Genomic DNA, 1,153,433 nt, shown 5'->3' with positions numbered 1-1,153,433 from the left:
CCAGTCCCTACCCCCTCGTCGTCAAAATTCCCATTTCTTCGCTCAAATGTCATGTGAAAGCCATTGGTCTATTTTTAGACTTTAAGTATAAAATCACTTCAATTTTAGAGTCATTTTGGAAATTACTTTAGAAAATATTTATAAAGGGCAGTGTTTGTCCTTGGCAGGCTTTCCTATTTAAAATTTGAACATGACCTTCCCAAAAGCCTAAGCCCAGAAATGAGTGTGGGGGGGGGGAGCGGGGAAATCTATGAATTGAACATAATCAAAGGGACTCAGAAGGGCCAGTACCTGTCAAGTTCCCTTTACAACTAAAATGCAGATTTCACTTCCTATCTTAAATTAGGTGACGGTTTACAGAGCAGATCATCAGTCAGACATTTAGTAATTCATACATATTTTGTTTGAACTCAGCCCATCCAGTGCAATCCTCCTGGACCGTGGGTTATCTCCCTTTCTCCCGGGCTGTCCTGTTCTATCCCTCCTTCTTTACTAGCCCTCAGCCCTTTGCCATCTTTTTGAAATAAACAAGCACCACTCTACCTACACAGGACCCCACTTTTGTTTTAGGGTTTTACTCTTTTTCTGGGCTTTGAAGGACATACAAGCAGTTGAGTCTCCAGGTCTGTGTCTCAGAGGCGAAAATATCTGAGACTGAATAGATGAAAATTCCACATGGATGGAAATTAGTATTTCACTCAGGTATCAGGTTAATGGAGGTTCTTTTCCTACTGATGCCAGTCTACCCTCAAAATAACATTTCTTCTGAATCTAGACTGTTCAGATGGATTTAATATTCTTAGACTCTGTTTTCAAAATGTTCTCAGTTATTTTCACCTGTTCTCCAGATGAACCTTATGATCATATTGCCAAATTCTACCCCCAAATTAGTTCCATCAGAATATTGATTAGATTTTGGATCAAGGGAAAAAAGTAATTTGAGAAGAATTAACATTCTTAGAATATTCAATCTTGTCATCTAGAAACATGACATATGTCTTGAGTTTTTAAAAATTAAGTTTAAAAGTGGTGAGTACATTTTATTTTTTCTCTCCCAAAATAGCCCCTAACATTTTTTTAAAAAGCAAATGTATTCATAGTCTACTTTTTTATTTCTGGGTGACCCAGCTCTATAGTTGTACATTGTACGATTAACTGACCTCTGAGTCAGGTACTGGTTTTCTTTTTAAAAAAAATAATGTTATTGGGGGCTCATACAACTCTTATCACAATCCATACATACATCAATTGTGTAAAGCACATTTGTACATTCGTTACTCTCATCATTATCAAAACATTTGCTCTCCATGTAAGCCCCTGGCACCAGTTCCTCATTTTCCCTCCTCCCTCGCTGCTCCCTCCTCCCTTATGATAATTTATAAATTATTATTTTGTCATATCTTACACTCACTGATGTCTCCCTTCACCCAATTTTCTTCTGTCCATCCCCCAGGGAGGAGGCCATATGTAGATCCCTGTAATCGGTTCCCCTTTTCTACCCCACCCTCCCAGTATCACCACTCTCAGCACTGGTCTTGAAGGGATCATTCATCCTGGATTTCCTGTGTTTCCAGTTCCTATCTGTAGCAGTGTACATCCTCTGGTCTAGCCAGATTTTTAAGGTAGAATTGGGAACATGATAGTAGGGGGGAGGAAGTATTTAGGAACTAGAGGAAAGTTGTATGTTTCATCGTTGTTACACCACACCCTGACTGGCTCATCTCCTCCCTGCAACTCTTCTGTAAGGGGACGTCCAGTTGCCTGCAGATGGGCTTTGGGTTCTCACTGCGCACTCCCCCTCATTCTCAATGATATGAATTTTGTTCTTTGATGCCTGATACCGCATCCCCTTGACACCATGTGATCACACAGGCTGGTGTGCTTCTTCCATGTGGGCTTTGTTGCTTCTCAGCTAGATGACCACTTGTTTACCTTCAAGCCTTTAAGACCCCGCCGCTATATCTTTTGATAGCCGGGCTCCATCAGCTTTCTTCACCACATTTGCTTATGCACACATTTGTCTTCGGCAATCTTATCATGGAGGTGAGCACACAATGTTATGATTTTTTGTTCTTTGATACCTGATAACTGATCCCTTCGGCACCTCGCAATCACACAAGCTGGTGTGCTTCTTCCATGTGGGTTTGAAATAGAGGAAAGAGCTAGGAGGCAAAGGGCATTTATAGGGGTCTAAATAAAGGCATATACATATGCAAATATATTTATACATGAGGATGGGGAAATAGATAAATGTGCATGCATTTATAGGTTTAGTATTAAGGTAGCAGATGGACATTGGTCCTCCATTCAAGTATTCCCTCAATGCAAGAATACTTTGTTCTATTAAACTGGCATTCCATGATGCTCACCTTCCCGATACAATCACCGAAGACAAAGTGGGTGCATAAGCAAATGTAGTGAAGAAAGCTGATGGAGCCCGGCTATCAAAAGATTTAGCATCTAGAGTCTTAAAGGCTTAAAGGTAGACCAGCGGCCATCTAGCTCAGAAGCAACAAAGCCCACATGGAAGAAGCACACCAGCCTGTGTGATCACGAGGTGCCGAAGGGATCAGTTATCAGGCATCAAAGAAAGAAAAATCATATCATTGTGTGCTCACCTCCATGATATGATTGCTGAAGACAAAGGGGTGCATAAGCAAATTATTAAGAAAGCCGATGGAGCCCGGCTATCAAAAAAATATAGCATCTAGGGTCTTAAAGGCTTGAAGGTAAACAAGCGGTCATCTAGCTGAGAAGCAATAAAGCCCACATGGAGGAAGCACACCAGCCTGTGTGATCATAAGGTGCCAAAGGATCATTTTCTACTTTCTTTTCTTTTTATTTAATGAGTTCTGCTTTTATCTCTGCTATAGTCTACCCTCTCTTTCTATTATATTTATTCCCCCCTCATCCTTCTGTTTGTTTTCCCTAAATTAAGAGAATTGGTTACGCCTACCTGTTTACCTGTTGTAAAACTTTGTCTGCTTTCTATTAGATTTCCTAGGCACTGGCCCATTTGCTTTCTCCATGTTTTGTCATTTTAGTTTTGATGGTGTCTTTGATTCAACATCGTGTATGGGTTTTTCAATTTTTTATCTTAATTGATTTGGGGTTTAAGTTTATTCCTTTAATCTTTTCTTATTTTGTGGGCAGAGAATGTGACCAAAATAATTAACAATAATACCAATAGCTCGCATACATTGGGTGCTTATTTTGTGACCATGGCAATAAGCTCTCTAACTATTTATTCGCTCCTCAGTTCCAAGTTAACAGATTAAGAAATTAACTCCAAAGTGTTGCCCTTGAGCATTGTATTTTCCAGCCCTCATCACAGTTTCAAATCACTTGAATTTGCTGTGTTTTCTTCCACTGGGGCCAAGTGGCTGTGACCGTTTGGTAAATGTTCTGTCAATCAAACTCCCAGCCAACAAGTTGATTCTGACTCAAAGTGACCTATCGGACAGAGTGGAACTGCTCCTTAGGGTTTCCAAGACCGAAAATCTGTACGGAAGCTGGCAGCCTGATCTTTCTTCCCTGGAATTGGCAGACAAGTTTGAAGATCAGGGCTTTTGCTCAGCAGTCCAATGCTCACTACACCACCATGGTTCCTGAAGGCTCTACACGCCCTTACGAAGTCTGCTAATGGCTGCCACCCTCGCAGTCAATGGACCTACTACCCTTCCCTTTGCCTTTACTTTATTGGTCAAACACCCAACAAATCACACTCACTGCCATCAAGTCCATTCTGACTCTTGGTGATCCTATAGGACAGTGTGGACCTGCCCCCTGTGGGATCCCAAGACTGCAACTCTTGATAGGAGTAGAAAGCCTCATCTTTCTTCCAAGGGACAACTGGTGGTTTCAAACTGCTGACCTTGCAGTTCCATAGCCTTAACACGTAACCACTACGCCACCAGGACGCCTTGCTCAAAGACGTGTCTTAAAGTCTCTCTTTCTCCCCACCCCTAGCCCTAGCCCCCATTTCCTTCCATCAGCTTCTCTTAATTTTGTCTGAAGCAAGTAAGGAGCATCCTCCCACCCCCCACCCCCCCCAGCAGGAACTCTCTCCTGTCTGTCATTGAGCCTACTTTCCACAGCTTAGGTCCTGTCCTGTCTCTAAAGTGAATTTGAATTTTCTGTGGCCTACTTGCCCTTATCTCCACTAGCTTCATTGCCACCTCATTCTGTTGCTGCTTCATCTCAGTTCCTTCTCTCACTGCCTGGTCTTTCTCTTTCAAAGCAGCAATGTCTTCTGCCATGGAATAATGCTCAAACCAGACAGTGCCCTTTCAGGAAGCCATCCATGAATCATCCCCAGGTAAGCAGGTCCCTTCCAAGGTCCCACTTCTTGAGCTGAGAAGCAGAGACAAATGGATCCGTTGGCAAGGTCTGCCCTGTACGCAGCAGGCAGAGAAAGTGGCAGCAGAGGGAGGGAGCAATGGAAAAGCCCCCAAAGAACCTCCCTCCCCCAAATCCTTCAGGCTGTCCCACCTGCGGCACTGCTTGAAACTCCCATCACTGTTGCTTGTTAAAAACCTTGACTCTAGGAGGCTGCAATAGATGGAACCACAACGATGCTCTCTGGTGTAGAAAGCAGCCACTCTCCTCACGACAATGGTGGAATCTCAGGTGCAAACGGTTGAAGCACTGATCTGCTAACAAAGGGTTAACGACTCAAGTCCACCAGCTTGGAAACCCTTCGAATCAACTTGCTGGCAGCTAGTAACTAGTAGTATCACCATGGTACAGACGATTATCGTTAGTGAGGGTCATATATGTATGTGTGCGTGTGTGGAGACACAGGCACACACGCACACAGGGAGATGTTTGTGGCTCGTAAAAGGCAGAAGAGGCTTGTCCAAGACTTCAGTTGTCTTTGCGTTTATTTGTTTTTCCAGTCCGCTGTCCAGGCCCTGGACAGAGCGAAGTGCTCAGCCAAGGTGTGTCGAATGCATGCAGGAATGACCCGCACACACATTTGCTCCTGACATCTTCATGTACAAAACCCACCGCCCAAAGACATCTTGACACCAAACCTGGGAGCCTCGTTTACCTGAAGGAATGGGCTCTGTGGTGGCCGAGAAGGCCACCCTGGAGGTCCTTGTCCCCTGGGCACGATTGTTCATTCACAAGTTGGGGCTCTGGTGGGGGGACCCATTTTCCGAGGTGGAAGAATGATGCTAGATTTACTTGAGCCCAGAAATGATGCTGAGACACTTCTTTTGAATCCTGCCGATTCAGCAAGGGGTTAATGGGAGTTTTCGAGCAGCTAGATAATTAACAGGATTAAATCTCTACCTGTCAATTAAGGCAATATATTTCAGTATAATGCTATTTAATTCTGGACCAGGAACAGTGCAATAAATCAAAGTTTACAGATGTCTTCAGCAAGCCCTTGATGGATGAAACACTGTAACTCAGAGGTGCATAGAAAATCTCAAATAAGATAACCTCCCAGGTGATTAATATAGCTGTCTGCATTGGCATGGGTTCCAGAAGGTTCTAATCCAAACATGTTTAACATCGCATACTTTATGGTGACAGATTTAGATGCCTGAACTAACTAACCAGGCAAATGGTGCTTAATTATACTGACTCATTATGGACCTCAGCAATAAAGCTGGGCCACAGAATTACATTCCTGACACAGTCTCAGGTGGCATCAGCAATCCAGTGGCCAGAGCATCTTAAAGAGCCCCGTGCCCTAAGCAGCACAGGGCACAAGAGCAAGCTAGACACCACCTTGCTGATCTCAAGGTAAGTAAGCCCAGTTCAGACCAAATGACTAGCAAGTGATACTCCTGATGACAACCGGGGGTGGACAGGTGGACCTTGTCTCTGTGCATGCAGGTAAGCCTCTGCAGAGAAGGAGAGAAGGATTCCTGAGATAAACTCCAGAAGGCATCATCTACATTTGAATACAATTCATCTGCTGGATCTAGAAAATTGCCAACCATGACATCACACTGGTTGCTTGCAGGCATGGCCACTTCAGCTCTGAGTCATAGTGACCTTCTGAGCGCCAGAAAGCAACCTTGCCTGGCCCTGCTTCAAATTCACGACCATTGCTGTGCTTGGGGCCACTGGCCAACCCACCTCATTGAGCTTCTCCCTCTTTTCTTGACCCTCTGCCAAGCATGATGCCCTTCAACGGTGATTAGTCCTTTCTGATGACGTGTCCGACGGAAGCGAGAAAGGCTTGGTGTTGACAGAATCAGGTAACAGGCACCAATGACCCAACACAAAGCATATTTATTGAGAACGAAGGGGGTCCGAGCAGAGACTCAAGACCCATCTGTGGACAATAGGACATCCACTCACAGAAGGGTCACAAAGAAAGGATGAGCCAACCAGGAACAGTATAGCACCAATGAAACACACACTATTCCTCTGGTTCTTTGAGGCTTCCTCACCCCCCACTGTCATGACCGCAGTCCTGCCTTTCAGTTCTGGCTAGACCGGAGCATGTACACAGGTACAGATAAGAGTTCATGACACACAGAATCCAGGTCAGATAAACCCCTAAGGGATAGAAATGGGAGTAGCGATACCTGGAGGGTAGAGGGAAGGGGGGAGGAGGAAGGGGGAACCAATCGCAATGATTGATGCTTAAATTCCCACCTCACCCCCAGGGGGACGAACCACATAAACATGGGTGAAAGGAGATAGCGGTCGGAGTAAGATATGAAAATAATAATAATTTATCATTTATCAAGGGGTCACAAGGGTGGGAGGTGGGTGAGGGAGGGGGAAAAGAGCTGATACCAAGGGCTCAAATAGCAAGTAAATGTTTAAAAGATGATGATGGTAACATATGTTCAATTATGTTTGATGCAATTGATGTATGGATGCTATAAGAACTGTAAGAGCCCCCAATAAAATCAGTTTTTTTTAAAGAAAGAAAAGAAAGGCTTGCCATCCTCACTTCCAAGAAGTATTCTGGCTGAGTCATTCATTTTCCTGACAGTCCATTGTATATTCTATATGTACATGTCATTGTTGTTGGGAGCTATGGAGCCCGTTCGGAGCACACTAGTTATTTTAACAAAGGGCTGAGCAAATGAACTTAGACTTATACCTGGTCGTTTTTGTTTTTTTTTTTTGGTCTTGGATTTAAACCATGCCTTTTTCTGTACCCAGTAACAACTGACTATGTGAACTTGGCCAAGTAGTTGAACTACTCTGAGATTCTGTGTCCTCGTTAATAAACTGCAGATGACGGTGATGGTCTATTGGGTAGCCAAACGAGATGACTACGTAAAAGCCCCAGCTAAATAATGCGGATCAGGATGACCAGAGTCACAATAAATCTTTCTTCCTCCACCCTCCACCCATAACTCATGGGTCTGCGTAGGTCTCCTTCTGAGTGACTCGTTTCAAAGTTCCTGACGAAGGCAGAGCTCTAGGGTTCTACCAGCAGCCGAGCAGCCCAATCTTTTGTTATGAGAACGTCAGTCCATCTGCGGCCGCCTGGAGAACCGGAGTCAGCATCTATCTCCCACCTATATTTTTCAATTTGCATTTGGCCGCAGATCCCAGGAGCAGTCCTGTTTCTCAATGTTCATTTCTGTGTCGGCGTTACACTGGCTACCTAGCAAAGCAGACAAGAAGGTCCCCATGAAGCAGGCTCACACTCGCTTCTGCCCTTGTCTACCCCATGGCTCTTCTTCAGGCCCTCCCTGACGATCATTCTTATGAACTTTTATATTTTATATTTTATATTCAGCACATCCCCCGACCCCGTTTTCTTAGACAAAAGGAAGCATGCCTTTCTGGCCAAAATCTCCCTTTTATCAATATATACTAGTAGAATATACAGAGTTTCTGGACTTTTTTCTTTAGCGCTGTCCTAGCAGCATGGGAGTCCACCGAGCAGATGAACCCAGTGGTTCATTTAACCAAAGCCTTAGGTGAGCTCTGAGGCTGTAGCTGATATTTGGCTACTTGGGATAACCATGAACGGAATGCTCAGCATGGTTTTGCTGGGCCCAAGGGTCAGCACGCTTACAGCTCTGACACATATCACCGCCTAGCTTACCATACTGTTCAACTATTTTCCACTCCCAGCGGAATGTCCAAAGGTGTGAAAAATGCATTTTCAGAGCAACTCAACAAAGTACAAGGAGGGAGAAAGACAAGACTTTGCTGGTTACATGCCGGGCTGCTAACTATGTAGTTGGCAGTTCAACGCCCCCAGCAGCTCCATGGATAAAAGATGAGGCTGTGCCCAGCCAACATTTGGAATCGTGTCTGGGATCTTAAAGGTTTGTCTTCAAACAAGCAGCCATCTAAATGAGGAGTCTACTAAGTTCACAAGGAAGAAGCACACCTGCCTGTGTGATCCACAGAAGACAATAACTACATCCAAAAATGGCAAAGGGAAGAGTTTCAGAGCTTAAATTGTGAACGCCCAATTTGCAGAAGGCTGTGGGGGACAGTGGGAGCCCCGGTTCCAGCTGCTGAGTATCCAGTTGGGTTCGGCCTCTGGCAGATCCCTTCTAGTCACATGCAAGGGACTCAAACAACGTTACTATGAGACAGAGATTATTGTAAACTTGAGTAGGGTAGATCTAACATGGTATCATTGGACACTTGGGCAGCTGACTTCCCTCTTGACCCAATCTGAATTTGATCCAGGCTCAAGTATTTCTTGCTTGTTCCATGATCAAAATGTCTTCCTTGGCTTCTTACATATTGAAGGTGGTCTTTTCTTTCTGGCCCTCTATTTGCACTTTAATCTTTACATTCTTCTTTTTTCAGTCTTGCCATTTCCCTTTGGGTTTGTTTCTTCTTGTTCTGCTGGGTTTCCCAGTGTGTGACGCACAGAAGGACCGGATGCACAGAGATAATAACTGACGCAGCAGTGTATCCAGGAGGTGGGGGTGGGCGATGGGGGGGTTAGGGGATGTGGGGAGCAAACAATGCATCTGGAAATGGGGAGGGAGCACTTAGAACCGGTTTTGATGGTGTATACACAACACATTTTAAAAGTGATATAACTTTGAGAAAGAAAATACGACGGTTTGTGGTCAGATGCGCCTTAGTCTTCGAAGTGACATCCTTGCTTTTTAAGAAGTCATGGGGGGTATCTGGGGGGTGGGGTGGGAGGAAGGGGGGCTAATACTGATGAGCAGGAGGATGAAGAAAATGTTCTAAAACGGATTGTGGCACTGAGTGCACAACTCTTCTTGATGTGACTGAACTTTGAATTGTAGGATATCTGAATTATATGCCAATAAAATGATTGGAAAAAAATTTTTTTTAATGAGGCATTCTGCTCCCATGAGGACTTACAGCTTCAGAAGGCCCACAGGGACAGCTCTGCTCTGCCCTGTGGAGTTACGATGTGTCAGAATCCACTCAAGTTTGGTTTGAAGGTACAGAACTGACTGAGACTAGACCTGGCCCACGTAAGAGACACACAAAGGACCAACCTTTCCTCTCCCTAATCTTTGAGCATCGCCATCAATGCCCCAGACATGGGAAAGATGCATCTCTGTGACGCCCCCGTGCCTGCTGAGCATGTGCAGAAGACCAGTGCTGGGTGGCTGGTGACACACATCAACCAGACCCAAGTTCCTGCCCTAATAAAAGACTACTGGCCTGGGACTCAAGCAGTTATTTTGAAATGAGTTCTAGCAGGCAGAATGTTTGCACCTGTGCTGAACAACTTCGACCAAGTTCACTCTCTTGCTCTAGATCCTGAGTGTCTCACTTGACTGTGCCTGACCCCTGGGTCTTGGGACCTTGAGTTGAAACTTATCCCTTGACCTGATCCACCGACTTCCAAAGCCTTGTGGAGGATCTGCTGATGATCTGGTCATGATCTTGTGAGCAGCCATTGTAGACTCCTGGGCTGCTCAGAAGAATGTGGGGGAGGAGGGGTGCTGGGTGTCAGAAATAACGGGAGTGGCAAAGCGTTGTGGAAAAGGTGACATTTGGGATGTCTGCAACCTCCATTTTGTGGGGACCAGCCTTGTGTTAATCTCTCTAAAAGAGATTATTTTTTGCAGAGAGCATCTGTTTGAGGGTACAAAAGGGATGCGGTCTCGAACGTCATTTAAAGGGAACATTTGTTGAGTTTGAAAATAGACTAAGAAACACAAAGACAGACACGTCGCCCGGATGCGGGAGCCACCAACCCCAGGTTGAAGTGATGTCCAAGGGTTTGTGGAGACACCAAGCTTTAAAAAAGGGCACGGACGGACACGAGTGGTGATGCACCATAGCTAGAGGTGGGACTACAGAGGCAGGGACGGCACCATGATTGGGGCATGTACATTGTTAGGTAGAAGGGCTTACAAGATTGGCCCAGCACCTTCCAGCCAAAGGGATAGGGCATGGCTTACACCTATGTGCCCCCCTTTGCCATCCCCAGGATGGTACACTCTATCAAGGACACACCTATACAAACCCCTAAGAGGGACTGCCCCACCCAGGGCTTGCCAGAGACGCGGAGAGGCATTCCGTTCCCCAAGGCCTTCTGTCTGAGGGTGAAATGACCTGAGTTCTTAGCGGAGGATCAGAAAGCCTTCGGTGGAGGTCCAATCGATGTGGGGGCTCTGCAAATGGATTTGGGGCTGCATAGCCTTTTGCAAAACAGGGTGCTCAGAATGTACGCTCTAGTGCATTCTCAAACCGGTGGGTGCTAGGATGGGAAATGAAGCGTTGCCAACCAGTCTTGAGAAGGGCTCTTGGGCAGGAGCTGGCTCGGATCCCTGCGGCTGCCCTGGTGTTGAGTCTGCTCCCGGAGAGGCCTGTGTGTAGTGAGTATAAGGAGGGAGCGTGTCTGTCTCAGGACCAGGTCCACTGCTGCCTATCCCGGTTGGTGGGCAGCTCTGTGCCACACAGTCCCTCCACCACTCTTGTGACTCCACTGCCCCAGAGTGTTGGATCCGATGGTCGACGTTGGGTCACTGTCACACCCGCATTCCATCTTACAGAACAGGAACTGAGCAGAAATGTAAGAAAAACCCATTTCTCTTAAGCTCCCCTTGGAAATAGGGGGAACCACTTGAATCTGTATTGCCCACCCCTGCCAATCGCCCCTTTCCATCTTCGCTTTGCTAATTTCCGTTAAGGGGGGCCGTGCCTTGCGTTCAGAAAGAGCTGGAAGGCAGAGGGCCGTGAGCATCTCAATATTACCATAAATGCAAAGTGTAGCCTTCTCAGCGACCAGCTGTTCTCCAGGTGCCTGCGAGAGCAGAATCTCAAACAGAGACTTAACATTCAGTACGGAGGCTCGGGATGGATGGAGGAAGGGGCTGTCTGACTGGAGGCTCCCAAACCCACGAGCTGGGAGATGGAGGGAGATGGTGGCCTCGTCTTCCCTGCCGGCACCTTCAGAGCTCCGAGTGACGCTGTCATTTCTTGCTCAGAAACCAGAAGCTGAGCAAGGGGACCTCCTGGGATCCTCCCTGGATCTGTGGTCTTTAGTATTCTGCCCCCCACCCCCACCCAAGACAAACAAAACAATCCGTGTCCAAGAACACAATGCTACCTGAGCAGGAGGGGTGGGGGGTGGGGTGGGAATCAATGGCAGGATAATTCTACTTTCGTTTTTCAGACAATTTCTCCCTTTCATTTCTCTTCTCCTTTGCTTTGGGGACTGCATGGCGCTGCTTCTGCCTGTGCTGTTGCCCCTTGTGTTGCTTTTCACGTTGGCTGTGACGTGACGGCCTGTCACCTCAGAGTTGACTCCCTGTGTCCCCCTGAATGGAGAGTCTGGGAGTCCCAGGTGCGGGGAGGCTGGCTGCCTCCACCCCATCCATCTCGGTTTAATGCCTGTCACCCTTTCCTTTGCTCCAGCTCGCAGAGATGAGCAGACTCTGGTGCCCAGAGGAAGCCCCTGTCGCTTGACGGTGGGGACGATTCGACGTGCTGGCGGAAGAATAATTCCTCCTGTTGTGGAGTCCTGCACCAAGATGATGGCCACATGGTCCCCAGGGCTCGCTCTGGGCTACCTGACATCTGGCGGAACGTGTCTGTTATCGAAGGGTTCTGGGGAGACATCTGGCTCCATCCATGGAAGCTTCACAGCGAGAAATTCACACCTTGGTCACCTGCTCAAAGGTAAGATTTCCTTGAAGCACCCTTCCACTGACTGGGAAAGGCTATGGGGTTGGAAAGGAGGGCTCCGTTAGGGGAAAGAGGCCAGGGGAAGACTGGGCCCCACATCACCTTCTTGGAGGAAGGCAAGAGGAACTCGTGGTGAGTGCTGAGACAGTTAGTTACTCCTCTGCCCTCTGAGGCCCCTGCTGGATCCCCTGCTGGAGTCATGGACAGCTTGATGGACAGGCTTCACACAGGCTGAGTTCTGCTGAACCCAAGCGCCTGTTTGTCTGAAGATTTTCTCTGGCCGCAGAAGCATACTCAGGCTAGAGGTGGGTGGCTAGGGAGTTAGAGGCCCAGGAACAACCTTCGGCCAAGAAAAGATGGTGTAGCCGGTTGCACTACACCGTGTCCCTGCGAGACAGCTCATGGCCTAATCCCCAGTCTCTGTGACCATGGCCTTGTTTAGAAATATGGTCTTTGAAGCTGTTATCAGTTAAGTTGCAGGAGGTCAGACTGGAGTAGAGTGGGTCCTAATCCAATATGATTTATACAGGAGACGAGACCCAGGGGCAAGGAGACACAGAGGGAAGAGGGCCCTGTGAACACTGAGGCGAAGCCTGGCATCCTGCGTATGCGCCAGGGAAAGCCAAGGATCTCCCCAGGCCCCCGGAAGCCAGGCTGGATCCTCCCCATGAGCCTTTAGGGAAATCAAGGCCCTGCTGACACCTTGATTTCACAGGTCTCACCCCTCAAACTTTCCTTTTTCTGAAACCACCCAGTTTGTGGCACTTCATTCAGGTGGCCCTGGGACACAGATACAGATGGAAGTTCATGGTTCCTTCCACCTCCATGAGACAATCAGCTATCCCGTGGGGCTGAGTGACAAGTTCCTCATTCACACACCCTGTATTAATTTCTCCTCCTCCCAAATTGCCCCCTCGCCCCACCCCCCACCCCATCACGTGTTCTGGGATCACTTCCCCAAGAAACTGCTTCTCTCCAATTCCTTCCTCAACGTTTGCACCTGAGGGAAGTGAAACCAGCAACTTTCAAATCAGCAACAACTCATTCATGTCCCACCACTCTACCAACCATCCTAAGCAGTTCTTCACAAAGCCCCACAGTCACCTCTCCTGCCCCCACATGCTTTCTCCAATCCTCCCTGAAGCCCACCCAGCCCCACCTCCATAGGTCGCGGTCTTCTCTCTGGTGTAGGCTCCTAGCTCTATCCTTACCTAGGTCCATCAAGACCCATGAAGTCAGTCCTTGATATTTCTGACAAATTAAGGGATTGGCCAACACTGTATGCCCCTCATGGGCTCGAGCTGCCAACTTCCCATTTGGCCATCTTCTTGGTTTAATTGCATCATGAGATACAATCATGCCGCTTGTATGAAGTAATTGTATGGAGTTGCAAGAAGTAAACCGCCCTGGAGCTGACCTGATAACCAACGAGCCCTCCATCCACCCCAAGTGATGAATTCTAGCTGCAAAAACACCTACCAAGGAGATAAAACCAAACTCAAGGCCACCGAGTCAATGCTGACTCATTGCCACCCCAGGGGGTGTCTGAGACTAACTAACTGTTTACGGGCGTAGGAAGCCCAGTCTTTCTTCCTCGGAGCTGCTGGTGGTTTCAAACTGCCGGCCATCAGGTCCTCATGGCTCAGGTGTGTGTGACACTCTTGGATAGGAAAGAGCTTTATACAAAGAGTAATTGTGCATTAAGAAGACATCCCAGCCCAGGCCAGATCAAGTCCATAAGCCGCCTTCTCATTTTCCATCTTAATGAAAAATTGTAAATTTTGTTCGCCCGCAGAACAAATCGAATTTTGACTTATGCTTCACAATTTCTGTCATTGATTTCTTGGGGTTTTGACAGTTCTATCATGTTTCCAACAAATATCTCTTTCCTCCCTAAGAAATTGGTCAAATGCTGTGGGGAGGGGAGGGGAGGGGAGGGGAGAGTGGGGCTTGGCTTACTTTCCTCTCTTTCAATTCCAAGGCAATCACTGCCTACATTATTTGTCTGGCATTTAGCTGGAGACACCTCGCATATTTAATACTGGTTTCTACCTCTCAAACCTAGCCTCCCCAGTCAGGACATGAGACCCTCCCAGGCAGAAGGGAGGTTGTTACGTACTTCTTGTCTCGAACTTGTCCCAAATGATACACACGTACATGCACGCACAAAACTCTAAATTTACTATTTCCTCACGAGAAAGGCACCACCTCTCTGAAAATCGACCTTCTCCGCCGCCACCCAGAGCGGTGTTGGCAAGCTGGGCCTCTGATGGCGCTGTGCAGGGTTACGGCTCTTTGCAGAGCCTCGGTTTCCTGCTGCCTTCCTTTGGGTCAGGGCTATCAACCAGCTCTTCGGTTCCCTGTGTGGCAGGGCTACAGAGGACTCCCCCTTTCCACACTACAAGCCTCTTCCCAGCCCCCAGAGCCTAATCTGTTACCGCCAATATCCCTGAGTCACCCTGGGACTTAGTTTGAAGGTAGAGCGTGGCTGCTCTTCATTCAGCAACTTTGTGATGGACATGTCCCCAGCTAGAGACCGTGTTCCTCACGCCTCCAGGTTTGAGGCAGAACACCGAATCACTACACACACCCAAGATCTTGGGCAGGTCTAGGAAGTGGCTGGCTTATGTCAAATGAGCCAGAGAAAGGAATTCAGGAGTTGTCATACATGAACGCCTCGTGTGCATGACTATCACAGTACAACTTCACTCCAAGCCCTGGTTTCCTGGGTTTCCAGGACTGAAAAAAACCAGACTTCTCACCACCGGAGAAACACCACCAGCTCTGTCCCAATAGGAAAACTGTCCCCAGCACGCCTCTCTGTTTGCTCGCTCTGCTCTGGGGCTGGGGCTGCAAACGGAAGCTCTTTCTGCACATGCATGTGGCTCTGAAGTAAAATGGACAGTGAAAAATAAAACAGTCATAATTTCATTTGTACAATTTTTAAAGGATATGATTCAGGTCATGGTGATTTCGCTTGTTTGTAAAAATATATTGAGGACTCTTGACTCATTCTTAAATTGTTGGCTCTATTCTCTCCAAAGTTTGCTGAGCCCTGCCCTAGGCTATGACCAGAAACCCTGAAGCCTCAAAGGGCCATCCTGGACCCACCAGGAAACCTGATGGCAAACCCTGTGTCTTTCTAGAGGTGATACCATAGAATTGAGACAACACGCATACACGCACATGTGTTTGACAAAAGGATCGTTGCCTCACTATTCTCTCCAAATGACCTGCCATTACACAGAAAAAGTAGCTGTGCCTAACTGAACAACCTCCTTGGCTTTTGTGGGAGTTACCTAATCTGGTGTCAATTTGAGAGGACTGAGAGTGAAGGGGCGGAGTTTGGCCTGTCAATTAGGTGGCAACTTGATGACCTCATTTGGAGGCACGAAGGAGATAAATAGCGTGCTGGAGGTGGGACACACGCTCACTCCCTGGGAGACATTGCAGCTGAGAAGACACATGGAAATACTCTTGTGCCCTGAGCTGGAGGAGCCACGTGGAGACCCACGCCAGTGCTGAGATGCTTACAATGCCACTGGATCCACAAGACTTCCCACATACTGGCCTGTGATCTTCCTGTATTCGGCATAATTGCATGCGTTTTGTGAGTCTGAAGAGGACTTAATAGATTGATATTGGACATATGGGCTACTATTGGACTTATGGACTTCATCTGGACAGGGCTGGGATGTTTTCTTAAAGTAGAATTTACTCTTTATATCAAGCTCTTTCTTACACACTTATAAGTATCTATGAATTTGTTTCTCTAGTCTACCTGGACTAACACAGTTTGCTATAGAAGATCTTGGGACCTTCAAGTGTCGGCCAATGGAGAGCCCCTCATAGAGGCGTTTAGGAGAGGAGATGGGTTAATTAGGGTACGAGGTAGTACCGATGGGGAACACAGCTTTTCCCCAGATCCTGGATGCTTCCTCCCCCCAACTACCATGATCCGAATTCTACCTTGCAGGCCTGGATAGGACAGAGGCTGTACACTGGTGCACATGAGGGCTGGAGGTACAGGGAATCCAGGGTGGATGATACCTTCAGGACCAAGGGTGTGAGGGACGATGCTGGGAGAGTGGAGGGTGAGTGGGTTGGAAGGGGGGAACTGATTGCAAGGATCCACATGTGACCTCTTCCCTGGGAGAGGGACAGCAGAGAAGGGGGGAAGGGAGACTCCGGATAGGGCAAGATATGACAAAATAACGAGGTATAAATTACCAAGGGCACATGAGGGATTGGGGAAAGGGGAGGGAGGGAAAAAAAAAAGAGGACCTGATGCAAGGGGCTTAAGTGGAGAGCAAATGCTTTGAGAATAATTGGGGCAGGGAATGTATGGATGTGCTTTATACAATTGATGTATGTATATGTATGGATGGTGATAAGAGTTGTATGGGTCCCTAATAAAAAAAGAAAAGAGGAGAAAAAAATGATTAGGGCAGGGACTGTACAGATGTGCTTTATACAATTGATGTATGTATATGTATGAACTGTGATAAGAATTGTATGAGCCCCTAATAAATTGTTAAAATTAAAAAAAAAAAAGAAGATCTTGGGACCTTGGTGGCGGGTCATTGGTGGACGGTGGGATGTGCAGGTGGAATGAATGTGGTTATCACAAGACCTGGAACACATAGTCCTCTCTGCAGTCCCTTAGCCTGATCCACCGCGAAGCTTCCTCTAGCAGGAGAACCAAGAAATAGCTCTTGATCTACGTTGATGGAAAATCCTAGGACAGTTCCCGTTTCATAGATGCCCTATGTGTTGCCATCAGAAGCCACCTGGGAAGTCCATGCCTGTCGGTGCCAGGAGTGAGTGTGGGAGGAAAGTTCCTGCAGTTGGGCGAGGTCGGCTGCAGAGTGTCCCCGTAGACCCAGGAAAACCATGGAAAAGAACAGTGAGACCAGAAATTCCTGGGGAAGCAGAACAGGCTTTGGGTAGGCTCAAAGGGTGCCCAGACATAATGGACTGCAAACTCCAGGGAAGGCCAAGGTGAGCCCATGACCCCAAGACCAGCTGCGAGCAAGGAATCATGGTACCTCATGCATGCTTTCTGTGAACAGTGCTTCTTGTAGGGGGGATTGAAGCTGAGTGTAGTGAGGCTCAGGGGCTTACCTGTCCATTTATTCTCACAGCCAACTGAGTGGAACCTGGGTTTGTTGTCGTTAGCTGATGTCAGGGGAGCCCCAATTCACATTGACCCCCCCACACAGCAGATTGAACAGTTCTCTTACCTAGAATTTTCACTGAGAGAGTTTTGGAAGTAGGTCATTGAGCCTTTTTACTAGGCCTTCCATCATAGACTGGAAGCTCCCTTCATCTCTCTCTCTCTCTCTCTCCTTTCCTCTTTCTCTCTCTTCCCCACCATAAGATCTTGCCTTTTTAACTGACCTCATAAGAATGTTCCCATCTCCATAAACATTCTTGGCTGAATTTACATCAATGGCTGTTTAATATTTCATTTTAGGGGGTATGCTATAAGTAATTTAATCTTCTTCTCCTCATTGCACATAGGGACCACTTCCAAGTGTCCCTGGAGATAAAACATGCTTTGATGTATGTCGTTGATGAACATTTTGGTGATGACACTCTGCCTCGAAGGTCATCAGCTTAGGAAAATCCCTAGAATCGGTTCAGAGCATCATGGAATCAATTGGTTTATAAAGCCAGACTCTAAGCTGGTTTTCATTGGTTCAACCTGCCTCCTGAATCTGGAGAGTGTCCTTCCACTCAGTGCTGGCACCGCTCATAGACAATGACCCATTTGTTAGCATGACTAGCTTTTACATGCTCTCTCAGCTGAGCACCCTAGCTCACCACACCCTTGCTAGCACCCTTCTTGGGCTCCCCACTGCCTGTGGATAAACTTCAGTCTCCTTACTATGGGTTAAGCTGTGACTTGAATTGTGTCCCATCAGAGATGAGAATAAACCAGGAGGAAGACAGGAGTTCCAAGAATCCTCAGGAAAAGGCCATGCCCACACAGAGTTCTCATTTGGCTGTGACCTGATTGACAGGCTAGACTACACCCCTTTGCTCAAGTTGACAGGAGATTATGGCACTGCCACAGCCAAGAAACACTCAGAATTTCATTGCTGAAAAAGACAAGGACCTTTCCAGAAGCCAAGAGACAGGAAGCACAGAGCCTCACGGAAACCCTGAATTCCGACTTCATCCACCAGAACGGTGAGGCCATGCATCTCTGTTCTGTTAAGCCACCCATGTAGCATCTTGTGTGATGGCAGCCCGAGGAAATTACTGAGTTCACAAAACCCAGTGTGCCTGCCTCTCAGATCACCCTCCCCGGCTCTTCTCCTGCCTTTGAACTTCAAACTGTGGTGACATTACAGGACTGTCTGTCTCCTTGAGACAGATGATCGTCTCTAGGAACTGCACAGGCAACTTCTCCTGCCTGGACCAGTTTCTTCACCACCAGCCCCTAACGTTACCCGATAAACACCTACTTATCTCTTCAGTTTCCGCTTTACATCTCGGCAGCTTGACCACTTTACTATCCCCACCCCAAAACTCAGCCACCTGACCCTCCTGATGCTCCCAATACAGCCAGGTGCCCACTGCGTCTTCCACCAGACTGTAGTATAATTAATGGTCTTCTCCACCAGATGTAAGCTCCCCATGAGGACAGGGGCTCTCTCACGTGGACTATTACAGCTCCCGTTTCCTCTGCAAGTCTGGCATATGGTTAGCAGGAAAGAAACAGATCCTGAATGAATGGAATGCAGCCCATGCTCAAAGCATGCCATTAGCCCCCCTAGACTGCATAAACAAACAAACAAAATATACACAAGAGTTCATCAGTTTGTAGGTATATGAGAAGTCGCCATTTTTGAAGAATGTTTAAACCGGTTAGAAAAAGACACATTTCAGGGGTAAAAAAATCACGAAAGTCAAAGGCAAATGTAGAAGAACCTGTTTAGCTTGAAAATAAGGCGCCCTGGTGCTTGGCTGCTCAGCAGAAGGTCAGTGGTTCGAACCCACCAGTCCATCTGAGGGAGGGAGATAAAGCTGTCTGCCCCCCTAACGATCACGGCCCAGCAAGTCCTACGGGGAAGTTCTATTCTGTCCTGCCGGGTCTCTATGACCATCATACAATATGTTCAAACAGTGTACCGAAATGCTAACCTAAAGTGGGAAATTTCCAGCCCAAGGATTAACATTGCAGGAATAGACGAATGATTCCTCTTCGCCCCCCCCCCCCTCCCGTGCCAATATGGAGATCATGACTCCCTCATGGATTGGTGGACCAAAAGAACTGCATCTAGGGAGATTCTCCGCCTACATGCCATGCCTGCTTTCCAGATGCAAGAGGATGATGCTTTCAGATGTTCACCCAGCACTTCCAAATCAGCCCCCTGACTTGCCCACCATCTTCTCAAAAGATGAGCCCCCAATCACTGGATGATGACTGCACTTTCTGGAATACCCAGAGGAGGTGGGCTCACGATCTCAACTCTCCACAACTTTGAACTGTGTGTGGACACACATCCCTCAGGCCTGGTCAGCTGCCAAGCCACTGGGAGGCTTTCTCCCGCAGTGGAAGAATACAAGGCTAGGCATCAGAAGGCCCCAAATCTAGTCCAAGCTTTGAAATGAAATGTGCTTTGTTGGTTTCTCTCTGAGTCTGTCTTCTCACCTGGAAATGAAGGGGTTTCGGGCCAGGCCACCTCGGAGATGCCTTCCTCCTCTCACACTCTTCTAATGCTACGCTTTCCTGGAATTGTGTTTGCCATTGTCAGAACCCTCTGTGAGCCCTGGTGGTGTAGTGGCTATTCCTTGGGCTGCCAACTGCAAAGTCAGCAGTTCGAAACCACCAGCCACCTCATGGGAGAACGATGGGACTGTCTACTCCTGTAAAGAGTTACAGTCTCGGAAACTCACAGGGTCAATTCTGCTCCGTCCTCCAGGGTTGCGTTACTCAATGACAATGCATTAGTTTAGTTTGGCTTGGTTTGGCTTGGCTTGGGTTTCAGTCCTTGAACAATACAGAGTAGCTCACCTATTCTTCCATATGTGTTGATATCAAACAAGGAGCCACTACCATATCCCAAAAGGAGCCCCAATAGTGCAATTGTTAAGCATCCCGCTGTTAACTAAGAGACTGGCATTTCCAACCCACCAAGTGACTGTATGGGGGGGAAGCCCAGAGAATTGCTTCCATAAATACTGCAGGCTAGAGGGTTGCTGCGAATGGAACACCCAACAATGCCCAAGGAGAACCAGAGCCTAGAGGAGATGAGGGAACGGCTACAGGAAAGAGGTGGGGCATGAGCTGATACTTGATGAAGACCTAGCAGAAGCCTTGGGCAAAATGATCCCTGATGGGAATCACAGCCAAAGCTGCATCTTCAGTGTTAGCTACTCATCCACTGCGGTCCTGGAAGCAACTCACAGAGGTGAGTGCTCGGTACAGCTGTGGGCGTGAGCAACTCACAAAGGTGAGTGCTCGGTACAGCTGTGGGTATGAGCAACTCACAGAGGTGAGTGCTTGGTACAGCTGTGGGCGTGGCTGGGGCGGGACAAAATGCATCCATCCAATCTGCACCCTGCCACCACCCTGGGCTGCAATTCTGTACACAGACTGTCGATGCTTTTCTCTGTAGGGACACTATCAGTGGTGCTTTTAACCATTGCATGTGTACGGCATACCTGGCTATTCAACGGGGGTGGCCCTGTACTCAGGACGCCTCATCTTGGGTGAAAGAGGGAGAGTGGACAGAAGGAGGTCAGTTACTGAGACAGGGTTAGACCCGCAGCCCCTCTGCGACTCACCTCACTCCCTACCCTTCTCTGCAGGTGGATGCCCTGTTATCTAAATGAGTCATTTACCGCGGCCCTCACCCGGGAGGGTGGCTGCCCAATGCATCACTGGGCTGGAATGGCTTAAAATTTTCCCAACGACTCACAGTGTCTTCCTTTCACAAAAGACCATGCCGTTCTCCAATGGCTCCCATGACAATACTCAGGAAATAGTTATCTATCTATATAAGCCTAGAGAAAGCTAGGGCTGGATCGGGTTTGAAATCTCAGTTGGTCCTTGCAGCAGCGCCGCGGGGTTTTACGGACATCAAATTTTTCAAATAAAGTAACTTGGGTTCGAAGAAGTCCAACGGCGGATCCAACAGCTCTGGAAGTTGGAAGGGAAAATGCAGCAAAGGCTAGCACAGAGTAGCAGAGCGGCGACCAAGAGGAAGCCCTGGGACGAGGAGGCTTGACACAGTGGGGGCGCCGAGGGGCTCAAGGAGAAGAAGGGTCGTGAGGATGGCCCAGTGACAGGGTGTCCTTTGTTGTACGTAGGAGGCTGTGAGTCTGCACCGAACCGGACAAGTGCCGCTAACAACGACAACCCCCTAAAAGCGGAGGAAAGGAAAGAGCAACAAGGAAGGGCCACAGGAGTAGTCCAGACGCGTCCATCTGCTTCAGAAGCGGCGGGCGGAAATGAAACCAACGGAGGGGGATTCATACACCACTCCCGCGGCTGCCATGCTCCGTGTTAGGCTTCGAACCTCCGGCAAACGCATGGTGGCTGGAAGTAGTTGCGCAGTGACCCCCTAGATCACGTGATGTGGACTGATTTTCTTAATTGCATTCTTCATATGCTGTGAAGACGAATTTCTACTTGACCTTTTGACGCAGCGGGGAGACTGTCACTGGTTTCTCACTTGGAGGAGAAACGAGAAGCCTGCGAGTTATATTCCGGATCGGCCAGCATCAGCAAACAGGAAATAGATGGCACCTTCCGTGGAAAGGGGTTTGGAGAAGGCTGACTGAAGAGGCTATCAACCACGGTGCGGCAGAGCTTGGTGGAGCCCCGGGGCTGGCAGCAGTGGGCCCCTTTACTGCCCCTAGACTAGAAGCCGGCGCTGCAACTGAGAGAGAACTCCGGTTCCAGGAGACAGACGACTGCCTGACCAGAAGCTGTGGTCTTCAGTGAAGACCTGCCCTCCCTGTAAATGATGGGTCTGAAATGGAGCGCCCTGGGCAGAGAAGTAACACTTCCTTCTCTTTCCTCTCATCCGCCAGTCCCCTCTAAATGCCTCCCATGTCCAGACACCGGGAGAAGTGGGGGAGCAAGCAGCCCATGAACCCTGTCCATTCAAGTCAGCCTGCCAGCGTCTAAACAGGGTGGAAGGGACAGGGGCTGGTCTTCAGGGACAAAGGGAGATCCGTGTGGCACATTATAACATCCAGGAAATAGAGAGATAGGTAGGTAGATAGATGGATGATAGATAGATAGATAGATATAGCTAAAGAGAGAGGTTTAGCTATGAGTCAAGGATCCCTGGATCTAGTGGTTAAGTGCTAGGCTTCTAACCAACAGATCAGTGGTTCGAATCCACCCAGCCACTCTGGAGGAGCAAAGACCCGGCAATCTGCCCCCATGAAGGTGACAACCTTGGAAACCTCATGAGTAGTTTGACTCTGTCCTATAGGGAAACGATGGGTCAGAATGAACTCAACACACACACACACGTGTGCGCGCACACACACAATATGCATACCTATCTGCTTACTTAGGAGTATGCACACACATAACTGCATACATTATAAATGTGGTATTAAAACACCCTGTTATTAATAAATACCACACTCACTGCAACGGAGTCGGTGACGACTCACTGAGACCCTTTATGGGACAGCGGGTAGAACTGCCTCTGTGACTGTCACTGCTTACAGGAGTAGAAGGACTCGTCTTTCTCCTGCGGAGCAGCGGTTGGTTTCAAACTGCTGACCTTTTAGATGGCAGCTGAATTTGTAACCGCTAGGCCATATGGCCTGTACTAATAAAGAGAAAGACTCAGATCTAATTTTTAAGCTTATTTGATCCTCAAACCAACCCCACAGGGTTTTTATTAGCCTCACGTTTTTCAAATGAGCTCACTTGGGCTCAGAGAGATCAAATAATTGGCTCAATTAGAAAGTCTTCCATTCAAGATTTTGATAGACAGGGACATCAATTTCTGCCTCTGTCTATATTTTAATAACTCTCCCCCTCCTCACCCCCACGGCAACTCTGCACCTACCAGGATCGATCCATCCCTCACGTCTAGTTCAAGCCTTGATGGAGGACATAATTGCTCTGATCTCATCCTTTCCTTGCTGGCTTGAGCCCTGGGTGGTGTGCAACTACGTACAATTCAGCAGCCATCCATTTATTGACTCTGTACGGCACCATGGGTGTTGGTCTCCAAGCTCCACAGTTTAATTTCCGTTGAACAAGATCAATAGACAGTCCTTTGGTCTCCTCGGCACCAACGGCGCTTCGCGCATTCCAGCCCACAGCAGATGATCGATAAGGACTTCAGAATGCAAATAAGCCACGCGGACCCGCAATAGGGAGTGTGGTGGGCTGGGTGAGTCTGTGTGTATGTGGACACGAGTGGATCTGTGTTGTTCACTTGGCCAGAGGCTCAGGAGTGACTCTAGAGTGGCCAGAGACCCTCCCTAGGGACTCAGCTCATCACTGGGCAGGCAGAAATGAAGGGATCTTCTTTGGACTGTTGGTTTCGAGATCAAATGATGCTAAGGGGATTCTGTGGTGGTGATGGTGGTGGTGGTGGTGGTGGTGGTGCCATTGAGTTAATTCGAGTAGACCTGCTCCATTTGGGTTTTCTTGGCTGTAATCTTCATGGGAGCAGACCTCCAAGACTTTCACCCACAGAGCCACTGGGTGAGTTGGAACCTTGACCTTGGCCTCTGGGCCAGTCCCCCCCACCCCATTGAGCACTAAGAAGTGGCTGACAATAATGATGAGCGTCCAAGGACCTCACACGTTTGAAGCAGGGCCCAGACGCCGGGACATGGAGTCTACCGGCTTCCTTCCAACCGCAGCCACTACAGAGAGAAGCCTCTGCCCGGGAGAACTCAGATACAGAGAGCTCATGGCCGTGGGCAACGCCTCACCGGCACCTGGAACCATCGCTCTGAGAGGGGCTGAGGGGGGCTTGTCAGCTCTTCACCCTGACAAGGTTGGGGAGAACACAGAAAGGGTGGGCATGGGTCCTTGGTGCCCACAGACCCGCACTGCACGTAGCGCCGTGTGCCAACAGACGTGGTGCACCGTGCATGATCAAGAGCAGGTGTCCTGGTCAGAAACCTAGAAGAAGCCGCAGGTGAGCTGTTCTTCTGAGGCATCTTAGGCTGAGCACTGTTATTCCAATCCGTGAAACTCGATGGTCGGCTTCAGAATCGGGCTCGAAGGGAAGCAGATGCCTTGGAAAGAAGTGTGGACAGAAAGGGCAGCTCGTCTTCTCTGGGTGTTGGCAGTGAGGGCTTGGGGGCTTGGGGGCACCAAATGCTTTGAGGTATATGAAGCTCAGGCTACTCAGTGGCACCCTCATTTGAAAACACACCGATCAATCTCTCCTCTCTCTCTCTCTCTCTCTCTCTCTCTCTCTCTCTCTCTCTCTCTCTCTCTCTCTCTCACATCCATACACTTCAGCTACCATCACGGATCTGAGAGGCCGCTAGAAGACAGGTAAGCCCAGCACAGATGCTCCAATTGTCCAGGGCTGGATGGCACCTGTTCCGATCCACCCAGCAGTGCCGCGGTGATCCCCTTCCCCTGAGATCATCGCCAGAAGACCCGTCGCACACGGGATCCACATGAGTTGGAACTGACTGGATGGCAGCCAGTCGGCACACTTTGAACCCAACGTCAGGATGGGAGGAAGAGAGAGAAGTGAGACGTCTGCAGTGAGTGGCCAGCGGCCCTCGAGAGGTGTCAACGATGGCGATGGTGAAGACGCTCCCGAGAATCAACAGGTTGGAAGGTGGAGCCCAATCACAGGGCCCTGGGGAGAATGACCTCCTGACCTGCTTCCAAGCAGTCAGCCAGGGAAACCCAGGGGGCCTAATTCTACTCTGACGTAGATGGGGCCGTTGGGGTGGGAGGGGACGCGATGGCAGGTGTGTGTTTTTCAAAGGGAGGCAATGAGCAAGTGGGAAGTGGCGCTCTCAGGCTTAGCTCTATTCTCATGCCCCCCCCCAAGCCCTTGCCCTGGGGCCCTGGACGGAAGGTGGCCAGTCGGCGTGGAACAGGGGTTCTCTACTGGGGTCCCTCCACCCCCACACAGGAAAGGTGTGTGCCCGGTTGAATCCTCTCACTGGGGTTTTTCCCATCGGTCTGCTGAGCAAATCATCGGAGAAGCTGGCTTATGTGAAGAAGAATGCAGCCTCGGGACCGGAGAAGGCTTAGGGGTAACCTGCATCTGCAAATGGTATCGCCTTGCTTGCTGAAAGCGAGGAGGGCTTGAAGCTCTTGCTGGACAAAGACCAAGGACGGCAGTCTGCAGGATGGATGACGCCTCCGTGTAAAGAAGGCCCAAATCCCTACACCTGGACCGACAGGTCCCATCATGCTACATGGAGGAGAGAGGGAAGCGGTCGGGGAGTCTGCGTTGCCTGGCTCCGGAATCAATGGAAGCAGCGGTCCAGAGATCGCTGATGGGTTGCACTGGGTAAATCTGCTGCCCAAGACCTCTCTAGAGGAGGGAAAATCAAGCACGCTACTTTGAGGACTAAGGTGCACCCGACGTTAGCCGTGGCGGCCGCCATTACCTTCGACGCACGGGAAAGTTGGACACTGAATGCAAAAGAGAAGAACGGATGGATCTGCATCGTGGTGTTGGCAAGAACATCCAGAGACCACCCAAATCGAAAGACCGCCCAGAGGACAGACAACTTTGTCTCGGCCGAGGTACGGCTGGCAGGCCCCTCAGAGGCGAGGATGGTGAGACTCTCATGTGGTCGGGAGAGGCCAGTCCCTGGACAAGGACACCATATTTGGTAAAGTGGAGGGGCAGGGGAAAGAGGAGATGGATGGACACTGTGGCTGCAGCAGTGGGCTCAGGCATGGCAACGATGGTGAGGCTGGCGCAGGACCGGGCAGTGCTTCGTCCTGGTGTTGTGCACGGGGTTGCTATGGGCCAGAACTGACTTGCTGGCACCTAACAACAACCACCCTAACAACTCAGCCCTACCCAGGGGGCACCTCGTGGTATCTGGAGGCAGTGCTGACTGGCGTGCTGGGGCAGGTGCTAGTGGCATCTAGTGGGTAGAAGCCGGGATACGGCTACACATTTTAGTATCCCAGGACAACAAGAAGTTTCTGGTGGCAACATCAGTCGTGCCAAGGGCTGTCGGAGAGGCGCATTCATGCTCTTCCTGGGGGTGCTCCTGCCCTGCCAGGGGCCCAAGCCCCCCGTGACACTCACAGGCGTCCAAACACTTGAGATAAAAAAGAGAGGGGCAAAGCAACAAGCCTACAGACCTGAGGCGCTCAGCGCCTTTAGATCAAGCAGAAGCCACGGTCCTTAGCGTCCCCAGCCTGCCGAGACCCTCCAACAAGAGGTCCCGGAACGTGTTGGCCAGGACACGCATCAAGTCACGACACGGGAGCGGAGGGCTTGCAACTCATGGCTTTGACTCCCCAGGCTGGGACCGAATGTCACGGAGGCGCTTAGACCTCGGTGCCAGAGGCCGCAGGATGGTCTTCCTGGGAGAGAGGAGGAGAAAAGGCCAAGAACTTGAAAGAACAACAAGCCCCTGACGCCTGCCGGCCAGCTCGGCTCATTTTAAGACAAAAATACTTTGTGTTAGTTAGTCCGCTTCTGGCAGGCATCACACTGTCTGTGTGTGTGAGTCTCTCTCTCTGTGTGTGTGTGTGTGTGTGTGTGTGTGTGTGTGTCGGGGGTGGGTGGGGGAGGTTCACTTCACATTGTCCTCTACGCTGAGGACCAGCTCGCCCCTGAGAACACAAGGCGGACCATCCCAGGTTGTCCACTGAGACACAGTCCGTTGCTTCGTATTCGTGCTCCCAGCGAAGCGCCCACTGTCACCATACAGAAAAGCTGGGTGTAGGGTCCAGCTGCCTCGGGAAATCCGTCAAGGAGCGGGGAGGACTCGGGGCACCCATCACAAACCCCACAACCGTACCCCAGCCTGCAGCGCACAGGAGGCTTTGTGAAAGCAGGAGGGTGTCGCAGGAACGGGACTCTGGCACCCAGAGGTGCGGCAGGTGCCAGGCATGCCCAGTAGGGGGAGCTAGTCGCTCCCCATTGTCCCAACTACTCAAGTACATACCCTCATTTCCGAACTCTTACTGTCCGCCCCCCCGAATGTTGTGTTTCCACTGAGAGGGGCCCACAGCTACCCTCGCACACAGTGACTGCAGGAGCGGGGAGAAGGCTACTTTTCAGTTGCTGGAGCTGAAGTTAGCTATCCAATCAGATTGTCCTCGACAGAAGTTGCGGCTTCAGACCACCCAGTGCCAGGATTGCTGCCCCGGCCTCACCCTTCCCACGACAGGGTGTCTGAGACTGTCGATCTTTCCAGGAGCAGCCAGCCTCACCTTGCTCCCATGGACCCGCTAGTGGGTTTGAACCACCCACCTTGAGGTTAGCAGTCCAATGCTTACCAGACAGTGCCACCAAGAGGCCTTCTTGTTTTTATTTATTTACCTTTTTAGAAAAATCTCAAAAATCCAAATTCGCTGCCATCAAGTTGATTCTGACTCGTGGTGATCCTATGGGACAGAAGAGAACTGCCCTGTGAGTTTCCAAGACAGGAACTCCTTCCCGGAGAAGACAGGCTCATGCTTCTCCTGGGAACCCGCTGGTGGTCTCACACTGCCGGCCTTGTGGTCAGCAGCCCACCTGGTACCCACTACGCCACCGGGACTCCTTTTTGAGCCAGGTCCCGCTTTAAAATGATTTTCATTTTTTTGCTTGCCACTTCAAACTCGACCACCAGATGGCAGTAGCACCTTGGGCTCAGTCTGTTTTTCTGGCTCTCCCTGGGAAGTAGAAAGTCCGGCCTCATCATTCCGTTCTGCAGAATACAGTCAATCCCAGCGTATCTACAGGAGAGAAGGCTTGTGGAGCACTGGCTCTCAGCTGGGTGCCAGCACAGGACTGGTGCGAGTCTCTCAATAGCTCCTTCCGCCTCCAGATGAAAATGCAAACCCCCCAAATGTGCTTGACACGATGGATGGATGGATGGATGGATGGATGGATGGATGGATGGATGGATGGTGATAAGAGTTGTACAAGCCCCCAGTAAACTGATTTATATATAAAAAAAGAAAGTGCAAAACCCTCCTCCAGGGTCCAGCCCAATTCTGCCCGGCCCATTGCCCTCCCAGTGCTACCTACTGCCCCGTGAGCTCCCCCTTTGATGCTGAAGTGGGGAGGGTAGAAGAACGCACAGCCTCGTCCTCCTGGGGTACAAGGAGCCTTGCAATGTTTGCTACCCCTGAGTGTCTCCCTGTCCTGGAATTGAGTGGTACCAGAATTGCTGCTCATCTCTTTCCTGACGATGACCTACTCTGACCCGGTGTCCATCCTTCCAAAGGCCATTTCTAACAGTGTGGCCAAAGGACATCTGCCCAGCGAGTATGACTCATTTGGCTTTTTGGTTACTGTCAAAGCAGCATGTTCAGTGGGCTCAAGCGTCCCTGGGTGGGTGGGATTTGTTAACATACTCAACTACTAACTCAAAGGGAGAAAGATGAGGCATTGTACTTTCTCCCTGAAAGATGGATAGCCCGGACCCCCCAGGGGCGGTCCTCCTGGGTCCGGCAGGGCCGCTGGGAGTCAAATGGTCTCCATGGCAGTGAGTTTGGTTTGGTTACCTGACCGGAGCACTTGCTAGTGTCTATGATTTGTGTATGACAGAAAGGAAACTGGCTGAATCATGTTATGCATTACAACCCGTTCCACCCTCCGGCATGACACTGAGAGCAGCATCCTCTAGGGCAAAAACAATAAATAAATAAAAGAGCACAGGTCTGTTTGTTTTCACGCTCCACACAGCCTCGTCGGCCAATGGCGAAGAACCCTATGCATATCCAAACCCAACCCAACCCATTCCCAGAGAGTCCATTCCAACCCACTGTGGCCCCATGGGACCCCGCAGAACTGCCCCCGTGGTTTCCCATGCCTCGTGGTCATCTTCCTGACAGCATCTTCCTGCCCCGTCTTTCTCTCACGGAGCGGCTGGTGAGTTGGAACGCCTGACCTGTGTGTCACTAGCCGAGCGCTTCACCGCAGTGCCACCAGGGCTCATCAGCATGAAGCACAGCTCGGAAAAATCCCAACACTAATCAAAGCCCAAAATAACGTGGCCCAGGCGTGAGGCCCGGTGACGCGCTGTCTCAATCCAGGGACACGTGCGGAGCAGCTAATGGGGTGTCTCTGCTGCACACCCTAGAGGCAATCTTCCATAAATAGGCTTTCTCGCGGCGAAGTTGTTGAGGGCTGTTGAATTAGTTCACACTCCCTGACAACTAATGGAGCCCAAGCCAAGCTCCTGCTGAGTGGGAAGCAAGGTGTCCTCCTCCTCAGTGTGAACCCGGCGAGGGGCAGCAAGTGTCCTCTGGTGACCACACACTAACAGCGAGGGAGACACACAGACGCAGGCCCTCTTGACCTCAAATTTGGCTGGTTCCAGTAACTCCATCCACACCTGAATGAACTAGAGCCGGATTTCTGCACCACCCCACCCACTGCCAAACTCTCCAAAACGTATGGGCATGTGTCAAATGAGCAGTACTCTTACTGCCAAGGTTTCCTGGGCTGACTTCAGTTGTGCCACTTTGGCAGGTAAAGTTATGCAAAATAGGGTGAAATTCTGGGAACACCGAAATCAAGAATGAACTTTTGTCCCATTTTTTAAAATTTGGGTTTCAACCACCAAAACTCAATAAACTTAAAAAACAAAACCACACGATACTCTAAAGAATGTCTGAAAGTGGCAATGGGCAGATATATACAGCCATGTCTGTCCCTGGCTGTGTTGGGTAGGGTACAGCGGGTGTATAATGGGCACCTAGAGATGGGTACAGTCCAAGTCAGCGTTTCCTCAAGTGGGAAATGCCGCCCCCCTTTGGGAGCCTCTGGTCCCCGTTAGGTTTGGGCGCCTCTGGCCTACATGGCAAGCCGTGAGCAGTCTCCAGCAAGGGCCCCATCGGGGACAGGCTTTGTCAAGGTTGGATCTGAAGACCTTGCGGTGCTATATGGAGCCTAAGGAGTTTCCCCAAACTCACCGCTTTCCCGTTTTACTGTAGGACAAGAGAGACGGGGGAGTTAGGTAGCGGGTGATAAGAAAAAAGCGAAATAAATAAAGATCCCTTTATGATGCAGAGGCTTCTAGATAACAATTTCTCAGGCACAGAGCCAACAGCAACACCTTTCTCTTCTCTCCCAGGGCCACTGCGTCGTCGGGAAGTGGGCCGTGCGTGGGGCTCTCAGAAAAGACACTTTCACCCTAAGATCTTGGGTTTTGCGTCCAAGGGCTCATTAGCTGCCAGACCGACTTTGCCTTAAATGTTCCACAGCCAAGAAAGGAAGCAATAAGGTGACACTGCTTTGTGGCAGAGAAAGAAGCACCATTCTGCAGGGAGCCTCTTTTGACCCTGCACCGTTCGGTGTTGTGAAAACTCGAAGCTCTAATGTGCGGTGATGCCATCGGGTCACCTTCTCCACCTCACAGGGGAGAATGCAGTAAAAACTCCAGGTTCTGGTTATAAATACTCCTCAGTGGACTCTGCTAATATTTACCTATCACCGGGGTTCACCGTTAGTGTGGACAAGGATAATTATGCATCCTGCATGTTCCATCCGACCCAACACTGGCCCTGGCCCCACATAGGCACGTAATAAACGTAGCATTAAATCGCAGCCGGGTTAGAAGTCAGCATCGCGTACACTCTCTTACCGAATGCAAGTTGGCTATGAAATCTCCCGGGGGCCAGACGCCCTGGGAGAATTTCTCGTGGGGAGTCAAGTTGGTGGAATATTTCGCTGTCGAGGTGCTGGAACACACAGGAGGATGCTTGGGGCGCTCAGAAGAAATTCGCATTGCTGATAGAAAAGAAATCGCTTGAATACCATGTGGCAGCAACAATGGTCCTCCCTCCCCAGATGGGTGTAGTCCTGGAAGGTTCTGGCCTCAGCTTATAGACCATGGAACAGGGTGACAGCCTTCACCTCGGGGTAATTCCAGAGAAGCCAATGGAACCGCGAAGGCACCAAGCACCTGAATATTGAGTGCCATCAACTGGTCACCCCACAGCGGGAGTATAGTCAGCTGACAATCCCTGCTAGCAGCAACCTTTGGGTCTGCTTCTGCAGCGAGGAGTCACCGTGCAGGAGGTCCCACTTGCCCTGAGCATCTGGTGACCGAACCAGGCCGGAACATAAAGGCCACCATCTTGGTTCAGCAGCAGAACATTCACCTTGCCGGTGGGTCACCTGGGTGGGCTCCCATGCACCACACCTCATACACAGCCGCCAGCTGTCTGTCAGTGGGGGCTTCTGGGTTGCCATGATGCTGAAAACACTTCAGCAGAACGTCCAGAATAAGGTGACCCTGGAAGGGGTTCTGGATTTATCAGATAACCAGTGGGAGTCCTGTCAATCCCCATCGTCCTGGTCCAGCTGACCGTGGGGTGACCCAGGACCCGAAGTCATTTCATGGCCCTACCTTGTGTGTGGAGTCCCTGGGTGTCAGGGCCGACTGGACAGTAGGTAACGAACGGCATGTGGACCCAGCCAGGGTCACTCTGACACCTACTTCTCTAACTGATCCTCCACTGAGTGGCCAGCGGCTCTGCAGGGCTTGTCTCCCAGTTCAATGTCCGTTTCTGTCCAGTCCTGCTTCCTCTCAGGTGTCGGTCCCTAACAAGCATCTGGAACGCCACACTCGACCTCAAGATCACCCTCATATGACTCAGCCGACCCAGCTGCATGCCGCCCTGCAGCTGCAGTGTGGAACAATCCAGAAATGGCATCTCCACCGGAGAGAAGGGGACACAGACTTCCTTGCAGAACGCAAGTCTGGTTGTCCCGCTGGGTGGTCCCAGTTAGCTTCATAGCCAAGTGCTTTACCATGGTGCCACCAGGCTGCTGATAAATTGGTCTCTCCTAGCAGACCCCCAGGTCCTCGAAGACCATGACAATGAACCCTGCCTCCCAAGCAGCCATTGTTAGACCATCCAAGATGCTAGGCAGGTGCCAGGTTGCTCCTGCTTTGCTGACTAATCGTAGTAAACAATTACACATTTTGTCACCACATCAAAGAGTCTGCTTCAAGGTCGGGCTGCCTTCTTGTCTTCCTGCAACTTCACATGCCCTATCTGTAGAATCACAGCCTCATGCCAAATGTAGGATCCCTGGCAAGGATGGGCTCTCCGGGATGCAGGGAAGCATGGCTTACTGGTACTTCCTTACTAATCTCTGGTGAATGGGTTCAGATGTTGTTCATCATGTTGGATGCGGTGAAGCCTGTATGAACCTGCTCATGACAGATCTGTAAGTAAGACCCAGTCAGCCTGCGTTGACCTTGCTTGCTTGGTAAGCCACTCAGGAATCAGGTGTGTGAACAAGGCTGATGGCTGTCTCGCTTGGCTGATCTACTGAGGTCATGTGGCCTAGACTGGCCCTCGGGCACCTGCCCTGCTCTGTGACCCTGGGGCTGGCGCGGTGGCCAGGAGGACATGTTCTTGGTTGTCTTCCCTTGGTTAGAGGGTGGCTGTGGACTAGAGAATCCTTGGGTCTGATTCTCTCATGAAGCTTCTCCCATCGCTGTCCTAGCTGCCCAGAGCCCCTGTCACTCTGTGGCCACCAAGTTTTCTAGGGCAGAGAGAGGTCCATTATTTTTCAAAATAATGTTGTTATTTACATTTAGTCACCTCCAACCCATAGCAGCCCGTCCTACACGGTCTCCCCAATCATTAATAAAGAGTCCTGATGGGTCAACGGATAAGTACTTGGCTGCTAACCAAAAGGTTGGGGGTTCAAACCCACCAAGGGCTCCGAGGGAGAAATCGCTGGACACCTGCTCCCATCCAGATGAACTCAACGCCACAGAGTGGACCCCGGCTCACAGCAACCCGGCAGGACAGAGCAGAACGGTCCCCGGAGCGTTTCTGTGATGACGGTGGAGCTGTATGGGAGCCAACGGCCTCATCTTTTCCCAGCAGCTCCCGGTGGCCACTTAACCCCATGCACCACCACCAGGTCTCCTCCCAGCCCTGCGGGCAGTCCTGCTCTGTCCTTTAGGACTGCTGAGTTGGAGTCAGCTCAGTGGCACGCACCGCATTGATGAGTGGGGACAGCCAGGGGGCCACTTATGACTAATGCCAAATATTAAATGTCATATAGTGATGTGTCAGTAATAAAAATAAAGTTGTGAGAAACAAAGGCATCCATCCTCTTCCCTTTATTAATTTTAACTGTCAAGCAAGTCAATCGCTTTTATCCAAAGACACATGTGATTCGGGTACTTTCCTTCCCCCTCCTGCCCCCTTTCTATTGTGCGTGTTACACACCACACACACGTTACATACTATGTACCACACATGCCAAACCTCCCTGCACACACACACTGCATTCCACACCCACACACCCTACACACATTGCATACTATGTATCATACCTGCTACTCCCCACACCAACACTACATGTAACACACCACGCACCTACATACATGTCACATATTATGCAATACAAATGCTACACACCACACCCACTACATAGATGTTACATGCTATGAAACACACACAACACATTACACACCACATACCACATATGTACACATACCACATGCGACATACATATTACTCACTATCCAACACACACTGCATATAACACGCATACGGCATACACCTCTATACATACACCATACCACATACTACATGCTTTTTACACACTACCCTACACACAGTACGTGCCACACACATAACACATATACCCTACGTACATATTACACATTATGCAATACGCACTCCATACCACATACACTAGACACTATTAGACACTACACCCCTACACATGCTACATACCACATGCACCCCCCACTACTACACACAGTCTACACTATGCAGCACATGCTACATACCACACACATACACACTACACACCACTACATGCCACATACACATATAGCCCACGCACACTAGTACACACAGTTCACACTAAGCAACACACAACATACCACACACACTGCAAACATAGTAAACACCATGCAACAACCTCACACCCACAGATTTCTAAGGCCCGGTCTTCACAGGACAAAATGACAAAGGGTGGGGGTAGCTTGGGTGCGGGGTGGAGACAAAGGTCGGCAGGTCTCCAGGGTCCTAGCTAATGTCCCGCAGCCTCTCCGTGGAAGGAGGCAGAGAGCGCAGACGCGTTTGCTCTTCTCAAGAGCCCAAGTCAGGGAATGCAAAGGGGCCCTGCTCAGAGAACTGGGCTGAAGGAAGGGAGCTGCCGGGGATGCTCCACAAAGCTAAGCAGAATCATTTCTCCCCTTTTAAGGCCATGTTTACCTTTCAGAAATCACATACCCTTAAGCACAGACAAGTAGACAGGCATTGTTTTTTCAGGAAAAATGTGTTACATTAGGCCAGCCCTGTCCTTCAGAGGCAGGAGCACAAAATCCATCACGGCCCCAGACAGCTCCTCGGAGCTGCAGCCGTGAAGAAAGAGAGGCTCTCTGGGCTCCCACACCCTTCTAGAAGTGGCACCTGGGGGGGTGGGGGGTGGGGGCGTCAGAGCCAGGTCCTCAAGAATAGCACAAAGACCTTTATACATATCGTCAAGTGGGGAGCCACCTTCCAGAGCAAGAAGAGAGGTAACATGCCCAGAGGACACTGGGAATTGTCACCGGGTCACTCTCAATCCTTGGTCCAAGATCTCTAGTCTCTGCTCGCTTCGCTCTGGGGACAATCTTCCAATGGCCCTGTGCCATGTTGGTTTCAGAGTTGGAAACGCACTCATCCAAGGCCAAGCTACGAGGCAGACTCCCGTGACAATACCCGGGTCTCATAAGGACAGAGAGAGCAGGGGGCAAGTGTGTGGTGTGCACCTCCGCCTGAGCCTCGGGGTCTGAGTCTCTCTCTATCCTTCCAGCTCTGGGTCTGGGTCTCTCTCCTGAAGGGTGTCTCTCCCAGATTCTCCACATCCGCTTTGGTGACTGCAGATTCATCTCCAGGGCTCTAGAGGTCTACTCTTCAGTGCAGGCAAGCAGCCAATTCTAACACAGACACTGACTCTCAATTGCAGACTCTTAAAAGATAGCAACTTCTTTGAACTCCCCACCCGACCCACCCCAAAAAACCCTCCTCGACTTTTATGGAACTCTAATCCGGCAGTGAGAACACTCACCCCTGGTCTGTCAGTTTGTCAAGTACAGCGGTGGCTTGTGTGTTGCGATGCTGCTGCAGGCTCCGTCAGCCCAAGTTCAAATACCAGCAGGGTCACCCAAAGTGAACAGGTTTCGGCAGGGCTTACGGGCTAAGAACAGGATATGAAGAAGGAACAGGCTGCCCAGTGGCGAGGAATGAGCCACCGAACACCCCAGGGATGACATCAAACCTCCGTCAGGGACCGAAAACCGAAGGAAGAAAAGTGGAGCGCCGTCAGAGAGCGTGCGGGCAGATGAGCCTTTCAGGTGGGAAGGCTCTCAAAATCTGACTTAGGAAGAGCTGCCTTCTCAAAGCAAAGTGGATGGATTGCTTTTTTATTGATGGTCATTTTGTCTCCACCCTACCAGGAGAGTCTAGTTGTCACGATCCCTAGCTTGGGCATTTGACAGACAGCCACTCTGAGGACATGAAAGCTGGACACCGACAAAGGAGGAAAAATTAATCCTTCCAAGGAGAGGAGTGGCGGAATAGTGCAGGCCAGGCCAGGAGCGAAGGCTGAGGACAGGCAAGGGCTGTTTGTATGAGGGCTGTTTGGGATTGACTTGTGCGTCCCGCAATAGATATGCTGAAGTTCTGACCCCCTGTGTCAGTCTGGGTAGACTAGAGAAACAAATGCATAGACACTCATATGCGGATAAGAAAGAGCTTTATATAAAGAGTAATTGTACATTAAGAAAACATCCCAGCCCAGTCCAGATCAAGTCCATAAGTCCGATATTAGCCCGCATGCCCAATACCAATCTATAAAGTCCTCTTCAGATTCATGAAACACATGCAATGATACCGAATGCAGGAAGATCACAGGCCAGTGGGTGGGAAGTCTTGTGGATCCAGTGGCGTTGTAAGCATCTCAGCGCTAGACAGGGTCTCCATGGGGCTCCTCCAGCCCCGGGCACTAGTGTAGTTCCAAGTGTCTTGTCAGCTGCAATGTCTCCCAGGGAGTGAGTGTGTGCCGCACCTCAAGGGAGCTATTTATCTCCTTAGGACCTCCTAATGAGGTCATCAAGCTGCCACCCAATTGACAGGCTAAACTCCACCCCTTCACTCTTAATCCTCTCAAATTGACAACAGATTATGTAACTACTATGCACCCCCGTACCTATGAAGGAGAACTTGTGAATTGGACCTTTGGAGATGTGACCAGTTAGCATGAGGTCATCCTGGATCGGATGGGTTGTGAACCGACATGACTGATGCCCTTAAAAAAAAGGAGGAAAAGATAGAGAGACATGTGATGATAGAGGCAGCTGTTGATTGGAGGAACGCACCTGAAGAGCAAGGATCGCCAAGAACCTCCAGGAACTAAGAAGCAAGGAAGGATCTTCTGAGCCTTGAGGAGAGAATTGCCCTAAAGACACCTTGATGTTGGACTTCTCACTTCCAGAACTACATGGCAATACATTCCTGTAATACACAAGGACCTTAAATACTGGTGTGGCCAGAGAGGAGAGTGGATTGCAATGAGCTGGAGAAGTTCTCAGGAGCCAGACTATGCTGGGCTTCATAGGTCATGTTAAGGCTTTCAGATTTTATGGAAGACCTAATACTTTAAAAAGATCATTCTGGCTATATATTAATGGGAGCAGGAAGACTATGGCCAATCGATTCCTTTTTCAGCAGACCCAATGAGAAGAAACTGTGCTCACTCGCTCCACCAAGGTTATGACAGCAGTGAGGGGAAGAAGGGGGTGGGGTGAGGGGGCAGTGTCAAGATACATTTGGAGTGTGAAAGGGCAGGTGTGGAGCATGGATTCTACGTGGTAAGGGGCATGCCCCAGGTCAAGGGTGGTACCAAGGATGTGTCCCAGGTTTCTTATCTGAGCAGCTGGGTGGGTGCAGGTGCACGTACCCAGAAGAGAGCCCTGGAGAAAGATTCGAGTGGGTGGAAGGATGGAACATAGCTCTGTTTTGGATCCTTCTGAGACATCAAAGGATTGTTGAAGAGAGGAGGTGTGTGTGTGTGTGTGTGTGTGTGTGTGTGTGTGTGTTGGGGGCTCACAGGCAAAGTCGGGCTGAGAATTAGAACTAAGAGAGTCATCAACCCAAAGAAGGCATTCCCAACCATAGGAATAGAGGAAGTGTCTCGGAGAGAGGGCATGAAGTAACATGAAAACAGGCGAGGACTGAATCAGGACAGCTCCAACGCCTAGAGCTTGGGTTGAGGAGTCAAATCAGCTAGGGAACAGCTGGAGAGGAGTGAAAACCTGGGAGAGAGAGTTGTCTCGGAACAGGGAGAGGAGAGTAGTCACCTAAGCCAACACGGACCCAAGCCCTCCCTGTGGGGACACCACACTGCTCGGGCCTCAGAAGTGAACTTGCCAGTCAAGTTCACTGTTCCTACTTCCTTTCCAGCCCATTGGTACTTTAACAATTACTCAACCTTTTACCCTGAATGATCATCCACGTCCACCAGTAATCCGCCCTCCGTCCATCCAAGGAGTCTCCACTTCACACTTCATCTTTCCTTTCATTTTTCCCCTTTCTTTCCCTACTGGTGTCTTCTGGCTCTGAAGGAATTGTGCAAGATTTAGTTCACATAGGTGTGCAGGTACGGTCTTCGTTATCTAGAGCGGCTGTGCCTATGGTTCATTTTCTCATAGCTTAGGAGGCAGGAAGAGTGAATCGAGGGGGCAGGCTCTGAGAGAAGGCTTTCCTCTCTGTTGACTCTGAAGCAAGGACCTTGTCTCTTCTGGACCATCTCCATGTGGTTTGGCCCCACCTGCTCCCACCCCTGCGTCTTTCTCTTGCTTGCTGGGTCTCCTTCACAGCTCAGAAGTGATGAGCCCAAAACACATCCTACACAATCCTGTCTCATTAGCATCTCAGCGAAGCTCTGTCCCCAAATGGGATTCTAACCATAGGAATAGAGGCCAGGATTTGCAACACCTATTTAGTAAGGGGGGGTGGGGGGCGGATGACACAGTCCAATCCACAATAACTATTCATTCTGGCATTCCGTCTGGCTCAAGCATCCTAGTTTCAGTCTCAGGAGTCCACAGTGAAATTGTTGTTAGGTGCTATTGAGTTGGTTCTGACTCATAGAAATCTGTACAACAGAACGAAACACTGCTCCATTCGTACCATCCTGACAATTGTTAGAGCCCATGGTTGCAGACAGTGTGTGGCAGTTACCTAATCTCCTGTCAACTTGAGCGAAGGAGTGGAGTCTAGCCTGTCAATCAGGTCATAGTCAATGGTACCTCTGTGCGGGCATGGCCTTCTCCTGAGGATTCTGGGAACTCCTGTCTTCCTCCCTGGAGGGGGGACACGGACTCTCTCTGCTTCACATTCCTATTGACAAGCCACATGGAGCCACGCTGATGGCAGCCAGAGCACTGGAGATGCATCCACGGCCACTGGATCCATAAGACTTTCTACCCACTGGCCTGTGATCTTCCTACATTCAGCATCATTGTATGTGTTACGTAGGTCTAAAGAGGAATTTATAGATTGGTATCAGACATACGAGCTAATATCAGACTTGATCTGTACTGGGCTGGAATATTTTCTTAATATACAATTAGTCTTTAATATAAAGCTGTCTCTTACACACATGAATATCTCTGGATTTGCTGCTCCAGTCAACCCAGACTAACACATTGTGTCGATCCATCTTGTCGAGGGCCTTCCTCCTTTCCACTGCCCCTCCACTACACCAGCCATGAGGTCCTTCTCCAGGGACTCGTCTCTCCAGACAACCTGTCCAGAGCAGCGATTCAGTTTTCCACTGTCCTCAGTTGATCGCAACCCAATGGCGCAGGCAGAACTGCCTGCAGCAGCAATAGGCACCCTGTGATGGGAACAGCCTGGCTCGTGGCGAAGAGAAGGGAGTGTGTTCCAGCTTCCACATGACGCACAAGGTGCTTTTCCACAGTCTTCACTGCAGCTACCTCACTGAAGCCCATTCTCCCGCAGTTCACTCTGTTTCGTTCAATATTTGCATTTTCGTTCAGGCTGTCAGCATGATAAACTCTTATGTAGTGATGCCTTAAAGGTCACTGTGGTACCTTCACAAAGACTGATGAGACTGTGTTAGAAAAAGACAAATTTGTTGTGCTTCCCTCCACCGTGAGCTCCGTTCTCTCCTTGCCCGCCCACGCCCCATCCTGGTTTACGCAGCATCCTTGCTCGGCGTTAACTGCCTCTCCTGCTTCCACCCCTGAATAATCACAGGGTCTCCGTCTCTTCCCCTTTCACACTGTTCTTCCTGCTCTGAAACCAGATGCGTCTTCTCTGCACACAAAGGCAAGTTGAAAAAAAGAGTATTGCCACGTAACCATAGGAACCTTTATTAAACAAAAATATCAAAATGTGAAGTTACTGTCTCTTAACATATCTTCCACCTGGGTCCATATACTTCTGAAGGCTGTGTTTTTGTCCCTCCAGCCCAGTGGCTCTCAACCTGTGGGTTGCGACCCCTTTGGGGGTCAAACGATGCTTTCACAGGGGTCGCCTAAGACCACCGGAAAACATATTTCCGATGGTCTTAGGAACTTAGCACACCCCTGTTTTGATTAAGCCTTTTTCAAAGGCGCCCTAAGCCTCAGATAAGTGTATGCCTGAGAGAACTTGCCTGCAGCCATCGCTGATGAGAGAGCCATGGTTTACACACACTGTGGACTGAGCCCATGCATCTAGGTCAGGAGCCTTAGTAGCAATCCTGTTTATACTTACCCTGGGATGTCATGTGCCCACCCAGTTTCACCAGGACTGTGGATTCTGCTCAGGTGTCCCCACAGGTTCATCCAACAAACGTCACTTCCTCTTTCATGGCTTTTCATGATGTGTGTGACAAAGTATAACCAGTCCTTCAAATCACTTACCTCCCAGTGGCTTAGTCTTCCTTTCCCTAGAGTCTTCTAACGCAACTTGCAAATGGTTCTTTCATTCTGTGCCAGCCCCAGCGCCATCTCTACTCTCTGATCACCCTGAGACCATCCACTAAGGCCCGGCCCAGCATGCCCTTTTTCGCGTCAAGGGCATCTTCGATCTTTATTTGCAGCATCTTATATCACATGTCATCAGGAAATGATGCTCACCAGAGAACATCACGCTTAGCGAAGTAGCAAGTTAGCAAAAAAGAGAGAACACCCTCACTGAGAGAGATGGACACCATGGGTTCAACACTGGGGTCCCGCACAGCAAGGGCTGAAGAGAGTGCAGACCCGGCGACATTGCATTCCATTTTATACCAGGTGGATCTGGGCCAACCTTGTGCACAACAGAACAAAGCACTCTCTGCTCCGACCCCGTCTTCAGAATCACCGACATGCTCCAATCCACTGTTGTATGCTTGGAGTACCTTCCTGCCTCAAGGGCTTGTCTCCCAGTACCATGTGGAACAATATTCCACAGGCTTTTTCATTGGCTGATTTCTGGAAGCCCCTTACTGAGGCCTTCTTCCTAGTCTGTCTTGGTCTGGAAGCTCCCCTGACACCTGTCGCCTATGGGTGACCCTACTGGTATTTGCAATACTGGTGGCCTGTCTTCCAGCACCATAGTCTTACTCAAGCTACAATACAACCAACCGACATGCAGGAGTGGACCTCACCACAGCCCGTTAATTTATTGTTGCTGCCTTTTCTTCTCCTTAAACATGGAGCCAACTGAATCTGCTGGCTGCCCCCCATCCACTTCGGAAATGGGTAATACGTGAGAGCTGTCCACTGGGTTTGCTGTGGCAGGTGGTGCATCCGGGGGATTGACCTCCCAGGGGTGAGGGTTGCTCACACTGCAATGGCTCTACTGAGGAGAGGTTGCAGAATGGCGTTCCCTGGGGCTCCTGAAAATAAACTAGACCTGCCTCCAGTGATTGAGGAGACAGACTAGGTAGGGCTTTTCTGCCTCTGCCTTTGAGATTGGGCTGTGACTGACCACACCCATCCACCCCAATTTCGGCCCCCTGTTGCTACAATTTTATTGGTGGGGTAAACCCGATCTCTTCTAAATGCCTTAAAATGATAACTGACTTTCTAAGAAATCAAAAAAGAAAGAGGGTGCACTGGCTCCCTGAAATCCCATGGATGTTCGTTGACTGACCAAGGGGCCCTGGGGTGCAGTTGGATAAGGGTGGCCTGCCAAGGTCATCTTTAGCTGCAGGAGAAAGACAAAGCTGTCTGCTTCAGTCAATATGCACAGTCTCCGAACCCCCAAGGGGCCGCTCTACCCTGTCACAATCCACTTGATGGGCTTGGGTTTGGTTTTATGGTTATTATTCAAGGGACCATCCAATTCTTTCAGGGAAAAGAATGTTCTATGACTTGGAACGAGTTCCCCAAAACAGTAAGAACAGCTGTCGGCAGAAGGAAAGAATTTCCCTGGAATGATTATCGAATAGGACCCAATCCTAGTGACACACACCCCCAATTTTGCCAACCCTGGTACTTGCAGGATACAGGGTAACAGTCTTACTGAGGGGGGGAGGGGCTGGCATCTACAGCACATTGGTATCTTGTCCTTGGGGCTATGCCTTTGGGTTGGCTCCCGCTCATAGGGACCCTCAGTGCAACAGCACCAAGCCCTTCCCACCCTCACAGCTGGTCTCCACTGTGGCAGCCGCCGAATCCACCCGTCTCATTGAGGGCCATCCTCTGTGTGCCGGCGCTCTTCGTTACCAAACCACATGCGTGCAGTAGACTTATCAGACAGGGCTCCTTCCTAAGGGCATGACTTGTTCCCCTAGAAGTCTCCCAGTGTGCCTCGCAGTGGAAATGCTTCTTCAGCAACGGTCTTCCCAGCAGTAAGCACTTTGATCAGTGTTGAGGATCTGGATCCAGACATTGGGCAGCCCAGCTCGGGTCCTCCGAGTCACATGCCAGAGGGTGAGCCTAGCCCCGCACCATCAGAAGCAAGCCTCGAACTCATTGTGTCCCTTATAGCCTGCCACTGGACGCTGAGCATCCCTGCCCGGGGCTCTTCACATAGTAAACCATCATATGTCATGGGAGTGTACTTTGTGGTTGGTGGCCACGGCGACGTGCAGCAGGGAGAATCTGAGATCTGAGCTGAGAAAAAGCCCGGAGTATTTGTGTATTAGGTAAAACCTGCCCTACTTAGCGATGCTGATGATAGGGTTTCGGCTTATGGGCTATATGATTTAGTACTCTGAGCCTGCATACAAGTCTTACGGACGTGTTTAGGAAGAGAAGACTTATGAAAATGTTTGCATACAAATGAGACGCAGGTGGTCTACAGGAAAAAGAATGAACACGAGGGATGTTGAAGGGAATGACAGACAAGCTCCTAGACATCGATCCCACGGAGAAGAATGTGTCTTTTTACCATGAGCAAATTCTAAATCATGAAGGTGTTGAAGCCCAATATCAATTTTTCACACGCAAAAAACACCCAAAGGCACTTCAGAAATCGTGTTCCTTCCCACATGCTTAATGCTTGTAAATATCTTGGTGATAGAAGAGACTAGGGACTCATTAGAAATGTGAATGCCATGTTACCAAGTCCTTGCCTGTCTCCCTGTAGGATTTCCTGAAGCAAATGGAATTTCACGCACTCTGAAAAAGAGATGATCCCAATTGAAAGCATGTATTCTACCTAACCAAATAAAATGAACTGGGAAATGGAAAGAGATGCAAAACCAACTCTTTCCTATTAAAGACTATATCAAATCTAGGACCCTGTGTCTTTTCCCGTTTGTCCATGGGTAGCAGTGAGGTCTCTATTGACATACCTGATCATGTCTCAGATTTGCCAATTCACTGATTTTCTTGGCCTAAGCTCATCCTGCCAAGAATGTGTGAACAGGCACTTCTCTGGGGCATTAAGCATCTCCTGAGAAATAAGGAAGCCACGGAATTCCTCACTTGAGATGGTAATGATGAACCTGGAAGTTCATTCCGGTGAAACTTCTGAATGTAAAAGCCAACTGGCTAGGCCTTCACCCTCATGCTCAACAGGGGCATTGCATGAACCATTTCTTTTAGAAGGATCGGCATACAGCTGGTTCTTATTGGGCAAAGGTTAAGGATGTCCCAAATGTCCTATTTTTCCAAACTGACATACCAATTCATCATCTCTGACATCAATTACTTCTCCTCCCCAAAGTTCTTCCCCTTCCCATCTTTGGGTTCTGCAATTGGCTGCCATGTCTCATAGAATTCATGAACAGTCAAGAAAATGTCTCACTCGGAAGTGAAGGTTGGCAAGTCCCGAATTCCTGGGACAGGTGTCCGTCTGGAAGCTACTCCTGACTCACATGGTTACAGGGGCCAAGGAATCCAAACTGGCAGGTCAGATGGCAAGTTATTGGATACCAAGGTTGTGAAAGCTGAATTGAGTCAGATGATAGCTGCTGACTCAAGGTACAAGAATTGGCGGTCAGGTGATGATGCTGAGCCAGGGGCAGGATCCAGAGCCAGAGAGTGAACTTTTCCAGAATATTCACGTATCTCGAGTACGGACAACACCCTGGAGGAAACTCCCCTAAATTGTGAGAAGTGGTGACTTGAGTCATGCCCTCTAGTGAGGCATCAAGTCTAGATACATTTGAGCACATTTGTTAATAATGCAAATGAGGCATCAGGAATAGAGAAGATGGCTATAGTTCTATGTCAACTTAGCTGGGCTCTGATTTTTGGTGGGTTGGTAGTTCTGCAATGATGTCATTTGACTGATGTATAATGATGTGATTATCTTCATTTTTAACATGCCTCTGTGGCTGTGGCTACTAAGTCATTCACCATAGTACAGGTATTATAACTTGGTCCATGCTGTTCGGGTAATTCACTCGCTTGAACAAGCATCACCAAGGGACTGCTACATGGTGGACAGTGCTGGAGAAGGCCAAAGACACAGCCCACTGTACAGCAGGGCAGGGGGAGAGTGGGGGAGGCTGGGGAATCTGAACTCAGGAGCCAGGTGGCCCGGGCTTCTAACTGACCCCAACTCCCTTCCTTCATAGCTGTATGGCTTTGGATGTGTTATCAAATCTCAGTGAGCCTTAGTTTCCCCTTCGTGAGGTGGGGATAAGTATAGCAGACTGTTTCTCCATGGGGCGGGGGGGGGGGTTATGTACCAAGATGCAGTGGGTGCCTGAAACAGCAGATTTTACTAAACCCTATATATACAATTATATTGTATTTTACAGTTATGCATCCTTAAATGCCCATTCGGACAATGTCTAACTGCGTAAATGTCCATGATATCCCATAAGGTGTGTGTGTGTGCGTGTGCGTGTGTGTGCGTGCGTGTGCGTGTGTGTGCGTGTGCGTGTGTGTGCGTGTGTGTGCGTGTGTGCGTGCGTGTGCGTGTGTGCGTGTGTGTGTGTGTGCGTGTGCGTGTGTGCGTGTGTGTGCGTGCGTGTGTGTGCGTGTGTGTGTGTGTGTGTGTGCGTGTGTGTTTAAGAACAAGCAGCTCTCCTTTTGTTTATTATTTTCCCCTAAAGGTTTTAAAGACCCCAAGCCAGATGCTCAGAGCACCGAATCCCGGATGGTGTGCAGGCAGGTGAGGTTTTGGGTGTGAGCTCTGGGGCTGTGTCTGGCGGGCGGGCGATGATGGTGTCAGGGCTGTGGGGCTCAGGAAGGCAGACCAATGAGTGAAGCCGGGTGCACTTTACACTCCCTCCCTGCTCACTTCTCTCTTGTCCCACTCCCACCCCTGCCCTCTTAGCCACAGCTGCTACTGCAAACATCAGATGATCTCTCGGGCCTCCGGTAGCAGCAGTGGCAAGGAGGACCAGAAGGGGGCACCCATAAGGCTGCATATGCTGTTCACACAACCACCAAACCCCACAACCTCCGGCGTGTAAATAGAGACCTCACTGTTACTCGTGGACAAACGGGAGAAGTACATACCATGGACAATGACACGTACACACATCCAACGGGAGCCAGGGTGCCCTTGGTGGGCAGTGCTGATGACTGCAGCCAACCGCTCATCGGCTGTGTTCCCCAGGCTCCCACCCAGGGAGGAGAAGGAGGCTAGCCAAGAGGTCACCCATGTACAGAGTCATTAAAGGCTATTCGATGAGGCAAATGCAAACCCCCAAGCCCCACTGAACAATTAGGCATTCAGATACCGCTGCTCCCCATTAACTGGCTCTGAGCCTCTGTTCCCGAAAGGCATGGGAGCCAAAACACATCTCTGCAAATTTCCCTCCACAAAATAGAGACTTGTGGGATCCAATTCCTCCCTTCCTAAAGCATATTGCCCAAGTGTATTTCTTTTACTTCTTCACGTGCCTGAACTCTCCTTGCAGCTCAGGGAAGGACCGAAAGGAAGGAAATGGATTTGAGAAACAAGAAATAAAAATACATAAATAAATAAAAAGCCAACCTAGCCCACCGTCATCATCAAGTCGATTCTGACTCTTGTCAGCCTGAAAGGGCAGGGTAGAGCTGACCCCTGTGAGTTTCCAAGACTCTAACTCTTTACAGGGGTAGAAAGCCTAATTTTTCTTCCACGAAGTGGCTGGTGGTTTCGAACTGCTGATCTTGCAGGTCACAGCCCAATGCAATGCTACCAAGGCTCAGCTCCCAATAAAAAAGAAAGAAAACGATGATGGCAACATATGTATAAATGTGCTTTACACAATTGATGTATGTATGGATTGCGATGCGTTTTATGAGCCCCCAATAAAATGATTTTTAAAAAAATAAGGAAGGAAGGAAGGAAGGAAGTCACTTAATTAGGACCCGCTTGCCCTAGAGCGCCTACTCAGAGCGTTGGGCGGCTCTGTAGTGCTTTCTTTTGAGATAAATCTCTCCATTAGCACCAAGGTTTTCCTCTTAGTTCTCAGGTGGCCTTCCCACACCGACACCTGGGTCTATAGAGACAGCGGGCACATCACAAATAGTCCCAGAGTGAGGGAAGGAAGTCAGTGGGCTGCAGCGTTTTTCTTCCATCATTTCTTCTGCCACTCACAGGAAGGACCAAGAGCTTGGTCAACTCTTGGGCAGAGTCACCAAAGCCCACTGATGCACAGTCAGCTCCAACTCCTAGCAGCCCTGCGCTTGTGAGAACTGCACGCCGCGGGGTTTTCCGTGGCTGCTGGTTTGGGATGTGGATCGCCAGGCTGTTCTCCCTAGGCTCTTCCGGGGGAATTAGAACTTCCCAACTTTGGGCTATCGGTCCAGCCTGGAACCATCTGTACCACACAGGGACTGGGCAGAGGGAAGCATTCTGCAAAAAATGAAGCCAGGGGTCAGTTCTCCACGTGGGGAGGTCACTCTCTGTCCCCGGAGCAGGGAAGCCACACCCAGGCTTCTCTCTGGGGCACCCAGCCGCACAGCAGGTCCTCTGTGCATTCCGTTTCTGCAGCTGACCCGCCTTGAATGGGTCAGAGGATCCGCCCGCAAACCTTATGCTGCTTTATACTGTCCTCTACGAGCTCGACCGCTGGCCTAAATGTTGGCAGTGAGAACTCACCCAGAGGCTCGTGGGAAGATAGGGCTGGAGACTGGCTTCCAGAAGTTTGCAGCCTTGAAAACTTACAGGGCAGCTCTACTCTGCGCGCAGGGAATCGCCACAACTCAGAATGCGCCCCACCACAACTCCCTCAAACAGTGAGCTACGGCAGTGGCTCTGTCGTCAGGTGCCATCGAATCAGCTCCAACCCACAGCCCCCCTCTGAGCACCAGGGAAGGGAACACAGCCTGTCCAGTGCCATCCTCACCATCAGCCCCATGTTTGACCCCATTGTTACAGCCGCCGGGTCAGTCCATCTGGAGGAGGATCCCCTCCTTTTGTGGCCCCTCTATTCTACCACGCGTGATATCCTTCTCCAGCGGCTGGTCTCTCCTGATGACATGTCCAAAGTACATGAGACAAAGTCTCGCCATCTTGCCTCTAAGGAGCACACTGGCTATTCCAAGACAGATCTGTTGGTTCTTTTGGCACTCTGGTATTTCTGTATTCTCTGCCAGCCCCGTAACTCTATGCCTCAATTCCTCCCCAGTCTTCCTGAGCCAATGTCCACACTTAGGAAGCAATTGACAAGACCATAGCTCGGGTCAGGTGCACCTTAGTCTGCAAAGTAACATCTTCGCACTTCAGTTCCTTACAGAGATTCTGTGCAGCAGATTTACCCGATACAATGTGTCCTGTGATCTCTTGACTGCTGCTCCCATGAGCACTGATGGCGGGTCCAAGCAAGATGAGACCATCTCAAACGGACATCACCTCTGGCCTCCTTCCCCAGGCCACACTCCAGGTACCACATGTGAGTCTGCACTTCCCAACTCTCCTGCCAAAACTCACCCACAAGGACCCTGGCCAAGGGCTGGTTTCTCTCTTCCAGGTCCTCACACTGATCTCTCACTAGTGATGAAGATGAAACGGAGGTTGACACCTGCCAACAAGAAAACTCAAAGGAGGAAGCCCTCTCTCTTCTTGATGAGTCGGCGGCAACCAGCAACTCTGGGCAATCTTTGCAAGCTCGTGCAAGACCAGTATTATCAGCTGGGTCTTGTTGGCAGTCGCCACTGAGTCCCTTCCAACTCACATTGACCTTGTGCTTGACAGGATGAAATACTGCCTGGTCCAGCGCCATCCTCACAATCAATCCTGGGTTTCAGCTCACTGTCGCACGCGATCACTTATCAAACCATCTCACTGAGGGGCTTTACCAAGCACGATGCCCTGTCTCAGGGATCAGTCCCTCCTGAGGACATGTCCAAAGTACTTGAGACAAACTCTCATCATTGTCACTTCCAAGGAGCCTGCTGGCTCCACTTCCTCCAGGACGGATTTGTGCTTCCTCCTGTTAGTCCACAAATCAAGCCAACCCTAGATGACAGAGTACAACAAGTCCTGCGAGGTTCCGGGACTGTAAGCCTTTAGGGGAGTAGAAAGTTTCACCTTTCCCCTGAGAAGAGGCTGGTGGTCTCAAACCGGTGACCTCACCAACGTCATAATTCACAGGCACAAATTCTCCATCTGTCTTCTTTATTTGCCGTCCAACTTTCAAATGCCTAGGAGGCAACTAAAAATGCTGGGACTTCAGTCAGCTCCCCTTAGTCCGCCAAGAGACATCTGAGGATTTTTCATACTTTAAAGAGATCTATTAGCGCACACTGTCCCAGGGCAGGGTGTCAGTAGGTTCCCGGGTTGCTGCTTCCATGGGCATTGATTATGGATCCAAGTACGATGAAATCCGCTCTTACCAATTCCCATGGTCTCTCCATTTATCACGATGATGCGCATTGGTCTAGTGGTGAGGATCCTTGTTTTCCTTACACTGAGGTGGCATCTATCCTGAAGGCCACAATATGGCCATTAAGAATCTTAAGCAGGTAAGAGCCCCCAATAAAATGATTTATTTAAAAAAATGAATGAACAAAACAAAGAAAGAATCTTAAGCAGATGGCAGGCAGAAAGGGCACAGCTGGTTTGCCCCTTTTCTCCTCCAGCTACTTGGAAGAGCGAAGCTCACAGCCCATTGAAGTCTGTGCTGTACAAACAACCAGCGCCAGACCCTCTGGGTACCTTTAATTATCGGCTGAGGGGAGTTGGCCCAGAGGTATAGATTTTCCTATAATGAGATCATTACTTTGCACCCTGTGTGCAACTTGCAGTGGGGCTTCTCCATCAATCCTTCATGGCTTTCCGCGAGTGTGTGCAGTGTGAGGAGCAGGGAGTTTCACTGACACTTAGGAGATGCTCAGCATCCAAAGGAGGAGACAGAAACTCGGGGGCGCCTGTCCTGCAAAGTTGCGATGTTGGGCCTCAGTTGGCCTGTCTGTCCATCGGAGAGTCCTAGCGTGTTCCCTGGGATGACTGAAAGAGTCGTCATTGTAGGAGATGCAAAACACACTGCAGACATACAACTGCACGTGTAACATCGAGGGCTGATTCTCTGCTGAGAAGCCCGAGGGATACAACACATACTGCCACAGAAGTGCCGAATGCTCTGCCTGGGGTCGTGGCTTGGTGACGCCCTTCTTGCTGCATGGGGCGTGTGCTGCCTGCAGTACTTCACCCCCAAAGCAAACCTGAAACAGCTCGTTGGCCAGTTTTTGCTTTTCACTACCCCCCCCATAAATGCAAATATCTTCTTTGTTTCTCAGTCCCGAAAACCATAACATGAACGTGGGTCTTCTCTAGAAGCCAAGTGGGAGAAAAAAAAAAAACCCACCAACAACAAAAACCTCGTGAACTTTGGAGATAATCTGCAGGCACGGGGTACACAGCAGGCAAGGGAAGCACAGGGGGGCTTGGGCTTCCTTACGAAACAATTCCCCATTTGCAAAGATTCTGCTTCTGAGCCTGGTTGGCATCTGTCTCTCTGCCGACCTCACAGCACCTGCCTATAGAATCGGAGCCACTTTTCGACTTCACCAACCCTGAGGGGGACGGAGCACCCGAGAGGCACGGCTGGCACTGTGGATCGTGTGGACATCAAGAGAACAAGTAAACCTATCCTGGAAGAAGCCCCGTCAGAACGCTCCTTAGAAGCAAAGATGAGTCTCAAGGACTTGGAACATCTTCTCAGGAGAGACCAGTCCCTGGAGAAGCACCTCATATCAGGCTTGGTAAAGCAGAGGGGCAGCAATAACCCAGAAAGACCCTTAATGAGAGGGATGGATCCAGGGGCTGCAACCATGGGCTCAAACCTGGGACTAGTGAGGATGGTGCAGGACCAGGCAGTGAAAATTCTGGAAGTAGTTTGATTTATGTAAAGCAATGTTAGTCTCCACCTATATTACACATACAAGCGAATCGCGGCTGCAACGAAGCCAAAGCCCCACACTTCATGACCCAAGTGCCCAATACCTCTTGTTGGGCATTACTAATGTTGTTGTTGACCAAGGCTTTGCTACATGACAAGTCACTTTACAGTCTAAACACTTCCCTAGTAGCATATGTCATGTACGTAGCCATGAAATGACTTGCGCTTCTCAGGGTGGGAATAAGTACAGCATTCTCATCCATGACTGTGGTCTATTTCTCTTCACGACTCAATGTTCCATGTCTTCAGTCTGACCAAAACACTATCTCTCTCTCTCTCTCTCTCTCTCTCTCTCTCTCTCGCTCTCGCTCTCGCTCTCGCTCTCGCTCTCGCTCTCTCCTTCTCTTCCTCCCTCCAGGTTGTTTATGACCTTCAGAGAGGAGCCGGCAGTCCCCAACCTCCTCCAGCTCCTCTCGGGGCCCACCCTGACCCTGCAGGTCCTCTCGGGGCCCACCCTGACCCTGCAGCTCCTCTCGGGGCCCACCCTGACCCTGCAGCTCCTCTCGGGGCCCACCCTGACCCTGCAGCTCCTCTCAGGGCCCACCCTGACCCTGCAGCTCCTCTCGGGGCCCACCCTGACCCTGCAGCTCTGGTCATTTTCTTCATCCTCCAGGTTGGGCTCCTTCGCCACCCTTGCTGCCTTCCCCTAAGCCCCGCCCCATTCGTCTGCACCCCGTTGGCAATGCAGTGCCGCATGCAGAGGTTGACCTTCCAGGTGGAGTCAACGGGGGGTTGTCTGTCACTCTAAGATGCTCGGTGTTGTTCATACCATCGAGTCCCTTCCAACCTATAGCGACCCTCTGCACACTGCCTAGTCCTGCCCCATCCTCACAGTGGTTCCTATGTTTGAGCCCATTGTTTCAGCCATTGTGTCCATCCATCTCCTGGAGGGCCTTCCTCTTTGCTTTCACTGCCCCTCTACTTTCCCAAGCACGATGTCCTTCTCCAGGGACTGGTCTCTCCTGACAACACATCCCAAGTCCATGAAAAGAAGCCTCTCCATCCTAAGGAACATTCTGGCTGTACTTCTTCCAAGAGAGATAGGTTTGTCCTTTGGGCAGTGTGAGAGTCACTGTAGAGCCATATCGCCTCCCTCCTGGGTCCCTGTCTCGCTCCAGAGAGTCCAGCCCAGGAGAACAGAGAGAACAGCCCACCTGCTGCCCAGACTCAGACCGCCTCTGAGAAAAGAATCGAGAGCAGAGATGGTGTCTGGAGGGCGGGGTTCGTTTCCTCCTCCATCTTCAGGGAAAACAGGTTTGAGACTCCAGTGAAGATGTACCCCTTCACATAGGGTTAGTGGAAGCTGAGTGTCCTTGGATTTCTCACATTTACAGAGCCCTGGTGGTGCAGTGGGTTAAGTGTTGGACTGCTAACCACAAGCTCAGTGGTTCAAGCCCACCAGCCACTCCACGGGGGGCAGGAGGGGCTACATGAGGTGAATGCTCATGTTCATGAGCTATCTGAAAAATAGAAATTAAAACAGTGAGCTACCACCTCACAGGTACACCCGACAAAATTTAAAAACCAGAAAACAATGCTGGAGAGGATGTGGAAGGATTGGAGCTCTCATACATTGCCGAATTGTAAAACCACTATGAAAAACACCTCCATGATACGATAGCTTAGGACAAACGGGTGCATAGCAAATGTGGCGAAGAAAGCTGATGGTGCCTGGCTATCAAAAGGTATAGGATCTGGGGTCTTAAAGGCTTGAAGGTAAACAAGCGGCCATCTAGCTCGGAAGCAACAAAGTCCACATGGAAGAAGCACACCAGCCTGTGTGATCACGAGGTGTTAAAGGGATCGTGTAAAAGGAATCATCTGAACAAAAAAAATCTTACCATAGTGAATGAAAGGGGAAGTGCAGAGTGGAGGCCCAAAGCCCATGTGTCGACCACTGGAGATCCCCTTGCAGAGGGGGCTAGGGGAGGAGATGAGTCAGTCAGTCAGGGTGCAATGTAGCACCGATGAAGAATACAGCTTTCCTCTAGTTCCTAAATACTACCTCCCACCCCCACCCCATCATGATCCGAATTCTACCTTGCAAGTCTGGCTAGACCACAGGAGGAACACTGGTGCAGATAGGAGCTGGAAGCACAGGGAATCCAGGGCGGATGATCCCTTCAGGACCAGGGCTGTGAGTGGCAATACTGGGAGGGTAGAGGGAGAGTGGGTTGGAAAGAGGGAACCAATTAAAAGGATCTACATGTGACCTTCTCCCTGGGGGACGGACAACAGAAAAGGGGGTGAAGGGAGACATCAGACAGGGCAAGATATGACAAAATAATAATTTATAAATGATAAGGGTTCATGAGGGAGGGGGAACAGGAAGGGAGGGGAAAAAGAGGACCTAATGCCAAGGGCTTAAGTGGAGAGCAAATGCTTTGAAAATGATGAGGGCAAAGAATGCACAGATGTGCTTTACATAATTGATATATGTATGGATTGTGATAAGAGTTGTATGAGCCCCTGATAAAACATTTAAAAAAAGAAAAGAAAAACAGTATGGAGCTTCCTGAAGCATATGTGAAGAGAAACACCCTAGGAACCCGTAGTCTCTGTGCACGGTATGTGCCCTAAAGAAATAAAGAAGGAAACGTGAAGGGATCTATACACACCTAGGTTTACCGTAGCCATTTCTAGAGGAGCAAAAAGACGGAAGCAGTCAAAACCCCCATCCGCGGAGGAACGGATGAATAAGTTCTGGTCCATACACTCAATGGAATGTCCTGCATCCTTAAAAAACAACGACGAGACTGTCAAACACCTCCTGGCATGGGGAAAGGGAAGGATGTTATGCTCAGCAAAGTTAGTCCATCTCATAAAGGTAAATAATTCATGACGCCGTTATTATAAAGAAGAAAAAGAAAGGCACGGTCTTCACATCCAAGGAAAGACTTGGGGACAATGGGGAGGCCAAGGTCAGGGGCGAGAGGACAGATAGGAGGGAAGGAGAGGGAATGGGCCGGAGCGGGACAGGGGGGTGGGGTGGGGGGCAGGGAGAAAGAACCACACACAAGGGTGTGTCGCTGGGTTCCCGTCACTGTTTTGATGCCTTGAGCTGGGTGGCTGAGTGTAGCTTGTCTTTTCTTGATACGTTTGATATCCCCCAAATAAAAGGGGGTCATAACAGTCAATAAAATGTAAATCATCTTCTTGGGGGCTCTTACAGATCCTATCGCCATCCATCCATCCATCCATCCATCCATCCATCCATCCATCCATCCATCCATCCATCCTTGTGTCAAGCACATTTGTACGTAGGTTGCCACAGTAAATGTTAAAGATACAAAGACAGCCAGAGAAGGGCCACAGTCTTAAAAGCGCTCCAGATTCCTCACCCACCAGAGCTGAACACTGGTTTGAGTGGCTGCAAAAGGGAGAAAAGTAAAATCTAAACAGACTTCAGTTCTCTCGTGGCCCAGGAGCAGCTTTCAAACAAAAGAAGAAAAGGGGGCGGGGAGAACCGAGAAGAGCTGTCTGTCGCTGTAAAGGGAGAAAGACAGGGCTTTCCCATAGAGAGTTGCCTTCTGAGAAATGCACAGGGGTGCATCTGTCCTGTCCTATGCGTCGCTATGAGTTGCCATTGACTCAGTGGCACTGGGTCCTTATAAAACTTCCATCCCGGGAGCTGAAAGGGGCAGTTCTACTCTGTCTTTTAGGGTCACGATGGGTCAAAATTGACTGGGTGGCAGTGGGCTTGGAGTCTTGAGAAGGCTCTGCCACAGGGAGGTGGTGGACAGGAGGCGGAGCATCCCGTGACTCAGGCTCGCGGAAGCCTTCTTGTCCACACTCTCTGGCCCTTCCAGAGACTCTTTCATGAGGACCACTGTGGGCTGATGTCACTTCCTGTCCTTAATGGGGAGGGGGTGTGTGGAAGAGGAGAGGACCTCATAGCACCAGTCCCATCTCCGAGGATCTTCTTCGCTCGGTGCTTCCTCTTCCTTACGCCCACCCCCAGAGCTGTGTGTAAGATTGTACAGTATCAGATAACACCTCCAGGTGATACAAATGGTCCCCTGCTAACCCAAAGACTGGGGGTTCAAGACCACTCAGAGGGACCTGGGAAGCAAAGCCTGGGGTCTCCTTGACAAAAGGCACAGCTGTTGAAAGCCCTGTGGGGGCACCAGTTCCGCTCTGACACACACGGCGTCTCCGTGACGGCCCCTGCTTTCCCGAGGGTAAGTTTTGCTACCAAAAAAAAGGAATAGAAACCATCATTAAACAAAAACATCCAACAGTGGTTTCTCTCTGTGCTCCGCATCGGGCTGTGTACTCCTGACATGGATGCTAACATTTTCCCCGGGTGTTTCCCCGTCTTGATCTACATCACGACCAAAGGGAAGTTCTGCATCCCCTGGGGACTTACTCGTGGTCCTTTCCAGTGCCCTTTGAGTTTAGGGACACAAGCGAAGGGGAAGGGTTAAGATTAGAGCTGTAGGCTGTATGGGGTCAGGACTCTCAATAAAATTCTCATAGAACAGCCTCAGAGAAGGAGCAGGGGCATTTTCAAGATCGAAAGATAAGGGTTGTGACAACCCTTCTCACCAATTTTCTTTTCAATTATCTTAAAACTTCTTCCTCACAAGCCCCCATGACGTCTCTGTGTGCTCCAGGAAACCTATGAAGATGACCCCTTGGGAATTCTAAAAACAGTCTCTTTAAATAACCATGCTGTCTGAACCTGAACTGGGCTGGCACATTCTCTGAGGAGTCGTTGTTTGTTTGTGGCTTTGTTGTGTGTGTTTAATGATAACATTTTCATTGACATATAATCCACAGAGCATACAATTCAATGGTTCAAATATGCAATCATCCTCACAATAGATTTTAGAATGTTTTCTTTATTGTTATACTCATTAGTACTAACTCCCCACCCAAATCCCCCTGCCTCAACCCTAAGAAATGATTCATCTATTGTCTCTATAGATTTACCTATCTTGGATAGCATATAAGCAGAAAAAAAGATATGCGCAAAACAAATAACCCAACAACAATGACAAATAAAACAGAAAAAACCTTAATGGAAAAGAAAGCTGAAAATAATTTTAAAACTATAGTGAATTTTAAATGGGTCAAAGGGAGAACAGATGAGAGTGGAACAGATGGAGAGTTTAACTGTATGTCCACCCGTCACTTTTGGATGCACTCCATCTGTTAACAAGGCTACTGACATCGTTGTCAACGGGATTCACCGGGAACTTAATCCACAGGGGGACCCTGCAAATGGATTTGGGGCTGTCACTGTCATCCAGTGTCTGTAAAGCAAGTGATCAGAACGTAAGCTCTAATACCGTTCCCTCTTCCTACCTTGGATTGTATTACTTATAATCCTTGGATCACACAGGTTGGTGGACTCCTTTTGTGTGGACTTCACTGCTACCTCATTGAGATGGCTGTGTGTTTTAAGACAAGCCATTACGACTCCAGATGCTAGTCTTTCTGATAGCTTGAGAAGTTGAGAAGCCACTGTTTCGATGGGATCTGTTTTTTGAAAACACCCAGAGGCAGCAGTTCTCAACCTGTGGGTTGCCACCCCTTTGGGGGCCAAACGACCCATTCACAGGGGTCCCCTGATTCATAACAGTAGCAAAATTACAGTTATGAAGTAGCAACAAAATTAATTTTATGATCATATCACTGTGAATGAGGGGGAGTGTGGAGTGGACTGAACATTCCCTTACAGAAGGGACTCAGGGAGGAGAGGAGCCAGTCAGGGTGCGGTATATCAATGATGAAACATACAACTTTCCTCTAGTCCTTTAATGCTTCCTCCTCACCCCCACTATACCAATTCTACCTTACAAATCTGACTAGACCAGAGAATGTACACTGCTTATATAGGAACTGGAAACACAGGAATCCAGGGCAGATGATCCCTTCAAGACCAGTGGTGAGAGTGGCAATACTGGGAGGGTGGAGGGAAGGTGGGGTAGAAAGGGGAAACCGATCACAAGGATCTACCTATAACCCCCTTCCTGGGGGATGGACAACAGAAAAGTGGGTGAGGGGAGACTTTGGACAGTGTAAGGTATGACAAAATAATAATAATTTATAAATTATCAAGGGTTCATGAGGGAGAGTGATTCGGGAGGGAGGGGCAAAATGAGGAGCTGATACCAAGGGCTCAACTCGAAAGAAAATGTTTTAAGAATGATGATGGCAACCAAGGTGCAAAAGTGCTTGATACAATGGATGTATGGATTGTGATAAGAGTTGTATGAGCCCCCAATAAAATTATTTTTAAAAGAAAAATTTAAATATTAAAGAGCTTGTGAAGGAAAAAAAGGAAAGAAAATAATTTTATGGCTGGGGGGTCCAGCACAACATGAGGAACTGTATTAAAGGGTCACGACATTAGGAAGGTTGGGAACAACCCCCCTAAGGAGACTAAGACAAGTGTGTCACAAGGAGAACTTGCCTGTCTCCACTCATAGATTTCAGAAGCACGTTAAAATGTTTTGTTTGGATAAAGCCATTCAGAAAGCCCTGGTCAATTGCCAGGCAAGCAGAGGGCTGCTGCGCACCAGGTTGACAGCTCGGACCCACAGCCACTCCAGGGGAGGAAATGGAAGCTGTCTGCTCCCATAAAGATGCACATCCTCAGAAAACCTATCCAGGACCACTATGTGTTGGAACCGGCTTAAGAAAATTAGGAGGTGGCGCTGGAACCTTAGTAACAATACTTTCCGACTCACCCTCGTTGGTGTCTGACAGACCCCAGAGAGGGACCCAGAGACCCCGCCCATTCCTGCCCTTGTAAGCCACCCGATTCGTGGTGCTGTGTTCCTGCAGCCCTTGGAAACCAAGGTGCCAGGTCGGTGCGGCGGGTGGAAAGTCAAGGACATTCTACAGCAAATGTCTGTCAACTAGACCACCTGGGAGCAGTGTCTCTTCTCTCCGGAGCTGTGTGATTTGGGGTTGACTCTCTCACAGGCTCAGACGTAACGATAATTGTGTGGATGGCACAGATCCGGGCAATATTTTATTCTGTGGTACACAGAGTCACGATGTGTACTCAGCCCCCACTGCCACCACCACCACTTCATCACCCAGAGGAGCCCTGAGGGCTTCCATTACAACTGTACTTTGTGCTGACTTCAAGCAGAAGGTGGCTGCCTGAAATTCCTGGGGGGCAGCTCTGTTCTGTCCTGTACGTTGGTCGCTATGGGTATGAATTACTTGGATGGCAACCAGTTTGGCTTTGGGTTTTTGAGTTAGCTACCTAAGCCTTGGTTGTCCGTTGATCAGACAGACATTTATCCTCGGGATTGTGTGAGCAGTGAGTGAGAACACATAAGCTTAGCAGTCCCTGGAGGCTCCCTCACTCTTGGACGATGACAGTTCCTCTCCCTTGGTGGGGAAACCCCGTTGTAGTGGAAGCTTCTGGAAGACCTCATGATCTCTCCCACGTTCAAATATTTCTGTAATCATCTCTACATAGGGGAAGTTAGCATTTGGAGGTGGGGAGTGAAAAAAAAAAAGAAAGAAAGAAAAATCAAAGGATCCAGTTAATCCAGTCCATTAGCAAGACTGCATAGAGGTTCATAACCCAGCTTTGATCTGCAATTTGGGGGAAGGAGTTTCCAAGCTCTTGAGGGGTCATTTCCCCCGCCGGGATGTGATGTTAGAATTTAACTCCCATTAACCGGAACAGGCGCAATGAGTCAGCAGCCAGGGGAAACGCTTCCTCTCGGGCTTAATGAGCACAAAATAAAACATTTCCTTTTATCTCCGCCATCCACCAGAGTGATTTGAATAATGATATTCAGATCCATGACGCAGGAGACCCTTCCGTCAGCTGAGTATTGTCACAAAGACACCCGGGGAATGCCAATCAGTCCGCAATCAGTCCGCGGCGATGTTTGGCATGATGGCGTGCCAGGGCAGCGCTCCTGCAGACGAAGAGCAGGGTCCCTGGGGTGACGCAATGGATGGTGGCCCCCTAAAGAGATGTGTCAAGGTCTCCACTGTACTCGCACCTGCGCGTGTGACTCGGTTTAAAAGGAGGGTCTGAGAAGACGCTCTCAGGACAGACAGGAGGAGGAGTGAGTCCTAACGGAGTGAGCAGGGTGGAGGAGAGATGCAGAGACACCCCACAATGCTGCGACGGGAAGTGGAGAGACGGGTCACTCTACCAGCCCCTCGGGGAGAGGCCTGGATCGGATTCTCCCTCCAAGTCAAAGAAGGCCTCAAAATGGCCCACACCCTCACAGGGAGATGACCCACGTTCAGTTCTTGTAAGCCACCCCGTTTGGGGTACTTAGTGCAGTCCCGAGAAACTGAGACGCCAGGCAGGCGCGGCAGGCGGAAAGTAGAGAACCTTCTCCAGGGACTGCGACTTCCCACGAAACCCGTGGGTTGGGGGTGGGGGGTTTGAAATGACAACCTCCCAGTGGAGCACCACGCACCCATAACAGAGCAGGGGTCCCAGCAGCCGGGAGGAGGAACACAGGGCAGGGGCGATGATGAAGGCTGAGCCCTCACACAGGAGGGTCTCCAGTCTGCCAGGCAGGGACTCAGAGGAAAAGAGTAGGGGGTTAAGAAGGTGGGAGTGTGAGGCCGTGGGGAGGGTGGAGGTTAAATGGAAACTGGGGAAAGCCAGACACTCTGATTCACTCCTCACCAGCAGCCTCTGGGGGGCTGCCTTCGTGCCAGGGGCTGCCACGGCGGAAAAACCACACGGCGTTGTGGTTAAGTGGCCGTGGGTCAGCGCTGACCCAGAGATGCTGTGCAGGACGGAAGGCAGCACTGCCTGCCCCGCACCAGCCTCCCAGTCGTTTATGTTTGAGCCCGTTGCTGCTGCAGGCACGGGGTCGGTCCCTCTCCTCACCTTCCTCTTTCGGGTTAACCTTCGACTCCAAGCGTTGGCTTTAAAAGACGGGCATTTGTCTCCTAACCATTCTGGGGCTAAAGCTCCCAGGTGGGGTCCCGCCTGTCAGCTCCTGGCAGAGCTTGCGCTTGCTCTGTCGGCGACCTTTGGCGTTCCTTTGCTTGGGGACGGGTCCTCTTGCCTCCTCTCTGTCACCCCTTGTGTGCGAGCCTCTGGGTCCACTCTGGTCTTCTTATAACTGAGAAGAGATTCAGTGAAGCCTGGGAGGACCACACACCACATGAGCTTTCCTGCCCTGAGAAGGCCACTGTCCCCGACCTGATCCTTGGGAGGTGGTGCTGTGGGCACGCACCCTGACCCAAGCAGCCCCGCTGGTTTCTTGGCCCCTCTGTCCCATACCTGAACTTATTGAACCCCCTCAGTGCCAGCTGCCAGCGGAACTACTTCCACCAGAAGCTTTGGCTTGTAGTTCTACAAGCATAGGAACTGTGGGAGCACCGAGTCCAGGGACGCTTCCCAGTGGGAAAGAGCATGGGCTTTATTTACATCATCTGCCGGCCGCCAACGGGCTCAACCACTAACTGTCACCAAATCGCTCACCCTCTCTGAGCTTCTTTTGTGTCTGTAAAATGAGAACCTGTCCCCTGAGAGTGCGGCAGAGGTCATACCTGTCCCCTGAGGTCACACCTGTCCCCTAAGGTCACACCTGTCCCCTGAGGTCACACCTGTCCCGAGAGTACGGCAAAGGAATTCATGTGGTCTGAAACCGTCAAACATCTGGCAAAAAGCCTAGTCCGGCTGCTCAAAGCACATCAATTATCCCAGTGAGCTCTGACATGCAGTTCATTCACTCCACGGGGAAATTCATCAATTCCATGGATAAGCATTGGATTCACTCCAGGGGGAAATCCATTCCACGGATAAGCATTGGATGCTATTCTTTGCTAGGCTGTTCATAAGATTTCAGCAGCTAATTCTTCGAAGTCAACACTCTTTTCTTGCTTTGTGCTCCGTTCTTAGTCTGGAAGCACTGCCCAAACCTGCTCCCTCTAGGTGACCCTGCTGGTCTCCGAAATACTAGCGACATAGCTTCCAGCATGGCAGCAACATGCAAACCACCGCTGTACCACAAATGCACAGACAGCCCAGGTCTGCCTCGGAAATACAACAGCTGGAGTGCTCCTTGGAAGCAAGGATGGCGAGACTTCTCCTCATGGACTTGGGCCAAGTTATTAGGAGCGACGACCAGTCCCTGATGAAAGATGTCCTGCTTGGTAAAGTAGATGGGCACCAGAAAGAGGAAGGCCCTCAACAAGATGAGTTGAAACAGTGGCTGCAGCGATGGGCTTGAACACAATTGCGAGGGTGGCGGGGGACCGGCTAGTACAGGGTTCTCAACCTGTGGGTCGTGACCCCTTGGGAGGGGTGGCATGATCCTTCCACAGGGGTTGCCTAAGACCACCAGAAAACACGTATTTCTGATGGCCTTAGGAACGGAGACACCACTCCTCTGTCCGTCTCCAGGCAGGTCTGCCCACATGCAGATACGCTGATCTGGTGAGAAAGAAGCTATCTCAACCTTCACATTGATGTTGGCTTTTTACACACACTGTCACAAAATGTAGCAATGTAATTTACTGTTGTATTAAGACTGTTACCCATGCTGCACCATGCTTCAAGACAAAACTCCATTTATTTGTCATTAGAAATAGATACTTCACAATCTATAATTACGTATTGTTTTTGTGATGAATCACTGTGCTTTAATGATGTTCAATTAGTAACAATGAAAGCACATCCTGCATATCAGATACTTACATGACGAGTCATCACAGGAGCAAAATGACAGTGATGAAGTAGCAACGACAATAATGTCATGGTTGGGGGTCACCACCACATGAGAAGCTCTATGAAAGGGCCGTGGCGTGAGGCGCGCTGAGACGCACCGGGCAGTGTTTTGTTCTGCAGCACGAGGGTTGCTCTGAGTTGGAATCGACGTGATGGCATCTAACAACACCAGCAACACATGCCAGGCACTACGCTGGGTGCCGGGGACACACATAAAGCCCCTGGCTTTGGGAGCAGTGACAACCAAGTAGAAGAGATAGACAGACAGACAGACAAGGACCATGTCCATGGCCGTGATGGTGTGTGTCACTGGGGTCGGCTCTGACCACCCCATGAGCACCACCCAGTCCTAATGTCATGTCAGGGAGGTCATGTGTTCATGGAGGCAATAAGCCTAGATCCATTTCCTCCTGGCGTCCCCGACCCCCCTTCTTCCTCTGTTCCTCCACTCCAGGCAGATGGAGATAAACTGCTGGCCCTTTGGTGACTGTCTACAAGCCTTAAACCAAAAAAAAAAAAAAAAAAATCCCCCCTTTTGTCTTCTTAAATCCAAATGATGGTTTAGCTTGGTGGCCTAGTGGTTACAAGTTGGGCTGTGATCTACAAGGTCAGCAGTTCAAAACCACCAAACAGGGCTTTCAACTCCGGTAAAGAATTACAATCTCAGAAACTCACAGGGACAGTTCTACCCTGTCCTAGGGGGTTGCTGTGAGTCAGCACTGACTTACAAGTAGCACTTTAAAATTGGCATTTTAATGGGGACACCGTGGGGATAGCTTTTACTTAGGAAAATGTGAGTGGATGCACCTCCAACCCACAAACATCAAAGTTTCCTCCTGAGAGGTCTTGGCCTCCCAGACTCCTTAACATATGACTGTCGAGAGTTTGTCTGCATACACTCTCTTCCCGGTGTTGGGAGCCGATGCCCATTAAGGCCCTGGCCTCAGCCACGCAGCCGAAACTTGGCTGCTTTGTTTCCTGCCTAACCCCGCCCCCCCATGCTCCATGCTGCCCTTGCTACAGACGCCCCCTGGGCTCCAAGCTAAGTGCTCTGTAGCACAGGCAGTTGTAAGAGTCGATCTTTGTTGCCATTGGTCAAAATACCGAACACCCATTGGACTACAGAAATACCATTTTAGGAACATAGTAGAATTGGTAGTTCATCTGGTGAGCCTTAATTAGCATGCGGACGTCTTGAGAACTATTGTGCGCCCTTTTACCTGCAGCTGATTGGCTAACGTTGTTATGTTTCATTGTAATACACATATTGTATTGGGTGCTATACAGTATGCCTCATTAGAATATACACCTCCTAGTTCCTCTTTATTGTAAATATATACCCCGGGTTTTGACAAAATAAACGAGCTTGATCAGCGTTTTGTCTTGCTCCATGTCTCTGTGTCTTTCTTCCATCCAGGTTCATCGCCCCTCCTGGTCACCGCGTGAAGGTCTCGCTGGACGAGACGCCCACATCCTGGCTTTCATTTTCTCCACCTGGCTCGGTGGAGCAGAGCAGGAGGGACTATGGTCCCCAGAATCCACAAGTCTGGGGGTCAGTGAGCCAAGTCCCAAACTTTAATCACACACGTCAGACCCAAGCTAGAGATGGTGGCAGAACCTGACTAAGCAAATGAAATGATTCAGTGCTTGTTTTCCTTCTTAAAATAATCTCCCTCACAGATGGGCGGGGTGGGAGGTACAATAAAGACGCCAAGGCAGGCTGTGCTTGACTAGGAAACACGTTTCTCTCTCCCTGACGGCTAGATAGCAGTGCCCCCACCCACCCACCCCCCAGTGAAACTTGCCTTCTCAATTCAGTCATGATGCTCAGCAAGCCTTTAGTCAACAACAGTAAGTGGGGGAAACTGAGGCACAGAGGGAAACAAGACAAAGTCAACAACAGTAAGTGGGGGAAACTGAGGCACAGAGGGAAACAAGACAAAGTCAACAACAGTAAGTGGGGGAAACTGAGGCACAGAGGGAAACAAGATAAAGTCAACAACAGTAAGTGGGGGAAACTGAGGCACAGAGGGAAACAAGACAAAGTCAACAACAGTAAGTGGGGGAAACTGAGGCACAGAGGGAAACAAGACAAGCTTCCCACCATCAGGGCTTCATCCCAGCTTCTCACGTTGCAGTCTCTCCCAGAGCAAGTGCCATTTCCACCCCACCTGTGTTGTATAGGAATCCCTGAAATAAAAATTGGGGGCAGGGCACAGCTGAGCCAGTGAGGGGTCATCCACAGCGGTAGCGTTCTCACCACCCTTGCAGGGGGTCTGGTTTGTTCCTAGCTCACCCACCTCATCACAGCCAACGGGCCTCTGCCAACCAAGGTTTGCATGATGCTATGATGCTGTCTGGGTCTCAGTGGAGCTTCCCGACTAAGATGGACTAGATACAAAGGCCTGCTCATCTCCTTCTGGAACCAAAAAAATCCCGTGGATCACAATGGTCCCACCTATCATCAATGTGGGGGTGGCAGGGGACCAGCCCCGTTTTGCTCTCCTGGAGGGCAGCCCCAGTCTCTCACAGCACAGCAGCAACAACAAGGAACAAACCTCCTGAGGGACCTCTCCTTCCATCTCTCTCGGCCTCGTTTCTTCCTTTCTTTCCACAATGATTGAGATTCCACTTTGCGTCACGGGCCACCTAGCTATTGGTGACACTGCCACTACTAAGCCATCCCCTTGTCCTGGCAACATTGACCTTCTAACCTAGAAGGTTTGCTTCCTGGTCCAAATGCTTGGGCCGGGTCCCAACTAGGCAGCCCTGTTGTACTTGCTTTTTTGGACTAAGCTGAAGCAGGTCCGGGCCCTGCACATGCTTCCCTGCACATCCCAAGGTCAGCAGCAGAGGGCGCCTGATACGATAACCAGTGAAACCAGAAGCTCTGGGTTCAAAGACAGCCACAAGGAGTCGACAAACAATTCTCGGAGTGTCCAGACCCCAGATGCTAACTGCCGTAATTGCCATTCATTCCTCACCACCCCTTTAAAAGCCCGCGCCCCCAGCTGCTGACCTCGACTTCCCTGACCTGTTGGCCTAGGTCACGGAACCTCGTCCGGGAGCTTCCCCCCTCCTAATAAAGCTATTTCTGTTCCTGCGCTCCCATGTCCTGTCGGTTATGTCTGTCTGTCTCCCTGTACCTCAGTTTCACCTTTACATTTGGTGCCCGAAACCCGGGGGAAGTAGGGACGCAGGCTCCGTGTTGTCCTGGCCCTGCTATGACATAGCCCCCCGCCCCCTCCTCTCCTCTGGAACCTCCGGAAGCCTGTCTGAACAAGTGACTTCTGGTCAGTATCTCACTCTGTGTATGTTCGTTCTGTCTCCTTTGTCACTCTGGACACTGAGGACCAGAAAACTCATACAGGAACTTAGGGTCCACGGGAGACCAGCTAACTAAATGCCCTGAAAAGCAAGTACGGTAGGAGGCTGAGCGTGGTACCGCTGCAGGGGTTTATTCTGCAACCCTAGTACCAAGGGGAGCTGGAAAGAATGGTCTTTCCCCAAAAGGGGTGCAATGATAAGGTCAGTTTCCCCTGTCCATCTTGTCTCTGTGTCTGTCTTCTCTCATGTGGCCTCTAGCCTTTTGTCTCTGTGGTTATCTCCCGGGATTTCTGCCCATAACAGGACACCTTGCACTAGGCCGAGCAGTCACTGCACCTTCTATCTGGACTAGACACACGCAGAGGGTGTGTCTGAACCTTTTCTACCTGTTTGTGTGTTTTGGGTCTGCGGCTCTGCAGTGCTTTCTCTAAAATGTTCTGCTTCCCCTTCCTCTCACCCTGAACAAAGACCTGACCAACCTCCATTTTTACCGGCCATAAAGCCAGCCCCCCCCACCACCACCCCTCCTTGGCTCCCATTGTATCTCTCTCTGATCCGAAGTCCCTGTCTGCTGGTTAAAGTTGCAGGCCTGTACCAGGGAACCTTCCTGTTCTGGAGAGTCCAGGACTCTCCCACTGGGCCCCTAGCTCTGACCAGGACACCTCTCTGGGTTACCAGGCCACCTCCTGACTGATGGGTGCGAACAAGGACCAGGGGACGCCCTTCTCCTCTGTCTGTACCCCCTGCAGTTACAGACATCATGGGAAGTTTTCTGTCCCAACCCCCTAAGAACAGTCCTTTGGGGTGCCTACTGCCAACCTTACTGAATTGGGTTTAAGCTCCTGATTTCCGCCCTAAACACCTAGTCTTTTTTTGTAAGCAAGTTTGGCCTCAATACCAATTGGACCATGAGTCGGCTAGCCAAAAAATAGCACTTTCGATTTTAACGTTCTCCGCAACCTCAACAGTTTTTGTGAACAAACTCAAAAATAATCAGAAGTCCCATATGTTCAGGTCTTTATCTCTCTTTGCTCCCGTCCCTCTCTACTACCTGTCACCCTGTTCGAGGTCTCTTAGCCAAACACTCTCTTAATCAGACCCCTGACAGTACTCCCCCTCATCTTTCTCTGAACCCCCTGACCCCATGTCTGCGCCCCCAGTAAGGCCTCCTCCATATTCTGGGTGCCCGTCACCATTACCTCCCTCCGCTACCCCTCAACTCCCAAAAGCCGAGGTGACTGAGCCCGTGACACCTGCCCTTCCCCGGAGCCAGACCCTTCAGACTCCCTGGAGTCTCTCTCTCTCTCCCTTTCTCCCCTTCCCAGCCCCCTCCCTGCTCAGCCTCCTCTGAGCCAACACCCTCAGCCTCAAACTAATCCATGGTCGCCACCCTGAGACCGGCAGGAGGGGAGGGGTCAGAAGCTCTGGGAAGTAACAACTTCAATCGCCTGCCACATGTTTGATTTCAATAGCCTCTGAAATCTCGACAACTTCTGCCAGTAAACTCACAAATAGTCTGAGATCCTGTATGTCCAGGCTGCTTTTCTCTGTGCTCCTGTCCCTTTTTCTGTATTTCCAGGTCCCCTTCCCAAGTCCTCTTGACCAAAGAAAATTCCTCCTCCCCTCCCGCTTCTGCACCTCCTCTGGTGTCTACCTTTTCAGACCTGCCTGAGCACCTTGTCTCCCCTATTACTCACCCCTCTCCCTATTCTGGCCACCCGGAACCCTCACGTCCTCTTCTCCGGATCTACCCGCCTTGCTGGAGGAACCTAGTCTGCACTCGCCTCTCCAGTTACCAAGCACATGTAATCACAGAACCCCCTTCTCCTCTGTCCGCTCCGGAAAGTGGCCGGGACTAAGAGAGGGGTCCGGTTCATGGCCCTTCTCTCTCTCTCTCTCTCTCTCTCTCTCTCTCTCTCTCTCTCTCTCTCTCTCTCTCTCTCTCTCTCTCTCTCCCCATTTATCTCAGATTGAAAGGTGTTTAGGCTCCTTTTTAATGAGCCCACTACCTGTATTAACTCAAGCTCATGCTTTGTCCTGACAAGGGATTTTTGTCATCCTTCTGCAGTAGCTCTAGGAAAAGTGTAAACAGCCCTGACCTGAGTGCAGCCGTTGTGAGAGAAGCCATTGTGAACTGTAAATGAACGAGCTGACATTAGGGAGGGAGGCGGGCTGTGCTGACAAGCGCAACGAAATGTACCGAAGGACATGTACGTTCAGAAGGCTCGGAAGAACAATCAGAGCAATTGTGGTCCAACTCAGAGCAGTTACTGTTTGACTCAGAACGGCCAACTGCCACATCCTGCTTCTGCACTTGGCTTGCTCACCAACCTGCACATTGCAACAGTATAAAACCTTTGGAAAAGTAAACAGGGGACCGCCCAGTCTCCTCTCAAGAGGGCCGAGGGTCCCTGTGCAGGAAATGAAACTTTGTTCTTTTGAACTTGTCGGCGGTCTGGGTTGGTTTCTTTCTGGGAACAGACAGTAGGTTACACCACTTTCCTCTACCCTAACCGCAGATAAGAAGGAACAGATTTTCCTCCCTAAGCAGCACCCCGACCACGTTCTTTGACCAACCCTGACCTAGGCGGTGCCCAGACAAAAACCTGGCTAGAGTTATCAAACTCACAATCAAGCAGGTAGGGACAGCCGGACCTGCTGTAATAAAATGCTTCAGTGTGTCCTGGCTTGGCTTCAGGCCATTTCCCATACGGGAGTCAATTTTAATAAAACTTAAGAACATCACTCAAAAGCCTGACCAGAATCCAGCCACCTTTTTAAGCTGCTTAACTGATGATGAGGGTAACGAATGTACAAATGTGCTTTACACAATTGATGTATGTATGGATTGTAATAGTCCCTAATAAAATAATTAAAAAATTAAAAAGCGGAAGAAAGACCCTCAAACCCTGGTCTGCGATTTAGTGAACATGGCATTTAACAGCTGTGCGGAGCAGGCAGTCAGCCATGATGCCTAGTTCCGGCAGAAGGTAAATTCTCAAACCCAAGCCTTAGTAACAGCCCTGCGGCCGGCGATCCTCCGAGGCCCCAGAAGGGCAGCGTGGGGCAAGGGAGTTTGAGAACAATGACCGCCACCTGGCGCCTGCTTCAGGTGCGGAGAAGGACACTGATCACGGCAGTGGCCCAGCCTAAAGCTCCAACCAAACCCTGTCCCACGTGCAGTCAAAGCAGACACTGGAAGTCCGCCTGTCCTTGGAAAAGTGACAGGCCAGGCCCTTGGTGTCTCCACACGGGGGGGACTGTCCTTCCAACCCCTGACCCGCCGTTGGCCCTGCTGGGATTGGCCGGTCTGAGGAGACCCTGACTAGACCCCGTCACCCTCGCCGAGCCTGGGGTATTGCTCACGGTACTGGGTGAATAAATTTCCTTCTTACACAGAAGCTATCTTTCCTGTCTTGCCCTCATTTTCAGGGCTAGGCAGTCCTTCCTCAAGCTCGGTCGTGGATATTGACGGCAAGCCTACCTGCCCCAGGTGTACTAGCCCTCTACTCATTCCTTCCTTAAAATCCCTTCGTGCCTGGCCCCTCTGTTGGGAAGAGACATTTTAAATTAGTTAGGAACCTCCTGACACCTTACTTCTGGTCTCACAGCACCTCTGCTCCTCCCCCTTCTTTCACCCGACCTGGAAGAACTGGCCCTACAGACCCCGTTGCTTCCCCATGTTAACCCATCATACAACGCCTCCTTTCCAACCTCATTACTCCTACCCACTCTCCCTGCAACACTCCAGCCTTACCAGTAAGAAGCCAAATGGCACTTATTGCTTAGTCCAGGATGTACGCCTCATTAACAAATCTGTTATCCCCATACAACCGGTAGTTCCCGACCTGACCCCTATAATCTTTTGTCCCACACCCCCCTGAATGTTTGGGCCGGGTCTGAACTAGGCAGCCCTATTTGGATTAAACTGAAGCAGGTCCAGCCCGCATTGTGCTTCCCTGCATATCCCAAAGGTCAGCAGCACACAGCGCCAGATAAGATAACCAGTGAAACCAGATGCTCTGGGTTCAAGGAAGCCACAGTCGACAAGCATTTCTCGGAGTGTCCAGACCCCAGATGCTAACTGCCATAATTGTCATGCATTCCTCACCACCCCTTTAAAAACCCAAGCCCCTGGCTGCTGAACAGACTTCCCTGACCTGTTTCCCTAGGTCACAGACCTCTTCCGGGAGCTCTCCCTAATAAAGCTATTTCTGTTTCTGCTCTCCCTTGTCCTTTCAGTTTTGTCTGTCCATCTCCCTGTACCTCAGTCTCATCTTTACACCAAACTCTTAACTACCATAACCTGACAACACAAACCCATCTTTGAATGATGAAGTTGGATTACATACATCAGTCAATATCATAGGAGCCCCGGTGGCATAGTGGGGTACCCATTGATCAACTAACCTCCAGGTCAGAGGTTCAAAACTACCATCTGCTCTGCAGGAGAAACATGAGGCTTTCTATTCCCATAAAGACTGAACCGTCTTAGAAGCCCACAGGGACTGTTCTACAATGTCCTACCTGGGGGCCACAGGTTGGAATCGACTTGATGGCGGTGAGTTGTTTTCATTTTTTGGCTGTTGTTGTTTTAATCAATAACCTAGGCATTGCTTGACCTATGAAACCAGACCTGCACAACAAGCAACGTGAATATTTTCACTTCATCGATACACTTCAGGTATCTGTGTTTATAGTGCACCCCTCCTGGCCATGAGACCCAAGCAGTGCAAGATGTATTCGAGAAAATCACCGGTGGGAAACAGAAAGGTTTCTTCCAGGTTGTCTCCCGCAAATATATGCCAAACCTAGCTGCTTGCTACACATGGTGAATGACCGTACACTAGGAGGTCAACGAAGGTAGGTCAGAGGTTATTCTCCCTGAGAGTTTTTGGCCATCTAGAGCAATCAGACTGTATAGTCTGTCCCACCCTAAATGGGGCCCACTCCCTGCTGATAAGGATGGTAGTAGATTGTTTCCTTGAAGGAGAGCCCAGGGAGGTCATGCCCACTCAAGGGTGACCAAGATTAGGCCGCCATCATGAATCTAGGGCCCGCCCATCTTGTCACATGTTTACTCCTAATCCCTCCCCTTCCTTTTACAAGTGCACCCCTAGCTCACCCCCTTCCTGTTACGCTTGTGCCTATTGCCTGCTCTGCCCACACTGTGCGTGGACCTGGCTGGTGAGATCATGGCCATCCAGGAGGTGAGCTTGCTACAGTGAAATGTGTCTGCCTTCTTCAGTTTACTCTTTCCTGTCTCTATTATTCTCTATGATTTTACTGTCATTTATATATATCATAACCATACAATTGCAGTTAGCGAACCCGTGATTATTTGTGGGGGGCTGGTTTCCCTCCTCAATCACCTTCACATGATGAGTCTGGAAACAGCATTTTCAAAAAATCCAGCGACAGATCTCTGTACGATGGTCACCTTGAGGACACATAGAAAGTAGCCTCCTACCCACATCACAGGACTTAATTGTCCACCACTCGTTTATGTGGATCTTAGAAATGATTCAAAACATGTCACAGTGGCTGCAACTCAAAACAAACAAACAAAAAGGATGGGGCGGTCTTTAAGACCACCTTGACAGCTTTTTGTTGGTGACACCACCGGGGCTGACTCAGTGCATGTCCCCAGAGGACCGGTCCTTCCACGAAGAGTCAGCAGATTTCCCTGAGGCCCAACCACACGGAGCCCACTGCTCCTCCAGAAGACAGGATTCCTGCCGGAGGACGGACAGGGGAGGAGAGGTCTGGGCGACAGAGCCATGCCAACAGGCTGGGTGTGACTTGATGAAACGGAGGCCGAAGCATTGACGTGAGTGTGGTCCCTAGCAGCGGACAGGAGCAGGCTGGTTTGGGAAACTTGGTGAGATAGGGGCACAGCCTGAAGAATGCCATCAAGGTTACTGGGCTGCACGAGTCTGCGGAAATTGTTGAGTGGGCATATGTCTGATGGCATAGAATTTCACCACAATCAAAACAAAAAAGTGAGCCCTAAATAGAGGTTCTGGATGTTTCTACCAGAGTGCACTCTCTCACATCTCCCCTGCCCTTGTCAGCATGTTTCTAGAAGATGCTGCAGGTATACTCTCCATGTAGCGTGTTCCTTCCTCTCTGCACCTCTAGTGCTCGGTTGGCACACAGGATGACCCGCGGGCCTCATGCCCAGTGAGTTCAGCAGCACCTGCACAGTGGCTCTCTCCCAGCCTCATCCTCAGCACCTCTGTGAACCCCTCTACCATCAGGAAGACTTCAGCCACACCCTCCCCTATGAGTTCTCAATCCCAGAATCCTGGGGAGCCGCCCACTTCCAAATGAGTCCCTTCATTCTGCATTCTGCCTCAGGCCTAGGGAATGCCTGCCCCCAGTATTACAGTGGCCTTGATCTTCAGAGTTCTCAGGATTAGTTGAGCTTGAGTCCGTCCCAATTCAGGGCAAGCCTGTGTGTGTAGAGGAGGCCTGGGCTCGTAGGCCTTTCGGTGGCTTTCTTTCCACAACTAGGGCACCAGGTTTTTCTCCTGAGCCACCTCTGGGTGGACCCAAGACACCAACCTTCCACCAAGTACGAACCTTCCAGCCAGCAGCTAAGTACACCCAGGCTGTGTGCCACGAGCACCTGGGGACTCACAAGCTCCTCACTATACTTCCAGATGGTTCTTCCCTCTTTGTGATCTGAAGACCACAGCAGAATCCTCTGGGGTGCTTGTTTAAAGGGCAGAGCACTGGGTCCCATCTCAGACCAACGGAATCAGAATCTCTGGGAATGGGGGTCTCACTCACTGCCATGGAGTCCATCCTGACTCACAACAACCCTACAGGGCAGAAGAGAACTGTCCCTGTGGATTTCTGAGACTGTAGCTCTTCACAGGATTGGAAAGCCTCGTCTTTCTCCAGCGCTCTTCAGTGACTCTATAGGACTGTGGAAAATTTTCCCAGAGGATTTCCAAGGCTGTGTTCTATTTTGGAGCATATGGACGCATCTTTCTCGAGGGAAGAGCTGGTGCGGTCAGACTATTGACATTTGGTTAGCAACTGAGCACCTTAACAGCTGTGACCTGGAGGCTCCCTAGAGTACCTCTCAACAAAGCCAAATGCACGGCCATTAAGTCAATTGTGACTCAAAGCGACCCTACGAGACCGAGCTGGTTTCCAACTGCTGACCTTGTGGTCAGCAGCTCAAAGCGTAACCACTATGTCACCTGGGCTCTTCCGGTTGAACCCAATGTTTAATGAACAATTTGTGCTGAACACAGTGTGGGCAAAACACAACAACGAAGTAACAAGTCTTTATCCTAAAGTTTCTAACAGTAGGTGCCTTGTCACAAAAGTATATTTTTCACCATATCTATTCGATGTGTATGATGCACAAATAATCCCAGAACCCGGACAATATGACTAAGAACAAGGAGTCAAGATTGGAGGAAGACTTGTTAATTACTGCGAGAAGCAGCTGACATAACCTTGCTTGCTGAACGGGAAGAGGAACTGAAAAACTGACTGATGAAAATGCACAGAAAGAAAACGATGTTCAGAATCAGACCAGTAAACATTATGATCAATGAAAGAAAACGTTAAAGCTGTGACAGAGGTTTCCTTTTCCTTGGATCCCCAACTAGTGCTCATGGAAACGTCGGTCAAGACATCAAACGACCTATCTCATCGGAGAAAGCTGCTGCAAAATCTCTCTCAAGCGTCAAAAAGCAAAAACGTCACTTTGAGGACTAAGGTATGCCGAAAGCAACCCATATTTTCAAATGTTTCAGACACGTGTAAAAACTGGATAATGGGGAGGGGAGACCAAGGGAGACCATGCCTTTGAATTATGATATCGGCAAAGAATATTGAACATACCACAGACGGCAGAAGAACTAACCAACCTGTCTCAGGAGGAGAGCAGCCAGAATGCTCCTTAGACGTGAGGATGGTGAGACACCATCTCCAGTTCTTTGGGCGTGCTTTCAGGAGAGACCAGTCTTTGGTAAAGTTGATGGGTCGGTGAAAAAGAGAAGGATGGACACAGTGGCTGCAACAAGGTGCTCAAACAGTGGAAGCTGGCACAGCGCCGGGTGGTCGATATTTTGTTCTGTTGTTGGGACTCTCACTGAGCCAGACCCCAGCTGATGGCACCTGACGTCCACAGTAAACGCGGTATGCTCTACTTCCCACAGATGGTATCTACTGACCCTTCCAACAACCAGGCAGGACGGGCATGATTCTTCCCATCTCTGCCTTGGGAAAGCCCAATGCTCAGAGAAGCTGTGCCTAATGAATGCAGCACAACTTTCTGAGTCCCGAGTTTGTTTTGTTTTTCCAGAGGTAGAAAGGTCATTTCGGGGGCATGTCTACTGTCACAAGTCCAGTGGAATACCTTCAACAAACAACGGTGTGTTGCTACAGTGAAGCCAGCCAGTGGGGCTTTTTTCCTGGCAGTGAGGAACAATGGCAGTCTAGCAGGGCGCCTGTCGACAGTGCTGGAACTTCATTTCCCAGCAAGCCTGCGGCCGCCGCAGAGCACGACGGATACTTAGTTCAACCACTCGTCGGCGCAGGGGCGGAGGGCCTCGTCATGGCATGACGTCAGGGAGTTGGGCATCCTGGGATATGTAGTCCCGCTTGGCCTCAGACGCCCCCTTGGATGAATGGGACCGGCGCCGACTACGAACTACAGCTCGGCGGCTGGCCGCGTCGGTGCCGGCGGCGGGGCCCGCGGAGAGCTGCGCGCCGGTGGACGGCGGTGCTCGGAGCGGCGGCGGTGCGCAGCGACCTAGGCGGGCGCCCGTTCGCGCTCGCTGCCCGGCCCGACCATGCACCCGGCCTTGGCCGTGGGCCTAGTGTTCGCAGGCTGCTGCAGCAACGTGATCTTCCTGGAGCTCCTGGTCCGGTGAGTGGCACCCTGGGACGGCGCCTCCGGGGGGCGTCAGCGAGGGACCACCTGGGGCGGCAACGGGGTCACCCCCTCCAGTGCCCCAGACCACGCCGCACCCTGGGTCACGTGAATGGTCGCGTGCTTAATCGCCCACCGTAGCACCGACTTGGTGACTGAGTTGTTTTTTTTTAAATCGTTGTATCGGGGGCTCGTGCAAGTTTTATCGCAATCCATACGCGCATCCATTGTGCCAAGCACATTTGTACATTTGTTGCCCTCATCATTCTCAAAGCCTTTGCTTCCTGCTTGAGCCCTGGGTACCCGCTCCTCATTGCTTCACTGTATGGATTTCTCCTGCACGTGCGTACTCACAACAAAATCGTCCTGTAAACTCTTTAGACTTTGAATGACACCTTATTTAGTGGAAGCCCTCTTATATTTCAGTTTGGTTTGTTTTTTTTATTCTGACTTGATGCCTGCTTGGTTCTAAAAAAATAAGTGATTGATACAGATTCACAAACATCAGGGACCACAACATCGGGGTTTTAGCTAACACACCCAAAGCCTGGCCCTCACGTACTGGCCACAGTGAGACGACCCCGCTGCCTTTATCGTTGGCTAGCAATGACAGCGCTGACCGCAGCCCAGCAGGAAGCCCAGCAAAGTCAAGTAACCCAGTTTTAACCTATTGGGCCAGGGCCGGTGATCGGTACGCAGGAGCTGATTCAACCGAGCTGTAGTAAGCAGTTTAACATGGAACGACCTACTGCAGGTTGGTAAATACACAGAAGGAAGTTCCTGCCCACCTTGCCGAGTCTGCCCTGGCTGCCAGGGAGGGTACATTTGCAGGCGGACACCTGTGAAACTGTACACCACAGACTAGTAAGTAAGCACGCGTCACCTTGTGCTTACCGTCCGCATTGGGTAATCAGACACAGCTTGCGGGTCTTCGGATAGATGTCAGCCGGGCTGACGGAAAATGTTGTTTGTTGCTGTAAAGAACCATACAACTGACTCACACACTGCTGTCTCGGCCATGTGGACCCCTAGTGACCCTCGAGGACAGGGTAGAACTGCTCCGGTGGGTTTCCGAGACTTAAGTATTTATGGGAGTAGAACACCCGTTTTTCTGCCGACGAGCGGCTGATGGTTTCCAACCGATGACCTTGCGGATCGTAGCCCAACGAGTAACCGCTAAGCCGCCAGGACTCCTGTCACTAACTGTAAGGGCTGTTTTCGGCATCCATGTCTGTTGGAACAAACACTCCACGGCAGTTCTGTAGGCATTGCCTCTGACAGTGTCACCCGGCGCTGTCTTTAGCTCCTGCAGCCCCAGTGCACACTGCCTGCCCAAGTCTCTCTCCCTTCCCATGCCAGTTCGCAGTTTCTGCTAATACCATCTTGTTGACCTGAGCAAAACTTGCGGACTGAGAAGGCAGTGTGATCTCTGCAGTTTATTTGTATTAGGGCGCACCACCTAGCATTGGCAGTGTTGACAGAAGGAGCGCTCTGCCCAAACATACATCTCAGGGAGCCCAGTGGACTTTCACTTAGGGGGCAGGTGGGGACAGGTGACCTGTGGCAGCACCTGCAGCTGTAAAAGAGGTCAGCTGGTCTTTGGGCACTTTCCCAGAGGGAACGGTGGTCGGCTTTCTTGAGGGAGCAAGTGACAATGTTGTGTGGGGATGTGCTCTGTTCGCGGTTAAAAGCTGCTGCAGAAAAGACAGCAGGTTGGCATGGGGCAGGCCCAGGATGGAGAGCTCAGGATGACACAGTCCTGGCTCTGTGACCTGCTGGCTCTCTGACGTGTTCAAGACCCTTCACATGTTGGGCAAGTCATCTCTGGCACTGTAATGCCGGGCAGCATCTCCGTTGACAATGAGAACAGCCTTGGGCAGAAGACAGGGCACGTATCACAGTCTCTGCCTTCCTGAAAGCGAAACCAGGACCTAGAGAAGTTACAGGCTTTTCCAGAGTACATAACTGCTAAGTGCCAGAGCCAGGCTAGAATTCGAGAAGTCTAAATTCCTAGTCCAGTACTTTGTCAACCTCCCTGTTATTTTTGAGCCCTGACTACCTAGTGGGTTATGAGTTGTCTACTGACCAGGTCAGAGGTTCAAAACCACCAAACAGACACTCCTTTGGAGAACAATAAGACTTTCAACTCCCATAAAGAGTTACCAAAAAACTCGCTGCCATCGATCCAGTCCACTCTGATTCATGGTGACCCTATAGGACAAGGTAGAACTGCCGCTGTGGGTTCCTGTAACTTAACTGGAGTTGAAAGCCTCATAGTTCCCCCACGAATGGGCCCGTGGTTTCAAACTGTGGACCTCATGATTAGCACCCCAGCGGGTAACACACCATTGCCACCAGGGCTCATGAAGAGTTACAGCCTCAGAAACCCATAGGAGCAGGTCTGCCCTGTCCATCCTGTGAGTTGGAATTGGCTTGATGGCAGTGAGTTTGGGTTTGGGGTGTGGGTTGGGTCGGGGGTGTTTTTGAACTTCAGCAGAGCATCGGTTTGGTAACCCCATTCTGCAGGAAGTAACTGCTAGACACAAATTCATCTTGCTGAGCCCGAGTGTTAAGCCCCCTCTGAGCAATAGCCTACTTCCCATTAGCTCTGTGGGCTTAGGGTGGGCTCTCACGGAGCTGGAGACTCTGCTTTGCAGAAAGCGCTGATAGAGCTTTGTCACTCTGGGGAGTAGGTGGCGAGGGGGTGGGAGAGGTGGGCCGGAGTCAGTCAGCTGTAAATCGTCTCCAAGGCAAGTCACCTCGGAAGTTGGTTTGAAAAGTTAAGAAAAACAAAACCGATCTGCACAGGCCAGCCGTGGAAATGAAAGTCAGGGGATACTGGTGTGATGTTTGTGTTAAATATACGTCCATTTCACTCGAATCTGGCCGAGGACGGTGTGACATCAGAATCCGGCAGCAGTGGGCATCCCCTTCTAGTGAGTTGTGAGTCCTGGGCAAAATCACGTCTCCTTAAGGCCACTGTCACCACGACAGAAGTGGGCAGAGAAGCTGGTGGAGACCAGGTCCTGAAGGGTTAGTTGAGACACAGGAGCGACACGGTGGGGGGTGGGGGGCAGTTGGAGTCACCACCTGCCCTTCTCCCTGACTACCTTGGTGACCCTGTGGGAGTACCTAGCTTTATGAGATCAAGTATGGCTCGAACTCTAACTGGGCAAGGGCTTATGTGCAGTGCTAAGCACACACACACACACACACACACACACACACACACAGACAGACAAGCCCCCTTGGCCACTGCCTGTGTTGCCAGCAGGGCTGCCACCGCAGAGATTTCAAGGCAGAGGTTCCTCTTGGACGCAGATCTCCAGGCCTTCTGAGGTACCCACGGGTGCTTTTGAACCTCCAACCTCTTGGTTAGTAGCTGAGCACTGCCACCACCTGAGGACCTTCGAGCGTGAACACTTCGGATGCTCTGTGAATAAGTCGGCACCACCCCTGACCCATCTGGACCTTCCCAGGTGGCACTGGGCTTTTACAAAGTGGGGCGGAGGTGCGTCTGCTAATCCGAATGCCCGCCCACCCCACCCCCACGACCAGCAACAGTCTTCTAAAGCTCCATTCTAAGCCCCATTCTCTTCTCCGATCTCACCTCCATGAGATAAGAGCTGGTTAGACCAGGTCTTTCTGCATGTGACCTCTGAATTTGGGACTGCATCCAGGCACATGGGGACACTGGGACATCGCCGTGGACAGCTCGTATAAAGTTTACAGACGGTGCTCTTTATGGGCTCCCCAAGAAGCAAAGTGCGCCCCAATACATGGCAAATAACCCAGAGATCCAAACCCACTGCCGTCAAGCCAGTGATGACCCACAGTGACCCTGTAGGACAGGGTGGAACTGCCCCATGGGCTTCCAGGACAAGCTCTTCGTGCGAACGGAAAACTGCTCACCGTGAGGTTAGCTGCCCATTAAGTCGGCGCAGCAGCCATCCAGCCCAGGACACCAGAGATCTGTGGGAATGCTAGGCGACCCTCGGGATGAGGACGACACCTTTAGCTTTTTCCCCTGTCTGACATTCATCCCAGTGACCCGAGCGTGTAATCAAGCACCAGGCGTGGCTCGCAGAGTGGCTGCACCGTTCCCAGAGAGGACCAGGGCTGGCTGGCGCGCGCGCGCGCGCTCTCTCTCTCTCTCTCTCTCTCTCTCTCTCTCTCTCTCTCTCTCTCTCTCACACACACACACACACACACACACCAACCACCACCCCCATCCCCATCCCCCAGCCAGTCATATGAGGCTGCATCTCCCACCAGGAAGCCAATGATGATAATTTCTTCTTCCTTCTCAGTTCTGTCAGAGGCCTGATGTTGAATTGAGTGAGAAAAATTTCCTGCCTCTGGAATAAGACACACCAAAGGCACAAGCCGCCTGCCCAACCCTTCCCTGCCCAACGCGCTTTTTTAAATATAAAAAAAATTGGATTCTTGTCAGAGAGAATTTAAAGTCTCAACAGAGGAGTGGTTGCATGCACAAGACTTGGCCTGTGTGCACCGTGGCATACCACTCAGCCCTGGTGGCGTCATGGTTTCTCACTGGGCTGCTAACCACGAAGCCAGCAGTTCTAAACCACCTGCCGCTTCCAAAAAGAAAGATGAGGCTTTCTACTCCAGGAAAGAGTTAGGCTGGGAACCCAGGGGCAGTTCTACCACGTCCTACAAGGCCGCTGTGTGTCCGCTGGACGCAATGGCAGCGATATTGGTGGGGGGTTTGGTGAAGAGAGGTGCAGCACAGATAGAAACATGGGTGGCCACGTACTGTAAGTGAGCCACAAAGGGGCTCATTCCTGCAACAGACAAATGCCCAAGACCAAAGGGGCCCCAGGAGCTGGGGGGCGGTTGCTGCCTGAGGCACAGTGCCTCACTGTTTGGGGCGAGACAGTTTGGGAGGTGGATGGGGTGAATGAATGTAATCAGTGTCCCTGAACAGCTCACTGAAAAATGATTGCTCCAGCCAAGGGGCTTTGTTGCCTACATTGTGCATATATGTAAATATATATATATAGATATATAGATATATATATATATATATATATATATAGATAGATAGATATATATATATAGATATATAGATATATATATATATATATATATATAGATAGATAGATATATATATATAGATATATAGATATATATATACATAGATATATAATGTATGTATATTTTCACAGAGAAGATGATGGAAAGGGAGTCCCTCTGTGGTGCGTAGCTGCTGAGGTACAGGGAGATGTAGGGGCCAGGATCCACGGCTTCGCTCTGAAGTTTTCAAATGAAGGCGTCCAGCGGGGTGTGCTGGGGAAGAAATAATCCGGTCAGTAGCTGGCTCGGTACCAGCCGGTTCCTAAAATGTCCAAGATGACTGAAAAAACAAACAAACAAAGCAAAACAAGGGCACCGTGCACACCCCGGCGGTCGGGCCTCCTTTCTTGAGTGCATCCGTCACAGGAATGCCGCGTGTCAAGAGCAGAAATCGAGCTCTCACATTTGGAAGGCTGGACGGTGAAATTGGGGCCACCAGCTCTGGGAAAGGGGCTTATCTCTTCCGGCTTCTGTTCCCCGGTTCCTTCGCCAGCTTCCTGTGGCTTCCCTGGTCCCCAAGTCTGTGCCTCTTATCTCTGTGTCTCTGCTGCTCACTAGCGTGCACAGCTGCGGAGGCTGTGGGATGGGGGCCCTGGTGGCTCTGGGGGTCTGGCAATGGACTGGCAACCGCAGGGTGTGTGGTTCAAGGCCCCGCCACCCTGACTGTTTCCCTCTGACCAGCATGGGGCTTAGCTTTCAGTTACTGGACAGTGAACCCGTGAAACAAGCACACGTTCTGTACTGCTTCACAGGTGAGGCAGCGGGTCCCTGCAGGCTCCTGTGGTGAAGGACAGGCCTGGGTCTTGCCCCGCAACCTCCAGTTGTTAGCCCTGGGCAGGACAGAGGAATGACCCTGGGCCTTAAACACACGCCCCTCCCCAGACCTGGCTGGGCCTCCGGGCCTAGCTTCCCCGTTAGAAGCAAGTGGGAGGTTCTGGAAGGTCCAAGCCAGTCTAGCCGCAGCCCAGAGGGTGGGCCCCAGCGACCTGGGAGGAGCAAGTGCCAGAGCCAAGAAGCATAAGAGAACCTTCCTGCCCCTCTGCTCGGGCTGCTGGCATGAAACCGCCCCCTCAGAAGTGCTCCGTGACCCTCTGTGGATGCCCCTGCATTTCCCCACCCCTTGGCCTTAGTCCATGAGCCCTCGTGGCAGACTGAGCTACCCGCCGGGCTGATAACCACCAAGTCAGCCGTTTGAAACCTCCAGCCAGTCTTTGGGGGGAAATATGAGGCTCTCCTCCCATAAACAGGGAGTCTCAGAGGCCCACAGGGCTAGAGACGCTCTGTGAGCTGTCTGGACAGTGAGTTGAGTTGGCTTGCTCGCTCTTCCGTAGTGAGTGCTGAGAGAGAGAGAGAGAGAGACCGTGAGGATAAGGCCGACGGTCAGCAGCTCAGTCGCCCAGCAAGCCCGTGGGTGGGGTAGGACTGCCCCGCGGGGTTTGCAAGACCAGCTCCGGATGGAAGCCGACTGCCACACCTGCCCCCTGCCGCAGCGGGTGGGTCCTGGTGGGCTTAACCTCAGCCACGGGCTGAAGCCCAGCACTACCAGGACCCCTTGTCTCCTCGACAAACACACTCACTTCCCTGCCGTCCACTCTGACTCCCCGCGACCCTGTAGGACAGAGCAGCACTGCCCCTGGGGGGCTCTGAGACTGGGATCCCTCGGCCGGCCAGCCGGAGCCCCAAGCCCCATGTTTAATCCCGAGGAGCAGTGGGTGGCTTCGAGCAGTTAGCAGCCCAGCGTGTGAGCACTCCCCGGCCAGGGCTGCGAATCTCGTATAGGAGTGACAGTGCTCCCATGCGTGTGGCCGAGGGGCGTCCGCTGTGTGTCACCCCGCGTTGTCAGTCTGCCAGGCTTCCCGGGACGTGACTGTCCCCGGGTCAGATGCTCGTCTCCCAGGACTGCCTGCGTGGGCCACGTCCGTGAAGCGCTGGAGCGAGCACGTAGCACACGGACACGGAGTCTCAACCCGGTTGCGCTCTGGTCCTCCCAAGACGCCTGTGTGGGGACCGTTGCTTCTCCATCACCCCACAGACAACACCACGGGGCTCTTCCTGGGCGCCGGTGCCTCCCTCCTCCCCTCCCCAGGGCCAGCATGTGCCCCGGGGTCACTGTCTACACTGGGAGCAGAGCTTCCTCGGACGGCAGTGTCTGGGATTCCTGGCGGGACGCAAGTGGAGGAAAGCTGTCCCGAGCACAGCTGACAGGAGAGCTCCCCGTCCGTGGGTCAGGGGACGCGAACTCCGGGCCCGGCGCGCCCAGGGAGGAAGCCCTGTGGATCCCGGGACCGAGCTGGCCAGCGGAGGACGGCGGGGCGGTTGAAGCCGATGCCGTCAGAAACCTCCAGTGTGACGCCTCTCGTTGACTCTTTCCTCCCCCTTTTGCCCCCTGCCCTCCAGGAAGCATCCAGGCTGTGGGAACATCGTGACATTTGCCCAGTTTCTGTTTATCGCCGTGGAAGGCTTCCTCCGGGAGGCGGATCTGGGAAGAAAGCGGCCAGCCATCCCTGTAAGGTACAGTTTCTCCCGGCCGGCTTCTGCCCTTAGAGGAAGAGCAGTTGGGGGACCTGCATTCAGGGCAAGTGAGGCGACGTCTATAAATTGCACAGCAAAGCCCTCATTTATGAAGGTATTCCGTACGAAACTCCATGGATCCTATTTTCCAGATAAAGTTCTTACCACAACCCTTGTATGAACTACGATGGAGATAACTCTCTGTGTGTGTGTGTGTGTGTGTGTGTGTGTGTGTGTGTGTGTGTGTGTGTCTGCACGCTGCACATTGGAAATAGGCTCCAGGGTTAAAGTGTTAAGGGAGCAGAGCACACCTTTTCAGGTCTGTGGGTTTGCTCACCGTCACTGTCAGCCTCTTAGAGCTCACTCCTGAGACCTTCCGTTTCCCGTGTTTTCCAACCCTTTTCCATAAGCCATCTCTGGGAACTAAGAGTTCGGGAAATCTCCTTTGGAGATGTGCTTCCAGGTCTCCCAAAGCCCGGACTGGTCACCTAGACAGTCGGATAGACTGCCTGTCATCTGTGGTGGGCAGCCCATCACAGCTTCCGCCCAGGCCCCTGGCCTCCTGCTGCTCCGGGCGAGTCTGAAACCCATGAGCCTGCTTACCACGGGCCCACCACTGAGGACATGGTGCGCGACACCACCAGGCAGCCTTGCTGGACCCCATGGGAGATGCCTCCTTTCTACAGTCGTTGAGCTAGCTTCCAGCGAGCTGAACGTGCCCCTGTGGCTGCAGTCACCTCGTCTCCTCTTTGGCCCTGAAGCTCGAAAACGTGAAACCTTAGTTACTCAGCCCTTGCAAAGACCCAGCAACGGATGTCGGAACTCACCTTCCGGTGGGACGTCTCACGTCTGCTTTGAGCTGCATGAAAATGTTGTCATTTCGCTGCCGTGGAAGGCTTAGGTTGAATCCTAGGACATTCCGGTGAAGTCCAATCCCGTGGGACGGTGAAATAACCACGGTGCTTTGTTTTCACTGAAGCGACGCGGCGTCTCGAAGCGAGTCGTGGACACCGGGTGACCTGTCCCCTTGCCCTCCAGGTACTACGCCGTGATGGTCACCATGTTCTTCACCGTCAGCGTGGTCAACAACTATGCCCTGAACCTCAACATCGCCATGCCGTTGCACATGATCTTCAGATCGGTGAGTGCCACCGTGGACAGAGACACCCCCCTCCCCCTGGAGCTACCCCCCCAAGGAGGCGGATGGATGAGTCAAGTCTAGGCTCCGAGGATCAGAGTGCAGGGTGCGGGGTGCAGGTGGGGGGCTCTCTCAGGGTTTCTTCTACCTCAGCTCTCAGGGGCGATTCCAAAAAGGACAACGGAAACTTCCCTTGGAAATAGCACAGTGGTTCTCAACCTGTGGGTCTCGACCCCTTCACAGGGGTCACCCGATTCCTAACAGTAACAAAACGACAGTGATGAAGTAGCAACGAAATAGTTTTATGGTTGGACCTGTGTGGAAGGGTTGAGGCGTTAGGGAGGTTGAGAGCCCCTGAGATAGCACCTTCCACGCCGTCCATCCCGTTGGTTGGCTGCGACTCTTCTTTCTTCCCGCTCCCTTTTGGCCTCTGCTGTAAGATTCAGTTTGCTTCCCAGTTTGATTTAAGCAGCTTGAGATTATGAAGCCAGGGGGAGCTCTTGCCCAAGGGGAGCTTGCTCCCCACGCACCCGTGGGGGTCTCCTCCTCTGCCTCCTGCATGGTGGGCGGTCTACGTGTCTGCGCCCGGTGGGTCGGCAGGGCCAAGGGAGAACGGCGTATTTCCCAAAGGATGGGGCAGACTTCCCGGGGACCGCGGTTGGGATGGTAGAAGGATACGCGGGGATGGCTATGGAGCCAGAACAGCGTGGCATGTCTGAATTGGTCGTGAGCCAGCTATGCTGTTCCCAGAGGGCGTTCCCAAGGCCGGCCGGTTCTCCTGACCGAGATGACCGGGAAAGTAGACTCCCCAGAAAGACCTGCTTGGGGTGGGCGCCTTCCTGAGAATGGGTAGGGTCTTCCTGGCTGCTTTCACTGCCGCTGGGTGGGTGGCACGTACTGAAAGCAGTTACGAACTAGCTAGATGGAAAATCTGACACACACACCCCAAATCAATCTGCTGTCTACTGTGCCCCTGCCAGCCCTAGCCAGAACCAATCATTGAGAGCTGCCAGCATGGCAAGTAAAGTGCTCGGCTGCTGACGAGAAGGCCCGTGGGTTGAACCCCCTGGTGGCTCTGAGGCGACACTGGGGCCCTGGACATGGTGGCCATGGGCCTGTGTGTTTGGTGTGCCCCGGTCACCTTGAGGAAGTTGTGTTGACTCCTGTGATCCATTTGCGTGGCTTGACCACTGACCTTTCCTGAGTTTAGCCATCACCTCCTCCTTCCAGCGAGGTCCCTCCTTTCTTTGCCCTTGTTCCCGGTTACCGTGAGTCACATGGCGCTCTCTCCCTTCTCTCCCTCCAGGGCTCTCTGATCGCCAACATGATCCTCGGAATCATCATTTTGAAAAAGAGGTAAGCGCACCATTCTTCCGGGGTATGTTTTGGGACGCCCCCCAAGCCAGCATGTCCAGCTGGTGGTCCGAGTTCCTTCTCCCCAGGGTAGGGTGCTCTCTGTGACCAGTGAGACGCACATCTCTCAGCCAGGGGGCCAGGTAAGAGGCCCCACCTGTGACTTGGTGACCAGTATTGGCTGGGCGTAGACCTGAACCGGTGATACTGTGCTCACCCACAGACCAGCTCACCTAGAATCGCGAGGTCTCGCTGGGAGTGGGCTGTCTGTGTTGTGCTGATGCGGGGATTCCTGCAGGCTTTATCTTCAATCCGTCTCTTTTGAGACCTCGGAGGGATGAAACGAGGGAACAGAGAAGCCATGCCAGAGCCAGCAGGAGGTGCAAGCCTTGCCCCGGGTCCAGCATCCTGCACCTGGACTTCTAGCCCCTCAGCCGGGAGAGAATAAATTGCAGGTGGTGAAAGCCCTTGACTTGTGGAAGTCAGGTTATATGCCTAAGGCCTAAATGGCCAAGAGGAGGGGATGATGCCATCGCTGTTGGTCCTCTTGGCCAGGTGCGTGCGGCGCCTTTTCTAAGTCTTTGTCTTCCCCCTTTGTTGGGAGCCTCGTTCTCGCAGCCGAGGAGGAGAGGAGGGGTCTCTGAAGAGTGTGGGCATTGCTCAGGGGACATTCCCCATCTCCAGTAAGGCCCCAGTTGTTCAACTGGATGCCAGCTCTCCAGCGGCGCCCAGCTCCAGCCCTGGTTGTTACTTGGTGGTAGCTTAGGTCCCTCTCAACCCAGAGGGCAAGTGCCCAGATGTGGCAGTCCTTTCTATTGGCGCTGTCATTAGAAGGACGCTTGTCCTGCTGACAAGGCTCCATGTCACGGACCGTTTCTCTCCCAGGTGTCTGTACCCCCAGGTAAGGATCCTTGTCCTAGACATCTGTCTTGTAGCTTCTCTGCTTTTAAGCAGGCAGAAGAAGGGGCTTCAGAAACTCTGTTGGCAAATGGAGTTAAAAGATACAGAATTCTTCCACAAACACTGTGAAGCCGGCTGTGTGAACTGTCCAGGCTGCAACCAGCCTGCTTCCTGGTAACATTGGCATGACATGCCTGCGGCCCTTCCAACCTCTGGTTTTGCCTCCAGACAGGCGTCCGGAGAGACGTGCTGCAGAAGGTGCCGTGTTCTCCTGAGAGGCGCCCCACGGGCGCAGGCCTTTCGCAAGCACCTCTGGCCCCCAAAGAACTGGTTTTGGGTCTCATTTCGAATCCCCTGAGGCCTCTCGGGCCCTCTGCAGAGCCAGTTCATGCTCTCATGCGAGGCGCTTGCTCTCTGGACTTGCCTCGGGCAGAGGCCCCTGGCATTTACAGTGTGCTCGTCTTCCCAGGATTGAGACCAGGTCTCTGCCCCACGTCACCGCCCCTGTTCTCCGTGAGGTTCTTGACCCAGGTGGTGAACCTCTTCCTTGCCTTCCTGCCGGAGGGTCCTCGAGATGTCGCTCTGCCCTCAGAAATGCCTGTGTCCTCTTCCCCACCCTGACCCCCGACCTCCAGTATGGGCCTCCTAGCCCCTCTGCCTCCCTTGGCTGGCTATTTTGCTAGTTCTCCTGGGCTCTTATGAGGTGCCGGGCCCTGGTGGCGAAGTGGTTACGCGTTGGACTGCTAACCCCAGGGTCAGCAGTTTGAAACCCCCAGCTGCTCTGAGGGACAAAGACGAGGCTTTCTACTCCTGTGAAGAGTTGCTGTCTCAGAAATCTACAGGGGCCGTGCTCCCCTGTCCTGCAGGCTTGCTAGGAGTCAGCACTGACTGAAAGGAAGGCAGTGAGTGGGCCTGGTTTCTTCTTTGGGGCCCAGGTTGGTCCAGCGCGTTTGAGCAGGAAACCTCGTGTGGGCTCTTCCTGAGGGCTGTTTGCTTTCATTCCCTCCTGTGGCCCTCGGCTCGGCCACCAAGGTTCTGAGAGGGCTGCTGCTTTGGTCAATGACGAACATCACTGGGAGTTCTCCAGAATGTTCCTCCCTCCAACCGCACAGCCTTTTTAAAACTCCCTTCCCCCGAAAAGAGTCAGCTGAGTTGTATCCTTCTTGAAATCTCCCCTCCCTCCCACCCCCCGTGACCAGAAGCCCAATGGCTCTCAGTTAAGGTTTGGATTTAGATGGACACTTGAGAACCAAATGGAATGTCATTTCCAGTTGGTTTCAATTTCTGTTGTTGGTCGAAGCCAACTCTTAGCCAGCCAGCCATGAGAAGCTATTTCTGAATGGCCCCAGGGATGTGTGTGACTGAGAATATGCCGGCGTCTTGACCTGCTGACTTTTGTGGACGCTGATGGGCCCCAGGGGTTCGGACAGTCGTGTGCTCAGTGATTCCTTCTCCTGTGGATTCTGACTGTGCAGACGACGTGGACCTCGGAATCTGTGGGTCCCTACGGCGCTTTGTTCTTCTCCCTGCAGATACAGCGTATTCAAGTACACCTCCATCGCCCTGGTGTCTGTGGGGATATTTATTTGCACGTTCATGTCCGCCAAGCAAGTGGTAAGAATGAGCCTGCGCACACAGCACACCCTCTGCTCACCTCTGCCATGTGTCTAACACAGGGAGTCCAGCCTCAGCCTCTGAGAGACGGGGCGGGAAATGAACACACACCCCCATTGCCCCGCGCCCTCCACCCCCCGGGCATCGTGCACGACCATCTGGTCCCTGCCTGTCACGTTGTCCCTTTTTTCCTAGACGTCCCAGACCAGCGTGAGCGAGGATGACGGAGTCCAGGCGTTTGCATGGTGGTTACTAGGCAAGTGCAGCAATTCCTGCAGCTCGGGCTCCTGCAGCCCTGTTTGCCGAGCTGTCTAAGGGCCACGTTTCTCGGCAAGACTTTGGCTAAACAAATTCGACCAGGGAGGAGAGGGCCGCCCGAGAGCATGTACCTCAGAACGCAAGGAGGTATTTAAGAATCGGAGAAAAGAAATTGCCCACGCTCCGGGCCACGTGCTATCGGTTGCCGCCAGTACAGAGGAGCGTCTACAGTGCCTTCCACTGTGTGGTCTGCCAGGCCTGGGAGTAGCCACCTCTACAGGTTAGGGCGGTGGACGTTGTGTGTTCCCAAGGGACCGTCCCCAAGTCTTGGACGGACTGACATTGTCAGTTTGATCTTCCATGTGGCGGTGTCCCAAACCTGGCTGGTCCTCAGACTCCCTGGGGAAGTTTCTGAAAGTCCAGTGGGTCTCTCTGAGAACTGCATTAGACCACTGTCAGAGAGCTTTGCTCTCACCTCGAGGCGCTGAGAGGTGCCCCGCTGTCCAGTGCCGGCCCTGGAGGCAGGAGACGTGGGGGCTTGGCTACTTTATCTTTGAAGGGTGCTACCTATACCATAGAGAAGAGCTCCTTATGGGCTATGGGAGACCCACTTCACCCAGTAAGGAAGATTGATGGGGATGACCATGCAGTTCATGGGAGGAGTGGGGGGTGTGAGTGCTTCCGGCTCGCCGGAACTGCAGTCCCTGCTTCCCCTTGCTCGCTCTCACTGGCGAGATCACAAGCAGTTCTCCCAGAGGCAGTGACTGCAAGAGACATCCATTCCCTGGAGGATGTGGGGGGTTGACATCGACCCAGCCTTCCCAGGGGCGGGATGGGGTGTATGGAGGTTTTTAGATGTCCACAGCCTCTGACTCAAGTCATTCCACTCGGGAGAATTCATCCCAAGGAGAGTTGGCAGCCTTCTGCGTACGGGTTCCTGCTTAAGGCTGGGCGTGGGTTTTGATCGTGAGGCCGCTGGGAACTAGCCAGCTGTGCCCGGGCCGTGGGAAATCCTAAGTGGGGGCAGACCCTGGCGGGGTGGGGGGTTTGTTGTGCAATGACATGAAGGGAAGTGCAGGAAAAAGAGGGGAGCAGTGAGCACCATACAGTATATAGGAGCGAGCTTGGACAAACTCATGGAAAAGCAGACTTGGAAGAATGGGATTTTGCACGAGTTGTTTCCAAGCTCCCTCATGTTGGATGTGACCCTTCTGGGTGTGAAAGGGATGCAGAGCTGGGGAGACAGCAAGACACTGGGTGGTGATGGCATGGTGGGTCCCTCGGGACCGCTGCTGCCCAGGGGTAAGCACCGGGTAACTGTCTCTCTGTCTCTCAGGTATCGGGGCCCTGACGTTTGCGCTTCTGATGTCGGCCAGGATGGGCATCTTCCAGGAGATGCTGTATAAGCAATTTGGGAAGCACTCCAAGGAGGCTTTGTTTTATAATGTAAGGAGCATGCACGCACGGCACCGGGGCGGAGGGAGCGGTGGGGGCATCAGGGTGCAGTGCCTCCTGTGAAGGGCACCACCCCTCCCGGGCAGTGGACCCGCAGGCTGCACTGGCAGTCAGACTACGGGGACATGGATGCGCTCAGTGAATGCAGGGCCTTGGGAGAAAGACCTGGTCGTCTCCTTCCAAGAAGCCAGTCGTCGGAAACCCTGTGGAGCATTTCTGCTCTGACAGGTGTGTGCCCACCGGCATTGACCCGATAGCAGCCAGGTGACCATGGCCAGTGACGGGTGTGTCTTAGCCAGGGGCAACCCCAAGGGACACAGAGCCTCCACCTCCATATTCCCATCAATAGGAATGGAGTAGCACCACTGTGGGAGCCTGGGATGGAGCGGGTGGTTTGGGAGGGGGCGTCAGAGGAGGGTCTGTGACCCCGGGCCTGAACTCCCTCTACTAGGCCGGCTGGCCTTCCACCCTTCCTCTTGCCCACCAGGCTGGGGTGAGGTAGTTGCCTTCAGGCCGAGCCACTAACCCTTTGTACTGAAGTTGCAAACAAGCAGTTTTGAGATGGAGGATTGGAGCGGTCGGGTGCTGCCGGGATTTGAAAACAAAGGAGCATTCTCGTTGGCTCGCCTCTGCCAGCGCAGGGCTTGGTGCAAAGTAACTGTGAGCTGCCAGTTACCGCCATGGGGGAGGGGGGGCGTGGGGGCTTCTCCTGAGTGCATCCATCCCACGTTTCCTCTTCCCGCCTGCTTCCTGGACCTCATCCTCAAATCTTTTCCCTCCAGTCTCCTAAACTCCCTGAAATCTGCCTTTTGCAAACCTAATGATTCAGGCCTAATATTTCCCCCTATTTTCCTTTTTTAAATTCTAAATAAAAATGAAGCCTAATTGTTGAGTCCTGTGTTCGTTGTGAGTCGGTGCCGACTCTGTGGCGGTTTTGTTGATGCTCGCCTAGGGAGCCCTGGTGGCGTACGGGTTACTCATTAGACTCCCAGCCTCAAGGTCAGCAGTTCAAAACCAGCAGCCTCTCCAAGGGAGAAAGATGAACCTTTCCGCTCCCGGAAAGAGTCGCAGTCGTGGAAATACGCGGGGCAGTTCCACCCTGTCCAGCAGGGTTGTCGTGGGCTGGTCCTGACTCAACAGCACTGAGTCAGGTGTCCGCTTAGCATTTCCGTGATAGTGAAGTGCAGCCAGTCCTCTGGGCAGGAGGCCTGTGATTGCCCCGTGGGCTCCCCTCCCCCGCTGTAGTCTGAGGACAGAATGCCCGCTCTTGTGCTCGGTGACAGGCAGCAGTCGGGCCTCAGTATACCCAGGTGGCATCTCCTAGAGGTGGGCAGTTTGCACTCACCCAGAGGCAAGTGCTTCGGCACAGAGGCCTGGCACCTGCGTTTGAAAGGCTGCAGCCACGAGAGCCTGGCAGGGGCCACCGAGTGGCCGTGGGTCCGACATGACTGGTCGCACACCCCAGACACTTCCGATGGCTGGCCTGACAGCTCGCGCGCCATCTCTCCCCTGCAGCACGCCCTCCCGCTGCCCGGCTTCCTCTTCCTGGCTGCGGACATCTACAACCACGCGCTGCTGTTCAGCAAGTCCGGTGAGTGGGAGCTGGGCACGGCCGGCTGGTGGGCCGGGGCTTTGCCGAGACGGGTCTCCACCGGCGCCGGGCCGCTGCGCTTCGCAGGCTCTGAACCAAACCACCTGCCCTTCTCGAAACAGGCCCGCCTGCCTGCCCCTCTCAGGAAGGGACTGCTGCCATCAGTAATCGGAGCAGCAAAAGCCCTGTTCCAGAACCTTCTGCACTCTCCTCTGGAATGTGTGGAGTTTGAGAGTGCAGCCGAGTGGGAGCAGCGCACCGTGAGGTCGAGTGGGACAGCAGGCCAGCCCTCTGCCCCCTGCCCCTCTCCCGGCCGGAGCTGCCCCGGCTCGCGCGGGGCCCATCGAGCTGCCTGGCTGGGGCAGGAGGCGGGAGCATAGGCGGTCATTCCTCCCCCAGGCCTGACCAGCCAGGCAGGGTGTCTGCCGTCACTTCAAACAGGCATTACTAGCGAAAGTGACTGGTGCTAACTGACATGGCCTGGCTCCTGACGCACAGAGCGCGTCACCCAGGCCAAAGAACACGCAGGCCCCAAGAGTCACGGGTGACGGCGAGGCTCATGGTGCATCACCTGGCGTGCTGGCCAGGCAGGGCCTGCGTCCACCGGTGACTGCTCTCTGCCTGAGGCAGCTCTGGGCATCGTGGCCCTGCTCCCGCCTGCAGCCAGAGGGGCTTCCAGAGCTTGCTTTCAGCCCAGTCTCCCCTCAGGAAGGGCTGATGCAGAGACGCGAAGGCCTGAGCACTCTACACATTCAGTCACAGGTTGAGCAGTTTGCTGTGGTCTGCGCCTGGCGCGGGAATCGTGGGCGGAGAGAGAGAGCGAGCCAGCCAGCCCCGGTAGATGGATGTGGGGTCGGGAACACGTTTGCGGAGCAGGAAAGGCCTCGAGATACAAGTGAAATCCCCATCACGTAGCCCTTGTCTCATGCTGTTGGGCATCTGGATGGACCCACAGTCTCCATCGAATAAGGAGTATGGGCAAGAGCGCAGTACCTTCCACGATCGATCCCTAGTAGTGGGCGGAACGTGGTTGTGGCCCTTGATAACTGTTGAGGAGGAATTAGTTTGTACAAGGAATACGCCAGCTGAGCGACTGCCAGTCCCCCTTCCACCTTGTCAGAACCAGAACGAGGGCACGGTCCATGCATGCTAACGCTGGCCAGACCGAGGACACGGTCTGTACGTGCTTACGCTGGCCAGACCGAGGACACGGTCTGTACGTGCTTACGCTGACCAGACCGAGGACACGGTCTGTACGTCCTCACATTGACAACAGACTACAGATGGCACAGTTCCCTTTAAGATCCCTGCACCCTTGGGAGGACGACAGATCTCTGCGTGCCTCTCCTCTTGTGTCCCCACCACTTGGAACATCTCTGTGCTTCTCTCTGTCACTATAAAGGAGATCCCATATCCAGGTAATCCGTTTATTTAAAAGTTGACTTTGGTTTTGCCTCTAAAAACCACCTAATGGCTTTTGAGGCTGCTGCTGCCCAGGACCAAGGCAGAAGTGCAGCCCGAAGTCCATCTGGAACGCTCTGTCCGGAGGAATGCTGGTCAGTCTGTCCCTTGTTCCCAGAGACGCAGTCCCATGCCTCTCCTCTCTTCTGTCCCCTGCAGAATGGTACCAGGTTCCAGTGCTCGGCGTGACCATGCCCATCATGTGGTTCTACCTGCTCATGAACGTCGTCACTCAGTATCCTTTGTCCCGTCTGCCGGGGGCCTCCCGGGCCGTGTGGACCGAGGAGACGTCTGTCCTCGTCTTCTAGCTGGGCAGTGGCATGTCCTGCGTCAGTCAGGAGGTGACGGAGACCTCGTCCCTTTGTTGGGAGTAAAGTGGATGCCAACGGTGGCGGTGAGGGTCTACCCTAGACCTTCTGTAGGGCATAGGTGCCCAAACTCCCTTGGCCTCCCGCCCCCATTGCGAAGAAAACTCACCCAGAGCCCCCGGCAGCTAAAACGTGTGCACGACAGCTCATAGTCTGTGACAAAAGGGTAGGTCTCTGCTTTTCAGCACCCCTGCATCATTGCAGTGCCCAGGAGGGTAGCATTGCCCACTGTGGAAAAAACAGTGTAAGAAAGGGGTGCTCGGGAGTCCTGTGAGTAATGTGGATGCTTTGGTCCCAGAAGTCATCAGTTCAAAACCAGCAGCCGCTCCGCAGGAGAAAGATGGAGCTTTCTACTCTAGTAAAGAGTTCGTCTCAGACACTCACGGGGCAGTTCTACCCTGCCTTCTAGGCGTTTGACTTGATCGCAGTGAGTTTGTGTGTTTTGGATGAGTAATTAAGATGGGCATAATCCACTACTGTCAAGTCGATCAAAATGACCCCGTAGGACAGAGAACTGCGATCTCTACTGAGGCAGACTGCCTCGTCTCCCTCACACACCACCTGGTGGATTCACACCCCTGACCTTTCCGTTAACTACTGCCCAGCAGGGCTCCCTAGGAATTAGAATCTGACTTGAACAGGCGGTGATTTCTACCTGGGCGTTTCTGGTGTCTTTGGACACTCCAGGTTATCATACGCTGCCCTCACATTCTGAAAGACTTCTAAATCATCAAAACTTTTCCCCCTAAATGGGTAGTTTGAAGTATCTCCAAATTATCATAAAACCCACTGAATATTTATTGAGATTAACCTGTTCCTCTGGAATCGCCTGAGTTCCCTCAGAGGAAGAGGGTGGAAGGGCCGGGGGCTTACTGTAGTCGCCTTCTGCCATTGTGGAAGGTGGCCTGCAGTGTAAGTTGGCTGCAGGGATAATGTCAGGCAGTTTCTAGACTGGCCCTCGGCTCCTCCTAAGGGTCAGTGCTGTCACCCACAAGTGGATGCACCTTCCCTCCAGTCTGTTCTCAGTGGGGAGGCTCCGCCAAAACCCATTCCCTTTGGGTGACCCTGCTGGCCTCGGAAAGACCGGTGACAGAGCTTCCAGCAGCCCAGCAACACGCCAGCCACCACAGTAGGACAAACTGACAGGCAGTGAGCAGATACTTCACGTCAGTGGTGAGGATGGCGTCGGCCGGCAGGGTTTGGTTCTGGGTACACGGTTTCCCACTGGGGCCTGCAGGCAGCACGCAGGACAGGAGTCTCATGGGTGCCCTACCAAGGAAGCGCCCAGGGAAGCCCGAACAGCCCTCCCATGTTTTGGTTTTTCATGACACTGGAAGCCACGGTGCCAGAGTGCTCTGCCCAGAACAGGCCCTTAACTCCCCCCGCAGGTACGTGTGCATCCGGGGCGTGTTCATCCTCACTGCAGAATGCGCCTCCCTGACCGTCACGCTGGTGGTGACGCTGCGCAAGTTCGTGAGCCTCATCTTTTCCATCCTGTACTTCCGGAACCCCTTCACCCTGTGGCACTGGCTGGGCACCGTGCTGGTCTTCATCGGGACCCTGCTGTACACGGAGGTGTGGAACCACCTCAGAGCCGCCCGCAGCCAGCCTCCCAAGGACAAGGAGAACTGAGGTCGGGCCCTGGTGCGGAGACGGCCGGCCAAAGGGCAGTCGCCAAGGTCAGGGCCACCGGTGGCACCGGATCAGACTCGCAGGAGGTCCGACCCCAAGATCCGTCGGGAGACTAGAGGCCCGTCAGCTGGACTCCCCGCCAGCCCTTCTCTGTCCTGTTATAGTTACCAAAAAGGCTCAGGCCCTCGCTTGCTTGTTGGCTTTGGTGTCTGCAGAGATATGCCTGTGGCCTCCTCCAAAATGGGGCATCTTGTTGCTGGGGAGTCACCATTATGCAGCGGCCCCGCCCTCGGCAGCGCCTTCCACCTGCCCGACGCCCCGGACCAGTCTCAGAAGGACCAGCCGCCCAGTGAACACAGTGGACGCCCCTGTGAGCCAGGCCAGTGGCTCCAGAGCTGGACCCCGGGCCCACCCCCACCCCTGCGCCCTCATGTTGGGTTTTTGTTTTCTATGCAAAACTAGGACGCGCATACCCGGAACAGGTGTGCCGCCACCTGTGTGCCACCCTGGCAACCAGAAAGGAAGGGACTGTGTTCCACAGAGGCGGGCTCCTCCCCTCCATCATCCACGTGCCTGGACCGGGAAACTGGCTCGGGGGCAACAGCCCTGCCCCCCTTGGAGGCACCACCCGCCCGGGACAGACACGCAGGGCAACAGAGGCTTTGAGGGGGCCCGGTGCAGCCTGGCCACTCTGACCAAGACGCGCCACGCAGAACCACACACACATACACTAGCTGTGTGCCACGGGGCGCTTCAACAGCCTCATGGGAAACTCCCGTTTTCTCATCGTTCGTTTTTCTACACTTTCTGCAGCCTCCCCCACCCCCTTGGACAGTGTGAATACTTGGGGGGCAGGGGGCTATGGAAGTCAGGTTAAATAACTAAACTTGAGGTGTGTCTCTGTCTCTCTCTTCCCGCAAAGTATCTTGATGTCCCCAGTGCTGTGGAGGACGAGATGGAGAGGCGTGTGATGGGCGGGCAGTTGTTTGGCGGAAGAAGAGCGAAGCAGCCCTGTCATTCCCCGTGCGCTCTGCTCACCCCACCCAGGGCTGGGAGGCGCGCGGGCTCTCTGGCCCCTTCTCACTTGGCACACGGACAAGGCTTCGCCGCCTTCTGGGGGTGGGTGGTGGCCCCTAGGTTCCTCCACAGGTGGCCAGGCCCCCTCCCACGTGGGGCAGAGCTATAGACGGGTCTCGCAGCCACAGTGTGGCAGGGTCCTGTGACCCCTGGGTCACGTGAGGCAAGCCCCTTTAAGGCGCCCCGTGTTTTGCTTTATCAAGTGCCGATTCTAGTTATCTTATTTCTGCCCTCACCGCAGGGCCGGCCAGCGGCTGGGTCTGGTCATCACTGGCCCAGTGTCCATGCGCACGTATTCTAAAAGGTGCTCGGAGTCAGACTCAGAAGGCACGTTCTTGAAGTTCCACAGAGCGATGGGGCTGTAACTGCCGAGTGGTAAAGACCCTCGTAGCAAGACCCCCTCAGTCCCCACTTGGCCGCGGAGCCCGTCCCCAGGGGCTCCGTACCGTGGGGGCAGCTGGACGCCGAGGGCCCCAGGGACGGCTTTCTGATGATCATCGGTGACTGCTGTCGGTCGTCATACTTTGTTTACTGATTTTCAATCCAAGGATTTTCCCCAACTCTCTTTAAAAGGGTAAATGGACAGCATTGTAGAGAATCCAACGTAAGACCCCTTAAACACCTCTCCTCCCTCTGGGTCCAGACCTTGTGCTTCAAGGGGGTGGGGGGGATAGGATACCATTTGTGCATGAAACTTCTGAACTCCACCCGTACAATGAACATCACGACACCAGCCAGAAAAGTGGTGCCAGCCTGATGACACAGGTAAAGGAAATGACCTTTCCTTTACCTGGAGAGTTAGATGATGTTAATGTGATACCTGCGTCCCTTCTTAAATCTTCACATTGTCAGTGTTTGCTCCTGCCATCCCTGGTAGCGTTGGGCTGTGAGCCGCAAGGTCCGCAGTTCAAAACCCTGTGCCACTCTGCAGGAGAAAGAAGGGGCTTTCTACCCCCGTGAAGAGTTGCAGACTGAAGCTCACAAGGGCAGTGTTTATTCTGTCCCGAAGGGTCTCTTTGAGTTGGCATCAACTTAATGGCAATTAGGTTGGTTTTGGGGGCGGCAATTAGTCATTGAGTTTTGATCTGTTAGCCTCCAGCTCAAACAAGCACACACACACGTTGAGATGTTGCTGTATCATCTGAAGGGTGGAGGCTCAGCCCCAGTTGGGTTTCCCTTCCTCGCGCCCATGCACCAGGATGAAATGCTGTTGCCCCTCGGCGTGGCCGGGCTGGGCCACCTACAGCCGCCAGAGCTCTGGATGATGGTGTGCTAGTTTGGCAAGCATTCTAGGAAGGGCCCTGCCCTCATTTCCAGAGCCCCTCTCCACTGTCTGCCCTGCCGCCTGTCACCACCAAACTCGGCCTCAGCTCGTGCACAGCTGAGTAAGATGGCCACACAGCTTTGCCCCTCCTCGGGGTGGCTTTGAGCGTCTTGGAGGGCATTTGTATGCAGCGTGCATTGAGTTCTCCAATCTCCAGCCCTGGCATCGGGCAGCGTGTGGCAGAGCGTCAGTATCTGAGCTGGAATATGCAGCGTCGGCGTTAAAGTGCGTGTCTCCTCTGACAAACGGGGCCGTGCCCGGCCCGTGCCTTCAGCTCTGCTCCCCCTATTGGGGAAATGGGTGTGCCTCCCTGGCTCTGTCCATCCACGCCAAAGCCTTGCCGGCTGCCTGCCACAGTGCCGGAGGCCGATGGGGGGCAGATGGAGCCCAGATAGGTCCTGAGCCGGGGGGGGGGGGCAGCGGAGGACCAGCCGGCACATTCGGGGGCAAAGTGGTGCATGAGCGGACGCACAGACACAGCGAGCGGCTGGAAACCCAGGCCCAGGGTTACTCTCTGGCTTGGCATAAGCAGAACTCGGAGTGAGTCTGCTCTTACTCAAGGTAGAGGGAAGAGCTACATATTTAGCAGCCAGCCTCATGGGATGCCCAGGAAAGGAGGACTCGGGGACGTTGGTTGGGGCAGCATGGGGTGTTTCTGTAGCAAGCTGCCTCGGGTGCTCCATCCACTGAGCAGCGGGGCTGATGGTCCACTTCGGTCCCAGTATCAAGGTGAGACAGGTCTCTCGAGCTTTGCTGACAGACCATCCATCCTCCTGTCCCAGGTCCTCATGAGATCAATGAAGCACAAAGCAGTGCAGGGAGGAGAGGGTGCAGCCAGCCGACAGAACCCAGACTCCTCAAAATTCCCCCGTACACAGACTTTTGTTTTTTGGCATGTCCAGAAGGCCCCTCAGATCAAGGGTGGGGGGCAGTGGTGCCCCTGCTCCACGGGCAGCAAGAACCTCCACGGGGTGCAAGAGGGCAGGTCCTTCCAGCTGGGAATGGCGTCCTCCTCGAGGTTTATCTGCTCAGCAGACAAGAAATGGGGGAGGGACAGCCAGGACTTGCCTTCTCCACCTCTGAGTCCTTCCTCCAGGGCTTTGTTTCAAGCACAGACTGGAGGAGGCGGGCACCAGGGAGTGGTGGAAGGCATCTAGCGCAGCCCAGAGACATGCCCGTGACCTCAGGCTGTGCTGTTGCTTAATTTTAGTCTCCGAGGCGAGAATAGGGAGGCTTCGATGAATACAATGGTTCTGCCCAACAAGCAATGCCCACCCCCCACCTTTCTCTTTTTTTCTTCTAAAAATGCATCATTTCTTAGGAGGAACGAGCTCTCACCCTTGGGAAGCAACTCATCCGACCACAGGCTGGACCTTGAGTCGTCCAACGGCTGCTTCTTAACCAAGGGCCGCACACTCCTTGCAGGTGCTACCTAGCACCGTTACCCGGAGCCGTGTGAAAGCTGGTCAGGGGTGGCTGTGCGTAAGCAGCCTGCCCACAGCGTGGATCGGCAGCCGCGCTTCAGGCTCCGGGTGTGTGGTTGCTTCAGAACCGGAGGGGCGTTTCCTGCATGGGGAGGTTTTGCAGGCTCGTGCAGTGAGTTTCTGCCTCGAGTGTAGCCACACCTCTAGGTGCGATGCACTGACTCCTTTGTGATGTTCGCTGTATCACATACAGGTAGCACATTCACATGCTCCCACACCCAGTGTGTTGGCTCTCAGGTTGCATTGATGGGACCACCAGGTCCAGCTGATGCCAAATCACGTGGACCCCATGGGCATTAGACTAGAGCCATGTCTGCTAAAGTTTCCACTGACTGATCTTCCTAAAGGAGGTTGCCAGGCCTTGCACTGCCGCTGGGTAGGTGTAAACCTTGAACCTTCCTGTTACCAGGTGAACTCTGTCAGTGCATACACACCCAGGTACACTAGACCAAGTGTGTTAGTCTGGGTACTTCAGAGAAACAAATCCACAGAAATTCACATGTATAACAGAGTTTCATATAAAGGTTAAGTGCACATCAAGAAAACATCCCAACCCAGTGCTGCCCAAGCGCACAAGTCCAACACTAATCCACATGTCTGACACCAATCCACAAAGTCCCCCATCTCACAAAACACGCAATGACACCAACTGCAGGAGGAAAGCCGAATCAGTGAGCATGTAAGCATCTCAGTGCTGGCAAGGGTCTCCACACAACTGCTCCAGCACCCAGGGCTGCATCGGGGTAGGTCCATGCGGCTTCTCAGGGGTGTCTTACAGGAAGTGAACCTTGCCAGCTGAAGCAGGGAACTGGCTAAGGCAACTTCACCCTGGTCTGATCAGAGAACGAGACCTGAGAACTAGAAAGGCGAGGCTCACCAAGCCATTTCTCTCTCTGCCCTTCAATTAACTCCACTTGTGTTTATGGGCCAGGTTGGCACAATAAACTTTATCTCACCAAGATGAGCACACCTAGAGATTTGTCCTACATAACAACCCCTTTGTCCATCAAGTAATTCTGACTCACAATGACCCTACAGGACATGGCAGAGCTGCCCTGTGGGTTTCTGAGGCTGTAAATCTTGACGGGTAGAAAGCCTTATCTTTCTCCCAGGGAGCAGCCGGTGGCTCCAGACTGCTGACCTTGCAGTTATCCGCGCGATGTATGCAGCACAATGAAAACAGATCTCTTTAAGAACCACATCAGAACACATGCAGAACAACTGCGTGCCTGCCACTGAGGCGTGATGGAAGCCCTGGGCACGGCACGCCCAGCACTAAAACTGACAAGGATTTGGAAACAAGCCAGCAACGTGGAAGCGCTCGTAGGGAGGAATAAGGCATGTGTTAAATTCTAGTAAACCATATACTCACGGTAGCGGAGCCACCTTTCCCCTGGCCTGCAGTCCTGCCAGCAGTGAGACAGGTACAGGGAGCTGCAGGTGTGTGCAGGTACAGGGAGCTGCAGGTGTGTGCAGGTACAGGGAGCTACAGGTGTGTGCAGGTACAGGGAGCTGCAGGTGTGTGCAGGTACAGGGAGCTGCAGGTGTGTGCAGGTACAGGGAGCTATAGGTACATAGGTGTACGAGGGAAAGATGGATTCCTTCATTCCCTTCTTAAATTGGACCTTCAAGCAACCATGTTCAGATCAATGAATTCAACATGGCCCAGGTGTAAGTGCTTACCTGGTAACTGAAAGATCCTGGATAAGAACCCACCAGCTGCTCCGGGGGAGAAAGATGAGTGCAGAGGCTGCAGCCTAGGACACCCTGAGAGGCAGGCCTAGTCTGTCCTGTGGGAGCAAAGCAGTCACAGTGTCAACGGGTTGTTGTTGTTGTTGTCGTCAACAGTTCTCATCTGTTTAAAAAGGTGCTCATCTGGTGTGCTCATAGCCCAAGCGTTCCAGGTATGCTCTTTCCCTGTGGATTAACTTCCCTCTGAAAGTCACGGCGTGAAAATGAAGTTACCGCAGCGCCCCCGTGTCTCTTCAGCAGGTCGGGGTCGGAGAACCTGGCAGCATCATTCCGAGGCTCGTGGTGATCGTGGTTACCACTATTTCCTCCAATGGTGCTTAGTGCCGTTTGCCCCCGGAATTCGGCCCTTCTCAGGAAGCCGATGCATCAGTATCTGCGTCCCAGATTATGATTCTTCTTTTATTAATCGTTTTATTGGGGGCTCTTACAAATCTTGTAACAATCCATCATTCAGTTGTATTGAACACACTCGTACATATGTTGCCATCCACATTTCCAGAACATTTTCTTTCTACTTGAGCCCCTGGTAGCAGCTCTTTGTTCTTCAACGTGGTTTAAAAAAATGGCTTTCATTCCAGCCAGGAAATGGATTGCCAGAGCACCTGGTGATGGGCCTCCTCCCCGCTCTCTGGAGAGGCTGGTGTGTTGCTGAAAAGGCTTCCGTGGAGCTTCCAGAGTAAGATGGACTCGTAAGGGAGGCCTGGAAATCTATGGGGTGGGGTGGCTTCAAACATTTGTGGGAAAATCCCATGAGCTTTCATCTTTCCACAAGAGTTTTGAAACCCTTTCATATTTCCAGAACTCCAACCCACAGAAACCTCTTTGGATGACAAAAGTCCATCGGGCAATCATGGGGCAGGATCAGCGATGGGCCGGGTGAGTTCTGTCTGGTTGTCCTGTCTGATTGGCAAGAACACCTGCCAACAACAAGTAATGCACACGTATCCAACGTGAGGCTCGCCTGTGTGTCCGTTAACTTAGCTCGCGAGGAGTCAGCGAAGGGAAGACAGTTACCCGTCTCAGAGACCGAAGAGCCCTTGCGACATAGTCACCCGCTGGGCTGTGACCTGAAAGGTCAGTCGTTGGGCTCTGAAAGGTCAGAGCCAGGATCTGAACCCAAGAAGACTGAGGAATCTCCTCTCACCTAAACATTGCAGTTTGCCACCTCCAACAACTCAGCAAGAGATTAGACAGACTCCCTGTTTGGGGCAGATGACCACGTGCTCCATGCCGGCCCTTACGCACTGAACTCTCTCACCTCGTCAACACCTGTGTTTGAACTCATGCCTAGCCCCCACCTGCCTCTCTACGAGCAGAACTAAAACCCAGGATGTTAGTGGCAAAAAAAAAGGTTCTGAAATCGTGATGGCTTCTTCCAATGAGCATTTTAGGTTGTCCCCGTTGTCCCTAGTATGTGAAGTACGGGGCTTTGGGGCTACTCCACAATATCAAAGATGTCCTATAGAAACTTTGGTAATTCAACCCCAAAGCCTTTCTCAACAATTTGCCTAAGTAGCTGTCATTGACCGGGCATTCCACACACCTGCTAACCATTCTTTCGACGCTTCCAAGTTCTGTTGCCTAAAGCAAATAGTCCCATCATGGCATCCCAACTACCTGCCTAAATGCTACCCCTGAATTATACTTTGATAACAGCCCCCCCCCCCGCCAGCAGCCATTCATTACACAAGCATCGTTGCAAGAGCTTTCAGTGTCGCTGGCACGTATGCAGTTGAGCACATTATCCATTATCCGCCGGATGACTGCCTATCCCTCTTTCAAACACGGATATTATGCTATTGCTCAGAATTTTCATTCAGGGAGAAACAACATTTGTCTCTGCAGATGTGTTTGCATATTGAGTTTGGTCGGAAAAAATGAAATCTGTGACTGAGCGCCTCCCCTTTCAGACACATTCTACCAGCGTTTGCTTCGCTTCATGGAATCAAAACACAAACTTCAGCGACTACTTACCCATCACCGCAGCTCACAGGTGCCGGGCGCTCGGCGACCAGAGGAAGCTGTCAAGGAAAGTGAGGGTGGGGGGGGGGGTGCTCCTGTGAAATGGCACAGCTGCACAAACCCGCCTGTTTGCCTAACTAATGGCCAGAGGAGCCACGGGGGAGCTCCTGCTTCACTTCCCCGTGGGCGCCTGGCGCCAGAGGACGCCATGCCGGAGGCCCTGCCTGCAAAGATCCTGGGGAAAGTAAATGCCAACACTCCCGACCCCAGGGTGCGGGAGGGTGCTTAGATTGGGCAAATGGTGCTGACTTGCCAAGAGGAGGTCCATCAAACCCCACTTCTTTGGCGTTTAAGCAATGGTATTTAACTTCTCGACAAGCACCGTAACAACCGCACATTCGGACCGACCGGGTACGACTGTCCCGCTAACAAATGGACGGGCTCTCGTTCTCTCTCCAAAGTCCCTTACGCAGATCAGTCACAAATGTCCTTCCTGTAATCTCCATACTGAGCTCAAAATACTGACTACATGTCAGCATGGCTTCTGTACCATGGAAGGGGGAACATTTGTTGTGAGGAATAAAATGGATTTGCTAAAGGTTATATGTGGTCGCAGCAATGCACAGGGCGAAGCCTGCCTGCTCATTCGGATCTTCTGTCCCCTCTGCAGGAAGACAGAATTGGGACCTAGAACTTCTCAGTCCACTCTCCACCCCAGGTGTCCTTTGCCTCCCGCCAGCTCTCCAACTGGTCAAGGGTCTTTGCTTTGAGATGACCCAACCATTGGGCTGCAATTCAACCACTGGTCAGCAGTTCGAGACTACCGGCCACTCCGTAGGAGAAAGATGGGGCTTTCTGCTCCCAGTGTCACAGTCTTGGAAATGCACTCGGACACTTCTACTAGGAGTCGGTGTGGACTCGATGGCAGGGAGTTTGGTTTGAACCCTTCATTCTCAGAAGTCTGATCCTGGCCCTGCCTGTGCTGGCGGTAGGGCCTCCCGTTAACATTGCCTCTGGACACAGAGACACTAAGAAGGACCCCTGGGGGCTGCCTTGGGTTTCGAACATTCCTTATCCCCAAGGGATGGAAGGGGCCCAATTCCCTCTTGATAATCAGGATCCACTTTGTCAGCATATAATTCCAGGGACATGCGATGACCAAGATGGCCAGGTAACAGCCTCAACTTTTTCCTCACACAAATCTTCATGGAATCTCTCGGGGACAGCATTTCTCCTGCATGAACCTCTATACCAACTGCACTCAAAGTTGTGGGAACAAGAAGCAGAAATGTTGCCAAGTGGTTTCACTAGGGGTAATGGGGAAAGAAACCACCTCACCTTCATGTCCAAGGCCTATGGTGTAATGCACCGGTGACACGGTACGTGGATTCAGCCTTCTAAACTCACGAACACTGGCCCAGCTGATGTCATCATGGAATTGTCAGTTGGCCGTTTCACCGTTCTCTCCAGCCAGTTGACCTGGGCCTTGGGATGCAAGGAAGTAAGGGTGATGGCCAAGATCGTGAGCCTAATGCATCATCTCTTTTTGCTGTAAAAGGAGTTCATTGGTTGAAAGCAAGATAAACTGCGGGGAGTAAGGCATTAGACAACCCACCAATGACACTGGAAGTCAGAGAAGACAGGCAGGTCCACAGGCAGGATACCTCGTCTTCCTATGTAAACACCTCGCTGGTCTCCCAGCCTAGTGGAAGAGCTTCGATGTAACCAACCTGCCACAAGATGCCTGACTCCCTCCGACCCTGGCCACTTGATGGCACCATATATGGGGCTGAAAGTGGTTGGCTTGCTGCTGGCAAGTTGGTTGGACACTGGACAGGAGAGCAAAACCAGGCATGGTGACTCCATCCCTGCCACCATGGCCACGTTGTTCCATTGAGCAAACTCTTGGTAAAAACCCAATGGCAGGAGAGTACCCAAATAGTTCATTCTCCACAGGTAGCAAGAGGCTGAATGTAAGCCATGCTGTCCGTCTGGTTGAAGAGAGCCACCTACGTCTCCCATCCTGAGAGTCCCACCCACCTGTCACTTCTCTAGACCTTTGGGCCACAAATCCCCTGGGCATGTTCCTTCCACGTCCCTGGCATCCAGCCAAATAATTAGGCACCTCCTATAGACTAGTGTCAATCCAGACACGTGGCATTCTGCCCATTGGGAGGCTTTCTCTTCCCCACTGTCCTTCAGCGCATCCCTGAGGGGACTAGCAGTCGGCCACAGCCGCTATATGATGAGTCCATTATATGGAGACAGACTTTCTGTAATGCGGGCTCGGATTTTGGTCAATTAGTTGGAGGAGAGTCCTCATGAGACTTCTGGTTTGGACAGTGGAAGAGCTAAAGGGCACCTGAGCATGAGCAGACTGTCCTTCGATTTCTCTGTTGCCTTCAGAACCAGACAGGTCTAATCGTCTGTGGACAGTGCCACTTGACGGGCTTCCGGTGCACGTGCCCAACCATGAGGCTTGGTGGGACAGATTGTCCTTGGTTCACAGCGGATATCTCTATCGCATGGGTCATTGGGCGGCTCCTGGTGAGGCGTTTATGTCCTCCCAAGGTCTGTAACAAGCTAGTGCTTCACTGATGACTGCAGGTGAAGAGGGAGAGAAGTATGGAGACCTAGATGCTGAGTGGATTCTCCACCCAGCCATGGACGTCAGCAGATGGTGGATGGATTCCCCACATAGATATTGACGTCAGTGGCTGATGGCAGCAGTGAGAGAGCACCAACTCGGAACCAGGAATAAAGTCTGTACCGGTGAAGAAGCTCATAGACAACGGACACAAGGAGAGGAACAGATGAATGAGCAAGAGCCCTTCCGAGATGGGGATGGAGTATTAGGGAATTTGTGTATGATTGGAGGCGGGGGGGGGGCGGAGCTTTGTCACAAAGCCTCCCTCTCATCAGACACCGTCTCCATTACTGTCCCCTAAAGTCCACCACAGCCTCATCCCACCAGCCTCCAAATCTAGACCCTGTTGTGCCAGGTTCCCTTCTTGCTCACTCTGATTAGCTGTTGACTCATAAGGTCACTGGTGGTGTTTGTATTTTTCCCCAGCCATTGTTTCTTGAGTTGGATTCGTAACGGGGACACTAAAGGGACATCGATGTTCCGGGCTTGGTCTCTAGAGTCATACGCTGTTTTCAGATTTGGGCTCAGCCACGTGCCGTTGCGTGGCCCCGGAGTAAGTCATTTAGCCTCTCTCTACCTCCACATCGTGGGAGGGCGCCTCAGAGCACTCTCAACTTGTTTCTCAGAGGGCTCTTGCAAGGATGAACAAAACCAAATGTGTAAAGCAGTTCGCGCGGTGACGGGACACCACGGACAGGGAATGCGACGTGTTATTCTCGTGACTATGAAAGAACAGGAGCTTTGAAGACTCAAGGAGTCAACCTCTTGTCATGAAGTGAGAGCTGAACAGGGTCGAAGATGCCATGGGACACTGCTTCAGCATGCAGGAGTCACTGCCACCTGTCACCACTGTCCCTCCTACACGTGAAGTCTTGCTTCCCTAACTTGTCCTCTCACCTGGCAGGGAGCGTCATAAGACTCTCCATGGGCACCGTCCTCAAGGTCACCCAGGCGGTGACCAGGATGTTCTACAAGGCCACCTTCTCCCTTCCCTCACGACACCTCCATTTGCAGGGGTCAAGGCGAGGGTCCCATACGCTAGGTCCCCCTGGTCAGATTCCACGTACTACAGACATCCCACCAGCCTTAGCAACACTAGCTGCCTGAAAGACCACCATGCACCATCTTCAGTGTGACGTGGGACTCTATCACCCAGAGAGAACGTGTCGGGCAGGAGGGGTGCTGGCAACACGGAGCAGCTCTCATGGGTTCAACAGTTTAAACCCACTGACTCCCACACACAGCACCGAACCCTCCCTGTGAGTTTCTGAGACTGACTCATGGGGGAGTGGAAAGCCTGGTTTCAAACAGCCAACCTCAAGGTTCAGTGGCCCGATGCGTCACACCACTCCGTCTTCCAGTTGCTCCTGACGACGGCACTTTCATGCAGTGCAGGCCTGCGGTCCTGAGGGTTTTCAAGGTTGGTGGCAGACCAACAGGACGTTCTCCCCAGGCCCCTCTGGGTGGGCTTGAACCACCCACCTGTCCACTGGATGTCAAGGGCTAAGCTGTTTGCACCACGTGGGCCGCCTAGGCAAAGTGGAGGGCCTGCAGGAGGGAGGATAACTGGACAGCCTTCCAGCGATCATGAAGACACGGGTGCAGGACCGGGCAGGGTTTCATTCTCCTGTCCCCGAGGGGCTGGAGCCAGAGCCAGTTCTATAGCAAGTCAACAACAACAATCACAACGGGCCCACGAGTCCATGGTGCATGAGCAGGGCAAACCAGGAGAAGTCAACTCATGGCTCTCCTGTTCTGGCTGCCACACGGAAGCCATGTCTCACACGTGTGTTTCTGGCTTAGGACAAACTCAGGAGTGTCCCATGGAGATTTCATCTGACTCTTACTCCATCTCCCTGTGGGGTCGTCCTTAACCAACCATTGCTCAGGTACAGACAAAGAAAACACCCCCACCCCACCCAACTTTTCCTGGTGCGAATCCTGAACGCTGCTTTCTACTTTTCCTCTTTTTGAAGGCACCCCACACCCCACCTCCGGGCCCCTTCCCCCAGCTGTCTTGTGTGATGGTCCCACTTCCACTGTGATAAATCTCCGAGAATCTGTCCTTGAAAGGAGCCGAACAGGTGGGGAGGGAAAGAGTCGCGAACGCTCTGACAGTTTGCTTCTGTTCTGCAGCTGTGAGAGCTGCCGAGTTCAATGGCGGCACCTCCCTCCCTGGGCTCATTAATTCTCCCTTAAGAAAAAAATGGTAATATTAATAATGAGCTGCATCTTCTTCCGTCAATCAGTGTCAACAGCCAAATACGGTCTTTCATCGCGCGCGAGTGTGATGCCACAAACACTCCCCGGGAAGAACGGCAGCTGGACTGCCAAGATTCACGGTTCCTTCCTGGTTTTGTCACCTTGTCACCACGTGGTCCTTCCGCAGGACAAGCCCAGGCACCCAGCTGGCCAGTAAACCCTTCCCACCCCGGGTCCACGCAGCAGCTCATTTGGGTCTTCCTGGGAAAGGCCTGGGTGGATTCCGAGCCCTTCCCTCGTGCGTGGGCACTGCCCCAGGCCTAGGACTGCGCACAAAGTACAGAGAGGCAGCAGAATCCGCACCGTGCAGGGCATGCATCCGGGAGCCAGCGCAAACCCGAGCATCTGAGAGTGACAGAAGGGCCTTCATCAACTCGGAGATTGACGCTTGGCTGCCGTGTGCTGGAAGGCAGCAAACGTCTTGCCTTATGGGGGCCACATATTTGTGGATCTTGCTTGGGATTGTTCCCCAACACCTTGGGTGGGGTCCAACTTTGTTCTCAGCAAGAATGACACTCTTCCCCATCCCGTCCCCACCCCCCCACCCCCCCACCCCAGGGTGTGAGTGTAACCAGTATGAATCTTGTCTCTCAAACTGGAGTGTGAAAGGAATGTCACAGATCATTGATAGGAAGATATTGAACAAAGCCGGTGCTGGGCCCCATTGTGCTGGAAGTAGGCTGAAGGGGCCCTAGTTTAGCTCTAGTTTAGCCAGGGACCCCCTCCCCTTGCTGGGGTGCTGTATCCAGGGGCTGTGTGGAATAGAAAAGGGGCCTGTTAGGAGCCTGGTGGCCTGCAGCCCAGGCTCTGCTTGGGTTCTGACCCACTGCTGTGGCTCCCCTGAAAGGCTCAGGATTCGCACTTCCCTGGTCCAAACCCAGCCATCACTCTGGCAAGGGAGAGTAGAGGACCTGGCCAGTGATTCAGGTGCTGAGCTGTTGATCAAAAGACTGGAGCCTTGAGTCCCCCCAGAGTCAGAAAGGCCTGCAGAGGTCCTGCAAAGTCAGCCATTGGAAACAACGCAGCACCGTTGAACCCGGACACCCATGGGGCCTCCTTGAGTTGACATGGTCCCAAGGCAACTGGGTACAGTCTTGGAGTGGTGAGATTGAAGCTGAAGAAAGGGCTTTGGATAAAGAGAATAGCAAGGCAGAGACGGGAGGAAACACTGTGCAGAAAGGGGGGGGGGGGCTGGCTGTGAGGAGGGCATTGGTTGGGAGGTTCCTGTTCCCCTGGTCTTGTTTGCCCAAACATCTCATCAGCCACAGTCCCTGAGGGGTGGTCTCCTGCTCAGTATGGTTGATGCGACCCCTTGCCATTCTGATCCATTTTAGACTCCAGGCCCGAAAGGAGACTGTGTTTGGCAAAGTTGACTAGAGAAACAAATCCTGTGGCACCCAGGTATGTGTAAGAAAGAGCTTTATATCAAGAAAACATGCCAGCCCAGTCCAACTCACATCCATAGCCCAATACTAGTCCCCAAGTCCCCCATCAGAACCGACCAGCCATATGCAATGATGCTGAAAGCAGGACCGCCCAAAGCCAGGAAGTGCAGCCATGTGGATCCAAGGTCAGCAGAGACATGGCAGGGCTTTGGCATCTCTCGGGGTGACCAGCAAGAAGGGAAAGCCAAGGGTTGAGGGTGGGAGGCGGTCTTAGGGTCCTCTTTATAAGAAGGCCACACCCCCAAGGGGACAGCATCAAGCTGTGACCTGATGGACAGGTTGGCCTCCACCCCTACACTTTTATACATCTTTAAGTTGACATGGAATTATCTAACCTTCACAGAGACTTGCCTTCCTGGGGCCCCCAGGAATTCCAGGTCCTCCTGGAAGGTCTTCTTTGAGATCTATCATGCCGCTTCCAACCCTGTTTGATTGAGGAATCTGGAATATGTTTCTTACTTTCTCCAAGTCCTCTTCACCCCTGCCAGGGTCCTTCCTTCTGGGGAACATTGATCCTATGCCTGAATGTCCCGGGAGGCCTGGAGATTAGCAGGTACCCGGAAGTCCATTCAATTTATGGTGGCCCAGATTGCATGTCGGGAGAGCTGTGCTCCAGAGAGCTTTCGATGTCTTTGTTCTTTCAGAAGTAGATTTCCACACCATCCTTCGAACACGCCCTTGGGTTGACTTGAACCATCAACTTTTCAGTTAGCAGTTGAGGCCTGGGCTGTTTACACCGCTGTGGGCGAAGGCCAGCCCCTCACAACTAATTGCAGGTTTGATAAGCGCAGTTGTACGGTTGAGATATACAAAGATTATAATAGCCATAGAGAATGAGAGCTATAGGAGAGAGAGTAAAATAAAGAAGTCAGACCCATTTCATAGTAGCATGCTCACCTCCTGGATGGCCATGATCTCAACAGCCAGGTCCATGCACAGCACAGGCTGAGAGCAGGGGAAAGCCAGAGAGAGAACCAAGGCTTATGTATACATAGGGGCATGATTGCAGGTAACCACACATGTCACAGGAAGGGGCAGTACAATACGCAATACAATAGAAGGGGGAAATACAATGGGCATGGGCGTAACAGGAATGGATGAGCTAGGGGTGTACACATGATAAGAAGGGGAGGGGTTAAAGTATACATGTGACAAGATGGGCGGGCCCTAGATTCATGATGGCAGCCTAACCTTGGTCATCCTTCAGTGGGCTTGATCTTCTTGGGCTCTCCTTCAGGGAAACAATTTACTACTATCCTTACCAGAAGGGAGTGGGCCCTACTTGTTGTGGGATAAACAGTGGTGGCTGCTTGCTAATAACCCTCAAGGAGAATAACCCTGACCTACTTCTGTTGCCCTCCATGTGTATAGTCATTTACCACACGTGTAGCAAGCAGCTAGGTTGCTGATACAGAAGTCAGAACATTTACTGAAAACCCATCACCCTCTCAGTTGGTTGAGTCAACCCAAAGCCCAGTGCCCTATAGAAGGAAGTAGAACTGCCCGCTAGGGGGTTTCCAAGGGTAGAGTTGTTATGGAAGCAGACTGCTTCATCTTTCTCCCATGGAGCCAGGAGTGGATTCAAACTGCTGGCCCTTTGGTTAGCCAGCTAGCGATTACCCACTGTGCCCCCAATCCTCAAATCACCCTAAACCAGCCATGTGACCAAGGTCGAATTATTGCGTTCAGTATACTTCCCTCCTTGTGCCGGTCAATCTCCTGGCTGAGTGAGAACCCGCCTCCTTGAAATCCAACAAAAAAATACATGCACTGGCTTTGGAGGCTTCATGCTAAGGTCTTCCCAGAACGAAGGAGCAGATGCTCCCATGCAGGAGTCACGGCCAATGCGATCATAGAGAAGACGTTATCTTCCATGTGCATGTTTCCAGGACTCAGAAAGCCCTGGGAGGCGGCATTCTACCACCTGATTTGCTAGCAGGGATACAACGTGACACCGTATATGAGGTGTTAGAATACGCACACAATCAGTGGTGAATCCTTGGTAGTGAGCTAGGTGGGATGAAGAATGCTATTTTAAAAATACATATGTTATTAGAATTGGTTGTGGAGTATCACAATTCACCAGTAGTGTGAGAAACTTGAATAGTCATTTCAGGAATCCCTGGATAGGTGCCCATGGTTAACACGCTCAACAGCCAAGGGATACACTGGACGTCCAAGTTCGCCAGAGGCACACTGTAGAAGAGAGGTCTAGTGATTGACTCCTGGAGAATCGGCCACTGAAAGCTGTATGGAGCACAGTTCTTTCTGCACACACGGGCTGCCGCTTGATGGCAACTGGTACTGAGCATTCCAAGGAGTTTAATCCAATGTGATCATAATATCTATTGGTGGTGCTACCACCTCAGACAGCTAATGGAAAATACTGCCATATTCCCTTCCAGTAATTTTTCCCTCTTTACATAACATATGCCCAAATTAGGATCATCCGAAGTATATAGTGGTATGTTGTGTTTCATTCACTTAACACTATTTTGTATGCATGTGTTAGTCTTGGAAAATGCGAGTTTTAATGATTTCATGACATTCTGTCATATGCGGATTCCATAATTGTTTAAACAAATTCATTATTGTTGAATAAGACTTTATTTCCAAACGTTGTTACTACAAATAACAGTTCCACGGGCACCCTTGCATATAAATATGTCTGCATTGATAGGTTTCTTTCTGAGAATATATTCTTAGATGTGGACTTATTAAAGGACTCCAGGGTGGGGCTGCAGTTCTAACCCACCAGCTGCTCCACAGGACAAAGATGAGACTGTCTGATTCCATAAAGCTTTACAGCTTTAGAAACTGACATGGCAGTTCTACTCAGTCCTATAAGGTCCCGGTGAGTCAGAATCACCTTGACATTAGGTTGTTTTAGACATATTGAACCATAGTATCTGCGATAGTTAAGGTTTTGGGTCACCTTGGCTGGGCCAGATTCCCAGTGGTTTAACAGGGAAGACCATGATGAGATCTCTTCAAGGGTATAGCCTGCTTCCAACATAAGTTGACACTGTGGGAAAGTTTGTTTGCTTTTTTCTAGGTGTCTGGTTCCTGCATCTGGATCTTCATACTCTGGTTCTTTGGACTTGAGCCAACAGCCTTCAGTATTGCCTGCTGATCCAGGGAGTCCTCGGTGACATGCCGACCTTGGAGGTATTCACCTCTCCAGCCAAAGCCCTGTCTTCTTGGGTTCATCAGCCCCACAGCCATGCACATCCGGGGAAGCCTCTAGCCTTCCATCTGACCCATGGACTTGGAATTTGCCCACTTCCACAAGTGTGTGATCCATTTCCTTGCTCACACAGGGACTCACAGGGACCCTATGAGTCAGAATCGACTTGATGGCAGGGTTGCGAGTTTTACACATTCTTAATTTCCATTGGTTTTCTTCTTGAGAGAACCTAGCCTAAGATATGGTGTAACCATTTTAAGATTCTTAAAGACGTGTAGCCAAAGCTTTGAGGCTTGATAGCACACATGGTTGTTGTTATGTGCCATTGAGCATGCACGGCCTGACCTGTGCCACACTCCCAATCCCCTGGGCCCATTGTTGCCATCACTGTGTCAACCTATCTCCTTGATAGTCTTCTTCATGTTCATTGACTGCATGATGTCTTTTTCTTGGGACTGTGGGGGGAGGTCAGATGCTCACAGGCATCCTCCCTGAGGATGATCAGTTGCCAGATGGCAGTGGGCCCCACTCCCTGCTGTTAAAGACAATGGACGCCTGCAGTCATCTATTTGGTTCTGATAGGTGGGGTTTACACCCTACTGATAATGGTTCCTATGGAGATCTAGAGAATAGGTCAAAGTTAAGCTGCCATCCTAAACCTAGGATCCGCCCACCTTGTCACATGTATATCCCCAATCCCTCCTCTTCCTATTGTGCGTATGTCCCTAGACCACCCCCTCTCATTACTGTATTACCTATAGCACAGCCCCTTCCTGTGATGTATGTCCTCACCTGTAATTAGAGGGCTTGCATGTCCCCGGAGAATATAAAAAGCCTGGGCTAGCATTAAAGAGGTCTCTCTCTCTCTCTCCCTCCATGTGGACCATCAGGCGGGGCAGAGGTGAGCATGCTACCATGAATCGTGACCGACTCCATTTATTTCAATACTTCACTTCTATTTCTCATCATGCTCTCTATAACTCTACTATGATCTTCGCTTATTATCGCTGTACAATTGCACCCACCAGACCCGTAAGGCTGTGTCACCCGTAAATAGTAGGTTGTTAACAGCCTTCCCTTGTGCCACGTTCCTCTTCACTCGGTCCAGCCTCTCCTACAGTGTGCTCAGCACATGGACTGAACACAGCACTGTGAGAGGAAGTGGTCACGACGCACACCTTCCTGGTTTGAAGCCAGGCAGGACTCGGCCGACTGCCTCTTGCTCCAGGTACAAGTTCTGCATGAGCACAATGGAGTGCTCCGGAATTCTCGTTCTTCTGAATGCTACCCATAACTCGTTGTGATCCACCCAGGCAAAGGTCTTTGCATAGTCAATAAGCACAGGAAACATCTTTCTGGGACTCTCTGCTTTGAGCCAAGATCCACTGGACAGCAGTGCTCCTGTATTTTGTTCAAACAATTGTCTCTTGTTCCATGTGCAGGTTCCACAAGAATTTTCGTTATTCACAATGTCCGTCATAATTGGTTGTGATTCACACAGTTGAATGTCTTTGCAAAGCCACTAAAACACGGGTAAGCATCTTTTTGATCTGCACTGCTTTCTGCCAAGATCTGACATCAGCAATTAAAGTCCTTGTTCCACTCTCTCTTCTGAATCTGGCTTGAATTTCTGGCAGTTCTCTGTTGATGTGCTGCTGAAAGCATTTTGAATGTCTTTAGCAAGTTTTCATCTGTGTGATATTCGTGATATCGTTTGATCATGTCCACATTAAAATATTTCATTGGAATTCCTGATTCTTTCTTTGGAATGGATGCAAATAGGGACCTGTTTCAGTCAGTGGGCCAGGTAGTTGTCTTCTAAATTTCTTTCATAGGCAAATGAGCACTCTGGCGGTGTATGTTGTATCAAAACACTTTAATTTGTATTCCATCAATTTCCAAATTCTTGTTTTTTGTCAATACCTTTGATGCAGCTTGGATTTCCCACCCTCCCCCCGCCCCCAATATCACATGTTCTTGATAATTTGCTGCTTTAAATCCTGAAATGGTGGAACATTGACCAGCTATTTTAGGTATAGTGACTCTATGTATTCCTTCCACCTTCCTTTGACGCTCCCTACATCATTCAACATTTTGTCCATCGAGTCCTTCGCTGTGTCCATTCCAGGCTTGGACTTATCATCTTTCAGCCTGAGGAATACTGAGCACCGTCTTCCCTTTGGTTGCTGAACTCCAAGGCTTTGCACCTGTCATGATAATCCTTGCGTTGCCTTCGCTAGTCACTCCTTGAAATCTTTCCACCTTATTATTACCGCTGCAGGTCTATCTGAGTCAGACAGGTGGGATAAACCACCTGGAGGAGAAAACAGCAGGATCGATGGTTTCAGGGGAACAGGGGAGATGGGGAGGTGGGGAAAGAAAGAGGTGTTAACAAACCCAGGAACAAGGGAACAAGTGATCCAAAATCAGTGGTGTGGAGGGCGTAAGAAGCCTGGTAGGACTTGATCAAGGGCAATGTAACCAAGAGGAATTACTGAAACCCAAATGAAGGCTGAGCATGATAGGGGGACACAAGGAAAGTCAAAGGAAATAGAGGAAGGAACTAGGAGGCAAAGGGCATTTATAGAGGTCTAAATACAAGCATGTACATATGTAAATATGCTTATATATGAGGATGGGGAAATAGAAAAAAATATCTTTTCACCTTGTTTCCTTCATTATTGCTTCTATTTGTTTTAGTTACTCTATGTTCAACGGCAAGTTTAAAACTCTCTCTAACATCTATTTTTGTCTGTCTCTTTGTTCTGACCTCTTTATGACCTTCTGGTCTCATCATGTATAATGGCCTGGATGTCACCCTACAACTCGTCTGGCTTGGGGTCATTAGTGTTCAATACAACCAATCTATTCTTGGTGTGATTTTTAATTCAGATGGGATAGACTCAAGGTTCTATTTTGGCTCTCATGGACTTGTTTTAATTTGCTTCAGCTTTAACTTGAACTTTCCTCCATTTATCCTGATGTGGTTTGTTAGGAGCAACGACAGCCTTGTTCCACAACCCGCTCCTGTCCTTGTTCTAACTGATGGTATTGAGCTTCTACAACCACTCATTCTACCGATGTGATTCCTGTATATTCCATCTGGCAAGGCCCAAGTGCTTAGTCACTGTTTATATTGAAAAAAAGGTGTGTGTTATTTTTTTGTGATGGATAAGTTGTTGCTTTACAAAATCCTGATCTGCCATCTCTAATGTTTCTACCGCCAAGGCCATATTTCCCAGCGACTGGTCCTTCCTTTTAGTTTTCAACCTTTTCATTCTAATCACCGGCGATCATCAGTGCATTTTTTTTTGTTCGTTTGTTTTTTAATTAATTAATTAATTTATTTTAACAATTTATTGGGGCTCATACAATTCTTTTCACAGTTCATACATATACATACATCAATTGTATAAAGCACATCTGTACAGTCTTTGCCCTAATCATTTTTTTCTCTTTTCTTCTTTTACATTTTATTAGGGGCTCATACAACTCTTACCACAATCCATACATATACATACATCAATTGTATAAAGCACATCCATACATTCCCTGCCCCAATCATTCTCAAGGCATTTGCTCTCCACTTAAGCCCCTTGCATCGGGTCCTCTTTTTTTTTTCCCCTCCCTCCCCATTCCCCCCTCCCTCATATGCCCTTGGTAATTTATACATCGTTGTTTTGTCATATCTTGCCCTATCCAGAGTCTCCGGATAGGGGAAGAGGTCACATGTGGATCCTTGTAATCAGTTCCCCCTTTCCAACCCACTCACCCTCCCACTCTCCCAGCATCGTCCCTCACACCCTTGGTCCTGAAGGTATCATCCACCCTGGATTCCCTGTACCTCCAACCCTCATATGTACCAGTGTATAGCCTCTGTCCTATCCAGCGATCATCAGTGCATTTTGATGGCATGCGGTATCACTTTCAGAAAGTGGGAATTGGTTCAAATCATCCGTGTCTTCTTAAGCATAGCGGTTGGTGATTACATTTGAATGGCAGTCATATTAACAGGTCTTCTTTGTATGTGTATGGATCTTTTCTTTTTAACGTGTATGGATCTTACCCAATCACTGACAACATTGAACTTCAAGAGAGATTCTGAAACCTTCTTCTTTGTTAATGAATGTGATACAGTTTTCTTTCTTTAGTTGCATAGTCAACCTTATAACTGCCCGATGCCCAGTGGCCAGCCCCGGCCCAGGGCAGCTCACGGATGCTCTTTACGTGCTCCGGATCGTCTTTGAAGACTTCCGCTTTTCCTAGGTGAATGCTTCCAACCTTCCACAGTCCGGTTACTAGTGGCTGGTTACAGCTGTTTCTTTTCATTTGGGGCCATACCACATCAGCAAACGAAGATCCTGAAAGTCTTGCTCCATCTGCTTTGTGAACATCTGACTCTGAGAAGGCAATTCTTTCACCCATTTTAGGACGAGCATCTTCCCACCGGAGGGGCTCCTCTTCTGTTAGGGTAGCAGACAGTGTTCTGCTCCTGGCTGGAAGTTTTTCTGGGGCCACTTGTTTCTTTGGGAATAGTTTTTCCTTTAGGAGTAGGAGGTCTTTTTCAGACTCACTTCTTCCCCCTCCGATTTCATATGGAAGTTCCATGTAAACATGTTTGCCCTGAATGACTCTGCTGGTATTTGAAATGCTAGTGGCACGACTTCCAGCATCACAGTAACACAACCACGACAGACTGACAGACTGACAGAGAGTGGTGAGCTAAGCATTAGAGCATCCGTCACATGACTCACGAAGTCTGCCTTTTGTCCAGTTAACTAGAAATGTGTTTGTTATAATTGTACTTGAGTGAGGAAATGAAAAATTACTATTTGATGACTGCAATATCAAAATAAAAGGGAATACTTCCTATTTCAAGGGGCCTTACCATTTATTTTCCCAAAACGTTAACTAGGAAAAAGTGCCAGCAACACGAGTGACAGGAAATGTTGAAAGGGAAAGACTACTGGAACTGTCCCTGCCGCGTCGTTGGTTGAACTGCCGTGTGTCCGGCCCGTCGAGTTTCACGGGGCAGTACAGCAAGGCACGAACGCAGAAGGAGAGGGGAAATGAGATGAAGGAGGAAGGAAGCATGAAGGGAGAAAACTGAGCCACGAACTGGGGATAATGTATTTGTAAAACTTACATCACCGATAAAGCCTTACGATCCAGCCATTATAAAGGGCTCTTAAAGCGATGGAGAAGACATACAACACAAAAGACGAAGAAGCGCAGCAAGGCATGAGCGATATTTTACAGGCTCGGGAAACATGACAGGTGCCCCAGATCACTCATAATTGAGGACAGTCACCCTAAACCTGGGTGATGCATCAGGTTATGTTTACCTGTCTGGCCAAAATTAAAAATAAGAAAAGATCAAGTGTTGGCAAGGGTGATGCCAACGGGACCTTCTCAATGACCACGTTCGTGCACACATTGGTACAGCCCAACTTGGAAAATAAAGAGATGCTATTGTTCAAAGCTGAAAGCCTGCCCATCCTGCAAGCAGAAATTCCACTCCCGACTAGAGAAACTCTAACACGTGTACCCTAGTGGGTGCATACAAGAGCGTTCATGACAGTCCTGTCTGCATTGCAGAAAAATACATAAAATCAAAACCGGAAACCACCGAATGGCCATTGACAAGAGAATGGCAAATAGACAAACAAGGAGTAAACTTAATCCATCAACAAAGATCAGTCTCGAAAGCAGAATGTTTCATGAAGGAAACAAGACTCAGAAGAAAAAGGCAGGATGGTAGCATGCCTATCAAGTTCAGAAATGAAGGAAATTTCTACTAGCTATCTACCTATCTATCTACCTTTCTATCACGAGCCCTGGTGACATCGTGGGCTAATTGCCTAGCTGTGAGCCACAAAGTCAGCAGGCAGAAGAAACCACGAATAATGTATGTGTAAAGCATCTCTATCTAAGGAGCCATGCGGGGATAGTGGCTGCTCACTGAGCCGCTCATCACAAAGTCAGCAATCCAAATGCACCGGCCTCTCTGAGGGAGAAAAAGGAGGCTTTCTACCCCGGTAAGATGTAGTCCCAGAAACCCAAAGGGTATTTCTACTCTGTCCTATAGGTTTGCTAGGAGTCAGAATAGATAAGATGGCAGTGTTCGGTTTGGATCCATCCATCCATCCATCTACTGATCAATCAATTGGTCAATCTATATCATCTCTGTCTATAACTATCATCCATCTATTTATATCAAAATCACAAGATAATGGCAAACTAACAACTCACCAGTGCAGTTATTTCAGCTCTCCTGGGACTTATAGTTATCAAGGGAAAACATACAATAGACCAGATAAATGGACAGAAAGGAAGCAGGGTGGGGTTGAAGAGTACTGGGTGAGTTGAGCATGTGCTTAAACCCGGGAAAAGTGAGGCGTGACGGACTGACTTTATGGGGAAAGAATGTCCGAGACAGAGGCGACAGGAAGTCCATATATTTTCGTCCATAGCTTGCTTTCATATGTGAAGGCCAACTGGACAATGGAAACCACCAGACAGTTGCCCTGCAAGTTCCTTTGCCTTTCTTGTTTTTCTGTTCCTTTTGTACTTCTGGCTTTCTAAGTCATAGACTGAATTGGGGTTTCAAAGACCTACACCCCCTGCCAAACCAGCAGATGTAGTTATTATCTACGCAAATTTAGAGGCCCAAACAAAATCGTTATTTTCCAGAATTCATAACAAGAGTAAGACTTTTGCTACGATTTACAAGTACTGCAATTTCAGGGGAAATAAATTGGATATCTGTACCCAAGCTCAATGGTGCAGTAAGTCTAAGATTTAAATATTCTGCTGTGTCAAATCAGGATGCTCTTTACAATTGGTGGTAAGTGCTGTCTTGTCGAGAAGTAGGAGAATTAGAGATATGCATTAGGATAATAGAATTTAAAGGAGAATCTTATAAAGTAGGGTGAAAATTAGATCTGGGACTTTATCGACTGGGATTCTAATTCAGCAAGCTGAGGGATTTACCACATCAAATCGCTAAACTCATCTCTCATGACAACAACTGCTGGGGTTAGCGGAAAGACTTGGAGATTTTCCCACGTTAATAAATAATAGAAACCTGCAGGTGCTTCTTTTCCTTCGGATGCAAACAAGTAGCAGGCGACCTTTGCTGGACACTCTAATTAGGCCAGGGCAGCATAACTGGCGGCTCAACTTGCTCTCATTTCTCATCGTTCAACAACATTCTGTTCAACAAAAATTACTGCGTATACTTAAAAAATCAAAAACAGAGCTGCCACGGGTTCTGCCTCAGACCGGGCTGATAATCCCACAGAGAGCTAGGATTGCCGTGCCCTGTGCCGTGTCCATGGACTTCGGGATCAGGATGTTTCTATCCATTAAATAGCTTAGTGAAGAGATTTCACACATGACCATTTTACCAAATAGTATTCAAGCAATTAAGGATGCGCTTATGCATATTTATTCAATCTGCATGCTGAGTAAATAATCAGAGAAGCTGGCTTCTATGAAGGAAAACAGGGCAACGGGGTTGGAGGAAGGCTTATTAGCAACCTTCTATATGCAGATGACACCGTCTTGCTTGCTGAAAGTGAGGACTTGAAGCACTCGCTGATGAAGATCAAGGACTGCAGCCTTCAGGATGGATGACAGCTCAATGTCAAGAAGACCAACATCCTTGCAACTGGACCAGTGGGTGACATCGTGGTAAATGGAGAAAAGATTGAAGTGGTCAAGGATTTCATCTTGCTCGGCTCAATCAATGCTTGACCCATGGTCGGCTCAATCAATGCTCACGAAGCAGTAGTGAAGAATAGTCCAGGGATTGAATAACACAGTCCATACGGTAACTCTGCTGCACAAGACCTCTTGAATGTGTCAAAAGGCAAGGATGTTCCTTTGAGGACAAGGGTGTGCCTGATCCCAGGCTTTCTCCCCTGCCTCATATGCAGTGAAAGCTGAACACGAATAAGGAAGACCGAAGAAGAATTGATGCATTTGCATGATGGTGCTGGTGAAGAAGATTGAAAGTCCCTCGGACTGCCAAGAGGACAAGGTAAATCCAGAAAGCTCCTTAGAAGCAAGGATGGCGAGGCTTCGTCTCTTGTACTTCAGACGTATTGTCAGGAGAGACCAGTCCCTGGAGAAGGACATCCTGTTTGGTGAAGTAGAGGGACAGCAAAGAAGAGGAGGGCCCTTGAGGAGACATCGTGGCTACAGCACAGTGGACTCAAACCCAAGAACAATTACAAGGGTCTACATGTGACCTCCTCCCCGGGGACTGGACAACAGAAGAATGGGTGAGGGGAGACATCGGACAGGGCAAGACATGACAAAATAATAATTCATAAATTATCAAGGGTTCATGAGGGAGGGGGGAGCAGGAGGGAGGGGAAAAATGAGGAGCTGATGCCAGGGGCTTGGGTGGAGAACAAATGTTTTGAGAATGATGAGGGCAATGAATGTACAGATGTGCTTTAAAATTAAAACCAAAAAAACCTAAGAACAATTGTGATGATGGTGCAGGACTGGGGGGTGGGGGTGTTTGCATGGGTTTTTTTTCTGAGTCGGAGCCCGCTCGATGACACTTAATAACAAACTGCTCCTACATCAGGAAATCTACAGCGCAGGCCCATCAACACCATTCTGAGATGGTTTTGGATACAGCATTTGGGGAAGAAACCATTGCCACTTAGCAATAGCTGTGGAGTTGACTCAGGATGAGCTCATGTGCGTCAGAGCAGAACTGTAGGGTCTGGGGGTCTTCCATGGCTGTCTTTCAGAAGCAGATCACCAGGCCTCTCTTTCAGGTGTCTCTGCGTGGACTTGAACCTCCAACCTTCAGGTTAGCAATCGAGCGTATTAATCATATACACCACTCAGGGACTCCTTGAAGAAAAAGGAAATTCTCAAGGTACCTCATCCCTCTTCTCTCCAAGGATTCTGCTCCAGTTCTATTTATGGTGATTATTTGGGGGGATTCCAAAAAGCCACCTCTTGATAGATTTTCCTGAAGGACACTAGATGATCCTGGGTGCTTATTATGAAGAAGTTCCAAGAAAATGGAAAGAAAGCTTTGTTGGTGAGAAAACGTTCAAGAAAGTTGTCCTGATGGTTCCCACACAAGCCCCCACTCTTATCCCCACCTCTTGCCTTTTCACACAACAATGCTCATTATTCAGGGGAAGAAAGGACTGCCCTATGGGAATTTCACTGAGAATCCTCACCCCGTCTACTCTGATCTATCCCCAGAACTTCTTTTTGTTCCCAAATTCAATAACCATTTAAGTTTGAATCCTTCAAGGATGGCCAAGCTGCCATTTTGACCTGGTGTAACTGGAGGAGGGAAGCACATCTTTTGGGAAAGGGTTAGAGAGGTGGAAACCCGGTCTTCCAAAGTGTGTAGACCTAGACGAAGGACAAGTTGAGAAACAATAGCCTCACATTTTGATGTTTTTCTTTAGCAAATGTGCCCATGATTTTACAGCAGCACGTCTTTGTTTACCTTTCTAGCTACATGGTCCAATGGAGTAGCCACGCGATCCGCAGGGACCACCCGATAAACAGAGACTAGCTCGAAGTTGTGGAGAACTTCATTTGACTTTGGACCCAGAGGCACCTCCATGGCAGCAGCAGTCGAGCAATCCCACAGCAGAAGCAACGATCAGAAACCTCTTCACAGTGTTTCAAGGCAAAGAGGCCTCCAAGCCACGGTATTTCTCAAAGGCCTCAAACGTGTACAAAAACTGGACGACGGGTCCTGAAGACTGCAGAAGACGAGATGCGTGGAGCGATGGTGCGGGCGAGGAATACGGAATACGCAACGACTTCAAGAAGGAGTGACTCTTAGAAAAAGTCCAGGCAGGCTGCTCCTTAGACGCGAAGAAGACAAGGCTTTGACTCGAAGTTTGACCATGCTAGCAAGAGGGACTAGTTCCAGAGAAGGACCTCAGGGTCCGTAAAGTCGAGGGCCAGCTAAACGGTGGACGACCTTCAAGGAGATGGATTCGCTCAGTGGCTTTGACAAGAGGCTCAAACATAGCAGACTGTGAGCACAGGGCCGGACCCGGCGGTGCTTTCTTTGTTGTATGTACGGTAGCTATGAGTTAGAGCTGGTTCAAGCCGTGCTTATTAACCACAGCAAAACCTGGTGGCACAGCGGTGAACACGTGGCTGCCAACCCAAAGGCCAGTTATGTGAACCCATCGCCGGAGAAAGATGTGGCCCATCTGCCCCCACGAAGGTGACATCCAAGCAAGAGCGCCAAGGTCGCAAACTGCGGCACAGGAGTTGGGGAGTGCCCCCAACCCCATCCCCTCTACCGGGCCATTCCTGCACCAGAGGACTGAGAAGCAGGACCTGAAATTTCAGCAACAAAATCGAAAGCTCCAGGGGCATCAGGTGTGCACACATCCAACCCAAACAACCAAACTCACTGCCACCGAGTCAATGCTGACTCAGAGCGACAGCCCACCCCTGTCCGTTCCTGAGACTGTGACTGTTGACGGCAGTAGAAAGCCCAGTCTGTGTCCCTCAGAGATGCTGGCGGTTTTGAACTCCCAACCAGGAGCATCGCAGCCCAATGCATAACCACTACACCGGCAGGGCTCCTTCGTGTGCATATTACAGGCACAACATGGAGATGGGCCCCAAACAACTGTGGGAGATGAAAGAAATAGAAAAAACATCCCTAAAACCATCTACCAAGGTGGGCTTCTCAGGAGCCCAAGATGGACAGAGGTCTAAAGAAACGGTGGAAATGAAAAAAAATTAAATGTCCCAAGAAATCTGCCACGTTATCCAATGGGGAAGCAACACCACCTCTCATTGAAGAAGAGGAAAAAGGAGGAAGAGGAGGAGGAGGAGGAGGAGAAGGAAGAGGAGGAGGAGGAAGAGGATGAGGAGGACAAGGAGGAGCAGGAGGAAGAGAAGAAGGAGGAGGAGGAGAGAAAGAAAGAAAGAAAGAAAGAAAGAAAGAAAGAAAGAAAGAAAGAAAGAAAGAAAGAAAGAAAATGGAGGATGCCACCAGGCCTGATTTAAAACAAACAACAAACTGAAGACTTGGAGGAGAGTAAAGAACGTGGCATCGAGGCTCTGGCAGAGCAGAAACAAGAGTAGAACAGTCAGCTGATGAGGGCGATGCTAGTGAAGAGCCCCACCTGCCCCTGGGACACACAGGTGCATTTGAGGATAAGACCTTCTCTCGCTAAGGTTGTCAGTAAAACACTCAGAGGAACAGGCTTTACAAACATGACTGAAGTTCAACGTAAAAGAATCAATCCCTTCTGGAAGGCAGGGTCTCCTAGCCGCGGCAAATCCTCACATTTCTCACGCCTGCGGTGGATCTCATTGTTAACATTCATGCCCAGGAACGGGGCAGGTGTCCTCATTCTCTTCCCCATGGGGGCACTGGCCACACGGACATTTGGTGTGCCGAAGGAGCTGACAACACACCACGCTCGCATGCACGGCGGTAACAGATCTGCGGAAGCACAGAAACTTTGGAATGGGATCAACAACACTGTAGCCACACCAGGCCACTTCCCGGACCACACACAGGAAGCGCCAGGGCTTTTGTATAAAAACCTTCGGTGCCTGGTGCTTGATGAGGCTGATTGTGTTAATCTGGGTTGACTAGAAAAACAAATTCAGAGACACTCACGTGTGTATGAGAAAGAGCTTTAGATAAAAGAGCAATTGTATATTGAGAAAACATCCCAGCCCACTCCAATTTAAGTCTATTAATCCGTAGTCTCTCTTCAGATTCACGCAACACATGCAACGACACCGAGTGCAGGAAGACCACAGACCAGAGGGTGGAAAGTCTTGTGGCTCCAGTGGCGGTGGAAGCATCTCATCTCAGCGCTGGCTCTTCCAGATCCAGGGCTCTGGCTCCACCAGCGTAGCTCCATGTATCTTGCCAGCAGGGAGATGAAGCAGAGAGTACGCATGAGTCCCGCCTCCAGAAAGGAAGACGGAAGTTCCCAGAATCCTCAGGAGAAGGTCATGCCCACACAGAGTCCTCATAGACTATGATCTGAGTGACAGGCTAGACTCCACCCCTCCGCAAGTTGACAGGAAATTAAGTAACTGCCACACTGATCCTATTTTGAATGTTGGATTTGAAGAGGAATTAAAGCGAACTGTTAAATTTCTTCCAATATGCAGACAGACCATGCCCTTTTCTGCCGCTCAGACTGGTAAAGCTGAAGAACCGGAGAGGCATTCTCTGAAAAAGGAGCCGGTGTTAATGATGATAAAGTCAATGCAACTGGGATGGTCTGGAGCAGGGGTATGTTGTTCGTGCCTCTGAGAAGAGATTCCTCCTGCTCTTTACATTCCTTAAGGAAAACCCGGAAAAGAAAGGAATGGTGTTCTTTTCATCCTGCAAGTTCTTAAATACCGCTCTGAGGGGCTCAACTACCTTGACCTCTCTGTCTTGGCCATTCATGGAAAACAGAAGCCAGCAACCACACATTGTCAATGCTGCAATGCAGGTTCTGGGATATTGTGTACAAAGGTGGCAACTCGAGCCCTGGGGGTTCCTCAAGTCCATGGGATTATGCACTCTGACCTCCAGATGGCCCGGGCAGTTGGCATCCTTGGGCTTTCTCTAGAAGGGTTCTGTAGTAAAAGGTGCACTTCCCATCTGGCTTCCTGGGAAATGTCAGATTTCATGCTGGAGAAGGTTTTCCTCGAACTATTCAAGTGTTGTTGGGATCACAGTGACTCTGAATGCCTGGGGATTTTGTAGAACCCAGCGAGGCATTGCATGGACAGTGAGAGGCATCAGGGCGGACTCGAGATTGATTTAGTATATTAGGCCCTTGCACTAATCTGTTAGGAGCAACAGGTGTCAGAAGGAAATGAAAGAGCTGATAGAGACGGTTTTATAATAGATTAAGTCGTACACACAAGTATTTATCATAAATAATGGCATCGTCATATGGTGTGCTAGTCGGGGTTGACTAGAGAAACAAATTCGTAGACACTCATATGTGTATAAGAAAGAGATTTATATAAAAGAGCAGTTGTATATTGAGAAAACATCCCAGCCCAGTTCAGATCAAGTCCATAAATCAGATATTAGCCCGTGTCCAACTCCAGTCTATAAATTCCTCTTCACATTCATCCAACACTGCAATGACACTGAATTCAGGAAGATCACAGGCCAGTGGGTGGAAAGTCTTGTGGACCCAGTGACGGTGGGTGCATCTCAGCACTGGCAGGGGTCTCCACGTGGCTCCTCCAGCTCCAGGGCTTTGGCTCAACCAGTGTAGCTCCATGTAGCTTGTCACCAGGAATGTGTAGCAGAGAGAGTGTACTTCCCACCTCCCAGAAGGAAGATGGGAGTTCCCAGAATCCTCAGGTGAAAGCCATGCCCACCCAGAGGCCTCATTGGCCAAGACCTGATTGACAGGCTGGATTCCACTCCTTCGAGAGTGGACAGATTATGTAACTGCCTCAGATGGGAATTGAACTTATGTAAACTCCCCCCCCCCCCAAAACTCAAGAAAATGTTTTAAATAAATTAAAGATTAAAACTTTGGGGGGAGAGAGCAGTTCCATCCTGCCCTATAAGGCCTCTCATTCAGAAAGGGTTCACTGGGAAAAGGTTATGGGGAGTTCCACGTTAAAGAGACTTGGTGGCACAATGGTAAAGTGCTCTGTTGCCAAGGGAAAGGGTGAAGCTTAGCACCCACCCTGCGGTCCCAGGAAGAAGGGAATAACAGTCAAGAAACGCTAGTAGGCAGTCTTCTCCTCGGCCACACGGGGTCGCTGGGGGTTGGAATGATCCCAGTGGCACCTGACAACAATCCCATGCTGCTGTTGGACACGTGACACCGAGGGACTACATTCTTTTTATTGAATGTAAAAACATGTCATTGTAAAGCGCACACGGGGCGAGTGGCGACCCCAATGGGGAGTGCGGTTCTAAAGGGTGCGCCCCCTTGGACCCACGAGTTATTTTCAGAGGGTCAACATTGTTTTCATTTGCTTTTATTACTAATATCTAGTTTCTTTTAAAAAATTGTTTTATTGGGGGCTCATCCAGCTCTCATCACAATCCATCCATCCGTCCATTGAGTCAAGCACAATTGTAGATATGTTGCCATCCTCATTTTCAAAACATTTTCTTTCTACTTGAGCCCTTGGTATCAGCTCATTCCCCCACCTACCTTTCCTCCCTCATGAAGCCTTGATAATTTACTTAAAATTTTTTAATTTTACTAAGATCCAGGGTCTATGGCCGCATCATTACGAAATGAGAAGCTGGCCTGGATAATTTCAGCCTTGTCAACTTCACTGACTTTCCTTCCACCGTGGCAGGTGCTCCGCTGATAAAATTCTGTGGGATTGAACAGAAAATGTGCGGCCTAACACTTTGGTGCAGCTACTGATTTAACAAATTGCATAGTTTAAACCACCCAACCAAACCCACAGAGGCAGACTCAGTTCCGAGTCGTATGGACCTACTGGAGAGCTACTTTACTGAAGTCGAATGGGGCGTCTTCTCCCACAGAGCGGCTGGTGGGCTTGAACTGCCAACCTTTCCACAAGCAACACGGTGCTGAAGTGCTGTGCCCCCTGGACTCCTTACTGCCCACCCAAATCCTCTTTCCTTTTTCTACTGTGTTTTCCCCGTTGTGGGTCACGTGGGTGCTTCAGTACCACACTGGCTGTGCTCCTGTCTTCCTGCTTTGATATCAAATCGTGTTCCGCTTCATACGTTTGGATGTGCTGATTATCAGTTCATAGATACGCAGGGATATTCTAATGAGGAGTCTCACCTCATTTCCATATAAAAGTATCCTTTTGTCTCATTGCTTCATCACGTTTGCTTTGAACTTTCCTCTGATGGACTCAACGCCACCTCGGCCTTACTTGTGTTTCACCTAGCCTTTTAATCTTCTCCTTTTAATGTGAATTTTAAATTTTATGTCATTTTGGATGTAGTGTTTGGTCTCACACTCTCAAGAAATGTACGTGCCTTTTCATGTTTAACCAAGACCAAGAGTTTTCGCCTTGGAGTTCAGTTGCAAAGCTGAATGCTTCGTATTTATTTACTTATTTTGAACCGATGGGTTCAGCCTGTGGCTCTCATTTTGTTTCGTTCATTCAGGTGCGTTTGAGACACTGGTTTCTTTTCTTTCTTTCTGATTCATTTTTCATTTCTAGCTCTTGCTTGTCTCCGCAAATGGCCGAGCCAGGAGTTCAACTCAGGAGCCTTCCGTTCCTGGTCTTATTCCCTTCCACTTTTTCCTCCCTCCTCCCTCCCTTGTTTCCTTGGTTTTCCTCCTTGCTTCCTCCTCCCCCCTCCCCCTCTCTTGTCCTTACTGTTGTTAAGTTCCAGTGACCCCACTCCCAGTGGCCCTCGGGACAGCTGAGTGAAATACTCCCCGCCCCTTCGCCCACGTCACAATTGTTATGGGTGAGTCCATGGTTGCTGCCACCATCCCAACCCATCCCAACGGGCGTCTCCTTCTTTTTCACTGGCTCTCTACTAAGCATGATGGGCTGGGCTCCAGAGACTGGTCTCTCCTGGTAATGCATCCCAAGTCTCTCCATCCTCACGTCTAAGGAGCATTCTGGCTCTATTTCCTCCCAACCAGGGCTGCTTGGTCTTCCGACGGTCCATGGTCTATTCAGTATTGTCACCAACTCTGTTATCCAAATGCATCAGTTCTTTGGACTTTCTTCCTTCTTGTTCTCCATTTGCAATTTCCTTGAAATTTCAAGAGGAGAAGGACAATCTGTTGGAGGGATCCTTATTTCTCCCTTCCTTCCTTCCTTCCTTCCTTCCTTCCTTCCTTCCTTCCTTCCTTCCTTCCTTCCTTCCTTTTCCTTCCTTCCTTTCCGTCCTTCCTTCCTTCCTTCCTTCCTTCCTTCCTTCCTTCCTTCCTTCCTTCCTTCCTGCGGTTCTGAAATTTCTTCTGCTACCATTTCCCCTTCTATTTTAAGAACTTCCATTAGACAACAGAAAAGTGGGTGAAGGGAGATGTCGGACAGGGCAATATATGACAAAATAATAATTTATAAATTATCCAGGGTTCATGAGGGAGGGGGAGCGGGGAGGGAGGGGGAAAATGAGGAGCTGATGCCAGGGGCTTAGGTGGAGAGCAAACGTTTTGAGAATGATGAGGGCAATGAATGTACAAGTGTGCTTTACACAATTGATGTATGCATGGATTGTGATAAGAGTTGTATGAACCCTAATAAAACAATATAAAAAAGAGTGTAAGGGGAAAGAAATTGTTATTTAAAACTAAAAAAAAAAAAAAGAACTGTCAGCTATTGTTTTACGTGTCATGGGGCCGGTGGCAAATTCCCGCTCCTTCGTTTTCACTGGACAGAGCCGTCCAGGCGGACAGTTCTTACGTCATTTGAAATGCTGCCAATTCCTTCTAGACGCAACAGTTGATGATAAGAAGTTTGCTACCATTTCAGTTCTTTTTCCCCCTGTAAGATAGCTTCTTTTTCTCTCTCAATGGTTTCAAAATTTTTTTCATTATTTATCATTGTTATGAGTTTGGTTAGGGTGTAAGGGGTGTGTGTATGTGTGTGTATCCTCAGGCTTCTCTTGTTTGGCGTTCACTCAGTTTCTTGAATCTGTAGGTTTGGGAACTTGGCCAGACTTGAGGAATTTTCAGTTAGTATTTCTTCAGATATGTGGCTCAGCCACACGCCCTTGTCCCTTGCCTACTGGAATGACAGGGGCATTTGGTCCCTTTTTGTATTCCCACATGCACTCCCGCCAAGTCTCCTTTCTGTTTCTCGGGATGGATGGTGGCATAGTGGTGACATATTGGGCGAACCGCAAGGTCAGCAGTTCAAAACCATCCGCCGCTCCATGGGAGAAAGATAGGGCTTTCTACTCCCATAAAGAGATACCATCTCAGAAACTCACAGGGGCAGTTCTACCCCGTCCTTTGGGTCGCTGTGAGTTTCCCAGTCTTCAACTTTACAGAGTCTTTGTTCAGTTCTCTCCATCTGACACTGAGCTTTGAAACACCAGCTCTTGTATTGCCCCATCTGAAATGCCCAGCTGGGTCCTCTCCGTGTCGTCCCATTGACTGGGCTGTCCTCTGTTGCCTTTGTTGTAAGAAGAGGTTTGGGTGCTGCTGCAGCATGTTCGTGGCGGTGCCTTCCAATCCTCACCAGCTTCCATCTCCCATCATCAGCTATGTCACCTTAGCGGTGACATTGTTGGTGGTCTTGTCTCATTCAAGTTGAGCTTGTCCTGGTCCTAAGTAGAGAGTAACTTTAAAAACTGTGGATCCCATGTTATTATGAGCCCGAGTCTTACTGAAGCCTTCTTTGTATCAGGCCTTCCCAGACCGCAGGCCCATGGGAAAGGCTGTGCCAGCCCATGAGTATCAGGTGGAAATTCTAGTTCCCTCGTAAGTCCCTGCTAATACCCCGGGCAGGGAGTGGGGTCTTCTGAATGGAAGGTTAGGGTCCCCACAGGCCTCCACTGGTCTTGAGAGAAGGTGGGTCTGGTCCCACCCAGTGGAAGGAGGAGGAGGCCCACATTACAAATGGGTGGGAGTTGGAAGTCTAGGTCCCCTGCCTCCACCCCAGTCTTTGCTGACACTGTGTGTATTTGTGTGTGTATATACATACATGTGTGTGTATGTATGTGTGTGTGTGTATGTATGTGTGTATATGTACGCATGTGTGTTGTTAATTCTGGACCATCATCTAAGGTATGGTTCTCAACCTTCCTCGTGCCGCGACCCTTTACAACAGTTCCTCATGTTGTGGTGACCCCCAACCATGAAATTGTTTTAGTTGCTACTTCATAATTATAATTTTGTTAATGTTATGAATCAAGTGACCCCTGTGAAAGGATCATTCGACCCCCAAAGGGGTCGTGACCCACAGCTTGAGAACCGCTGATAGAAGGGTCCATGTTTGCAGCAGGGAAGAGGTGGGACCTTGGTCAACGGGGGTGACTGTAAGGTGGGGCTCTGGTCTTTCCCAGGATGCTTGACTGAAGGATGGTGGTTATTTTCAAAGATGTTTCCGTCTTGCTGGGCTCCCCCTCTTTGAGTCCTTGGACTAAGAGAGCAGATTTTTCCAGGGACTTTAAAAAAACAAAATCTGAGCCTATTGGTATTTGAAGGCACCCTGGTGGTTATTCATTGAACTGCTAACTGCAAGGTCAGCAATCTGAAACCCCCGGCTGCGGCTTCTTGGGAGACTCTCCACAGCCTTAAGGAGTCACTGTCTTGGAAAACCAGAGGGGCAGTTCTACCCTGTCCTACAGGCTTGCTGTGAGTCAGCACAGACTTGATGGCAGTGAGTTTGGATTTTGTTTTTGCCTTTGGCTGGTGCTTGGGACTGCAGGTTCCCTTGCTCCACGTCCAGGGTATTTGAGGCACAAAGGGAGCACCACCATGCAATTCCTCCTGTCCTGAAATAAGGACAAGAACAAAGCTCTCATCTTTCTCTTGCTGTGTGCTTGGCAGTCAGGCACGTGGCCCACTACATCAGCAGGGCTCCTTCTTCATTGCACGGCACCTTATTTCTGCCCCTTCCGAAGATAACAAGGAACTGCTTGCTAGTCAGTTCTTAATAAAGGTGAAGTGCTACTTGGGGACCATTCCAAATTCATGTAATTTACATTCTTCAAATATATCCTTGGATCAAAGGGTGCTGGATGAGGCTTAACGACCCATATATATGTACAGTGCAACACAAATTACTTTAAATATAGCCAGCGTGTGCTCCCTCTCTCAGCCTAGCGAACACTACACGCAAATCTCTCTTTTATTTTAACAATCCAGCTGAGTCAAGTGTGGTGTATGGCATGTGTTCTCTATCTCAACACCTAGAGCTGATGGGGGGTGGGAGTGGGGGGAGGGAACTACTGCCATTTTTGGAACCAGCAGGTCAAATATATCCAGAAATAAGTCTGACAGTTGAGGGACCAAAATGCGTTGGCCAGTGGAATTGAAGGAAGGTGCCTTCTTGGCAGCATTGCTGTTGGGAACAGTTGAGTGAGGTCTGACTCACAGCAAAGTCGAGAGACAGGGGAGAGCTGCCCCAACGGCTGTCTCGGTTGCCATTTCCCCCAACAGTTTTATTGGCATGTAATTCATATAACACACACGCCAATTGTTCCATCCCGTCAAGAAGCGTTGCACGATCATCACCACCATCCATTTTAGGGCATTTTCTTCCCTCTGGGCCTCATAATGATTAGCTCCCACCCCACCCCCCCCAGCCTCCCCTCCAGACCCCCCCCCCCCCCCGCCGAGGATCCCTGAATCCAGTCACTGTCTCTATAGATTCACCTGTCCTGGTTTCACATGCAGAAAAAAAATGAACAAAACAAATCAACAACAAAAAATTACGAGAATTACAAAAAGTAAAAGAAAAAAACTCAATCGAAAAGAAAGCAGAAAATATTAAAAACTAGAACAAATTTAATTGGATCCTAAGGATGATCCAATGATAGGGTGCTCCATTTTAACCTAACCACAAGCAGGTTGGCCTGTCTTCCCGCCGATGGAGAGAAGGCAAAGTCGTAAGCCTAGTACATCGTCAGGGTCCTTTGATGTTCATTATATTTAACAGTTACTATAATATTAGCTGGACCCTCCTTTCCCACAAAGAGTCAAGTGCAGGAGACTTGAAGGAGAGACCATTTACCAGCCAATAAAGATGAAGTTCAAGGTGTTCATAACCAGGCCAGTCCAGCAACTGAACCCCAGCGTTGTCTACAATAGCACCAAAGTTTGTGTAAAGCTAGGGAGTCTGCTCACAAAATGGTGACATCCACTGGGGCAGCTCTACTCTGTCCTACAGGTCCACTTGGAGGTGGAATCACTGGCAGTGAGTTTGGCCTTGAATTATACTCATACACACACACACACCACACCACACACCAGACAAGACATTACCAGAGTCAGAAAAAGGTGAGAGACAGAAGTTATCTGATCTTCTTTATTCCTTCATCTCACCAAAGCAAGGTGGGAACCATGGAAAACAATCATTAAGACCAAGCTGAAGGGACGATCATCCTCTCTTTCTGGCGTAAACACGCTTTCGGTAAGAAGAGAGCCCATCATTCCCCGTGAGAGATGCAGCACGCATCATGGTGGGCAGGAGTCCCTGTCCACCCACAACCCATGTAGAAGCAGCAGGACAGGACCACCCACGCCCTTGGGCTAAAGCCACACAGGACACAGCCACACACCGACATTTTAAGAGCCCCATCACAGATGGCTGGAGCCCCAAACCACTCTGCCCAAAGGAATGCAGGGACCTTGGGGCATGGAGGCACCTGCCCCCGCAGTGCAGAAAGTAATGGGAGGAATCTTTTAGGGGTGTGGGAAAAAACGGAGGTGACATTTTGGAAGCTTCTCAGCCATTCTTCTGGCTCGCATTGAAAAAAAAAAAGGAAGAAAGAAAGAGAGGCGCTGTTCTGAAAATCAACAAGAGAGGTTGATTGAGTGGCTGAAGGCAGGTGGAACAATGCTTTCGTAGCTATTTGGCTTGGGTGAGAAGAACCAGTGGTGCGTAAGAAAGGAGAGACTGGACATGATCCGAGGGAGATTCCACACAAAGGTCGGACGAGGCTGTGCTGGGCTACTTGCGACCTTGAGGGATTGGAGGGAGGATCGGTTTGGTGTTAGAACCTGGCCGGCCAGTAACGAGGGCCTGGGATTTCTGGCTCTGGAGCGACTGCGCAGATGGCACCATGAAGCCTTTAAGGAAAAAAGGAGACAGTTCGCAGTTAAACCCTGGCTTTCACTCAAACGAGAAAATGTGTATGGCAGGAGGCCAGCACCAGAACGTTCTTAGGGTTCATTTGTAATAAACTATGAATGATACATGACTCCCAGACAGAAACAACGGGGACTGGGGAAAGCCTTAGGGGTCTACACGTGGGTTGTGGGGCCCAGTGATCAGAAAGTGCCTCAGCAATCTACTCTTTCACCCAGCTCATCATTTGGGTGGCCAATGCACCCCTTCCTACTCGTTCACAAGGAGCTCTGGTCACCTAGCGGTTACACATTGGGCTGCTAAGTGCAACATCTGCAGTTCAAAACCCCTACCTGCTCCTCAGGGTGGGGGAGTGGAGTGAGGGGATAGGTAGGGCTCTCTACTCCTGTAAAGAGTTACAGCCCCGGAAACCCACAGGGGCAGTTCTACCCTGTTCTATAGGGTTGCCGTGAGTCGGCATTGACCGGATGGCGGAGAGTGTTGTTTTCGTATTTGCTTTCACAAGATCCCTGGTGGTACCAGTGGGTTGTGTATCAGGCTGCTAACCATCAGGCCAGAAGTTTGAACCCGCCAACTGGCAGGGGGAAGAGAGCTGTGGGGTTAAGAAATTGTTGCAAAGGGTTCTAGAGGGAATGCGAAAGGATCAGTGAGCCTGGAACAAGTGATCAAGTCGACTGAATGTCCTGGGCAAGTCAACGCAGCCCCATACGTGAAGGCAGATTGACCTGCTTCAGGTGAATTGGGGAGCGAGAGGCCTTCTGCTTGAGAAGATGGGGGTCACGTTAGCAGTGGACAGGCTAAATGCAAAACCAGACAAAACACAAGCAGAGCCCCCAGCTTTGCTGCCCGTCCTCCCACGAGTAGACCACTGAAACCACCATCTCTCCGTCGGCTGCATTTTCCCACCGCGGAGATATATTTCAGTTGTAAGCGGCAGAGCCAACATCTTTAGAGGATCCGTCTTGGAGAAGAGAGAAGCCAGCAGAAGGGCATGTCTCCTTTCTCAACCAGCCCCAGATTCTGGACCCTGAGAAGTGACCGCCCAGGGTGCCGTGGGCAGGTGTCTGGTGACAGTGTGCCTGGCCTATGAACGTTCCCTGCCAGTGGGGAAGAGGCAGGGACACCATGGTGCAGAGCAACAAGCCCAACTTCACACTGTAGTAAATTCTCCATCTCAATCAGATGGCCCAGGGTGCCCCTGCCCCTGCAGGCAGTGCTGTCAAGTGGGCAGAGCAGGAGCTTTGGTCTGCTCTTGTTCTAACTAGCTAAGTGACCCTGGGCACAAGTGACCTTGGGCACACCCTCCCCACCCCCCTCTGGATCTTGTTTTTTGTTGTTTTTTCCATCAGTGACCATGGCGAAGTAACCCGGAGGGGGAGTCCGACAGAAAATACTCACATGATTAAAAAAGAAGTCGCGGCAGAAAGGGGCAGGGAGGAAACACACGGGGGTCACAGGAAGAACAGCCCAAACCTTTCCGGATCTGACTGGCGTCGTATTCGCTCCTTCCTGATCCTGGCCGGGAGAAAACGCTGACCTTGGAAGGATGGGCAGGCTCCTTGGACCACAAAGCAGACTGGCTCAAGCCAAGATATGAGCTCGTCTTAAAGAAATCTGTAACGCTGGAAAGGTAGGAAACGAAGGAGGCTTATACATGTCTATGTATGTGCGCCTGCACACATGTACAATTTATCTTATTTTTGCTCTTGACGGTTGTTGAGACGATCCACCGTAGACCAAACACCGATGTCCCAATTTCTATGTGTCCAATTCAGGGGAGAATGGTCTCTTTGAAATGCAAAACTACAAATGGCTGGGGGCCTCCCCCCATCTTCCTTGGGGCCCCCTTCCTCCACAGAAGTGCATTGAGAGAGTGACTTTGTGCTCCGTTTGAATGGGGCTTGCACCACATGCCGGGCAGTAGCCAGGGGATGAGAAACCATTTGGTGTCCAGTGGATTCCGACTCAACACTGTAGCTAGATGGCTACCTTCTAGAGCAGTGGTTCTCAGCCTTCCTCGTGCTGCGACCCTTTCAGACAGTTTCTCCTGTTGTGGTGAACCCCTCCCCACAACCAGAACATTATTTTCATTGCTACTTCATCACTGTCTTTTTGCTACTGTGATGCGTCGGGCATCCCCTGTGAAAGGGTCGTTGGAGCTCCAAAGGGGTTGGGACCCACAAGTTGAGGACCGCTGTTCTAGAAAGAAGCATCATGCTAGGTGCCGGAATGGGAGAAAGACAGGGCTTTCTCCTCCCATGAAGAGTTGCAGTCTCAGCAATCCTCAGGAGCAGTTCTGCCCTGCCCTCTAGGGTCACCATGGGTCAGAATTGACTCGATGGCAGTGAGTTTGGTGTGGGCGTTTGAGGTGCTGATAGATACAAAGACATGGTCTTAACCCTTCAAAACAAACGAACAAAGAAACTAAACTCCCTGCCATCGGGTGCACTCCGACCGTGTCAGGACAGAGTGGAACGATCCCCGTGGGCTTCCAAGTCCTATGGGAGCAGACAGCCTCCTCTTTCTCCCCAAGTGCAGCTGGTGGGTTTGAAAGTGGAACGTGTGGTTCGCAGCCCCTTTGTGTAGCCTGTTAGGTCACCAGGACCTTAAAATCACGTGCAGTTGCCATGCGTCAGTTCCTGCCTTTCGAGGCCAGAGCACACGGAAGCATGTTGGAGGGCCTGACCTGGACCGGACATTGAAGTACGGCCTGGTGATCCACTCCTGGAAAATCAACCCCTGGAAGCCCTCGGAGCACACTGGGTTGCCATGAGCCAGGGTTGACCGGGTGGTAAGCAGCTCCCCTGCAGATGGTCTACTCTGTCCACACCCAGCTCTCCTGCAAAGAGCCCACACTGCTGAGCATGGGCATGACTCCCATCGCCCCAGCTGGGGCTGTAGGGTACCAACAGTACAGACAGGAGAGTCCACATGCAGCTCCACACCTCCTGCTCATAAGGCGTTGTGACTTGTGATGGCCTGGCCGAGAAGCCTGACGATCTCCTTGAAGGAAAGGGTCGATCTTAGCAATTTGGGTTGACTTCCTAAGTCTGTCTTCTTTTGTCAGACAGCGTTTTGGGAACCCCTTCGTGAACTTGGACCTGGTCTCTTGTGGGAAACTCACAAACGTCATTCCTGCAGATTCTCCCCCAACAGCGATGCTGCCTTAAAGTGAGCACATGGCTGACTCTGTCTCCCTGTAGAGGCAGACATCCCCGATTATCTCCTCCCACTGCGGTGCCCATCCCACTGATGCCTTCCCCCAAAACAGGGATTAGGTTTCCTCACCTATGAGCTCAGGGAATTTTACTGTGATTCCCACCCATCTTGTGACGTATGTAACTCCTGAATATGCATGACTAACGGCTACCTATAACAGCCCCCAAACAATAAAGATGCTCCCTCTTCAGCCCTGCCACCGCTCCTCCGGTCCTCCTTCCCGGTTCCCTCTCCCCTCCATCTCCTGCCCTTCCCACCTTCTGCATCCTCATGTGGACCATCAAGCGGGGCTGAAGTGAGCATGCTACCATGAAATGTGTTTGACTCCATTTTATTCTCTCTCCTATCTCTCTTATTCTCTATAACTTTACTGTAATCTTTATATATCATAGCTGCATAATTGCGCCTATCGGACTCGTGATTATTTGTTAGGAGCTGGCTACCCTGACAGTGTCCCAACCTCTGTCCCTCCTCCGGTCAGTGACCATGTCCAAGAGGCACTTCCAAGAGAGTGTGATACGAGAGCCACCTTGCCAGCATCTGGGATGTCCTGTGACTGAGCTGTTTCCCTTCAGCCTCCTGCAGTGGGAGGTGCCGGTACCAGCCCTTGCTTGGAATCATCTAGATTTAGCTCTAGATAAATTGATCTAGATTTATCCCTAGACTGCCTCGTTCCCTCTAAATGAAGGTTTTTTTCCCCATGTTATGGGCTAGATCTTTTATGCTAATGATAGAAGCATAGTTATTCTTCTGTGAGAGTACAAAACAAAATACTCCATAGCTATGTGGTCAACCCTATAGGCTGACATAACACACATTTACATCGCCCATCCCCCCAAAAGAGGGCAAGGACATTTTCACCCGGTTGCTAATGCAAGTATCCGGGTGCTTGCTTTTGGGGAAAGAGCATTTAAAACATTTAAACTGGATTACCGGACAAGCTCGCCAGATTAATTTTCCTTTGCATCCACCAGAGGATTGTAAGAACTGCTTAGAGTGGGAGCGCGGTGGAGTTGAAACTGCCGCATGTGGAGGGCAGACTTGAGTGATGAGTCCGAGTCTTTTCTCCCATGGGACCAGATGAGGGACAAATGCCAATGAAGCCTTTCAGGCACCTTTTTCTCCCATATTCCCATCAGGCCACCATCATGCTCACTGCCATCAAGTCGATTGCCGACTCTTAGTGACCCTCTAAGACAGTGGTTTTCAACCAGTGGGTTGTGCGATCCCATTGAACGACCCTTTTACAGGGATCGCCTAAGACCATCAGAAACCACATATTTCCGTTGGTCTTAGGAACCGAGACACTGGTCCTCTCTCATCTCCAGGTGGGCCCACCTGCCCACACGCAGAGACAGCCACCCACAAGTACCCGGCAGGAAGACTGGTACCCAGGTTACACCGTGCTTCAAGACAAAATTTCATGTATTTGTCATTAGAAAAAAATAATTCACAATCTATAATTATATAATGTTCTTGTGATGAATCACTATGCTTTAATGATGTTCAATTAGTAACAATGAAAATACATCCTGCGTATCAGATATTTACATGACGAGTCATCACAGTAGCAAAATGACAGTGATGAAGTAGCAATGACAATAATGTTATGGTTGGAGGGGTCACCACCACCTGAGGAACTGTATGGAAGGGTCACGGCATGACGAAGGTTGAGAACCACTGCTCTAGGACAAGGTAGAAATGTTCTGGTGAGTTTCCAAGACTTTAATCTTGGTGGTAGGGGTCAGGAACACGTGGATAAAAAACTCTATCTTTCTTCCTTGGAGCAGCCGATGGTTTCGAACTGCTAACCTTATTGTTGGCAGCCCAACACATAACCACTGCTCCACCAGGAATCTTCAATCTACCTTCTGTTCCTACAAATCCAGAGTTCAACTAAATACTCAGACCGCCACCGTTCCCACATGGTCACAGCTGGCGGGTTACCTGACCATCATGTTAGGGTCTCTGGGACCTGGTGACAGGTGCACACCTGGCAGGGACCCGTGGAGAGGACGGCTCCTCTAAGTCACCCGTATTTTGACAGGAGACACCGAGTGTGGCCCCACCACCAAACTCAGAGGTGACGGACCTCGTTACTCATTCTGAACATTGTTATTCTTCTTAGGACGTGTCACCCCCATGCATAAAATGCCCCTTTTCTTGGGCAGACAGTTGATGATAAATTTTAAAACATTTTTTAAGAGATCATTTTATTAGGGGCTCTTACAACCCTTGTCACAATCCATGCATCAATTGTATCAGGTACATTTGTACAGATGTTGCCAGCCTTCTTCTCGAGACAGTTACTTTCTATTGAGACCTTGGGATCAGCTCCTGTCCCCTCCACCCCACCATCATGACCCCTTGATAAATATTTTTTAATCATTTTACTGGGGCTTGTACAACTCACCACAATCTATACATCCATTCATTATGTCGAGCACATTTGTACATTTGTTGCCCTCTTCATTCTCAAAACATTTTCTTTCCACTTGAGCCCTTGGTATCAGCTCCTCATTTTTTTCTCTCCCTCCCCAATGTCCCGACCCCTTGATAAAATTATTATTATTTTCATTATTTCATATTATTATTTTCATTTCATTACACTGACCTCTGTCTCCTTTCTCCCATGGTTTCTGTTGTTTGTCTCTCAGAGGGTGTGTGTGTGATTATGTGTCGATTGACTTAAAAAAAAAACTTTAAAAAACTGCATTAGTACTTCCAAAATGCTCATTGTGGAAAATGTGAGGAAGGAAAAACAAGCAAAAAAATGGTCATAATCCCATCGCTGAAAGACTCGCGCTGATATTTCAGTACCTGTCCATGTTTGAGGTCTAGGTCTATCTGTGAATATTTACAATCAACACAACATTCACTGCACATTTATAGCTCATCTTCTTCACTCATAATAGGCACTTAATTAATATCTAACTCTTAATCCATCTAAAATCTGTTTTGGCATGGAGTGATGTGAAAAACTTACTGTCTCGTCTTTTCCATCCTCTCGTTTATTGACTATTTCATGAAATTCTCATGGATTTCAAATATTTTGTAGAGATGCCATTATAAAATAGATCTACTCCTTGTTCTGTGCCCAAGAGATTGGCGCCATCAACCAGGGACTCAGGCAGATACGTGCATACCTTTCCATTGCAGCGCCATTCACAGTAGCTCAGAGGCGGAAACAAGCCAAGCGTGCATCAAGGGATGAATGGGCCCCCTCACGTCCACACTTCCAAGATGACAAGGGGGAACAAAGGTCATGCTGCAAAGGGTCGCAGCCACATGCAGCCCTTTCCCTGTACGAACTCGGGCCACTGCGTGCCCAAAGACAAGGCCACTGAGAAGCCAGAGACGTTGCCGAAGAATGTGACTTGGGTACACATGTGTTTACCCGGGCTGTACGTGAGTTCTACGCCACAGCAAGGTGGTCAGGAACCAGTCGGAAGGACTGAATTCTCCCACCCCAATTTAGACCAGCACTGCTGCCCCACAAACCCCTCCAAAGCCTAGCTAAAGATTGGAAGCTGAAGAAAAACACACCTGGAAGAGAAGAAAATAGAAATGACCATTAAATAGAGGGAGAGGACCACATAAACAACATGTGGTCCAATCACATCAAGGGATATCATTCATCCATAATGAGAAATGAAGTTCGGATACATGTTACATGTGATGCAGGCTCGGAAACATTGGGCTGAGTGCACTAAGTCAGACACAAAACAGGAAGATTGTACAATCTCACTTACACAAGCATCTCTCACTCACTGCCAAGAAGCCGATGTCGACTCATAGTCACACACACACACACACGCACGCACACACACACGTGGCTGTGATGTCCACGGGCCCCTTCTGAAGAGATCTTTGTGTGGTTCTTTGTGACCCATGGGCCTGGCCACAGGTGACCAGTTGAAGGATGAATACTGACCCAGGAAAGGTCAATGTACATACCCCCCTGTTACCTGAAGATCTGCCCCTGGAGAGCACCCCATCGCAGCTGGTGGCTGATCCAGCCCTTCAGACTTTTCCTGGGAAGCTTGCACTCAAGACTCACAGGGAGATGCCAACTGGGATGGCAGGCACGGCAGAAGCTGCAATACCCTGCAGTGGAGTGCCCAGACCAGCCGAGCCCAGAAATTGGTGGCCCAGAGCCTGCTGCAGTAGACAGGGGACAGAGGTCCCCAACGTTCACATATTCTACTTGTGAGGCGCCCTTTGCCATATTACACATGATTTTTTTATAGATTGTACATCAGTTACCTTTTTGTTTTGTTTTTTCACTATTTTAAAATGTTTATTTCCACTTTTTTTTCTTATTGGGGGCTCGTACAATTCTTATCACAAACCATACATACATCCATTGTGTCAAGAACATATGTACATTTGTTGCCATCATCATTCTCAAAACATTTGCCTTCTACTTGAGCCCTTAATATCTGCTGCTCATTTCCCCCCTCCCTCATGAACCCTTCATCATTCATATATTATTATTATTTTGTGAAAATAATATATCAGTTACCGTTTGGAGCAGAGTACTGATCTGGGCTGTGACATACAGACCCTGGCTCTGACTACTTCAAAGACTGAAAAGGAGTTTGTTGGAAGGCTCTTGAGTGGTTTATAAAATGAATAGAAAATTAAAAATAAATAAACCGAGATCCACTCTTAAAAAAACTAGACAGAACCAAAGGCTAGGAAGGAACCAAGACCACAGAGGGGGCCGCAGGAACGTCATTGCTTTTCAAGGTCAAAATGATGCCTGCAGTCTCGACTCTTCTACCATTGGAAGCCCCGAAGAAACCTCTGTCTCTCTTCCTCTGTGCAGCTCTCTCAGCATTCAAAATCCCAGGCAGATGCTTCCCATTGCGCAAGACTAGATCCTAAAGCCATGTCCTTTCCAGAATGGCAGTATTCACACCTTCTGATTCCACCGTGGGAGGTGGGGTCCGGGTCCCCGTGTGGGGATTCTGCCAGAGCCTGCAGTCATGTGTGTTACGCCTTACCCAGCCAGCAGAAAGTAGCTCATCCCATCCAACAAAGCCCAACTCACCTCTTCTCCATAGACGGTCCATAGGGGGTTACAACATTATCATCAAAGAACTCGAAACCTTTCTGTGGCTCTCCTAGCTGGGTCAGATAGCGGGCATTGCACATGACAGGTACTGGTACTGGCACGCAGCCCCTGGAATTGGAAAAAAAAATTAAATCCTCAGGATTTTACAAGGATACCAAGTCTACACACATGCAATGCCTAAACACAGACCATCCTATGCCACATGAATGCAGATGACAAGAGAATCTACGTGAACTAATGCAAAGCAGCCGCTCCTACACGTGGACTACAGAACTTGTCTCAGGCACTGGGTTTGTTATCTGTTACCTTGTAGATCAAGGCAGTTTGCATGACATCCGATATTGCTTGTCTATTAAGTCACAGATAATAGATACATTACCATCCTGATTAGCACGTGTTCATCTATTACAAACCTCTAGCCTAGTTCTTATGTAAGGCCCAGCAATGTACCAACTGCTACACAGATGGAAATCCAATACTTTGAAATGGCAACCAAAGAAAATCTTTCTAACAATGCTAACATCATTCTGACAACTAAACGAAGGTAAAATAGTCTTTCTTCAAGCTGATGGTGCCCGGCTGTCAAAAGAGATAGTGTCTGGGTTCTTAAAGGCTTGAAGATAAACAAGCGGCCATCTAGCTCAGAAGCAACAAAGCCCACATGGAAGGAGCACACCAACCTGTGTGACCACGAGGTGTCGAAGGGATCAGGTATCAGGCATCAAAGCAAAAAATCATATCATTGTGAATGAGAGGGAGGGTGGAGTAGGGACCCAAAGGCCATCTGTAGGCAACTGGGCATCCCCTTACTGAAGGGTCGTGGGGAGGAGCCAGTCAAGGTGCAGTGTAGCAATGATGAAACATACAATTGTCCTCCAGTTCTTTAATGCTTCCCCCCCCCAGCCCCACCAACTATCATGATCCCAATTCTACCTTACAAATCTGACTAGACCAGAGGATATACACTGGTATAGATAGGAACTGGAAACACAGGGAATCCAGGACAGACGAACCCTTCAGGACCAGTGGTGAGAGTGGTGATACCAGGAAGGTGGAGGGAAGGTAGGGTAGAAAAGGGGAACCTATCACAAGGATCTACTTATAATCCCTTCCCTGGGGGACAGACAACAGAAAAGTGGGTGAAGGGACATGTCATACAGTGTAAGACATGACAAAATAATAATTTATAAATTATCAAGGGCTTATGAGGGAGGGGATTTAAGAGGGAGGAGAAAAATGAGGAGCTGATATCAAAGGTTCAAGTAGAAAACAAATGTTTTGAGAATGATGATGGCAATAAATGTACAAATATGGTGGACACAATGGATGGATGGATGGATTGTGATAAGAGTTGTACGAGCCCCCAATAAAATATTTTTAAAATAATTTAAAAATCGATTAAAATAATATTTCTTCATCTCTCTATACATATGTATTTGTATATATGTATCTCTATACGTGTATAATTGTAAAGCTGTCTGTTCCCCAGCATGGGGAGGAGGGTGGTTTACCATCGATCAGCCAAGAGCCCTGCTGCTCTTCATCCAGACTGGCTACCTGGAGGTGCCTGGTGCTAAGGGGCTCCGTTACAAGTAAAACACGAGCAAGTTAAAAGTAGCTGCCCTTGTGCTGGTCCATTTGGAGCTGGTATTTGGTGTTCCGTGGCTTCTCTGTCCATGATGTTCTCATAGACCCAGCTCAAACATGCACGGGTTAATTGTACGTGGCCACTCTGCTGCTCAGTGCTCACCCAGGCCCCAAGTTCAGCTGCTCTGAACCACATTGTCTAGCTCCTGGCCCTGCCCCCTCCCCAGTAGAACTTTGTACCCACCACACAGTCTGTCTTTAAATCAGACTATTCAAAGATAGCTTGCACACATGGGAAAGACGAGTCTCACTTCTCTTTGATGTTGGCAAATAGATACAACTTAATCTCATTTGTATTGATTATTGCTGTTAGTTTCTATTGAGTGTCTTCTGACAGTCTTTACAGGCACGTCTGGGTAGATCTTCTGGCCAGTCATCAAGAATTTAACTGTTATTGCTGAGAGCCCTCAATAAAGTGAATTAAATTAAAAATTTTAACTGTTTGCCCTGCCAAGGACTGCCAATATCGACAAAAGGTTTTCAATACATAGTGCAAAATTATGGCATTACAAAGAACTGAGGCTGAATAGAAAAGATTTAGTGACCTTTTAAAGATTTTGCTTTGTTGAATCAGAGCCTTCTAAATTACACTAGCAAACAATAAAACAACAAAAAGAAAAAATGCTTTCTGGCGTTTTTAGTAATTATTTTTTCCAAAACAAGAAGTTCTCTATTCTCTCATTCATACTTTCTAAAGGTCACATGCAAGGAAAATTCAGAACACCGACCCTTGTAACAGTGAGAAGCAAATAAAGTGTATACATTTCATAAACTCCGCTGTGATCTGCTTGTTTCTGTTGAGTAAACCCTAAACCCACACGTTCCTCTTCCTCTGTAATAACTATTGGTATAATTATTAATTATATGATTAATATACTTAATATATTTGTATGAATATAGCTGTAGTATATCTATTTGTATGGATATATATTTATGTGAATGTAATTGCAGTAGATCTATCATTATATCACCATAAGAATATGTATTCAGTATTTAACATACTAAACTAAAAACCAAACTCTCTGGCACTGAGTCAAGGCTGACTCATGGCAACCCTACAGGATAGGGTCGAACCGCCTCTGTGAGTCTCCAAGACCATAACTCTTTATGGGGATTGGAAAGCCCCGAGGAGCCGCTGGTGGTTTTGAACTGGTGACTTTGCGGTTAGCAGTCCAACCCATGACCCAGAACGGCACCAGGGCTCCTTTGAATACACTAAGCACTGCTAGGTCATCATTAAGCATCTCCTCTCACTGCGAGGGAGTCAGTGCCCACCCAGAGTGACCCTGCAAGGCAGAGAGGAACTGCCCCCGTGGGTTTCTGAGACGGCAGCTCTTTGCCAGAGTAGCAGCCTTGTCTTTATGCCTTCTAAGGGTAGTCTGATAATGACCATGATCTGATAATGGCCATGATAGGCACTGGCATCTCTGGAGCGCTTACTATTTACAGGTGAAACATCTTATCGGAGTGTAAGTCGATCAACATTGCTTCCAGGGATCTGGTTCATACTTGCATAGCTAATGCCAAACAAAATGTTTCGAAATATGTTTCTGCGCTCAGTGAAGGGATGCACACTGGTTCTCTCAGTGGCATTCTCGCCTTAGTCTCGCGAGGGCACCTGCAAAAACACAGGTCGGTGGAGCAGGGATGTGAGCGCCTCGCTATCGCACACAAGGCATCGGGAAGGGATTGTTGCAGAGCTGCTGAGGATCAGATCTAGCCCCCTACCAGTTGATCTCTCTTATGACCCACTCACATTTGTTCTGGCTTTTAACATTTTCTGCTTTCTTTCTGATCGAGGTTTTTCGTGTTTTACTTCTTATTCTTCTTAGTTTTGGGGGGTTTTGCTTAATGTTTCCCTGTATATGTGGAATCCAGGATAGGTAAGTCGAGAGATGGGACCTGGCTTGATTGGTTCCTCCGGGGTGTGGCAGGGGAGGCTGGGGGCAAATGGAGAGCTCCTAACATGAATTCAAGAAAGAAGGAAATGTTCTAAAACTGATGGTGCTGCTGGGGGTGCAACCCCTCTTGATGTGGCCGCTCTGTTGAACTGTATGGCATGTGAATAATCTGCCAAGGATGTGTTGGGGGAAATGGGTCCAATCAAAGCAGGGGGTTTTCTTAGGAGAATCTTCTGGGCCAATTGACTTCAAGGCAGAGCAGTCTGCTGAGAAGGTTCTGAGACTGGTTTGGGGGATCCCCACGGAGTGACTTTGTAGATTTGCTTGAAGGACTGCAGAAGAGCATGCCGACTTATTCTGCAGAAGCTTTAGAAAAACAGAAGGCTGCGGTCGACGTGAACAAAGTCAGGAAAATTGCCTCGGGACCTGTTTTCCATCACGCATCACGACAATGCGCCTGCGCAGTCTTGACGGAAACAAAGTCTGCTCTACCAGGATCGCTTTGGGAAACCTGACCCGTGCACGCTACAGCCGGATCTGGCCCCTTCAGATTTCGTCGATGTGCCAAAACGCAAAGAAAATGCAAATGGGACAGGAGTTAAGTCCCTGGGGGATGCAAAAAACCAAACCAAACCAAAACAAAAAAACTTGCCCTTTTGACAGAGAGTCCAGAATTGTTAGTGTTGTTAGGTGCCCTGAGTTGATTCCAACTCACAGCGCGAACAAAGCCCTGCCCAGTCCTGAGCCATCTCACCGTGGTTACTGTGTGCCATTGTGCCACTGTCGCCGTATGGACAGTCACCGTCTCATCCACCTCAGCCAGGCTCTGCCTCTTTTGTGCCGACTCTCGAGGCAGCACGATGCCCTTCCCAGGAACTGCGCTTTCCAGGGAACCTGTCCAAAGTGTGAGACACGCAATCTCGCCATGGTCTCTTCTAAGGAGTATTCTGGCTGTTCTTCATTCAAGAGAGATCTGCTGGTGTGCTTGGCCGTCCACGGCACTGTTGACATTCTGGGCAGCACTATCATTTAAATGCACCGATGGACCATCCTTCCTCTTCATCCATGGTCTAGCTTTCACATGCATGTGACGTGGTTAAAAATGCCTTGGCTTGGCTCAGGTTAGGAAACTTTAAGTAGGGCGTTTGTAGAAGGCTGCCTAGTGCAATCGATCATTGCATTTCTTGACAGTTGCTTTCATGAGCATCGATGGTGATGAGAAGTCCAACGAAATCTTCGATGACGACTTCAGTCTGTTCTCACTGGATCGTGATGGTGTCTATTGGTCCGGTTGTGAGGATTTGGGCTTCCCTGACAGTGAGTTGCGATTCTTACTGAAGGATGCGGTCAACGATCTTCATCAGCACTTTTCCAAGCCCCCGTCATTTTCAGCAAGCAAGGCCGCGCCATCCGCACGTTACAGAGGGTTAATAAGCCATTTCCTAATCCTGCCGACACAGTCTTCATCATATTGTCTCGCTTCTTGGATTTGCCCAGCACACAGCCTGAATAAGCCTGCTGAAAGAATACAACGCACTCCTTTCCTGAGTTTGCATCGTAGGGGATTCCCTTGTTCTGTTTGAAAGACAGCGTACTGGTCGACGGACAGGTTCTGCGTGAACACCACGAAGTGTTCTGGCATTGCCACTCCTCGCTACATGATCCATAATTGTTATGATCCACAGCTGAATGGCTTTGCACAGTGAATAAAACACAAGTATTCTCTGCTATTCTTTTAGCCATGCTCCATCTGCCACCAGCAAGGATATCCCTGTCCCTTGTCCTCTTCTCAATCCAAATTCTTAGCTGGGAAGGCCACCTTCTGAAGGAGGAAGAACTTTCGTTTAGGGGCCGCTGAGCTTGTTCACGGTGGTGGAATGGTTTGGAGCAGCCTGTCAATAATGTGGCTGTACAACGTGAAGAGTGCACTCGATGACACTGAAGTATGCGTGTGGAAGTCACTGAACTGGGAGGGAAAGAAAGGCCACTTTCAGAAGGGGCTAGATCTCGTTGGAGTATATGTCAAGAAGCAATAGCTTTGCAGTCTGATATTTTTATTTAATACAGGAGTTTGTGATACTGAAGCAATATTTCTTTTTCTAACCTCAAACTTAGGACAAAGAAGTCATTGATTAATAAAAATTCATGAGTCCTTGCCCTAGTGGAATTTACTCACTGGTAGGGGAATGTGCATTAAACAAATAATCACACAGAACTTAACCACTATGATTCTTTGCTTTCTGGAGCCATGAAGGACATGGACAGGCTACTCAATGACATATTTTAATTAACCGTGGACTATTTGCTAACTTCCATCAGGTTGATTTGTGTGTTCTGACACCACCAGAGATATCACTCTATGTAGTCTTCAAAGATGATAAGAATTGGCATTTTCTAGCAGTCTATGAGTATATTGAGCCTTTAAATGTGTATATTTGAAAGGAAATCACCATTTGTTGAGCTGGGCTTGCTGACTCCGTGGGCCTGTTTCAATACAGAGGTTCCTGTTTATGTTGACAATTTAGGATTCATTGGGAATATACAGAAACTAGGAGATCAATATAAAGATGCCCAGTGATAATGGCATTACCTTTGAAAAAGGAGTATGTGATCTGGGGGTGTCTTCCCCATTAGGGCCTTCCAGGCTCTCTCGTGCTGCCTCTGCACAGAATATCTTTCCTGGGCAAGAGATATGATTAGAAAATTATATTGTAATAAAAATATGTCAGATGATTACAATAGCTATGATCATGCTCTTCTTAGAAGAGATGGTCAAATATGTAGAAAGAAAAAGTAAGAAATAATGGGTATATAAAAGACAGAAAAAAAGATGCACCATGGTAGAAGTAAAATAAATGCTTAGGAACTGTGTAATCTTAGACAAGTTACGTGTTACCAATGGAATCGTCTTCCTGCCCCCGACTCCGCCTAACGTATGTTGAAATCCTGGCAGGTATCTTTAGTATGTGCTCCTAGTTGGGAATGAGGGACTTTTTTGTTATGATAATGAGGGTATATGTGCCAGCTCCCTGGAATGGTGGACTCAAGAGGAATAGGGTCACATGCGTCGGCAAAAAAAGACGCTTCAAGATCTATCTTGCAGTTCAATGCTGTTTGTGATAGGACGTCTATCCAACTACATGGAAATCCAGTCGACCCAGCTAATATTTACATTTATGCACCAGCCACTAAATTGAAGGATTCTACCAACGTCTTCCAAATGCTCAAACATGCGATCAAGATGCGTTGATAATTATTGGTGATTGGAATGCAAAAGTTGGAAGCAAGAAGGAAGAAGTAGCCGTGGGAGAAATATGGCCTTGGAGAGAGGAACAAAGCTGGAGACTGCGAGATAGAATGTTGAAAGGCCAACAATGTCTTCATATCATTTTTTTTGACAGAACAAAAGGTGACTATACATGTGGATTTCTCCAGGTGGAAAGTACAGAACTGAAAGTGACGACATCGGTGGGAAGACGAGAGAGAAGCTCAGTATCAGTGTTTGTGGACATGCGTGTTTGTGGACTGCGGAACGACTATCATATGTAAGTTCAGGGTGAATCTGAAGAAAATGCAAATGAGCCCTCAAGAACCGAAATATGACCTTGAGTCTATCCCACCTGGATTTTGAGATCGCCAAGAACAGACTTGACACAGTATTGTACACTAATGACAAAAGCCCTGACCAAGTGATGGATGACATAAGCATCTGATACATGCAGAAAGAGGGTCATTACAAGGACAAGAAGAACTACATGGACTGACAGATTCAAGAGGAATAGGCTCACGTTGTATCCATTCCAAAGAAAGGTGACCCATTAAAAGGCTCACATTATAGAACACCACCACCCACGCCGCATGCATCAGTGAAATTTTGCTGAAGATCATCCAACAAACGGTTGTAGGAGTGCATTGACAAGGGGCTCCCAACAGTTCCAGGCAGATCTGGAAGAGGTACAAGGGATATCATTGCTTATGCCAGATGGATCTTGGCCGAAAGCAGAGAAAATCAGAAAGATGTTTGAGCTTTATTGACGATGCAGAAGCATTAGACTGTGTGGACTTTCAGAAACTATGGATAGCCCTGAGAAGACTGGGGATCCCAGGACACTTCATTGTGTTTGTGCAGAGCTTATACATGGATTGAGGCAGTTGTGAAAACAGAACAAGGAAATACTGCATGTTTTAAGAACGGTGAGCATCAGGAGTGTATCTACTCACCATTCTTATTCAATCCGTATGCTGAGCAAATAACCAGAGAGGCTGGCCATAGGCTCATATAAAGAAGAATTATGAAGAATTGGAGGAAGGCTTATTAACAACCTTCAATATGCAGATAACACAACTTTGCTTGCTGAAAGTGAGGAGGACTTGAAACACTTGCTGATGAAGATCACGGATTAGAATCCTCAATATGAATTACAACTCCATGGAAAGAAAGCCGAAACCCTCATCACTGGATCAGTAGGTAACAGAGAAAAGATGGAAGCGGTCAAGGACTTTTGTCTGGCTTGGATTCACAATCAATAATCAGAGACGTAGCAGTCAAGAGATCAAATGGCGTATTGCATTGGGTAAGTCTGCTGCAGAAGACCGCTTTAGAGTGCTGAAAATCAAGGAGGTTACCTGACCCAAGCCATGGTATTTTCAATCGCCTCACGTGCACGTGAACGCTGGACCTGGAATAAGGAAGATGAAGCAAGAATTGATGTATTTGAATCACGGTGCTGGCGAGGCGACACAGTGGGTTAGGTAAGGCCTCCAGGCCCTCAGCAGCTGCGTGCTTTACCACTGTCCTGCCAGGACTCCTTCAGCGACATGAGAACATCTTTAATATCTGATCAGTAAAATGTAGGGACTTAGATTTCTGAAGCCTGTAGTAGGAATGGGTGTTATAAATTATCAAGGGGATATCGGGGAGGGAAGGGGGACAAAAATGAGGAGCCGATGCCAGGGGTTCAAGCAGAAAGGTTTTGAAAAAGATGATGACAACATAGGTACCGATGTGTTTGACAAAATGGATGTATGGATAGATTGTGGTAAGAGCTGTAAGAGCCCCCAAAAAATAAAAATTAAAAAAAGAAAAACCATAAAAAACAAACAAGAAAATCTTTTCACTGGATATATGTGTTTTGTAGCAATAAAGAGCTGTGCTTGTTTTCTGTTTTGTTTTTTAACTCAGATTTAAAAAGAAAATTGTGTTTCAAAAGTAAGCCTGATGGAGGGTGGGGTGGAAAGGGGGAACTGATTACAAGGATCTACATGTGACCTCCTCCCTGGGGGATGGACAACAGAAAAGTGGGTGAAGGGAGACATCAGACAGTGCAAGATATGACAAAATAATAATAATTTATAAGTTATCAAGAGTTCATGAGGGAGGGGAAAAGAGGGAGAGGGGGAAAATGAGGAGCTGATACCAAGGGCTCAAGTAGAAAGCAAATGTTTTGAGAATGACGATGGCAACAAATGTACAAGTGTGCTGAACACAATGGATGTATGTATGGGTTGTGATAAGAGTTGTGTGAGCCCCCAATAAAATGATTTTTTTAAAAGAAAGAAAGAATAAATTGGTCAGGCCATTAAAGAATTCCCTACCAGACTAAAAAAAAAAGGTCCAGGCCTCGACAACGTCACCGGTGAATTATATAAAACAGTCAGAGAAGTGCTGAAACCGATGCTACTCAAACTATCCCAGAGGGTAAGAAAGATTGGGATAGTCTTGAATTTATTTTATGAAGCAAGTACAGCCCTGGTAATGAAAGCAGGCAAAGACAGCACTATAAAAGAAAATTAACAAAATAATAATCTATAAATTATCAAGGGCTCATGAGGAAGGGGGAAGCGGGGAGGGAGGGGAAAAAAAGAGGACGTGATGCAAAGGGCTTAGTTGGAGAGCAAATGCTTTGAAAATGATTAGGGCAAAGAATGTAAAGATGTGCTTTATACAATTGATGTATGTATATGTATGGATTGTGATAAGAGTTGTATGAGCCCCTAATAAAATGTTTTTTAAAAAAAGTAAGCCTGATGAAAATTATATTTACTGTTCTCTGAGAAGCATTTAAGATGTTCAAATTAATGTGTTTTGGAAGTCATTCAGTAAATAACATCTAAGATATGAACAGAGTAGAAATAAAGCAATAAAGAATTACATAATCAAGGAATGAAGAAATGAGTAAGTTGAGTATCCCAACTATTGAATTATTTACATTCATATTGGATTACGGTCACAGTCCTCGAAGGCATTTTCTATCAGTTAAATATTGGCATAACAAGCAAGAAAAAGCGAGCTTAGCTGACTTGAACAGCAAACAATTCTATTGATGGGTAATTTCCCCAAAGGAAAACAAGTCAATTGGATTATAAGTAAAGCCCCAGGGACCTAGAGATGAGACACAAAGAACAAGTGTCAGCCTATTGTAAATCCGCAGTCCGGAGGGTCCTCTGTGCTCCATCATCTTCTACAAAGGTGTCAGGCGGCAGAAGGATGAGAGGAATATCCGCCTCCCTCCAATTAAAGAGCAGCGGACCACAGTGTTTCCTTCCGAGGACTGAGACAATCAATCCTGCCTAGTGTCTAGAACAGGGTCTGAGCAGCAAACTATCTGTAAACCAAATGGAACCCACTGCTGCCAATTCCACCTCCTAACAAGCCTAGATGAGCAGGGATACCTGTAGTCTACCCAAAGTGCAAATCCAGATCCAACAGCAAGCCAAACCAAACCCACCGCCACGGAGTCCATGTTGACTCCTAGTGACCCTAGATGATCGTGTAGAACTAACTGCTCCTGAGAGCGGCCAGCCTCAAGCTTCTCCCAAAGAGCCAGTGAGGGGTTTACATCACGGGCCTTGAGGCCAGCATCCCAACACTTAACCTATTGTATCAGCAAGCTACTTAGAGCCTACATTCAGGTAGAAACCCAGCAAAGAGAGGATGGGTGGGAGGGTGGATGGGTGGATGGATGCATGGATGGATGGATGGATGGATGGATGGATGGATAGATGGATGGATAGATAGAGAAATGGGAGGCAGAGAGGGTCAGAGAAGCAGTAAGAAGAGAAGGGAGGGGGTTTTTGGCATTGGGAATGGGGAGCCATGGCTCTAAACCAAAACCTCTTCCTGGACTTGCTAAACTTGAAAAGACATCATACGCTCACCCACCAATAAACTATCACACAGACCATGGATAGATTCTGCACCTTCTTTTTCTCTTTAACGCTGGTTTTGATTTTTTTTGTTTTTGTGTGAACTGAAGTTCTTAATCTGAATGGACCTTAATAGTTTGACTTCTTCCCTTGCAGTCAGGACTTACTGTGTTACACTTCAGGAATCTTGTCCCACCTCAAGGTCATAACAAAAGTCGCCCCAGGTTACCTTCTAGAAGTACTACTATTGTTGCCTTTCACATTTATACAACCATCCACCTGAAATTCATGTTGGGATGTAGTGTGAGTTCAGGGTCAAAGAGAATTTTTTCCCCATATGAACACATAATTGTAGAACCAGAGAGCAACATTCCCCTACTGCCCAGCAGTCCCATTCTCACCACAAATCAACGTTCCCTGTTCACTTGGGTCTGTTCCTGTCTACTGCTCTATCTTTCTGCCACTGCCTCAAGTACTGGGGTTTGATAACAAAATTTCCTATTTCTTCCTCTTCTTCAGAAGTGAGTATCTTGATGATTCTCATTCATGCTTTGTATTTATTTGGTATTGCGTACATACTAGAATCAGCTTCTCAATAGCCACAGGAAAACCAGAGGGAAGTTTTCACTGGATTGAATGAATGAATCTATTAGAAGTGCCCTGGTGTCTGTACAGTGTTGCGTCTTGCAGTCCACGAGCACAGTCTGTCCCCGCTGCTTATTTCGGTCTTCAACATACCTCTACGTAATGGTTTCCACTTTAATATGTAGCTAGTTTAGATCTTTCCCTACATTTCTTCTTAAAGATTTGTTACTTTCACATGCTACTGAAATTCTCTTTTGAAACATTTAAATATATTTTTACATTGTTGAATTACATAGAAACTGGGTGTATTTTTTAACACTGAGTATTTTTGTGTTGACATCATAACTGATAACCTTGCCCAAACTCACTTCACAGTAGTTTTTAAAAACCTAATGTCATTTATGACTTGTTTATGAATCACCGCACTGACTAGGGTGTTTGACACTCTATATTTATTACAGGTCATCCCTCCAATTATTTAAAAGCTATACTTTTTCATCTTCTCTTCATGTCATTCTAGAGACTAAAACATGTGTCACGGGCTCACCACAATCTGGTATTGGTGTTTGCAGTTTCATCTTGGACTCTCTGTATTTTGTATAATTTATTATTAATTGGGAGTTAGTACATATGTCACATCATTCGATACTTCAGTCGCATCAAGCAGAATTGCGTAACTGTTACCACAATCAATTTCCAATTATTCTTTTCTTACTGGACTCCTTGACATCATCTCCCTTTTAACCCACCCCACCTCAAAAACAAAAACAAACAACAATCCCCAAACACCCTTATTCTACTTGCCGTCCCTATAGGTTCATCAGTCCTGGGTTTCATACACTGAAAAACAGAAAAATATATAGCACAACTTCAAGAGGGTGACCCCAATGACAGAAAACCCCTGAGACATCCTAATATGAACAAAAACAAAGCATAAATACAAAAAATGTTGAAAAAATATGGAAAGAATTAAAAACACAAAAAACACACTTGGAGACTCTACATCACACTACTCTTAAAAACCAGGGAACAACTGAAGAAGAGAGGAAATTAGGAAGGTCCTAGAAACGAATGAGAATGATAATACAACACACCAAAACCTACAGGACACAGCAAAAGCAGTCTCGGGGTCACTTTATTGCAGTTAATGCACACAGGAAAAAAGAGGAGAGAATCATGAACAGCACCTTAACACAGCACCTCCAATGAGAACAGTCAACAGCATAATCCTTCCGACAACAAAAGAAAAGAAATCCTAAACACCAGAGCAGAACTGTAGGAACTGGGAAACAGAAAAACAACAGAGCGAAAAGTCGGTTCATTGAAAGATCAACAAAATTGACAAACCACTCACAAACGTAACAGAGGAAACGAAGAGGCAGAAGACAGGATCTAGAATTAGGGCTGCAACAGGGGAAGCCACAACAGACGCTAACGGAATGAAGAGATTAATAAAACGTAGTATTACAAAAGATTGCATTCGAACAAATTCAATAATCTGGATGACACGGACAAATACCGAGCATGTCACTCTCCCCCCATATTAATGCACATGGACATAAAGAACTTGAACAGATCCATTGCAAAAGAAGCAATAGACAAGGTCATGAAGAAACTCCCAACTGGGGTGTGTGTGTGGGGGGAAGCGCCCTGATTCTACTTGCTGTCCAGATGGCTTCACAGGAGAACTCTCCCAGCAATCAGAGAGGAGCTGGCCCCAATCATCACACACTCTTCCAGAAGACAGGAAGGGATAGCAAACTCCCAAACGGACTCTCTGAAGTCACGATAACCCTGGAACCAACACTGGCCAAAGACTCCACAAGGACAGAGCACCTAGGTCATGAACATAGATGCAAAAATTCTCAACAAAATCTCGGCCAGTAGAATCCAACAATATATCCCCCAAATTAATACATCATCTCAAAGTGTGATTCATAGCAGGGATGCAGGGATGGTTCAACATTCAAAAACCAGTTAAGGTAACCCACCCCATTAACAAGAAAAACGATAGGAACCATATCAGTTAATGCAGAAAAAGCATGTGACAATATCCAATACCCATTCCTAATACAAGCTCTCAAGAAGATAGGATTTGAAGGGGAAATCCTCAATACAATGAAGGCCGTAAATGAAAACCAATATCCTGTATTGCACTCAATGGAGAAAAGCTGAAAACACTTCCGCTGAATCAGGGAACTCGACAAGGGTACCCCTTATCCCCACTTTCATTCAACGTTGTGCAGGAAGTCTTAGCCAGTGCAGAAAGACAATGGCAAGAGACCAAGGAGGACAACTGGGTAAAGAAGAAGTGAAACTTGGGCTAGTTGCAGATGATGCGATTTTATATATTGAGACTCCTAAGGGGTCCACAATAGGATCACTGGAAACAATAGAGAAGTTCAGTAGAATGGCAGGATGCAAGATTCACAAGCAGAAATTAATTGGATTTTTGACAGACTTCCAAAATATTAAGTGGGATGCAGACGCCCTTCTTCAATAAACAGTGCTGGAAAAACTGGGTATCCACCTGCAGAAGAATGAGACAAGGCCCATCTCTCACTCCATGTACAAAAGCACACGCAAGGTGGGTCTAAGGCCTACACAAAAAAGACCAAAGCTATCCGTATCATCCACGAGAAAACCGGGACAAATCTAAGTGGCCCAGTGCAGAGAATTCACGGGTGGAAGACATAGTAAATGAGTGTGGGACCTAATAAACTTAACCACTTGTGTCCATCATAAGACTTCATTAAAAACAGTTAAAGGAGAGCCTACAGTTTGGGGAAAGCTATTAGTAAGGATGCTACAGACAAAGGAATAAGTACTAAAATCTACAGTATTTTACAAGCCTAAGAGAAAAAAAACAAATAACCCTCTGAGTAGGTGGGTGAAGGACCGAAACGGACAATTCACAAAGGACGACACTTGAAAGGCTAATACACACACGAGGACAGGCTCCCATGCAGTAGCCACCCAGGAAATGCAAGTCAAAAGAACCCTGAGATGCCATCTGACACCCATAACTGTAGCTCAATTTCTAAAAACTGAGACCAACAAAACTGGAGAGGGTGTGGTGAGACTGGAGCTCTTATCCACTGCTGGTGGGATTGTAAATGTGTGCAGCCGCTGGGAAGGTGATATGGCGATACCTAAAACAGATGGCAATTGAAATACCACATGACCCAGCAATACCCAAGACAAATGAGACTAGATGTTTGCTCCTATGTTCGTTGCAGCACAGTTGACAATAGCAAGAAGCTGGAAACAGCCTCAAATCCCCGTCAATAGTAGAGTGGATTAAGAAAAACTCCTGTACATACAGGCAACGGAATACTACGCATCCCTAAGAAACAGTGATGGAGCCATTAAACACCTCAAGACATGGAGGGATTTGGAAGACATTATGCTGAGTGGAGTTAGTCGATCACGAAAAGGCAGATACTGTGAGTCCTCTGTGTAGAACAGGCAGCAGAATGGGCACAAACTCAGGCCTGCAGGGCATCCAGTCTGCTGGCTGGCGGGTCAGATAGCCTGATAGAGTCTGACTGGTGCCAGCAAGCCAGACACCATCCTCTCTAGGAATTTTAAAGGTCACCTGGCCGGAGGGTGCCCCACATGAGCTGGGATCAAGTGGTCAAGGGAAGGGTCGGGGATGTTGTGTCCTGGGTGGCTGCCATGTAAATCTAGGGTGAGGTTCCCCTGGACAGGTAGACAGACTTTAATTCATGAGTTCTAGAACCCTGTCTCCATTTCCTCGCTTCGTGAATTATTGTTGCTTGTGTGTATTTTAATTCGCTGTATGTATTTTTTAAAGTGTTAAAATTTATTCTATGTAGCCAATATCCCTTTAGATTTGCTCATGTATTTTCCCTTTCTCTTACTCTTCATTTTTTCCTGTCTCCCTGACCTTTTAGCTTTGATCATTTTCATTCTAAATAAATTCCTTGTGTTTCTTTTAAAGCTGTTCTGGGACAGTCACTGCTCCTGTTGTGTGAAAACATCTTTAATCTGCCTTCATTTTAGAAGGATACTTTTTACTGGGGATAGGATTCTGGGTTCCCTCTTCTTCCACCCAACATTTCTTTTTAGAATGTCCTCTTCAGTCTAGTGGTTATTCATTTACACACACACACACACACACACACACACACACACACACCGCCCTATACACACACACACACACACCCTCCCTATACACACACACACACACACCCTCCCCCCCTATACACACACACACACACTCCCCCCTACACACACACACACCCTCCCCCCTATACACACACACACACCCTCCCCCCTATACACACACACACACACCCTCCCCCCCCTATACACACACACACACACTCCCCCCTATACACACACACACACACACACACACCCTCCCCCCCATACACACACACACACACACTCCCCCCCCTATACACACACACACACACACTCCCCCCCTATACCTCTTAGGAATTTTGTCTTTATCTTTGTGTCTTAGTACAATATGATTTCAAAACAAATGTTCATCTAAGTGGTGTTTTTTAAGATTTCTCGAGACTGGCTTGATGACTGGTTGAAGTGGTGAAGTGCGCATTCATTCCCTCTCCAAATCTTGTTTCTAGTCCAAGTTCTCTCTCTTCTCCGGTTAGGACTCAGCAACACATGGCAGAACTGAGTGTTTGCTTCATGTCTCTTACCCTCCCCGTTGGTTATCTATCTTTCTTCAATCCCTAAATTCATTTTGTTCTGGCCAATTTTCTGATGCATTCATTCTTTCCTCAGCTCTGCCTCACTGATTTCTGTTACTATTTTCCCCTCAATTTTATAATTTTCATTTGATTTTATTTCTTATTCCTACCATTTTGCCGAATTTTCCAATACTGTCTCATATCTCTCTGAGTATTATAAGTAATTTTAAAGTCTGAGTTTGAACTTCAACACTTGGAGGTTTTAGAATTTGCGTTCAAGAATGCCAATATTTACAGGCTCTGGTAACCTATTTATATGATCTGTTGATTCTTCTTTTTAGTTGTGCTTTCTTATCTCGTGTGCCTGGCTATTTTACTTACTGTGTGCTATACACTGTATTTTCAAAATTGTCTATAGAAACAATGTAGGGCCTATGCATGCTCTTTCTGGGGAAAATTTACCCTTTTTTGAGCCATGTACCTGGTGACATCAGTGATCTGGGATCTTTTCAATGGACCTATATACTCGTGTATCAGCCAAGTTTTTCAGCACATTTTGAATGCTGTTTCTGATGTAAAATTAGGTGTCTCGCCTGATATTCAGGTCAGCTTACACTCGAGTCTATGCGGTAATTTGTGGTATAAGAGGGTTTGAAGTGAATCTTCAGGTGTTATAAAGTCCTGAATATTTCTTGATCACCCTTTCTCCAAGATATAGCCCTTCAGGTACTAACCTGCAGCAAGCAGTATTCACCAAGGCTCTCTCCTTGACGGACCTCCCACTTCAATTCCCATGTCTATATAAGCTTGTCGGAATTGCCCATCAGCCCCCCATCCGTGCTCCTCTGCATCACCAATGGTCCAGAGGAATGACCGGCCACCGATGCGATACTTACCTCTTGTCCTCGTTGCTAGGTGCCACTGCGTGGGTTCCAGCCGTATACACAACAGAAGGAAACACTGCCGGGCCCTGCGCTGGAGCTTACTGCCGCAGCCACGGAGTCAACCCATCGCCTGCGGGCCGCGCTCTCTTTTACTGCCCTTCTGTTTTACAAGCATCATGCTCTTCTCCAGGGACTGGTCTCTCCTGATCACACGTCTAAGGTAGGAGCTATAAAGTCTCGCCATCCTTGCCTCTAAGGCCCTATGTCTACCAAGGCCGATTTGTTTGGCCTTTCAGCAGTCCATAGTACTTCCAATATTCTTCTCCAGCACCATCCACAATTCAAACTTACCTCTGAGGCTCATTCTCCCCTCATTCCCTGCCCTATTTTCTCCCCCATATCATCCTTCTGTTTTCTCTGATACCCTTAGGCAGATTAATCCCCCCCCCTAGTTTTTCTTGAGTTCCTCAGTAGAATAGTTGCCCCCCAATGACTCAGTTGGGCGATCTTGGTGATACAAAAGATGTGGTCGACCTTTTCCTAAAAGAGAGATGTTCGTAGACAGAAAGAGACACGGCTGTTGGCCTGAAACCTGTTTCCATCTCCAGCACCACCACCAAAACCACAGTGAACACCTGTTCACAGTCGACGGTTCGTCAAGAGAGCTCCAGCACTTTTGCTACCCTCACATTCTCACGTATAACACTCCAAAGTAGGTCCAATCGTCTCCACATGACAGAAGAGGGGATGGAAACCCAGAGCAGACCGATGACTTCGCTATGATCACCCAGGAGACGGTGAAACTCACCACAGGCACTCAAAGTAGTACATTTGCCTTTCAGGACAAAGAGGCAAGCAGGAATCTGAGACCCAGACACCAGCACACACATACACCTGCCCCCCGACCCCCCCACAGGTACTTACCCACAAGTTAGGCCATAGGTCATACCTGTCTAAGAAAGCAGACTGTTCTCCATAAGCCAAACACAAGACCAATATCTTTATTTAGTGAGCACACCTTGACACAGAGTCCTTGTCAACGGTATACATGGGGAGACTGAAATACGAAGTTACAATAAGTGAACTGAGAAGGCCCCCACGAAGGTGGTGGGATTGAGCAGGAGGAGAGGGGGCTCTTAAACACGGTGGGAAGGTGCTTCAGAGACACAGACAGCAACACAAGGACCGGAAAGTAGAATTTGCTACTCTGTCCATCACCGTCCAACGACCCTTGTGCTAGCTCCCAATGGGAAGAACAGACCATGTCTACTTTGGAGAGGGGGACTGCACAGATATTTGGTCACTGCTGTCGCTAGTTGCCGTTGACTCGGTTCCGCCCTGAATGGGGACAGCTGCCCCCTTGGGCGCTCCGGGCTGGGCCCTTTCAGAAACACATCTCCAGGCCCGTCCACTGACATGTGTCTGGTGGGTCCAGAATGCCAAGCTTCTGGCTAGTTGTTGGGCCCTTACGCTATCTGCACCATCCGGGGACTGGCCGTGTTTTTTGCTTCTTGTTAAACCGAAGAAGAGTTGACTGTCATCAGGAGCCTGGGGGAAAAGGACTCATGGATCTCCCCCTGATCATCATCGCTTGTGAAGCCGGGCCTATTCTCAAAGACGTGGGAAGAAGCTACAAGAAGGCCGGGTCTTGAGCCGACACCACTGGGAGAGCCGTCTGGTCAAAGGTATTCGTCACACAGGGGGGAATTTGCTCCTTTCTGCCCCGAGTTGCTCTCCTTTTGCTAAGTCACTTCTTCCTCGTCTCTCTTACCGTGGGCGGCACTTTGACTGAAAGTCTGGCACACAATTTAACAATGTAGTTTTTGTCCGTGGAATCCAGGAAATCGCCTTCATTCAAAACTGAAAGCTTCCTGACAGGGTCTTCGACCAACAGGTGAGATGAACGAATATCTGGTAGAGGGATGGGGGACAACACAAATCCAGTTTAAAATAAAAGGCCTAAAGGGGGGTGGGTGTGAAGGAACTTCCCCAGCTAATAGATGTGTTTTGTATCTCGATTCGCACAAGCACGACCAACCCTTCACTGAATCTGTCCACCTCCACCTTGAAGGAAACCCTGTGGGGCAGATAAAACTGGCTCCTTAACAGCATCTACATCTACACTAACATGTTCAAAATACGGTATCTGCTTTAGGCGCCTTTTCCAAGCTTTCTAAGATGTAAGTCGTCTGCGCCATGGTGTAAACAAGTCAAATTTAATCTGATAATACAATGCAGCCGTAGTTCCAACAATTTAATGTCTTACTGGTTTCTTGGCAACAAAGCATTTCAGATAAAAAGAGTATGTTTGGATAACTATTGGACTATGCTGTAAGGCCATCAATTCAAGAGTTTAATAAAGGGTTTTACACGATTCTTCACATATGCCTTAATACACATATTCTTAACATGATGTCTTAATACACCCCAGGAGAAAGATTTCACGTCCAGATTCAAAACAAAACTAGCAATGTCATAATACTCTGCCACCAAGCTTCCGACAGAATCATGTTCAGATGATCTACATCAATGGTCCTCAATCTTCCCAATGCCCCAATCACAGTTCCTCATCTTGTGGTGACCCCCAACCATAAAATTATTTTTGTTGCTACTTCATCACTGTCATGTTGATACTGTTATGAAACGGGCGACCCCTGTGAAAGGGTTGTTTGACCCCCCCAAGGGGTCGTGACCCACGGGTTGAGAACCGCTGATCTAAATTAAAGTCAACCTTCTGGCAACCTGAAAAATATATTTAAATTATTTTACAGCCCTCAACAACAGCCAGGTGCTTCAACATGTTGGTTGTTGAGATTTATTTAAACCCCTCCAACAGAGCATAAGTGAGTTTAAAGACTCATGGCTGTTTCTAAGGTTACTTTATGGATTGGTATCATAAAGAACAGATCTGGAACAACGGGAGCTCTCTCTTAAAAATCAATTCTAAACGGTTCTAATTGACAAGGGTAGAGCCCAGACCCAAGAAAGGAGGCCACACACCTAAGAGCAAAGCTCGCATGTCCAGTTAGCTCTTATCGCCAGACGAAACAGACCTGCGACTGCACAGAAGACAGGAGAAACTAAAAGAGGTGACGTTCTGATGACTGCAGACACTGGCAGATCCACTGTGGGTAATGAATATACTCTTTAGGGATCATATGGTAAATATTTTAAGGAGTGAAAAATAATCCCCATTGAGTGGTCAACTGTTCTCCATAATAAAATATGTTACAAAACAAAGCAATTTAGTCACTCTTCTGTTCAAAAAGGCACCGTGGTGGCACAGCGGTTATGAGTTGGGCTGTGATCCACATGGTTGGCAGTTTGAAACCAGCAGCGGCTCCAAAGGAGAAACACTTTCTACTCCCCTCAACAGTTATGGTCTTGGGAACCCATGGGGGAGGGCGGGGTGCTGTGAGTCAGCACTGACCGAATGGCAGTGAGTTTGGGTCTTTTCAAAAACATGGGATTGGTCACTTAAAATATATATATATATATATCTAAATATATCTTTAAGGCTTATATAAAAGGTTGCTCTAAAATAAAATAAAGCAGAGTAGAGCTTGTGTCTCTTTGAAGGTGCTTGGAAATGGTAGACTTGGCATGGGTTTTATTTCAAATTTATAAAATTCCTTGATGCCTAGGTCGCTTCAGAGGAATTCATACCTCTCCAGCCCTATGTCCCCACATTCTAACACATCTTAAGACAAAACAAAAACACATACTTATTCAGGCAGTGATGAGTTTTTTTTTTAACTCGTGAAAGAAGTCTATTCCTACCACCAGTAAAATATATAAGCATACATAAAATGCAAATGCATATAAAATCTCTCGAGAAGAGTCTCTCCATGCTGAAACCTAGCTTGGGACAAGTGAATGTGCATGAAAATTATAATATTTATGAACGCTTAATCCTGCGGTTCCATGGTTTGTGGTGGAAAAATGAGAACGTGACTTCACCAGGTGGTGGTGTCGGGAATGTAGGCTCAAGGAAGACCTTTACTAGTTAATCTAAAGGACTGATCAGCTTTAAAGTTGGCTTCAGGGGATATTTTTTTGTTTAAGGTTTAAAGATTACTCAAGCCAATAGTTTCAGGGGTCCATCCACCCTTCATGGTGCTAGAAAGTCTGGAGCTCGTGATGACTGGGTAGTATGAGCTGTCTTTCCCCCCTTTTGATCAGGATTATTTGAGGATGCTGTGATCGTCATGTTCAGTCAGGGTGGCCAGGCACCGTCAGCTCTGGGCACCTAGCAAAGGCAGGCAGCAGCTGTTCATGGAAGCAATGAGCCACATAGTCCACATCATCCCCCTCATTCTTAGCTCTGCTTCCTCTGCGGTTTCAGGTGCATAGAACCCATGGCTGCTCCTTGGATGGCCACTTGCAAGCTCTTAAGACAGCAGGCACTACATCTACTGGGATAGAACAGGAGGACCACGCAATGCAGATCCATAAACGGATTTCGTGACTTCATTCCATTAGAAAGACATGATTCTTGAAGTCAGCTCTCTTTATTGGCAAGGTCATCAGAACAAAGGCTAAGAAGCATCGATCCATCTACTTGTGATGGCAAATGATGCCAGAAGACAACACCTTTTATCATAAAGGTGACTGTGAGCATACATTAGGCCGATTAGTGAGGATGTCCCATGAAATCATGACCCTAAGCCTCTAAGCCAAGGATCTAAATCCCATAAAGTGTTCGGGTTAAATAGAAACACCTTTAGAAGCTGCTGCTGTGTGTGACTGTCGTACCCTCAGTCAGTCCAGCTTTTGGCAGGGGTTCAACGTATGCCTAGAAATGATAAGAATCAGCCATGCAGCGCTGCCCCTAACCAACGAGCGTCCTTATCACCATCGGTCCCCTTTCCCACCTCCCTCCACCCCTGGTCACACAAATCAACTTGGATGCTACACATCTGCCTTTTCTGGTCCTTCGATGAAGGACATACACTATTGAGGTCACACATAAAATAGTGAGGTCATACACTATTGGTCCTTTGGTGACGCCCTTATTTTGATTTTCAGTGGCATTCACCACCATGAACGTCCATGGCTACAGTCTTATAAATGATCTTCAACTTTTGCAGAGCCTGACTGTCCTCTCCCAGTCACCTGTGACTTCGGACATCACTGGCCACCACCAAGCGATGGTTAGATGCTTCCCCTCCTCTGTTCTATCAACACAGAAAACTGGTTTCGAGAGCAATGTCTTGCTAATTGAATGGTGCCACTCAATCCATTGATGGATACAGTGTGCAGTTTTCGGAGGCAGAATTTGGAGGGCCTTTGCTGGTGGCCAGGAGCCCTGGTGGCAGATGGGTGAACACAGTGAACTGCTCACCACAAGGTCCGCCGTTTGAACTCACCAAGCCAACGGCTCTGCAGGAGGCTTCTGATCCCGTAAAGACTTACAGACTTGGAGACTCAAAGGGGGCAGTTCTCCCCTGTCTTACTGGGGCGCTGTGCATCAGAATCAACTGGATGGCATTGAGTTTGGGACTTTGTTTTTTTTATGATACTATGATGATGGGGGCGGGCTGTCATGGAACAAGAGGAGAACACTATCAATCTGGCTTGTGTTGTTTTCAGTTTTACATTAGAAAGTATTATTATGCATATTAATAATGTGACCTGTATCTTATCCCAAGCCCTAGCATTGACCAAGAATGTAAGTGCCCATCACCAGATCCTTGCTGTTGTCCCAGAGAAGGAGCTGGAATAAATTATACTGATGCACCCAGCCTGGGAGCAGGGAAGTGACAGATCGTAGACCTATAGGGACAGATTCACAGCTAGGCGGCTGAGTGCGTAGTGTGGGGCTGTACAAGATAGAGGTTCTCAATGCAATTGGAAGTCAATTGAGTGAGTCGTGACCAGCCTGGAAAAGAATGATGATCTGTGGTTAACTGCTTCCCTAAAGAACTACCTCATTTTCTATGGGCCCAGGAAAACTGGAATCTGGTGACCATGATGGAATGTTTTTAATCAGATTCTATAGAAAAATCCTGATCAAAGGGGGAACATGCAGAACGGATTTTCAAATCTCATACAAACCAGACTTCGTAGAGCCACTGAGGCAGGATGGACTCCTGACACTATTACCCTTCATAATCTTTTAAGTCACAGCTTCCCAAACTTACCTGGCTGACTGCCTGCCCCTTTTCAGAATACATATACATATATGTATATTATATACAGTTTATAGATATATAAACTGTGGGGGGCAGGTGGGTCAGTTATCTGCTTGGATCATTTGTTTCAAGAGCACTGGTACCACAGTGGCTACTCGCTGGGCTAACTCCGAGGTCAGCAGTTCAAAACTACTAGACACTCCGAGGGGCAAAGAGGAGGCTTTCTACTCCCGTAAAGCATCACAGTGTCGGAAACCCACGAGCAGTTCTTCTTTGTCCTGTAGGGTGGCTAGGAGTCAGAACTGACTCAAAGGCAGCGAGTGCAGCTTTGATTTCGGTCCTTCCAGTGCCCTCCCCAGGGGGCGCTGTCTCCCCCTTACACCTTAGCCACAAATAACCACGGAAGCCTTTAACCCATACGATAGCCCCAAACCACTGCCATTGAGCCAATTACAGCCCCGAGCAGGCCTATACGACGGAGTAGAACTGTCCCTCTGGGTTTCTATGGCTGCAAATCTTAACAGGATGAGCAAGTGGCTGATGGGTTTTGAACTACTGACCTTTTGGTTAGCAGCCCACCGTGTAACTCACTACCCCACCAGAGCCCCTAAACCAAATGACAGCTCAGCTTAATAAATATAGAACAGCCGTGCTCATCTAAAGAACTGTCCATATCGGGTCAAGTTGGCAAGAACCCCTCAAGTGCTTACGTAAGAAGCTGAGGGGGCAGTGAGTTTATGTTAATGGGGGAGGAACGATCCGGAAGGGAGGGTAAGAATGATTGCACCACCTGGAGGGTGTCGCCAACGACCCCGACTAGCACGTGTCCAAACTGTGGGGCTGGTGTATGTTTTGTGGTATATGAGTGGGCTTCAAATGTTTGGTGGGAAAATTCCATTTTCTTTCGCTTCCATTTTCCCACGAACTTTCTCAAGCACCCCTGTGTCTTTTCAACAACAAAATACAGCATGGATTATTTTGTTAAAGAGTAAATAGCTAGGTTACTCCTAGCTCTTTATTATATAAAAACTGTGCAGAAGGGAAAATTCCAGATCGGCTCACCGTCGTCAGGGTGGTGGATGATTCGAAGTGAGTGCTTAGGTGCGCGTACTAGAGCCTTGCGAGAAACGGATCCGCGTCAATGCAGTTTGGCAGCCACTACTCGGAAGAGGGTTAGTGGCTACTAATACAGTGGTTCTCAACCTGTGGGTCGTGACCCCTTTGGAGGCCAAACAATCTTTTCACAGGGGTCGCCCAATTCATAACAGTAGCAAAATGACAGTGATGAAGTAGCAACAAAAATAATTTTATGGTTGGGGGGTTCCCCATAGCATGAGGAACTGAATATGAGGGTCACGGCATGAGGAAGGTTAAGAACACAGCTCTAATACGAAGCACTGCATTTAATAAGGCAGAGCATCTTCTATGGAGAATGATGGTGTTTCGTAGCCAGCAAGGAGAGCCAGCTGTGCTGAACGGGTCAGAGATCATGACTTAAATCTTCAGTCTCATCCCGTCCATCCAATCGCCCAGCATGTGGGATGTGCATGAGACTTCAGTCCCAGGGCCTGGAACCCCTGTGCGGACACACCTGGAAGAAGGCTGTTGGTTCTCCCGTGCTATCACTTCAAAGCCCTAGAAAGTTCTTCCCAAGCCACATCCAAGTCCAACAGACTGCCGCTTTTCAAGCGTGTGTCCGTGTGTGTAAGACAATTCAGTTTTACACGAGCTGTATTCGTCATACATGCTAATTGTAGAAATTTTGAAACACACACAGAGCAAAAACCCACAAAAACCAACCATAAAGGAGGAAATAAAAATTGCCCCAAACCAGATATAGCGTCTGGGGTCTTAAAGGCTTGAAGGCAAACAAGAGGCCATCTAGCCCAGAAGCAACAAAGCCCACAAAGAAGCACACGGCCTAAGCAAAGACAAGGTGTTGAATGAACCATGTAGCAGACACCAAGGAACAAAAACAATCATTGTGTGATCACCTTCCTCACATAATCGCTGAAGACAAAAGTGTGCATAAGCAAGTGTGGTGAAGAAGGCTGATGGTGCCCAGCTACTGAGAGATATAGCGTCTGGGGACTTAAAGGCTTGAAAACAAACAAGCGGCCATCTAGCCCAGAAGCAACAAAGCCCACATGGAAGCAGCACACCAACATGGGTGATCGTGAAGGGCAGAGGAGGCCAGGTCTCAAACAACAAAGGTGTGGGGGTGGGGTGGGGAATCACATCACCGTGAATGAGGGGGAGTGCGTGATGGGAACCCAATGCCCACCTGTAGACAGCTAGACATCCCTTCCAGAGGGGTAGGGGGAGATGAGTCACTCAGGGTTCAGGGTAGCAACAATGAAATTCAAAACCTCCTCCCTCCCAATTATCATGACCCCAATTTTATCTTGTGGACTTGGTTAGACCAGAGGATGTACAGCGGTGCAGTAGGGATCTGGAGACACAGGGAATCTAGGGCGGATGAACCCCTCAACACCCGCGGTGGGAGTGGCGACACTGGGAGGGAAGGGGGTGTAGAAAGGGAGAACCAATCTTGGAGATCTATGTGTGACCTCCTCTCTGGGAGATGGGCAATGGGAGGGTGGGTGAGGGGAGACGCTGGGCAGTGTAAGATAAGATATAATAATTATTTATAAACTATTAAGGGACCAGGGGAAAGAGGGGAGTGGGAGGGAGGGAGGGGGAGGGGAAAAAAAGGAAACCGAACTGATTCCAGGAACCCAAGTGGAAGGTGAATTATGAGAATGATGAGTGCAACGAATGTATAAGGGTGCTTTGCTCAATTGATGTACGTATGGATTGTGATAAGAGTTGTATGAGCCCCAATAAAAAGATTTATTAATTAAAAAAAGAAAAAAATTGCCCAAACCTAACCACTCAGATTAAACATCAAGGGCTAAATGGGATCTACCTCTTGAGCCTGTTTATCCATGATCACAGTCCTCTTTTCAGTATTCTTGTACAGCATGATTATGGCACCTACATTTCAGCTGACAGCTAGACCACAGTTTATTTTTTTAAATCCTGTTTCACAGTTAGGTGACTTCTAGCATCGTGTGTGTGTGTGTGTGTGTGTGTGTGTGTGTGTGTGTGTGACTGTTATTAGCATCCCTGGACAGAAATGATCTCCTTCTGATAATTCCTGAGTTAGAATCACTAGGTCAAGGATATATAAAATGTTAGACTTTGATGGATCTTATAAAACTCCCTGCACCATCAAAAAAAAAAAAAGCAGTGTGGATTTGTATTCTCACCTGTGATGTGAGTTACAGCCTCACCGAGAGCAGGTGGTAACTGGTTTTCCTTTTCCATTTTAGCATCTCCCCCAAAGGTGTCTTTACTCTGTTGCGTGTGTGTGTGTGTTTTACACGTGCATTGGCCATTTTCATTTCTTTTGCGAGTTGTCCGAGCACGTCCTTGCTAATAATCTCCTGATGTGTTTAAAGAGTGGACGTCCTTCTTGACCTATCTGAACGGGGCCCTCGTGGTTGGCAGAACGATGCTCTCTTGGTTGGCGTCTGAGGCACCATACTCCTCTGACGAAGCTGATGGCTGAGCTAACAAACCAGTTGTGCAGTCAGTTGTGCTCATGGTGACCCTGCGTGTCTCCGTGTTGAACCGTGCGCCATGATGGTCCAAAGATTGCCAGCCCTTTCTTCCAAGGCACTGCTGGGTGCAGTCAAACCTCCAAACATTTGCTTACCATTTGCGCCACCTGGCTAAAATCCACAGAGCCTTCCCCACTTAAACACCCGTTTGCTGAGGAGCATACCACACAGAAGCGACATAAACATTCTCAGTGTGGATGAAAAATGACAATTGGTAAGTGTTTACATTTTACATCTATCAACAAAACAAAACAAAGAACCAACCCTGCTGCGACAGAGTCAATTCTGGCTCACAGCCTCCCTGTAGAGGGGTTCAGACTGTAGATCTTTATGGGAGCAAACAGCCTACTGCTTGCTCTTCCAACTGTGGAGCAGCTGGTGGGTTTGAACCACTGACCTTGCACTGAACAGCCCTATGCCATGGAGACCCACAGCACCATTACATTAGGACTTTTTATCAACTGGTGTACCAAAAAAAAGCAAACAAAAACCCAAACTAGCTGTATAGGGGAAGTAAAATCCTCTCATTGATCCAAGGAGATAGTGATCTGTTTTACTAGGTTCTCTGGCCACAGAATTTAAGCCAGACACCCTCAAAATCAGTGCCACCTAAACAAGTCCCCAGACAGACACAGATGTCTTCTGCTCTTGTGGGCCTCAGGGACAGAAAGTCCGAGTCTCCTCCAAGTCAGAAGAGGGAGGTGTCCTTCCGTGGCGTCCCTGGGTGGATTTTAACCTCCTACCTTTCCACAAGTAGCCCAGCCAAACCCTCGTAGCCCCTTTGGGCCCGAGCCCTATCCACTTAGTGTCCTCTTGATGTTGCAACTCAAATGCCAGGAGGGGCTGCAGGACCAATGAGGAACTCAGTTCTTTACCTAAGGGAGGGACCGGTACCTGTCACGCGACCTGTGCACAGCTCAGAGAAGGCAGTCGTTACTCCACTTTCTCCCCGCCTCATGGCCCGCCCTCTTTCCCCACGTTCAGTCTCCTTCCTGAAAGTGAAAAGGGGGCGGCAAGTCGAATAAATCTGGGAACCTGTGACCTAGACCCTCGGTTTCCAAACATGGCTGATTGGAGTCACCCGGGAAGCTGGGGCACCCACAGACCCCTGGCTCCTCCCGCAGATTCTGGCTCCGTAGGTTGCCGATGGATCCTCCACGATGGTCAGCCACATTTGGAAAGCTGTGACCAAGATCCTGCGGGACCTTCCAGCATTCAATGGGTCCTCACTGCCCCCAGAACAGGGCCCCAAGCTCTTCAACCCCCTAGACTTTTTGTTTCTACATAGGCCTGCCTGTCTGCCTGTGGCTAAGAAGCCTAGGTGGCACTGCCAATGAGGCGCTAACCACAAGGTGGGCAGTTCGAACCCCACCAACCTCTCCACAAGAGTTAAGATGCAGGCTGTCTGCTCCCGGAAAGCTTTAGTCTCAGAAATCCTCCATGGCAGTGGTCCTCAACCTTCCTCGTGCTGCGACCCTCTAATATAGCTCATCATGTGGCGGTGACCCCCCCCAACCATAGAATTATTTTCATTGCTAAGTCATCACTGTCATCTTGCCACTGTTATGAATCGGGCGACCCCTGTGAAAAGGTCGTTTGACCCCCAAAGGGCTGAGACGCACAGGTTGAGAACCGCTGCTTTAGAGGGTCACAGCATGGACTGGGCGGCAGTGGGTGGGCTTGGTAGCGTCCGCCTGCAGCAGCGCCTAACATGAGTCTCCCTAGGTGATGTTCCTGACGGCCCCAGCCTGGGATATGCACTCCTCCCTTGCCCAGAAGCCTTCTCGGCCCCACCAACTCACACAAACCCCACTGCTGTTGACTCAGAGGGACCCAACATGGGCTTTCCGAGGCTCACAGGCAGTCAGCCTCACTGTACTTTCTCGTCCACCAAACTCACTGCCAAGGAGTGCATTCTGACTCACAGGCACCCTGCGGGACAGGGCCAAGCCACCCCTGCGGGTTTCTCAGTCTGTAGCTACTTAACAGGCACAGAGAGCCTTGTCTTTCTCTCATGGGCGGCTGGTGTTTTCAAACTGCTGACTTTGTGGTTAGCAGCCCGAAGCATAACCATTACCCCACCAGGGCTCCTTCTTTGCCCACCAGCCCACGACAAAGTTGAAGACTCTGCAGAAGCTGCAAGTGTTACCAGACCCAACACCTCCTTCCGTCCGGCGCTGAGACTATTACTTCTCCCTGACGCTTGGAGGGCATTGTTGAGACGTTGATAAGTGGAGCTTCTGGTCTGTGGGGCCCCTGGCTGCCCAAACCACAGGGGGCTTCAGGGAGCCTGCTCCCCCCACTCCTCCTTGATAAGAAGTGTGGGTCCCTGATCAGCTTCGTGTATCAAGCAAACATCACCGTGTCGGACACATGGGAAGTGCTCAACAATGCGAGCTGAGAGGATGATCGTGTGTGAAAACGTATTACAATGCGTTCAAGAGAAAGAAAAGACAAACAAAAACATTCCTCTGAATGCTATTCATCTTGAACAAAGCAGCTCTAGTAGACAGTGATTATCGGCATTGCCCCTGCACGTCGTTTTATCTGGGGCTTTGAAAATAATCAACGTTCCCTACTGTATTTGCAATGATGGTTGACAGACACACCATTCTGGGGGAACCAATCTTTTGTGTAAGAGGTGAAGCCCCTGGAAACGCATTGGGGGTACAGGGGAGACACTTGCTTTGGACTCCCACCAGACAGTGTCTGGGGAAGTCACCTGGTGGCTCTGGGGCCACACCAGCACAGAGTGAATGGAACTTAGTCCTCAACTACTATTTTTAAATACACAATGCCAAGCATAGCTCGGCGGGCTGCGTACACAGTAGATGCTCAATGAATCAGCTACATTTGAAGAGCCGAGTCTTGGGACACCATTCTCCCACACAGGGGTGAGTCCACGTCCCTGGGGGCGTGGAGAGCAGCTGAGTCCTAGGTCAGTTCTTGGAGCCCACCAGCTGCTCCCAGGGCGATGAGGACATCTCTTCCCGTGAAGATGTACAGTCTCAGAAGTCCTGGGAAGAGTTCTACTTGTCCTACAGGGCCTCTGTGAGTCGGAATAGACTCGTCAAGGGCAGTGATGAGTCAGTGGTTAGAGTGGATTCATTGAAGAATGAGCACCTGACCCTAGATGGGCCAATCAGACTTTCCCTGGGTTTTTCCAGCCAGAGAGACCAGGAGCTTACGAGTTACTCCCTTCTGTTTACACTGGAAGCTGAGAGATGGACGCCTGCGGGCAGTGTTTCCTGCCTTGTGCAGACACCGGTGCACAGTATTTTGCAGTTAAAAGAAGCAAACCCACAAAGGAAAGCAGACAAGACATAAGGAGACGCGAGACGCAAGACATAAGGAGACAAGGGTCCAGCAGGTGATGGGGGTACAGAACATGATGAGAGTCCAGGAGGCCATGAGATTCTGGGGGTGTCAGGAGCCCAGGAGGTGTCAGGAGCCCAGGAGGGGCTAAGATGTCACAAAAGCCCAGGAGATGATGGGACCCACGAGGGGACAAGGGTCCAAGAGATGACAAGTCACAAAAACCTTGGAAGTGGGGGCAGCCCAGGTGACAAGTCCAGGAAGTGACGGGCATCCTGGTTCCCAAGCCCTGGAGGCCCAGCACCTGTCTGCCTATGCTGCACCTGGGCTGTACCTCTGCTGTGTTCCGTCCCTGCCCCACTGAGGGGGCTCACGGAAGCCAGTTCCAGGTGGGCTCCTGTCGTGATGCTATCGAGAGAGAGATGGGAAAACGGGCGTGCCTGAGTTTTCTCCCTGCTAATTCTTTCAGGGCCCACCGGCCGGCTGGGTGTATTGAAAGCACGGGTCGATGCGCGTGAGATTCCTCTTCCGAGGGAAGGAAGCGGTTAAGGAAGCTCGGGTGCTCTGTGTGCGGGCAAACCTGACGCACAGCGAGGGCGCCCCAGAGTCCCACAGTGAAGCACGTTGTGGGCGAGTCCGTGGCCCTTCTCAGAGCGCCTCGATTCTGAGCGCCCCGTCTTTCCCCATACAATGCACACATGTAAATTGCATAGCGAGCGCGCGCACGCGCGCGGAAGAAACAAACGTCCGGAGGGAGGATTGCACAAGCTGCCAGAACCCTTGGACACGGCGCGACCTGCTTACGGACGGGCGTAATGAGAGCTCGAGGCTGGAAGTGGCTTTTTAGTTTGCACTTTTTCGGCAGTGGGACGGAACTCGGCGGTGACGTGGCACTTCTTCGGCAGCCGGGGCTCCGGGTGGAGTTGGGATTTGCGCCGGGACCACCATGGAAAGACACTGGCTGCAATTGTGTGCCGAGGTTGGCGCAATTCTGGGCTGCGGGGGCGGAGCTGCCAAGAGCTTCTGCTGGCTGAGCGGGGTTCCAGGGCGGGGCACATGGTGGCACGTGGTGACAAGCCAAGCCGTGCCTCAGAAGAAAGGCCTGGCAACCCACTTGTGAAAAGCCGTTCGCTGACGGCCCCATGGAGGAACTCAGTTCTCCTCTGACATACCAGGCTTGGAAGGCAACAGTGGCCACTGGATGGGCCAGGACTTGCCAGCCCTCTGCCAGGGGCCTCCCAGCGCCTGGCTGGCACTGTCCTGCATCAGCACTGCTTCAGGGGCCCAGGAGGGGCTACATCTTGGTGCTTTGGCTGCCCCTGGCTCTCAGGCGTCCCCGCCTGCCATCCTGACCCTCAGTGGGCAGCTGACTCTGAGGAGCGGCCAAGCCTGGGTCCCGTTTCTGGGTCCTTCTCTCTCTGGCTGGCAGCTGGGCTGCAGCTGCCTTGTCCCTGTGGACAGAGCCTTCCCTGGTCAGGTCATTCCCCTTGGGGGCTTGTGTCTCTGTGGCAGGCAGTGGGCCAGGGGCCTTGCCTTGGGGTTCGGAAGCCGGGCCTCTCTTCAGAGGCCTCTCCCTCTTGGGCAGTGGTTCCTTTCTCTTGGGCTGGACCTTTGATCCGGGTTGGGGGGCCGGCTCACTTTGCTCTTGGGCCTGCTCCCGAGACTCCCCGGACAGAGGCTCCCCCAGGGGTAGTTCAGGGGCGCCCGGGCCTTCCTGGATCTCTCCTGGTACGTTCTCCGCAGGGCTCCGGGGAGGGCTGGGGTGCTGGTGGACGGGCACCTTTGTGGTAGTGGACTTCCCATGGGATTCCAGCCGACGACCCCCAGCTACGGCCTTCCTCAGACGGTCGGACCTTTTAGGTGTCTCTCTTCGAATAGGGAGGTTTTTTTTCCTAGCCCCTGTTGACTCGTGGCTTTGGGGGGAGGCCGGCTTGGCTGGAATCTTCCTCCTGGGGGTGTTCTTTCCCCTGGAGGGCACGGTGGACCGCCGAGCTGCTCCCTGAGCCCGGGGCGGCGCTGGCTCCGAGGGGGTGGTAAGGGGTGGCAGCTTGACTTTCTGAGCCTCTGGGTCCGGGGGTGCCTGGGGGCTGTGCTGGGAGGCGTACTCCTGGCCGGCTGGGCTGATGGGTGGGAGTCTCACCTCTTCCTGAACTGGCTGGGGGTTGGGAGCTGAGTTGGGGCTCCGGTTTGGGGGGTGCTTAGGCTGGGAAGGGCTGATTGGAGGAAGCTTGCCGCTGTCTCCTTCCTGAGCTGGCGCATGCCTGGGAGAGGGCGTTGGGGTTTGATCAGAACCCGTTCCCCCCTCCCTGCTGGGCGACAGGAGCTTGGGTGTGGGCCTGGGGCTCTGCAGGGGAGCCAGGGTCCGAGGCTGCGGCAGCCTGGTGGGGGCCAGCTGGCCCCTTGGGCGCAAAGCCCCTGGCTCATCCCTGTCCTGGGTCTGCTTCTTGTCTGTGGAGGAGCCTTGGGCATGCGGCAGTTCTGGGTAGGGGGTGCTGACTCGGACAGTGTCAGCTTTGGAGGTTTCCCCATTTAGAGGTTTCTGAGAATCGTTGGGAGGTGGGGGTGGGCTGCTGAGGGCCATTGTGGCCTCCTCCGACTCCTCATCCTGGTTGGGCTGTGCGGGTACCTGGGAAGGGCTGGCAGGAGTGGGCCCTGGCTCACTGGTTTTCACCTGGGAAGGTGGCACCTCATTGCTTTGGGGGGAAGGAGCTGGCTGTGGAGCATCCCCTTCCTTCTGGTCTGGGGCTGAGTCTCCGGCTAGGTGGGGAGTCCCGAGTCCCGACTCACTGGGCTGCCGAGGGGGCTCTGGGTCGGCTTGGCTACTGGGAAGGGCTTCTTCCTTCAGGGTCTCCCCCTCCTGAGTTGACTCCTGGTTCTGGGCGAGGGTCTGACTTTCGGGTGCCTTCTGGGGGGTTCCAGAGAGGTGCTCGGTCATCTGTCCGTCTGCCTGCAGTTTTGCCAAGCGCCGTGGGGATGGGACCAGGTGGGCTGGGACCCCCGAGAGAGTCATCTTGCTAGAGGGAGCTCCTGCTTTAATACAGAGAGAAATTAGCCAAGCACAAGCTGAGCAAACAAGACCTGGGTATTTGCGCCCCTTTTGGGCACAGCACACGCACATGCACACGCTGTCGAAAAGAACAAGCTTTCGTATGGCGTAGTGGGTTATTCACTGGGCTGCTAACCGTAAGGTCAGCAGTTCGAAAGCACAGGCCTACTCGATGGGAGAAAGACGAGGCTTTCTACTCCCATAAAGTTTCAATGTCTGGAACCCACAGGGGGAAGTTCTACTCTGTCTTAGAGGGGTCCCTGTGAGCCAGAACCCACTCAATGGCAGTGAGTCTGGTTTGGACTTTTTATAGAAGAGAACCCCTGGTGGTGCAGTGGGTTAGACAATGGGCTGCAAACCACAGTGTCTGCAGTTTGAAACCACCAGCCCCTCCTTGGGAGCAAAGTGAGGCTCTCTACTCGCACAAGTTACAATTTGAGAAATCCACAGGGGGCAACTTCACCAAGTCATGGTCAGTCAGAATGGATGTGATGCCCGTGGGTTTCTGAGTGGACAGAGAAGAAAGTTTAACTCCCCTTTCTCCTGGGAGACATGAAGTTCTTCACATGCTCTTACTTGGTGAAGCTTAGGGGAAATTTTAGTCAACTGAGGCCATGAGTTGTAAAGAATAAACATAAGCAGCTTGCTTGCAGACGTGAAATTGATATCTAAGTTTGTGAGGAGCCAAAAGCTTTCAAAGCGAATGGGATTTCAGCTGTTCATCATTACTGAAGGGCTGAGATGACTGAATGTGGCTGCTTCTAGCCAAAGTCTCTAACTCCCATCAAGTAACCATTCCCTGCGTGGGTCTGGTAAGAAGGTGGGGGAATATACAGATAGGATTTACCTGTGAGTAATTGCAAATAGGATTTTATACACATTTGGTTGTGTATAAAATGAGCCCTCTAGGAAGCAGGAGGACAGAAGAGCCCAGAATGGAGCTTGTCCTCTGGACCTGATATCCCTGGGATAGCCAGGCTCCAGGATCCAGATGACAGCTTTGACATCAGAGCAGGAGCAGAACTAGGAGCCAGAGCCATGGAACAGAGCCATGGACTTCCCCATCCACGGAGTTAGTTAGGACGAGTGCTTTGTCGCCTGGGGTCTTAAAGGCCTGAGGATAAAACAAGCGGCCATCTAGCTGAGAAGTAGCCGAGCCCACATGGAAGCAGCACACCAGCCTGTGTGATCACGAGGTGTCGATGGGATCAGAGATCAGGCAAAAAGATTCAGAACAAAAAATCATTATCAAAACCCATCTGTAGACAACTGGACATCCCCTTACAGAGGGGTCATAAGGAAAAGACGAGCCAGTCAGGGTGCAGTGTAGCACCGATGAAACATACAACTTTCCTCTAGTTCTTTAAGGCTCCCCTCCCCCCCTACTATCATGACTCCAATTCTACCTTATAATCCGTCCATACCGGAGCATGTACATGGGTACAGATAAGAGGTGGAAACACAGATAAATCCCTCAGGACCAATAATGAGAGTAGTGATATCAGGAGGGGAAGGGAAAGGTAGGGGGAGAAAAGGGGAACCTATCACAAAGATCTACATCTAACTCCCTCCCAGGGGGACAAAAGAAAAATGGGTGAAGGGAGACAACAGTCGGTATAAGACATGAAAAAAAATTATAAATCAGTGTAAGAAATGAAAAAGTAAATTATAAATTATCAAGGGTTCATGAGTCAGGGAGTGTGGGGAAGGGGGGAAAAATGAGCTGATATCAAGGGCTCAAGTAGAAAGAGAATGTTTTTAAAATGCTGATGGTAACCAATGTACAAATGTGCTTGACACGATGGATGGATGGATGACTTTGTGCAGGCGGCTGGCTTGTGGAGTAGGTGCTTCTGGCACTTGATTGGGGACATGACGTGCTGACCCACAGAAGTGGAGCTGAATGCCTTCCCACCGAGGCTTACTGGAGTGGGCTGACTCTGGGCACTTAATTCAGGGAGCTGGGTTTGCTGGCTCGAGGAGCCTGAGTTTGAATGCCTTTGGGGTGAGGCTTACAGCAGAGTGATACACCCTTTGGGCATTAGTGGAACTGAAATTGTGCAACATGTCCTGGTAAACACCTACCCTGAGGATTTCTCACCGGCATTACACGTGATTCCGTTCTTTAATAAACCCTCTAATGATGAGTTTTGGTCTGTGAGTGTCTGTGCAGCCACTGCAATGGTTGTCAGACCCCAGAGAGTAGACTAGAGGACATACATGAAGGCAATCACAACCATCTCAGCCGCGGCCGCTGCCTGGGCAGTGGGCACCAGAGGCTGTCTCAGCCGACTGAGCGCCCTTTGCAGTTTCCTTGTTGACCGGCTCACACACAAAAAATCACTGCCATCGAGCTGCTTCTGACTCACAGTGACCCTGCAAAGCAGAGTTCAATGACCGCTGTGGGTTCTGAGGCTGTAGCTCAGGACGTCTCACCTTTCTCCCCAGGAGAGGCTGATGGTTTTGAACAGCTCACCTTGTGGTGACCGGCTCCACGTGTAACCCACTAGGCCATCAGGGCTCCTCTGGTTGACTAGCAGTCTGTAAAAAGGTGGTCTGGTCTCCAGCAGCCAGGTGATGGCCAGGAGAGAGGAAATGCTCAATGGAGCCTTAGGCATCATGGCTTGGAGAGGCTGTCCCAGAGCACCCTCTCTGCCGTTTCCCCCGGAGTCAGCTAGATGCCCGACTCCTTCAAAGTCAATCCTGGCTTCGAAAATGGTTCCCAGAGGCCAGTCCTGTACTGTTGCATTGTGGGAACCAGCACTCTGAGTGATCCAACTCACGGACAGTCATACGGACACAGCCGCCTACAGGTCCCTGTTTGCCCTAGAAGCCCTGAGGCACCGTGGTGGTCCTAGATAAGACTGTGGAGCCAGGCCCAAGGACACAGCCTGGCATGTAGACAGGCCAGAGGTGGCCTTGCAAACAGCCCTGAAGCTCAGTCCCTCTTCAGTCAGACCTTCAAGGTGACCCCAGCGTGTCCAGGCCCAGAATCAAGCCCAGGGTGGTAGCTGGCTCGGTATTTTTCAAGATAAGATTTCTGAGGGCGCGAAGCTTTATGGAAACAGGCAGCCTCGTTTTTCTCTCTTGGAGCGGTGGGTGGGTTTGAACCACCAAACTTTAGATTAGCAGCCCGTTAACCCACTAAGCCGCCAGGTCTCTTCTTTTATACATCAGTGGCATCCAATTGGTAAAAAGAGAATCATGTCTTATTTCTGTATGTGGGAGTTGTTTTTCTGTTTTCTCTTGGGATAGATAGTGTTACTACTTTGGTGAAGCCGACACTGTTGGCAGTGAGAACCACAGCCTGGCCTGCAGCGGGTCCACCCTAAGGGCTGCTAGCCCCGGCCCAGAAAGGCCACTTTCTAGTACGTCCACACTGAATGGTATGCTATCTTGAGCGTTTCCAGATGCTCAAGGGGGCTTTTTTTAACCAAGTGAAGGATTCTCCATGTGAGTTAGAGCAGCAAGCACAGAATTCACATTTCCAGTTCCGTCCTCTAATTGTTCAGACAAGGCTGTCTTTCATATTATCTCAAATTATTTCTTTACGTTTCCACCTTTGACAATTAAATTGACAAAAGAAATTAATCCATCATACACAAGTGATTGCTTATTACCAGGGCTCTCATGCATCATAAGTGTTTTTGTACGCCGACTGAAACCACAGAACTTAAAGGTAGAGTAGCCAACAAAAAGTTAAGAAAACAATTGCGTGAGAACATCTGGTTTAAGAAACTTTTAAGAGTTTCATGATTCAGCTGGTTTAAGAAACTTTTAAAAAGAGTTTCATGACAGGAAGAGATTTAAAAATTTGTCATGCAGTGGCGATACCAGGAGTGTGGAGGGAAGAGGTGGTAGAAAGGGGGAACCAATCACAAGGATCTACATATAACCTCCTCCCTGGGGATGGAAAACATAAAAATGGGTGAGGGGAGTGGGTAAGATATGACAAAATAATAATAATTTATAAATTATCAAGAGTTCATGAGGGAGGGGAGAATGGGGAGGGAGGGGGAAAATGAGGAGCTGATGCCAAGGGCTCAAGTGGAAAGCAAATGTTTTGAGAATGATGATGGTAACAAACGTACAAATGTGCTTGACACAATGGATGTATAAATGGATTGTGATAAGAGTTGCGCAAGTCCCAATAAAATGATTTAAATTAAAATAAAAATTTATCATGTAGCTCGCAACACATAATTATGTCAGTGTTTAATTGCAATGATACTGATTCATACAGTTAAAGATAAACACTATTTAGCCTGAGGGAAAAAAATAAAAGCATATAATTAGTTTGACCCAGCAATTCCACTCCTGCGTATGTCTCCCCAAAGCCTTGAAGGCAGAGACTTGTATACTAAGTTCACTGCTGCCCTGGTCGGTTACTAACGGGTGCCGGCAGCTCTAGCGTCCATCCACAGAGGAACGGATGTTCCTTCTCAGCCAGGAGACGTGAAGCTGGGCAACATGCTCTGACCTGGAAGACCCTGGAGGACATGGTGCTGAGGGAACGAAGTCAGACCAACACTGTAGGCCTACACTGGCGACGGCAAATCCAAAGAGGCAGAGAGCAAATTCATAGTCACCAGGCGCTGGGGGAATGGGAAGTCAAAACCAGCCCCAATCAAAATCCTCCATGCTAATGAGTCAATTCCAACTCACAGCAGCTCCAGAGGGCAGACCAGAGCCGTGCCTGTGGGGTCTCTGCAGCTATCAGCGTTTCTCAGGAGCAGGCAGCCAGCCTCATCTCTCCACCACGGAGCAGCTGGTGGGTTCCAACTGCTGACCTTGTGAGTAGCAGCGTGACTCCTATGAGTGGCAGGTCAGTGATTGCTTAATGGGTAAAGAGTTTCCATTTGGGTGGCCAGAGAGTCCTGGGGGGAGATTGGGCTTGGCCCCCAATGTGGGGACTGTCATAGATGCCACTGAACTGTGAACCTAAGAGGCTAACGTGCTCAATTTAAGGTCACATAGGTATTTACCAACCACCAACTCGTGGTCATCGAGTCGATTCTGACTCATGGCAGGGCAGTAGGGCAGGGTAGAACTGTCCCTGGGAGTTCTGAGACTGGCCCTCTTTACAGGAACAGAGAGCTCGTCTCTGTCCCGAGGAGTGGCTGGTGGTTTCAAACTGTTGACCTTGCAGGGAGCAGCCTAACAAGTGACCCACTCAACCACCAGGGCTCTTGTTTAATAAAAATATTAAAAAATGAGAGTTGCCCAGCACAGGGCAGAGGCAAAGTGGAGAGCAGCCGGTCCCGTGACCGGGTTCCCTTGCTGGGGAGTCCCGATACTGACTCCGTGGGGGTTAAAGTGGAAGCCCACCCTGCAGTGGAGCCTGTTCACCTGCGGCCTGGACTCCTCGCCACCAACTCCATGGCCTAGAGCTCCTCATGGTCCGGGCCCGCTGCTCCTCACCAGCTGGGACACCCTACAGCTCTCCCCTGAGAACTGCAATACCGGACTCTTAGCCTCACAGGGATAACGGCTGGGCTCCACAAAGCCCCTGGCTGGACAAGTTTATCCTTCTACCATCAGCAAAAAGAATCAGCTGCTCTCAGCAAATGCCTGTACCACAGAGGAAGACAAAAGAGCTTGGCTTCTTAAAACAAAACAAAAATGCATGTTGTTTTCTAAAATATGCCAATTGCCAGTATAACCAACATCTGTGGCGGTTGGTACCTTACTAGGTGAATTACAAATCGCGCCCATCCGCTGCTGCCCACAGGAACTTGTAGTCAATAACCCATGGCCCCCGTCTGCAGTTGAGGCACTGGAAAGTTGGCGATGGCTTCAGAGATTCTATAATTCATTCTTTTTTAGAGATCGGGTGGGTCCGGCGTTGTACCTGGCCTGTCAGTCTGCCGCGCCCTCCCACAGTCGCTCTTCCTGAAGGCTGAGGTGTGCCCAGGTTACCAGGGGCTGGGCCCTGGCTAGGCTCTGGAGACTGCCTCACACTGAGCCCTCCCGCAGAGGCTGATTTAAAAGCCAGAACGCCAACTGATTAATTTACAGCGGGAGCAGGGCCTGCCTTGGGGACTGCGGCTGGGTGTTCTAACGCAGGGAATGTCCTCCACAGGGGCAGGGCCACCCGGGGGGCCAAATTAAAGGTCAGAAGGTTGCTTGGAGAGCAAAGAATTGAAGCTGGGAGCTAGATTTCCTCAAGAGAAGCATCTAAGATGCCCCAGAAACCTCGTTACATCTTCAACACGGCTCCCTGCCAACCCCTCCCCGGCTGGGGCTTTTGCTGCCTTCCGTGGAAGGGGGTGCCCTGATCACCGGCTCCTGGGTGACATGGGTGAGAAAGCTCATCCTCCGCCTGCGGACTTCCTGCACCGTGCACTGACCTCGCTGCCACCACGTTCCCTGGGCACCTGGCTCGGGGAAAGTGAGGGTGACCGTCCAACAGCCCCATTGGCCTGAGCTCTGGTGAATGGATGGCCAGCCTGCCTGTTCTCAGGGGCTGCCCTGCACAGGCTACCACAAGGCAAGCAACTCAAAAACTGGGGGTGGGGGGGAGAGAAGCCACGGAAGCTGAAAACAAACAAAGGGAAACTCAAACCACCACTAAAAAGCAGACAGACCTGTAAAGGGCCGCGTCATAGCGGGGGGAGGGGGGGGTGGTGAGCCTCCGAGCAGGTAACCCTGGGAGCCTGGTAGGGCACCCCTCTTACCCCCCAGCCCCCCCACCCGAGGCCCAGAGGGCAGGAGCAGGCGGGAAGAGAGGACAGAGGGAAATGGGGAGCCGGGAGGACGTGGGAAGAAGAGTGTCCTCATAAGGATAGGGATGGCGGCCTGGTGTGCGGGGACTGTTGAAAGTCAGACAGGTTTGCTCAGTAACTGTGTACACACACACACACACACACACACACACACACACGGCAAAGAAAGAAACCAGCCACAAACTCGCAATGGCTCAGCATCGGCGTGGCAGCTAGGGGTTCCTGTCCACGGGTGCCAGGAACTGCGTGCCTGGCCCTGTACTTTTAAAACACGTACAGGAATACAAGGCAGGACCTAAGCCATGTGTTTCCAGCAGTCTCGCAGACAGTTTCCAGCAGTTTCGCAGGCATGCGAAGATTGGGCATGGGACAGGGAAGGCTGACGGGGAAGCAGTGTCTTGAGCTTTGGCACCGGTGACAGCACCGTGGACTGCCCAAAGAACCCACAGATCTCTCTGGAAGAAGTCCCACGAGAATGCTCTTTACAGGCAAGGATGGCAGGACGCGGCCTCATGTGTTCTGGACAGGTGGTCAGGAGAGACCGGTCCCTGGCGAAGGACATCATGCTTGGTAAGGTGGAGGGCGGCACAAAGGAGGAAGGGCTTCAACCCGATGGACTGACACAGTGGCTGCAAAAAAAGTGGACTCAGACATCAGACCAAGTGTGGGGATGAAGTAGGTCAAAGACGTTGGGGTCTAGCTGATCAGTCCCTACATAACTCACAAATGTGTTTTAAAGTCCTGACACACTCACGAGGGGCTATGGGGGTTCAAGCAAAATGTGAATAAATCAGATGGTGCCTGGCTATCAGTAAGGATAGTGCTTGGGCATTCCAGGATGCTCACCTCCCCAACACAATTGCTGAAGACAAAGCGGGTGCATAAGCACATGTGGTGAAGAAAGCTGATGGTGTCTGGCTATCAAAAGATATAGCATCTGAGCATAAAGGCTTGAAGATAAACAAGCGGCCATCTAGCTCAGAAGCAACAAAGCCCACATAGAAGAAGCACACCAGCCTGTGTAATCACAAGGTGTTGAAGGGATCAGGTATCAGGCATCAAAGAACAAAACAATCTTATCATTGTGAATGAGGGGGAGTTCAGAGTGGGGAACCAAAGCCCATCTGTTGGCAACTGGACATCCCCTTACAAAATGGTCACGGGGAGGAGATGAGCCTGTCAGGGTGCAATAAAGCACTGATGAAACATACAACTTTCCTCTAGTTCTTTAAATGCTTCCTCCTCCCCAATATCATGGTCCCAATTCTACCTTACAACTCCAGCTAGATCAGAGGATGTACACCGGTACAGATAGGAACTGGAAACACAGGGAATCCAGGACAAATAAACCCCTGAAGACCAGTGGTGAGAGTGGGATACTCGTAGGGTGGAGGTAAGGTAGCGTAGAAAGGGGGAACCAATTACAAGGATCTATATATAACTCCCTCCCTGGGGGACAGACAACAGAAAAGTGGGTGAAGAGAGAAGTCAGACAGTGTAAGACATGACAAAATAATAATTTATAAATTATCAAGGGTTCATAAGGGGGCGGGGAGGGAAAGGAGGGGGAAAATGAGGAGCTGATACCAGGGACTCAAGTAGAAAGAAAATGATTTGAGAATGATGATGGCAACAAATGTACAAATGTGCTTGACACATGGATGAATGTATGGATTATGATTTGAGTTGTACGAGCCCCCAATAAAATAATTTTTTTTTAAAGAACAGAGCCTGGGATCTTAAGGACTTCTCTTAAAGTAAGCAGCCATGTACGTGAGGTGACAGTTAAGTCCACATCAACCTGTATGCTCTGAAGATTGTAAATAATAAAATCCCAATCCAGAGGAGGGAATGTTTTCAGAGCTTAAATTCTGAGCATCGGGTTTTCAGAAGGCTACGGATGACAAGGAAAGGCCCAGATCCATTTGCAGGGTTGCCCACGCAGATTAAGGCTTTGGTGAGTCCCCTCTGACCATGGAGAAGGCATGCCAATCGCCTTGCTCTCAGATGGAGCACACGGGAACGTGGACAGTTGCTGACGTAGTTATGTTAAGATTTAAAACCTTATCATTCATTCTCCCATTTGACGTATTTTCCACTTGTTCTAGTCTTTATTATTCCCTGCTATCTTTTCAACTGAGGGTTTTCTCATCTGACCTTGTTACTGACGATGGTTTGAGGTTTTGTATGTGTTTCTTTAGATGAAACCCAGAATAGGTGAATCGAGAGAGACCACAACAGGATTACGAGTTTCTTGGGGGTGTGTTGTATATCTATATATCTATATCTATATATGTGTGTGTGTGTGTGTGTGTAGGAGAGTCAACAGTGAGTATAAGAAGGAAAATTTTCTCAAACTGAGTGTGGCGATGGCTCCTTTTAATAAGTTTAAACTCCTGAATTGTATGGGGAGGTGAATTTACATGTCAGTGGAACTGTTAAAACTTTAAAAAAATTTAAAATTATGTCCTGGCACAAAAGGCGTGAAGCTGGGGTGACTCCCCTGGCACTGACCTGTGGTTGGCGCCAAGCCCTTGGCGGGCTCCTCAGTCAAGCCCAGGTATTCTCTGATGAGCTGACTCAGCCTCTGGTAGGCAACCTCCATATCATCTATGGGGAAGGAGAGCGCACAGGTTAAAGCAACAGAATCTGCTCAAGCCACCATCCGTCCTCAAAAGTTGGTGGCGAGGATGGTTTAGCTGCATTTTAAAGTACACGAAGGCTGTGATAGGCAGAATTCTAAAGTGATCCCCGACATCCCTCTTTCCCTGTATAACTTCCTCCCCTTGTGAGAAGGTGGAACCCATAAGTGTAATGCGTTTTTGTTCCTGGGATTGTGGTACATTTTAGGGAAAAGGGGACTTTCATGGAAGTCTTTTGACCAAAACCCCCCAAAAAACAAGCACACTGCCATGGTCAATTCTAGCTCCTCGTAGGGATCTTCTAGGACAGGGTAGAACTGCCCTGTGGGCTTCCGAGATGGTGACTCTTTAGGGGAAAGCCTCATCTTTTCCCAGAGGTGCGCCTGGTGGTTTTGAACTGCTGACCTTGAGGTTAGCAGCCCAATGCGTAATCGCTACACCATGATGGGGGGGCTCCTGGATAATAACATGTGGTTTGAGATAACAATAATTAAATCTGCATCAACTAATGTCATCTTATAAAGTCATTTCAAAACATATTTGAATTTCCCAGAAGGTAGACGATTCTCAGGTGAGTTTATCATGATCCTCAGACAGCTACAAATCCAGCTACTGACACTATTAAAACCATGAAAATGTTGAAAGCAAACATCTTAGAGCACTAGCTTAAAAATAAGTAAACGGCTGGTGGGTTCAAACTGCTAACCTTGTGCAATTAGCAGCCCATCTTGAGCCCACAACCCCATCAGCCGACTTTAGGCCTCACCTACTCCTGAGTCCTTTAAAAGGAGGTCATCTCTAGGCCAGCCTCCAGCCAGCCAGCAGGGGCAGCAGAGGGACCTCAGTCTCCCACGGGCCAGGAGCTGAGCCCTGCCACAGGGCCACGAATCAGCTTTGGAGTTCAACTCAGTGCACACCTTGATACCAGCCTCAGGGAGTGCTACGGGGAGAGCCAGCCTTCCGACGGACAGAGCTGGGCACGAAGGATTGGGTGCAGTTTAAGCTGCTGAGCATGCGTGTGCAGCAGTTGGTAAGAGTAGCAATACCGGGGGGAGTTAACAAGGAGGGTACAGAGTCATGTACCACCTTTATCAAACAACCACCGTGGCATCTGCAGCCCCTGTTTCTCAACATACCCTGCCCATCCAGGTCCACGGGCTTCCAAGGGTGTGCATGACATCTCCCACCCTCCCCCCAAGGATGCTGCACTCTTCAATGAACATCTCAACACTAGGGCATGGTGGCCTCCTCCAGGGACGCACATCGCTTCCCTCTCAGATGTTCTTTGAGTTTGGGGAACAAGGGATTCTGAGAGGCCAGCTGGGGGCCCTAGGGTGGATGAGGCAAGGCTTCTTGAGGAAATTCTCATAGTCCAGCCCTTGTTGCCTCGAAGGATGGGCAGGTGCCGGGTCAGGATGGCAAAAAAAAAAAAAAGAAGAAAAAATCCTTGATTCAACTTTCCTGGCTTCGATCTCACCAACGCACTCCTTGTTAAAAGTCCTTCCTAAGAAGCCCCCGCGACCGTCCTTTGAGGGAGTCCTGGTGGCACAGTGGTTATGCACTGAGCTGTTAACTGCAAGGTCAGCTGCCCGAAACCACCAGCCGTCCTGAGAGAGAAAGATGAGGCTTTCTCCTGCCGTCACGAGTTACAGTCATGGAAACTCACAGGGGCAGTTCTACCCTGTCCGGCAGGGTTGTTATGAGATGGCAGTGCGTGGAGACCATCCTTTGGGAAAACCCATCAAGGTCACCCCTTTGGCATTTCCCTAAAGCAGGTGCCACCCGTCAGAGAGCCAGGGAAATCTGCCGGCAGCCATCCACTGATGACAGGGGCACGTCTAAACACCTTTTGTCCGGGATGAAGCCGCGCATGTATGAACTGGAAGCGCAGGGCCATATTTTGGGACTTACCGGAGGATCTAATATTTTACGTTTCAGAGATCAGAAGGTTCCAGTGGAGCCCATATGAAATTGCTGATGTTTTCTGTAGGTCAACATGGTGGACGACGGGTAATTTCATCTTAATAACCCCGTCCCCTCATCGGTCCCCAGCTGAACAAGGGGCCTCATGTCTTAACTGGTTAAATAAGCTAGCCATTTGTTTACTGACTGCTTTAAATAAGCGGCCATTTCTAAGCTAGTGCTTGAACATGTTTGTTTTACAAACTTGGAGTTTTAACAGTTTTAGTAGGGAGATTTGTAGTTAGATAAGGATGATCATTAAATGGTCTGAGATTCATATGTCTTCTGAGAAATTTAAGTATGTTTTGAAATTGAAGCACTTTAATAAAATGAAATTAACTGATAAAGATTTAGTTATAAATACATCCAACTATGTACAATCTGGGAACCCTGGTTGTATAGTGCTTATGCGTTGGGCTGCTAACCTCAAGGTCAGCAGTTTGATACCAGGCACTCCTTGAGGGAAAAAAGATGAGGTTTTCTGCTCCTGCATAGAGCTGCAGCCTCAGAAGCCCACAGAGGGAGCTCTACCGTCTTACGGGGTCGCCACAAGCCAGGGCTGCCTCCGTGGCAGAGAGTTTGGTTTGGGTTTGTATATTGTCTGATGTTCTTGTCCAAATGCCCCTTCAGGAGCATTGGTGGCAGTTATTCAGTGCTCGGCTGCCAGCGGAGAGGTTGGTGGTTTCAACTCCACCCAGCAGATGCCAGGGAGACAGCCCTGGCTGCTGCCTTGTTCCCATCCATTACTGTCGAGTCATTTCTGACCCATGTGGATGCGACAGGACGGAGTAGCAACTGCCCTGAGGGGTTTCCAAAACGGCTCTCTTTACATAAGCAGACTGTCACGGCTTTCGCCCACGGAGCGGCTGCTGGGTTTGAACCACGGACCTGCCAGTTAGCAGCTGAGCGCTTAACCACGGTGCCACCAGGGCTGGCTCCGTCCCTGAAGACGGAGTGTAGAAACACCTGTGGCGGCAGGTCTCTCTGGCACATTGGCTCTCTGTGAGCCACAGCCCCTGGAGGAAGGCAGCTACCCCAGGCAGTGACCGACAAATACCTTGGCTGTTGGACACGCAGGTGGTATAAACAGCACCACCTCACCGGTTAGGAAGGACAGAGGCCAGACTGATGGAGACCCTGGAAGGCTGCCAGGAAGCCACCTCCCTAAGAGCTCCAGGATTCTCCAGCCTCTTTGTGACCATCCTTCCCCTGAGCCTTTCCTTCCCGCCCAGGGACCTCACACGTCCAACGCTCTGCTCCCTGTTACGCACCTGCGTTGATGATGGCGTCGAAATACCCTGGGAACGTCTGGTTGATTTTAATGTACAGGTCCACCCGGGACACAGCAAGCTCGATCTCCGCCCGGCTGAAGAGACCCTTTCTCCGGAGGTGGCCTTCGTACTTGGTCTTGTTCATGGGCACCACCAGGATGTAGCGAGGCTCAAAATAGGTGCATTTCAAACTTCGTACGCCCTTGGGGTTCAGGGGGAAGAGAGGAAGTCAGAGAGGGAGCTGTGACTAGGCAGCATTCTGCAGCCCTGGGACCCCCCCCCCTCTCCCCCAGGTGTGGTGGTGAAGTATTGATTCGGCCTGTTTAACTGGCTGCTTTTCACCTGGAAGGGTCTTGGGGTTGGATTACATGACCTTGCGTATCAAAAACTGTCAGGGGAATGATTCAAATTCAACCCACCTGGGCATCCTCTCACGAATCATTCTAAGGTTTATGACTGCTTAATAAAAACAAAAACAGAGAGACACACTAGCTGTGAGTTCAGCAGCGCCGCCTCTTTGGGACTGAGAAGTCATTTAAGTTGGATGTTTCAGAGGGCATCCCTGTCCTACCAGAAGAGAGAGTTCTTCCCAGGGAGAAGGGGATCCTCTGTCACCCCTCTGTCATCCACTTAGCGGGATGTTGTGGGGCGGGGGCTTCCTGGTTCCTGGCCCAGCAGCTGGCTGGACTTGGCCATCATCACATCTCACAGGCGCTGTCTGTTTACCAGGCTGGTAAACGCAGAGAGGCCACAGCGTGAAGCAGTATTCAGGTTCAAGCACCAGCTGACTCCAACTCAGGACCCCCACCCCCACCCCACCACCAGGCGTCTCCTTGTCGAGCTGTACTCCATAATTGTCCATGGCTGATTTTTTTCCGACGAGGACTGCCTGACCTTTCTTCCGAGGTGCTTCTGGGTAGAGCCTTCAACCTTTGGGCCGGCAGATGGGCACATTAACCATTGACAACACCCAGGGGCTCCAGGGTGTGGTGGTGGGTATCTTTGCATCCTCGGTTCTAACTCATAGTGACCTTCTGTAAAATAGAATGAAACACTGCCCAGTCCCATGCCAGCCTCCCAATGGTTATGCTCGAGCCCGTTGGTGCGGGCACTAAGTCAGTCCATCTCATCGAGGGGTTTTCTTTGGCTGACCTTCTACTTTACCCAGCAGGATGCCCTTCTCCAGCCACAAGTCAATGACAGGAGCCGTCATCCCTCTTTGGCTGTGCGTACGGCATGTTTTCTGCGATGGCTCTTGCTCATTGCTGGGGGGCCGTCCCTTGGCTCAGGATGACCCGACACGCAACAGGATAGAAGGCTGCCTGGGCCATCTCACGGTCGGTGGTAGACTCGGCTGTGGTGAGCCCCCAAATTCTTGCTGGCTGCTTTGGGGAAGGTAGCCTGCCTTTGTCAGAGGCTGCATACTCCACCGAAACCTGTTTGGCATCACAATAGCACCCAAGTCTCCACCGCAGATGGGTGGTGGACGGGTATACGGTACATGCCAGGAATCGAACCGTGTCTTTCTGCTGGAAGGCAAAGCGTCTCCCCCGGGGCCCGCGGCTGTCCCCAAAGCACCCCCTGCCTCCCCCCTTTGCATTTCCTAAGTTCAAAAAAAAAAAAAAACCCAACCAGAAAACACCCAGAGTCTTGTCCTTGTTCAGGGCAGCCGGGCAGCTTGGGCTGCAACTTCACCGCATTAAACCTGAGATACCCGTTGCCGCCAAGTCAAAGCTGCCTCATTTTCACAGAAGCGGATCACCTGGCCTTGCTTCTGTCGCGCCTCTGGTAGGCTCAAGCCACCCACTTTTAGGCTAGTAGCTGAGACCCCCCTAGAGGGCTCCTATAAGCAGAGGGCTGGGTGTAAGATGGCAAAGAGGATTGTGCGAAGGGAAAACAAAAAGCGGAAAGCAGAAGATGGTTGGTGGCAGTTTGACTCATACCAGGGGACTTGCTAGAGTCAGTGGGAAAGCACCAACTTCTTTGGATCTCATTTTGTCCAGAACTTTTTGGAGCCCCTGGCAGTCCAGGTGGAATTTCTGGCACTGCCACCTAGCTCCTGTCACTTAATGTCCATGTATCGTGCCTTCCCCTTGCAGGGTGGCTGGGACTTGGAACTGACTGGCCAGCACTGGGTCTGCTTTGTCAGTTAGGCTCACCTTCCTTGTAAGTGCCCTGGTGGCACAGTGGGTGTCTTATACCCACAAGGTCAGCAGTTTGAACCCCCGACCCCTCGGGCGAAAGGCAAGGCTTCCCACTCTTGGAAACAGTCTCGTAAACCCACAAGGGGCAGTCCTTCCCTGTCCTACAGGGCGGCTGGGAGTCCAATTGGATTGCAGTGGATGTGGTTCGGTTTCTACCTTTCCCGTACACTGCTCCATGTTTCTGAGACTGTAAGGAGCAGACTGCCTCGTCTTTCTCCCACAGAGCCGCTGGTGGGTTTGAACCGCCAACCCGGCACTGTGCAAGCCCAGTGCTTCACCCACTGTGCCCCTGAGGCTGCTTTGTGCCCATCCCACCCCCCATGCAAACTATACACTCAACAGCTCACACGGTCACCACCCTTCCTCATAAGCCTGGCCTAGCCTCCCGCCTGCAGCCGAGGTCCGCACCCTTAGTTTCTGCAAACACAAGCTCAGCCCCTCTCCGGAAACACAGACGGAAGGGACAACCTGACCTCTATTTCCATGTGAATACAGCTCGCTAAACCGTCTCTGGCGATGCCTTCCACGGTGTCCCGGTTCAGCCCGTAATTGTGATTGCAGTAGTTGAACGTCAGAATGAACTTCCCCTGCAGTTGGGAACACACAGAGATTTCTGAATTATGGTTGCCATGGTCGCAGTCTGGCCAGTCAAGTCACTCGGTGTCTGGCTTGTTCCACGAGTCCAGAATTGTGACAGATATCAGCACTCGCACTCACTCACACTCACCACTCACACTCACTGCCACAGAGTAGATGTCGGCTCACAATGACCCTACAGGACAGGTTACAACTGTGCCTGAGACTTTCTGAAGTTGTCACTCTGTACGGGAGTAGAAAGCCTCCTCTTTCTCCCATAAATAACAGCGAGTGCCTGAGAATGCCAACCGGGTTACAGGACGGGACATCCAAAGGTGATGGGGAAATGTATCCGGACATCTCCGGTGCCTTATAGGGTGGGAGGAGAGAAGATGCTGAGCTTTATGGGTTGATGGTAGAACAGACTTCTTTGCTTGTTAACGTGCTGCCAACCCAAAGTCTAAGCCACGTGTCTTCATAGTTAGAGAAGCAAAATGAGCAGCTTGCCCTTGGCCTTGGCCATCCCGGCTGTGGCAGAAAAACCACACGGCCCAGGAGAGGCCTCGATATCCCAAAATCTGGCATCCCCAGCTAAGTCGTGAAGTACCAGGGCATTGCTGCAGGCTGTGAATTACACGGCTACCCAAAAGCTTTGTGTCCTGGGATGAGTCCTAAAGGACAGAGCATCTTGTGCTTCCTCAGAGAGTTGGGCGTTTATTGAAACTGCAACACCGCCCGACGAGTGACTCCGCAGAAGCGCAGCCGCAACCCTGACATGGAGCTGTGCTCTGGAAGTCCAGAAAACGGTCCCCAAAAGCGAGAAAAAGGGTGATTCCTGCCTTGGACCACACTGTGAGGAACCACTAGCTCCAATCTAAACTAGGGAGCTGAAGGCCGAGTCAGTCAGTCAGGCGGTGTGTCTGTGTGTGTGTGTGTGTGTGTGGCAGTAGGGGGTGGGTCAGGTGGTAGAGGAGGCGTGCATGGACGGGAGCATGCAGGTCTGTGTGTCTGTCAGCATGGGTGGCGTGGGGCTGTCCACAGTAGGTGGTAGAGGGGTATGTGGGATGTCTGTCCAGTGGGGCTCTCTGGGTGGGTGTTGGGTGTGTAGGCTGGGTGTGTGGGTGTGATGGTGAAGCTATGTCTCGCGAGTTAGCAATCTCCAATTTGCCTCCTCACAGAACAGCCCCGAGCTCCCCGTGCGGGAAGGGCGATCGGGCAGAGCACGGCTGAAGGAGATGACGTGCTGTTGCAATACAGCGTGCGAGCGGGCACCCTGGAATCGAGTGCGTCTCGAAGCACCAGGCGGTTTGCAGAGCAGTGAAACTATCCAAAAGCAAAAACAGAAGCACAGTCATTTCCCAGTCCAGGAAGAGGATCCGACTGACTCGGTTACAGATGCGCCAAGGTAAGGGGAGCCGAAGCCCGATGCACAGGTGACCTGAAGCGAGAAACATGCGCCCCAGGGTCTAACCAGAGACACGGCCTTGAGCTTGGGAGCCAGTTGTTCTTCAAGCTAAGGGGTCCTGAGATTGCTTCTTGCTAACACTCAGAACGAACAAACAAACTCAATGCGATCGAGCCCTAATGACTCATCTGACTCATAACGACCCGTAGGGCAGGGTTGAACTGCCCCCCCCCCCCCCCCCCGCCACCATGAGCTTGCAAGACAGTAGCTCTCTGCGAGAATAGAAAGCCTCGTCGTTCTCCTAAGGAGCTGGCTGGTGGTTTCGAACCGCTGATCTTGGCAGTCAGCCACCCAGCTTGTAACTAGTACCCCACTAGGGCTCCTTACGAGCACTGAGATAACACCTCAAACTCTATCCAAGCTGAATTTGGAAATACAAGGCCCCAGAGTACGCTTCAGAAATTAGGCTGGGGCCGAGAGAGCGCCCCAGCAGAGAACATGAAGGGTGGATCCCAGGACGCTCTCTGTGACAAGGTTAAGGACAGCTGCCGTGGGTGCTCCAGATCTCGCACTCGTCCTGGAAACACATACACACCATGTGCACACACCATACCTAGACTTAGAGTTGGTCCTTCAAGCTCACGCGTGTGGACAAGGCTCTGTGCGAGGCTCCCTGCACGGATACCTAGGAGGACCCCACCCCGCGCCGCTCGGCCTGCTCATCTCCGGGAGTTCAAAACCACCAGCCAGCTCCTTAGGAGAAAGACGAGGCTTTCTATCCCCACAGAGAGCTACAGTCTCAAAAGCTCACAGCTTTGAGCTGTGAGTCAGTCTGGGAGGAGGCCCACTTGTCCCGACTAATCCTGACTAACCAGGGATTTGAGCTCGTTTAAATCCAAGCACCTCCGGCATGCGGCAGCCTTCGTGGATGGAGCCCTGGTGGCATCGTGGTTCCACGTGGGCTGGTAGGTAAGGGCAGGGTCAGCAGTTTGAAACTGCTAGCCAGCTCTGCGGGAGAAAGACAAGGCTTTCTATTCTTGCAAAGAGCTGCAGTCTCAGAAACTCACAGGGGGCAGCTCTGCCCTGTCCTATAGGGGCGCTGTGAGTCAGCATCGACTCGATGGCAGTGAGTTTTCAGGGCTTAAAGTTGCATAAGTAAACAGCAGCCAGCCACTCAACAGAGACCACAAAGACCACAACTGTTCGTTGTCCTGCCTCAAAGCGGCCCCTCGCCCAGTCTGATGGGACATTTACAACATTGTCTCCAAGACCCCAAATCCAGAAACGCGGGAACAGGGAGGCCTGACGTGACTCAAGCCCAACCCAGTAAGAAGGCGTCTCTCAAAAGCACACGTCACATCATTTCTTCCTGTTTATCATTTCCAGTCACCCCAGGGTCCTCGTGTACCTGCCCAAGACCGTGGATTTCTTACCTGCTGAGAACAAAGGGGGCGGTTCTTACCATATTGAGCATCTCATCAAAGACTTCCTGGGACACAAAGTGGTAGTCAACTCGATCCCCTTCTCCAAAGTACGGAGGTCTTGTCGTGTGACAGGCCCTGGGGACACCGAACACAGGACTGAGTTGCTTTGTTTAGCCGGAAATTTGAAATGGAAAAGGTTCCGGGGAACAACATTTGCTCTTTATACACACGCCGTGGCCCTGCTGTGCGGAGATCACGTCCAGTTTGGTTCACCAACAACTCACCTTGACCCATGGGACCGTCATGTAGAGTGGAACCAGCTCTTGCGCTCTGAGATCTCATTACTTTGCAAACTATGACAATGGCTCAGACACGAGGGGGGCTTCAAAGAGTTTGTGGACAAATGGAATTCAAAGATGCTGGAACTTTCCCACTAACTTTCTACAGTCCCCTCGTAGTTTCCACCCAGGTGCATCCCTGTTCTCTCCGATCGATGGCATTGTCCCCAGGCTCTCTTCCTTGCTGGCAATCTCTCTGCCCTCCTCCTCCACCTTCTGCCCAGACAGCCAGGGGTCATAAATCATGGCTGGACACCCTGAGCTGGCATCTCTTCACACGGCTTTTCCACTGCATGGAGATTGCATTGCTCAGGGCGATTCAGAGGCAGGCACTTTTCCAGAATTGCTCAAGGGGAGGCAAGGCAAGGCAAAGAAGGCAAAGAGGCTGGGAGGCAGGTAAGTGCAGAGGCTTCTGCACAGACGTGTAGATGCTGATGGCAGAGTTAGTGTCCACCGGGGGCTGCCTAAGGAGGAGGACGGACCAGCGGTGACCCGAGGGGGTTGGAAGTGATGAGCCCATCACTGCGTGGGATGCTGTCCAAAGGGAACACGGGACAAAGGAAATGCGGACAGGGAGAGCACCGCTCCACTAAGGGTTCCGAGGAGAAGGTGGAGCCGATGTGGAGAAAAAGGATAGGGTTTGGGCCGTGGCTTTCCATCTCCTGTCCTTGCCTCCCGGCTATGCCTCCCAGGGATCTTAATCTACATTTCCGCCCATTTGCTACTGACTCCTCCGTGAAAGGAAGGTGAGGGGGTGAAGTCCCGCTTTTCCATGGGACACACACTCCCCCTTGTTTCACTCGACGGACAAAAGACCTGGATGGGACTGAGCCGGACGGTCATGCTGGTCATCAATGTCCACCAGGGGTTGGGGATGAGACCTTCAAAAGGCCCCGGGAAGCTGGGCCAGGCCATGGGCTGGTTCCAAACACCCCCCCACCAGCCCCCAGTCGAATGGGACCTGAAGGACAGATGTTTAAGAAGGATCGGCAGATGGGTGAGGAAGAAGGATGTCTTCCTGTGGCTCAGGACATGCCGCTTAGCAGCTCCATTCAGGACCAGCTGGCCTCCGGAAAGAATAAACCTCTTGTTAGGGCAAATACTGAAGCAGAGGGCTCCTGGAACGCCGAGCGCCTCCCCGCAGGCAGCTGACTTCCTGAACGATCTCCTTCATGGTAGACCTACAGAAGCCGCCACGGGTACTCCTGGGGCACGTGGCAGGTGCGTCAAACAGGTGCTAATGTCCAGAGCAAACATCTGCCCCCCAATTCCTGGGCGCAATGGAAGGGGTTGGGAAAACAGCGATTCCAGCACATGCCTATGAGTGAACATCAAACGCCAAGAGGACTCTATTTCACTTCCTTTCTGTGATTCCCACACACCGCATCCCTGGTTCGCTCTACCTGGCAGGTCGGAAGTCTGAGCCCATCCAGAGATACCTGGTACAAAGGGCTAGTGATCTACATGAGGAAAACCGGCCACTGAAAACCTCAGGGTGCACAGGTCTGCTCAGTCACTCCTGGCATTGGCCACGAGTCGACGTCAGCGCAAAGCCAACTGGCAGCCGTGTCACGGATCCAGAGAAGGTGGAGGAGGCAAATTGGTTAAGAATCGCAATGATGAATCAATGAGTACCTCCAAGAACTCCTATGACCAAGCTTGCCTCAATAAAAACAAAACAAAAGCCCCTCCCAACTCACTGCCATTGAGCTGAGGCTGAGTCACGGGGACCCGATAGGACAGGGGAGAAGGGTTCCCATGAGTTCCTGGGCCTGTAACTCTTCACGGGAGCAGAAAGCCCCGTCTGAAGCGCAGCGGGTGGTTTCAAACTGCTGACCGTGCATTAACAGCACGTCATGGAACCCCTGTGCCCCGGGGCTCCTTAGGGTGCCTCGGTAGCAGCGTAGAACTTCAGAAGGCCTGGGCTACCAACCATTCCCAACACAGCTGGCCTGCAGAGATGAGAGAGGGAGTCTAACCGGAGGAGGCCGTGGTAGCTAAGTCCCTTGGGTTGGCAGGGTGCTTCCAGATTTATTCCTTGGCACAATAGGATATTTCCGGAGCCCCTTGAGTCTTTTGTCCTAGCTTGACCTTCAACACATTGTGCCAAATTTATCTTCTGAAGCACAGCCGGCGCCTTCAGAGGAGCATAATGACCCTGTATTATTTTTTCATCCAACATCAAGTTTGAAGTGATTTATATTACTCCAGGGGCTTTAAAATATTTTAATCAATAAATAATTATATAGCATTATCTTCCCTGAGTTGTCCAAACGAGGAATGTAATTTTAGATCTCTGAATAAATGAGCCTGCTTAAAATAGTATTTACATGGTTGGAACATGTATCGCTTCAGGGAAGGGGCCTTTTTTTTTTTTTTTGGTTACCGCATTAGGAAAGAATTTGCATTTCATTTTCTTGTTATACATATATCTTTGCAGTTACATTCCCCAACTTGCCAACATACACAGCTGATTTAAAAGCAATTTCTTGGTGCTACATAAAGAATAAAAGAAGGAACCATTGAGTGAACCCCCTCTCCACAATTCTCCCCCTTACCCCGCCCCCCGGGGACAATTCCAGAGCCACCATTCCCAGAACCTGTCAAGAGCTGTGGAAGTCGGCTGGAGGGTGTTTTGGGTAATTCTGGATCTTGCAGCAGGGGCCCCTGGGTGGATGAGCGTGTGCTCAGCTGAAGGTTGGCGGTTTGAAGTCGCCAAGTAGGGCGACAGATTCAAGGCTTGGCGGCCTGCTTCTGTGAAGATTGCTGTTGTTGTCATTGTTGTTGGTTGTCGGGCATCTCGGAGCTGATTCTGACTCACGGGGACCCCTGGGACAGAGTCCAAACTGCCTTCTAGGGTTCTCTCGGCTGGCATCCCTACAGGAGCAGATCCGAAGGTCCAGCCCCCCCACAGCTACGTGGTGGGCTCAGACTGCCAGTCTCCGCATCTCTCGTTGTGCCACATTGGCACCTTCCATAAAGAGGGCGGCCTGTGGAGCCATGCTCTGGGTCGAGGCGGGCCAGTGTGTGGCCAGCCATTATGCTGTGTTAGGAAACGGAGTCTTTCCAAACCCTGTGCGTGGACTAGGGCTGGCACCGGGCGAAGCGCCGCACGTGGAGGGTAAAGTCAGAGGATGCAGAGTCATCAGTGGCAAAGGGCATCTGGGCCTGTTGTGGACAGGGGAGTCTGATGGATGGGTCAGGGGTGGCTAGGAGTTCCAGTGGGGCATCTACGGTCTGGTCCACAGAAGACAACAAGATGTGTTTCTTCCTGCTCCTTGTCACCTTCTCCTAGTATGAGGGGTGCACTTTAGCAACCCCTGTTCCCACCTTGCTTCCAAAGGCACAAGGATCAAGACACCAAATCACTCCCAAAGGTGAAGGCATGGTAACCCAGTGTCCCCCAAGGCCTGAGCTTCAAGGAGCTGAACCGCCCAGGGCACTCTGTCCTTACCAAGGCTCAGGGCCACTGGCCAGTCCATGTCCTTCCCTCCTGGAATTCTGCTGGAAAGGGCCGCGTAGCTGTTAGATTGTTTTGCACAGTTCTGCACATGCTGGGAATGAATGGCCCTGGCCAGCAACATCGGAGCGTGCCCAGCCTCAAACGCCGACAAACAGCTTACCCGTATCTGAAGTAAGTGCTAAACTGTCTGCAGAGGCGGTGGGCCAGCTCGCGTTTCCCACAGGCTTGAGGCCCGGCCAGGATCAGCATGGGGTAGGGCGCGTCCAGACTTGGCAGGGTGCTGCAAGAGAGAACCCAGGCTCAGTTACACGGGCAAGGATGACGTGCCTCCTGTGCGTGCAGAGAGCTCCCATGTCATCATCAGTTCAGTTAAATCGTCCCTCACTAGAGGTCAGGGGCTCTCCACCTTCCTCGTGCTGTGACCCTTTCATACAGTTCCTCATGTGGTGGTGACCCCCAACCATCAAATTGTTCACCTTGATACTTCATAACTGTATTTTGCTACTGCTATGAATCGCCATGTAAACATCTGATAGGCAGGATGCATTTCCATTGTTACAAAATGAACATCATTAAAGTATAGTGAGTCATCACAAAAACAGTATGTAATTAGATATTGTGAAATATTTATTTCTAATGGCAACAAAATGAAATTTGGTCTTGAAGCACGGTGTAGCATGGGCAACAGTCTTATAACAGCAGTAAACTACATTGCTGCATTTTGCGACAGTATGTGTAAAAAGCCAACGTCTTGGTTCTTAAGACCATCGGAAATGTGTGTTTTCTGATGGTCTTAGGCGACCTCTGTGAAAAGGTGGTTTGATCCCCAAAGGTGTCGTGACCCACAGGTTGAGAACTGCTGCCCTATGCAGTCACTGTACTTGCAAGTCTTACCGTGTGAAAATAGATTAGTTATAATAGGTGAGAAAGAGTATTCATAGCATCCCATGGGTGTCAAGTGAATTCTGACTGTAACTACCCTCCAGAAAGGACAGAGTAGACCTGCCCCACAGAGTCCCCACGGCTGGGCTGTCATCTTCACGAGAACTAAGTGTCCACCTTTCTCCGGCAGAGCAGCCGGTGGGTTCCAGCCACTCATCTCCCGGTGAGCAGGCAAGCGCTTAACCGCTGTGTCACAGGCTCCTCATTCACAGCATCATGACTCAAACTCACAGCCCCCGAGTCCACTCTGACTCCTCAGGGTCCTACAGGACAGGGTCCAGCTGCCCTGTGGGTTCCCGAGACTGTGAGTGATGCTTTCGGGAGTAGAGAGCCTCGTCTTTCTCCCATGGAGCGGAGGGTGGTTTTGAACTGCTTGTGTTTAGTAGCCCAACTCAGAACCCACTGTGCCACTGGGGAATGGGAGGAGGGAGGCCTAGACAGGGTAAAATTCAAGTATATGTAAACTTACTTAAAGGAGATTTTTTTTAAACATAAGACATGTTCGTTCTTGAGAGCTAAAGTATCCCCTCAAGAACTTGACAGCTGAACGAGATAAGACGGCCTCTGAGAGTAAGACTTGGTCATCCGCAGGGCCTGCACCAGGATCTAGACATGCAAACCTAACAGTAACACCCAACCTTCCCCGCCCAAGTATTAGGTGGCAGTGCTGTTCCAGGAGCCTTGCTTATCTGACCAACCGACCGCAATTTCCACGAGAAAGGCTGTCTCTATTCTTATCCCCCCATTTAGCACCTGAATAACTGGAAGTGCCGCCTTCAGGGCATCCAAGGCCCAGCTATTCAGAAGAGCTGACCCCTCAACTGGGTGTGCGGGCAGGGCTCCCAAGACTGCACCCACTGGATGAATGAGGAATGAGAATGCGCTGCAGCAGGGTGATGCAGGACCTCAGGATAAAATATATAAATAAAGTTTCCCCAAAACACCTGCTGGTAGCAATAGGAACGGATTCTGAACTCGCCCGTAATCCTAGCCCTAAACTAAGAACAGTGAATTCTTATCTCGTGGCTCCGCTCAAAACCTGCCCCCATGTGGTGATCACTGGAGATATGAGTGTTACAGCAAAGGGTGGTGAAGAAAGCAGATGGTGCCTGGCTGTCAGAAAGGATAGCAGCTAGGGTCTTACAGGCTCGTCTTAAAACCAGGAGCCACAAGTACAAAGAAAATGTTTTGAAAATGATGAAGCTTAAAATGTGCTTGACACAATAGATGTATGTATGGACTGTGAAAAGAGCTGTAAAGCCCCCGATAAAATGTTTTCTTAAAAAAGGAGCCACTGCAGTGAGGTGTCAGCTAAGTCTACATGGAAGAAGCACAGCCTATATGGTCCAAGGACTGTAACTAATAAAACTCAACCCCAGAGGAGGGAACGGCATTAGAATTTTAATTCAGAACATCCAGCTTCCAGAAGGCTATGGAGGACAGTGAAAGCCCAAAACCTATTCACAGCCATCCGCCCCCCCCCAGGTGGATGATCAGAGACGGGAAAGGCCCTGTTATCAGACAGAGTACATGGGTAGGTGGGTCACTGCAAATATAGTTACGTCAGAACGTGACGCCTTGCCACGTGATCTCCCTCTTGAGCCAAGGCTCTTGTTAATACCTCCGCTTTCTTTTCAATTGAGGTTTTTCTCTGACTCGTTATGTCCTTGTTGGGCTGTTTGCTTGCGTTTTCATTTCTTGTTCTTGATTTCTGTCAGTTTTTCTCTACGGGAAACCCGAGATCCGTCCACCCATGGAGACAACAGCTGGATGGATAGTTTCAAAGGGACTGGCAGGGGAGTGGGCAGGAATGTGGACGCTAACAACAGGGAACGCAAGGAAGAAAGAGGGAAGATCCTGAAAACGACAGTGGTGACGGCCGCACAGTGCTTATGCGTGCGACTGAACTGCTGAGATACGTGCTGTGCGAATTCTATGTCGGTGAAAAGAGTAAGCTTAAACCAAGCCAGGCTTTGAGATACAGGCTCTATGCATATGACGGTAGTGGCCACATGGCTGTTTGAACTTCTCGGAACACCTGCACAGAGCAGCCAACAAGCAAAAGCAGAAGTCCACAGAATACTCTGTGTACAACAAAGCCAGGTGAAGCAGGATTTCCACGCTTCGAAACCACAAATGGGTGGAGACGCAGGGTCAACCTTCAGTGTCCATGTGACACTGGAGTCTGCAGAAGACAAAGCACAAAAGCAGCCTCACAGACCGCAGACAGAAGGAACCCCCAAATCCCAGTGGATTTTCACCCGAAAGCAAGCTGGCTGAAATGAGGAGCATTTGGCGTTCTCCCATATGAGGTAAGTTCTAGAGGCCCCGGTAGCAAGGGCTGAATTCTCCAATGGAATCAACCCAACCATGAGGAGGCTGCTCCACAGCCTGAGACCCACATCCAGGAGAAACACATGGAGCCAGAGTGAGCCGAATGCACCCACAAAGGCCAAGAGAAGAGGAGGTGCTAGTGACTGGGGTCTTAAAGGCTTGAAGATAAACAAGCGGCCATCTAGCTCAGAAGCAACAAAGCCCACATGGAAGAACACATCAACCTGTGTGATCGTGTGGTCCCGAAGGGATCAGTTATCAGGCATCAAAGAACAAAAAAATCATATCATTGGCTGCACACCTCCATGATACGATCGCCGAAGACAAACAGGTGCATAGCAAATGTGGCGAAGAAAGCTGATGGTGCCCGGCTATCAAAAGAGATAGTGTCTGGGGTCTTAAAGGCTTGAAGGTGAACAAGCGGCCATCTAGCTCAGAAGCAATAAAGCCCACATGGAAGAAGCACACCAGCTGGTGCGATCACAAGGTGCCAAAGGGACCAGGTATAAGGCATCATGCAAAAAAAGGAATATATTATATACACACACACACACACACACACACACATATATATATATATATACCATAGTGAATGAAGGGGGAAGTGCAGAGTGGAGACCTGAGGCCCAAATGTCAGCCACTGGAAATCCCCTCATAGAGGGGTTTAGGAGAGGAGATGGGTCAGGCAGGGTGCGATGTAGTACCGACGAAGAACACAGCTTTCCCCCAGATCCTGGATGCTTCCTTCCCCCAACTACCATGATCCGAATTCTACCTTGCAGGACTGGATAGGGCAGAGGTTGTACACTGGTGCATATGGGAGCTGGAGGCACAGGGAATCCAAGGTGGACAATACCTTCAGGACCAGGGGTGTGAGGGGCGATGCTGGGAGAGTGGAGGGTGAGTGGGTTGGAAAGGGGGAACTGATTAAAAGGATCCACATGTGACCTCCTCCCTGGGAGATGGACGGTAGAGAAGGGGGGGAAGGGAGACTCCGGATAGGGCAAGATATGACAAAATAACAATCTGTGGATTATCAAGGACTCATGAGGAAGGGGGGAGCGGGGAGGGAGGGGAAAAAAAAAGAGGACCTGATGCGGAGGGCTTAAGTGGAGAGCAAATGCTTTGAGAGTGATACGGCAAAGAATGTACGGATGTGCTTTATACAATTGATGTATGTATATGTGTGGATTATGATAAGAGTTGTATGAGCCCCTAATAAAATGTAAAACAAGAAAAGAAAAAAAAAGAAGAGGAGGTGCAGATAAAAGCTGGGGAGTGGACGGGGGCAGAAAAACTTCAGAAAGAAAGACCACCCCACTTTTAAACACAAGGTAAGACCAACGGAAGAAACGACAGAAGTGATTGAAAAACAATGACATAAATGAGAATTAGGGAAATGCAGAAACAAAGTGGCAGCAGAGTTCGGGAAAGAATTAGAAATATAAGGTGGGGGGGAGAAATCACTTCAGAAATGAAGCTTAAGCTAAAAGAATGCCCGAGAGAGCAGACAGCACGCATTAGGCCTGAAGAAAAACAGACTCACTGTGGGCCCTTGCAAGCCATGGTAAGTCGTTCTTGGCCACGTTCTCTCCCCCGTTCCGCCCCCCGGCAGATATCAAATCTAGCCATGTTTAATTTCCAATGATGCTGCTGTCGTCCCGCCCCCCGCCCCCCCCCCCTGCTTTTGTTCAGGACTCTTCTCTAGACTCATAAATGGAAACGTTCTGGAATAGGAGCTGCTACGACATCGTTTTAATACTATTTCCCGCTCCCATCGTGATGGCAGAGGAGAGCATGGCTTCCCGGTACAGCAGCACATCAATGCCCCCCCCCCCCACCTAAAAGTCAGGGTGCCTCTCCTCGCAGAGCCTGGGCACTGCCTGGGGCGGGAAGGGCCAGGGCAGAGACGCCCGCTACCTCCCCATCCACCCCCATGAGTTCTCCACAATGAACCATGGCCTCCTATTTGCCAGGCAGCCAGAAACCATCAAGAACTATGTGTTTATCACGCGTCGCTTCCATTTCCCCAGCTACCTATATTAATAGAGATATACCCTAAAGCATGAAAGCCCTCGCTGCCTCATAAACTGTAACGGAAATACAACGAGGATATAAACGTCCTCCTTTTAAATCAAGCGTGCTTGTCCAGACGCATGCAAATAAGGGATAGGTCGCTTCACCCCCAGGTCCGCCAATGTCAACATTAGATTACACGCAAGCACAACACATCCCACCCTGCGACACCGAAACGAACCATTGTGCTCGCTCTGGGGAGCCAAGCCCGTGAAGTACAGGTGCAGGGACTGCACGGGGAAGCCGTTTATCCCAAGAGAGTGTACAAAGATTTCAAAGACGCCTTTGAGTACAGAGAGGAGTTCGCCTTCTAAGACCCATCCGTTCCCACAGATTGTTTCCAAAGGAACTGAGGCCCCGTGGTAAAGCTGGCTTCCGGCAAAGAGCTGGGAGACCCTAGTGCCGTGTTTGGCTGAGCTGGGTGGGCCCTCGCTGCTGGGTGGATCGCAATGCAGTGGGGAGGGCCAGCGTGGGTGTCCCTCTGGCTGGCTCGGCCTCCTTCCAGGGACTCCCTAATGGCCCAAGTCCCTGGCATGCTCTTTGGCTGGGGAGTGAGCCTCCTGTGCTCACAGCTAAGGGAAGCGTGCACCGTGGATATGAATCACAGCCATGACCATTGTCGCCCGTCACAGGCTAGCCACCCACGTGGGTGGGTCCAAAGGTGCTGCTTGGCCAAAAGGCTCCATGTCAGAGCAGCGCTAGTCTACATCAAGCACGCCGCAAGCCTGCCTCTGTGGTCACTGGGAGGTGGCAGGCACGTGCTCTCAGTGACTCGCCTGTTTCAGCCTCAAGGGGATGCCTTCCAAAAGAAATCCAATCAAAACAGCGCCTTCCAAGAGGATCTGCTGGGTCGGTTCCCATCCCGGGCAGAGAGGTCGGCTCAGAAGGTTAGGGTGCGTGCCTTGGGATTCTCCAAGGCACAGGGTGATCGTGGGTGGGGGTGCTTCTTTAGGAAGAAGTTTTATGAAAACCCAAAGCTGCCTCATTGAGAAAAAGACCAGAAAAGCTTCCCCTGGGTTTTTATTTTTTTTTCTGCCACCTGCTCATTCTTGGAGGGTAGCAAGGGCCGACCCCGCTGAGAATTCTGTTAGAAGCCTGACCTGCCCTCCCGCCAGCCCTGCAGACTTCTCTGTGCAAAGACCACCTAAAAGCAGTACCGTGTGAGTCCCTGGTGGTGCAGACACTGCTGTTTTGACACGGCATGGATCAGAGAGCCCAGAACTCGGCAGGGCAGTGCTAGAGACACCCCTCCTCCACCTTCTGGAGCGTACAGACCTAGAGGTGGGCTACGTTGGGAAACCATAGGCTCCCACTTCGATGCTTGTGCTCCCAGAGGGGTGGCAGCACCCTCGCTGAGCTGTGGTCCTCCAAGAGGCCAGGTGAGGTCAGCAGCCCGCTCAGAAAACTCATCCGGAGGACACAGCCCAGTCAACCACGGATCACCCCGCACCGCAACGGACAGCGAGGACAACAGCACAAGCCACACCTCCTGCCTGCGAGCCTATTCCTGACCCACAGCAAGCCTAGCGAGGGTCTCCAAGGCTGGCAATCTTTGAAGGGCGCAGGCAGGCAGCCTCATCTGTCTCCTGTGGATCGGCTGCTAGGTTTGAATTGCTGACCCTGCAGTCCCATGCTAACTTGACAGCATCGAAACAGCCTATGTTATAAAGACTGACTGCACCTCCACTCAGCGAAGGTGAGGAAACAGCCTCTATAGGGGATGAGGGCCTACAAAACTGATGGCCGATGGAGGGACACCATTGAGCTTGTCTCCTGCTTGCCTGCTCCAAGTTCCACCCTGGGGGCCAAACTAAAAAGACAACCCTGAGCCGATTCTCACTCAAAGCAGCTGCAGGGACAGTGAATTATTTAATGTATCTCTTCTAGCCCAAATCTCTAACTCCCACCCAGTGACTTCTTCCTACATGGGTCGGGTAAGAGGGTGGGGGGAAGACCCCAGTAAGATCCATCTGTGAGGACCTGCAATCAGGACCCTCCGGCAGGCCATCCTGCTGGGCATAAAATGAGGCCCCTAAGAAGAAGGTGGGGGGTGGGGGGCCTCACTGCCAGCAAGAGCCAGGAGCGGAGCGTGAGCATCCTCTGAACCGGAGATCCCCGCAGTGACCCCTCCTGGACCCAGGAGACAGCTGTGACATCCGAGGAGGAGGGGCAGCGGCAGGACCAGGAGCCAGAGCAGGAAATGGGGTGGCGGACTTCCCAACCCATGGAGCAAGTGTTTCTGTGCAGGGTGCTGGCTTGTAAAGGGGGGTGTCTCTGGGCACTTACCTGGGGGAGCTGAGCTTGCTGACCTTACAGAACTGGGCTGAACGCCTTTGGGGGAAGGCTTTCTGTGGGGTGGGGTGCCCTTAGGGCTTTCAATAGCCACCCCAAAAGAACTTCCTAACTTGTCCTGATGCCCTATGCTAGCCTGGAGATTTCTCACTTGCATTGCCACCTGTTAACTCCCTGATAATAAACCCTTTCACCATGAATTTTGTCTATGAGTTCTGCGTAGCCATGGCAATGGGTCTTAGAACCTCGAGAGAAAGTAGAGATTAATACTTCAGACACAACAAAGCGGCCCTACAGGACCGGCGAGGACTGTGCCGGTGGGTTTCTGAGATTCTACGTCTTTGCAGGAGCAGACGACCCCCTCCCTCCTCTCTTCTGGAGTGGGTGGTGGACACGAACCGCTGACCTTGCAGTTAACAGCCCAACACAACCCACTGGCCACCTGGGCACCCCATGCTGGGCAGTCCTAGGGACTACCTGTCAAAGATCCTCTGTGGCTGCATCATGCTGTTCACGATGTGGGTCAGGTGGTCTTGCGCTGCGAGCACTTCTGGCGGAGGGTCGTACATGTTCACCGCTGACACCTTGTCCGGGATGAAAAGCAGAGGGAGGGGGAAGGGTTGGTACTAATAAAGGAATTGAGGCTTGGCTTCTCTGCAACGGAACATTTCAGAGATGCAGCAGGGGCGTAGAAAAGAAGTGGATCCCCGTCCAGGGGCTGCCTCTAGGTTCTGTCTCAGATCCAGTCTAATGATCCCTAACCCTGAGTGGTGATGATGCTTTGACAATGGAGAACAAGGGGCCCTTGGCTGCCTGCTTCTACCTACTTCCTAGTTTGGGAGGGAGAAAGGCACAGGCCAGCTCCAAAGTCCATGATGGCTTTTAAGATCAACTCCCAACCTGAAGTACGGGAGGGAAGGAGCTAAGACTCGTCATTCTAAATTTCAGGTGGTTGTTGATTTTCTTCTTCTTTGTCCTCATTAAATCTGACCAAGAACGCTTCTCATTTCAGATCCCCCACAAACGTTCACCTCTTCCTCCATCGTATACAGGGCATTTCCCTCAGAACATCCTCTTTCTCTCTCTCTGCTGTACCTCTAAGTACGTTCATTATCCTCGCCGACCAGCTCTGTACTTACTACCCGCTCTTCCCCTGCAAAAGGTTCAAAGGAAAGAGTGAAGTCTAATAAATGTCACTGGGTGTGAGGGGAAGGGCAGACTTGCCGGCATCTGTGAGTATTTTTAACCAAGATTTCAGCGAGGCACTTACCGGATGCCACCCCTGCCTCTCGACATGTTTACACCTGCTCTCGCGCCTAGTCTCCTATTTGCATCCAGACTACGCACATCCTCATTAGTGGAGACTTCGGCTGTCACCTCTGGTAAATGGGGCGCGTGAGGGGTGTGGCTGGGGTCAGCATCTAAGAGCTGGTCACTCTGGGGCTGGGTGACTAGATGAGTTGTTATTTTATAGAGAAAAACTAAGATCCTAAAATATCAGTCACGACACATTTGAGTTCCTTGAGACTGTGGGGATAGAATGAGGTGACAACGGGCTGTATTACTAAATGGCTCCAAGACCCTGGGATATGATAATTACCCAGTGGAACCACCTACCGTGACGTGACGGGGCCAACCCACAGAAAGGAGTGCTGCTTCTGTCACTCAACCTGGATGCCTTTACTCATCAGTGACGGGGCCGTCATTCGCCCATGTTGATGGTCAGCTCCACAGAGGGGTAAACTCACCGACCCCAGAACGAGGACAACTCTCCCCCCGCCACCCAAGCCCCACACCCCACTACCACTAAAGGTTGAAATGTACCTTGACTCTGGGAGGACGTACCTTTTCTTCCACTTTAATCTTCTTGTGATCCAATTCTGTTAATCGCAGTAGCATGAAAATGACGAAGAGCCAGTAATCAGATTTCTCCTATTTGAAATATCAGAGAGATGATTCCATTACCTTCCTTTCCCCCCAAAATAAACAGGTGCCAGCATCCTGTGCCTACTTGCTGAGGTCTCCAACATGCTTCCAGGCTGTTACCTCCCCGTGTGTCTAGTCTCCACTTTTCTGGTGTCCTTTATTCCCTGGATAAGGATAAGGACAGTGGTCTGCCATGTCTTCCAAGTGCAGCCCACTCCGGGGGTGCGGGTGGGGGGTGTCTCAATGCACAGAGTAGTTATGCCAAGACTCAACCCCTGAGGTTCACTCTGACAATGACGGCAATGGAGCTTGCTTGTTAGGAAGCATCTGATCCCCAAAGATCAAGTCAATGTAGGTGCCACTTCGCCTACACCTCTCATGGGTTCCTGAGATCCAGAGAATGGAGGCTAGCCCACTATCACGTTTTTAAGAGGTACTTCACCTAGCATACAATTCAACCATCCCATCTTCTTAAGAGTTGCACAATCATCACCATAACCGATTTTGGAACATGCTTGTCTCGTCCTTATTGCCATTCACACACCCCTCCCTCCATCACTGTCACATGTCTTGGTTTTCTTTATTGAAGGTGTTTCTGGGAGGAAGAGGAACACGAGGAACAGAACGGGAAGTTCTCAGAGGAACCCAGACTTTCTGGAGTCACTGAGGTTGGACGAATCCCCAAGAGATTGCCCTGAGATGACCTTCAACTCTGTAACCAAAAATCCCCCCAGAAGTCTCTTTATGGACCCCCAAAAAGAAAGGAGATCTTAATAAGTCTTGTCTGAAACACTGTGCTCTTTGTGAGAAATAGCATTCTCTTTGTGAGGTGGAATTGATGAGCGTCATTCGCAAAATTTCCAGAGCAGAAGCCAAGGGGGTCAGTGAATTCAAATCAATGGCAGCAGAACGGAGGGTGGGTGTGGGTGGGGGAGCAGGTCCACACGACCCGGGGGATGTAAAGGTCACTGAGCCGTGCAAATCCTCGAGTGCTGTATGACTGCGTGTGTTTTTGCCAAACAGGAAAAGGTGCAACACTAAACAAGGGAAAGAAAACAGCTTCTTGGAAGAACTCCAAGAGGGTCTCCACTCCGCCTCCCCACAACCACCCCCAACCCACCTACACTAAATGATCTCTCACCTGAATGGGGTTTCGTAGAAGATTGAGAATTCGCAGGAGAGGTAGCTTTTCAATGTATTCTATTTCACGCAGCTCCTCAATCTGTTTAATCAAAGAACCAGCACATCATCACCAAACTGAACTCACCAAGACAAAGGAGGACACCACAGGCGCCCGTTGAGTAGCTATTTATTTAAAAACAAAACTGCCGTGTTGAACATCTTTTCACTGAGCATGCCCTGAAGCTACGCAGGGTCCAAGAGTGCATGGCAGCCCCGCCCACCGAGGTGCACACGCTCAGCCGGGCTTGCTCCCCGTCTCTGCTGGCTAGAGACCGGTCCGCAGGTGCTCATCTCGCCCATGTCGATTTTCAGGAAGGAAGAAAACCACAGGCAGAGGCAGAGAAACGGTACCAAAAAATGCACACACAGGCTTCCATTGTTCGCCCTGCCCTGCCTATCTAAAGACAAGCAGTTCCTTTCCTTTGGCATAATGGTGACCGCAAGGTCAGCAGTTTGAAACCACCAGCTGCTCCAAGGGAGAAAGATGGGCTTTCTACTTCCATCAAGAGTGGGGCAGGAGGAAAGTCAAGGTAGATGGAGGAACGAGCTAGGAGTCAAAGGGCATTTATGGAGGTCTAGGCAAAGACATGTACATGCAAATATATATAGGAGGATGGGGAAATAGATCTATGTGTCTATATTTATAGGTTAAGTATTAAGGTGGCGGAAGGACCTTGGGCCTCTACTCAAACACTTCCTCAATGCATGAATACTTTCTTTTATTAAATTGGAACTCTATGATGCTCACTCTCCCGACACAACTGCTGGAGCCAAAGGGGGTGAACAAGTAAATGTGGTGAAGAAAACTGATGGTGCCCGACTATCAAAAGAGATAGTGACTGGGGTCTTAAAGGCTTGAAGATAAACAAGCGGCCATCTAGCTCAGAAGCAACAAAGTCCACATGGAAGAACACACCAGCCTGTGTGATCGAGTGGTCCCAAAGGGATCAGTTACCAGGCATCAAAGAACAAAAAATCATATCATTGACTGCACACCTCCATGATAGGATCGCTGAAGACAAATGGGTGCATAAGCAAATGTGGTGAAGAAAGCTGATGGTGCCCGGCTATCAAAAGAGATAGTGTCTGGGGTCTTAAAGGCTTGAAGGTGAACAAGCGGCCATCTAGCTCAGAAGCAAAAAAGCCCACATGGAAGAAGCACACCAGCCAGTGTGATCACGAGGTGCCAAGGGACCAGGTATAAGGCATCATGCAAAAAAATATATATATGTGTGTGTGTATGTATGTGTATATATGTGTATATATATGTGTGTGTGTGTGTATATATATATATATATATATATATATATATATATATATATATATATATACCATATTAAATGAAGGGGGAAGTACAGAGTGGAGACCCAAGGCCCAAGTGTCGACCAATGGAGATCCCCTCATAGAGGGGTTTAGGAGAGGAGATGGGTTAATTAGGGTGTGAGGTAGTATCGATGAAGAACACAGCTTTCCCCCGGATCCTGGATGCTTCCTCCCCCCAACTACCATGATCCGAATTCTACCTTGCAGGGCTGGATAGGACAGAGGCTGTACACTGGTGCGTATGAGGGTTGGAGGTACAGGGAATCCAGGGTGGATGATACCTTCAGGACCAAGGGTGTGAGGGACGATGCTGGGAGAGTGGAGGGTGAGTGGGTTGGAAAGGGGGAACTGATTACAAGGATCCACATGTGACCTCTTCCCTGGGAGAGGGACAGCAGAGAAGGGGGGAAGGGAGACTCCGGATAGGGCAAGATATGACAAAATAACGAGGTATAAATTACCAAGGGCACATGAGGGAGGGGGGAAAGGGGAGGGAGGGGGAAAAAAAGAGGACCTGATGCAAAGGGCTTAAGTGGAGAGCAAATGATTGGGGCGGGGAATGTATGGGTGTGCTTTATACAATTGATGTATGTATATGTATGGATTGTGATAAAAGTTGTATGAGTCCCTAATAAAATGTAAAAAAAGAAAAGAGAAAAAAAAAGAAAATGATTAGGGTAAAGAATGTACAGATGTGCTTTATACAATCGATGTATGTATATGTATGGACTGTGATAAGAGTTGTATGAGTCCTTAATAAAATGTAAAAAAAGAAAAGAGGAGAAAAAAGATTATTAGGGCAAAGAAAAAAAAAAGAGTTATGTTCTTGGAAACTCACAGGGCAGGTCTACCCTGTCCCATAGGGTTGCTATGAGCTGGCTCGAGTTTGAGTGAACATTATCATGGTAATTTGATCTCATTAAAATCAAGAGGGGAGCATGAGAGACCCCAAAGGATCCGATCATAGACTTGCAAGCTTGGGGGTAGCACTTGGCACCCCATCTGAACTGATTGGGGATTGCCCACAAGGGAGTCACACTGAAAAATCCTAAAGGCCAACTGGGGCTGCGGGTACGGTGGGGAAGTAATAGACTGCTCCATGCCTGGCTGAAAAAATAGCAATGGGGCTTTTAGGATGCTCGCCCTTGGACAGGAATGCTGAACGCTAAAAGGCAGTATGTACTTTTAGGTAAGTGGAACCGGGATATGTAGCCCTGAAAGAAATGGGGACTGGACTGATGGATTAAAAAAAATCATTTTATTGGGGACTCATACAACATAATCCATCATCCATCCATTGTATCACAATCCATCCATCCATCCAGTGTGTCAAGCACATTTGTACATTTGTTGTCATCATCATTCTCAAAAAATTTCCTTTCTACTTGAGCCCTTGATATCTTGATATTTTATTAAATTTTTTTTCATTAGACTGATGGGTTATAACATGTCCTTCTCTCTATTTAACACAGAGATATTCATATGCTCTATGCCAGGATCCCTGTTAGACTTGTGACTATGTATGTATGTATGTATCTATCTATGTACCATCTTAATGTTTCTCTGTACAAGATAGGCAGGATGGGCAATCTTATGGAGACAGCGAGTGGATCAATGGGGGCATGGAAGGGGAGGATGGGGGAGATGTAAAGCCAGCAATGACAAGTCCAGGGGACTAGTAAGTGTTCTACAGTTCATGGGGAGGAGTATGTAACTTTTCTTGTCATGTTTGATTGATCAAATTGTATCTGAGAGGAATTACTGAGAGGTGCATGATGGGTAAACATAAGAGGGGTAGGAGGAACAAAAGAAGAAAGAAAATATATATACATGCATATGTAGATATATATAAATATATGTGTATTTGTTTATGAATGTATATATGCAAATACAATAGGGAAGCAGATGGATTTCTGGCCTCTACTTAAGTTTTATCTCAGTACAAGAACGGTTTGTTCTAATCATGTGGCAATGTATGATACTCACATTCCTGACACAATCGCTGAAGACAAAATGGGTGCACAAGCAAGTGTGGTGAAGAAAGCCGATGGTGCCCGGCTAATAAAAAATATAGCATCTGGGGTCTTAAAGGCTTTTCGTTAAACAGGCGGCCATCTAGCAGGGACGCAACAAAGCCCACATGGAAGAAGCACACCAGCTGTGTGATCATGAGGTGTCGACAGGAGTCTGAGGTTCAAAAACAAGCAACCAAATCGATGTGAATGGGTGGGGATGTAGTGGAGACCAAAACCCACCTGCAAGGTAACTGGACAGTCCCTCTCAGAAGGGCCTCACAAAGAGGATGATAAGTCCGGGGGGCAGTATGGCACCGATGAACCAGATAACTATCCTCCAGTTCTTTACTATTTCCTCCCCTTACTGTCATGGTTTGTATGTGTTTTACTCATTAATCGTGTTAGATTTACATATGCTTGCTTGTATATTTAAGCTGACTCCGCACATGAATGTCAAGATAGATGAACCCATCAGCAACAGGAACAGGCGTAATGGTTCCCTGAGGGCAAAGGAAGAAAGGGGGTGGGGAGGGAGGATGGGGAGCTGACAGCATTGATGACTGCATAACCCCACTCCATGGGACTGAACAACAGATTTGTGTGTGAATGGATATATTGGATTATGTAAGAGATGGCAAAAAAAAAAAGAAAACTATTATAGAAAAAAAGAATAATGGGGCTATGGCGGGGGAGGGAGAGGATAAAGGGGAGCAGATATCAAAGAGTTAAAAAATAAAGAAAATGTTTTGAAAGTGATTGTGGTAGCAATTGTACAATGCCGCTTGATGCGACTGAACTATGGAATGTTATCTGTAAGAGTTCCCATTAAAATGATTAAAAAGCAGAAACAAAACTGATAATGAGCATTGACAGAACGTTACGAATTGATTGTTTAAATCATAATAAAGGTTATCGTGTCAAAGAAAACGGAATATGATGGTTGCCAGGGGTAGGAGGAGACAGGAGGGGTTGGGGAAGTAATATGGTCGGGCATATAGGTTTGCAAAATTGGCTTACTGCCCCCATTTCCTTAAAAAAATCATTCAGTGCACCTCTGGCAATGAAAAACTTCTGTACAATAGCCCATGATCCAGGATAAAGTGTCTCACTCAAAAACTCACTGTAACCCAGTCTATTCCAACTCAGAGGGACCCTACAGGACAGTGTAGAACTGCCCCTGTGAGTTTTCAAGTCTGTTACACTTTATAGTAGAAAGCCTCATCTTTTTTTCTTGGAGTGGCGAGTGGTTTGGAACTGTTGACCTTGGGATTAACAACTCAACTCATAACCACGATACCAACAGAGCTCCTAGGATAAAGTGTAGGTGCCTGCATTGGCAGCCCCCGTGGGCTGTTCCAGTGGCCCCTGGGAGGTGGTATTGCCCGCTCTGGGGAACACTGCGGAAGAGCTGGTGGACAGGTGTTGACTTGTTGACGGAGATGATAATATCTGACAAAAGAGAGATGGGAAAGGCGAGGGGGTAGGAGCAGGGCAAGCTATTGGGAGGGTAGGACGTTGTGAAAGTGTAGAATAGAAAACATGGTGATCGGATCTGTGAAGCCCCACCTAATTCACAATAAAAAGTATTGCTTTGTTTTTCCAAGTGTGTCCAAAGAGGCTTTAAACTTAAAGATGAACACGCAATGAAAATATGTCACTGGCAATGCTATAAGTTAAAGGAAAAAATGATCATTTAAAACTGAGCTACTTCAGTTAAAGACGATAGAAAACATTCAAGAGCAATGAATTGTGGAGGCTGGGTGTCTGCAGGCCAGCTGACGACGATTGTTGACACGACAATGGTGTTGACCATATACACCAAACACATGGACCGTGCACAAAGAACCCTTCACGATACTAACTTCCTTTCATTTCGCCTTCAAAACTCCCATCCCAAGACAGACAACACCAACATCCGGTCACGTACATCACACCCTGAAATCGTTACTGTAACTTAGTAATTTATAATCACTTCTGACGGTACTGATGGCTCTAAAAACAACCCCAATAAAATCGACGGTTTCACTGCTTAAAAAAAAAAAGTCAGTATTTCATTGATATGCCCTGCCCCCAGACATCTGTATGCATCATAACATCAGTCAGGAGCAGAGCCATGGATAATCATTGGATTCCCCATCCGTAGTAACACAATGCTGGAAGGTAAGCTAATCCCCCTTCTAAGCCAGGGGTAGGGCACACTGGTCAGTCTACAGTAGAACAATTCTTCAAAACAGAGTTAGATGAGCAGATACAAAGGACTGGCTGGTCTAATGTGCTTGTGGACTGAATTGTGTTGTCCAAAATCAAGCGTTGAATTCCCTTGCATTCTGTCTGTGAATAAAGGGTTTTTTCTTTCTGGATATGAATGCGGCTGCACCAATCACTTCTGAGTTATGAAAAGGGCAGGGCAGATAAGGAGACACCCACACTGAGGGGGACACATGCTGAGGCAACGCCAAGGCTCTCACAAGGAAGGCCCTCCCGCTGGAGCCCTGGCCCTGGGGGAATCAACGCCTGCCCGACTTTGTCGCAACAGCACTAAATGAGGAAGACAAATGGTCTCTGTTAAAGTAAACTGTGTCTAAATTCCCTAAAAGTGTCACTGCTCTCTGGTGACAAGAGTCATGGCACTGCCCCTCGGCAGAAGACGGTGGCACCCGTGGCGGCTGACAAGGAAGGAGCAATTAGATCTGTTGAGAACACTGCCCACAGAATGTGAAGTGACCTCTCTCTCATAGATCAGGTGGCCAAACAACAGAGCGCCCACATCCCTTCATAACTTTCTGAAAGTAAGGTGGGATGGGAGTAGGCAGAGGGGACCAGCACTGGGTCCTCTGATTTCTGGTCCTAGTTCTGAATGCCACCCTCTTGTACTGCAAATCCATGTGTGCTGAAAATCCATGTGTGCTCTCAGGTTGATTCCGACTCATAGCAACCCACGAGACAGAGCACAACAGCCCCACGGGGTTTTCTTGGGTATAATCTTTTCAGAAGTGGATTTTTTCTTCCAGGAAGCTCCTGGGTGGATTCAAACCTTTCAGTGACCATTTCAGGGCTTCACTGTCAGATATATCCACGTCTGGATCCTTGGAACCGACGAATATTACCAAATATGACAGAAGGTTGGCCAGTACTTTAACTGGCCAAGATATGATTTAAGTTAAGGATTTGTAAAGGGGAGATTACTTTGGATTACCCGGATAGACCCTAAATGCAACCAACAGTGTCCTGATAAGAGGAAGACGAGGAAGAAGGTATTACTTCACAGAAGAGGAGAAGGCAATATGATCACGGAGGCAGAGACTGAAGTGATGTGGCCACAAGCCAAGGAATGGTCACAGCAACCACAGGAAAGGCCTGGACCTGGTCTCTAGCATTTCTGGAGCACAGCCCTTGACTTTGACCCAGAGAAATGGATGTTGGTCTTTGGACTCCAGATCGTGGCGGGGGAGGGTGGGTTAATAAATTATGGCTAGTGAAGCTGCTAAATTTGGGGCACTTGGTTACAACAGCTATGGGAAATGAATACACCCTCCATCTCCCATGTGGACTTCCGCCATAGCAGACCTCCCCACTCCCATGCCTTTGTTCCAGAAGGTTTAGGAGCAGTAGCCAAATGCACCCCCACCAACCTACAGTGACATATTTACAGAAAGATGATGTCTTTACAGGAATTTTGGCTGTTGGTAGCCAAGATGGTCTCACCTGTTGACCCAGAGTCCTGTCTATCCTCTGCTCCACCCTCCTCACTACTTTTCTTGGCTGGCACCTCCCATCCAGACTCCCCAGAGAGAGGGCATGTGGTCTCACTAACTCTTTGTTTGCCATTTCCTTCAGGACCCCTCAACCCTTCAATGAGTTAATATGTATGAAGCATCAGGCTCCATGCTTTACGCTCGGTAAACACTCCAGATTAGCTATGCAGAAGAAAGACTTTTTAATGTATATTTTATACCAAAACATATATTATGTATTTGGAATGCTGAGCCTGCCCATCTCAAAGTGAAGGCAGAGTGCAGGTAAGTTGGATAAGCTCCCTTTTCATGAACGTTTCTCTAAACAAAGAGGTGTGTTACAATCCTTTCTAAAAAAAAAAAAGAAAGAAGATATTTGCCACAGGGGGAAAAACTCAAACATAATCAGTTAAAAATATTTTTTTCTAGACCTATTTTCAAATGGTGGGTCTGTTGCCACCAGTGAACCCTGAAATCCATGTAATGGGCTTACTCCAGGAATTTTCAACTAGCAGGTTTTAACGTTGCATGAAATGGAATAGAGAGATTACGGGATGCACTGTTCATGAAAGGGTAAATGTGGTTTCTAGAAATTTGGAGTCTAGGACGTGTGTGTGGGTAAATGCTTGTATATGGGTAATAAGTTGCATGGGAAAGTGTATTTCTTTCAGCAGGTGATAGCCCCCAAAGGTTCAAAGCCCTGACTGTGAAGGACATTTCTCTAAAGCCTTGGTGACACCATGCGGTTTCACGAGACTGCTACTCTCCGGGATCGGAGGAACTAGATGGTGCCCATCTCTCACCAACACCGATTCCAACCAGGAACGCAACAGATCACCCAGGAATGAAAGAAAAATGGAAAACAGACCTCAAAGTCCTAGGAAAGGCCAGACATGCTGGACCAGTAGACACCTGAGGGTCTTCCTAGACCATGGTCCTGATGTAACCTGTAAACTGGGAAGGAATCCCACTCCCAGAGGTCACCTTTCAGTCAAATAACAGATTCAGTCATCAAATGAACAACATCACCCGTGAGTACTGGGCTTCTTCAAATAATCACCCACATGAAACCAAATAGTCAATATTCATTGAAACCAAGGGTGAGAAAGTAAGGGGGGGTGGCGTCGGGGTAGTGAGATGAATGGAAATGGGACATTCTGAAAGGAAACCCTGAGAATGCTGCCCTGCTCTGAAAAATGTCACCGATACTGCTGCTGGAAACGTCGATACCGAAACTGTTACCTTTGCAAATGGTCTCCAAAATGCAATCGCAACGAGAGGCTCCCTGCTTCCCACCTGCTGTCCGAGGGGTCTTCCCAAAGCCCCCTTTCCTTTACATGGTTCCCATGATAAATGTAAAGTCCCTTCTCACGATCTGAGTTTTTTGCAAGCATAGTTGTCCCCTCCATGTAGCCGCATACTCAAATCCATTGCTGCCCAGTCGATTCCAACACCCATGGCCCCATACGCTGGAGCAGGGCTGCCTCGGCGGCTTTCCAAGACTCGGTCTGTCGGGAGCAGAAAGCCTCATCTTTCTCCCTCCATGCAGCTGGCTCTCAATCTGCTGACCTTACAGCTAGCAGCTCGGGGTGTAGCCTGCTCCACCCCCAGGCGCCTTTCTCTCTGTGTAGGTGGTAACAAGGACAATAATAGTTTCCATACACCCGAAAGGACTTCACTTGCAGTCCTCTGAGCACACGTCACGGGCACAGAAATACAACTTCATTGTCGCTGCATCCATCGTCGTAAGGTGAAAACATAAAACTAAACGCCCAACACTGTCAGAGTCGCGTGTCCCGAAGAAGAGAGACACTGCCCACCTAGCCCTGCCCCTGAGCAATTCCACTGACTTACCCATGGCTCACCTGGTAGGAGGTGATGGGTGGGTTCCCCTGGGCCCCTCCTTCAGGGGAATCCTTTATTTCTCTCACTTTCTCTCTGGGGGCTCCAAAGGAGCCCCATTTCTGTTCCACGCCGCATGGCAGTGGCTGTCCCAGCACATGACTTCGCAAGAACATAAAACTTGGACCCAAACGCCCACTGCTTGCCTTTCACTGTAACTCAGGACACAGGCATTTTAAGGGGGTTGGAACGGCCGTCAGACTGTGTTGCCAGCCACCAGCTCTCTTAAATATGACACAAGTGAGTGCGTGAGGTCAGAAGTCATCATTCTAAGAACCCACCCCCCCACCCCTTCAATGAGCAAACGTTAGCCGTTTCAATGAGGGCAAACAGCCAACTGAGAGGGGGCTAGGGCAGCGACACAATGGGGAGCAGGTGGGTCACAGAGACGCACAGTGGGGCTTCCTGCCAGCCAGGTACGTGGGTGGCTAACTAACCTTTCTCTCTTGTACTTTGTCTTGGGTTCTAGAAAAATCACAAACCGTGAACCAATCTCACTTGTGATTATAGATGCGCCTGCCCCCAGGTGCAAAACTGGTCAAAGAAATCGGGTTGTATATGAAAATGAAATGCCAACCCTTCAGCGGGGATCATGTTAACCTCCTGGGAAGGTTAAACACAGTAAGCCGTTCCTTGGCATTTGGTTTCCCGGCATGCGAACCCAGAGCAACAACGGGATGATCTCAGTGAAAAGGGAAGGCTGGGGTCAAAGTTGACACTGGATCTGATGAGGCGTACAGGCACCCTAGAAAAAACCTTGGGTATAATCATCTTTTCTATATCATTGCTACAGTCAAGTGGGAGTGCAGGCTTAGTTAAGGGCTCTCCATTGAAATCAGTAGAAGCCCGGAGTGTCCACCACCATCATTCTTCCTCATACATAGTTCTAGGGCCTTGGGCCAAAGACAGAAGAGAAGGAATGGACATGAAAAATGCACATATGGAAATGGAACCCAAAATTATTATCAGCAAATGAGATGATGATTTCCTAGCAAACCCCAGAGATTGACTGCTCCTAGAAAACTCGGCGAAAACACTTAGAATTTTAAAAATAACTATTGTGATCAAATATAAAAAGTATGTGTGTGAAGATATAAATGTGTGTATGCATGTGTGTCTGTGTACACACACACACACACACACACACACACACTGATAGAGAAATGCTCAGAGTAATTCATTAGAAAGCATTCTATCTGCAAAATTAATTAAAAATTTAAAAATCCTAATAAAACTTTGCAGGATTTGTGTAAATTAAAAATCTTAAGCACAAGGAACAATGAATCATAGTAAATAAATAATAGAGAATCATATTATAACCCCCCCCTTTTTTAAAGGTAGTACTTAAGGGAATCAAATCTTCTTTTGTCAGTCAACATATGGGTTTAATAGAATTCCACTCAAAATCTCAGTGGGATGCTTCGGGCAACATGACAAGGCAATTTTAAAGTTCAAAGGGAAAATTAAACTGACAGATATCAAAGAAATTTTCCAGAGTTAACCTGAAATGGGGGAGAACTTATCACGCCAGCTTGTAAAAGCTTTTCACACCCCTAAAGTAATCGTGATGCTGGTAGTGATACATACCTTACCAGCCTCCCAGCCAGCAAGTGAAATAATGCAGGAGCTCTGTAATAAAAGTTCGAATGGTGCATATAATGAAATGAACCCGAGATCGCGGAGAACATGTATATTCAATAGCATTGTTGGTTCCATAGATCAGCCATGAGAATGATTTAGTACATTAAATATACGTAATTAATAAATGGTAACTGGGAGGAAAATGAGGCTTCCCACTCTCGTAAAGAGCCAGTCTTGGAAACCCACGGGGCAGTTCTACCCTGTCCCATAGAGTTGCTGTGAGTCAGAATTGACTTGATGGCAGTGAGTTTGGTTTTTTGTTGTTATTTTTGGTTAGCATTATATGACCATTAGATATGGAGAGATACTAACTTATACATGTTTTCAACTCTACCAAAAAATAGACTATGGACTAAGAATTGATGATTCAAAGAAGTTCCACAACAAGAGTTTCACTCACCACCTTCTAGACATCAGCGTGTGACGGGGCCACCTGAAACCTCAAAGGAATACAGGAAGACCAAGGGCAGGAAGGGAATGAGCGGCACACCCGGGGCCTGGTTTGACGACTCCTATCAGTAGGACCAGATGCACAAGGAAAGCAGAAGAATCGTGATAAAGACTAGGCAAAGGGAGTGAGTGAACAGCTGCTTTGTAAAAGCAGAAATCAAATGGCTAATCGATACTGGAGAGGGTATAAACACAAGACACAGAGGAAATAAGATGCAAGACATGGCTTCCCTCTACCAGGTTGGCACTGCTGTGATCAGGTCTTGGTTGCCCCAGGTAGAGCGTGATGAGCCTGAAAAGGGTATCCTACCTTCACACCCCGGGGCAGGAGTCTCTCATAGGACCCTTCAGGAAGCAGACATGCAGAGCTTTAAAATGCTCGTCCCGATGTAAACACACACCTGCACAGAGGTGCACTACAACTGTACACATCACAAATTCCGGTGACAAGGGACGGGCTCGAGGCATCCCGGCAGACCCACCAGGGGAATGTTTTCGCAACACTTAAATCGAGGTTTCTGAAGTGGGAGGACAACTGCTGTCCCACATGGGGGATAAGAAGCCTCCCTGACACCACCCACAAAGAACGAATCCCGGAAGGGCTCAAGACTAAACACGAGGTGGGTGCCAGTATCCTGAGAGAGTACAGCAGCCTATTTAAAACCTCGGAATGTGGAGAAATTTCCTAAATAAAACTGATAAAGCAGAAATTATAAAAGACCCACTTTAAGGATAATGCTGAAGCCCCACTTCTCTTTCCATTAAAAACCAGTTGGAGCAGACACCGTGGGGGTGGGGGTGGGGGGGAGCTACGCGTTGGAATTAACTCAAATGACCACAGGGGAAGCTTCCTAGAGAAGCTCCCCAGCCTTGGTTGGCCTGCCGCCATAGGGAGCTGCCATATGACTGCCCATCCGGCTGTATGGGGACAGGCTGCCTGCCTCCAAACGGGAGGGGCTCTCTGTCCTGCCATCGGGGGTTGGATGATGCCATCATGATCCACTCAACTGAGTCAGAAATCTGGGTACCGAGGTCTTCAATTCATCTACCACCTCCCATTCTTCCTATGAATTCTCCCTTGGGGGGTCTCGTTTCCCTGGGACCCGTCTTTCTCCTCTTCTCCCACCACCCACGACTGCGCCTGTCCCTCGTCATCTCTCAGCGACCCCACTGCCTTGACCTCTACTGTCTGTTCTCTCCATCCAACAGGAACCACGGCTGATGTACCCGCCCGCACTCGCTCTGGGCATCTCACACAGCCTCCGGGCATCAGTCAGGCCCAGATGGAGGAGAGCCCCAGCTGGGTTCTCCCAAGGGCTCCTGAGTGTCACGCAGTCAGTGACTAGTACCCACAATCCCCCACCGCGAACTGGGCATGGCACAGAGCGGACAAGGTGGGGGCCGTGAAGGTGAGAAAGGTAGCATTCTCTCGGGGGAAGACAGGGCATTCTGAACCACAAGATATGGGGTGGTGTGACAGAATCTTAGGTTGGAGCGAGCGCTGAGGAAAGAGAAAGCACATGATGGGATAAGGAAAGAGGGAGGGTGCTGGGGAGGGCTTTGGGGTGGGGTGTAGGATTTGAGAAGAAGTTTGCAGGAAATGCAGGGGAGACACATGGTGCAAAGGTGGTGGGGTGCTGACAGCAGAGGCCAGCAGGCCGAGAGCACCCCGGGTGGGAATAAGCTCCTCCCTGCTCTGTTGGAGGATCAAACGAAAGTTCACCGAACCTGGCATTGCACCCCATTTCAACTGCCTGGAGGGAGGCCCTGAGTGGGGCCAGTGGTGGCAGCAGTCAGATACTATCCAAAAGGCTGGAGGTTCAAGTCCACTCAGCGGCCTTGGAAGAAAAGACTGGCCAGCCATCTGCAAAAAACTCAAGGCACTGATAAGCCGCTGGGAGTTCTACTCCGAGATGCAAGGTGGCCAGAGTCAGCGTCGGCTGGAAGCTACATGGTCACTGCTACAGACAGTTGTGCCCAGAAACACACCTCCCCACCACTGCCCCATGAGCACTGCTGTCAGGGGTCCTCTGTCCTGCATTGCTGGCTGTGCCCAATCATCTTTTGGTGCCACCAGGATCGGCAGCCTGGACGCTCCTCAGGGATCCAGAGCTAGAGCCAGGGGACAACTGGCCACTCTGTCACCATGGAGCCAGGTCACCACGAAGCAGTCATTAAGTAAGGGTCCATAAAGCAGGGCAACATGATCCTACCACACACCCAGAGCAGGGCTAGATGTAGCCCCCATTTAGGGGATACGTTTTCAATGCTGGAAATGACTGTAAATCTAGCAAGGACAGGGGAGTGAACGATGGCCAAGTGCAAAGGAGCTGAGATGTTGAAATGATGGGCAGTGCCCAGGAAATGGACGTGGGACTGCTCACACACCCAGCCTCACAGCCAATTAATCCACAAGAACCAGCAGCTGTGTTGTTTCTAGTCACTGGGAGACTTTCCATCTCTGCTCCGCGGTATTCTCAGTGGTCCTGGGGAAATCTCTAAGGTGCTCATTGGATGGCTCAAAGAATCTTTCGAAGCGCTGCTGATTGCTCCCCAGCCTGCCCAGAGGGCAGTCAGGGAATTCTGTTATAGTTACGGACTGACTGTTGCCAAAGGATTCCCCGCTTGGGGACGGGGGGCCACTGTGTTAGGTTTTTTTTCTCTCTCAAGGATCTCTTTTAACATTTGAAAATTACCAACTCCTCTCTCACCTACTGATACTCCTTCTTTTCTTTACGCTTTTCAAATGTCATTTGAAATGTCTCTTGAAACGGGAGAGAACAATACACTATTGGTGACGCTTCCCAGAACTGGGCTATTCAGTCCTGCAGATGTGTGTCACACGTGGTCACTGAGCACCTGGAGAGTGGTTAGAGCTAACGGGCAGGTATTGTGAGAGTCACACACACAGGGAGAGGGACAGAGAGAATGAATCTATCGCCATCAAGTTGATTTCAACTCTGCAGCATCCTACAGTTCTACAGAGTGGCCCTGGCCCATAGGGTTTCCAAGACTACAATCATCACAGACGCAGGCGGCCACACCTTTCCCCCCCCTTGGAGCGGCTGTTGGGTTAGCACCACCTACCTTTCTGTTTACAGTCAAGCGCTTAATCTCTGTGCCACCAAAACAAACACAAACCAAACTCACTGCCGTCGAGTCGATGCTGACTCAGAGTGACCCCAGTGGGTTTCTGAGACTGTGATTGTGCCACAGGAGTAGAAAGCCCAGTCTTTCTCCCTCAGAGCTGCTGGTGGTTTTGAACTGCCGACCATTTGGGTTGCAGTGCAAGGATGCAAAATATCTTATCTGCCTTGGGGTTTTTCTTTTGTTTTTAACGTAGATTACATGCAGAAATGCTAGTCTGCTGGACACACGGGGTTGAAGGAAAGATAGCATTCAAGTGATTATCATCTGTCCCCGTTCATTCTCTCTCTCGACTGCTAGAAACACTTAAAATCACACGGGTGGCTCGTGAACGTGGCTTGCAGGCTGTGTCTGTGGGACAGCATACATTGTTCTAGAGCATCATGTCACACGCTTCTGGAGAGAGGGGCGTTGGAATGCCATAGACCACGGTCGCCTGCAGAGGCTCAGAAAATGGACTCCGTATCGGAATCTCTAGATAAATAACCCTGGGGAAGCTAGTGAGCGGCCTCTGTCCCGAGTTCTTCACCTGTAAGCTGTGTCAGGATGATACTGGGGGCTAAATGAGATGATGCCACGTACAGTGCTGCGGACAGACGATCTGTAGGTCATCACGTCACCCTAACCGCTAGCCACCAGCACCACCGCCCATCTTCCTGAGTCCTGAGACACACTGAGTTTGGGTTTCATGACTGCCTCCCACCCTCCTCACACCCCCGGGATAGGAGAGGGGAGGGCCCGCACAGAAGTCCCTGGGAAAATGGAATGCCAAGATCGTGGAGTTTGACGGCAAACATTTGGAGCCCCCTCATGTATGTGAAAACTATTTTATGTGGGAGGTTTATCGGAACCCGTCTTTGCCAGGACAGCGTGGAAAGGCCACCTTTCAAACCATGTGAACCAGACACGCGTGCTGCTGACTCCTTAAGTCACAGGCCACAGTGAACAATGGTGACCGTTAGAAGGAACGGACTCCGGAAATCACCCAGGCACAAAAATATGCAAAGCAAGTGAGGATGAGGATGAACAGTTTGGTCCGTGATTGGGGGAAAAAAACTCACTTAACCGCAAACAGCTGACTTTTCTTACTTGCTGGAGACCTAGTGAACAATGGAGCCAAGACGCCCATCAAGCTGAGCAAACAATTCTCTCCAGGCACCGCCTCTGGCTGCGGGCCTTGCCCTTGTTCTGCTTTCAAGAAGAACCAAACACGCAACTTCCATATAAACATTTCAGAAAGGCGATAAAGTATCCTCGTGGTCAGTAAGTGGGAAAGAAACGAAAGGAATCGCTTCGCATTGCTTGAGATGTCCATTCCAGGCAGGAACTTAAAAACAGAGCATCACTAGAAACACACACGCTTCACTTAAAGATGCTTATGGTGATGGAAAAAGTAGTACCAGACACGGAGCTTGCCCAGCTTGATTCTGGACTAGAGGAACTGATGGCCGATGTTGTGTGACATATAACTTTGCAACAAGAGACAAAATGTAATGAAACAAGTAGGGTCAACGGAGGCTGGCACTTATTGGGCACAACCAGGCGCCTCACAGAACTCGTGTTCTTGGTTGGAAGGCTGACGGTCATAACCTCATGGACCCCTCAGTCAAGAGGCATCGTCTAGTTTATAAAAGGTCTGGTCTGCGTCCCACTTTGAGGGGTGGTCGCTGGGGCCGCAAGAAGCTGCAAGCTGTCGCCTAGGGTACACCCCCCGGACTCTAACCATCTGCAGCCGGAGAGAAAGAAGGAAATACTCAGAGAAGGAACCAGACTGCAGGATTCAGTTTGTCTCCATAGACCACAGCTTCCTCTCACTGGAGCCCCTGAGGACGAGGCGGTGTGCAGCTCCCAGAACAGGATGTTCTCATCAGGGTCTGAATCCCACAAGGAAGGAAGAAGCACGTGGAACAGAACTTTACAGCCTCTAGAACAGTGGTTTTCCACCTTCCTGATGCCACGACCCTTCCATCCAGTTCCTCATGTGGTGGTGCCCCCCCAACCATAAAATTATTTTAATGGCTACTTCATCACTGTCATTTTGCTACTATTATGAATCATCATATAAATATCTGATATGCAGGATATATTTGCAGTTACAAATTGAACATCATTACAGCCTAGCGATTCATCACAAAAACAATATGTAATTGTATATTGTGAAATATTTATTTCTAATGACAAATAAATGAAATTGCCTTGAAGCATGGTATAGCATGGGTAACAGTCTTCACGCCGGGTACTCATAGGTGGGCGTATCTGCAGGTGGGTGGACCCGCCTGGAGATGATGGAGGAGCGGTGTCTCGGTTCCTGTGACCATAGGACATATGTGTTTTCCGATGGTCTTAGGTGACCCCTGTGAAAGGGTCATTCGACCCTTGTGAAAGGGTCACGACCCGCAAGTTGAGAACCACTGATCTAGGAAGCCTTACTGAACCCATTGAGAACAGAGGAATCCCCCAGAGAATATTGCCCTGAAAAACTCTTTCAACCTTCAGACCAAAGCTATCCCTGTGGGTCCCATAACTCAATGGTAGGTTAGCTCAGAAAGTAAAGACTGTCCCCCTTGAGTACTGCAGTTTTTTAAAATCACCTCTATGAGACCAAACAAATAGAAGAAGTACTCTGGCCAGAGATGAGGAGGGCGGGGTCAGTGACAGGAAGAGCTGGGCGTGGAACTGGAAGGAAAATGCAGGGAATGTAGACACATTTTTTATATTTTAAAAAAAGTTTCATTGAGAATGAGAAAGTATGTAACCTGTCCCGTAAACGGTTGCTTAAGGCAGATCTGAGAACTGGAATCCATCCAGTCCACAAGTCATCCTGCAGACTGGAAACATATACAACTTACCTGTAAAGATATCAGAACCCACTTCCTCTGCCTCTTGCTAGGCACGGGCCAACCTCACGCCCCACCAACGTCCTCGCTCCAACACGTCAGCTGTTCCCGTGGTTGAATGTCTATGAAATTTCACTCAAGCACTTCTACGTCAAAGAACCATGCACACTACTCGACGGCAGTCCAAACCTTTCCAGCCATGTAATGCGGACATATCAGCTGTTGATCATTAATTATTAAGATACACAGCCCTTCTGCTCTCAAAGGTTTGCGACGGTAGCATTTCTAAGCAGGTATTTCAGTGTGACAGCCCTTGGGAAGCCAACGACGGGCATGTGTGCAAAGTCTCTAAGAGGTGCTCACTCTTTTTTTTTTGAGCTATAATTAATACATCCTACAATTCGGTAATCCATTCGCACTCAGAAGGCCCGTGCAACTGTCACCGCGGGGAAGACCCTGAAACCGGGACATGTGAATGGGACCTCACCTTGTTCTCCTCCAGGTTGAGCACTTCCAAGAGGTCATGGTTCTCCAAGCCTTGGAGACTGCTGATCTGATTGTTGGACAGATCCAATTTCTGCAGCACTTTCAAACTCTCCAGGCCTGTGATCTTCTCAATCTGGTTATTGCTCTAAAATGGACAAGACCAACTTAGTCTCTTAAAGGCCTCCCTGGAGGAAACGTCCGAATGAAAGATCTTCATTCGGGATGCTGGCCCAAGTCCCTTCCAACCAGGAAGCCGCTCTCGGTTTGGGGTCTTCTTTCCCTCCACTTCCATCATTCACCTCCCATGCATCGCTCACCTCCCATGCATCGCTCACCTCCCATGCATCGCTCACCTCCCATGCATCGCTCACCTCCCATGCACCGCTCACCTCCCATGCACCGCTCACCTCCCATGCATCGCTCACCTCCCATGCATCGCTCACCTCCCATGCATCGCTCACCTCCCATGCATCGCTCACCTCCCATGCATCGCTCACCTCCCATGCATCGCTCACCTCCCATGCACCGCTCACCTCCCATGCACCGCTCACCTCCCATGCATCGCTCACCTCCCATGCATCGCTCACCTCCCATGCATCGCTCACCTCCCATGCATCGCTCACCTCCCATGCATCGCTCACCTCCCATGCATCGCTCACCTCCCATGCGTCCTGGGAAGAGAACCTGGTCTTTTGGCTTGAAGACTTACAATGTAATACTGATCATTCAAGGTAACACAAGATGCGTGTTCAAGTTATCAGTAGGAGAGACAAATGCTACGTAATCCAGTCTCCTCAAACGGCTCAACCGAGGCCTAATGGCAGCACTGCTCCCTGGTGACCTAGAGAAGCACCACTGCAGCATCATGCTTCCAACACTCTACCCGGAAGCACTGCGTTGCTGCAGTGACCGAATAAAGGTGTTTGTGGAAACCTGCTCAATGTAGTTACCTCGTGTCCCGTGGGCTCTGAGAGTGTGCGATTCTGGTGGCTTCCAATGGATCATGCCTCCAGGAAAACCATACTCTTGAGCCACTCCCATCTCCTTGGATCTAGGCTGGACCTATCACTTGTCTTGGCCAGAAGGATATGGCGAAACTACAGTAAGTCTACATCAAACACTTACGAAAACTCTATGGGGTCTGCTTTCATGTCTTAGGACCCCTTAGCTACCATGTAAGAACTCCAGCAACCTACAAAGAGGCCCCATGGGAAGGCCACGTGGAGAGCAGCTCTGGAACTACATGGAGAGACAAACTCAGCCATCCCAGCATCTCCCAGAAGCCCCGTCCATCCGCCAGCTGAGTGGAGCCACACTAGCAGAACCACCGCCCAGCAGAAGTCAGCTCAGATCGCCGAATCACTAGCAAATAAATGTTCTTTTTCCAAACCACTACATTTGGGGGTTGCTTCTGATGGTGGAGTGATTATGTTTGGGGCTGTAATCTGCATGGTTGGCAGTTTGAAATCACCAGGGGCTCCTCGGGAGAAAGACTAGGCTTTCTACGCCCATAAACAGCGAGTCTTGGAAACCCACGGGGAGAGGGGTTGTCGCTATAAACCAGCATCGACTCAATGGCAGTGAGTCATAGGCAACAGAGCCCTGGTGGTCTAGGGGGTTGACATTGGGCTGCCAACCTCAAGGCCAGCAGTTCAAGTGCCCCAGCAGCTCCAGGGGAGCAAGATGAGGTTTTTTGCTCCCCTCAAGGTTTACAGCCTCGCAGGCCCTAGGGAGAAATTCTGCTCTGTCCCATTGGGTCACTGAGACAGAACTGACCCATTACATATTGCTCTGTGTAACTAATTTCTTCAATACCTCACATGACTATCTTCTCAGACAAGAAGAATAAAACATAGATTCAAGACTCAAATACTGCCTTCTTCCCCAACTCCTATGAATCCATAACAACAAAAAGTAGCGAGAATAATTTATATTTTCTTGTACCCTGTCCAATATTCTCATGCATGTTTTAAGTTCCTCAGCCTTCAGGTCGAAGAATGTCACTGTAAAGCTCACTCTCTGTAGTAGCGGTGAATCCTAACACAGGGGGCTTGAGTTTCCAAGTGTGCTATGCTGTGCTTACCCTATAGGTCAGGGCAGAACTGACCTTTTGGGCTGCCAAGACTTCAAATCTCTATAGGTGCAGCCAGCCTCCTCTTGCTCCCTCAGAGAGGCTGGTGAGTTTGAACCGCTGACCTTTTGGTCAACAGCCCAACAGGGAACCCACTATACCACCAGGAGTTAGCATTGACTTGGTGATGCCAGAGATTGTACTGGTTTATTTGGAGACGCCTCTTGTTAAATTTTCAAGATGTTTAACATACATTTCATAACTAGAAAATTAAAATGATCACATCGCTCTTCTATCTAGACTATTTTTCCTGGCATACGTTTCCAATAAGAATTTACTGTTATAGTGAGCAAGATTTGTGTTCACGTAATCCTATAGCTCTTTAAATTGACAGGAGGCCAATAGTCCATACAGCTGGGTGATAGCACATGGGTGACAGGACAATATGCTCTTCCAGGGATCTTGAAAAAGAGACATGAAGAAAGTCCATTGTGAAAAGGAAAACGTATTTTTAGCTCCATATGCCAAAGTCCCACTACTGCTCCAAGTTTAAGTTATACAAGAAAAATGACACTACATATGAATATCCATAATATCCATATTAACTTAACTTGTTGAAATAAGACTGCACGAGCCAACTCAAAATGTGCCTATAGATCAATTTTATCGACAATACTCTTCTTCCCAAAGAACTTTGAAGTGCCCCAGATGTGTCAGATCGGCCTTAATTCTTCTCTGTAGTGTCTCTGGTGGCTTTCAAAGTGGTGACCGGATAGGAGTCGTGGGAGACGGAGAAAAGTTTAATTAGATAGCCTGGGGTGGTGAAAGCAATCAGCCTGGGGAAATATTCAGAATCCCCGCTCTTCTGAGTTGTCAGCCACCAAGTCAACCTTTTGTCCAAGGTTGAAAGCCTGACGGATCCCTCCGCGACTTGGCTATCCCGCTTCTGCTTCAACGGTGCTTGTTTCAAGATGACTGGGGAGAGGAAAGGTTTTGAGAGAGGTCTTTCCTTAAATAAATGAAATTAAGACTATACTTAATCTGCAAATGTAGGAGCGGGGGAAACCCATGCCAGTGCATCATACCAAGGACAGACAAACAGAGCTTGCAGTGGGCTGACACAGCGGCTGCACCAAGGGCTCGCACACGGGGGCACTTGTGAGGATGGCCGGGACCCTGCTGCGTCTCCTTCTCTTGGACATGGAGTCGCCACGAGTCGGAACCCACTTAGTTGCACCTACACGCAATCACCACCTATGGCTAAAGGAGACGGGGAAGGCACATTCTATTTGTCAAAAAAACTTGCTGATCACCCCAAGATACCATTTCAAAACTCAGTTCAAATGCCTTCCCACAGGATACTCAACTTCAGAATGGAATAACTGAGAAGCCCCACTGGTGCAAAGTGTCTGCATGTGGCTGCTAACCCCAAGGTTGGCTGTTTGAACCCCACCAGCCACTAACTACATGGGAGACCAGACCCGGCCGATGTGCTCCCGGAAGGCTCACAGCGGTGGAAAGCCTGCAGGGCAGTTCTACTCTGGCCTACAGGCTCACGGAGGGTTGGACTCCCCTCATGACCCACAGCAACCACCTTCGCCCTGGCTTGAGTGCCGGCCCGTCCACCCAGAGATGGACGTAGTGAAGGACAGCGGAGGCGTCCTAGGTGAGGAGGAGGAGGAAGAGGAGGAGGAGGGCAGTCCTGCACGATCCATGAACAATCACACTTCAACCCCCAAATTAGCGAGCCAGGCTGGTCTTTCAAAAATATCCCCTTCATCTTTGGGACGTTAATACAAGGGAACTGCTAGTATTCCGGGTCCCCAGAGAACCTCCTGACTTGTTTGAAAGAAAGTGTAACCTGCAATACATTTTATGCTTCGATGTTATTTTCATGCAGAAGATGCTGCAACGTGCATTTTCTAACCACTTTCCTTTCTTGGTGCAAAAGAGCAACAAAAAGCAAGGCAATCTTTTTAACTAATTGCCTTTGGACGCCAAATCAGAAAGGCATTGGAATGGAGCACGGAATACAGATAAGGCAAACAGAAAACACAAGAGACCGGCAGGGAGGAGCCAACAAAACTTTAGACCGTGGCACGTTCCTACAGGAATGCATGCTTCACTCATTTGAACTTGAACATCCCTAAGCCCACACATCAGCTACTGTGATGAGGAACCTTGTGTGAGGCTTACCAGGCAAAGGTTCTTGATTGGGAGCATGTTCAAGCCATCAATTGTTGAGATCTTGTTTTGGGCCAAGCTCAGGTGAGTTAAGTTACAGCAGAGCTCCAGCCCTTTGATTTCCTGTATTTCGTTGTCTGTTTACCATGAATGCGTTTAAGGAAAATGTCTACTGAAAGCACTCGGAGGAGAGCAAACGTACCAGTACTAACTCATTGGAAGAACCAGAAAATCGCGTAAGTAGGACAAGGTGAAGAGCCCACAACAGGAGGAACTTTGAAAACACTCCAACTTGAAATGTAAGTTATGTTGCTGTGGAGACTCATTGTCCGGTTGGCTCAGATGCACGGTGACCCTGTGTATGTAGCAGAATGAAACCTTGCCCGGTCCCACGTTCTAGTCATGATTGTTGGCACGTTGGAGCCCCTTGTGGTCACTCTGGTGGGGATCCATCCCTTGGCCATGTGGCCCATCTCCTTTAGCAAACCTGATGCTCTTTTCTAGTGATTGGTCTTTCAGGTGGCGCATTCTAAGGAAGCAAGGTGAAGCCTCGCTGTCCTTGCTTATTTTTGAAACCATTTTACTGGAGGCTCTTAAAGCTCGTATTCCGTACATCGACTGTACCAAGCATTTTTGTACATATGTTGCCATCACCATTTTCTGAACATTTACTTTCTAGTTGAGCCCTCGGCTTCAAATTCAACTACCATCGCCTCAAACGAAACTCTTTTTAAAAGGCGTAGTCGGGATGGGTGAATCTATAGAGACAACCCCTAGAATAAAGGACCCTGCGGGGTACGGCAGGGGAGGGGAAGGGAAGGGGGACTGACATCAAGGAGTACGAGGAGGAAGAAAATGTTTCAAAACTGATGGTGGTACCGATTGTACTACCCTGCTTGGCAAGCTTGAACTACAGACTGCAAAAGTGTCTGGATTAGCTCCTTAATAAAATGGCTTGACAGAAACAAAAGGCGTGGCTTCTGAGGGTGTTGAGTCGGACAGCCCACGCAGTAAGGACTATTTAATCAATGAGGAAAAGGAACACCATCGTGACACCCAGTGGCCTGCTTGGATCATTCCCGGTCTTTGTGAGCGATCCTCGTGTTTCCCATGGGTGGTCTCACTGAGACACAGGCACCAAGCTCCAGCAGCCGCAGAAGATGCCATCCAGAGCAAACAGGCGGTCTGGAGACCCAGTGCCCTCGTAGGGCAAAGAACAGCCCCCTTCTTCCTACCAATATTGGCTTCTGCTTTCCCTTTCAAATAAGCGAGGCTTACGTTCTGCCTGAATCTCCTCATCTGGTGCGCATGCGTCCATTCATTGCTAAAACTGTCGTGAAGAATGTCCATCTTCCAACTTGATAGTCGTCCAAGACTGAAGTCTCAGAGTCACCCATTCCACTCACCTTTCTGCCCTCCATCTCTGTGGCCAGAGCCATTTCCCATGATTCAGCGTGGCCCACGATATCAGACCATGGACACCATTTCTCCAGCAAAGCCCCACTTCCTCAACCAGGTAGTGCATAACATCAGTCCGGAAGTTACGTGCAGCCTTCAGACCATCCCATCAATCATCCAGATAGGGCCTTTGTTGTTTTTTTTTAAAATACATCACTCTGAATCACTACCTGCCTTGTCATTTGTTCCTCCTTGGACACCAATAGGCACCGCTAACATCCCCCTGTTCCAGTTCCCAACTCACTCTCCCCAAGATGGTCAGGTTCATGGCTTCAATTTCTACCTGGATATCCTACTTCAACTAAGAGCTCAAGAGAGGACTTCCAAATTCCTCAGTCTGCCCATTACAGTCCTCCCCGATAAGCAAAACCTATTCACCCAACTGTATGTCCCATGAAAACCCAATGAGAGTTCTTCATCTCTGTCACTTAGGTCTTCTCAGTAGTTTGCACATGTATCAAGAGCATTTTGACTTGGCAGGGTATCTTGTCCCCATGCTACTGTCCTATCCCTGTCAGAAAACCCTACCCACTCAAAAAGCACACCGCTCTTCTTTCCTGTTTTCCAGGTTCATGTTAAATCAGCATCTTTATGTATTCCATCATGACAGCTGGCCCCATTTTGGTATTGTTTATTATTACTTTTTAATTATACAAGTAAGGGCAAATGCTCAGGTAGGAGAGCATGTAACAATATAGCAGACAAAGGATTACTGTCTGGAATTGTAAAGGAGGCCATTAAATCTGTAGTAAAATGGACAAAGCCAAGTGGGGGGTAAACATACGAGAAGACACCGGACTTCACAGGAAGTCAGGAGAATGCAAACGCAGATGCCAAGCCGTTCCTGGACAACTGGCTTGGTAAACACTTTAAAGGACAAGGTTCAGAGAAAGCATGTACCTCAGGCTACTGGCTGAAAGACTTCCTCCTAGCCACTTTGGAGGTAATTTGGCCAGAGCAACTATAATTGTCAAAGCATCATAGTGATTCCATTTCTTGGCAACTACTCTAGGTAAACCAGTATTTCTTTCTCAAAGTCTTCTCTGCTTAGCTTTCAGCCCAGTTATCCCTTTCCACCAACTCCTGCCCTTGCTGTTAGCGACCATTGAGCAGGCTCTCCCTTGAAAACAACCCCATGCAGAAGAGTAGATTTTGTGATAGTTTTCATGGGTAGATTTTTTTTGCAAGTAGGCCTTTCTTTACCAGGCCTTTCCTTCTTAGTCTGGACGCTCAGCTGAAACCTGCTGGGCATCAAAGCAACGTGCCAGCCTCCACGGATGGCTGCGCATGAGATACACTGGCCGGGAGTAGCATCCAGGTCTCTGCATGGAAGCTGAGATTTCTACCACGTAACCCCCATGCACCTGCACCCCCAGACCCCACCACACCCTATTCCTGACCAAACTCTGCTAAAGAGTAGTCAGCAGTGGTGGCAATGGCTTTTCCTGGCAATCGCTCCCACAAACAGCCGACGCGCACCCACCCGCAATGGCAGAGGGCAACAGAGAAGAGCTGCTCCACGCAGAGTCGCGTTTGCTTTCAAAAGTATCCGTCCTCGATGCCTGATCCCATTTTAAGAACCTTCCCAAACAGGTGTTCACCCTTCCTCCTAACGCTATTCTTGGGACTTTTCCATCCGATGAAATACAGCAAGCTAAGTCGCTAAACAGCCATGCAATGAGTCATCCTACGGGGCTAATCCACTTAGGCATATATTCAGTTAGAGGCCACTACCGGGAGGAGACCCAAGAAACTGGGTTTCAGGCTGCTGCGGGCCAGCGCCCATGTGATTTTTAAAATGAGTCTGTGAATAAATCTTTTTATGGTGGGATCTTTGATGGGTGGGAGAGGTGAGGGCGGACTCCCCATGGCATCTAAGAGGAACTTCCTCACTCGGGAAAAGGCCAATGCCGTCTTTGCCCATTCGGACGCTGCTGTCAGGAGTTTACAATGTTCAGCATGAATGATTCACCAGCTCAGTGCATACGCTACCTCATTTGTCTACACACATAAAATATGGCCCGGGTGCACAGAAAACAGTTGCCGGGGAAGAAGGCGGAATCCATCACGATTCTCTGAGTGGAGAAAGCCAGGATGATCGCTTTCATCAAAACCAATCCTGAGAAGATCGATAGCAGCCCCCAGTTGAAAGATGCTTCGTGAGAGGAGCCAGTCTCTCCCAGGAAGGAAGCCTGCGCACAGCTAAACGGCCCTGTGACTGAAGTGACCATCACTCAGAACTGCAGTGTGAAACACTGCGGCATTCAAACGTCTAGCCCCCCTGGCTACATCCTCTGGGCCGCGGAGCTGAACCTCCTGGGCTTCAGGATCCTCTGCATTTAAAATGTGGAGTCTTTTTGATTCTATAGGATTTTTTTAAAAATCCGTAATGAATTCTATGATTCTATAAGCAGCTCTGGTGGTGTAGTGGTTTGCGAGTTGGGCTGCTAATCCCAAGGTTGGCGGTTTGAAACCACCAGCCACCACTCTGTGGGAGAAAGATGGGGCTTTCTATTTCGGTAAAGAGTTACAGACTCAGCCAATCACAGGGGCAGTTTTACTCTGTCCTCTGGGGTCCTTGAGTCAGAGTCAACTCAATGGCAATGAGAGTTTGGATTTCATTTTATGATTCTAGTATCATAAAATAAATTCTAATAAATAGCTGGTCAATAGTTATGGATAAAGAATAAAGTGTTTTCCTTCTCCGGAATAAATCCATGTATTTAGCCATGGCTGCTTCTCATCCTGATTTTAGGATGATTATCAATTAACCATCAGTTATTCCAATAGGGAAAGAACATCATAAGACAAAGTAAACTAAATAAACACTGATCTCCTACAGCTGTTTATGAGTCAGAATTGAGTGCATGGCACCAGCATATGATATGCAAGGTCCACAGTTCAAAACCACCAGCTGCTCCTTGGGAGAGAGGCAAGGCTTTCTACTCCTATGAAGAAGTAGTCTCGGAAACTCACAGGGGCAGTTCTACCCTGTCCTACAGAGTCACTAGGAAGTCAGCACTCCCTCAAGGGCAGTAAGTTTCATTGGATTTTGGTTTTCATGGCCTTCAATAAAGTTTTGGGGGCTTTTTTGCTATAAAATCTTAGAAACTTTATTAAATAAGAAAACATGAAGTTTTTGTATCTATCTATCTCTTTTACCCTTCAATAAAGGCAAAATTATGTCTTTATTATGCTCTCTCACAGGTCTTCATCTTTAATAAGATTTTTATTGCTGTTATGAATGGTGATGCTTTTAAAAGTTGTGTGTTCTAATTGCTCCCGGTAGAGACAAATGCAGTCAATTTCTGTTTCCTAAAGTCACACTCGACCACCTTGCTCAATTCTCAGAACTCTCCCCGCTATTTCTACAATACTTTAGTCCAAGCTCTCTTTTATATTCTCTTAGAGAATCACGTCACCTACAAGAAATGACTTTGATCTTCTTGCCCACCATTAGACCTTCCATTTTGTCCTCTTGTTTTATGGTGGGCGCTGGCTAGGCCCTTCCGAAACAAGGTCAGAGAGAATGGCAGAGATAGGTAACTTTGTCTTGACCCTGAGCTTCAAGGAGAATGCGCAGATATGTCCCAGGTCAAAGTTTGTAGGTAAAATAATAATGATAATAATTTGTAGATATTCCTTATCAAGTTGAGAAAAGTCCTCCCTTTACTTACTATCTTTCTGAGCTCAAATAAAATTTGTTTTCTTAAAAAAAAGAAAATAGAAAAATTTAATCCTTTATACAGTTTGGGTCCCCTCAATTTAACTCATAATCTTCTCATATGTACTTTTGCTTTTAACCGTCTAGAAAAGTTTGTAAACACCACCATCTGCCTATGCACAACAAGATACGCTTAGACAGCCAAAGAGAGAGGCAGTCTTAGTGCTGTTTAAAAACTAGTCATCAAAGCTGTACGATCGCTAAGGTTTGTTGTTGTTGTTGTTAGGTGACACTGAGTCAATTCTGATCCAGAGCGATCCCTTCTCTGCACAAGAGAATACAGCACTGCCCAGGCCTGCTCCAACCTCACAGTTGATTCTACACTTGAGTCCACAGTCGCAGCCCGTGTCCGTCCATCTCGAGGGCCTCGCTCTCTCTCACTGACCCTCTCTATTCAAGTGTGATGTCTTCCTTCGGAGGCTGGTCTCTCCCGACAGCAGGCCCAAAGCAGCTGAGATGAAGTCTTGCCATCCTTGCCTCTGTATAGCAACCATGACTCTTAGGACTATAAATTGTATCCTATGGTTTGAATTCCAAATACTGTGTGTGTGTGTGTGTGTTTCCTTTGGCAACGCCTTGTTGCACAAAATAAAAAAACTCGACTCCAGTTCACAGTGACCCTACAGGAAGGAAAGAGTAAAAATATCCTGGGGGTGGAGGGGTGGGGAGTAATTTCTGAACCTGTTAAGCTACAGGATGAGAAAGCTTCATCTTTCTCCCTTGGAGTGGCTGGTGGTTTCAAACTGCTGACCTTGTGGTTGGCAGCCCACGTCGTGTAACCCACTGGACCACCAGAACATGTGAAGGAGAATATTTTTCTGGAAGACAAATAGCTCTACACATTGATCTCCAAACAATGCATGTCCCCATCTTCTTTCAAAGTTGCTGAATGAAAGCCCTTAGCAGGCCGGCGTCCTGCAATCGCTCCAGCGATGGATGGAGGCATCCCAGCAATCATGAAGATGGCTCAGGACTGGTAACGGTCTCCTTCCTTTGGACACAAGGCCGCACGCACTCAACTGGAGGGCAACGAACCACCCCCACAGGCTCCTCCTTTTCTACTCAACAAAACAAATCAACACTCACTGCCACTGAGTCGATCCTGACTCACGGAGATCCTAAAGGACAGACTAGAACTGCTCCGATGAGTTTCTGAGACAGTGACTCTTCACAGGAGTAGAAAGCCTCATCCTTCTCCTGGGGAATGACGGATGACTTCACACGGTTGACCTTGCAGTTCGAAGCCCACCGCTTAACCCCGATGCCACCAGAGCTCCTCTTCCAGCAGGTGAGAAGGTAGGGTCAGCTGATTTGTAGACTAGGCTTCTCGAGTTGAGTGCGCAGCATATTGCTGGGGGCAGGGGTCGTGTTCAAATCACAGGTTCTGATTCAGGAGGAGTGGGTGGGAATGCAAGAATCTGCATTTCTAAGAAGGGCCAGCGAGGCTGGCGATGTCATTCATCTCCCGAGATGCATACTGTCTGGAGTGGGTTTCTGAGCAGTGAGGTTGTACCATTTCAATCCCTATGAGACTCAAGCATGGGGCTCCTGCATAGGAATGCTTGTGAGAATGGTGCAGGACCGGCGGGGTTTGGTTCTGAGCTGCAGAAAGAGGGCTGCTTTGGGTCGGAACCGACAAGACGGCACCCAACCACCACCACCACGTGACACACATGCATGACACGAGGGTCCACAACAAGTGGGTGAGGCCACGATCAGAAAGAAATGGCTCCTTTCAAGGACATCATCTTCCCCTCTGCTGAGGCTGGTGTTCACACACAAGCTCTGGAGGGACCTGGCGCTCTGTGCCAAGCTGCCCACCACGCAGGGTCCGAGTTTTGTTTTATAAAATATGTCTGCAAGAAAGTGTGTCTCCGACAATGGATGGATGTATGGATTGTGATAAAGAGTTGTAAGAGCCCCCCAAATAAAGTGATTTAAAAAAAAGAAAAGAAGGTGTGTCTCCGGCCCTCACCTCTCAGCCAGTGACGAAGGCTGTGTCCTGGCTACAGCCCGTCCCTGGAATTCCCTCTCCATGCTGGCCCACAAATCCTCAGGTGGGCAGAGAGCGTCACAGAGCAAGAGGAGGGCTGCTGCCTTGTCACCCAGAGGACATGGCCCCTGGGGTAAAGAAGACTCGGGCTCATTAAACTCACAAGTCCCCAATGAACCCTCTAGGCTACAGACCTTGGAGCATGCTGACTCGTTAGGAGACACCAATTTATATGGGGTCCTGGCTTGTGCAATACATGGGTTCCTGAAGTTGTTACAAACCAAGTTCGTTGTTGTTGTGTGTGTGTGTGTGTTATGTACTCTAGACACGATGAAAATACACTCAACCACTCATCTGCCAGATGTCACCACACTGTCACAGTGTATGTGTTGCTGTGATACAGAAGCGATGGCCACAGAATTCTAAATGTCAGTAGGGTCATCTGTAGAGGGATGGGTTTCAGCAGAGCTTCCAGACTAAGCCAGACTATGAACAAGGGCCTGGTGACCTTCGGAAAACCAGCCATTGAAAACCCTGAGGAGCGGGGGACGGGATACAGCAGCCTAGCATCCCATGCGGTGCAGGATGTCAGCACAGGAGAAAGTAATCAATCGCTAGAGAAACGCATCTTGCATGGTCAAGTGGTGGGGCCCATGCAAGTGAGGGGAGCCCTTACAGAACTGGACTGAGCTAGTGGCCACCACAAGGAGACCAAGTCCACCTGCTATGGCGAGGCTGGTGCAGGACGGGCCGTGTTTCATCCTGCTGCCCTGAGTTGCAGGGCCTTGATGCCAACCAGCAAGAGAGGCTTGTGACTGAAGGAGAGATGAGGGTGGATCGTGTGTCATGGAAACAATCACTTGTTTTCCCTATGGCAAAAGCCGGCTTTCCAAATGGCGAGACTGGTGTCAGATAGGGCACCGCTTTAGGTACACCGGAAGGCGCTGAAATCAAGTATCACACGACTCCTTACCTGCATTTTAGAATGGACAAGAAACATGCAGGGACCGGGAGGAGCAGTGCCCCTCAGCAGTGCAGGGAGAAGATGCTCCTGGCCAGCTCAGGCTGGAAGTTTGATTCCTTGGTAAATAACACCCCCCCGAACCCGCCCCGACTAGGGAACACCAGTTCTCCGTCACTGCAGGAGTCATCCATCCCCAGTAAATTGCTTGGCTGGTAGTGTTCCACACCCCTCCCTGCCCGGCTCGGCCACCCTCTTACTCAAACAGAGTACGTCCCACATCCTGCCCCTGCCCTCTACTCAAAGGATACTGTCCAAAATCAGCTTCGTGAGAGCCTGGTAAGCAGACAGATCGGTCATTTCGGAGATTTGATTGTAGGAAAAATCCACTTTCTGTGGAGAAAAAGATGACACGGGCCATACCTCGGATGTCATCCCCAGGAGGCCTGGTGGTGCAGAGGGCTGCTCGTTGGGCTGCTGACTGCATAGTCAGCCGTTCGAAACCACCAGCCGCTCCGTGGTGAGGCTTTGAGCTCCCGTAGGATTTTCAATCCTGGAAACCCAGAGGGAGCGTGGGCTCTGTCTGTCCTCGCGGGAGGCTGGGGGTTGGAACGGACTCGATGGCAGTGAGTCTGGGAGCGCTGGGGTGGGGGTGGGGGCTGCTCCTCACCAAGTGAGCCCTTTGAGCCCACTGGCCGCTCCTTGGGAGAAAGAGGCCGCTCTGCGCTCCTGCAGAGTGACCGTCTTGGAAACCCACCGGGCAGCTCTACTCTGTCCCCGCGGGTCCTTTTCACCGTTTTTCACCACCATCTGGTGTCCACTGCACAGAGGGGTCTAGAATCAGGCAGAGCGCATGTTGGGCATGCCAGGTATCCCGTCAGCTCCTGCCTATTTAGAGGAGGAGCGAGGAGGTGCCCCCTCCCCAGCCCCCTGACCACATTAACACCCCTCAAGCTTCCAGGCCAGCAGTCCCCTGGCGCCGTGTTAAGCAGGTACTTCCGATCTCTTGGTTCTCCTCTGGAAATATCTCAATTTCACCCCTAACTTTCCATGACTTCTACCATTTGCTCTAATGCCATCGAGTCAATTCCGACTGGTAGTGGCCCTATAGGACAGCACAGCACTGCCCCCGGGCGTTCATGAGGCTGTCGCTCTCTATGGCCGTCGAGAGCCTCGTCTCTCTCCGGTGGAGCGGCTGGTGGTTATGAACTGCTGACCTTGTGGAGAGCGCCCAGCTTGTAAACACTCCACCACCTGATGGCAGGGAGTTTGGTTTTGGGGGTTGGGGTTGGGGTGTAATAATACCAGTAAAACTGGAAGACCATCTGGGGACGCATTTCTAACTCTCTGGATCAAGGTGAGAAATGCTTCTTCACATCACCTTTCCTCCTTTGGCAAGTGGCGCGAGGCCTGCTCGCTCCTGGCACCTGTCTACCAACACCTGAGCCTGGCCCAGGGCAGATCAGCAGAGCCTGCTTGACAGGAAGCCAGGTATCCAATCAAGGAGCTTAACTGGGTTTACTTACTAATCTGCAGTGATCAGTGCTTCCTGCGTTTCACCAGGTCACAGAGAGGTTAAACCTGGGAGGAAGTGTTTGCTACAGACTGGTAAGTAAACACAACGAAGGCCCTGCCTACCTGGCTGGTGGGGTAATCCACCTTCCAGGGCTCCCTGGGGGTAGAGGCTTACTGAGAGACCCCAGCCGGGACTCTGGTGTGGCAGAACACTGCTCTGATGTCCACCGGGCCCAGCATGTGCCATAGGATCTAGTGGGCACTCACTTCACCCACTGCCAAGGGCAGAGAGACTCCATGGTACACACACGGGCTCTCGTGCAGTGTGTGTGTGTGTGTGGGGGGGGGGGTGTCCTACACACGGGCTCCCGTGCACAGTGGGGGGGTCCCACACAGGCTCCCGTGCACAGTGGGGTGGGGAATGTCCCACAGACCCCACGTGGGGAGGAGGCAGGGCTGCTCGGGACAGGACAAAGGACGTAAGTAGGACTGACAGAAAAGTTGCAAACACTGGGGTCCCAGACAAGGCTTCCATCCCTGCCCTGCCAACAAAGTCTGTCAGTGACCTCGCCTGCCCGCACCTCGCTGTCCTCATCTGTGTACGGGGCCAGTCGTACGGCCTCCAGCAGAGCGTTTGTTGGGAGGATTGGCTGAAGACCCCTGCCAACCTACACTCGTCCCAGGCTGGGCTCCGAGCTGACTCAGAGGAGACCTGTCCCCACCCGTGGAGAGAGACTGCCACACTGTTCTACTGCAGAGTAGCTAGTGGGCACGACCTTCAGGTCAGCAGCCATGTCCTTTCTCTGGATTTACAACGGACTCTCAGGGCCAGGGCACAGGCACGAGCGGTTGCTGGTGGTTCTCGGGGGTCCAGATGTGTGGTCCATGCGCCAGGAGCAAGTGCATCACCCCTACCATCAAGTCAGTGCTGGCTCACAGCAACCCCCGTGGGATCCCCAGACTGGAAGTGTTGATGGGAGTAGAGAGGCCAGTCTTTCTCCCGTGGAGCTGCTGGTGGTTTCCAACTGCTGACCATTCAGATCGTGGCGGCCCAACACATAACCACTACACCCCCAGGGCTCTCCAGTAGCACTGGGGCTTGTTAAATATGGCCCTGCGTGCCTCACCCCCAGACTGCCTGATTCCTGGAGGACTTCCCGAGAACCACCGGGGCATGGGTGCCCATGAACGTGGGACACCCTGCTGCCCCTGGTGTGCCAGGGCCCTCTTAGGCACTGTCCGGAGACATGCAAGAGCAGAGCCTTGGAGGAGAACGCATCTCTGAGATCGTTCCTGTTTTCCCTGAAAAAAGTTGAGCTTGGATCAACACTCTAAACTCAAGGCCAGAGTCAATTCCAACTCACAGCGCCCCTAGAGGGTGGAGTAGAACTGCCCCAGTGGGTTTCCGAGAGGCGGCACTCCTTACAGGAGCAGAAAGCCTCCTCTTCCCCCTAAGGAGCGGCTGGTGGTTTCAATCTCTTGACCTTGGCCTTAACAGTCCCACATGGAACCCACTACGTCACCAGGGCTCTGTAAGGAGGGCCCGATTTGAGGCCCGGAGCCCTAATGGGGTGGTGAGTGCTGCGGTGGGCTGCTAACGGCCAGGCTACAGCAGATGGGCTCTCTACTCCTCCAAACCGTTACGGGCCTGGAAACCCACAGGGCAGGTCGACTCTGTCCTAGGGGGTCAATAGAAGTGGGCACGCCCCTGACTGCAGTGTGGTTGCTTTGTTTTTCCTTTGAGCCCACAAAAGACTGGTCACCGCTTTCCCGGGCCACAAATCGGATTTGAAAATGTTCTGCTATAATACAAACACAGCCATAATAAGGAGCCTGTGAATGAGGTGGCAGCAGGTGGGAGGAGATGGGGCGGGGAATTGGTCCTTGGGCTTGACTAACTGGGCTTTAGAAAATCTTCCTGAAAACCCTTGTTCGCAAACCGATCACCCCACTTTTCCCAAACACACGACTCCGAGCTCGTCTGTTCCTTGCCGACACTTGCCCTGTTCCCCTTCCTGCCCGAGGCTCTGTTAGAGGGCCCTTCGGCTCCCTCATTGCCAGGCGCTGAGACGCGGCAGGGAGCAGGGTTGGTGCGGCTTACCTTGAGATTCCTGGGCGGGTTGAATTTGAAGAATGCAGTCAGTCTATTTTGAGAAGCGTTCAGTTCCAGCAGGTAGGGCATATAGCTCACGCAAGACAAATCTGGGGGGGTTGCGGGGTGAGGAGACAAAGACAGAAAGCACCGTCCAAGGTAAGCCAATCACCACACACACGAGACGGAGTCACCATGTGTGAAACGCGATTTTAAAAGATGTGGGGAAACCCTTGGATGAAAAGCAGAGACTTCCCTCTCCAAGCCTCCCGATGGCTTTGGGACCCTTTGCTCTAGCCCATCCAGCTAAGCCATGTCCTTGGACACCCCCCAGGTGCCAGCTCCCTGTCCCCACGCTACTGGCCCACCCCATCCAATGCTTTGGAAAGTGCCGGCCTCAGAGGAAACACTGGCAAACTGAAGCCCGGGATAATCCCCTTGATAATTAGCTCCTACCTAACGCAATCTTGTCCACTGGGGAAAGCTGGAAAGGTGCGTTTAAAGGACTCTTTGTTGTGAATTAAATTTTGTCTTTGATTTGACGTAACCCGCCGTCCCCCTCGTAATTCACCAAGGTTTACATCGTGGCTACGAATTTGCTTTGCGGAGTCTGGGTGGGTTCACACACGGCGTCTGAGCTTGTGTGTCCTATTCTGAGCAGATACCCTGAGCCATGAACCCAAAGGCTGGGACTAGGGAGCGAATCGAGGCTCTTCGGCACAAAGTTACTGCAGGATCATAACAGTTGTGCAATAGTCCTGTGCCTCTCTGTCGCTCAAGGGCCGGTGCCCTTCCGGGCAGCAGTGGCGTTCAGAGCTCAGGTATGGGACCAGGAGGATGCCCGGCTCACCCTGTAACTCCCATCTCCGCCTGGAAATGACTGACCCTGGGAAGAGCTGATTCCTTGTGATCCTGGCCTAGACTGGAGAGCCAATGACCACCACACTCAGAGGACATTGCCCCGTCCTCTGGAGACCAGCCCCTGGAGAAGGACACCAGGCTTGGTAAAGCGGAGGGGCAGCGAAAGAGAGGAAGGCCCTCAGTGAGATGGACTGCCCCAGGGGCTGCAGCAGTGGACTCGGGCACAGGGGTCATGGGGAGGCTGGTGCGGGACCAGGCAGCGTTTGGTTCTGTAGTGCACGGGTAGAGATGGGTCAGAACCAACTTGAAGGCGCCTTAACAACATCATCTTTCTCTGAAGAGCAGCTGGTGTGTTTGCACCAATGCCTAGCCCACAGCACCATCAGGTGCTAGCTGGCGTAGAAGAGAAAACTTCACGACACTGTGGGTTAGATGTTGGGCTATTAACCCAAAGGTTGGCAGTTCAAACCCACTAGCTGCTGCTCTGTGGGAGAAAGATGAGGCTGTCTGCTTCAGTAAATATTTAGCAGCTCAGAAACTATACAGGGTCGCAATGCGTTGGAATCCAGTTAAAGGGGGGGGGGGCTGTACAGAGTCCTTAACCCCTTGGTGGGAAATAAGTGGGTGGAGGGTGGCTGCCCAGAAGAAAGTGAAGGAGACCCTGAAAGGGCTACTTTGTTTGTGGTCTCTGAGCTCAGCTCGTGGGTGCCCCTCTGCTGGCTGCTATGGACGCTCCAGCCATCTCCTAGGAGCTAGCTCTCAGACAGAGACCATTTCACACTTGGTAGGTGGCCGAGGGGCCTAGTTCATTCAGGGGAAAAAACTAATTAAGAAGCCAGGCTGCTGGGCTTCTTAATTTAGCAGACTCTACATTGGGTACCAGGAGGCATACAGTAGGGTACTGGTGGGCTGTTACCCACAAGGCTAGCAGTCTGGACCCTACAGGGTCACTGTGAGTGAGAACCCAACTGGATGCTTTGATCAGCTGCGGTTTGCTTTTGGGGGTTTGGAGCCGTCCCACTGGGTGCCGTGAGTGCTGTGGCCAGCAGATGGCAGCAGCTCCTCGTGTCTGCCGCACCGGCTCTTGAAGGGAAAGGTATTTGAAATGCAGGCTCTGACCAGGCCCCAAACACAGCTGAGCGCCTGTTGGTCCTGCATGCACCCAGCGAGGTGCCCAGAGCCCACCCGCTCTCCTCTGCGCTCTCCAATACCAGGTGCCCATAATCATTGCGTGGACGCAGACCTACAGCCCCCTGGTGGAGGTACGGCCTTCCAAGGCTGCTTTGCCACCAGTAGACCAGGCCTTACTTCCAAGGCACCTCTGGGTGGTCTCGAACCAGCAGCCTTTTGGTTAGCAGCCGAGGCAGTCGGCACCAACAGAGGGCACCATGTGTGGCTGGAGGGATGCCGCCCGCCCCTCCCCAGCTCCCTATCTAGAGAGCGACCTCAGAGGTGCGCTGGGGGTAGGAAGGGGAGAAAGTCCTACGGGGGAACACTACAGGGGACTAGAAAAAGTAAGACAGAAAAGGTCTCCTGCTGACTATGCCTGGGATTTGCACTAAAATAACCCGGGAGAAGGGGAGGGAGGAGGGTAGAGATGAAACAGGAGGGCTGATCACTGCCGAAGCTATCACCATCGCCTCTCGCCGCCTGCGCTCCGATTTGCAACCTTCTGGTCCCCCGTGTTCTGAACAAAAGAACGAGCGGCTGGGCTACAGAGTTCACACTCTGAAGCCCATCATTTACTAGAAGGACCATCACATACCTTCGATTTTATTTATGGAAAGATCCAACTTCTGCAGGTGGATGTATCCGTTGAGAATGCTGATGTCGGCTAAATCACAGCCCTGAGACAATAAAAGGGAAAAGCCGTTAGCCGGGCGGGCGCTCTTCAGCCTGCCTGCAGGATCTGGAGAGGTGACAGAAGGGAATTCAGAATGACTCTTGACAGCTCAGGGGAGCCCGGGGGGCTGAGTGGGCGACCTGCTAGGCTGCTAACCACGGCCATCAGTTCAAAACCATCAGCCTCCCTGTGGAAGAAAGACGAGGCTTTCTTTTCCCATGCAGAGCTGCAGGTGGACCTGGTATGGTTTCCAAAATTTTAGGTATTTTTTGGCTTGTATTGTTTTTTGTCTGTTCACATGAGGGTGTAGTTCAGAGGTGTTATGTCATTGGAGGTCATTCACCCTCTTGAAACTGTGTAATGGGCTTCCCCATTTTTCAGTTTATGAAGCCCAGAACTGATGAACTTACAGGGACAGCAAGTAGAATAGGGTCTCAGGGGGAGAGGGGAATACAGTGGTGGGGAGGGGGTAAAAGGTAGATCATGTCGAGGAGCCCAGGAAGAAAAATAAGGTCTGGAAACTACAGTAGCAGTTGTACAATTCTACTCGATGTGACCCAACTATGGACTGATAGGCTCTATTTAGTACATTCCAATTAATTAAAAACAAAAAGAGCTGCAGCCGTGGGAACTCACTGGGGCAGCTCTACCCTGTCCTACAGGGTCGCCCTGAGTAGGAAGAGACTAGATGCCAGTGCGTCGGGTTTTTGTTTATTTTTAATAATTCCTCTTGACAGCAGAGTGGAAGCAAGAAGACAGACTTGGGGGCTCTACTAAGAAAAGGAACCTGAGACAGCCAACTCCACTCTTCTCCAGGACACAACTGCTTAGAAAATCAGCGTCGTTCGCAAAAAACGAATACCCAGGAGTAGGCAAATGAGAGCTGTGCTCGAGACGAGAGAGGAGTTTTATGTGTGTGTGCACCTGTGTACGTGTGTGAAAATAACAACAGGGTTTAATCCAGTAGAAAACAGAAGGTAATGAACCCTTAGTGTTCCCAGGAATCACGAGGTCATTAATTTGCACGCGACCCACACGTTGTTTGTTTCTAAAGCTCACTCGCAATCCTCTCCATTGGCCAAACATCCTGGGCCATCAGCAGGGCAGATTGTTCGCGATGATGAGATGAGGAATCGGAGGGGCGGACCAAAAGCATCACTGCTGCCCAGTCATAGAGATCAGCGCCCGCCCCCCGCCCCAGGGTTTCCCAGGCTGTCCTTCTGACCAAAGGTGCCTGCCTCCTCCTTCTCCCAAGAAGGGGAGGGGGAGCCAACTGGGGACCTTACGGTTAGCACCTCCCGGATGTGCCCCAGGGGATCCACAGTCCCAGTCTCCTGAATCCCAGGCTAAAATTCTTTCCATGAAATCCCAGTTCTAGTCGAATTCAAAAGGGTCTGTGGGGGAGGGGATTGGTCCCTTGGAAGGAAGGCTCCTGCCTAGGACTGCTTCTGGTGATCCCTGGCCGGTGTGACCACCTCTACGCCACCACTGCTCACAGGGGGTCACAGATGGTCACGCTGCTCTGCTGCTGCCACGGCCAGCCTCGCGGCGGATGCTGCCTCCCGGTGACTCCCAGTGTGCAGAATGGGACTCTCTGGTGGGCTGTCAGGGCTGCAACCTTAGCAATTCGAGGGACACCCAGCCTTTCAACCGATGAACCTCTGGGCAGGTTAGAAATAGCCAGACTTGTTGCCTCCCTGCTAGATGGCCGCTTATTTAACTTCAAGCCTTTAAGATCCCCAGACGCTATTATCTTTTAATAGCAGGGCACCATCAGCGTTCTTCACCACATTTTGCTTGTGCACCCGCTTTGTCTTCAGCGATTGTATCAGGAAGGTGAGTATCATACATTGCCCCATTATTAGAACTGTTCTTGTACTGAAGGTAGGATTTAAGTAGAGGCCCAAAGTCCCTCTACTTCTTTGTTGTATTCATATATATATATATATATATATATATATATATATATATATATATACAGAGACAAAGATACTTATATGTATACATTTACATATATACATATCAATATTAATACCTATATATGTAATTTTTACTTCTTTGTTCTTACCTCTTTTTCTTCTCTTTTCTTTCCTCCTGCCCCACTATCATGTTTACCTATTGCTCTCCTCTCACTAATTCCTCTCCGATACATTTAACTTGACCAAACATGACCAAGAACACTAAACTTCCTCACCATCAATTTTAGATCCCTTGCTATTCCCCTGTCCCTGTCGTTAGTGGCTCACCGCCCCCCTCCCCCACCTTCTCCTCTCCTGTGCCCCCCAGAACCGTTGGTCCCACTGCTGTCTCCTTATCCTGCTTATCCTATAAACAGAGACACACAGAAGAAGCCTGTGTGATCATAAGGTATCAAAGGGAATAAGTATCAGAAGTTTAAAAACAAGCAACTAAATTGACGGGAAGGAGCGTAGACTAAGTGGAGACCCCAAACCCACCTGTAAGACAAGTGGACAGTCCGCACAGGAGGGCCACACAGAAGGGGTGAGATACCCAGGGTGCAGTACAGCACTGACGAAACACATAACTCTCCCCTAGTACTTTGAGATTTCCTCCCCTTACTATTACGCTCTTGGTTTTACCTCATCCGTCTTGATAGACCTGCATATGTTCATTTGTATAATTAAGACCAGTTGACGCATGAAATCCAAGATAGATAAACCTTTCAGAAATAGTGACAGCATAATGACTCCCTGAGGGTGCGGAAAGGGGGGGGAGTCAGGGGGACTGAAAGCAACGATGACTGTAATGCCCCACTCGAGGGGAACGGAGACACTGGATAGTGTGTGTGTAAGATACGCCTTAATAAATAAATAATATATAACAATAAGGGTTCCTGGGGAGAAGGGTAGGAGTAGGGAGGGGTTAAAAGGGAGCTGCTATCAAGGAGTTCAAGAAGAAAGAATATGTTTTGAAAATGATGGTTGGCAGCAATTGTAAAATTAAGGTTGGTCTAATTGAGTTGTGGATTGTTATATCTCTAAGAGCTCCCAATAAAATGATTTTATAAAGAAGAAACACCAGCCTTTCTGTTAGCAGACCAGCGCTCAGCCACAAAACATTTTAAAAATGTAAAAGTTGTTTTCCCGACCTCCTCTAGATCCCTAAGAAATAAACACCAGTTGCAAGGCACTGTGCTGGGCGTCAGAAATTTGGGCCTGAAATGACCTTGATGTTGCCCCTGGGTGACATGTGTGCGTGCGCATGCACGCTCAAGCTTGCGGGTGGGAAGAGAGAGCATCATGTGCAACGTAAGTGAGACATCAGCAGGGGAAAATCCTATCAAAATCATAGGTCATCCTAAGAAAGTGTATTCAGGGAGGCAGGTTATTAAGGCCGGGTAATTCAACGTGTAATATCTCAACCGGAAGGAGGTCAGTGGCAAAATAAGTTAAGCTTTGGCCCATCGAGCTGAAATAAGATTTAAAGGATTGCTTTTTCCATAGAGCAATTGAAGGCCTGGGGAGCTGCACATGGGGAGAATGCTGATGGGGGTGGGCTTGCGGCTGGAATTCCACAACTGTCTGCCTCGCTGGGTCACCCCGCGCCCTCTCAATAGCAAGTGAACACGGGGAAAGATTGGAGCCGCAATCTGCGGTCCCCAAAGGACCAGCCTGGGACCAGGCCGAGTGGAAAGAGCTTTAATACTGTGTGGGTGACATGGCAGTTACGGTTGGGCTGCCACGCGCGGGGTCCTGTTTGAAATTGCCAGCCGCTCCTTGGGAGAAAGACCGGGTTTTCTACTCCCATAAGTGGGTTTCGGTCTCAGAATGTCACAGGGGCAGCTCCGCCCTGTCCTATAGGGTCACCAGGAGTTGGCATCCACTGGATGCAGCAAGTTTGGGGTTTGTTTGTTTGCTTGTTTTGGAGTTGCTGACTCAGACCCAAGTCAAACCAGCCTTGCCATGCGTTTTACCCCTGGGGGGATAGAAAAGGCCATGTGGCCTTGGTGTTCAACTAGCGGAAAGGTGGGTGGTTCGGACCCGCGCCTTGAAGGCCCGCCTGGAGAGCTTGGAAGCCCTGGGGAGGGGTTCTAGATTGAAAAGGACTCAGCGGCAATTAACCTACCCTGTTCCGTGTCTCCCTGTTCTGTGTCTCCATGTCTGCGTGTATTCTGTGGCTCCCCCAGTAATATCGACTCTGCTCAGCAAGCGGAAACAGAGAACTCCCTTCCTTTTGCCAGAGCCTCGGATAAATGCATGAGAAGCAGGAGTCTGCTCTGATGGAGAACTCCCCCTCCCATACCAATGGCAGGAGACGAGGCGCCAGCCGCTCTCCAGCGAGTCCGGAAATCTTGAAAACTGCTGGGCGGCAACGGGTTATTCGTCTTCAGTAAGAGGAACCTTTGGGGAAAGGAGATGGAGCCCCCCAGCAGCCTAGTTCTTGATGTACTAAGTCACTACCCTAATAGTTCAGGTAGGCATTTTCCTCCTTCGTGTGCCGATCGGAGACAAGCAATAACAATGACAACAACAACTCTGCAACCAGCGTTTGATTGCTTCTCCCGAATGGAGCTCAGTCTTTCTGATACAAAGCGACCGATTGCTAGAATATACAGACTACTGAAGGTAAAAGAAAAACCACGGAGTTGGGGGGCCCATGGCTGGGTCGGCCTGGCCTCCTTGAAGCCCAACATTTTATATGCAGCTCTGACTCCCCCCATCCCCCACGCCCGCCTACCCCCCACCTTCCACCCAAGACAAGGCTCTGAGATTCAGGAGTGTCAAATGCACGCCAGGAAAGGCACAGACATGGCCAAGACATCCCAGCCCAATGGCCATGGTGTCATACTCACAGATAACGCTAGGTCGAGGTAGACCTGCTCAGTCCCGCTGCCCGAGCGCCCTAGGGTGCACAGTGCCCCGGCGATCATTTCCTCTCTCAGGACCCCATCAAATTCCTCCTGCAGGTGGAGAAAGCAGGGACTTCCGTTAGAAGAGGAACAATCCAGCACCTTCTCTGTATGTCACGCATCCAGTCGTTGGGCCTTTGGAGGGGGGTCGGGGTGGGAGGGAGCCCTAGCCACAACAGACTTCCCCCAGCCCCAAAGAGAAGTTTGCCCGGAGGCCACACGTGTATCACAGGTGCCCTTCGAGAGCCACCTACAGGATCCCTGTTTTCGTGGACATGGCGTTTTCAGGTCGTCGCTTGCCTTACGTGGGCAAAGCGGATGCACCCAGCAGTGGTGGAAAGAGTGCCCAGCGGTGGCAGCTCCCAACCGCGCTGCTCTGTTCCAGGCATGAAAGCTCTCTTAACATCCCCCAGCGCTCAAGTTGAGTTCCATGGTCTCCACTTTACAGATGGAGAAACGAAGGCCGGAGGAGAAGACGTGGCCGGAACCGCAGAGCCTTGTGTGTGACGGAGCTGGAGGAGGACAGGCCAGATGTGTTTGATTTAGGTGCGGTTCTCCTAAATGCCACTTGGCTGCTTGTCTACACCCCAAAGGGCCACGGCATCACTGTCAAGGCGGCTGCTTCTCTCATTCTGGCGTTCTTCCGGGAGAATGCAGATTCCCCCTCACCTCCCATTCTGCTGGATTCACGCAACATCTAAGATCTGTTCAATGGGGAATTCTAGTTTCCATGGGAGAATGGCCCTTGGTCTGTAGACAGTCCATGGACCAGTGGACATGCCCTTTAGGTGGGTCAGTGCACCATCCGTTATCCCCCGGCCAAAGCCCACCACGTCAGCATGAGGACACCGAGAAGGGCGATGGCATTGGTCACTCTGGCATAACCAGCCATGACTAGTACGTGGATTTCCACGGCGAAAAGCACGTTCCAGGCCTTCTAGATGAATGCAGGAGCATGCAACGCTGCTCGGGCGCTTGATCCTGGAGGCACACGCATGTCCATCTGGGCTGTTGTCACGATTTTTCTGCCACACTAGCACCCACTCACCCAGGGCAGCCTGTTGTTTCCAGGGGAAGCGCATGGGTTTGGCAGGTGGACGGGTCGATTTGAGCCCCAGCTCTGTCATTTGGGTTGTGGGACTTTGGGGGGAGTCAAGTTATTGAGTCTTTCAAAGTTCTGGGAGGATGGGGACAATTATATATTGGGGTTTTTTTCTTCTCAGTCAGGATGGTCAGACTTCGTCTCACGCACTTTGGAGATGTTAGCAGGAGAGACCAGTCCGAAGGACATTGTGCTTGGTAAGACAGGGTAGCAAAAAAAGAGGAGACTCCCAACACCATGGGCTGATACAGAGGCTGCGACAACAGGCTTCAACCTAACGACTGTGAGGGTGACGCAAGACCGGGCACTGTTTTGTTCTGCTGTGCACAGGCTTTCTCTGAGTCAGAAATGACTTGAAGGTACCTAACGACACACACGCACACACACGCACACACACACGCACACACGCGCATACACACGCGCCCATTCTTCCTTTTATTTGAAAATTAAAATGTTCAAAATAATTTTCTTAAAAATATATCTTTTCCCCATTCTTCTCAGAACTTTGCGAGTCAATCATATGCAAGAACGTTGTATCTATATCTATTTCTACGTCGACATCCATATACACACATACGCACGCACACTCATCTACCTACGAAGCTCTTAGAATGTTCAAGCTCTCGGCTCCCTGCCTCCAATGCCCACACCGAGTGTTCCCAACAAAGGGCAGCTGTGTCCACTAGTTGATGAAATCAGAAACCCCGCGTTTCAATGAGTCCTTCGTCCGTACCAACCAACCCATTGCCTTCACAGAAATCGGAGAAAGAATTGAGGGGGCTTCCAAAAGTAAAATTGCATCCATCTTTCCACGAACCAACTGTAGGCCTCTTGAATGTCTTTACATTCCAAATGATGTTCCGGAGCCTTCTGTAAAGGCCCGGGAAGGGATAGAGGAGGGGAGTGGCCCTTTCTCTCCAAAGCTTTGCCATGGAGCCTTCAATCAGCAGCCAGTGATGGCCTGTGTTGTGGCCCCAAGCTCTTTTGTAGCAAGCTAAGGCCCCTTAGCCCTGGCCCCCCACAAAGGCTGCTGGCACCCAGTTCAAATGGTAGACATGTTTTAAAAAAATAGTCAAATCAATCGGACTTCCCAGTAATTTAGAGTCTGTCTACGTTACTCACCCCATGAACCAGCTCCCACCACCTACTACTGGCCGTGGGTAAATGGTTGTATGAGGGGCTTTAAAAAATGGGGTCATTCCATTGTCTTTTCAGTCCCTAAGGGTCCCAAGATGAGATGTCACTGCCCTTGTACTTTCTGGCCTAGAGAGCCCCTGCCTTGTTGCAGAAGGACGTCACCAAGGCGGAGGTCAGCCTGGACTCCTCTCTCCTCGGTCCTGGGGTTTCCAGGAACAATTCTCTTGCTGGGGGGAGGAGGGTGTCCTGGCACCTCTTGCCTTTGGGAGAGAGCCCTGCTCTAGGGGGCCAGAGCTGTCAGTGCATCACATGACTTGCAAGGCACTGCTCATGTTGTCAGATCTCCTCCCTCCATCAGCCCTGAACTCTCTCCACCTCCTACTCTCTCCCCTGCCAGCGTGAACACACTGTATCAGGAAACACAGTGGATGGAAGCCTCTGGATTTAGGCTCCAATATGATTCCCTCCTCCGGGTTTGGTTTTCACTGTTTCCAATCCTTGGATCACACGGGCTGGTGTGCTTCCTCCATGTGGACTTAGCTGATGGCTCACCTAGATGGCTGCTTGCTTTAAGACAAGCCTTTAAGACTCCAGACACTATTCTTTCTGGCAGCCACCTGCTTACTTCACCACACTTTGCTCTAGCACCCATATCAACAGTGAGTGCTTCATGGGGGCAGGAGGCACTGAGCAGAGCTACGTGATAAAGTCAAACTGTTCTTAGATTAGGGCTATGACTCAGGGCGAGCTCAAAACCCAGTCATATAGCTCTGGTTTCTAGGTGTCTCTTGTTCACTCGGAATACATCATCATTGTTGTGTGGAAGGACATTATAAATTATTCCCCTGGGGCACATGGTCATTCTGTTGCTATTATCATTTATCCGGCCAGGGGTATAGCATTTACCCCTGCTGAGAAATTTACCCCTGTTGAGAAAAGAAAGTATACAAGTATAAGACTGTTTTTCAGAGCAAAATACATGGGTTGTTGATTTGTAAAGATTACCACCATCGGTAACTGAACATTCTTTACACAAACAACCAGGGCTGGAAATAGGGCAAAACTTTCAGTAATGCTCCATCACCAGGGTGAAACTGCACTGAACATGTCCTTACAAGGCACAGTGGGGATGGAAATGGCGCACATGTGGACATTTTGAGTTGGCGTCTGTTGGGCATCCCCGAAGCATGGATGTTGAACCACAGTCCAATGACTTCCTCAGTCGCCAGCAGCTTCTCATGCTCGGGCATGCCAGCCATCGGCCCATGGGCATGTCTCAGTTCCTTTACTCTGCCATTGGCGTACTTAAGGTAAAGTCCTGTTCACTTAGTGGGAGTTTTCAAATCGGATCCTTCTGGTGTGGCCTCAAAAGGGAGATGAAGACCAGCCAGTCCCTGCCATAGACCCTCATTCGACGGTCACCCCCAAATGAACAGCCTCTCCTACAAGAGTGATCAGTGGACCTTATTGGAAACCTAAGTTAAGAAGTGGAGGGGTGGGGGACACGTCTGTCCCGGAGAAGGTGACCACACACATGGGTGGGTGGGTAAACCAGGCGGGGTCCTGCCATTGGGGAAAATATTCAACATTAAGCATAGAGACCACCCCTCGTAGCACAGGCGTGGTCTCGTGTGCCTCAGTGGACACTTGCGAGCTAGCTTTTATTCAGCCCTGGGTGACCCCGGCTGTGTACACCGGACCACCAGGACTTTAGACTCTGGCTTCCCAGGTGCATTGTTGAATGGTTTGATCAGAGAATCTATAAAAGAATCCTAGCCAAGAGAGCAAGGTGGTTGGAGGAGTGTAGGGGATGAACTCAGAGCAAAATTCTGGGATTTCCTGGAGCCACTGAGGCCAGACTAACCACCGAAAATCTGCCCTGAGATCACCTTGAAGCCTTAAGCAAACATGCTCGTTGCGGCAGCTTCTTGAAGCCAAAGAACGGCTGAGCAGAATGCATCGAGGACGTCTGCCTTGTAAAGAAAGGGCTGCACGGGAGCAGTGACAACAGCAACCTGAAAGGTTGGACAGGAAGCTGAGGGGGCAGGGAACCAAGGTGTCGGGGAGGAATAATCTGAGAGCAATGGCACAACTGGAAGAAGGCAAACAGTGCCACTGAAGTGTAAGCACACCTAGAAAGGGCTGGATTGGCATGTGTTCTGCGGTGTCTATTTACAGATAGATAAATAGATAGATGATAGATAGATAGATAGATAGATAGATAGATAGATAGATAGATAGATAGATAGAGATAGATAGATAGACAGACATTATTTCTGGCCTATTCATCCTTCCCTTTCTCAGAGTCTGTCTGTCCCCTCCTGAGGATCCCATGGGCAATTTCCATTTCTCTCGACTCTCCAGTCTCCGACCCCTTGTGCTCGGATCTAATGACCTCATCCGTGACCACACCTGGACAGCAGGCCATTGCCTTACGGCTGGGACGGTGCTCTGTTCATGGTTCATTTGAGGGGAAAACAGAACAGCAAGTGCAAGTCAGTCAGTCAGTATGTTGGCTCAGTAGACAGAAGTGTAAGACAGACATGCAACTATCCAGACAAGTACAGCTCACTCTGGGCAACAGACAAGTACATAAGCAACTGCAATAAATATTACCGTAGAGATGTGGGATTATAGGCGTTGAGGGCGCGCATCTATTTCATGTCAATTCTGGGCTCAAGAAGGAGGTGGCAAAGACTTCCTCAGAAGGGATCAACAAAGTCCCTGACCCAAAGGAAGGTTATTCTGGCAAAGAGGGACAAGGGGAGATGGGCGGAGGCGCCTCCTTCCTCCTCACTAAAACCAAACTCACTGCCAGAGGGTCGATGTTGACTCACAGTGACCCTGGATGTGGCTAAGCCTCCTCAATGACCTGTCTCCACCCACTGCCAGGGCAGTTTCCCCACAGCTTAGAGACTCAAGTTCACAGTCCAGAGAGTAGCCCGGGGCCTTCCACAGTCCTTTCCTGAGCTTGACTTCTGAGCAGACTCATCAGTAGGTGAGAGACCTGTTCACCTTGCCATTCAGGCAGGAGTGCGTCTCCTCTTCAATCGAGCCTTTCCTGGTCCCTGCAACCCATACGTCAACTGTACACATCTCGGCAGAGTCCCAGAGGCGCTGGCTCACTGTGAGAGCAGGGACCAGCAATGCCCTCACTCACACCAACACCTTCTTACATCACAAAGGCTGCCACTATGCCCCCACCCCGCTTACCCGCCCACCCGCCTGTCATTTCCTGAGAGCCAGCTCTGTCTCACACGCTGAATGAAGAACTTTGATGTCCAGTTTCTCCATGACAAGTCACGCTCACCGTCCTCCCAGGGCGGGCAGGCTTACCCACAATATGTGCCTGACACGCAGTGCCTTGTGGAGGCTTCAGCCTTTGGACCCCAGGCTCCTCTTCTCTGCCAACTACCCAAAGGGACTTTCCCACAGAGGGATCGGATCGTTCCGTGAATAGGTGCTCGATGAAGGCTCCGTTGATGACGTCACATCATTCGTGGCTGAACCAAGCTCCAACACCCCCCCCCCTGCCTGCACCCCCAATCTCCACCATGGCGATTCATGGTGCCCTTGTGGTGGTTCGGTGGCATCAAGTCAGTTCTGACCCATCGCGACCCTGGGCCCAACAGAACAGAAGAGAACACTGCCCAGTCCAGGCAGCTGTGCCTATACTGGAGTCCCCTGTGGCACCACTGTGGCCCCGCCAGGTCCTTAAGGCCGTTCCTCCTTTCCCTGGCCTTCTGCACCGAGCATGATGATGTCCTTCTTCAGGGACTGGTCTCTCCTGACAACATGGCCCTAGGCCCTTAGCTTCACAGGTAACAGTGTCGGTACTCTGCCAAGACTTCGAGGTTCATGCTGACAGCCCTCCTGTGAGGTCAGTGGGACCGGAGGTTGTCCCACGACAGAGAGGCCTGGAGAGGAGAGGCCACCTGCTCCAGCTCTCACAACCAAGAAGCTAAGCCAAGCCTCATGCACTAGTCTGTTTGATTCCAAAGCTGAGGCGATACTTAACTCAAATTCCCAAGGGCTTCGGAGACCTGAGGCTAATTAATTGTATAACAAGTAGTCACCGTGCCTTGTTCAGGGACCCGAGAGGTTCGTTGGTTAAGCGTGGGGCCAGGAACTGCAAGGCTAGTAGCTTCCACCCGCCAGCCAGCTCCCGCCAAGATGAGCCATCTCGGAACCCCTAATGCGCAGTTCTGCTCTCTGTTACAGGCCCTTAGAAGCTGGCTTCGAGTGGAGCGTGTTCTTGGCCCATTGGAGAGAGAGAGAACATAAATGACCAAGTTTGAAAGAGCATTGGTTTCCTTTAAAACTTTTTTTTTGGGGGGGGGGGTCATATGGTTTATTCACCAGATGAAAGGAATGTAAATGCCATTGAAAGCCAAAACGGACTGTGAGAAAGCAAGAGAAATACTAATAATATCCAGAACCCAACAGTCCTCCAAGCCAAAAGGAAATACCTAACTCCTTCAGGTCAATCCCTTCCAGGGTTTGCTAATGGCAGACTGAAGACAGATTAACAAGGGTGCTAATGAACCCCTTCGATGAGGCGCCCACGCTAATTAGAATAATAAAGTAAACTGGCAGCCAACATTTGTGAATTCCTCTGGGTTGGCAGCTAGTGGAAACCATGCAAACATCTCCAAGTTGCAAAAACACTGAGACCTTTTTTTTTTTTTTTTTGCTACTAACTAGGGGGAGACAGGTCAGACAGACAATAAAAGACAGACAGGAGAAGCAGTGACTTTCTTGAATCAGAGGAATGCCAAACCATGCCAAGGAGGGAAGAGAAGGAACGTGGAGGGGAGGGGGTCAAAAACAAAAGAGAGGAATGTTGGATGTGAACCACAGGACAGTCCAACAGAAGAGGAGAACCCTGGACAGGGACGAAAGGGTAGCATCGTGGTGACAGACTCCACAGCCGGGGAGATCGAGGAAAAGATGAAATTAAACAAGTTACGGGAGCAGGAGCCACACAGGAACAAATTAGGCCTCCAGGAGAAGCCGTGGCTGGGAAAGGAACTGTTCAGGTGAAGCCCAAGAATGTCACAGAAAGGGGCTCAGGGAAACACCCCATTTCTCTGTACAGGTAGACCTGGGGGGAGAGAGGGGGCATCCTTCAGTCCCTCCTACCTCCCCCATAGAGTGGGTCTCACAAAACCCAAGTCGCATGTGTCTCTCCAGACGTCTCCCAGTGCAGATGAAAGGTACGCTGACTTTGGACAGTAGTCTGTTGAGTGTGCCAAAGTATCACCCAAACGTTGGGGACATTGTGAGCGTGACCAACATGGGGCAGGAGACACCAATCCAACGGGCAGTTGTGAACCTGGCACCCGTAGGCTTGCTGGAGGCAGGCCTGCCACCAGCCTTTCATGTGTCAAGTGGAAACAAAAACCAAGCGACTACCCAGTACCTGCGCAGCGCAGTAGAACGAGGTAGGCCTGCATGACTCGGTTCCTCAAAAGAATCTGAAGCAACATATAAGGAAGGCAGAGGGAAGGGGAGCCAGAAGCCTAGCCTAGAGGAAAAAAACCTGGAAATGAAGGCAAACCCCTGGCTCTGGCGGATGGTGGCCAAGCCAAGGTAGACAAGGGGACCGTTTGCAAGGAAGCACATCATATATTAGGAGCCAAGAGAAGCAAGCACGGTGGGCAGGGGCAGGAGGCTGCTCAGCAGAGGAAAGAGGGGAAGTTGAACGAACTTGAGGAGAGGCAGTCTAAAGAGCGCTAGTCTAGGCACCAGAGATGGGAATGTTGGACGCATTTCCCGACACCCTGGAGCACTCCCACAGTGGGCAGCTGTTTGAATGCGTATTTCTTCGATGCCTTGCCTTCATAGGCTCGCTGGGAGTCATCCCCTAGGAAGAGGTCTGTCTAAACTTTTCAGTCTTCCAGGCTGGGAAGCGACATTTAAACCATTCTTCCAGAGAGTAAGACACACACACACCCCACCCTCCCTGGCAGCTCCCCCAAAGGTTTGCAATGGATGCACGGGACATCCTGGGGGAAGGTCTACAGTGGGATTGTTGGAGACGGAGGCTTCGGTGCCAAAGGCATAACCAAGCAATAATTTTTAAAAAGTTAAAGTTATCCGCTTCACACAAATAGAATGGTTCTTTTTCTTCACCACCACGCTGAGAGTAGGCGAAGGACCCTCAGCATGGAAAGAAAGCCGCTTGGAGGTATTTCAGGCAGGAGGCGAGGAAGCAGGGGAAGAGAACCGCGAGGGGAAGAAGAGGGGGCGCCTCGGAGCAGCCGCGGGGCGGAGGCGCCCCCGACAGTGGGAGCAGGGAGGGGGTGATCTGGAGGCGGGGGCGCCGGGGCTGGGGGTGGGCGGCACACCTCCTGATTCTGCATGTCGGAATCCGAGGACTCCTCCTCCTCGTTCTCCGCCTCCGCCAGTTCCTTCTTGACCTCCTCCTCCCGCACCACGAAGTGGTCCTCCTCCTCCTCGGCGTCCAGCCGCCGGTAGCGCTGGATGAGCTCCCGCAGCAGGTAGGAGGAGGCTCGGCTGAAAGACTCGTGCGCCCTCTGCCCCGAGGGGAAAGTCGCCGAGAAACACTGACGCTCATTGTCGCAGTGCCACGGGATCGACGGCGTCTCGGGGCGCGAAGTGCTCCTGCTTCCCTGGAGAGAATCCGGCCGGGGCCAGCGGGCCCCGCTCCCGGAGGCCGCCATCTTGTTTACCGCGGTTGCCTAGGAGACGGGCTCCCGGGGACGCGCAAGCGCTTCTGGGAGCTGTAGTCCCGGCCGCAGCGCGCTCCGCTCTCCGCTCTGCCGCAGCGCTCTTTAGCCGCGCCCGTCGCGGGCTCCCCGCCTTTCTGCACCCCACTCGCCACACTCCGATGCTTCCTCTGCCCTGTCTCTTATCTCCCCGTCTCGGGCCCCTCGTTGCACTTCGATGGTCCACGTGTGCCTCCCGGGCACCACCTCCTGCGGGAGGTGCGGAGTGCAAGGGGTAGTGGGGTGGGCGGTGGTCCGGAGGAGAAGGTTACTTGCAGACAGAGCGCCGGGCGGAGCAGTGGAAGCCAATGGCCGGTCCTTCGACTCCATTGTGGAACATACAGAGAAAGGACGGTGCCCTGGTGGCTAACGGAGGGGGAGTGGGCAGGGTGGGACCCTCTCTCCATTCCCTGGGGGACAGATTACAGCCTGGGACAGGCCAGGGGGGTTCTGCCCTAGGGGCTCGCTGTTTGTTTTAGTCCCAGACTCCAGAAAGCAGATTTGCAGTTACTGTTCACGTTCCCGGGCAGGCTGGCCGCAGTGTCCTCACCCAAACCTGCACAGGCCCCGAAGCCTCTGAAAAGCTGTTACCACCCCCAAACCAGTGCTGCCACCCTGAAGCTCACTGCGTCTCGTCTGTAGCCACCCTTCTAGAGGGTTTCCGAGGCTGTACGTCCTCCGGGGGAGAGACAGCCTCATCTTCCTGCCATGGAGCGGCAGGTGGGCTTGAACCGTCAACTCTGCCATTGGCAGCCCAACGGTTAGGTCCCTGCCCGTGCTTGTCAAGGGTTGGCATCGGCGTTTCTCTGGTCGCATGGCTTCTCGCTGAGGCGCTCAGCCAGACTAGCAAGGCTACACTGCACCGTCGTTTTATGCCGGTGAGGTTTGATGTGACCCAAACCCCATAGCCTTAAGCGCCACCAAGCAGGCATTCCATAGAACAGGCAAATAAAAATGATCGTAACTATTATTACCATCGTGATGGTGGGGAAGCCGCCCTCCTCCAGCGGCCTCCCCGGGCTGGGTCTGCATGCTTCAGCAGTGGCAGTCAGAAATACAAAATGATCCTGTCAATGGTTGTCGGGGGAGAGGGGAAAGAATCATCAAGGACACCATCCATTGACTATTATCTTTCCCAGGGCTTGGGGGACCGTTAAAACTGCCATAAAGGGTTCAGAATTACCTTCCTTCAGTATCTCGCTAGTCATAAACGGAAAGGCCATGATGAAAGTCTCTTTTTGCCTGGCTCTCTCGCTTGCTTATTTCTCTCTCCAGAGTCTTTTCCGCCCTGGTCCCCATAGGGTGGGGGGTGAGCGGTCTGGCTTTAAAAAACTGAGGTAGCAAAGACTGGGGGAGGAAAGGATTTTCTTTTTAATGCAAACTCTGTGTGTGTGTGTGTGTGTGTGTGTGTGTTTTCCCAGCAGTTTAATCAGCATTACGAGCAGGGTTAGCTTTGCCAGTGGCAATCTATTGGGGTATGCATCTTAAAGCAGAGTTAGCATTTGTCAAAGAATCATGTTCCCAAAGTTAAGAACCTGACCTGCGTACAAATACAGATTGAAATGGATGCCAAAGATCTTATTCAGCTCCTGGGTCGATGAGAGCATGATTAGCGAGGTGGTGAGGCAGGGTCAAGGGCATTTGAAGGACAGAGTATTTACCACCCAGAATGAAAGACATTCTGGAATGTCTGCTATGTGAGAGACAACTGCTGGACTTCCTGTGCGACCATTGAACGCCCCCCCCGGGGGGTCATTATATTTTCTAAGTGGTTTGTTTCTTCATCTCTGGTTCGACCTGCCTCTCCCCTTCGGCAGATGAGATCACTGAGCTCCGAGAGGGCAAGTAACTAGCCCAAAGCCCAGTCATTTCTTGCTCCCTGCTATCGCTGACTTTGACCCCTGGCGACCTTCCATAAAACAGAACAAAATGTGGCCCTGTCCCTGTGTCACCCTCACACCAGCAGCATGTTCATGCTCTTCCTGTAGTCATTATGCCAACCTGTCTCACCAAGGGGCCCCCTCACCCTTGCTGGCCCACCGCACCACCCAGCAAGATGCTCACCCTCCTGAAGACCTGTCGGCTGTGATCCTTAAGGCTGCCGTTAGCCGATTCTCCGAAGCACATGGTCCAGTCTTCCTTCTTCGTCGGCTGGCATGTGAAACACCGGTGGTGTGGCTTCTGGCGTCCTAACGATACAAGAGCCACCAAATATGACAAATTTGACAGACAGACGGTGGCGGGAGTCCAGATCCTGAATGGCAGCACCAGAAGCTCCTCCTCGGGGAGAGAGGGTTGAGGCACCAAGACAAAGCTGTAGAACAAGGGTCTTAGGCAAAGCAGGGGGCAGCCCCGATGCTTCGGTGCAGGCAAAAGAATTGACTCCAAAGCGGGCTCTCGCATCACAGAGAGGATCAGAGGATCGGATGGCGTCGTTTCCCGCTAAAGCCTCGCAGCCCCACAGGCAACTGAACAGCCCATCTCATCACAGCTGTCCCTGCTAAAGAACAAGGAACGCGTGGCTCCTGAGGGCCAAAGACTTGGCCCCAATTGCCCGACAAGTTAACAATGGCGGAGCGTGCTTGGAGTCTCCAACCACTGCTGCTCAGCCTTAGCTCTTGCTAGTTCTCCAGAAGGCTCCCCCGGCTGGGATTGGCGTTGATTCCGGAAGAGGAGGTATGATCAGATCTGGGACAGGCCATCCGATGGTCTGTCACCACTCTTCCCTCCAGCCTAAAACATCAATAGGCACTTTCACGCCTCCGTCGCTTACTGTCAACCAGGCCTGTCTGTTTAGGTGTCACGCGTGTAAGCGTTCCACCTGCACTCTGAAATGGGCGTTGATGCCCTCGTTTTATAAAGGAGGAGAATGAGTCTCAAGGACGCTAAGTGAGTTGTCCAGTCACGCAACATGTGTGCAAACCAAAACCCCAACTCAGACCATCCTGGCCCTGACTTGACCATGAGCGGCACTCGGCGTGTGTCTGTCCATAGAGACAGATTTCTATCAGGGAAAGGCTCACACAGTTGTTGAAGTGGGTAAAGCCAGTCTGGTTCAAGTTGGTGGGTCAGGTATAAACTGGAGGTTTCTTCTGACTCTTGTAGCTGGTAGGGACTGGTGAACAGGAAGCAGGACGACCACAGCCTGATGGATGTTGTACTGAATGGACCCGAGATCAGCCAAATGAATCCAAGGTCTGCAAACGCTGATAGCTCCTGGCCGCAGCAAGTGATATAACAAGAGATCCACAAACCAGGCTCAGGGCCCAGATACAGCTAGTGCCCACACACCGTCAGTCCACGCTAAGAGGAGGCCACACTCTGAACAGAACCTCCCTCAATCATATCAAAGCTGTGACCAGATTCAGGAGAAAGCCCCATCACAGAGTTGACCACACTATGTTAGGTCTTCTCACGGGAGACTCCCGGCCCATGTCCATCCAAGTTGGCATAAAAACTGTCACAATGCCTCAGGGAACAATTGTGAGGCACTGACATATAGCCCTGGTGGGACCAGGACACTGAAAATGGGAGAGGGGGAGAGAAAGTAATGGGGTGGGCAGATACATTGAGATATGAAGTCCCTGGCGAGCAGTGTCCCCCTTGACAGCTGTGTTAGTCTGGGTGGACTAGAGAAGCACATTCATAGACACTCATGTGTGTAAGAAAGAGCTTTATATATAAGAGCAATTGTACATTAAGAAAGCATCCCAACCCAGTCCAGTCCAAGTCCATAAGTCCAATATTATCCCATTTGTCTGATGCCAGTCAATAAATTCCTCTTCAGACTCACAAAACACATGCAATGATATCGAATGCAGGAAGCTCACAGGGCAGTGGGTGGAAAGTCTTGTGGATCCAGTGGTGGCTTCTCAGCTCCAGGGCTCTAGCATAGCTCCATGTGTCTTGACAGCAGGAAGATGTATCGGACCTTCAGTGAGCAATCTATCTCCATGGTGCCTCCAAGTGAGGTCATCAAGCTATGATCTGATTGACAGGCTAGACTCCACCCCTTGGCAAGTTGACAGCAGATGATGTCACTGCCACAACAGCCCTGGGTCCTTACCACCTGGGTAAGAAAGAGGAAGGAGACCAGGAGACATGTCACTGTGACATCGTGACATTGGAGAGAGCTTTCAGGATGGGCACCTTGGAGGGAAACGAGCTTACATTTGAGCAGGGGGCCAAGGAACGGATTCAGTTACATGGCAGTTTTGCCTCCATGGTATTGTCTACCCTTCTTCCGGCCCCTTTTAAGCAGGGGTTTCTCCCAGTCTGAAGCAGAGGGGCATATCTAATAAAATGCACTGCCATGCATGGATCCCTTCTGACTCACAACGGCCCCGTAAGACCGAGTAGAACTGCCCCTGTGGGCTCCCAGGGTGTCATTCTTTTGGAGAACACAAAGCCTCGGCTTCCTCCTGCAGAGCAGTTGGTGGATTTGAACCCCTGACCTTGCGGTGACCAGCCTAACGTGTAAGCCAGTCCACCGAGAGAGCTGCCAGACACATACCAGTTTACTTGTGCTTACATGGGAATCCGTAGTGAACCATTTCCATATAAGGGTCATCACATCTTTATAAATGGAATACACCGAGGACAACCTGTAATGCAGTGTGATCTAGTTACTCTCCACAATATTATCAGTCGACCAGTTGAGGTCATGTGAGTGTTGGGTGGGTCCTAGACCCGAGTACTTCTGAGTTAGATAAAGAGCAGAAGGTGCACAGAAACGAAGTCACATGGGAGGCTAGACAACGTGGGGCGAGGAACGCCAAGGAACACCAAGAGCGCCAAGGGACACTGGGCCGGCCAATGAGGAAAGGCTCAGAAGAGCCCAGATCCCAGCGGGAACTTTCAGCCTCCAAGACTGTGAGGAAAATGCTAGTCTTACTCATTAAAGCCACCCCCTGCCACATTATCACCAGGAAACCAGGGCCACGAGGAGCACTTGTATCTGGCAAAACGCAAATGTCAACCTTATGAGCCACGAACAGCCTAGCGGGTACACAGCGATTCAACAAATGATGACTGGATTTCAGTCACCATCAGGGTGGTGAAAGAAAACATCGGAGCCATGTGAACATCACCTGAGGCTCTGAGCCACCACTGCTGGGCGAAGTCTTCATAGGATGATGAGAAGATGGTATGACCGATGACGGACCCGGCTGTGTCTCGGGCGGAAATCAGCTGTTTTCCTACTTTGATTGGGGCTAAATCTTTGGACAAAGAGGGCCTGAGAGCATCCAGGTAGCTCTGATTGAACTATCACCTGTCCTAGCAAATATCAAAGGCATTTCCGGGGTGGGGGGCCGCTGTTAGACACCCCTGGATCAGACATGGGTGTTGAATTCAAAGCTCCAAGAGGCAGTCTAGGAAAAGATCATCTCACGTGCTCAGAGACAAAGGCAGTCAAGCCAAGCCAGTGAGGAATTGTTTGCAAAGGACTTGCAGCACCAAGTGGTGAATTAATTCAGAACAGAGGATGAGGGAGGGATTACTGGGCCTTTCTAGTTCAGATTACCTGAGCAGACAGAAAGGTGGGTTTCCTTGGGGATGCCATAGAGATTCAAGGTCAAAATGACTTGCATGGTAACCAAAGAGGACTAGAGGACATCTTTTAGAAGAAAATGGAAGGACTTAAGGATGCTATGCTGGGACATTCAGAAGACCAGACCGGGAGGAATGCAGGAAGCAATATTAGTGGGAGATGGTAGGGAAAAGCAGGAGAGAAAGAGAGAGCTTAACAGATACAAGATTTAATAACCAAAGCATCCCAAAGGTACTGACTAATAAGAACAGAAGGAAGAGCAAACAGAAGTATAGTGAATGAAATAGGCAAGAAATCCCCCCATAACCCATATGCTTCTAAAGTGGCAATATACTTCATCATCTCATTAAGAACGAGTCTGGAACTATGGCGCTCCGGGGGCAAGAGAGTTATGCAGGCTCTGATGTAAAGCACAGGAAACGCCCTATCACCATCCTCACCATTTGGTTATACAACCTGGGAAGCCCCTACTATGTAAAGGTGCCTATGTCAAGTGCTGGAGATTAAAAAAAAAAAAGTTAAAATCTTGAAAAAAAGGATGCAAACCAACATGTGTACACCAATGTTTATAGCAGCCTATTCCCAAGAACCAAAAGGTAGAAACACAACCCAAGGATTCATCAACAGATGAAGGGCTAAGCAAAACGTGGTGAATATGTACAATGGAATATTATTCAGCCACAACGAAAAATAAAGGGCTGATGTGTGCTACAATGGAGACGGCCCTTGAAAACCTTACGTTGAGAGAAATAAGCCGGACACAAGTGTTGCATGATTCCACTTCGATGTTGGAATAGCTAGAGGAGACAGATCCACAGAGACAGAAAGCGGGCTGGAGAAATCTGTCTTGGAAGAAGGCTACTTGGAAGCAAGGAGGGTGAGACGTCATCTCCTGTCCTTTGGACAGGTTATCAGGAGAGACCAGTCCTTGGAGAAGGACATCATGTTTCGTGAAGCAGAGGACAACCCTCATGGAGGTGGCTTGTCACAGTGGCTGCTACAGTGGGTTCCAGCACAATAATTGGGGGGATGGCGCAGGACAGGGCAGTGTCCCCCTCCGTCCCGTTGCACATGGGGGTGCTGTGAGTTGGAACTGACTTGGTGACACCTAACAACAGTACAGGAACTTAGGTCCAAGGGCAAGGGTGCTACCTTCCTGGAAGACAGGGGACAGAGTGGATATGAGAGAGGGCTAGAATGGGTAATTATCATGGCCACATGAGTCCGACCAAGTGCCTTAGGCGAATCAAAAGGAAGTGACATCAGAGGAGGACGGGAGCTTGGACAGACCTCGAGGACACAGAAAGGTGGGCTCATGTATTTCTCCGTTTGACACAAAGTCTATTGTGCACGCTGTTGTTCTCTCTGACTTTGTGCCAGCTGGTGGCTGCCTTACACGCCAAACAAGAGGCACCGTGGCCCAGTACTGCACCATCCTCACAATGGGGGCTGTGTGTGTGTTTAAGTTCATTGTTGCAACTAGGGTATCAATCCAGCCTCTTGTGGGTTTGCCTTGTTTTCGTTGACCCAAAGGCTTTCTAGGCTACTAAAATGTAGGGTCACGTGTAAAGCAGCCAAAACTAGCTCATCAATGGCCGGTCTGCCTCTCCTGCCTTCTCACCGCGCTGGTTAGTAACAGGTCAGGATAAGGATCATTCCCTACAGCCTTTGCTTCTTTCCCAGAGGCCTTCGCTACTTGTCAATACGGTCTTTCATCCTCAAGGAAACTTGCTGCCATCAAGACCCAAAGAGAAGCTGCAAAGAAGTAGTGTAGGTGACACGGATAGGCAGCTCCTAGGAAAGGGGTGGAGTGGCCGCACCCTGGGCTCTGCCAGAAGTGAAGAGCAGGCCCAGGCCTTCACGGTCACTGTCTGGCCAGGTGGCCTCAGGGCCTTCCTCCCTCTCGAGAGCATGCATGTCTTCCTCCAGGTGTATGACGATGCCAGCAGCTCTGAAGGTCTACGAACCTAGGACAGACACAAAGGCAGGCCTGGTGGCACCGTAGCTACATCGTCAGCTGCGAACCAGGGACTCTGTGGGAGAACAGACCGGGCAATCCCCTCCCACAGAGATTCCAAAACAACAAAACCAAACTCACTGCCATCCAGTCGGTTCTGATTCGTGGCGGCCCCACAGGGTAACGTAGAACTGCCCCTGTGAGTTTCCAATACTAAGTTACCTTTTTACTGGCGTCGAAAGCCTCGTCTTTCTCCCGCGGAGTGACTGGTGGTCTGAAACTGGCTACCTTGAGTTTAGTAGCCCAACTCATAACCACTACACCACCAGGGCACCTTCCCATAAAGATCACAGCCTAGCAAACCCCGTAGGGATGGGTCTACACGGCCATCTCAGATTGCCATGAGCGGCATCCTTTTGGCGCACATAGAAAGCAAGCACAGAAAACGCACAGAAAGAAGTTTGCAAAGACCCCCCCCCCCTCTTCCCCACCGGTGTGGGAGAGAGGATAAGTAGACAAGAGGTGGCTTGGAAGCCCTCTGCCTTGAGATGAGCTACTCAGTATGCAAAAATGCAAACCGGGTGATAAAGTGTGAACCCTCACGTGCGCCAAGTCAGGCCAAGGGACTTCTGGGGAGTCTGCGGACCCTGGCAACACTCCTTTTCAGGGAACAAAAGTCAGGGACCATCAGGATAGGAGGGAAGCCTGACCCCTGGCCCCACTCAGCCCTGCCCTCTCCTCTCCTTCCCTCCCCAGGTGAGTGCGCCTGGTCTGAATTATTGATCTGATGTGTAAAGCGCCTTGCAGTTACAAACAGCTCTGAGCAGACACAGTGTTTTCATTCTAACCCGCCGGAGGAGGAGGGCCTTTTCCAAGTTCATGAATTATGCACGCTCCCTCTAGTCAGTCTCACCTTGTCAGCCTTTGATTTTTGCTCCTGACCAAATCAGGCTACTCAAGAGTCCATCTTGACTGGGAGCTAATTCAGAGAGTGATTTATGGCTCCGGCCAAGTTCTTTTGAATAATAATTTTAAAAAGAATCATGTTTGAGAAATATGAGGTTAACTCTTTGGAAACCGAGTTACACTGATTCCCGATGCTGGTTTCTCCCAGTGTTTGAAATTCCTGAAAGAAAATACAAATGTCGTTTGCAGCAGAGGGTGTGAACCCCATGTTTGCCCTTGACTCGCCGTGACACAGAGCTGGCTCTGACTGACAGCCACCCTCCTGATGACCGAACAGAACATCGCCTGGTCCTGGACCAGCCTCACCGCCGTTGTGGAACAGTTTCTTCAATCGTGTCCGCCTCCCCAGCCTCCCCTGCCATTCCCCTCAAGGACGCATCAGCCCAGGCACACAGAGAGATTGGTCCGGGTCTTCTACCTGTCCCCTTCATTCTTTCATGGCTATGGCCCCTTTCTGGAGAACCCCTTCCATAGCTTCAACTTCTCCAAAGTGTTGGTAAACTATTTGCTGGCTTTGATCCTTCGGAGCTAGACCGGGTAGCAGCTGCCCGCTGTGGCTGGGCCCTGCGTGCCTCAGTATCCCGCACGGCTTCCCTTCATCCCCTCTGTTGTTTTCCCTTGCCACCAAGTCCATTCCAAGGAGCCCTGGAGGCATCATGGGCTACGTGCTGGTTCTGCTAACTTCAAGTTCAACAGTTCGAAACGATCACCCACTGCTCGGGTGACAGGTGAGGCTGTCTGCTCACACGAAGAGTTACAGTCTCAGAAACGCACAGGGGCAGTTCTATCCCATCCCACAACCTCGCTATGAGTTGGAATCAACTCGATGACATGGAGTTTAGTGTTGAGATTGGAAGCCTGTCCCAACTCCCGGTGAGCCCACGTGTCCAGAGCAGAACAGCCCCATGGGGTTTCCAAGGCTGAGACCTTCAGAAACAGAGCAGCAGGTTCTGATGTGCCTTCAGCCGGGTTTGAACGGCCAACCTTTGGCTCGTAGTTGACTCCTTACCCATTTACACCACCCAAGGGGCTCCCCTAGCTCTCTAAAGAGTTCCTTTATTAAATCTCTTCAGAATCCTAACCGGATGAGCCTCTCATTTCCTGTTGGCCCCTGACTGATTAAGAAGGTAAGTGAACAACATAAAGACAACGATTTGGAAGGAGCAAGTGAAACTAATTAGTCCGGGGAGCTTTCACCATGGCGCCCATATCCTGTTTGGAAGTGGACGGTGGGATGCGAGAGACCCAGGAGGCCCCTCTCTTGGTTGTTATGATGGTGGTGGTTCGGTGGAAGGAAGGAAGGAAGGAAGGAAGGAAGGAAGGAAGGAAGGAAGGAAGGGAGGGAGGGAAGGAAGGAAGGAAGAGAAATTCTAAAAGTAATATTTTTGTGAAAGGGAAAAATCGATGCCAAAGAGAAACAGCTCCAGTCCAGTACCTAATAAGGTAGCTACTGTGAGCAAACACAACTGTAAGGACTTTAAGCCGTCAGCAGTTTCATGCTGTTAGAAGATTTTTGCCAGTCTTTCCCAGCCCAGTGGAAAAGTTCAGCTCCATTTAGATGCCACTCGACCATTGAAATATGTTTACAATGAAAACCTCAGAAGTAAATCCACAGTTGAATTACATTCTGCAATAATTGCGTATCAGACGTTCATGTGAACGTCGGCACCAATCTGGGATTGCCGAAGGGTCCTTTTCCTTTTAATCTTGCTCCTTTAATTCTCTCGCAAAGGAATTCTGTCTTCCCCGGACTCATTTCTCTCCTATGCAGTTGAACCAATTGATTGGGCAACTCACGCTCCACCCAAGCGTACCTCTTATTGAACTAATCTGCGTCTCGAAGGTGTCAGAAATGTCAGGTCCTCTGTCATCCAGGTAGGAGCCCTGGGAGCCAGATGGGGTCCGTGTTGAGTTGCTAAGTGCAAGGGTGAGAGTTTGAACCCACTGGACGTTCTGAGGGAGGAGGGTAATGCTGTCTGTTCTCATTAAAAGGTGTACAGCCCCAGAAACCCGATGGAACAGTGCTCCTCTGACACACAGGGTCTCTGTAGGTCTCAATGGACTTCACAGCGGTGAAGCTATGGAGCCCCGTGGCCCAGTGGTTAAGTGCTTGGCTGATAAGAGCACGGTTGGTGGTTTGAGACCATCACCTGTCCCATGGGAAAAGATGTGGAAGTATGCTTCTGTACTGACTAACCCCCAGCCCCTCAAACAAACACAAAAATAAACCCGTTCTCGACAAGTCAATTCCAACTTCGAGCCTTTGCAAACCCTGTGAAGATGGCACAGGGCCAGGCGGTGTTTTGTTTGTGCATACAGGGTGGCTAGGAGTGAAAGTCAATTTGAGGGATCTAACGGGCCCTGCCCAGTAAATGTTGAACCACTAATCACAAGGTTGGTGGTTCAAGCCCATTGGCAGCTCCAAGAGAAAAATCTGCGGGTATGTACCCCCTAAAGACTTACATTCTTGGAAACTCTCTCTCTGCAGGGTGGCTAAGAGTTGGAATTGACCCAATGGCAGTCGGCTTAACAACTTCACAACACAACCACAGGGGCTAATGCTGGGCATGTGCACAGTCAGTCTTACAGCACTTCCTGTACCTGCCAGCCACCTTCACTGCTGCTTACATGCAGAAGATCGGCCCTCTGTCCTAAGAAATATCCCTTCACTTTCTGTCCACAGCTGCCAGAGCTGGTAGACTTAGACTCCAAGTGTGAAGGATGACTACTTCTTAGAGAGTTTGCAAACCTACCTCCCTGACTGCAAGGACAACAGCACAATGTAGAAGCTTACATGGCTGGTTTGTAATGCTCTGCCTTCTCAGATGACGTGTGTGTGTGTGTGTGTGTGTGTGTGTGTGTGTAATAGGCAGGGAGATCTCCGTTTTCCAAGCAGCTCATGCTTATTCATAGAATGGCTTCAGGTTTGGAGAGAGGGCTTCCAAATTTGATTCATCTCTCCCCCTTCCAACCATTTCTCCAGATAGCTGCCAGGTCTCCTAAGATAAATCCTAAGCAATATTTTGCATTCTCATTGTGCTTGTTTTTTCTTCTTTCTTTCTTCTTCTTCTGATGAATGGGAAAAGATGGAGCATTTCTCATGCTGGCAATAAACCTGCGCCAGCAGAGAATTAGATGTCAGCGTCGTTAGCAGCGACCACATTATGTAGCTGATGAATCTGTGGGAGAAGAGGTAGGCTGTGGAGTTAAAGCTGAATAACAATTAGGTCTGAGTGTCATTAGAATTCCACTTTCAGCCGCTACTAATTTTCTTTTTGACCACAGAAGACGTTGGCTTTTCTGAGTAGAGGGCAGAAAGGCTCATACTGTTTGACAGCAGGACACACGGAGGAGGCTGCCGGATGAGTGAGTGGCTCTCCTGTACCTCACCTCAGTGGGGGAGACACGGGAGGATGGGAAGAGCAAAGAATGGCATGGGGGCAGGTGGGATTCTGAAAGCACATGCAAAGTCAGGTTGGACACGGAACAACAGTGAGGTGGGGAGATAGAGAAGGATGAGGAAGACGAAATGATGAGCACCTTGCAAGCCGCAGGCCCCACCTGGACCCAGGAGGTAGATTAGAGAGGGAGGCAGAGCGGAGCATGGATACCACAGTGGACACGAGCCAACGAACCATGGGGAAAGGGGGTAGATTCTGTGAAAGAGAAGACTGGTGGAGGATGAGTGTTCTTAACTCCTGTGACCCAGTGGGGCTAGTATAAGTCTTCATTGAACTTGGCTGTTATAAGTCTTTATTGAACTTCTTCACCTCCTGGCTGTCCATAGGCTTGATGACCTATGGACCCCTATGTCGGCCACCACTGTCCCAGCAGGGATTCTAGGCTAAGAAGGACTAGAAAGGTTTACTTCCTAGTGATCGACTTCTGACAACCAGTCCGCGAAAGCCATATGGATCACAGCAGAATCGTGTCTGAGAAAATGTTCAAAGATGACTCTCTCAGGTGAGAAGACACTCCACATGCAGATCGTGGCTGCCCTCGAGTTATCAGTGACCATGACAGGGATGCAGGGCTGGGCACTGCTGTTGTGATGTCCATGGGGCTGTCATTAATTGAGCCACTCAATGGCATCCGAACACAAGAAAACCTGAATTTGATCATGGAGTACTTGGTTGGCATTTGGATCTCACTTTGTGTAATAGTTGGGTTTATTATGCCAACTAAGCCAATGAGAATATGTGGACGGAGTTTAATGAGGTTGCAGCTTGATTGGAGGGCAACAAGATAAATGAATTCCAAAAGCCCGCCGGATCAGCGTGCTGCTGCTTGAGCTAGTTCTTTGCCCCAACCATGTGCTGCACTACCTGTGGGCCAGCCAACCCACGGATCATGTCACTAGAGCTTGAGGCTCCTTGGAGACCTGCTTTGTCACGCTGCCGGTGCGCGCATCGATTGAGCTTGAGGCTGGTGGATCCTGTCACTGGGCATTGTTTGAGTTTGAGATCCTATGGGGTCTGCTTCACTAAGCTCCCGAGCTACTGACTGTTGCTGACCCACCCTGCTGCCTGCAGGGAAGCTCTGCCTGTCTTGCCTGAGGGAAGACACTGCTGTCTGCTTCCGTGACCTTGGACAAGGCAGCTCTCTTGAGTTGAAGGACTTTCAGTTTATTAACTGTTCCTTGAAAGTGAGTTGACCTGAGCCCTCTTACTGCTGTGTGAACTAATTAGCTGTTATAATCCTTCTTGCTGTATAAGCCTATGTATAGGTTTACCTGGTTTTGTTTCTCTAGAGAACCCTGCCTAACACTCTCTGGGAGCAGAATGGGGACTTGTACCATGGTTATGCTTCACTCCATTCTGTCCTTTCCTCTCTGCCCCCCAAAAACCCTGGTCTACTTTTAGTGTCACCAGAACTATCTACCAACCAGGTTCCCGATTAGAGATAATGAACACAGAAGCTGGATACATTTCACTTGTTAAGCAGCCCCATTAACTTATTAATTGAGAGCAAAAGAGCATAGACATTTTAATTACGTGGCAAAATGTAGAAACTGAGCTGAAGGCTGTCAAAGCTACAAGTCCAAGTTCAGTCATTCAAACCCCAGCAGTGAGGAAACATCACAGTGGGATGTAGATGTCCAAAATCGGGATGAGGCTGTCGGTGCTGAAACTCAAGACTCTGATGCGGAAACCAGGCATCCTTCTTTTAAAACAAATCTGGGCCACATTTTCAGAGAAAAGCGGTAGCTTGAAGAAAGCTGGTTCCCTCCGTTTTAGCTGTTCTGCCGAATACCCCAAATGAAGCTCATTGGCACCTAATTGATTCCAAGTCATGGGGAAAAAATCAACCAAACTCACTGCCAAAATACATGTAAATATTCAGCCATTTAAGCAAAAAGACAAGTAATGAAAAAAAGGGAGGAGCAAAGGAAGATAGATAGATAGATAGATAGATGTATACAGCACAAGGGATATAACAGCTAATTAGTCCACATGGCAGTACAGAGGGCTCAGTTCAACTCACTTTCATAGATCACGTAACAGACTGGAAGTCTTTCAACTCAGCAGACAGCTGAGTCTTCCCTTGGGCAATGCAGGCAGAACTCCCCTAGGCAGCAAACAGCAGGCGGGTCACCACACTCAGCAGCTCAGGAGCTTAGCAAAGCAGGCCCAGGTGGGAAATCAAACTCAGGCATAATGATTACAAGGTAGGCGGCGAATGACAAGGTCAGCAGTTCAAACCATCAGCAAGGGAGAAAGATGAGGCTTTCTACTCCCATAAAAAGGTTAGAGTCTTGGAAACCCAAAAGGGCGGTTCTACCCTGTCTTACAGGGTGACTATGAATCAGCATCAACTCAATGGTAGTGAGTGAATTGTTAGATAGATTGATCGATGATAGATAGTGGGGGCAATGGGAACTCTTTGGCATGGCTGGTGTTAATGCAAAATAGTAGACACCTTGTGGAAGATAATGTGTCTCCTCAAAGAGCCAAAATACAATAAACCCAAACCCCACTCACCATCATGGAGTCGACGCTGACCTAGAGCCACACTACAGAACAGGGTAGAACGTCCCCCGTGGGTTTCCAAGACTGTAAACCTTCTTAACAGGAGTAGAAAGCTTTCTCTTTCTCCCTTGGAGCGGCTGCTGGTTTCAAAATGCTGACCTTATGCTTAGCACCCCGACATGTTGGGCTACCAGAGTTCCTCACAACGAGCATGTGACACAGCAGTTCCACGTCTAGGTCTAAACTGAAAATCTCCAACGGCACAGATCGACGCAAACAGAATTCTGTACACCAGCATTCACTGTGCCGTCATTCATAATAGCCCAGATGTAGAAACAACCTAAATGCCAAATCAGCTTAGAAATCATATTTACATACAACGGAATGCTACTCAGCCAGTAGGAGACCTGAAGTCTTAAATCATCCTACAGGATGGACGGAGTTTAAAGACATTGTGTGGGTGAAATAAGCCAGTCGTAATAAGAGGACATCTATTATATAATCTCCTCTGGATGAAAAGACTCCACAAGGCAAATGTATAGAAACCACCATGTATTAGAGGTTTTCAGGGCTGGAAATGTGATGGGAAAATCACATTGATTAAGGGAAGGTTACAAAGCGATTACTAGAATAGTTGTCGATAAGTTGTAAGCCTCTACAACGTTAAATTGACCAAAGTTGTGTTTTATATTTATGGCCATCAAGATAAGGCAAACCCCTCTGGAATTGCTTACATACAATCAAACACCTCGTGGAATTTGGTCCCTTGGTTTGGAGGTTGAGAGTTATGTCTTCATAGGACTGCCCAGGTAATTGGCTTGATAACTTGTTCAGGACGTGGTATTGTCACTTGCCTCAGACGCATGTGGAAGCTGGATCACGAATAAAGGAGACCGGAGAAGAAACGATGCATTTGAAGAGCAATGTTGGAGAGGAATATTGATAGTACCATGGACGGCCAGAAAGGCAAAGCAACTTGGCGGAAGTACAGCCAGAGGCTCTGGCTTCGGTATGTTACCAAGGAAAGACCAGTCCCTAGAAAGAGACCCTGGGCTTGGCAAAGACCATTTAAAAAGAGGAAGACCCCTAAGGAGCTGTCTTGAACGTGGCTGCAGCCCTGGGCTCCGCCCCAACAATAATTGTGAGGCCGGACCAGGAGAGGGCAGGGTTCTGCTCTGTCATACCTTGCATTGAGATGAGTCAAAACCAGCGGTACTCAACCTGTACGACTCTTTCCCAGGGGTTGCCCGATTCATAACAGTACCAAAACGATAGTGATGAAGTAAGTAGCAACAAAAATACTGTAATGTTTGTTTGGGTGTGTGTGTGTGTGTGGGGGGGTCACTATCACATGAGGAACTGTATGAAAGGGTCGTGGCATCAGGAAGGTTGAGAACCACTGGTCCAAACCAAGCCAGTGATACCTAAGAACAACTCAAAAACCAAATTCACTGCCATCAAGTTGATTGTGACTCTTAGCGACCCTATAGGACCGGGTAGAACTGCCCGTGGTGAATTTCCAAGACTGTAGCTCTATTCAGGAGTAGAAAGCTCTGACTTTCTCCTAAGGAGTGGCTGGTGGTGTCAAACTGCTGACCTTGCGGATCGCAGCCCAGTGCATCTCCACTGGGCCGCCAGGACCCCATGATAGCCTTGGGGAAACCACTGAAACACTGCGAAGCCCAAGTGTGACCCAAGCGAGCACACGTGTTGAAAACAACTGCAGCAAGAGATAAGCTCAGCCCACTCATCCTCTGCCCTGGACGCCTTTCCAACTCACGGAGACCCTGTGCGATGGAGCAGAACTGCTCCGAGGTTACTGAGGCTGTGCATCTTCCTGAGAGCAGACTGCCTCCTCTTTCTCTCATGGAGCAGCCGGTAGGTTTGAACCGCTGACCTGATGGTTAGGAGTCCACCGTACCACTTGCCACAAGCCTTCAAGTGTTTGCTTTTTTAAAAAGCAAGACCTGCGAAGCTCCATAAAGCAAAGCGCAATAGAAGGGCATCAAACATGGCAACGGTGATTCCAACGATTGGATGGGGCCCTGCGAGGGCAGCGAGGGTGTGTTCATGGGGGAGGGATGATCCTGAGGAAGGGGGCACAGGTTAGAGGAGGTCACCGTCGTCACTCAATTGTCCCAGGAGAAGCTGTTGAGTTGTTGTCTGTTTCACGGTGTTTTCTCAACAACAAAGACCGAGAGAAACAACCCGTTCTCCGGGAACAACCATTAAGCAGAGCTCGGCCGAGAGCGGCTGCGATGAGAAGGGGTGACTCGGCTGGAAGGTGGCAGCCTCTGAAACATGACATGCGCTCGCTCACCTTTCAGCTCTTCCAAGGGCCACGGCGTGCGCTGCTCAGAAGTGAGCAAGCATCCTGACCTCATCACGGCTTTACAGGGGTCAACTTTTAGTTGGGAAATGGCAGTCTCTCTTGGTCAGCAGCTCCCAGATTCCCAGAAATCCCAGAAGGAAGACAAAGCAAACAACAGAAGGGCCCCTACTAGCTCACGGTCTAAGGAGAGCCCAGGTTCCGGACAAATGAACGGCATCGTGAGGGGTGGCTGTGGCGATGGCTGGGCATCCACTGGAGCCAGTGTGCGAGGCTAAGATGGGAGCCAGCAGTGTGGCTCACTACCCTGCCTCGTGGACATGTCCTCCTGGGGGAGGGGGGGCCTGGCGATGACTTCCTTGTTGTTGTTAGGGCCCTTGAGGTGCTTCCTCCAGGGCTTTCTCAGGCTCCACACCTCACCCTCTGGCTCCTCTTCTCCAAATTTGGTCTCTTCTTGGCAGTCCCCTCCTACCTATCTAACCTATACATTTATCCACTTACCTACCCATCCACCCTTCCATCCATCCATCCATCACCTATCTATCATCTATGGATCTATCCATTCAACATCTATCTATCTATCTATCTATCTATCTATCTATCTATCTATCTATCTATCTATGTATCTATCTATCTATCTATCTATCTATCTATCTATCTATCTATCTATCATCTATCTATTCTCTCCCTCTCCCACTCTCATCTCTCATCCCTAGGAGGTGCAAATAGCAAAGAGTTAACTGTTGGCTGCTAACTGGAAGGCTGGAGGTTCCAGTCCACCCCGCGGTGTCTTTTTCTCCTTAAGAGAAACCAGCCCTTGAAAGCCGTCAGCAGCATAGCCGCTCGTTGGCGCTATGCCAGGGGGACAGGCGTCAGAGGCCACCCACAACAATTTCTTCAGTCCCCTTCTTGCTTTCCTTTTCCAGCTCAAGTGACTCTGTCGGCATTCTCTGTAGTTCTGTATGCTCTCAGGTGCCTTCACAAGGTAATGTTCACAGGGCACCCCAGATTTACCCTGACCCTCCATGCAGCGGGTGCTTTTTTGGGTGCCAGGCACTAGGAGAAGTGAGGTATAAAAAACAACAAGAGCCAAACCCATTGGGGTTGGGTAGATTCTGACTCCTGGCGACCCCACACGTCACAGTGGTACAACTGTGCTCTTTACAGAAGCACATCACCAGGCCTCTCTTCCGCCCCACTGCAAAGTGAGTTTGAACCGCTGCTCTTTGATCACGTGCAAGCCATCTGCACCACGCCGCGGAGATGGAAGTGAGAAACAGCCCCGGTTGACAGCAGGGCCCTGCCCGGGGAGGCAGGGTGGACTGGAGCAAGCAGAGGGAATGACCCAGGGTACCAGCTGTGGCCGCTCAGACCCAGCAGGCGGGAGGGGTGGGGCAGGAAGCAGAGAGTACAGCTTGCAGAGCAGCCTAGGGCTTGGATGCCAGGCCAGGCCATTCTGCCCACCTCTCCCTGCCCTCTCTTCGTGAAGCTGCTGCTCTCTCTCCCAGGAAGCACTGCGTGGGCCACTTGATTGTTGCCCTTGGGTCCCGTCCAGTCGGCTCTGGTCCACAGCTAGGAACACCGCCCGCTGCTGCACCATCCCCGCCAGTGCCACGCGTAAGCCCATGGTGGCAGCCACGGCACCCAAATCCATCTCGCCCAGGGTCTTCCTCTGAGTTGCTGACCCGCTATTTGCCGAGCAGGACGTCCTTCTCCAGGAACTGGCCTCTCTGGAGGACATGCAGAGACGTTCACGATGATTATCATGGCAATCATGTCACCATTATATCCAAGATTAGGATTACCCCTCCAGATCGCCTGTAACCCCCCGGGGGCTCTCGTGCCCTGGGCGTGGGGCAGGGTCAGCATGGGGATGGTGAGGGGTGTCCTAGCCCTCAGCCCATGGGGACAAGAGTGCACAAGTGAGGGTGGGGGCTGCGGTGGGAGGGCCAGGGAGGGGGCGGGGAGTTGTTACAGCTTCACGGGTACGGGCTCCATCTGGGGTGACGACGTGTCTGGAAGCCAGCAGCGGTGGAGGCTGCACCATGTGGCACGTGAGACTCACGGCACCAGATTGTCGAGTTACAATGGCGAGTTTATGTTGCTCACATTTTGCCGCAATTAAAAAGGGTGGGGTGGGGGGGGAATCACGTGAGATGAGATTCACTTTTCTCAGGCTTGATAAAAACGTCTGTGTGGAAGGTGGGGCCGGCCAGAAACCTGCCTTCTTCTCTCTCTCTCTCTCTCTCTCTCTCTCTCTCTCTCTCTCTCTCTCTCTCTCTCTCTCTCTCTCTCTCTCTCTCTCTCTCCCTCCCTCCCTCCCTCCCTCGACCCCCCCCCTCTCTCTCAGGTCTTCTTCCCAGCTAGACTTTCTCTGCTACATCAATTAAGAGCTCTTTGATGTCCCAGCCTCCTCCCATCACAAGCTCAGAGCTAGCTGACTAATTAGCTCTCCACAGAGAGCCAAGCTGGCCAGCCCCTCTCTGCAGGACCCCCTCCTGGGCCAGCCCCTCTCTGGGGGACCCCCTCCTGGCATGGCTACAGCTCCGCCTCCTGCTGTGGTCAGACCCCCAGGCCACAGGGTCCCTGCTGTCCCTTCCAACCTGGGAGCCTTTCCCAGACATACACATGCAATCAGCCACCAGCCTGCCCCAAAGGAGACCCTGCTTAGGTCTTAGGTGCTCAGGCGTGGGCCCCAACCCCGGCGACCCCTTCTCCCCCCCACCGCCCCCACTCATAACGGAATTAAAACATCCGGCCCTGTGCCGTAGTCCGTTCTGGGTCTTAACCACACAGAGAGTTGTGTGGGAGATGGCCGGAAGTAGAGTGCCAGGCCTTTCCTCCCCGTATGACCTGTTCCGCCTCATGCCCAATGCCCAGGGCTCCACTGATGGAGAGGAGGGGCGTTATCTGGGGTGGAACGGAGCTCTCCTGCTGGGAAGTCGAGGATTCACCCGCCCACCCACCGCCACTGCCCTCTTTGCGGGTCATGTTTGTCTCCGCCCAGCCTAACTGGGGGTGACCTCAGGTGCAGAGGGCACAATGCAACTCCTTCACGGGGTCGGGAGGAGACAGGTCAGCAGGCCTGTCTGCCAAGCTGCCTCTGGGTGGCTTTGAGTCGACAACCTTCCTTCTGGTCCAGTTTTGTCACCTGAGAACTCCTTTGTTAATGGAACTTTTAAAAAATTCCCTGTGTATTAGAGTAGATTAAAATGCAAACCAAACTCATGAGTTGATTCCAACTCACAATAGGCCTGTATGATAGGGTAGAACTGCCCCTGTGGGTTTCTGAGGCTGTCTGTCTTCACGGGAGCAGGAAGCCTCGTCTTTCTCCCTCAGAGCAGCTGGTGGTTTTGAACAGCTGACCTTGTGGTTAGCAGCCCACTGCTTAACCAAGTATGCCACCAGGACTCCTTGATAGATCGCAATGGCCTTTAAATGGACTAGCAGGGTGGATTCTACCTCCCGTTCAGTTCCTGTTTCGACACAACTTTATCAGCTGGTCTCACAGTTTCAGCATCCTCTAGGTGAGTGACCAGGAGCTGGCGCCAGGTGTGCGAGCACTGGTGGGGCCACACCATTTAATAAAGCTGCTGTGACAGAGGTGAGCACGACCCTCGACAATTGGGGAGGGGGGTTAGGAGCCACACAGCTGCACCCCTGGTGGCATGAAATCGGCTGCTTCCACGCGGGGACGGTCTTTCTGATGTCACAGGGTGAGGGATTCTGTCATAATTAAGTAGATCTAAATTACCTTCCAGCAAACCCAGGGTGGTTCTTCATTAATATCGCAGCAGGTTTTCACTCCTGTGGAAGGCTCATCCCCCTCAACCCCCCTCCCCCTGCCCCTCTCACCCTGTCACTGAACCTGTCTGGGATGAAGCAGGGACTCAGGAGGACAAGAACATCAGGTGGCCATTCTCTCTCTCTGAAGGAGACTTTGTGGTCATCAGTGGGTGTGAGTCATTCCACGGGTGTGGTTTGAGATAGGTGGGGGCCTGGGCCCCAAAGACTGGACCCCCTCCACACACACTCCTGTGCCCAGCCCTGGAGCCAAGATGCCCCATGGACCCAAGCTCCTGAATGATCATTGATTGTTTAAGCCTTCATCAAAGGGCAGTGTTGGGCTAAGCCAGTTTTCTTCCGGAGCCGTGGTGTCTGGGGGGCCCATTGGTATAGCCATGAACATACCCTGGGCCAGGTGGCTCTTACCTGTGACCACCATGTCTGCTGGCTTCTCCTGGTCGTTCTTCTTGTTGCTGATTCCGAATCCTGGTGGCCATGAGTGCAGAGGAGAGCAGGGTTTTTCAAGGCTGTAAGAAGCCCTTAGGCCTGCCTTCCCAGGAGCCCTGGGTGTTTGGGCCACTCTGGGACTCCTTCAGGGAGGAGGGGCTTAGGAATCGGTGGTCCACAGAAGCTTCTGGGGAGTAAGTCGAGTGTCCCATCTCATACCCGGCGACCAGGTAGCTCCCGGTCCACATGCAGGATGCCTTTGGCTGGTGAACTGAGTCTGGTTCTGGCTCTCCCGGCCCCTTGTCTTTTCTCCTTTCCATTGGGGTGAACTCAAGACGAGCCCCCAATGTGTTGTCAGGTGTTGTTGAGTGATTTCCAACTCATCTCGACCTTATGCAACGGAACGTCATGCTGCCAGTCCTCACCATGACTCTCACACGTGTGCCGGGATGCAGTCAGCATGCTCATCCATCCCAGGAAGCGCTTCTTTTCACTGCCCCTCTACCTCCTCAAGCTGGACGGATGTCCTTCTCCAGGGACTGATCTCTCCTGACAGCATGTCCGAAGTATGGGACACAGAGTCTCGCCATCCTTGCCTCTAAGGAGCCTGCTGGCTGTCTTTCTTCCAAGACAGGTCTGTTGGTTCTTTGGGCAGCCTGTGGGATTTCCAGGTTCTTCGCCAGCACCATAACTCGAATGCATTGATTCTTCTTCGGTCTTCCTTGTTCAATGCCCAAATTTCACATGTAGTTGAAAATGCAGACAAGACAAAACGGGACCAGCTGTGAGGCAGTCCCTGTGAACCCTAGATTGTGCGATCTTTGGGTTTTCAGGAGGGAGGGAGCTAGGCTTTTGTATCTGCTTTTGGGATCTGTGACTGCTTCTGGACTCTGTGGTCTGTGAGCCTTTTAAAAAAATACAAATAACTACTTATTGTGTGTTAGGTGATAACTGACATATCGCAGATTGTTTTTGTTCCATAATCCACACAGAAATTGCTCCATTGCCTTCGGTTGCAACTCCACAAAGGGCCAGGGCTCTTCCCACTTCCTCGCTGGGGCCACTGCTGTCTTTGCTTCCCCTTGCCGCCGCTGCTGCCCACTCAGCTGTCCTTTTGTCCTTGGCGTGCTGTGCAGTTCACTGTAGGAGGGAGCACATTCTCCACTGGGGCTATTATTTTTATAAGCCCATCATGATTTCCGTTAGGTAAGCACCGGACTGCTAACCACAAATGATGCTGTTAGGTAAGCACCGGACTGCTAACCGCAAGTCCAGCAGTTCAAACCCCCCAGCTGCTCCGAGGAAGAACTACGAGGCTGTTTGCTCTGTAAAGATGGATGGTTTCCTTTGTCATGTCCATGGGTCTTATCGGTGTAGGAGTGGGGTGTGCCTTTGGAGCTGTAACAAGAGCAGGTTGAACAAGCAGAGCGAAGTAAGAGACACGGTGGAGAAGACAGACGCCATCAGAAGTAGCGGTGTGGCGAGGGGGACCACACCGATGACACTGTCCATAAACGTTTTGTGCAGTGCTTCCGGAGGAATGTATTTTTTATTTTTAACTACTTCCATCCACGTAAGTCATTAGAACATTAGTTTCATGAGCCCAGCTTATGTATGTATCTGCCTCCAGGGCTAAAACTCCGGTAACTTATTTTTTGAACCTCCTAATGTGAGCCTAGGAGTCCTGGTGGTATAGTATAGTGGTTATGCATTGGGCTGCTAATGTTGAGGTCAACAGTTCGACACCACTAGTCGCTCGTTGGGGGAAAGATGAGGACTTCTATTCTGTAAGGAGTTAGTATCTCAGAAACCCACGGGGACAGTTGACCCCTGTCCTATCGGGTTGTCATGAGTCATAATTGACTTGATGGCAGTGTGTGTGTATGTGTGTGTGTGTGTACATGTGAGCCTGTCAGAGCTGTCATTATCACCCAATTACAATGACGCTTTGAACCACGTGGTCTTGTGTGCGCAAGCTACAAACACAAGTTGTTGTTTTTGCTCGTGTTCAATAGCCACGGATGTTGTCAAGATGCCTGGTATTTCAGCCACAATATTGGAAATTAGTATCAGCGAATCTATATCAATAACTTTTTGTGCCTATGAATGAAGTCATAATTAAAGGACAAGAAGGAGAACAATGGGGAAAAAGGCTTTCTCTCGGCTGCTAAGATTTGCTGTAACTGATAGTGTATGTCAATGTCGGAAGAGTCTGCAGAGCAAGTTGGTGGTTCGTGTTCATATAGCCTAAGACATTTACATTTCAGCAATTCACAACTATGTTTGTCACATGATTAGGATTGGCCATGATCATCACTAAGGATTCTGTCTGGTCTGGCCCAGGAGAGGGGACATCATGAGGTACTGCACTGGGGACTCCCGGAGCTGGCCCCAGGCAGGAAGAGTCCGGCATTCCCTCCTCCAAACTGTCTAATCACCAGGCAGAGTTTCCTGAAGATTTACTACCTGCAAGAGATCAGGAAACCATTAGTGAGAGTTTTCTTGGTGTTGTTTTCATTTCATTATGGCTGTGATGCTACTTAGACACTATTTATGAGGCTCGTTCGTGGTAATATGCGTCAGATGGTTTGCTAACTGCTTTACCATGTATCCACTGAATCCTCACACTAGCCCAGAGCGATCGTTAGCCCCTTGCTCCAGAGACTGGGGACAGACGGGCAGCCCCATCTGGGACATGTGATCTGAAAGGCAGAGGCCCTAGTAGACTGGGCCCAGGATGGCTGCTGGCTCCTTTGGGAAGCGCCGGGAACACCACACTCCGGTGTTTTTGTGGTAATGGGCACGTCTTCAGAGTCCAGCCATCTCAGGGTCCAAAGAGGAAATTGGGATGGCCGGAGAGGAACTGAGCCAGGATCAGAATCTAATCCCAGGAACTCTGCACTTGGGAGGCCTCGCCGAGCCCACAATCCCAGGCTGCCAGTTAGAGGGGAGAAGGCAGGGTCCACACTTCAAAGTTCACGGAAAGAGCCAAGTGACCCATCAACCACCAGGGATTGGTAGCCAGCGTTGCCCTGAATGCTCATCACGTGGCTCCACAGTGCCACGGTGTCGCGCGGCTCCACGGTGCCACGGTGTCGCGCGGCTCCACGGTGCCACGGTGTCGCGCGGCTCCACGGTGCCACGGTGTCGCGCGGCTCCACGGTGCCACGGTGTCGCGCGGCTCCACGGTGCCACGGTGTCGCGCGGCTCCACGGTGCCACGGTGTCGCGCGGCTCCACGGTGCCACGGTGTCGCGTGGCTCTGATAAGCACGCTCGAGGAACTGGAATAAGGCACAGTGATGGTAGACCACTGCAGGCAAACGCAATGTTGTAGAGCAGGCGGAACCCAAGCGGGGTCTTCCTCTTGGTTACCGAGTGAAATGCCGCACGTGGGTGGCTTTCACAAACAGTGCTTTATTCTCTCACAGTTTAGGAGGCCACGAGTCTGAATGCAGGGAACCAGGGTCCGTTGCTATGCTAACTAAAGCCTAGACATACAGATCCAGTAATAGGACAGGCCCTGGTGGCCTAGTGGGTCCTGCAGGGGTCTGCTAAACACAAGACCAGCAGTTTGAAACCACCAGCTGCTCCTTGGGAGAGAGATGAAAACTTCTATTCCCACAAAGGTCTACAGTCTTGGAAACCCAGGGAAGGGTGGGGTGAGGAGGCAGTTCTCCTCTGTCTTATAGGGTTGCTGTCACCTGCATGACCTTGACGGCAGCTTGATTTGCTGCTTTTTAATTCAACATCTCCACCGTTCACAGGAACGCGTCCAGATCAATCTAATGCCAAACCTAACACCCAAAGTCACTGCCATCGAGTTGATGCTGACCCACGAAAACCCTACACAGAAACAGAAAAAAAAAGTGTAACAGCTCATTGTTAGTACGATGTAAAAAATGCTAGCGTGGAGGCCACAGGCCCCTGCCCCCCCAGGGGTCCCCCAGTGTCCGACTGTCTCATAAACCAGCACATTTTAGTTTTGGAGATTGGCATCACAGAGCCACCCAATGCCTGTTCTCAGAATCACGTCAGCCCCCTTCGCCAAATGTGTGAAAACCTCACTGCCAGGGAGCCAACTAACTCATTGAGAACTGATAGGACAGGTAGAGATGCCCGTGTGCCTTCCTGAGACTGAAACTCTTTATGGGGATAGAAAGCCTCGTCTTTGTCCAGCAGAGCGGCTAGTGGTTTCCACCTACTGACCTTGCAGTCATCAGCCCAAAGCATGAACACTGCACCACGAGGGCTCCTCTAAGGGAAAGGACCAGGGGACATTGACCTGCTTTCCTGCCCCGGCACGCACTGCTCACAGCTTCCTGTGTTTCTCTGCGGCTCAGGGGAAGTCACTGTCAGTGGTTTAAATGAGATCTGCAGCTGTGATTTTAAAATGACAAGACATAACACGGAAATGCTGGTAACGCTGCCAATTTTAAGAGTCTAGTAAAGCATAAAATATTAGACCTTTTGGTTCTTAAATTTGCTCGTCTTCAGAATAGCAAACATAAAAGTACTTTCAGAGGGGTCAGAGAAAGTCCCACGTTTTACAGTTGGATGAATGGAATGTCATCATTTTCTTGACTTTTGGTTGTCCTAGTTAATTGTGGTACAGGTCCGGTCCCCGTGGATAGCTGAGATGGTTCCACACTGCCCCAGAACCTTCTAGGGCTTAAGAGGAGGGCTAGAGGAAATAATCCACCCTGCGTTCCACCCCTCCACTGAAGACCTCTTCATCACTGCCCGTCTGCTTTACCAAGCAGGATGTCCTTCTCCAGGGCCAGGCCTCTCTGAAAACCTGTCAAAAGTAGTTCCGATAAGATAAGACCTGGTGGAATGAGGCCTGTTTGATTTTTTTTCACCCCTCAGATTCATGGTTACACAGATCGCAACACGCACTGACACCCACTAACTCCTGCTACAGCCCAGTGGCTGATAGGTTTGAACCACCAAACTTGTGGTGGCCAGCCCAGCGCCTCACCCACAGCACCACTAGGGCTCCCAGGAGAGGGGCAATGAGGGTTGACTCTTGACCCTGAGGGATTCAGAGAAACCACTAAGGGTTTTCAGTATGATTGTGGGTTCAGAGCCTGACTTTAGACCACCATCTTAAAAATGTCATGTCGGTACCATCTGGCACTGCTGTTAACAGACATCCCACAAGTGGGTGGATGAGGGAAAACTTCTCACAATTCTGGGGGCAGTAGGGCCGGCCCTTTACCTATTTCTGCTTTGAGCAGTGGCACCCTGGGCTTCCAGACTCACACGTATCATTGTCTTCCCATAGCGGTGACGTCACCCAGTGAAGTGCCTCATCCTGTCTACCGCCCGCGATGCCTTGAGCCTCGTCCTCCCGTACCAGACCATACAAGAAGCGCGGTATTTTTCTCTTTTGTGCGTACCAATGTTACTTCTAAACCCTAATCCCCAGAAAAAGCATCGCTGAATATAATGGCCACAGCAGTGACATAAACAGCTAGCAAAATTAAAAGTATACCTTTAAATCACAACAGCACAGGCAGCGGAAACCACGTGGTTCAAGGCGTCGGGATTGGGTGCCAACGACAGCTGTGACCGGGTGCTAGAAGGCTCAAACGTCGCAGGCTAGCGCCTGGGTTTATTAGTTGGCCGTGTCGGTATATTGATCAGTGTAGGTGGGCTGGTGAAAACGGTTTGGGTGGTTATACCTAATTGCCAAAAAACCAAAAACGAACTCAATGCCAACGAGTTGATTCTAACTTTCAGCAACCCAGTAGGACAGGGTAGAATGAACTGCTCCTATGGGGTTCTGTAGCTCATTACGGGAGTAGAAAGCCTCCTCTTTCGCTAGAGCGGCTGGTGGTTTTGAACTGCTGACCTTGAGGGGTTATCAGACCAATGTGCAACCACTACACCACCAGGGCTCCAACTAAATAATTACAGGGAGGGTTTAACACAAAATAACAACACATTTCTGCAGCAACATGGCACCAGCGTTTCTAGGCAGTCATTGTAGTGCGCCCTCCTTGGAAGGGTCAGCAGTGTGGTCCGTCCTCCGGCTTCTCTATTGCAACCTCATCAGATTGGCCTCACAAGCAGGGACCACACGTGGAGACCGCGCGGAGCGCTGCGCTGTGCTTGCGTACACTTGCGCACTGGGGAGCACGGACTTGCTGGGTTTGCTGGTTTTCTGTTGCCCTTACGCATGCACCCATTAGCTGTGCATCCGCTCGGGACAGCACCTGGCAGCTTGGACAGGTCATTGCCTCCTGCCGCAGGTGCGGGGCCTCCTGCCAGGCTCTGACCTCAAGCCGGGCTCCGGGGCGACGCTCCTCCCTCTAATGGCGCACGCGTCATCGCGCTCACACCTCGCCCCATTAGCCGGCTCTGTTCTGGTGTCTGCGTTTTAGCTCGCTTTTTAAGGACATTTCCAGCTCCGGCCCAGTGGCGCTTGCATCTCATTACGCACTTGGCAATTAGCTCTGTATCATTACGCCCCAGCCCAGATGGGGGAGGAGGACTCGTTTTCAGGTGTCAGCCTGCTTCTTACTTACACTCCTGGAGCGCCAGCGGCAGCCCTTCCGCCTTCCCAAACTGAGGACAGCCGCTTCCAGCTGTGCGGGGCTCCGTGGTCCCCTCTCTGCCCCTGCCGCTCTTCCACTCCCCTGTAGTTCCCATCTGGTCACATGCTTATTAATTACTTCTTCCAACGACTGTGCTTAATTAGGACAAAGTTGAGACCTTGGCTGAGCCGGCCTTCTTGAAGATTTCCTGTTCTTGCTAAACCTCATTACCCTCCCCGCCCAATTTGTTTGACAGCCCTGCTCCGTGAAGACAATTGCTCTCAGGTGTGTGTGCGCTGCCCTCACCTACGCACACATGCACACACTGGGCTTTTCAAGTGCAATCCTGTGGTTGGGGATGCCCCTGCGGTTCTACTGCCACCCTGGTGAACAGCGCTGGGCTTCTTGGAGAGTGTCTCCTTGGGTGGTCCAACCTGGGTGGTCCAACTTTGGTGCTCCATCCTGGTGTCTGTCCAGCCTTTCCTGTGACTCTTGCCCTATTCCTGAGAAGGGGGCTGGAACTGGGCCTCAGAGGAAGGGCCATGGAGTTAGTGGGCATTTTTGGAGCCTGGGAGGTGGGCAAGAATCTCTTGTCTTCCATGGATGTGGGAGGGTTGCGCATGTGTTTGGGTGGGTTTTCTAGAGAAACAAAACCAGCGACACGCAATACATGTCTGATAGAGAAATGTCTAGCGAAGGATGCTGACCAACGGAGCAGCCAGCACAACCACAGAGCAGCAAGCCCAGGGCAGCGCAAGTCCATGGGGCAGGCAAATGCCCTTTCTGGTTCTTGTAGCTGCCGGCAGTGGGAACCAGGAATGCTGGAGAATGAAGCAGGAAGAAGGCTGACGTCACTGATGCAGTTGAGTGGATCCAAGGGAGGCCGCCCACATGCCAGGCCACCAGCCCCCATCCCCAGGAACTAGACACAGGATCCAGGCCAGTGGGAGAAAGGAGAGGAGGAGCCAGTTCTCCACAGCATGTGTGGATAGATATGAAATAGGCCACGCCCCCAAGGAGCCGTCATTAGGCTGTGAATTGCACCTTGTGGGGTCGGGGCTTAGTGCCACCCTGCTGAGGACCATGGCCCAGGTAAGCTGACTGAAAACTTAACTAGCCTACCTGGTCTGCGCTGGGTGGACTGTGGGGGCCTAGTGAGTGGTGGGTCCCAAATCTACAGAAGAGAGCTGAGGATGGTGGGGCTGGGGGTTCCAGTTGTTGTCTGGCGAGGTGGCTTCCTGAAACCAAAGGGCAGTCTGGAAGATGGAGGGGGAAATATGGATTCAGGGGAGGGGGGGAAGTTCGGAGTGAACATAGTATGAAGTCAGTGGGCACGTAGGCTCCACCCAAGGGGCAGTCTCATTTGCTGGTCAGTCTCTGCATGCCTCTGTTACCTTATGGGCAAGAGGCCGTGGAGTTCTTTGACCCAAACGGATGACCGTGGCCGGGCCAGGAAGTCCAAGGTTATGACCGATGGTAGGTTGTGACCCCACCTTTTGTTAGCGGAGTCTTTCTCCCCAAGTCGTTGGACATGGAAAACAATGCCTGTTGGGCTGAGACGACATTTGGACAAGAACGCAGCTGTGGAGGAGTGGGGGTTGGGATTCTGGGCGCGAGGTTACTCTGCAGAGGGCAGTCCTGTCAGGTGCTGCGGGGCAGGGTGTCTTACCACAGGTCATGTGTCAAGGCTGAGGAACTCTAGCGGGGGCCTGGGGCCGCTCCAAGCTGATGTGCCCCAAGAGTCTGGTGCTCCCTGGTTCTCCTGGCAATGAACCTTGGGGAGCGAGTGCATGGTTGCCTCACCACCCTGGACTTAACCAGAGGCGAGAGCTTCACGGTTCTAACTGCGCCACAGACGTGAAAACCCCATTGTGAGGTGGGAGAGGAAACATGGTGACCTGCTTCTGAAAGGTCACAGCCGTGGGACAATCGTATTCTGCACACGTGGGGGTCCTAGAGGTCAGGGCTGGCTTGACCTTCACCCCCACCCCCACCCCGCACCTGAGGATGGATGTCGCCGAAAGAACCTGGACTAATAGGATGGGCATCCAGGAGTGGCTGGTGGTGTGAAAGGCTGCCCCCCGAAGTGGTTTGTTCATAAATGGAGGGGGACAATGGCAGGCGCTCATAAGACTCAAAGGTACCCAGAGCCTGTCAAAGAGGAATCCACCATGAGCTCTTCTGAGAGTGTGCGCGGAGATCTGGGCCCTGCCCCGCGAACCAGTAACTCCTTCTCAGGGTATCTGGACTCGCTGGTGGTGCCAATGGTCAATGTGTTCGGCTAGTCCTTGGAAGGTGGGAGGTTCAAGCCCACCCAGAGCTGCTATGTGGGAAGGCAGGCCTGGTGATCTACTTATGAGAAACCAGCCACTGGAAACCCTAAGGAGGAGCACAGTTTGACGCCGATACTCCTGCATCAATGGACGCTAGAAGAGACTCGGCGGCATCGGTTTCACCATCACACTCGGATCCCACCCCTGGCTCTTCCGGCACCACTGTGACCAATACACAGCCCACTGCTTAGAATGGGTATGAGTAAGGAAATTTACTGAAGAGAAGCCAACCAGGGGGCCAGGGTCACTACCAACAGCGATATCCAGAACAGAGTGGTTGGCTTTGTTCTCTTCTCATTGCCCACACCCACTTGGGTAACCTGCATCCAGAATGTTCTTTGGGGCAGCAGGGTTTCCCACAATTGAATCCCACACACATTCAACTTCTCCCCCCTCAGTCCTCTGGAACCACATGGATTGATGATGTCCCTTCCTGCCAGAACTCTCTGGAAGGCCATCTACCGCTGCCTGCCCTGCCCTGCTGGGACCTGCCCTGCTCTACCATCACTGCCCTGCCCCTGCCTGTTGGGACCTCTAACTCAGCCCGGAGTGGACGTCGGCTAGACTTTGGCAGATCACAAGAGTGCCCTCCCTGGGCCTTTGCCCCACACCTAAATAGTCAGGCACACATTAGCCTCTTGGGAATGTTTGCTGGACAAGGAATTTTCTGCCAAGACCCAAATGGTACATACAGGTGTAAACTGCAATCTGTTAGGACAGGTGTCCCTTTCCCCCACAACTTTCCTTCCTGTGTGTCTGCGAGGAGGCTTGCAGGGCTGCGCCTGGCTGCTTCTGTGATGGGCATTTGGAGACTGGGCCCATGATGCTGTATGGGTGTGCCCTGTGGGAGCATTGAGCACCGACACCCCTGGGGGCTGCTCAGAAGGGTGAGGCATGCAGCAGCTTGTCCCATCTTCCCCACCCTGAGACATCGATGTTGTCCACTGCCGCTCTCTGACGTCTATTTTCTCTTGGAAAGAGGGAGGGGAACCTCAAGCACAGGGCTGAATCACATTTCATGTTCCTGTTTTTGCCACTAAGCTGAGGGCTCTTGGTTGTGAGATAGCGGAAATAGAGGAAACAGCAGGAAGCCAAGAAACGCTAAGTATGGGCCAATGACAGCAGGTTCTAGACCCCTCCCTGGGATTAGGAGAAAAGGACACCCCCCCACGCTGTCCCGTAGCCCCTTTTCTTGGTTGAGGACATTAATTGAAAACTGCAGTTAGCTGAGAAGCCATTTATTGGATCTTGGTACTAGAGACCAAACAGCCATGCACATACATGTCGTTCTTTGAACTGAAACAGACAAGCCTGAGCGAGAATCCAACTGCTTACACAATAAGACCCCCCCCTCCCCCCCCCCCGTGGCTTCAGAGAGGGATGGCAGCTGGGAGCACAGTCTCTCTGTCCAGTGATGGGGCTCCCGTTCTATGTCGGTTGGACCTTGAACAAGACATGGCCCCGCAATCCATCCATTCACTTTCCAAAGTCTGATGGCTGAATACACCTTCCTCCCTGTCCCACCCACGCAGCCCCTGGGTACAGACTGCGTTACACGTACATGCTGAATCCAATAGTTTTGCATTTATAAACTTCCCGCAGGGTCTCTCTGAAAAGCCAAGAACTAAAGAAAAGTGTCCTCCTTTCTACCAAAGCAAATGAAGTCAGCTCAGAATACACCAACATCTATCACACATCAAGGAAAGAGCCTGTACGAGCAGGGAAACAAATGCCACCCCTCCCCCAGCCCCCAGCCCGCCTGGCCTGCGGAGCCCCACTACACGGTGGTGATCTTCTTGTCCTTGGTGGCTTGCTTGATGGCGGCCTGCTCACAGATGATCTCCTTGAGCCGCTGCAGCCTCATGTTCTGCGTGGTCTGGTCCCCGACCCCCGTCTGGCTGCGATGCAGCAAGGTCAGGGCGTGGATGTACTCCAGCTCCGTGTACTTCACGCCCTGGTCCACCACCAGGTTGAGGAGCTCCTCGGCCGTGTTGTACAGCATCTCGTAGTACTGCCTGCAGAAGCAAGACAAACACTGCTCAGTGTCTCCTGTCAGCGCGCTTATCTCCGGGGCAGGGTCTGTGCTCAGGGCAAGGTGTTGGTTTATGGGCTCAGTCATCCTCTCCCGGGCCCTGGGGCTCTAGTGGTCAACACGTCAGACCTGGTCTCTGTTCTGGGGCATCCTCTTAATGAGAACAGGCCTCTGCAGATGCAGGGAGACTTTAGGGGCTCCGTCTAGACCAGGGGTTCTCAACCTTCCTAATGCCCTGACCCCCTTTCATACAGTTCCTTGTGTGGTGGTGACCCCCTCCCAACCACAAAATTATTTTCCTTGCTACTTCATAACTGTCATTTTGCTACTGTTATAAATCAGGCGAACCCTTATGAAAGGGTCGTGACCCACAGGTTGAGAACCGCTGGCCTAGACACCTGGTTTAGCATTTACCACAGAAAGAACAAAGGCAAAGAAGGCTGGGGGCAGAACTAGGCACACAGCACACACGGCCACCAGCTCTGGTCTCACTCGCTCATCCACTGGTGGCTGTGAAGCACGGGGGCCTCTCCTCCGTAAGTGGAATTACTAGGGCACAGCATGCTCACTGTGTTACGCTGGGCAGATACTGCATTGCTCACAAGTTGAGAGTCTGTGGCAATCCCACTCTGGGTAAGCCTCTCGGTGCCATGTGTCCCGCCGCAGGTGCTCACGCCCGTCTCCGTGTCCCTCTTTGGTCCTTCGCACCAGCTGGCAACCTTTGCTGCAGATGCTATGGCACACCTCATAGGCTACAGCGGACAGGCAACTTTGGTCTGGACTGGGAAACCCAAGCAGTCACCTGACTCGCTTCCTGGCGACGCCCCTCTGTATTGGGGTGGTCTGGGACTCAGCCCGCAGTATCTCCGAGGTCTGCCCATATGAACATTTGAGGGGTATGAGGAAGACTCAAGGAGTCACACACATAAGCACAACTCACAACTCCAAGAGTTCGACAGGCATGAGCTACTAGGCAGATCAGAATGCGTGACGGGGCTCGTGGTACACAATGCTGACCAAGGCAGGGCCCCTCCTCAAGAGCGAGGCCAGGGGGACAGGCACTGAGGCCAGGGGGGCCAGGCGCTCGAAGGCAGAGCTTGGGACTGCCTGCCTGGCAACAAAGCCTAGCCCCATGCACTGCACCCTGTCGCCCTCACCCTGAACTGGAGTCAGCCCGATGGTAGCGAGCTCATTTGCTTTGGAGGGAGGATTCCATTCTAGGGGACATAGGGATTTACCAATTCCACCGAGAGAGTGACTCTCCCCGGACAGGAGCTCAGGCTTCTGAGTTCAAGCAACATCCTCCTTCACTGACGCAGACACCTACCAAGGAGAATGTGCATTCCCTCTAGAGAAGCTCACACGTAGAGTTGCCTTTTGTGTTGTGGAATATACATACCATATGTACTCGTGTAGAAGCGGAGTTTTTCAGCACATTTTCAATGTAGTTTTTGTGGTAAAATTAGGTGCCTTGGCTGATATCTGGGTCGACTTATACTCGAGTGTATATGGTATTTGTAACGAAGAAAAACATTAAACATAAAATCTTGCCTCGTTTTCAAAAAGAAGAATGTCCCAGGGTCATGTGCGACGTATAAATGCAATGACTTTCTGAAGGCGACACTGTACCACGTGGGGGTGGGGCAGTCAGGGAAGTCTTCCTGTGAGGTGGGATTCTGTCAGAAAGGGCTTCCAGGAAGGGCAGAGGAGATGGAGGGACGAGCTCCACCTGGCATGGGGAGAGGCGGGCAGGAGTAGCTCTGGCTAGACTCTGCATATGGGGAACACGGGGCATCCTGGGAAAAGGCCGTTGGAGACAGAAGGTAGAGAGCTCGAGCTTGGCTTACGGCCTCATTCAGTCAGCAAAGGCAGCTCTCTTCTCCTCTGCGGAGGGCAGACCACCAGACTAAGCTGTGTTTCGGGAAGACTGCTGTGGCCGTGGCCGTGGCGTATGCAATGGTCTAGGAGGTGGCCGGGGAGGGCTTCTGTGACCGGAATGGGCACCAGAGTGACTCTGCAGTGCAGGCGGAAGATGGACATGGGCCTCGGGAAGTGGACAAGGTACCCACTGTCCTTCTTAAAAGCAGCATTCAGCCACCAACAGTCCTCATGATACCACGAGAACCACTGGGTTCGAGACCAAGGTGTGCACGGTCACTCCATGTGTCTCACGGGGTCCAAGCTACTGCGGGGTCTAAGGCAGCCTGGCTCTCACGGCCCAGGATCAGAGGATGGAGACGACTTCCCAGGGAAGGCTTCCTTCCCTCCCTCTTCCTGACAGGAAAGATGGCTCTGCCAGCACGGGGTGGGGGTCAGAGCAAGGGCAGGGGCTCAAGGCAACTCTTGGGGTGAAGGGATCTAACCATCCTCCCTGACCACTGACTGCACTGCTGGGCTCCAGGCCTTGGGTGTGTTCCTTAGCCTGAAGAAGAAAAGATGGATGTTCTCTGGGAAAAGGAAGCCATTCTTGGAGCAGGGAACTGATTCTGGCAGCTGGTTGAAGGGAGTCCATTCTGGGAGCTTGGTTGTATCAGAAACATTTCATAAATTGCTGCTCGAATGAGAATGTGGTCAAGAAGCATTTCAGTGTCTTCTGGGACAGCTAGTTCCTTCTCTTGTGCTGCTGCTAAGCCTCCCGATCTAATGAATGATGTGTGTGTGTGTGTGTTAAAATAGAAGTGACCAAAGGCTTACCATGTTTGCCACTGTGCCAGTATAGAGTTCGTTGGCATGAATAGCACTCACCAGGCTGTGTCACCACCACCACCACCATCATCCATTTCCAAATGTTCCCCATCACCCCACAAGCAAACCCGATCTCCGTTCTGCAATAATTCTCCATTTCCTCAGCCCCCACCCCTGGGACCACGAATAAAGGGTTACCCCGAGGCCTGGGCCCACTGGAGATATTTCATATAACTGGGATCTATCTGCCCTTTGTCTATGAGTTATTTCACTTGGCAATGGTGTCCTCCATTAGAAGCTCTCTCTTGGAGTTGCGATACTTCCCTTGTGGGAACAGGCTGTGTTGTGTTTATCCATTCATCGGTTGAGGGGCACTGGGCTGATTCTACCTCGACACCCCCTTTTTTACGAAAGGAGCAGTAACACTTCTTAAATAGCGGCAAGGAGGGGAGTGCTCATCCTAAATCGGGAGGTGAACCCATGTCTCCCGGGAGCAGTTCTTTAGGTAAGCCACAGAGAAAGTTCTTTTGGTGCCCTGGTCTAGCTTTCAAATGCGTGTGCAACTTAACCTCAGGGAACCAAGAATTTAGGAATCACTGATGGAGGGTAAGCAAGAGTGTTTCTGATCAAAGAAACGAACTCTACCCGCTAGGAGCTTGGCGTCCAATATCAACTGCAGTCCAGGCACCTTCTGAAGCTTCATGTGAACTTTACAATCTACTCTGGTGCGCTGGCTGTTCATCAGTATGGATAGCTAGAACTCTCCGGCCCCGCTGCGGGGGGGGGGGGGGGGGGGAGATAGAGTCTATTTCCACAAAGATTTACAGCCTTGGCAATTCGCTGAATGGAGCAGACCCGTTGTAGTTTGAACACAGTGTTTCAAGTTGGGGTCTTCATGCAGAACCTGTCCGTAGAGCAAACGGCAGTCACGAGAACACAGAGAGAGAATGATAGCGTGTGGGTTAGAGTCAGACAAGGGGCGCCCTGGGGTTGATCACCCCTCACCGTCCGTGTTCCCTCTGTGTGCTGAGCACGTCCGCTGAGAAGCCGGACCGTAGGGAGCAGAACACAGCATCGGGACTGGAGCAAGACTCCTTCATAACTTGTGATGGGCAGATGACACAACCCTGCCTGCCCCAAGTGGAGAGGATTTGAAGCCCTCACTGGGAAAGATCAAAGGCTGTGGCCTTCCATAGGGATTACACTCCTCAAACGTACACACACACACACACACACACACACACACACACATTCTGACAGGTGGACCAATAAGCAGCAACATGATAAAAGCAGGAGAACAGGTCACACGCAGTTCTCCTGGATTTCACTTTACCTGGACCCACAAAACATGCCCTAGGAAGCAGCAGTCGGAGACTCAACTGATGCAGGAGAGGGCTTATAGTTCCCTTCCTGCACAACCCCCTGGAAGGCCCACATATGGCACTGGGAAAATCTGCTGCCTAAGGCCTCCCCAAGTGAAAAAGTAAATCGGTCACTTTGGGAACTAAAGGACGAGGGACCTTGCATTGCCTCGTGTGCACGTGACAGCTGGGCCAGGATGGAGGAGGACCTGAGAAGAGCCGATGCTTGTGGGTCACAGTGCTGCTGGAGAACTGGCGCTGCCAGGTGGATGAGCGCTCTGTCTTAGAGGGAGGGCAGCCAGAACGCTCTTAAGGAGGGAGACAAGACTTTGTCTCAGCTCTTTGGACGTGCTACCAGGAGGGGTTGTCCCTGGGGAAGGACGCCACACTAAAAAGGAGAAAGACCCTCAACCAGACGGAGGGGCACCGTGCCTGCCAGAGCAGACCTGTGTGGCTGACACCCAACAGGGCCGTGCTTCCTTCTGTTGGACGCAGGGTGCGATGACGTGGAGCTGATGGGACAGCGCCTGACATCAGGGGGTGCAGTGGTTTTGGTTTGATTGCTAATGTAAAGGTGGACAGTTCCCACGCCCTCAGTGGGACCTTGGACGGGCACTCCTGATGACCAGCCAGGGCAGCCCCGCTGAGCCTGGTCTGTGCTCTCACCCCTGCGGTTGCCATGCGTTGCGGTGGACTCCACAAGGGACAACAATAACGTGACAAAAACCAACTAACCAACCAACCCATAAACTAACAACACAGTCATGTTTGAAGGAAGACTTCTGGACGCTGTAGGAAAACACAACAGATTTAAGCCATGGTTTTTGCAGGGTTGTGTCCTATGGCTTCCCCCTCAGATTCTGACCCCTACGTTGAAAAAAAAAGTGTGGGGGGGGGGGATACCTATTCCATTGACTTCTGTTTCTCTTAGATACACAGCTCAGTAACGACCTAAAAGAAAGTCTTACAATTTTTCAAATAGGACCCATGTACGGATCTAAGTTTACTAGAATAAGAAGGATTTCGGACATGTGAGACTTTCAGACACAAGGGACTTGCGATTTCTAGGCTTGCGGTCCTCAAATTTGACAATGGGCCAGCTGGTGGAAAGTGCAGGCTCTGGACCCGCTGAGTCCCAGGGGCTCTGAGAGGCCAGCGGGAGGGGCTACAGAACTCCATTTCCTCCAGCCAAGGACCCCGGAGCACCAGGGAAGGCTAGGGAGCATCGCGTGGTTCCTGATGCCTTTCACAGAGATCAAATGAGAAGGACGGGGTTTCTTTGTATCGCGAGGTTGATATTTTCATCATTTATCTCAAGGAACAATGAGCCCACCAGACCAGATAAATTGGATTTCTTTTGAAAAATTGGATGAATTGTTTCCAGGGATACGGGATGGCTTTCTACAGAGGCTGTGTTCCACACTGGGAGGAAACAACACAACAAAGATGCCACGGCTCTGAGCCTTCGATCTTGGCGCGTGATAAGGGGGAGAGGGCACGGCACTTCAGCCTTTAATGTTCAGTGTCCTCTGTGCAGTGGAGACCTGTGTAAATCCCTAGAGGACGCTCTGAAGTGGTCTGAGAGAGCCCTCCGGAGCCTCAGATGCACGGTCCCCCCACCCCCAAACTGCAAAGCTGGGCTATTACATGGAATTGATGGTGTCTTTTCTATAGTTGGGGGAGAAAATTCCCTGCAACCACTATGATATAGTAGGTCATAAATGAACATGAATATTTAACGGCCGAATGAAGTTCATTTATCTTTCAGAATGCCTCCCCTGTAGCAACGATGACTGAATCCGCCTGCCCTCGTTGTCGTGAGGCGCCATCGAGCCAGTTCTGAATCATGAATCCTGTGGGCAACGGAATGAAACATTACCCCACCCCGTGCCACCCTCATGACTGGTGCTGTGTCGGCGTCCAGTGTCGCAGCCACCGTGTCCATCCATCTCCTGGAGGGCCTTGCTCCTTCTGGCTGGCCCTCTACCAAGCATGATGTCCTTTCTCCTTCTGATCAGATGATCAGATGTCCAAAGTATATGGGAATGTAGTCTCAGCACTCTTGCTGCAAAGGAGCACTCTGGCTGCATGTCTTACAAGATAGAGATGCTTACCCTTCTGGTAGTCCGTGGCAGAGTCTAGAGCAGTGGCTCTCAACCTGGGGGTCGAGCAACCCTTTCACCGGGGTCACCCGATTCATAACAGTAGCAAAATGACAGTTATGAAGTCGCAATGGAAATAATTGTAAGGTTGGGGGGGGAGGGTGTCACCATAACATGAGGTACTGTACTAAATGGTCATGTCATTAGGAAGGTTGAGAACCACTGGTCTACAGACTGGGTCAAGGCCATGATCCGAGGGCATTCATTCCTCTTGGGTCTTACTTATTCTTTGTCCAGCTTTCCCATGCAGACGAGTGTAATAAAAACACTGTGCTTGGGCACACTTTAGCCTTCGAAGTGACGTCTCTGTGTTTCAGCATTTTAGGAAGTCTAGTGGAGCAGATTCTCCTGGTGCAATAATACATGGCTGGTGTCTCGGCCGCCACCTCTGGGGATGCTGATTGTAAATCTAAGTGAAACGAAATGTTATGAGTTTAATCTTGTCTCCATTTATCATGATGCTGCTTATTCATCTAGTTGTACGGAATTTTGTTTCCTATGGGCTCAAATATAGGAACAGTTGTGAGGGCGGCCGCCCAGGACCAGGCAGTGTTTGGTTCTGTGTACAACGGCAACATACAATGAGCTGCCACCCATCCTGAAGGCTGTGGTCTTTGATCTTCGTCAGTCAGGGCTTCAAGTCCTCTTCATGTTGGGCAAGCAAGGTCGTGTCACCTGCCCGTCACAAGTTGCTAGAGAGTCTGCCTCTAATCCTGATGCTGCCCTCTTCCTCACTGAGCGTCCAGCTTCTCGGATTATTTGCTGAGCAGATAGTCTGAAGAAGTATGATGAAATGATACACTCTTGCTGCGTACCTTTCCTGGTCCAAAAGCATGCAGTGTTCCCTTGCTCTGTTGAGATGAGTGTTTCCTCATCTACATTGAGTTCCGGTGCACGTTCCTGGTGCTCCCATTCTTCTCAGTGGTCTCTGTCATATGTTATGATGGGCACCGTGACCGCTACACGTGCAGGTGGACAGGGGGGGCTGCAGGGTCCCCGGAAGAGACAAGGAAAACAACAACAATGTCTCCAAAGCACACAGTTTGAATGCGCTTCCACGACACTCACACACGGAGATGAACTCCTGTTGGTTTTTAATGATAGCACTGTATTAGCAGTCACTGCATCCCTGGGAAAACTCCAGGCTGATGCTGATCATTGTACAGTGTCACCATCACAGTCATGGCTGCAGGATGGCAGGTTTTACACTCCCCAAACATCCAAACTCAGCACCACCGAGTCGGTTCTGACCCATGGCGACGTCACAGGGCAGGGCAGAACTGCCCCTGGGATTTTCCAAGACTGTAACTTCTTACAGGAGTTGAAAGCCTCCTCTTTCTCTTGAGAAGCAACTGGTGGTTTCGAAGTATTGACCTTGGAGCTAGCAGCCCAACAGGTAACCACTAGGCCACCACACCTTCCTGAAGGTTCTTCTTTTCAAATTGTGCGGTAGCTAGCGCTTCACTGAGCTGTTTGGATGGAAATGAGCACACAGTTGACTTGGATATTTTCTAAGTCCTGACTTATAAACAAGGCTCTCCACAGCCCTGGTGCAAAGGGGTCAATGGCTAGACTGCAGACACTAAGGGCTACTACGTAACCCCATGAAAGATGGAATGTTCTGTGGGTGCTGGCTGCCTTTCCGGGGTTTCTTTTGATCTTTGCTGTGCACCTCTGGGCAGCAGTCACCAAAGGAGCAGGAAGGTAGAGGAGAGGTGGCTGACATCTCACATTCTGGTCTCGTCCACGCAGGTCCACGCCGTGGTGACATTTCTATGTCTGTCTGCAGGCAGACCGTGCCGCTCTTCTCTCAGAAGACTGTTCTTCCCATGTTTCTCCTTTTGTTTTAATGGTGTTATGTAATGGTGTGCTTAAGGGTCTTGATTCAATAGGGTTACATCACCACTCTTTCTGCCTTGTTCATTCTGTCGGGAAACGTTTCCACTGGTATGGATGTGGAGGGAATCTTGGCAGGCTGGAGAGAAATCCCTTTGAAAGTCACAGAGTAAAGCTGATGTTAGCTTTCTCTGGTGCTGAATCTAATGCCTATGCTCCCCGGAATATGAGACCATATAGACAATCGGCAGAAAGCCTACTCCCGTATTCCCAGCACAAAGATCTCTGCTTCCTCTCTCTTCCCACGGACCCCATTTCTCCTTCTAATGGAAATCCTCAGGAAGAAACACACTGAGATACTTGGATTGTTTCCAATCAGGGAAACACTCTTTCCCGAGGAACCAGTTCCCAAGTTGCCTTTATTCCAGAAGGACGCGAGAAGGCGTCAAAACGTCAGTGGGGAACTCTGTGAGATCTTTTCATCCTGCTTTCCCACGAACCTTTTGAAGCCCCCCGCCCCCCCCCCCGATATAATTGTTAGGAACCTTGGCAATGCTTCAAGTGGCTTTTTAGGCCTCCTACCCACAGTGTCTGATAGTGCCTATCTCACTTTATTCACATTATTTTAATCCACACGGCAGGAGGTGGTTCTTGCATCTATGTGTTGGTTTTTAATGCATGTAAGTCTGCAAGGTTGAAGGGGGAAAAAGTTCGAAACAAGTCCACAAAATCCAAAATGCTCCCTGCAGTACATCCCCTCTGAATGCGGAGCGCCATCTCAGCAGCAGATTGGACAGTGAACACCAATGATGGAAGATGGGACAAGCGGTGGGAGGACAGCAAGACCCTCACACACGCAGAAAGCAGAAGGCACTAAGAGACCAGGAAGAAAAGATCAAAGTGGATGTCAGTAGAGACTCTGAATTTTATTCTTGAATGTAGCGTAGCCAAGGCAAAGGGAAGAAATCATGAACTACAAGAGCTGAACAGACAATTTCAGAGGGCAGCTCGAGAATATAAAATATTACACTTAAATGGTCAAAGAGCTAGCAGGGAAGAACAGGTTTGGCATAGCTCAAGGGGAAAGAATTAAAGAAAAAATCCAGGCCCTGAGTTGTAATACTGAAGGAATCTATGGGCAAAGTATTGAGTGATGCAGGTAGCACCAAAAAGCAACGAAGAGAACACGCCGATCACTGTGCCTAAGAGAAACGGCGGACTTTCAGTCATTTCAAGGGTTAGGGTGTGATCAAGAACCAATGGTACTGAACGAAGTCCATGCTGACTGAAGGCATTTGCAAAGATCAAGGCTCCAGGAATGGATGAAATTCCAACTAAAACGTTTCAAGAAGCTGATGAAGCAATGGAAACACTCATTCATCTCTGCCAAGAAATTTGAAAGACAGCTCTACCCAGCCAACTGACTGTCAGAGATCTGTATCTGCCCTCTTCCAAAGAAAGGTGACTCAACAGAGTACAGAAACTATTGAACAATATCATTAACATCACAGGCAAATAAGCGCTCAGGGATGATTATTCAACCACAGTTGCAGCAGAGCTGCGGCAGGGAGCTGCCAGGAATTCAAGCCGGGTTCTGAAGAGGACGTGGAATGTGGGGTATAGCACTGTTGAAATCCGATGAATCCTGGCTGAAAGGAGAGAATCCCAGAAAGATGTTTCCTTGTGATTTTTTGACTGCACAAAGGCATTTGACTGTGTGGATCAGAACACACTGTGGATGACATTGAGAAGATTAAGAATGTGAAAACACTTCATGGCACTCATGCCAGACCTTTGCACGGACAAAGGAATACTGCACCGCATGGTTTCAACCAGGAAAATGCACCTCAGGGTTATAGCCTTTCATGCGTGCTCAATCTGTACGCTGAGCCAGTAACCAGAGAAGCCGGACGACATCAACAACAGCTCAGCATCAAGATTGGCGGATGGCTTACCCACACCCTGTAATGCGCAGATGACACACCTCGCTCACTGATGAAGCCCAAGGACTGCTCTCTCAGTATGGATTACAACTGCGTGCGACGGAGACCCAAAGCCTCACCACGGGGCCAAAGACAACCCCATGATAAACAGAGGAAAGATCCAGAGCTGCCAAGGATTTCATTTTGTCTGGATACGGAGTCAGTAAGGAAGGCTACGGAAGAAGTGATGCATTTGAATACTGAAAATACGGCTGACGGCCAGAAGAAGAAACCAGTCTGTCTTGGAAGAAGTACAGTCAGAGTGCCCCTTAGAAGTGAGAATGTGGAGACGTGCTCTCACATACTTTGGATACGTTATCAGGAGACTCTAGTCCCCCTGAAAAGGGCACGATGCTTGGCGAGATGGAGGATCAACAAAAAAGAGCAGGATCCTTGATGAGATGGACGGGCACAGGGACTGCCACGATGGGTTCAAACAACGTGATTGTGAAGATGGCGCGGGGCCGGGCAACGCGTCACTCTGTTAAGCACAGTGCCACAGTGAGCTGTAACTAAGAACAACAAGAAAATACAACATCTGTGAATTCAATGTGTTTCACATGTACGGTTTTGTGACAGCGATAACATCAACCGTGTTGTACAACCATTACAAAGTCCGCTTGCTAAATCTTCCATCCCTGATTCCTAGGCAATGAATCGCCCTCCCCTTTGGCCTCTACGAATTTGCCTGTTCCACCTACTTGGCATCGCCGTGTTCACATGACAGTTGTCCTTTTGTGACTTGACTACTTCCCTCGGCGTAATGTTTTCCATGGCGCGCATGGAGACTTCAATTCTTGTAATGGCCAAGGGGTATTTCCTGGCATGTGTGGGATTCCGTTGGGCTTACCCACTGATTTCGGAAGTTGTCGCTTTACAGAATACAGCCAGGGATCCGTCCGTTTGGGAATTTGATGAGTGCAGTCGTCATAGGAGCGATGGCTAACTTCTCGGGACATGAACACATCCAACCATCATAACGGTGCTTTGAAATCGTGCCGGAACTGTCCACGTTGTCCACAAGAACCAACTGATGGTCAGAGGGGATGCGCAAGTTGCCTGACGTCTTGAAACGAAGGGCTTGAGCCCTGTACTCACCCCAGGGCCACGTCAGCACTTTATGCTGCAAGCACTTGAGATGGCAAAAAGTCCGAGTCCTGCTTGCAAAAGGACAGTTGCAAAGCCGATTGATTTTTGTAGTCGTGATTTCGGAAATGCAAATTAAAATGAAAGAAAAACATACTCAACTCTCGACCTTCCACTGTGATGGTACAAGCCAATATAGCCATGAACTAGAGTCATGTTTGAGGAGCACTGGTTTGGCTCTGGGTCTTCAGAGCTCGAGGTCTAATACTGAAGGGGTGCTGTACATTCAGTACCGAATTCAGGAGTGAGAGGAAAGGTTTCTGGGTTTTTGTTCTCGTTCCATCTCTTTGTTACTCCCTTTGGCCCCTCCAAGCTCAAGGACAAGGTGACCTTGTTTTCCTAAAGCTGGCTGTCCTTCTGACTCACTACTTCCTTGGGGAAGGGAGATAATTAGGTGTCTTCCTTGTAAAGACGTCTCTTCTCATCCTTCCTGAGACTCATGTCAGCAAGAGAATTAAGAAGTGAGCTGGACTTCTTAAAGATTCATTTGAAAGGAAGAAAAATCCCCTTGAGCGGGACTTGGGAAGAATCCTCCAAAATCTTTCTCGGGCAGCCATTGCAGCGTTTTGAGCACTTAGATAAAGGCCAGTGGTCGGCGGGCCAATACACTGTCATGTGGACTCTCCCATGCCTGTCTTCTCTGCCAACTCAACGGTACACATGACAATGCGCAGGGGGGGGGGGTGGGGGAATTAAGAGAGAGGAGGACTGAATAATCTATCAACTGGATCACCATCACCCCACAAACAATCGAGAGGTGGTTAGAGCGGAAAGACTTTGAGAAATAAATATTCCTGATATCAACCACACTTGGGTTCTGGCCAAGTCTTTTGCGTCCCACTAACTAGCTGTGTGACCTTGGGCGCACGTCGCCATCAGACCAGATCTCTTGCCCTGATTCCCAGGTGAATTTCAAAGTGCTATGTCTACATCCTTGCTTCTTGAAAATCAAGGGGCTTCCTTCCGTTGTCGGATGTAGCTGCCGCTGGTGTTCACCGAGAGATGGTAGGCAAGATGCAGTGGCAGCTGCTTTGAAAACACCCTGCAATCTTCGCTCAGATGGACTTTCTGGGCCCATCATAAAATGGATGGTAATTCTAGTGTGTCAGGGGAATAAATGAGTTTATTAAAAATATCATGTAATTGCTCTCATTCGTCTTCCCCTTCCCAGGGCTTAGCGTTGGTTACAGGCATGATTGAAAATTCTAATTTGAAACGAGTCGATGGCATTTGCATTTCAGGAGTGAGAAACTAGGGTCCGAGAGTGCCCGAGACGCCTCACAACAGATGCAGAATGGGGTCCCAGAAGGGGAGAGAGAGGCAAGGCTGCCTCCAGGAAAGGCGCTGCCTCCAGTCCCTCCGCTGGCGACAGCGGGAAGCATCCTGGAGACTCAGGGTCCCTGGGAATCTTGCATGAGCTTGGCTGATCGCTGGGCCCATCGCCACATCCTCTCTCCCGCACAGGGCACACCTGCACACCCTCGCCCTTGGCGCTGGGCTGAAAGGGAGGTGGCCTGTTGGCTTGGTGGATGCCACCACACCTCTGAGGCACTGGGGCTGTCTCTCCTGGGGGGGGGGGGGCTTTACGAATCAGTCAGTCCTCAGTGTACACCTGTCAGGAAGAACATGCGGATGCTTCTGAAGGTCAGCAGTGGCCAGAGCCTTGCTTGACTTCTCTGTGGAAACGAGGGCCGCTCAGAAGCGAAGTTGCCCTGAGACACACCCACCCCCTCGGAAAGGACAGCAGTCTTCCGGCCCCAGTGTGGAAGAATGTCTCCTTTCATTCCCTCAGGAATGCTGCCCCTCGTCTTTGGAGCACATTCTAAACCATAGGTTCCCAAACTGATGTAGCCCCCTTTCCAGAAAATGAAACGACTCAGTCATTGTTCTCCTCCTGCGTCACCCCCACCCCACGGCAATCAAAAACATTTATACTCTGGCCCCACCATCCAGGGCAAAGTGTGGGGACAGGCTTTTGCAGCCCGCTGCAGCTGGGCTACTCCAGCAGCCGCCCCCGGGGGCAGTATTGCTCCCTTGGGGGAAACCCTGTTGTCAACATAAGAAGATTTCCTTGTCCACAGCGTGAGGTTTCTGAAGCCACGGCCCCTCACGCAGCGGCTGTGCGGTCAAACCCCAGGTCCTGTGGTGGGGTGGCCGGCGGCGCAGGGACTGCCTCTTCAATCCAGCGCGATCCAAACTGTGCCTGTCTCCTTGCTCCGGCACCCACCGCCCGCCTTTGGTGGGGGCCTGATGGGTGTGAGCAATTATTCAGCCCATTAAGGAGTCTGCCACACGGCCCCTCCCACTCCGCAGGCTTTAATAAATATTGATCAGGCACATTTCTGTTTGCACTTGCCAACGCAATTCTGATGGATTCATCTTCTGATGTTATCAAATAATGAAATATGAAAGAGCGAATAGAATTACCCTCTTGTTCTGCGATTTTTTATTTAGGGCCTTCATTTTACTTTCATAATTGTGTTTGTCTCAGACAACCTGGCAGCGCTCTTCTGATGATCAAAAGGTGAGGCCAGGTGCAGGAGGGGTGTACGAGGCCCAATACCATGGGGGCTGGGGGGCGGGGAGGGGGGAAGTTCTTTCCATTTTGAAAAAGAATCTATTTGCTATCACTTCAGGGAGGTCATCTCAATTTAGGAAAAATAATAGATCCAATATCACAATTTGATCAAAGCACGATACAGTTAGATAGTTAGGTGGCCTGCAGGCTTCAGACTGTTCACCAATGGGACAGCAAGCCCGTGGTGGCCATGTGTTATCTGCATCTTCAAGATTGATCAGCTGGGAGACTATTGCAGAGGTGGGAATAGAACCAATTCTGCAGCCCCTCGGCTTTTCCCGTTTTTTGCAATGAAAAGGAATTGTTAACTTTTCCATAAATAATGCAAACCAGTTCCTTCAAAGGAGAACCTAACAGTATCTTTACTCGAGGTTAAGGAAGCTCCCCTCAAATATTGCCAATGATAAACATAAAAAGCTCCAGCCCTCGTCATGAGAAGCTTCTTTTATTTAAAAGATTTTTAAAAATAATCCAATCCAGAGTCAGATCAAAGGGACCGAGGCACTAGACACGTGCTGGAACTTCAAGGAAAACCAAATTCCGGGCTTGCCTGGCTACTCACTGCCCTCTGCTCCTTTTCTCGGGGTCCCCGAGAGGGGGAAAGAGTCAGAGGGTCCCCAGAGGTTGGGCAGAGAACAAGACGTCTGCTCTCAGTGGGGACGAGTGTTAGAGATGGAATGGAGAGGTGAAAGGCCAGCGGGCTCCGGGTTTCTGAGTTCTTTAAAGGGTTGGGACTGACTTGATGGTAACGGATCTGGTTCTTACTTGGTCCTTCTCTCTCTGTGAGTGTTTGGGGAGAAAGGGTGTCAGGGATAGCCATGGACTATGGACCCCTGGAGGAAAAGGCTGCTGGGAGAACGTGAAGTCAAGGAGCTGGCAGCAGTAGTGAGCGGCTGGTTGGTTTCGCAAAGAGCAGGCCTAGTCTTTGCCATGGGCTCGGCCCACACGTACTGGATATGTTGAGATGAGGGCTGGGGGGGGGGGGCTGGCATGCAGAGTTTACGGTGGCCATCATTTCTGCGTGGCCTGTTCCGAGTCGCTCATAGCCCCCTGGCCTTCTGGTCAGTGGACCCTCCCATCTGTCAGTCTGTCCTACTGCAGTGGCCTGGGGGTTGCTATGATGCTGGAAGCAGGGCTCACTACCCTGGACCCTTTCCAGCATCACTTCCAGATGAGAACAGACGAGGAAGAAAGACCTGGGAGTCTGTCTACTTCCCCACATTCACCAGCAGGAACCTTCTGGATCACAGAATATGGCCGGACACTGACTCACTTAGCCTGGGTGGACTGGCACAATCGCGGCCTCAATGGATCAACCGCATTCACCTCACACAGCAACCACCATGGGACCAGGCGATGCTTCTTTCTGTTACAATACACAAGGCCTTTACTACTTCGCTGGAAGACAAGTCCTCACCGTGTAGAATGGAGTCAGTGCTGACTCGCAGTGACCCCTGTGGGTTTCCCAGACTATCACTGGTTACCAGATGACATGGTTGGACCCTGTAGGAGTACAGGGCCGGGAAGGAAAGTGGTTAGGGCTGAGGGACCCAAAAGAACCAGGAGCTTATTTGAGAAGTGTGAGCCTAGGCAATCAGTGGGTCTTCATTATACATGACAGGTGTACTGACTCACCTCCCAGAGGCCCTTTCCCAAAGAGAGAGCACACCTACATAAGCCACAGCTACCAAACGGGCCACCTGAGATGGGTGCACGTATGACTCCCCCACGGATGGCAATTAGGAGGCGAATGGGCTCAATAGGAAGGCGGCTGGTGGAAACGTGAGCCACCCCCACAGGGCTTAATGAGAGCCCCGAGGGCTCCCGCGGATGGGCCTGGACAGCAGTGGAGAGCCAAGTGCATGTGGTGCGTGAAAGGCTGAGTGTGGGGCATACATCCAGGTGGAGGTCGGGAAACCATCAGCTACCGGTGCTGAGAAAACCATTGCTAGAAAAATGGATTGAATGTGGATGGCTACCTGGCAGGACTCAGGCTGAAAGATAAGTAATGGCGAAAGATAGAGAGAACTGGGTACCTTCCAGAGAGGTGGGGGGTGTGCAGGAAGGGAGGAGAAGAAGGAGGGAGGGAGAAAGAGAGAGAGAAAGAGAGAGAGAGAGAGAGAGAGAGAGAGAGAGAGAGAGAGAGAGAGAGAGAGAGAGAGAGAGAGAGAGAGAGAGAGAGAGAACTGAACACTGGGGACACTGGCTTTATAACAGAGCTCACAGGAGACATTAATTCCTGGACGGAAAGGTGGGAAGAAGCTGAGGAAGGTCAATGGGACTCCAGAGGGGCAGAGCTCTGAAGAGAAATCACGGGCAGGGCGCCAGGGAATTCATAACTGTGGGCAGCAAGTCCTGGGAAAGGGCCTTCATCTTGGGAAAGGCCTGTGAATTTGTCTGGGGAAAATCCTAAGCCCATCTCCTGCAGTGGAGAGAGGCCTATAGCCCTCTGGGAACGGGACGGCTCGGGGAAAGGCCGGGCACACCGAACCCTTTCTTACTCCTGCAACAAGGTGCCATGAGCGCTGTCTTTCTGGACTGCGTTATTCCATAAGCCCATTGAAAGGAAATCAGAGACGAGCATGAAATGGGGTGAAAGTAGCGGTTCTCAACCTGTGGGTTGCGACCTCTTTGGGGGTCAAACAACCCTTTCACAGGGGTTGCCTGATTCCTACCAGTAGCAAAATGGCGGTGATGAAGTAGCAACGACAATGATGTTATGGATGGGTCACCACCACGTGAGGAGCTGTCTGACAGGGTCGCGGCATTGGGAAGGCTGGGAGCCACTGGTAAAGGCACAGAGCGCTGGAGGAAAGCAGGTTAAATAGAGATTCAAAGCAACTGTTGCTCCAATGTCGGCTTCCCCAGGAGCTTCTCCTTGGCCACCTCGTGGAAAGTGTACCCTGCTCCCCCCGCCCCAGCACTGTCCCTGTACTGAGCTTCCACCGTCTGCTGCCCTGGTCCCTTTGAAAATATGTAAATGTGTATGCTTTGAGTCACACATGACAACGTGTGTGTCAGTGAGCTGAGTGTCGTGCATGGTGACCCCACGGGACAGAGTAACACTGCCCCACCCAAAGGCACCCACGCCTGGCACCTCTAACGGGGCAGTCTGCCACGTCTTTCGCAGAGTGGTGGCTGGGTTTGAACTGGAGCCTTGAGGTGAGCAGCCACGTGCTTACCCACTGCACTGCCAGGGGTCACAGATAGTATATATTTACGTCCACACACAGCATTTAAGTATAGTGGTTAAGATCTTGGCCTCGCAAAGGGCATTTATAGAGGTCTAAATAAAGGTATATACATATGTAAATATATCTACATATAAGGATGGGGAAATAGATCTATGTGCATATATTTATAGGTGTAATGTTAAGGTAGCAGATGGACATTGGACTCCACTCAAGTACTACCTCAATGCAAGAACACTTTGTTCTATTAAACTGGCATTCCATGATGTTCACCTTCCTGACATAATTGCTGAAGACAAAGCAGGTACATAAGCAAATGTGGCAAAGAAAGCTGATGGTGCCCAGCTATGAAAAGATATAGCATCTGGGGTCTTAAAGGCTTGAAGGTATACAAGCAGCCATCTAGCTCAGAAGCACCAAAGCCCACATGGAGGAAGCACCCCCGCCTGTGTGATCACGAGGTGTCAATGAGATCAGGTATCAGGCATCAAAGAACAAAAAATCATAACATTGTGAATGAGGGGGAGTGCGGAGGCACTGTAGGCAACTGGACACCCCCTTACAGAAGGATCACAGGGAGGAGAGGAGCCAGTCAGGGTGCAGTGTAGCAATGATGAAACATACAACTTTCCTCTAGTTCCTAAATGCTTTCTCCCCCTCCCCACTATCATGATCCCAATTCTACCTTACAAAGCTGGCTAGATCAGAGGATGTACACTGGTACAGATAGCAATGGGAAACACAGGGAATCCAGGACAGATGATCCCTTCAGGACCACTGGTCAGAGTGGCGAACCAGGAAGGTAGAAAGGGGGAACTGATTACAAGGACCCACATATAACCTCCTCCCTGGGGGATGGACAACAGAAAAGTGGGTAAAGGGAGACATCGGACAGTGTAAGATACAACAAAATAATAATTTATAAATTATCAAGGGTTCATGAGGGAGTGGGGAGCAGGGAGGGAGGGGGAAAATGAGGCACTGATGCCAAGGGCTTAAGTGGAGATCAACTGTTTTGAGAATGATGAGGGTAACGAATGTACAAATGTGCTTTACACAATGGATGTATGTATAGATTGTGGTCAGAGTTGTATGAGCCCCCGATAAAATGATTTAAAAGAAAAAAAAGTTCTTGGCCCCTGAGGGACAGGGACCTGGGTCCAACTCCCATGTTTGACTCTCACTATTTGTATGCTCTTGGTGACTGTTCTACTCTCGGAGCCTTAAGACTCTCGGTCTGGAAAAAAAACAAAAAACCCGCGGCGACACGTGGTAGTGAGCAGGATGCGATAATCAGAGCTGAGGCCGGAACCCAGCAGCATGTGTGCATGTGTGTAGCGGGTACATACTCCAGTGCACCATTGAGGGTCTGCCTCCTCCTCCCAGGGTGTGGGCTCTGTGATGGTGGAGGAGTTTCTGGGCCACTCAGCTGTACCCCCAGTCTGGTAACTCAGCCTTCCCTCCCCCGCAGCACTTGTGAGTGCCAAGGAGTGAATGCCTGGCCGAGCCAACTCTGTGACTGTTAGTGATCTTCGGAGCTCAAGGTCAAGGGCAGTCAGGAGGCTCTCTGACCCTGGAAGAGGAGGGGTCCCAAAGAGCGGATCCCTACAAAAGGCCAAGGAGTCCTGACGGCACAGTGGGCTAAGCACTGGGCTGCAAGGTCGGTGGTTCAAACCCATCAGCAGCTTCAAAGGAGAAGGATGAGGCGGTCTGCTCCCGTGGAGGTCGACAGTCTTGGAAACCCTGTGGCGTATTTCAGCTCTACGCATGCATTGTCTCTGTGAGTTGGGAATGACTTGGCAGCAGTGAGCTTGGCGCGGGGACCGCGTGGAGGGATATTCTGGTGGAACTGTGAGGCACACACCAATATCAGGGCATCACAGCAGATTGGGCCTGATTAATGAGGACAAAGGGAAGAACCCGGAGGAAGGAAAGATTCTGTTCCAGCTAATGATCTACAATCTTTTTTTTCTCCCCTGTTCACACTCTGGCAGAATTCAATACAAATCCCACAGCTTGTGCCTAATGGGGTGACCTCGGGAGCTCCCGGCCTGTCTGGAACTTCAGCCTCTTCGGGTACATGACTAGCACAGCACAGCATGGGCACTGGGACATGGCCCAAGGCGGTGGAACGGCAGCTACGTGGAAACAGCACCACGGGCAGCTCACTTGGACGGGATGGGCGTGGGCTGTGTCCTGTGCACCTGGCACCATGCTCCATGCTCACGTGTGGCACAGCACCCTGGATCCTACCTTCCAGGGACATGTCCTTCCCTCTAACATGAACCTCAGCCGCGCCCCGCTCCTTCAGTCAGGCTGACCTCCTAACGCTTGCATCTACTCTGCATATTGTATTGTTTTTTCACACTTGCCTTCTTCAAAATCCCTTATAGACTTGGACTTGGGGGAACAGCAAAACCATGGGCCCTGTGTTCACTCGTCCACCATCTTGCTTCTCTTCTCTCTTCTCTCTTCCATGGATGCATTTCTTGACCGTGTGAGTCTTCCAAAGCTCCCCTTGTCCCCGTGGACCTGCCGTCGAGAAGCACCAATGGGATCCCAGCAGCAAGCACAGGGGCCTTTGCTCGGCCCTCTCCCCCAAACTCTGAGCCATGGCATCCCGGTTCCTCTCATGGGTCCCGCTCAGTTCTTTCTCTGATTCCCCTGCTGGCTCCTACTCTGTCTGCCCATTGCTGGCAACTTTGCGGGTAGTAGGGTTTGGACCCCTGTCCCCTCTTGGCCTCCGAAAGCCTTTTTCTGTGTGAGTGATGCTCCGATCTCTCCACAGCTCTAGTTGCTCTCGGGGGGCCAGCCAACGTTCCTTTTCAGCGGTGTCCAGACATTTCTATCCAATGCCCTCCCCTCCTCAGGTTACCCCTCACTTCCAACATTTGCTTCACAGAACTACAGTCTGCAAAGTTTACAGCCTGGGCGCTTCCCTCTCCTCCTTTCCTCTTGCCTAAACTTCACCAGGTCGATCAGTGGAATCCCTTGCCATCCTGATTCCTTCTTTCTGGTTTCCTGACCACAGACCTTGGTCATTCCCATTGGGTTGTCACAATGGGCTCCGCACCGGCTTCCCTCACAAACCCACTCTCCCCTGGACTCACTGTCTGCGGTTCTGATGGGATCCCACCACGGCTATGTCGGGGAACGGCATGCTCCTTCACCTCCACTAACAGGATCGGGTCGGAACTTCCAGCACACACATATCCAAGCCGTTTGGCAGATGTGATTCCAATTCTATCTTTTTCCAACTTCTCTCCTGCTTGGACCTTCCATTTTAGCCAAACCGAACTACTTGCTGTTCCCGGAACATGCATATGCCTTTTGGTTCTGGGCTTTCATCCATAGCCTGACTTGGTGGCTTGGATCCACAATCAATGTTCACGGAAGCAGCGGTCAAGAGATCACAGGACACACTGCATTGGGTCAATCTGCTGCCCAAGACCTCTTTACAGTGTGGAAAAGCAAGGGTGTTACTTTGAGGCCTAAGGTTGGTCTGACCCAAGCCGTGGCATTTTCAATGGCCTCATGCGCATGTGAAAGTTGGACACTGAATGGGGAGGGCTGAAGAAGACTGGATGAAGAAAGTCGACAGTACTGCGGACTCCCTGCCCAAAGGACAGACAAATCAACCTGGGAAGAAGTGCAGACAGAGTGCTCCTTAGGCAAGGATGGCCAGACTTCGTCCCACATACTTTAGATGCGTTGCCAGGAGAGTCCAGCCCCTGGAGGAGGACAGCACGCTCGGTAAACTAGAGGGGCGGGGCAAAGAGGGCGCCCCTCAGGAGATGGGTGGACACAGTGGCTGCTAGCAAGGGTCAGTGTGAGGAGGGGCAGGACCGGGCATGTCTCCCTCTGTTGTGGCCGGGTCGCACCCCACAACAACAGCAACAACCTGAAAGGAGGGGTCTGCTGTGAAAGCGTCCAGTGTGGTGTCGCTATTACAGCAGCCCGGGTCACTACGGTGAACACCCACGGGGTGGGGGGGCGGTCCACAGCCAGTGCAAAGTCAGAGAAGGTCACAAAGGCCTCCTGTGTGCTGAAGGACCCAGATGCTGGTCTGACTCTGTACGTGGGTCTGGGGTGCGCTGAGCACCGGTGACACCGAGGCTCAATCCTTACACGGCAAGAGACCCGGGATCCACTGGAAAACACATTCTGGGAGGTTTCAGGGAAGACCAGACCCTGCAGGGAGAGCAGTGTGCTGTGTGTGTGTGGTGTGCGTGTGATGTGTGAGTGTGTGATGTGTGTGTGATGAGTGGTATGTGATGTGTGTGCGATGAGTGTGATGTGTGGTGTATGATGCATGAGTGTCATGTGTGGTGTGTGTGATGAGTGATATGTATGTGTGATGTGTATGTGTGACGTGAGTGATGTGTCATGTGTACGATGCATGTGTGATGTGTGTGTGTGTATACCGTGCCCAACGCCGAGCCCGCCCACAGAGCCGCCTTCCCAGGTGGACTCTAGAGAGAAAGGACCCCTGGTGGGAGAAGCACTGGGGGGTTTGCATTCCTTTTTCAGGTAGACAGAGCGTCTGATTTGACACACTCTCCCCAGAAAGGTGACACCAGGAGAAGAAGGTCTTTAGTGCCATTGCCTCTATTTAAATGCTAATGTTAACCTAGCGCTCTGGACCGCACAGACCCAGAAGTTTGTCAAAGACCAGAAAGTGAATTTTAAATGAAGCCATAATTTCTTTATGAAAAGAGTTTCCAAAAAAACCCACTTTATTACTTTTTTTTTTTTTAATTTCTGAGGAGAAAACCACCGTGCAGAACTGCCAAGGAGGAAGGTCGTTCGGATGGCCACAGAAAGAGCTGGGTGGGGAGGCGGCATTTCCACAGGCGGTACCTGAGCCCTGGAGGTGTAGTGGTTACATGTCAAGCTGCTGATCAGAAAGTCAGTGGTGTGAACCCCCCCCCCGCCCACCCTGTCTGAGGGAGAAGGGCTTTCTCTTCCGTAAGGACTTACAGTCTCAGCAACCCACGGGCAGCTCTGCCCTGCCTAGAGGGTTGCTACGAGCCGGCATCCACTGATGGCTGTGAGTTTGAAGTTTGGGTTGGTACCCGAGGAGGGCGTGTCACTGTTCCCTTCCCTAGACTGTACCTGTGACAGCCTGGGCTGAGGGCACTGGTCTTTGTAGAAGGCTGGGGCAGAGCAAGGAGACACAAAGGCTGGGGAGTTGCTCCATCCAGAGCAGGGTGAGTGGCCTGGAGTGGCCATGGGGACCCTGGGCTTCAGTGCCTTTGTTCCCATGGGAACCAACACCCAGCAAGGCAGGCAGCTGGGCCTGATGCCAGCCTGGTTTGCTCACATCTAAACGGGCTGGCAGAAGCCCCTGGGGGATACAAGATAGCTCAGTGGGAAGAGAGGGAAATGAAGAAGATTTAAAATCATTTCAATAAAGATCACAATTGTTGTTGGGCCACACATGGATAGAGCATAATTAAAAAGCTCTTCAAAGAATGGGATAAGGCCATTCATTCCAGTTAAATAATTTCTCAGACCCACTGTGGATGTGCAGGGAGGCCCAAACCCAACTCAACCAAGCCCACTGCCATCAAGTGGATTCTGACTGAGTGGCCTTACAAGACAGCGTAGAACTTCCCTTTTGGGTTTCCGAGACTTGAAATCTTTACAGGAGCAGACAGCCTCATCTCTCTCCAGTGGAGCAGCTGGTGGATTTGAACTTTGCGGTGACCCAATCAATATGCCACAACCACCACCCTTATGGAACGACCACATTCAAAAAAACTAACTCACTGCCATCGGGTCGAAGCAGACTCTCAGCAACGCTATAGGGAAGGGTGGAACTTCCCCTCTGGGTTTCCGAGACTGTAAGTTTTCACAGGAGTAGAAAGCCTCGTCTTTCTCCCAATGAGCGACTGGTGGTTTTGAACTGCTGACCTTAAGGTTAGCAGCCCAACGCATAACCACTAGGCCACCAAGACCCTTATAGACAGAATAGGCAAATAAAGCAGAATCCATACATGCTTGTGGTGGGGGTTCATGGGAGGCTCTACGGGGGTCTCTGAACCTTCTCTGTTTTAAACTGGGAGGAGCCATGGTGCTGTAGAGGTTAGGCCCTCACCTGCCAACCAGAAGGCCAAATGTCTAAACCTGTTGGTCACTGATTCCCTAGAGATCTCTAGTCTCAGAAAGCTCCGGGCCTGCCCTCCTCTGTCTTCGACTGGGGATACAAGTGGGAATCAACACGAGACCTCCAGGAGCCAAGGCTGCTGACGGAAAGGCAGGCCAGTGGTCCGTCCATCCAGAGAGACCTGGCTCCCCTCAGGGGCAGCCCCCCTCTGTGAGAATGGAAAGGACAGCGCCCATCAGCCGTGATGGTTACACGCGGATGCGTTTACGTTGGTGAGAGGGCTGCGCTCTGTTTTACAGGCTTGCTCCGTCATCTGCTGTGTGTCATGCGTCTATCAAAACACAGTGCTTCCCCTCCTCCCTCAAAACAAAAACAAAAACACACCCCAAACCCTGGAAAACAAACAAACCAGAGAGCGAGCAGGCAATGGGCCAGGTGTTGGGGTAGGAACCAGAAACGGTACTTATAACACAGTCTTTCACCCTAACCATGAAGATCCATGCTGAGCTTGTGAACCTTGCGAGCACGGTGCCCAGTGAGGAGCCGTTTGCTAAAGGGCGCATATGGCTGGATGCTGTTCACGTGGGAGTCCGGACTGGACAGTTGCACAGAGAAGGTAGGCGCTCGGTTGCCAGGGAATGGGGGGCAGCGGGGAATGGTGGCTGCTAACGTACATGGGGAGTGTTGGTTTTGGGGGGAGGTGATGATGGTCACACAACTGAGGCTAGTAAACCCCACAGGGAACGCCTCCCTCAGAAGGGGTAGTTCGAACGGTTCACAAACCATCCCTCAAACTCATGAAAACACGAATGTTACAAACTAGAACGCTGGTCCCTTAAACACCCGCTGCGGCCCGATGGAGCAGCTGGCTAACCAGGGCGGTTGAGCTGGGGGCTGTGATCTTCGCAGAAACAATGCTATGTGGTCAGAGGCAGGGGGAACGCCTCACTCGCTCACCTGTTCTCTCCACACCTGCTGCTCGGCCGACAGTGGCTCCAGCTCGCGGCGACCTCAAGGTCAAGAGAAGGGGATGATGCCTGGCCCTTCACCATCCTGCTACCCTCACCATCTGGGTCACACGCAAGGCCAGGGTTGCAGCCGCTGTGCCAGCCATCTCGCCGATGTTCTCTGGGCTCCCGCAGGCCCCCAGCACCACAAACATGGTGCCCACCTCGAAGAATGGGTCCCTCCTGATGACATGTCCAAAGGCCCCAAGTCACACTATGTTCTCCGATGGCCCAGAGGTCTCCACTGGCTAAATGTCAGCAGCGGATCAGCAAGCCTTCCTTCCTGGTCTGGAAGCATGCGGAAAACCTCGTCCCCTCAGGCGACCGTGCCGGTCTTTGAAAAGCTGCTGGCATGGTTTCCGGCATCACAGCGATGCCCAAGCCACCTCAGAAGAGCACATGGACAGCCTTGGGGTGGTTCCTTATTAAACATGCCCTCCATTCACAGGCAGAGGCAAGAACGTGCCTGTTACTCTGAAACCCACCCCACCTAAGCCCTTGCACTTCGAACGCCTAGATTCAAAGAATGACTACGTCGGAAGTGGTGCCCGGAGCCTCGGGAGTGTCCCGGGCCAGGTAGCTGGGCACCCGCCCCGCTGCAGGGTGGCACCTTGCTGGGATATCTCCTTTATCGGGAGACACTTCTTCTGACATCCTGGCACAGGGCGGCTCTGTGCTAAACGCTGGTTTGTGCCCAGGTGTTTCTGTGAACCTGTCCTCGGGTTGGGGGCTGCGGATGGTCACACACCACGTGGGCAGGAAAGCTGCCGGGGATGGGGTTGGGAGGGGATCCAGGAAGAAGAGCTTAGAGGAAAACAAACAAATCCCCTAGCTCCAGCGGTTACAGCCAACACGGCACTGAGAGCGCACCTGGGTCTCTTACATCCGAAGCCTGCATCCTGGCATCTTTGTCTCCGGCCACACGGGCTCTTGACAACGAGCCTGGCTTCCTCTGTGCCGCTGGTCTGGCTACAGAGCACGCGGTCATAGGTGGCCCGCCTCTTCATTCAGGCTCTCGCTTCCTCTCCCTCCTACCCGGCCCCAGTGGCAGAGTCGCTCAGTGGGCAGGGGACCCAGGCACTGCTGGGGGTTCTGATGGGAAGCATGGCGGGCGCAGCTCAGACTTGTGCACACCCCACTGAAAGGAATCACGGCTCTGTGGTAAGAATTTTTAAAAAGCTTTATGGTGCTTTGTCACGAAGACACACAGCATTTGGTCAGAATCACCGTCTTTTAAAGGGCTCTCCTGCTTTGTCCTCGACAGTGGGGTGCAGGTTCCAGGGGTTCAGAAAGCGATGGGCTTCAAGGCTCTGCTCTGGGCGTGCTGTGTTTGTGGCAGGTGTGTCCTTCCTCCTCAATGCATATTCCACAGGTGAGGGACCAACCACAGACGGACTGCTCCATAGACACCAGTCCATATAGTACGACCTCCAATAGGGTCTGAGAATCTGTACCAGTGAAGTGTGCGCGCGCACACACACACAAACACACACACACCTCAGCTCCATGGGAGGGGAGGGAAATGAGGATTTAAAGGTTTTAAATAAAGATCATAACTGTTGTTGGACTGCACAAAGATACAGAGTAATTAAAAAGCTCTTCAAAGAATGGGATAAGGCCATTAAAGCCAGTTAAATAATTTCTCAGGCCCACTGCAAGCCACACTTTTTGCTGTTTCGCCCCCTCACAATGAACCGCGGGAAGAATATCTCATTTTCCAAATGGAACTTTATGGAGTTTTCAATGAGCCCCCTCAGCACTTATCTAAATCTTTAATTAGTTCTATAATATACTGATGATATCAAGCCTAATTAAATTTATATAGATAAGGCGCAATGAAATTCTAAGCAAGTGAGCTGGAAAGCATATATTAAAGAGTAAATTTAATGGTTCAAGCTGATAACTACAATTTCATATCAAAAATTAAATTCAATTTACATGTTGGATTCAAATTGATTTTGAGTGTGCAAATTATTGGGAAAATCTCTTAAATGTATCAGTAAAATTGCTAATTCAGCTTGTTTAAACATCAGTTATTAATGTCTGCATTTGCAAATAAGCCACACGCATTTGCAGTTTACTGCACATAGTAAAAAAATATTTTAAAAAATCCAAACATCAAGCTATTTTATTACAAACAATAAGTGATATTTCTTTTGGATTCGTGCATAAATTAAAGAGGTAAGGAGGGGGAGCAGTGAGGATGGGGTATAAAGCGAGGGAGTCAGCAATTTAACACGTTACAGAGCAAAGATGATACAGATTTTGCTGACTAAAGCAGTTGCCATTACCCACTGGGAACAGCAGTTCCAATAGTGAAATGTCCCCTTATTTATAGAGTCACCAGAGACGGAACCACACGGGAGCGGTGTGGCTCCACATTCAGGTGCGGGATGCGCAGGCCTGAAGGTGCTTGCCTCCGGGGGTGTCTGTGTTGTGCCGTCCTGTTAGTTCCTGACAACACATCCAACGTGCGTGGGGTGAGGGCGGGACACCCTGGCGTCCCAGGAGCATTCTGGCTGCCTTCCTTTTAAGACAGATCTGTTTGTCCTTCTGACCATCAGCACTGTAATTCAGGTGTTCAAATTTTGCTCCATTCTTTCTTGAGCACTGGCCAACAGTCACATGCACACCAGAGTGATTAGTGGCAGGGAAGTGCAATGCTTGGCTTTGTCCGAGGGTCAGCTCAGCTCAGCAGTGTTCTTGGGAAGCGATAGTAAATATTCACTTTACTAGCCAAAGAGCAGGCCTCTAACCCTGGTCAATAATTCCATTATTCTTGGTTTCTACAGGTGATTGGCCACCCTAAGAAGAATAGCATTAAGCATACCTACAGAGTTTTCTTTTCCACCAACGCGGACATTAAAGGTATGAGGATGCTATCATTCATTGAGCTCTGGGGCCTCAGAATAGAAGTATCCTGTGGCCTTGTGTACAGAGATCACTTTGGGCCAATTACCACCTGCTGTTCCTAAAACATGCCTTCTTGCTCTGGGATTCCATTGGTTGGAAGGCTGTCTTTTGACATCGTCAAATGTGGATTAAATAGCTATTCAAGGTCCATTCAGGTACTTGCATCATGAGGTATACACACTGAGATGTCGTCAATTGATCTGTCCCTTCTGGCCATGATTCCTTGTGTGACCTGTTATCATGCTGGCCCGTGGCTGTGATCCCATTTTGGAGGGAGTGCTCTGTTGCAGGATTAAGGTGGGCGTCAAGTCCTGACCTTGGTAATGAGTGCGAGTTAGGTCACACTCTTGGTTACCCTGGAGGCATCGCTAAGCCGCCAACTTTCCCAGAGGGTGTGACTCACACCATCATCCCGGTTTTCTTCGGGGGCACGGTTGGCTACAAAGCAATAACCAAACCTCCATCAGAGCCATTCCTCGGTGTCTAAGAGGCATCTGGGACACGAGAGAGAAATCCCAGGGCGAGAACGTTGAAGATCTCTGTTTGAAGTGCCCGGAGACTGCCGAGACCAGAGAGTGTTAACTCCCGGCCCTGTGTGCAGGACCAGAGAGAGATGGCGCTGCATCCACTGTGTCTTTGCTGTCTGTTCCTGATCCTGACTCGCGATGAGCTATTCTCTTCCTTAATGAACCCCCTTCATCATGAGCACTGTCTGTGACCACTGTAACAACTGACCGGACCGAGCACCGAAGGGGAGCGCGGAGGGAGGGCAGAGAAGTGTGGAGGGGGGAGGAATGTCTGCCTCCTGCCTTTTGGCAGTAGGGAAGCCAGAGGAGGTCAGGTATGGCTCGCGGCCCCCTGTCCCATGCCATGTAATGCACACACGATATTCTAATGACTTCAGAGAAACAGACGAATGAGAGTCAGTGAATCTGGAGAAGGGGTTTGAGTGTGATGCGTTTTGAAAGTGGGGGGCGTTTATGGAGAAGTCAGCAGATCAGCAAGAATGAGGCTCTCCTTGGGAAAAGGACCTTTCAGAACAGATCGTGGAAGACGGGGTTACCAATGAAAGAAAGATGATTCCTGGCAAGCTATTCATCTGAGCCTGAAGAGACTGGCGGAATCAGATATTTGCAGAGAGATCCCTAAGAACTGAGCGAAAATCTGATGGAAGTGAGATCTCAGCCACCTCACACACCTGATGACATGAACAGCTCCGGAGGATTCTCTGCTCTCTGTCAGGTGCGATAAGTTAGGGATGGGAACTGTGAAACAGGAACTGGGCTTAGAACTGTTTATGGAGAGGCAGGTAACAAGTCGCTGTTTAACTGGACATGAAAGGTGATAAGCAAGATGGATGAGCCTGGAAGAGGTGGAAGAAGTTTCTGTCATGAGAAATCTGAGGTTAACAGGGGGTCTGGAATCAGATGGGGTAGACCTGCGTGTTTTTGTCGGGAATCCAAGTGGAAATGAATGAACCTGCAAGTCGGCAATTTCCTTAGATATGAACACTGGGAGGAAGAACTGTTAGGACCAAGAAAGGGGATGGACGAGAAGTAGGAGCCCCCAAGGGCCCAAGAACTCCCTCTTGAGTGGAGGGAGACGTCAAGGTTAGGAAGGAGAACCTGCTCTTTTCAAAGGCACACCTGAATCCTGGTAGAAGACCATACGGCCAAGGCTGCTCGCTCTACTGGGGCAGCAAACAAACAAGCGACAATAGGAACAGCTGGGAAACCCAATGTCATGGAGCCAGTTCTGACGCAAAGCGACCATGCAGGCAAGTAAAACTTCACAGGAGCAGACTGTCCCATCTCCCTCCCTGCAGAGGGCTGGTGGGTCCGAACTGCTGACCTTTGGGCTGGCAGCTGGCACCTTAACGACGGTTCCACAGAGTGCCATGAACAGCTGTGTGGAAGGAGCAATCAGCATGGGGGCGGTGAGAGTGGAGGGCAGTGGACGGGCAACAGCATTGGGTTGGACAAGATGATGTCGTTTCAGTGTGAGGAAGAGTGCTTCTTCTGCTCCCTAACTCTTGGCCGGAATTCCAAGGGGAGAGAAAAATGCAGAGGGACGAGGAGAAAGGGCTGAGAATTTCACTGCACCTTGGGAAAACCTGGTAGAATCATGAACTGCCTTATCAGAAATTAATAAATGCCCACGTAAACACAAATTGTGCATTTTGATTTTGGGGTGTGGACTCTGTAAGAAGACCTGGGGGCAGTGTGGTCAAGCACTCTGCTGTCCACGGAAAGCAAGGTCAGCTTTGGAAACCCTGAGGGGACTGTTCCACGTGGGCCTGTGGGGGCAGTGAGCTCGTTGTGGTTCTGTTTAAGGCTCCTCTGACGCTCAACTGTGATAAGTCAACTCCAAGGTGAGGGTGCAACTTCTGGAATGTTCCCTATGTTGCCCTCAGGGATACCCTGGCCCCAAATTGAGACTACTAGCACCCTGGGAGCATGAGTAGTGCCTTGCGGCAGCTCACCAGGCTCCTTCTGCTGTGCTATACACACTCCTGGCTTTCCTGCTCGCCTCCCATGAACTAGTCAGGGAGACTGAGGGGTGGGAAGCACCACGTTGGGGGCAGTTCTTGGCTGGTGGGTGGGTTTCCATGAAGCAGCCCCAGGGAAATTCGGTGGCAGTGCATGGCTTGCCCTGACCACTGATGTGGCCTGGGGTGGCAGCTGAGAAGACACTGTTGCCTTCACTTCCACAGCACTTGGGTTGTATGCTTGGCACTCGGCTTTGGTGAAGACCAGCGAAGCCCGTCTTCTCCCTCCTGTTCCTGTTTCATCAGGAACAGAGTCTGGGCAGTTCACTGTGTGCGTATGTGTCTGTCAATACACCTAGGTGTCACTGTGTACTTATGCAGATAAACACACATGTACATGTTACAATGCTATCTAGTGCAAGAGAGACCCGTCTTTTCTACCTGAATGCACATCACACATTGGCGCACACATCTTTCTTTCTTTCACGCATCCATTCATTCCTCATTGATTCCTTCAGGCTCCCGTGGGTTTTTCCTGTGGGTTTCTTTCACCTGCTGTACTCCTGACGCACCTGGGATTTCCAGGCTGATCAGAAGGTAGCTGAAGAGTGGGCTGTTTGGGCAGTGTAAGGGTGAGCGGGTCGGTCTTTGCACGCCGGGACAAAGAACGTAGGCAGAAGCCTCCATCTCCCCAGACGGCGGAGCAGAGGTGATGGAATTTGCTGTGCTGACCCCTGCCGCTCTTCACATGTGGGTTTGTTGCTGCCCTAAGATTGCCATGAGCATCTCCCCTCCCTCGGGGCCCGTACCTGGAGCCAGTCACACTGTTTCTTTCACACCTACACCCCCAGACCTCACAAGCTGCCTGGGTCCAGCTGGCGGTGGCACACCGACGGGAGCATTCGGAGTCGCACCTGCTTGACTTGGGACAGGCTTCATTTGGCTCTCTGGGACCGTGGGGAGGGGGATGTGGAGGAGGAAGTTAAGGGAAGACAGGAAAGAAGGGAGCCAGAGTGGGGGCCGAGCTAGATGGCTGGGAGAGGATGAGAGATGGACAACTAGACCGCAAGGAGGGAGAACGCAATGGAGCCTCTCTACAAATGAGTTCTTAGAAAGGCATGGTTCACTGACATGATTCAGCTCGGCGTCCTTGGAAGGTTTACAGGAGGTGTCATGCACACCAGAGAGGCCACCAAGCTCAGAGTCCCTGCTGTATCCAGGGTTTTCCTGTGGAGCTTGAATACCAAACATTGATGTCGCGGGTATCAAACCAGCGATGGGGAACTGTTGGTATTCTGTCACGCTTAACCTCTTCTGGACCGAAGAGGGGTCTCAGTCCCTGGAGGGGGCCACCGGACCACTCTGGGGAAAGCCTCGGGCTACCACACCTCAGGGATACCCTGGCCCCAGATGGAGACTGCTTACACACTGGGAGCATGAGTAGTGCCTTGGGCCCTGGTGCCATCCTGGATCTGACCTGTATGCGTTCAGCCATGCCAATCAGCTGGTACCGATGCCTGTCAGTCAGAGGGGTTCAGACGGGCCCCAGCTGGCAGATATGCTAAATCTTACGCCATCACTACCATACCTCCCGGGGCCCCTGCTTCGCAAGCCTCCTTCAGAAGATGGGGTGTGTCTTCCCCATTCAAAGTAAGTAAAGGACGGTGTTCTGATCCTATCTTTCCAAGGGGCTGGGGGTGGGGGGCAGACGAGATGCCTGTCTCCCTGCCTTAGTATTCATTACAGGCCTCTGGACGGGACTCTGTGCAGAAACGGAGCAGCCTGGCTTGGTAGGTAGGAAGGTGCTGAGCAGCGCTGTTTTCTAATTGGAACGTCAAACACGAATATGTGCTTCTCCAGGAACTCCTGGGCGACCACAGGGGAGAAAGAACTTAGGAGAAAAAAAACCCACAAGAGGTCCTCATTGGATTTTCGGTGGTATTCAGTTCAGCAAATGATTCTGACCTTGAGCTGCTGCTCTGAGCATTCAAAGACAGGCGGAGGTGACACCTTTCCTCAGGACCCCACCGGCCCCTGTGGAGGGATGGGCTCGCCTACTGCTGAATTGTGTCTAGAAGGTTCCGGGGAGAGTCCATTCAGCACCAGTTACGAAAGCTCAGAAACACCATCCCTGCTCCTTGGCCTTGGTCCCGAATGGGAAGAATGGACTGGCCCTTAGCAAGCCCTCCCGGCTACTGACGGAAAGGCAGTCCTGGGGCGAGGAACTTCCAACTGAAGGACAATGCCTACCTGCCCTTTAATGTTACTGACACGTGCAACGGTTGAGCCAACCTTGAATTGCAGCAGACTCTTTCTCACAGCTGCGCAAGCAGCTTCTGCACCTTTGAAAAGATGTCCAGACTCTTATTTCCCTAAAGCAAACCCACCTGCTGCCCTCCAGTCGATTCTCACTCGGAGCTACTCCATCTACCTAGAGTTTCCCGGAAGGTCAATCTTTTCTCCCTTGGCTCACTTGGTAGCTTTGAACTCTGACCTTGTGACTGGCAGCCCAATGTCCAACCTACAGCTCCACCAGGGCTGGAAACAGACAAACAAACCAAAATCACCGCTGCTGAGCCCATTCTCGTAGAGCCCCTGCAGGACAGAGGGGGACTGCCCCTGTGGGTGTCAGAGGCTGTAATTCTCTGGGAGCAGTAAGCCTCCAGGTAAGCCTGTGCCCACGTCCCTACATATTTGACACTCAGCAACCGATCTTGCTCGCAAACCGGGGATGGCCCGGGGGTGGTGGCTTCAAAAAGCGCGTGGACAAACGGAACGAAAAGCCCGTGGAACTTCCCACCAGCTTTCTGAAGGCGCCTCGCAGGCTGTGACTCAGAAGAGCATCCACGTGAACTTCTCTGAAGCTCTCAACACACGCTAGAGAAAATAATGGTTACCGAGTGATGAGCCTATCAGATATTTTATCCATTATCTCCTGCTCTTTGATTACCTGGGCCTCGTTTCTTTCTTTTTCTAAAAAAATGTTCTTTTATAATTCAAAGAGTTTCTGTGAAAGTATAAAGTGACCCCAGCCTCCCACTTGAGAGGAAGTCATTCCATTGAATTCCCCTTCAGTGGGGCTCGGTAGGACCCAGTGCAGGACAATGTGCCAGCAGCTGGCAGCCTTTGATGGAGAAACCAATGAGATCGTCTCCCCTTGGTCTCGATCCTGGCTGCTTTGATCTTCCTGCTTGCTACTCTATTCAAATGAGAACTAAATTCCTCTGCCTTGCCCCCTAATTTGGTTTTTTGATAATGCCAACCTACTATTAAGCGCGCGTGCGCACGGAAACCAAGTGCAAATCACCATGGGAAAAGAGAAAGAATGTCTCCGTATGGACTTCTTACTTGGTCTGTTGCTGACGAGTGCTGAGTCAACTTTGGCTCATAGCAAACCTCCCTCGGCATAGAGGAATGAAACTGTCCAGTCCTACACCAGCATCCCAACTGGTGCTGTGTTAAAGCCCGTTGCTGCAGCCATGGGGCCGATCCATCTCCTTTCTCGATGAACTTCTACTTTACCATCTTCTCCAGGGACTGGCCCCTCCCGGTGACATGTCCAAACTATGCGAGATGAAGTCTTGTCATCTTCGCTTCTAAGGAGTCTTCCGGCTGTCCTCCTTAGAAGACAGATTTGCCCAACCTTCTGGCACTCCATGGTATCCTCGATATTCTTGGCCGACTTCTTCACATCGATGGTTTCTTCTCTGGGTTTCCTTGTCCGCTGTCTGCCCTCCACGTGCATTTTAAGCTGGGTCAGACACACCCCAGTCCTCATCTCTGCTTTTTATCACTTTAAAGATCTCTCTTGCCACTGATGTGCCCCCATCCACTGTTTCCTTTCTTACCTGCAGCTGTCGTGGGCCCTGACTATGGATCCAGATACCATGAAACCCTGGACAGCTCTCCATCTGTCTCCAGTTGTCATGATGCTGTTGCTTGCCCCTTGTGAGGATTTTTGGTTTCAGTGTAACCCACACTGAAGGGAGTGGTCTTTGGCCCTTTAGCAGTATGTGCCTCAGTCCTCTTGGGCTTGTCACCTGCATAGCACAGGTGGTTACGGAGCCTCCCTCCAGTCCTGATAGCGCATTCGTCTTCATCTAGACCAGCTGTACGGCTTGACTAAGTATGGGGAAAGGATACAACCCTGATTTGACTTTAACACGCAACTTGCCCAATTTTATAATGCACAGTTATCTAGCCCCTTGTTATTCTACCAGAATGAGACCGGCTTCATCCGGGAGCCCCAACATCCACGCCCAAACCCCTGCCTTTCCCTGGGTATTTCCCAAGATGGTTCTTCCCAGCACCAGCTTTGGGAGGTCAGCGTTTTAGAGGGGTGAGTGCAACAGGGCCTCTTTTCCCATCTACGGCCCTTTTCCTGATTTCAGCCCCTTCCCCCTCTTGGCTTGCTGATTTTGCTTTAGGGAGCTCTCTGAAGCTTGTGCACAGTCCCCTCCATTGGTTTATCTAGCAAGGGGTCCCTTCTTCCTTCTCTCTTCCGGACACACGTGGGTGTCTTTGGCTCACTGGTGACCCTCTGCCTAGTCTTTCTCCAGCGCCCCTGTCTTTCATTTTGATCCTCCGTGCAAATACGGGGCTGGCCTGCTACCCTGACGGCTATGCACGCTTCGGACCTCCCGGCTTGGTTCAAGTGAACGCACCGAGGTGATGCAGGGCGCTCACAGGACGCCTTGCCCCATGTGGCCCTCGTCCCCATGCAGCGGTCAGGGAGAAGAAGGCCCTTGGGATGGCACGCGTGATTTGCCCTGCTGCCAGCTGAAAGGGTGGCAGGTCGCACGGGCCCAGCGGCCACGTGGAAGAAAGGCCGGGGGATTAGCTTCTGGAAAGGTTACAGCCTAGAGAAGAAAGAACTTGGTCGTGCTGGCTCAGACATGCTAACAACATGGGTCACCACAAATCAGCCCGGGCTCGGGAAGCAAACTGCATCGTCTGTGTACCCCACCCAAGCAGACACACGGTATTGACTCGCTGCTTCATTCTTAAAACAAATCCAACCCACTGCCCTCGAGGGGACGCCAACTCCCAGCGCCCCTTGAGCCTAGGGTAGAACAGCCCCCACGAGTCTCCCAGACTGTAAGTCTTTACAGGAGTACACAACACCCCAGTCCTCTCACAGGGTGGCTGGTGGTTTTGAACTGCTGACCTTGCAAGCCTTACATCTGACCACTACACAACCAGTTCATCTCCAGGCAGGGACAAAGGAGAGGCGTGTTTGGCACGGGGTGGGTACACTGGGCTCTGCTGTGCTGCCTCTTGGAAGTGTAAGATTCTCTGGGTCTCCACCTCCAGGCTTTCCCCGGGACCCAGCTATTTCCCAAGCAGCAAAGCGACTGTCACACTCCCTTGCCCAGGCAAACCCTCCCCCCTCGCCACCCTCACAGCTCCCGGCTGGGCTGGCTGTGGCTGGTGACAGGGCTCTGAGGGTAAAGGGTGTCTGACGGCTGTGAGCCCGGGCTGGCGGCACGGCCTCCCCTGTGATGGGACATGGAGAGTTGCCAGTGAGAGCTGCGTGCCACGGGGAGCCAGCGGCGGGAGCAGCTTTGCAGCGATGGCGGTGACAGCAACAGCAGGGAGAACAGGCTGGCAGCTGCCACGCAAACAGAGTGGCAGGTACCGGACAGGGACAGAACCTACCAGTGCAGACGGTGGTGGCAGACTCGGGGGCCACACCCCCCCAACGCCTTCATATGACGTGCTGTAAACTCTTCAGCGAGACAGGGCTTGGCTTTTTAGATAGAGAGGTGGTAAGAGGAGACTTGGGCAAGCTTCCATATGCTAGGGACAAGAGCCCACTTTCGAACGCCTCTGTCGCCGTGCCTGCCATACTCACTACTGGGCTCAGCGTGGGACGAGCTGGTCTTTCGAGGCGAGCCGCACTCCCGGGGGTCCTCAGGCGGCAGTGGAGTCTGTTCTGATCCAGACGGGCTGGGTTAGTTACTAACACATCAAACAGCCGAGCTTGAAATCCCATCTTTATACTCAAAGCTACTGTCTGCTTCTGAAGCCCATGTGAACGGAGAAAGCCGGTAGCCAATGTCAATTCACCAAAGGGACGGCTTCATGGTGAATACAGAATGAGGGTCCCCCTCCACGTCTTTGATGACGGCCATCATGACACGACACCTTGATGCCCAGCCCTTTCCAACCCACGGAAACCCACTAGGACGGGGCAGGACTGTGCCAAGGGGTCTCCAAGGCAGCATCGTTACGGAAGCAGACGGGCCCGTCTTTTCTGTTCCCCAGGGCGTGGCTGGTGACTCGGGACCACTGACTCTTCCGTTGGCAGGGGCTACTTTAACCTCTGTGCCACCAGGGCTCCTTCTTGCTTCATTAGCTGCTCTTCACCGAATGAGCCCATCGTGGGGTCTAGAGTCACATGCACGGAAGTTGTGTTCCCTGCCTTGAGTGAGGTCCACCCTTAGGAGCAGCCATTTCTCTACGGTTTCCCCACACACAGCACAGCACAGCACCCCTTTCCGGTTGGAAGGCGTCCTCCGTCAGCTGGCAGGGAGCGGCTGTGAGTTCCCCCTCGTCGTCCGTCCCCTGCCCCTCTGCTGCGGAGGACCATTGACTGCCTCTCTAGCATGTTGGTCTTTAGTCCTCATTAGCTCACGATCAAGTCTTCGTGACACAAAATCACGACCGCCACGCTTCCGTTGAGGGTGCCGGGAAAAGGTGGGGCAGGTGAGTGGTGACGACGGAACCATATGGTGAAGGTCATTCGTGCTGTACGTGTCGGGACGGCCGAAGTGTCGCATGCGTTGTGGCTTCTACAGCTATCACCATCAAGAAAGTCACCGGGACTCTAAGAGCACATCGCCCACTTCCAGGAGTCGGGGTACACACCTTGCATGTGTCTTTCCCGAGCCCTGGAAAGGTTTTTCCCTCTCAGAGAGAAAAAAAAAAAAGTGCCCTGCCTTTCTCTGCCGCTGCTCTCTCAAGGTCTGTACTAACTGGGTTCCAGGGTCCTCGATTCTAATTCCCATCCCATTACCCTGCTCCCGGTGCTGCCCCGCCCCACCCCGTTGGCCTGCGTACAGGCAGGGACCACGTGGCCGTCCCTGCAGCTCAGGAGTGGTTAGCACTGGAGATGCCCAGTAAGCACGGGCATGTGAATGGAGGACGGCCCCTTCACCAAGTGGACGTAACCACCGTGCGCATCCAGCCTCTTTAGGGCAGGCTGCAGATGCTGACATGGTTGCATGCTTTCCTGCTGGTACCTGGTTGTGGTGTTTAAGAAAACCAGTGCTAAGAAGCTCCCGTTGGCGAAGAGCCTGAAAGCGGGCTACTTTTACAGGTCCTGAAGTGAGCTTCCTGAAGTGAGGAAGAAGCTCCGAGTACAATAGCAAAGGCAGCCATCGTGCGCTGCATTTTGGACAAGGAGGGCTATCTCATCCGTCAACGTCAGAAAGACAGCCAACTGGATGAACTTTAGACTTGATCACAAGATGCCCATCCAGCTGGGTGTCCTGTAGCCCAGGGCACTGCTCCCCTTTGTCTCTAACCACTTCCAAAGCTCTAATGGTCTACTTGCTCGGTGCCTGAGTAGCTGAGGACAGTCGTTCCAGGACAGACAACATGTGTATCTGGGCTACCAGATCCCTTCTGGAAAGAAAGCAAGGATTTGAAGGCTAGGCACGCTTGATCCCAATACAACCTCGGCACCCCCTGATTGGCCAGGAGCCCCAGGTGCCCCCTCTTCAGCTGGTGCATTGGTGGTAACCCTCTCCAGCAGCATCAGGAGCTCCAGGGCAAGCAAAGAGCCTGGGCATGCAGCGGAAAGGTCATCCTCAGAGGCGTGCGGCCAGGGGCACGGAACAGAGCCTGTGATGCCGCTCAGTGGCCCGCACCGGCAGCAGTTCCCGAGTTCCAGAGGAGCCTGGCGGCCCTCCACATGGCAGTGTGGGAAGAACACCACGTTCTGCTGCTGGGGAGTGCCCGTCCCTGCCTTCATCAGAGGGACCATCCCCCTCCCTCTTGTTCTTGTGCTGTGTTTTGACTTCCAGTGTCGTAGAACTTAGATAGTAATTATGTTATGGTTTTGACTTTAACTTCAAGAAAAAAAATTACACACACACACACACTCTGCACTGATGTGGGCAACGTGGAATTGCTGGCTAAGGGAGAGCACGGAGCTATGGATATCCAAAGTCAATACAGCTAATCCGCACTCTGCTTGTCTGCGCAGCAAGGGCCTGGGTGCCCGCAGATCCTGGGAGACGGCACAGAAGTCTCATCAGGGGCCATGGCTTCAGGTCTCCTCCCAGCGGAGGAGGCAAGTATCAAAAGGCAATGTAGTCACACCGCCTTTCCTGCTGGACTGACCCTGGGCAGGGGAATGCTCATGGCACACAGTCCCCCTGCTCCTGATGACTTCAGAGCCCCTCCCCCATGTCCCCAGGGTGTCTGTCCCTGCCCCAGGACACACTGTTTTCCAAAGGGAAAGCAAGGGAGTATGGGGGCCTCCGCCTGCAGGAAGCAGGAGCAAGATGCCTGTTCCTTACAGCTGAGCGTCCTGATGAAGCTATTGGGTGTCGCCTGTTCTGTTAGGTAAGAGGACCCCTAAGGAGTCAGGCCTCTCATGTTCCCCGTGGGCCTGCCTACTTGGAATGAGAATGGCCCGTGATTGGCTGTGGCCAGTAGACAGCGGCAGATGTGATAACCATGTCACACGTCGGACCACATGCTGTCAGGAGCCTCGGGGACACGTCCACAGGAGAGGCCAAATGCTGGGGCGAGCACCGTGTTTGGTAAAGCAGGAGCTCGGGCAAATGAGCGAAGGTCTCAGTGGGGTGGGGCTATCGTGCAGGGGGCAGGGATGGGCAGCAGTTCCTTCTGTTAGACGGCTGGTTACACGCAAGGTCCCCATCAGTGGGAGGCCACTCAGCGGCAACCAGAACACCGATGCTATGGAACTGAGGTGCGCTCTCAGGCATGGCCCGGCCATCTCCCTGAACGTTGGGGTCCAGCCTTCCTCCCTGGCCTGCTGGCCCTGGAAAGTGGCCGCCATGATAGCTCCCCCTCCCTGCCTCGTACGGTGGTGAGTACTGCTAGATGCAGCCTGCTGTGGGTGTTTAGGGGCCCGTCTCACCCTCTGGTTGGTCTTGCTGTGTTCCCGCAGCCCCACCAAACACTTCCTTTTCAGCTTCCCTCTGGGACGAGAACCCAGGGTCGCCCCTCTTCTGAGCCCTTTCAGCTAGAACGCCTTGTCCCCCACGCCTTGTCCACAAACCACGGAGGCCACCTTCTGTCTTCCTGTGACACAAATGTACGGCACGTCACAACAGCACAGCACTGTGACCAAAATGCAGATAAGCCTGGCACTGGATCATGGTCCTGTCATTCACCAGTACTGAAGAACTTGAGTTAATTTAAAAAAAAATTGGGAGGTGTTATTTAATCTAGCAGCCACTTTGCAGTTGTAAAATGAAAACGACAATACCTAATTATCTCAGGCCATCCCCGACGACGGTATGAGATGACTTGAGTAAAAGCCACATTAGACCAGAGGAACTTGCACTAAGCACGCCCTGGACGCCCAGCAGTGCCTCTCAACAACCGTACGGTGACGTGAAGTTCTCATGCTCAAGGGCCTGGGGCTGCTCGTTGGGATCATTTATATACGGCGATCCGAAAGAAAAGAAAACCGAAAAAGGAATGTGATGATACAATCATAGAACTATCAAAGCTCTTATTACATAGGATGGAATGAGAATGAAGGGCGATCTATTAATGAGGTCTTATCACATTGAGTCCCCCCGTTTTCAAAGACAGAAGAGAGTACACTATCCAGAGAATTACAGCACAATGAATACCCCAGTAGTTCTCGTCATAGGTGGGGGGACTTTCCGGAGCCCTGGGGCACAACTTCATGAACCCCCAGCTCTCAGCACCTGGGGTTCCCATGTGGAAGAATGATTGACCACCGGCTCTCACAGCTCTGATACTTGCTTCTGAATATCAACACGCACTCAAAGGGAGCCGTTGCTATTGAACTAGGAAAATCAAACCCATTGTTCTGAGGGGAGCGAGGCTGATCCCGGAGATTAAACTCGCCTGTGAAGTCAGGATTCAGAATCGCCCACTGATCAAGAACAGACGAGGCGCACGAGACAGATCCAAAAACCCAAAATATTAATTATTTCCATCACAGAGAGATGGGAACATGCCTCATTTCTACTTGGAGGGTGAGCCAGCATTCTTCTTCACACCAGCCGGCTTAGGCTTCATGCCAGGCTGTGCTGGCCGCTGTGGCCTTACTATACCTGCCTGGCTGTGGACTCCCTGCAAGGTGGCCACCAAAGGGATGTTTCTCTCTCCTCCATGGGTGATGCACTTGCTGCCGTCGCCATGCTCAGGGCTCCCAGAGACCACGGGACAGAGCAGAACCCCAGGGGGTTCCGAGGTGGGGGTGTCCGAGAGCCGGTCAGAGGGTTTTTTCTCTCAAGGACCCTGCTCGTGGGTGCGGTGACCACCTGCTCCCAGGAGCACACTGGGGATGGCGCTATCCACCGGGATGGATGCAGGCCCCATGAATGGAGCTGCACACTTCACTGAAAATAACTGCTCTTGTTTTTCTATTTCAAAGTAGGGGAGCGGGGAGCGAGGTTAGAGGTTCTTGGGAATCAGGGTCCACCTTTTTAAAAATCATGTTATTGGGGGCTCATACAACTCTTATCACATTCCATACATACATCCATTTATGTCAAGCACATTTGTACATGTGTTGCCATCATCATTCTCAAAAACATTTGCTTTCTACTTGAGCCCTTGGTATCAGCTCTTCATTTTTTCCCTCTCTTGTGAATCCTCAATAATTTATAAATTATTATTATTTTGTCATATCTTACACTGTCCGATTTCTCCCTTCACCTACTTCCCTGTTGTCTGTCCCCCAGGGAGGAGGCTATATGTAGATCCTTATAATCAGTTACCTCTTTCTACCACACCTTCCCTCCACCCTCCAGTATTGCCACTCTCACCACTGGTCCTGAAGGGATCATCTGTCCTGGATTTCCTGTGTTTCCAGTTCCTATCTGTACCAGTGCACATGCTCTGGGCTAGCCAGATTTGTGAGGTATAATTGGGATCATGATAATGGGGTGGGGGGGTAGGAGGAAGCATTTAAGAACTAGAGGAAGGTTGTATGTTTCATTGTTGCTACCCTGCACCCTGACTGGCTCGTCTTCCCCGCGACCCTTCTGTAAGGGGATGTCCAGGTTGGCTACAGATGGGCTTTGGGTCCCCAATCTGCACTCCCCCCGAATGATAATTTGTTCTTTGATGCCAGATATCTGATCCCTTTGACACCTCATAGACACACAAGTTAGTGTGCTTCTTCCATGTGGGCTTTGCTGCTTGTGAGCTAGATGGCCGCTTGTTTATCTTCAAGCCTTTAAGACTCCAGAAGCTGTATCTTTTGATAGCCGGGTACCATCAGCTTTCTTTACCATATTTGCTTATGCATCTGCTTTGTCTTCAGTGATTGTCAGGTAGGTGTGCATAATGGAATGCCAATTTAATAGAACAAAGTATTCTTGCATTGAGGGAGTACTTGAGTGGAGGCCCAATGGCCTTCTGCTACCTTAATACTAAACTTACAAATATATGCACATAGATCTATTTCCCCATCATCATATATATTTTACATATGTACATGCCTGTATTTAGATGTCTATAAATTCCCTTGCCTCCTAGTTCTTTCCTCTATTTCCTTTTACTTTCCTCTTGTCCACTATCATGCTCAGTCTTCATTTGGGTTTCAGTAATTTCTCTTGGTTACCCTGCCCTTGCTGAATCTCTACCAGGCCTCTTACACCCTCCTTGCCACTGATTTTAGATCACTTGTTGTTCCTTTGTCCCTGGGTTGGTCAGCACCACCTCCTTTCCCCCACCTCCCCCTCTCTCATGTCCCCCTGGAACCATCGATCCCGTTGTTTTCTCCTTCAGACTGTTCATCCAGTCTATCTTATCTAGATAGACCTGCAGAGATAATAATATGCACAAAAAACAAGGCATAGCAAGACAAAGAGACAGAAGAGAACACAATGACAACAAAAGCAATGACAAAAATAAAGCAATAGATAAAAATAAAAATGAAAAAAAAACCCAAACCTGTAAATATTTCGAGGTCTGTTTTGTGGACCTCTAGGAGTGTCCCCCAGTCAAGTCCAATGGGGTGCCATGCCTTGGTCTCAAAGTCTATCCTTGGCACTCCCTCCAGGCCTCCCTGTTCTGCAGTGCCCTCCCCCCCCCCCACTGCTCTGCAGTACACGCTTGGTGGTTTGCCTCGGTGTGATGGGGTCAGACAGGGCCAATTCTGACACTGTGTCGCCAGTGTTGTCCCCTGTAGGGTCATGGGTCAGTGAGAGACATTGTGTCTCATAGTGGGATCAACCTTATGGTCCACTCTCTGCATTGGCTGCTCTTAGCAAGGAGATGGGCTCAAGGCTTGGTGGGCCAGGATGTGCTCCACTCTCTCTTTCTCCCCTTCATTTTCTCCTGTGTGCTCTGATCAGACATGTCCCTCTCCCTGAGCTGTAGCTTCGGTGCTGTCCTCTGAAGTAAATTCTTCTGCAGGGAGGGGCAGCTGTCCACGTAGTTGGGCCTGGGGCCGGGTGGGGCCCACCTTTTAAACAGACGCCTGTGGTGAGAGGAGTCCGACCATGCACTCTCCCCTGGTCACCCCAACCAGTTCAATAGCTAAGGCTCCTGAGAGGTGCTGGCAAAGAGCTGGTGGCTATGAGCTACAAAGCCCCAATGCAGGTCACAGGCGCCCCCCAAGATGTGTGCTCCCTTCTGTCAATTGTGCATCAACCGTCATGCTCATGTCTGAGGTCCTGGAGAACCACGCAGGCAACCCTCAGATTCAGCAGCAACCACCACAGCAAAGACTCGCAATGTCTGAAGATGGAAAATACAAATTCTGCCCTGCGCTATAATTAAGGTTAACGAAAGAGAGGCATGGGCTTCTGAGAACTACTCTGTTTTTCATCAACATTCCAAACCTGTGATTACTTTCTCTGGGTTGTCACCGGAGGGAACACGGCCTGGGCTGTCATTAATCTCCACTCAGCTAGACCACGGGGCCTTTCATGTTGTCACTGACAGGCTGTAGCCACTAAAATCCCCAACCTCCCCCTCCCTCTGCCCCCGACACCCTCTTGCCCCCAGTGTTTAGTCAGTAGCTTTGGGAGGCCCGGGTATGAAGGGGAAATCGAGGCAGTGCAGCCCAGAGAGGCCAGTGATCCACATACCCCTGCTCTCCTAGCAAAGGGGAGACATGTCCATCAGGGTTTCCAGGAGCCCGTCCTGGGTGGGGGCTGCCCTCCCTCTCCAGCTGGGGTGATGGAAGGGGTCTGATTCTGGGCAGGGATGGAAAGGTGTAGATGGCAGGCCATGGGAGCGACAGGAGTGGCAGGCGCAGCCCCCACGTCTGCAGGTCAGAACCCAGAGTCGGAGGGGACCTCCAAGAAAAGGGGAGAAGCCTCTCCCTCTGGGAGGAAGGGTGCAGCCAGGAGGGCCGGATGCAGAGCTACCAAGATAGCCCCGTGACACTGCTGGGTTCTGAGCACCTGCCTGTGGGCTTTCTGCATTCCTGTTCTGAGTCTTTGATGATGCTGTTGCTGCCAGGTGCCACCGAGCGGGTTCCGACTCAGAGAGACCTGACGTTCCACAGAATGCGGCCCTGCACAGTCCTGTTGTCCTCGTAATTGGTCTCAGGCTGGAGCCCATCGGGGCAGCCACTGTGCCCATCGAGCTCGTCACTGCCCCTCAACTGTACCAAGCACGATGTCCTTCTCCAGGGACCAGTCTCGAGTGGATCTGCTTTGGGAAAGCAGGTGCCTTTTGCCTGGCTGTCTGACCCTCCTGTCCATGGTGAGCAAATGCTGCTGCTCCTGGCTCCACTATGAGAACGCCAGGGCTCGTACACACTCACCCATTATTAGTGCACGTGCACGTGCGCGGGCACACACACACACACACACACACACACTTGCCCATCTAGTCTGCGTGCTTGCACCTGCTCGCTGTGTGGCATTCTCTGGGCAGTGCACTCAGCTGCTGACTGAGAGGCAGGCGGTTCAAGTTCATCTGGAGGTACATCAGAAGGACGGCCTGGTGATCTACAGTCCCAGCTCCCGAGAGCCCTGCAGAATGGCAGTCGCTCTGCAATGCACAGGGCTGCCACGCGTCACATGGGTTCGAGAGCCACCAGGGCAGGTTTGGGTTGACATGCTGTGGGTCTCAGAAATGTGTGCGGTGTCTTGGTGGGCTTGGGTTGGGGGTTGGTGAGAACAAAGTCAAGCAAAGCCCATCTGGTGAGCAGTTCTCCTGGGAGCCAGGGCTTGACGTAGGGCTCCAGGATCAGTGTCCTGAACTCTGGGCCAGTCCAACCTACCCAAGACCCTGGATGGCATCTTCTGAGCAGGTTTCCGCGTTCTCTGATGAGCTCGCTCCAGACAGGAGAGCCAAGAAGCCAGTCCAAGGTGGTGCCACAGTCGATGGGTTAGCTTATTTACTGGACGCTTTCAAGCTTGCTTGGCTGCTACTTGGTTCCCCCCGAAAGCATGAATGACCACCACCCACCTGCCCCTGCTTCAGCCTTAGCCTGAGCTTCCCGGTGTGAACAGCAGACAACAGAGGAGACAGTGGGGAGGGGTCCCAGGATCCATTTCACAGAGGAAGTGCTTCCCGGGTATTTTCAGTTCCCACGTCTCAGCGAGAGGGAAAGGAGTGGGGAGGAGGGGGCTGCTGGGGAGCGGAGGCTGAGAGAACATGGGCCTCAGAGAGCAGGTGGCCAGGCTGACATGTCTCCAAGAGCTACCACCACCAGGGTCCTGGTCAAATAGCGGAGCGCCCTGGCCACACCCTACAGCAGAATTTCCAGGGATGGAAACAGAGAGCCCCATTAACACAAGTGTCTGGGGGATGGGTAGTGGATTCCAACTTGCAGTGGCCCAGAAATAGAACCATCCCGTGGAGTGGCCAGGCCCGCATCTTTCGCCCATGGAGTGACTGGTGGGTTTGAATTGCCAGCTCTTTGGTTCAAAGCCAAGTGCTTAATTATTGTGACACCAGGGCCCCTCCCACTAGCCTTCAACTGCAACACCAAACTCACTGCTACCATCGGGTCCATTCTGACTCAGAGAGACCCTACAGGGCCGAGGAGAACTTTCCCTCGTGCGTTTCCAAGACTCCTGTCACACTTTATGAGAGTAGGCAGCCTCATCTGTCCCTCATGGAGTAGCTGAGGGGTTCGAACCTCCAACCTTGTGGTCAGGAGCACCATGAGTGACCCACTATGTCCCCAGGGCTCCTCCAGTAGCCTTAGAAAATGTTTAAAAACAACAACAAAACAAAAACAAAGAAAGGAGCCAAGTGGTGTGAAAGTTAAGCGTGTGGCTGCTAACTCAAAGTGTGGGGTCTGATCCCTTCCAGGAGTTCTGGGAAGGAGGACCTGGTGGTCAGCCTCTGGAGAGGTGACGGCCTGGGCAACCCAATGGGCAGGTCTGCTCTGTGACCTGGGGTCACCATGGGCCGGCCTTGACTCGAGGGACAGCACCCCCACCAACAGTTGCCTTTGGGAAGCAGGTGGGGAAGCCACTGGGCTCAGCAGTGGTGGCTTCAAGAGGAAGGTCCTGGGCGCTGAGCCTACTGCTCCAGGGTGGCCATCGGGCTGGGCAGTGGATGACCCAAGAGCAGCGTGGAGCCCCCAAGGCTGAGCAACACCAGCCCCGGAACCCATCCCCAGAGGCAGGGCCTGCAGAGCCCCGCACAAAGAAACTCTAATTAAAGCTAATTAAGACAGCCGAGATCAGAGCGCAATGGAAGTCAAGGGGGGAGAGCCGCACAATCAGAAAAAATAAAGGCAAAGAAAACGTTTCAGAGCCAAGAGCTTAATTGAAAAATGAAATCATATTTTAATTAAACAGAGCCAAACTGGGACCTGAGAGCTACCAAAACAACAGCCCAGAATTGTGCGTCTCTCTAGACTTTGAAGTCGGATTGACCTAGGTCTGGATCCTGCTTCCTGCTAGCATGGAGCTGGAAGCGATGTATTACGCATGGGTATGGCGAAGGGCTACGGGTAATATGAGCTTGGTAAAGTAGCGGGGCAGCAAAAGGAGGAAGCCCTTGGCGAGATGGATGGACGCAGCGGCTGCGACGAGGGGGCTCCAGCATGAAGAACAACTGTGAGGCCAGAGCAGGGCTGGGCAGTGTTTTGTTGTGTTATACACAGGGTTGCTGTGGGTCAGGACTGACTCGATGGCACCTAACAACAACAACAACAACAACGTTTCGTATACTATGGACCTGGAAGCCTTTGTCCCCTTGAACACAGAGTTTCAGAGAGTTGCTGACCGGATTCGGTGAGCAAATGTGGGTCAGACTCAGCACCTCCCTGCCATCAAGTCAAGTTGATCACATCTCAGAGAGACCCCCTGGGGCAGAGCAGAACAGACTCCAGAGGAGTGGGCAGCCTCCTCTTTATCCTGCGGAGCAGTTGGTGGGTTCGAACCACTGACCTTGTTAGCAGCTCAATGCTGTAGCCCAGGGTGCTACCATGTAGTGCAGAAATAGATCATCATTCCTGGCATGCAAAGACTCAGTTACAAACTAGGAATAATCGTTGCTTTTAGTTTTCATGGCTTTCAGCCAAGAGCACGGAGCGTCATGTCACTTTGTCTTCTGGAAGCGGTCCTGGTTTCAGAGTAGTCTGCAGTCCAGGGCCTACGGCGCCAGGCACACAGACGCGAGCTCGGTAGTCTATCTGCACCTGGTCAAAGATCCTCTCGGAAACAAACATGGGAATTCATATCCTGTGAGCATACTCTTGTCATTCAATTCACCTTCCTCAACGCTATAGATTGCGGACGACGTGCCTATGACAGAGAAGTAACAGGACACACACAACACCCCAACCAAATGCCTAGAGACAGAAAGCAAAATATATCTAGAGGGAGCCATTAGGAACCGGAAAGATGTAATTACCGTATATAACCGAGTATAAGTCAACCCGAATACCAGTGGAGGCACCTCATTTTACCACAAAAACTGCTTAACAAATGTGCTGAAAAACTCAGTTTATACACCAGTATATACAGTAGGTGGGAGAGATAACGTTCTGATGAAAACGGGACAGGAGAATCTGACTTGGGGCCACCCAGTTAATGGCCATGGTGCCTCACAGAGCCTCTGCAGGACGGGGTAGACCTGCCCTTGTGAGTCTCTGGGGTTGGAATTCTTTAAAGGGGAGTCGAAAGCCTGGCAATTTTAAACGGCTGATTTGCAGTTAGCAGCCCAATGCCCAAACACTGTGCCACAGGGGCCCTGTAAAATCCCGAGGGACGGACGGGTACCTGAAGCACACCATGGCATGGAATCCAACGCTCATTTCCTAATGCAGAAAACCCTGAGCAACAGGAACAGCCCCGAGAGAAACTGAAGGGGACAGACGCATTAGAGAAAGTCCCAGAGCAAAAGGGACGTGGCCTGGGGTGGCCCCCAGGGCTCCGTGTGGCTCTGGGCCTTGCTGCAGAGCTGGTCTGTCTTGGCTTCCGTCCTGACAAAAGCTGTTAAGCAACATGGGAGACAAGAATGGGGCTAGGGATCGAGTCATGGGAAGGAGTGAGAATCTGGGCGTTGGGGTGGCTGGGGGTTCAGTCCTTACTCTTTCACCAAGTAGGCGGAACTGGTACCTCATGCTCACAGTGAACGTGGGGGTTCTATGGAGCTGGAGGTTCTGGGTCTGTCCTAAGGCTGCAGCTAGCTCCCTTGTTGGAAAGAGAGGAGGATGGGAGCTAGGAAGCAGCTGGGTGGCCAGTCTGGCACCGGCCCTGTCTTAAGGGTGGAGGTCCATTGCAACCGTGCCTGTCTCCTCTTAGAGGCACCTGAAGGAAGAATCCTCATCGAGCCAGGAAACCATCAGCCTTGGGCGTTAGTCAACGAACAAGCCTTAATGTCTTTTCAGAGCTACACGGTCCTTCCCTGGCAAAAAGATGGCCTCGCTGGGTGAGTTAATTCAATTTCCTCACTATGATGACTACAGAGGTGGAGCAGGACACAGAAATAGCTCAACTGGACGAGCAATTTTGGGCAAGTCAGCTCTGATTTCTGTTCTTTGGGATCTTTATTGGAAACAATAACAGCTGCCACCCGTGCTGATGTCTGTATCCGTGTAGCGCTAGTGTCTTTGCGACCAAGGGGGCGACGACACCGCCTGCCAATGCCCTTGAGGATCCCCAAATTACACACGGATAGTACGGAGCTCCAAGCCTAGGTGCCATTAATCTCCCATCAACAAAAGGGGGCTTGCTTGATGAGAATGTCACACTTGGGATAGTCTTATGTGTTTATGAGAAACCAAGCTTCATACACTGATGGGTGGTTTGTTTGTTTTCTGGAGAGCCTGGTAAGCATTTCAGGTCCTGGGGTCCGTCTGGGGAGGAAAGTAAGGCAAGCCTGCCTTCAAGGGGCTCGCCCCATGCGACCATTGGTGACTTACTGTTGCCACTGAGAAGGGGATTGGTAAAAATGGCATAGGGGGAGAGGGGACTGGTGTTCTGTGCCGTTGAATCGATTCTGACTCACAGTGACCCCGTGTGACAGACTCAAGTGGCCCCACTAGTGTTTCTGAAATCTTCATGGGTGGCCAAGTCTGCACTACAGAGCCCCGAGCTTGACTCTGGCTTCAGGGGGCTCCCTGGAAATGGGGAGCAAAGACCAATGAAGGCGTAATTCAAGATGAGAGGTGATGCCCTTTCAATATGGCTCTAAGAAAGAGAACAGAGCATACGCATGTTTGTGTTATGATGGTATTTTACTAACGGGAGGCCTGTTCCGCTGTTGGGTGTTAGACTGCTAATCACGAGAGGTCAGCGGTTCAAACCCACCAGCTGCTCAGGGGAAGGAAGCGGAAGCCAGATGCTCGTGACAAGACTTACAGCTTCAGAAACCCTTTATAATATTCAGTTTATGGGGTTGCTATGCGTCAGAACCAAGGCAATGGCTGTGGACCTGTTTTAGGTTGGAGCCCTGCTGGAGCAGTGTGCTAAGCGCCGGACCGCTCACTGCAGAGTTGGCAGTTTAAACGCACCAGCTCAGGATCTGCTCCTGTAAAGATTACAGTCCTGGAAACCCTATCGCGGATCCCTGGGAGTAGGGATTGACTCCATGGGAGTGGGCTTGGGCTTGGCCTATTTCCCTGTGTCAGAGAAGCCGGATGATATGAAGAAGAACGCGGCATCGGGATGAGAGGAAGGGCTTGTTAACAATCTATCATCCATAGAGGATATCACCTTGCTTGCTGAAAGGGAAGTGGACTTGAAGCCCTTGTTGAGGAGGGATCAAGAACTGCATCCATCAACCTGGATTACGACTCCAAGTAAAGAGGACTGAAATTCTCACACCAGGACCAATAGGTAACGTCATGATGAAAGGAGAGAAGACGGAAGTTGTCAAGGACTTCCCCGTGCTTGGGGCCATAATCAGTGCTCACGGAAGCAGCAGTCGAGATCCAAGGCAGCCCCTCCTTGTGTAAAGGTACTGCACAAGACCTCTTTTTAGCACTGAGAAGCAGGGAGGACTAAGGTGTGCCTGACCCCGAGCCAGGGCATTTTCAACACCTCCTATGCATGGGACCGTGGGACCTAAAATCGATGCATTTGATGCATGATTTGAACTGTGGGGCTGCAGAAGAATACTGAAAGTCCGTGGGCTGCCAAAAGGACGGACAAAGCTGTGTTGGAAGAAATACGGCAGGGGTGCTCCTTCGAGGCAAGGATGGTGAGACTAGTCTCACAGTCTTTAGATACGTTGCTAGGAGAGACCAGTCCTGGAGAAGGACATCGTGCGTGGTGAAACAGAGGGGCAGTGACCGAGAGGAAGACCCTTGACGGGACGGGCGGACACAGTAGCTGTCACAGTGGGTTCAAATATAGAAACAATTGTGAGGATGGTGCAGGGCTGGGCAGTGTTCCACTCCGTTGTGCGTGAAGGCTGGGCAGAGGATGGGCGGGGGGGGGGGGGGGAGGGTGACACACAGGGAGCCTGGGCTTCTGGAATAGCAGACAAGCTCAACCCAGCAGATGGCAGCGTGCCCTCGCGAATCCCTCCCTCATCACAGTGCCTCCTGGCCGCTGACTCTCCATCCCTTCCTGCAGAAAATCAGAGTCACGCTCCCGGTGGAAGAGGTTTGTTGGAAATTGGTCCACCTCAGCTGCTCCCTGGGAGGGATTCCACAGTCGTAGTCACGGCCTGAGAGCAAGTACAAGGTCAAGGAGAAAGTCGGGGTCTGCATGGCTGGGCTTCATTTCTGGGCTGGCTTTGTCTCCCACTCTGTTTCCTGAGTGGTCCACCTCAGAGAGGAGTTTGGGAATGTTATGCTAGGAAAACGCAGCATCTCCCGGCGCGATGTAAAACTTTGTCCATGGAAATTCCCGAAGGGTAGCACTGTTTTAGAGCGTCAGCAACAGGGACACACATGCACTTTAGCTCTTGCGCCCTGTCCTCTTGGGGTTCTTGGGCCACTACGAGGCCATGCCTTCTCTGTCCCTCTCGGGGGTTCCTCTACCTTCCCATCCCCATTCAACACCCTTCTTTCCCAGCACACTGCCCTCCCTCTAGAGCAGTGCTTCCCAAAGTGGGTGACACCGCCCCTAGGGGCCAGTGCTGGAACAGCGCATGAAGACTGCAAAAGTAGATACTTAGCATTTCTCTGGGATAGGACAACGTTTTACATCGCCTGGAGATGCACATCGCCGGGAGATGCTGAGTTTTTTGTTTTGTATTTTTTTTCCTGATCAGGAGATAGAAGGTCAGATCAGTTTGGGGGCGCACATCTCTGTGTGCGAGTCATGCATGTGTGCCCGGGTCGGCTTGTCCTGGGCAGGCCTCCCTGCAGCCCGCAGCTGTCTGGTTGCCTCTTAGAGTCCCACACACATCCTGTCCACGTATGACCTTCTCTCCACAGGCCTATGCCTCCCTCCTGGCTGTGGATTAAAGTTTGTGCCCCCCCCCAAATATGTACGGATGGACGCACACTGCTGGGAAACAGGAGGGGCCCCCGCCGGAGCCCACTCACGTCGAGTTCTCAAATGAACACACCTGCCATGAGGCCCACACGGGGGAAGGCAGACATCACGAGAGTACCTGTGTAGGCACAAATGAACGCCAAGGATTGCTGGCAGCTATGAGATGCTGGCACGGATGACGAGCCTTCCCCGAGCACTGCCCACACCCTGAACTCAGACATCTACATTCCGGAATGGTGGGACACTTATTTTCCGTTCTTCGAAGCCACCCGCTGGTGGCATGTTTGTTAAAGGAGCACTAGGTAAGTAAGATGACCTGCCTGCAGGCTTACCGATTCGATGGCATCGGATCCCTGGTAGACATCCCCGTGTGTCAGCCTCGCTGCTTTCTCCTCCTCCGTTACCCTCACGACTCCATCACTCCCCAAACCCTGCCGAAATCAGCTCCTTGGCACTTCTCGAATCTGTCTGCTCGTCCCCATCCCCACCAGCCTAGGCCTAGCTCAGGCCCGCCACCTCTCTCTTCTTCAGGCAAGTACCTGCCAGTGGGCAAGGACCCCTGCTGCGTCTCTTCACCTCTGATCCCTATGAAGCTGTTCACACAATCTACTTGGAACACAAATGTGACCATTTTGCTCGCGTGCCGAATATCCTTCAGTTGCCGATGGGACAATGTCTCAGCACCCTGACTTTCTTATGCCACAAATATGTGTTATGGGCATCGCCCGTATCAAACGACTTCTTCCCTCGGGGACCGACCAAGGAACAGAGAAGCAGCTAAAGAAAATGCATCAGGTGGTGATGTGTGTGATGAGGAAACCCATCCGGGTAAGGAGAGCAGGGTGTGCTGGTGGGGGAGAGCCATGGGCTTTCAAGTTTAGGGGGAAAGTGGTACCCCTCTCCCCACAAGGTTCCTACGTGTCTCTTCAGTCTCTCCTCACCCGTCACCCTGAGGTGCCTTCTCTGTTGGAAGTGGCTCTCTCCCCACCTTGGAGAACTTTACTTAAGATTAACATGAGACGTTACCTGAGATCCCACCTCCCGCCTGAGGTAGGGCAATTCACCACAGGCATGTCCTTTATGGTGGTCCAACCAGGAACCCAAGTCTACAACGTGGGCTGCCCATTTCTACGAAACACTACTTCGCACTTTTGAAACTTTAAAGCTTAATCTCTCTTTTGGAAAGACAAATGTGAGCCATACAATTCATAGACAATTCAGCCATTGAAAGTATAAAGTGCATTTGGGGGTACAGTCACAGCATTATGAAATTACCACTACCATCTAATTCCCTAACAGTTTCTTCCCCTTTAAAGAACAGAACAGGAGCCGAGGGTAAGTAGTGGTTACATGCTGGGCAGCGATCTGCATGGTCGGCTGTTCGATGCCTCAAGGAGCTCCACAGGAGAAAGACGGCTTTCTATTCCCCTCAACAGTTACAGTGTCGGAAACCCATGGGGTTGCGACACATCAGCATTGACTCGATGGCAGTGAGTTTGTTTTGTTTTGTTTTTAAAGAAAGGAATCCACTATGATGTATTGGTAGTCAATGTCCATTCTCCCACCTATCCACTTTCTGTCCATGGGAGTTTGCATGTCCTGAAAATCTCACGAGTACAATCTTACAATATGTGTTCTTTGGCGTCTGACTTCTTATTCTTACACTTGAAAGTTTTCAACGTCTGCCCATGTATCAGTACTTCCTTCCTCTAACCATTATATAGAGCAGCGGTTCTCAACCTCTGGGTCGAATGACCCTTTCACAGGGGTCGCCCGATTCATAACAGTAGCAAAATGACAGTGATGACGTAGCAATGAAAATAATTTTATGGGGGGTGGGGTGGGGAGTCACCACAACACAAGGAACTGTATTAAAAGGTCAAGGTACTAGGGAGGTTGAGAACCACTGACATAGAGGTTTTACCACATTTTATTTAACCATAAATTGATGGTCTCTTGCGTTGTTTCTAGCTTGGGGTTCGTGCTGCTGCTAGGCACATTTCTATCGAAGTTTTTGTGGAAATGCAAGCTCTCGTTTCCTGAGGCATGGACCTAGGAGTGGGATCGCTAGGTCATCTGGCAACTCTAAAAAGAGGCTGGCTTGCACACGGATGCGGCGCTGGGCTCTGGGAGGGCGGAGGGAGCTGGCGTTCCGCCCCTTTACAGGGGACAGCCGGTTGGCATGGACTCGAACGCTCGACTGTTTTTCAAACTTCCGGCAGAGCCGCCCACTGGTCTCCCGTTTCTGCTCCCCCTAGCAGGCTCTGGGCTCCAGTCTTCCACATCTTCTCCCACCGCGGGCACGTCCTTTGTTTCCGTCCCATGCTGGCCCTGCTGATGGGTTCGGAGTGGCGCCTCCTGGTGGTTTTGCTCTGCGCTTCTCTCATGACATGAGTTGCAGCGTCTTTTCATGACCCTCTGGGCCACGTGTAGCTCTGCTTTCCACAATTGCCTGTTCAAATACCAGGCTTATTATTATATACACCCCTCCCCTTAGTTAACAGACTTTATCTTTAGAACAGTTTGGGATTTCCAGAAAAAGCGAGCCGAGAGTTCCCATATGCCCTTCATGCCCGGTCTATCCTTCACCTCTTGCACGCGTAGGACGTGTTTGGTACAGCTCGTGAGCGAAGCGTTCGTCCGTTATTATCAACCACAATCCGTGCCTTCCTTTTTCACCACGCGACGGCCTTCAGGAGCTCACCGAGGACACACGGAGCTCATCAGGTCCCCTCGGGCTCTTCTGCGTGGCCCGTTTCTCAGGTTTCCCTGGCTTCTGGTGTCGGGGGCAGTCTGGAGTACTGGCCAAGTGTCCTGTGGGAGGTCCTTCTACTGGGAGGGGTCTGAGGTTTTTCCTGGGGACTCGGGCCGGGGTTAGGGATCTCGGGGAGGAAGCGCACAGATGTAGAGGCTGGTGCTCATCACATCTGTGTCAATGTTACAACGCACTCCAGCATGCTCTGTGACTGCGGATACGTACCTGAACCCCGGGCTGAAGTCAGATCTCCACCATCAAGCTGCTCAGCCTCCCTCTCCCCCACCCCCGACTCTTCACGCAGTACTCAGAAGGGAGGCACTGCCCACAGATTCCGCGTGAGGAGGCGCGGGCCACACGCTCACACCTTGAGGGATGATGCTTTCTGCTCTCCCGCCTTAGGACGGACTCTCTGCAGAACTTACCTGGAACTGTTCTGCAAGGACTACATGGCAGTTATTGGTCCCTAACTTAGGCAAATGGTGTAGGAAAAGATAAGAGGGGCTCACACCAAAGCAGTCGGACCTCTGGCCCAACCCACCAGTGGCGGCTGCTTTGTCCTGAGCTCACTGGACCCACCAGCAGCATTGGCCATGGATGAAGACACTGACTCTCCGACGCGTCCTTCACCTGACCTGCAGGGCATGGCCCTCTCCTGCTGGTCGTCCGCCTCCCCTGGCTGCTTCTTTGTTGGTTCTTCCTCAACACGGCGACACCTCAGCAGGGGAGCCGCCCAAGGCCCAATCTCTGGGCAGCTTCTCTTCTTCTCACTGGCTCATGATTCCAAAGGCCGTCCATATGATGATGACTCCCAAACTCCCCGCTCCAGTCTCGACCCTGCTCCTGAAACTGAGACTTGTCTACACTGCGTCAACCTGGCATCTCAGAGGTGACATTTCTAAACCCAGCTCTGGATAACTGTGGTAGGCTCATAATCTAGTGTCAACTTGGAACCACTAAGAGTGAAGGGGTGAGCTGATACCCAGGGCTCAAGTAGAAAGCAAATGTTTTGAGAATGATGAGGGCAACAAATGTACAAATGTGCTTGACACAGTGGATGGATGGATGGACTGTGATAAGAGTTGTACGAGCCCCCAATACAATGATTAAGAAAAAGAATAAAGGACAGGCTTCACATAGAAAGTAAATGTTTAGAATTGATGATGGCAACATATGTACAAATGTGCTCGCTACAACTGATGTATGGAATGTGATAAGAGCTGTAAGAGCTCCCAATAAAATGATTACATAAATAAATAGAGTGAAGGGGTGGAGTTTAGTCTGTTAATCAGGTTGCACCTTGATGACCACATTTGGAGGTGCCCCGGTGTTAAATAGCTCACTGGAGTCCAGACACACTCTCTCTGCTTTGTCTTCCTGTTGACGAGACACATGGAACTACGGTGATGGAACCAGAGCCCTGGAGCTGGAAGAGACACGTGGAGACTCACGCCAGCGCTGAGATGCTTCCACCGCCACTGGATCCACAAGACTTTCCACCCACTGGCCTGTGATCTTTCATTGCATGTGTTGCGTGAGACTGAAGAGGAATTTATAGACTGGTATTGGACATATGGGCTCATATCAGACTTATGGGCTTGATCTGGAGTAGGCCGGGATGTTTTCTTAATATACCATTACTCTTGTATATAAAGCTCTCTCTTATACACACATGAGTGTCTATGAATTTGTTTCTCCAGTCAACCCAGGCTAACACAATATCCTCACCACGACTGCTTCTCTACCCCACACCAACCTGCCTCTCCTGAGGCCTGGCTCGTTTTCGTGTAGGCGAATGAAGAGATCCACTTCTGAATGACTTAGATCAACAACCCAGGTGTCATCGCCGCTTTCTCTCTCTATTTCATGGCTCACTTTCAGCCCTACAGGAAGACCTGTCAGCCCCTACCTGGGAACTGTGCCTTGATCTGATGACCTGTCTCCTCCAGTGCTGTCATGGTGGCTTGAATCGCCGCTCTCTGTGACCTAGATAACAGCAATTGTTTTCTAACGGATCTCCCTGGGTCTGCCCTTGCCTGCCACCTCCGCTCAGTCGGAGTGGTTCTCATGTGTCAGAGGTCAGATGATGATGATGTGCTTCTGCTAGAAACGCCCCAATGGCTTCCTACTTCACTCAAAGTAAGAGCCAATGTCACCGCAACAGCCTTCCAGATCTCCAGCCTCCGTATCAACCTCTCCCACCACTCTTCCCCTTGCCCGCGTGACTCTGGCCACACTGGCCCTGTTGCTGCCTTCAGATGCCAAGCATCCCCTTCCTTCTGGGACCTGGCCCACAGATCCCCCTTTTTGGAATGCTGTTCCTTTAGATATCCACAGGGCTTGCTCCCACTCTCTCCTTAGGCTCTCCCTCAAAATGCCACCATCTCACTAAGGGGTCTCACGAGCACACTATCCCCCACGGTATCCGGTACTCCCAGGTCTCCTTCCCACGCTCCCTTTCCCCCATAGGATAGATCACCTCCGTCAACTTGTTCACCACGTTGCCCCCTTGGCCTGCAGTACAGCAAGAGCCACGAACACAGGGCCGAGCGAGAACACACTCACTATTGGTTGAGTGAATGAATGAAAGGTGCAGACACCTGCATTCCCACCCCTCACTGCTGGGCTCTAACTTTGCTTTCCATTTCTTTATTGGTTTGAAGAGTGGGGGGCAGGGTACCAGTCTGAAGAAAACCCAAACCCCATCCAACCCAACCAAAAATAAATCAAGGTAAGAGGAAACCTTGAAGGAGGGATGGACAGGTACACCAGGGAAATGGTGTGTGTGTGTGTGTGTGTGTGTGTGTGTGTGTGTGTGTGTGTGTGTGTGTGTGTGTGTTTTGGGGATCACCTCAGGGTTATTCTTATTGACTGAAAGCTTCGCCTAAATCCTAAAGGTTTTCAGGTAAGGCCTGGGCATGCCAGTGACCACGCTGACACCTCCATCACCAACCTCCATCATCACACGGCAGCTCAGGGTAAGCTGATCTCCGATGACCTGGCCTTTCACTTCCCAGTCAGTCTGCAGTCATCTCCCTTGACAGAGGGCCTGTTGGAGTCTGAAACTCAACGGTGGAGTCAAAGGATCAGCCCCGTGGAAGAGCGGAAATGCTCCTGACCACTGAGGGTAGAGCCTCCTGTAGCGTTGGGACCATCTGGGGGCCTTTGCCCACCATGATTCATCTTCCCGTTCAAGTTCAGTTGCGGGGAAGGGGTCCAAACACAGAGAGAGGACGTCACAACACCGTGAGCAGGAAGACTCGCTCCTTGATTATGGAATGGGCGCCATGTTTTCCACTGGCCAGGATGCCCGCGGACGTCAAAACCTCCTGGACCTGCTCCTTGCCACCTCTCCTTCGGGCCCTTTTCTGGCGCATGGCAACTGGTGATTAAGGACTGTGCTGGCAGATCACATTCCTATGGAGTTTGCTGGAAATACAGATGCCGTCCATGCTTGATTAGACACTGCTCAAGAACTGCTGAGGCAAACTGCCGGACTCTATTATTTCTGGCTATTTTGGTAGTGCTGTTATATTTATTTCGCATCGCTTCACATTCGGTAGAACTGATGAGGCCCATTGCGCAAAACCCAAACTAGCAAAGCAGGAGGAATGATTTTTTTAAAAGGGCTACAGATGTCTATGCATGTGCATGTGTATGGGAGTAAGAGAAAATGAGAGGGACCCGCTACTCTTGTTTGTAATGCTCTGTCCCCTGTCAGAACCAAGAGAGATAAGCTGTGGTTAGTATGTCTGGAAGGAAACAGACCCATGCCAGCTTCGGAGAGCCTCGTGGCCATTAAAGACAATCCCCACTTTGTCATGAGCCAAGCTCTTCATGGACACAAGGACAGGCCTTGGTTTGATGTCTCTTCATTCATGCTGCACATCATGAGCACGTGCTTTGGGCTGGGTGCTCCACCAACCACGGAGGAAACACAGTTTCAGCTTCCTGGGGCTTATGGTCACGTCAGAGAGGTCCAAACCAGAATCAGGACGGAAAAAAAAAATCACACTCACTGTCACCCAGTAGATGGTGACTCACAGCGACCCTTGAGGGAAGGGAAGAACTGCCCCTGTGGGTTTCCCACACTGTCACCCTTCACGGGAAGAGAAAGACTCGTCTTTTTGCCATGTCGTGGCTGCTGGTTTCAAACTGCTGACCCTGTGGGGAGCATCCCAACACGTCACCCACTACACTGCGACGAGGAGGCAGAAAACCAGAGTCATCGCGGCAGAGCCTCTCCCAGGTCACGTTTCCCTCAGACCCCTTCCCGAGACATGATTCCCAAGGGGCTCAGCTACTAAGCTGTCCAGCGGTGCAGTATTAAGTATGGCTGGGTGACCGGCTTCAATTGAGACCACAGCCACGCAAGGCCTAGGGAGAAGTGCTGCTCTCTAACGCCTGGGGTCGCCAGACTTGGGACAAGATTCATTGGTCCAGCAGTGGGAGGCAGGGCTCGGGTGCCATCCAATTGCTGGCCGAAGCAATGCATCCCTGGGACTAATGCCACCCTCACTGCTGGTTGGCTGGCATCCGGTCCATCCCATGCCAGCTCCTCCTCTGCCCCTCCAGGCCCCAGCCTGTCTGCCAAAGACTCTGTTAATTTATTTATTTCAGGAGGAAAAAAAAATCATTTCAAAAAAAGGATGATTGGATTTAGGAATTATGTCCCTTCGAGAATTAGTAATGGTTTTCTGCATCCCTCGGGTATCCTGGTTCTGAACTTCCCCTCATCAATGTTATTATGAACAAACTAATTCAATAATGAGATCATTCCCCAGAAGAACAACCAAATAAAGGCAGCATGCGGTTACACCTGGTTTCCCTAATCGCAGCCGAGAAGGCTTTCCACCAAAGTCAGATGAAAACGGGGAGTTTCATCAACACACACACTCCCATGAGAGGACAGGAAAGACAGGGAAGGAGAGAGGGGCAGAAAGGCAGAGAATAAAGCAGATGGATTTGGCCAAGACACAGAGAGGGCCATAGGATTAAAAATAAAAGCTCTAGTATGTGTCTTAAAAATGCCCAAGTCGTCCAATATCTCATTATTCCCTTAAATGTCTCAAGAATAATTTTAAAATAATTCTTCCGAACTTCTCAGGGAGTTACAAAGAAGTAGTAAATGGCAGGTAGGAACATTCTAGACTAAAAAACCGACAGTGTTCTGGTCATAAAGGCTTCTGGGAAACCAAGGAGCGACCCAGCCGAGCAGTCCCCGGCCGCTGCCAACTGCCCACGGGCTCAGTGAAGCCCCCGCACGCTGCTGATTCCAGAAAGGCGTGGGGAGACCACCTGGGCAGAGCACAAAACGAACTCTCTAACGGGACTACCTGGCTTCAGAGAGACACAACGGGGCCCAAGATGGGCAACGTTACAAAAGAGAAGGTGCCGGTGCTCCTTGAAAGACGAGCCTTGCGAGCGGCGTGGCGGGAACAGCGAGAGCACGTGGAGATGGATGAGGAAGACCAAGGGATCCTGGGCGCATTTGCAACCTGGTGCTGGCGAGGGAGACTTCAAGCTGCAGACTGCCAACAGTACCAGCCCATCTGCCTTGGAAGAAGTCCAGCCAGAACGCTCCTTAGGGAAAGAGGGCGAGGCTTGGCCTCACTTACTTTGGATATGTTTTCAGGATGGGTCTGGTCCCTGGAGAGAGACATCGGGCTTGGGAAAGTCAGGGGGCAGTGAAAGAGAACCAGGCCCTCGAGGCGGGCGACGGGCTGACACAGTGGCTGTCACCGTGGATTCAGACATAGCAACAATCATGGGGGTGGCTGCGTTCTGCTGTCCAGAGGGTGCCTATGAGGTGGAACTAACTTGGCGGCACCTCATGACAACAAGACGGAAAAAGGGGGTTCGTGTGAAACTACACTTGAGACCATGTGAGTCACAGTGAGAGAGCCACTGGGAGCGACCCAACGGCCCCTGTCTGCAGGCGATGAAATACAGTCTGGTTCGATTCTGCCATGCACTGCTCTTTGAGCATTTGAAAACAATGCTGTCAAGCAAATAAATAAACAATGTTGTCAAGGGGCAGGAATGAACTTGGGGGACATGATGTATTGGAGTATTCCTAGTCTGATGAAAGACAGCTAAATCCACGTAAAACGAGATCAGTATGTAGAGACTTGGTCTCAAGGGTTTGGGGCATGGTATCAGGAGAGACCAGTCCCTGGAGAGGGGTCTCACGCTTGAAAAGGAGGAGGACCCTTCACGAGATGGACGGACACAGGGGCAACGACAAAGACTTGCACATCACAACAGTTTGTGAGGCTGCTGCAGGGCCAGGCTCCGCTCGCCCTGCATTCTCGCGTACGCAGAATGGCTGAGTTTCAGTGACGCAACAGCGCCTAACAAAACCTCTCTGCATAGCTCCAGTTTTGCAGTAGCAGATGTCACACGCATGTGTTCTGTGTGAACACACACACACACACACACACACACACACAAGGCCATCAGAACGGATACCATATATCACAGTGGCTAGTCCTAGATTTAGTCTACGAGCGATGCTTACATTCTTCCTCTTTGTATCATATCTCATATGTTTTATGCCATGCGCATGGATTATTTTTGTCCTCAGTGAAAAGTGATCTTATAGCACGCAGAATATTGGTTAAACAAAAGGGCAATCCACCTACCTAACGAAGGAATGCCAAGCATCCAATCCAGACTCTCGTAGACTTACCTTCTCTGCGACCAAAGAACACCTATCTGTTAATAACCTAACTAAAAAATGTTTCTACACGTATGAATGCAATATCCTTGCTGATAAACCCAGACCTTTCTTAAGAACCAAGGATGTACCATACAGGACTGTACAGCCAAGGAGATCTTGGCTCTGAGACCAGAAACTGGGCCTGGCCGTCCCTCCTACCTTGCGAAGTCCAGGTCGGCCTCCCGGGACATGGTGATGTTGGTCAAGTTCTGCTGAAGGACGAAAATGTTCCTGCACATCTTCTTGATGCCGGACTCGCTGATGCGCCGGAAGTACTGGGCCCCGTTGATGAGGATGCAGGAGATCAGGTGTCCCAGCCCTGAGGGTGGCAGGGAGAGGGAAGAGGGTGGTTGAAGGTCGCCCTGCCAGTCCCCCATAAGGTCAGATGATTGAGGATAACACAGCTCAGGTGGCTGCACCGGCCGGCCGCACAATCATCGCCAGCAGTTACAAATGGGAGACTTCCCGCTGGCAACAAAGCCTAGTCCGTGCAGAACGCCAGCCCTGCCACACACACCACAACTGGGGCCGCAGAGCGGGTCTCGGGCCTTAGACTGGCCAGTTTATGGGAATCCCCACTTCCTTCTGTGTGTGTCAGGACAAGGATCTGGTTGGTCCTCACCTTCCTCTCAGGAAAGATCAAGGGAGGGGTGCTCTTTTGACTTTAAAGCCGATTGGGAACCCAAGTAAGTAAAGAGTCATCTGCCAGAACTCGGGGCTTTGGCAAGAATGCAGGCAGGCCTCAACATCAGACATGGGGGGTCTGTCTGTAACAGTGGGGAGAGAATGCAAAGGCAAGGAGAGGCGATGGTGCCCAGACTGTTGGAGATCCCATGAAGACACCGGTGGATATTGAAGGTCCCATCAAAGAACTCAAGCTCACTGTCTTAGCGTCAACTCTGACCCACAGCCACCCCATCGGACAGGGTCGAACTGCCCCTATGGATTTCCCAGACGGTAACTCTTTATGGGGGTTAAAGCCTCGTCCGTCTCCCATGGAGAGGCTGGTGGTGTTGAACCATTGACATTGTAGGTAGCAGCCCAATGTGTAAGCACTATCCTTGCGGCCACACAGTGGTTTGTTATTATCCAAAGGACTGTCTGATGTCCTGTGACCGTGCTTTATTGCATGTCGGAGACACTCCACTTTTCTCCCGTGGCTTGGCTTGGTTTCACCTTGTGAATCACAAGCATGTGGCAACCCTGCTTTGGGCCTTTCTTTCCCAACAGCAAATACTCCCTTCATGTTTGTCTGACCCGTTTTGGTCGTTCCCAAATGATTTTGAGGTTTTCCAAACTGCTGTGGTACACTGACCAGACTGCAGTCTGGTGGACACGCCACTGAAACCAGACAATCCGTGTGATTCACTTTCTTGGGATACTGGCTGAACTGGGGAGGTCTGGTCCAGGACCAGAGATATTGCCAAGGCCTGCCGGTACCTCCCCACATGATCAGGTCCCACCCTGTGACCAAGGTCCAGTTTAGAATCAGAGGCCGGGTTTGGGGGGGAGCGGAGCATGTCACCCTAAGCCTGTGGGGTTCAGTAAGTGTGGCCTCCAAAGCTGGCCTCTTGCCGGGCATTCCCTCAGCCATCTAAAGTTAGGGATCCACGATGGGTGCTATTTCCCTCTTCTATGGGTTAGGCTGCTAGCCACAAGGTCAGCGGTTCAAAACCACCAACCGCTCTGTGTGAGAAAGATGAGGCTTTCTACACCTGTAAAGAGTGAGTCTGGGAAAGCCACAAGGACAGCTTCTACCCTGTCCTGCGGGGCTGCTGTGAGTCTAAATCGACTCAATGGCAGTGAGTTTGGTTTGGGGTTTTGAGAAAGTACGCCCCCTCCCTGGTGGCTCTTCATGGCTCAGACCAGAGCTCAGGGTACAGCTCCAAGTCCAGAGGCTTTCACACTGGATGAGGATGAAGGAGGGAAAGAGAGGGGAGCCCGCACTATCTCTTGGAGTTACACTCACTCACTCAAACACTGATTCAAGACCACAACCGGAGGTGGCAAGTACTGGGGAGTGAAGCAAAAGTGCTTATGCAGAGCAGGAAATGCATATGGGTGGATTCTATACCATTCTAGAGGATCTATTTCTATTTTAAGAACGCTGGAAGCCAAGCTCTGGCACGGTTCTCCTTCGTTCTTAACGCCAGGTAACCCAGGTGACACTTTGCTCTGTTTGGGCGTTTGGCTAATGAGACCATCAAATTCCAGACCCATTGTGGAGCTGTGTCCTCATGCACAGGGTCAGGCAGCCTCCCCTCCGAGCCACGGGGACAAATAAAGAATAATGAGTGGATTAGAGACAAATGAAAATTAAACAATGAAACTTATTTTAAGTAACACAAGAAGGGTGGGATCTCAGAGATGAGTTTGCAAAATTATTCATGGGCATGTCTCTGTTCGCCCAAGAAACACCGGTGTACCAAGGAGGGTGGGGCTGGAGGACTCTTCCCCGATAAAGGCAGTAAGAGGGCACTGAGTATGGAGAATTAAAGGATAATCACAAACCAATTAAAAACAAGGGGACAGGGACTCTCCTTTGAAGTCTTCACAGGAGTCCTCTGGCTGGAATGCAGCCGAGACAGGGAGACGGCTGGCACCAATGTCTTCCACGAGTTGGGTGGGACGCCTTTGGGCGCCCTGCCTCTCACACCCTCTTGCCTGTCAGGCCCCCCGAGGGAATTTGTGGAGGGAGGGCTTTCTAAAACCACTGTGAAGCAGAGGCTTCTCTTCTTTTCAGAGAACACTGGGCTCTGTGAAGTAAAACTTCCCATTCCAGGGACCAGGCTAGTCTTTCAGCGGTCTCTCTTCATAGATTCGGCTTGCGTTTTACCCAACTCCCCCCCTCCTTCATAAGCTCCCCATGAGATAACTCGAGGCCCACTCCTCACATGCACTCAAATCTCACGAGTCGCATGTCAGGGAGGCAGCCGGGCCGCCATCTGCCTTATCTTGGATTAAATCTCCTTATCAACCAGCAGCAGATGGCAGCCATATTGTTGTCTACCTAGTCAGACACAGAGGGGCCAGGCAGTATAACTTTCATCCAAACGGGAAGAAAGAAACTCCCGAAAGTTCTGAACTTCAAGTCCTATGAAATACCCGGGCGCATCGCCGCTCCGCCTTCCTCCCCACACTCCCAGAGGCAGGTAGGGGGGGGGGGGGTGTCTGACCTTCAAAGATGTACTGGAACTTGTGCTGCTGAAGGCTGGCGCTCATGGCCTCTTCAATGGCACTGATGTCTTTGTTGAGCTTCACCACCAGGGGGTCATAGTCCATACTCTCCACGTTGGCTACGATCGCATAGTTGCCCTCCTTTGTGAGAGGGATGAGGTAGTGGAAACAGTGAACTCTGAGAGGGGCGGGGTGGGGGGGGGGGAAGAGCAGTGCATTAAAAAACAACAGAACATATGCCCCACGGAAAGAACACTCTTCGTGTGATACGGTTCTCTCGCGTGTTGGATTGTACTCCCCTCAAAGTCAGTGTTGGGCTTCTGACTGAGTTAAGAGTCAGTTGTATCTGTCATTGTATTTGTGGCTATTTGAGAATAGGCTTTATTTGCTGTGTTCGTGAGATCAGGACCGGTGTTGGGGGTGACTTTGAGATCGAGAAAGGGCAGAGGAGACGCAGAGAGAAGCATGGGAGCTGCAGGGAGAGGCCCAGCTGCCCTGCATTCTCACCAGGGCTCAGCAGTATCAGAGCCTTGGGGATGTAGTGGGTATAAGTGGGGCTGCTAACTGCAAGGTCAGCAGTTCAAAACCACCAGCCATTCCTGGGACAGAGATGGGGCTTTCTGCTCTCATAGAGTGTTACGGTCTCAGAAACCCACAGGGGCAGGTCTACCCTGTCCGATGGGATCACTGAGTCAGCATGGACACAGTAACAGTGAGGATGGTTTGGGTTTTGGGTGTTCTAACAGATACATACTGATGTCTGACTGTTGGTCTTAATTTTCCCAATGACTAAAGACATCGAGTATATTTTCATGCACATATTTTCCATCTTTATAGTTTTGGTGAAGTGTCTATATCTTTTTATCATTTAAAAAAAGAATTAGGTTGTTTCTTATGACTGTGTTTTGAGAGTTCTTTATATATTCGGGATACAAGTTTGTTAACAGAGCTGCATCTTGCAAATATTTCCCCCGACTCTGCCTTGTCCTTCCATCTTCTTAACAATGTCTACCCAAGGACTACTTTTAAGTCGGCAGAAGTCCCATCTGTCATTTACTTTCTTTCAGGAACGATGCTTTGGGCGTCCTATTTAAGAATCATTTCCTAAACAAGGCCACAAAATGTTTCTTCTAGATGTTTTTAGTTTTAGGTTTTACGTGAAGGCCTAGGCTACTTTTGACCTAAGTTTTGCATACGATGAGCTATATTCTTACACCTTGTTCGTGGAAGGGGACCCAAATATGTGAGTGGAGCTCAATTTCACTGCTGGGTGCCTGTTCTAACAGTTGCTAATTAACCAACAGCTACGTTCACCAATAACAATGCATTCTGATATTCATGTGCATATTGGTCCCATATATCGTTTTGCTCAATACAAGTAACAGACACACTGTTCTTAGTCCACTCTGGAAGGTGCCTTTCTTTTTTTTTTTTTTAAATCATTTTATTGGGGACTCGTACAACTCTTATCACAATCCATCTATCCATCCATTGTGTCAGCACGTTTGTACATTTGTTGCCCTAATCATTCTCAAAAACATTTGCTTTCTACTTGACCCCTTGGTATCAACTCCTCATTTTTCCCCTCCTACCCTGTTCTCCCGTCCCTCATGAACCCTTGATAATTTATAAATTATTATTATTTTATCATATCTTACACTCTCCGACATCTCCCTTTACCCACTTTTCTGTTGTCCGTCCCCAGGGAGGAGGTTATATGTAGGTTCTTGTAATCGGTTCACCCTTTCCACCTCACCCTCCCTCCACCCTCCAGGTATCGTCACTCTCAGCACTGGTCCTGAAGGGATCGTCTGAGGAAGGCGACTTTCTAATAAGAGTTAAAACTGACTAACCCTGGTGTGGTACTCAGGTCTCGAGCAACTGATCGCTACTCGCATGGTCAACAGTGGCACATCGAGCTCTTCCGGTCTCACAGCAGATGAGGCTCTGACTCATGCAGGCGTTCAGCCCTGTGTGCTAAGCTTCTCCTCTGAGGTCCAGCATGGGAATTTAAACTAAGGAGCACTTACAGAGAGTCAAACCGTATCGAGTGGTAAAAGCAAACGGTCAGCAATATAATCCCAGACGATGGGAAAACCACGTGCAATGGCACGGAGGCCTGAGTGGTCTGAATGGAGGATGGGATCCTTTCCACTGTACACAGATCCCGAGATAAGGACGCGAGTTGGGCTGGAGGCGGCCAGAGCCAGATCATCACGGGCTCTGGCTGAAGCATGGGAACAACGGTGAGGGCGGCGTAGGAACGGGCCCTGTTTCACTGTGTGCCCACAGGGTCACGGAGGGCAGGGACCAACTCAATGGCACCTAACACCAACAGGGAGCTCTCGGGGGTTACAAGACATAAAATAACACATCCAGATCACTCTGGTCCGCCTCAAACGATCTGCGGATGGCGAGGAAGGGGAGTTAGGAAACGAGCATGAATCGGAGGTGAGCGTTTGTGAGCTCCAGAAGCAGACCGGAGAGAGATGCGCTGTGACAGAGCGCTGTCTGTTCTGCTCCGCAAATGGCCCGAGAGGAGAGAGACCTTGTAAGACCGTCGCCAGGGAAAAGGCTGAATTCAAATAGAGTTCTTTTCAGACTCTGGCACGTTGCTGCTGACCTTTGCCTGCCGTTGGCATTCGGGGTTTCCGCCATCACTGCTGATGGCACAGCGGGGCAGCTGGCTTGCAGAAAGCGCACACTTAGGAGCCCGGCAGACAGGCAGGGGCTCTTGAACCCACTCAGAGCCCTGCTGAGGGTGAGAGACATCCGCGGATAAAAGTGACATTCTTGGCACCAGGAAACTCAAAGGACAACTGAATTTCCTTCGTCCAGAGTTCAAAGAGAGAAACAAAACCCCCCAACCCTTAAAATGGTGCCACCAAGCCTTTCCTATTTAGGGGGTGCACGTGGCACACCGCGGCCGGTGGCTGCTTGCCAGGTGACATGTGACCGCTAGTGGTGCAGCTGAAGAATGTCATATTTCCCATGGAAGGGTCCTTCAACAGAGACCCGCTGGATCTGAAAGACTTTGGGGGTTGAACTTTAACCATGTTAAAAAAAATATATATGGGCTGTGGGTATAAAACAGTGGGAGGAACAAGTCACAGCTTCAGCATTTGGAGATGCTCTGGGCGTCTTGGTGGTCTTCCCCATTTATTTGTTAACTGCCCCACCTGTGTCCTCTCCTTACCGTGGCCGCTGTCCCAGAGACTGCGCCTGACTAGCCACTTCATCCCACTAGCTCCTGGAGGCCAGGGCCTGGGCTCCAACTTTCCCTCTTTGTTTTTCATGATCCACAGCCTCAATCCCAGGTGCTGGGGTGGTAATGAAGCGGGTGTTCTCTTTGTTTTCTTGGGGAGTCCAGGAAAGGGTGTCATCAGTCTGGTACTAGGTGATTTCTGAGCCCAAACCCCACCCCGCCACTCCACCTCCCGTCAGTATATTCTACTTATCTATTCATAGAGAAAATCTGATTTGTTCCACCGTCACCCTGTAAGTCAGTAAGAAGGGAACACACCTAACAATCACTGTAGAACAAATAAAGGAAACACAGAAAGAGCCTTTATTTCTGGACAGCTTAATGTCAGAAATAAATGTTCCAAACAGTGCGGAGTAGTTGAGAAGAGGGATATTTGAGAAACAGATCCCAAGTCTGCAGTGGTTTCTCTCCTGCTCCATCCTGAGTGCTCACAAGCCACCAAGAAGGGACCCGCTGGCCCTCCGCTGGGTGTTATCCACTAAAGAAGTCGGTGTCAGAGCCTGAACAGATGTGTGTGTGCACACCCACAGCAAGCAGGTGGAGACCGTCTACATGCCCTCCTGGATTCAGAAACTCTGGACCGTCCGTCGTACGCAAGAGGCAATGGTGGAACCAAGAGAAAGCTTTCATGTCACGGGGAATAGACTTTGGAGGTTGCCAGGGTGAGGAAGGGCAAGGGGATGAAGCGAAAGCCAGTGGCTAGAAGGCTGACGGGAATTCACATGGAGATCTTGGAAGGCAGCACAGTCCACAAGCGGGAGGAGAGAACGCATGGAGCGCGGGAAGGATAAAGTGGTAGGGGGATGATTAATAGTTTAAATTGCTGAAGACAAAGTCGAGGATCTGAACTATAAGCCCCCGTCTAATTTATAGTTTTAAAAGTTTATCGCTTTTTTGACTCTCTGTTTTATATTTTTATATGTCTCTGAAATCCAGGATGGGTGAAACTGTAGAGACAGTAACTAGCTAGTAATGGTCCTTGGAGCACGGCAAGGGGTGGGGGTGGGGGCATGGGGAGCCAATGACAGAGAGTGTAAGGGAAATAGAAAATGCTCCATAACGGGTTGTGGTGATGATCGTACAACACTTCTTGATCTGATCGAACTACTGCATTGTTTATTTGAATTATGTCCCAATAAAACTGTTACTAAAAAGTTGAAAAAACATGAAAAAAACCAAAACACAAAAGAAGTAACTCGTTGAGGAAGATAGTAAAGAATAAGAAAAGCGAGCAGCATACACCGGTGGCTCACATGCTATTCCCACTGGGCGGCACTGCTCGGTCCCACTTCGCTTGGTGTTTGTTTCTATGGCAGTTATCTGAGATGACCTTGAGGGCCCACTCACTCACTGGCGCTCTCTCCCTGTCAGAATGTAAGCTCCATGCGCGCGCGGCAGTTGTGCCTGTTGGCTCACTGCCATTGTTACCAATTTGGCTAATTCTCAGACCACTGCTTGGTATGCAGAGGCACTCAGCAAAGGGCCGTGGAATGGATGAGCGACCAACGGTTGGAGATGTCCTCACCCTTCCTTGCTACCAGCTTCTCCCTCTAATAAGAACAACAACAGATTGCCAAAACTAGTCAGAATATTCCACACCGTGGGCAGGGGAAGGGACAAGAGCTCAAGAATACAGCATCTTTGATAGTAGTTTCTGGGAACTCCGATTTAACTTCACCGCGCCTCCTGGACGCTGAGTTCTTGGAGGGAGCGACAGCAGACCGATGTTAGTAATGGAGATCGGACTGTAAGACATAATTGGCTATCTGCCTCCGGTTGGCTTTTGCTGCAGGCTCGGGACCATGGTTCTCCCGTGTGCGTCCTCCCTGCTTGGCTAGGGCAGCATATGGTGACAGTGAAGTGCCCACCATCACCACGCGCTCTGGTTACAGACCTCATTCAGAAAAACCTCCACGTTAGGAACCATGTGTCCCTTTCTAAGCTGAGGGCACTGAGGGCGAGGCAAGCTCTGCATGGACTTCAGTCCATGGAACCAGCTGGTCCGTTCACATCCAGCTCTCGCTGGTTTCATAGGCCATGGAAACGCTGATGGGCACACTCCCAATGGCCGTAAGAAGGGACCGAATCACACGGGACACCCTCTTTTCAACGTAACAACAGGCAGCATCCTCGACAGACACCAACAGCCTGGTTATCGTCCTCGGCTAATAAGCAAGTGACATATAAATCGTGACAGCCCAGGGCCTGGCTGTGTCATACCTGACTTCCAGGTGTAGGACCAGCAGGCAGCGGTCGGCCATGTCCTGGAAAGACTTTGCGAGCTCGCTCAGAGTCTGCATGATCTGCTCCGACATCGGGGGGAGATCCGTGTTCCCGTGGCTCTCGTGGGCAGGAGATAGCACTGGAGAGGACAAAATCAGCCAGCTCATTAGCTGCTGCCAGATTATTTACCAACGGCCCCATTACCCGGTTGCTTATCATGGTGCTTTTATCCCTTTGTTGGCAGTATCTGCAGTCCAAAACGCGACCAAGGATTTCTGGAACGCACCAGACACAAGAATCCAGTTGATGGCTTAGATCAACTCACAGAAAAACAGAAACAAAAGCTCAGAGTCGGCAGTGACCAACAGTCAGCTTATGTCTTCGCTACGCCTTCGCGTGGCCATCTATGTCTCGTGGCAGACGCTAATGTTGGCAAAAGTGAACTCGGGCCTCCTCGGAGGTGGCCCAGTCACCTCTCAAAGACGTGACCGTCTTACATGAAGATGGTCCTTATCAGTCTTCCAGGAAATTCTAACCACTGGCCCTGACTGAGTCTCCCTAGCTTTGCATTCCCAGTTACTGCCATTGCGGGTCAGTACTTCAAGTATCAGAGAGAGCTTCCCGGAAGCCTTCTCAGCCCCGGGCTCCATGACCCCAGCTCTTCTCCCTTTCTTCGCAGGGCTTGAAGGAATCACTCTGTGATTCTCATCATTCACCGACAGGAAAATGTTCCAGTTTGCCTGTCTCCCTTGGAAGGTGGGACTTAAGCCCCCAATACATGAAGCACTGAAGAGGGGGCTGCCTGTATAGAGGAAGCCGGCATCTCTGTTCTCAGGGGACTGGGCCACCCAACATCCTTCTCTGGGGTGGAAGTGGTAACGCACTGCACTCTGCTTTCAAAGTCCAGCCAGATACGACTTTCCCCTTGGGTGATTTGTCCCCATCACCAGACCCAATTTCCCTTATGGACATGGGGCGAGGAACAGGAGCATTAGAATGGGGGGGCGGCAGCTAGGAGAAGTCACCTATTCCAGCTGATTTCCTGCTGTTCCCAACATCCTGGATGTGTGATCGATCCGACTTTGCTTGCTGCTGTTGGGACAGTAAACGTCGCAGCAGGCTCGTCTCCCGTGCACCCGCCACCCCGCCCCTTACCTGTGTCTGCTGTCTGGAAAATGTGCCCTTTACTTAATAAGTAAATGGTACAGGTGGGCAAGGGTGAGCTAGAAATATTGGTATTTTGCATTGAGAAGCAAAAAGGTTTATGCAAATGTCACAATGCAGCTTTCTAAGAAAACATGCTATTGATGGAAACGGAGAGGCGAATTCTCGAGAGGGAAGATTCTAGTTCCTACATCAGAAAGCTTCGTCTATCTGTGATATAAATGTCCATTTCTATACATCAGCATTTCTCGACTGAAGCCACACTGAGTCTCGGGTCAGGGGTCACGGCAGTAGGAAGACAGAAATTTGCAGCCCAGGTGGAGTGCTGAAATCTGGAAAACCCTTAAGGCTATGACGCTCTACACTACCAGGGATGACCCATTGGATGCTTCCCCTCTTATCACTTCATAGTGAGCATCCCCTGGAAGTTTTTAAGGCTAATAGGGTTTGATTCAGAAGAATCTGGAAAATGTCAGCAGAAGAGCCTGATCCTTTGATTTCTACATTCCTAAACTTGCTACACCAGAAGCAGATTTGTCCTTCATTTGGGTCATTATGAAAATAGCCCCCCTGTCCTAGAGAGGTTCCCGGGTGCCACGGCCTACACATTGGGCTGCTAACCACATGGTCAGTCAAGTTCAAAACCATCCGGAGCATCACTGGAGAAAGACGTGGCCCTCTGCTCCCGTACAGAGGGGCAGTCTGGGAAACGCACAGGGGCAGCTCCACTCTGTCCCAGAGGGTCGCCATGAGACGGAGCCTACTTGACTGACGGCAGCAAGTGAGAACGAGGCTCAGGGCTCCTGCCGTTCAACCTTCATCCGGTGCTTGGGCGGGAAATCCATCCATGTGGTTTGCCGCGTGACAGAACTGGCTGGTTTTCTTTAACAACGTCATCCTGAATCAGAATCCCAGGCCAAGGGCTCACCTCACATTTTCCGTTCGGGACCCCTTCTGCTCAGCATCCCGGTTTTGTGGCTGTAAACTGACGAGTTAGCCAGCGATGAGCAGTCAGTGTGGCTGCAAACAGCAACCTATCGTCCGAGTACCTGTCATCATTTTACAAAACCAACCAACCAACCTGGAAAAATCATAGCCAGGGCTATGCTACCCAGAGTTGGCATGCATCTTCCTGAGGGCTCACGGAACTGTACGAGGTTTCCTCGAATGGAAGTTGTAAACCGAGCAAGGAAAGGGCGCCGCGGCCAACCGTGGTACGCTCAGGGAATTAACCAGCTTACACAACAAACGGGACTCTCCAGCACAGCAAGGCTGACAGAGGTGGCTTCGGGAACCAAAGTCAAAGCGCGAGGTTCCTGAACACACGCACGCTGAGCTAGCAAGTGAGACAGTGAGAGCGAGACTTGGGAAAAGTTCATGGGAAAACAGAATCTCAAGAGAATTGGAATTTTCCCACGAACGTTTTGAAGCCCCTCTGGCATCTGCATGCACCATCTTTTGGAGGCCACGCTGTGGAGTAAGTCAGGGATGCAGAACCAACCTGCACTGGTGTTTTAAAAACACATTAGGGACCAGGCGCTGTATTGAAACACGATCCGTGAGTTGTTTTTCAAATCCTGAACACAGGCTGTATCAGAACCTTCCTGACAGGGTGCTCCTGACAATCAAGACGGCTTCAAGGCTCCCAGCTGAAGATTTGAGGGGCAGACGCTGCTTTGGGGAGTGAACCGACAGTGATTCTTACTTCTCTTCTCCCGGGCTCGCGCATTCTAGACTCTGGGATGCCTTGCTTGTGACCAGAGGTGGCCGTGTGTCACAGTCTAGACTCAAGCAGAGTCGCCCATGGCAGAGCGCTAAGGCTGATGTGCCCTTTCCCGGTCCTTTCCTGTTGGACCAGAAGCTGCGGCCATCAGCTGGCTACTGAGAGGCGAAGGCTGAGAAGCAGGCTGGGGTGAGCCACTGGCCAGCATCAGCAACTGCTGGCCTTTAGATGTCTGCTTAGACAAAGAAATGCTTGCTGATTTATTTATTTTTTACCTCAGTACAACATTTTAAAGACATAATATGCCATCAAGTTAAATCCTAATGGCTTCAGCCGCTGAAACTTTACATTATGAAATTGTACTCTCGGATAAAAACATTTCCATTATCCTGGTCTTGCAAACCCTGGTCTCCATTATGACAGCGACTCCACTCTCACCCTTTATGGCGGTTCTACACCAGAAACACGCACATTATATGTATTTGTGCAAAGCACAGACACCCCTGGTATGCTAGTCACATGGGGCATGCATGTTACTGGCACGGGCACAGAATTGTGGGTAGAGATCAAATAAACAGCGGTACCCTGTTTTCTCAAAAGTACTCTGCATGGCTGGCCCTAAACTACTCTTTTATCAGAAACCTCAACTCCTTGAATCCCGTCTTGTCACTATTACAACTGAGCCACGCTGCTGGCCTAATGGGCTAGATCCGACTTCCACCTTCAACTCTTTGTTGAAAAATTATTCTGCTAATGGCTAGACCCACTGGGAGCTTATTAGTTCAAATCTCATAAAGCATCCCTGCTGCCGTCACTGGCCAGTTCCTCGACATCCAGCCTCCTTTTGGCTTCGGGGCCTTGGAGTCCTCTGGGGGTCCTGTCGCCTCTCTGAACTTTGCTTCATGGCTTCCTTCACCGGATCTTCTTTTTAGGCAGATGGTTATGTTCCTGTCAGTTTTTTCTCCACCGGTCTTTGCGTTGGTTAACATGGTGTGTCAGCTGGGCTGGGCCATGATCCTCAATGGTTTGGCCATTATAACGTAGTCCTCCCGCATCATGAAATCTGATGTGATGCAATCGTCTTCAGATGAAGTCTACGACGAATCACCAATCGACTGAAAGAGGGCTTCCTTGGAGGTGTGACCTGCTTTCAATATGCATGGGTGTTCTGGACAAGTTCTCTGGCTTTTTGCTAGATCTGGATCCTACAGTTGACTTATCCTCTAGCTGCCAGTTCTTTGGACTTGAGCCAGCAGCCTGCCCTATTACCCGACGATCCTGGGAGTTCGTAGCCTATGCAGCCTGTCATCTTACCTACTGACCTTGGGTGGATTCATTCACCTCTAGAGCCAACAGCCTGCCGCCTGACCTGCTGATCGTGGGTTATCCAGGCTCTACAACTATGTGAGTCAAAAGAAGCCCTTAACCCGACATCTGGCCTATAGACTTAGAACTTTCCAGCCTCTACAATCACGTCAGCTAACTCCTTGAGATAAATCTGTAAGTATCACTGTGTTTGCTTCCTTACAGAACCCAGCCTTTTCCCTGTAGATTGCTGTGCCTTTAGAAAACAAACCAACAAAAACAAACAAACAAACAAAAAACCCAAACTCACTGCCATCAAGTCAATACTGACTCATGACAACCCCCAGTGGGGTTCTGAGACTGTAACTATTTATGGGAGTAGAAAGCCCAGTCTCTCCCGTGGAGCTGCTAGTGGTTTCAAACTGCCGGCCATGCACATTGCAGCCCAGTGTGTAGCCAGCCACTACTCCACCAGGGCCCCTTGCCTTTGGAAGTCACTCTCGTTTCCTGAGCAGGCAGGCCACTTTGCTGTAGCCAAGAGGCCCGGGGGTCTCTCTCATCTTCTGACATGAAATCCCTGGGATATCAAGGACCCGGCACCTCTCGAGAAGAATCAGCGCACAAGCTGTCAGGGAGAAGCAATCAGCTCAGGACACTGGATGTCTCAAGTGGTTCCACATCCTCCTATTAACCAGGCTGAAATCTGTTTAGGTCTTAAAATTAGTCAAAATTGGACTCATTCAGACCCAGAAGAGCATCTGTTTTCAAGGATGCAGCTGCTACCCTTTTCATTCGCAACTTACTGTGACTTCTTTAATTGACTCATCGGAGGATGTCCTTGTGCATCTGCAATCTCATCTAAAATTGTTACAATATTAGCTTAGACTGGATCAGCTGCCATGGAAGTGATCAATGGAGGAGGGAGAGACGGTTATCGCGGCAGGGAAGAAAGGACTCGCCCAGTGAATTCAAAAGTTTTTAGGAGCTAGATAATGACACTGAAGAATGAGCCCATGAAATGTTCTCACTGGAAACATTTTAGAAGAGCCAATGTGGATACAATCATGGCTTCTGAATCCCTTTCATATTTCTACAGAGAAACGATAGGCACCACATAACGATGCCTATGTTTGAACGGGGGATACAGTGATTTAATGTTTCTACTCTTCCGTTTCCAGCTGGAAAATTGTGGCAACAGGCTCTTCATAGCTGCCACTGCAAGGCATTCGGAGGTCTTATCAGGGAATCTCAGGTTCTTTTATGCTGTTAAGGAGCCCTGATTGTGCAGTAGTTATGCACCTGGATGCAGTTCATTGACATGCATAAATGTGTAAGAGAGAACTTTATATCAAGAAGTATTATGCATCAATAAGAAAACCAGCCCAGTCCAGATCAAGTCCATAAGTCCGACATTAGCCCATATGTCCAATAACAGTCTAAGTATTCCTCTTCAGACTCACGCAGCACATGTAATGATGCTGCATGCAGGAAGATCACAGGTCAGTCGGTAGAAAGTCTTGTTGGTCCAGTGGTGGTAGAAGTCATCTCCAGGGCTCTGGCTGCCATCAGTGTGGCTCCATGTGGCTCGTCAATAGGAATCTCAAGCAGAGAGCGTGTGTATCCCGCCTCCAGGAGGAAGACAGCAGTTCCCAGAATCCTCTGGAGAAGGCCAGGTCCACACAGAGGCACCAATGGCTCTGACCTGATTGACAGGCTAGACTCCACCCCTTTGCTCAAGTTGAAGGGGGACTATGGAACTGTCTGTCACAGCTGCCAATCACAAAGTTGGTGATTGGAAGCCACTGGCCCGCTCTGGGAGAGAACGATGTGGCAGTCTGCTTCTACCAAGGCGATGGCCTGGGGAAGCCGTGGGAGAGCTTCCCTCTGGGCTTGCGAGGAGTCAGAAGGGAACCGAGGCACAAGGCTGGTTTGCCTTCTTAATGAGGACAGGAGTTCTTCTTAAGGGTGATAGGTATATGATGTGAGGAATACAGAGGCTTACAGAGTCAGGTGGGGGGTTGCCAGTCGGAGTTTTAATCTCTTTCTCAGCCTAAAATGCCTTTACATACTCTACAATCAAGCCTGGCACAAGGACAGGACTGAAAAGTGTCACCAACGTCCCAACACCGCACTTCCTACGCGGGACGTCAGCACTTCCTCAGCCTTCTTCATCCCACCTGCTGCTGTTGGCCGCCATCAAGTCGGTCCTCACTCTTGGCGATCCTACACACACCACAGGATACATGCGGCCTGGCCCAATGCCATCCTCACACCTGTGGCCGGGGATGACTTGTAGGACGCAGAGCGAATTTCTCAACAACGTGAAGCCTCATTCCCCTCATCTATACGACCCCGAGGGTGGCTGAGAGGACAAGGGGGCACCAAGGTGACCACTCTCTCCCAGGGGCTCAGGTTGGCCAGCCTCGTCCCTACAGCGAGCATGTGTGATCTGGGCTAGGAAAAGCAATCCTGGCTTCTTCCCGATCTCTCTCAGAGCATGTAGCTCTGCCTTACAGGGTTTGGCCGGCAGGGAGAGGTGAAGGAATTTAATAGTTAGCTGCTTCGCTCTTCCATAATGTTTTCAGCCTGTGTCTGACAAACGGTTCCTAGTCCTGGAAGGAACGTTCTTCTGTCTCAGGGAAAAGAGCCAGAGGCTCCAGAAAGGTTATGAGTGTCTAACACTGATGACTGTCCCAAGCACTGAGCCGTGCGGGAAGGACAGAGCCGGTTTCATTGTGAAGAGCCACACCAAGGTAAAGATGGATACGTGTGTCCTTAGGCTACCAAGAGATACGAGGCCAATTTTCACCAACGGTAGACGCTACATAAAAGCTTCATCGAGCGAAAATCACGGTCGGTTACCCACGAAATAGCACTTAGTGGTAACAAGTCTGAGGAGGCCCCACGGTTCTCTATGGTGCTTGGCTGGAGGTCGCTAACGAGATCCAGTGGAAACCAGCTCAGACTAGAGATTTGTGCACATGGTGAGTACACAGGACGGAAGTCTGTCTCTTCCCGTCCTGGAGAAGAGTGTTAAGAGTGAATTTTCCTTTATTCCCAGTAATTCCCTGGGAGGCTCGGGAAATACCTACACATTTACTAAAAAGTCCACAGCAAGGCTAATTCAGCACTTACCTGATCCTTCTGCCAGAAAGCACAATCTCTGGTGGCGGCCGTACTAGATGCTGCTCATGGACATTGTAAGTCTTGTGCATTTCTGTAAAATCTTGACTCAAAAGAGCATCTCCAGGGTTAGCGAATACTAAGATGGATATTTGAGGTGAGCTAGTAGCACACTTAAGTTTTAGGGGAATTTTACAGGCAAAAATATTACTTGGCAAAGAGGTGATCTTTATGTGTTCAGATAGAATCCTTGTAACTTTAGCATTTGAATCTTCCCGAGTCGGGGGTGAAGCTTATTCACTGAGTGATTTGGAAACATTAGGTCCATTTATATACAAAGAAACCTTGGAACTGGGCAGAAATAAAGCCTATTTCTAAATAGACGTCTCACCTATATAAGACAGCTGATTATACCTATCTCCCCAGATTAATAACAAAATGAAAATGCATATATATAAAAGCTTAGAGCTTGATACACATTGCCAAACGAACACAGACACTGTTATTCAATAGAGATGGGAGAATGTGTAAGTACCCAGCCCCAGGATCCCTCTCCTCCACTCCCAGCTCAAGGTAGACATTGGACCAACTGGCTTTACTTCACTGTTTGGGGGGAAACTTGACCAGCTACAGGGCTACAGAGCAGGGGAGGCTGAAGCCCAGACATACTGCCAGCTGAGCAGACAAAGGAGAGGCAACTGGTTTCTCTGGAAGACACGCATGACTCTGCTACCACACACACAGTCACCCACTCGCTAAGTCGGGTTGCTTCCTTGGCAGGAGCTCTGCTTGAAGCATGGTGGAAATGACAATTATGGGGCACGTTAACTTTCTGGGACATGGTGCGAGGTTTGTTGGTATAAATCTTGTGAAGAAGACACCGACTCTTCAGTGAGGACAAGTGTGCCCCTCTGGTGTGTGGTGAAGCCCGTCAATCTCTCTCCTGTCACACGTTCCCTAAGCTGGCGGAGCTGGTTAGCGGTGCTGTGCACATACTGACGGTGCCTTGTGACGGTTCCTAATGCGCGGCTATATTTCTGCCTTTACACGTTAGTAACACGCGAGCTTGTTCTCGCGTCCATTCTGGTCTTGCCACGGAATCCGGAGAATAATGAACAGATGCCACCAAAACCACGTTTCCTCAAAGCTGAGAGATTCGTAGACTGGCTTTCATTTTTAAAGTAATCTATATAGAAAAGACATATTTCGATAATTTCAGGGCGATGTCTCAACATCTCTGTAAGTAAAAGGATACAGAGGTCCCCGTGGCGCTGTGGGTGAGGTGTTGGGTGGCTGACCACAAGGTGAGTGGTTCAAACTCACCACACCCTCTGTGGGAGAAAGATGAGGCGCCTGCCCCTTAAAGACTTGCAGACCCCGAAGGGGCAGATCTACGTGTCCTTCGGGGTTTCTAATGAGTGGGCGTCAACCTGATGGCATTGACTTTGCAGGACGTGAAAGGATGGGAATGGCTCCCATGAACCAGGTACCTGGATCTCCTACCCGAGCGACATTTCCACTGGGATAAGGATCGACACGTGGGCCTAGAAAGTAAGGGCTCTGTTCTGCGATGGTCACTCACTAACTGAAGGACCTCAGGCCAATCAGCTGACCTGCGACTGGAGCAGTCACGGCTCGGGTTTCACTGGGGTACTGCCAGGATTCAATGAGAGAAAGCCCCAAAGGCATGGAGTCCAACACGGGGCACCCAGTCAGTGCTCAGAAGTCTAGGTGCTGCCTCTTGCTTGAGCCTCCTGGGGGATATAGGCTTGGAAGACTGAAGGCTTCCACACCCAGTCGCTTACTCGCCAGAGAACCCTGTGAAAAACCTGGACACTGTGGGCTCAGTTGTTCTCCAGGTCAGAAAGGACATGACGGATGGCATGTGACAACCCCGGCATAAAATCATGACGCACGGAACTCAAAATACCGAAACACAAATGTGTGAGGACACAACAGAAGCTCACTACTGTTCACGTTGGCAATGACAGGCAGGAGGGGCAAAAAGAGGATTCAGGGTGGTGGGTCCCATATTATCTTGCCAACAAAGAGGGAGAGATCTGCCGTGGTGTTGCCAATTCAGGCATGGGGGTGGCATTTCAGGCAGGGAGCGGGGAGGTGGTACACTGGCCAGAGAGAAAGGCATGGCCGCCACTCAGACACAGTGGGGGATGTTGTTCTCCCCGTATTCTGAGGGAAGAAAGATGGGAAGTCCAGGATGTCTGGGAAGCTCGGCTCTTCACCCAGGGCCGGAGGAGTCACTTCAGCAATGCGGGACTTGGCTAGCACGCTCCCACGTGTCCCTGAGATCACATCTGCCTTTCCAAAACAGGACCCGAGAGACCACAGGCAGCTTTTGAATGGGCACGTCTTCCACAGACACAGAGGGGAGGAGCTGGAATATACACGTGGTGTGCCCATGACAGACAGGACAGGGAGTGCAGGTTGTGAAATGATATAGTGACTGCTGAAATTTTGATCCGAGATTGGTAGCATGTGTGCTCGAAAGGGCAGACGTGGCCTGATCAATTATCTTAATATGCACATAAAGACACTGCCAAGCGAGGCCTTCGACGGAGGTTTCAATCCGCTGATTGGGCTTATTTTGAAAAGATGCTTTTAAATGTTTACGACCGCTGGAATCTCCTCATTTTTCTCTGCTTTCGTGGGTCTGTTGCCCTTCCCAGCCTCAATCGGCTGCAGAAGGTGGGCGATGGGGAGCCACAGGGCGGGCGCCTCTGCTCCTGTCAACTCAGCACCATCAAGCCTCTGCCCTGGAAGCCTGGGAATGACGTGCTCCAATTTCCCGCCTGCAGGAGGGCTCTGGGCTTCCATTGGGCCAGTGAGAGGCGCACCCAGGAGAGCAGGGCGGAAAAAGAAAGCGGAAGCCTCAATCTCCTCTTGCATTGGCAGAAAGCCGCCGCTCCAGCAGATGGCCAATGAGAGGCCTGCGGTGGCTTCTGGGTCATTTCTGCAAACAGCCGCTCTCTCTCTGCAGGCAGGTGAGGCGCCTGGCCCCAGAACCTGCATTTCCGGAGTTCTTCAAAGCCAGCAGTCCATTCCTGCGCTCTCCATTGCCTTCCAATTCTTCCCCAAGCCTTTCCAGCATTTTTAAAAGCATCTCCTTCCCTGGATTCAATTCCTTCTTGCTTGGCGTCCCTACAGTGGTTCCTGGCTGAATACCATGTTCTGCTCCTGAGACATTTCTGCCAGGGGGGGGGGGCAACCCACACCTCAGAGGCACTGGGAGCGGGATGGAGCGGGAGGAAGGGCTGGGAAGAACACCCCTGCTCCTGGCCAGTGGGCTGTGCAAACCCCAAACGCAAGTGTTTCTGGAAGTGCGCACCTCCCTCGACGTCCACGCTCCTGGTCATAGCCGTCTCCCTCAACGACAGAAGCTTCCCTTTTGTCAGCCAGGAAGATGGGGCAGAAAATGCTGCTAGAAGGATGGGTTCTGTCGCGGAAACCATTGCCTCCAAGGGGTCACAAGCAAGTAAGTTCGCAGGGCGTCTACTCTCTGGTTGACGGCCAAGACAGGGTCAAAACCGTGAATGATGGTTCAACACTTACAAAAACCCCGATAAATGATCCTCAGTGGGAAACGGGTGAGTTCCCTTTCTTGTCATTTTAGGCACCGCCATCCTAGGTTGGTTTTGGTTTTCTAGCCACTGAGTACTGAGCCTGGCACAGGCTGCCTGCATGCGCAGCCTCACAGTGGCAAAGAGGCCTCAACGCTAGCTTTGGAAATGATTCAGGGAACCGGATTTCTTTCCCACTTTCCAGAAAACGATACCATGTGTTCCCGTTAGAATTTCCACAGGCATTCCCGAGTTAAAAATGGAGGCCTACACACAGGTTAGTCAAGTCCAAGTTGCTGTCAATGATTAGTTAAGAAGCTCTGTTTCATACTTGAGGAAATGGGGCAGGGGCTGAGTCTGACCACCTCTGAGTTCTTAGTGGGAAGTTGAATCCAGCGCCACTTTGCTCCAGAATGACTCCTAGGAGGTGAGAGGTCAGACGTAACACCTCCTCCAACTCCCTTTACTCTGACACCACGTGGAAATGAAACACGCAGGAGGGCTTCCAACATTGGTAGAAACACAGAATTGAAAGGTTTCCCCATGAACTTCGAGGTCTTCTTCATTAAACCACTCGGTCACAAGAGAAGTCACCCCAGAGCACTGAGAAGCCCATTGCCCAGGCTGAGAATGACGTGATTTGGCCTCTATGCTGAACCTGATACAGTGTCGGTCCTTCGGTGGACTCACGATTTATTTATTTATGAATTTAATTTCCCCCAGGCCCATACACACAGCTCCTGCTTCTTTCTTCTCCCAACGCGGGGCCCACACAGGGGAGGAAAATGGACGATACTCTGGAGAGGCCATTTTGCTTTTTCTAGCAGGTCTCTTCCAAAACTAACGTCGAAGATTAGGCTTGTATGTCACGGAACAAATAAAGAGTACTGTAAATCTCTCTTTAACGAAAGAGACTTCGGTGATTCAGCCAAGTGAGTCTTATTCCCTACGGGTTCGTTCAGGGGATAACGCTCTCATCAACACCATTGTTCCAACGGTTTCTCTGAGTTGGCTGTGTTGAGATTTTAGCTGTGCCACACGTCTCAGATGTGCAGGCAAAGTTTCATTTGCTTGAATGTCATTGCCACCTGGGATCCACTGGGCAAAGCTGCTTCTAGTACAGTATTCGGCATAGCCATGGCCCACTGGTGTCCTGGTAAGAAACAGGAAAACATCGTGCATGCTGTTTCCTGCCCTCCTCTTATCTAATTAGGAAATCAAGGTCTGACGTCACATCTGGAATCCCTCAGAACTCTCTGTCCCCACGGCCTCTGCCCTGATGGGGTCCAATGCAATCCATCACTTTTTCATAAACCTACCTACCTAGCTCCTCACCCCTCGCCCCATAGGCTCCTCCCCACATGACCAACAGTTCAGCATCAGGTTTCCAACTAACCTCTTTGTCTCAGGAATTCTTCTGATCACTAATTACCCTAGTGTCTTGCTGGAGAAATCATTACAAGCATATTCTGGTCGTGTCTTTCTCCGTCCAAAATCTTTCAGTAGCGTCACCCCAAAGCCCACTGCCACCCAGTCCATTCCAACCAACAGCCACCCTTGTAGGGCTTCTGAGACTGCAAGTCTTTTGGGGGAGCAGACAGCTCCGTCCTTCTGATGGTGGGGTCACACACTGATTTTGCAGTCCAGCACCGAATCCATGACGACTGGTGCCGTGAAGACTCCTGAATTATTAACACTGCCTTCTAAAAAAATCCCACTGGCTCTTGCAACTCAATGTCAAGAAAATGAGGACTATACTCTAGAACATACCAAACTTCTTAAAATTCTTATTTCAAGAGATTTCGTAATTATACATAATATGACTCAGTAAAGTTTGTCCTTCAAGATGCAAATCAGCTGCCACCTTCTCTAGAAAATCCTCCCTGGAACTTCTAGGCCCTCCAGAAATAGACTTCCTCTAGAGCAGAGCTCTCCACCCGGGGGTCCTCACCCCTTTGTTGATGGAAGGACCCTTTCACAGGGGTCCCCTAATTCATAACAGTAGCAAAATGACAGTGATGAAGTAGCAATGAAAATAATTTGATGGTTGGGGGGTCACCACCCCATGAGGAACTGCATGAAAGGGTTGCAGCATGAGGAAGGTGGAGAACCACTGCTTACTGTGTACGTCATAGATTGACTTGTGCCTCCTCTTCCCAACCTGTCTTTATGGAAATCGAGGTTTTCTTTTGTTCTTTTAATGAGGCCAGACCATAGCAGGGTAGGTCTTAAACCTAATGGATGTTTGGTAATGTCTGATTAAAACATACCCCAAACCCACTGCCTTCAAGCCCGTGCTGCCTCATGGTCACCTTATAGGACAGAGGAGAACTGCCTCTGTGACTTCCCAAATCTGCAATTCTCTACAGGACCGGCAAGCTTCGTCTTTCTCCCGAGGAGTTGGCTGGTGGTTTCCAACAGCTGACCTCGTGGTTAACAGCCCAACACGTAACCACTTAGCCACTACAGCTCCGTGGTGGCGTTTATGGGAGTGGAAATTCTCATCTTTCTCCTGCGGAGTGGCTGGTGGTCCCTTGCGGTTAGCACCCAATGCATGACCCACTGCGCCACCAGGGCTCAGAGCAAAAGAAACACAGGGAGAGACAGATACCAAGTGCCAAGCAAGACACTCCAGGGCGGCTGGCAGATGCTGGGAAGGCATCGAGAAGCCCCCAGGAGGCTGTGGCGGAGGGGCTGGGGCGCTGCTTCCCCGTCTGGCTCTGCGAGAGAAGCTCCCATTCTTTCCAGCCACTGCCCTGCCCTAGTCTTGTCACAGCCACACCAAGTCACTAAGGCAGTTGCTAAATCACCGTGCGGCACAATTCCTCCGTGCCTGTCTTTTCCACGACTAAATAATCCCCAGCGGGCAGAAGCCGGGGCTTGTTGCCACCAGGCCGGGAGGGAGGGCCCGGCACCGAGTGGGCGCCGTGTCATGTGTGCCGCAGAATCTGCCCACCACTATTTCGTGAAAGGAGACTGTGAAGCCCTGGCTCAGGGGGCCAGGGCTTCATGGACCTGGGTGAATTTCTTTGGGGCAACTGCAACGGAAACCATGGCTTAGGAATGCTTGCCTAGAGGCGACATCATTGGGACTACAGTCACTTCCTCGTTTGTCACCTCTCACTGTCCAGTGAAAAAGAAGGACCCAGAGGGAAGCAGCTGGCCAGCTGGGATCCAAGGGGACAGAGGTGGTGCATTAGACCAGAAAGGAGGGGAGTCAGACAGACTTCTCCAAATAGGACAGCACTGAGCACGTCTGCATTCTCTGCAAAGAACCCCAAACACGTGCCTTCAAAGAAGTCCCTGTGGTAGTGTGGCAGGTATGTTTGTTGTGCCAACGTGGCCAATGGACACATGTGGGATTAGTTGAAGGTGCGGCTGCCTTGCTCGTTCTGTGCCTCTGTTTGCAAGCTACACTACCTGTGGGACACCTAACCCGTGGACTGTGTCACTGTCACTTGAGGCTCCTTCAAGTCTTGCTTCACCATGCTACTGGAAAGTACATCTCTCGAGCTGGGGACTGTCGGATCCTGTCATCTGGCTGACTGTTGGTGACCTGCTTGCTGTTTGCTGCCTGTGGCTGGAGAGCCTGAATTGCTCTGCAGAGGACTACCTGGCGGCCCTCAAGACTTGAAGGACTGCCAGTGTACTAGCAGTCTCATGGAGTGAGTTGCACTGAGCCATTTGTACCGCACTATAGACTAATTAATGTTTATTTCTTTTGTTAACTATCTAAATACATATAACATATTACATATATTAATATTAGTGTCCTGGTTTTGTTTCTCTAGAGAACCTTGTCTAATATAGGTAGTTCCATAATCTGGTGTCCACTTGTGGAGGGGCGGAGTCTAGACTGTCAATCAGCCGCAGCTTGATGACCTCACTTGGAGGCCCCATGGAGATAAATAGCTCACACTCACTCCCTGTGAGACATTACTGACGATGACAGCGAGCCTGATGGAGCTACGCTGACGCAGCCAGCGCCCTGGAGCTGGAGGAGCCACGCGGAGCCCGCGCCAGCACTGAGATGCCTCTACCGCCCCTGGATCGATAAGACCTTGCACCCACTGGCCTGGGATCTTCCTGCATTCGGTGACATTGTATGTGCTGCGTGAATCTGAAGAGGAATTTATAGATCGGTATTGGACATATGGGCTAATATCAGACTTATGGACTTGATATGAAGTGGGCTGTTTTTCTCAATATTTAGTTGCTCTTGTATAGAAGGCTCTTTTCTTATGCATGTATGAATGTCTCTGGATTTATTTCTCTGGTCCACCCAGACTAACACAGTACCCTATGCAGAGCGTGAACATCCCTACCGCTCCCCACAAGCAGCATCCACCTCAGAGGAGCTTGGTTAAAGGTAAAGACATGCAGTTACGGCTCCCTCCACACAGCCTACCCACAGGGCGTTTTCTGAGCCCACTGGGAGCTGAGCGAAGCAACGCCGAGACGTCACGTCTGTTAGAACACCTGTGTCTCTGCAGCAGTGGCATGCACAGGGAGAGAGGCCAGGGCTGTCCAACACAGGGTGTGGAAGCACACCAAGAATCACGAAAACAAGAAGAGATCAAATGCCTGCTGTCCCCTCAGATGATAAGGCTCTTTGTCCCTCGGTCCAACAGCAGCCCCTAAAGACAATGTCCTTTCTACGTTCTGTTTTGGTGAAAAGCTTGGAGGAGGCCATTGGGGGTGTGACTACTCATCTCTCTCCATCTGGCGCAGAGAAAACCAAGGATGCATAGAACCGATTGGTTCCAGCGACTAGCAGATCCTGCGAATCCCTGCTTCCAGGATCCTGAGACCAGAAGAACCAGACGGTGCTTGGCTAACACTGCCGACTACACAAAAGGGACCACAGTCAGATGCTTGTGATAGAGTGCAAGAAAAATACGGACCAATACTTAAGAACGGAAGAAGACTAAACTTACAGATTGATGGAGACAAGTGGCCCCCCCATCCCCACCTCACCGAGACTATGGCCCTTAGATCCCCTTCAGGCCTAGAACTGAACTCACCCATGGCTCAACTTTCAGCCACACGATGGCCAGGTAAGTCTTGAAGTTGAACAAGCACCCCAGGGAGAAACATAGTTGTAATCGAGGACCACGGAGGATGGGCATTTCTGACCTCCTCGGGCTTCCCTACTGCTATGAGGCGGGGATCAGTCAACCTCCTCATTCCATCCCCCACTACCCATTCTGACACCAACCGTCCCCGCCCCTGTCACTTTATGTCATCGCAATGGCCAGGAGGAGCTCACAGGCAAGACTCACGGCTAAGGGGGGTTATCAGGGAAGTTCGTAGGTGACCACAAGTCAGAAGCCCCCAGACAAGGAAATAGACGTTATCTCGTCAGCAGACACGGCTCTCTCCGATTCTCAGCCTCTTGCCACGTGGTAGCCACGTCTCTCTCCCGGCCTCAGTCTCTCAGCCATGTGGTCCCTTGGCCAGATGAGGGGGAGGTATTCCACAGGCTTGGGCGCTGCTCCTCTCAGTCTCTGGGCCACGGTCTCGGTGCCCCTGGCTTGGGTGGCCTCTGCCACTTCAGACAGAGCTCTCAGACAGGCTCTTCCAAAATGACCTTGGGCTTTCTCTGCTGCTGTTTCAGAGATGGCTCGTTCTGATAGCCAAGGGGGGCGGGGGGTTAACAGAAACCGACCAATCCCTTCTATTAGTGTGACATACGCCCAGTTTGCATAGCCATGCCCTAGCCTTGGTGGGTGCGGGAGTGGTTGGGGGGCTGGGTACAGAGACTTGGGTAGAAGAACCATATTCAGAAATTTCACTCTAACACACGGTTGAGCACACAGTCAAGCATAAGAGATCAAAAGGGCAGCATCTGCCCAGGGAGAAGGCTCGGAAAGCAGGAAAGGATGGAGCGGGGGAGGGGGGGACTGGTAAAGGCAGCGAGGAAGTGGGACTGAAAACGTCACAAAACGAGTATGGACTGTGGGAGGGACAACCAATGTGCTCCTTAAACTTTCACCCCAATCAAACAGGGTTGCAAAGGGAGCGGGGGCGCCCAAAGACCTGGGAGAGCCCAGGGGGCCAGGTCATCAATATTTATGTCTACCAAGGAAAGCGAAAATGTCTAGTGCATGAGAGTTTGCTATGGGGACACACCAGGAGGTCAAAGGGTGTAGTGAATTGCCGTTCGAGTCATCTGACTCACAGCAACCCGTGTACAACACCCAAGTGTTGACGATCTATCTCCGTGTGTGTCTTCCTCTTTTTTGCCGAACCTCCCCTTCACCAAGCATGAAGGCCTTTTCAGTGGACCTGGTCTCGCCTGCTAACACTTCCAAACTACGTGACATGATAGCTCGCCATCCCTCCTTTTAAGGAGCATTCTGACTGCACATTTTTCAAGACGCCTTGTCTGTTTTTCTGGCTGTCCACGGTATGTTCGATATTCTTTGCTAATACCACCGATCAAAGGAATGGATCCTGCCGTGGTCTTCCGTCCTCGTGGTCCAGCTTTCGCACACACAGGAGACGGCCGAATGAAACCACCAGGGCTGGAGTCGGGGCACCTTCGTCCTCCGAGAGACGTCTCTGTTCTTTAGCTCTTTCGAGAGCTCGTCCATGGTAGATGACCCCAGTGCAATAGGTCGACTGATTTCCCGACTGCTGCTTCCATGAGCACAGATTGTTGGTCCAAGTACAGTGAGATCCTTGACAACTTGAATCTTTCCTCCCAAAGAGAAGGGTGTGGACATAATGTTCATTGTGCCACGCTGGCCGATAAACACATGTGGGGTTACTTGACGGGTGGAGAGATAAATGGCTCGGTGAGCCTCGCCTTTCTAGTTCCCCAGTCTCTTCTTTGTGATGGTCGGACCAGGGTGCAGCTGCCTTAGTGGTTCCCTGCTTCAGCTGGCAAGGCCGACTTCCTGCAAGACATCCCCAAGGAGAAGCCACATGGACCTACCCTGATGCAGCCCTGGGTGCTGGAGCAGCCGTGTGGAGACCCCTGCCAGCGCTGAGATGTTTACACATTCACTGATTCGGCTTTCCTCCTGCAGCCGGCGTCATTGCATATGTTTTGTGAGATGGAGGAGGACTTTGTGGATTGGTGTTGGACATATGGGCTAATGTTGGACTTGTGGGCTTGGGCAGCACTGGGTTGAAATGATTTCTTGATGTGAACTTACTCTTTATATAAAACTCACACATGAGTTTCTGTGTTGTTTCTCTAATGTACCCCGACTAACACAGGCAACGATGGGTGATGGACACGACAGCTTCACCACTCACCTCCAGCAAGCGAGAAGAGGAAGGCTGTCTAGTGAAGCCGAGAGCTGGGGGCTGGCTGAGATGTGTGGGATCTGCAGGCCGGGGCTCAGTCAGCACCAGTGACGGAGAGAGGCACCTGCTCCTGGTGACAGCGCATGGGTTCCACACTGCTAGCATTTCCTTTGGTGACTCAACGTTCTCCGTGGCCACCGATGAACGTCTCCTTGGAGCTGCCTGGCTCCTCCTGACGGCTGCTGCGAGAAGGCTCTGATCCCAGCGGAATGAGCGCGTTAAGGAGGCCGTCGTTCCTCCAAAGGAGGTTTGTTTGCTATTAGTTTCTGAAAATGTTTGGCCTTAAGAAAAGTCGCCTCTAAAAAAAATCTGTATCTCTATTTAATAATGTGCTTTGCAAAAACACACACATAGGTATATGTATACTAAAGATGCCTGTACATATGCATATATTTACATATGTATTTACATGTACAAATTGGTGTTTGAAAGGCTCCCCTCCCAGCCAGCAGCACAACGCTTAACCGGCCACTCCATGCAGACTCCTCACACATATCTACAGGAGTCCAGAGAGGAGTTGAGGATATTTGTAAGAAAAAAACCGCACAAAAAACTGATCCCTTAAGATAGTCAAGATAAGCCAAACCTTCCTAGTTAAGATCTACACATTCATCTGATTGGTTGCCCCTTGATGAGGAAAAAAAAGAACCTGAACAGAACCCAGTGCTGTAGCGTCTATCCTGAACCGCAGCGCCCCCAGAGGGCAGCGTCGAATGGACCCAGCCAAGTCCCGAGCTGGACGGAAGCAGGTGGGTTTGAGTGGCCGACCTTTTGGCTCACAGCCAAGCTCTTTCTTTAACCAGTGTGGCCCAAGTCTCAAGAGCCCTCCCCACCCCGCAGAATTAGGTGGCCAGGCCTGGACCTGTGACGCCCCTCGCCGTATTTCCCTGCTCTGGGTTGGTTACTGCTGTCTTCCACGGAAGGTCCCACAGGTAGGACTGAGGTAGCATTTTGCTTTCTCAGGTAAAAATAAAACTCCTTCCCCTGGGAGTTCAATGTCTACAAGGCAGTTCCTTAAGGACCCAGGAGAAGTCAGGAAGCCCTTCTCAGGCCCGAGGAGTAGCTAAAAGCTGAAGAGAAGAGGGGTGCTGGGGTGTGGTGTGTTCTGTTGGCCGATCACCTTCAACCAGCAAAGCTGGACACTGATATACTCCAACGATAAAATCTGGGAGAGAAATGAGTTCGGTGTGTTTACATGACACTTCGTTTTTTAATATAAGACGGTAACATCAAGAGGATTATATTGTTTTCTGACAGAAAGAACAAGATGAGGAGTCAGAAAGTGTGCGAGCCTTCTGCTGGTTTTTCTAGGAGGCTTCTGCCTTTGTTTTATTCTCCAAAGATTTATATACTGCCTCTTTCCCTAAGAACTTCAAGTTCTCATATATTACCTCATATTAGCCTTGCAGATTTTAATTAAAAAGATTTCAATGGGGCATATCTACATAATAAAAACATTCTCATAAAATATAGAGGACAAGTTCCTACTTCTAAAAGTAACATCCGTAGCCTTCATCTTTTTGCGACGAATTACCCCTCTCCGCTTTTCTCCATAATTTTCATTATTTCCTAGGTAACTGGGTTAAAAATAAAATGAGGAGCTTGGTGCTCATTTAACCACATATTTCCACTCGCGCCTTAGGCAGGTGGTGGCCGCTGAGCCGTCAGCCTCAGAATGGCCCAGGGCCATGACCGTTTGCTCGCTGGTAAGGACTGAGAAGCCAGCACAGTCCTGGCCATGAGAGAGGCAGAACGGCTAAGTCCCAGAGGGACAGGGCCATGAGACCCTCTCCTGCTTGTCCCCTCACCCCCCACGTTCCATCTTCCTGATTCCCTTCATGGACCATCTCACCCTTCTCTGGTCTGGACACCTTAATCTTGGGGGCTTTTAGAATTGAAGTCAAAGGCTACTCTTGTCCCCAAATCTTCAACACAGCAGTGGGCTTGCTGGGCTTCGGTGGCCACCCATTGGTCACGGTCCTTTCATGCTTTGCTTTGCTTCTCAGAAGGACCTCTGAAGGCTGTCGTTTCCCTGGGCCCGGGCCCTGCCTCGGGTCTCGAGGGGACTGCCAGCTGGAGGCTCACTTACTCCTCTGTGGGTACATCGCAGCTGGGCAGCAGGGGGCACAGCTGAATCGATGGTTTTCTCGTTGGTCAACTTGTTGCTCTTGGGTGCTGTTCTGACTCACAGCGAACCTCTACTGCAGAGGACCGATGACCGGAGGGCTTCTTACACTATAACCTCTGTGGAAAGGTCCTGGTCAGCAGTGGTAACGCCCTGGCTCTTCCAGGAGAGAAAAGATAGAAAGCAGAGCCTGTGGGGGCAGTCTGCCGTGTCCTCCAGGGTCACTGAGGCAGCCCCGGCTCATGGCACACGACCACCCCCTTCACAAGGGCCATGGAAGGTCTTTTCTCCCACTAAGCCCTGGTGGTTTCCTACGGCCTGTTTTGCAGGTCCCAGTTCAGCACGTTCTGGGGACGTCACTAGGCTTCCTTTGTGGGTGGACCAGCCAATGTTGGGGTTGTCAGGTGACATCGAATCGGTTCCGACTCACAGCCGCCCCAGTGCAACAGAAGGACGCACTTCCTGGGCCGGTGCTGCTTCGCAGCGGCTCTTATGCTTGAGTCTACTGCTGGCTTCGTTCAACACTTCCGCTCTATAAGGCTGAAAACTGGTTGGGCCCCCTTTCCACCTCAGATGTAGTGAATTAGAATCTACAGTTTAACAAGACCCACCCCTACCCCACCTCTCCCCTTCCCAGGTGATTCTTAGAGAGACCCAAAGGCCTTGTTAAAATATTCAAAATACTCTGATTCAAAAGATCTCGGGCAGAAAGGCAGAGTTTCCCTCATGGGGTTGAGCTGGAACGAGCTGGTTTGAAGCCCCGAGGGCGTAAGCCACCAGGTGCTCTCATACAGAAAATCCATCGGGGAGTTTAAAAAATGATCTCTGAGCTTTCTCAGCTTGTGAGCACGTGCAACATGGGAGCCCCCTCCCCCTAGGCCCCAACCCAAAGATGGAGGTCTATGAGAATCTTCCGGCGATGTCTGGTCTAGGGGTGTCAGGTGAGGTACAACTGGAATGCCCGGTGGAGGGAGAACCCCTGCTCTCCCTCCATCCCTCCCCTTTGGAGAACTTTCCATCTTTCTACTGCCTGCCTCCATGATCCTGCGAAGCCACGCCTCCATGTCCTGCGTGTGGAAACATCTGGAAACCCCCTTTGGAGTACAATACATCTGTTCCACGAGGCTGAATGAGCGATGCCAGGGGAACATTAACTTGGAATTTCCTAACTTGAGTGCAATTAAAATCTCAGCCACAGTGCGGGATTAATGTAGCCCTTTGCATTTTAAATACATATTTTAATTAAATGACACCCATCTGCAGAATATGAGACTGCATTTTTATTGAGGATTCCAAATGATATAATCTGTTCCTATGAAGCGCAAATGGCTTTGGCTCATGTTTCCAGAAGCCTCAGAAGAATTATATAGATCTGGCCTAAGCACATGTGGCGACACTCAACTCTGCTTACATTTAAATCTGTTTAACTTACATGATAAGTGTTGTTTGTGTGAGATGACGGAGGTGGTGTCTGCGAGAGCGACAGGAAACAAGCGCGCCGCTCTTTCGGCATCTCGGGCTGTGTCTGCCCTGAGTCCCTCAGGGGGGCAGGAAGGAGGCCGTCGTGGTGGGCACACCTTGCCCTGGCTCGTGCGGTGGCCCAGTGTAGGTGTTTTGTCACTTCGCTTAGTCTAAGGAGTGGTCTTTTAAGGAATCACACCGAACGGGAATCTTCATCAAGGGAACAGGTATGTCAGTGAGCGCCGCGCAGGCTGGACTGGCACAACGTGCCCTGGCAGGAGGGGAGTTTGGGTCCCTGAGGAGTTTCTCGGGAAACGCAGCTGTGTCGGGAGACAAAGAGGGCTCAGGCACCGTGTTCAGTCTTGAGGGCCAGCTCTGGATGTACACTCAAGCGCATCCCCACCGATCTTTGCGGCTACTCTTCAAGGAGGCAAGGCGCTGGCTGGAAGGGCGGTGGCCTGAGTTGCACGCTCGGCTGGGATGCCACCTTGGTGGGTGACCTGCGTGCTGGGGCTGCTTAGGAGCGTCCGACTCATGGCAACCTCCTGTGACAGCATGGACACCCCTGTGCGTGCCTGGAAGCTTTCCAGGGGTAGACTGCCAGCTCTTCCCCCCAGGGTGGCTCTGGACGGGCTCACACTGCCCATCTTTCAGTCACCAGCCCAGTCCACGTGCCCTTGAGAACAACCAAAGTTGGGCGACTGATGGTTTGCTCTGTTCATAGGGCGGAGCGCAGTTAGATCCCGTCTCTACCATTTTCGATTGCCTCTCGGCTTCAGTTTCCTCCTCTGGGGAATGCAGATCGCCATCACCTGGCTCCGGGGCTGGCTTAAGGACCCGGCAAGCTAAAGACCCACTGGAGAGCCCGTCTCCTGCCCGGACAGCGTACGCAGCACAAGCCGGCTCTGAATGCAGGGGGAAACGCTGGAACTCCCCGAGGTCCGGCCCTGGCTCTGTCACTTACAACTCCCATACTTTGGACGTGGTTATCAAGAGAGACCGGTCCCAGAGAAAGAGCATCATGTTTGGTAAAAGCGCGGGTCAGCCAGGAAGAGAAAGACTCTTGGTGAGATGGGCTGCCGCTGTGGGCTCAATCAGAACAAGAACCATGAGGATAGCGCAGGGCCAGGCGGTTCTTTGTTCTGTTGGACACGGGATCACTACGAGTGGGCACTGATGCCAGGACACCTAACATCACCGTCACCACCTGCGTACTTTTATTTAGAGGAATTACTTTGAATCTTATTTCCGTCATCTGAAAACGGAAGGCACTCTGATCTAGTGTGTTGCCGGATGAATTACCATGAATGCACAAGTGTCCCGCAATGCATATGTTATCTCTCTTGTGTCCCGAAGGCTCGAAGTCCAACTTTGTCCCACTGGGCTGAGCTTGAGAAGCTGGTAAGAGCTGTGCTCCTTTAGGAACGTTCTAAGGGTGAATTCACGGATTCCTGGTAGCATAGTGGTTACGCATCGGGCTTCAACCTACAAGGTCAGCCAGTCCTGATGAAAGGCAGAGCTTACTACTCCTTAGAGTTATATTCTTGGTAACCCACAGGGGCAGTTCTACCCTGTCCCATAAGGTCTTTAGGAATCAACTCAATGGCAGGGAGCTATTTTGAAGAGTGAATTAATTTCTTGGCCTTTCTCAACCTCCAGAGGCAATCGAAATTCCAGCAACTGTGGGCCTTTTCTTCACCTTCAAGGTCAGCAGCACTGGGGTTCCTGCCTCCCTCTTCCCCTTTGGAGAACCTCTGGGAAGACTGTGGACCCATGTGGCTAACAGCAAGTCATCTCCTAAAGCGAGGGGCGTGGTGATTTAATCCCATCTTTACCTTTAACTCCCCTTTGCCTAACGTAGCCACAAATTTTGGAGGTTAAGATGTGGCCATCAGCCCATCTGTAGACAACTGGACATCCCCTTACAGAAGGGTCACAAGGAAGAGACAAGCCAGTCAAGGTGCAGGATAGCACCGATGAAGCATACAACTTTCCTCTAGTTCTTTAATGCTCCCCGCCTCCCCTAATATCATGATCCCAAATCTACCTTACAAATCTGGCTAGACTAGAGGATGCACACTGGTACAGGTAAGAGCTGTAAAGACAGGGAATCCAGGACAGATAAACCCATCAGGACTAATAATGAGAGTAGAGATACCAGAAGAGTAAGGGGATGGTGGGGTAAAAAGGGGAAACCGATCACAATGATCTACATCTAACTTCCTCCCAGGAGATGGACAACAGAAAAGTGGGTGAAGGGAGACAGTAGTCAGTGTAAGACATGAAAAAAAAAAAAAAGGAATTATCAAGGGTTCCTAAAGGAGGGAGGGGAGGGTGGGGGAGGGGAATGAGCTGTGCGCCTTTAGGAATGTTCAAGGGCTCAAGGAGAAGGAAACTGTATGGAAAATGATGCTGGCAGCACATGTACAAGTACGTTTGACACAATGGATGGAAGGATGGATTGTGATAAGAGCTGTACGAGACCCCAATAAAAGGATGAAAATAAATTGAACTCAATAAAAAAAGTGGATCTCTTTGGGGGGGGTTGTCTTACCATTCTATATTCATAGGGGTATGAAAAGTAGAGATAATATCCTAAATCCCCCCAGTACAGGGTCTGGTGTATAATTAATTCTTAATAAATACCGGTGTTCATGACAATTGCTACTTAGCAATTAAGGTTATGTCAAACTCTGAAACTATGTAACCTTACCGTCACAGATTAATATTTTTTTTTACATTTTATTAGGGACTCATACAACTCTTATCACAATCCATACATATACATACATTAATTGTATAAAGCACATCCACACATTCCCTGCCCCAATCATTCTCAAAGCATTTGCTCTCCACTTAAGCCCCTTGCATCAGGTCCTCTTTTTTTTTCCCCTCCCTCCCCTTTCCCCCCTCCCTCATGTGCCCTTGGTAATTTATACATCGTTATTTTGTCATATCTTGGCCTATCCGGAGTCTCCCTTCCCCCCATTCTCTGCTGTCCCTCTCCCAGGGAGGAGGTCACATGTGGATCCTTGTAATCAGTTCCCCCTTTCCAACCCACTCACCCTCCACTCTCCCAGCATCGTCCCTCACACCCTTGTTCCTGAAGGTATCATCCACCCTGGATTCCCTGTGTCACAGATTAATATTTTATTATAGTTTGTGTTTGGATTATAAAGAAGGAAACCCTAAATTCTAAACACACATCCATAAAGATTTGTCTGTCATAGCCAGAATATTAAAACAACATAATATTTGGCCTTTGGTGGGTCATAATTCGAGACAAGATAAATCTAGTGCAGTGGTTCTCAGCCTTCCTCATGGTGTGACCCATTAATACAGTTCCTCATGTTGTGGTGACCCACCAACCATAACATTATTTTTGTTGCTTTTTCAGAATTTTAATTTTGCTACTGTTATGAATCGGGCGACCCCTGTGAAAGGGTCATTCGGTCCCCAAAGGGGTCACGACCCACAGGTTGAGAACGCTGTCCCCTAGTGGAATTCTTAATACTCTAATCTCCTAACGCGACTCTTGTGAAAGCAGTGGTCAAAAACCAAATGACCTATCGCAGCTGCCAAAGATACGCTTAAAGCACGAAGGAACGAAGGCATCACGTTGAGGGCTGAGGTGTGCCCGGCCCAAGCCATGGTCCTTTCAATTGGCTCGTGACATGTGAACCCTGGCCGTTCCGTAAGGAAGACAGGAGAACCGTGGATGCATCTGAATGACAAAGTTGGTTAGTTAGGACACTGAGAATGCCCCGGTGTGCTGAGACAAACAAATCTGCCTTGCGAGTAGTATGACCAGAATGATCCTTAAGAAGGGAGGCTAGTGAATCTCTTCCTGATTTTACTTGGGACATGTTATCAGGCGGGACCAGTTCCTAGAGAATGGTGTTGGGTTGGGTCAGTCACCAAAACACAGACCCGCCCCAGGAGCTGCTACTGTGGGCTCAAATATCACAAATTGTAAGGATGGCTCGGGACCAGAAAATGCTCCCCCCGTCGTACCTGGGGACCACTGTGAGGAGGAGCCACACTGATGGCACCTACTGACAACAATCTCCCAGAAGGATGTGTCTCAAAAGCTCTGTCCAACAGCATTTGGAAACACCCCAAAGTGAGTGAACTATTGATCACGTTAACTGTGAGTTGTGAGCTGCTGTCCAGTGGACTCCAACGATTGGTGGCCCTGTGGACAGAAGAACCCTATCCTGTCCCTTGTTGTCCTGGTCATCACAAACAGGGCCAGTCTTTCACTGGAGCTCCTGGGCTACTCCCCCTCCCTGGCAGCCCCCCTCACTCTTGTTGGCACTGATTCACCAAACATGATGCTCTCTTCTAGGGAGCTGCCTCCCGATGAGGATGTTTCACTGAGCAAGGAAGTCAGATGATGGTCTGGTGTGATCCGTAACAGTTGTCGTGGGCTAATTTTCAGAAGTAGATCACCAGGCCACCTGTGTTCTTTATTACTTTAGGTGGGTCCTTTAAAGTGCTGCCAGAATTTGGTACTTGAGGTACTGTGGGGTAGCTTTCAGCATCATGGTACATGAGTAGCCATCATTGTGAGACAGACAGACTGATAGCCATGTGGTAGGTAATATTAATTAATATCCAGTAATTATGGAAGGTATGATGCCTTATCTCCAAACATTAAAGATGCTTGATTACTTTTGCCAATTTTTCTCATGTGTATTTATTTTAAAACAGAGTATCATATATATGTATATGCATGTACACATACATATGTGAATAGCTGAGTACATTTTTCTCAAGGTCCTCCTGTTGATAAATGGAAACCAGGCCCGTCTTCTCTGTGTTGGCCAGCCCACCACACTGGTTTTAGTTGCCTACATTTGTATTTTGGCCAATATAGTGAATCTATGGTGTGGTAGGTCACCTCAAGGTCAGCAGTTCGAAAGCACCAACTACACTGCAGGAGAAAGACAATGCTTTCTACTCCTGCCCACTGGGTCCATGAGGGGCACTCTGAGTTGGAACCCATCGATGGTTCAGGAAGGTATGCACAGAGCAGAGTTTGGAAGAAGCTACTTTATGGAGCACTGTGAAATAGTACCTTTATCCATAAATCCTCCTGGAGGATGTGGGATTAGAATGAGTGCAGATTCACAATTCCTCCTGCCAGGCGCCTCCTGGGAGACACGGGAAAGCCCACACCCCAGGTGACGTCTGTAAAGTTGGCTTCGTTGTGCTTGTCTGAAACTTTGTGGGCAGCAGGCTCTTCCCTGAATGGGGCTCGGCAACCTCGTCTCACAGAGTCCTGTACATTATTAACTAGAATGGACTAAGAACTTAAAATTAAGCGCCCAGTGAGGATTGTGCTACCAGGATTGTTCCCCACCCCCCGCCCCGTTTACTTCTTAATTTCAATCAAAGCTAGGGGGCCACAGAGATGAAAGAGTCCGATGGTTTTCACAAGTTCCTTACTGCCAACAGTAATGTGTGCTTCTCGCAGCCCTAACCACCTTTAGCTCTTCATTGATTTCTTTGTTTCTATCCGGGGCACCTAAAGAGGTTGCCTATTTTGCTGCTGTGTGATTTTTCCGTTGGGGGATCTACATGTTACCTTCTGCACGGTTTCTGTGTCTGACGCTGAAGAGGCCAACAACAGGTAACTGTGAGTGTGTGGGGGGAGGTGACACACAAGGATCGACTCTGATTCTGCTCCCCGAGGACAGGTGCACAGGCAGCCCGTCTTCCCGTGACCCTAACACCACAGCCAGGCCAGGTCTCCCAAGCGAAAGAGCAGAGTCCTCCGGAAGTCAAGCCTACCCAAGACTCTAGATGCCAGCAGCTCCGCGGGAAAAAGCCTGGGCTTTCCACTCCCATCAGCCGCCACAGTCTCGGAAACCCACAGGGGGTCACTGTGAGTCAGCATCGACTCGATGGCAGTGAATTTGTTTTGCTTTTTCCTTCTAGGTGTCTCCTAACTTTGCTTATATCAATATTTTGCTGGTATTATTGTAACTAGAGAAATGGTATTGACATCTAAGGCCATGTAATAGCCCCTAATTACTTTTCCCTCTGCTCAATAGGTTTTCCATCTCTGGCGTTAGTAATGGTCTTGCGCTACATTTGTTGCTACACATGGATGGATGCAGCATCTAACAACAAAGGATGGTTCAATCCCTGTCTAATGTGATGGACGTGTCCCCATCGCGGTGTGGCTCCCGCTGCTGGAGTCCCATCGGTGACTGGGATGTAGCTGTGAAGTATTGATCTGCTGCCACTTAGGCGTTTGTGACAGCTTCCTTCGTCCTTCCGTGTGTTCAAAGGCCTGCCTCTCAGTAAGCCCAGGGGCACCATTATGGCCTCTCGCGCCATTGTCTTTGTTTAAGACTGAATAAATGCGCTTAATTATATTTGAGATTTGGGGTCTCTTTTGTACCCTGATCAGTAGAAAGGATTGAAATGTGGCCCTGTCTTGCCCTAGCCTCACAGTTGTTGTTTGGAGTCAATTGTTGAAGCCACGGTGTCGGCCTATCTGCTGGAGAGCCTTCCTTCCATTGACGCGCCCTTTACCGAAGGAGCCCAGCTGGGCTGCAAACTGCGAAGTCGGTGGTTTGGAACCACCAGCAGATCTGAGAGATAGGTCAGGCTTTCTACTCCTGGAAAGAGTTACAGTCTTGGGACCGCTCATGGGCAGGTCTAGTCTGTCTGATGGCGTCACTGTGAGTCGGAACAGACTTGGTGGCAGTGAGCTTAAATTTGTACCTAGAATGATGATGACCTTTTTTTCCAGGGACTGATCGCTCTTGATAATATGCACAAAGAACGTGAGACGACGTGTTGTTCTAAGGAGCATTCTGGTCGAATGTGGTTCTAATTGATCTCTAGCTGGGGCAGAGCTGTCCAGTCATCCTCTCTTGTCATTATGGTGTGTGTATGTGTGTGTCCCCGTAGTATCCCTGTATCTTGTATCCTACATCTTTATCTTACCCCGGTACATTCCCTTGGTTTGGGAGGTTTCTGAAGTCAGGTTTTAGAGAATGTCGTAGGCCGCCATCTCCACGAGTGTCACACTGTGTTGCTCCCCCGGGATGAGCTACATAATTCTAGGCTTGACGTCCTTTGTCGCAGAATCATAGGTATTTCTTCTATTGTCCTCTGGCTTTCACTGTTATCTTGGAGAAGCCATTGCTGTTTGGCTTTGGGCCCCTTTCTTTAAAATCTGTTAACCCCACCCCACCCACCCCAATCCCACCCCTGGGGGAAAAAATCAGAGTTGTAGGATAGTCTCTGAATCCTGAGGGCTCTACAGTGCTATGATGGCTTCTTTACTGCGAGTCGAGATCAATTTTCATCTACTGTGCGAGTCCCATTCAATTTGAAAACTCACATCTTGTTCCTTCCCTGTAGAGACAGCCCTTGTGTCTGATGAGAGCTGAGACACCAAAAACCAGTTGCTGCTGCATCGGTTCTGAATCAGAGAGACCCTCCGGAGTGCAGAGTAGGCTTTCTGAGGCTGTTACCGTTCCAGGAAGAGACAGCAGGCAAAGCTTAGTCCACAGCATTACCAGGGCCCCTTGGGGTGCCTCATTCCACTGGAAAGGGTTCTTGAAGTGGTCACGTGTAAAATGAATTTTGAAGAATGAGTGGAAAGTAGTCAGGTGAAGGTGGAAGGGCATTATTACACGCAGAGGGGAAAGAGTTCACAAATACCGTATATACTCAAATATAAGCCGGCTCGAATATCAGCAGGGGCACCTAATTGTACCACCAAAACAGCATTAAAAATGTGCCGAAAAACTCGGCTTACCTACGAGTATATACAGTAATCTGGCATTCCAGAGAGCTAAAACCCAAAAGCCACACTGACTGCCATCGGGTCAATTCTGGCTCACAGAGACCTGACAGGATCGGGCAGAACTGCCCCTGTGGGGTTCTGAGACTGTAACTCTTTATCTGAGGAGAAAGTCCCGTTTTCCCTCCCACTCAGGAAGCTTAGGGCAGGTCAATTCCGTGACGTCTGAGAACCAGATATAGAAGATTAAGTCCTGCTAGGATTCTTGTATGCTGCCCAGAGGATGATGCAAAGCCAGGCGGGCTGTCGTTCCCAGGTCACATGTGCATTTAGAAAGAGCGTGTTTGGGGTGGTGATTGCATGGGGGGAGGGGCGGCAGAATGAACGCAGACCCATCACTTGAGGGGTTACTGATTTCAGGGAGGGAGGAAGGACGGTGTCAATTAGGGCGCTACCAGGAGGGACGAGGGGGAGAGGAGAGATGCAAAGCTCCTTAGGAAGTACAGTGAGTGGCCCTTCACAGAGAGGATCAGAAATAGGCATCACCATGACATGGGACTTGGAAGTGTGATCCCTGAGATCTGTGGAGACAAGAGCTGTGTCCAAGGTCCCAAAGCCAGTGATAACGTTTATTCTCTGAGGCACGTGCAGCAAGGGCTTCTAGAACACAGCGCCCTCATTAGTCGGTGAGAGGACGGGACTGCCAACACAGGTACGGAAAGAAAGACTGTTTACAGACAGGAGAGAGAATAAGAAAGCCTATGAGGCTGTGAGACGGAATGAAATCAGTAAATCAAATCCACATTTGGCATGGGATGCAAGAGACATCTAAGCACATATATTGATTTGAATACAGTAGTGGGTGACCACAACACCGTGGGAAAGCAAAGGCACGGATGCTGTTTAATCCTAGGAGAAATTTTCCACAGCGGTAAACGGACGCCTTGGGAGGAGGCGTCCTGGGCTCTAGGATAGTGTCACTCCTAGTGCTTGAAGTGGGGAATAAAGAAGGAAGGAGGAGAGAGGCTGGCTCATCTGCAGAGGCATGTTTACCAACTCCAGAAATGGGAGCAGGGTCGGATTCCGGGTTCTCGCCAGAAGCTCTTTGTTTACTGAAGTCCACTGATAAATATTCATCGGGAGCCTGCTCTGCTCACGGAGCTGCAGCTTGGGCTGGGGTGACCGTCGGTACTAATAAAGTGCTGGCCTTGTCACCATCTCTAGCGGCACTTGGGCTGGCTGTGATGTGTGGCCTTGAGCTCCGGTTTACGGTCAAAGCCCATCTTGGGGCAGTCCTATTGGTGGGGAAAGGGAGTCTTGGGGGGAGCTGATCTGGAGGCGGTGCCTGGGTTGCTAACTCCTTCTGATGACTAATTCCGTGTGGTAGGCAGAGACGGGAGTGAGTGGCAACATGGGCCACGGACCCCGAATGAACTCAAGCTATCTAGCCATTTCACGACTCTTGTGCCCCAGCCCTCCCAAGCAGGTCCCTGAACTGCATCTCTGCTCTTTCGATGTCTCCCATGGCTCTGCCGCAGGTAGCAAACAGGAGCTCTGAGATCATGAAGCCTCTTTGCTGCTTCTGCTGAATGTGAAATCCTAAGAACTGATCCTTAGGAATGGAGTGGGAGGCAGAGGGAATCATGGGGTCACTCATGATCCACACAGAGAGCTGAGGACACATCCCACATTAACACTGAAGGAGCCTGGCTTCTTAGTCAAAAGGCCACCACGGCTGGGGTTCTGAGGCCATTATAAGAAACAATCTAAAGTAGGCGAAGTGACACAGGGCCTGCAGGAATCTACTGCATGTGAGACTATACTCCTTCAGATGAAGGACACCAAAGATACGGTGCGGTAGATATTTTAAAGCGTGCCTCTCTTTTTTTAAAGCTTAAAATTACATTCTATGTGGCATTCATGAAGTTTCTGTATTCTGTACGCTTTCCTAAGGCTAGGTAGGGTCACTCGGCTACTTAACAATCTATAATTAGACTGTCTTTAAAATGAAACTATAAAAGCTTTAACTGGAAAAGAAAAGGAAAAAAAACCCCACTGAAAAGCCCAGTGCAGTTCATTTGAAGGCACGCCCAGGATGGTCCCTTTCGAGTGCACGTGAGAGAACACCAAAGAGAAGCCGTGGTGCTAAGTGTGCTTCTTAGACGCTCTCTGTCCTCTTCACTCTGCCCGGCGCATTCTCAGTCGGGAACACAGTGTATGTGAAAGGAAACACGTTCTTTGTACAGTTCAAAGTGCTACGTTATCAATGAGCGATGGGTATTCTTGGGCACTACCTCGTCACAGTTCATTATTCATTGCCTTTGACTCTAAAGCCACGACACGGCAGCTTCTTAATGTCCTCATCTCCTGATCCACCGGAGAACAAGTGGAAGGAGATTATCTCATGAGACCTGACGGCTTAACCTTTCGTTTCACGCGTGGCTCAAAGCCACGGCTGTTGAGTTCATTCTGATTCGTGGTATTCCAACAGGCCTGACAAGAGTGCCCCATAGTTCCCAAGGCTGTAAATCTTTAGGGACGCAGACTGCCACGCCTTTCTCTCCGGGGATACCACATGGGTGGGAGCTGCGGAACTTCTGGGTAGCAGCTGAGCGCTTTAGCCACTGTGCCACCAGGCCTCCCTCACGGTGCCCCAGATGAACACACCAATACTTCTGAGTGAGCCCAAAGCCAGATGGCTTCTGGAAGGCTGTTCAACATCAGGGCTCAGAGTCCAACTTCAAAGGCTCCTGTCCCCTCTGAGTCTGTGCGTGTGAAATGGAAACATCCAGCAGAAGGGCCCCGCTAATCAGAAGCCAATGCGGACGGGGCCTGGTTCTGGAGGCGGGGCTGGCATAATTCCCCTGGGTGCCTCAGTGGTTTGTGGTGGCCTGCTCGTGGAAAGGTTGGTGGCTTGGACCCGCTTAGGGGTGGCATGGACGAAAGGACCGCGGCTCTCCTTCCATAAAGCTGAGAGCGGAGGACATTCTGTGGGAGCAGTACTGCTATGGACCATCCGGGGGTTCACCCTCTGTTGGAGTCAACGCGACAGCAGTGGGTTTGGCTTTGGGGTTTTGTTGTTAGGTGCGAACTCATAGCGACCCTATGTACAAATGAGCAGCACACGGCGCCAGTGTGGGCCTTCTTCACAACTGTTCTTGTGTTAGCGCCCACTGGGGCAGCCGCCGTGCCAAGCCATTTTGCTGAGGGCCTTTCCTTGTTTGCGCCGTCTGTTCACTAAACATAACACCCTTCTCCAACGTCTGTCTGTCTGGTCCCCGCTGATGATATGTCCAAATAGGTGAGGCAATGCCTCACCATCCTTGCCTCTATCTAAGGAGCAGTTCTGGTTGTACTTCTTCCCAGACAGACTTGTTTGATTGTTCCAGTCTGTGGGACTTTCAAGATTCTTTGCCGGCACCATAATTAAAATGTATCGGTCCTTTTTCGGTTTTCTTTATTCCATGACCAACGTTTATGTGCATAAGAGGCAACGGAAAATACAATGGTTTGCGGCAGGCACACCTTAGACCTCAAAGTAACACCCCTGCCTTTCAACGTTTGAAAGCGGTCTTGTGCAACAGGCTGGCCCAATGCAATGTGTCGCTGGCACTCTGGACTGCTGCTTCCGTGAGCACTGACTGGGGAGCCAAGCAAGATGAAACCCGTGACAAATTCCGTCTTTTTCCCATTGATCATGCTCCCTTATTGATCTAGTTGTGACGCGTTTGGTTTTCTTTACAATGAGCTTTCATCCCGACTCAAGGCTGCAATTCTTGATCTTCATGAGCAATTGCTTCCAGTCCTCCTCACTTTCAGCAAGTGAGGTTGTGTCACAGTGGCAGAGTGGGTTAGGTGTTGGGTTGCCAAGCTCAAGGTCAGCAGTTTGAAACCACCAGCAACTTCTTCGGAGAAAGAAGAAGTTTTCTACTTCTGAAAAGAGTTGCACTCTGGGAAACCCACAGAGGCAGTTCTCCTCTGTTGGAATGGCCTTGATGGCGGTAAGGTGAGCTTTTGGTTTTGCTCTGGGTAAATTTTGGGACAAGATGTGAGAGGCAATCATGAAACGGTTTTCTGGGTGACTAAGAGTGAGGGAAAGGACGGAAAAACGCTGGAGAAAAAAAAAACTACCATTAATTGAGAGATCAATGTTTTCCAGGCGCTGCGTTCGCATAATTTGTCCGGATGCTCCTAACCATCCTATGAGGGATTTGCGCTCCAGACAACGCAGTTGGTGAAGTAAGGACCTTGTCCAAACTGACGCCATTTTGCCGCAGAGCTGGGATTTGACGTGAAGCCCATCCCGTCCCGCTGGCTTCTGTTGGTGCTGAGGGCTGAGGACAGGGAAGGAGGCAGGTGGGTGTGTCCAATTAGCCAGCGGTCCCGCCTCACTGTCCCCATGGTGTTGGAGGCCACTACCTCTCCCCATTTGTCTTTCCACAATGGGTGGTGGGCGGAGTTTCTGGCTGTGGGTGGCTCTTGTGGCGACCATCTGTCAGTCAGTGACCCCTGCTCTGCTTCCCAGAGGGAGGCAGATATGGCAGCATATGCAAGGCTCTTTCGTGGGGGTGTTTCTCTAACACCTTTCCAAGATTTCTGGGAAAAGCTCAAAGGCTGTTGGCTTGAGCAAATGCGCTAATTGGGCTTCTGGTACCTTAAAACAAATAATGAGACGGTAGCTTCTTACTCTCTCTCTCTCTAACACACACACCGCTTTGATCCTTGCTCACGTATGGAGGAAGTCTCCCATGTTGTTTTTACTTCGATATTCTTGACACTTGTCTCACGTCTTCCACGGTCTGTTGTTGGAGGACAGTCCCTCTCCCCACGATCCATCCCTCCGTTTCCTGATAAACCCACTTTAAAGACGGTCCCCAGGAAAGGCTGGAATTATCCTTGAGAAGCCATCACCTTTCTGCAGTGGAATTCGGTTTCCCTGGAGACAGGGCTAAGACTTGCTCAGAATGGGCAGGTCCTCTGGAGGCCCGGGAAAAGCGTCCACTGAAGCGGGACATGTGGTTGTCCTGTTCTGTGCCTCCCTTCCGCCTGCCCTGCCACAGTCTCAATGTCCAGAGACTTCACCTTCGCGTGAAAGCAGGCTTCCTCTGCCAGAGGCCCAGATGCGAGCTGGAACCAAAGGCTCTTGCTAGGTGCCGTCTGTCAGGTCACTGTCGACTTGTGACCATCCTGTTGTTCCAAAGCAGAGCTGCCCCATGGGACTTTCATGGCTGTTGTCCTTGAGGACACGTTTCTTACACCGATCCACCAACCTTTGGGTTATCAGCCAATCCCAGCCCGCTCGCAGCACCCCAGCTTCTTGGAAGGAGAGGAAAACATCAACAAGTATACGTTATACCTGCTATCTGTGAGAGAGCAGGCCCCAGGCTTGGATAAATGATACAGACTTTAAAAATCATCTTTTCTGAACCTCAGGCTGTGGATATTATTTTTTCTACATTTAAGAAAGTGAAAATTCTCAATAATGAGTTTTATATCAAAAGAAATGTTGCTTGAGCTGACATCTCTCCCCCAGGTGTCAGGCTAATGACTTTACATTTTCCTTTCAGGAAGTTTCCCCTATAAAGACTGCCTATATTTACCGAGACGCTCCCTTACATAGCCCATCAGCACCTTTATTGAGACGCTAGATTATAATAACTCCCGAGGGCCCCCTCGGGTCTCCTCTCTGCCCTGCATTGTGTCTTTGCTGAATGGGTTTCCAAAGAGATGGAGAAGACACAGAGATTACAAAATAAAAGGAGAGAGAAAATCAGTGAGGGAAACCCCAAGTGTACTCAGAATACAATGACCCCCTGGAGTGCAGAGCCGAATCGAGTTGACGGAGACAGCCCCAATAACTTTAATCTCTAAGTGGGGATGGCTGGAAAGGAGAAATCAAGTTTGCGTTGCTTAAAAGACAAGAGGGAAGAAAATGACTTGTCATATCTGACTGGTTCGGAAATATAAAATCCAATTCTGAGGGAGTCAAGATAAGAGGAGCTGGGGTGGGGGTGGGGGAGTGCCATCGGCTTAGCAAACACTAAATAATGAACGACGCAGGCGCTGTCCAGCGAGATAAAATACTCCATTAGAGGGCCTGCTTTTAAATGAGCGATAATTACGGCCAACCGCAGTGAAAGGTTATTGAATTTTTATCTGTCGCTGGAAGCTTTTGACAGACTGGCTGAAAAGTCACCTCCAAACAGTCTCTTCTTGAGATGAGTTTAACCAAAGGGGTTTTCCAGCAGGTGACAGATTTCTGACATTTACGGGAATTTTTTTTTTTTTTTACTTGTCTGATGAGATCATCTTGGTTTCTCTAAAGATACTACTTTTGTCCCTGTCTTATCAGAAAGTCCTCATTAGCACCCCACTCCTAACAGCTGAATTACCTTGTGGGTGCAAGAACCGAAGCCCATTTCACCCGGGGTCCTCTGGGCCGAAAGCCCGGACTGAACTGCTGCTCTCCGCATGCCGGAGTGCCGGGGCCTACACTTGATTTCCCCTCCGCTTGCCCTCACACCAAGCAGACAATCTTCATTTCCACGGAGACAAAGAGGCCCGATGCCTGCCTGCCGAATTTGGTCCCCAAATAGATTCCTTTGGGAAGTGAGAGAATTTTGAAAGGAGCCTGGGGGCGGTGGGTGAAACACGCACCTCCCACCTGGAACGTTGGTGCTTCTAACCCACTGGCCGCTCTGGCGCAGAAAGAGGAGGGAGGCGGCCCTTCTGTGAAGTTCCATGCTCGGACTCCTGGTTCTGATGCTGCTTCCCTGGTGTCAATGCTGTCTTTTGGATCCAAGGGGTTCAGAGGATAGGATTCGCTCCTGGCTCTTGGAGGTCGTGAGATTTCCCCCTCCTGTTTCTCAGGGGCCTCATTTTCTACACAGCAAGATGGCATTCTGGTCACAATGACTCGTGGGTGCCACCCATCAGGATCTCCCCCCACCCCACCCACCCCTCTTCTTACCAGACCCAGGCAGGAGAGCCGCACTACAGGATTCACTGCCCCTGAGCCTCACCTGCTGGGGCGGAGACGGGAGAACTGCTTTCTGCTCCCAAGGTCCCATGGTCCCACACAGGGCGACGGGCTCTACTGAAGGCCACGTGAATGACATGAAGGAAACCGCGTCTGGGTTTGAATAAAGCCAAGTCCTCTTTTCATGGTGTTGAAAAACAAGAATTTGTTTGCATCTTCTTTTCTGACTGCCCCCAGTTTCTCAGATGGGCGCCCCCCACCCCTAGTCAGAGCACACTCTTCTTGTACGTAAGTCTGCCCTCAGATACATTCCCTTGACCTCAGATACGTGTGGGGGTTTGGGTGGAGCAAGAACCAGGGTTTCCTAGGAGTGAGGAGCCCAAATGTGAATGGACTTTTGAAAGCAACGGCGAGGCTGGAGGAGGCACAAGCAAAACCGGACTTGGAGGTGCTGGTTATAGAGACATGTGATGAGTGAGATTCACCGTCACCCACCGAGGCACCCCATGCTGCATACCTACCGCCGAGACCTCCACGTTCACCATCTCACGGACGGGGGCCAGCAACCCAGTGCATGGGCTCATCAGTATTGTTCCTACCTCACAGGTGGGAAGACCACCGGTCAGAAAAGGCTACATCTTATCTCTCTAGTGACAAAATACCATCCCTCATTTTTCCCCACGTGAGTGATTTCAAAATCAAATTAGTGTCCTAAGCCTTCCAGCGGTCGGCGAGCTTTGGAGACAGAAGAGCTGATAGATATTGTCCCTTCTCGATTTAAAAAATTATTCATGAATCCTAAGTATATTTTTAAGAAACAATGAAGTCACCATTATCTGAATAACATCCTTTAAAATTTTTCAATTGTATTTCAGAACCACATGCACGTACCAAAAAAGCTGTCTATGTTTTGAGAGCCGCGGTTTGCTGACCCCTGTTCTAAACAGAGAGAAGCGGGGGAAAGACTATGCATTAAAACAGCAGTTCTCAACCGTCCTAACGCCATGGCCCGTGGCCCTTTCACGCAGTCCCTCATGCGGTGGTGGCCCTCCAACCATAGCAGTATTTTCGTTGCTACTTCATCACTGTCATGTGGCTACTGTTATGAATTGGCCGACACCCGTGAAAGAGCTTTTGGAGTCCCAAAGGGGTCACGACCCACAGGTTGAAAACCACTGCATTTAAAGAACAATGGGAACTTGGGTTTTCGACCCAAGATGACCATGATTTATTGAACAATACGGGAGAGCGGCCCTCGTGGATGCAGTCGGTCGTGAAGGACGTCGCTCATTAATGCGGGAGAGCACGGGAGAGGTCCAGATGTTCAACTCTTCACAGAGCTGAAGGCAAGCGGCAGCATCTCCTTTGGCTGGCAGTGGCAGAAGGGTACTTAGAACAACTAGGGCGCATCGAGCACAGCGCCCTTCCACACCTTGCTTTCTTCAGCACGCTAGACTCCGCTGGCTTTGTAAATATCAACGGGGTGAAATTACGATATGAGATGATCGACACTGAGTCAATGTGAAATTACCATTTGGTGTCTACTCCCACAAAATATCTGATTGGCTGTGAAATTGGATATTGATCCGAGCTGGATTTGGAGGTTGTGGGGGAACATTTGATAAGGGCTCGTTCCAGGAGGACAAGCCATGTCGCTCAGGAAAGGAGAGGGCAGACTCCGAGCTGGGCAGTGGGGGGGGGGGCTGGTGAACACGATACAGTGCCCCAAATGACCCACTTTCTCACCAGACGGCGTGACCATAGAATCAAGCAGTGGCCAGGGCGCTGGGCGGGATCATCAACAGAGAAAAAGCAATGGTAAGACTAGAACCATAGAACGGATGTCAGTCTAAGAAACTGGCAACTAATCAGACCCAAAATGAAGGGCACAGAAAACCAAACCCAGCCGAGATGATGAGAGAGACGCAAGCCAGGGAGCCAGGCCACGTGAGCCCGAGGAGGAGGCTGGCCGATAACAGTCTACAGATATTTGAAACGTGTAAGTACAGAAGAGGGAGTGGAATTACCACCGAGGGACTTTTAATTAAAAATAATCAGATGAAATTGTGACAGGGGAAAACTTTGACTAAATGGCTTGACAAAAGGCAAGCTGGAGCAGGGCAGCTTTCCCTGTGAGGCGGTGGCTAGGGACATCCTTATTGTCATTTATGTCAAAGAAGAAAAGCCAACAGCAGAGAGTCTGCCTGCCATTTTTCATTACCCCCGAAGGCTCGCCAAGCCCAGGACAATGGGCAGCAGTGTTGGAGGATTAATAGGCAATCTTCTAGAAAATGCTAAATCACGGTGGGCAATGCCTGAGACCACCCTGGTACAATGGGGGTCAGCTGGGTCTTTTCCATCTCGATCTGCTGCTGGTTTGGGTACTCACAGCCCTCCGTGCTGAAAGAAACAGCCACGGCTGGGTGGCCTTCCCATTTCATTTCTGAGTGGTTGGGAGGCTGTTAGGCTAACTAGTCATCGCTACGCAGAAGCGGGCGGTCACCCTGACTGCGGCACAGACGTGGTACGCGGTATGTTTGGGCCTGGAAACCTTGACCGTAAAACGGAGATCATAATGAGTCACGAGCTTTAGGAACAGAAGAATAAATCAACGGAGGCATGAAGCAGTCCTTATATAGGAAGAGCTGCCGAAATTAGAGAAGACACTTTGGTGTGTGTGTGTGGGGTGGGTGGGAAGGGTTTCCACACCACTAATTCTCATTGCTCAGTGTTGACATCCTCTGGGGAGAGGCTAAAAAGCATCCCCAGAAAGTCTCACCACAAGCTCAGCAGGTGTGCTAACGTGAATTGAGGTCAACTTCTCCCTGGTTGTGGATGTGGCTCCTGGCCCCACCCCCACCTTGGGACAATTAAATCAACATCGCCGGGGGTGGCCCCAGCAGCTGTATCCGTAAAAGCTCCCAGATGAGGGCAGCTCCGGTCGAGAATGGCTATATTTCATGAAGGGCCTTTTCTAAGGAAGGAAGTTTCATGCCAATGGGTTCTCCATCAACCCAGCACATTAAGAACTCGTGGGTTTAAGAGCTGTAAGAGCCCCCAATAAAATGATGTTGAAAAAGAACTCATGGGAAATAAAATTTTCTTTTTAGTAAAACAACAAAAAAAGGTTCAGGTGAGCTCTTTTGAGCTGAACGTGGCTTTCAATGGAATTTCTGTGCATGTTAAAGACAGTTTAGTGCAGACAGCAACTACGAAGTAGGCACGGAGCCCCATCAAGTTGCTCAGGGTGGAAACAATAGGAACATTTCCCCTACTCAAGAGGCTCCCAGACCCGCAAGTGGGTCCTTGTCTCACCTGCATCGTTGTTTAAGGCGGGCAGCCATTCTTTGGGTGACAGTTATTCAAGTTGTGGGAATGTCGGCCTTATTATAGATGCCGTCATCATTTCTAAATAGCCACCCGGAAAGGTAAACAGACAAAAGCATCTAATAACCGCCACCACATCCGCGGTGGGAAGGCAGCGCATGTCTAGAATTCAGGAGGCGCTGCCCAAAGAGGACTCCATGAATTGGGCACAAAGAATCATTCCCGGATGATGGATACGCCATGCTGATAGCATGCGCCCTCGACAGGAAGTGACGAGAAGGCCCGTCATCTCTACGGCTTTCCTTTCGAACCCCTTCACCCGCTGCAGCTATGAGAAAGCTTCAGATGCACTCACTGCTGGGTCAGCTGGCTGTGGGCTGGAAGCAGAGAGGCCCGGCTTGCATGGGCTACGCAGAGGCATTCAAGTGTGTGGGACAAAACATTGAGAGAAGTGCAGACTCCAGAAGACGTCTCTGGGCTCGTGCAGAGCCTGTACTGAGACCGGGGATCAACTGCTCCAACTGAACGCGGGAACGCTGTGTGGGTTAAAATCAGGGAGGGTGTGTGCCAGGGTTGTCTCCCTCCAGCATACTGATTCAATCTGCAAGCGGAGCAAACGGTCCAAGAAGCTGGACTAGTCTAAAGAAGAATGCAGCGTCAAGAGCGGAGGCGGTCTCGTTACCAACCGGAGACATGCAGAGGACACACCCGGGAGAGGATTGGAAGCACTTATTGATGAAGATCAAAACCGACAGCCTTACATGTGGGTCAGGCCTCATAAAGGAACCCAAATCTTCACAACGGGACCAATCAACACCACGATCAAAGGGGAAGCACTGGAAGTTGACAGAGACCTTCATCCTCACTTGGCTCCACAGGCAAGCCCCATGGAAAGAGAAGTCAGAAAATCACAGGCTGCCCACGACTGCGCAAAAGTGCTACAAGGCCAACACCGAGGTGTGCCTGCCTCGAACTAGAGCATCTTCAATCGATTCCTGTGCCTGCGGAAGCTGGGCCAGAACTAGAGACCGAAGGAGAGTGGACGCCTTGCAACGGTGGGGTGGGCAAGGAATATGAAATAGCCCGCGGACTGCCAGGCGAAGGGACAGATCTCTCAGAAGAAGTTTCATGGACCGGAATGCCATCTGACGTTCTCTAATGGGATGTTTTCTGAATCGATAGGCCTTCAAACCCTTTTCCCCTTTAACACCAATTAAGGTAGGTGGAAGAAGGTTGAGAGAGCGCTGGGCTTCAACCATGGACTTGGAGCCTAGACAACCAGGCATCTGTGCTTTGATTGACCTGCGTGGCGGACATTGCAAGCATGCCTCAAAGGTCTAAGCACCTGGACTGGCATCGTTTCAGACCTGCATCAGGGACCTCGGCGATGATCACCAGCACGCCCGCTAGGACTCTGTGCCATCCTATGTGAAGGTTGCTAGTGTGACCCAGAAATGCAACTGAGGATTCCATTCACGTCTAATCCGTCTTCACGGCAATTTAAGGAACGGTACAGGCTAGTGGCTATGGTGCCCAGGTAAGCCGCATCTAGAGAGCAGGATGTACCAAGAGAATAAGCTAGGTGGGGCTGTGATTGGTAGAACAGAGTGGCAAACGAGAGACGGGTTTTCTTATCACCACAACGGGATTCCAAAGAGATGCGTGCCGTCATTCCACGGAGTTGAAAAGTCAGGTGAGGCACAAGAAAACGCTGATCGGCGATAACCGCAGGGTCACGGGGGCAGTACGTCTCTGAGGAGGGTGCGGGTCAGGGCAGTGTGCCAACTCTGTTGACACAAGGATGCAGCAGGTGGACTCGGGACCCGACTGCACTAACAACAGCGACATGCGTGGAAACGGACCTGCCAGCATCTCATCTGATCACATCACATGACCACCCCCCTGGGAGGGCGGATGGGCTGTGGCCGGAGGATCCCCAGCAGCTCCATAACCGTGGGACTCGTCAGGGCAAAGAGAGTCCCAATCAGGGCACTTGCGGAGCTGTTGCAGTTCTCGCCCCGGCAGGGCCATTCTGGGGCTTATTAACGTCCTCGTACGCAAAACAACCGAGCCGGACCGATGCATTCTGGGACTCCAGGCAATAACTCTATTTTAAGAAAAGTGCACCTGAGTAATTATGGCGCAAACGGTCCAGTTCCTGAACCCATGCCAAGGAAGACATCTATCTGTCTTGCAAACTGGAGGGATGTCTAATTTTGTGGCTACCCACAATGCAGCAGAGCAGGGCAGAGCTTTTTTTTCTTCCTCTTTATTTCCAGGCAGGTGGGCTTAGCAGGCCCGCCAGAAGTCGGGCTGAAAGAACCTGGGGTCCAAGAACCTGTGCTGGGTCCTCACTCACACTGGCCCACCACCAAGTCTGCCCACAAGACTGTGGGGGATGCAGGGGCTGGCCTGGGCTCCTCCTCCCCCTTGACTTGGTTGCCCTCTGACTCCCAGACTGGAGGCTGTAAACCGAAAGGCTATGTGAACCAGAGATGGGGCCAAAGAAAGTCATGTTTTCAACTACAAGCAGGTTTTGGCGGTGGTAAATCTCCTACATCCAATTTCTTTAGAGAAGAGAGCCAAGGAGACATGGTTACCACTGAGGCCCTGCCATTGTGCAGACTCTCCACACAGCTCCGACTCATCATGACCCAGCTGCAGCGTAGACCTGCCTCACGCGATGTCCAAGCCCCTCGCCTTCATGAGGGCAGGTCACCAGGTCCTTTCTCCCATGGGGCTGCTGGCCGGATTGAATCACCTGCCTTTCAAGTGAGCACCCCAGCTCCTAAGCACAGCGCTACCAGGGATCCTGTAGACCGAAGCAAGGGAGCCTCAACAGCAGAACAGATACTCAAGGAAGTTGTAGACTCTCTAATGTGCAATCCGAGAGACTTTTACAGAACCCAAGACTGAGAGGACAGTCTCCCTGAGGAGGCAGTTCTGACAAACCAAGGCCCTGGCCCGCCTTCCAGTTCAATGCAGTCTACTCTCTTTACAAGCAGCCGTCCTTAAAACCAGAAGGTAAAATACAAAAGATAACCAGTAATGCCCAACTTGGGAAACCCGCTAAGCCTTCTTAGGTAGGTCTCCGCTTGCTCTGAGAATTTTCTTAACCACCACAATTAGTTTCCGTGTCTTTCTGTAGGGCTCTTACAGATAGCAGCAGGCATGACAAACAGCAGGTACTGTGCCTTCTGCCCAAGGCTGAACTTGAGATCACTGTAGGTCACTGTCCAACACGACATACTTCCTTGACATGTCTGTTATCATGGACTCCCAACAGGAAGGTATCCTGAATGCCTATGTCAGAAAAGCAGACACAGACAAAGGGAACTGAAGGGCAATTAGAGAAGGCCAGGCTGGGCCATCTGAAGTCCTCTCGGGGATTCTGCGGTCAACTGTCCTAGGACTAATGGTGGCCAAACTTGCTGCTCTATGGAAATCCTTACTTGAAATCAAAAGCAACAAAGGAAAAAACAAAACAAAACAATGAAGAGAGATCATCAAAAGTCAGAGACAGGCAGAGAACGTTAGCTTCTGTTATGTGGTAGCAACTTGTCAAATTCTGGATCCAGCCATGCCTGAAGCCTTTTGACTTACTACTTTTATGAGACGATGCATTCGTTTTTGTGTTTGTTTGGTTTTTTCAAATACTCTGTGACTTTCCCCTGAAAAACCCTAAGAAGCACAGGTGTTGGGAAGGCCGAGGGGGCAGGCCCTGAGAAGAAAGAGCATGATACGTGGATGGGTGGTGGAGCAAAAGGAATCTCGTCGTTTTAAGTAATGGAGGCCAGGAGACCACTGAAGCACAAAGGAGAGAGAGAGAGTAGCATTTCGGTGAATGCAAAAGGAGATGGAAAGAAAAACTGGTGTGAAAATGCCTACCTCTTTATTTCCTGGACACTGTATGGCCAACCCTTCTCTTCTACTAAAAACCCCGACTTCTTCAGTCTGGTGTGAAAGGTTCCCCATGGGTGAGAATCCTGATTTGTTCTTTGAAGAGATATTCAACTACAGACATCATTTTCTGCAGGCTTACCCTACTCTATTACTTTAGTGAAGCCCTTGATTTTCATAAAGCAGGACATTTGCCGGACCAAATCATTAGCAGGAACTGCATCTAACCTCTGCTCTTCTCGGCTGCTCCCCACGCTGCTGAGGAGCCGTGGGTACTAAAAGGGTGGCATCTTCTTCGCTCTAATTACACCCAGCTCCCACTTACCAGTGAGTTTCTTATCAGATAGTTCACATTTATGACCACGGTGCACAGTTGATTATTTTGCGTATTAAAGAGGTCGATCTGGCAGTAGAGAACGCTGAAGTGCAAGGCTGAGAATGATGCTGGCTAGGTTGGTTCAGGTGATGAGTCAATTTGGCTGGGCTGTGATTGATTCCCAGTGGTTTGGCAGTGATGTCACATTGCCATCTGGCGGTTGTGTAGTGATGGAATCACCTTTCATTCGGAGATCTGCTGTGGCCAGCCTCCATTTTTCCAAAGTGCCCATTAGTGTATCACTTTGGACCCTAACCATATTGGCAGGTGAGGAGTGGGCACTCCCTCTTGACTTGGAGACGCTTTTATTAGTGACCACTTAGTTCACTTTTCAAAAGAATAGCAATTCCCTTGCCAGAGTCACACTGATATCGTACAATCAGAGTCAGCCATTATCACAGAACCCCAGCTTTGCTCAAATTATAACCATTAATGGACATCTCTTCCTGGGAATTCAAAGAACCAGCAGCAGTGGGTGCGTGTGGCTTGCTGTTAGGGGGAGAAAACAGATAGGCCCGTGCTCTGTTTTAGCAGAGACACCACAACTGTCGTTCACATGGGGCTCCCACTGATCTTCCAAATGTTGACAGTCGATCAGACCACTCACTGGGGGGATTAATCGTCCCCAAAGGGAACTGAGGGTACAACTTAGATCATAAAGGGGAACTGAACACACGAGTGGAAAGTATTAACAGGCGTGGTAGGAGAGGTCCTTGTCAGAATAAACGAGACGATTAAACACATGAATTAGACGTCAGCTGTACTGGTGACAAGAGCACCACTGTAAAATGGTGCAATTACAAGGTTAAGTGTAACTCAGAAAGCATCTTTGACTTGTTGAAAACAGGTGCAAATCCCCCCGTGGCATGCTAGAGAGCTTGGGTATTATCTTGCCTTGTGGGGCCATTTTAGCATCTATTATTGCCACATCATTGGAAATTATATGTCTCTATTAGATATTGAACATTCATGGATGCCTTTCAACCCTGGCTCATGAGCTCACCCTGGCCGCCCTGTGTCCCAAGAGTCAGAGGAACCCAGGGTCAGAGATGCTGTTCTCTGTGCGAGAGGGGTAATTGTACAATTAGCAAAGGCAAAGTTAGCTCATTCTGACATTTTCTGGGGGGTCACGGGGTCAGGGAGATAAAAGTGAGAATTTAGACCAGGGGTCCTCAAACAACAGTCCACAGGCCACATGCGGCCTGCCGAGGACATTTATCCGGCCCGCCGAGGACATTTATCCGGCCCACCGGGTGTTTTTTGCTCCGCTTGTTTTTTTTACTTCAAAATAAGATATGTGCAGTGTGCATAGGAATTTGTTCATAGTTTTGTTTTTTTTTTAACTATAGTCTGTCACCCACCTTTGGGTCTTCTGACCTTTCCTGCAGGGACCCTGACCAATAAATGACAGTCCCTGGGGGGAGGGGGAGACTTCTCAGCTCACTGCAGGGCTTAGAGCCCCCACTGGCCCGCACCCCCCACCCACTGCCAGTGAGTCTATTCTGAGTCCCAGCAACCCTGCAGGACGGAGTGCAACTGTCCTGGGGGCTTCTCGGGCGGTATATCATTTTGTTGTCAACAGTTTTGTTGACATTGTTCACACGTTAAACAGCTGTGTGATCACTACCACAATCACTTAAAAAAAACAACCTATGGTCCGGCCCTCCAACAGATCTGAGGGACAGTGAACTGGCCCCCTGTTTAAAAGGTGTGAGGACCCCTGATTTAGACTATGGCTTTGAGTAGGATTGCCTCATGCTATGGACTTCCCAAGGATCCCCATTCCTACAGTCTGCGGGGCTCGATTACTGCGCCCAGTCTTTCAGAGATGGATGCTCCCTTTCTGCGTACAGATTGCTGAGAAGCAACATGTCCACTTTAACCGCCGGCAAAAGAGACGGCATTTCACATAAGCAGCCTGCAATAAAAAGGAGTCTTTTAGGAAGCTTTCTGAAACAGATGTTAGGATTGCCCCTCAGATGCTACTTCCCTTCTGCCCTTCTCCCCACAGTCCCCGGTCCTCATGACCACCTTCAAACTGCCTGCAGGGAGCACTCCAGGGACCCCTAGACTCTCACTCTGGGAATCGAGTACCCATGTGAATTTCAACCCTGGCTCTCCCAGCTTCCCTACACTGAAAACCAGGGCTAATCAGGTGATAATGACTTTTCAAAGGGCAGTCAAAGTACACAAGTCACCTGGAGTTCACGTCCAAGGAGAGAACAATTCCCTTCTGATCAGCTCTACTAATGGTTAACCCTAACATCGCCCTCAGAGCTGATGCTTTCATCTGCCACTTGCTGTTTCTTGCATTTTTCTGTCTTGTTTCCATCTGCTCACCCAGACATTGAGATCTGCATGTTCCTGTACCCCCTTCTTAGCAGCTCCTTGCCTCCACGTGAACTGCCTGTTCGTACTTCTGCACGAATGCTTTTGAGGAAGACGCTGAGTGGGGTTGATGCCCTACAGTTTGCAGAAGGTGCTCTGGTGGCACAGTGGTCAAGCGCTCAGCTGCCAACAAGAAGGTTGGGGGTTTGTGCCCGTCAGTCAGCTGCTCTGCGGGAGGAAGATGTGGGAAGTCTGCTTCCGTGAAGATGACAGTCTACGGGACCCTACTTGGAAGTTCTAGTCTGTCCTACAGGGTAATGTGAATTGGAGTCAACTTGATGGTCATGAGTTTGGCTTGGTTTTGTCCTGGTTTTCGGATGATTTTTCTCTTGCACCATTGGTTCTTGATGGAAAAAGATGTTTCTCATTCTTATTTCACACCCTCCTCATTCATTTCTTTGAAATACAGAATTATTCCTCAGTCATCTCTTTTCTACAATAATGCTCTCCCTCACTGTCTTTATCTTCTAGCATCTTCATCGGGTCTACCGATCCCTTTGAAAGAGGACGTCATCCTGGTGCCTAGCCCTGGATGAGGACATGGCATCTCCTGGAGAAGCTGGTGCATGGAGGACAGATGCGTTGCTTCCTGGTTTGTAGGCACAGGTGTGTGGTCTTACAGGACTCATGTCTCCTGAGGTTTCCTTCCAAGCTATGTAAACATGGGTGGGGCCGTGGCTTCCCATGCCCCACACTGAAGACCCGAACTCTGTTCATTTTCCAGAAGGACAAGCTAAGAGAGGGCCAGTGCTAACAGAATTCCACCTGGGATCTTATGACGACACAGACACTCCCCCTCTGTGGTGACGGGTTGTGCCTCACGCAGCAGACGGAGACCTGGGCCCTCCCTAGCCCCGTGTGACCACCCGGCCCACAAGAGACTCACTCTGCGCTGTTGACAGGTTGGAGAAAGCGGCCTTGGTTCGGCCGGCCAGCCACTCCAGGCTCTCATGCATGTTGGCTAGGGCTTTGAGGTCACTCACGTCACGCAGAATATCTTGTGGCGGGATCAGCTTATCGCCCAGGTTTCCAATAAGAACTTCCGACTCCTTGCCGAAGGCTGCCCTGAAAAAACCCATCAGAAACACAGATCAGTTGCAGCACAAGGGGGCCAGGGTGGGGACTGATAATCTGGTTGCTGCCATTGCTCTTTTCGACCCGGCTGGTTTGCCGCAGCCGCTACCCATTTGCCAGCGTGTCCGATGGCGTTTGCTGGCATGTTGCCGGGATGCTAGAAACTCTGCCAACATCTTTCAAAGATAAGTAGAGCCACCCAATGGGGCTCAGCAGAGCTTCCAGACTAAAGCACACTGGGTCAATTAGTCCATGAAAGCCCCATGGATAAGGGGACTCAGCATGCTAAGGGTTGAGATGACGCAGCAACGGGCAATATTTCGATCTGTTGGGCGTAGACTTGTCAGCAATGAGCAATATTGGCCTTAGGTTTAAGTGTGTGCAGAAACAACCCTATGCCTGCTTAGAAGTATTCTGGTAGGGAAAGAAAAATCCTGGTAGGGGAGAGTGAGTTCTTGAAAGCCAACAGTGGCAACCCAAGTGGCAGGCCCTTCGACGGGAGCCAGAGAGGGCAATCCCGGGGAACGATGCTGTGGGGATGCGGCCGGGCCTGAGCTCGGTGGGTGTTCTCCTGCCTCTTGTCCTGCTAGGGCGGCTGATGAACAGCTCTAGGTGGTACACATGTACGTCGTTGTTGGGAGCCGAGAGCCATAAATCAACCAACCAAGTTAATCCGGTCAAGGAGAAAGGGGCCCGGCCTCTTTCAGAGAGCAGTTGGTGGCCGAGATGGATGGCGGGCTCCGCTCACTCAGTCATTCATGTGCGTGCTCCGGCAGGAGCCCAGGCAATAAGCTACCAGGCACTGGGGGCATTCATCATCCAGAAAGAGAAGCCATTACCAAGTCAATGCTGGACTCTGGCCTCGCTGGGAAAATACAACCAGGAAGAGTTCGCCCTCCCCAGCCCAGCACCCTCAGTGGGGTTTTCTTCGCGTGAAATATCAAGCTATCTGGGGTGACAGAGGGTGGATGGAAGGGGCATGACTGACCACAGGCAATGGCCTGTGCTCAGATGGAGAGAGGGAGGCAGCCCCTGGGGTGGGGGCCATCTGCCTAGTCTTGGTAGCATCGGAATGGCATAGCTGGGGCTGGGGCTGGGGTGGCCTCATTCCCACAGGCCCCTTCCTTTCAAAGAAGGGCAGTTGGAAAGAGATGGAGGAGGATCCTAGGGAGAGAAAGCGTGTTCTTTCCAGAGAGCTCCCCACAGGCAGAAAGCTGTTGCCGGCCGAGGGGTCACAGTACCAACGGAGCTTTCTGTGCGTCTCAGGGGTTCTAGACTCAAGGGGCTGCACGTGGGAACAGGTGAGGGCCTACTGACACCGAGCAAGTCCAACTGCAGCCAACCAAGCAGTTTCCATGACAACTGACATGCACTGGACCTCCATGTAACTGCACACGGGTGTCCAGTGCCGGCCAGCACGTAGCAGTAATGCAGGAGGTGGGGATCCACTGCGTCTCAGAAAGGTGGCTGCTCCCAGCAGAGGGCTAGGTGCCCAGCATCTTGTACAGAAAGGGCACAATTGGTTGGCAGCTTTGGGTAAGTTGTGGCAGGAAGGTTCAGGGGGCTGTGCACACGGAGTGTGTGGACACCTCCTACCCGGGTGATTGTGCATGGTGGGCCCCGCACTCTGACTGCAGGACTAACTTGCAGGTGGTGCTGAGGACCACACTTCCTCTGTGTAGCCAGAGTCAGTGCACAGGCATCCAGGTCAGATAGCCACTCATGGACTGTGACCATGAGCTGTGGTTAACTGCCTCTGAGGATCAGATGGGGTGACAATAAGGACCTTGGGTGAAGTCACTGGGTCAAGTGATGAAAACCTTTCCCCCCTACTGTGCAAATTTCAGTCAATATGCATCCGTGCATCTTCTAGCTTTAACTGTGGGGTCCCTGTGGGCTCACATGGCTAAGTGCTGGGTTACCAACTGAAAGGCTGCTGGTTCAAACCCACCCAGCAGCCTGGAAAACTCCACACAGCAGTTCCACACTGTACACGTGGCTGCGCCAGGAGCGTTAGCCTTTAACAAGCCAGGGGAAGCCTCCTTTCAGCTGCACACACAGGCCCCCGGCCCACTGGATCAGATGGAAGTAATTCATTCTGGTCATGTTTTTAAGAGCACAACAGAGGGAATGGAAATTAGTGAAAGCTAGTCAAGTCCACAGAGCCCTGGCGGCAAAGAGGTTCCGCATTCTGCTCTGATCCACAAGGTCTGCTGTCTGAAACCACCTGGTGCTCCAAGGGAGAAAGACTGGGCTTTCTACTCCCATAAAGACTGACAGCCTCAGGAACCCACAGGGACAGTTCTACCCTGTCCTATCGGGTCTCCATGAGTCGGCATCGACTCAATGACAGGGAGTCTGGTTGTTCTGTTTTTAGGACAAGCCTCGGCCATATAGTCGATTCCAACCCCCCGTGATCCTTCCTGCGGCTGTCCATCTTTATGGGAGCACTCGGCCTCGTCTTTCTCCCATGGAGAGGCTGGTGGGTTTGCAGCCCAACACTTAAAAGCTAGCAAGCCCAACCTATTTTTTTTTGCCTACTGTCCGTGGAGAGGAACGGTTTGTTTGCGTGAACCCTAAGATATGTGATGCTGATCAGTACAAAAAGATGATACATATAGATAAGTTAGATCTCCGGGTCTAGAATGACATGGACATTTACAACATAGGAGCCAAGGCCGTGCCGTCTCCGAGTGCAGACTTACCAGGATCTGTGAGGGGGAGATGACTGCCACAGAAACCACTAGTTGAACGATGCCCTTAGTAAACGGACGTCGATGTTGTTGGCATCGGCCCCAGGACCAGCACAAACACCCAATGCCTCCCGACATCTCCCAGCCTCCTTTGCGAATGTGGTAACTGGTAAGGCGTCCAGAGAAGCACTAGGTGGGGCTGCCGAGAAGCTCCTGAAAGGCCTCACCTCACCTAGCCAGGGCCTTCTGGAAGGCAAGGAGGCCTGGTGGTGTAGTGGGTTATGCATCGGGCTGTAACCACAGGGGCTGCAGTTCAAAGCCACCAGCTTCTCTGAGGGAGGAAGACGAGGCATTCCGCTCTCGTAGAAGCCAAATGGGGGAGTTCTACCCTGTTCTGTACGGTCACCCTGAGTCAGAATGTTTGGTTTAGGGGGTTGTTTGGAACAGTGTTTGGTTTGGGGGGTTGTTGGAAGACAGCAGTCAATTCTATACTGCAGTAGTTCGCCCTCAACCTTGAGGTGACCTTGAGTGTAGCAGACAGCCCCGAGGACCAGCTGGGTGCACAGATGCCATCGTGAAGCTGTGGTCCAGCGCCAGGATGCAGACCTCTGCCCTCCACGCTACAGGAGAGGCCGCTGAATCCCGCCAGCCCCCGCCGAGCAGGGCGGCCCAAGGCCATTGCTAATTCACCCGCTGATGGATTTCGCAGACATGATGTCATGCCCAGAAAACGTTCTCCGGATTTAGATATTCCTAAAATCGAGTTCCTGGGGAGAGCAACACCACGTCTTCTCCAGGCGTGGAGCACGGCACAGTTAGACTATCATCCCCCGGGCTGTCACTCAGCGGAGCTGTAAATATTTAGTTTGCTTAATCTGGCTTTCTATCGCACGGCACCAGCCCCTTCATCATCTTCGATGGAGGCAGCACGCCCTGCCCCGGGCTGGAGGCTCAAAGAGCAGCAGGAGCGGCAACCAGCTTTGGAAAAACAAGTCGGGGGTGGGGGGGGGGGCGTGGTTTGCAGCTATTTTTCTGTGTGCTGGTGTCACCCTGGTGGTATGTGATGTGACAACCAAAGACAACTATATTTGTGGAAAAGGCTCGTTTGGATGTATGCGTGGGCCTGGGCTCTTCTGGCCCTGGACAAGTCTGCTCACTTTTCTGCAGAACCCCTCTGCTGGGAGACCAAGCATCCAGGGTCTCCTGCCTGCGAACAGAGTACGCAGAATGCATCTCAATTGGCAGCAAACCCTCACTGCCCCCAACACGCCGAGGAGAGCCGAGGAGCCTGCCAGCCTTCCCCACTCCACGCGTGAAACGATCCCTTCGAAGGCCTGTGTGTCAGAGAGCACCAGGACGGGCTTTTCAGTGTTACCAGATGCTGAAAGGGCACGGCTGTGGCTACGCCGTGGCCACGGATGGGTCCCCAGGCCCTCTGATTCACGACAGAAACCAGGGTACAAGGACAGGACAAAAAGCCATGCGGTGGTTGGTGAGGATACTTGCCCCCCTGGAAACTACTCGTTAGGGCTTTCTGTTGGCCATCACATGCAGCTGCATAACGTAAGTCGCCATAAAGCTGCGGGCACCACACCAAATGGGGAAGATTTTATATATATATGAAAGCCGAAAGAAGACTGGACCACCAGACGCAGAATGCTGGCTGTACAGTAGGATCGGGCTGGAAGTGTGCCTATACTTGGCGATTCTCCAAGAACAGGCTTACTTTCCCATTAAAAACAGAAAGGGCAACCCACTATGCAGGAGATGGCCTTTGACATGGACGGGTCAAGAATCCACAGTTGAGTCAAAGTGGGAGGAGGAGGTGGGTGGGTGGCCTGCTCAGGATGGGCTCAGGCTCTTGCTTCTTGGAGGACCACGGCCATGTCCACTTTCTAGATCTGAGTATCTAATTTCTGGACTGAACTGGGTGCCCCCTCACCCGCTTCCTCCTTCCTCAGAGGCCCAAAGATGTGTCAGCTTGGCTAGGCCATGGTTCTCAGTGTGATGCAATTACTCCTTGTTTTTGTGGTTTGGTGTAATTAACTCAGGACTAGGGCCGTTATGCTAATGAGGCAGGTAGAAGGACAGTATCAGGCTGCATCTTGAGTTCATCTCTTTTGAGATGGAAAAGAGATTAAACAGCTTTGGATGTGCTGGACGAGAAATACAGGTAAAAGGAGGAGAAGAGACGGTGCCGTGCAGTCTTGGGCCTGCTTGTCCTCAGACGCAGCCTGCACTTTCCCTGCTCTGATTTGTACTGGGGAGGGGGAGCCCCCGTGGGTCCGGTTTTCCAGGCTCCCAGTTGGGTGCTGACAATAGTGATACCAGTGAAAACTGGTAGAGGGGTGGTGGAAGTTACATAATGTTGTCCATTTGAGGATTAGGAGTGAAGGGGTGGAGTCTAGCCTATCAATCATTATATAGCAAACGAGGCCTCTATGTGGGCATGGCCTTCTCCTGAGGATTCTGGAACTCCGGTCTTCCTCCCTGGAGGCGGGTCTCACTCTTTTTCTCTGCTCACTCCCTGAGACTCACTACTGATAAGACATGTGGAGCTGCACTAGTGCCCTGGGCTGGAGGAGCCACGTGGAGACTCCTGCCAGTGCTGAGATGCTTACAATGCCACTGGATCTACAAGACTTCGCACCCACAGGCCTGTGATCTTCCTGCATTTGGCAATATTGCATGTGTTTTGTGAGTCTGAAGAGGAATTTATAGATGGGTATTAGACATATGGGCTTAATATCACACTTATAGACTTGACATGGACTGGGCTATTTTCTCAATATTCAATTGCTCTTATATATAAAGTTCTTTCTTATACACACGAGTGTCTATGAATTTGTTTCTCTAGTCTACCCAGACTAATGCACAGGAGGAGCAGCCAGGGTATGGCCCGCCTCCCCACCTGCCTGCTTGCCTGGGGTGGTCTCACCAGCAGTGGCGTCTTGTCACCCAGGACCCCGACCTTCCACAGGGAACCCTGTTTGCACAATGGTTATACCCTCGGCTGCTAAACAAAAGACTGGTGGTTTGAACCCACCTCTCTCCCTGCAGACAGACGTGGGGCTCTGCTCAGCAGAGATGAAGCCCATTGTCCACTGCCATCCAGTTGGAGCCAACTCAAGTGACTATGGAGGGATTTCTGAGGCTGAGCATCTCTACAGGGGCAGACCACGTCATCTTTCTCCTGCTTCCGGAAAACCCCCTGGGGCAGTTTCGTTCTGTCCCCTGAGGGTGCCACAAGTTGGAGTCAATATGATAGCACCTATCACCACCACCACCACAGCTGCTGCCACCAACACCAACACCAACACTACCACCAACATAACCACCAACACCAACACCACACTGCCACGGCCACTACCACCACCACCACCACCGCCTCCTCCTGAGGCAGTCCAGCCGAGGGAAGCCAGGGGCTCCCTGCTGCTGCCAATCTGGGCTATTTTAATGTTCCCTGTGTGGTGCTCCGGTCCCATTGACTTGAGTAACTAAATCCCCTGCATGAAAAGTAAATCCCTGAAGTGGGCTCTGCATTCCCGTGAGCCCTGGACTGACACGAGACCGGAAGACCATGTGCCTCCAACGTCCACAGTTACTGGGAACGGACCCTGTTCTTTACACTGGGACGAGTTAGGATTGGGAGAGAAAGGGCATCGTCTACGGTGGTCATTCAGCCGTTATCTGGCGAAGGCTCTTCAATAAAAACCAAGAAAGGTATGACCTGAGACATGAGGAGGTGATCAATTAGGCATTGTTCGGGGAGGGTTATGAAAGAAACGGTAGGACACCGATCTAGCGTCCTAACAATGCTGACTGCTTCTTGCGAGCGGTCAGGATGACCTTGCATTGATCACGACAGCTTTAGGCAACTGCTCACTGTCAGTCCTTTCCAAAGCTGGTAATTTGCCGGTGGCAGAAAGAATGGGGGAGGTCCCGTTCGGAGGGGTTCTTTAATCAGGGATTCACAAATTGCCTTTCTCCGACTGTGGCGGACAGCCCAGTTATCTTGGAGACAATATTATGCTTTCCCTCTTAGAAAACAACACTCGGGGCCTGCCCACCAACAGCTGTCATGCAGGGGCACAGATCCCGCAGGAGCACGTGGAGAGCCGGGTCACAGGGCATCAGCCGGCCGCTGTCCTCCCTCCTGCGCTCACGACCAAGGCCTTTTCAACCCCTCGCTTCCTCTGCTGGCTCTCCTTCCACCATGCAAAATCCTGCCACGCTTGAGACTAGCAGATGGGACTGAACGCCCCCTCAACGGGTCTCCACGGTGTCCTGGGCAATTGGAGCGGTCACAGGACCACACGATGGCTTTGCCCCTCGGTTCTCTTCAGGACTCAGCACCTGTCTGATTCGCTCTTTTTTCCACTTTGCTGGTGTGTAGGGTAGGTGGGGTGGTCACACACGTGACGCTGCCATGTGCAGGAGTGACTGGATGGGGATTGGCTTGAGAGGAACAACCGAGACCATCACTGTGTGTGAGAGAGAGAGGCGGGGGGGGGGGGCTTCTTTCACTTGGTGTAACGTGGTCAGGTTTGTGCCCATGGTCAGCACGCTGATACCAGTGCTTCGTTTCACAGCCAGGGAGCAGCGGAGCACTGAAGAAGCACAGGAGCTGTCCTCTAGTTCTTCACCATTCCTCCTCCCACTGTCGTGGCCTTAGTTCTGCCGCACTAATCTTGCTAGACCTGCGCATGCACATTGGGACAATTAAGGTCTTTCGACGCATGAAATCCAAGAACGAGAAACCCCTCAGAAACAGGAATGGGAATATGATTCTCTGAGGATATGGGAAGGCGGGGGAAGGGGGAACAGGGAACTGAAAGCAATGAAGACTGTCTAAGCCCACTCGAGGGGAATGAACATCAGAAGTTTAGGTGAATGGATACATCGGAAGGTGTAAGTTATGACAAATAACCCTATAAAGAAACTATATAATATAGTAAGGGTTCAGTGGAGTGGAGGAGGGAGGAGGGAGGGGGTAAAGGGAGCTGATATCAAGGAGTTTAAGAAGAAAGAAAATGTGTTGAAAATGATGATGGTAGCAATTATACAGCTGTGCTCGATCTAATGGACCTATGGATTGTAATTATATCTGAAGAACTCCTAATGAAATGTTTTTTTAAAAAAAGAATCAAAACGAGAAAACACAAATTGGAGAATTCCCGCGATCTGAAATGAAATAACAACAAAATGTAGAAAGGCCGTATTATTGACCTTTTAAAGATAACAGATAATTATAAATCTCAAGCAATCTCCAATAATTGCCTGTCTAACTAGACTAGCGTTTATGCATTGTGTAGAGGAGATGGTAAATGTTTCTTTTTCCCTTCCCATTTACTGCTAAGAGGAGTCACATCATTTTGATATAATAACCAAGTGCCTAATTCAATCATCGTGAACATTAGAGGGCATGTTTGTTGCCGGGGCGCCAGTTAATCGCCTGTCTCTTTTGTTTAACTCTGAGACTTAAGTTTCTTCTCATCCACTCTTGCCTGGCGGGTACCCTCAACCCATCTATGACCTTCCTCTCATTTCACAGAGGATGGGAAAAAACCAACATTAACAAAATATCTCCTACCTTTGTACATGCTTCATAACATATTAATGTTTGTAGATTCGCTTTTCCTTTTGGAATGTTATTTTTGAAGGCTTATTAAGCCCCCAGAGATAGTGAAACAAATGCTTCTGTTGTGGAACGTTCTGCTCCAGGGAGCTCAAGTCTGCACCAGAGTTGTCGCTGCTCTGGCTGATTCACCTCAAGGTTCGCCGGTCGCCCCAGTCATCCGGAATCACTGAAGAGCCCTTGCTGAGACTGTTCTGGGGACCTGGACATTTCCCAGTGGAACCTCTTGGGAAAACTCTGTATGGTCTCTTTTACTCCCCCGACCTCTATGTCTTGGTCATGGGTCTGGGGGGAGTACTAAGCTAACTCCCTTCCTAACTGAAAGGTGAGTGGCTCGAGTCCACCCAGAGGGGTCTGGGATGAAAGGAGTGATGAGCTACTTTGAAAACCATCAGTCCTTGAAAAACCCGACAGGACAGCTCTACCCTGTCACCCTGGGCGTCACCCTGAGCCACCACTGACTCCGTGGCCACGGGTTCTGATTTACTTCTACATACATTCCCATTCCAACTGGCTTTCTGCTTCTCGAGACATGCTCTCTTGTGAGCGGGGTGAGGGACTGGAGGAGGTAGAAACGGGCTTGCCTCGGGCAAACCCCACGGGACGGAGCGATGGGAGAACTGACGTACAGGGCGCCTGCGGTCCTCTTCACTGTCTTGGCCTTTTAGGGAGACCACTGAGGCATTTATTCCCACTCATGGCATTTGGCTCCCCATTCTTGGATTCTTTCATTTCTAAATTGGCTTTCACTCACTCAACACTTTTATTCAGGATCTATTACGTGCTTATAAGGGTTTCACAGAAGGAAGAATGAAAACCTGCTTTTTCTTCAGAAGACTGCATTTTCATTGAACATTATAGATCAGCAAACCCAATAAAAATATAGAAATCATCATGGTTAACTCATTTGCTCTTTGAAACCAGAATCTTGCTGCTGTGTAATCCTGTTCATCTCATGAGCTCATAAAAGAAGACGCGGTCTCAAGACTCACCACTGGGCTTCCTTCTAAATAACAACGTAACAACTAAAAACAATGTAAAACTGCCCTTTGTCTCTCTTCTCCATTGCGTATGGGTGCTTCCTGACTGAGAATGTGTTCCACTTATGGAAAGCGGTGTTATAATTGCCTGTCTTTTATTGTGTGGTTTTATCTTTCCATAATGACATGCACCGTATACAACATGGAGGCATGTGATTCCCTGAGGGTTTCATTCTCAGAAGGTCACTTACAATTTACTGTTTGAATCACTGCCGTCGAGCAGCCTGTGGTCTAATCTACAATGAAGTCTGTGTGGGCATTGGGAGTCTTAACGGGAGGGAGCGTTGGGCAATGTTTCAGTCCAATGACGATGACCATGACACTGACCTTGTGGTCAACAATTATAATTCTGGCTTTATATGAAGCTGACTTCCATGGACCGGGCGTATAGTATGACTGTATTAAGCGTTTCTCACCATGAGAAGCATCCGTTATGTATCTGGAAACCATATGATTTGTTTTATATCATTTTGATTTTTTTATCCCCTTTGGATCTTCTTTCCCTTTTCAACAATGATGCCTTTCTGCTTCTTTGGTTAGGCAGACACAGAACACTGAGGTAAGATCAGATCATCGTTGTATAAAGTATCCGCATTGCTGGTGGCAGTACTTGCTTACTGCCAGGTATTGTTCATATGATATTTAACACCCCTCAATGGGTGGGAGATCACTCACAACAGAATACACACCACATCAAACTGCCAACAACAACACAGAATTTAGAGTGGAAGTACCTGTGTGATAAACATCTAGGACGGTGACCAATGGCCACGGAAGAATAACTCAAATCTCCCAAACCACAAGTCCTGACCCACAGTTAGGCTGGTCGATCTCACGGTGGTGGCTCTGGGGTCCAGACAACCTGGGCACACACTCCACCTCTGTCACTGCCTTGCTCCACAAGTGCTGGGGAAACAATTTCAGTGTCTGTACGTCAGTGGCGCCATATGGTGAAGGGGAGTAGCAAGGGTCCCTAAAACCCATCAGGCGCGGCACTGAGGGCCAGCACTGGTATGTCTGTTGACAGTGGCTATACAATCTGTGGGGAGGCGGGATTCTCCACCGCGCCTCCAGAGGGGCACAAGGCTGGTGTGTAGGTTTTATGTACTGTGTGACCTTGATCACCTGGGCTCTCTGGTCCTGCCAATCCCACTGGAAGGAGTTCCAAACTTGGCACGGGAGGTGTGACTCTTACTCTCTGACATTCAAGTGCTCTGAGTGAAATGGGAAGGTGCGCTGGGGTAAGCATTAGCCTGCTAACAACAAGGTCAGTGGTTCAAACCCACTAACTGCTCTGTGGCTGAAAGGTGAGGCTGTCTGCTCCTGTAAAGATCTACAGCAGTGCTTTCCAAAGGGGGTGATACGTCTGGGGACGGGGGTGATGAGATAATCCGAGTGGGGGATGTGCTATAAAAGCAGATGCCTGCATTGTCTCCTGGATTATGGGCTAGAGTAGGCAAGGTTCACATTGCCAGGGGAGTGCTGGATGAATTTTTTTTTTTTCTGAAAAGGGGGGAAGTAGTCCAAATACATTTGGGAGCCTATGACTTAACCATTTGTAGTTATGAGAGGTGAAAAAACAGCCAATCTGTTGAGAAAAGCTATGATATACGACGATAGGTTTATATACAAATATATTAAAACATTCTACACATCTCTTTGGGAAAGACAGGCAACTTGATAGAAAAATTGGCCTGAGATGTGACTAAACATCAGAAAAGAGAGTACCCTAAAGGCCCACAGATACTGAAAGGAGTGCCTGACTTCATTAGTCATCAGCTGCCAAGTAACACTAAGGAAGAAAAACAAAATGTAAAAGTTTTAGGCTAAATTACGGGTTTCCTTTTGAATATTAAAGGAGCACCGTGGGTTAGGCCTGGGGCTGCTGCTAACGGCAAGGTTGGTGGTCTGAATCCAGCAGCTGCTCCCCGGGGAGGACGAGGCTGTGCTCCCGTAAAGCCCCACAGTCTCAGAACTGCTACAAGAGCACCAGTGCCCTGTCCTGGGGCTTGCTCTTGAGTTGGAATTGACTCGAGGGCAGTTCGTTTGGTTTCTTAAAAAAAAAGAAAGAAAGAAAGAAAGAAAATTATGGCTTTGAGAGCTTAAAATGATACCACCGCAAAATTTCCTCATAAAATGTCATGTAGAAAAAATGGCACGACAGTGTGTAACTTGCGATCTCTGAGACTACAGAGACCTGTGGACCCACAGCTGCAACCATATTGAGAAAGGGGGGCAGAGTCCACCATTACGTGGCACATTGAACGTCAAATGTTGGCCATTCCCTCTTTTATCTCCTTAAAAAAAATTTGCTTCTTCCAAGTGCTCTTATTTGATTTTGTTTTTACATTTGCCTTTTCGCTTGGGGACGCAAAGGGCAGTAAGCCTCCTCCTCATGTTGACATAACAAAACAGCATCTCCATTTTCCCGCTATGGTGTACGTCTCTGAGGAGCCCCGGTGGCATCGCGGGTTCCATGTTGGGCTGGTGGCTGCAAGGTCAGCGGTTCAAATTCACGAGCCGCTCCTCGGGAGACAGATGAGGTGTTCTACTCCCCTAAAGAGTTAGTGTTGGAATCCCACAGGGAACATTCTAGCCTGCCCTACAGAGCTGGGCAGAATGAACTCCGGTCAGAACTGACTGGACGGCCGTGAGTTGTTGGAGGGAGTGCACATCTCAGAAATGGCAGGCGCAAGAGTGGCCCCAGGTGGAAAGCCAGCCAGGTAGAAATAAGTACCGTATATACTCACGTATAAGCCAAGTTTTCCCAGCACATTTGTTATGCAGCTTTCGTGGTAAAATTAGGTGCCTCGGCTGATACTCGGGTATATACGGTAACTTCATTAAATCCGGCAGCATTTCCATAGCCAAGGAGCTGTTTGAAATTGCGCACAGGGACGCACTGAGTGCTATGCTGTGGGGGCTCCACCTCTGCGGAAGCAGGGAGAAAGCGAGATGTGATGAACACACGGTGCAGGGACAAAGCGGGAAACGTCCAGTGTGTTTTCCAGCAAGTCCACTGAGTCCACTCTTCCAACGGAAAGACTCGCTGGGAGCCGTGATGACAGACGGGGAAGGGCAGGGCCCTGGCTTGCTGACTGTCATGTTTCCAGGACAGGGCACAGAGTGGGGTTCCACAAGCTGTGCGGAATGAATGAATGAATGAATGAATAAAGGTTCTCACTAAGAGGGGAGAATGGCCTACACACATCAAAAGGGAAGACCTGGCTTCACAACGTCCCCACTTGGATTCCCATCAAGCCCTTCCTTCAAAGGTGCACGGCGCACTTGCCTGGGACAAGCAGGGAGAAACGATGAAACGGTTTCCTATGTGCAGTGGGTGGAAGAGAGGGAGGCCCTCTGGGAGCTGGGCTGACACAGGTGCTTCTACCATGGGCTCGCGCATGGGGTCCCGGGGGCAGGGAGCAGGAGCGGGCAGGGCTTCGTTCTGTTGGGCACAGGGCTGCTATGGGTCGGAACCAACTCTAAGGCGCCTAAGGACAATGTTCATCCATCCACTATTTCTGGACACACAGACACGACCAACCTTTCCTAGAACACAGACTTCAGTGCACCTGGGGTTTCGCCTCTCTGCTCAAAACACCTTAGAAAAGAGAGCGCTTACCTCGTGAAATCCTCCTCGTCTTCTCTCTTTGGCCGCAGCTGCTTGGGTTGAGCCATATTAATCCAGTTTGGCAGCGACGTCAGGAGCCTGCTGATGTCGTCGTCTTTCGCCCATGATGCACTGATGACCAGCTTTTCTTCCGACTGGACGACACCCCTAAACCCGAGCAGCAGAAGAGAACACTGTCAGCATCCCCCGGCAAGCCAGCCAGTCCGCATGGCGTCATTGACTTGCTACAGAGAGAGGGTAAGGAGCCCCATCCGCCCCTGGTATGAACATGACCTCTTAGTTGACTTGGGGTCAGTCACATCCATTGCATCCAGCACATTGCTGGGAAGCGTGACTTCTAGATTTTGTTCTTGGGTTCCTGGTGGAGAAACTGCGACAGCTGAGAGTACTGACGTGTCCCTTTTATCATAGTCTATTCGCTAGGCTAAGGAAAAGTTGCCTGCGTGGCTGGGGAGGGACGCAAAGAAGAAACGTGGCAAAGAAGGTTACGTGAGGCTAAGAGAAAATGTCAAAAGGAACAAAGGTGATTCTCTGGCTTAAAAAATAAGTATTGTGGTAAGATCTATTAAAAATGTTACCATTGAAACCATTTTTCAACATACGATTCAGTGCTGTTAAAGCAGTACACACACCATGTTGGATAACCATCGCTACTACCTAATTATTTACTCACTACTATTTGTTTGAAGCCCCGCATCACCCCAAACAGAAATTGGAACCCGGATCCTACACTGGCGAAGATGCAAAATGGAAAGAAGTTCGGTCTTTCCTGAAAAGAAGTTCAACAGAATGAGCCTACGACGCCGCAGCACATCTCCGAGATGGGTACCCAACTCTTTTTTAAGCACTGCACCTCCCTAGCAGAGAGAAAACCTAGCCAGCCAGCACCACAGCCGCCATCATTTCTTGACCGCCCCTCCTTGCATTCCAAACATCTCTTAAAGGCTCCTGTGTATATAAGAGGGGCCTTGGTGGCGCAGTGGGTTAAGCATTGGGCTGCTAGCCTCCAGGCAGTCTGAGAGAGGAGGCGGTGGCTCTCTGCTCCACGCAAACACTCGCCGTCTCAGAACTCCAGAGGTAATTGTGCCCTGTCCTACAGGGTCGGATGAGTGGGGACCAACTCCCTGACAGAGAATTTGGTTTGGTGCATGCAAGAGCTTCCAGGGAACTTTGAAGGGGGCCTCTAGGGGTTCTGGGAAATGTAGTCCCAAGATGCTGCCATGGACCTGGAGCATGCTCGGTCCAAATCTCCATCTGTGCTCCCTTGCCCCGTCTCAGCTGAGTCAGGGGGCACAGTGCCTCAAACACAGCAACGATTATAAGCCTGGTGTGGGATCCGCAATGTTTTTCCTCTTAAAGACACTGTCACCAAAGAAGGAGCTCACTCACCCTGTTTTCTCACCTCCGTCACTCACCCACTCATGAACCGGCTGCAGGGCCCACCCTGTAATCTCTTCTCAGCAATCTGCTGTTGCTGTCTGAGAATTAGTCAATAATTGCGTCTTCAGCTTCTAGGGTATTTATTGGCATGCTTACAAAGCCACTGGCCTTTCCTCTCCTACATGTCCTGTTCTTGTTCCTTCCTTTATCTCTCTGTAGTATTTTAACAATCATTATTCTAAAAATGATTTATGCAGAGCCTTATGAGCCTCATGCTGGCTCTACAGTCTTTGGATGCCAAATACCCCGTTTACTGTATCTGCCTGCTTCTCTTAAAGTCCTGGGTTTCCTCACGTGGCCTCCTGTTTTTCTCTGCAAAGTCTACTTCCGTGGGGCCCACAGTGGGTAAGAACCCCACAGCGGCTCTGGGTGGGGAGATGGCATTCTATTGTTTGCTTTGCACTGGCCTGCTGTGGGTGTTTGCGGTTTTGTTGGTCCCCAGTGTGTCGTTTTTTAATTTCTTAAAGCTTCCTCTCTCTCTTTACAGGTAATGCAGACCGAGGTCTTTGTTGACACACAGTGTCCGGGCCACTGTTCCTAGTCTGTGCTGGGTGGTCTAGTCCCTGGATGAGCTCCCATTCATGGACAGACTAGCACCCTCGATGGCGCCTGGCTTTGTGTTTAAAATGCCAAGTTCGATTTGCCTCCCCACTTCTAAGACCCGACGCCTTTGCGGCTTACTCTACTTCAGCACTTGCTCTTACGGCTTTGAATTCCTTTTTCTCATGTGGCATCCGGAGATTCCTCTTTCTCCAATGTGGTGGCACACTGCAAACACGCGTATTAACTAGGTGTTTTCATTCAGAATTCCTGTGCATTAGGAGCAGGGGGAGAAGTGCTTCCTGGTGTGTAGTTGTTGCAGTTGTGAGGTGCTATGGGCTCGCAGAGACGCCGGGACAGAGTGGAGCTGCTCCATGGGGGTACTGGGTGTTAATCTTCATGAGCACACATGCTGCGTTCTTTTCCCGGTGGTGTTGCTAGGGATTGGATTGGGAGTCAAAATTCAGTCTTAAACCAACTGCAGTCCAGCTTCTAGAACCACCATCCCATGGAAGCAGTTCCACGGACCCAGGGGCAAGCATCTGTCAACAGGTTCTTTGGCCATCCTAAAGCACCTTAAGTTTTGACTACTTCTGTGGAAGTTACATACATAACCTGTTCTCACTTTGAGACTTAAGAACGAGGGGGTGGAGTTGAGCCTGCCAATCAGGTCACAGTTTGATGACCTCATTTGGAGCTGCTAAGGAAATCAATAGCTAATTGGAGGCGGGACACATGCTCACTCCCTGCCCGAGACCTGCTGGCTGATAAGACACATGAAGCTACACTAGAGCCCGGGGGCTGAAGGAGCCACGTGGAGACCCCTGCCACTGGATCCACAAGACTTCCCACCCACTGGCCTGTGATCTTCCTGCATTTGGCATTATTGCATGTGTTTCGTGAGTCTGAAGAGGACTTTGTAGATTGGTATTGGACATATGGGCTAACATCTGACTTATGGACTTGATCTGAACTGGGCTGGGATGTTTTCTCAATATTCAATTGCTCTTATATAGAGAGTTCTTTCTTATACACAAATTAGTGTCCAAGAATTTGTGTTTCTAGTCTACCCGGACGAACACAGCTCCTTTCCTGAGCTCTTAGATCTTTGTTTCCCATAGATTCGTCTTCTCCCAGTCCCACTCTGCTACCCTCTCCTCTGAGTCAAGAGAACCAAAGAATGTTCTCTTCATCTGCCTACACTTTCAAGGTCACTGTTCCCCAGCATTCTGCCTTTCTCACTTGACCCACCTGTTTCTGAGGAGCCTTGAGACACCCTGAGGACCGTCCCCTCTTCTAATTCTCAGATCTGTGGCGAAAGGCTACTTGAAGAGGCCACCACATTTTTTTTTCAAAATGAAATGAGCAAAAAGAGCTCCCTTATCACCCACTTCGCTCTTCCATAAAATACTCATCATTGCTTATCATGGTCAACAGCCCCACCGTCCACCAGAAACTCACAATCATTGTGTCTGTCCAGGCTACCTCCTTAGGATCTGATGAATCTGCCATTTCCTTTCCAGCTTAACTGTGCGTAGACCCTCATCATTCCTCACTAGGTCTGCGCAGGAACCTTATAATTGGACTTCTTGCCTCGAGTTATAAAACTATCCATTCAACTTAGCACGCTAGTCAAGAGTCATTTTTTTCTAAAGTACAAATACAGGCTGACTACTCCTTTCTTAGGTTCTGCATCACTTCCCAATTCCAGACCAACACCAAGGCCGAACACCTACTCTACAGCTTCGTCTCCTGGCACTCCTCTCGCTCCTCCTTGCTTCCTAGGCCGAGCCAAACCCACCAGTGTTGGCTAACACCCTAGCTATAATGAGTATCCTAGAGATGTTTTTAATGGGATCCACGGTTCCCTGCCTGTGCTCTCTCTGCCTAGAAAGCCTTTTTCTCATCCTCCTTGTTTGTTTAGCAAACTTCTACGTATCAAGCATTACCTGTTTCGCTGTAATGTATCGGAAAAGTTTATATTTAGCATTAGCCAGCTGGACTCGGTTTAGATGATTTGGTTGGCAACGTCTAAAGCAATAGTCAGGAGCCAGTCGAACATATGCCTTCTTCTCCCCATCAGGCCTCATCAAGGTGTTGACCTTGGCTACGTCAATGTCACGGAGCTTCTTCACAGCCTGTTTGGTCTGGTACTTGTTGGCCTGGACATCCTCCAGGGTGCTGTCATCTTTGATCTTCTTTGTGGAAGACTCTGTGGTTAGGGGGAAGTAGATGATGGCATCACAGTCCAGCTTGCTTCTCCTGGGGGTGCTCTTCTGAGGATATGGGGAGCTGCCTTCTTAGCCTCAGGCTCTTAGGCTGCTGGAAGGTAGGTGACACCTGGATCTTCGCTTCTTCGTGGCTGCGGATGCCTTTAAGCACAGCCCTCTTGGCCGTCATTGCCTTTGCTCTGGCTTCCCTTTGGGGCAGGGCGGGGCTTCCTTCTTTCCCTTCAGCATCACCTTCGTAAAGAGTCCACTCTTCTTTTTTGGTGTCTCATCGGTCATATACTAGAGGGTTTCCATCTTGCCTGCACACTCAACAACGTGGGAGCTTTTTCAAAATCCAGAAGTCAGGAAGTACCTAAGCCAAAAAAATGAGTTGCTCCGAGGGGGAGAACCCAGGCCATTCCCATGAGCAGCCAAGGTGAGAGCCACTGTGAGAACCACTACCTTAAACTCGCCTTTGCTCTCGCTGGCCCCAACGGATTCATTCCCCAATGTCCCTTGTGAGAATCTGCATTTCCTCTCCAGGAAGATTGAACCACAATCCACATTGTAACAAGATGCCCCAGGTGGCTCATGGTATACGGAAGATCTCGTGGCAAACAGGGGCCTTGTTGAAATATGGAGTCTGATTTAGTCTTACCGGGCATGGAGAGGGTTGAACTGAAATGAACCCGTTTGAACTCCTGGGCTTGCTACACCTTAGAAGTCGGGATCCCAGGATTGGAGGATGGGGTCCCTGTCGGCAGAGCTTCTTTCTGATTCGATTTTGTGTGCTCAGTGTCCAGCGGAGCACCTGCCTTTGGAAGGGATAGCAGAACTCAACCGGAAATAACAATAAGCCGTCTTCTTTCAGGTGACTACGTGCTTCATGAGATGAGATCCACGTTAGCGGTTTTCCTCTTCATCTTCTCATCATTAAATGGCTCATACAAGGTCTAAGTTGTTACCAATCTCAGGGCTAAGCCCTTCACCCCTAATTCAATGCCAATTGGAAAGGTGGCCACAGATTCACTCCACCACGACAATCCAACACAAACAAGCCTTAACTCACAGAACAAAGGAACTAAGGAGAGGTTATTGATAAGCCTTCCTCATCTTCCACTTATTCCTAAGTGGCCTATTATTGGAAAGTCCCCTCAAAGTCTCACTTTCATTGTGAAGAATGTGTTGACCATGTCAGCTTACACTAATCTCTCCTTTTGGAAGTCAGGTCAACAAAAAGCTCTCGTTTTCATACCTCTTATCTATAAAACTACATTTTTCTTTCTTTTTTTTCTCAAATGTTCTTTTCTGATAGATCAAGTAACTACAGGAAGCTTTAGTTGTTCAAAGTAACTGGTGCTACTGAAGACCAGAAACAAGAACAAAATAACCCCAACTCCCTAATCCTACTTCAAAACAAACACATCAAACTTGATTTCCATTAGAATACAGTTATTCTTCACACTAACAATTAAAACAGACAAAACAACCAGGACCCAAAGTGTGTGTGTGTGTAGCAATGCAAATAATTAACCAATTACTGAGCTTTATCTTCTAGCCGAGAACACCAAGTTAGTGTTGTGTGTGCGCGCGTGCGCACATGCATGTGTGTGTGTGTGTGTGTGTGTGTGTGTGTACACATAGTGGGGCCAAATCTGCACCCCTGCCTATCTTTGTGTGCCTATAAACTCAGGATGATGCTCATATTTTAACCTGGTTTATAGAAAGTAAATGAAGAACAGTATTGTGTGATGGGAGAATTATGGGAAATTCAAATTTCAGTCTCAATATTTAGATAAACTACTGGCTGGGTCATTCCGTCCTTCTTAGACTGATACTGCAGGTTAAATTCCGTTCCATCGAGTAAAACGTCCGTGTCCAATTCCATTTGCCAGCCTCCCAATCGTCGAGCCCATCTGCGTGGGCCAGTATCTGTCGCGTCGTGTGTCACTGAGTTGGTCACACTCTAGTGACTCTATAAGAGCAGGGCTGCCGCAGAGGGTTTAGTTCTTTATCAGAGCAGATTGCCAGGTCTGGTCTCCCACAGAGATTAGAACTGCTGACCTCTCAGTTATTAGGCACGCACTTCACCACTGTGCCGTTAGAGTTTCTTAGGGTCCACCCTGAGGTTAAGAAATGGCTGGAGCCCAGTGGTATAAGCTGGTGCTCTACAGTGAGGGGACTTTTGTTTTTCGGTGGAATGGGATCTTCAGGAAAGGTAATCCACATTATTTGCTCACTTTTTAAAAGACTGAGTTCATTTGATATCAAGTATTATGGTACTGCCTTCCCTGATCTTGCTAGATTCTGCCTTATCCCAGAGAGAAGTGACACAAATGGGTGCAAAGACTGACCTACGCTCCAGTGTGGAAAACGAAAGTCCTTACAACTGGACCAATAAGCAACATCTTGACAAATGGAGAAAAGATTGATTAATGTCGTCAAGGGTTTCATTCTATCCAGACACTATCTACAACAAGAAATACATGCATCGATTTGGGAGTGAACCGCAATCCCCAGAGCAATTCATTCCACATATTCTAATTCAAAATGCTGGTACTGGTGGGCAAGTGAGTGTCTCCCTTTAGGAGAAAAGGTTCTGTCCTGAGCAGGAGCAGACTGACCACTGAGCATGCCTTGCGCTGGGCTTAATCGGGAGTGCTCCCAAATCTGTGGTGAGCAACTCCTCCTGGGCGTGACCACGCCTTCGGGACCAGGTGAACCTGGGCACTGCAGATACCTGGGAAGGCACCACTGAGCCCGAGTGCATCTTGCTTAATGGGTAATCCAGCCGTGATCCGACCAACTCCATGAGCTGATGGTTTTGATGTAAGCCAGCTCAGGTGGGTGACAAAATTCCCAGGCACCCCAAAGAGCCTCAGGAAGGAGAGCTAGAGCCCCAGCAATTATTCGACAAGAGGGGCCATGTGCTGTTAATTAATTCACAGCTCACTGGGCTACAGACAGAGCCATCTGTGTAACTATTTGTACCTGTTCCTGGGGGGGGTGGTGGCTAGTAACAGGTGCAGCATTTGAAACAGGTGATGAGGCTGCGGGGAGGAGGGTCCACCCTCGACACAGGCTCCAATACATGTGCTTCCTCTTGGGAACAGTTGGAAGCATCAGTGTGCATGGTCCCTGGACACAGCTGGGCTTCAGAGTTGTTGCAGTAGGTAACCAACCAGGGGCAGGGTGGGCTAATTGGACTCAAGTGTTGTTGGTGACAGCCGGGGCATGGTGTCTCCTTTCCAGTTGGAACATTCCAGACACGTCAGAAGAAGGAGCCATGCCAGACAAGTGGACCCTGAGCGAATGGGGTCCCTATGAAGCGACTGGGGCTGGGCCCCACCTGTGAGTGACTGGACACCAGTGCAGGTCAAAGAGCGGGGCAGTGGTCCACTGAAAGAAGTGACTATCATAACTAGGAACTTGGAAACGGGAGCGCCTGCTTCACCAATTTCACAATAAGAAACACAAAGTCAAGCTACAGGGAGGGTCTCCTGAGCTAAAACGGAAAAGAAGAAATGGAAAGGGTGCAGCTAAGAGATCAGCTTTTCAGCGAGGCTGAGGGCTTCAGGAGGCGGTGCACTTCTCTGGAGGAATGACAATGTCAGACTTCAAGTCACTCCCTCTGGTGGTGGGTCATGGGGAGCAAACAATGACCGGGACAATCAAGGGCACCCTGGGAAAACGGACCTGGGACCTGAGCAGTTACAGATATCAAACTATCTTGGGGACAATTTAATAACCACCTCTGAGTAGGTGATTTTTATAAGTCTCACTTGTCTGACATTTAACAGACCCAGAGGAGAAGAACTACTGGCAACACAAGCAGCAGAGCAAGCACGTAGATGAAGTTTTGTCCACACTGCCAAGGTTCCCCTTTTTCTTAGGATATGCAAACCTACGTAGTTTTGTGTTTGAATATTCTTAAGATTTTTGTAAAAGAGATTCCAGGCCAGGGAGCTCCCTGTTTAAACCCTGAATGTCTTTCCACTGCATTTAGAGCAACACTCCGATTCCCTGGTCTTGAGGTTACTCATCATCGGGTCCTCTGTTTCGATTATACTTTTAAATGCCTGGGAGGCATTTTTGAAGTGTTTCACTTGGAAGTGTTTCGCCAGACCCAACGTGACTCGCGGGAAGTGCATTCCTGAGTGAGGATGAGGATGGGATTAAACCTGTAGACAAAAACCCTCACAACTGGACCAGCAGACAAACGGAGGCAACACTGGTTTTCAAGGATTTCATTTTACTTGAACCCACAATCAAAGCATCAGTCCAGGAAGCATCAGTCAAGAGATGTATGACATGGTGCAAAAAGCAGTCACTGGGAAAATCTGCTGAGAAAGATCTCTTTGAGGTGGTAAAAAGCTGAACTTTGCCTCCATGGTGTGATTGACCCAAGTCAGAGTATTTTCCATCATCTCATATTCATGTGAAAGCTGGCCAACCAGAGAGCACAGACTTGATGCCTTTGAATTAGGGTGCTGAGGAAGCCTATCACAGACACTATCCAAAGACCATCCAAAGAATGAAGAGATCAGTCTTGGGAGAAGTACAAAGACAAAGCTCCTTGGAAGTAAGAATGGCAAGACGAGGACATGTCATCAGGGACATGTCCAGACTTGAGCCAAAAAGATGAAGACTCTCAACAAGATGGACTGACACGGTGGCTGCAGCCGGAGCTCCAATATACGGGCCAGAAGACCAGCTTGCATGATCTAGAAGAAAATCTTCCCAGGACTTGCCCTTGGCTGGTCTGGGGTCAAGGTTAGTCGGGATGACAGATGCTGAAAAGCACTCCCCCTAACTGGGCACTGGTCTGTTCTGCTGTCCATGTTAAGGCAACCCAGAAGAACGGGCTGACTGGATGCCAACCACTAACAACGCGGGGTCAACTACAACAGCAAAACCAAAACCAGCCGTTTGGGGGGCTGGACAGAGACTTCAAAGCACCGTGAAGCCCCAATTCCCACGGCTATTTTAGGACACACCTTGACAAATTCCCTACTCCCAAGTCCAGGGGGACACACAAGAGGAGGCTGCATCCAGGACAAAGAGGTCAAGGAGGGGAGAGAAGCACTGTAGTGGACTACCTGCCTGCTAGCTAATGCACAGCAGGGGAACAGCAGCTGAGTTTTGTAGCCCCCAAGGGGTGTGACTAATTGGAAAAGTCCCTCTCCTGGACCCCCATTCCCTTTTAGGAAGCGTCTGGGCAAAGCCCAGACCCTGATATTGATGGAGTGGACGGGTGGGATTTTTGACCTACACCCGGGTCTCCAGGCTCCCAGGGCAGGCACAGTTCCCTCACAGCAAACGTAGGCAACCAACCAACTCTCAGCAGAGGGCATTGCGGGCTTATGGATCTGGAAATGCCAGTCGAAAAGCGATCCACAGAGGATCATGTGCTGTTCCTGCCACCTCCCCCATGTTATATCATTTTGGATCATTTGAATTGTATATGGATTTCTATTTAAGTCAGTCATTTGCTGGCAGCAAAACTAGAACATTTCCTGTTTTTCCTCTCACTGTAATCAGAATTCGGCTGTCCAAATTAGGACTGCCCTAATTACCCCGCAGCAGGTGCCAGCCGGGGGGAAGGGCAGCGGATGGGAGGAAGTAAGGACACTGTCTATCTCCGGCCTCCTCGAAGAAGAAAATCCATCCTCGCTTGCCTGGAAAACTTGCTTTAAGCATAAGCCATGCACACGAGGGGGTTACATGTAAATGTGTGTGGATGCATGGCTGTGCACTGTCTAACCTTAGGAACGATTTTCTATTCATTTCTCTTCAAAGCTTCACGGAATTACTCTTCCCAACCCTGAGCTGAGTTTGTCCCAGGCCTGTACGTCAGCACTCTCCGGGATAAGCCTGTCTATGGAAGGACCTGATAGTGGCCAAAGGCAGTGGGCAGCGGGCCTGGAGCAAAGAGGTGCTGGGCCTTGGAGGAGGGAATCTTTTTCTGTTGTTAAATCATTTTATTGGGGGCACGTACAACGCTGATCACAATCCATACATACATCCATTCTGTCAAGCACATTTGTACATTGGTTGCCATTATTAATCTCAAAACAGTTGCTTTTTCCTTGAGCCCTTGGTATCAGCTCCTCGTTTTTCCCCTCCCTCCTGGTCCCCTCTCCCTCATGAACCCATGATAATTTATAAATTATTAATATTTTATTATATCTTACACTCTCCGACATCTCCCTTCACCCACCTTTCTGTTGTCCGGCCCCCAGGGAGGCCATTATATGTAGATCCTTATAATTGGTTTTCATTTTCTATCCCACCTTCCCTCTACCCTCCCAGTATCTCTACTCTCCACTGGTCCTGAGGGGTTCATCTGTCCTGGATTCCCTGTGTTTCCAGTTCTTATCTGTACCAGTGCACATCCTCTGGTCTAGCCCGATTTGTAAGGTAGAATTGGGACCATGATAGTGATGGGGGAGGAAGCATTTAGGAACCAGGGGAAAGTTGTATGTTACATCGTTGCTACACTGCACCATGATTGGCTTGTCTCTTCCCTGCGACCCTTCTGTAAGGGAATGTCCAGTTGCCCACAGATGTGCTTTGGGTCTTCTTTCCGCACTCCCCCTCATTCACAATGATATGATTTTTTTTCCCTTGATGACTGATACCTGATCCCTTCGACATCTCATGATTACACAGGCTGGTGTGCTCCTTCCATGTGGGCTTTGTTACTTCTGACCTAGATGGCTGCTTGTTTATCTTCAAGCCTTTAAGACCCCAGATGCTATATCTTTTGATAGCCGGGCACCATCAGCTTTCTTTACCACATTTGCCCATGAACCCATCTGTCCTCAGTGATCATATCGGGAGGTGAGCACACATGATATGATTTTTCTTCTTTAATGCCTGAAACCTGATCCCATTGACACCTCATTATCACACAGGCTGGTGTGCTTCTTCCATGTGGGCTTGGCTGCTTCTCAGCTAGATGGATGCTTGTTTACCTGCAACTCTTTAAGACCCCAGATGCTCTATCTTTTGATAGCTGGGCACCATCAGCTTTCTTCACTACCTTTGCTTATGCACCCATTTGTCTTCAGTGATCGTGTCAGGAAGGTGAGCATCATGGAATGCCAATGTAATAGAACAAAGTGTTCTTGCATTGACGGAGTACTTGAGTGGAGGCCCAATGTCCATCTGCTACCTTAATACTAAACCTATGCACATAGATCTATTGGGGAAGGGAATCTTGATTTTTTTTTTGTGCCAATCTATGTCAACAACCCAAAGCAATGGTGATTCCTAAGAAGAGTCGCTCGGTGATGCAAATGGTGAATTGGCTTGGTTAGGGAGCCTCCAAAGAAAGGTCTGGTGATCTAATGCCACAAAATCAGCAGTAGAAAACCTTCCAGAGCACGGTTCTCCTCTGGCACCCATGGGGACACTATGAGTTATACCTGGCTTGATAGCAACTGGTCATGTCCCACAGAGTCGTAGCACACAGGAGAGACTGGTTGGCTGTATGTACAAAATGGCAAAATATAAATGGCACAGGGTAGGCACTGGGTGTCTAATCCCAAGGTGGTTGGTTCAAACCGATGAAGGAATCTATTTCCATAACGATGTACAAAGCCCCGAAACCCCTATAAAAGGTCACTGTGAGTTTGGGTCCACTCGATGACGGTGAGTTCAGTTATTTGGGGTTACATGGTCCATGAAAGGAAGTCCTGGTGACCCAAACCCTCCATGCTTCTGCCTCCAGCCGCTGGGTCTGCGACGCCCTCACACTGGGTCCTCTGCGTGAGCCCATGTAGATAGTTCCTATGCATGCTGCAGCCAGTCCATCTCACCGAGGGCCTTCCCCTCCTCGCTGCCCCTCTGCTTCACCAGTATAATGTCCTTCTGCAGGACTGGTCTCTTCTGACAATGTGCCCAATGTGTGGGAACATGGTCTCACCGTCCTTGCTTCTAAGGAGCCCTCTGGCCCTACGTCTTCCGAGACAGACGGGTTTGTCCTTTTGGCAGTCCATGGTACTTGCAATCTTCTTCCCCAGCACCACAATTCAAATGCCTCGATCCTTCTTTGGTCTTCCTTATTCAATGTCCAACTTTCTCAGGCCGGCTGCACCCAGTTTAAACAGGCAGTCTCCGCCTACACTCCGAGTCCTGCACCCTGACACATGCCTTTTCTCTGTAGCGCTTTTACCTTTTAACACCCGGTGTGATATTATTTGTATTTATTTGATATCTCTTTTCTACCATCCCTAACAGACGGTAAACCCTGTAAGAGCAGGGGTTTTGTTTACCTTTCCACAAGTTTACAAGTCCTTGCAGGCACAACTCAATACGTATTTGTGGAATGAATGAGATTCAAGGTGCCAAGTAAATAAATTCTGCCCCCCTACCCCCCCACCCCTTAAGCATCTTTATTTACATCATACTTCCTAAATCCCAACTATGGAACCGAAGTGTATAAGGAATTTAAAAGGCGGAAAGAACAATTAAGGTCAGAATGGGTTACATAGGTGGTTATGGGGTACATTTCAAGAAAAGAAAAATAAAAGTCAACATACTGTCATTTCAGCTTTACCCACTATTTACGACTTAGGCTTTTCCAGAATTATGTATTGTATAATTTTGTTCTTTTTAAAGGCGGTTTTATTGACATGTAATCGAATTGTGGTGCATACATAAATGCTTTTACGGAGGACGTAAACAACTATACCAATCACTGCTGTCAATGAGTATTCTGAAGAAATGTAGGCAAGGATCTTGGAGTCCTAAGTCCTTCAGAGCGTCAGCACAGGGTCACAGGGCCATCCAGACATTCTAGGAGGCATCCTGGCAGGAGGAACAAAGGCTTGCCAAGGGTGCTGCAGGCCTTGCGGAGCTCAGGAAGCATGTGCGCTTGCCAGCAGGGGAACGCCGTTGGAAGAGGGATCAGAGATGGTCTCTGAGGACACAGCAAGTGGAACTCAGAGGAAGAACTCACCAAGAACAAGTTCCAGACGGGCTCCTTTCCTAACTGGGGAACTAGCTGATCTACAAGAAGAAAGGGCAAATTTAGCTCTTGGTTGTCTTGACTTTGTTTCCAAGGGTAATCTGAGAGCTGGAGCAGAGGAGTGCTCTTAGGAAGAAGCTGGGCAGATAGGAAACGGTGGCTCCTAAAGGCACTGGGGAGCGAGGCATTCCTGAACAAGTTCCCTGTGTTGTCCGTGCCAGCTAGCGTGCGTGCTGTCTGAGAAGACAGGCGGGAGGGTTTGCTGCTTTAAAAGGAACAGTCTGGGCGAATACCACCCGAAATCTGGTGATAGAGATCGTCTGGAGAGCAGGTGGTGAAAGAGGGGGAGTCATCAACAGTCTTGGCTGAACCACACTGCAGTGACTATGGCTAGGTTGTTCTTTGGAAGCAAGGATGAAGTCTCTCATACTTCGGACATCATCACCAGGAGAGCCCCACCCTTGGAGAAGATCGTGCTTGGAAAAGCGGAGGGTCAGGGAGAAGAGGAAGGCGCTCCATGAGGAAGATGGGCAAAAGGAGGTCAAACATAGGTACAACTGTGAAGATGGTGCAGGGCCCGGCGTTTTTCTCTGGGGTCTGGGCGGTCGCTGTGAGAACCAGATGACTCACGGGAGCCCAATGACCAAAAAGGACCATGAGCGGCGGCACCAGCAACTGTGATCTTCATCCATGTGACACACAGTCATATGTTGGGAGCTTACAAATATCTAACATAGTTTGAAATGATTGACATGAGTTAACTCCTTTAATTTTTCAGACAATACAATACAAGAGGGATGGGCTAGTCTTAGCCTTTTCTGCAGAGAAGGAAAAGAGGCATAGAGAAGTGGAATAAATTTCCAAGGACGAGGAAGCAGCAGGTGGACAAGCTGGCATTTGAACCTAGACGCCACACACCGCTTTTGAACTGAAGCCCGAGTTTATAGAAAGAGGGACTGAAACGAAGTCTCCAGAAGTATGGCCACAACTTTTCATCTAAGCTCTGTCCTAGTGAACACTTCACATGAACTGACAGACTGAAAGGTTGCTTAGAAAATCGAGCGTGATGTGGAATTTGGAGGAAGAGCTAAGATTTTTCTTTTTTATGACAGAATAAGGATTCAAAAATATCTCAATAGACCGAAATGAGGAGCTAAAAATAACAACACTAAATGTAATGGGTAAATGCAAGATCTTCCATTTTTTTAAAAAAATCACTAGATAATAGAACAGAAAATACTTGGCTGCATATGAACTAGTTTGCCTTCTTAACATTTCCTGACACCTGGCAACCAACGAGTGGCCACATCTCACCTTCCTGATGTCCCCTAACTCTGTCAGTTCCCTTCCACTCTTTGTGCCAATTCTCTAAATCAACGCATCCTGGTGGTGCAGTAGGTTAAACGTCGGGCTGCTAACGACAAGGTGGGTGGTTCAAACCCAGCAGGATCTTGTTGGGAAACAGAGGAGGCTGGCTCCTCCCAGACAGATGGGAAGTCTCCGAAGCATTCAGGGGGAAGGTCTCCTCTCCTCTAGAGGGTTGCTATGAATTGGGGTTGACTCAGTGGCAGTGGATTTGGTTTTGGGATTCCTGGAATCACGAGCTCTCTCCCTTGTGCTTCCACGCACTTGCTTTTCCAACCCATCTTCCACAAAGCGCAGACAAATCTACCATTAGCACACCTCTGACCCGGGTACTTCCTGTCTACACCTCTTCAATGGCTCCCTGTTACTTAATTTCCAAAGGTCGCTTCCTGGAGCCTGGTATTCAGGACTTTCCAATTGGGTGTCCTTTCCTGGAGCCCCACACCCAGACATGCCTACTGTTCTCACCTCCCGGCATGGCGCTGCTTCTTCCTTTGGCCCCTGGAGTCCGCTGAGATCCGGCTCCTTCTTCAAGGCCAGTTCATATGCTTCACCATGCCTTTCCTACCTTCCGTTCCTAATGTCTTTTTCCTGGCTTGCCATCGTTACCTCGGTTTGGTAAGTGCCAGCAACTAGTTCCAACCTAAAGTGGCCTTTTGCTTATGGTGACGTTACTTCCTGGCTCGCTTCGGAGGATTTGGATTTTTCATTACGTTGAGGTGTAATCCTGCAGTCTCCATCAGTAAGTGTTTCAAGACCCCGTTGTGTTTAGCAAGCAGGGTGGTGGCACCAGCACACTGCGGGTGATTGATGAGTCTTCTTCCAATCCGGATGCCACGCTCTTCTTCACGATATTTCAGCTCAGTACACAGACTGGTGAAAGGATCCAACTCTGACACACAGCTTTCCTGATCTGAAACCAGATCGTACCCCTTGTTCCACTTGAACCCTGCCTCTTGGACTACATACAGGCTTGGCGTGAGCACAATTAAGCGTCTGGAATTCCCTTTTTTTGCCATGGCCTCCATAATTTCTTATGACGCACACAGTCCAAATCCCTTTGCATAGTCAAGGAAACAACACAGGTCAACACCTCGGAGGGGTCCTCTGCTTTCGGTCAAGTTTAACCTGATATCAGTGTGTTAGTATGAGTACTTTAGAGAAACAAATCCACAGAAACTCATGTATAAGAGAGAGTTTATATAAAGGTTAATTGCACATCAAGAAAACATCCCAACCCAGTGCTGCCCAAGCTCACAAGTCCAAAATTAACCCATATGTCCAACACCAATCCACAAAGTCCTCCTCCATCTCATAAAACAGACGCAATGATACCGACTGCAGGAAGAAAGCTGAGTCAGTGAACATGTAAGCATCTCAGCGCTGGCAGGGGTCTCCACACGGCTGCTCCAGCACCCAGGGCTGCATCGGGGTGGGGCCATGTGGCTTCTCCTTGGGGATGTCTTGCAGGAAATCAGTCTTGCCAGCTGAAGCAGGGAACTGCTAAGGCAGCTGCACCCTGGTCCAACCGTCACAAAGCAAGGACCCAAGAACTAGAAAGGCAAGGCTCACCGAGCCATTGATCCTTCCGCCCTTCAATTAATCCCACTTGTGTGTATCAGCCAGGTTGGCACAATAAACTAACTCAATCAGCAATACATCTATATTATCATCCTTACTGTTGTGATTATTGCTACGAACATCCTCCCGCTACTTCTCTGTCTCATGTCCCCCCTGATCCTCCGGAAGAAATGTAGGCCAGCTGAGGGCAGGGCCCGCGATGGGTTGACTTCTGTGTCTCTACTCATGCACACCGTGTCTTGGATCTGACCGTGGCAGAGAGGAGAGACCTCCCTACCCCCACCCCCAAGAAGCAAAGCGACCAGCGTCTGGTCCCGACCACAGAGTCATGTTTCCGCTGCCTCCGCAGAGTGCCAGTGAAATACTGGACTGGGTTTTCATGTATGCAAAGGGTCAAAGTGACTTGGAATCACTCCACAAAAACAAGGGCAGGGTCCAATGGAGAAGGAGGGATGACTTCAAAAGAGGGGTTTTCAGATGACAGCTGTTCCACAGAAGCATTCTGTTCTGTGGGCAAAATGACCTTCCTGTCACCCGACATGTGGAGGGACAGGGCAATCACCTGTCAGAGAAGATGATGGCGAGATTATGTGCAATGAATAAAGTGTCAGGCTATCTGAACGTAAAAGATTTCTTTCAAAATACTAAGCCCAACAAGAACATGTGAATGTCCTTGGGGAAGAGAGCCCGGGTCCTAAACAGGTTCTACACAATTTTCAGTACAGTTGATAGTGCTGAACATTATTATTTGCTAGATAGTATTGGGTGCCCATAATCAAATGCACAAGAACAAAGGCAATGCTTGACCTTTTAAAAACACTTAAAACTCAATGGACGGGAAAGACAAAGTAAATGTAATGTTAGTGTTTCCAACACAATTAATTAAAAATACCTTTTGGATATTTCATTCTTCATATCTGAAATATGTCATTCAATTTTCTTTCCGTGGACATGACATTGATGCCACCACTTTGGAGTGTGGGTGTGTAAAACTCAAAACACAGCACTTGAAAGCCCAGTAATTCCATTCTTACACAGCTAACAAAGAATAGTGGCTTTTAACGTGTGTGTGTGTGTGTGTGTGTGTGTGTGATCTTACGAGAAGTTGACAGAGGGAAAAACCAATCATCTCCTTCCACAGTTTTCAAGTTGACAGGTACAATTTTTTTTTGCAGCATTGAGTTAAAACAGTTAAATAATTATGGCACAAAAAATACAAAATACTATTGGAAGTCTGTCATTTCCTGAGGTAATTGAGTTCGCGTTTTTGAAATTTTATTAAGAGGCTTATGTATCTGCGGCTGAGATGAGGGCGGTTAAGTATTAACCCATGTTCCGTTCCTGTGATATCACGATCTACCACAGGCATTAACGACTCCACAACATGTATGTTCCCCCAGCCTTATTTATATGTTTGTTTTTGGGTGACAAAAGAGACTCCAATGAGAACAACTTCCTACACGGACAATTCCATGACCCTGGTTGCATTCTTCCATTGAATGACCTTTCTCATGAGCCGTTTCCAAACGCTCGCCCCACTACCATCTGAAACGGCTCCCTAAAATTCCCTCCACACCTTCTGAGTCGTCTGATACGCAGCCCTTTGCTATTAGCACCGTCTCCTACTAGTAATTCGGAGAGACTCCAGCGGAGCTTCCTCTTCCTTCCTCGCCTCCTCCCACTATCAGGCAACTACCTTCGCGCTTCCTGTCCATCCCCGTGTATCCTCTCCACCTGTGCAAACCTCACCCAGCAGCCTGAGGTGTGGAACCCAGCTCACCTTCCGCACGATCGCTCCTGACGCCAACTACTTTTTTCTCTTGCTCGTGCTGTTTCTACTCCCAATTGTTTAAGGAGCACCTGGTTATGTTCTGTGCTCTACCTAGCTCTCTGTAATTACATATCACACATAATTTCGTGTTTCATACATTCTTTTTCCGGCCCTAATTGCTTCATGCCGTGTCAGCTAGGCCGTGATTTGTTCCTGTTATTAGCTCTGCATGCACAGTGCAATGCTCTTCTCCACCAGCCAGACACAGCTTTGGACCCCGAGAAAAGAAATCACTAACTAAAGGTTTTCAAGTTCATAGCAATGATTCTCATTTCCACTCGCGCTGGAAACAGGAACAAACCATCCTTTCATGACAGTGGGCAGGTTAGAGATCAACCTTCAAGAGAAACATTGTTTATAAGAGCTGAGACGAAGTCATGTTGCAGATGATTAACACGAGCAGCTTGAAAATGTCTGACCTATCAGTATCCTTTAGGAAGAGGAGAGGGGTGGCTAGGGAGCCATGGCTACCAAGCGAAAGCCAGTGGACACTACGTTGCTCTGCATGGAAGGAGGCTCTACCTGTAGGCCAGAGTGCAGGTGTCCTTGTATTCCTGGAGCTTCACGCACACCATGTTGAGGAACTGGTCTGAGTAGGCACTCAGGTCGTGCATCAGGTTCATGAGGTCTTGCACTGTCTTCTCCACAATGATTGTGCTCTGGGCAAGAAGAGAAAGAGACAAGCACACAGACACTGGTGAGTTCGTTGACTCAGTCACGTGGAAGACAGGGCAGCACAACTGAACGGGGGTCACGACTGCAGACACCGGAGCTCTCCCGGGAGGATGGGCCATTTAAAAATATCGATGAAACAGAATCATCAAAGGTGTCTTCCGAGGTGCTGGTCTTCCAAAGACCTAAGAGGGTGCTTTGTATGGGAGGGCCTGGCACGGGGACTTTTCAAATCGAGTCCATGGGACTCTTGGCACCCATGAGACCCTCGGTGGCAACTAAGACAGGAAGCTGAACCCAAATTTGTTACCTCCAGGGCCCCACCTTGAGACGCGAGGTCTGTGAGAGTCCTCACAAAGCAAAGGGCCTCTGAGATTTGTTTTCAACGCTTCAAGCCCATCCATCTATTAAGAGTGAGTCAGACTAACATGTGGATTGTGCCTTACGATCTGTAGAATGTTTTCACACACACAACATATGTTACGCCACTTAAGACTCACATTATTAATCACCATAATAAACACCGATCGCCTTCTTACAGGCACCAGGTAGCATGTTCATGCTAAGCACTCCAAAAGCTTCGTCTCGTTTCCTCCGCTCAACAGCCCTGCGATCAGGTGGCCTGATGACCAGCCCCAGTTTAAAGCTGGGGAAACCAGCCCAGAGAGAGGAGGGGCTGCCCTGTGGCCCCTCTAATTGTTCCATTCTGCCTCAGAACTAGAGCTCAGGGCTCGTGAGCACTGGCCAGCTACTTTCTCACTCGGTCACAGGACCTCCCGTGATTCTTACTGCAGTCGCAGCAGGAGCCAAATAAAGTCGGACAACCGCCTACGTTCACTGTTGCGCTTTTCACATCAGCCAACTCCCAACTCGTGGAAACCACGGAAATAAATGCCCATTAACAGACGGTGGACAGAAAACACGATTCAGTCACACAGTGGAATACTACTGTACAGCCAACAGCTCTGGCTTGGAGGAAGTACAGCCACAATGCTCTGTAGAAGCCCAGGAAGTGAGACTTTGTCTCGGATACTTTGGACATGCTATCAGGGGAGACCAGGCCTGGAGGGCCATGCTGGGTAAAGCAGAGTGGGGGAGGAAGGCCCTCGGCAAGATGGACTGACGCCGTGGCTCCAACAGTGGATTCTCACAGGAGAACGATGGTGAGGAGGGCGTAGGATCGGGCAGTGTGTCCGTCTGTTGTCCACGGGCTCGCTATGGATCAGAACCGACCCAATGGCACTTAAACAGCAGCATCCTCAAGAGCAGGGAAAGCCTGGCGCCTGCTGCTCCTTGGGTGAACTCTCAAAAGAGTAGGCTGCACAAAACAAGCCCGTCAAACAGGAGAAGGATCGTATGACTTTATTGACACGAAATAACCATCAACGAGGGGAGTCTTCAAAGAGTGTGAAAAAAAATGGAATGCAAAGATGGGAATTTTCCACCACATTTTCGACACTCCCTTGTCCGCAGAAATCATAGTATCAGGGGTGGGTGGGGAGGGAAGGGTGAAAGGGGAAGTTTCTCATCATCACCGTGGGAGGCTATGAGAATGCACAGCGAGAATGGCTGTGCAAATGGAAACCTGTAATCAGCGCCCGCAATTTGGAAGCGTAGGGGTTCTTGACTCAGCAAATGTTCTGCGGAGGGCACTTTCATCACAAGAATGTAGAGGAGTTACATCTCCAAGAGAAGAACAAGGCCATCTTCCAGCTCGCGCCTTAGGTACCAGCATCTTGTGCAGTGTCGGGGTTTGTCCGGAAAGAGGCAGCTTCAGCAACCGCTATCCCTCTGACTCAGAAGGGACTGGGCTGTTTAAACCCTCAGCTCATGCCTCTTTCAAAAGGAGAATTACATGGGTGCAAATATTCATCACACACTTATCAGCCTGGAATCCTTTGGTCAATAACGGATTTGTTGACAATGTCGTTTTAGGAAATCATATAGGCATTGGTACTTAGCCGTGGACATAAACGGGGTAAAAAGTGTCTTCCAGTCAGAGGGTGACTCATCTGGAAGCAGAGGCATTGCACTACACTTAAACACAGACAGAGGGATACAGAGCTTAGGTTGTGGGGGGGGGGGTGTCCTTTTCCCTCTAGAAATAAGAAAGACCAGATAAGCAGACACAGCTGTTCTGAACTCAATGGGAGACTAGCTCCAGCTCTGAGCGACCCTTGAACGCAGCTTCCGATGATCTGCGTGGTGGAGCTTTCTCATCCTCTTTCCCCCTCTCCCAGGAAATAGTCAGGAAAGGAAGGCATGGCGAGGCTTCTGTAAGGCAGCCCTCAGAGGGACCCAAATGACAGCCTCCACAGGCGCCCCACAAGTTCAACTTCCTTTCGTGTATTGATTTTAAGATTAAAGCACTGCGGCTTCACCCTAATCTATATTCCGGTATTTGTGTGTGAGTGACAGGAATCGATTCTGCTCGGCTCCATGTCCCCAAGCTCCTAAAAGGGATCTAAACTCCTCACCCTGATGCCGAACACAGGCTCTTGCCCAACATGAGGAGAGCAGTTAATGAGGGAGCCTGGCATCCAGCCATCCTGGCGATGTCCATTTTGAAATCTACGACAGCTCAAGAGAAGAGGAGCGTGATAGATGACCGAGCGGAGGTGCTCAATTCTAGCCCCAATGTGCTTCCATCTCTGGGAAGAGCCTGGTGGAGCAGGGGTTCAGTGCTTGTGGTCAGTTGAGGGATGGGGTGAGAAAGTAATGCAGCTAAATCCTCCACGTTCTTAATGATGAGTCTGGAAAGCCCACACCAGTGGGGGAAGACCCCCACAGTTATGAGGTATAAGTTTTAATGTACCTTCTCATGGCTGAACATAGTCCCTCTAATACCCCTCCAAAGGTACTGTCTGAAGAGAGCTACCATAAAAGATGTCTCCTACTTGCATCTGGCTATTCTGTGTGTCTGGAGCTCCCCACTTATAATATTACCTGTTAACTATGTAATATGTTAGCTGTGTGCATGCATGCATGCTGAACGATCTGTAAGCCCCGTTAGAGTTACCCATTGGAAATTACATTCTCTCTCAGTCCTGACATGGGACGAGGAGCCCGTGTCCCACTGTCTGTCTAATATTTTCCACAATCGCAAAGTCACTCTTGAGGACTCATTAAGTGTTGGGAGCCCCCCCACCCCCAAGTGCTCGGCTGCTAACTGAAAGGTTGGCAGTTTAAAGTCAGCCCCCAACAGCTCTGTGGAATGATGTGTCAGCTGGTGTGTTAGTCTGAGTACTTTAGAGAAACACATCCACAGTAACTCATGTAAAAGAGAGAGTTTTATATAAAGGTTAAGTACGCATCAAGGAAACATCCCAACCCAGTGTTGCCCACGCCCACAAGTCCAACATTAACCTATTAACCCATATGTCCAACACCAATCCACAAAGTCCTCCTCCACCTCACAAAACAGACACAATGATGCCGACTGTAGGAGGAAAGCTGAGTCAGTGAACATGTAAGCATCTCCACGCAGCTGCTCCAGCACCCAGGGCTGCATCGGGGTAGGTCCATGTGGCTTCTCCTCAGGGATGTCTTGCAGGAAGTGAGCCTTGCCAGCTGAAGCAGCTAAGGCAGCTGCACCGTGGTCTGACCATGGGAAAGCAAGAGACCGGAGAACTAGAAAGGCGAGGCTCACTGAGCCATTTATGCCTCAAAGGCGAGGCTCACTGAGCCATTTATGCCTCCGCCCTTCAATTAACCCCACATGTGTTTATCGGCCAGGTTGCCACAATAAACTAACGACCTCAGCTGGCTTCCCTGTGAACTACATCACAGTCTTGGAAATACTATGGCAGAGTGGTACTCTGTCCTACAAGGGCATCGTGTGTTAAAATTGACTTGATGGGGGTGAGTGTTGGAAGCCATCGCAGGGACGGGCTGGGGTAATACCTTTCTTTCTCATGATCCGGTTTCATCCTCTGATGACTTAAGGATAGTGTGATGGCTCTCATGGCCTCTGAACGCTCATCACTTGAAGATTTGATTCGAGCCGGGGCGTTGTGCACGGGTGAGGGCTGTGTATGGCCACGAGTCATCTCAGGTGTGTGAGCTGGTCACACGTGAGAGTCGCAGTCTTCTTTTTCTTCTGCCCACCTCCTGTCTTTCCCCACCCGAGCTTGTTTTCCCCAGAGCTTTCGAGCAATGTTAATAGAAACCCCCGTCCCCCTCCCCCCGTCCATCTGCATGTCCCGGATGGGAGGGAGGTGAACCACGGATATCTTGGGGTCTACGCGCTCTCCAGGGAGGCTGAGTTTGACCTGTATTTGGTGCAGGGCTGTAGGGTACGAATGGTGCAGAGGGGTAGGAGTGCCTGTAAGCCCCTCTTCACAAGACCCCCCAAAGGCTGTCTGCTGCCCCTCTTCTGTGCCATCAGAAAACTCGGAGCATAATTGCAGCTGCAAGCTCCTGTCATGGCCCCTAGAGGTCAAGGTGGTGGAGATAAACAGGGCTTCCAGGCATGGGATGATTACATGCCCCGGCTTAATTCTAATGACTGTGCTCCGCTCGGGGCCCTGTGATGCTTTATGATGATGTTTCCAGCTCTTTGGTTGGTTTGTCCTGTCTCGGCGGCTCTCTGGATAATCAATCACTACATTCTCTTCAAGGAAAATGACACTGTGGTTTGCCAAATGATGGGTATTTTTACTGAGATGGAAAAAAGTTCCCATTTTCTGAAGAATGTATAACCATTTCCAAATCAGTGGCTCCGGGCGCGAAGGCTGAAAATCACACATCTCTAACAAGGTCAAGCCTGTTGGTGTTTACTTGATCTCTCTGGCCTCACACACGATCCGATGGCGTCGCTGTTAATTTAATTTTGGGAGTTGCAAATGCTGCCCGTTACAACTTCGCAATAAGGAAAACCCTGATTGCAGCCGCTGTCGCTTCTACCACGCCCCTCACAAATGATTGACACTTGCTTAGAAGCAACTCGATTCACATGTCTGCAACTTATTACCAGGTAATAACGTCTGGCATGGTATGAAAATAAGGAAAATATCTAAGGAGAAAAATATCCAGGACAGTGGATGCATCAAACCAAACCAAACACAACACAGAAACTGACTGTAAAAGTTCAGTGACCAGGGTTTACTACAGGAATGCGTGCAGTGACCAAAATACAAATGTGGTATAGAGGAGCCATTCTTTGCTTAAGTATGTTATATATATATTAATATGTTATATTAATTGTTATATTATATGTTATATTAAGCATATGTTATATATAAATTAAATGTTTTATATATAAATTTATATATATATATAAATTAATCAGTTACTAAGATTGGACCTTTAGATTTTGCCCATTATTTTCCTCTGCAGCATAGTATTTATGCCAATCCTTTAGAAATTTCCAAATTGGGAAAATTTGGAGTGAAAGACTGATGTGGCTTCTTCAGAGGCTTTTAGTATGCCAACATCACGGTGAATCTGAAAGACGTGAATGTGGCTGTCAATCTTCCTTTGATGTGCAGAAGCCAAGAAAATGTGTCTTGCACCTTTTCACATCTTCTGGAACAGGGGTCTGGGAAGAGCTTTCCTGTCTTCTGATTCCACCTGAGGACCCGGGCCCCGGTCGGGCAGCGAAGGGCTTGAGGACACAGCCGGTGGCACTGGAAGCCCCCCGCCCCCCATCCTTTCCCTGTGGTCCGAGCCGCTCTCTGCAGCCTCCTCTCCAGTTCCCCTGCACAGGCCCATGCAGCTCCGACCCCACGGAGTAACTCGTGTCTAGGTGCCTTCCTGCCTTGCGCTGAATTGCCCTTCCTCGGGAATCCGGAGTTATTTGAAGTCTGCTCAAGCGTAATCTGTTCTGAAGTGGCCGGGTCTCTCCTTGCTATCAGAACACCCTGGTTAATCTCAGTCAAGACTCCCATCAGGGTATGGTGTCCAGGGGGGCTCCCGCCAACGCGGGCTCACCGAGATTGTCATTTCTTCTGCCCATCGACTGCTGCTTCCATGAGCCTGATCCAAGTAAAATGAAGCCCCAGAAGACTTCAGTCCTTTCTTCGCTGACCATTAGGCTATCTATTGGCCCAGGTGTGGGAGTGCTATTATCATCACCAGGTGACAGTTGAGGAAACTGCTCGAGATCACATGACCAGAAGGCAGCAAGGCCAGCCAGGATGCAAATCCAAGTAGCCTGAACCCAGGGCTGGCCTTGTAAACACTGTTTTCTGTTGCTTGTGCAGCTCTCTAGGCCAGTGGTTCTCAACCTGTGGGTCACGACCCCTTTGGTGGGGCTCTAATGATCCTTTTACAGGGGTCACCCGATTCATAACCAAAACAAAATGATGACAGTTATAAAGTAGCAACGAAAATAATGTTATGGTTGGGGGGTCACCACAGGATGAGGAACTGTAGGAAAGGTTCGAGGCATCAGGAAGGCTGAGAACCATTGCTGTAGACAGGTCATTGTTCAGGGTGTAGCATGGTCAAGTGCAATGAGGACCGACTGTGGGAGAAGTCCACAGTGGCCTTCAGATGGAAGCTCCAGGAGTAGGGTGGTGAGGCCCAAACCAGACTTTCTGAAAGCTGAGGAGGAAGTGTGTGTGTTGAGGGAAGCAAGGCCTTCATTCAGGACACTGGTAGAGCAATGGAGACGTGCAGCGGAGGAGATCGATGGGATGGAGTCAGGATAGCCAACGAAGATGGTCCTCGGGGGCTTAGACTGTTCTCCATGGCCTGCCTTCTGGGGCCAATGGCCATGCCAGTGCTGGCTGCCACAGACCTTCCAGCCCCACTGAGCAGCCAGCAGGGTCTCAGCTCTGCCCTCATGTTCCTGATGGCCTGGCCTCATCATTCACCCAGAACTGTCCTCCTCTCCCCCACAAGACAATAAGGCTACACGCTCAGGACATAAGACTGCCATGCTGGCTGAGGCTCACAGCTCAGCCTGTCTCCCAGTCAGTTCTCTTTCTGAAGTGAGGCTGGTGCATAATTTCCCATGCCCTGCTGACAGCACCCCCCACCCCCACCCCCAGCATTTGCTACCGCCCTTCTCTCTGAGAACTTAGAGTCCCGGAAATATCTCCATCAACAGCTCCACAGATTGGAGGAAGTGGAGCAGTCCTATCCTCCCTACTGTACGGCAAGTCTACCACTCGGAGCCGTCTTGACGAACGAGGATAACACTTTGGAAGAGATGTCCAAAGAATTCCAGAGCATCAAGCTTCCCCCGAGGTAGTCTGAAATACTTTCACTTCTTTGTGCTGCTCAAATTCTCATGCCCCTCCAACTGGTTTCTGCTAGGTCATAAAGTGGTATCATATTCAAGCAGTCTGTGTGATTATTTTTGCCTTTTTAAAGATTATGCGCCCTTGACCCCATCCCCTCAGGGCCAAGAAACCAGCCAACCTCAAAAAGCACTTTGGTACTTTTTTGCTAGTGAAGGCAGGGGCTGGCCTGGAGGAGGCTCCGGGGACCCACAGCAGGGCATGACTCATTAGGGAAGGGCCTAATAAATCTATAAATCAACATGTCAGAGGAGGAAGTTCGGCGGAGCTGGTGGGAAACGCAGGCTACGCGCACATTTGTTCCGCTCCACGCAGGCTCACCTGTCTTGGGTGGTGCGCACCATATCCTAATCCATTATGCTGACACGTTTCTCGACAAATTGTTTCAGCCTCAGTTACTCAGGCACCTCAGAGGTGAAATCTGGAGCCCCCTCCGGAAGGGAATGAGCAGGGAGCCTGGCTTCCAGGAAAAGGGAACATATGGAACAGTTTGGGGGGAGAACGTGCATGCAAGCATGCCTACGCAAGGGGAATGTGTTCCAGGGAGAGAACAGCTCAGACATGCCTCGTACTGGGCGCGACGCAGCATCTGAGAACGAATGGGTTTTCAAAAGTAGCTCCTACTTTGAAAGAAACTCGCTCTTCGACACTCGCTGACTCTCCAGCTCCTGTGCTGGGGTAAACTCTGTGGCAGAATGGATTCGATGGCCTTGGGTTTGGCTTGAAAGGTTTATGAACTTTCAAGGGGCCTGGTTGACGTGGTGGGTTGTATATTGGGTTGTTAACCGCAGGGTTGGCAGTTCCAAACCACCAGCCACTCCTTGGGAGAAAGATTAGGCTTTCTGTTCCCATGCAAAGACCGACAAAAGCCCACGGGGGCAGTTCTGCTCACTGTTGTGGGGTTGCTGGGAGCCAGAATTGGCGGCACAAAGTTTGGTCTGCACTACGGATGTGAAAGCAAATGACCAGAAGACAGTAGACCTGGTTCCCAAACACCGGCCCAGCCCTGGCTGACACTGGGGAGCTGAACAAGTCACTCTCTTCATTTGCCAGGCTGTGGTATGATTCTCCATGAACAACAGGGTGCCCTCGCGCGGGCCAGAAACTCAGAAAGTACGCATGGGCGTTCACTCATCTTCTCCACTTGCGGAGGTGACTCCCAGCACAGTTATTTAAGACCAAAGAGGCGGGAATGAGAGGGGCACCCACCTCGACAGCCTGGAGGACTGAACTCCGTGGCCTCCTGCCAAAGTCTGTGTGAGAGAAACAGCAATAGAACCACCCACACAGCACTCGGGAAGCAGCTTGTCTCCGGAGTCCAAGAACGGTTCGTGGTTTCAAAATGAGAATGCTGACGCTTCCACATATTTCTTTCTAGGACAATCTTTTCACACATCGACACTGCCGGGAGGGCCCTAGTCAGCACAGAGAATGAACAACCACTTCCAGAAATCTTTCCGACCTTGCCTACCTGGAGGGTGTGGAAAAACACATGGGCCCAACATAGGCCAACTCTTTAGGCTGGCAGGGAAGGAGGCTCAAAACATTTTGAAACAGACTTTGGTAAGCAGTATACAACACTGTTTGATGTGCTGGAGCTATAGAATGTTATGCTATCTATAAGAGCACCCAATAAAATGGTTTAAAAGGAACACACACACCAATCATTTACCATACTAGTGTTTCCCAAAAAATATGAATACTTTAATCCAAAAAATAGAGGGGAAATAATATCAGAATCTAGAGCCAGTCCTGACCAAGAAGGTGAAGTTCAGAGCCCTCCCTCCCTCCCTCTCATTGTCTGCCTCTCTCTCACCTACACACACCCTTACACGCTACCCACTCATTCACCTTCCCTGTGAACTGCGCCCTGGACTGGCTGGCCCAGGTAAGCGGACCAATCTTGGGGGTGCACAGCTCTAGGATGTACAGTGGGTATCACTGTCAGGGCATGTCTTGTTGACCACTTGTTATGCCAAGGGGCAATGTGCAACAGCCGGCATTGTTTTGAACTCTGCGGGTGTGTGTGGGGTGGGGTGTGGTGTGGTGTCTGTGTGTGTGTGTGTGTGTGTTTGTTGCCTTTAGACGGCATCATTGTACCAAACCTGGGAGGCAGTCTGTCTCTCGTCTCTCACTAGTCCACAGATGAGCACCAGGGCCAGTACCTTGCTTTTTTGTCTTCATCTTTTTTTCCTCTGTCATTTTTTAAATCTTTTTTGAATAGGAGAAATTAAGTTCCCAGAGATCCAGCTGCCATGGTTTTAAGCATGAAAATGCTTTGAAATACGAAATGAATACAAGATCCAAAAATCCTAAGCACAACTGTGAAAGTTCAGCGGCCTCTTCCTGGGAGCGTCTTGGGGGGGGGGGCGCACGAGGAATGCACAGCTGTAAGCTGGCAAGGGGGCTCTGATGACTCACAGCAGGACCACCACTTCCCTAACAGGAGAAGACTGGCCTGGCACAACATCCAGCCGGCGCATTCAAATCACCTTAATGGTGGCTCGTTTTTTTTTTCTCTTTTAAATCCTCAGTTCCTTTTATTGCTAAGATTATCGTTTTTCTTCTTCTTTCAATGAAAAGTAGAATGTCCTTGCTGCCCACTTTCTCCCTTTATTGTTTTGCTTTTGTTCCACAAATGAGGGCCGAAATGAGTGCTTAGATCAGGAGAGATTTCCAGATGGTCAGACAAATGAGTGCTGGACTCGTGGGCTGGCTTCGCTCGGAGACACAGACGGACATGCGGTCCTTGAGGTGTCCCCTCTGACCCGAGGGCCTTCTTTGTTACTGTGCCCCTGGATTGCTGCCCAAGAGGAGGCTCTCCATTGACTTAATTGCTGCAATCAAAATGGGAAGTTCCCGGGCATTTATTAAAAATAGGAGGTTCATTTCCTGGTGTCTGTATTTAAAGGAAAATGGAAAGCGTGTCTATTTATAACTTTTCCCTCTGACTTGGCTCCCTTCTTCCTCTCCCTCCAGGAGCAGGTGCCAGGCCTTTGAATCTGTTCTTTGGGGTTGGGTCCCCTGCTGAGAACTGGCATTTCCACCCCAGGTATCCTAAGGCTACATCTTGGTGGTGGTGGTGGGGGCTCTATTAGATCCCCTGGGTTAAGCTGTAGAGCAGAATGGAAAGGCAAGTTCCCAGCAGGGGGCGGAGAGGTTCAGGTGCCTTGGAGGGAGCGACTGGCACCGCATACTGCTGCTCACCTTTGATTTCCTTGGCGGCCCCAGCATGGTGGCCATTGACCTCCATGGGGTCTTTAACCCTCTCATCAGAAAGACGGTGATATTGCTTGCCACAGGGGCTTCTAAAACTGCGGACTCATTTAATCTTCATCGTTGAGGTAGATTCTGCTATCATCCCCATTTTACAGGTGATAAAATGGAGGCACGAAAAGTTATTAATAAGCTGAAGGTAACAACCATTCCCCCACTTGTCTGTCGGTCCGTTGTTCTCTGGTGGCTGTGGTGCAGGAACCTATGTCACTGGTATGTCACGCGCAAGCTGGGTGACCCGAAGTGAACAGGTTTCAGAGGGCTCCGGACTGAGAACAGACAACAACGGAGGAGCCCGTTTCCGAGGAAGGAGCCGCTGCAAACCTCACGCATAGCTTCAAGACACCCACGGATACCGAAGGCCTACTGCAAGGAAGCAGAACATTGTCGGAGACAGTGGGGGCGGGGGGCTCAAGCCCGAGGACACCGGACATCTGACTGCGGGGTGGCTGACTGATCCAGTGGAGCAGGCGGGGGTGACGCAAGCCAGGGAGAGCCCGTGGGGGTGGAGCTTTGGGGAGCTTCATTTGCTCATGGGGCCCAACTCAAGGTAAGAAGAAACAGATGCCAACATCTGCCAATCATCGGAACTGGGACGGTGCCAAGTATGAATCTGGGAAGGTCGGAAGAGGTCAAAAGTGAAATGGTACTCATAAATATATATACGAAGAAAGCAAACGGTCATTAAAAAGGCAGGAAAAAAAGAAAGATCGACGTGGATGTCAGAGGGACTCAGAAACTGGCTCTTGGTTGTAAAATAGCTAAACCAAATGGAAGAAACAGTGAAGTCAAAGAGAAAATTTCAAAGGTGTTTGAGGAGACAAAGTTAACTATTACAATGCAATGTGCAAAGAGTTGGCATTAGAAATCCAAAAGTGAAAAACAAGTTAAGCGTATCTTAAATGGGAAAAACTCAAATGGAAAGAACTCGAGAAAAAGTTCAAGCCTCTAAGTTACAATACTGAAAGATCCTACGGTCAAGATATTGACTGATTCGGGAAACATCAAAAAAAGATGGAAGATGGAACGAATACACAGAGTCACTCTACCGCAAAGAACAAGTTGACATTCCACCATTTCAGGAGGCAGTATGTGAGCAAGAACCAATGGTGCCGACAGAAATAGTTGAAGCTGCACTGAAAGCATTAACCAAAAGCAATGCTCTAAAAATTGATAAATGCTCATTGAAATCTGTCAACAGTTAAGGAAGCACTGAGAGCACTGTGCCAGGAAATTTGGAAACTGGCTGTTTGGCCAACTAACTGGAAGAAACCGATCTTTGTACCCATTACAAAGAAAGGTGACCTAATAGAATGCTCAAATCATAGAACAATATCATTTATATCACATGCTAGTAAAATTCTGCTGAAGATCATCCAACAATGGTGGCAGCAGTACATTGACAGGGAGCTGCCAGAGGTTCAGGGTGGATTCAGAAGAGGACATGGAACAAGGGGTGTCACTACTGATGTCAGATGGATCTTGGCTGAAAGCCGAGAATATCAGAAAGAGGTTTACTTGCGCTTTATTGATTATATCAAGGCATTTGGCTGTATGGCTTATAACAAACTATAGATGTCCTTGGGAAGAGGAGAACTGCAGAACACCTCATTGTACTCATGCAGAACTTGTACATGGATCAGAGGCAATTGTGCAAATGGAACAAGAGAATCCTGCATGGTTTCAAATCAGGAAAGGTGTGCGTCAGGGTTGTATTCTCTCAGCAAATTTATTCAACCATATTGAGAAAATCATTAGACAAGCTGGCTTATTTGAAGAAGGATTGAGGAAGGCTTATTAACAATCTGCGATGTGCAGATGGTGCAACCTTGCGTGCTGAGAGTGAAGAGGAACTGAAGCACTTGCTGATGAAGACCAAATATCGCAGCCTTCAGCGTGGATGACAACTCAATGTCAAGAAGATAAAAATCCTCACAACTGCAGGGAATCCAGGACAGACAAATCCCTCAGGACCAATAATGAGAGTAGCGATGCCAGGAGGGGAAGGGAAAGCTGGGGGGAGAAGATCACAATGATCTTCATATAACCCCCTCCCAGGAGGATAGGCAACAGAAAAGTGGGTGAAGGGAGACAGCGGTTGGTGTAAGACTTGAAAAAAAAATCATGAATTATCAAGGGTTCATAATGAAGGGTGCGGGAGGGTGGAAAATGAGCTGATACCCAGGGCTCAAGTAGAAAGAAAATGTTTTGAGAATGATGATGGCAACATATGTACAAATGTGCTTGACACAATGGACAGTTGTATGGATTGTGATAAGAGCTGTAAGAGCCCACAATCAAATGATTTTTTTTTTAAATCTTCACAACTGGAGCAATAAGTTAACATGGCGATAAATCAAGAAAAGGTTGGAGCTGTCAAGGATTCTGTCTTGCTTGGATCAACAATCAATGCTCAGGGAAGCAGCAGTCAAGAGATCACAAGCTGTATTGTATTAGGTAAATGTGCTGCACAAGATCTCTTTAGTGTACTGAAGAGCAAGGATGTTATTACTTTGAGGACTAAGGTGCACCTGACCGAAGCCACGGTGTTCTCCGTTGCATCTTATGCATGTGGAAGTTGGACACAGAAAACAGGATATTGCAAACGAATTGATGCAATTGAACGGTGGTGCTGGAGAAGAATACTGAAAGTACCATGGACTATTAAAAGGACACACCAATCTGTCTTGGAAGAAGTAAGGCCAGAGTGCTCCTTCAAGGCAAGCATGGCGAGACGTCATCTTACAGACGTTGGACATGTTGTCCGAAGAGACCAGTCCCTGGAGCATCATGCTTTGTAAAGTGGAGGGCCGTGAATGAGAGGAAGGCACTCATGTAGATGGACTGACACCATGGCTGCAGCAATGGGCTCAAGCACAGAGCATCTGTGAGGACAGCACCAGACCAGACAGAGCTTTGTTTTGTTGTGCATAAGGTCTCTTGATGATGCCTAACAAGAGCAAATCATTACAGCGGAAGACAGTCCAAGCTTCCTGCTGAGGAGTTGCTGGTGCTTTTGAGGCGCCTGCCCTGCGAACAGCAGCCTAATGCTAATACACAATGCCACCAGGGCTCCGGATGCAGACAGAGGTAGGTTCCAAAAACTCAAGTCAATGTGGAGTCGTAACTTAATCCATGGACTGCCTGCCCCTGTGTATTTTTGAGCCTGTACATCTTCGCAGGAGCAGAAAGCCTCGTCTTTCCCCCTTGCAGTGCCTGGTGGTTTTGACATGCTGACTCGTTGGTTTGCAGCCCAGTGCAAGACCTACTATGCCTCTAGGGCTCCTTTGAGTAACTGACCTTAAATAAGAATAACACCTAATGGTTATTATTTACATACAAATTACAGAGTCAGCGTTAGGAACAAATCTTATTCACAATCCAACTGTCAGGTTACATAAGTCCAAAAGTATTGCTACAAGAGCACAAAACCCTTTATTCAACAAAAACAGCAAAACCGGGAAGTTACTGTTTCTTGAAATATCCTCCACCAAGGTCAATGCACTTCTGAGGGAGGGCTGTGTTTTCACTGCTCTACCCTTGTCCTGAAGAACTCGGCACTCTGATTTCCACGCCGGAATGCCAGTGTGGGCATCCCCCAGGGGCCCAAGTGGGGGTTCCTCTGATACATTCTTGGAGTTTGGAGAACAAAGAGAAATCTAAAGCGTCAAGATCAGGGCTGGAGGTTTAGTGGGCAAACACTCCCAACACAATTCTTGTAGGACGGTCAGGTGCGTTATGATGGAGAAAATGCCCTGACATCGGCCCATTTCCACTAACGTAGTTTTTAATTCTCTTAAAACTTCTTCATGATAAGCCGCGTTCCCCCTCCACACACACCCCCACATGATCTTCCCATGTCCATTAAGAAAATGCATCAACATGACACCTTGGGATGCCCACAGACAGTCACCAGAACCTTCTGGGCTGACCTTACTGTCTTGACTTTACCTGGCCTGGCAGGTGCCTCTGGCAGCAATGGTTTTGCTTGGACCTTTCCTTTGGTCTGTGATCCACAAGGTTAGCAGTTCTAAACGACCATCAGCTCCTCAGGAAAGAGGAGTTGGCCTTCTACTCCCATAAGCAGTTGCAGTCTCAGAAACCCACAGGGGCTCACGATGAGTCAGCACTGACTCGATGGCAGTGAGCCTGGGGTTTTTTGATGTTCAGTTTTGGTTTCTTTGAAGGCGCCCAAGAGACTAAGATGAGTGTATTACTGAGAGAACTTGTCTGCAGCCATCACTGATCAGAGACAGGACTGAACAGGTTTTGCTTGGAATAAAGTCACGTGTGTGTCTCCAAGCTGGAACTTTTTGATGTGCCCTTGTATCATGCAGTGTCTGCATAATGTCCAAATCACACAGCGTCCTAGTTCATAGAGGTGGCATGGATGTCAGGCCACGTGTGACTGTATTGATGACTGCGTTTAGGAAGCAGCCTCCGATCCACGATCCACGCAGCTACCAGGGAGAGGGCCATTAACACACGTGCTGTCAAGATCCCTGGAACAGGCATCAGATCACACACCAGGTGTGGGGCAGACGTTATTATCTCCCTTTAATTAAGTGAATCAATACACATTTGCTCGGGGGTCTGCAGAAAGGACCTAGCCTATGTTAATATGCACAGCTCACTCGGAGGCATCTAAAAATTCGCCTTTGGCAGGTGTGGGCTAAGTGACTAGGGTTTCCCACCACCACCCTGCATGTCAAAACGTGCGTCACATCTAAGTGAATGAGGCAGAGCAATCTGCTGGGACACGAATCTCTACTCCAGCAGGAAACAGGGGTGGGGCGGGCGGGGGTGGTGGTGGGAGTGGAAGAGGGGCCCAGAACACACACAAAGTGATTTCTCCCCTTTCCTGCCCCAACTGTGGGAAGCTGGCCACGTCTGGATACCCAGGGCAGGATACATAGCTGGTTCCTGCTTGGAGGACCTTCCCACAAGAAAAGGTACCGCCCGGTACTGGGAAGAAGCTGTCCTGCTCCCGATGGAAGGGGAAGGAGGAGGGTGATGATGGTGGTGATGATGATGATGATGAAGAGGACAACAGCACTGATTCTGCATTGCATGCTGACTTCTGCTTTATAGGAAAATCTTCCTATGACTGTACGTTAGAAGGGCACATTTATTCCTTCATCCTCGCAGCAAGCCTGTGGGGAAGGTATTCTCGTCACCATTGCGAGTTTACAAAGCAGCAAACTGAGGCAGGGGGTGGGGGAGGGGGAACTTGCCTATTGGGCACACAGCTAGCTGGTCACTGGCAGAGCTGGGCCTTGAACCCAGGCAGTGTGGTTCCAAGCCCACTGGTTTAATCCCTTGATCTATGAGTGCCTAGACTACGACTCTACAAGGCCCCAGCAGTGAGTGAGGCCCCTGAGGAGTGGTGTGTAGATGTCTGGGGGCCCAACATAATAGTTTCGTGGGGCCCGGGCTCAAGGCCAGTGGTCAGGTGTGGTTGGCATGAGTGACAGGTGTAGCAGTTGCAGGGGCGGCAGCGCTGCGAACTTCACACGAACCAAACAGACTTGTAAGCTGGGCGGCCCAGCCTGAGAGGAGAGCACGCTAGTGGGAAGGTACAGAAAGTGACATTGGTTCAGTAGAGATGTCCGCCTTGCTCTCACGCAGCTGTGCCATGCTACGCTCACAGGACCTGGACATGCCCTCAGAACCCTAGAAGAAGAGGGCAAGCAGATGGTGATTAAATGGGAAGCCACTTGTTGAATCTGAGATTTAGGGAGAGAAGGAGGTGGCCAGGCCCCAGGTCACCTCATCCTCTCAGCTGGGCCTGCAGGTCCAGCAGTTCCACCAGCACTGCCCATCTGGCTGCCTTCAGAGGCCTCTTCTTCTCTTGTCTAAATGCCCGCCTCACAGCTTTTGGGTGATGCCCACTCACTTAGCTTTGCAAGTCCCACGGCGGCACTCTCTGTCAGGCCCTTCCTACTTTGAAACGCCTTGTTCATTGCTCTGTCTACCCGTGGGGCTCTGAGCACGCCAGGGCTGCGGGTTTCTGGTTTATCACCATGTCTGTTCCTAGCCTCCTGTTCTCAGCCATCTCACCGAAGGAGACTCTGAGACGCACAGGGACCAGGCTAGCCTTCGTGGCTAGTCAGCGGTTGCCACCTGGTGGGCCAAGTGCCTGAGGGAGGCCCTATGGCCGTGAGGAGAGGGGAGGGGAGGCCACAGACTCAGAAGAGCTGGAACCCTGCCACAAACTGGCCAACCGGGACCCTCTGAAGTCACTTAATTCTTCCCAAACCCGTATTCCAAGTATTTACACTTCATGCTGCTGCTGCTACATGGTGTTCGTGGGTTTTAGCTCCACACGACCTCTGTACAACTGCAGGACATGCTGCACGGCGCTGTGCCAGCCTCACCAGCCTCGCCAGCCTCACCAGCCTCACCAGCCTCACCAGCACTGGTCTCTTTGAGGCCACTGTTGTAGCCACCGTGTTGGTCTGTCTTGTTGAAGGTCGTTCTTTTTCTTGGCTGGCTCTACTCTACTACGCATGATGACCTTCTCCAGGGACTGGTCCATCTTGACAACACGTCCCAAGTATTTGACACGAAGGCTGGCCATCCTTGCTTCTCAGGAGTGTTCCGGCTGTGTTTCTTCCAAGACAGACTTGTTTGCTTCTGGCAGTGGCGGTCCATGCTATACGTAACCTTCTCTGCTGATACCGTATTTCTAAGATAGTGGTTCCTCTCCGATCGCCCTTATTCACCGCCCAGCTGGCACAGGCATAGGAGATGTCTGCAGAGGCCGTGGCTTGGACCAGGAGCGCTTTGATCCTCAAAGCGGCATTGTGCCAGGAGAAAGGTCTGAAGGGACCACCCCGATCCCAACTACACGGACCAGCCACCCCTCCCCCCAGAGGAATTCACTTCAGAGGACAGCACTGAAGCTGCAGCTCAGGGAGAGGGACACATCTGATCAGAGCACATGGGAGCAAATGCAGGGGGAGGCGGAGAGAGTGGAGCACACCCTGGCCCACAAAGCCCTGAGGGCAATATCCCTGCGCAGAGCAGTCAATGTACAGAGAGGATCATATGGCCAGCCCCGCTACCAGACAGGACATCCCTCACTGACCCATAGCCCTCCAGGGGACAACACTGGAGACACAGCATAAGAATTGCGCCTGATCTAACCCCACCACACCAAGGCAAAACACTAAGGGCGTGCAACAGAATAGCAAGGGGAGCAGAGCAAGGAAGTCTTTGGGGCCAGAGCATGGCAACCCATCAGACTCCACGGGGAAACGGCTCCTAAAGGTCAACAAACAGACCTTGAACTATTTGCAGACTTTTCTTTTTTTGGTGGGTCGTTTTTTTTTGTTGTTGTTTTGTTTTCTTTTGTTGCTTAGTTTTGCTCTGTCTTGTTTTTGTGCATATTATTATCTGCAGTTCTATCTACATAAGATAGGCTAGATAAACAATCTGGAGGAGAAAACAATGGACATGGGAGAGGGGGAGGTAGGGGAAAGGAAGTTGTGTTAACAAACCCAGGGAAAAGTGAACAAGTGATCCAAAATCCGTGGCGAGGAGGGTGTAGGAGGCCTGGTAGGGCTTGATCACGGGCAATGTACCCAATAGGAATTACTGAAATCCAAATGAAGGCTGAGCATGATAGTGGGACAAGAGGAAAGTAAAAGGAAATAGAGGAAAGAACTAGGAGGCAAAAGACATCTATAGAGGTCTAAATACAGACATGTACATATATAAATATATTTATATATAACAATAGGGAAATAGAGCTATGTACATATATTTATAGGTTAAGACATTGGGCCTCTACTCATACACTCCCTCAACACAAGAACACTTTGTTCTAATAACCTGGCTTTCTGTGATGCTCACCTTCCTGACACAATCACTGAAGGCCAAATGGGTGCATAAGCAAATGTGGTGAAGAAAGCTGATGGTACTTGGCTATCAAAAGATACAGCATCTGGGGTCTTAAAGGCTTGAAGATAAACAAGCAGTCATCTAGCTGAGAAGCAATAAAGTCCACATGGAAGAAGCTCACCAGCCTGTGTGATCATGAGGTGTCGATGGGATCAGGTATCAGGCAACAAAGACCCTGGAGAAAAAATCCTATCAATGTGAAGGAGGGGAGTGTAGGGTAGAGAACCAAAGTCCATCTGTAGACAATTGAACATCCCCTTACAGAAGGGTCACAAAGAAAAGACGAGCTAGTCAGGATGTAGTATAGCACCGATGAAACATATAACTTTCCTCTAGGTCTTTAATGCTTCCCCCCCACCACTATCATGACCCCAATTCTACATTACAAATCCAGCTAGACAAGAGCATGTATTTGGGTACAGATAAGGGCTGGAAACACAGAGGATCAGGACAGATAAACCCCTCAGGACCAATAATGAGAGTAGCGATACCAGGAGGGCAAAGGGAAGGTGGGGGAGAAAGGGGAAACCTATCACAATGATCTACATATAACCCCTCCCCAGGGTGACGGATAACAGAAAAGTGGATGAAGGGAGACACTGGTTAGTGTAAGACATGAAAAAATAATACTTTATAAATTATCAAAGGTTCATGAGGGAGGGGAGGTGGTGGTAATGAGGCGCTGATATCAAGGGCTCAAGTAGAAAGCAAATGTTTTGAAAATGATGATGGCAACATCTGTGCAAATGTGCTTGACACAGTGGATGGAGGGATGGATTGTGATAAGAACTGTCCGAGTGCCCAACAAAATGATTTTGGGGGGAGGGCAGTAGAAGTATTCATCTCTCCTCTACACACATTAGTTGAATAAATGTGATTTTTAAAAAAATTAGTCTCTAAGGGGTTGAAATGTGTCCTCGACAAAGAATCTTATAAATCCTCTGCCCTGGATTTGTGGACAAGGCACCCTGGGCACAGTGGATAAAGCATTGGGATGCTGACACAAGGTAGCCAATTCAAATGGACCAGCCACTCTGATGGAGAAAGAGGAGGCTGTCTGCTCCTGTAAAGATGTGCATTCTCAGGAACCCCAAAGAGTAGGTCTAACGTGCCCTGCAGACGGTATATAACTCTGGGTATCAAGTAGGTGGCGGTGGGAATACTTACACAGTTCATGGAGGAACAGAGTTCTCTTTGTTATGTTAATAAGGGCATGCCAGGGTAGGCTGTGCCCTACATCAGCCACTTTTAAGATTTAAAGGGAGTCATGGGTTTAGGTAGACAAGCAAAGACAACGTGGAAGAGGCTGATGTCACCTGAAGGCTGGCCTGTTACAGAGCTGAACAGACAAGGGACTGCCCCGGAGGAGCCCACATAGAGAAAGAGCAAAGTCCCTACGGCTGGTGCCCTGCTTTCAGGTCTGAAGTTTCCAGAACCCCGAGGAACTACAGTTCTGTTCTAGCAGCACCCAGGGGCTAAGACAGAGTCTGACCTTTATTACGAAAATAAGTTCATTTGCTCGGGCGTCAGGAGCATCTAACCAGGAGACTTGCTAGAGAAGGATGAATAAATACTAACGAAGGTGAAAATGCACGAGATGGGGATGACGGGGTCCAACTGTATGTTCAGAGTGCTGCCGTAATTTAAATGAACTGTGGACATAGCCTGGATTTACACATAATTTCTAAGGAAGTTAGAGCAGTGGACCCTAAGATTTTCAGCATAAATGAACCACACCCCTCTTCAATGACTTGCATTCATAGCCTTCCTAGGGAATTTCTGACTCTCCATTCCTACTGATAAAAGGTTCCTCCCCCTACTTTTTAAAATTTCTATTAAAGGAACAAAATCCTCAAAATTCATAAAAATACTAAACATCAAAGCCATCTTAAATTAGGATGGGCAAATAAAATTAGTCAAGATAATAACTTACCTAAACTAATTTTGTTGGTCCCAAGAACTTCAGCTAAGGAAATGTAAAAGAAGATTACACAATGGGAAATACCTTTGAGCCCGCTAGGTTCTCGCGTTTCTCGCACAGGAACTTCTCAGATAAAATCCCAATTTCCCACAAGTGCTGGCTGGGCCGATTTGAAGCCAATGAAACAAAACTCCAGTACAACTGAGCACCGTCCAGGTATAACCCATTTCTTACACTCCCATCTAGCTGGATCTCTTTGAACTTTATCCATAGTCTCCTGCTTTCTTAAACAGGATCTAAAGATCTTGATAGAATAGCCCACAGGGACTCACTGGGCATTAATGACCCGTCATCGGGAACATCAACTCTTCTGTCGGGTCATAAACAGTCATGTTCTCAGAGGGAAGTAGAACAAGTCTGTGTATCACACAAATGTTGATCAGAGTGTAGTTTTATGACCTCATCTCGTTTTACTTACAGAGACTAAAACCAAACAACCCCCCCCCCCCCACCCGGCCATCAAGGTCAATTCCATCTGGCAGAAACCCTGCAGGACAGAGGGGAACTTCCCCATAGGTTTTCCAAGGCTGTCTTCTTTAGGGAAGAAGAGGGCCACTCCTTTCTCCCGAGGGACACTTTAACCTGGTGGTCAGCAGCTGACTGCTTAACCACTGGGCCACCTACTTACGGAAACCCACTTCCATCAAGCAGATGCTCACTGACAGCGTCTCTCGGTCACATTTTGGAGACCGTGGGCCATTACATGTACAGCCAGCCTCATCTTCCTCCAGTGGGGCAGGGGGTAGGTTTGAACTGCCGACTAAGGTTTAATGACCCGTGCCTAACTCCTAGCACCCTCAGCCAGGAAGTGTCAATGCTTTCCATGAAAAACAGCAGTCGACTCTTACTTTTGCCTCAGTCCTTGCAAAGGGTAACTTGCTGCTTCCTAAGATCAGACTCTGTGGGGGTGGAAATGGGTAAGCACTGGCTGGCTCCCAACAGGAAAGCTGGTGGTTCAATCCCCACCAGAGAACCCTGGGAAGGAAGGCCTGGCAAGGTACTTCTGGAAGGATGGCAGCCATTCAAATCCCGGTGGTGCACAGTTCTACTCCAAAACACAGCCGTTTCCTCAGAACCGAGGCGACAACAACTGGGCAGGTGGATTTCTATTTTCTGTGTAGGATAATGTGAACCAGACACTCACCCCAATAGCCAAGCTTTAGTTGAGAATAAGTGGGCTTTGGCTCAGGGTCTGTGGGGACAAGGCACAATTCTGACACCCGGGGTTAATACCACTACTTATGCAAATCTGACCGTTTCCATTCTGCTGATACCAACTCGCTTTGGGGATTTAACGTCTTTATCAATCTCGTACTCAGCAGAAACGAAACACAAGAACATCAGTAGCCTCTCAGACAACGGCAAGCCGAGTGTGCAGGTAGCCACAGTGCTGAGGAGGGTCTGGTTTTTGTAACCCGGTGTTGAAACACGGGCCCTGGTGGTGGAGTGGTTATGTGTTGGGTTTCGATACACAGGGCCGGCAGTTTGAAACCACCAGCAAGCAGCTCAGCGGGAGAAAGGTGGGGCTTTCTACACCCATGAACAGTGACAGTGTTGGAAAGCGACAGCAGGGTCGCTATGGGTGGGCAGGGAGCTTGATGTGGTGTTGAAATTCACGTTTCTTAAGAGCAGGGACTGGGCTTGTTGGTCCATGTGGACCTCAGAAGACCTAGTGTGGTGCCCTGCACACAGGGAGCTGCCCATTCCGGGTTATTTCTTGAAAGAGTCATAGGTGTAAGTGAAAAGGGGCACTGGACACATCTCCGTGTTGTTGCTAGGTGCTGTCCAGCCAGCCCAACAAATAGCTGACCACAGGAGGAAGCACCATTAGGTTTGAGTCCCCTGGTGCTGTCACTGCGTCAATCCATCTTGTCCATCTGCCTCTTTTTTGCCGCCCGTCCACTCCACCAAGCCTGGTCCCTTTCCAGGAACTGGCCTCTCTTGATAGCAAGCCCAACGCCCAGGAGATGAAGGGACACGTCTAAGGGGCATGCCGTCTGTGTTTCTCCCGAGACAGACTTGTTAGTTTGTCTGGCAGTCCAGGGCACGTTTCACCATTCTTTGTAGCCAACACCACCATTCCATCATTCCAGTGCCTTGACTCTTCGTGCTTGCTGGTTAGCCGGCTTCTGAATACACGAGGTGAGTGAAGGTGCCACGGCTTGGGACAGCTGCACTTTCGTCTCCAAAGTGTCATCTTCGCTTTCTAGCCCCTTAAAGAGGTCCTTGGCAGCAGATTGGCACAATGCCTCCATCTTAGAGGGCAGGAGAGTTGGGAGGGGATCTGGACTCTGAGAAGGGCCAGGCTGTCCCTTGAGGCCTGGGGGAGCCACAGCTGATAGTCATCGGTGCCCACTTACCAAGCTGGGGGAGGTTCTCAGCCCCCTCCCACTAAAAAGAGAGAGATCCCAAACTAGAGTGCAGTTCTCTAGTGTAGTCGGTACGTTTGTATATATGTGTCTGTATATACATATTCAGCAAACTGTTGAAATGAAAACAGAATATACAAGAGAGTGTCTAAATCACAGTGTAAACGTTTACAAAGTGAACCTATCCATGTATCTACCACCTAGGAGTCAATAGCAAAGATTACCAGCACCCAGGACGCCTGCTTGTGCACTCTCCCTGCCCAAGAATAACCCCGTTTCCTGCTTTCCGGCAGGAGGCCTGGTGGCGTAGGGGTTATGTGTCGGGCTGTTAACCACAAGGTCAGCAGTTCAAAACCTCCAGCTGCTGCCCCACAGGAAAAGGATGGGGCAGCATCTCCCCTGTCCTGTAGGCTTGCCATGAGCCGGCATCAACTTCACGACTGTGAGCTTGGTTTTGGAGGCAGAAGGTTATTGAAAAAAAGAGGAAGACCGTTGACAAGATGGACGGACAGGTGGCTGCAGCAATGAGTTCAAACAACAGAGAAGGTTGTGAAGCTAACGATCAGGCATTACTGTGTTCTGTTGTAGAAAGAGTCCTGATGGGTCAGAGGTGGTGCCATCTGATAATCAATTGTTTCAGTGCCAATTACAGAAAAGGCTCTTTCCCCATCCGACTGCAGAGGCATTTTGGTTGCAAACCGGGTGTTGGTCAGTTTTGAGAATTTTCTATCCCGCTGCGCTGAATTCTTTCTTTCTTTCTTTCTTTCTTTCTTTCTTTCTTTCTTTCTTTCTTTCTTTCTTTCTTTCTTTCTTTCTTTCTCTCTCTCTCTCTCTCTCTCTCTCTCTCTCTCTCTCTCTCTCTCTCTCTCTTTCTTTCTTTCTTGACAGTTCCATTGACATGTAATCCACATGTCATACAGGTCACTAGTTCAATCAGATTAAACAGAATTGTGCACGCCTCACAACAATCGATTTGAGGACCATTTCTTCTCTTGGTAACTCAGTGTCCTGAGCTCCCCATTCCCCCCACAACTTCCCTGCCACGCTCCTAGGAAACCATTGATCCAGTTACTGTCTCAGTAGATTTACCTCCCCTGGCTTCAAGTACAGAACAACATACAAAACCCCCAAAAAACGTATGCACGCACACTAACAATGAGGACAGCATCCAACAGAGAATAATCTCAATAGAAAGGAAAGCAGAAAATATCAACAACCGGAAGAAATAGAAAAGGGGCCAAAAGGGAGCTCAAATGGCAAGTGTGACATTTATCCCAACTGCACCTGCAATCACACACACACACACACACACACACACACACACACACACACACACACACACACGCTCTGCCCGATCGCAAGGTCATGCACATCCCCAGAGGCTTCATCCATAGGGGGACCCTGCAAATGGATGCTGGGAACCAGTGATTTCACGTGTGTGTGCATGTATGTGTGTGTGTGTGTGTGTGTGTGTGTGTTTCAAAGGCAGACTTTCCCATGACAAGCCTCTGTACTTTCAATCTTCACTGATGAAGCACTATGTACCGTTGCAGAGAAACTACGGATGCCGTCGTGCTACAGATGAACGACAGCGATTCCATCCATATTACCACCCTAGCATTATCCATGTTGATGAAGGACACAGTTAGGTCTGACACCAATTGATTCAACATTGCGGAACTTTACAACAGCTCAGGGGCCCAAAGCCTAGGAGCGGGGGCTTTCAGACCTCGGGGTCTAGAGCACACTCTTAGGGAGCTTCTGTCTCGTAGAATTCCTCACTGTCACTGTAGGTTGCCAAGCTGAGAGAAAGTAGAAAGGTGCTTTGCCTACAGACTGCCCATCTCAGGCTATCTTTTCCGTCTCTACCCTCCCTCTGAAGATAAAAACTCACCAAGACCCTCAGAAATCTCCGGCACGGCTGGAAACGGAGCACTGGCTCCCCTACAGGTCATCCTTTCCGCTCCAACAGTACCGTGGCTAACCAACCCGTCCATTAAGGCACGAAATGCAGCCCCCTAAATAAAGAAGCTTCTGGGAATTAGCTCCTTCTAATGGAGGAGGATAGGACCCGGTGGTCTCTGGGTTACATGTCAGGGTGCTAACTAACCACAAGACCAGCAGTTCAAAAGCACCAGCTGTTCCATGGGAGAAAGAGGAGGCTTTCTACTCCCGTAGAGAGTTCCAGTCTCTGAGACCTACAGGGCAGTGGATGGATTCAACCTGCCCTATAAAGTCACCAGGACTTGGCATCAACTGCATGGCAGACAAGTATGTATTTGGGAGGAGAGTAAATGGGGCAGTGGCTGGTGATTGGCTGTAAACCTGAAGGTTAGTGGCTCAAGTCTGTCCAGATGCTCCATGGAAGAAAGACCTGGCAAATAGCTCCTGAAAAATTTTCCAGTGCCCCTTCCTCAAAGACCCCACCCCCATGGAGAAGTTCTCCTCTACAGCACTGAGGTCACCAGCCGATGGCAGCTCAGAACAACCGCCTGGCAGCCTTGTATGTGCTGGCTCCATACTAGAGATCCATAGATCTGATCTTCGTTAACTCACTGCCACTTCCCTCCAGTATGATTTTCCCAAGAGCGCAAGCCCAACCTGCAGACATTGCAACACTGGCTCCAGGCCACAGGGAGCAGCATCGGGGAAGACGGTACCTTCACGCCGTCTGGTGGGTTGCTGCCAAGGCACTGTTCTCCAGATCCCCAGAGGGAAGGGTTTTCATCATCTCCAATGTCCCATGATAGTGGGACAAGAGGAAAGTAAAAGGAAATAAAGGAAAGAACTAGGAGGCACAGGACATTTATAGAAGTCTAAATATAGGCATGCGTATATGTAAATATATTTATATATGAGGATAGGGACATAGATCTATGTATATATATATTTATATGTTAAGTATTAAGGTAGCAGACGGACATTGGGCCTCTACTCAAGTACTCCCTCGATGCATGAACACTACTTTGTTCCAATAACCTGGCATTCCATGAAGCTGACTTTCCCGACACAATCACTGAAAACAAATGGGTGCATAAGCAAATGTAGTAAAGAAAGTTGATGGTGCCCGGCTACCAAAAGATATAGCGTCTGGGGTCTTAAAGGGCACTTCTTAGAGTCGAGGGATTGCGGGCACCCTGACTTTCTTCCTTGGGCCTCTGAGCATGATGCTCTCTCGTGCTGTCGGATGGACTGTGGAGGTCTGCCACGCTTTGACGCTGAAGTGTATGTAGCAAGGGGGCACGGGCAGCCTGCCATGGGCCAGTCTGTTCACCCAGCCTAGCGATTCCGAGTCTGGCTGTGACAGTGACGGTGTGGAGCTGGCTTCTCCCAGGGGCACCGAGAGGCCTCCAGACTCTGAACCTCTTCAAGAGAGAAAAACAGACCTACTGTGTCGCAGCGGCGGGGGATGTCTTCAGAATTCTACCAGAAAAGTCAGCAGTGTGTGGGCTGCCCCCTATGATATGGGCAGCCTTTGACCTTGCTTGACCTTCACAAGCAGCAGCTTCGTCACCTCACAGAGGAAACCCTGGGTGGGCACTCAGAAGTGGTCCCATTCATGCATTAGAAGACGCACAGCCCTCCCTGGTCACAAGGTACTTTAGAACACCACAGCAGGCAAAACCATGGTAACAGGGACCGCTATGCTTACAAGGGCTCTGGGCCGGTTCTCATTGAATCCTCACCACAAATGAAACAAACCACACCCTGACTCACTGCCAACCAGTGACTCCTACAGGGCGGGGTGGAGCAGCCCCCTGCGGGTTCCTGAAGCGGTAGCTCTTCCCGGGAGTAGAAAGCCCCCTCTTTCTCCTGAGGAGCTGCTGGTGGTTCGCAGTGCACAACCACAACGTCACCAGTGCCCTGTGAAGACTATGAGGGGTGGGGGGAGGAAGGGGCTTCTCTTCCAACTCTGAACAGCGCGAGAGGACCGGCTTGCGGCAGGCCTTTTGTTCCAGATCTAAAAGGATGGTGTGCCTCTGCTTTCCGAAAAGAGAGCAAGCAAACCACCTCCTAACCCATCCTCACGGTGGAGTGGCAGGAGGGACCCCCACTCCCACCCCGAGTGCCTGCATTCCACGTGACCTCCCCGTGTACAGGACAGCAAGCCGCCAGGCCGCGGATAAGCCCACTCAGGGTCCAGCGCCAGCTGCAGGGAGGAAATTAAGGGGAGCCGGGAGCCGGGCACTGCAGCAGTTCCAGCATGGGCGCCCGGGTGGGTCCCGGGGATCCTCATCCATTAGCTGAGCAGCGAGCTCTCAGACTCAGCGGGGGACCAGGGCCCCCTGCAGAGAGGCAGAAATTAACTTGGAGAGGAGGTAATTCGTCTTTAGATGGTTGTCATATTCAGGAAAGCTCTCCGGGTGGGCGGGCGAGGTGGTAGAGAGAGGGAGCTGGGTTCTCGACAACAGAGCCACACAGAAAACAAAGGCTGATCAGAGAGCCAGGTGGCACTGAAGATTGATGCCCTGTCTCCCTTCCTCTGGGGCCTGGGCTCGAGATGGAGCAGCGAGTTACCTCTGCTGGCTGCAGGGAACCAGAGGCTGCACACGCAACCGCTGGGGATGGAGTCGGGGCAACTGCAAGGGGCAGGGAGAAGGGGTGGGAGGGGGTGGGGGGAGACTGCAAATTCGACTGGCACCAGTGGGTGGGAGGTTTGCAAAGTTTGGGGTGGGGGTGAGGACCAAGCCAGTATCCAGAGGGCGCTCATGATGGCAGCAGAGAAACCTGCGGGAGTCAGCAGGCTGTCATGGGATAAGTGATTGGAACGGCAAGTGTCTCCTGGGACGGCGGGGGAGCAAGCTCAGCGAGATACCTCTTGCTGATTTGAGCAGACATGCAAGGAACCCCTGAAGACCCTGATGCCAACTTGCAAATGGTTTCGCGATACAGGGCTGGGATTAACTGCCACAGGGTGGAGGTCTAGGGACGCTCTGGTGTCGCTGAACTGCAGAGGACGCCATTCCACCTCTGAAGCTCTGCTAGTCGAACACCTACACCAGGCCAGGATGCGTGATTCCAAAAGACCTGGGGTGTCTTCTTGGGAGCCATGGGACACAGGAAAATACGTCCGTGGAGGCCCGGGCTTATCAGAAGCCCAGAAGCCAGGGAGATGGAGTGAGCTTGTTATTTTAGAAGACAGCTCTGCTTCTGGTCCCATTGTGTTTCTGGGTGTAGGTCAGGACCTAGGCAGTGAGGAACTCCAGTTTAGAGACAGGCAGAGCCTGAAGATGCAGAGATGCTGCTTTTTGCATTCCAGGCAGGCCACACGAATGGGCCACTGCCCTGCCAGTTCCAAGGGGCAGTTACTGGTGGAAATGCAAATGAAGACCCATGAGGTCTCCCCATGAACTCATTGCCTTTGAGTCAATTCCAACACATAGACTCAACAGGGCAGACCAGAACCTCCCCATCGGGTGTCCCAGGCTGCCGTTTTCATGGCCGCAGGCTGTCTTACCTTCCTCCTGAGAGTCTGTGGTTAGCAGCCAATGGCTGTGCCACCGTGCCGCCTGGGCCCCTCATGGGGCACTGCCAGGACCCCAGGCCTGGCATTCACTCACTCAGTAGCTAGCTATTGCTGTCAGGCACGGCCTGTGAGATGCTCCCCTTGGAGGTCCCCCTAGGCAGTGATGGTGGCTCTCTGGATACGTGAGGAACTCTGGGTCTCCTGAGTGACAGAAGTCAACAAGCCCTGCACCGGGAGGCTTGGGACCTCGGGGAGGCGGGCCTGTTTGTATGCAGCTACCCAGACAGGCTCACGACCTCAGCCGATGAAGCCCCCACACTCAGGCTTTCTCATTTACAGATGCATCGATAAAGCCGATCTGTGCAGAAGTGTGGGTTTTATTAATGACAACCCCACCCCCATCAACAGCATCATACTGATCCCATAAGGGCCGAGCTAGTTTTAGTTGCATTTTATAGCTCAGGAAACTACAGATCAAGGAAGATGGGCTTCCTGTCAAACGGCACAGAAATGTCTTCTGGGAGGAGCAAGGGACGGGTTAATGCACTCAGCTGATACCTGGGGGGCTGTGTTTCCAATTCACCCATAGGTGCCTGCCTTCCACAGGAACCATCTGTGGCAGATACCAGCAGTCAGGATCAACCGGAAGGTTCCTGTTTGTGTTTGCTTGTGAGTGGCAGGTCTGAGATCTGGCGGTCCAGGACTGGAGGGGAGAGAAGTCAGAAGTAGCAGAGATGAACTCGGTTTACTCCCTTGCTGCAGAGTCGATTCCCACTCACAGCGACCCCACAGGACGGGGTAGAACTGCCCCACAGGATTATTGACAGGACATCTCCAGGTCTTTTCTCCCACAGGGAAGCTGGGGGGGGGGGGGAGGGGGGTTCCGACCTCAGTCTCTGGGTTCACAGCCAAGCAGGTAACTTGGCCAGAAGAGGAGGGAGATGATTCCAGCATAGGATCTGTGGCCCGGAGAAGCCCAAGGACACGTGTAGGGCTGAAGAGCCCAGGGAGCACTGGTGGAACTGTGTGTGTGCCAGTCCAGCGGGCACAGGTGGGGGTGGTGTCATTGCACAAGGTTTTCCAGCCCTCAGGAGTGTGCCAAAGCAGTAAACAGGGCAAAGACAGGTGTCCTTTCCCTGTAAAACGGAGAAGATGGTTATCAGAGCAGTGAACGAAGTCTTGGCCACGATGGTATTGGGAAGAGAGCCCAGGCCTCTCTAAAGTAAGCCGGTTCCTACGGGTGAGGAAGTACACAGTCATCGTCCACGCCACGCTAAAGAATGGCCGTGCTCCAAAGAAGCCCATTCCTGCACGCTCATCTGAAACCCAGGCAGATGACAATTCGATGGGAGCACCTTTGTTTTCGGCTAGAGTCATGTCCTGGATAGTGACTCTTAGGAGCAAAGAGGGACGGGTAATTGACTCAATCCAGCTTCCTGTAACATCACTGAACTTCAATCCCCCAGGCCCTTGAGAGCAAAGGGATCGGAGGATCTGTTTGCTTGTTTATTTTGTTTTCTTTTTGAACCATTGTCTGGTCCCTAGGCCACGGTGAGAGAGCTCAGCCGACAGACACTTGCTGCCTGTGTACTGATACACAGCACGCGTTTGGGGCCAGCAGATGTATGAGTTGCCGAAGAACACTCCAGAAGGTCTCGCTGGCTCCCAAAAGATTCGAGTCAGGAAGATGCAGGGCTTATTTTGGGAAAGGGGAAAGGGCACATTTCCAAAGCTAATGAGGGAAGTTCTGCCCGCTCTTGGCCTAGGAGCCTTTAGAAAGAAAGTGTTCCTGAGGGGGCGCCAGGCATCACACATCCTGCTGTCTCCTTTCTCTTCTTTTCCGGCAGGATTAGCAGACGAGTGACTTGCAGGTCTTGAGTGATCGTGAGGGACAGCCTCGTGGTAAAGAGGACGGGATGGAGCAGACTGCATGGAGTGGTGGATTAGAAGGTCTACTGACAAGAGGTTTGCCTACCGGAATCTTTCCAAGAGAAAGGGCATCTCCTTAGCAGAATGGAATGATCCGCACAGCACGTTCAGGGAGCGCTTCGGACAAAGACCTCCAAGATTCATTTGGTGCACTGAGCGATACCAGAGAGCTGAGGTCGTGGCCACGTCTACTGAAGAACTACTCTTGCCTGCAAAGGCAGGATTCCAGAGTCATCCCCACAGCAGGAAACCAAATGTGCGCCATGTAGGAGGAGCGCATGCTTTCCTCTCCTAGATTCCAACTTCTCGGGGAGGGTCATGAGATCCGGTGACCTTTAACTGGTCGAACGTAAATGTGAATTAAACGTGCCTTCAGCTTCTTCCAAATAAAACACACCTAGAGGAACCGTCAAAGATCTTGGGCTGGACACTCAGCACGGCAGCCGGAGCACAGCAATGGGAGTTCCTGCCTCCGGCTTGGGAGTGATGCCTACCACGTCACGGTTGTAGTTTTGTCGCGCCATCTTTGCCCGCCTGAGACCACTGTGCTTGGCTGCCTCCTGGTGCCCTTACTCTTCTCACTGCAGCTCCCTGACATCTAGAGCAGGGGTTCTCAACCTGTGGGTCACGGCCCCTTTGGGGGCTGAAAGACCCTTTCCCACGGGTGGCCTAACACCAGGGGTCCTCAAACTACGGCCCAGCAGGCCACATGCGGCGTGCCGAGGACACTGATCCGGCCCACTGGGTGTTTTTGCCCCATTTGTTTTTTTATTTCAAAATAAGATATGTGCAGTGTGCATAGAAATTTGGTCATAGTTTTTTTTTTTTTAAAAACTATAGTCTGGCCCTCCAACAGGTCTGAGGGACAGTGAACTGGCCCCTGTTTAAACAGTTTGAGGACCCTGCCTAAGACCATTAGGAAACAGATTATTTCTGATGGTCTTAGGAACCGAGACACCGCTCCTCTATCCATCTCCAGGTGGGTCCGCCCGCATGCAGAGAGGCCGATATACAAGTACCCGGTGTGATGACATTATTGCACCAAGCCCATCACATACACCCTGTACAAATACAGGTGTATGTGGCAGGGTTGGCGCCATAATGTACTTATTTGGACCAGTCACATGTGTAGATTGTAGCTACTGTGTAGAGAGCAGGTACTCTGTTAAAAAGCAGCTACTGTGTTGAAAGCAGCAGTACTGGAGGTAAAACGACACTTCGTGAATTATAATTCCTGGGTAAATGTGCTCTTGCAAAGACTGCCCTGAGAATTTCTGATCTGGAGAGAGAGAAGCTATTTCAACCTTCGCACTGACCTTGGCTTTTGATGCATACTGTCGCAAAATGTAGCGATGTAGTTTACTGTTGCTACATTAAGACTTACCCATGCCACACCATGCTTCAAGACAAAGTTGCATTGATTTGCAATTAGAAAGAAATATTTCACAATATATAATTACATATTGTTTTTTGTGATGAATTACGGTGCTTTAATTATGTTCAATTTGTAACAATGAAAATCCATCCTGCCTATGAGATAGTTACACGACGATTCCTAACAGTAGCAAAATGAGTTATGAAGTAGCAATGAAAATAATGTTATGGTTGGGGGTCACCACCTCGTGAGGAATGGTATGAAAGGGTCACGGCACTAGGAAGGTTGTGAAGCACTGGTCTAGAGCCTTGCCCGTCTGGGGCAGCTGTATTTGTGTGGTCTAGAATAGTGCCCCAAACAGAACAGGAGCCCCCAAAGCACCTGATGGATTAAAAAAAAACCCCACAACATTCAACACAGGTGCTTGTCAGACCCTCACAGACAGTGCTGACTTCTCGGCATCTCTACTGGAGAGGGATGCTGGAGGCGACCCAGGGGACAGGAAGCGGACGGTAAGGATTCTAGCAACTTCCTCACAGGAGCAAGAGTTAAGTCAGCTGGTGTTGCCGGGTGGTGCGTGGTATAGGGCCTGCCCACAGCCACCTGTGTATAACATGACACCCCACCGTGTCTGGCACCACCTCACAGTCGCTGTGTGAGTCCACTCTTCCTGTCGGTTCCAACTTATGGGCTTGGCAGTCTTCCTCTTTTGCACAGACTCCACTTTTCCAAGCATGATGTCCTTCGCCGGCAACCGATTCCCAGAAAGCCAAAGTCTGATCGCCCTTGCTTCTAAGGTCCGTCTGGCTGTGCCTTCCCCAAGAGCGGTGTGCTTAGTGTGGTGGCCATCCATGGTGAACTCAGCAATCTGCCCTCTCCCCATCCTCCACGGGCGTCCATTCCTGTCCAGTATTCCGTCGTTGTCCAGCTCTCGCAGGCGTGGGAAACCTCCGGAATGACCACCACGGCTTGGGGCTTGGGGGACATTCCGAGTGACATCTTTGCTTTGTAACACGTTGATGAGGGCCTTCTGCACCAACTAAGAATCTTCACCTGCAGGGAAAGACGGCTGGGAGCAAACAGGAGCGTTATTTTGTAGAAAAGAAATATTCCAGATGGTGAAACGCGAGGCGGTGGGTGCTTTGTAGGAAAACAGGCTTGTGGTTCAGTTCTGAGGAAGAACTTTCACTGAAAAGGGAAGGAAGGGCAGCGATGGAGTGGACTGCCTTCGCAGCAGCGGCCCGCTGCCTATCAACATTTCTGTTTAGCTGGGGTCCGATGGCCATCTGTCAGGGCACGTGGTGTGAAGCGGACGCCGACAGGGTTGGATGGGCACGCTAGAAGACCTTCTGAACAAAATGGAAAATAAAAAAGCCGTCGCCACCAAGTCCGCTTCAACTCATGGCGACCCCACGCGTGTCAGCGTAGAACTGAGCTTCACATGGGTTTCAAAGCTGGTATTTCCGAGAGACCAGCAGGCCTGTCTTCCCAGGAGCCTCTGGGTGGGCCTGACACTCCACTCTTGCCTTTAGTAGCTGAGAACATGGTTTACCAGTAAAGGACCCCAGACAACTTTTGAGGGCTGGCAGTTCTAAGTCCTTTATGATTCCCTAAGGGTGCTTGCCTACACACACACTATTTCCCAAAAGAGCGTTGCTGAGAACACCAGGCAGGCCTGGGGACAGTATGGCAAAAAGAATTTGCGTGGAGAGAGGACAGATTATGGCCCTTTCTGTGACACACGGCAGCAAGGACGCCGGTAGTGTTGACCGCAAATTTCCCCCAGGCCTGTTTTTCCCACAATGAAAACAGCTTTCAAGCGGTTCATAGGTTGCTGACACCCACAGAACTGAACCCTGTGGAACACACTTTAAAAAATGTGAGCGCACATTATCGAAGAAAATGCTTTTATCTTTAGAAGGCCCTAAAGTGCAAAGATTCTGGGTTTTCCACATTCTAATCAGGGCCAAAGGTTTAAGTTGCAAATACACAGGTGATACTGCCTCAGAGACAAAAGCATTCAGTTCTCTGCAATTTCACTTACACCAGGGTTCTCTAGACTACAGGAGCTAGTTGTGTTACGTTGGTTTGTTGGTTTAAAAGAATACAAGCAGATCAAAGAAACTGAAATCCTAGTGAAAATAAGTTCCTAAACACATTTACTTTAAGAGTCCTTTCCTTGAACATCATGACCATATGAATAAATCACATGCTCTTCGCTGTGAGATATTGAAAACGTTAATATTTCATTTGCTGAAGTGCTTGCAGATGAATATGCAGAACGTCTTTTTAGTGCTGACCTAAAACAAAAACGTAAAACCTGATATTTAGACAATTTATCTCTCTACCCCTGCTCCCGCATCCCACCCCAGCGTCTATGAATTTGGGTGCAAATGCAATAGAAAGGAATAATTCATTCAGTCAATAAGTTCTCCGATATGCACTACGTGTGAGGCATCAACGATGCCAGGGAGGGCAAACCAAGACTCAGCCCCTGTTTTCAGGAAGCAGGGATGGAGGCGATGGAACAAGCCAGGCTAATCAAAGGTGCGAAGAACAGTGGTGTCTCAGTGCTGGGGCTGGTTCTCACTGGCTGAGTTTCAAACTGGAATCCCACGCGGGCGTGACCGCTTTATGGGCAGCCTACCCTCAGTCAGGGGCTCTCTGAATGCCTGCAATGGTTTGGCCCCAACCTCCAAAGTTCCAATGCCTTCTGGAATAACTGTAGGGAATTCCATGGGAATCCTAATGCCTTACTCCCTGGAAAAGTACCCTTGCTGGGGCTGATGCTAGTTATTAGGAAAGCAAACGGCAAACAGGGCTTACAAGGGATTTCACAGCAAGCGAAACAATCGTACTCGTGGATGTCAGCCCACTTAACTTTCCAAAGGAGGCGTGAGGAATCCTACTCCCACAATGTTTCCAAACAAGGCCTCAGAGTGATGGCCTGCGTCGAAACCAGAGCTCGTTCCTAGCTCCAAGTCCAGAACCTTCCTGCTCGACAAGGGCTTGGAGAACTGCTGCCTGCAGGCGAGACCCCGCCCGCTGCCTGATCTCTAAGGACATCTGTATTAGAACACAGCCATTCCTTTCCAGAACGCCCACCACCAAGCCAGCGCCCCAACCAAGCACCCTGCACTGAGTTGCTTGAGACGCAAAGCCACCTGAAGGGGATTTATGGACTGCCATCTTTCTCCCACGAGTTGGCTGGCGGGGTAGTATTGCTGACCGAGGGGTTATCGGCGCAGTGCCTAACCCACAGTGCCACCAGGGCACCGTGCGCAGCTGCTTTCCTGCTCCAAAGGCGGAGAGGGCTGAGTGGCTCTAGCGGAGACTGCAGACCGCTGTACTGATGTCCCATGGCTGCTCTATAATGTATAATGTATAATTGGGAGGAGGCAGCTGGAAAGAACAGAAGAGAATTGCCTCACAGTCCTGGAGGCTGGGAGCTGAGACCAGAGTGTCAGCCATGTAGGTTTCTCCTCTGGGCACGGGTCCCAGACTCCTTCACTGTTCCATGACTGGTGGACACATCACTTCCATCTCTGCCCCCCCCCCCCCCCCGCCAGCATGGCTCTCGTCCCTGTGGGTCTCCCTCTGCGCCTCTCCTCCTCTTTTTGTAAGAACGCCATTGGTACTGGATTAGAAACCAACGTCAGAGGGACCTCATGCCAACGTTAACACTGCTCACCTCCCCAAAGATCCTACTTCCACACAAGGTCACGTCCACCGGTATGGACGTCAACATGCACAGTTCAACTCCTAACACTCCGAAGTCTGAAATAATCACGGCCTGACCCTCGACAGACAAAACAGGATGCTGACTAGGTGCTGCTGCCACATTGCCTTGGCCCAGTGGTCCCACATCCCTAGTCACAAAAGAACACGGACTCTTGTCCAGCTCCAGGGAACCGGAATGGGACGCGCTAGGTCCGGAAACCTTCCTGGAGGTGTAGGCCAGCACACACCAGCCACAGCTCAGCTGCAGGGGGCCAAAGAGGCACTGGACTAACTCCCAACTGACCTTGGATGCCCATCGCGCCTATTTCTCAGGTTGTCAAGAACCTGAAGAAGCAAAGGGGACCAGAAAGTTACACTGAAGCCTTCAAAGAGGAGGCACAAGTTTAAGGTGAGGACGCAAGCTGTTGCCAGGCCTGGGGCTGGACTTTTAGGACAGCGCAGTCGCCGCCTGCCGCTTGCACCCGTGATGGTCTACCTTTTCCCACTTTAAATGGAAATTTCAGGTGTGTCTGTGTGTGTAGTGAGTACAGTTATCCCAAGGTGCTGGTACCATAGGACGCATTGCTTAGTCTGTTGGTTTGCCGGCGTGAACAAAAGCCTGACTTTTGTTTCCTTCTCAATCCCGCGAGACTGACAAGTTCGGCCAGTCAACCAGAGACCCCTCATTCCGCCTGCATTCAGGAGACCAGTGCAGGATCCGTGAGTTGATGCTACTGCGGCAGAGAGCCTGAGGATGGCGCTGCGTGGCGTCCACGACAAGATGTTAAACTAAACCTTGAATCTGCTCATGGAAGCAGGTCTGCCTTTCACTTAACGGCTTGCGGCATGAGTTGTAGGATTGTGGCTTGTACAAAAAAGAATGGCTGTAACACCGGCTGCAGCATGGGAACAAATGGGAGGACGGTGCAGGTCGGGGCAGCGTTTCTTTCTGTTGTGCACAGGGCCGCTCTGGGGCAGAACTGACTAGATGGGACCTGGAAACAACATGGCGCGCGGACACACGCATTTTAGATCTTTCAGAGACCATCTAAAGTGACCTCCTGTTGAGTCAAGAATGGGTTCCTGTGATAGTTTGGTTTATTTTGCCAAGTAGCCTACAGGTCGGAGCTTGATTGGAGGGCGAGGCGATAAATGGCTTTCCAAGGCTGGGCCCCTTCCTCTTTCTCCCTGGATCTGACCAGCACTCTGCTGCCTGAGCTCGTCCTCTGCCTCAGTCATGTGTTGCCCTACTGTGGGCCTAGCCAACCTGGAGATCTCGTGGCCTTGCGTGCACTGTTCTGTGCACCTTGTTGTGCATCGCTAGAGTCTGAGGCTCCGTTGAGACCTGCTTCTCCACCTTCTTGAGAAGCTTCTTAGGCTCCTGTGCTGCCCACCCCGCTGGTCCTGGCTGAGGGCAGGCTTCTCTGTCTGCTTCCTTGACCTTGGACCAGCAGCCTGCTTGTGTTGAAGGACCTTCAGTATATTAACTGTTCCTGCTGGCATATTCCCTATTGCTATGTAAATATATACAATCATAAGTGTCTTGGTCTTGTTTCTCTAGAGAACCCTACCTAACACAGCTCCCAAAGAGCATTTCAAGGCAGATACTAGATTGCATCCACAACCAATGCTCACGGAAGCAGCAGTCAAGAACAGTCACACAATGTACACACCGAAAATCTGCACGAGATTTCTTTAAAGACTTGAAGAGCAAGGATGTCGTTCTAGGGACTACGGGGAGCCCGACCTAAGCCAAGGTACTTTCAATGGGCCCTCATGCAAATGAAAGCTGGACAGAAGTACAGTCAGAATGCTCTTTAGAAGCAAGGATGGTGAGACTTCATCTCAAATGCGATGGTCATATTGTCAGGAGAGATCAGTCCCTGGAGAGGACATCATGCTTGGTGAAGTAGAAGGGCAACGAACAAGAGGGAGACCCTCAGTGAGATGGAGGGGCCCTCAGTGAGACAGGGGGAGACCCTCAGTGAGATGGAGGGGCCCTCAGTGAGACAGGGGGAGACCCTCAGTGAGATGGGGGGGATTCTCAGTGAGATGGAGAGACCCTCAGTGAGATGGAGGGGCCCTCAGTGAGACAGGGGGAGACCCTCAGTGAGATGGGGGGGATTCTCAGTGAGATGGAGAGACCCTCAGGGAGATGGAGGGGGCCCCTCAGTGAGATGGGGGGACTCTCAGTGAGATGGAGAGACCCTCAGGGAGATGGAGGGACCCTCAGTAAGATGGGGGGACCCTCAGTGAGATGGGGGGACCCTCAGTGAGATGGGGGGACCCTCAGTGAGATGGGGGGGATTCTCAGTGAGATGGAGAGACCCTCAGGGAGATGGAGGGACCCTCAGTAAGATGGGGGGACCCTCAGTGAGATGGGGGGACCCTCAGTGAGATGGGGGACCCTCAGTGAGATGGGGGGAGACCCTCATTGAGCTGGGGGGGAACCCTCAGTGAGATGGGGGGACCCTCAGTGAGATGGAGGACCCTCAGTGAGATGGAGGGGGACCCTCAGTGAGATGGGGGGACCCTCAGTGAGATGGGGGGACCCTCAGTGAGAGGGACTGCCATAATGGGTGCAACAAAGGGCTCCCAAGTAAGAAGTGTGAGGCCGGGGCAGGACCAGGGAGCATCCTTTCTGCTGTCAACAGAGCTGCTGTGAGTTGGGGCCAACACAGCAGTACCTGCCTAAACAGAACATCCCCAAAGATTCTCGAGATGGCTCTGAGGAGGGCGAGGCCCTGCGTCCATGTCCATGGAAGCCTAGCAGGGCGGTTAAGGCCAAGGAGGAGGCTGAGCAGTAATGAGGGCATATGAGGTGTGGCAGTGTGGCAGAATCCGACAAATCTGTTGAGCAAACTGCAGATGGGTGCACATACATGGTTCAAGGTGACCTTTGGAGTTAATGGGATGGTGACAATAGGCAATTGAGCCCCTTTCTTGGCAAGAAGACCATGGACGTGGCAATGATTTAAACCCACCTAAGTCGTATGAACAATCCCCTTGAAATACCTAAGTGGAGGCAGAAATCTGGCCCCTGGTAGCTACTGTCTTCCCCATGTCAGCAATTCCCAGCCTTCCACTCAGCACAGGGTTACAACCTGGGAGTCAGAAGCAACTCAACAGCCATTGGTCTGGTCTGGGTGTGGACATCATGGTGTGGCGTTACAGTTCCACTCATGGAAGACGGAGTAGAACCGTCCCACCCACAAGGTTCCCAAGGCTGTAATCTTGAGGGAAGCAGACTGCACACGGAGCCTGGCAGAGAAACAAAACTAAGCCGTGTACCCAGTGCCCACCCCACACCCGAGGTAACCTTGCAACAATCCTTTCTTTGCGAGTCCTTCTGGCGTGACCACTTAGACACCCATTACCCCTAAGCCACGCTGTTGGACCGTCCCCGGCATGAATGGTGATGTTTGCAGTCGCCTCTCGGAAGGTCTTGCTCCTTCTTCTCACTGCCACGTGGGTTAGATGCATGTGCAGGGCTGCGTGTTTCCTGCAATGTGCTGTGCCAGTCTGTGTCTCTACACTCACTCGAAGTGGCATCTCTCTTACGAAATCTTTCTTTGAAGCTCTTAGCGGTGCACGTGGTCACCTCCTGTCCTGAACGTCCAGTAGGTCATGTATGAAGGCCCGCCACGGCAGGCAGCACACTGATTTGTTAATACGCTGATCACTTTTTCTACAGAATCCCTTGAGGGCACGATTCAGGTCAACATCTCTGCTTTTTTGGATTTTCTCTTATTTATTTTTTTTGGGGGGTTTCGTATAGCTCTTATCACAATCCATATATATATAAAACCATTGTGTCAAGCACATCTGTACATATGTTGCCATCATCATTCTTTTTTTTTTTTTAATTTTAACAATTTATTGGGGCTCATACAATTCTTTTCACAGTTCATACATATACATACATCAATTGTATAAAGCACATCTGTACAGTCTTTGCCCTAATCATTTTTTTCTCTTTTCTTCTTTTACATTTTATTAGGGACTCATACAACTCTTACCACAATCCATACATATACATACATCAATTGTATAAAGCACATCCATACATTCCCTGCCCCAATCATTCTCAAGGCATTTGCTCTCCACTTAAGCCCCTTGCATCAGGTCCTCTTTTTTTTCCCCTCCTCCCTCCCCCTTCCCCCCTCCCTCATATGCCCTTGGTAATTTATACATCGTTGTTTTGTCATATCTTGCCCTATCCGGAGTCTCCCTTCCCCCCTTCTCTGCTGTCCCTCTCCCAGGGAAGAGGTCACATGTGGATCCTTGTAATCAGTTCCCCCTTTCCAACCCACTCACCCTCCACTCTCCCAGCATCGTCCCTCACACCCTTGTTCCTGAAGGTATCATCCACCCTGGATTCCCTGTACCTCCAACCCTCATATGCACCAGTGTACAGCCTCTGTCCTATCCAGCCCTGCAAGGTAGAATTCGGATCATGGTAGTTGGGGGGAGGAAGCATCCAGGATCTGGGAGAAAGCTGTGTTCTTCATCGATACTACCTCACACCCTAATTAACCCATCTCCTCTCCTAAACCCCTCTATGAGGGGGATCTCCATTGGTCGACACTTGGGCCTTGGGTCTCCACTCTGCACTTCCCCCTTCATTTAATATGATATATATATACATATATATACATACATATATACATATACACATATATACACATACATACACACACTTATATCTTTTTTTTTTTTGCATGATGCCTTATACCTGGTCCCTTGGGCACCTCGTGATCACACTGGCCGGTGTGCTTCTTCCATGTGGGCTTATTTGCTTCTGAGCTAGATGGCCGCTTGTTCACCTTCAAGCCTTTAAGACCCCAGACACTATCTCTTTTGATAGCCGGGCACCATCAGCTTTCTTCACCACATTTGCTTATGCACCCATTTGTCTTCAGCGATCCTATCATGGAGGTGTGCAGTCAATGATATGATTTTTTGTTCTCTGATGCCTGGTAAGTGATCCCTTTGGGACCACTCGCTCACTCAGGCTGGTGTGTTCTTCCATGTGGACTTTGTTGCTTCTGAGCTAGATGGCCGCTTGTTTATCTTCAAGCCTTTAAGACCCCAGTCACTATCTCTTTTGATAGCCGGGCACCATCAGCTTTCTTCACCACATTTACTTGTTCACACACTTTGGCTCCAGCCGTTGTGTCGGGAGAGTGAGCATCATAGAGTTCCAATTTAATAAAAGAAGGTATTCATGCATTGAGGGAGTGTTTGAGTAGAGGCCCAAGGTCCTTCCGCCACCTTCATACTTGACCTATAAATATAGACACATAGATCTATTTCCCCATCCTCCTATATATATTTGCATGTACATGTCTTTGTCTAGACCTCCATGAATGCCCTTTGACTCCTAGCTCTTTCCTCCATCTCCCTTGACTTTCCTCCTGCCCTACTACCATGCTTCATCGCCACCTGGGCTAGAGTATACCTCTTCTCTAAGCAACCTTACCCTTGATCATTTCCCACCAGGCCTGCCACTCCCCCTTCTCTACCATTTGGGGTCCCATGTTTTTCCCTTGTCCCTGGGTTTGTTAACACCACTTCCTTACCCCCCCCTACCCCCCACCCCAAGTCCCCCCAAAACTGCCATCATCATTCTTAAAACATCTTTTTTCTACTTGAGTCCTTGGTATCAGTTCCTCCTTTTTTTTTTAAATTCCCTCCACCATGAAAACCTTGATAATTTATAAACATGTGTTTCATGTCTTACACCACAGGTCCACCCACATCTCTGTAACCCACACTGTTGACCGTGTGGTACCTGGAGTGCATATACAAAACGCATGTTGGCTAAGGAAGTAATAGGGGAGTCAGGCGATGTCCAAGTGGAACATTTAAAACTTGAGGGGGACGTCCACAAAACAGGTTCTAAGGGCTCAACAGTGGCTGGCCTGGGCCTCACAGGTACAGGTTTGATGTCCCCATAAAGCACAGGCCGCGGGCACTGGCCCGCCTCTGCCCTGGCTCCTACCTTGATGCTCAAGAACACTCTTCAATGGTCACCAGCTCGGGTCTTCGCTCTTGGGTGACTAGCAATGCACCTACCCAGTTCCCACTGGGGAACAGGCAGGGGCGGAAGTAACCCTGCAAAGGCAAGCCCAGCGGAAGCCAACTTATTAGGAGCAGACACTTTTTCACCGGAGCACCCTCTTCAGAGCAATATTGCGGCACTGTCATTATCTCATTACGGTAATTTCAACACTTGCTCCTGTGAACTTATTAAAAAACATTTTAAATCATTTTCTTCATTGCAGGCACAACAAACTATCTCATGATCCAAATATGGAGCAGAGCCAAAGGACACGGCAAGAGCTGTGATCGAAGAGCGGCACACCGTGTGAAGGAGCCCAGGTTCAAGGTGAGGTGAGGGTATGCCTGAGACGGCCGCAACCGAGCAGGACGCGACTTCTCCAATTTGGGTACTGCCGAGTCATGTCAGGTCTGACACATACGTCTCGCATCTTTCTCTAAGACCGCTAGAGGGAGAAGAGGCCTTCTTAGTTAATGATCATCTTTTCCTTTCAAAGTACCCAAGTGGAGCATATGCCAACCTCTACATGTGTGTATATATATATGTGTGTGTGTGTATACATAGTAGAGGTTGACATGTACGTATATACATACATACATATGTATATACACACACACACACATACATATATACTGAAAACTCAGATTTCACTGCCATTGAGTCAACGCTAACACAAAGCGACACCCTCACAGGACAGGGTACAGCTGCCCCTGTTAGTTTGAGACTGTGACTATTCCTGAGGAGCAGCTGGTGGCTTCAAACTGCTAACCTTGCGGACTGCAGCCGAGCGCATACCCACTCTAGCACACATACACACGCGCCTACTGTTGGAAACTGAGGCAGCCCAGTGGCGTCGTGGGCTAAGGAGAAAGAAAAGCGGGAAGCTTATTACGACTATAATAGAGGTGAGGGGTACTCCCATTAGGAGGAGGGGGAGGAGGCAAACGGCAGTAGCTTGGAAATGACTGAACGTGCTGAAATTGTGCATGAAGGGGAGGGTCTCACAGCAATTCATGCCACTCCACAGTGGGGGCGGGCTCAGTGCTGTTGTAGTTCAGCTGGCTGGTCTGTGCCCGCCCCCCGCCCCCCCCCCCCAAGAACCATCACTGCTGCGCGGGGATCCAGACAACACAGCACTCACCGCCGGACAAAAACAAGTAAATACGAAACAACTTGGCCGACTTCAGCCAAGTCTGTTTGGCTGTCATGTTCTTTTCCTCTTTAAATACCCCACTTTCCCTGCTGTAAGAGGAAAATTGTTTTTCCAATAAGGCTAGTGGGTTATGATTTGCTGCCTGAAAAGAAGCATGTTCTTCAATCCGCTCTGAACCTCTATTTCTTCATGTGCGATTTGTGTTCCATTTGTAACAGGCTGGATGCTGTCACTGTGGATTCATTTTATCTTGTCCTGTCAGGGTCTGGCGGGGAGGAACACCGCTTCCTCTCTGGTGACAAAGCCCCTCCACTGTGTGTCTCTTTAATACCTTGTATTAAGTTTGGGACTCGGCATGTCTCACAGTCCAATTAGACACCTCTTGGCTGGTATTCACAAGGTCTGTGGTTCGATCCCCTAGCCCCCTCCATGGAAGAAAAGCCGGTGATCTGTTCCCATCAAGACTAAGAAGCCCTGGTGTCAAGGGGTCCGGCACAGGGCTGCTGGCCACCACGGTGGAATTTCTAAGCCACCAGCGACTCTGTGGGAGACAGAGGTGCTGTCTGTCTCTGTAGAGGTTTGCAACCATGGGAACCCTGGGGAATGGTCCCACTGTGTTCTCATTGGGTCTCTGCAGACTCAGGGACAGTGGGCTGGGCTTGGTTTTGCTATGGGCCAGTTTTAGGTCACAAGGGGTGTGGCAGAGGCGACTCGGTGGTACCCAACAAGAGATAAAAGATCACTATAGCTGAAGCAACACAGGGCTACTGTAAAAGCGAGATGGCGGCTTGAGGAGATGTGAGGGTCGGACGCTTCAGTGGAGAAACAGAGGCGGGTCCCGAGCGACCAGAACAAGATCCGGCAGCCGTGTGCGGGAAGAGCGGCTACGCTGTGAGAACACCCCACAGCCACTCAGGGGGTGGGTTCTTCAGTCTTCTGCCCACGCCTTTCCAGCTGCGGGCAGGCAGAGTCCACTCAAGAACAAGAACTCTTGTAAGAGCATGCAGATCAGAGATGGCAATCTGACGTCAGGTCATGGTACATATCTACCAGTTTCCAGCCCCCACTCTCCCAATGGAAGCTGACTGGCAACCCGGAGTTGGAATCCAGTCCACAGCGGTGTAGACTGGCTACTGGGGTTTTGGAAGGAATGCTGCCACCACGTTATGCCTCCTGTCGGAATAACATGAACATCTAAGGAAAAAGTGGAGGAATTCGGCTGAGGCCACAGCTCCTGTGAGAGGTGAGAAGAGGGCACGGACTGGCAGGCCCAGCCTCAGGCTGGGAGGCCAGAGAGCACAGAGCTCTTCTTTGCCAATGTCTGAGCTCCCTGGTGCCGAACACATGCCAGCCCTTGCTTCAATACCTAAGCCTGCAGGCCAGCCCAAAGTGTGCGCCATCAGACCCCACACTTCTTGCCAGCGAACAATGGACTAACCTCTCTTTTATCTTGCCAAACAATCCAAAGTCACATTTCAAATCATATTTCCACACAGGTATAATTAAATCTTAAAAAGGTGGGATGGCAAAGAAATTAGAGGCTGTGGCATACCAGGCATTTTACAACCCGCAGATGCCAACCGCGGGCAGCTTCTGCCCGACACCACCCCTTCCCCGCTCAGGGTAACGGCAATTATACGGCAGGCAGAATAATGTAATTATCTAAATGAAACCAGACGCCCCCCCAAAAAAATACAACATAAAAGGATTAGCTGCTTAAGGCCTTGTGGCTGGGGAGGCAGGGGATGGATCCAAGCTGACAATTTCATAAAGTAGCCATCAATTATTTAAGCCATTGTGGCTTTTCAGACAGGACTCTGGACAGCCAGGGGAAGGGAAAAATGGGGAGGGGGGGAAACACTCAGATTTTGAAAACCATGAATTAAGAGTGAGAGGCTTGTTACTGGTTTGGGAGTGAAGCGTGCGTTTCCTAATTTAGAGAAAGGGCAAACGGACAGAATCCCGCTGCGACTGGACAGGCCTCGGGGATTCTGCAGAACTAGGTGGAAAGCATGGGCGCTACACTGTGGCACTGAGAACTCGGCAGGGCATGACAAGGAAGCAGGCTTCTCCTAATGCACAGGGAGAATGGAAAGGGAACAGGGCCAAGAAGGGTGCCCCCCCGCCCCCCGGGTCTAGTGCTGACTTTGCACTTGGCTGTGTTACATGTTATCCCAGTGGAGAACTTGGATTAAGGGTTTAGGCACCTTCCGGGTCTAAAATCCTATTGGCTAGCAGGTCTGCCACCCCCATTGGGTCACCATGAGTCGGCATTAACTTGAAGGCAGCGGGGTTTTTAGAACGGAGAGCCATGCCCATGGATGGGTTATGGACTGGAGCAAGTTACCCCAGCGGGATTTGGAGGTTCGGTCACCAGGCCTTTCTTCCAAGTCTGCCTTAAACTAGAAGCGTTGCTGAAGCCTATTCTACAACAAGCAGCACATACCCCTCCAGGGGCAGACATCTGTGGGCTGTGCAGGAATGGGACCCACGTCTCCCAGGGTGAACATTCTCCCATGATACCCGTGTGAGCCTGGGGGCGTTCACACTGCAGGCTGACCCTTCGCCATCAAGCTTGTAGGAAATGCCACCAGGATTTAGAGACTGCTTCCCTCTGAGTCGGGCCACAGCAGTCTGCCTGCTAGATTGGGTTTTTGACACAAACCTATTCCAGGCTGCACCCGTATATCCAGGACCCCAGAGCATGAAGGAAACCTGGAATGCATGCCTTCGCCGGAAGTCTTTTGCATCCACCGAGCCAGCTCTACAGAAATGGACTTCTTCCACCCTGGCAGAAGGTCAGCACGTGGGATGGAGTTAACACCTGGTCAAGAGCTTCAGGAGCCAATTGACTTGGTTTTCCTTGATCCGACGAGTGGAGCACAAGAGTCCACCTGGCTTTCCATCCAGCCACTGCTGCTCCTTCGCCGGAACAAATGGAGACACTGTCAACCTGTGACTGATCACATACATTTTTAACAAGTGCGTTTTTAGACAAATGCAAGGTGTCTTAAAAATGCAGCTGTCCGGGGACTAATTAAAAACACTCACCAACTAAGCTCAAACATTGTATGTGGCAACTTCTCCGAATTCTGCATTTTGCCCGTCAAGAGAAATCTTGACGTTGCTTTTATTTCTGCCCCAGGCCTCAATAGGCTTTAGGAGAACGTGCTCTCTGCACTTGCCTTGTCCTCTTTCCAGGAGCCTTGATGGCGCGGTGGTTGCGCTTTGGGCTGGGATCCACAAGGTCGGCAGTTTGAAACCACCAGCAGCTCCAGGGGAGAACGACGGGTCCTTTCTACTCCTGTGCAGGGGAGCGGTGTCAGCTCGCGAGCAGTTCCACCTTGTGCCGCAGGCTCACTATGAGTCTGCAGCATCTACCCATGGCAGTGAGTCTGGTTTCACAGCTATATCCCTGCCCTCTACTCGGTCATTGGCCAATCAGAGGTTTGCTTACAGGGTCACCCGGTGTCCGAGGCAACTCGATGGGTTTGGGGTTATTACATGGCAGCCTGTAGCAGAATGTTGCCGTTTCTACTTCATTCCTTCAAAAAATGCATGGCAACTCCATAGCAGGAAACCACACTCGCTGCCTTCCAGCCGATGTCGACACACAGCGACCCTAGAGGACAGAATAGAGCTGTCCCCGTGGGTTTCCGAGAGAGAGATGGCAGAGCTCTACGGCAGTAGAAAGCCCCATCTTTCTCCTGAGCGACTGACTACTGGGCGCCAGACATTCCTTCCACTTCTGAAGCAAAACTCGGAGACAAGGTGGAAGGAAAGAGGAGCCTCAGGGTTGGAGAGAGGAGAAATGATCAGACACGCCGGCCTCCCCACCCCCATCTTGGAGGCCCTGGGAAGCCAGGAGCAAGCATGACTGATCAAGGTCACCGGGACACACCTGCAAGAGCCTGATAGGCTGCCTTGACCTTGGAGTGACCAAGAGGACAACACATTCAGAGGAGTTCTTTGGAATGAAAACCCAGATGCAATTACGCTCCCGGGGCTGCATGGGGCAAAGAGAAGGCGCCGTGCCCAACGCGGAGAGGCACTGAATGGTGCCGCTGAAGGGCAGTTATTGGAACTGGACTTTGGAGCGATTTGCACGTGAATGCCCAGGGTATGCTGGCCTGCACAGATAGGACCAGCCACCATAGAAAGCGCTGTCACTGCCAAGACGGAAAAAAAGAGAGAGCAGAGCAAAGGGGGCAGAGAAAGAAAATGAGGATTTTTTTCCCTCTCCCTAAAATGTGGTGTTCAACCCAACAAGGGCACGGTGACAGGGAGGACCTGCTGATGAGACAGCTGCCTGCTGCCCTTGCCCTCACCCGGGCTTCCACTGACAGAGTGTCCACTGGTGGGTCCAGAGGAAACAACCGAGAGAGGGACAGCTTCCCCCTCCCATGAAAGTCAACAGGCTGCCACCACGGGGCAGCACCTGAGGTCATGAGAAGTTTCAGCTGGTCATGCCCTGGAAGGGCTCAGGGAGGCAGACATGACAGAGATCCAGGGGACCATTATACACGCCCTAAAGTCAGTGTGTCTGGCTTGTTTGATCAATTATAACAGAAAACCAAAAAAGCAAAACCAAACCACAACACCAAACCCATTACAGCCAACTCGATTCCAATGCACAGCCACCTGAAAGACAGAGGTTAGCTGATCCCTGGGGTTTCCGAGGCCGCAAATCCTGACAGGAGCTGACAGCTTCCTTTTCCTCCTGTTGGCAGCAGTGCTTAACCACTGTGCCACCAGGACCCCATGCTCATTCAAAAGAAGGACTTCAAATGTGGACCCGGGCGAGATGTAGGGCTTCACCAGATCTCAGGCAGCTACCAGGTCATTGCCCAAAGCTTCCCTCTGGAAGGGAAGTTCCCAGGGAAGGTTCTGCCTTCCCTTCAGAGCTGGACTGAATCCCTGCCTTCGGTGGTTCTTGGTACCCAGGGCCTCGGCCCTGGACCCTATCTGGGGGAACGCGAACACCCTCTCTTCCCTACACAGGCACCCAGTGGAACTCAACCTTTCTCTACAACCCTTCAGAACTCGGCGGTGAAGACCAACGTTTATGAAATGGTTGCCAAGAGCTGGGGCGAAGCAGAAATGGGTTGCTGACCACTTCCGGGGTACTGAGGTTCTGTTATGGGGAATCGTAATAGATAGTAATATGCAAACGGAATTACTGTCCTTAAATTGCCTATGTAATTAGAGATAGCCAAAGCAGCACACTGTGTTATAGTTGATCTCATACACACACGTGCACACACAATGCCAACTCTGATGATCCAAGTTGCCTCCCTAACAGAGCTTCATACCCTCCAGTTGACCTGACCCCTCTCTCTCCACGTCAGACTAATCACAGGGCCTCGAGAACGCACCGTCGTCAGCTTCCCACATTGCATTTATTTAGGATGCGGCCCTCCTTGGGCTGTCTCCTCCGTCGACGCAGCCTATAGTGTCAGGCTCAGGACCAGCTCCGGCCAAGTCCCTCCTCAAATCTTCTAGTTCAGTGGCCTCTCTCACTCTTCCAGGGTCTCTTTTCTGAGCCATCACGAGCTCGGTGGTGTGCACACACTGGGACCCTGAAGATGGCACAGGCCGGGGACTGCTTGCTGCCTTCGGTTACCCGTGGGCCACCGTGAGCGAGAGTCTACTCGAGAGCGACCACCAGAGCCAAAAGGACCCTTGAGAGCGGGCAGCCACGCACTCTCTCCCCGGCATCCTCACATCGCCTCGCCCAGCGACAGCACAGAGAAGGTGTCTCAGACGTAAGCACTGGTCACGTCATCCAATTTGGATAAGAACTCTCTAAACTAAGCACGCACTAGTTTGTGAGGTGGGATAGCCCTGGCGAGGTAGGGGTTACGTGTTGGGCTGTGATCCTCATGGTCGGCAGTTCAAAACCACTAGCAGCTCTGTGGGAGAAAGACGGGGCTTTTGACTCCTGGCATCAGCTACCGTCTCGGAAAGCCCAGGGCGGGTGTCACTGTGCGTGAGCACAGACTCCTGGCAGTGAGAGGTCCTGGGAGGGCACGAGGAACAGCCCTGTCGTCCGCAAGGGCCTCTGCACTCTCCAGCCCGCTCTTCACTGTCTCTCTAGAAGGTTCTCCGGGCTGGAGCTGCAACCTCCACACAGTGCAGGAATGACTTAGGATGGGAACCTGGAAGCATTTCCCAAGAGCAGCAGTTCTCTGGCCCCCTCATTCGGCTCCTGCGGGCTGCCCTGCCTGCTCAGCACTTCACTTCTGCCTCGCGGAGAATGAGAGCTAGCATTTGCTTGGGCTGTCGAGCCAGCCATTTCTGCCTTCCTGGTAACTGTGGATGGGGCACTCTGCTATCGCATGTAAGGGAGGGAAACATATGTCTACCTGAGCCTCTGTTAATGAGTACAGCCAACTGCACCTCCAGTGGAAGCGGCGAAGCAAAGACCTGAGTGACAGCACGTCAATGTGGTCCCGCCCCCATCAGCACCTCTGTCTGTAGGCATCGCCCTCTCTCCTCTCTCCTGTTCACCTAGCAAGGTGCACCCAGACAGCGGCCAATCGGTGTCTCCGAAGGCTCAGTCCAGGGCAGAGATGGCCGAGCTTTACTCGGAATGGACAGTCAATTCAGAGTGAGTCTACAGCTCAGGACTCATCCCAACACAGAGGTCAATCTGGGACCTTTGTGCTTAGACCTGATCCTCAGCGCCAAGCAAAGCTGGCAAATGAGTGTCATGAGTTGTAATGACGCTTTCCTTGCGCAGCCCCTCCTGACCCACAGCTCCATCTTCGTTTTACACTGACCTCATAGCCCACATGCAATAAGTAGAGGGATTCTGGAAAAGTAGCATCTAAATTGAAATCTGCCCATGCACCGGGAAGGATGACAGGCAGTTGAGAAGGACATTTGGAGTTCTACTGACCTCACAAAGCCAGCGTTAGAAAAAAATCCTATCATTGTGAAGGAGGGGGAGTGGGGACTCAAAGCCCATCTGTAGGCAACTGGACATCCCCTTACAGAAGGGTCATGTGGAGGAGATGAGCCAGTCAGAGTGCAGTATAGCAACAATGAAACATAAAACTTTCCTCTAGTTCCTAAATGCTTCCTAGCCCCACCCCCACTATCATGATTCCAGTTCTACCTTACAAATCCAGCTAGACTGTTGGATGCACACTGGTACAAGTAGGAAATGAAAACACAGGGAATCCAGGGTGGATGATCCCTTCAGGACCAGTGGTGAGAGCGGCAACACTGGGAGGGTGGAGGGAAGGTGGGGGAGAAAGGGGGAACCGATCACAAGGATCTACATATAACCTCCTCTCTGAGGGATGGACAACAGAAAAGTGGGTGAAGGGAGACGTCAGATAGTGTAAGATATGACAAAATAATAATAATTTATAAATTATCCAGGGTTTGTGGGGAGAGGGAAAAATGAGGAGCTACTATCAAGGGCTCAAGTAGAAAGCAAATGTTTTGAGAATGATGATGGCAACACATGTACAAATGTGCTTGACACAATGGGTGTATGTATGGACTGTGATAAGAGTTGTATGAGCCCCCAATAAAATTATTATTATTTTTAAAAGCCAGTGTTCGGAGATCATTCTGTGATGCCTGACAACTGGCAAGGCTGGTTACAGAGTTCTGTATAGGCAAAATCAAGCAAGCAAAACGTTTCCTCTGCTCTAAGACCCCTGGGCTTTCTCCAGAAGCTTCTCTGGCTCTACTACATGCAAGTGAGTTCAAAATATACCTTTCGTCCCTTCTCTTGGCAAAAATGACTTCAGCAAGTCTGGTTAACCAAGAACTTCTCTAGGAAAGCTCATGGGACAGAGGTGATCCCCTTTCTGCTTCATCCAGAGATAAGATGGTTAAGCTGAAGACATTTGTAAAAATTCAAGTTGATTCTCCGTGGATCACTGGCCAGCCCTTGTCCTCAACCACTGTGAGGACAGACCCTCCTGCAGGATTCTCTCAATACAGGCCTGGTCATGGAAGGTCACCGGCTTCCCTGACCTCTGACACTACTGAAAGGCCTTCTAGAAACGAAACCATCTTCTGACAAAGCGACTGTTTTGACAAAGTTCACCAGACTGGGCTGCGTGTTCGTATTTCCTGAGCCTGATCTGAACAACTGGGGAATACCACCGTGGACAAACAAACATTTGGGGGGTGACTGGGAATTCGCTTCTGAGAGGACTGGACACCAAACTCGCAATCACTGACATTGGGTTGGCTCTGACTCAGGGAAGTCCTGGTAGAGCAGGGGGTTATGTGTTGGGCTGCTAACCGTGAGGTCAGCAGTTTGAAACCACCAGCTGGTCTGTGGGAGAAAGATGAGGCTGTCTATTCCTATAAAAGTTGTAATCTTGGAAAAAAAAGTTGTAATCTTGGAAACCCATAGTGACTACAAAGTCACTATGAGAAGGCTGAAGAAGATGTACAATGACCAGCCTTGCTTATACTGTAGGGCAAAGAGCAGAAAAATGCAAATGGGAGGTTCTGGGTGATGAAGTGTGCTGATATTCACTGTACACAGTTTTTTTTTCTCTCTGCAGAATAAACTCTGTAGAGGCGGAGAGGAAATATTACCAGGTTCTCATGCTGGCTGTATGATCCTCAATGAAACAAATTGTTTGCCAGGGACCAATAGCCAGTAGTAGCTTCCTGTTCAGTAGAAAGCGCACTTGGTTCTGAGGGGGTTCCCTTGGCTCTTTCCCTTTAATGCTGACGGGATTTTTTTTTTTTTTCAGAATAGGGTCATCGAACCAGTAATAGTAAGTGTGGACCACTGTATGGACCAATAACAGTAAGTGCTATGGGACCATAGCTCAACCTGAGCGCATGTCGCAGCCCCGCTTAATCTGCAATCCCACCGTCCTTCTGATCGTGGTCTCAGGAGGGGGTTTGAGTATGTATCACTGTCATTCCATGATGAGAAGACCAGAGGTCAGGGATGTCTTATGTCACCGAGCTGCCAGATCTGCTCTGGCTCCGTCATCAGGATCAGACTTCCCTCTCCTGTCCCCACCACACCACGGTGAAGTACTTGCTACTTCCCTGTACACATGGTGACACCGAGTCACGACCACATCGCGACAAGGAAGAAAGCATCCGTCTAAGCCTCTGGTGACCTGGGGGATAGCCGCACCTCCGATGGCTTCTGCTTCTCAGGGTTCTAGGAGAGCTGCTAACTCAGTTGTAGCATGGGCCAGTACCTGGGTAACCACAGGACTCTGAAGAAATTGGCCTCACACACCTGTCCCACCATGAGAGTCCCCTTGGGACATATGTGTCCCACATAATTGGATCAAAATCCATTATTGCCTCAAAAGTGTTTTACCCTTGATCTCAGCAGGCCTTCCATTACGGAAAATACATGGTACCAGCAAGATAACACACAGCATGAAATAATTCAGTTCTGACAGGGCTAGTGAAAGCACAAGCAATCGCAAAATAACAGTGCTCAGTAAGATGACCTCAAGACCCAGGTGGATATGATCCTTCAAGTCTGGTAAGGAGGGTGTCATTAGCCCAATGGTGGGCGTTGAATGCTGCCATGATAGTCAAGACAATCGATGGCCATGGCCAAGATGTCTTCTTCCCCCTGAAGTGGCCACCTGTGGTGGCTGACGGTTGGTTGCGCGGTGGCAGGTGGTTTGGGGACAGACTGCTCACGCCCCACGCCAGAAGTTCAGGTTTGATTTCCCATTAATGACCCTCCGGTGCAGCCACAGCCTGTGTGCTCCTGGGATGTGAGAGCTTCCAGACTTAGACCAGGGAGAAAGCCCTGGGATGCGGGAGCTAGGGGCACGAGGCCCCCACAACAACTCACTGCACAGGCCAAGCTCGCTGGTGAATGATGGAGGTGCAAACGTCAACGGGAAGAAGGCGGCCCAGAGGTGGGAGGTTCGCTCTCTTTGGACCTTGGTGAGCACTGGGATCTGAAAGGGCTGTGGGCATCTTGGAGCTGAGGCTGGCCCCAGTCCTGTGTGGATGCTTCTTTCACCCCTCTGAGCTTTCCCCATCATGATTTTCACAGTGAGTCCCAGCAGGCTTTCAAGTGGGCTAATCTATTTCTGCAAATGCAAGTGATCTACACCCTGGACAGAGAGGGGACGGCAACAAGCGGCCAGGGAGCAAGCCCCACTCAATGCCACACCCTGCCCCGTGACATCATTCGGCACGCTGAGAGCCACATGCTGCAGTTCTCTGGGAGACCAGAGGGAAGGAAGTTAGTGACAGGGCCTTGGCTGGGCTCAGGAGCTAACCAGCATGGGTGTGTGTCATCCTCTCCACTCCGTCTTGTACTGGGAGCAGCTGTGCCCCCCAGGACACAGTAAGGCTCGACTGGAGTCGTGGTGCCTACCCAACATGCTCATTTTGAGTCTGGGGACATGGAGAATTTAGCCCGTCCTGGGCACACTGCCTCAACAGCAGCGCTAGGACAGGGCCTGGTGCCAGAGGGTCTGTAAAAGAAGCCCATCAAATGAAATACCGTCTGCTTAGCTTGCCTCCAGGTATTAGCTTTAGTAGGTGGAATCCCAAACCCACTGCTGAGGAGTTGGACTGTAACTCACAGTGTGCCCATGGGGCACCGTGGATCGGTCCCTCGGAATTTCCAAGGCTGTAAATCTTCATGAAAGCAGACTGCCCACCTTTCTCCCACGACACACCTGGTGGGTTTGAGCCTTTCGGTGACCACCCGAGCGCTTAACACCGGTGCCACTGAATAGTGACCTCTTACTGTGCACTCGGAACATGACCTGATGTGGAAAGAGAGTCCATGGACTTAATTAAGGGCTGGGGTGAGCACACACTGGATTCAGGTGAACTCCAAGTCCAACAAATGTCTTGACATGAGACATAAGACATACCAACACACCGAGACACAGGAGAAAGGCCACGTGTGGATGAGGCAGACACAGGAGAAAGGCCACGTGTGGATGAGAGAGACACTGAGACACAGGAGAAAGGCCACATGTAAATGAGACAGAGACAAAGGAGAAAGGCCACGTGTAGATGAGGCAGACACAGGAGAAAGGCCACGTGTAGATGAGGCAGACACAGGAGAAAGGCCACGTGTAGATGAGGCAGACACAGGAGAAAGGCCACATGTAAATGAGACAGAGACAAAGGAGAAAGGCCACGTGTAGATGAGGCAGACACAGGAGAAAGGCCACGTGTAGATGAGGCAGCGACACAGGAGAAAGGCCATGTGTAGATGAGACAGACACTGAGACACAGGAGAAAGGCCACGTGTAGATGAGGCAGACACAGGAGAAAGGCCACGTGTGGATGAGGGAGACACAGGAGAAAGGCCACGTGTGGATGAGGGAGACACTGAGGCACAGGAGAAAGGCCACTTGTAGATGAGGCAGACACAGGAGAAAGGCCACGTGTAGATGAGGCAGACACAGGAGAGAGGCCACGTGTGGATGAGGGAGACACTGAGACACAGGAGAAAGGCCACGTGTAGATGAGGCAGACACAGGAGAAAGGCCACGTGTAGATGAGGCAGACACTGAGGCACAGGAGAAAGGCCACGCTTAGATGAGGCAGACACTGAGTTGCCCTGTGAAGAGCCATGACATGCCTGGAGCCATCAGAAGCCAGGCTTTCCCCTAGAGCAGTGGTTCTCAACTCTCCTAATGCCTCGACCCTTGCATACAGTTCCTCATGTTGTGGTGACACCCGACCATACCATTATTTTGCTACTTCATTTTTGCTACTGTAATGAATCGGAAGACCCCTGTGATAGGTCATTCAACTCCCAAAGGAACCACTGCCCTAGAGCCTTGAGGGGCAGGCCGGGGGGCCCTGCCAACCCTTTGATTTCAGACCCCAGAACTGGAAGAGTACACATTTCTGTCAATCTAAGCCGAGCCGCACTGCCATCAACTCGCTGCTGACTCATAATGACCCTACAGGACAAGGCAGAACTGCCCCTGTGGGATTCCGAGACTGTCACTCAGCTGCTGTATCAACTTGGACACAGCTGGACTGACCCTGTGAGACACCGAGGGCCACCTGCGAAGAAAGCACAGTGCTCTTCGCCTTTGTGACCAAACCGGCAGAGGGAGACAGTTCAAAAGTCGCCCTCCAACTGGAGTTACTGTGGAACCTGCAACTTTCTCACACACATTTCCTCGGGATTCCTTAACGCCATCTAGAATTCTGAATGATGTCCTTTTCCCCCTTTAGTTTAAGCCACCTACAATTAGCAGGAAATCAAAACAGTAAGGTGTCAAAGAACCACATTTTAAACAACACGGAGAAGTGAGTCTAACCATCACAAGATGAAGTGGTTTCCAATCATTACTAAGCAGGAGGATTTCCCAAGATGGGAAAGTCCTAGTTCCCAACTCTTATAGGCTCACACTGCCCAGAATGTGATGCAGAATATGCTGCAGGCTCACCACTGTACATTCTTCTAAAGAGCAGGAGACCAAACAGCCCAATAACAAAGCAAGGGCAGTGGGGGTGGGGGACACCTGCTGAAAAGGCCACAGCTTCCTGAGGCTCGACCACTGCCATACCTGATCCAACCAGAGTGTGTGCGTGCATGTGTGTGTGTGTGTGAGTGAGAGAGAAAGAGAGAGAGAGAGAGAGAGAGAGAGAGAGAGAGAGAGAGAGAGAGAGAGAGAGAGAGAGAGAGAGAGAGAGAGAGAGAGAGGAGACCCAAGTTTTCCGGTTAGAATCCTCAAAATGGAGCGGGGGCTGGTGACGAACAAGAGGGCAGGAACCTGGGTGAGCTCTGCCAAGAGGTCAGTCAGCTCTCAGTGAGTGGCCTCAACGTGGCCATTGTCACCAGCTAGCAGAAAATGCGTGTGTAACAAGGCAGAGTGGAGGGTCGGGAGACTCTGGTGCCCGGTGCTCATGCAGCTCGCTCTCTGTAGAAAGGGCCTCTCAGAGGTTTCCCGAGGGGGGCGAGGCTGGCACTGTGGTGCGAGGGCAAGGCAGGGCAACCCCTCTGAGTCACAGCCTGCAGCTCCCCTCCCACTCTGCTTGCAATCACTTCAGCCGCTCAGTGCTTGCAAGCTTTTATTGCTATTGAAAACTAATCATCAACATCTGATGTTAGTCACCATTCCATTCTTGAACAAAGGACAATACTATCTCCTTTGAAAAGAAACAAAAGCAGCCTATCTGTGTCCCCCCCAAACCAAAACTCACTCTCTGTCTACATTCACTCATCCAGCCCTGTTATCCGTCCATCTATCCATACATGCATCCAGTATATATAAATGTGTGTGTATCTCTATATCTATCTATCTCTATATACAAACATATCTCTATATCTATATACACATATCTCTATTATCTATCTATCTATCTATCTATCTATCTATCTATCTATCTATCTATCTATCTATCTATCTATCTTCTACCAAGCAGGGATTATACTATGCTCTTAAAACTGACCTCCTAGTAGGAAAAGACAAAAAATAACCCAAGTTTAAAAATTGATCAATTCATCGTGACAGTCGTGAGGTGTATCATGAAGGGGGCGGGGAATCTCCCAGTGGGAGGTGCTATAATTGTGATTGGCTGGAGCATCCCATCATCAAGATTCTGGCAAACAAAGAGAACAACACTGAGACTGCTCATGTGCGGAGCCGTGAAGGGAGGGAGGACTCAGAGGGTTGGGCAGGTTGTGGGAAGCAGAGGGGATGTTGGGACCCCTGGAGACTGGCACCCACCCAAAGCTGCATCAGCAGACTAGGAGGAAAATGGCTGAGGCCAGTGGGAGCTGGTGGTGTGGACTGGTGTCACTGGGTAGCTCCCACAGCCAGAATCAGGATCTCAATGGGAGCGGGAAGGAGAAGAGGGATGGCAGGCGCTCTCCTTTTACCGCCACTGTCCTGCCAGTGCTTCTGACCCGTGGGACCTGACGCCTCCTGGCAGGACAGCCTGGATAGTACAGGCTACAGCAGTCAGCCTTGGGGAGACACAGACAGGCTAGATCACCTCGGAGCATGAATGAATGGGGGTGCGGAGTCATGAGGGATAAGCCAGAAAACAGCATCGATTCAGGGGCAGCCTCCCTGTGGAGGTAACACTTTAGCTAAGACCTAAAGGTGAGATGGTCCCAGCCGCACAGAGAGGGGACGGGTGATATGGCAGAGGGCACAGGGAGTACTCGCTTCTGCTGTCCCCCGTACTCTTGGTCCCATACTCCCTAAAGACCCCTTATCAGGGCACGTCCATCACAGACCCAGACAATCCAATGGACACCTCCCAGATGCCACAGTTCCATCCTAGGCGAAGCAGAGACCTCTCTTCTTTCTCAAGTTTGCAGAAGAGTTTGCTCCTAACAGCAGAGCACTTGAAGCTTAGACACCCCTGTGAAAGGCCGAGCAGTTCTGTTCAATCTATTGTGCAAAGAAGAAAAAGGGGTGTGGGGGTTCAGGCTTATGTCAACTGGACACCCTTGGCTAGGGGTGGAGTCAAACCACAGCCTGACGACAGTGCCTTGATGTCATAAGCCTTTGGGTATACGAGCGGGGACACGCTAGAGATGATCTTTCTCTCTCTGCCCCTTTGTCTTCCTGCTGGCTGGGACTCCGCCAACGACCGTGTCAGCGCCCTGTGGGTTTCCACCGACTTTGGATCCACTCCAATCTGTGCCCACCAGCCTGTGACCTTCCCGCTTCTCACGTCACCATTGTGCACCACCGGCATGTGGCACATAGCCTGTGGCTATGTGCGTCTGAAGAAGGAGGTATGCACTGGCATTGGACGTGGGGACTTGGGTTGGCCTGGGCTGGGATGCCTTCTTTACACGCAGCTACTCCTTGATATAAAGCTAAAGTTCGTTCTTCTGCAAAGATAAGTGTCACTGGATTTGTTTCTCTAGACAACTGGCCTAACACAGGCAGGAAGACAAGGCGCATAGACAAGCAGGTGAGGGCAGGAACAAGCAGGTGGGACAAGGTGGGACTCCCTTCCATTGACGTAACGTCTCTTGGAAGGGCTCACCCTCCACATCCCCACACACCCTCCTACTGTGCGACTTGTCCGCACGTGGGCCAGCATGCCCATCACTCTCACTCGCTAGACAGATTCCATCACCACGTCATCATAGGCCACCCGCCCATATCCTCATTTAAATTCAGCCTCATCTGCTTCTTGTTTTACATTACCTCCAAGTCACCAGGCTAAGTACACATAGGCAAGAGCCTATTAATTAACCAGGTATCTGCTGAGACATATGCTAATGTGTCTGTTTCTGTGCGGTGTGCAGAAGCAATTTCTTTGTAGAGTTGGTGCAACTCTTTCCATATTAACCAGTTCATTATTTGAATAAAGACATTCTGACTTTTACAACAAGCCAGTTGGCGGGTTCATTGGAAGTCGCTCTGAGGTCATCAAGTTGTTGACCGTCAATCTGCCCTCCCACGGTTGTCGAACTGGGGGGTGTCTAACTGGAGGTTAGCCCGAGGGCCTTCCTTCACAGTCCAGGATGCCTTCACCAACAGAAAGAGAATTCCTTCCAAGGACACACTGCAGGCAACTCACGAGGAGTCACCTGCATGCTGATGAGGCCCACTCTCCACCATCTCCGAAGCTAACCGTTTTACTTTTCCTAAAGATCCTAAGAAACTTTCATTATTCCGACATTAGTCCTCAATTTCCCTGGTGCCTCTTTAATTTACTTCCTCTTGTTTTGTCCCTGATGAATCTAGAAACAGATGGTAATGTGCTTGCTGCTTCTTCTACTTTTTAATTTATGATTCTTGCCAAGTTGATGAAAATTAGTGAGGGAGGGAAAAACACATCAAGCAAGTTGGCAATGTTTGACTACCTGGAGGAGGGGCCGCTGCACCCCCAGAATCTTCATGGTGTCCGCATTGGCGAGGATCTTCAGCGGGTCGGAGGTCTTGGTGACTCCTTCAATCTCCTTGTTGATCTCGGCCAAGACCTGGTTGAGGAAGATGTTCTTGATGTAGGCGGTGAGGAACTCTCGCAGCGGACACTGCTTGGCGGGGCTGAGCCCCAGGGCGTGCTCAACCTCCTGGATGAACCTGGAAGAGACAAGCAGGGAGAGGGTCACTGCGTGTGTCAGACCATCATTCCGGAGATGTGACACACCACACACGGGCACCTCTAGGACTTGGCTATCTGCAGGAAGAGGATCCGGGCCAGCACGCCATTGTTCCTCTACACGGGACTTGCCTCTTGAGTTATGTAAGAGGCGCCTACTCCGTTGATTGACTAGAAGTAGCATGAGATGGAAAACATGACTTCTAATCCAAGGGGGGGGGGGGTGTGGAGGAGAGAGGAAGCATTTTTATTAGGCAGTCAGAAATAAGACCCCAAGAGGTCAGGGTCAAGCATGACACAAAGGAGTCCCCCCATCAACTCTCTTCCATATGTGGACAGACATGTTAGAGAAGGGCAAGTGGATCCCCTGTCAACTTATGATTCCATGTGAGGAGGTGGGGGGAGTAAAGTGGGAAGGGTGGGAGTTGGGGGTCACGGGAGGAGCTCGACCTTATGTGTCATGATCTATTCCCTTTGTTAAAAAACAAAAGAGCCCTCCCTCAAAAAAATGTAAAGACACATATAACTGAATGTTTACAACATCTGCCAAATTTGGAAGATGAGTCCATAGAGAGTTGCTACAGTATTTTCCGTCCTCCCTGACCAAGCCCCCCCTAAGTTTGCATGGTTCTGATATACGCAGATTTTCAGTTGCAGCTCAAAAAACCAAGTGTGCGCCATTGGGTCAATTATGATTCAGAGTGACTTGGTGGGACAGGGTAGGAGGGCCCCTGTGGGTTTCTGAGGAGCGGCGGGTGGTTTGGAACCGCTGACCTTGCAGTTGGCAGCCCAACACGCAACCACTCCTTTCGTTGCACCTGTTTAGTTAATAACACCAATCCTGCGACGAGGCAGCCTGGATTGCTGTTGCCAATAGTATGTCAACTAGGAGTGACTGCTGCCAGGCCTCCAGTCCAGGGTTCACTAGAATGACCAACTGATGGGTCATCACCATCACTTGCCGGGATTGTCATGTCTTTCAAAGCCTGTTGGTCATGGCACCCTCTACAGGTCAGCTCACAGCTGGACAGCCATGTGGTGACCGTGTGGCCTCCTAGTCTCCCGGTGATGACCCCAGGTGGCGTTTGACAAAGGTGGACAATCAGAAGAGGGATGGACCCTCGTGGAGAACACAGCAAAGTCACCAGAGGTCGTAACACTGCAAGTGAAACTCAAGGTCCACCAAGCTCCAGACGCGATGGCTGAGCATGGGAATGTTGCACAGCTGCCCTGGGAGAGAGCAACACGCGCTGCCGGAGTGCGGGCGGACTTCTCCATCTTAACCAGGAAAGGCTGTGATGGCGAGATGAAGACTTCCCAGAGGGAGGGGCGCCAGTGAAACACCTCTCATTTAAGGAGCTCTCGGAGATGCGTCACGTCATTGAGAAAGCAACGGCTCGTCACTGGGAGAACGCTGGCTGGCGGGCCGAGCTGACCGAGCAGACGACAGCTCAGCCAGCGAGGCACAGGAAGCTGCTCTCTGGCCACTGAAGTCCATACAAGAAGGAGGCAGGCGCTGCTCGCACCACCACTTGATGAAAGTTCAACAACGAGAGTCTTTTTCTTTGTCAATGTTTCTGCTGTTACTGGGCATTGAATACATATTAGCTTTCCAGTGTTTCCATTGCCCCGTGGGCTTCTAATGACCGTGAATGAGGTTTTCGAGTATTGGCGTGTCAAGCTCAGGGAACTGTCCCGGGTTCCTCCTGGATTGTGAAGCCCCTCTGCGTGGTTTCCCTTGGCCCGGCCACTCTGACGGCCGCACACTACTCCACAAGACACGGGCCGCCCTGTACGTTAAAGCTTTTCTTAGGAAAGAAGGTGGGAGGGGGAAGATACCTACACACACAAGACAATGAAAAGTAAAGTCGCAAGGACTAACTGGAAGGCGTGCTTGGCCCATCCGTCACAGATGAGGACTAGAAATCAGGATGAAAACAAAGGACAAGAGAAGGCCATTCCCAGTATAAGAAATACGACTGGTTACAAGACAGAAGAGAAAATTCTCAATATTCCTGAAAGAAAAGTGCAAAATAAACTCTACCAAGAGACCCTTTTGTGTACTCATGCAACGGACCATTTTAAAGGCCTGGAAACAGCAAGCCTTCGCAGCATCAGTGGGGGGAGAGAGTTCTGGCAAGGTGGGTGTGGAGATGGGACAATGCCTAGGAAGGGCTGGCGGCCTGATCAGAATGACAAATGCATTTCCTTTTGACCCAGAAGTCCCACTTCTGGGAAATTCTTCCAACAGCTGCATGTGAATCTGGAATAGCCTTTATCACACACACATTAGCGTTAGAAGGAAATAGCCTCATTCGTTAATTGTAACATCAAGATGCTCTAGGAAGACACACACACACACACGCATACACACTCTGAATAAAAGTTAGTCCCTATACAAGGTGGGAGGTGGTGAAGGGAGGACTGAGAGGAGTGAGGGTGAGATTTCTCAAGGATAACTTTTTCTACAGCTGTGAAGGTATTTAATACACAAAATTAAATTATAAAATATGAAAAATTGGCTGTAGACACTGGATTGCATAAATTGCCTTTCTAATTAGACCACACCGAAAGTTTCATGGATAAATGCTTCTTAAGGTTAGGTGTTTAACCAAATAAAGAGCTTTCTTTAACAAATGCATCAATGCATGATAGGCAATCGTAGGGGATTGGTGTCTGACTACACAAAAATACAAACTTAGACTTGTGCACAATTCCTAGTTAGACCAACCTCTGTCAAATCTACTACATTAAAAAATGAAGGCATATAAGCAAATGCCTATTTATTGTCTCTAGTACTATTTTAAAAGGTACATAAGAAAGGGACACTACTTTGTAATGGGCATAAGAACATTACTACTATTTCTGTAGTATTATGCTAAAGATGGATAGTGTATCTGGAAGTCTTCATCTTTTTATGCACAGGAAAGTACAGCTTATATTGTATAATAAGGCAAATATTTGAGAGGCTGACATTAGAAATTAGCCCCAACCCAATTGTTCCAATTTACATACAAATTCAATTGAGAGAAAGAGAGAGAGAGAGAGAGAGAGACACTAGGAACAGAACTCACTCATACTCTGGGGGCTGCCTGGGAAGTTAAATTTGCATTGTTGATTTTAGGTGCCAATGAGTCCTTCCCAATCCACAGCGACCCCGTGCACAACAGAACAACACACTGCCCGGTCCTGCACCATCCTCACAATCGATCCTACGCCTGAGCCCATTGTTGCAGCCACTGTGTTGCTCCATCTCATTGAGCGCCTTCCTCTTCTTAACTGCCCCTCCATGATGTCCTTCACAGGGACTGGTCTCTTCTGACAAGCCGTCCCCAGTATGTAAGACGGATCTGTTTGCTCTTTCAGGAAGTTGATCTTGCACACTACCAGTTACACACACCATTACCGTGTGGGGGTTGGTGTTGAGGAGCATATAAGATTCTCCCAAAGGATTCAGGAGACAAAGCAAGCATTGAGAAGCTAAGAGAATCAGCCAACGGATTTTCAATGGATGCTCTCGACATGGAAAGGGAAATACTGTCATGTCCGGTAAACAAGGTCTAATGAATCTTTACAGAGAGGCTGAGTGGAAGAAGAGAGGCTAAAATGGAGAAATAAAAGGAGACAGTCCACCAGAGCCATCACTGTAAGATCGTCCCACCCCCACAGTCAACTACGGGAAACCCTTCTGAAGTCATTTAGCCCAGAGACACCCCCCGCCCACACACACACCCCAACTGCCAGGTTGCCTGGTCACCCTGCTCAACCTTCCATTAAAACCCCCCCCAAAAAAAAAACACTGCCATTAACCTGTGAATGAGTTAACAAAGCCAAGACATAACCCACAGCATCACCCAAAAACCAAAACAAAACACAACACACTCATTGCCACCGAGTCGATTCTAAGTCATAGAGTCCCTATAGGACAGAGTAGAACCGCCGCTGCGGGTTTCCAGGACTGGAACTCTTTGTTGTAGAGAAAGTTGTAACTCTTTACAGCAATACAGAATCTCCTCTTTCTCTCCCGGAGCAGATGGTGGCTTTAGAACTGCTGACTTTGTGGTTAGCAGCCCAACGTGTAAGCTGTGACAGCACCAATGTTCCGAGCCTCTATTAATCTTATTTTAATATTCTGTAAAATTAACACCCCACATGCTACGTACCTTCCAGGGCTGCCGTGATGATTAAGCGAGGCAATAAAATGTAATCACAGAGCTGCATGTGCTGTGGCTGGTCTTCGCTGCCAGGAAGCTGGCTCCCAACCGTAGTGACCCTCTGCCCGACAGAAAGAAACATCGCCTGGTTTTGTCCCCATTCTCACAGCGGTTACATTTGAGCCTGTTGTTGCAGCCACTGTGTCATTCCAGCGCCTTCTTTTTGCTGACCTCCTACTTCACCAAGCACGGTGTCCTTTTCCAGGGCCCAGGTTTTCCTAACATCATGCCCAAAGTATATGAGACGAAGTCTCGCCATCCTGGCTTCTAAGGAGCACTCTGGCTGCTCGTCTTCCGAGACAGATGACTTCCTCCTCAGTGGAGTCCATCATACTGTCAATCGTCTTTGTCAACCCATCATAAAAAATGAATCCAAAGTGGTAGTTACATAATCTGGTGTTGATTTGGAACTTGAGAGGATTAAGAGTGAAAGGGTTGGGCCTAGTCTTTCAATCGGGTCATAGCCAATGAGGCCTCTGTGTGGGCATGGCCTTCCTCTGAGAATTCTGGGAATTGCAGTATTACCTCCTTGGAGATGGAGACAGTCTCTCTCTCTCAGCTCACTCCCTGGGAGACTCTAATGACAAGGCTGACTCCCTGCGAGACATCCCTGAGGAGAAGCCACATGGACCTACCCTGATGCAGCCCTGGGTATTGGAGAAGCCATGTGGAGACCCCTGCCAGTGCTGAGATGCTTACAATGCCACTGGATCCAAAGACTTTCTACACACTTGCCTGTGATCCTCCTGCATTCAGCACCATTACATGTGTGTCCTGAGTCTGAAGAGGACTTTATAGATTGGTATCGGACATATGGGCTAATATCAGGCTTAAGGGCTTGATCTGGACTGGGCTGGGATGTTTTCTCAATGTTCAATTCCTCTGGTATATAAAACTCTTTATTATACACATGAGTGTCTATGAATTTGTTACTCTAGTCTGCTTCTTTAGTCTTCTTTATTCATGTCCGCCTTTCAAAGACATATGTGGTGCATGAAAATACCATGGCTTGAGTCAGGCTCAACTTAGTCCTCAAAGTGACATCCTTGAACTTCAAAGCTTTTAAGAGGTCTTGTGCAGCAGATTTGCCAATGCGATACATGGTCTGGTTTCTTCACAGCTGCTTCCATGAGCATTGACTACCTGTCGAAACCAAAAGAAATCCATAACCACTTTAGACTTATCTCTATTCATGATGTTGTCTACTGGTTCAATTGTGAGGATTTTTGGCTTTCTTTACATGAAATTGGAATCAATAATGAAAGTTGAGGTCCTTGATCTTTATCAGCAAATGCTTCAAGTCCCCTTGCTCTCAGCAAGTGAGGTTGGGTCACTTGGTTTATTGTAAGTTGTTAGTAACCCGTCCTCCAATCCTGATAGCCAGGTTTGTCTTCCTATAGTACAATTTCTAAGCTAAATTGTTCATCATTCAGACTGCACAAGTATGGTGACAAGATACAACCCTGACACACACCTTTCCAGATTTTAAATCACAAAGTATTGCCTTGTTCTGTTCATAGGACTACCTCTTGGTCCACTGACAGGTTCCATAGGAGCAGAATCAAACATTCTGGAACTTCCATTCTTCTCAGGACTATCCATAGTTTGTGATGGCCCCCACCACTGAATGTCTTTGCAGAGTCTACAAAACACAAGCAAACCTCTTCCCTGTAATCTCTGCTTTCAGCCCAGATCCATCTGATGGCAGCAATGGTAGTCCATGTTCCCTGTGCTCCTCTGAATCTGGCCTGAATTTCTGGCCCCACGGACGGATTGCTGCAACCGCTTTTGAAGGATCTTCAGCAAAACTTTACTCGCATGTGATATTGTTTAGTAACTTTTGCATTCTGTTCAGTCACCTCTCTTTGGGAGGGGTACAAATAGAGGGTCTCTTCTAGGTAGGTGGCCAGGTAGCTTTCTTCCATGTTTTGGTGGCATCGATGACCGAGTGTTTCCAGCATACCATCAGCTTGTGAAACATTTCCATTGTTACCTTGTCAATTTCTGGAGCCTCGTTCTTCATGAATGTCTTCAGCGTAGACATGTTGTAACTGTTAGATAATGTTGTCGTGACTTGTTGTCACCCTGTGGACAGGGGTGAGGTGGCTACTACTCAGGACTACGTTTTCTGGGCCAAGAACGACCATGTTGCTGGCACACAATAGGCTTTCAGGAGATACTTGCTGAAGGAAGTATTGGATACAGTGATGAAGAAGATTTCTGCCTGCAACCCTCAAGCCTCTAAATGATACAAATGGTTAATACATTTAATGGCTCACCAAAGGCTGGGGGCTCAGTACACCCAGAGGTGCCTTGCAAGGAAAGCCAGTGACTCTCCCTTCAAAGAACCGTGGAGCAGAGGGCTCCCCTGCACCTTGGGTTGTCATGGGTTGGAGCTGACGCAACGGTAACTGGCTTTGGTTTCAGCCCACAGTTCTCACAAGCAGGGCATGACCCATCTGACAAAAACAAACAAACAAACAAGCTCTTTCCCTAGAGACATAGACAAGAAGTCCAAACAGAAGAATGAAAAAGTTAAAGAGAAACAAAACCTCCTCCTAATTTTCATTACCTCAAGGTGAACAGCTCTGTCAGTAACGGCATATCCTTAGTCGATGCCCGTATTCTCACACATTCTTGCTTCATGCCATTGGCTGTTCACGCTAACTATCATGCTCTTTCACCAAGTATTACAGGTTCGTTCCATCATGCAAGCAAGCACATTATGAGACCAACATTATGAGACAACATGAATGCCGCTTCTTGGTGTGAGTAGAAATAGCCCGATCATGAACATCTTCATTTTATTTCTGTTGGGGTACAGGAGTGGATCCTCAGATTTTATATTCATAGGTGATTTTATATTTTATTTCATCAAAATACATCCTACACAGTCAACAGCGTCATGGTTCCTGTCCCTCCTCCTACGTATTTAAAACTGATCAGGTGGATGGGGGACCAGAGGGAGAGGCCAGGTTACAGAGGAGAAGCGTCAAAGAGCCCCATTTCCCCAACAGTGCTCTTAATCAGCCCTACAGAATTAAGGACACGGTCGATTTTTAATGGTTGAAGAAGAATCTCATTAGAAAAGGAAATACTTCACTTCAAAGGATGGAAGCCTGTCACAAGGGCATTATGGAATCTTGTGAAGTGCCTTCAGAGCAGGGGTTCCCTGTCGCGGGAAATGATGAATGAGCAAACCCGCCGTACAGGTACATCTGGGGAAGAGCACAACGCTGCGTGCAAACCATCTAATTACAGGATTTTGGGAAATCTTATTCAGATCAGCTTCCTAAACCTACGATGGTGGTAAAGTAGGATTAAGTAAAAAAAAAAAAAAAACCACAAAAAACCTAAAACACCAAAACCCAAGAATTAAATAACAAGCGGAGACAGCAACCAATTCTTTGCATGTTAATGCTTCCAGCAGGGATCTTGCTCTGCAAACCCCACCATTACTGTTTGTAAATGTTTAAACCAGAAGCCTTCTTTCTAGATTGTCCCCAACCAGGGGGGCTTCTGAAAATGTGTACCTCTGCAAGGCACACACACACACACACACACACACACACGCACGCACGCATGCATTGAACGTACTCTTGTCTTGGGCTGAGTATGTGTCCTTTGGAATGTACAGAAGGGCATGCATTTTCACTTAGTCATTGCAGACAAATGTATCTCAGTTGGATTTCTATCCAGGGGAATTGCAGACTAATTGAAATTCCACTTACATCTCCCACGCTTCTGTTTGCAAAGCCCCTTGTGGGGCCCAAGCTCCTTATCACTAATTCCACTTCACCGGGGCTCTCCTTCTTCCACTTCACCTCAGCCATGAGTCAGGCTGGGGCTAGCATTGGAGATATCCCAGAACACAGGGGGCCCACACGGTATTTAAGAAGTGGCAAGGAATGTAATGATATTTACTCATCTGATGAAAGTAGATGCTCATTGTAAATAGATATGAGGGGCCTTCAAAAAAATTCAAGGAAAATGGAATGAAAAGATACTGAAATTCTCCCATGAACTTCTTCCAAGACCCCCACCCCAACCGCACAAGATTCCCCACATTCAGGCCCTCAAAGATGTCTCAGGTTCTATGGACAACCCCAGCAGGAATGGGCCAAGCTGTCACCATGTGCCTACTCAGAACCAAACCCAACTAATTGGCCATGGAGTCCATGTTGACTCACAGCGACCCCTGTGGTTTCCAAGACTGTAACTAATTACAAGAGTAGAAAGCACAGTTTTCCTTCCACAGAGCTACTGGCGGTTTTGAACTGCCAACCATGTGGATGGCAGTCCATTGCATAACCACTGCACCACCAGAGTTCCTTGGCCTCTTCCCAGGCTGCATTGAATAGTATAATATCATCACTTCTCTGATATTCCTGCTTAAGATGCTTGGCTTAGATCCAAGCACGACGCAACATGTTTCCTCCGATCCCAAATAGACAAAGGTGCGCACTTGAGAACACTCAAGTTCAACCATTCTGGTGTTGTGAGCACAAGGAATGTCTTCACGATTCTGTCATAAGCTATATGTCACTCTCTACTGCTAATGAAGTTTTCACTAATGTTTTCATTTATCATTTGACCTTTTCATTCAATGTATAACATTTTAGTTCTTTGCCGGTTGAATGTCCTATTTTGCTGGAAACGATCCCACATGTTTGGGTAGTTTAGAGGTTGAATAATGACGGCTTACTCATCAAAGAGCTGGATGGGAAATTTTAAAGTGCAGCTCAGGAAGGCAAAGTCAACTATTACAATGAGATGTGTAGAGACCTAGAGCTAGAAAACCACAAGGGAAGAGCGTGCTCAGCATACCTTACACGGGAAGAACTAAAGACAAATAATTCAAGCTTCAAGTTATGCTAGCAAAAGAGTCTACGGACCCCACGGATGCTGTCTGTTGAATGATGCACGAAGCAACAAAAGATGCAAAGGATATACAAGGCTACTGACCCAGAAAGAACTAGTTGACATTCAATCGTTTTAAGAGCAACAACTAATGGACTGAAGGAAGAAGTTAAGCAGCATTAGCCAAAAAGCAAGGCTTCAGGAACTGACAGAACACCAATTGAAATTTCAACAGCTGATGAAGCACCGGAAGCGCCCACTCACCTGTGCCCGGAAATGGGACTGAAAGAGATCCATATCTGTACCGATTCCAGAGAAAAGCACCCCCAGAGAAGGCTCAAAAGAAGAGTATCATTGACAGGAAAGAGTGGCCAGACTTTGTCTCCATCCTTGGGACGTGTCATCAGCAGAGTGCAGTCCCTGGAGAAGGGCATCATGCTTGGTAAAGTAGATGGGCCATGAAAACGAGGAAGGAGGTCGTTGACGAGGCAGACTGACGCACTGGCTGCCGCCATGGGCTCAAACATCAGAACAATTGTGAGGATGGCACGCGACCAGGCGATGCCCCGTCTGTCATATAGAGGACCACGCTGAGTTAAAATCAGGGAACGGAAGTGGGAGGAAAAATGAATGTCCGACCTCTGCCCTCTGGGTTAGGCCTTGGGCTGGTGTGGTGTTGGGGTCCCTTTCGAGGCCAGAGGAGGTCAGGTGTGGCCCCCATGCCAAGCCTCAGCTCACACAGAATACATGTACACTCAATGATATTATATGACCTGGATTAGGGAAAATTCCATGATCTCTCAACTCCAATTTTCCCACAAACTTTCTGAGGCCGCCTCCTAGATAAATGTAGTCGTTAGTGGAACGCGTCATAAGCAGACATGAATGAATGAGCTGTGTGCTAACAGCCAGACCCTGAATTTAGCTCTTCTGCAATGGGCACTTCATTGGAGCTCTGATTTGTTTGCATGTAAGATCACAAATCCAATAACCACGAACGACCCATGGGTGACAGGGAGAAAAGAGCCCCTCCCCCACGGCCCCCCAACCCAGAGAGAATCTTTGGAACACAGATGGCCAAGTGCCCACCTTTTCTGGAGGGATAAAGACCCAGGGAGGGGGTGAGACGCCAGGCTGCAGTAATCACAGAGACCTGGGACCTGATGCCTGGTTTACTCCCTCCCCCCACTCCCCCCCCCCCGCCCCGCTCGCCATACACACACTGCTTCGTTCTTAGACTTCAGAAGAACACAGCATGCTCACATGCTCAAGTCCCAACCAAGCTTGCCTGGTATGGTGGAGGAGAAAACAACCCACAGTCTATCATAACACGCACTCTCCTCGATCTGCTTGTACCTGCACACTCCAGTTGGGCAAACAGGTCTTTAGAACAAACCCCCAAGGAGGCCACGGGGGCCGGGTTGCAGGAGAGGCCCCCTCAGCAAGCAGGGCTCCTTCCCAATGGGTCTCCTGCATCCTCAGACAGTGAGCAGAGAGTCACTTCCAGCACAGAGCAAACTGGAAAACAACTTTGGACGAGGAGCCGCCCTCAGAGGAATGATGGGGATGACCTTGACCTCCTTGGATTGTCTGACTGTAAAAAGAGCGATGATTGACAGGGGCCTCCTTCAGAAACCGCAGCCACAGGCATATTTAAGGGCAGAAACCAGTGGAACAGAAAACCCAACATAAATTCATAAAGGTTAATGCTCTTTGGAGCCTATTTGCTGCTTAATTGATGGGAGTGAGTCATGGGCCCATTGGGCTGGGTTTCTACCCCACCAGTCAGCAGCCGCTCCTGCAGAGTGTAACTGCCTGCGGGGCCTCAGTGCCTACAGCTCTTCTCCAGAATCACGCCAAATAAGCTGCCCATTGGAGGCCCCATCACCTTCACCAGGCACACCCCCAGCCGGCCATCTGCTGTCCTAATGCAATAAAAAGGGATTAGGGGCACTTATTTATAGTGAATGAGAGTCACGGGCAGGACGAGCAGGGGAAAGTGGGAGTATAATGAAGGAAAGGGACCACAGAATATTACCTACAGATTTTGGAAGTAGCAGGCTCCTATAAACATGTCTGCATTTTTTTTAACCGAAAACCTTTATTTAAAATCTTGCCTTGAGTAATTTGGAAGTGATGGGGGACTGCATTGAGGAGCTCCCTCGGGACAGAAAAGCCCTTTAGGCAAGATGAAGGCTCCCTCCTTAAATGGACAGTTGCCTGAAGACGTTCAGGATATGATTAGGAAGCTGAAATGATACCAGCTCAAATGTGAACGATCAAACGACCTTTTTAGGCAGTAAAGCATGCACAAACCATGCGCAAGACTGGATGGCTAACTGGGGGGCACTGAGACAAAATGGCAATGTCCCTGCAGAATTGGTGAAATAGTTAAAGTTTATTGTGCCAGCCTGGCCGATAAACACATGTGGGGTTAATTGAAGGAGGGCGAGATAAATGACTCAGTGAGCCTCGCCTTTCTCGGATCTCTTGCTCTCTGATGGTCGGACCAGGGTGCAGCTGCCTTAGCCAGTTCCTGCTTCAGCTGGCAAGGTTCACTTCCTGTGAGACATCCCTGAGGAGAAGCCACATGGACCTAACCCAATGCAGCCCTGGGTTCAGGAGCAGCCGTGAAGAGACCCCTGTCAGTGCTGAGATGCTTACACGTTCACTGATTCGGCTTTCCTCCTGCAGTCGGCATCATTGTGTGTATTTTGTGAGATGGAGGAGGACTTTGTGGATTGGTGTTGGTCATACGGGCTAAGTTAGACCTAAGAGCTTGGGCAGCAATGGGTTAGGATGCTTTCTTACTGTACACTTACCCTTTATATAAAACTTTCTCTTACACATATAAGTTTCCGTGAATTTGTTTCCCTAGTTTACCCTGACTAACGAAACCAGTAAGTTTGGTTCTGCGTTTCATCCTTTCAATTTGTCCCATTTATGGCAGATAGAGGGATCAGAAAAATCTCCGACAGCAGCAGCCACTTGCTACAAAGGTCTACGGCTTTATTCGGAAATGTAGACACCGGGTTCTTTATTTTTAGCTACGCCAATCAATTCACTGCCAAGAAAGCTTGGCTCTGCAGCGGTTCAAACCCACCAGATACTGCTCAGGGACCAGCGGATGTTATCTGCCCCATCTTAAGGATTTAGTTTCAAGAAGTCTAAACAGGGTTGCTATGAGTTGGAACAGATTCAAAGGCAGTGCAGCTGGTTTTGCAGGATCTGTTTGGCCTTAATTGATTCTGATGTGAGAGAGGAAATCTGGCCAACCTTCCCCGTTGCTCTGTGAGTGAGAGAGACACAGGCCGTACAACCTTCCCCCTGTTGCTAGGCCACTAGGAGCTGGATGAGAAATCACTGCATTTGAAAGAGTTTACTTGTCAACCCTTGCTGCTGTGTCCTCATCTCCCAAAGAGCTTTATCTAGAGCAGAGGTTCTCAACCTGTGGGTCGTGACCACCTTAGGGGTTGAATGACCCTTTCACCGGGGATGCCTGATTCATAACAGTAGCAAAATTACAGTGATGAAGAAGCAACAGAAATATGTTATGGTTGGGGGTCACCACAACATGAGGAACTGTATGAAAGGGTCGCGGCATGAGGAAAGTTGAGAACCACTGCTCTAGAGTTTCACTTAATTCTCCAAAGAACTCCAGGCCTGTGCCTCTACCGTCTCCATCTGACTCAGGAGGAGCAGCAAGAACACCACAGTGACATGACCAGCTGACCTCCCACTGGTGCTTCAAGCAATCAGCATGTTTTTGCCTCATGCCCCCCTCACGACCCTGCAGAGTACTGTCACTACAGCTGTGGGGATAAAGAAACAATGCCGGGGAGGGGGTGTCATCATTTGGGCTGGGGTGTGGTTTGGCTCCACAGGCCACACAGGATGGCACCATCATGCTAGGCCATCTTTCCTTAAACTTATCTGATCTACCACGTCTTTTCAAAAAAAATAAAATAATCCAGACTGAGCACCTCCTGGCCATGAAGAACATTTGTACTGTAGGCCATCACCCAGGAGAGAGTGTAGGGGGTCGGCTTCTGCAGCATCCCCTGGCCCGCCCAGCATCCACAACACCACGCACTTAGGAAGCACTGCTCTATGCTAGAGGCCACCTCTAACAGCAAGGCCGCCCAAACGATTTCCCACAAGTGGGCCCGATCCTTGGTGAAAGTCTGGGAGGGTGTGCTGACTTAGTGGAAGCTTGAGAGGAATGAGAAGACCATTATATTGCTAATTATATGTATTTGAATATGTTAAAGATCCACCACTGCCTTGAAATAGACGAACTTTGATTTGCCCTGTTGCATCTTTCTCCACATCCCTGGCTTGTATTTCCAACCACCTGGAAAGCACTTTCAACTAAGGTCCCTCCTGGTGAAATGAAATCCTGGTGAATGTGGGCCCACCACTTGCTCCTCTCCTCGCCTCCGCTCCTCCCCAGAGGATGCATTTCATTCCGCTCCAGGAGCGCCCTGGAGAACTCTGCGTGAATCGCCTCTAATGAGTGTGGCTATTTGGCAGCTGATCTCGGTGCTGAACTTAGTTGCGATGATTTCTTAGCGAGTTCTCAGGTTTATTATCACTTGGTGGCCTGCCAATCCGAATGCAAAGTGCTCTACGGAAAAGTGCTTTGAAAACACTGGGACAGACAGGAACTGGAAACACAGGGAGTCCAGGGCGGATGATCCCTTCAGGACCAGTGGTGTGAGTGGGGACAATGGGAGGGTAGAAGGAGGGGGATTGGAAAGGGGGAACCGATTACAAGGATCTACATGTGACCTCCTCCCTGGAGGACGGACAACAGAAAAGGGGGTGAAGGGAGACGTTGGACAGGGCAAGATAGGACAAAATAATAATTTATAAATTATCAAGGGTTCATGAGGGAGGGGGAGTGGGGAAGGAGGGGAAAATGAGGAGCTGATGCCAGGGGCTTATGTGGAGAGTAAATGTTTTAAGAATGATGAGGGCAAAGGATGTACAAATGTGCTTTACACAACTGATGCATGTATTGGATTGTATGAGCCCCTAATAAAATGATTTTTTTATTTAAAAAAATAAAAAAAGAACTACGGAACGATCTGCTCGTCAATAATTAGGGCGAACGGGAGTGCCAGGCATTTCTTGCTGCTTCATCTTTTCTATTGTCTTCTTCTTTGTTCCCATCGACGCTGCTCCCCACCCCACCCCACCCCGAATTATCTCCATAGGCCTGGCAGTCTTCTGTTTCCATGGCCCTCCCTTTCTGAACCTATTTATATGATTAATCATCTAGTAATAAAGCTATTTTGCTAGATTGTCCCGGGTTCTCCTCAAACTTGTCTCCAACCGATTCCTCTACTGAGAGGAGGTTGTCTGTCCATCCACTCTGCTCCTAGAGCCTCATTCTGGGTCTATAGTCATGTCGGCTCTCAGGCTTGCATCGGGGCCACGTGGGTTAGAGACACATTTGATCAGCTTAATATCAAAAGAGAACAAAGCTGAGCAGCCTTAAACCCATCTTAGTCTGTGTCCCCATTATTAACTTACTTCTCTTTCAGAGGCACCCAATAATCATTTCCTCTGTTACAGCTAGGCTCATAAACAGCTCCACTAATTACAAAGGAATGAAAGACTTGATGATCCCTCGCGCTTCATTGTGTTCAGGCGCTCACACCCCCTGCTGGGGTAAGTCAGAGCTGAACCGCCTGCTCACACACGGAGACACAGACACGCATGGTTTTACTGCACTTGTATCTGGGGTGACACCGGGGGGATCTCCCCCTGGGCTGCTGACTGCTTTTTGCCGAGCAGCCGTGCATTGTCCAGGCGGTACAGGGCGGGATACGCCGCGTTTTCAAAGGGCTGCAAAGCCTGTTGAAAAACTTCCATGACGGCATTAGCAGTTCCTGCTGAGCCGACATTTCTCTGGCTTGTGCTGATGACAGACATCGAGAACACCACACTCGAAAAGAAACGTCAGGGCCACTGAACGCCTTCTGGCTCACAGTAACCCGCTAGGGCCGAAGAGAACCAGAGCTGCCCCTGTGGGTTTCAGCGAGTGTCAATACTGGTCAGGAAGGGACCCGGTGGCACAGTCGACTGTGCATTGGGCTGCTAACCTCAAGGTCAGCAGTTTGAAACCATCAGCTGCTTCTTAGGAGAAAGATGAAGCTCTCTACCTTGGAGGGGAAAATGGCAAGACTTCGGCTCCGGTGCTTTGGACACATTGTCAGGAGAAGCAGGTCCAGAGACGGACACCGCGCTTGGGAGAGCAGGGCAGCAGCACACGTGAGGAAGGCCCTCCAGCGATGGACGGACACAGTGGGGTCAACAATGGACTCCCATGTGAGAACTACTGCGGGGAGGACGCGGGACCGGGCAAGGCTTCCTTGTGTTGTACAGAGAGAGGATTCAACGACACGGAGCACCAACAACACTTCACATCATACCATAAAAAACAATATGATAATAAACTAATAATGCGCTCAGTCCACCACAATGGCAGTCACGGCCCTCTGACAAACGTGGTTTAATATGTATGTATATATACATATATGTGTGTGTGTGTGTGTATAAAGTTGCCCATTTCCAAGAAGTCAACACTGAAAAAATGGTGGCCACTGAATGCGAGCTGGCTCTGCCTCTGGCCTCTGAGCCTTCGGTGGGTTCTACATCCACCCCGCCTAGCTGCTACCTTCCCGTCTTCCTGCCATCCAGGGACGCCTCCTGTTTGGGCAGCTACAGCACGAGGGCACTTGCTTGGAGAAGAGGGGCTGCTCCGTGGTCCATTCTTGGAAAATCTATGGAAGCAGCAGCCATCTTGCTGGTGACCTTTGACACACTCTGGCTACTCATTGTCGCTGTCAAGCCCCAGCGGCATTCTGAAACAGGACAGTAGGAAGACTGAGGAAGGGCAAGCTGTGCCCTGGCGGATGCCAGGTGGGCACGCCACAGCCCTCGTGTCCATGGGGACCTTGAGCTCTTGCACGGGCCTTGCACATACTGGCAGCTTGTTCCGCTTCAGGTGCAAGGAGAGCATCACATCTGTGATACCTTGGCACTACCAGAGATGGGACTTCTGAGGACTCAATCACAGTGGCGGGCATCCTTTCCCTTGCTCTTCAATGCTCTAGCCTCCAACGACAAGCATGTAAGAGTAATTGGACTTTGTGGGCTCCTCCTTAACCTGCTTGGCCATCTCCCCAAACAGCAAAATTACCCTGCTAATGAGATTAAATTTGGTTTAACTAGAGGATGATTTCGCAGCAGAGCCCCCGCTGGCTCCAGTTCCCACAGGGGCCGTGGTTCTGTTGATGCACCCAGCTAACATTCATTTGCTTTAATGAAAACCAGACGTAAGAGTCGGGCTGGCACGGTCTTGAAAAACACAAGGGCTTTTGTTTATATTGAAAAAGGGCCTCATTTAGTCTATCTGAATCTCCCTAATACCCAGTGAAATATTTATTAATGAGCACCAGCACAGCAAGCCAGAAAGGCTTATTTGCATTAATTTAAACCATAAATAATTGAAGGTAGATTTCATTCCTTAAGTCATGGTTTCAGGGGGCTTGGGTGGGGGTGGTGGACCAAAAACCCTCAGTAGCAGGCTGAATAAAAAGAGACCATTAGCGAGACGAAGTGTATTGGAAGTTGATGGTACTGGATGTTCTGTCCAACCTGGAAGCCCACGGATCATTTCCCCACAATATAGAATTCACTGTTGTGTTAGAGTCACCTTTCCTGCAGGTCAGGACTAAGGGGTCCATACCTGTGACAAATATCAGGTGAGAATAAAAATTGGTAGTCAGCAGATCTAGGAATCTATGACTTCATTTATTAGCGAAAGACCTAGTATCAGGCATCACTAGCTGCTAAGGAGGAGAAATGGACAAAACCCGTTAGAACCTAGGAGTGGTCCTGAAAGCAGAGGGTTGAACCATCAGTGAAGAAGTCGGAAATGGAGGGAGGGGCGGGAGGAAGAAGAGGGCAAAAAGAGATAGAAAAGTGTTAGTGGTAGGTATTATTTTATGGCACTAAAACGAAATCTGTGGAACAGAGACAATGGAGAAGCTCATTATCATCTGTCGGAACAAGGTCAGGGATTGATTGTGGAACAGACCAACAACTGTTCGTATGAAACTGAAGAAGATTAAAATAAATCCATGAAAGTCAAAGCAGGACCTTGAATATATCCCACCTGAGCTTAGAGGTCATCTAAAAAAAGAGAAAGACGAACAGACATGATTCATGAACAGACAAGGTTCATGATCCTTCTGATGGGTCGAGGTAGACATTGTTCAGGAGCCTAATTGTAAAAAAAAAAATCAATGGAGAATTTGTAAGAGCAGAGTACAAAAAGAGCTTTTCTTTATAACATGTTAAAGATAAAAGATCTAACTAAAATCAAACAGAGTAATTTGTTATTTTAAAAAAATTACTGATGTGACACCTTGAACACTAATGACAGAAGACCAGACAAGTTGTAGAATGACCTCAAGGACGTCAAAGCAAAGGTCGTTAAAAAGATAAGAAAGGATAAAACGGGTGTCAGGAGAGATCCTGAAATTGTCTTTTGAATGTAGCGTAGCTAAAGAGCAATGGGAAGAAATGATGAAGTAAAAGCGCTGAAGAGAAGATTTCAAAAGGTAGAATGAGAAGATACCTTGAAATAAGGAATGTGCAAAGACTTGGAAGGGCATTCCGAACAACTGTTAGTCTTCACATTTCAAATTGTAATGTTCAGGGAATCTATTGGCACAATATTGAAGGACACAGGAGACATCAAAATAAGGTGGAAGAATTACACAGACTCACAACACCAAAAGTAACTGGCCAATGTTCAACCATTTCAGGAGGTGCCATATGATAAAAAATATGGTGTTGAAGAAAGACATCCAAACTGCACTGAAAGACTGGTGACAAGGAAGAGCCCAGGAATTGACAGAACATCAACTGAGACGCTTCAGCCAACAGATGCAATGCTGGAAGTGCTCGCTCATCCATGCCAAGAGATTTGGAAGACCGCTACCAACTGGAAGGGATCCACATAGATGTCAATTCCAAAGAGAGATAACCCAACAGAGTACAGAAATTGTCAAACAAGATTAATGGCATGAAATTTTATTAGTTTTTGAAGAATGGTTTTTAGCAGTACTTTAACTGTGGAGTGCCAGAAATGTGAGCCAGATTCCGGAGAGGACATGGCAGGAGAGAGAACACTACCAATAGCAGATGGGTCTTAGCTGAGAGCAGAGAGTCCCAGAAAGATGTTTGCCTGTGTTTTATTGACTGTGCTAAGGCGTTTGCTTATGTGAATCATAACAAACTATGGAAAACATTAAGAATGGGGATTTCTGAACACTTCATTGGGTTCATGCAGAATCTGTACGTAGAACAAGAGGCAACTGTACTTCCACAACAAGGGAATACCGTGTGGTTTAAAGTCAGAAAGGGTGAATATCAGGGCTGTGTCCTTTCACCGTACTTATTCAATCTGTATGCTGAAAAAAGGATCCAAGGAGGTGGACTATGTTTAGAAGAAAGTGGTATCAGGGTTGGAGGAAGGTTTAGCAGTCCTAGCTTGAATATCCTTCTGTGATACCCAGATCACATAGCCAAGCTTGCTGAAAGCAAGGAGGACTTGAAGTACTTGGTGATGAAAATCGAAGAGTGCAGCCTTCAGGATGAATTGTACCTCAAATGTAAAGAAGGCCCACAAACTCACAAGTGGGCCAAAAGACAACACCGGGGTAAACAGAAAAGTTTGCAGTGTCAAGGAGTCCATTTTTTCTCTGCCCCGTAATCAATGCTCGTGGAAGTCGCAGTCAAGAAATCAAACAATGCATTATTGCAACAGGCAAGTCTGCTGCCCAACACCTACTGAAAATGTTGAACAGCATGGGCGCCACTTTGCAGGCCAAGGCAGACCTGGCCCAAGCTTCACGTGCATGCGAAAGCCAGACGATGAATAAGGAAGACCAAGAAGAACAGACGCCTGTGAGTTATGCTGTTGGTAATGGATATTAAATCTACCACTCACTGTCTGTCTGAAGCAGGAAAACAGTCTGTCCTGGAAGAAGTCCATTCAGCATGATCCTTCTAAGTGAGGAGGGCCATGCTTTGGCTCACATACTTGGGGAATGTCCTTTGTCTGGGATTATTCCTTCCTGATTACATCATGGTTAGCAGAGCAGAGGGTCAGTGAATGAGACAAGGGCCTGCCACGAGATAAACTGACACAGTGGCTCCAACAGGGCAAAGAATATTTGGCTCTCGTGTGCACAGCGTTGTCAACAACTTTTGTGCGAGTTTATTTTAGTTGATGCAGTGCACACATACATATAGACTTAGTGACACATGGCAGTAGACAAACCAACCAACAAAAGAAATCAAGACAAATCTGAGAGGTACCTATGCAGACAGAAAAGGAAGAAGCATTACCCCGTAAGCACACCTACAGCAATAACAGGGCAGAGACCCCTTTCTAATTAACGTACACATCTGCTTCCAGCTAACATGATCAACCCGTTTGTTTATCATGGTATCTTTCCGCCTCGGTGTCTAGTGCAGTGGCAGCAGAGGCCACAGCAAATCCTGTGTGGAGCAAGGGAAATAAATCATGTTCTGAGAAGAGCCACGTTCGAGCTGTTCTTCGCTGTGCAGGCATGGAGGAAATGTGCAGATGCGTTCGGTGGGCCTGTGTGTATGACCCCTCCGTCCCTGCATCTTTCCGAGGACTGTAAGGACAAACTTCTTCTATGCGAGGGCTGATGCCTTCCTCTGAGTCTCAACGCTCGGGAAGCCTTCAGAAATTACAAACAACACTGCCGCTAAGGCAAACCATGCCTCTCCTTAGCTGGAGATGCGCTGGGGGAGGGGAGGCTTATTGGGTATTCATAAAGAGCAAATGTAAAACACTCAATAAACAATGGGACATGAAATGTGGGGATGCGAGGGAAGGATGGCTAGCTCACAGCCAATCAAAAGAAAATCATTTCTCAACGCCGAGCTCCATGCGCCTTGCCTGGCTGGCAAATGAGCACGGGAATAGACAACATTGTTCAGAAAGTAGTAAGCTGGGAGCAATGCCCATCCTGTGCTGTACCCACCCTGGCTGGTGGCCTGTTGCCACGTCAAGTTTCTTGGTTCATCTCAACCAGATGGGCTTGATCAACATTGGCCACAAGGCTGTGCCATTCTGTTCCTCAAGATGATCTGTGTAAGTCACAACACAACCCTGGAGGAGGAAGAGCATGGAACGAGCTCTGACAATGGTCCATTTGGCTGTCTTGAGAAGTGCCACTAGAACACAAAGGATGCCTGCCTCGTAGCTCCCCAGATCAGCTGCCATCCACTCCATGCTGACTCATAGACACCCTCCAGGGCAGAGCAGACCTGCTCTGGTGAGTTTCTGAGATTGCAACTCTTCCCCTTGGAGGGGCTGGTGGTTTGGAACTCCTGACCTTGTAGTCAGCAGTCCAATGTTAGCAAGCACACCACTAGCCAAGAAAAGGTTACAATTCCAAGACCGTGGTATCAGTTACCTAGGTCTCCTAGCCCGTGAAAACAGTGGCCAAGGAATGCCCAGGTTCCCATGAATGAACTTCCTGTGACCATTGTGCTCACGAGAATTTGTATTTTGAAACAAAAAGAAAGAAAACCTTCCCAACAGAGGAGAAAGAAAGCAAGCAAACAATGCAAAGATATTGTTTCAAGACAAGACCATGAATTGCCTTAGGAGAAAAATGGATGCAATGTGAGTGAAATAAAATAAAGCAAAACATCCGTTGTTGGGACTCTGAATCGTTCATTCAGTGTCAAGAAGAGAACCAAATGGATGGGCAGAGAGCTTGGGGAGGAGACAAGAGTGCTTCTTTCTTTGGTCAACTAATGTCCTAGGAGGATACCCTACTAGGAAAAGCAGATGAAACCAGAACAGCAAGAAATGGGGTCCCTCAAGGATATGTTTATTTAAAAATGTCAAGCAATGCATAAATCCACCCTTCTAATTTAAATATGACTTCATGAGAACACAAAGGAACGATGACGAGGTAATAATAATCTCTCACATTTGTCTTCAGAATTCTTAAGTCACTTTCCTGATCCTTGCCTAAGTTAATGCCACCAACTATCTTATTTTATTGGCACTTAACCTGCTCCTTTGAGTGCACATGATTCCTGTTAAATCTGTAATGACATCAAGTTCGGAGAAAGGATAATGAAATTATCTTCAAACAAGTCCCATCTATCCGGCTGGCTCCGGATTTGGTCCAGCCCTGCCTCCCCAATAGGATTAAAGCAGTCGCTGTCTCTTCTCCATTTCCATTTCCACACCCACCCTACATTTCTCCACCACATTCATGTGCATCAACGATCTCACACAGGCGTGATCTCCCTTTCAAATACCTCGATGACTTCTCCTTCCCTCACACAAGTCTGAGACCCTGTCTGGATTACACAGTTGGCCCACGAGCTGGCTCCGTTACTGCCCATCATCTCTGCAGGATGTGCATTTGCTTAGATTTCAGGGGAGCCCCAAACCCTTCCCACCCTGTACGTGCCACTTCTGTTTTCCAAGGTACCCAGAATCCCTTGCAGTGACGTCAGAGAGCACCTACAGCCGGAAAGCAATGATCACGCAATGTCGGCCTACTCCATGCAGATGCGTCCCAGGCCAGGTCAGACAGGGGGACAAAAACCCGAGTCCTTCCGTCTGACTCGGCTCCCGGCTGCCTTTCAGGATACCAGCAACTAGCTGCTCTGCGAGTGACCGTGTAATTTGTAATTCAGCATTTCCAAGTGTGCGCGTTGTATGTAATGCAGCACCTGTTACACAGAAGGTGAAGACCTTGTGGGGGTTTCCCTCTCATGCGCCATGTAGCTTGTGGGGGTAATCATGAAGACACTGGGTCCTCATACCTCAGGCACAGGAGCGGGCCCTCACCACCCAGCTAGACTGGAACATGATGACCAATCCCCCCTAAGGTCTACCTGTCTTTCAGAAGACCAATCTCTGGTTTCCAGCCTGCACTCCGCTCTCCTCTCTAGAGTTTGCAGTGTAGGAAACATGAGCATGCATGTGTACCTCATCTTTGACCACCCTGCCACTGCTCTGTAATCATTTTTCCCCACTTACATGTTCGCTGACTGACTCCACATTTCCCATAATTCCTAGCCTACTGTAAGGCCATGCCAAGGACTCGATGGGATGGTCTAAGGGCAGCAGGGTATAGAGTCAAGGGAACACAGGGTATGGGTCACAGAGGCCAGGGCTTTAACTTCATTTCCTTCAGACATCTAACTATGTGACGGCCTTCATGGCCCTCGGGCCCCAAATGACAAAATGAGGAAACGCTATTTGCCTTGGAAGCTTATTGTAAGGTTGGCAATGATGTGTGAGAGGGCATCGGAAATGTGTGGGACCAGACCCGGCGTCCCTTCACTGACCCACAGCACTACAGGGGAGAGCATGGAGAGTCTCAGATTGTGCTCAGTCTGACTCCACCACACTGGAGTGAAATGCAAACAGAGCACAATAGAGCAGCAAGGGGGGTGGGTTAGGCAACGAAGTCCCTGAGGAATCCCCAAAATAGACTTTGGGGCCAGGGCTTGGCACCCCATCAGACTCGACCAGAAAAATTAATAAAGGTCAACAGACAGACCTGGAACTATTTATAGGCTTTTTTTTTCCCTCCTCAAGTCTATCTACATAAGATAGGCAGTATAAACAATCTCTAGGAGAAAATAATAGGACCAACAGTTCTGGGGGGACATGGGAGGGTGGTTGGGGAAAAGGAGTGGGGAGCCAACAAACCCAAGGACAAGGGAACAACAAGTGATCTAAAATCAATGGTGAGGAGGACATAGAAGGCCTGGTGGGGTTTGATCAAGTGCATTGTAGCTGAGAGGAATTATAGAGAGCCAAATGAAGGAGGCCTAATATGATATTGGGACAGGAGGAAAGTATAAGTAAAAAGAGGAAAGAAATAGGAGGCAAAGAACATTTATAGAGGTATAAATCCAGGCATGTACTTATGTAAATATATTTATATATAATGATAGGGATATAGGTCTATATACATATACTTATATGTTAAGTATTAAGGTAGAAGATGGACATCAGGCCTCTACTCAAGTCCTCCTTCAATACAAGAACACTTTGTTCTAACAACTTGGCATTCCGTGATGCTCACCTTCCCAACATGATCGCTAAAGACAAAGTGAGTGCCTAAGCAAATGTGGTGAAGAAAGCTGATGGTGCCCGGCTATTACAAGACATAGTATTGGGGGTCTTAAAGGCTTAACATTAAACAAGCAGCCACCGAGCTGGGAAGCAACAAAGGCCGTATGGAAGAAGCACACCAGACTGTTGTGATCATGAGATGTCAACAGGGTCAGGTATCACACTTCAGAAGACCCCAAACAAACAAACAAACAAACAAAGCAATGCAAACGAGAGGGGATGGACCGTGGAGACCCAAAGCCCATCTGTAGACAATTGGACAGCTCCTCATAAAAGGGTCACAAGGAGGAGATGAGTCAGCCAGGGCACAGTATAGCACCAACGAAACACACAGCATTCCTGGAGGAACAAAAGAGCATTCCTCTATGTCAGCAGTTCTCAACCTGTGGGTTGCGACCCCTTTGGGGGTCAAATGACATTTTCACAGAGGTCGCTTAAGACTATCGGAAAACCCGTATTTCTGATGGTCTTAGGAACCGAGACACCGCTCCTCTATCCTTCTCCAGGTGGGTCTGCTCACATGCAGATAAGCCCACATAGCAGTACCCGGCGTGAAGACTGTTACCCATGCTACGCCATGCTTCAAGACAAAATTTCATTTACTTGTCATTAGAAATATTTATATTTATTAAATAAACAATCTATAATGACATATTGTTATCTTGATTAATGACTATACTTTATTTTAAATTTGTAAACAATGAAAATATATTCGGCATATCAGATATTTACATTATAATTGATAACAGTAATCAGATTACAGTTATGAAGTCGCAACGAAAATAAATTTATGCTTGGGGGTCACCATTAAAGGGTGATGGCATCAGGAAGGTTCAGAACCACTGCTCTAGGTTTTTAATGCTTCCTCCCCTCATTATCATGACCCCAGTTCTACCTTACAAACCCAACTAGACCAGAGCATGGACACTTGTAGAGATAAAAGCTCTCAACACACAGAATCCAGAACAGATGAACCCCTCAGGGCAGTAATGGGAATAGTGATCCTATGAGGTAGGGGGAGACACTGATCGCAATAATCAACTTATTAACACCCTCCCCCAGGGGGCCAAACAACAGAAACATGGGTGAAGGGAGACAGTGGACAGTGTAAGATATGAAAATAATAATACTTTATAATTTTTCAAGGGTTCATGAGGGTGGGAGGGTGAGGGAGGGAGGAAAAAAAGAGGAACTGATACCAAGGGTTCAAGTAGAAAGAAAATGTTTTGCAAATGATGATGGCAACATGTACCAATGTGCTAGATAAAATGGATGTACGGATTGTTATAAGAGCTCCCAATAAAATGATGCATTAAACAGCAAACAAACTTCCCTGGGGAATTCTCCTCCCCCAATCTTGTCCTTCCCAAACTGAAGGAACGTTTCACAGGAGCACAGGCTGTTTCTGTCAAGAAGGCCCAACCTGCCAGTGTGATGAGGTATAAATCGAACTGAGTGAGTGAGTGAGAGAGTGAGTGAGTGAGAGAGAATAAGATGGTAGCCCTGCCTTTAGACGTGTCGAGAACTAGAGGGCAGGTATGTCAGGAAACAATAGCATCACATTTGGATACTTTTCTTAAATAGAGATTTCTAGGTCTTTGTAGCAATTCCTTTTTTACCTCCTCTTGTGTACTGCTTGCAGATGAGAAATCCCCAGTCTTTCCTAACTTGCTAACTGAAAGCATGGCGGGGGGGGGGGGGGGGGTGGGTTGGGACGCTGTTATCAGGTAAAGGAAGCTGAAGGTACTCGGTGCCTTGGTGTTATCAACAAAGACATTTACAATCGAGGCGCTGTCACTTGAAGTGCCCGGTCCTCCACTTGGGCCGCTGAGCCTCCCAACAGTGTCCCACAACCCACGCTCACATCAGCAAAGTCTGCAGACACGCCGTGTTCCTGAGACGGTCAAGGAAGGCATGGCACCTCCAATATTTTCCAAGCGATTAGTCCCTAACTCTTGGTCTCGCTTTACTTTAATTTGTAGAACTTGTCATCATCTGATACCGTGACTATGTACTAGCTTCTCGGTCCAGGTCCCATGTCCTTCAGTGGCATGCAAGGCCTTCCTGGGCAAGGCTTGAGGCTGGCGCCCAGCTATAAATCTAGAAACGCGTCAGGCGTCCGGCAGTCTCTCCACAGACACTGGTCGAAGAGAGGTAAACCTGTTGGACTGCTGTTCCGTTCTCTCGGGATGCCAAGCACCAGAAGCTCCAGGGATTCCAAGGAGCAGGGACGCCTCTCACGGAGCCCATCAGCGAATGCACGGGGGTGGGGTGGGGGTGGGGGGGTGGAGGGGGGTGAGGTCTTTAAGGTTCCTTCCCATCAGACCCATACCCACCACCACTGGCCAGAAAAGGCGAGATCTCCAGCGTCGTTCTTAGTTCTGGCCAGACCACCTGGCCAGAGACCCCTGACCTCTCCTGGCGCCAGACACTGAAACTAGACTCTGAAGGAAGGACAGTGCATGTTTATATGACATAGCCGTAGCCCGCTTCATCTTCCCTCAATAAACCTTGCGTGAGCTGTTGCCTGGTGATGATGTGAAAAGAAGAGGTGAGTCTGCCAGTATCAGCTGGGTACAATCACTTCAATGTCTTGCCTCTTTTTTTTTTTTGAATTATCACCAGTAGCACATTCCTGCATGTTCAAATCCTGCAGCTCTCAATCTGGCCCCCTGTAAAAAGTAACATATGCTCACCATAAATCTTTAAAATGGCTCTATTAATAGAGTGGCTGCAGTGACAGTTTTATAAATGGGCCCCGTCTTCACGCAAACTGTGTTTTATTAGATTGCATGATAATGATTTGTAAGAAGAAGCCAGAGATGAAGTCTGAGAGGAGGAACCCTACACATTGCTAAGCCGGCCAGGGGCTTCGGAGCCCGTGAATTCTGGGTGGCAGGCTGTGCGTTCCGGGCACGACAGACGTCGCCAGATCAGTTTTGCTACTGTTGTACGCGTCTCCGCCTGCTTTTCCCAATCAGATAATAACAGTCTAATAACGGGCTTTGTGTCTGTCAATCCAATTACTTCCTATTTGGGATGTGCTGACACTCCACTAAAGTGGTAGACAGATGGCAGGAGCTTGCATTCCCTGAATAATTAGCTTCCCCGACGCAGCACTGGGGAAGGAGTCCATCTAGAGAGTCAGATGCCCTCCAAGTAAAATCCAAGACAGACTGCTCAAAATCATCTGGCTAAGCCCAGGCTCCGTGAGGGTTAGAGGTCAGTCAAGCGATTGCCCTTTCTGGGCAGCTGGGGTGTAGAGGGGTGGCCCTCGAGCTGTAGTTCCACTGCAGTCCCTTCCCCCTTATGTCCGATTGTGACCCCCCCTTCAGTCTGGACCCCAAATGACAGCACTTTGGAAAGGAGGAACAGTTCTTTCATTGGACCTGACCTCACCCCCAAATTAAAGTGGTACAATGAGGATTCACACAAGCTGCCTACGAAGCAAGTCCAGTGCAATGTAACAGAGACCGTGCAATACCAGGGGGCTGGGTGCTGGACACTAGCCCCTCACGTAGTGACTCGATCAGGTTTCAAAGACCAGGTTGTTGTACAAAAACAGAGGCTGCCCGCGTTGGCTCATGAAGTGGAGGATGACGGGCACCCCGTGTAACTGCCAGATTTCCTCACTGCAGACTGCCAACTCCCTGAGGATCCTGGCCCAGCCAAGCTGACCCACAGCCTTAACTGTGCCAGCCAGTTACTCCTGCCTTGCACCTCAGCGTTCACGGCTGCCAGATGTGCATCATTTAACGCATGGGACAGTTGGACAGATTTTTACTATTGTCGTAAATGGGGAATGTTGGCTAACGAGATCGTCCATCAGTGAGGGGTAGGCGTAGTAAATTAAAATGCAATTATGGAAATTTTTAAGGAAGTTATGCTATAATTGTAAATCTTCCCAGGCTGCTTACCATACAATGAGGCAAGGAAGTGTTTAGAAGAACCTCCCCCACCCTTCCCCCATCTGTTTCCACACTCCCTGGCCCATGGTCCACAGTGATGAGTCCATACAGGTGTGCCAGGCAGGTGCTCTTGGAATCTGCTCACGCTGTCTTTAAAAGGTTGTTAACCATAATGGTGATGGCCATTTGCTAAAGGAGGCGTTGGAGAGACGAGTTGGAGAAATGAAGGCCGCAAACTAGAAAGGCGGCTTACTTCCCAGGAATTCCTTTCCCAGCACTCCCACTGCCTCCAAGAGCTCAGACACGCGGTCTTGTTGCCGTCACAATCGCGCTCGGATTAAGGGACCTGGCATTGACAGGGGTTGCCCGATTCCTAACAGTCACAAAATTACAGTCATGAAGTAGCAATGAAAATAATTTTATGGTACACGAGGAACTGTATTAAAAGGTTGAAGCAGGAGGAAGGTTGAGAATCACTGGATTTGCCCTCCCACCATCTTGTGGTGCGGGAGGAGCCGCTGGCCTGCGTTGGCCTTTTCCTCAGCTTCCCTGACGCTGAGGACCCTGCGGTGATCTGCTCAGGACCGTGAGTGCTACGTCCTATGAATATTCATTTCCAAGGACCACATAGACCAACAGACGTCCAGCTGCTGGGAACAGAGCGGGTCAGCCTGCTAGCGCAGCTCTAGGAGAAAGGGACAGCGGTGTGCTGAGCCCCCAGCACAGAAGACGGGACGGTCCCGCGAGGGGCAGCACATTGCTGTGGTCGCGGAGGAGTAGAACAGACTCCTTAGCCGTTGTTCTCTCTTCCAACAGTAATTATAGGTGAACTTGCCAGGTTGCCATGTAATACCTGTTTGCTTGTTTGTTTGTTGTCAGTACTTCAAGGCACTGTCTCTCCTAGATCACATTTCGAAAGTGCTCACAGGGCTTTGAAAAGCAGAACAACCAGACTGGAAGATGCTCTGCTCCATGGGGTCAAACAGTGCCCGTGCTGGAGGAGAGGGACAGCCCCGGGGCAGGGCTCAGGCGGCTTCCCAGGAAGGGGCCTCTGGAAGAACGGAGGCCTGGGGGAGCTGAAATGGAGGTGGACCCTCCCAGGTGCCGGGAAAAGTGATGGCCGAGCCATGTGATTAAAGTTTAAAATCAGGAAAAGGAAGATTGCAGTTGGTGAGTTCACAAATACAGAAAAACAAAGAGTTCCAAGCAGGAGCCGTCGGCTTGAAGGCCGGGTAGCTTCAAGGCACCAGAGGGCGAGGGCCCAGGGCAAAGGGCGGCTTCCTCAGGTAGCTCGCAGATGGGGTCGATGATGCAGCTGGACAACGACCATGACACTACCACTTGACTTGCTGGCACCGCCGGAATGTCCAGAATCATGGCGGTCTCCAAAAGTCCCCAAAGGCAAACTCACTGCCCTGGGGTGGAGCCTGACTCATAGCGACTCCACAGATGTCTTCCCAACGAGGAGCTGTCCTTGAAAGGCTGGTGGTTTGCTTCCACCAGGGGGCTACGGGAGAAGAGACTTGGGGATTAGTCCCTATAAGGAGGCCTAGGGCACCCCGTGGGGAAGGTCCACTCCCACAGGGAGTTGCTATGAGTTGGAAGGGGTTCAATGGCACCCAACAGCCCTAACGGCAAGGGTCAAGGATGCTAGAAGCCTTCTGCTCCAAGCCAGCTACGGAGAAGGGAAAGTGGAGGAGAGTACTCGGAGCAAAATGAAGGGCCAAAATATGAGTAGGAAGGGCCTTCCTGGGACTCAGGGCCTCACAGAATCTGTCAGTTTGTGAAGGGGTGGAGTCTAGCCTGTCAATCAGGCTGCAGCTTAAAGACCTCATTGGGAGGCACCACGGAGGTAAATAGCTCCCTGGAGGCCAGGTGCACAGTCTCTCTGCTTGTCTTCCTGCTGACGAGCCACATGGAGACACCTGCTGGAACCAGAGTCCTGGAGCTGGGGACCCACATGGAGACCCACGCCAGCGCTGAGATGCTTCCACTGCCACTGGATCCGCAAGATTTTCTGCCCACTGGCCTGTGATCTTCCTGCATTCGATGTTACTGCATGTGTTCTCTAAGTCTGAAGAGGAAACTGTAGACTGGTATCGGCTATATGGGCTAACATCGGACTTATGGACTTGATCTGGACTGGGCTGTTTTCCGAATATACCATTACTCTTTGATAGAAAGTTCTCTCTTATTCCCAGATGAGTGTCTCCCTGGAGTTGTTTCTCTAGTCTACCCGGACTAACACACAGGGGTTTCTTCAGTCTGCTTCCTGCTGGCATCCCAGGACAGAAGGAGGAAAAAACCTACAAAACGCACAGGGACAGTCTCACCATTGTCAGAATAGTGTGAAGTGGAAAATCTTCTCAGACTCAAGAAAACCAAGCTCGCTGTCATCGAGTTGCTTCTGATTCATAGTGATGCTACAGAACAGGGTAAACTGCCCCTGTGGGTTTCTGAGACTGCATATCTATATGGGGTAGAAAGCCTCACCTGTTTCTCTTGGAGCGGCTGGTATTTTCGAACTGTTGACCTTGAGGTTAGCAGTCCAACGCATATAACCACTATGCTGCCAGACTCAAACTCTCACTGCTATGGAGTCAATGCTGACGCGTAACAAGCCCCTGTGGATTTTCAAGACTGTAACTGTTTATGGGAGTGGAAAGCCCACCCTTTCTCCTGCAGAGCTGCTGCTGGCTTTGAACTGCCAACCATGTCGACTGCAGTCCAACTCATAACCACTACACCACCAGGGCTCCTGGAAACTCCTCCAGGAGTGGGATATTTGGGAATCAATGGCCCAATAGTTAGCTGAGCACTCAGTTGTGATAATGTGGTTAACCAATTATGGCTGCCTCTGCGATGACATGAAAACCCACACTGGGTCCACCACAATCGAGTGGGTTATGACTCACAGTAACTGCACAGCACAGAATCCAACTGCTCCTTAGACCTTCCAAGATGCAGACAGTTATGAGGGCGGACAACCTCATCTTTCTTCCCGAGAGCAGCGCGTGGGTTTGAACCAACGGACTTGGTGGTTTGCTGTGTAATGCTTATCCCACTGTGACACCAGGGCTCCGGCCTCTAAAGAGCCCCTTCAACTCACTGGAACTGAACTCAGAAATGTGAGTGATGAGATGGTGTGAGACAACTCCCTGCCTGAGTAGAAGAATGCTAGGCCTCATTCAGCAGTTCAACCCAGTGCTTGCTCTCCTGACCATCCGCTGGTGTTCAAAGGCAGAGGAGGGCATGGGAAGAAGACCTCAGAAGACGCCGAGGGCCCGTCTACATTCACCTCCCCCTTTGCCAACATTGCCCCCATGAGTCACTGGGTCAGACGGGGGCAGCAGCCACCACAAAGGGCCTTGGGGACGGCGCAGGCCCGGGCCACACATCGTGCCGGCTCCATCATGCTTCTGTAAGTTGGCAGGAGTTGGCATCAACTGACCACACAATGGGCGGGCACTGAGCCCTCATCATGGGGGTTGTGCCTAGACCAGGCTGACTTAGCCCTACTCTTTGGAAGCAGCCAGTGAGAGCGGCACCTGGAGCTGATGCACCTCTAGCCAAACTATAAATCCATGCACCTGTCCTTGTGCACCAGCAGCAGCAATGAGGACGTCCACACACATGGGAGTGGCTTGAGAACTCACCTGTCACCAACAGACCCAGGCTACTGACCCGTCCCTCTGTAGGAGACCAGTCATTTGAGTGGGGCAATGTGAAGACCCCACCATTACCAGGAGCCGGAGGTCCACAACAAGCCCAGCTATCCAGCTCACCTAAAAATGACACTTCACGGATGACAGCATCCCCCCGGCCCCCCTGCCAATCTACATAAACATCTTTTTTCCCCAGGAAAATCTAATTATGGTCACTCCTAAAGGAGATATTTACATTGATAATTCAATCGCTGTAATGTACATCTCCCTCCATGCTTCAGAGAGTTGAGTTTAAAATGCCATTTTGGATTACTAATTGTTTTCTAAGTGAGTTCACTACAGCAGAATCTCCTGGGACCGGCTGCCCTGAGAACGAATCTCCTGTTGATTTGACAAGTAGGTTCCACGGGCCCCCCAGCTGCGGGAGCCCCTCCCTATCTGTGCATCACACCTGGGGAGGCTCCTTTGTGGACACCAGCTCTGAGGTCGTCCCTTCGGTCCCCGACGAGCAGAACATGTGAGCTCCAAGGACAGCCTAATTGGAGTCACGGGACATGGGGTAAGGATGGAGTATAAGATGAAACAACCCAATTGTGTATTTCAGACGGAACGCGTGAGTCACCCCCAAATTAAAGGAAGTGTGGGGACACTGAGCGAGCTCAGGAGCTCGAGGTGGAGGCAAATGATACCCAAGATTTTCCCTCCCAAAGGTCTCCATTCTAGGAAACAGAAGCATGTGGCTGTGTCTTCTCTTGCTGCCTACTCAGTGCCCCAGTAGAATGGGTGGGGGCACATTAGCAGCAAGGAGCATTAGGGCTGTTAAGCCACCCCAGGGAAGGGCACCTCTGAGCTTTCTAGCACCGATCGATCCATCATACTCTGCCCTGTCCCCACTCTGGCACCAGCTCTGGCTTCAGTACAGGTCACAAGTGACCCCTAGCGCATGGCCGGCTCATGGCCAGGGGAGAGCAGGCGGTGCTCGTCCTCTGCTCGCTAGCTAAGGGGCTGGAGGCAGACTCTCAGGGCCGTGCAACTTTCCGACAGTGACGGCGCCAAGCTGGGTCCATGAGAATATAGATGGCCCCTAACAGGGCGGACATTTAGCTGGAAGAGCTTGCTCTTCAGAAGTGGTGAATCCGTGGGCACGTGAAACCAGATGACCAGCCCAGGAAGGACGTTGAAGGGGGAGAGCCAGAAGCTAGGTGGGTGTGGTACTGCTGTGATTGCTGAAATGTTACATCGACAGAAAGCCGACCACCGTGTTTTTTGGGCAGTGATTCATTCTGAGAGACTTCAACTTGAACCTAGAAGTCTCGCTTCCCACCATCCCTCCCACCAACACCACACACACAAAAAACGCCCTTGAAATGGCTGAGCTTCTAAAAATGTGGTAAGACCCTGTACACACACAGGTACGTGCTCCTTTCCACCCAGGGAGCAGAGTATACGAAACAAAATGCTGACACAGCGGTGGTCAAGGACGGTGACCCAGAATGATGATGTGATTATCTTCTTCTGACCTTTGGGGACATAGTGAGGTGACAGCCAATGTCATAGCTACTCCCCAGCAGGCTCTGGGGTCTGTCACACCTTAGATCCTCCCCCAAAGGATAGCAGAGCAAGCTGGTGGAATCGGCGAGAGCTCATAACATTCCGTGGCTGCCGACCCCAGCTGCCTGCTTCCCCGTGAAGATGCCAGGACCAAGGGCTCCCTGCAAGCTCTTCTTAAAGATGAGCACTTTCAGGACACTCTTGAGTACAGACATGTTGGATTCCCGAACTTGTATTTGAAACGATGGAATAATGTCTCACCCGATGACTGCCATACAGTCGAGTCTGACTCGGGGCACCCCTAGGCCGCCTTCTTGGCCACTGTGGAGCTGCCCCTGTGCTGCGTTCCAGAGAGAGGAAACCTTTCCAGGGACAGAAGCCTCTGCTTCGCGGGAGGATTGGGAGGAGGAGCCGGTTGACTAGAAGGGCTGACTCTGGGGCTAGCAGCCAGATGCTCGCGTACCCCACGAGGCTACCGGGGCTCCTCCCTGTTCACAGCAGTTAAGAACTGCAGCATTCGGAAGCGGCATCTGGGAGGAGATGCTAGTCTCTCAGGTACAGGTTACTGGACCTCTAGCAGCAGTCTCTTTATCCCTAAAACAACATCACCTATCTGTTGAGGGATGAAATGACATAACCCATAAAGAGAGTGCAGTATAGTATCTGACAGCCAATGCTCAATAAATGTTACTTCTCATTATTGTTGCGAATCAGGGATTGGTCCTCGTTGGTGCCAAGAGTATTTCTCATCTGTCTACCTCCTCCAGTCATTTGGGACTTAACTCACAACCTGGAGGGAGCATGGGGACCCCTCTGTGTTCATGGCTGCTCCTATCTACTGAACTGTCGCCGCGTGGATTTAGGAGCTGGTTCTGCCTCTTCACAGGCTCCACGCGGCAGTATTATTTGAGCAGACACTGCCCCAGGTGATCTCAGATGGGACTACCATGGTTATTGATGCGTTTCACAGAACAAGAGTGTGGGCTCTTGTCTTGCAGGTTTTCTTCTCTCTTTGAACTGGCTGCCGAAGGGGAAACACTTAATAATGTGCAACTAACATCATGTCATTGAAACGAAAAACCAAACTCATTGCTGTCCGTTCTGGCTCATAGGGACCCTTTAGCAGAGGCAGACCTTCCTTACAGACTCCCAAGGTCGCAAGCCTTCAGGGAAGCAGGCTGACACATCTTCCTTGAACTGCTGACCTTGTGGGTGGCAGCCTTGCCCTCTCACCGCTGTGTCACCAGGGCTGCTTCCACATGAGAGGGTTTCCAACATGCCCGAGAGACAATGACATTAGAAGACAATGAAACAGTTCCCCCAACTGTCCCAGAAGAGACATTTTGGATTGAGGATTGAATTGGGGAAGAATTAGCTGGAGGTCAGCAAAATGTAAAATGACAGCATACAGGCTTCCTGAGTGACCTCAAGTCTGAGGGGCATGTGCTTCCAAACTTCTCAGATCCCGGAGACGCTGTGAGCACGCCTGGAAGCTGGTCTGGAAGGCTCGGTGGCAGCAGCTTCTGGATGAACTCAACGCTTTCCTGTGAGTTCTTGTCTAACTCCAGCTCCAACATGGGCACTCTGTGGATGGTCTGCCCGGCTCCTTCCATGGAGAGGAATCCACAGCCCCAGCAAGGTTCTCTTGGAGGTTCTTGTGCTGGGGCAGGGCTCGGTCGCTAGTTGATATGTGCATATTAAAAGAGCAACCTGGTTAATAGAACAAATAGAACTGGCTTTGAGGAAGTACACCCAACACATCACTGAAGACAAATGGGTGCATAAGCAAATGTGGTGAAGAAAGCTGATGGTGCCCGGCTATCAAAAGACATAGCGGCTGGGTCTTAAAGGCTTGAAGATAAACAAGTGGCCATTTAGCTGAGAAGCAACAAAACCCACAAGCCTGTGTGATCATTAGGTGTCAATAGGATCAGGTGTCAGACATCAAAGACCCAGAAGAAAAAACCCTATCATTGTGAATGAGGGGAAGTGCAGATTGGAGACCTAAAGCCCATCTGTAGTCAACTGGACATCCCCTTACAGAAGGGTCACAAGGAAGAGACAAGCCAGTCAGGGTGCAGTATAGCACCGATGAAACAAACAACTTTCTTCTAGTTCTTTAATGTTCCCCACCCACCACTATTATGACCCCAATTCTACCTTACAAATCTGGCTAGACCAGAGCATGTACATGGGTACAAATAAGAACTGGAAACACATGGAATCAGGACAGATAAACAGGATCAATATTGAGAGTAGCAATACCAGGAGGGGAAGGGGAAGGTGGGATCACAATGATCTATCTATAACCCCCTCCTAGAGGGATGGAGAACCGAAAAGTGGGTAAAGGGAGACAGCAGTCAGTGCAAGACATGAAAAAAAAAAAAAGATAAGTTACAAGGGTTCATGAGGGAGGGAAGGGGAGAGGGTGGGAGAGGTAGAAGAAAAAAATGAGGAGCTGATACCAAGGGCTCAAGTAGAAAGAAAATGTTTTGCAAATGATGATGGCAACCAATGTACAAATGTGCTGGACACAAGGGATGGCTTTTTGGATTGTGATAAGAGTTGTAGAAGTCCCCAATAAAATGATTAAAAAAAAGAGCGACTTAGCCAAAGTTAGAGGCCTTGGGCTCAGGAAGGGCTGCTGGCTGGGTATTGTACTAGCACCCCTGTAGGGAGAAGGTTCCACCTCCTCTCAGTTAGGCGTCTGCTCTGGCTTCTGTCCTTTGGAGGTCTGGATTCCAGGAGGCATGCTCGTGTCCTTCCAAAAAAAAGGTCATTTCTTTTGCTTAAAAGATCTTCCCCCTTTCTTGGTATTTCTCTTAGTCATAATGAGGATAACTTTACTTCGTATATTTTTCCATCTTGGAGAGAGGTTGACATGTGAAGGGAGAAGACATTTGGTGGTCTGGAGGCAAAACTAAAAATGTCAGCACCTGCCCATTCTCTGTGGTTTGGTGATGGGAAAGAGTGGCTCTCCCAGGTGCTGGGGATGGAAGGGTAGAGCGTGCAGCGAGTCCTGCGTGAAGAAGGAAGGAAAGGGGGATGGCTTTGTCTTCCTACTCTACCACTGTGTTACACAGCAATCAAAAGATCAAAGCCTGAGATGATGACCCGGTGTAAGAAACCACACACAGAGTTAGGGGGTGGGGGTGAGGAGTCAATTGAGGAAAGCCCACCATTCTGTGGAAGGGCCACGGAAGAACCCCACACTTATGCTCTATTTTCTCTATAAAAGGGAATATCCAACTGAACTGTAATTGGGTAAAAAGGTTAATGTACACATAGCATAACAGTTTAACCTGACACATCACCTGCTTATCTAGGCAAGCCTGGGGGATGTAATTGTAAGCTACTGTTCCAATCGTGGTGGCATTTGTGTCAATAACCAACCGGTTGCCATTGAGTTGACTCAGACTCACAATGGCAACTCCACGCGGGTCAGAGAAGAATGGCTTCCCAGGAACCTTGAGCGGCTGATTTCTGGGGAAGCAGAAGGCTGGCCCTTGCTTCCCCGGTGCCTCTGGATGGATCTGAATCTCTAACCTTTCCCTTAGCCGATGAGCATGTTAAGGGTGTGTACCCACCAGGCACTTGGCCGGATTCTTGGAGTTTCTCTTTTTGGCTAGGCCATTCTTTCAGGTAGTGCTGGGAGATGGTTAACTAGGTCTGGGAAGGTAAGAACTGGGGGTTCAATTCACTGACGTTACTAAGCCCTAGGGGAACTGGAGCCATGGACTTGGTCTCGCCCCCATTGTGCTCCCGTTGACTACAATGTGATGGTCTCTTCTCAGCCCGCCGAGTCACCGATACTGGTCTGTACCACAGCTGTTACGCATACAATCCAGCATGTAGGCAGTTAACCGCGGAATTTGGGAGGGAATGCACTTTTTTTTTAACAAGTTAGTCTGAGTACAGCTGTGCTTCCTGAACAGCTTGTTCTGAACCACATGGCCTTCCAGCCCCGTAGTCCGCCCGCCACGTTCCATGCTCAACTGGCTTTCAACAGCTTTCCCGAAGCAACTCGCCAGCATACTAAACTTGGGACGCTTTAACACCAAGTAGCACTTTTCTCTCTTTAATGGGATAATTTAGCCTTCTGACTTTCACAGCAGATGCATTTAAGACTCGGTGATGTCATTTAATTACAGACTCGGCGAAGAAATCTGTGAGCATCATTATAACTCGCCCGGGTTGGCAGCTCCCCGATGGAGCGCACCAGCAACACTCTGCTCAAGAAAAACGAGCTCCGGAGGGAAGACAGGAGCGAAAAGCAGGCACAGGTCAAGCCCTGCGCTGCAGCCCCTGCATATTAATGCCGAGGCTCTCCCTCCATCACCTGGTTAAATGGGGAGAAGATGCAGAAAGGGTCCAAATTAGAGGGCAAATACATGATTAGGTCAGTGTCCCACAGAGTAATTATCAAGGTGGATTTTCTCAATTAGAGTGGTCAAATTAAGATATCAAAGGTGCATTTTTTCCCTGTCCTCTTAATGGTCTCTTGAAGGATTAACCACCAGAGTTCAATAACTGCTCGCCGCCCTCTCAAGCACTTGCACTTGACCTTCTGCCTAGTAAGAGAGATGATGAAGATGAAGACCAATTTTTAGAAAGAAGGAGGCAGAGTGAACCCTAGGTCTTGGTCACATAAGAGAGTGCTCTAAAGAAAAAAAAAATTAAACGTCAACATTAAGATTTCTTTGACTTGGATTATTCATGAAAAAGTTAATATTATGATTGAAAATGGAAGAAAAGAGTGAGCATTTTTTTAAGTGAATGGCTAAATCTCCTAGGACAGCGGTTCTCAACCTGTCGGTTGTGACCCTTTGGAGGTCAAACAACCCTTTCACAGGGGTAGCCTGCTTCATAACAGTAGCAAAATGACAGTGATGAAGTAGCAATGAAAATAATGTTAAGGTTGGGGGTCACACGACATGAGGAACTGTATTCAAGGGTCTCGGCATGAGGAAGGTTGAGCACCACTGCTCTAGGAGCACAGAGATGGCATGGGAAAACGTTGTCACATTTAGCACATTCATGTCACCCAAAGAAAGCAAAGCAGTGCAAACATGAGGCTCTGTTTCGTCTACTTTACCACAGAACTTTATCTTGATAGCCAGTGTCAACAACTAAGGGTCTAAGTAACTCAGGTCTGTGACAGGGTTTAGCAAACTTTAAAAGGCATACCTCACACAAGCCCAGGTCTGTACTACATCCTGTTGCTGGGAACAAGGAGCATTGGGGCAGAGTAAGTCAAGAAGGGAAGTACGGAACTACCGGCATACATCGGTGCAAACCTCAACTTTCTTCCTTCACTGCTAAAAAAAAAGGAGGGTAGGTATATCCTGGGAGGGACCACAATGGGGGTGATGCCAAGGCCATGGCATGAGACCATGAGGTCACGCACATAGCAGTGCACCTGTGATCCACATGGGCATCGTGGTGAAGAGCCACCTCATCACGCAGTTGTAGACAAATGAGACCTAGTCTTGACCAAGGGCTTGGCAGCCCGTAGAGCGATGAGACTGAAGGAAGCCACGAAGACCTGGATATCCCAACTTCCCCACCCTGGAGAGGGGCAACGAATGTGTTCAGGAGGTGCAAAGACCCAGACCCAGGGAAGACGGCTTTCTCTGAACTAACGGGTACTCAACAAAGGCTTAGAAGATGCTATGAAGGTTGTCCCAGGGTAGAGAGAATGAGTTATAGAAGGTTCGTTACAGGTGTATTGAATGATACTATGTCCCAGACATTGCATGAACTACCTTATGCATTTTTAAAAATCATTTTATTGGGGGCTCATATAATTCTTACCACAGTCCATACATACATCCATTTTGTCAAGGACATTTGTGTATTTGTTGCCATCATCATTCTAAAAACATTTGCTTTCTACTTGAGCCCTTGTTATCAGCCCCTCATTTTCCCCATCCCTCCCCGCTCTCCCCTCCCTCATGAACACTTGATCATTTATAAATCACTATTTTGCCATATCTTACACTGTCCGATGTCTCCCTTCACCCACTTCTCTGTTGTCCATCCCCAGGGAGGAGGTTATATGTAGATCCTTGTAATCGGTTCCCCCTTTCTACCTCACCTTTCCTCCACCCTCCAGGTATCGCCACTCTCACTACTGGTCCTAAAGGGGACATCTGTCCTAGATTCCTTGTGTTTCCAGTTCCTATCAGTACCAATGTACATCCTCTGGTCTAGCCAGATTTGCAAAGTAGACCTGGGATCATGATGCGGTGGAGGGCAAGGCAGGGAGAGTAAGCATTTAGGAATTAGAGGAAAGTTGTATGTTTCAGTGTTGATACACTACACCTTGACTGGCTTGTCTCCTCCCCACAACCCTTCTGTAAGGGGGTGTCCAGTTGCCTACAGATGGGTGTTGGGTTTCTACTCTGCACTCATTTACAATAAGATTTTTTTGTTCTTTGATGCCTGATACCTGATCCCTTCAACTCCTCGTGGTCACACAGGCTGGTGTGCTTCTTCCATGTGGGCTTTGTTGCTTCTGAGCTAGATGGCCGCTTGTTTATGTTCAAGTCTTTAAGACCCCAGATGGTATATCTTTTGATAGCCGGGCATCATGAGCTTTCTTCACCACATCTGCTTATGTACACATTTGTTTTCAGTGATCATATTGGGAAGGTGGGCACCCACTGATATAACTTTTTGTTCTTTGATGCCTAATACCTGGTCCCTTCTACACCTTGTAGTCACACAGGCTGGTGTGCTTCTTCCATATGGGCTTTGTTGCTTCTGAGCTAGACGGCTGCTTGGACCTCTACTCAAGTACTTCCTCAATGCAAGAACAATTTGTTCTATTAAATTGGCATTCTATGATGCACACCTTCCCGACACAATTAGTGAAGACAAATGTGTGCATAAGCAAATGTGGTGAAGAAAGCTGATGGTGCCCGACTACCAAAAGATATAGCGCCTGGGGTCTTAAAGGCTTGCAGGTAAACATACTTCATGCATTTTATTATGCGTTTTCACAAACTCTCACCCGTCTTAGGGAAGAGGAAGTAACATTAAGTGAATCTAAGTAAATGAGTGACTCTGTTGGGAGTCAAACCCTTGTCTCTCCTGGTGCTTGGGCTCTTCCACTCTAACCACCTGTGTGCCGATGGCTTGGGCTGGTGGGGAGCCAGGGCAGACTCAACCCTTGAGTGACCAGGAGGCAGAGGACCAGTCTGCGGAGGGATGGCTTGTGGATCTGTATGCTGCCTGTCTCTTCTCACTGGTACCGGACAATTATAACTCTGCACCGGGGCCTGGGACCATTCTTACCAAGGTAACAGGTACCCCTGGCATACAACCAGAATTTACCGACAAAAGAGTGTTCCAGGGGGCCCATTAAAGTGCGATTTGCCTCAGGCTCCACTTCTACCGCAGATGCTGCTGCAGAGAAGGCCCCCATGCAAGGATCATTTTTCTGCCCTTATTGGAAATGGATCCTTGGACAGATTTCAGATGGCCCTATCGGATTCTCATCTGTTCCAGCAGCTTATTGCAAAAGAGGCTCCTTGCCTGGTGAGAGCAACACGCAGGGAGCATCAGATAATTTCTAATTGAGTTTTGCATCACTTTGATTAATGTTAATGCCCTCAGGGCCCCAAGGATGGGTGCCTTGGTGTGATGTAAAATAATCAGCCGGAGTTATAAAGCCAAGTAGGGGCATTTGCTTATTGGGAAGCCCAGAGGTCCAAGTATCTTCCTCATTTGGGTCGTGGAATGACTGCCTGCCCGCAGAGGTTCCATTTATTTCCCTAGACCGAGATGTGGAGGAATATAACGTGTCCTCAGGTGGCACTGTGACAAATTACCCGCAACCTCTGAATTGATGACGTTCTCTGAACTAAGGAAGCTAATGTGTTCCCAACAAAGGCTTAGGAGATGCAGGTAAGGCTGTGAGATATGGCTTGGCAGCCTCTTGAGATACCCATGTGGTGAAATTCACATTCAACGAAATACAGTAGGTTGAAAAACTTAAAACAGGCTAGTGTTATAAAATAATGATTTTTAAAAAGCACAATTAGAAGCCAACATGGTGCAGCTAAAATGAACAGAGGTGGATTTGGGCTACACGAAGCTTTCTGTGTTGTTGCTCACTAAGCAGCATGACTGGAAGTAACATCGTAGGTGTTTTGCAGCTGGTGAAACTCAGGTAAGCTACACACCTTGCCCAAAGGCATAAGAGTTGTGAGTGAACAAGCTCTCCCTCAGTGCAGGGACACTTTGTTCTAATAACCCAGCACTCTGTGATGCTCACCTTCCTGACACGATCGCTGAAGACAAAGCGGCTACATAAGCAAATATGGAGAAGAAAGCTGATGATGCCCGGCTATCAAAAGAGATAGCATCTGGGGTCGTAAAGGCTTGAAGATAAGCAAACGGCCATCTAGCTCAGAAACAACAAAGCCCACATGGAAGAAAGCCTGTGTGATCATGAGGTGTCGATGAGATCAGATATCAGGCATCAAAGAACATAAAATCTTATCATTGTGAATGAGGGGGAGCATGGAGTGGGAACCCAAATCCCATCTGTGGGCAACTGGACACCCACTTACAGAAGGGTCTCTGGGAGAAAATAAGCCAGTCGGTGCAGTGTAGCAATGACAAAACATACAACTTTCCTCTAGTTCTTGAAAGCTTCCTCCCCCCACACTATCATGATCCCAATTCTATCTTACAAATCTGGCTAGACCAGAGCATGTACACTGGTACAGATAGTAACTAGAAACACAGGGAATCTCACCAGTGGTGAGAGTGGTGATACCAGGAGTGTGGAGGGAAGGTGGGGTAGAAAGGGGGAACCAATCACAAGGATCTACATATAACCCCCTCCCCAGGGGACGGACAACAGAAAAGTGAGTGAAGGGAAACGCTAGACAGTGTAAGACGTGACAAAATAATAATTTATAAATTATCAAGGATTCATGAGGGAGGGGGAACAGTGGGAGGGAGGGGCAAAAAAGAGGAGCTGGTACAAAGGGCTCAAGTAGGAAGCAAATGTTTTGAGAATGATGATGGCAACAAATGTACTAATGTGCTTGACAACATGGTTGTAGGTATGGATTGTGATAAGAATTGTATGAGCCCCCAATAAAATGATTTTTAAAAAAAGAGTTGTGAGTGAGTCAAGAACCTAACTGAGTGCTGAGACTCGAGGCCCTTCCACCTCTCCAGTGATTGGAATGAGTTGAGCTGGGGCCCAGCCCAAGGAGGCCCAGAGCGAGCCAAATTCTCTGATACTTCTCCAGTGCTCCTACTAGCTATCAGGCTGCTACGAGCCGGAAACCACTCAAGTGCATGAGGAGGGTTTGGTTTGGAGGCTTGGAGGCCTGTCAAGATCTGGAATAGCCCCAGACACACTGATAAGAGTCAATGGGTTTTAGAATGAGGCAGGGCCCTGGCCTTCGTTGCTATTTCACTGCTCCTACTTTACAGACAAAGAGAGAACCCCAGAAAGACCAGGTGAACGTGCTCAAGAACACAACTAGTAACTAGCAGAGCACTGAGGGCATTGCTCCAAGACTAGAAATAAAAGCCACAGCTAGTGATTAAAACAACAACAACAACAAAACATGGCGAGCAACCCTTGATCCAGTCAGACTTACAGCACCCCCGTGTCTCCACCTCATGACCACTCTGCACAGAAGAATGAAACACCACCCCGTCCTGGGCCCTCCTCAGCCCTGCTGTCATGTTAGATTCCATTCCTACTAGAATTATGGCCCTGGGCAAGCAAAGTCCACTCCAGGCCAGTTCTCCCACCTCTCAGAACCTACCGCCCCGTTCCCCAGGAAATCAGTCCCGCAAGTTCTGTATTTTAAGACATCTCAAGCCTGAATCTCACCAAAGGGCCCAAAGGCTCAGTCGTTTCAAGGAACACTTCCGAAGAAATTTAAATGGTCCCTTCCCTTTCTTTCTTTACCTTTTGCTTCTTATAGCATCATAAATCCACATTTCTCACCCAGCACTCCAGAAAAAACAGGAGTCGTATTGTCAAAGCCATTAAAATAAAGACGGAAAACACAACCTGCCTCATTTTTATAGATGAGGGTATTAAACGTATAGTCTTTAAGCCACTCACATATACAACAATGATGGCAAGTAGATATAAATCTTATAGTCCCGAAAGGGAGAACCCCATGGCCTACCAAAATAAAATTACCTTTTTCATGTAGCGTTGGGATGGAAATGTCAACTCCAGAGGTAATTCTGCATCCAAGGCTCTCGCCGATGCATGAATTATGCTCACAGAGACGAATCAATAGAATTTGTGCAATTGCCTCACCCTCCTTCCATTATATCAAATCTTCGAAGGTGGCAGGAGAGAGTGTAAGGATGTTTAAGGATTGCTTATTTGAAGATACAGAGGAGGCCAAATCCTATCACATCTCTTAAGGGATGGTGCCTGACCGTGAACTTGTAATTAGCACTGTAACAATTGACTTAAAAGTCTGTGATGCAGCCCATGCGTGAAAATCAGAAAGGAAACTCTGTTAGCATTTTCATAGAATTGGATTAAAAGAAATAAAACCCAACAAGGCAGAGTCCACATTACAGGCTGATAAGGGCTTGGGGAAAGCCCTTATTGCTTGGGTATTGCTTCTACTCGGTGCAGAATGCAAGCGGAAAGAGCTCCGCTTTCAAGTGGGTGCGAAGACTGGAAGGCGCCCTTCTGACCGCATCTACAGCCTAGGAGGAGCAGAGGCATCTCCGGCGTGGTCTCCATCTAGGCTTGTTTAAACTTAGAAAGGGGAATCATGAGGGGCCTGGTTTAAGTTCCCCTCCCTCTCCTCTCCTATGAACCTCCCCTGAGGTCAGAGGTCTGGTGACAGAGTGGTTAATTGCTGGTCTGCTTGTTGCAAGGGCAGCGGTTCAAACCCACCAGTCACTCCAAGGGAGAGGAAAGAGGGGGCTGTGTGCCCCGCGTGAAGAGTCGCAGCCTCGGAAACGCCCGGCAGGACTTCTACTTTGTTTCATAGGACGGACTGTGATGGGTTGGACTCCACCAGGCAGCAGGCCTTTGTGTCTGTTTGCTTCTAAGGTCAGAATCAAGAGCTGGAGTTAGGTTAAAACCCTTCGGTTCTTAGTGTGTTTGGGAGAAGGCTTGAGCCCCTTGCTTAAGGACGCGTAGTTACTGAGTGACTAAGTCAGGATTGAACCTAGACGTTCTGGTTTAGAAAGCTGCAGTCTCCACCCCTCTGCCACAACCCTTCGCACCTCGGCTAATTCACCCACTTCCTATTGCAAGTCCGCATTGGGCCATCCCAGCGCCGCCAAGCATCATCATGCTTGCCTCGCTCTTTAGAGTGGAAGGCACTGGGAATCTGCCCGCACTTTTTGGCATAGGCATATCAGCTTCTCACAAGGCTTGCTGCAGGAAGTATTTCTTACTCTGGAGAGGGGGCATCCAAGGAGGGACCTCATATTGTCTGCATCTGAACCATGCACAGAATTCAGTAACAAGGTCCCCAGATAATTTCTTCTGAGAATGTAGCTAATGAAAGCAAAGCTCATTGATTAACCAACCATAACAGCCACATACAAAAATCTATTTTCCCCAACGGATCAAGCAGAGACGGAGAAGAACCAAGTGTGCATGGCTTTTTATTTTAGTCGGAATCTGATAGACATTAAGCTCAACAAATTCTCCTTGATCGGGGCCAAGAACTTGTCAAAGATCCAAGCAAAGCTCACCCTTGAAATTGATAATCTTAGACGCGTGAATACGAAAAGGCAATAAGAGGGCAGTCACGAAATGCTGTCGAGTGGCTGTCTTGGCTCCCGGGAGTGCCCACAGTGAAGGACAAAACTGAAGCTTTTGTCCATCTTCACTTTCAACTCGGTTCCTTTACAGAAGCTTAAAGGGACAATCTTCTTAGGGGGCAGTTTTGTTTCGTACTTGGAAGTATGATGGGGATCCACAGGTATTCTTAGATAAAAAGAAACTGGGAGGCATCAGGAAGACAAGGGCTGAATTTATTTGCCCAGAACTTGAATTAAAGAAACAGAGAAAGCAACAGATGTACAAATGTGCTTGACACAATGGATGGATGGATTTAAAAGAAAAAGAAAACAAAGTTTGAGAACAGAGAAAATGTGATGTAGGTATATGGCATGATACTTAAGAAAATAAAATCTAGTGTTTAAAAAAAAAGAATCAGAGAAAAACATACTTTGTTAAGAGACCCATCTGAAGACCCAAAACAATAAGTTTCGGAACTTAACCCAAATCACTTAGCATATGAATAGGCTTACTCTGGGCTACATGGTACCACCTGAACACTTGATAACTCTTTTAAAAAATATGTTGATTTAAGAGGACACAAAACAGACACGAGTAGAGTTTTTTAATTATACATGCTCTTGGAAATGGGAGAGAAAAGTATGCGGATGGGGTCCACACTCACAATGAAGCCCACCTCATCAGTGCCAGGAGGCAGCCCTTCAGCCACAAAGAGGTCAGTTGACTTCCTTTGGCAGCCCCGTTGCCCACAGAGAGGAGCTGGGCTGAGATTGTGCTGCCAAGTGTCTGGAACAAGAGAGGAGATGTTCAATGAACTCCACGACGCCGGAATACATTCGTGCAGGAAGCGAGTGCAGACACCACGTTTCAGCAGTGAGTTGAATCAGAAAAGGGAAAGATGCCCAGGAGCCTTCAAGGGGATGCTGCCTGGTGGCCTCTTGGAGGGGACAAGAACGTAAAGCCACCGGCATTTGGAGTCCGCGCACCGAAGGTTGTTGAGAAGCAGACTGCGAGGAACTAAAAGGAAAGGTCTCCACAGGGCTAAACTAATCGTTTCAATCGGACATGTGCATCCCGAAGCTCCCCCTCCCTCTAGCTTTTCAGTCTCACTAGAAACAGATGGCCATTTTCTCCTGTCTTCTCTTGTTTGGGGGGCTTTGATGTGCAGAATGGGTCTTATGGGTCCAAAGACCCACAAGCCCATGTGGCAGTGACTCCATTTCATGTCAACTTGATAGGTAGAATGAAGGGGTGGAGTCTAGCCTGTCAATCAGGTCATAGCCTGACTGATCCCTCCTGTTAGGCATGGCCTTCTCATGAGGATTCTGGGAGCTGCTCTCTCTCTTGATTCTGCCATCAGAAGAGGCAGGCCTGTCTCTCCTCTCTCCTGCTACACATTCCTGTTGACAAGCCACATGGAGCCATGCTGATGGCAGGCGTAGCCTTGGAGATGCTTCCACCGCCATTGGATACACAAGACTTGCCACCCACCGGCCTGTGATTTACCTGCATTTGACATCATTGCATATGTAATGTGAGTCTGAAGAGGAACTCAGTGACTAGGGTGTTAGTCTGGGTGGACTAGAGAATCAAATCTAGGGAGACACTCATATGTGCATAAGAAAGAGCTTTATATACAAGAGCAATTGACTATTGAGAAAACATCCCAGCCCAGTCTAGATCAAGTCCATGTGTCCGATACCAATCTATAAATTCCTCTTCAGACTCACGCAACACATGCAATGACACTGAATGCAGGAAGATCACAGGCCAGTGGATGGAAAGTCTTGTGGATCCAGTGGTGGTAGAAGCATCTCAGTGCTGGTGTGGGTTTCCAATGCCTCCTCCAACATAGCTCCATGAGGCTTGCCAACAGGAATGTTTCCCAAGAGGAGTGTGTGTCCCACCTCCAACGAGCTATTTATCTCCTTAGCTCCTCCAAATGAGGTCCAGCTGCAACCTGATTGACAGGCTAAACTCTACCCCTTCACTCTCAAGTCGACACCAGATTATGAAATCACAACTAGTATCAGGCACTTGAGCTAATACCAGACTTATGGACTTGATCTGGACTGGGCTGGGATGCTTTCTTCATATACAATTACTCTTGGATAGAAAGTTCTTTCTTATACACATAGGATTTGTTTCTCTTGTCAACTGGTCTAACACATCCACTGAGGTTGAAAGCCAAAGGAAGAGAGACACACATCCTTAAATGAACTGATGCACAATGTCACTTTCTTCTAGCATTGAACCTAATGCGCCAGCCTTAAAAATTCTTTTCTGAAGCTTCCAGAACCTAAGATTTCCGTTTCCCTCTCTTGACAGAAAGACATCTCGAATGTTGTACAGGCATGGCTCCCTGCACTGAGGGTTCCACGTCAGCTCTATTGTCCCCCAAGTCTTTATGCACTCACTTTGGGCACTCAACAGAAGAGTGGATGGGCCAGGGGTGTGGGGTTATGTCTACATCACAGGAAACATGGACAGGAAAAAAGATCACCTGGGTCACCCTCGATAGGCTCATGTCTCCAGTATGCCAGTCACCTCCGCTACACTAAATCCAAGGGGGGAACCTCGAGGGCGCATGCATCCCAGGTAATATGAATGGATGCAGCCGGATGCACCTGCTGCATGTTTGGCAGAAGCAACTAATTTATCCTCTTGTCTAGCTGTATTGGGGATGTCGAACTAAACACGGAGAAGAGATGAGCAGAGCTTCATGGTCTGGCAGACTAAGAGCCGTGAGCTTGGACAGCACCCTCTGGGTCTGGTAAACTGACTGCTTGATTGGAGGGTCCAATGGGCTTGAGTCAAGTGCAGGCTAAGAGTGAGCCCTGTTACAGAAGCCTGTCTCTCACCCGCGCGGCTCTCCACTCCTCTACCCAGTGAGCACACAGGCTCCCGAAGGAAGAGGTCCATGGGCATGCTGATAGGGAGCAGGGAGGGTGTCTGGGTTAGATGGATAGAGATCCCATTGCTCGATGATGAAGCACTCCGGAACACAGTCTCTTTGCAGAATGCGTTTTTCTCATGACATGAGGCATGTGGGTTCACCATCTCAGACTGAAGTCATCCTAGATTAGAGCTAATACTTGAGACTCTTTCATGGAGTGAATTTGAGGTGTGGGTTTTGAGTATATAAATAGTTCCTTAATAAAAATACTGGGCTATATTTAAAATCTAATGTTACTGAAAAGACGTGTGTTTTAAGTGAAAAGGATGGGTTTTTTTTTAAAAGAAATAGAAGCCAGTATGTGCGATGCCCTTGGTAAGCGGCAGAGTGTTTAGGGGAAATGCAATCCCTCACCTCTAACAAGATAAACGTAAGCGGGCAAAACAAAATCCCACGTAAAATAGGGTCTCCTGCTTGTGAACTTTCTAGAAGGATGACCCTATGGCCACTGAAGACCTGGGGGTAACGCCCCATCCTCCTGCCAAGCCTGTTTGTATGTAACCTTCACCACAGCATCCTGGACTGACAGGGAGGGGGAGGCCAGCTGAGCAGAGGATTAGAGGCTTGGGGTGGGGGGCACCATCATCAACTTTGATCCAGCAGTGGGAACTATTCATAAGCTCAAGGGATTCCTGACATTGGTCCAGGCCTGGGCTTCATCCGGCCGACTTAACTCACCAGAAGCACCCACTTCACAAGCCCAAGGGAAATACCAGCTCAGCACTAAGGTCCCTAAGTTTTGCACCACATACTAAGATATGCCCAAACAGAAGCTAGGTGGGAGCAGAGTCGATTTTTCCATCGGAGCTTTGTAAAACTCAAGACGTCTCATTTTTACACAGATAACGTGTGCATTATATGTTCTTGCCAACTTCACCACCTCTGAAGTATTTCTGAAACTGTGTTATGCACAGTGTGTTTATCAATATATGGCTGGCCAAAAGAAAAGAAAGCAACTTATAACACACGTGTCCTTTGCATAAAAATACCGTCAATGTCATGCAGTGTTCTGGGCTTACCGTCCCTGGCCAACGGAAGGCACTTGAGTTACACAGTGGCAGCATCGAGCCCCAGGGCCAGCCTCAACTGGAGCTACCACTTAAAGACGCTGTACTGTGCTGGGCTCTAAGCCAACTCTGTTATTCCAGAACCTTTGTGACGTTCTCTTGAGCCACCTTCATTCACCTGGAGCATTCCTCTTGAACCCTTCATGAACACGAAGAGGCTGCAGCTGGTAAGGAGGTGCATCCATTTCGACAGTAAGTGAACAAACAGTAAGTGCGTCATCACAACACCTGCCTATGGGCCTGGCTCTGCCTTGGCTCCAGTGAAAACGACAGGCCGTCAGCCTGATCGCAGGGCGGCCTGCGGGCTCCCTCACTCTGCCTGGCTGCTTAGCTCCTGGGAGCAAGAAGCAGGTAATGGGGGTCTGGCCGACGGCCCATTCTGCCGATACTGAACCAAGCACCACCACACCACGGTGCCCTTGATTCCTGTATGTGTCTGGAGAGCGTGCTCTGGCAACATGGAGGGACCAGATGGGAGAGAGTGCAGTTTAAGGCAAACTCAGCCCCGCCAGTGGCTGCTGGGAGCGGATGGATTAAAATGAAACAGAGCACACCTCCGATGGGTTCTCTGCCGCCAGTGGTCAGCAGGCTCACCTGTGTGTCCTGCAGCAACCTGTTGGATAGTCCATTAGGTCAGAGTGGGTTATGGGGGGAGCGGTGGGAGCTCGGTGTACTCAGGTCTACACAAGGGCAGAGAGCACGCCAGTACCTCGAACGCTTTATTTTATCAACAGACTGCGGACATTGCAACCTCTGAGATGGAACACGTTCATGAGGACCCATTAAAAAAGCTCCCAGTGGCCACTGCAGCCACAGAAGGTGCTACTCCTGGAGAGCTCCATCCTCCCGAACCCCCAAAGAGCCCCAATAGGTCAGCAGAACAAAAGCCAGGCCACACCCAGAGTCCCAAGCTCTGCACCACACCCACCATGCCAGTCTCTTCTTTCTCCCTGGAGAGGAGTTGGTGGGGGCAGACAAGTGGGGAAGTGATGGGAACCTGGACGGCAATTCTCAGCTGCCCCATTCGGAAGCCACTGTCCTAGTGTCCTCAGTGGTGGCCACTTGTGATGGAAAAGCTTGGATTTCTGAAAATGACCTGAATACTTACTACCCGCTGGGCGCTGTCTCAGCTGATTTACATACATGGGCTCCAAAAGACAGCTGTGCTGCCTCTGCGACAGGACCAGAACCTTAGTGGATAACCTGTTGCTACAGAGAACCCCACAAAGCTACCCAGCTAATGCGTCAAAGAATAAAGCCTAGAGGCCAAGAGGAGGACGTCCCAGCTCAGGCTTGCTGACACACGCATTGACCGTGGAAAGTGCAGGAAAGAAAGGGAAACACCAGGATCCCCTCTGGCACTAATCCAGGCTCTCGTTGTCATCAGCGGAGTTTCTAGCTGGTGGTTTCATTTCTTTTAGATCATACTCGATTGCTGTGGTGATGTCCTAATTGACACATAATCAATCTGGTGTCAATTTGAGAGGCTTACGAATGAAGGGGTGGAGTCTGGCCTGTCAATCAAGATATAACCAATGAGGCCTCTGTGTTGGCCTGGCTTTCTCCTGAGAATTCTGGGAACTCCTGGATTTCCTCCCTGGAGGTGGGAGACACTTCTCCCTCTCTGATCACTCCCTGAGAAACTCTCTAATGGCAAGACACATGGTGCTACGCTGATATAGCCTATGGCCTCTGGAGCTGGAGTAGTCACGTGGAATCCCCTGCCAGCACTGAGATGCTTACAACGCCACTGGATCCACAAGACTTCCACCCACTGGCCTGTCATCTTCTTGCATTCAGTGTCATTACATGTGTTTCATGAGTCTGAAGAGGACTTTATAGATTGGTATCGAACATATGGGCTAATATCGGGCTTATGGACTTGATCTGGACTGGGTTGGGGTGTTTTCTCAATATTGAATTGCTCTTGTATATAAACCTCTTTCTTATCCACACGAGCATCTGAATTTGTTTCTCTAGTCCACCTAGACTGACACAATTGCCATCCTATCGTGATGTTCAGCAAAAGGGGGACATTGAAAATCGAGGTCAGGTTTTTGGGTAGGAGTTCTTCCAAGTTCACGTCCGTGTCTATATGTGGGCAAATCATTTTTAAACAGCTTTTCTTAGCTGGAAACACAGGGAATCCAGGACAGATCACCCCCTCAGGACCAATATTGAGAGTAGTTATCCCAGGAGGGTAAGGGGAAGGTTGGGGGAGAAATGGGGCACTGATCACAACAATCTACATATAACTTCCTCCCAAGTGGATGGATAACAGAAAATTGGGTAAAGGGAGACATCGGTCAGTGTAAGACATGAAAAAATCATAATAATTTATAAATTATCAAGGGCTCATGGGGGAGGGAATGGGAGGAAGGGAGGGGAATAAAAATAAGGAGCTGATACTAAGGGCTCAAGTACAAAGAAAATATTTTGAAAATGATGCAGGCAACCAATGTATGACTGCGCTTGACACAATGGGTGGATGTATGGATTAAATGTACAAATGTGCTTGACACCATGGATGGATGGTTGGATGGACTGTGATAAGAGTTGTACGAGTTCCCAAACAAAATGATTAAAAAATAAATAGATAAAAGATTATCTTTTTAAAAAGAAAAATCTCATCTTAATGCTGCATTATGCTTTGTTCTTGTTGTTGAGAAAATACACGCCACGCATCTAAGTCCACAACTCCGACGGGACAGCACCTCAGTGACAAGTGTGATAGCACTCTCTGAGGTGGCCTGCCACCAGCCTCAGCCTGCTTTCCTGAGCTAGTCCGCCGCCATCACCCCAGAGTCATTGCTCCCCAACTTTCCCATTTCACCTTTCGGGTTGCCGTCGGCAATGCTCAAGGCAGACCGACGTAAAGATCGGCTACTGTTTGCTCCTTAAAGGAGGCGGTATGTTTGCTTTAAGGTTTCTGGGGGGAAATCCAGAGACGTGGTTTGGGGAGACATCACGGAGCGACGGCTCGGCTAGCTCCGTTGGACTCGGGTGGCGAGCTGTCTGGGCTCTCACACAGTGCTGAGAAGTGGCGTCTCCCAGGAGGCCAGGTGTGAGAGAGGGCTCTGTGAGAGGTCCCTAAATATTACCGACGCTGCAGTGACATCTCCGTCTGCGAACTGCATGCCCGCCACAGCCTGGGATTCAGAGCCCATACTAAACAGGGGGCTCCACGGCTGTGCGACTGTCGAACTCCCGCCTCATATATTAATGGTTAATTCTGGCAACCGATTTCAGTTACGGGAAGGGGAGGACGGGGAAGGGGAGGGTGGCTCCTCCTGCCCTTCAACTTCCCAGAAATGTATTAGAAATGACAGCCTATGATTGCTGCCGACAGTATCTAATTAACTGTCATTATAAAACACATGTCAGAGCCTGGGGCCTATGAGGGAGTGGGTGTCTAATTTCTCTCCAGAATAGTAAGTGTCTCCCCTGAAACAAGCTGGGGAATGGGTTTTGTTGTCTTATTAATCAACGGATTTCAATCGGACCCCCTACTCCCTGCCGGAGCCGCATCCTTCTGAACGCCGCTCCCTGCCCGGAACCAGGCTAGGGCTCAGGCGTTTGACAAGTGATAGATTTAAAACCGCTCCTTGTCACCTCTGCCGGGCAATCTTCGCAGAGTGCTATGGCAGAAATATGATACGGATACGCAAGCTGTCTGTAAAAACGATTAACTCAATAATGAAACAATTATTCCTAAACAACCACGAAAATTACTTACAAGCCTGATTTTCTCCCATTTTGCCACAGTAGATTGCGAGTCCCTTTCCATTGCTGTTAATTAGCACAGAGAGCTTAATCCTCCCCTTCTATTATGCAAAAGCAAGCCTGGTTATTAGGACCCTATCTTGTTTCCAATTAATTTTATTTAGGATTGAGTTGCAGAGAGGAGACAGATGCCTTACTGGTGTCCCCTAATGAGTGGGTTCAGATTCAATGGGGCCAGGCACAACGGCCAAAGTCACTCTTGGGCTCAGTCCGTTGGCCCCTTTATTAGCTTGCTCTTCAGCTTTCCCAAGTGGCTTGGGGACATCATGCCACTGGACGGGGGGCATGAGGCCACAAGGTGGGAGGGAGTGGGCAAAGAGCCTGCCTACTGATGGGCGCCGAGTATGATTCTGTAACAGATCTGGGGGCACTCCCACCCACCCCACTCCCCTTGGGGTTCTCCACGTCCAGCCAGGTTCGAGTCCAAGAGGAGTGGAGGCCCAATGCTAACCCTGCTGAGTCTCTGCCATTGATAATAGCCCATTCTGAGCTTGATGCCCAGCAAGTCTTCCCCAGCAATGGCACAGGGTGGCAGAGAAGAGAATGACTCTGTATATTGAAAGGGGTCACTATTGTTTTGTAATTTTTTTTGTTTCATTTATAGATGGGTGGGTGGGTGGATGGGTGGACAGACTGATATATCAATAGACCAATAGACAGATATTTGTATATATTTGTGTGTACAGGCGGACTGAGAGATCAATAGACTGATAGACGCATGTGTTCACCTGTGCAGATATGTATTGTGTGCATCCTTTTGGTTATGGTAACACATTTTAGAAAATCCTTGGACTACAGCAAAGTAATCTGCCTATTAATATTCATTAAAGAGCTGATCCCAAAGCAAATTTAACAGGCACAATGCTTGTCAGCTACTTAATTTAACTTCAGAATCTCATTAGGTATGTCTGCTCCTGTCCCCTCCTTCTGCCATAAGGAGTAATCGGAACGTGTGGGGACAGACATGGCACCAGAGGTCTAGAGACGGACCTTGTGACTCACGTCTGTCCCATGTCCTGGAGAAGAAGCTGCCCATATCTAGGAGGCCGGTGAGCACTCAAAGAACTCTCTCAGCGAACTACTAAAGAAGCCACATCATTGTATCTCAGTGACCCCAGCAGATAATTATGTCTATTTAAAAAATGTTATGATCTTGGGGAGGAAGGTGAGCAGCCACCTCTGGGTGACACATATGTCCCACTGTCCACACGAAGCAGTTGTTGTCTACATCTGCCCGTGGGAATAAACCAAACCCACTGCCATCCGGTCAGGTCCCACTCATGGCGACCTGACACAGGGTTTCCGAGACTGTGCATCCCTATGGGAGCAGCTGGTGGTTCTGAACTGCTGATCTTGTGGTTAGCAGCCCAAGGCAACACCCACTGGGCCTTCAAGGCCAATAAGTAGTTATTGTACCAAAAATTAACGCCTGTGCTTTCCTCCATCACATCTCCTCCTACAGCACGTGCAGAGTCTTCTGTGGCCCGGGCCAAGGCTGGGGGAAAGGGCCCGAGGTTGCCACAGGCTACTGGGCTGGTGAACGAGGAGGGATGCTACATACCCAGTCGCCTCCAGATCCCCGTCCTTCCTCCATCCATCACAGTGTGTTAGGTGTTAGGATGTGCAGGTGAAGACAGGGTTGCTGTACATGTTGGAAGTTTATTTTCTAACATGAGGATATTGGCTGTCAGGGCTTCTGTGACTGAAATCTGCAGAGTGCTGGGTAAACAAGAGTTGGGGCAGGGCAGGCTGCTTGGAGGAGACCTGGGGCTGGAGGAGAAGAGGCTCCTGAGCACGTGGGTGTGACTGAGGCAGAGCAGGGCAGCAGGGCAGGGCCGAAGACAGTACCGAGGTCGGGCCGACTCCTGCAGGTGGGGTCCAAGGACAGATGGACATTAAAGGCTCCAGAAAGGGGGCCCTGAAGCAACAGGATGGAGTCAAGAACGTCCTTGAGAAGTCACTGACTGACAACTCCCAGTTGTCTCATTGCAGGATTTCCGTCCAAATTATGCAAATGGCTCTACCTCCCTCTGCATGTGATGGCCCAGCACCCTCGCCTCTCTGCTTGTCGAGACATTCACAGGAAGGTTCTGCTATCTTGGAATTATATTTTCCCACGGACTATGCAAAGCCCCCTCCATTTCCAGAGCACCCTACGGAAGACGACACCTCAGAACCAAAAATAATCATGTCTCCAATTCCACACACACCCCACACACACATTTCTTCTATCTTACAGAACGAGATTATTGTATATTTATTTCAAACATTCACTATGTACTTCTAAATGGGCAGCCTGCTGCTGAAGAGAATGACTAGATAGGACATCCACTCTCAGGGGATGGAAGAAATGTCCACCTGTGGAAGCATCGCAGGGCTGACACAGGGCTCCGTGTGGCTGGTCAGCAGGGTGAAGGCAGGGTGGGGGGAGGCTCCCAGGACCCTCCTCATGAGGAGGTCACTTCCATAAGGAGGCACCATCAGTCTGTGACCTGATTGACAGGCTAGACTCCACCCCGAACTTCAAGGTGACGTGAAATCATATAACTATCACAGATGGCAGGCATCATGACCCCTTCTGCCTGACCCAGGGCTCAGGAGGCAGGGTGGGGGCTGATACCAAGGGCTCAAGTAGGAAAAAATGTTTTGAAAATGATCATGGCAACATATGTACAAATATGCTTGATATGATTGATGCATGGATTGTTTAAGAACTGTGAGGGCCCCAAATAAAAATTATATATATATATATATGCTTTAAATAATAAAAAAGAGGAAGTGGTGCAGTCCTACTCTGGCACACAAGGGTCACTGTGAGTCAGAATTAACTCAGTCATAATAACTGCTAAAAATTGTGGGGTTTTATTTTTCATTTACTATAGATCATAGAACAACTCCAGCCGAGTTCAAGGTAGCCCCAGCACCACCTAATTAAGGGCCACCCCCTCAGTGGAACAAACACAAACCCTCTTTTCTCCCATGTCAGTGCAGGGCTGGGCTTGGTTAAGGATGAGTCTCACCACACAACTCTCACTGTTGAGCTGTTTGGAAGGGTGGCAAGCTCCTGGGACAAAACGCCGGAATGAAACGAGCCTGGACGCTTTCCACGAGCTTTTTTGAAACCTCTTCTAAGTCTCCGCATTTAAAAGTGGCACTGAGGTCAACAGACAGTGTCAAACACGCAGCCAGATAAACAGACAGACAGACAAAAACCCCGGCGCCGGGTGGCCGGCACCTGATGTTGTCTGTCTCGTCGGAAGGAAAACCACTCTGGCCGAAGGAACGCCATCTCAAATGGCGCAGGCTACAGCCTGATGGTCATCGCTACCAGCAAAGTGATCGGTGTGGTAACGAGCTGTCACAGAGCTCTCAGGATGGCTGACAGCGAAGACGTCGTGGGGAGGAGGTGACCCCGAGGACCACAGGATTCCAGAGTTGCAGGCGGTGTCCTTGAGCTGTTAGCCGTGGGCGATGGGCACATGGCTTGGCTTCTCGAAGCCTTCCTTTCTTCGTGGAGACCACACCACGATACAACCCGTCTCAAGAGTAGGCAAGGGTGCCAGGAGCAGTGGGCAGAGTGGGCCCTGGCCCACGGCCACCTCCTGTAGGCCAGAGTGAAGTCGGCTCCACGCGGTCTTCACTGGCGGGTTTTGGTCGAACGCCAGCCGTCGACCTTTCTTCCAAGGTGCCTTACCCAACTTTGCCGCTAGCGGTGATTATGTTCACCCTCCAGGGGAGGGGAACAGGGCTAACGGGTCACATAGTTCAACCAGACACGATGATCATAAAACATGCACGGGACCCAGACAAAGGGCTCTTTGACTAGGAGGGGTCCAGGTACCGTCCACCTGGGTGGATGTCACCGGATGCTTCAGCACAGGGATCCTCCCTCATTGACACGGAATGTGGTCTCTCTCCAGATGTCTCAGCGCAGCCCAGGTGGACGGATCTGAGACGTGGCAGGTGAAGGCAGCCGAACAAAGGCATTGCCGTAGCTCTGTGTAAAATGAGTCTGCTGGGGTGGGGGTTATGGGGAGGGGGGGACTGGGGGATGGACAAGGTCAGCTGGTTGATGGGGGTGGAGGAGGGTGAGGTCCCCTTCTGTGACTGCTAATGGCTCTTCCAACCTGGAAGCTCTTCCGGAGCTCAAAGCCTGTCCTCTGGATATTAAACATTCAGGGGAAAAGGCCAAACGAGGGAAACATTCCAAATGCTTTCAGATTTGCCTGGTTACGGAGGACGCAGGGCAGCATCCGGCGATTTTGCTCATTACAAAATAACCAACAATCCCTCTCAGATCTTCCCCGCCGCCCCTTTAAGTAAATGTTAGCTGTTCCCTTCGTGGCTCATAAAAGGAACGGGAAGAAATCGTTTGTCCTTCCACGCGCCGCATGGCTCAAGGCGGCGTGCGTGCAGACAGACCTTAAAATTGGAATGAAAACCAGACACAACCCCAGGACAGAATGATCTGATGGATCAAAAACATGCCTGTTCAAAGCTTCTGAGAAAACGGTGGATTAATTGGGATTGAAACTTTCCACTTTCGCAGCCTAACCACTGGGCAGGGAGGTGGGCAGAGCCAGGTGTGTGTGTGTTTGTGTGTGTGTGTGTGTGTGTTCAACTTTCAATGTTCCAACAACAAACGCACATATTTTTAAACATCTCTGGGGCGGGCTTCTTGACCCCCTTCACATGGTTCCTGTGTCATTGTGTGACCTTGGGCAGCCAGCCCCTAATTCAGATCTGAAGATGATGTTCAGAGAGGGGCAGAACTGACCCAGGGGTCACACCGTGTGGCATGGGGCCCGCCCTGGCTCCAGTGTGGCAGGGTTTCAATGGCCACGTGCTTTTCCCTGAAGCCCACCGACTGTGCTTCCCGGACTCTGCCTCCCCCGCACTCTCAGCCACTCCACCCCGGGTCACCACCTCGGAAATGACATCTTCTCTTCTCGGTGCCCGCTGCCTGCTTAGCCTGCTGCCCCCAGGCTTTGAAAGGAGCCACTGAGTCACCTGGCTCACTCCAGCGGGAGCTCTCTCAAAGCTGGGCCAGCTCCTTTACCCGTCTCAGACCCAGTGTCACCGGGCATGTGGCAGCCCGTCAAAAAGTACCTGATCTGAATCGGCACATCAACTTCTTGGGAATTCATTCTACTATTTTAACTGTGACCATGTCACCAGCAGGTGTTCCTTTCCTGTGCGCCAGGTGCCATTTCCTGGTGATAACGGGAAACCTACTTTCTCTACCTGGACACAGCATTTCCAGGTCACCAATTAGATGTCATTATCGCACCGTGGTGGCATATCACTGTGAGGGGGAGTTTGGGCGATTTTCAGTTTTCCTACAGGAGAAGTTGATCGGACACTGCTACTGCCACAAACCCAGTCGATGTAGCCATAGGATGGCACGTACCCTAGGGGACTGTGTCCCCAGCCATCGCCTAGGGCTTGTGCTCAGCTGTCCTGGGAGAGAAATGAGCACGCACGCCAGACAGCAATGATCTTTGGAAGAACACTACCTTTTTCTGAGTGAAACGCGTCCGCCAGGGCTCACACGGACCATGGAAAACATGGCCTCAAGCCAGCTGCCGAACGACTCCCTATTGTTCCTTCTCTCTTATTCCCAACGCCTTCGTTTTACCCCATCCTGCTTCAAAGCCACAATGGACCAAAACAATGTGTCCATTCGAAGACCTCTTCCTGGGGCCTTCCTGGTTCCACGGGGTTTTCTCTGATCAGGACGTTCGTACCCACGCTTGACAGACACATGGCAACTCCCAGGTCACCCGGGGCAACCCTTCTAGGCCGGTCTGTGGATAAACGCAACTCTGGGCCCCACCCTCAACAACACACCCACCACCAGAGAGTCGATCCGGACGCACAGTGGCCCCCTTTGGGTTCCTGAGACCTTGAATCTTCACAGCAGTAGGTGGCCTCCTCTTTCCCCCTGTGCCTCTCCGTCCTTCTCAATTCTGCAGATGTCCTGCGTCACGCATGTTTTCACAACTACAAATACCTCATTGAATCCAAAAGCACAGACTCCTGGCCACGGAGGGGATTGTCCACTAGATTGTGAAGGGCTCGGGGAGAGAGCCTTCATCTTCACGACCAGCGACGAACCTGGTGACGGTGGACACTCAGCGTCAGCTCATGACACTGAACTCATGACGGTGGGTCCGTCTTTTCCCAAAGCTGACAGAGGCGCTTTCAGGACAGAGCTTGGAAGAGCACAGAAGGACCAAACCCGGCCCTGTGAAGAGTCAGTACACCCTTCTATGTTCTCTGCAGTTTCATATGGCTTCATACAACATTGCAGTTGAAAAGGCGGTTTCCCGGGGCCAAAAAGCATTGCCATCGGTGTATCCTCTCTCGTGGGTTAGTGTTATATTCTCCCCCAATAGACCCCAAGACCAGGCGGATCCCAGGAAACTCCACGTGGCTGCATGGCAATTGTCAACATGCCACGGATGTACTTGTGTCCATGTAAAACACAGGTTACTTACTGGTCAATGGAACGGAGGATGAATTCCAAAACCAAAGTCATTGCCATCGCGTTCAGGCTGACTCAGCAACTCTGCAGGACAGGGCAGAACTGCCCCTGTGGGATTCCGAGACCGCAACTCTTTACGGGAGTAGAAAGCCCCATCTTTCTCCTGAGGAGCAGCTGGTGGTTTCGAACTGCTGACCTTACAAAGCAGGCATGCTTTAAATATGTTATGCGACGGGACAAGCTTTGGACGGCTAAACGAAAAGTTGGCAGCTCTAAGCTACCGCCCTCTTCATGGGAGAAAGGATGCAGCAGTCTGCTTCCAGAAGGATTTACAGCCTCAGAAACCCAGTAGGCCAGTTTTCCTCAGTCCTGTAGAGTCGCTATGAGTCAGACCAGACGCCAGGGCAGTAGATAGGCAGGCCCCACTGATAGCCCCATATTATACATACTGGCCCTGGGGGCTCAGAAACATTCACAACTGACTCCACATCTAGCTGATGGAGGAGGCGGGGGAAATCAGGTTCATCTGAAGTCAAAGTCATGCTCCTGAGATAAAAAGATGTTCGTTGTTGTTGTTGTGTGGGAGTAGAAACACGAAGAATAAATGGTAAAAAGATTGTAATTTTTAAAGAAAGAGGTCCATTTTAAGTGAAATCGAGGGCAAGAATAGGTTGAGAGACAAGTCCTTTGAACGTCTGCAAGTGTACATGCAAGTAGAAGAGGCAAGCATGGGCACCAGCATTCACAGAGCACACAGACCAGGGCTTTCTAGAAAAGACCCAGTGCTGGCGCAGGGTGGTGGGAGGGGAGACTCATGGAAGGAGGAAGCTTGTGAACCACAGACAGCATGAAGAGAATGAAGCTGAAAGGCTCCACACTTCCACTGGGCATCAGATTTTAACTCCCACGAAAGTGTCTGCTTGTTTTCCCTTCCAAACTCAAGCAAGCCTTGTAAATATCCCAAGTGGCTGCGTGAGTGACCGTAACAGAATGAGCCGGGCAGACATGCCTTACAGAGATGCCTCAGAGGCTGTTCGAGACGACAGAAGTAGAAACTAGAAATAAAAAGCGGCAGTTGAGGAAACTCTTCCATCCGCCCTTGGGGGTGGGTCACTCTGGTCGGGTCTTTGTGAGTCATTGCCCAAGGCCAGCGCTCTCCCTCTCACAGGCTCGGTGGTCAGGAGGGGGCAGCACGCCCAGGAAAGGAAGGCGGGTGGGTGAGTCCTGAGCAGCACTTGTGGGGTGGGCTTTGCCACGCTGACCCTCCCAACTCCAAGATTGTGCGATTCCCAACTCCGATTTGACGCGCAAACATCCAGTCCAAACTCCATTGAGGCAGAGAGAGATTTTTCACTCCCATTCTACTGAAATGTCACCACAATTATCTTAGGAGGCATATTAAAGTGGAATTTAATTTAAATAGAAAGCGGGTTGCTCTCCTTTAAAGAATTATACTGTTGCCTGTGCTAAGCAAATAATAATTAACACAAGTACATACAGTTATAATTAGCCGGGAATTTAATTAAACAAACATGCCAACACAACCAGATGCAAGACAAAGTAATTGTAATATGCCCTGCCAATGTAGTCTTTCCCACTTCGTAGTTCTTACCTAATAATTATAAAGCTATCTGTCTTATAAGCACGAAAGTTCTCCACAGGAGCTTCTGAAGAACCACACTGGAGTAAAAAGGAGGCCAGAAGAAGCAACTTCGCCAGGGCAGAAGCACGGCGCTGTGTGGTGTGGCCAGTCGCTCCACTGGGAAGGCCACGGGCAAGCTCGGGTGGGTCTGCGTCTTTAGCGCCCTCTGCAAGCCGCCAGATTTCACCCTCACTTCTGTGTTGTGGGGCTGGACCTCTAAGCTGAGAGGTGGTTCCATGGTTAAGTGCACGGCTGCTACTGAAAGACCACTGGTTTGAAACCACCAGCTGCCCCACGGATGGGCGACTTGGCCCTCCATTCCGTGCAGACTGTCGTCTTGGAAATCCAGTGTCTCCCAGGGTTGCTATGATTGAAACCAGCTTGGGGTAAAAAAACAAACCCGCGTATTAGAAACAAACAAACAATCAAAAGCTTGCCATCCAGCAGGGAAGCAGCAAAGCCCACATAGAAGAAGCACCCCAGGCTGTGTGATCACCAGGTGCCTATGGGATTGGGTATCAGGCACCAGAAGACCCCAAACAATCAATCATATTGATGCATACGAGAGGGGTCGGAGTGGAGACCAAAGACCATCTGTAGACAATTGGACATCCCATCACAGAAGGGATGAGCCAGCCAGGGTGCACTGTAGCACTGATGAAACACACAACATTCCTCTACTTCTTTAAGGCTTCCCACCCCACCCCGCTATCATGACCCCAGTTTTACCTTACAAATCTGGCTAGCCTGGAGCATGTGCACTGGTACAGATAACAGCTCTTGACACACGGAATCCAGAGCATATAAACCCCTCAAGAACAATTATGGGAGTAGCAATACCATGAGGGTAGGGGAAGGTGGAGGGAAAAGGGGGAGAAAGGGGGAACTGATCACAATGATCTATGTATAACCCCACCCTCACCAACTGAGGGGACGGACAACAGAAACATCGGTGAAGGGAGATAGCAGACGGTGTAAAATATGTATGAAAATAATCATAATTTATAATTTATCAAGGATGGGAGGGTGGGGGAGGGAGGGAAAAAAGAGGATCTGAAACCAAGGGCTCACGGGGAAAGAAAATGTTTTGAAAACTTTGATGGCGCCATATGCACAAATGTGCTTGATACAATCGATGTATGGATTATTGTGAGAGCTGAAAGAGCCCCCAATAAAATGATTTTTTTTAAAAAGCCTGCCTTCACACGGTGAAGGTACGTTGTCCTTCAAGAGGAAACCAAGTCACTGAGGAGGCACGTGCCACTTTGAGACCAGCCACGTGAAGCTGCACACTTCCTGATGCTTCGCCTCCTAGCTCAAGAGGCAGTAAGTGGACACATGACGCAGAGGACATCCACCTTCTTCCCGAACTCTGCGTCGCGGGAAGGAGACACGGGATTTGCTGATGGGGGGTCCACGGGCCGGTCCTACTAAGAGGGACCCTGCACCCTCCTCACGGGTTCCTATGTTTGAACCCCGTGTTGCAGTCACGGCATCCGTCCACCTTGTCCAGGGGCTTCCTGTACGATCCTTCTCCAGAGCAGAGCTCTCCTGGTAACTTTGAGATCAGGAAGTTTTTCTTCTCTTGACCTGTGGGTCCCAAATCCAACAGTTCCGAAGGGCAGGCACGCCTGCCTCAGGAAGAGCCAGCCCCACCAGGCACCCTCACAAGAGCGAATGGACCGCTCCCCTCCGAGGCCCAGGATGACATGGTCCCAGCTGCTTCTTGCTGGAGAGCCCATGACTGCCTGGAGGCAGCACACCTACCTCTGCTTCTCAGCAGAATTACTCCTTTTCAATGTGACCTTTCAGGCAGCTCCAAGACTGGCCACTCCTGGGGGGGGCCCTGCCTTGACTCCCGTTGAATGAGAGGCTGGCCAGGACACGGGGAAAGGGGACGTGAGCAAGGCAAACAGCCCGAGGGCACGCAGTCGCCATTGTGGCGTGGCTGGCGCCATGCGGGTTCCCTTCCCTGGGATGCTGTGCGTACTCCCACCCTGGACCTGCAGGGAGGTGGCCGGCGGCCACCTGACACCAGGGATGAGGTAGAGACACTGCTGAGCCAAAGCGACGTTCCATGCTTCACTGGCGTATTTATTTATGATGATGATGCTGTTATGGCTGAGATGTACAACATCCCCTCCAAACAAGCACTTCGAAGAGATTTCCTCGTGAGTAAGTCCTTGGACTGCAAGCGAGGGGCACCGACAGGCAAGAGACCCGGGAGAAATCCCCGCCCCCCCCCCCCCAGAATGCTTCCAGACAGCTCAAGCTTTCCCTGTAGCCCTCCCGAGCTTTGTTATTCAATGGAAATATTCTTATCGTCCTCTTTGCAAAGTGCTGGGTGTTACACAGTTTTTAAAAACAATTCTAATCTCTTTTCAAAAGCTTGGTGCTTTTATTTTTATGTTGGTGAGGGGGGCTTGGTACTCAAATAGCTTCTTAGAAAAACATTAAAATGCAGGCAGTCCTGCCTACCAGTGGCAACCAGTCACTCCCATGCGTTATGAGTTAAGGTCACATCTGGGTAATCACTCATTTAAGTCTTCCAAACACCCCAAGAAATATCAATAAGGCTTATCTTCAGTGACCTGGGGCACCCAGAGGGTGAAGAATCTGCCCCGGGCCGGTAAGTGAGGTAGCTGGGATTCCGGCTCTGCGGGGGTGGTAAATTTTTAATTTAATCGTGTCACGGAAATATTATTCGCCTCTTCTTTAATTCAACAGTTCCGAGATTTTTAAGAGTTGTCAAGTTACAACATTTTCTTTTTGCTTGTTCTCACCATCATTAGCTCCCCACGTCCCCAACCTCGGCCATCAGCCCAGTGACGATCGCTCGAGATTTACCCGCCCTGGATTTTGTAAAAAGAACAACATACAAAAAGAAAAAGCAAAACAACAAAACCCAGCGACAACAAGAGCACAAAACAGAGAAGAACCCCCATGGGAAAGGAAGCAGAAAATAATTTTTAAAACAATCAGAGCATATTTAAAATGAATCTAAAGGGAAAACAAACGCTGAGGTGTTCCATTTTAATCTAACTACATCTGCAACAGTTCACGCTCCAGTGCACTCTGTGTGACAGCACGGTCGCTCGGGTGTGATTCCCACTCCCGTACCCACAGTGCTCTCCACCACTCGGCGTGCCCACGAAGCCCACCAACCTGACTGCAGGCTTGTTCTGCACCAGGAAGAAGAGGCACGCCTGGCGTCCTCTTGGCAAACATCCAACGTCCAGGACAGTCCGCAAACAAGGCTCCGGGCGTCCAGGCGTTAGAGGCAGGGGACTCACACGGAGACCAGCTTCCACTCGGTCCCTTTAACTAAAACCTCATTATCAGGCATACCAGCTCCTGCCCCCCCCCCCCCGGGGTTCTGCTGCCCTGGATGCGGGGGCGGGGGAGAGGGGTGGGGCCCCAGATCTTGTTTGCTCACAGGGGGCCTCTCCTCAGAGGGATGTTCTACATCATGCATCCCCAAAGTGCGGTGTCAGGGCCAACAGGGCCACACCGCTGAGCACTCGCTGGACCCGCAGGTCTCCATGCTTCTGTTTGAACGCGCTGGCCGTTTGCTGGGGAGATACGGGTGTCGATCCTACACTGGCATCTTTTACTGTCTGCCCTCATGATGAAAATGATGATGATTGCAGACGACAATGACAAGTGTAAAGGGGAAAAAATATCCACAGGTGGTGTGACATAGAGTAATTTCTTCTTGTTTCTGTTTTCTATGTTTATAAACAGTTTTTATAACACACTTCAGATCATACTATGGATGCATACGACTTTGTTCACTTCTTATATTGCTCTCACGTACTTTGGATGTGTGGTCAGGAGAGGGAAGTCCGTGGTATGAAGACACAGGCTCGGTGGGGCAGAGGGGCCCTCAACAAGACGGAGAAGGGTGGGGGGCTCTGCCACGGGCAGGACGGGCGGTGTGTCACCCTGAGGTGCGCAGGGCTGCTGAGAGGTGGGGCGGAGTCCATGGCCCCTCGCCACAATGTGAGCGTGTTCTATACACGTTTTGACGGCATGAACAACACTGAAGTCCTATGCCATTCGTATGACTGCACCAGGTCAGACTGCATCACATGGCTATCGCATGAGCAATTCACACCCCACCCCATGACCAATGTCACTGCTTCCGATATCTGCCGTTACAAACACGCCGTGTGAACACACTGGTCCTGAACTTTTATTTGCAGAGAAGAATACCACTATTCTATAAATATCCAAATGTGGAAAACACTGAACTAATGTAGTTCCATGTTTACTGGTGTGAATAATCAGTCATCCTAATTGCAGAGGATAATGTTACTAAACGTTAACCACCATCTGGCCAAGAGCAGAAAGTGGGTTTCCTTGGGCCAATCTGGGGTTCTGCCACCTCTGAACCTGTTTCTATACGTGGTCAACTACTTATGACATTTCACACCTATCAGAAACCGCAGTTGTTGAAAATTTTACTGTCTTAAGCCATATGAAATCAACCTTTTGTAGGTCAAAAAACCACTGGAAACGAACCAGCAGTTTTATAGGATTCAAATGTAATAGTACAGCTTCCACTCTCTGAACTGGCTTCACTAATGCCCCTAGCGCCCACTGATGGGATTTTTCCACACTTTCTTCTTTTTTTTACATTTTTGTTTTGTTTTATTTTATTTAAAAAAATATTTTTACTGGGGTTCTTACATCTCTTACCACAATCCATACATTCCTCCAGTGTGTCAAGCACATGGGCACACATGCCGCCATCATCATTTTCAAAGCATTCTCTTCCCACTTGAGCCCCTGATGTCAGCTCCCCATTTCTTCTCCCTCCCACCCCGCCTGCCCACCCTCCCTCACGAACCCTGGATAAGTTATAGATTCTTATTTTCATGCATGTTTTCAAGCACCTGTGTATACACAAGAAAAGCAGGCGAAAACACGCACACCACTGTTCTTGGTATCATCCTGGGTCCCCTCAGGCCTCCTTCACCTGCACTGCACATGGCAGCACCAGAGCCAGGGCGGTGGATGGGAAGACCCGGCAGGAGCAAGCTGAGCTTTGGGGGCAGAGAGGGACATCCACAGGCCTCTCTGTCTGTCCTTCTTGGAAAGCCCCGTCAAGTTTCCTGAGTGGAGGATCGGCAGGGTTTGTTTACCAATCTGAATCTCCAAGAAGCTGAATTCACTCTTCAGCTATTGGCTCCATCCACAGTTAGAGGCACTTTGGAAAGCAATTCAAAGGCTCGCCAGGCAGCACAGGGGACCGAGACAAGCAGTTAATTTCTCTTTACCTTTCAGGAACCCGGGAGGCTGGCCGTGGGGCCTTCCCTGAGCCCGGAGCCCATCTGCGTGTCAGCTCCCTCTTTTACACAGCCAGCTGGCTGGGGGAGTGCGGCAGTCCCTGCCCGTGCTAGGGTCCGTGGAGGCAACTGTTTGGCGACGATGCCACCGGCAACCTCTTCTGCTTGGCGTGCCATCAGTGATGCCTCTTATCAAGGGAGACTCGTAGCAAATCTTCCTATCCAGGCTCATGCCTACCTTCCCGCATATGCTAGAAACTCCGGGCCTTTTTATGAGCCCTGTTAGCCTGCTTCAGACACTTCTGGAGAACCTGTGTTGCGCAGCTAATTAAATCATTTCATCTGGGTGGCTCGACGCAATTGTTGGGATTTTTCCAGAAATGGTCCTTGGGGGTATCTTCTGCTTACATGGTCTTGCTCACAATTTCAGAGGTAAACACCAACAGAAAAATGCTAATCTTCCTTTTAAGATTTCTTAATTAGGCAAGGGTAAAGCCCCGGTGGATTGATTGTTCAGACTAAATTCTTCCTTTCTCGGGTTGTTTGCTCTCGTGCTTGCTGCCGATAGGCTGAGCACATGCTGATGTCGGCGGTAAGCCTGCTGTCTTGTTTTTGCCATCCAGTTGCAAAGCTGAGTACTGCGGGTCAGAGAGTGACAAATGACACCCGAGAGAGGATACGGATCTGCGTATTCGGTGACAATCTGGCCTCCACTGCTGCTTGATGGTAAAGGAGACCGCTTCCGAGGTCTTAGAAGTATTTTTGTAGACTGCACTTTGGAACATGCTGGGCAAGACATGAAGCATCCTGGGCTACCTTCCATCGTGCCGATCTCGTTGTCAAACAGAAAGGTTGGAAGTGACTGGGGGGCGGGGGAGACTGAGGAGGGCTGGGTCCTGGCTTGGTGACTCGTGTCTGCACTAGATGAGGCCTCCAGGGGCTCAAGTGGAGAGCACGTGGGTAGAAGGAGCAGAGCGAATGCAAGGGGACAGTCACTCGGGTGCGGGGAAGTGCCAGGGCAGAGAAAGGTGAGACCAACCCCCTGTCTCAGATGCTGAGGTAGGAAGGGGTCAGGTTCTCCCCGCCCCCTGCAGTGGTTAGGGCTGACGTTGCATGAAAGGAAAACAGTAAGGGGGTGAACACCCTTCCATGTCCTGTCCGGTCACCAAGCTCGGAGTCTAAGAAAGGGTCTGCGTTTACTAAGAGTATCGCGTCATACACTCCCACGCAAACACTGTACAAAACGCTACCCCAGAAGCCTACGCGCTTCGTTACAGCAGCTAGGTGGGAAATGGACAGAAAGGCTGGCTGGGTGTGTAACGACTGTGCCTCCAGGCCTCTTTGAGAGTGGACACCCAACACACCAACCGTGGCCAGTCCATGCCGAGTCACAGAGACCGCAGCCGGCCAAGTGGGGCGTGGGTACACACAGAATAAATAAACTTGCCTGGCCGTTCTGACCCCGCTCGTTTCCCTACCGACATGTCCACCACACAGGCTAGAGGTGCCTCCTACACCAAATTGAAGAGCGAGTGAAGACCAGTCCACTGCCTTCGCACTCTCCCTCTTCCCTGCCGTACCCCTATGTTGAGGCTCTGAGAACCCCAACATCTAAGGAATGATGACCTTTCCCTGATTCCTTCCCTCCACCTCCATCATAACGCCCACCTCACCAGGCCCCACTCTCCAGCTCGCTCTCCTAGAAGACACGATCAACAGCTGGGTGACTCAGTATCTGCTGCCAACTGCCGTGTGCCAAGACTCCGTGGTGGTGGAGACACGGGTGTGGGGACTCCAGAGCCACAGGCGTGGGTTTGCATTCTGCTTCCGCCATTTATTTGTGTGTCCACGAGAAGGTTATTATGCAGGTCTACTAAGCCTCCACTGAGGTAATAGATATAAAAGCACACACACACACACACACAGAGCATTCTACTTCATGAAGCTCATGTCTTCAACTAGTTCAGCAGTGATTCAAGAACAGAAAACAGCAAAAGGTTTTCCCACAAATAATAAAAGGCCCCGTGATGGGATGACTTTTCTTGGTGGACGGTAATTTAGCTGAGGTTGAGATTCCCTGGCATTTCTCCCCTGAAGGCACCACTAAGCAGTCTGACCTCCTGTCCCTCGGAAAAAGAGCTGCCCAGTGATCTTTCCCCCTTAGGGCATTTCCCAATGCTGAAGCCAGCACTGGGGCCCGTCTTAACGAAGGAGACACCTCACAGGGATGTTGTCCTTGTTGTTGCTATTGTGCTACTGCCTTCTGTAAAGCAGCAGAAAAGCCCTGACCCAGTTAACCAGACCCAACCACTGAAACTTGGTTACAAAGCTCTTTCAGGACTGCCAATAAAGGTCCAAAGGGTGCGCCACTCTGCTAGGAGCCTCGACCCGGAGGCACTCAGCTCTCCCTGTTAAGTGCCCAGAGCGACCACACTCCATAAAGAGTCAGCTGTACCTGCTCTGCGGGCAGCAGGGAGGACCACGCCTCTGATGCAGGCTCCCGCTCCTGGTTCTGCTCCTCTGCCTGGCTCAGTGTCCCTGTGGTCTCCTGGATCGAGGAGGCTTGATGTGTAAGGGTCTCGGGCTTCAGTGAGTGTTCTCCACTCCTGACTCCTCTCTGGCTGGTAGTGAGACCCCATGTACTACTTCTGAGATCTTAGACTGAGCGAAATGGCCATCACAACGAGCCCTATTGACAAGCACTCACGGCTGAATCCTATCATCCCATCAATTATTGCCACCACCACCCCCGCCCCCCACTTCTTACCCAGACCCACTGGGAAAGTGAAGGTCATTCGGTGTGCGTAACCAAGGCTACCGCTGCAAGAGCCACATTAAATAATCCCCTGCACAGCGGGCATTTGTTAAGTGGAAGAGTCAAAAACTCAAACACATTAACCAGCTGCATGACACTAAAATGGTGTGGAACAACCCACTTTTTAGAGTTGTATAATCTACCTTCACAGAGCACAGTGCGCTTCAGTGGACACCGGAGAGAGTTTCTGAATAATCGAGCGCAACAACCTCATCCTAAAGGTGAGACGATAAAGTTCAACGAGGCTAAGAGCAGTTTTTAAAACTTTTTTGTTTTAAGTGGCAGTATCAAAATAGACGAAAAGTACCATCTTGGCTTCTTGAGCTATTTAAGTATTCCTACCTGCCACCTTAAATCGCAACACAGGTACTTAGCAGGAAATGAGTCAAAAGCGTCATCAAGAGGGTAATTATGGGTGATTTATTTTCTATAATGGGGTTATGGTGTTTCTATGATGAAAACTATAATTATGGAAATCACATGGAAATATGTAAAATGCAACGTGCAGGAGAAAAAGAGGAACACAAAAGAGAATGTGCAGGATTCTAAGGACTGCAGGCAGGGTGAAAAACTCAAGTTGCTGGTTGAGAGGGAATGGTGGGTTTTCCTCCTTTGCCCAGAGACTCCATTGGCCTCACACACTTTCCCAGTGATTTAATTGGGATGAGAGGTGCCCTGCAGGAGCTGGAGGACCAGCTCAGTCCTGAAGCCTGAGGCACCATCACAGAGAGACGAGGGCTGTCTCTTCCAAGCAAAGGCTTCACTTGGCATCAAGACGCCGAGTCAGACACAGAGCCAGTGTGGAAACAGGCTAAGCAGCGCAGGATGTCCGAAGACCCAGTTGAACGATGGGGAAGAACTCTTGACCTGCCTCTTTGTATGGGCCAAGCACATGTGAGGCACTCAGCAAAGGGGGTGGTTAGTGCCTTGAGTGGACCTGATGTCCACCAGAAGAAAGCACTGCCCTCCCCACCCACGACTGCCCTTACGTTTGCAGCCACCGCAGAGGGTCAGCCCATCTTGTTGAGGGCCTTCCTCTCTTGCACTGTCCCTCTGCTTTACCAAGCATGATGTTCTTCTGCAGGCACTGGTCACTCAGAACGGGTCCAAAGGACAGGAGACCAAGTCTCGCCATCTCTGCCTCTAAAGAAGATTCTGGCTGTACGGCTTCCAAAACGGATTTCTTTGTGCTCTGCAGTCCATGGAACTCTTACTATTCTTCACCAGTGCCATAATTCACACACATGACTTCTTCAGTCTTTCTTATTCAACATCTAACTTTCACAAGCTTGTGAGGTGACTGAAAATGCCAAGACTTGGATGAGGCACACCTTAGACTTCCAAGTAACATCCTTGCTTTTCAATACTTTAAAAGACATCTTGTGCATCTTATCTGCTCAATGCAATGCTGCTTTGGGGAACATTGATTGTGGACCCAAGTAAGCCTGCTGCTTCCCCCATCAATGCTCATGGAAGCAGCAGATCAAAGTCTGACACGATTGCTAAAGACAAGGTGGGTGCATAAGCAAATATGGTGAAAAAAAGCTGATGGTGCCCAGCTATCAAAAGATATAGCATCTGGGGTCTTAAAGGGTTAAAGATAAACAAGCAGCCATCTAACTGAGAAGCAACAAAGCCCACATTGAAGAAGCACACCAGCCTGTGTGATCATGACGTGTTGATGGGATCAGGCATCAAAGACCCAGAGCAAAAAATCATAATGTGAATGAGGGGGAGTGCAGAGTAGAAGCCCAAAGCCAATCTGTAGGCAACTGGACATCCCCCTTACAGAAGGGTCATGGGAAGATGGGCCAGTCAGGGTGCAGTATAGCACCAATGAAACATACAGCTTTCCTCTGGTTCTTTAATGCTTCCTCCCCTCCCACTATCATGACCCTAATTCTACTTTACAAATCTGGCTGGACAGAGCATGTACATGGGTACAGATAAAAGTTGGAAACACAGGGGTAAAGGACAGATAAGCTCCTCAGGACCAATATTGAGAGTAGCGATACCAGGAGGGTAAGGAGAAAGTGGGGGGAGAAAGGGGGAACAGATCACAATGACCTATCTATAACCCCCTCCCAGGGAGATGGACAAGGGGGTAAAGGGAGACATTGGACAGTGCAAGACATGAAAAAATAATAATTTATGAATTATCAAGGGTTCATGAGGGAGAGAGGGAGGGAGGGAGGGAGGGAAGGAGGGAGGGAGGAATGGAGGGGGAAGGAGAGGGAGGGAGGGGGAAAACAAGGAGCTGATACCAAGGGCTCAAGTAGAAAGAAAATGCTTTAAAAATGATGATGGCAACATATGTACAAAATGTGCTTGACACAATGGATGGATGTATGGATTGTGATAAGAGTTGTACGAGCCCCCCAAAAAATGATTTATAATAATAATAATTTTAAAAGAGGGAGATCAAAGTCATGGGAAATGGGACTTAATGTCGGTGCCATTAAGGTACAGCTTGTCCCATTCTAAGTCAAGAGCTGCCCCAGCACTCAGTAGATCCTCCGGAAAGCCAACCGTCAGTGGAGGATTAGGGTTAGCAATTCATTTCCTGTTAGCTGCTCCTTCCGGGTGGTCTTTGTTTCGCTGGCCCTCAGCATCCTCACTGAGTTCTGAGTGCATTCAGTTGCTGGAAGGAGGCACAGGAGAGAAGCAGGGCGGCTCTCAGGGTAAGATTTTCTCTTGGCAGGAAAAAGATCACATCAGTAATCATTTACTAATCCACGGCTGCAGCGCTGTGTTTATGGACCCATGGAATAATATGGACTGGAGAATTTCTGTTCCCACTAAGATTCATAGCCTCAAAAACTAACAGGGGCAGTTTTTTGTTTTGAATCATTTTATTGGGGACTCTTACCACAATCCATACATATATCCATTGTGTTGAACACATCTGAACATGTTGCCATCATCATTTTCAAAACATTTTCTTTCTGCTTGAGCCCTTGGCATCAGCTCACGCCCCCCCATGAACCCTTGATAATTTATAAGTTACTATTTTTATCATGTCTTACACCGACTGCTGTCTCCCTTCACCCACTTTTCTGTTGCCTGTCCCCCTGGGAGGAGGTTATATATCCATCATTGTGATTGGCTCCCCCTTTCGCCCCCCACTTTCCTCCCCCACTGGTATCGCTACTCTCATTATTGGTCCTGAGGGGTTTATCTGTCCTGGATTCCTTGTGTTTCCAGGTCTTATCTGTACCAGTGTACATGCTCTGGTCTAGCCGGATTTGTAAGGTAGAATTGGGGTCATGATAGTTGGGGTAGGGGGTGGGGGAAGCACTGAAGAACTAGAGAAAAGTTGTGTGTTTCGTCGGTGCTATACTGCACCCTGACTGGCTCGTCTCTCCCACCGGGAAGTTCTATGCTGTCCTATATTTAGGGTTGCTAAGAACTGACATTATGGTAGTGAGTTTGGAGGCTCTTTTTGGGGGGAATCCCTCTTCTTTGTGAAGAGCAAGAAAATGTGGAGAAGAAGAAAGTGTTAATTCAGTATCTCTGAATAGCTAGGGATCTGGGTCTCAGATGACTCAGTAGCTTGCCTCCATTCTAGGCAGGACATGGGATCATTCTTAGCTCATATCTGCTGACTCACATAATATTAGCATTCAACTTAAAGGAACATCAAGTTGGACTTTAAAGTGGTCCACAGTTTATCAGAGCACCCCATGTCACCGACCCATCCTGTACCCGTGTAGGGGCCAGTTATTTTAACCTTGTGACAGACGAATCACTACGGATTGGTTGTGGGAGTGTCTTCACGCTCGTTGCCCTTCCTGTGACCCCGATGGAATGGTAAATACTGATGCCGGACAGGGTGTCACCCAGTTTCCCTTTGACTTGGCAAACTCCCCCTGGGTTTACAGAACTCCTTTCTACAGTTCTTGTTTGTTATCGAAATGCTATTAAAGCTCAACCCTGAATGCTTAATACATTGCCCTACCTAAAATCACTTTGGGGTGGGCTGGGCTGGGCTGGGGGAGTTAGGGATGCACAGGTGAACACGGTCCAGCCCGTCCCGCAGAGTCCACAGTGAGGAAGCAACTGAGAGAAATAGTTCCCACGAGCACTACAGAATTGGTCTTGGGAGAGGACAGATCCCACCTTCCTGGGGTTCCAAGTCCAAAGAAGTGACCATCTCCCAACCTGGAACGCTGATGCTGAAAGAACACAGCGCGTACAAATAACGAACCTTCTAGAGAGTCCATTCGTGAGTTGAGAGGTCAAAATGGTGGAGAAAAACATGAACAGCATTCTACCGGAAATAGATAAAAGGTAGAATGGGTGACTGGAACAGGAGTAACCAAATCACGGGAAAAAAATATACTGATTAAATTCACCTCAGTTTTCCTGCTGCAGGGGCCACCGGTGGGCAGTTACTGAAGAGAATGAATGGGGAGGTCAAAGCAGGGGTCATCAAACTGTGGCCTGCCGTGGAGGGTGTTTTTGACCCTTTTGTTTTTTACTTCAAAATAAGATATGTGCAGTGTGCATAGGAATGTGTTCATAGTTTTTGTTTTTTTTAAACTATAGTCCGCCCTCCAACGGGTCTGAGGGACAGTGAACTGGCCCCCTGCTTGAAAAGTTTGAGGCCCCCTGGGTCAAAGGCTGAGAAGAACAGGAAGACCAAGCTCTGGAGAAGGGCTTGCCGTATTGATGGAAACAGAGATCTGCTAACCATCACTTCAACCGAGATGTAGTCTGTCCAGCGTCTGCCTGCCCACCTACATCCTTATGTCGCTTTCCTTCGGCTCTCAAAAGCCAATTCTACTTGGATGAGATGGAAGCCAAGCAGTGTCTCCAAGGACAGGACGCAATGCCCTCTTACACACTGGCCAATCCAACCTGGGTGGTGGCAAAGCAGCAAGAAGGGGGCCAGCTCTTGGGGGCTCTGTGTTGGCTCCCGTCTTTCCCTGGCCCGCCCTCCCAGGCCCAGAGCTTTCACGAATTGGAACTCGGGGTTTCAAGGCCAGCTCCTGAGCTATCATTGGGTACCTCTGCTTAGAAACATAGCGATTCAAATCTCAAAAGATTGCATTGTAAGTTTGGGGAGTCCTGGTGCAATGAGGGGTGACAGGCAGAGGCGTGTTCCTGTAGCCACTTTGCTGGGAAAAGGGAGAGGCAGGCTGCAACTCCATGTGAGGACAGAGAGGTGCCCCGGCCACCGGGCAACGAGCTGGCCTTTCCAAGCTGGCAAGGGGTAGGGTCTGTGATGAAGCAAGCCACTCAGGAAGTCCGTGCTGGAGAAAAACGAGGAATGGCCCTCGCTCATGATAACGTACACACGCGAGTAGGAAACACGGTCGCTCCCGGCCCCATGGCCTGACTGTAGAATTTCAGGAACCTCTGTGTGCTCCACATATGGGTCCATGTGAAATCTGTTTGGGAACCAGCCCAGGACCAGCCCACCATCCGCTCACACACCAGCTCGTCATCTCTTCGTCCAACGACACGCTCTGAAGCGCAGAGTCCTGCTAGAGCAGTGGTTCTCAACCTGTGGGTCGCGACCCCTTTGGGGGGGTCGAATGACCCTTTCACAGGGGCTGCCCAATTCATCACAGTAGCAAAATGATCGTGATGAAGCAACAACGCAAATTATTTTGTGGTTTGGGGGGTCACCACCACATGAGGAACTGTACGAAAGGGCCGCGGGATGAGGAAGGTTGAGAACCACTGCTCTAGAGGCCTGTGGGCCACCAGGGATGCTCGAGTCTGTACCTAGGGAAGACCTCATACAACCAAAGTCACCCAAGACCCCAACCCAACTCAACCCAACCCAAATCACTGCCATGAAGTCGATGAAAATTCACCGCGACCCTCCAGGCAGGGTAGAACTGCCCCCGTGAGTTACTGAGATTGAGTAGTACGTCCCATCTTTCTCCTGAGGTGTGGTTGTGAGTTGCCAGCCTTGCGGATTTTAGCCCGACGCAAAACCACTGTGCCGCCAGGGGGCCCTTCCAGACCTCCTGAGAACCTGAAATTCAATAGGCATAAAGGAAAATTGATTTTAGGCCAACGATTTTTAAACATATTGGGTAAAAATATTCTTGAAATATAAAACATCTTTTCCTATATCATTAAAAGCAATTGCTTAGAATCCAGCGTACTGGGAGGCCGGGAAACGAGAAGCAGATGCAGAGGTGAGACAAAAGAGGAGCCCAGGTGATTCAGATCCCTGTGTAATTCTACTTGCCTGCCAGCGCCTGGAATAGACCAAAACTCACAGGGGGAGGTCACACGGCTTTCCTCACTTCAGGTGAGTTTCTGACCATCTCTTTTTGACCTCAGCATTCAGGGCCTCCCAAAATTCCTGGCATAGAAAAAAAAAACCAAGCACCCACCAGGAAGGGCAACCAAGGAGGCCAAACACAAGGCTAGGCACCTTTGTCTTCTACTGACTCTCACAGTACAATAAAAGGGGCGAAATTAGACTTGGAAGTAGAGTTGGCCATTACCTTAAAGTTAAAATACAAGTACCCATCAGATCCCACACAGTCTTGCACTAGGGACTTTGAGACACAACCTTGTCTTTTGAAGTCTGATCTGATTTAGTCTCCCAGCAGCACCTAGATCTACAACTAGGCCAAGGGTAAGGAGCCCTGGAGGCATGGTCACTTGGGAGTTGCGCTGCTAACTGTAAGGTCAGTAGCTCAAACCCACCAGCTGATCTGAAGGAGACAGCTGAGACTTGCTGCACGCACGGGGTACCCACGGGGGCAGTTCTACTCTGCCCTGCAGGGTCACTAAGAGTCGGAGACCACTGGATGGTAGACGCTTGGTCACACCTGCTGGTCTCGCTCAGTGTCTGGGACTCTGGAAATTCCTGTGTCAGCGTGAGAACAGGGAGCTAAAAGTTAAGAAGATGCTCTAAATCTGACAGATGAAACGTTTTCTATCAGGATGTGGTTACGTGGCTTTGGCTGATTTCGAAGGAACTAATTAATATCCTCCCTGGCTGCTGGCTTTTCTTGCTGAATCATACACATTCTAAACACTGCTTCAAAACAGAGACAGTTGTGAGGGGGAGGGGCCTGTGGGGAGGAGAGCAGACGAAGTCAGGCTGCCAGTGTTCTCTGATCCTTGGGGGGGGGGGACAGAGCTGGCACATCACCTCTCTTTCTTGATCAGGGTAGTTCAGTGCATAGAGGCCAGACCATTTCACCAACATTTACTTCCATTGTATGTGAATTTCAAAACCAGTTTGCAAATGATTTCTGCCAGCCTGCGCCAATTTTTATGAGAATTTCTGGGGTGGTTTTTCAACGTGTGATATTCTGACTAATTCTGCTGGAGTCCTCACTGCCAGAGAAACACACGTGCCAAACACAATTCTACCAATAAAGAACCACAGCTAGAGCAACCGCTGCCATCTCTAAGGCCAGAGGAATGGCACTGCACAGCGGGTACCATCTGGTCATCCTACCAAGTACCAAGGACACCCCACACCCAAGGTCGTGGTGAGCTGGTGCGCTGCAGAGTGCACCGCGGGAACTGCTGCTCGGTGTGTTCCCCGCCGTGGATGCCAGGCCCATACAAGAAACAAAAAATCCTGGTCTTAGTACAGACCCACAGCAGAGCTACGGCAAACCAAACCCTTAGCCACTGGGCAGTAGCCGGACTTCAGGGCTCAGAGTCGAGCTGCCCGAGGGCTCCGGGGCAGCAAAATACTACCGAGGGTCCCCTGCACACAGGGAGCTTCTGCCACTTCCACCCAGACAGAGACAACCGAACCAAACTAAACCAAACCAAACCAAACTCACTGCCATCCAGCCAACGCTGGCTCATAGCGACCACCCCCCCTCCCTCCTCCTGTGGATTTCCAAGACGGTAAAGGTGTCCTGGCCTCTTTTGCCCTGGGAGCTGATCGTGGCTTCGAACTGCCGACCATGCGGATTGCAGTCCAACAGGTAACCCCTACACCAGCAGGGCTCCTGTGTATTGGGAGAGGGCCCTCGAAATAGCCAAGGAAACGGGAAGGAGAAAGAGCTGCGACGAGGGCCCTCTGACGTCGACCATAAGGCGGGCTTGGCTCCACTTCCCTGTCCTCCTTTTATGAGCCCTCAAGCGCATATTAGAGAGTTCCTTGATATCCCGTTTCTCCCACAAAGTTCCCCCGTGAACATTTTCTACATCATGATGCGTGCCTCGGGGGCAAACGGCTAATCACAGCCGGTGTTATGAAGTGGGTCAACGTTCCCCGTGCATCGCGGACCGGGCGCTTTCTACACGTGAGTTCATTTTATCTTCTGCGTGACCTTTAAGACGGGTCCTGCCGCTGTTTTCGTTTTATAGATTAAAGAACCCGGCGGTGAAGATCGCATACTTAGTGAAATGCACGCCAGGGCTCAAACCAGGCGGTCAGACTGGAGCGTGAGCACTGTCCCGGCATGGCTGCTCCCACGCCGGCTGGTGAGAGTGGAGTTTGACTCACAGTTGTGTAGGGGACATACAGACACTTCATCTCTACAGAAGGTCTGAGGTGGCGATGGAAGCAACGGGTACCGGGACGAAATCATCATCAACGAGCATCAGCAATGAGGAAGAAGGGGGCGGGGAACGAGGAGGAAGACAAAGAGAGGCAGGGCCATAGAAAAAGCTTCCCAGAGAAGGACTAAATCAAACGGGTTAAGGTTAAAAAAACAAAAATAAGTTTTCAAATGACCTCCCTGGCAATGTCTAACCATTTGCAAATCCAGAATCGACTTTTACTGAGAATACCTTGTTTTGGGTAAAGGCACCCAGGCATCTTATGCACTTGTTTTTATTGTGTGAACGTTAGCGAGGACCTTCCGAATATGTGGGACCAGAGACGGCAGCAGGAACTGCCTCTGGGGCGAGAGCCAGAGATCCCTGGTCTCAGCTCACAGAGAATGGGGACTGTCTGTGCCCCGCGGCAGAGCCAGGCCACCAGTCAGGACTGCCCTTCCTCGGTGCCTGCTGCACCTGCTGCAGTGACCAGGTATGCAGGCCCAGCGCAGGTGGGCCGTATGCAGGCCCAGCGCAGGTGGGCCAGGGGTGGGGGGTGGCGGCACAAGACCAGCTGTAGGTGTCAGGTCCCTGACGGCCATTATTTCTGAAGCTGTGGGTTCAGCTGCGCCTCCCCACCCGACCGTTCCGAGGGCTGGGACTGTCGGAAGGCTGGCTCTTAACTGGAGCGACAATGTCCGGGAGAGTGGTGTGGCCACCACCAGACTTAGGCACACGGCTCGTGGTCGTCTGAATGACACCGCCCATGCCCAGCAGAAAGTGCAAACTTCCCTCCTCACTCTGTCAGATGCTGGGAAGCAGCCTTTCCTTCCTTTGCCCGGAAGCCCACAGATGCACTAAAAACCCACGGCAGCCAAAGGCCCTCTAAACATCTCTCCTTTTTCTGCATGCGGTTTCCTCTCCACCTATCCCAACTTCAGATGGCCCTTTGACCCAATCTGAACCTTTCTCTGTCAAGAACAGGTTGAAATTTCACCTTCCCACGGAGGTCACCCTCGACTGTCTTTGGCCATTTTGACCCTGGCAATCGGCTGACCCATAAGAACCTCCCTTGTGTCGCTGACCGACCTTCAGCCCCCCCGCCCCCCCAATCCCACCCCACATTCCACTTTCATCCCTCTTCCAAAGTCTTTTCTAAAACCTGTAAGGTCACTGAGCAGGTGAAGAGCTGTTGAAATCAGACGGTAGTGGATTCAAATCCAGGCTGCATCCCTCGCTCCCAACGGCGAGCGTAGGCTGAGGGTGAGGGTTCCCTAGGGCTCCTGGCACCCAGGGAGCCTCCTGCGAGGCTCGGAACATAGCAGATGCTCAATAAACACCCCCCTGTCATATCTCAATTTTCTCTGCGTATTTAACAAGGTGGAATTTTTATTTATTTTTTTGCCTCAGGAAATATGTCCCTGACAGATGTTTAACTATGAATATCAGCCATGAATGAAATGTTAGTATATCATTCGGCTGTAAAGTTTATGAAGTGCTTGGAGCTGAGAGGAATACAGGTGGCCCCCAGGTTACCAATAATATCCAGTCCTCACTCAGTGTCTTTAAGTCGAATGGAAGCTAAGTCGGAACAGGTGCATACAGATCTTATTTAGCCTTACGTAGGCCTACGCCCTGGTGGCTTAGTGGTTACGAGTTGGGCTGCTAGCCTAAAGGACAGCAGTTCAAAGCCACTAGCCACCCCGTGGGAGAAGGATGTCTGAACTGACTTGATGGCAGTGAGCGTGGGGCCTTACATTATTTAGTGGGAGGAAAGACTCAGCCTTGTCAGAGATTTAAAAGCTGCAAAGGCAGCAGGAGAAGATGATGGTGAAGCATTTGGGGCCAGTGGGCACATTTCAAAGTCAGGGCAGATTTACCTAATGCTGTCCTCAGTCTAAGGAGCCCTGGTGGTGGTGTGGTTACAACCCCCTGGCTGCCCACGGGGGGGGGGGGGGTGTCCCTGTGAGTCAGCATCGGCTCAGTGGCAGTGAGCTTTTGCGTCTGTGTTGTAATCTGGTCAGACAGTCTAGCGAGACATGGATGATCACAGGGGCTTATTTGGAAGAAGGTGCAAGAACATTGACAATGGGCTGGTGCGAAAGGGTCAAGAAAGTTGCCCCGGGATTCTGGTTTCCTCTCGCAGCAGTGCGGCTGCTCACTCCTGGACGGCAGCAAGGGCTACCCTGCAAACAGTTCCTCGGAAACCTTACTCCCTACATGCTATGTAGCCCCGATTTTGCCCCTGTAGATTTATCTTTGTTCCTCAAACTCTGAGGCCATGATGTGCATCTCTCAGGGAGGCCCAAAGCACAGCTCTGGCATGGACCAATGGCAGAGGGGGATCCTGTGGCGGTTAGCTGGCATGCAGCAACCCCGTGCACACAGAACGAAGCACCGCCCGGTCCTGTGCCATCCCCACAGTTGCTCCTGTCCACTGGTGCAGCCAAGGTGCGAGGGGTTAGTGAGCTAGAAACGTGGCCTTCGGGGGCTTAGAGACCCCCATGGAGGCTATGCCGAGAAGCAACAGGCTCACATTTTGATGTTTTCATCCAAGTTTTCGTCCAATACACCTTTCCATGGTTTTGTTCCAACGGCTGTCTCTGGCTTTGCCTCCTGTACTCCCCCGGGCAGCCCTGTGGGTTTGTCAATGTGCAGGCTGGAATGCCATCTCCCTGAAGACCCTGGGGTTGCTCAGCAGAATCCTGCCCTGCCTCCCCCCCCCAGCACCCCCTCCCCCCTACAGTCACTGGAGGTGTCACAGGCTTCGAAGGGAGGGGCTGTCTTGCCGGCGGTGCAGAAACTTCTGGCTCCGAGCAGGTACGGACAATGGCACAGCTGCTCCGGGCACTGAAATCAACACCGATTCTTTCCATGTCATCACGCACAGCCCCTCGCTCAGCTCCAAGACAAACACAGCTTAATTTCATTTCCTGCCTGGCTTTGTGTTAATTGTGACATGTCCTTAGTCAAACACGACCCGGTCCTTCAATCAGGCCCCATTTTTCCGGAGATGGGAGAACAAGAGAAAGCTGGGGTGATTATTGAAAACTCATAAGCGGCAGCTTTAGCCTAATTACCTCGACTCTCCGTTTTAATTTTCCTATCGATTCCCTCCTGCTAATATACGGGCATCGGCGGAGCTGGGCCGGCCTGGCGCTGTGATGAGAAGAGCAGGTGCCACTGGGAAGGGGGACGCAATTAGGAGGCCCGCCGGCCCCTCTCCCTTTCGGAGGCACACGTGTGCAGCCCTGGGAAGACAATCACCAAGGCACCTAGGCAGCAACAATCCCGGTGTGCCACCAGGGGGCAGTCTGGAGAAAGGAAAGCCACCCTTTCCCTTTGTTCCTCTCTGGATGGGGAAGAAGCCCTGTCTTGGCCCTCATGGTCAGTAACGCCAGGGAGCACAGCATCCTGGTAGGAAGCACGGTAACCCTTTCAAAAGTTGTCTCTAAGGACTCGGCTTGAAAAAAGGAAGCAAGCGCAGCCCTGGTTAAGCGGCCTGAGGGGAATGGAGAGCTGGACACTGCTTCCAATCGTCAGAAGCGCAGGTAGTGGTATTGTATTGGTGTGGGCTGAGTGCTGGGCTGGGCTGCTAACCACAAGGTCAGCGGTGGGAAACCACCAGCCACTCTGCAGGTGAAAGAGGAGGCTCCCCATGCCACTTGCAGTCTCAGAAACCACTGGGGCGGCAGCACCGGGGTTGAGTCGGCACCGACTCCGGGAAGGCCAGTTTGGTTTGGGAGCGGTCCCCCGGGGTCGGGGGTCTGGAGTCGGTGATAGAATAGAGCAGCAGCAGCTCTCAGGCGGCACTATCACCTGCACGAAGGTGCCCACCACGCCGGACCGGCTCACGCCTGCCCATCCGTCACAGGAGCTTGGACATGCTGACGTGGGCGCCTTAGCAGATTCCACTCCGGCAGACAGTGCCGCTGGAGACTTACAGCTTGATTGGACTTACACTTGGGGACTTACACTTGGGGACACCATGTCCCACACTTGGGGACACCAAGGGAGACGTGGCCCAGTTTTTCTTCCCACACTGTTGCCACCCAGTGAGGAAAGCGATGTGCACAACTAGGATAGAATGCCATCGGAAGACCACTTACCAGAAGAACAAGGTGTTAGAGGAAAAAAATCAAGAAAAGGGAGACTTTACTAACAAGAGATTAAAAAACAACTAACATCTTAAAAACGCAATAGCTTAAAAACATGTGAGGTGACCGGCAGGTGGGCAGTGGGCCTAGGGCAGGGGTGGAGCATCCCCGGCTATTTCTGACATCCTAGGCAAGGAATGTGGGAGAAAGACCAGGCTTTCCACTTCTGTAAAAGTACACTCCCGGAGACCCAGAGGGCCAGGTTTACCCCGTGGCAGTGAGACCGGAAAAGCTCGTGGTTTTTGCCAGATGACTTGGGTTAAGACCTAGTGGCCACAGCTGTCACCACCTCGGGTGAGCGGTGAAGCCACTGAGGGACCGGTGACACTGTTGGGAGTAAAAGGACTGACTGCCACCATCCGCATAGCTGCCCCAGAAGACAGCCGAGCGACCGAAAACCAATGCGCATGAGTCTATCGACCCCCAAATCCAAACGCGTCGCCTTTCGGCCCATGCTGGCTCAGGGTGGCCCCGTGCGTGTCAGAGCAGAGCTGTGATGCCCCAGAGGCCCAGGTCTCCAATGCTGGAGGCGTCTCTGGGTGGATTAGAACTGCCGGCCTTTCCATCAGAGCTGAGTGCTTAGCGCCTGGTGCCAGTCAGAGACTGGGAGTCTATCTAAGGAGGTACACCTAATTCAACCCCCTGAACGCCTCCTTCAGGGCAGACCAGGAAATGCAGTCGCCAAAGCATCCAAGGCGGAGTTGAAGAGTTTCCTGAATGCTGAAGGAACCACCAGGAGTAGATGAAACCATGAACCCAGTGGTTAGCATCCGTGACAAGCGTTCCCAAGGCAGGGCAGTGAGGTCAGCGCCCCCAGAATACCACTGCACGTTCCTGTTGTTCAGTCATCAGAGGCTGGTCCCTTCTTGACTGAAAAACGGCTGCCACAGCCCAGGTGACACAGGTACACTTGCTGTGCTGAGGGACAGCAGGGGATGTGGGTGCTGTTTCTCATGGCTTTGAACCTTGCCCCACAGCCCTCAGCAGACTTTCTCTCAGGCTTGCTGGCCAGAGAGGGGTTATTTCCCTGTGCCCCAAGCCAGCTTGGGGAGGGAACCACATTAGCTTAACTGACAAACCTTGAAGCGCCTTGGGGGCAGGAACAAGGCTCCTTCCCGAAACACACTGCCTTTCAGGGAGAGAAGCCCCACGGAGATGAGGATCCCGCATCTAGGGAACAGGATGGGTGGGCCTGGAACTAGGTAGACTGCAAACGGCTCACCTGGAATTCACCTGCCTCACTTTCCTCCACGGATATGCTCATCTAGCACGTGACCATTCCTGAAGGACCTCACGGGGGAACGTAAGGGGGACTGACCCAGCCCCGCGGAGCGATCCCTGCCACGAGAACCAGCGTGAAAGGACAATCTTGTTCCCAGAAACGCGGCCCTCTCTGAGCAGTGTTCACTAGAAGGGTGAACCCTGTCAGGCCCGAGGAAAGATGTGTTTTCCAAGCTTTGTGCATTGTCATGAAACAGAAGGCTGGGCTCCGTCCATGGGCGATGTCAACCATGAAAAGGTGGGCGTGCTTCCAGAACTCTAGGAAAGACAACTCCTTTGAATGCTCACATGATGAAAATGGCCCGTGTCTATGGAGCGTGCTAAGCACTCTCCCAGCGGGCACTCATGACCACGTGCCGGAAGTTCAGGGGACAGGGTTGGCGCTTATGCCCAACTAAGAGCCATGTGGACTCATATAGAAAATGGGTGGATAATTGGAGAGTTCATGGTCCTGACCTTTTTAAAGGGCTGCTAGGCTCACTTGTTGCTCAGTGTACAAGCTAATGTGTAATCAATTTCTCCTGTCAGGCGCTATTATTTTTTGGTACTTCCGGGGGAGCTTTATTTCATATACTTAATTATATGAGGGTACCAGGGGCTACTGCCTATTCATATGCGTACAGCGTCTTTCTGCTCGCCACAATTAATTCCCGGAATCAAATTACCTTATGAGATGTTGTCACAGCACAGATCTCATTAATTGATGATGAAACAATGTTCTCATTTATTTACAGGTAGTCTCCAGATAACGGATGGCTGACTCATGTATAACCCATAATTATACGTGACTCATCCCCCCACCCCCAAAGTCTGTTATATTGCAAACTTGAGGTTTCTACACTGGTTTGTAGTAACAAATGGTCGCTACTTTGCAAGATGCATTGAAACACGCTTCTCATAAATGCACTGCCGTCTTGTCAACTGGGCACATGGTGACCCTACAGGGCACAGTAGAACAGCTGAGTCTGGACATTTTCACTAGAGCATCTCACCTTCCCAGTGGATTTGAACTGCTGACCTTGCAATAAGCAGTCCCATATATAACCTCCCAAAAAACAAAAACCACCCAAACTCACTGCCATCAAGTGGACGCTGACTGGCAGTGACCCTATAGTACAGAGTAGAACTGCCTCTGTTTGCTTCCAAGACTGTAACTGCTGGTGGGAGTAAAAAAAAAAAACCTCTTTCCCAAGGAGCGGCTGGTGGTTTTGAACTGCTGACTTTGTGGGTTGCAAGCTAATATGTGACCACTCTGCCACCAGAGCTCCTAGTACATAACCTACTACACCAGGACTACTGTGTTATTATGTCCAAGATGCTTTAGTGTACCTGGACGTATTTCTTTACTGCTTTTAATGCACAGGAAGTTACGCTATGTACCGTATTACTAAGATAAGCACTTGACTGACATTGGACACTAGCTGTACGGACGTATTCTGACTTACCGAAAGTACAAATTGAGCTTACAGAAGACTTAGTAAGGGTTCTCATCCGCAATCCGGGGACTCCCTCCATCTGTAATCCTACTGTCTCCAATTTTACTATAGTAACATCCTCTCCTCACAAGTACAAGGATTCATGATAGGGGAGACTGAGTCCCACATGAACACTACTGATATAATCATCTACACTGGTTGTGCGGAATTCTGCCATCTTATAGAAAGGTTGGCAAAAGCTTTGGGTCTGTTTGTTGTTGTTGTGCTCTGTTTAACCTTTTTGAAACGATAGGTCATGCTTTGTACTGTGTCCACATGGCCAGGCTGAACTACAATTCCCAGAAGGCCTGGCCCTGTAGGAGTTCAGGCTGAACTACAATTCCCAGAAGGCCTGGCCCTATAGGAGTCCAGGGTAGGTGGCCCACCAAAGACATTTCTGCTTGAGACACAAAAGCCAGAAGTGAAGTGAAAGCCCCGGGGATTTCCCCTGACCCCTCAGGGAGCACCATCAATGTGGGTCTCTGTGGCTCCTCTGCTCCTGGCCTGAAAGAGCTCCACCTGCTCAGGACACCCACTCTCCTCCTTCCCCGAGCTTCAGCATCGGTAGGGAGGGGCTGCAACTAACAGCTGACCAGGTGCATTTACGTGTGGACAGGTGAATGTGTTAATGTGCTTTTGTTTAGCTGTTAAGATTTGTGCTATCAGCAAAACAAAACTGAATTTCCCGCGGTTCCATGACAAGACTGTCTAAGTGTAGGAGTTCATTTTATTCATTACACAATGTGCTTTGAAGGTCAAATAAATCCCTGAGTTGGAAGAGCTATGAAATATGTTTAAAACGTGTCACAAAGTTTTTGCAATGTTAGGCTTCTTTCCTTGCTTTGCCTTCACCTAACATATCAAAAAAATTTTTTTTCTTATTGAATCTGCCTAGAAGGCAAACATTTTGTGTCTCTGAGTTTATGTTAATTTTTATAGCCCAAAGAAACCAAGCTGCTTAACTCTGGGAAAGCGAGGGTTTTATCTTTTAGATCTTTAATAAAATAACTCAAGTGTTTTTTCTCAGGTGACCTATATTAGACTCCCAACAACCTTGAACTTCATGGAAAGATTCAGTTCTGTTTTATAAAGTAAAAGAAAAAATAGCTGCAAGGGTTTGATTGAATATGTTATGAATTAAACCAAATATGTCAGATCAGGAGATTTATGAAGTTTTCTTTGAATTAAGTTTTAGTCATCACTAATGTTTGCCTGACACTGCACAACAAACACTATTATGTCATACTTTTATTTCATTGCTAACTAGATCACAACTTTGCTGCCAATGAATCAAAACAATGCTTTGAACTGAGAGTTCACGCTGTTCGTCCATGGAGTTCGATGGCGGTTCAGACAGAGACTTACTGGATCATCTCGGTCTATTTTAGATATGTCCTGAAAATTTAATATTTATTCTGTCTCGCGATCATTGCACGTTCTATCTGAAGCTCTTTAAAAAGAAAGTTAATCATTATGCTTAGAAATATTTCATCTAAAACTTTTATTCTGAATTGACTTTATTGGGTTTTGCGTTAATTTTGTAATTAATTACTTTCAGGTCTCTCTTCTAAAATAATTCTTATTACAAGTTAACCCTAGACATTTCAAAGCGGCACCTGCAGATAAGCTTTAATTTGCTGATCCACCAAAAATATTAAACAAAAATAGACTGTGTCAGACTTATGAAAAGAAGTATGTTATTTCAAACTGTGGATCCCATTGGAGTGAATCAAGACTCTTCACAAGATATGGATGAGGCTTCAGACGGCTACTGATCCAGGATGGCATGGAGCCAAAAGGAACCACACAGGACAGAACTTAAACCATTCCAATGTTCCTATGAGAATATTGCTGACGATCAGCATTGTATTGTCTAGAGATATATAAGAAAGGTTTTTGCTTTCCAGTATGCCAATGGTAATAATGATTTAACTTAAGTTTTGTTGCCTCAATTAGAGGTAGATGAAGTTTGGGCACAGGGCAAAATCACGGCTAAATGACTCGGGATTTCAAAATAATGCCTTCTGGAGCCCAGGCCTGAAATGACGACAGCAGGAGAACTAGCCCATCAAACCAGAAGACCCTCCTTAGTTTAGTAATGTTGACAGTTTCTAATCCAGTACTTTAGAGAATAATATTCAAAAGTTAAAGACAATCTCAAACTAACTTAATATTCGACTCTCAATCTAACTTAATATTGATTCAGAAAATTATGTATGTTGGCAGAGACACTGATTAAATGGATCTCTCGAGTCTCGGTAGAAGGGACTATATTTAGTTCTTTCTCCCAATCCTTATGCTGCTAAAAATTAATTATGATCCTGCCAAATTACAGACTATTGAGACTTTGTTCCCACTGAAGAGCACTAACGCCTCTTCCCGGGCTGTTTAACCACTAAGGAAAACTGATGACTTACAAACTACTGACTGAAACTGCAAACACTCCCAGAGCCAGAAGAGATGGCAGCTGTACTGAACAGGGAACCCCACATCGCGGAACCAGCCTCCAGGTGACTGAGGACCTGTTTGGACTTGACTTCATGAGGATCGCCATCCGCATGCTAAATGTAACCATAGAATAAAAACAATCACATACGTGGAGCCTCAGCCCTTGCTTTTATGTCTTATGTTTGCCTTCGAACGAGTAAAATGATTTACCTTATGAATGTGGACACATGCAATTCCAGAAATTGTTGCTCTTTCCTGAATACTTACAACCTTTGGAATATCTTTGTGCTGTCAGCTTGGATCTATCAACGAGTAGGCTGCTCCGTGTAATACGATTTGGCGCTTCTTTGAACCTTCTTTTTCCCACGGCCTTCTCTAACGCAGGAGGAGCCCTGATGAAACAGCCGGTCCTTGCTGGGCTCCGATCCACAAGGTGGGCGGCTGAAAACCACCAGCTGCCCTACAGGAGAAAGACAGGACTTTCTACTCCCTCTCACAGGGACATCTTGGAAACCCACAGTGGGGCGGTCGCTGAGTCAGCATCAACTCAATGGCACGGGAAGGCAATGCCTCTCTCAGGCCAACGTGGCCACTGGCCATTGGCAGCAACTTGACTGACTGCCGGATCTCCACTCAGCCCCACAAATCAGGACATGCTAAGACCCTTTGGCTATGTATATGTTGACTTACAGGTAGGGTAGGGTCGCCCACAGCCCATATCTGTTCTATATGAAATAACTAACGAACTAAATACTAACACAGAAACCCAACCCAAACCCAAACCCAGACTCACAGCTATCAAGTCACTGCTGCCTCACGGATACGCTGAGACTAACTGTTGATGAGAGTAGAGAGCCCAGTCTTTCTCCCGTGGAGCTGCTGGTGGTTTCAAACTGCCAAGCACACAGATCGCAGCCCAGTGAGTAACCACTATACCTCTATCTGAGATGGCCTTCTCAAAAACGGCAGCCAACGGTAAGGTTTTGAATGTGTGTTGCTGTCCAGAGTCCTGCCATGGCCCTTCCTCCTGGAAGTCTCAGGACTCTGATGTAGGACACGAGACTACAGGCAGGATGGAGCCATCCTGAACTGTTTAAAACCCTGGAGGCTTCTGACAGAGGACCAGGCCTGACATCATTTTCAGTTTAATTCAATTCTGCTTTGCTAACCTCAGAAAGCTTGCTTATTACTTGGGTCAGGATGGCAACGATCTATCTTAAAACCAAGAGAGAAAAAACATGTTCCAGGCAATGCCTGGCTGCACTGTGGCCAGTTTCCAAAGAGAACCTGATTGATAGCTAACACCCAACCAATCGGAGTGACTTATACACCACTTTTGGAAATGTCAACCAATCAGATGCTTGCACAGACGACGCCCACCCTTTATTCCTTTGCCCTACAAAGAACTCCTTTGTAGGCCCTTCAAGCATTTGGCTTCACCTCGGGGAACGTGTGTCCCGGGTTCCAATCACTATTCCTTCAGTAAGGCCCTTTCCCTGATGACAGGGCCAGCTTTTCCTGAAAGCCCCCAAGTCCCCCAAGTGGTCAGTGCCCCTGCAGCAGCCTCCTCCGCCATACTTACTCAGGAAACCATGCTCGCTGCCATCCAGGGAAAGCCAGCTCATTGGCCTTGCTGAGTCAATGCTGACTCAATGCCGAGCCCCTGTGTGGTTCCTAGACCAGCTGTTCCCGGGAGTGGAAAGTCCAGTCTTTCTCCCAGGGAGCTGCTGGTAGTCTCGAACTGCTGACCATGCGGATCATCGCCCAACTCCGAACCACTACACCAACAGGGCTCCTGAGCCACCCTTACAGTGCTGCTAATACCCAGATGCGTGAATCACCAAGAAAGTGACGGGTGAGCGCTTACAGAGAAGAGAAAGATGGGTACACATTTAGGAGAGATTTCCATTTCAAAAGGTTCCAACCCAAGCTTTAGCATTGCAAGCTAAGTCTCAATTAACTGCCGAGATTTGCTTTCAAAACTCCTCATTCTCCAATCAGTTTAAAACAAACTTCGCCTTTGCTGTATTTGAAATGTTGAGTTTTCCCAACACAGATATCAGAGAAAGGGGTGCAATGAAGATGCTACAACGGGGATGTTAAGTCCAGAGCCCCCACCGACGGTGCACTAGCATCATCTCTTGTGCACGCGGGCAGCGGAAAGGAGGGTCCTGGGACTGCATGGCGCGCACTTAGGACTTGGCGCCAGGAAGTTACCAGATTCTGGAGAAGGGCATCATGCCTGGAAAGTAGAGGGTTGGCAAACAACAACAACAACAACAACAAACCAACCAGGAAGACCCTCAATGAGATGGATTGCATTGCGTCTAACACAGGAACGTGGGTGAGGCTGACGCAATCCTGGGGGACGCCGTGATTCCAAACGTCTCAGCAGTGATCGTGCAAAAGGACCAACAAAGGGCGTCTTCAGAGACCAGAGAGGTTACTTATTTGTGTGCCGCGAACATTCACACACAAAGCTCTGACAGAACGCTCACCGCACAGTCGGTGCTCATGTATGAAGCCCTTCAACACACACAGCCTCCTGCATGGTGGGGGGTGGGGCGTGATGACCTCCCTTCCACAGGGGACACTGAGACCTGGAGAGGTGACACAAGTCTCCTACCACCTCCCAATTGGGCAAGAGGAGGCCCTGGATATGAATCACGGTTCTGTGCCAACTCCGGAATGCAAACTCTGAGCCATACTGCAGATTTTAAAATGTGTGCAAATAGTGAGAAAGAGAAATATTGTGTGAAATACTCAACTTCCCACTCAACACTCAGTGTTTCTTTCGTGTCTCAGTGCCTTCCTCCCACTCCTGACAAAGCTAGAGGGATGTGACCTCCTTTCTGTAAGTGCTGGGCACAATGCAGGCAGGTCTACACTCGACTTGCATCGATCCATTTTTCACTCAGAACTGGGCTGTGGTTCAAGGGCTTAACTACATGAACTTCTTGCTGGCAGACCATAGCCAACACCTCCTAGCATTTCTTCAAAATGCGCACGACACAGGACAAACAACGGGAGCACGGACGCCCAATCAATCTAACATCCCATTTGCTTTTGAATCCAGAGGGGAGCGACTGGAAAGAGGATACAGGCATCTTCAGAAGTGGTCCACGCACCCAGTCGCCAAAGTGATGACCTCGGCGACCGAGGGGCCTAACTTGCAGCTTAAATGCCATCTCGGATGAGACTGTAACAGTGCGCACAAGCCATTGTCGCTGGAGGGAGCCTCACAGTGGTGCTGCAGGGCAGAGTAGAACTGCCCCTGTGGGTTTCCGAGACCGTAACTCTCTCAGGGAGTGGTAGGTCACCCTTGACTTTCGCCCACAGACTGGCTGCTACTTGTAAGCTCCTCGGGTGCTTTAGAAGAAACAAATGCTAGGGCTTCGAGCCAGCTCATTCGGCTTTGACCTCCTCCTGACTATCTTTGCCTCCACCCCAGGAAGACCGTATCAGAATCTTCAGCCCACAAGCTCCCCGGGTGATTCTGATGCACACCTGAGATCACACTTGAAGGATCGCCCAAGGGGCGTATTAAAGTAAGCGTCACCATTCCGTGTATCCGGGGATACGGGGAAATTCTCAGCAGAGAGCAGAACTGGCCGGACGCCCCAGTGAATGCTTGAGACAACTTCGAATAATTATGACTTCAGAAAGAGCGAAGACCCTGTTCTAGGACAACAGCCTTCTCGGAGAACACCAACTTCATGTCCGCACAGTGATCTGTGCACAGCTGGTCACATCTGGAGTGACACCGCATCTGTCTGCACAGCAGCACAGGCGGGTAGGAGTTCACTGCCTCAGAGCCTCAAACAGCAACCGGTCAACCGCTCGCCTTCCGCGATCCGCACCCTCAAGCGCAGCACTCAGGAGCCCGAGAACCTTCAGACTGCTGTGCTCAGCACTGCCCGGCCCAGCACACTCACCAGCAAGGTATTGAGGCCACGCCTTTAATGTTTCCAGCCCTCGTCTGTCTGCCAGCATCATAAATGAATCAACGGCATCAAATAGATTGCCATTGTTATTGGCCACTGCTGAGAAGTCTCCCGTCATTCAAGATGGCGGAGGACAGTGCGGATTTAATAACCGAAGGCAGGAGAAGGCACCGCCAACTTTGATGGAGCTCAAAGTTTCTTCGTGGCCCCGCTTGCTGAAATATTTATGTCACCCCTGAACTCAGAGGCTGACTCACCAGAAGGTTCTGGCTGGTGAGAGGGGGAAATGACCCAAGGGTCGGTCCAAGAGGTGAGTGGATGGGCAAGATGAGTCCCTGTACCGTGATGGTCCAGGCCTCGCTTTCACGGGGACTGAACTCCCCAGGCAGGGCTCCCCGCGGAGGGGCCTTGAGGACTCCACGCTCATTCACACACGGCGGCCTACACTGTGCGAGAGCCCTGACAGGGCGTGGGGAGAGAAACAGGATCGCCCATCTCGTGCATCCATGAGAAAGACCACCTGGGTTAAGAATGCGGATCGAAGTCGTTCGCCAGGAGGAAGACGAGGAAAGGGGTCAGGGGAGTGCACAGAAAATGAGCAGGCAGAGGGCAGGGCACAAAGATGGCATGGCCCCCTGCTGTGGGGAGAGGTGGTTCGGAAAGTACTGGTAGGCTGCGGACGGGAATCCTCGAGAGAAAACCTGCTGGTTTTAGCAATCCTCAAACACAAGCTCACTGCCATCGAGCCCACAGCAACCCTACAGGACACAGTGGAGCGGCCTCTCTGGGTGTCTGTACACTGTGACTGTTGACGGGAGTGGAAAGCCCAACTTCCTCCGGAGGAACGGCTGCTGATTTCGAATTGCGGGCCTTGCAGTTTGCAGCCCAACTAGAAACCACAACACCACCAGGGCTCACTCGTGGGGGGATTTGTGACCGTGGCTGTTTAGACTGTTGTTCTCCACTCTGGAAGCACAGCTGACTCTGTGAGAAGATCTTACAAATATCTGATGGGAGGCACCTCACTGGCCATTCAGTCCATTGGTTGGCGAGGGGCCCAGGCATTCTTGGCTGTGAAAGTCACTCCAGCGATTCTGATGACAGCCGGGGTCAAGAACTACTGCTTTGAACACAGTGACAGACTGCGCAAGCACGCTTCTCGTCGGGAAAGGTGCGGGTGGGTCAAGCAGAAGGCGCGGTCCTACTGGGTGGCTAAGAGTCGGAATCGACTCCACAACACACAAGTCCCCCAGACTCCTTTCGTGGAACTGGCGTGGAAAGGAGGGCCGGGACTTGAGAGCGCACCAAATCGAGGCGGGTTACTCTGGCTCAGGAGAGGTGGGCATGCCTGCGGGCAGCGGGAAAGAAACCAGGAAACACAGGGCACACCAACAAGGTCTGGGGCAGGACAGAGTGAGGGTGGGAGTGGGGAGGGTGGAGAACGGGGGAGAATCAGAGGGGACAAAATCTAAACCACAAATCCTCACCTATGTTTTGGGTGACATGGAGAACAGAGTGGGCTGCCCTCAAAGCGGAGCCAGGGAAGAGAAACGGGAGGGAGATAGCGCAGGACATGGTTGAGGTGAAGAAGGCTCATGGCTAGGAGAATGGCCTTCAGGTGGCCTCAGCCCCTAGAATCTTGGAGGGAGACTTGGGGTTTAAGCAGTGAGAGAGGGGTAGCCCGTACCAAAAGGCACAGAACCCGAGATCCCACGTAACGAGCCCGCTAAGCAATCTTCCACCGCATGCAATCAGATTTCCTGAGGCCAGCGGACTGGGAAGACAACTGGAGAACAAGAGAGCGAGAGGGAGGGCTTGGGAGTTGCCTGGTGGAGGTGCATGAAAAACAACTCCATGTTAGAGGCCTGACACCAAGAGCTTCACGAAGAAAGCCAGGTTCTGCCTAAGCCAGTTTCAACTGACGTTTACATCCAGTGTCAGGGAAGTCAGACCTGATGTGTCTGAGCAAGGGTGGGGCGAGAGCACCAGGAGGAAGCCGGGGGGCAAAGCCCAAATATGACGGCTTTCAGTAAATGGAGCATCAGTGGCCTCATAGGTATGTGAAAGTTGGATGGCGAATCAGGAAGACCACGGAAGTATCGAGACGTTTGAATTCCAGGGCCGGCGAAGAATCCTGAATGGACCACGGGCTGCCCAAAGAATTAACAACTCTGTCTTGGAAGAAATGCAGCCAGGATGCTCCTTGGAGGAAAGGATGGCGAGATGTGGTCTCATGTCCTTTGGACATGTTGTGAGAAGAGACCAGACCCTGGTCAAGTCCAGGGACAGCGGAAAAGAGGAGAGGCAGTCCACAAGGAGATGGGTCGGCACAGTGGCTGCAGCAACGGGCTTGGGCATAGGAACACTGGGGACGGCGGCACGGGACCGGGCAGCCTTTTGTTGTTGTACCTAAGCTCGCTGTGAGTTGGACCAAACAACAACAACAACAACAACAGTAGAAACAACTAGGGATCATCCAACATGTGAACTTCCTTCCGTTCTTGAGGGGGAGGGAGTGAAGAGTTCTCATGAAATAAGTGAACTTCAAAGGTCCCATTTACATTCTGTTTAAGTTAAATGGAAAACCAATTTATGACCCATCACCACCTCCCTGCTTAATGTGATAATGACTACACAGGCTTAAAAGGTTTAATTTTAAATTCTCCCTAGTACTTGGGATCTTCTCCACAATAATGCGAGCCTCCAGTGTCACCGGCTCTCACCCTGAGCTGCTCACGGGAGCTGTCCCACTGACAGGATGCCGCTCCGGGAGATAACAAACAGCTACCTGCACGGATTTGATCGGCCAAAGGCACCGCTGTCTAGGGCCTGGTAAATGGTTTGTATGAAAATCCATATATCGAGTTGAGCAGAAATGAAATAAACTCCAAGCAGTGACAGAATGTCAATTACAGAGTTGGTAAAATAGCCCTATTAAAAAGTTGTTAACTTCGGCTTTTTTTTTTTCCGTTCTAAGAATTATTTTTAACTCTCATATTCCTCTGTCACGAGCTGCACTTAAAGAGAGAAAAAAAACCTCATTGGTGGAAAGGAGAAAATTATATATATATATATATATATATATATATACACACATAATTCCTCCTCTATGCACTTATCGCTTTGAAATTTCCCTTAAAAAGGAGTGCGTGCAAGTTTAGGTTTTAAATCGCATCTGCAGAACATGTTCAGAAAAGAGGGTAAATAAGCAGAGGCACTCTCTCGTCTATCAGAGCCGAGTCCTATTTCTGTCCCGTGCACGGTACGAGGGGACACTGGAAGCAAAGGGGACAGTGTCTCAATGGGTCATTAGCGAATTGATCTCACAAAATGTGATAAGCAAGTCACCACAGACATCGACCAAGTAAAGGTCTCCCACCATGAATGACAAAGCCTGAATGGAGTTGTTGAGACCTGGTCAGGAAAGGGAGTTAGATTAAAACAGGCACACGGCATTACATTTTAAAATACTTAACACCTGAAACCCAAGTTCTGATTTTCAAAATACTTTGACCAGGAATCAAGAGTCCTGGGCTGTGATCCACAGGTCAGCTGTTCAAAACCACCAGCCGCTCCTTAGAAGACAGGCTTACTGCTCCTGTGAAGCGTTTCAGTCTAGGAAATCCTGTCCTATTGGGTCTTTATGATCTGTCATGGAGTGGATGCCAGTGAGTTTGGTTTTTCTGGTCCACCAGGAACTGAATATCCAACTCCCTGGCGTGAGATGAGAGAGCCAGGCTTTATTACACCCATCCAAGGGCTGAACTAACCAAGTCTCAGGAAGGTTAAACTACTTGCCCAGAAGCAATAGCCTACTACCATCTTTAACATGACACTGGCTTGAATTCCAGGCTATCGGACTTTACCAGAAAGGAGTGTTCGCCTTGGTTAGAAACATTACTGTTTTATCCACAGCTTTATTCCTGCTCTTTCTCTCTCCCATTTTGAAGGTGAGTATTCCTAGAAGGGTTTTTTTTTGTACTTTAAAAAAAGAATCATTTTATTGGGGGCTCGTACAACTCATCACAATCCAAACATCAGTTGAATCAGGCACGTTTGTACATATGTTGCCCTCATTCTGTACTTTCTATTTTGCTTTTTAAAAATTTTCTCCATTCTGCCTTCTTTCAGATTTAATTTCCTTTCTTTTTTTATATAGAGAACTGTTTTATTAAATAAAATTGAATTTCATAATACTGTAGAAAATTTCTACTTACATCAAGATCTTGCCACACAACACACTGAGGTAGTGGACAGACTTTAGGCCTCTTCTAAAGCCTTGCCTCAATGCAAGAACACTTTGTTCTAACAACCTGGCATTCTGTGATGCTCACTCTCCTGGCCCAACCGCTGAAGACAAAGCAGGTGCATAAGCAAATGTGGTAAAGAAAGCTGATTGTGCCTGGCTATCAAAAAAGCGTCTAGGGTCTTAAAAGTTTGAAGTTTAAAAAGTGGCCATCTAGCATAGAAGCAGCAAGCCCACATGGAAGAAGCACATCAGTCTGCGTGACCATGAGGTATTGACAGGATCGGGTAATAGACATCAAAAGACCCAAAACAGACAAACAAAAATCATATTGTTGAGAACAAGGGGGTCAAAGCAGAGACAAAGCCCATCTGCAGACAGTGGGCCATCCTCTCACAGAGAGATCACAAGGAAGGGATGCGTCAACCAGGGCACAGTATAGCACCAATTAAACACACACCATCCCCCTGGTTCCTTGAGGCTTCCTCACCCCTAGCTATCATGGCCCCAGGACTGCCTTTTCACAGTGGGCTGAACCAGAGCACGAACACAGATATAGATAAGAGATAAGAGCTCACAACATACAGAATCCAGGAACAGGAATGGGAGTAGCAATACCACGAGGGTAGGGGAAAGATGGAGAGAAGAGGGGAGGAAGGAGGGAACTGATCGCAATGATAGACAAGGAGGACAAACAACAGAAACCTTGGGGGGAAGGGGGACAGAGGTCTATGTAAGATATGAAAATAATAATAATTTCTAATTTAGCAAGGGGTCATGAGGATGGGAGTCAGGGGAAAAAAAGAGGAGCTGATACCAAGGATTCAAATAGAAAATAAATGTTTAGAAAATGATGGGAACATATATACAAATATACTGGATATAATTGATGTATGATTGTTATAAGAGCCGTAAGGGCCCCCAATAAAATTATCTTTTAATTATTTAAAAAATCCTTGCCACAGAGTGTGGATTATGAATCACAGCAACGCTATAGGAAATCAAAATCTGACTCACAACGACCCCTGCAGGGAAGAGAGCTGTTGCCCAGAGTTTCTAAGGCTGCAGATGACGGTGGGGGCTGACAACCTCCTCTTGTGTCTGTGGAGTGGTTGGTAGTGCCAACTTTCTGGTTCACGGTGAAACCCTTAATCCACTGCACCACCAGGGATGGGAAAGGATTGTCCTGCGTGGTTTCTGAGGCTGTGATCTCTATGGAAGCAGACACAGTTCCCCCATGGAGTGCCTGCTGGGTATGAACTGCTGGCAATGGGTTAGCAGCCAAGAGCTTAACCACTGGGCAGCCGTGCTTCAGTTTCCATTGTACCTCAGGAAGGAACCATCTCTGATCAACACCTAGTATTTTACAAAGAGTTCAAGGACCCAGACATTGTATTACTGTATACACTCAACTATAAGCCGACCTGAATATCAGCCAAGGCACCGAATGTTACCACAAAAACCGCCTCACAAATGTGCTGAAAACTCGGCTTGTACACGAGTATATATGGTACTTGCATCTCACAAATACGAGATTCAAGAAAAGAGAAGGGAAAAAAAGTTGAGTTTTGCTATAAATTTGAGGTACTGTTTTACAAAAGATGGATCACTACATGGTGAAATACCTGTACCATGTTTAAAATGCTGCTCTGCTATTTAAATGTGACCATAAGCCCTGGTGCTCTTGTGAGTTACACGTTGGGCTGCTGACTGCGAGGTCAGTAGTTCGAAACCACCAGCCACTTCCTTTGCAAGAGAAAGACGAGGCTTTCTCCCCCTGTGAAGAGTTACAGTCTCAGAAGCCCACAGGGGCAGCCCTCCTCTGGCCCACAGGGTCACTATGAGTCGGAACTGACTCACTGGCAAGGAGGGTTTTTGTTCTTTTTTTCCTGAAGAAATTCTGAAGCTGACACAAAGCAACTGATGCCCATTTTCTAGGTGAACGGCTAGATACACTTTGCAAAGATTACCAAGTGAGTCTTTGACATCAAATGAGATCTGAAAGAAGAATTTAATCGTACTAAAAGCTTGTTGTCATTCATGGCTTCCACTGTAGGATGTCTAAAGTTCTTCGTATAAGCGATAGCTGCAATCATTTAAATGATGCACACACATCGGGGAGGGGAGCAAAGAACTCTGTATTCAGCATTGCCATCTTCAGATACCGCTTTCAAACTGTCCACTGATCACGGACATTTGGACCGTAAGCTCCTGGAGGGCAAGGGCTCATGTTGTTCCCCATGGTCTGCTCAGGATTTGGAGAATGACAGGAGGGATGGGAAGGGCAGGGGAAGAGAGAAGAAAACAAACACATCCAAACCAGCCATGCAAAGGGAAGTTGGGGTCTGCCCACTTCAAAATCAGCTGGGGCCTCACCAAACGGAGTAAGCATCTTCTCCTACCATGGCACTCAGCAGACAGGGCAGCACCTTCACGGCAGGGCCATCTCACCAACCCCTCCTTTGTTTACTAGAAACAACGGGAACTCATGGCACTGCCCCAAAAGGTCATCGTGGCCATTAGTTCCAAGGCTCCTGACTTGAGGCTCCTGCCTGCTCCCACTCTTCCCCATTAGGTCCCCAGTTCAGGTGGAGTATATAATTTCAATCTATCTCACGAGATCCCCATTGTTGTCATCATCAATGACAGTACTAGCCTGTTTCCATTTGCCTTATTTATGCTGTAGGTCAGAGAAGAGGTCAATATTGCTGCCATTTAAAATCTATCAAGTGCTTGCCCATTCCACCCCACCCACTTCTTGGAACCTCACTGGCTCTGGCTGTTAAAATAGCAGTAGCAGCAGCAGCAGCAGCAGCAGCAGCAGCAGCAAAAAAACAACAGGAAAGCAAAGCCTTGTTACTAAGTCAGGGGCCTGCCTCTTCTGTCCACCTCACAGAAACCTGGGAGAAAACAGGTCCATCAGTAAGTGAGGGGTCATCTGTTTTTCTAGAGGTTTTTCCATCCTATACAAATATGCATATGGTCACAGGCTATCAAATGAAAAGTTCTCCCCGAAATCAAAGCCCATTTAAATAAGCCTTAGTTAACTCTCTGAAGTGCCACTGTGTTGGGTGCTGACTTGGTCAGCATTATTGCTAAATTTTAATATGCCCCACCTCTGATCCCATTACTCTGCGGTCAAGTGGCATGCCTGGGTTTGGTTGTCACGCAGGTGTAAGTTGTGCTGGGGAGGGGCAAGAAGGCTCAGGTGGTGGGTGGCGCCACCCAAATTGTCTCCCAGCTCTGCAGCTTGGCTTCCCACACAGAAAACGAAATGAAATGAAAATGGGGTTATGTGGGATAATGCATACAACGTGCTTTGCAGCGTGACCTGCGCCGAGAACCACCCTCACTGCGGCTCTGAGCTAAAGAACAAGGAGAAGGATGGAGAGCCCGGAAGGAGTCAGTCTCTGAGAACAAGTCTGGTGGGTGATGGGGAGCTGGAGGCCACACAGGAAGGAAGGCAGACATGTGAGAGCAAGATGGGTTGCCAGCAATAGGATCACTGTTCATCGGGAGGGCAGCCCCACTCCAATCTGATCAGAAAGGTTGAAATCAACGTGTTCCAAAGAGGTTTTAAGAACTTGTATAACTCTCAGGCGTAGGGCTGAGGGTTGGGCCGGCCAGTCCAGCCCATCTGTGGAATGAAGATTTTGAGTTTGGAAACTCGATGGGGCAGTTCTCCTCTGCCCTACAGGGTCACTGTGAGTACCTATGGCAGTGGCCTAGTAGGCAGCGCGCTGGGTAGATGCTCAGGTTTCCTGCAGTTCTGAAGCAAAGCACTGGCTGCCTTCCAGAACCACAACGTGTCCGCATCAAGGGCGGTGTCCAAAAGAATGTCCCCAGCACACCTGGTATCAGAAGCAATCCTTCCAAGGCAACTCTCAGACAGTCACTTTCGGGAAAGAGCAGCTACTTATCCATCCGGGTGTTGAAGGGTCACTCAACCATGGCCCAGGGTTTAGCACTGCGCCTCCCCCACCGCTGGCCACCCAATACGTGGCCAGCAAGTGTGAACATGGTAGCGTTAAGGTCTGATGGGAAAGCCATCACCACTGTGTGTGGCTGCAGCTGCGCTTCCTCAGCAACGCTCTGTTGACCATCAAGGAGAGGGGAAGCGCCCGTCTCTTCAAATGCTCCTCCACTCCCTGGCGCCTTCAAATGGCCTTGACCTTTCAGTCATGTGTGTTGGGGTCCTGGAGCAAGTCTCGCTGCTGTCTGTGTCATCCAGAGGTGATCAGGCTTCAGGCTCACCCTCCAGTGGCATGGCCTCGGTGACATAACAAAGGAGGTTTTCCCAGTGGGATTTCTTCCACGGGCCTAAGGAGGTGGGTGGGTGCACAGTACAGATTTGGGAGGACACCTTCAGTGAATAATCCTCCCCACCAGCACCGCGGTTGTTTGGTGCTCTTTCTGCACCTGGACCAACCCCGCCGAGGAAGGGAATGATGAAGGCCCAGACGGGGAGGGGGCTGGGCGCGAAGGTGGGTGCAAGGGCTCCAGGCTTAGCGGAAGTGGCCACAGGCCAGCAGCACAGCTGGCTCTAACAGGGACCCCCTGATCCCCACCCTCCTTCTGCCCTTGGCAGCACTTTGGTTTTTACCAAGAACCCCAAGGCGGCTCCCCCCAGGAGCCTCCAATGCACAGCACAGCTTTCCTTGGGAAGATCAGTGGGTCTGCATTTCCCAAGGAAGTAAATAATTTAAGGTGATTCGTGTAAGTAGCAGCATACTGTTTGCTTTATAAATAATTCCCACCGTGAGAACTTTCTGCTCTCTGAGCGACACGGGGAAGAGCCATGCCGGGGGCTGATGGCTGACCCAGGAGAGGGTAAAGCACAGTGGGAGCGCCAAACTACGAAGGCGACGGCGGCTGACGGAAACACTTGTTTGTCCTGCCTGGGCATCCCAGTGGCGATGGCCTAGTCTCCACGGGGCAGCAGGTCCATGGGGAGGGGACGCTGCCACAGGCCTCTTGTTGAAAAGAGCAACAATTGTGGGCAGGGTGGAAGAGTGATCTCATGTACCAGTCTGCATTTGGAAAGACGGGGCATTGTACATCGGTGTCCACACAAGGTGCTGGAAGGGACGGACACTCCAGTGACAGCTGATTTTCTCGTCCACCAGAGCCTGGAATTCCAGCTGCAGCGCACACCTGTCACCCCGCCTGCTCCCGGCAGCTGTGTACGTGCGTGGTTTCCACCATGTTTCCAAAGTGACGGCTGATCGACATGCCCAGCAGGACAAAGTGGCATGGACCTAGGTCCTGTCCACCCTGGGATGGAAACCTCTCAACCTTCACGTGCCCCCAGTCTTCAGAATCTGGGGAGGAAGACATGAACTCTCTTGCTCGGGTCCCCCCAGCCCTGAGCCTGAGGTAAAACAGAGGCAACAAGGATCCAAGGGACCCAGGCCAGGTAGCCGAAGGTGTAGCTGGAGAAAGTTGGTGTCCGATGGCATTCAGAATCTTCACCTCTCACATCCGTGCACGCTGCTGACTGGCCACCTGCGGGCCTTGTCATGGCCGAGTGGGTTCATGTGTCCATGTTTTCAATGGGCTCAGGGCAGGCCTGGACAGTACGGAACCTGAAATGCACCGGCACTCTGCTGCGGAGCCTCCATCAGTGACTGAACACCCCGTCTCCCCTCCCCTCTAGGTGCCAGAAGGGGCATGCAGTAGCCAAGCAAGCGCCTCATCTGCTCCCCTAGACTTGAAAATCTCTGTGTTCAAACTCAGCTTGGCCAGGAACTGGGGGGGGGGGGGCAGTTTACCATCCTCACTAAGTGAACACATTCATCGGCCAGTTTTGTGGCTGCTGGTTAAAGAAGAGCTATTCCTAGCTCAGAGTCAAAGCACAATGTGGGGTTCTCAAGACCCTTGTAGCCAGAACACCCCGAAATCCTGGCGCTGGCTCCCAGAGCTCCGATTCCAAAGGTGAGTCAGCGAAGGCCAAGGACGCCCGAGTGGCAATAAAGGAAGGCTGAAGAAACCCTGGTCTCCCATGCGTGGCTGCGAGCAGACCTACCCAGCCCCTCTGTCCCGGAGGGAGAGGTTGCTTTCAGGGAACAGATGGCCAGCAAGCCTGCCCTCAGACAGGCAGACAGACAAGACAGACAGAAACCAACCATCTCTCTGACAAGGCTGTTTCTGGACGAGAGGTGTCCACTACAAACGGCTGCCGGGGCCTCTCTGATGAAAGAAATGCAGAAACGAAGGTGACTCAAGAGAAACCCCACTTCCTGGGAGGGCAAGGGAAAGGCCTGGTGCTTCTGGTGGGCTGCCAAGGTTTAAAATCTGACTCCACCTGACACCAGCATCCTATGATATGTGCACTGGACCTTATCCAAAGGAGCCGTGGTGGCACAGGGGATGAGGAGTCGGGACACTAACCGCAAGGTCCATGGTTCAGTTCTACCCGCTGCTCCTCAGGACGTGGAGGGGGCCACCTGCTTCTGGAAAGGTGACAGCCAGGAAAGCCTGGGGCAGCTCTACTCTGTGGGGTGCTATGGGTTCCCAGTGAGGTCAACCCCGTCCACGGGTTTGGTTTGGGATTCTGTCTTTCTCTCAGCCCTGGATCTAAGAGTGGTGCAATCTGGCCTCCAACATAGCTAGGGGCAAACCCCACGGAATGGGAATGAGACTTCTGCGCTTCCGAAGATGCCGTCCTTTCTGCCACACCACACTGCCTTCCTATTAAAACTGATGCTCTATCATATTAATGGTTCCAATTATCAGGTTTGATTCCCAGTTCTTTTCCCTAAGGCTAATAGATGAGCTCACCCACAGAACACTCTCGAAGAGTATGCCTGGTGAGACTTCAGAGTATTTTTCTTGATAATAAGCTCCTATGAGTATGGAAAATAGCAAACCGCAAGCTGATGTCACTGCTGATGAATGTGCAAAACGAGGTGGTTTTTCTTAATCAGAATGGAAAAAAATGGAAACGGCACTCTGTGCATTTCCCATCTCCACCCTAAACTAAGGCCACCCCATTAATTCAGTGACAGGAAGAATGAGTTCTCTGAAAAGCTACTGCTCCATTTCCCCTTAATTGGATACAAGTCGGAAGTGCAAGAACAAGCCCAAAGCCAAAGGGACAGAGCAAAACGGGGTCTTGCCATCACGTCCCCCTGTTGACTAGGGGCGTACCCCACGGAAACAGAAAGTGCCTCCTTCATGCTCCAAGGACATACTGCAGCCCAAAAGAATGGCTTTCTGAGATGATTGGGTCTCTTCCGGCCAGCAGTAGCCACCTGTTGATTTCGTCAGAAGTATTAGCCACAGAGGCCTGGGGGTGTGTGGGGTGTGTGTGGGTGGTGTGTGTGTGTGTGTGTGTGTGTGTGTGTGTGTGTGTGTGAAGTGGATATTTAGAAAGACAGACAAGCCCCTGTCTCAAGTTACTGATCTCCTTTTTCTACACCTGCAAGTGGCTGACACCACAGGGCACCCTTGTTCAGCAACGCGCCATACAGCGGAGCTGTCTTGGGCCCATTCCAGAGATGGGCAACGTGTGAGCACGATTCTTTTCAAAGTTCTTCTCCCCTTGAGGTCCTAACCCAGGACTAACTGTGGGAGTTGTGGGAAACCTACCACCACACTGTCAGGCATGACCTAGGGGCACCCTGCTGAAGCAGTGGGTACTCCTGCAGCTTTGATTGGTAAAGGGCAGCAGTTCAAAACCACCAGACGTCTCTGAAGGAGGAAGAAGGGGCTTTCTACGCCAATGAGCAGTTACAGTCTCAGAAACCCACAGGGGCAGGTCTACCCTGTCCTGTGGGGCCACTATAAGTCCACGTTGGCTCAAGGGCAGTAGATTTGGTTGTTGGTGGTGGTTATTTTAGACATTTGGCTTTGGGAAGCTGGGAGACCCTGACAAGCAGCTATGTCTCCTTCTTTTTCATGAATAATCCAGCATAGCATCTCAGACACAGAGCCTGGGCATGGACCATACCACAGCATCTCAGACACAGAGCCTGGGCATGGGCCATAACACAGCATCTCAGACACAGAGCCTGGGCATGGGCCATAACACAGCATCTCAGACACAGAGCCTGGGCATGGACCATACCACAGCATCTCAGACACAGAGCCTGGGCATGGACCATACCACAGCATCTCAGACACAGAGCCTGGGCATGGCCAGCATGGCTCGTCTCGAACACAGAGCCTGGGCATGGCCAGCAGGGTTCCTGTGGGTGCTTCCTGGCCTCCACTCTCACAGCAGTATCACTATGGGGGATTGGACGGTTGGTGATCTGAAACGTAAACTCCCCTCTAATCTACTACGTGGAAAATGTGTGACTGAAAACAACTGTGAGAGAGAGGCTGCCCTGGGCACTAGGAGAGGTCAGGAGAGAGCGAGAACAGAGGCACACTGCTCCCGCCTCACCAGGTCCACAGTTCCGGTGGTGAAGGTGGGGGACCGCACAGAACATCAGCTACTGAGCCAGGGTGCAGGAGAGTGAACAACTCTGAGCTCCACTGGGCCCACTATGTCAATTCCTCACCCATCCTGACCTTGAGGAGCTAGCAAGGGGCTAGCAGTGGCCCGCAGCGCCTGGAGGCTGCCCCTGTAGTCTTGTACCCCCTCAGAAGGGGAGCCTGCACCCCCTATGGGTCTGATACTGGGCAGCCTGCTTTCCCAGACACCTTCTGTAGGCAAGTGCAGACGGCAAGCTGAGGGTCTTGGTTGGCCCTGAGTAAGTAACCTGGGTATGTGGTCCCCGCGACGAGGCTGCTTTCCCTCCCTTGCAGAGGGACATGGAGCTCCCAGACTTGGCAAAGCCCGACCCAAGTGCGCCCCTCATTGGTGCCCGCAGTGCAAGCACTCCACTACTAGCCGAAAGGTACTCGGCTCAAATCCACCCAGAGGTACCTGAGAGTAAGACCTGGGAATGTGCTTCGTAAAGCACGTAACGTGGCAGTTCCTCTGGTACGCAGGATGCCCGGGGGCTGGAGTCCACTGAAGGGCAGCCAGGAACCACAACATGCCTTCCTCCCGTGCTGCCTCGGTCTGCGCGGTGTTCCCTTTCTCCAGTAAAACCTAGGCTTGCACCGTGTACGGTCAGAGTGGAGCCCGGATAGGTGTCACCTGGAGACCTGGACGGGATCCACTAGGCATGGCAACCGCCATCTATGCAGCAGGACCGTCAGGTAGGAGTCCCAAGGCGGGGTCTGCCTTGCCTGATTCACCTTACTGAAGCGGGGTCCTCTGGTCTCGGAGCTGCAGGACACTTGTGGGTCATCCTCAGGCAGGCCCTCAATATGCATTTAGATCCCAGTGAAAGCAGTGTAAGCCGCCCAAGGGTAGGTAAATAGGACTATTCATTTAAATCCTTTCAACAGGCTTCAGCGTGCACTGTGTACACGTGCACCTCACGTATATTTTCCAGGGGTATCTGTACATGGGTATGAGTATATTTTGCTTTTCACAAGACCATACTTCATCTGCCCAGTGGATCAGTAGTTGGAAATTACGGCCCTGATGAGAGCTATACTGGTGGAGACCCCAGGACAGAGTTTTGCAAGCCAACAACCTGTTCGTTTGAGATACTCTTTTACAGCCTCAGAGACTACGGCTGCGCATGTGGGCCTCTCCAGATGCATCACACACTGACTGCATGTGTGGAAAGAGGTGACGGAGCAGCTCAGGATCCTCAGACCGCCAGCTGCTCATCTGTGAGTTCAAGTTGAAACGGAAGAGAACTACAAGTCCACAGGAGCCAAAGGCCAACCAACCTTGAGTGTATCCCAACTGAATTTAGAGACCACTCAAGAGCAGATGTGACACGCTGAACACTAATGATGGAAGATGAGATGGAGTCATGGGATGACATCAGAGACAGCATACGTGCAGGAAGCAAAAGACCAACAGGGCGATCACACGAGACTCCGAGATCTGCTCTTGAACGCAGAGTAGCTGAAGCAAAGGGAAGCAACGATGGAGTGAATGTTGAACAGGATATTTCACAGGGTGGCTGGAGAAGACAAAAGTCAAGTACGACGGTGAAATGTACAGAGTCGGAGAAGCAGAGAGAAGAACACTCAGCATTGGTCAAGCAGAAGGAACCGATGAAAAACATCCAGCCCTCAACTTGCCATATCGACCCATCCCACGAACAAGACACTGATGGATGCAGGAAGCAGCCACAGAAGATTGGGGAAATACACCGAGTCATTGTGCTTCGAAGAATGTGATGACTGGGCCATTTCAAAGGCAGCACGTGGCTGTCCTGTACCCGGTTCTCTCGAGAATAAAAAAGCCGTGAAGCCAGTGCACACATATGACGACAGTGACCGCGACATGAGCCAGCCTCCGCTCCGCTCCAAGAAAACCACCAAACCCTGTGACATCAAGGGGACCCAATTCCGACTCTGGAAGACAGAGTAGAACTGCCCATGCCAACTTCCAAAGCTGCAAACCTTCATAGGAGCAGAAAGCTCCTCTTTCCCCCCAGAGTGACTGGTGGGCTCGAATGACAGGCTTCAACGTTAGCCACGATGTGACCAGAGCTCCTCATGAACGGGAGGAGATAGAGAGACAAAGCCCAAATGAGCATCAACCATTCCGAAAACAGGGAGGTGGGTAAAACAGGGGCAAGTGTGGTGATCCAAGAACTATGAGCAGCAGGGAAGAGATGCTGAAGCTAAAGGCCCCACAGAGAATGGACCCTTCTGGACAATTCCTGCTGAGACAAGAATGGGGTCTTGACTGAGAACCAAAAGCATACTGGTCCGAGCCTGCACAGAAATGGCTTGGAAGAAGAGCCTGGTGATTTCATTCTTTAAAAAAATCCAGCTTCCCATTGAAAACCCTAGGGAGGCTCAGTTCCCCTTTGACCCACATGGAGTGGTGCAGAAAGAGGACTGACTGCGACAGCACCCAGAACCCAAACCAGAGAGCCAACCCCATAGGATGGCTTAGCACTGCCAGCTGGGATTTCCAAGACGGCAAATCTTCCTGAAGTGCACAGCTGCACCCTTTTTCCTTGGGGTGGCAGGTGAGTGTCACCTGACACGAGACCCAGGAGGCCGAGAGGATGTCCTTGGAACTGACAGGCCAAGACTTACTTCTAAGCTCTGACCAGAAACGACTTGCCTTTATCCTGTTTTCTTAGTGAGCCGACCCTCTCCGGGGCACCCCTGTGAGCACAGTCTCAGATGTGCTCCAGGGTGATTCCAGCCAAGGGCTCTGACTGCAGACAAGTGGGCCTGGGGCTGACAGAGCTGGAGTGCCTCACATGCAGGGCGTTGTAGCAGCATCCAGCCGGGGCTATTTTCCTTATAAACACCCTGAATTGCTTGCTATCATGGGCTCTCCTGAGACATTCAGCAGTGGCCGCGGGCACTGATATCAGAGGGTTTCTGTCTCTGCCTCCGCATGCATGAGACCATGCAGCTCCCTCTACCTTGAGTCTCACTCGATCCATTTCTCTCTCATTCCAGCCCGGCCGGCCATCCAGCTCTACAGGTAGCAAATTGAAGTGTTTAGTGGCCCATTGCAGGCAGATTGAATCTGGAAAGAAGAGAGCAGTAAGCAAGCACCGATAGCTTCCTGGAGAGCTGTCGCCAATGACAGCGAGGGCGCTGGTGGGTGAGTGATTGAGCATTTGTTAAACTTCTACCATGGTGAGAGTAACCTATTATTTTCCTGGTTGGGCATTGCCATGCCTCAATCACCACCAGGACGACTGAGTAGGAAATTATCCACTTCATTTGCTGTGGCTGCAGTTCCACAGGGACGGTGGGGCACACCAGTCACACCCGTGCCATCGAGCTCTGTTATGCGAGCATGCCCTGCCCCTGTCTTCATTAATTTTGTGCAATGGGTGATAGTGGGATGGGGGAGACATTTCCTTCCCTTCCGTTGTTTTGGGTGTTGACCTGTCTAATCACAAGGCATTATTGCTTTCTGACCCGAAAGTACTGTACAAAGAAAGGAAAATCGTAAAATGGGACAACCATACCCAAACAAAATTGAAATCAGTAGTGTCTGACCCGTACCGGTCGCAAGGAGCCCGGGGCTGGCTGATCTCAAGGTTGGCAGTGCAAACCTGTCAACCACTCCCTGGGAGGAAGATGTGGTCTTCGGCTTCTGAAAAGAGGGCAGCCTTGGAAACCCCGTGGGCAGTTCTTCCCTGCCCTGTAGGATCACTGAGGGCTGGAGTCCACGGGAAGGTAGTAGATTTGGTTTTTTTGGTGTTTGTTGGCCAAGTGGCTCTACACTCACGCTCACTCCCAGCCATTGAGCCGATGCTGACTCAGTGCCCCCAGAAGGCAGGGTAGAACTGTCCCCGTGGGTTTCCCTGGCTGTAAACCAGGGACAGGTCTACCCTGCCTGACAGTCACTGTGAGCTGGCATCAACTCGATGGCAGCAACTCTTGAAGTGAGGCATCATTAGAGGAACCCGGGAAGCGCTGATGGGTAGGTAATTGCAAGGTCAGCCATTCAAGTGCCCCTGCTGATTGGGAGAGGCTGTCTGCTCCCTTGAAGATGCGCAGCCCTGGAATCCCTAGGTAGGCCTGCTATGGGTCACAATCAAAGGAATGGTTTTGCAGCCAGCCCTAGCAAGCCCAGGGAGGGGCAGTCTCCACCTCAGGGACTCACCCGGGCTTCTGGGCCACAAGGTCCTGAGTCCCAACCTTCGCGAGGCTCAAGAATCAATCCTGCAAACAATTCTAATCGATAACAGTGAACAGGTCCCAATCATGGTCCCTTTTCCACTTCTGCAACAGTGATGCCCTGCTGCCTCCCGTGATGACTAGGGATGGAATATATATCGATAACGTGCCAAGGAGCCATGCATCCTTTGGCCGCCACCTCGTGATGGCCTACGCTGATGACCTCCCTCATCCGGGTGATTAGGCCATGTCCTTTCCCTGTTAAAGTCATACAAAAGGGGGCCTTTAATATATTTTAACTTGTGGTCTTTCCTCTTGGAAAAGCCCTGGAAACCATCCATGCCCACGCTATCTCCACACGAAGTGTAATTTCCACACACGAGCCCCGGAAGCTGCAGGGAGCAGGGTGGTGAGTGAGAGGGAAAGCAGAGAGAGAGAGGGCTGAAGGTCAGCCTACGGAGAGACCATGATGGGCACTTCATCATATCATGGGCATTTCTGCCCTTGTGGCACATTCTGAAAGCCCACTGCCAGGGCATGCGGTGCCTTCTTAAACTTACAGTTCTTCTACGATGGGCAGAGACTTGACCAGGGGCAGAGGCTCAGCACTAAGGAGCTAGAAGTACTGCTGACGCTCCCCTGCCGTTTGACGGCAAGAGCGTAACAGTGGCCTATTTAGGAACAGCATGGAAACGCCCTTTAACCATGACAGTGACAACCACCGCAATGACAGCAGCCCACCAAATGCACACAGCATTTACCTGGTGCCAGGACTGTACAACCTCGGTGCCTAACTCACCCAAGCTCTATCGAGATGGTTCTATTGCTCTTCCCATGTTACAGGTGAGGAAGCTGAGACAGTGAGATTGCGTGCACCTGACCTGCTCTTCAGTGGCCATGATCTTGTTGGCTGGCATCTCACAGGACAGCAGCACAGCACTGCTATGTGACTATCTTGCACCCCGATGGCACACGCCTAGCGGGCGTGAGCGCTGCGGTGAGAGGTGAGAGCCACGCTGGCTGTAATGGGTAAGTCTGGGTCCACTCGGCAGGGCCATGGTTGTCGACTGTTTGGCAGTTGGACTGGTGGGATTTGGTGATTGGGGTGATGATGTAGCGTTTAGGTCATGATAGAGGAATCTATTCTGTGATCTGATGTACTCAACCTCCATTTTGGGGTTCTTGAGATTTTTTTTTGCAAAACAACCTGGTCTTTGGCATCAAATCATGTGGCTAGATGAGGAGCGGGTGTACTTTTTCAAGGTGGCCTGGCTTCAAGGGAGCCCAGGTGTGGGCATGAAACTACCTATCTGCTTACTGAACCTACCAGTCACTCCAGGGCTGAGGGATGTGGCAGTGTGCCTCCGGAGGGACTTAACGAACTTGGAACCCCTATAAGGCAGTTCTGCGCTGCCCTGAAAAGCACTTGGAGTTAGAATCAACTTGACGGCAAACAGATTTTTCAGACAGGTTCAGAATCACAACGTTTTCATTGTTGGATAGAAATCTCCCATGTATCTTAAAAAAATTTTTTATTGGGGGCTTGTACAACTCTTATCACAATCCACACAGCCATCCATTGCACCAAGCGCATTTGTACATTTGTCGTCATCATTTTAAAAACATTTCCTTTCTACTTGAGCCCTTGGTATCAGTTTATCTGTTTCCCCCCCTCTCCCCCCCTCCTTCCCTCATGAACCCTTGATGATTTATAAATCATTATTGTTTTTTCATGTCTTACACTGACCAATGTCTCCCTTCACCCACTTTTCTATTGCCCATCCCCCTGGGAGGGGGTTATATGTAGATCATTGTGATTGATTCCCCCTCTCTCCCCATTTTCCCCTTCCCCTCCTGGCAGCAACACCCTCATTACTGGTCCTGAGGGGTTTATCTGTCCTAGATTCCCTGTGTTTCCAGCTCTTATCTATACCCGTGTACAAGGTCTGGTCTAGCTGGGTCTGTAAGGTGGAACTGCCTCCCACCTAGCTTACACGGAAATGGACCATGGATTACAGGGATGACTCAATCTGAGAAAATGGCAAGGCTGCTGGAAACTCACAGTGGGCAATGGCTATCATCCCAGCCATCTAGTCTGCAGCACGGCCAAACCCCTAATAAGATGAACACCCCCTCCGGTGAACCAGAGGCAATCAACAAAACTTTGCTCTGATAAGAAACAAGGTATCTACAACGTGGCGTGTGACATTGCTACCTGCTGGGCTGTGCCTGGTGACAGGCCACCGCTGAAGATCAGCTCTCAGCCACGTCCCAGTGGGCGATGGGTAATGCTGGGGGCTGTCTTGCTGCCTCTTGAGGTGTGCTTGTTGTGTTTCCCCTGATGTCGGGGCCAGCATCCTGTGTCTCTGCGATCTCTCTCTATCTCTGTGGTATCTCCACCAACGTCCACCAAGCAGACACAGCCTGGCATCACTGGCTGCCCTTTGCTACCCCACGACAGAACAGTTGCTTATCCGAATCTTCTCCTCCTCTTGCTGCGGGGGGGGGGGGGGGGGGGAGGACTGTGCCCGCGGGTTGCAACAAAGCTGGCAGCTGCCATGCCTCGTGGAGACAAACTGAGGCCAGCCACCACTGGGTGGCTGCTCCGGGATCACAAGCAACCAAATGAGAAACAAACACAGCTTCTCACGCGATGAAAGGCAGACACTCAGCATGATAAGCTTACAAGGCATTGCCATGAGAGACAATCCTAGTGGGGCACTGGGGATACAAGGTCACCCCAGGACCAGACAGACCGTGGTGTGACGGTCGCCCTGCCGCTCACTCACTCTGACTCTCAGCAACTCGCTGCGCCCCGTTGTCGTCTTTAACCCCAGAGGTGGCCGGGAGGGCTTCGTGGCATGATACCCCGAAATATCACTGAGGACAGTGCCACCAAGGAACGCAATGAGTGGGGGGAAATGCCCCCCGCCCCCTGCGCACCCCTGCATGTAACCGTTTAATAAGCACCGCGAAGGCTGGGACTCCGTGTGCTCTCGGCACACAGCGCATGCTCAGTAAATATATGTGTGTTGCATAAATGAGTGCACAGAACACGCTGGCCGCCTGTGCCCCTACGGCAGATTTAAGTAATGCCACTTTATTTATTTTATTGATGCGGGGGGGGGGGCTTCTTTTCAGTAAGGGTTAGGTAAATTTGAAATCCACCTATCCCGCCATCTGCCAACTAGAAGGCTTGCTCTTACACAAACTCAGGAGGAGCATCAGAGAAATGGTGATAAACGCCTTGAGCGTCTTCCTTGGCTCAACGCTACCAGGTTACAGCTGGCGGTGCTGTGGGCTTGACCTTGGGAGGTGAGCCACAGGAGATGAGCCACAGGATCGGCAGTTCAAGCTCACTGGCTATTCCATGGGGGAGGGTCTGCTCCCATGGAGATTTGGTCTCAGAAACCGTAAAGAGAGTCGCTATGGGTTGGCGTCAGCTCGAGGGCAGTGGGGTGTCTTCGTGACTGGTGAACTTCTTCATGTTTTTCAGTTCTAACTACATCGACCTCTTGACTTTGTCATCTTCTCCTTAAGCTGCATCCTCGGGAGTGACAGGGTGCTCTGGCATCACAGGAGGATGCGGTGCGGACCCCCCAGGCAGGGACAGGTCCTGCGCCTGGCTCCCAGCCTGTGCACCTCTGCCCCACTCGTCTCTGCGTCAGAGGGGTCCCAGTGCGGTAAACAATGTCAGCTACTCAACAACACACACATTCTAGGTTCTGTTCTGGCTATTCTGCTAGGCCATTGGCAGTTGCCACTCAAGATAACCTGTATTTCAGAACTCCGAAGTTATCGACCGCAACAATTTTCCAAGTGTAGAGCAAGGGTGGAGAACCCCCAGCTCACAGACCGTATAGACCCATGAGATCATCAGTCCCGGATAACATCACACCCTCACCAGGGAGAAGCAGTTTCAGCTGTCACATTAGAGGCGAGTTGAAGTGTTTGACCAAATACAGCTGAGTTTTCAGGTGATAACCTCATACGGCCTTCAAATGATGTCGGCAGAAAAAGAGGCTCTCTAAGCCTGGGCTAGGGCTACATTTCAGTTTTAATTACTCAACTCAAACTTTGAAAGCTTTGAATGCTTGTAATATGAACTCTGTGCAAATTTCAACTTGCTGAAAATTCTAAGTCTGTATTCACTGACACATAACCTTGCACCTTAATCCTCAAATCTCTTGCCTACCTGGTCCTCTTCAACAGGTGAGCATTCACAGGAGGGGGGGGGGTGCTTCTTTTAGCAAACAGATGAGAATTTAACATCCAAATACAAATTCACCTTTTCAAAATAACTGCCTAGGATGTTATTATTTGAGCCTCAAGGGCTGCTGCCGCTACATAGATTTCTGGAATAGATTTCCAGTAGATTTCTGGAAATCTACTTTAGAAACTGTGTGGTTTTCTAAAAGAAAATAAATCAATAGTGACATTTATTTGTCTGCTAAAAATTTTTTGGTGGGGGTTATTTAAAGTCGTTCAACTCAGTCTGATGGATGAAGAAGTAAATAGGTTGGGGACTAACATTTGATGTTTAAAACACAGATATCGTTTTTTTTAAAAATCACTGCCACGGAGTCTGTTCTAACTCATAGCCGCTCTGTAACCGAAAGGAGAGAAAACAAACCAACTCACTACTAACGGGACAAATCCGCCACGTAGTGACCCTACAGGACAGGGTAGAACTGCCCGTGTGGCTTTCGGAGGCTTGCAACCTTTTTGGGAGCAAAAGTCTCATCTCTTCCCTGTAGAGCAGCTGGTGGGTTTGAACTTCAAATACTTACTAAATAAAAATGCATAAGGTAGTTGTAGTTAGTTCCTGGGTAGAGTTACCCCAACGTGATTCCCTGCAACTCAAAAACCAAACTTACTGCCATCAGGTCGATTCTAATTCATAGCTACCCTATGGGGACAAAGCAGAACTGCCCTTGGGTTTCCAAGGCTGTACATCTTTACTGTAATAGAGAGGCCCATCTTTCTCCCATGGGTGACTCCGTAAGAAATTCACACACACATACACACACACACACACACACACACACACGCTTAGAACAATGGCATGCTTTTTATGCAAACAAATAAAAAGCACTCCGAGAATAAATATGATTCTGCATAAAACTCATTTAGAGCGTTCTACGTTCTCAGTCTCATATTGTAATGATCCCGTCTCTAAGGCAGAGACTCAAAATTACTTGCAAACCTCGTAGTTGGATCCACTGCCTGCTCCATTCCTACCTCAGAATCACAATGAAGCTAGGGAAGACCCTCTGTGTCCTCTAGTGTAGATGAGAGAAACGGAGTTGCCCATGGTCGTGGTGGTAGAAGATAGCAGAGTCTGGTACCCTGGGGTGGAGCCTACCCCTCCGTCCTCACGCCCTACACACTCTCTCTCCCCTTTCAGATCAGAGGCGCACAGGGCTCCCTCATCCTCACATTTAATTGGGGAAACTATAACCACTAAATTGTCCCTTCTGCCACTGCCCAACCCAGGGAGTGACTGCATTAACACTACTCTCTTTACCGTGTTAGCCTGAAATGCGTACGAATGGGGCTCATCCTCCTGAAAACGAGGGTCGATTCTCTCCCCAAATTGACAATCTCTGCTTGCTCTCAGAAGCTTCCTTCTCACATGAGTCACTTCTAACTGACCCCGTGCCCTTCATATTTAGCTTAAGATGTGAATTTGAACAAGTTAAACTTGTATCAGAGATTTGATGAAGTTAATACTTCGCATGAGAAAGAGATTCCTCCCTGCCCTCCTTATTAACCCAAACTCCAAGGCTACTGGGATAAGGCCCATGCAGCCTTGCCTGGCCCCTATCTGTCACCTAGGTCTCCCTCCATACAAAAGCCTCTGAGCAAGGCCGCTTGCCTCAGGTGAGAAAACCATTCATTCCAGGACACGGGGCATGCAATGGATCTTCCATTGTTACTCGGTCCACACTCCTTTGCCATGGACATCTTGACCAAGATCCATCAGCCAAAGAGGGACTGTCGTTTCAGGCTCACGAATCAAAGGCTGAGTATTTGACCTCAGCTCTCTCTTACTAATGAATAAGTGGAAATAATTTTGGGAATCGAGAATTTGTTAACACTCAGACCAACCACATCAGCAGAGAATTCTGAAAGTGAGCCCACAACCAGTATCTTTTCAATTGCTTTTGATATCAGACAAAGTCAAGATGACTTTGATATAAAGAACTGAAATCAACATAATATGGAAGAGTTTAGTGCCTTTCGAAATTGTACCATTTTAAAAAAGTCTTTCACGGGAAGACGAGAGTGATTTAAGAGGGTGTTTCTGTTAATGTGTAACTTGGGGAAAAAGTGCATATTTTATCAATCTCTTTAGCACATTATAGTTCAAAAAGAGTCCTGGAGGAAAAATACCTATGAAGTTTATTTAATCAAGGGATTTCTCCCAAATTCCAGAGTCCCACTAGAACTCCAGTTACATTTCTCAAAATTTTATGTACTAGAGTTTGCCCAAGGATGATTTATTGAAAAATAAAATATGTATTATGGGGAAAAACTGACCTCAAAACAACCTGTGGGTGCATTTCCATTTTTTCTGGCCCCAAAACAAATGTGTACGAATGTGTTTACCACATGTCGGAATGGGGGGTGGCTGGGCACATTTTGAAGGCGACACAGGACCAGAGGAGGCAGCAATCCCTCTTGTCTTCCTCTCCTCCCTCGCCGCTTTACCCAGCTTGAAGTCCTTTCTGAGGGACTGGCCTCTCCTGGGCATGTGCCCACAGTACGTGAAACTAAGCCTCACAAGCCTCGCTTCCGCGGGGCAACCTGGCTGTACTCCTTCCAAGACACTTGGCATCCCGTGGCACTTCCAGCACGCTGTGCCAACATCAAATCCAAACGCATGCATTCTGCTTCGGTCTTCCTTAGTGAGCTGCCAAGTAGAAACCTGTCCTTGCCCCAGCAAGGGGAACCACGGAGTGGATGTGCAGCATCCCAGACCCCTCCGAAGCTCTGAGAGGTGGGCTGTACAGGTGACCCGTTCACAAGTTAGTTGCGAGATAAGCATGTCAGGGAAACCTTCCAGGGGATGTGGAAGTAATAGAACCTGATGATTCAGAGAAGTGCTCTAGAAGGTTCAACCGAGGTATAAATTCAAGTACCTTTAGCTTCTTAACCAGATGATGGCTGGCAAGCTTGCAAACATTCGCAGCACATCTATCAGTGGTTCTGAAAACCAGTGATGGAGGATACTGACTCAGAAAAATGTGTTTTACAAACAACCTCGGGCGAATGCATAGTTCTGTCTGCACTAGACGTGCTCTGGTGCCACAGAGGGCTGGGGCTTGGCCACTAACTGTGAGGTTGGGGTTACCACCCACCAGCTGCTCCACAGAGCAAGAGAGGCAGTCTGCTTTCCTAACGATTTACAGCCTCGGGATCCCTGCGTAGTGTCACTCTGAGTCAAAATCAACTCCAAGGTAGCAGTGGGTGTACCTGATCCAGCGGTGCAGTGGGCTAAGCAAGCACTGGACCACTAACTAGAAGGTTGGTGGTTCTAAGCCCCTAGCCACTCCATGGGAGAAAGAGGAGGCGGTCTGCTTACATAATGAATGATATGGTGCCTCAGAAACGCTGTGGGGCAGTCCTCCTTTGTCCTATAGGATCACCTGCAGTGGGCGCTGACCGGATGGCAGTATGTGGGTCTGGGTTCTGTCTGGCGATGTGGAATCTAGAGCCAGAAAGCCCCTGTTCACTTCCATTGAGTGCCACAGTCACTATGTTGGCCCAGTTTTTAAATTTCCATAGAACCGACTGGCATCATACATTAACAAATCAACCATCAAATCCACACTTGGATAGTCTATGCAAACCCTCAATACGTGGCCACTGAAGCCAGCAGGGCAGAAACACTACAACCAACATACTTGACGGAAGAAAACACCAAACCAACAAATAAAGGGCATTAGAACCTAGTATGTGAGTTACCTGTCCACTGAGCTGGGTGTCAGTTGTTTACTTATTTTTAATCATTTTATTGGGGGCTCTTACAGCTCTTATAATATTCCACATATCAGTTGCAGCGAGCACATTTGTACATATGTTGCCATCTTCAATTTCTAAACATTTACTTTCTATGTGAGCCCTGTCCTTTATTCTTTTTCTTTTTTAAATCATTGTACTGGGGGCTCGTACAACTCTTATTACAATCCATCCAGCCATCCATTGTGTCGAGCATGTTTGTACATTTGCTGCCATCATCATGCTCAGAACATTTGCTTTCTACTTGAGCCCCTGGTATCAGCTCCTCATTTTCCCCCTCCCTGCCTCATGAACCCTTGGTCAGTTATAAATGACTAGTTTTTCATGTCTTAGACTGACCAACGTTTAATAGAGAGTCTGCCACTGCTAACAGTGACAGCTATACAGTAGCTTGATGTGTCTCTCTGAGGACTAAGAGCCTCAGCGTCCCTTCCTAAAGGAAAACCACCACTGAAATAAATGACGGCGAAGAGAGACATGCACAGATGAACAGCACGAAGCTCTTCTTCCCCCTCCACCCCATGGACAGGCACTGACTTGGGTGTGTGTGCAGGTATGAGGGATTCAAGGTCACATATATAAAAATCAACCCCAAATCCTTTTTCAGGGAACATTCCACTCATTAAAAAAGCCTTCAATTCATCTCCTATTGTTGTCTTCTTTGTTTTCAAGCAGAACACATGCTCTTAGAACACATGTTGCAAACAACAGCTTCAGTTTGACAGTTCAGCTGGTTACACGGAAGAAGAACATGGACACCAATAATGTTGAACAGACCTGGGCTCCGAACCTATTACCAACCCATCTTTAACTGGCTGGGTGTTTCTGAGTGAGCTTATGCACCTTCATTTCTGGATCCGTAAAAGAGGGGACAGATTATCATAAGGGCAAAAGGAAAGAATCTATGTAGAAATGCTTGCCCTTTCCTCAAATTTTCTAAAAAAGTCGCTTAGCCTCTCTATCTTCTTTATTCCTAATTTATTTCTTTGACTGGGAATAAAGATAAAGAATACTAAACTCAAACCTTGCTGCCACTGCGTCAACTCTGACTCACAGCGACCCTACACGGCAGGACAGAACAGCCCCTGTGGGTCTCTGAGACCGTGACTCTTCGCAGGAGTAGAAAGCCTCATCTTTCTCGCTCAGAGCAGCAGGCGGTTTCAAACTGCTGACCTTGAAGTTAGGAGCCCAGCTTGTAATCCCCCACGCCATCGGGGCTCTTGGCGATGAAGAGTAATAGAAGAAAGATAGTGGCAGAAGATAAAGAACATGCGCCCAGCCCAGTAGGAAGTGCATTTCAGCCTCGAAGGGATACGCTTGGGAGCTGTTTGAAAAGACCAGCTGGTCCCAGGCCGTCCCCCTCCTGTCAGATCCAGCAAGGTGGGGCCCAGGAGAGGGAACTGCTTTGAGGGTTCAGTATGTGGCACAAGGATTATATGCATGGCTATTAGAGGTTAGCAACTTGAACCCTCCTTCCTCACTTCTGGGGAACAGGAACTAACCTGCATCCACATCCAAGCCAGGGACTGCAGACGGTTTGCCCCGTGGTCAGTCAAGGCACAGGTCCCCACAGGTTGCCGGCATGCTCTACCAGGTCTTTCTGATGCAGACTGCTATCTCAGCCCGTTGTGTATGAGGTTCTCAGCCAATGTGTAAGCACACAAGATCTGGGGGGCTTGCAAGGTCAGCAGTTCAAAACCTCCAGCCACTCTGCAGGAGGAAAGGCCAAGCTTTCTGGCCCCATAAAGAGCTACAGTGTTGCAAACACAGGCTCTACTCTATCTGGGTGGCTATGACTCCGGCAGTGAGCTTGATCTTTGTGAAGTTTTGAAAACGATTTTAAAAGAAACCTGACTTCCATGCCATTTTGTCCTAGGCTTTGTCTCTGCACAGGTGACCCGTGGTAATTTGTGGGTCGACAAGAGATGGGCAATGTGCCCGCAGGAGGGGGGCAGCTTGCCCCAGGACAGCAAAGTACCCCGTAGGCACTGAGGTGCTTACACAAAGAACTGGTTCAGGCCTGTGGTTCATGACTTACCCAAAACAGCCAATCAAGGGACTTTATATTGGCCAGCCAACCAGAACACTCTGTACAGTTAAGCCCCCAAATCCAGCCTCTGTACATGGATCCTTCTAGAATAGCCACCCAGGGGTTAGCTGAAGTCCCCACTGGAATGTGCCTGTGCTTTCAATAAATGCATCTGCTTTCCTGTCACAGTCACACGGTCCCTTTCCTTAGACAAGAACAACGCGTTTCCTAAGGCAGAAAACCGTTCTCGCACAAAAGAATCTGTATGACATGAATATGTGACTGCATCTGACAGTCTGGTTGAGTCAGTAGTGACATCACTAACCGCAAAGAAGAAAAAAGGGCATGTGGAGATAGACCCACAAGGAGCCTCTGCCCGTCATGTCGGATGGGCGAGGCCGACGGGAAAACACATGAATTAAAATGAAATGGTGATACTGGGATCCATGTGGTGCTCTGTGGCTGCTCATTTCCAGAAGTCACTAGAGGGTGTTATTCCGCTGTCAGCAACAACAAAGTTCCCAAAATATCATATGGAAAAAGAGACAGAAATGTCAAGGGAAATATCAATTTGCTTCCTATTGATAAGGTCCCATGGTAAACACTTCCTGATCAATGGTATACTTCAGTTTTTAACAGTCTGAGAGCCGGTGCAAGTCACCTCAGAAACCTGGAGAATACCTGACTTATATTTATGTATTACTCTTTATATCATCAAACACGATTTCAAGCAATCCCAATATGGCCACATCCCGATAATAACAAATGAATGTAAACAGCGCCTTGGCTTGAACTCAGTGGGATCTGATCCACACAACACAACTGTCCGGATAAGCAAAATCCAGGTGCCGTTAGAATTAGAATTCCATTTCAAACTTTTAAAAAATGCTGAGAGAGCTCAATGGTCATCGCTGATAGCAATGAGCTGGAGAGGTCCTGTCACTTGCGCTATAGCAACAACAAACAGGGTCTTATTTAAAACATTAGTGGACGGGAAATAGTGGTACCTCCCAGCACTGGTCGATCTTTGTCAGCCAAGAGAGGTCAGTGCCAAAGAGCGTAACCACTCAGCAAAGGACTGAAATCCGAGGGTGAAAGGCTGGCTACTGCGGGCCACACAGTCTAGCGTCTTATCTAGAACCGGAGGGGAACTGTAGCTGCTTCTGTCTGTAGCCACTGTTAGGCCAGAGGTAGACGATGTTGATGCGAGTAAGGGACAACTCTGGTTTACACAGGAGAGGAGCGGAAATCACATGGTAATTCCAGAAAGAAGCCATTGCCGTTCCCACCTTCGGAGCATTTACTGTGGTTCTCAAGCTTGAGTTCATGCCAGGCTCACATACAAGGGATGGGGAGATTTCAGAGGACTGGAACCCACTGCTAGTCTTTCAGACTCAGTAGGTTCAGGCAGGTGTGAGAATTTACCTGTCTAACACGCTCCAGGGGATGGTGTTGGTGCTGGTGCTGGTTCAGGGATCAGCCAGGGAGAATCAGCAGCATGGATTAGCCTACAAGTCTCCCCAACCCAGCCCAGCACAGCCTCTAAAGCCTAGCTCAAGAATCTTTCCTCTTACGCTTCCCCAGATGCCTTAGTGCGTCCCTTCTCCTGGGCTTCCTCCTGTTTTCTGACAGAACTCCCCTCGGTGGATAGTGGTCCTGTCTGTTGCTACTTACAGCCTTCTTGACTTGTATCCTCAATTCCTGAAACACAGATTGTGTTCTATATGTTTTTATTGAGTTAAATGTGTGCAATGATCAGGTGAATGGGCCTCGGAGACAGATGGCTTCAGGGATTCCCAACTGTATAAACCTCTCCATTCAAAACACAGACATACATGCACACACACACACACACACACACACACACACACACCCTAAAATGAGGATTCCCAAAGGGCATATCTCCCCGGACAGCTGTGAAAATTAAATCAAGTAACACATGTCAAGTGCCTCGCATGGTGGCTGACACTCTGCAGGTGTTTCCTAAACGCCATCGTTACTTTCATGGACGATGTTCCTAAGAAGGCCCGAGTGCAGGAGGAGAGGGTGAGAAAGGTCCTCCTGACCTGTTCCTGAAGAACAACCTGCATAACCAGACCAGGACCTGTGGCGTCCGAACATCTACTGAGCTGAGGATGCAGCAGGGCGCTGACGATGCAGGGGGCAAAGGGCGTGGCTGCTACCCGAAGGGCTGGGTTTCTCAAAGTCGGATCCAGGACCAATAAGAAGGACGTGGGGGGGGGGAGCACTGGCACCAGCCAGTCTGCCCTCAGCCTCCTAAGAACTCGCCTTGGCTGATTCCCTTAGAAGTTGGAGAAGGTCAACCCCCGGCTCCGAGCTAGTCTTAAACGGCATCTGTGGCACACACTCCTCAGAGGCCGGTCCCATCCTTCCAGAGACCCAACAGGAATGTCCCGAGGCCACCCGGAAGCTCAGGGACGATGAGCATGTTCGGGTCAGCAGCTCTGGGTTAGGATAGAGCACTACTGAGTGGAGGCCAGTCAGGGGCCACAAAGAAGAGCAAAGCACTGGAACTCGAGAACATGTATAACGTGAAAGGAGGCTATAGGGATCCTCGTTTAGGGGGAGAAAGGCTTGAACAAAATACTGGCACGGGAAGACTCGCCCTCTCTCTTTTTTAACAGGGTCCGCATTTGGCCCTTGCATTTGGAGGCTAAACCGGGAGGGTCCACTGCTCTCATGGCTGAATGGAGGATGCTTTGGGGATTGTTGGCTTTTTCCACTTTGCTTTACTGCTGGGTGAGGCAGTGGATTGGTTCCTACTGAGGGGCAGATGGTTTAGGTTGCCATAAGACATATTCTGCTTCTGGCAGGAAGAGAGGGTCTTTGAAGGGTAACTCTTAGTGCTACTGTGGAACTTAGCTTAACTCTGTAAACTTCTCTGCCCATCAAACACACACACACACACACACACACACGCACACGCACACGCACACGCACACACGCACGCACAGAGAGAGAGAGAGAGAGAGAGAGAGAGAGAGTGTTCGGGACTCTAGGATTCCTAAGGCCCCATTCAGCTCAGCTCCCATCAAAGATGAGACTGTCAGTGTGGGCTATAAAGACTTTGCCCACGTTTGTCTCCCCCCCACCCCAAGAAGATATGCTAAACCTTAGAGGCTGTTTGCCAGCACATGGTGGGGGGGTCAGATGCTTCGATAGATATTCTCCCTGAAGGCATCTGGTCCACTGTAGGTGGGGCTCACACACTACTTATAAGGACAGTAATTGTTTCCATGGAGAGCCAGAGATGTGGTCAAGCCTGCTCAGTGACATCAGAGTTAGACTGCCATCCTGAATCTAGCATCCACCCATCTTGTCAGAAGTATACCCAATCCCTCCCCTTCCTATTGTGTGTACACACCTTCTCATTACTGTATTACTTATAGTACAACCCCTTCCTGTGACATATGTCTTTACCTGCAATGAAGGGGCTTGCATGTTCTCCAAAAGATAATATAAGTGATGGTTAGCAATAAAGAGCTCTCTCCCCTGGTCCATGGTCCTCTGTCCCCTCCCCCTCTCTCCTGCCCTGGACCACGGAGAGGGGCTGAGGTGAGCACGCTACCATGAAATGCGTCTGACTCCATGATTTCAATCTCTCTTCTTCTCTATGACTTTACTATACTCTTTACTTATTATCGCTGTATAATTGCGCCTGCTGGGCCTGTGATGATGTGTTAGGAGCGGGCTCCCCTGACAAATCTGTCCACAAAGGGATGGCCACATGGGCCCTGAGGTCTTTTCCATGCGAAGATGTCTGTGACTTTTGAATTTCACTGTGTTCTCACCAGACGGCACACGTGCCATTGGGAAGGCCCCTAAGAATCGACGCCCTTTGGTTTCATAAGCATCCATTCAGAGGGTAATGTAAGTGCTAAAACTCTTACCCAGAACCAAGGAAGCATCTGCGGGCAAGGAAAGCCGGGCCTAGATCACCAAGCTCCACCTCCAGCCTGGTACACACGACAGGTGAGCTAAGGAACTGATGAACGTTTCATTTTCCCTATGACAGACAAGCTACATCGGTACCTATATGCAAAGATGATTTACTTATTTAAAAAAAGAAAGAAAAGCAAGTAATGTTTCTAGTCCCAGAGCTTCCCCTGGCTCCTGGAACAGAGCCCACTAATGACGAGTATAATTGGGCACCGGCTCTTTTCTTATCAGTCTCAAAGGCCCGGCTCATCATTCTATTGTCATGTCTAATGTAAAGCAAAATCACAAATCCACCGGGACTCAAAGCCAAAAACCGCCAGCTATTGTCTCGGACTGTTGCCATTTCCCGCCCCACCCCCAGCCCCCATACGTGTTTTCATTCCATGGGAAGATTTTATTCTACTAATTAAACATATGCCCAATCAAAAACAGGGGCCAGACGATATGGACAGACTACGAGTGACTGTGCGCACAGGAGCCCCCTTTCCGACTATTTCACGGCAAGGCCCACCCTTTCAGAGGCCATCAAGCTAAAAATCCCACTGCCTTCTCCTTCCTGGTTTGGGGGACTCTTCCATATTGGACAGACTACGAGTGACTGTGCGCACAGGAGCCCCCTTTCCGACTATTTCACGGCAAGGCCCACCCTTTCAGAGGCCATCAAGCTAAAAATCCCACTGCCTTCTCCTTCCTGGTTTGGGGGACTCTTCCATATTGGGGGACTCTTCCACAAGGTCAGCAGCTCGAAACCACCAGCAGCTCCAAGGGAGAAAGACGAGGCTTCCCACTCCTGTCAGGAGTTACAGCCTTGGAAACCCACAGGGGCAGTTCTAGCCTGCCGTATAAGGTCATTATGAGCCAGAATCGACTTGGTGGCAGGCAGTGTGTCTACCCCATAAAGTGACTCGGCCGGGGGATATTTTCCGTTGGCTTGATAGGGAACCTCCATCAGGGTCCCAACTCAGTTCAACGATATGGAAAAGGATGCTCGCTCGCTCACTGTCATCCAATCCATTCCAACCCATGGGGTTACCTGCTGAGTGGCTAATCTCAAGGTCAGCATTTCAAAACTACCACCTGCTCCTTGGGAGAAAGATGAGACTTTGTACTTCCATACACATTGACAGTCTCGGAAATCCACAGAGGCAGCTCTACTCTGTCCCATAGGGTCTCTATGAGCAACGCTCTATAGTTTTATATTAAAAAACCCAAAACTGACTGCCCCTGAGTTAATTCTAATTCATAGCAGCCCCATAGGACAGGGTGGAAGTGCCCCTGTGGATTTTCTGAGACTAAGTCTTTACAGGAGCAGAGAGCCTCATCTTTCCCTAGTGGAACAGCTGGTGGTTTCAAACTGCTGACCTTGTGTCTAGCAGCCCAACTTGCAACCACGATGCCACGAGGGCTCCTGCACTGTAGCAACTATTTAAGAGTGTATCCAGGCAGGTAAGGAGATCCTTTTTATTGAAAATACATTTTATGCATCGGACCCAAGGAGCCCTGGTAGTGTGCTCTCTCTGCTGACAAGCGCGTTTCTTTCTATCCTACTCTTGTTATGTGCTCTGGTGGCACAGTGGTTAAGTGCTCGACAGCAAACTCAAAGGCCAGGGGTTCAAACACACTGACTTCTCTGTGTGAGACAGACAAGGCAGACTCCTGCCATAAAGCTTTCCAGACTTGGACACTCTATGGGGCTGTTTTATTCTTTCTTGTAGGGTCACTATGAATCAAAGTCGACTTGATGGCAATGGCTTTGTGGGGTCACCCTCTTAGTGAAGGTGGACCACCTCAGAAACCCTACACACCCATAAGGCCCAGAGCTCTGGCCCCCTCCAGACACAGCTGCTCCAACTCAGACTTCTTGTAATCAACACTGACAAACACAGGTCGTAGGTGAGCTTCCCAATGAGGGCTTTACCCGAAATTATTTCCACCAGTTTTAACATTCAGCAAAATTTAATGATTCATGGTCAGTAAAGAATAACCATCACATGATGTTTCTGTGTGTGTGTTTGTGTGTGTGTGTGTTTCATTAAAAAAAAAAACCCACAGGTGCTCATTATAACGGCTCAGAGGGTCCAATGATAGGCCATCCATTCTTTCTCTGAGAGCCTCCAGTCAGGTTCTTATCTCTATTAGGGGTCTGAGCCCGGAGACTTGAACCCGTGCTGTGTCCACGGTGAGTGACATGAACTAGTCAGACGTCCAAGGCTCTGCAAACTGGATCCTGATCAGTAGGCCTCCAGTGGAGCCATCACGGTGTGCCAGCTGTGGACAGGAGCCTGGTGACCTGGACGGAGGAGAAACAACACTGCTTCCCATCTGTCCGCGAACACTAACACAAAGTGTCAGCCGGAACGAGCCATTGAATATACGCACACTGCCGGGAAGGAGAAGGTGGCCTCAACGGAGCAGGAAGAGGAGGAGGAGGGGAGGATAGGATAGAGGGGAGGAAGAGGTGGTGCAGTGTTCTGCAGAGGGGAGGGGCTCAGAAAGACATGGCCAGGAGGGCTCTTTTCAAAATGCCCTGCCAAAGTCTCTGGGCAATCAGAACATTCCACAGTGTCTGGGCACAGCCGGGAACTGCACACTCCGCTTGGCCACCTCTGCCGGAGCGCTTGCCTTCAAATGCCTGTGCTGGTGTTGGAGAAGCAGAGACTTGTCCCACGTGTGGCCAGAGATCCTGAAACTCAACGTGGCGGGGCAGGGTCTCCACCCTGCCGTGGGCAGCTCCGACAGCGGTCGGCCAGAGATGGCACAGGAAGTTACTCAGAGAGGAGCCCCCGCTCTTCACAAGGCCTCGTGTAGTTAGTGGGAGCTGGGGCGTTTTCACAGAGATCAGGGTGCAAAACCACATGGGAACTCTCGGAAAAAGGCCACAAGGGCTGGTTGTGAGAATCCCGGCAAACTGTTTTCCCTCTCGATGACTCAATCCCTTTGTCTGTAAAATGAGCTCCAACATAAGAAAGATGGGGAGGATGGGGCGGTCCTGGTGGGGCAAGTTGTGTTGTGTTGTGTTGTGTTGTACATCGGTTCGCTGAGTAGAAACCTACTGGAGGGCCCCTCCCAGCAACAGCAGGCTCTCTGAGCAGGCCTGATGTCTTCCTGGGCCCAACTAGCCAAACACTAGCCTTGAACAAACACTGTGCGCTTTTACCGAACTAGGGGGATGGGATTGAACTGACCACAGCAACTAGGAAGTGGAGACAGGAAGGTTGGGGGGTGGTGAGTTTATGTGAGGGAGGGAGGAGGTATTTGGAGGAGGGGGAGACGGGCAGTGCAGTTGGATGCATGCCATCACCACCCCCCAACGACAGAGGCAGAAAGTGCTCAACCGATAGATAATCTCTGTAGATTCTGAACAACGAAGCATCACATCATAAAAAAAAAAAAGAAAAATGCACACAACCGAGTTAGCTTTCGTCACCCGTGGGGTTATCGTGAGTCACAATGGACATGACGGCCGCTGGGGAGCAAACATCATTGATCAAGCATGCGCATGTTCTTGTCTTCGTCACAAAGTTCCATCCACTCTCAACCGTTTGCCTGTGCCGCTAGCCGTGCCTATCCAGACGCATAATAAATCTGCTCGCTGAATGGAACCCATGAAAACTCAAATGGAATCATTGCTCTAAAGTAACAACAAAGGAAATTAAGTAAAAATTCGCAGGGGAGCAAAATTTCATCAAACTAATTTGCCTTTTATTAGACTGGTTATAGATTTTCTGTGTTATCTACATTTGAAGAGACTACAGAGCGTACTGCTCTTGAATGAAAGCGCACTATTGCTACCCAGCTGCATGGCACGTCACATGCACTTGACTTTTAAAAACGCACTTCAGAACAATGGTGGACTTACAGATGGCATGCACACACAGCAGAGGGAGCCCCCCTCTTTCTTGGTCCACTCCCCCGCATGTAGGCCTGGGGCACTGATACCGGTACCACTGTGAAGATTCCCAGTGTCTGCCCTGTGTCCCAGGACCCTCTCCTGAATCTCACTATCGTGTCTCCTAGTCTGTACCAAGCCACGGTCACAGTGCCTCAGTCTCCCCTTGGGAGTGGTCCTCACTCTGACATTTTCTGGAGACTAGGACACGGTGGTGAATTGCGGGGAAGAATACCATTGACGGGCCACGCCCTGGTCTGTGTGCCACCATCAGTTCTGTGTGTCCTCTCACGGTGTCTCCTTTCTGGGGACGGGACTGCTGACCCCAGGGTAAGGAGGGGCCTGCCAGGTTTCTCACAGTTCATCCCTCTCCAGAGCACAGCTGTGTGCAGGCAGACACGCAGCCCCCAGTGCAGCGGCAGAGAATCCAGCCTCCTCTCTTGGGAGGAAGAGTGTCAAACCATTCATGGACTCACCGTACAACCAGGTCCCTGAGTGGAGCAATGTTTGAGGCCTGGACTACTCGTGGAAAGGTTGGTGGTTCAAACCCAACTAGGGGTGTCTCGGAAGACACTGCTTCCGAAAGGTCACAGCCTTGAGCACCCCATGGAGCAGTTTCTGCACTGCCACGGGGCGGGGGGGGGGGGACGTGAATTGCAATCACCCCCTGGGAACGAAGGCCCCCAGTGGGAACCCACCCCACCCTCAGAAGCTCGCTGAGGTACTCTCAGGCGACACACATCCTGTTTCTCCAACTGCGCCGTTCTGGAAGGGATTCACACATAAACACTTCTGACCCTCACAGAAACCCATTACTTTAGAAATAAATAAACCAAGGCTGAGAAAAGATAGGTGTGGTGTGGCACACGTAAAACGTCAGATGGCCTCCCGGCTGCATGCAAACCTACATAGCAGATTCCAGCCCCTGCTAAGCGCTGGCCCAGACTCCACTGTCCCCCAGCATGGGGCCACACACACACTCAGGGGGCTCACCTGCAGCAGGCGACCCTGGAATGAACCGAGGGAGAGGGCGGGCTCTCAGGCAGCTAGGCGCCCCATAGATCAGCTGTTCACAAAAGCATAATTCCCTTCTAAGTAACACTTTGATTATCAGGTCCCTTTTTTGAAGCAAAATACTGTGTTTGGGCTATTCATTAGCCCATTTTAAATATATATATGTGTGTGTGTGTATATATATATATATATATTCTTTTTCAAATCATATCAAAAGCCAACCTCATTTGATGAAATCATAAAAAATACAGAGAAGTAGACAAGAAGGAGAAAATAAAAAAAGAAACTTTTGAAAATGACGATGGCAACATATGTACAAGTGAGCTTGATACAATTGATTTATGGATTGTTATAAGAGCTGTAAGAGCCCCCAATAAAATGATTTTTTTAAAAGCAAAGCCAACTATTTTTATCTACAACCTTGAGTCTATACCAGCTGAATTTGGAGGCCACCTCAAGAATAGATTTGATGCATGGAATATTAATGGCAGAAGACCAGAAGAATTATGGGATGGCATCAATCAACAACATCATATACAAAGGTAGCAAACTCAATAACAAAACCCACTGCCAGTGACTCTACAGGACAGTGCAGAACACCTTCTGGGGTCTTCCCAGACTGCAACTCTTTGTGGAAGCAGAAAGTCTTCTCTTTCTCCCAAGGAGACATGAACCTTTGCAGCCTGAAGCCCACGGCATAACCCACTGAGCCACCAGGGTTCCGATGAAGACAGCAAAAGGTCTTTGCAAGAGGAGACAGCGAGAGAAAGAGACAGGGACAGGGAGAGAGATAGAGACAGGGAGAGGGTGGGGGGGGAGAGAGAGAGAGAGAGAGAGAGAGAGAGAGAGAGAGAGAGAGAGAGAGAGAGAGAGAGAGAGAGAGAGAGAGAGAGAGAGAGAGAACAGGCTGTTTGCAACTTACAATATTGCTGTGAAGGTGCTACAGTTAAGTTCTGAGGTGACATGTATTACTGACATGCTGAGCTGGCTGCATGGAGGATGCAGTGAACTGAGAAGTGAAACACAGTCTGTATTAGACACTGCTGAGCAAGTGTTACCCAAATAAAAGGTGGTCGGTAAACACTGGATTTTAAATTGCGGACTCCCTCTTCCCACCAGCTTTAAGTCAGGTAGCCAGGAATACAGTCAATCCTGTGTTGCATGAGTAACAGGCACCTGTAGGTGATGTCCCCGCACCAGGATCACATCTGGTGAGATGGTAGGATATGGTTTTGTGTCAACGAAACTGTGCCAGGATACGCAATGGTTTGGCAGGCAAGGTCTAATAATTGTCTGTGGTGTGATCTAGCACAATGTAATCGACTCCATGATGGGATCTGCTGTGAGCAGGTCAATCGTTTTAAGAAGATTAGTGTGGAATGCCACACCCTTACTTGGGTCACAGTCCTAAGGCCACTGAAAGGCACCTTCCTGAATAAACAGGTGCTGTCAAACAAGCTTGCTTGCTTTCTGCTGGGTCTGGATCCTACAACTGGTTCACTGACCTTTAGTTCTTTGGACTTGTGTCAACGGCTTCCATATTGTCTGCTGGCCCTGGGAGCCACCAGCAAACTAGGTTCATGCCCCTCTGCAGTCCCCAACCTGTGATGTTCCTGCCAAATTAGCTTCATCTGGACTTAAAACGACTTGTCAGGAGAAGCCCCAGCCTGACATCTGACTCACAAGCTTGGAACTGTTAGTCAGAACAGGGACCAGCGTGTCCACTGGGCATGCTCCAAAATTCAGGCTCCAACTCAGGAAGGGGCAGAACACCTGGGTGTGCCCCAATTTGGGCCAGGTGAGCTTAATTCAGCCAATGGGGTCAACCAGTATCGTCGACCACACCTCCCAGCAGAGGGCTGCAAAGCCTAAATCCCAAACCTGTAGCCTCTCTTCCACCCCGCACCTACCCCCAGCTGCTCTGTCTCCTGCTCAGTCTCCTCTGACCTCAGGTCTCCACATGTGTGCAGGTGTGAGGTGCCCTGAGGGGGCCTGTGTAAAACCTAAAACTCCCTCTAACCTTAATAAAACCCACCTGGATCAAACCAGGCTTCGGAGTGAATTCTTTCTCACACAAGCCAAGGACAGAGGTCTTTCCACCCGAGAAACCTAACAGAACCAGCTTGGACTTGCCACCCTCTCCAACAAAATGTGAGCCATGTTCTTGATGTCAGTATCTCTCATATACATACTGTGTGTGTATATATATGTACATATCTCATAGACATATACCTCATATATACACAGTATACATGAGAGATATGAAACACTTATATACATATGGTATCTATATATACATATACAAAAGACCCACTCATTTTGCTTCTCTGGAGAACATAGCCTAAGACACATGGTATAGAAAAAGGAAGCGCAGTATTACCCAAGGAAGGTCAGTCAGTAAGCAGCCCGCTCAACCAGAAGCATCACTTAGGCTAACTATTTCGGTCTGGCACACCATTCAACTTTAAACCTCAACAACCACCACCAAAAACCCCCAAAACCTTCACTGCCATCGAGATGATTCCCACTCACAGCGAGCCTGTAGGTCAGGGTCGAATGGCCCTTCCCCCAGTGTGGGTGTCTACCCTTCAGTGGAACACAAGGCCTCGTGGTTTCCACCTGTGCAGTGGCTGCTGGCTTCAAACCAACTCCTTAGTTAGCATTCCCACTAAGCCACCAAGGATCCTAAACCTCAAAAACAGTGTGACGTCCTGGAGGGGAAATGCTTCTCGACGCTGCAGCTGGACGGGAAAGGCCCAGACACAGACCATCTTGCATGCGCGCTGAGGCCCAGGGACTGGGGACGCTCGTTTTACCACTGCTCCTTTGGAAATGGGTCACAAATAGATAGAAGGTGTCCTGTTTTGTCCCAAATTCAGTCCTTTCTCAACTACAGACTTGGAGAGAACATTCCGTTTTGGATTTAAAGAGACAGAGAAAAGGAGAAGAAGAAAGAACAAAAAAACAACAGCCCTTTGAAGCCACTCTCCATCATCCACAGACACCTGAGATGCCCTTTACCTGCTCTATTTACAGGGGAAGCACGCAGGCAGAGGGGCTTCCTGCACTCGGCCATCTAATTTCTCTAAGCCCTCGCCATTGATTCGTTGTACGTTTATTTATTCAAAACAACAGCACAAACAATTCTTTTTTCTTGGGTCAGCAGCTTACTGAATTAACATCAATCATCAAAGGAGACTGGGCTGAAAGGAAGATGGAAGCCTATTTTCTCTGAGATTGATTTTTTTTTTTAAGCCAAAATACACAGGCATAAGCAGAGGACTGCTTACCAGGGAAGAGGTTCCACGTGAAAGTCACAACTCAAAGGAGGCTGATCGCCCAGATGGCGACAGAGCCGACGTTGAAACGCACTTAAGACATGTTTCCATGGGCAGAGCTGGGTCCCTGCACTCTATAAAGCCCACCCGACAACAAGAAGTGGGGCGGCCCCAATGGCCGGGAAGTGGATCAATATCGGTGTTTATGATAATGATGTTCTAATGGCTTTCCCCACCCTCTTACTCCTCTGGATGTAGTTAAAGCCGGGAAAGTTCATCAGGGACTGGTGAAGGGGGGTGAGGGGTGTCCATGTATTTCAATAACTACCTTTGGCAGGTTTTCAGGGTGATTTGCTCCGTGCTGGGCAGGCTGCTCAATGACTCCTTCCTGGCAGGACTGGGGCGGAGCGCTCTGGCTTGAACATGAAGTCAGAGGGGTCACCGTGCCGAGGCTGCTCTGAGAGTGGCGACAGTAATTGGTTTATGCCCAGTCTACACCCTGCCGGGTCGGAGTGGCGTTTCCTTCTCGAGCTTCTCCGGAGATTGATGTAAGGCGAGAGAGGGCCCAGACGAAGCCAGAAGAAACCACTGGACCTTCCCGGCTCTGGATGGGCAGCTCCTTCGGCGCTGGCGATATTTTTAATAGCCTGGAAATATTTTTAATAGCCTGTCTAAAGCACCGAGGAGAAACTGCAGAGCACCCCACTGGGGGAGGGTACGGGATGCAAGACCGGGAAAGACAAGGAGCTGGTGGGCAGAGGGGCTCCTGCTATCTCCATTTGCTCTCTAGTTGAGACGAGGTGCATGCCCTTCAGAACTGGGTGTCGAGGCCAGGTGCCTCTCTCAGGTCTGACCGTGAGGTAGGACCACGCCCACTGGCTCTCCGGAGGTCACACCAAGATGGGAAGCCTTCAGTTCGTGGGCACTGAGCCAACAGCTACAGAAGGTCCCTCGGCAGGAAGGAGAAGTGGAAATCAGGGACAACGAGGAAAAGTCTGGAGGACTTTCACCTCGTTAAAAATCCACAAATACGTAAAATCCATGGAACGGGGAGATGCGGTTTGGGGTCCACAGTCTAATCGTTCATCCCAACCATTCATCTCAACCGCTTCTGTGCTGTCGGTCACAGGACAGCGTGGCGACGGCTGCACTGGTCTCACCGGGGGACATCCTTGGGGTCGTCTTTTCAGCGCAACGTTCTGGAGAAGACGGTACAGTGAGACAGCACAAACTCCAGGAGAAATAAAAAGTGCCCGGTCATGATCGGAGGCTGGCCAAGCCACGTGGCTCAGCGCAGGGCTTTTGGGGTGATGTCTACACAGAGCCCTGGGGGCGCGGCACTCATGTGCTCAGTCGAGAAACCAAAGAGTGGGGGCTTGCATCCATATGGGCTCCACGGGAGAAAGGGCTGGCAGTCTGCTCCCACCGAGATTCCAGCCTAGAAACTCTACCGGGCAGTTCACGTGGGGTCGCCACTAGTTGGCACCCGACCACACCATACCGTCAATCCTGAGGTCAAAGGTAGGGTTCCAGTGGGACTTCAACGTACACCCCCGGTGGGGGGGGGCAGCTCTGGGGTGAGAAGCGTGTTAGAAACTCCTGAGCAGCAGAGTGCTCTGCTCCGAGAGGCTGACGTCCACAGCGGGAGGACGCCATCCCAAAGGCCCTCAGACACAGGTTCCAGGGTGGGGAGAGGGAGAGGGTGCTTGACCACACCCTCGCCCAGTGAAGAGCAGGAGAAGAACTCCAGGGAGCAGTATTTCTACAGATGCTTCGGGGGAAACTGAGTCAACAACCAGGATCCGAAACAGAAGCAGTCAGATTGGGGGGGGGGAGAGAACTTACGAGCATTTTGAAAGCCAGGTGTTCGAGCTGGCTCGTTCGCTTTCAGCAAGGTGGCTCCTCTGGAGGGAAAGGGCCGAGGGACAGAGACAGAAGGTAAAGACGTGGCCACCTGTTTGTCCAGGTCGGGAGGGCTGGGGCTGAGCCCCTAGGGCTTACATCAGTACCATGCAAGGAGACTGAAGGGCTTTCTGCAAACAGCCATGTGTCTGGCTGGCCTCTTATGGTACCACCACCCGAAACCCCCTGGGCGAGGGCTAACACGGAGAGGGGGTTGTGGGCACAGGGTGGACAGGAGAGGCGGGGCAGGCGGAAGGAGAATGGGGCCAGGGATGGAGAACAAGCTTGTGACCCCGCAGAAGAGAAAATGACTTCAAAATACACATAGCCTTGAGAAATCCCCTGCTTTATAGAAGGGGTCAGCGTGAGGGAGACAGTTGAGAGTGTGTTGCACAAAATGACTTCCCTCAGTGTGACTCGCTGTGGCGAGCGGGGCTGCTGGACTTGCAGTGTGCTCCCCAAGCAAGTGGGATTCTGGCAAGCCCTGCCCCTTGCTGAAGTTCTTGTCCAAATCACGGTTTTGGCTACCTAAAGTTTCCTCATGTCTCAGAATCGGAGGAGTTCATGAAACAAAGCAGTCAGTCTATGGTGCTAGAAGAGTAAGCAGCAAATGTGGAGTCAAACCAACAGAGAATGCTGTCTGAGGGGTCCTGGCTCACAGCCCTCTGCAGGTCCGTGTAGAACAGCCCCAGGGAGGTTACAAGGCTGCCAGTCTCCACGGGAGCAGACAGTCCTGTCTTTCTCCTGTGCACTGGCTCCCGGGGTTGGAATCACCAACTTCTGGGACCCAAGGAGCCACTCACTGGTAGCGACCCTATAGATGAAGATGCAACCAAGTCATTACAGGAATAGAAATCCCTCTTCCTCCCATAGACCCGCTGGTGGTTTTGAACTGCTGAGCTTGAGGTTAACAGCCCAACACGCAACCCACTGCTCCATCCTGGGGCTAGCAGCCCCGTGACTTAAGCACCGAAAGAAGGCTGTCTGTATGTGTCCCACACAGCAATATTATACAGAGAAGATCTTTTACAGTGTTCTATTTTTTAAATTGAAAAACAAATCCATCTTTATAAAAAAAGAGACTTTGCATACTTTAAAGTTCATTTGCTTGAAATAATTTTTTTGGTCAGTTACTCCTACTTCAGTAAACGCAGGCAAAACTGGGGTCTTATTAAACGCAGACAATGAGATTTACAAGTAGAGCATAATGGCAACCTGGACCTTACTATGCTGTTGAATAAGGAGGTTTGGTAGCGTAGTGGGTTACAGGTTAAGTTGCTGACTGCAAGGTCAGTAGTTCAAACTCTCCAGCTGCTGCACAAGAGAAAGTCGAGGCTTTCTGCTTGCAAAATACATGGCATTGAGGTGGACAGAGCTGACGCAATACCACAGGACAGGGGTCAGATGCCTCCACACTCGATCCTTCTTGACCTCTTCTGACATCAACTATTCCTCCCACGCCGTTTGGCATCTAAGCTGGGCTCGGCAATTCTTTGCTGTGGCCACACAGAACTCACAGAAAATCCCCCCCAGTTCGGGAGTTTTATTAGGGAAGCTAATAGGTTACCGTGAATCAGGATCAGCCAAGGTAAGGATGTAGTCATTGCTCTCCTTGGCCAACAGCCGAGTCTCTCTCCGATTCTGAGTCTCTCATGGCTTCTCGGCCTTTGCCGCCATGGGCCAGAGAGTCAGCCTGCCTGTCCCTTGGCACCACCGTTCCAGAGTTTGGGGTCGGATACGAAGCAGCTACTGAGTCTCAGAGCCGCTGTCTGTGGAGTGTCTGGTCTCTACAGATTTGCCATTTATAGAGACTTCATAGAGACATGCTCCTGCAGGTCTCTCTCTTCAAAGGGCAGCTAATGAAGCAGCAACGACACTGACCAATGCCCCCAGTTACTGTTACACACGTCCTACTGCATAGCCCCACCGAGAGCCATATTAAGAAAGGTCACCCCACTGCACTGTTGCCACACAGACGGATAACCCCTGACCACCCCACCCCCCGCGGTGGCAGCTCTACTCTGGTCAACAGGGCCATTATGCGTCAGAATCAAGGCAATGGCAACGAGGTTTGGGGGCCACGACTGAACATCTTAAGAAATTCTGGTGGCTGAGTAGTTACACGTTGGGCTCCTGAGCTCAAGGTCAGTGGTGTGAAGCCATCCATGGGAGAGAGGTGAGGTTTTCTGATCCTGTAAAAAGTTCCCGCCTCAGACCCCTACAGGGGCAGTTCTACTCTGTTCCAAGGATCGCTGTGGGTTACAAAGGACTTGATGGCACTGAGTTGGTTTTGTTTTTAACTGAACACCTTATAGGACGGTCAGTGAGCATCCTGATTCACGCAGTGGCGTCTCAAAAACCCACTGCCACTGAGCTGACTCTGACTCATCGAGTCACCTCGCAGGACAGGGAGGAACCCCCCAACCCTCCGTCAGTTTCCCAGCCCCAAGTGTCAACTATTGCAATGTACCAGTGGGGAGGGTATCGGACAAAATCCTCCGGTGAGCAGTAAGAAGAAGGGGGAAAGAAAGAAAATCCCGCTGACATTATTTAGCAGAAAGGAGAAGAACTTAAGAGTCGCTGCTGGTCTAAGCAGCCCTGGGAGGCAGAAGGCAGAAATGAACCTTCACGTGGCTTTGTCATAAGCCTCAAGTCCCTGGCACTGTTTTCTTTGCACACAATGAGCACTTAAGAAATGCTACTTGGAAAATTAAAGCCACAGGCTGAAGGGAGACGCAGGGCGGAATACAGGGGGGGGGGGGGCAAATGCCAAATTAAATAAACAAACGAGTGAAACGAAACGATTGGAACAACAAAATAAGAGTTGTTGGAAGCGCAGGGATGGAACTGCACACCGCAGCTCTGGGATGTCCTCTCGTGGTTGATAACCAGGAAGAAAAGTCATTTTTACTAAGGAAAAAAATGCATCTAGTCCATTTGACATTTGCGAAATTCCCCTAGGGGGTCCCTGGTGGGGTGATCAGCGAGGCCGTGACAGAGACAGAGGTGTCTGAAGGCGAAGTGGAACACATCTAGCCCCGTAAATCACCTGGAGAGGGCCCTCAGCCCCAGGGATTTGGGGGAGGCTGGTGGAACCGTGGATTTGTCATCTGTCCTTGAAATGGCAACACAGCTTAACCACAGTACAGATGTCAGAGCGAATCTGTTAGGCTTTTTTTTTTCTCTAGAACTGAAAAACGGGAGACAAGGGTGACACTAAGAATTGCCAAACCAGTTCATTTTTGTTTGATTGCATGTATAGGTGATAGGAGGTCAAATAAAGCAGTCGTTTCATGTGAAGGAGTAAATAGACTTACTGAGCCTGGTCAGGGATGATGACCACCTGAATAGAGGAGACAGGAAGCCCAAGTGGGGCCTCTGTGTACACACACACACACAATTTCACTGTGTATTTTCTACCCTGAAATGATCATTTCATATGACTTTTTAAAAAGATGTCTACAATACACGAGCTTTCTAATATAGAGGAAAAGATCACAATCCTTTAACTTATAAAAGACACCAGGAAAATAAATTGCTTGGATCTCACATAAATATTCAAGGACCTGCTAATTTTTTGCTTAACAGAGGAAAGGAAGACGTGTGTGTCTGTGTGTGTGAGTGTGCGTGTGTGTGAGTGTGTGTGTGTGTGTGGTGTGTGCGTGTGAGTGTGTGTGTGTGTGTGTGTGTGTGTGTGTGTGTGTGTGTGAAGGGGCGGTGTGGGTGGGATAGAGGGACAGTTAAAAAAAAGAGGGAGACCGTTGAGGAGACGGTTTGGCAGTTACATCATCTCCGGTCAACTTGAGTGCAGGGGTGGAGTTTAGCCTGTCAATCAGGTCGAAGCTTGATGACCTAATTTGGAGGTGCGACAGCGATGAATGACTTGCTGGAGCCACATGGAGCCACACTGATGGCAGCCAGAGCACTGGAGATGCTTCCACCGCCACTGGATCCACAGGCCTGCGATCCTCCTGCATTTGGCATCACTGCGTGTGCTGCGTGCGTTTAAAGAGGAACTGATGGACTAGTGTTGGACATATGGGCTAATATCAGACTGATGGGCTTGATCTGGACAGGGGTGGGATGTTTTCTCAATCTATAATTGCTCTTTGATAGAAAGCTCTCTCTTACACATATATGTGTCTATGGACTTTTTCTCTGGTCAAACTGGAGTAACACAGATGGGATCCACACAGTGGCTGCAACCATGGGATCAATCACAGTAACAACACCTGTGAGACCAGGCAGGGTTTCCTTCTGTGAAACACTGGGTCCCTAGAAGTCGGAACTGACTAGCCGAGAGAACCTCCCAGTGGAATGGATAGCCAGGGAAACGGGACGCATGTTACCCCCAAGCTACTAACAAAGCAGAATGGTTTTCTAAGGGTGGGGAAGAAAGACAGGTGTCACAGCCCAGCAAGCCCAGCTTCCTTAGTTGAATTGCTAATTTGGAGCTGATTTAACCTTCCCAGATGCTGCCCAAGTTGCTGGTTGTCTCTCTTTCCTGATCTCTTTGCATTCCGATGCTGGGCTGAAGTGTGATATTAAGCGTTGTAATTCCGCCTCTATTAGATCCAGGTATATAAATGCCATCCCGGAGCGAGGTGGATCTTGATCATTATTCCCCCACTCCAGGCGTGTGCATCTTCCTGCTGAGGGGATGATCGCTGAGCGCTACCCCGAGCCCAAGGGACCCGTTATTTACGGCATTACACGTTATGGCGTGGAGTAAATAAATAGCATTAAAGTGCTAAATTCATTCACAGAGATGAACTGTATTCATAAACCCGGAGAGGTTCTTTAAATCAAGCCCAGGCTGCTAATAGGCTCCCATAAAACCGCAGAGAACATCCATTGTGATGCGCGGCTGGCTGAGCGCAGGCACAGGGGAGAAAGCAGGGGCTCTGCCAGGGCGCTGACAGGGGAGTCACTTCACGCCGCGGCGCCATTTCTCAATTCCTTATCACCCGATTGGGAAAATTTGCCTGAAAAAGAGAGTATCGGCAACATGACCAGGGGCGTTCAAACTGGACCATGAGGGACAGGGAATCCTGGCCCTCCACGAGAAGCGCCTTCCCGCCTGTGTCTTGCGATAGAAGGCCACTGGGCCGGGGATGTGTGCACGTGAGTCTCATTTCCATGTCTGCGTTTCAGGGTTTATGCAACTGCTTGTGGGGTCACCTTTGACTCTGGAGAGGTGCCAGCCATCGTCCCTCGGGATTGTCCTCGCCTTTTCTCTCCGTGCTGTCTAATCATGACCGGCAACTCGCCAAGGTCCCTCCCTCACCAGATTTAAGCAGGGCAGTGCTGGTGTGTGACACTCCCTGGCTCGCCTAGGCTTCCCGATGGAAAGTCACCGGTGGGATCTCGGGGTTGAGCCCCATCCCACCTCGGGACTGGTCTAGGACTGGGAAATGGGAGTCCTTTCCACAGCAGCCATGCTGATGCGTGCCCTGCACCACACAGCTAGGTTCTAACACGCACCTAGCTTCATGAAATGGCACCGCGCAGGTGTCAAGAACACGGGAGATGGGCACGCATGCCAACGCGGCGCCGTGCTTACCGAAGAGCCTACTTAAGAGGATTGCCACAGACACTGGAATCGAGAGATGAAGACGGCACAGGCTCGGGCGCTCTCTGTTTCTGAGATGTATCGCCAAGCGGACCTTTAGCTCAGACCCGTGCGTGGGAGGGAGTAGGTCAAAGGCAGGAAGGGAGCAAGGGCCGAGCCAGTGGGGTTCGAGGAACCCAGTCAGAGATTGGGGCACACTGGAGACATCCCGAGTCAGGGGATGCACGGGCGCGATGCCGCACCTTTTCCAAGGAGAGAAATCCGGGAGGGGAGCAAAGGCAGGCAGCCGGAGAGTGGTTGCAGAGCCATGGTGGACTGGCCGGAGAAGAAGGGAAACTGAATAGGCAATTAAAAAAATATGATCAGCTTATCATTTGTTCTGCCCTTTTGACCCCTTTTAAGTTTGTGGTAGTTATTATTCACTTCTGCTCGCTTTTCGATACAGGTTTTCCTCTCTTTTGTTACTATTGTGGGGTTTTTTATTATTATTATTATTATTTTTTAACCATAGAACCCAGGAGAGGTAGATCTGGAGCAGTGGTCCTCAACCTTCCTAATGCCATGGCCCTTTCATACAGTTCCTCATGTTGTGGTGACTCCCCATTCATAACATTTTCGTTACTATTTCCTAACTGTAATTTTGCTACTGTTATGAATCGGGCGACCCCTGTGAAAGGGTCGTTCCATCCCCAAAGGATATTTGAATTTTCTTTCACCGGTGTTTCTAAACTCCGGTTTCCCATGTGAAATGTTTCCATTTGACCAAGGACTGCATCAGAAATTGTGGCTCATTAGGATTGCACTGAAGTATACAGGAAGAAGCTGTGGAGCTGGAGAAGGTTTTGTTGTGTCTATTTGTTTGCCACAATTAGAAATAAATAATTGTATGAATAGGACGGAGTGCAAGGGAAGAAGAAAATGTTCTAGAATTGAATGTGGTGACAACTGTACAACTTTTCTTGATCTCACTGAATTATTGATTTGTATGACGTGTGGATGAAATGCTAATACATTTTTCTTTTCTTTTTTAAAGGATAGCACTGAAACATTCCGTGACACCCTCCTTCCTGACATGCTCCCAGGGACCCCAGCGTGACCGTGACATGGGCTGGGTTTTCCTCTCCACACACCCGGCAGCCTCTCCCCTGCATTCTGCCAGCCCCATCAGACACACCGGCTGGATGCCAGAGCCATGCAATGCCTCCCCCTCCCCCTCCTGTGGGCAACTCTGCTCCTCCTCCTCTTCACCACTGCACACCTGGAGCTCCAGGGCCAGCCCATCCTCTCCCTCCCTCAGCCCTCCAGTCCCAGCCTATCGAGCAAGAATGAGAGTTTATGCAAAGTCTCCTTTAATGCCTACACTGGTGAACGACAAAAGCAAGGGCGAGAAACAGAGGCCAATTCTGCTGTGCTTCATACGAAGGGACCCACTAGTCCTCGCCCACCCCGAGACACCCCCCACCAACCACCCCATTCTCCACCTCCCAGCTATGCATCACCCAGGCTGCAGGCTGTTCCTCCTGAGGCACCACCCAGCGCTCCAGAAACCTTAGCCCCTGGGCCTGGTGCCCATACAGGCGAGGGTAGTGGGCTGATCTCGACAACATGGGGCTGGACAGGAGCCTCTCCAGCATGCCTTCTATTTCCCATTTTTAAAACATTGCAGGAGCTTCCGAGTCCATGTCCAGGATTTGGAATGGAGAGATGTGCTCATAGGGTGCCAAACAAAACTCCAAATATGTTGGCAATGCCCAGACTCACACTTCAATGGCCAGCAGAGAAAGATACAGGCAGCCGTCAGGGAGCTCCTGGGGGCAAGGCTGCTTCTGCCAAGGCTGCCACCAAATACGGGAAGAGCGTGTAAGATCGTTCCTGGGAGAAAATGCATTCTGAGCTCCAAACCACGGGCTTACTAGTGAGTCAGCCATAAGGCGCACAATCTGTCCGTAAGCATGAAGCGAGATTGTTCCGATGCCCCCGGACGCGCTAGCAGAGGGCAGCCCTAGAACACAGGCAATTGGGCAAATGGCCATAGGCATGGCTGAGACGTCCACAGAGCTGCCCATGGGGTGTCTGTAGACACACATTTTTAGCAGACTTCTGTGTTTCTTTAGGACACATTTATGAGAAATGCAGGGCCCTCTTATAATTTATTTTCCAGCTGTGTACCCTGTGGGTTATGCCACTGCGTATATTTATTGTACTTCCACTGAGGAAAGAAATGATTCGAAATGAAGCTTCAGCTGGTGTGCAGCGCATCAACCTCTAACCGGGAGGCAGCGGTGTACTCATCTGTGGAGGCGAGAGAAGCAGCCGCCGGTGCCCCACGCATCTGCCCGGGCAGGTGAGAATTGCTCTTCCCATGGGATAACTGCAAGGTCAGCCACTCCACGGGAGGAAGAGGGGGCTTCTCATGCCATAAAGAGTTACAATCTTGGAAATTCACAGGGGGAGAAGTTCTGCCCTGTCCTATTGGGTCATTATGAGTCAGCATCGACTGGATGGCAGGGAGGTTTGTCTGAGATGAGTTATTATTTGAGGCACAGTGTGATTAGGTAACAGATTCCTAAGTGGTCTATGACTTGGGACAAATGGAAAAGTCACTGGTTCCGGCCTCTCGAATGTGGGTCAAGACTGATTTCGAGCCCTAGATCCAGTCTCTCAGAGCTGTCGGTCCAAAACATGGGGTGACTTGACCCAGCAAGCAGGCTCAGTGCCTATACTGGGTCTTGTCCAGCAAAAGCCATGGGGGCACGTATGAAGAAAAGGCAAATGTGCACGTGAAGCTTCGAGAAGTGAACCTCACCTCTGACAGGGAACAGCCATTCCAGGGAGAAGGTTCCTCCGGCAGTACACAGGAAAGCATCTCAACTTGCCCTATGAAGCACAACAGCAGCTGAGGCCCAGGGAGCAGACTGAGCTGTGGAGAGGAGGCAGCTCGGAGCCCATCACAGGCTGCTGCTGAGTTTGGGGGGAAAGAGTTGTAAGGCTGGGCCAGGCTGCATGCTCAGCAGAGGACAGCGTCCTGCTGCCCAGGCTGGCCATGTCATCAGCTCAGCAAAGTCTGTTCGGAAACCACGAATCCCAGGACCCACCACACCTAGAGTCTTGTGCTCTTTCTTTGAAAGGTTTTAGAAAAGCTTTCTGTGCTATTTACTTCGAACAGAACAGCCTCCCCTGCACCTCCGAGGCTCAGGAAAGTCCTGCAAAGAAGGCAGTTGTTTAAACCACCACCACCACCACCACTATTTTCAGGATGCTAAAAGGCGTCTGCGCAGAATGGAGAGTCTTGGGAAGATGGCCCATTTCTTAGTTCTGTTTCCTAGCCACAATCCCAGATCCTAATACTGAATCTGACACAGAACAGTGTGTCTAGTTTGGTTTCGTGGAAAACCATGGGATAAAGCCTGGAACCCTAACGCCAGGCTGGGGCCCTCATTTGGTCTCGCACGGAAAAAGCCAAGAGTAAAGTGTCCTGAGAAAGTGGCAATGTCGAAAGCAAAATGGGGAACAGTACAGCAGCAGCTCTGTGTGTGAACAACAGAGAACAGTGGGACCCATGTGTCCCAGAGAGACGGGTCCTCCAGCAGGGAGGGAGAGGGCACAGGCTTGTGGGGTATAACATGCCACGTGGGCTCGACAAACATCAGCTGACAGTTCCCAGCAGTGCCCATCCACTGGTGTTTGCAATGCTTCCATTTCCCTGTCATGGAAATGAACAAAGATTTGCTGTGGAGTGAAATGGCCGGTCTACACTCACGGAGGACGTGGGAGGCTGCATTTCAGCGCTGGGGGCTTCGGGGAAAATGGCATTGGTGGGATGCTGGAGCCATCACCCTGGCCCTTGTGACGCTGGTGCCTGGGCAGGCTAGGAAGGCAGCGGCCAGCTCTGCTGCCTCCTGTGCAGTCCCTGCCCATCAGGGGAGAGGGGTCCCCCATCCCGACTCTCAACATGTCACTTTCTCAGGGTGCAGAGAGGAGGATGAGAATTGCTAAGACAAGGACACAGAGCCTAGTTGATGAAGTCCCAATGATCTGCATCAAGAAAGACACTCCATATGAACCTCTGACTTTGGAGGTCTGTGTTAAACTGTTGAATATACATATACAAAAATATTAACTATCCATATATGTAGATGCATGTAGACATATGTTTCAAACTATTTAATAGAAAGTACTTTAACTCCGATGCCACCACCAGCACTCCTTCAAGACGTAATCGCCAGGAAGACCAGACCCACTGCTGTTGGGTTGCCAAACTGCCTTTCCCGATTTCTGAGCCTGTGTATCTTTATGGGAACAGAGAACCTCACCTTTCTCCCAAGGAGCAGCTGGTGGGGTCAAACCGCCAACCTTGCAGTTAGCAGTCCAACATGTAACTTTGAGAGCTCCTTGGAGATGTAATAGAAGGGTTAATATGAAAAGCCATAGAGTAGAAGGGGACAGATACCTTTGGCTAGGCTCTTGGTCATTCTCCCAAGCCCCCAAATTCCTAATCCCACAGTGTGATGTTCCTGAAGAGCCGGGAGAGGAGAGCTGCTCCAGGTCCCACCTCTGGAAAGCACACACAACTGGCTCAGCATACAGCAGGGACAGCGCCTAGCTCTATGTGGTTCCCAAGTAATAATCAAGGCTCAACCAGCTACACAACGGCTGACAGTGAATGCTTCCAGTTATTGGTTATAAAATGCATTTATAGAAATGTTAACAGGTTTCTATCCCATTAACAGGAGTCTTAAAGGAAGGGGTGGGGAGGGGACTGAGGGGGGAACAGCGACTGTAGATTCTTCAGAAGGTCCACCAGAGTGACATATGGCCTAGATACCATCTGGACACTAGTCACCAGTCACCCCAATTCATTCTGGAGAAAAATCACTGCTTCCAGCATAATATACTAAAGCAAATTTATAAATGTTAATAAAATTTTTCAAAGGTCAGGTCACTACTTCCTGTAATGGATGTCGGGGAAGTGCCTAATTCATCTCGGCATCAGGTCACTGCCGGGACAGCACTGACATTAAAGGATGGAGAAAATGGGTTTTTTCCCCCCTCTTTTAAAATTAGTTAGCCAACACATCCGTCAGTTCTCCTCCTGGCTGCCCAGCCAGAGACAAGCTCAGGAGCAGGGGAAATTTATTGAAAGGTCCCATTTAATCAACATGGCAGCCCTAGGCTTTCGATACGGTGCTATGAAGGTGGGAAGGAAGGGAGGAAGAAGCCAACCTGGCACTGAAAATGCCAACGAAAACGTGTTTAAAAAGCAGGGGGTCCCGAAAAGGAAACTGCTTACAGGTGTGGGGGGCAGGAAGGAGAGACCAGGGTCTTGAACTGTGCTTTGTGACCCTTTATCCTCTGTGATTAGGCTCCCCGGGTCCCTCTTCCTCGAGAATTCAGCGGGGAACGGAGGGACAGAAGCGCGACTTCCAGCTGGCCTCCCTGGCAGACAGGTGGGCGAGAAGGACTGGACGGGAGCCTGCACTCGGGGCTAAGGATGCTATTCTGCGCGGATCAGGGAGATTCTGAGGCCTGGGAGGGCGTGTGTTGTCAGAGAATGCTGCTGGGGAGGCACTGGGTTCTCAAGGGCCGAGAAGTCAATACTGCAGACAGACAGATGTGCGGGTCACTACCGCCGTCCACAACAATAAAAACCTAGGCCGCTGCCGGTTACTTCACTGGATTTCCAGGTCAACTCTTAGAACGTCCCAGGATGGTGTCTATGCCGAAGGACTTCACCAAGTCCGTGGGGGGGGGGAAGCCATTGCTTTAATTCAATCTCTCCTCAAACACTTTCTGAAAGGTCCACATACACACATGTACACAGGTAAGTGGTGGTGCTGTGGTTAAGCACTCCCCCGTTGACCGACTTGCCAGCGGTTTGAACCTGCCAGCGCTCTGGAGAAGGACGATGCAGCAGTCCGCTGCCGTCAAGACAGCAGGTGCACCTGGTCCTGTAGGGTGGCTACGAGTCAGGCGTGACTCCAGGCACAGGGCCTGGCCTGGTGCGGTGACACGCGCAAGTACACACACACTCCCATTACCCATCGTTACACAGGAATGACTTTGTTTCCAAGTTAGGTCATATGCTGATACGACTGCATAAATCTGACAGCAGAGAAGATGCCTTTTGAGAGGTCCCAGGACGACCATGTTCAACGTGTAAAATGTCATCTTCTGAGTGCCTGGTGCCACAGGCACTTAGTAGCGCATCCTGCACTTCTGCGTGGCGCGTAGCTTCTAGAGCATATTGATACATGTGTGTGGTCTTCGCTCAACCAAACCCAACTCACTGGCATGGGATCCATGCCGATTCACAGACCCTACAGCTCGACAGACATTTAGTGCATTTACTGTGATGTGCCCTCACAGCCTGGCATCTGACCCACATGAAACTGGGGCCCACGACATAGGATGCAGAAGGGGACAAAGATGGAGACAAATACCAAAGCACTCCAGACCACTGCCATCCTGTCAATTCTGACACACAGCTACCCAACAGTGCAGGGCAGAACTGCCCCTGTGGGTTTCCAAGATTGTACCTTTTAAAAAAACTACTTTTATTTGGAGTCTTACAGATATTACAACAATCCATAATTCACTTAGATCAAGCATGACTATACAGTTGCTGTCATCATCATTTTAAAAACATTTTCTTTCTTCTTGCCTCTGTGACATCAGTTCCCCCTTTAACCCCCCCTCCCCCCAGGAACCTTTATTGTTAGCCTTTGGCCGTATCTGACAATCTCCACTGTAGCCACTCTCCTGCCGTTGTTACTCTTTCCAATGGGGGGGGGGGGGAGACAGTCATCATTCCTATCGCTTCCCCTCCAAGACGGTAGCAGGAGGAGAGAACCCTGTCACTCTCCAGTGGGGCGGCAGGTGGGTTTAACTGCTGACCTTGTAGTTAGCAGCTCAACACGTACACTAGACCACTGGGGGGGGGGGGGTGAAGATAAGAAAACCCCAAGTGAATCCTTCAGCAAGGATGCCCGTCTTTCCAGAGACTTGGTCTAGAGATGAGCCAAGACCAAGCCACAGGCAGGAGAGCCATGACGTCAGCGCAGATAGACAGATTGACCGTAGACACGTCGCCTCACTGTGGCTCACAGGCCAGTTTTCCCCAGCTCCCCTCCCAGCCCCAAATGCTTCCAACCATCAAGTGTGCAAGGTGTACCCAACAAGCCTCTTCAAAACGCCGATTCCCGGGGCGAGCTGGGTCCAAACCTGGTGATGCAGGTCACACTCACGGGGACAGGCACATGCATGGGGACCTGGATGTAAGATTTTACCTGATGGGACTCTGTAAGCCCCCCACCCCTACCCCTCGGGAATACACTGAGGTCGGAGCCACCTGGCCTACTTCCACCAGGCTGCACTTTGCAGCCATTGTCAGGTGAGGTAATGGCCAGGCGCCGAGGCAAGTCCACATCAGTCCTCTGTGGACTCTCCATCTTGGCCTCTGGATGTGAGGTGGGGAGCCAGCACTCCACAGGTGCCTGCTCCTGTGCCTGCTGCCTCTGTGGCTGGCCGGTGGACAGGGTTCCCAGCCCTGGGTGAGTCTGACTCCTCCTTCAGGTCATCCTTAGACCTTTTGTCTTTTAGGACTTCCCTGACCTGGGAACAGAATGAGGTTCCTGGCCAATATTCTCCTCGAGTGTCCTCTGGGTACCTGGTTGTTTTTCTTCAGGGCGTCTTATCTCCCTCACTAGCGTGTGAGTGCCCCCAGGGCCAACGTGGTCCTGGCTCCTGTTTCAATCCCCTGGGCTAGCCCGGGGGGTTTGCTCTGCCAATGGCTGACGAGTGAGTCAATGGATACATTGATGAATGAGTAAGTGAACAGGTAGACCAAGTCTGGGCACACAGCAAGTTCGGGGCAGAGCTGATGGTGAAGGATGTGTTCCTGCGCCATGCGTCTCCGGGTTTTTGCATGAAGCCCAGCCCAGCCTGGCACAGACCACTGAGAGACTTCACATGAACCTATAGCTCTTGATTCCAGATGTTCCCACGGGGCCTTTGTACTTGGCTTAAGTATTTCCCAATATGGATTCTACAAGCAACCAGAGTAGGCTCCACTCAAAAAATGACCAAACCCGCTGTCATCGAGTCAGTGCTGACTCACGGAGACCTCCTGTGGGTTCCCCGAGACTGTAGCCGTTATAGGAATAGAAAGCCCAGTCTTTCTCCCAGGGAGCTGCTGGTGGTTTCAAACCACCAACCACGCAGATCGCAGCCCGACATGTCACCCCTACAGCACCAGGGCCCTGAGTCCTAAATCAACACGGCACCTCTTACTTGCTCAAGACTTCAAGAGCACCCCCGGCCGTCCCCCCAAGTGACCCTGCCCTCAGGAAATGGAACATCCCCCCCCTGCTGGAAACTATGATTCGCCCCCTATACCTACGACCGTCCTCGTTAGAGGAAAACAGACCTCCCCAAATGGGGGACATTTCGGGAATGTAACTCTTCCAGCTAAGGAGGTTGGGTCAATGAATAAATAACCGACCCGTGATTCATGAAAACCCACGCTCAAATACTGCTATGAAGTAAAAAGGCGTTGTTGAAAACCTTCTGTGTTGCTGAGGCGGCTCTCAGTGGCCGCGGTGACCGTGAAGCCTCCGCTTGGGGCGAGCGTGATTCTGAGAGGAACCAAAGGGGCGTCCAGAGCTCCCTCTTGCCCAAGATCGCCTTCGCTGTCGTTGCGCAACCGCCAGCAACTCCCGCCAGGCACTTGGGACGGCTTTAATGTTTTTCCCCCTTTTAAAAAAAAGCATGCCTCGCTTCCTCGATGAAATGCCATTTTACCTCAGGAGACGGAGAACAAAAACGGCAAGGAATAATATCTGCCACTTCTGATTACTTCCCTGGCTAGCTCCATATCTTCCCAGCATGTGCTAAATTAGATGAATGAGCACTTTCCCCCGTAAGTGCCATCCATTCTTTGAAATGCTCTTCTGAGTTCTCCTCATTTCGAGGTGCGCAATCAGATCATCTCGCCCCCCAAGGACTTCACTCCCAAACGTGAGCATGAAAACCGCTCGATAAAAACAGCAAGTGGGAGTCCCCGAAATGCCTGCCACCTCCGGCTGGCAGGAGACTCCGGGGTCCGGCCTGGCAAAGTGGGCTCCAGTCACCCCACTGCTCTTCCCTGCAGGACCACGCCCTGCTGAGCTGGAAGCATCTTCGAGCGGGTGGCTGGCTTTCCCTTCCTGGGCGGCTGCTGAGGTCGTGATCCACAAGTCATCTGCTTCCTGCCCAAGGTTTGGCCACGGGCCAGGGCGCCCGGGCTTCGGCTGCCCTGTGGTCTGCAGCGTGATGCTACTTCATGAAGGCCAGGCATGCTTGGCCAGTGCCTTGGCGGTGCTTCAGGGGCTGACTGCTCTCTTCTTTGGGCTTCAAAGATTCCGAAAGAATGAGTCTCGTGACTCCGGTTAGGTACGTGGGATACTGGACAAGGTCAAACTCGTTGGCCATTCCTTCCCGTCTCGATGGCTCTCCATTGGCTGAAAGAAAGCAGCCTATTCCACACACCACATGAGAACCCCGGACACGATCCCTTTCCCAGGAAAGCTTTAACCCAGCCCTGGGTACTTGCTATCTTTCCCCAAATCCTGTTAAGACTACAAGACTGATGGGGTGAAAGGGCCAGTCATTTTCGCGTGAGTGATTCTGAACTGCAGGAAAGGGAGGAGCCGTTGTTGCGTCCTACACCAAGCTGTAAGGGCAGGCACGATTTCTCCACCCTTCAGGTCACTAACAGCCCCCAAACATGTTAATCCATTCGGCTACACAGCTCCGTTTCCATAACAACCGCCTCTGCAAGTATCATTGACTGAGATCTTCCTGTGCTTGCCATCAGTGAAATAGACCAGTTCCCCTCCTGACAATCCCATAAGGCGAAGGCCACCATTCCTATTGTCCCCATGAAGAAACCGAGACTTTAGAGACGGGAAGGGAAGTGACTGCAGTGGAAATGGGATTCCGACTCCAAAGCAGAACCTGCACAGCCTTTCCGGCTGAACAGCCTCATTCAGGCTTCTCAGTGCACCAGGGAATTAAATGCCTACAAAGACAGTCTTCTCACGCAGGACTGATCTTTATAAACCCTCTTCTACACACATGGATGGGACCAGCGCTCCACTGACGGAGAGCACCCAGGAAACGACTGGATTGCTTGTTAAGGAAAAACACCATACACGATAGGCCCTGTTTCGCAAGTCTTGAAGGAGAAAACTACATGCCATCCAGGAGACAGCCTTTCTTCCCACACCCATGCCCCGACTTTCCCAATCTTGCTACTAATTGCTGGTTAACACTCACGCCCTGTGTTAGGGACTAGATAGGCTGGAGTCTTAACAGAACCAGCGCCCCAGGCTCACCTTCTGTGGCACTGGCTGGGCAGGTCCACACTTGGACATGAGCAGCCGAGCTCAAACCCTCTGGCCACCCAGGGACCTGTCCTAACTTGGTTTCCTAGTTTTAATTCTATCTCAGTCTCCTATGGACATGGCCCTAACCAAGCTGCGCTCCTCCACCCTCTTCCAGTACGGAACCCTGGCGCTGTCCATGGTACTGAAGGTCTTTGCCCCTAGCTCAGACCATGCAGGCTGAGGATAAAGGAAGTTCAACACAAAGCACCCTGTCTGGACATGGTCTGCTCTGCTCACACTGCATCCCGCTGTGCAGTTCAGAGCGGAAGGGAGGGAGGGGTATTGTTTAGAGAGTGACAGCACGGGGGGGGGGGGGAGAGGGAGGGGGGCTTATAAAGTCTGGTTTGCTTTTTATTATCTGTCGGAAGGGGAGACAGAGCAGGGAGGAGGGAGAAGGCAGCTGCATGGTGGAGGGTATTTGCGGAGCTTTACAGGGTCTACAGGGGCGGGGAAGGGATGTTTGCAGAGCTACAGACCCAGCACAAAACAGATGAGAGCAGGTGTGTACCCTGCTCGCCTGCCAGGGAGAAGGAAAGTTTCAGGAAGGCAGTGTAGGCTCTGTCTGTGTGCACATGTAAAACAGGGAAAAGGCACACACAGAGGGCCTGTGTACCTTGGGGCAATTATGTCGGAGGCAGGCGTTCGTGAACATAGAGCTGGCTTGGGACAGCGGGTGTTTTCTGCTGCGCTAGGCAAGTAAGTTGAGATTTTGTTTATTTTAGCGTGGGAAACGATGGAGGCTTGCTTGCTCCCCCATTCTGGAAACTAAGTTAGGGTTTGGAGTGCCAAAGCCAAACTGTGAGGGAGAACTGAAAAATCGACTCTCACCCTACAGATAGAAAGCATCGCTGTTGCCAGTGCTGGAGACTACCTCCCTCCCCAGGAGGAACTCCGGAGACATGCCCTGGAGGAGATTCACAAATGTTCACAGCCAGTCCACACACAAAGGCTCCCATGACAGATGCAGGTACCATAGAATCCGGTACTCGACTGCATCAGGACCGACATCATCAGATTTCAACGTGAAATGTCAGGAAAATTTTACATCAGAGCATGAACAAAACATTGGAATCCAACCCGACAGATGTGACTTTTGGAACCAAGAGCAGTTCGTGTTTCGGTCACTTGGTGTTAGTTGATGTTGTTAGTACACGTTGTTTAAAACTTGAGCAGCTGAGTTCCAAGTGTTTCGCTATAATTTTTAGTTCTTGTGGCTCTTTGTACTGTTTTTAGATTTAAAAACAAACATGGACCCGAAGAAAGAGTTTTTTTTAAGAAGAATCACCATGATAAGAAACTGGTTAACTGTGTTATCAATATTGTTGATAATTTATAAACCATTTTAGAACACAGTTAAGGAAACACCAACAATAGACCACATTAGACAGGCTTTCTTTTCTTTGGGGGGAGGGGTTAGAGAAAGCCAGCCGGGTCGGAGTGAAAAAGGAAAAGGAGGGGGGAAAAACTTCCAGAAAAGCAACTGATCTTATGGACGGGGATCACCTTTCCAAACAAGGACTCTCTCCATCCCTCCTCTCCACACCCATGGCCACCGATCCAGCTCCTCATCCGTCTCAGGGTTTTGGCCATACTGTAGCTGTTAAAAACTTTTAAATGTTGTGTTTCTTATTTAGATGATATTATTTAACTCTGAACTTATTTACTTTGAAATTTCTGTGTAATGTTTTGTGTAAAAAGGCAAAGTGAGGGTACCAACTTGGTGGTTGAGAATGGATTCATCCATTTGCAGTTATTTCTTATGGGGGAAAAATTGATTCAGAACTCTACTGCATTGCATCTCCAGGCTCCTTCTAGAGCAGATTAGCGTCCAGGTCTAAGGTTCTCCTGTATGTGGCTCCAGGTGTCACAGGCCTTAAAGGCCTATCGACGAGCCTATCACCTATCTATGAACTGCTTTTCCTCACGTTTAATTGAGAAATGATCATCACTGCCAAGGAATGTTTCCCAAGTCTAACGGGTCTCTATCCTGGAAATGCTCTGCCCCTTCTTTTCTCCTTCCAGCTCAAAGAAGACAGGGCTCATATGTTTAAGTGCAAGGAGTATCTCTGTCCACATAGTGACCAACAGGTGACTTGTAGGATATTGCGGCAAGAACATTAGCATAGTCGGTGCTGTCATGTAGTTAGGTGCTGTCTACAGCAGTGGTTCTCAACCTTCCTGATGCCGGGACCCTCTCATACAGCTCCGCATGGTGTGGTGACCCCCAACCATAAAATTATTTTCATTGCTACTTCATCACTGTCATTGTGCTACTGTTCTGAATCGGGCGACCTTGTGAAAAGATCATTCTATCCCCAAAGGGGTTGCGACCACAGGTTGAGAACCGCTGGTCTAGTGGCTTCCAACTTACAACGACCCCGGGAACGACAGATGTGCACTTGGCCCGGTCCTGAGCCATCCTCACCATTGTGGTACTTGAGCCCCTGGGGGCACTGTTCTCTCCTGACAACATGCCCAAAGGATGTGAGGTGAAGTCTCGCCACCCTGGCTTCTAAGGAGCATCCTGGCTGTACTTCTTTCTTCCAAGACAGACTTGTTGGTTCTTTTGGCAGTCCACGGTATTTTCGATATTCCAGATCCGCGCCATAATTCAAATGCACCCATTCTTCTGCAATCTTTTGTATTCATTGTCCAGTTTTCACGTGCAGATGAGGAGCCTGAAAATCCCACACCTTGGGCCAGGCTTGCATTCAATGTTCACAGCGGTCTAGTCCAGCCTGCTTACCTCCAATGTTCACAGCGGTCTAGGCCAGCCTGCTTACCTTCAACGTTCACAGCGGTCTAGCCCAGCCTGCTTACCTTCAACGTTCACAGCGGTCTAGTCCAGCCTGCTTACCTCCAACGTTCACAGCAGTCTAGCCCAGCCTGCTTACCTCCAACGTTCACAGCGGTCTAGCCCAGCCTGCTTACCCAAATGCAATGCGCATTTGGACGTCCTGACTGCTGCTGCTTGAGCACTGGTCCCCCATGGATGGCTACAGTGAGTGTGAGCATGAAGAACGAGGGGTCGGAGGATGGGGGAAAGCCCAGAGACAGCAGGCTGCTCTGTCTCTGACTCCCTGGGCCCTCGGTCTTGGGCCAGTCTCCCTCCCTTGTGGCCTTCTGTCTCCATCTCCTCCTCAGGACAAGGCTCACTGTCTCCACCACCCCCCCTTTTTACAGTTTCTGCCTCCCTCAGGCCCTCCCAACTCCACGGTCATCCTCTCTGCCAGCCTCCTTTTACCAACCTCCATCCCCCAGAGGGTGAACACGACACTGACTTGTTCTTTAAAGAGAACAAAACAACTGTTGTCTTAAGCAAATCAAGCAACATAATCTCTGCCGTGCATTAAATGACAAAATTAAATAGCCGTCGCTTCTCTGAGGGCAACACGAGAAAGAGAGGAGGCAGCATTTTACCAGCATGTGGTCTCCCGTTATTTGAGGATAATCAAAAGGGAAAAAAACCGAAAACCTCTCCCCTAACTCCCATTTGTCTCTATTGAAGACACACTCTTCCTCCACGTTGTCAGTGGAAGTGATCCCTGCTCATATTTCCCGCGTATACATTTTTTTAAATGCCTCTTTAAACACTAGTACTTCTGCGGATGCCTTTCCCTCGACACGGGGGATACTGACTGTGGGCGTCTTCCTGGGACAGGGGACAGGGGGTAATTACAAAGCAGCAACGTCACAGCTCGACTGCCTGGAAAGGAAGCCAGGCGGGGTTGCTGTGTGTCCCATGAACCCCGAGATTCCGTCTGAGAGAAGGACGTGGAACAGGGATTTCTGCATCACAAGGTCTGGCCCTGCTAGGTGACCCTGCTACCAGACATACGTCCTCAAATTCATCCTAAAAATCACCTGACCCGATCACCACACCGTGGTCTCATGCTCGGACGCCAGTTCAGACCGTCGGTGATCCAAAGCCTACCGCTATTGAGCCAACCACCCATTTTCTTAGACGATGACAACACAATGATTGTTCAGACGAGCGAGTCGTGACGTTTTAGGGAAAACGTTCACTTCAAAGTGAACGCTGGATCTGCAGGGCCTCAAGGAGCCACGGCTGCCGGTACTTTCTATGGTTGCTGTTTTTATTTATTCATCTTGTTTTGCTTTTAATTATTTGAAGGCAGATAGGAGCCCCCGGGGTTTAATGGTTAACTGCGAGGCTGCTAAGTACTGAGATCAGCAGTTCGAAACCACCAGCCGCTCTGCTTGGGAAAGATGGGGCTTTCTACTTCCTTAAAGAGTTACAGTCTCGGAAACCCACTGGGGCAGCTCCAGCCCATCCTACGGGGTTACGAGGAGTGGACACTGGCTCGATGGCAGTGAGGTTGGTTTAATCCACCTAGAGAGGGGCTATTCAGCAAGGCTGATTATTGATGTACCTGCTAAGAACAGTACTTCTGGCGTGGGGTTCCACCTTGCATCGAAGCCAGCAAGACGGTTTGTGTACAGTCGGACTGGAAGCTCCACAGCCCCGGCCCAAGGAGAGCTCCTCCAGTCAGAGATTTTGAGAGAGCCACTCCATCTGCCCCCAATAGTGCCGAATGGGATTGACGGTTTGGACCCTGTGTCAGACACGGACACAAACACACACCGTGTAAAACTTGGGCTCTTTCGAACAGAAACCACCAATTTGGAGACTAAAACTAAGACTAAGTGCACTCCAAAGGGCACATGTTTTCACTCGAGAAGGGAAATAAGCAACTTCCAGTGACTGCCAGTCGGAGGAAATATTGCCTTTAAAGTTCCTTTTCACAAATTAAACTCTGCCTGCATTTTCTCATCGTGTGTGTGTGTGTGTGTGTGTGTGTGTGTGCCTTCACTGACAGCACCAGAAATGCATTCCGGAGCCCGCGTGCTCCAGTGACAACATACAGTATCTAGACAAGCTGTGACTTGCTCCCAACGCTTCCACCATTTCTCACACGATGGTTAGTGCTGCCGTGGGAGGGAACGCTCTCGCCCACAGCGCAGCACATGGTGCCCATCGATGGGACCCTAGAGGGCAGGGTGCAACTGCCCCGGTGGGTTTCTGAGACTTTGTGGGAGTAGAAAACCCAGCCTTTTTCCCATGGAGCTACTGGTGGTTTCGAACTGCTGACTTCCTGAATAGCAGCCCGATGCATCACCAGGTACGCCACCAGGGCTCACCGTACAGCGGAGCCTAAGCCTGCATTCTCTAGCTGAGAGGAAAGGAAAAGGGATCAGATAACCGAGCATGTTCTCGAAGGTTCACAGTGCTAATTATGTGTTTTGGATTATTTTCGTTACCAGCAGAGGGTCAACCCTGGAAAATAAGCACCCTTGAGCGATATAAGCACCAGCGCCTTACTCCGAAGTACAGAAAGAGCCCTGGAGCTTGGCTGCTAACCAGCCACTGTCCAGGAGAAAGCAGCAGCCAGCGGGTTCCTAAAAGATCCTGCCTGGAAAAGCCAGATGGGCAGTCAGTTCACCTCTGTCTGAAAGGGCCACTAGGCATCAGAATCCACTCGAAGGCAGTGCGTTTTTGTTTTCTTCCGTTTATCTCACTCCTGGGACGCTTGGCTAGAACTCTTCCCTCCTCACAGGAGCGATATTTGATCCGCTATCACGCTAATGTGCACGCACGAAGCCCTTAAACTAACCCGGCACCGAGCGCCCCCCGCAGGAGCTTCCCGGCCAGAACACACTCCCTCGAGGACCTCTCACTTCGAAGCCCCGCCTGGCCTTCAGACAAAGGCCCCTGCTCCTCCTCCTGCTCCACAGGAGTGCCACTGAAGGTGGGGACTGGGCCAGGGGCCAGGAAGAAAGTCAGGAGACACACTTGGCACTGGCACGCGCGCGCCCCTCCCCTCCCGTCTTGGGAAACACAAATGAGCAGGCAAGGAGGCAGAGTTATAAATAAGCCTGCGCGGCAGAGAGTGGGAGTCCTTCACACATGGCAGGAGCTGGCAGCGCCGCGGCAGGGCCGCTCACACGACGCTCAGCTATCAAATTAACTCCAGTTGGCTGGGCCGTGAAGTCTGCCATACATGCTGAAGACCAGATGACATGCAACTACATGGACTGACGGAGAGCCATGAGGGGTTCCTGGGCACGGGACCAGGATGCGCAGTTTGGGCGTGTTCTCTCCACGGACCAGACGAAAGCTCAGATGTTAGCCTGGGGGCGGCTTGGCCATTGTCAGGGAGAAATGATATGGAGGCTCTGCGGTGCCAATACTGTTCGTTTTTAAAGAGAAAAAAAAGTAGGGCAAGGGAGGCATTCTCATTTTAAAATAAAACTGCTCAGGAAAATGCCAACTTTGATTTACAACCCTAACATGATTTTCTTTCCCTCCTTTCTGAGCGGCAGAATGAGATTTAATCCAAACTCGCCACCCTTGAGTCGACGGCAACTCGTGGCGACTGTGTGAAACACCAGAAAACTCTACGCAACATTCTCGGCAATCGATGACAGGGCGGCTGGGGACAGGGTGGGAAGACGTCCTGTCAGTTCTCTCCTCCTGATGTTAAAGGCACGAGATGGAGACGCGCAGGCGTGCAGGAGGGAAAAAATCAGAAACATCAAGTCAACAGGAGGCTCTCCTCTTGTATCCACCGTTCCAGCGTGTTCGCCCCATCACTTCAGTCCAAATCTTCTCAAACAGAACCTTCAGCTGGCTGCCTCCCACTCTTTGAAAAAAGGCACAAGCCTACAATGAACGCATAAGTGAATTTTTGACAAGGAAAGATGGTTTGGAATACAACTGCTGTTACTTCACTTAAGCCTTGCCAAGAAAATACCCAAAAGAAACTGTATAAAGAAAATCTCTGCTGGACAGCGCCATCGTGGTAAGCACATTCCTCCAGGAGAGCATTCAGCAACTCGCTCTGAGTTAGTGCAGCCGGTGGCATCGCCTGGGAAGGTTCTCTCTGGTCAGAGAATTTTTCACCTCGTTTGCGATGGCCGATTGAAGAGAACAGCGTGCAGCTGTGAAATTTTGTTTCTTGCTCAGGAAGAATGCCGCAGAAACTGTTGTGATGTTGGACACAGCTGACAAGGACAGAGCTATGGGAAAAGCTCAAGTGTACGAGTGGTTTTCGTGTCTCAAAAAAGGTGAAATGTCGACTGATGACAAACCTCATTCTGGACATTTGTCAACTTCCCGAACAGACGAAAATGTGGGCAAAATGTGTGCTCTTGTGCTTGAAGACGGACCACTGAAGAGATGGGGAAGTTATCTGGACTATCTTGGAGCTCGGCAAAGGAAATTGTAATGGAAGATTTGGGAAGGACAAGCCGTCGCTGTGAACTTTGTGCCTTGGGCTCTGACTGACCAGCAAAAAGAGAGCAGAAACATGCCGTGCTTTGAAAGAACAGCGCCGAAGTGACCCAGACTATTTCTCCCCAAATTCATTGCTGGTGATGAGACCTGGTGTTGTTCTTATGTCCCTGAAAGCAAACATCAATCAAGCCAGAGGACGATGTCATCGTGACTCCCCCCAAAAGCTCCTCACACTAAAACAAACATCAGGACTATGTTCATTTGTTGTTTGTTTTTGTTTTTTTCTTGCTGTGAGGGGGATAGTGAATTTGGAGTTTGTTCCACTAAGTCAGACTGTTATCCAGATTTTTATTTAGAGGATCTGAAAAGATTGCATACCAGTGTATGACAAAAAAATCTGGTTTGTGGCAGACAAGGGGATGGTTTTGCTACCACGACAATGCACCTGCTCACGTATCCATCTCTGTGCCAGTTTTTTGATTTGGAGCAAAAAAACCAGCAGGCCTCTCTTGCCCCCACACCTGATTCACCTGACCTTCATCTGTGACTTTTTTTTCTTCAAAAAGAGGGACATGAAAGGACAGCTATTTGATGACATAGAAAAGGTGAAGAAGAAAAAAAACTAGGGAGGTACTGTCAGCCATCCAAAAAGATGAGTTTGAAAAATGTTTCCAAGAATAGAATCTCAGATTTGACAAAGGCATTGAGTGTAATGGAGAGTACTTTGAAGGTGATTGGCTGCTTTGTAAAATAATTTAAACACAAAGCTTCGGAATAAAGTCCATTTGGGGGGATACCCCCTCGTATATGTGGATAGAGGTAAGCATTCTTCTTCATGTAAGATTAAGGTTCTGTAGCTAGCAGTCACAAACAGCCTGCATCAGCTGGAATTGGTTTCCATCCCTTTTGTGGAGTCTGCTCGGTGTTATTGCTGCTGTCAGGTGTCCGAGAGTCAGTTCTGACTCACAGTGACCCGTATGTGCAACAGAAGGAGGCACTGCACGGTCCTGAATCATCAAGGGCCCAGCCACGCATGGAAATCCCACGGTCCCATTCTGAAAACTCAAGTCCTCGTTCTTTTCTGAAATGGTGGCATCTCTCATTTATCCAAACAGCTCTTCTTTTAAATAAATTCACTTGCATTCTAAATTGGCTGTAAGTTTTACTCTGAGTAAATCCCTTTATATGTATATTTAAAAAGTGTGCAAGTCATGCAAACAATTATGCCCAAATCAATAGCTTGTCTTTATAATATTTCTCCTCAATTGGGTCAACAATTGTTCGATTTGGATTTTTGACAAGCAAAAGTAAGAGAAGGGCACAGTGATGAGGCAAGAAGGCCCAGCAGGTTCTGACCTTGGCTGCCATGTCTCTTGGTCCCAGAGCTGGTTGAAGCACATCTGTTCATCTCCATTTCCTACAGGTGACATGGGCCACCACCACATCTACTGGACCCACGAGGAGAATGGTGCTCATCAGCAGCTTCCAAAATGTCTCACTGGAGTGAGCGGTCAGAGTTAAACAGACCCCTACTATTCCCCATGGCGGAGGCCCTAGAGGCTAAGACCCTTCACAATTTAAGGATCTTTAATGGCGGCTCAGACTTGGAATACCACATGCGAGACCGAGCTGGTGTCCCCACCAGGTTGCACTGGCTGCCAGAGCCCCACTGTAAACCGCATGGTCTCGGTGGGGCTAGGTGAGCTCACCAGGCTTCAGCTTCCTTAGCCCTAGAAGGGGGGTTAATAGCACCCACCACACTGAGTTGCTTTGAAGATTGAATTAGATAATACATGCAAACATTAACAACACAGCCCAGGTACCTCCCAAAGGCTCAGCTAACATAGCCACCTTAGCAGTATTTGCTTTGTTGTGTTGAGACCTTGGCAGCGCAGAAGCAAATTGCAAAAGCTAGGCCAGGATGCATACTCGGAGAGTCATTCCCAGCCCACATGATGCTGACATTTCTAAAATTTCAAATATTTGCAGATGATCATTACTTTTCTTGAACGAGAGAGCTTCGAAAATCCATGCCATCTGCATCCCATTTCTCCACGAACTTTTTGTAACCAATCACCTGGAATGACGCCTGCCTTGCTTATCTAGTGTCGCCATGACATTAATACCACAAGTGGTTGGGTTTAACAAACAAAATGCCTTTTTTCCCACTTTGGGGGTGTGTTAGTCTGGGTTGACTAGAGAAACAAATACAGGGAGACTCATATATGTACAGGAAAGAGCTTTATATCAAAGAATAATTGTATATAAAGAAAGCATTCCAGATCATGTCCATAAGTCCAATACTAGCCCACAGGTCTGATAGGAGTCCATAAATTCCTCTTTAGACGCACACAGCACATGCAATGATGCTGAGTGCAGAAAGATCACAGGCCAGTGGTGGATCCAGTAGTAGTGGAAGCATCTAGTGTGGGTCTCTTTCAAGTGGCTCCTTCAGCTCCAGGGCTCTGCCTGCCAACAGCATGGCTCTATGTGGCTTGCCAACAGGAAGGTGAAGCAGAGAGAGTCCTGCCTCCAAGGGAGGAAGACAGAATTCCCAGAATCTTCAGGAGAAGGCCATGTCCACAAGGAGGGATCAATTAGCTACAAACTGATTGACTGGCTAGACTCCGCCTCTTTCCTCAAGTTGACAAGAGATTAAGTAACTGTCACAAGGGGATTGAAAGTTTAAAGGCAGGGGGCTTGCCCGAGAAGAAGGTTTTCTGTGGGTGTCAAAGGAAGGCCTCTTTCCTAAGCTTCTGCTCCGTGGTTGGCATCCCTCATCCCAGCTTCCTCTCTTGCTTGTTTAAACTCTTTTATATCTCAGAGGAGACGGGTCCAGGACACGCCCCCTACAAATCCTGCCTTATTGCCACAAAGACCACCCATCCCCAAATGGGATTTTAACCGCAGGCACAGTGGGTAGGATTTACTACACATCTATGGGGGAGGGTGGCACACAACTGAATACCTTGACCTAAAAAAAAAAAAGGAATCCGAGGACTTCATGGTGGGGCCCATGAGATAGTAGAGAAGATTAAGTAGGTACGCTGCTCCAGCTAGCACAATTCTCTGGCTGTTGTGGCGATGGAACACACGGGGAAGCTCACAGGGCCTTGCTAGTACAGGCGGGAAGCGTTACCCATGTTCCAGAAAGACACTGGTCCCGTGGCGCCACACTTGGGCGGCCAATGGGATGTACACAGGGCGAGCGGAATCATGCAGCCTGCATGTACAATCCCACTCCTGGTTGCTTTTCTGGACTTAGCTGTGCCAATGAGCTGAGCCAGACTGGGTGCCTGCTGTTGTGATGTGTTTTTCCGCCCCCCCCCCCCGCCCCAAAGTAATTCAATCATGCTTGTTAGGGAGAGACTGAGTCGGGAGACAGCTCAGGGACATTCACATACAACCGCAGCCACCCCCCCTCCCCTTTAAGGCTCTGCTAATAAATTTAAATTATAGAGGGGATTTCTGGTTGCATTGGAAATGCATCCATTTTCTCCTCCTTGCCTTAGCACGAGGGCAGACCCCTGGCTTTGTCACAACCAAATGTAAGCTTCTCCAGAACGCGGGCTACTAATGACATTTTGAAAAACAACTCCTGGTAGTTATTCATATCAGACCTAATAAAATTAGAACTTAAACGTGCTTAGCGCACATCGACATATTTTATACAACTCCCAGGTATAAGCACTCAAACTCAAAAACCTCCCTGCCCTAGAGTCTATTCCGACTCATGTGTCGCCTTACAGGACTGCACCTGTGGATTTCCAAGACTGTGGCTCTTTACTGGAGTAGAAAGCCTCATCTTTCTCCCAAGGAGCAGCTGGTGGTTTTGAACTGCTGACCTTGCGGTTAGCAGCTCAATAAGTAACCCACTATACCACCAAGGCACTTACAGGTAAGTACAGGTGTGGATAATGCCTAAGAGTGGGTTTGCAAGCAAGTGGAAAAGACTAGAGAACGAATTAAACGGAAGCTATGTATGTGTGTTAGAATTAAACGAAAGCTATGTATGTGTGTTGGAATTAAACGGAAGCTATGTATGTGTGTTAGAAATAGCCAGGTAATTAGCTTACACCTTCCTTTTGAAGCAAAAGAAATGAGGGGAAAGCATGAGGTCATCACTTGTATTTGGGAGTAAAACAATACACTCCCTCATAGTACAGAAAAACTATACAAAGTACACAGAAATTGCTGGAAAGCCTCCCAACGTGTCAGCAGAAGCTTCCTTCATCTCCTCCATCCAGATGCCGAGTGAAACACATGCGGCAGAAGGTCCCAAAGCCTAGGTCAATCCCCCACCCCACCCTCACTCCCACCCCTGTGCCCTGTAAGGTGGATGTGTGTTTGCACTTCACCTACGTGGATACCAAGCACAACCTAAAGCACAAACAAGGAAAACGGGATGCAATTCTGGCGGGGAGAGGGGGCAAGGGAAGTAAGGTCACACGTGGGCAGGATCCTGGAGGTGGGTCACTCAACAACCGGCTGGCCTTCTTCCTGGTCACTGTCGGGCCATGGGCACTGGCTGACACCGTTCTCCATGAGAAAGAACAGCACGGGGAGCAGAGTATTTACTGAGAGTTTCCTGTGCTCAAGAAGCGATTGGTGGCGTGTGCTGGTCACCAGCGATACGCATGGCAGGCGTGCAGAGCTGATCAAGAACATGCCCCCCCGCCCCTTCAGGCGCTCAGTAAGGTGGATGGGTGCTTGCACACACACACCTGCTGGCAGGTGCTTCTGGAAGGAAAGGCCATGTGAGATCTTCCGGAGGTGCTGTGCTAGGAGAGTGGGAAACAAGAGAGGGGGAAGGGAGAGAGGCAGGGAGGGGAGGGAAGAAAAGAGATTTGTGGTTTCCCAGAAGAGATGTGGTTGTGAACGAGGGAGGAAGAAAGAAATGGGTCTCCAGTGTATGCACAAAGAGAGCGCTCCCAGGGGCGGTGGGGGTGTGTGTGTGAAGTCTGGAATAGCACCACCCACCCCTCAACCCACCGCCGGGCAGGGAAACTCCTCTTCGGTTTGGCAGATTGAACAGGAAGTGACAAAGAGGAGAGGTGCTCAGAAGACACATGAACCCACGGGATGGGAAGAAGAGGACACCAGTCGTCCATGGAGGCGATGATGGGCAGAGCTGGAAAAGGGACGTCTGCTCCCGTGAAGACTGACCATCTCCGACACCGAGAGAGACAGGGTCGCAGTGAGTTCAGTAGGAATGGACTGATGGCGGGTGTTGGGCTTGGGGTTGAAGATGGGCAAGATTTCGGGCTAAGTCTCACCTTAGCCAGGCCCTCAGAGGGAAAGAATCGGGGAGAGGGAAAGGTTGGAGACCCAGGAGAGACTGGATGGGGCAGAAACCACAAGGACCAGAGGGGATGGCGGCAAACGGCATGCGTCTGAATAAGGGGCACTATAGGGAAGAGTCCGTCCAGGTCCCTTTGTAGGGAAACCGGAAGAAATGCGATGCTGGTGGAATGATCAGCACCATGGTCGTGAATTTTCCTTCAGTCTCAAATGACCACAACTCCCAAATTAGAAACCCAAGTTTCACACGGCGAGGACGATGCTTGGCACATGCATGGCCCTCCATGAATATTTGTTAGGGGGGAAAATGAATAAATGAATGAAAAAGGAAAAAAATGACAATCCCGAAGGGCCCCTGAAATTCCTTTGGAGGCCGCTGGGCGCTCACGGCATATGGAAGCTGCGTCTTGGCAATCAACATGTCAGTCAAAACCGAGTCCAAAAAGGAAAGGAACTTCAGCTCCTGACACAGAAGGATCTCCTCCAAGGCTCAGGGTGGAGTCTCGGCGACATCCTCGCTTCCACTGTCTTCAAAGCTTCATCGAAGGAAGACGGGCAGAGCCACTCAGCTGCCATTTCTGAGACCCGCTCCGCATGTCTAACTTCACTCGTAGAGAGGAGGCTTCAGTGGCTGTCTGTCGTTCAGTCTTCTTCGCTACTCTCACCTTTGAAATGCCCCCCCCCCCCACTTCACGCAGATGCAGAAAGCAAGAATAAATAAAGAATTCAAACCAGTTGCCCAAGGCCTCGTCCATGTGGCACCCTGAGCACTAGACAGGTGACAGCTCCGTGTGGCTGGTGTCCCGTCTTGGCCACACTCAGACAACGAAGAAGGTCTGACCAGTAGGACGGCACCCACTACCGTGTTATTCTCGTAACTAACTAGCAAAAGTGGAAGCGGGGAATTTATATAAGGAACGGAGGCTCAAGGCAGCATAAAAACCAAATACCAACCCCACTGCCTGGAGACAATTCCAACTCACAGTGACCTTCTAAGGGCAAAGTTGCAATACATCGGAGGATCTCCAGGGCTGTACTGCCTTAGGGCGAAGGACAGCCTTACCTTGCTCCCTTGGAGCAGCCAGTGGGTTAGAACTGCCAACCTTGTGCATAGCATCCAAGTGCTTTCCCACTGGGCCACCAGGGCTCCTTCAAGAAAACACACAGAGGTTCCCAAGGCATACTGAAAAGAGAGTTTCTGTCCCTTAATCTTACCTGATGCTTCTAATCTACTGGGTACTTATGATGAGCCAGAGTCACGTGACTGTCCGTCACGGCTAATTAATGATGGAAGAGTCACAGCTGTGCCCATACAGCTCACTGCTTCCTGCCGCTTTCCTGTATTCAATGGGCTCCTGGTTCATCCCTCAGACCTCGCTTCTTCCTTCCCTCCTGGGCAAGGCTGTTGATTAATGCCTGCCCAAGAATGCCAAGGAGCGGATGGTGAAGTGGTTACTCGTTGAGGCACTAACCTCAAAGTCAGCAGTTCAGAACCACCAGCTGCTCCTAGGACGAGAGCTAGGGCTTTCTACTCTGGTAAGGGATAACAACAGTCTCACAAACTCACGGGGCAGTTCTACCCTGGCCTATAGGGAAGGGCTATGGGTCGGCATGGAATCAATGGCAGTGAGAAGACTATCGAATAAAGTTACTGAACTGTCTTTACGGGAAAAGGATGTCCTTAATGTACAGGTAACATGTTTACTCTCCTCTGAATTAAAATTCCTTTCATTTAAAACACTGGCCACCAACCCAAGCTGGTTTCCACTCTTTTAAAAATGATTAATTAATTATTATTAATTATGAAAATTATTTACAGTCTGGGAAATTCAGAGTCAATTTCGCTTCTCTGGCTTTTCCTTCCACGGCTCTAAGACACAGTTACAATTTGTTGCCTGTTGTTGAGTGGAGCGGGCACGCTGGCTCATCCACCTCCTGGACTAGACCCTGGTTTCCACCCCGCTCTCTGTCTTGCCTACCACAATCCTTGGTAGAAAAGGAGTGCAGGTAGAAAATCAAGAGCTCTTTTGAAACACTGTGAGGAGAGTTTGGAACCATAAGATCCTATGAAGTTTTCTTTGCCAAAATAACGATTGCATGCTGGGTCTCTCTAGATAGAAAATCATAGCAACGTGCCGAGGAGGCCATGGGCCATGGGTTCCCAGCATCAATGCACCCGCTGCCACAGCTGCTCCCAACATCATGGATGGCGAGCATGGACGCAGGATGAGCCCGAGGGGCCAGCGGAGCCCAGGGGGTGCCTCCTGCCCAGGGGTGGAAGCCCTGGCACGGCCAACCTGTCTCCAAGGAGAGAAGCCAGAGTGGGTCCCTCTTGAGACAGGGTCTTAAAGGGCTGGAGGGGAAGTCTCCTCCGCTCCTCACATGCCTTGGCCTTGGCAACCGCTGCTTGCACACAGGCAAAAATCCACACAAACGTGGGGATCTATTCACGTAAATACCGCACCTGTCATACCTCGATTAAGAATATTTTCAATAGGTCTTGTTTTGGCTTAAATGGACAGATGTTGAATTCAGAGTCCAGTGTGGGGTTCCCGTAGTCACACTGTAGAATGACATCCCGGCAGCGCTCTGGTTCTAGACTGCTCTTTTTCGCTCCATGTGGCCCATAATTTCTCAGTGTGGTCCGACCACAGCAAATGGCTTTCAAGAATGCTCATTGTGCTTAGAAGTAAGAAATATAAAATAAGTATTCTTCTCCCTCAACTATTGAAAATGACTTGGAGGTCAACAGAAACCCTGCATCTATTTAAGTTGAGAAACCAAAGCCAGGGCAGTCCCAGCATTTCTAGGTTCAAAACACTCCACATCGCTGTAAGTCAGGGTAGAACGGCCCCCGTGGGTTTCTGAAACTGTAACTCTGGTTGGGAGTGGAAAACCTCATCTTTCCCCTGCAGGGTGGCTGGTGGTTTAGAACTGCTAATCTTGTGGTGAGCAGCCCGATTCATAACCCACTGCACCACCAGAGCTCCTTCAAATCCACTACTCAGAGAAAAACAACGAAGGTAATAAGAGCAATTACAAAGGAAATCTTAGGATGCTTCTACCTCTTTCCTGCTTCCTAACTAGCTGCTCTCATTTGCCTTGCTTGTATCAAAGACATTTCCTCTCTCACTTAAAGAGTAGCAAGATCTCAAGGAAATGATGTTACTTAGGTTTGGAGGGTTATTTGGGGGGTGGGGGTAAGGGTGGAGGGGGTGTAGGTTTAAACTATAAGATTTTTTTAAAGATCTTTGATCATGAAATGGAAATATTCCCTATAGAGTGTGGCACAATAAAAAAAGAGATAAGCAATGTTGGCATCAAATGGTCAAACAGCAGTGATTAGAACGACAAGAGTTGAAAATGACAAAGGAGACCCTCAGAGTGTCACACAGACACCACCATCACCAAATTGACACAACACAGATGAGCAAACGGAGGAGGCGAGGGAGATGGGAAAATAATTTCCAAAATCACCCAGAGAAGCCCTGCAAACGCCCAAAGAATGTCAGTGATGAGAGGAAGACACGGAGCTCTTTGTTGCTTTGCCCCCTCTAGGTATGCTGATGTTATTTCTGATACCAAATTACATTATCAATTTAGAATTCAAAAATCAGATGCAAATGGGCCTGCAGCTGAACCTACAATGATTTGATTTCACTGATGCTGAATAAGCACAGCTTGGGCCCTGCTGTCCGAAAGACAGCGGCACGCTCCGAATACATAAAAAGAAAGCACACAGATTATGTAAACACCGTGCAAAGCAGAGAAGCTTCTCAGCTGCGTCTTGGAGGCGAGCTTTCCATGGTAATGGACACAATGGAAAAATTTAATTCCGAATGAGAAGAAAGCCCGGATCTAAGACATCTGTTTAAACCCAGGTCAGAATCACAGGAGGCGAGCCACCATGGTCGTGGGCTTACCTGGAAAGGAGCACACGGGATGAGTCCCATGTTCGCTTTCACAGCAGTGGTGAGCCAGCTTTCTTCTTGCCCTAACAGCCACCGAAGGAGGTAACTTACGCCAGGGGCCGGCTGTTCTGCGTCGAGTATGACCAACTAACACATGACGTGGAATCCTAATCCCTGTGCCTATCCTGCCCCTTGGCCAAGTAGAGGGTCAATGAAAGAGAGGACGACCCTCAATGAGAGGGACTGACCTACAGCGGCTGCACCAATGGGCCAAACAGCAAAGACTGCGAAGGTGGCACCGGGCAGCCTGGCACTGGGGCTACTCTGAGTTGGAATGCACTTGGAGGGACCTAAAGGGCCTCCAGGTGCCATTCTGGTGGGGACAGGGTCTTCTTCAATAAGTCGGTGAGAACATATTAGTGTAGGGTGTGCCCCAAGCCCAATCACTTCTGAGACATACAGAGGGCAGATCAAACGGAAGGGAGCACTCAACAGGGCAAGATGTCACCTGGAAGATCACCAAGGAACCCGGGCTCAGGAGACAGAGGCGTGGTATGCAGGACCCTCCCCCAGAGTGGACAGGAAGAACTGCCCGCAAGAGCCGCTGCCTGGAAATTGGACTTTCAGTTCCTAAATGATTGGGAAAGAAAGACCTCTTCTTTAAAGACACCCACTTGGTGTGTGTATGTGTGTGTGCATGTGTGTGTGTGCGCACGCGTGTGTGTGCATGTAGTGTCTTTCTGCTCTAGCAGCACTAGGAAGTTTAAACACAGGCACAGACAAGGAATAGGAAAATGGGAAAACCAGGAGCAGAGAGGAGAAAGAGCAAGGAGAAGAACTATAAGGCCGGCCAAGGCAAGGCCAACCACGGTGCCAGGTCCCTCCGAACCTCTGGTCGAAAGACGTCAATGGGGGGAGCAGGAGAAGCGACTGTAACTCACAGCCCTCTCTGAACACCAGAAGCGCCAAGCTGCAGTGTGCAAATGCAGCTCACGTGAACAAGGCTGGGAGAGGCACGTCCACCCAGAGCTCTGAGGTTTTACAGAGCATCAGACAGGCTTACAAGCAGAGAGAGAGAAGGGAGAGAGGAGAGAGGAGAGAGAAGGGAGAGAGAGGAGAGAGAGGAGAGAGGAGAGAGGAGAGAGGAGAGAGGAGAGAGGAGAGAGAGAGAGAGAGAGAGAGAGAGAGAGAGAGAAACGAACAGAGGCCTGGCAGCGAACCATCCTGCCTGCAGGGTCTGGTCCAAGGATCTTGGGGCGGGGTATTATCATCCAGAAAAAAAAAAAACTTTTCTTCCTTCTGGCGTGTTTTGTCCACTAGGAAAATCCTCCGCATGCATAGTGGCCATCTTCTGTAACATTCAACCAACTCATTCGAATCCACACTTAAGCCAAGGAGAACAAAATGGCGCCCTCTCTCTTGAACGACAGGCCTTCACCCTTGTGAAAATCGACCGTGAACCCCACTGTGTTTCTTCTGTTTCCACTGACATGTCCAGTCGTTTCTCCTGCTTCTTGTGAGGAATGGCTCACTGTTTACTGCACTTGGCCTCACTGGCCATGGTCATGGTCATGGACACTGACAGGTAGACCTTACCCACTTGACAATGATGACCATGGACACACAGCCGGATCCTGCAACACTGGGGTGGGGGGGAGGGGAGGAGACGGGGGGGGGGCAGGGACACAAAGGTACTGAAAAGCTATGAACAAAAAGTAAGCTTTGAATCTCAGAGACCTAGTTGGAAGATCAAAGGCATTTACCACACATCATCTAACTTCAATAGTACTTAGATTAGAGAAGTGTGGTGTTTGGAATCTGAATCCGGCTGCTGCACCCTCTACTGCACAGCCCCTCCAGGTCAGATGAGGAGCCCTGGGGGACGGGGCACGAAACATCGGGTTGCGACCTGAAAGGTCATGTTTGGCCCACTGGCCTCTCTGAGGGAGAAAGACGTGGCAGTCGGCTTCTGCACAGGTTTACAGACTTGGAACTCTTCCGGGGGCGCTCTGCCCCTTCTTACAGAGGTGGCTAAGAGTTGGATTTGCCTGGAAAACAGTGGACTTGTTGTGATTTATAGGCTGGGCATTCTGGAAGACTAGCAATATTTCCAAAGACTCTAAGAAACATTGTGTTTCGTGAAAAGGCAGCCTGGGCTGGCCACATTCCCTCCCGAGCGTGAATAATGCATGATCTACAACCGGATCGGCTAGACTGTCTAATCACCTGCATCTTTCAAAATGTCTCTTGGCTTTAGCTCATTACGAGCAAGCATGTACCTGTATAAAACCACCACATACCTGCGAGCACTCCCAGTGATATTCTGCCCAGTGCCGAGGCACACGGCAAGTGGGCACGTGAGGGGCCACTGACTGCATTTCTCAAGGACAAAGTAAGATGTCGTGGAAGGTGTGAAGAATTATCTCAGCTGCTGATGCCTGGATTCATCCTCAAAAAATTATCCAGAACCCCTTCCCCCCAAACAAACCTCACACTCACTCCCAGGTGACTGGCCCTCACTGCGTCGACTAGCAACAAGCCAACAGGGGCTAGTGTACTTTCAATATGCAAGTTTTGAAAGCTTGATTCCTTCTATCAGAGAAGGTTTTGTCAGCTTGGAAGTGTTTCCATAACTCAGGAAAAAGGGATGAGGCGAAGGTTACTCACCCCAACCCTTAGCTATCGATGTAGTCTTCAATGAAAGAAAAAAAGATAAGAAGATAAAATACCCGAGCTTCTAATGAATAACTGGTAAAAAAAATAAATATGATTCATAGTTACAAAGAATGGTAGTTGAGCATGAAAGTGGCTAAATCTAAAAATCACTCTTGTATGTGTCTCCTGTACCTGGTTCGCTAGGACTTTGGACACGTTGTCAGGAGAGGCCTGTCCCTGGAGAAGGATGTCATGCTTGGGAAGCAGAGGAGCAGTGAAAGGGTGGAAAGACTCTTGATGAGGTGGAGGGGCCCAGTGGGTACAACCATGCACTCTGACATAAACACAATTGTGAGGACGGACGGACGGAGCAGGACCGGGAGGCATGTCCTTCTGTGATACGCTGAGTTGCTGTTAGTCGGAACCAACTTGATGGCAACTAACAACAACAACAAACGTAGTGTGAACACAGGGCAGAAGAGAACATGTAAATAAAGCTTGTCCTGGCCTGAAAGCCAGACCTCGCACGGGTGTGTGGACACTCGTGTTCACCGCAGCATCACTCACACACAGCCTAGTGTCTGTCAGCGGCGCATGGCAGGCCACCATGGTGCACGCCGACAGTGGAGTGGATTATGATTAGGCCAGAAAGGCAGACAGAGGCCTGCCACAGCCACACGGCCCGGAGAAACCTTGAAAACATGGTGCTGCGTGAAGTACGCCAGGCACACAAGGACTCATACTATACGATCCCACCGCTGGAACACTCTGGAATAGCCCAAGGCTGTGGGGCCCTAGTTCATGAGCAGGAGCTGGGCGCTGGAGGCCGGGGCTAAGGAGGAGCTCTCATCACAGAAGGGCACGGAGTTCTGTCTAAAGGGAAGATAACGAGTGGAAACAGAAACAGGCAGTGGTGTTGGCTGTGCTGTGACTGCCAGCAATGTCACTGGGTGATGTCCTTGATGGATTTCAGTCGACATACCCTCTCTGGGACTTGAGAACCCCTGGCCATTCCAGACCTCATCCCAGGAGTTTCACGTGATTCCAAACACACTGCTCTCCCTTTTGCTAAAGGAAACGGACATTCTGGTCTCTCCTCTGCCACAGGACCACCCACCCAACACACCCCACTCCTGTCCAGCTGTCCATGACCCTGCCATCCTCTTCACTGACCTTCCTTCAGCCCTGGTCAGTTCCCTCTCCCACCTGGTTCTTCACAAGCCTCTCTCCCTCCCTCCATGCTCAAAGGTCAACTCTGTAACAAGGACTTCCTGCCAGCTGACCTGCTCTCGGCAGTGCCCACTCACCATCAAATGCCTCTCTCTTCTCTGGCCTTCAGGAGACATCACCAGTCATCCAGACCTGCAGGTGCTGCGCTGACTATTTCTCTTTGATGGTCTAATTTCCGACCTCTCTACATTCCAGGAGGGCAGAGAGTTGCTCCCTGCTGGGGGGCAAGGGCCTGGCACCAAAGGACAAGCTCCGCAAACCTGGGTAGACGTAGGTGCATGTCCTGATGTTCTTGCTGAGCGACGACAGCATGCATTAGGGGGTGTCGATGGGGTGATACAGTCAGCATGGGACACTGCTGCTGCCACTGAGCCGCCTCGGTCGTGAAACGACCCTGGGTACGGAGTGCAACTGCCCACAGGGGTGGAGAGGGCCAAGCCTGCGTTGGGAGGCGCCTCTGGCTGGTTCCCGAACCACAAACCATTTGGTATGGGTTGAGTGCTTAACCATGCAGCATCAGCCAGAGGCGGATAACAAAGGAAGATTCCCAATATTCCCTCAAAACAATGTTCGTCGCAGAGAAATGAGCAATGAGCCCGCTGCTGTGGGGCTGATGTCAACTCATAGCGACCCTATGCAAGGTAGCTGAGATGGTACATCCTTATGTGAGAGCCATTCCCATCTTTCCCCCTTGGAGCAGGGGGTGGGTTGGAACCACCCACCTTGAGGTCAGCACCCCAAGGCTGACCAGACAGCACCACCAGGCCTTCTTTGTCACTAACAGGGGACACCATTCTGGGGGACACCCCGGGCCATGTTGCATGGCATCAAGGCTTCTGAAGGCTCTGGACTTCGCGTTTGGAGTCAGCTGTCAGTTGCCAGCCCTGCCACTTCATGCACCTCCAACCACCTCGGGCTAAGGAGCGCCTCACGAGCAGGGCTGGTTAGCTCAGGACAGCTTTCTACACTGTGGCTCACGGGCAGCTCTCCCTCCAGCGAGGGAATTCTTCCCTGTCATTAGCTGGCGGGATCACAGCGCTGGCTGCCATGGCCTTGGTTTACCTGGAGGAAGGCACATGGTCTCCAAAGAGATACTTATTGCCCATCACCCACAGCGCAAACGGCCTTCAGGAGCCCACCCTGCCGCCTGGACAATCAATACAGTGTTTCTTGGACTCTGCAGCCTTAATGGCTGTTTGGTCTTAATGAACCGTGGCAGGTGATGAGGTATGTGCATGGCTCATGGTCCTGTGCTCAGTGTGCAAGCCGTGTGCTCCAGAGTGAGTGCCAGCTGACTCTCCTGCCACGTGGCCGTGCCATCAGCACCCGTACGTCTCCAGCTGCGAGCCCAGTGATTCCCAACCTTCCTAATGCCTCCACCCTTTCATACAGTCCCTCATGTTGTGGTGACCCCAGCCCCCAATCATAAAATTATTTTTGTTGCTACTTCATCACATGTTTGTCTGGGTAAACTAGGGAAACAAATCCACAGAAATGCATCGGTATAAGAGTTTTATATAAAGGATAAGTGCACATTAAGAAAGCATCCCAATCCAGTGCTATCCAAGCCTGTATGTCCAACATTAGCCCACATGTCTGACACCGATCTACAAAGTCCTCCTCAATCTCACAAAACACATGCAATGACGTTGAAAGCAGGGGGAAAGTCGAATCAGTGACTGTGTATCTCAGCAGTAGGCGTCATTGGGTGTGTTTTGTGAGACTGAGGAGGACTTTGTAGATCAGTGCCGGACATATGGGCTAATGTTGGACTTATGGGCTTGGACAGCACTGGGTTGGGATGGTTTCTTAATGTAAACTTACCCTTTATATAAAAATGCTCCAGCACCCAGGGCTGCATCGGGGTAGGTCCATGTGGCTTCTCCTCAGGGATGTCTTACAGGAAGTGAGCCTTGCCAGCTGAAGCAGGGCACTGGCTAAGGCAGCTGCACCCGGGTCCGACCATCACAAAGAAGAGACCCGAGAACTAGAAAGGCGAGGCCATCGAGCCATTTATTTCTCTTCCCTTCAATTAATCCCAAATGCGTCTATCGGCCAGGTTGGCACAATAAACCTCAACTATATCAAGAATTATAATTTTGCTACTGTTATGAATCAGCGGCTCCTGTGAAAGGTCATTTGACCCCCAAAGGGGTTGTGGCCCACAGGTTGAGAACCGCTGCTCTAGCCCCTCCCCATGTCACCCAAGATTGCAAACATCTGTTCATTAGTGTCTTGGAGGAAATGCAGTTCATAGATGCAGAGGGCTCGATACCCCACACAGCGAGCTGAAGCCCGACTCGGGCAGAAACCACACACAACAACACTGGCTCCTCACTTGCACGTGTAAAGCTCCTCTAAGCGTGACACAAGCATTTACTTCTCAGTCAGGGAACGACCAAACTTGAGAGGCGGTGGGAGGCAGCCTGGCAACCCTCCCAGCTCCTTCACTTCACCGAGTAGGAAAACTCAGGTTAGAGATGCCTACGTAAATGCCTGGCTGAAGTCGACAGTCTGCAAACGTTTAGATATTGTGGTTAATCGTCAACACGATGTCACTCAGCACAACTCATCAAGTTGGAAGTCAAGGAAGCTAAATGCAAGAAGAGAAGGGGGTCCTTCCAATTTCACTGGTAACAGTCTGCCGACATTGTCTGCACTCCCCCCTCCACCCCACCCCCCGCATCCCCAATCCAAGGTTAACAAGATAGACATTCCATTGATCAGATCGAATGTATGTACTTCTCTTGAGTTTCCAGAGAGAGCTGGAAGCGGTGAGCACCTCGGAGGGGCAGCAGCCAGGAGTCACACCCTTCTGTGGAAAGGATGATTTAGGGGGAAGTATTTCAGAATATTCTTGTCTAGAAATCTAGCTGTCAGGGAACCACTTTGTTTTTCTTCATTTAGACCCACCAGTCGAAAAAACTGACCCAGTGACCTCCTATCACCCAAAACGTTCATGAAGCGTTTAATCCCACCAGTGTGCTGAAAGGTGAGGCATAAGGCAAGAAAGGTGACGCTGGAGTCCATGTTCAAGAGACGCTCTAAGAGACGAGCTGGCCCAGAAAGAGAACCGTGTTCAGGAAGTATTAAATATGCACAAGTAGCCATCTAAGCGAGACTTCAACTAAATCTACAAGGAAGAAGCACACCAACCTGTGTGATTCACGAAAGGTAAATCACAAAACCCAAATCAGAGAGAGGGAAAGGTTGTCAGAGCTTGGCCTGTGAACACCCAATTTGCAGAAAGCTATGGGTGACAGCGAGCACACACAGTCCATCCGCAGGGCCCCTATAGAGAAGAAGCCTCTGACCGAACTCCCCTCTGACCACAGTCGGGGTGCAGGAATAACCTTGCTATCAGACGGAGAATATTTTAAGCTGGATTGTGGCAGATGAAGTTAGGTTATAATGTCGTGCCTGGTCATTAGATCTCCCTCTTGACCCACTGTAGATTCGTTCTGATTGTCAGTATTTCCTGCTTTTTCTTCTCAACAGAGGGTCTTACCTCTGTTTTATTTTAATATTGTCATTAGCCTTTTTTAAAAAACATTTTTTGTTTTCATTTAAAAAAAAGCCATGAAGTTAGAGTTCATAGGTAGTGAGCAAGTTTGAAGCCAGACAAGACAACCTCTACCTCTATCCATTAGCATCCTGTAAGATTTTGTGGGGAGGAGAGTGCAGGTGGGAGACAGGGACACTCCAGAATAAGCCTGGGAGGTCACCAGCTTCCGGGACCTTACACAGGGATTGTATGGAAAGATGGTAGAAACGACCGCTGGATTGATTTACACCAGCAACGAGGGCGTCTGGCCAGGTGGTGTTCCTGAGTGGCTGGTCCAGAGTTGTCAGCACGGAAAGGCTGCCAGCCTGCCCAGAACGCACTGGCTGCTGAAGGGAAGTGAGGAGAAGATTATGCTGAATAAAGGAAGGGTAGCTAAGAAGTAGGCAAAGCTTCTGGAAGGCGGGGGTCCCAGGAGTGCTGGATGCAGACCGTGAGCAGCTAAGGAAAATCGGGACCCACCCACTTAGCGAAGTCGCTTCTCTCAGCGACGAGCATTTGAATTCACAGAGAGAGGATGTTAAGGCAAGAAGGACGTCGTGGTTAAGTCGCTCCTGGGCCCTGGTCACTGCAGGGTTTTTTGGATTTTACACCTTTTGAACTTCTTGTATCTGACACTACTTATTAAGAACAAATATCACCTGCTTTTCAGAGAATTTTGAAACTTACCTTGCAGGCCACAGAATATTCCCGAGTCTTCTACTAAGAGTTGCATAAAGAATGAATCAAGGGAGTATTTACACATATTTACAGCTTGTACAAACCTTTGCCCAGTTCTGCGCGTCACTTAAAATTCTGAATGAAGGCACAGAGCAAACAAGTGAATAGAAACAGTGAGAGTTTTATCAAGGCTTACAACGATTCCCTCACAAAAGAGCTGAAACACATTACTAAAAAGTAGCAAATTCCATGGGGGGATGAAAAGTACTTTGAACAGTACCTTCCGCATAGTAAACTGAGGAGAAACCTTTCCTCAATTTGCTTAGCACCCCCTTCCCCCCACTAAAAAAAAGACAATGGAATTTCCTTGCAAGTCTTTTGAAGCCTCTCCCAGGAATTGACCAGAGGCGACATCTACGTATGTGGTCAACCAGAGTTGAGCCAATAGAGGGGAAATTACGAAAAGGTCTTAAGTGTAACTAAAGACCTTGAGGAACTGAGGCACTAAGGGTACTCCAGTGTCTCCGTCTCCAGAGAAAAATAGAGAGAAGAACATCAGAGACCTGAGTGGACAATTAGTATAAAAGGCCTAGTGAACCATGTGGACCACAGACTAGACCAGCCTGAGACAAGAAGAACTAGATGGTGCCCAGCGACCACCGCCCGCCACTCTGATCCAGACCACAGTTTATGTTACCAGTCAGAGTGGGAGAAAATGTAGACTCAAAGTCCAAATCATAAAAAAGACCAGGCTTACCAGTCTGACAAGAGAGGGACAGGAGCCCAAGGACTGTCGCCCATTAACACCCTCCAGACTTGGACGTGAACCCGCTCCCAGAAATCCCCTTGAAGTCAAATAACACACAAGAGCCTTTAACGTGAACAATCAAGACTGGGAGCAACTTCCTCCTCCAAACTCAGCCATAAAAGACAACGGGGGGGCGGGGGGGGAATGGCAGGGGGGGGCAGCATCTGCTCAGAAACAAAGGTCCCCAGGAAAGACGGGCAACGGAAATGGGGAACCCTGGGAGGAAGTGGGGAGCATGCTGTTCCATGGACTCACTGGTTCTATACATCTTCACCCAAACCCCAAGACAAACTTCAGTAACACCGAGTAGGACGACTGAAGTCCTGATGAGCGGGTACCACACACACCCTGCTCATTCTCATCACTTGGCCTCAGAACAAGAAAACAAACAAACCCATCCGTGTGAAAAATTCTCTCAAAGGCGTTATTGGAATCCCTGCGAAACAGCTTCCTAAGGGTTTCTTTCATTCTGGGTCACAAATGTCAGTGTAAGCATTCCGCTGATCCAAGCCATCGGACAGCGGGTGGTGAGGTGAACTATGCTGTTAAATCCACCTTAGAAGATGCCTATACTGATTAAGGTAGGCTGCCATTTCCCTCACAATTAGCAACACTAACTAAGTAGAAATCAATTGTAATTGGAGAAGAGAGTGAATATGAAACTAATTACCAGAGAGAGAGAGAGAGAGAGATTACACAATATGAGGAGGCTTAGAAAAGTACATGGAAATAAGCCCATTAGTCTTTCATTGCTTTTTCCCACGACCTTTGTGAAGTCCGTGTGTGTGTGTGTGTGTGTGTGTGTGTGTGTGTAGTGGGCTCCTCAGCAGTTTAAAGCACATGGCGCACATGTGTGCACATGTCCTGTCCCCTACCCGCCGCTGTTGAGTGTGCCGAGGCTCTGCTTGCAGAACTGAGGGCCGCGGTGGGGTGTGCTGGGAAGGGCGTGAGCAGCTCGGCGAGATGACAAGGGACACAGGTCTTGGCGCAGCCGCTCCCGGTGTCTGAGCTCCCTCCACAGCAGCAGAAACCCAGCCCCATCTTGTTCCGGGGTCAAAGGCAAGTTACACATGGGTTTTCTCAGGGGGCCCCTAACCTTCCCATCCCGATGCACTCTGCCCATATTGTTCCAGGAGTTAAGTACAGCCATATAATACAGAGAGACTCCCTGTTGTAATTTACCATAGATACATTGTTTTTTTCAATATACAAATATGAACACGCATATATATAAATAAGTGTGTATGACTATATTCATGCATATGTAAAAGGCTTCAAAAGAGTCTGTTGAAAAATTCCATTATCTTTTCATTCCATTTTCCAAGAGCTTTTTGAATTTCCTTTGTATATAATTTAGAAATTTCATATGTTCTAATATATGTCTATTGTGTATATAAAGTACATACACATTATATAATATATAATCATACATTTAAAATCTAGAAATTCTATGCCTTGTAATTTGCCTATTATATATCTGCCATGTGTATATTGTATGTATCAGCTAAACCTATACAGAAATGCTTTTAATTCTCTTAATTCTGTGATTCTGAAAAAGGTTCAGGGGCTGCAACTGAATTTGCTAAAACAGGTTTTGTTTTGTTTTAAGGTTAAGAAAGTTACTTTTAAAATCTCTAGTTTGCTTGAGTAAAAGCCAGCCTTTTTTTTAATTTATACTTTTGAGCTTTGCATTTAAAGCCAATTAGGGGAAAATAAGGCAGTACAAATTCAAATAACTGTTTACCTAAATAAGACCTTTGAATTTAACTAGCTCTAATGGTATCAATTTAATAAGTGTTGCTTAATAAGAAGGTAGGATAATATCAGCAATAAAATGTTTGTGTTCAGTAGAAGTGCGTATAATGCCATCCCTGGAGAACTCACGAACATTTGTTTAACTATTATTCCAAACGCCTCAAATGTTTAAGGGGTAATCTGAGAAAGTTAATGTGATATCTTTATGCACATAATTTTTATTCCACCTAGGAGTTTCTGGCCCATTATGCAAAATCATATAAAAATATACACTGGCTCATTTCAGAGAAAACACACGAGCACGAATGGAGTGTGTTTAAAAGGACTGCAGGGCTCAGGCTGTTTCCACAGGAAAGTGGCTGAACTCGGACTCGCCTGCAGTCACAGCATCACACTGATCTGAGCCTCCACATCCGTTTCACTCATGCCACTAAGTGACCTTTCTTTGGACACTGGATTGAGATCATGCGTGTCACTTTTTGCAAGTCTTATTTGTTCAGAGACCTGCCAGTTCTCAAGAGATCTCTGAAATATTCCTATAAAGAAAGGGGACCGGGGCCAACCACTTTTCCCTGTCGACGACGGCGAGAGAGAAAAACATTTCAGGGCGTGAACCACACAGCTGCCCTCCCAACCGCGCTACTCTGCTGTGGACACCTGGAAGCAGCCACCTTGCTCAGACAAACGTGGCTGCCTTTCAATAAAACTTTATTGACAGAAAGAGCCTCCAGCTGGATTTCTCCCCTGGCCTATTGTTTGCCAATTCCTTGAGGAAGGGGTAGGAATGTGGAGGGAAGGGTGGGAGGGGAAGAGGGGAAAGGAAACTGGGGAGGGGTGGAGAAAGTAAGCGATAGAGAGAAAGAATGCCAGACAGACAGCTACACAAAGACAGTTCAATAAAAGTGCACCTGCAGTCTGACTCCAGAGACCACGGAGCTACTGAGTGGCCTGCCGGAATCAGTTCCATTGATCATTCCCTCTCACAGAGAAGGCCTGGAAGATGGAGGGTCTTTCAACGTGGGCTGAACATCTGCACAAACACGGAGAGCACTGGCTCAGGAAGCCAATCACCGGCTCTGGCTTACCTCAGTAATGGATGGAAGATGACGGTAATGTTCCTGGCTCCCGGTTTGCAGACAAATTTTGCTCCTCCGCCTTCAATTAAGTTGTCATCGGGACCCCCTTTGAGAACAAAGGAAAAAAGCGAGAGATTTGTTCACTGGGACTTTTACACAGCAACAAACCGAGACCACGCACACGAATGCTATACAATTATTAAGTAGGGCCATCTGCCCAGGGAATGACTTTGATTGGCTTGGTCCCATCTTCCTCGTTTAAATAAACCATGAATTTAGCCTCTTCACTCGGGAGAAGCATCACGGAAGCACTCAAGAAAAACTCACGGCCGTCAAGTCGATACGGACTCATAGCGACCCGATGGGACCGGGTAGGACTCACTGGCCCTGGGGTTTCCTCGTATAACTATGCACGGGAGCTGAAAGCCTTGTCTGTCCCGCTCAGAGCAGCTGGTGGGCGGTCAGCAGCCCAACGAGCAACCACAGTGCCGTAAGAACAGATGGCTTAGTTAACCCAGCGGGCCACCGCTCGGTGGACATTGGCATTGGAATGAATGTACGTGAAACTCGCAGGGGCAGGAGGGCGTGCCAGGAAAAGCTGCCCAGGGCCGTGAAGACTGGCGTAGAGACTCCCATTTCAGCACATCCCAAATCATCAAGGGCCAGAGGGTACACATTTTACACTTTGCTAGCCACGGGGGTGGTAAGAGGCGCTATTAATTCATGGACTTTGAAGGAAAAAAAGTCCTGTGACGATTACTTTACTGCCTAGACTTCTTTTCTTCTTGAGAACAGCTAAGAGCACTTTTCATTTTCTAAAAATAATACCTTTACCAGACATTTCTCAGACACGCTTAATAAATGCACGTACGACATTGGGGAAGGGACTCTGAAAGCCACCTAGTAATCAGAGATCAGCTGTCTGCGTGACTCTGGTCCAAACCGGTGTCCTTGTTTGGCTGGGGCACGGGCACCATGGGCACCAGGAGCGTGGGTTTAGGAAGATGTTCTAGGGCACCCAACGTTTGAGTTCCAAAACGTAATAACGATTCTCAAGTGCTTCGATCAGGGCTTTATTTTCTTTCCCCTTAAAACCTTTTTTCGTGGTGAACTGGGTGAAGGGTGACCGAGCTGATCACCGATACTGCATTCAACATCACACAAATGCTGTTTCCTCTCATTCGATCAGTGCTGTCTTGGTATCACCAGATACTATTGATATGTGGTGAAGGGTAACGGCACTGGAAAAGCGACCATATGCTCCCACAAGAAGCATTAACCACCCATTAGGCTGCCCCCCGAGGACAGTCAGTAAGAGGACACTGGCTTAGGGCACACCTGGATTTCAGAGAGTCTAGAAGGTGAACGAAGTGTGTATCTAAGCGTGCTGGGGGAACTACGACCCTTCAAGTTCCTCTCCAGTGGGGTGGGGCTCAGTTAGAGTAGTCCCCAAGCTCACTCCACCTAAGAGGGCAAGGTCACGTCTTCTTCGTTTGGCCAAACTGAGCAGAGTGAGCGGGCCAGGCGTCCCTCAGCACCCCCTCCATCCATGCCTCAAAGGAGGCTGCACTCCAGGGGGATTTCCACTTGGGAAGGCCATCGCAGGGCCTTGCTCCCAGGCAGCGCCGGGCCAACTCCCACTTGGCGGCCCTTCATTTAGGGCCAGCCTTCACAACCATGACTGCTTGCACCTTTGCCAGCGTTGGCTCAGTGGTAGAAGTAAAGCACTTTCCAGAGATGGTCTGAAATGGCCCCACAATTTTGGTAAGCGGGTAAATACAGTTGTCTAATTTAGACATTCAGTTAGCAAGCTCATTTGCCTCTCAAACGAGGGTATCTGCATCAGGCCAGCTGTTACCATCTCTCCTCTCTGGGTGGTTTCAGAACTTCAGGTGGCAGGGAGAGGGGAGTGAGATGGGGGTGCATTTCCTCCAAACCCTTGTAATATTTCCTCTCCTTTGTGTAAATGAAGTGCTGCCCTTCTGATTATAGTTCTTTGCATAACACTGAACACAACTAAATCTCACCTGGATTTGTTATCTATCTTAACGGTCTCGAAAGGTCTTGGAAATTGACAGGTAAAAAACATGCCCAGCGCCGAAATCCATACCCTGGATCATAGGGCCTCCCAGAGGCGGTCGAGTCTAGACAGAGAGCATTTGGTTTCAGCCGACTAGTCAGTGTGGGTTTTCTTGAGAAGGTAAGTAAAGCTAATGGCCAAGTGTGGTTCGGTTCAAAATCAGGAGCTTTCTCCCCTCTCGTTTAGAGGGGAAGACTTCTCACTTTCACAAAATTTAGCTGCATCAGACAGACCCACGTTCTGCTAAGTCAGCTGTTCTGCCCATTTACAAAGAGAGCAAAAGGCATGCCGCAAAGCCAACACAAACGTATCTCCGTTAATAAAAACTCTGCAAAAGGTCGGACGGTATGGGCACAAACGGGGGAGAGAGGAGATAACAAATACATTTTCCTAAATTAACATTTCTCCTAAGATGATAAAACGGAATCAGAATAGAGTTGCCATGGAAACGTGTGTGTGCGCGTAAGAAACAAGCTGACGTTGTGCACTTCAGAAGCAATATAAAGAACTACCCATGAAATGAATAAACCTGCCCCCCCCCCCAAAAAAAAAGAATTGACCCCGGTCAATATAAGCCGATCTTGTAAAGACTTGGCCCAAAGAGAAGAGTATGTGTGAGCCCTGTGTCTCAGCACCATGACAGGTTTGATCCTTTGGGTAGGGGTTGGAAGATCTGATTCAGGAAGTCCCCTCTCCCCACACCCCCACTCTGCACCCATCCCCATGCTCCCGGGAAGCGGAAGCTCAATCCAATGGGAGCTTGCTCTGCGTGGAGCAGCAGCAAGCCCTGGGTGCGGTTCACGGTGGAACTGTGCACACACAGACTCCTCAGGCCGACCTGTCCAGAGGGGTGTGTCAGTGGAAACACGGACCATGTTACAAGGACAATCGCCTTATACCCCAGGGGGATGATTGACAATGATTTACTTTTGGGTTTCGATGGGGATTTTGTTTTCCTACCTTTAGACTGCTTGTTTTTGTTTGTTTGTCTCCTGTTCTTTGCTAGTTGGCTTGTGGCTGCTGTTGGGGTAGTGGGTCTTATGGAGTTTTGAATGTCATAATATGACCCCAAAATAAACAGGAGTCATGCATATCCCAGGGACAAGTGGATGGATTACGGGCCCCCCACTGAACTCTAGCCCCAATCTAAGATCAGTTCGGATTACATGACCCTGCTGGATACCCACCTTCATGCAATGATCACTGGACATAAAGGTGCTACAGCAATGTGTGGTGAAGAAAGCAGATGGTGCCCAACTATCAGAATAGTGTCTGGGGTCTTAAAGGCCTGTATTCAAACAAGCAGCCAGCTAAGTGAGGAGTCAATTAAGTCCACAGGGAAGAAGCACACCAGCTTGTGTGATCCAAAGACAACAATAACACAATTCAAAGATGACAAAGAGAAAAGTACCAGACCCTAAATGGCAAACACCCATTTTGTAGGAGGCAATGGAGGACAGGGGAACCCAAAACCCACGTGCAGAGCACCTGGCCTGATTAAGAGGCTGGAAAATCCCCATGAGATTCTTCTAGGTACGAGTATTTCTTGCTTGTTCCTCAGCAAACGTTTCTTCCCTGGCCTCTTAAACAGTCACGTTGTTCTTTTCTTTCTTACCCACCATTTGTACTTTTATCTTGGTATTATTTTATCATTACCACTGTAGCTTGTTTCTGTTTTTTTCATTATTTCTGTTGGGTTTTCCAGTTTGGGAAGCACAGAAGTGGAGGCATGGAGACAGGAACTGCTGCAAGGGTTTATAGGGCAGGGAGGGGGGGAAGACAGGGAGGGTGAAGGGGTCGGGGAGCATGCGATGCATGTGGGAGGGGGAGGAGCACAACTCACTTTAAAAGTGATTTCACCATGGGGAGGGGTGAAATTGTTCTAAAATTGGTTGTGGTGATGACTGTACAGTTCTTGTCATTATTGAACTGTTGAATTGTGTGATATGTGGACTAAATACCAATAAAACACTTTAAAAAAAAAGGAAAACACAGAAAAGTGGGAGGACGGTGCAGGGCCAGCAGTGTTTCGCTGCGTTGGACACGGGGTGGCTCGAGTTAGATGGCCCCCTGACAACAACGACGTGAGTTGGTTATGTCCATGGTCGTGTCCATAGAAAGGCTGTGGTTTTCAGCAACCAATAATGAAATATAAAACTGGTGAACTTAGACAAATAGGTAGCTATTTTATGCACATGAGAGGCGCTACCTGCATGACCAAGTACTCACCTTTGCTCACACTGGGCTCCCAGCTAGAGGGCCTTTTACCCTCCGCTTATTCCTGAAGACACCAGAAAGAGTCCTGAACTGTGCACTGGCTCTAGACAGTCACTTTGTGGCTGATGCTCTTGTCACCTCTTCCCACCTGGATACAGTTCTCAGAAATAAATTATATGAGGGAATTCCCAAAAGGGTTTTGCAAGGGAATTTAAAAATCCTCACTTTCTTTCTCAACATTGCTCAAGATGCTTTTGTGGGCAGTGATACCAGTCGTTGAGGCCATCTCTAAAGAACTGGGGTCCTAGGAATTTAACTATATCAAGGTAGTCTTCTGCACATTATTAAGTGGAAGAAAAATTGGCCGTGTACTTTAAAGATTTGTTACGATTGGGAAGTAAGTCAGAAGGAGCCAAATTAGGACTGGAAATTAGATGCCTAAAGATTCTCCAACAAAAATTGCCTTTGTTTGATGAGAGGAATGAGCAGAAGCCTTGTGGTGGTGAAGAAGGACTCCACGGTAAAGCTTCCATGGGCAGTTTTCTGCTAAAGGTTTAGCTACCTTTCTGAGAACACTCTCATAATAAGAAATGACATCATTCTTTGGCCTTCCATGAAGTCAACAGGCAAAATGCCTTGAGCATCCCCAACTACTGTCATAACTTTGGCTCTTGACCAAGTTGAATTTGGGTCGACTGGACCCTTCCATGTCTTGGTAGCCACTGCTTTGTTTGAGCTTTGTCCTCAGGATCATAAGGTTAAATCTGTTTCATCTCCTGTTACAATTCTTCAAAGGACTGTTTCAGGATCTTGATTCCGCTGGTGTGAAATTTCCACTGTAAGCTCTGCTCTTCTCTACAGCGGATCTAAGCAAGGAAGCGCTGATCTACAGCACAATACAGTAGCCCTCAGTGAATAGAAAGCTTGTTCCCCTTTACTTTTTGTAAGCTCTGTCAACTGAGATAGAGATGTACTGACTACTGTTCCTGCTGCTAATCACGGGTCCTCTTCGTCTCTTCAACACCAGCAGGATCGCTCCCTGCCAAGTTCATGTGGATAGTCTGCCACGGTGGGCTTCCACTTCAACATGAACCTGTCCCTTCTTACAACACATTTCAAGCTTTCCATACAACATCAGTAATTCACTAATCTTCCACCCAAGCCTTGCCTGAACATTGACTGTTCTTGTTTCCACCGCAGCAAAGGTCAGGTTGCTCATATAAGCACTCTTTTCAAACCACTGTCTTTCTCCTTAGTGCCTCAAACTCAGTGCCGCTCAGACACGTTAACATGAGTTTTGTGGTAGGTCAGTTGACTAGAGAAACAAATCCACCGACACTCATATATGTGTATAGAAAAGTTTTATATTAGGAAGTAATTGTTTTTTAATATAAGAAATAATTATATGTTGCAAAAATGCCCCAGCCTAGTCCAACTCAAGTCCCTAAGTCTGATACGAGTCCATAAGTCCCTCTTCAGACTCATGCAGTCGCAAGCAATGAGCTGAATGCAGGAATGTCGCTGGCCGGTGGGTGCAAAGTCTTGTAGATCCAACGGCAGGGGATGCATCTCCAGGGCTCTGGCAGGTCTCAGAATTACTCACCAGCATGGAGATAAGGGAGGGAGGGAGAGAGAGAGAGAGAGAGAGAGAGAGAGAGAGAGAGAGAGAGAGAGAGAGAGAGAGAGAGAGAGAGAGAGAAGGGGCCAGCCTCCAGAGAACCATTTATCTCGGTCGAATGTCCGAAGGAAGTCATCAAGCTGCAACCTAACTGACAAGCTAAACTCCGCCCATATCGTCTTACAGGGGCCGTGTCAACACACACAAACCTAACTATCACAAGTGCATTTGGGTGCCAAATTTACTTTGAGATGTACACATAAGAGGTGACTTCATAAAAGGACGGGTTTGTCTAATGAAGGAGGAACCAAAGGAAGCCCCAACCTAGCAGAACGTGAATAGAACGAGATAAGCACACGTGGAAGCCTAGTCTTCATTGGCAAGAAGCTAATAAAAGGAAGGAGTCTGCGCTCTCAAGCTCTGTAATTGGCAGGCTTGCCTCGGGGATACTTGCTGATGTTGATACTGTCAGGAACAAGGGACCAGGCAGAGTACAGAAATAAAGCATGGGAGGCCTCGGAAACACCAGGGAAGGAGGATGCGGCCAGTGAGGTGGATCCGGCTAGAAACTGAGGAACGAGGTCACACTTGTCCTAAGTCCCTGCCGGAGACAGAAGAGTTAAAACACTTGCCGGTGAAGCTCAAGGTAGCAGCCTTCAATACAGACGGAATCTCAATGTAGAAAACCAAGTCCTCAGAACGGGACCAAAGACAGCATCTTGACACACAGAGCAAAGAGTAAAGGTGTCGGGGATATCATGCCACTGGGGCCCACAAGCAGCTCCGGGGAAGCTGCAGCCAAGGAACGCAGGATGAACTGCATCGGGCAAATCTGTGCACAGGGACTGCTTGAGAGTGAAGAGCCAGGACGTTACTTTGAAGACAATGACGGCACCCCGGACACCAGCCCTGGTCTTTTCAGTCCCTCCATATGTCTGTGAAAGCTAGACGCTGGAGAAGGGCGACAGAAGATGCGTCCGGGCATTTGAATGATGGTCCTACGAGGAAAATATTGAGGGTACTACTGACTGCCAGAAGAACAAACACATCTGTCTTGGAAGAAGGCAGCCAGGATGCTCCTGAGAGGCAGGGATGGAGAGACTTGGTCTCGCATACTCTGAACATGTATGTCATCAGGACAGACCAGTCCCTGGGGAAGGACATCAGGCTTGGCCAAAGGAGAGGGGCAGGGAAAGAGAGGAAGACTCACAGAGTGATGGACGGGCACAGTTGCTACCATCATGGCTCAAGAACGACCACAATTGTGAGGATGGCACAAGAGTCAGTGAGTTTAAACCAACTTGATGGCACCTCATAGTAAAACCACCGCTTCATAGACGTTAAGTCCCAGCCTTGCTTCCTAACTTTCTGATCAACAGGTTAGCCTGGTGACGACATTCTTGAATACAAAGCCATCAAGTCCAAAAGCAAGTCCCTGGCCACAACTGCCCAGTACATGATACCCTGAGATCCCACCAGCAGTCCAATCTGGGTGGCAACCACAACAGCCCAGGTCATGGGCCTGCAGGTAATCAAATAACTAGGGAGCGGCTGTCACAAAGGTTCTTCCAGAGCATGGGCCCGGCCCCAAGAGAGGCTCAGGCAGGGCAGCAGTTCTCCCTCCCCTTCAGTCACTATGCTGACAGCCGAACCCAGGCTGTCGGGGACAGGTGAGAGGCACCAACGAAAAGGGTGGGTGGTGATGGATGGACGGATGGCTGAGATGCACAGGGAAGTGGCAACGGCATTATGAGCAGACTACAGATTGCACAAACGGGAGGGGAAAGCATAGCCCAGTCACATGTCCTGCTTGGAGGCGTGAAGACAGTGGTTGGACAGGCTAGTTCAGACAACTGGGAGCAGCAGGCACCAGGCCTCGTGGCAACAGCAGGGGTAGGGGTGTCTTAGCGCTTCCAGGCTGGCCTAGTCCTCTACAACTCATTTACTTGGAAGTAATTGCCGCCTTAATGTATTTATGTATTCCTGGTTCCTGCCAACTCGAACCTGAAGTCGCTTATGATCAACATCATCATCTCAGTCAACTAAAAACAGAAAAAGCAAAGTCGTAAGAAAGTAAATAAACGTTATTGCGAGGACCATGCTACAGCAGAAGCAAACCAGAAAGACCTGGTGTCCAGCTCCAGGTCTCCTATGTAGAAGCAGTATAAGTGTGACGGGATCGGTGAGATTCTCTGAGTCTTCCCATTTCTATAAGGATTGCGATAAACTCTTGCAAAGACCCGGGTGACCTTGAAAGAAGATCAAGGACTTCCAGTACAGTGTGCAGCACATAACTGTTTGCCATCAAGTCAACCCCACTCAGCTGACCCCGTGCAGAGCAGAGCTGTGTGAGAGACACACAGTTCAATGGCCGGTTCTATGGAAGCGGGTCACTGGGCCTTTCTCGGCACCTTCTCGGGGTAGACTCCACCCTCTCTCTTTGGGTTAGCAACAGAGAGTGTCAGCCATGTGTACCCTCGAGAGTTGTTAGTAAATCTCAAACAACTGATTATCTTTCGTTTTAGAATTACCCAACATTTAAGGATCTACGGTCACTAAAGCCATGCACATATAATCACTGGATCATGCGCTGGAAAATATCCAGCCCAAATCCACTGCCTTTGCATTGTTTCTGATCTACGATGATGGAGCTGTTCTACAGGGATTCCATGACTACACTCTCCATAGGTGCAAAGTCCCATGCCTTTCTCCCACGGGGCAGCTGCTGGGCTCCAACTACTAACCTCTCAGTCAGGAGCATCAATGATGCTGCCGCCAGCGCTCCCCTGAGCTAGGAAATCAAAGATCAAAATTCAGAAACTATCAGTCTTACTACTTTCAGGAAACTCAGTTCTTCACAGTCATTACCACTGGAACAAATGACTAAGGTATGTCTTGTTTGCTGGCAATCGTCTTCTAGGTAAAGGTTTATAAGATCGCTGAGACCATTTACAGTATGACAGAATACATGGAGCCTTTCCTGACTCTTCATGTTTCAATCAGAAATAATCAATATTCAGGTGCAGCTGTTAAAGACATGCGTGTTCTCTAACAAGTGCCCCCGTGGAAATCGTGCGGGAGTCGATGGCGACTGTGGGGACCACAGAAAGTAGCTTGAGGGCATGAGTCACTGGCCTTATAGAGAAGAACCAAACTGAAGCTGATCCTTAAGTTGTCAGCTTCACCGATATTTTCTAAGGATTTTGAGAATGAATACAGAAGAATAAATATGGGACTCCCAATCCTATTAACCAACAGGTCCTTAAGAGGCTCTAAGCACCAGCTGAGTCGTCTAAGAGTTCAAGGAGCCAGAGTTGGGACTTTCCAAGGCAGAGCCTGTGCCCCACCATGACTTAACATGGAGGGTTCAAGGATGGTGAGACGAACAGGTGATTTTGGTGGGTGGCTTTGACACACACAAAATTTATAATAAACTCGGGAGAGTAAATATCACCAAGGATGCCATTCTTCCTTCTCATACGCATTGACAGCCGCTCCAACAGATTCAAATCCTATGGAAACATGACAGCTGGTGGAAGTTGAGGAGGACGTGGAACGTATCAACCTGGTTGTAGGGAAAAAGCCCTGGCAAGATCTTGCTCAGTACCCTTCCTTCATCAAGTAACAATTTGAAAAGCTCTCCCTGGCACTTTGGAAGAGTGCTCTCAGGATACAAAATTAGTATCTTAAGGGTGCCACGAGGGAGCAAGGAATCAGAGGCTCGTGAAGCCTGAGTGAGTACAGGAGTGATTGCTATTAGTGCGAGGGCCTAAGGTAAGTGGTGATGAACGGAACTGAACTCACCTTCTGAAAGGGGGAGAGAACAATGTGCCAACTTCTTTGAGAACTCCTGATCTCCTGAAGAGATCAAACACCTACAAAGAATCACAGCAGGACTGCGTACTGATGGACTCTTCTAGAGCAGGAAGAAGAGAAGAGGGGATTGTGGAGACTGAGGCGCAGAGTTAAGCATCGACCACAGGTATAGAAGAAGGGCTGAAAGAAATGGAAGGTTCTGTCAGGGTTTGGTCAGAAAAAAAAAATGAGGTTGGAAAGAGCTTCACTGACTTAAGGGAGACCTGAGGAAGCTAAAGTCAGGGTCCACATAAGGTCAAAGATCTGGGCAGAGCTCAAGAGAGACTGAGAGGAACGGAGGCTGTGCTCAGAGAGCAGGAAACGTGGACTGCTTGCACCGCGGTCCCAGCTGCAGGAGTCCCTGGCCTTAAGGTAGACATGAGCAAAGGGGAGGGAGTGGAGCATACGTGTGATGTTTAGTAGAAATCCCTGAGTGATACAAATTGTTAACTTGCCTCAGCTGCGAACCCAAAGGTTGGCAGTTCAAGTCCACTCAAGTAACTTGGAAAGAAGGCTACGGGTTTCTTACTGAGCTCAGTTCTCCTCTAACGCACATGGCTCACTGGGAGTCAGAGAACACAGAAATAAAGAAACTATGGAAGACCCCATGGATGCTAACTCAGAGGAAAAGAGCAGTTCTGTCTGATCACCTCTCGGCGACACCCGAAGCAGATGATCTCCTGTAGGAGGGTCTGGCTGGCGGGTGGCTGTAATCAAGACATTCAGGCCGTGCGCTGACCTACGAGGAGCGGGAGTCTATGTGCACGTCCAGTGCATCTGTCGGATGTGGACACTCTGATGCTAGGGAGCCTCATCTGAGTGCCGCCACAGGAAGACCTGCTTTCCGGGACTTTGGGTCACACAAATATGAAATCACCTTTATGGAAAGAAATGCTCTTTTTTTATTGCCATGAAGTGACTACATTCGAGCTCCGAAATAACACGTTAGCTTTATAACGATCAGCTAGTATTTACAGTGGGGAAAGCGGGGGGTGGGGTGGGGGAAGCACCCCAACTAAGTCCCTAGCAAGAAATTAAAAGAGGTTTGTAAGACGGGGACAAGGAAAAGAGGAGGCAACACAATTCAAGGCTAATACCGTGTGCACTCTGCCTTATTCGAGTATAAGCCGACCCAAAAAGCAGCCGAGGCACCCAATTTTACCACAAAGACTGCATTAAAAATGTGCTGAAAAACTCGGCTTACACACGAGTATAGACGGTACTTCCTGCTACCTCATCAGCAAGACGTGTGCACCCTGCGCACATCCATGAGCATTAAGCCAGGGAAGGCTCCGTTAGCACCTTCCTGAAGACACAGAAAAGGCGGGGTCCATGATGAGCACCATGCAAGGGATGAGCCACCTACGGAAGGGGCTGCAGGGACTGCATGCTTATTTGTAAGTGGATGATCAATGCGGCTTAGGAACTTTAATGACCAACTTTGAGGGGCATGGCTGTTCTGGTGACATCAGCCTCCAGCTCGCTTTCTTCCCAGGCCACAGAAGGAGATTGCACGGATCCTCCCTTCTGCTTCCACTCGCTCATGGATGCTCCGGGTTTAATGAGCTCTAATGTGTTACTTACTTTTGACTGGCCAGCCAGGCCTATAGCAAGCGCCATGGTTCTCCCGGGTGTCACCGGGGGGCTCCCGCCTTAGCACCATCTAGGTTGGTGCTATTGCATCCCCAGCCCAAGATGAGAACGCGTCATTCCATGTCAACTCCCATGATGCAGTGATTCATTCCAAGTACAGCGAGATGGTTATCTGGCCTGAAGAATGACCTGTGCTCAGAGCTCCCGCTCTGGGAAAGCCATGCTCCAAGGAGCCCCGGGAACTGAAGCCGATCAATGACAAGGACCAGAGGTTGTAAAGAAGACAGTAAGAGGTGACGGAGAGAGAAGTCTCATAAGCCAGTGAAAGCAGAAACTTCTCGGCCCAGAGTGAGAGCAGAGGAGAGAGCTTCCTTCATTTCTCTGTCCTTCCTCCCACACCCTACTCCCTCCAGGACACGCATGTACTTTCTCCACTCTCTCGAGCCCCTATGGAAGGCTGGGACAATCATGTGGTTTGATAGGGTTTTTATTGAGATAATTTAAGTCACATGCCACAAAAGTCGCCCTTTGGCGTGTACAAGTCAGGCGTTTCCAGCAGATCCAGAGTGCTGAAAGCATCCCCCTATGTCAGCCCAGAACATTCTCATCCGTCCCCAGGATGCATCCGTAGTCACTCCCTCCCCACTGCCGTGTCACCCCAGGCCCTCCCTCCGAACCACGAATTGCCATTCTCTACATTTGCCTCCTCCAGTCACAGACACGGAACGATGCACGTTAGCCTTTTGTGTCCGGCGTCCATCACGCAGCTGACTGCTTTCAAGACCCCCACATTGTAACAGACATGGTGCTCCCTTCCTCTGTATGGGGGGGCTAATCCCACGTGGAAGTTGCCGTCAGTTATCATCTGGTGTACATGTGGGTTGTTTCCACTTTGGGGCTATTAATAATACCGCTTCTGTAAACATTCATGTTCAAGATGTTCTGTGGACGTATGTTTTCATCTCTTGTGGGTAAATACTAAAAATGAAAGTGCTAAGTCCCATGTAGCTCCCCTATGAAGATTGCAGCAGCGATGTCCAGCTCTGCCCTAGGGGGTGGCTGTGTACCAGAGTCCGCTCGACAGCAAACAACAAGAAGGAGAACGAGTCGGCATTGAGAGACACTGTCACGTGGTTTTCCAGTGGCTGTACTTTGATGTGTATTTTTAGATACACAGTTGTTTCTTTAAAATCATCTGGGCAGGCGCACCCACCATCCTAACGGAACTTTGTAAAGGTCCAGAGCTCACTAATGCTGACTCAGCAAGCCCCTGTGGGTGTCCAAGACTGCAACTATTTATGGGAATAAAAAACCTAGTCTTTCTACAGCTGCTGGTGGTTTTGAACTGCCAACCATGTGGAATGCAGCCCAAACCACTACTACTACACCACCAGGGCTCCACAAAGGCCCAGACGGTGACCCACAGGACACTCAACCAGGGAGACCCCGAGGGCAGCATTTGCCAAGGGAGATAACCTAGAAGGCAGGACCCACACTCCACACTTCACCGCCCTCCAGTTCATTCTGACTCACAGCAACCAGAAAGGCAGGGGGAACTGGCAGGCAAGGCAGGGGGTCCAGAGGGAGTAGAGAGAGTGATGTGAAGATTGCTGTCAATATCAAAAACAGAAACTACATGAATTGTTGGCTGGAACCTTCACCCAAGTCACCATAAAATACAATCAAGAGCCCCCTTCTCACCACCCCCATTCTCCCACCTGCCTGCTGAAGGGTGGCTGTGTCCGTCTCACGGACATTCAGGGAGCCGTACTCGCTCTAACTAGAGTGGAAGGGCTGGGATTGGTACAGCTGATGCTCTGGGCACTTGGTGTACTGTGCAAGGGTCTGCGCTGGCTCGTCACCCGGGACCAAAACAGACAAGCATCTCTCTCTCTCTCTCTCTCTCTCTCTCTCTCTCTCTCTCTCTCTCTCTCTCTCTCTCTCTCTCTCTCTCTCTCTCCCATAACTTGAATCTGATCTCAGAGGAGCTGCCCGTTTGCTCGGTGGTCCTCGTTCAACTAAAGCCAGAGTGACGGAAGGATGACTGGGAGCAGTGAGCCAAGCGGAGGCACCCCGCCTCGGCACTGACCTCACAGGTGTGTTTGGCTGGTCAGGAGTCTCCTGACGATGGCTCTGCCAGCTGTGTGCTAGAGTCAGGGTGTGGATGAGCATCAAGTTCAAGGCAGACTGGGCCCAGCCTGGCGCCTGTGCAGTGGTTGTGTGGAGCCCAAGCCAGGGGAAGAGATGAGGGCTCAAATGCCATCAAAGCGACGGCATGGTGGAGTGTTCTTTTTGCAATCATTTGCAATCAGAGCTGGGCTTTCATTTTGAAGAGGGGACACATGGGAAGGAAGTGGCCAAAGTACAAGGACCCGAGATGACAAAGAGAAGTTGGGTGGAGGGAGAGCTCTTTAAAAAAAATGGACAGCTAACACACGGGTAGCAAAACTCGGGAGCATTTAAGCTTACGACAAAGAGGACCAGCCTGGCACTCGGACAGAAACCTCATCCGATCATGGCTCGTTGACGGGCGGGGGTGGCTGAGGCACAGGTGGCTTTGCATAACTTCACCACGGCCACCGTGTAGGTTTTATGAGCAGGAGTCGGCTTTCCAGGCACAGAATGAAGGCAGCAGCCTTGGAGTTTCCCCGCAGGAGAACACAAAATCGTTTTTCCAAGCCAGCCAAGCATGGGCCATGACATCACCAACCCTAAAAACGACAGCCAGTAGGGAGGGCGGGGCTGCTCTGGTTGGTTCGCTTCCTTGTAGTCAATCCTCTCTAAGTGGAAGAGATATTACGAGTGTGCATACAAAAATGTGAACTTTAAAATTTTTTTCATAAAACACAAAAATGTTCTATACATTTTGTGTAGAAATAATCAGTGTTTGATAATCTATCCAGATGCTACACACTGCAACTCTCCATGTCCAATACTTGTTTTAATCTCCATGTCCAATACTTGTAGGAAACGGGTAACAAAAGGAACCGTGGGCTTCTCATTCATCTACAAGGGAAGCCAGGATGGCCACTGGATGGACAGAAATGACGAGACTCTGTTGGAGCTCAGGTCTCCGTCCCCCGTGGGACGCAGCAGAGTTGGATGTTACTCACTCACCGAGGTGAAAAGCTGAGTTTCGGCCATGGGATCCACTTCCCATTCATGTGGCACATCTGTGTTCAGACTTTAGCTTATAAAAACACATCTTCCCAGAAAACCTCAGAAAGTTTAATCTAGGTTTTGTTTTTTTTTCCTATCCGGGTTGGAGGGGGCAGGGACACACAACTAAATCAGTTCCAGAATTCGGATTCAGAACTGTCCATAAGAGGCATCCTGTGCAGTTCTCATGGCGCTTCAGCTAACAGGGACATGGTGTCTGGCCATTGCAAGCACAGGCCCGCCTGCCCTTTCCATATTTATAACCTGTTTTCTAAATCCGCGGCACAAATTACTGGCCAGGAATCAAAAACAATACCAAAAAACCTTCAACCTGAATATCTTCATTACCAAGAAACATTGCCCATAATACAAAAAACACAAATTAAAAGGAACAACTTTCATTTGATTCCCAGAAATGTTGAACTAGAAAGGGTTCAAGAGCAAAAGAACTGCTGGTAAACATAGCCACCTGGCGCTCTTTTCTAAGCCTGTAGGAGGGGTGTTCAGAGAGGGCCAACTGCACACAACGCGCGCCGGCTCCCACAGGCTCATTTCCTAGGGATTTCCAGTCCAAAGACGCTTTCACGTGTCTTCTACTTTATCCTCAGGGTTTTAATATTCCAAGTCAACAGGAGTGACTGCTGAAAAGCACATACCCCGGGTGTGAACATCTCCAAATTCCAGTTCTGGGAATTTACTCCCACCACCAATAAAAGCAATAGCGAATTGATTTTATATATTTATAAAACTTATTTGTTAGATAATTGCATGCATATGTTATTATGGATATTTGTACTTACAATATACATCACAATATAAATATTATAATATCTATATAATTGCATAGCGGGTTACACTCTGGGCAGCTAAAGGACAGGTTGGCAGTTTAAAATTATTAGCCCTTCGGCAGATGAGACTTTCTACTTCCAAGAACCTCTAGTCTCAGAAATCCACAGGAGCAGTTCTACTCTGTCCTATAGGGCCACTCTGAGTCAGAATCAATTCAGTGGCAGGACAACCCGATGATCCTTTTTAAAAAGGGAAGGTGAGGCTGTGATTGACTCTGGACACGCCCTCAGAAAAGGCCAGTCACTAAGAGAGGGCATCAAGCTCAGTAGAGAGCAAATGAAAATGAGAAACAGCACTTAACCATACCAGCTCTTTGACGTGAACTGGGCTACTTATGTGACAGAGTGACACAATAATCACATGAAACCAATTTGTGTCCTGGACCAGAAAACTCAATGTTGCTAAGATGTCAATTCTCCCTAGATGGATCAATAGGCTCTACACGATTCCAATCAACATCCCAGCGGGTTCTTCAGTGGACACCGGCTGCCTTATTCCAACACGCATCAGAAATGGCCAGGCCCTAAGAGAAAGGAGACTAATGTCTGAGAATTCTAATCACTGATCCACAGCCATCGGGTTGGTTCCGGCTCAGAGCCATGCTGGGGGACAGAAATGTCCCAGGGGGTTCACGTGGCTGTAACCTTTACAGAACCCAAGCGCCACACCTTCCTTTGCGAGAACAGCTCGTGTGTTTGAACCACTGAAGCCCGGGCACCAGCAGAGGCGGTGATGACAACCATATGACCTTTGGTAAGGTTATTCTGCGCAGGCTTATTTCAGTTCTCCAAGTTCCCTCTGCTCTCTGTGTATACTTTTCATCATTAATGGAAGCTAAAAGCGATTCATGCGAGCACAGGCTTGCTCTTCTCTGATCGGCTCCTGCCGCCAGGCACAATCATTGGTCTCCAGTGGCTAAACCTGCCTTCCTGGGATCCGCCCGCTCTGCTCACAATGCCCTCACCTTCCAAGCCACCGCTGGATTAAAATTCCCACTGCAGTCGGGAATCGCATGCGTACCACATCTTATTTTCTTCAATGCCCTTGTTGCCCGGTTCCTGGATGAATGCTAGCTGGTTTTAGACATGGCTGGGCCGATGTCCCCTCGGGTTCCTCCGCAGGAGGCGCTTACACGGACCTGGAACTCAGGTTCTCGGCGCCACTGAGAAGCGCTCAGCTGGGAACACTGCAGCCTCTGTGCATGAAAGCAAATTGTATATTCTCTTGAGATATTAGGTATGGTTTAGACAAATAATAATGGATAACATTTTCCGCTACAATTTTCTTCATCTAATGATAATGACCTGAGTTCTTTCATGGGAAGTATCTTAGATCCTGCCCAAATTATCTCATGAATTTCTGCAGAGAAAGGGACACACATGCCTGCAATGGCTGTGTGATTCTAATCTAAAAATGTTTCTCATTTATTTACCGCCCCCAAAAGGAATGTGAACTTTAAAAATCACTATAATTTATGGTATTCAAAAGCAATTCTGAAGGAAAGACAACCAGCATGCAAACACCACTTAGTTCATCCAATCTGGGGTAGTTACATAACCTGGTGTCAATTTGGGACTTGAGAGGGTTAAGAGTGAAGGGGTGGAGTCGTCTGTCAATTGCATCATAGCCAATGAGACCTTTGTGTGGGCGTGGCCTTCCGAGAACTCAGGGAGCTCCGGTGTTTTTCCTTCTTTCCCTGCAAGACATCCCTGAGAAGCTGCATGGACCTACCCTGATGCAGCCCTGGTAGCTGGAGAAGCCATGTAGTAAACCCTGCCAGCACTGAGATGCTTACACCACCACTGGATCCAAAGACTTTCTACCCACTGGCCTGTGTGCGTCCTGCACTAGGTGTCAGTGCATGTGTTTCGTGAGTCTGAAGAGGACTTTATAATTTATCATAAGGGCTAATATCAGACTTCTGGACTGGATCTGGACTGGGCTGGGATGTTTTCTCAATATTCAATTGCTCTTGTACATAAGCCTCTTTCTTATACACATATGAGTGTCCATGAATTTGTTTCTCTAGTCCACCCAGACTAACACAGACTCTAACCAGCTCTCTTCAGTAACTCACCATCTTTGGGCTAAAGGGAAAGCTCTGGCTGATGGGGGGGGGTGGGGTGGGAGCTTCATAAAGTTTGGGGGAAAATGGAGCTGAAAGATGCGGAAAGTGCCCCACAAACTTTCTGAAGCCCCCAATGTACATAAGCAAGAAACAGAACTACTGGTCTCATGGAGGTGAAGGTATGTGTGGGAAATAAAGCACAGTGTACCAAACAATCAGAGGCAGAGCTATAAAAACGTATGGCAAAATAACTTTAAAAAAAAACTTCCAATTGCACTTGAGTTTGAAAAGCAACTTATGTAATAAGCCTTGGGTTTTTTTGTTGTTATTGTTTAATTTATGGGACAAACAGTACAGGAAAATTACTGGGCACAGGAAATGTATTGTTCCTCTACAAAGGGCTGATATGAATAAGGAGACAGCCTGTCAATGACAACATGTAATATAAAACTCCTAATATCGGTATTCAATAAATACTCCATTTGGGTGATCAAAAAATCGTGATTCAAGCACATCAAAAAGAGGGTACTTATCAATTTTTCTAAATACGTTACCGAAAATTATTGTTATGATACTCTTCCTGGAAAAGGCCTTTTCCTTTGTTTCTTTAAAGAACAGTGAACCTGCTCTTAAATGCTGGCTTTGTTTTGCTTTCCAGTGTCGAAAACATAGCCCAGGCTTTTTAAAAACGTAAAATGTACAAAATAATTGTCAATTGGGCACAGGGTGGAGCAGGGAGACCCACAGAGGTGACCAACAAAAAGCTCTAAAAACACAAGATGCAGAAACTGGGAAACTGGAACAACACCAGTCTAAACTTCTGTTTTGTTTTGTACTTTCAATCATCAGCAACAAAAACATAAGCTGAGACTGTAACCACCAAGACCGAGCTACAGAACATTCAGCAAGAGCGAGATCCCCAGACCCCAAATCCTGGCACTCACCTGCCCGTCCGCTAACTCTACGCTGCCCTTCTCTTGGGATGCTCTGGACACAGCATGAAGACTTCAGCATGTTGCCGCTCTCGCTGCTAGTACCCTCAAAGCCTCTATCATCCCGCTCCCAGGCAACTGGCCTTTCTCCACACTCCCTACTCTCAACCTTGAACACCTGTGGACTCACAGCCCTGCAGCCTGAGGGAGCCTGTTCACGTACAACTCCAGTGACTCCTCCTCTCCGGTTTCCCATCCAGTTTGGAGAAGGAGCCAAACTCCTGACAAAGACCTACCTGGCGAGGTCGCTGCCTGTGTTGCTGAGTTCTCCTCCTGCTCCGTCCTGGCCTCCTTCTGCTCGGTGCCACTGGCTCTCTGGGCCTCTTTGGTTTGTCTGTTTATTTTACTATTATTTTTAATTAATCGTTTTATTGGGAGCTCTTACAGATATTATAAGTCAAGCATAATTGCACAATTCCCACTACCTTCAGTTTCAAAACAATTTCTTTCTTCTTGAACTCTTTGATATCTGTGTGAAACAGAAAGATCTCTCCCAAGTCGTCTCCCCCAAATACATGTTAGACTTAGGACACTGCTTGCAGCTCATGGTAAGTGATTGTCCAGTTACCTCCCTGAAGGCAGTCCAGCTGCCAGACTACTGTCTGGTCCCACCACAAGTAGGACCCACTCCCTGCTGTTAAGGACAATGGGCTACTTCTCCCTGAAGTCTTAAGGCCATCAGTCTGGTCCCTGTAGATGAGGTTTACATCTTACTGATAATGGTTTCTATAGTGAGCCAGAGAACAGGTCAAACCTACTCAGTGACATCCAAAGTTAGGCCTCCATCATGAATCTAGGGTGCGCCCATCTTGTCACATGTATACCTCCTCTTCCAATAGTGTATGAACCCCTAGATCACACCCTCCCATTACTGTATTACCTATAGCACAACCCCTTCCTGTGACGTATGTCCTCACCTGTAATTAGGGGGCTTGTATGTCCCCAGAGAAGATAAAAGCCATGGTTAGCAATAAATCTCTCTCCACATGGACCACCAAGTGAGGTTGAGGTGAGCATGCGACTATGAAATATGTCTGACTCCATTATTTCAATCTCTCATGCTCTCTCTACAATTGCGCCTACTGGACCTGAGATGACGTGTTAGGGACTGGTTTCCCTCACAGATAACAGTTCTCCTTTCTCCCTTCCATATCCCCCCAGACTTTCTCACCTCGATCGAACACACCAAGCAAGTGTCCACCTGAAGCCTCTGTCCATCCTGCTCCTCACCTTTCCTTCTCAGGTCTTTGCCCAATACCTCCTCCCTCAGCACGCCCTCCTCTGGCAGTTAAGAGACGAGCAAGATAAAGCAGAAACTCACTTCTACACTTTAACCGTGGTGTCAGTAATGAAAACCCAGGGCTCTGAGACCGGGGTTCACATTACAAGGATACCGTCCCACCAGCACCCACATGAAGCAGGGCACGCACCAACAGCTGAAAAAACACACGCACACGGGAAGACCTGGCATGGGGCCCTCCACTGCCTTTCTGAGCTTCTCAGATACTGCGGGCCTGGGCAAGGGGAAGGCTGGCAGCCACCTTGTGCCCACCGAGCCGACTGGGGCCTTTTTTCCAAGAGCATTGCTCACCTTCCTGTCTCTGTGTCCCCGGTCGGTGATTCTCACACGATTTCCAACCTCTCCATTGTGCTACGGCCCACTTTATAAACGACAGGGCAGAGTCAACCGCAACTTTCACATGTGCCAGGGAAGCCAAAGCAACCGTGTGGCACATGCCACCGTGGTATCCGCCTGCTCAATGGCGGTGGTCTGCACAGAGACGGCCAGGTGGGCGTTTGACAGGGCGCCGCCTTCACAATTCCTGCAGCTCGATCCGTAGAGCAGACTGTGCGCTTTCCATCTCTTGTGCAGATTCGGGCTTTCCGAGGTCTCACTGTGTACTGGAGGGGCCGAGCCGGCAGCTTCTTCCTGACATTCCGTCCTGCCCATGGCCCTGTGGCCTTCAATACTGAAGACAGCATGCTATTGGGTGGAAGCACTCACGACTGCTAGGAGACACCTGCTGTCTCCCGGGCATTCTGTTTCCAACCTACTGGAAGCAAGCCGACTCTGATCCAGAGACCCGCCCCCCAAGCCCCAGTAGGGTTTCTGAGGCTTCGAAAATCTTTTCAGGAGCAAAGAACCTCTTCTTTCTCCCTTAGTGACTGCCAGGTTTGAACCGCCAACCTTGCTGTTAGCACGGTTGGATGCTTAGCTGGTTTCCAACTGCTGTCCTTGCTGTTAGAAGCCCAACGTGTGACCACCACGCTGCCAGGGCTCCTTCAGCTCAGATATTTTTGTTTGCTGTTATTTGCCGTGGAGTCGGTTCTGACTCACGGCGACCCTGTAGGCACAAGCGAACAGAAACCTGCTCAGACCTGTGCCATTCTCACACTTGTCCCTACGCTTGAGGCCAATGCTGAAGCCACGGTGTCAACAGCACCTTGTGTGGGGCCTTCCTCCTTTCACTGCCTTCTACTCACCCATGAGGGCAGCCAGCCACCACCTATCAACTCCCCCAGGACCCCTTAGCAGCGGCTCTCAACCTGCGGGTCGCGACCCCTTTGGGCGCCCACCGATCCTTTCACAGGGGTCACCCGATTCGTAACAGTGGCAAGATGGCAGCTATGAAGTAGCAGTGAGAAGAATGTTCTGGTTGGGGGTCCCCACCACACAAGGAACTGTATGAAAGGGTCAAAGCATGCGGAAGGCTGAGAACCACTGGCCTAGAGTCTTCAGGGAGAAAACCCTCCTGAACGCTGCCTGCGGATGTCTGATGCTACACTGACACTTACCATGATGTCATTATCGAAGGGTGACAACAAAGTCTAATGACAGGGGGCAAAACTGTAGTCGTCTCTCACAGTGAGAAGTCCTGGATGCTTGAGTGGCCCACGAATCCGTCCTGGAGCCCTGAACATACCGTACTGAAACCCGTCCCTCCAGGTGAATGCCCTCCTTTAATCAGCTGTTTGGCCAAGCACAGGCCTGGCAATGGGTGGGCATCAGAGAGCATTTCCCCACACTGTGTCCTGGAAGTAGCAGTGGGTTCCCCAGGAAGCTGATGGGTAGCAGTCAGGAGAATTGATATACCAAGCCAGGACCCGCTCCTGCACCTGCCCCACAACACAGGGTGGACGAGAGGCACAAAAGCACAATAGGGTACAGGGGGGTTACGCTGTGACCCTTAAACCTGGACTCCAGAACAAATGACTGCCTGGGCTCGTGCAGAGATTGGCAGAGCTCATTTCATTTAGCTTTTCTTGCTGTTTTGCAACAGCTACATGCATTGGGTGTGTGAATTGAGTACTGTGAGGCTGGTGCAGGACCAGGCGGTGCTTCATTCCGGTGGGCTTCGGGCCGCTGTGGATCAGAACTGACTGGATGGCCCCTAACAACCACCACAAAGGTGTGTGCTAATCCCCCTGACGGTGGCCTCTTGAAAGCAGGCGTTTTGGTTGCTCTTTTTGTAAGTGATCATTTTAGTACGACGGTTATTGCCCGAACACAGCCTGCGGTGGCTGAAGAAAACCGCTCCGGAGTCAGAAAGAAACGCTCGCACACCCATCTGTGATCGTCCAGCTGTACACGCAGGCTGTCATGGGAGAACTCGGGCAATACGGCCACTGGATGCGTTCTCCTGCTTTCTCCAACAGAAGACCACTCCCAGTGTGCTTTCCCAAGGATTTATCCACTGAACAAGCAAAGGGGCCCCACTCAGGTTAAGGGGCCCTGAATTAAACTTAAGAAGGCAGGATCTTGTTTACAGCAAAGTACCGGAAAAATTCTGCTATGAAACTTGGAATGCTTTCAAGTTAGATCCTTTTCCACCAGCTAAACTTTTGATGTCTTACTGGACAGGAAAATTTTCCTTCATCAGAGAAAAATGGTCAGTGGTGAATGTGGTGCATGGGGATCGTGTGAACTAGACACTCCTCATTAGGGAGCCTGTCAATCAAGTGACAACTTGATGACACCCCCTTGATGTCAGAAGCCTTTTTGTATAAAGGCAAGACTAGACCAGCAGAGATGATCTCTCTCTCTCTCTCTCTCTCTCTCTCTCTCTCTCTCTCTCTGCCCCTCTGCTTTCTGGGACTCTTCCTGCCTTGAGGGATGGGCCAAGTGGGCCAGCCAATCCTAAGAGCTGTCGGCATCCTGCCATGTCCCCACTGACCGTGGACCCACAAGATTCTGCACCCTCTGGCCTGTGATCTTCCTGTTGCCCACTTCACCTTTCTGAGTCACCAGCCTGCAAGTGTGAACTAGCATCGGACTTATGGATTTGAGCTGGACTGGACTTGGATGCCTTCATGGTATTTAATCATTTCTTGGTTACTACTCTGTCTGATACAAATATGCATGTCAGTGGGTTTGTTTCTCTAGAAATTCTCGCATCAGAGCCCTGTTTGTGTCCATTGCAAGGAGTCTCATGTCTACTTCACCTTACTCTGTGGAACAGAGAGCTGCCTGGGTGACGCAGGGTGCCATGCACAAAGAGGTGCCCAGCCCGGGTGCAAAACAAGTCCACTGTGTCAGCCCTCAATCCTACTCTTCAAGTACAGGAGGGAAGGAAACACTAGAATGATCACAGAGGGTGTTATGATTCAAGTTCGCGCTGAGCGGATTTCTTTCATGTACAACTCCATGGAGCCCTTGGAGGCTCCGTCTGGTGTCCTGCTGGACACCATGCAATGGATTTCAATATTGTTGGGTAGATGGTGCATCGGCCCAACGGCCTTCCAATGCTGCTGTGCCAAAGCTGACCTATGCTCCAGCTCTGGCGTGTGCGAGATCCAGCATCATGTGCATGCAAGTAAGCTGTTCGCCAGTCTTTCAAACTCTGATTTATTTCCTGTTCACATTCCATCTGCCTCAGGCAACGGCAACGTGCCTTTACTCTAGGTGCCGGGGCAAAAGGTTAGGACTCAATTTCCCTTCACTTTATCATTTGATCAGCATGTCAGACACACGTGTGACGTTCTCCTTTCAACTACAGAAGCCACTGAAAATGCATGCATTTTTTGAGATCCGGCTGGTGCTGTGGGAGGCTGATTAATCCATTTGTCATCTTCCATATTGACTAACGTCTCCAAAAACTGGTCTCCAAAGACAGCCCTTGCTATGGTAAGTGAGTCTGTAGACAGGCTATTCACAGATGGACGCCAAAACTCGGAGCACAAATTACTTTATTTGTAGTGAAAACAAATTTTATGATCTACTGCTAAGAAAAAGGGGGCCCCACCCTGGGTCTCATAAACAAATGACTTCAACAGGGAGGAATCGTGATTGCAAGACCAGAGGCTGTGGGAGTTTTTCAGGAGAAGAGAAATGAATAAAATGACCTGGAAGAGGCAAGGAAAAGGAAGCCAGACCCTTTCATGCTCTTGGTAGCACGGACAGTGGGAACCACCATCTAGAACAGCAGTAAGCGGGGCAGGCCCTGCAAGAGAGCCCGGCTGTACTTTACATGGCTCTAGCAAGAAGGCAAAAAAGAACACCCCCTACTTGGGAGCTAAGGCATTTGGATACCAAAAAGGATCAATCCAGACCCTGGCAGAGGAAGGAAATGAAGAGATACAGAGCTGGGTTGGGGATAAGAGATGTGAGGAAGGACCCCTGGACTCTGTGGTGAGTAAGCTGAGGGAGACACCGGGCATGAAGACAGGACGGCATGTCCGAGTGAAGCTGTAAGGGTTGGAGGGCATGAGGAAGAAAGGAATGGCACTCCTCGGAAGGTCCCACCTTGACTCTTGATGGTGGCTTGCAGCCTAACCTCTTGATAATGGTCCTGCCCAATGGAAGATTTCCAATCTTCATCTTTTTTTGTTAACTGAATCAACAGCAGTAACCAACACAGTTCATCATCCGGGCCTAGACAGACGTCCTTCTCTGTGCTTCTAAGAGTCTTGATTGTTCTTGTTAAGTTGTGAACCCGTCTTTGTTTTCTTCTAAGGCTTCTTTAGCTTCCTCATCATTCATCATTCAAGTGCCCTGAGGAGGAGGCAATCTCTGATCCCTTGGTCTGCTCTATTTAAAAGATAAGATAAAATCGCTGCCTTTGAGTCATTTCTGACTCATCAGGACCATAGAGGACAGAGGAGAGCTGCCCCCTTGGGTTTCGAAGGCTGTACATCTTTACAGGAGGAAGTGGCCTCCTCTTTCTCCCGTGGAGTAGCTGGCGGTTTCAAACTGCTGACCTTGTGGTGAGCAGCCCAGTGTGTCGCTCACTATGCCAGGAAGGCTCTCCTTCTCCAATATCTATCTACATGACAGCCACACTTCGAGCCATTTCCACCCAGACCTCTCTCCTAAAGGCCAGTCATAGATCCCGCTGATCAGTCAACCTCTCCACTAGCACTCTCACAGGTAAGGCTCCAACGCATCCATAAGCCAACATCCGACCCACTTCTCATCCTCTCCTTGCTCCGTCAGCAATCTGCTTCCCTCAGTAAACGCCATCCTCTCGTGCTCAAGTCAAAACCTTCCGTCATTACTGACTTTTTAAAAATACAGGCCATGCCTCACACGCATCCACCGACAAGTTCACAATACACTGAACAAGAGCCTGGATCTGTTTCTCATCCCCATCCAATTAACGTCTGGTCCAAGCCATCATTGCAGTAGCTGATGAGCCTCCTGTGATCTTTTCTCAACAGACATCGGAATGACCTTCAAAAATTACGAGAGTGATCATATCATTGATCTACCCCACATTTTCCAAGGGCCTGACCTAGCGTTCGAGCAGACGATGGTTTGGGCAGTGGCCTCCACTCCCCTTATGAGTGAACTTCTTGTTGTCTGAGCCCCTGCAGCAGCCAACCCACTCCCCCGCTCCTCACAGAACCTCAGCATATTCCCATCACCGGAATGTTGGAGCACCATGCTGTCCACCAAATACCTGCATAACTCCCTCTGGGGGGAAAACAACTCTCCATGATTCCGCATCATTCTGCCTGGCCTGGCTCCTCTGAGCAAAGGCACTGATGGTCAATCTAAAATATCTGCAGAGGAGGCCATTCAGGACCATGAACCCTGGAGAGGTCTTCCTCCCCAGGTCGGTCCAGAGTGATACCTATGTACCTGCCTGCTCTCGAGCACACACACCTGTTCCCTCTCCCTCTCCTTCTCTCCCTTAGTCTCAGCAGTCCTATGGAGAGCGGACTGTCTCAGTGCTGAGGTGACTCCCATGCAATCACCTCTCTAAACATGCAGGTGCCATTTGGCCCTTATCACATCATCCTGCATAGATGATGAAGGGCTAGGGAACCCCACAAAGGGCCTAACTGCACACCTCTCACGACTTCTGACTTAACATTCCATCCACCCCATCCATGTCCCCATCCGTTTTTTATGAATGGGCACTTCAGCCCCCTCCCCAAGCCTCTAATGTCAAAGAGCAAATCCCCTGCTGGCTGGCTCGCACCATCTATTCTGTAACCTGTTTATTTTTATCCGTCTCACTTATCACAATGACATGCTATGGGAATGCTTGTTTGTTTATTGCCACTCTTTGTCTTCTGAAATGCAAGCTCCAAGACCACGGGGAGCTCAGCCCAAGCACAAAGTTAAATAAAAATGGATCCGTCAGGCAAAGGCAAAAGCTACAACTGTAATAAGAAAATCGAGGTGTAAATCTTGGTTACCTGGAATTAGGCAGTGGGTTTTCAGATATGACACCCACGGCATAAAGCAATCAAAGGAAACAATCAGACGGGAAGCTTTCCTCAATGCTGAAAACATGAGTGCTGCCACCACCAGGAAGGAAGAAAGGACGAGTCGGTGTCTGAAAGGATCCGGCAACCAGAAATACTAAGATTACTGCTCAAATGGACGGTGTGCACCTGATAAAGATCTAGTGACCAGAAATATTAAGATTACAGCCCCACATTAAAAAGATAGAAACTCAACTTGAAAATTGTACAAACGCACGCTCGACATCCTTCCAAAGCATACGCCCCCTTGCCATTGAGTTAATTCTGACTCACAGGGACCTTTCAGGAAGACAGAGGAGAACCGCTCCCACGGAGTGGCTCAGTCATCCACCTTGTCATCCACAGCTCCATGACCCAACAGCGCCTAACAACCAAATAGCTGCTGATGGAGCAGGAGCCCCGGTGGCACGGGACTGATGACCACAGGTTGGCGATTCGGCTACTCGTGGGAAATAGTGACACTGTCCATCTGCTCACGTGGAGACTTGCAGTCCTGAGAACCTTAGGGAGCATCTGTAGTCGTGACGACATTAAGAACCACAGGATGAAGTGCAGCCCAGCCCTGCGCCTCCCCGACCATCATGTCAGGTGGGAGCCTACTGTGGCAGCCGCTGCGCCAGTTCATCTCGGTGAGTTCCTGGAGGGACTTCCAACCCTCCCCCCTTCAGGTGCTGTGATAGGTAGGTTGTGCCAGCATGGCCAATGAACACACGTGAGATTGGTTGAAGGGCGGAGAGATAAATAGCTCGGTGAGCCGAGCCCCCCTCCGCCCTCATCATTGGACCAGTGTGCGGCTGCCTTGCTCGTTCTGTGCCTCTATTCGCAAGCTACACTACCTGTGGGACACCTAACCCGTGGACTGTATCGCTGTCACTTGAGGTTCCTTCAAGACCTGCTTCGCCACACTACTGGAAGGTACATCTCTCAAGCTGGGGACTGTCGGAACCTGTCATCTGGCTGTCTGTTGGTGACCTGCCTTGCTGTTTGCTCCCTGTGGCTGGATAGCCTGAACTGCTCCACGGAGGACTACCCAGCGGCCCTCAAGACTTGAAGGACTTCCGGTGTACTAGCTGTCTCATGGGAGTGAGTTGCACTGAGTCATTTGTACTGCTCTATAGATTAGTTAACCATTTATTTCTTATGTTATCTATCTATCTATCTAAATATATACAAACTTATTAGTGTCCTGGTTCTGTTTCTCTAGAGACCCCTGTCTAACACAGGTGTTCTACTTGGCAATGGACCACTGCGCTTCCTAAGGCTTTCCGAAGCGAATCCCTCAGAAGCAGATCCACCTCTTCCTTCTCCTTAGGCTGTCTCCGTCTGGAAGATCCTCTGAACCCGGTTCTCCATGGGCGACCCCACTAGTTATTTAAAATCCCAGTGGTGTCACTTCTAACCTCACAGCAACACCCAAGCCCCTGCGGTCTAACAAATCAACAGAAGAGCGGGCTCATTCGCCATCACAGAAATGGAAATCAGAACCCAGGGGTGTGTGACTTCATAGGCACTAGAACGGCCAAAACGACAGACAGACGAGGACGAGGACGGGCTAAGAAGTGGGAAACGTGAAACTCTCAAGCAATACCGGTGGATCTGTCAACCCTACCACCATGTTGGAAACCCACCCAAGCCTCCTAGAAACCTGAACACACTCACCATGTGACCCAGCGATGGCGCTCCTGGAGAACCTCACCTCACGCAGAGAGGGAAACCCACACAAAACCTTGCTCATCACTGTCCACGGCAGTGAGAGTTGTATAGTCCACAGAGTGGACACAGCTCACACGTCTATTCAACGAGGAAACCAAATGGGCATTAAGTGAGGAACACGTGAACTAAATGTGGTACATTTGTGCAATGGTGTGCTCTGTGACCACAGACAGGAACAAAATACGGATCCGTTACTACAACATGGATGGACTTTGAAAGCATGATGCTAACTAAAAGAAGCCAGTCCCAAAAGAGCAACGATGGTATCATTTCATCTCTATGAAATGTCCATAATGGAAACATCTAGAGAAACAGAAAAATAGATTCAAAATTATTTATGGGGAGTGATCCCAGAGTGGGGGTTTGTTGGGGGGGTAAAGAAATTTAAAAAAAAGATTCACTGCCCCTCCTGGTAATGCAAACCTTTTGTACTATAGGTAAAGGGTCACTATCTGCTTTTGTAGCCCCCTTGCACCACTTCACTGGCGGGGGGGGGGTGGGGGGCGTTGCCCACTTTGGGAAGCAACTTCCCTAGAACAATGTCAGACAATTGGGGGGTGGGGGGAGTCAGAAACCACTGAGCTGAATCACTGACTACACTAGTCTCTAAAATTCATCCGAGTGTATGTACCAACTACTATGTTGTTGTTCTCAATTCTTCATACTGCAAGAGCTAGTACTGTGGGAATGAAGAACAAAGCTAGGACTTCATTCTCCTGTCTTAAAACCAGCCCTAAAAATTAACATAACCATGAACACAAGAACTGAAGCAGCGGTAGCCAGTTTGCCAATGGGCTAAGTTCAGAACTCTGTCCAGGTAAAAGGATCTTACTGACAATTGCATGTACCGGTGTTTCCGTTTTAAAGACATTCTTATTTTTAGAGCATGAAGGGTAAATTCTCAACCAGTCCACAATAGGGGGTACAGAAGCCTTTGTTTGCCTTTTTTATGCCACTATGAGAAAAATAAAAAAGGATGAGATGTGGTACCCTCAAGGAATGTACAGCCTACCTGTGTAGGAAGTAAACACTCAAGTCCTAACATTTCAAAAGATCAAAGAACAAGCAGAAAAAGATTCAAATTACACAGAAATTTATGAGTCACAATCGACTGGATAGCAGGAGCAGGAAAAGAAATCGTAGGTCCAACATTCTCCACTTATGGTTTGAGTCAACTCCCCTCCACCTCCATTGTTGAAAGAAAGAACTCACCTACTGGGATAGTAGCAAACACTCTATTATTATGATGATTAAACCTTAACTGCACAATACTAATGTGGGGTTCCGTTTTATGTCAACCTGGGTTGGCCAGGATTCTCCCACATGATCTCACAGAGTGTGGTCAGGTCCATGAAGGGATTCTCTGTGAAGTGGCCAATCAGTTTGGGCTCCCAGGAGCTATCAATGGACTTCTGACCTCGGATTCATTCATCTCTGCAGCTACCAGTCTGTGAGGTCTTCCAGCTTCATCTTTGCAGTTACCCGAGTCAGGGGAAGCTTCCACCTTACTGCAGACTTGAACTGGGCTGACCCTCCCCACTTCTACAGCTGTGTGAGCCATTGCTTGATATACGTCTCTTTCCGACTTATGTACACATCTGCAAGCCTGACTGGTGTTGCTTCTGTTAGGAGCCCAGCCTAACACTTCCAGCTTCATAAAGCACAAGGAAAAAGGGACTGAAAAGATAAGGGAAAATGTCCATTGACTTTCTAAAGCCTCTCCTCCCCAGCAAGCATGCACGCGAGCGCACACATACACACACACACACGCACACACACACACACACACATTTATCAGCACACACGAGAAAGGAGTCCATCTGGGGCTTGGATCTCCCCACGTCCCGGGGTCTGCAGGGCTGCCACCCTGGCACAGAACACCTGACAAGAAGAAAGCCCCCGCAGAGGCAGAAGAAGCGATTACCCTGCAACGCTCTGCCATCGTGCATTCCTCAACCTGCCCATCCATATCTCTGGGAGATGGCTTCCCTCGCAGCTTTGTTTAGGCTGGAATGCAATCACGGATAAATTGGGCTTGCGGAAACATCCCCAGCCTCTCTGGGCACGCCCATCAGAAACCCTAGCCCCGGTGCTAATTTTGTTACAGCTCCCCGTTCTGGCACTGCGACGCAAAATCACTTCCCCTGGAGGATGCCACCGATCCTGGCGAGCGCTCGCAGGGGGCAGCCACACAGCTCCCCGGCCAATAACCACGGGGGAAAGGCGGCCCTGTGCAGACATCCGTGAGCGTGGGACGACAGCCAAAGCTTTCATCACGACGCTTTCAAACACAGCCAGGGATTCTGCGAGGCTGTTATTCTAGGATATGACCCTAATCCTGAGCTTAATCAAAGCCGGCGCCAGAACAAGAACAACCTGCAGACTTTAATAAAATCCAATTTCATCGAAGTCAGGGTGTCAGCAGCGTGTTGAACCTCATTTAGCAAACTCCAAAACATGACGGCAGTGATCTTTCTATTGACACGCATTTGTTGTCCGACAGCGCACACCGCCTCCATATTTTGGAACTGTGCATTCACACACACACGCACAAGCACATGGAAGGAGAGTGTACTAGCACTCAAGCACACAAGCTCCCAATCAAGGTTACACCATCAACAGAAGTTGCAGCCAACACGGACCTGTATGAGGGGCGAGCAGCTGGGCAGGCAGGTGCAGAGCTGGGCTGGAAGGCTGGTCCCCAGGCCCAGGGGAGGGCAGTCAGGAGTGCTTCCAGGGCTAGGCCCTGCTGGCCGCAGACATGAGTACCAGATGTTTGGAAAGCCACATGGTTAAGACTCTCTGCTGCCCCCAGCTCTAGACTGGGGCTGCGTCCTGGCAAAACAGCAATGGCAGTGATTACGCCCAAAGAAAGACCCAGCAGCTGCCTCCCAGGGGAGCTGGAGGGAGCCCAGGGGGCTGTTCCCAGTCCACGTGGGGACAAGGAGAAGAGGAAGCAGGACCCGCACAACACGCCACCCCAAGCTCACTGGGGCGGGAGGCTGTACAGGCAATGGGAAAGGCTGCACGGGAGTGCCCCATTCCTTTATACAGAGGGCACCCACTAGGCAATCTGAGTAGGAGAGGGCTTAGGAAATCTCATGGAAAAATGAAATGAGAAGTTGGAATTTTCCAAGGTCTTGTTGGAAATTGACAACCATTCAGGGTGATCTGGGTTATGTGTCGGGCTGCGAAGTGCAAGGTGGGCAATTCAAAACCACCAGATGCAAGAGAGACAGGGCTTTCTACTCTCGTGTAGAGTTAACAGTCTTGGAATCCAGCAGCGGAAATTCTCCGCTGGCCTGCAAGGCCGGTATGAGTCGGCATCAACTGGACCGCAGTGAGTTGCTTTCGTGGTCTATTCAAATTCGAAAAAATTAGCTACCGCCTAGGTTATCATGTTTTTAAATACACATCCCCAAATATTCATGTCTCCAAACATCTCCACAGGCTGCATGATGTCACCCGATATTTCCACCAGGTCGCCCCACTATGAAGAAAAGCAAGATTCCCTCTGAAGTAAGTACCAGCAAGTATTCCAGATCACCAGCGAGCACCAGAATCAGCATTTCAATGAGACGAAGAGGTCGAGCGAGATTTATACCACTACAGAAGCAACCGAGATTATAAAGGGGCCCATGACATAATAGTCATAATAATAAAAGTAAACGAGCTTCACTGTAAAATCGAAGTGCCTGGGACAGAAAGACGGGCCAGGCTGGATGAGGGAGTCTGCGTGTGGTGGCACGCTGTTCTGTCATCAGCCCAACCTTCAGGGCACGGTTTCCAGGAGAGGCGGCTCGGAGCACACCTGCTTTCCCATGTGCAGGAGCCACCAGCACGCTCTGGGCATGGTCTCCACAGAGCGGAGGTGTCTCTGGAAGCAGAGATGGGTTTTCCTCAATGGCAGAGGCTTGAAAGGTTAAGGGAATGAGCCCCCTGTGCTTGAAGCAGGAGCTGGGGGTGGGCAGTGCTCAGAGACTTGGGTGCTAGTCTTTTCCAGAGCAGGCTGTGGGGACCAGAGGGGCCCCAGGGTGAAGCTGTTTAAGGCCCATTTTCTTCTAAATCAAATGAACATTTTTTATTTTTGGCTTTCTTTTAGGGGGGGGTGATTATGAATTCTTGGAACATCCAAGGAACCTACATGTAAATGCTGGACTCTTTTCCATCTGACTTTCTAATTATCTCCCTTTTGGGGAAATTCTACAGCAAGGATTCTCTCCACTAGTGCAGATAATGGGGGGTATGCGGTGCCTGGAAGATGTGGCGCGTGGGGCACTCCGCCGCCCTCGTCTCGCTCGGGAAGGAAACAAGGGCAGCAGGGATAGAGTGCTACATGCCCAAACTGTTTCCACCATCAGCCTTGTCCTGATCACACGCCTCCTGAGCCTCACACCCCTGTGAGTCACTCACAAGTTGCAGGAACAACTGCCAGGAAGGTCAAGACGCCAAAAGGTATTCACCTTGCCTAAGACGGCCACAGATGTTTAATGCAGCAGCTACACACACACACACACACACACACACACACAAACACACACAGTGACTGGCCAATACAAGGAATATTCCAGTCTCAAAGGCCTTTCTCGTTCTTAATCCCTGCCTCACAGTTAACTTGCGCTGCTCCATTCAGGGGGTCAAATAATGTCTATGAGAACAAGAACTTCTACAACAGAATTCTGTGGAATGTGAATCAGACCACTTGTGTCTCATGCTAACCAAAATAAGAGAAATTCTGTGTGCACTGGGCCCAAATCTCAACGCACAATTCCAAGAAAGAGTTCCGTCTCTCCTCATCCGCTCAGACCAACTCCAATGGGGACTCACAGGAGCGCAGAAGGGACACCCCGAAAGGCTAGCGTGGCACCCTCAGAATCATAAGGATACACGGTATTTGGTAAAGTACAGTACACGCTGATGAGACAATATGGTCACTGCGACGGACTCTCCCCCTAAAAAAAACTATAGTCCTAATCCCTGTCTCTGAGAAGGCAACGCTATTTGGAAAGTCTCTGAGATGTTCTCTGTTGGGTTTCATACAGTCATGTTAAAGTAGGCTGGTCCCAACCATGGATATCACTTGTTAGATGTGACTGAGTTGGATCCGACGCAGACTGACACCATGCACAACAGAATACCGTCCACTCCTGTACCATCCTCGCAACTGCTCCTATGCTTGAGCACACTGTTGCAGCCAATATGCCAAGCCATCTTCACAAGGGCCATCCTCTACAGCGCTGCCCCTCCGCTTTACAGAGCACCAGGTCCTTCTCCAGGGACTGGCCTCTCCTGACAGCATGTCCAAAGTACATGAGATCAAGCCTCACCATCCTTGCCTCTAAGGAGCAAGGTACAACTTGTGTCTGTATGGAAGGGCAAAGAGGGAGACCGAGGCAGGATGCCACATGAACTCTCAGCTACAAGCCAAGGATGCCTGGGGTTACTCCAAACCTGGCAAGGGGCACGGGACAGACACTCCCTTCAAAGTCTCGGAAGGTACCAGCAGGGGCGACTCCCTGACTCAGACTCCCATCGTCACTCACATAGGCAATAGTTGTCTGAAATATCTGATGTGAACTCAGATTTCTCAAAAGGCAGAGTTGAAAAAGGAGAATCGCATACTCAAGATTTTCCAAACATAATTAAAAGTTTCCCACCACTCAGTCAATGAACAGCTTTTCATCGAAAACAGAACTAATTAAAATGAAAGATTCAGTTCCTCGGTTCCAGGAGGCGCGTGGCAGGACTCAAGGGTCTCCCACAGTGACTCCCTGATCCTGTCAGGGCAGCACAGCGGCCCACAGTGCTCATCCTCCACCCTACCCCCCGAGACTCCCGGACAGCTTTTCACTGGACAGAGGCAAACAAACCCCAAAGACCAAGCCATTGATCTCTTCTAACGCACTCAATCCATCCTGCTGCCAGCTCACAGAAGGGAGTGAAATCCATGGGGCTCAACCTTCCATACACTTCCTCGTGTGGTGGTGACCCCTCCCAAACCATAAAATTATTTTTGTTGCTACTTTATCACTGTAATTTTGCTACTGTTATGAATTGGGTGACCCCTGTGAAAGGGTCATCCGACCCCCAAAGGGGTTACGACCCCCAGGTTGAGAACCGCTGGATGAGACCAAGAGCGCAAGGCAAAGTCTATCAGTGGTGGCCAAGCACCAGCCTCCTTTCCTAACTGCCCCCAAAGCTCACCGGGCCATGTTGCACTGAGGCGCATTTGGTTTGGCCCTAATTTGCAGGCAGGTGTGGCTCCGTGAACTAAGTTTTGATGAATCGGATAGAGGCAAAACCCCTAAGTGCTCCTTTTGTCAAATGTTCCTGAAAGCAGAGCTCATACAGGTCCTCTGTCCCCTGTACTCTGTCCCTCTCTCCACCGAGGGGCCGCCATGCTCTGGGGATGGAAGAACGGTGGTCTGGAAGGAATCTGAATCTCGGCGGACTGTGTGGAGCAAGGCCATCGTATGTGATGACAGCTTCCATGTGAGCAGTGGGGACAATGTCCGCCTTATAGAAAACCACTGCCGTGGAGTCGATGCTGATTTGATTCACCTTGACCTTGCAGAAGATATTGCTCTGTCCAGCCTTCTCCACGTTGAGCAGGCCGTAGTGATTTCAGGTCTTTGCTACTTAAAGCAGAAGCCACCCACAAAGGCAGCACGGGTAATACGGTGACATCCTAACCACTGTACCACTATTTACCACGCTGGATCCGGAGGACCCGGAAGGCCCCGAGAATGGTCCGAGTTGGAGGAAGAAGGCAAGCACAACTGCAAACACGGTTGTTTAAATTCATACCTTCCTCAATTTCTCCCTGTCAAAAGACCCCAGGCTCTTGTTCTTCTGAACAGGAGCATGCTTCCTGTCCCACTGTCTCACTGCCCTTGCCAGAGGACTTCACCAAGGCCCGTTGCTGCCATGCAGGCCAGGCAGTGGCAGGGCATTCTGGGCAAGGCTGGCTTGCTTTCAAAGGAGAGCTGAGGTAGCCCTTGCTCGCTGCCCCTCGCTGTCTTGAAGGGATGTGGCAGTGGTGCAAGCGTGACGGCTGGGAAAGCGGTGGGCCCACAGAGTCACCGTGAAGACATCATCTATGCAAGAGAGCAGAACTACCAAGTGGGCCGAGACAAAAGCAGACGCCCTCGCGACTGGACCACCTTCTTAGACTTCGGCAACCCAGGGGGACAAGGGGGTGACCCGATGATGAATCCTCAGAGGCATCCACCAGGGTCTTAAAAAGTCACCAGGAAAGCGTCCTGTTTTCTTTGCCAAAATTAAAAATGAACAAAAAAAAACCAACAAACAACTCAAAAAAAAAAGCATACAAGTACAAAAAAGCCCAACCCAAAAAACAAAAGGGCTACAAAAGGTCCACAGGAATATCCCCTTACTTTGTAATTCCACTTTTCCAGGAACTTCCTGAAGCCCCCTCACACAGAGGTGAGTTATAGAAACAGAAAAAAGCACTTGACAGCAGAAAAATCGACTTTTAACTAGTTTTGCTATTAATTCCATTTGCAACTATGAGCAATTCAAAGCACATTTTCTCCATCTTTTTTTTAAGTTAATGTTGCCTATTTCTGTCTTCTACTCTAAATGAGGCAGCACATTAAGCGCTATAAAAATAACAGCCAGCGCTCTCACAAAATTTCTTGTAAATCATGAAACATTTTCTTTGTCAATACAAACTAAGGAGTATTTCCACTATTGCCATTAAAGGACAAGAAAGAAACACAGTTTAGTTCAAGGAGTGGGATCCCCCCCCACCCCAAATGGCCCGGCTAGCTGTGGGCGGAAACAAAGAGATGGTGGAGGGGTGGCAAGAAGGCCAAGACAGACAGACGCAGGATGGGAGCCACACGCAACCAAGCAGTCTCCCGCCCCAGGGGTGAATTTCTCATCTGCTGAGAGCGGGGCCCAGTAACATCCAGAATGCCAAGGCGGGCCGTGTGTGGCTTGAGTGGATCTCGGTCAGTTCCCCAGCTCTCCTGTTGAGATGAAGAGTATCCTCTTTGCATCTAAGACACCACAAGCACTTATTTTCTTGAAAAGGGCATTTTTTAAAAGATCAGTAAGTACTAGGGATCATCACATAACCACAGAAAATTGGGGAGACTTAACAAAAATTGTTGCTGGGCTGGGACATGGAGTTGATTCTGACTCAAAGCAGCCCTGGGGGACAGCGCAGAACTGCGTCATAGTCTCCCGGGCCGCCGCGGGTCCTCGTGAGAGCACATAGCCAGGTGTCTTCTCTCTCAGAGCCACGGAGGGTGTCCCACCGCTGACCTCATGATGAGCAGCCCGGCGCTGAGCCCCGGAAGCCACCAGGGCTCCTAAGCAGAACACCGGAATGCAACTGCTCTCACAGAGTATTGACTAAGACACACACCGAAGGGCTTCTTTTTGTCCGCATAAGACATTATTTTGGTCTGTTACTTTCAGTAATGTTGTATCGTCTGCTCCATTTGCCCGACAGATGCTGGCTGCTCATCCATTACAAAAACACCACTAGGAGAATTTCGGGAAGGTGGGGTGCAGGAGTACTGAGAACAGGGTGCAATGAGGAGAGGATTCGCTTTTCAAGCTCCTCAATGTGTGGAAAACACAGAAGGGAAGAAGATTCTAGAATGTTAGGGCTTCCCTTGGTGATTATTTACTACAAAAATCTGACAACAGAGCCCCCTCCACCCAGACTCTGGGCTTATGATTGCATCCGCCTTAACGATTCTGGGAGCAAGACTTCAAGATTTCCATCGGAATTATCACAGGCGTTGAAGGTGATGCGTGCGGGGCGAGGATGACCACAGTCAATTTCGGAGAGCGACTGGAGATACGGAGAACTAATGATGATGTCGCTGTCCTTGCAGAACCCCGAGGCTGCACCGGCCATCTTCCTTTGACAGATCTCCCCAGGCCTACATGCGATTCAGCCTGGTGCGCACATGCAGAGACGAAGAGCACATCAAGAGCTGTCTGCCCTGCCACAAGTGGGTGCTGCTGGCAGCACGTGGCTCCTCCCGCGCATCACGGCACATGGCGAGGAGGAGCAGACCCCACAATAAGAAAGACCAGAAAACCCAACTCCCTGACACCCAGTCGATGCCGACTCATCGGGACCCTGGAGCACAGGGGAGAACTGCCCCTTGCGAGTTTGGAGACCGCTGCTCTTGACTGGAATGAAAACCCCAGTTTTTCTCCCCATCAAGAAGAGGGAAGAATCCCCTAATTTGGGGAAGGCTTAAGCTCGATGTCAGCGATAGCTATCAACTTGGTTGGTGGAGGGACCTTCTCAGGTTCTCCAGGTAAGCCCAGGTGGGCACATGCCAGCATGGCAGAAGAGCTACAGGCAGCAAAGTAAGAACTGTTTCCCAAAGCTCGAAAGGACCCCAGCCCCGACGCTGGCACTTTTCTCAGGTCAACAAACCATCTCAATCTCAGTGAATTACAAAATGTGAAATGGGATTGACACAGAAAGCCCAACAGACTCCTACTCTATTCTCAGAACCAGGACGCACACCAGTGCCCGAGACCAACTCACCCGGGTGCACCTGCTTGGCCCACGCAGGACAAGCGAAAGCACAGAGACCCGTTCTCAAGCCCAACTCAACTTTATACACCAACCAACGGGCAGCCCTCTCAACCAGTAGCATGCAGATAACTAAATAGGCCCCTTTACAAGCCCTCAGCAGCAGCTTGTTCTAGGAGGTGTATTTAAAACATAAAGGCAGGCTTAAAAAATGAAGGAAAACTGGCAGCATTACTAGAAAATGATGTAAGGGAACTTGAGAAAATTTGTGGGGAAAAATTAAAAGACAGTGGCATTTTTTCAATGAACTTTTGGAAGTTCACTCACGAATACTATATACTGCTCGCTTATCCAATTGTCTATCTCTTTGCCTGATAGTGCCCATGTAGGACAAGAGTGAACAAAGTAAGTTGCCCAGCTGTTTTGTGAGCGAGCAATGAGTGGCTGTCAGTAACAACACTGGGCAGGAGGCCGGAGTAACAGAGCTGTATCGGTGAGAGTCATGTGTCACGGTGGCCGGGCGTGAATCTCCATAGTCTGACAAGGACAAAACCTGGCCATTATGTAATGCTGGGATCCTCCTCCATTTTCACGTGATCCAGGTCCCTCTTCCTCTTTGCCTGGTAGCGCTGAGTGAGGCGGATCGTTCAGCAGCTGGGTTGTTGTGTTTGTTACTCCTGAGGATCACTGTGAGCTTTGAGTGTGACATGCTGAACTCACAAGTGACAGCGTTCGTGCATCTTCCACCATCGTGTTGCTTAATATCCTGCTGCTTCAACTACGAGTCGACGCTGCTCCCTGACCTCTGGCTGCTGCTCTCAGGAACACTGGTCTACCTATGCTTCTGAGTCAGGATGCACGCCACTGGGATCTTCTCTGAAGAAAGTTGGAGAGATAATGCTGTAATGCCCACGAGTGCCAAGGTACATGAGGTCAGAGGAGCAGCCACCCCGACATCGGGAACTTTATAGAGAGACTACAGTACAGTGTATGTACTAAGCCAGTAGCACGGACATTTACCGTGACTATCGACATATGTATGTTATAGGTTATCAGTATTAACTGTACTGGACCACCACTTTGTGTCCAAGAGACGTGAGCGACACATGCCGCGTTGGGTGAGCCGTTTCATTCACGTGTCCCGTTCTCCTACCGGGATTTCTGAATGCCAAGCTTGTGGGACACCAAGGGTGTCTATGTGGCTACGCGTGGTCCAAGCGGGCATTACATGGTGCAGGGCCCCAGATACACGCAAGGACTTCAAAATGCTTGTGGGAAAATGAATTAAAAGACAATACCATGCTGCCACAAACTTCTTGAAGCCTTTGTGTACCCACGACACGATATAATGGCAAAGGGGGGCGGGGGGGGGGGACCTTTGTTCTTTGGACTCATGGCAAACAAGTTACTATCCCCTGAACAGAAAATTGCCAGTAAGTAAACCATGATTACTGAAAACAAGAGGCATTCCATTTACTTTTAGAACGCGATTCAGTATGTGGGAAGGGCAGAGTGGGAAGAGGCGGGTGAGGAATGAGGGCAGAAAGGAAGTGATCCCCTTTGCCCACGTGGTATTCCATTTCTGTTCCGCAATGAGCAGAGGAGCCGGGCCTCGGGAACCGAAGTGCAGCCGCACAGCCTGGGTCCTAAGGAACGCCCATTACCCAGAGCTGGGGTCATTTCAACAGCGAAATGGCTTGGCCCCAAGAGAAGCCGAGTCTGCCTGCAGTGGATCAGATGCACGGCAGGGCAAGACTACAAAGAAGTGTGGGACCACGGCAAGAAATAAATGCTCAGAAAGCCTCTCAGGAAATACTAACTCCTCAAGGGAACACAAACTCCGGGTGGAACTCAGCCATTCCCGGTTTTGTTTTTGATTGTTTGGGTGATGAAATTACACTCCACAGTCTCCCCTAAAAGGGGGGTTGAGGGCTAGAACTAATCAGAGTGCAGTGTTAGGTTGACGTTTTTTTTCCTCTTTTGTAAACCCAGACTTCAAAACAAAGGCAAGTGCTACACACAGTACCCACGTCCCTGCTGGTAGGAAATTTAACACTTTTCGGGAGAGCTGTCCTCGGTTCAGCACTGACGTCCTTTCCCGGGTTCCAACCCATCTCCTGCAGGTCGGCTGAAGACTTAAAATAAATAAATAACGAGGACAAATTGAACTGCTAATTGTATATTCAAGCCATCAGATACTGTATCTGAGTTCAAACAATGAAGCTGGTGTGTAACGTGATGATTCTTGTTCTGCCTGGCAGAAACGTGGCATTTGAAAAGAAAATGATATGGATAAAATTGGCTGCCGCCTCTCCACCTCTCCAAGGCCAGCCCCGCCCGGTCTGAGTCTGAGCGGGGGAGTTCCAGTGTGTCTTCATTACGAGCCCCAAAGGCCCCGCCGTGCCCCGGTCAAAGGCATTGCCATGCCCCCCATCAAAGGCCCCGGGAACAGCCAAGAATGCCTCACAGAGAAACAAGCTAGCTTTACTCTGCGGGTTTTCGGTGTATAATTGGACGTGTCTGGACTAATGAAAATTAAATCAGACCAGGACTGAAAACAAGAGTCATGGAGTTCTACCAACCAGTTCTTGGGAAGGATTTGTCTTTTCTACCACTGCCAGTATAATTTGGCATTCCATCAAGGCCTTGTCTTCCCAACAAGTTTTAACTACCATAAAGGTGGGGTGTTGAGCTCTCGTTTGGCTGTTGGGGTAACCCCTGCAAGGTATAAGGACTCAAACTTTGACCACCAAAACATCCCTTCTTCTTCTTCCCAGGGAAGTACCTGGGGCCCACCCCCACATGTTGAGGGGCATCCATAACGCTTTCCCAAAGATGATCCATCCTCTGCATATGAGTAACGGTCAGTGTGGAACTCAAGTAAGCTGCTCGCCGAGGGAGAGCGTGATGGGACCAGAGGCGGGGCTTCAAGAAAGAGGAAGGCCTCAACTCAAGGCCCTTCCAGAGATGGGGTCACCTTGGGGCACACACTCTGAGACATCTGCCAAACAGGCGGGGGTGGGGGCCGCAACACCACTGCTTGGGAACCCTCTCCAGTGGCGAGTGCGGTGGAGAGGCTCTGCTTTAGCCAGCACCATGGAGAGCAGCAAAAGCAAGACCTTCCTTTTCAAATTCTCATCTGAGTGATGGAGAGGGGCTGGGGGGACTCAGATACTTTTTATTTTTCAATGAAACAAGGGATGTTGGGAGCTACTGGGCTAGCCGTCAGGAGAACACCTGTTTGAAGCTTCTTAAATGGAACATTGATTTCTTGGGGCTGCGGTGGCCCAGTCTGTTACATGAAGCTGTTGGATCCATGATTTCTGAGGTCCCTCCTGGGCTGGGAATGCCCCGATACCGTGGAGCAGAAAGCAGTGCAGAACAAATGTCGGCAGAAATTCCACCCGCGTGACAAGGCGGCTCTGAGGAGAGGAGTATTTGCTGGAGCGAAGCTTTGCGCAAATTCCTCAAAACTTACGGGTGAGAACTGGCTGGGAGAACAAAGCAAAGCAATTTAGCAGTGGGGACCAGGAGGAAATGAGGTTTTCCCAGGTAAGAACAAGCGAATTGGTTTTGGTGGAACAAAAGGCGTGCTGGGATCAAGGAGAGGGTGAGGAAGAGATTGCAGAAGTCAGTTCTTACAGCCAACTTCTCCTGTAAAATGGAAGTGATTTTTCTTGATGTTACAAAATACATAGACGTACACATGCGCATTGTGTGTGCGCACGCGCGCTTGCGCACACACACCGTCTCCCTCCTTAGGGAGTTACCATCCCAAACACAGTCTCTATTTCTGGTTTGTTTTAGCCTCTTCTAGAATAGGAGCTGCATGATGGTGGTGACGTCTGTCCCTAGGTCCACTGCTATGTCCCCAAGGTCCAGAGCAATGCCTCAGCAGACATTGGTTGAGTGGATGAATGAATAAAGGAAGGAGAGAAGGGAGAGAGGGGAGGGAAGAAGGGGGCGAGGGAAGGTTGGCGGTTCAAAACCACCAGTTGCTCCAGGAGAGAAAGATGAGGCTTTCTACTCCTGTCTACAGTGGCAGTCTCAGGAGCCCATAGGAGCAGTCCTGCCCTGTCCTGGAAGGCTGCTCTGGGTTAGAAGTGACCCCATGGCTATGACTTTAGTTTTGGGGGGTTTTCGTCTATTCCTGACCAGACAACAATCTTCAGTGCCCAGGACACAGCTCCAGTTGTTGCTGTCAGCTGCCATTCAGTTGGCTCTTCCTTATGGTGATGTAAGGTACAACAGAAGAGTCCCCTGCTTGGCCCTGGGTCACCTTCATGGTCGCTGGCATACGGACGTGAGGCCACTAGTTTGGCTGTCCTCCTTTCTCACTATTTGTCTACTTTTCTAATGACTGAACGTTGCAGGGCGCAATTCTGCCACCCTCTCTTCTCAAGCGCAATCAGCTTAGATTTCTTCTAAAACGGATTTGCTAAACCAGAAAAAAATAGTACCAAAGTCACCGTGAGTGAATGAGCTGATTGGCGCACCCCCAGTAAGACCTGAATGAATAAATCAATTGGCAGGTCGGGGCGCGGGGGGGGGGGCTGCAATGAGAAAAACTCTGCTGAGGGCTGTCCAGTGTCCCACTGGAGCGTTGTTCAAGGAGCAGAGATACTTTCAGCCAGAAAGGCGGACCAGATCCCAAATAAATCAAGTAAGAAGAAGGGGGTTAGGCCATGTAAGAATGGCGCGGGCACTCGCCGTACCTCCTCGGAGGTCACGGTCAGGGAAGCAGAATCAACTCCCATCAGCTCTGAGGTGGAGGTAGGACATACCTCCACCTTGCAGCCTTCTTGGCCAATACAGACACCGACTGTCCTTGCCGTGGCACTTGCTGCTTTCCTGCCGGGCTCTAGAATGCGCTGCATGGCCACACAGAGCGCACAGACAACACTCACAACTAGGGCGCTTGTTGGGGAAATTGCTGGTAGTTGCTGTTAGGTGCCGTCAAGTCAATTCCAACTCATAAAGACCCTCTGCGGATACCTCGGAAGGAAATCTGCCCGGTCCCTCGCCATCCTCACAAATGCCATGTTTGGGCCCATTGTTGCAGGCACACGGCGTCAGTCCGTCTCCGATGGTCTTCCTCTTGTCCATGGGCCTCCTGCTTTACTGAACCTGGTGCCCTTTTCCAGGGCCTGGTCTCTCCTGACAACATGCTCCAAGGACGTGAGAGGACGTCTTGCCGTCGTCGTCACTGCTGAGGGACGTCTGCTGTACTTCTCCCCCGAGGCGGACGAGGTGGCACCTCCGTCACTCTTCGCCAGCACCATCATTCCAATGCATGGACGCTTCTGAATGGCTCCATGCAGGTACGTGGCAGAAGCTACGGAGACTGCAGCTATGGGAGCCACATCAGGTCACTAACTGCACAAGTAAGAATGCAAAGAACTGGGAGGGAAAGGAAATGACAATAAATGAAAGCAAGACTCAAAAATTAAACTGAAGCGATGGCCGCACCACCCTCGACACAGCCTAACCTCCACTGCACTGCACCCTTTAGATGGGTGGCTTATTGGGGATAGAAATTACACTTCAATAAAACTGCTTTTGAAAAACACTAAGGTGCGCTGATACCGATATTTCTTAGTTTGCACATATATTATTATTTTCTAAAGGATTAAAACTCAGCTGCACAGAATGAAGCTACTAATGCCCCATAAATCCATTTGTGCTCACTTAGGCACGATTGCCTTCTTCTTTTATTGTTTAATTATTATTTGACCTTTTTATTGCGATCTTGAGAAGTTGGGCAATTTGGGGCTGTGTGGTTTGTTCTCCATCGCCATTTAAGATGTTCCTGAAATTTTAGTCACGCTCCTTCTATCTATTGACACGACACTGTCAAGGTACGTTTGCACGTGTGAAGAAGATGAAAGAGAACCTCCCTTTATGCAGCCCTGGAGCTTTCGAATGACAATGTCAAGAAAAAGCAGAGGCAGCAGGGCAGCTGGGAGGCAGTTAGGTCAATCCTTCTCGATGAAAACACATTCTAAAATCCTGGTTAGAACACGGCAAAGCAGTCTCTTCTTGAAGGACTAAGATAGAGGCCCCGTAAGCAATTAACCCACTGCGCCATTGATTCAACTCTGTGTCCTGGTTACCCTGCAAGGCAGGGTCCTTGGGGTTCCCAAGACAGCCTCATCTTTCTCCCTCAGAGAGACTGGTGGGTTTGAACCACTGACTTGGAGGTAGCAGCCCAAGGCTCAGTGTCCTGTGCTACCAGCGCTCCTTTAGTAGGACTTAGGTGATGGGAAAGAGGAGCAGTGTTTAAAGGGCTGATGTTACCACCCAACTCTGTCCGTCTGTGCAAGAGAGTTTGTGCTGGATCCTCTCTTTGTTCCCAGCCAGCTCCGAGGTTTGTCATCTGAAGCCAGTGCAAGCAATGCTGAGAACAGATGGAGGGTCCTGATCCCTTATCTAAGCAAGGACTCCGGTCCGAGCTGCCCGCCCGGTCTTCAAGCAGACCTTACACCCCTGGGTAGACTCAGAGAGAGGCCTAGGTGATTCCCTGGAAAGCTGTGCCTGGCATGCGTGTGCCCTTTAATCGCAGCTGTTGAACCCCTAGGACGTGCCAGGCGCCATTACCTAGGTACAGCTGAGCTCCGGAGAAGAAGAGGTAGGCTAGGACAGTGGTCTGCACAAATCCAAGGCAATCCCATACACCAGCTGGAAGTGCAGGCTAGGCTACACCAAGAGGCATGCCTAATGGAATGACATGGGCGCAGAAGAGAGGCTAAGAAGAAGAGAGGCTAAGATCCCACAGCACTTGGGGGAGGGGCGCAAAAAATGGTTTCCTGGACATGTTTGGAAGCATTGGAAAACTCACCCGGACCTGGTTCAGTGTTCACCTTGTTTCCAGAATCAACAAGGGAGCGAAGGGAGGATTCTCAGTTTTATTCCACATACTTCTGCATCACCTAAGGCTCTACCCTCAGCAAATGCAACTTCCACAAGGAAAGAATCTAGGTATTTTTTAAAACAATTCTTTTACTGGGGGCTCTTACAGCTCTCAAAACAATCCCTACATCAATTGTATCAAGCACATTTGCACACGCGTTGTCATCATCATTTCTAAACATTTACTTTCTATTGAGTCATTGGTATCCGCTCCTCTGCATATATATATTTAAAAGTCATGAATCAATTGCTAAAATTCCACATCAATAGCAGTGCATAAAGAAAATTAAATAAATGAAAGAATACTTAAGCACCGCAAGAACAAACAGGTCTGTCTTGGGAGCAGTACACTAGGTGCTCTGTAGAGGCAAGCATGGTGAGCCTTCCTCTCATGGACTTTGGCCACGTTGTCAGGAGAGACCAGTCCCTGGAGAAGGACATCCTACCGGTGAAGGAGAGGTGGATTAGCACAGCAGCTGCCATGGTGGGCTCAGACATCACAAGAGTGGTCAGGAGTGGCCAGGACCGCGGGGACCAAATTCAGCCGGGCAGTGGGACTGGGAACAGACTCACCAGCACCCACCAACAACGAGTACCAAAAGGCATTCATAAAGTTCCATGCCTTACACTCAAGAGGAGCAGTGATGTGTCACATCAAAAGAAACGTGCACAGCCAGAATAATCAAGTTATTTCCTCATGTCAGGTCCGGCATTTTCATTACAGAGATCAGAGGAGCCAACATGTTACACTGAAGTAGCCCTCCCGTGAATCAAGTTTGAATGAAACTCTTTATGGATGGCTAGAGACCTAAAACTGAAGTATTAGTATACTATTAATATTTTAATTGAATCCATGAATATTCATAGCCACTTATTTCTATAAAGCACAAGATAAGAGAACTAGATTATTCCAATATGTAAATTTCCATCCTGCCATGACATCTTCCCTTCATCTACATTACAAAAAAAAAGAAAACATGCATTTTGGGCCCATTCATTATTTATGCAAATCTTCAGGTTTTTAGGGTTAACAAGAGTCATTGAACACAAGGCTGCATTTTCTCTGATGGGGCACAGTGATTGGGGAGTTCCAAAGTCATTTGGCCCTTGTCTTGAGAGAGCTGTATTTTAGTTGCTAATGATTCCAAACTCATTTCCAAACCACCCCAGCAGCTGCTCCTTGATGGGAACTCAAGAGGCCAGGGAGATGCAACGCAATGGTGCTGACGCTTTCTTCCTCAGCTTTCGACGTCCAGTGCCAGGAGAACCAGTCTGTACCCAGCAAAGGCGGCTAAGAACTTGGGCAGCCCAGCCAGCTATTTTGTAAAACTAATAATGTATTACTCTGATTTTCAAATTGATATGCAAATTGATTGATGGCCCCCCAAAGTGCAGCAACTCATTTAGACACAGAGGTACAAATAACCTATTTAATTCAAGGAGCTTTCAAAGTACAATGAACACAACGGATTTACATATTTTAAATCATGATTTCAAGTTAGCTCTGGGTGATAAATATAAATGGCTAAAAATTCTGTAAGAAATGTGAACTGTCACCAATTTGAGATAGAAAAACCACATATCCTATGGTCAAAGGCCTTGAGACTGAAAACAAGAGGAGGGGAGTGACCGGGTTAGTCAGTGAGTAATGAGCAAACTGGGCACCAGCCGGGCTTTCTGTGACCTCCAGGGAAGTACAAACATCCATGTCTCTGCAGTGAGGATGGGCCCATAGACAGAAAGAGTCTACTGAGTGTGTGAGGGGAGATGAAACACTCCCAAGAGAGAACAGGATTGAAAAAAGAGGGATCTCTGAACCCACATGACAAATCTACTATAAAACATAAACTAACCCTGCAGAGCTTCCTTAGCCCTCAAACCTTAACGAAAAAAGGAGGAAAGTGAAACTGAAATGGACTTGTGACAAACAAGTTCACTTCAAATGCACACACACACACAACCCAAAACAAACAAACAAACAAAAAGACATGAACCAAAAGCCACGCTTACTGCCCTGGAGTGGATGCTGACACAGCAACCCACAAGGCAGGGCAGAATCGCCCCAGTGGGTTTCCTACACTGTAATGCTTGCTGAAAGCAGAAAGCCTCATCTTTCTCACACAGAGCACCTGGTGGATTCGAACTGATGACCTTGAAGTTAACAGCGCAATGCCTCAGGGGGACAACACCGGAGACATACTGCAGGAATTCTGCCCGATCTGACCCAACCACGCAGAGTTGAAACACAAAGGGCGTGCAACAGAACAGCAAGGGGAGCAGAGCAATGAAGTCCCCAGGGACACCAAAAATAGACTGTGGGGCCAGGGTGTGGCACCCCATCAGACTCGACCACAAAACACTCATAAAGGTCAACAAACAGACCTTGAACTATTGAGAGGTTTTTCTTTAATTTTTTGTCGTTGGCATTTTTGTTGTTGTTATTGTTTTATTTTCTTTTGTTGCTCTGTTTGCTCTGTCTTGTGTTTGTTCATATTATTATCTCTACACGTCTACCTAGATAAGCTAGGACATGAGAGAGGGGGAGGTGGGGGAAAGGAAGCAGTGTTAACAACCCCAGGGACAAGGGAACAACAAGTGAACAAAATGGATGGTGAGGAGGGTGTAGGAGGCCTGGTAGGGCTTGATCAAGGTAATGTAACCAAGAGGAATTACTGAAACCCAAATGAAGGCTGAGCATGATAGTGGGACAAGAGGAAAGTAAAAAGAAATAGAGGAAATAAAGGAAATATACTTAGGAAATATAGGAAAAATAGAGGAGAGAGGCAAAAGGCACTTATAGAGACCTAAATATAGGAAGTACATATGTAAAAATATATATATGAAGAGGGGGAAATATATCTATGTACATAGATTTATTCCTATAACACCTATCATGACATTTTCATAACATTGAATTAAATGTATATATTAATATATATTGATAACTATACAAGAATTAAAAAAACAAATTTTTTTCCTGAAATTAAAATTCAGGTGTTATGTGGTTATAGGTTCAGTATTAAGGAAGCAGATGGACACTGGGCCTCCACTCAAGCACTCCCTCATCACAAGAATACTTTGTTCTAATAATCCAGCATTCTGAGATGGTCACCTTCCTAACACGATCACTAAAGAAAAAATGGGTGCATAAGCAAATGTGATGAAGAAAGCTGATGGTGCCTGGCTATCAAAAGATCTAGCATCTATGGTCTTAAAGGCTTGAAGATAAGCAAGCAGCCATCTAGCTGAGAAGCAACAAAGCCCACAGGGAAGAAGCACACCAGCCTGTGTGATCATCAAGTGTGGATGGGATCAGGTATCAAGCATCAAAGAAGAAAAATTCCTATCATTGTGAATGAGCGGGGAGTGCAGAGTGGGAACCCAAAGCCCATCTGTAGGCAACTGGACATCCCCTTATGGAAGGGTCACGAGGAGGAGATGGGCCAGTCAGGGTGCAGTATAGCACCAATGAAACATACAGCTTTCCTCTAGTTCTTTAATGCGCCCCCCCCATGACTATAATTCTACCTTACAAATCTGGCTAGACCAGAGCATGTACATGGGTACAGACAGAGCTGGAAACACAGGAAATCAAGGACAGACAAACCCCTCAGGACCAATATTGAGAGTAGTCATACCAGGAGGGGAAAGGGAAGGTGGGGGTAGAAAGGGAAACCTATCACAATGATCTATCTATAACCCTCTCCCAGGGGGGTAGACACAGAAAAGTGGGTAAAGGGAGACATCGGTCACTGCAAGACATGAATATATATAAATTCTCAGGATTCATGGAGAAGGAGGGAAGGGAAAACTGAGGAGCTGATATCAAGGGCTCATGTAGAAAGAAGATGTTCTGAAAATTATGATGGCAACAAATGTATAATTGTGCTTGACACAATGGATGGATGGATGGATTGTGATAAGAGTTGTAGGAGCCCCCAAGAAAATGTTATTTAAAAAAAACAACCTTACAATATCATCCAGTTAAGAATCGTCATTTCGCATGTAAAAGGGGTTGGGGTGTGTGAAATGGTTTGCCTTTTGCATGTGGTCTAGCTGAGGAGAGAAGGAACACCGGTATGATTCTGAAAATCTCACGTCTCTCTCTCTCTCTCTCTCTATCTCCCATGCTGCTTGTCCCCGCCTAGGAACACTTGCCTGCATAATGTGAGCCATGGGTAATTCATTATGCAACAATGCCCTTCCAAGGCAACCAGATGGACCCTTCTTGGTTGATTTTTATTGTATCATTTGCTTCTTTGGAAGTCAGAAAAATTGCATATGCAAAACCGAACTACCAATTTCACGCATCCATTCCTTCAAAAATATATGAACTGAGTTTAAAGAAACAACATATAAGGCCTAGGAAAGAACAAATGTGAACTCTATAATTCTAGTATTAACAGATGAACGAAGATGGTCAGTCACGGTGAGGCCTGCTCTGACAGGAACCCTGACAGGAAGTCGTGCATGCGGAGACGTGCTGGGACGACCGGAGAAGCAGAAGAGGAAAGACGAGAGCGGGAGAGGCAGGAGGAGGAAAGCACTGAGCGCTTCCTCAGAACCGGGGCCCTCTGGGGTGCTCCCATCTGGGCAAAGTCACCACTTCTTTCGGCCTCAGCTTCCCCTGCAGTAGACCAAGCCCAGCGACCGGCTAAAAGTTCTGGGAAAGGTCCAATATTCTTTGGAATCCTTGGCTGTGTCAAAGGAAGAGAGGGACTGAGTGTCGTCACCAGGACTCAAAACGTTTTACTTTAAAAAAGGAAGAATCATTATTTAAGGGAAAAAGAAGACACGTTTGGAATGCCATCCTGTTCTTCTACCTTCCTGCGGCTGGATCGATGTACCAAGAACACAGAGGGGCTGGCTGAAGACAAGCGGGGACAGCCTGCTGTCCTTTCCTAAGCTACGTGATACCCCTTGGGATGCCTGCCTGTCCCAGCGCCGTCATCGCATAACTTGTCCGTCTGGATGAGGTCAATCATTACACACCACTGGGGGCCTGCCACCCTTCTCTGAGGAGTTTCAGAGTCTCTAAGGATTTTGGCAACTTCTCCCACCAAGTAATCCCAGGAGAACAACCCCAGATATATCATCCGTCACATTTCTATGCACACACTCCTAAAGACAGAGGGAGGAGGGAGGAGGGAGGGGGAAGAGGGGAGGAAGGAGGGGGAAGGGAGAGAAAGAACCCACAAGTCACCAACTCTAAGGCAAATTAAAGAAAAATTAGTAATCCGAACAACTTTTTAAAAAGCTGTGCTAAGATATACTTAACATAAAATTTTGGCACTTTAGACATTTTGAACGGTAAAAATCAGAGATATTAACTATGTTCATAATGTTGTCAAACCATCACCATTATTCTCAAACATCTCTCAGAGACTTTGTGCCCACTGAGTAATCACTCTCTTGGCATCTCTAATGAAAGCACAAGGAATGTCCGCGAGCCACCAAGGATTCTAACAGGGCGGCATGAAAATGCTAACAGCTCATATAACTGCTGGATCCAAACCATCACAACGAGGGCACTTTAGAGGTCATCCTTGAAGCTGAACGATGAGTTCATCTGCCACAGAAATCTAGCACTTGCTGTGCTACGTAAAAGGAGCCCTGGTGGCGCAGTGGGCTAAGCGGCGGCCTGCTAACTGACACCGTGGACTATATTCCCCAGCAGCGGCTCCAGGGCAGGTAGAGGAGGCCACTGCTCCTGTAAAGACACACAGACTCCGAAACCCTCCAGAGCCGCCAGTGGCCAGAGGTGGAGGTGCCATGGAAGGGTCCCAGCCTCAGGGAAAAGTCCACAGTCACCTGCGTAGCAGTGCGACTTAGTTTTAGATCCTACGTCTCCTTAGCAGCAAGTCTCCGTTGAGATACTTGGGAGGTCTCAATGCTCACTTTCGGTTTTTACATATTTTTACTGAAATGGAGCAGGACCACCTCTGGCATTATCTGGGGGAGGGATCCCCCCTGATCGGGAATTACAGAGCTGAGATGCCAGAGATTCCTCTCCTTTGCGCAGTAATTTAGCAGCTGTCACCAAACTGGACGCTGTAACGGAATGCTAAAAAGAACTCCTACTATGGATTTTTAAAAAGACAAAATAAAAGCACTGTACTACACGACACAATGGTCCTTTTGACTGGGACTCTCGGGTTTAAAAGCAACCCAGGCATGCCAGCCAATCATTCATTCTTAAGGTGTGATCTGCCAATTATCGCAACCAACACAGATCCTAATATTACCATTCTAAGCCATGTGTGTAATTTGCAGGCAAAAAATAAATCTCTTTTAACAAGTCTAAAGAATCCTTGGCACCCAATCATGCCAGTCTGCCCAGACATCTTGAGAATTCTCTCTGATCCAAAAAAAGGACCAGGACCAGGGGGTGGGTAAGAGATCTCGTGAAAGGGCCAGCCAGAACGACGTGAAGACCCGGGGGATTCTTTCACATTTCAGAGCGAGAGAAGCTTGGGGAGGGCCGGAGCGCTCTCAGTAACCACTGTGCCCATCTGTCGACAACACAGTCACCGAACAGAGCGGGCAACTAGCAACGCCACTTTCATCCCTCATCTGTCCACCGCATCTTGTGCTCCTGCCAAGGGAAATCTGAACTGGGAGTGCTCAAGCAGATGGGGCTCAGGGGAGCAGGACCAGGGAGGGATCTTTGAAGGTAGAAGCAGGAAAGACGGAACCCGAGGAGGGGTGTGGGGACAGGAGCCCTGGTGGGGCTGTCAGGTTAGCCATGGACCGCCCACCACCAGGTCAGGACAAAGATGGGCCACTCCACTTTCAAAAACATTGACAGGCTGTGAAACCTTATCAGGGCAGTTCTGCTCTCCTCGAGAGTCGGGAGCCCTGGTGGTGCAGCGGTTGCACACTGGGCTGCAATCCGCCTGGTTAGCAGTTTGAAACCACCAGCAGCTCCCCGGGAGAAAGACTGGGCCTTCGACTAGGCCTGTAACCAGTTAACACTTGGAAACCCACAGGGGCCGCTCTGAGTTGCCGTGGCTCGGGCTCAGGCGTGGCTGAGGGCTTCATAGAAAGTGTGGGTGGAGTGAGGCTGCTTGGTGCCATCTAGCCAATCCCCACGCTGAATGTCCAACATGTGACATGCTCAGCATGACTGCTGCGGGTGGCTACCAGCGCCCTGTGACTCACGCCTCTGAACCACTCTGTTCTACCCTACCACCAAAGCGTGAGGGGATGGTTTCCACTCAGCAAAGACGGAATGACTGTTCTCCACAGGTAAGGCAGGCAGCAGAAGCCGTGTCAAGGAGCCATACATAATGCACATCTTGGAAAGAGGAAGAGGGGCTCTTTTACTGTGGGTCCCCTACAGAGGAGTTGTTTGGCCCGCCCTGCGGCCATTTCCGACAGACACCCTCCCCGGCATCTTGGTTAAGTAAAGGCACACTGAGAGTGCCCGGGGCCCCGATGTGGCGGAGGGGCGTGTGGCATGTCACTCTGGGGAGGTGATGCAGGCTTGGACAAGGCGGTAGCCACAGGAGGCACACCTCAACGAGAGGGGCGCGTTCCTCAGCTGCCACGAAGGTGCAAGGTTCTCCGGAGAAAGCAAAGGCTGCATTGGGTGAGCCCCTCACTTTGCAATGCCAACCCAGCACCCTGGCCTCCGTCTCCGAGCTCGCCTGCACCTACTGGGCCCTCATGCTGCACGACAACGAGGTGACAGTCATGGAGGACAAGATCAGCACCCTCATTAAGGCTGCCGGCGTCAAGGTGGAGCCATTCTTTGCCAACGTCAACATCAACACCAGAGCCAAATCTGTAACGTAGGGGCTGGTGGCCCTGCCTCGGCTGCTGGTGCTGCCGCCCCAGCGGAGGAGTAGAAAGCGGAAGCCAAGAAAGAAGGAGAATCTGATGATGACCTGGGCTTGGGGCGCTGGGACTAAACCCTCATTGGTGACATGTTCAATCAAACAAACTGAACTCTGAAGGAAACAAAAAGTGAGAGAGGAGAAGACAGGATCTGAGGCGAATGAAATGCGGTCCCCGTGTCATGCGGGCAAAGCGAAAGTGAGGCAGACCCTCGGTGAGATGGACGACCACAGTGGCTGCAGCACTGGGCCCAGGCACAGCAGCGACGGTGAGGATGGCGCAGGGCTGGGCAGGGCTTCCTTCTGCTGTGCCATCGGGTCGCTGTGGGTCGGAGCCCATCCATGGCACCTAAGGACAACCAAGACCACCACCCACCCGAGAACCTGTAAGGGTACACACTGCTGGGCTCGGAAGGAGGGGGCATCCTCTGTAAAGGCCTCTGTTGGGAATGATGCCCATCTCTGAGAACTATTGGATCCTGTCGCCAATTCACAGCCAACCGGAGAATCCGCTTCCCAAACGCGTGTGAACACAGGCTGCTCATTTCAGAATTCCTCCCCAAACCACCACTGAAGACAAAGGAGCTCATGTCAACTCTTTATGTCCTGCAGCTGATCCTTTGTCTAGCTGCATTTGGGTACAAAGGGAAGACACAGTCGGGGGCTGGGGGGGTGATAAAGAGGGACAGGGGAGAGAATCCGGCCTGTAAGGACCACCAGATGAACAGGAGGGAGCGGGGAACTGACACAGCCCAGAGAGGCAGAGGCTGTGCAGGCCAGGAGCTCATCTCCCACGCTTCTGACAGGGGCAGGCCTCCCTGGACGGAGGCACTTGGTCACGTGTGGGCAGGTCAGCAGCCTGGAGATAGACAGACTGGCTGCCACACGCACATATGGAGCAGGAAACTTAATTATCCTTTAGGAAAACCCACAGCCTTGTTTAGTAATGAAATCAGGGTCGTTGATAACCATTCTTAGCCTGTGTCTATTCAATGAGAGGAAATAAAAGGCTATTTAAAAACACCTATCTCAAGAAGTTTACACTAGCCAAGACAGAGCATCTAGATTCTGTCTCACAGATTACAAGTCTATTTGCATAATTCAATGTTACTTCAGGCCATTTTGTGCTATACTCCGCCCCCCCACACACACACACAATTCTTGAAAGGGTTATTCCCAAATAGTGGATGAGAGGTGAGGTAGTGGTTTTCCTCAATTAAAATGTTTCACTTGAATAATTACAACACTTTTCAGGAAAACTATTCCTTTATGAATCCACTGTGTTCTCTGGAGAAGCAAAACCAGTGACGGACATGTAATACCGGTAACATATGTATATCACAGGAGTGGCCCGCACAACTGCAGAGTGGGCAGGTCCCAGTCCGGCTCCAGCCCGTGGGTCAGAGGCTAAGCTGGAGGCTCTTTGGTAACTCACACACTACAGGGGCTGACGACAAGCCAGGGACTTGCCAGACCATAGCTGACAGAGACAGACTTGAGTGAAGTCAAGGTCGGGAGCTAACAGGGCAGGATGCTAACAGCTCCCAGGGTCAACAGGCAGTATGGTGGGCCCCTGGCCCAAGTCCCAAGAAGCCAAGTGCAGGATCCAGACCAGTAGGAAGAAGAGAAAAAGGGAGTTCTCCACAGCATTTCTCTATAGACATGAAGTGGGGCAAAGCCCCCAAGAGATAAGAGTCTGCAGACCAGGGGTCCTCAAACTACTTCCCGCGGGCCACATGCGGCCGCTGAGGACATTTATCCAGCCCGCCGCGTGCTTTTGCCCGTTTTGGTTTTTATTTCAAAGTAAGATCTGTGCGGTGGGGTGGGTGCACTTGGAGCTGTCGGAGTGTGAGAGCGGGGCTGGAACCACGTAGCACCATGTCTTTCTGCCGCTTCTCCGGGGCGAGGTTTTCCAGAGTCACTTTGAACCCGCTGTCTCCGTGTGTGTCAAGTGTGGCGACGAGCTGTTCTTCAGCCGCTCCAAGTACAAGCACTAGTTGCCCTGGCCAGCCTCCACAGAGACCGTGCACAATGACAGCGTGGCCAAGCGGCCCGAGCGCAATCAGCCTGGTGCCTTAAGGTGTCCTGCAGTAAATGCGGCCACGGGCTTGGCCACGGGTTCCTCAGGGATGGCCCCAGCGGGGGCAGTCCCGCGTCTGAACATTCAGCAGCTCCCTGAAGTTCGTCCCTAAAGGCAGCAAATCTGCCTCCCAGAGGAAGTAAGCGGGCAGCCCAACCCCTAGCAGCCACAGGCATTGGTCACCCCCCTTTAAGACTACAGCCTACTGACCTTAGACAGGGAGGGCTGGATGGGGGTGGGGGTGTTTCCTGACGACCCTACCCCATGTCAGGATGGGGCCGAGGGCTGGTTCATCTTGGCCTCCGAGACTCAAGGCTGGGACTCTGGTCTTAGGGTGTCTGTGTCTTGAAAGACATAACACCTTTGGCTTCTCTCCTCAGCCTGGCGGCCCCTCCCTGCCTGTCTGGCCTCATCCCTATGAGCCCCAATTCCTAAAGGGGCTCCAGCCCTCCCCAGGGCCCCTGCTGACCCCCTAAGGTGTGTGAGCAGATGCAACCACTGCAAGGCCACGTGCCAGTCAGCGGCTCCAGCCCGGTCACTGCATGAATCTCTCTGGTCAAGTCCTTCTAGGCTCACCAGGACACTGACGGTCCGTGACCTGCTGGGGCATGCAGGCCGTGGCACACCCCTGAGTCCCAGGTCTCCATCTGTGTGGGAGAGCAGCCACTGATCCATGGTCTTCCTGCCAGTCCCCGGTGGGGCCTGGGAGGTCTTGTCCCACAGTCTGTACCTGCCCAGCCTGCTCCAGGAGAGTATGTCCAGAGCTCCTGGTGGCGGCCTCACCCTCTCCCGCCTCACCCTGTCCAACTTTCCGAACTGATAGGCTGGAAACTAATAAAGCAAGGAGGCCCAGCAGGCTGCCGTGTCCATGACTGGGTCTGTCTCCACCCTTAAAAAATGTGCAGTGTGCATAGGAATTTGTTCATGGTTTTTTTTCTTTTTTAAACTATAGTCTGGCCCTCCAAAGGTCTGAGGGACAGTGAACCGGCCCCCTGTTTTAAAAGTTTGAGGAACCCTGCTGTAGACTGAGGAAGGAGCTGCACCCCACCTGATCTTCCTACAGGTGCTCGCTGTTCACAGCAATGCCATCATGGAGCTGTCTGTGCTGTCCTCTCAAATCATGGGGCGGCCTCCGCGGTGGTCACACTACGAGAAAGCCGGCCCAGCCGCGGTGAGCTCAAGCCTCACCGCCACTAACCGTACCCTCCAAAGGAAAAGCGAAAGCCTGGCCCCTACACTTACGGACGGAGCATTTGGAAAGAGGCTCCCCACAAAGATGCTCCATTGACCTGAGGCCATATTGGTGCTCCTCATCCAACCTGGAGCCCCGGGGGCAGAGTGGTTACATGTTGAGCCGCTCACCACAGAGTTACCAGCTCAAAACTACCATCTACTCTGAGAGGGAAAAAGGGGGTTTCTATTCCCATAAAAAGTTAGTCTTAGAAACCCCATAGGGGTCATTCTACCCTGTCCTGTAGAGTAACGATGAGTCAGAATAGACTTCATAGAAGTGAGTGAGTGAGTGAGTGAGTGAGTGAGTGAGTGAGTGAGTGAGTGAATCCAATCTGAGTGGCATCTTTACAAAAGAGGGGAAGAGACACAGGGACAAACACAGGAAGTGTGAACTTGTGACGAACCACCTACAAAACAAGGCCTGCTTGGGGCAAGGAGACGCTGGCAGACAGGGGCCTTTCCCTAACCCTGCAGGGCAGGACAGCCCAGATAATCCATTGATTGGATTTGCTGGCCTCCAGAACGGAGACAACAAATTTTTGTTCTTGGATTATGCCCTTCATGGTACGTTGTTGGGGCATTACAGCAAAGGAACACACTCCCAGGAGGCTGTCTTGGCTGGGCAGGTGGCAGGGTGTCTTTCAACTCCCACATGTCAGGTCCCGGTCTTTTCCCCCTCCTGTGACACTGAGGTAGAACCAAGAAAGACACTCTCCCCAATAGAGGCAACCTGATATGACCACAGCCACAAGTGACCTTACTCTTTTGACTAGTTTGGAAAGGGTATCATCTCAAATTGCTTATACAGTGTAAGCCCTTTAGCACGTGGCTCATATCCTTGACCATTATTTGAGAACCTGAATGGTGAAGGGCTTCCTGGTAAGTGGAGAACTGTCTAAGTGAAAAGTTAAAAAACACCAGATTATCCCCACGCTACTCTCTCCACCAAAAAAAAAAAAAAAAACCACACCAAAAAACAACAGCAACAAGAGACCATTCCCTCTTCCCCTGCAGGGAAACAGACTTGTTGGAAAGGTATTGTGGTTAGGAGCGCTCATAACTTTCCACTCATTAGAACTGGACAATAACTGAGACTTTTGAGTTGATGTTGGTGAAGAACACGGAATATACCTCGGACTACCACAATAGTGGAAAGTTATGTTTTGGAGGAAATACACCCCAATTGCTCCTTAGACGTGAGGATGGTAGCACTCAGTCCCATATACGAGAAGTACCCAGAATGATGCTGGACAGAGTGACGCTTATTTAGTGTGCAGTCTTCCCAACAGGTAAGCATCGAGCAACTCGCTGTGAGCTAGTGCACCCAGTGGCGTTGCCTGGGAAGGTTCTCTCTGGTGACCAGGATGTTTTTTTGTAAAAGTAGTTTCACTCAAACTTCATTTTTTGTGATAGCTGATTGAAGAGAACAGCATGCAGCTGTGACAATTTTTGTGTGTGTGCTGGGGTGGGGTGGGTGGGGGGAATGCCGAAGAAACTGTTGTGAGGTTGAACATAGCTTACAAGGACAGAGATATTCAAAGAACCCAAGTGCACGAGTGGTTTTCTCATTTCAAGAATGGTGAAATGTTGATTGATGACAAACTTCCCAAACAGATGAAAAGGTTGACTTGTAGTGCATTTGGAGTTTGTTCCACCCGGTCAGAAGTTCTGAAAAGACTGCATACCAGTGTGTGACAAAAAGGGCCTGATTTGTGGCAGATGGGGGACTAGTTTTGCTACCACTACAATGTACACTCATGCAGCCAACTCAGTGCACCAATTTTTGACAAAAAACAACATGCCTCTCTTGTCCCACACACCTGACTCACCTGACCTCGCTCTGAGTGACTTCTTTTTGTTTCCACAAATGCAGATGGGAGATGAAAGGACAGCAATTTGACGATGCAGAAAAGGTGAAGTGAAAAACGTGGGAGGTGCTGTCAGTCCTCCAAACAGGTGAGGTTGAAAAATGTCTCCAAGAATGGAATCGCAGATTTGACAAGCGTAGTAAGCGTAAAGGAGAGTACTTTGGAGGTGATAAAGCTGTTTTGTTAAAAAAAAAAAATTAACTACATAGCTTTGAAATCGAATTCCTTTTTTTTAAAGAACCCCTCATACTTTGGATATATTATCAAGAGGGGTCAGTCTGGGGAAAGATGCCATGCGTGGTGAAGCAGAGGGTCAGCACAAAAAGAAGACGCCCCTTTAAGAGTGGGGCTGGCGCAGTGGCTGCAGCAATAGGCTCCAGTGTGCAAAGATGGTAAGGACGGTGCGTGACGAGACACTGTTTGTCCTGTCTGCACACGAGGTCGTGAGAGCCATAGCCGACCAGACAGCACTCAGAAATAGCAGAGTTTATATTCAGAGACCACTAGGCTGGTATTCCTAACCAGCCATTGAGACCATAGGGCTCAGGGTATCCTCCCAAACCTCAGAATCCAACAACTTTCCAAATTCAGAGCTAGCTCATCCCTAAATTTCACCATATTATTTTATTTCACTAAAATGATTTTTGTCCAGCCAGGAGTGCCTCCTTTAATTATTATTTGGGGTTTATTTATAGTTCCCTTATTCTCCCATCACCTTTCAAAGGTTAGAAGTCTTTCATGTGAAAGCAACGTGTGCAGAAACTATCAATTCTTTTGATTTATCACATTCAAAGTAAAATGATTGTCCAAACGCCTGGGCTGTGTATTATTGTTGATTTATGGCTCTTTTTATATTGAGTGAGCTTTTCTAAGTTTTTCCCCCCTGAGCTCATTGATTTCAAAGCCCCAGTCTTCTTGTCCAAGCAGCTGGGTGTTTCAGCCGGTCCAATTATTCACTGCCATGATTCAGGTCTGCGTCGGCATCACTGTAGATTTGGAGGAATCACTTAGAAAGCATTCGAGGCAAGAATGTGAGCTAAGCAAGGGGGCTGTAATGTTACAGGTATTAAAGAAAACGGACTGGGTGGTGTGTCAACGGGCTACAAAACACAAGGAGAACCATCCCACTAGTTGTCTACTTTCTTCCACACCTGCAGACACTCGCTGCCTAGCTCACAAACACGCTGTCTTTACCAATGAATTCTCCCACGAGCCCCTGGCCCATCTGCAGCCATCGACTCATCAGTAGCTCTCCGCATGCCATTTTCCAGAGAATCCTAATTCTACGGCCTTCCTTCTAAACCAAAGTCTCCTTTCCAGCAGTCAGTCATGCCCCCTGGCCCCTTCCTCTAATGACATTCTCCCTGTGAGCTCCACCAAGGGGCTGGTGACCGCTGCTCAGACTCAAAACCTTCCTTCCTCACAGAACCATTTCAGGGCCTGATGTTTCCTCTTGTGCTCTCTGTCTTCAATGTTGGGAGCCACAAGGTCAGCAGTTCAAATCCAGCAGTCACTCTGAGGGAGAACTATGAGGCTCTCTGCTCCTGTAAAGCTCCCCCTCTACTTTAAGTAGTTCCACTGTGTCCTGTAGTGTCGAAGCGCATCCAAACGGATTCAAGGGCACTGGGTTTGGGTTGGGTTGGTATTGGAGGCATACCTTCCGCGGGGCGGTAAGTCACTAGGGAAGAGTCTGAAACACCTCTAAGCACCACCCTCTAGAGAGGAAAGACTGTCCCCAGGAGCGATGACTGGAAGGCATGAAGGCGAACACACAGTTATGAATTAAATCACTTTTTAAACATTCCTTATCCCGGCCTTGCTTCCTGCAAATACCCATCTGCAGGCAGCTGGGGCTGGGCTGGGCGCGAACCCATCATGATTTCTGATGATGTGAAATCCCCCTCCACACCCTTGGCTAGTTGCTCCACTGTCCGCGACATGGAAACCACAGAGCAAAGCGGTGCTGCGGGTGGTTAAGGGACTTGGTTGCACCATTCCCTGGGCCTGTGGCCTTGGGTATATAGTGCCCCCGTGCCTCAGTTTGCACTAATAGGGGTATAAACACAATCCCCACAGGGATCCCAGGAGACAGGCATCAACACAGTCCTAGCATAGAGAGCACATGGCATAGTCTCTGAGGCAGAGAGATGACCAGGTCTGAGGCGTGCTCACAGTCGTCATGGTCGGCTCTAGTAACACTGGCTATCAATAGAACCTTCTGGTGTCGCGAGGTGCCCTCCAGTGAATTCCTACTCACAGCAACCAGAGCGACTTTCAGAGCCTCCTCTGACATCCAATTTGATCTTTTCTCTCCGTCCTGTCTAATGCCCTTTTGCTCTCTCCATGAACCACGCTCCCAATGTGCCCCCACCGCTCAACACGTCTCCTCCCATTAGTGTGCAAGGCAGCAAATCTGTTCTTGAAGTTCAGGCGGGGGAGACTCAACGTGGTTACAAAACAGTGGTGAATAAAGAGACAAAGGTGGGTGCCCAGGTGAGGAGCATAACGTTATGGTCTTGGGAACATAACGCAGTTGAGACCAAGACGTAAGACGGTAAACGGAACAGACCTGCTAGCTGCAGCCCCTCTTCCCTGGGAGAAGTCTGGGAACTGGGCCTGCAATTAAGGGGGAGGCGGGGGGCAAAGGGCAACACGAACCTTTACCAGTGGGATGCAGAAGCTTACAAGGCCTTGGTCACAAAAGGGACGCACAGATCAGTGTCCCATCATGAACGGGTGTCACCACACTCATACAACTGTATGTATATAAGGGTACAGGCACACCCACCTCCATAAACATACATATATGCCAGCTGTTCACTGCTGTTGGGCTGACGCCAACTCACCGCAACCTGGCAGAACAGGGTGGGGCTGCCCCTGTGGGTGCCCAAGATGTGACTCTTTGTAAGAACGGGAAGCCCATCTTTCCTCTGAGGAGCTGCTTGGGGGTTTCCAACAGCTGACCTCGGGTGACCACTAGGGTACCCGGGCTCCGTGCATATAGGTAGCACCAACTGAATGGGCGATTTGAGTTATGATGACCCACCCCTCTGATGAGGTTTAGTCCTTAGTGTTACGCACTACCAAGCGCCTTGGTGGTAAGCACCGGAGGCTGAACTCAAGGTCAGTGGTTCGAACCTCCCCGTGTGGTTCTCAGGGGACAGAGGAGGCTGTCTGCTCCAGTGAAGATGTGCGCCTAGATGGGGTGCCTGTGAGTCAGAACGGACTACAGAGGGCACCGGGTTCAGGAATATGTGCGTCAGGTAGCTCCCAGTTGATTTACGTTCAGTCTATAGTTAGGAACCTGCTCCCACCCCATACAGTATACTATGTTATGAACTCGAGTACAGGCAATGGTTTATAATAACAAATGTCAACTTATACATCGCAACAGGGAGCAAAGCATTAGTGTTACAGTTTCATTATGCTCAAGAGACGTTAGCGTCTCTGGTAGCATTCTTCAATTTTTTTATGTATAGAAAGGTACCTTATATACTAAGAAAAATATCTGACTAAGTGTTCTGACTGACTGACAAATTCAACTTCACAGATAGACTTGGGCACAGAACGCATCCCCAACCCAGGGGCTGGCTTGAACAGACAATGCCGTGGTATGTCATCATTCATATGCCATCCTCCATAGAAAATATCAGATTTATACAGAGACTGATGTTAAGCAGTCCTAATAATGACAGGTGTTTTGTTTTAGGGTACTTGACTTAAAATGGAGCCTCAGGGATGGATCCTCTTTGTAAATAGGAACCACTTATATTGAAAATCTAATCCAGGTATTTATTTTAGCTCTCCAATATTCAAGCTGCCTCATTCTTTGATTTCTGAGTGACATCAGCCTACTTGACTATGAAGTGTTATGCCTATGCTGCTTTGGAAACAATCTGGCATCTTTTCCAGGTAACAGTAACTATCCACTGGTGCCCAACGTCTGCGTGTCATTCCCTTTCATCAAAGTTACGTCACTCATACGTATTTGGGCATGGCTCTTATTGTACCGGGGCATCCTCGACACTACGGATTCTTACACCTGTGCTTCCCTGATGCATGAGCACCTGTTGCTAGAGCCCTGGTGTCTAGTCAGCTGCAGGTACAGAGAGGGGTCCTGGGCCACTAGCATTCCCGTAGAATTTACTAGGGGCGCTAGATCTCGTAACCAAAATGTACTAACTGTCCAGGTACTTTGGGACGGCAGACAGACATAGACGAAGGCTTTAGTTTGAGCCTGCTCCATGAAACTCAAATCTACCTGAGTGCCTGCATTTTATCGGGCAAACCTACCCCACGTCCACGAGTCAGGAACTGGGCAGATTTCAGCAACTTGTGTTTCCCAAGTCTTCGAGGTTATTCCAAGGTGGGCTAACACACGTTTGAGGGCCACTGGTTTGGGCTCAGCTCCTTCAGAGCAGATTCTAACCAAGCCTGGGTTCAAGTTTCAAACCCCATTCCTCTGTGTGGGAGGCATCCACACCAGCCGACATGTCGATGGGACATTCTGTTTCTGACTCAGGGGGGGGGGCTCTCTGAAGGGTGGGCCTACAGAATCGGAACTCCGAAAGAAGAGTTGGGTGGCCCAAGGGGCTGAGGTCAATGGCAGTCATCTCAGAACAGTTTCATTCCTAGCAACGCTGTCGAAACCAATTGCTTCCACTACCTACTTTGACATTCCTGTAGCGCACATGCGTGTGTGTGTGTGTCCAAGCTCGTTCACAAGTGCATGTAAAGTCTTCATGCCATTTAAGAGGCTCCTCACTTTTCCCTACTAACTTAGGCCACCAACTGTGATCAAATGCGTAGCAGACACCTCCCACTCCAGCGCCTCAGAACCCGCAGAACTCGGGGACAGCTGCTGCAGATGGAGCGCGACTGCTAACAGGTGCTTGGGTGGCGACTTCAGCAGATAATCACATTTATCTGCAGGTTCTTAAAAATATCAGAAGCGTCTTCATTTGTGTGTACACGCACACCCACGTGCCCCAGGCGTGGTAGCAAGGGACGTAAGCTGACGCGGGAGCCGGGGCGGATCGGAGGGCACCAGAAAAAGGCCGCCCGCAGCAGCTGCAGCCAGTCACACGCCGTGTCTCACAGATGCTCACGAGCGCGAGGCTGCCCAATTCTGACTCGCTTTCACTACATGCACAACTTTTCTTCCTAAGAAAGATGGGGGGGGGGGGTGTTACTAAACCAATGTTTCCTTCCTTCCAATACCATGCCCACTCCGTTCCCTGTGCCATTAAACCCCCCTTGCTAATGCCAGAATGTGACACCCCCACAATCACCAATCCACCAAATGGAGACAACACTTTAAAATGTGACCCTCGGCCCCCCTCGGTGCTGCCCACAAGCTGTCCTTGGCTGGAAATAGCATTTTGATTTTTTTTTAAATTGTAAGCGGCACTAAAATTCCGACCAATTCCATCCTCTGTTCCCGGCTCCGAGTGCCACCAACAGTCTGTACCTGCACTCCAGGGCATTCCCCAGGGTCGCTGTTGTCGAAATGAATTAGGATGTCTTGGGGCTGGCCGCTGGGGGGCTAGCGATGCAAACCTGTGATGACTCATGGAGTCAGAATTAAAAGCTCTTATTAAGAAGCATGGGGATTACTAAGGACACGTCGGGAGCCTCTTCTTTAGTACCGAGGCCCAGCCTGGCATGTGCAGTCCAGAATGCACCCAATGTATCATTAGAAACTACACTGACTCCTTGCCCTCACGCCTGCACTCAATTTGAAGCCTCCGTACAAAACAAGAATATTTCAGCTGGGCTTATCTGAAACTAATTGCAATTTTCCAGCTCTCCGCACACTTGTGAAAACAGCTACAGGTAAAATAAAGCTAATATTTTTCCTCGGTAAGAAAGAACTCTATTTGTCAGGGGTAGGCCCTAACTGCTGAAGCAAGGAGACCTAATAAAAATGACAAGGCTGGAAGTGCCAGATGAATGGGGCTGGGAGAGCTGAGTAAACTAGAAGCTCTGAGCTGCAAGACCGGGGGCCAAGATGGGGGTGTCGGGGAAGGCAGACAGAATCCAGGAGCAATCACATGGTCAGAGTCCAACTTGAGACCCTTGGGGGCCTGGGGACCAAAGCCACCATGGGCCTGGGCCTGGGCCACCAGAACAGAGGGCAGGGGTGACCAAGGGAGCAAACCTACTAGTACCCCCAGTCAACAAGCATGGGGACAGAAGAGCAATGTTGTTGGGTGCCAGTCAGTCAATTCTTACTCCCCGTGACCCCATGGGACAGAGTACATTGTGGTCTTTAGGGGAGCCGACTGCCAGGTTCTTCTCTAGAGGGACACTGGCTAGCTCTGATTCACCGACCGGGTTCTTAACCATTCACTGCGTGTTAGTCCAGGTGGACTGGAGAACAAATCCATGAGGCAGAGGTCAAACAAGCATCCACTCTCCATCTTTATGATTTCCCTCTAGTACCCACTCCCAAAGTATAATAATTTGTTAGTCTGGAGGGATCGGAGAACAAATCCATGAGGCAGAGGTCAAACAAGCATCCACTCTCCATCTTTATATAAAGCTCTTTTTGATACATGAGTCTCCCTGGATTTGTTTCCCCAGTCTACCCCAACTAAGACACACTGTAACAGAGGAGCCATTCCAACTGCTGGAATGCCTACAGCTTTCCAAGAGACAGGCTGGAGGAAAGGCGCGGAGAGCTAGTGTGAATGAAGTTTAGGGTGTCCAGGATACTGTTCCACACTGTGGCCAAGCCAAACGGAATCCCACCTGCTGCCATGGAGTTGATTCGGACTCACAGTGACCGCACTGTACAGGATAGAGCCCCGGAGGGACTCTTAAGACTGCAAGTCTTAATGGGGGCAAGTTCATTCTCCTCCCTTGAGGCAGTGGGTGAGTTTGAACTCCTGACCCTCATGGTTAGCAGCCCAACCCATGCTTAACCCAGCAGTCTACCAGGCGACAGGCAGCCCTGGTGTCTTAGAAATCCTTGGGGGGAGAGAGGGGTTATGGATCAATTGAGGGAGGGAGGAATGGAAGGAAGGAGCAGAGAAACACAGGTAAAAGGAGATGAGTCACTGCCATCCAGTCCATGCTGACTCACAAAGACCCCTCGTGGTTTCCGAGACTGTAACTGTTTATGGGAATAGAAAGCCCAGTCTTTCTCCCTCCGAGAGGCTGATGGTTTCAAGCTGCCGACCATTCGAATCACAGCCCAAATCGGAACCACTGCCCATCCGGGACTCCTCACTGCTGCCATGAGACACCACCATCAAGTCGCCCCCATAGTGTGGAGCCAAGGGCTGGGCCTGTCACACACTAGGTTGGGGATCAGACCCCCGTGGTCCACAGGGGTTTAGGTGCTTACAGAACGATTAAAACATTTGAAAAATAAAGAGAGGTGAGAGCCCCCAATAAAATGATCCGTTACTAAAACAGAAAAGAACAAGGTGAACACAGAAAAGGGAGGGGGAGCACGGAAAACTAGTGGCCTAGAAGTTCCTGGATATCACTGTCCCCAAGGGCTGCTTATCTTCCTGGTTTGTGGTCCTGAGGAAAACCCACCCTCCTCAGCCAGAACCCTCAGCTTGGGCTAAGAGGCGCCCTCGGGGTGTGGTGGGCCACCCACTGGGCTGCTAACCCGGAGGACAGATGCTCAAAACCACCAGCCACTCGTTGGGAGAAACAGGAGGCTTTGTGCTCCACAAGGAGCTAGAGTCTCCCAGAACCCCAGAGGCAGCTCCCCCATCCTATCAAGTCGCTATGAATGAACGTTACCTCCATGGCAGAGAGGTTGGCTTTTCAGTTTTGCTTAGCCAAAGTAAAGTAGGTATTTCTTACCTGAAACCCAGAAGCCCTAATGAGGCGTCCATCATTAATAATTAATAATGCTTCCCAAACGCTGGTGGGAAGGCGCAAACCAGTCAATGAAAGTGCAAGGACAATGATTTCACAACCGAAGAGCATTACGTAGAAGCTCAATGTCACATCTCACACAAAAATAAATGTGATGTGGATTCGCGGGCTAACTACGAACAAGAAACATCGAAGCGGGGGGTTAAAGCGTCCTGGGGGCTGTGTGCTTGGTTCTAGCGCTGGGCGGAGAAGGCCTGTCTAACGGGGCATACAAAAACCCCAAAATCCATCAAGAACAAAAGGGGGTGTTGATTTAATAACACAAAAACACTGTATTTCTGCACAGCAATATAGGGAGAACCCCACTTTACCACACTTCCCAAGCAGGGGCATCCACAACGGAGGCCCGTTCCTACTACAAATCATGGAGACTCGCAAGACGTCCGGAAAAGGCAGCCTGGGGAGAAGGCCGAGGGAGAGCGGCACATGCCGAATGATGCTCCAAGGGAAGGCCCAGGGCCGGGGTTGTGGGTGCAAAGCAGCGCTGCCCTGTGCACCCTGTGTGCTCACTGCAAGCTCTCCGAGAGCTCCCCTCTGCAGTCCATTCGCCTTAGACGGGCCGGAGGGGCCACAGGGTCATATGGCCGCCTAGGAGGAACCCGAGCCGGGTGCGGATTTCCTCCTGCTCCGCCAGAGTCGGCATTATTGGAGCTCGGTGCACCACAGATCACTGAGGGATCGGAAGAAGACTCATCACACCAACTCTCAGACTCCTGCAGGATCATACAGTAAATGCAATTCCTATTTCCTCTCTCTTCCTTGATCTTCTCAAAGCCAACAAGGAGAAACAACTGGAAGAGGAAAAAAATTACCTTTCATGCCTTAAAATTGGGGGCTGGGGATTTTTTAACTATAACTTTTGCTTATCATTTCAATTTTTCCCCCAAAAATTTCTTACGCTTACATTAAACAAGGGGGTGGGGGTGGGAGAGTTGGGCTGAAACACGTCTTTTGCTAATATGCCCCTCCTAAAAGCCTTAGGCATTTCATGACCTTAAAAGAAAACACAACGTGTACATTTGATTAAAGATATTGGTGATTGGGGAATTCTACCTGGGAAATTAATATAAAACAAAATCGGCAGGTACTCTTTCCCTTTCAAGCTGTAGCTGAAATTGGGAGAGGCCACAGCTCTGACACTATTACCCCGGGAATCCCGGGGCAAAACGTTTTTACCCAAAAAAGGAGCTTGATCAGGGTATATCCCTCTTAAGAAGCATTCACCGCGGTGTCTGAAGAGGCCTGTTTCTGCTCTGATCGAGGAAGGAAAAGCAAATGAATTCACACGCTCAAGACGCAGGTCAGAAACGACAGGTGCCCGGCAAGCATGTGTGCGTAAGTGCCCCACGCTTGGGTTGTGGAAGGAACGCTGGCAGTGGGGCTGAGGGGTGGGCAGTCGGTTTAGGAGAATGTCTAGATCCATTAGGGCACGCACACACCCCAAAGTCACGCATGCTCCGTTCCCCACGCATCTACACCTCACAAGGCCTGAGGAGTATGGCTCTAACAACCAAATTTATTCAAAATATAACCCCGATGTCTTTCAAACTTCACCAGACACGGAAAGCCTTCATTTGAAAATCAATCACTAACGCCAGGCCCACAAAAGCCCTAAGCCATTAGCTGAATGCATATGGTGTGTGTCCTTTACTGGGCGAGAATCAATATCCAATCTCAGGGTTTGGTGTTTGTTTTACTTCAGTGAGGAGAAAGGGGGGCGGGGCAGATGGCGTTTTAAAAAGCACGAGGACAACAATCTTCTAAGAAAGTCGGGGTTAATAAGGTACGTTTTCAACGTTAAAGGAGTAGGTGCTTGTCTCCTGGGACATACATTCCCAAGACACTGGAAATCCAAGAGACAGCCCAGCCTCTCCCAGCATGCTCTCTGTGTCTCTGTGACATATTCCATCGGCTTGCTCATCCGCTCCCTCATGTACTGCTGACGGAAAAGGAAGCAGAAAGAGGGAGAGGAAGCCTTTGGGTGGGAGACTCACCCAGTCCTTGGGGATCGGGAAGGGTTCCCTGCTGCCTTGGCTCCTCTCACACTCCTTCCTCACTGCGGATTTACCCAAGACCAAGCCCTTCGCCCGCAGCACTGGATCGACACGTTTCTTCAGCACTCAGCCATCAGTTCCACCAATATCCACCAGGCCCAGTAAGCTTCCCAAGGAGGCTCATTTCTATCATCATCCCACCTTGGTAGGTCTTCGCATCTACGCAGAGACGCGTACCTTCTGCTGAGACAGGACCTCGGCCCTTCCCATGGGGCTCCTGTGGGGTTGTCTGTGGAAATCAGACTTGGTTGAGGCGCTGTGGGCTGGGCAGTGGACGGGGGTTCTTCCCCGGGGGGTGAGCAATGAAGAACCAGATCCTCAGATCGAGTTTGTGTAAACAAAATGGGAAAGAACAAGCAGGCCAAGAAATCTCTTTTCCAAAGAAGAATTAACTCTAGATATGTATGGAAATTCCATTTGGGCTAAGAATCATCAGCAGGAAACAGCCAGAAGGGACTATTTGTACTGAAATACAAGCCATTAACTTGAGCCAAGCTAACAGCAAATGACTGCAGTGCAACTGCTCGCTGCGGATAATTAGTTTAGAATCTATTTTAACATGAATATTTTATCATGCAGCGCAAAACTCGTTATGGAGGAGAACTGGAGAGCCAGGACGTCTGAAGGCTCTGGAGGGGTGAGCTGTGGGGAATCCCGAGAACGAGCCTTCCAGGAGAAAGCAGGTTCACTCCAGCTACACCGGAACACTGAGAACAACCTGGTGGCAAGCTAAAGAGCCGAGCTACCACGCCCGGCGACAAGCCTTAACTAAGGGTCTACCTGGGGGAGAACGGACTTGGTGGGAAAGCACCTCGAGTGATCGCTACTTTTCCAGCGATTCATACTTTTCCCATCTCTACAAGAAACCACCTAACAGCTGGTTAGCTCGCTCATAAAGGTCTCCCTACTGTCTGTGCACAAGGGAGCATGGCGGTGGCATGGTAGCTAACCCAAAAAGGGGTCAGTGGTTTGAACCGACCAGCCACCGTGCAGGAGAAAGATGTGAACATCTGCTTTGGAAACCCACTAGGCATTTCTACTCTGTCCCACAGGTGACAAAGAGTCGGACTCAACTCAATGGCAACAGGTGGTGGCTTGCCTGGGTGATTGCAACTGGACCATAAGGTACCATCATGATCAGTGGTGAAAAGATTGAAGTTGTCATCTTGCTTGGATCCACTGTCTACGCTCTTGGAAACAGCAGGCAAGACCTCAAATGACACATGGCACTGGGCAAGTCACTGCACAAGAGCCCTTTAAAAGCACTGGCAAGCAAGGCTGTTACTTTGAGGACCCAGGTGCGCCTGTCCCACGTGGTGGCATTTTCGGTCACCTCCGACGCCTGTGAAAGCTGGACACTGAGTAAGGAAGACTGAAGAACGGTGGATGCGCTTCAACGACAGTATTGGTAGAGAGTATTGGAGGCACAAACGGATCCGCCTTGGAAGAAGTGCAGGCTGAATGTTCCTTAGAGGCAAGGATGGTGAGAATATGTTATCAGGAGAGACCCGTCCGGGAGGTGGGCATGAGGCTGAAGTGGAGGGGCGCTGACAAAGAGGAAGGCTTTCGACAGCATGGACTGATAGAGGGGCAATTATGAGGCGGGCACAGGGCCATGTGGAGTGTCCTTCTGCAGTACCTGAGTTGTTCTGAGTGGACACTAAGTGCAAGGCCCTAACAACAGGCCAAAGCACCAAAACATGCACACGAGTGGGAAGAAGTGCCTTGATTTCAGAAGCACCGCTGAAATGTGTGTGTATTGGGGGGAGTTGGGGGTGGGGACGACAGAAATGTTTACCATCCAGAAAATTTGGAAGAACATGGACAAAGTACTATCATAAGTCCAAACAGAAGTCCAGCCAGGGTGCTGCTTAGAAGCCAGCCCGGTGGAACACTGTCTCACGGTCCTGGAGAAAGGCACCGTGCTTGGTCAGGCAGAGGGGCACTGAAAGAGGCAGACCGGTGGACTGACGCCGTGGCTGCCCCAATGGGTTCGAACAAAGCAGTAATGGTGAGGATGAAGCACGGCTTTGTTCTGTGGCAAATGGGGTCGGAACGGGCCTGATGCGACCTCAGTCCGGGATTTAGTGGGTGTCCACTCTGCACCAGACACCGTCCAGGGGGCTAGCAACATGGTGATGGCTGCAGCCCTTCAGCCGACAGATGTGGAGGCTCTGCCCAGCACCACTCCCCATGCCCCCTTTGGGCAAATGCTGATGCTCAGCATCCGCTCTGACTCAACAGTGAGTCTCAGCAAAAGGGGCATCCAGTATCCCGTGTCCTCCTGGCTTAGGCTTTAGGAATAAATTCACGTGCCCACCATCTTGCCTCAACCTCCCTTTCAGTAGGTATCAGGAAAACACTTTCAGCCAGTTGGAAGAGTCTCAAGCGTTTGATAAGACTCTAAACAAGGGGGACCTTTTTGTTTCTCCGCAGGCGCAGCAATGCGGCAACATCTTCAAAGGTTGCTTCCCCAGCAAAGCGGCTGTGCGGAGGCGAGGCTAAAACATGGGAGATGCTGTGTCCAATGATGCCAGGCCAGCTGACACGGAAACCAATAACGCTGTCTAGAGTTTAGAGAAGCATTTACAGGGCGTCTGAAAATCATGATTCAATAGAGCCATGCTTTGGTTTGGGTGGGATGTCATTTGTTTTGTTCCCCATTCCACCCTCCCCCACCCTCATCCATTTCTGAAACCAAAGGTTCTTAATGATATAAAACAACTGCAGAATCAGGCAGTCGGGACGCAACCAGTTTTATGACTCTTTATATTCAATCAAAATGCCAAATGCCATTCAGAAAGCCATTATTCCTGAACCATGAAAACATATTTAAATTCATTATTATTATTACTTTTAAGGATGCCCAAAATGATCTGACTCCGTCGCCTGAGGAAGACTCCATAAAGGAGAAGAAAATAAAATTAATTTCCCTCTCCACTCCACGAGGCAGAAATGGATGCCTGGCTCCCGCTGGTAATGAGGTGATAGAAACACTATTGCTATGCGACTAATGCAATCATTTAATGAAGTATTGTCTTCCTGGTAATTACCGGCATAACAGCAACTCACCCCAAACTCCAGGGCCGGCACACTGACATCTTATCCCTTATTTCATTTCCATATTCCATTCGCTTACCTCTTGGAAAAATGGGAGGGAATGAAAAACAGCTAGATTACAGGTGGTGTCGGGCCCCAAAGAAACACCAGATGGATAGCCATATGTTTTGGCACACTCTCAGCGTGTGACAGAATCCTGGAGTCTGACTTCTGAGCAGCTGACGGCCCCCTGTACCAGGGCTCAAGAGCGGACGCCATGCCAGCCTGGTGCACACCGAGTTGACGCCTGACCGAGGACCGCGCGCACTGACTCAAAATGCACAGTAGCGGCACTCTCCTTCCAGAAGAGAAAACACAGAAATGTCAGAATGGAAATGATTTTTTTTAAAGTAGGAATAAAGAAAAAGAGATGCTTCCCTGTTGATACTCTGACCAGGCAATCACACAAAGAAACTTTCATCAGAGAGAAAAACCTGAGGGGCGGGGGTGATGGATCAGATGACCCCTGCCCGAGTAACGCCCACATGTGTACAATGGATGGAAACTGGCCCACGGAAAGGGTACAAAAATGGGAGGCTTGCCTCCCCTAACAAGGAACGGAAGAAGACACTTATTCACTTGGGACCTCTACTGCCCACTGCGGTAGGTGGGTTGCATCTACCAAGAACCTCCTCTGTGCAAGGGCTCCGAGGGTGAAGCAGAACCAGCAGGGTTGGTGTGGAAATGGAGTGAAAAGGTGGTGGCGCTTTCCCCACCACTCCCGGGATGGCACGCGCTTGGTCCTGGCTGGGCTCCTTCCAGATTCACAGGGCTGGCTGGGTCCACAACATGACCCAAATTCTTATCCAAAATGATGATGGTAACTTAGAGCTATGCACCCAAAGTGAGAAGATGGCGATTTCAAGGGGGCAAGTTCAAGTTCTTAGAGTTGACCAAGAGCTTAACAATCAGCCATGTAAGACCAGAATGGCAACTGCGAAAAGCAAATTTCAGGACAGAAATCAGACTGCCAACATTGAGGGGTGGGAAGAGATCGGCTCAAAGGAGCACTGGGGCACAGGGAGGAGCTCTATGTCTCACATGACAGTATGCATTTGTCAAAGCCCATGTAACGGGCACGTACAAAAAGTGAATGTTATTCTACGCAGAGCACTGTCTCTGTAAACCTGATTTTCAGGAAAAATAGTAAGGTGGGGAGCTATCATGCAAAATGAGCCCTGAGGGGTTCGTCTGGATCCCCAGAGGGGCTCACACAGTACTGAACACCTGGGAGGACAGGATGCTACACAAACAGAAAGAAGTACACAAACAAGAGAAACAAGGACCCAACCTCCCTCTGCTGCTGCTAACAGCTGCCGACACTGACGGGTCGGCCCGAGCCATGGCATCTCCACCCAGCAGGCCACATCGGATCTGGAATGGAGTCATTTTCAAGAACATTTAAATTGGAGTAAAAATTATATACCAAACCAGTTGCCCTTTCCACCCTTTCCACATGTCCGACACGGTTACATTCACCAGGCTGGGCAACGAACACCTCTATCCATGCTCATTATCCTCCATGGAAAGTCACTGCCCATGTGCAACCCGGTTCTTAAAAGAGTGACCCAAACAAAATGAAGCACTTAGGAATGTCAACCAGAACTTGGGGGTTTTCACCTAGAAAGAGCACGGAGGGTGGGCCACCTACATGAACCACGACGGCTGCCCTGTGGAACTGAGAGGAAGCTGCCCTTCAGGCTACACCGGGTCAAAGTGGGGCCTTGATGTTTGAGCAAAAGATAAAGACTAGACAATGACAAAAAATCATAAACCATGAGAGTGATCAACTCAGATGGCCTCAAGACCTTGTGATATTGGAAGTAGTTCAAGTGAAAGAGTCTTTAGTGAGGGGAGATGGAAAGGAAGGTAGTTACATAATATGGTGTCAACTTGAGACTATTAAGAGTAAAGGGGTGGAGTTTAACCTATCAGTCAGGTCACAGCTTGATGACCTCATTTGGAGGCGGTATAGGGATAAATAGCTCACTGAAGAATAGACTTTCTCTGCTACACATTCCTATTGAGAAGCCACATGGGGCTATGTTGATAGAACCAGAGCCCTGAAGCTGAAGGAACCACAGGGAGACCCATGTCAGCACTGAGATGCTTCCACCACCACTGGATCCATAAAACTTTCCACCCACTGGCCTGTGATCTTCCTGAATTGGGCATCACTGCATGTGTTGTGTGAGTCTGAAGAGGAATTTATAGACTGGTCTCAGACATATGGGCTAATATCAGACATATGGACTTGAACTGGACTGGGCTGGGCTGTTTTCTCAACATACAATTGCTCTTTGATAAAGAGTTCTCCATTCCACACATATGAGTGCCTCTGACATTACTAATCTAGTCAACCCAGACTAACACAGAAAGGAGGTAAAAATGCCAGAACGGACAATTTACATGATTTGGGGACTAAGAAAATATGAAGCAGTAAGATGAAGGAAATCTAAATCCAGTGGGAAAGAACCCAACTCCAACTGAATGGCTGCAAGGAAAGAAAGGTGTTCTAGCATCGCAGTGGTGAAGTGTCTGGCTACTCACTGAGAGGATGGAGGTTGGGGGTACCAACTGCTCCAATGGAGAAAGGTGTAGCATCTGGTTCTGTAAAGACCGCAGTCTTGGAAACTGCGGGGCAGATCTACTCCTTCTTCCGGCATCGCTGTGAGTCAGAAGCAACTAACAGCCACGGGTCTATGAAGTACAACGAGCTGCCCTAGGCATCTGATACGCATACCAGCCTCAAACACACCACAGAAGCCGGTGTTACAGCCACGTCGTGAGAAAAGAGGGAAATAAGGCTTCAACATGAACGGGACGGCATCAGGATTCTTTCTTAGCTCTTGACACCAAGACCCACAGTTTCCACTACACATGGGTGAGTCCCAGAGGTAGGATCTAGCTATGTGGAAAATTAACTTTCGGGAGAGACTTCATTTCTTAATGATGCCAACAAATGAGGCATTACTGTACTTATTTCTCCATAAGGCAAGGGTCTTGAACCTACAGTGGGGAAGGGGGGGGGGAGTTGCTCATTTATGAGTATTTGGGAGAGAAATAACTATCACACGGGCAATAAAACTGTTTAAGGAACTTTTCACTCCTCACAAACTTCCAAAGACCAAGCATATATATAGAATCGTTGACTTTTAAATGCTCAATGGGAAAGAGAATTTTAAAATATAATATGATAATCAGAAGGAAAGATGAGAGTGCTAGCTAGGTTCTTTCCATTCAAACCTTATCTCTGCATCAAACCATGTCTTAGACACAGAACTTTGGAGGGAGGGAGGGAAGGAGGAATGGAGGGAAGGAGGGAAGGAGGCAGGCGGGAGGTGGGGGGGGAGGGCTAAGGAAGGGAGACAGGGAGGAATCCTCCCATGAAAGAGAAGGTGTTTGTCCACAGTCAGTCAACCCAGCAAGGGCCCTTGTAATTTTAGGAACAAATCACAGAAGGCTCCTGCCTTAGTTCCCTGGATTTCTTGATTTTCACTGGCCAACAAACTTATTAACATGGTCCTGGAGATCAAAAGAGGGGCAGACAAGAAAAGGACAGGCTGAGATCCTGAAACATCAGTGAAGATGAAGAAGAACAAGGCAGGAGGCATTGTGAAGTGACCTAATTCATTTTTTCAAGGGAGTTGATAAAAACAAAACCAAAAAGCAGGCCCCAAGGTCCTTGATCCTGTGGGGGGAAAGCAAAGCCAATTTCAAAACAAAGGTGGCTGAATCAGGAGGAGCAGTGAGGTGTGTCAACTTCCTGCTGAGTACCCCAATGACTGGAGGAAGTGACTGAAGCAATCCCTATCCCAGCACTGCCTTTCAATTTAACTGGATCTTTAAATGACTGGGAGACTAAGAGGGAGGTTGATAAAACAATGAAGACATTAGTCCCAGACATGCTGTGATCATTAAAATTTTTAATTTCTTGGAGATCTGGGTGGGTTTGGTGGAGGGGGGGGTGATGTCCCCACCCAAAACAACTTCAAAAAAATATCTGGTAGCCGTCCATCTACCTGAGTCAAGTACTACAAGCATGGCCCATGTAGAATCCTTTGTTTCGCTCCAGAAACACATGCTGGATTCGTGATACTTAGCTGTCCCCACAGCCCCTGGCTGGGGAATTCGTAATACTTAGCTGTCCCCACAGCCCCTGGCTGGGTGGCGGGAGATGCCGGGCCTAGAAGTAGGTACTATTATCACCATCATCAAAATGTAGCCCCGAGCCTTGGCTACTTAACTTCGTTCGGCAAGGTATAATTCAAAAATTGTCTAAGTAATGCTATTTCTCGGAGAAATAAGATAAACCTAATTTCATTTGCAGGCTAACTAAAAACTGAAGGCCCATTTATCATTTTTTTTTTAAATGCTTGCCGGCAGATCAGATTAGTTTCTGTCACTCTAAGCCCTGTCAAGATGACTCAATAGGATCGCAAAGTCGATTTTTATGGCCGCATTTTAAGGAATAATAAACGTTCCGAGGAAGGCTTCCGGTGGAGGATTTCGGAGCGTGTGACCGAGGCGGAGGAGAAAGCCTGGGCAGAGTTCCAGCAGACTGCCCCTTGCTGAAGGAGAGTGAGACACAGCCCCCGGAATTATTACAGGCTGGCCAAAAGCGAGATGGAAATCACACTTACAGGAAGTGGGATGATCATGGCGGAAGCCAAAACAGCATAAAGATAATCTAATAGCAGTACGCAGATAGGGGACAGTTTATTGCATGAGGGATCGGTGGAGCTGTTCAAACGAGGAGCTCAAGGGGGGGGGGAGATTAAGGGATCGAGTAAAATGAGGAAGGGGACTTGTAAGTATAGCGCACTCCTCTTAGTTCAAAGCAGGACAATGACAGCTGGTGCCATCAACCGGATTAATGAAATCATAGCTGAATATTTGAGATTATTTCATTCAGATCCCACCCTCCCCCCACCCCAAAAAGGAATATGGAATTAAAGAGATGCAGAAAAAAAATTTTCTTCAGGGGGAAAGCAATCTTAAATGGCACAGATGATGTTAAGATACTAAATTTACACACAAAGTGGATTGTGGAAGGGTTATCAAAAATCTCTGATTTGCCTCCTTAAATCAGTACCAAAGGGAACTAAACCCCTTATCAAAAGAGTCAGAAGACACAAAACTGCAAATGCAAGCAGAGGTTCAGGGAGGAACTTCACAAAAGGAGCACCCGTCACTCAATCTGCTAGAGAGCAGAGGGAAAGCCTAATCATACTTGAGAGTATAAGCATCTAAAACGCTCTGAGCCCACAATTTAAAATACAATGAGGATCTTTTTTAATGTGTGTGTGTGTGTACTCAACACTATCCATTAAACTCACTTCAAACCACTTGTGAGCACCTGTAAGTGAGCATTCTCCAAGTGACGTGATTTCAAGTTGTTTTGACCATGCACTTACCCTGAGCACTAAATACAGGCAGATGGATGTGACGGCTTGGACATCTCCGACATCAAGGACCAGTCGTGTCAACCACCTCAAGGGAGACTTGAGCCAAATATGGTGCCTCCCGAAAAACCTCTTTCCCAAAAAGTGACTCATCACTGCTGTGGTCGCTCTTTCATCTGACTTAGGCATCTTCCAAACGGCCCCCAAGCACTAATAAAAACCCTCCTAAATCCATACACACACACCTTCATGAGTGACTCACACTTGCTATTAGGTGTCTTCAAGTCAGTCACTGAGAGAGTTAAAGTTTATTGTGCCAACCTGGCCGATAAACACGTGTGGGGTTAATTGAAGGGCAGAGGGATAAATGGCTCTCAGTGAGCCTCACCTTTCTGGTTCTCGGGTCTCTTGCTTTGTGATGGTCAGACCAGGATGCAGCTGCCTTAGCCAGTTCCCTGCTTCAGCTGGCAAGGCTCACTTCCTGCAAGACATCCCTGAGGAGAAGCCACATGAACCTACCCCAGTGCAGGCCTGGGTGCTAGAGCAGCCGTGTGGAGACCCCTGCCAGTGCTGAGATGCTTATACGATCACAGACTTGGCTTTCCTCCTGCAGTCGGTGTCATTGCATGTGTTTTGTAAGATGGAGGAAGACTTTGTGGATTGGTGTTGGACATATGGGCTAACACTGGACTTGTGAGCTTGGAGGGCACTGGGATGGGAAGTTTTCTTGATGTGCATTTACCCTTTATATAAAACTCTCTCTTATACATATGAGTTTCTGTGGACTTGTTTCTCTAATGGACCCAGACTAACACAGCCCCAACTCACAGTGCCCCTCTGAATAACAGAACAAAAGTTGGGCCCATCTGAGCCATTGATGGAGCCTCGGACGAAACTATCTGTGAGAACCACCATTCAATCCTCGGTGTTCTCTGTTGTCCCAGGATGGCTTGCATGCTACTGTGATGGTAGAGAGCCTGGGGCTTCCAGCTGAGTGTAGATTAGGTAACGGGAAAGGAAGAAATGATGCAGTAAAAGAGCCGAACAAAAGATTTCAAAGGGTGACTCGGGAACAGAAGCATCATAATAAAAGGTGCAAGACCCTGCTAGAAAAGCACAGCATTTCTCTCCAGGTGAAAGGAGTCAAGGAAAACATAGCCCCGAGTTGCAATACTGAAGAATTCTATGCAAAACATACAGAAAGATGCAGGGAGCAGGACGAGAAAAAACAAACACACAGGAAGGAGGGAAAACACAGAGTCACGGCACAAAAGGAACTGGTGGATGTTCCGCTATTTCAGGAGGCAGCTTCTGATGAAGCGTCGCTCATAGTGAAGGAAGGAGTCCAAGCTGCATGAAGGCACACAGGCACATAAAAAGGCTCTAGGAACCTACCCCCTATCCAGTGAGCTGTCTTAGCGAATGGGATGCATCGCTGAAAGCGCTCACTCGCTATGCCAATCCACTTACAAGACCTAACCAACCCCCCGGAAGAGCTCCAGAGTCGTGCCCACTCAACAGAAAGGTGACCCCACCGTATGGAGATCACAGATTAATAGCATCAGTAACACAGCTCCGGAAAACAGAAGCCGCTGTCCACCGACAGGGAACTGCCAGACATCCAAGGCAGATTCTGCATTGGACGTGGAATGAGGGACTTCACTGCTGATATCTAACGGCTCTCGGCTGGCAGTGGAGAGAATCAGAAAGCTGTGTACTTGTCTTTTATGGACTAGTCAAAAGTGTTCTCACGATAAAAAGGAGAACTGCAGACGTTGACTTGGGCTCACAAGGAAACTAACCATAGACCAAGAGAGAGCCCTTCAAGCAGGACAAAAGGGACTGCAGGGTTTCACATCAAGAAAGGTGTGTCGGGCGACTTCCTTTCCCCAGGCTGAATCTGTCGCCTGAGCGAATAATCTGAGAAGCGAGACTGCATGAAGACCGGGCATCAGAGGGGAGGAGGGCTCATAAGGAACCTGGGAGACGCGGATAACACAACCCCGCTTGCTCAAAGTGAAATGGTCTTGGAGCATTGAAGATCAAAGATTACAACCTTCGGTGTGGGTTGCACATCAACATAGTGATTCTCTATCTGTGGGTTGCGACCCCTTTGGAGGTCCAACTACCCTTTCGCAGGGGCCGCCCGATTCATAACAGTAGCAAAATGACAGTGATGAAGTAGCAAAGAACATAATTTAATGGTGGGGGGGGGTGTCCATCACAGGATGAGGAACTGTATTAAAGGATCGCGGCGTTAGGAAGGTTGAGAACCACTAACATAAAGACAACAAAAAGCCTCACAATGGAGCCAAGAAGCTACATCATGATACACAAAGAAATTATGGGAGCTGTCCAGGATTTCCCTGTACTTGGGGCCACAATCAATGCCCATGGAAACAGCAGTCAAGAATATGAACTGATGTCTCACGGCTGTCAATGACCTCTTTAAAAGGCCAACATGCACAGAGGCCACCATAAGGACGAAGGTGCGCCTGACTCAAGCCAAGGTGTTCTCCATCGCCTCATCTGCATGAGAAAGCTGGACAGGGAACAGGAAGACAGAAGAAGAATCGGATGCTTCTGAATTGTTGTGTTGGCAAAGAACACTGAAGAGATGGACCAAGGACTGCCAGAAAGAGCAAATCTGTCTTGGAAGAAACAGGGCCAGAGTGGCCCTTAGAAGCGAGGGTGGCCAGCCGTCCTATCGCGCGAGGCGGTGTTGTGAGTCAGAACCGGCTTGAGCGGCACATAACACATTTAGGGGACCCAGCGGATCATGATTCCCAGGTATCTGTGGCCCACACATCTCAAAGGCCTCAGGGAAAAGTCAATGACAGCGTGGGAAAATGGAGTAAACACCGCTGCAATCCGCACGATCACGTGCGATACGCGTGTGAGAGGCAGCCCAGCGTGGAAACACAAGCTGCATAGCACGTGGACCAAGCTTCCCAGAGACTGCACGCGTAACTGAATACATCACGCGCAGACTGCCCTTCCTTCCTGAGGGTGGGAGGGAAGAGAAGTTTCCTTATTAAACACCCAGATAAAGCCACAGCCAGGCTAATTAAACCCAGCACAGTAAATCATCTCGACGACGCGTACGCTTAAACATATCCTCTCTTCCTTAATTTATTTTTTTGGAGACATAAATATTTAGAAGAAAAGGGTAGGATTTTCGAATTGCTACCTACTTTAGTGGGCACCATTTCAGATTCTCGGAATTTAAAGAAATCAAGTGGAAGTGTTGGTAATGCCAGAAAACAAGTAGCTTGCAAGACGTGTTTTGATTCATTTTGTAGAAAGACCACACACTTCTTTGGCAAGCATGTGAACAGAGACCAAAGGAGCACATCCGTATAAGGAGTGTTCCCTCCCTCCTAAGGAAGGGCTTGGCTTTGCCAGCGCCGTGGGCAAGCCTAGCAGGTCAGTGCTCTGTTCCGCAATGTTGGAGGGAGATGCTGCTGACAATGGCTAAAGGGTGTGAATCAGGGCGGAAGGACCACTTCTGTGGGGACATGTACACAGTGAAGAGTCCCAAGTTGGAAACTGTTTGTCAATTTGAAAGTGATTAAGAAAGGCGACATAGCAATTGCTTCTAAAAAGGAAGCCAGGCAGGGAAAGTTATAACTGTCCTTTTAATAGAGCTCCCAGGAAATCGGCAGTACAGCAGGGGAATCAGTTGGCATTCCTTACAGAGGAGCTTTCTTTTCCTGGGTCCCTGGGCCCGTATTCCTACGAAATTCTCATGAGTGCTCTACTGACAAGCAGGACAGAAAACAGTGTTTCAGGGCAGGGGGTTGAAGAAAAAGGAAGCCATGCGACACCACTGCGAGGTGATGTGGTTTCCCACCGATTAGAGAATGACAAAAAGTATCCATCAGAGGCAAAATTGCAGCTCCTGTAAGCAACGGCATTAGTGAGCCAGGTGCTACAGAAGTGATACCAAGCAATGGCAAGAGTAATAACAAAAAATGCCTTATGTTTACCTAATGCCTTCCTACCAAAGTGCTCCAACCCACCCCCAGGAAATAGCTCACGCCTCCTTGCAGGGGATGCACGTTGGTGATGGAGCGGGTGGCCCACACCTGCGTGACAGCCTGATTTGTAAGATTCATGCAGGACGCCGGTGTTGGAAGAGGACCTCCCATGCCTTCTTCACATTTTCTGAGAGTCCACGGACTTTGGTGCTAAGACAATGTTATACATTCTCTGGTCCAGGGATCCATCTATGAACACTGGAATGAATTCCTTCCACGGGCCAGGCTCCATCCATGATGGACCTTGGGCATGACCACGGGGTGGACGTTCATGCTTACACAACCATTCCAGTCTCTTTCCTACACTTGAAAAATACCAACTCATGCAGAGGGAAAGAAAAAACTCCAATGGTTAAGCCATCACTACCCACAGACTCTTATGCCTGAGGCCAATGCTGCTTCCTGTTTTTGATGATGAGAACTGCTTAGTCTGTCAATGGAGAACAGGCCAAGTTCTCTCCGAAAGGCGGCTAGGAGGGGCACACCAGCTGGGCTGCTTACCCTACCGACTGCTCCTTAGGAGAACGATGTACAGCCTCAAACACTCACAGGAGCAGGTCCGTCCTGTCCGATACAGTGGCTGTGGGTCAGCAGCGAGATGGAGTGAGGACTCGGGCTCAAGGGTGACAGGTTGTTAGTTCTACTCTGCCCACGGGGCCCCTGTGAGTCAGAATTAACTTAATGCCAGTGAATCTGGCTTCTGAGGCTGGCGGCCCATGAACCAAGAGAAAGATGGGGCTGTCTGCTCCCGGAAAGATGGAAAGCCTCCCGAGACCCACAGGGGGCACTAGTAAGTGCTAGTAAGTCAAAGCTGACTCCATCGCAGTGAGTTTTCATTTTTTGTTTTGTTTTTACTTTTTAGGATGAAGTGCCCGGGAGGTACAGGTGGCTAATGTGCTCGGGTGATACAAACGTCGGCGGTTCAAATCCACCCAGAGGTGCCTCAGCAGAAAAGTCTGGCGACCCGCTCCTGAAAAGGCAGCCCCTGCACACCCCAGGGACCACAGTTCTCCTCCGACACCAGTGGGGTCGCTGCTGAGCCGGCACTGAATGCAAGGCAGCGACATCTAAACCGCCCGCCCACAGCTGGCAGCGCAGGCAGCTCCTGCACCATCTTGCCCAGAGAAGCTGGTCCCTGAGCTCACGTCCACACTGGGGGCTGTGAAACATAAATAAACTACTCCCCCGGAGAGAAGTGTCAGGGCAGGGTGAGATCCACGAGAGGTGGCCATCTGCTTAGGGAGCAGCTTGTGAAAATATCCTGTCTGCACCCCAAATGCTCAACCTCATCAGAGCATCACGACGTTTTTTCACTTCTACACTCAGGGGAAAAGGCCTGGGGGGAGGGGGAGGGGAGACTTGGAGGAGGAGCAGGAAACCTCTGTTGAGTGATGGGTGAAGAGTGGGTGGCTGAACAGCGGCACGTAGCAGCAGGCAAGGCCCCCAAGGCAGGACTGCGTGTCCTCGCGCGAGGGGCGGTCTGCCCATTCTGATCCCAGGGACTCTGAGGAGTCCACAGCCAGTGGGAGGGAACAAAAACACCTGCCGGCCAGTGACTGCGGGCAAGGCCCTCCGCTGGGATTTAGAGACAGTGTCTGGTTGACTGCTCGCTCACTCCTGACCCAAGTTACTCAACATCTAAGTCAAGCCGGCTCATCGACGAAAATGCAGCTACTCCTGCATCCGTCCGTCCTAATAAAGAGCACGCAAGCAGGCAGGGAAAGCCTGCCTGGGGCTCGCACTCAAGAAGGCAGCCTCGTGGTTCAAGGAGAAAACAAGGAGCCCAGAGTATGGGCAACCGATGGCCGTGACAAATGCGTCACAATTACACCGTTAGTCTCCTACAAGTAGGTCCTCTTCCACAAGCCCACGGCCGTACGGACAGATCTTGGATGTGAGAAGGCATTCCTACCAATGAGCCGATTCAACTAAACAGAGGCGTTACTAGGCTGTAAGGGACTGGATGCAAGATTCACCCCTTTGTGGGCAACACCCAAATCCACGGAGGCTCACAACCCCTCTAGAAAATGCTGCCGCACTTGCAGGTAATGTAGGCACCTCCTCCTGTCTCCTTCATCTCTAGATTGTCCAGCTGACCAGTCCTATTTAAACGCCGTCCATGGAGCACTTTATGCCCCTTCTTCGCCTTAGAGGGGCCTCTTCGACAGCACTTCATTGCTCTTTCTCTCCCCCCCACCCCCGAGTATTTTCCACATGTGGTCAGTTGCCGACGGGATTTGGAGATGTGGACAGGAAGGGCCAACTGCACAACCAGAACTGTGCTTAAAGCCAGCGTCTCTCTTTCTGAACAGCAGGACACCTGTGGGGCTGCGCTCAGGAGGAAGGCCAACACAAGCTGAGAGGGCGTTCGTTCTCCGGGATGACCTGCTGAGGCCGACTAAGAGGAGACCACAGTATCGAACCAGGAGAGCCGTTTCCAGCAAGGCAACCAGCAAAACAACCTGCAGATGGGATAGTCTTTACGCCAATAGCAACTGCAGACTTAAAACTCTAGAGTATTAAGAAGTCGGTCGCTATGCAAATGACATAAAAGGATTTGATTTCTGGACACGTTCGGGAGGGAGGCAGTCCTCATACCTCCATCCTTTCCTCCTGAAAAGGGCCTACCATCTGGTACCCTTCTTACTGCTAGGGGATGGCTGCTGCATGTGTCTGCTGGGCTAGGCTGTTATCCTCAATGATCCAGCTGACATGACTGACTACTGTTGGGCAATGCTAGACACGGTTCTCGAAAGAAACAAAGCCAGAACACGTATCATTATATAGATAGATGTGTACAACCTACAAAATAAATAGCTCTTTAGTCCACAGAGCAGTACAAGTGGCTCAATGCAACTCACTTCCATGAGACAAGCTAATGCACTGGCAGTCCTTCAACTCACAAGGGGCGCCGGGTGCAAGTCAAGGAAGCAGACAGCTGAGTCCTCTGTAGAGCAATTCAGGCAATCTGGCTGCAAGCAGCAAATAGCAAGGAAGGTCACCAAGAGTCGGCCAGATGACAGACTTCGACAGTCCCCAGCTCAAGGGATGCATACTCCAGTAGCGTGGGAAGCAGGTCTCGAAGGAACCTCAAACTTCAGCGACACAGTCCACGGGTTGGGTGTCCCACAGGGAGTGTAGCTTGCAAGTTGAGGCAGAGAACCAGCTAAGGCAGCTGCATACTGGTCCAATCATTAAAGAGCAAGAGAAAAGGCAGGCGAGGCTCATCGAGCCATTTATGTCGGCTCTTCAATTAACCCCACGTGTGCATTGGCCAGATTGGCACAATAAACTTACCTATCCCAAGCAATATGATAGATAAGCAGGCTACAAACAACAGCCATTCTTAAGAGTGTCTATAAGAATGTGTGGGTCGGTCAGAATAGACGCATACAGTTCATGCCTGGCCCGCCTTTGGTGCTAGAAAAGGTTCACAATCTTTCCAGTGGTTTAAAAGCTGCACGTGCTGACAGCAGATGTCGGTGCTTGTGATGAAGGATTTGTAGGGGTAGGCTGGCTGCATCTTTTCAGGGGCAGGCACACTCACAGGAACATAAACGGATTTGGAGCTGAAACAGCACCGCCTCGCTCCAAAATGCTGCCCCCGTCAAAGGGGGCGGACCTCCTTGTTTTTGAAGGTGTGGCTCTCCGCAGCCTGGTCACTCATGGGCTCTCACACAGCAGGCTCCCCAAAGCGCTCACTGGGCCTCCTCTACATCTCCCTGGCTCCAGGGCCCCGACCTCTAATGTTTCCCATTCCCGTTCTGGTTACCATGAGTCACCAGGACTGCACAACTTTAAGTGGGTTCTGGTTTCATTGTCAGTCGGGACACACCAGGTTCGAATGCATCTGAAGGCCTGGTTAAAGGACTGGCACTAGATAAGTCCAAGTTAGACACGGGCAGCTCAAGACTGCCTGGGATGGCATCACCCTCCAGTTTGTGATCTGACGTGACCAATCACAGGCAAAGGCATTCCACTGAAAGCACATTTGCTTCCCTGAGGCCTGCATTCAATCTATACATACATGGGCGGTCTGACAAAATCTGCTCTCCCGAGACCCAGTGCCTCATCCTCTGACTTCTAGCTCTTGGGACATGAGCCATCTGACCTGCAGATGTGGGGATGTGCCAATCGCCTGCTATCTTGTAGGCTGCAGTGGGATTTGCCAGCCCCTGCAACCACGAGGGTTGGGAGAAGCCTCCACCTAACATCTCACCTATAGATTTGGGCCTTGCCAATCTCTACAGAGGCGTGGGTCATTTGTGGGAATAAATCTGTCTATTTCTGTTACACACACTTACACACACACACACAATGGATTTGCTTTTCTAGAGAACCCAATATAAGACGCTCGCTTAGTATATAGACATTCTGGCTAATGTAAACTCATCGCCAAAGAGTCAATGCCGACTCTTAGCGACCCTATGAACAAGGTAGAACTGCCTCTGTGAGTTTCCGAGACCAACTATTTATGGGAATAGAAAGCCTATCTTTCTCCCTGTCAATGAAGTGGACACTTTACACATAGTACTTGAGTCCAATTAAAACACACAAAGACTGTTTTGAAAAAAGCAAAATTTATCCTTAAGCAAGACACTGCCTAATGCACGGTCCTACCCACCCCCTCTCCAAATACTGATGCCCATGCCCTTTTCATATTTACCCTCAGAAGGACAAGTATTCAAATGGCAGATGGCGCGGGAAGCCAAGAATGATCTACAGTATGATGTCACTTGGGAGCTGGAACTCAGCTCAGTCTCCCCAGACCATGTCAGTCTGTGTCCCCAAAGACAGCAAGATACCAACCAGGCCATTCTTTGTAGGCTATGAGATTCCACGAGACCAAAGGTGAACACATTGCTTATGTGGGCTGACTTGAAATCACAGAGAAGCCAGCTTCAAACAGATCTGTTTCCCTCCTTGCTCTGCCTCGGCCTGATTTATTTTGAGCATCGATGGAAGCAGAGTTGTGTACGTGTGCGCAAGTGTACACACACGTTAATGCAATTCAGTGCGGCTAGGTTAAGCTGCGGAGAACACATTTTTCAGCCCTTGATTAGGGCCTGCATTAAGCCATCCGAGCCCATCACAAGCCCGGCTGATGAGTAGCTATTTGGACACACACAGAGCTGTGATTTCCATCCACTTTACTAATCAGCAAGCTCAGATTGGCTGCTAATATGACGTTGATGAAAGGGAAGGATGCTAATGTGACAGTGATGAACAGACTGACAGGTCGGGGTGGATTAAAATTAGCAAAGGTCTCTGAACCCAGGACAAAACGAAGGGGCTCTGAAAACATGACTCAGCCCAACGGATGGCCCTCTGCACCCAGAGCAGGCACCCAAACACGGGTTTCCTGATTAGACACGAATCGGAGCGCAGAGGCGGCAGTGAGATGTCCCATACGGTGCGCGCAGTCATTAATCAGAGCCAACGCCAAGTCAACAATGGTAAGAAAAACATGAATCTGGGGAACCCAACTGCTGAGCCAAACAAAATGTCAAGAGGTGCAGGCAATGGTTTCTCTGTGGAGATCCGGGCACTTGGGAAACACTGCAGGCCTTCCTGGAGCTAGAGCGGAGTCAGCTGCTATCGGACCTTGGCCAGGGGGGATGGGGGTGGGGCAGACGACAAAGAAGGGATTCCCAAATGCCTCATGGACTTCACTTCTCCCCTTCTGCCATTTTCAAGCCCTTGGCGCTTGACTTCTCTGACGCCTTCAAGACAACGTTACCACCTTCCTGAACTTTCCACTCCCGCTCCCGAGACATCACAACTCAACCAGTGTCTTAACACAGAGGAGGGAGCAGGAAAATGCCTCAGGTGGGCTCACAGGAGTCAAAGCTCTCAGGCCTTAGTTCCATTTTCCAACACGGTTTTCTTCATCCATCACCAACGCTGCCACAGCAACAATACACTGCCAATCAAAGCACAAACATCCAGTCGAGAGTCTACCCGGAGATGGAACCGGTCGCTGTGCCACTAGCCTGTCATCTTAAAGACAACACCGACAACTATGACACGGAGCCGACAAGCTGGAACCGAAAAGCACACAGACGTTCCTTTTACCGTGAGCACAGTCTGCCTCTGTTAAACGCCAAATAAAGTGGCCAGACTGTCGGCACAGTTCGATTTCATTCCTAAAGTAGATGCACTGAAAACATTTAGCTACTATGACGTGGCTCTGCTCTAGTGAAGGGGTCACTGAAGGTATGGACGCTGTAACCGTGTGGTAAAGAATCCGATGGTGGGGGGGGGGGGTGACTATTAGAAACAACATGGCTGGGGACTTCTGGACGGTCAACACCAGCAGCCATCTAGGTGGAGCGTCCACTGAGTCCACATGGAAGAAGCACAGCAGCCTGTGTCATCCAGAGACTGTAAAAGAAGAAAATCCAAATCCGAATGAGGGCGTGGTAGCAGCGCTTCCCTTCTGAGCACCCAGTTTGCAGAAGGGCCTGGACGACGGTGGAAACCCAAGGTCCATTTGTCGGTCCCTACTTGGAGCGAGCCTCCAGGGGCTGCCCTCTGACCACAGCCCAGTGACTCACTCTTGTTATCTGACAGAGCACTGTCAAGTCCACTATGGCAGATGTAGTTAGGCTAACATATATATTTATTTATTTAATCTCCCTTTCGGCCCGTTTTAAAGTTGTTTCACTTTTTAATATTCCCTGTTTTCTTCGAGTGGACTCTGGTGTTCTGTGTAGCCATGTTGTTGGTTTCCCGTTTGCTTCCTGTTTAGTGTTTTAAATGATTTTCTCTATCGGAAATCCAGGAGACAGGAATTGGATTGATAGTCACCTAGGATGGACATGTGAAGGGACAGAGGGGTGAAGTGGGGGGCTAACAGGGAATACGAGAAGAAAATTTTCTGACATTGATTATGGCGATAGTTGTGCAAACCTTAATATGACTGAACAATTAAGTTGTATGATATATGAAGAATATGCCAATAAAACTATTTTTAATAAAAAAAATTAGAAGCCATTAAGCTGCATGTGAGTCTTCCAGGAAAGGCTGCACCCAAGGCCCAATGGCCCATCTTCACACACTTCAATACCAAGAAGTTATTTCCCCACAAGGATTCCCAGAGATATTGTTCTGTAGCAACTAGATGAGAATGGATATGGATGGTATGCCCCAAAGAGGAGTCTTGGAAACCATAACGCAGGTTTGCCAATGGTGCCAGCATTAACAATGACTGAAATATTCTTCTGGCCGGCACTCAATAGGAATAGTTGAACAGCCCTGGAAGATTCCAAAACTCTGCAGAGCTCCCAGACAGTGGGACAAGCATTTCTGAAACCGTTAACAAAGGAGAGAAAAGAGCCATTCACGCCAAACCCTTCCCGGGCGTCTATAATCAGATACGGAAAGTCAATCAGCATGAGCAAATCTTCAATTACTGTATTCCCGGCGGCCGTCATTGACTGCGTTGATCTGGGGTCAGGCTCCATCCATGAAATTCTCCCCAGAGACCTCAGCACATGCTGCCTACAGAAGGGATCTCTCCTTTTACAGCGCAGTCGCCTCCCCGCCCTCCCCCCCCCGGCAATCGTCTATTCCCGTGCGTAATATAATTGTTGAAATTATCTTTTATTAGAATGACGCAAAAGTAAATTTTCTGAAATTATCTGAATTACCTTATTGCTTCTAAATAGATCAATTACTGATGCCACCAAACAAATCTATGGCATCAGAGTAAATAAGCCTTCCACCTTTCTTCCCTTCTTTTCTTCTCTACCTGCCGAGGCCTGGAATCACACCTGGCTTTCAACATGTGGATGTGATGTGCCAATGTGCGGGTCGGCCACCAGCCAGACCCCTTTCTTCTAGAAGCAACGGACAGCAAACACAGCCTGTCTCCGTGGTCACTGCTGTTTGCTTTCGCTTTGTGGCATCCGTCAGTGGCACAGCGTCACGTGCAAAAGCCCCCAGCACTCAGCAGAAGGGCTTACCCATGAGAGCAAGCACAAGGAGGTCTGGTGGCATGTGGCAAAGCGACTGGCTAGCAGGCACAGGGTGGGAGGTCCGACCCCACCGGCCATTCTGTGGGACAAAGAGGTAGCGTTCTGTTTCCATACAAACTTGCAGGTTTGGAAACCCCAAGGCAAGTTCTCCTCTGACCTAGCGGGTTGTTAGTGAGTCACTAAAGGGGGCTGAATCAACTCAAGGGCAATGGGTTCGATTGGCTTCAGAAACTCCGTAGTTCAGCGGTTCTCAACCTGTGGGTCTCGACCCCTTTGGGGGGTAGAATGACCCTTTCACAGGGTCGCCCGATTCATAACAGTAGCAAAATGACAGTGATGAAGTAGCAACGAAAATAATTTTATGGTTGGGGGGTCACCACAACATGAGGAACTTCAGGAAAGGGTCACGCATGAGGAAGGCTGAGAACCACAGCCCCAGTGGGGTGTGCTGACGCTGACGGCCTCTCCACCTACATGACGAGAATGCAATGGTAAGTCATTTCCTCTGCCGGCTTCCACTGCAGTCACCTAAGGGGAGCAGGGGGTGGGCAGTGAGAGTTCACCCAGAGGTTCCCCAGAAGAAAGACCTGAACCAAAAACAGCCCCTGGAAACACGATGGGGCAAAGCTCCACGTCGACATCACGGGGAACCGTGAGTTAGGATCTCCTCGATTAGCGTGGTCGACTTTGTTGTAGTTATTTTTAAGATCACTTTATTGGGGGCTCTGACAGCTCTTATAACAAGCCACACATCAACTGCATCGAGCACGTTGGTCCATACGTTGCACATGGTTAACTTTCAAAACTTACGCTACCCCTTGACCCTGTGAGTCTATCCCTCCTTCTGGCTTTCTACATTACTCAGCTGGGGTGCTTTCATAGGCGACTGAATGACCGCCAACGAGCCAGGTCCAGGCTGCGGTCGGCAGCACAAGCCCCAGGTGCTTTGGGAAGGGATAAGTTTCTTGGGAGAGGAGAGAAGGCAGGCGGTACTGGCGTAGGTCTCCCAGGCCTCGCGTCCCACAATGGAGTAGAACAAGCATTCACCCAGCAGCTCTGGCTGGATTCTAACAAGGAAGAGATCACGTTATTAAAAGTCAGCTTCACGGAGAAGAAGCAGGACAACTGACCCCTCTGTGGAAGCACCAGGAGGCGGACTGGCTCTCCTACAGGCGGACGTCTGCACCCTCCACACAAGACTGCCTTTTCTCCTGCGTGTCCTTTCCTTGTTGACTAGGACCCCATGGTTGACAGGCCTGCCTTCAAGCCTGCCCTGCGGACGGCCTGCCTTGGCTTTATTATATAGGCCCCTTCTCTCCTCTCTAGTTTTCAACTACTTGTCAAAATTTCAAGAGAGAATATACAATCAGATAATGAGTCTGTAGTGCGAGGCCAAGCAGACGAGACGATAAATCTAGCAGACGAGTCGTGGAAGGGTGCGCTGTACCAGACTAATTAAGCAGCCCGGACACGCTTCAAGATGGATGGGTAGAGCCCATAAAATACTGGTGGCAGGCTCGGTGGCTCAGGAGCTAACTTAAAAAACACTTACAAGTACATCTACACAGTTAATTTGGACATGGTGGCCTACTAAAGGTAAGTTGAAAGGGGCGGGTAGCATATCGTTAATTCTATTTGCAATCTCTGCCTCTGCATGTATGTGTCACTTGATCTTCCTCCACTGTTACTCTGTGCATCTGTTCAAGATTTGGGTCACAGTTAGGTCCTCTCTCCTGAGACCTGCCATGCTGTCAGAAATGCCACCTGCCCTGGAGATGCTCTGACCGGTCCAAAGTGCAGGCAAGCCTCTCCACGGCCCTCAAGGCCAGACACCAGAATGTGGCAAAACACCCACCTTTCCACGGTGATTGATTGTGGTAATGATTAGACAATTCTTCTTGATGTGATGGAACTATTGAACTACTGAATGGTATGGTGTGTGGATTAGGTGCCAACAAAAGTGTCAAAAGAAAGAAAGAAAAGAAACACTGTCCTCGGAAGCATATTGAACTGGATGGAGAAACAATCACTTCACCTCCGGAGAGTTTTAATGAAGGTCTCTCTGCTCCCGGAGCTTACGCTGGTCCAGAGTACATGTCGTAAGCTTGTCATTCCTGAGCAGGGATAAACATATGCCTGTTTTCTTTACAGATCTAGTTTTGGCAACGGAAAAGGAAAATATCCAGGTCTTCAGGGACTTCACTTTTTGTTTTTCTTTCCCAGGCTCAGGGGTCTTGGTGGCACAGTGGTTACTGGTTGGGCTGCTAATTGCAAGGTCAGCAGTTTGAAACCACCAGCTGCTCGGGGAGAAAGACGGGGCTTTCTGTTTCCATAAAGTTAATGTCTTGAAAATTCACAGGGGCAGTTCTACCCTGCCCTACAGGGTCGCGGAGAGTCGGAGTCGACTTGATGGCAGGGAGAGTGGCTTCGTGTTTGGCTTTTTTCTGGACAATGCCCTCATCTCACGCACACCTCCAGCTGCCATTTCTTGGCAGTGTGGCCTGGTGACTGAAGCAGGAGCAGTGGACTGAAAAGGCAGCTCTCGCCTGGCTGTGGATCTGCAGCGATGTGCCCCGGGCACGTCCCTTCTGTGCCAGGCCACATTCCCCACACCTCCTCCTCCTCCTCCTCAGAGAAGCGCCGGATGACCTGCTGCATGCACGCAGCCAGCACACAGTCCACTTCCACTAACCTGAGTCGCGAGGTGCACACTGACCTGTCCACACTGCAGTCTAACAGGGAATTGCTGCTCCTGCACGTCATGTTTCCAAAGACTGGAAAACTCTCTAAGCCAAAAAAAAAAAGAAAGACAACCAAAAAAAGCTGACCTAGATCTGACTCTGCACCTCCAGTGAGATGCAAGCAATATTTTCAACACTGCCCATCATTAGATATAGCGCCACAGGAAGAAAGGCCACGGGCATCTGCCAATCACCCAGGCGGCTGGAAGGCTGTGGAAACAGAAGGCCGGGATGACGGAGTCAGAAGGACACAGGTTTGAACCCCATCTCTACAATGTGCTCAGTGGCTTTTGCTGTTTCCGTTCAACCACTCAGAGGCCCCATGGCCCCAGGAGCAAAGACTCACTGCCGCGAGCCTGAGTGGATGCCCACTCTGAGCGACCCTCCAGGACAGCGAGACCTGTCCCTGGGGGTTCCCGAAACCATCCCTCTTTATTGGAGAAGCAAGTCTGTCTTTCTCCCCATCGCGTACAGCAACAGGGAGTCATGATACGTGTACCTTACATACGTGTAAATGCATGGCTGCATCACATCATCTGATAGGAATAGAGCCCCCAGCACCAAAGAAAGCCTTACATGGAAGCCCTCTCCCCATAGGGCTGAAGAACGTCCAGGGCCTCCTCCTGTCCAGGAAAGATGCATTGTCCCCCAAGGACCCCCAGGGTGTCAGCACAGTCTGGATCCATCCACGGGACCCTGGTCTGAAGAGTCTTCCCACCACATAAACAAGTACGACGGACCAATTACAAGGAGGTGTTATTTTTTTCTTCTACAAAAAGGCGAGAGAAAGGCCCAGCAGACACCATGAGCATCATACAGAGCCAGAGGAGAGGGCGCGGAGGATGTAAAGGGAACAGCTGGGGAGAAGCACACACATCATTCAAAGAGGCAATGGGGCCGAGAGAGCTTCAATAAAAGCCAGCGCGCCCTGGGTGGCACCCAAATGGAGACTTTGGGTTTGGGGAAGCAGAACAGACTCCCCTGCTCCTTGGGATGCCGGGGAGGCGCAGCTACCACCGCCAGGCTTAATGAGCTCCACTCCAGTCCCAGCTGCACAGCGCAGTGACAGAGTGCACTGCGGCAGAGGACTGGCAAACAAAAACACCGCGTCCCCAGAGCCAGGGGTGCAGGGCAAATGTGGAATCAGACAGCTGTTGCTGTTTAGATGTTTAAATGAACAGGGATTTGAAAAACAAAAACCTGCCTTCCACATCCAGGATCTTCTCCAGCAACTGTCAAACCTTACGCTTGTTTTCCCATCTCTTCTCCTCTGGTGCTGGCAAAGGGGTGGGCTCCGAGCACGTTTATTAAAATGAATCGACTGGATTAGAGCCGATGGAGGTTTCCAGCCAATCAAGGTGATAGTACAGCCAGTCCCCCCATACCTGTCACTCAGAGCACCTTTAAGGCTTTTGGCGGACTCCAAGTATTAAATGGCCACCCAGAATCTGAGTGCACCCATCGATCGGATGACTGGAGAACAGAATTGGGGGCTCTTCTTTGAGCACCCCGGGTGGTATCGTGGATTGATGCCTTAGGCTGCTAAACACAAGGGGAGCCATGTGGAACCAGCAGCCACCATGCGGGGAAAAGAGGAGACTTTCTACTCCTGTGAAGATGTAAGGTCTTGGAAACCCACAGGGGCAGTTCTACTCTGTCCTACACGATGGTTATGGGTCAGACATCCACTCCATGGCAGTGAGCGAGTCCCTGTTTATAAGAGTCCTGCGGCACAGTAGTTGACTTGCTGGGCTGCTAACCATTCAGAAGTTCAACTCTACCAGCTACTTGGTGGGAGGAGGATGAGGCTGGCCACGCCCATAAAGGTGTGCAGTCCGGGACACCCTTGAGAACTGGTCAACCTGTCCTACAGGACTGCTGTGAGCCAGACTGACGGCAGAGGCTTGTCTTTGGTTTGACTCCTGTTTAAGGGAAGCTGGTGGTTTTTTAGTTAACGTGATCAGCTCATGGGACCCATGGAGGTTGGAATCCACTAGCTGCTCGATAAGAGGAAGACGGTGCCTTCTGTTTCTGAAAGACTGCAGTCCTGGGAGCCCGGGGGGAGGGGGAGGTGTCCTTATGAGCCAGCATCAAAACGGCAGTACATTTCATGCCCTGTGTAAGTTTCCATAAGCCAACCTACAGGGGCAACAATCTGAATACAACATCACGATCAATGCCATGCAATATGTACATTGTGTGTGTGTGTGTGTGTGTGTGTGTGTGTGAGAGAGAGAGAGAGAGAGAGAGAGAGAGAGAGAGAGAGAGAGCGAGCGAGAGAGCGAGCGAGATCCGTCCAGTACCCACCAAGGGCATCACTAAAGCAAAACTCAAAACCATGGTGATTTAGCACCCAAGTTTCTCAGTAAACAGAATTTTTGGTCACAGAAGAGCATTAACATCTCATCAACCGACATAGCTGGGAAACTCGCTAGCCACAAGTGGAGTCCTGTTCACAGGACCATGTAAGACAGCGGTGCTTAACCTGTGGGTTGCAACCCCTTTGGGGGTCAGACGACCCTTTCACAGGAGTCGCTTGATTCGTAACAGTAGCAAAATGACAGTGATTAAGTAGCAACGAAAATAATTTTATAGTTGGGGGTCACCACCCCATGAGGAACTGTATGAAAGGGTTATGGCGTGAGGAAGGCTGAGAACTGCTGCTCTAGGACAGTCGATCTGCACTACAGGGTATCCAAGGCTGTAAATCTTTTGCCACCTCTTTCTCTGAGGACTGAGTCCTGGGGGTGAAGGGCTGGCCTGTTAGATAGCAGGCCACGCACGTAACCACTGCACCACCAACGATCCTCTATTGACTGAGACTCTGTACAACTAATCTTTCATGGTGGGCTTTTCTCCAACCTAAAAGATTCAGAACATTCCAGAAGTCAAGACTCAGAGCTCTTGATGTTCCTTAGGCAGCTTCTTACTCTTCCCTCGTTTGTTTTTGTCATTTTACTTGGGGCTCTTACTGCTCTTACCACAATCCATCCATCCATCCACTGTGTCAAACACATTTGTACATATGTTGCCATCATCATTCTTAAATCATTTTCTTTCTACTTGAGCCACTGGTATCAGCTCACTCCCCCCACTTCCCTCTTGTTTCTGTAAGACAGTCATAGGTGCAGCCTATCTGACTAAAAGTCAGTGACGCCATGGATAAGAGGATGCAGCACTGCCCGGTCCTACCCCATCCTCACAACTGTTGTGTTGTGTTGAGTCATTTGGGGTCTTCCTCTTTTCACTGACCTTCTGCTTCACCCAGCATCAACAGTCTCACCACCCTCACTCCCACTGAGTCCCTGCTTTCCAACGCGGATGTGTTCATTCCTCTGGCCGCCCAGGCTTTCTCCTTGGCCCTCACACGCAACTCAAAGGCACCTAGTCTTCTCCAGGCTGCCTTCTTCGTGGTCCAGCTTGTGCTTGCCTTTGAGGTGAGTCAGAACACCAGATCTTTCTTATTGCCATTTCCAATGGGGAATCTGGAGGGGTGGTTCTCAAAGAAGAGTAGTGAACTTGCTAGAAATGCATATGGCATGGGTCTGTTGGCACTGCCCTGCTGACTACTGGATCAGAGGGGGGGGTGGAGGGGGATGCCCTACAGGCTGGGCTTCAACATGTCTCTCCTCCCCCTAAGCGCCACAGAGACACAAAATAACATGTGAGTGACTGACATAGTCAGGGATTTCTGACGTGGAGGGAAAAAGGAGTGGCCCCTCTTTTTGGTCTACAAGCAGGCAAGAATGTTGATGGTGTTCCGGGCAATACTGCATTCCACGGGGCATTTGGGTGGAGGAGTTGTTGGACGGGGCTCCCGACAGTGACCTACAGACCAGACAGTTTTCCTAACTGGATGCAAGTCACATTTTCATGCTTCACACATGGAACCAAAACCTGTACCTATAGATATTTCTCCCTTCTATATGCGAGAGCCTTTTAAAAGTGGGTGGGAAAAGGCTGTTAAAGTTTAATTCTATTTCCAATGAACTTTTTGAAGCCCCTTGGGACTCAAATTAATTCTCAATCAGCTTTTTCCTCTAGCAAATACAAGTTTCTGTTGAATGGAAGCTTTCTAGTCTGCCCAAGCTACATTCCATCATATTGTCTGAGTCCCCGGATTCCTTGATGTAAAGCTTGGGGTTTAAAATCAGCACAGACGGGGCAGAGGAGGGCCCCAGGTTCACAGAATCAGATGAAGGTTTCCAACCACACCCTCTCGACCTCTGCGAGTCAATCTAAAAGGTTCACCTTCGGTGTGATTTAGATGTGTATTATTCAGTAACATCCAAATGAAAACTGCTCGTGATCACTAATCAACCCAACAGTGAGATTATACCGACAATGACAGGCCAAGTGAAAAAACAACAACAACAGACAGAAAGCAACAAATTCTGGAGAGGATCCGGAGAGACGGGAACTCTCATCTACTGCCGGAGGGTCTGTGCATACGTGCACCTGTTGTGGAACGTGAGGCGGTACTACCTGAGGCACGTGAGCACAGCGATTCCAGACGAACCAGCAATGCTCCTGCTGGGTGTCTGCCATACACGGATAGACGTGTGTTCTCCCAGTGCCTCGCTGCACTGTTTACAATGGCAAGGAGGTGGAAAACCCCAACTGTCCATCAGTGGAAGAAGGGGTAAAGCATCGTTGGTACACACACACACTGTGCATCACCAAAAGAAAACGATGATGAAACCACACCACAGCCCCGCATGGCATGCCAACTACTATTACTCAAGCGAGCCAATCACGGTGGAACACATACTGGATGACAACAATACTCGGAAGAAGAATAGCAAGACAGAGGCTTGCACACCAGAAGGACCTGACCTTGGGGGTTCTCATGGGAGAAGCTAAAGCAACAGACTAGAAGGCTGACACGTACTGACCTGGCTGAAAGGGACAGAGGTCCATAGGAGGGAGAAGAGAAATCAGGGGAGGTGGGTAGGATAGAATGGAGTGGGAGGGGGGGGAATGAGGGAGCTGAGCTGTTGAATGGTCTAAAATGTAAACACCCCACCTAATTTACAAGAAAAAAATCCATTTAAAAATAAATAGAAAATATTTCTTTCCAATCAACTGCAACTAGATGAAAGAAACAGCCAATTAGCAGAAGAGTTATTTATGGCTAGTGTCCCTTTAGTTAAAAGGAGCTCTGTGATGCAGTGGGCTACTTAACCTCATGGTCAGCAGTTCAAGTCCATCACTCCTCCGTGGGGGGAAAATAAGAGGCTATGTGTTCCCATCTAGGTTGCAGGCTTTAAAGCCCCGTGGAGATGTCCCACTCTGTCCCACGGAGCCACTAAGAGTCAGAAATGACTTGACAGTGGTGGTTGGTTGGTCCCTCTATCTAGCTTCCCTTTTCCAAGGAAGTTTGAAATTGTTTCCGATTTAGTTCTCCAGCAACAATGAAGCCGTTGCAGTCTTTCCCCTTCTCTCTAAGAAGAGTGGCGTGCCTTTGTGAGGCTATCTGCCAATCGAGGGAGGCCTGGTACATTCCCGGACTGCAGGAAGCTATACCCTGGTAGTTTGCTCTCTTCTGAAATGTAATGCACGATCGATAAGCAGCAGTTTAGGGATCGTGGATTTATAAAACAAAAACAAAAGTCCCAGCATATGAATCTGGTCCCTCTGCTTAGTCCAGTGAATAATTGGCTGGTTCCAAATTACTGCTCCGACATCACAAATTCCTACCCTGGCATCATCCTGGCTGAAGAAGGAGGGGCCAGCATTTATAAATGAGAAAAGCTTATTGGAACAAATTGGAAGGAGAAAGATTGGGGGTTTCTGTCAGCCTGATTTATGAGTTGGTCTACACCATCCCAAAGAAACCAGAATTCCTCAACAGCTTGGGTAACAACATCGCGTGGGTCTCTCAAGTGAAGAAGGAGCCAATTATCAGGGGAAAGGAGAAAAAGGCCCAACCATATGTCTCTGCTGGCAGAAGAAGCCAGAGCCACCGACTCCCCAGCAGCCCCGTCTGCTAGCGTTTAGGAAAGTCAGTCCTGCAGGAGCATCAGGCAGAAAGAGCCGAGTCCATGTGGTCCCGGGGCGCTGGCTCCAGGAGGTCACCGAGCAGAGAAGTCGCCATCCCTTCAGACTTGATCCACAGATGGACACAAGGACACGTGATGGGAAAAACACCTCTTTGTCGTACAAGTCTCAGACTGAAATTCAGCACTGCTCTACATTTTGATTAATGGTCCTGTCATTTTGTCACCAACAGAAATCACACACCTTTTGGATCACATTGCTGGGGGTGCCCATCTCTCCACCCATAAAAACGCCTTTGAACCTGGACGTGCTGCTGGACCTTGCTCGTTAGTGTCCAGATCTGTTTCGCAATGCAGCGGTTCCCTTGACCAGTGACAAGTTTCCCATCATCCTCAGGGGTCCAGAGGGGTCCCTGACTCACAAAAGCTAAGAAGCCTGACTTGGAAAGAAGGAAGTAAACTGGGAAAGAGGGGATTCTCCCAAATCATGCTAGAAAGCCCAGAGGGTGGCCATCATTGGGGAGAATTTCCCAAGAAACACATATGCCGGTTGCTCTCCCCTAAAACCCACAAAGCCCCGAGGAGGGGGTGCTGGGTCGGCTCGCTAGTGTCATGTGGAAGCGACAGTACAACTTGGAGAAGGCTCTCCTCACTCGGCTTGTCCTTGGGAGCAGAGGCCTACTAGTCTTGGGGGGGCGGGGGAGAAGGCCAGGCCCTGGCACAGGGAGTTCAGCAAACACATGATCAGGAGCCGTGTCTTGCCCGAGGGGCAGCGGAGGCCAGGTGTGAGCCACAGGCCTGACACGGGAACAGTGGTCACTAGCTTGTCCCGGGCACATGCACATGACACAATAGGTCACCCGCCTGAGAAGACCCTCACAGCCACACAACTCTGTGAAACACACTCAGGAGACACATCCACATTGTCAAACCTGCTTTGAGGCTCCATTCCTCGTACCTCAGAGCCTTTCCTGTATCTGGTTCAGAGGTCGACTTTTTTTAGAATGTGCCAACCAAACTCACTACTGAACCAACTGTTTGGCCACATGAAAAACATGTATGCGCTCCAGATTCAGGGAAGATTATGTCTTTGTTCATGGTGCTTGGGACCACGCTTCAGAAAATCCCAGTCTCAAAATGACAGACACCTGCCCAAATTATCAGAGTAGAAGCTACAAGCCACTGATCTATTTAACTCCTTAGGGAACCAAATTCAAACTGGCTGCTAATGCGTGGATTCTGACTCACAGCAACCGCACAGGGCGGAGGAGAACTGCCCCTGGGGGTTTCTGAGGCCGCACAGCTTAACGGGGCCGACAACCTTGTTGTTCTCCCGAGCAGTGGCAAGTGTCTCATGGGATCAACCTGTAACTCCTTACTCCACCTCTTCTTAAGCCCTTACTGGGTTTAACATCCAGAGGTATGGAGATTTGAACTCGCCGAGAGGCACCTCAGACGGTAAGACCAGCAGTCTGCTTCTGAGAGTCCACAGGCTCGAAAACCTGAGAAACAGCTACTCTGTGACTTGATGGCCGCTGGCGCCGCCAAATGCAGAATCTCATCAATCGCTTGCACTGATTCTTCCAGAATCTCGACGTCCAACTCTGCTTCTCACCGGCCGCATCTTTTCTTCCACAGCACTCCAGAAACAGGCAGCCCCAGTCAGTGGCGCTGAGGCTGTGGCAGAAAGCTCCCAGCAGGACTGAGAAGCGGCGTGGCAGCTGGGCACCAGCCGTAGTTCACAGTGCTAGCTGCAATGCCAACGGGCAAACCTGAGTTGGTTCAGCAGCGAAATGTTCTCCCGGATGGTCTTCGAATGGGCTAGCTGCTGGAAAGAGTCAAGAACAAACCAGGTAGCCAGGTTGCCTGCAGCATCTCCAAGGGCCCTAAGGAGATAAACGCCCATTCCATTCCAAACTCAAGGCTTCCCAGTGAATCCCAAAGCAGAATGAGCCTGCAAACCAAGGCAGAATTGTCCCACGGGGTTTCCAGGCTGCCTTCTTCAGGAGAGCAGTCTGCCACATCTTTCTCCCGCAGAACAGCTGGTGGGCCAAACGGAGCATGTCAACCCCTGTGCTCCAGGAGCCTCTCATTTCAGTCTGATCGCCCCTAAAATGAAGCCATTTAAAAATCATGTGCATGCAAGGATCTTACTGTGGGGTACTGCTGAAACAAATTCTGTCCATTTAAGAAGCTTGGGGGAGGGGGGAGGAGGCTATCTTTGCTTCTTTGAACAAAGGATTTTGTTTTCCACACTAGTCTGCACTGTGTGCCATCCTAACTTTGCAGAACTCTGCACACACAATCACGAGTCCGCGGAAACAAAGGCAGAGTCGCTGGAATTGTGCCCGATGAGCCCCAGTATTAAAATTTTATTTTCCGGCAGGCCTTTCATCCCTCCCTGCCCCGAGTGCAGTCTATATGATAATATATGATTTGTTATTCAGAGGCGGGAAGGTTCCATACAAAATGAATGACTTCAATTGCCTTATAAATAAAACATAGATAAATGTCTTCGTAAAATAAATTAAAGGAGCATTTGTATTTGATCACTCCATCATCTTACTGTCTCTAGCTACAAGCCGAAGAAGCTGTTGTGGTGTACTTCCTGAAACTCAGTGTGTGTAAAGTCCGTAATGGAGAAAAATCGCTCCACTGTTGGGGCTGGAGGCCACACAAATCACACGTGCCACGCACCTCCGAGAGGCGCAGAGCACAGTAGCGGCACGGAGCTCAGCAAAGGTAATGACGGCCCACAGCTGCAGGGGGGTGGGGGGAAGTGGCGATGGTTAGCTGGTTTCTACGTATGTTCTGGAAGAGATGCTGCCAGGTGGATTCTTTGAAACACTGAGCTGGAAGCCAGTGCCATGGGCGGGGCAACTCGCAAACCAACGCCGCAGTCAGGCCTTTCCGTTTCCAAGGTGGCAGAGGAGGACAAGTGCTATTTCCTGTACAAACACACCTGCCCACTCTGATGGGATGCCGCAGACCCGGGATGATCAAGGGCTCAAATTCAGTTTAAGGAAAATTGTCCCTGCCCCATTTCGGTCACACTCCGGACCCTGCTGGTGTGCCCGACACGGAACTGGGAGGAACGCCCAAACATCAGCAGTGGATTTCCTTGTGGGGACAGGGTTCTGGATTGCCTTCCCTTTTCCTCATCGCTGCTGAGATTTCAAAAAGCCGCGGAGACGAATCGTGTGCAATGGATAGATCTTCATGTGTTGAAACAGACGCGCCAGACGTCGATGTCAGCGAGGAAACCTCGCCCGCCCGAGGGAACTGCCTTGTTCTCCCTCCAAAGGGCAGTGGGATTCACAAACACGACATCTTAATGACCCAAGCACAGAAGAGGTACAATAAAAACCACCCCGTTTCTCAGGATTTCACGTTTTCCAGAAGAAGAATGCGGGTAGGCAGTGAAGAAGCGTGCTCAATGCAAACTCATGCTGGATTCAGGGGACTGCAGCTGGGGGAGCTGAAAACCACCATCGTTTCCACCGGCCGGCACCAAACGCCCTCAGTGTGCCATCCAGGCCCAGTCATGGGCACTTCCTAGCCCCGCAGAGCCAACCCCAGGCCCGCGGCCTCTCCTTTGCCCCACGCCATCACCAGCAGCAATCGCCTTGCGGCACAGCTTACCGGCGCTATCCGGAACACATCCTCGCTTGAGTTTTATGGTCCAGTGGGGAAAGGCATAAATGAGACCCGAAGTCTCCCCTCTGCTTCTGTGTGAGTGCAGGGAAGCAGGGAAGTGGGGAGAGGGCAAGGAGGGGGGAACAGGACAAAGACAGGGGAGGAGACGAAGACACAGCAGGCAGGCGGATGGGCTTCCTGGGCCAAGACTGGATCATTATTTACAGAATAATGTCATCACCACATTCCCTATTGGAATATCCAGTTCATGTTTTGTGACATTTGCACTTGCCTCCCCGTTCCCCAAATCTGTTCCATCCTCGGATGCTTGTCTGCTTTCCACACCTCAGATCGCAGCCCAACCCAAGCCAGGTGGTGAGGAGCCACTCCCTATCCATGGCCACCCGGTGCGGTTCGGTGCAGAAGTGGACTCCAGAGGGATTTCAAGGGCTACGCAATGCTTCCAAGGAGTTCACCAGGCCTTCCTTCCAAGGCATTTCTAGGTGGGTTCGAACTGCCAACCTCTTGGCTAGTGGTTGAGCATTTAGCCAGGGTTCCTTGGGTAGATAGGTCCCCAAATCCAGTTATTTAAACTCAGACATTAACAGACCTTCTAGGGATGGGCTTGACCTTGTGTCTGTCGCTAAAGAACAGTCAACGTCTAAAGCTAGTGCTCCGCAGGGAGGCAGACACAGCGGCGATAATTAAAACAAAAAGCAGCGAGGACAGTGATGGGAGACAGGACCACCGTGGCAGCCCGAGCAGAACCTGCTCTCTGGCACGAACGGTACCCTTTCTGAAACATGGCTGCAAGGTTATTTAATGAATGTGCCGCATTGTCAACTTTCATGTAGCAATATGAACGTATCCTTTCCTTCAGGAACACTCTCCTGCCTTGGAAGAAGGAATTCCATCTTTGTGCAGCCAAACATTGAACCCATATTTAGCTTTACTTTCTCATTTCCTGTTTTGGTTTATTCCAATTTACTCTTGTAACCATCTATAATCGTGCCCACTGTGAGGGGAAGAAGCAAAGGTATTTCCCAAATTGCTCAAGGTCACGCCGTGACTACCTCCACTCACACGGAACGCCCACCTGCAGCACATCCCAATATCAGCAGTTGGCGGCCAGAAGAACTCAATGGTGCCTGGCTGCCACTGTGGACAGCTCTGAGAGCGACCAAAGCAGGAGGTCATGGACAGGGAGGAAGAGAAACACGGGGGTAAACTCCAAACTTGAACAAAGGTCAGCCTTTCTGATCTGAGGTGATGGCCCTGAGATTCCGTATGGCCTGGGACTGAAATCACCCCACGGCCAGTATTTCAGCCAATGACAGAGGGGTCTCAGGTCAGTGACGGCACCATCAAGGTAGGCCCTCCTGAGAACCTTCAACCACACAGACCAGAGGGGATGAAGCCAGGAGGCGGGAACAATAGAAACAGCATTGCAGGGAGGCAGTGGGAAGAGGGCCGTTACTTGGTGGGGACTAGAGCCAAGGTGGTAAGACAAAACGTGTAGTAGTTGTTACGTGGAAAGCCAACTCAATAAACTCTCACCCATATGATGAGAAAAGGGGTTTGTTTGTTTTGCTTTTTTAAGCTTCAATGATTCCCCTGATCCACTGGTCAGCTTTAGCCTGGCCACTTCACCTGGACACTGCTTCTATGTGACTCTGACTGGCTGGCAGGCGGGAGTCCCTGGAAATGCCTAACTTCTTAACATGACTTACCCTCCTTTTCAGGAGGTTCTGTGTAGTGGCCGCCAGCTTGGTCAACCATCTGTCCTCCACAGGGAAGTCCATGTGGTTCCTTGGCTGTATGTCTCCTCCTGGACTGTTCTCACCCAACCTGTCCGCCTGGTCTGCCGGGTAATCTATGTAGACTCACATACCGATGGTATGTTTTGTATTTTGTTTAGGTGTTTGAGGGGACACTGTGTGTAGAATTTGGAGCCTGAGCTTTCACATCTAACGTTCTACATATTTCTTTCTATTAAATACTGCTCATAAAGGTGTTCATAAACATTGGTATTAATTCCTAATAACTACCAAGCTGAAACGGCTCTGTGGGTAAACATGTAGCTAGCTTCCCCTGGTTCACCGCTGCGATGTGCACAGTTTGCATTTCAGCTTCTTCGACAGCCCTTGCTATTTCATGGAAGCCCCAGATGGCCAGGGCGGAATGGAACAGCTGGGAGCGAGGCCCTGGATTGTGTCCATTCCTTTGATAATCTACAGAAGAGGCAAGCTCTTCCCATTCCTAAAGCACCCCTCAGTACCATGACTCTATCAAGCGTGCTTCCAGCCCAATGTTGTGAAGAGCACATGGACCAGGGATGGGGCCGGCTGTCACATGAAAAGCTTAAAGTGACCTCCTACTGCATGACAGGTCCCCATCATCCAGCCGAGGCTGCCCTAGGTTGCCGGGCCCCCAGCTGAGACAACCCAGAGCCCAGCAACTGCCCAGTCAAGCCACAGGGGGATCAAAATAATGTCTGCAGCCACCAAGTTTGGGGCGACTGTTCTGCAACAAGAGTTTAGCGCGACATGGGTATTGGCAATCTACTTGACTGCCCATCAGAGGCAGGTTTCTCCTTTGAGTTCAGAATATTCTAGGGGCAAGATTCACAACCCTTAGGTGAAAGTACGATCGAGTCTCTGTCACTGCTCACAGAGGACTCCTCCACTGGAAGGAAGGACTGCACTGAGAGCAGAGCTGGGGAATTATGCAAAGGAGGGATGTGTCTTGTAGTGTCCCTGCTGTTGCTCACACTGTCGCAGGGCACGCATTAGAAAGGGCGGCTTTTATAACGATCATCAAAACCCTTGCGTGGTTTTAAAAGTGCTGCCATTAAGCAGCGATTCAGTCCCATGAGCACCCTCGGTACCTTCAATCCCATGAGGCACCCTCGGTACCAGGTCCAGGCGGAAGGGTTTGCTACCCAGATGGCTAAAACCAGTGACGGTAAGCGTTTGCTACCTTGAGGATGCTATTGGACTGCAAGGAGAGGTGTTACCGGGAAATTCTTCAGAGAAAGTCGGTGCCAGTGGAGGGAGAAGAGGAGGGCGGTACATGAGAGGAGGGGAGGGGAACAGAAACTGGATGAGTAGACAGAAGAATAGGGAAGAAGGGGGAGGAAAAGGGACCGCAAACCAAACAAGAGAAATGAAACTGAGTGGACAGAGGGTAGCACCGGGACAGTCAAAAGGCAGGATTAAGGCCTGTGTGACCAAAGGAGGGACTGAGACCCTGGTGTATGACGTGACGCTCAGGACGATGCCACGCAGTCACCGTGAGAAGGTCACCTTTTAAAAGGTCTGCTCAAGAAGACAGACAAGGGCCTTAGAAAGGATTTCCTAGAAAGTGACGAAGTCGTTTAAAGATCATGACATCAGGCACAGAGTTAAAAAGGTTGTCTACTGGTATGAAAAGCGAATATTTAAAAAGTGCATACCACACCTTCAAAACAAACTGTAAGCCAGAAGAAGAAAATCGCCAACTTCAATGTTAACCACACGGAGGCTTGCAGAGGACTAACTTGCCACAGGCCACATGCCTGACCAGAGAAGCCCAGGCTGTGAACCCAGGTCTGCGTTTCTGCTGAGCTCTTCGGCCTCACAGGTGCGTCGTCACCCATCTGTCCACCCACCCACCCACAGGTTCCAAGGCAACTTCATAGGAGTTGGAAAACTGGGCCCAGAAGATAATGGTGCTCTAGAGGGGTGTCCCACCCACCCCCTTCCCAGTTCATTTTATTTTTGCCGATATAATGAGAAAATACCCAGCAAAGCAGCTCCAAGCTCCACAATTCCCACACATACAATCCAGTGACCTGGATTACACTCTCCGAGCTGCGTAACTCACAGGGGTTTCAATAACTAATTTCTTTCTTTTTGGGGTGGTGGTGCTGGAGGGTAGATCGAAGCCCTTTCTTGGAAACACCCCTGGAAAGACTCAAATTCCCAGCCTTTGGAAGCTGAGGGCTGTGACTGTGGCATCAGCCAGGGACTCCCTCTCTTCACTGCACCTGTCCAAGTACAAAGGACACTGGGAAATGTAGTTCCGGAGCTGGGGTGTTCCCACCATGATGCAATCAGGAGGAGGGAAGGGTAGGAGGGGTAAAGGGAAGGAGGAGGAAGGTATAATGGTCAAACAGCCGGGAGTCTCTGCCAAGTCCGACAGAAGACTGCCCACAGCCCCAAAGATAATAATCATAACAATCAAGTCAGTTTGGAATACAGAAAAAAAGTCTATTAAGCTTAATGTACAATGGAGCATCCAGAGCACGGAGGATGTCTTTGTCCACGAGTTTGTGCTCTTGGAGAACGAGGCATGTCTTTGAAAGCACTGACTCGGACTGCTCCCAAGTGGGGCCTGCAATCTCTCTCTTGAAAGAGCAGAACGTGACAGCCAGTCTTTCAGCCGTTCCTCTAAGCACACGCTTGTCGCCAGGTTTGCAATCCATGCATAAAGCCCAAGTGAAGGAGACTCGTGCAAACAGCCAATTAGAGGGCCTGGTAATTGTTCATTTGTTACTATAGCTACAGGTTTTATGTCATTTGGTGGAAATGTCTCTTTTCAAATTGCTCTCGGCCCAGGGGAGAAGGTGTAAGGTTGATGATCTCTTAATGCACATGCGTGATTCTATTAGGCTGGAGCTTCTCCGGGGAAAAATCGATCCTCCCTACGTGCTACAGTGTACAGAAGCCAAGGGGTAGCTGGTCCAAGGCTACAGGACTAGCCGGCGTCCAGCTGTGCCTAATGACAAGGCCTGCAGCAGCTGGCTCTCCAACGGGGCCCCCAGACCAGCAGCCCCACCAGCAGGGATGCCACCTCCCACCTCTGCCCCCAAGACCTACTGACTCGGAGATGCAGGCAGAGGTCAGGAACCTGTGCTCAGACAGACCACCCAGGTACTGAGGAGCCACACTCTGGAGTACCTTGTCTCTGCGTAAGCTTTGTTTGCCACATCCTTCACTAAGCTGATGCAAGTTCTCAAAGGCAAAGAGGAAGGTCAATGTCATTGTATATTCCGTTGGCTACCTTTGTGGCTGTGGCTAGAAATGGCAGTATTTTTTGTTTGTCTGTCTGTCTGTCTGTCTAAGGAGAAAAATCATGATGCTATAATTGACACCTGGGTTTATACCTCACCACTAACTTCTGGCCAATGTACATGAAAGCTACAGTCAGGAAATGAAATGACAGATTACACAGGCTAGGTCTGGTATACAAGACTCTTTTAAAATGTTGGAGAGCAAAGATGTCACTCTGAAGATTATGGTGCTCCTGACCCAAGCCATGGTACTTTCAGTTGCCTCACATGCATGTAAAAGTTGGACAGTTCCAGGGGGACAGGGGAGAGGAGGAGGTAGGGAAAGGGACGGGGGAGCCAACAAACCCAGGGACAAAGGAAGAACAGAGATCTAAAATCAATGGGGAGGAGGACACAGAATGTCTGGTGGGATTCAACCAAGTGCAATGTAGCTGATAAGAAGTACAGAGTCCAATGAAGGTTGTACACCAAAGAGGGACATGAGGAAAGCAAAAGGAAATGGAGGAAAGAACTAGCAGGCAAAAGACATTTATAGAGGTATGAATACAGGCACATAACTATGTAAATATATTTATATATTATGATGGGGATATAGGTCTACGTACATATATTTATAGGGTAAATATTAAGGTAGCAAGCGGACATTGGGTCTCTACTCAAATACTCCCTCAGCGCAAGAACACTTTGTTCTATTTACCTCGCATTCTGTGATGCTCACCTTCTCAACAGGATCACTGAAGACTAAATGTGTGCATAAGCAAATGTGGTGAAGAAAGCTGATGGTGCCCGGCTATCAAAAGATATGGCATCTGGGATCTTAAAAGCTTGAAGATAAACAAGCGGCCATCTAGCTGAGAAGCAACAAAGTCCACATGGAAGAAGCACACCAACTTGTGTGATCACGAGGTGTCAACAGGATCAGGTATCAGAAGATCCAAAACAAACAACATTTAGAAATGAATGAAGGGGGTCAGAGTGGAGACCCAATGCCCATCTGAAGACAACTGGACATCTCCTCATAGAAGGGTCACAAGGAAGGGATGAGTCAGTCAGGGTGCAGTATAGCACTGATGAAACATACAACTTTCCTCTAGTTTTTTAATGCTTCCTGCCCCACCCACTATCATAACCCCAGTTCGACCTTACAAATCTGGCTAGACCAGAGCATGTACACTCGTATAGGTAAGAGCTCTTGACACACAGAATCCAGGGCAGATAACCCCCTCAGGACAATAATGAGAGTAGTGCTACCAATATCATGAGGGTAAGGGGGTGGTCGGGGGAGAAGGGGGACAAAAGGGGAACCGATTGCAATGCTCAATGTACAACCCACCCCCACCAAGGGGACAAACAACAGAAATGTTGTTTGTTTTGGATCTTCTGATACCTGATCCTATAAAAGTAGACAGTGGATGGTGTAAAATATGAAAATCAAAATAACATAAATTATCAAGGGTTCCTAAGGGTGGGAGGATCAGGGAGGGAAGGGGGAAAATCAGCTGATACCAAGGGCTCAAGTAGAAATAAAATGTTTTGGAAATGATGATGGCAACATATGAAAAAATTTTCTTGACACAACTGATGTATGGATTGTTATAAGAGCTGTAAGAGCCCCCAATAAAGTGATTTATTAAAATAAAACAAAAAATATATGAACAACAGCAACCAAATCTCAGTAATTTGTACTAGCAGACGTTTTCTTTTAGACCACTATATAAGCGGATGGCATTTGGAATGGTTCAACATATTACTTTTAACTGATTGAGCTTCTCTAAAATTATGAAACCAAAAGTTTCTCAAGACTGGGAGACAATGAAGCAGATTACCCAAGGAAAACTGTATCATCAATTGATCTAAGAGCCTTTTTAAAACACCCTGAAGTCCATCCTCAAGGTATCACAACCTCCAGAATATTACTCGTTTAGAGGCTTTAGAACTGTGTCTACATGAGTCACGCTTTGGCATCAAGCAGGGAAAGTACTGACGGCCCACCGGCCTGCGGGGAACGGGAAGAACACCAGACAAGCATTACAGAGGAGGGAAAGAAAGCACGCAGCGAAACAAACGGAAAGCGGGAAGGGGCTAGAAGTCAAGTCACTTTAGACTTCATAATAATACAACCGCTGGAAACAGCAAATGACTGACAAACAGAGCGAGAGGCCCGGCTCCTAACCGGACGCATCCTCTGATCAAGCTGGCCACACCGCCATTTGGATGCCTAGTGTCACCGGACGGCAAAGACGAAAGAAGTAGCTCTTCAGAGAGCGCGGTGAGTGGCGAACACGCCTGGAAAGAACTCCGGCCGCTTGCAACACTTAAAAAGACGCTCCTCTTTTCCATGAAGCATACTCACACAGGTTCACAAAAGGATTTGCTGCAATGTTTTAGACAAGAGCCTAACTTTTTACAAATGACACGAGAAAAACACGAGCACACGTTCCACAGACGAGAGAGGAGCAGCCGGATGCAGAGAACCACACCGATGATCGCACCTTGGCAGTGACCAGAGTCCAGGCTGGGCTGGGGGCTTGACTCGACAACTTCTCACCGCCCTCCAGTCCTCCAAGCACCCAGCGGACACAGAGTTTCTAAATGGGTGGGCAAATTGCAACACAGAAGAGACTTCGCACGTGCACAGGGAGAGCAGACTATTCTGCGAGTGAACAATACGGTGCAGGTCCATCCCGAGTTCAGACACAGGCCTGAGTACATTTCTCAATGACTACAGAGTTGGCCCTTCAACATAAAGCCTAGTCACAGAAATGCCAGGACAGGGCTTTCGACTCTGGTAGAGATACTGTCTCAGAAGCTCACGGGGGCAGATCTACCCTGTCCCACAGGGTCACTATGAATCGGCATTGACTTGGATGATGGTGAGTTCGGCGATTTCTTAGTATCCTTTTACAGGAGTCCTGGTTGCATGGTGGCTATGAGTTGTGCTGCTGGCTGCAAAGTCAGCAGTTCGAAACCACCAGCTGCTGTGCCAGAGAAGGGTGGGGCTTTCTACTCCTGTAAAGAGTGGCAGTGTCAGGAGCCCACAAGGGCACGTCTACTCTGTTTCTAGGACCGCTGAGAGTTGAAGCCGACTTGGTAACAGTCAGGGACTAGCCTCCTAGTCCATTCCACGATTTCAAAACAGCACCGTGCCTCCCGCGTGCCAACATGATGCAATGACCGAGTGAGCTAGCCACCGGGACGATGAGGATTAGTCAACTGCGCTCCGGTCAGCCTGTCTCCCGTGTTAGGGGCAGTGCCATGCAGGCTGGCCCTGTGACTGAGTACAGAGAGGGATTCTTGGTTTGCCTGCCCTGACGGCGGGGACAGGCTGTGCTGGCAGGGTGCATAAATAAGAAGGGGGCTTCAGAAATCGCTCATGGCCATTCAGACGAACACAGCGACAGCCATCGGGCAATTCAGACTCCCAGAGAGGAATGTGGACAGCACCCATGCCAGTCACTTACCGCCTGTTTTGGGGTTGTTGTGTTTTTTGCATCATTTAAAGGACACCAGCTCCGGCCCCATCGCACTCTTGTTCTTTTGTTCACTATCAAGCAGTTACAGAGAAATCCGAGAGGACCCGTGCAGACTGCAACTACACGCAACATTCTCTTCTAATACCAGCGTCATCATGGGCCATCCTCGGCCGTTTGGGATAGCATACCATTGGCGGGCCTCAGCCAGGGAGGGAAGAAGTGAGAGGGAGCTTGATTCAGTGCTACATTAGAAAAAGGCCCTGCTCCAGTTCACTTATTGGACCGGGAAATTTCCAGGTCATTGTTAGCCCCAGAGTCGTCGTCACTGGCCATTCACACAGTCGCTCTGGAAGTCCCACAAATGTCATGGAGGAGCACGCAGTCAGAAGGACAGACGCTATGACCCAGCAAGACAAACTTTGGAATGCGTTGGACTCAGGTGCAACGGGCTACCCATCAAAACAAACAGAGGGGGACAGGGGACAGCGGCCAGGAGGTGGTCACGGTTATTGGGAATCCTTAAGACCTCATTGGGGGAAGTTTTGCTTATTTGGTGTTTGGTTCCTAATGTTGCTGGTGGCAGGTTTTTAAACCATCCATCTTGGACGTGCACCACACCCTACCTATTTAAGTGACTCTTCAAGATTTAGTGCAACTGTTCCTTAGCCCAATCCAGCCTTGTCCTTAGTCCTGAGCTTCTCTCCCATTTATCCTGACCTTCATTCAGCTCAAGGGCGCCGGCACTGGCACCAACCACGGAGGTGGCTCTGAAAGTCAAGGTCCCACTGTAGTCTTTCCTAACCCACTGTTTTGAACTCCAAGGGGGGAAGGGGTGTCCAATCTTTAATATTGCTGGCCTACACCAACCTCTATGCTCACACAAATCTAATGTCACAAATTAAATGGATCGCCAAGCCTAAGAAAATGGACTTCTTCCTACAGTATCTGTTTCTGTTGGGGCGGGCTACCTTATGAAATCAATTATTTCAATGGGAAGTAGGGTTAGAGGCAAGAGAGTTTCAGACACTCAATAGCAGTGCAATTTTCCTGGCTGATGTTCCAATAATAATGAAACCCCTGTATCTAAGCAGATACACATACTCGTACAAATATCTATGAGGCCACCGCTATTAACACTGAAACACAAAGGATTTTAAAAGTATCAATGCCACCAAAAAGCATATGTGTGCATGTACGTATGTATGCATGTATGTATGTATGTATGTATAGAAGCTTTCGCCACTTCCAGCATCCACGGCACAAGCCACACCACACAAGCAGGGAAGGGAACAAGTCCAACAAAGCAGATATGTTGCCAGTAGAACAGCAGAGCCCCGACTCCCACCCCCCACTCCCTGGGAATTCCAGATCAGATTATGGTTAGTACCAATTGTGAGCCTCTGAAAAGAAATCAAGTCTCATTAACTGCCTAGTTATAAATAATGATAGCTGGATCAAACAATAATTTAACAAAAAGCCATCCATTCAAGGAAGGAAGAACACCTAGCACAGGCGCTCACCCCACTGAACACAATCCCTACTTTAGGATAACTCATGTTGAATCACGATGCCTTTCCCGATCCATTCTTCCCGATTCGACATATATGTCACATAGTTCTGCCTACCTTTCATACGTGTATAAGCACTGACATATGCATTCAGTTCACAATTCTACATGCGTAGCGTTCGCATGTATTCCTACAAAGAAAAGATCACGGTACGTGTATTTTATTAAAGTCATTTTACTGTTGCTTTCAGTAGACAAGACTCTCAAAGTTGAGAACTGGATTCGCATATGTCCCTGTTTAAATGCGTCTTATAACACACCTACACACGTCATGACACCATCCTGCACACCTACACACGCCATGACACCATCCTGCACACCTACACACGTCATGACACCATCCTGCACACCTACACACGCCATGACACCATCCTGCACACCTACACACGCCATGACACCATCCTGCACACCTACACACGCCATGACACCATCCTGCACACCTACACACGCCATGACACCATCCTGCACACCTACACACGTCATGACACCATCCTGCACACTTACTGGAAACGACATACTTTCCTTCCCCTCCTCCCCCACAAAACTGTGCGGCAGGACTGAGGTTCACAGATCCCCTGACAGCCATCCATTCGATGGCTCCTCCCACCCACGCCAGCACCTACACACCCACTACAGCGCCCTCCTTCCTTTGCTTAGCCTCCCAGTGCTTTGGAGGTGGAAATGTAGAAAGTTTCCAAGAAAGAAAACATCTATGAACATAACCCTATCAACTCTTTCAGGAAGTATTTATTGAACACCCAAAGCATATGATCATCGCCATCCAAACACATGAAGCTGGGCAGTGAGGCTGACAAGATCAACCCTTTAGCCTCTGATTGGCAGTTTTCCCTCTCCCTTTTGCCAAGATGAAACCCCAGCCAATTTGCCTCCAGCTCCTGATAAACACCCTTCACCAACAAAGGAAGGAGGATCAGCAAGACTGACATCTAAAGCTGAGAATCCATAGCGGGAATGCAAGGGGGGTGGCCGATCAATGGCTCCTGTTCCTGAATCAGGGCTGCCTTCAGGGAGATGAGCGCCAGCAATCGCTGATGAGACCGACGCAACTGCTGATGGTAGGGAGGTAGGACCATCTCTGCCACTCGACGTGAGCAGAGTTTGGAAACTGGGTTTTCAAATAACCCCCAGGGATTAACAAAATAATCCTTCCTTCTTGCAAATGGAGAAGTCAAGCTGGGTGGTGAGGAAAGGCTGATTCACGGCAGCCTAAAAAATGTTTCAAGTCATTGCTGGGGAGGCAACTCTGACTCACTGTGACCCAATCCAAGCCAGACCCACGGTATACACTCAAACCAATGCACCGTGACTTGATAGGACCTAGGAGCGTCGTCTCATCTGTCTCCTGGGAAGCAGCTAGTGCAGTGGCTTTCAACCTTCCTAATGTCGCGACCCTCTCATACAGCTCCTCATGTTGTGGTGACCCCAACCATAAAATTATTTTCGTTGCTACTTCATCACTATGATTTTGCTACTGTTATGAATCGGGTGGCCCCTGTGAAAGGGTCATTGGACCCCCAAAGGGGTCGTGACCCACAGGTTGAGAACCACTAAGCTAGTGCATTAGAGCCGCTGGCTGCTCTGCTTAGCAGCCCATCACTTCATCCATTGCACCACCAAGACTCCTTCGCACAGGCCCACTGGTCCATCAGTCTTCACGTTCAGCTCCAAGCTCCCCCTGAGCCAGGACTGGTGCTGGAGAAGATGTGTGCTCCACGGAGTGTTCAAACGACGGTTTATAAGAAATAGACCACCTGCCTTCTCGAACGGTGCCTTCTGGGTGGAATGGAACCTCCAATCTTTCAGCTTGCCTCCCACAGGGCTCCAGACCTCCACTAAGAAAAATAGCAGTTTCCGAATGCAGGCCACCCTCTTCAGCGCAAACGTGAGAAAGGGTTGGGTGAGGTAGAAATACTGACCTTTCACCAAATATATATCCTAGAGCCTGGCTAGAGAGTGTAAGGCAGCAATGTTCGAGGCAGAGTGAGCTTAGTATAACGGACAGGGCACAAAATGTTCCTGTATTTCTCAAGTCAAATTAGAGATCGGCATGACAGGAAGAAAATGAGAAAAACGTTTTCTGGAATGAATTGGCATGATGTTAGATCTCTCTGGGAGGCCCAGTTACGCTGATAACACAATTCCCTGGGTTTTCCAGCAGCTCTGGGGTGACTCTCAGAGATCTGGGCTTCACTAAGGTCACTTTGCAGGAAATGCAGATTTGTTTCCTAGGATAAGTCACTACCTAACCACCTGTGTCTTGGCTGATGTAGGTTAATTAAAAACACCCGCAGAAACAATAAGACTCTGAAAAATAGATAGCAAACTCTCCTTTGGAAAAGCATCTCTCTTTTGCTAAGCAAAGAACTCTTGGCCTCTCTCCAAAAAGCATCTGTACTCATTTAAAATATTTCCTCCCTCACCAAATAGCCAGAAGACAATGTACTGAAAACGGTGTGAATTAAGTGATAACATGATGCTTCCAAAACCCATCCCAAGCAAATATGCACACGAGATGTTCTGCATAGCAAATGAGCCGCTAATGAAACCCGCATGTGTGACTCTGGCATTTTCTCCTCCTCCCCTCGTCCGAGTTTTCCATCTCCTGAACAGCAATCTCCAAATCAAAATCAAAAGACAATTGTTTTCACATATAATTTCACGCTCCCCCCCCCCGCAGCTTTGCTGCCAAGTGTCTGACCCTGGTTTGATAATCTCATTTCCTGAGAATCAAAAAGCTGGAAATTTAAGCTTCCTAGAGTGTTGATTGCGGCCCTGCTCCATGGCTAATCAAAAAATTGGATGTTTTGCATGAAAATGCTTCTCTAATTAATTCTCAGTCATAAATCGCCCTGGTTTTAATAACCCCTCCTTGATTGGACGGCCTTTGAAGAGATGATGCTGCTAATCTGCTAAACTAGAAAAAACACACGCAGAGGAAATAGTAAGTGGGCTTTTCCAGGTAGGAAGCAGAGTGTCGCATGAAGGCTTCAAACCAAAAGAGGCCTCCCAGGTCCTGCCGGCCTCGCCCTGCACCCCAGTCAACTCAACAGGAGACTGGGGACCAGGAACAAAGGCCACCTGCCAAAGAGACCACTCATCAAAACCACATCTTTTCATCATCCACCCTTATGATAGCCGCCCCCCCACCCCGCCGCCTCTCAGGTCAGCCTTTCCAAGGGCTCCCCCCGACGCTCGGTTATTCTGCTGTTGTTTTTGTTCGACTGTTCCGAAGACCGGCGCCCCAGCGCTGGCCACGTGTCACATTGTCTATTTTAATAAGGCAAGGACTGGGCTTCCCTCCCCCTTCCCTCTGCTGCCAACTCCCACTGCATTATCATACCCATCTCCAAGAGGTCCTGAACCGAATTTTCATTACCCAAAATGTCAGGCCACGTTTCTGTCATGAGAGAACACAGCTGGGCGACATCAGCGGCCCTCTGATGGACTCAGATGGAACAAGGCGCCGGGGCATCCCGCAACTCCATTGTCCCTCGCCTGGGCCTCACCGTCAGTGAGTTTTAATTTACAGCTGGTTGGTTTAAGAAACCTTGTTCGGGCCAGGGCAGCCAGTCAGAGAAAACGATGAGGTCTTCATTGGTTCACCGTGGGGGACTAGCACTGCAGGGATTGGGAACTGACGCTTCCGGCAGGACCCGTTCAGCACTCCCGCCCCGCATTTCATCAGGAAGATGCCACATTTCAGAAGATATTACAAGTGCATATGTACCAGATAAGAACATTCAGTGAACACTATTTTAAACATGTAAATGAATACATATGTGGTTTTTATCAGTAAAACAGCAGCAAAGTCTTTAAATCTAGAGGAAGCAAGCATTGTGATTTCCTGGTTTGTGGGAAATCAATTGGAAAGCTACACAGTCAGTTACAAGCGCATGTGCGCAGAGGCTTCCAGAAGTCTGTGGAAAAACAGGATTAAAAAGAAATAGAATTTTTCTACCAACGTTTTGCTTTATGAAGGCCCTGCTACGTGTGTGTGCACATGCTCACTGCCGTGATCGCGTTGATGCAGACTCATATGTATGTTCATGCAACAGGTATGGTCAACAACTCTGTGTGTACATATATATGTAATACCGAAACATATAAGACATACCTTTTATATAGGCATGTGCCCATATTCTAAAATAGAAAGGCATACTTTTCATAATATATAATATATTATATCTTAATATATTTATATATGGTATGCCTTTGTATTTTTTATTTTATGCACACATATACACCATGCATGTGTACATATATATCTATGTGTGTGTATGTGTAATCAAACATATAATTACAAAAGCAATGTTTGGAATAATAAGTCTCAATTAAAAATCACTAGAAAAAATGATTTGAGGGTGCTTCCAAGTGTAATATAAAATGCATGAATCCACATTAATAAAATATCTTAAACACACTACAGTGAGTGTGTTACTCTGGGTAGACTAGATAACCAAATCCATAGAAACTCATATGTGTATAAAAGAGAGTTTTACATAAAAGGTAAGTGTACAATAAGAAAGCATCCCAACCCAGTGCTGTCCAAGTCCATAAGCCCAACATTAGCCCATATGTCCAACACCAATCTACAAAGTCCTGCTCCATCTCACAAAACACGCAATGACACCGACTGCAGGAGGAAAGCCGAATCAGTGAACATGCAAGCATCTCAGCGCTGGCTGACATGAGTCTCCACGCAGCTTCTCCAGCACCCAGGGCTGCATCAGGCTATGTCCACGAGGCTTCTCTTCAGGGACGTCTCGAAGTGAGCCTTGTCAGCTGAGGCACACACTGGTCTGACCATCAGAGAACAAGAGACCAGAGAACAAGAAAGGCAAGGATCACCAAGCCATTTATCGCTCCGCCCTTCAATTAATCCCACATGTTTTTATCGGCCAGGTTGGCACAATAAACCTTAACTAGCACAGTGAGATATCATCATACACCTATGAGAATGTCCGAAATTCAAAAGACCCACCACCACAAGTGCTGGCAAACTCTGCTGGTAGGAAGAGAGCAAAGCCCGCTGTTTGGAAAGCTTCCTGGCAGGTGGTAGTTTTAATAAGTATATTCCTCTCCTGGGACTCGGCAGTCTCACTCCTGTACCATCGGCAACCCCAGAGTCACAGCCCTCGAGGACTCCAACTCATAAGGACTGGGCCCCAGGCCTTCTGAACCGAAAGTTTCTGAACTGTAAATGTGTGCAGGGGCAGGCGGCCTCGTCTTCTCCGACAACATTCCCAAGGGAAAAGGAGATACTCGGAATATGCCCGCACAGCGGCCTGCGCATCAATGTTCAGGGCAGCACTGCTCGTGATGAACAACACGGAGACGCCGCCCCAACGTCCACCAAGAACTGGAACATAAAACAAACAGGTGGTGTCACCTGTACACCACGGACAGGGCCCTAAACACAGCACCAAGGCGGGGGGTGGGGGTATGTGTGTGTCAAAATCAGTACGTCAAAGAAGCCATCCACAGACCTTGACATTGTGTGGTTCCATTGATACAGAAAACTCTAGAAATGGTAAACATATATTTTATTGTAATGCACATTATGTTATGTGATATATTTTATTGTAATGTAATATAAGTTAATATACTTTATTGACATGGATCCAGGCATCTAATATCACATGGGGAAGCAACCTCAGTATCCCCTTGTGATTTTTAGTTGAGACCTAGTATTCCTCATCATTGCGTTGTAATTATGTATGCACAAGAACTGACGTAAAGCATTTCAGCCATGAGTGGGGACTGGAGGTGGTGAGGAGAACACACAGGGGAAGGGACCAGAAACTTCCAGTGGTGGAGATGTTCTGATCTGGATGAGGGCCTTCTTTGCTCAGGTACATACATGTCCCAGAACTCAATTTAGACAGATGTGGCTTACTGCTTCTACACAGACCTCAATAATATAGAACGAGGTAAACGCCATCTCAAATGCACTTTGTAAGCCTTCCACAATAAAACTGCATGACAGGAGAGCTTCCTCCGTCAATAGTTGTAAGAGTGGAATCAAGTACTTCATCTACAGGCCTTGAGTTTCGGGACCAGCAATAAAAAAGAAGACAATCAGGTCTATTTCATAGAGCGAGGATAAGAGTCCAAGGACCGCTATGTAAGAACACACACATAAATGCAATCTCAACAGCTCCCCCCTCTTTTCTCCAATAACGTCAATCTCCCTGACTTTCCTTCTTCGTGTAGCTAAGATGTATGAAGAGGCTTCAAACAGTTCAAAATAAAATTCCACCATCTCTTAAAACTTCCCCACAAACTTTCTGACATCTTCTCCTTTTTGTTTATCTCCCCACACACTATTATTACTACAGTTGACACACTAGAAAATAAAGCAAACAAACAAACTAACTACAGGTGGGGAGAAAAGACCTCACACCGTCCACGTGGGCCACGTGGTGACTCTGCAGCACTGGACACGTTCTCAAGGTTGTTTCCCGTGGGAAAAGCATGGGCTCCTGCTGAGGTGCTTTCTCCAGGGCAGACGGTGCGCGGGGCTGGGTGGGTGCAGGAAACCCCACTTTTCTTAGCCCTGCCTGCACGGAACTTCCATTTAAGGAGAAACTCACAGTTTAAAAACACAGCTACAAAGAATGGATGGAAGAATTCAAAGCAAGTCAGGTGTTACCACAGAGGGAGCTGCCATAAGGGAATTAAACGGAGGAAAACAGGTGGGGGGGTTGGGGGTTCCCCAAGGACAAGAGCCTAGAAGAACCACACAGAAACAAACTGTAGAGCACACTGGTCCCGCTGTGGAGGGCACCCTCTGCTGCACTCATGGGCAGGATCAGGCGGGACTCAGACCGGACTTTAGTAAAGAGTGTGAACCAAGCTACACCTGTTCTCCTGGGGGGCATCCTTAGTCCAACATCATCCTTCATTGTCTATGGTCCACTGAAAGGCACGTCACACCTCCATCAAAGCCATCCCTCGGTATTTAAGGGCCACCTGGGACAGAGAGAAAGCGTGCAGGACTGTTTGTAAGAACACGCTCAAGACCTCTGTCTAAGCAGCGGGTCACCAAGACCAGAGGCCGTGGCAGCAGAGGAGCGGTGCTGGACCATGGAGTAGCTTCTCTTCGTCTGGCTGCTGGCTGAGGAAAAGTGCTGCTGTGGGCAGATGACTTACTCTGTTTGCAGGAAACAATGTAGCAATGATGAAACATACAACTTTCCTCTAGTTCCTAAATGCTTCCTCCCCCCCCCTCCCGCCCCCCACCATCATGATCCCAATTCTACCTTACAAATCTGGCTAGACCAGAGGATGTACAGATAGGAACTGGAAACACAGGGAATCCAGGGCAGATGATCCCTCTAGGATCAGTGGCATGAGTGGCGATACTGGGAGGGTGGTGGGCAGGTGGGTTGGAAAGGGGGAACCGATTACAAGGATCTACATATAACCTCCTTGGGGGACGGACAACAGAAAAGTGAGTGAAGGGAGACATCGGACAGTGTAAGATATGACAAAATAATAATTTGTAAATTATCAAGGGCTCATGAGGGAGGGGGGATAGGGAGGGAGGGGAAAAAATAAGGAGCTGATGCCAGGGGCTTAGGTGGAGAGCGGATGTTTTGAGAATGATGAGGGCAATGAATGTACAAATGTGCTTTACACAATTGATGTATGGATGGATTGTGATAAGAGTTGTATGAGCCTCTAATAAAACGATAAAAAAAATAAAAGAAAACAACAAAGACTCTGAAGTCACTCTGGATCCAGTGGAGAGAAGGGTTAGGCAAGATTCCACAATAGGAGCAGGAGTAGCCAGAGGGGTGACAAAGAAGGGAAGGCACGAGACATTCTCAAAGCCAACAGCGGGTGGGTCGGTAGACACTGAGGTGGGCGCATCACTTAACCATGTGGGGCAACAACAGAATAAGACAGTGCCTGGTCCTGCGCCATCCTCAAGAAGGCTGCTGTATTCAAGTCCACCGATGCAGCTCCCGTGCCGATCTGTCTCCTTGAGGGCATGCCCTTTGGTCGCTGCCCCTCTACTTTACCAGCACGATGTCTTCTTCCACCAACCGGTCTCTCCTGACATGTCCAACGGGGGTGAGGTGGAGTCAAGGTGGTGCAGGCGCAGGAAGAGAACTGTCGGAGCAAGGGCCACTCACCCACTACTCAGTAGGAATATCCGGGAGGTCCAAAGGGAGACCATGAAAAGTCGAGGCTGGGTGGCCACAAATGTAGCAGCTTCCAACAAGGTCAACTATTAGCTCAAGCAATCCACGCACAGGAAGCCAGGCATCCTGCCACAGTCCAATCTCCCCAAACACCTGATGCTTCAAGTACGAGGAAATGCCTCTGATCCGTGAAGCTTGGACCAACCAATCGTGACACAGGCCCTGAGACACAGGTGGGCTGAGTGTTGCCAACGTCATTACACAGGTAGCGGCCAGGCTCCGAGAGCTGACGTGACTCTGAGGTAAGCACTAGGCACTCGCTTCGCGCGCGAGTAAGCACAAAAGGAGCAGACACGCTCACCCACATATGAACATCACCAACCAGCTGAACAGGGGTTTGTAAATTAGCTAACCACCACTGAAATCAGGCATTAATGTGCAAACAAACAGGAACTTACTTGAGCTAAGTGGGCATGAATATGCAAATGAACTGGCTGCGATTCAGGAGATGTCATCACAATTCGAGGAATGAAGATCCTATATTATGACTAGTGCAACGCTCATGTAATATTCATACATCCCATCAGACATTACTGCAAGAGGGGCTTTTCAAGCTTCGCAGCATGGTGAGGCCAAACGGAACTGGCTTCACCACAACCGCAAGCTGGCTATGGGACGGTCGCTCCCAGAACTCCGCCCTCTCCGCGGTCCAGCCAGCCACCATCATGGCTCGAAGCGCCAGCTGAGAGTCTGCCCTTCAGCCCGAGGCACTTGGAAAACACCACGTTAGGCTGGTTCCTCCACTACCCGGCCCCCAGCCATCCTCCCAGCCCCATGGGCCATGCACAGTGCATGCATGCAAGATAAAGTCCCTTTCCTCGTGGCAGGCGGGTGATGCAGACCTAAGTTCTTCCCTGTTCCTTGCTACGTGGATCAGGGGGCAGCGCTCTGGGGGCCTCGCGGGTGATGCTTTGGGCTGCTAACCACAGTCAGCAGTGCGAATGCACCGGCTGTGCCCGTGAACAGTCACAGCCTCCGAACGCCACAGGATGCGGCTACCCTGTCCTACAGGCTCGCCAGGAGTCCGGATGCTTTTCCTGGCACTGCCTGGTTTTACATGGATAACCAACTGTCTTGCCTTGCGCTCCTGGGGGACCTCTCCTTTCCCTGTAAATCCACACCCAGGCCCAGCATGTGCAGGGAGACTTGGGAGTTTTAGGATGGTGCTGCACATGCCACCCAGAGGTGAAGGAGATGGGCAGGTGGGAGGGGAGGGTCTAACAAGCTGGGTTCTGAGCTCCCAGCTCCCGCCTCCACTTCACTCAGGCCCGGTCCACTTGAGCCTGTTTCCTTCACTTCCCCACCCTCCCACCCTCATGAACCCTTCACTGAACAGTGACACGAGCCTCCAACAGAAGAAATGCGCCTTGGAACGCACTAGATCACACGAGTGCCAAAGTCCCTTCTCGCCTTAAAATCTGATTTCCACACATCACACGGCGGGAATATTTACATGCTGCTCCGACACGCTGACAAATGGTCGCTTCAGATGAAGTAATCTTGAACTATCAGTATTCCTGAAAGGATCCACACTTCATTTTGAAAGGCCCATATTGGGATGATGATAATCTTGTTATTTACGAGGCTCATTAGATATTATTACTCTCCGCGCTGTTCACCATAAATGTTGGTGGTCTGCTCTATGCTCTGGAAGCGTTCCCTGCCGCACTGGGTGCTGCTCCCTGTGGGCTATCAGACCTGCCACGATACTATCACTATCACGGGCCCCACACAAATGAGCCCCGTGGCTGGGTTTCACCTTATTACAAAAACAACGCAAAAGTCACATGAGCCAAATGAGGAAACGCAAGGGACAAGGCAGCCTTTTGAAGCACCTATTGCACCATGTCCTCTCTGGTTATTTTTCTGACGTATGGCTCTTTTTCAGAACTTTTTGGATTTTTAAAATCATTTTTATTGGGGCTCATACAGCTCATAACATTCCATATATCAATCGTATCAAGCATAGTTGTACATACGTTGTCATCATCATTTTCAAAACACTTTCAACTTGAGCCCTTGGTATCAGCTCCTCTTTTTCCCCCCTTCCTTCCCCACCCTCATGAATCCTCGATCAATTATATTTTGTTATTATTTATATCTTACACTGTCTGTTACCTCTCTTCATCCCCTGTGGCAGTTACATAATCCAGTGTCAACTTGCAAAGGGGTGGAGTCTAGCCAGCCAATCAGGTCACAGCTTGATGACCTCATTTGGCGGTGCCACAGAGCTAAATAGCTCACTGGAAGTCAAATACACACAGACCCTCTGCTATACATTCCTGCTGACAAGCCACATGGAGCCGTGCTGGTAGAGCCAGAGTCTTGGGGCTGGAGAAGCCACATGGAGGTCCACACCAGCACTGAGAGGCTTCCACCGCCACTGGATCCATGAGCCTTTCCACCAACTGGCCTGTGATCTTTCTTCCTGCATCTGGCATCATTGCATATGCAGCATGAGTCTGAGGAAGAATGTACAGACTGGTAACGGACATTTGGGCTAATAACAGATTTATGGACTTGACTTGGACTGGGATGTTTTCTTAATGTACAATTGCTCTCTGATATAGACTTCTCTCTTATGCACATGAGTGTCTATGAATTTGCTCCTCTGGTCAACCCAAACCAACACACCCACATTTGTCATTTGTTCCCTCGGGGGAGGGGCTATATATCCAATAATGTGATGGGCTCTCCCTTTTTCTCCCTTCCCCCCTTTTCAGAGCTTTTGACTCTAGAAAATTATACATGTAGAGAAGTGTGCATATGAGGTGGCGTCAAAGAGCTCTTGGAAAACGTAATTAAAAGATAATGGAGTCTCCCAGCAAGGTTTTCATGCCCCACTGTACATTATTTAGAGAGCTCAAATATGAAGAAGTCCTAGTGTGTCAGTGATGACGTGTTGGACTGCAAACCACAGGTCAACAGTTTGAAACTACCAGGTGCGCCGTGGGAGAAAGATGAGGCTCTCTCCTTTCATGGGGTTGCAGCCTCTGAAACCCACAAGGACAGTTCTGCCCTGTTCTCCAGGCTCACCGTGCTCAGAATCCACTTGATGGCAGAGAGAGAAGGGGGTTAACAAACCCACTGCCACCCAGTTGATACCAACCCACAGCGACCTGTCGGACAGAGCAGAACTGCCTCATGGGGCTCCCAGGCCTGGAATCATTAGGGAAGCAAACGGCCTCAGCGTTTTCTCAGGGACAGAGGAAGGGTTCACTGCTGCCCTCTCCATGAGGAGCCCAGTGCTTGCCCACTATGCTGCCTGGTCTCCTTACATTAAACTCACAAGGATTTTACAAGTTGAAAACATCCATGTACCCGGCAATATTTCTGGTTCACTTATAAAATTCAAATGCATTCTTTTTCTTATCTGGATGGATAAGTAAATAAATTCAATGCTTAAAAATGAGGTCATATGTCAGCAACTGGTTGAGTAATGAGTAAAGATCAGTCCCTCCTTTTTGTCCTCAAGAGTGAGGTTCATGGGTGGCTGACCATGCTCTTTGAGGGGCCACTTGATAGCCACAGAACCAGGCTCTGCTGACCCCCGGCTCTTCACCTGTCTGCAATTTCAGGAGTCTGCTCCCTGAATAGGCAGGATTTGTAGGCGTTGGAGTTCTTTAGAAATTAACTCTATTTCATACAAGTAGATCCCCAGAGAACAAGTTTAAATAACTTTGCATATCACATTGGGGGACAGGTAAGAGATGGTATACTCAAAAACCTGGCATACAGACAATTTCATGTCCTAGCTGATGTGAAAGAAATGCATGATTGCTTAGTACTTCTGAGGGGCAGCCAAAAGAGAGAATTGATGTAACTGATTTTAACTTCAGTATCAAGTGAACTGTACATATAAGTGAAGCTCATGTTTTCAAAAACCAAGCGAGATGACAGCCATAACAAAAAAGAGAAATAAACGGTACATGCTCTTTTACAGCCATCTTGTTGGCTCATCCTTCTTTGGAATGAGTATAAGTATGAATTGATCCATCTGAGATGGATCGACACAGTGGCTGCAGCAATGGGCTCAAGGCATGGGAACAATTGTGAGGCTGGCACAGGACAGGGTGGTGTTTCGTTCTGTTGTGCGTGGGGTTGCTATGGTTTCAGAACCGACTGCATGGTACCTAACAACAACATTTTAGAAAAAAGCATAAGCGATAACCAGGAAAGGTTACAGGTATTGTGAAATAATTATATGCAATTTTTAGAGAAGGGGGGGGAGACTTGCTTTCAAGGACACGTCACCGAGTGTCATCTAAAAGGCTTCCTACAGGATTCTATTCAAACATGCAAGCATAAAGCTTTACAAGCACATCTCTCTGAGAAAGCCGTGGGACGGCAGTGTGATCCGGTAGGAATGCCAGGTCACTGCTGCACACCATGGGGAGAAGTGGGCATCCAGGAGCTCCCCCGGCATTAGAGGGCAGCTTCGCTTTCAGCAAGTCTTATTATAAATCCTATTGCCAAAAGGATAATCAACTCCTGTTTAATCTATTTCAAATATTGCCTTACCTTAAGGCAAGGCATCTCCAAACAGATTAATTACCCATGCTGTCATTAAGTATTCATATCCCAATCACCAACTTCTCATTAGGGAGAGGAACAGCTCTGAAAATTCCAGTTTGGTCAGTGGGAAGAGCCCAGTGTGCCCCGATGCTGCTCCTTCCACGTTTGCTATGTACAGCAAATCCTCTTAGAGAAGCCGAGTCTCAAGTGGCTGGAGCTTTACCAGGGACTTTAATGTCAGGACTGTAGAAACGGCACTCATTAAACTAATGGGAATAAAAATGGCACTCTAAAAGTAATATTATTGAGTACAAGCAGAAGTACTAAGTAGCCCCAAGACAGAAAAGAAATTGTAAGCAAAACCCAGTATATATTTCTCCTTGGATCAATGAGAATTAATGTACTCTGTCCATTCTTGGGCTGAATGGAAAATTTCAAAGGGAGCTCAAGAAGGCAAAGTAAAATCTCATAATGAAATGTGCAAACAGCTGCCGTTAGAAAACCAAAAAGGAAGAACGCGCTCAGCATGTCTTACACTGAAAGAACTCACGAGAAGACGCATGCCTGTAGGTGCAACCCTGAAGAACTCACAGGCAAAATATTGACTGATGCAGGAAGCACCCACAGAAGATGGAAGGAAAGCACAGTCACTGTACCAAAAAGAGCTAGCTGACTTTCAACCATTTTGAGAGGTGGCATATGAGCAAGAATAAATGGTACTGAAGGAAGAGGTTCACAGGCACTGAAAGCATTAGCCAAAAACAAGGCTCCAGGAATTGGTGGAATACCAACTGAAATGTTTCACCATGCAGATGATGCACTCCTGAGTCTATGGCAAGAAATTTGGAAGGCATTTGGTTGGCCAACTGACTGGAAGAGATCCATATTCATATCCATACCAGAGAAAGATGACCCAACAGAATGTACCCTTGCAGAACAAAGCCACTGATAACACATGCAAGCCAAATTTTCTTGAAGATCATCCAACAACAGTGGCAGCAGCACACTGACAGGGAGCTGCCAATGGGTACCAACAAGATAAACAGAGCAATGACTGAAAAGCCAATGGTTTCCGTCTTGCTTGGCTCCACAATCAGTGCTCATGGAAGCAGCAGTGAGATGGCGGGTGCAGTGCAGTAAGTGAATGTGCAGCACAAGACCCCCCTAGAGTGCTATAAAACAACGATGTAACCCTCAGGACTAAGGTGCACCTGACACTCTAATCACTTCATATGCATGTGTGAAAGCTGGGACACCGAATAGGGATGAACGAAGAAAAAATGATGCACTGGAACTATGGTGTGGCTAAAGAATATCAACAGTACCATAGACTGCCAAAAGAACAACCAAATCCGTCTTGGAAGGAGTACAGCCCAAATGCTCCTTCAAGGCAAGGATGGCGAGAGTTCGTCTCATGTACTTTGGGCAAGCTCTCAGAAGAGACCAGTCCCTGGGGGACAATATGCTTGGTAAAACGCGGGGACATAGGAGAGGAGGAAGATCCTCGAGATGAATTGACACAGGTGCTGCAACAATGAGCTCAAACGTAAGCGCAACTGTGAGGTGGGTGCAGGACCATGGAGCGCTTGTTCTGTTGGACATAGTGGGGTCACTCTGGGTCGGAACCGCCTGGATGGCACTTACCAACAACAACTCGATTTTGAGTTTGATTCTCTCTTCAAAACGAGAGGAAAACCAATCACGAGGACCTCTACTCCATTTATCAATGAGTCTTGGAAGGCGTCTCGAATAATTGGGTCACCGTCCCTGCACATAAGGAGAGAGGGACGACAGAGCATGCCTTCACCATGCATGCCGTTTCAGTCTCGAACTCACGCAGCATCTTCGGCACGTGGATGGGTCAAATAATGAGGCCTGCTTTCTGGGCCCACAAGGTGCTGGAGGTAGGTGACGAGGCGCCTCCTATGGCACCAGGGCTCCCCAGCATTTCAGCAAGCCCATCTCATTTTAAGTTGATTCTCAGACAAAAAGTGTGACTCTATGGGGCAGCTGAGAACTGCCCCACAGGGTTCCCAAGACTCATCTTTTCCAAATCAGGCTATCACATCTTTCTCCCTCACATAGAGCTATTTTAATATTTTGAGAACGCCAATGTCTAACTTGATACCATGTCTCCCCTGTCGTCGTCGTCAAGCCGGATAACGGCTCTATATTTCAAGTGAGGAAACTGAGGCCTAATGGGCCCGATCAAGTGAACAGCTTATTTTGGTCATGCAGAGAAGCGCTGGGCTTTTTCCTTTTCTTCTCTCTTTTTTAAACATTCATAAGCTAATGGGTCCATCAGTGATCTTCTCGTGGAGAACAGTACAAAAAGCCTGCGATGCTCCATTCTGGCTGATTGTTCGTGAAAGCAGACTCCTCGTCATCTAAAACTCTGCGGCCCACGGCGCACACAGAGGCAGCGGACAGGCTCCGGACCACAGGAAGTCCATGATTAACGTGGACACGCCCACGACTCGGAGCTCCACCTGTTACCTCCCTCACTTTCAAGGGGCACCCCACCTCCTCAGCCCCTTTGCCAGCAGCAGAGCATACATGAGCCATCTGCGACGGAACAGCCAGAGCCAATTGCGATGGGTTCTGATGACATCAAAGACGTCTCCCCTAAGAAACCTCGTCTCCCGCACTTTGGCCCGTTGGGTAACGATGTTAAATGCGCTGTCAAGTGGACACATTTGCAGGTGCCCGGCTTCTGCAAAACGAGCTTTGAATACGCTTTGATAGTCTTGGTGGAGGGCGGTTTCTCTGCCTCTCGCCGGCCACACAAGGACAGGCGGACTCAAAACCAAGCCACCGGGAAGCGAAGCCTGCAGCTAGGGGGCATGAGCAGAAGCCCCAACCCCTTCCGCTAGACTCATAGGATTTGACTAAACCACCCAATTAGTCCTTTCTGTGGAGAAAGCCGGCATGCAGATCTCACTGTGGTCGTGGGCCAGACAGAGGCACACATAAGTGAACCAGGAGAGGCGTGGAGTGGGAAACGGGAACGATTCTTACCACCTCCTCCTTTGTCCCTGCTGTCCCGTTCAAAGCATCCTTTGGGGAAACTTCTGCCCCCCAAAGAAGCCCCAATCAAACATTCACAGAAGCCAATCAGCTGGCCTGGCCTCTTACCAAGCCTCGGAGTGTTTTTCAATGACCGTCAGGAATGTGATGCGCTCGCTCCCGAATTTCCCCTGGTCACTTGAGGAAAGCCCAGCCCTCACAAGCTCAGTTCCCTTCCTGGAGCTTCGGTGAGCGCAAGTGCACAGCACTCTGAGTCCCATGATACCGCGGCCCTTGGGGGTGGTAACGATCCTCAGCCGTCTGCAGGGATCCCGCGCCTACCCACCCTCAGAGAGGACAGTCCTTTTTCACGTAGCTCGGTTTGTAAACGTTTTCCACGGAGCGAATCATGTGTACAACGCCACAAAACCCAACCCACCGTAGCCTGCTGATTCCCACTCACACAGACCCCAAAGGGCTCCCAAGGCTCTAAATCAGACAGCCTCATCTTCCTCAGAGAATGGCTGGAGAGCTCAAACTGCCGATTTTTTGGTAAGCAGGTGAGTGTTTCAAACACAGTAGCCAGAGAACAAAAATAATTCTGCGTAGCCTCTGCTTGTCCTAAAACATGGCCTCTGGTGGAGAGCCACGGGGCCCTGCCTATGTCTTTCTCTCTTTCATCTAATGATATTTTTAGGGAAAGTTTACACAGCAAAACACACAGCATCCCAGTTTCTACACGTAGTAACCAGTGGCTACATTCTTCACTCTGTGTCAATATTCTCATGATCTGTCCAGTTGTTTCACTCAATCTCCCTGTCCTCCAAACTCAGCTCTGCTTTAACATGACAGCTAGCTCTTTGGTCTTAAGTAATTCCTTTTGCCTTATGTCTTTTAAAAGAAACACAATGTTCAGTGGTGACACCTTTCCTCTTTGGTGTAAAGTGTTACTTCATTGAAAGATCAATGAGTGTCTGGTTTTGAGTCAAGGTTTAAGGAGGAAGCCAGGCCTATAGCCTCTAAGACCCCTCTGGTCTCAATAGATCCAGTGCCCCATCCAAGTATTAAAGGAGACCATTCATGGTCTGGACTTTGGAGCATGTGGTAATTACATAATCTGGTGTCAATATGCGAGAATTAAGAGTGAAGGGGTGGAGTTTGGCCTGTCAATCAAGATATAACCAATTGAGACCTCTCTGTGGGTATGGCTTTCTCCTGAGAATTCTGGTCAATCGGGTTTTTCCTCCTTGGAGGCGGGAGAGACTCTTTGCTCACTCCCTGAGAGACGCTCTACTGACAAGACAGATGTCACTACACTGATAGACCCTGAGCCCTGGGAACCTGGAGGAGCTGCGTGGAGACCCCTGTCTGTGCTGAGATGCTTCTACCACCACTGGATCCCAAAGACTTTGTACCCACTGGCCTGTGATCATTCTGCATTTGGCATCATTGCATGTAGATAGTAAGTCTGAAGAGGACTTTATAGATTGGTATTGGACATATGGGCCAATATCAGACTTATAGACTTGATCGGGACTGAGCTGGGATGTTTTCTCAATATTCAATTGTTCTTGTATATAAACCTTTCTTATATGAGTATGTATGGATTTGTTTCTCTAGTCTGCCCAGACTAACACAGAGCAGAAATACTTTTTTATTAATGTTTGTTTCCATGTTTTTATAAACTCTTACTGGAAAGACTCTACTCTCAGACCTTTACCCTAATTCACTAATCAGGCTTCAGTGTGAGTGAAGGCCAAGTGATCGTATGAGATCACAAAATGGAAGGTGATTACGTAACATGACACACCAAAAACAATGCCCTAGCCAAGTGGATGAACAACCCACCTTAACCGTCACAGTACCCTATCCACAGCTCGTCAACGTGGAACCTGTACACATCTCCTTAAACCACATATAATCTTCAACTAAAGACTATCACAAAGTCACACCTGCACTTCACATATACATGTGGACGACTGAAAACACACTAGCCCAGTTGACATGTTGCATCTTAAATTAACAATTAATGGAAATATGATTGTGTGCATATGTGTCAAAAGTTTGTAGGAAATGCCATTATCTTTGGATTCTACTTTTCCACAAAGCCCCTCGTGTGCATGCATCACAGTCGTCTTGGAGAATCCATACACACCCACACACTACGTGGACCTTAAATGTGAGACTTTGAAAGAAAACGGTGAAGACAGCCCGGACACTAGAGGAAGGACAGTGCCCCACGCAGCGACAAAGAACGTGCTAGAACTGGGTTCAAATGTTCGCTGGAGAGTAGATGAACCTGAGTATCTGGTGATGAGAGTTCTCAACAGGAGCCACCCGGCTTTCTTCTTGCCGTTTCTAGTCCAATGTGAGTCAAAAGAGATGTCTTAAAACTGATCTCTGAGAAATGGGGCAAGACATAAACGATGACAAAACTCTCTTGCACAAACTCAGGACACGTGTCCTGGAGAGTTTAAAACGGGAAGTCCACACAATCTTATGTCAGAGAGTAGCCAGTCTGTGATGGATCTCACCGATGGCCAGAGCGGAAAGTCCATTAGACTCTACTGCAGTGCACAGGCCAAGAGTGAGGGGAGAGGGCGCCGTTCGCCTCTCAGAAGCCACAGCCAGGAAGCAGGCCAGAGGGGCTACATCTGCTGTCCGCGTCCCAGAGAGGAAAAGAACCAGCGCTGGCGGAGCGCAGAGACCCACAGAAACGCTGGGAAAGCACAGAGAAAGCAGAGCTGCCAGGTCTCAAAGGGTGGGTGGGGCTGGGCTTCAAAGGGTCAGGTCTTCACCAACTCCGTTCCAGAGTTGGCCAGGAGGGTGAGGCTACTGCCTAAAGGTGAGGGGTTTGGGCTGCCAAGCCCAGGGGGCAGACGGACAGAACCAGCCAAGGTCAATGCTGCATCCTTACTATTTTCTGATCCTGACTGATAATAACCCGCTACCTTCCCTAGTAAGCCTTCAATATTGCGTTAACCTGAGTTCAATGTAGCCATGGTAACTCATGCCGAATGCAGCAGAGAAACAGGGTGTCACTGGAGGGATAGTGGTGTCAGAACAGGGTAAAGCGTGGAGGAAGGAGGCATGTTTGCCCTCTGTTTTGTGGCCGTCGGCCTTGAGCAAGTGTGAAAGTGGATTCTCCCTCTCCTCTGTATAGGCAGAGGTGCTCAGACATGGCCCCCATGGCATTTCCTTTAACTCTGGGGGTGATGGTACACCCGTTTTGGAATTAGACGTGTGGCAGCTACATAATATCCTGTCAACTTACAAAGAGATAGAGCCCCGCCTATCAGGTCGCAGCTTGATGATCTCATTTGGAGGCTGAGGAAGATAAATAGCTCGCTGGAGGCGGGACACACATACTCTCCTTGACTCCCAGGGAGACATTCCTGCTGACCAGCCACATGGAGCTAAGCTGATAGAGCCAGACCTGGAGCTGGAGGAGCCACATGGAGAACCATGCCAGCACTGAGAGGCTTCCACCACCACTGGATCCGTGAGACTTCACCCACTGGCCTGTGATCTTCCTGCACTCGGTGCCCTTGCATGTGTTTCCTGAGTCTGAAGAGGAATTTATAGACTGGTATCGGACATATGGGCTAATATCGGGCTTACAGACTTGAACTGGACCAAGCTGGGATGTTTTCTTAATATACAATTACTCTTTAATATAATGCCCTTTCTTATGCACACGTCTCTAGATTTGTGTCTCTAGTCTACCTGGACTAACACAGATGTCTACTTTGAAAAATGAGGCAAGACTAACGGAGGGTGTGGCTTTAGTCAATCTCTTAAAGGATCACACACACCAGCCACACAAACTATTGGGCTGCCAGAGATGTGGGGGGAGAAGTGCAAAGCCACAAGAACGGTCCTCAGAAGGTCAGGGACACCACGGTCCAGAGCCAGGAGAGAGAAAGAGATTCCCACTAGAGCCAGCTCCCTGAATTCCTTATTAACGGCCTTTCAATCGTAGCTGATATGCACAATTACTTCCTATCTGACGAGTCTGAATAAATATCTGGCTATGTAGATGAGTGAAGGTAAAATGTTTCCAATACCTGGGTTACATCAAAGACAGTAAAAGCGGTCCTACTTATCCCTCACGAAGCTCTGAAAGAATTTTAAATCATCACTCCTTGCTCTCAGCTCCTGTTCGGCATCTTCTGTATGCCGCTTACTTGGCTGCTAGCATTTACTTCCTGGTCGTATTACTGATATGTGTTCATCCATCTATACATGCACACCCATAGATTATACATACAGAGTCATGATACATATATATACACACACATTTTACTTTCATATATGAGTGGATCTTAAGGAGCCATCTTCAGCTTCTTTGTACCTCACGTCCACTCCTCCGATGCCTACAGTAATGTCTCACACTTAGCAAGTCTTCCACAAATCTCTCTTTAATGGATCACATCTGCCGTGACAAGTGTTCTGTCAGAGAAAGAAACGCCCTTGATCTAATGCTTTACATGACCAAGTGTCCTTGTTTGCAGATTACATAACTCCTTACTAACCACACCTGTGTATCAACTATCCCCTGTATCAAAGTTATGCTGCTTAGACCACACAATTCAGTGGCATCCTTCCACCTTTTGAGTAACACCCGAAGCTGTATTTGCCCTATCCCGAATCTCAGGAACTCCTGTCATCTTCTGAAAGGCCTCAAAAGCAACCACCTAGAGTAGCAGTGGCGGTAAGGGAAGACGGGGTTCTCTGGAGTTCTTCTCTGGGGTCTTCTCTCAGCTCACCACTGCTCTGGGCTCCTGCTCAGATGCTGGCAGGTCTCTAAATCCCATGGCCACCAGAACAGCTGGCCGCAGCTGGGCAACAGATGCTGGGACATGACTGAAGGATCGGGTCATCAAGTCGCTAAATGTTAGGTACCTTGCAAGGATCCTATGAAAGGAGAGCACAGTTTCCACATGCTGGAAAAGCCTGGCCTCTCCCTGCCACAGCCGGATTTGTCCAAAGAAGGTCAAGTCACCCACCTTGAAGCTCCCCGCTCCGACTGTACAGCTCCCTCCTCTGCTCTCGCAAGTAGGCGCTCATGCTGATGGCGTGGGAGGACGATTCAAACCTGCAGTGAGAGGCCGGGGAGGGAAAGAGCAAACAAGGCACATGGTGAGGTGGCATCCGACCAGACGGCAGCCTACTGTGTCCTCCAGAAGTGCTCCCCTCCAACCTGGGCTACACTCGCCGCTGCTCCCCGCCAATAAGCTCTGGCTAGTCCATGACAGCGGTCAAGGGCTTTGATTTACAGGCCAGGCTCCAGGCGCACACCTCTCTGCAGCCCCCATTGGGTCCTTTGACTGTTTTCCACTTCAGCAGGTGCAGCTCTGACCTGGCCCTGGCATTGTGTCGCCTCCTGGCCTTTGTCATCCTTTCCCACACCCACCGCACCAAGAGTGTCCAGTAAAGTCACGCGACACCTGCTCCCACCTGGCTCGAAAATCAGCCTCCACCCTCACCTGCCACCACTGCTGGCTCCCAAGAGCAGAGGCCAACTCCCTGACTTCCCGCCTCCCTTGGCTGGAGGGCGAGAGAGCCAAGGGTGTGTCTGGAAGACTCCTGGCTAACAAATATACCGCGAACACCCGGGAAGCAGTGGCCTCGCTCCCAACGTCCTCAAGGGCCGCCGGCTACCACGGAAAATACTCCCTGAGATGCCAAGCTACCGACATTTGGTCCTACCTGCCCAGAAACTATGAGCAAGGTGTGGTGACCAGATCGGGACTGGAAGAAAAAAAGGGGGGAGGAGGGTCTTCTCTAAAAGCTAAAATGAGGAATACCAACCAAATGAAAAAAGAGGGGGAAAAAGCTGACAAATAGGAAAGGGGATTTCAAAAGAAAACAGGCCCACTCTTGACTACACCACATGCTTGGAGCATGTCATCGGCAGAGACTCGTCCTTGAACAAGGACCTGGTGCTGGCTAACTCAGAAGGGCGGGGAAAAGGAGGGGGCCCCTGCACCAGAAGGACAGACCCAGGGCTGGACCAGAGACTCACACACAGCAGTGCCTGTGAGGAGGGCGCCCAGCTGACAGGGGTCTCTTTCCTTTGGTCAGGGGGCGGCTATAAATCAGAACTGATTGGACAGCACCTCCTGGCATCAATCAAGTAGGAAATCCTTGGGTGTGCAAAAGAACTCCATTTCGAACCTGAAGTGTTCAAAGAGGGGTGAAGGGGCTTAGAGGTGGATAATCCTGTCTCCAGTGCTGGCCAAGGCGGGGTAAACAGCCGCATAATGAAAGAGCAATCATGACAATGGGACAGGCTCCTAGCAGGAGGAGGGAGCACCTCCAGTCCTTTAATTACACCTCCTTTATCCATCCTCGGGCAAGAAGGATCAATTCCATGCTGGAAGTCAGTCTGGGAGAGATACCTGGGTTACTGGATCCTCTCCCGCACCCTGCCAAAGAACGGCGAGGATGCTGACAGCCAGTGAGAAGGCAGAGTGTGCAGCACTTCCAACATGCCACCTGCCAGTCAAGGGCAGAAGGGCAGCCACCGACCTCCACCAGGCATGCACGCTGCTACTGATCAGAGACAGAGCGGGGACAAAATGCACCGTGGAGCAGAGAACGGCGAGGCTCAGTTACCCCGTAAGAGGGAACTTAAATACACTTAATTAACCTTGGCTAGGGGCAATTAGAGAAGGGTAATAAAGTCCTTCACAGAGCTGATAAAAATGAATTACAGCTTGCCAAAATCTCAATCCTTTATGACCCGATGTAGTTTTGTTAGTCAGGAACCCGTTTTCATGTTGCAACGAGTCCCAGATCGATGTAATTTCACAGGAATCGAGGCACCAGCGATGCTTCATCTCACTTCCATATTTTCTAGCCAGAGGCACTGAGGCCCACAGAGACCAGCAGCTTGCCGTGGCTCACAGAGCTCCTTAGAGGAGAGTCAAGACTGGACACAGGCACGTCTGTCACAGTGGTTCCGTTCTGGGTGGCTGATGCTACCCAATAGTATCGCAAGATCTACTGCAAGTATTAAGAAAGCTCATTCCACAAAATTCTCAAACTGGAAAGCTCTTGTTTCTCAACATCGCCTCCAACTAGGTCTAGACCACCGGTTCTCAACCTGGGGGTCATGATCCCTTTGGGGGTCAAACGACCCTTTCACAGGGGTCGCCCGATTTGTAACAGTAGCAAAATGGCAGTGATGAAGTAGCAACGGAAATAATGTTACTGTTGGGGAGGGGGGTCACCACCACATGAGGAGCTGTATGAAGGGGTTGAGAACCACTGCCCTAGACACTTCGGAAAGAGGTGTTCCATCTCTCCCACCCTCCCCTTCTTGAAGAGACTGACAACACCATGGCTTGGGTCAGGCACACCTTGGTCCAGAGTAGCATCCTTGCTTCCCAATACTCTAAAGAGGTCTGTGCAGCAGAGCTGCCTAACGCAGTGCGTCTTTGGATCTCTTGACTGCTGCCTCCGATTGTGGGTCAAAGGCGGGACCAGCGGGTGTGGGTCACACTACTGCATCCAGGGTGGCGATGGGTCGCAAGGACGCCACGACATGTGACAGCAGCAACAACCCTTCCCCGGAGACCTTCGGTTGACAACGCATGCAAATGGCAGTTTCGGATCCCTGCGGGACTCACACTGCGTTCCCCTCAAATGCTCTTAAGAGTTGGGGGAGTGAAAAACAGAGGTGTGAAAGGGCAAGCGCAGAAATGTAGGGTGATGGGCAAGGTCTGCCAAGGAAGCTCTCTGGGACCTCAGTACTAGTCTGGCCTTTTCTCATCATGGGGTTTCCCAATTTTCTTTTAAAAACTTCTTCCTCCATAAGTCCCCGCGATCATCTGTGCTCATTGGGAAAATCTTTCAGGTCTACCCTTTTGGAATCCCAAATAAAACAGTCACTGGAAGGTTCTCAGGTGGCCTGTCTGCTGTGACTTGAGCCAACTGATCTCCTCCCTGGTGAGGAGTCTTCCCCTAACACTGTCTTAGCTTCGGTCGTGCTTAAAAGACCAACAAAAAACAGCTCTTTGAACTAGCAGATCTTTAAGCAATGCTTCTGGTACCCGTGAAGCTGAAAGCTTGCTGAAGCCAAGATGTTTTCTTTGCCCCATTGTCCCTGTGGTCAGAAGCCTGGTACATATTCCCCTCTGCCAACAGGGCTCCTGCAGCCATCCGTAAAATGCTTGATTCATCAAAACCTAGTGTCCCACGAACTTGTTGCCAAGATTCTAGAAGCTGCAGGAAGATGGACACTTGAATTCTGTTTATAATCTAGCTAACCCTGACCTCAAAATCAGTTTCTTCCAAAGAAACAAATGCTTTTGCTTTTATTTTTCCCTGCAGGCACCCAAACCAGACTAAAGGTGTACTGGTCATGCATTGGGCTGCTAACCGCAAGGTCGGCAGTTTGAAACCACCTGCAGCTCTGAGGGTGAAAGACGAGATTTTCTACGCTTGTAAAGAATTACAGCTTCAGGGACCCCACAGGGGCAGCGTACCCTGTACTAGAGGGCTGTTTAAGTTACAAGTCAGATTTGACTCAATGGCAGGGGGTTGGTTGGCTCGTTTTGCTTTTCTACTACTTGCCGGCTGAGTGATATTACATACGCTACCTCAGCTCTTTGGTGTCTGACATGTTTATGGGTAAAAGAGGGCTGACTTTAGAGCAAGCACCGGTGAGGCGGTGAGAGGCAAATGGAAGAACTCAGGGTTAGCTACTCCCACGCTGCTGACTCTAAGTACAGCCTGAATTAAATCACGCTGAAATGAGAGGGGCTGAGAAACTCAGGTAGCACACAGTGCCTAACATACGGCAAGCACTGAGCCAATGGTCGTAATTATTCATGGTATGCACTGCTAATTAGTCATCCTTTACGAAGCCCTGGTGGCACAGTGGGGTACACAGCAGGTGGCTTGCCGAGAAGTCAGCAGTTCCAAACCACCAGCTGCTCTACAGGAGCAAGATGAGGCAGTCTTGTCCCAGGCGGACTAACAGCCTTGGGTTTCTGCTGGGCCACACAGGGTCGCTATGCGCTGAGGTGGACGAGATGGCAGTGTGAACAGTGTTGCTGGAGAGTTACGCTTTGATTGCTGAGATGATCATTAGATCTCTTTTTAATGAATTTCAAAGTTGTTCCTTTACTAAATGTAACTTCATATAACCTTCAGTAGGGAGGGAGACTTTTACTTAACTTTATGAATAAGGTGTGCTCCTTGGCTGAACTATTTCCCTTCCCTTCCCTTCATTTCATAGAGAGCCCTGGAGGGTCAGCGGGTAAGTGCTCGGCTGCTACTGGAAGGTCAGCAGTTCAAACCCACCAACTGATTCTCAGGAGACAAGGTCTGACAAACAGCTGCAGTAAAGACTCACAACCGCGGGATCCCACAGGGGCAGTCCTACCACAGCATCCCCTGACCATGGTTTCAGAGAAAATTCCCAGAGCCCAATTCCAGGAAGTTTTATGAGAAGTTCTGCATGATCCCCTAGCCAGAGTCCAAAAGAGCTGGAAACACCAGTCCACAGGGATCAACAGTTCACTTTCAATCATTTCAGATCAACTCTCCCTAGAGGAAGGCCTGGCTGTCATCAGGGAAGTCAAAGTCATCCCTACTCGAAATCCAGTACTCCTCATACCAGCGACCTTCCGAGCAGGGCCAGTACTTACTTGAAAAGGGAATTTTTGGGCCTTTGAGGTTTCTTCTTGGCAAAGAACGCTGCAAATTCGCGGCCAGTGCTGGCATAGCTCAGCTGAGCCGACGGTTCTGAGGCCGTGCGAGTATTTTTCATGTCCAAGTACTCCGTCAATAGCATCTGTGTGTAATCACAAAAGCCATTTCCATTATAATGCACAATTCAGAGAAAACAATGGTTAAATCCGGGAAAATCTAATTCAAAAACCGCATCCTTGATACCCACAAACAGAGTGACTTGGCCAGTCACTCGCTGTTCCAGCAGAAGGTCTTGGGAAAAATTCGTTACTATTGCCGCCTAGTCCTAAGCCTCGGGACATAGGGTGGTGGGCACCTAAACATGGAGCGAGGGATGATTTCATTACTGAGTGCCCCCTACCGGTGAGGCGCTGTACTAAATTGACAAATACGACCATCCAGCCATCATTGAATCCTCAGCATTCCGAATTACAGCAACACCTTGATATGCACGTTTACCGGGTGCTGTCTCTGCTCTGGACAAGGTGCTGATGCAGTAGGACGCATGGTCCACTTTAGAGCAAAAGGTTGTATCTGGATAGCGATTAGATTACGTGATTAGATAAGGGGATGAGCGTTTAGGGAGCTTCAGGAGTTGCAGGCGTGAAGACAAGTGAGTGCGTTCGCCCCTCCCTCGAGCCCACCAGGCTGGACCTCCACTCCAGCAAACCTGCCCATGAGAGGGGCTGGAGACCTGACCCACAAAGAATCTCTAGAACCGCTACTCAGCTCGAGAACTACCCTTTGGTCTCCTGTCACCAGCGGATTCTAGAGCCATTCGAGAGTCAGGGCTAAAATGATGTGTCCCACTCTTTCTATGGCCTGCATTCTAAAATGCTCCCACTGTTTGATAGACAATGACAGGAGATTCTGGAAAAATGACCATTGCTCCTACGAGTGTCTGACCTGAGACTAAAGCACATCGACTCATTTCTGCCGTCACTTGTCTCGGTACGGTGCCAACGCAGGCACGAACATAGAAGAGCAAGCAACTCCACCACGACTGAAGCAAGAGCCTTGGAGAGACTGGGGTGATGCATGTGCACTCATGTGGGTGGGTGGGTGGGTGCATGCCGGGGCTTTGCGGACATCATCGTCATCTTCATCCTCATCATCATCACTTTATGAAACCCTCTTTCATGAAGCACCCCAGGAACATGACTCTGTCCCCCGTAGGTTTCAAAGTAGTGAAGCCTTTAGCATAAACACACACGCAACAGAGTACTTCTTACCTCCCAGAGGGGTTAGAAACACAAGTCCTACTTGACCCTTGAAGTGAAAGTTACCACCTGCCTTTCAGAGATGAAGAACAGAGCTAGTGATATTCAAACACTAGCCTCGTGACGGTACCAGGCCAGGGCTTCAACACAGCTTGTGCTGATTCAAGGCCTGTGCCCTAACCCATGACACCCTACACCCACTAAGAGCATACGGACTGCCCTAAAGAACGGGGCCATGACAGCAATAGATCTGAATGAGTCGTCTTCTGTAAAAATAAGGTGATACCAAGAAAGCATAAAACATCTTAATAGATTGGCTAATTTTAAAAAATTTATGGACAAGAGCTGGAGGGCGTTGCTCAGCAAGTTGATGACGCAATGCCGACAAACACCATCTCTGCTAATAGAGCACCCACAGTGCCCAGCATCCGGGGCACTATGGAGGTGGGCTCTACGGCGAGGGACTCCTTCAGATCGCAAATCTGGCACACCTGCGGATGGCCTGACTTCCGGCAATTGGAGACCAGAAAAGGGCTTGGAAACTCTCACAGAACTTGCAGACTGATGCAAGAAGATGGCTACAGAGGCCCTGTTCGTTCACACCATGTTTTAAAAACAAGCATAACAGAGATACGTCTTCACCAAAGCATGGTGACAGAGGCCACCTTATTGTCGTAGGATTCAAGAATGAAAGGGTCACGTTCGAGGAGTCTCCAGGAGGAAGGTGACTTTATCAACTCAGGGACAAGGGACATCGTATTAACAACCTGCAAATTTCAACCACGGGAGCATGGCGACGGACCACGCCAGTCATCACGGTATGCCTGCGATGGGATACTATGCCAATCTACACGAGTCACGTGCTAACATTCTTGGTGAGATGTGTGTTGACGACATGAACTCACAAGTATCAGGTTTTCATATTAATACTAAATAAATAATGCTTCCTTTATTCTTTAAAGATCACACACACATAAAGAAGATCCTATTCTGGACCTTGTCATGGTATTTACTGTGTCTTCCATTGTTATTAACTAACATATATTTGGGTTGCTATCTTTTTTTTTTTTTTTTTTAAACATTTTATTAGGGGCTCATACAACACTTATCACAATCCATACATAGACATACATCAATTGTATAAAGCACATCTGTACATATTTTGCCCTAATCATTTTCTTTTTTTTTTTTCTTCTTTTACATTTTATTAGGGACTCCAACAACTCTTACCACAATCCATACATATACATACATCAATTGTACAAAGCACACCCATACACTCCCTGTCCCAATCACTCTCAAGGCATTTGGGTTGCTATCTTAACGCATAAATTGTACATTTTGTTTCTATGAGCCTCCCACTCTTTCACCTTCATTCCTGACAATGCAACAACAGAAAAACTGAAACAATACACGAATGCTGTTACAAATTAGGGCCATGAATGAGACGACCTGGGCTCCCTAGGGGGCTGCCAGCACATGGAAGATGGGGGACGTTGAGCTGTGTTTTTCAAGCTAGCGGTCGAATACCCCCACTGTACAAGGACTACCATATTCTGCACAAAGGAAGCCAAAGGAAAATAAACAGTCATCTTGCACGTGGAATGGCTGCCTGCTTAATTACACTCATTACGGATGGGAATTGTACAGTTGAAACACCATCAGGGTGCTCTCGGGAAGAGCGCCTTGCTTGAGGAACTATTGTGGAAAACAAACAGACCACAACATGCCGCCAGTAGCAAATTCCTCACCGGGAAAGCTGGGCCCATAGAGCTAGTTCCCTTTTAGCTAGATTGGGAGTTTCTGCTCTTTAACCCACAAAGGGGTTCTTTGACACTAACAAAGAGTTTTGATAGCTTTCCAGAGGGCTATTTTAATTTTTTTTAATTGTATATGTATCTCCCGCATAAGCGATGCCGAGGGTTGGTTTGGTTTAAAAGCAGAAACAAAGGTAACCCCTATGCCAGAGGTGCATGTCCAGCAGTGGCGTCCCTGGAAAGAACATCACATTGGTCCAGTGGAGGGGCAGCAAAAAAGGAGGAAGATGAGATGCACAGACACGGTGGCTGCAACCACAGACTGAAACATCGGAACCAGCAGCAGCAGCTGCGAAATCAAGAACCAGTCCAGGAGAGCAAGGTACCGTAGCACCCATTCGAGAGGAAGACTGCTATGTGCACGTGTGGGCGGGCAAAAGGACTGCCAACTAGGATGGCCCCAAAGGTTTCAAGATAGCGGCACTTTATAGAAGGGCACGCAGAGACTCTAAAAGGCCTGCACCCTGAAAACGTGCAAGGAGGCAGAGAATAGGCAAAGAGAGCGTGCTGCGGAAATTCAGGGTCTCTTGGGTGCATACCAAGCAGGAGGCCTGGTGGCACAGGGGCTAAGCAAACGGCCCACAGTTTGTACCCACCAAGGTGGTGCTTCCGGGGACAAAGATGTGGCAGTCTGCTCCTGTAAAGATTTACAGCCTTGCCAGTGGAGCCTGAGGCAGCCTACAGGCAGTCTACAGAGTCACTGTGCATCAGAATCAACTCGCTGGCAACAGATGCTTAGCAAATATCCAATCATTCAGGAGACATAAAAAGGAAAACCGAGAGAGAGGCCTACCCGGACAGATGGGATGTGGAGGAACGGCTAAGGGCCTGTGATACCAGGCTTTGCACTGAAGTACAAAAGGCAGGGGTAATGAAGAGTGTTGGACAAGTAAATAGAACAGTAATAAATATACTTTGAGTAAATGAATCTGCCAGTGTACGAAACAGATGGGAAAATGATGGATCAGGGACAAAAATCAATCACTGAAAAAAATTCCATAAAGGGCAAGGGGTAAGGAGAAAACAGTAATCTCTACTGAAATAGTCCAACTAATAATTATAAAGATATTTTAAACTAAAGTAGCTGGTAGTAAGATGGCATACTTTGGGATAAATCTGAGGGGAAAAACAAAATGTAACAATTCTGCAACAGAAACATCAGGAAAAATAAACACGTTGAAAGCTTTCACATCTGAGCGACTTAAAATATATATGGCTCTGTGAATAATGAAGAAAGCAAGAAGAGCAAGTTTAGGAGAGGCAACAAATTTAGTTGGAAAGCACATGAATATTCATGTATACTTTCAAGTACATAATGTGAAAGAGAAAATAATGCTGATGAGCTTTCCATGATTTATAAATTAATTAACTTATATTAGGACTGATAAATGCATGTCTATAAGCTCATGATAAATTACCAGCCCTCTGAAATAAACTTTTAAATATTTATAATCTGATCCTATCACATAAAACATTTTAAAGTAGTTTGAGGTATCAGTTAAATAGCATAAGATTCATCCACTATGATGTACAATTTGATTATTTTTAATGAACGCATTCAATTAGGTAACCATCACAACAATTAACACCATAGTGTAGTGGGTTACCTGCTGGGCAGCCAATTACAAGGTCAGGAGTTCAAAACCACCAGGTGCTCCACTAGAAAAAAGATGACGTCTTCTACTCCCATTCAGATTCAGTCTAGAAAACCCACAAAGGTAGTTCCACTCTGTCCTATAAGGTCGCTAGAAGCTGGAATCGACTGGTTGCATGATCTCAAAAAGCCCCTATGATGTAAGCTGCAGTGTTTTCTACACATACCTTCTTAATCAGATTCAGAGCGCTCCCTCTTTCAATCGCATTGTGCTCAGAAGGTTTAGCTTGATTTTGATTTTTTTTTTTTTTTGCATCTTAGTGAGTGTTTGACTTGGTCCCTGGCTTTTTGGATTCTATTGGGATGCTGCTGTGGATACTGTCCTTTCTTCTTGCCTTAGGTATCGAGTACTGCTGGGATAGTAATATCACAAGTGGGTGGCTTTAACAAACAGAAATTCATTTTCGCACCATTTAGGATCAGGGCATCTGGATGTGGGAAAAGTTGCTTCTATCTGTCAGCTGTGGGGGACAGTCCTTGTCTATTTTATTACTTTGACGACTAAGGTGCACCTGACCCAATCCATTGGTATTCCCAATGCCTCATATGCATGAGAGACTGGGACACTGAATGAGGAAGACCACAGAAGAACTGGGGCATGTTAACTGCCATGCTGGGGAAGAATATTGCCCGTTCCATGGGCTGCTACAAGGATAAACCTATCTGTCTTGGAAGAAGTGCGGCCAGAGCGCTCCTTGCAGGACGGGACGGTGAGACTTCACCTGACACATTTTGGACATGTTGTCAAGAGAGACCAGTCCCTGGAAGAGGACAGAATATTTGGCAAAAGGCTCTTGAGGAGGGGAGTTGACACCCAGGCTGCAACAATGGAAGTAACTGAGGATGGCAGGGTTTCAGTCTGTTGAGCACAAGAGCACCAAGGGTCTGAAGCAACTCTGTGGCACCTAGCAGCCACGTGTGATTGGGCCACAGTCTTCCCTGACCTCTCACTTAATGGCCTCAAGAGATTGACATAAGGCACACCTGATACTCATGCTGTCTCATTAACATGACAAAGCCGGCCCATTCCCCAAGGGCACAGGGGTCAGCATTCCACTCATCTGTTTAAGGAGATAGGATCCTATCTGTAAAAATCCTGATCATCCAATGTGTTACATCCAACAGTTTTTAAAATACTTTCCAACTGTACAACACAGTTTATACCCTGATAGCCAACGTGCTGATATTGGGTCATGGATTTGTTGTTGCTGTTGTTACAGATATTTAGATCGACTTTCATGCGGGATACCACTCTGGGAATGTCCTGTGATATCTTTGGCGTTGGTATCATGGCAATCTTTGCTCACACCAGGGTTTGGAAAGCAAGTAGGCCCTCAGTCTCTATTTTCCGAAGGAGGTTATGAAGGCTTGATAGCATTTCATCCTTATATGTTGAATAGAACATTTGTGTGGCTTGTGTATCTGTTTCTTTAGTTTTAGTATTTTGTGACTTTCTGGGAGTTTGTGCATATTATCTAAATTGCCTAATTATCAGGCCTAATATTCCTGTAAAATGGAGGCAAATTCAGAAGTACCTGGAGTGCTACTTCCTTTTAAATTTGTTTTTTGTTTTTGCCTTTTCTCTTTTCCAACTGATCAGTCAGGCCAAAGTATTATCATTTTTTACCTTTTCAAAGAACTAATATTTGTGTCATGGATACTTTGTTCTTCTGCTTTTTATGTCATTGCCTTCAACACTCACTGTTTTGGGGGGGTTGGTTATCGTTTTCATTGGGGCTTTGATACAGTATTCTTTCTCTGACATGAAGTGCAAGTTTAGGTGTTGACATCGTTTTCATTGGGGTTTTGATACAGTATTCTTTTTCTGACTTGAAGTGCAAGTTTAGGTGTTGATTTTAAGTCTTTCTTCTTATAACCATCATATGAAGTCTATTTTTTAATTTCCAAGTATTTTAGAAATGCTATTGTTTAATTCTGTTGTAGTTGCACATGTTTGGCAGGATTTCAATACTTCTAAATTAGCTGAGACTTATTTTATGGCTACAACATTATGCTCTACCTTAGAAATATGCTGTATGTTTGAAAAGAATACATATGAAAGTACTAGGGAAATTAACCATAGATGTCATTTAAGTGAAAGTGCTTGATGGTGTTATCCAACACTGAACTTTCCATGCAGCCAACTTGCTCTATTAATTACTTATAGAAGAGTATTGAAATGCCAACCCTGTTAGCTTCTACTGCTTTGCATTCACTTAATGTTCCTTCGTGTATTTTTGAATCCCATAGTATTTTGATGGTGTCATTTCTAATTTTATAATTTTAAAAAAGGTAAACTTTTAGAAATAAAATTAAGCATTAGACATCAAAATGACTTTATTGTCCCAAGGAACCACCCTAATTATCAACTGAAATTTCAGTACATTCTCTGCTCTCCTCATGTGACCATACTTTACAGTTCACTGTACCTATGTACATCTCTTCTTTACCTTTGAGCAAAGTTATCTACCACACTCTAGGACTATTTTGTTCCATTACAAAAACATCAGCTTGCATTTTTTAAAAATCATTTTGGCAGAGGCTCTTACAGCTCCATCACAATCCGTATATACATCCAATGTGTTAAGCACATTTGTACATATGTTGCCTTCATCAATTTCAAAACATTTTCTTTCTCCTTGAACCCTTGGTATCAGCTCCTCATTTTTTTCTCTTCCTCCCCCAGCTTCCCTCCCTTATGAACCCTTGATAATTTATTTTTTTTTAATTTTGGCACATATAAATAACTTGAATTAAAAAAAATTATGTCTTACACCAACTGCTGTCTCCCTTCACTCATTTTTCTGTTGTTCACCCCACTGGAAGAGGGTTACACGTCAATCATTGTGATTGGTTCCCCTTTCTCCTCCCATCTTCCCCTTACCCTCCTGGTATCACTACTCTCATTATTGGTCCTGAGGGGCTTATTTGTCCTGGATCCCGTGTTTCAAGCTCTTATCTGTACCAGTGTACATGCTATGGTTTTGCCGGATTTGTAAGGTAGAATTGGGGTCATGATAGTGGGGGAGGAAAGCATTAACTAGAGGAAAGTTGTATGTTTCCTCAGTGCTATATTGAATCCTGACTGGCTTGTCTCTTCCTTGTGACCCTTCTGTGAGGGGATGCCCAATTGTCTACAGATGGGCTTTGGGTCTCCACTGTGCCCTCCCCCTCGTTCACATCAATAGGATTTTTTGTTCTGGGCTTTGATGCGTGATACCTGATCCCATCGACACCTCATGATCACACAGCCTGGTGTGCTTCTTCCACGTGAGATTGGTTGCTTCCCATAAAGATGGCTGCTTGTTTATCTTCAAGCCTTTAAGATACCAGACACTGTATCTTTTGATACCCGGGCACCATCAGCTTTCTTCACTACATTTACTTATGCACCCATTTTTACTTCAGTGATTGTGATAGGAAAGTGAGCATCACAGAATGCCAGGTTATTAGAACAAAGTATTCTTGCATTGAGGGAGTACTTGAGTAGAGGCCCAATGTCCATCTGCTGCCTTAATATTTAACATATAAATATATGTACATAGATCTATGTCCTTATTGTTATAAATATATTAACAAATGTACATGCCAGTATTTAGACCACTGTAAGTGTCCTTTGTCTCCTAGTTATTTCCTCCATTTCAGTCGTTCTCAACCTTCCTAATGCTGTGACCCTTTAACACAGTTCTTCATGTTGTGATGACTCCATATGTGGGCAGACCCACCTGAGACGGACAGAAGAGCAGTGTCTCTGTTCCTAAGACCATCGGAAACACTCTTAGGTAACCCGTGAAAGGGTTGTTTGACCGCCCAAAGGGGTCACAACCCCCGGGTTGAGAACCGCTGCTCTATTTCCTTTTACTTTCCTCTTGTCCCACTATCATGTTCGACCTTCATTCGGGTTTCAGTAATTCCTCTTGGCTAAAATGCCTTTGATCAAGCCCCACCAGGCATCCTATGCCCTACTTGCCATGGACTTCAGATCACTTGTTACCTTGTCCCTGGATTTGTTGGCTCCCCCTTTAGCTTCCCCTGCATTCCCCTCAAGTGTGTCCTCCCAGAACTGTCAGTCCCATTTAAAAAAAATAATTTTTAATTAATTAAAAAAATTAAAAATCTTATTGGGGTCTCTTTCAGCTCTTATAACAACCCATACATCAATTGTATCAAGCACATTTGTACATATGTCACCATCATCATTTCCAAAACATTTTCTTTCTACTTCAGCCCTTGGTATCAGCTCCTCTTTTTCCCCCACCCTCCCCTCCTCGTGAACCCTTGACAAATTATCATTATTGTTGCAATACAATTTTACTGGACACTGAGACAGAGCACACTGCCCACAGTGTTTACAGACGTGAAGAGACACATCTTTCTTCTGCAGTGTGGGTTCACATCACGGACCTTGTTGGACACCAACCCAACACCTTCACCACTGAAAATCCAGGTTCCTTTCCCTTAGGAATCCCTCTGCCGGTGGGAGACGAGCCCTTGCTTGACTTCCATTTCCCCTGAGGCCAACTATCCACCAGGAGGCTGAGAGCACCCAGGGGTCAGTGCGGTGATCAGTGGGTACAGCGCCCAGTGTGGCCTTCCTCGTCGTCTAGTTCTCACAACCACTGCACAGTGATTTGACGGCAACTCCAGACGTGTGGAATTCAAGTGTTCTCTCAGAAAAAGCAGCACATCACAGCAAAAACCATTGAAAACGCTTTTGTTTGATGGAGTTCATATCTCAACAGAGTGTATACACATGCCTAGACTGGCCAGTATTTACACAGGCATAGACATGTGTCCATACAGAGGTTCTGAGCATGACGGCACATGCTATGCTGCGGGGCACGCACGGGTCCTGGGAGGAAAGAGTTACCGTCTGTCTCGTGCCATTAAAAGACACGGGGAGGTTTGTTTTGCTCGAGGGCTTTATCGTGTAGGTCCGGGATTTATCTCCTGCCATGCCTTTTCTTTGTATCTCTGTTCAGCATCTCACACGGAGTCTTGGACAAGGTAGGGAACTCCCTAGTAGGCTACCTAAGTAGAAAGTACGATGCTTGAAAGGGCAGCTGCTTATTGATGTTCCACCTTCACAGATGAGCTCCTCGGAGTGTAGCTACAGCGCCCGGGGTGAAGCTGAGGCTTTGTGAGGTATATTAATTTACTCACATCACAGGAACACCATTTATTAAAGTTCTGCTCCAGTGAGATAAATACTACCCTAATGACCTGAAAGAGTTAATGCATCTTGGCAAAGACCCAAATTACTCTCCGGAGACAGCTTATTCAATTAAGTGGCCACGACCCAGAATTTTCAATTAGCAGCTCAGTTACTAAAGACCCTTCATAATGGTTATCTGTAATATGTGAACACTGGCATACCTATAAAACACAAAGCTCGCCTATAGTTTATTCCAAATGGAATCTTCAGGGGCAACAAATGCAGATTTGGATTCAATGAACATTTATTATGTAGCACCCAAGTGCCAGCAACGGTAGCAACGTCCTTCCGTTAGGATTGAAGACAAAGGTGGTGAAGAACATGCGAGACTAGGGCTTGAAGGGTCTCATCTCCTAAACAGAAACGGAGGGACTACTTTTTGGCCAGCAAGGCGGATACAGACGTGGAGTGAGGCCTTTGTCTATGTTATCCACAAAGTTGACATTGAGTGAATTCACACAGGCTCTTCACGAGCTGGGCTCAGGCTGGCCAATCACACCTTACATCCAATCACATCCTCAGAAGGAAATGTGTACACCAGTGTGGGTACCCGCTGTCCTGACTACATCAGATTACCACTACCTGGAGGGATATTTCCACTTGTCTAAAGCGTAGCCATCCTTAAAGAGCCAACTCAGGTCATTTGACATCCACGAAACCTTCTCTGACCATTCTTCCTAAAGCTGTCCTTTCCATTCTCACAGGACCCAGACACAGTTACGTGGACTTGGCAGTTTGCCCTGTGTCTGACCTCGCCTCCCTGTACTGATCTCTTGACGCCCCAGCACAGCCTGATGGGAAGGTACTACCAGAGCTAAGACTTGCTTGTATGATGGGCTGTCAAAAAGTTCAAATTCCAGTTTCTTTTCATTCCATTTCTCCACAAATATCGTGAAACTCTCTTATATTCCCTTGGGAGTCTTGTCAAAAAGGACTGCTGAAAAATCCCGGACACTTTTATTAAAGCAAGATATCAAGACCTGCAGCTGTTGTTTCTCCACGTGGTCTCCCACCTAGGTCTACACACCTACCTCTCCTACCACCCCGCGAAGGCTTCTGCGCTCCCACGGACACCGCGGGAGAAAGGCATCTTGGGCATCTTCGAGGGCCTCAAATCGGTTTCTTCTCAATGTTGAGTTTCGGAACAAAAACAAGCACGAAAGGGAAAAACCGGAGGGCAACGCTGTTTCCAAACGGAATTCTCACAGGACAGCCCTCGCGACCCGTGAAGCGTGAGCAATTACACTGCTTTAATAGGGGGTATCCCACGATGCAACTTTCCTGGCCCCACCCCCACCCCGCCCGCCTCACCTGTGCAGTTTCAGTTTTCTTAAATCTCCTCACAGTGAGCAAGCATCCTGTGCCCTTCAAGCTGATCTCTTAGGCTAACTGCTCTGGGATGCCGAAAGCAGTCACGGCAGTCTGCAGAGCTGTCCTGTGAGAATTATTCAAATTTAACTGCATGTCCTCAGAAGCCACGAGTCTGATTCCACTGTTATTTTTGTTTGTTTTAAGCCACTCTAATGAGACCAAGGCAAGTGTATTACTTAGAGAACTTGTGTTTTGTATGAAATAAACGCATGGCTATATGGACTAGGCCCTGGTAGCAATTGCTTATGAATTATCCTCATAAACTCCTACTCACGTCACTCTGTAACACCTTACTAAAACCCTTGATGACTGAGATGCAAACTTAGTATCACTTGTTCCCAGACTTAAGCTGCTTTTTCAACACAAGAAAGATCCACAGCACACGCAGAGTTCTTCTGTCTGCAGACGATGAAACACATGTATACTCCTTTGAGCAGGACACTGAGAGTGATGACAAATGCCTCATGAGGGCTCCCCTCAGCAACAGTGACCCTGTTTAACAACGTCTTGCTGTCATCAAAAGAAACATCCAGATCAACAGCAGGTCTGCAGCTACCCTCACCCACTGCTTCGGCTGACATACGATCATGCAAAGCAGTGGGTTTAACGATTTCATTTTATCTACTAGACTCCAGCCTGGACTTGAAAAGCGTCATGCCACTAACCCACGTGGCTAATTCTAGCAAGCATGTAGTGACTGTGGACACGGGACGGTTCAAAACTGGGAAGCTGCTTGTTCGATACTCGGGCGTCACATTTCATTCTGCTAAGTCCCACTAAGAATTTCAAATGCTGGAGAAATGCTGGAGGATTCAAGCAGCCTGCGGTAGCGCTGTTCTGTGCAATAGCGCGTCGATCTGCCTTCGTTGATACTTTCTTTCATTATTGCTCTCATCACCTCTCTCAACAGTAATAAACCCCGTAATCTGAACACTAAAAGTACCTGAGAAATGCATTACATGAATCCAACTGAGAGCCCAATCCCATTAGTAATTAAGACATGAAAAACCAAAGACCACCTTTTTGCCTTATTAGACCACATTGAACTCTTTCTCTATACATCTCAATCCCATCACAATTTGTAAATTATAGTATACAGTCCGGAGCCAGCATATTTCAATCTCCTCGCCAACCACCTCAACCCCACGGCCAAGACCCAAAGGCAACTATGAGTTGAGACAATGACCGTGGGCCTGGAATATTTCTCTCGCCCGGTTCGACGTCTTTGTATTTTCACTCTCAAAAAGACTGGCACATTCAGGTGCAATGACATGAAACGTGGTGAGCCGGTGACCCTGATCTCACGTGTTGTGAATGTTGACAAACAAGGCTTCACAAAAGGGGGAGGAAACTGGAGGTTGGGCCTAACTCTTGTCATTAGAAACACGGTCAATGCTCAACCTAATTACCCTTGGCCCTGGTCTACTGCACAGCAGCAAGGACAGCCCATAACGTAAGCCATGGGAGACAAAGAGACAGCCCGCTCCTCAAATACCAGCCATGTTAACGCAGAGACAGTACCGTACAATTCATGTCCTGCATGTTCTCTGCTAATTGCTCCAGGTACCCTGCCATGGAGGAGACAGTCACGGTAGCCCGGGCCCAGTCTTCTTTAAATGCCAGCCCTTAATAACAAACCCCAAAAAGGTCTTAATTGCATTTACCAGGAGCTCATGAACTTTAAAAGTTGTTAATCAGATTTCCATGTAAATGCAATGACGACGAAAGGTTAAGTACAGGTTTCTGAAATTTCAAAAGTTGAGAATATATTGCCCTTCACGGGAAGAGGGGGGAAAAAAAGAAGAGAAAAAAATCCAAGCGGAAAAAAAAAAGAAAAAAGATCAGCCTTGACAGGAACTAAGCATCTTAATTAAACATGCAGAAGTACCATGCTTATTTTCACGTGAAGTTCTATTTTCAAATGTCAAAGTTAATCATGCACTTGACTGCAAAATGGTGCGCCATTCGCCAGGCCAGGGGAGGCACAAATGTCTCTGGGTGCTCTCCTGAGAAGACCTCTGTGGGTCTCCCCAAATGCCTCTGGAGTCACTGCAGACCTGCGCCCCACTCTCGCGCCTCCCCAACCCAAGCAGCCCTGAGCCAGCCTTCAAGAGGCGAGATCTTAATTGCTTGCCATCTGAGGAGCAATGTGAAGACACGAGGTTTCCATCAATCCCGCTTCGTATTCATCTGGCTCGGGAGCTACACAGGGCGCTTCCTCTATAAATCCGCTGCACCTGTGTCCCTGGAGTGACATGTTGACAAATGAACATGACATCTCTTCAAACTCCAAGAAGAATTTATGATTCCTTCAAAGAATATATTTGATCAATTATAATGTCGGCACAGCTGAAAGCCACCGCGTGTCTTTGGAGAGTACTTCACAAGATGTGTGCTGGCTGGGGAGACGGCTGCAGGATGAGTGGCAGGTCCCAGAGCCCAGCTGAAGAAGAGCTCCGTGCAGCCACGGCTGAGAGCAGCACGGAGTCGGGGAAGGGCTGTACAGTGTTCGAAAAAATACACGTGCAGGTCTCAAAATCGGAACTTCTGTGGCAGTGCCATCTCCAGCCAGAAAGACTGAAGCAGCAGGCAAGAGATCAGATGGCGTGTGGCATTGGGTAAACCTTGTACAGTGGTGAAGAGCAAGGATGTTACTTTGAAGACGAGGGTGTGCCTGAGGCAAGCCATGGTATTTCCAATCACCTCATAGGCACGTGAAAATTGGACGGTGAAAGAAGACCAAGAGAAAGGAGGCTGAAGAAGAATCGATGCACTTGAACCATGGTGCTGGCGAAGTATATTGAGAGGACCACAGACTGCCAAAAGAACAAGCAGCTCATTCTTGGAAGAAGTACAGTCAAAAGGTCCCTGAACGGCAAGGCTAGCAAGACTGGGTCCCGTATATCTTGGACAGGTTATCCGAAGGGACCAGAGCCTGCAGAAAGCCCCCGGGCTTGGCGGAGTGGGTAAGCAGCAACACCTGAGGACGATCCTTGAGGAGATGAACTTGACGCAGTGACTGAACCACTGAGAGGCTGGCGCAGGACCAGGCAGAATTCCACTGTGTCGTACAGAGTGAACCAACAAGAGTACACCTAACAACAACAAAGAATGATGGTTCTTAGTCAGCAGCACATGGAGAGAGAAAACAAGACCCGGCAGCCCCCTTGTTTTTCTGCATTCTTCATTCCTTGTACTTGTCATTCCCTGACAGAGTCCTCCTGGAAATCAGCATTTGCTCCAAGAAAAGTATCTCTATCACACTGTCAAAGAAGAGACTGGGTCCTGAGCCTTAATCATAGAGCTACCACTACTGGTGTTGTCGGGATTACTTCTAGTAGTTGTACTGTTAGGGGGGAAGAGGTCACAAAACAAACCAAAGCCCATCGGTTGTAAAGAAACCAAGAAGTGAACAAGCAGTACAGCAATACAATGGCGACTCTTCTACTTGTGTGTGTGTGTGTGTGTGTGTGTGTAAATACACGGAGGCTAAGCATCTTTTAAATGCCCTATTTAGAAAATGGAGCCCTGGTGGAAGAGTGGTCACGCGTTGGGCCGCTCACCTTCAGTTGGGCACTTCGAACCCTCCGCCACCCTGAGGGAGGACGACGGGCTTTCTACTCCTGTGAAGAAGTACAGGCCATGAAACTGACTGGCAAGTTCTACCCTGGCCTGGGAGGTTGCTATGAGTAGCTGCCAATGAGTTTGGTTTGTTTTTTTTGAATGCTTATTAAGGTTTGATTCAAAGCAGTTATGTTAACTGGGCAGAAATCAGCCTACAGAATTGGCTTGTGTCTTGAGCCAATCTCTTTTAAGAAATTAAACAATCAGAGATGAAGAGGTCAGGGGGAGGGGGGACGGGGGACCAAGAATGTGGCCCATCCATTACCCCCGTGTCCCTGCACTGAGGACCTCCTAGACCCAGGGGAAGTTTGATTCCAAGACACGTGGCGCTCTCCCAGGAACCTCAAGCACACAGGTGCTGAAGGGAGACAAGGGCGAGCCCAGGAGCCCAGGGAGAAAGCTCTGCCCTAGGGCTGGTGCTCTGGATTCAGACCTCTAGTCTCCCAAACTGTGAGAGAATGAAGTTGTTTGTTAAAGACGTCCACTTATGATATCTTTAAATAATCAAGACACCTACACAGTTTGGTAAATCTTCTCATTTCCCTTCTGTTGTTAAATTCAACCATGTTTCAAGGCCCAGCACAAAGACCAACCTTTCACCAATGATTCTGTTCATTCAACAAAAGCTTATTGAACCTAAGGTACGGGGTGAGGTATACCCAAAAAGAGTTAAGGAGCGTATGCCCCAAGAGAGTACTCTGACCGTGACAGATCCTCAAGTAGCTGAAACGTACATACTGACGTTTTGCTGATATTTCACTGATCTCTTTCTTCTGGATTCTTAGAACTAATACCCAAACATGTCCGAACCACATGTGGGCCCTTCTGGAACCTGGTGATCCAGATGGCTGTAGTCAGGCCAGGATTCAGCCACAAGACCTTGTCCCTAGAAATCAGAGTTGCTCATGGCTGGGCTCCTACTGCCGTCCTTTCATTTCCACCTACTTTCAACTGATGAAAGACGTTGCTGTTGGGGACACTAGAAACTGTTCGGACGGGCGGCCGCAGGAGGAAGCACGGCGCCCATCCGTACAGCCGTGGTTAGGCCCAGAGCTGCAGTCGCTGTGTTGTGTCAACCCACCTCTTTCAGGGCCTTCTTGGCGCTGCCCCTGTCCTTTTCCAACCAGGATGCCCTTCCCCAGGGACCGCTCCCTCGGGATAACAAGCCCAAAGCGCGGGAGATGAAATCTTGTCGTCCTTGCATCTAAGGGACCTTTTAAAAAATGTGTTTGTCTTTTAATAACAGCTGTGGATAATGGCAAAATATTTCTGCAGTGATCACTGTATGTAGTATAGCAACGATTTGCTCTGATTTAGCCCAAGTTAGGAGGAAACAGACGCCACATATAACTTATTTCTTATAATGTGCATTATTCTCAGAGGATAAGCCTATTATATCACTGATCCTCATATTGATAAATAAGTTTGTCGTTTGGGGCAGGGTGCACAGGAGGAGGGGCGCTGCACTGCTGTGTCTCATGGGATTCTGTTAGTTCAGCTGCTTGGGACATCATGAGGACCATAGAGAGCATTCCGTTTTTGAGTTGAAGTAGCAGTCACTCAGAACCCATGCATTCATGGACTGTCAATTAGGCACATTATATGCGGGGCCTCCCAGAGTGTGTGAGGAAATTCCATCACCTCTTCCTTCCGTTTTCCCGTGAGCTTCTCGCAGGCCCATCACACATGCAATTCGAAAGCTGCATGCGGAACCTGTCCTTTCAAACAGCCACTACCGCGGTGTTACCCTTCAATACTGGCTGATAGAAGCACCTACCATTTGCATTTCTAGATGCACCAATTCCAGAATTCCGTGATAAGAAGGTTCTACATTGGCGATATCAGAAGGTGAAGAGTTGTCCCCCTCATGTGTCAGCCATGACACCAGAACTCTGTATGATCAAAACGCAAACCCCAAAAGTCACCACCACCAAGCGGAGGCTGACTCCTCACAGCCCCACAGGACAGGGCAGAGAGACCCTGTGAGTTTCTGAGACGACGACTGCTCACAGGAGTAGAAAGCCCCATCGTTCACCCTGGAACAACTGGGTTTCCAACTGCTGACCTTTCTGATTGCAACTGGTGGTGGCTTTATATGCTTGATGGTTTGAGCATGCCATTCATGCTTCTTCAACAAGCCAGTGATGGGAATCTGAGCTTCTTCAGAAAAGAGTTAAAAATTGATAGCAACGCAAATAAGTCATGCATTCCCACCTTAGACATATGTTCTACCTTAGCAGGGAAGAAGCCAGGAGTGTCTCATAACCTTCAGTCTAACGATAAACCTAGATGTCTCCTCAGGAAGGTGGCACTGAAGAAATAATTAAAAATGTAACAACATAAGGCATAAAACAAAAGGTTGTTTCCATGTGGAAAAAATTTCCTTTTAGAAATAGGTCAAGGAAATGGAATGTTTGGAATGTTCCTGGTCCAGCGACCAGTGAAAAGGGGCAAAACTGTAATAGCAGCCTGTCTCTAGTTTTCTTTACGATTGACATTTAAAAGCCGCCCGAACCACACAATTTAGAATTTAATCATAGATTGTCTTAAAATGCCAGAGCTGGGCAAAAAAAGAATATTAGTTTGATTTCAACTTGTCCAGAAGCAATCTCAGAACCAGCGCCACATTTTCACACTTTCTCTTTACCTCCCGTGTTATCTCTGGAGGCCGCTCAGTTTGGCTGACGGGAACAGAGCACTTTTTATGTCGAAAGAAAGTCATCCAACTTTCAACATGACCTCAAGCATCTAACTCCTAACGGTGTGAGAGTCGACTATTTTAAGAAAACTTTCTACAGCAACGAAGACCGTTTACTAAACAGAAGTGGTTATCAAGAGATCATGCCTTTAGTATAGAGAAGATTTCCTTTAATACAGACTTCAAAGGCTGCTAACGTATGGATTAATTTTCTTTAGAAAAGATCACTAATGCAGATGCAACACACGAAAAAGGGGGAAAGTGTGGATTTTTTTTCTCTGCATACTTTATAAATAAGTGACTCAGAGGTTAGTCACCATTCTGAAAGAAATTGATTAACATACATATCTGCATCCAAGCACACACACAAGAGGGCCTTCAAAAAGATCATGGGAAAATCGAACGAAAAGAGGGTAGAATTTTCCCGCCAGCTCTCTGAAGGCTCGTCGTGTGCGTGGTCACAGAACATCTGCCATCACGGCCACACTTTAAGAGTGCTAGTCAGCGGCATTAATTACCTCACCAAGTGCTACACGCCTTGCCAAGCTCTGGTGTCCTTGCCCCTTCAGCAACCAGAGATGGCTTTTTAATTCAAAGGATATATACAATGCTTCAAACTTTCAATATACAATCTTCTTTTGTAAAGGGATCCGCCATCTGTCTCTTATTATTTAAGAGCAAGTACCGAGAATATGTCAAGATTTCCCCCCGAAGATGCCTTACAACAAAGTAAAGCAAATGGAATCTCCAGGAGCCAGGGACCACCACTGCGCCAGGCTGTAAATTGCGAGGCAGGATTTTTTACTATGGAATTTTCTACTCTATTCTACTTAGAATCTGGTCAACCAGTGCTATTAAAACCACTGAGCCTTGTTGCAGGAAATAGAAATATATTTCTGCTTTCATAGAAAATGATTCCTATAACGCTGCTGTGTTCTTTATAATTCACCATGATTTTATAGTCTCACAGCCGGCTGCCGATTTTTCTCCATGATTTATGGCCGGCCCTTTTAAAGCCTAACTCATATTTATGGTTTGGTCCCCTCCCAGGAACAGGTAACAATCCATTCCATGCACACATGTCAGGATAAACTCCCAGACTGACAGAGGGTGGACGCGTGTGGGACTGACACAGGGGAAGGAGACTGATGAACGACGGGCGAGGCCATTAGAAGGCACTTTTCACGTGAAAAGTAAATTACGTAAAAGGGACTATCAAATCGAATAACTAACCTCACATGACAGAATCTCCAGCAGACATATTTCAGATGTCCTCCGACTACCGCCTATGTGCTCACAGAGAGCGCTAAGGTGAGGGGGGTCACACGAGGAACAGCCTGTTCGCTGTTCCGCCAGTATTGCCAAGAACATGTTTCCACAAGGTACATTTGTTAGACTGTCACTGGCTGTCACCCGTCTGTAATGGTGGAGAATCAAAACAGCCTAGTTAAAAATAATGTTTATAGAAGAAAGGCCGCCACCCTGGTATCTGGAATTGGTGTGCACTGCCAATTCTGGATAGCTGAGATGGCTGGGGAGCTGGTGGTCACTCGAGCCATGGTCAGAGAGAATACAAGATGCCTGACCTTTCTCTGAGTGAGGGGAAGCCCCTGTTCGCCCTCTTTGGCCACCAGATAGTCCCTCAGCTGCATCACCCCTCCTCTCCTCCGCATGGGTAACCCTTCTTGTTTTCCGACGTTCCAAAGTACACACGCTCTCACATTTACCATCTCCAAACTCAGCAGGCATCTCCTCCTAGACACACACATTGAAGGAAGGTCCTCTGTTTTCCAGTCATGCGGCCCTTGTTAGGGTCTTGAAAGTCAGGGCAGTGAGATCTGTGCTGTGGGCAGCAAGCCCCACGCAATCTTTCTTCCTCTTCTGTGGCAGTTATGTAATCTCCTGTCAACTTGAGGATATTGAGAGTGAAGGGGTGGAGTCGTGCCTGTCAAGGGCATGGCCTTCTGTGTTAGGCTGAATTGACTAGAGAAACAAACTAGAGACAATCATAAGTGTGTGAAAGAGAACTTTATATCAAAGAGCAACTGCATATTGAGAAAACATCCCAGCCCAGTCCGGATCACGTCCATAAATCTGATATTAACCCATATGTCTGATACTAGTCCAAAAATTCCTCTTTAGACTCATGAAGCGCATGCAGTGAAGCCGAATGCAGGAAGATCACAGGCCGGTGGGTGGAAAGTCTTGTGGATCCAGTGGCAGTGGAAGCACCTGCAGTGCTCTGGCTGCCATCAGCATGGCTCCATGTGGCTTGTCAACAGGAATGTGTAGCAGAGAGACAGAGTATGGCCCACTTCCCCAGAGAAAGAGAGGAAGTTTCCAGACTCCTCATGAGAAGCCCACACCTGCAAGGAGGGATTGCCAGGCTGTGACCTGATGGACAGGCTAGACTCCACCCCTTCATTCATAATATCCTCAAGTTGACGCATGATTATGTAACTACCACACCTTCCCATGAGTATTCTGGGAACTTCCTCTCTCTTGATTCTGCCACCAGAAGAGGCAGGTCTCTCTCTCTCTCTCTCTCTCTCTCTCTCTCTCTCTCTCTCTCTCTCTCTCTCTCTCTCTCTCTCTCTCTCTCTCCTCTTTCTCGCTGCTGTACATTCCTGTTGATAGAAATTATGGACTAGTATCTGACATATAGGTTAATATGGTATTTATGGACTTGATCTGGACTGGGCTGGGATGTTTTCTTAATACACAATTGCTCTTTGATATAAAGCTCTCTCTTACACACACGAGTGTCTCTGGATTTGTTTCTCTAGTCAACCCTGTCTAACACATCCTCCCTCCTCTCTCGTCTGTTTTGTATTCCGTGGCTTTACCTACATGACGTTCATGGGCAAAGCGGGATGGTTCAACCAGGCCCGGGGCATCAGGCTCATCATCAGGGCCTCACCTCTTCTTAGTCAGAAGAGCCATACTCCAAGTTGCTCTGGGACCAGCACGGTTGACAGGTAGGCCGTCTCAACCCAACCACAGAACTGTCCTTTCTCAATGACATCAACTGAGCCATGGGCTGAGCAAGTTATCTACCAACACACAGAGCGCTGGCATTAGGCTGGAGACCCTGCTGAAAACACACTATCTGTCCCTAGGGTAGCTGTCCCCAGGCAAACTGATGGGCAGCTTCCATCTCAGATCCCTGGGTATAATTCTACAACTCCTTCTGACACTAAGCTTTTAAATGAAATGTGCCTGAAAATGACGGAGAGGAACATATACAAATAGAAGGGGGGAACGGGTACAACTATGAACAGAAAAACTGGTTTGGTCAGCATGAGAAAGAAGAAAATATTGCCACACATCAATAAGCCAACTGCTGTTATGTTACCTAAATAAAAAAGCACTTCTGTTAACCTGCATTAAACATATGATGTGTTTTCATTTAAAATCTCATTTCAAGTTCAAGAAAATAAGATTAAAAGAGGACCTTGCCCCAAGTTACAAGTCCGTAAGAAATCCATAACTAGAAATGAGAACTGGAATGTCAGAGTTCCACATTAAGATGTTAAAGTGGCATTTGGCTAGTTCTGTGCCACCCAGTATCTCCCATTACAATGCCCACGATGGCCAAGGAAGGCCAATGGCAAACTACAAGGCCAAACACCAGGTGCAAGGGGGTGGATTACTTAATGGGGCTCTTCTCCCACCCAAAGGCCTTTCCAAAAAAGGGTCCAGCAGTAAGGTGAGGGAAGACACTGATGGGATTCACAGGTGAGTAACTGTAAAAAGGATTCTCTGGAATGCCATCCTGCTATGCAGAATAAGAAGTGGGGAAAGGGAGTTGGATTCTCACTCCCAGCAAGAGCCAGGAGTGGAGTGTCTCCTCTGTGCGGCAAACCTCCTGGATCCAGAGGACGGCTGTGATATCCAACCAGCAGCAGAGTCAGACCGGGAGCCAGAACAGCAGACAGAGCGGTGCACTTCCCAGCCCATGGAGCAAGTACAGCCGAGTGCTTTGGGGCAGGAGGTTGGCTTACGAAGTGAGTGTCTCACTCACCATGTATACTCGGTATTAGCCAACCCGAATATAAGCGGAGGCACCTAATTTTACCACAAAAAAATCTGGGAAAACTTACTGACTCGAGCATAAGCCTAGGGTGAGAAATGCAGAAGCTACCGGTAAATTTCAAAATAAAGATAGATACCAATAAAATTACATTAAGCATCAGTAGGTTAAATGTTTTTGCATATTTATTTCAAAGAAAAACAGTAAACTCGTTCTGTAAGTGGAAAAGAGGGTCGACCGAAACAATATGGTATCAACAACTACACGCTGTTACTGCATGCACTGCCTTACCGCGTGGACACAAGGCAGCTTGTGTAGTCTGAGGCCTCACGCAGGCTGATGATGATCCAGAATGTGATGACATGATGGTTTGCATAGAGCAGCCTGTGTTAGGGCTCGTACTATACGCGCTGCGTTGCGTATGCATGACTGCTACTGCACGCGTGCGTTACTGCAGGGTTACCACGTATGTATGGGGAGTATTAACCAACACATGCAGTAATGCTGTGCATACACAACGCAGCGTGTGTGTTCTGAGCCCTAACACAGGCTGCTCTACGCGAGCACAGTCCACACTGGGTCCAGAGAGGGGTTAATAAGAAAATAAATAATCAAATAAAGCGTGTTAAGTTCTGTAAACAACCGTACTGTACATCCAAGACCAGAAATATACTGGTACTTGTCTTCAACAATGCTTGGGTGGATCAAGGGGCGTGACCAAGCACGGTTAAGACTGTAAAGGCTCCGTCATTGGTCACAGCCTTGGAGAAGAGCGAGAGGAGAGCAGCTGCATCCACCATCCATCTGACAAGGATGCGGTGCGCCCCAGGGACCAGCACACACAAGCGGCAGGCTCTTGCCCAGTACGGCATGGAAAACCCAGAGGCTGCCAGCGTGCAAGGGAAGAGAAGAGGGGTGATAGCAGCAGTCATCGGACCACCCACAGAGGCTGCAGGCGCCCGCAGAAGAGTGGGAGAGACCGGAGAACACCCGCGCTGCGCCGGAGAACAGGTAAGGGGGAGCCTCACTCGAGGATAAGCCGAGGGGGGATTTTTCAGCGTGAAAAATGTGAACAACTCAGCTTAGACACGAGTATATACGGTAATTCCAGGGGTGAATTTGCCAACCCACTGGTCTTGAGCTGCGAGTGCCTTTTGGCTCGGGCTTTCAGCTAGGTAGTGTGCCCTCTGGGTACCTGTCAGCAGCCCGGATAGAACTCTTTCAGTCAGGAGTCCTACTGAGCAGCTCTATCCCAAACCTTCCTCACTTTCACTATAACCTGTTCGCTGCCTTAAGAAACCCTAAGTCAAGATTTCTGCCTGTGAGCTCTGTGTCGCCATTGCACAGGACTTGGAAGCCAGCTCGAAAAGTGGAGAACACTGGCAAAGACAACACACGGCACTCTGAGACCCCCACTTAGCAGTCTAGCTGGGCCGCGCTGCTGGAACAGAGTGGCAGTCCAGGGAGACCTGCCCACGCCGCTCTCCAACTGAGCTGACACTGGGCAGCGCTCACAACTGCATAGATGGCCATACAGGAGAGCGGGCCTTACCCCTTCTACCGCCTAGGAATACGTCTTGTCTGACAGACAGCAGAAACAGGTGCCAGCTTGGTCAGAATCGCTGAAAAAGTGAGGGCTTTCGTTAGCTGTTAAGCATGTTTCCATGCAGAACTTCATTTGGGGGCTAAAAACCAATGTGAAGCCTTCCAGAACATTCAGAAGCTTGGGGTGGGTTGGGGATGAAATTGTATTGACCGCTTAAGGGGAGCAGGTAATAATACAGAGTCTCAAAAGTACGTTCAGAAGTGTGCCCTGACAATCGGTTAAGGAGGTTTCACAGCCAGAACTTGAAACGAAGCTTGTTACTGTGCACCCTCCGTGCTGCCACCGTTCCTCTGTGTCCCACTGGATGTCCATTGTTTTGTATTGTTCTGCTTTGCTTTCCTTTCAAAGCTCCCCAAGGTGACTCTGAGGTGCCGTCAAGACTGAGAAGCACCAAGGACACAGGAGGAGCGCCCTGGCCGGGGAAGTGAACCCTTGAGTTTGAGAAGCAACCTCACCGAATGTGCATGGGGTGCATTTCCCTGCAGAGGTCACTCCACAGCAGAGAGCCTCTCCTCACACAACTGCACAGGAAAGATGATAGACACCGATGTCCTCCTACGCCGGGGCTTCTGAGCCTCTCAGGGCGGCTGACTGGATGCCTCTTGGCATCAGTTCCAGCAAACCTTCTCAGAGACAACACTGACGAAGAGGGAGGTTGCAGGGCCTTAGAATAAATCTGAAGATCAGAGACCTATGACTGCATCTGTACACTTGAGTAGATCATGTAATGAGTTTAGAAAAACTGCCATGTATCAGGATACCCGTTGAAAACTTTGGGAAATGAGTCTTTCAGGCCATCAAGCGCAGGCGGGGGGGTGGGGGGTGGGGGGGGGGCTGCTTCTCCATCAGCATACATATGGTCAGGAACAGTGGGGAAATAAATGCACACCCCCAAAAGTGTGCTCGTGACCCCAACATTCTGAACTCCAGAAAAAATTCTGTTGTACTTTAACAATTGTATATGCAGCAGATCCCTAGGCAAAAAGTAGATATGCTGAAAGAGGCCCCCAGCCACCACCCCCCCCCCAAAAAAAAGTGTGAATTCAAGAGCGCATCCAATCCAGTGACGTTAAAGAGTTATCTATCTGCTAAGGATGCCAGACTGCAGCACTGCCCTGAGCATCCACCCACGCGTGAGCTCAGAATCGCCTTGACGCAGAAATGTCACAAGTCCCCAGGCCCCCGCCCGTCCCATCTCATCGCTTGGGAATCACTTCAATGTCATCTCTCCGAAGAGACCTTGCTCACCACCCTCAGGTAAACCAGACACCTCCAGAACAGGGCACAGTGACAATGGTGTTGCCCTACCTGCACCATCTTCAGAGAGCTCATTGGCAAGAACACTGTCTCTTGTACTCCACGTTTATGGACTCCCTCTGCCCAGAGATGTGAGCTTCATCTTGGTCACTGCGATGGCCCCGCCATACTGTCGGTCCTGAAAGAATACTACTCTGCCACTAACTCGGTGTCCAAGTGGAAGCAGACGGAAAGGTGGTGGTCTGGGAGAAGATCACGACAGCAACAGGGCCCAAAGGTGATCAAGCTCTTGTAACTACTCGCTCCAGTCCACACCTGAGACATCATGTACATTAGACAAAGCTGCTCACTCAGATGTAAGAAAGGGCGCCAGGCTCACCTGGCCACTCTCTGCGTCGCTCCTTCCTTTTCTGGGTGCCTGGTCTATTTTGCTGGTTCTTGTACAGAATCTGTCTTGCCCCCTTGGACCAAACATTCCTTTGGTCAGCCACCCTGCCTGTGTCACTTGGCTTCCCCGTACTCAACACGTCTTAGGAATGCTACTGGGTCAGCGGATCCCAGGGAAAAGATGAGACTATTTGCTCCCATAAGAGTTACAGTCTCGGAAATGCTCTACCAGGTTCTCAATGCGTCAGAATCGACTCGATGGCAGCGGGTTTGGTTTAGTTAACAGGGAGGTTGAGAGTCCCCTGCCCCCTCCACACAGCCCAGAGCCAGTGAGAAGGCTACACTCGGACGCCACAGCTGGTTCTCAGCACCGCGTTGGGGCCGAGAAGGATGTACAGAGCACAGGATGTGAACACAATGTCCTGCGGGGCCCAGCTCCCAGGATCTGTCATTCATCCCAGGATCAGGCACAATGGCAAACTACAGGCTTTGTTCTACCCTAAGCTTCTGGCTCTGGGCATCATCCTTTGGATGTATGTGTCTTCTGCATGGCTTGGGCTTTCTGTGGCTGAAAGCGGCCTACTTCACTGCATCAGTGCATCTCACTGTGGGGAGCAGTTCCTTTGGGGGGGTACGTGAGATGAGAGATAAGGATGAGACCTGTGTCCCTTAGGCATAATCCCTGGGTCTGCCCCCTCGTCACAGTAGGGCGGATGAAGGCTTTGCTAAGCGCAGCCATACCAACCACCAACACAAGCAGCAGACGGCAACAAGGACAGCGAGCACTCACTCGCTCACCCAGAGCACCCACTGGGCTCTACACCCTGTGTTTGATCGGGGGTGGCATATTTGGTAGTTGAGTTTCCAGCACTAGAATTATTATTATTCACTGCCCAGACCAAGAGCTTACTTCCAAGCCTGACTCCTACTCCCTCCAAAGGTACTCACGTAAACAAACCTGTGGAAAAGCCATCCTCTGCTGAAATAGATACTTCTGTGCATAATGCCCGTCCTAGGCGCCATACCTGGTCTCACCTCCACAAACAGTGCATCCCCCATGAAGAGAGAGGAGAAAGACGAGGCTTTCTACTCCCATAGGAAGTTACAGTGTTGGAAACACACAGGGGCAGTTTGACCCTGTCTTATAGCGTCACTGTGTGTAGGAATTCACTCGGTGGCAGTGAGAGAGAGATGATGATGATGGTGATGAAGAAGAAGAAGAAGAAAAGACACCAGAGGATAGAGAAGCCATGGCACCAAGCCTCCTGGGAAAAGGCATTGTTGGAAACGCACACTCGGTCGTAGCACCTCTGGTTTCCCCTCCCCTAGGTTCACAAACACCTGCTGCCCCTCAGACATGTGCTTTTGTGCTTTGGATCAATTTTGATCAATGGCATTAATCCTGAACTTTCACTGGTCAAGCTTATCAACCTTCAGTACAAAGTTGTTACTGGGCTGTCAGCCTCTCTACCTCAAAAGTGTTTGCAGCAAATCCATCCTCCCTTCATGACAAACTGGGCCACTATTCCATTATAGTTATAGAAAATGCATTTGTCCATCACCTTTGATTCATGTCTTTCCTCCATACTCAACCAATCCAGATCCCTCAAAGACCTTCTCTGGTAATCAAACTCCATTTAATCCCACTTCTTCCATATTTCCATTGATTAATTATCCCTTCCATGCCCTGGGTCATAAATCACGTCTTCTGCGCTAGGCCCACTCCTGTAGCTCAGACACAGGCTCAGATGCCATCGCTCGCCAGCTCTCCTTGGATCCCCTCCCCCCAGATGGAGGAGCTGCGCCCGTTTGCACAGCACTTTATCACGGTGCTGTCCAGCTCGCCCATGACCGCTACTAATAAGTCTGCTCACGACGGGCTCCTGGACACAGATATCCCCGTTCTTTCGCCCTTCAACCTCCACACTGTAATGCAATTGAATAAACATCTGGATTTTCCTATTGTTCAAACAGAACAAGAGAATACTGCATGGCTTCAAATCAAGGCTGGCCTAAACTAATGGACTGCCAAAGAATCAACAGAGTGAATCAGGCTTGCATACTCTCATCATACGCACTCAATCTATAAGTTGAGCAGGTAATCGAGAGGCTGGCATCAGGACTGGGCGGAGGCTTGACGAGCTTGACATGCACATGAGCAACCTGGCTCGGAGAAAGCGAGGAAGACCAAGCATCGCAGCCTTCGGTACGAATGTACTGAGGAACAAATGTACTGCAGAGAGGATCAAAATCCTCACACCTGGACCAATAGGCAATCATTTCATGATAAATGGAGAGACGGCGGACATTATCAAGGATTCCGTTCTGCTTGGATCCGTAATCGATGTTCATGGAAGCAGCAGTCGAGAGATCCAATGCCGCATTTCATTGGCTCAATCTGCAGCACCAGACCTCTTTAAAATAGTTGCAGACCAAGGAGGTCACTTTGAGGACTCAGGTGTGTGTACCTGACCCAAGCCACGGTATTTTCAATCACCTCATATGCATGTCAAAGTTGGATGCTGAATAAAGAAGATTGAAGAAAAGCCATCCATTGAATTACAGTGCGGGCAAAGAATGTCTAGGGTACCACGGACTGCATGCAGAAAAGGACAGACAGACAGGTCTTGGGAGAAGTACTGTCAAAGTGTAGAAGGAAGGGAGGATGGCAGGACTTCATCGCATGGACTCGTGGACATGTCAGGGGAGAAGGGCATCCTGCTTGGTAAAGCAGAGGGAGGCAGGGAGCAGGGAGGCAGAGGGAGACCTAGCAGATTGACGCAGTGCTCACCAGAGTGGGCTCGACCATGACAGCAATGGTTAGGACCTTCCTGCTGCACAGAGGGTCCCTGGGAGTCCAAACCATCTCACGGGCAGCTAACAACAGCAGTAACGTTTCCTCTCTAAGATCCAGTCCCCTTCTCTCTACTCTCACTGGTCCTAGGCTGTCCGCTCTTCGTCCCATCCTAAACTCTTTTCCCAGCTAATGCATGACGGAAATGATGTTCAGTGTGTCCTTTCTGAAATTTTAAGAAAATTTAATTTCTTAAAAGTTCAGCTTAAAAAAATTAAATAAAACAAACACAAAAACCAAGCCAACCCAAACCACCACCGAGTCCGCTCATAACTCAGGGCAGACTTTGTCAGCAGGTCCATCATTAGTTATCCGTAGACCTGAAAGGACTTGGTCTCACATACTTTGGACACGCTGTCAAGAGAGACCAGTCCCTGGAGAAGGGCATCCTGCTTGGTCAAGGCGAGGGGCAGCAAACGAGAGGAAAACCCTCAACAAGATGGATCGACCCAGCGCCTGCAAGAGTGGGCTCAAGCAGAACGATTGTGAGGACGGCGCAGGACCGGGTCGTGCTGCATTCTGTTGCTATGGGTTGCAACCAGCTCAATGGCACCGAACATCACCAAGGTCTCTCAAGTCATGTCATCAGAACAGCACCCCACCACTCTGCAAGACGACCAACAAGAGAACTCGGCCAACTCAACCGTGTTCCCCTGCACACTCAGCACAGGGACACCCGTCCTGGCAACATCCATCAAGGGCACCGGCACCGCACCACACCAAGGTAGACAAGTTGAGTCAGAACTAGCCCCAATCATACGCCCGCTCCCTTCGGGGATGACTGGAGGGTAGGAGAGAGTAATGCCTTCTAAAGATGTTAGAAACGCTTGCTTGGTGAAACTTCAAATCCTTAGCTGGGACTTCCGAGCCTGCGCTGACCCGTGCCAACTGACTTGGTCAGGACTTTCTTTCAAGAACATCTTCTACAGCAGCGGTTCTTAACCTGTGGGTCGAGACCCCTTGAGGGGTTGAACGACCCTTTCACAGGGGCCGCCGATTCATAACAGTAGCAAAATGACAGTGATGAAGAAGCAACAAAAATAATGTTGTGGTTGGGGGGTCAGCACCACATGAGGAACTGTCTGAAAGGGTGGCGGCATCAGGAAGGTTGAGCACCGCTGCTCTACAGAGACCCTGTGCTCTATTCTAATGGGGACATCCCTCTACCCGCCTTCACCTCCGACACACTCCTTGTGCTTCCTCGCCTCGGCTTTTCTGGAATTGCTTTTCCTGATCTTCCTCTCTTACGCATCTTTTGAAGCACTTCCAAGAACTCCAGTGAGCTCTCCTTCCCGCGCCTCTGGTATTTCCAGGCCACATCATGTGTTCGGCATTTAACACCAGCTGCTGAAGTTACCACTTTGGAAATGGAAGATTTCAACCGAGAGCGCCCCGTTACATCATGAACACAGACGATCAAATGCGGCATGAAAGTTCATTTTCGAGCTGGCAGGAAGAGGGGATTGAGTGGGCAGCCAGCGGGTGGAGATCAAGGTGGGCAGGATGGCGCGTGGGTGCTTTCACATCAAGGGGGACGGACTCCTTCAAGCACTTTCTTCTTGCCCCGGACAGTCAGACTCGGTGAAAACAGGAAAGGAAATGAGAGTGTCCTCCCCGCTCTCATGAAGGATGAGCCATTCTGGAGAAGTGTTTTTCCAGCTTGTGGATGGGAACCTATCCCCGGCCGTGGCAGGGGAAGAGGGAAAGTATGTGTCTGCGGGAGGGGAAGACGCTGGAGATGCCATCTGACCGTGGAGCTTGACTTTGAAGAGACATATTCCATGAAAGAACACAGTCAAGAGGCAGGAACTCTCAAGAAGCAAGGTGCCAAACCGGAGCAGGGTCTGAGCGGAGGTGCCCACTGAGTCACGGGCACCCTGACTGCTTTCCTGCTTGGTGTCAGTCCCCAAGCGTACAATCAGTGTGAGGTGGAGCTGGGGGAGGGGAATGGCATAGGGAGGCTCAGCTGGGCTCAGACACTGATATCCATCCGTGCCCATTGTCTTTGCTGCCATTGAGTTCCAAACTTTAGGTCTCTTAATACACCTGCCTCTCTCAGCAGTGCCAGGCCAGCCCTGGGTCCTGGGTAAACACGGGGTGGTAGCTGGAAGGTGGCTTGGTGTGGTTTCCATGGTCAGGCTCCTGCATACAAGCATGCACACATGCGCGTGCAGGCTGTGTTTCACTGTTAATAAGAGGTACACTGTGTCACGGTTTATCATTTCTAGAATGGGGAGGGAGGTTTATACATGACGGTAAGCGTTGTTTGCTACACTGAGTTGCTTCCGACTCACTGGGGAGACCCCTTCATGGACAAAGGAACAAAATGCTGCCCGGTGCTACGATGCCCTGATTGCCAGCACACTCAAGCCTGCCACTGCTGCCACGGTGCCAACCCAACTCCCCGAGGGGCTCCTTCTCCTCAGCAGCCACCCTCTGGAGCTTCCCCGACTCCTGAGGATGAGGCCGGACCAGGTTCTGCTGGGCTCCCTGGCTGCTTTTGGAAAGTGGATCTCCAGGCCTGGCTCTGTCTGGACTCACCAGTGAAACGTGTCCACAAGTGACCCGGTGACATCTGAAATTGCCAGCGTCACTGCTTCCCCATTCTGACAACATGCAAGCAGGACAGACTGCCAGACAGACGGTGGGATACTGTTGCAGACCGACTGACATAAATATATTGTTGTCGCAAAACATTGACCAAAAGGCCTTGAAGCCAGAGGTCGGAATCAGCATTCACGCACTGACCCAAACAACCTTGCGGATCTCATCCACCACCCCCACCACCCACAGTGGTGGGGGAACTCTTTTTTCTAGAGCCTTTCTCACCAAGGTCTATAAAATTACCGGGTGGGGTGTTCATAGCCCACCAAAAGGATGGGAGCGCTTATAACGATACAAGCCATCAAGATGGGACCCTTGTGGGAGGGGGACCATGCCAATAAAGTATCTGGAATCCTAACGAGGAAATGAATGCCCAGTCTGCCCACCCCATCAGGCTGCAAAGGAGCCTCCTGGGCACTTGCTGGCAACGTGAAAACGCTTTATAACATTTGTTCAAGCAGGGCAGAGACCGGACGGAGGGAGGGGCTGAGGGCCGGCCAAGGGGCCTAGGGGTTGGAAAGACAGAGGGACCAAAGTCAAGGCGAAGCCTTCCTCCACACAGGAGACACTACTGACTGGATGACTCACACCCTTTGTCATTCCTGACCCTGAAGGGCAACTTCCTGCTTCCTTAATAAGCCCAATTGTGAGCGCTGTCTCTGAGTTCCGGGCGCCGGGGACGACAAATCCATGGACTGGCATAGAGGGAGGAATGCCAGGGAAGGTGGAGGGCTGGAGTGGGAATGGGGACGAGGCTGAAGAGTGGAGGCAGGTCTGAGGGACCTCCACCTCATAGGACTCAGTCTTTGATCTTGATTACTCTCTCACCGTAACACACACACACACACACACACACACACACACACACACACACACACCACCTCATTTCCAGTCACGACTCTTAGGTTTTGTAAATGCCACAGCAAAACTACAACTAACAGGGGCTTAGGTGGAGAGCAAATGTTTTGAGAATGATGTGGGCAATGAATGTACAAATGTGCTTTACACAATTGATGTACATATGGATTGTGATCAGAGTTGTATGAGCCCCTAATAAAATGATTTAAAAAAACACTACACGCTAAATGACTCAGGCCACCTGTCAACAACAGGAAGCGGCAGGTGTGTCTCAGAGAGGAAAACAGGAGGTAAACAAGTCAATACACAGTAGAGCCTGTGAACCCAGCACCTGGGTTTGGCAGGAGCTTTTCAGAAACATAAAATGCCAATCTTTTCCACTGAAAGAAGCAATTAAAAAACAAACCAACAACATTGGGTGGGGGGACTACATCCTGCCAAAGACAGACATGTCTGGAGACCAGCAGAATCTCAGAAGCCTTTTGACAAGAGTGCTGACTCCCACAGGTCTCCCCGCTGGAAACGTCTGCCTACGGGGAGTAGACACAGGTGGGCGGCACAGGACCCAGGGAGGAGGCAGTAGACCACCTCATCCAAACCTCCTGCAAGGCGTAAGGGTGGAGATTTCTGGGGCTGGGACCCAGCAATCCATCTGTTACCTCAGCAAACATCCCAGGCGACCCCTGCGGCCTTAAGGGTTTGCAAGGCAGACTGTGCAAAGATGAAGGCGTTGGGCAGGAGGCGCAAACGCCGCAGAAACGCCCGGGTGAGGGGAAGGAGAGCGTGGGGGAGGGGTCATGCACTGCTGTAAGAACCACTTTAGTGTAAATGTGCAAACGTTCAACCTGGCGAAGGATTAATTCCATCGCTGTGCAAGGGCCAGGGGAACCATATGAGACATCATGAGGATAATTAAATAATTAACACACCCAGGATTACCATTCCTCGTGGGGAAAACGGTAATGAACACCAGATACCTAATGCAGTCCCACAAATGAGTCTTCAGATGACTACAGACAAAGGCAGCTTCCAACGGAAGACGGAGAAAAGTGAGACGTGCCCTGTCACAGCCCGCTCCGGCTCGGGAGAGACGTTCCAGGTAGCAGGCGGCTTCGGGGTCCTCAAAATCAGTCAGTCAGACATGGAAGTGTCGAGGGGGTGGGGAGGACGAGGGGAGGAGGGGTGGGATAAAAAGGTGATGGGGTGTGGAATTCATGAAGGCTCAAAGCACCTCCAAAAGTGAACTAATCCTTTTTCATTTATCTTTGACAAGAAAAATGAAGGTGGCATATTTGCATGATTAGAGAGAATGGAGACTCTGCAGAAATAGCAGTTGGCAAAAAGCCACAGGGGGACACTTGGCGGACTGAGCTTGCACAAGGCCCCCCTCCACCCCCGTGCCCACACACACACACCGGCCCCCACAGTCCTGCAAGGGGAAGAGGCTGAGGGCCTGGGGACACTCAGCTCTGCGGGATCATCCAGAGCTACCCTGTGAGGTCCTCAGCCAACTGAGGACATGGGCGGATGCGCCTAGAGAGGGGTAGCATGCCAGGCTCAACGTGACTACCAGGACCGGGGCCGGAAGACGCCCACTGCGGAACCGGTGCTGTGGTCTCCCGGCACACGGTGAGCCTCCTGAAGGCAGGGACACACCCCTTCACCATGAGCACCGGGTTGGGGGCAAGGCCCAGATGCACACACGAAAAAGAGAGTGGTCAGCCGATGGTACCACACGCTCCCTTTGCTCCCGAGAAAACTCTGCCAGAGGTTGTGACCCTTCTCTCTCGTCGCGCTCTCTCCCTTCTCTTCTGCATGAAATGGTGTCATCGCAAAAAGCGAAGTGCTCTAACATCTGGTGGGCAATTAAATCATAATCCATAATCAGACAGAACACCTACAAACTCGTAACACAAATGCGGGACATTCTGAGAAGCGGGGAAGAGGACACAAACACAGTGTCCACGGCAAAGGTCGGCAGGTGTGCTCAGTCGCTATTACAAGGACCCGTGGGAGCGTGAGTTTGGAAACAGCTGGGACGTGCTTCCGGGGGACTTTCTCTAGAGCTGTTGAACCCCTTAAAGAATGCTGGCAGTGACACACACATGCACACACGCACACACACACAGGCAAAGATGAAACTACAATGTTCTTTATTTAATACAATGTTCTTAATTCATCTTCACTTGACAAACAGGGCAAGCAGGTACATTTACTTAGAAGCCCAGGCCTCCAGGGGACTGACACTAAGTTAATGGATATGACTCTGAGCCAGTGGTTCAAAACCTTCCCAATGCTGCGACCCTTTAATACAGTTCATGTGGTGGTGACCCCCCTCCCCTAACCATAAAATTATTGTCGTTGCTACTTCCTCACTGTAATCTTGCTACTGTGATGAGCCAGGCGACCCCCGTGAAAAGGTTGTTTGACACCCCCCCCCCACAAAGAGGTCAGGACCCACAGGTTGAGAACCACTGCTAAGCAGACCCCAAACAGCAACAAATATAAGCAAAGATTGCAAAAGTCTGCATTTCGTACAAGCTAAATTAAAAAGAGGGTGGGGAGAAGGAAGGCTTAGCTGACGTCAATACACCTCATCAGGGGCTTCCTCATTTTCACTGACCCCTACTGTACCAAGCTGAGTGGGTTTTCTCTAGGGACTGGTCTCTGCTGACCACATGTCCGAGTACACGAGACAAGTCTCCACGGGCTGTCTATCCTAAGGAGCATCCTGGCGGTCCTCCCTCCGAGACAGAGCTGTTCCTTCTCCTGGCAGTCCCCGGTATGTTCCCTGTGCTTCACCAACATCGCAATTCCAAGGCGCCGGTTCTTCATCTTCTGTCTTCCTTATTCACTGTCACGTACAGAGGAGGCGAATGAAAAATGCCTGGGTTGGGGCCAGGTGGATCTTCTATCAACGACATACTGATTGCAGCAGCGTAAAGCCACTGAACTCTCCTGTAAGAACGGGGTACGGCCTTGTGGAGGTTGCCCATCGCATGGGTCAGTGCTATTGACTTGATCATCAGCTCCCCAGAGCTGCATGCCACGGCTTTCACAGAGAGATGATTCCAGTAGGCCAGCCCAGAAGACATGCTGCCAGGCCTTTACGATGGTCGTGATTACTGGAAAGCGGGCTTCCTCCTTTATCAGGGTTGACGTCAAATGAGGAGGAGAGGAGAAGGTTCATCACCACATCACTTAGAGGTGAGACAACAGCTCCGGCCTCTGAGGCACAATAAGCACCAACTCCACGGGGTTCCCATCCAGAAGGACAGGTGAGCGAGTGAGGCCATACTCGGCTGAGAAAGCAGAGGGAGCACAGAAAGAGTATTCAACCCTGGGATTGCTTACCTCAGAGTCAGGCCATCTTTCTGCAGGCAAAGGACATTTTTTCGAACACAGTCATGATACAAGAAATGTTATGAGCCAGTCTTGAACCACCTGGCAGGAGAAAATTCTACCTCCTTTTCATCCCACCGTGCATAAAAGATGTACAAGAATAAGTAACGGTGAAGGAAACTTAATCAAGGATGAATTCTAAAGATGTAAGTAGAGTCCACTGGCTTCAGTGTTCAAAGTGACAAGCTGATTCATTTACTTACTCATTCACCACAACCCCGGTAGGGTAACAAGCAACTTTCACTGAATCCAAAGACTTGTTACTAGATAATAGAACATCAGTCTCCCAAAATAAATGCCCATGCTGAGGGTATTGTTTATGTCTCCACGCGAAAGGGAGAGAAGGACCAGACCTCAACCTGGTGTGCCAAGACTTGAAGGCAACATACTGGCAAGAAGCAGCGAAACAACAGAGATCTGCGGGGCCGGCCCCAATAGCAGCTATGTGACCCCCTCCCCAGAAGAATGCATGACAGTAAATACCACTGAAGATACAGATCAGAGAGAGGGGTGCGTCTGCTCAGAACACAAGGGAGCAAACTAAGAAGGAAGGAGAGAGAGAGAGAGAGAGAGAGAGAGAGAGAGAGAGAGAGAGAGAGAGAGAGAGAGATAACCATATTCTAGACCACCAAGCCCCAAGGACAATAGTCCTGCTTGGAGCAGCCAATGCACAGGGAGGACCGTAGGACCAGCCCCAACACGAGACACGGCGTCCCCTCACTGATCCATAGCACCACGGGAGACAACCCTGGAGACACAGTGCAGTGTGATCAACTGCAATGTAACCGAGAGGAATTACTGAAAGCCAAATGAAGGTCGAACATGATAGTGGGACAAGAGGAAAGTAACAGGAAACATAAGAACTAGGGAGCAAAGACCATTTATAGGGGTATAAATAAAGGCACATACATATGTAAACATATTTATAATATAATGATAGGGACATAGATCTATGTACATATATTTATAAATTAAGTGTTACGGTAGCAGACAGACACTAGGCCTCTACTCAAGTACTCCCTCAATGCAAGAACACTTTGTTCTAATAACCTGACATTTTGTGATGCTCACCTTTCCCACATGATTGCTGAAGACAAAGCGGGTGCATAAGCAAATGTGGTGAAGAAAGCTGTTGGTGCCCAGCTATTAAGAGATACAGAGTCTGCAGTCTTAAAGGCTTTTAGATAAACAAGCAGCCACCTAGCTGGGGAGTAACAAAGTCCACGTGCAAGAAGCACACCAGCCTGTGTGATTATGAGGTGTCGCAGGAACAGGTATCAGGCATTGGAAGATCCAAAATAAACAATTATATGGAGGCGAACAAGGGGTTCTGAATAGAGACACAAAGCCCATCTGTAGACAATTGGACATCCCCTCACAGAAGGGTCACAAGGAAGGGACTAGCCAGTCAGGGTGCAGGATAGCGCTGACAAAACACACAATATTCCTGTAGTTCTTCAATGCCCGACCTCCCACTATCATGACCCCAGTTCCTTTTTTTTCTTTCGTTCTTGTGGATTTTCTTTCTTTTAAAAATCATTTTATTGGGGGCTCGTACAACTCTTACCACAATCCATACATGCATCCACTGTGTCAAGCACATTTGTACATTTGTTGCCATCATCATTCTCAAAACATTTGCTTTCTTTTTTTAAAAAACATTTTATTAGGGGCTCATATAACTCTTATCACAATCCATACATATACATACATCAATTGTATAAAGCACATCTGTACATTCTACTTGAACACTTGATATCAGCTCCTCATTTTTCCCCTCCCTTTCCCACCCTCTCTCCCTCAGGAAGCCTTGATAATTTATAAATTATTATTATTTTTTCATGTCTTATACTGTCTGCTGTCTCCCTTTGCCCACTTTTTTGTTGTCTGTTCCCCAGGGAGGAGGTTATATGTAGATCCTTGTGATTGGTTCCTCCTTTCTACCCTACCTTTCCCTTACCCTCCTGGTAACACTACTCTCATTATTGGTCCTGAGGGGTTTATCTGTCCTGGATTCCCTGTGTTTTCAGCTCTCATCTGTACACGTCTACATCCTCTGGTCTAGCCGGATTTGTAAGGTAGAATTGGGACTGACTCCATGAACAGCGAGATGTGACACCGTAGCCACACATCCAGGAAAAGGGGCAGAGGACAGGAAAAGCAGGCAAGTGAGAGAGAAGGAAATGCACCCACACGCGGGGCTGGCTCAGGGTGGGGGTGGTGGCACTACGCCTCGGTGGCACGCCACCACAGTGCCCTCAACAGAGGGAGGGCTAAAGAGCCCGCCCCGCTGCTAGGGAGGCACTGCTGGCTCACAGTGACCCGCTGTGTGATCCTGAGACTGTCACCGGCGATGGGAGCGGACAGCCCGGCTTTCCTCCCGCGGAGCTGCTGATGCTGGTTTCCAACTGCTGACCCCAGCCCACTGGGTAACCACTCCGCTGCCGGGCCCTTCAGCCAAGTCCTGACCGACGGCCCTTCTTCAGTCACCTGGAGACATTCTGAAGGTGACAGGAGGCCCAGACAGCAGCAAAGGATCTTGGCACGGTGCCCATGGACGATGTGCTGGTGCAGTCTTTGGTGCTGAAAGGGGCGCTTTCGGTTTTCTGGAAAATTGCGTTGTGTTGAAAACCAGATTCCTAGGTTATGCTGACTAAGGCAAGGCTCAAGTGTTGTTGTTATTTAAACATGATGCAGTAGTTAAGAGTGTGTTGCCAGTGAAGCCATCGCTCTCCGTCAGCAGACAGACAGATGTGTCACCCCAAAACCAGCACGGAGCGAGCACGCACGGCTCCTCTATGACGGCAGCGCTACCTCGAGGTCAGAGGGAGGCAGCTCCTTCCCGACCTGATCACGAGCCTCGTAAAATAAGTGAAAGAAGCTTCAAGTGTCTGAAGCAGCAACCCTGGTCGGTGGATTTGACAATCTCCCTGCACTGAATTAAAAGTTAATGAGTGTTGTGAGCCGTCTCTCTGTATTACTCCAGCCCACCACCACCAGCACCACCACCAAACTCGGGCAAGTGAGAGCGGCGCCGTCAGCCTCTGACAATCCAAAGTCCCCAAGATGACGTGGTCGGGGAGCGCTGGGGTTTGCAATATTAGAGAGAGAAATGTACCCGGAATGCCAGAGGGGGGAGCTCAGAGCAAAGGGAAAGATCACGTTTATAAATGAACAACAACAAAAAAGGAATCTGAAAATCTTGGGAACTGTTCACACAATATCCTTCCCCCACGCTTTTTTTCTAGTCTCTTTTGAAGGATGAGTTGCTAAACCCCTTTGAAGTAAACAATCTTTCTTGGCTGCCCCATTCCTCTCACTCACCCCCGCACCCCTGTAAAAGCACTCCTGAGGGCCAGCAATGTAAAGGACGGCCAGGTGTCAGAAGCCACCACTGAAGGGAATTCTCCCACAGGCGGCTCCCCTCTAATCAGTTTTATTTGCTAATGACCCTACTCAGTAGGATGGGGTCTAATGTTGCTGGAGGCGCAGTGGCAGGATTAGCCCCAGACAATCGTTATTTTACAGAGGCGTTCGTTATTTTACAGAGGTGTTTGGCCTTCTCCAGGTTCCTCCGTATGTTTGCTTCTCAAGACAAAATGGACTTTTTAATAGGCTCTTTCCATAATTAAGGAGAGCATCTTTCTATATTCACTGCCCTTTCCATCACTGAGGACATACAACTCTCCTGCTCAACAAGGAAAGAGTGCCGGCGGTGCAGAGGGTAAGAGCTTGGCCACCAGCCAAAAGTCTGTGGTTCAAGCCCACCAGCCTCTGGAAGAGGCCTGTTCTGCCCAACTGGAGCACACTGGGTTGAGAAGGACTCCATGGCGATAGGTTTCGTCCAGCAAGGGAGGAGCCACTGGTCACTTTCTTTGGGAAACAACCTCACACTGCAGGCAAACTTGCAGAGCTCGCTGGGGTCCATTTGCAGCCCTCCCCACACCAGATGTGAAGGGCCCCCCTTCCTCCAAGTGAGCTTTCTATCTTCAAGGGCGCTGCCAGGGACGAGATGGGCTTTGAAACCCTTGCCATCAAGCAGCCACCTCCTTGGAGGAGCTCCAGCTCCAGAACCAGTGCCCAAAGAAACTCGCTAATAGAAGCCAGCGCCCGTTTACCTGCTGACTCACGCCACAGCCACAGTGAGGCGCAGACTGGCCCGAACTCAGAAGTACACACAGCAGCACGTTGGAGATACAGAATGAAAGGGTGACTTCAGCTGGCCTTGGCACCTAACAGCAGAGAGCATCTAGTACCAGGTAGAGTATGTGGTTTTCATCCTCCGTGAGCCAACAGCTACTAGAAGCCTGTCCTCGCGGCAAAAGACTGGAAGGCAAAAGACCCAGTTCAACCACACTAGCGTAGGCCAACCGTGTGCTGGTTACTTATCTGCTAACAGTCTGTTGGCCACAGGAAAAACACACACCCCATCCCAACCTCAGCAAGAGCCAAGGGGAGGATGCTAAGAAGCAAGGAACAATATGACCTGTCTCATCCTAAGATGCGAGCCCTAGTGGGGTCTAGCTCCTAATGGAATACCAAAGTCTTTCCACTACTTCGTCTAGGTTAAAAAAACAAGATCTAGTTAAATAAGCCTGACATTATAAGGCCATTAAAAAATAAGTGAGACTTAAAGGGGTGTGGGGTGTTGGAGAACGATTTCTGAGTAGAACGGAACAGTATCAGATCCTCAGTTTGCTCCTCAGTAATCTCTTGGCCAAAAGCAGCAATAAACTACACCTCCAGAGCGCTGCTTGGGAATGTGCTCAGTCGTCGCAGCACAGGCAGAGACTGGCACAGAGTAGGAAGGACTTGACAAACAGATCTCTAGGAGCTATGAACAAAGCTTTATTGTAAACAATACTTTTGGATAATTTTTAAAGGCTGACTAATTACATACATTTAAGAGTTGCTTGTCAACCACATAGTCAGTTAGATTCTCCAGGAAACAAGAGGCGGATGGAGACAGCAGGTCATGACACAGACACAAAACAAAACCTTATTCTTTATTAAAGGGGTTGAACGAACACTAAGGAGGCCTGGTGGCGCAGTGGGTGAAGTGCTGGGCTATTAATCTGAAGGTCAGTGGTCTAAACTCATCCTGTGAGCATGGGGGTTAAGGCAGCCTGCTTCTGTGAAGATTTACAACCTCAAAACTGCGGCAGCTCTCTGCCCTCCTGGGTCCACTAGAGAGCAGTGGAGTTGATTTGGTTTAATGAATACCAGAAGCCCACCACAACTGAATGCCTATATGTACCGCCCCTTATGAAATCTTGTTGTTGCTGTTAGGTGCGACAAGTCAGTCCCAACTCATAGTGAGGAAAGTACGAAACACTGTCTGGTCTTGTTACATCCTCACAAATAATATGCCAGGCACCTTGATAAATGTCGGCTTCTTTTTCCCCAACCTTTGACTTTACCAAGCTTGAGGTCCCTCTGGAAAACAAGATACAAAGTCTTGCCATCAAGCATCGGAGTAAATTCCTTTCACTGGAGATTCAGTCATTCTTCTGGAAGGACATGGTATGTTTCACATTCTTCAGCAACCCCGTAATTCAAAACACCAATGCAAAGACATCTTCCTTACTCACTGGCAGGCTTTGCAAATGCACACACGGTGAATGAAAAAGAAAAACACACCATGGGTTTGGTCGAGCGCACGCTAGTCCTCAAAACAATATCTTTGCTTTTTATCGCTTTAAACGGGTCTTGTGCGACAATGCAGTACACTGTTGGGATTTGCTAATGCAATACGTTGATTCCTCGACTTCTGCTTCCATGGGCATTGACTGTGGGTGCGGGTGAGATGAAATCATGACATCTTCAATCTTGTCTCCATTAATCATGATGCTTTTTACTGGTCCTGTTGTGAGGAGCTTGGTTTTCTTTATGTTGAGGTGTAAACCCATACTAAAGGCTGGATTGGGAAGTCGTCCAAAAGCCACGTTCCCTAGCAGCAGGTAAGGCCTATCACAGGTTGTTAATGAGGCTTCCGCAAATCATGACGGCCCATTCTTCTTCCTCCAATCCAGCTTCTTGGATTATTCATTCATACAAATTGCATAAATAAGGTGAAAAGATACAGCCCTGACATACACCTTTTCTGATTTTAAACTATACAGTACCCTCTTGTTTTGTTTGAGGAGCTGGTTGTGGTCTGTGTACAGGTGTTACATGAGCACAAGTATTCTGGAATTCCCATCTTTAATGTTATCCATAATCTGCTATAATCAGTGTATAGCCAAGGTAAACCTCTTTCTGATATTCTCTTTCAGCCAAGACCCATCTGACATCATCAATAATATCCCTTGGTGCATGTCCCCTTTGGAATCCACCTTGGATTTGGTAGTCCCTTGTTGATGTACTACTGAAACCGTTTTTAAATTACTTTCAGCAAAATTTAACTTATTGTGATATTCATATTACTCGATAATTTACACATTCTACTGGATCGCTTTTCTTTGCATGGACACAAATCTGCATCTTTTTCAGTCAGTTGGCGGAGTAGCTATCTTCCAAATTCCTTGGCATAAGCAAGTGAGCTTTGCAGCTCTTTGTTGAAACATCTGAAGTATTTTTTAACCAAATACAAAAGCTTCACTGTTGGGGAGGAACTGTTACCCTATCTACATTTTACAAGTGAGTTAAGGGCCTGTTGGTGAAATTCTATCATTTCAACATCACTAGGTAGTTACAGAGCCATAATCCGAACAGGAGATCTCTCAATAGAGGACTGGGGTTTGATTTCCTACCACCCTGTAAGCATTCTCGAAACATGCCTTAATCTCAACTCCCAATGTTAGAGGAATGGTGTGGACCAGAAAACACAGTGATACTTTCAGTATAGTCTTATGGTCTCCCTAGGACATATATCCCCACAGATTGATACAAATACGATCATAATTAAAGAATATGAGTTATGAAACATAAGTCGTCTGTACCAAGCTATTACTTTAAATATCAGGTATCCATGAATTAGTCAAAGGTCGGGAGAAGTGGCTAGGGGTGGGGGTCAGAATTCTTTCTTCAAGGATTTTCAGAATCCGCTTCCTGGAATGGGTTTCACTAAAGCAAATGAACCCACTATTTCCCGGAAAGCCGTGAGAAAATAAGGCGCTGTCAAAAGGAAGTGAAATACACGCGCTCTGCTTTCGGGGGCTCTAGGTTTCTGCCTCTAGTCTATCGCTTTGGCATCAGAGCGTCTGAACTTCATTACGGGTCCAGTCTATAAACCTATCCTTCATGGCACACGCCTCCACTTAACATGCAAATGTGACTTCAAGAAGAACAGTGCCTCCGACGGAGGTAATCTATGCTTACTTAGGCTGTGCTACATTTAATTTATACATATATTACTCGGGAAGAGCGGAGTAGGGAGGACAGACTGATAAAACAGAGTCCTCCCCCCACAGGGGTGATTAGGAAGAAAGAGGAGACTCGAAGATAACAAACCTGCATTGACTGGGCTCACTTTTAGATAATTAGTTGTGAATTTTTTAAGGCAAGTGACTCACAAGGGAGGGGGCGAATTTATTGTCTCCTGCAATCTAATAATCTTGGCAGCTATGAAAGTTATCTATTTATTGATGGGCAACTCTGATTTATCTTCCTGAGGTGAAATGCCGTTTATTTAAATGTGTCCCTCCTTTTATGAATGCTGGCCTCAGCGGTAACATGTAAATGATTCCACAAGAACAAAAACACTCATTAAATGTCAATAAACTCCCAAAACATGGCTATAAAACTGTCAGGCAGCCCTGGACCAAGGCTGCCATGGACCACTAGGCTGAGAGTATGAGGCTGAGACGTTAACAACGGGAAGGGCTGGGCAATGAAGCCAGGAACCTGATGGGGTCCTTGCTGTGCTTGAAGTGTGTCTGTGCGTCCTCTAAAGGCAATTCACTCCTCTGGACTCCACTTTGCTCAGATGTGCAACACAGGGACTTGACGCAATTAATTCACATGCAGGCATTGAGCACCAACTGTACACAGCCCAAGTGTGGGTACTTTAGAAGCAGTAAACCGAATGGGCACACGGTGCCTGGCCTCGTGGCAGTTCCCTTCCAGCAGGGAGGCGGGCCCCTTAGAAGCCCTCCACTGCTAAAGCTCTACGGACCACCCAAAGCTTCAGGGGATCCCTCATCCCAGGACACACCGAGTTAAATGAGACAAGGAACAAAGGGAACGCCTGGTTTTCATAACAGCCAACATATGGAAACAACCAGAAACCCCTAATACAGAAGAACAGATAAACAGACTCTGGTACGTCCGTGGAATAGTATGCAACAATAAAAAACAACGACAACCCAGAAAAACACCACAAGCCATGGAAAACCTACAGAACGTTATGCTTACCAAACCTAGTCCACCTTACAAAGATAAATGTTTAGTAACGCCATGGTTGTAAGGAAAAACAAAGAAAACGAAACGTGGCTTAGGCACCAAAAGACAAGACCGATGATTAGGAGGAGGCCGAGAGGAGGGGCAGGATACTGAGGAAGGGGGAGGAAGGATGGGGAGGCAGGGGTGTGTGTGGAGGGGGAACCACATGCATAGAGAGTTTACAGGAGACTGTTGGTGATTTCACTTCTTGAGATGAGCTGTGTAACCTACAACGTGTATTTCTTTAAAACAAAACCAAAAATCTCTGCAGATCCCGCAAACCTCAGTAGTGGTCGGAGTGGCTGAAAAGACATTGTTTTAAATAGGGAAAAGAAGGAAACGTAGAGCGGAAATGGATCTGGATTCTTTAGGGACAAACAAGTGCATTCCAAACAAGGGAAGAAGCAGACAACCCGCGGACAATCTAGCAGTCGCATCTTTGATGCGTGCCCATGACGTTCGTGTCGGGTGCCGTGTAGCTACACGGAAAGCAATAGGGCCGATGGTTCATCTGAACAGAAGCACATCTAACGCACGATTTCCTTGATATGATGACCTCTACCAACTAGACAGATCTTTAATTGTCATTATTAAATCGGTTTGCCTGTAGATCACGTATATTTCATTTTCTAGAGAAAAACTGTGTCCTGTCCCCATCTACTGACTTCCAATCTTCTAGTAAAAAATACTTAGGGGTAGTGAATGTAGTACCAAGAATTGTGGGAAATCGGAAGAAATTACCACTAGGAATGTTGCCGTGAATCTGGAAAACATCATGGGCGTTCCTCAAAGATCAAACATAACAGAGTTATGAGAGAATTCCCAATTCCACTCCTGAGCAGACTGAAGTTGTAAATATTGATTTACACAAAAACTTATACATTACTGTTCACAACGGCATTATTCATAAAAGTGGAAAGAAAGAACGCAAATGTCTGCTAACTGTTAAATGGATAAACAAAATATGAGGGGGTACCCGCCCCCCCAAAAAACGGGGGGAAACTCTGCTTGGTGCAGCTTTCGTAGAACACATTTTCCCCGCCAGGCAAGCATTGAGCAACTTTTTCTGAGTTAGTGCACCCAGTGGCATCACCTGGGAAAATTCTCTCTGGTCACAGTGAATTGTTCATAAAAGCCGTTTCACTCAAATCTCGTTTCTTTGCGATGGCTGATTTAAGAGAACAGCATGCCACTGTGAAATTTTCTTTCTTGCTCGGGAAAAATGCCACAGAAACTGGTATGATGTTGAACACAGATTGCAAGGACAGCACTGTGGGAAAAACTCAAGTGTACAAGTAGTTTTCTCATTTCAAAAAAGGTGAAATGTCCATTGTTGACGAACCTTGCTCTGGACATCTGTCAACTTACCGAAAGGACGAAATGGCACCACAATCCGTACACTTGTGCTCGAAGATGAATGACGAACCACTGAAGAGATGGGGAAGTTACCCGGACTACCCTGGACTCAGTTCAGTGAATTTTAACGGAATATTTGAGACGGAGAGGGGGATGCTGTAAAATATGTGCAGTTCTGACTAACCAGGACAAGGAGCGTCGAGTGGAAGGATGCCGTACACTTTGAAAGAACAGCTCTAAAATGACCCAGATTTTTTTCTAAGGTCATTACTGATGACCCCAAAAGCGAACATCAACCAGGTCGGTGGAAGAGCCATCGTCACCTCACCCAGAAAAGCTCATTGAGTAAATCAAAGATCCAGAGGCTGCTCATCTGTTTGTTTGTTTGTTTGATGTGAGAGGATAGTGCATTTGGAGTTCATTCCACCAGGTCACACTGTTCATCAAACTTTCTATGCAGAAGTTCTGAAGAGATTGCATAACAGCCTGTGAAGAGAAGGCCTGATCTGTGGCAGACGGGTTAGCTTGCCAGCATGCCAATGCACCTGCTCACACAGCCCGCTCAGTGCGCCAGCTTTGGCAACACTCAGCATGCCTCTCTTTCCCCACACACCTGAGTCACCCGATCTCGCTCCATGTGACTTCTTTTTATTTCCACAGATGAAGCGGGACAAGAAAGGACAGTGACTTGATGATGTAGAAGAGGTGAAGAAAAAACACACGGGAAGTGCCATCAGCCATCCAAACAGATGGGTTTGAAAACTGTTTCCAAGAATGGAATCACAGATTTGACGAATGTATTATGTGTAATGGAGAGTGCTTTGAAGGTGATATGATTGTTTTGTAAAAAAAATTAAATACATAGCTTTGAAAAAATATTATGGGTTTTTTTGGGGGGTACCCACTTGTCTGTCTATACACTGGAATAATCTTCAGCCCTAAAAAGGAATGAAATGCTATAAGAATGAACCTTGAAAACATTGTGTGAACCAGAGAAGCCAGTCATAGAAGATCCAATGGTATATTACGCCATGTATAGGAAGCGTCCACCATCAACAAGCACACGGAGATCAAAAGTAGATACAAGGCATAAGGCTCTGTGGGCAATGGGAATTGCCAGTGATGGCTGGTGGGGACTGACTGCTAGTGTCCATTTCCTTCTGCGGTGATGAAAATGTTCTGGAGTCAAGTTAGAAGGGATGGTTGCACATGCCTATATATAAGCTAAAAGCCACTGGATTGCACCTTTTACAGCGATGAACTTTCTGCCACATGAGTTACATCTCCATTTCAACCTAAATTAAAAATTATAAAAAAGATTGGTTCTACTATGTAATGAAATTACTGAATATAACAAGATCTTGAAAATGGCAGGGTGAAAAGGAAAGCAGAGGATTTTCCAGTAAAATAGTTAAAAGAATGCTCAGATGATGATTTCAACGTTGTTTTTATGCATGGCTCGGTATTTCTGGTCTAAGGCAAACATCATTAAAGTTGATTAAAAGAGAGTGTGGAAAGGCTATTTTTTCCCACCCATTCTTTCTCCGATATTCGAAGGCTTCCTTGTTCTAGTGCCCTGGCATCTGATAAGTCAACACACCTTGGCCTGTCTCCTCCATCATTGTTCTTCCAGAGCACATTGCAACACCTGGATCCCGATTCTCATGGCACATAGCTCTTGTCCTTTCAAGACTTGCCCTCTTTTGTCCATTTTTGGTTCGTTACACCTTAGGATTTCCATGGGTATAACATTCCTAAGACAGTTCTGATTTGTGATGAAATTGAGTAAATGAAAAATGAAGAAATATGTTATTTCCTCCAAGCACTATATCAAAAGTTAACTTGTAAGACTGGTTGTAACCTAATTAGAAAGAAAATAAGATCACCCGCTGCCTTAGAGTTGATTCTGGCTCACAGACACCCTGTAACAGCAACTCACTGCCACTGAGTCAATTCACGGCCTACTCTACCTCCAGGGCTCCTCAGCAACAGAGTAGAAATGTCCCCAGGTCTCCCAGATGGTAAATCTCTATGGGAGCACGCGGCCTCACCCTTGCAGTGGTTGGTTGGCTTGAACCACCGAGTTTGCAGTCAGCAGCCCGATACCTGCAAACACACACTAAGCGCCCATACCTGCCTGTGGCATCGGCCACAAGTGATAGGAGAAGCTGAAGCCATCTGAAAATGATGTTCAACAGGTCACCAAGCCACAACGAACAAATTCAGGTCTTGATTTACAAATTCTAAAATAGCACATTCCTGACTGTTAACTTTCTGCCTAACTAACCATCCCCGCTAGGCTCTGGCAGGTAGAGAAGGATTACAGGAAGCCTTCTGGATAAATACAGGGAACGATCTGCACTTTTGTTCTGGCAACTGTGGCTTCCTGAACACCTGGAGGCAGGTGCCCCAGTGTGGGGCACTGGCTGCTTTCTGTTGTTGACAGCGGCTGACTCACGGGGACCCCGAAGGTGCACAGTACGACTGTGCTGCACAGCTTGGGAGCACACCAGCAGGTGAGTCTTCCTACACACCTCTGCGTGTGTGCATTGAGGACCCCTAGTCTTCTGGCTAGTCGTTGAGTACGTAATCATTTCCACCATTCAGGGACAGCTTGTGCGGAGAGAGACAGGACTTTCTACTCCAGTAAGCAGTTACGGTCTTGGAAACCCACAGGGGCCGTTTTACCCTGTCCTGTACGGTCATTACGAAGCAGTATTGACTTGTAGTGCGTGTGTGCGTGCATGCGTGCGTGCAAGAGCTAGTCTCAGAAATTCACAGGGGCAATTCTGCCCTGACCTAAAGGCTCGTCCTGAGCCGCACCACTTCCTTGGCAGTGTTTGGCTTTGGCAATGGAGGGACGCCTTGTACCAGCTGGAATAACAAGTAGCATTCCCATGGCTCTGAAGGACATAGCGGAGGGTGGAGGGAAAGTTTGTGTTTTCTGTCTGCAGCACGGGACAGGAGACAGGAGAAGACTCTTCGTGGCTCAGTTTAATTGGCCCTGACCAGAAGCTCACCTATGGCTGAGAAATTCCTCACATCAGAACAAGGGAACGAAAGAGAAATTGCTTAACTCAGGACATTCTTGATGCTGAGGTTAATCATCTAGAGATGTACACATCACTGTCAAGCGCGATCCGGCGAGTCTGAGAGCTGGTTTTAAGCTGCCATTAGGCCGCTTTTACCAAGATCTGATCTGTGAGAAGTGGAGAAGTCGAACGCTCTCTTTCTCAAACCCTGGAAAGCATCACAGACCAGAGGCAAATAATTTGCAAACACGACGGAAGTTAGGACTCTCACACTTTCCTGTAATAAGGAAATGGACTCTCTCCCCCAAGTCCACCGATTTGCCTTTCTTCCTCCTTTGAATTAGGGTTATCAATAGGCGTTACAATTGCACCCTAGTGGGGCACCCTGGTGGGGCAGTGGCTAAGCACAGTCTCTCTCCAGGCTGGTGGTTCCAACTTCCCAGTCAGGCACTCTGCTGCAGAAAGGTATGGCAATCGCCCATAAAACTCCAGCCTCAGCAACCCCACGGGGCAGGTTTCCGTCTGTCGGACAAGGTCGCTGTGAGGCAGAATCGACATGATCGTGCACACACAGCGACAATGCAACTTCTCTGAGAACCTCAATAAGAAAGAGAGGCCCAGACAAACAAACCCCAGACGCACTGCCATCGAGTTGATTCCGACGCATGGTGACCCTGGAGGGCAGGGCAGGGCAGAGCTGCCTCTGGGGGTCTCCCAGACTGCAGATCTGCCGTGATGGGAGCAGAAAGCCTGTTTGTCTGCTGTGGATGGCTGCCCTCCCGGTTGGCAGGCCAATGGGCTGCCCCTTGTGCCAAGGCTCCGAGCTGGGATGGCGTGGTAGGTAGAGGAGGACACAGAGGGAACTATTGGGGCAGCAAACACTGTCACTTCTCCAGTGGCAATCCATGCAGAAGGGTGGCAGGGAGGGCCCCCAAAGGGAAGACATCAATTCAGAGTCCCGTGGTTTGCCTTTGCCATCTGAACCCCACGCATGCCCATTTTCGGGGATCAAAGCCTCTGTCTTCTAACCTGCCACTGGTGACAGCCATCCTGGGTTTCATTAAGGCAAACACAGCCTCCCTATAAATCGCATTCTTTCCTCACCGTGTACACACACACACACACACACACACACACACACTGTTTTTAGAATCCCCCTTATGACAGCGCGGCTATGACAGCCAAACAAGGTAACTGTTTTCGCAATTTCAAAACCACCCTTTTGAAAGAAAGGCTAACGGAAGCAATATTTATCATTTTCCACGGGAAAATTAGCAGAAAATTGAGCCGTGTAAATAAACTTGCCATAAACATCCAAGCAGATACTATTATTATCCCACACTCCGTGAGCAACAGTTATTTGCATGTAATTAATTGGCTTATTCTGGGGCCCTGAGACAATGTAATATGCTTATCAGCTTGGTTTCAACACAGTAAGTGTTTAACTCTTCCTTTTGTATTTACAGGAAAATATTTATCTGTTCTTGCCTTGACAGATTCGGAGCCATCTGCAGGCAAAGTGCACCGAGCTGCTTCTGTGGTGACTACGGGCACGAGACCTGACCCCGGAGCAGCATCGTCGGAGGGGAAAAGACACCTCAGAGAAACGGGGTCACCCACCATCACCCCCACTCCTAAATTCCATCAGGGAGTCCACAGACCCAACTTCCCCCAGAAGGCATCTCGACAGCATCAGTCTCTCCTGCTGAACTCCAGGCCCTGCGAGAAGAAGCCAATGCTTCCCCCTCCAGTCCTGCTGGTCCCCATGACATCATCAGGAAGCTGGGAGAACTCCCCTGACATGTTCCATGCCCCAGGCCACCTAGTTACCAAAAGCTCTGTCCCCAGAGAATTCTGCTAATGATTTCACAGACCAGGAGCTAAGGATTGCATTTGGACTGCTCTCTCTCTCTCTCTCTCTCTCTCTCTCTCTCTCTCTCTCTCTCTCTCTCTCCCCCCTCTGTGTAAGAATATAAGCAGTAAGCGTCAAAGTTGTCACATTATGGATGAATTATTTATTGGCCACATTGAAAGTGCTAGGCCTCACATCAAAACATACAACATTCTAAGGGCCTCAAAATGGCGCCACCTATAAATAAATGGCTTTGGCATGTCTTCTTGTGAGTGGTGCCTGCAGGGTGTGGGTGCTGTGGGGATAAATAATACATGTCCCTGCGTTCGTTCAGGATTGATCGAGTGCCCACTACGGCCAAGGACAGCATCCGTCTGGGTGGGGTGCTCGATGAGGAAGCAATCACGGGGTTCGCACGGTCAATGACACTCGGGGCTGGCTGGGAAGAAAGCGACAATGGGTTCACACACAAATGTATTCTCCCAGCCACCTGAGGACCACATGAGCGCTGAGAAAACTAGGCATGGCTGACCTAATAGGGGACCGGATGGGAGGGGCTAAGCCAGACTGCGTTTGCCCGTGGTTTTACTCCACTATGTTATAAAGTCTCTGTGTATGTGGTGGGGTGGGGGGGTGGCGGGGTGGAATCCTCACCCAGGAGAGCCCTTAGCTCATCGCTGGGTTTTCCCATTACTTCTAACACATTCCTTACGGATGTGTTCAAACTGGGACCAAGTCTCTCCTTTTCTTCATTTACAAAGTGTCCTACAACTTCCTCCACATGCTTTCTGGAAATTCTACAAAAGGTTGGATTTGGGGGTTCCTTTGGTTGCTGGGTTTTCCCCCCCTATTGTGAAAATGAATGAGATTCCTAGGTTTTTAATTGCGCCACAAATTCCCACAGGATTTTCCACCAATGCCCATTTTAATCAGCAGCTCTCTCCGAGTTGAATGTCATTCTGAACTGGGTCACGTTGAAGAGCCGCAGGGGCCAGGAGAACACGTGACCTAGATAACCTCCACGTTAAGAAAGCCAGATTCTAAAATCAGTCCCCCGCCAGGTGCCTCCATTGCCACCGTCCTCATGAGACAACGTGCTATCGGATACACGGGTTCCCTTTACTGGGGACCCTCTGGATTGCAGACTGCCAGCTCTAGGGAACACCAAACCTCTAGCGAGGATCACCCTCACATGTGGAAGACATACTCCCCCGCAGGGAGGGCTGACTTGGCCGTGGCAAAGGCTTGAATGCCTTGACTAGCCAAGGACACCGGAGAAGCTCATAGATCTGAGCCACAGCTTTTTGGTGAAGGGCATTGCCTACATCTTTGGCTCAATCCCGCCCCCCCCCCGACCACCACCGCCACGGCATCTTCTCTGGACGGAGTCTTCAATGCTCAGGCAGAAGGCAGGTGGGAGGATCCCTGAGCACTGGACTGGACCTTCACCTCAGCTGGGGACTGAAACATGAGGCAGCCTTCCTATCAACCAGGGACTAAAGGCCTTGGTTCTTTGTGAAAAATGATTCGCTAAAATGACCTTCCGAGGCTATCTTGTATAAGACAGAGACCACCCAGGAGTTACACGTAGTTCTCACAGGTGTCTTCAGCCTAATATTATCAGTGGTCATCTCATGTTCATTTCCCTCAGGAAGTTACATGCTGCTAAAGCTGTGGAGTCTATTTCTTCATCTCTCCCTCTCTACAATACCCGGAACAAAGTATTCGATGACTATTCCACCAATGAAGGAATGTACTTGGTCTTTAAAAGGAAATTATGTAGACATTAGGGCACAAGAGGAATGAAGAGTTAGGAGAGAGGGGAAAACGTTTTCAAGCCATCCTCACTGGATTTCATTCCCACTTTGAACAAAAAAACTAAAAAAAAAAAAAAAAACAGGTGAAGCACACAAGGGCTGGCACTTGCTACTAAGTGGGATCCGAGTCATCGTGACCTCGTGTGCACCGGAAGGACACACCATCCAGTCCTGCACCATCCTCACAAGTGTTCCAATGCTTGAGCACACTGCTGCAGCCACGGTGCCAATTCATCTCCTCTCCTTGGCATTGCCCGCTCCTTCACCAAGCGCAACGTCCTTTTCCAAAGACGGGTCGCCCCTAACATGTCCAAGGTACAGGAGAAGAAATCTCCCCATCCTTGCTTCTAAGTACTTCTTCCAAGACAGACCTTCTACTAGGATTCAAAAGTGTATCATAGACGCCCCAATGACAAAACAAAACAAAAGGCCTGCCTGGTCTCCTCACCCACAGAAACCCGAAGTCCCTGGGCATGTGTCAGGCAGCTGCATAAAAAAAGAGTGTAGCAGGTCTGGGCTGTGACCTGATTCTGAGTCAAACGGGACAGCTTTGAGCACAGCTTCTCAGAACTGGGCACCGACATCTCCTGCCTTCTGCTGACCTTACCCATTGCTCCTGCCCAGTCAGATGGCGATGCCTTGGCACACCACCATGTCCTCTTCGCTGCGCTCAGCTGACGCACAGGGTAGGCTGCCAGGACACTGCCAGTGTCTCCTTTCCAATCCCACTTCATCCAGATTTCGCTTTATCTCCTCAAGCTCCCGCAAGATCAAAATCTCCTACTCAGGTGGTCAATCCCTTCACTGGTGGCTCTTAGAACTTGCGCCTTATTTCTTATGGTGACAAACATCAATTTGGAGGACAGGCCCTTGGGAGAAATGGCGAATTTCAAACTGGATCCTCCGGTGCAGCTATAAATAAGCCCTGGAGCTTTTCCCGTGCCATGGGCCGTCTTTAATGTCCCTCCTTGGCACATTCCCAGTCCTATCGACCATGCACAGGCCCACAGGCTCATAGGCCCCAGGTCATCTTGACTGCTTGCCAAAAGGTTGGTGGTCTGAACCCCTGCAGGAGATGGTGGGTGGGTTAGAATCTGCCTGAGCGAAGACAAGAGCCAAGAAAACTCAAGAGCTTGTGGTTCTTCTCCGGGACCCCTGGGGTCACCGTGAGTTGGAATTGACTCAGTGGGAGTGACAGAATGACCCCAAATCCTCATTAGCTATTTCTGACATTCTTCAACATAAAGCTACCTGGTATTTTCTTGAAACCATTTCTCCACTTCCACCTTGCTTCATTCTACCCAGAAACAATGTCCTTACTGACACCTGGTGTCATTCCCAGGATGCCTCCCCTGTCGCTTCAGCTGTGTGGTTCTCCTGGAATCTACTTGTTCCAGGAAGCTCAGAGTGAACCACCTCATGACTTCTAAACATAGTCAGAGACGGCTTTTTCCTCCCACTGAAAACATCTGCCATGTTTATGATATTTTCCCACATATCTGCATTTGTTTCATTTGTAACGTAAATTGCAGTCTTACTACCTATGAAGGCTGTGTCTACTCCTATCTTTTACCAAAGAGTTGGCTACAAAATAGCAAGTGAAGTCACTGCAATGGTCCCCTAGACTCAGTACATTCATCACCAATTCACCTGATGTTCTCGGAACCATCAGGTCAGTCCTGACCCATAACCAACGAGACACTGCCCAGCCAGCCCTGCACCATCCTCACAATTGTTCCTGTGTTTGACCCCAGTGATGCTATATCAGTCCATCTCACAGAGGGCCTTCCTCTTTTCCCAAGCATGATGCCCCAGCATGATTACCAAGCATGATGTCCTGCCTACTCCAGGGACCGGTCTCCATGATTACCAAGCATGATGTCCTGCCTACTCCAGGGACCGGTCTCTGCTGACAATGTGCCCAAAGTACTTGTAAAAGAGAGACTTACAGAACACCAAAAAGGCCCATGGCTGTGGAGTCAATTCCGTGGCCTCAAGGTGGTCTCTTACAGCAGAAACGACTGCCCCACAGGGTTTCCAGTACCTTAAACCTTTATGGAAGCCAGCCTCCACGTCGCTCCCTCATGGAGTTCAAACCGTTGGGTGAGAGACATAGCCACGAGGCCATCCGAGCTCCAATCCACCGTCTCACCACACCGTGCATGGGGGATTCCTAAAGTGGTTGCAGACTGTGATGACGTGGGGCACGTCAAGCAGAATGAAGAACTACACAGAGGCCTGGGCAGAGGGTACTGGCTCAACCTCGGCGCTGGGGGGGTTCTGTAGAAACGCTTTCCCTGGAGTCGCTGGTGGGGCCCCAGTGTGAGCCCAGGCCCAGGAGAAGCTCTTCCTTCTACAGCGCTGGTGGAGGGGCTAGAAAACAAGACTGACTTAGAAAGTGTGCTCTTTGTTAAAAATGGAAAGGTCATTTAGTCATTAATATTGCAGCCTTTATTCAAAACAAGGGTTCATCGATCCGATGATGTCAGCAAGAAGACAACCTTGCAAAGGCTGGAGCTTTAGAAAGAGCACTCACTCGTGTGCCTCGGGCACCCCCCCACCCCCGGGTCTGACTGCAAAGACGGTAGTCAGAGTGATCGCCCAGACAGGAACGTGACGCTGTGGGGCCTCCAGGCACGGGAAGCGAGTCTGCTGGTGGGTTCCAGCAAGTCCTGGGCGACACTGAAGATGAACAAGGCCTGTCAACATCTGGATCACACAGGTGGGAAGGGGGGCAGGGGGGACACCTAGCAGGGATGGCCCCCAGCTGTCCCAGACCTTTCGCTGCTTTCTGAGGAGAGCCTACATCCAGCCCCACTGACTCTTCACAGGCACTCTGCTTATTCTGTTCCGGACCACAAACCAGGTCTTCCGACCCCATCAGCCTCTGGGCACACCACCTTTCACCATCTCCCATGCGAAGATGTGCTCAGTGGTCATGCGGTCAGCAGTTCTTCCATCTTTGTAACCCAGTCCCCCTTTGAATCCTGACCATGATAGGTAGCTCCCTCATTCACAAAAGGGTTTATTAATAAGTCAGTAAATTCATTTGTTCAGCATGAATCTTGCTTTGAGCTTGTTGTCCAGAACGTCTTCCTTCTAATAAAATGCAGGAGCCCTGGTAGCGTGGTGCTAGTGCATGGGGCTGCTGCCCACAAGGTCAGCAGTTCGAGTTACCAGCTGCTCTGCAGGAGAAAGACAAGGCTTTCTACTCTCTTGAGAGTTACAGACTCAGACACCCACGGGGGCAGTCAGTTCTACAGTGTCCTGCAGGGCTATGCGTCGGTGTTTTCAATGGCCTCACGTGCATATAAAAGTTAGACGCTGAATAAGAAAGACTGATGAAGCCCTTGAATTGCGGTGCTGGAGAAGACTTCTGAAAGCGCCAAGGTCTGCCAAGAGAACAAACAGATCTGCGCAGCTGGAAAACTTCTGAAGGCAAGGATGGCGAGACTTCGTCTCACGCACTTTGGACACGTGCTCGTGCGTGAGCAGACCCTGGAAAAGGACATCGTGCTTGAGAAAGCAGAGAAGCGGGACACACGAGGGAAACCCCGCATGAGATGGAGTGACGTGGTGGCTGCAACAATCCCAGCTACAGGCCCATAACCGGAGGCCAGTTCCCTGTCCCTCAGACCCGCTGGAGGGCCGGACTACAGTTTTAAAAAAAAACTACGAACAAATTCCTGTGCACACTGCGCATATCTTATTTTGAAGTAAAAAAGAAACAAACGGGGTTAAAAACACCCGGCGGACCAGATAAATGTCCTCACGGGCCACCTGTGGCCGCGGGCCGTAGTGTGAGGACCCGCGCCGTAAACAGACTCGTGATCTCATAGTCCTCGTCTGCTCGTTTGTTATCTAACTGCAGTTGGGTTCTCGAGGTTGCTAGACAACGCACCGAGCCATCTGTCTTTCGTGCCCTCCCCCGATGCAAAAGCACATGCCCAATGCTCACCACTCTCGTGCCCAGTCTCTGGCTCCCTGCGCGGCTCGCCTCACCTCATCTCCCTGCTCTGAGGACAGCGACCACACAGCCTTTCACGGGCCCACTCACGGAGGGGCTGCTGCTCCCTTGCCCCAACTAAAGAGTTGCCCTGCCGTTGCCATTTCTGCCCTGCCGTCCTTTCTACCTTCTGTTCTGAATCTTGTGGCAGGGCTTCCTGGGTGGTTTGTGCTCCAGCGTTCCGTAGGAGGGGAGCTCAGAGGAATCCCAGCATTGGTGCACCACGAGGGGGCGCTGTGACTGGCACTTGGTACTGCTCATGTCACATAATCTCCCACCTCCACTGCCATCATTCTCTTGAATTTCCCACACAGGAGGGCTCTCCGTGCTGAAGAAGGTTCCCTGTACAACACAGGTGCATTATGTATTCACGATGTGCACATTACTGTGGTTCTTACAGGTGGTACAAACCTGATAAAAACTCAAGTCCAAACTCACCACCACCATGCAGATTCCAGCTCCCAGTGGTCCTAGAGGACAGGGCAGGGCTGCCCCTCTGTCCCTATGGGTTTCTGAGAGTGTCACTCGGTACAGGAGAAGAAAGCCTCATCTTTCCCCCCAAACCTGATGAAGTAACTCTTCCTCCTTCGCTCAAAAGATCTTAAAACATCGAAAAAGACACTTGCAGACATACATACCAGCATATAATGTTTCTAACCAAAAGGAGGAGGAGAAGAGATAGGAATTAAAATGTAGCTCTCCCCACCCCACCCCCGCAAACTTTAAATTCTGAACACGGCTGTGGTGGAACCATTTTAAATGGCAAACTGCTTATGTGGGGGAGAGCCAAGGACGTCGCCAAGGAGGCGAAATAAGGCCAAACCAGGTGCTCTGGTCATCTTCCCTTCGAGCTATAGCCACATCTCACCCCTTCAAGTAACACCCCTTTTGTACTGTGCTTTACCCACCAATGTCTGCATTTCTCAGACACGTAGCGCTGAGTAACTACCATGTGCTTGGGGATCAGCACCTCGTAAATCAAAACTGCAGGCCCCCAGAACCCTCTGATTAAAGAGAGTGACCCCACCGCCATCGAGTCCAATCTGGCTCACAGCAACCCTAGGACAGAGCGGAGCTGCCCCTTGGGTTTCAGAGAACACAACTCTTCACGGGAATAGAAAAACCCAACTTTCTCCAGCGCAAAGGCCAGTAGGTTCGAACTGCTGGCCTTGCAGCTAACAGCCCAATGACTACACTGACAGGGCTCCTTTTATTAAAGAGATAACTACCAAATATAAATCTTTTGAAACAAATAAAACCAAATTCCCCACCTTTCTGCAACATTTGGCATAGTTGACAGTCCTTATTTGGAACCCGTGATTCTTCCATCTATAGCTATTTGACCAAATTTGGGTGTTGGTTTTTCAAATCCCACCCAAATGGAAGCAAACACCCAAGCATTTCTGGGGCCTCTCTTTTCAGTCTTTTTCGGAAAATATTTCCACTCCCACCATGTCTGCTATCATTTCTGAATGATTTCTTTTGAACACATATGTACACAAATATAAAAAATAGCATAACAGACAGCTATGTATCTACTACCACACTTTAACAGATGCTAATATTTCCTTATTTGCTCCAAGCCTTTCATCCGTTCATTCATGTTTAGAGGAGTAAAATTACACCCACAGCGCTAAGGCCCGCGCCTCTTATCTCTCTGTGTTTTGCCTACTTTGATTTTGCATTCCGAAGCACTACTCACCACTGTTAGGTAGGATGCTAAAAAGGCCAGACTGGTAATAAGCCTATAAAAATATGTTCAACCTCAGCAGCCGTCGGGGAAATTAAAATGAAATCAAACCACAAGGAGATACCGCTTCAAGCACACGAGGACAGCCGTGGTTCTGAGGACACACAATAACCAGAGTTGGCAGGAGGGATGGAAATCAGGGCCCTGGGGTACTGCTAGCAGACATCGAAGGCAATATGACCTCTTTGGACGAGTTTGGCAGTTCTGAAAACAGTTAAACACAATGCGACCACCATACGCAGCAACTCTAGTCCTGGAACTGAAAAGGAGCAGAAACTGGCACAGCAAATGTTTCCAGCAGCGCTAATTCGTAATAGACAAAAAGTAGAAACCAGCCACGTGTCATCCACCGATCAAACTGGTGACTCATGCAATGAAAACTTAATTTTCCAATAAAGAGAAATGAAACCATGATATACGCTACAACCTGGATGGCTCCCAAAATCATCGCACTGAGAGAAGACAGTCCCAAAGGGCCATGTGTCCTATGGTCCCACTCAGGCGACAGTCCAGAGCAAGGTCCTCCCCAGAGACACCTGGCAGATTAGTAGTGCCAAGGCTGGGAAAGAGGAAGCTAGAGGTAGGGGGCGGTGGAGGCAGTCACAGAAATAGTGGCTAAAGAGTCTGCAGTGTCTTTTCAGGTGATGGAAAGAAATTCTGAAACTGACTAAATCTACCAAAAACCAATGCATTGTGTGCTTTACTTGAACGACTCCTAGGCTCTGTGGCATACATTTAAACCGTGCGTCCAAAGATCACATGCATTGTTTTGCAGCTCACTGAAAGCCCTCGGCAGTCTATTTTTGTGTTGTTGAGAGTTTTCCATATGTAGTGTACACCTATGCCTCTTTAAAATGTCCAGATAACGCAAAGGCATCCCTTTGAGGGCTCCGGTGTGCCGTGGTATTTCCTATCACCTCGGATGCATGTGAAAAGTGGACAATGGAGAAGGATGACCGAGGAAGAAGGAATGCCTTGAAGGGGGGTGGGGGTGGGGGTGGGCGGACACTGGACGTACGATGGTCTGCCAGAAGAGAGGAAGGATCTGTCTTGGAAGAAGCACAGCCAGAAGGCTGCATCTCGTTGACAGGGGGCGTTTATCAGGCAAGTGCAATCCACGGAAAAGGGCACAGCGAGTGGAGAGCCAGTGGGAGAGAAGCAAACCCTCAAGGAGACGGGCTGGCGTGGCGGCTGCCATCAGGGTACCAACCAGAGCAGGGGCCGCGCTGGGCCGGGGAGTTGTGTCTACAGGAGTCAGAACCAGCTTCCCGCGACCTCTCGGCAACAACCTGCTCCATTCAATTGGGAGGTTCGGAGGTTGGATATCCCATTTCATTAATCAAGTCCCTTAGCTTTTTATTTCTGCTTGAAGTAGCGCAACCACGGACATCCCATCAGTGTGGTTACAGGCTCACCTAAGAGGGCAATGGCTGAGTTACAGAGCTGGTCCGTCTTCGACTTTTCGACCTCCTTCCAGAAGGCTGACAAATCAGACTGCATCAATTTGCTCCCATCGGCAAGACACAAGATTTCCTGCTTCTTCGCGTCCTTGCCAGCACTTGGAATTACCGTGCTTATTAGTCTTTGCTAATCAATAGGTGTGAAATGGAATCTTGCTGGGGTTTCTTTTCATTTCCCTGGTTATTAGTAAGGCTGCACATCTTTCATAATTGGCCGCGTGAGCTTCTTCCTCTGCGAATTGGCAAGTCACAGCCTTTGCCCAGTTTCTATTGAGTAGTTTGTCTTCTGCTTATTGATTTGTGCAAGTTCATTTCAATTCTGGGCACTTATCTTTGGTCGCTTAAAAGAACTGCAGACACGGACTCCCAGTCTCTTGGTCTATCTTTTCGTTTAGCTTTGGTGGCCCTTCGCAATAGTGAGGGTTTTTACATTAGTGTAGTCTGCAAAGGAGTCCTTTCTTTTAGGACTTGTGATCCTTGCGTGGCATTTAAGTAGCTCTTCTGCCTACCAAGATGCCATGAAAACATCCACCTCGTCTTCCCTTACACAAGTTTCAGAACAAATGCTCTTGGCGTTTTCCTCTATAACCAATTGGGAAGGTATCTCTGTACACGGGGTGCGATGGAGAGTTCATGGTTCCTGCTGCTCATCTCGATAGCCACGAGCTCCCGCTACCCACACTTCCATTGTTTATCCCTCGTCGAGTCTCTCCTAAGCCCACTCATACGGTACCCTTGACATCTGCAGTGCCCAACCACTGGACGCTCGGCGTGCTGATACTGCTTCTAGCAAGGACCTGACTGAATGCGAGGGCCATCTACAGAAAGGTTGCTGAAGAAGAGAATCGGTGTCTGGTCTCCAACTACTGCCTCTGTGTTGCTTATATCTGGAAAGGACACAGGCCTCCTTCAAAATGGAGGAAGTCAGGGGACATGTCTGAGATCGCGGGATCAAACTTGAAAACAATGGAATAAACTGCCACACGTGGCTTGATTGGACAGAGTGGGAAGCGCTCAATACCCCCTATGCCATAATCTGGCCCAAAGAGTTGAATCGGAATCTTACTATGGGACAGAAACTCAGTAAATTCATACATGGGATATATTACGAGCCAAGTGGCCTGCCCCCTTCCAACATACCACTGTAGCAGAAACCGTGCGAGAGAATCTGGAGGGGAGAACGAGGCAGGAGCAAGAGCCTTGTTTGGATCACTACCTGATTAGGAAACACTCAGTGTGAAAAGATTTATCAGAACCGAGGAGTAGAATGTAATTTTTAGCAGATAATGTAAGCATGCCAGCATTACATTTCCTATTTGTGATAACAGTACTGAAGCTGTATTTTGAGATGTCCTTGTTGTAAGCGAAAGGCCAGCGTGTCAGGGGAACGTGTCGGGATCTGTGCCACTGGTCTTCAGGTGGTTGTGAATGACACACGAGTGCGTGTGTGCACACGCACATGGGCAAGCACGAGCGCATGCGTGCACGGAGAGATGAAACAAATGTCGCTAAATGCTAACTGGAAAATCTAAGTGAAGCTATACCAGGGTTTATTGACCTATTCTGTCAATAGTTCTCAAAGTTTAGAACTTTTCAAAAGAAAATTCTGGGAATAAAGTCTAAATCGCTTCTCCTGACTTCTCTCTTGAACTACAACTGCTTTCTAGACATTAATCTCAGGTGGCCACTGGCATTCCAGTTTCACTATTTCTAAAATAAATCAGCCCTCCTCCCCACAAATATGCTCCCTTTCTGACTTTCCTATTTCTGTGAAGCTAATTTATCATCATTCTATTATTTACACCTAAAAAAATGGGTTGTCACATATAAGATTACCTAGGAGGAAATAAAAATTTTGAAACGACACAATAGTTATTTGGAGACTTGGTGTCATAGTAGGTTCCCCATTGGACTGCTAACTGCAATGTCAGCAGTTCAAACCAAGCAGCCACTCCTTGACAGAAAGATGAGGCTTTCTGCTCCTGTGAAGGTTTGAAATCTCAGAAACGAGAAGGGCAGTTCTACTCTGACTTACAGGGTTGCTATGAGTCAAAAGTGACTTGAAGACAGTGGGTTTGGGGGATACTCATTATTTAAGAGCCCAGTGTTACTGATGTTTAAAATTATAGGTTAAGCATTGCTAACCCCAAAAGACCAAGGAGCAGTGAAAGGGTATGGACCTGTTCACGGAAGGGTTCTTAGTGAAAGCCGAAGCCAGGAGATTCCTCCGCAAAGAGATTACACTTGGAGAAGTGTTCCTACAGCAGATCGCTCAGAGCACGGAGTTAGCAGGCAACAAGGCACTTCAGAGACACATGGTAGCAGCTGTCAAGGCCCTCTATCTTGATCCAACGTCTGGGTGCAAACTCATCAACATGCAAGCAGACCTTCAAACCTGCCAAGGCGGTCCAAGCACCAGGACTGGCACACACGATGGCACTGGACATGTCCTCAAATCCTGTGGACCTCTCAGCATTTAACCAAGTTGATTCTACTTCATTAAGAGTTTACCAAAACCGGTCCAACCCCACTGCAGGAGAAAGATGGGGCTCGCTGCTCCCCGAGAGATTGACAACTCCGCGGGACACTTAAACTCTGTCCTAAAGGGTTGCTGTGAGTCAGAGCCAACTCAGTAGCGGTGGGTCTGATTTGGTTTGGGTTTGGTCCCCTTTCATCAACCTACTCAATTGAAATGAGCCCTTACTGAATGTCTCATATGCATCACACTCTGGGCTGAGAAAAAAATTTTTTTTTAATGCTTTTATTAGGGGCTCTTACATCTCTTATCACAATCCATACATTCCTCCAATGTATCAAGCACATATGCACACATGCTGCCATCATCATCTTCAAAGCATTCTCTTCCCACTTGAGCCCCTGATATCAGCTCCCCATTTCTTCTCCCTCCCCCTCTCGCCCTCCCTCACGAACCCTTGAAAAGTTACAGATTATTTTTCCATATCTTACATTGGCCTCCATCGCCCCTCACCCACTTTTCCATTATTCATCCCCCTGGGAAGGGGTTATAGATTGATCCTTATGATTGATTCCCTCTTTGTCCCCCAACCCTCCCCTAATCCTCCCAGTATCTCTGCTCTCCTTGTTGGCCCTGAGGGGTTTCGCTCTCCTGGATTCCCTGTGTTGCTGGATCTTATCTGTAGCAGTGTGCGTGCTCTAGTCTAATCCAAAATATTTTAAGGACTAGAAACAACATGGGCTCTGGTCCCATGAAGATCATAAAGAAAATTCAAGTCACCAGTATGCTGAGCCGAAGGAGTCAAGTGCACACAATATGCAGGACAGGGAGTAAACAGCACTGGTGTAAGGAGCAGGGTAGGGTGTCTGGAGGGAACCAGAAGGATGAACACTGGCTTCAGGGAATCCCAATGAGACTAAGGCGCATGTGCAGGCCCCGGAGACAGGACAAGCATGACGTGATCACACATGGAGAGGTACCCAGAAGAGCAAAGCATCTTGGTTGCAACATGAAAACACAGGTATTTTCTCTTCTGGAAAAATATGTCTGCAATGAGAAGGTGTGGCAAAAGGTGTGTATGGACAGGTGTGTGCGTGTGTGTGCGTGCGTGCGCGCGTGCGCACGTGCGCAGGAAGGAGGTGTTTGCACACAGATGTGACAGCAGCCGTAAGCCTAGGAATACAAAGTCTAGGAAAAGGACTGAGTATGGATGGAGCACAAAATATGTGGCTTTAATTCTCTCAACAGGCCCCTGAAATCTCTGTTAATCCCCTCGCTTTACAGACCAGGATCCTAAGGCTGAATCAGGGCCAGGTATCTTCTCAAAGCCCTTCCCATCAACTTCACACAGTCTCTTAAGATGCCTGCTACACACTGGCCCCTTTGAGAGCCAGCTTGCTAAGAAGCCGCTTGCTTCCAGGACTCTACTGCTATCCTCAGATCAGCTCCATGGGCCCTCCTTGTCAACAGGAAGAGTTCTAAATTTCATCACTGGGTCTCCACTGGCCCAGTCAGCAAGGCTATAGTCATAAAGACAAACAAAAACTTAAGCTCCCCCAAACAGAGCCGAGGCAGAGCTAGCATGCAAGATGCTTACTAAGAGGGGCCGTAGCATCAAAACCCCTAACTTCCGTCCAAAGAGCAAAAATGGGAGGGAGTGGAGGGAGAAGTCACGGCGTAAGGGGAGCTCTGGGGCCGCGAGGCTCCCTCAGTCTTGTCCACTCTTGGCCTGAGATGGCCCAGAACCCACTGATCAGTGGATGGAGGTAGGCGACCCCAAGAAGGAGCAGGGTTTGTGGGCAGTGTGGCTCACGGTATATCTGGAAGTTTCTGAAGGGGCTGATGGCTGGGCATCAGCATCTCTGGTCTGGCCTACAGTGCATGTATGAAGAGTCCCCTTCTGACACCCGTCCAAGGCTCTAGTGCCTCCTAACAAAGCCCAGATGTCCACAGGCCCGTCCCCTCCCCCCACGGGGAAACAAAGGCCTAATGAAAATCAAGGCATGTGCACAAAGCCCTAGGACCCCTCAGAGTGGCCGGAAAAAAAACCAACCCTCAACACACCGGACACCTTCATCAACCCAGCGGTTACTGAGGGTCTGGAATGGTGTCTGGGTTAGGAATGTCCACCGAGAACGCCCACTGCGAGGGATGCTCCTTCAGTCATAAGTGGAGGCCCAACGCAAGCATAACTAGTCAGGGCAGCGAGTTAAAGAATGCGTCCCCATCCCTCTTTGGGATTCAAGCACTAGCAAAGTGACAGGAAATTTGGTTGTGAAATGACCAAATTACCGGTGTAAGTGCAATCCTCGCTGGAGCTTGTAATTCACGAGCAAATGCAACCAGCGGTGGGAGAGGGAACTGCCGCCAGGGGAGGAAGGGCGCCTTCCAGAAGGGTCTGCAGGGGAGGGCGCTGTCCTCTCTGACTCGGTGCTGAAGCACCGCCCTGGGGATCTGCAGAGCTGGAAATACAGCCACTGCCATGAAGGTTCTGAACATTCTCCCTGATGAAAATGCCAATCACCCTTCTCCTAAGGGCCCTGGCATTAACCCTAGTACGCTGGGAACATCTCAACCCTGAATAACGTGATTAGGAAACATGAACTGAGCAGCAGCTATGCCTTCAGCACTGCCAGAGACAGCGCCTGTGTCCTCCACCCCGGTGTGGAGTTCAGACAGCCGCCACGATTCTACAGCAGGTTCGGATTCCACTTTCCTGGAGGGAAAAAAAAAGGGGGGGGGGGCTCAAATTGCCCTCTCTCTCTTTGCTTACGTTTCAACATGGCTCCAGCATATGTACGGGAAACTATTCTTTATGATTGCTATGTGTTTTGTTCTCATATGAATGAGGCAGATGATTAGGCCCTGTCTCAATAAATTAACTCAGCGTAAGTTTGTTTTTCCAGGTTGGCTTGCGTCTGGACAGTCCAAGGCGAGGCCGCAGAATTGGGCTACCTTAGACAAGTCTAAAACCATTAGACCCCAAAGGAGAAAAATAATTGGATGGTCTCCCAAGTCAAGAGGGAAATATGAAGCAATCAACATACATTTAGTTCAAAATATGAGCAGAGCCAATTCTCCGAAATGACACCCTAGAACACGGCTCTTCTTAGCAGCTAGCTAATTCCAGCCCACCAATGGTCAGCAAAATATATATATATATATATATATATATATATATATATATATATATATATATATATATATATATTGAAAGTAATCAGCAAGTACCCAGAGAGATTCTAGAATCTTCTCAGAGTCCGTACGAGGCTGCAGGTTGCACTGCTCATGGTTGAGCCTTGCTAATTTTGGACCAGCAGTGAGATTAAAAACTCACTTTCATCGAGTTAGCTCTGACTATCAGACAGGGTAGAATCGCCGCTGTGGATTTCTGAGACTGTGACTACGCAATAGAAAGCCACATCTTTCTCGCTGGAAGAGACCGGTAGTTTTGAACTGCTAGCCTTGTGGTCAGCAGCCCAACTTGTAACCATAGCGCCACGAGAGTTCAAAGCCCCTCAAGGGCAGCACGGCGGGAAGTGGTTCACGGACGTGATTACTCTTTAATGAGCCAATTAAGGTTTAGGGTCCTGCTCCTTCCTTTCACCGGCCATCCTTGTAAGTATAAATTGCATTATAAGAGAAAAACAGAAAACCGGGCGCGTTAAAAACCCAGAGAAAGGGCAGCACCTGTGCTGGTTCACTTCCTGTCTTTTAAAGAAAGGCTGCAGGTGAGCACACCCCTCCAAGCATTTCGGAACCCACAGCCCTGCATGAGTCCCACATAAAGTAGCATGTTCCACTTGACATTACGACACTGCTGTCCCCGAAGCCAGCCTCCTTTGGCGACCTTGAAGATAAGTCTCTCACCATCTGATGCCGATTTGCACTTGGAGATGCCTTCACTGGGATATCTGATGTTGGGATTTTTGTTCAAACGACTTTCTTGAGAATGTCGATACGTGTTCGGATGGAAGTGAAAAAAGACCGAGAAACTGTCTGCCTTTTGCTGATGCTCGAGTCCTGGAAGCGTTAAAGCTACGGATGCACAATCTGTGATTAGATCTACTTAGAATTCTGTGCGTGTGCCGATGCGCTAGCTGGACTGGCCGAGGTCAGAAAAGCGCAGGAAATGGGAAATGTCTTTATAAGGTATAAAGGACTAAGACGACTTCAAGGTAATGATAAAAAAGCAACCTAGAGTTTATTTCTAATAACATGACAAACGATTCCAGACCACACTTACCACATCGTGGGCAAAGTGATTTGATGAGGGCTTGTGATCTACAGATGACAGAAAAGACCTTCGGTTCCCTTTTGTTTGGCTATACTCTCTGCAAACTACACAAGGCAGGGCGTGTGACTGGCTTGTGTCCACGTGGGTATGAATTCACGCGACTCTACATACCCACGTTTTACTGGCACATAATTCACATATCATCCAACTCAACCATTCAGTCACATCAAGAAGAGTTGTACAATCACCACAATCGGTCTTAAACCATGTTCTTCAAGCTTGTCTTTGTCGTTATTAGCTCCCCATTTCCCCCCAGTCTCCCCTGTCACACGCGCAAGGAACCATAATCCACTTCCTGTCTCTGCAGATTTTCCAATCCTGGATTTCATACGCAGAAAATCATTTTAAAAGCAAACAAACAAAACTAACAAGAATAACAAAGGAAAACAGAGTAACACCTCAATCGAAAAGCAGAAAATAGTAAAAGTTAGCACAAATCTAAATGGATCATTAAAAAGACCAAATGATAGCGTGGTCACTTTTAACCCAACTGCACCTGCAACAATCCACTTTCCAATGCACTCTGCATGTCAACAGACTATTCACATCCCTGGTCCAGGGACTCGCACAGGGGAGTCCCCAGGCGGGTACATACATTCTGTGGTGAAGTTCCTTTAGATACAAAAAATTAGTAACTCCAAGATGTAGGGCCAAAATGTTGGGATCAGTCTACAGTCAAAAATCAGAACAAAGTTACCTGACCCCAAGTTAGCTAGCATCTGTAACTTCGGCTGCTTACGATCACAACCCAATCCAGTGGAGTAGCCATTCTAGACTTTCAGAGCATAAGTTCAGGGAGGAAATGGTCTCTATTATTAGTGGTGATGCGCATTTCAAACTCGACGTGTTACTGCTGGCTCGTGGTGACCTTGGGTGCACTTATCCAAACAGCCAGCACACAGAGGACATGGATGCCCACGTATGCCCAATGTGAAGGCGATAGTCACATCCAGAGACAATGGCACATCCCTCAACTGGAAAGTTTTTTAATAACCCCACATCACGTTCTAATGGCCCTAACAAAGTGCTGTTTTTCTGTAACCGAGCTCGTTAGCCTGTGAGACGCTGATAGCCTGTGAGACGCAGCCCTGATGAGACAACCCCTGGGGAAAAGCTCCCTGGAAACACACGCCAAACATATTATCATGATTCCCGCAGGCTAGCTGTGTGGGGTCCCCAGACACGAAACAGCATTTCAGAAGTAAGCTCGCCCAGGGTCTGGCCCAGCAGGCTGGACTGCCTGGAAGTGGGGAAAATGGAGATAGGCCATACTCAACCAGGCCAGTAAAAATCAAATTCCATTCTTCAGTCCTGAAAAGAGACTCCCTGTGAATCCATTGCGTGGTCTCTATTAATCAGTTGTACCAAGCAAATATTTCTGAGTACCCTCTGAAGTGTACCGCACGTCTGCCAATTAACAACAATAAAGAAGTCAGAAATGCAACATTCATTTAAGATAACCAGTTTCGGGGCACATAAGAACCCATAATTTGTGATTCTTCAGTTTACAGATTTACAGTAACCACCACCACCCACCCACCCCCGCCCCCCCGCCCCCCCCCCGCCCTGGTAAGGCTAGCTATCCCAGAGAGGAAAGGCATTTCCAACACTGTCAAGCTGGCCGAAAGACACGAGCTTCAGAATACCAGCTCCCTGGGCAACGAAAAGCTACAGGAAGGGAGAGTGGGAATGATCGGAGGGATCTCAGCCGGCAACAGGTTGTCCAGGTGCTCCCGAGTCAGAAGAGTTGGGGAGGGGCAGGATGTGGGTGGGAGAAAGTCTGCTCTGAGGCCCTGCTCTCAGAAACTCGGGGCCATTGAGCTGATTCCAACTCATGGCAACGCAAGAGGGCAGGGTAGGAAAGGCCCCCCGTGGGTTTCTGAGACTGTCCATCTTTACAGAACTAGAAAGCCTCATCTTTCTCCCGAGGAGCAGCTAGTGGTTTTCAACTGCTGACCTTGCAGTTAGCAGGCCAGTATGTAACCACTGTGCTGTCCAGTTCAGGGAACGTCAGAATGCAAACAAAGACACGCCACCGCCGGCAGTCTGCCTGTCGTAGCTGGCTATGCTCCACAGGCCTGCCTCGGGAAGCAGGAGCAAAGATCACCAGGCTTCAGGCAACCGGGGGCGAGTGCCACTATTTGAACTTGGGCCTCCCCTCGCCCTGGGCCCAGTGTGCAGGTGCTGCCCGAGCTTCACCAGGGAACACATCACCTCGAATTGAGTGAGAAAATAAACCTCGTGTAGCTAAGAGCCAGGCACTTCTCATCTACAATTAAAATGGGTGCTTTCTAATTTAAGAAAGAAAAAAAGCCTCCATCCAGTGGCCATAAAGCGTGATCACTCTGTTCTAGAGTTTCAGCTGGACATCCCTCAATGCACCTTTCCTGCAGGATCCCCTTGAGAGACACAGAGGTGGAGCCCCTGAGGAAGGGCAGGACGAGGTCCTGCATCATGCTTCCTGGGAGCCCATCAGAGTCTGATTGCCTCTCTTCCTCCGCAGTGCCTCTGGCTGGCCTCGGCAAGAGAAGCTAGTTCTCACGCCATCGCCACTTGGGGGTGCTACATCTGCTCCAAAAAGCACGCAATGATCCTATTGAGAAACTAAAATCATAATATCAGCACGGGGTCTCTGATCCAATAGTTGGGTGGTCTGAGCACAGGCTGCCGAGAGTGGCCCGGCTTCTTTCTGGGTTGGAAATGAAATGGTAGGGAGGTCTGCACACAAAGACAGAGAACGGCTCCCTGGGTGTCCGACGCTGAATCTTCACCAAGCCGGACGACCACATGGTTCTCCCATGGAGCAGCTGTTGGATTCGAACCAATGGTCTTTCAGGTGGCAGCCTAACACTTAAGCCACTGTGCTCACCTGGGCCCCTCCCAGTGTTGCTAGACTATGGAAAGATCTAGAATATAGCTAGGACGGAGAGACAGAGGGAAGAGCTAGAACACTGTCCAAACCCTGCTCTTGTACATTTGCGAACGATCCCATAGGCTCCCTCCCTTGAAGGCAGGACCACAAGACCTAGTAAGAGAGCACGGGGTCTGCTATCCAAATCTACCCTGGGTTCAAGCGCACTTTCTCCACTAGGAAACCGTGGGACTGTGTGCCTGTTGCTCAGGGTTGTTTCTCTATGAGAGGAGGGAAGGGATTTATCAGAGAGCTCTGTAAGGAGCAGTTCACGATGGAAGCGTTCCTTATGTCTCAGAGGCCCAAAAAGACTCACACCTCTGCTGTGTCTGTAAGTTAAGGACATATTTCTTCTTCAAGGTCATGGACATGTTTCTTGTAAGTCGAACTAACACCTAACACAATGAATGCCCTGTCCATGATTGGCAAGAAGTATCTATTACAGGAGGTGAATGGAGAGGTGAGTGCATGGCGGGATAGATGGGTGGGTGGGTGAGTGGGTGGAAGGATAGATGGATGGGTGGAAGGAACTGAAGTGGTTGCGATTCCTGTCTGTGGTGGCTGACACAGGGCCCGCTCCTAGGGAACCTGTGTGCAACAGGAAAAGCAGGGTCCTCTCCTGGACCACCCTCAAAACTGTTCTGATGTCATCACCACTTTGGGCTGCTACATCGGCTCCAAAAAGCACGCAAACATCTTATTTAGAAACTAAAATCATAACAGCAACATAACTTCTCTAATATTTATTACTGGCCTTTAGGTTATTACTTCAGGTCACTCCCTTCCCTCCTTCATATTCAGTACGGATCACTGCCTGCATACTAACAAAATTACAAATTTTGTTTTATCGACATTTGCGCAACATACATACATCATTAAAACTTTACTACTAAATCAATGCTGTATGGCTTTAATATAAAGGTTCCGTGGCCCCAGAAAACATTGTAAATTCTGCCTTACACAAAATATCACGATCTAACATTTAACTTATTTTTCATTCCTCCTCTCACTCAATGAAATGTTTGATGTGGCAGGCACGACGCGAGACGTCCAGAGGGCCCACTCCTGGTCTTGAAGGTGGGCCCAGTCAAGCCAAGGCCAGGCGTTGGAAGGAGGAATAGAAGCTGGTCAGGCAGGAAAGTGCAGACACTATTAAGGAAACTCAAAACCACAAAGACCGACGCCCTCCTTGTAGATTCAGGAACTGCTAAACAAAAAGCTTAGTACCAGAGTTGGGACATGGGAAATAATTGAGTGTTATCTTGGGAGGGAGGAGGAGACAAGTACCCTGGGCAGAAGGTCCAGTGTTTGCCAAGGCTTGGTGACATGAAAACAGAAGATGCCGTTCGGGAGCTAAAGTACACATTCCCTCATTGTCAGCCTGGCTAGGTGCCAATGGTCAAGTCACAAAAGCAAAAAGCACTGGTATGTGAAAACAGAGAGCAACCACATCAGATCACCAAATGGGAGGATGACTGCAAATTCTATCATCACACAGCAGTCAGATGACATTCTTTAAAGACTGACAAATTCAACAGATGGACAAATGTACTTGACACAATGGACGTATGTATGGATTGTGATAAGAGTTGTATGAGCCCCCAATAAAATGATTTTAAAAAAAAGAAATGACTTGGTGAACACTTTAACCTTGAAGCCATGCAGATCCTAGTGAAAATTCTGATTCAGGACTGTATTGGAAGATAATTCTGAGGCAAGTTGGCCCTGATCTGGCCACAGGCCAGATGAATTTGAAAGAGAAGGTGCATGAGACCCAAGGACGAATAGAACAACTGATTACAAAGCCGCTTAACCATCTGCAGACCGGCAGCCCCTACCCCTTTGAAAGTGCCATTTAAAAGCTAGAAGCGATTCCCTCCACAACATCCCTTCTCAGCTCTAGAGAGGGAACTACTTCATTCCCAGAAGCTATGCCTAAGGTGACCATCTCAACTGGAAACCGGACATGCTTCATTTCCTTTGGAGAACTGTAGCTGAACTCTTTGCTGCTGTAGCTGCGGCTGCTAGTGGTGTGCGTGCACATGAACGGCAGGGCTCTGGAGCGTGCTGATTCCCCTGTGAGTGACAGCTCGGTGCCAGAGGTCACAGCACGGATGTGGGGAAATCGGGAACGTCAGCCATGGCTGGGGGGATGTAAAATGGTAAAAACACTGTGGAAAACACTGTGATTTTTTCCTGAAATGATGAGTGGAGGAAAGGCGGAAGTTGTCTTGGTTGGATCCACAATGAATGCACATTGCGGCAGCAGTCAGTAGACCAAAAGATGCACTGCATTTAGTAAATCTGCTACAACGCCTTCTGCAGAGCACTGAAGAGCAAGGACGTTACTTTGAGGAGTCAGGTGCACCGAGCCGAGCCATGGTATGTTCAACGGCCTGTTATGTATGTGACAGTTGGACACTAAACTAGAAAGACTGTAGAAGAATTGACGCATGTGAACTGTGGTGCAGGAGAGATTATGGAAAGAACCAGACTGCTCAGAGGAACGAATGCTCTTTCGGGCAAGGATGGGAAGTATTTATTCATGTACTGTGGACATGTTGTCAGGAAAGACCAGTCCCTGGGAAAGAACATCATGTTCATCAAATAGTGAATATAATTTTTAAGTGATATACCCAAACACTGAAATAGTCAACAGTGAAAATAAACAATGTACTGATATTATACACACACACAACTACAGAAACATTGTTAAATTAAAGAAACCAAGAAACAAAGGTCCTGTTTAGTTACAGAAAACATATCAGTGATTTCTCGGGGGAGGGCGGCGAGGGTCAATGTATCGACTACAAATGAGTAAAAGGATCACTTTTAGGAGAGATAGAAATGTTCTGTAGCTCAACGGTGGCTGAGATTTAGCAGGTGCCTACCAACAAAGAGAAGCCCTTTGCGGTTGGCTCGGTTCCATGTGATGCCCCACATGCTAGCCAAGAGGGTTTCCTTGGTTGGGAATGGTGTGGATGCAGATCACCAGGCCTTTCTTCATAGCATCCCAGGGTGGGTGCAAGCTGCCAACCTTTTGGTTAGTAATCAAAATATATATTTATATAGATATACCTGCGTGACCCACAGACTTACTATAAGTGTGCACATCTTATCAAAAAACATCAAATACCTATAATAAATACAAAGTATATCTCAATAAAGTTGATTTTAAAAGTTAAAAAAAAACCCTGCCAAATTAGGCATCACTCCCTAACTGGCAAGTCAACCAGGCTGGCACAGCACCTTGACCACTACACCCAGTGGTACTCGCACTTTGAGACTTGGCATCCCTTGCTGCCCGCCGTCCGCTGTGATTCACTGAGGGGTCAGATAGGCTTTTTTCATGCCTCTAAAGGCAAACTGTCAGAGGACGAGCGGTCAGGAACTGAGGAGCTGGTGTAGACCTACAGCTCGGAGGTCAGGTTCCGGAAGGCCTGGTCGGCCACCTCCATGTCTGGGGGTTACGGAGGGAGAGCGGTGGGGAAAGCTCGCGCTGCCACAGCAAGGACAGGGGGCTAGAGCAGGGCTCGAAGTCCAGTTTGCGGGAAGCCCTGACCACAAGCTGAAGCACTGCAGGGACAGAGAAGCGGGAGGTGTGCAGAGACGTGAGGGGCAGCAGGTTAGGCTTCCGTAGCTCATGTGCTGAACTTGAGCATTTGGAATGGCAGAATCCAGAAATTACTCAGACAGGGAGCACAGCCGGCTTCGCACCCAGCACCGAGGTGCGCTCACAGGGGCGGCGCTATAGATAAGGGCACCTCTCCAACGACTCGAGGTACAAGCCCCAGGTACAACCTGCAGACACGTTCTGAACTGGTCCCAGGGCAGAAGCTCGGACCAGATGTTCCTCTTTCCTCGCGGGCAGTGGGATCACAGTAATCCAGTGGGGATAGGGGCAGCGCGTCCAAAACAATGGTGACCACAGCCCTCTGTTGGCCTTAGACCACTCTCAAGACAAGAAATGCTAAAGAATGGTGTGCGTGTGTATGTGAGTGAGTGTGTGTGTGTGTGTGTGTGTGTTTTCAAGAAAGACACAGAGGTCCATCCTTGTTGCAAATGATTCCCCAGAAAAGCCCTGCTACTCCGAGAGAAAGGGCGCCAGCATCAGGTGGGGGCTCATGAGAAACACAGCTTCCCTGGCCCCACCCTGGAACCATGCCCGAGGGGGGTGCTGCAGGTCGTGAGGGCATGCACACGAGCACAGATGAAGAACCGACAGCTTACTGAGATGCCACCTGCTGCTGGTGGTGGCCAGCATGCCAGTGCCCGCTCTGAGTGGGCAGTGCCCAGCCATGGCCCCGCTGGGTGCACAGAGGGACGTGCCCTTGTGGCTGTGGGCTTTCTGAAGCAGGTCACCAGGCTGTCTCTGAAACAGCCCTTGGGAAATTCACACGCCAGCATTTCAGCCAGTAAGTGAGCACTCAGCCACGCGCCCTCCCGTTGTAAGAAGAGTGCGGACATTGGGCCTACGCTCATGTGCTCGTTCAACTCAAGAACACTTGGTCCTAATAATCCGGCATTACGTGATGCTCACCTTCCTGACAGGATCACTATAGTCAAAATGGTGCATAAGCAAATGTGGTGAAGAAAGCTGATGGCGCCCAGCTATCAAAAGATATTGCATCTGGGGTCCTAAAGGCTTGACGATAAAGAAGCAGCTATCTAGTTGGGAAGCAACAAAGCTCACGTGCAAGAAGCACACCAGCCTGTGTGATCATGAGGTGTCAATGGGATCAGGTATCAGACCATCAAAAAACAAAAAATGTGAATGAGGGAGATGGCAGAGTGGAGACCCACAGCCCATCCATTGTAGACAACTGGACATCCCTTTACAGAAGGGTCACAAGAAAGAAACAAGCCAGCCAGGGTGCTGTATAGCACCATTGAAACCTACAACTTTCCTCTAGTCTAGTTCCCTAATGCTTCCTACCCCCACCACTAGCGTGACCCCAATTCTACCTTAAAAATCTGGCTAGACGGCTAGACCAGAGCATGTACACGGGTACAGACAAGAGCTGGAAACTTGGGCAATCAGGACCAATAAACCCCCAGGACTGATATTGATAGTAGCAATACCAGGAGGGACAGGGGAAGGCGAGGGGAGAAAGGGGGAACCAATCACAATGATCTACATATAACCACCTCACAAGGGGACCAGTAATAGAAAAGTGGGTGAAGGGATACATCACATCAGTCAGTGTAAGACATGAAATAATAATAATAATAATTTATAAATCATCAAGGGTTCATGAAGGAGAAAAAAGGAGGAGCTGATACGAAGGGCTCACGTAGAAAGAAAATGTTTTGAGAATGATGAGGGCAACAAATGTACAAATGTGCTTGACATAATGGATGGATGGATGGATGGATTGTAATAAGAGCTGTACGAGATCTAAATTAAAAAAAAATTTTTTTAAAGACTCCAACAACATATCCAAAAAAAAGAGAGGGGGGGGTGGGGTAGGAGAAGGAGTCCAGAGGGGTTCGTGGAAGCCCTGAATGTCTGGGAAGCAATGAACCAGAAGGCTGGTCCACGTCGTTCCCTACAGGCAAATGGAAAGGGGAGAACACTGTTGGCCCCAAGCACATTTTAAGGAGTCACTCGGGAAGAAACTTCCAGTCCAGGCAACTTACACAGCCGTGCACACGGGTCCTTACTGGCATGGTAACTAGCACCAATTTTAGAAAGAACTTTCCGATTCTCTTTATTCAGTTGGCCAGACTATCTAGGCAAAACGTTGGTGATAACAACTGGGGTTGTAAGAGCTTGTGGGCAGTCATCCTTGTCCCGAATGAAGAAATCAAGTGGGCATGGAAACGGAGTTCAAATGACTAACGGATCACACACAGCACCACAACCTCCACCACCAGAAGCACTAGATGATGTAATTGTCCTGACCAGGATTGTGATAGGTCGTGGCCAGAGAGGGAGGAAAGTAAGTACAACAAAATTCAAACTCATAAAAAGAAGATTGACTGGTCCGATGCGCGATGGAACTCCTGAGCCTGAGGCCCTGGATATCCTTCAAGACTGGAAGGGAACACACACGAGGGTCAACTGTCAGGCACACAACAGACAGACCCAGTCCAGCGAATGGTAACTCCGTGAGAAATGCACCCACAGTACAATCAACCATAAGAGACTGAAAGGAAGCTGGAGCCCCCAAATAAAGCTCAGCAGGCAGGGAGCACCGGGCAGAAGGGTGAATGGAAACAGGGGGCCCAGTCAAGAAATGGAGAGCGTGCTGGTAACTATGGGAGGGACTGCAGTGAATGTCACAAAACGCAATCTGTCTGAAGTGTGGGGGAGAAATCTCATTTGCTCGGTAAACTTTCATGTAAACTACGAGTTTTAAAAGAACAAAAAATGAATAAAATTGTGCTGCGGTTGGTTGAGTTGATACATTTTATTTTTATTCTACAGCAACCCTGCTCTTTAATGTGAAGAATATATTCAAGAACAATCTTTAAGTTACCAAATTTAACATGCTACTAAGTGAACTTCTAAGAAGAATGTGATCTCTAAATAACAGTCTTTAGTTCGAAATTCAGTCCAAAAGTCTTGCCATTTTTAAAAAGGAACTGCTATTATATTCTCTGGTTTTTGTTTTAAATGCTTTCAGGAGAGAAAAGGAATTCATTTTCAGTTCACAGTTCTTTAGCATGGCAATAGATAACTTCCTTATGGGGGCCAGTCACGCAACAAACAAGGTAAGCCCGGGCTTACTTGTGCTTGCCAACTAATTAACCTGCACGGAAAATGTCAGCAGATGGTGAGGAGCCCTCGTGGCACAGAGGATCCACACCAAGCTGCTAATGGAAAGATCGGAGGTTCAAACTCACTCATGAGAACTACGAGGCCGTCTGCTGCAACCTCGGGAGCCCAATGGGGCGACGCTGCTGCATCCAGTGGGGCCGTGAGGGACCGGAGTCAACGTCATGGCAGTGGGTTGGGTTGGGGTTTTCACGTGTAACTGTGCACGGCAGATCGGTAGGTTAGCACAGGGAGGAGGGATGCCTGTGTGTGCCTTTTCACTGGGAGTGCCAACTCTGTCAGGGACCGTACACTGCAGAGAGTCGACTTCTGTCGGAAAGTGCCCTGGGACTACGAGGGAGACAGATGGCGGCCAGTCCTGGAAGCAGAACCTTTGATGTGGTGAAAAACAAGTGAAATTGCTCACTACAGATGAGTAACTATGCACATGTCTGCCCATGCTTACCTTGCTTATTGGGCAGTCTGACTGCTTACACACGTACGACCCATTCCCTGTTTCCTAGTTTCCCAAGGTGCTTTGCACAGCCTTTCCTTGCACACCAGCCTGGAACAACTCTTTCCTTAGCTAATTCCCTGCCCGCCCCTTTCTGCCAGGTGACATGTGTTGTCACGTGGTGATTTCCCTTCAGAGGGGGGCAACTGACATCACAGTTCCAAATCAGGCCGCTCATTTCTTCAGAAGAATGCATTCCGGCCTCCGGTTCAAGATGGCCGACTGATCATAGGAGAGGAAATCTTTTTCACAATCAGGAGGGAAACATCAAGGCAGGGATGAAGGTCACCAGCAAGCTTCAAAAATGACTCCATAGATAAGTAACCAGAAATGTCCACGTCCTGGGGACTGCAGGAGCGGGCAGGAGCGAGGACAACTGGGCAAACATTCCCAGGAGCCGCTTCATGCTTCCCCGGCCTGCCCGGCTCCACAGCCCTCCGTCGGCCTGCACGGCAGCACTGTCCGCAGCAGCAAAAAGAAGGAAGCTGTCCAAATGCCCATCCGGAGGAGCATGGCAAGCTCTGGTACCTACTCACAATGCAGAGCACCGCTCTAAAACACAAGGATGAAACCAGGAAGCGCCTCATGACATGGATGGACCTGGCCAACATGATGCTGAGTGAAGTCAGTCAGTCACAAGAGGTCACAGACCGTACCGTCCACCACTCTAAGGGCACAAACCAAGACCAAGACCTGCATGCCAAGGGAAACACAGGGAGGGAGGGTGCCAAGATGAAACAACGGGCTAAAGGGCTGAGAGGTACCGACTTAAAGAGGAAAGGGACGGTGGAGGTCAGTTACAGGGAGAAGAGAAATCGGGGTGAGGTGGATCTAACAGTGGGGATTGGGAGTATGAACTGATGAATGCAGAGCTGATCTGAAATATAAATCCCCCCACCTAATTGACACCCCCCAAAATTCATCACAAATAAATAAAACTCCAGGTTTAGATTAGAAGCTAAACAAATGTCCAACCTTGGACCAAAACAAAAGAAAATGTGTTTGTGTGTGTGTATGATAGACAGTATTTAATATCCTTTGCTATTAAAAATAATAACAAAATTGAGATTGATGACCTACTCTTTCATTATTGAAGAGCACAAAATATACTATCAATGTTAAGAAAGAGAAAAATTTAGGAATGTTAATCATCACTGATGTTAGTCAGCCTAAATTTTGGTCTTTCTTGAGACACTAAGGGAACCCACACAGTGGGCTGCTGACCATGAGGTCTGCAGTTCGAAACCACCAACAGCTTCCAGGCAGAAAGAGGATGATTTCTGTTCCCATAAAGATATACCCTTTGAAACCCATGGGAGCAGATCTACCCTGCTCTATAGGACTGCTGTAAGTCGGAGTGGACTGGATGCAGGGAGTTCTTGCTTTGGTTTGGTAACAACCCTGACGTTTTAACAATTGGCTGAACAAAAGGAAGAAAGCTGGGCTCCAAACTGGTATGAACCGCCTACGTGTGAAATGCTTTCCCACCCCACAGCTACTGACCGTTAACCAGATCCGTAAGAATTTCTTAAGAGTCACTGAAGGATCTTGGTAACTACAGATTCTCCATCCATGAATCCGGAATGGAAAGGCAAATTTCTAGCAGGGGAAGTCACACAGGAAAGAGAGTCTAGGTCTTAGAAGAAAGTAGACGCTAGCCTACGGTGTCCATGGGATCAATATTAGTGGAAAATCCACTAAACAAAATGGTTTCTTCTCTCCAGAGTCCCCAGAAACCAACCAACCAAAAACTGAACTGTGAGATGTGGAAAAAGTACAGAGATGGTGATGGAAACGAGAATTCTTAGGCACATCAATCACACTGTGGAATCGAGAATTTGGCAGCTCTTAATGTTGGCTAAAACTCAAAACCAAGCCAAATGCGCTGCCATCGAGTGGATGCCCACTCATAGCAACCGTGCAGGCCAAGGTAGAACTGCCCCTGTGGGTTTCTGAGGCTGTAACTCTCCATGGAAGTAGAAAGCCTGTCTTTCACCAGAGGAGCAGCTGGTGGTTTCAAACTGATGACTTTGCAGTTACTAGCCCAACCTCAAAGTTAATTGTGTACCTTGTACTGCTTTTCTTTCTTTTTTAAATCATTTTCTTGGGAGTTTGAGCACAATCGTACATTTGTTGCCACCCTCAGTTTCAAAACATTTTCTATCTTTTGGAACTCTGATATCAGCTCCCTTTTACACCCTCCCTGCCCCACTCTAGCCCCCAGGAACCCTATTATATTATATATATTTTTTGCCATATCTTAACACCATCCAATGTATTTGTTCCCATCGAGTGGGGGTATACAGTCATCAATACCCCACTTTCTCCCCATCCTTCCCCCTCTTCCCATACCCTCAGCGAATCATTACTCCCATTACTATTTCTAAAGGGTTTCTCTATCTTGGATTTCATGCACCGAATAATCTTAATTATGCAAATAAACACATGCAGGTCTAACAAGACTAATTAGGTAAAACTAAGGCCATAATAGTAAAGGGAGAAATATTAAAGAACTAGAGGAGAGTTATGTGCTGTATCAGTGCTATACTGCATCGGGATATGCCATCCCTTCTGTGTGGCCCTTCTGCCAGGGACTGTCCAACTGTCTTACAGGTGGGATCTGGGTCTCCACTTTGTCTACGTTCCTTCACATGAATTTGACGGCTGATTTTCGAACTTCTGATACCTATTGTCATCGACATCTCATGACCACACAGGCTGGTGTGCTTCTTCTATGTGGGCTTGGTTGCTTCCCTGCTGGATGGCCGCTTGTTTAATTTCAAGCCTTTAAGACCCTGGGCACTATATCTTTTAGTGACCGGGCACCTGGACTGCTTGTTTGTACAACTCAGTTGTGAGTTTGCAAAGTGAGTTAGAAACCCACAGCTACAAGCAGTGCCACGAGCCCCACCTGAGGCCGCAATCTTTGTCTTCTCGTGCTTCAGGGTGAGTGCACACTTTCTGCAGCCGCCCCTTCCCAGTCTGCCCCCTCCTCTCCCTGTTTCTCTACATCGCTGACAGAACTCATTTTCCAGCAGACTCACTGATCGATCAACTGACACATCCCTCCCATCTCTACATTGCTCCTCTCATTATGGAGCGGAGCACACACCAGACCTCTGGGGGAAGGGGCTGGGGTGGGGGCGCAAAGGCAGGGAAGGCGGACTCGCTCTTGGCTAACATTGACGTGGCTGTTGCTATGTGCCTCCAAGTGGACCTCGACTCATGCCTGCCTAGAGGATGGAGCAGACTGATGGGGGTGGGGTTCCCGGGCTGGGATCTTTGTGGCAGTAGATCACTGGGTCTTTTCTCCTGCAGAGCCGCTGGTAGCTTTGAACCACTCACCTTCTCTACCATCGCAACACCAGGGCCCCTTACACAAAGCTTCAAAGAAAAACACTCACTGCCATCAAGCCGATCCCCACTCACAGTGCCCCTAGAGGACAGTGTAGAACTGCCCCTCTGCGTTTCCAAGACGGTAACTCTTGACGAGAGTAGAGTGCCTGGTCTTTCTCCCTCCAAGTGGTCGGTGGCCTCCCAACTAGTGACCTGAAGGTTGGCAACCAATGCACGACTACCACAGCTCTAGAGAGCCCAGCCAGCAGCTATGGCAAACAAGTGCTAAACCGGGGGAAAGAGGTAAAAAAAACAAAAACGCTTCCTCAAAGGGATCTGCATCTTGTTCCTACAACAATGGAGGGCGAAGCTTAAAAAAGAAGGCATGAACTAGACTCAGCAATCTGGCCGCATGCTGATGTAGAAAGAGTGAAGTCCAAATCCCTACGGAGTGACTGGAGAGCACAAGGCCAAGCCCTGCTCTGCAGTCAATCTGGCGACCCCCAAACCAGGAGTCACATATAGCCATGAGGAAGTCACTGACTATAGTTGTCAAGTGGGCAGAGGGGCTGAGCAAGCCGCCCACCACACGTAGTATAGAGAGCAGGAGGTCAGTAAGTATCTGCCAACTAAATGTTCACTAAATTGTTGTAACTCCTGATACATTAGATTATGTGCAGAATAACAAATAAAAGAAGAAGAAGAATCAAAGTCCTTATCCTCCAGAGCTGGTGTCTTCAAGAACCTGAATTTAAAAATTCTAGGACCCAGTTTAATCGAAGTCACTTCATCTTAAGTGTGGCAGACTCTGAGTCTTCTCTTTCCTGCTTCCAGGCTCTCCACTTTTCCCTAAGCTGCTTGTGTCTGGAGTGCAGGAACCCCTGTCCCTAGAGCCCCGACTGCCTTGTTCATACTGCCAACTTCACACTCTAGATGCACATCAAATCACTGAACAGGGATGGTATTTAATAACTGTTAGTTCCAAGCAAATCATCAGCCGGCATTTAAGGTGTTCCAAAAACTACATCTCTCTCAAGTCTGAATGGTGACTACACCCTTCCAAAAACCCTCTACTCCAAACAAATTAGGATATTAGTGTCTCTCTTACTTTGGAAATATCAGGAGAGGCCGGCCCCGGGGAAAAGGCATCGCCCTTAATAAAGCGGGCATCGGTGAAAAAGGGGAAACCTCAAAGCGATGGACTGTAACAACAGGGGCAAACTTTAAGATTGCGAGGATGGTGCAGGGCTGGCAGTGTTTAGTTCTGTTGTACACAGGGTCGCTGTGAGTCTGAACTTGGTGATACCTACCAACAATTGTCACTAGAACATGCCATGTAAGGACATTTTTAATCCTTCTCTTAGCTCATATCTAGTCTTCTGCCCAAAGCCTCCATCTATCCCCATCGGCAACCCAGCTCTAGTCCCACCTACCCATGAAGTCTTTTTGAAAGGGCCCCGACTGCCTTGTGGTCTCCTCCTGCCTATGCCTGGACCAGTGTACTCAGCCTGCACAACTCATGAGACCTATCTCATGCAAGTTAGGTTTATTGCGCCAACCAAGCCAATAGGAACATGTGGGCAGAGTTTAAGCAGGTCGCAGCTTGATTGGTGGACGACTGAAATAAAGAAAGCAGGCAGCCCATCTCTCTCTTGCTCCCTAGTGATTGGATTATTGTGTTGCTGCTTTAGCTAGTCCTCTGCCTCAACCTGTGTGCTACACTACCTGTGGGCCAAGCCAGCCCGTGGTTAAATCTCGCTAGAATTTGAGGCTCCTTAGAAACCTGGTTCATACATCCCTTGAGGTTGAGGCTGGTGGATCCTGCAGCCGAGCTTGAGTTCGATATCCCATCAAGGGCCTGCTTCTCTAAGCTCCAGAGCTACTGACTGTTGGTAATCCACCCTGCTATTTGCTGCCTGTGGGCAGACTCTGCTTGCCTTGCCTGGGGGAAGGCTCCCCTGTTTCCTTGACCTTGTATTTGGCACCCCATGTGAATTGAAGGACTTCCAGTATACTCACTGTTCCACAAAAGTGAGTTGACCTGAGCCCTGTGTACTGCTGTGTGGACTAATTAGCTGTTATATTGCTTCTCGCTGTATAAACCTATCCATATAGCTATATAAAATCATGAGTGTCCTGGTTTTGTTTCTCTAGAGAACCCTGCCTAGTAACACAGCGCATCATTCTCAGATTACTGGTGAGAGGAAACTCTGGAACGTACAGGCTTGCGCCTCCTCGCTGAAGCCATGGCTGAGCATCCTTCTCACTGGCCTGCTCTCCCAGCGCTCGAGCCCAGGGTCGGCAAACTGTGGCTCCGGAGCCATCCATGGCTGTTTCCGTATGTACCTGCAGCTCTGAAGTGAACCTGAAAATGTTTAAAGGCTATTATGCAAATAAGGGTGGTTTCAATTGTTTGTGAAAATACAGGTTTAGTTCTAGAATAATTTTTCATTGATGTGAGGGACAGGGTGGGCTCTTCCCGTCTCAGAGGTATACCAACCCTGCTCCAGCCTGTGAGATCTGTAAGAGAAGGTATCTGACACCCAAACATGTTTACTGGATGGGTGGCAGCTCCCAGGATGTTGGTTATGTGTTACTTCTTGATGACATGGGTATGTTCTGAGGACAAAATGTCCTGAGGTAGGCACCAGCAGTGAGTACCCTTTCCTGTATGCAGAGAAATCATAGACAAATCCGGGGAGGAGGGGGGTGAGGGAGTGCGGTAGGTGTGGCACTAAAATAATCTGAACAAATGAAATACACGATTCTTCAACTACTGGCCGGGTAGTTTTCGGCACCGAGTCATCTGCAAAGGAGCCCTGGTGGTGCTGTGGGTGAAGCAGTGAACAGCTCACCCCGAGGCCGGCAGTTCAGAGCCACCGGCCGCTCCTCGGGAGAGAGAGTCGGCGTCTCAGGAACCATGGGGACTTTCTGCTCCAGCCTACAATGTCATGAGGAGTTGGAACGGCTCGACAACAGGGCACATTCACTGGTTTCGGTTACCGGCAAGGGCATTAAAGAACATTCCGGTGCGTTTTCAGCAGTGAATCATGTTTACCCTTTCACAAGGTGCAGTCTGGATGAAATGAAAAGGAGTCACTCGAAGCTGGGAAACGGCAACATTTCTGAGGCTAACCCGACATCATTTATGGAACTGCCAGGAGCACCCGTTAATCTCCATGAATAAAGCACTCGCAAAATGTAAATGGTACACAAACGCTAAATGATGATGATCACGGCGGCTGAGCTATCTCTGTTTTAACCTTTATAAATGTAATTTAAAAATAATAAGCACTTAACTACTACTTCATATTCTCTAATGAGCTCAGAGATACTAATTAAGCCACGGGCATCCCCTGAAACAGGTATAAATATTTCCATTTAGAGAAAATGGAAGTCAAGTGACTTAGTTAGGGTCACATTGAGAGGAAGCAACGGATCCCAGTGCACGCTGGTCCTTAGAGAATGCAGCTGGGCATGCCGAACCAACCGTGCAGCCCACGACGACACCTCCGCTCCCGCTCCCGCGTTCGCTCCCTCTCCCCCCAGCTGACGGGGGAACAACTCCTGGGGAGGGTCTGAGAGGAAATGTTAGTTAGGTCTTTCGGGAAGGAAGTATTTTCAGCTCTGAATTTTTTGTGGATGCCTTGGATTCTTCCACAAGGGAAGGGGTGTTGAAACTGGGGAGAGGGGGGAGGCGATGTTTATATTCGAGCTAATATGGATTCTGATGCCATTTCATGGCCGGTGTACGCCCCAGTGGGCCATGGTGGCAGATCTGGCTGGGAGGGAGGCTCTTTCTTCAGTCCCACAATTATGAGCGTCCCTGCCCGGCGGCAAGCACGTACTACAGCTAAGATAGCCGCTTCCCAGGAAACTCACGAAGCCGCAAAACATGGTGATGGTCAACATATGTCCCACTGGTCATGAAAGGATAAACAAAGACCTGGCCGGCCCCACTGTGTGCTCAAATCCATGCAAAAGGATACATACATCGGAAGGTGGGGAGCAAGCATAAAATACAGAAAACAGTATATGTGCAAGTGTACAACATCCCTCCAAGCTTCCACACCAAACAGACTTGTACATAACACCCAAGAGAAATAACTAAAACACTTAACTACTTCCTACTGCTTTCAAGGGCCAGACATGCATCTTGGTCCTGGGCCCGTCCCGGAACAGTAAAGATGGCGACCAAGCTTGGCTAGGAGCATCACATTAACTTGGAAGTTGCTCCCATTACGGTCCCTCATGACCCTGAAGTTCCGTTGGTTTTACGTTTCAGGTCTCTAGTCTAGAAGGCCTGCCTCAGGAGTCACTATTTCTTTTCCCAGATGACACCCAGCTTTGCCTAAGCTTCAGACCTGAGCAGGACAGCAGGGCACAGAGAAGCCAACAGAGCCACAAAGGCTCCTGTACACATGGAAATCCCCAGGAAAAGCAGTGATAACCACGTGGTGAGGAGCGGAGCTGGGCTCGGATCAATGGCCTCACCACTCAGAAGGGGGGGACAGGTCAGTCTCTTGCCTTCTCTACAGCGTGTGTCGCCTACACACGAAAGGCAGCGAAAGCGTGATGGATGTGTGGGTGAAGTGAGGCGCTCCGTGGACCGGGCTACGCACGGAGGTCCGTGAGAACTGCTCGGGGAAGGTGACGTGGTGTCCATTTTTCATTCATGGGGAGGCCGCGTGGCGGGGGGGCGGGGCGCAGAGTGGCGGGTCTGCTGCAGAGGCACAAGCAGCACAGAGCACTGGGGGGAGCGGGCCGGGCGGAGCGCCAGACCTGCGGACAGCAGTTTGGCTGACAGACAAACAGCGTTCTCCTCAATGTCCAGAGAAGGCCAGACTCTAAATAATTTTTTTTTAAGATGGCAGCTTGCGGCATCTGGACCAAACTCAACAAAACCCACTGCCATGGAGCCAATGCTGACCTACGGTGACCCTACGGAACACGGCAGAATGGCCCTCAAGGGGTTCCAAGGCTGTCAATCTGCACGGGAGCAGAGGCCACGTCTTCCTCCCTCCTAGCCACTGGTGCGTTCAATCCAGCAGCCGAACAGGTGCATGTCACTAGGACTCCCAGGTGATGGGACAGGGAATGTCACTGAGACACAGAGGTGGTACCCCTGGAGGGAGAGGGCAGCAGCTCTGGGCTCGGGACACTGACTGGCTAGGACTGAGAGAGAGCCAGGCTGGCTCACGGGCTCCCAGAGATCAAAGTTTGAGGGGGCTGCCTCCAGGGCTGTGGCAGTGGTCAAGTCAGAGGTCAGGGCGGGGGTACCTACATCAACCACTAAACTGTGCCTAGTCAGCTTCGGTCTATAAGTCTTTGTTCGTGGAAACGGCATGGAGGCCAAGTGTCGGTCTCAGTCCACCAATGTCAATGCCTATTTCTTCCTCCGGAAGGAATGACAGCCTTGGATAAGTCCTGGCCATGCCAACTTCGCCATCTTTGGAGAAGAACACTCCCCTCCCTGTAAGCCATGGAGTCATGAAACAAACTCCCAGCAGGAGGGGTGGAGAAGAGACAGCAGGAGGGAGGCTGAGTAGGGTCTAGTTTCTGAATCTGCTTTGGCTCTTGACAACCCAACTTGCCAGTCTGCCTCCTGGGTGCCTTTCTAACAAATGCCATAAGCCCCCTCCCGTGAAAGGTCCCCAGTGCATCCTTTCCAACTCGTGACGCCGTGCGGGGCCCTGCGGAACTGCCCTCGCTGCTTTCGCACGGCTGTGGTCTGTCAGGAAAGATCATCAGGGGTTTCTTCCAGGGAAGTGACATTGTGACACTGAGTGGTAAAACACACTCAGGAAGAGTTCCCCTCAGAGCGAGTCTGTTACAGAGACTTTATGCCCAGGCTTGACTGTGCAGACCATCGTGAACGCGCTGTCAGCCTGTGGCCATGGAAACACAAACAAGTCTTCTGACAACGGAAGGAAGCGAGGTGTGCAGAGTTAGGCCAAGGCCATGAGAATTTGCATAAGTATGACTACTTTCAGTGCTTGAGTTAATACGGGGTTTACCTCATTAGTCCACGAGGGTATCCTGCCTGGCAGGTCTGGAAGATGGTCTGGGATACGCATCTCTACCTGGTCAGCAGGTGACACGCACGCTGCTACCTTGGAGAGCCAGGAAACGCCATGCTTGCTGTCAGGAGCCAGACAGCGGCACTTCCTGATACATCAAGAAATGAAGCTCTTCCGTCCAGAGCTAGAAAAAGGCTAACATTCAAAACCAAAGCAGGGGCCTGCCACACACACATGCAGTAAAGGGGGTGGAGGTGGGTGGGAGGTGTGTAACACTGGTATCTGCCGAGTTGAGAACCAAACCCTTTCCCCTAAGATGTTAGCCCAGGTTTCTCCTGTAGAAGCCCCAGCCGACTCCCTGCCAGACGCAATGCCCTTAGAAACGTAGGCAGGATGAACAGACGTTCCCTTTCTGTACCATGGAAGGAAAGGAGTAGGGATCTCTTGCTGAGAACGAAAATTCACTGTGTCCAGAGAAACACAGGCCTGGATGGAATGAACCTCATCCGCTCCTTAACCACCAGAGCTCTGGGCCACCCTCCCCTTGGCCATGGGAAACACAGCATGGGGTCAAGAGCAAGGACCAAGCAGAGTGGTTTTCCAAGCTCTTCTGCCCAACTCCCGGATTTGCTTTGTAGGGAAAGGGCACTGCTCCTCGCCAAAGCCTCGCTCTCCTCCCCAGGGGCCTCTGACTAATGAGCCCGCGAGGAGCCTGGCAGGCAGGGTGCTGAGACTGGAGCAGAGTAAAACCTGAGCCCACTTTGTATTAAAAATGCAAACTCTCCTGGGCGAGAGTGCCCTACATGTCACTCATTTAATCCACGGCTTTTGCATTTAGTCTTCTACGTGCAGAGAGATCTTCCAGCATCTTCAACAGCACAGGAGGGTGGGGGGGAAGTGGGGGAGCAAACGTACAGCAGTATGACCAGCAACGATACTATAAAGACTTGGGCGACCACAGCAAAATGACTCTAATTACCAGAGACCACTCAGGTAGCTTCAAACTGAGGCTTTCAGATGTGATTGAGGACCATAAACTGGCACGATTACAGCGATTTTAATTTCACATCCTTGTCCTTTCTTCTTTGCCTGTCCCCCCCTGCCCCCTTTAGAGGGGGGTGGTTCCCTTTTAACTTGATCTTAAAAAAGGGGACTGGTCTTGACAAAGGATGCTTCCAGGTACTTTTCGGTCAGGTCTTTTCTGGTTTGTGTGGTTTAAAAATATTTTTTTTTCTCCAAAGGCTGGGTTATTTGTAACATTCTCCTGGAGCTTGAAATTAAAATTTCTTTCTACTACCAATTTAGTCCCTTCCCATTTGGCAAACATCTTTGTTTGAGTCCTGCATCTCTAATGGAGCTGAAAATTAATATGACTTTTTTTGTTTAATTCTTTGATCATGCAAAAGAATCCTCAATGATGTTAGCATATGACTCTGCACGGGGCCCGGGAGTTGGGATAAAAGTCTGACATTTCTATAGCACCTCAGCTCCCAGAGGACCACTGAATGCCCGTCTTGAGGGAAAGGGGGCACCCCTCACCCCCGCTGCCCCTCCGGAGCCGAGCGCGCCCAGACTAACCGGCATGGACTCTGCTCGGCAGAGCCACATAATAGACTCTCCGGTGGTTCGGGAGAAAAGCGGGAACACTCAGAACAGGTAATCACACTCAAAGGAAAGAGCAGCGCAGGGAACTTCATTTGCATCCAGCCCGATGCACCACTGGCTAGTTCTGATGGGGAGCGTTGTTCAGTACAGAGCGGAAATCCAAGAGAAACATCGGAATGGAAATGCTCCTTTGTGTTCACGGGATGATGGACAATTTGGAGGGTGCTTTTATTTCAACGGAGCTGCCGGTCGTGTTTTCTATCCCTCTTCCGATGCTACAATGTCCATCAGACCGCCGGTGAGAAGGAAGCTCAGGCCTGTGCGTCGGCCTGTACAGACCCACCTCTGTGCTAACCTCAAGTCTGACTGTCGCTCGCACCAGCCTCCATGCATACCCGGTGTCTCCGGAAACGGCAGCTCCTCGGCTGCCCCACAGACACCCGCCTGTGGGCGTGATCTCACTGCAGCAGTCCAGTCTGTGCGATGTCCAGGATGAACTCCCCGCCTGGGAACGCGGCCAACCTGCAGAGTTTCTGACACCTCCAGGACACCAGGGGTCACCCTACAGAGTTCGTCTTACTGACACAACTTTGACAATCCCATCGATAGCTATGTATCGAGTATCTACTGGTCACTGGTTCTGGAAGAAGTACCATTGGGTACACACTGTCACACCTTGCAAGGAAGAAACCACAACTAATAAGTCTTTTCTTGCAAAGGGCTTGTAAAGACAAGTTGGAAAGGGGATTAGAAGCAACATGGAAAGCAATGTGGGAAAGTCAAAGAAGTTCAAGAAAATACCCTCAGACGCGCTTTCATCTGCCGGAAGAAACAGGAGCTGTGTCACAGAGCTGAGGTCTCGCCACCCTTGCTTCTAAGGAGAACCTGGCAGTTATTAGTCAGGGTAAAGCCAGTGCCATGCTGGAGGGCAGAGAAAGGGCCTAATTTAAAAGGAACAAAGCGCTTCTACAGAAAACGAGTGAAAGCAAATCTGACTTTGTCCAAGCGGTAGAAGCCCTTGAATGTCAAGCTAAGAAACACAATCTTATCCAACATACAAGTTTGTTACCAGGGTAACGCAACCCCATGCCCTGACACCATGACTTAGTGTGCCTGGCCAGTTACACGGTGCTGCCATTTATAGTCAACACATCGTCCATGGCACCCACAGGGGTCAGTTTATTCCTCAGGCATGCTTCCCCATCAGGCAGTGAAGGTTCTCCCAGTTCCACAGGACACAGGAGGCCCTGGGTCACCACGTCAGCTGAATATCCATCTTCCTGGAAGTAGAACCCTGGGGCCACACTCCTGCTCCACTCCGCTCCCAAAGCACGCAGAGAACAGCGAACAAGTCCACGGGTCTTGGTGTTCTCTCTGAAGGTCCTGACCTCCTGCCTGTCAGCCTGCCCTATCAGAGGCCTCCACCTCCAGAAGGGCCCACAGCATGGATCCCAAACTTAAAAATTATATAAATAAACTAAACTCACTGTCATGGGTGGATTCTGACTCACAGTGACCCTACAGGGCAGGGTAGAATGGCACCTGTGAGGTTCCGGGACAGTCACTCTTTTCAGGAGCGGGAAGCCTCGTCTTTCTCCCTCAGAGCAGCTGGTGGTTTCGAAAGACTGACCTTGTGTTTAGCAGCCCAAAGTGTACTCCATGAAGCCACTGGGGCTCCTCAGTCTCCCAAATGGGGTGGGAGGAGGAGTGTAATTTTACACCATCAGTGCCAGGTCAGCCTCAGGGCACTGGAGCCCCATGTCTACTCCATGCCAATCAGTGGAGCATCTAAAGCATGCTAGCTGGCACCAACAGAGCATCGAATCCCAGGAAAGGGAAACAAAAAATACCTCTAGGGGAATTCCATCTACCTCTACAGATCCATTATGGCCTGGTGAAGCAAGCCGAGGGCGAAGGCCCATTGTCCTGGGGGGCATATTCTGTGGCCCCAGAGTGCTCCCTGCAGGCATGGTCCACATCCACACGGCTTTCAGCTGTGCTCACCTACACTGGCCTGGGAACTGTCATTCTTTGTCCCCATACTAGAATCATTTTAAAAACGAGGGTCAGGTCTCACGAGGCAGGTGTTTGCAATGTGAACATTTCCATCTGACTTCCAATCAAGGCAAGGGACCGCCATCAACTAGCACCATTCAGCTTGCGTTCTCCCACTGCAGAAGGCACCGCCAAGGTTGGTCACCGGCGGAAAACAGCTGACGATAAACAAAGATCCAGTTAACTTGGCGTTGGAGGCTCTGGGAGGTGAGTCTGGGAGGGCAACAAAAGCCCTGGGGTTGTAGTGGTTATAGGTTGGGCTGCTAACCTCAAGGTCGGCAGTTCGAAACCACCAGCTGCTCTGCAGGAGAAAGACGGGGCTTTCTACTCAGTAAAGAGTTCCGATCTCGGAAACCCACAGGGGTAGTTCTACCCTGACCTCTGGGGCCACATGAGTCGGCACTGACTCACTGGCAGTGAGTTTGAGAGGCTGGCCTCCGTGACCCTCGCCTGTGCCAGAGGCGGAGGAGCCCTGCTCTTCTTCCATACGCTAACAGATTTCCTCATCAGCTGCCAGAATCAGGGAAGTTCGGTCTCTCTCTGCTTCCCCGCGCCTTCCAAAGCAAGCCATTTCCTCTAACAAGCCTGGAGTCAGGCCACATCTGACGGCCTGAATCACTGCAGATGCTCTGCTGGGAACCCCACCCGTGTCTGGATCTCTGTGGCACACGTGTCCACACGCCCGGTGGCGGCCCAGCTGCTGCCACGCCCATGCAGGGCCCAGCCACCCAGCTCCATGATGCAACTCGGGTCTCGGAGGCAGAGCCAGAAATAGCACTGGCCTTTTTCGCTGCCATATCACGTCGTCACAAGCGCGGCTCCACAGATGCTCTGCCACCGCCCATCGGGCTGACTTCCTCCGGCGGTGGTGCCGCACCACCGGCTGCGTTCCCTGTCCTTGGGGCGCATGGCCGTTCACTGTGCATTTTCAAAACTGGTTCCTGTTGCTAATCGGAACAGGCCCACTCGGCAACTCTCAGACAACCGCCCATTCTGCTGGGAGGCTGAGAAGTCCCTCCTCCCCCCACCCCACCCCCGGCTTAATCTCCTAGACCTTCAAGTGCTATAAAATCTGCTCAGTAAGATTACTGAGGATAAAAAATAAAATCAATGATTTCTGAGGCTGATACCCTGAGCAGAGGGCAAGTCACCATCTTTCAGGGCCATATGGTGTCACGGGGGTGTATTTGAGAGCCCAAGTGTGTTCTGCCCGCCATTCTACAACCAGGCACACACACGCACACACACACACACACACACACACACACACACACACACAGCCACGGCTTGAACTGGACGCTGCCAAACAGCGACGGAGGAAACCGACCTCACCTAGGCTGTGGAAAATGAAAGGAAAACGATGACAGAATTCCCCCGCCCCTCCGTGAAGCCCCCTCACGTTCTCTTAGATTGGGAAGGACTTATTTCTGACTGCAGCAGATGCTTAAACAGCGAGAGCCTGGGCTGTGTGGGGAGGTCTCATTCCAGTCCATGGTGGCCCTGGGGGACGGAGGAGAACTGTCCCTGAGGCTGGATGGGAGTAGGAAGTCCCAGCTTGCCCTCTCGGAGCATCTGGTGGGGTTGAACCACTGACCTTACAGTGAACAACCCAGCACACTCACCCACTGCGCCCCCAGGGCTCCTTTTTGGCCTGTTGCGCTCGAGATGAGCAGCTGTGTGAACGCCAAGGCTTGCTTGGAAAGCAGTCATTCCGCCCTGCTTGTTTGGCTTCTCCCCCCTCTCCTCACTGCCCCCGCTGTCTGCCCATACCCCCATGGCATCACCAGCTTCTGAAAGGTCAGCCTCTGACCTGAATATCATCTGGGTCCCGCTCAATGTTAGCCACCACTTCACCCACGTGTGACACGCAAGCAACATGTCCGCGTGAAGGAGAGTCAGAGGATGGCCAGTCTCTCGGACAGGTCACTTACAGCTAGTGCTGCTGCTGAGGCGTGCTGTTGGCGGGGGGGGGGGGGGCTGAAGGCCCTAAAGGTGACACTAAATTATTTCGGGGGTGGGGTGTGTGTGTGTGTGTGTGTCAGAGAAAGAGAGAGAGAGAGACAGAAAGAAAAGAGCTTCCCAGGAAGAGCCAGCAAGCAGAGCGCCACTCTCCAAGCAGCCCAGGCCAGGTTCTGCGCAGCCAGGCGGGCCCCGGGGGTCAAACCCAGCTCCTCCTCCTCCTCGGGCTTCGCCGGCACTTGGGGAATTCCGAGTGACTGTCTCCGGAACCCTCAGGGGCAGTTCTACCCTGTCCAATGGGGCTACTGGAAGCACCAGCGAGCTGTTGCTGCTAATAACTGACATGACTCTTAACACCCTGTGTAACTGTTTCCAATCTAATAACAACAACGCTTAGATCAAATAATGCATTTGCCGCTGCTCTTGAGTACGTGGGTCAGGCCCAGGGGTCACCTGAGCTGGCTGCCCAGGGACAGCTGGACAGCCACTCTGAGTCAAGTTGACAGGTACGGTGTGGTTGTTGAGATTCGCTCTTGCTGTTAACGTGTGTGCGCGTTAAATGAACCATCCTCCACCTTTACGCAGTTGTGACCCTACTGTCCCGCTTCCTTGTCCTCACTGAGGAGCGACGGCAGCCTCACTTGCATAACTTCATTGAATTCCCTTTTTAACTGCTTCCCCCACGCCCGTGTGAGCTGTCTGGGGCTGGTCCGGGTGCCAAGATGAGCTCCAGATTCCACTGGGTGGCGCCCTAGCAGGCTCCCCGGCAGGGTCCGGAGGTCCTTGACTGTGCACCCTGACCCAGGTCCCTGTTCAGGACAGAGTTGAGGACAACACAGGGAGTGGCCTGATGAATACAAGAGACAGCCTGCTCCCACATCCCTGCAGAGCCAGCCCAACGGCGGGGTTCCAGGTCCTGGGGCAGGGCCCCGACTTGGGCTCCACGCCCCTTGCAGATGGGTCTGAACCACGGTCACCGGGCCCTGCACTGCCCGACAAAGCCACGCGCCTTCTCTCTGCAGCTTTTTCGCCGGCAGATCTCCTTCGACTAATGGAGACTTTGCCGGCGAAGATGAAAAGAAATCTGTGACAGCATAGCCTTTCCGCACAGAAGGTGCAGGTTCAGCGCAGGAAATGTGACATCTTGTTGCTCAACGTCCTCTCCGTGTTCAATTAAGCTCTGCACGCTTCTGCGATGGCTCACAATCCCAGTCACGTGCTTTCCTTTCCACAGGCCAACCTTCACACGGGGACGAGCACGCAGGCTGCCCACCCTAACGTGGACGGGACGGCTCCCTCTGGCCCTGCAAGGCATTCTCCTGGGAGGGGCACAGGGCGGGAGATGCACACCTACCCTCTGGGGTGGTACTGCCTCTGCCCCATCAACAGCCCCGTCATCCCATGAAGACAACACAAACCAGACAAAGCATCCCCCCCCCAAAAAAAAAACTACTTAAGACTGTTTTAACAAGAAAGAAACATAGCCAATTCAGCCAGCTATTATGTATTTTTGCTCTCCAATCTTCTCAGGTAGGCAAGGTTGTGTCGGGCAAGTTCATATCAGTTTCTCTAATTTCCCTTGGAGCGTTATTTCACTGCTCCACAGCACCGTGACCATGGCCTCTTGGCTCCTGTCTTGGACCCAGCGGCCCCACAAGCCCTGCCAGTGCGCAGCCCTCTGAGCAGCACAAACCCAAAGCTCCTCCTGTCTCTCAGGGGCGGAAGCCTTCCTCCCGCCAAGCGCCATCTGGGTATCTGTGACATCATTCGAAGGTCACACTGGGGAGACGTTTCATGAGCTCATCCCTGATGTGAGAGCTGGAACTGCTGCTCCTTGGTGAGGTGTGAAGTTAGCTGGTACAGATGATGATGTGGGCCAGACGGTGCCCACCCCTACCCTCGAGCCTCAGCCGAGATGGGAGAAAGAGACAAGCTCTGGGGTGGTGGACTTGAGGGGAAAGCTGCCATTTCTACCCAGGTCGATGTCAGGTTAGGTTCTCTAGGAATTTAAGGAGAGCGGAATTTCCACCAGAACATGAGACTCTCTCCTCCAGCATGGCCGAGGTCTCGGAGACATCCACTGCACAGAGCCTCCCCTCCCACCCCCTGGACCTTCGCCAGGAGTGGGCAAGCGAGGCAGCCCAGCTGCCCTGCTTCAAGCAGCAGGCAGGAGCTTGACACCAGCTGGGCCGGGCCCTGGTGCTGCAGAAGGAGACTCACTGTAGAAGGAAGATGCTTGACTTAGCTGTCACATGTTCACAGATTCTGTTCCCTGGACAGGATTATCCGGCAGCCACCGGAATAAGTGAACAAAAATCCTGGAAGCAAAGAGCTTTCTAGAGACGTAAGCACCTAGCTGACCACGTGACACTAACATGCCGCCCAGAACCGAAGCTATAAGGAACGTTTCCAAGGTCTCAAATAAGAAAAACGGTTTTCTGCAAACATCATCTTGCTAGTTACCTGGCCTGGGAAAGTGGGGAAAACTCATTTTACTTCCAAGGGAGGGGATCCGAGCTCACCGAAATACCAAAGGTGACAAGCCCTAGGGACAACGTTGGTGCAAACCTGGATCCCAAATGGAAACTGCATTGTGCCCTGGGAAGTCCTCTCTGGGCCGTGGCTCCAGACCAGTAAGGCTGGTGCGTTTTCTTCCCTGACAGCCCAGCTCCGGCTCTCTCTGCCGACGGCTACGTTTCTGGTCAAACGTTTATGGAGCTGGGCTCACAGTAGAATGACTTCTCACGCTGTGTGTTCATCTCCAGAAAAAGAAACCAAGGCAGGGGCAATGTGGACTGACTTGGTTGGGTGTCTGCAGCCGTGCTGAAGCGTGTTCACTCGCCACCCAGTATAGAGAATGCTGCTTGGCACACAGAAGGGAGGGTTATTTAAGCCTATGATGAATTTTGTTTGGGGAGCTTGGTTGTTTGTTTTCATCAGAAGCAGGAGGAACCCGGTGGAGTGGTAGTTACTAGTTCAGCTTCGATCTGTGAAGTCGGTAGTTGGAAACCAGCGGGGAAAGATGAGGCTTTTACTCCGGTCAAGAGTCCCGGTGTCTGAAACACGCAGGAGCAGTGGTACCTGTCCTGTCCTGTCAGGGGCGCCACGAGTCAGCATCCCCTCAAAGGACACGTACGTAGAAGCAGGGTGGTTTGGGGCCATGTGACTCTCTGTGATGCAGAATTCAAGCAGAAGTGGAAGGCTTTGTGTTTCCCGTGCACCCTGGTCTTATGCCCCGGAAAATACACCGCCATCAGCTTGACAGGCATGTCACCACGCAGGTGACATTTTGGAGGGTGCTGCTGCTGCTCAGAAGGGCAAAAACATGCGTTTCTATTATCACAGCTTCAAAAAGAGTGTAAAACTGGGGAGAGGAGTGTCACGCTCTGTGGTCACGGGGCTGACACCAGGAGGGAGCTGTGACACCCCAGCACGATGATCGCTGCCTGTCTCCAGACGCAAGCATGCCAAGACACATGCGCCTGCCAACCAAAGGGTGGAAGACACCTGCCAGGCAAGGAGAATTGCTCATGCCTCAGCTGTTGTCGTGGTCACCATCAAGGGGCAGTGTGTGCACTCCCGGGGGTTTTCAGAGCAGTGACCTTTTGGAAGGGGACTGCCAGGCTTGCCTTCTGAGGTTCGTCTGGGTGACTTGCCAACCTACTGACGAGTCGCTGAGCATGCCATCGTTCATGCCAGCCCCCTCGCGTCTTCGTCGACTTGGGGTTTTCTAATACTTGGTTTGTTTTTATTTTTTAGTGTGCATTCAGTGAAGGTATACTGGGTCAACTGGTTTTCCTTTCAATGATTCATGCACCCCCAGTTTTGTCTCATCGATTGCAGTCCCCAGTGTTACACCCCGGATCCTTCTCCCTTCCTGGGATTCCTCTTTCCGTTCTTCCTGCCTCCCTAAGTCTTCTGAAGGATATCCTTCCGGTCTCAGGTGGAGGACGAAGCTAAGGTGTGTACCGTACCCCTTACAGGCCTGTCTGTGGCTTGGCTGAAAATTGAGCCAGGGGGTAAGTTCATTTCTAGAATTGAAGGGGAACCAAGGGCCATGGTCAAGGAGGTGCTACCAGTCTCTAAGAAGTAAGCCTGGTATTTCTTGAAGATTTTGAATTTTGTTCCACATTTTTCTCCCACTCTAGCCACGATTTTTTATTGTGATCTCTCTGAGAACAGCTGGTAATGAGAGACTAAACGTACAAAATAATATTTTTACTTCCCCGTGACAAGCATTTTCCAGTCAAAGAAAGACTGAAATTCACACTCAAAACCCTTGCACCTCCAGCCATGGTGTTAAGCCATCAACACTACCTACGGTTACATGTGCAAGGGCAGGAGTCTACTGTTCCTCTACATCCCTTTGTTCTTCAGGGATGGTGTTGAATGAAAGAACTCTCCACCAACATTGTGTTAGGCAGGGGTCTCTAGAGAAACAAAACCAGGACGTATATAAATGTAGATATGAACAGGTTTATACCACGAGAAGGAATATAATTGCTAATTAGTCCACACAGCAGTACAGAGGGCTCAGCTCAACTCACTTTCATGGAACACTTAATATACTGGGAGTCCTTCAACTCACATGGGCTCCGGAGTCCAGGGTCAAGGTCAAGGAAGCAGCAAGCAGAGTCCTCCCTCTGGCAAGACAGGCAGAGTCTGCCCGCAGGCAACAAACGGCAGGGTGGCCAGCAACGTCAGCAGCTCGGGAGCTTAGTGAGGCAGGCCCGGAGGGGACCTGGAGCTCAAGCAATGCAAGGTGACAGGATCCACCAGCCTCAAACTCAAGCGATGTACGCACCAGCAGCGTGGTGAAGCAGGCCTCGAAGGAGCCTCAAGCTCAGGCAACAGGATCCATGGGTTGGCTTGGTCCACGAGTGGTGGAGCTCACAGGTGGAGGCAGAGAACTGGCTAGAGCAGCAGCACACTGATCTGATCACCAGACAGCAAGAGAGATGGGGGCGGGTCTTGCAGATCCATTTATCTCTTCGCCCTCCAATCAAACGGTGTCCTGATTTACCCCACATGTTCCTATTGGCCAGGTTGGCACAATAAACTAATTATCACATACATGAAAGTCAAACTGGCCCGATGCATAAAACTCTACAAGGAAACTGAGACCGAGAATCTTCTTTCTTCCCCTCCCGGCACACCAGTGCACAGGAAGGGTTCCCCCACAGAAATGTGAACGGAGCCGGGTTCCCCAGGGTATCCAGGCAGGCCAGGTCACTGCACGGACTGCAGAGGAAAACCGCCCTCCAGGGCAGACTCACACGGATGGCTCTCCAGCAGCAAGGGAGACCTTCTGCTCGTCTTCGCTCCCCAGCACTGGCCTCAGTAACTGAATGTCAAACCATCGTTTCAAACATCTGCCACATGGGAAACGAGGCTGCCAGGCCGACTCTATCGCTTGGGTGACAAAGGGCTAGTAACTGCTTCTCTTCCAACTTTGTGTTCTTTCGCCATCCCCGTCGAAGTCTTTATGTCACTCTTAGACGGCCACTCTGGTCAGATCACCCAGACTCTCTCCATTGGTCTACAAAACTAATGCTTCCCTGACACTACCCTCTCCAGTCAGTCTTACACTGTTACCATGGTAATCCTCCTCGACCCCATCCCACCCCATGAAAATCTCCAGTGACCCACTAGTACCTACAGCAAAGGTTGTCACATGCCAGCGTGCCCTTGCACCCAGAGTCTGAGATGGGAATGGAATCCGGCATGTGTCTTAGGTTCTCCCGGGTGGTACAGCAGTTACGCTCACTCACCAGGCAGCTTGGTCAGAGAAACACCTGACGGCTGCCTTCCATAGAGATGGCGTAAGAAACCCTGATGGAGCAGCGCTACGCTGTCAGTCACAATCCACACGACGGCCCCCAACTGCATGCTGGTACTGCCGGTCCAGCAAGCATCTTTGGAGAACTACCAGCCTACAGCAAAGGTTCTCTATGACTGCATCCTCAAGAAAGACACCAGAATCACCAGCAGAGCTGAAAGACGCAGAATCGAGTTCTTACCCACCACCACTCCGGTTCAAGGGGTCTAGGATGGGTCTAGGAATCCATCCACAGTAGAGGAACCTAACATGTAGCCAGCGAAAAGAGCTACCACCCTAAAAAAGGAATATTTTTTTAAAAGATCATGACACCCACAGCTATCCTCAACCTGAACCAAACGTTCCGATCCACACTTTACCATCTAAATCCTGGGGCAGCTGCACCAGTTTTCTTTTCCTGGATACGCTTGTGCATCAGTTACCTGTATTACCCCATGGGCCATCCCTCCTATCCACAGTCATTCCCCATCTCTTCCACCTCCATGAACCTCACCCATCAGCCATTCCAAACCTTCTTGGTCCCCTGAATGTGCCTCTGAGTGACCAGTGGACACACACACTGTGTCAAGGCTGTCAGCAACGTTAACTTGTGTGTCTGTGTCACTGCATGCTCGGCTTATTGACGGGTAGGCAGTCCGATAATTTCAATAATATGGAAGCTGAAAGAAACCTGGGGTTGCTGGATGACACAGAGACCTAAAAACAATGTAAATATTTAGATGAAATTCTTATTTAGAATGCATTAATCTCAAGTCTACAGATGCATGGTACAGATGAATACATCAATAGTACAGCAGTTCAGAGAATGTAGATTCATTCAAGGTATTACTAAATCATTGTTTTAAAACATACTCTTTAAAAGATAGGGAGAAAATAGATATATAGATAGATAGATAGACGGAAAGAAGATAGGGAGAAGGAAGAGGGAAAAGAGCCAAAAAGGGTGCCTCATTTTGACCTCAAATGAATTAAACACAACACACGAAGTGAACTGCTATTGCCGGGGGCCTTTCACCCGCTTTACTACATCACTATCGTGCTATTTGTCAAGTAGCCATGACAACGGGATACGTACACATCACCATGAAATAAAAGTACAGCCAATTGTATGATCTGGGGACCACAAAATCCCCAAGCAAACCTGCTGTGTTCTAATCAATTCTGATTCATAGTGAGCTGAGAGAGATTTCTAAAGCGGTAAGTCCTTATGGGTGCGGACAGCCTCATCTTTCTCCCTCCGGAGGCAGGAAAGGACCTGAACCACTGACTTTGCAGCTCCAATGCCTGATCTGAGGACTACAACTTCCTAACAGGCAGAGCACCCAATTGGTATCTTTTTCTTTCATCTCTTAAGCAGAGCTTGCTCGCTTCCTCTTAAACTGTTAAACGCGCAACATCAGATCCTGAAGCCAGCGGAGGAAATGAAGACAATGGAGCCACAATAAAAATAAGTCGTTTCCAGAAAGTATATTAAGGCTGCCCTGGGTGGGGGGAAAGCAGACCAGACAGAGGAGAGAGAAGTGACCGCCCAGTGGTACAGGCTCTGATAACACCATGTTAATGACATGCTGAAACCTTGCCTTCTTTTCTGTGTTGGGCTAAGAACTGAAGCTTTCTCTCAAATCATCTGTATTCTCTTTATCAGTAATCATCCTAAGTTTCTTGAGTAATAAAACCTAACAAGGAAAACAAGCACAAAGGAATGACATCAGGGGGACGGCTGCCCAGGTCCATCGGCATCGGCAAAGGCACGGCATTCTGTACGTTCAACAGACGGGCTTCATCATGTCGCTACAGCTCAACGCTGTGATCCCAACCACTCGTGCCACACCAGGAAGACAGGGCCCCTAAAACAGGACTCCCCAGAGAACAAGTCTGTAAAAAGGATCGATGGTCCAGCTCACGATCTGAAGAGGCCTTATTGGCAAATTCACTTAGAGTTTTTGTTTTAAATAACGGCCATGGAGTTGACCTGGACTCACAGTGCCCCCCTTACAGGGTTTCAAAGACGGAACTCTATACAGGAGCAGACAGCCTCATCTTTCTCCCGCAGAACGGTAGGTGAGTTTGAACTACCGACCGTGTGCGTGGTAAACAGTCCAACACTTAACCCGATATGCCACCAGGGCACCTAATAAGCCAGGAAAAAACTATGTTCGTTTTTGGGTTGGTTTTCTTTTTTTTAACATTTTATTTATTAAACACTGATGGATCCTCAAGTTTCCAAGCCAAATTCACTGCCATCGAGCCAATGCCAACTCACAGTATAAAGCTAGCAGCTGTTCTAAGGGAGAAGGATGAGGCTTCGTAGTCCCAGAGAGCTTCAGGGGCAATTCGACCCTGCCTGATGGGGTCGCCATGAGTCGGAATCGACAAGAACTGCACGGCTCAGTTCACGTATTCATTTCCCGATGCCCTGCCTCCAAGTCACGAGACCCATTCCCTTGTCTTTTCACCTGGATAATGATTGTCTGCTGGGCACTGGTGGGTTTCTGAGGATCCGGAGGGTATGCTGTCTCTGAAATGAACTTGCCTTGGCAAGAGTCCATTTATGGGGGTATCAGGCTGACAATACAGAGACGGTCAGGCTCTTGAGGGGTCGAAAATAACCCTTCCTGAAGGGCTGAAAAGCAAACTCACTGCCATCGAGTCGACGCCAGCCCCCGGTGCGTTTCTGAGTCTACAGAAAGTTCCAGTCTATGATGGTTTCAAACTACAGACCTTGTTGTTAGCAGCCCAACAAGTAACCGCTGTGTCTCTGGAGATCTAGGACAACACCCCTTTTCCTAAGGCCTGGCCTTTCTGAGACTGGAGTGGAAAGTCAGGTGTTTTTGGCCTGGGTACAGACTGGAACGTTCCCAGGCAGATGGCCAGGTGGTTGTCGTCCTGATTTCTTGGCCAAACCAAGATACAACGAAGTTAAAGAACCACCCTGCAAGCCACCAACAGATTTTATTCAATACACACATATCCATTCAGTGTCTGACGCAGGCACACAGTCCCCGGCTTGCCAACGCACAGAACACAGGAAATCAAGTTCAACCCGTATTCTTTCTCCCGAGGAAGCAATTAAGCCCAGAGACTGCAGCAGCAAAGGACCTAATGAAGGAGTAACCAAGAATCAATCTTTCAATCCACACAGAGCACACTCGGCTCTCAGAACTAACTGCAATTTACAGCCATAACTTTTCCCCCTGCAAAGACTCCTGTTTGCCTGCAAGTAATTTCATCTCTGCATAGTTACAGTTTTCAATTCCCTGCACATACATACATAATCTCATTCAAATTAGTAGAAACTAGCTCATCAAGTCACCTCTATTTAGCTATGCCACACGGGCTTCAGCTGGACTCTTAATTGTATGTCTAACTTTTCACTGGCCAGGTAAAATACGTTTCCCTGGCACTTGCAGAGAAAAACTAAGACATTCTCTAAACACTACGTCAGCAACTTCCTACCAACCCCTCTTCTAGTCTTGGAGGAATTAGGCACAGGGGTCCACTGATACCTTACATGCGGTTTCTTGTCTTCTTGATCTGTTACTTAACCCCAGATATGCAAAAGCAGACCCCTGGGGAATGGTCAATAAAATTAAGCTACATATGCATGTGAGTGTGGGCATGTGTATGTAAGATGGTGTTTTAAAATGCTCCAGTATTGACTGCCGTAGTTTATTTTTAACTCCTCTCTCTGGCTTAACCTTTTCAAAACCCAGCTATTTTCTGCTGTGAATTTTTGGTTGACATCGTGTGTTTTCAGTAATGAAAGGCCTTAAGAATAAAATGGGGTGGTTCGGGGTTTGTTTGTTTTTTACATGATATGGATTTTTTTTTAATATCATTACTGGGACACATATGTCCCAACAGGTCTTGTGGGGGCTGGTGGGATGAGACCTTCTTCTTCAGATTCAGTCGCGTCTTCAGGACCCCACCAGTGGGACAGACTCTTCCCACTAAACCACAGGATCGGAAAATGTTTGTCATGTTGCTGGTAGGTACCACCAAGTCGGCTCTGACTCACAGCGACTCTTGTGCCACATAAGGAAACACGGCCTGGTCTGGCACGGACTCACAGCTCTCTGGTAACAGTTGAGCCCACTGTTGCAGATGCTGGGTCAGTGCATCTTCCTGAACATCTTCCTCTTTTTCGCTGCCCGTCTGCTTTGCCAAGCGTAACGTCCCTTTCCAGAAACTGGAAGTGGATACTATGAGATGCCCCAGGTGTCAGAAAAGGGTTAAAATACATCACAGCAGGCCAAACACTGGAACATCACTGGCTTGAGGACCCTGAAAAGCTCCTCTTATGCACATACAGTCTAAACCCCGAGCCAACAAACAAACGCGAATGTTTGTGGAATCTTCCATCCCACCCGGTATGAACTTCCAACATCAGCAGCAGCATCTGCTGGAAATGCAAGTATTATTTCTTCAGCCTGCTCTGGGCTATCGGGTAAAAGTTGGGGTACTGTCCATTTATCGGTTTATGTTTTTCTGCGACCAGAGCGCCCCCGTCTAGAAAAGGGCCCTACCTGCAGGACATCCTGGATCTTCACCCACACGTCCGCCATGTCGTACAGTTTGACCTCTTCCTGGTGAGCCAGGGGCGGCCCGGCGGCCTGCTGCAGGTAGCCCAGGACCACCGCATGTGCTGCGGCCACAGCATTGAACTTGTCGAACAGGAACTCCAGCAGCTCAAGCAGCAGCCTAGGAGTGAGGGCAAGAAGAAAACAAGGCCATCGTGAAAACTCATGCTCACGCACATGCGCACCGTCCGAAGATGCCAGTTAGCATCGATGGAGACGAGCTACGCAACCTGTCTGAGCCGCTCTGAGCTGTTCCTCTGCTACCGAGCGGACGCCGAGAGAGACGGAAAGCCCGCGGTAGGCAGCGCAGGGCAGCAACAGCCGTTCCCTCAACCTGGCCTCTTCTGTCATACATTTCGGAGCTGACAAGACTGGGCGGTTCCTCCACAGCGAGGCTGCTCCCTGACCATAAGTAAGGTGGGCCCTGTGGTGCAGGCCTGGGCATTTCCGTCATGGAAACCTGTGCTTCCTACATCTCACGGGCTGAAGCTGTCTGACAGCAACGACCAGCGCCGCCGCCACCAAATACACACACGCCAAGCCGGCCGCCACTCACCACAGGGAACACGCACCCATCACCGCACCTCACTTGTCAGGGACGCTGGGCACACAGCACGGCACCAGTCGTCCGGTTCTACACACCACGGACACACAACAAGGTTGCAAGGCAACAAGGGTGGAGTTCCGCATCCGGGGCCCTGCCACGCACGACAGATCCCCAACGCAGACGGTTCTGTGCAGCTCACCCACAGCTCTACGGCATGGGACCAGGGGGCGCCGCCTGGGCCCTGAGCCTGCCCGCATCACTGGTCCGTCTCCTGCACCTGCCTGGGACTGGGGCCCCTGCTGAGGAGCGAGCCATGTGTGTCAAAGACGTCCTCACCCTTCGCCTCCCGTCTCCAGCGTCGGGCTTTCCCGGCAGCCACGGCCTCTGTACACGCCCGCACTCCGGAGAGGGGCCATCAAACAAACACACGCTGACGGAACTGAACACACACATCTCCGACGGCGACAGTGGCAGCAGAGCTCTCAGGACGTGGCTCTCGAGCCCGTTCCCAGGTGCGTTTGCAGGCTGGCCAGGAAGTTGAAGAGGGCACCAAGATGACTCGTCTGCAGTCTCTTACTAGACGGTCCACCATCAACTACAGGTTACAGCTACACTCTCCTCAGAGAGCAGCTTATTATCTATCCCTATGGGTTTTTCACTGCCCAATTATTACAATGAACGTGCCAGTATGACAGCCCAGAACTGCCGGGTGATACGGCCCGACCACCTCTCTCACGCTGCCATCACATGAGGCAGAATCAGGGAATCGCAGGCGGTTCTCCAGGCTAGAAACAGCAGAATCGCAAAATCATACACGCTATCTGTCAACGGGGCCCCCTCTACCACTTTGAATGAAATGATTTTGTCTTTTTCATTTTTGCATGTACATATACCTAACACAGGAGGGGCCCTGGGAGTGTAGTGATTGCGCTTTGGACTGCTAACTACAAGGTCCGCAGTTCAAAACTACTCTCTGCTCTGAGGGAGCAGCATAGGGCTTTCTGCTCCTGGAAAGAGTTGCAGTCTCGGAAGCTCACAAGGGCATTTCTACCCTGTCCTGTTGGGTCCCTATGAGTCGACGTCGACTTTGGCTTCTGGATACGTAAAGCAAAGGTGCAAGATGCGAACACTGGGAATACCGGGGACTGCTCAAAGGACAGACCCATCTGATTCAGTCCCAGAAACTGGGGAGCACTTCTAGTCTGTCCCCATAGGGTCGCTGTGAGTCGGGTTTGCCTGTTTCCTGAAACAATTCTGCGCCACCTGTGTTATCTGAGGACCACCTGCATGTCAGCCCAGAGCGGGGTCCACGCACAGCAGCCGAAACCAACCCGCCTAAGGTGGCACGCCACCTGTGCAGAACTGGGTCCTGCCTCACACAGAGTCAACAGCCTACCACCACAGGCTCTACTTGTCAAATAAAGCTTTCAGCTGCGTGGGTTAAGCCTGGAGTCCCCAACGATCAATCCACGGGCCCTCGTGCACTCTGCAGCGGCCCAGAGCATTCACAGGAGGAAAACGTGGCAATCTCCTGATGCTTCACAAAGACCGCGGCACTGAAGTTTACAGCCTTCCTGACTCTCCTGGCAGGAAAACCGGAGTTGTTTGCTGGCATTATGCTGCCAAACGGCCTCACTCGACCCAATTTAAAGCACCATCGCCTCATGTTAGGCCCCAGCACGTGGGGGAGGCTCATATCGCTCCAGGACACTCCAGGGACCTGGGCACTCTGGTGGGGGCTGGACCTCTCACAGCTGCAAGTCTCAAGGCAACAAAGCAGAAAGCCCAGTCAGGCTGAGCCGACCCGCCTGGGTTCTGCGCCCAGGCCAGGTTGTGAGCCAACCGCATTTCCCGCTCAGGGCAGTGCTCTGTCTGAAAAGAGACGGGTGGCGGGAGAACTGCAAAATGAGAGCCAAGGTGTCCATTCACACGTAACACACACCAAAAAGAGCTCACCGCCATCACCTCACAGGAGCCCCAGACGGCAGGGCAGCACTGCCTCTGGAAGGCTCCCAGGACGGGAACCGTGCACAGGAGTAGAAAGCCTCATCCTTCTCCCAAGGAGCGGCTGATGGTTTCAAACCACCGACCCTGTGGTTAGCAGCCCAATGCACACCCACCACAGTGGGAGAGTTGCTGCAGGATCGTGTCCTACTCTTGGTCAGCCCACGTCTGTGACGGTGAGCCTGCAGGCCCAGAAGTTTGCAGCAGCTGGTCTCCTTGCAGGTAGACAGCCCAGTCTTTTTCCTGAGGGGTGCGTGTTAGCAGCGTGGGCGAGCAATCCTTCACTAAAATGTTAACCTGGTACAAACCCAACCACAAGCCTCGTCCCCCGCACTCCTACCCAGAGCTACTAAGTCAGCAGAAGATACTGCTCAATCCTGTTAGGCAACGTGTTTCACCTCTGCTCTGGAGGGCAAACGAGCAGGTAGGAGCATGAAGCTACAAGATGATTCTGTAGATGGAACTGACTTACGAAAGGCTCGGATGGGAACAGGCCTGAGAACCTTAGAAAGGAGCGTTTCGGTGAATTGCAGTGAGCAGGGTAGGGGGCCCGGCACCGGCTCCTCTGGCTGTCCTGGGGTCACTATGCACAACCACGACAGAGAGTGGGTGGGTTCCGGCAACTCAGGTACCTAGTCGCTGCCACCACCAAGCAGAAGAAAAAGCGCTCTCTCTCGCTCTCTCTGTCTCTCTCTCTCACACACCACCACCACCACCACCACCACCACCACCACCGGGTATTTCCACAGTCGCATAATGAAGCACCATCATTTACAGACTAAAATATCAATCCTGGTATGGTATTTAGGCTTAAATTGGAATGTCTGTGGTCCTGGCCCACAAGGAAAACCCTGACTGTTTCTGAGTATTGACCTAAGTTCAAACACCGCTGAAATTCGTGATTCCCCGGGGCTTGCTCCCCAGCGATGTGGCTGTGCTGGGGAAAGCCTCGGGAGGGGAGGGCAGTGTGGCTTCATGGAGAGTGTGGCTGGAAATCGGTGGGCAGCAGGCGGCTCACACGCACAGAACCGGGGCACGGGCCTGGGCAGTCACCAAAAGGCGCCAGTCACCTGCTCATCCGCACAGGCTGCCTTGCCTCTGTAGCACTTAACCCCCGGCCCGGCGCTGGTGGCACTCCCGGGGCCGCTTCGGGCTGCTCAAGCAGTCGAAAGCCCACTCTGCTTGAGACGGCCACCAACTGACAGTGGCCGAAACCCTACCTAGATCACAGGTGTCACAGTCCACTTGATGCAAAGCGAAAGGGGCGGGGGGGGGGGGGGGGGAGGGTGTCTTTAACAGGTAGCCTCAACAACCTAAAAAAAAAACAACCCAAAGTTCTATGTGGGGCTAACTTTCATCAGACAGAAATAAAATCTATCTCAGATAAGAAAAACAAAATGCATTGAGATGAAGCAGCATTCATTCTTTCGGGTTCTACAAGAGTCTTCCTCCAGGTGTCAGTAAGGTGTTCCTTATTCTCCTAGACCATGCACCACCCTCTCTAGGGTCATCCCCCCCACGCCGACCCCACCTCCGTGCCGCCATGGGGGAGTAAGAGAGGCAGAGGCGCACAGAGAAGAAAACCTCAGGGACTGTCCAACTGTAAGGCCCCAGCATCAAGCTGGGGAAAAATGTTCCCTATTTAAGGTGGGATAAGGCCATCTGACTCTAAATTTAACCTCCAAGGAACCTTGAACTAGTCACTTGGCTGGAAAAGCCAGGCCTCCAGCCAAGGAGCCACCTGACTTGGTCACGAAGCAGACACCCCCGGGGTGGGAAACCAGCTCTGCCCCAGAACTCTCGTCTGCAGAGAGCATCCCATGAAGGCTCTGTTTCCCCACGGAACCACAGAACCGTTCCCAAGCACTATGCTTCGGGGCTACGAAACTACTGAGCTTGGCATGAGAAACTGAAAAGGCACAGGGCAGCGATGATCTCCCACCCACACGGTCTGGGGCTCCCTGGCCCTCTAGCCCAGCTGAGCTGGTGGATGTCCTGTCTGTCACACAGGGTGCGGAGCCGCTTCGATCTTCAAGGTTATCTAAAACCTACTGAGATGGGAACCGTGACGAATGTCATCATTTTATTAATAACAGCCCTCGTGTACAAAGACATGACTGCTGAAAGAGTGCTGACTCATTCTCCATCTGCACTTGGAAAAGAACAGGAAAGAAATCAGTAGCAGCAGCGGAAACACCAGGAAGCCAGGGCTGGCTCCTGCTCCCGTCGCTCTGTCCGTGCCAAGTCAGCTCTGGAGAGGGGCCCTCGAAGGAGCATCTCATTCTGAAGTGACTGAAATTAAAAACAAACTCCTGAACTTTTTTCTGAATAAAGGTGTCGGTCTCATTCTTTATTCATAAATCTACTTCCCAGAAACAACCAACGGGAAGATTTTAAGTGGGTATTCTTAGTGTTCACTGCCATCGACTCAATCCCAACCCCATGGAGCCCTGGGGGTGTAGGGTTACACACTGGGCTGCTAACCACAAGGTCAGCTGTTCAGAATCACCCCCAGCCGCTCCACTCTTCCCACCAGGGGCAATTCTACCCTGTCCTATAGGGTCGCCATGGTCACTACATATCTGCTGTCAATTTGAGCCTTAAGAGTGAAGGGGTGGAGTTTAGCCTGCCAATCAGGTCATTGCTTGATGACCTCATTTGGAGGCGCTAGGAGATAAATAGTTCATTGGAGGCGGGACACACATACACTCCTGTGAGACATTCCTGTTGAAAAGACAATGGAGTTACGCTAGAGCCCCAGAGCTGGAGGAGCCATGTGGAGTCCCCTGCCCACGCTGAGATGCTTCCACCACCACTGGATCCACAAGACTTTCCACCCACTGCCCTGTGGTCTTTCTTCCTGCTTTCGGCATCACCGCATGCACTTGGTGAGTCTGAAGAAGAATTCATAGACTGGTAACGGACTTGTGGGCTAATATCAGATTTAAGGACTTGATCTGGACGGGGCTGGGATGTTTTGTTAATGCACAATTGCTCGTTGATATAATGTTCTCTCTTACACACACGAGTGTCTATGAATCTGTTTCTCTAGTCGCTATGAGTCAGACTTAACTCGAGGGTAGTCAGCTTGCTTTGGTTTATTCTTAGTCCTGGCCCAGAGCCGTTGCCACTTAGCCGATTCCCACTCGTGGTGACCGTGTGAGTGACAGTACTATGATGCTTCATAGGGCTGTCAATGGCTGACTTTCCAGCAGACCTCCAGGCCTCTTTCCCAAAGCCCCTGTGGCTGGACTCCACCCTCCACATTTTGTTATCGGCTGTGCCTGCAACTAGGAACTCTTAGTACTTAATCCACTGCCATCCAGTTGGACTCACAGTGACCTAGGCAGGGTTTCCAGGGCCATAAACCTTTATGGGAACAGCCAGCCTCATCTTCCCCTCATGGAGTGTCCGGTGGGTTTAAACCTCTGACCCTGTGATTAGCAGTCTGTTTTAGTCTGGGTTGACTAGAGAAACAAACTCATAGACACTTATATGTGTAAGAGAGAACTTTATATCAAAGAGAAATTGTGCATGAAGAAAACATCCCAGCCCAGTCCAGACCAATTCCGTATGTCCAATACCAATCTGTAAATTCCTCTTCAGATTCACACAACACATGCAATGATGCCAAATGCAATAAGATCACAGGCCAGTGGGTGGAAAGTCTTGTGGCTTCAGTGGCAGTAGAAGCACCTCATTGCTGTCAGGGCCTCCACGTGGCTCCTCTACCTCCAGGGCTCTAGCTGCATCAGGTAGCTCCATCAGGCTCATCCTCAGTAATGTCTCACAGGGAGTGATGTGTGTCCCGCCTCTGACGAACTATTTATCTCCTTAGTTAGCGCCTCCAAATGAGATCATCAAGCTGCGACCTGATTGACAGGCTAACCGCCACCCCTTCACTCTTCAGTCTCAAATTAACAACAGATTATGTAACTGCCACGCAGTCCAGTGCTTACCCCACCCTATCATCAGAGATCCTTGGATGTTGTCCAACTGAGGACAGAATGTTCTTAAATTCCTAACGGAGAACTGTGCAGGACTGGATAAAGAGTTTAGGTGGAGGTCACCAGGCTGATTCTAAAGTGAGCCAGTCAGGGGCTCGTGACTGCTGCTTCCATGGGCACTGAGTGCAAACCTAGCAAAATCAAATCCTCGACCACTTCAGCCTCTCCCCCGTGGATCCAGATGCTTGCTCAGGTCCAGCTGTGGGGGGGGGGGGGGGGGGTTATGCTCCTGACGTTGAGATGGAGCACGTACTGACGGCTGTGGCCTTTGCTCCGCAGCAGCAGGTGCTTCAAGTCCTCTTCATCGTCGCAAGCAGGGTGGTGTCATCTGCACATCACAGGTTGCTAATGAGTCCTCCTCAGATCCTGATGCCACGGTCTTCTTCCCCGGGGTACAGCTTCCCGGGTTCTCTGCTGAGCACACACACTGAATATGCATGGTGAAAGGATGCCCCCTGAAGGCATCTCTTTCCTGATTTTAAGCCACGCAGTGTCCCTTTTGTTCTGTTCAAGCAACTGCCTCTTGGTCTGTGTACAAATCCCCCAGGGACACACGGCGCGGTTCTGGAGTTCCCAGTCTTCGCCATGCTCTCCATAGCAAATGGATAAAGTCTGGACGTGTGGGTGCAAGCCCACGGCCATGCCCTCCCCTTGAGGAAACACACAATGGGGCTCAGAGCCTCCCTCTATCCCCTCTGGAGAGCAAGCTTACAGCTTGAAAGATAGTCGCAATTTGAAGGCCACCACGAACAAGCTTTGGGCATGATCACAGCTCTCCTGCATTCCCATCTCCCTGAGCAGGTCTAGGATGTGTGCATGTGCCTTTCCTGAGAAGTGGCCAGCGATGAGGCTCATTCCGGGAAGACGCCGATGGCAAGGGCTCTGGCTGCCGCCCGTGCTACAAAGCTGCAGAACTCTGGGGAGCCTGCGATGCTAGGAAGGGTGTTCACAAGCTCTAGGGTGTGCGGGTCACCTAGACAGAGCAGCGTCCTGGGGCCACGACCATAGCATCACATGTATCCCTGACCCCTCAAGTGGCATCTATCTGGTTACCCTACTAGGAGAACTGAGATTAAATTAATAGGGGAAAAGATTGTGCCCCCCCATAAAAATGTTATCTTCTTTGCATCTTGTTGTCCTTAGTTGTGGAAAATGGAGAACCAGGCAGAGCGTGCATGTGGACAGTCTCTGTGATCATACTTAAGAGTCTGGGAGGCCGGGACTGGTGAAGGACAGCCTTCACATATGTCAGCTGGAGATGAATCCCAGTCACCTTCTCCTACCTAAAAGTTACTCCCTGCAACGTGCCCCACAATAATGCCAACTTAAAGATGTTCCCATTAAGCACCTGGCTGCTCTCTGACATGCCCAGAAGGTACCTGCCATCCAGAGCAATGGATCCTATTGTCTGCCCCACCCTGGGCGCAGCCAACTCCCTCTGTTAAGGATCATAGATTGTGCCCCTGGAGAAAAGCTCAGGACACCTAAGGTCAAGCCAGCTCAGGGTGGGTCAAGGTCAAGTGGCCATCTTAACTCTAGAACCCGCCCACCTTTTACGCCTGTGGCTTCCTATTCGGTGCATGCCTTGAGCGCCCCGCCCCCCCTTTTCCTATTATGCCTGTGTTTTCCTGGTGCTCCCTAGCCCAAGACTAGATAGAGGAGCCTGTCGGAGAACACATTAGATCTTGCTCTCGCTTAGTTCCGGTCTCCAGGTAAGAGGTGAGCCCTGCATGTCTTGTCTGATGTTTCCTTAATTTACCTTCCAATGACACAACTGCCCCTTAGGCCACATTCAGTTGTGGGGCTGCTCCCCCCACCCCCAATTTGTCAGCCAGCACACTTCCTGGGCACTCATCCAGGGAGCAACTCCCTACCTCAGAGTACAAGCTGACAAGGGACTGTGACCGGGGTGTATCAGGAGCTGGAGGAGTCCTGAAATGCTGCCCAAGATTTACCTGGAAGTGCTTCGCCAAGGACACCACACCTGTTGCCCTGGCAAGGCAGAACGTCACTTCACACCAACATCTTGTTTGCTTGCTTGTTTGTTTTCCCCAAGAAAACGATCCAGTGTCTGTCTGTTTGAGCACCAAGGCAGGAAGTACTGAGGTGGCTGCCACCACTGCCACCGGAGGTGGCCTGAACACAGTACGAAGACTGCTAGGGTGACCACAGAGTAGCACCAACCCCGGGGAGAGATCTGAGCCATGGTCCCTTTAACACAGTGTTTCACAGAGTGGGAGAAAGCGCTCCAGGGGGCAGTGGACCACTCCTGGAGGGCTGGAAAATCAGATAGCCACACCGTACCCCTGTATGCTTGGGCTATAGCGCGTTACATGATATTAACACTACATTAAGAGATAATACCTACATCTTATCCTGCATAATGGGCGGGCTATATCGTACAAAAGTTCTTTGCCATGGGGCACTGCGTTTTGTTGGTTTGAATTAGTTTTCTATTTTGTTCTGGAAGGAGACTCACTGCCAACAAGTCAATGCTGACTCCTAGAGGCTGTACAGGCCAGGGGAGAGCTAGCTGCCCCCCTGGCCTTCCGAGACAGTGACTCTTTACAGGAGTAGAAAGGCCCGTCTCTCCTGCGGAGCTGCTGGTGGGCCACATCCGTCTGGGAGCGTAAGCTGTATAAGCGGTCCAGTCACTAGTCTGGACCAGTTGTGATATGGTTCATCACTGGCACTGTTCATGAACGTGTAACATTTTAGTACTCTGGAAACCAGCGTATTTCCTTTAAGGTCGTGGCAGAATGTGTGGGAGAGAACACACCCTCACTTGAACCTTTTGTATTTACTGGAAGTAGGCACTCAGTAGAAAATCTACTAATGTAGTTCATAAAAAAAGAAATAAAAAGCAAATTTGTTTTAGTCCACTGGATATAAAACAAAGGTCTGGGAAATGCAATACAGTCTGTGCCACTTAACCTCCAGGGTACAGTCTGTGAAATAAGACATTACGTGATCTGGACGTGATGTGAACACCGTATTAAAACCCGGTGGGAGTCCAAGTCTGCTTGCCCTCACCACTACCACTGTTGCTGCTGGAGCAGCTGCTGCTGGAGCCCGAGGACCGGGCAGGGGTGGTGAGAGCTGAGAGGGCAGTGGCAAGCAGGGAAAGAGAGAGCAAGGGAGGAAGAAGCCCCACTTGTTCTATAACCTGAGCAGCAGGAGCAGCTCCCGCCACCACTGCCTGCCCACCATACACAGCCCAAGAGCCTGAGCCCAGAATCATGTCCTTCCTTTATCTCACCTGCCTGTACCCAACCCCTGGCATGGTGCTTTAAGAGTCTAGGTTTACACCCATCAAGAGAAACAACACTGTTTGCTAGGTGCCATCGGGCCAGCTCTGACTTATGTACAACAGAGCCCCAAACTGCACGGCCCTGCACCATCCTCACGATTGTGCCTACGCCTGAGCCCAATGATGCAGTCAGGAACGAGTCTCTCCTGAAGATATGTCTAAAGTCTGTAAGATGAAGCCTTGCCATCTTTGCCTCTAGGGAGCACTCTGGCTTTACTTCTTCCAGTACAGTTCCATTTTTCCTGTCAGCCGTCCATGGCACTTCCATATTCTTCTCCAGCACCACCATTCACATGCATCCATTCTTTGGTCTTCCTTAGTCACTGTCCAAGTTCCACATGCATACCATGCAGTGGAGAAGGCCATGGCTTGGGTTTCGAGCACCTTAGCCCTCAAAGAAACATCCTTGCTCTTCAATCCTCTGAAAAGGTGCTGGGCAGCAGATGGACCTAATGCAATGCACCTTTTGATCTCTTGACTGCTGCTTCCATGAGCACTGAGAAACAACAAACAGAACCAAGGGTGCTTTTACCTGGAAAGAAAGACATAAACCTCAGGGGACGCCGGCTTCTATGCAGTTGGACGCAGACAGACATGAAATGGTGCGTGTGTATCTGTACCGGGTACGACCATTCTGCCAAGGTGCCTTTCCCGGGAGATGATAACCAGAGCACAACGCAAAAGCAGGAGAGCAACAGGCCAACCTGGGACTTCAGAGGAGAGCCCAAAACAGCATGGACATGACTCCCTTACCTTCTAAAAACAATTGTTAGATGAAGCTACAAGGACCCCGGGACACTGTGAACCCACCAGCGCTCCATGGAAGAAAGAGGTAGCAGTCTGCTTCTGGAAAGATCCTAACCTTACTATGTATGGGCGGTTCTACTCACGCCGACCGACTCAAGGACAGCGGGTTTGCTTGGTTGGGTTTTTTTTTGGTTTTGTAATGGAGCAATTATCAAATAATCTATTTAAGTCTTTCTAGAAAGTACATAGATTGGGGGCCAACGCTGCCTTCTGCGGTAATGAATTGTATGTTTTAGTTAACACTTGGAGTAATATGTCCCACAAGCAAAGATTTAATTTCTTTCATTTGTTCTAAAAATATTTCCGTAAAGCTGCAGGGGAAAGATCTATCCTAGTTGAAGAAGAGTGGATTTCCTCCCTATATGTCCCCTGTTCTTCCTATTCATAGCCTTCAGTATTTAATAGTTGGGTGTATTTAAATCATGCTCTCACTGGTATGTGTAATCAAAAGGAGAGATTTAATCAAATGGAATCCTAATCACTAAAGTTAAACGTACTTGCTTCCCGCTTGCTTTGATTCGAATTAACTACTCATCTAAATTGCATTGAGGCCCTTCCTGATTCCAAGCATGTCCAGGTGTGACATGCCCTGCTTTGGAATGGCTGCAGAAAGGCACAAGGACAAACGCTTGACCTTGCTTCAAATCTGCGCTTCAGTTCCACAAGGCCCTGCATCTCAGGCACTTGGGAAGAAGGGACCAAGGCAAATTCTGCTTATTTGAAAAACAAGTGCGCGCCTCCCTCTGGTCACAGGGCCAAGATGGACCAGAAGGGAGATCATCATGGATTTCTCTCTGTGTAAACACCAAAGACTGACCTGGGGACCTGCAGGCTTCCTCGCAGATAAAGCCACACCCCAAGATTTCACTAGACCGTGAGTCAGTACACCTGCAGCGTGAGTTCTGTTCTCTAACATATGCACACACAAGGGGCTTCAACAAGATTGTGGTAAACTTTCATTCTAATTCCATCTGCCACTAACTTTCTGAAGCCCCAGCCACGCGAGCATATGTAAGCATTTTCCCCAACTTTTAGAATTGGATTTCTGCAAACAGCCTTCAGCCACTAGGAACCAACAAGGCAGATGTCAACCTTGAAAAAAGTTCTGACTATGAAGGGCATGATTCGGTGTTGGAATTACTCAGCAAGCAAGCCGCCGATGCTGACGATCAATTACGCGCCAGGTTCCCAGGAAGCAGAATGAAGAGCATGAACCCTCCCGAGCCCATTTGTATGAAACTGGTGTGCTAAAGGGAGCAAAGGGCAGAGCCTTCAATTCCAGATGTTTCAACGATCTCCATATGAAGAACGAAACCATAAGGTCACTTGAAAAGCTGATGGTGCCGGGCTATCAAAAGATATAGCATCTGTGGTCTTTAAGGCTTGAAGGTAAACAAGCGGCCATCGAGCTCCAGAGCAACAAAGCCCACATGGAAGAAGCACACCAGCCTGTGTGATCATGACGTGTGGAAGGAATCATGTATCAGGCATCAAAGAACAAAGAATCGTATCATTGTGTGCTCACCTTCTTGAAACAATTGTTGAAGACAAATGGGTGCATAAGCAAACATCGTGGACAAAGCTGATGGTGCCCAGCTAGCAAAAGATAAAAACGTCTGGGGTCTTAAAGGTTTGAAAGCAAACAAGCGACTGTCTAGCTCAGAAGCATCAAACCCCACATAGAAGGAGTACACCAGCCTGTGCAATCACGAGGTGTTGAAGAGCTCAGGTATCAAGTAGCATTATTGTGAATGAAAGGGAGAGCAGAGTGGGGACCAAAGGACAACTGGACATCCCTTTACAGAAGGGTCACGGGAAGGAGACAAGCCCGACAGGGGGCAGTGTAGCAACAATGAAACATGCAACTTTCCTTTAGTTTTTAAATGCTTCCTCCCCCCAATTATCATGATCCCAATTCTACCTTGATCCCCCAAATCTGCTGGACCAGAGGAGGTACACTGGTACAGGTGGGAACTGGAAACACAAGAAATCCAGGACAGACAAACCCCTCAGGCCCAGTGGAGAGAATGGCGATACTGGGAGGGTGGAGCGAAGGTGGGGTAGAAAGGAGGAACCAATTGCAAGGATCTACATATAACCTACTCTCTGGAGGATGGACAACAGAAAAGTGGGAGGGGAGACATCGGACAGCGTAAGATATGACAAATAATTTATAAATGATCAAGGGTTCATGGGGTAAGGGGGAGAGAGGGAAAAATGAGCTGATACCAAGGGCTCAAGAAGAAAGCAAATGTTTTGAGAATGATGAAGGCAACAAATGTACACATGTGCTTGACACAATGGGTGGATGTATGGATTGTGATAAGCATTGTATGAGCCCCCAATAAAATGATTTTTTAAATTCATATAAAAAGTCACTTGAAGAAAGACTGGAGATATTCCTTTAGTGCCTCCACCTGAGGAAAGCCTAAATTTTGCTCAACATCCAGAAGGTGGAAAGCAAAATGTTAGCAAGTGTGCCCCGTGAAACTAAAAGCAAATGTCCACGTGGCTATAAAGAAAGCCAGAGAAAGAAAGAGGGGAAAATAACAGTACGTGACACTGAGACAAAAGAAGAGCATTGCCTAATATGCAAAGGGCTCGGCAAAGCAAGGAAAAGACACACCAGTGGGAACAATACCTCTGGTGGCCGTGAAAGGAGACGTGCACTATCTTCACACACAGAAAAGGACAAAGAAGCCGCCCGCCTCAGCATATGACCAACCTCGCTGCACTGGAACCTGGAAGCCCTCGCGCCAAATTATCTGTAGTGAGTGCAAGACATCGGAATAGATGCTTCTTCAGCTAATCAAAAGAAGCTTAGCCAACCAGGAGTCATCCTCCTAAGAGACAGGTACATTAAAACCACCTTTGGCAACTTCTTTGGGCTAGCCAAGGATGCTGGGAAAAGTACATAAGGAATTAGAAAATATGTCAATAAAACTGTTTTAAAAATTTTAACAGTGGAAAAAAATGTTCTTTTTAAGTTTGATAATGCAAGCTATTGGCAAGAGGATAGAGGAACTCTCCGTGGTACTGGCCACAGAAATGCACATTCTCTGTAAGAAATACACTTAGCAGCAATCATTGAAAGTTAATCAGCAGTGGTCAGCAGAAACTGAAGAGAGGATGCCCGCTCCTCCCTTATGGGCTATCTCATTACCGGCATCATGCATTTACAACAGTAAGAAAAAAATCTACCCAACTATTTTTCTCAATAACTGTGCGTGTCGGTCTGTACAGAACTCCAAGGTCCCAGGTGGGGACCCTGGCCAGCAGCCCCAAGAGTACATAAGACATGAAGCTCACCCTGCAGTTCTTCACCACCTGGAAGGGAGAGCGGTGTGGTCTCCCCAAACCTCTGGGGTACAGGGGAGAGCAGCAGGGAGAGCTGAGGCAGACAGGCTGCAGCCCAGCGGGGTCCTCAGGGTCAGGGAGGAAGGTCTGGACCCAGCGCCCAGCCACACAGGGCAGGAGGGAGTGAATGGGCCACAGAGAAGGAAACCCAAGAGGAAGCCCCTGAATGCTCAAAACCAGCAACCCCGTCAGCTGACTGGCACCTGTGCTCTTTGAAGTGCCCTGAGGCTCCTGTGCTAACTGCTGACTCTCGCTTCTGTGGTTTCCCACTGCTTAAGCTTGCTATTTCCACAGTCCTTTTCCCGCCCAGGGCCACCGGATTCAAAATTCTGGCTGGTTGCTGCCCACGCCCATACGAATACCAGTGGGAACTCTGCTAGACACAAGGTGTCCAGGGCTCAACAGTGACTCGATGGCAGCGCATCACATCGAGGTGAGCCCAGAGGGCAGGGTAGTAGAACTCTCCCTGTGGGTTTCCACAACTGTAACTCTGTACGGGAGTAGAAAGCCCCATCATTCTCCAGAGAAGCAGTTCATGGTTTCAAGCTGCTGACCTTGGGGTAGCAGCTCAACTGCAGTAATTCCTACACCACCAGGCTCCTTCCCCCACGGAAACTGGTTTGTTTACAAAAGGCTGCGGGGCCCTGGCTCAGGCAAGCCAACTATCGTCTTTTCCACCATCGCCCCTCTTTGGGGTTCTTAACAAGAGTCCACCCTTATAAGAAGGCATTTCTCTCTTCCACCCATTCCTCAGGCTTCTGCTGACTTGCTCAAGACTAGAGAATTCTTCCAGCTTCTTGGAAACAAAAATGTCATGATAGCGCTCATGAGCTTGATCTTGGAATGGAACCAGATGGTGGGGGATGGGGTGTTTCTGAGTGGCAGGGCAGTGGGCCAGCTGGGTCAACTGACGTCAACAAAACAGGAAACCAAGGAGGGAGCAAGTGGCCTGGAGAAATTAACAGGCACGTTACCCTCATGCTCATCACACTGGAAACAAGCACACGTGAAATTTTCATGTAGTGGTACATGGGGGGCTTACAGGCACTAGCTATAGTAGAAATGAACAGAAAAGAAAAATGATTCCACCTATAAACAGACGGGTGATAGTTGGGGGGAGGGGAGACCAAAAGATATGATAAAATACATTATTAAATGGGTCACCAAATTGATTTCTGGCAACTGGCTGGGGAAGCGGCCTGGCTCTGCGGGGCTGGAAAGTGAGATGGAATTCCCCAGCCTGGTTCCTTCCACATTTCCAGCAACATAGCACACAACATTAATTCTCTTTACATAAAGACAAAAGAAAGCAGGCCCGCAATGCATCAGGAGCAGACCAGGGAGCATAAACTGATGGTGGGCAGGGAAGCTTCCAAGGGAAGCCAGCACCCTAGAATCTGGCCTGGGAGCAGCATTCAGATGCTAATGTCAAGGCATGGCTGGGAGGGGCAAGAGCAAAGATGTACAGAGAAAACAGTGCTCATGCCTCTCTCTGCAAGGGCTCCAATGGTCCTTCTTTCTTCAGTCTGAGCCACAGGTCTGGCACATTATTAGTTAGTCCATCACTCAACACCAAAAGAAGAAACCAGAAGTTTCCCAGAGAAGATTCAATTGCTCAGACCGGGATGAAATGTGTAACTTGACGTGGGGGAGCAAGGCATTATAGGAGGCTGGAGGCCCTGGGTGTGGGTGCCATCCCCTGGGTCACTTTTGGGGGGCCCGGCCTGGTTCTTCTCCTGTGCCTCTTCCTGGGGCTGGAGCTGACAGCAGACTGGTTTTCATTCAGAATCGCTGCACAGTGGGCAATTCTGCCTTTGTTTCTTGACTAGGAATGGCTTAATCTTGGAAGTCTTAAAGGAGGCTTGGTCCCAAATTCCTTTTAGAACACTGGTTTTATGCCATCAGCCCTAAAAGTCCTTGAATTTTGTAAACAAAAATAATGCTGCCCATTGAATTTTGCTGCTCTCAACAATCATGAAGATGGAGCAGGACCAGGCAGTGTTTTGTTCTGTTGTGCATAGGGTTCGCTATGGATCAGAACCGGATCAATGGCGCCTAACGGCAATAACTGCCACCACCACCCTCCACACTCACAAAGCACACCGTGCAGGCTGCCCGTGACAAATTCCAAACCTCCTGCAGCCACCAGGTGCCCCGTTGTTCGACCAAATTTACAAAGAAATTCATCCTGGACAAACTGTAAAGCCTTTGGTGAGTGCATGGAGTTTGGGTTTCATTTTTTTCAGCGGCCAAACATAGCCTCCAAAGAAGTGGTTCTTCACCGCAAGGCTCCTCCTTATGCTGTACTGCATTCCCTGGTCCTGAAGCATGTTGTTCCCAACATCCCAAGTGGTCCGGTCTGTGCAATGGGACATTATAGACACGGAAGCAGGGCAGAGACGAGCTTGCTCACATTAGCATCCGCAGGCTCCTGCATGCAACCGCTTTTTAAAATACAGGCCAAAACGAAGAGGAAGCCTGAAGGGAAAAATCCCCCTCCTGGAGGAACATTGATTGTGTCCTGGGGCAGTGTGCTGGACTGTCACTCCCAGGGCTGGGGGTTTCCACTTGTGAATTCTGCCAGGGACTTAGGGGACGGAGGAGCTCACGGTCAACATACTACGAACAGCCCTAGCGCTTTGAAGGCGGTGTGATGAGAGCTGTGGGAAAGTTACTGATCCATGCCCTGTTGCTCCACTTCTAGGACAGTACAGTAATGCTACTTCCCCAAGGAAGGCCAGTGGGGTCACGGAGGGACTTGCAGCGACCAGGCATGAAGCAAACCTACACTGGAGAAGGAAAAGGTCTGCCCTGAAATCCAGACACGAGGAAAGGAAGGAGAGAACAAACTCCTGCCAAGCCCACGCCTCAGCTTCTCTGGGTCACAGTGCAAGTGATCAGAGGACAGGGGAGCTGGGGACGCATGATAAATAAATGCACCTTTTCCTAGGTTGCTGTTGCTGCGGCTGTTAGGTACATCAAGTCAGGTCCAAAAAAACCCCAAGCTCACTGCCATCAGGTCGATTCGGGCTCAGCTACCCTACACACAACATCATTCAGCACCGCCAGTCCGGCACCAACATTCAGCACCGCCAGTCCGGCACCATCCTCACCATCAGGACCGCGTTGGAGCCCACGGTTGCAACCATTGTGTCAATCCATCCCAGTGCAGGGTTTCCTCTTTTGCAATGATCCTCCCCCTTTACCAAGCATGTCATCTTTCTCTAGGCCCTCCTGCCTGCCCAGCAGACTTCCAAGGAGCTTTCGAACTATACTTTTCCCAACACAGATGGTTCCTTCTTCGGGAAGTCCATGGTATATGTGCTCAATATTCTTTTCCAACACCATAACTCAAAAGCACAAATCCCTAAGTCTTCCTGATTCGCTGTCTAGTTTTCGCATGTGGATCAGGCTATGGGAAGCTTGGGGCATACACACCTGAGTCCTCCCTGATTAGTACTTTAAAGAGGCTTTCTACAACAGGTCTCCCTGTGGAATTTATGTCTGACTTCCTGTCTTCTTCCATGGACACTGATTGTGGGCCCAGGTAAAATGCACTCCTTGACAAGGACAATGTTTTCTCTAGTTACCATCATACCGTTTAGCGATCTAGTTATGCACACGCGCACACAGTTATACACGCATCTATCTTTTCTGTCCTGCGCTCATTTGTTAGTCGTGAACACTACGGGGGCTTGTATATGGACATGGTGCTGAAAAGCATGGCTGCTCTCTTTCAAATGCGTGGAGGGTCACCCACCACAGGCAGGTGGCAGTGAAGTCTCCAGTCCACGTGTAGTAAGAGAGGCATCTGCTTTCAAGCAGTGAAAACCCTATGGATTCACAGGGAACAGCATTCAAGCTAAGCGCCATCAAGTGGGGCGGGACTCACCAACATCTCGTTCTGTAGTGAACAAGGTTGTCATGAGGCAGAGCCCACTCAAGCGCAATTGCCAATGTGCGTGTGATCGAACTGACAGGGGCTAGTCTAAGCACCTAGGCAAACAACCTGGGCTCAAGCAAGCAGCCCTGTAAGGGAGGTATTAACTTCCTCAGACTCCTCAAACCTGCTCCCCTGCAAAAGCCGTGCTCATCAACATACTTGCTCCCTATGGTGGCACCTCAAACAAATGGGACTAGAAATCCCACGCGATCCAACAACCCCTCCGCTGGCCGTGCACCCTAAAGCAGGAAGAGCCAGAACACAGACAGACGCATGCACTCCCGTGTTCATCACAGCCCTGTTCACAATAGGAAGAAGTCGGAAACACCCACGAATACAAGGATCAAAAAAAACAAAAGAAAACCTTGCTACATACACACAATGGAATATTATGCATCGCTGAAAAAGAATGATGAAATCACAGCGCCCCTCCCGCTATGGACAGAACTGGAGAACGTTATGCTGAGCCAAGTGAGTGAATCACACAAGGACAAATGTTGTATGAGCCCACTACTATGAGATGGGAAACCAAGACGAAGACTTGCATACCCAAGGGCGGGAGGAGAGGGGAAAGAGGGGAAGATGAAGCAAAGGGCTGACAGGTATTGACTTGGGGCAAAGGCAGGACGGAGGTCCATCAGCGGGAGATGAGAAATCGGAGCCGGGGTTAAGGGCCGGGTATTGGTGGCTGGTGGAATGTAGAGATGATAGTTTGAAATGGAAATCCCTTTCACCTAATTAACAGTAAAAATTCAGCTTAAACAAATGTGCTCTCAAAATCTGAAAATGGCTGAAGTGCTGTAAAATATACTTAAATGTAGTATTATTTAGCTATACAAGACAGATTATTTGAATAGATAGTGTGGTATTTACATAATCTGTCAACTTGTGAAAAGGGTGGAGTTTAGCCTGTCAATCAGGTCGCAGATTGATGACTTCATTTGGAGGCACTATGGAGATAAATAGTTGAAGGAGGTGGTACACAGAGACTCTCCCGATGAGACATTCCTATTGACAAGCCAGATGGAGCTACACTGATGCAGTCAGAGCCCTGGAGCTGGAGGAGCCATGTGGAGACCCATGCCAGTCCTGAGATGCTTCCACTGCCACTGGATCCACCAGACTTTCCACACACGGGCCTGTGAGGTTCCTGCACTCAGCATCATTGCATGTGTGTGTGAGTATGAAGAGGAAATTATAGAGCTAATATAGGACTTATGGACTTGATCTGGACTGGGATGTTTTCTCAATATACAATTATTCTTTTATAGAAAGCTTTATACATACATAAGGGTATCCATGTATTTGTTCCTCTAGTCTACCCAGACTAACATAAATGGCATCAACGTTCCCCTCCCCCCAAAAAAAGTTTTCTCTCTTTAAATTTATATTTTTTTAATTGTCAATCCTAAATTCAAACAATAGAGTTCCTTTAAGGCCACGTGAACAAGGTGTCACGTGGAAATTCCAAGAATTCATGCCGCCTGAATCAACAAGAAGACGTGTCTCTTCTGCCATGTTCTCATGTGAGCGGTCCTTTCCATGGACCCACTTTCCCCGCGTCCAACTCCTGCCTTGTACATGTCTGATGTTCAGGGGAGGTGGGTGGTGGTGGGGGACCTTGGGTTCTCTAGGAAAGCTCAATTGTGAATCATTTGCTTTGTTGCCGGCCAACGTTGGTGTGTGACATCCTAACATCTGGTGTAGCCGACAGTCACAGGCAGGGGCAGGATCTGAGTACAATTTCAGTTTTCTCATGAAAAAGAAAACGGATTATGACACGCAAATTCTACTTGTTGCTGTAAAGCCACCAGCTTTGGGAACCCTGGGGGGCAGCTCTACTCTCTTGGAGAGAGTGGCTTTGAATGGGAACTGACTAGACCGCCATGTGTGACAGCACCTTGAGTTCAGTACAAACACATGAACAGAGATGGTACTTATTCACTCCATGTCCAAGAAAAACCATGCTCAATCGAGTCAGGAATTAACACAGATTGCACCCCTACGTACCTGGGCTGGTTCTCGCCAGTCGGGTTCTCCCCCCGCTGATAGCCACTGTCGGCTACCTGGGTGGTGGACCGCTTCACAATCTGCTGCAGCTCCTGCTCCAAGCGCTCCTTGATGGCCTTCACCGTCTCCGGGATCTTCCGCAGCTTGGCCAGCGCCTTGATGAGGATGCCCATGAAGAGGGGGCTGTTCTCCTCGGGATCCAGCTCCAATTCCTCCTTCACCTCCTGCAGGCTCACCTCCCCCCGCACTGAAAGGCAAACCAGACAACAGACTGAGAGGCCACAAGGAGATGCAAACGCACACAGAGGCCCGGGTGTGCGGGATCACTGCTTTGATTACACGTACACGGGAATCCGAGAAGATGTTTCAATTGAAAGTCTAATTAGGCTACAGTCACATAGCGACTCCCCAAGAATCTCATAGTAACAGTTACATCCTTCAAGTCTTTCCTCCAGTCATTAGTAATAAGGCAGAAGGAAGTAAGAATTAGTAAGCAGATCTCCATAGGAAGCGTTTTCTGTTTGGTTTGGTTTTGCAGATGGCCATTTCAGCATCAGTCAGCCAGCTCAGGGCACACGGAAAGCGCTCCCTGTTGATGGAATGCCATGCCGGGTGATATGAGAGAGGGTGGAAGAGCCTGGCCCTAGTCTCAGCTTCTATTAATGAGGGGCTAAGGCTAGGCGCCCTTACTAAGTAATCAAAAGGAATTTGAGATCAGTTAGTAAGAATGAGCAAGGAGCCCTGAAGTGCTGTTGGGTAAGCAGGGGACTGCTAACTCCAAGGTCAGCGGTTCAAACCCACCAGCCTCTCAATGGGAGCACAATGAGGCCGTCTGCTACCATACAGACTGACAGCCTTGGTATCACCTCCACACTCTGTCCTTGAGGGCTGCTATGAGTCGGAATTAACTTCATGGCAGTGAGTAAGGGTAACACCTGGAGCAAAAGCCACTGTGAATGCGTCCTGGAAATCCACGACGAAGCCAAATGTTGTAACCAGTCGTTATTTGATGAAGCCCAAAATTGCAGCCAGCGCCAGTGCCCCAAGAAGATTAAGGCATGATTCTCCTGACAGTTTTCCTTCTGGAGACAAATGACAGGGAACCTGCTGAGGCGGTCCAGCCCCTGCAACAGTGCTGAAATCTGTTTGGGGAGGAACGCCAGTGTCCCAGTGCCTGCAGCGAGGGAGCCTGGCAGAGGGGCTGTGTCAAATCCCTACGGATTCCACTGCAGGGAACACTGGACCCCGTCTCTTTCCTTCCTCCCAATTCATAACATTGGACGTAAATGCTTACTGACACGGATGGCCTATTTGCTGATGGGGATGTGTTTGTAGCTGCGTACCTGTCTATGATGCAGCTGCTAGCTCAGACTCACCAGGCTCCAGGAGCCCATAGGGAGAAAAGGGCGTTAAGAATGACCAAACCCACAGAGTGTCTTAGAAACTGATTACATGGGATATGATTTAAAATAAACACCTTCAAAAACCAAACTCACTGCCATCGAGTTGTATGCTGACTCACAGTAACCCTACGGGCCAGAGTGGAGCTGCCCCTGTGGGTTTTTGAGACCGTGACTCCTTATGGGAGTAGAAAGCTTCATATTTCTCCCACAGAGCAGCTGGGGGGTTCAAACTCTGACCTTGCAGTGAGCAGCCCAGAGAGTAACCACTACGCCACCAGGACTCCTCATGGTACATATCTTCTACAAATAATCAGAGCAAAACCGAGAGTAGATGCCAGAAGCCTTAAGCCTCCAAAGGTGACATGACAATTCTGGATGAAAATGGAATCGTCTTCGTCGCTATCTCCACGTGTGGCACCCCCCAAATTGCCATTCCCATCCCTGGCTCCATTTTTAGGCATCGAGAAGTGACACACTGCAGGCCGCAGAACATCTTCATCCAAGAGACACCAACCCGAGGTGGGGAGGAAACCGTTTCGGAACCTTTGAGATGCAGCACACCTGGGGGTTGGGGCAGGGGGGAGGGAAGGAAATCCCACCCAATGGCCCGTCGGGCATGGGGGTGGGGGGAGAAGGATTTAACTGGGGCAGAGTATGCTTCACACAAGAGCAGATGCAGGTTAAGACAGGGACAGGGCACAGGCAGGGCCACCTGAGTGTGCCAGCTCTCTGTCACAGGGGTGCTGCAGGGATGAGCTGAATGCAGGGTACAGCTAGAAGCTTCTGGAGCACACGACTTACAGCTCTTTCTGCGCACGCCAGTATGGCCGAGAGCCGGCGGGGCGGTAAATACGCAAGGAAGGAACAAGAAAACGCCGCAACCCCAGAGGGAGCAGCTGTTTTGTGCCTTCTCTTCCCGTTGGCCGCCCGAAACTTCCTAGAGCATAAACACTGAGCCGAGCCAATATCAATTAATTTATAGTATCTATTTCACTTACATCAGCTGAAAATTAAATGGCAATTTAAAAGGATAATATAATCAACCATGAAGACTCGCCTAATAATCTCAAAAACCCTGTGAGGTCAGAGTGAATGGCTGGCGCTTTATGGGAAAAGCCCCTACAAAATTAATTGAGCTGAAATTCGGTCAGGCCTTCTATCACCATTAGAACAAAACACACGGCGCCCCAAACAGCCACGCTGGAAGCCCTCCCCAGGGCGGTTACTGCAGCCACAGGAGGCGCTTCGAGACGGTCACGGAGAACTGGGGCCAGAAGACGATGGGAGTTTTCTAGGGACTTTTTGAAGCTCCCTCATATGGCCTCAATCATCAGGCTGCACAGCATGAGCAAGACCCGACTTCCCGGATCTTACCCCTACACATGACACACACATGAAGCGTATGATTCGGAAAGGCTGTCCCTGTGGGACATGAGAAGAGTGCTACTCATGTATCAGTAGGATATGACAAGGGACAAGGCGTCTTTTCAAAGTGGCTACACACACCTACCAACGTGTCTCAACCATGTGGTCCCGACAGTGCTGTCCCCCCGACAGTGCTGTCCCCCCACAGAGGAGAACTTGGCCTCAGAAGACTCACAATATCCTCAAGTAGAAAACAACGAGGAAGACGGCACTTAATTGTCTTTCTGATGTAAACAGGACTGTAAGTTCACACTCGGGTGTCCAATCCACTCACAACACAAGTACAGATAAAATACAAATAAGAACTCAAAAATAAAGCATCGGGCTCAATGCTCAGACCAACATCTGGTGGAAGCAAGGCCAGCTGGGAAGGGTGGGGTCCCAGGGCACCTGTGGGCTCCGGTCTGGGTGGCTGAGCAGGCAGGGGGAGCAGGTTGGGCAGGGCGCACTCTTCAGTCTACCCGGCACCTATCCCAACGGTGCACTGCATTGGAGTGGAGTCGGACACATGGGGACCCTGCATAGAGTTTGCGAGGCTACCAGTCTACGTCCTCTTTCTCCTCCAAAGCGTCTGGTGGGTTTGCAATGCGCTCCTTTGCTAAACCAACAGTTCATCAGGTAAGCCAGCAGACCTGCCAGTCGAAGCGAACTCTAGACCCAGGGGGGTAGAGGGGCGTAGGGGGGGGAGTAGGGTGTGTGTGTTTGTGTGTGTGTTGCCAAGTCCAAGTCCAGTCTGAGATCCCATTCATTTCTCGAAGGACCAAGGGCCTCTAGCGGCTCCCACCCTCATCTGTGCGCCCACTGGTGCAGATGGAGGGAACTGAGCTGATGCCTGGTATCCTTTGGAGTAAAAAATTCTGATTAGGGCCTTTCAAATGTTAACTAGCCACCCCTGGGGTGTGGATTCCTGATTAAGGTACTTCAGAAATGTTAACCAAGCACCCCTAAGGTGCTCCTCAAATTACTTTGAAGAAAACTGAAGACAATAAAACACCCACTCCAGAAAGCAGGCTGACAAACACTGTGGACAAGGCCTCTTGGGGTTTTCACTGCAGGAAGCAAGGAGCTCCCGCAGGCTTCTGGGAAGGCTGGGCCTTGGCCTGTGGCCCAGGGCAGTGGCAGTCCAGAGGCAGAGGAGGCCCAGTCTGCAGTAGGTGAAGAAGCTGGACAAGTGTACCCCATTCCTGCCACTAGTTCGTGCGTGCTGGGGCCAGCAAGAGCACTCATTTAGCATCCACTGAGTCATTTCCCCACGGGGCAGCACCTGACAAGCACTTTCTCAATTAGACCAAAAAGAGGCGACTCTGAAGGACAGGTGGGGGAAGTGGAGCAGGGGGACTAGGAACAAGGGGGCGAGCACATCGAGGCAGGGACAAGAAACAAACACGTTGCGGGCACAGGTTAATATTCACTGTAGTGTAGCGGGAAGCACCCTGGTGGCGCTGTGGGTTAGGCACTGGGCTGCTAGCTGAAAGATGCGTGGGCTCAAACCTGCTAGCCACGCTAGGGAGAGCGGTAAGGCTGGCTGCTCCTGTGGAGATTTGCGGTCTCAGAAACCCCATCCCGGGCCACGAGGGGCTGGACTCCACGGGGCGACAACGAGGGGTCATGTCTTGGGTGGCTGTGCTTTGTTGATGTGGGTTTCCCAAGTGCAGCTGCCAGGAAGACCCCACCGTACCGTGGGGAGAGCAAGAGCTGGGCGCCATACTGCTTGCTAGGCCTCATCTCTACCATTCTCAGATGGGTGCTTTCCCCAAGTCACCGAAGCCTGCCAAGCCTCAGTTTCTTCAGCTGTCAAATGGAGCTATAGCATCTGTCCTGGAGTTGGACATAGTAAATGAGGCAATGCGACCGCAAAATGCCAAAAAGACAAGAAGAAACAATCATTTGTTTTAAATGTGCTTTTGGCATTTTCAGCTTTGGGAACAATCGTGCAGGTTGCTGAAACAATTTCCCCATATGTCCTCCAATAATAATCATAAGCTACATAAAACCCACACCCTCGGCATAACTTGAAAAGGAAACTCGCCAAGATCCAAAGCCACCACTCATTATAAGAAGCAAAATCCAAGCCCAGCAAATGACCACTGATCCGTGTCCACCCCACCCTGCTGCACCTCGGGCTCTGTGGCAGCCGTGACAGGCTGTGGTGACGACCAAAGGGAGTCAGTCGGTGAGGAGGCAAAGGCTGCTCTGAAATCACCCCAAGTCTACCCTAAAAACAACCTTCCAAGAAGATCAAAGCACAGGATGCAGGGATGAGACTTAAAAGTAGACACAATTTGAGTACGGTTTTTGAACACAGATTGGAAAATAATACAAAAGGGTGAGAGGGCTCGAGGCAGGGAGAAAGCAGCTGTGTGGTCACTGGGTGCTGAAGTCACGAGAACATTTAGGGTTGATTCTACAAGAGGCAGAATGTGGGGCACGCACAGCCTCCTCTGCCCCCACAACAAACAGAATCCACTCAACCAAGTGGACTGTGCGATTCTGACAGGAGTCAGTGAACCAGGAATCCTCTAAAACAACCCACTGTCACAATATGATAAATATATACAGAAGTATTATAAAAATTCTGGAAATAAAACACAATTCCCCCATCCCCCAATAAAACAAGTCGATTCCAAACTCATGGTGACCCAATATATAGGACAGGATGAAGCTGCCCTGTGAGTTTCCCAGACTGTAACTCTTTACCAGAGTAAAAAGCCTCACCTTTCGCCCAGGGAGCAGCTGGTGGTTTCGAACTGCTCACCTTGAGGTTAACAACAACCCAATGTATAACCACTCCAGTACCAGGGCCGGAACGCAAAAAACAACAGTGGTAAATTCTCTCCAAAATAGCAACTATGAAACACCACAGAAGAAAAAGGAAAAAAACTCGACTACAATCTAAATATAAAGGAGTACTCTATATTCAAACAAAAATTGGGAGATTGTTTGCCTTGAATCAGAAATTCAAAAAACTAAAAACAGGCATGGACAAAAAGCTGCCTTTAATCAGAAATTCAAAAACTGAAAAGGCATGGAGAAAATGAGAAAAATGTGTGAAAAGAGAACTGATTAAACAGAGGAAGCACATGGGTATAAAAAGCAAACGTATCTCTGACATGTGAACCACAAACTATGAAATGTCACCCCAAAAAAGTGGACTTACATGGAAATGTTATATAAGGTACTGGGGAAATCCAGAAAACTGAGAGAGAATAAAATGGAGAGAAAGAAGGAAATTGGTCAAGAGAAAGCAGTGGCCATGGAAGACAAGCCAAGGAAAAAGACACCTTCGTACACATATATGATCATTAAGTAGATAAAGAAGGAAAACAAGGAAACAGAACAAACACTAACACGTTATAAATCAATAAAACGAGAAATACAAGGAATGAAAAATTGAATCTGTGAATTGAAAGCGCCCACTGTGTAGTTGAAAAGATTAACCCAAAATATCAACTCCCAGACATAATATCCTAGAGTAAACTAGCATTACATGTCAAAGATAACAAAGGAAAGCAATCAAGGACTATGGATAAAGGAACAAGCAGCCTACAGGATCCAAACGTTTGGCGAGCATCCGAATCGGAAAAGATCAACTTACAAAGGAGGGATGGCAACAATTGGCAATTTTCTAAAACCTCAATTAGGGAGATTTTAACCAAGGAATTTCTACTCCCCAACCCGTCCTCCAAATAGCCACAATGAGCCAACCTCAACTAGTTTTCCACTGAGAGACTCCTAAGCCGATGAGTAACCCCACAGAAGTCCAGCTTCATCCAGGCAAGAGACGACTGGCACGATTCTAGCCACAGACTGAGCATGCGCGTCTTAAACAGTTACGGTGGGGATAACGCCGAAAGGCGACTAACCCAAAGTAATTTGCTGGGTCATAGAAAAAACAACACAATGAAAACGAGAATGGCAGAGAAAGAGCAAGGTTATCGAGGGCCATCGATAAAATTCGGAATTGTCCTTATGTGTGTAGGAGGACTGAGCAAATAACTGAACACTGGGCAAGGTAAAAGCCAGGTAGCTTACGGTTGGAGAAATACAGTCACGTTCATTGGCATCAAGTGGGCTTTGCCTCACAGTGACTGTAAGCTAGGGGAGAGCTGCCCCTGTGGGTTTCTAAGGCTGCTGAGCTCGGGAAGAGCAGCCCGCGCATAACCACATCACTGCCGGAGAGAAGAGCTACAAAGTGACAGGGCCGAAGTCTACAACTGCTGTGGGTTTGTTTGAAATTAGAGGCATAAGCTTACATGATCTGTGTGTGTCTTGTGTGTGTGTGTGTGTGCATGCATACATACACACAAAGGGACCCAAATATATCATTACACACCTTTGTGTAGGTATGCTCAGGTACACAAACACACGTACATCAGGAGCTTGAAGAACCTTGGGTAAACATGGAATAAAAAGACAATGGAATTCTCCCACACAGGTTTGGAAACCCTTCCATTTACCTACCTCCCGAAAATGAGCTAGACGTTTACAAAGTTAAATAATTAAATAAAGGCGTATTTCAAATTCATAGATGAGAAGACTCGATTAAATTATCTAAATTCTCTACAATTACTCCAGCACTTAAAGAAAATTACAATCAAAATTTCAATAAGGTTACTAATGGAACTTGACAGCCTTGTCCTAAGATGCACACGGAAGACTAAGGTCGGCAATTCAAATGCACCAGTCCCACGGCAAGAGAAGGTTGAGCCTGTCTGCTCCTGTAAAGACTTACAGTCTTGGAAGCCTGACAGAGCAGCAGCAGGAGTTGGAAAGAATTCTGCAGCCCCAGTTTGTTTGGGTTTTTGTCCTAGAACAGGGCGGGTTACGCATCAGCCGTGAACTAAGGACTGGCAGCAAACCAGCCAGCCGCTCCCTGGTGACCCGCCCTGTGAGGCTGAAAGACCACAGAGACTATCCAGACCCACGCTGTGCAGTTGGTGCTCCACAGGATGCGGCTAACCACAAAGTCGGCAGTTCGGAACCGAGGGCACGAGGCTTTCTACTCCTGGACAGATTTAGAGTCTCGGAACCCACCGGGGCAGTTCGACTCTGCCCACGAACGTTGCTGTGGGTCTAGGAAACCCTACATAGGTGCAGTTCTTCTCACACAGCGCTTCTATTCAGGATTTCAATGACATATCCAAATAACAAAGGAACACTCATGCAAACATAGGACTGAGATACAAGAACTAAAACCATGAAATTCCTAGAAGCAAGCAAGGGTAAAACTTCAAGACCTTTGTTTAAATAATAGATTTAAGGACCCATTGTAGGATATGACACCTACATACAGCCAGCAATTGAAACAAATACAATGAACTTCATAAAAACGAAAATCCTTTGTGCTTTGAAGGACTTTATCCAGAAAGTAAAAGCAGGTGGCAACCATCTATCTGATAAGGGTTGAATATCCAGAATATGTAAAGAACTTCTACAACTGCACAGCAAAAAGACTGAGAAATAAAAAATACACAAAGGACTTGAATAAACATGGGAGAAACTAAAAAAACAATCTCTCTGCCGTCAAGTTGATCCCCACTCATTGAAGCCTAAAGGACGAGGCAGAACTTCCCCTGTGGGTTTGTGAAAGTATAACTTTTTCGTGGAGTAGAAAGCTAAGAGAGCTTGAATAAACAGCTCTACAAAGAAAATATGTAAAGGACCAGTAAGCACATGAAAAGATGCTCCAAGTCCTTCTTCCACAGGGAAATGCAAATCAAAACCACAATGAGATAACACGGCAGACCCTCCAGGAAGGTTACTATGAGAAAATCAAGAAGTAAAAGCAGCTGTCTGGGAGGCTGTCGACACAGCAGACCCCTCATGCACTGCTGGTGGGAAAGCTCCGTGGGGAAACGTGGAGACACAGCTTGGTACTTCCTCCAAAAGCTAGTCCGGGACTTGCCATACGACTCAACAGTTCCACTCCTGAGTCCATACACACCCAAGAGTCTTGGAAACAAGGTCTCGAGACAGTCCAATGTCCGCTGTAACTCCATGCACAACAGTTACAGGCAAAACCCAGCCAAGTGCTCACCAGCAGATGAATGGTTACACATGATGCGGAACATAAAGCCAACAGAACATTACTCGGGCAAAAAGAAGAGTAAGTTCTGACGCATGCTATATTGTGGAGGAGTCCGAATGGCGGCAGCAGCGGCGGTGGTGAAAGAAATGAAGGAGAGGGAGATGAAGGAGGAGGAGGTGGAGGAGGAGGAGGTGATAGGGGCTATGGAGCTGGCTCCAACTGGTGGAGATCCCACGTGTGACAGAACAAAACACTGACAGTCCTGCCCCATCTATAAGTCAGACACAAAAGTAAACATGGCTGATCGCACATAAACATCAAGAATCGGCAAATGTATCGAAACCCACGTTTGCTCGGAGCCGGAGGGAGTTAGGATCCGGGAGTGACTGCTCTGCTGGGGGTGATGGAAAAGATTTGGCACAGTCAGTGACAGAGGGCGCACAACACAATGAATGTCACTTTAGTGTCCATTTTCCCACAGTGAACTTATCTAAAGGCAATAAAAAGTATCTTTAAAGTCAGTGGGGAAGGTGCTAACCATAAGTGCAGGAACAATTGACAATGCATCAGAACGTGAGATTCAGTCACTAACACTGAAAATAAATCCCCAAAGCATATTCCCAAGAGCATAAGAGATCCACCCTACCTATAAAAGCCAACCTATAAAATACCAAGAAGATGCGGGCAAATAACTTTTGGGAACTAGCAGAAGACAGAAAGAGTACAGGGAGAAATCCTGATAAATTCTACTACATTAAAATAAAGCATTGAGCATGTGCACAACCATCAAAACAAAGGCAAAAGACAAGCTGTAAGTAGAAGATATTTGCAAGCAGCTAATTAGCAGGAAGAAACCACTGATATTCCCATCAGAGTACATTAATAAAAAGGTGGCCAGGCAACAAGCAATTCCCAAGAGACACCAGCCTTCACGTCCAGGGACGAATATTCCGCACCACAGAGGAAGGCCAGTGACCACACAAAGCCGGACAGATGTGCAAAAATCACTTTGCAGAAAGCAAGGCTGCAGGGAACCCACGTGGGTGACATGGGAGCAGAGAAATGAAAACCCGCCAGCTGTTGGGAGGACCTTCCACTGGTCAGCTCACTTCCAAATGCAACCTGGTGAGTGAAGTTCAACAGCACAACACGCATGCTCCCTCCGGGAGGGGGCGCCCCACCTATGTGCACCGGGCACAGGGGGAAACTGGTAATGCGTGCACCACGCAGTGGGATACACAGAACAACTGGCGGGGGGGGGGGGTGAGAGGCAGACTCTCAGGATCTTCGGGTCCCAGCTGGAGGCCCTTGGGTGGAAGGGCTGAGCATCTAGGGGAGATTTAAAACCCAGTCTCAAGAGATGAGTGGTTGGGAAGCTGTCCTGAAGAAATACGGGCAGGAAGGTTTACAGTTGGGAATAAATGAAAACACCTACCTATCTATTCCTACAAGAAAACACAGGCAGCTCTTAAAAAGAACAAACCAGAGCTATATAAAGACTCATTGAGTCAATGCGGACTCACAGTGACCCCCAAGGGCGGGGCAGAACTGCCCCTGTGAGTTTTCAAAAGGCTCATTCTGGACAGTGCAAGCCTCCTCTTCCTCCTGTGGCGTCACGGGTCTCCAGCTGACTGTGGTGAGCAGCCCGATGCATAACCACTAAGCCACCTGGGCTCCCACAGTGACAGACAGACAGACAAACAAATCCCTCACTGCCTTCCATTTAATTCTAACTCAAAGATAGCCAACAGGACAGCGTAGAACTGACTAAAGCCTGCGGTCTCGAGACTGGGACTCTTTACGAACGCCAACAGCTTCATTTCTCTCCCTCTGAGCAGCGGGTCGTTTAAATTGCTGACCTTGTAGAGCACAGCCCAGCACCTAGCCCCTACCGACGCCGCTATTAACATATAAGACACTTCAAAAATAATACCAAGTGGAAAGCTCAAAGCAGCAGAATGATACCCATTCCACAGTTATAATTATACCAAATTATTTAGGCCTTATACACCCCAAACCAGTCGATCCCAGTCAATGGTGACCCCACATGCACAGCCCAGAACTGCACTCCGTGAAGGGTTCAGGGCTGGGCTCCAGCATAAGCCAATCATGACGCCTTTCATGCAAGGAGCCTCGGAGCCAGAGACTCTACAATATATTGTTTAAACAACATGTTGCTTAAAAGCAAACACGTGCAAACCAAACTATTTAAACTACCTATCACCTCAAACAACTCGATGTGTGGCCATGGAGTTGATGCGGACCCACAGCCAGCTGAGAGGGCAGGGCAGACCTGCCCCTGTGGGTTTCTGAGACTGTCACTCTTAGCAGTAGAAAGCCTCTTCGTTCTCCCAAGGAAGAGCTGGTGGTTTCGAACGGCTGACCTGGCAGTTGGCAACCCAACACATAATCAGGACAGCACCAGACTCTCCCACGCTACCTATGAGGGGGTACCCCCCACCAAAAAGGAAAAAAGGCTCCGCTGGGTGGAGCTCTCGTAGTATGCAATTTTCCCTTCAGACAAGCATCGAACACCCCGCTCTGAGCTACTGCACCCAGTGGCGTTGCCTGGGAAGGTTATCTATGGTCACAGTGAATGTTTTATGTAAAAGCGGTTTTGTTCAAACCTTGTTTATGGGGTGGCTGATTTAAGAGAACAGCATGCAGCTGTGAAATTTTGCTTCCTGCTTGGAAAAATGCCGCAGACACTATTGTGATGTTGAACACAGCTTATAAGGCCAACACTACGGGGAAAACTCAAGTGTACAAGCAGTGGTTTTCTTGGTTCAAAAAACATGAAATGTCAATTGATGACAAACCTTGTTCTGGACATCTGTTAACTTCCTGAACGGATGAAAATATCAACTCATAGTACATTTGGAGTTCATTCCACCAGGTCAGACTATCAATCAAACTTACTATTTAGAGGTTCTGAAAAAATAGCCTAACAGTGTGCGACCAAAAAAAGGCCTGATTTGTGCCAGACGGGAATTGGTTTTGCTACCACAACAATGCACCTGCTCATGCAGCCATATCGGTGGACCAGTTTTTGGCAACAAACCATGCCTCTCTTGCCCCATGTACCTGACTCACCTGATCTCGCAGAGTGGTACTTCTTTTTGCTTCCGAGAATGCAGAGGGACATGAAAGGACAGCTTTTCCTGGACGAAGTAGAGGTGAAGGAAAAAGCGAGGGAGGCGCTGTGTCAGCCATCCAAATAGATGAGTTTGAAAAATGTTTCCAGAATGGAATTTCCGATTTGACAAATGTATTAAGTGCAATGAAGAGTACTTTGAAGGTGATAAGGTTGTTTTTTTGTAAATAAATAAATAAATACAGAGCTTTGAAAACTTCCGGGTTGTTTTGGGTACCCTGCCATATATCCTACACATATTTACAAATTCACACACAGACACATATGAGGGTAAGTCAGAAAGTATCGCTACTAGATCATGCATATTGAGTCCCAACAAATTTGCACTGGAATGTTCCCAATGGATGATCAATGAATGGCTGCAGACAAGGTCTCTTTAAGGAATGCACCTCTTACTGGCCCACAGGGTCACGAGGAGTTCAATCAAGACACCAGCAACAGTTTGATTTTGGTTGATCTCAGGGACTGAATGAACCTTCAAGTCCCTTTCTCCCCTGGTACTTGTCCCCAGAGACAACCACTAGTCTGAGGTTGTTATGCATCTTTTTCGCCCGTGTTTTTCTGCTTTTACTCCAGGCATGCGCGTAGTCTGAGGTCGTTATGGAAGAAGACTGCGAACTTGTTTAACTGGGCGGCGGCTAGGCTCAACCCACCTACACCGTTGGTTAGCAGCAAAACGCTTAACAACTGTGCTGCCAGGGCTCCGCCCCACGGTACACGAGTCAAAAACGAAAACTCATATCCCAAACCCTCAAGTCTACTGCGACTCATAGTCAAATCCTACAGGACAGAGCAGGGCAGCCCTCCAGGCATAAGGCTGTCACATGTATAAAAGAGTCTGGGTGGAAATAGCGAGGTACAAGTTGGGCTGCTAGCCATAAAGTGGGCATTTCAAACCCACCCATCCCTCCTAGGGAGAAAGATGAGGCTTTCTGCTCCTGTGAACATGTGCTGCTGTAGAAACCCACGGGCAGTCCTATATTGTCCATACATTCACTCCGCGTCAACGCCAACTCCAGGGCAGTGACAATGAATCAGACTTGCACCTGTGCTTCCATAGAGCGACTAGTGGCTTCAAACTGTCAACCTTTATGTTAGCAGGCAAGGGATGAACCACGGGGCCATCGAGGTTCCTTTACGGATTCGCACTGCTGCTGTCAGGTGTCATCACGGGGACCCTACGTACCACAGAACGAAACACAGCTCCGTCCTGCGCCATCCTCAACCCTTTTGTTATGTTGGAATCCATCGCTGTCGCCACCGGGTCCGTCCAGCTCACCCAGTCTTCCTCTTTTCCGCTGCTCTACCACTTCACAAAACACGACGTCTCTCCAGGGACGGGTCCCTCCTGACAACATGTTCAAAGTACATGAGATGAAGTCTTCCTGTCCTCCATGATGCTAAGGAACACGTTGCTGTACTCTCAAGATAGATCTTTGTTCTTCTGCCAGTCCATGGTGTTTTCAGTATGATTTGTCAGCGCTACAATGTATCAACGCATCAATGCTTCAGCAGTCCTCTTTATTTAATGTGTAATTTTCACATGCACATGAGATGACTGAAAACGTATGGCTTGGGTCGGGTCCATCTTAGTTTCAAAGCAACATTCCACATGGGAGGCCTTGGCCTTCACCGGCAAGTGTTTCAAGTTCTCCTTACTTCATGCAGCAAGCCTAGTGGAGGTTGCTAATAAGTTTTCTCCCAATCAGTTTCCCAGATTATTTGCTCAGCATACAGAATGAACAGGAACGGTGAAATGATATAACCCACACGCACAGCTTTCTTGATTTTGAAACAAGCAGTATTCCCTGGTTCTCCTCCAAGAAGGCCTCTTACTCACATCCAGGTTCCGAGAGAGCACCATGAAGTCGTCTAGAACGCCCCTTCTTCCCAATGCTCTCCAGTTGTTGTGATCCACACAATGAAATGCCTTTGCATAGTCCCTGAAACTCAAGGAAGCATCTTTCTGGTATTCTCTGCTTGGTGCCAAGACCCATCTGATTCAGCCAAAAAATTGCTTATTCCACATCTCCTGCATCCCACTGGAACTTCTGGCAGCTCCCCGTCAAAGCCCTGCTGTATCCGCTGTCCGATGATCCTCAGCAGCTTGACTTGCACGTGAAATTAAAGCTATTTCCATAATGCCTGCATTCTGTGGGGCCACCTTTCTTTGGAATGGGCGCAAACATGGGTCTCTTCCAGTCAGAGGGCCAAGCAGCTGTCGTCCAGATTTCTGGCAGAGGCGAGTGAGCGCCTCGGATGCATCATTAGCTTGTTGAAACTTTTCACTTCCGAGGGCTTTGTGTTTTGCTAATGACTCCGGTGCAGCTTGGATGTCTTCCTTCAGTACCACTGGCTGCTGATCGTAAGCTACCTACCTCTCAAAGTGGTTGAATGTCAGCCAATTATTTTTGGTACAGTAGCTGTGTATTGCGTCTGTAACGTTTCATTTCTTGAAAAATGTGAATCTGAAGCAAATATTAAGTAAATCATTAATCTGCTGGGCAGTACACAGGGTAAGGGTTATAGTGATCTCCACAGCATAAATTATGAATAATGCCATGCATACTTTATATTTTGAAATAGATATTGATCTTATAAAATATATAATTTATGGAATCTTTGAAGGCATTGCTTTCTTAAGGCAAAAGGACTACAGATGGCAATGGTACATTTTTTAATAATTAAAAGCTATTTTAAATAAAAATGAATTTAAATACACTCTGGCCTTGCCTTTTTGCTACACTGAGAAATATCACAACTAGTGAATCTACCATTCTAGTTTGGCTCACTTGTAAATATTCTTCAACCCAACTAATAATCACTCACAAAAATCTACAAAGATATTCCATCATGAAGAGCAAAATACGAGGGGGCTTCAAAAAGGTCGTAGAAAAATGGAATTATAAACCAGTAGGATTTTCCCACAACCTTTCTGAAGCCCGCTCATACAAGAACACACTAGAAGGAGTTGACTTTGGATGCCAAGAGCGACCTGCCCTGAGAACAGAAGAACTCAAAAGGCGTTATGTGATTTCTGAGAACCAACTCTCCCTTGTTCTCGACATCTAGAGCGCAGGGAAATCCATGCTGTCCCTGCACAGCATGCTGATGCGCCTCTGGATACAGAGCTCCTGCCTCCAGCGATGAGAGCTTCTGAAATACTAGACCCAAAATTCTTAAGACGAATACCATGTCTGAGAGTAAGGCTTTCTGATGTGAAGTTTAAAAAAAAAAGTAAGGCTTTCTGATGCACATTTAAAAGACAAAACAAAAAAAACCCCACATAGCAGGAGGTAAATAAAAACAGAAAACCACGAGCTGTGTAACTATTCGTACACAAGAAGGGATGAAGCAAGAAGTCTGGTTTCATTAAAGTAACATTCACAGCAATCCTGGCAGGGCTTGAATGGCAGGAAGGAAGAGGCGACGAGTGACACGCCTATACGCCTTGGGAGGAACTGCTCAGTGGAAACGTTCCAAAAGCAGGCTGTCAGGTGAAGACACGGACCGGTGTCCAAACGCTGAACCCAACACTGGCCTCCAAGTACTGATTTTGTTCCACATGTGCCTTCTAGCTGAGCCACCGCTGCATCACTCCATCCAAACTGGACGTCTGATTTCCAGGGCATCTGGAACTCTGAGAGTGGGGAGAACATGAGGGGAAAGCTTGCAAAGCACCTCCCGATTTCCAGAGCAGGAACCAACTGTGCGAGGTGAGGCACAAGCCGTGGCCGTCTCGGCTGAGCCTGGACCCCTGGATTCAGTTTCCACCTCTGCACAATGAACTTCTAAATGATGTCTTGTTAACCAGTGAGTGTACACTGTTTACCATATATTTCCTTGCCTGTATCGCGCCACACACACCACCACCCCGCCCCGGGTGGGCTGCCTGCTGATATGTTTGCCCATTGTTCTTTTAGCTGGCTAGGCTGATTTCTCGTTCTTCAAATATTCTGGACACTTATCTTAGGTCAGAGACATGCCAATCTTCTCACATGCGTGGACCATCTGGGTCTCCATGCTGAACTTCCGACTGTCTGTTCAATTTGGTATTATATTGTGTTGGGTTTTTTCCCCCTCTTCAACATGTAGGAAAACCAAGAGGATCCTCATCATTTCTCTGTTACTGAGCTGCTTATGTCTGAGCTAGACTTTGCATCTTAAGAGTTCTGTTTTATTTTTTCAACAGGATGATGCGCACACACATATCATCCTCTGCTGGGAATCTGATGATACACTTGTTGTGACTCACAGTAACACGGTGCACAACAGGACAGAACACTGCCCAGTCCTGTGTGTTCCTCACACCTGTTCCTGTGCTTGAGCTCTCTGAGTGCCTACCGCTAGGTCATTGGCCCACTGCTTTTCCCAGCCACGCTGCTCTTCTCCAGGACTGGTCTTCTCTGACAACATGTCCAAAGTATGTCAGACAAAGTCTCACCATGCTTGCCTCTAAGGAGCCACTGGTTGTACTTCCTCCAAGACGCAAATAAATATAAATACAACAATCGGCCTAATAAACTTTATTGAGAAAGTGATCACTGTAGGAACACAATCTGGATTAGTCATTGACCCAACTCAGAAGACAAGCGCCCTAATTCCTCATCATTTTAATGATATAACATACTATGCACATGTCAAGAGAGGAGGGGCTTCAGACAGCTCATGGGAAAAACCCATTCTCCTTTCATTTCATTTTTCCACAAACTTTTTGAAGCCTTCTCGTCCGATGAAGTATGATCAAAGTGTTCTCATGGAGAAATCAGTCACACCTCTACCTCTGACAGGGAGCTCCTTCATAAGTGATCAAAATGCTCCTTTAATTCGTAAGAGCCAGAAAGGTGTCAGGAATCACTTCCACCATTAGTTTATTACATCCTCTGAGATGCAGGGGAGAAAGATGGGGGCTTTCTATTCCCATGAAGAGCGACAGTCTCAAGAACTCACAGTGACAATCCTAGCCTCCCCCAGGGGGACACCATGAGGGTCCTTATGAATCAGTCATGGTTTGGGGTTTGGTTTTTGGTTATGGGACACAGGGTGTCTGAGTAGAACTGACTCAATGGAAGTTTTCTGAATTTATGGCGGATGTACTCTCACCCCTCATTCCGTGGGAACTGCCCTAATAAAAGTGCTCATGCTGATGTCTCACATGCCCAAGCCCACTATTTCACGAGATAAGAGGGGTGCTTCTAGGAGTCTATGTTGAATTCCCCGCTGCAAAGAGCTGTGACTTTCTCAACTGACATCCGGGGCACGCACAAATAACAGAACTCAGTGCTCATTACTGAGATGAGAAAAAAAAAATTCAGCCCCAAACTTTTCCAAGTGCAGGGCAACATTCTATGCAGATCCGTACATAATGTAGCACTTCTCCACCTATATGATGCTCTTCCGTCATGTGGCCAGACTAGCACAGTCTGGACGACTAGCATGGCAAGGACTTAAAAAGATGTGACTTCTTCCCTCTCAAGGGCGTCCAGTTGCTTGTACACTGTCTCCCACAGCTAACTTATGACAGCAGAGAGGCTGCGCAGTCGGCAATATAAAGACTCCGAAGAGATTCATGTCCAAATCCCTGGAACCGATGCATGCGATCCTTACAGAATAAAGGGACTTTGCAGATGTGATTAAGGTCAAGGGCCTTGAGGCGGGGAGAGGATCCCAGATGATGCAGGTGAAACCAACCTAATAACATCCCCCCTTAAACAAGAACAAGGATGCCCTGAGACACACAACCTCAGGAAGGTGTGACCCAGCTTTGCTAGCTCTGGACTGGGAGGAAGGGGCCACAAGCCAAAGAATAAGGTGGCTGATAAAAAGCTACTCACGTCAAAGAAAGGGATTCTCCTGAGTGCCATCAAAAGGGACTACAGCCCTGCCAACACCTTGGTTGGTCACCCAGTGAGACCCAGGTTGGACTTCTGACCCACAGAATTCTATGTCAATAAATCTGTTATTTAAGAGGCCAAACTTGGGGTTGTTTGCAATGGCAGCAATAGAAAATTAATTTATGGCATTCCAGGGTATTTTCAGCCAAACCAAAACCTACTGCCACCAAATCGGTTCTGGCTCATAGCAACCCTGGAGGTCAGAGGAGAGGAGCCACATAGGGTTCCGTGAATTTAAACCTTTATAGAAACAGACTGCACGTCTTTCTCCCCCCGAGAGGCTGGTGGGCTGGAACCATCAACCTTTAGAGCTTTCCCCTTGAAATCAGGAACAAGACAAGAGAGCCTGCTCTCACTTAATCTGTTCAACGGTGTATTAGAAGAGCTGGCCTGAGCGCTAAGACAGTAAAAAGAATTATTTGTTGAGGGCAGGGTCCTTATACAGACTCTTTTAAAAGAGTTCCCAAAAGGCTTCTGGAGATAGAAGAAAATGCAGGATGCAAGGCTGACAACAACAACAAATCAGTTGGGTTACCATAGCAACCCAATGACAAATCTGATAGGGACATTAGGGAAACAATTCCATTTGTGATAGCGCCTAAGCCAAGAAAACATGTGCCCCAATAGTTTATGAAAACCATACAACACTGCTGAACGGGATTAAAGATGACTCCGCTGCAGACATGAATTAGAAGACTTAATCTGAAGATATTAACAATGGAGCCATCTACAGACTCAACAAAATGCCAATCAAAACCTCAACGGCCTTCTTCACAGCAACAGGAAAACCAAAGCTCGACTTTCTCTGGGTGGTCAGAGGGGTCAAATAGAAAAGCCAATGTGGAAAGTGAAGAACTAAGCAGGGGACTCAGGCTTGCTGATTTTAAAAAGTACTACACAGTTACAGTAACCAAAACAGCAGAGTGCTGGCACAATATCAGACATGCTGGCCAACAGAACAGAATTTGAGAAAAAAACAAACATTTAAGGGTCAAGTGGTTTTTCCGGGAAGAGGTTACTTGCGGGGAAAGAAGAGCCCCTACAGTAAGTAGTGGTAAAGATATTGCATTTCCAGACACAGGTAAATGAGACAATCTTGACTCACACCAAACACCCACACACAAAATTAACTATGACCTAAATTGGCACCTTAAAACCATCACATTCACAGAATACTTACAGCAGGAGCAACATTATCAGGCTTAGCTGCCAATGGATTAGCTAACATACTAGCAAGAGAACAAACGGTGAAAGACCCAAAAATAGGACCTCATAAAAACTCAAAACTTCATCCATCAATAGTCTTTGCCAAAAAAAAAAAAAAAAAAGCCAAAGAACACACAAGTTTGCAAATGGGAGACTAGCTTCAGAAACCACATATCTGCTAAGAATCTAAGACCTAAACACACCTAAAACTTCAACAATTCAGTAACAAAGAGAGAACCCAATAATGACCTGAACAAAGAACTTGAATCCCCATGTCATCCCACAGGACATTCAAATGGCCACCAAACACATAAGACACTGGTCCACGCCAATACCCTCAGAGAAGTGCACATCCAAGCCTCGCTGAAATGCCGTTTCACTCCCACTGGGAAGTCACTTGGAAGACTAAGGTACGCCAGACCTGAGCTATGGTATCTTCAAGCACCTCATATGCACCTGCAAGCTGGACACTGACCTAGTAAGACTGGAGAAGAATCGATGCATTTGAATGGTACTGCTGTCGAAGAACACTGAAAGAACCAGGGACAGCCAACAGGACAGACCAATCTGTCCTGGAAGAAGCATGGCCACAGTGCTCCTTGGAGACGAGGATGCGAGACTTCTTCTTACAGACTTTGGCTGTGTCGTCAGGAGAGACAGTCCCTGGAGAAGCACATCGTGCTTGGTCAAATAGAGGGGCCGGGAAGGAGAGGAAGGGCTAAGGAGATGCCTTGACACAGCGGCTGCAACATGAGCTCCAGCATGGGAACAAGTGTGGGGAAGGTGCAGGCTGGGCAGTGTTGCCTTCCATTCTGCACAAGGTCACGCTGGGTCGGAACCGTCTCAATGGCACCTAACAACAGTGGCTGGCTAAAAGCAAAAATAAAGACAAAATAACAAATGTTGGCAAGGATGTAGAGAAATTAGAACCTTGCCCCATGCTGGTTGGAATGCACGATGGTAATGTCACCCTGAAAGGCAGTACGGTCGTTTCTGAAAGAAAAATCTACCATGGGACCACTCCGTGGTTTACATCCAAAAGACTCAAAAATGGAGACTCGGTAAGAAACGTGTGCACTGATGTTCGCTGCAACACTATTCCCAATGGCCAAAAGGGGGAATCAACCGAAAAGCCCATCGGATAAACCAAATGGAGTCCCCACATGCAATGGGATACTACTCAGCCAGTGGGAGAAGGAACTCTTGATACAGACCACAAGACGGATGGAGTTTGAAGACATGGTGATAAATCAAAACAAAAGGACAGGAACTCCTATGATACAACCTCACTTATATAAAATGGCAAGAAAGGAGAGACCGAAGTTTAGCAGTGGCTACCAGGGACACCAGGGAAAGCAAAAAGGGGGATTAACAGTAACAAGAAAATCCCATTGATTAGAGAGAAGAGTGCATTGCCCACTGTTACAGCTATCAATGAGTTCTCTATCTGTCATAAGGTAAACTGTCAAAACGTGTGATAGATACTGTGTTGCCTTAACATCCATAATTTATCTCTCCAGTTTCTCATATCCATTGAAATGGCTACACGGAAACTCAGACAAAATTCCTGATGACAGGGTTTATTGAGGATGTTAACACATTGTCATGCCAGTGAGAAATGCTCCAGGTAGTTGTAAACCAGGACATGTTACAAAGTTTCAAGTCTGCTAATAAATGTCCAAGGAGGCATACCACTCAACTAGAAGCCTCAACCTGAAGGCAACGCAGCTCAAGCTCTGTGTAGGTCAGCCAGCCCAGGTCCCTAAATTAAGTGCCCAGAAGCACCCCACTCTGGTAAGCCACAGCCCAAAGGCACTCAGTTCCACTTCCGTGGGCCGGAAAATCCGACGCCCCCAATTAAGTGCCCAGGGGCACCCACTCCACAAGCCAGCCTCCTGCACAGAAGCAAGTTAACTTCCTTAGTGGGTCAGGAAATCCATCCACCTGTCCCATGCTCTGGCTCCTGGTTCTCCTGCTGCCCCTCTGATGTGTGGCTGTTATCTGGGTGCAGGAGGTTCACTGCGCGCAACAAACTCCAGTCCAGAGAATGAGCTCCACTCCTGGGATAGACTGCTCATGACATCCCTCCTCCTGCTTCTCAGAGGGCTCCTTTCATGCACAGCGGGATGGCGCTCCAAGGAATCCTGCTCACAATGACTCACAAGCGAACACTATCAGCATCTTCCCCGACCTTCTTCCCAGAATTATGCAGGGAGTCAGAGACTTTGGTTAGAACAGCAATTCTCAACCTGTGGGTTGCGACCCTTATTGGGTTTGAATGACCCTTTCACAGGGGTCACCCAATCCATCACAATTGCAAAATTACAGTGATGAAGTAGCAATGAAAATAATTTTATGTTTGGGGGGTCACCACCACATGAGAAACTTGTGGCATTAGGAAGGTTGGGAACCACTGGGCTAGAACAACATTAACTAATTGATTATAACTTACATAAGTGAACTACGATTGCCCCTGCAAACTTACTTATAACAACAGAAGTGGGGGGGGGGGGGGAAGCGAACAATGCAGTTGCTGCAGCTTCTGAAATACAAGCAAATGCTACAGGGTTTCTTACTGAAGGGCCCAGGAGGTTCAAAGTGATGGTGTCATGGGGCAGCCCTGTTAATAGGCCTATTGTGGTTAACTCGTCTCTTCTCCCTCCTGTTTCATGGTGCCTGGGCTCTTACATGGTGCCACGGTTGGTTGCAAACACTGCATCACAGGAACTGGTCTCCATTCACCTGGAGCTACGGAGCAGGGAGGAGGCTCGGGAAGCACATGGACTGTGCAGCCAACAGCCTCCGTGACACGGGAAGAACTGGATGGTGCCGGGCTACAGTTTCTGAATGGTTTGGAGCAGAAATTCCTAGAAAAATCCTGAACAAAAGATGGGGACGGCAAAACAGCACGTCAAGATCTCAAGGACTCCAGACCCCTGAAATGACGGCCCTGATAGGATCTTTCGACGTCCAGGCAAAAATATCTTCTGATGTCGTTAGAACCAGACGATGGGTTGGCTTCCGTATTAAGAACCAGCCACCTCCAGCATGAAGCTCTCTTCAGAACTGTCTCCAGCGGGCTTCAGAATGCCCTGTAAAAGTCCACGCACCTAAGCACCATAGAGGATCATAGAGGATCAAACTAGCAGCATCAAAACGCACCATAGAGGATCAAACTAGCAGCAACAGGTGAGTTACATTTGGGGGGTGGGGGTGGGGGGTGAGAGGAACCACTCAGAGGAGGAGGAGTGGCGTTTGTCCACAAGCAGAATCCCGTCACAACACTGCCCGTGTAGAGAAGGCTGCATCTGTATGTGCCCTGCGGTGTGTACCCTCATGAATAATAAGAGAAATAAAACTTTGGAGGGGGGGAAAAAAAAAAGCTTTGTTCCCAATAAGGAAGGAACAGATTGCCAAAGTCAGAGTGAGCACATGAACTCTGCCAAGCGGATGCGTGCTAACTGCAGGCCCGTCAGAGTCAAAGCTGCCTTATGAAAAAGAATAGATGCAGCAAAGTCCGAAGCCACTGCCATGTGGTGTAATTAGCATTTGCTCAGCTCATTCGGTCTTTACCCAGTCCTTTGCATTTGTAGAAAGCCTGCCCACCCGTTTCCTCATAAACTGTCAGGAGCTGTAGCTCACTTGGCCACTGACTCAGGAGGAGTTCTCCGCAGCTGTTGGTAGGTGTCGAGTCGGCGCCGACTCACAGTGACCCCGTGGACATCAGAACAGAACCCTGCCTGCTCCTGCGCCGTCCTCATAATCGTTCTTACGCTTGAGCCCACCGATGCAGCCACTGTGGCGATCCATCGTGTCAAAGGCCGTCCTATGTTTTGCTGCCCCGCTCCCTTACCAAGCATGACGTCCTTCTCCAGGGACTGGTCTCTCCTGAAAACGTGTCCCAATGATGCGAGACAAAACAGTGTCTGTACATTCTGGCTGTACTTCTTCCAAGCAAGATCTGTCTGTTCTTTGGGCAGTCCGTGGTCTTTTCAACGTTCTTCGCCAGCACCAGGATTCAAGTGCCTAGATTCTGCTTCAGCCTGCCTGATTCAATGTCCAACGGTCACACGCATAGGAGGCCACTGAAAATATCATGGCTAGCGCCAGGCAGGCCAGGTTACACCTCAATTCCCTAAGTAAGCGCCCTTGCTTATCAGCACGTTAAAGACGTATTGTGCAGCAGATTGACTAGAAAGTGCTACGGCCCAGGGACACCGGGAGGTTTGGCATTGTAGAAACACAGAGAAGAAACAAGGGATCACTTCCACCAAGGGCAGAGGTGAAACAGAAGTCACAGGGACACAAGCCTTTCCTGTTCAGTCATTCCACAGCTCTCCATCAACTAAGAGCCTAACACAACATCAGAAAGCAGGGGAGCTGCTTCCGCCTCTTAGTGCTTCTCCTCAGCTAGATGGCTATTGTTCCAACACCCCCAGGATCTCGACATCCTCCTCAGTGTTGCTTTTAACTCCCTAGTTGTTCCCCACTCTATGGCCTGGTCTGCTCACCACTCCCTTCCCCGGCCTCCTTCTCCCCCAAGTGCCCCCAAAGCCATTGGACCCATTGCTTTCTCCTCAAGCTTGCTTCCCATGCCTATCTTATATAGCTAGGCAACCAACAATAACAGAGACCAAACCAAAGATTAAATACAAGGGAAAAAAAGATAATAACAACTACCAAAAGAAACAAAAAAGCATACATAATTCCAGGTCTATAGGCTGGCCTTTATGACTATCTCCCCACTGGTCCTGGGGGAAGTCTGGGAGCTGCCCCTCCTAGCCTGGCGTCTATTTTGGGGGCTCTTCGGGGGCTTTGTGGCTTTGCTCACATTGTTGATCTGTTATGGTCCCTTCTTGGTTTGCCCCACTGTGGGGGGTTCAGACTGGAATCACTCCCCGCCCTGTGTCTCAGTGTTGTTCTCGGTCTCAGTGTGACCTGTGAGGGGACATCATGTCGTAAGACATCACGTCCCTGTGGCTTAGCAGCTCCTTGGAGGGGCACTGTCCTCCAGGGTTGGTGTGTCGATATGAGGTCTAGACAGTCCCTCTTTCTTTTTCCTTCTTGGTTTTCTTCCGTGGGGGCATGGCATGCCGGGCCACTCCCCAGCCTGTAGGGTTAGGGTTGTCCTCTGTAGCACAGACTTCTAAGTTAGAAGAGGGTCAATTTGGCTCTGATTGGGGCAGGCCCTGTAGCCCACTCTTTTCATGCGTGGTTCCACATGGTGGCAGAAGGGAGAGCGTGATGGTGGGGCAGAAGGAAGGTAAAAGGAAACAGTGGAATTATCTAGGAAACAAAGCTATGGATAGAAGTATAAGCATAGGTGTGAACATATGTAAATACATTAATTCACAAAAATCAAGGTATTGGCCTATATACATATATTTATCAGACAATATACAAAAGACATCGGGTCTCTGCTCATGCCCTCCCTCAGCATAAAAACACTTTGTTCTAACAACCTGGCATTCTGTGATGCTCACCCTCCTGGCACAATCACTGAAGACAAAATGGGTACACAAGCAAATGTGGTGAGGAAAGCTGATGGTGCCCAGCTATCAAAAGCTATAGCATCTGGGGTCTTAAAGGCTTGATGTTAAACAAGCAGCCATCTAGCAGAGAAGCAACACGCCCACATGAAAGAAGCACACTAGCCTGTGTGATCATGAGGTATCAATGGGATCGGGGTAACAGGCATTAGAAGACCCAAAACAAACAAACAAATGAAAAACAAAAACAGATATTTGAGAACGAGCAGGGCTGAAGCAGAGATCCAAAACCCACCTGTAGACAATGGGACATCCCCTCACAGAAGGGTCACAAGGAAGGGATGAGTCAACTAGGCAAGGCATAGCACAGATGAAACACATAATATTCCTCTGGTTCCTTGAGGCATCCGCATCTCCCACTATCATGACCCCAGTCCTGACTTTCACTGCGGACTAGACCAGAGCAGGTGCACAAGTACAGATACGAGAAGAGCTCAAGACACACAGAATCCAGAACAGGAATGGGAGTAGCAGTACCAGGAGGGTGGGGGGAAGGTGGGGGCGAAGAGGAGGAGGATCAACATAACCACGATCCCCACTCCCTCCCCAGGGGGATGAACACAAACCAGGGGGGGAGAGACGGTGGTCAGTGTAAGATATGAAAATAATGATACTTTATCAAGGGGTCACCAGGGGAGGGAGGGAAAAAAGAGGAGCTGATACTAAGGGCTCAATAGAAAGAAAATGTTTTGAAAATAATGATGGCAACATATGTACAAATATGCTTGATATTACTGATGTATAGCCTATTATAAAATCTGTAAAAGACCCCAATAAAATGACCTTTCAATTAAGAAAGAAAGAAAACAAGCAAGCAGGGGACAACAAAGGCTTGCCTAGCTCCAGCAGAGGCTACAGTATAAACCTTTGTCAAGTTATTGGAAGGAGAACGTGCATTAGGGATTATTTTTTTAATCTGTAGACTGATCAAAGGAAACTGTATTATAAAGCAATCCCTATACTTTCCTACAGCAAAAGTCACAAACTGCCCCATTTCAGGCCTAAATACCGCTAAAAAATTTTCGTTTCAATGACATCTTAAAATGTTAATTAAATATGCTTCAGCAACAATACACTGCTAAACTCTCAAAGAAGCACTTTTCAATTAGCTGCCCAAAGTGAATGGAACCCCAACTATTTTTCTACCTTTCCATTATTTCAAGCTTAAAAACTACATTTAAATGCAGCTCTGAAAAGCCTCCGGTGGCAGAACCTGTGAGTTCATTCAAAGGCTTTGAGGACCTTGGGGGACACAAACAAGGAGCCTGCATGCGTCCCACAAAACACTCCCCTCCGTCTCCCCAACCCCAGACCCAGCCCCAGGCTCTCCACGCACAGCTGGGCCTGAGCCACCGCAGCCGAAGGCCCCCAACCTCTGCTCCCTGCCCACCTTACACTGACCTCAAAATGGCTTTCCTGGGTCTCCGTCTTCCCAGATTAGGTGTGCTGGGCTGCTAACTCCAAGGTCAGCATTTCGAAACTATCAGCCGCTCCTCAGATGTCAATCACGGCTTTCTACTCCCATTCACAGTTTCAGGCCCAGACACCCACAAGGAGTGGTTCAACCCGGTCCTATAGGGTGGCTATGAGTTGGCATCGACTTGAATGGCAGTGAGTTTTGTTTTGGAAGAAGACTACCTAAGCTGTGGTGATTTCGCCCAAGCAGATACAAATATGGGGGTGTGGGTTTAGGGAACAACCTCTGTATCTTGTCCTTGCATGTTAAAGTTCTGTGTTTGGTTTTGAACTGTGTGCCTGTCCTCTGGATCCCTGCAGAACACCTCTAACCAAGTCCCTGGCAGTAAGGGTGGGGAGAGATGGCCGTCATGGGGAGGAGCTCCCGGAAGGCACAAAGGAAGCAGGGCCAGGCTTAGGTTATGCTTCCGGAAGCTTCTGGGTGAACGTGCTGGGAGCAACAGAGACACCAAAAACGAGAGAGCAAGCGAACCAGCCCAAAGCCTTCCAACTTCAAGTTCCAAACCAACAGGTAAAACCAGTGACAGGTAGAGCCAAGAAGCCCTTCAGCCCAGAGGACGGAGCAGGTCCACCATCACTGTTGAGCCTGTCCCCTCCGGGGCCACACCCTCGGACAGGAGCGGCTCAGCAGAGCTCCAAGCCTTGGACCACTGACCCTTGGCCCTTCCAGGTCCCTGTTCCGCCCAGAAGCCAAGTGAGAGAGCCGCGTAACCCTTACCGCTGGAGCTGCCAGGGACCGAGTACTGCGAGGCGTCCAGGAACCTCCGAGGCGTCGGGAGGTTTGTGACGTCGATCAGAGGCCCGGGCGAGGTGTCTTTCACCAGGGAGCTGAGGGGACAGGAGTGGTGGGTTAGCGTGGGGCTCAGACCCAGGTGCTCTCCCGCATCACCAGCCCCTGCAGACACCGTCCCTTCCAACATCGCCCAATAACGGAGCGGCAGCCACGCATGGAGACCTGGTCGCTTCTACAAGGTCCAAGTATTCCCACCTTTGTCTTTCCATTTCAGTGGTACGTTGCAGAAAAAGAGTGCATGTCTACTGTGGACCACCTCATTACCAAATTCTGCGCCCCCCTCCCTCCTTGGCTCTGGCTCAACCACCAACTTAGCTGCAGAGGAAGATCCCAAGGCATTTAGTTGGGATAAATGGGGCAAAAGTTTGAACAGCTGCGTGTGGAGTTTGCAACAAGACTCTGGGCAGTGCCCTCTGTGTACCACCAGCAGAGTTTCAAATAAGACATCATGTCGAGAATCCCTACAAGACGTAACATCAAGACTCTCCATGGTGCTAGCCATTCCAGCTTCTCCAAAAAGGCCAGGCCCCTCACCCTAGCAATGAACGCAGACTCTCCAAAGTAATATTAATTTTAAATGACACCAAGAGTAACCTAACAATATTTCCAAGGCACTTCCCACTGACAAGCATGCATGAAGGACAAGAATGGAGACCACAGAAAGGGAGGTGCTGTGTGAAAGCACACACACACACACACACACACACACACAATCGCCCAACCTGAACCATCCAGTAGGGCTGCAGCCACACAGGGGTGCATCTCTTCAGTCTCAATGGCAGAGGAACAGAGTCAAAGCCATGGTTCCCCCTGTCCATGACATCAGTATGATCTTGGGAAGGGATTCTCCCAGACTACCTTGGGAAGGGTTCTCAAAGGCACTGGGAGAGGAAGTGGGACAAGGCAGAGCGGAAGCAGGAAGAGATGGCCTCCTAGGAAAGCCTTATCAAAACAAGAGGGAAGGGCAGGCATACTTCGGAGAAGTGCTCACTCCCACCAGGTGACACGGGTGGAACCAATCCCCTCTTGGCGCCCACAAAGCAAGGGGACTCAAGCATGCATGCTCCTTTGTACGGGGAAACAAACATGGAATGTTGGGGAGGGGGGAAGCAGACGTGCTCTTTGTGAAAACTCTGAAAATCAAACTTCGTGGGAAAGGCAAAGTGAGCGTTTAGGGCATGGCTTTGAATAGTGCCAAGGAGGGAGGCACTGTGCTAACCCCGGAGGGCTTGTCCCAGGGCAGGGGACTCATTACTCTGAGGGGCTCCCACTGGAGTCCATGTGACGGGTGCCAAAGTGGCAGAGTCGTGAGCTGAGGCACACTGGGCATGCTTCTGCTGTGTCTTTGCAGAGGAACATGAAACGTGACGGGAGGGTTATTATTATATGAAGTGACCAGTAGGGCAGAATAACACGACCCTTCCCACCCACCCACCCCTGCCCCTAGAGTTTTTAGGTGTTAATGGCTACCCAGCAGCAGACCCCAACTTTCCCACACAAAGCAGCTGGGTTCGAGTCAGCTGCTGAGTGTGTTAACCGCTCTGCCACAGGGCTCACAAATTTCACACAGACAGCATTACCCGGATCGAGCCGGCATCGGTGGTCCTCAGAGTTCTTCCCCTAGATTTAGAGCTGGGGATCCCAAAGAGCCATTTGGGGAAAGTCAGCATTATTCCCTCGGGCAAGTTTGGCCACTTCCAGGAGAATGTGGCCACCAGTCTGCACCACGAAGCCCATGTTGTCACCGCTGCCGCTGTCTCTGTTGTTAGGTGTCATCGCCGAGTCACTTCTGATTCACAGCGAAACCAAACAAACACTGCCCGGTCCTGCACCATCTCACAATTGCTTGATGGTGCGTCCACTGCTGCAGTCGGTACGTTGAGAAGGCAGCTCTTCCTCTGGCCCGTTTTGAGCGCCTTCCGACGTGTAGGGCTCCTCTCCGGCCACCCTCCCCGACAGGGTTCCACTGCTCGGCATGAGGGTTTCAGCATCTGACGGCGTTCCCCCGTGATCCGGCCGCTTCTCAGAGGCTACTTCCTCAGAAGGGATGGGACAGTTATATAATCATTCGTCAATTTGAGGATTCAGACTGTAGTGGTGGAATCTAACCTGTCAATCTGAACATAACCAATGAGGCCTCTGTGTGGGCCTGGCCTTATGAGAATTCTGGGAAATCCGGTATTTTCCTCCTTGGGGGCAAGAGAGACTCTCTCACTACTTCACTCCCTGGGAGACATTGCAGCTGACAAAACACATGGAACTACCCTCGTGCCCTGAGCCAGACAAGCCACATGGACACAACCAGACCTCTGAAGCCAGAGAAGCCACAGCGAGACCCCTGCCAGCGCTGAGATGCTTACAAAGCCTCTGGACCCAAAGCCTTTCTACCCACTGGCGTGTGATCGTCTTGCATTCATTGCATGTGTCTCATGAGTCTGAAGGACTTTAATAGATTGGTGTCGGACATATGGGCTAGTATTGGACTTGTGGACTTGGACTGGGTTAGGATGCTTTCTCAATGTTCAATTCCTCTTGTATATAAATCTCTTCTTACACATATGCGTCTGTGAATTTGCTTCTCTAGTCTACCCAGACTAACACAAGTGGACAGCCTCTCCTTTCTTTGTGGTCTGTTCTTAGTCTGGAAGTTCCGCTGAAGCCTGTTCATGTTGGGTGACCCTGCTGGCATTTGAAATACCAATGACACAGCTTCGAGCATGACGGCAACACAAGCCAGCAGAGTACGGCACACTGACGGACAAGTGGTGGTGAGGCGGGGGTGGGGGGGGTGTAATGACAGTCAGTCGCTTTAGACATCCATCAGATTGTGGAGACAACGCTTGTCCGTTCATTTTAGGGGCTTTCCCACCTCATCATCCTTCACCTTTGTTTCATCCTCAGTGGTCACACCTGCTCACCACACCTTCCTACTCCCTGACACACCTTTCCAGTCCTGAGGCACAGGTGCTACTGAGCTGCTACGGTCCCATGGTCCCAGGTTGCAATGTGAACTACTCACCTCAAGGGTGGAGTTCTGGCCCGCCCCGCAGTGCTGCGCAAGAAAGGCCTGGAGAGCAGCTTCTGGACAGGTGTCAGCCAAGAAAAAACCCCTGACATCACACCTGGGAGGGGCACCAGTCACACCAGCTTGATGCCTGGGGGCTTGCTGCTGCTTTGTTACAAATAAACATTCAAGAACAGGGGTCGTTTTGATGACATTGGGTTTTCTGATAATTCCCCTAACAAAGAGCAAGGCGTTTTGTTTTGTTTGAAAGCCTTGATAAACAAAAGGGCAGATTGGCAGGAAAATGCAAGAAGGCAGCTAAGAAACTACCTCCCAAACCTCTCTAGGGAGCAGCACTCCTGCATGACAGGGGTGTGCCCAGCACACTGTGTGTGTACACAAGGACCGAGGGGCACAACCACACCTACAGCCACAGAGGTGCACAGGATTCGCTTCAGGTTACAACCTACAATTACTTTCCCCACTTCAACCTAAAAATATATTTGCCTTAAATATAGGGTGATGAATTGCTCGCCATTTCAAGTCTGGAAAGCACAGCCTGCCGCCTCTATTAGCAGAGCCAGGAGGGTTCTCAAACCCATCAATAAACTTTTAGAAAGTCAATTTACTGCACAACTCTTGTCGCAGACTCCTCTCTCGCTCTGGCTCTCGCTCTCGCTTTTCACTCTCATTCACCGGCTCCCTCTAGAACTTCCCCTTGGGCTTCAATTTTCTCTTCTGTGAACACTAAGCCAAAGGCATACCACTCTGAAAATGACTTTGGGGTTTTTTTCCCCCTTCTTCTTCTATCGATAGATTCAGTCTCAAGAACTGAGGAGACAAGGGCACATCCACTCAGTGACTGGGTTGCCGGGACACAAAGCCCAGAAAAAAAAGTCAGCTCTATTGGAAAGTATCAGAGTTTCCAGTTATTAGAGGAGAGGGTGAGGGGGGAAGGGGAAACTGTTCTCCCCAAATATCATGAGATAAAACTGGGAAAGTAGGAATTAATTAATACCCTCAAAGCGTTCTGAAATCTCTCAGAGGAAAAAAATGTTTTCCAAAAATGAAAGAAATCAAAACAAAATTGTTCCTTCTTAAGTTTCTAATTAATTGGGCTGTGCTACACAACTTCATTCCAAAAGACTTGTGTTTTACTGTTTTATGGAAATTTGGACGTATGTCTATACAGCAGAGCATCACTCCACAGTGGACACACATTCTGCCTCATCTCACCCACTGCAATCCCCTCCACATGCACCCGAGCCACCGCTCCCTGCCTCCTGCCTCCTCTGCCCCTCACCTCTGAACCTGGCCCGAGGGTCTCTTTTGGTCTCGGGTGGGGGGTTATTCTACGAGGTGGGGACCTCTCTGGTGTCACTGCTCCCCTTAGAAGTCCCTTTGTGGTTGGAATGAGAATTGAGCCAAATGGTGATGAGTTCTCTTTCTTCTTCAGCACGCACAAGTCCAATGTTTGAGTCCATGCCGTCATTCCTGCGAGGTGAAAAGGACACCGACTAACCCCCTGAGGGAGTGCTGGGTGTCATCAGTCAGTTCCTCCGTGGTGAACTTCTTCTTGTGTTCAAGCCCATTGTTCCAGAACCTTCCTCTTTCTCGCTGCCGCCCCTCCACTTCACGGAGCAGGATGAGCAGGGCTGGTCTCTCCTGACCACACGCCCAAAGAGAACCACACGAAGCCAGCTGCTACTGGGGCAATTCCGACGTCCGAGGACCCCGTGCGCCCTGGAGAAGTTTTCACCGCTGTGGTTTCTCACCAAGCCTTTCTAACAAGCCACCTCTGAGTGGATTCAAACTTCCAACCTTTTGGTTAGCAGAGGAGCGTGTTAACCTCTTACGCCACCTTCCACCTGCAGTACAAGATACTAGCAGCCCTTAAGTCAATTCCAGCCCACGTGCACCTGACAGGACAGAGAAGAACTGCCGCGTGCGGCTTCTTAGGCTGCCACTGCGACAGGTGCCACGGCCTCGTCCTCCTCCCTGCGAAGTGCCAGCTGGTTCAAACCGCCAACTGCTCCGCCAGCGGCACGGAGCTCCTTTGGAGAACCACATCCCACAAACCCCTGCAGGCTGCGCCGAGCTGCTCCCTGGGGTTCCCAAGACTGTAAATCTGGATGGAAGCCGACTGCTCCCAGGTGTCTCCCTTGGAGAGGCCGGTGCTGGATGCGGCCACCTGGGCTTGCTTCGTATGGGTCACCCCAAACCCTACTGCCATGGAGTCCGCTCCCACGCAGAGCCCCCCGGCCTAGGGGTGCCCCACTCGTTATGTTAGCAGTCTCCTCGATCTCCTGCAGAGTAGCTGGAGCCCCCAAATGAGGGACTGTACAGATGGTGAGTGGATGTGGTCTGAGTTTTAAAAATCATGTGAGGGGGGTGGGGAAATGAAAACAAATTAAGTTATACCCAGAAATTAGCTTTCTGGCAGTTAACCATCCACCCAATTGTCAAAAATCCACTTTTAACTGTGTTTATTTCAATATTTCAGAAACATGGTTGTTTTTCTCTTGTTCTCTCTTTAGAAATGCCAACGACGTATTAGACAGTAGCCTTTTAACTACAAATGTCTTACTTTTTTTTTTTTTAACCTTTCTTTTAACTGGGGTGGTCTCAGGTTAAACAGCAAACGGCCAAGGTGAGTTGTACTCTGAGTGGTAAATCAGATAACTGATATGTCCGCCTCTATCGCCCTAACAGCTGTCGGGGAGAAAGTGCTCATCAACGTTTGTGAAGGCGGACGGAGCCAAGAACTGCTTGTGGGAGATCCAGTGTCCTTAGGAAGAAAAGTGAAGTGGACGATGAAGCGGGAAGGGCTGGCCGCAGCCCCACTCTCCACAGTCCCGAGGCCTGACCGAACTTACAGAGCAGCAGCAGCAAGGCTGGAGTGGGGGACAGCGTGGCTCAGCAGAGGCGCAGCTTCAAACGACGGACAGCCGACAATATCCTGAAGCATAAAAACCCAGGCAGCAAGAACAGAACAAAAGAGCAAAAAGAAAACGGACAAAGGGGAAGAGATGAACACTCGGGGAGTGAGGCTCACCAAGGGGTCCAGGAGAGTGGCAACGCACCCAGAGACAAATGTGGCAGAGACCAAGGGCAAGGGGCGGGAGCAATTTTCTCCTCCACTGAGCTAGAGGACGGCCACGGAGGCAAGGTCAAACCAGGCATTAACCCTGGTGCACGGAGCGAGTGGGCGACGGCTGCTTTGCAAATAGCAGTTCGATGGTTTACCTGATTAGTGAGGTATTCTAGGTTCTTTCTCAAAAAAAATAAGAAAAATAAACCACAGATGTGACTTTGGTATAATGCCTCCCAAAGCATCTTACAGAAAGGAATTTCTCTCTAGCTTCCCTTTTCTGTCTCCAAGACTTTCTAACACACACACACACACTCACGCACAACAAAAATGCGCACGGGGTAATTTGTCAAAATTCTGCGGGTCATCCTGCAGAGAGTGTTTTGCTTGTTATTTTTATTTTAGGGTATGTGCTTGATTATATACAGTGTGTGTGTGTGTGTGTGTGTGTGTGTGTGTGTGCGTGCGCACTTGAGGTATACACGTGTGTGTGTGCTTGAGGTATAAATACACACCACACACACACTGTTGTCGGGTATCAAGGAGTCGACTCTGGCCCACAGTGACCCCATGCACCACAGAACAGAACACCAGCCGGTCCTGTGCCATCCGCACAACGGGTCAATCACCTCTTTGAGAGTCCTCTTTTGCTGCCCCTCTACTTTAGCAGGCATGATGTCCTGCTCCAGGGAGCAGTCTCTACCAGCATGCCCAAAATGTCAGATGAAGTCTCACCATTCTTGCCTCTAGGAGCAATTCTTCCCAGACAGGCTGGTTTATCCTTCTGGGAGCGCATGGTAATTTCCCAAAGCTCCGCTCTTACCACAAGTCAAAGGCACGATGCTTCCTCTGTCTCCCTCTGGTCCTCCCACCACCTACAGCTTTGCTGGCTAAGTTGTTGACACTAATGTCTTAGAGCTCATCTCTGAGCACTGAATACGGAAGACACACACATGTACACAGGTGTGTGTATATACAGGCTGTCCGAGACATCTTTGTGGGCATAGACAGCCTCTCCTTCCGTCTTCAGAGCAACTGAGAGATTAGAAGAGCCGACCTTGAGATTGGCAACCCACACCTAACACAATACCACCAAAGGGCCAAGATGGCATCGCTCACTTTCCCAGGCAGTTTGTGAACCCCCACTCAGCAGTTCGAAAGCACCCTTCCCGCTCAGCACCTCTCGCTATAGAGGAGCCTGGAAAGCACACTCTTCTGCTCGGCAAAGGGCCACCAGGAACAAAACGGCGCTTCTCCTTCAAAGTGAAGGGGCGAGAGTAGACTTGGGTAGGCATCCATCTCCGTCACTGCGGAGAACATCCTTGTCCTTCCCGGGTACTTACGGAGCTTAATTTTTAATCTCAAGAAGTTCATAAAAAGCTCCACATCATCTCTGAGAATGAGTTCATCTTCAATCCTTTTGTTCTCCGGTCTGCAGACGGGCAGTTTGCTTGCCCGTCCCGATCAGGAGGTACCTTTGTTCACTCCGGAGCTATTGCTTCCGGTTCTGTTGGTTACCTTTTGGAGAATACCTCAAGTCGCCGGAGGATCACGGTCTCCATCTTCTGACCTCTCGTCTCTCTTCCATCATATTGCAACTTGCCTCTTTGTGAGCGGGCCGTGTTCCTCCATAGGGCAGACTCAATTCTCCTTTGTAACGCTTTACCCAAAGATGCACGCTGCCCGACTTCCTTCTGTTTGTCCTTTCCGCCTCCCTCTCCTGTGCTCCTGGCTCCCCATTAGCACCGCGCAGAAGCAATGTGCTGGCTATACATGGCCACACACTCTCAGGAACGTTCAACAAAGGACACGCCTCTGGTGATCAGCAGGTCCAGGCTAGGCAGCTGTGCTGATCTTGGCTTTGTTCCCGGGTCTCTCAGCCTACTCCTGGGACCAATGCCATCTTGGTGATGGCAGAGATACAAGGGACATCCCCAACCAGGCAAGGGCATTTCCAGCCTTTTCTTGTGTCACATCTGTGATACATCCCGCCCACCACTGACATATCACTTCCGATTCATAGGGATGCGACAGGGCAGATCTGAAGGGTTCTGAGACTCGACATCTTCCCAGAAGCGGACAGCCTCAGCTGTCTTCCATGGGGCAACTGATGTGCTGGAAGCACCGATCTTGGGGTTAGCCTCCCGGCACTTCACCCACCTTGTCACCAAGGCTTCTTCCTATTGACCAAGGATGGGTCACAGCCAGTTAGGTGGGCACGGCCCAAAATCAAAAAGCAGGAGGTAGACTCCTCCCACTGCAGTGATGGGGGAAGGCGTGAGGATAATCTGTGGCAATAATCTAACCTACCCCACTATGATTCTCACAGCTCTTGAAAATCCTCAGCTTCAGTCTCTGAAAGGTTGATCTTGCTTTAGAATTATTTTTTTCAAATTCTCGCTCTTCTGAGATCTCAAGGTCATACGCCTTTCTCCCTATGCTGCAGAGTATGTGCATAGGACCAGAGTAACAGTACTACTGTAACTTGACCCAGCGTGGAAGGACACACTCTCTGTACCTCCAGCCACCCAGAGGGACCGTCCTTGGTGGCACCATGAGCACCACCCCCCTCTCCGTGGAGGAGCTGACGGGCAGGCACTACATGCAGGTACTCGTGAAGGCCCGGCTCCCGTGCACACTCCCGAACTCAGTCGTACGTGTACCTGGTGAGAGCAAGGAGGACTTTCTCTCTCTCTCTCTCTCTCTCTCTCTCTCTCTCTCTCTCTCTCTCTCTCTCTCTCTCTCTCTCTCTCTCTCTTTCTCTCCCTCCCTTTCTGTCACCGCCTCTGCCTCAACTGAAAACACACACACACACACAGAGTTGACAGTTTTCCTTTGAGAAGTCCTCGGCCTAAAAGACTCCATTCCCAGCAGACGCCACACCCAGTGCTCTGTCTTCTTGTCTACAGCTGGATGAAGTGGTCTAAGCACACGCATTTAAGCGGACAGCGCTCGATGCTGAAGATCCTAGAGCTGTTCCGAAGGCACGGCAGAAGGACACCTACCTCTCACACGGACCTATCCGATGGACATTACTACCGTGCACGTTCCACTCTCTTAACTCGGTCTTCTTCTGCAGCAGATCTGATTAACCTAATGAATTCCCCTCGCCCACCTACCGAATAAACCACGCCCACTGCCATCGAGTCCATTCTGACCCAGAACGACCCTATAACCAAACAAGCCAAACTCACTGGCTCCGAGTCAATTCCAACGCATCGTGACTCGTAGGACAGGGTAAAACCCACCGCCCAGCATCACAGCACAGAGCTACTCTGGCCCACCTGACTGTGCCTTTGTCCTTGCTCCGCTGCACGACACGGCCCGTGGACTTGATGTACAGGTGGCGGTGCAGCTCATCGATGAGCACCAGGTGCAGGTTCATCTTCTTGCTGTGAAGCTCCAGCCTGAGGTCACTGAGCCCTTCCACCTGGAGCAGGGGGCCCTCCAGCGACTCCACCGCCGACACCTGAGAGGGGAGACAGGCAGCTGAGTGGGGCAGCAACGTGGCAAGACTGCCAATCAGTGTTGAGAATTTTAAAGGGCACCATGAAACAGGCGTTACAAGACGCTCATCAGCAGACCCTGCCCTCTGCAGAGCATCACATGGAGAGGCAGCGGCCGGCCCTTGGAGGGCCGATCATTTTAGATGATGCGGCAGATGACAATCTTGACAAAGGCACTCATGAAGCCCCACCACCAAGCTGCACCAGATAGCTAATCCCAAGTAGCCTGCCCATTAATGGACATTTGTAAAGTGACCTCTCTACTAATCACAGTATTGTAAGCATCCCACCGACGAATGCTTCAAATCTACTTTTCATCAAAGGCAGCCTCTTAGGCTAGGACCAAATACAAGCATCATATGTAAACGTGTTTCTCGTTGGCGATTCCCAGGGTGCTCAGGAGGCAGAGCCTGCTACCACTCTGTGAGTCTGCACAGAGACGCTCATTGTCTCCTGGGGCTTCTCATACAGGGAGAGGACATGCATTATTTACAGCAGCGGTTCTCCACCTTCCTGATGCCACAAACCTTTCATACAATTCCTCGTGTGGTGGTGACCCCAACCATACACTTTTGTTCACTGCTATTTCATCACTGTCATTTTGCTACTGTTATGAGTTGTCATGTAAGTATGTGATATGCAGGATATATTTTCATTGTTACAAATTGAACACAAATCTAGCATAATGATTGATCACAAAAACAATATGTAATTATATATTGTGAAATATTTATTTCTAATGACAAATAAATGAAATGTTGTCTTGGAGCATGGTGTGGCATGTGTAAGAGTCTTCACGCCGGGTACTCGGATGTGGGCATTTCTGCATGTGGGCGGACCCACCTGGAGGCAGATAGAGGACTGGAGTCTCGGTTCCTAAGACCATTGGACATATGTGTTTCCCAATGGGCTTAGGCGACCCTTGCAAAAGGGTTCTTGGACCCCCAAAGGGGTCACGGCACACAGGTTGAAAACTGCTGTTTACAGGGATCTACTCTGGTCACTGATGGCACGTGAGAGGAGGAGATTTCAGCTATGTGCAGGAGAGAAACTGGGCAGGGGACAGCCAGGAGAAACTCCTAATTTCAGAGATTTGAAACAGGAGGGCCTGGATGAGTGGCTTCAGTATAAGAACGTCTATACCACAAGGTCCTAAGTGTATTTGGCCTACGGTTCTCTATCCAGGAAAAACCAAACCACCCTCTCCCCACCCCCACCTCCTTCAATGAAAACTTTTGTACTATAGCTCATAATCCAGGATAAAATGGAGCTGTCTGCTTTTGCAGTCCCCTGGATCATTCTAGAGCATCCTCCCCACCCCCCTCTGGGGGGCCAGTTTCACCTACTTTGTGAAACACTCCAAAACCAAAATCCAAGTTCACTGCCATGGCATCCACGCTGATTCACAGTGTCCCTACAGGGCAGAGCAAGGCAGAACTGCCCCGTGGGTTTCCAAGCCTGTAACTCTCTATGGGGGCAGAGAGCCTCGGCCTTCTCCCAGGGAGCAGCCGGTGGTTTCGAACTGCTGGCCTGGTGGTGAGCAGTCCGACTTGTAACCAGAACATCCCCGGGGCTCCTATTCACGTCTATAAGATTATATTTAAGGCTATACGTGTAACCCTGTCATTGGGGAACTGATTTTTGTTTGTGAGATTTTGTAGGTTTTTTTTTTCCTTTTCTAATGTAGTACATGCGGAATCACGTTACATTTCTCTTAGGTCTAACGAGGTTGGAGAAATATGCGGGATACGCATGTCCCAGTGGACTCCGCTGGTAAAAACAGATGGGATGAGGCATGCAAAAAACACTCATTTGAACACTGCCTAATTCTGAACCCCAAACCTTCCTTCCCAGTGACCAGACGAGCTTCAAACAGTTCACAGGAAAATGCCATTCTCTTCTAATTCCATTTCCCACGAATGTCCTGAAGCCCCATCAAAAACTTTCAGGCCTTATCTCGCCACACAGAAGCCCAGAGAGACAAACGCTCCACACTGGGGCACCTTCAGGACGCACCGCGTCACACAAGCACCTCGCAACCCAGCAAGATGCTGCAGTGAGCCTCTCTGCTGTCTGCCTACTCCAGGGTCCCCGCAGTCGAGCCCCGGGGAAACGGCTCCTTAGAAAACACGAGTGGCACTTACGTGTTCCGTGGTTGTGACGGACACAAGGAGGATGTCTATTTTTTAAAGACAGAAACTTACGGTAAAGATTGTATTCTGGGTCTTATTCCTTGGGAGATTAAAAAGGGGGTGGGGAGACAAGGGAATAAGATTTTCTTAAAAATAGAACCGAGATGACTGCAAGTTGAAGCCTACGGTTTGGAAGAGAGCACTGCCAAGCTCTGTCCCCTGCATGAGTCGTCGTCAGCATTCCCACCAGGAGTGGGCGACAGCAATAACTAACCCTGGGTACTTCAGGGCAAAACCACTCCATGCAATTACGAAGCTGCCGCAAAAACACAGAACGCATGTGCACGTGCCAGAGCAAAGCAGCAGATCCTAAGAGCCACAAAGCCTCCTGGGAAGCAGGCCTGGCTCACAGATGGCAGCCGAATATGAAGAGGGCGCTCGGAGCCATTGGCAAGGCCTGTGCCAGCTCTGTGGCGGCGCACGCCTAGCAGCAGCGCTGGGCTCAGGCGATCGCCGCCGGTGCATACACTCAGCACTCGGTGGATGATGTGCTCTAATCAAATGTCAGAAGCAAATAGGTTTCCTTGAGTTCCGCAAGAAAGGATGGCAGCTGAGAGTGACAGGCCCGGGGCCAGCTCTGCCCTCTGAAGCCTGCCGGTTCATTTTCACACCGATTGGCCACTGCCATGCGATGGGAGCCCCTGGGCCTTGGGCAGGCGGCTGGCAATTCTAAATGGAAAGGCAGCCGCACAAAATGACCACTGTGTCCCCAAGGAGGAAGGACAACAACCAACTCATTTACACGCGCGCCCCGAGATGGATTTTTCACTCAGGTCTCTAGCAGAGACGGGAGGCCACGCTGACCTCCTGTGACTCGCAGAGCCAGGAAATGGAACAGAACTTGGGAAACCACTGGCCCGGCGCACAGCCTTCGCCCTCCAGGTAATTAAATCCCGAGGAAAGTGACGCTTAAAAAGCAGCCACTGCACCTCCCCTCTCACTGTGCTGTGTGGGAATCTGCATGATTTTTAACCCATACAGCATATGGGCCAGATGCGGAACTCTGGGACACTGTCTGGAATTAAGGAAGAAAAGTAGGGGACACACAGCGTGGGGGCTGCACACAGCGTCTCGGCTCAGGAGACGGTGCGTGGAGCGAAGTGACCCCGAAGGGGCCGCACGGCGCCTCAGCGGGCAGGGCGGGCGTCCTTCACAGAAGCGATTACACAAGCATCCCAATGATGCTTCATTGGCACAAAATACAGGTATACAGACGTGAGGGTCTGCAGAACGTTCTTGGGAAAATTCCATGAGCTTTCCATTCCATTTTCCCACCAACTTCCGAAAGCCCTCTTGGGTGTGCGTGAATATGTACACAACCAAGTGTAGTCTTAGAGAGTGATGATTTGAAAACCTCAACTCAAAAGAGCCTCTCCCTTCTGAAAGAGAATGCTTCTTTGATTGCTGTTGTTTGTTGTTTGGGCTTTCCTGTGCCAAGTCTATTTATAAAGCTTTAACAAAGGAAGGTCGGCAAGATCCTGGTCTTCCTCTAGTCCACCCTCACTAAGTAGGGCTCAAACCAGTTTGACAAAAGCAGCCGTGTAATCTCACATCTGCTCCCTAAAGTATCCGTTTGGAAAGCTGGCATTTAGCTTATCTGAGTAGCTGGACCAGAGTTCAGCGCCTCAGAAAAATGTGGTGAGACAGACAGCCAACCCAACCCGTTCCCATCAAGCTGAATTAGACCATAGCAACCCTGCCACCGGGTCTCACAAGCGAGGCTGTACGTCTTTAGAGGAGCGCCACAGCCTCATCTTTCTCCATTAAGAGCAGATGGTGGGTTTGAACCGCCAACTTGTGGTTATCAGTGCAACGCTTACCTGACAGCACCCTGTTTTAGGGACGGTCTTGTTAGCGGCGGTCGATTCTGTTGTCCGGGGGGTGGGGGCCTGGTTTCCAGGTATTTATTAAAGAGCCCTGATGGAGCAGTGAGCTTAGTGTGTGCTTCCTGCCAATGTGCAGGTGAAAGATGAGGCAGTCTGCTCAGGTACCGCCTCGGAAACCCTACGGGCAGTTGTAGCCCATCCTACAGGGTCACGAGGAACAGGAATCGATCCAGTCGCAATAGGGTTTTTGATGTAGGGCTTTTAAAAAAGAAAAAGATGCTGTCTGGTCCATTCCAACTCACAACAGCCTCCTGTGTGTCAGAGCGCCGCTGGGCTCTCGGGGGTTGCCAATGGCCTTGGCCTTTCCTGAGGTCCTTCTCCGTGGATTCAAGCCTTTTAGTTGGGAGCCAAGGACGTAGCTGTTTGCCCCACCCAGGAACTCTTACCTGGGCTTTACTAGAAGAGAAACATTCAACAACCATCCATACTTAGCAATGTGCATGACCAATAAAAATATATCTAAATATAAGGGGCGCCTAAGGGCTCACAGAAACACCCCGTTCCAGCATGCACGGGAAGCTGTCTGTGGGTGGCTTACTTCACTGTTTTCCAAGTGCAAGGCCTGCAGAGCACTTTGCAAATATCACAGGGACCAGCAAGAATGCAGCGGGATTAAAGTCGACAGCAAGAAAATGGTCTCAAAGATTAGTTGCTTTAAGGAGTTATCAATATTTGGTTCATGTCACAAATATATATTAAAAGCATATAGGACAAGACATAGCAGATAAAAGACCAAACAGGTAATATCCAATGGGTCAGTTTCTCAGAAAATGCATCTATGTTCAGTGTGGTGGCAATTTGGCTGGGTCAGGATTCTCAGTGGTTTGGCAGTTAGGACCTAAGCAATTCCCCACGATGTGACTTAACACAATGTCAACACCATAATGGAATCTGCTACGAGCAGCCAACCAGTTGTAAGATGATTAGGGTGTAACGCAACATCCTTGCTCTAATCACAGCCCTGATCCAATCAACAGAAAGGAAACTTCCCCCAAAGTATGGCTGCTTCCAATAAAACAGACACGGTGGAAAAACTTGCTTGCTTTTTGCTGGGTCTGAATCCTACATCTGGCTCACCACCTCCAGTTCTCGGCACATAAGCCAAAAGCCCGCCATATTGCTTGCCAATCCTGGGAGTCATCAACAACCTGTTATTGGACCTGTCAATCTTGAATTCATTCGTTTCAGGGGCCACAAGCCTATTGTCTTCCTAGCAAGTGGGGGGTCATCGGCACCTGAAGTTAGAGAGTTGGGTAAAGCCTCCAGCCTAATTAATGTCTGACTCGGGAACTTGATCTGCCTGGTTCTACAACTGTGTGAACCATTTTTATGATATCAAATTCCCTCGGCGTCGACAGATATAAGCTTCACAGGTTTTGCTTTGCTAGCAAATCCAGCCTAGGACAGCATCTACACACAGAGCAAACACCAGCCACTTCAGGTCACAGGTGTTCTTGAAAGTGACTGCCCAACATACCTGGGGATTTCCTACAGGCATCGTATTCCCTAATGATAAGCAAACAAAGAAATCCTGCTGTCCCCAGAGTCAATTCCACACACAGGGACCCTACAGGGCAAGGCACCACTGCCGTGCAGGGTTTCTCAGGTGGCTATGCAACACCAATTAAATAGACTTTTTCTTCTACATGGGTTGAAGATGTGGATATGGAAGGGGAGCTACGATCAGCAAGCACTCCGCCATCCCTTCCCCAAGTGCCTAGTACCATCTCCTCAGGGAGCGTTAGGGTGAACTCTGCAACAGTGGGAGCTGAAACGGATAACGTGAATCTGGTTTAGAGTTGAAAACAAATACGTCCTTTAGGATTATAAAGATAAGTAAACATTTCCAAAATATTTTGGCATCTGATATTGAGCAGGGCAGTGTGTTTTGTGATTAGAAACCTAAATACACAAAAAATGTAAAGAAATCGTTTCTGCGGCTCAAAAAACAAAAACCAGCCAAAGCTTTAGTGACACGTAGTCAGGGACTGCATGGTCCCTCCAGGAATCTGGCGTTTGGGGCGGAGGATGAGCCTAAAGGAAAATCTTTGTAATTCAGCAACGACTCTAACACAGTCCACTGCCATCCGTCCACTCATAGGAGTTCCAAGGCTGTCAGTCTTCACTGGGGCAGTCAGCTTCCGCTGTGTCATGCAGAGCAGCTGGTAGGCTTGAACCACCGACCTTAGGGTTAGCTGTCCAACACTTACCCAACAGTGCCACAGCATCCGTAAGGTTCCCCACCCCCACCCCGAATATCTAGCATAGGGCTTCAAAAAATACATGGAAAAATGGAATTAAATGATAATGGGAAAAAATCCACTTTCCCATGAATTTTTTTGAAGCTCCTTCATATTTCCCAATGCTATTCCTGTGTAAAATACAGGAAACTACCCTTCCCTGAAGGAGCCCCGGCGGCACCCTGGTTAAATGGTCAGCAGCTAACCGGAAGGTCAGTAAGTGTAACCCATGGGTGGCTGGGTCAGGAGAAACATGTAGCCGTGTGATTTATCGAGAGTCTACAGGGCAGCTCTACTCTGTCCCATAGTCTCTAAGAGCAGCGAGCAGCGTGGCGGTGATCGGTTTGCTGTTGGGTTTCAGTCCGCTTCAATAAAGGAGCCTCTGAGTGCTCACCTGTCAAGCACAAGGTCAGCAGGTGGAACCTACCAGCTGGCTATAGTGGGAGAAGGATGTGGCCATCTGCTTCTGTGGGGACAATGCCTTGGAAAGCCTGGGGTCAGTTCTTGGTGCTGCTGAGTCCCAGGCAGGATGCACTGGAAATCCGCATCCAGGAGGACACACATACACCCCACCACCACCACATCCTCCAATAATCAAGCGTCTGTCTCCTGCTTATGAGATAAAAGGATTCAACCAGTCAATGGAAACAATTCTGGAAGAACATCCAAGTTGCCCATTCTCCTCTGCTTCACTGAGCGCTGGTGGCAGAGCGGGTTACTCATAGTGGATTACGCACTGGGCTAATGGCAAGGTCAGCAGTTTGAAACTACCAGTTGCTTCATGTAAGAAGGATGAGGCTTTCTAATCCCATACAGTTCCAGAAACCCCCAGGGGCAATTCTACTCAGTCCTATAGGGTCTCTATTAGTCAGAATCGACTCAATGGTGGCTAGTTTGGTTTCGGTTTGGGTTTTCACCTGAGAAACTTTCTCTTATCCCACCCCCATCCCTGGGCTCCACACCAGGGCTCCTTCTGCCCCCTCCAGGGTTCCAACCCAAGGTTCAATGCAGCTCCGGTGAATGCAGAATGAGTCAGACCCACGTGGCCCCGGCAGGATGACATTCACCGTGCCTGCCCTGAGAACGTCAGATCCTTCACTGCCAACCATTTCCTAGAGCTTTTCCCATCTTGCTATACGGTGTTTCCCACTGCGGCACGCTTTCCCTTTACCACACAGAAACAAGGCAACAGGGAGTCCAGAACACGGCTGCTTCTGTCTGTCTGTCTGTCTCTGTCTCTCTGTCTCTCTCTCACACACACACACACACACACACACACACACACACACACACACCACGTCATCCATGAATCCATTTGAACCACATGCAGCGGGGCTTTTTCTGGATCAGAGAAATTATGGAATGCTGGCAAGCTCCAAGGGCTCCGTGGAACAGCTTTAGGAGCAGGGCTTCCAGCCCTGCTCTTCTAGAACACCGAGCGCCTCCCCAGTCCTCGACGCCAGAAACAGGGGGATACTCTGACTAGTGGGACATAACTCGGTCACAGAAACCCTCCGCGATGGGAAACAGACGACGCGAGCACAGGTTCACCAACACCCCACCTGCTCGACACCCGCTGAGGGTGCCAGCATGAGCTCACTGGTCACTAGAGGGGACACGAGTGGAGACAGGGTTAGATTACTCTCTATGAGCAGCCAGAGGTGAAGTGATGGAGGCAGGGTGGGCAATGAAGAAAGAATGAAGGATTGAGAAAAGGGGCCTATTCCAGGCTCGGGGCTTTACTGCTGGCTGGGGGCCTCCTGGGGGATCTGGAGGAAGTGGAGAATCTCTGATCCCAGCATCTGAGGAGTGAGTCCCCTAAGAAGATGCTCACCCCAGACTGAGGTCCTCAGGGCTATTGACCGGTTTGGTATTTAAGATCTGGAGACATCCCCAAGGTAACCGCAGCGTCTGGAGGCAAGGCCAAGCGCCTGAAGCAAAAACACGCCTGACGCCCCCTCCCCACACTCCGCAGCTAATCAACAGTGATCACAGCCACCATCAGAAATGCCCATTCTCAAATCAGTCCGATAGCAGCCCATCGATTCATCCAACTGTTGGGGGGGGGGTGATTCTCCTGATTCCATGCCCCCCACCCTCACCCCACAGCTACACCAGGACTCCATTGCCCTCTCCTCGCTGGTTACTGCCAAGGTTGCGGCCTGTTTGTTTGTAACTAATAAGCCTCCATCAGCTCCCATGAAGGCTCATCATTAGCTGAGCTAACTCGGGGAGAGAGGACTTGTGGTGCATTAACAGAGAGGCGCGGCCCGGGTCAGGGGGTGGCGATGTAAATGAGGCGACATTAGGTGCTCGGGGCTTAATGCAATAGACTGCCTGGCTGATAATGGGATGTACTGGATAAAGCAGATGAGATGAAGTTATTGATAAGTACAGCGGGGGAGGGGGCTGGGATAAAGTGCTGGCAAAGAAAGGCCTTTTGCCGGTGAATTTCTTCTGGAGAGAATTGTCCTATCCATCTCGGAAAACCCCCCTCAGAAGCGATCAACCAGGACTTCTGGCCCCGGCAAAGAACTCGCCCCATTCCTGCGCGAAGCCCAGCCTGCTTCGGAGCCCCGCCATCGCGCAACAAGGCCGTTATTGACTTTCCATTCTTTTCACAGAAAAGTGTACCCTGAGAGTGAGTGTGTGCAAATGTTCATTTTTATTTTTTATAAATCATTTTACTGGGGGCTTGTACAACTCTCATCACAATCCAGACCTCCATCCATTGTGTCAAGCGCATCTGTACATTCCTTGCCATCTTTTTGTTGTTAAGCGGTGCCTTCACATAACATGTGTGTAATCATTTTATTGGGGGCTCATCACTCTTATCACAATCCATCCATCCATCCATCGTGTTGAGCACATTTGTACGTTTGTTGCCGTCATTATCAAAACATTTTCTTTCTACTTGAACCCTTGGTATCAGCTCCTCATTTTCCCCCTCCTCCACGCACCCTCTCTCCGTCATGAACCCTTGATAATTTGTAGATTATTATTTGTTCATGTCTTACACTGAGTGTTCGGTTTTCTCTCCGCCTTTCTCCCCTGGCCCCCTGACCTCTTTTTTCCATTTTGGCTTTGTTTCCTTTCTTGCCTGAAACATCAGGGCATTCTACCACAGAGCGCTCGAGTGTTGTATTCAAAGTCACCTGGTTCTTACGTCTTTGATTTTGCTTTTGTCCCCGCCCACTCCTGAAAAGTCTCTTAACATATGCTAATCATCGATGGCTACACAGGATCCCAGCGTCCAGAAATGAAATGGAAGACTCTTCCCTCCACTACAAGGGACCTTAAAGGGTGGCAAATCCAGGAGCCCCAGGCCAATTTTACAGGTTAAAACAAAGGGGCGCCCAGAAAGGTAGCCCCTGGCTGCGCTTTTACTTCCCCCTTGGAGTCACTGAAGAACCCCGGCTTGAAAAACACTCAGAAACCCAAGAAAAGAGATGGGCCAACGTCCCTCTCATCAAATACCACTTTGTGACCTGACTCCTTCTGATCGGTTTTCAGAAAAACACAATGCTTTTACCCAAAAAATCCTCTGACTTGTAAACACTATGACTTCTTCCATGTGGCCCTGTGCGGACACTGGGAACTACACCACGAGGACACCACAAATGACCTGCACGGTTCCACACACCAGCCGTTCTTCAGGACAAAGCGACAGTCTTGGAAGCCCACAGGGACAGCTCTGCCCTGCCCGCCAGGTTGGCTGAGGGGCGGAATTGACTCCACAGCAGTGAATTTGAGTTTGGTGTGCACCTGAGAGGCTGAAACTTGCATCTGTGTATTTTCACAAATTCTACTGTAACAGAAATTCTTGTACCTATACTTTTAAAAAAATCATTTTATCGGGGGCTCTTATAACATTCCATTCATCAACCATACTTGTACATAGGTTGACATTAGTATTTTCTAAACATGTAGTTTTTTTTGTTGTATTTTTTTATTAAATACTTTTATTGGGGGCTCTTACATCTCTTATCACAATCCATCCATCGTGTCAAGCACTTTTGTACATATGTCGCCATCATCATGTTCAAAGCATTTTCTTCCTACTTGAGCCCTTGATATCAGCTCCTCATTTTACCCCCTCTCTCCCTCCCCCTCCATTTCTCATGAACCCTTGATAAGTTATGGATGATTACTTTCATACTATCCTCTGTCACCCTTCCAAAAAAAATTTTTTTAATGTTGCTGTCAAGTTGATTCCAACTCCTGAGCCCTGTGGTGTTTCTGGATCAGATGTTTTGGAAATGGACCACCAGCACTTTCTGATGAGGCTGCCAGGGATGGATTCACACCCGTAACCTTTTGGTGGGTAGCCAAGTGCCTATCACTTACAACAAACACCCAAGGACACGCCCACTTAACACTGTCCGGTTAAAATTCTACATGTTGAGTTACAAGTGCAAAATTATTACCAATTTAGGGCTTCTGATGCATAGGGCCAAGTTAAAAGGCTTATACGCTAGATAGCGGTTCTCAACCTGTGGGTCATGACCCCTTTGGGGATGAACGACCCTTTCACAGGGGCTGCCTGATTCATCACAGTGGCAAAATGACAGTTATGAAGTAGCAACAAAAATTATGTTATGGTTGGGGGTCACCACCACATGAGGAACTGTAGGAAAGGGTCATGGCGTGAGGAAGGTTGAGCACCGCTGCTTGAGATGGTCTAATGTGTTCGTGACAACTTCCCTGATGACATGAAACGATACCTCGCCCGGATGAGAACACTACCTTGTAAACGCTTGTGTGAACGCTTGCGAAATCCGTCATTGCTCCAAGCTTCAGATTTCTTCCATTCCCATTTCATCCAACACCAAAACCATAACCCACTGCCGTAGGTCGATTCCAAAGCACACTACCCCACGTAAGGTTTCCAAGGCACTGTACATCATTACGGAAGCGGACAGTGGGACCCTTCCACTGAGCAGCCGGTGGGATGGAACAGCAGACCTTGTGGATGGCAGTCTGACGCTTATCCAGGAGCGCCACCAGGACCCCGTCCATTCCAAAGGGGGTTCCATAAAGTGAGCCTGGGCCCCTCACCCCGGGACACAAGCCAAGACACTAAGAAAGACACTTTCTCCTAACAAGTGTCCCAGAGCCACTTACTTGTGTCATCCTACTTGCTATTCGGGGGCAAGAGAGAGCTCCTGAAGGAGGTCTCTGAGAAGCGCTTCAGGCTCACACTTAAATGCAGACAATCCCACCCACACGCTGCAAGAGGCCAGATCCAGTAAAGATGCTAAGCACTTATGCAGCTCTTTGCTAACGCGAACGATTAAAATCCCACAAAGTGGTGCGCAAGGAATATGGCTCTGCATTTAGAGCTGGGCGACCGCGAGTAATTGGTCTGGGAGGAATCACAGTAACAAGGTCCTCGTGCCTTATGGGGCCCAGCAAGGGCACCAAGCATCACTCTCTGGTCATCGCCATGGAGCCCGGAGTTCCCATCCGCAACCTGGGGAGGCAGAGCAATTTGGTCCCATCCGAAGGGAAGCTTCAAAAAGGCAGTGGAAAAAATGGAGTTGAAAAGTTGAAAAATGAGGCTGAAAAGCCAGGGGCTGTCTCCATGAGCTTTGTGAGGACCCACATGTGTTTCCCACCTGGCCAGAGATGCTGACTGACGAGGCAAACAGAGGCCACGAGAAGTCCGTGTGTGAAGGGCAAGCAAACCCTGAACTGTGCCAGCAGCTGTCCAGAGAGGGCCTGTGCATCACTGACCTGATCCCTCCTCCTCCACACTCACGTGTGTCCACCCATACACACGCACGTGCACACACACACACACACGTCGACGATCTGGTTCAGACGGCTCATGTAGGGCAAAAATGCTGCCCCGCGCTATTTCTTGTCTTAGTGCCTGCAATTGGGTGAGAGGGATGATGATGATGATGATGATGATGATGATGATGATGATGATGATGATGATGATGTCGTCGTCTACACCATCTTCAAGGTACTGTTATCAAACACCTTATAAGTGAGGATACACAAATCGCAGAGAAACAGGGTGCTTTCCTTGTATGGGGCCAACCCCCTAAAGAGCTGTGAGTCAGACCAGAATTCAGACCTGCTGGGTCTAAGCTCCCTTTTCCGTCCACTGTAACAACCCACCGTACCTGGGCACCCTACGCCCATGAACCATTAGGTGCCCAACTTCAAGCCATTTGACATCAGCGGAGGGTCAAGCGAGAACAAAGGTGAAAGCTGCAGTTCTGGGGACCAGGCATCAGCCCCAAACTGGGGAAGCACCGACGTGACCAGCAGACGTAACTCATCCTGACCCAGACCCCCCAACCTGTGCCCCCACTGTACTGAGTCACAGGCAAAGGCTAATCGGCTCAATCCCAGCTCGGCGAGAGGATGGCACACAGCAGCACAGCTACATTTTGAAAGCGTGGTTCCCTAGGAGTTGTGTTGCTGTCGCTAGGTACCCTTGAGGCAGCTGCCACTCACAGTGGCCCGTGTGCAACAGAAGGGGACACTGCCTGCAGCTGGGGCACCCCATCAGGGTTATGTCTGAGCTCACTGCTACAGACACCACCAACCCACGACTGCTGCTTTCCCAAGCATGACGTCCTTCTCCAGGGGCTGATCCCTCCTGAACACGTGTCTAATGCTCAAGAGACAGAGCCTCGCCATACCCACCTCTAAGGAGCATTCTGGCCACACGTCCTCCACCACAGATTTGTCTGGTCTTCTGGCAGCTCACACACCCCACTGCCATCAAGGCATTTTCTGACTCACAGAGACTCCGTACCACATAGGGTTTCTGAGACTCTACGTCTTGACGGGAGCAGAAAGCCTCGTCTTTCTCCTGAGAAGCAGCTGGTGCGTTTGAACTGCCAACCTCGCATGTAACGGCTCCCCTGGCAGTCCATGGAATACCTGATAGTTTGCTCACATCGTAATTCAAAGGCATCATCAGAGTGGGCGTGTGAAATGACCTGAGGATGACCCATTCACTCTATTCCACGGCACAAGCTGCCCCTACACCAACAGTCCCACGGGTGTCCACATCTAAGACTCACCGAGAGAGCCTCACAAGCTGACCATGCCCAGTCCCCAGCGAGGGGGATTTCATCAGTTTGGGGTGTGGTCTGCCTGGGTCTTACAATTCTTGAAAGGCCCCCTAATTGGCAGGTGAGGTGGGGGGCTCAGGACCACACAGCCAAGCCAGATGAGGAAATTGGTTGAACCCGGAATGGTTGCGTGCAGTAAACTACAATTTCTATGTTCTTGCAAATAACAGCAGCAGCTGAACGAGGAAAACAAAAGAGTAGGAAAGCTGCCTCTTTAGCCAGGTGCCCGTCAAACTGGCTGGCTTTTTAGAACCCCATCTGCGAGCGCAGACAGAGAGCAAAGGCCGTGGCCATAAACTCCGGTGCTTTTCTTCCAATAAGAGTACACGGCGCAGTCTCATGAAGCCTCCTCACTTGTTTGTGGCATAAGCATCAAGGTTTGTTCATCTAACACCTACAGTTTCTGCTTGTGCTGCATCCCTTTGGAAAGCCGAGAAGTAGGTATTTGGAAAAATGAAACTCCAGACTCACTTGATTTGAATTCTGACTCACGGCCACCCTGTAGGACCAGGGTACAACTGCCGTTGCAGTTTTCCAAGATTATAAATCTTTACGGGAGGAGAAAGCTTCACCTTTCTCCTTTGGGACAGCTGGTAGTTTTGAACTGCTGACCTTTTGATCAGCCTACTATGCCACCAGGGCTGCTTGAGGAAACAAATGAAGGAGGCACAGAATTAGGGGTCTTGCTCCCACACCTGTGCATGTGACAGAGCAGACTAGAGCTATTTTTGAAGAAAGACCCTATCTTGGCCCCCAGGAGTGCCTTCAAGACGACAAGCAGTCCCTGGGTCCCAGATGTTTGACTGTGTTATCAACCAGCACCTGATGGGTTGAGAGTACCTACCACAGCGGGGTACGTGATTCGAATTAGCAAATCAAATGGGTGCCACTTTGCTAAGAGCACCGAGACCTTACTCTACTACTGTACGATGATGATGATGATGATGATGATGATGATGATGATGAAGGTGTTTTAGAGTAACTAGAAGTGTTTCTTTACTGTGTTTTATGCATGGGGTGGTGCACAAAGACTGACACTTGACTGACATCAGATCAACACCATGCCTAACTGTTCTGACTTACTTACAAACTCAACTAACAGACACTCGGGAGCAGAGTCCCTGGAGATCTAAAGCCTCCTGTATGAAGGTAGGACGAGGTGTAGGCCCACAGAAGGCTGGCGTAAGAGGAGTAAAACGTGTAGCCTAGCTCCAAGAAGGTTTCTGTCCCTCCTTTGCAAATATAATCTAATATCTCATTAAATCCTATCAACAACCCTTGGAAGACATATATTAATTACCATCAACTGCTACTTTCAGCAAAGACAAACTGACTGCCAATATGCTGACTCATAGTGACCCCATAGGGCAGAAGAGACCTGCCCTTGTGGGTTTCGAAGATGGTAACTCTTTACAGGAGTAGAAAGCCTCCCGTCTCCCTCCAAGCACCTGGTAGTTTAGAACTGCTGACCGTGCAGACCACAGTTCAATGTATCACCACTCAGCCATTAGGGCTCTGGAATTAACCGCTAGTGGCTGACAAATCAGAACTTGTTTAATGGTGTTTCCAAGATATTGACTCTTTAAGAGAGAAGAACCCCATACACCTGTTCTAACAGAACCACCAACCGGGACGGCCCGGGTCACAGAAAGCCTTCCTGACTGGCTCCCAACACCAAGAGGAAGCTGCTGCGCGCGTCAGCATCCCTCTCCCGGGAGTTACTCAGTCATGGTGTGCTAGAACCTGCGGCTGGAGTGTTCCCGGTGATAATGAAACCTGTAACAAGGCAGCGCCGGCCGTCTTCTCAAGACAATTGGGGAATTAAAATTTCAATTTAAATTTTAATTAGAGGTCTGAAACATGCTTCACTGGCAAAATTATTTCAATTAATGTGAGTGGGATAGAAAAGACAGGCTGCAGAAATGTGATGCGGCAACCAGAAATTATGTCATTAATGTGCTTGCCTCGGCGACACCGGCAAAGGTCTAATGTGGCCCGTGCATATCGCTGAGACGCAGCCCGCAGCCCTGTTCCCAGCAGGGGGGACAGGCTCTTGGCAGAGGCCAACAGATGCTGTTTACTAAGAAGGCAGCAGAAACAAAAGGGGAAGTCTATTTGCAGGCCCCTCCCCACCCAGGGTACCCCATCCAAAATAAATAAATAACTAGCTATGCCACCCAGAGGCCCAGCTTAAAGCGGCCACGGGGGCGGATGGTTTATTTACTCTGCGCTTATTAACCTGGTGCCGATATTAAATTCACTGGGCAGCTGCACCTGCCTTCCAGTGGCCATTCAGAATCTCTGGATGAACAAAATCCAAGCTGGTCAGATGGATGTGAGGGACGAGCCTGTTTTGCCTTGACTTTCCTGTGGTCACGTTCCGTAAAGAGTGTTTGGGGACCTGGGAGATGCATAGATTTTCCTTCCCGGAGCACGTAACCATGGGGAGAGCAAGCGGAGCATGTTTGCACCCGGAGCTCACTGCAAAGGGCAATCGCAGATGTGTGCATCGCGGAGGGCTGAAAGGAAGACTATGGTACCTGCTCAGGGCACCTGAAATGCCACCTCCACGCTATCGTCCTTGTATTGCGGGCAATGCCAACAGCAGCTGGGGCATCTGTAGAATGAGCAGGACGTCTCATCGGGCTGGGGTGACACCCAGTGAGCTGACATACTTACACGGGACCAACACAATGGGAGCACAACGGACCGGACCTGTTCTCGTAGCGATTACTGCTTCGTTTCAGAAGGGAAGATGAGGAGCGAGAGAGCTGCCCTCTAAAGTCACCAGCTCGAGATGAAGTAAGTGTGCAGAGTGAGGACACCTGTTAGTCTCCTTTGTTGTAAGGAAGTCTTTCTTGTCGCTTGCTAAGTCTCCCCCAGGGGATGATCCTTCGTGGACCCCATGGTGCTGGTGAGGTCCAGCACATGGAGACCCACTGTGTGTGAGAAAGCCTTGCTCCAGGGCTAACTGCTAGAAGCGGATGGCCAGGCTTTCCTTCCAACTTGAACCCACAGCCCCTCAGGTAGCAGCCCAGCAAGTGCCTCTAACATCACCCAGCCGAGCTGCCAGCCTCTTGCAGAAATCCCTGGCTATGCAAACTCTGTAAATCACAATGGTCCTTCCTTTGCAGGGGGGGCTGCAAAGAGTCCAGAGCCGAGGGGAGCTGAGGGTAACAAGTTGCTAGGGGACAGACAAAATATGTAAATTACCATCCCTGCCCTCTTTGGCCTATCACAAAAACAATGATGTGAGGGTGAAAGGTGTGTGCTTTATAGAAACGAGAAGGCAAGCACGAGCTACCTGAAACATGCAGAGGCTGGACGGGATATGAGTCATGTTTAGAAAGCCATCATGCTCCAGGCCAGTGGTTCTCAACCTCCCTAATGCCGCAGCCCTTTCATGCAGTTCCTCCTCATGTTGAGGTGACCTCCCTGCCCCCCGCCAACCATAAAATTATTTTGTTGCTATTTCATAAGTGTAATTTTGCTACTGTTATGAATCAGGCGACCCCTGTGAAGGGGTTGTTTGACCCCCAAAGGGGTCACGACCCACCGGTTGAGAATCACTGTTGCAGGCAGACAGGACTGAGAAGACAGCCAAGGGAATAAATACAGTCACGCTGAAAGCATCCATCTGCACCAGCGACAAAGAAATAAACTGTCATTAATTAAGAACTACTGGTTCCTACAAAGCAACAAAGTTATAGGATATACGCAGACATAAATCTAAAAAAAATATGTGTAAGACCTCTAGGAAACTCAAAACTAAACATTGTAAAAGTACATAAATGAATATTTAGTAAATGAAAGACCCTATTCACTGGGTCTATTTAAGACTCGATATTACAAGGATGAAATTCTCTCTTTTTTTTTAAAATTCTCTTAAACGTAGGACAATTCTGATATAAACTGTATCACATGACACGTCAATTCTAAAATTCACATAGGACAGGTACCAAAAGAAAAAAGCTCTGCTGGGCGGGCTTCGCAGGACTCATTTGAGCAATTCGCTCTGAGTTAGTGCCCCGGGCGGCGCGTCCATCGGGAAGGGTCCCTCTGGTCACAGTGGATTTTTTCGTATAAGCAGTTTCGATGGAAACCCCTTTTCTGTGATGGCCCATTTAAGAGAACGGCATGCCACTGTGGAAGTCTGTTTCCTGCTCAGGAAAACTGCCGCAGACACTGCTGTGACGATGAACACAGCCTACCAAGGACAGCACTGTGGGAAAAGCTCAACTGTACAAGTGGCTTTCTCATTTCAAAAAAGGTGAAATGACAATTGATGACGAAACTCGTTCTGGACGTCTGTCTGTCAACTTCCCAAATGGACCACAATGCCGACAAACTCCATGCACTTGTGCTTGAAGACCGACAATGGACCGTTGAAGAGATGGGGATAGTTATCCGAACTATGAACTGTAACGGAAGACTTGGGAATGAGAAGGGTCGCTGCAAAGTTTGGGCCTCGGGTTCTGGCTACCCGGGCAATAGCGCGTGAGGGGGACAACATTTGGAGTTCATTCCACCAGGTCACACTGTTAATCAAGCTTTCTATTTAGACGTTCTGAAAACGTTGCATAAAAGTATGTGACAAAAAAGACCTGATTTGTGGCAGATGGCGGGGACTGGATTTGGTCCCACAACAATGCACCTGCTGAGAGCCACCTCAGTGTGCCAGTTTTAGGCAAAAAACCAGCATGCCTCTCTTGCCCAATGCACCTGACTCACCTGAGCTCTCTCTGCGAATTCTTTTTGTTTCCACAAATGAAGGGAGACATGAAAGGACAGCAATTTGATGACACAGAAGAGGTCAAGTAAAACACAAGGGAAGTGCTGTCAGCCATCCAAACATGAGTTTGAAAAATGTTTCCAAGAATGGAATTGGAGGTTTGGCAAATGTATAAGTGTAATAGAGAGTACTTTGCAGGTGATAAGGTTGTTTTGTAAAACAATTTAAATACATAGCTTTTAAAAAAACGTGGAGAAGTGGGTGAAGGGCAACAACGGACGGTGTAAGATATGACAAAATAATTTATAAATTATCAAGGGTTCATGGGGGCGGGGGTACCGGGGAGAGAGAGGGAAAAATGAGGTGCTGATACCACGGGCTCAAGTAGAAAGCAACTGTCTTGAGAATGATGCGGGAAACAAATGTACAAAAGTGCTTGACACAATGGATGTATGTGTGGATGTGTATGTGTATCTGTGGATTGTGGTAGGAGTTGTACGAGCACCCAATAAAAGGATTAAATTTTTTTTTCCTTTCTTTTTTTTTAAATACCCCCGGGTAAAAAATAATGAGTCAGGAAAACCACAGAAATGTTTGAACAGTGAGGTAAGGGGGACAGTTATCAAAATGTATTATAAAGCTCCATTAATCAGATCAGCATGGTTTGGGTACAGTAACTCACTAAAGAAAAAAACCAGTCCCTATCGTGTGGATTCCAACTCATAGCAACAGTGCAGGGCAGCGTCGAACTGCGCCTGTGAGTTTCCGAAACAGTCACTCTGGATGGAAATCGCACCTTTCTCCCACAGAGGGAGGGGGGGTTTCAAACTGCTGACCTTGCAGCCACTGGACTACCAGAGCTGCTACAGGTAAGACCAAATGCACCAAATACGAGCCTGAAAATATACACCGGCCTATGAGAAAGCTTCAAATGTGATGAAGATGGCATTATAAATCAGAAGGAAAAGGCTTCCATAAATGATCTGAACCAACTGGCTCTTTATACAGAAGACAAAATTATATACCTTAGTGCATGCCATCCATCAAAATAGATGCTACCCAGATTAAAAATGAAAATACAAGAGAGTCTCTTTATGACAGCAGAATAAAAGATTTCTTACATACAATCCCTGCCATCCGGGGAAAACAAAGAAAGTATACTGTATAACCATTTAACACTTCTTTATGGAAAAGAAAAAAAATTCACCAAGATAGAAACTACCAACTGCAAGGAAATATTTAGAATCTATTTAACAAAGGATTAGTAATATAAAGAACTCCTACAATTAGAAAAAAGAAATGAACCCCAACAGAAATACACTCTAATGGGCAATTCACAAGGAATGCAGACAAATGTCTAATATTAAAAAAGCAAACCATTTTAAATATTTCCAACAACAAAATGTCAAGGAAAAAATAAGTCTAATCAACACGTTAGAAACTCTGTGGTACAAGAGACATGGAGGTGGGAACATGGTTTATGTAAATACTTTGGAGAACGGTTTAGCAATACTCAATAGTTAATAAATACGCATACTCTATTACCTGTATTCCTTGACTGTGTGTCAATACCTCAGTTTATTCACACATCTGAAAAGTGGTATACTAGAGCTGAAATAAATGAACTGTTTAAATCACTCATCTGTCAGCCGGCTGTGTGGCGGGGGCTTCAGTGTGGTTGAGATGCTGGAAACTATGCCAAGCAGTGTGTCAAACAGTCAGGGTCGCCGATCATGGGCAGGTTTCGATGGGGCTTACAGACTAACACAGACTAGAGGAACGAAGGAGGAGGGCCTGGCCATCTACTTCTCAAAACAAACAAACTGTCCCCTGAAAACCTTCTGACCAGTCGTGGGAGCCGTGTCTGATGCAGAGCCGGGGGATGGGTCTCTGCGGTTGGAAGGTAGTTAACACACAACGGAGGAAGCGGTGCCTTCTCACAAGGCCCCCTTTCAGGGCAGGGATGGAGGCCAGCTTCCCGCACATTCATGTGCAGATGCAGCATGACTCATAAGCAGGCAGACAGAGCTGCAAACGCCCATTAATGATTGGAAGGTGGAATGTCTGAAGCATGAATCTAAGCAAAGAGGAAGTCACAGAAATGGAACACGCAAAGACGGATATCCCGGGCATCAGTGGGCTGACATGAACTGCTCCTGGCTGACCTTGTCAGTGCTCCTGGGAGCAGGCAGTAGTCAGGACATCAAACATGCCCACTCCACAAGAGGTGTTGGCGAGCCAGGATTTCACTTGGAGGCCGAAGGCTGCCTCTGATCCTCGCCACGGTGTTTTCAATCATCTCCTAGGCGTGGGAGTGCTGGGCAGGAAAACGGATGCCCTGGAACCATGGTGCTGGGGAAGAATGGGGGCGGCACTGCGGGCTGCCAGACACTCCTGAGAAGCCAGGATGGGCAGGTTCCATCTCACGCCTTTTGGGCCTGACAGCAGACCAGTCGCTGGAAAAAGACACCTCGTGCTGGATGAAGCAGAGGTGACGGTAAGAGAGGAAGACCTTCGATGAGATGGAGTGACACAGTGGCTGGAACAGGGACCCACACATCACACCTGTGAGCATGACGCAGGGCCGGGCAGCGCTTCCTTTATTGTACACAGTGTCCTATGAGTCAGAATGGACTGGAGGACACCTAACAGCATCATACCGGACTTCACACACAGCCCCTTGTCCGCGGGTGTGGTAACTGGTCTTCCTTCCCACCCCACTCCCTTGTACCACCAGTCTCCCTATCCTCATTAGACCTGGCTATCCGTCAGAGCATCCCAGCTGGCCCCATGCAGGCCTGACTGCGGGGTTTCTGAATTAGAGAAACAAGATTCGACGCCCTGCACTTCTCACTCTCTCCACGGCCAGCCTCACTCACAGGTGGTAGCAGCAAACCGGCTGGCAGGAGGAACACCTGGGGCGAGAGCATCCCCTGGGCCTTGCACAGACCCACGCACCCACCCATTTAGGGACTGAAGGTGTATTTCAGTAACCTGCAGTTTTCCATACATTCCTAAGGAAAACATGTCAAAGAACGAAAGCAAAGTATTCAATACTGATCGGCCCTGAAGTACATAAGCGGGCCTGGTACAGCAGTAGTGAAGCTCTGGGCCACGAAGGAAAACAACAGCAGCTCAAACCGCCCCTAGCCACTCTTCTGGACAAAAAACGTGACTGTCTACCAGCACAGAGATGTCCAGGCTTGGAGACACATGAGCAAAAAATCTGGAATCCAAAAATGAACAGAAGGCGCACAGAAATGAACTCTCAAGTGCTATTGTGAATAGGTGGTGCTTGTTTTAAAGCAAGCTACTCAATCACAACCAAACCATGACTCACACAGCCGTGTAAGCACCACACACACACACACACACACACACACACACACACACAGGCACACTATCATTCTAAGTGTTGAATCCAAAAACATAATTTGCACATCCAAGGGAGCTTCTAACCTAAGAGTTGCCAGGGGAAATCCATGGTCTTTCCATTCCACTTGTCCAGGAGCACTGAAGCCCTCTCACCTGCATGACTAATCCTTACGACCAACAAGCAGGCTGACAGGACTCATTTTCTGCTGGGAGACCCTAAGCGTCATGGTAAACGGTGACATGGCTTTGAACAAGAGTGTGCAAATGACCCATTCTTTGTCCAGTCCTGAAGGCAGACCCTTACTATCCATCTTCCCAGAGATGTGCTCGATAGCTCACCGAGAGACCAGCAGTTCCCACCCTCCACGTGACAGAGACTACAGCCCTGGGAACCCTCTGGGGCAGCTCTAGGGTCGCCAGGTTTGGGCTTTGGTGGGTTTCGATGACAGCTGGCCATTCACTCTGCTCCCATCACCAGGTTTCAGGGCATGACAGAAAGTGAGGGCACCGCTCATCCTGCTGTTACCAGAACTTTTCGAACATTTCATATAAAAGGCTTTTCTCAGAACCTTCCAGAAAGGCATTCAGAATGCCTTCTGAATGAGTTGGAAGCACTAGGCTCACCTGACCTGGCTTCCCTTCCCCAAACAATTGTTCTCAGTTTTCAAAGGCAGCCAATTTAACTTGGAGAAACTCAAAGGAGGGGCTGTCACCAGCCAGGGAAAAGGGAACGCTCCCAAACCTGGGCCATGGCAACAGCAGCTCCTGTGTGCCCAGATCCCCACTGCGAGGGAAGTGGAGCTCGGGGCTGGGGATTGGGCAGGCAGCCCTCACAAAGGCCAGCAAGTGCTCGGGTCTGTCCTCTGGGTCACCCACTCGTGGCGACCCCCGGTGTGCAGGGTCCAGGGTGTTGTCGTCTTTAAGAAGGCAGACTGCCAAGTCTTTCTCCAGGGATGCCATGGGGCAGGTTTGAACTGCCGACCTTGGGGTGTATAGTCAAAGGCCAACCACTGATCCCACCCAGGAACTCGCTGAGAGCCACAGAGTCAGGGGCAGTTCGGATTATCAGGAAGTCAAATCTGCGTTTGTCTCTTTTATCCGCCTTCTTGAGACTTGGCCACATGGGCCACTACTTGCGATGTCCCCTGAAGTTTCATTTTAATTCACTAAATACCCAAACTCATTGGATGAAGAAGGCGCCAGGTGGAGGAATACTGGAGCTTGACTAAGTGATTTCCAATATTACTCACACACAGAAAAATTATTTGCCATCTCACTCTCAAGGGGGGAAAAAAAAGACCTGATAGGATTATTTTTCCTTGTGTTTTTCCATCCTTCAGAGATTTTCTAGAGTATCAACTTCATAAAGCTCCCTGAGTTCTCTCCCATGTGGAGGATGTCCTTCCTCAAACTGGGAGTCACTGGCCATCTCCCGCCGAAGCCAGCACCTGACATTGCGTGCTGGTCACTCACCTCTACACCTTTGGGTGCTGGTTCAAAGGCAGACAGTGCACGCATGCTAGCGCCCCCGCCTCTCCTGCCTCCCCAGAGGCATTTGCTTACCAGCATGTCGGTGGCGCTGAGGTAGTGCTTGCCGGCCATGCACTGCTCTAGCTTCTGCGGCACCTGCTTGATGGTCTCGATCTCGTCCAGCAGGTTGAGGACGTGCTTGTGTTCGATGCCCTCGATCCACAGTTTCCGTAGCTCGTCCCTTTTGCAATGCAGCAGCATCTTGCAGGAGAGCAGGTTTTCCTTTACCTACGGGGGGGACGAGGGCAACCTGGGGTCAGCCCCACAGCGGGCAGCCTGACCCGGGAAGTCACCTGCTTCGTCTTCCTCGCTGCTGCGCATGTCTGGAACCCGCACTCCTGCCCACGCCCCTTGGTGGGTCGTCCTGCAAATTTCGAACCTGCGTCTGCTTCAGACTCGCCCAGGCGGTGCATCTCCACCTCGCCGCGTCTGTATTTTCTCTGCCGTGAAATGAGAATGCTACTCCTGGTCTACCTCTGAGTGCAAGAAAAATCACCTGGGATATAAAATCACTGAAATTATGAGATAAATGTATAAATAAGTAACACCTCCCTGCCACTGTGTCCATTCTGACGCAAATGGAGCCTACTGCACAGGGTAGAACTGCCCCTGTGGGTTTTCGGAAGTATAACCCTTTACGGGAGTAGAAAGCCTCATCTTTCTCCCGTGGAATGGCAGGTGGTTTCGAACTGCTGACCATGCTGAAAATATGAGCATCACACAGATGCTTGATCTCTCTCGAAGGGAAAGGACTGACCCTGGAGTGTGGCTCTTCGTCCCAAAGCGAAGCAAGTAGGATGTGCCTAGGACTACATGAATTTTTGCCACGTATTCTGAATTTTAGATGCTAAGAGGACAATAGTGGATGGACACGGGGGGTGAGGGAGGTTCTACACACTTAGGACAAGATAAAAGGGAGGAGAGGAATGCAGTCATGTTCTACCCTAATGAAAATTATTTTTCCATTTTTAGTGTATGGGAAAATCAAAAGCACCGTGACTTGTCAACAAGTCACAAGACTGCTTCCATAGACACCTGACGGTCACAACATGTACTTGAAGTTAGCCCCAGTAGTGGCGGAGTGCTTACGCAGTGGGCTGCTAACCATGAGGTCAGCAGTTCAAAACGACCAGCTGATCCGAGGGAGAAAGACGAAGCTTTCTACTCCCACAAAGAGTTACCATCCTAGAAACAGAGGCAGTTCTATACTGTCCTGCAGGGTCACTGAGTTGGAATCAATTCAATGGCAGTGAGTTCGGTTTCTGGGACTTGGGTGGCATAGTGATTCAACACTCAGCTACTAACCAGAGGGTGAGTGGTTCAAACCCATCTGGCGCTCTGAAGGAGGAAGATGAGGCAGTCTGCTGGGATATGCATGCCGCTTCTGGAAACCCAATGGGCACTTCTACTCGGTCCTATTTGGTAGGTTGGGTTTCGTTAGCAAGTGCTTTTATTTAAACCGTAAGTCAGTCTTTCTCTACAGTGTGGTTCCTGGGTTTTGTCTGAGGTAAGAATTACATATGAATACATCTCAGGGCAGCACCTGATGAATGTGATCTGATCGCTGACGTATACAAAGGAAGCTACTGGCCCTGTGCCCCAGCTCCACTAAGCAGAGAGCCCTGTAAACACAGGCTTCGTGGTGCGCCTCCCTGTTGCATATCTCAATGGCTGTGTTCCATCTTAAATCTTACTTAAAATCTGTAAAGAATGTGACTTCCGTTCTTCTAAGACACATAGCAGCTTAGTTCTGTAAATCTCAGCTTTTCCTGCCACGTGGTTACTGTGGAAATGGTTAAAAGTAAACCTTATGTCACACGACACATAACTAGGTCCTCGATCAAGAGTCGGGGATACACTTACAGAGTCTCAGTACATGGCGGCAAAGGACTTTCTGGTTGGAAACAGACTCTGACAGTCTCTCACACTAGGATAGACAACACGTGGTCGGCTCGCGTCTGACTGTGGCATGAAAAGAAGGTAAAGACTGTGAGGACACACGTTGGCATCAGCCTGTGTAGAAGATGATTCCTCACCAAGCAGGTCGCCTTACCCTAAGGGAACCGAAGCGGCAGACAGAGGAGGAGCCATGGAGTGCTGAAACCCACACTGCCCGGAGGTGGGGCTTTGGGGCTGGAACGGCACACTTTTGAAGACAGGTTATTTTAAAGCCGGAGGAGGAGGCCGGAATACAAGTCAGCAATGAAAAGGGAAGACGTGAACGATCTCAAAATCATTCAGGAGAAGTCAGAATCAAAACAGCGCATCCCCTGGGGTTCCCTGCATGTGTAAAGTTCTAGAACAAGCCAAGCCTAGCCGGACTGACAGGCTCCGAAGCAATGGTTGCTTGGGGAATGCGGGTGTGAGAGGGACTGAGGACAGGAAGACGAGGAGGCAGGAGCAGACAGTCGGGTTGGTGGAGATGACCCTTTTGAGGATCCAGATGTTTGCCAACCTTCACTCACTCCAGCACCAGGCAAGAGAGAGCAGCCTGTGTCTCTTCTGGTGTGGGGCTGTGGATTTCTGCAAAACCTCTCACTGAGAAATAAAGATATGAAAGATCTCTGCTTATTCTAAAAACAATCAGCAGCAGCTCAGCCAACCGGCAAGAAGGGAGGGTCAGGGCCTGGGGGCCAGAGTGTGGGGCCTGAATGGGCTGCGCAGGGGGAGCCAGGCTCCTGCCCAGCAGATGATCGACCAAGGATGGCGGCCATCGTTCTTATTATCAGTCACACTGAGGAGTGGCCCTCAAAACACACAGCCACGAACCACCTAGAAGAGGAGGGGGTGGCGCAGCTGATAGCTCTGTGACAGTCCACCCTCTGGCCAAATACCAAAACAACCCTTTCAGCCTGTTTTACCCAATAATCAACAAGACAAGTAGGACACAAGAGCCTTTTCAAGGCCTGCAAAAGGGGAGGAGGCAGAGAGAGGGGGAAAGAAAGGTGGAAGGGGGAGGGAGGAAAGAAGGAAAAAGGGGGAAAAAGAGGAAAGGGGGAAACAGAACTATAAAACATTAAAAGCAAACTATAAATAAAAATGCATGTTTGGATTAAAAAGAAAATGCGTGTTTGTCACTACGAAAGCATGGTATTCAAGAACATGAGTATGTGTAAACATTTCATTACCTTTTCAGATCATTTGTAAATTATATATACACACACATTTCATTTCGCATACAATCACTGCAAGGAAATCACAATCAACTTCAAATTAGGTGAGATGCCCAAGGCCAAATTTTCACAAGTCCTAAGAATCATATTAATTCAAATCATGGCTAAAGTAACATGCATGTGTATTTGAGTACATGTGTGCATTCACACGTATATACACACAAGCACAGATGATCGCACAGAGACACACAGGAAACGTGTGCTCTGCGGCTGTCCAGTGTTCTTGGCTTCTTTAGAGGCCTGGGGTTTTGAAAGAGCCCAACTCTTGGGTTTAGATTCCTTCTCCTAACTCCCCCGTCCCTCTCCCCACCCCTGCCTTCCTCCTCACTGCGCACCTCGGAAGCCAGGGGACTGGACGGAGAAAGGAGGAAGCACACCCAGACCGCCATGGGACCCTCTTCAGAGGCCCTAACATCCCCTTCGCCCCAGAAGAGCAGCCACGTATGCCTCCAAAGGACCATGAACCCCCCCACTGCCCGCCGTGCAGAGGAAGGTGCCAGAGCCCCACGGCCCCATACCTGCTTGATCTTGTTGCGGGAGTTGGTGATGCGCTCCGTGATGCTCTGGTACGTGCGGATGGCCGTCGTCAGCTCGGTGTAGTGCTGCACAATCAGCTCGTCCAGGTCGCGGTCACATCTCTCGTAGGCTTCTTCGAGGCGACCCTTCTCATTTTCCCTGTCCTCGACATTGTCACTGGTAGACAGAGTCCTGGCAAAACACAGGGCAGGTCAAGCCGAGGAAGACTTACAGGACCGAGCCCAAGGCAGACGAGTTGGTCAGGATGCGAGCACATCCGTCTCACTCGCAGGAATTGAAGCGACGGACCTGCCTTCTCTGAGGACCCCAATGGCCCATCGGAAGGAATCTGTGGGTCACCAGTCCCAGAAAGCTTCCCTCGATTTTATCCCTGCCACCAAAGTTCCTTTAATCAGAGGGCAGGCGGTCCACATGAAGCCCAACCCCCACTGGCCACCTGCCATGTCTAGCCAGAGAGACCTGAGGAAATTCACCCCATGAAGGGATCATGCGCGCTGGTTCCCCTGACCCCATTTCTTTCAGGTTTGCTCTCCCAGGTCCTGCTTATCTAAGAACACATCCACCCTCTTAGTCTTCACCCATCTCGTTCGAAAGGCGAGCAGAGGAAGAAACACAGTCTGTGAGCCACACAACTCAGCTGGATCCTGACACCTAACGCGTCTGTCAATATCAGCTGTCGGGAGAGCATGGGACTAACTGCAAGGTCGGCAGTTCAGATCCAGCAGCAGCTCCGTGGGAGAAAGATGAGGCTGCCGGCTCCCATAAAGATTTTAGCCTCCGCAGTCCTACGTAGGGTTCGCTGTTGAGTCAGAACGGACTCCATAGCTGTGGGTTCTTCGCTGGTTCACCATTGTTGTGATCCATGCCACACCCTCTTCTTTAATAAACATCAAAAGCCCTGCATCCTTCTGCCCTCTTGAGATTCGGGATGCTCCGTATTTCCGGCTCAAGACAGAGTATCATTGATAGTAGTGTCCAGCCAGAGACTAAGGGCCCACGCCATCTCCCTAGATAGCTGGTTTCCCCCAAACACGGAAACTAGGAGTTCAAATCCTGGTAGGCCCACTTTGTTCCCTCCCCTCCATGTTAGCAACCTTCCTGCTTCCTCCGCCTGCCCGGTCCAGTCCACCTGCGGCAGCTGTGCCCGGAGAAGGCACCGTCTGCAGCCTGGCATTCTCCTCCTCAGTGAGGTGTTTGGGGTGGGTCTTTCCACACACGGTGAAGGGGGAAGCCGGGGAGGGAGGGAGGAGAACTCCTGTGGCCTCCTGCCAGACGACGCACTAAAGGCATGCGGTGCTTCGGCTTTACTTGATTGAGTAGTGTGGAAGGTGTCACGTTCAAAGAGCAACGTGATGTGTCATAGCAACCACGGGAGGAAGACGCTGCGCATTATCCTGTGTCTAAGCATCGCGTCGCCACCCCCTCTGAGGCCACGCTGCCCCCCGAGCATTGGCGTGGGAGTCTCTCCCTGACACGGGACGGGAGGATTCTGACAGACCTTCGTTCCAGTCCAGAGATGCCTGCTCTTCTGTGTCCACGCCCTCTGCCACCCGCCTCCCACCTCACCTTTCTGTCCTCTTCCCGTCCCCTGATTTCACGCTCTCCTGGTCCCTGGGGTCCCCAGTACCACCCTCCCAGCGCCCCCCACCTCAGGTGTCCTGATGGTTGGGAGACAATCTGCCCCTTTGCGTTGTCCCGGGGGGGGGGGGGGACGTTAGATTGAGGTCGGAGACTGGCCTGCCGTGTGTCCTCCCGAGTCTGAGAAGTGGCCTCACACGTTCCCCATTGAAGAGCCTGCGTGGAGGACTTTGCTCGCGAACATCTAGGCGTGGCCTCGCCATCGATTCGCCCACAGACCATCTTTGAAAGCAGTTCTAACGCTGGCCTCATGGTTGATGACAGTACCCACCCAGCACCCACCAGATCCCCCTCCCAAAGCGAAGAATGAGGGACGAACTAAACCAGGCCGCCCGCATCCACGGTGGCATCTGAAAGGATTTAATGAAAACAGATAAGAAGGAAAGGTCCCTTTGTTCCTGGGAGTAAAACCGAATTAAAAAAAAACAAAACAAGAAACCACCCCCCCTCCCAAAAAAAAAAACCCAAACCACAGCGATCCTGGGAAGCCCATAGAGACGATGAAGAAAGGGTTTGCATAAGCGTCTGTCGCGGGCCCTGCTTATTGCTGATTGCTATCAGCCTGGAGATCAGCAAACGGGAGCTGGCTCAGACTGTTGCGTAGATTACTGCTGTGCTCACAGATTCTAGGATGCGTCGAGTATGACCTCCTATCCGGCCACTGGGGGCTCTGTGCCAAGTTCAGGTCATTCCAGCGAGCTGTTGGGGGTCTGGTTGCCCAGTGTACGACTCCCTTCATTAGGGATACGCTACGTGGGGCAGACGGCCAATGGGAAGTGGCTGAAATGGCGTGTACTCCCCACCCCCATGGCGATCCCAGGTGTGACCCGTCCTGCTTCCGCAGCCCTGGTAGTGCAATGAGTTAAACGCTTGCCTGCTAACCCAGAGGTCAGCGGGGAAGACCCCCAGCTGCTGTGGGGACAAAAGATGCCAATCTGCTTGTCAGGTGACATTCTTGGGGACCCTCAAGCAGTTCGAGTTTGCCCTGTAGGGTTGCCAAGTACCGGAACCAACCCGGAGGCAACAGGTTTGGTGTTGGTTTGGGGCCTCGTGGTGCTGCATTTCTTGGAAGAAAACTGGTCCTAGAAGTTCCTCGGGTCTCTTTGGCTAGACACGGCAGGTGGCCGGTGGGGATTGGGCTTCATGTAGACCGCCTGCCCTCTGGTTAAAGAGAATTTGGTGGCAGGGATAAAATCGAGGGAAGGTTCCTGGTGGTGTATTTGGTGATGTATGTAAACATGAGCAAATGCAACAGGCGCAGCGTCCAAGGTATCCAAGCTACTGTGATTTTCAGTCCAAGGCTCCTCAGGCTAGTATTGAAGATAAAATAAAAATTCCATGGCCATCCGGTCCGTTCAGAACTGCTCCTGGGGCTCCTGAGGCTGTACGTCTTTACAGGAGCAGAGGCCGCACCTTCCTCCCGCTGTAATTTAGATAAAAAGAAAACCCACTGGCTGCCATCCAGCAGAGACCCACTCATGGCCGCCCTTGGGAGGTTCTGAGAATGAAACGCTTGAGGCGAGTCAGTAGAAAGGCCTATCTTTCTCCCAGTATTTAAGATAAGCTTTTAAATTCAAGGTCATCAGGTCAAGGCTGACCCAGATCAACTCCCTGGGGGTTTCTGAGACTGTCATTGTTTACCGGAGTAGAAAATCCCATCTTTCTCTGGAGGAGCTGCTGGTGGTTTCGAACTGCCAGCCAGGTGGATCGCAGCCCATCACTGAGCCACTATGCCACCAAGGCTCCTCCAGTATTTAAGATAGGGGGACGAAATTCTCTCCATGATAATATTCACATTCAAGTTGCACTTTACTGATACCTCAACCTCTTTCCTCAAAAGGTATATGATGGTTGGTACACGTATATACATAACAAAAAGTAAGCTACAATCACAGAAAACGAAACAGACCAGCAAGACAAAACAACAGCATATAAACATAAAACACAAACATCCAGGTCATACGGGCAAACACAGGTCATATAAAACGAACCTCAAAATTATGTCTGTGAGTCGATGAAACATACAATATTCCTTGAGTTCCTCGAGGCTTCCTCACCCCCCACTGTCATGACCCCAGTGCTGCCTCTGACTCTAAACTAGGCCGGAGCATGTATACAGGTACAAATAAGAGATGAGCGCTCACGACACAGGGAATTCAGGAACAGGAATGGAAATGCGATACCAGAAGGGTAGGGAGAAAATGGGGAGATGAGGGGAGGAAGGGGGAACCGATCGCAATGATCAGCACATAACCACACACCCCTCCAGGGGGACGAACAACAGAAACCACGGGGGAAGGGAGACAGCAGTCGGTGTAAGGTATGAAAATAATGATAATTTATCATTTGTGAGGAGGGCACGAGGTTCGGGGAAGAAGAGCTGGGCTCAATAGAAAGTAAATGTCTAGAAAATAATGATGGCATCGCATGTACAAGTATGCTTGATACAACTGATTTATGGACTTTTAAGAGTTGTAAGTGCCCCCAATAAAATAATCTTAATTTAAAACAAAAGCCTGTGCTTTCTGGCAACCACAACAAAAAGGGAAAATGACCAGTTGCCTAATCTTACAAAAAAAACAAAACATTTTATCTGAAGGAGCAACCTTTCCACTAGCCTGGAATTCTAAAGGAATCGTTCCTGTGAAGCAATGTGGGAAGTGTCACTCAATACAACTCAACAACCAACCCAGAGAGCCACATGTAACTTTCAGACACAATTGTAGACACATCTAGGATTCTTCAAGAGGGTAACATTAACACACAAACTCGGGACTGAAGCTTTTGAAAGACTCAGAATATGGTCCAAGCCTGAAGCTTTCCAATTATCAAGTGTGAGCCAGGGTTTTGACTTGTTTCATTTGTGTTCCCCCTTTGATGAAAGTCTGTATTTCCACCCCAACCAACCTACCCACTGCCATCGAGTTGATTTGAACTCGTAGACTAAATCACAATCTACATTTGCCTGGACTGAAGCCACGGATACAAGGTCAGCAGCTCGAAACCACCAGCTGCTCTGCAGGACAAGGACAAGGACAAGGCGTTCTACTCCAGTAAAGCGTCACCATCTCTGAATCTCGCAGGGCAGTTGTGCCCTGTCCTGTAGGGTCGCTGTAAATCAGCATCGACAGGATGGCACGGAGCCTGGTTTTAGCGAAGCCACGGATGGCCTTTAGGAATACACAGCACGTAACAACAGTACAGGATGTCCTGTCACTTTCCTCCTCCTCAGCTCAACAGCCAGCCCTGGGTGGACGAGCGTCCACAGCAGGCACCGACGGGATGGGCTGTTAGGCCTTGCAGACCAGAAAAGCATGCGGTCACATTGACAACCCCTCCAGACGGCGAGCAGGCGGGGCCAGACCAGGACGCGGGCGCGGCTGAGGGCACTACAGCGAAGGGACTAGCATCTCCCGGAGCACTGCCCTACAGAGCTCGGGCCACGCAGTTCCGGGCCAGGAAATTCTCCAGCACGTGGTACCAGCTTCTCCCCTGAAGCCATCAGCAGTCGGTCTTGGCGAAACCACAGGAAGAATTAGCTGCCTAATAAATACACCTACAGCTACAGAAACTAATCAACCTCATGAAAGAAGCGTTTCCTCTATGACACCTGAGTTGCGGCGACACCTGCAGTATAATGAGCGGGGAGTCACGCTCTCTGGAAACGGCTAATAAGCTTAATTGTCTACCCTGGGCCTTCCTGGCTGGCATCCACTGACCTCTCCGCCAGCAGTAATAAAGATTAACAAAATAATTCATGGAAATCCCTTCAAGCAACTCAGAAAAACAAATTACCATAAGGCTTCCCGTATCCAAAAACTGCTCCGAGGGAAGCCCGGCGCATCAGCGGGCCATCGCCAGGAGGAATCAAGTCTCCTCGGGACCCCCTTCTGAAAGTCCCTGCACGTGGAGCCTTCCACCTCGTGGGGCCCCATGCTGCTGGCTCAGGGTTGGAACCCCTCGGGCGCCCCCTCATGTGTTCACACAACCCCTGGGCCTTTTCAGAAGAGCAAGATGGGAAGGGCTCATCTTTCCACGCAAATTTCAAACGCCATGCCATCGTGTCAAATCTGACTCAAAGCAACCCCACAGGGCAGGGGAGAACAGCCCCTATGGGCTTCCAGGGCTCTGCGGAGCGGGAGAGCCCTGGTGGCATAGTGGTTAGCCACTGGGCTACTAACGTCAAGGTCAGACGTTCAAAACCACCACCACTCCACGGGAGAAGCACGGGCTTTCTACTCCTGTAATGGGTCACAGTCTCAGAAACCTACAGGGGCAGTTCTCCCCTGCCCTCAAGGGTGGCTGTGAGCCGGCACCCACTCGATTAGTGAGTTTGTGGTTATGAACTCCTCACAGGAGCAGAAACCCTCATTAGGCTCCTGCAGAGCACATGGCAGTTTCGAACTGCTGATCCTGCAGTTAGCAGCGCAATGCATAATCTCCTATGTTACCAAGGCTCCTCTCTATGCAGTATCTGCAAAATACGCCAGCCAGCACACACACACCCTCTCAGCCAATGCTCACAAGGGATGTATTTCAGAACCTGACTCCAAGTCGGAGAAAAATCAACTATTACTTCATTGATCTTTCAAGATGATCATCTTGCTTTCTGCTGTGGATCTCAATGTGAGGAGGAAGCGTGTGCAGCTGCTGCGATTCTCCACGACACGAATCCTATTTTCTTCCCCAAAGTGCTTTAAGGAGAAGGCGCCGTCCAAACTTCAGCCCCTACTTTTAAGTGCGAGTCCGGTTTTCTTTTCTTTCAAATACGCTAATGAAAGGATTTAAGGCTGCTTACCAGCACCACCAAGCTCCCCTGCGGGGGAAGAAAACACAGTTCTAAGAACGAACGAGCGGAGAGAGAGCATACACGCCGAAGAGGGAAAGAGGTAGTGAAGAATCTAAACACTAACACTGCTCCAGGAGGAACAGGACCCACGTTAAAACATGCTTTTTCAAATAAGAGAGGCTTTTATTGAGCTATCAGCCAGGACAAAGACATATCACACAGATGGGGGAGGCCAACGACATGAGGCCGTGCCAAAAGCCAACACCAAAACCAAACTCACTGCCAACAAGTCAATTCTGACTCATGGTGACAGAGTTTCCTAGGCTGTAAATCTCTATGGGAGCAGACAGCCTCAACTTTCTCCCACAGCACCGCGGGTGGATTTGAACTGCTGCCCTTTTGGTTAGCAACGGAACGTTTACCCCAGTGTTGCCCACAGGATTCACAACCACGTGGCTACTCAGAGATGACAGAAAACAAAAGAAAATCTTCATAAAACCATGATGGGCAGTAGAGCAAGTGAGAGCCGCCCAGGAAGGACCCTGCCTGGCTGGGGCACCGTACACAAGTGCAGCTGCGAAAGGCTACGGAGCTGCTTCCAGGCCATCGACCACCGGGATTGTTGATGGAGGGGGCAGTGCTCCACCTTCCAGAGGATGCCCATCTGTGAATTATTAAGGGTGGGACTGCCCTTCTCAGCGCTGGCCAGAGGAGTTGCAATCAACTTTCAAGGGCCAAGTATTTCACACTGCTAGTTCATGGTCAGGATGAACTCAAGACTCCAAATGGAGTTGGGCCCCTCAACAAGGAAAGGATAAATGATCCAATGACAAGATGGGCAGAGGACAGGAACAGACACTTCACCAAAGAAGACCTCCACGCGTGCAACCTTCATAGGAAGACATGCTGGTGTGAGCCTTCGGAGAGACGCAAACCAAAGCAACGAGCTATCCCCCTCGGACCCGTGAATGGCAAAGTTCAAAGGCAGAAAACAAATGCTGGCAAGAGTGTGAAGAGTCTAGAAGCCCTGGGTGCTGCCAGGACAGCACAACGGTACAACCACCACTGTGGGGAGTCACATGCCGATGGGGCAGAAAGTTGGGAAGAGAAATACCAAGTGGCCCAGCAATCCCCCAACTTGGCCTACGTGCTGCAGAGATCTGAGTGGGGACACAAATAGGTGTGCGCACACCCATGTTCAACGCAACACTGTTCACAGAATCAAGAGGCAAGGAACAACCCAACTACCGATCGGCAGAAGAACATATCAATGAATTCCAGTCAGTGTACCCACTGGAATACGACCTAGCACTAAAGGGTAACCATCGAGGAAAGGCTTCACAACACGGATGAGCCTAGACGGCGTTATGCTGAGTGAAATCAATCAACCACCGAAGGGCATCTATTGTATGAGACTGCGATCATAAAAAAACAGTACGTGGTTTTCCCACTAACAGAAACCTTCTCTGAAGGTTAACTGGGGTGAGAGGAAATCACCGGCCAGAAAGCAGCGAAGTAAAAGCTCGGGCGAAGGAGGTAAGGTGATATACTATACATGAGGCAGTATGTAATGGACAAAAGAATTACATACAACGTAAAAAATATACAAAACATACAAAAATGATGGAGGCAGAGGAAGACACTAGGGGATTTGCAAGCGTTAAAAGCAACAGAGGCAAACACTGTTAGATCACAGCCCTGCGACTGTGGGTCCGAGAGTAAGTGCTTGGATGGACATGCAGGCGGGACAAGTGTGGGGGGAAACTGACATCTACAGATGTACGAAGCTTCAACAAGGAAGGAGCCACGATGGCGTACTGGGTTATACGCTGGCTGGCTACAAGGTCGGCAGTTCAAACCACCAGCTGCTCCATGGGCTTTCTATTCCATAAAAAGTTGCGGGCAGTTCTATGTTGACGGGGTCACTATGAGTCAGAATTGACTTGATGGCAGTGAATTGGTTGAGAAAGCGTATTTGTATGTCTACACTTGCCCTTACAGACCCAGGAATATGGTGGTGCGCACGGTGGGCAAAGATACAAAAACTTTTAGACACAACCAAACACCTCGAGGGAGTGAGTTGCTGGGGCCATAACCTCAAGGCACATAAAGGGCAACTGGCAAGACAGAGCTCACGTAGACAATGGTCTATAAGGTTTCAAGAGCAAAAGAGAGAAAAATAGACAACATTCTACATCACGATTTGGAGAGTCAAGGCCGGGGTTTTAAGAGCTCATGAGCAGGCATCTAAAGCACAATGATTAGTCCGTCCCCGTGCGGAGGAAAGAGGAGTATACGAAAAGCAGAAGGCACAGAGAAACTGTGAATGCACTGGACTCTGGTACCATGCAAAGACCATCAGAAGGAGAGGGTGCACGGCCCCCACTACCGTCTGCTCAGAAAGGGATCAGGTCGCAAGGTCACGGATAAGGCGGGAAGAAGAGGTGGACATCATCATCCAAGAGACGAGGCTTTCTGGGCACAGACTGACGGGCCCACCGCGTCTAAGGCCCTTCGTCACCCCTCAGGTCTCAAGCTGAACTCACCTCATGGCTGTGTTCGAAGAACCGGCCACTGAAGATCAAAAGGGCAGCATTTACCCAAGGAAAAAAGTCCGGAGGGTTAGGAGAGGAAACCGGAAGGAGGGAGGAGGCGGGGGCCGTGCTGAGACATTGAGGGGATCGCAAGGGATGAGCTGAAGCCAAAAGCACATTCCTTGTGGAGTGTGAAACTGACGCTCTGCGCTGGGAACCTTGACCGACCACACACCGGCTCTTCCGGACTCCAGCCGCTACGCAGTGCCCACGAAAGGCCCGATGCCCGCGAGCCTGCGCCAGTAAGCAGAGCACTTTGCATGTGATGCGCAGTCTACAAGTTTCCAGGCACAGAAAAGCAGGAGCCCTCCCCGGGATTCTGAGGAGCCCTCGTGGCCCAGTGGGCTACACTGTGAGCTGCTAACTACTGGGTCGGTGGTTCAAACCCACCTGTGGCTCGGATGAGAAAGATGTGATTGTCTGCTTCCATAAAGATTTTTTTTTTAAGTCCCAGAAAACCCAAACAGGGCAAGTCTGCTCTGTTGTATAGGGTTGCCGAGAGTAGAAATTAACTCCCGGGCAGAGAGCTTGGTTTGGTTTTCATGAGTCTGCGCTTGTTCGCAAAATCACGCATCAGAGAAATGTTCAGGATGTGCATCGTCGAGACATGCATCGCTATATAACCACACGAGACGCGCCTTCACTCAGAGCGCTGTGGAACCAGCATTACCCTTCCGAATCAGATTGTATTACATTCAATTATACATCATGATTGCATGTTTCCTAATTATGTCCTATTAGAGCCCATAAAACACAAGATAATCCCATCCCTGTTGAGGGCAATTCACAATGACAGGCCCTCTGAAAAAGGTTTCTGATGCATAAAAAAACCAACATTCTTTCGTTTGGTACAAAGAGATTTATTTAATATCAAGTGACAGGAAACAATTTCTGCGTTAACATCAATTGAAAAATGACTTGCGTCTGGTTTCAGCCAGCACTTACGGCCCATTAGTACACCCAACGCATGTACTTTTCAATGTTTCGATGTATTCTTGTGTACCAAACACTTCTGAGGACCACAGGCTGTAGCCCTTTAGCCATCCTCAGAGGTAACTAAACCCGTCTTCCCTGGAGTATAGAATGGTGGTGATAAACCTTGTGCTATCTTCAAATCTCCATGACGTCCCCCACGTTTCAAGGAGGTTTTCTCAAGCGTGTCTGCCCACAGAAGCCGGCTGGCCGGGCACTACGTGGGACACATGGTGCCCAATGAGAGACCTGACAGCAACTCATGGGAAGAAAACAGCGTCTCATCTCCAGACCACCATCCTGCTGGCCCCTGCGTCAGAAGGCAAACCCAGGTGAAAACTCAGAACTCACTGCCACTGAGTCTATTCCAAATCACGTGACACCACAGGACAGAACAGAGATGCCCTGAGGGGGTCTGATTCTGTAAGTCTTTAAGGGGAGCTGAAGGCCTCCCCTTTCTCCCATAGAGCGACTGTTGGTTTCGAACGGCTGACGTTGCAGTTAGCCGCCCACACTTCTAGATAACCCTCTGGGGGAAACAATCAGTAGGAAAGCAGGGAACTGGGCTGTGTGTACAAAACTGCCCGAATTGGCCAGGAGCCAGCAGTTAAGACACTGTCCCCCCAGTGAGTTCACTTTCAAGGGTCAAAGACAAGACTTGAGACCCAAAGCTCGACAGTGACAGCACCGCAGACCGCGCAGTTGGAAACACCTGACGGCCCTGACACATCTGCACGCGGCAGGTTTTCACTCCAAAAGCAAACTAACTAGCTCACTGCCATCAAGTCAATTCCGACTCGGAGCGACCACAGGACCGGGTGGAACTGTCCCTGTAGGTTCCGAGACTGCAACGCCACAGGAGTAGAAAGCCTCATCGTTCCCCCGTAGAGCGGCTAGTGGTTTCAAACTGCTGACCTCGTGGTGGGCAGCCCAGCTCAGGAGCACTACCTCACCCGGGACCTTGTTACATTTATGTGACTAAAATAAATTGGACTCAAGACAATTAAGAAATACACAGCTCCCCAAATATAAAGCTTTCATTACAATGACAGTACACGTCACCTTTCAACCAGGTGGGCTGCTAAGGGATTTAGTGGTGGAACATCGGAGGTAGCAAAACAAAGTGGGGGGATGGGGGGGTTCCCTAAGTAGTGGTCTGGCAGGAAAGAGCCAAGAGGTTTACACATTGCCTATCTCTGTCCTTAACTCAGATCTCTGCAGCCACCTGTCGTTACTGTTGTACCAACATGCAAAGATGACTGGCGTTAAGAAACGCTACTCCAGCGATCAATGTTGCTTTCCGGTGCCCTCAAGCTGCTTCTGACTCACAGACATGCTGTGCACAACGGAACCGAACACAACACCGCCCGGTCTAAGCCAGCCTCACAGCGGTGGCTGAGCCCACTGCTGCAGCCACTGTGTCCAGCCGCTTCCTTGATGGTCTTCTTTTTTTGCTGTCCTACTTTACCACACATGATGTCCTTTCTCCAGACCGGTCCTTCCTGATAACGAATCCAGAGTAAGGGAGATGAAATCTCACCAGCCTCGCTTCTATTAGGAACAGAATTATAAAAGCTCCTAGTCATTAGGAAGAGTATTATAAAAACTGTGTAAGTATTATACTAATTATGTTATCTACAATAGTTTTAAAAATCAAACAAAACCCACAGCCCTGTGAGCGATTCCAACTCAATAGTAACCCTTGTAGGGTTTTCTGGATTATACATCTTTATGCAAACAGGCAACCTCATCTTTCTTCCAGGGAGTAGCTGGTGGGTTTGAACCCCCGACCTTGCCTTATCACCTAACTCCTAACCCACAACACCACCAGGGCTCCTTATAATGTAGTACAGGAGCATCATTTTTACATATCTGTACAAGAACATTGAAGTGTGTAGTATAACATTCACTATTCAAAGATAGAAAACCACCAACTGCCCAGTGATATAAAAGTAAATTAATAAAACTAACCTGATCCAACTTCTCAAAGGAAAGTAGACTTGTCACTAACAAGGAATCTATTTTCTAACAAAATAAAAGGACCACAGAGACAAGACAGCGAGCTGGCAAGGCCCAGGTTCACCTCTGGAAATACTGAGATGTACAAACCGAACACAAAACCCACCACCACCAAGTCATTTCTGGCTCAGAGCAACCCTGCCAGTCAGAGTAGAATTACTCAAATTATAATTCTCTACGGACGCAGGCAGGGAGCCCTGGTGGTGTAGTGGTCCGCACTGGGATGCTAACTGCAGAGTCGGCCGTTCGAAACCACCTGCCAGCCTGAGGTAGAATGATGGGGCCTTCTACTCCCATTAAGCCACAATATCAGAAACTCACAGAGGCAGTTCCAGCCTGGCCTATAGGGTCACTCTAAGTGAGCAGCGACTCAGTGGCAGTGAGTTTGGTTTGGTTTGGTTTTTCATGGAAGCAGGCAGCCTGAAGTAACAAGTGCGTTCAAACCAGCAACCTTGTGATCGGTCAGCAGCCTCCTTTTAGAGGATTGTTACCGAAGCCCCGAGAAAAGCTCCTATCTCTGAGCAAGAAAGAGGTCAGGGTTAAGGCTGGGCGGAGCTTAGCCAAGTTTCACAAGAGGAATTACATTTTTAAAAACAATGTTGCCAGAAGGATACCACAAACTGCACAGATTCTCAAAGCAGCACCTGGAAACGGGGAGACTTCCTAGCAAGAAACACACCCTGGCCGCTCCATGCTCCCCAGGAGGACCCTCTACCCCAGTGGTTCTCAACCTTCCCAATGCCGCACCCTTCCATACAGTTCCTCATGTTGTGGTGACCCCCCCAATCATAAAATTATTTTCGTTACTACTTCATCACCGTCATGTTGCCACTGTTAGGAATTGGGAGGCACCTGTAAAAGGATTGTTCTGCCCCCAAGGGGTCACGACCCACAGGTTGAGAACCAGTGCTCTGCCCCCCAAGCGCCAAGCCCTCTCCGAGAGCCTCCTCTGTCCCCCACACTGCAGCAGCCGGTGGGTTCACACAGAGCTGGCACTGAGCAGCCCAGTGCCTCAACCAGGGTGCCACCAGGACTCCGAAGGGAACTCACCAGACAAGGGACACCTGCACTCTCACACAGAGGTCAAAATCCTCCATGGGCATCAACAAATGGAGAAATACGAATGTCCATGCTCCCACACCAACAACCTCCGCCTTAAGTGGGGCACTAGCTGAGGCCCCCCTTCTGTCACCCTATACCCTGTCACACATACAACAGAAGTGTTATTCAAGGGGCCCCAGGTGGTCACGAATAAGGAATAAGAAGAGAACACAATACACCGAACAACAACAAAAAAAACTCACGGTCATCGAGTCGACGCCAACTCACAGCGATCTTATAAGACAGGGCAGAACTGCCCCTGTGGGTTTCTGAGACTGTTAATTCTTTAGGGGAATACAAAACCCTGTCTTTCTCCCAAGGAGCAGCTGGCTGCTGGTTTCAAACCGACGACCTTGGGGTTAGCAGCCCAACACATAACCCACTTTGCTACCAGGGCTCCTTACACAGTACACAGCAGTAGGTCTAGGCCTAACCACAGTGGTGAAGCCAAGAGGCAGCGACGGGCAGGAGAAGGGCAGGCACACGCCCTGCGCAGCGGCAAAGCAGGTGTGTTAACTCTATGCATCGGAATCGGTGCCTGTGCCAAGGCTTGAGCTTGACTGTTTATGCTTTTTACAAATGGGAAAAAAAAATCCCCAGCCAGTGAGCTGGTTCCAACTGACAGGGCCGAAGCAAGCAGAGGTGAGCTGCCCCTCCTGGGATCCTTACAGGAGCAGAAAGTCTGTTCTTTCTCCAGGGCAGCCCTGGATGGGTGCAAGGTGCTGAGCTTGCATTTAGCAATTCAATGCATAACCCGCAGCCCAACCAGAGCTTCTCTTTCTTAACAAAACAGACACAATGTAACCAACAAGGAAGAGACTGCTCCACAGTGGGAGGGAAACGGGCGAAGGCTGCCTGGTCAATGAACAAGTACACAGCGAAGCTAGCTGCTACCTCCTCTGGTTCCCATGCTATACTTCTATTGGTGCAAACTACTCCTTCCCCTGGACTCCTGTCTTACAGAATCGCTACCTCTCTGCTCTAATTTTAAAAAAAACTAAAAAAAAAACCTCACTGCCACAAGTCGATGCCAACTCAAGGCGACCCTACAGGACAGAGCAGAACGGCCCCGTGAGTTCTACAAGAGTAGGAAGCTCTGCCTGTGTCCTTCGGAGCGGCTGGTGGTTTCTGCTGACCTTAAGAATCGCAGCCCAACTTACAACCACTGCACTACGCCGGCCCCCAGTCCCTCTCTACTAGCCTCCCGTTCCTGTCTTTTATCACAGATTCCCCCACAGTCTATAGGCTCTTCAGGGGTATCACCTGCATCTGATTCGTCTGCGCAAAACCCAGGATGTCCATTCATTCACTCCGCAGGCTTCATTAAGTGAATACCAAGGACCAGGCACCATACTACAAGCTGAGGCCAAATCCATCCTGTTTCCATGGCTGCCTAAACGGCTGAATAAGTGGGCAGATCTTCATGAAAGAATCCAAAGAAAAGCATGTGTCTTACTCCCGCAGGGGAGTCAGAAAGGAAGTTACAGATCTTCTTCCTGCGGTTTGTATCGCGAGTCTCGTCTACACTGCTGTGCACTGTCAGAGCGCCTCGCAAGCTCTTTGGCATCTTTCACTGCCATCGGGTTGATTCTGATTCATAACGACCCTACAGGACAGAGCAGAACTGCCCCTGTGGGTGCCCAAGGCTGTAACTCCATGGGAGGAGAGCCCCTCCTCCTTCTCCCTGGGAGCAGCTGGGGGTGTTAAACTAACTTTGCGAAGCTGTGTGTCACCCACTGTACCAGGCCTCCCTGTTACATACAGAGAATTGGTTATCCCATTCCTACAGGGACAAATAGTGACTTAGCACGCCATCATCTTAAGTACTGTTGTTAGCTGCTACGCCATCAGCACCCGATTTGTGGTGGCATCCATGCACAACAGAATGAAATGCTAACCGGTCCCTGCGTCTTCTTTGCAGACCAGACCATTGTGATCCAGAGTTTTTCACGGTCTGATTTTGAGAAGTCGATCATCAAGTCTGTCTTTCTTCCTAGTCCAGCTTAGTCTGGAAGCTCCACTGGAACCTATTCAGCATCACAGCAAGAAGTCTCCCCTGACAAGGCAGGTGGTGCACTGGCTACAGATCACACCAGGTCTCCCACAAAATAAGGTACGAGTTCTACTGCTGACCTTGATCTCAAACCAAACCGACTGCCATCTTGTCCATCCCGACTCACAGCGACCATATGTAGGGCTGCCGAGACTGCAAATCTTTGTGGTAGCAGACAGCCTCATCTTTCCCCCTCAGAGTCCCTGGTGGATTTAAACACCTGACCTTTTGGTAGCACTCCAAGGTTCATGAGATGATACGTATTATCAAAGTCTGGTTTATTCATTCATTCAACATATTTGTCAAATGCTTATTGGGAAAGGTGACGCTTTCTACTCCCATAAAGAGTTACAGTCTCGGAAACTCACAGGGGCAGTTCTACCCTGTCCTATAGGTCTGTTATGAGTTGGCATCGACTTGATGGCAGTGTGTTTGGTTTGGATTTATTGCCTGGTAGGTCCTCTTGGTCCTGAGCCTTAAAAAGATCATCAGGACCCTCCAGGAGCCAAGAACACAGCCTTTTTGGAGTTTGGCACACGTGAGGAAAAAAGGTGGGGAATGTCTTATTTAGAGAAACATACCCAAATTGAAGTTCAGATGACAATGATGTGAAAACGTGTCACAGTGTATTTTATTCAGGTGGTTTTCACACTCATTCCTGTGTCATCCTCAGTGTCCTTAAAAGTTAATACTCACTTCAATGTATTGAGGGTCTGCACCTTAGCCCTCTAAAAGATCCACCACTCCCACCACTTATATTCTGGGGAAATCGTATGCAGAGAGGGTCATGGGAAATCACATTTTGCTTTGTAGTTAAGAATCAGATGGGGATAGGATGCTGGAAAAGGCAGAACGAAAACTGAAAATGGATGTTGCCTTTCAAGCCCCAAGCCTTCCACCAGCTTTGCTGGCACGCTGGTCCCCGCATTGGCTGCGGGGACCACTTACAGGTGATAGAAGGTGTCCCGGTGTGAGGGTGGACCACGAGGACCAGAGCCTGGGAGAGCTGCCATGGAGGATGTGTCGGTCACTGTAGCCTGCACAGACGCACACACCTTCACCTGGCGTCCACGCCCCATGCAGTGTGCTCTCAGGGCCTGGGACGCTAACTCGCGAAACCCGAAGAAGAGCTCCGGCCCTAAAGAGGACTGGGGGGAAGAGGATCGTCCCTGCAGCCCCACCCCAGGCCCAGGGGAGCCCTGCGAGGGCCCGTGGGAGGGGCCGAGGGGGCACGGAGTGGGGAGGGGGAGGGGGGACGGAAGGGTGCAGCCCCCTGGCCTGCCTCCTGCCTCCCTCACCTGATCACAGAGATGAGCAGCCCCGAGGGGTCTTTGCTTTTGCTGACAGTGCTTCTGTATTTCCCACCAGCTGCTTCTGCCGCCATCTTGTACGGAAGGGAGGACCCTTGGGCTGGAAGAGTCCGGAGGGCTCCAAAACTCTCACGGGTAACCTCCGCGGAGGTATCAGCCAATGGGAAAAGAGAATTCTCCAGACCCGGAACTGGAGCGTCCAATCGCTGTGGAGAAGAGGCGGGACTGAGGCGCTAAGTTTTGACGCAGAGACGCGCGTCGACTCGCTAAGCATTCTGGGGGTTAGAGTTTTTCTGCTGCGGTTCCAGGAAGCCAAAGAAATCCATAGCAATCCATGGAGACCCTTAAATAGTGGCTTCATTTACAAATATTCTAACCTTAAGCGTGTTTGGTGTGTGTGTGTGTGTGTGTGTGTGTGTGTGTGTGTGTGTGTGTGTGTGTGTGTGTGTGTGTTTGTTTTTTAGGATTCAACGATGTTGAAATGTATCTCGTTAAAGTTTTTAAAAGCAAGGACTAAGGTGCACCTGACCCAATCAATCATCCAAGGGTCAAGCACTTCATATGCATTTGAAAATTGGACCTTGAATAAGGAAGAAAGAAGAAGAATTGATGCATTTGAATTATGCTGTTGGCGAAGAAATTGAAAGTACTGTGGACAAACAGATCAGTCTTAGAAGAAGTACAATCAGAATGTTCCTTAGAGGCAAGAATCACAAGAATTCTCTTGCATCTTGCTTTGGACATGTTATCAGGAGAGACCAATAATCGTAAAAATTATACTCAGTAAAAAGTTGATAAATAGAAAGCAACATAACTGAACATAAAACTAACCAGAAAAGGAACCAGGTTTCTTTTCTTTTCATACTTAATAACATACTTGTGCAGGTGGTAAAGTGCGCATGTGTCCTCTGTTGATAGTTTCCATCCTTATCTTACTCAGATGCTTTGCTTAGTCATCTGGAGCCCTCGTGGCATACTTATTACAAGTTGGGCTTTCATCTGTTTGGTGGGCATTTCTAAACTACCAGCAGCTCCACAGGAGACAGACTGGCTTTTCTACTGAAACGCACACTGACTCCATGGCAAGGAGAAGCGTATGCTTAGTTATCAACTCGGAGGCATAAGGAACCAGAAATGAAAAAGAGTGTGTATTCAGGCAGACCTTGTTTTCATTGTGCTTCGCCGACTGCTGTGTGTTCCACAAATTGAAGATCTGTGACCACCGTGCAACAAGCAGGTCGTCAAGGGACCATTTTTCCACCAGCACGTCGCTCACATCGTGTCTCTGTGTCTTGTTTTGGTCACTCTCACAAGATTGCAAACTTATTCAATGACTGCCGACTTCGTGGAATGCGATATCGTGTGGACATGGCTTATGTGGGCACTGGAAGCCGAAAGCTTCGTGTGACTCTGTGGCCGTAGTGTCTTTTTTGTAGTGGTCTGGAACCAAACCGCCAGTATTTCTGGAAGTCAAAACTAAAATGAGATATTTTAAACAACTAACAAAAAAGTGTTAGTGGTGGTATGAGAAACTCGGACCCTCTGGTGCTGCTTGGTGGCGACACTATGGGCTATGGAGACACTTAGTGATTTCCTAGTCATATCTCCAGCCCTTTCTTCTGAGGCGCTTATGGTAGGGTGAGCTCAAAGCACTTGGCCATTTGTACCTCCCACAAACTGTTAGTATTACCACACCAAACCCACTGCCAGTGACCCAAATCCAGCTCACAGAGACCCTATCAAGGGTTTCTGAGTCTTTAAATCTTTGTAGGGACAGATAGTCCCATCTTTCACCCGTGGAGAGACTGGTGGATTTGAACTGTGACCTTGATGTTAGCCATCCAACACTTACTAGACGGGGCCAACAGCCTAGTATGCCCACACAAAAAAACAAAAAAAAAAAACACAGGTATCTAAAAGAAAGCTGTGCTTTCCACAATAGCCATCAGGTGTAAAAACAACCCTTCAATGGATGAGAAAAATCGTCAACTCCATACAGTGGAACAAGCCATAAAAAGGACAGAGTACCAATCCATGCTACATCATGGATGAACTAGAAATTGTGCTGAGAGAAAGAAGCCAGGTGGCAGAATGCTCTCTGAGTCCATCTAGGAAGTACCCAGCAAGAACAACTCCATAAAGAACACACCAGCCTGCGTGAGCGAGTGATCGCAAAGGGATCAGTTATCAGGCATCAAAGAACAAAAAATCATCATATCATTGGCTGCACACCTCCATGATAGGATCACTGAAGACAAATGGGTGCATAAGCAAATGTAGTGAAGAAAGCTGATGGTGCCCGGCTATCAAAAGAGATAGTGTCTGGGGTCTTAAAGGCTTGAAGATAAACAAGCGGCCATCTAGCTCAGAAGCAAAAAAGCCCACATGGAAGAAGCACACCAGCCAGTGCAATCACGAGGTGCCCAAGGGACCAGGTATAGGGCATCATGCAAAAATAAAAAGAATATATATATATACCATATTGAATGAAGGGGGAAGTGCAGAGTGGAGACCCAAAGCCCAAGTGTCAGCCAATGGAGATCCCCTCATGGAGGGGTTTAGGAGAGGAGATGGGTCAGTCAGGGTGCGAGGTAGTACCGATGAAGAGCACAGCCTTCCCCCAGATCCTGGATGCTTCCTCCCCCCAACTACCATGATCCGAATTCTACCTTGCAGGGCTGGATAGGGTAGAGGTTGTACACTGGTAATATGAGGCCTGGAGGCACAGGCAATCCAGGGTGGATGATACCTTCAGGACCAAGGGTGTGAGGGGCGATGCTGGGAGAGTGTAGGGTGAGTGGGTTGGAAAGGGGGAACTGATTACAGGGATCCACATGTGACCTCCTCCCTGGGAGAGGGACGGCAGAGAAGGGGGGGGAGAGAGACTCCGGATAGAGCAAGATATGACAAAATAACGAGGTATAAATTACCAAGGGTACATGAGGGAGGGGGGAAAGGGGAGGGAGGGGGGAAAAAAAGAGGACCTGATGCAAGGGGCTTAAGTGGAGATCAAATGCCTTGAGAATGATTGGGGCAGGGAATGTATGGATGTGCTTTATACAATTGATGTATGTATATGTATGGATGGTGATAAGAGTTGTATGAGTCCCTAATAAAATGTAAAAAAAGAAAAGAGGAGAAAAAAATGATTAGGGCAAAGACTGTACAGATGTGCTTTACACAATTGATGTATGTATATGTATGAACTGTGATAAGAATTGTATGAGCCCCTAATAAATTGTTAAAATTTTAAAAAAAAAAAAGAAAGAAAAATAAAGGTTGACCACTTGGCTAAAAAAAAAAATTACAAAGGGCACATGAGGGAGGGGGGAGCAGGGAGGGAGGAGGAAAAAAAAGAGGACTTGATGCAAAGGGCTTAAGTGGAGAGCAAATGCTTTGAGAATGATTGGGGCGGGGAATGTATGGATGTGCTTTATACAATTGATGTATGTATATGTATGGATTGTGATAAGAGTTGTATGAGTCCCTAATAAAATGTAAAAAAAGAAAAGGAAAAAAAAGAAAGAAAGAAAAGAAAATGATTAGGGTAAAGAATGTACAGATGTGCTTTATACAATTGATGTATGTATATGTATGGACTGTGATAAGAGTTGTATGAGCCCCTAATAAAACGTTTAAAACAACAAAAAAGAACAACTCCATAGAAGCAGAATACCGTTTAGTGGTTGCCAGGGGGCTGGGGGAAGCCAGGGGTGAAATGAGCAGTGACTGCTAATTGAGCGCAGGCTTCCTCTGGGAGGGCTGAGGATGCCAGGGGGCTAGAGAGTGCTGGTGGCTGTGCCCTATGGGAAGGTGCAACATGCTACAAAATGGGTACCGCAGTCAACATTGGGTCACCTGTATTTTAAGGCAATTGGAAAAACATGATTAAGGCTGTGAAGTAGAACTGCCTCCCTTCAGTTCCACTCTCCATCCACTGGCTGGGCTAGGGCATTTCACTTTCCTGTGCCTCCTTGTCCTTCTCTGTAAGGAGGTGGTGATGTCATAGGATTTCCCTCAGGTGCTACTGTAAGAATAAGGGTGAGACAGACGGACACTCCTACTATGATGGCTACTTTTACAGGATAGCACTGATGTTGTTTAAAAGACCTCTCTGTGCATATTATAGGGCTATTTTTGAGCAGCAGTAACATTTTCATTTCTTCCATTACACTTCTCTGTGCTTCCCCAGTGTTCTCACAGTACTGTTTTAATGGGCAAACAAACAAAAATACTTCTTTAAAAATCGAGAATTGAACAAGGTTTTTTTAAAAAAATTAAAAAACAACAACGATGGCTTATTATCACAAGCTGCAAATGCAATGATGTGATAATTCAGCCAACGGGACCCTATTAAATCTTCATTCAACACGCTCTTGGTTTTTCTTTCTGGTTCCACCTCTCTGTCCCAAGGGGTGAAGGGGGGGTGGGTGGATGGGAACCCTGACCATTCTACCTTTTGTCTTCCTGTAACAAACAGGCCTTTGAATGCTGCTGCTAATCCAGGCGACCTTCCACTCCAGTCTTTCTCTGGGTGGCAAGCAGCAGAAGGGATGGGCAGAGGTTTTGTACGTCTCTGCCCACGCAGAACCTTCAGCCTTCGAGACAAACTCCCAACCTCGCCAAATTACACGGACCCCAGAAAAGTTTATGGTTCACAAAGAGAGGAACCTGAGCGCTCTCTGACCAGGTACACGACTCAGAGACTCAAAAGCAAAGCAAAGTAGAAACGCCCCCAAACCAAGCAGCTACTCCAAGCGCAAAGAAGGATGAGCAGAAGGGCTGAGGAGGTTTCTATGGAAACTTGGGGATGGTGGCTAGGATGACGGAAGAAAGCTTCATGGAAGGGTGTGTCTCTGTTGGCTGCTTGCAGTCCACTCGGGCTCCAGGCAGCCCTACGTGCATGACAATGAGACGTCCCTCCCACGCCATCGTCTTGACGGTTGGTTCTCGTGAGTCCCTTGTGCGATGATGGCTTCATGACATGGGTGGGAGGTAATGAGACAGGGCTAGACAAAAGCAGAGTAGATTGACTTAACCAGCCGAGGAGGAAGGGAGGCAGGATAAGGTGAGGAATGAAAACACGCATTCCCGTTCAAGGGAATGATTTGTCTGGAACAATGGGTTCGTGCAGAAGAAGTGGTGGCAGAAGGTGGAAGGATACACGGAGCTCAGCTCAGACGAGACCTTGAACCCCGGGACCGGCATTCCAGGAGTGCGCAGTGAGGCCGGGAGTGGTATGCCGGTCTTGTTTTAGGTGGTCTATTGTATTGTAAACCAGAGCGGACCGTGCATTCTTATTGCATTGGTAAATACACCCAAAGGCTCTTAAAGCCACGGGAACATCCAATTAAATTAAAATGCTCTGACCCCTTTGGATGAGAGGCTCTCTATAAATCCAAGGTATTGATATTCTTATTATTGTGGATAAATGAAATGTGTGAGGGAAGCTAGCTGGACAGCAGAACGGCTTCCCTGAGATTTGTAAAAAAATGAAAATAAAATAAATTCCCAGCCCAGGCTGTCTGAGAGACACACAGCACTTACAAAACGGCTCCCACAGGTGCGGGCTGAGCTCGGCAGGTAAGGGAGCTTTTCATGCCCCCAGCACTGCCTGCCTACAGGAGTCAGCTCAATTAATCATAAAAAAGCATAGAAAATGCACAAAACAAACAAACATGAAGATGCTTTTCTGACATGGCTGAGTCAGTCAAAGCACAGTGTACAGATAGACCACACACTGAAGGGAAAAGTCAAAGACGCTCTCACCATGTAAAAAAGGGCGGTGGGGGGCGGGAAGACATGGATAGCAGGAAAACGGGGCACTAACCCACACCTGGGGAGGGTATGGTTCATGTCTCCACAGGAAAGCGAGAAAGGGGCCAGACCTCAACCTAGGGCACCAAGCCTGGAGGGCAACAGACGGGCATGAGGCAGCAAACTGAGAGAAGAATGAACTACAAAGAGGACAACACTGAAGATACAGCCCGGGGAGAGGAGCAGGTCTGCCCAGACCACACGGGAGCAAACCAAGAGCAAGAGAGTGAGAGTGAGAGAGAGAGAGAATCGCACCCTAGTCCCCCAAGCCTCCTGGACAACATTCCTGCTCGGCACAGCCAATGCACAGAGAAGACTGTGCTGCAGGTGGCACAAGGAGACACGATGACCCTCACTGACCCACAGTGCTACAGGGGGCAGCACAGGAGACACAGTGTGGGAAGTGTGCCCAGTCTGACACCCGCCCCCCCCCACACACACACACCCCAGAGTGAAACACGAAGGAAATGCAATGGAGCAGCAAGGGGAGCAAAGCAATGAAGTCCCCAAGGAACCCCGAAAATAGACCAAGGAATCGGTGGGCAGGGCGTGGCACATCACCAGATCCATTGGAACACATTCAGACAGGTCAGCAGGCAGACCTGGAACTACTTGCAGGCTTCCCACCACTATCACCCTCTTCTTTTCCCTTTGTTCTGTCTTTGATCTTTTTCTCTTTCTCATGTCTGTCCATAGAGGATAGGCAGGAAAACCAATCCCGAGGAGAAAACAACAGGGCCAATGGCTCCGGGAGACATGGGGGAGGAGGAGGATGTAGGAGAAAGGGAGCGGGGAGCCAACAAACCCGGGCCAAGGGAACGACAAGAGATCTAAAATCAATGGCAAAGAAGGCATAGGATGCCTGATGGGGTTTGATCAGGTCCAACGTAGCCAAGAGAAAGCACTGAGAGTTGAACAAAGGTCAAACATGATAGTGGATCAGGAGGGAAGTAAAAAGAAATAGAGGCAAAAACTGGGAGGCAAATGTCACTTATAGAGGTATAAACATAGGCATGCATATATGTAAATATGTTCATATATAATGACAGAGATATAGGTCTATGTATATATATTTAAATGTTAAGTATTAAGGTAGCAGACAGACATTGGGTCTCTACTCAAGTCCTCCCTCAACACAAGAACACTTTGTTCTAATAACCTGGCATTCTATGATGCTCACCTTCCCGACTCAATTGCTGATGTCACAATGGGTCAGCATAAGCAAAAGTGGCGAAGAAAGCTGATGGTGCCGGCTACTAAAAGATATAGTGTCTGGGGCCTTAAAGGCTTGAAATTAAACAAGGGGTCATCTAGCAGGAAAGCAACAAAGCCCACATGAAAATAAGCCTGTGTGACCACAAGGTGTTAAGGAGATCAGGTATCAGGATCAGAAGACCCAAAACAAATACGCAGATGATGCAAATGATGGGGTCAGAGGGGAGACCCAAAGCCCAACTGTAGACAAGTGGACATCCCCTCACAGAAGAGTCACAAGGAAATACTGAGCCAGGCAGGGTGCAGCACGGCACCCACAGAGCACACAACATCCCTCCAGTTCTTTAACGCTTCCTCCCCTACTATCTTGACCCCAGTTCCACTTTACAAATCCGGCTAGACCAGAGCATGTACAGATAAGAGCCTTCGGACACACGGAATCCAGGACAGGTAAACCCCTCAGGAACAGTGATGGGAGTGGTGATATCATGAAGGTGGGGGAAGGAGTGGGAAATAGGGGGAGAAACGGGCAACCAATTATATGACCGACATATAACACCACCTCCCCTGCCCAGGGGGACAAACAACAGAAATGTGGGTGAAGAGAGACAGTGGATGGTGCAAGATATGACAATAATAATAATTTAGAATTTATCAGGGGTCCATACAGATGGGAAGGCAGGGAGGGAGGGGAAAAAAGAGGAGCTGATACCAAGGGCTCAAGCAGAAAGAAAATGTTTTGAAAACGATGATGGCAACAGATGTACAAATGTGTTTGATGCAATTGATGTATGGAGTGTTACAAGAGTTGTAAGAGTCAAGCCCCCAATAAAATTATTTATTACTTAAAAAATTTATTCATATCAAGTAGCCTTGCCAAGGAAAGATACGTAGTCTCAAGAAGGGCAAAGGGGAAATTAACTAAATAAATAAGCATGGTCTGTTTTGATTTTAATTCAGGATCAAAATTTTCTTTTCTTTTTTTATTGTGTTCATTGTCTCTTTTTTCTTCATGTTTTATTGGCATATAATTCACAAGTCATACAATTCAGTAGTTCCGTCACATCAAGAAGAGTTGTACAGTCCTCATCACAGTCAGTTTTAGAGCACTTTTTTCATTCTTGTACTCATCGTTATTAGCTTGTTTTTTTTATATATAAGATAAAAATGTTTTACATAGAAGCAAAACTCACTGCCATTGAATCTATTCTGACCCATGACGACCTTACAGGACAGGGTAGAGCTGTGTCTGTCCAGGATTAACATTTTCAACAAGGTTTTTCATTACTTTGATTCAAAGAAATCTTATATTATTATACGATTCACTGAAGATTAAGGTGTGCTCGACTCAAGCCGTGGTATTTGGAATCACCTCATATATGTGAAAGTTGGACCATGAATAAAAAATGAATATCATGTGGGCAACGTGGAACCTTCAAAAATACATGCATCTACCTATCAATCTCTCCACCTTTAAATCGACCTATCTATCTATCTATCTGCCCACCTATTTTTCCATCCATCTTATCTATCTATAGCTGTTTACCTATCTATCTTTCTATCAAGCTGCCTCTCTGTATGAGAGGTGGCTGAAAGCCATCCCCCTCCTGAAACGAATAACAAAGTGACTGAACCACGCTGCTCCTTTGCCAATTTAAAAAAGAAGTATCATAATTGCAATAAATTAATTCAAATTTAAATAGTCTTTTTAGAAAAGTAGCCAAAAATGGAGTTCACCTTTTATTGATTTGCACACAGTAAACTGATCTTAATGTATACAATTAGAAGGAGCATTAACCCAGAATCGGTTACATGCTTTTAGATCTTAAATTGCCCTTATTGCATGACATTAAGTTCTTTAATGTGTTATATTTAAGACTTTCTCAAAAAATAAAAAGACTTTCTCTTTGAACTCTAACTAACACAAAACTCCATGGGTTTGTTCTGTAAACACACACACACACACACACACACACACACACATACACACACACACACACTACATACATATACTGTTTTGAAATGAAACACATCTAAATACAGAAGCTTTTTTTATAAAAAAGTTAGATACATGAGGTAGGGGGGAGTGGGGAGGGAGGGGGATCTATGTACGGATTGTGATAAGAATTGTACAAGCCACCAATAAATTGATTTTTCAAAATTAGGTACATGTTTGACACTTATGTTTGTCCTTCATTGACTCATCAGTGATAGAAAAAAAATTTGTATCAAACAGTAAAGCATTTGTAATTCCAAGATGTCAAAAATTGATGTCTCCTGAGGTTCAATCATCCTGATATCGCACTTTCCATTATAATGGGTACTAGATCCCAGGGGATGGCGGCCATTTACCTTCAGCTTCTCTGGGAGGAGTTTCAACCATCCACAGGGGTCACTTTCTTTAGAATGGTAAACCCTGTGGATATCTGGAGGTTGAGAACGCATTACAGGGGAACCCATTGTACAGATGGGACCAGTTATCCTAAGTAGATTGGGAGTGTGGGACCCGATTCATCACAACCAGGATCTCTCCCTTAGCACAGGGGCCCATAAGTTCCAGTTCCCCTGGCATTCAGGATAGACACTGAAGAAAGGAAAGGAGAAGAGAGAGAAGAGATCTGCACTAAAAATCAAGTCACAAGAGGGGGGAGCAGGGAGGGAGGGGAATAAAGAGGACCTGATGCAGAGGGCTTAAGTGGAGAGCAAGTGCTTTGAGAGTGACTAGGGCAGGGAATGTACAGATGTGCTTTATACAATTGATGTATGTATATGTATGGGTTGTGATAAGAGTTGTATGAGCCCCTAATAAAATGTTGGGGAAAAAAAAATAAAATCTGGATAAGAAAAAAAAAATCAAGTCACATAACTGGATCAGCAGTCAGAGCATAGGAGAGGAAAGGGATGAAAGATAGTTACAGCAGACACAGGTGGAGAACCTGTGACTCCCCAGCTCGTCAACCACCGCCCACGTCAATGGGCCACAGAGCATATGCCCCACAAGCCCCTCGGCAGCTCCTCAGGAGACAAGCTCCGTCCCCATAAAGAGTATCATATACACAACCATATGGGTAGCTCGACGTGGCTCTGTAGGATAACTATGAGTTAGAATCGACTCAATAGCACACAACAGTAGTGTTTATTATAGGGGAGAAATTAAATGCAGAGCAACAAAATGAATAAAATAATCACCCATAATCCACCACCTACGGATAGCCCAATTAATAGTTTGTTTTAGATTTTTCTAAGATCTTGTTTATGAATCTATGTGCACTGCATAGAAACTTCTAATTTGCTTTATTGGAAACAAACGTCTTTCAGTAGCATCACATAATCTACTATTGCTTTTTTATGGCTAAATACAACCACATTTAAGATCTATCTAACCAGCTGATTTACCAGCCTCCTACTTTTAGAATGTGAGCATCTTTGCTGTTCTTCATCCCATAAGCCGTCCCACCGTAACAGCCATTGATGAGGCACAGGTAACTAGCTAGCTACGTAGTATCAGTTGACTCCCACGGACCAACTTGTCTCTCTTCTATTTCTAGTACACACGTAAACACACACAAACAGGCACCCGCATATACAACACCCCTTGTGAAAAACGTCATTCTGTGTACAGAGGGAGTAATTATACTTTGTCTTATTTACATTTTGTTTTGTTTTTCTATGGGCACCGAGAGACTAGTTCAAAAATCCTCACAGATGGTTTAGTCATCAGGTCTCCCCAAACGGGCAGTACCGTAGTAGAATCGCCCAACAACAGCCCGACAATGGAATAGCCTAGAACGATGCACAGGATGCCCAACAGCTACACATAACACCACAGATAAGTCTCAAACACGCAGGATGTGGGGTGGCCAAAGACCCAGGAGAATGTATGTAGTACAATTCCATCTGTATGAAGTTCACAAGCAGGGGAAATGAAATACACTGTCATAAGTCAAGAGAGCAGGTATTTATTTGTAGGGTAGAGAGAGCCTCCGGTAGCGACTGAGGAAAACAGAGGGGGGAGTTGTGGAATGTTGGATATGGTCTTGATTGACTCGGTAATGGTTAATTTTCATTTCTGTTTTGCCAACTTTTCTAAATGTGCCTTTGTACTGAATATGCACATGCGTGACAGATAGAGTCTGCACATGCACGCTGACACGAGCGAGGGTACTCCCAAAAGAAGGATCCAAAACCGCAGCAACCTGTACTAAGCAGAACGGTATCGCTCCAGCTATTGCATCCTGGCATACCCTCCATCGGTGCCCAGGAAATCTATCTTGGAAGATGTACAGCCAGAACGCCCCTTAGAATCGAGGAGGGCACCACTTGGTCTCATGCTCTTTGAACATGGTATCAGGAGAGACCAACCGTGGCAAAGAACATCATGCTGGGTAAAAATAGAGGGCCAGTGAAATAAAGGAGCTCGATTCACAGGGTGGCAGCAGCAACGGGCTCCAACATAACAAGATTCTGAGGCGGGTGTAGGAGCCGGCGGGGTTTTGTTCTGTGTTGCTGGCCCTCGTAACAAAAACAGGTCTTTACCCTCCTGAAGCTGGCGTGTCTGCCTCTCCGGATCTTCCCCCACCATCGGTGGTCTGGGATTTCAACCACGTCAGAATGGCAGGTTGGGCAGCCTCCAGTGGTGTGCCCTGTCAGTGGTCCGGGGTTTGGAGAACAGGAGGAAACGTGAAGAGGCCAGATCAAGGTTGTAGGGCCGATGGGGCGAAGCGTCTCCATGAGATCTTTGTGGGACAGCTCTTGCTGCCTTTGAATCATGAGGCAAGTCATCATGAGTAAAAAATAATAATAATCAACTTCATTGGTGTGACTTTCCTGGTCTTCACCAATTCAGCTTTCACTCTTCTGAAAACGTACTGCTAATCAGCCTTCGTGACTGTGGTCTGTATCCTTTGAGAAAAATTGATCAAGATGATCTCTTTGGAATAATCCCCACAAGAGTAGCCAGAACCTTCTGAGTTACCCTTTCTGTGTGGAACTGAACTGGCCCGGCAGATCCTCTTGGAAGCCAGTGTTGTGATTGGACCTTTTTGGGAGGGGAAGGCACTTTTAATGAGCCTGAAACTGAGTGCATTACTAAGAGAGCTTTAGCCCTCCCCCAATCGCAGAGACATACATAGTTAAGCACATTGTTAATGCTATACATCGTTAATGCTATACATTGTTAATGCAATACATTTTTACTCCCCCTCTCATCTATGCAAACCAGAACCCCAAACTCATGGCCCCCGTTGGTGAGAACCTATAGAGACATTATCAACAAGGCCGAACTGCCTCTGTGGGGTTCCTAGACTATAACTCTTTATAGAAGTAGAAAACCCTGCCTTTCTCTCTCAGGATACAAGAAGCTAGTCATTTTTAATTTGGGTTGTCTTAAGGGAGGAAATTGGGTCACCAAGGGGCAGGGTTGCAGTTTTACATTTTGGGTCATGCAAATGCATTATCTATCCAAAAGGAATGATAATAATTTAAATAAATTATTACACAAGCTTTATCCAGCATAACCTCCAGGGATGTGGTAGACTGGAACAAATAAAATGTTCCTGTCTTTACTTAAGGCTCGTCACAAATACTGTACTTGGTGATAATTAGGAGCATCAGTTGGAGAAGTTCTTTGTCATTTCATGCTCTTATTTCCAATTACTCTCCTCTTTCTTCAGTCTTCTCTGCTCATGTTTCCCTTCAGCTGCAAAAATATTTGCTTTCTCTTCTAATATTTCATTGGCATTTGGGAGACAGTACCTACACACACAGTTCAGTCACTTTTACATCTGAAAATTAAATCACGGCTCAAATCCCAGAATGTGCTTTTTTAAAATAATAGCTCAGAAACATCACTTTTATAAACACGTGAATGCACTCACGTAACGATGACATTTGTTTAACGTTACAGGCTTGTAAAATGTCTACACTTAATTTCAAACATATTAAGCAAATAAAGCCTGGGATATGCACACAGTTCTTAATTAACAGCCCTTAACACCTGTTACCTGTTCAGTGCCAACATTTATAAACGAATAAATATGGCTGTCCCCTGAGCAGGGGAATGCTGGCTCCTGTGTCTGCAGGAACCACGTGGATAAAGGTCTGCTGAACCGCAGGGAACCATAAAGAACATTTCCACGTGGGCAGGATCCGCATGGGGACAATGGACAGCAGGATCCAGAGGGAGGCGTGTGTGCAGCAGGGAGGCCTGGGACCTTAGATCATAAGAATACTTACTGGGTGGCGTGCTGAAATACCAGAAATCCTAAAGTTCTCCTCCTCCTCCTCTTCTTTTAATAATAATCCCAGATAACAGGGAGAGAAACGGAGGCACCGAGTCCTTTGGCATGCATCTATTCAAGGTTTTCATTCTCGGAATCCAGAGCGGATGTTTGAAAAGTGAAGGATGGTTGGCTCAAGTCCTCGTTCAATGGCACAGCTCTCTGGACCTTGATCGTGGAGGCTGATCTGCATGCTGCCGCCACGGAAACGAAGGTTTTGGTGCTGCTGTGTGACGGAGGCTTTCTGGTGGCATGGTGGGCAACACATGGGGCTTCAAACCACAGGCAGCAGTTGGAATCCACCAGGCACTGTGAGGGAGGACGATGAGCTGATCTCCTCCCACAGTGAACCTGACAGCCTCAGAGACCCGGGAGAAGTCCTACTGTCCTGTAGAGTCCACACTCACACACACAGGGGTCAGGTTGACCTGGTGGCAGTTGGTTTGGTTCGGTGTGGCTGAGGGGGTGAGAGGGTGGGGCCATACTGCAGGGAGGGGCTGTGCCCAAAAATTAACCCAACCAACATCCAAAGCCGCTGCCATCTTGCAGCAGCCTTAGAAGACAGGGCAGAACTGCCCCTGTGCATTTCTGAGACTGTCACTCTTTAAGGGACTAGAAAGCCCCGTCTTTCTCCCTCGGAGCGGCTGGTGCTTTCAAACTGCTGACCTTGCAGTTCGCACCCCAAGGACTAACTCTACACCACCAGGGCTCCCTCCCCAGTAAACGGGCTCTTAGGACCAACAGCCATGGCAGCTCTGCTGGTCCAGCGCAGCAGAAGAACATTACTGTTCGCATCCCGGTTCTCCCCACTGACCCGTGTTGCTTATGGACCAGGCCCTGTTTGACCTGTTCTCCACCGGGTGTCTAGTGGTGGCGAGCCATCGAGGACCCTCTGACTCAGAGTAGGGCAGCGCCATCGGGTTTCCTGGGCTGTCCTCTGGATGGGGTCAAACACAGATTGTGAGGATGGCACAGGACCATCCTGTCGTTTCCTTCAGTTAGATGGAAGTTCACTTTGAGTCAGAACTGATTCGATGGCACCTGACAACAACACCAACAACCACCAATCTGTTCTCCTGAGGACCTGTGCTGGGTTCAGCTCACAGTTGAGGACTTAACCATGGCGCCAGTTGGGCTCCTTTCATGATCTCTGGTCCTTCTTACCTTCTCCAGCCTCTGGCCTCAAGTCCGTGCCAACTCACAGTGGCCCTGTAGGACAAGAGAAAACTTCTCTGTGGGTCTCTGAGACGGTGGCAGTTGACTGGGGAAGAAAGCCGCCTTTTTCTCCTGGCGGATCACCCGGTGGTTTCCGAATCGCTGACCTTGCGGTTAGCATCCGAGTGCATTACCACTATGCCACCAGGGTTCGTCTCCTGGGTAGCAAACATCATTCCTACGTTCCACTGGTTCTACCGTGAAGAAAGGGAGGGCAGAAACGGCACAGGCATCACCTTTGAGCTTCCATATCATTTAAAGTGTTTGTTTTAAACAAACGAACAAGATGCAATCCCTGAGCTTTAATGGGATTCTATTTAAATCAACAAAAGCAAGACAGTTTTTTGGCAACTATGGAATTTCAAATATAGGCTATATATTTTTTCCCCTTAGGTGTCATAATAATATTATGCTACCAGAAAATGGCCTTATTTTGGGGACATGGTGTTAAAATATTTATGGATGAAATATCAGGATAGCTACAGCTTATTTTCAAATGGTTCAGGAAAAGGAAAGTTATGTATAACTGGGCGCATTTATACATATTGGCCTAATTTTAGATAAATTTATCGAACTATTGGACTATTTGGCCTAATAGTTTAAAAATTAAAAATAAAAACCCACTGCCAAGGACTCAGAATCTTTTTATGGGAACAAAAAGCCTCATCTCAGCTAAACCCCTCAGGACCAATAATGAGAGTCCTGATACCATGAGGGTAGTGGGAAGGTGAGCGGGGAAGGAGGAGAAAGGAGGAACCTATCTCAATGATTGATGTATCTTGCCCACCCAGAGGGGGGTGAATAACAGAAATGTGGGTGGACGAAGCAGCAGACAGTGTAAACTATGAAAAAAAATAATAAATAATCAAGGGTTTCATGAGGGCGGGAGGGGAGGGAGAAAGCGGGGCTGATTCCAGTAGAGAGAAAATGTTTTGGGAGTGAGGATGGCAACATGTGTATAAATGCGCTTGATGTAATTGATGTATGGATGGTTAGAAGAGCTGTAAACGCCCCCCCAATAAAATGATTTATTAAAATTAAAATTAAAGCCTCATCTTTCTTCCACAGAGCGGCTCGGGGTTCTAACTGCTGACCTTGTGGTGAGCATAACACACTATGCCACCGGGATCCTTGGCCAAATAATCAAATAATTAAAAAAAAACCCAAAACTACACGAAGCTAAAAGACAAAACTTACTGCCATCAAGTAGATTCCGATTCAGAGCGACCCGATGGGACAAAACAGGACTGCCCCGATGTGGCTCTGAGCCTGTAAATAGCCTCAACTTTCCCCTGTGGAGCAGCTGTTGATTTTAAACTTGCACTTAGCGACCTAACAAGGAACCAGACCCCTACCTACCAGAGTTCTTTTGGCTACTAGAAAACTTGAACTCGCTGTCATTGCTTCCGTCTGAGGCAGGGCCGCCCCACCGGGCAGCGTAGAACTGCCCGTGTGAGCTCCTTCTGGGGAACCGTTCGTGGTTTCAAACCATCGGCCTCTGGTTAGCAGCCCAGTGGGTAATCCACTGCAGGAAACCTAGCCGCAGAAATAGAGTTTTTGTTGTTCAATACTTTTGAGTTTTCTATAGCATTAAATATTTTGAAAGTTATGTTGAGAGATGTGCCGATGGAGGTGGGGTGGGGTGGGCATTAATCCCAGGGATAAAATAAGAACCCGTCACAGAGGAAAATAAAGGAAACGAGGAAGCGCTCAGGACGTAGAAAGACGTGGGCAGGTTGGCTGAACGCAAGGCAGCACTACAAGCCCGCGAACAGCATGGCTGCAAGCTGGGGCGCCCAAGGGGTCGTAGAATCCCAATTCCCCGTCATCGAGTCAACAGAGACTCGTCAAGACCCTGTGAGTCAGAGCACAACTGCCCCCGTGGGGTTCTGAGCCGGTCACTCTGTACAGGGGTAGAAATCCTCATCTTTCTCGCACGGAGCAGCTGGTGGTTTCAAACTGCTGATCTTGAGGTTATCAGCCCAGTGCGGAACCACTACACCGTCAGGGCTCCTTGGTTTTAGAGAGGATGACTTTAAACACTAACACCTTAAGCCGCCAGCACGGCCGGACCCAGAAAATGTCCCAGATGGCGGTTTGGGGGCAGCTGCGAAACAGGAAGTCATACATTCCACCACCGAGCTTGGAGGGAAAAGGCCGTGTCAAGGCAAAGACAGCCTCCAAAGAGGGCAGAGGGATCCAGTGAGGGGTAAGGGAGGAGCTGGAGCGCCAGGCAGTCATTGTGGGGAATACGCCGAGCTGGCAACTAGCAAGCCATTTGTAGACTAAGTTGGAGACAAACAAGCCTTCTGGAAAATACTTAGCAAAGATTCGATACTTTGAGGTGATGCTTGGACAGGCGGATGCATCTGCTTTTGCAGCAAGAGCAACCTGGAGCACGTAAAAGGGGCCACTGACGGGACTAGACCTTTCTCTTTAGCATTCTTTTTTTAAAAAATTATTTTATTGGGGCCTCATACAACTCTTATCACAATCCATACATACATCAATTGTATAAAGCACATTTGTACATTCGTTACCCTCATCACTCTCAAAACGTTTGCTCTCCAGTTAAGCCCCTGGCATCAGCTCCTCATTTTTCACCCTTCTTCCCCACTCCCCCCTTCCTCATGAACCCTGGATAATTTATAAATGATTATTTTGTCATATCTTACACTGTCCGATGTCTCCCTTCACCCACTGTTCTGTTGTCCGTCCCCCAGGGAGGAGGTTATATGTGGATCCTTATAATTGGTTCCCCCTCTCTGCCCCACCCTCTTTCCACCCTCCTGGTATCGCCACTCTCACCACTGGTCTTAAAGGGATCATCCATCCTGGATTCCCTGTGTTTCCAGTTCCTAGCTGTACTAGTGTGTGTCCTCTGGTCTAGCTAGATTTGTAAGGTAGAATTGGGATCATGATAGTGGGGGGAGGAAGCATTTAAGAAGCAGAGGAAAGCTGTATGTTACATCGTTGCTATACTGCACCCTGACTGGCTGGTCTCCTCCCCCAACCCTTCTGTAAGGGGATGTCCAGTTGCCTACAGATGAGCTTTGGGTCTCCACTCTGCACTCCCCCTCATTCACAATGATATGATTTTTTTGCTCTTTGATGCCTGATATCTCATCCCTTCGACACCTCGTGTTCACGCAGGCTGGTGTGCTTCTTCCATGTGGGCTTTGTTGCTTCTGAGCTAGATGGCTGCTTGTTTACCTTCAAGCCTTTAAGACCCTAGATGCTATATCTTTTGATATCCAGGCACCATCAGCTTTCTTTCAACATATTTGCTTATGCACTCACTTTGTCTTCAGCGATCGTGTTGGGAAGGTGAACATCATGGAATGCCAGTTTTGTAGAACAAATTATTCTTGCATTGAGGGAGTACTTGAGTGGAGGCCCAATGTTCATCTGAGGTAGTTAGTTTATTGTGCCAACCTAGCCGATAAACACATGTGGGGTTAACTGAAGGGTGGAGGGATAAACAGCTCAGTGAGCCTCACCTTTCTAGTTCTTGGGTCTCTTGCTTTCTGATGGTCAGACCAGGGTGAAGATGCCTTAGCCAGTTCCCTGCTTTAGATGGCAAGGCTCACTTCCTGCAAGACATCCCTGAGGAGAAGCCACATGGACCTATCCCGATGGAGCCCTGGGTGCTGGAGCAGCCGTGTGGAGACCCCTGCCAGCGCTGAGATGCTTACACATTCACTGACTCAGCTTTCCTCCTGTAGTCGGCAGCATTACATCTGTTTTGTGAGATGGAGGAGGACTTTGTGGATTGGTTTTGGACATATGGGTTAATGTTGGACTTGTGGGCTTGGGCAGCACTGGGTTGGGATGTTTTCTTGATGCACACTTAAGCTTTATATAAAACACTCTCTTATACATGCATCTCTGGATTTGTTTCTCTAAAGTACCCAGACTAACACACCATCTGTGACCTTAATACTAAACCTATAAATATATGCACATAGATCTATTTCCCCATCCTCATATATAAATATATTTACATATGTACATGCCTTTATTTAGACCCCTCTAAATGCCCTTTGCCTCCTAGCTCTTCCCTCTATTTCCTTTTACTTTCCTCTTGTCCCACTGTCATGCTCAGCCTTCATTTGGGTTTCAGCAATTCCTCTCAGTTATTTTACCCTTGATCATGCCCTACCAAGCCTCCTACACCCTGCTCACCGCTGAGTTGGATCACTTGTTGTTCCCTTGTGCCTGGGTTTCCCCCAACCTCCCCCTCTCCCATGTCCCCCTGGAGCTGTCGGTCCCGTTGTTTTCTCCTCCAGATTGTTCACCCCTCTTTAGCATTCTGGTCAAGAGTTGTTATCTGGGCCTCCGAAGGAGCACTTTGGACTATGTGTATACAATTAAAGTATGGAGTTCTCTTTCTAGGAAGTGTTTTCAGCCTTCTCAACAAATATCTCTCGCCGTTTCTATAGAGTTGTGGGGTAAGGAATTTTTCTGTGTATTGCTGCGTTTAGCTACCTGGGTGCCTTATGATCACTGTTGAGGCTGTAGCCCCTGGTTGAGAGCAGGCAACTGAAAGAGTAGAGAACCCTCTTTGCTGAATGGGATCTCAGCAACCTCATTTCAGTCTGTTACGAATGTGAGGGGTGCCAGCCCTGGTAGCCTGTGGGTATACGTTGGGCTGCTTGCTCACCACAAGGTCAACAGTTTGAAACCTGCTGCTCCATGGGAGAAAGGTGAGGCTTTCTACTCCCGCAATGAGTTACAGTCTTGCAAACCCACAGGGGCAGTTCTACCCTGTCCCACAGGGTTGCTGTGAGCCAGAATTTCCTCCACAGCAGTGAGTTGTTGGGTGTTTTTTAAGCGGAATTGCTATAAGAGTCCCGATGCGTGGAGAGACTGGACACGGAAAATGGAACTAGGAGGGGAAACGGGGGGAGACAAGCAATTAGTGGGAAACTCAGCAAGATGATCTGGGGTTACATGGAGAGAAGGGGTTTCCCAGCTCTAAGGATTATGAATCACATAGGAATAAGTGATGGTGACATGCATACTCTTACATGGATACATGTTCACACACATTCTGTGATAATAAAGGTTTTTGTGTCAACTTGGTTGGAAGTTAAGACCTCGTAACCCCTATTATGAGCTCTAACACCATGCAATCACCTCCATATCCAATCCATTAAAGGGAGGTTTCCTCTGGGTGTGGCCTGCTTCCAATATAAATGGATGCTGTAGAAAAGCTTCCTTGCTTTTTGCTGGTTTGGATCATGCATCCATTGACTACCTGTTCTGTGGACCTGAGCCAATAGCCTGTCATGTTGCCTACTGACTCTGGGAGTTGTCAGTGGCCTGCCTTCTTACCCACTAACCTGGCATCCATTCACTTTAACAGCCACAAGCCTGCTGTCCACCTGACCTTCTTGAGTTCATCAGCTCCACAGCCACAAGGGCCAAAGAAAGTCTCCAGCTCACATGTGACCTATAGATTTGAACCTTGTCCACGCTACAACTGTGTGAGCTATTTTCTTGGTTAAGAACCTCTCTATATTTTCTTGGTTAAAAACCTGACATGATAGTTGGACAAGAGGAAAGCAAAAGGAAATAGAGGAAGGTCATTTATAGAGGTCTAAATACAGGAATGTACATATGTAAATATACTTATATATGATGGTGGGGAAATAGATCTATGTGAATATATTTATAGGTTTGGTATTAAGGCCGCAGATGGACATTGGGTCTCCACTCAAGTACTCCCTCAATGCAAGAACACTTTGTTCTATTAAACTGGCATTCATGATGCTCACCTTCCCGACATGATCACTGAAGACAAATGTGTGCATAAGCAAATGTGGTGAAGAAAGCTGGTGATGCCCAGCTATCAAAAGATATAGCGCCTGGGGTCTTAAAGACTTGAAGATAAACAAGTGGCCATCTAGCTGAGAAGCAACAAAGTCAACATGGAAGAGGCACACCAGTCTGTGTGATCACAAGGTGTCAATTAGATCAGTTATCAGGCATCAAAGAGCAAAAAAATCATATCATTGTGAATGAGGGGAGTGCAGAATGGAGACTCAAGGCCCATCTATAGGCAACTGGACATCCCCTTACAGAAGGGTTGTGGGAGGAGATGAGCCAGTCGGGGTGCAGTATAGCAACGATGAAACATATAACCTTCCTCTAGTTCTTTAATTCTTCCTCCACCCCACCCCCACTATCATGATCCTAATTCTACCTTACTCGTCGGGCTAGACCAGAGGATGTACACTGGTACAGATCAGAACTGTAAACACAGGAAATCCAGGACTGATAAACCCCCCAGGACAAATAATGAGAGTAGAGATACCAGGAGGGGAAAGGGAAGGTGGGGGAGAAAGGGGAACTGATCACAATGATCTACACATAACCCCCTTCCTGGGGGACGGACAACAGAAAAGGGAGTGAAGTGAGACATTGGTTAGTGTAAGACATGGCAAAATAATAATAATTTATAAATTATCAAGTGTTTGTGAGGGAGGGTAGTGGGGGAGGGAAAATGAGGAGCTGATAACAAGGGCTCAAATAGAAAGAAAATGTTTTCAGAACGATGATGGCAACAAATGTGCAAATGTGCTTGACACAATGGATGTATATATCGATTCTGATAAGAGTTGTCCAAGCCCCCAATAAAAAAATTAAAAACAAAAAGCAAACCAAAAAATACCTCTCTCTCTGGCTTTGCTTCTCCGGAGAGTGAAGACATACCCTCATACACCCTCACAAACACACACACACACATGAACTCTTATAAGCGCCTATTGACGCTCTCACACAAATCACTGTACACACACACACACAAATATTCTCAAACACCCATCCATAGATACACACTCATACACACTCACTCATGTACTCTCAGACATTGCCACATGCACTAGTACGCTCTGGTTCTCTCTCACACAGACATAGAGGGTTGACAAAATTCCTCAGGCCATCGCATCTGATTCTCCCCACCATCTCAGTGCTGCTCTCCCACAGGGTGGCACCTGGGACCCCACCTTTGCGGTCACCACCCCCCACCTTCTCTGTCCTCCCAGTCACTGAGGCCCGCAGACCGCAGTATCAGCCTGCTCAACTTCCAAAGGCTTTGGGCAGATCCCACTGGTTTGGCATCAGATTTATTGCTGAGTGTCAAGGTCTTCTCCCGACCTGGTTTATTGCAGGTTTTAATCTTGTTTGTTTTTAGGCTTCTGAGTCACACTGCCAAATACCTAAGGGGCTAGATAAACAAACATATCCTGTTCCCCTGATACCACCACAGTGTTTCATTGGCAGAAGGTAGCGCCCATCATCGGTGGCCCGCGTGATTTAATTATTTGGCCCCAAGCTCTATATGAATACAATGAATTTAGAAACTCTGAGCATGTCATTGAGTACTCCATGATGATCGTGAATCCTTTTCCATCGCCAGTGCGGGTTCCCCCAGGAGGCCCCACTGAGCATCACGTCTGCAGGAACAGTACTGCGGGGCCACGAAGTATTAGGCACTCCCACCTTGGCACGTGATCATGTCCCCCGTAGGTCTTTTGCCCACTTCTCTCCCACAAACCCTCCCAGGGGTCTGTGGCCAAAAGGATGGAGGGAGCTCTATTTTCTGTGTGGAATATCAAAGATCCTTAAGAGTCTGGGGTAACATGAGAGAGAGCATGTGGGCACCCAGAGACAGAGAGTGGTTCTGCTCTGGAAGTTCTCCCATCCACCCCAGCCCCCTCCCCAAAAATGCCAGGGGGTTCCAAGAAGGTGGAAGGACCTCCAGGCAAGGGCATGCCTTGAACTTGAGTCCTGCCCAGATGTGATGATTGCGGGGGAGGGAAGAAACGCCACCACCAGCTCCTCTGTGAGGAGGGGCAGCAGCAGCTCCAGGCTGAGCAACTGCCCAGAGTCCAGACCATAGGGGGGGGGGGTGAGGGGGTGGCACGGGGAAGCCTCAGTCAAGCTTTGCAATGAAATCAAAACCTAGAAACCCACTACTGTAAAAGAAAACCCCAAAATCCTCACTATGGAACCAATAGGTAACATCATCGAAGACGGAGAACGGAGAAGAGGTGGAAGTTGTCTAGGATTTTGTCTCACTTGGATCCACAATCAGTGCTCATGGCGGCAGCAGTCAAGAGATGAAGTGACACATTGTCCTGGGAAAATCTGCTGCACAAGACCTCTTAAGAGTATTGAAAAGCAAGGATATTACTTTGAGGACTAAAGGGCACCCGGCCCAAGTCATGGCCTTTTTTTAAAAAAATATCATTTTATTGGGGGCTCTTAACAGCTCTTACAACAACCCATACATCAATTGTATCAAGCATATTTGCACATATGTTACCATCATCATTTCCAAAGCATTTACTTTCTATTTGAGCCATTGGTATCAGCTCCTCTTTTTGCCCTCTCCTCCTCCTACCCGGGTGACCCCTTGATAAATTAAATTATCAGACAGGGTAGAACTGTCCCTATGGGTTTCTGAGCATATAACTCTGAACGGGGAGCTTCATCACTGTCCCAGGAGAAACTAGTGGTTTTACTCAAAGACAAAAGCAGGCTGGGAACTGCAGCTTGCTCCCTTGTGGGATTCTTGCCAGACCGCATGGTTCTGAAACCCTTAGCGGTTGGAGCTTCAATTCCAAGCACCTGGCTTGCAGAGGCTGGGGATGACAGCGAAACCCAAAACCCATTTGCAGAGTCGCCACATGGATTGTTTCCATTGAATTCCTTCTGACCCACAATGTGAATCGTCTTGCCCTTGGGCAGAGGACATTGGAAAGTGGATCACCGCCACCCCTCTCTAGCCAACCCAGGTGGGCAGTCAGTCACCTTTCAGAGTCTGTGTCCTTGATGAGTGTATCCTCCAAGGAAGTCACTCTACTGGGGTCACATAGTCACGACTCAGGCCCTGACTACCTTGGTCACAAGGCTCTGGACCAATCTTGTAAGCTCTTCTGTCTAACATAAATATGTGTTCCAAATCATCGTTCATTTTCTGCTTCTGTAGTCCCACCTCTAACCATGATGTATTGATCTGCTGCCAGTCATACACTTATGAGTTGCCTTTGTGTCCCACGCCTTCTTTAAGTAGCTGCCTACATGTAAATCCTTAGACTCCGTCATGACTGCTTGCTAATGGTCTTCCTCCAGATGATATGTTTTTTTCTTCACTTGTCTTTGTCCCATATAAGATTTACTAAGTATTCTCCTTAAATTATATTTGACACTGAGGTCTCCTTTGTACCTTAAAACAAGACCAGGAGCCCTAAACCTATGACCTACTTTCCCTTGGAACTCTGTAACCCCCTGTGCATTATTGAAATCTTCCATCTTGGGGATCCTGGTCATCAGCATTGTATCCCAAGACTCTTCTGCAAAGAATGGTCCCAGGGTCTTCCCAGTGTGGACCCAGGGTCTTTCCAGTTTGGACTGGGCCTGAGCAAGTGTGCAATCCACACACCAGTGTCTTTCAATGCACCCCGGACCCAGCCACAGTCAGCAGAGGGGACCACGTTATCTGCTCCACTGGTCTCCCTGCGCCTGTCTCCCTGAGCCTCTCCCTGAGAGGTCCACCCGGAGAACATGGCTCAGGGACTAGGACTCTGTTCATGGACAGTGGCAGGCTAGAGGACAAGGAACGGAAGAGTCAGCAGACCGGAAGTCTGCAGCAATAAGGGACTCCTCAAACAACAGACTCACTGCCATCGAGTCGAGTTTCTGAGACGTCACTCTTCACATTGAGTGCAAAGCTCCACCTTCTCCCATGAAGCACTGGTGTTTGGTTTTGAACTGCTGACCTTCGGTTAGCGGCCTAACATCTAACCAGACTTTCTCTGAGTCACAACAACCTAGGCATACAGACCCGGGAACCTGGACCAACTTCCCACAAGAGAGAAGAACCAGTTTTTCCTAACAGAATAAACAGAAACAGACAGACAAAATGCTTCTCCACCCTAGACCACAGTAAATATGTCTTTTAGGGGAAAGAAAAGATACCAATGGAAAGTCACTTTCTCGGTAAGATCACCAAAATTCCAAAGTAGTTCTAGGACAGTCAGTATACCACCGCTTGTCAGTTTGTTGGACTGTGGTGGTTTGTGTGTTGTTGTGATGCTGGAAGCGATGTCATTGGTCCTGCCAATACCAGCAGGGGCACCCAAAAGGACCCGGTTTGAAGAGCGCTTCCAGACTAGTAGCAGACTGTGATGGAGGCCTGAGCTGTCCACCTCTGAGGAATTGGTCACTGAGAGCCTCATGCACAGAGCAGAGCACTGTCCACGATGGCTGGGCACCACGGCTGCATCAATGGGCTCCAGCCCATTGTGAGGGTGGCTGGGGATCGGGAGGTGGTTCATTCTGTTGTCTACAGATAGGTTGCTATGAGTTACAATCAACTCCATGGCACCCAGTGGCAACATTCCAGTTAAGAGGAGATGGGGAACTTCAGGGCCTTGGCGATACAAGGCCCAAGAGATCGATACCAGCAAGATCGCACACTTCACTGAGGAGAAGCCGTTCCATCCAGCACGTTCCCCAAACTAAACACACTGCCATTGGGTCGTGGCTCTGTGGCACAGAGCAGAACTGCCCCTGTGAGTTTCCCAGACTGCACCTCAGGGGGGCTGTAGAAAGCCCTGCGGTTTCTAACTGGGGACCTTGTGGTTGGCTGCGCAAGGGGCAGCCACGACACCAAGCCTCCAGCCATCGCATTAGGAGTTCATTAAATGTTTGACCAAACAGAGCACGGCTAATCTCGAAGTGGGTAATGTCAGATAGGCCGTGAATGATGTTCAAAGTATGTAAATGGCCCTTGGCACAAAAAATGGTGCTTCTCTCCTGGCTTAAGGCATAAACCCCGAGCCAGCATCCTCATGGGGAAAAGAGGTGGGGGTGGGGCATGGAATCCAAGTTTATTTATCAAAGATGTTAAGAATTAGCTGGAAATTCTGATCACCCGGGATTAAATAACAGTCCTAGCAGGGGTCCATCTTCTGAGATGCTGGCCTACTGTGTGTGGGTAGAGAATTTCAAAATGGCCGCATTCACTTGGCCCAACTGTCCCTAATGCGACCCTGCCTGGCTCTTTAGTACAAGCAGGTGACTGAGCCCGTGTTGGTCCGTATATTCCATAAGGGAATCCGGTATTATCCCCAGGTAAGCCATGTTTCCATCTCAGAGAAGGTGTGAGTTCAAAGTTTAGGGCTCATGGGCTCAGTGAAGTCCTGATGGGGAAGTACCAGGGGGTTTGCCGTGTGCCTGGGGATGAAAGGTGTTGTCTTAACATTGGCAGGGGGCTTGAACCCCTTGCCTGTCCTCTGAACCAGCTTATCCTTCCACGTTGTCTTGAGTTGTTTCTCACGGCTGGTGAGCACCTTCCTGGCCTTGAACACTTGCAGCACAGTCACTTACAGGAAAAGAATCTCATGCTCCAATCGCCGCCAGCAGAGAGAACAATGACAGACTGGTGCAGGGGTTGAGAGCCAGAGCCCTCGCTGTTGCCGCGCTGTGGGAGGCAAAATCCAACTCTTGCAAGAGAGGAGCCGGCGGGAATGGCAACAAAAAACTCGCTGGGCTGCAGTTGAGCACCTGCCAATTCTTTAGAGCTTTGCCAACAAGTATCATCAATCAGGTGGAATACTGTGTGTGTGTGTGTGTGTGTGTGTGTGTGTTCTTTTTCTTGTGCCGGGAGACCCCCTTGTTTAGTACTTGCCTGCAGCACATCACGGAGGAGAGTACGCCCGACTCAGACAAGGTATGGTGGGCGGAAGGGCTCCTGGGTGGGGTAGCAAGACTTGGTAGAAGTGAGCGGGATGATGGGCAGCAGATGTACAAATGTGCTCGGCACACCATGGATGGATGTCTGGATTGCGATAAGAGTTGTACGCGTCCCCAATAAAATGATTTACAAAAAGAAGTGAGCTGGGATAGGATGGCAGTGGGAGAACCAACGCAGAAGCAGCTCAGTGGGGGTCGCTGTGGCAGGGGGCGGGGCTTTGTGAGGGGCTAGTCTCAGCGGTCGGGGCTGCCATGCTCATAATGAACATCTGGGATAAGGTCAGACTGAACAGACACCATCCGAGCATATGGTGTGGACGCAGGGCTCCCAACTCCATGGGAGTTACTTAAATGTTGAGTTTGCATTCCCAATCTGATACTCCCCCGAAACAAACAGGAGTTGTGTAGGAGTGGCCACACCTGGGCCCAGTGGTGACAGGAACAAAGAGAGACCTGGGAGGAGGAACAAGAAGCCATGGAATGTTCTTCCGGATCATGAAAGGCTCTTGCACAGAAGAGGGAGCAGGATCGTGGCTACCGTGCCCAGGACGCAGCGCCTCCAATGAATGAGCTGAGCTCAGCTTTCAATCTCTTCCACTCTAGAGACTAAACATATAGGCTTGTTTTATCATCGTGAAAATGTTCACAATTCAGTTAATGTGTGCTTGCTTGAAGATCAAGGATTGCAGCCGTCGCTGTGGATGACAATCCAATGTAAAGGAAACCCAAATCCTCACAGCTGGCCAGCAGGCCAGGGCATCATACGCAGAGGGGTGACAGGACGTCCTGTCGTCAGTAGGCTCTGCTGAACTCTCGGAGGGGCCATCAGATTCTTTTCCACCTACCTGGATGTACCATGTAACAATCCTACCGGCGAAGGTTGCTTCATATTAGGTGAAAGTTTGCCATTGAGCAAGGAAAACCAGAGAAGAATGAATGCATTTGAATGGTGGTGCTGGGGAAGAACACTGAAAGGGCCGTGGACTGCCCACAGAACAACCAGATCCGTCTGGGAAGAAATACAGCCAGAGTGCTGCTCAGAGGCAAGGATCGTAAGACGTCATCTCTCGTACACGCTGTCAAGAGAGCCCAGTGCCTGGAGAAGGACATCATGCTTGGTAAAATAGAGAGGCAGAGAAGAAGCGGAAGGCCCTCAACAAAGTGGACGGACCCAGCGGCTGCGCCAATGGGCTCAAACACAAGAACACTGGGGAGGCTGGCGCAGGACCGGGCAGTGTCTCCTTCGGTTGTGCATCGAGTCACTATGAGTCACAACTAACTCGCTGGCACCTAACAACAACAACAACAACAACGAGCAGTGGAGGAGGGTTCCCATTGCTGTTCCACTCCTCGGCCTGTACGCCAAAGCAATGGAAGCGGAATTTAGATACGGAGGTGCACACCAAGTGTACACGATCCACACACCCACATGATGAAACAACCACATCCCCATTCCCGAGCCAAGAGATAAACACAACGTGGCCCATCTACCCAATGGAATACGCCTCAGTCACAGAGAGAAATGAGGCATTGGTTGAAGGTACAACATGGGTGAACCTGGAAGACATTGTGCTGAGTGAAATCAGTCATTCACAGGGGACAAGCAAGTCGTTACAGAACTGGGTTCTTAGTGGTGTCAAGAGCCATGTGGGAGGGGACAGGGATAAGAGGACTCGCTGCTGTAAAAGCGGGTAGGAATGTTGGAAACAGTGACAGCTGCATGACACACGGCATCCAACCTGTGAAGAGCATTGTGAAGACTGTTGAAACGATCTATGCTTTGTTACACATTTATTTATTTCAACAAGGAAATAGTCAATAAAAAAGAAGCTCTGGTGCATAGCGCAGAGTCGGTAACTCTAGACCCCACGCCTGAGTCATCTCGCTAGAGAGTTGAAGGAGCTGGGGTATTAGAAAGCACTCCCAACAGTGATTATTTGAGGGGTGTGCCCACGGGATGATTAAACAACCCGATCAAACAAAAACAGAAAATGGGAGCCTGCAATTGAAGTCACATGAGAAGATGTCGGAGAGGCAGAAGCCGAGAATTCTGGGGCCTGGAGTACACAATGAGCAGCTAGATTCTCATCCTGGGAACTCTTGGAAGCAACTAGCGGGTTGTCAGTGTAGGAGCGTTGTCTGCTTGACAGCGTTGGCTTTTAAAGACTGCCCTCGCTGCTGGTGGAAACAGATTGTAGGAGCAAGAGCTGAAGCAAAGAAGCCAGTTGGAGGTCATGGAAATTAGGAAGCAAGCCAAGAATTGGTTCGGACTTAGGGCAGGGGTTGGCAGTGGAGAGGGAGAGACTCAAGGGATCTTGAAGGTAGAAAAAGTAGAATAAGGAAGGAAAGAAACAAAGCACAATCCACTGTGATGCTGAGGTCTTTGACTTGAAGAACTAGGCAACCGGCACCAGCACTATGTCTAATTCCGGAAAGGCAGTGCGGTACACATTTGGGGGTGAAAATCAAGAGTTTTGTTTTGTGCAGGTTACGCTTGAGATGCCGGCTAGACCGCCAGGTGAAGCTAAGAAGACCACCGCTGGAGCTGCAAATCTAGATCGCAAAGGGAAAGTGTGGGCTGAAGATTTAAGCCTTAATATCAATTTAGGTGGCAAACGGAGATGCTGTATAAACTTGAGAACTCAGGTTTCCAGTTTCGAAACAGTTCAGGAAGACAGTTCTACCCGGTGTGTCAGTTCCTCGATGTTTGATGCCCCCCTGAGCCCACATCCTCCCTGCTTCTGGCCTCCAGGGGATTGATGTGCATGGACCATTCTCTCCATGGCTCCCTAGCCCTCTGGATCCTGGTTGGGTCCCACCAGCGGGAAGATGAGAAGGAGGACGGGTGGTGAGGCTGTGTACATTCCCTTGGTTCTCCTCCTATGGGGAGGGGTCACTGCCCCTCTTTCAAGATGGCTTTCTCGACTTGACTCTCTTGGACCCTAGTGGTCTCTTCTGGTCTCGCCTTTCCTCCAGACTGTGGCACGAGGTAGCCGCTCTGCCGTTGTAAATCCCTGGCACTCTAGCACCTCTCGTGGTCCCCCACATCCAACTCCTAACTTTGTAAGCATCCTCCTCAAATCATCTGAATTTACTATGCCATGTGCTTCCCCTTGGGACTCTGAAAAACACCCCTTTTTTTCCCTCTTGAAAAATCACCACTATGTAGTAATAAAAGCCAACGAAGAGAGGACAAATTCCACCGTGTCGTGTGTAACCCAAGTCACACCCCACGGAGGTGGAAAAGCGACTGAAGGACGATGACCGTCTCAACAAAGCTCGGAAAGTCTAGAAGGTGTGTATAGGTGCAGGGTAAGCGTAAGCCAAATCGCTACCAGGTTCCAGTTCTATGCAGAAACTTATTCCAAACAGAGCATGTTTAGGCCTGTCTCTGAGATCAGTAGACAACTACAGATATATTCTTCGTCTACTAGGGTACCATTTAAAAAAAGGACTGATCTAAACGAGGAAGTGGCTTCCAAAGGGATCTGCCGGTCAGTTATGTCACGGTCGAGAGGTCAGCTCACATGAGGATAGTAAGTAACTGTGTTTTGAGAGTCCAAAGGAGTCCTCTCGATAGCCTTATTCTCCAAGGACACAGGACAAGCATGGGGGCTTGTTCAGAAGAAGTGTGAAGGCAATTGAACCAGGCGTTCATTGGTGAGAGAAAGGGTAGGAAAGTTGTGCGGAGGCATTTTTGTCCCGCCAGGACAACACGCCTCTCATTGTTGGAAGGCAGCAAAGGTCTACTTACGAGAATCTCCTTAGGAAACATTATCCCATTCACTCTGGGGCCAGAGCTTGCCCATCAGCCTCTTTTTGTTCTCCAAACCCAAAGAACATGTACAAGGAGTGCAGTCGGAACCCCATGCGGATGACAAAATCGCTATTCAGATGCGGTGTCAATTTCTTTGAGGAACCAGGAGAGAGGGATCATTGCTTTTGGAAGTGTGTAGACCTTGGTGGAGGATAAGTTGAGGAACAATTTTTACATAAAGGTTTCTATGATTTTTTTTTTTCTAAAACTCACTGCTCTAGAGCCAATGCTTACACATAGCAGTGCTATAGAAACAGTGAGAACTGCCTCGGTGAGCTTCAGCGATTGGAACTCTTTTTTTTTTTTAATTTTAACAATTTATTAGGGGCTCATACAATTCTTATCAAAGTTCATACATATACATACATCAATTGTATAAAGCACATCTGTACAGTCTTTGCCCTAATCATTTTTTTCTCCTCTTTTCTTTTTTTACATTTTATTAGGGACTCATACAACTCTTATCACCATCCATACATATACATACATCAATTGTATAAAGCACATCCATACATTTCCTGCCCCAATCATTCTCAAGGCATTTGCTCTCCACTTAAGCCCCTTGCATCAGGTCCTCCTTTTTTATTCTCCCCCTCCCTTCCCTTTCCCCCCTCCCTCATGTGCCCTTGGTAATTTATACCTCATTATTTTGTCATATCTTGCCCTATCCGGAGTCTCCCTTCCCCCCTTCTCTGCTGTCCCTCTCCCAGGGAAGAGGTCACATGTGGATCCTTGTAATCAGTTCCCCCTTTCCAACCCACTCACCCTCCACTCTCCCAGCATCGCCCCTCACACCCTTGGTCCTGAAGGTATCATCCACCCTAAATTCCCTGTACCTCCAGCCCTCATATCTACCAGTGTACAGCCTCTGTCCTATCCAGCACTGCAAGGTAGAATTCGGATCATGGTAGTTGGGGGGAGGAAGCATCCAGGATTTGGGGGAAAGCTATGATTTTATAGCAACAATTTTTTAACTTATCTTGTGTGTGTGTATGCATGTGTCTTGCTATGTTTGTGTGTCCAAAAGCAGATAAGCTTTCCTCAAATGAAACACTTTTTATACATGGAAACCTTCATCAATCACATGATTTACTTTCTAGAGCCTCCACCCCTTTCCCTCTTTGGCGTCTGGCTTTAGTCAGTCCCTGGGCGTACAAATGACCGATATGCCTTGCTGCTAACCAAAAGCCTGGGCCTTGTGTTCATCCAGAGTCACCTCAGAAGGAAGGGCTGGTGATTTTCTTCCCAGACAATCGGAAATTGAACATCTACGGAGCACACTTCTGCTGAAACTCACAAAGGAGGTCGGCATGAGTTTCACTAGACAGACTGCAAGCAGTTTGCAGTTCTTTCATTCAATGTGGTGCGTGTGAGGAACATCAGCCCAATCCTCAAATCAAAGTTTCCTCATTAACCTGAATCTTCCTTATTGCATTTGAAACTTTGATTTAAAAAAAAATTATATTCTGAAAATCAAACTCATTGCCATCGAGTCAATGCCGACTCCTAGAAACCCTTTAGTACAGCATAGGAGAGCCCCAGTGGGTTTCCTAGACTGGAGCGCAATGGGGGAGTAGAATGCCTTGTTTTGCTCCTGAAAAATTACCCAAGAAATGTATAAACTTGTTCTTAAGAAATTCAAACAACACTGACGCATCGAAAATAAAATGGAAACCCCTCTTCAATTGGGAATTTTCAGTCTCACACTCCTCCCAACAGTAATCATCGCTGAGGATGTAGTCTCTGTCTTTCTACTCCCTTCCAGTGGGGGGTGGGCTTGATGCCAGGGCCTTTGGTTCGGTTTGGATAGACTAATACACTGCATTGGCTGAATTTGTTTTAAATAGATGTGACATGATGTCACTGTGATATTAAACTTGTTTTAGTCAATTAACAGTACATTGTAGAATTGTGAAAAAACCAGTGTATATGTGGATCTATTGCAGCAGATCTACATATACACTGTTTGGTTTTTTAAAATCATTTTATTGGGGGCTCACATAGCTCTTTTCACGATCCATACTTACATCCATTTTGTCAAGTGCATTTGTACATATGCTGCCGTCACCATTTTCTTTTTAATCATTTTACTGGGGCCTCATATAACTCTTATCACAATCCATACATGCCACCATCATTTTCAAAACATTTTCTTTCTATTTGAGACGTTGGTATCAGCTCATTTCTCCCCTTCCCCACCCTCCCTCCCTCATGAACCCTGGATAATTTATCAATTGTTATTATTTTTTCATGTCTCACACTGACCGATGTCTCCCTTCACCCACTTTTATGTCATCCATCCCCCTGGGAGGGGATTATATGTAGATCATTGTGATCGGTTCCCCCTTTCTCTCCCCACCTTCCCCTTCCCCTTCTAGTATTGATACTCTCATTATTGGTCCTGAGGGATTTATATGTCCTGTGTTTCCAGCTCTTATCCGTACTATACACTGGTTTTCATATAAAACAGCAGATTAGGATTTCATTGTACAGAAAAATACCACACTTTATTGCTCTAGTTCCCTATTGATGAATATTTAGTTTTTTTCCAATTTAAATGATTCCAAATACTTTTAAATAAACATCTTTTTCTATTGATGTCTTTGCCCACGTGTAGCTATTTCTACAGGGTGGATTTTTGTAGAAGTGGAGTTACTTGGTCAAAGGAAATGAACATGTAACCATTTGACAAATGGCTACCAATTCTCCCCACCCCACCCCCCCCCCCCCGCCAAATTTACCTTCCTGATCTTGGCATACAAAAGTGTCAACAGATGTACCCATATCCACATGGGAGATTACCAATCTTTTACATTTTTACTAATTTGATGGCAAAAGAGTATTAATCTCATTTAAAAAAAACATAACAAACTGAAGTATCCACCACTCTTCTTATGATTGAACTACTGAATTGTATGATATGTGAATTCTATGCCAATGAAACGGTTTGAAAAATGAAAGTACGGTACCTGTGGGGAAGATTGCACATCAACGCATCCTTCAGTGAACTTTCACGAAATCAAATGGCAACATGTGACTCAGCACAGGCTGAGAGAGGATGTTACCGGCACCCTGAGTCACCCGCCCCCCCGCTGCCCCGCTTTGTCACCCCCATACCAAGGTCCTGACTGTTAAAGTGCCTGCATTCATTTGGTTTGATTTTTTTATGAAATAAGAAATTTGAATTTGGTGCTGGTGGCGAGAAGTCAAAAGAACCATAGACTGCCAAAAGAACAAACAAATCAGTCTCAGAAGAACGGAGAGCTCCTTAGAAGCCAGGAGGGCGAGATTTCATCTCCCATACTGTGGGCCTATTATCAGGAGAGACCGGTCTCTGGAGAAGGACATCCTGCTTGGTAAAGTAGAGGGGCCGGGAAAAGAGGAAGACCTTTGATGAAATGATGGACACAGTGTAACAAGGAGCTCAAGTATTAGAACGATGGAGCGTGGGGCCTGGCCTGGGCAGTGACTCATTCTGTTGTACACACAACACAAGTGGGGTCTTACCATGTGTAGCTTTTGTGCTGGCTTCTTGCGGCAACACAATGCAAACCTGGTCTGTGTATGTAGACGTGGCCCATTCAATCTATGGCTCAGTCCCCATGTTATCTAACGTGGTACTTTGCTGGTTGTAGCTGGAAAAGCATTTCATTGCTAACCAGGGCGCGGGCATCTTTATCGCGGTAAATGTCCTCATCTAGAGCTGCGGCAAGCCTTTCGATATATTTTATTCTTTCATAATGTCACTTAACCATCTTTTATTTTTCTTCTTAGAGGGATAAGCACCTTTCTTATTAGACTTGCTTCAAGGTCTGACTTTTATTGCTAGTGCAAATAGAACTCTCGTTTCTATTACTTATTATTGATTTCTTCGTAAGGCAGGAGGCTTTATTTCATTGTAGGGGGAGGTCCGGACAGGAGGCAGCAGGTAGGATGGGAGAAACTTGCATTCAGGGCTGGGATGGGGTGTGGTTTTTGTTTACATTAATCATCGACTATATTTATTTTCTGCTTCATCAATGTCTATTTTCATTTTTGTAGTTCTTTATTCTTTTCTTGGACTTCTTTTTTTTTGAACTATTTTATTGGGGGCTCATACAACTCTTATCACCAAACATACATACATAAATTGTGTAAAGCACATTTGTACATTTGTTGCCCTCACCATTCTTAAAACATTTGCTCTCCACATAAGCCCCTGGCATCAGCTCCTCATTTTCCCCCTCCCCTTGCTCCTCCCTCCCTCATGAACCCTTGATAATTTATAAATTAGTATTTTGTCATCTCTGACACTGTCTGATGTCTCCTTCATCCACTTTTCTGTTGTCCATCCCTCAGGAAAAAGGTTATATGTAGATCCCTGCAATCGGTTCCCCCCTTCAACCCCACCCTCCCTCCACCCTCCTGGTATCACTACTCTCACCACTGGTCCTGAAGGGATCATCCATCCTGGATTTCATGTGTTTCCAGTTCCTATCTGTACCAGTGTACATCCTCTGGTCTAGCCAGATTTGTAAGGTAGAATTAGAATCATGATAGTGGGGTTGGAGGAAGCATTTAGGAACTAGAAGAAAGTTGTGTGCTTCATCATTGCTACACTGCACCCTGACTGGCTCATTCCCCACCCCCCGACCCTTCTGTAAGGGGATGTCGAGTTGCCTACAGATGAGCTTTGGGTCTCCACTCCACACTACTCCTCATTCACAATGATATGATTTTTTGTTCTTTGATGCCTGATACCTCATCCCTTTGACACCTTGTGATCGCACAGGCTGGTGTGCTTCTTCCATGTGAACTTTGTAGCTTCTGAGCTAGATGGCCGCTGTTTACCTTCAAGCCTTGAAGACCTCAGAAGCTATACCTTTTTATAGCTGGGCACCATCAGCTTTCTTCACCACATTTGCTTATGTACCCATTTGTCTTCAGCGATTGTGTCAGGAAGGTGAACAACATGGAATGCCAGTTTAATAAAACAAAGTATTCTTGCATTGAGGGAGTACTTGAGTGGAGGCCCAATGTCCTTCTGCTAAACCTATAAATATGTGCACATATATCTATTTCCCCATCCTCATATATAATTATATTTACATATGTACATGCCTTTGTTTAGACCTCTATAAATGCTCTTTGCCTCCTGGTTCTTTCCTCTATTTCCTTTTACTTTCCTCTTGATGGACTTCTTTAATTATTCAAGCAAAAGGTTCTTGTGGTGAATGATGAGTTTATTTATTTTTAAGACTTCCTACTCTCTAATAGATGTGATTACGACTGTATGTTTTCCTTAGTCACATCCTAATAGGTTTTGATATGTGTGGGCATTGTGGCCACACATATTATAAATATATAAATAATTTCTAGTTCCACTATTGATTTCCCTTGCTAACGAAAAATTAACTTAGCAGAGTATTTTACTTATACAAGTTAATATATCTGGTGGTAGGGGTGCAGGCTTGAATATCCATTTTAACACAAAAACTATCTAAATGGATTTTTTTACAAAATTTCTAGTTGAACCGGTGGTAAGGAAAGCTGAAATTTCCCAGGCAATGCTATTTGCAATAGTTAAGCCCCCAGGTTCGCATGAGATTTAGCATTAGTATTAGGTGTTTTTGGTAATTGAGAGATAGATGGCCAGCAAATCACCCATATGGAAATGTTTACTATAACATACTCAAAGTCCCTTGCTCCGTACCATAGAGTACACAACACCAGAAATACTTCCATGAGAAATGGTTACAGATGGAAGTTAAGCTCCTAGACATGGGCTTCAGTAGGGGAACACGGCATAGAAGCTTCTGGATCGAGGTTATTTCCACCCACCCCTGCCTGGGCCTTGCTCCAAAATGTATTCCCCTACAGCCTGGACCAGACTAATAAGTCCCTGGTACCCCATCCCGATGAGGTCCATTGAGTGAGAGCTAGGGAAATATCAAACAAGACCTCTATCAACATGCTCATCTGCCACTGTTTAGAACGGTCACTCAAGAGCAAGGCAAGCGGGAGAGAGAGAGGCCATGGGGCTGCCAGCTCTTCACCCTCTCCAGGACGTCAGGGAGTTTCCCTGCTGGAAATGTGTACAGAGCCTTCGCCACTAGGTCCCAGATGTGATCCACCTGCTTATCCTTTGAACTTTAGATTGCCTTATAAGAGCTAACATTTACTTGCTTGGAAGGAAGCTGAACTCTTCTCGACCCTTCTCCCTGGCCATTTGGAAAAGGTCTGAGAGCCAGATATGGTTTCTCTAATAAACGGAGAAGGAGCCTCATTTGCCAAAAATACGTTCATGCACCTTTCAATTTCACTGTGTTTTAAAACAGAAGGCACAGTGATTTTCAGGTTTGGAAGAATTCCCTTGGCCTGCACTTCTCTATGTTCATAAATTAGGGAGCCTGGCCCCGGAGGGAGGGAAAGCGATGGCGTCAACGTGACTCAAGACTGGAAGAAGGGAAACCTGAGAAACCGTGAGGACGTAAGGAGCTCGTGGGAAACGCAGCCGGGAGGTGTGCGTTTTGCTTCCCCTGTTACAGTTCCACGACTTCCTGGAATACTGTTCCCCTGGGCTCTAGCTCCGACTCTTTCACCATTGTAGGACGGGAAGGAGAAACCAGGCTTCCATGTAGAGCGCTAACGTCACAAACTAACCCCCTGCTCCTCACAGGCCATGGCTTCCAAATAATCCCTGCGGTGGGCCTTGAGGTTCGGGGATAAAAACTTAGAAAGGGGGACAGCACCAACCACACAGTTGGTAGGTTCGGACTCACCTTGATGCCAGGTGTTGTCGAGTGGAACTGGTCTTCATCCATGGGGCCTTCCTTGTCTGGCTCTCTCTGGGGCAGATGGTCAGAGCGCTCTCCTGAGGAGCCTTGGGGCAGGTTCCAGTGGCCATCCTTTCTCTTTGCAGCTGAGTACCACCCAGGTTTCCCGTTAAAGTCCCCCATGACAGGGATGAACTCCGTGGTCAGTCCAAATGAGACGTCTGCAAGCGACGGCATTGTTCGCACACCATCCTCTTCACGAGGGACCGTCTGCAACTTCCATTCCTTACGAACCATTGGCTTTGGGCAGCTTTCCCAGGAAGCAGCTTATTTTAGAAGGCAGTTTACAAAAGTTGTAAAGAAATGACTAAGGAAAATCGTGTATGCACAAAATAAAATATTGATCAAAAGGTTACCATTAGGGGCCAGTGCTCACATTAAAAAAATTGTTTTTAATGGCAAAGATGTAAAGGCATTCAAGTGAAGAGAGGTCTAGAAAATGCATGAAATGCTAAGAGGCTGCTTCTGAGAGGTTGAAAATGTCTTACCTGGTCCCCATCTCCCCCCTTTCCTGGCTCAGGGAAAGAGATCTACAAGGAACTATTTCAGCAGAACTAGAGAAATGTGGGAGTCACTACAAGGATATGCTTTAAGCTCTAACAACGGCCATGAACTGATCCAAACCTCACACCCAACTCACTGCCATTGAGTTGGTTCTGACTCGTAGTGACCCTCTAGGACAGGGTACTAGGTACCCACTGTGGGTCTGTGAGGCTGTAACTCTTCATGAGAGTAGAAAACTCTCATCTTTCTCCTGTGGAGTGGCTGGTGGTCTCGAGCTGTTGACCTAGTGGTTAGCAGCCCAGCAGTGACCACTACAAAATTAGGGCTGATAGAAAGTATGAAAACAACCTGGTGATAGAGCCCCAGGCCTATCACATGTTCTTTGACTTGACAGATTAAAGAGAAATTACCAAATCATTAAAAAAAATTTTAATCAATCCTTTTATTGGGGGCTTTTACAGCTCTTATAACGATCCATACATCCATTGTATCAAGCACATCCGTACACATGTTGCCATCATCCTTTTCAAAAAGTTTATTTCAACTTGAACCCTTGATATCAGCTCCTCTTTTTTCTCCCTCACCCCCCACTCCCACCCTTGATAAATGATTGTTAGTTTCATATCTTACACACCAAACTCACTGCCACCGCTTCGATGCCTACTCAAAGTGACTCTATAGGACAGGGTGCAACTGCCCTTGTGGGTTTCAGAGACTGTAACTCTGTACTGGAATAGAAAGCTGCTGCTTGCTCCAGCGGAGCAGCTGGTGGTTTCGAACTGCTGACCTCGCAGTTGGCAGGCCGATGTGTAGCTATTACACCGCCAGGGCTCCTCTTGCAATCACAGGGTGAAAGCGGAGGGATCGGAGATTGCCCTTGTAACCCCTCTTTGTCCTCAAGGCCTCTCCATCCCTACCCTACCTGAGTTCAGTACCTTTCAGTCTTGGACTTCAGACCCACATGCCAGGGCTCAGACCTGCAGATGGATGTGCACTTGGAAAACAAAACTTGGGGCGTGGGGCTGTTATTCTTTCACTCCTGAAACATGGGCTGGTATTTTCCATTGGCTTTTCATTTGCAAATAGTCTTGTTCATCCAGGTTAATCTCTTTACCACCACCCCACAGTGTGGGGAGACCAGGCGCTGGCAAAATGCAATCCCCTGGCCGCTCTCCTGGGACCTGTATTTGGTCTCCCTCAGGTAAAAGGAGACCAAATCATTTTCAAGTGAAGTCTTAGGATAATAAATTCTGCTATCAATGGTGGCCTTGAGCACTTGTAAGACATGAACTGACTTTTCCCCACTCCTGTCATTTCTCTGCCTCTGAGGAAGCCCCCCAAAATGTTTTGGTTTCTGTTCCAGGGTTCCAGAACACCCCAATAAAGCAAAGGTCACAGTCAAGGGAGTCACGTGATTTTGTTTGTTTTCCCGTGCATATAACAGGTACGTTGACACTAGATGAGGACACGCGTCAAAATGACCGTTTGGTGGTCCTCCGGGATTCAGACTGTGTTCCTTTTACGGACTGCCCATCTGTTCTTTGAGTTTGGATGGGTCACTGTGAGTTGGAATGACCCCACTGCAGGGGTGTGGTTTGGGTTTGGGCTAATAACTCGGACCCTCTGTCCCTTAAAGTTCTCATCTCTGCTGAGGGTCGCTGTGGTCACTTCAGTCTCCGGTAGGAATTCTTTAAAAGAGTACAGTGCTCAAGGTAAACCTTCTTTTCTGAACTGAGCTGAATTGCTATGTTTTTAAAAGACTTCATGAGAAAATAGCGGGTTGAGACTTTAAAATGATTTCCAGGCAATGGATCCAGCATTCATCCCATCTCAGAGGATCAATGGTTCCAGTAAATCTGGTTTCTGGGAGAATTTCCTTCCTTCTCTTTTTCATGTCTTTGAGTCCTTGGAAGGATTCAGGCTTATAGACCGGCAGAGCATCTCACATTCTGAATTCATACTGCCATGTCCGATGTCATTGGGCAAACATTTCTTGCAAAAATGCCACTTAGGTGATGCTGTACCTGCAATGATACTATCTAGGAGCCACATAGCACCAGGTGTCTCACTTTGGGATAAGCCAAGTTTGACCATGTGGCTAAGGGGAGGCCTATGAGCTTGGAGGTTGGAGGGCTTTCAAGATTGGAGAAATGTGATAAGATTGATAATGCTGGAAGAGAGAAGTTAATCAATGAAGTGAGTTTCCCAAAGAGGGAAGGAGTGCTGCATCCCTGAGCAAACGAGGAAGGATTAGCCTTAAACAGAGCAAAACAGCTCTTCCACTGTGTCAGTCAGAGGCAAGAGGAAGATTCAGTGCAGATACTATTAGGTATGCAGGTGTGATGCAAGAAGTGGATTCATTTACTGTCTCCTGATGCTAATTACTTTCTCTGTGAAGTAGAAGGTAGGGTCATTTGCTAAGTTCAAGGAGATATATAAGGGTTGAAAATATGGAGGCTTAAGAATGTGGAGGAAGTTTGATAGACGTGCTGTGCAGGGAAGGAAACAGAAGCTGGAGGCCATCTGCAGGCAAGGTAAGGAGGCAGAGAGTGTAGACAGCTGGATTGTTCAAGGATGCTATCTGACTAGGTGGTTGCATCGAGTAGAGAAGGAGTTGAAGAAACAAGGGAATTGACAGGAAAAATGATGTAGACAAGACAACAATCTGCTGAGTATGGAAAAGAGAACGATCAGGAAAGGAAAGACATGGACATGGCTAATGGAAACAGACGGATGAATGGACATTTTTGACCAGGAGTGAGGACTTTGACCTAGAGCTTTCAGAGATGGGGAAGTCAAAGATGATCACAAGGTCTAGGAGTGTTGTCTTGGAAGTGGATGGCTGAAAAGGCGCGGAGGCCATGCTATGTGGCATTCTGGGCATCAATGAACCATCAGCGTCCAAGATATCAAGCCATTCATGTAGCTGTGGAAGGGACTCATGTTGATGTCTAGGCCTATGATAAGAGGAAGACACGAGAGAATCCAGCCATGTATTACCAGCTGATACCTCTCTGACTTGCAGGTTTAGCTGTTGTAAGTGATGTAGTATCTCTGGAAATTGTACTCCTTGAGATGTGTTGCTGTTGGGTGCCATTGAGTCAGTTATGACTCACAGTGACCCTGTGCACAACAGAACGAAACACTCCCAGCCTCACAAACGCTCCTGTGCCTGAGCCCACTGTTGCAGTTGCAGTGTCAATGCATCTTGTTGAGGGCTTTCCTCTTTTTCTCTGGTCCTCAACTTTACCAGGGACTGGTCTCTCCGAACATGTCCATAGTATGTAAAGCAAAGCCTTTCCATCCTTGCCTCAGAGGAGCCCTCTGGCCATATTTCTTCCTTGAACTATAGTTCATTGATTATGGCCTTCCAGCCATAGTCCTTATGTGATGTATTATAATCCTGGGCTGTGCCTGTGGCTCTAATCCGTGAATATAGCAGAGTTTTCTGCTATATCCATGGGCAGGATGACGTGGGGGTTCTTTATGTTCAGATAGATATGATCCTATCACAGACAGCATTAGATTTCAAGATAGCTCTTAAAATGTCCTTTTTGATGATGAATTCAATGCCATTACTCTTGAATCTGTCACTCTTGGTATAGTAAACCCTAGGATTTTCTGTCTCAAAATGGCCAATACCAGGCCATGTCATTAATGCCTAGAATGTTGATCTTTGCTAAAGACTTCCAATTTTCCTAGATTCAGATTCCGTACATTCCAAGTTCTGATTATTAATTGATGTTTGCAGGTGTTTCTTCTCACCTTGAGCTGTGCTCCATGAGCACACGAGGATGCAATGGCTCTATTCCTGCAGGCTCGGCTCCATACGAGGCATTACGGCCAACTCTACTTTGCGGAGGCAGCTCTTTCTGACCTGAGGGCCTCATTTTCGGACACCATCGCTGACAATGTTCTGCTTCCATTCATGAGGTTTTCAATATCTGACAATATTTCAATGCTATCCTTAAGGTTTTTATGGCTAATTCCTCAAATGGGGACAGCCTATTCCTTCTTTGCTGTGTGTTATTAACCTGGAAGCTCTGCTGAAATCTCTATACTTGGAGAGTCCCTGCTGGTAATTGAACTACCAGCGGCATAGCTTCCAACATCCCAGCTACACACATGTCTCCACTGCATGGCGAACAAGAAAATCTGGTCAATACAACGATGATTCAAATGTATACGGCAATCATTGAAAAACTCCCACCAATATCATCAGTCTGAAATTGATCAAACCTACAATCAAAATGCACTAGTCATTAGTGTTGATTGGCAAAAGTTGGAAACAAAGAGAAAGGACCAGTCATTGGAAAGTGTGGTCTTGGTGATAAAAACAAAACTGGAGATCATGGAATAGAATTTTCCAGGACCAAGACTTCTTCATCGCAAATAACTTTTGCCAGCAACACAACGGCATGTGTACGCGTGGACGTCTCTCTATGGAACACACAGGAATCAAACGGACTACATCTGCGCCAAGAGACTATTTGGATGCTCAATACCAGCAGTTAAAACCAGGCCGTGGAACACACTGATTGTTCATATGTACATTCAGGTTGAAGCTGAAGAAAATTAAAACAAGTCCACCTATGACCGTGAATATCTCCCGCTTGAATTTTGAGAACATCTCAAGAGCAGATTCTCTGCATTGAGCACTAAAGACAGAAGATCTGATGAGCTGTGGGAGGACATCCAGAGCGTCATATATGAAGAAAGCAAAAGGCCATTCATAAGACAGAGAAAAAAGAAAAGAAAAGATCAAAGTTCATGTCAATAGAGACTAAAACTTGTTCTTAATTCATAGAGTAGCTAAGGCAAATGGAATAAATGATGAAGTCAAAGCGGAACAGAACATTTCAAAGGGTAACTCAACAAGGCAAGTCAAATATTATAATGAAATGTGCAAAGACCTAGAGTTAGAAAACCCAAAATGAAGCATATCTCAGTATATCTTAAACTGAAAAAACTCAAGGAAAACTTCAAGCCTTGAATTGCAAGACTAAAACAGTCTCTGGGCAAACAATATTGAATGATACAGGAGCTGTTAAAAGAAGATGGAAAGAACACACATAATCACTGTATCAAAAGAGTTGCCGGTGGTCAATATTGAACCATTTTAAGAGGTAGCGTATAAGCAAGAACCAAGGGTCCAGAAGGAAGTTCAAGCTGCGCTGAAAACAACACCCCAGGAATTGATGGAATACCACTTGAAATGCTTCAACAAGCTGATGAAGCACTGGAAGCACCCACCCAAGATAGCTACCTTCCAGACCAACTGACTGGAAGAGAACCATGTTTGTCCCCATTCCAAGGGAAGGGAATCCAAAAGAATGTTCAAATTATAGAAAAAATATCGTTAATTTTACATTCAAGCAAAATTTTGCTGAAGAGCATCCAGCAATGGTTGCAACAGTGCATCTACAGGGAGCTGCCAGAGGCTCAGGCTGGATTCAGAAGCGAATGTGGAACAAGGGGTGACAGTACTGATGTCAGCTGGATGTTGGCTGAGAACTGAAGCTAGCAGAAAGATGTTTCCTTCTGTTTTATTGACCGTGCAAAGGCATTTGACTGTGTTGGTTGTAGCAAACTCTGGATAGCTTTGAAAAAAAGTGGAGACTCCAGAATACTTAGTTTTGCTCATTCGAAACCTGTACAAAGACAAAAAGGCACCGGTGCCAACAGAGCAAGAGAATACTGCATGGTTTAAAATCGGAAAGGTGTGCATCCGGGCTGTAGTCTATCACCGTACTTGTTCAGTCTTTAGGCTGAACAAATAATCAGAGAAAGCAGGTTACATCAAGAAGAATGTGGCACCAGGCTTGGAGAAAGGCTTGTTAACAACCTGAGATCTGCTGATGACACCACCTTGCTTGTTGGAAATGAGGAGGACTTGTTGATGATCAAGGATCGCCGCTTTCCGTGTGGATCACAGCTCGATGTAAAGACAACAACAATCCTCCACAACTGGACCCAGAGGTCACATTATCACACACAGAGAAAATATTGACATCGTCAAGGATTTTGTCTTGCTTGGATTCGCAATCAATGCTCATGCAAGCAGCAGTCAAGAGACTCGGCTGGACAAGAGCTCTTCCGTGTATTGAAAAGCAAGGGGGTTATTATTTTGAGGACTGAGGCACACCTGACCCAAGCCGTGGCATTTCCCATTTCCTCAGAAACATGTCAAAGGGGGACACTGATGAAGGAAGTCTGGAGAAGAATCAATGCATTTGAGTTATGCTGATGGTAAACAATACTGAAAGTACCACGGACGGCCGAAAGAACAAACACATCTGTCTGAAGCACAACCAGAATGCTGCAGCAATGGGCTCAAATAAAATACGTGTGGGGGTGACACAGAACCAAACAGTGTTTTGTTGTCTTGTGCACGGGGTTACTGTGAGTCAGAACTGACTTCACAGCACCTAACAACAACAAGGTGGGGGTGAGTCTCGACCTTAGTAGAAGGTGTGAAGGAGGTCAAACCCTCAGTTTTCTTGGAGGTAACTTTAGATGTGTGACTTCAGACACCATCCTTTGTTCAGCTGAAAGACAAAAACCACACTTCCATCGAAGCCATTCCTTGGTGTCTAAGAACCATCTCAGATGCAGAGAGAAATCTCAGGACCATCAGAAGAGCGTGCTCGGATCCCTGTCTGAAGTGGCGGAAGCCAAGACCAGAGACACCAGAGACGTTAGAAGGAGACGCAGAAGGACAGCACTAAGATCGGGGGTCCTTTCCCCTGTCTGGCCTGGGACTGTGAGACAGAGTGACTGGCAGGCTGGCTTCATGGCCCACTGAGGGAGAAGGCAAGGGACCAAGTGACTGAAAGGCTGAGGACAGGCAAGCCCCTTCTCCCCCACCCCAGCCAACATGCCCCCAAAGGAAGGTCAGCTCAGCTGGGCCGGTGAAGGAGGAGCCCAAGAGGAGATCGGCAAGGTTGTCAGAAAACCTGCGCCTGCAAAAGTGGAGATGACGCCCAAAAGGCAGCAGGAAAGGATAAATCTTCAGACAAGAAAGTGCAAGCCAAAGGAAACAGGGGACAAAGGGAGAACAGCTTGAAGTAGCTAACTGAAAATTAAAGAAGATCTGCCTGCTGAAAACGGAGAAACAAAACTAAGGAGGGCCCACCCTCTGATGAAGCAGGAGAAGAAAAAAAGCAGCAGCAGCCAAGTCTGATGAACGCTTATCTACCCAGTCTTATCAGTGGGCCCTGTTATCTCCCTTCTGGTATCATCCCGAGGAGGAATATTTTTATCAACTAGTTTGAAAATGCAAGGTTTTTTTAGTAGCTTTAGGAACCTTTTTAGAAGGAGATCCCACTTCATCCCATTTTTCGAAGCATAAATGCTGTCTTTCTTTTTTTTTAAGACAGGAAATCACTTACTGGTTGTTTAATTTGGGGTACAAGCCGAAAATAGTGGGATGCTGAATTGGGGAAAGACTTGGCGCCTTGAGTGTCAATGTAGCATTCCATCGGATGGGGGCGGGGCTGGTCTCTCTAATAGTAAACATACTTAATGGCTATTTGGAGTCACTGTCATGCATTTGTATGACTTGAACATCTAAATTTTTGTTTCTATGTTTTTGTTTTTAACACAACTGTGTCTGAAAACCATTCTGCGGTGGCTTTCTTGTGAGAACCCTGCACCTTCTGTAACACCTTTGGTCCTGATAGTCCACTTTTACTGATAACTTGGCTATGTGAGTGAAGGGTTGTACATTTGAGTGTGTGACGTGAAATTGTGAGCTAGTTGGGACTCAAGATGTAATAGCTTATCAACATTTGAAGATAATGATACTTGATCACCTCTAAAAAATTGCCTTCCAATGTAAAGCTGGAAGGAAGGTCACTGGAGTTTAGAAAAGAATTGTATGTGCATGCTATTTTAGGATTTGGGTATGTATATAAAGAATTGTGTACAAATTGTTCATGTCTCTGTACGAACCTCAAAACAACCAATAAAAAGCCAATAACAAAACAATGAATGAATTTTTTACAAAACAATGAATGAATGAATTTTATCAGACACCCTAGTTAACTACACCTGCTGCTAACCCAAAGGTTGAAGGTTCCAGTCCACCCAGAGGGTCTTGGAAGAAAGTCCTGACAAATAAAAGCAGTCCCTGGCAGCCCTCTAGAGCCCAGTTCCACTCACACATGCTTGGACTCACGGTGAAGTGGACTCGACGCGATGGTAACTTGTTTATGGTTCAATTTCATTGCCATGGGTATTTTTTCCCACCCTGCAATTCCAGGACCACAGCTGTACTACAAAGTCGCTTGGTCATTTAGCGAAAAGAAGACAAATTGAGCTCCATCCAAGCCTTTTTCCTGTGCTCCTGCTGGAGACTAAGTGTAGGTTTAGAGTCAATGCCCTGCCCCCTGATTTCTCTCTCAGAACCTGACCCCTGGATACTCTCTTAATATCATGGTTACCCACTGGGCTGCCATCCCCAGGGTCGGCAGTTCGAAACCACCAGCAGCTCCGAGGGAGAAAGACTGGGCTTTCTACTCCCGTAAACAGTCACAGCCTCAGAATCCAATGGGGGGGAGGGGGCACTACGAGTCAGCATTGACTCGATGGCATTGATTTTGATTTTTTTTAAATCTGACCTGTTAATTGACTCAAAGCCTGTGTGCTGAGTCTGAGCCCTGCCTGTTAGAACACATGATGCTCGCCTGCTACACTCCCCGACAGGCTTTGTTTACAGAGGATCCATCTCTGCAGCTCCAACAGCTGAGCCTGCCATCCCATTTTGCTGCCGGTGGACGTGGTGGGAGGGGCATCGGAGTCCCTGATGGCACAGCCAGTTCCCAGGGACCTGGGCATTGCAAACACAGGGGTTTTCTGGCACATTAACAGGGACCTGGCAAAGCTGAGCACAGGTTTCAGCTGGACCCATCTGTGCTTCTGGTTTCCAAAGTACTTAGAGATGAGAAATGTGTAGCACAGGGAGGAGAGGAGAGGAAAACGTTCTCCCCAGATAAGCAACCAAGCTGCAAGCACACGGCGTTTTCCTCAAATGAAACCATGCCTGGCAATGGGCTTCATGTGCTAACCTCAAGTCAGAAACCACAGTGGAGAAGGAGAAGGTTTCCGGCGCCGGTAGACTGATAGGGTGCTGGAAACCCACCGGGGCAATTATTTTAACCTGTCCTGCAGGCTCACTGGGAGTGCGATGTGATTCATTGGCACTGTGTTTTTGGCTCAATTAAAATCAGTCACCAAGATAGTGCTCTGTATGGAAAGTCCACGAATGAAAGAGAGGTGACAATGGATGGGTGGGAGTGGGGAAAGGGGCCAAGGGCTGAAAGTTAGCAAAGGCTTCTCTTTCCAGGACTGAGGTAGAACAGGAGCTGCGGGGGGTGGGGTGGGGGGGGCGTGTAGATCAGATGCTTACAGACATCCTCCCTGCTGCTGGGGACAATGAACTATTTCTCCCTGAAGCCTGTGACCAAGCGTTCACACCCTACCAATAATGGTCTCTATCAGTTGAGCCAGGGAACAAGTCTCTGTGACATCCAAAGTTAAGTTGCCATCCTAAATCTAGGATCTGCCCATCTTGCCACATGTATATCCCCAATCCCTCCTCTTCCTATTGCATGGATACCCCTAGATCACCCCCTCCTATTACTGTATTTCCAGTAGCACAGCCCCTTCCTGTGACATATGTCTTCACCTGTAACTAGGGGGCTTGCATGTCCCCAGAGAATATAAAAGCCTGGGCTAGCATTAAACTCTCCTCGTGGACCACCAAGCGGGGCTGAGGTGAGCATGCTACCGTGAATTGTGTCTGACTCCATTATTTGACTTTCTTCGGTGTCTCATGCTCTCTATAACTTTACCATAATCTTTACTTATTAATGCTGTACAGTTGCACCTACTGGACCTGTGATGATTTGTGGGGGACCCTCCTTGCCCCACAAGGAGCGGGTGACAAGCTCGAGAAGGGTCTGTCGGGAGGGTGTGAACAGAGTGATTCGTGTTCCCAAAGATGCTGACGTCAGAGCCCGGCACCCTTGAACGTGGCCCTGTTTGGAAAGTGCTGTGGCAAGGTGCCATCAAGCGGGTTCAGAGAGAAGCCTTTCCGGGTCCCGGGGCATCTTCATAATGGTTATGTTCGAGCCCTCGGCTGCAGACGCAGCTAGAGAAGGGTGGGTCCGAAAGCTGATGCTGCTGAGTGAGTGGTGTTTCGTAATGGAGATGAGAGACAGAGAGACCGACCCACAGTGACAAAGGCCACGTGACAAAGGAGGCCAATGCTTCCCACAGCAGCAAAGGATTTCGGAGGATCTCAGCTGTCAGCAGAAACTAAGAGCGAGGCCCACGGAGGAAGTCCACATGGCTGACTGAGACACCTGCTTTGAGATGCCAGATGGTAAGAAATGTTAAGGTTTTCAAAGGGCCTGTGGGTGAGGCACTAACCAGATTCTCCCACACTAGGAGGCCAGCTTGGGGAGCCCAATCTTAACCTGCCTTAGGAAGTAAGTAGGCTCCTTAGACCCGTTGTTTCTTCTCACCCCTTGCCTTTCCTCCATTTCTCCCAGTGGCCTCGCTCTGTTTCTGTGGCGCTCCATGCTCTCTCCGTCTCTCCCTATTTTATCAAATTCCGAAAAGGGTGATATTTGGATATGGTGTCAAATGGATTTGAAATTAAATACAGCAAGGACTAAAATATTAGAGAACCACCCAAAAAGATAGCCAAAGGCTAAGAGCCCGGCAAAAACGTGTTAGGTGCCAGAGTGTTATTTCCAGACCTTAGCAACCCTGAACAGAATACCGCCTGGTCCTGCACCAGCCACACCATGGTTCCCATGCCTGAGCCCACTGATGCGGCCACGGAGCCTGTCATCTCCTAGAGCAGTGGTCCTCAACTTCCTCATGCCGCGACCCTTAATACAGTTCCTCATGTTGTGGTGACCCCCAACCTTAATAATTTTTGTTGCTACCTCATCACTGTCATTTTGCTACTGTTATGAATCGGGCGACACCTGTGAAAGGGTCAAAGGGGTCGCGACCCACAGGTTGAGAACCGCCGCACTAGAGGTCTTGCTCTCTGTGGCTGTCCCTCTACTTTAACAAGCATGAGGTCCTTCTTCAGGGACTGGTCTCTTCTGACAAGATGTTTTCAGTATGTGAAGAGAAGCCACAGCATCCTTGCCTCTAAGGAGCACTCTGGCCGTACTTCTCCGAAGACAGATGCACTTGTCCGTTTGTCAGTCCAAAGTGACATTCTTGCTTTTCAATACTCTAAAGAGGTCGTGTGCAGCAGAGTGACCTGATGCAGTGCATCGCTTGATCTCGTGACTGCTGCTTCCCTAAGCACTGATTGTGGATCCAAGCAAGACAAAATCCTTGACAGCTTCAAGCGTTTCTTCTTTTATCATGATGTTACCTCATTCGTAACTAACTGAGGAAAATTACTGCTATTGATCCCCAAACATCATCGAGCTCTCTGGAAGCCAAGGGAAAAAGGGGAAAACTATAATTATTGAGGTGGTCTTATTTACCTGTGAAATGCACCAACGTTCAAAGGTGCGTTCCTAATTTTTAAGTTCTGCGATGAATTTATCCATCATGGGGATAATTTTATAAAAGACACAATTCAACCAGTATGGTGAGTTTCACTGGTTTTATTTGAGATGGAAAAACATTTTTATATGGAAATGTCTCCAATATCTCCTAGATACCTGCCAAGGGCAGAATGTGGTAAAGATTTTCTCATAGGTAGCTGAAATAAATCTGTCACCGATATATTATCTGCTAGCTTTGTTACTCAACCTGAGAATGGAACTTAGAGAGATTTTTCTGGAGGAATAAATCTTTAGCAATGTTTCATAGAAAATTGTTTTCTAGGATCGGTTGTCTCAGGTGGATAATTAGCAGGTAATAAACGGCAGGTAATTTGAGAAACATTGTTGGCAGAAGAAGATTGGTGGGCTGCAGGTAACAGTGGCAAGGTAGAGTTTATCCTGTTACCCAAGGAGGCGGGTTGATAGTCTCACTTGGATGGATAGTCTTTCCATTTGCAACCTAGATGGATTTCAGATGCGTATGCAAACAAACCATTTCCCCTCCCCCCTCAGGAAGTAACTTTGAATAAGGAAAATATCTCGGGTGATTAAATGAGATAAACTACTGTACAACGCTGACTAGTCTGCAAGAGGGAGCATGTCTGCTCACAGTGCTGATGGTGGATTTGAAACAAATGATTTTAGACTCCTCCTTCAGCAGTTCAAATCCACCAGCTGCCCGCCTGGATAATAGTGAGGCTTTCTACTCCTGTAAAGATGTACAGTCTTGGAAACCCATAGGGACAGTTCTACTCTGTTATATAATTTTTCTGTCAGCTTGCAAAGGGGTGGATTTAACCTGTCAATCAGGTCACAGCTTGATGACTTCATTTGGGGGCGCTATGGAGACATATAGCTCACTGGAGGCCGGACACACAGAGACACTCTGGGAGACATTCCTGTTGACAAGGCACATGGAGCTACACTGATGGAGTCAGAGTCCTGGAGCTGGAGGATCCACATGGAGACCCACGCCAGTGCTGAGATGCTTTCCCACCACTGGATCCACAAGACTTTCCACCCACTGGCCTGTGATCTTCTTGCACTCAGCATCATTGCATGTGTTGTGTGTGTGTGAAAAGGAACTTACATACTGGTATCAGACATATGGATTAATATTGGACTTATGGACTTGATTTGGACTGGGCTGGGATGTTTCTCCAATCACTATTTGAAATAAAGTCTCTCTTACACACCTATGAGTGTCTCTGGATTTGTTTCTCGGGTCCACGTGGACTCACACATCTGTCCTACAGGTTTGCTATCAATTGGAATCAACTCGATGGCAGTGAGTTTGTGTTTTTGGATTCTGATCACAGTTGGTCAATGGGATTGTCTGCGTTTTAGGATGACTGTGGAGGGGGGTAAGAGGGTATCACCATAATAAAATGCTGCACACTTTCTGTTTGCTGTGAGAACAGAGACTGCATCTAGCTCATCAAAAAAATTGCACCAGATTACTTGGCCTGAGTTCCAGGGACTGGCATCGGAATTCAAAGGGCTCAGGACTCCTTACAGGTTCAGTTAGACAGCAGAGGGTCCAGGTTACATTGATAATCTCAGAAAGGGCCAAAGGATACATGGCTCAAGCTAAGAGAAGAAGTGATTCATGTGCTATCATGGCTGTTCAAACAAGAGGAGTTTTATACTATGGTTTTCTACATTCTTTAAATTAAAAATTTTTAATAGCTGATACTAAGGGCTCAAGTAGAAAGCAAATGTTTTGAGAATGATGATGGCAACAAATGTACAAATGCGCTTGACACAATGGGTGTATGTTTGGATTGTGATAAGAGTTGTATGAGCTGCCAATAAAATGATTAAAAAAATTTTTTTCTCAGATTGATACACAGTCCACTCAAGTACCATGACCTGAGAGTGGACCCTTGAGAACAAAAAATTCTTAGAAGACATTGCTTTATACCTAGTTATTTCCCCTCTGGAATTGACCATCTTGTAGCTCAACCAACCGTCAGGCACAGTGGAGGTCCAAAGAAGAATGAGTCTTCTCTGAAAGACTCTTCCCTGTGTGTCAAGGTGTGAAAAACCAATCCAAGCAGAGTTGACAATGGGTCCTGACTGGAGGTGTAGGATCAGTAGAACCATCTCCATTGAGGTCCATTGAGGTCCAAGTCAACAACAATAACATGTTAAGGCTTTGACTAGAGTACTATTTTGAGGAAGAGAAAGAGTGAGTAGGTGAGTGAGTGCGTGAGTGAGTGAGTGAGTGAGTGAGTGAGTGAGTGAGTGAGTGCGTGCGTGAGTGAGTGCGTGAGTGAGTGAGTGAGTGGGTGAGTGGGTGAGTGGGTGAGTGGGTGAGTGGGTGAGTGGGTGAGTGGGTGAGTGAGTGAGTGAGTGAGTAGGTGAGTGAGTGCGTGAGTGAGTGAGTGAGTGAGTAGGTGAGTGAGTGGGTGAGTGAGTGAGTGGGTGAGTGAGTGAGTGGGTGAGTGAGTGGGTGAGTGAGTGAGTGAGTGAGTAGGTGAGTGAGTGGGTGAGTGAGTGAGTGAGTGAGTGGGTGAGTGAGTGAGTGAGTGAGTGGGTGAGTGAGTGGGTGAGTGAGTGGGTGAGTGAGTGAGTGAGTAGGTGAGTGAGTGTGTGAGTGAGTGAGTGAGTGGGTGAGTGGGTGAGTGGGTGAGTGAGTGAGTGAGTGAGTGAGTGGGTGAGTGAGTGAGTGGGTGAGTGAGTGAGTGAGTGAGTGGGTGAGTGAGTGAGTGAGTGAGTGAGTGGGTGAGTGAGTGAGTGAGTGGGTGAGTGGGTGAGTGGGTGAGTGGGTGAGTGGGTGAGTGAGTGAGTGAGTGAGTGAGTATGAGAGAGTGAGAGAGAAAGAATACAGATTCTAAGAACAATACTCACTGAATCATGGGTTTCCCAAAACATGACTTCCAAACGAGTTCTACAGTGGATCCATTTTTAGTCCAAAGTTTGGAAATATCCAGCTATAACCTGATTCCTGGTGGGTCACAGTTCCCATTAACATTCACATAGCAACATATTCTGTTAAGCCGGGGCTTCCTAAATGTTTTTCAACCGCATAGTCTTTTTTATTTTAAATAGGAGATACTAATATCCCACTAATCCCATGTGCTATATGGTGATCAATTAAATGACTCTTTCCCAATCCCATAGGAATGTAAGAAATACTGGGCATGGCCCCTTGGAGCGCATTGTGTGAAGCGCTGGCCTGGCCTTACGAATGCCGAATCCCCTGGGAGAAGAGTCCCATGACATCGCCAGACTTCATTCCAGACAAACTTCTGGCAGATTAAGTGCCCTTTAGATTCTTTCTCCTGAGCACAATTGGCCCTGGAGACGATTCTGGCTTCCTTCTTGGTATCTCCACTTGCTTTGCCTTCTGCAACCACGGAGAATCTTGTGTGTTCATGGAGAGCCAGATACTGTAGACAGTGACCACCCCACAGCTGTCTGCAGCCAAAGTCTTAGAAAATCATTGTGATGCTGTAGATTTTCCTGGATTCATGTAGATGAGTTTAGGTTATCATCTAAAATATTAGGATCATTTGCTTTTGTGTGTGTGCTTATGGTGGTCGTTAAAAGACAAGACAGAGGTGGGAACTATCATTTATTTGCCACTAATGATCCTCGATATTGATGCATTTGAAAGGATAGCTGTTCCTGAAAAATACTGAAAGTGGCATGGGTGGCTGGAAGACCAAATAAATCCGTCTGGGACGAAGTGTAGTCGAACGCTCCACAGAAGCAAGGATGCTAAGACTTTGTTTCATGCACGTTGGGCAAGTTATCAGGAGGGGCCAGTCCCTGGAGAAGGACATCATGTTTGATAAGGTAGATGGGTAGCTCCAAACAGGGAAGACCTTGACAAGATGGATCAACACCTTGGCAGCAACAATGGGTCCAAACATACAAATGGTGAGGCCGGTGCAGGACTGGGCAGTGTTGCCTTCTGTTTTACCTAGGGTCCCTATGAGTCAGAACAAGTCAACAGCGTCTAACACCATCAACAACACAGGCCTTCTAGATCCTTTGCACAGGTTAACCCATTCAATCTTCACGAACATTCTAAAGTGTGAGCCTTATCTTCTTTTTCAGATTTGAAAATTGAGGCTCAATGATGTTACTAAACATTCCCACTAAGTGGGAGAGTCAGAACTTGAACCCAGGCCGCTTTGTGTGAATGGGAACAGTCAGGTACACCTTGTTGCCTCTCCATGTGCCTTGTGACTTAAGGACTAGATGTGCTGGACTGACTTCTTGGGTGGAATGAGCATGTGGGCTGAGTCCCTTTTACGGGGGCATCCCATAGTAGATTGTCTGTTTGCCCATGTCAGCATTCTCAGGAACTACGCATGTGTGTTATCCAGCACGTGGCCAAACTCACTTCTCTGTCTGCTTCCAGTGAGAGGGAACAGGAGCTTTCTTCTGAAGCGCAAGAAGGTGCATGCAGACCACCTTATTGCATTGGTCACAGAGCAAGGACGAAGGTTCGAGTCCACCCAGCGGTGACTCAGAAGGAAGACCTGGAGATCTACTTCCCAAATATCAGTCACTGAAAGTGTTAGAGAGCACATGCACCCACCCCACAAAAAACTCCAACAAACCCAGACTCACGGTCATCGAGTCCATGTCAACTCATGGTGACGCTACAGGACAAAGTAGAACTACTCCTTTGGGTTTCTGAGACTAAATCTGTACAGCAGCCTCATCTTTTCCCCCAAGAAGCAGCTGGTGGATTCGAACTGTTGACCTTGTGCTTAGCAGCACAGTGTGCAACCCATTAAGCCACCAGGGCTCGTTCTGTAGAACATAGTTTTACTATATTCCAATAGACGTGAGGTTAACTTGAGTGGGAATTCGGGGTTTGAACAGGTTCATTCTGAGTTGTACCCCTTGTTGAGCATTGGCCTGTCCCTTCCAGATAGTTCGAACCGCAATCTGCATGTTAACAGAGGTCCCCTGTGTCTTGTGATTGCTTTCTAGGCTGCAGAGTCGCTGGGGGATCCTGTTACCATGCAGGCCCTGCCTCTGTAGAACTGAGATGGAGAGGCCAGTTCTCAGTAAGGAGTGGAACTGGAGGGTGCTTCTTCGAAGCCTGGTTGGCATCAGCTTCATGACCAGGGATTCATTCTGCCCGTCAATCATCCCAGGCTACCAGCATGGACCTCCAGAGGCAGAGCCTGGACTCTGTGCCAGTAAGGCGCACGGGAAAGTTGGGCTGCAGGGTGAAGAAGAACGGGAACAGCAGCAGAACTGTAGAGGCAGGAGCCTGCCATGCTCAGGGAGCCAGCAGCTGCCGCAGTCTCTATACCCAGTGCTCTGCTTCGGGAAGCATCCTGCCCCAGATCCGACTGTACCCGCTCTGAGACCTTCAGTTGGGGAGATTTGGGTGGAGAGGGCCCCTTAACCCTTTGTCAGTCACAAGCGGGCCTGTAGCTAGGTATCCCCGCCTGGACTTGTCTGATGTCGGCCCAATCCCCACGTGGCCGCCCATCATCTGTATGTCTCGCCAGCAGCTGGGGAGTAAACACAATGAAATGGGATCTGATAGAGTGATAGTGTTCAACTGGCTTTCTTGTGAAGGGGATTAGGTACCCAACCTTAAAAAAAAACAAAAAAAAACCCCAAACTCACTGCCCTAGAGTGTACTCACAGAGACTCTAGGGCAGGATAGAACTACCTCCTGTGAGTTTTCAAGCCTCCAAATCTTTACGGGGCCCGAGGGCCTCCTCGTTCTCTCTCAGAGAGCCTGTAGGTTCGAATTGCTGACCTTGGGGTTAGCAGCCTGCAACCAGGGCTTTTTTCCTTGGCTGGGAAACCTGTTTGGCCGGCTTGAAGCTTCCTGAAGGGGAGAGGAGATCCGCTGCCCCTGAGCAGTCCCGAAGAACACGCCCACAGCCTCGGTATGTCCAACAGCTCCTTGAGTCCCGCTCCCTGGACCTTCTGATTTGTTAGGACACAATGTCCCACAGGCCTTTTGAGAAAGAATTCTTTCCCGAAGAAGCCAGGTTGGGAAGATGATCGGCCCGAGGTCACTGAAGTGCCGTTTACTGAGACGAACCCTGTGAAGGGGAGGCCGGTTGGAGGGACCACTCAGAGCAGGCTGGCGGGAGGGGGAGGGGGGCGCTGAGCATCTTTTCCCAATTGCAACGTGGCCACAATGAAGTGACAAGGGTGGCTGTGAATCGCTCTCCCTGCAGCATCGCGTGTGGTCCAGGACCGTATGTGCCCAGCCTGCCCTCCTGTGCATGAAAGGAAGAGAAGAGGAGGAAGTAACGGGAGAAAGAGGGAGAAGGGAGGATGAGGGGCTTGGTGAGAAAGAAGACAGCAGGACAGATTTTGCATCCGCTTCCTCTAAAATAACTTTGCCTGTTTGCTGACAGGTGTTCTAGAAAGAAACAGAGGCATCAGGGCCTGAACAACAAGTTCCTGGAGAAATTCTGTTCTCTTTTAATCCCATTTTCCCATGAACTTTTGAAAAACCCCACATAAATATTTATTTATTTGGATATTTATACAGAGAGACAGAGTTTTACTTCATGGGAAGGGCCTGGAAAATAGAAAGTATATGTCTGTGCCAGACCTGAGACCTCTGCAGACTCGCAGGATAATGGGGGCTGGCAAGTCTAAAGCTGTCTGTCGGGCAGCAGGCAGCTCAGAGGCTTCCGCAGATTTGATTCCAAGATTCCAAGCTAGGCAACTGGAAGGGTTCCATAGAGTGGGAGAGGGGAGGAGGGAGAAGGAGAGGAGAGGTAGGGAAAGATAGAGGAGGAAGAGGAGTAAAAGGGGAGAGGGAAAGACGAGGAGGAAGAAAGAAAAAGAGGGAGGCGGGAAAGAGAGCTTTGCCACAATAGCTATGTTATGGTCTGAAGGCAGACCACACCCAAAGAACTCCCCTTTTCAGCAATTGATTGGTTGGATCACATGATGGAAGGTGATTGCCTTGTATAACATTGGGTGACATTAAGTTACTTTACGTTGCATTGCATTTTGGAACAGTGACTGGATCCATGCTTGACCAAATCGCTGGGAACCATAGCCGATCCATGCTGACTCTTAACATTAACTATCACATCGGGAGTGACAAGCAGTTCTGCTTCTCAACAGTCAAACGGATTCTGAGCTGACACTCTGCTACCTGTTGCCAGGGACCTAGCTAGGGAGAGACAGGCTTGGCTTGTTTCGGCACGTCTCCCAGTACTCTGCAGAGGTCTGGTGGTCCAAGCTGTACAGAATAATGGCTGTCACCTGGTGATGGGGACAGGCTAGAGGACTGGGATAGCCTAAGTCAGGACCGCAGACGACATGAGAATCAGGCCCTACATTTCAGAGATTAAGTTAAAGGTGTCTGTCAGCACCAAGTGGTCAGAAATAGTGCCAAGAGTGGATGGTGCATGGACTATGGGACAATGACAGTAACAGCTGGAGGGGGGTGGCGGCTACAGGACAGGCATCTTGTTTTTCCAGAGCTGCTTCAACAAAGTAACCTAAACCAGCAACACGAACTCCCTGTGGACTATCTCGTTATCCAACATTTCACATTTATGACAGTAGTGAAAAATCTATTGTTAGGAAGGGTTCTCTAGAGAAATAAAACCAGGGAACTTATGATTATATATCTCATGGATAGGCGTATACAGCAAGAAGGACTATGACGGCTAATTAGTCCACACAGTAGTACAACGGGCTCAATTCAACTCACTTTCGTGGAACAGTTAATAAACTGAAGGTCCTTCCATTCACAAGGGCTGCTGGTCCAAGGTCAAGGAAGCAGACATGGGAGTCTGCACTCAGCTGACAGGCAGCAGGCTGCTGGGTGGGGCGGCAACAGTCAGTGTCCCAGGAACATAGTGAAGCAGGGCCCTGATGGGGCCTTGAGCTCTACACACATCAACACAGTCCACAAGCAACATGCCATAGCCGGTCTCCATGGAACCTCAAGCTCTAGCAATGCACAGCAAGGCCCCGCGGTGCACGGGGTGGCCTGGACCACAGGTACGACAGCACGCGATTGAGGCAAAGGTCTAGCTCAAGCAAGCAGCACCCTGGCCTGATTACCAGGGAGAAAGAGAGACAGGATATTGGCCACGGAAAGCATTTATCTCGGTTGCCCTCCAATCAAGCTGGGACCTCATTAAACTCATGTTCCTATGGAGGCCTACTTGGCCCAATCAACCTAACTGTCACATCTATGAGCCAACTGTTTTGCTCATTGATGACATCCGTCTTGACGTCATGATCACTGAGGTGCCAGGTGAGGGTTGTGCTGGCTGTGACGGTGAAGGTTACTTGTCAGCTTGGCTGGGCCATGATGCTCGGTGGTCTGGCAGTTATGTAACAATACCATTTGGCAGTGATGCAACGATGTAGTCGGTCTCCATTTTGTGATCTGATACGGTCAGCCTCCATTTTGGCTTGATGCCAATGCCCACACAATGACTTCCTCTTTTTGGAACTAAACCAGGTCAATAAATGAAGAGAGGGTGGATTGCCTCATAGTCCTGGGGGCTGAGTTCTGCGGAAGGGGTCTGACCCCTGCTTCCGTGTCCTAGCTTCTGGTGACAGAGTATTCCATGGTGCTCCATGACTTAGCGCTCCACCTGCTATAGTCTCTGCCTCTGTCATCACATGGCTGTCTTCCTTCCGTGTCCCTTCTCCTTTGAAAGGACCCTCCTATTGGATCAAGTCACCCCATACTCCAGCACCATCTCTTGTTAATTATAACATCTTCATAGGCTCTGTTTCCAGATGACGTCACGGCCACAAGTAAAGGCTGTCAGAGGAGGACACAATGCAGCCATAGCCAGGGTGATAAGGAAAGAGTTCTTTATCTGAGCGTGACATCGTGCAATCAAACTGGGCGCCTTTGAATTTTTGCCGTGCTTAAAACTCTCAGTGCTGGCCCTCATTAAGAGCTGGATGCTATATTTGGTTGGTTGATGGACTGCGACCCATCAATTTCAATATCCTGAGATTATGGCAGAATCATTTAGAAGCTCCCCTGACTGATGGACTATTCGTTTCCTCTTCCATCAGCACAGCATGTTGACGATGTGCTTGCCATAATTAACTAACTTCACATTAACAGCAAACTTCAATGATGTATATCAGCCCTCTAACTCACTAAGATGGAGGGGGAAAAATACAGACTTTTTTTCCCCCTTCCTTCCTTGCTTAACACAAGCCTCTGGGGAAATCAGAGGCAAAAGAAATTTGCAGCATTGAAATTAAAAACTATTGCTTCAGTGGACTAAATCAAGTATCAAGGAACAATACTGGGAACAATAGCGGTTGTAACTTAATTATAAGGGGCATTCTAGTGTCATTTCAGAGCTGACGATACTGACCCACAATAGACTCTGAATACATATTGAATGAATATTTTTTTTTAATTAAGGGAAGAAAACAAAAAGGAAAAAATGGCAGGCAGAGGAAGGATTGGTTGACTCAAGATTAGCTCTCAATTTAGAGGAATCAGTGTAAAGTGAGACTCAAAAGAATATCAATGGGTATGTTGGAAAATGTATTGGGTTGCTTCCAAAACGTTTGATACAGCAGTAGCTACCATGCTTAGAAGTGATCTAGTGATCACGGGGGTCCTGTACATGTATGCTCCTTAAGGAGGAGAAGGCCCCCAATAATACCTTCACCGTGTGATGCTACTGAGCATCATTTGGAATGGGAATAAGCAAGGTTTACAGTTACGGCCCACACATGGCTGTCAGTGTGTCCTACTGGGGTGACTTGTAAGCTGCTGATTCAGGAAGCCATACCACTGGTATTTCATATACCAACAGGGTGGTCCAGGGTGAAGGCTTTTCAGCAGTAAGGCAAACAAGGAACGAAGATCTGGCTATTTCTGAGAAAGTAGCCAAGGCAAGCACAGCGAATCACAACAGAACACTGTTCTAAAAGAGTCCTGGGAGGTGGAAGTTGGAAATGGGACAGCTCTGCACAATTCTGACTCATAGCAACCCCACGCATGCAGACAACTGCTTCCTAGGAGTTTCCAGGCTGTGACCTTTTAAAAACATGTCATCAGAGCTCTTTGAACGCACTACAGGGGGTTAGAGAGGCAGCTTTCCGCAGTAGTTTGGCTTTCACCCTTGGTACCACCCAAGGACCAGCTGCAACCACAGACTCACACATATCAGTGATTGTGAATGGTGCCCAGCCGGGGGGCTTTTATTGTTACGTGTCCAAGCTCCAGGAGCTGAAGTCCATTCAATGGCAACTAGTGACAACATCTGAGTTAGACGAAGAAAAAACTTACTTTAAGAAAAGTGATCCCCAAAGCTCTAGGATTAAGATGGGGAAAATATATATAGTACAATGCATGATCCATTTTTAAAAATGTCTGTAGGTAGCAAAACAGGTAAGCAAACTCGCTGTCATTGAGCCAGTGCTGACTCCTGGCAACCCCGGGTGCGTTTCTGAGACTGTAACTGCTTAGGGGAGTCGGAACCAGTCTTTCTCCCTCGGGGCTGCTGCTGGTTTCCAACTGCCGAAGGTGAGGATCGCAGCGCAATGGGCAGCCATTATCCCACCAACTGTCCTCAATAGGTCAGCGGGTAGATTTTAATGAGAAGACTCCGCTGTGGAAATCAGTGTCCACTGAACACCCAGTCTGGTCATTAAATCAAGACTGCCTTTAACGCTTGAAAACCCCATCTTTACAGTTTGGGAGTGGAATATTAACATAATGTTGACAGGTGATTTGTCCCAGTCCCTCGTCTTTTAGCTTGGGGGCTGGGGTTAGAATTATACACACCTTCATCACGCTGCGAGAATTTCTAAGTGAAGGATGTGACCTTAATCTGTAGATATTAATCAAAACCCAATTAAATAGCAAATGATTAATGGTGACAATATGAAGTTCCTCTTCTGACCTCACTTGAGGAAGAGACAAGGAAAAATGTGAAGATAAAATCTAAAGAAATAGGACAAGAGGACGGAGAAGGCAAGATGGGAACACCTTGTGAAGCCATCCGAAGGGAAAAGAATTCCAAGAGGAGCCATTGGCTCAATAGGCCAAAGTGCCAAATCTCAATGGTTATTGATGTGACATGGCCAGAGACATGCTGTTTCTCCACCCTCCCTCCCCCCAAAATGCAAGGCTCTTGAACCTAAAGTCTTATGGGCAGAGGTTTTTACTTTTATTTCCTCTTATACTTCCTCTCAGCCAGATCCTCCACGTAATACAGATGCTGCCCATGAGAGGTAGGGACCTCAATATATCCAGCGAACTCGGAGTAACTCAACTGTGCCCTCAGCCCATCATCATGAATACATTAATGAGGTACCAGCAGGAGCTACCATCTTCTCTTGTTCATATATTTACATCCTTTATCTCATTTTATTCTACAGCTGCCACGTGTCTTTCTTCCTGCCCACATTTAGCCTATTAGTTACAGATTATCCCTTAAATAGGGTGTCCAGGTGGCATAGCGGGTCACGTGTTGGGCTGCTAACTCCATGATCAGCAGTTTGAATCCACCATCTCCTTGGGGGGGAAGACGATGCTCTCTCTTCCGTAAAGAACCTTGGAAACTCAAAGGGGCAGGTCTATGGCAGTGGGTTTTTTAGATCCTTTAAGGAGAATTAAAAATTCAAGACCATGTCCAATGCAAGTTGCAAAATTCTACCTCAAACTGACCTTAGCACCAGTGGGAATGTATTGGTTCTCATGATGGAAACGTTCTAGTGCTTTAAGTGTGTCTTCTTCCAAGAGTTCAAACCATGGAAATTAGCTTTGCTTTCCTCTCTTCTGTGTTAGAAATTTTGCAGCTTCTTTTAAGAAAAAGTTCTGGGTACATAAGAAAAGGTGGTGAAGAAAGCTGATGGTGCCTGGCTATTAAAAGACAGCATCTGGGTCTTAAAGGCTTGAAGATGAATAAGCAGGCATCTATCATGGAAGAAACAAAGCCCACATGGAAGAAAGACCAGCCTGTGTGATCACCAGGTGTCAATGAGAGCAGATATCAGGCATCAGGAGATCCAAAACAAACAACCATACTGATGTGAGTGAGGTGGGGCTAGAGTGGTGCCCCAAAGCCCATCTGTAGACAATTGGTCATCCCCTCACAGAAAGGTCACAAGGAAGGGACAAGTTAATCAGGGTGAATATAGCACCTACGAAACACACAACATTCCTTTAGTTCTTTCATGCTTCCTCCCCCCACCATCATGGCCCTAGTTGTACCTTACAAATCCAGGTAGACCAGAGCATGTATACTGGTGCAGATAAGAGCTCTCAACACACAACCCAGGACAGATAAACCCCCAAGAACAGTAATGGGAGTAGCAATAACATGAGGGTCAGGGGAAAATGTCGGGAGAAGGGGGAACTGATTGCAATGACCGATGTATAACCTGCCCCCGCCCCCCAGGGGACGAACAACAGAACCTTGAGTGGAGGGAGACTGCAGAAAGTATAAGATATGAAAATAATAATAACTTATAATTTTTCAAGGGTTCACAAGGGTAGGGGTGGAGGAGGGAAGGAAAAACAAGGATCTGATACCAAGGGTTTAAGTAGAAAGAAAATGGTTTGTACATGATGATGGGATCATATGTAGACATGTGCTTGATATAATTGATGTATGGATTGTTCTAAGAGCTGTAAGAGCCCCCAATACAATGATTTATAAAAATAAAATTAAGTTAAAAAATTTAAAAGGACAAGAAAAAGAAGAAAAAAACATTTTCAAGGAAATGTTCTCCATGTGGGAGCTCCCAGAAGCTTCAAGCATCTCTCACCGTTCTATGAAGAGCCAGAGATAGCTGCAGGAACTGATCTTTCCAGGTAGTTCAATGAAGGGCATGGGGTTGAGTTGCATGCCCTGAGAGGACGGTGTGCCCGTCATTGAACCAATGTGTGTGGGCAGTAGATGGGAAGGTGCTGATTGGCCGTGCTTGCTGCTCCGGGTACTTGTTTCTACAGCTGTGGTGGGGTCACGGATGATGCTAGGGCCACAAGAAGGGCAATGAGCTCTGAGTAAGCAAAGGCCACCAGCACCCGCTATCCGTTCTGTCTCCTCCTTTTTCTTCCTTCACGTCCCTGCACACTTAAGAAGGCGTCTTCTTTTGGTTTTCAGGAGCAGCTTCTCCTATGTCCAGTTCTGCTTGGGAAAGGAATTTCTCAGTTGCGGGTCAACCTCCAGGAGCCCTGGCAGTGCAGTGGATGACTCACTGGATTGCCCATCGCAAGGTCCGCGCTGGGAAAGAGGAGACTTCCTATTCCCAGAGAGATTGACAGCCCTCAGGTACCCAACGGGGCGGCTGAGCTCTGTTTAACAGGGTCACTATGAGATGGATTGACTTGACAGTGGGTTTGGCTTGTTGGGGGATCAACCCCAGCAGTGGGCTGCCCATCCCCATCCCCTCCCTTGTCTTCTCCCACAGCGTCTAACCAAGTGATTCAGATTCCCTTCTGCTGCCAAGGTTCCTCTGGCCGACTTGCCTCTGCTCTGCTGATTTTCTCCACTCTGATTACCCAGCGTTCCTCCAAACCGTATCACCTCCTACCACACCATTCCCCTGCCCCGGCCCGTGCCTCTACACCAGCAGTTCTCAACCTGTGGGTCGCAACCCCTTTGAGGGTCGAACAGCCCTTTCATAGGGATCGCCCGATTCATGACAGTAGCAAAATGACAGTGATGAAGTAGCAATGAAAATAATGTTATGGTTGGGGGTCACCACAACATGAGAAGCTCTATGAAAGGGTCGAGGCATGAGGAAGGTTGAGAACCACTGCTCTAAATGCTTCCCTCTGCTACTTCCGCCAGCTGCCAGGACTCGCCCACCATACAAGCTGGCCCTAACACATGCAAACACAAGTTACTCGTTAAACAATTACCTCAATATATATGGGGAGAGAATATTTTTTAATCCACAGGAAACTATAATAAGTGAGGCTAAAAATTCCAAAATTGATGCACCTGGGGAAACGTATGGGCTGATGTCTGCTTTGGGTTGCAGGGTTCGGCAATCTGGTGGCTTGGGAAGTGTTCCTGAAGATTGTGGCGAACACCTTGAACTTCTAGGCCAGGCTTTCTTGTTCTGATGAAGCATGTGATGTCGAGGTTGTGGATTCATGTGTCTGCATTAGCTCGGCAGGTGTCGCTCAGGAGAACAGCGTTGGGCACCAGGTGATGGGACATGATGGGAAGTGGGGCGAGCTGGTATGTGCAGGGCTGTTCTGAAGGTGGTAAGCAGTGGCTTAGGGAGTTGATTTCGGAAGCCAACCACCCAGGTGCAAATCTTGGCTCCATTATTTCTTATGTGATCTTGTCTAGGCATCGAACCTCCTTATGCCTCCCTTTTCTTTTTCTTTCTCTATTTCTTTCTAATCATTTTACTGGGGGCTCTTACAGATCTTAGAACAATCCAGACACCAATTGTATCAATCATGTTTGTGCATATGTTGCCATCATCATTTCTTTCATCAGCATAATCTTTCTGCTTGAGCCCGTGGTATCTACTCCTCGTTTTTCCATCCCCCTCCCACCTTCCCACCCTCATGAACCCTTGATAAACTATAAATTATTATTATTTTCATATCTTACACCATCTGCTCTCTCCCTTTGTCCCTGTTCTGTTATTTGTCTCCCTCAAGGTGGGTTACATATCGATCATTGAGATCAGTTTTCCCCTTTCTCCCCCTTCTTCCCCTACCCTAATAGTATCACTGCTCTCTTTACTGTTCTGAGGGGTTTCTCTCTCCTGGATTCCATGTGTGAGAGCTCTTATCTATACCAATGTACATGCTCCAGTTTAGCATGATTTGTAAGGTAGAACTGGGATCATGATAGTTGTGGGGAGGAAGCATTAAAGAACTAGAGGAATGTTGTGTGTTTCATCAGTGCTATAGTGCACCTTAGATGGCTGGTCCCTTCCTTGTGACCCTTCTGTGAGGAGATGTCCAATTGTCTGCAGATGGGCTTGGGGTCTCCATTCTGACCCTCTTTGTTTGCATCATAATGATTGTTTGGGATCTTCTGATGCGTGACACCTGATTACATTGACACCTTGTGATCACATGGGATTTTGTTGCTTCCCTACTAGATGGCCACTTATTCAACTTCATGCCTTTAAGACCCAAGATGCTATATCTTTTAATAGCTGGGCACCATCAGCTGTCTTCACCACAATTGCTTATGCACCAATTTTGTCTTCAGTGATCATGTAAGAAAGGTGGGCATCACAGAATCCCAGGTTATTAGAACAAAGTGTTCTTGTATTGAAGGAGGACTTGAGTAGAGACCCAATGTCCACCTGCTACCTTAATACTTCATATATAAATATATGTGCATAGGCCTATAGCCCTATCATTATATATGAGCATATTAATATATTTATATATGGATATGCCTATATTTATTCCTCAATAAATATATTTTGCCTCCTAGTTCTTTCCTCTACTTCCTTTTGCTTTCCTCCTGTCCCACTATTATGTTCGACCTTCTTTTGGCTCTCAGTAATTCCTCTTGGCTACATTGCACTTGATCAAATCCCACCAGGCATTTCATTGCCCTCAGCACCGTCGATTTTAAGTCACTTGTTGTTCCCTAGTCCCTGAGTTTGTTGGCTCCCCCCTCCCTTTCCCCCGCATCCTCCTCTCCCATGTCCCCTCCATAACCACCAGTCCTGTTTTCTCCTTGGGATTGTTTATCCTGCCTATCTTATATAGATAGACATAGGAAAAAAGGAGAGGAAAAATTTAAAAGCCTATAAATAGTTCCAGGCCTGTCTGCTGACCCTTATGAATATTTTCCGACTGGGTCTGAGGAAGTGCCAAGTGCTGCCCCCTGAGTCATAGGTAAGGTGACCAGATTTTAACATTGGTAAAGCGGGACACCATTGATAAAGCTCATATTCTGGCGAAATAGCCACATGGCAGCCGAAAACCGCATACCCTAGCTTGTTATGCATTCTTTCCAAAAATCAGGACTTTTTAAAAACACCGCGGGACGTGGGAAAAATTGTTAAAAATCTGGACTGTCCCGCCAAAAGCAGGACGTCTGGTACCTTAGTCATAGGTCTAGTTTGGGGATTCCTCAGAGGTTCATTGCTTGACTCCCCTTGCTGCTCTGTTGACTCCCTTTGTGTTTCATCCCAGTATGTGTGAGGGGTGGGGGTTGAAGGGTATTAGACCGATACCTCACTTTTCTATCAGGAAATTGGGATTATCGTTTACCCAGTAGGCTTGTTGTGAGTACTAAATGAATTAGTGTATGAGCATGATCGTATTGTACTAGTTCCAGGAGTGTAATAAGCACGATAGAAGTGTTTGAAATTATTATCATGTAATTAACTGCTTTGGGGGCTGGCCCTAGGACCACCTCTTGCTTCCCTCTTGCTATGAGACAGGGGTCAGACATGCCTCCAGCTTCTGATATCAGCCCTTCCCCCACGACACCCTACTGCCGTGCCAGGACCTACAATGTGTTGCTATGGCCACCACACCGAACTCACAGACAATACTCATAATTAAGGGGGTTTATTATGGAAGCTGATGAGCCCTGGGGGTGTGGTGGTTATGAATTGGGCAGCTACAAGGTCAGCAGTTTGAAACCACCAGCCCCTCTGAATGTTGATCTGAAAAGTATCTCTGTAATTTGAGCTGGTAAGTTCTATCTATGGAGAGACAGGGCCACCCAGCATGTCATGTAGCTGGGCATATTGGTGTTCCCAAGTGCTGGAATCCCTCAGATCAGAGGTGATGGTACTCTCTTAACTACATCATGAAAAGTTAGATGGCTCTTCTACAAACATGCGCACTGTTAGATTGCTGACGGCGAAGGTTGCTTTGTGTCTACGGTATTATTGCGGTTATTGTTTTCAGTCAACTCCTCTTCTCTCGGATGCTTCGAACGATAAGGTTTGGCTATCCTGACTAGCTGCTTAAGGCTTTGGTCCTTGTGGCAATTTCCACCCCACTGGATGACAAGGTTGGGAGGGGGGGCGTGTCTTCATTTGTTCTTAACTTTTAGTTGGTTTTTGAATGTCTGATGGCATAGTGGTTACAAGTTGGGTTTCTAACAGCAAGGTCAGCAGTTTGAAACCACTAGCCGCTCCTCAAGAGAAAGACGAGGCTTTCTATTCTTGTAAAGAATTACAATACTAGAAATCCACAGGGGCAGTTCTGCCCTATCCTGTAGGGTCTCTCTGAGTCAGAGTTGACTCAGTGGCAGTGAGTTTTTATGGTGAGATACACCCAGCAACTGCTTGATAAACACTTGCTTCTTGATTGGTTGGCTGACTGATGGATAGAAGAATGGATGGATGCATACATTCATTCATTAACTTTTCATGTTATTGGAATCTTTGCATTCTGGGATGAGGATGGCATCCATGACTCCTCACACAGTCTGCACAGTGATGGTCGTCAGTGATGCTGTGGTCCAGGTCATGAGCTCTGGGGTCTATGTGAAGCCAGACAGACACGGGGTCCTCTCCCGGCCCTGGTACTCTGTGTCTGTGTGGCTCAAGGCATGCCCTTTAGCTGATCAAAACCTCAAACTTGCGCATACTATTTCAGGCCAATGGATGAAAAGAAACAAGGTTGAGTCGGACTGGCTGGAGCAGCCCTGGACAGCGTATTGCTGTGACCCTGGATCACCTCAGTTGGACAGCCAAGATGATGAAGGTGGTAGCCCAGCCAAGCTGGCCATAGAATGATCCCTTCTGTCAGTGAGCACAGAGCCACCTCTGTGTGCCTGCACCATCACACTCTACATTTATGGGAGACAGCATGACGTTAACCATGCTTGGCTTGGCCAGGGCGTTTGCCCCTAGCACAGTTGGCATTGGCAAGGGAGTCACATGATATAGAGACGCTTGCATAGGGAGTTTGAACTGAGCAGCCGAGCCAAGGGGTTTAGACAATATTCAGGTTCCTTGTTTACAAAATGGAGACAATTATATCCCACACGGGGAGTTTGGGAGCCAATGGATGGTACAAATGGCTCATGTGCTCGGAAGGTCAAGTCCATGCAGAGACACCCAAGGAGAAAGAGCCGGAGATTCATGTCTCAAAAAAGATCAGTCATTGAAAACCTCCTGGAGTATGGTTCTCCTGGATGCTCACCGGGTCACCGTGACTTGGGGTCAGTTCAGCAGCAGCTGGAAAGGTTTCCTTGTAAGGCTTCTGTAAGGCGATCCGCAAAAAAACCCTTAGCAAGTGCCTGGAATTGAACCAGTGAAGCGCGTAGTAGTAGCAGGCACTGTAGTAGCTGTAATCATAGCAGCGGCAATAGGACTGACAGTGACAGAAAGGATGCTCTGTGGGCAGGCAGCGCTGTTCTTTGTCAAGTGACAAGCTCACCTCGCTATCTCGTTACAAAGAAAACCTTTCCTCTGGATTTACAAGACTCAACTTTACTCTGTTTCTATTTTCAGCCTTGAGTCCCTTCAGGAACAACACATCCAGTTCTTTTACAGCCTGTCCTGTCACAAAGTAATTGGTTGTATTTGTTCTAAAACCACCCCTTTCAAGCTCCCACGAAAGCTGCGTGGGTCGACCACTGTAGCCCCTGAGACCTTCAGCACCGGGAACTGTTTAATTCCCTGCCTATCTGAAAAGACAAGTTCATGGGTCTTGTTTTGTGGGACCACTTCTTTACAGTATCAAGGGCAGGTGCTGCTGATGGGAGGACAAGGCTGGGTTGCTGGGTTTCGGTTTGGTGACTGGCTGGGTGCCATTAAGAGTGATAGGACCTCTTCCTTTCACCCAGGAGAGCTGACCCCAACTCAGGACAGTGACACTGGACTTACAATGGACTTAGTGTCTCTCTGAGCACAGCCCCAGACTTGGGAGTGCAAGAGACTACTGATCCCACCTGAGGCTCAGTTTTCAACCAGACACCAGGCAGGTCTATAAGGAGAACTATAACGTGAGGGAGGTACGCACACCTTAGAATCCCCAGCCATTTGAGACCCAAAGGGCAGTCTTTACCCCAGAAGAGAGTTGAGAAGCACCGGGACAGGAGAAGGAAGGGTACTAGGGGCCCCCGGAGGCAGTGGGATAACAGATGATCCACTGGGGATCGCAGTCAGTGAGGTGAAACAAAATGCCTCTGAATTGGTGAATGTAAAATTGATGGTCTGCCCTCTAAGCTTTGCTTCCATTCACAATCAAACGTTTTCTTTTAAAAAGAGAGCCTATGGATGCAGATTTAGGAACACCCGATGTTTGCTACCTCGTCATTCTTGTCAAGACCGGGGTGCAATTAGAAGCATCTGAAAAAGAGAAAATCCTGCAGGTCAGACTGCGGAGATTCGACTCAGACTCTTTCTTGGGGTTCACCGGCTGAGCAAATCACATCAACCCACAATCAGAAATGCCACCGAGATGTGCATCTTCTGTGACAACTATGTGGCTACAGTCCCCTCCCACTTATCTGCCCGGATGCAGGGGGTGCTGTGGTGTGGCTCATTCGAAACAGCAAACAATCCTAATGCCAGTTCTGCTTGGCTTGAGAATACATTATGCAAATTTTGGGCAGCAAATTTACCTTCTTTATTACATTTCGCTTGGATTCATATTAAAAATTGGCTTGCATTCTGTCGGAGCGCGCGTGTGTGTAGGGGGAAGGGGAGTTAGGAATGGCCTCCCCGGAGTTGAGGAGAAGCAAACACCTTGGCACATGGAGGGGCTTTGAAATCAAGGCACAAAATCGCTCTCATGTTTTTAGAGGAAGCAACCAAGATTCAGCGAGGTTACGTGACTTGTAGGTGATTCCAGAGCCGAGGAGTAGCAGGGCTAGGTTGAAACCCCTGGCTCTGAATTCCTGATCTCCGGGGTCATCATTCATTAGCAATCTGAGTGTCCCAGCTAGTCAGAGCAACCAAGGTGCTAGTCCCCAGGTAATTTTTACAGTAGTCTATAAAGCGGACAAGTCACTTTATTAACACCAAGGCTTCAGAGAGGCGACTGACACAGCCAGGAGACGCAATGGAACAAACATGCATCCAGATCTATCGGTTCCTTTCCAGTGTCTTAAGCTCGGCTCTCTAGCGGAATGAAGCCAGCGAAGTGTATATAAATAAGTATATACACAGAGAGATTGATCTCAAGGAACATGCTGTTGCAGAGATGGACAAGTCCCCAACTCCTAGGTCAGGCTGGCGGCTGGAGACTTCTCCTGACTCACGTGGCGGTGGAGGATGATGAACCCAAAATTGGCAAGTCAGGCAACAGGCTGCTGGCTCACTGGGATGCTGGATTGAGTGATCCCGAAATCTGCAGGCCAGGTGGCAGGCTGCTGGCTCCCCTCCCAAGAACTGGAAGTCGGAAAATGACAGGTTGTATACAGGATTGAGAGCAAGTCAGCTTTTCCAGAAGGTCCATGTAGTTAGGAGGCAGAGCCACACGTCCCAGGACGTACCCCTTCCATCAGGCCACACAGTAGAGGATCGTGTCATCATATTGAGAGTCACGGCCAAGTTGATCCAGAAGATCAGCCATCACATCCAGGCTCTTATGGCTTGCCCTCTAAGCACCTGGGAGGAAGAGGAGATTGCTTATGAGGAAACAGAGCGTGAACGACAAGCTCACCCTGCCTGCCTGTGAACCCAAAGGGAAGCCGTGGGTAACTGCATTCTGACTTCTGGAGGCGCCCAACTTCTCAACGAGACTGGACCAGGAGACTTCACCTCTAAGTGGACCAGACACACCTTCTTCTCCAAGGCAGCCTGGTCGCCCTGGTGTGCACGGCTTCCTATCTCTACCCACTGCCGGGCTTGGAACTGCTTGGCATCTGCCCCAAGCTCTGTGTTCTTGGGAGTAAATACTGAGGACCCAGAACTCTGGGAGATGTGAATCTGTGCCTCGGGTGGTGGGTGTCGTGGAGGAGGAGAGGGAAAACATGATGCTTCCAATCAGGACACAAGTGGTACCGACCTGCCAGCCTGATAGGCACCAGGGACCGGCTGCTAGTGAGGGACGCTGCCCTGGAAATCACTTGCCCTGCCAGACAGACAGACCTCCACCTCAGGCTCGCCTCCCTAAGAAGTCCAGCAGGGAGGTGAGCAAAGGGATGCTTCCAAGGCCAGCTGGGAGGCAGAACAGCAGCTTGGGGTCCTTGGGGAGTGTGGCTGCACTGTAACCCTGATTTGGCGCTGTGTCCAAGAGCCATTAGCCGCAAACGGCTTTTTATAGCTTAGCATTAGCTGGCTGGAGTTGCCTGAGCCCTTCCTTGTGGGCAGGTGTTATCGCCCTGGGTCTGCCTGGAGCAATGCTCCAGAGGGTGCTGGAACCCCTGGACGTGCTGAGAAGCGGACTTCCAGTGGAGTGGAACTCAAAACCCGAGGGGACACTGCGGCCACGGATCAAGGAGGCTCTGCTTTGGGTGTCCAGCTCTGACAACTTGTATCCATCCACATCGCTCCCCTGTCCTGCACACCCTCATATCCATCCGGTCATGGAGAAAGGCAAATATTGACCTTGGGATACAGACTCATGCTGGAATCTGCCTAATGGGAGAAAAGCCTTCCGCGCCTCTGAGACCGGCCTTGCTCATGTTTAATTCATTCTTTCTGGGCAAAGCCTCTTTCCCTGCCCATGGCAACAGAGCTTCGATGACAGCAGTATCACCACAAGGCCACAGGTTACCAACAGTGGGCCTTCATAGCCGCGCCACTTCCGATTAGGAAACGTGAACCCCGACAGAATCATCTGCTTTGAGTTGCTCATGCAATCCCCACAAGATCCAGGTCAAAGCGGGCAGGGTCAGTTGATTATCCCTAAGGCTGCAGCGAGGTGAACGGGCTTAGCCCAGAATGCCGAGGGAAGTAGAAACTTAACCCAGGCCTGTGGTCCTGTTCCCTGCAAACGCCTGGGAGGGAAGATTAAATGGCTAGAGAGTGAGAGCCGGGTCCGGCCCCCAGGGGCAGGCGAGGCTACGCGGAACTGATGGCTTGAGATGACGCCAGTCACTTGGCTTGGGAACCCTGTCTGTCCCCAGCTCATGGACAGTACAGGACAAGGAGATGCCTACATAGAGAAATTTGAGGATCATTACAAAATTTAGAAATGCATACATGCGTTGTAAATCCAAACCCTCATACCTGCATTTGGAGCCCTGGTGGCACAGTGGGTTGTGCATTGGACTGTGAACTGCTAGGTCGATAGGTGCCATCAAGTCAGTTCAGACCCATCGCGACCGACCGTGTGCGCAACACAATGAAACACGGCCCAGTCCTGTGCCATCCTCACAATTGCCCTTCTGCTTGAGCCACAAAATCTCACCTCCTTACCTCTAAGGAGCACTCTGGCCGTACTTCTTCCAAGACAGATGGGCTTGTCCTTTTAGCAGTCCATGGCATTTAAAACAATTCTTTTGGAATATATATATATATATATATATATTCAGATATCTATCTATAGATATCTTTTTATCAGGGGCTCTTACAAAATCATTTTAGTGGGGGCTCTTATCACAATCCATACGTCAATTATATCAAGCATATTTGAACATATGTTGCCATCATCATCTTCTAAACATTTACTTTCTATTGGAGCCCTTGGTATCAGCTCCTCTTTTTTCCCTTCCACCTTCTGCCCTCATGACCCCTTGATACATTTTAAATTATTATTATTTTCATATCTTACACTGACCCCTGTCTCCCTTCACCCCCATGGTTTCTATTGTTCGTCCCCCTGGGGGTGGGTGCCGTTATGTGTCAATCATTGCAATCGGTTCCCCCTTCCTCCTCTTCCCACCTTTCCCCCTACCCTCCTGGTATTGCTGCTCCCATTCCTGTTCCTGGATTCCATGTGTCATGAGCTCTTATCTCTTATCTGTACCTGTGCGCATGCTCCAGTCTAGCCTGCAGTGAAAGACAGGACTGGGGTCATGATAGTTGGGGGTGAGGAAACCTCAAAGAACCAGAGGAATATTGTGTGCTTCATCGGTGTTCTACTGCACCCTGGTTGACTCATCCCTTCCTTGTGATCCTTCTGTGAGGGGATGGCCCAATGTCTACAGATGGGTTTAGAATCTCTGGTCCAACAACCTTCATTCTCAACAACATTTTTTGTTTGTTTGTTTGTTTCATGTTCTAATGTCTTTTACCCAATTCCATCAACACCTCATGATCGCACAGTTTGGTGTTGTGCTTCTATGTGAGCTTGTTGTTTCTCTGCTAGATGGTTGCTTGTTTATCTTCAAGCCTTTAAGACCCCAGACACTATAGCTTTTGATAGCGGGGCACCATCAGCTTTCTTCACCACATTTGTTTGTGCACCCATTTTGTCTTCAGTGATGGTTCCAGGAGGGTGAGCATCACAGAATGCCAGGTTGTTAAAAAAAAGTGTTCTTGCATTGAGGCAAAGCTTGAGCAGAGGCCCAAAGTCCATCCATTACCTCAGTGTATTACCATATAAATATGCATACATAGACAAATACCTCTATTTTTATGATTTAATGTATTTACATATGTACACACCTATGTTTATACCTCTATCCATAGATTTGCTTCCTAGATCTTTCCTCTGTGTCCTTTTACCTTCCTCCTGCCCCACCATCATGCTCGCCCATCTTTTGCCTCTTAGTACTTCCTCTCAGCTAGATTGCTGCTTCTCCCACACCTCCAGGATCTCTACATCCTCCCCATTGTTGATTTTAATTCCTCCGTTGTTACGCTGTCTGTGGTGTTGTTTGCTCACTGCACCCTCCCCCCCCCCACCTCCTCCCCCCAAGTCCCTCTGGAACTGTTGGTCCCATTGCTTTCTCCTCAAGCTTGCTTCCCATGCCTATCTAATATAGGTAGGCAAAACTAACAGTAATGGAGACAAAACAAAAAGAAGGCAAAAGATTAAATAAAAAGAGGAAAAGGGGGGGAAAGATAATAATCAGGGGGAAATATGGTGTTTTCAATATTCTTCACCAGCACCACAATCCAAGTGTATCCAAACTGCAAGGTAGGGGACTCCAACTCACCTGAGCTGCTTCAAGAGAGAACGATGAACTTGTGTGACTCAGCCTCGGACACCCTGGAGAGCAGTTCTATTCTGTCCTGTAGGGTCGCTATGAGCCAGAATCGACTCCAGCCAAGAGTGTGGTTTGGGTTTTGGCTAGATCTGCAGTTATAATTCCATTTGAGGGTAGATTTTTTTGTGGTGTTAATGACACCCTACTCATGTCGGCTGTATTAATGCCCATCTCTTTTGCGCTATGAAAGAGGAGAATAAGCAAGGGTCTTCATAACCTAGCGCTGCTAAAAACAGAAGGACCATCTTTAGATTGTCCGAGCAAACACGAGTGTATTCTTTCACAGTTCATGAGGCTAGAAATTCAAAATCAGGACATCAGCTCTTGGGGAAAGTTTGTCGGTTTTGGAACAAGGTCCATGTCTCCTTTCAAGATCGGTGGGCTTGGCATCTCCTGGAGAAATCATGTATCTTGGTCATCAATCTTCCACTGGGTAGAGGTGTGAATGCTGGGCCCAAAGGATGTGCTCTGTGCCAGCTCTTTTATCTTGGTGGTACTGAGGTCACTCTGACCTCTTATGTTAACGGTGATTGACTCAAGATGAAGTCTCATGTTGGAGATTGTGTCCTGCCTCAGAACATAGCTGTTATAAATTGGATCACTGCTATGGAGTTGATGCCAACTTGTAGCGACCCTAAGGGACAGGGTAAAAGTGCCCTTGTGCGTTTCCAAAGCTGTAACTTATGACAGGAGTAAAAAGCCCTGTCTTTCTCCCAAGAAGCAGCTGGTGGATTCGAACTGCTGACCTTTCAGTTAGCAGCCCTATCGTAACCACTATGCCACCCAGGGCTCCTTCTTATAGAAATGTCTGACTCCCCCTACAATAGCCTGCCTCTCAATACCATTTTCCCTGCTGTCATGTGATCAGTCAGCTCCCTCTTTTCTCAGGAACCTGCCTTCCATGACCTTTGCTGCCCAGGCTTGCTGGCTGGACACCTGAGTGCTCCTGGTAGGTCTTTCTAAGAAGGTTCTCTCTCTGGTGCTGGGTTTCCCATCGCCTTGCTTCCCACCCATTCTTGTTTGTGCTTTAATCTCTTTCGGGGAACACATCCTCCAGTGGCTTCCTGAGTAGATTCAGGAGAGGTGATAGTGTTTATGTCCTTCTGTGCCTGAAGATGTCTTTGCTTGACCTTTCCCATTGATAGTTTGCCTGGATGTAGATTGAACCTAGTTGTCCTTCAGATGTTGTGTTCCAATTTCCAATAATGCTGTTGTTAAATTCAATGTCATCTTGATTCCTGATATTTTGGACGTAACTTTGAAACAAATCTATGAGAGGCTTAACATTAATTTCTGACACTTTTTCTAGACCAAACATTTTCTTTCCAAATTCAGAGCGGATAGAATTAATTTATCGTACATACTCAAGTATAAGCTGACCCAAAATTTTCGGGCTGGCTTATGCTCGAGTATATCGCTATATCAATTTTACAATGATGTCCTTTTTTCACATTGATAGCTTGGGACTCTTGCCACCTAGAGACTTGTGTCTCAGGGGTTTCTTATCTTATTTCTTTGATAGTTTTCGCCTCAGGCCTGCCTTTGTTCTCTCTTGCATCAATTAGTCAGCTGTTGAATATCTTCATTTGATCTTCTAATTTTCCAATAATTTCCCCCAGTACTTACCTGCTTGTCTTTTTTCCTTTTCTTTTTTCCCCACTGCTTGTCTTCTTGTCATATGCTTTGGGTTGGGGAGCAGGGGTGTTCTTAAATTCTTTCTTCTGGTCCTTCAATTGACAAGACAATTACTTTTTCTTTAGTATTTTTAATTTTAAGACTTTTTAATCTGATTATCATCTTCTGGGATCCTAATCTTTTTCCACATATGAAATATTTTCAAAGAATACCAATTCTATTTATTTTTTGAAAAATAAATGCTATCAACCTTGATCCTATTTCTCCTCCTCCTTTTCTTCTTTCTCTTTTTCTATGTATTACCATATATATGCATTTTAATGACTTTCATATTGGGGATTTGCTTAAATGTCAAGAGAAACTTGGTTGTCATTTTTAAAAACACGCTATTAAAAAGCACATTGAAATTCCATTTGTGAGATTGGCTGGTTGGCTTCCTTGTGGGTTAGTGGGGAAGTAAGCCCCTTCTTGGCTTTCCCTGAGGGCTTCACAGTCACCTGTGCCTCTGCGGCTTTTCGTGGGGACACTCGGACATTTACTTCCTGTGGGTCCAGGGTGGTGGAGAAAGGCGAAGGTCCTGGGGATAATGCTGGTTTCCAGTGTTCTGGTCGCCGAGCGTGGGGCTCGCTGAGCTTGGGCTCTCTCTGTTCCTCTAACACATCCTCTTTGAACCCAGTGACTTCGTGGAGTTGCCGTTCCTGAGCCTGGAGTTCCCTTCCCTTTGTGTCCCCTTGATACAGAGTAGGTGAGGGGCCAACCCTGAGTGACCTGGCTGCTCAGGATGAATAGAAGCCCTGAGAGATTTTCATTGTTGCTTATATAGACTTTTTTCTTTCAATATTTTACTTAATAAAGAATAAAAGCAGGTGGCAAGCTGGATGGTTATTCCTTGTAAATAAAACACTAGTGTGTCTTTCATGAAGGTTTACAAGCCAGGTAGAGTCCCATTCAACAATTTCTACACAAGCTGCTGCGTGGCATTAGCTGCATGCTTCACAGTGTGTGAACATCCTGTTCTTTCCATTCTGGTGGTCCCATTTCTGTCCATCTAGTCTCCCTGACCCCTACACTGGCAACTGCATTTTAAAGTACTAGTTGGCCATCTGGTTTCCCGTATATAGACTTTCAATCAACCTCCCCCATTTTTAGCTTCCTGTGAAATTCCATCTCTTCACGTCCCTATCAGTAAGTGACCAACGCGGCAGGCTTCGTCTGTTTTGCGACACCACTTCAATGCCGTCATTTGCTTCAATGTTTTATGATCAGGTGATAGATGTGCCTCGGTTTCATGGACTACGAAAATTACACTTTGTTTCTCATTTGTTTTTGTTGGCTTTTGGGTGGTTGCTGAGGAGAAACGGGGGGCAGACCACTTTTTACCGCCTCACCTTTGGAAATCTCTAGCCCACATTTTTATTCTGATAAACGTTATCAAATTGCTCTCCACAACTTTGTAGCAAATGGCATACAAGTGTTTTTTTAATGGCACTCAGAAGACCCCAAACAAACAAACAAGCAAAAAACGTATTGTTGAGAATGGGGGGGGGGGGTTCAGAGCAGAGATCCCAACCCCATCTGTAGACAATGGGAGATCCCCCTCACAGAAGGGATGAATCAACCCAGGCACAGTATAGCACCAATGAAACACACGGTACTCCTCTGGTTCCTTGAGGCTCCCTCATCCCCTACTATCATGACCCCAGGCCTGCCTTCTACTTCAGGTTATACCAGAGCATGTGCACGGGTACAGATAAGAGTTCACAGCACCACGGGACCCAGGTCAGATAAACCCCTCAGGAACAGGAATGGGAGCAGTGATAACAGGGTGCAGGCAGAGGGAGGAGGAGGAGAGGGGGCGGGAACTGATCACAATGATTGACCCATAATCCCCCTACCCAGAGGGATGAACAACAAAAATGTGGGTGAAGGGAAACAGCGGTAGGTGTAAAATATGAAAACAATAATAATGTATAATTTATCAAGGGCTCACGAGGGTGGGGGGAGGGAGGGGTAAAAGAGGAGCTAAAACCAAGGGCTCAAATAGAAAGTAAATGTTTAGAAAATAATGATGACAACATATGTACAAATATGCTTGACACAACGGATGTATGGAATGTTATAAGACCTGTAAGAGCCTCCAATACAATGATTAAAAAGGAAATGGTGCGTTTCCCAAGTCTTCACCAGTATCTTGACCTGGGCCGAACTTTGAGAAAAATGGAGATGACATGATTTTAACTCTGTGTGTGTGTGTGTGGGGGGGGCATCCTTTGCACTATGTCAGGACTCTTTTCATAAATTTCATCATGTCTGCACATTACATGTGCAGGTACGTGATTTCTATGAACAAATTATTTTTGGAAAGTACAGTCTATCTTTGGTAAAGATCCTTAGTGGGCTTTATTCCTCCTACACCTAGTAATTCAGGAAACACATTTCCTTGCAATTTGGAGTTAAATGTCTATTCACCTTCCTCTGGAGACTATCTCAATGGTCTCCCATTTCTGACAACATCTGTGGAATTTTATGTCAGAAATTTAAGGAGCATGGTTCTGAATATAGGAAAGGGCCCGGGGAAGTAGATTCTGAAGAACTCTGGATCCTTGGTCATTATCCCCCATGTACCCTCTGTGAGTTTCCTCCAGGGAGGTCAGTAGAGGCAAAGGCGAGACAGTGGGAGACCCATCCCACATAGTACTTTCTTCTCAAGTTCCTGGCTTCTTCGCTCATAGATTCACACAGTCTGTGTCCGCTAAGCTCTTCAAGGTGCCCTGTAATCTCTTTGACAGTGAACATTTCATAAATATCACATCAGCTCAGCTAACAGGCACCATTCTGAAGAGGAAATTTGGGCACAGAAAGTAACCCAAGCCCCCGGGCTGCAGTCACTGAGGGTTGGGAAAAGAGCTGTTTAGAAGAAAAAGATTTGGGGAATAAGTTAGGGATTGGATTTTCTGGTTCTAAGTCTCCTCCATTGCGGGTCCTTGTTTGTCTAGGAATAGAGAGATAAAGTACTGAAGACATGAAGGGGGGCTATCGAAGGGAGCTGCCATCTTCTGGAATACACCAAACTGTGAAAGGAAGACCAGATTTCTTCCCCAGTAGTGACTCCCCCATCCCCATTTTAACTTTCTAGGGCAGTGGTTCTCAACCTTCCTAATGCTACAACCTTTCAAACAGTTAGTTGCTCATGTGGTGGTGACCCCCCAACCATAAAACTATTTTCGATGTTACTTCATCACTGTAATTTTGCTACTGTTGGGAATCAGGCGACCCCTGTGAAAGGGTCATTCAACCCCCAAAGAGGTCACGACCCACAGCTTGAGAACCTCTGTGCTAGGGTCTAAGGACACCAGTGACATTCACTTTGTTGAACATCCAGCACCAGCACCATTGTCCCATCACCCCAAACAGAAACTCTGGGAAGCCCTTGTGGTGGTGTGGTCACACGCTGGGCTGTGATCTGAAGTTTGAAACAAGCAGACACTCTTCAGGAGAAAGACGGGTCTTTCTACTCCCGTAAAGAGTTACAGTCTCAGAAACCCACAGGGGCAGTTCTACCCCGTCCTCTAGGGTCACTATGAGTCAGCTTTGACTTGATGGCAGCGAGTTTTGAGCTTGAACCAGAAAGTCAGTACCTCTTTAGCAATCCATCCCGATTCCTTGCTACCCCAGAGTCCCTGCCAACCACTAATAAATGATCATCTTTATGCGTTTATCTAGCCTAGAGATTTCATAAGAAGTTACATCGTTCACGGCTTTTCCTTTTGTGACTGACTTATTTCACTCAGGCTGCATCTTTGTCATATCAAGATTTCATTGCTCTTTATGACCGAGTGTTTTATTATATCTATCTACACTCTGTTGTTTATGTATCCATCTGACTATTGACATTTAACGACAACTTTTATACCTAATTTCCAATACCTGGCTTATACTTGTGGGTCAGGTTAGTGTTTTGGCTTGAATTGTGTCCTTAGGAAATTGGTGTTGAATTCCTGGCCCGTGTTCCTGTGATCATGTTTGGAAATAGGGTTGCCTTCTGTTATGTGAGGGAGCCCTGAGAGTGTCGTGGTTACTCATTGGGCTGCTCATGGCAAGGTCAGCAGTTCAAAACCACCAGCCTCTCCATGGAGGAGACGGGGCTCTCTAACCCCACGAAGAGCTACAGTCTCAGAAACCCAGAGGGGCAGTTCTAGCCTGTCCTATAGGGTTGCTAAGAGTTGGCATCGACTTGATGGCAGTGAGTTTCGGTGGTGGTGGTTCTCCTTGCTGTTGTGTAATGGAATTGATGCCATGCAGGGCGGGTGCTAAGCCTTATGGCTTTTGAGTTCTGAAGAGAGTAGACTAGATCGACTCAGGGGAAGACAGATGCCCTGGGGGGCTTGTCTACAAGGCAAGGCAAGGCCCTAGGTGTAGACTGTTCACTTCCTGAATTGTGAGACCGTAAGCCTTTGTCCTTTAAAGCAACCAGCTTGCAGGGTCTGTGTCCCAGCGGCACTCGGCGACGGAGGCAGCTGGGAAGTCATCTCAGCAGAGCAGAGAGGATACAAGAGAGGACAAAGGTTCCGATGCGGTGTGGCAGGGCAGCGACCCAGGCTTCATGACACCCTCTCTGCCATTTTAATTTTTTTAGCTTTAAGAACCAAAACAGTTCTATTCAGAACAGCTTTTTAAAAACTTTAACCAACAGAAATGTATTTTCTCACGGTTTGAGAAGCTGTTGCTGCTGGAGCTTATCTTCAAAGGGGGATGTTCCTGAAGAAGAATTTCAAGAGTTGTTTCATGCTCTGGAAAATTAACAAAAGACTCTCTCAGGCTGGCTGCATTTCAAAGTGATTTAGGGCCCTGCATCTACTTCATTGCTTCCCCTCCCTGACAGGCAAAATGGAAACGAAGAAGAGGAGACCCAGCCACGCACTCGGCCCGGAGTCTTCTGGGGGTGGCCTAGATACGGGTGCATGCATTGCGTTTCTATCAGACTTTTAAACATGATCCACCCCCACCTCCATGCATGCCTAACACCTGTGGGCCTCCAAGGCCTCCCCGTTCTTCTCCCTCCTTTAAGAGAAACCCGACAACTTCATCAATAAGGGATGGCTGTTGTCATTTGACAAGAGAACAAGACGCTGACAGACGAAGCCCACAATAGCTTCCATCAATCAAGCACTTTGGGAAATCAGAAATGACAATGAGGCCCACTCCATTCAATAACCCATGGAGCTGGGAATTAATCAGAAATCTGGTGTTGTTGAAAATAAATGAGTTTTTAATAAATTAGATTGGAGAATTACTTACAAGCCGTGGATTATGGGCTTGTGCAGAAGCCGCATCTAATTCATTGAGAGATCGGCAGGAGTCAACGACTGCCCAAGCGGACAGGAAAGGTGTGGCTCCTTCTCAGAGATGGCTCAAGAGCAAGCCAACGCCCTCCCTTCTCGGTGGTCCTCACGTTGGCTGGCCCTCTCGGTACTCTAGACCCCCACCTTCTCTGAGTTGACTTTCACACCCAACAGAGGACAATTTGTTCTGCTTAGGCTTCTACCTCCTCCATCTGCTCGTCAACTCAGACGTGGATTCCCCGCAGTTCAGAGTCAATGATGACACTCGATTTTACAATTTAATTAATCTGTTTAGTTTGTTTGGGAGATATTCGGTGAAGGATCTATGATGGGGAAGAAGACCTGGCTCACTAGACCCTCACCACCTATTAGATTTCATTCAAGGCAATACATCCATGTCTGCTATGCGTGAGATGCTATGCTAGGTCTTCGGAATCAAAATGGTCAAAACTCTCTCGGGCACTCTCCCAAGGTGCTTAGAGGCTTTGGAGGAAGATGCATCCAAATACAGAATACAAAACCAGGTGTCCTACAAGCTCAGAGGAAAACAAATTGCCCTGATAACCCAACAGTGGAGACACAGCTGTCGACCAACAAGTTGGTGATTCAAATGCATGCTGCAATGCCGTGGGAGCAAGTCCTGACCATCTGCTACTGTCAAGGGTAGGGAACCCTATGGGGACACTTGACTGTCACATGGGGTCACTTTGAGTCGCTAATTGACTCAACGCCACTTGACTTCAACAACAACATAACATGCTGGAGGAGAGGCAGGAAATGTTAGCATGGGATATTTGGGAAGACTTCCTAGAGAAGGAGGAATTTGAAGTAGATGCCGGGCAACTTATCAAATGCCACAGTTGAGAGAAGAGTGAATGGCATTCCAGGTTGATGAGACAGGAAGAGCAAAGGCTAGGATGGAGCCTTGAAATGGAAAATTATGAAGCGTTCACACAATCATCCAGCAAGCACCGGCATCTATTATCATCGCTACACATCTTTCAGGGACAGGGTGAGGGTGAGGCAGGGATACTATAGTAGGGTCCTGGTGGTCTAGTGGTTACAAGTTGGGCTGCTAACTGCCAGGTCAGCAGTTGGAGACCACCAGCCTTGCTCCAGGGGAAAGACGGGGCCTTCTACTCTTGGAAAAAGCTACAGTCTCAGAAACTCACAAGGGCCACTTCTACCTGTCCTAGAGGGACGATACGAGTTGACATCGACTCACGTTGGGTTTTTGCTTTTGAGGGTTTGAAGGACCATGCCATATATAAGTCCACTTAAAATGTATGACTTTCCTCTTGTGTAATATAGTTTTCATAAATGTGCTATACAGAACATATTTTTGGTAGCTTGGTTTGTTTCTCCCTTAATATATCTTGAAGATATGGTGCCCATGCTGCAGAATCATCACTTTTTTATTGCTGTATTGCATACATATGGAGAGACAATAATTTTAAAAGAAATTTTGAGTTATGAATATTTAGATGGTAGAAAATGACCTTAAGCATTTTTTTCTCTTGGAAAAATCATCAGCCCAAAAGCCATTACTGTGTTGTAGTTTTTCTTTCTTTCTTTTTTTTTTTTATGGAAGCTATGCTAAATTGGAGACTGGGTACATTTAATTAATCAGTCAATCATTAATTAATCAATCTGCATGTATTAGAACTTTTTTTTATCTCAGTCTTGTCAGAAAAGAGTGCAATACAGTAATTGAGAAGAGTTTTATAAAGGCACTATTTATAAACATCTGGGAAGACATTAGGGAAACCAACAAGGGATGGGACAGCAAAATTATGGGCTAATTAAGAGCAGAGATCTGTCACCTTCGGCCAAACTGGCCAGGAGAGGGTGGGATAGGTTTATTGCTCAAACCTGGCCATAGGAACATGTGAGATTAATAAGGTCACAGTTTGATTGGCAGGCAAAGAGATACATGACTCGGAAAACCCATCCCCCCTTACTCTCTGGTGACCAGACCAGCATGCATCTGTTTTAGCTAGTTCTCTGCCTCAATGCGTGAGCTACACTACCTATGGGACAGCCAGCCCATGGACTATGTTGCTAGAGCTTGAAGTTCCTTAGAGACCTACTTCACCATGCTGCTGGTGTGTCCATTGCTTGAGCTTGAGGCTGGTGGGTCCTGTCTTCTTTCATTGCTTGAGTCGATATCCCATCTGGGCCTGCTTCACTAAGCTCCAATATATTAACTGCTCCATAGAGTGAGTTGAACTGAGCCCTCTGCACTGCTGTGTGGACTAATTAGTTGTTATATTCCTTTGTGCTCGCTCTATCTATCTATCTATCTATCTATCTATCTATCTATCTATCTATCGATCTATCTATCTACATATAATCATAAGCTCCCTGGTTTTGTTTTTCTAAAGAGCTCTGTCTGACACAGAGAAGGAGACTATGAGAATCTGACTCAAGTAGCTATACATAGAGAGGCAACCAACTCACCATGAGCAGACAAAGAGCAACCACGGTGAATGAACACCTGGACTTCGCTCCCCTGTTGCCTTTTTCAATCTCTTCCTGGGCCCACCATTGGCAAAGCCATTTAGCAGCCAAAGGACAGGAACCTAGCTGACTTAGGCAACAGAGGTCAGCCTCCTGGGGCCCAAGGCAGGCTAGAGTAGGTACCGAGAGAATCTGCAGGAGTCCTCAGAAAACCTCTAGTTCAAGGTTTCCTGAGGAATTACTGAAATTTTTTATGTTCAAAATGATATTGGAAAATGTGGCACCTTCATTGAGACTGTCAGGATGAGATCTGTTAGAGTAAACCAGCCTCTAACAATATCACTGGGGTGGGGGTGGGGTTGTCTGTAGGCGCAATTGTATGGCTATAATGTAGAAAGGTTATAGCAAAAGGAATCAGATGCATTTTCATGGTAGCATGCTCACTTCCTAGATGGCCATGATCTCAGCAGCCAGGTCCGAGCAGAGAGCAGCAGGAGGAGAGAGGGGAGAAGAGACTATTTCTGACCACGGCCTATATATACTTAGGGGTGTGCAAGCTCCCCTGATTCCAGGTAGCCACATATGTCACAGGAAGGGGTTGTACAATAGGCATAAGCCGCACAGGGAGGAGATGAGCTGGGGTGTACACGTAATAGGAAGGGCGGGACTAGGGGTACACATGTGACAAGATGGGTGGATCCTAGATTCAAGATGGCAGCCTAACCTTGGTCATCCTTGAGTTGGCTGGACCTATTCTGAACTCTCCTTCAAGAAAGCTGCCCACTATCCTTATCAGCAGGGAGTGGGTCCTCCTTAGGGTGGGACAGACTATACAGTCGTATTGCTCTAGATGGCTGATGACCCTCAGGGAGGTTACCTCTAAGCAGCTTGTATTGACCTCCAAGTGTACAGTCATTTACCATGTGCTACAAGCAGTATCCTTGGTTTGACATATATTTGGGGGAGACAACCTGGGGAAAAACCCTTCGGCACCCCATGAGGATCTGTCAGAAAAAGGAAGGAAATATTGTGAGAGTCAAAAACCGTCTACAAGATACTTGATTAGAACTCACCCTCTCCCTGGTCCCCGACCTCCCCGCAATCAGGCCTTCTCAATCTGTAGCTCTCTACTTGACCTTCTTCCTCAGCACAGACTGAGACTGAGATTGACGGCTGGCCATCATTTCGCGACACCCAACTTAAATGCTAATTGAAACATACGACTGTCCAAAACTTACCCAACTCCAACAACCGCAAGTTGTCTCTTTCCTCCTTCCCTGGCTCCTGAGCTTCTTCTCCGACTTTATTATAATCTGTCTTCATGTATTAAGTTTCTTCCTCACGTGGGCAGATCCTTGGAACCAAGAGTGTGGGCTGTGTGGGCTCGGGACAAGCAGAGCTTGTCGACCTCCCCCTGGGGAGAAATCGCACTTTGTTGCAAGAGCACATCTGCTCAAGGGGAAGCAACTTCGTGTGGACCACCTTATTTTCTTCCCAAACCAGCCATCTTTGGAGCCGTTTCTCGACTGTCTTGGATGCGATTGGAGGACAGAGATCATGCTTATCTCTCTCGATAGGTCTCCTGGAGGCCCATCTTCTGAGGCAAGAACTTCGCACTCCGTAGGCGTCCAGTGGCTACTGTTTATGTTTTTCCTCTCGCTGTGAATCGTGTCTGGAGTAAACCCCGGCTTAGCTTGGGCACCATCAATGCTTCCTAGAGGAACCTCCGTGTGGGAACGAAGTTTGGAACTGTGATATTAAAGACGGATGCCTGTGGCGCCAGGACTCCCAGCTGGGAAAATTGCTTTCAGTTCAGCCAGCGTTTTAAACTGCTTTTTTTCTTCTCCCAGCTGACATGAATATTCAAAGGAAGAAAGGCCACGAGGACCCTGTTGTGGCTCGGTGATTAGGCATTAACAAACAATCACACTCAAACAGACGGAGCCTTGAAGTGCCTCTGGGATCAAGGAAAGGTACTAAACTCCATTGGCACAGCACTTAGGCGGGGCTGAAAAAAAAAGACACAGTTACTCTGTTTCCCGAAAATAAGACAGCGTCTTATATTAATTTTTGCTCCCAAAGATGCGCTAGGTCTTATTTTCAGGGGATATCTTGTTTTTCCATGATGAAGAACAGTATACATTTATTATTATTTATATGGTACACATTTATTATTTTTTTATGGTACACATTTATTGTTGAACAACAAAAAAGGAAATTTATTACCTGTATACGGTACGGTAGAAGTTGTCATCACAAACCAGCATAACCAGACAAACTGTGAATCCTACATTATCAAGAATTTCTTGTTACTACCATTATTTCCATGTGCAACAATCTATGGTACATTTACTCATAATCTATGGTAATTTACTCGCACTTCCTGTCTGCTCTGGCTGCACTGTGGCCAACAGTGAGCTGCGCGGCTGCACCTGCCGCTACGGTCCAGAGTTACGGCAGCTTTGGGGGGCCGCGTTATCAGGGAGGCCTTATGTTTGGGGGATACCTTATATTTCAGCGAGAGGCAAAATTGTAAGTAGGTCTTATTTGGGGGGATGTCTTACTTTTGGGGAAACACGGTAGAACTTTCCCTTTGTGGGTCTTTCCCGCCCTCATTTCAAAGAGGCATGTCAGCCCTGGGGGCTGCTCTCCTCAAGACCAGCAGTTCAAAACCCACCAGTGGTTCTGCGGGAGGAAGATGAGACTTTTTACTCCCGTGAAGAGTTACCCTCTTGGAAACCCACAAGGGCAGTTCTAACCTGTGCTGCAGGGTTGGTAGGAGTCAGAATCCACTGGTTGGTAAGGAGTGAGTTCTTTGTAAGTCGGAGGGCTTACTGAAGAATTAAGCTGAAATCACAGGCAGACCATTGACTTATGGGTTCTGCCACCACTGCTTTGGGGGAACGGAAAGCCTCAGAGGAAGAAAGCCGTCTCAGAGGAGAGTTGGCTCAGCCCTGCGTGGCAACACTGCCGCCCCAGGAGCCATTAGACAGGATGCCGGGCAATTTGGAGAAGTCACTTTTAACCATGTGATTATTAGCTATCTGATGAATTGATTGGCTGAGGAGACAGATCTTTATTTTCATCATAGACATAACATCCTTTACAGATAACTGCTCAATTTATTCTTGACGCTAACATTACCAACCAGCATCTGTCCATTGATATTGGAAAATATTTCCTTATACCTTAAAGGTTTGCTTAATTGTAGATGAGGTCTCTCCTGGTACCTAGGATTTGCCAACACTGGGGAGCCTGCCAAAGTCGCTTGGAGTTGTGATGCTTGGCTCCTCAAGGGTTCCGGGGAGCCTGGTGATAGGAATGCAGGTACCCTGTCACCTTCCACGTGGGAAGCCTGGGTTCAGTTCGGCCAACGGACCTCAGGCATCCAGCAACCGTTGACGGAGATGTGCATGTTGCCAGCAAGCTGATCAGTCTCAGCCGAGCTTCCATAGTAAGATGTGATAGCAAGAGAAACCTGTTGACCTGCTTCTAAAAACGGCCAGTGAAACCTGATGGCTCCACCAGCAGCTGATCCTGGGGAGGTGGTCCTGACCTGGGCGGCACTTTGCTTTTTGTGTGCGTGAGTCAGGGAGCCACCAGAAGGAGGCCAACTCCCTAGGAGCTAACAGCCCTGGGTTTAGGAAGGCACTCGTGGCCAGCGGCACAGCTGGCTTCTGCACCTGGTCTAACACATCTGCATGCCTATCTGCAATGGGGTCTCCATTGGCCCCTGGCCTTCTGAGCCAGTTTGAGTCGTGCAGAATCCCCCGGGGTTCTCTCCCCATCCAGAGCAAAGAAGCGGGAAGACAATAAAATACACAAGGAGACAACTCGTATGCTTATACTGCTTCCCAGGGATCTGAAGCCACTTCCTCTCCCGTCCTTTTGACAAACAAACAGAACCAGTAGGTACCCGGCCCCGAGTACATTTGTGGGACCAAGCCTACCTCTACTGCGGGTTGCACAGAGCAGATAAACACGGAGTTAAATAAAATGTCAGCCTCTAATTTTTACTGCCCCGAGGCAAAGCAGAGATCTCCAAGGCTGATACCTGGATAATATCCTCCGTGGACAAACACACACAAAGCACGGAGATCCCTTATCTCTCCCTCTGCTAAAGATCTATTCTCCCCGTTCCCGGTCACTGGGTGCAGCCGATTCATCCTCCCTCCTATCTCCCCGCCCTCATCACTCGCCACAATTGGTACATGAGAGATAGTGGTTGTGGATGGTACAGAGCTGGAACTGGGCTCTACAGGTGGCTCTTAGGCAGAACACCCCCAGGCTCGCTCCCCCTCCTCCCGCCCCGAGAAGCCACATCTCAAAGCCATCCTGGCCAAATGCTTCAGCTCGGCACCACTTCAGAATGACCCTTTTATGGATCTCTCTTTCATTTTCCTTAGCTTGGCTCAACTCAGAAGCAATCGCCCGTTTCCCTCCGGGCACCCCAGTTTGCAGTGCTAGCTCCCAGGCAGCGGAGGTTATTGATTGGTTATTTGCAATCAATTGGGCAAGGTCCATTGGACCATGAGAAGGTCATAGGACCAGTTTATATGGCTGTGGTTACTTTTACATTCAAACATGATTCTACCTTCGTGGATGGACAGAGTGGACGGGTGTCTGGGTATCCTTTATGGACGCTCCCAGCAGGCGGTAGGGAACTTCTAGAATGAAGGTGAGTGTCGGCAGGTGGGGCATGTCTCTAGATTGTATGTTGTTATTGTTGTCAGGTGCTACCGAGTCCGTTCCGGCTCCTAGCAGTCCTGCCGTGTACAACAGAACGAAGCCCCGCCCAGGCCTGTGCCATCTGGTAACGGTTGCTCTGTGTGCGCCCCGTGTGGCAGTCACGTGGCAATCCACTTTGTTCAGGGGCCTTGCTGGCTGCCCTCTGCTTTCCCAAGGGCAATGCCCCTTGCCAGGGACTAGTTATTTTTGATGAAATGTCCAGAGTATGTGAGAGGAATGCCGTCCTCACTTCTAAGGAGCATTCCGACTGTACTTCTTCCAGGACAGAGTTGGTCATTCTTCTGGTAGCCTGTGGTCCTTTCCAGACTTGGTGCCAACCCGTAATTCAAACATCCCCTTTCTTCTTCCTCTCCCTTACGTGTGGCCCAGCTTTCTCAGGCGTACAAGGCAACTAAAAATACTCCTGCTTGGATCAGGTGCTCCTCAGCCCTCATGGGGGCATTTTTGCTCTTGAACCTGAAAGCGGTCTTTGTAGCAGGTTTGCCCAGTGTGCCCTTCGCTGTCCTGACTGGTTTCCATGAATATTGATTATGGAACCAAATACACTGAACTCCTTGACAACGCCAATGCTTTCTCCATTTCGCATCATATTTATTGGTCCAGTTGGGAGGGTGTTTGTTTCCTTCATGTTGAGATGTAACCCATTCTGAAGGCTGTAGTCTTTGCTCTTCATCAGTAAGTGCTTCAAGTTCTTTCTGCTTCAGGGGCAGGCATATTAAAGATTGTTCACGAGACTGCCTCCTTGTTCTCCATACAGTTCAGGTCCTTGGTTGCTTTGCTCAGCATTCAGATTGGTGAAAAGACCCAACCCTGACAAGCACCTTCCTGACTTTAAACCGTGCAGATTTCCCTCTTTCTGTTTACATGGCTGCCTCGTGGTCCGTGGACGTGTTTTCCATGAGCACAATGAAGGGTTCTGAAATTCCCGATGTTATCCATAGTTTGTTATGAGTCCCTTAGTGAAATGTTTTTTCATAGTGAATTTTTTAAATGACTAGCTTGTATGAAGGCTACTTTTTCAGAAAGCAAGGTGAGAAAATGAAGCGTCGTGTCTCTTTGAATGGTTAGATTTCCTGATCCTCGAAGAGAGAGAGAGGAGAGAGGGCGAGAAGGAGAAAAGGAGGCGGGGGCTGGGGGGAGAGAGAGGGAGGGAGTTGGTGAATATATCATATCTTGCTCAGGGGTCAGTAAACATGTGTTTGGTAAAGGGCCAGGCAGTAATGTCTCAGGATTTGGAGGCCATATGGTCTCTGCTATGGCCACTTAGCTCAGCTGTGGCAGCACGCAGGTAGCCACGGGTCATACATAAATGATTGTGCACGTGTTCCAATGAAACGCATTATAAACACAGGTGGTGGGCCAGGTCTGGGGCTGGCAAGATCTCACCTGCACTGTCACTGGTAGAGCTGGCTCGAGCAGGTTTCTGTTACCATCCACCAAGAGACCCGTGACTGGGTCAGGAAGGGAGGGATGTAGAGCAGCGGTTCTCAACCTTCCTAATGTCGTGACCCTTTAATACAGTTCCTCATGTTATGGTGACCACCACCCCCCAACCATAAAATTTCTGTTTTGCTACTTTGTAACTGTAATTTTGCTACTGTTATGAATTGGGCGACCCCTGTGAAAGGGTCTTCAGCCCCTAAAGGGGTCGCGACACCCAGGTTGAGAACCGCTGGTGTAGAAGGTGAGCTTGGTGAGAATATGGAAGCTTGCAGATTAATGGACATTGTCAACTTAGCACTGGGCCTGTGACTTAATCGGCAAGTCACGGCATCGGTCTCCTGACTATTGGGGATTGAGTTCATTGTCTTTAAGAAAGTGATTTCCTGATTCCTCTTCCCAGTTTTTTTTTCTTCACCCCCTGCCTGGGCAGAGTGGACTTCCTCAGCGCTATATTGATTCAGAGGATAAAGTTTTAGAGCTTTCCCATAGGGAGTGCCTGCAATCCGAGGGGAGGGTCTGATGTCTTGATTATCAACGACGACCGAGTTGACTTCAATGACCAGAGATATGTGTGTCAGAGTGAAACTGCGGTACAAAAACAATGATGTCCATTTATGGAGTTTGAATGATGTTCAATATATATTTTCAGAAAGAACATATTTTACTTAGTTGTTGGGAACACACACCAATTCAACAGCTTTGCTGTGTGGCTTCCAGTGACGTGGGTGACATTTTTCAAAGGTGTGAACATTCTTATTCCTTTTCTGAAGTGTCCATTCCCTGTGGACATAGAACTCACTTAAAGCTTTCCTGTGCTCTTGTCCATTTTATCCCAAGCAGATGGTTCTTGAAAGAGCCCAATGCTGAAGGCAGCCATCCTTTACCCTTAGGCTTGCGCAGTCGCTTGGTTGTAAGAAGACATCAGAGGATACTTTGGGTTTAAGGTTTGAAAATTATCTCAGAGCATTAGTTTCAGGAGTTCATCCAGCCTTGATGGCTCCAGAAAGTCTGGAGTCTGGGACAACTTTAAAATCTGTTCTGAATTTCCCACCTTTTGATCAGGATTCTCCTGTTGAGCTTCGATCATAATGTTCAATAATGATGACTGGACACCATCCAGTTCTTCTGGCCTCATGGCAGAGGAGGTCATTGTTCAAGACGGCCATGCGCCATAAATTCCAATTCCTCCTCTTATTCCATTCTGTTTCCTTTTCTGCTCAAGGTAAATAGAGATACATTGCCGAGGGCTTTCAATGGCTGAGGTTTCAGAAGTATATTTTGCCAGGCTTTTTTTCTAAGGTGCCTCCGGTGGGCTCAAATGTCCAATATTTTGGTTAGCAGCTGAGTGTGTTAGGTGTTTGTACCACCACAACTCCGGGAACTCTTGAATCTCTCCCCAAATTGCCATGAATTCTCTGATCTTAAGAGAAATCTGGAGGATTCCCAAACTACTGTGAGACAAAATTGGTAGTTACACAATCTGTTGTCAACTTGAGACTATTACGAGGGAATGGGGTGGAGTCTAGCCTGTCAATCAGGTTGCAGCTTGATGACGGCACTTGGAGGTGATAAGGAGAAAAATAGCTCACTGGATGTGGGGCACACACTCAATCCCTGCGAGACATTCCTGCCGACAAGACACATGGAGCTACGCTAGAACCCTGGAGCTGGAGGAGTCATGTGGAGACTCCTGCCAGCATTGAGGTATTTGCACTGCCACTGGATCCACAAGACTGTCGACCTACTGGCCTGTAATCTTCCTGAATTCAGTGTCATTGCATGCGTTTCGTGAGTCTGAAGAGGAATTTATAGATTGGTATCAGACATAGGGGCTAATATTGGACGTAAGGACTTGATCTGGAGTTGGCTGGGATGTTCTCTCAATATTCAATTGCTCTTTTACATGAAACTCTTTCTTGTCCACATATGAGTGTCTAGGAGTTTGTTTCTCTAGTGACCCTGACTAACACAGACTCTTTGTGTTAGCTCTGATTCTGTCCACTCTCTGCTCCAAAGATGCTCATTGGGTTTGAGTTCTGAAAACTTTCAAAGTTCCTGTGGCTATAAGGAATGTTTCTTGGTCCCCTTCACAAATGGAAGAGAAGCCTGTAGAATTCTGGCATCAAGTTCTCCTATCATTCATTATAGTGTTTCCGAAAAGCCTTATATAAAAAATCTATAGTTCGAAGAGTAAAGACAATCAAACTCAAAGGAAGTCATTGACCATTATTCTGATTAAAGGTAACCGTTGTTAATCCAGCCAAGTTGCACTGGGTAAACCTGCTGCCCAAGACCTCTTTCCTAATTGCCATTAAGTCCATGCCAACTCATAGTGCCTCCTAGGACAGGGCAGAGCTGCCCTTAGCTGCCCTGGTGAGTTTGCGAGATTACTGTAGCTCTTTATGGAAGCAGAAAGCCCCATCTTTCTCCTTGGGAGTGGCTGGTGCTTTTGAACTGCTGACTTTGTGGATCACAGCCCAAAGCCTAAGAATGATGCCACCGGGGCTTCAAGAACTCTCTAGATTGCTGAAATTGGATACATTTTACCCAATTCCAGGCATAAGCGGTGTAAATTGCTTGCTCTTCCTATCCAGCTGCATTAGCAATTGAAGAAGATCTCTTTACAGGCTGTGGCCCATCCCCCAGTGGACTGGAGTCACCACTCTCATTCCAACAGCTCTGTCCTTTGTCAGCTCCCCTGTCCCCTATTCGCGGGAGTTTTCCGACCACCCAGTGTGGTGGGTGAACGCTGGCTCTCAGGTGTGTGCGACATAGATGCTCACCCTCGATGCTCGGATGCCCTCCGCCAGCCGGCCTGCCCATTAGATCACTTTCTCTAAATAACAAGCACCGAGGGCCCAGGCCAACGTGGGTGTGACTGGGCTGGTGTCGATTTAAATGCTACAATGCATTACAAAGTACTCCCTGTCACCCCAGGCTGTGTTTGCTTCCATCATGGCTTAGGTTGATGGGATGCAACCTAACAGGCTACAGCAAGCTGGGAGATGTAGAATGCAGCGAGACGTGCCCTGCCTGCCAAGCAGTGTGCTCTCCGTGGGAGCAGCACAGCACTGCAGCGAGCGCTGCTCGCCCGACCCTGCATCGAGCTGTCAGTGGTCGGGAGGGGAGCTGGCTTGCTTAGCTAATGGGCTCTCTCAACACCTTAGCAACAAGGGCACAGTTCTAAGTCGCATTGTACCCGATTCGATCAGCAATTGCGTTCCAAGGAAGCAGCCTATCGGTCTCAGCCGACCGCCACCGTGGGGGAGGCACGGGCCTGGCATCGAACACCTGCAGCTGGACACACGGCGTGCTTCAGATCCGGACATTGGCCTCCAACGTGGGCAAGCTCCTGTGAAGGCAGCCTCCCGCACAGCCCCTGTGTGCATCGACCAGGTTTTCATTTCCCTGTAAATATACCAGGTCGCTCACACCAGGGAGCCTGCCCTGGGCTACTCTTTGCCAACAAGTCACCTTTTTGTGGACTGCTTCACCTACCAGGTGTCCACCAGGTGTCCAAGGTGCAGAGATAAGGCGTAATGGTGACTCGTTGAGCGCTGCGATCCAAAAGGGCAGCGAATGGAAAGTACCAGCCACAGACCCGTGTCCTATAGGACTGCCAGTAGTGACCTGATGGCAGTGAGTTTCAGTATCATTGAGACGCTAGCAGTGTCTCCTAGGATGCTGTTTCTGGGGAGAGTGGTTCTTCAGGCTGAGATGTGGCTGCAACTCAGAAGCCACCCTATAAGGTAGAGCCACTCCATGAGATCTCCAAGACTCTAACTTTACAAAAGCAGATGGCCACCTCGCCACCCTACAGAGCAGCTGGTGGGTTCGAACTGCTGACCTTTGGGTGAGCAGTCAAGGGCTCAGTCACTGCATCTCCCAGGCATCTCTGCTCTAGACCAGGGGTTATGAAAACCACTTGAAGCGGTACCAGGAGCTGTGTATATGCTAGGAGTCTGAATCAATCTGCAGGGTACAAAATGGACCCGGTAAGAATTCGATTGCTGGTAAGCCTTAGTAATAAGACTGCGTGAGCACCTTCTATGTGCTAGGCAGAGTGCAGGCACTGAGGGAGAAGGTAAATCATCACCCCTGTCCACAGTCCCTAGGTTGGCAGGTCCTCGAGACGACAGGCAGTCCATACCTCCACCTCAAGTGGCTTTAGCACGGAAGGCTGGCTCCTTTGTTGATGACTTGGCTTTCTGTGCTTTCGCCTGGAATAATAGGGAGAAACACTACAATTTGTGCAGGGCATAGACGTGGGCTGTGTTGGGACAGGGGGGCCACTCTGCAGCTCTAAACAAGGGAATCCAATCAATATCTACATTTAGAATCACCTGTTTCAGCATCTAGAACAGCAAAATGCGTTAAGCTTAGTTGAAATGCCTCATTCTGCCATCGTGGGATTTTCTTTCTTTCTTCTTTGTCTGCACTCAGAAAAGATGGAACATAGCTCATTTCTATTCTTAAAAAAAAAACAACATCAACTTTCTCATAATTTTAAAAGACTTTATTCATGTATTATGCAGACTCGTAGCTCAGTTGAAAAATCTGTTTACTCTCACCTCACACGTAGATGCGATTTTCCAACTGAAGGAGCCCCAGTGGGGCTGTCAGGGACTCACAGGATGGCTAGCCACGAGGTCGCCAGTTCAAGACCACTAACTGCTTCTCAGGAGAGAGATGAGGCTGTCTGTTCCACAGCCTCAGGAGGATTTACAGCCTCAGAGACCCTGTCTGGGTTTGTTTTGAGTTGGCATTGACTGGAGGCCAGTGGGCTTTGTGCTTCCAACTCAAATTGCTTGTGCTTATTTCCAGAACTTCTTAAACGTATCCATGCCCAATCTGGGGCAAATATACTGGCTGGAATGAAGTCTTCACTGGGGCCTTCCAGTTGGATTCGACTAAGCGGTATTGAGGCCATCCAATTTCAAATAACCTCCTGGTCTGTCTCTAACCTGGGGCCTAACACCTGTCTTCCCAATATTTCCTCTTTCAAGATTCTCTCTCTTTCCAAGTCATTTGTGCATGGGTACCACACATCAGACTTGTTATTGCAAATATTTGTTTCCGTTAATTAGCCATGCCCCTCTGATGGATGCTGGCTGCATGTCTCCATTGTAACCATGTGGTCGCGCCAGCCCCAGGGTGATGCACAGCCCAGCAACATCTCTTAATGATCCTCTTAATTACACAGTTGGGGTAGCCATTCTGTCTAAAAAATCTGCTTCGTAATTATGAAATCACCAGCCCAGCCAGCCGTGTGGACTCATCAATCCTGGGCATGCAGCGCGTCCTTCAAATGTGGGCTGTCTTCTCTCCAAAAGACGTTGAAGCTGGGCAGAAGGGAATATGGCTGCCTCAGTAATAAACCACACTGCCTCTCTCTGCCCAGGGCTGCCCCACCGCTGGGCTGCCGCCTTTGCCCCCCTCCACCCTCCCTTCTACAATGGAGGTGAAGCCACCAGGGAGGCCGACCCCTCTTTCAAACCCATCGGCAACAAAGTCTGCCGTACTCTTGGCAGAAGCTAGAAAAGCGGTGAAGGGTCCTCGGGGTGACTGGGCTGCTTGCTCAGGTGCAGGGACGGTTGAAACAGCCACTTCCCTCTCCACCGCTGTATCATCAGAATCCACGTGTGTCCGGCCCTTGTGTGGTGAGCCTTACATCGTGACCATTTGCCTGCTTGTTGGCCACCTCCATTATGCTGGCAATCTTGGCACCCACCTTCACACTGTGCCTAGCCCAGAGAAAGACACGATGGAGCTTTGCCATTAGCTGGTGGGAAATGGCCAATGTTCCATGTCCCAAGCCCTCATAACTTTACAGGAAGAAAGGCCTGGCGACCTACTTCTGAAAAGCAGCCCATGCAAACATCCTGGAGCACAACAGAGCATTGTCCAGTGTGCTTGCACGGCCGTGTCCCGAGGGGGTGGTTGCTCCCTGGAGAGGGACCTCATGTTTGGTGAAGTCGGGGGCCAGGGAGGGCAAGAGAGAGCTGGTTGAGATGGATGCATGCCAACCTGTGTGATCCAAAGGTAGCTAATAATAAGATCCAAACCTGGAATGGGGGATGGTACTGGTTCCCAGTTCCTAAATACCTGGATTTCAGAAAGCTCTGGATGGCACTGGTAGCTCAAGTTCATTTACAGGGTTACTACGTGAGAAGAGCCTCTGGTGACTCCTCAGTACACATTGGCTACAAATGACAGTTACCCTCAACGCAGACGGGGAGCAGTGTACAGGGGATTTGCGCAGCTGCACTCAGGCTGGAATGTGACATCGTGTAATAGGATCTCCTAACGGGCCAAGGCGAACTTCTAATCGACTCTGCTTGCTCTTGGATTGAGTTCTCTATTGGCATTGAATGGCCATTGTGGAGGGTTCATGGTTGGTCGCCTATGCCAGAGGTTCTCAACCTTCCTAACGCCGCGACCCTTTCAGACAGTTCCTCATGTGGTGGTGACCACCCCCCAACCATGACATTATTTCTGTTGCTACTTCATCACTGTCATTTGCTACTCTTAGGAATCATCGTGTAAATATCTGATATGCAGGGTGTATTTTCATTCTTACAAATTGAACCTAATCAAAACATAGTAATTAGTCACAAAAACAATATGTAATCATATATTGTGAGCTATTTATTTCTAATGACAAATAAATGAAATGTTGTCTTGAAGCATGGTGTAGCATGGGTAACAGTCTTCATGGCGGGTAATTGTATGTGGGCGTATCTGCATGTAGGCGGACCTGCCTGGATATGGATAGAGGAGCAGTGTCTCAGTTCCTGAAACCATCAGAAATATGTGTTTTCTGAGGGTCTTAGGTGACCCCTGTGAAAGGGGGTCGCGACCCACAGGTTGAGAACTGCTGGTCTATGCCCTCGTCTTGTATAGCTAACTGTGCAGGGAAACTGGGATTGATGGAAATACGAAGATTATAATGGGATTGACGGTGACCTGGGGACACCCACGGACGAAGCGGGAGGGGAAATGGGGAATGAACGTCAATGTCTAAAACAGAAGCTATAAACTCGACTGTGATGCTGACTGCGAGGCCCTTCTTGATATGATCGAATCATTGAATTATATGATAGGTATAGATCAACAAAAACCTATAGCTACGATGATAGACTTGCACATGCTGGCGATCGTGTGGGTGAGGCAGGACCCGTCAACATCTTGTTCTGCTGTGTGTAAGGTTGCCCTGAGGTGGAGTCAACCAGACTCCGTCTACCCATCCAGCTTCCTACCTATCCACCTATCACATCTTTCCCGTTCATCTTGGTGTAATCTGTCCCGATTACCAACATGCACATGAAGAAATCTTGAGACCCAGCAAACATAGACTTATGGTGGGTGGCTTGGTAAACTAGCTCCTTCCTGATGACATGATGTCACCGCTTGACCGTGTGGTGGGCGTTTCAAGTGGCCTCGTGTCCTCTGTCTGTCTTTCCTTAGGACTCCAGGGCGTTAGCATCGTCCACTCATGGCAAAACTATTGCGGGTCCAAGAGTCCTTTGGCAGCTGATGGTCGTTAGAGCCGAGGCATGGCAGATCCTAATGTCTTGTGCCTTCTTCCTCACCTCTTCTTATAGAAATCCTGTCCTCTGGAGTAGTCAGGGTTGGCAGGAGGCTTCATTCTGATGAGGGAGACCTGATGGGAGTTAAGCAGGAAGTCCCACCCTACATTTCGGGTGGCACTGAAAGGTGGCACAGTCCCTTGGGAGGACAGTCTGGCGGGTTCGTACAAAGCCAAGCACAGTCCTGCCATACGACCCAACCATTGTGCCCCTAAATACTTACCCAATTGACCTGAAAACTTATGTCTGCATGCAAGTGTTTATAGCAGCTTCATTTGTCAGTACCCAGACCCGGAAGCAGCCAAGATGTCCTTCCAGAGGTGAGTGGACAAACGAATGGTCATCCCGGTCACACAATGTCTCATTGCTAAGTGAGGAAAAGAATCGTGCAGTCACTGAAAATAAGACGGGATGGAGGGGAGTCCAATGCATCTTGACAAGTCTCCAAGGCTGCGTGACCTGAAGGCATTGCTGGAGACCCCCTAGCACTCACACAGTAGACAGGCCCGTGCAAGAAGCAGTAACGCCCGAGAGGCACGGCTGTCCAGAGCCATCGCTTCCAGGAGACAAGAGGGACAATGCTGACTCAAAAGCAGAGATGAGTGGGCAGCAGGGGGAGAACAGGCCAACAAAGCAAAATGAGACCCCGTGGAGGAAATGGGGGTGCTGGTGCAGAGCGGGGAATGCCCCGATGCCACGGGGCACTCTCTGTGGGAAACGACTTGTCTCCATCAACGTTGACCAAAAAGTGCAACAGAAAGGTTATAACGAGAGAGCCGGAGATGAGACCCGAGGCCGAACGCCGGATCTGACAAGATGGCCGGGCTGCCCCGCAGGATTATCAAGGAAACCCAGCGTTTGCTGGCAGAACCAGTTCCTGGCATTAAAGCAGAACCAGATGAGAGCAACGCCCGTTATTTTCATGTGGTCATTGCTGGCCCCCAGGATTCCCCCTTTGAGGGAGGGACTTTTAAACTTGAACTATTCCTTCCAGAAGAATACCCAATGGCAGCTCCTAAAGTACGTTTCATGACCAAAATTTATCACCCTAATGTAGACAAGTTGGGAAGAATATGTTTAGATATTTTGAAAGATAAGTGGTCCCCAGCACTGCAGATCCGCACAGTTCTGCTGTCGACCCAGGCTTTGTTAAGTGCTCCCAATCCAGATGATCCATTAGCAAATGATGTAGCTGAGCAGTGGAAGACCAACGAAGCCCAAGCCATAGAAACAGCTAGAGCATGGACTAGACTATATGCCATGAATAATATTTAAGTCGATCTGATCATCAAGTGTGCATCACTTCTCCTGTTCTGCCAAGACTTCTTCCTTGTTTTGTTTGCATTTAATGGACACAGTCTTAGAACCATTACTGAATAAAAGCCCAGACATCTTCAGTCTTTTGGTGATTAAATGCACATTCGCAAATCTGTGTTGTCCTGATTCACTGTTGTAAAGCATGAGCAGAGGCTAGAAGTATCATCTGGATTGTTGTTAACTGTGGAAAAGCAGTGGCCCCTCTGCTTTTACCCATTTCCTCCCCCATCATGGTCTAAGTATAAAGCACTGTGAATGAAGGTAGTTGTCAGGGTTAGCTGCAGGGGTGTGGATGTTTTTCTTTATTTTTTTATTTTGAGGTGGGAGAGGTAGTTTTAAATTTATGGGCTCCTTTCCCCCCCTTTCCGGTGATCTAATTGCATTGGTTAAAAGCAGCTAACCAGTTGTTCTTTAGAATATACCCTCTAGCCAAGTCTAACTTTATTTAGACACTGTAGTTGGACAAGCTGGATTATTTGAACCAAAATGGGAACATTAAACATCACAGCCCTCACTAATACCATTGTGACTTTGCAGTCAAGTGTGGACTCCTCACTTCAAAAAAAGGCTTGTGACCATTTTGTATGGCTTGTCTGGAAACTTCTGTAAATCTTATGTTTTAGTAAAATATTTTTTGTTATTCTAAAAAAAAAAAAAGAAGAAAGGTTATAACGAGAAAGTGCATGGAAAGGCTGTGGGATTTCTGTTACGTGACTTTCTGGAAAAGGCAAAGCCAGAGGGTCGGCTCAACGGTCGGTGACTTCTAAGGGTTCAGGGGAGAGAAGGGGTGACGATGGGTAAGGCACAGGAGGCTCTTAGGGTGGCAAAAGTATCCTGCTGGGCCCTGGGGCTGCAGTAGAGACGCTCTCGGCTACTAACCACAACACCGGGGGTTCCAGCCTGCCGTGACTCCATGGGAGAAACACTAGGCGACTGCAATAGTGAAGATTACCGGTTAGTAAACCAGGAGAACCTGATAGGCCAGTGCCACTCTGCTCCACGGGGTCATTGGGAGTCAAAGTTGACAACAACAACAAGATGATTCTGTGTTATGTTGTAACACATACAAAACCAGTAGAACTTTACAGCACAAAAGAAGAGCGTTTCCGGTATGCTAATTATGAAAGCATCCTCATTTAGGAGTTCTGGGGTACCCCAGTAGAGATACAGGTGGTGACATGAGAATGCTACAAGTGTAGACACTAACCTCACTACCTGAGTAGGGGCAGGTCTGGAGTCTGTCGGAAAGGAGCTGCACTAAGTAAGCGCTGTATGCTAGTTATCAAGTTGACAGCCGTAGGGGTCTGGGTGAACTGCCTGACACTGCTACTCCTATTGGGGTAGTTACGTCATCTGGTGTCAACTTGCGGAGTGGTGCGGAGTCTAGCCTGAAAATCAGGTCACAGCCTGATGACCTCATTTGGAGGCATGAAGGAGATAAATAGCTCCCTGAAAGACAGCCTCCCTGCTTCTTTTCCCTGTGAGATATTCCTGTTGACAAGCCACGTGGAGCCACACTGATGGAGCCAGCGTCCTGGAGCTGGAAGAGCCACGTGGAGACCTATGTCAGCACTGAGATGCTTCCACCACCACTGGATCCACAAGACTTTCCACCCACTGACTTGTGATCTTCCTGCATTCAGCATTATTGCATGGCTGCATGAGTCTAAAAATGAATTTATGGACTAGTATTGGACATACGGGCTAATATTGGACTGATGGACTTGATCTGGACTGGGCTGGGATGTTTTCTTGATATACAATTAGTCTTTGATGTAAAGCTCTTTCTTATACACGCACGAGTGTCTATGAATTTGTTTCTCTAGTCTCCCTAGACTAACACGCGAAAATGAATGATTAGGTGAAAGAATGGTAGATGGTGGATGCCAGGTTTGGGAAGGAATTCCCAGATAAGCTAAGCATGATCCATGTGGTGTGAGTGAGAACAGGGGTCGGCAAACTGCGACTCCTGGACCATCTGTGGCTCTTTGGGCATGTACATGTGGCTCTGAAGTAAACAATTAAAACAAAGCTATCATAGTTTCATTTAAAAGATACTAGTCAGATCATTGTGATTTCATTTGTTTGTAAAAATATATTTATGGCTCTGCTCCAGCTCCATGGATCCAGCCACCAATTCTGCTGCCAGGTGACTCACACTATGGCCAACAGCGAGCACATCTCATTGGCATGCTTGCCATCGGACTTGATGGCGATGACGTGAGGGCTGGAGGGGGGCATCATCAAGTGCTCTGAGCAGAAGGGGTTTGGTCTGGTGGCTATGAAGTTCATGAAGGCCTCCGAGGAACACCTGACACAGTGATGCCTGGACCTGAAAGACTGCCTGCTCTTTCCTGGGCTGGTGAAGCACATGAACTCAGGACCAATTGTGACCATGGTCTGGGAGGGACTGAATGTGGTAAATGCTGAGGGAGACCAACTCAGCGGCTTCTAAGCCAGGCACCATCCGAGGGGACTTCTGTGTCCAAGTTGGCAGCAACGTCCTTCATGGCAGTGACGTGGTCAAAAGCGCCAAGAAGGAAATCAGCCTCTGCTTTAAGCCAGAGGAATTGATGAACTACAGGTCTCGTGGCTATGACCGGATCTACAGGAAGAGAGGGACAAAGCAGTCCCATCCCTGTGCACCTGTTGGCACTGCCTGTGCTGTGTACAGCTCTTCTGCCAGGTCTGGAAGCAGTAGGGTTGATGTTCTGTCTCCTTACAAAGCACCCTGATCAATAAAATAGTTTTATATATATATATATATATATATATATATATATATATATATATATATATATATATATATATATATATATATATATGGCTCTCAAATAAATTTTCAATTATTGTGAAGGACAGGATTGGTTCTTCCACCTCAAACATTTGCCGACCCTTGGGGTATCCCTAAAGACATCAGTCTGAACCCATGCTTAGCTGAACATAGACATAGGGGCTGTGCTCAGGAGTACCTATAGATATGAGTTGGAGTGTGTATTTGCTGTTGGGAGTGGCTGTCGATTTCATTACAACTCATCATAGCGAAGGCATGTACAACAGAACAGAATGAGCCACTGCCCGGTCCTCAAGCGTCCTCACCATCATTGCCATGCTTGCAACCCACTGTGGCAGCCAGAGGGCCCGTCCACCTCCTTGGGGGGCCTCCTCTTTTCCTCTGGCCCACTCCTTTGCCAAGCACACATGTCCAAAGTACCTGAGATGACGTACAGCCATCCTGACTTCTACAGAACAGACTAGCTGTACTTAGGGTTTCTTTGTTTTATTTGTTGAGTGTATACACAATAAGATAGCCACCAATTCCCCAGACTGTCTTCTTCCAAGACAGATGGGCGCATCCTTCTAGCAATCATGGGCTATTTAGTATTGCTTGCCCACACCATCACTCAAGGGCATCAATTCTTCTTCATCCGTTGTCCAACTTCCACAGGCACACGAAGCGATTGCTCTGCCAGTCTCCGTATTTGGCCCACCCCCTGGGACCTGCGTCCCCCACTTCGTTCCCCCCTCCATACCCCGACCAGGCTGGAACCCACACTGCTTCTCTGAGAAAAGCAAAGGACGCTTGCCCCACCCGTGCACTCCTGAAGCCCACCCCAACTGCCCCAGTATCTTCTTCCAGAGAGAAGCAGGATCAATGAAGTCGCTCAGCACCAGTTCACACAGATGAGCGGTCTCGTTTGAACACTGGCGGCATCGCCATGAGCCTAGCCCACTCCTCTCCGGCGAGCGCCTGACCAGGACTAACAAAAGCAAACTCATCAGCGCGCCTAAAGGAATGGGCAACGGCATTGTTACCGGGGTTCTCCTCCTCGTTATCCAAATAGCATCGCTCACAGTGCTCATTTGTTTACCAGGGGCACATCGCCATGTATTACTTTTGTAATTAAAAAACAATAAACATAAAATAAATGCATGCTGATTGTTGAGTACTTGAAAAACAAGGGGGAAATGAAAAGGAGGAAATAAAAATGATCCACAGTCTTGGGGTAGCAATTTGGCAGACTGGTATGCTTTGAAGACTATGAGAATTTCGCGTTCAAATCCCAGCTGTACCACGTTTTAAAGTACACTTGGTAAAATAGATCTCATTTGTGCAATGTAATTTTAACTGAGTTTAAGGGTATACAGCTCAGGGGGTGCCCTGGTGGCAGCATAGTGGGGCTACACACTGAACTGCAAACCTCAAGGTGTGAGGTTTGAATGCCCCCGACACGCCATGGGAGAAAGATGAAGTTTTCTACTCCCATAAAGATCTAAAGTCTAAAAACCCAAAGACGCACTTCTACCCTTTCCTATGGGGTCACTGTGAGTCAGAATTGACTCAATGGGAGAGAGAGAAAGAGATGATAGCTAGCTAGCTAGGTAGGTAGATAGATAGACAGACAGAGAGATAGGTAGATAGACTATTATATTATCATGCTGTGTCACCACAACCACTACTCATCGCCACCACCCATATCAAACAGAAATTGAGGAATGACTCCCTATTCTCCCCTGGCCCTTTGTGACCACCAAGAAACTCTTGTCATTGACACTCTACTACTAGCCTAAAGGAGTCCTGGTAGCCTTGTCAGGTAAAGAGTTGGATTCCTAATCTCCAGGTTAGTGGTTCAAACCCACCAGCCACTGGGTGGAAGAAAGAAGAGGCTGTCGGTTACCTTAACGATTTACAGCCTCAGAAACCCTATAGAAAGCCATTCTGAATCTGACTCTATTTGATGACTGTCGGTTTGGTGTGGTTTGTATGCTTGTTTGTTTTTACTAAGGAATCCTGATGGCAACGTGGTTACACACTGGGCTGCTAACCATAAGTTCGAAACCACCAGCCGCTCCTTGGGGGAACGACAAGACTTACTGTTCCCTGAGGAGTGTCAGTCTCAGAAAGCCACAGGGGCAGTTCCACCCTGTCCTCTCAGGTCACAGTGAATCTCAATTGACTCGAAGGCAGTGAGAGTTTCAAGTTTGAATCCACCCAAAGGCACCATGAAAGAACAAGAGATCTGTTTCCCAAAGGCCAGAACCTTTACAACTCTGAAGAAGTCCTGCTCTGTGATGCATGGGGTGGCCATGAGTGAGAATCCACTCAATAGTAAGATGTTTGGTTGATTTTTCCTCCCTGGAGGACCAGATGGTGCTCAACGGAGAACAGAGAAGCTGTCTGTTCAAGCCCGCTCAGAGGTGTCTCAGCGGAAAGGCCTGGCGATGGGCTTCCAACAAGCCACCCATGGAAAAAAACGTGGTGCATACCACTGCCTGCCACCCACGGGTCTAGAAATACGCAGCCTGGTGTTTCTAGCCCAGTGAGAGGAACAACGAACATTGTGTCATACCTACCCGTGTTAAGGGGAGCTCTACTGGCATACTGGTTAGGTGTTGAGCTGCCAGCCGCAGGGTCGGCAGTTCAAAACCACTAACTGCTCCGTGGGAGAAAGACAAGGCTTTCTGTCTTGCAAACAGTAACAGTCTCGACAGTCCACCAGGCACAGTTCTCCCTTGTCCTCTAAGGTTGCTATGAATCAGAACGGACTGGACCGCAGTGAGTGTGTTAAAGAGGTTATTAAGGAATGTGGCATTTTGATAAGAATAAGATCCGCAGATCCTTTTTCTAAAGGCAGCTTTTAACAGATGAGAGGGTAGCAGAAACCTGAGTTCCCGGCTTGGGGAGAATGAGGTCACAGGGGCACAATGTCACTTAGGGGAAGACTGTTGGTGGGAGAGGAGGACTTGGGTCGCTGCCATGTCACACTGAAACCTGCAGGGCTTAGCTGTCTCTCCCCAGCCTCACCGCTGAGGCTCCGGTGCTGGTGAGCCCTGCATATGTGCGAAGATCCTAGGACGTGGTCCAAGAATCGGGGCCCTGCTTCGCCTAAGCCTCCGTATCTCTCCATCTCCTGCTGGGGGCTGTTTCCGCAGGCCAGAGGGGAACTGGGGATGATAAATTTTCTTAGGAAAATCATATTAAGGTTCAATTTGTTAAGTCAGCCTCCTGATCTTATCTACATGGGCCCTTGTTCCAGCAGGGGCGTCCTGAGGTGATAAATCCTTTCGGCTGAGCCTGCAGATGGTTATCGGAGCAGTGTGGACCCAATCAATGGGGAAGCCGGCAGAGGAATGTTCTGGGGCCCTTACTATTGCCTGATGAGATGGTAATCCTGATTCACCCTTAGCGTGTGTGTCATTTCAATAACAAAGCCTCCGCAGTCCTCTTCAGCTGGAGAGAGCAGGGCTCACACGTGTGACCTATGTGCCTATTTCCAAGACCCAAAGTCAGATGCTAAGGGTGCCAGGGGGAGCGGAGAGCAAGCTCAGAGAGGAGGTTTCATATAATGAATGGGAACCCATGAGATGCAAGTGTGTGCGTGTGTCTGAGAGCCTCTGTTGCCAAGCAAACATCCTAATAAGTAGCCGAGTGAGGTGAGCACCTCCCTTTGAGGGGACTGTGTTATTCTGGTGCTTTAGAGAAACAAACCCACAGAAACGCACGTTTAAGAAAGAGTTTTATATAAAGGTTAGTGCACATTAAGAAAACATCTACTCTCAGTGCTGCCCAAGCCCACAAGTCCAACATTAACCCTTATGTACAACACCAATCCACAAAGTCCTCCTCCATCTCACAAAACAGAGGCAATGACGCCGACTGCATGAGGAAAGCTGTGTCGGAGAATGTGTAAGCATCTCAGCGCTGGCAGGGGTCTCCATGCGGCTGCTCCAGCACCCAGGGTTGCATCGGGGTAGGTCCGTGTGGCTTCTCCTCAGGGATGTCTTATGGGAAGTGAACATTGCCAGCTGAAGCAGGGAACTGGCTAAGGCAGCTGCGACCTGGTCCAACCATCACAGAGGCAAGGCTCACTGAGCCATTTATCCCTTTGCCCTTCAATTAACCCCACTGTGTTTATCAGCCAGGTTTGCACAATAAACTAACCAACTCAGGGACTTCTGGGCCACTGAGACAGGAGGGATGAGGAGTGACTGACTGTGTTTGAGGAAGCCTGTAATGAGCGGGTCCTGTGTCTAGCCCTGGGCCCACCTCTAAGGAGGAGCTCCTGGCTAGGCCTTCCCTCTTTCCAGGGGGGTGGAGTCTAGCACTGCTGCTGGCTCTGCATTGGCCAGTACCAAGCTAAACACTTTGCATGAATGATGTCATCCGTGTGGCATTCTGGGACAGGTTCTCTCAGTTCACAGAGTGGTGGGTGAGGCACAGTCTGGCTGGGTGTCTTTGAGATGGAAAGTAGGCTAGTCAAGAGGCTGCCTCCCCACCCCCCACCCATCTACCATCCAAGCCCCTGGCCTCCACCTGTGCCTGGCACCACCTCCTGGGAGGTCAGGGTTGGGATGCCATGGAATTAGACACAGGGCACCGAGGAGGCCTCTTTGACACATGTGCCCCTATTTCTGTTTTTGCACGCTGAGGCCATGCCAACTCAGGTCCTGTCGGTTTCTTAGGCTGTCATCTTGGAGAGAGCAGATCTTCAGGGTGGCATAGTGGTGACGCGTTGGGCTGCTAACCTCAAGGTAAGTAGTTTGAATCCACCAGCCTCTCCACAAAAGAAAGGCCAAGTTTTCCTTTTCTGTAAAGAGTTAAAGTCTTAGAAGCCCACGGGGAAAGTTCTACCCTGTGATATAGGGTCGCTATGAATCGGCATCGACTCCTTGGCAGTGAGTTTGGGTTTTTCAATGTTGTTTTCCCTGGTAGCTGTTGGTAGGTCCAAGCTACCCATCTTTCAGCTAACCGCTGCACCACCAGGCCTCTTTTCAAGACTGAGGAAGGGCTGGCCAACTGTGGTAGTTACATAGTCTGTTGTCAACTTGAGACTATTAAGAGGGAAAGGGTGGAGTCTAGCCTGTCAATCAGGTCACAGCATGATGACCTCATTTGGAGGCGCTAAGGAGATACATAGCTCGCTGGAGGTGGGACACATGTTCACTCCCTGCGAGACACTCAGGTTGACAAGACACATGGAGCTACACTAGAGTGGAGCTGGAGGAGCCATGTGGAGACCCACACCAGTGCTGAAATGCTTCCACTGCCCCTGGATCCACAAGAATTTCCATCCACAGGTCTGTGATCTTCCTGCCTTTGGCATCATTGCATGTGTTGTGTGAGTCTCAATAGGAATTCATGGGTGAATATTGAGCTTAGGGACTTACATCAAACTCATGGACTTGATCTAGACAGGGCTGGGATGTTTTATTGATGCATCATTGCCTCCTCTTACACACATATGAGTGTCTATGAATTTATTTCTCTAGTCAACCTGGACTAACACACATATAAAGCTCTCTCTTACCCACATATGAGTGTCTATGAATTTATTTCTCTAGTCAACCCGGACTAACATACCAACTCTGTCCAACCCTGCTGATTTTTGCTCAGTCTTCAAGCTAAGACCAACTTCTGCTTTTTTTCTGGTTAAAAATAAAAGAGCAAACAAAAAAGTTATAAGCCAAGACAAGGGAAAAATACCCAAGATTCAAATTCCAGGGTCCATAAATAAAGTTTTATTGGAACACAGCCACACGCAGGCACTTATGGATAGTGCATGGGTGCTTAAGTGCTACTGCAGTAGAAGTGAATTGTATCAACAGTCTAAAATATTTACTGTCTGGGCCATTACTGCTCCCAGAAAGGAGGAGGTGGCAGTCTGTCTCTGTAACGAGACACAGCCTTGGAAACCCGATGGGGCAGTTCTATCAGGTGGCATCGACTCCACAGCAACACGCTTGCTTTTTGGTTTGGGGACCCTGGTGTCGCAGTTGGCTGCCTGCTCAGCTACTAGCTGAAAGGCTGGTAGTTCTAATCCTCCTGGTGGAGGCTTGGGAGATAGGCCTGGGGATCTGCTTCTAAAAAATCATAGCCATTGAAAACCTCATGGAACGCATTTCTACTCCGACACACTTGGAGTCGTGGCGAGTAGGAACAGACTGACGGTAACTGTTGGGTCTTTCTGGCTGGGCTCTTACAGAAGTTGACAGCCTGTAGTCCAGGAGACACAGAACAGTAAGAGAAAGCACCCCTCCCCCCCCCCACACACACACCAAGGTGACACGTGCTGGAGAGTTGGTAAGGACACTTTTACCCTAACCCTAGCCTCCCTACCTGAGGATGCTGGGGCAGCTCAGACAGAGCACCAGGCACCGGGGAACACTGATGTATTATAGAACTGGCTGACGTCATAATCAGGGAGCATGAACCAGATAAAGGAAGTCGACCACCTAGCAGTGGCTCACCGTCAATACATAAGAGGACAACACTCAGTGACCGAGGCAGGGATGGGGCGGGGCGGGGCGGTGGTCAGCAAAGGAGATGGCATGGGCTTAGGTCTCCCTGAAAAGTAAATTCTAAGGTGAGAACGAAGGTTCATTTGGGAAACGATCTCAGGAAGGCAAGAGGCAAGGGTGGAGGGGGAGGCAGAGGAAGAAGAAAGGCTCACAGAGGCTGTGGTCCTGGCTAGTGTGAAGAAAGGCCTGGTGATCTAGTTCTGGAAATCAGCTGATGACAAACCTGGGGGTCATAGTGGACCCACCCACAGCCAATCGAAGGGCTGGAGCAGAACTGGACATTGGTTTATTCTGATGTGTACTGGGTCGCCATGAGTGGAGACCAGCTCAACAGGTGTTAATGACAATGATCTCGACTAGTTACTGCTATGGGCAATTGAGGCTCAGGTTTTTCCAGGAATCCTGTGTAGGCCAATGGAAAACAAGCTCCGGAATCACCCTGCTGAGAGGCAGGGGAGCTGAGACATTACTCCCTGGGCCAGGCAGGGTTCTCTGTAGACATCAGAGCAATGGGAGACAAATGGAGATATAAACTCTGTACCCACAGAAAGATAGATTGGTTTTAATGAACTGGCTTCCGTGATTTGGGGAGTTGGCTAGTCCAGGAGGCTGGAAATGGAGGCAGGATTTCTAAGGTACTGTCTTGAGACAGGATTCCTTCTCTTCCTGGAAACTTCCTTTTCTGCTCTTAGGACCTTTGACTGATCGGATGAGGCCCACCCACATTATTGAGGTTAATCTCCTTTACTGAAAGTCCACTGACTGTAGATATTAATCTCATGCACAAAACATGCCCCAGCAACCTTTAGACTCGTTTTGGCCAAACGGCTGGGGAGCAAAGCCCAGCCAAGTTGACACAGGCACCACAGCCCTCTCTTCTCCCACTGGTTAAACTCCCCAAACTGCCTTTGCAATTCCAGGTGGCCCCTGCAGGGGGCTGCTGAGGGCCTGATTGTGCTTGAAGTGGGTGCCCTCTGTGTGTGTGTGGAGCTGTCCAGCATGGAGGTGCTGAAATCAGAAGGGCTGTATTAACCCCTGGGCAGAGATGTTCACACAGTAAGGCAGGTGCAGAGCTAAGTTTCGGCCCTGGTGTGAGACATCCTGTGTCCCCCTCCTGCTGTGGCTACTGAGATCTCTAGCTTGGATGGGGAAAGAGAGGTTCTGGGGGACAGAGGACCTTGTTCCACCTGGGCGTTCCTAGCCTCGGTTCCTGACTGACATTCATAAGCCATTTATCTGTCTGAGCAGAAAACATTTCCTTTTCTGACTCGTACATTTGTGATGGGCACTAAGCACATTTCATGATTTACAAAAGAACACCGTTGTGGTAAATTGCCATCCACTCGGCTTCAAGTTCATGGTGACCTTAGTATAACATACAAAGATGCCTGGCTCTCCCCAGAAGATTTCACTACAAAGGACAGCACTGAAGATACAGCCTGGGGAGAGTGGCAGGTCTGCCCTGACCACATGGGAACAAACTAAGAGGGAAAGATGATTGATAGATAGATAGGTAGATAGATAGACAGATAGATAGATAATCATATTCTGGTCCACCACTCAGGACGGTACTCCTGCTCAGAGCAGCCAAGGCATGGAAACGACCGTAGGACTGACCCCACCTCAAGACACAATGTCCCCTCACTGACCCACAATGCTGCAGGGGACAGCACTGTAGACACTGTGTGGGAATTGTGCCTGGTCTGCTCCCCACCCCCACCCACTCACACACAGGGGAGAAACATGAAGGGAGCAAAACAGAGCAGCAAGGGGGAGCAAAGTCACGAAATCCCAGAGGAGTCCCCCAAATAGACTTCAAACTAGGAGGGCAGGGCTTGGCACCTCATCAGACTCACCCACAAACTGTACATAAGGGTCAGCAGGCAGACCTGTAACAGTAATGGGAGCATTCATACCATGAGGGTAGGGGGAAGGTGGGGAAAGAAGTGAGGGAAGGGAGGAACTTATCTCAATGATCAGGGTATAACCCCACCCCCGAGGGGATGAACAACAGAAACATGGGTGAAGGGACAGCAGACCATTTAAAATATGAAAATAAAAATAATTTATAATTTATCAAAGGGACATAGGGGTAATGGGGTAGGGGAGGGAGGTTAAAAAGAGAAGCAGTTATACAATTGATGTATGTATATGTATGAACTGTGATAAGAATTGTATGAGCCCCAATAAATTGTTAAAAAAAAAAAGAGAAGCAGATACCAAGGGCTCAAGTAGAACGAAAATGTTTTGAAAATGATGATGGCAACATATAGTACAAATGTGCTTGATACAATTGTTATAAGAGCAGTAAGAGCACAAATAAAATTATTTATAAAAACAATCAATCAACCAAACAAACAACCCGTTGCCTGGTGCGGTGCCAGGTCCATGAAGCTGGTATGGCTGCACCCACAGTTAGAGTCTGTGTGCCACTTTATTCCATGACGTTTCCCTTGTTTGCTGTTGTTGGTTCCCTGCTTTACCGGTGAGATTTCCTCATCTCACAATTGATCCTTCCAACCGAGTGGTGCAAAGTGAATGGGCTGAAGTCTCTCTTGCCTCGCCTCTAAAGGAACACGCTGCTTGCAGTTCTTCTGAGACAGATTGGGTCCTGATTTTGGTCTCCATGGTATAGCCAATGTTCGTTGGCAACAGCAAAGTTCAAATGCACGAGTTCTCCTGTCTTCCTCTTTCACGACCCATCTTTTACATGCATTTGAGGGGATTGAAAAGGGTCATGATGTGGGAACACAAACACAAAAACCCGACCCTGTAGGACAAAGCCCCAAGGTGATTTCAAACTGCTGAACTTGAGGTTAGCAGCCCAACGTGTAACCACTGCACCACCAGGGCTCCCCCAAAAGAACATCGTGCCGGGTACATATGACCTCATCGTCAGCATCATCATTAGTTCTGTCTTTCTTGCTGCTCACCTTTTTCTCTAATGCAGAAGAATTCTCAGCGTGTCAGCCACTCGCCTTTGGCTTGCTAAGAGACCCAAACCCTGCACAGTCCAACAGTGGGCATTCATGTCTCGGGATGAACTGGCTTTGCTTGACCCCATGGTGTGTCTGCTGCCCACTGGATACACTGCAAACTTCCCACCTCTCTGCTGACCAGTCAGTCCTGCCTCCTGGACCCAAGGGACTGCGACTCTCCACGCAAGCCACCAGCGGACTGCCTTCTCTAACTCAAAAAGGCGCACCTTCCTTCCGGACTTTTCTTTGAAATTAAAAGTAATAATAACAATAAGGAGGGACTGGTGGGACCATCCTGAGTCCCAGAGAAGAACTCTAGTCCTGAAAAAAAAGAAATCTGTTGGGGTGGCAGACAGTGAAGCTCTCCACCCTGCCGGCACCTGGCTTCCCTGGGGACAACGAGAAGGTGAGTGTCCTACTTCCAAGTGGTTGATCGGTGATTGTATTTGCTCCATGGGTAGTGTCTTGAGAGAACAGCATTTCCTGTTGCTTTTAAATGTAGGCAAAATCTCTGACGCCATAGAGGACAGTATGTATGGAAGGAGGAAGTAAGCAGGATGAGGGGGGAGGAGAAAGGAGGACGGCAGGAAGGGGAGGGACAGCAGTGAGCTCAGATGCTATGCACACTCAGGGCTGTCAAAGAAGAGGCAGCTCGTGGAGAGAGGACAGCAAGAGGGGAACATCAACATCTGGAACGCACGGCTCATCGTGGTGTGGTTCAGTCTAGGTGAACATTTCAGGAAATTCGTTTGGTTCCATTTATTTTCCCAACAGCCCAGGGGAGCACCGGGTGTAACCAAGGGCCTCTTGGTGAGGGGGGGGAATGAGAGCCTCATGCAAATTCAGGACTAGCCTCTGCTTGAAATGACCTGGTCCCCTGGGGTCCCGTTCTGCTCTTCCTGTGCTGGTCCATTCCTCTGCCTCCAATAGCATCTTCTTCCTAAATCAGGAGCACCAGTGTCAAGGTTCTGCCCTTTGGAGACAGACTTTTTTAAAAAATTATTTTTTAAAAATATTTTATTAGGGGCTCATACAACTCTTTTTTTTAAAACATTTAATTGGGGGCTCATACAACTCTTATCACAATCCATACATATACATACATCAATTGTATAAAGCACATCTGTACATTCTTTGCCCTAATCATTTTCAAAGCATTTGCTCTCCACTTAAGCCCTCTGCATCAGGTCCTCTTTTTTTTCCCCCTTCCTCCCCGCTCCCCCTCCCTCTTGAGCCCTTGATAATCCACAGATTGTTATTTTGTCATACCTTGCCCTATCCAGAGTCTCCCTTCCCCTGCTTCTCTGCCATCCTTCTCCCAGGGAGGAGGTCACATGTGGATCCTTGTAATCAGTTCACCCTTTCCAACCCACTCACCCTCCACTCTCCCAGCATCGCCCCTCACACCCCTGGTCCTGAAGGTATCGTCCCCCCTGGATTCCCTGTGCCTCCAGCTCCCATATGCACCAGTGTACAACCTCTGCCCTATCCAGTCCTGCAAGGTAGAATTCGGATCATGGTAGTTGGGGGGAGGAAGCATCCAGGATCTGGGGGAAAGATGTTTTTCTTCATTAGTACTACATCGCACCCTGACTGACCCATCTCCTCTCCTAAACCCCTCCATGAGGGGATCTCCAGTGGTCGACACTTGGGCCTCGGGTCTCCACTCTGCACTTCCCCCTTCATTCACTATGGTATACACACACATATATATTCTTTTTTTTTGCATGATGCCTTATACCTGGTCCCTTTGGCACCTCGTGATTGCACTGGCTGGTGTGCTTCTTCCATGTGGGTTTTATTGTTTCTGAGCTAGATGGCCGCTTGTTCACCTTCAAGCCTTTAAGACCCCAGACACGATCTCTTTTGATAGCCGGGCACCATCAGCTTTCTTCGCCACATTTGCTTATGCACCCGTTTGTCTTCGGCAAACGTATCATGGAGGTGTGCAGACAATGATATGATTTTTTGTTCTTTGATGCCTGATAACTGATCCCTTCGGGACCACGCGATCACACAGGTTGGTGTGTTCTTCCATGTGGGCTTTGTTGCTTCTGAGCTAGATGACCGCTTGTTTATCTTCAAGCCTTTAAGACCCCAGTCACTATCTCTTTTGATAGCCGGGCACCATCAGCTTTCTTCACCACATTTACTTGTTCACCCACTTTGGCTTCAGCAGTTGTGTCGGGAGAGTGAGCATCATAGAGTTCCCATTTAATAAAAGAAAGTATTCATGCATTGAGGGAGTGTTTGAGTAGAGGCCCAAGGTCCTTCTGCCACCTTAATACTAAACCTATAAATATACACACATAGATCTATTTCCCCATCCTCATAAATATATTTGCATGTACATGTCTTTGTCTAGACCTCCATAAATTCCCCCTTGACTCCCAGCTCCTTCCTCCATCTCCCTTGACTTTCCTCCTGCCCCGCTACCATGCTCCGTCTCCTCCTGGGCTACAGCTATACCTCTTCTCTACGCAACCTTACCCTTGATCATTCCCTACCAGGCCTGCCACTCCCCCCTCACTACCATTTTGGGTCCCATGTTGTTCCCTTGTCCCTGTGTTTGTTAACACCACTTCCTTACCCCCTACCCCCCCACCCCAAGTCCCCCCGCAACTGTCGGTCCCGTTGTTTTTCCTCCAGATAGTTCATCCAGCCTGTCCTATTCAGACAGACCTGTGGAGACACTAACATGCACGAAAACAAGACAGAGGAAAACAAAGCAACAGTATACAACCAGACAACAAAACAACAAAAACAAACCACTGACAAAGAACAAAACAAAACACATCACCAAAGAAAGGCTTCTAGTTAGTTCAAGGATCATTTATTGGCCCTTAGGAGCATTTTCCAGTCCAGTCTGTTGGGCACCACGCCCTGGCCCCAAAGTCCACTTTCAGCATTCCCTGGGGACCTTGCCACTCCATTCCCTGGCTGTTCCGCTGCACTCCCCCAGTGCTTTGCCTCGGTGTGGTGGGATCAGGTCAGGTGCAACTCCCACACTGTGTTGTAGACAGACTTTTAAAAAAATAAATGGACACCTTCAAATTCTGCAGTCAACCACAGAAAGTTCTCTCTCTCTCTCTCTCTCTCTCTCTCTCTCTCTCTCTCTCTCTCTCTCTCTCTCTCTCTCTGAACACTGGCATCCAGAAATGCCCACTATTCTTCGAAGGAAGCACGGAGCAGAGGCAAAGGGAGCCCACAGCTGCAGCACTGTCATTGAAACATTTCCCCACCATGTGCGTCAGGGCCGTGTAGGAGGCAACCTGCCTCGTGCTAATTGCTTCACTTGGCCATCATTCTCCATAGTCCCGAGAATTTGACAATCTAACGGCCGTATTTCCCCGCATCACAGACGTCTGCTGGAGACTCTTGTTTCTCTTGAATAGATAAAAGCCCCGAGACCGAGAAAAATGACAATTGGCTTTTCTGGTGGTCTTATCAAAGCCAACAGATGAGTCCATACTGGACGTACAAGCGTGATGCGGGGTCTTCCATTCGTGACACGGCGTCTCCCATTCTGTTTAGTCTTGATCATTCGTGTACAAACAGCCCCGGAGGCACAACACTCAAGCCCTTGGCTACTAACCAGAGGACGGTCATTCCGTGTGAGAATGGCCTAGAAAACCCTAGCCGTTCTGCTGGATCGGGTGAGTCAAACCCAACAACCACATCCGTAACCCATAGACACTGTCCAACCCTGCACTCAAGGTAATGAGGCTGACAGGACTTGACAGTAGCAGGAAACTAGGAAAACACTTTCATTGTAGAAAATGAATAGAGTGGATGGTGTCTGTGTGTGTGTGTGTGTGTGCGGGGGGGTTGTCTATTACTCATCTAACAGTTTGTCATCCTGTGATGACTTCCATGTGGCTGTGATGCTGGAGGCTAGGCCATTTCAAATACCAGCAGGGTCACCCAAGTTGGAGCTGGTTCAGTGGAGCTTCCAGACTAAGACAGACGAGGAAGAAAGACTTGGCGGTCTGTCTCTAAAAGATTAACCTGTGAGAACCCCGTGGCGCTGATAAAGTTCTGGGAGATGAGCCTCCAAGGCTGGAAGGTGCTACCCTGAACCTGGCACATGACTCAAACATCCCAAGAGTTACGAAGACGGTGCTGGACCAGCCAACGTTGCCTGTGGTTGTCCGTGAGCTCCCCAGGAGGTGGAGGTGACTCAAGGGCAATTAGCAAAAGCAGCAATGTATGTAGGGCAGCCTCAATCAGGTCATGGAAAATGGTATGAAAAGATAATGGATTATTTCCATGAACTTTTTGAAGAGCCTCATCCATATTTTCCTCCCACTCACATACATGATGCAAAATACGTGAGTCATCCTCAGATGCCCCCGCCATAGAGGCCCTTAGGTTGCCTGTCTCTCCCGTGCACTAACTTTTCCCCAGGAACTGGTGGAGTCGTGGTTATGCATTGGGTTGACATCCTCAAGGTTAGCAGTTCAAAACCATCAGCTGCTCCTCGGGGGAAGAGGAGGCTTTCTATCCTGTAAAGAGTTACAGTCTCGCAACCTCACAGAGGCAGATCTATCCTGTCATGTAGCGTTGCTATGGGTCAGAATTGACACAATGATGGTGAGTTTGATTTGATTTGGGGAATGAATGCAGGACACAGCTACACCCCATCATGGTTGAGAAATATCAAACACAATATCCATTCTGATGCTCAGCCGCCATCTAGGGCAGAGTGTAATAGGGCAGAAAACAACTGCTCCTTAGAATTCTCTAGGCTATGGATTTTCCTGGGAGCAGAAAGCACCATCTTTCTCCCTGTGAGGAACTGATGGATTTCAAGGAATGTCCTTGAGGTTAGCAGCCCGATGTGGAACCACCATGTCACCAGGGCTCCTTCAAACATCACCAGGGACCTGAAAGCATGGTCATAAAGGCATGAGAGGGGCCCCTGCCGCCCTGCCCTCCCTGAAGTGGCGGTTGTGCTCCATCTCTCCAAGCTGAGTGCTACCTGCCACATTGGCTCCACTCTCCTGAGAAGGAAAACAAAAGAGCGGAACACATATTTTCCTGATGACAGTTGAACTCATGATGAAACACAAACCAATGGGGAGATGAGGAAAGCCAAGGGCGGGCGTGTAACCTCACGGAAACTTACCTGCTAGAGAGAACGCACCACAGCTTTCTCTGCCGGGGTTCCCTGACCCTCAAAGTGACTCTCAGGTGATGGCCCAGAGAGCCTTGCAGGGCAGCTCCCCTCCATCACGTGGGATCACTATGAGTCAGCATTGGAATAGACAAGTTCGTGGACCCAAGGAGAACAGAGAACAAGCTACCAGTTGGGAAGACAGTCTCTGGTGATTCCACCCACTCCACGCCCTGCCGTCCCCAGACCCCTCCCCCCCCCATGGCCACCCTGGCAGTGGCCTGATGGCAGCTGGTATGAGCGAGCCAGCCCTGCAATCCGGCCCCCAGCCCCACACCTGAGATTCTAATAGCCAGGGATCAGAATCATTGCTGGTGGGGGGCTCTTCCTGGAACAGGTGGATTGTGAGCGAGAATGCTCTTGGATTGACACCTGTGAAAGTGGGGTGGGGGTGGGGCATAGAACAGGAGTGGGAGACAGTGAACCTGAGTTAGGATTTGGGCTCAGGGACAATTTGGCTGACCCTTTAGGGAGCTGTGAACATAGGTGATCTGCAGAGCTGCCCCGGTGGGGCTTGGAAGAGCTGGTGTCTAAGTTCCATGTCTATCCAGCACTGGGTGAAGGCTACTCCACAAAGATGACTCCGACCTTGACTGAGCTGACTGTTCCAAACTCTTTGAAGGGGCTGGCTGGTCTTGCAGTCCTACCTGAGGGTCATCTAGGTGGTGCATCACAGCCTCCACCAAGAGGGTGGTAAGGCAGGCAGTGGGGATTCCCGCAGAAGAACAAAGCCCAGGGGAGAAAGGTGGACCCAGCGGTCCCAAAAGCTCTAGTCCCAGCCCCTCCAGACTGCTTTTCGGCAGGAAGCTGGCTCCATGCTTCGGACAAGCTCTGGAAGAGGCAAGATCAGCCTGTTCACCGCTGGTGGTTGTGAACTTCAACTCTGATGTGAAGGGGATTTCCACCAGCAGGAAGGAGCCTAGCCACCGCATCAGCCTACGGCTTCTCGAGGGAAGGCTCTGGAGCTGGGGTCGCCACCACTGTCTCGAAGGAAGCTCACTTGCACAGTGCACATTGGTTTAACTCCAGACTTCCCCAGGAGTGGGATACGCATCAAAGAGTCAACTCAGCACAACCTCAATGAGGAGAGCTGAGCCCTCCCGGGGCCTGGCTGCCCCTGGGACCCTGTCAGGGTATGGACAGCTCCAGCTTCGTGAGGTAACTGCTCTGAGGGCCCTCTGCTCCCAGCACCTGGAGCCTGGTCCCCATGGCATTGGTATAGAACCACTGGCATGCTGCTTACTAAAAGCTCAAGCCTTTTCTTTCTTGTTCAGTGCGACACTTCCCATTCCCGTGTACGTTCTCCCGACTGGACATCTCAGAACCGACCCAGCCCTAAGATTCCAATGATGACATTGAACTCACTCATGGCTACCCAGGCCATAGCAGCCCCCTGTGGGTCTCTGTGACCGCACCTCTCTACAGAGTAGAAAGCCCCGTCTTTCAAACTGCAACCTTGCACATCGCAGCCCCCTATGTAGCCTCAACACCGCTCAGGCTCCCTTGATAGAGTTGGAACTTGGCTTCAAAATGCCTGGGGGAAGAGCCAGGACACTGGCTAAGGGAGAGGCAGTGAGGCTCAAGGTCATGGCATGTCCTTGAGGCAAAATGTGCTTGGCTTTTTCTTCTTACTCCGTCTCTTTCTCCGTCTTACTATGAATATCTCTAAACATACAGAGAAACAGGGAGGGGTCTCACATCGCGACCCGCCCATGTGTTCATGTGTCAATCATAGGAAACTTACTCTTGCTGCCTGGTTACTCCTGGCTTGAGAAAGGAATGGTTGTCAGTTACCTTGGAGTCAGCCTTCAATGTGTGGTGTTGCCCCGCCAGCAAGATGAGGTGTTGCCTGGCCCTGCGCCAGGCCTGTGATCCATTGTGGCACAGACCCTGGTGGTCCACAGGGGTTTTACGGAGTGGTTTTCGGAAGCAGAACACCAGAATGAGCTTCCTAGTTGGGCACCACAGCCACAAGGCAAGCCCGCACTGCAGACAGGCTACACACGAGGTGCCTTGGGCGGGATTCAAACTAGTGTGTTCACACGCCAGGCGGGAAATCTACCATCGAATCAATGCCCTCCGAAAGGAAAGAGCAAGGTTTGATCTAACAGAAGCAGAGAGACCTTGGGGACCCCTGGCCCCATTTTTAAAATAATAAGAAAAAACTTTGGCAAGAGAGTCTAGAAGCATTTCATCTCAAGGTCAAGAGAGTCCTCAAATAGGGCCTCGTTTTCCCATCTGACCTCCCCATCCCAGGCTTGTCTATGAACCAGCAACATAGCCCCGCCTCACTTCTTTCCCCTCGTTCCTGTCATCTTTTGCAGTATGAAACAATTCGAGATTAAAGTGACAAATTAACTGTTAACTACTAAATATTTAATGTCAAGGAAAAGCCATTTAAAACCCATAAAAATCCAGGCAATAAATCTAAATAGCGTCGTGGGGGAAATGTTATATTAACTTAGATTTTTGCAGTCCCTTAATATTGTCTTCTAGCAGGGTGGTTGCTGATTGGAGAAGGCGCAACACATTTACTGCATAGATTTATGCGTGTGCTCCAAGATCCCCATTCATTCTCTCTGTATTGTTTCCTCTTGGCATTTATAGCAACTTCAGTTTGTCACTGCGTGAGGATAAGTGATTTAAAAAAATTTTTTTCTCCTCCAGCTTTGGTCCTTGTTGAGTGGAGTGCACATCTGGTCAGCTCACATTTCTTTCATCCTCCTGGAAAAATTAGTGCTAGAATCAAAGACGGGGCTGCAAGGGAGCTGGGGCCCAGGACCAGACAGCGTCCAGTTCTCATCTCTGCCTGCAATTCACTCGGAGGAAACAGGCTAGTACTTCTCAGGGATTCTACTGGCATTGCCAGGAGGGTAAGGATACTCAACACAAGCTTCGTAGTGAAGTGCTGTTGTGATGAACATGCTGGGAATTGTGGAATGTTCCTTAGCGCTGATGGATGTGGATCTGCTGGGAGCCTCTGAGGTTGGGGTTCCCATTGGTTTCACTTCTTAGGATGTTTCATTCCCTTCTCTTTGCCCAACCTCAAGTCAGCCATAAGCTGTGCACTGCACAGTTCTAGGGTGGGATTGTTACATAATTTTGGGTCAACTTGAAGTGTAGGGGTGGAGTCTAACCTATCATTCAGGTCACAGCCTGATGATGCCTCCTTGTGGGTATAGCCTTCTCATAAGGATTCTGGGAACCTCCTCTCTCCCTCTGCTTCACCTACCTGCTGGTGAACCACTCAGAGACCTGCAGGAGCCCTAGCGATGTGTCCACCTCCATTGGATCCACAAGACTTTGCACCCACCGGCCTGTGATCTTCCTGTATTTTGCATCATTGCTTGTGGCTACATGAGTCTGAAGAGGGACTTATGCCTAGTATCAGGACTTAAGGACTTGTTTGGACTGGGCTGGGATATTTTCTTGATATTCAATTTCTCTTTGATATAAAGCACTTTCTCATACATCTGTGAGTGTCAATGAGTTTGTTTCTCTGGTCAATACAGCCTAACAAACAGGGCCTCCATTGGCAGGAGTACAATGTGATCTAAATGAGCTGTCAGGAGTGAGCCAGAAGAAAGCTTCCCCCCTCCGTCTAGTACATTCCAGTCCTCTCAGTGATACTGAATTGCCCACAGAAAATCTCAGCAAGGGTTCCCAGTCCAAGAAGGACCAGCCATGAACACCGGGAAACCCAAATGGTTGTTCAGACATAACCACAACTGGAACTTTCGTGTAGAAAGACAAATCAGAAAGCCTGGGTTAATTCTCATGTCAGTTGATGAGTCAGCCTGTAATTCTTACAATACCATTGCGAGATTCATCTAGAGCCAGAGTTTCCATGTCCATTGGCTGCAGTCATGGGCATCCTTGGGCATCAGAAACTGAGTTTAGTTGAGCCGTACCTAAACTACTTGCTTCAAAGACTGGAAGCTTCCTATTATTCTCATTCAAGCCTCCATCCCAAGCCATCCTGTGGACCATGACCTGTCCTTTAGGCCATGTCCTCTAAGTCTAGCTAGCAGACCTCTCCATCACTGCTTCTGGCCCACCAGGCAGGCCCACTAAGCCAGGCCCACTAAGCAGCCCAGGACAAGCTAGGCCCACTAAGCAGCCCAGGCCCACTAAGCAGGCCAGGACAAGCTAGGCACACTAATAGTTCCACACTTGGTCTTATTTCACCTGTGAGATGTTTTATACAAAGCACTCCACCCCCTAAATCTAAAGGGCACAGGCCAAGCAGATTGAATTTTTCTCCCTGCAGAACCCAGCCCCAAGGTGACCACACAGCGGGCATTCAAAAAGCATTTGTGCCGCGCATGAAAAGAGCAATTTTCAATTTCCTACAGTAACAAAAGGAACATTGCTCTAGTATCATCTATTTTTCATTACCTTATGTTTATATGCTTGTGCTTAATAAACCCAAACCTGTTTCCATGGTGAATGTGGCGAGCCTGTATGATTACGGGTCTGTACGCTTCTCTTCTGTTCGAAACAGCTATGTGATTACCAGGTCTATAAGTCTTTGTAAATTTATTTCTAAATAATTGACCTCTCACTGCCCATCTTCTCTTGAAATTGGGTTTTCCTGCCATGCCTTTCTTGCAGAAAGTCCTTAAAAATCTTCAAGAAATGCTAGGGTAGAAAATTCCTAAAGGTTAGAATTAGGAAAAGATGGTACTTTTGTGGACCTGCCCTGTGCCATGGTGCCTATGTTGTTGGGTGCCGGTAAGCTGGTTCTTACTCTCCAAGGGCCGTGTGCAACCGAGGGAAATGCTTCCCAGTCCTGCCCCATCCTCGTCCTCGTGGCTGTGCTGCAGCTCGTTGGTGCAGGTATGTGTCCGTCCTCTTGTTGAGGATTCTTCTCTTCTCAAGAGCCTTCCACGTCAGAAGTCCCCAGAGGGACTGGTCTTGCCTGATAACATAGCCAAATGATGTGCACAAGTGAAGTTTTGTAAGCCTTGCTTCTGAGGAGCAGTGCTTTTCAGCAACACTGTACTTCAAAGGCATCCGTTCTTTTTGGTCAGCCTTATTCACTGGCCGCTTCCCATGCCTACACAGTGATAGACACGACCGTAACTTGGGTCAGGACCACCTTCATCCTAAAAGTGACATCTTTGCTTTTTACACCTTACGGAGATCTTTGACAGTAGATTTACCCAACGCAATCTATTATTTGATTTCTTCGCTGCTGCTGCTATGGGTATTAATCATGGGTCCAAGTACAATGAAATCTTTGCTAACTTCAATCTCTTCTCCACTCCTCATGTAATTACTTATGGGTCCAACCAGGAGTTTTGCTTTATTGTTTTTTAATGTTGAGATACCATCCACATTGAAAAGTGTGATCTTTGATCTTTATCGAAGGTGAGTGGTTCGAGGCTTCTTCACTTTCAGCAAGCAGGGTTATATTACCTGCATATCACAAATTGTTAACGAGTTCCCTCTCATCTTGATGCTGCGTTCTTCTTCATGTATTCCTTCTATTATTTGCTCAGCACACAAATTGAATAAGATTGGTGAGAAGGTTCAATCTTCTTAGAAATTTTTTCCTGATTTTTAACCAAGTAGCATCCCCTTGATGTGTTTGAATGACTTCTTATTGGTCTGTGTGTTATTGTTGCTAGATGCCATTGAGTCGGTTCTGACTCATAGCAACCACATATACAACAGAATGAAACACTTCCCAGCCTTGCGCCTTCCCCACAATTGTTCTTATGTTTGAGACCCTTGTTACGATTCTCTGTGTCCATCCATCGTGTTGAGGGCCTTCTACCTTCTTGCTGCCCCTCAACTTTATCAAAGATGATGCCCTTCTCCAGGGACTGATCTCTCCTGGTTTCATGTCCAAAGAATATGAAGCCAAGCCTCACCATCCCAGCTTCTCAGGAGCATTCTGGCTGTACTTCATCCCAGACAGATGTGTTGGTTCTTTTGGCAGTCTGTGGTGGTTACACAATTGTCATGTGAGGATTAAGAGTGTAGGGGGGAGTCTAGCTTGTCAATCAGATCATAGCCAGTGAGGCCTCTGTGTAAGCATGGCCTTCTCCTGAGGATTCTGGGAAATCCGGTACTTCCGTCTTGGAGACAGGAGACATTTTCTCTCTCGGCTCACACCCTGGGAGACATAGCATCTGACAAGACACATGGCCCCACCCTAATGCAGCCCTGGGTGAAGCCATGCCGAGACCCCTGCCAGCGCTGAGATGTTTCCAATGCTACTGGATCCAAAGACTTTCTACCCACTGGCCTGTGATCTTCTACATTCGGCATCATTGCAGTGTTTTGTGAGCCTGAAGAGGACTTTATAGATTGGTATCAGACATATGGGTTAATATCAGACTTGTGGACTTGATCTGGACTGGGCTGGGATGTTTTCTGAATGTTCATTTGCTCTTGTATATAGATCTCTTTCTTATGTACATATGTGTGTCCATGGATTTATTTCTCTAGTCTACCCAGACTCACACACAACCCACAGTACTTTGAATATTCTTCATAATACTACGTATTTCGTACATGCACTATGCACTTTGTGGTCCACAGCACTTTGACGATTCACCGTGATTCAAATGCACGATCTTTCTTTGGTCTTCCTTATTCAATGTCCAACTTTCACACACACACACACACACACACACACGAGGCGACTGAATGCACAGAAGGACAATTACTAAATTCTGCTGCAATAGCAATTCGAGGTTGGATTCTTTCCTCAATTCTTTTAGCTTGATAAATGGTCTTTGCCATTGGTGTTCCAACTACAGCTCTTGGCTCGTTTCATTGCATTGCGTTCTTCTCCTCAGCGTTGACGTAATCAGTTCTTCCATTTGCTTTAGGTACTCTAGATTCAAGAGCAGGTTTCTCTTCAGCCATTCATTTTGGCCTTTTCTTTCTTTCCTGTTTTGCGAATGATCTTTTGCTTTCTTCATGCATGATGCCTTTGATGTCATCCCCCAACTTGTGCGATCTTCTGACATCAGTGTTCAGTGTGTTAAGTCTATTCTTGAAATAGTCTCTAAAGGCAGGTGGGATATACTCAAGGCCAAGAGACCTGGAGGATGCTAGCCACAAGGCCAGTAGTTCAAACCCACCAGCCACTCCATGGAGCAAAGATGAAGCTATCTGGGCTCATAAAGATTTACAGCCTTGGAGACTTCAGGGAGCAGTTCTACTCTGTCCTATAGGGTCATTATGAGTTGATAGCAGTGGGTTTCATTTGCTTTATATTCCAAGTTGTACTTTAGCTCTCATATACTTTTCATTTTTTTTCAACTTGCATATGAGCAATTAATGGTCTGTTCCACAGACAACCCCTGGTTATGTTCTGACTAATGATATTGATCTGTTCCATTAGTCTTTACACAGACATAATTGATTATATATATGCCATTTATGTTGCAATGAATAAGTGTTTGTCTTGTAAAATTCTATCCTGTGCCCTCTGGCATAGTTTCTATCACTAAAACCACATTTTCCAACAGCTGAGCCTTCTTCTTCTTTCATGTTTCATTATGCAATTTTCATCACATCTTGATTGCACATTTCATCAATTTCAGCCTGCAGGCATTTTCAGAAATCTCCCATCGCTTCGTCTCTGGCATTGTCGTGTGTGTGGAAACCTATCACACCATAGTATTCATTTGCTATTTTCTGCCCTGACCAGGACCACACGCTGGGTGGCTCGCGAGAGCAGGAGTGTCTTATTTCGTGGTTCTGGAGGCCAAGTGTCCAAATTCAAGTGAAGCATGGACAGGCTCCCAGAAAAGATCTCCACTTCTTTTTCCCAGCTCCTGGTAACCTCGGGCATGCTTTAGCTTGGAGCTGCAGTTTATGTCCATCTCCGTCTTGGTCCTGATACAACTGTCCTCCCTCTGTGTAGTCCCTGGGGCTCTTCTCTTCTTTCATTAAAAAAAAAACAACAGCAAACCAAACTCCTGCCATCACGTCAACGCTGCCTCATAGGGATCCTCTAGGACAGGGGGGACTGTCCCTGTGAGTTTCTGAGGCTGTAACTCTTGGCAGGAGTAGAAAGTCGGTTGTTCATCCTCAGAGCGACTGGTAGTTTCAAACTGCTGACCTTTCACATCTCAGACTCACATGTAACCTCGATGCCACCAGTGCTTATATAGACTTAGACTTAGGACTTGACATAACTTCACTTGAACTGCTCGCATTGTCAAGACCCTATTTCCAAACAAGCTCATGTTCACAGAGACAGGAGGAAAGACGGACATTTTGTGCAGAAGGACCACAATTCAGCTCATTACATTCGCTTCCTTCTATTTTACAGATGAGCACAGTATCTCGGAGAAGTAAGTACAAGATAGAAAAGGTCTTTAAAATTCAATTTGCATTCAAATCCAGGTCGATCCGTCTCGGAAGCCCATGTTTGACTCAGGACATATGCGGAGAGATTGAATCAGTAATCTCTCCATCCGTGAGAAGAACATGGAAGGTCAAGGAAGAAGGTGAGTAGAATGGTCTCTTACACGGTTGCATTGTTTAACGATGAAAGGAGGCAAAGGGAGATTCGACACCTGTGCTTTCTGGCCTTGATTTTATCGAAGAGAAGGGCAGAATTGGTGTCCCTTTTGTATCTGGCCTGTTGACATCCATCTTTCCAGGTTTTAGGAGAACACCCCGCTCATTGCTCCTTGACGAGATTTCTAGTTGCTGACACGAGACCTTTGCGGCCGGCACAAATTATCAACCTGTCTTTTAAAAAGTTCCACTCCCCTGCTCGAAAACCGTCATGAGAACCTGTAATCAGTGGTGTCATGTGGACCCCGAGCATTGTTGGGGTCACCAGAAGCTAGGAGAGAGACATAGGACCGTTTCTCACCTGTAGTTGGTTCCTCAGAAGGCGTCAACACGGTCAACACTCCGATTTGGACTTCTGGGCTTTATCTTCGTGAGACGTCATTTTTGTTCCTTAACGTCACCCACTGGGTGGGATTGTGTGGAGACAGCCCGGGGAAACTGGTGCGTCTGAGTGCAGGGGCCTGGCCATCAGGCAGCAACCACAGAAGGAGGCTCAGCCAGGCCAGGGAGATTCCAGCAGGTGGGGCTCCTTGCTTTGGGAACCCAGGTACTTGGCCTGCAAACTATGTACACCAATAATTTGGGGGTATATTTTTCTCTCTCTCATGTTTGTTTTCTTGCTCATGCCCCCTGCCCCGTTACTTCCCAGGAGTCCCAGAGTTCAGCGACATAGACTTGAGCTCTCTGGCTTTTACCGCCAACCAGCAGTAGCATCTTGGGTGCAGCATACTGCACTCTCTGCCCCATGACCACAAGGCCAGTCCTAGAAGGTCCACCCCGTCTCCTCTCCTCTCCTCGCTATCCCCAGGGACTCCTTCATGGAGGACAGCTTGCATGGCCAGCCTGGCTTGGAATTCCTCACAGGACAAGTAGTGTGATTTCCCACTTTTTTGGATTCTCCACAGCCCCTTTCCCTTGGACTCTAGTGCACAAGCCAACACAAATACGAATCAGATGCAAATTCTTTGTTTCTCTGGTGGTTGTATATCAGGGAGCCCACTGCACCCCGACCCACATGAAACTATTGGCACGAGTAGAGGGAGACATGACCTGTGCAGCGGGTCTGGGCCCACGTCCTTGTGTGTCTACACTTGACTTGATTCCAACTCTGACTTCTACAACACACAGTGGATTGCTCCTGTGCCCGGCTGACGTTGTGTGGTGGCTCTGGTGAGCAGAGGGACCTCAGAGGACCATGTCTGGTCTCGGCATTACTGGACGCTGTGTGAGGACTGTACTAGGTTCTCACAAGAGGAGTCGCGGTCTGCTTCAGAGCGCATGCCCTTGCTCTAGAAGCACGCTGTAATCCCCCCATCGTGGGACCAGGCACAAACTTCTCACAAAATCCTTTTTTATTTTTAACAATGAAATCATTTTATTGGGGCCTTGTACAACTCTTATCACAATCCACACATACATCCATTGTGGCAAGCCCTTTTGTACATTTGTTGCCATCATCATTCCCAAAACATTTGCTTTCTCCTTGAGCCCTTGGTATCAGCTCCTCATTTTGCCCTTCCCCACTCCCTTCACCCTCCCCTCTCCCCCTCCCCCATAAACCCTTGATAATTTATAAATTGTTATTATTTTGTCATCTCTTATACCGTCCAATGTCTCCCTTCACCCACTTTTCTGCTGTCTGTCCCCCCAGGGAGGAGGTTATATGTAGATCCTTGTAATCTGTTCCCCCTTTCTCCCTCACCTTCCATCTACCCTCCCGGTATTGCCACTCTCACTACTGGTCCTGAGGGGTTCATCTGTCCTGGATTCCCCGTGTTTCCAGTTCCTATCTGTCCCAGTGTATATCCTCTGGGCCAGCCGGATTTGTAAGGTAGAATTGGGATCATGATAGTGGGGGTAGGAAGCATTCAAGAACTATAGGAAAATTGTATGTTTCAGCATTGATACACTGCACCCCAACTGGCTCATCTCCTCCCCGCCAACTTTCTGCAAGGGTATGTCCAATTGCCCACAGATGGGCCCTGGGTCCCCACTCCACTCTGGACTCCCCCCCATTCACAATGCTATGATTTTTTTGGTCTTTGATGCATGATACCTGATCCCTTTGATGCCTTGTGATCACATAGGCTGGTATGCTTCTTCCATGTGGGTTTTGTTGTTTCTCAGTTAGATGGCCACTTGTTTACCTTCAAGCCTTTAAGACCCCAGATGCTATATCTTTTGATAGCTGCGCACCATCAGCTTTCTTCACCACATTTGCTTGTGCACCCGCTTTGTCTTCAGCGATCATCAGGATAGGCTGGTGTGCTTCTTCCATCAGCTTTTCCCACCACATTTGCTTATGCATCCGTTGTCTTCAGTGATTGTGCCAGAAAGGTGAGCATCTCAGACTGCCGAATTGTTAGAACAAAGTGTTCTTGTGTTGAGGGAGTACTTGGGTAGGGGCCCACTGTCCATCTGTTTCCTTAATACTAAATCTATAAATATATGTACATAGATCTATTTCCCCCTTGCCGTATATAAATATATTTCCATCTGTATATGCTTGCATTTAGATCTCGATAAATGCCCTATGCCTCCTAGTTCTTTCCTCTATTTTTTTGTACTTTCCTCTTGTCCCACTATTACGTTGAGCCTTAATTTGGGTTTCAGGAATTCCTCTTGGTTATATTGTCCTTAATCCAGCCCTGCCAGACCTCCTACACCTTCCGTGCTGCTGATTTTGGATCACTTGTTGTTCCCTTGTTCCTGGGTTTGTTAACACCTACTTCCTTTCCCCCGCCTTCCCCTTTCCCATGTCCCCCCGGAACCATCATCCCATTGTTCTCTCTTCTGGCTTTTTTATCCTGCCTATCCTTTCCAGATAGACATGCAGCGACAACAATATGCACCAACACAAGACTGAGTACAACAAAGCAATAATAGAGAGTAAAACAATAGTTACAACAATAACAACAACAAACCCTATAAACAATTCAAGGTCTATTTGTTGTCCTTTATGAGTGCTTTCCAGTCGAGTCTGATGGGGTGCCATGCCCTGGCCACACATCTATCCCTGACATTCCCTGGGGTCTTCATTGCTCTGCTCCCCCCACTGCTCTGCTGCATGTCCCCAGTGGCTGGCTTTGGCGTAGTGGGCTCAGGGAAGGCACAATTCCCTCCTTGTGTCTCTAGTGTTGTTCCCAATGGTGCTATGCGTCAATGAGGAACGCTGTGTCCCATGGTGAGGCCAGCCCTGTGGTTGTCTCTGTGCATTGCTGCTCTGAGCAGAAACATTGTCCTCAGGGCTTGGTGAGCCAGGATGTGCTTCACTCTTTTATCCCCCCCTTCCCCCCTCGTTGGCACCTGTGTGCTCTGAACAGACAAGTCCCCCTCCTTGAGCTGTAGCTTCAGTGCTGTCCTCTGAAGTGAATTCTTCTGGGAGGGGAGGATGGTGCTGTCCACTTAGTTGGTAATGGGGCCAGCCCCTCAGGTCTCTCTATCGGTTCCCTTCTCACAAAATTCTTACCCACCAGGCATCCCTACCACTATTGGAGGGTCGTCTACGGGATCACATGGGCCCAGGCATTTGAATTATGGTGCTGGCAAAGAATATTGAAAGTCCTGTGGTTTGTCAAAAGAACAAACACATCTGTCTTGGAAGAAGGACAGCCAGAATGCTCCTCAGAGGCAAGAATCGCAAGTCTTCATCTCACGTACTTTGGACAGGTTTTCAGGAGAGACCAGTCCCTGGAGGGGGACCTCGTGGTTGGTAAAGTAGAGGCACAGGGCTACAGAGGCAGGCCCTTGACAAAATGGACGGACACCGTGGCTATAGCAACGGGCTCAAAGATAAGAACAATTGTGGGGATGGAGCAAAACTGGGCAGTGTTTCGTCCTGGTGTGTGTAATGGTCACCAGGAGTCAGAACGCAGTCAATGTCACCGAACAACCTTTTTTTTTTTCAACAACCTATTTTTTTCAAAGAAAAATTCAACTTTTTCTTTTTTAAGTAAAAAGAAATTTGACTTCCTTAACGTGCTAGCACCAGAGTCTCTGTGGGGTTTAGTTCAACACAGGGGTCTGCTTCCCAAGACATCCTCCTGGACATGTGCTGTGCCAGCCTTGGGGCTCCTGGGCATGGGAGGGCACCACGAAGGATAGCCAGTGGGTAGAGAGACTGAAGGCTCACAGTCTGGGGCAGGGCTGTAAAGATATGTAAAACATGTCCACCCATCTTGTGTGAACGCAGGCACTTCTGGTTCTCCTGGTGGTGGTCACTAGGATGGGGCAGGTGGCATCTGCCAGCTCAGTCACCACACACCAAGAGCTGGAGGCTGTGCCATGGTGCTTGGCATGAGTGTCATATCTTACACTGTCTGATGTCTGTCTTCACCTACTTTTTTGCTGTCCGTCTCCCAGGGAGGAGGTTATATGTAGATCCTTGTAATGGGTTCCCCCTTTCCACCCCACTTTCCCTCCATCCTCCCAGTATTGCCACTCTCACCACTGGTCCTGAAGGGATCAACTGTCCTGGATTCCCTGTGTTTCCAGTTCCTATCTGTACCAGTGTGCATCCTCTGGTTTAGTCGAATTTGTAAGGTAGAATTGGGATCATGATAGTTGGTGGGAGGAAGCATTTAAAAAATAGAGGAAAGCTGTATGTTTCATCGTTGCTATACTGCACCCTGACTGGCTGGTCTCCTCCCCCAACCCTTCTGTAAGGGGATGTCCAGTTGCCTACAGATGAGCTTTGGGTCCCTACTCTGCACTCCCCACCTCATTCACAATGCTATGATTTTTAGTTCTTTGATGCCTGATACCTGTTACCTCATCCCTTCAACACCTCATGTTCACACAGGCTGGTATGTTTCTTCCATGTGGGCTTCGTTGCTTCTGAGCTAGATGGCGGCTTGTTTATCTTCAAGCCTTTAAGACCCCAGACGCTGTATCTTTTGATAGCCGGGCACCATAGCTTTCTTCACCATATTTGCTGTTCACCCATTTTGTCTTCAGTGATTGTGTCAGGAAGTTGAGCACCACAGAATGCTGGATTATTAGAACAAAGAGTTCTTGTGTTGAGGGAGTACTTGAGTTGAGGCCTAATGTCCATCTGATACCTTGATACTTAATGTATAAATATAAGTACATAGATCTATTTCCCTATCATTATATATAAATATATTTATATATGTACATGCCTGTATTTATTCCTCTATAAGTGTCCTTTGCCTCCTAGTTCTTTTCTCTGTTTCCTTTTGCTTTCTTCCTGTCCCACTATCATGTTTGGCCTTCATTCTGGTTCAATAATTCCTTGTTGTCACATAGCCCTTGACTAAGCCCCACTAGGCCTCCTACGCCCTTCTCTCCATTGATTTTAATTCACTTGTTGTTCCCTTCTCACTTGTCCCCTGGAACTGTCAGTCCCTTTGTTTTTACCTCCAAATTGTTTATCCCGCCTATCTTATCTAGATAGACATGCAGAAACATGAATAAGTGCAAAAACCAGGCAAAGCCAGGCAAAACAACAAAGGAAGACAAAATCAACAACAAAAAGGTCAATGACCAAAAAAGGAAAAGCCTGTAAACAGTTCCAGGTGTCTCTCTCTCTCTCTCTCTCTCTCTCTCTTTTTTTTTTTAACCTTTAGTAGTGTTTTCCAGTCGAGTTTTATGGGGTGCCACACTCTGTCCCCAAAGTCTATTTTTGTTATTTCCCGGGGACTGCATTGCTTTGCTCCCCTGCTGCTCTGTTGCATGTCCTTAGTGTTTCGCCCCAGTGTGATGGGTTCAGATTGGGCACAATTGCCACACAGTCTCACCAGTGTTGTCCCCCCATAGCAGTATGGTTCAGTGAGGGATGCCATGTCTCGTGGTGGGGCCAGCCCTATGGTCCTCTCTGTGCATTGTCTGCTCTGAGCAGGAATATTGTCCTCAGGGCTTGGTGGGCCAGGATGTGTTCCCCTCACTCTCCATCCCTCTTTATTTCTCCCGTGTGCTCTAATCAGATGTGCCTCTCTCTCCCCAAGGGGTAGCTTCAGTGTCTTCTTCTGGGATAAGGGTGGGAGGTCCACATAGTTGAGATTGGGGCCAGCCCTGTAGACCTCTCTGTTGGTTCCCTGGTACATGCAGGTATGTTGTATTCAAGTCTTGCCACCCTGGGCTGAAGCCTAGTCTCTCTCTCCCTCTCCTGTGGAGATATAAACAATACCGTCTCCTTGGGTGGGTTACTGGCCTGTTCCCTGCCCCACCCATGTCTTTTCTCTCTCTCTCTCCCTTTCTTTCCACCTCCTATTTAGTTGGCTGCCATATGTATCTCGTGATTGGGTCTGGCCCCTGCCATAGTACCTGGATCTCACCTCAGGAATGTATGTACATAGTAGCTTTCCCTCTATGCCCCATTTTTTAAGCTTACCTCAGTGGACTCATGTTGTGATTGTCTTTTTGTGTTTGGCTTACTTCGCTTAGCATAATTTCATCCATTTCTTCCCATGCGGTGATGTGCTTCATTCATTCATTACTGCTTTTTAGGGATGCGTAGTACTCCACTGTATGTACGTATCACAGTTTTTTAATCCATTCATCTGTTGATGGAAATTTGGGTTGTTTCCAACTCCTTGCAATTGTGAACTGTGCCGTGATGAACATTGCAGCACAGATGTCTGGCCGTGGTTTGTTTCTTGCCTCTTCTGGGTATATGCCCAGTAGGGGGATTGCTGGGTCATATGGTAGCTCAATTTCCATGTGTTTTAGATATCGCCAATTCAATTTCCACAGTGGCTGTATATACTTACAGGTCCACCAGCAGTGGACAAGAGTTCCTATCTCACCACAGCCCCTCCAACACTTGTTGCTTTCTGATTTTTTGAATTGGACTATCTTTGAGGGTGTTAGGTGGTATCTCATAGTTGTCTTAATTTGCATTTTTCTTATGGCTAGTGATCAGGAACATTTTCTCATATGTTTATTGGCCCTTGTGAAACTTCTGGGCAATTCATTTTTTTTTCTTGTTGTAAGGTAGCAAAATACTGTAGATTTTAGTAATAAGGCCTTTGTTGGATGTGTCATTGCTAAAGATGTTTGCCCAGTTTGTGGGTGCTCTTGTTACTCTCTTGGTGAATTCTTGGGACGTACACAGGTGTTTTATCTTCAGTATATCCCACTTGTCAATTTGTGACTCCTCCGTATTTGTATCCTTCCCTATTTCTGGTAGCCTATGTATTCCCTGCACCAAGGTTCTCAGGTTTATCCTGATTCCCTCATTAATGGCCCTAAGAGTTTGGGGTCTTACCTCAAGGTCTGTGATCCACCTTGAGTTTATTCTTGTGCAGGGAGTGAGGTAAGGGTCTCACCTCATTTTTCTGCAGGTAGATATCCATTTTGTCCAGCACCACTTATTGAAAAGGCATCCATTTCCCATTTGATATTTTTTGGGCCCTTATCAAAGATCAGTTGTCTGGAGGCTGATGTTTTTATTTCTGGGTCTTCAGCTCTTTTCCATTGGTCTGAGGATCTGTCATGATACCAGTACCACACTGATTTGACCACTTGGCTGTATAATGGGTGCTAAAGTCAGGTAGAGCAAGCCCTCCCACTCTGTCCTTCTTGAGGAGTTCTCTGCTAATCCTGGGCTTCTTCTCAGGGGCTTTCTCATAGCATCTGAGTGAGGGTCAAGTCCGACAGCCTTTTAGCCATAGTTCCTTATACGCTCCTTCAGGGATTCGTGCTTTGACTGCCTGTGGCTGTGGTTGCATTTGGAAGGCATCCACTACCACGCTGATGGACAGGAGCAGAGTGGGATTGAGTCCTGAGCTTGGGGAAGGCTGTGGACCCAACCACATTCCAGGTCACTCGCTTTGTTTCCCAGCTGACGCCCTGAAGATCTCACCTTCACCCTGGGTGTGACCCTGACCACACGCTTTTGTTCCCTTGAACGTACAATGGGGCCACCAGACCGTTCTCACACATCGCCTCGCCTGGAGAGCCAGACCTCTGTTTCCCGACTGAGCTCAGGTAGGAGCAAGAAGACCTTCTGTGGCTTGGGACATTTTGTTTTCTGGCGTCTGCATTTGGCCTACCTCTATTTTACCCTCGGATTTGGGCCTGCCCAGCAACCCCCACCATGTGAAACATTTCCTCAAAGTAGCACAAGTTTCTGTGGGCATTGTAGTTCATCTCGGAACCCAGAGATTGGAGGGAATGTACCCGAGGGAGGCAGAGGGGGTGGGGGTAAGATGGAGCCAAGTAGCCAAGAGTTGGACATTTGGCACATCTTCCAGCTCCGACTCCTTGGGTCCGCTCTGGGTTTCAGCCTTACAAAAGAAAGGATGACCACAACATGCTATTCTGCCGCAGCGTCGAGGGAGCTCCAGGAGGAAGTGAGAGGCATGAGGGGCCCCTCACCAGGTTACGTGGTGTGAAGCTGGCTGGAGTGTTGTAAAGGACTGGCCACGATGCCACTGACTAGATGAACAGGTAGCAGAGGCTCAGGCAGTGCCCATAGTTCATGCACTTGAATGCTAACCAAAGTTTGGCGGTTCGAGTCCACCCAGAAGACAGATCTGGTGGTCTATTTTCAAGAACTTGGTCACTGGCCACCCTGGGGAGCCCAGGCGCCTGTTGACCCAGGTGGGGCTGCCATGAGTGGGCGCCTACACTATAGCATCTGGTTCTGCTCAGCGAGTGAGATAGTTCAGGTTCATTGTACCAACCTGACCAATACATGTAGGGTTAATTGAAGGGTGGAGAGATAAATGGCTCAGTGAGCCTCGCCTTTCTAGTTCTTGGGTCTCTTGCTCTCTGATGGTCAGACCAGGGTGCAGCTGCCTTAGCCAGTTCCCTGCTTCAGCTTGCAAGGCTCACTTCCTGCAAGACATCCCTGAGGAGAAGCCACATGGACCTACTGCAATGCAGCTCTGGGTGCTGGAGCAGCCGTGTGGAGACCCCTGCCAGCGCTGAGATGCTTACACATTCACTGACTCAGCTTTCCTCCTGCAGTCGGCATCATCGTGTGTCTTTTGTGAGATTGAGGAGGACTCTGTAGATCGGTGTCGGACATATGAGCTAATGTTGGACTTATGGGCTTGGGCAGCCCTGGGTTGGGATGCTTTCTGAATGTACTCTTATCCTTTATATAAAACCTTCTCTTATACTTAGGAGTTTCTGTGGATTTGTTTCCCTAGTTTCCCCGGACGAACACAGCGAGTATGTCTTAAGTGTGTATTCACTACCACCAAGTCGATTCCAACTCTAGCGAGCCTGCAGGGCAGAGTGGAACTGCCCCCGTGGGAGGCTGAGCCTGTTGGTCCTTCCAGGAGGAGAACGCTTCCTCCTTCTCCCAAAGCTGGGGCTTTCCAACCGTTGACCTTGTAGTGTGCTTGGCAGCCTAACGTGGAAACACTGCGCCACCATGGCTGCGATTGTGTGAACAAAGGATGCGTCATACACTATCCATGGAGGGTTAACTCGGGGAACGCACCATCATCCATGACATAGACCTGTTGGAAATTATGCTCACAGTTTTATTACACTTATTGTTATAGCCGACCCCATTACCATTCTGACGGCTTAGCGGAGGAATCGGATGTCATTTAGGGAACAAGCAAGGTGCAGAAAGCTTAGATGACCCCTCCCTCGCCATGTCTCATCTCTGGGGCCTTCTCCCTGAGCGCATTTGCTCACTGAGCCCCACCAAGCAGGCAAATACAAGCCCCAGCACGGCGGCAAGGGCCATTCAAAGCCTCCCACCAGCTTCTTTACCGATACTAACAGGTCCTTCCATTTTAGCGATCTTCTCGCCCATAGTTTCTGGGGTTTTTAACTTAGTGGCAATGCCGGCGTCTTCTCATTCCCTAAGTCCCCCTTGCTGAGCCCTGTTGTGATTTCATTATGTTCCCTGCATTCCGAGCTGTTGCTCAGTCTCAGGCTCGCCAGTGATGTGCGAATTCTTGAAGTAGAATATCCTCAAACAAAATACACATTTGCTGCCACTGGGTAGACCCCAATTCGCCCCCGTGGGTCTCCCCAACTATAACTCCTTATGGGAGTAGAAAGCCTCGTCTTCCTCCTGCGCACGGGCTAGTGGTTTCAGACTGCACACCTTGCGGTTAGCGACCCTGCACTTAACCCACTACGCCAAACTAACCCCAACCAATCTAGTCAATTCTCACTCACAGTGACCCTATAGAGCAGCACACACCTGGTTCCAAGGGTTTCCAAGACTGTAAATCTGTTACCAAAAAGAAGATGGGCTCATTTTTGTCCTGGGTTTGAACTTCCTATCTTTTGGGTGCTTCGTAACCTAGTACTCCAGCCATTGCACCAGCAATTTCCATCAAATTGGTCCAGAGGGTGGGGGCAAATGTGGGGAGAAATGATCATCAATTTAACAGGAATTTTAAAAAGAAACCCAAAATAGAGTGGCCCATTATGAAGCTGAAATGGTCGGTGGCAGCGCAAATCTATCAGTCCTCACTTCCTGAAAATGGGCCCCTTGCTCAGCATGGAGGTTTTCCAACCTAGACTTGTAAACTATTCAAACACTTGCCATTTGCATGGGGAGGGGGAAACCAAACCGACAAACCAACCACAGCACAGACACGAGGCTCTAGAGAGATCTGGGGTCAGGATGAACCGCCGCTTCTTGCCAGGTGGGGCGAGCAGGAGCCAGATTTACCCTCTCACGGCAGCAAACAAGCAGAACAGACAGGCAGCACCCTAGAAACACGAGTTTTCACGATTCTGGCCTCATTAGGCAGTGAAGACCCATGAGCCCTTCCAGTGGGAAATGAACGAGAGGAGCACTCCGGTTGCCCTCGTCGGTCATCTTGAGTTTCCAGGTCTGCTGGAGGGGAGAGGGGCAACGAGAACTCGCCGACTGCGAAACGTTTCCATCAGCAGAGATGGCCCCTTCCACCAACAGGTATCTGAGGACATCAGTTCAAACGACCCCAAGCAAGAATGGACACCACCCAAAAGAACTCTCTGAATCCACAATCCTAGCAAGTGGTTTTAATTATGGGCCTTAGACACAGAGAGCAAAGGCAAAGATGATGTAAATCACAGAGGACCAGGACAATGAACAATCTAAGCAGTTAACAAACTTGGTCTAATGGTGCCCAGCAGTATGTCACCGAGGGCCAGTCAGATGGAAAACATGCTTCCAGAAATCCATGGGCATTTTCTACAAGCTGCCCACCTGCAGGCCAGAAATGAAATTGCCCGGGATTTCAGAGGATTCCAATCTTGTAGGAGACTCTGGCCTTTCACACCCTCCCCAGAAGTGTCTGCGTTGGGATGGGCTTTGGAATCAGGTTGTTTCTTATACGTGGACGTCGGTGGGAGATAGGGATGGGGAGCCGGCAGAAGGAGCCGCGTGAGGCACACACGCAACAAGGCGTGGCCTCACTGGGCAGGGAGCTGTGCAAGTCCAGCCCATCAGAGTAGCCCCAGGGACTGGGCGTGTACCCCAGCCATGCCCATCACCCAGTGCAGGCCACCCTCAGATGAGCTAGAAGCCCTCTGCTGTCCAAGCCAAGACAGCCAAGCAACAAGTTCTTCCTTGAAGAGCCATCTGGGAGACCCATCTCCACGAATAGCACAAGCAAGCTGTACGGCCACAGGCGAGCGGGTGAAAACCAAGCCTCACCACTTGGCCCCCCACCAGGGCCGCTGTGGTCAGAAACGTGGGGAATAGCAAGATTCGGCAAAGACACCAAGTAGGTGGGATTCTCAGCCATCACTGACGAGGAGGTCAAATAGTGCAATCGCCGTGGAAGGCGGATGGATGGGTGGTCCTTCCAAAAGTGAAGCACTGGGTTAGCACAGGATCCAGCTGCCCCACTCTTCGCTCTGTACCCAGGACAACAGAACAGGGATGTTCCCGCCCAAAGGTGTACGCGGTGCTCACAGGAGCACTTGTACAATAGCCCCCCCACTCAAATGAAGACAGCCCAAATGTTTATTCTGCTGAACCGGTAAACACCCCAAAGTCAAGCTCACTGCCATCGGATTGTTTTTGACTCGTAGCCCCCACACAGAGTGACTCCAAGGCTCGCATAAATTGTTAACAAGAGCAGGCAGCCTCCTCTGTCTCCTGCAGAGTGGCTGGTGGATTTGAACCACCCACCTTGGGGTTAGCTGTTTAATAATTACTAGGCAGCTCCAACTATCGATATAATTGCATAGTAGTCAGTCCTGGGAGTGAAGTCCTGACGCGTGCTGCAACACCGGATAAACCTTGAAAGCACTATGCTAAGCCAGTCTCCAAAGGCCACCCACGATGTGACGCTGATGATGTGAACTGTTCAGAACAGGCAAATCCACAGAGACAGACGCATTCTGTGGCTGCTGAGGACTAATGGGAGTGGGCTCCAGGGCAGGCTTGCTCAATGGGAAGAGGATTCTTTGAGAGGGTGATGTAAATGTCCTGAACCTGGATGGTGGCGACAGTTGCACAACTTGGTGGAAGGAGGAAAAATCACTGAAATGAGCCCATCAAAAGGGTGGATTGGGTGGTATGTAAATGAGATCTCAGTATTTTTTCAAAGTGGGAAAAAGACAGCAGTAACAAAGGAAAATGGCTCAAATAGTATTTAAAACACACACACACACACACACACACACACAGGAACTAGAAAACCAGAAGAGAGTTAGGATCATTAAAAGATATTTAGGCAGAAAGAAAGATAGAGATTCAGTCAATGATCAAATATTTTTCCTCCAGGAAAATTACAGGCGTGGGAGGCTTAGCATGATATTTTCCTGCCTGGTGAGGCTCAGGGCCTGAGTACAAATATGGTTTCTAGGGTTGGTGATCCCAGGTGTACCGGTAGGGAGTGGGTGGAGGACATAGGCAAGAAGGGCTAGCTCATAATGAGTTGTTTTCAAGGATGTTTGCAAGGATGGCAATGCCGTGGCACTCTGGGAGCTAGCATAAATCAAATTCAGTATCATCCCAGCCAAGGACAAGGGCAAGGGCACTATTGAGATGCGATTCTAACAGCCACGGTTGAAGGCTGTCTCCAGGACGGCGAGGAACATTGATCTCCAGAACTTTCTGCCTACTGCACAAGTAGCTAAGTGGCTACAAGAGCCCAAGAAAGCCTCAGACAAAGAAATCCGTGGCTGGCAGTTGGAGGTTGGGTCTGAGCACGGAAGAGCTCGGGATACAAGAACAGCACCAGCCACGCCTGCCGAGTCGTGGGAGAGCGGTGGCCTTAGAGAGCATGGTGATGGATGACAACACAATGACAGCCCTTTCCAGGGGGTTCCAGCTCCTGGTCTCTGCTTAGTCCTTGTCCCCCACCACGAAGAGATTGCACTGTTAGTTGCTGTTGAGTCCACTCTGACTGTGACAATCCCATGGGTCCCCAAGCAGAACTGCTCTAAAGAGTGTCTTTGTTGTTGTCATCTTAACAGAGGTCTTTTGTTCCATCGCATCACTTGGTGGATCCAAACTGCCAACAGCAGATGAGTGCAAATCAGTCACATCATCTAGGGACCTCCTTCTCTTGTCTTACCTGGACGGGGGTGATGGGCCAATGTCAGCCCAGATGTCTTTTGCCACCTCCGTTGCACATCCTCCGTTGAGGGTCTAGCACTGCCTTGTAGAATGTAAGAGTCTTTTGTCTTTTGATCAGCAGCTGAGAATGTAAATGCTGAGATAGGATGAATTCCATTCTAGCATCTGTGGGGGGCTGGATTGAGTGTCCCACAAAGGCATAGCAGGAAGGCAAAACTTCCTGGTACCTGCAAATGTGACCTTCTTGGGAGATGAGGTCTTGTCAGATGTCATCAAGTTCATTGTGGCAGAGGGGAACCATAAGTCTAAGGACGGGTGGCCTGATAAGGAGAGGTGTCCTTACCATGTGAGACAAAGGAACCCCGGGCACATAAGGAGGACGCCGCATGAAGAAGGCAGATCCAGGGGAAATGTGTCTACAAGCCAAAGGACAGTGATGAGATTCGAAGCTAGGAGCGGGGCATGGAGCAGACTCTCTCAAAGGTCCCAGAGGGCATGAGCCCTGTCCTGATGTCCAGGCTTCTGACCTCCAGGCGTGTGAGAGAATCCGTTTTTGTCGTTTTTAATGAGCTTGTGGTCATTGGCTACAACCATTCTAAGAAATGAAGATCACACCCTATTATGCCTCCTTATAACTCGTCACCTTGTCCTGTGTTCACCCGAGGTAAGGTAACTTGGACGCATTATTCTTTGAAACCCAGAGTACTAGTGAGCTGACCATACGTTGGCAACTAGAGTGTTAATTATAGGACCGAGAAGAAACAGTAAATAGCTTAAATATCTGTTAAAAAAAGTGCCTGAGCATTAGTGATATTTGAGGCATATGGCACAAGCTCTTTTGTTATTTCTGAAAGGGTAGAACAAATTTTAGCAAGCGGGGAGGGCTTCCCAATGCTGGGGTTGACAGTACCCTCCATCTTGCGATAGATCCATCTGTGCTGCGGCTCCCTTGCCCCCCGGAACTCCAGTCCTACGCGCAGTCCTCCCACTTTCCCAAGAAAGTAGTTCAGCTCAACTTTCCATCGCGTGTCCAAGACCCAAAGCTGGAGAGAGAGCCTTGCCACAATCTGTTCAGGCAGCAGCAGGACCAGGACAACCCAATGCAACAGAAAGCTGGGCCAACACAGGGCTGTCTCTGCCACTGGCAAGCTCCCACAATCCCACTCTACTGGCCGCTATGTCCTAGCTCTGGGGGTTGGGGAGTCAAGTCCATCTTGGCGATATCTTCCAAATGCATCCCTCCAGTCCCAGTGACTGCCTGCTTCCGTAAGGGTTCCATGTAGTTGATCTGAACTATAACTTTCTGGACAGGCCTCCTGATTCTCTCTCTCTTTCTCTCTCTCTCCCTCCTCAGGCCCGCCCTCCCACCTTTCTTTCTTCCTTTCTTGTCTGTCTTTCAGAAGTAGTGCTCAGGCATTTCTTCCCAGGAGTCCCCGCACAGACTCAAACCTCCAACCTTTAGGCACTGGCTGATGGCCTTAACCATTTGCATCCACGTTGTTGTTGTTGTTGTTGGGCACCATCAAGTCAGTGCCAACTCAGATAGACCTGACATGCAAGAGAGCGAAACAATGCTGGGCCTGCGCCATCCTCAGCAATGGCTCTTATGCTGGGGCCCATCGAGGCAACCACTGGGTGAGAGCCTTCCTCTTTCTTGCTGCCCCTTTACCAAGCATGATGTCCTTCTCCAGGGACTCATTTCTCCTGACAACGTTTCCAAAGCACGGGAGACAAAGTCCCACCAGTCCATGCCTCTGAGAAGCATTCTGGCTGTATGCGGCATTTCCATGACTTCCTTCTCCTGCTCAGTATCTACTTTGGCTCGGACTTAGTATGCAAGGCCAGAGGATGGTTTCCAAAAGTCACATTGGTCTGGCCCCTCCTTATCTGCCTGGAGTTCTCAGTCCCTGACTCCCAGTGTATCATTCGCCTCCTTCATCTGATTTGCTTTCAAGCTGTTGCCCAAACTCCCCACGATCTTTCTTGCTTTCACATTCTTCATGTTCTTACTGTCTTCCTTCCATCCCTCTCCAAACATTCCCAAATTAGATGATATGTCTCAAAGACTCTAGCACTCGTTGATCCTCAGATTCACGTCAATTGCCCATCCCTGCAAACCTCACTGATTAGAATTTGGGGGTCCATTAATCATATTCAAGGATTCCTCGTAGCACAGAGAGTTAAGTATTAGGCTGCTAACTGCAAGGTCAGTGGTTCAAACCCATTAGATGCTCCTTGGGAGCAAGCTGAGGCTCTCTGCTACCAGAAGGATCTATAACCTCAAAAATCCTAAGAAGCAGTTTGGCTCTGACCTCTAGGGTAGCTTTGAATTGGAGTTGACTTGACGGCCGTGGGCGAGTCATGCTAAACCTTTCATCTCAGAGCAACAAGGCAGAAAGGGAACCAGGCTTCCAAGTTTAATCAACAGCGTCTCCCAAACCAACCCATTCCAAAGACTCACCCACATCACTCTCGAGCCTATCTTCCATTGGAATTTGTTAGAAGAGTTGTCATAACTTGAAATTCTCATGTCCGTGTCGGAACCCATCTGCGGCTCTGCTGGAGAAACATAGGGCAGTCTGCTGCCCTCAAGATTTACAGCCCTGGAACCCCTCTGGGGCAGATCGACTGTCCTACAGGGTTGCTACGTGTTAGAATGGACGCGATAGCAGCACATCTTCTCTGTAACGTCACCTAGAAATGCTCGTTATGGGTAAACATTGAGTCCTATAACTTCTTTGTTCCCGCCTTCTCCCACTCTTGTCCTTGAGCAAATGATGGGCCAGGCACCCTAGGAGTGCTTCTCACATGATATTGAGATGGTGGGTTATTCCCACTGTAGAATCTGATTTAAGAAGAGGCTTCTTGGTTGTCAGAAAACTCTGAAATCTTCTAGATCACAGATAGACGATGGTCTTCTATCCCTTAGCTCTGGGGCAATGACACTGCAGAGAAAATGATCACCCTCCCAGATCCCTGAGAAGCAGCCCTATTTAAAAGGGAGATGGGAGTCCCACTTCACTCCCTCCAAAAAGCCTGGGAAGCAGCAGCATCCCGCCCATGGTGAGGACCAGGAAGGCTTCCCTCGGGGAAGAGAGGATGAAGGGGAGGCAGGTCCATCCCAGGCCATCTTCTTTGATGCCAGTCATTTCTTCGATGAGGTGAAAACAATGTGGAACCATTCGCTGCAGCTCAGTCAGTAAGCACAAGCAGGGCCATGCTCCCCTTGGTCTTAGATAACTGGGCAGTGCCCGCAGGCTACAGCCGAGGGTTCATAGGGGCTATAGGCATCCCCAGGCTGGCTAGAGGGAAGGCCCACTTCCAAAGTCAGGCCTGTAGAGGTTGCCAGGCCTCTGGTCCTGGCTGGTGGCCAAGGGTATCCATTCCTTGACGTGTGAGTTTCTCGACAGGGCTACTCACAACATGGCAGCTGGCTTCTCAGACAATGAGGGATGGGGGAGAAAGAGTAGGTAGGGGGAGGGAATAAGAGGAGACGAAGAACAAGAGAGGAGAGAGCCTAAGATGGAAATCCATAGTGTGTTTGTTTGTTTTAATATAGTTTATTGTGCTTTGGGTAAAAGTTTACATAGCACTTTAGGTTCCCATCCAACAGTTTCTGCACAAGTTCTTCACTGACGCTGGTTCCACTCTACACAATAGGCAAAGATGCTCAATAGATCCACTTCAGCTGCTCCATTTTCATGCCTCTCGTTTCTCTGCATCTATGCCATAGTGTTTTTGCAAAATAACATCAGTGACAGCTCTTCGATTCTGCCAAATTGTCGCCAGCAGTGAGTCCATAAATTCAACCCATACCCTAATGGAGGGAATTACACAAGGGTGTGAAGACCAGGAGGGTGGGGGGGGTGCATGGTAAAGCATGCCCACCACAGACGAGAACAGATGCCATGTTAGATGGAAGCACAGGACCAGGAGGAATTTGCCCGATGGGTCCTGTGATGGGGACACACGCGGGGTGATTGACATCCCCCCCATTTGCCTGGGACTTTCCCATGTACAATGCCCCAATCCCATTAGCACGGGACACCCCCCAGTCCCTGGCACGTGGGCATTTGTCACACTCTGGCTGTTGTGACATTGCTGGTTCTCCTTCCCGAGTGGGCTCTGTCATTACGAGGGGCCCTCTCGGGAGAAGGACTTGCTCTCTCTCTCATCGACGCTCTGCACAGACAGAGCCACTGCCACCCAGGGGACAGGCTCTGTATTAAAGTGGGTCACGCGTGACTCGCCATAATGCGCAACTTGGATTGAACTTGGCAGCTGGTGGCTTCCCTGGGAAGCCCTTCTTGCTGAATCGGTAGACAGCTGATTGTGGCTCGCAGGGCATTATTGCGAGTGCCATTTTGGTTGGCGCTGGGCCGGTGGATATTAGCATGTCTTCCTGCAGAGAGGGCACCACGCCATCCTGACAGATGGATCCGTGTGTGGGCATGTTGTGGCATCAACAGGTCCCCCAAGCACAAGAGGGATTTCAGAAAGTCAGAACTCATGCCCAAGTCCTGCAGGATGTAGAGTTTGTGTTAGAGTTGAGTGAAAGGCGACGAAACGTTTGAGATGAATTTTCAGAAAACAGAATGAAATAGGCGAAAATCCTCCTGAAAGGTTTTGCAGAAGAATTGGGCATCGTGGGAAATTTCCACCCATCCTAGGTTTTTCCTGTCTCTCAGTGGTGTCAAACGGCCAAATGGGGGAGGACTGCCTTTCCACCACCACAACGAATGCCAGCAAAACCAAGAGGAAAAAAATCCTCCCACATTGAATGTGTCTTATACATCTCTCCTGCCCCTACCTTGCCCTTTGTCACGTATGTGGCTAAATTGAATGTCATATTCTTCTTCTTCTTTTTTAATCCTTCGGTGAAATCTACTTTAAGAAACACTTTGGCTGAAACACATCTGCTTTGAGGATGATGCTCTTTCAAGAACAATTTGCAGATCATTTACATTGGGATTCAATTGACCATGGCAACTCGAAAGATTCGATGAGCTCTTGTTGGGCTGCAAGTTTAGGTTCATCGTCAAGGAGCAACTCGGGCAAGAAGGGCAAGAAGGGTTGCACAGTCGGAGGAATGTCACTAGTGCCCTTGAATGGTACATATTCTCATCACCAACAAGAAAAAAGAGACATTTTTAAAAATAAGCACTTCTGCGGAAAATAGTGAAAGGATGTCTCGTGCGTGATGACAGTGTTGGCGGTCCTCCTTCCACTAGAACGCAATGCAACTTCCTGCTGTGACCCCTCTTGTTTGCCTTAGAAACCCTGGAAACACACTCTCAGTGAAGGGGGATTATGCCAAGGGCAGAGAAAGGATGATGTGCAGTGTTTTCTTATAAGTTGGAGCTCCCTAGGACAAGGGCAGGTAAGGTAAGCATGGCACTAAGCCAATGCGATCCTACCGATAGCTCCAGTAGGTCAGGTGTGAGGAGGTTGGATCCAGCTTTCCTGGGTCCACTCTATGGAAATGAGACAGAAAGGATGATTACAGACCATGTGGGAAGGGGATGGTAGGGTCTTTGGACATCTTTCAGAAGGTCCCTGGGTGGTGCGCTATATTCATCTGCTAGCCTAAGAGCTGGAGGGCCAAGACCACCGAGTGATCGAGTTGCCACGGGAAACTCCCTGGAGCACAGGGCTGCACTGGCACACGTGAGGTCGCCAGGAGTCAGGATCAACTCTACAGCAACGGTTTCTTTTTGATCGTTGACTCCAGGGCCTTCTCATCTATAATCCCACCTTGCAGAGGTGGTAGGAAGGGACAATTAACTCCAATTTATCTATTAACAATAACCAAGGAATGAAGAGAACTCCACCAGGCATTTGGGCTCCCAGGAACGTCGTGCCTTATCCCTAGAACAAGACACTCTTATCAGGATATTGTCCTAACCAGAGTTGAACATGTCATTGAACATACCACATCTCTGAGCACTTGACCACCCAATAAACAATCCCCTTCACTTACTATGACAAAGGAAAAAGAATATGTAAACTAGCTTCAAATCCTCTCCCTTCCAAAGAAGAAGAGGCCCAGGAAGATCCTCTTGGCCATAAACTGCAGACACAGAGAGAAACTCTGGAAGTTAGAACTGCCTGGGTAGACAACCAGCTCTCTACCATGCCCTCTACCCCAGCTTAAGTCGATCTGAGAGGACAATGCCCAGGAAAGAGAGTGTGTTCAACATCAAGGTGGACCTCATAGTTCTCCCCAGCCTCCAAGTCCTGGAGCAAGTTCTGAGCATCAAGGAACACATGGAATGCCTGGGCTCCCTCATGTCAGTGCGACATCTGGGCAGACGGCAGCACAGCCCTGCCTGCGTTCCCTCTGCTCCTTGACTCATTGCAGAAATCTCATTATGAACTCATTTAGTCTCTCCGGGGAGTGCGCTGATGGAAGACACTGTTGAAATTGTATTTCAGTGTCTTGAACCTATTTAAGGCAGACTGCTGGGAGGTCATTATCATTTCTGTTGTTAAAAGTGGAAACAACGCTAATAAAGGTAATATTTTTATGGAGCATCAAGACCACAAATATTTATGGAATAAGTATTATGCATATTTAGCACTGTACCAGGCACTCTTAGCGCTAACTCCCTGTTTCTAGGAATTTATAACAGAGTTAGCAGACAAGATGCACTTAAACATTTTCTTCAGCAGACCTGGGAAGGTCCCAGTCTGAAGACACAGAAGACCTGGATTCTGGTTCTGACATCGCCATTCATTCCCTGTGCGATATGGAGCTCCGTGGAACTCTGGGTGTCTTGGGATCCTTATTGGAAGATCGATGAGTTCCTATGGGCTTATATATTCAATATACATTCATTAAATCTTTATATGGAACCGTAGTTGGTATTGGCATTATAAAAATCAGATAACCCATATGTTGGTAGATGTACAGGTAAATCAAGAGATAATCCCAGTGTTGTGTGCAAAATGTAATCATATTTGGTAAAGTAGAAGGCCGGTAAAAAAGGGAAAACTTACATACGATGGATTGACACAATGAGCACGAAATATGCCAATGATCATAAAGATGGCAAAGGACCTAGCAAAAAAAAAGTTGGTAATGGATCTGACAATGTTTTGTTCTATTACACACAATAAGGTCAACCTGAGATGGAACCAACTCAAAGGCAACCGACAACAACAATCAACACAAGATAATATGATAGATCAGCGGTTCTCAACCTGTGGGTCGCAACCCCTTTGGGGGCCAAACAACCCTTTCACGGGGGTCGCCCAATTCATAACAGCAGCAAAATAAGTTATGAAGTAGCAACGAAAATAATTTTATGGTCGGTTGGGGGGTCACCACAACACGAGGAACTGTATGAAAGGGTTGTGGCATGAGGAAAGTTGAGAACCACTGTGACAGACATTCATCTTTCAATCACCCATACCCCTACTGTGTACCACACACACTACCTACTTGGGCTAGCTACATTAGTGAAACAAAAAGGTCCTGCCTTCAGGGAACTTATATTCTAGCGGGGAGGAAACAGATCATGAAGACCAACAGTAAGTAAAAATGAATGGATTCATTGGATAATGAGTTAGACAGTAATGAGCACCAGGCTAAGCTGTGTCCAGAGCGAGGAGAAGTCAGGGTGGGGTGGGGTGGGGGAATGAGACTTGAGAAGGTGATTTGGGACTATGAAGACAAGGAAATGAGAGAATCGATCATGCATGTGGCTGGGGAAAGAGGGCCCACTTGGGGCACAGACCTGTCCCTGAACTGACCAAGGCAGGCAGAGTACAGAGGCAGATCTATGGACAATAGTCCCTCTGGAAAGCAAGAAAGGGAACCCTGGTGACCAAGTGGATGACCAGTTGGGATGCTAAGTGCAGGATTAGCAATTTGAGCCTTTCTGTTCCCATAGAGAATTACACTCTCTGAAACTCACGGGGGCCGTTTTACTGTCTTCTAGGATCTCTGGGAGTCAAAATTCACTCAATGGCAGTGAGTTGTGGCAAGCATTAAAATTGCTCTCTGACCAAAGTTAGGTAGTTACATAATCTGGTGTCAATTTGGGACTTGAGAGGATTAAGAGTGAAAGGGTGGAGTCTAGTCTGTCAATCGGATCATAGCCAATGAGGCCTCTGTGTGGGCATGGCCTTCCCATGAGGATTCTGGGAAATCTGTTTGTTCCTCCTTGGAGGTGGAAGAGACTCTCTGTTCACTCCCTGAGACGATGCTCTACTAAGAAGACACATGGACCTACTCTGATGCAACCAGACTTCAGAAGTCACATAGAGACCCCTGCCATCACCGAGATGCTTACAACGCCACTGGATCCACAAGACTTCCAGCCCACTGGCCTGTGAGCCTCCTCCATTTGGCATCATTGCATGTATTTCGTGAGTCTGAAGAGGACCTTATGGATTGTTTGGGGACATATGGGCTAACATTGGACTTATGGACTTGATCAGTACTGGACTGGGAGGTTTTTCTCAATAGTCAATTGCTCTTGTATATAAACCTCTTTCTTATATACATAAGTGTGTCTATGAATTTGTTTCTTTAGTCTACCCAGACTAACATATTCAGCTTTTAGGTAACTTTACCATAATAATAAAAACTCTCTGTCAGTGAGTCCATTCTCACTCACAATGACCCTACATAGCGTTCCCAAGACTATAAACCACCACCAGAGCAGACAGCCTCATCTTTCTCCCTCAGAGAGGCTAGTGGATTTGAACTGTTGATCTTGTGGTTAGTAGTCCAATGCTTACTCAACAACATCACCAGAGCTTCTTAATAACAGTTTACTTTACCCTAATATTGGGTCAAAAATGCCAGCCAACCTCATTTAACTTTTACTTAATACATGGTGGCAAATTTCCAATGCTCCTTCTTTGCTTTCATTAATGAAAGTTGGTCTATGATGGACGCAAACCCTTTATGCTTTTCCCTTTGAGTGTCTTTGCCTTCTACATTCAGCAGAGCAAGATCACACCGTCTGCCTTGGCCCATGAGGGTTGTGGTAGTTACATCATTTCATGCCAACTTGAAGATATAAAAGTGTCAGGGTGGAGTCTAGCTTGTCAATCAGGTCACAGCTTGATGGTACCTCCTGGTGGGCGTGGTCTTTTCATAAGGAGGATCCTGGGAACCTCCTTTCTCTCTCTGCTTTCCCTTTCCTGCTGGTGAGCCATGCTGAGCCCCATGAGCCCCGTGATGCTACCATCGCCATTGGATCCACAAGACTGCGCACCCACCGGCCTGCAATCTTCCTGCATTCTGCATCATTGCATATGGCTGTGTGAGTCTGAAGGGCGGTTTAGAGACTACTATCAGACTTGAGGAATAGTATTAGACTTATGGACTTGATCTGGACTGAGCTGGGATGTTTGCTTGATACATAATTATTTCTTAATATAAAGCTTTTTTCTTACACAATATGTTGGTGTGTCCCTGGATTTGTTTCTCTAGTCAACCAGACCTAACACAAAGATTTTCTTATATGGGAACGATTTGTTTTGACTTGCTGAATGATCCCTCAAAGCTGGTGATAGGAATGGTGATGGTTAACAGGAATCGCTCGGGAGCGTGGCACCCAGGACATGTGTCAAACCTGCCAAAGCTTCGGGGGGTGGGGGTGGCTGGGCCCACTCCACGTGGACTGCATATAAAGGGTTTCCCACAGAAAGGAAGAATCCTGTCAGCAGAAGGAAGAAGAGCTATTGGGTGTGCAGAAAAGCAACACCTTCACCACTGCTTCTACTCTTAGTAATCAGAGGGAAGGGAGTGGCAGGTCTTGGTTCACTGCACTTCGGGAGTCATGTAAACATTGCTCACCTTGGCTGCCATCTTTAAGTCGCCACAGGAGTGGATGGGGAGTAATATTTGTGGCTCTCTGAGTTCATCTCAATTCCATTTTACAGCAGGGAAGTCCAGGGAGACAAGCGGGCCAGCGGCAGGTCAAACTAGAAGTAAAAAAAATCTGACCCCTTCGCGAGACCATAATTCCTTAGCGGCGAGGCTTTGAATCGGGATGTTTTGACCTTTCCAGTGTCCACGTTTTGTGCTCAGTCAACCTGGTTGTTCTCACGAGTCGAGTGAAGCCTGAGCCTGCGGGATAAGACGCCCCATCACGCCGCTGTCAGTAATTACAGTCGAGTGTTCTTGATAAAATCCCATTTCAATGACACGGAAGGTGACATTTCAGAAAAGAATACATAATTCGCATCTGCAGTGGATTTTAGTTTTTCCATTCACACGAGTGCTTCCTTTTCTTCCCCCATTTAAAAAAAATAATGATAAGCACTGATCTAGATCAGGAGACCTAGTGGCGTAGTGGATGGCGCATTGCGCTGCTAACAGCAAGGTCACCGGTTCTACTCCGGTAAAGAATTACAGTCTGAGAAACCCACAGGGACAATTCCACTCTGTCCTAGAGGGTCATTATGAGTCAGAATTGACTCAATGGCAGTGAGTTTGCTTTGGGGTTTTTTATAGATCTAGATATGTAGGCATATAAAATATAGATATGTGTCCACTGCCATCAATTTCATCCCAACTCATAGTACCTATAGGGTTTTTCTGGACTGTAAATCTTTATGGTTACAGACAGCTTCATCTTTTAAAAACTGGAATATGTATGTGTATGTAAATATGTGATATATATATATATATATCTGAATGAGTGACACAAATGGTTGAGCCATTGAATGGCAACCAAGATTAATTTCTCAATCCCCAGCAGCACTGCCAAAGAAAGGGCCTGGTGTAGGAAAAAAAGAGTTGTAGAACCTATCTGCTTCCACGAAGACTATGACCAACAAAACCCTACAGATTGGGAATTGACCCAATGACACAGAGCAAGGACATTCAGGAAACGATCTTTTGCCATGTCACCCTTTGCTCACATGTGCAGTTCAGCGACATCGATCACATTCATCACGTTGTGCAACCGCCACCTGGTCTGTTTCCCAATCCTGCCGTCACCCATGTGGCACGAACAATGCATCATTCAGGAACTTCAGACTGCTTCTAGCAAACAGGTGTGATGCTTTTGTGTCCAGATGAGAGTCTGACTTAGATTTAGACCTTGCTGGTCTGAGATCAAGCCTGTCTCAAATCTGGACCTTGTGGGGCACTGAGATGTAATGAGTTGCTTACTATGGCCCATCTAGCCATAAGCTCACTCCGTTTTGTGATATGTTGTAAACTCTAGCTCCTCCATCTGTGGTTTCACCCAGTTTTGGAGGGAGTTATCTATTAACGGATTAAGATGGGTTCCATTACGAGTCCCCACCTTACCAAGGGTGTCACTCCAGTTACTACCCTTTGTTTCCTTGGGGGTACATTCTGCAGAAGGCAAAACCCACACCTCTGTCAAAGCCATCGTGACACGAGGCCCACTGTGCTTTTGCTGCCTGGCCAGAGTCTGGTCCTGGCACAGGGCAGGGCAGTTGTCCATTCTACTATGCATAGGGCCGCTATGGGTCGGGACTGACCCAATGGCACCTAACAACAACAACAACAACAACAACAACAATGAATTACAGTCTTGAAAACGCTCCACAACAGACAGAACCCTGTCCTACAGGGTCACTGGGTTGGCATTGACTCTGTGACAGTGAATTGGGAGTTTGAGTTGAAGGAGACTTTGCAGTCTCTTGCTCTGCATACTGTGTCTGGCTTCCCCTGCCTCTGTCTTGGGACTTGAGTGTCAGCCTGTCTGTCACCCGGCCTGACCCAGCAGCCCCCACAGCCTTGTGGATGAGGAGGCTCCTCGAGACCAGGGCTCGGCCAAGTGCAACTGAGAGCCCGGTGTGGCTCATTCAGTGCGTGCATGTGACGCTGCCATGAAATTGAAAATGAAAACGAGGCTACCTTAGTTTCATGGAAAGGATATTATTCAGACAATGCGATTTCATTTGTTTGTAAATATATATATATAGTTAGGGCTCTCAAATAATTTCTAAATTATTGTGAGGGTAAGATTGGCTCTTCTGTCTCAAAACTTTGCCGACACCTGCTCCAGACGAATGTCTGAAATTCAGATTTGGGACCTGCCTTTCCCCACAACCACACATCACCTTCTTAATGGTTCCTGAGCTCTGGGAGCTATCGCAAAGTGAGAGAACACACTGAGGGGAGGAATGGCAGTAGATATCAGAGGTAATGGAGTGGTGTAACATTTGGGGAAAGTCAGGCATTGGGGACATCTTAATCTCTACATCCTTGGGACTAGATTTGTGTTCCTCTTCCCCAAAGAAATTATTTTTGCAGGTGTATAGATAAAAAAAATACTAACCTAAATAAAACCATAATGTACCGCAGGGGAGACAGTCATTTCCAAAACACAAAATGACGTGGGAATATCCAATGCTATGTAATGACAAGTTCTGGCATAGACAGGCAGGGAGACGACCAAGGACATTTAGTCAGTGTGAATCTTATTAAAATGGCAAATGTACGGGCCCCCACCCAAGACCTAATGAATCATAGTTGCTAGGAATGATGTAAGATATTTACATGTTTAAGAAGCATTCCCAATATCAAGAAAGTGAAAAGATAACATACAAAGTAGCAGAAATATTTGAAAATTATATACCTGATAAAAGTCCAGTATCTATCATATATAAGCACACCTACAAC

General features: G+C 49.4%; 3 protein-coding genes and 2 pseudogenes across 3 annotated transcripts; 3 read left to right on the top strand and 2 right to left on the bottom strand.

Annotated features, from left to right (window-relative positions):
• Window positions 1-72,644: 72,644 nt before the first annotated feature.
• Window positions 72,645-93,173, top strand: SLC35B4 (solute carrier family 35 member B4). Its single transcript, XM_075558686.1, has 10 exons — window positions 72,645-72,901; window positions 80,399-80,512; window positions 81,551-81,653; window positions 82,957-83,006; window positions 85,436-85,517; window positions 85,713-85,773; window positions 87,112-87,221; window positions 88,746-88,821; window positions 90,442-90,517; window positions 92,039-93,173. Exons 1-10 carry the CDS (start codon window positions 72,825-72,827, stop codon window positions 92,280-92,282), a joined length of 993 nt encoding a protein of 330 aa, XP_075414801.1. The 5' UTR covers window positions 72,645-72,824; the 3' UTR covers window positions 92,283-93,173.
• A 6,916-nt stretch (window positions 93,174-100,089) lies between these two features.
• On the top strand, window positions 100,090-132,919 carry LOC142456202 (ATP-dependent RNA helicase DDX18-like; annotated as a pseudogene).
• Window positions 132,920-169,659: 36,740 nt separating this feature from the next.
• On the bottom strand, window positions 169,660-254,205 carry LRGUK (leucine rich repeats and guanylate kinase domain containing). The gene is made up of 16 exons (XM_075557398.1): window positions 253,870-254,205; window positions 245,224-245,331; window positions 240,333-240,414; window positions 237,716-237,816; window positions 234,411-234,492; window positions 225,976-226,100; window positions 221,710-221,853; window positions 204,133-204,213; window positions 202,911-202,997; window positions 201,543-201,649; window positions 193,582-193,701; window positions 189,659-189,755; window positions 186,689-186,802; window positions 184,012-184,213; window positions 180,651-180,746; window positions 169,660-171,392 (listed from the first exon to the last, which is right to left on the bottom strand). Exons 1-16 carry the CDS (start codon window positions 254,203-254,205, stop codon window positions 169,660-169,662), a joined length of 3,615 nt encoding a protein of 1,204 aa, XP_075413513.1.
• Window positions 254,206-285,381: 31,176 nt separating this feature from the next.
• EXOC4 (exocyst complex component 4) lies at window positions 285,382-1,003,956 on the bottom strand. The gene is made up of 18 exons (XM_075558685.1): window positions 1,003,824-1,003,956; window positions 987,341-987,530; window positions 983,683-983,877; window positions 960,376-960,560; window positions 950,922-951,031; window positions 924,069-924,315; window positions 904,030-904,204; window positions 803,434-803,579; window positions 798,781-798,869; window positions 667,767-667,863; window positions 492,318-492,537; window positions 433,895-434,031; window positions 415,423-415,578; window positions 402,239-402,417; window positions 354,816-354,957; window positions 349,330-349,508; window positions 346,313-346,472; window positions 285,382-286,143 (listed from the first exon to the last, which is right to left on the bottom strand). Exons 1-18 carry the CDS (start codon window positions 1,003,907-1,003,909, stop codon window positions 285,906-285,908), a joined length of 2,931 nt encoding a protein of 976 aa, XP_075414800.1. The 5' UTR covers window positions 1,003,910-1,003,956; the 3' UTR covers window positions 285,382-285,905.
• Window positions 1,003,957-1,100,809: 96,853 nt separating this feature from the next.
• On the top strand, window positions 1,100,810-1,101,568 carry LOC142456583 (ubiquitin-conjugating enzyme E2 N pseudogene; annotated as a pseudogene).
• The last annotated feature ends 51,865 nt before the right edge of the window (window positions 1,101,569-1,153,433 follow it).

Source organism: Tenrec ecaudatus, chromosome 9 (assembly GCF_050624435.1).
Source record: "Tenrec ecaudatus isolate mTenEca1 chromosome 9, mTenEca1.hap1, whole genome shotgun sequence".
Taxonomy (NCBI): domain Eukaryota; kingdom Metazoa; phylum Chordata; class Mammalia; order Afrosoricida; family Tenrecidae; genus Tenrec; species Tenrec ecaudatus.
The sequence above is the reverse complement of the archived record's forward strand: the minus strand, read 5'-3'. Positions and strand labels throughout refer to the sequence as shown.

Bases quoted from the DNA above. Each gene is read 5' to 3' on its own strand.
- SLC35B4 (XM_075558686.1), top strand. From the start codon at position 72,825: ATGCACCCGGCCTTGGCCGTGGGCCTAGTGTTCGCAGGCTGCTGCAGC. The intron at 72,902-80,398 runs GTGAGTGGCACC...CCTGCCCTCCAG, and splicing joins TTCCTGGAGCTCCTGGTCCG to GAAGCATCCAGGCTGTGGGA. The intron at 80,513-81,550 runs GTACAGTTTCTC...CTTGCCCTCCAG, and splicing joins CGGCCAGCCATCCCTGTAAG to GTACTACGCCGTGATGGTCA.
- LRGUK (XM_075557398.1), bottom strand. From the start codon at position 254,205: ATGGCGGCCTCCGGGAGCGGGGCCCGCTGGCCCCGGCCGGATTCTCTC. The intron at 245,332-253,869 runs GTGTGCCGCCCA...CTCCACCTGCAG, and splicing joins CCGACATGCAGAATCAGGAG to GAGGAATTTGATGGGGTCCT. The intron at 193,702-201,542 runs GTAGTCCCTAGG...TCTCTCTTGCAG, and splicing joins CCACAGAGGATCTTTGACAG to CACCCTGCCAAGTCTGGACG.
- EXOC4 (XM_075558685.1), bottom strand. From the start codon at position 1,003,909: ATGGCGGCAGAAGCAGCTGGTGGGAAATACAGAAGCACTGTCAGCAAA. The intron at 951,032-960,375 runs GTGGGCCAGAGT...CTGTCCCCTCAG, and splicing joins AAGGACAAAGGCACAGTCAG to CTCCCTGGTGAAAGACACCT. The intron at 415,579-433,894 runs GTAGAGCCTCCT...GCTCGGGTTTAG, and splicing joins ACCTGCACTCTGGCCTACAG to GGGTGTCGTCCAGTCGGAAG.